Raw genomic sequence first — 1153433 nt, 5'->3', positions numbered from 1 at the left:
GGCACAATGCCGACTTAATTACAAGAGGACTGACACTCTAACTTTCTATGATTTGAACCTCTCCTGTGAGTCCAGTTTTCGATTCCGATGCTTCACTTCAGGTTTCCTTTATACCTTGGACCTTCTTATTGACGATGAAACACAGAGATTGCATCCGAATTTAATACAAAAGGCACAATGCCGACATCAGTACAAGAGGAATGACACTCACCCTTTCTATGATTTGAACCTCTCCTGTGAGTCCAGTTTTAGATTCCGATGCTTCACTTCAGGTTTACTGTATACCTTGGACCTTCCTATTGACGATGAAAACAGAAATTTCATCCGAATTGAATACAAAAGGCACAATGCCGACTTAAGTACAAGACGACTGACACTCTAACTATCTATGATATGAACCTCTCCTGTGAGTCCAGTTTTAGATTCCGAGCCTCACTTCAGGTTTACAGTATCCCTTGGACCTTCTTATTGACGATGAAACACAGAAATTGCATCCGAATTTAATACAAAAGGCACAATGCCGACTTAAGTATAAGAGGACTGACACTCTCACTTTCTATGATTTGAACCTCTCCAGTGAGTTCAGTTTTAGATTCCGATGCTTCACGTCAGGTTTACTGTATACCATGGACCTTCCTATTGACGATGAAACACAGAAATTGCGTCCCAATTTAATACAATATGCAAAATGCCGACTTAAGTACAAGACAACTGACACACTTACTTTCTATGATTGGAACCTCTTCTGTGAGTCCTGTTTTAGATTTCGATGCTTCTCTTCAGGTTTACTGTATACCTTGGACCTTCTCATTGACGATGAAACACAGAAATTGCATCCGAATTTAATACAAAAGGCACAATGCCGACCTAAGTACAAGACGACTGACACTCTAATTTGCTATGATTTGAACCTCCCCTGTGAGTCCAGTTTTAGATTCCGATGCCTCACATCAGGTTAACTGTATCCCTTGGACCTTCTTATTGACGATCAAACACAGAAATTGCAACCGAATTTAATACAAAAGGCACAATGCCGACTTAAGTACAAGAGCACTGACACTCTAACTTTCTATGATTTGAACCTCTCCTGTGAGCCCAGTTTTAGATTCCGATTCTTCACTTCAGGTTTACTGTATACCTTGGACCTTCCTATTGGCAATGAAACACAGAAATTGCATCCGAATTTAATACAAAAGGCACAATGCCGACTTAAGTATAAAAGGGCTGACACTCTGTCTTTCTATGATTTGAACCTCTCCTGTGAGTCCAGTTTTAGATTCCGAAGCTTCACTTCAGGTTTACTGTATACCTTGGACCTCCTTATTGACGATGAAACACAGAAATTGCATCCGAATTTAGTACAAAAGGCACAATGCCGACTTAAGTACAAGAGGACTGACACTCTAACTTTCTATGATTTGAACCTCACCTGTGAGTCCAGTTTTAGATTCCGATGCCTCACTTCAGGCATACTGTATACCTAGGACCTTCTCATTAACGATGAAACACAGAAAATGCGTCCGAATTTAATACAAAAGGCCCAATGCTGACTTAAGTACAAGTGGACTGACACTCTCACTTTCTATGCTTTGAATCTCTCCTGTGAGTCCTGTTTTAGATTTCGATGCTTCTCTTCAGGTTTACTGTATACCTTGGACCTTCTCATTGACGATGAAACACAGAAATTGCATCCGAATTTAATACAAGAGGCACAATGCCGACTTAAGTACAAGAGGACTGACACTCTAAATTTCTAAGATTTGAACCTCTCCTGTGAGTCCAGTTTTAGATTCTGATGCCTCACTTCAGGGTTACTGTATGCCTTGGTCCTTCTTATTGACGATGAAACACAGAAATTGCATCCGATTATAATACTAAATGCACAATGAAGACATTAGTACAAGAGGACTGACACTCTAACTTCTATGATTTGAACCTCTCCTGTGAGTCCAGTTTTAGATTCCGATGCTTCAGTTCAGGTTTCCTTTGTACCTTGGACCTTCTTATTGACGATGTAACACAGAAATTGCATCCGAATTTAATCCAAAATGCACAATGCCGACTTACGTACAAGAGGACTGACACCCTCACTTTCTATGATTTGAACCTATCCTGTGAGTCCAGTTTTAGATTCCGATGCTTCACTTCAGGTTTACTGTATCCCTTGTACCTGCTTATTGACGATGAAACACAGAAATTGAATCCGAATTTAATATAAAAGGCCCAATGCAGAATTAGTACAAAAAAGGACTGACACTCTAACTTTCTATCACTTACAACTCTCCTGTGAGTCCAGTTTTAGATTCCGATGCTTCACTTCAGATTCACTGTATACCTTGGACCTTCCTATTGACGATGAAACACAGAATTTCCATCCGAATTTAATACAAAAGGCACAATGCCGACTTAATTACAAGAGGACTGACACTCTAACTGTCTATGATTTGAACCTCTCCTGTGAGTCCAGTTTTAGATTCCGATGCTTCACTTCAGGTTTACTGTATACCTTGGACCTTCCTAATGACGATGAAACACAGAAATTTTATCCGAATTGAATACAAAATGCACAATGCCGACTTAAGTACAAGACGACTGACACTCTAACTTTCTATGATTTCAACCTCTCCTGTGAGTCCAGTTTTAGATTCCGATACCTCACTTCAGGTTTACTGCATGCCTTGGACCTTCTTATTGACGATGAAACACAGAAATTGCATCCGAATTTAATACAAAAGGCACAATGCCGACTTAAGTACAAGAGGACTGACACTCTCACTTTCTATGATTTGAACCTCTCCTGTGAGTCCAGTTTTAGATTCCAACGCTTCACTTCAGGTTTACTGTATCCCTTGGACCTTCTTATTGACGATGAAACACAGAAATTGCATCCGAATTTAATACAAAAAGCACAATGCCGACTTAAGTAAAAGAGGACTGACACTCTAACTTTCTATGATTTGAACCTCTCCTGAGAGTCCAGTTTTAGTTTCCGATGCCTCACCTCAGGTTTAGTGTATCGCTTCGACCTTCTTATTGACGATGAGACACAGATATTGCATCCGAATTTATTACAAATGGCACAATGCCGACTTAAGTACAAGAGGACAGACACTCTGTCTTCCTATGATTTGAACCTCTCCTGTGAGTCCAGTTTGAAATTCCGATGCTTCACTGGAGGTTTACTGTATACCTTGGACCTTCTTATTGACGATGAAACACAGAAATTGCATCCGAATTTAATACAAAAGGCACAATGCCGACCTAAGTACAAGACGACTGACACTCTAATTTGCTATGATTTGAACCTCCCCTGTGAGTCCAGTTTTAGATTCCGATGCCTCACATCAGGTTTACTGTATCCCTTGGACCTTCTTATTGACGATGAAACACAGAAATTGCATCCGAATTTAATACAAAAGGCACAATGCCGACCTAAGTACAAGACGACTGACACTCTAATTTGCTATGATTTGAACCTCCCCTGTGAGTCCAGTTTTACATTCCGATGCTTCACCTCAGGTTTCCTTTATACCTTGGACCTTCTTATTGACGATGAATCACAGAAATTGCATCCGAATTTAATACAAAAGGCACAATGCCGACTTAAGTACAAGAGGAATGACACTCACTCTTTCTATGATTTGAACCTCTCCTGTGAGTCCAGTTTTAGATTCCGATGCTTCACTTCAGGTTTACTGTATACCTTGGACCTTCCTATTGACTATGAAACACAGAAATTTTATCCGAATTGAATACAAAATGCACAATGCCAACTTAAGTACAAGACGACTGACACTCTAACTTTCTATGATTTCAACCTCTCCTGTGAGTCCAGTTTTAGATTCCGATACCTCACTTCATGTTTACTGCATGCCTTGGACCTTCTTATTGACGATGAAACACAGAAATTGCATCCGAATTTAATACAAAAGGCACAATGCCGACTTAAGTACAAGAGGACTGACACTCTCACTTTCTATGATTTGAACCTCTCCTGTGAGTCCAGTTTTAGATTCCAATGCTTCACTTCAGCTTTCCTCTATACCTTGGCCCTTCTTATTGACGATGAAACACAGAAATTGCATCCGAATTTAATACAAAAGGCACAATGCCGACTTAAGTACAAGAGGACTGACACTCTAACTTTCTATGATTTGAACCTCTCCTGTGAGTCCAGTTTTAGATTCCGATGCTTCACTTCGGGTTTACTGTATCCCTTGAACCTTCTTATTGACTATGATACACAGAAATTGCATCCGAATTGATTACAAAAGGCACAATGCCGACTTAAGTACAGGAGGACTGACACTCTAACTTTCTATGATTTGAACCACTCCTGTGAGTCCAGTTTTAGATTCCGATGCATGACTTCATGCATACTGTATACCTAGGACCTTCTTGTTAACGATGAAACACAGTAAATGCATCCGAATTTAATACTTACGGCACAATGCTGACTTAAGTACAAGAGGACTGACACTCTCACTTTCTATGATTAGAACCTCTCCTGTGAGTCCTGTTTTAGATTTCGATGCTTCTCTTCAGGTTTACTGTATACCTTGGACATTCCTATTGACGATGAAACACAGAAATTGCATCCGAATTTAATACAAAAGGCACAATGCCGACTTAAGTACAAGACGAATGACACTCTCACTTTCTATGATTTGAACCTCTCCTGTGAGTCCAGTTTTAGATTCCGATGCCTGACTTGAGGTTTACTGTATCCCTTGGTTCTTCTTATTGACGATGAAACACAGAAATTGCATCCGATTATAATACTAAATGCACAATGAAGACATTAGTACTAGAGGACTGACACTCTAACTTCTATGATTTGAACCTCTCCTGTGAGTCCAGTTTTAGATTCCGATGCTTCAGTTCAGGTTTACTGTATACCTTGGACCTTCCTATTGACGATGAAACAGAGAAATTGCATCCGAATTTAATACAAACGGCACAATGCCGTCTTAGGTACAAGAGGACTGACACAATCTAACTTTCTATGATTTGAACCTCTCCTGTGAGTCCAGTTTTAGATTCAGATGCGTCACTTCAGGTTTACTGTATCCCTTGTACCTGCTTATTGACGATGAAACACAGAAATTGAATCCGAATTTAATATAAAAGGCCCAATGCAGAATTAGTACAAGAGGACTGACACTCTAACTTTCTATCACTTAAAACTCTCCTGTGAGTCCAGTTTTAGATTCCGATGCTTCACTTCAGGTTTACTGTATACCTTGGACCTTCCTATTGACGATGAAACATAGAAATTTCATCCGATTTGAATACAAAATGCACAATGCCGATTTAAGTACAAGACGACTGACACTCTATCTTTCTATGATTTCAACCTCTCCTGTGAGTCCAGTTTTAGTTTCCGATACCTCACTTCAGGTTTACTGCATCCCTTGGACCTTATTATTGACGATGAAACACAGAAATTGCATCCGAATTTAATACAAAAGGCGCAATGCCGACTTAAGTACAAGAGGACTGACACTCTCACTTTCTATGATTTGAACCTCTCCTGTGAGTTCAGTTTTAGTTTCCGATGCCTCACCTCAGGTTTAGCGTATCGCTTCGACCTTCTTATTGACGATGAGACACAGAAATTGCATCCGAATTTATTACAAATGGCACAATGCCGACTTAAGTACAAGAGGACAGACACTCTGTCTTCCTATGATTTGAACCTCTCCTGTGAGTCCAGTTTGAAATTCCGATGCTTCACTGGAGGTTTACTGTATACCTTGGACCTTCATATTGACGATGAAACACAGAAATTGCATCCGAATTTAATACAAATGGCACAATGCCGACCTAAGTACAAGACGACTGACACTCTAATTTGCTATGATTTGAACCTCCCCTGTGAGTCCAGTTTTAGATTCCAATGCCTCACATCAGGTTTGCTGTATCCCTTGGACCGTCTTATTGACGATGAAACACAGAAATTGCCTCCGAATTTAATACAAAAGGCACAATGCCGACTTAAGTACAAGAGCACTGACACTCTAACTTTCTATGATTTGAACCTCTCCTGTGAGTCCAGTTTTACATTCCGATGACTCGCTTCAGGTTTACTTCATACCTTGGACCTTCCTATTGACGATGAAACACAGAAATTGCATCCGAATTTAATACAAAATGCACAATGCCGACTTAAGTACAAGACGACTGACACTCTAAATTGCTATGATTTGAACCTCCCCTGTGAGTCCAGTTTTAGATTCCAATGCTTCACTTCAGGTTTCCTGTATACCTTGGACCTTCTTATTGACGATGAAACACAGAAATTGCATCCGAATTTAATACAAAAGGCACAATGCCGACTTAAGTACAAGAGGACTGACACTCTAACTTTCTATGATTTGAACCTCTCCTGTGAGTCCAGTTTTAGATTCCGATGCTTCACTTCAGGTTTACTGTATCCCTTGAACCTTCTTATTCACTATGATACACAGAAATTGCATCCGAATTGAGTACAAAAGGCACAATGCCGACTTAAGTACAAGAGGACTGACACCCTCACTTTCTATGATTCGAACCTATCCTGTGAGTCCAGTTTTAGATTCCGATGCTTCACTTCAGGTTAACTGAATACCTTCGACATTCCTATTGACGATGAAACACAGAAATTGCATCCGAATTTAATACAAAAGACACAATGCCGACTTAAGTACAAGACGAATGACACACTCACTTTCTATGATTTGAACCTCTCCTGTGAGTCCAGTTTTAGATTCCGATGCCTCACTTCAGGTTTACTGTATCCCTTGGTCCTTCTTATTGACGATGAAACACAGAAATTGCATCCGGTTATAATACTAAATGCACAATGAAGACATTAGTACTAGAGGACTGACACTCTAACTTCTATGATTTGAACCTCTCCTGTGAGTCCAGTTTTAGATTCCGATGCTTCAGTTCAGGTTTACTGTATACCTTGGACCTTCCTATTGACGATGAAACTGAGAAATTGCATCCGAATTTAATACAAAAGGCACAATGCCGACTTGGGTACAAGAGGACTGACACAATCTAACTTTCTATGATTTGAACCTCTCCTGTGAGTCCAGTTTTAGATTCCGATGCTTCACTTCAGGTTTACTGTATCCCTTGTACCTGCTTATTGACGATGAAACACAGAAATTGAATCCGAATTTAATATAAAAGGCCCAATGCAGAATTAGTACAAGAGAACTGACACTCTAACTTTCTATCACTTAAAACTCTCCTGTGAGTCCAGTTTTAGATTCCGATGCTTCACTTCAGATTCACTGTATACCTTGGACCTTCCTATTGACGATGAAACACAGAATTTCCATCCGAATTTAATACAAAAGGCACAATGCCGACTTAATTACAAGAGGACTGAAACTCTAACTTTCAATGATTTGAAACTGTCCTGTGAGTCCAGTTTTAGATTCCGATGCTTCACTTCAGGTTTCCTTTATACCTTGGACCTTCTTATTGACGATGAAACACAGAATTTGCATCCGAATGTAATACAAATGGCACAATGCCGACTTAAGTACAAGAGGAATGACACTCACTCTTTCTATGATTTGAACCTCTCCTGTGAGTCCAGTTTTAGATTCCGATGCTTCACTTCAGGTTTACTGTATACCTTGGACCTTCCTATTGACGATGAAACACAGAAATTTCATCCGAATTGAATACAAAATGCACAATGCCGACTTAAGTACAAGACGACGGACACTCTAACTTTCTATGATTTCAACCTATCCTGTGAGTCCAGTTTTAGATTCCGATACCTCACTTCAGGTTTACTGCATTACTTGGACCTTCTTATTGACGATGAAACACAGAAATTGCATCCGAATTTAATACAAAAGGCACAATGCCGACTGAAGTACTAGAGGACTGACACTCTCACTTTCTATGATTTGAACCTCTCCTGTGAGTCCAGTTTTAGATTCCAATGCTTCACTTCAGGTTTACTGTATCCCTTGGACCTTCCTATTGAGGATGAAACACAGAAATTGCATCCGAATTTAACACAAAAAGCACAATGCCGACTTAAGTAAAAGAGGACTGACACTCTAACTTTCTATGATTTGAACCTCTCCTGTGAGTCCAGATTTAGTTTCCGATGCCTCATCTCAGGTTTAGCGTATCGCTGCGACCTTCTTATTGACGATGAGACACAGAAATTGCATCCGAATTTATTACAAATGGCACAATGCCTACTTAAGTACAAGAGGACAGACACTCTGTCTTCCTATGATTTGAACCTCTCCTGTGAGTCCAGTTTGAAATTCCGATGCTTCACTGGAGGTTTACTGTATACCTTGGACCTTCTTATTGACGATGAAACACAGAAATTGCATCCGAATTTAATACAAAATGCACAATGCCGACTTAGGTACAAGAGGACTGACACAATCTAACTTTCTATGATTTGAACCTCTCCTGTGAGTCCAGTTTTAGATTCTGATGCTTCACTTCAGGTTTCCTTTACAACTTGGACCTTCTTATTGACGATGTAACACAGAAATTGCATCCGAATTTAATACAAAATGCACAATGCCGACTTACGTACAAGAGGACTGACACCCTCACTTTCTATGATTTGAACCTATCCTGTGAGTCCAGTTTTAGATTCCGGTGCTTCACTTCAGGTTAACTAAATACCTTCGACATTCCTATTGGCGATGAAACACAGAAATTGCATCCGAATTTAATACAAAAGGCACAATGCCGACTTAAGTACAAGGCGAATGACACTCTCACTTTCTAAGATTTGAACCTCTCCTGTGAGTCCAGTTTTAGATTCCGATGCCTCACTTCAGGTTTACTGTATCCCTTGGTCCTTCTTATTGACGATGAAACACAGAAATTGCATCCGATTATAATACTAAATGCACAATGAAGACATTAGTACTAGAGGACTGACACTCTAACTTCTATGATTTGAACCTCTCCTGTGAGTCCAGTTTTCAATTCCGATGCTTCAGTTCAGGTTTACTGTATACCTTGGACCTTCCTATTGACGATGAAACAGAGAAATTGCATCCGAATTTAATACAAAAGGCACAATGCCGACTTAGGTACAAGAGGACTGACACAATCTAACTTTCTATGATTTGAACCTCTCCTGTGAGTCCAGTTTTAGATTCTGATGCTTCACTTCAGGTTTCCTTTACAACTTGGACCTTCTTATTGACGATGTAACACAGAAATTGCATCCGAATTTAATACAAAATGCACAATGCCGACTTACGTACAAGAGGACTGACACCCTCACTTTCTATGATTTGAACCTATCCTGTGAGTCCACTTTTAGATTACGATGCTTCACTTCGGGTTTACTGTATCCCTTGTACCTGCTTATTGACGATGAAACACAGAAATTGAATCCGAATTTAATATAAAAGGCCCAATGCAGAATTAGTACAAGAGGACTGTAACTCTAACTTTCTATCACTTAAAACTCTCCTGTGAGTCCAGTTTTAGATTCCGATACCTCACTTCAGGTTTACTGCATCCCTTGGACCTTCTTATTGACGATGAAACACAGAAATAGCATCCGAATTAAATACAAAAGGCACAATGCCGACTTAAGTACAAGAGGACTGACACTCTCACATTCTATGATTTGAACCTCTCCTTTGAGTCCAGTTTTAGATTCCAATGCTTCACTTCAGGTTTACTGTATCCCTTGGACCTTCTTATTGACGATGAAACACAGAAATAGCATCCGAATTTAATACAAAAAGCACAATGCCGTCTTAAGTACAAGAGGACAGACACTCTGTCTTCCTATGATTAGAACCTCTCCTGTGAGTCCAGTTTGAAATTCCGATGCTTCACTGGAGGTTTACTGTATACCTTGGACCTTCTTATTGACGATGAAACACAGAAATTGCATCCGAATTTAATACAAAAGGCACAATGCCGACCTAAGTACAAGACGACTGACACTCTAATTTGCTATGATTTGAACCTCCCCTGTGAGTCCAGTTTTAGATTCCGATGCCTCACATCAGGTTTACTGTATCCCTTGGACCTTCTTATTGACGATGAAACACAGAAATTGCCTCTGAATTCAATACAAAAGGCACAATGCCGACTTAAGTACAAGGGCACTGACACTCTAACTTTCTGTGATTTGAACCTCTCCTGTGAGTCCAGTTTTACATTCCGATGACTCACTTCAGGTTTACTTCATACCTTGGACCTTCCTATTGACGATGAAACACAGAAATTGCATCCGAATTTAATACAAAATGCACAATGCCGACTTAAGTACAAGACGACTGACACTCTAACTTGCTATGATTTGAACCTCCCCTGTGAGACCAGTTTTAGATTCCAATGCTTCACTTCCGGTTTCCTGTATACCTTGGACCTTCTTATTGACGATGAAACACAGAAATTGCATCCGAATTTAATACAAAAGGCACAATGCCGACTTAAGTACAAGAGGACTGACACTCTAACTTTCTATGATTTGAACCTCTCCTGTGAGTCCAGTTTTAGATTCCGATGCTTCACTTCAGGTTTACTGTATCCCTTGAACCTTCTTATTGACTATGATACACAGAAATTGCTTCCGAATTGATTACAAAAGGCACAATGCCGACTTAAGTACAAGAGGACTGACACGCTCACTTTCTATGATTTGAACCTCTCCTGTGAGTCCAGTTTTAGATTCCGATGCTTCACTTCAGGTTTACTGTATCCCTTGGACCTTCTTATTGATGATGAAACACAGAAATTGCATCCGAATTTAATACAAAAGGCACAATGCCGACTTAAGTACAAGAGGACTGACACTCTAACTTTCTATGATTTGAACCACTCCTGTGAGTCCAGTTATAGATTCCGATGCCTGACTTCAGGCATACTGTATACCTAGGACCATCTCATTAACGATGAAACACAGAAAATGCATCCGAATTTAATACAAAAGGCACAATGCTGACTTAAGTACAAGAGGACTGACACTCTCACTTTCTATGCTTTGAACCTCTCCTGTGAGTCCTGTTTTAGATTTCGATGCTTCTCTTCATGTTTACTGTATTCCTTGGACATTCTCATTGACGATGAAACACAGAAATTGCATCCGAATTTAATACAAGAGGCACAATGCCGACTTAAGTACAAGAGGACTGACACCCTCACTTTCTATGAATTGAACCTATCCTGTGAGTCCAGTTTTAGATTCCGATGCTTCACTTCAGGTTAACTAAATACCTTCGACATCCCTATTGACAATGAAACACAGAAATTGCATCCGAATTTAATACAAAAGGCACAATGCCGTCTTAAGTACAAGACGAATGACACTCTAACTTCTATGATTTGAACCTCTCCTGTGAGTCCAGTTTTCGATTCCGATGCTTCAGTTCAGGTTTACTGTATACCTTGGACCTTCCTATTGACGATGAAACAGAGAAATTGCATGCGAATTTAATACAAAAGGCACATTGCCGACTTAATTACAAGAGGAATTACACTCACTCTTTCTATGATTTGAACCTCTCCTGTGAGTCCAGTTTTAGATTCCGATGCTTCACTTCAGGTTTACTGTATACCTTGGGCCTTCCTATTGACGATGAAACACAGAAATTTCATCCGAATTGAATACAAAAGGCACAATGCCGACTTAAGTACAAGACGACTGACACTCTAACTTTCTATGATTTGAACTTCTCCTGTGAGTTCAGTTTTAGATTCCGATACCTCACTTCAGGTTTACTGCATCCCTTGGACCTTCTTATTGACGATGAAACACAGAAATTGCATCCGAATTTAATACAAAAGGCACAATGCCGGCTTAAGTACAAGAGGACAGACACTCTCACTTTCTATGATTTGAACCTCTCCTGTGAGTCCAGTTTTAGATTCCAATGCCTCACTTCAGGTTTACTGTATCCCTTGGACCTTCGTATTGACGATGAATCACAGATTGGCTGGATTGAGGAGTTTTTGGCAAACAGAACACAGCATGTTGTTATCAATGGAGAGACGTCTACAGACGTTAAAGTAACCTCTGGCGTGCCACAGGGGAGTGTTATGGGACCATTGCTTTTCACAATATATATAAATGACTTAGTAGATAGTGTCGGAAGTTCCATGCGGCTTTTCGCGGATGATGCTGTAGTATACAGAGAAGTTGCTGCATTAGAAAATTGTAGCGAAATACAGGAAGATCTGCAGCGGATAGGCACTTGGTGCAGGGAGTGGCAACTGACCCTTAACATAGACAAATGTAATGTATTGCGAATACATAGAAAGAAGGATCCTTTATTGTATGATTATATGATAGCGGAACAAACACTGGTAGCAGTTACTTCAGTAAAATATCTGGGAGTATGCGTACGGAACGATTTGAAGTGGAATGATCATATAAAACTAATTGTTGGTAAGGCGGGTACCAGGTTGAGATTCATTGGGAGAGTGCTTAGAAAATGTAGTCCATCAACAAAGGAGGTGGCTTACAAAACACTCGTTCGACCTATACTTGAGTATTGCTCATCAGTGTGGGATCCGTACCAGGTCGGGTTGACGGAGGAGATAGAGAAGATCCAAAGAAGAGCGGCGCGTTTCGTCACTGGGTTATTTGGTAACCGTGATAGCGTTACGGAGATGTTTAATAAACTCAAGTGGCAGACTCTGCAAGAGAGGCGCTCTGCATCGCGGTGTAGCTTGCTCGCCAGGTTTCGAGAGGATGCGTTTCTGGATGAGGTATCGAATATATTGCTTCCCCCTACTTATACTTCCCGAGGAGATCACGAATGTAAAATTAGAGAGATTAGAGCGCGCACGGAGGCTTTCAGACAGTCGTTCTTCCCGCGAACCATACGCGACTGGAACAGGAAAGGGAGGTAATGACAGTGGCACGGAAGGTGCCCTCCGCCACACACTGTTGGGTGGCTTGCGGAGTATCAATGTAGATGTAGATGTAGATGTAGATATTGCATCCGAATTTAATACAAAAAGCACAATGCCGACTTAAGTAAAAGAGGACTGACACTCTAACTTTCTATGATTTGAACCTCTCCTGTGAGTCCAGTTTTAGTTTCCGATGCCTCACCTCAAGTTTAGTGTATCGCTTCGACCTTCTTATTGACGATGAGACACAGAAATTGCATCCGAATTTATTACAAATGGCACAATGAAGACTTAAGTACAAGCGGACAGACACTCTGTCTTCATATGATTTGAACATCTCCTGTGAGTCCAGTTTGAAATTCCGATGCTTCACTGGAGGTTTACTGTATACCTTGGACCTTCTTATTGACGATGAAACACAGAAATTGCATCCGAATTTAATACAAAAGTCACAATGCCGACTTAAGTACAAGAGGACAGACACTCTCACTTTCTATGATTTGAACCTCTCCTGTGAGTCCAGTTTTACATTCCGATGACTCACTTCAGGTTTACTTCATACCTTGGACCTTCCTATTGGCGATGAAAGACAGAAATTGCATCCGAATTTAATACAAAAGGCACAATGCCGACTTAAGTACAAGACGACTGACACTCTAAATTGCTATGATTTGAACCTCCCCTGTGAGTCCAGTTTTAGATTCCGATGCTTCACTTCAGGTTTCCTTTATACCTTGGACCTTCTTATTGACGATGAAACACAGAAATTGCATTCGCATTTAATACAAAAGGTACAATGCCGACTTAAGTACAAGAGTACTGACACTCTAACTTTCTATGATTTGAAACTCTCCTGTGAGCCCAGTTTTAGATTCCGATGCCTCACTTCAGGTTTACTGTATCCCTTGGACTTTCTTATTGACGATGAAACACAGAAATTGCATCCGAATTTAATACAAAAGGCACAATGCCGACTTAAGCACATGAGGACTGACACTCTCACTTTCTATGATTTGAACCTCTCCTGTGAGTCCCGTTTTAGATTCCGATGCTTCACTTCAGGTTTACTGTGTCCCTTGGACCTTCTTATTGACGATGAAACACAGAAATTGCATCCGAATTTAATACAAAAGGCACAATGCCGACTTAAGTAAAAGAGGAGTGACACACTCACTCTCTATGATTCGAACCTATCTTGTAAGTAGAGTGTTAGATTCCGATGCTTCAGATTTACTGTATTCCTTGTACCTTCTTATTGACGATGAAACACAGAAATTGCATCCGAATTTAATATAAAAGGCCCAATGCCCAATAGAGTACAAGAGGACTGGCACACTAAATTTCTATGATTTGAACCTCTCCTGTGAGTCCAGTTTTAGATTCCGATGCTTCACTTCCGCTTTCCTGTATACCTTGGACCATCTTATTGACGATGAAACACAGAAATTGCATCCGAATTTAATACAAAAGGCACAATGCCGACTTAAGTACAAGACGACTGACTCTCTCACTTTCAATGATTTGAACCTCTCCTGTGAATCCAGTTTTAGATTCCGATGCTTCACTTCAGGTTTACTCTATACCTTGGACCTTCTTATTAACGATGAAACACAGAAATTGCATCCGAATTTAATACAAAAGGCACAATGCCAACTTAAGTACAAGAGGACTGACAGTCTACCTTTCTATGATTTGAACCTCTCCCGTGAGTCCAGTGTTAGATTCCGATGCTTCACTTCAGGTTTACTGTACCCCTACGACCCTCTTATTGACGATGAAATACAGAAATTGCATCCGAAGTTAATACAAAAGGCACAATGCCGACTTAAGTACAAGAGGACTGACACTCCAACTTCCTATGATTTGAACCTCTCCTGTGAGTTGAGTTTTAGATTGCGATGCTTCACTTCAGGTTTACTGTATACCTTGGACATTCCTATTGACAATGAAACACATAAATTGCATCCGAATTGAATACAAAAGGCACAATGCCGACTTAAGTACAAGACGACTGACACTCTAACTTTCTATGATTTGAACCTCTCCTGTGAGTCCAGTTTTAGATTCCGATGCCTCACATCAGGTTTACTGTATCACTTGGACTTTCTTATTGACGATGAAACACAGAAATTGCATCCGAATTTAATACAAATGGCTCAATGCCGATTTAAGTACAAGAGGACTGACACTCTCACTTTCTATGATTTGAACCTCTCCTGTGAGTCCAGTTTTAGATTCCGGTACTTCACTTCAGGGATACTGTATCCCTTGGACCTTCTTATTGACGATGAAACACAGAAATTGCATCCGAATTTAATACAAAAGGCACAATGCCGACTTAAGTACAAGAGGACTGACACTCTGTCTTTCTATGATTTGAACCTCTCCTGTGAGCCCAGTTTTAGATTCCAGTGCCTCACTTCAGGTTTACTGTATCCCTTGGACCTTCTTATTGACGATGAAACACAGAAATTGCATCCGAATTTAATACAAAATGCACTAAGCCGACTTAGGTACAAGAGGACTGACACGCTCACTTTCTATGATTTGAACCTCTCCTGTGAGTCCAGGTTTAGATTCCGATGCTTCACTTCAGGTTTACTGTATCCCTTTGACCTTCTTATTGACGATGAAACACAGAAATTGCATCCGAATGTAATACAAAATGCACAATGCCGACTTAAGTACAAGAGGACTGACACTCTAACTTTCTATGATTTGAATCTCTCCTGTGAGTCCAGTTTTAGATTCCGATGCCTGACTTCAGGTTTACTGTATCCCTATGACCTTCTTATTAACGATCAAACACAGAAATTGCATCTGAATTTAATACAAAAGCCACAATGCCGACTTAAGTACAAGAGGACTGACACTCTGTTTTTCTATGATTTGAACCTCTCCTGTGAGTCCAGTTTTAGATTCCGATGCTTCACTTCCGCTTTCCATTATACCTTGGACCATCTTATTGACGATGAAACACAGAAATTGCATCCGAATTTAATACAAAAGGCACAATGCCGACTTAAGTACAAGACGACTGACTCTCTCACTTTCAATGATTTGAACCTCTCCTGTGAGTCCAGTTTTAGATTCCGATGCTTCACTTCAGGTTTACTCTATACCTTGGACCTTCTTATTAACGATGAAACACAGATATTGCATCCGAATTTAATACAAAAGGCACAATGCCAACTTAAGTACAAGAGGACTGTCAGTCTACCTTTCTATGATTTGAACCTCTCCCGTGAGTCCAGTGTTAGATTCCGATGCTTCACTTCAGGTTTACTGTATCCCTTGGACCTTCTTATTGACGATGAAACACAGAAATTGTATCCGAATTTAATACAAAATGCACTAAGCCGACTTAGGTACAAGAGGACTGACACGCTCACTTTCTATGATTTTAACCTCTCCTGTGAGTCCAGGTTTAGATTCCGAAGCTTCACATCAGGTTTACTGTATCCCTTTGACCTTCTTATTGACGATGAAACACAGAAATTGCATCCGAATGTAATACAAAATGCACAATGCCGACTTAAGTACAAGAGGACTGACACTCTAACTTTCTATGATTTGAATCTCTCCTATGAATCCAGTTTTAGATTCCGATGCCTGACTTCAGGTTTACTGTATCCCTATGACCTTCTTATTAACGATCAAACACAGAAATTGCATCTGAATTTAATACAAAAGGCACAATGCTGACTTAAGTACAAGAGAGCCGACACTCTAACTTTCTATGAATTGAACCACTCCAGTGAGTCCAGTTTTAGATTCCGATGCTTCACTTCAGGTTTACTGTATACCTTGGACCTTCCAATTGACGATGAAACACAGAAATTGCATCCGAATGTAATACACAGGGCACAATGCCGACCTAAGTACAAGAGGACTGACACTCTGTTTTTCTATGATTTGAACCTCTCCTGTGAGTCCAGTTTTAGATTCCGATGCTTCACTTCAGGTTTACTGTACCCGTTGGACCCTCTTATTGACGATGAAACACAGAAATTGCATCCGAATTTAATACAAAAGGCACAATGCCGACTTAAGTACAAGAGGACTGACACTCTAACTTCCGATGATTTGAACCTCTCCTGGGAGTCCAGTTTTAAATTCCGATGCCTCACTTCAGGTGTACTGTATCCCTCGACCCTTCTTATTGACGATGAAACACAGAAATTGCATCCGAAATTAATACAAAAGGCACAATGCCAACTTCAGTACAAGACAACTGACAGTCTGACTTTCTATGATATGAACCTCTCCTGTGAGCCCAGTTTTAGATTCCGATGCTTCACTAAAGGTTTACTGCATACCTTGGACATTCCTATTGACGATGAAACACAGAAATTGCATCGGAATTGCATACAAAACGCACAATGCCGACTTAAGTACAAGAGGACTGACACGCTCACTCTCTATGATTTGATCCTCTCCAGTGAGCCCAGTTTTAGATTCCGATGCTTCACTTCAGGTTTACTGTATCCCTTGGACCTTCTTATTGACGATGAAACACAGAAATTGCATCTGAATGTAATACAAAAGGCACAATGCCGACTTCAGTTAAAGGGGACTGACACTCTCACTTTCTATGATTTGAACCTCTCCTGTGAGTCCAGTTTTAGATTCCGATGCTTCACTTCAGGTTTACTGTATACCTTGGACCTTCTTACTGACGATGAAACACAGAAATTGCATCCGAATTTAATACAGAAGGCACCAATGCCGACTTAAGTACAAGAGGACTGACACTCTAACTTTCTATGATTTGAACCTCTCCTGTGAGTCCAGTTTTAGATTCCGATGCCTCACTTCAGGTTCACTGTATCCCTAGGACCTTCTTATTAACGACGAAACACAGAAATTGCATCCAAATGTAATACAAAAGTCACAATGCCGACTTAAGTACAAGAGGACTGACACTCTAACTTTCTATGATTTGAACCTCTCCTGTGAGCCCCGTTTTAGATTCTGATGCCTCACTTCAGGTTCACTGTATCCCTAGGACCTTCTTATTAACGATGAAACACAGAAATTGCATCCGAATTTAATGCAAAAGGCATAATGCCGACTTAAGTACAAGAGGACTGACACTCTAACTTTCTATGATTTGAACCTCTCCAGTGAATCCAGTTTTAGATTCCGATGCTTCACTTCAGGTTTACTGTTTCCTTGGACCTTCCTATTGACGATGAAACACAGAAATTGCATCCGAATTTAATACAAAAGGCATAATGCCGACTTAAGTGCAAGACGACTGACCCTCTAACTTTCTATGATTTGAACCTCTCCTATGAGTCCAGTTTTAGATTCTGATGCTTCACTTCAGGTTTACTGTATCCCTTGGACCATCTTATTGACGCTGAAACACAGATATTGCATCCGAATTTAATACAAAAGGCACAATGCCGACTTAAGTACAAGAGGACTGACTCTCTCAGTTCCTATGATTTGAACCTCTCCTGTCAGTCCAGTTTTAGATTCCGATGATTCACTTCAGTTTTACTGTACCCCTTGGACCTTCTTATTGACGATGAAACACAGAAATTGCATCCGAATTTAATACAAAAGGCACAATGCCGACTTAAGTACAAGAGGACTGAAACTCTCACTTTCTATGATTTGAACATGTCCTGTGAGTAGAGTTTTAGATTCCGATGCTTCACTTCAGGTTTAATGTACCCCTTGGACCTTCTTATTGACGATGAAACACAGAAATTGCATCCGAATTTAATACAAAAGGCACAATGCCGACTTAAGTACAAGAGGACTGAAACACTCACTCTCTATGATTTGAACGTATCCTGTGAGTCCAGTTTTAGATTCCGATGCTTTACTTCAGGTTTACTGTATCCCTTGTACCTTCTTATTGTCGATGAAACACAGAAATTGCAACCGAATTTAATGTAAAAGGCCCAATGCCGAATTAAGTACAAGAGGACTGACACACTTACTTTCTATGATCTGAACCTCTCCTGTGAGTCCAGTTTTAGATTCCGATGCTTCACTTCAGGTTTACTGTATCCCTTGGACTTTCTTATTGACGATGAAACACAGAAATTGCATCCGCATTTAATACAAAAGGCACAATGACGACTTAAGTACAAGCGGACTGACACTCTGTTTTTCGATGATTTGAACCTCTCTTGTGAGTCCAGTTTTAGATTCGGATGCTTCACTTCAGGTTTACTGTATACCTTGGACCTTCTTATTGACGATGAAACACAGAAATTGCATCCGAATTTAATACAAAAGGCACAATGCTGACTTAAGTACAAGACGACTGACACTCTATCTTTCTATGGTTTGAACCTCTCCTGTGAGTCCAGTTTTAGATTCCGATGCTTCACTTCAGGTTTACTGTATACCTTGGACCTTCTTACTGACGATGAAACACAGAAATTGCATCCGAATTTAATACAGAAGGCACCAATGCCGACTTAAGTACAAGAGGACTGACACTCTAACTTTCTATGATTTGAACCTCTCCTGTGAGTCCAGTTTTAGATTCCGATGCCTCACTTCAGGTTCACTGTATCCCTAGGACCTTCTTATTAACGACGAAACACAGAAATTGCATCCAAATGTAATACAAAAGTCACAATGCCGACTTAAGTACAAGAGGACTGACACTCTAACTTTCTATGATTTGAACCTCTCCTGTCAGTCCAGTTTTAGATTCCGATGCTTCACTTCAGGTTTACCGTACCCCTTGGACCTTCTTATTGACGATGAAACACAGAAATTGCATCCGAATTTAAAACAAAAGGCACAATGCCGACTTAAGTACAAGAGGACTGATACTCTAACTTTCTATGATTTGAACATGCCCTGTGAGTCCAGTTTTAAGTTCCGATGCTTCACTTCAGGATTACTGTATCCCTTAGACCTTCGTATTGACGATGAAACACAGAAATTGCATCCGAATGAATTTCATAAGGCACAATGCCGACTTCAGTAAAAGAGGACTAACACTCTCACTTTCTATGATTTGAACTAATCCTGTGAGTCCAGTTTTAGATTCCGACGCTTCACTTCAGGTTTACTGAATCCCTTGTACCTTCTTATTGACGATGAAACACAGTAATTGAATCCGATTTAATTTAAAATGCCCAATGCCGAATTAAGAACAAGAGGACTGACACTCTCACTTTCAATGATTGGAACCTCTTCTGTGTGTCCAGTTTTAGACTCCGATGCTTCACTTCAGGTTTCCTGTATACCTTGGACCTTCTTATTAACGATGAAACACAGAAATTGCATCCGAATTTAATGCAAAAGGCACAATGCCGACTTAAGTACAAGAGGACTGACACTATAACTTTCTATGATTTGAACCTCTCCAGTGATTCCAGTTTTAGATTCCGATGCTTCACTTCAGGTTTACTGTATACCTTGGACCTTCCTATTGACGATGAAACACAGATATTGCATCCGAATTTAATACAAAAGGCACAATGCCGACTTAAGTACAAGACGACTGACCCTCTAACTTTCTATGATTTGAACCTCACCTATGAGTCCAGTTTTAGATTCCGATGCTACACTTCAGGTTTACTGTATTCCTTGGACCATCTTATTGACGATGAAACACAGAAATTGGATCCGAATTTAATACAAAAGGCACAATGCCGACTTAAGTACAAGAGGATTGACACTCTCAATTTCTATAATTTGAACCTCTCCTGTGAGTCCAGTTTTAGATTCCGATGCTTCACTTCAGGTTTACAGTATCCCTTGGACCTTCTTATTGACGATGAAACACAGATATTGCATCCGAATTTAATACAAAAGGCACAATGCCGACTTAAGTACAAGAGGACTGACTCTCTCACTTTCTATGATTTGAACCTCTCCTGTCAGTCCAGTTTTAGATTCCGATGCTTCACTTCAGGTTTACTGTACCCCTTGGACCTTCTTATTGACGATGAAACACAGAAATTGCATCCGAATTTAATACAAAAGGCACAATGCCGACTTAAGTACAAGAGGACTGAAACTCTCACTTTCTATGATTTGAACATGTCCTGTGAGTCCAGTTTTAGATTCCGATGCTTCACTTCAGGTTTAATGTACCCCTTGGACCTTCTTATTGACGATGAAACACAGAAATTGCATCCGAATTTAATACAAAAGGCACAATGCCGACATAAGTACAAGAGGACTGAAACACTCACTCTCTATGATTTGAACGTATCCTGTGAGTCCAGTTTTAGATTCCGATGCTTTACTTCAGGTTTACTGTATCCCATGTACCTTCTTATTGACGATGAAACACAGAAATTGCAACCGAAATTAATGTAAAAGGCCCAATGTCGAATTAAGTACAAGAGGACTGACACACTTACTTTCTATGATTTGAACCTCTCCTGTGAGTCCAGTTTTAGATTCCGATGCTTCACTTCAGGTTTACTGTATCCCTTGGACTTTCTTATTTACGATGAAACACAGAAATTGCATCCGCATTTAATACAAAAGGCACAATGACGACTTAAGTACAAGCGGAGTGACACTCTGTTTTTCGATGATTTGAACCTCTCTTGTGAGTCCAGTTTTAGATTCGGATGCTTCACTTCAGGTTCACTGTATACCTTGGACCTTCTTATTGACGATGAAACACAGAAATTGCATCCGAATTTAATACAAAAGGCACAATGCTGACTTAAGTACAAGACGACTGACACTCTAACTTTCTATGGTTTGAACCTCTCCTGTGAGTCCAGTTTTAGATTCCGATGCTTCACTTCAGGTTTACTGTATCCCTTGGACCATCTTATTGACGATGAAACACAGAAATTGGATCAGAATTCAATACAAAAGGCACAATGCCGACTTGAAACAAGAGGAATGACACTCTCACTTTCTATGATTTGAACATCTCCTGTGAGTCCAGTTTTAGATTCCGATGCTTCCCTTCAGGTTTACTGTATCCCTTGGACCTTCTTATTGACGATGAAACACAGAAATTGCATCCGAATTTAATACAAAAGGCACAATGCCGACTTAAGTACAAGAGGACTGACACTCTAACTTTCTATGATTTGAACCCCTCCTGTGAGTCCAGTTTTAGATTCCGATGCCTCACTTCAGGTTCACTGTATCCCTAGGACGTTCTTATTAACGACAAAACACAGTAATTGCATCCGAATGTAATACAAAAGGCACAATGCCGTCTTAAGTACAAGAGGACTGACACTCTAACTTTCTATGATTTGAACCTCTCCTGCGAGTCCAGTTTAAGATTCCGATGCCTCACTTCAGGTTCACTGTATCCCCAGGACCTACTTATTAACGATGAAACACAGAAATTGCATCCGAATTTAATGCAAAAGGCACAATGCCGACTTAAGTACAAGAGGACTGACACTCTCACTTTCTATTATTTGAACCTCTCCTGTGAGTCCAGTTTTAGATTCCGATGCTTCACTTCAGGTTTACTCTATACCTTGGACCTTCGTATTGACGATGAAACACAGAAATTGCATCCAAATTTAATACAAAAGGCACAATGCCGACTTAAGTACAAGAGGACTGACACTCTCACTTTCTAAGATCTGAACCTCTCCTGTGAGTCCAGTTTTAGATTCCGATGCTTCACTTGAGGTTTACTGTATCCCTTGTACCTTCTTATTGACGATGAAACAAAGAAATAGCATCCGAATTTAATACAAAACGCACAATGCCGACTTAAGTACAAGAGGACTGACACTCTAACTTTCTATGATTTGAAACTCTCTTGTGAGTCCAGTTTTAGATTCGGATACTTCACTTCAGGTTTCCTTTATACCCGGGACCTTCTTATTGACGACGAAACTCAGAAATTGCATCCGAATTTAATACAAAAGGCACAATGCCGACTTAAGTACAAGAGGACTAACACTCTGTCTTTCTATGATGTGAACCCCTCCTGTGAGTCCAGTTTTAGATTCCGATGCTTCAGTTAAGGTTTACTGTATACCTTGGACCTTCTTACTGACGATGAAACACAGAAATTGCATCCGACTTTAATACAAAGGCACAATGCCGACTTAAGTACAAGAGGACTGACACTCTAACTTTCTATGATTTGAACCTCTCCTGTGAGTTCAGTTTTAGATTCCGATGCCTCACTTCAGGTTCACTGTATCCCTAGGACCTTCTTATTAACGATGTAACACAGAAATTGCATCCGAATTTAATGCAAAAGGCACAATGCAGACTTAAGTACAAGCGGACTGACACTCTAACTTTCTATGATTTGAACCTCTCCTGTGAGTCCAGTTTTAGATTCCAATGCTTCACTTCAGGTTTACTGTATACCTTGGACGTTCCTATTGACGATAAAACACAGAAATTGCATCCGAATTTAATACAAAAGGCACAATGACGACTTAAGTACAAGAGGACTGACACTCTCACTTTCTATGATCTGAACCTCTCCTGTGAGTCCAGTTTTAGATTCCGATGCTTCACTTGAGGTTTCCTGTATACCTTGGACCTTCTAATTGACGATGAAACACAGAAATTGCATCCAAACTTGATACAAAAGGCACAATGCCGACTTAAGTACAAGAGGACTGACACTCTAACTTTCTATGATTTGAACCTCTCTGGTGAGTCCAGTTTTAGATTCCGATGCCTCACTTCAGGTTCACTGTATCCTAGGACCTTCTTATTAACGACGAAACACAGAAATTGCATCCGAATGTAATACAAAAGGCACAATGCCGACTTAAGTACAGGAGGACTGACACTCTAACTTTCTAAGATTTGAACCTCTCCTGTGAGTCCAGTTTTAGATTCCGATGCCTCACTTCAGGTTCACTGTATCCCTAGGACCTTCTTATTAGCGATGAAACACAGATATTGCATCCGAATTTAATGCAAAAGGCACAATGCCGACTTAAGCACAAGAGGACTGAAACTCTAACTTTCTATGATTTGAACCTCTCCTGTGAGTCCAGTTTTAGATTCCGATGCTTCACTTCAGGTTTACTGTATACCTTGGACCTTCCTATTGACGATGAAACACAGAAATTGCATCCGAATTTAATACAAAAGGCACAATGCCGACTTAAGTACAAGACGACTGACACTCTAACTTTCTATTATTTGAACCTCTCCTATGAGTCCAGTTTTAGATTCCGATGCTTCACTTCAGGTTTACTGTATCCCTTGGACCATCTTATTGACGATGGAACACAGAAATTAGATCCGAATTTAATACAAAAAGCCTAATGCCGACTTAAGTACAAGAGGACTGTCACTCTCACATTCTATAATTTGAACCTCTCCTGTGAGCCCAGTTTTAGATTACGATGCTTCACTTCAGGTTTACTGTATCCCTTGGCCCTTCTTATTGACGATGAAACACAGAAATTGCATCCGAATTTAATACAAAGGGCACAATGCCGACTTAAGTACAAGAGGACTGACACTCTCACTTTCTGTTATATGAACCTCTCCTTTGAGTCCAGTTTTAGATTCCGATGCTTCACTTCAGGTTTACTGTATCCCTAGGACCTTCTTATTGACGATGAAACACAGAAATTGAATCCGAATTTAATACAAAATGCACAATGCCGACTTAAGTACAAGAGGACTGACACTCTGTCTTTCTATGATTTGAACCCCTCCTGTGAGTCCAGTTTTAGATTCCGATTCTTCACTTAAGGATTACTGTATACCTTGGACCTTCTTACTGACGATGGAACACAGAAATTGCATACGAATTTAATACAAAGGCACAATGCCGACTTAAGTACAAGAGGACTGACACTCTAACTTTCTATGATTTGAACTTCTCCTGTGAGTCCAGTTTTAGATTCCGATGCCTCACTTCAGGTTCACTGTATCCCTAGGACCTTCTTATTAACGAGGAAACACAGAAATTGCATCCGAATGTAATACAAAAAGCACAATGCCGACTTAAGTACAAGAGGACTGACACTCTAACTTTCTAAGATTTGAACCTCTCCTGTGAGTCCAGTTTTAATTTCCGATGCCTCACTTCAGGTTCACTGTATCCCTAGGACCTTCTTATTAACGATGAAACACAGAAATTGCATCCTAATTTAATGCAATAGGCACAATGCCGACTTAAGTACAAGAGGACTAAAACTCTAACTTTCTATGATTTGAACCTCTCCTGTGAGTCCAGTTTTAGATTCCGATGCTTCACTTCAGGTTTACTGTATACCTTGGACCATCTTATCGACGATGAAACACAAAAATTATATCCGAATATAATACAAAGGGCCCAATGCCGACTTAAGTACAAGAGGACTGTCACTCTCACTTCATATTACTTGAACCTCTCCTGTGAGTCCAGTTTTAGACTCCGATGCTTCACTTCAGGTTTCCTGTATACGTTGGACCTTCTTATTGACGATGAAACACAGAAATTGCATCCGAATTTAATACAAAAGGCACAATGCCGACTTAAGTACAAGACGACTGACACTCTCACTTTCAATGATTTGAACCTCTCCTGTGAGTCAAGTTTTAGACTCCGATGCCTCACTTCAGGTTCACTGTATCCCTAGGACCTTCTTATTATCGACGAAACACAGAAATTGCATCCGAATGTAATACAAAAGGCACAATGCCGACTTAAGTACAAGAGGACTGACACTCTAACTTTCTAAGATTTGAACCTCTCCTGTGAGTCCAGTTTTAGATTCCGATGCCCCACTTCAGGTTCACTGTATCCCTAGGACCTTCTTATTAACGATGAAACACAGAAATTGCATCCGAATTTAATACAAAGGCACAATGCCGACTTAAGTACAAGAGGACTGACACTCTAACTTTCTATGATTTGAACCTCTCCTGTGATTCCAGTTTTAGATTCCGATGCTTCACTTCAGGTTTACTGTATACCTTGGACCTTCCTATTGACGATGAAACACAGAAATTGCATCCGAATTTAATACAAAAGGCACAATGCCGACTTAAGTACAAGACGACTGACACTCTAAATTTCTATTATTTGAACCTCTCCTATGAGTCCAGTTTTAGATTCTGATGCTTCACTTCAGGTTTACTGTATCCCTTGGACCATCTTATTGACGATGAAACACAGAAATTGGATCCGAATTTAATACAAAAAGCCCAATGCCGACTTAAGTACAAGAGGACTGTCACTCTCACTTTCTATAGTTTGAACCTCTCCTGTAAGTCCAGTTATAGATTACGATGCTTCACTTCAGGTTTACTGTATCCCTTGGACCTTCTTATTGACGATGAAACACTGAAATTGCATCCGAATTTAATACAAAGGGCACAATGCCGACTTAAGTACAAGAGGACTGACACTCTCACTTTCTGTGATATGAACCTCTCCATTGAGTCCAGTTTTTGATTCCGATGCTTCACTTCAGGTTTACTGTATCCCTTGGACCTTCTTATTGACGATGAAACACAGAAATTGCATGCGAATTTAATACAAAAGGCACAATGCCGACTTAAGTACAAGAGGACTGACACTCTCACCATCTATGATTTGAACCTCTCCTGTGAGTCCAGTTTAAGATTCCGATGCTTCACTTCAGGTTTCCTGTATACCTTTGACCTTCCAATTGACGATGAAACACAGAAATTTCATCCGAATTGAGTACAAAAGGCACAATGCCGACTTAAGTACAAGACGACTGACACACTAACTTTCTATGATTTCAACCTCTCCTGTGAGTCCAGTCTTAGATTCCGATACCTCACTTCAGGTTTACTGCATCCCTTGGACCTTCTTATTGACGATGAAACACAGAAATTGCATCCGAATTTAATACACAAGGCACAATGACAACTTAAGTACAAGAGGACTGACACTCTAACTTTCTATGATTTGAACCTCACCTGTGAGTCCAGTTTTACATTCCAATGCTTCACTTCAGGTTTACTGCATACCTTGGACATTCCTATTGACTATGATACAGAGAAATTGCATCCGAATTGATTACAAAAGGCACAATGCCGACTTAAGTACAAGAGGACTGACACGCTCACTTTCTATGATTTGAACCTCTCCAGTGAGTCCAGTTTTAGATTCCGATGGTTCACTTCAGGTTTACTGTATCCCTTGGACCTTCTTATTGACGATGAAACACAGAAATTGCATCCGAATTTAATACAAAAAGCACAATGCCAACTTAAGTACAAGAGGACTGACACTCTAACTTTCTATGATTTGAACCTCTCCTGTGAGTCCAGTTTTAGATTCCGATGCTTCACTTCAGGTTTCCTCAATACCTGGGACCTTCGTATTGACGACGAAACACAGAAATTGCATCCGAATTTAATACAAAAGGCACAATGCCGACTTAAGTACAAGAGGACTGACACTCTGTCTTTCTATGATTTGAACCCCTCCTGCGAGTCCAGCTTTAGATTCCGATTCTTCACTTAAGGATTACTGTTTCCCTTGGACCTTCTTACTGAGGATGAAACACAGAAATTGCATCCGAATTTAATACAAAGGCACAATGCCGACTTAAGTACAAGAGGACTGACACTCTAACTTTCTATGATTTGAACCTCTCCTGTGAGTCCAGTTTTAGATTCCGATGCCTCACTTCAGGTTCACTGTATCCCTAGGACCTTCTTATTAACGACGAAACACAGAAATCGCATCCGAATGTAATACAAAAGGCACAATGCCGACTTAAGTACAAGAGGACTGACACTCTAACTTTCTAAGGTTTGAACCTCTCCTGTGAGTCCAGTTTTAGATTCCGATGCCTCACTTCAGGTTCACTGTATCCCTAGGACCTTCTTATTAACGATGAAACACAGAAATTGCATCCTAATTTAATGCAATAGCCACAATGCCGACTTAAGTACAAGAGGACTGAAACTCTATCTTTCTATGATTTGAACCTCTCCTGTGAGTCCAGTTTTAGATTCCGATGCTTCACTTCAGGTTTACTGTATACCTTGGACCATCTTATTGTCGATGAAACACAGAAATTGTATCCGAATTTAATACAAAAGGCCCAATGCCGACTTAAGTACAAGAGGACTGTCACTCTCACGTTCAATAATTTGAACCTCTCCTGTGAGTACAGTTTTAGACTCCGATGCTTCACTTCAGGTTTAATGTATACTTTGGACCTTCTTATTGACGATGAAACACAGAAATTGCATCCGAATGTAATACAAAAGGCACAGTGCCGACATAAGTACAAGACGACTGACACTCTCACTTTCAATGATTTGAACCTCTCCTGTGAGTCCAGTTTTAGTTTCCGATGCCTCACTTCAGGTTCACTGTATCCCTAGGACCTTCTTATTAACGATGAAACACAGAAATATGCATCGGAATTTAATGCAAAAGGCACAATGCCGACTTAAGTACAAGAGGACTGACACTCTAACTTTCTATGATTTGAACCTCTCCTGTGAGTCCAGTTTTAGATTCCGATGCTTCACTTGAGCTTTACTGTAGACCTTGGACCTTCCTATTGACGATGAAACACAGAAATTGCATCCGAATTTAATACAAAAGGCAATTTGCCGACTTAAGTACAAGACGACTGACACTCTAACTTTTTTATTATTTGAACCTCTCCTATGAGTCCAGTTTTAGATTCCGATGCCTCACTTCAGGTTCACTGTATCCCTAGGACTTTCTTACTAACGATGAAACACAGAAATTGCATCCGAATTTAATACAAAGGCACAATGCCGACTTAAGTACAAGAGGACTGACACTCTAACTTTCTATGATTTGAACCTCTCCTGTGAGTCCAGTTTTAGATTCCGATGCTTCACTTCAGGTTTCCTATATACCTGGGACCTTCTTATTGACGACGAAAGGCAGAAATTGCATCCGAATTTAATACAAAAGGCACAATGCCGACTTAAGTACAAGAGGACTGACACTCTGTCTTTCTATGATTTGAACCCCTCCAGTGAGTCTAGTTTTAGATTCCGATGCTTCACTTAAGGTTTACTGTATACCTTGGACCTTCTTACTGACGATGAAACACAGAAATTGCATCCGAATTAAATAAAAACGCACAATGCCGACTTAAGTACAAGAGGACTGACACTCTAACTTTCTATGACTTGAACCTCTCCTGTGAGTCCAGTTTTAGATTCTGATGCCTCACTTCAGGTTCACTGTATCCCTAGGACCTTCTTATTAACGATGAAACACAGAAATTGCATCCTTATTTAATGCAAAAGGCACAATGCCGACTTAAGTATAAGAGGACTGAAACTCTAACTTTCTATGATTTGAACCTTTCCTGTGAGTCCAGTTTTAGATTCCGATGCTTCACTTCAGGGTTACTGTATACCATGGACCATCCTATTGACGATGAAACACAGAAATTGCATCCGAATTTAATACAAAAGGCACAATGCTGACTTAAGTACAAGAGGACTATCACTCTCACTTTCTATAGTTTGAACCTCTCCTGTGAGTCCAGTTTTAGACTCCGATGCTTCACTTCAAGTTTCCTGTATACCTTGGAGCTTCTTATTGACGATGAAACACAGAAATTGCATCCGAATTTAATACAAAATGCACAGTGCCGACATCAGTACAAGACGACTGACACTCTCACTTTGAATGATTTGAACCTCTCCTGTGAGTCCAGTTTTAGATTCCGATGCCTCACTTCAGGTTCACTGTATCCCTAGGACCTTCTTATTATCGACGAAACACAGAAATTGCATCCGAATGTAATACAAAAGGCACAATGCCGACTTAAGTACAAGACGTTTGACACTCTAACTTTCTATGATTTGAACCTCTCCTGTGAGTCCAGTTTTAGATTCCGATGCTTCACTTCAGGGTTACTGTATACCTTGGACCTTCCTATTGACGATGAAACACAGAAATTGCATCCGAATTTAATACAAAAGGCACAATGCTGACTTAAGTACAAGACGACTGACACTCTAACTTTCTATTATTTGAACCTCTCCTATGAGTCCAGTTTTAGATTCCGATGCTTCACTTCAGGTTTACTGTATCCCTTGGACCATCTTATTGACGATGAAACACAGAAATTAGATCCGAATTTAATACAAAAGGCCCAATGCCGACTTAAGTACAAGAGGACTATCACTCTCACTTCCTATAATTTGAACCTCTCCTGTGAGTCCAGTTTTAGACTCCGATGCTTCACTTCAGGTTTCCTGTATACCTTGGACCTTCTTATTGACGATGAAACACAGAAATTGCATCCGAATTTAATACAAAAGGCACAGTGCCGACATAAGTACAAGACGACTGACACTCTCACTTTCAATGATTTGAACCTCTCCTGTGAGTCCAGTTTTAGATTCCAATGCTTCACTTCAGGTTTACTGCATACCTTGGACCTTCGTATTGACGATGAAACACAGAAATTGCATCCGAATTTAATACACAAGCTCAATGACGACTTAAGTACAAGAGGACTGACACTCTAACTTTCTATGATTTGAACCTCTCTTGTGAGTCCAGTTTTAGATTACAATGCTTCACTTCAGGTTTACTGTATCCCTTGGACCTTCTTATTGACGATGAAACACAGATATTGCATCCGAATTTAATGCAAAAGGCACAGTGCCGACATAAGTACAAGACGACTGACACTCTCACTTTCAATGATTTGAACCTCTCCTGTGAGTCCAGTTTTAGATTCCGATGCTTCAGTTCAGGTTTACTGCATACCTTGGACCTTCGTATTGACGATGAAACACAGAAATTGCATCCGAATTTAATACACAAGCTCAATGACGACTTAAGTACAAGAGGACTGACACTCTAACTTTCTATGATTTGAACCTCTCCTTTGTGTCCAGTTTTAGATTCCGATGCTTCACTTCAGGTTTACTGTATCCCTTGGACCTTCTTATTGACGATGAAACACAGAAATTGCATCCGAATTTAATACAAATGGCACAATGCCGACTTAAGTACATGAGGACTGACACTCTCACCTGCTATGATTTGAACCTATCCTGTGAGTCCAGTTTAAGATTCCAAAGCTTCGCTTCAGGTTTACTGTGTCCCTTGTACCTTCTTATTGACGATGAAACACAGAAATTGCATCCGAATTTAATATAAAAGGCCCAATGACGAATTTAGTACAAGAGGACTGACACACTAACTTTCTATGATTTGAACCTCTCCTGTGAGTCCAGTTTTAGATTCCGATGCTTCACTTCAGGTTTCCTTTATACCTGGGACCTTCTTATTGACGACGAAACACAGAAATTGCATCCGAATTTAATACAAAAGGCACAATGCCGACTTCAGTACAAGAGGACTGACACTCTGCCTTTCTATGATTTGAACCCCTCCTGTGAGTCCAGTTTTAGATTCCGATGCTTCACTTAAGGTTTACTGTATACCTTGGACCTTCTTACTGACGACGAAACACAGAAATTGCATCCGAATTTAATACAAAGGCACAATGCCGACTTAAGTACAAGAGGACTGACACTCTAACTTTCTATGATTTGAACCTCTCCTGTGAGTCCAGTCTTGGATTCCGATGCCTCACTTCAGGTTCACTGTATCCCTAGGACTTTCTTATTAACGACGAAACACAGAAATTGCATCCGAATGTAATACAAAAGGCACAATGCCGACTTAAGTACAAGAGGACTGACACTCTCAATTTCAATGATTTGAACCTCCCCTGTGCGTCCAGTTTTAGATTCCGATGCTTCACTTCAGGTTTACTGTATACCTTGGACCTTCCTATTGACGATGAAACACAGAAATTGCATCCGAATTTAATACAAAAGGCACAATGCCGACCTAAGTACAAGACGACAGACACTCTAACTTTCTATTATTTGAACCTCTCCTCTGAGTCCAGTTTTAGATTCCGATGCCTCACTTCAGGTTTACTGTATCCCTTGGACCATCTTATTGACGATGAAACATAGAAATTGGATCCGAATTTAATACAAAAGGCCCAATGCCGACTTAAGTACAAGAGGACAGTCACTCTCACTTTCTATAATTTGAACCTCTCCTGTGAGTCCAGTTTTGGACTCCGATGCTTCACTTCAGGTTTCCTGTATACCTTGGACCTTCTTATTGACGATGAAACACAGAAATTGCATCCGAATTTAATACAAAAGGCACAGTGCCGACACAAGTACAAGACGACTGACACTCTCACTTTCAATGATTTGAACCTCTCCTCTGAGCCCAGTTTTAGATTCCGATGCTTCACTTAAGGTTTACTGCATACCTTGGACCTTCTTATTGACGATGAAACACAGAAATTGCATCCGAATTTAATACACAAGCACAATGACGACTTAAGTACAAGAGGACTGACACTCTAACTTTCTATGATTTGAGCCTCTCTTGTGAGTCCAGTTTTAGATTACGATGCTTCACTTCAGGTTTACTGTATCCCTTGGACCTTCTTATTGACGATGAAACACAGAAATTGCATCAGAATTTAATACAAAGGGCACGATGCCGACTTAAGTACAAGAGGACTGACACTCTTCCTTTCTGTGATATGAACCTCTCCTTTGAGTCCAGTTTTAGATTCCGATGCTTCACTTCACGTTTACTGTATCCCTTGGACCTTCTTATTGACGATGTAACACAGAAATTGCATCCGAATTTAATACAAAAGGCACAATGCCGACTTAAGTACAAGAGGACTGACACTCTCACATTCTATGATTTGAACCTATCCTGTGAGTCCAGTTTAAGATTCCAAAGCTTCGCTTCAGGTTTACTGTATCCCTTGTACCTTCTTATTGACGATGAAACACAGAAATTGCATCCGAATTTAATATAAAACGCCCAATGCCGAATTAAGTACAAGAGGACTGACACACTAACTTTCTATGATTTGAACCTCTCCTGTGAGTCCAGTCTTAGATTCCGATGCTTCACTTCAGGTTTCCTGTATACCTTGGACCTTCTAATTGACGATGAAACACAGAAATTGCATCCGAATTTGGTACAAAAGGCACAATGCCGACTTATGTACAAGAGGACTGACACTCTCACATTCTATGATTTGAACCTATCCTGTGAGTCCAGTTTAAGATTCCAAAGCTTCGCTTCAGGTTTACTGTATCCCTTGTACCTTCTTATTGACGATGAAACACAAAAATTGCATCCGAATTTAATACAAAAGGCACAATACTGACTTAAGTACAAGAGGACTGACACCCTAACTTTCTAAGAATTGAACCTCTCCTGTGAAGCCAGTTTTAGATTCCGATGCTTCAGTTCAGGTTTCCTGTATACCTTGGACCTTCTTATTGACGATGAAACACAGAAATTGCATCCGAATTTAATACAAAAGGCATTATGCCGACTTAAGTACAAGACGACTGACACTCTCAATTTCAATGATTTCAACCTCTCCTGTGAGTCCAGTTTTAGATTCCGCTTCTTCACTTCAGGTTTACTGTATACCTTGGACCTTCTTATTGACGATGAAAAACAGAAATTGCATCCGAATTTAATACCAAAGCACAATGCTGACTTAAGTACAAGAGGACTGACACTCTAACTTTATATGATTTGAACCTCTCTTGTGAGTCAAGTTTTAGATTCCGATGCATCACTTCAGGTTTACTGTATCCCTTGGACCTTCTTATTGACGATGAAACACAGAAATTGCATCCGAATTTAATACAAAAGGCAAAATGCCGACTTAAGTACAAGAGGACTGAAACTCTAACTTTCTATGATTTGAACCTCTCCTGTGAGTCCAGTTTTAGATTCCGATGCTTCACTTCAGGTTTACTGTATACCTTGGACCATCTTATTGACGATGAAACACAGAAATTGGATCCGAATTTAATACAAAAGGCCCAATGCCGACATAAGTACAAGAGGACTGTCACTCTCACTTTCTATAATTTGAAACTCTCCTGTGAGTCCAGTTTTAGACTCCGATGCTTCACTTCAGGTTTCCTGTATACCTTGGACCTTCCTATTGACGATGAAACACAGAAATTGCATTCGAATTTAATACAAAAGGCACAATGCCGACTTACGAACAAGACGACTGACACTCTACCTTTCTATTATTTTAACCTCTCCTATGAGTCCAGTTTTAGATTCCGATGCTTCACTTCAGGTTTACTGTATCCCTTGGACCATCTTATTGAGGATGAACTACAGAGATTGGATCCGAATTTATTGCAAAAGGCCCAATGCCGACTTAAGTACAAGAGGCCTGCACTCTCACTTTCTATAATTTGAAACTCTCCTGTGAGTCCAGTTTTAGACTCCGATGCTTCACTTCAGGTTTCCTGTATACCTTGGACCTTCTTATTGACGATGAAACACAGAAGTTGCATCCGAATTTAATACAAAAGGCACAGTGGCGACATAAGTACAAAACGACTGACACTCACACTTTCAATGATTTGAACCTCCACTGTGAGTCGAGTTTTAGATTCCGATGCTTCACTTCAGGTTTACTGCATACCTTGGACCTTCTTATTGACGATGAAACACAGAAATTGCATCCGAATTTAATACACAAGCACAATGACGACTTAAGTACAATAGGACTGACACTCAAACTTTCTATGATTTGAACCTCTCTTGTGAGTCCAGTTTTAGATTACAATGCTTCACTTCAGGTTTACTGTATCCCTTGGACCTTCTTATTGACGATGAAACACAGAAATTCCATCCGAATTTAATACAAAGTACACAATACCTACTTAAGTACAAGAGGACTGACACTCTCACTTTCTGTGATATGAACCTCTCCTTTGAGTCCAGTTTTAGATTCCGATGCTTCACTTCAGGTTTACTGTATCCCTTGGACCTTCTTATTGACGATGAAACACAGAAATTGCATCCGAATTTAATACAAAAGGCACAATGCCGACTTAAGTACAAGAGGACTGACACTCTCACCTTTTATGATGTGAACCTATCCTGTGAGTCCAGTTTAAGATTCCAAAGCTTCGCTTCAGGTTTACTGTATCCCTTGTACCTTCTTATTGACGATGAAACACAGAAATTGCATTCGAATTTAATATAAAAGGCCCAATGACGAATTAAGTACAAGAGGACTGACACACTAACTTTCTATGATTTGAACCTCTCCTGTGAGTCCAGTTTTAGATTCCGATGCTTCACTTCAGGTTTCCTGTATACCTTGGACCTTCTAATTGACGATGAAACACAGAAATTGCATCCGAATTTGATACAAAAGGCACAATGCCGACTTAAGTACAAGAGGACTGACACTCTCACTTTCTATTATTTGAACCTCTCCTGTGAGTCCAGTTTCAGATTCCGATGCCTCACTTCAGGTTCATTGTATCCCTAGGACCCTCTTATTAACGATAAAACACAGAAATTGCATCCGAATGTAATACAAAATAAACAATGCCGACTTAAGTACAAGAGGACTGACACTCTAACTTTCTAAAATTTGAACCTCTCCTGTGACTCTAGTTTTAGATTCCGATGCTTCACTTCAGGTTCACTGTAACCCTAGGACCTTCTTATTAACGATGAAACACAGAAATTGCATCCGAATTTAATACAAAGGCACAATGCCGACTTAAGTACAAGAGGACTGACACTCTAACTTTCTATGATTTGAACCTCACCTGTGAGTCCAGTTTTAGATTCCGATGCTTCACTTCAGGTTTCCTTTATACCTGGGACCTTCTTACTGACGACGAAACATAGAAATTGCATCCGAATTTAATACAAAAGGCACAATGCCGACTTAAGTGCAAGAGGACTGACAATCTGTCTTTCTATGATTTGAACCCTTCCTGTGAGCCCAGTTTTAGATTCCGATGCTTCACTTAAGGTTTACTGTATACCTTGGACCTTCTAATTGACGATGAAACACAGAAATTGCATCCGAATTTGATACAAAAGGCACAATGCCGACTTAAGTACAAGAGGACTGACACTCTCACTTTCTATTATTTGAACCTCTCCTGTGAGTCCAGTTTCAGATTCCGATGCCTCACTTCAGGTTCACTGTATCCCTAGGACCTTCTTATTAACGATGAAACACAGAAATTGCATCCTAATTTAATGCAAAAGGCACAATGCCGACTTAAGTACGAGAGGACTGAAACTCTAACATTCTATGATTTGAACCTCTCCTGTGAGTCCAGTTTTAGATTCCGATGCTTCACTTCAGGTGTACTGTATACCTTGGACGTTCCTATTGACGATGAAACACAGAAATTGCATCCGAATTTTATACAAAAGGCACAATGCTGACCTAAGTACAAGACGACTGACACTCTAACTTTCTATTATTTGAACCTCTCCTATGAGTCCAGTTTTAGATTCTGATGCTTCACTTCAGGTTTACTGTATCCCTTGGAAAATCTTATTGACGATGAAACACAGAAATTGGATCCGAATTTAATACAAAAGGCCCAATGCCGACTTAAGTACAAGAGGACTGTCACTCTCACTTTCTATAATTTGAACCTCTCCTGTGAGTCCAGTTTTAGACTCCGATGCTTCACTTCAGCTTTCCTGTATACCTTGGACCTTCTTATTGACGATGAAACACAGAAATTGCATCCGAATTTAATACAAAAAGCACAGTGCCGACTTAAGTACAAGACGACTGACACTCTAACTTTCTATTATTTGAACCTCTCCTATGAGTCCAGTTTTAGATTCCGATGCTTCACTTCAGGGTTACTGTATCCCTTGGACCTTCTTATTGACGATGAAACACAGAAATTGCATCCGAATTTAATACAAAGTACACAATGCCTACTTAAGTACAAGAGGACTGACACTCTCACTTTCTGTGATATGAACCTCTCCTTTGAGTCCGGTTTTAGATTCCGATGCTCCACTTCAGGTTTACTGTATCCCTTGGACCTTCTTATTGACGATGAAACACAGAAATTGCATCCGAATTTAATACAAAAGGCACAATGCCGACTTAAGTACAAGAGGACTGACACTCTCACCTTTTATGATTTGAACCTATCCTGTGAGTCCAGTTTAAGATTCCAAAGCTTCGCTTCAGGTTTACTGTATCCCTTGTACCTTCTTATTGACGATGAAACACAGAAATTGCATTCGAATTTAATATAAAAGGCCCAATGACGAATTAAGTACAAGAGGACTGACACACTAACTTTCTATGATTTGAACCTCTCCTGTGAGTCCAGTTTTAGATTCCGATGCTTCACTTCAGGTATCCTGTATACCTTGGACCTTCTTATTGACGATGAAACACAGAAATTGCATTCGAATTTAATATAAAAGGCCCAATGACGAATTAAGTACAAGAGGACTGACACACTAACTTTCTATGATTTGAACCTCTCCTGTGAGTCCAGTTTTAGATTCCGATGCCTCACTTCAGGTTCATTGTATCCCTAGGACCTTCTTATTAACGATAAAACCCAGAAATTGCATCCGAATGTAATACAAAATAAACAATGCCGACTTAAGTACAAGAGGACTGACACTCTAACTTTCTAAGATTTGAACCTCTCCTGTGACTCCAGTTTTAGATTCCGATGCCTCACTTCAGGTTCACTGTATCCCTAGGGCCTTCTTATTAACGATGAAACACAGAAATTGCATCCGAATTTAATACAAAGGCACAATGCCGACTTAAGTACAAGAGGACTGACACTCTAACTTTCTATGATTTGTACCTCTCCTGTGAGTCCAGTTTTAGATTCCGATGCTTCACTTCAGGTTTCCTTTATACCTGGGACCTTCTTACTGACGACGAAACACAGAAATTGCATCCGAATTTAATACAAAAGGCACAATGCCGACTTAAGTACTAGAGGACTGACACACTGTCTTTCTATGATTTGATCCCTTCCTGTGAGCCCAGTTTTAGATTCCGATGCTTCACTTAAGGTTTACTGTATACCTTGGACCTTCTTACTGTCGATGAAACACAGAAATTGCATCCGAATTTAATACAAAGGCACAATGCCGACTTAAGTACAAGAGGACTGACACTCTAACTTTCTATGATTTGAACCTCTCCTGTGAGTCCAGTTTTAGATTCCGATGGCTCACTTCAGGTTCACTGTATCCCTAGGACCTTCTTATTAACGACAAAACACAGAAATTGCATCCGAATGTAATACAAAAGGCACAATGCCGACTTAAGTACAAGAGGACTGACACTCTAACTTTCTAAGATTTGAACCTCTCCTGTGAGTCCAGTTTTAGATTCCGATGCCTCACTTCAGGTTCACTGTATCCCTAGGACCTTCTTATTAACGATGAAACACAGAAATTGCATCCTAATTTAATGCAAAAGGCACAATGCCGACTTAAGTACAAGAGGACTGAAACTCTAACTTTCTATGATTTGAACCTCTCCTGTGAGTCCAGTTTTAGATTCCGATGCTTCACTTCAGGTTTACTGTATACCTTGGACGTTCCTATTGACGATGAAACACAGAAATTGCATCCGAATTTAATACAAAAGGCACAATGCTGACTTAAATACAAGACGACTGACACTCTAACTTTCTATTATTTGAACCTCTCCTATGAGTCCAGTTTTAGATTCTGATGCTTCACTTCAGGTTTACTGTATCCCTTGGACCATCTTATTGACGATGAAACACAGATATTGGATCCGAATTTAATACAAAAGGCCCAATGCCGACTTAAGTACAAGAGGACTGTCACTCTCACTTTCTATAATTTGAACCTCTCCTGTGAGTCCAGTTTTAGACTCCGATGCTTCACTTCAGCTTTCCTGTATACCTTGGAACTTGTTATTGACGATGAAACACAGAAATTGCATCCGAATTTAATACAAAAAGCACAGTGCCGACTTAAGTACAAGACGACTGACACTCTAACTTTCTATTATTTGAACCTCTCCTATGAGTCCAGTTTTAGATTCCGATGCTTCACTTCAGGTTTACTGTATCCCTTGGACCTTCTTATTGACGATGAAACACAGAAATTGCATCCGAATTTAATACAAAAGGCATAATGCGGACGTAAGTACAAGACGACTGACACTCTCAATTTCAATGATTTGAACCTCTCCTGTGAGTCCAGTTTTAGATTCCGCTTCTTCACTTCAGGCTTACTGTATACCTTGGACCTTCTTATTGACGATGAAACACAGAAATTGCATCCGAATTTAATACCAAAGCACAATGCTGACTTAAGTACAAGAGGGCTGACACTCTAACTTTATATGATTTGAACCTCTCTTGTGAGTCAAGTTTTAGATTCCGATGCATCACTTCAGGTTTACTGTATCCCTTGGACATTCTTATTGACAATGAAACACAGAAATAGCATCCGAATTTAATACAAAAGCCAAAATGCCGACTTCAGTACAAGAGGACTGAAACTCTAACTTTCTATGATTTGAACCTCTCCTGTGAGTCCAGTTTTAGATTCCGATACTTCACTTCAGGTTCACTGTATACCTTGGACCATCTTATTGACGATGAAACACAGAAATTGGATCCGAATTTAATACAAAAGGCCCAATGCCGACATAAGTACAAGAGGACTGTCACTCTCACTTTCTATAATTTGAAACTCTCCTGTGAGTCCAGTTTTAGACTCCGATGCTTCACTTCAGGTTTCCTGTATACCTTGGACCTTCCTATTGACGATGAAACACAGAAATTGCATACGAATTTAATACAAAAGGCACAATGCCGACTTAAGAACAAGACGACTGACACTCTAACTCTCTATTATTTGAACCTCTCCTATGAGTCCAGTTTTAGATTCCGATGCTTCACTTCAGGTTTACTGTATCCCTTGGACCATCTTATTGACGATGAACTACAGAGATTGGATCCGAATTTATTACAAAAGGCCCAATGCCTACTTAAGTACAAGAGGACTGACACTCTCACTTTCTATAATTTGAACCTCTCCTATGAGTCCAGTTTTAGACTCCGATGCTTCACTTCAGGTTTCCTGTATACCTTGGACCTTCTTATTGACGATGAAACACAGAAATTGCATCCGAATTTAATACAAAAGGCACAGTGGCGACATAAGTACAAAACGACTGACACTCACACTTTCAATGATTTGAACCTCCCCTGTGAGTCGAGTTTTAGATTCCGATGCTTCACTTCAGGTTTACTGCATACCTTGGACCTTCTTATTGACGATGAAACACAGAAATTGCATCCGAATTTAATACACAAGCACAATGACAACTTAAGTACAAGAGGACTGACACTCTAACATTCTATGATTTGAACCTCTCTTGTGAGTCCAGTTTTAGATTACAATGCTTCACTTCAGGTTTACTGTATCCCTTGGACCTTCTTATTGACGATGAAACACAGAAATTGCATCCGAATTTAATACAAAGTACACAATGCCTACTTAAGTACAAGAGGACTGACACTCTCACTTTCTGTGATATGAACCTCTCCTTTGAGTCCAGTTTTAGTTTCCGATGCTTCACTTCAGGTTTACTGTATCACTTGGACCTTCTTATTGACGATGAAACACAGAAATTGCATCCGAATTTAATACAAAAGGCACAATGCCGACTTAAGTACAAGAGGACTGACACTCTCAATTTCAATGATTTGAACCTCTCCTGTGAGTCCAGTTTTAGATTCCGCTTCTTCACTTCAGGTTTACTGTATACCTTGGACCTTCTTATTGACGATGAAAAACAGAAATTGCATCCGAATTTAATACCAAAGCACAATGCTGACTTAAGTACAAGAGGGCTGACACTCTAGCTTTATATGATTTGAACCTCTCTTGTGAGTCAAGTTTTAGATTCCGATGCATCACTTCAGGTTTACTGTATCCCTTGGACCTTCTTATTGACGATGAAACACAGAAATTGCATCCGAATTTAATACAAAAGGCAAAATGCCGACTTAAGTACAAGAGGACTGAAACTCTAACTTTCTATGATTTGAACCTCTCCTGTGAGTCCAGTTTTAGATTCCGATACTTCACTTCAGGTTTACTGTATACCTTGGACCATCTTATTGACGATGAAACACAGAAATTGGATCCGAATGTAATACAAAAGGCCCAATGCCGACATAAGTACAAGAGGACTGTCACTCTAACTTTCTATAATTTGAAACTCTCCTGTGAGTCCAGTTTTAGACTCCGATGCTTCACTTCAGGCTTCCTGTATACCTTGGACCTTCCTATTGACGATGAAAAACAGAAATTGCATCCGAATTTAATACAAAAGGCACAATGCCGACTTAAGAACAAGACGACTGACACTCTAACTCTCTATTATTTGAACCTCTCCTATGAGTCCAGTTTTAGATTCCGATGCTTCACTTCAGGTTTACTGTATCCCTTGGACCATCTTATTGACGATGAACTACAGAGATTGGATCCGAATTTATTACAAAAGGCCCAATGCCGACTTAAGTACAAGAGGACTGACACTCTCACTTTCTATAATTTGAACCTCTCCTGTGAGTCCAGTTTTAGACTCCGATGCTTCACTTCAGGTTTCCTGTATACCTTGGACCTTCTTATTGACGATGAAACACAGAAATTGCATCCGAATTTAATACAAAAGGCACAGTGGCGACATAAGTACAAAACGACTGACACTCACACTTTCAATGATTTGAACCTCCCCTGTGAGTCGAGTTTTAGATTCCGATGCTTCACTTCAGGTTTACTGCATACCTTGGACCTTCTTATTGACGATGAATCACAGAAATTGCATCCGAATTTAATACACAAGCACAATGACAACTTAAGTACAAGAGGACTGACACTCTAACTTTCTATGATTTGAACCTCTCTTGTGAGTCCAGTTTTAGATTACAATGCTTCACTTCAGGTTTACTGTATCCCTTGGACCTTCTTATTGACGATGAAACACAGAAATTGCATCCGAATTTAATACAAAGTACACAATGCCTACTTAAGTACAAGAGGACTGACACTCTCACTTTCTGTGATATGAACCTCTCCTTTGAGTCCAGTTTTAGATTCCGATGCTTCACTTCAGGTTTACTGTATCACTTGGACCTTCTTATTGACGATGAAACACAGAAATTGCATCCGAATTTAATACAAAAGGCACAATGCCGACTTAAGTACAAGAGGACTGACACTCTCACCTTCTATGATTTGAACCTATCCTGTGAGTCCAGTTTAAGATTCCAAAGCTTCGCTTCAGGTTTACTGTATCCCTTGTACCTTCTTATTGACGATGAAACACAGAAATTGCATTCGAATTTAACATAAAAGGCCCAATGACGAATTAAGTACAAGAGGACTGACACACTAACTTTCTATGATTTGAACCTCTCCTGTGAGTCCAGTTTTAGATTCCGATGCTTCACTTCAGGTTTCCTGTATACCTTGGACCTTCTAATTGACGATGAAACACAGAAATTGCATCCGAATTTGATACAAAAGGCACAATGCCGACTTAAGTACAAGAGGACTGACACTCTCACTTTCTATTATTTGAACCTCTCCTGTGAGTCCAGTTTTAGATTCCGATGCCTCACTTCAGGTTCATTGTATCCCTAGGACCTTCTTATTAACGATGAAACACAGAAATTGCATCCGAATGTAATACAAAATGCACAAAGCCGACTTAAGTACAAGAGGACTGACACTCTAACTTTCTAAGATTTGAACCTCTCCTGTGAGTCCAGTATTAGATTCCGATGCCTCACTTCAGGTTCACTGTATCCCTAGGACCTTCTTATTAACGATGAAACACAGAAATTGCATCCGAATTTAATACAAAGGCACAATGCCGACTTAAGTACAAGAGGACTGACACTCTAACTTTCTATGATTTGAACCTCTCCTGTGAGTCCAGTTTTAGATTCCGATGCTTCACTTCAGGTTTCCTTTATACCTGGGACCTTCTTACTGACGACGAAACACAGAAATTGCATCCGAATTTAATACAAAAGGCACAATGCCGACTTAAGTACAAGAGGACTGACACTCTGTCTTTCTATGATTTGAACCCCTCCTGTGAGTCCAGTTTCAGATTCCGATTCTTCACTTAAGGTTTTCTGTATACCTTGGACCCTCTTACTCACGACGAAACACAGAAATTGCATCCGAATTTAATACAAAGGCACAATGCCGACTTAAGTACAAGAGGACTGACACTCTAACTTTCTATGATTTGAACCTCTCCTGTGAGTCCAGTTTTAGATTCCGATGCCTCACTTCAGGTTCACTGTTTCCCTAGGACCTTCTTATTAATGACGAAACACAGAAATTGCATCCGAATGTAATACAAAAGACACAATGCCGACTTAAGTCCAAGAGGACTGACACTCTAACTTTCTAACATTTGAACCTCTCCTGTGAGTCCAGTTTTAGATTCTGATGCCTCACTTTAGGTTCACTGTATCCCTAGGACCTTCTTATTAACGATGAAACACAGAAATTACATCCGAATTTAATGCAAAAGGCACAATGCCGACTTAAGTACAAGAGGACTGAAACTCTAACATTCTATGATTTGAACCTCTCCTGTGAGTCCAGTTTTAGATTCCGATGCTTCACTTCAGGTTTACAGTATACCTTGGACCTTCCTATTGACGATGAAACACAGAAATTGCATCCGAATTTAATACAAAAGGCACAATGCCGACTTAAGTACAAGACGACAGACACTCTAACTTTCTATTATTTGAACCTCTCCTATGAGTCCAGTTTTAGATTCCGATGCCTCACTTCAGGTTTACTGTATCCCTTGGACCATCTTATTAACGATGAAACACAGAAATTGGATCCGAATTTAATACAAAAGGCCCAATGCGGACTTAAGTACAAGAGGACTGTCACTCTCACTTTCTATAATTTGAACCTCTCCTGTGAGTCCAGTTTTAGACTCCGATGCTTCACTTCAGGTTTACTGCATACCTTGGACCTTCTTATTGACGATGAAACACAGAAATTGCATCCGAATTTAAAACACAAGCACAATGACGACTTAAGTACAAGAGGACTGACACTCTAACTTTCTATGATTTGAACCTCTCTTGTGAGTCCAGTTTCAGATTACGATGCTTCACTTCAGGTTTACTGTATCCCTTGGACGTTCTTATTGACGATGAAACACAGAAATTGCATCCGAATTTAATACAAAGGGCACAATGCCGACTTAAGTACAAGAGGACTGACACTCTCACTTTCTGTGATATGAACCTCTCCTTTGAGTCCAGTTTTAGATTCCGATGCTTCACTTCAGGTTTACTGTATCCCTTGGACCTTCTTATTGACGATGAAACACAGAAATTGCATCCGAATTTATTACAAAAGGCACAATGCTGACTTAATTGCAAGAGGACTGACACTCTCACCTTCTATGATTTGAACCTATCCTGTGAGACCAGTTAAGATTCCAAAGCTTCGCTTCAGGTTTACTGTATCCCTTGTACCTTCTTATTGACGATGAAACACAGAAATAGCATCCGAATTTAATATAAGAGGCCCAATGCCAAATTAAGTACAAGAGGACTGACACACTAACTTTCTATGACTTGAACCTCTCCTGTGAGTCCAGTTTTAGATTCCGATGCTTCACTTCAGGTATCCTGTATACCTTGGATCTTCCAATTGACGATGAAACACAGAAATTGCATCCGAATTTGATACAAAAGGCACAATGCCGACTTAAGTACAAGAGGACTGACACTCTCACATTCTATTATTTGAACCTCTCCTGTGAGTACAAATTTAGATTCCAATGCTTCACTTATGGTATACTGTATCCCCTGGAACTTCTTATTGACGATGAAACACATAAATTGCATCCGAATTTAATACAAAAGGCACAATACTGACTTAAGTACAAGAGGACTGACACCCTAACTTTCTATGATTTGAACCTCCCCTGTGAGGCCAGTTTTAGATTAGGATGCCTCACTTCATGTTTACTGTATCCCTTGGACCTTCTTATTGACGATGAAACACAGAAATTGCATCCGAATTTAATATAAACCGCCCAATGCCGAATTAAGTACAAGAGGACTGACACACTAACTTTCTATGATTTGAACCTCTCCTGTGAGTCCAGTCTTAGATACCGAAGCTTCACTTCAGGTTTCCTGTATACCTTGGACCTTCTAATTGACGATGAAACACAGAAATTACATCCGAATTTGGTACAAAAGGCACAATGCCGACTTATGTACAAGAGTACTGACACTCTCACATTCTATTATTTGAACCTCTCCTGTGAGTACAGTTTTAGATTCCAATGCTTCACTCAAGGTATACTGTATCCCTTGGAACTTCTCATTGACGATGAAACACATAAATTGCATCCGAATTTAATACAAAAGGCACAATACTGACTTAAGTACAAGACGACTGACACTCTCAATTTCAATTATTTGAACCTCTCCTGTGAGTCCAGTTTTAGATTCCGCTTCTTCACTTCAGGTTTACTGTATACCTTGGACCTTCTTATTGACGATGAAAAACAGAAATTGCATCCGAATTTAATACCAAAGCACAATGCTGACTTAAGTACAAGAGGACTGACACTCTAACTTTATATGATTTGAACCTCTCTTTTGAGTCAAGTTTTAGATTCCGATGCATCACTTCAGGTTTACTGTGTCCCTTGGACCTTCTTATTGACGATGAAACACAGAAATTGCATCCGATTTTAATACAAAAGGCAAAATGCCGACTTAAGTACAAGAGGACTGTCACTCTCACTTTCTATAATTTGAAACTCTCCTGTGAGTCCAGTTTCAGACTAAGATGCTTCACTTCAGGTTTCCTGTATACCTTGGACCTTCCTATTGACGATGAAACACAGAAAGTGCATCCGAATTTAATACAAAAGGCACAATGCCGACTTAAGTACAAGACGACTGACACTCTAACTTTCTATTATTTGAACCTCTCCTATGAGTCCAGTTTTAGATTCCGATGCTTCACTTCAGGTTTACTGTATTCCTTGGACCATCTTATTGACGATGAACTACAGAGATTAGATCCGAATTTATTACAAAAGGCCCAATGCCGACTTAAGTACAAGAGGACTGACACTCTCACCTTCTATAATTTGAACCTCTTCTATGAGTCCAGTTTTAGACTCCGATGCTTCACTTCAGGTTTCCTGTATACCTTGGACCTTCTTATTGACGATGAAACACAGAAATTGCATCCGAATTTAATACAAAAGGCACAGTGCCGACATAAGTACAAAACGACTGACACTCACACTTTCAATGATTTGAACCTCCCCTGTGAGTCCAGTTTTAGATTCCGATGCTTCACTTCAGGTTTACTGCATACCTTGGACCTTCTTATTGACGATTAAACACAGAAATTGCATCCAAATTTAATACACAAGCACAATGACGGCTTAAGTACAAGAGGACTGACACACTAACTTTCTATGATTTGAACCTCTCTTGTGAGTCCAGTTTTAGATTACAATGCTTCATTTCAGGTTTACTGTATCCCTTGGACCTTCTTATTGACGATGAAACACAGAAATTGCATCCGAATTTAATACAAAGTACACAATGCCTACTTAAGTACAAGAGGACTGACACTCTCACTTTCTGTGATAAGAACCTCTCCTTTGAGTCCAGTTTTAGATTCCGATGCTTCACTTCAGGTTTACTGTATCCCTTGGACCTTCTTATTAACGATGAAACACAGAAATTGCGTCCGAATTTAATACAAAAGGCACAATGCCGACAAAGTACAAGAGGACTGACACTCTCACCTTCTATGATTTGAACGTATCCTGTGAGTCCAGTTTAAGATTCCAAAGCTTCGCTTCAGGTTTACTGTATCCCTTGAACCTTCTTATTGACGATGAAACACAGAAATTGCATTCGAATTTAATATAAAAGGCCCAATGACGAATTAAGTACAAGAGGACTGGCACACTAACTTTCTATGATTTTAACCTCTCCTGTGAGTCCAGTTTTAGATTCCGATGCTTCACTTCAGGTTTCCTGTATACCTTGGACCTTCTAATTGACGATGAAACACAGAAATTGCATCCGAATTTGATACAAAAGGCACAATGCCGACTTAAGTAGAAGAGGACTGACACTCTCACTTTCTATTATTTGAACCTCTCCTGTGAGTCCAGTTTTAGATTCCGATGCCTCACTTCAGGTTCATTGTATCCCTAGGACCTTCTTATTAACGATGAAACACAGAAATTGCATCCGAATGTAATACAAAATGCACAATGCCGACAAAGTACAAGAGGACTGACACTCTAACTTTCTAAGATTTGAACCTCTCATGTGAGTCCAGTTTTAGATTCCGATGCCTCACTTCAGGTTCACTGTATCCCTAGGACCTTCTTATTAACGATGAAACACAGAAATTGCATCCGAATTTAATACAAAGGCACAATGCCGACTTAATTACAAGAGGACTGACACTCTAACTTTCTATGATTTGAACCTCTCCTGTGAGTCCAGTTTTAGATTCCGATGCTTCACTTCAGGTTTCCTTTATACCTGGGACCTTCTTACTGACGACGAAACACAGAAATTGCATCCGAATTTAATACAAAAGGCACAATGCCGACTTAAGTACAAGAGGACTGACACTCTGTCTTTCTATGATTTGAACCCTTCCTGTGTGCCCAGTTTTAGATTCCGATGCTTCACTTAAGGTTTACTGTATACCTTGGACCTTCTTACTGACGATGAAACACAGAAATTGCATCCGAATTTAATACAAAGGCACAATGCCGACTTAAGTATAAGAGGACTGACACTCTAACTTTCTAAGATTTGAACCTCTCCTGTGAGTCCAGTTTTAGACTCCGATGCTTCACTTCAGGCTTCCTGTATACCTTGGACCTTCCTATTGACGATGAAACACAGAAATTGCATCCGAATTTAATACAAAAGGCACAATGCCGACTTAAGAACAAGACGACTGACACTCTAACTCTCTATTATTTGAACCTCTCCTATGAGTCCAGTTTTAGATTCCGATGCTTCACTTCAGGTTTACTGTATCCCTTGGACCATCTTATTGACGATGAACTACAGAGATTGGATCCGAATTTATTACAAAAGGCCCAATGCCGACTTAAGTACAAGAGGACTGACACTCTCACTTTCTATAATTTGAACCTCTCCTGTGAGTCCAGTTTTAGACTCCGATGCTTCACTTCAGGTTTCCTGTATACCTTGGACCTTCTTATTGACGATGAAACACAGAAATTGCATCCGAATTTAATACAAAAGGCACAGTGGCGACATAAGTACAAAACGACTGACACTCACACTTTCAATGATTTGAACCTCCCCTGTGAGTCGAGTTTTAGATTCCGATGCTTCACTTCAGGTTTACTACATACCTTGGACCTTCTTATTGACGATGAATCACAGAAATTGCATCCGAATTTAATACACAAGCACAATGACAACTTAAGTACAAGAGGACTGACACTCTAACTTTCTATGATTTGAACCTCTCTTGTGAGTCCAGTTTTAGATTACAATGCTTCACTTCAGGTTTACTGTATCCCTTGGACCTTCTTATTGACGATGAAACACAGAAATTGCATCCGAATTTAATACAAAGTACACAATGCCTACTTAAGTACAAGAGGACTGACACTCTCACTTTCTGTGATATGAACCTCTCCTTTGAGTCCAGTTTTAGATTCCGATGCTTCACTTCAGGTTTACTGTATCACTTGGACCTTCTTATTGACGATGAAACACAGAAATTGCATCCGAATTTAATACAAAAGGCACAATGCCGACTTAAGTACAAGAGGACTGACACTCTCACCTTCTATGATTTGAACCTATCCTGTGAGTCCAGTTTAAGATTCCAAAGCTTCGCTTCAGGTTTACTGTATCCCTTGTACCTTCTTATTGAAGATGAAACACAGAAATTGCATTCGAATTTAACATAAAAGGCCCAATGACGAATTAAGTACAAGAGGACTGACACACTAACTTTCTATGATTTGAACCTCTCCTGTGAGTCCAGTTTTAGATTCCGATGCTTCACTTCAGGTTTCCTGTATACCTTGGACCTTCTTATTGACGATGAAACACAGAAATTGCATCCGAATTTGATACAAAAGGCACAATGCCGACTTAAGTACAAGAGGACTGACACTCTCACTTTCTATTATTTGAACCTCTCCTGTGAGTCCAGTTTTGGATTCCGATGCCTCACTTCAGGTTCATTGTATCCCTAGGACCTTCTTATTAACGATGAAACACAGAAATTGCTTCCGAATGTAATACAAAATGCACAAAGCCTACTTAAGTACAAGAGGACTGACACTCTAACTTTCTAAGATTTGAACCTCTCCTGTGAGTCCAGTATTAGATTCCGATGCCTCACTTCAGGTTCACTGTATCCCTAGGACCTTCTTATTAACGATGAAACACAGAAATTGCATCCGAATTTAATACAAAGGCACAATGCCGACTTAAGTACAAGAGGACTGACACTCTAACTTTCTATGATTTGAACCTCTCCTGTGAGTCCAGTTTTAGATTCCGATGCTTCACTTCAGGTTTCCTTTATACCTGGGACCTTCTTACTGACGACGAAACACAGAAATTGCATCCGAATTTAATACAAAAGGCACAATGCCGACTTAAGTACAAGAGGACTGACACTCTGTCTTTCTATGATTTGAACCCCTCCTGTGAGTCCAGTTTTAGATTCCGATTCTTCACTTAAGGTTTTCTGTATACCTTGGACCTTCTTACTCACGACGAAACACAGAAATTGCATCCGAATTTAATACAAAGGCACAATGCCGACTTAAGTACAAGAGGACTGACACTCTAACTTTCTATGATTTGAACCTCTCCTGTGAGTCCAGTTTTAGATTCCGATGCCTCACTTCAGGTTCACTGTTTCCCTAGGACCTTCTTATTAATGACGAAACACAGAAATTGCATCCGAATGTAATACAAAAGACACAATGCCGACTTAAGTCCAAGAGGACTGACACTCTAACTTTCTAACATTTGAACCTCTCCTGTGGGTCCAGTTTTAGATTCTGATGCCTCACTTTAGGTTCACTGTATCCCTAGGACCTTCTTATTAACGATGAAACACAGAAATTACATCCGAATTTAATGCAAAAGGCACAATGCCGACTTAAGTACAAGAGGACTGAAACTCTAACATTCTATGATTTGAACCTCTCCTGTGAGTCCAGTTTTAGATTCCGATGCTTCACTTCAGGTTTACAGTATACCTTGGACCTTCCTATTGACGATGAAACACAGAAATTGCATCCGAATTTAATACAAAAGGCCCAATGCCGACTTAAGTACAAGAGGACTGTCACTCTCACTTTCTATAATTTGAATCTCTCCTGTGAGTCCAGTTTTAGACTCCGATGCTTCACTTCAGGATTCCTGTATACGTTGGACCTTCTTACTGACGTTGAAACACAGAAATTGCATCCGAATTTAATGCAAAAGGCACAGTGCCGACATAAGTACAAGACGACTGACACTCTCACTTTCAATGATTTGAACCTCTCCTGTGAGTCCAGTTTTAGATTCCGATGCTTCACTTCAGGTTTACTGCATACCTTGGACCTTCTTATTGACGATGAAACACAGAAATTGCATCCGAATTTAAAACACAAGCACAATGACGACTTAAGTACAAGAGGACTGACACTCTAACTTTCTATGATTTGAACCTCTCTTGTGAGTCCAGTTTCAGATTACGATGCTTCACTTCAGGTTTACTGTATCCCTTGGACGTTCTTATTGACGATGAAACACAGAAATTGCATCCGAATTTAATACAAAGGGCACAATGCCGACTTAAGTACAAGAGGACTGACACTCTCACTTTCTGTGATATGAACCTCTCCTTTGAGTCCAGTTTTAGATTCCGATGCTTCACTTCAGGTTTACTGTATCCCTTGGACCTTCTAATTGACGATGAAACACAGAAATTGCATCCGAATTTAATACAAAAGGCACAATGCTGACTTAATTGCAAGAGGACTGACACTCTCACCTTCTATGATTTGAACCTATCCTGTGAGTCCAGTTTAAGATTCCAAAGCTTCGCTTCAGGTTTACTGTATCCCTTGTACCTTCTTATTGACGATGAAACACAGAAATAGCATCCGAATTTAATATAAGAGGCCCAATGCCAAATTAAGTACAAGAGGACTGACACACTAACTTTCTATGACTTGAACCTCTCCTGTGAGTCCAGTTTTAGATTCCGATGCTTCACTTCAGGTATCCTGTATACCTTGGATCTTCCAATTGACGATGAAACACAGAAATTGCATCCGAATTTGATACAAAAGGCACAATGCCGACTTAAGTACAAGAGGACTGACACTCTCACATTCTATTATTTGAACCTCTCCTGTGAGTTCAAATTTAGATTCCAATGCTTCACTTATGGTATACTGTATCCCCTGGAACTTCTTATTGACGATGAAACACATAAATTGCATCCGAATTTAATACAAAAGGCACAATACTGACTTAAGTACAAGAGGACTGACACCCTAACTTTCTATGATTTGAACCTCCCATGTGAGGCCAGTTTTAGATTAGGATGCCTCACTTCATGTTTACTGTATCCCTTGGACCTTCTTATTGACGATGAAACACAGAAATTGCATCCAAATTTAATACAAAAGGCACAATGCCGACTTAAGTACAAGAGGATTGACACTCTAATTTTCTATGACTTGAACCGCTCCTGTGAGTCCACTTTTAGATTCCGATGCTTCACTTCAGGTTTACTGTATCCCTTGGACCTTCTTAATGACAATGAAACACAGAAATTGCATCCGAATTTAATACAAAAGCACAATGCCGACTTAAGTACAAGAGGACTGATAATCTCACTTTCTATGATTTGAACCTCTCCTGTGAGTCCAGTTTTAGACTCCGATGCTTCACTTCAGGTTTCCTGTATACCTTGGACCTTCTTATTGACGATGAAACACAGAAATTGCATCCGAATTTAATACAAAAGGCACAGTGCCGACACAAGTACAAGACGACTGACACTCTCAATTTCAATGATTTGAACCTCTCCTGTGACTCCAGTTTTAGATTCCGATGCTTCACTTCAGGTTTACTGCATACCTTAGACCTTCTTATTGACGATAAAACACAGAAATTGCATCCGAATTTAATACACAAGCACAATGACGACTTAAGTACAAGAGGACTGACACTCTAACTTTCTATGATTTGAACCTCTCTTGTGAGTCCAGTTTTAGATTACGATGCTTCACTTCAGGTTTACTGTATCCCTTGGACCTTCTTATTGACGATGAAACACAGAAATTGCATCCGAATTTAATACAAAGGGCACGATGCCGACTTAAGTACAAGAGGACTGACACTCTTACTTTCTGTGATATGAACCTCTCCTTTGAGTCCAGTTTTAGATTCCGATGCTTCACTTCAGGTTTACTGTATCCCTTGGACCTTCTTATTGACGATGTAACACAGAAATTGCATCCGAATTTAATACAATAGGCACAATGCCGACTTAAGTACAAGAGGACTGACACTCTCACCTTCTATGATTTGAACCTATCCTGTGAGTCCAGTTTAAGATTCCAAAGCTTCACTTCAGGTTTACTGTATCCCTTGTACCTTCTTATTGACGATGAAACACAGAAATTGCATCCGAATTTAATATAAACCGCCCAATGCCGAATTAAGTACAAGAGGACTGACACACTAACTTTCTATGATTTGAACCTCTCCTGTGAGTCCAGTCTTAGATACCGAAGCTTCACTTCAGGTTTCCTGTATACCTTGGACCTTCTAATTGACGATGAAACACAGAAATTACATCCGAATTTGGTACAAAAGGCACAATGCCGACTTATGTACAAGAGTACTGACACTCTCACATTCTATTATTTGAACCTCTCCTGTGAGTACAGTTTTAGATTCCAATGCTTCACTCAAGGTATACTGTATCCCTTGGAACTTCTCATTGACGATGAAACACATAAATTGCATCCGAATTTAATACAAAAGGCACAATACTGACTTAAGTACAAGACGACTGACACTCTCAATTTCAATTATTTGAACCTCTCCTGTGAGTCCAGTTTTAGATTCCGCTTCTTCACTTCAGGTTTACTGTATACCTTGGACCTTCTTATTGACGATGAAAAACAGAAATTGCATCCGAATTTAATACCAAAGCACAATGCTGACTTAAGTACAAGAGGACTGACACTCTAACTTTATATGATTTGAACCTCTCTTTTGAGTCAAGTTTTAGATTCCGATGCATCACTTCAGGTTTACTGTGTCCCTTGGACCTTCTTATTGACGATGAAACACAGAAATTGCATCCGAATTTAATACAAAAGGCAAAATGCCGACTGAAGTACAAGAGGACTGTCACTCTCACTTTCTATAATTTGAAACTCTCCTGTGAGTCCAGTTTTAGACTCCGATGCTTCACTTCAGGTTTCCTGTATACCTTGGACCTTCCTATTGACGATGAAACACAGAAAGTGCATCCGAATTTAATACAAAAGGCACAATGCCGACTTAAGTACAAGACGACTGACACTCTAACTTTCTATTATTTGAACCTCTCCTATGAGTCCAGTTTTAGATTCCGATGCTTCACTTCAGGTTTACTGTATTCCTTGGACCATCTTATTGACGATGAACTACAGAGATTAGATCCGAATTTATTACAAAAGGCCCAATGCCGACTTAAGTACAAGAGGACTGACACTCTCACCTTCTATAATTTGAACCTCTTCTATGAGTCCAGTTTTAGACTCCGATGCTTCACTTCAGGTTTCCTGTATACCTTGGACCTTCTTATTGACGATGAAACACAGAAATTGCATCCGAATTTAATACAAAAGGCACAGTGCCGACATAAGTACAAAACGACTGACACTCACACTTTCAATGATTTGAACCTCCCCTGTGAGTCCAGTTTTAGATTCCGATGCTTCACTTCAGGTTTACTGCATACCTTGGACCTTCTTATTGACGATGAAACACAGAAATTGCATCCGAATTTAATACAAAGTACACAATGCCTACTTAAGTACAAGAGGACTGACACTCTCACTTTCTGTGATAAGAACCTCTCCTTTGAGTCCAGTTTTAGATTCCGATGCTTCACTTCAGGTTTACTGTATCCCTTGGACCTTCTTATTAACGATGAAACACAGAAATTGCGTCCGAATTTAATACAAAAGGCACAATGCCGACAAAGTACAAGAGGACTGACACTCTCACCTTCTATGATTTGAACGTATCCTGTGAGTCCAGTTTAAGATTCCAAAGCTTCGCTTCAGGTTTACTGTATCCCTTGTACCTTCTCATTGACGATGAAACACAGAAATTGCATTCGAATTTAATATAAAAGGCCCAATGACGAATTAAGTACAAGAGGACTGGCACACTAACTTTCTATGATTTTAACCTCTCCTGTGAATCCAGTTTTAGATTCCGATGCTTCACTTCAGGTTTCCTGTATACCTTGGACCTTCTAATTGACGATGAAACACAGAAATTGCATCCGAATTTGATACAAAAGGCACAATGCCGACTTAAGTAGAAGAGGACTGACACTCTCACTTTCTATTATATGAACCTCTCCTGTGAGTCCAGTTTTAGATTCCGATGCCTCACTTCAGGTTCATTGTATCCCTAGGACCTTCTTATTAACGATGAAACACAGAAATTGCATCCGAATGTAATACAAAATGCACAATGCCGACAAAGTACAAGAGGACTGACACTCTAACTTTCTAAGATTTGAACCTCTCATGTGAGTCCAGTTTTAGATTCCGATGCCTCACTTCAGGTTCACTGTATCCCTAGGACCTTCTTATAAACGATGAAACACAGAAATTGCATCCGAATTTAATACAAAGGCACAATGCCGACTTAATTACAAGAGGACTGACACTCTAACTTTCTATGATTTGAACCTCTCCTGTGAGTCCAGTTTTAGATTCCGATGCTTCACTTCAGGTTTCCTTTATACCTGGGACCTTCTTACTGACGACGAAACACAGAAATTGCATCCGAATTTAATACAAAAGGCACAATGTCGACTGAAGTACAAGAGGACTGACACTCTGTCTTTCTATGATTTGAACCCTTCCTGTGTGCCCAGTTTTAGATTCCGATGCTTCACTTAAGGTTTACTGTATACCTTGGACCTTCTTACTGACGATGAAACACAGAAATTGCATCCGAATTTAATACAAAGGCACAATGCCGACTTAAGTATAAGAGGACTGACACTCTAACTTTCTATGATTTGAACCTCTCCTGTGAGTCCAGTTTTAGATTCCGATGCCTCACTTCAGGTTCACTGTATCCCTAGGACCTTCTTATTAACGACAAAACACAGAAATTGCATCCGAATGTAATACAAAAGGCACAATGCCGACTTAAGTACAAGAGGACTGACACTCTAACTTTCTAAGATTTGAACCTCTCCTGTGAGTCCAGTTTTAGATTCCGATGCCTCACTTCAGGTTCACTGTATCCCTAGGACCTTCTTATTAACGATGAAACACAGAAATTGCATCCCAATTTAATGCAAAAGGCACAATGCCGACTTAAGTACAAGAGGACTGAAACTCTAACTTTCTATGATTTGAACCTCTCCTGTGAGTCCAGTTTTAGATTCCGATGCTTCACTTCAGGTTTACTGTATACGTTGGACCTTCCTATTGACGATGAAACACATAAATTGCATCCGAATTTAATACAAAAGGCACAATGCTGACTTAAGTACAAGACGACTGACACTCTAACTTTCTATTATTTGAACCTCTCCTATGAGTCCAGTTTTAGATTCCGATGCTTCACTTCAGGTTTACTGTATCCCTTGGACCATCTTATTGACGATGAAACACAGAAATTGGATCCGAATTTAATACAAAAGGCCCAATGCCGACTTAAGTACAAGAGGACTGTCACTCTCACTTTCTATAATTTGAACCTCTGCTGTGAGTCCAGTTTTAGACTCCGATGCTTCACTTCAGGTTTCCTGTATACCTTGGACCTTCTTATTGACGATGAAACACAGAAATTGCATCCGAATTTAAACAAAAAGCACAGTGCCGACTTAAGTACAAGACAACTGACACTCTTACGTTCTATTATTTGAACCTCTCCTATGAGTCCAGTTTTAGATTCCGATGCTTCACTTCAGGTTTACTGTATCCCTTGGACCATCTTATTGACGATGAAACACAGAAATTGGATCCGAATTTAATACAAAAGGCCCAATGCCGACATAAGTACATGAGTACTGACACTCTCACTTTCTATAATTTGAACCTCTCCTGTGAGTCCAGTTGTAGACTCCGATGCTTCACTTCAGGTTTCCTGTATACCTTGGACCTTCTTATTGACGATGAAACACAGAAATTGCATCCGAATTTAATACAAAGGGCACAATGCCGACTTAAGTACAAGAGGACTGACACTCTCACTATCTGTGATATGAACCTCTCCTTTGAGTCCAGTTTTAGATTCCGATGCTTCACTTCAGGTTTACTGTATCCCTTGGACCTTCTTATTGACGATGAAACACAGAAATTGCATCCGAATTTAATACAAAAGGCACAATGCCGACTTAAGTACAAGAGGACTGACACTCTCACCTTCTATGATTTGAACCTATCCTGTGAGTCCAGTTTAAGATTCCAAAGCTTCGCTTCAGGTTTACTGTATCCCTTGTACCTTCTTATTGACGATGAAACACAGAAATTGCATCCGAATTTAATATAAAAGGACCAATGACGAATTAAGTACAAGAGGACTGACACACTAACTTTCTATGATTTGAACCTCTCCTGTGAGTTCAGTTTTAGATTCCGATGCTTCACTTCAGGTTTCCTTTATACCTGGGACCTTCTTATTGACGACGAAACACAGAAATTGCATCCGAATTTAATACAAAAGGCACAATGCCGACTTAAATACAAGAGGACTGACACTCTGTCTTTCTATGATTTGAACCCCTCCTGTGAGTCCAGTTTTAGATTCCGATTCTTCACTTAAGGTTTACTGTATACCTTGGACCTTCTTACTCACGACGAAACACAGAAATTGCATCCGAATTTAATACAAAGGCACAATGCCGACTTAAGTACAAGAGGACTGACACTCTAACTTTCTATGATTTGAACCTCTCCTGTGAGTCCAGTTTTAGATTCCGATGCCTCACTTCAGGTTAACTGTATCCCTAGGACCTTCTTATTAATGACGAAACACAGAAATTGCATCCGAATGTAATACAAAAGGCACAATGCCGACTTAAGTCCAAGAGGACTGACACTCTAACTTTCTAACATTTGAACCTCTCCTGTGAGTCCAGTTTTAGATTCCGATGCCTCACTTCAGGTTCACTGTATCCCTAGGACCTTCTTATTAACGATGAAAAACAGAAATTGCATCCGAATTTAATGCAAAAGGCACAATGCCGACTTAAGTACAAGAGGACTGAAACTCAAACTTTCTATGATTTGAACCTCTCCTGTGAGTCCAGTTTTAGATTCCGATGCTTCACTTCAGGTTTACAGTATACCTTGGACCTTCCTATTGACGATGAAACACAGAAATTGCATCAGAATTTAATACAAAGGCACAATGCCGACTTAAGTACAAGACGACAGACACTCTAACTTTCTATTATTTGAACCTCTCCTATGAGTCCAGTTTTAGATTTCGATGCCTCACTTCAGGTTTACTGTATCCCTTGGACCATCTTATTAACGATGAAACACAGAAATTGGATCCGAAATTAATACAAAAGGCCCAATGCCGACTTAAGTACAAGAGGACTGTCACTCTCACTTTCTATAATTTGAACCTCTCCTGTGAGTCCAGTTTTAGACTCCGATGCTTCACTTCAGGATTCCTGTATACCTTGGACCTTCTTACTGACGATGAAACACAGAAATTGCATCCGAATTTAATACAAAAGTCACAGTGCCGACATAAGTACAAGACGACTGACACTCTCACTTTCAATGATTTGAACCTCTCCTGTGAGTCCAGTTTTAGATTCCGATGCTTCACTTCAGGTTTACTGCATACCTTGGACCTTATTATTGACGATGAAACACAGAAATTGCATCCGAATTTAATACACAAGCACAATGACGACTTAAGTACAAGAGGACTGACACTCTAACTTTCTATGATTTGAACCTCTCTTGTGAGTCCAGTTTTAGATTACGATGCTTCACTTCAGGTTTACTGTATCCCTTGGACCCTCTTATTGACGATGAAACTCAGAAATTGCATCCGAATTTAATACAAAGGGCACAATGCCGACTTAAGTACAAGAGGACTGACACTCTCACTTTCTGTGATATGAACCTCTCCTTTGAGTCCAGTTTTAGATTCCGATGCTTCACTTCAGGTTTACTGTATCCCTTGGACCTTCTTATTGACGATGAAACACAGAAATTGCAACCAAATTTGATACAAAAGGCACAATGCCGACTTAAGTACAAGAGGACTGACACTCTCACATTCTATTATTTGAACCTCTCCTGTGAGTACAGTTTTAGATTCCAATGCTTCACTTATGGTATACTGTATCCCTTGGAACTTCTTATTGACGATGAAACACAGAAATTGCATCCGAATTTAATACAAAAGGCACAATGCCGACTTAAGGACAAGAGGATTGACACTCTAATTTTCTATGACTTGAACCGCTCCTGTGAGTCCACTTTTAGATTCTGATGCTTCACTTCAGGTTTACTGTATCCCTTGGACCTTCTTAATGACAATGAAACACAGAAATTGCATCCGAATTTAATACAAAAGCACAATGCCGACTTAAGTACAAGAGGACTGACAATCTCACTTTCTATGATTTGAACCTCTCCTGTGAGTCCAGTTTTAGATTCCGATGCTTCACTTCAGATTTACTGTATCCCTTGGACCTTCTTATTGACGATGAAGCACAGAAATTGCAGCAGATTAGGATATAAATGGCACAAGGCCGACTTAAGTAAACGAGGACTGAAACTCTCACTTTCTATGATTTGAACGTATCCTGTGAGTCCAGTTTTAGATTCCGATGCTTCACTTCAGGTTTACTGTATCCCTTGTACCTTCTTATTGACGATGAAACACAGATATTGCAACCGAATTTAATATAAAAGTCCCAATGCCGAATTAAGTACAAGAGGACTGACACACTAACTTTCTATGATTTGAACCTCTCCTGTGAGTCCAGTTTTAGATTCCGATGCTTCACTTCAGGTTTCCTGTATACCTTGCACCTTCTTATTGACGATGAAACACAGAAATTGCATCCGAATTTAATACAAAAGGCATAATGCCGACTTAAGTACAAGACGACTGACACTCTCACTTTCAATGATTAGAACCTCTCCTGTGAGTCCAGTTTTAGATTCCGCTTCTTCACTTCAGGTTTACTGTATACCTTGGACCTTCTTATTGACGATGAAAAACAGAAATTGCATCCGAATTTAATACCAAAGCACAATGCCGACTTAAGTACAAGAGGACTGACACTCTAACTTTATATGATTTGAACCTCTCTTGTGAGTCAAGTTTTAGATTCCGATGCTTCACTTCAGGTTTACTGTATCCCTTGGACCTTCTTATTGACGATGAAACACAGAATTTGCATCCGAATTTAATACAAAAGGCACAATGCCGACTTATGTACAAGAGGACTGACACTCTCACTTTCGATGATTTGAACCTCTCCTGTGAGTCCAGTTTTAGATTCCGAAGCTTCACTTCAGGTTTACTGTATACCTGGGACCTTCTTATTGACGATGAAACACAGAAATTGCATCCGAATTTAATACAAATGGCACAATACCGACTTAAGTACAAGAGGACTGACACTCTAATTTTCTATGATTTGAGCCTCTCCTGTGAGTCCAGTGTTAGATTCCGATGCTTCACTTCAGGTTTACTGTACCCCTTGGACCCTCTTATTGACGATGAAACACATTAATTGGATCCGAATTTTATACAAAAGGCACAATGACGACTTAAGTACAAGAGGACTGACACTCTCACTTTCTATGATTCGAACCTATCCTGTGAGTCCTGTTTTATATTCCGATGCTTCCCTTCAGGTTTACTGTATCCCTTGTACCTGCTTATTGACGATGAAACACAGAAATTGCATTCTAATTTAATATAAAAGGCCCACTGCCGACTTAAGTACAAGAGGACTGACACACTAACTTTCTATGATTTGAACCTCTCCTGTGAGTCCAGTTATACATTCCCATGCTTCACTTCAGGTTTCCTGTATACCTTGGACCTTCTAATTGACGATGAGACACAGAAATTGCATCCGAATTTGATACAAAAGGCCCAATGTGGACCTAAGTATAAGAGGATTGACACTCTAACTTTCTCTGATTTGAACCTCTCCTGTGAGTCCACTTTTAGTTTCCGATGCTTCACTTCAGGTTTACTGTATCCCTTGGACCTTCTTAATGACAATGAAACACAGAAATTGCATCCGAATTTAAAACAAAAGCACAATGCCGACTTATGTACAAGAGGACTGACACTCTCACTTTCTATGATTTGAACCTCTCTTGTGAGTCCAGTTTTAGATTCCGATGCTTCACTTCAGGTTTACTGTATCCCTTGGACCTTCTTATTGACGATGAAACACAGAAATTGCATCCGAATTTAATATAAAGGGCACAAGGCCGACTTAAGTAAACGAGGAGTGAAACGCTCACTTTCTATTATTTGAACGTATCCTGTGAGTCCAGTTTTAGATTCCGATGCTTCACTTCAGGTTTACTGTATACCTTGGACCTTCTTATTGACGATGAAAAACAGAAATTGCATCCGAATTTAATACACATGGCACAATGCCGATTTAAGTACAAGAGGACTGACACTCTAACTTTCTATGATTTGAGCCACTCCTGTGAGTCCAGTGTTGGATTCCGATGCTTCACTTCAGGTTTACTGTCCCCCTTGGACCCTCTTATTGACGATGAAACATAGAAATTGCATCCGAATTTAATACAAAAGGAACAATGCCGACTTAAATCCAAGGGGACTGACACTCTCACTTTCTATGATTCGAACCTATCCTGTGAGTCCTGTTTTAGATTCCGATGCTTCACTTCAGGTGTACTGTATCATATGTACCTTCTTATTGACGATGAAACACAGAAATTGCATCCGAATTTAATATAAAAGGCCCACTGCCGACTTAAGTTCAAGAGGACTGACTTACTAACTTTCTATGATTTGAACCTCTCCTGTGTGTCCAGTTTTAGATTCCGATGTTTCACTTCAGGTTTACTGTGTAACTTGGACCTTCTTATTGACGATGTGGCACAGAAATTGCATCGGAATTAAATTCAAAAGGCACAATGCCGGCTTAAGTACAAGAGGACTGACACTCTCACTTTCTGTGATATGAACCTCTCCTTTGAGTCCAGTTTTAGATTCCGATGCTTCACTTCAGGTTTACTGTATCCCTTGGACCTTCTTATTGACGATGAAACACAGAAATTGCATCCGAATTTAATACAAAAGGCACAATGCCGACTTAAGTACAAGAGGACTGACACTCTCACCTTCTATGATTTGAACCTATCCTGTGAGTCCAGTTTAAGATTCCAAAGCTTCGCTTCAGGTTTCCTTTATACCTGGGACCTTCTTATTGACGACGAAACACAGAAATTGCATCCGAATTTAATACAAAAGGCACAATGCCGACTTAAATACAAGAGGACTGACACTCTGTCTTTCTATGATTTGAACCCCTCCTGTGAGTCCAGTTTTAGGTTCCGATTCTTCACTTAAGGTTTACTGTATACCTTGGACCTTCTTACTCACGACGAAACACAGAAGTTGCATCCGAATTTAATACAAAGGCACAATGCCGACTTAAGTACAAGAGGACTGACACTCTAACTTTCTATGATTTGAACCTCTCCTGCGAGTCCAGTTTTAGATTCTGATGCCTCACTTCAGGTTCACTGTATCCCTAGGACCTTCTTATTAATGACGAAACACAGAAATTGCATCCGAATGTAATACAAAAGGCACAATGCCGACTTAAGTCCAAGAGGACTGACACTCTAACTTTCTAACATTTGAACCTCTCCTGTGTGTCCAGTTTTAGATTCCGATGCCTCACTTCAGGTTCACTGTATCCCTAGGTCCTTCTTATTAACGATGAAACACAGAAATTGCATCCGAATTTAATGCAAAAGGCACAATGGCGACTTAAGTACAAGAGGACTGAAACTCTAACTTTCTATGATTTGAACCTCTTCTGTGAGTCCAGTTTTAGATTCCGATGCTTCACTTCAGGTTTACAGTATACCTTGGACCTTCCTATTGACGATGAAACACAGAAATTGCATCAGAATTTAATACAAAGGCACAATGCCGACTTAAGTACAAGACGACAGACACTCTAACTTTCTATTATTTGAACCTCTCCTATGAGTCCAGTTTTAGATTCCGATGCCTCACTTCAGGTTTACTGTATCCCTTGGACCATCTTATTAACGATGAAACACAGAAATTGGATCCGAATTTAATACAAAAGGCCCAATGCCGACTTAAGTACAAGAGGACTGTCACTCTCACTTTCTATAATTTGAACCTCTCCTGTGAGTCCAGTTTTAGACTCCGATGCTTCACTTCAGGATTCTTGTATACCTTGGACCTTCTTATTGACGATGAAACACAGAAATTGCATCCGAATTTAATACAAAAGGCACAGTGCCGACATAAGTACAAGACGACTGACACTCTCACTTTCAATGATTTGAACCTCTCCTGTGAGTCCAGTTTCAGATTCCGATGCTTCACTTCAGGTTTACTGCATACCTTGGACCTTCTTATTGACGATGAAACACAGAAATTGCATCCGAATTTAATACACAAGCACAATGACGACTTAAGTACAAGAGGACTGACACTCTAACTTTCTATGATTTGAACCTCTCTTGTGAGTCCAGTTTTAGATTACGATGCTTCACTTCAGGTTTACTGTATCCCTTGGACCTTCGTATTGACGATGAAACACAGAAATTGCATCCGAATTTAATACAAAGGGCACAATGCCGACTTAAGTACAAGAGGTCTGACACTCTCACTTTCTGTGATATGAACCTCTCCTTTGAGTCCAGTTTTAGATTCCGATGCTTCACTTCAGGTTTACTGTATCCCTTGGACCTTCTTATTGACGATGAAACACAGAAATTACATCCGAATTTGATACAAAAGGCACAATGCCGACTTAAGTACAAGAGGACTGACACTCTCACATTCTATTATTTGAACCTCTCCTGTGAGTACAGTTTTAGATTCCAATGCTTCACTTATGGTATACTGTATCCCTTGGAACTTCTTATTGACGATGAAACACATAAATTGCATCCGAATTTAATACAAAAGGCACAATGCTGACTTAAGTACAAGAGGACTGACACCCTAACTTTCTATGATTTGAACCTCCCCTGTGAGGCCAGTTTTAGATTCGGATGCCTCACTTCAGGTTTACTGTATCCCTTGGACCTTCTTAATGACAATGAAACACAGAAATTGCATCCGAATTTAATACAAAAGCACAATGCCGACTTAAGTACAAGAGGACTGACAATCTCACTTTCTATGATTTGAACCTCTCCTGTGAGTCCAGTTTTAGATTCCGATGCTTCACTTCAGATTTACTGTATCCCTTGGACCTTCTTATTGACGATGAAACACAGAAATTGCAGCAGATTAGGATATAAATGGCACAAGGCCGACTTAAGTAAACGAGGACTGATACTCTCACTTTCTATGATTTGAACGTATCCTGTGAGTCCAGTTTTAGATTCCGATGCTTCACTTCAGGTTTACTGTATCCCTTGTACCTTCTTATTGACGATGAAACACAGAAATTGCAATCGAATTTAATATAAAAGTCCCAATGCCGAATTAAGTACAAGAGGACTGACACACTAACTTTCTATGATTTGAACCTCTCCTGTGAGTCCAGTTTTAGATTCCGATGCTTCACTTCAGGTTTCCTGTATACCTTGCACCTTTTTATTGACGATGAAACACAGAAATTGCATCCGAATTTAATACAAAAGACATAATGCCGACTTAAGTACAAGACGACTGACACTCTAATTTTCTATGAATTGAGCCTCTCCTGTGAGTCCAGTGTTAGATTCCGATGCTTCACTTCAGGTTTCCTGTATACCTTGGACCTTCTAATTGACGATGAAACACAGAAATTGCATCCGAATTTGATACAAAATGCCCACTGCCGACTTAAGTACAAGAGGACTGACACACTAACTTTCTATGAGTTTTAGCATCCGATGCTTCACTTCATGTATACTGTATCCCTTGGACCTTCTTATTGACGATGAAACACAGAAATTGCATCCGAATTTAATACAAAAGGCCCAATGTGGACTTAAGTATAAGAGGATTGACACTCTAACTTTCTCTGATTCGAACCTATCCTGTGAGTCCTGTTTTATATTCCGATGCTTCCCTTCAGGTTTACTGTATCCCTTGTACCTGCTTATTGACGATGAAACACAGAAATTGCATTCTAATTTAATATAAAAGGCCCACTGCCGACTTAAGTACAAGAGGACTGACACACTAACTTTCTATGATTTGAACCTCTCCTGTAAGTCCAGTTATAGATTCCGATGCTTCACTTCAGGTTTCCTGTATACCTTGGACCTTCTAATTGACGATGAAACACAGAAATTGCATCCGAATTTGATACAAAAGGCCCACTGCCGACTTAAGTACAAGAGGACTGACACACTAACTTTCTATGAGTTTTAGATTCCGATGCTTCACTTCATGTATACTGTATCCCTTGGACCTTCTTAGTGACGATGAAACACAGAAATTGCATCCGAATTTAATACAAAATGCCCAATGTGGACTTAAGTATAAGAGGATTGACACTCTAACTTTCTCTGATTTGAACCTCTCCTGTGAGTCCACTTTTAGATTCCGATGCTTCACTTCAGGTTTACTGTATCCCTTTGACCTTCTTAATGACAATGAAACACAGAAATTGCATCCGAATTTAAAAAAAAAGCACAATGCCGACTTAAGTACAAGAGGACTGACACTCTCACTTTCTATGATTTGAACCTCTCCTGTGAGTCCAGTTTTAGATTCGGATGCTTCACTTCAGGTTTACTGTATCCCTTGGACCTTCTTATTGACGATGAAACACAGAAATTGCATCCGAATTTAATACAAATGGCACAATGCCGACTTAAGTACAAGAGGACTGACACTCTAACTTTCTATGATTTGAGCCTCTCCTGTGAGTCCAGTGTTAGATTCCGATGCTTCACTTCAGGTTTACTGTCCCCCTTGGACCCTCTTATTGACGATGAAACACAGAAATTGCATCCGAATTTAATACAAAAGGAACAATGCCGACTTAAATCCAAGGGGACTGACACTCTCACTTTCTATGATTCGAACCTATCCTGTGAGTCCTGTTTTAGATTCCGATGCTTCACTTCAGGTTTACTGTATCATTTGTACCTTCTTATTGACGATGAAACACAGAAATTGCATCCGAATTTAATATAAAGGGCCCACTGCCGACTTAAGTACAAGAGGACTGACTTACTAACTTTCTATGATTTGAACCTCTCCTGTGTGTCCAGTTTTAGATTCCGATGTTTCACTTCAGGTTTACTGTGTAACTTGGACCTTCTTATTGACGATGTGGCACAGAAATTGCATCGGAATTAAATTCAAAAGGCACAATGCCTGCTTAAGTACAAGAGGACTGACACTCTAACTTTCTATGATTTGAACCTCTCCTGTGAGTCCAATTTTATATTCCGATGCTTCACTTCACATTTACTGTATACCTTGGACCTTCTTATTGACGATGAAAAACAGAAATTGCATCCGAATTTAATACAAATGGCACAGTGCCGACATAAGTACAAGACGATTGACACTCTCACTTTCAATGATTTGAACCTCTCCTGTGAGTCCAGTTTTAGATTCCGATGCTTCACTTCAGGTTTACTGCATACTTTGGACCTTCTTATTGACGATGAAACACAGAAATTGCGTCCGAATTTAATACACAAGCACAATGACGACTTAAGTACAAGAGGACTGACACTCTAACTTTCTATGATTTGAACCTCTCTTGTGAGTCCAGTTTTAGATTACGATGCTTCACTTCAGGTTTACTGTATCCCTTGGACCTTCTTATTGACGATGAAACACATAAATTGCATCCGAATTTAATACAAAAGGCACAATGCTGACTTAAGTACAAGAGGACTGACACCCTAACTTTCTATGATTTGAACCTCCCCTGTGAGGCCAGTTTTAGTTTCGGATGCCTCACTTCATGTTTACTGTATCCCTTGGACCTTCTTATTGACGATGAAACACAGAAATTGCATCCGTATTTAATACAAAAGGCACAATGCCGACTTAAGTACAAGAGGATTGACACTCTAATTTTCTATGACTTGAACCGCTCCTGTGAGTCCACTTTTAGATTCCAATGCTTCACTTCAGGTTTACTGTATTCCTTGGACCTTCTTAATGACAATGAAACACAGAAATTGCATCCGAATTTAAGGGGATACGGAATCGGATTTTGGGTTAAAAAATCGAATTTTTTTTTATTGGCGTATTATATTCTGCCATGTTTCCTCTTTAAAATGACGTATCATACATAGCTCTACTACAATTATAACTATTTTATTTTTATATATTTGTGAGATAGGGTATTGCGCTTTAGTTATACACGTCTCTCGTGGCTGACCATGAACTTTTTGGCAGTACCTTTAAAGTGACATGAATTCAAATATCCCGGTTTCCAGCGACTATTTATACACTAGTTGCCCGAAAATGTTTCTCTCTGGTTTCCTCAAGTTACTCTTTGACTTTGTGGCGGGACTGTTTTGTAAACAGTGTGATATAAGAAAGTAGTTGTTGTTGAGTTATTTCGTATTTAGTGCTTCATTTTTCGCAGTGAAAATGCCTAGAGCTAAAGCAAAAGTATTTAAAAAGCGTGTGAACTGGCAAAAGAAAAGAAATAATGATTCATTAGCAAAGCAAAGCAGTTCATCATCATCACTGTTGGAAAATGTGAATCCACTTATTACTGATTTGCCGAACGAACTTACACCAAATGAAAACAGTGCTTCTCATAAAAAACTAAGAGATTTGGAAGAGAAATATAATTTACTTGATAGAGGGAATGAAGTTTTTGAACTCATTGATACGAATATATTGTGTGAAGCTCTTGAAAACAGTTTGTGCTGCAAAAAATGTCATGGAAACGTTTCTCTGAAAGTAGAATCCCATGTTGGCCTGGCTGCCCAGTTTAATTTAATATGCAGTGTTTGTAAATACAGCTGTAAGTTTCCAAGTTCGGTTTCAGTAACTGTAAATAATGGATACAAGAAAACTGAACTTTATAGTGTAAATATTAGGTTAGTTTATGGATTGCGAGCAATTGGTAAGGGCAAAGCAGCTGGTGATATGCTATGTGGTGTTCTAAATCTTCCAAGTGCACCTTCAAAGTTTGAAGCTTACAATTATGTACTAGGATCTGCAGTTGAAGATGTAGCACCGAAGTCAATGCAGGTTGCTGTGGAAGAAGCAGTGGAAGAAAATGACGGCAGTCGTGACCTCACAGTGGCGTTTGATGGCACGTGGCAGAAAAGGGGCCACACCTCCAACAATGGTGTTGTAACAGCAACTAGTGTTGATACTGGCAAGGTTATTGATGTTGCAATAATGTCTAAATACTGTAGGTGCACAGGCAGGCTGAAAAATGAACACAGCGATGACTGTATTGCTAATTATTATGGTAGTAGTGGTGGCATGGAGGTTGCTGGGGTGAAGAAAATTTTTCATCGCTCTTCACAGTGGTATAATGTTCGCTATGTCAAATATCTGGGAGATGGTGACTCTAAAGCATTCAAAGAAGTTTTGGAAAGCAAACCATATGGGAACAGTGTAAATATAAGCAAACTTGAATGTATAGGACATGTGCAGAAGAGAATGGGCGCCAGGCTGAGAAGGTTAAAATCAGTTATGAAAGGGAAAAAACTAGATGATGGGAAAACCTTGGATGGCAGAGGAAGATTGACTGATTCCATAATAGACCACATTCGGAACTGCTATGGCCTTGCAATCAGGCAAAATACAGGCAATCTTGAAGAAATGAGGAGGGCTATATGGGCTTTATATTTCCACACCGCATCCACGGATGAGCATCCACAACATGGTTTGTGCCCCAAAGGTGAAAACAGCTGGTGTAAATACAATAGGGGACTAACAACAGGAGAGAAATACATTCACCACCACAGTCTACCATCAGCCATCATGGCAGAAATAAAGCCCATTTTCAGAGATCTGGCTGACAGAAGTCTTCTGATGAAATGTCTTCACGGAAAAACGCAGAACCCCAACGAGTGCTTGAATAGTGTGATATGGCATCGTCTCCCAAAAACAGTGTTTGTCGGAATTAATACACTACATTTTGGTGTGTATGATGCTGTGGCAACCTTCAATCTTGGAAATATTACTAAATGCCAGGTCCTTCAAAAGTTGGGTATGTGTGTTGGTTCCCGTACGGTACATGCTATGTTCTTTTTAGATCAGCACAGACTAAGGCATGCTGATATATAATCAAGACATTAGTGAAAAAAGCAAGACAGGTGCAGAGGGGTGCCAAAAGAAGACTTGAAGATGATTATGAAGACTGTGAAGGGGGTATTAGCTACGAATCAGGAATGTTTTAATCTTCTTTCTCCGTTTCCCGTAAGTTTACTTTTTACTTCATCTAGGAACATTATCTCAGGTACTGGTCAACCTAGAAGTCTGAAATTTTTATGACGTAGTGACATAGGTCCCTATTACATACTGAAACAACGATTTTTTAATTACTTGATTTACAAAAGACTTAGGGGTGATAGTCTAGTAAAAAGCGATGGAAAAAATTTACTTATAAATAAATGTACAATATCTCTGTAAGAAAATACTTTGACAATAAACTGTTGTTTCAGTATTGTTGTAACATATGAATGCACATACAGTAAAATTTTTACCTCTCTGTCTCCAGTAGTTTGTGAGAAAATGTTCCCTATAGTAGGCATATATTAACATTGCGGGGATAGGTGATTCCGTATCCCCTTAATACAAAAGCACAATGCCGACTTAAGTACAAGAGGACTGACAATCTCACTTTCTATGATTTGAACCTCTCCTGTGAGTCCAGTTTTAGATTCCGATGCTTCACTTCAGATTTACTGTATCCCTTGGACCTTCTTATTGACGATGAAACACAGAAAGTGCAGCAGATTAAGATATAAATGGCACAAGGCCGACTTAAGTAAACGAGGACTGAAACTCTCACTTTCTACGATTTGAACGTATCCTGTGAGTCCAGTTTTAGATTCCGATGCTTCACTTCAGGTTTAGTGTATCCCTTGTACCTTCTTATTGACGATGAAACACAGAAATTGCAACCGAATTTAATATAAAAGTCCCAATGCCGAATAAAGTACAAGAGGACTGACACACTAACTTTCTATGATTTGAACCTCTCCTGTGAGTCCAGTTTTAGATTCCGATGCTTCACTTCAGGTTTCCTGTATACCTTGCACCTTCTTATTGACGATGAAACACAGAACTTGTATCCGAATTTAATACAAAAGGCAAAATGCCGACTTAAGTACAAGACGACTGACACTCTCACTTTCAATGACTTGAACCTCTCCTGTGAGTCCAGTTTTAGATTCCGCTTCTTCACTTCAGGTTTACTGTATACCTTGGACCTTCTTATTGACGATGAAAAACAGAAATTGCATCCGAATTTAATACCAAAGCACAATGCCGGCTTAAGTACAAGAGGACTGACACTCTAACTTTATATGATTTGAACATCTCTTGTGAGTCAAGTTTTAGATTCCGATGCTTCACTTCAGGTTTACTGTATCCCTTGGACCTTCTTATTGACGATGAAACACAGAATTTGCATCCGAATTTAATACAAAAGGCACAATGCCGACATATGTACAAGAGGACTGACACTCTCACTTTCGATGATTTGAACCTCTCCTGTGAGTCCAGTTTTAGATTCCGAAGCTTCACTTCAGGTTTACTGTATACCTGGGACCTTCTTATTGACTATGAAACACAGAAATTGCATCCGAATTTAATACAAATGGCACAATACCGACTTAAGTACAAGAGGACTGACACTCTAATTTTCTATGATTTGAACCTCTCCTGTGAGTCCAGTGTTAGATTCCGATGCTTCACTTCAGGTTTACTGTATCCCTTGTACCTGCTTAATGACGATGAAACACAGAAATCGCATTCTAATTTAATATAAAAGGCCCACTGCCGACTTAAGTACAAGAGGACTGACACACTAACTTTCTATGATTTGAACCTCTCCTGTGAGTCCAGTTATAGATTCCGATGCTTCACTTCAGGTTTCCTGTATACCTTGGACCTTCTAATTGACGATGAAACACAGAAATTGCATCCGAATTTGATACAAAAGGCCCACTGCCGACTTAAGTACAAGAGGACTGACACACTAACTTTCTATGAGTTTTAGATTCCGATGCTTCACTTCATGTATACTGTATCCCTTGGACCTTCTTATTGACGATGAAACACAGAAATTGCATCCGAATTTAATACAAAAGGCACAATGTGGACTTAAGTATAAGAGGATTGACACTCTAACTTTCTCTGATTTGAACCTCTCCTGTGAGTCCACTTTTAGATTCCGATGCTTCACTTCAGATTTACTGTATCCCTTGAACCATCTTATTGACGATGAAACACAGAAATTGCATCCGAATTTAATATAAAAGGCACAAGGCCGACTTAAGTAAACGAGGAGTGAAACTCTCACTTCCTATTATTTGAACGTATCCTGTGAGTCCAGTTTTAGATTCCGATGCTTCACTTCAGGTTTACTGTATACCTTGGACCTTCTTATTGACGATGAAAAACAGAAATTGCATCCGAATTTAATACCAAAGCACAATGCCGACCTAAGTACAAGAGGACTGACACTCTAACTTTCATTGATTTGAACCTCTCTTGTGAGTCAAGTTTTAGATTCCGATGCTTCACTTCAGGTTTACTGTATCCCTTGGACCTTCTTATTGACGATGAAACACAGAAATTGCATTCGAATTTAATACAAAAGGCACAATGCCGACTTAAGTACAAGAGGACTGACACTCTCACTTTCTATGATTTGAACCTCTCCTGTGGGTCCAGTTTTAAATTCGGATGCTTCACTTCAGGTATACTGTATCCCTTGGACCTTCTTATTGACGATGAAACACAGAAATTGCTTCCGAATTTAATACAAATGGCACAATGCCGACTTAAGTGCAAGAGGACTGACACTCTAACTTTCTATGATTTGAGCCTCTCCTGTGAGTCCAGTGTTAGATTCCGATGCTTCACTTCAGGTTTACTGTCCCCCTTGGACCCTCTTATTGACGATGAAACACAGAAATTGCATCCGAATTTAATACAAAAGGAACAATGCCGACTTAAATCTAAGGGGACTGACACTCTCACTTTCTATGATTCGAACCTATCCTGTGAGTCCTGTTTTAGATTCCGATGCTTCACTTCAGGTTTACTGTATCATTTGTACCTTCTTATTGACGATGAAACACAGAAATTGCATCCGAATTTAATACAAAGGGCACAATGCCGACTTAAGTGCAAGAGGACTGACACCCTCTTTTTCAGTGATATGAACCGATCCTTTGAGTCCTGTTTTAGATTCCGATGCTTCACTTCAGGTTTACTGTATCATTTGTACCTTCTTATTGACGATGAAACACAGAAATTGCATCCGAATTTAATATAAAAGGCCCACTGCCGACTTAAGTACAAGACGACTGACACTCTCACTTTCAATGATTTGAACCTCTCCTGTAAGTCCAGTTTTAGATTCCGATGCTTCACTTCAGGTTTACTGCATACCTTGGACCTTCTTATTGACGATGAAACACAGAAATTGCATCCGAATTTAATACACAAGCACAATGACGACTTAAGTACAGGAGGACTGACACTCTAACTTTCTATGATTTGAACCTCTCTTGTGAGTCCAGTTTTAGATTACGATGCTTCACTTCAGGTTTACTGTATCCCTTGGACCTTCTTATTGACGATGAAACACAGAAATTGCATCCGAATTTAATACAAAGGGCACAATGCCGACTTAAGTACAAGAGGACTGACACTCTCACTTTCTGTGATATGAACCTCTCCTTTGAGTCCAGTTTTAGATTCCGATGCTTCACTTCAGGTTTACTGTATCCCTTGGACCTTCTTATTGACGATGAAACACAGAAATTGCATCCGAATTTAATACAAAAGGCACAATGCCGACTTAATTACAAGAGGACTGACACTCTCACCTTCTATGATTTGAATCTATCCTGTGAGTCCAGTTTAAGATTCCAAAGCTTCGCTTCAGGTATACTGTATCCCTTGGACCTTCTTATTGACGATGAAACACAGAAATTGCATTCGAATTTAATACAAAAGGCACAATGCCGACTTAAGTACAAGAGGACTGACACTCTCACTTTCTATAATTTGAACCTCTCCTGTGGGTCCAGTTTTAAATTCGGATGCTTCACTTCAGGTATACTGTATCCCTTGGACCTTCTTATTGACGATGAAACACAGAAATTGCTTCCGAATTTAATACAAATGGCACAATGCCGACTATAGTACAAGAGGACTGACACTCTAACTTTCTATGATTTGAGCCTCTCCTGTGAGTCCAGTGTTAGATTCCGATGCTTCACTTCAGGTTTACTGTCCCCCTTGGACCCTCTTATTGACGATGAAACACAGAAATTGCATCCGAATTTAATACAAAAGGAACAATGCCGACTTAAATCTAAGGGGACTGACACTCTCACTTTCTATGTTTCGAACCTATCCTGTGAGTCCTGTTTTAGATTCCGATGCTTCACTTCAGGTTTACTGTATCATTTGTACCTTCTTATTGACGATGAAACACAGAAATTGCATCCGAATTTAATACAAAGGGCACAATGCCGACTTAAGTGCAAGAGGACTGACACTCTCTTTTTCTGTGATATGAACCGATCCTTTGAGTCCTGTTTTAGATTCCGATGCTTCACTTCAGGTTTACTGTATCATTTGTACCTTCTTATTGACGATGAAACACAGAAATTGCATCCGAATTTAATATAAAAGGCCCACTGCCGACTTAAGTACAAGACGACTGACACTCTCACTTTCAATGATTTGAACCTCTCCTGTAAGTCCAGTTTTAGATTCCGATGCTTCACTTCAGGTTTACTGCATACCTTGGACCTTCTTATTGACGATGAAACACAGAAATTGCATCCGAATTTAATACAAAAGCACAATGACGACTTAAGTACAGGAGGACTGACACTCTAACTTTCTATGATTTGAACCTCTCTTGTGAGTCCAGTTTTAGATTACGATGCTTCACTTCAGGTTTACTGTATCCCTTGGACCTTCTTATTGACGATGAAACACAGAAATTGCATCCGAATTTAATACAAAGGGCACAATGCCGACTTAAGTACAAGAGGACTGACACTCTCACTTTCTGTGATATGAACCTCTCCTTTGAGTCCAGTTTTAGATTCCGATGCTTCACTTCAGGTTTACTGTATCCCTTGGACCTTCTTATTGACTATGAAACACAGAAATTGCATCCGAATTTAATACAAAAGGCACAATGCCGACTTAATTACAAGAGGACTGACACTCTCACCTTCTATGATTTGAATCTATCCTGTGAGTCCAGTTTAAGATTCCAAAGCTTCGCTTCAGGTATACTGTATCCCTTGTACCTTCTTATTGACGATGAAACACAGAAATAGCATCCGAATTTAATATAAAAGGCCCAATGCCAAATTAAGTACAAGAGGACTGACACACTAACTTTCTATGATTTGAACCTCTCCTGTGATTCCAGTTTTAGATTCCGATGCTTCACTTCAGGTTTCCTGTATACCTTGGACCATCTAATTGACGATGAAACACAGAAATTGCATCCGAATTTGATACAAAAGGCCCACTGCCGACTTAAGTACAAGAGGACTGACACACTAACTTTCTATGAGTTTTAGATTCCGATGCTTCACTTCATGTATACTGTATCCCTTGGACCTTCTTATTGACGATGAAACACAGATATTGCATCCGAATTTAATACAAAAGGCACAATGTGGACTTAAGTATAAGAGGATTGACACTCTAACTTTCTCTGATTTGAACCTCTCCTGTGAGTCCACTTTTAGATTCCGATGCCTCACTTCAGATTTACTGTATCCCTTGAACCATCTTATTGACGATGAAACACAGAAATTGCATCCGAATTTAATATAAAAGGCACAAGGCCGACTTAAGTAAACGAGGAGTGAAAGTCTCACTTTCTATTATTTGAACGTATCCTGTGAGTCCAGTTTTAGATTCCGATGCTTCACTTCAGGTTTACTGTATACCTTGGACCTTCTTATTGACGATGAAAAACAGAAATTGCATCCGAATTTAATACCAAAGCACAATGCCGACCTAAGTACAAGAGGACTGACACTCTAACTTTCATTGATTTGAACCTCTCTTGTGAGTCAAGTTTTAGATTCCGATGCTTCACTTCAGGTTTACTGTATCCCTTGGACCTTCTTATTGACGATGAAACACAGAAATTGCATTCGAATTTAATACAAAAGGCACAATGCCGACTTAAGTACAAGAGGACTGACACTCTCACTTTCTATGATTTGAACCTCTCCTGTGGGTCCAGTTTTAAATTCGGATGCTTCACTTCAGGTATACTGTATCCCTTGGACCTTCTTATTGACGATGAAACACAGAAATTGCTTCCGAATTTAATACAAATGGCTCAATGCCGACTTAAGTACAAGAGGACTGACACTCTAACTTTCTATGATTTGAGCCTCTCCTGTGAGTCCAGTGTTAGATTCCGATGCTTCACTTCAGGTTTACTGTCCCCCTTGGACCCTCTTATTGACGATGAAACACAGAAATTGCATCCGAATTTAATACAAAAGGAACAATGCCGACTTAAATCAAAGGGGACTGACACTCTCACTTTCTATGATTCGAACCTATCCTGTGAGTCCTGTTTTAGATTCCGATGCTTCACTTCAGGTTTACTGTATCATTTGTACCTTCTTATTGACGATGAAACACAGAAATTGCATCCGAATTTAATATAAAAGGCCCACTGCCGACTTAAGTACAAGAGGACTGACTTACTAACTTTCTATGATTTGAACCTCTCCTGTGTGTCCAGTTTTAGATTCCGATGTTTCACTTCAGGTTTACTGTGTAATTTGGACCTTCTTATTGACGATGTGGCACAGAAATTGCATCGGAATTAAATTCAAAAGGCACAATGCCGGCTTAAGTACAAGAGGACTGACACTCTAACTTTCTATGATTTGAACCTCTCCTGTGAGTCCAGTTTTAGATTCCGATGCTTCACTTCACGTTTACTGTATACCTTGGACCTTCTTATTGACGATGAAAAACAGAAATTGCATCTGAATTTAATACCAAAGCACAATGCCGACTTAAGTACAAGAGGACTGACACTCTAACTGTATATGATTTGAACCTCTCTTGTGAGTCAAGTTTAGATTCCGATGCTTCACTTCAGGTTTACTGTATCCCTTGGACCTTCTTATTGACGATGAAACACAGAATTTGCATCCGAATTTAATACAAAGGGCACAATGCCGACTTAAGTGCAAGAGGACTGACACTCTCTTTTTCTGTGATATGAACCGATCCTTTGAGTCCTGTTTTAGATTCCGATGCTCCACTTCAGGTTTACTGTATCATTTGTACCTTCTTATTGACGATGAAACACAGAAATTGCATCCGAATTTAATATAAAAATCCCACTGCCGACTTAAGTACAAGACGACTGACACTCTCACTTTCAATGATTTGAACCTCTCCTGTAAGTCCAGTTTTAGATTCCGATGCTTCACTTCAGGTTTACTGCATACCTTGGACCTTCTTATTGACGATGAAACACAGAAATTGCATCCGAATTTAATACACAAGCACAATGACGACTTAAGTACAGGAGGACTGACACTCTAACTTTCTATGATTTGAACCTCTCTTGTGAGTCCAGTTTTAGATTACGATGCTTCACTTCAGGTTTACTGTATCCCTTGGACCTTCTTATTGACGATGAAACACAGAAATTGCATCCGAATTTAATACAAAGGGCACAATGCCGACTTAAGTACAAGAGGACTGACACTCTCACTTTCTGTGATATGAACCTCTCCTTTGAGTCCAGTTTTAGATTCCGATGCTTCACTTCAGGTTTGCTGTATCATTTGTACCTTCTTTATGACAATGAAACACAGAAATTGCATCCGAATTTAATAAAAAAGCACAATGCCGACTTAAGTACAAGAGGACTGACAATCTCACTTTCTATGATTTGAACCTCTCCTGTGAGTCCAGTTTTAGATTCCGATGCTTCACTTCAGGTTTACTGTATCCCTTGGACCCTCTTATTGACGATGAAACACAGAAATTGCAGCAGATTAAGATATAAATGGCACAAGGCCGACTTAAGTAAACGAGGACTGAAACTCTCACTTTCTATGATTTGAACGTATCCTGTGAGTCCAGTTTTAGATTCCGATGCTTCACTTCAGGTTTACTGTATCCCTTGTACCTTCTTATTGACGATGAAACACAGAAATTGCAACAGAATTTAATATAAAAGTCCCAATGCCGAATTAAGTACAAGAGGACTGACACACTAACTTTCTATGATTTGAACCACTCCTGTGAGTCCAGTTTTAGATTCCGATGCTTCACTTCAGGTTTCCTGCATACCTTGCACCTTCTTATTGACGATGAAACACAGAAATTGCATCCGAATTTAATACAAAAGGCATAATGCCGACTTAAGTACAAGACGACTGACACTCTCACTTTCAATGATTTGAACCTCTCCTGTGAGTCCAGTTTTAGATTCCGCTTCTTCACTTCAGGTTTACTGTATACCTTGGACCTTCTTATTGACGATGAAAAACAGAAATTGCATCCGAATTTAATACCAAAGCACAATGCCGACTTAAGTACAAGAGGACTGACACTCTAACTTTATATGATTTGAACCTCTCTTGTGAGTCAAGTTTTAGATTCCGATGCTTCACATCAGGTTTACTGTATCCCTTGGACCTTCTTATCGACGATGAAACACAGAATTTGCATCCGAATTTAATACAAAAGGCATAATGCCGACTTAAGTACAAGAGGACAGACACACTCACTTTCGATGATTTGAACCTCTCCTGTGAGTCCAGTTTTAGATTCAGAAGCTTCACTTCAGGTTTACTGTATACCTGGGACCTTCTTATTGACGATGAAACACAGAAATTGCATCCGAATTTAATACAAATGGCACAATGCCGACTTAAGTACAAGAGGACTGACACTCTAACTTTCTATGATTTGAGCCTCTCCTGTGAGTCCAGTGCTAGATTCCGATGCTTCACTTCAGGTTTACTGTACCCCTTGGACCCTCTTATTGACGATGAAACACATTAATTGCATCCGAATTTTATACAAAAGGCACAATGGCGACTTAAGTACAAGAGGACTGACACTCTCACTTTCTATGATTCGAACCTATCCTGTGAGTCCGGTTTTATATTCCGATGCTTCACTTCACGGTTACTGTATACCTTGGACCTTCTTATTGACGATAAAAACCGAAATTGCAACCGAATTCAATACCAAAGCACAATGCCGACTTAAGTACAAGAGGACTGACACTCTAACTGTATATAATTTGAACCTCTCTTGTGAGTCAAGTTTTAGATTCCGATGCTTCACTTCAGGTTTACTGTATCCCTTGGACCTTCTTATTGACGATGAAACACAGAAATAGCATCCGAATTTAATATAAAAGGCCCAATGCCGAATTAGGTACAGGAGGACTGACACAAAAATTTTGTATGATTTGAACCTCTCCTGTGAGTCCAGTTTTAGATTCCGATGCTTCACTTCAGGTTTCCTGTATACCTTGCACCTTCTTATTGACGATGAAACACAGATATTGCATCCGAATTTAATACAAAAGGCACAATTCTCACTTAAGTACAAGAGGACTGACACTCTCACTTTCGATGTTTTGAACCTCTCCTGTGAGTCCAGTTTTAGATTCCGAAGCTTCACTTCAGGTTTACTGTATACCTTGGACCTTCTTATTGACGATGAAACACAGAAATTGCATCCGAATTCAATACAAATGGCACAATACCGACTTAAGTACAAGAGGACTGACCGTCTAACTTTCTATGATTTGAGACCCTCCTGTGAGTCCAGTGTTAGATTCCGATGCTTCACTTCAGGTTTACTGTACCCCTTGGACCCTCTTATTGACGATGAAACACAGAAATTGCATTCGAATTTAATATAAAAGGCACAAGGCCGACCTAAGTAAACGAGGAGTGAAACTCTCACTTTCTATGATTTGAACGTATCCTGTGAGTCCAGTTTTAGATTCCGATGCTTCACTTCAGGTTTACTGTATACCTTGGACCTTCTTATTGACGATGAAAAACAGAAATTACATCCGAATTTAATACCAAAGCACAATGCCGACCTAAGTACAAGAGGACTGACACTCTAACGTTCATTGATTTGAACCTCTCTTGTGAGTCAAGTTTTAGATTCCGATGCTTCACTTCAGGTATACTGTATCCCTTGGACCTTCTTATTGACGATGAAACACAGAAATTGCATCCGAATGTAATACAAATGGCACAAAGCCGACTTAAGTACAAGAGGACTGACACTCTAACTGTCTATGATTTGAGCCTCTCCTGTGAGTCCAGTGTTAGTTTCCGATGCTTCACTTCAGGTTTACTGTCCCCCTTGGACCCTCTTATTGACGATGAAACACAGAAATTGCATCCGAATTTAATACAAAAGGCACAATGCCGACTTAAGTCCAAGGGGACTGACACTCTCACTTTCTATGATTCGAACCTATCCTGTGAGTCCTGTTTTAGATTCCGATGCTTCACTTCAGGTTTACTGTATCATTTGTACCTTCTTATTGACGATGAAACACAGAAATTGCATCCGAATTTAATATAAAAGGCCCACTGCCGACTTAAGTACAAGAGGACTGACACACTAACTTTCTATGATTTGAACCTCTCCTGGGTGTCCAGTTTTAGATTCCGATGCTTCTCTTCAGGGTTACTGTGTAACTTGGACCTTCTTATTGACGATGTGGCACAGAAATTGCATCGGAATTACATTCAAAAGGCACAATGCCGGCTTAAGTACAAGAGGACTGACACTCAAACTTTCTATGATTTGAACCTCTCCTGTGAGTCCAGATTTAGATTCCGATGCTTCACTTCACGTTTACTATATACCTTGGACCTTCTTATTGACGATGAAAAACAGAAATTGCATCCAAATTTAATACCAAAGCACAATGCCGACTTAAGTACAAGAGGACTGACACTCTAACTGTATATGATTTGAACCTGTCTTGTGAGTCAAGTTTTAGATTCCGATGCTTCACTTCAGGTTTACTATATCCGTTGGACCTTCTTATTGACGATGAAACACAGAATTTGCATCCGAATTTAATACAAAACGCACAATGCCGACTTAAGTACAAGAGGACTGACACTCTCACTTTCTATGATTTGAACCTCTCCTGTGAGTCCAGTTTTAGATTCGGATGCTTCACTTCAGGTTTACTGTATCCCTTGTACCTTCATATTGACGATGAAACACAGAAATAGCATCCGAATTTAATATAAAAGGCCCAATGCCGAATTAGGTACAAGAGGACTGACACACATATTTTGTATGATTTGAACCTCTCCTGTGAGTCCAATTTTAGATTCCGATGCTTCACTTCAGGTTTCCTGTATACCTTGGAGCTTCTTATTGACGATGAAACAAAGATATTGCATCCGAATTTAATACTAAAGGCACAATGCTGACTTAAGTACAAGAGGACTGACACTCTCACATTCGATGATTTGAACCTCTCCTGTGAGTCCAGTTTTAGATTCCGAAGCTTCACTTCAGGTTTACTGTATACCTTGGACCTTCTTATTGACGATGAAACACAGAAATTGCATCCGAATTTAATACAAATGGCACAATACCGACTTAAGTACAAGAGGACTGACACTCTAACTTTCTATGATGTGAGCCTCTCCTGTGAGTCCAGTGTTAGATTTCGATGCTTCACTTCAGGTTTACTGTACCCCTTGGTCCCTCTTACTGACGATGAAACACAGAAATTGCATCCGAATTTAATACAAAAGGCACAATGCCGACTTAAGTGCAAGAGGACTGACACTCTCACTTTCTATGATTCGAACCTATCCTGTGAGTCCTGTTTTATATTCCGATGCTTCACTTCAGGTATACTGTATCCCTTGTACCTGCTTATTGACGATGAAACACAGAAATTGCATCCGAGTTTAATATAAAAGGCCCACTGCCGACTTAAGTACAAGAGGACCGACACACTAACTTTCTATGATTTGAACCTCTCCTGTGAGTCCAGTTTTAGATTCCGATGCTTCACTTCAGGTTTCCTGTATACCTTGGACCTTCTAATTGACGATGAAACACAGAAATTGCATCCGAATTTGATACAAAAGGCCCACTGCCGACTTAAGTACAAGAGGACTGACACAGTAACTTTCTATGATTTGAACCTCTCCTGTGAGTCCACCTTTAGATTCCGATGCTTCACTTCAGGTTTACTGTATCCCTTGGACCTTCTTAATGACAATGAAACACAGAAATTGCATCCGAATTTAATACAAAAGCACAATGCCGACTTAAGTACAAGAGGACTGACACTCTCACTTTCCATGATTTGAACTTCTCTTGTGAGTCCAGTTTTAGATTCCGATGCTTCACTTCAGGTTTTCTGAATCCCATGGACCTTCTTATTGACGATGAAACACAGAAATTGCATCCGAATTTAATATAAAATGCACAAGGCCGACTTAAGTAAACGAGGAGTGAAACTCTCACTTTCTATGATTTGAACGTATCCTGTGAGTCCAGTTTTAGATTCCGACGCTTCACTTCAGGTTTACTGTATACCTTGGACCTTCTTATTGACGATGAAACACAGAAATTGCATTCGAATTTAATACAAAAGGCACAATGCCGACTTAAGTGCAAGAGGACTGACACTCTCACTTTCTATGATTTGAACCTCTCCTGTCAGTCCAGTTTTGGATTCGGATGCTTCACTTCAGGTATACTGTATCCCTTGGACCTTCTTATTGATGATGAAACACAGAAATTGCATCCGAATTTAATACAAATGGCACAATGCCGACTTAAGTACAAGAGGACTGACACTCTAACTTTCTTTGATTTGAGCCTCTCCTGTGAGTCCATTGTTAGATTCCGATGCTTCACTTCAGGTTTACTGTCCCCCTTGGACCCTCTTATTGACGATGAAACACAGAAATTGCATCCGAATTTAATACAAAAAGCACAATGCCGACTTAAGTTCAAGGGGACTGACAGACTCACTTTCTATGATTCGAACCTATCCTGTGAGTCCTGTTTTAGATTCCGATGCTTCACTTCAGGTTTACTGTATCATTTGTACCTTCTTATTGACGATGAAACACAGAAATTGCATCCGAATTTAATATAAAAGGCCCACTGCCGACTTAAGTACAAGAGGACTGACTTACTAACTTTCTATGATTTGAAGCTCTCCTGTGTGTCCAGTTTTAGATTCCGTTGCTTCACTTCAGGTTTACTGTGTAACTTGGACCTTCTTATTGACGATGTGGCACAGAAATTGCATCGGAATTAAATTCAAAAGGCACAATGCCGACTTAAGTACAAGAGGACTGACACTCTAACTTTCTATGATTTGAACCTCTCCAGTGAGTCCAGTTCTAGATTCCGATGCTTCACTTCACGTTTACTGTATCCCTTGGACCTTCTTATTGACGATGAAACACAGAAATTGCATTCGAATTTAATACAAAAGGCACAATGCCGACTTAAGTACAAGGTGACTGACACTTTCACTTTCTATGATTTGAACCTCTTCTGTGAGTCCGGTTTTAGATTCCGATGCTTGTTTTCAGGTTTACTGTATCCCTTGTACCTTCTTATTGACGATGAAACAAAGAAATTGCATCCGAATTTAGTACAAAAGCCACAATGCCGACTTAAGTACAAGAGGACTGACACTCTAACTTTCTATGATTTGAACCTCTCCTGTGGGTCCAGTTTTGGATTCCGATGCAACAATTCAGGTGTCCTTTATACCTTGGACCTTCTTATTGACGATGAAACACAGAAATTGCATCCGAATTTAATACAAAAGGCACAATGCCGACATAAGTACAAGAGGACTGACACTCGAACTTTCTATGATTTGAACCTCGCCTGTGAGTCCAGTTTTAGATTCCGATGCTTCACTTCAGGTTTACTCTATCCCTTGGACCTTCTTATTGACGATGAAACACAGAAATTGCATCCGCATTTAATACAAAAGGCACAATGCCGACTTAAGCACAAGAGGACAGACACTATAACTTTCTATGATTTGAACCTCTCCAATGAGTCCAGTTTTAGATTCCGATGCTTCACTTCAGGTTTACTGTGTCCCTTGGACCATCTTATTGACGATGAAGCACAGAAATTGCATCCGAATTTAATACAAAAGGCACAATGCCGACTTAAGTACAAGAGGACTGACACTCTCACTTTCTATGATTTGAACCTCTCCTGTGAGTCCAGTTTTAGATTCGGATGCTTCACTTCAGGTATACTGTATCCCTTGGACCTTCTTATTGACGATGAAACACAGAAATTGCATCCGAATGAAATACAAATGGCACAAAGCCGACTTAAGTACAAGAGGACTGACACTCTAACTTTCTATGATTTGAGCCTCTGCTGTGAGTCCAGTGTTAGATTCCGATGCTTCACTTCAGGTTTACTGTCCCCCTTGGACCCTCTTATTGACGATGAAACACAGAAATTGCATCCGAATTTAATACAAAAGGCACAATGCCGACTTAAGTCCAAGGGGACTGACACTCTCACTTTCTATGATTCGAACCTATCCTGTGAGTCCTGTTTTAGATTCCGATGCTTCACTTCCGGTTTACTGTATCATTTGTACCTTCTTATTGACGATGAGACACAGAAATTGCATCCGAATTTAATATAAAAGGCCCACTGCCGACTTAAGTACAAGAGGACTGACACACTAACTTTCTATGATTTGAACCTCTCCTGTGTGTCCAGTTTTAGATTCCGATGCTTCAGTTCAGGTTTACTGTGTAACTTGGACCTTCGTATTGACGATGTGGCACAGAAATTGCATCGGAATTAAATTCAAAAGGCACAATGCCGGCTTAAGTACAAGAGGACTGACACTCTAACTTTCTATGATTTGAACCTCTCCTGTGAGTCCAGTTTTAGATTCCGATGCTTCACTTCACGTTTACTGTATACCTTGGACCTTCTTATTGACGATGAAAAACCGAAATTGCATCCGAATTTAATACCAAAGCACATTGCCGACTTAAGTACAAGAGGACTGACACTCTAACTGTATATGATTTGAACCTGTCTTGTGAGTCAAGTTTTAGATTCCGATGCTTCACTTCAGGTTTACTATATCCGTTGGACCTTCTTATTGACGATCAAACACAGAATTTGCATCCGAATTTAATACAAAACGCACAATGCCGACTTAAGTACAAGAGGACTGACACTCTCACTTTCTATGATTTGAACCTCTCCTGTGAGTCCAGTTTTAGATTCGGATGCTTCACTTCAGGTTTACTGTATCCCTTGTACCTTCATATTGACGATGAAACACAGTAATAGCATCCGAATTTAATATAAAAGGCCCAATGCCGAATTAGGTACAAGAGGACTGACACACATATTTTGTATGATTTGAACCTCTCCTGTGAGTCCAGTTTTAGATTCCGATGCTTCACTTCAGGTCTCCTGTATACCTTGGAGCTTCTTATTGACGATGAAACAAAGATATTGCATCCGAATTTAATACTAAAGGCACAATGCTGACTTAAGTACAAGAGGACTGACACTCTCACATTCGATGATTTGAACCTCTCCTGTGAGTCCAGTTTTAGATTCCGAAGCTTCACTTCAGGTTTACTGTATACCTTGGACCTTCTTATTGACGATGAAACACAGTAATTGCATCCGAATTTAATACAAATGGCACAATACCGACTTAAGTACAAGAGGACTGACACTCTAACTTTCTATGATTTGAGCCTCTCCTGTGAGTCCAGTGTTAGATTCCGATGCTTCACTTCAGGTTTACTGTACCCCTTGGTCCCTCTTACTGACGATGAAACACAGAAATTGCATCCGAATTTAATACAAAAGGCACAATGCCGACTTAAGTACAAGAGGACTGACACTCTCACTTTCTATGATTCGAACCTATCCTGTGAGTTCTGTTTTATATTCCGATGCTTCACTTCAGGTATACTGTATCCCTTGTACCTGCTTATTGACGATGAAACACAGAAATTGCATCCGAATTTAATATAAAAGGCCCACTGCCGACTTAAGTACAAGAGGACTGACACACTAACTTTCTATGATTTGAACCTCTCCTGTGAGTCCAGTTTTAGATTCCGGTGCTTCACTTCAGGTTTCCTGTATACCTTGGACCTTCTAATTGACGATGAAACACAGAAATTGCATCCGAATTTGATACAAAAGGCCCTCTGCCGACTTAAGTACAAGAGGACTGACACAGTAACTTTCTATGATTTGAACCTCTCCTGTGAGTCCAATTTTAGATTCCGATGCTTCACTTCATGTATACTGTATCCCTTGGACCTTCTTATTGTCGATGTAACACAGAAATTGCATCCGAATTTAATACAAAAGGCACAATGTGGACTTAAGTACAAGAGGATTGACACTCTAACTTTCTCTGATTTGAACCTCTCCTGTGAGTCCACTTTTAGATTCCGATGCTTCACTTCAGGTTTACTGTATCCCTTGGACCTTCTTAATGACAATGAAACACAGAAATTGCATCCGAATTTAATACAAAAGCACAATGCCGACTTAAGTACAAGAGGACTGACACTCTCACTTTCTATGATTTGAACTTCTCTTGTGAGTCCAGTTTTAGATTCCGATGCTTCACTTCAGGTTTTCTGAATCCCTTGGACCTTCTTATTGACGATGAAACACAGAAATTGCATCCGAATTTAATATAAAATGCACAAGGCCGACTTAAGTAAACGAGGAGTGAAACTCTCACTTTCTATGATTTGAACGTATCCTGTGAGTCCAGTTTTAGATTCCGACGCTTCACTTCAGGTTTACTGTATACCTTGGACCTTCTTATTGACGATGAAACACAGAAATTGCATTCGAAATTAATACAAAAGGCACAATGCCGACTTAAGTGCAAGAGGACTGACACTCTCACTTTCTATGATTTGAACTTCTCCTGTCAGTCCAGTTTTGGATTCGGATGCTTCACTTCAGGTATACTGTATCCCTTGGACCTTCTTATTGATGATGAAACACAGAAATTGCATCCGAATTTAATACAAATGGCACAATGCCGACTTAAGTACAAGAGGACTGACACTCTAACTTTCTTTGATTTGAGCCTCTCCTGTGAGTCTATTGTTAGATTCCGATGCTTCACTTCAGGTTTACTGTCCCCCTTGGACCCTCTTATTGACGATGAAACACAGAAATTGCATCCGAATTTAATACAAAAAGCACAATGCCGACTTAAGTTCAAGGGGACTGACACTCTCACTTTCTATGATTCGAACCTATCCTGTGAGTCCTGTTTTAGATTCCGATGCTTCACTTCACGTTTACTGTATTCCTTGGACCTTCTTATTGACGATGAAACACAGAAATTGCATCCGAATTTAATATAAAAGGCCCACTGCCGACTTAAGTACAAGAGGACTGACTTACTAACTTTCTATGATTTGAAGCTCTCCTGTGTGTCCAGTTTTAGATTCCGTTGCTTCACTTCAGGTTTACTGTGTAACTTGGACCTTCTTATTGACGATGTGGCACAGAAATTGCATCGGAATTAAATTCAAAAGGCACAATGCCGACTTAAGTACAAGAGGACTGACACTCTAACTTTCTATGATTTGAACCTCTCCTGTGAGTCCAGTTCTAGATTCCGATGCTTCACTTCACGTTTACTGTATACCTTGGACCTTCTTATTGACGATGAAACACAGAAATTGCATTCGAATTTAATACAAAAGGCACAATGCCGACTTAAGTACAAGGTGACTGACACTTTCACTTTCTATGATTTGAACCTCTTCTGTGAGTCCGGTTTTAGATTCCGATGCTTGTTTTCAGGTTTACTGTATCCCTTGTACCTTCTTATTGACGATGAAACAAAGAAATTGCATCCGAATTTAGTACAAAAGCCACAATGCCGACTTAAGTACAAGAGGACTGACACTCTAACTTTCTATGATTTGAAGCTCTCCTGTGTGTCCAGTTTTAGATTCCGTTGCTTCACTTCAGGTTTACTGTGTAACTTGGACCTTCTTATTGACGATGTGGCACAGAAATTGCATCGGAATTAAATTCAAAAGGCACAATGCCGACTTAAGTACAAGAGGACTGACACTCTAACTTTCTATGATTTGAACCTCTCCTGTGAGTCCAGTTCTAGATTCCGATGCTTCACTTCACGTTTACTGTATACCTTGGACCTTCTTATTGACGATGAAACACAGAAATTGCATCCGCATTTAATACAAAAGGCACAATGCCGACTTAAGCACAAGAGGACAGACACTATAACTTTCTATGATTTGAACCTCTCCAATGAGTCCAGTTTTAGATTCCGATGCTTCACTTCAGGTTTACTGTGTCCCTTGGACCATCTTATTGACGATGAAACACAGAAATTCCATCAATTTAATACAGAAGGCACAATGCCGACATAAATACATTCTAACTTTCTATGAATTGAACCTATCCTGTGAGTGCAGTGTTAGATTCGGATGCTTCACTTCAGGTTTACTGTATCCCTTGGACCTTCTTATTGACGATGAAACACAGAAATTGAATCCGAATTTGATACAAAAATCACAATGACGACTTAAGTACAAAAGAACTGACACTCTCACTTACTATGATTTAAACCTCTCCCGTGAGTCCAGTTATAGATTCCGATGCTTCACTTCATGTTTACTGTATCCTTGACGATGAAACAAAGAAATTGCAACCGAATTTATTACAAAAGGCACAATGCCGACTTAAGTACAAGAGGACTGATACTCAAACTTTCTATGATTTGAAGCCCTCCTGTGAGTCCAGTTTTAGATTCCGATGCTTCACTTCAGGTTTCCTTTATACCTTGGAACTTCTTATTGACGATGAAACAAAGAAATTGCAACCGAATTTAATACAAAAGGCACAATGCCGACTTAAGTACAAGACGACTGACACTCTCACGTTCTATGATTTGAACCTCTCCTGTGAGACCAGTTTTCGATTCCGATGCCTCACATAAGGTTTCCTGTGTCCCTTGGACCTTCTGATTGACGATGAAACACAGAAATTGCATCCGAATTTAATACAAAAAGCACAATGACGACTTAAGTACAAGAGGACTGACACTCTATCTTTCTATGGTCTGAACCTCTCCTGTGAGTCCAGTTTTTGATTCCGATGCTTCACTTGAGGTTTACTGTATACCTTGGACCTTCTTACTGACGATGAAACACAAAAATTACATCAGAATTAAAATCAAAAGACACAATGCCGACTTAAGTACACGAGGACTGACACTCTAACTTTCTATGATTTGAACCTCTCCTGTGAGTGCAGTTTTAGATTCCGATGCTTCACTTCAGGTTTACTGTGTACCTTGGACCTTCTTATTGACGATGAGGCACAGAAATTGCATCGCAATTAAATTCAAAAGGCACAATGCCGACTTAAGTACAAGAGGACTGACACTCTAACTTTCTATCATTTGAACCTCTCCTGTGAGTCCAGTTTTAGATTCCGATGCTTCACTTCGGGTTTACTGTATACCTTGGACCTTCTTATTGACGATGAAACACAGAAATTGCATCCGAATTTAATACAAACCGCACAATGCTGACTTAAGTACAAGAAGACTGACACTCTCACTTTCTATGATATGAACCTCTCCTGTGAGTCCAGTTGTAGATTCCGATGCTTCACTTCAGGTTTACTGTATCCCTTGTACCTGTTTACTGACGATGAAACAAAGAAATTTCATCCAAATTTAATACAAAAGGCACAATGCCGACTTAAGTACAAGAGGACTGACAGTCTAACTTTCTATAACTTTAACCTCTCCTGTGAGTCCAGTTTTAATTCCGATGCTTCACTTCAGGTTTCCGTTATACCTTGGACATTCTTATTGACGATGAAACACAGAAATTGCAGCCGAATTTAATACATGAGGCCCAATGCCGACTTAAGTACAAGATGACTGACACACTCACTTTCTATGATTTGAACCTCTCCTGTGAGTCCAGATTTAGATTCCGATGCTTCTCTTCAGGTTTACTGTATATCTTGGATCATCTTATTGACGATGAAACACAGAAATTGCATCCGAATTTAATACAAAAAGCACAATGCCGACTTAAGTACAAGAGGACTGACACTCTAACTTTCTATGTTTTGAACCTCTCCTGTGAGTCCAGTTTTTGATTCCGATGCTTCACTTCGGGTTTACTGTATCCCTTGGACCTTCTTATTGACGATGAAACACAGAAATTGCATCCGAATTTAATACAAAAGGCACAATGGCAACTTAAGTACAAGAGGACTGACACTCTAATTTTCTATGATTTGAACCTCTCCTGTGAGTCCAGTTTTAGATTCCGATGTTTCACTTCAGGTTTACTGTATACCTCAGAACTTCTTATTGACGATGAAACACAGAAATTGCATCGGAATTATATTCAAAAGGCACAATGCCGACTTAAGTACAAGAGGACTGACACTCTAACTTTCTATGATTTGAACCTCTCCTGTGAGTCCAGTTTTAGATTCCGATGCTTCACTTCAGGTTTACTGTATCCCTTGGACCTTCGTATTGACGATGAAACACAGAAATTGCATCCGAATGTCATACAAACGGCACAATGCAGACTTAAGTACAAGAGAACTGACACTCTAACTTTCTATGATATGAACCTCTCCTGTGAGTCCAGTTTTAGATTCCGATGCTTCACTTCAGGTTTACTGTATCACTTGGACCTTCTTATTGACGATGAAACACAGAAATTGCATCCGAATGTCATACAAACGGCACAATGCAGACTTAAGTACAAGAGAACTGACACTCTCACTTTCTATGATTTGAACCTCTCCTGTGAGTCCAGTTTTAGATTCCGATGCTTCACTTCAGATATACTGTATACCTTGGACCTTCTTATTGACGATGAAACACAGAAATTGCATCCGAATTTAATACAAAAGGCACAATGCCGACTTAAGTACAAGATGACTGACACTCTAACTTTCTATGATTTGAACCTCTCCTGTGAGTCCAGATTAAGATTCCGATGCTTCACTTCAGGTTTACTGTATACCTTCGACCTGCCAATTGACGATGAAACACAGAAATTGCATCCGAATTTAGTACAAAAGGCACAATGCCGACATAAGTACAAGATGACTGACACTCTAACTTCCTATGATTTGAACCTCTGCTGTGAGTCCAGATTTAGATTCCGATGCTTCACTTCAGGTTTACTGTATACCTTCGACCTGCCTATTGACGATGAAACACAGAAATTGCATCCGAATTCAATACAAAAGGCACATTGCTGACTTAAGTACAAGACGACTGACACCCTCACTTTCTATGATTTGAACATCTCCTGTGAGTCCAGTTTTAGATTCCGATGCTTCACTTCAGGTTTACTGTATCCCTTGCACCTTCTTACTGACGATGAAACATAGAAATTGCATCCGAATTTAATACAAAAGGCACAATGACGACTTAAGTACAAGAGGACTGACACTCTAACTTTCTATGATTTGAACGTCTCCTGTAAGTCCAGTTTTAATTCCGATGCTTCACTTCAGGTTTCCGTTATACCTTGGACCTTCTTATTGACGATGAAACACAGAAATTGATATCCGAATTTAATACAAAAGGCATAATGCCGACTTAAGTACAAGAGGACTGACACTCTCACTTTCTATGATTTGAACCTCTCCTGTGTGTCCAGTTTTAGATTCCGATGCTTCACTTCAGTTATACTGTATACCTTGGAGCTTTTTATTGACGATGAAACACAGAAATTGCATCCGAATTTAATACAAAAGGCACAATGCGCACTTAAGTAAAAGATGACTGACACTCTAACTTTCTATAATTTGAACCTCTCCTGTGAGTCCACATTTAGATTCCGATGCTTCGCTTCAGGTTTACTGTATACCTTCGACCTGCCTATTGACGATGAAACACAGAAATTGCATCCGAATTCAATACAAAAGGCACAATGCCGACTTAAGTACAAGACGACTGACACCCTCACTTTCTATGATTTGAACATCTCCTGTGAGTCCAGTTTTAGATTCCGAAGCATAACTGCAGGTTTACTGTATCCCTTAGACCTTCGTATTGACGATGAAACACAGAAATTGCATCGGAATTAAAATCAAAAAGCACAATGCCGACTTAAGTACAAGAGGACTGACACCCTAACTATCTATGATTTGAACCTCTCCTGTGAGTCCAGTTTTAATTCCGATGCTTCACTTCAGGTTTCCGTTTTACCTTGGACTTCCTTTTTGACGATGAAACACAGAAATTGCATCCGAATTTAATACAAAAGGCACAATGCCGACTTAAGTACAAGACGACTGACACCCTCACTTTCTATGATTTGAACATCTCCTGTGAGTCCAGTTTTAGATTCCGAAGCATTACTGCAGGTTTACTGTATCCCTTAGACCTTCTTATTGACGATGAAACACAGAAATTGCATCGGAATTAAAATCAAAAGCCACAATGCCGACTTAAGTACAAGACGACTGACACTCACGCTTTCTATGATTTGAACCTCTCTTGTGAGTCCAGTTTTAGATTCCGATGCTTCACTTCACGTTTACTGTATACCTTGGACCTTCTTATTGACGATGAAACACAGAAATAGCATCCGAATTTAATACAAATGGCACAATGCCGACTTAAGTACAAGAGGAGTGACACTCTAACTTTATATGATTTGAACCTCTCCTGTGGGACCAGTTTTCGATTCCGATGCCTCACTTAAGGTTTCCTGTGTCCCTTGGACCTTCTGATTGACGATGAAGCACAGAAATTCCATCCGAATTGAATACAGAAGGCACAATGCCGACATAAATACAAGAGCGCTGACACTCTAACTTTCTATGAATTGAACCTATCCTGTGAGTGCAGTGTTAGATTCGGATGCTTCACTTCAGGTTTACTGTATCCCTTGAACCTTCTGATTGACGATGTAACACAGAAATTGCATCCGAATTTGATACAAAAATCACAATGACGACTTAAGTACAAAAGAACTGACACACTCACTTACTATGATTTAAACCTCTCCTGTGAGTCCAGTTATAGATTCCGATGCTTCACTTCAGGTTTACTGTATCCCTTATACCTTCTTATTGACGATGAAACAAAGAAATTGCAACCGAATTTAATACAAAAGGCACAATGCCGACTTAAGTACAAGAGGACTGATACTCAAACTTTCTATGATTTGAAGCCCTCCTGTGAGTCCAGTTTTAGATTCCGATGCTTCACTTCAGGTTTCCTTTATACCTTGGACCTTCGTATTGACGATGAAACAAAGAAATTGCAACCGAATTTAATACAAAAGGCACAATGCCGACTTAAGTACAAGGCGACTGACACTCTCACTTTCTATCATATGAACTTATCCTGTGAGACCAGTTTTCGATTCCGATGCCTCACGTAAGGTTTCCTGTGTCCCTTGGACCTTCTGACTGACGATGAAACACAGAATTTGCATCCGAATTTAATACAAAAAGCATAATGCCGACTTAATTACAAGAGTACTGACACTCTAACTTTCTATTGTTTGAACCTCTCCTGTGAGTCCAGTTTTTCATTCTGATGCTTCACTTGAGATTTACTGTATACCTTGGACCTTCTTATTGATGATGAAACACCAAAATTGCATCAGAATTAAAATCCAAAGGCACAATGCCGACTTAAGTACAAGAGGACTGACACTCTAACTTTCTATGATTTGAACCTCTCCTGTGAGTGCAGTTTTAGATTCCGATGCTTCACTTCAGGTTTATTGTGTACCTTGGACCCTCTTATTGAGGATGAGGCACAGAAATTGCATCGCAATTAAATTCAAAAGGCACAATGCCGACTTAAGTACAAGAGGACTGACACTCTCACTTTCTATGATTTGAACCTCTCCTGTGAGTCCACATTTAGATTCCGATGCTTCTCTTCAGGTTTACTGTATACCTCGGACCTTCTTATTGACGATGAAACACAGAAATTGCATCCGGAATTAATACAAAAAGCACAATGCCGACTTAAGTACAAGAGGACTGACATTCTAACTTTCTATGGTTTGAACCTCTCCTGTGGGTCCAGTTTTTGATTCCGATGCTTCACTTCGGGTTTACTGTATCCCTTGGACCTTCTTATTGACGATGAAACACAGAAATTGCATCCGAATTTAATACAAAAGGCACAATGCCAACATAAGTACAAGAGGACTGACACTCTAATTTTCTATGATTTGAACCTCTCCTGTAAGTCCAGTTTTAGATTCCGATGCTTCACTTCAGGTTTACTGTATACCTCGGAACTTCTTATTGACGATGAAACACAGAAATTGCCTCGTAATTACACTCCTGGAAATTGAAATAAGAACACCGTGAATTCATTGTCCCAGTAAGGGGAAACTTTATTGACACATTCCTGGGGTCAGATACATCACATGATCACACTGACAGAACCACAGGCACATAGACACAGGCAACAGAGCATGCACAATGTCGGCACTAGTACAGTGTATATCCACCTTTCGCAGCAATGCAGGCTGCTATTCTCCCATGGAGACGATCGTAGAGATGCTGGATGTAGTCCTGTGGAACGGCTTGCCATGCCATTTCCACCTGGCACCTCAGTTGGACCAGCGTTCGTGCTGGACGTGCAGACCGCGTGAGACGACGCTTCATCCAGTCCCAAACATGCTCACTGGGGGACAGATCCGGAGATCTTGCTGGCCAGGGTAGTTGACTTACACCTTCTAGAGCACGTTGGGTGGCACGGGATACATGCGGACGTGCATTGTCCTGTTGGAACAGCAAGTTCCCTTGCCGGTCTAGGAATGGCAGAACGATGGGTTCGATGACGATTTGGATGTACCGTGCACAATTCAGTGTCCCCTCGACGATCACCAGTGGTGTACGGCCAGTGTAGGAGATCGCTCCCCACACCATGATGCCGGGTGTTGGCCCTGTGTGCCTCGGTCGTATGCAGTCCTGATTGTGGCGCTCACCTGCACGGCGCCAAACACGCATACGACCATCATTGGCACCAAGGCAGAAGCGACTCTAATCGCTCAAGACGACACGTCTCCATTCGTCCCTCCATTCACGCCTGTCGCGACACCACTGGAGGCGGGCTGCACGATTTTGGGGCGTGAGCGGAAGACGGGCTAACGGTGTGCCGGACCGTAGCCCAGCTTCATGGAGACGGTTGCGAATGGTCCTCGCCAATACCCCAGGAGCAACAGTGTCCCTAAGTTGCTGGGAAGTGGCTGTGCGGTCCCCTACGGCACTGCGTAGGATCCTACGGTCTTGGCGTGCATCCGTGCGTCGCTGCGGTCCGGTCCCAGGTCAGCGGGCACGTGCACCTTCCACCGACCACTGGCGACAACATCGATGTACTGTGGAGACCTCACGCCCCACGTGTTGAGCAATTCGGCGGTACGTCCACCCGGCCTCCCTCATGCCCACTATACGCCCTCGCTCAAAGTCCGTCAACTGCACATACGGTTCACGTCCACGCTGTCGCGGCATGCTACCAGTGTTAAAGACTGCGATGGAGCTCCGTATGCCACGGCAAACTGGCTGACACTGGCGACGGCGGTGCACAAATGCTGCGCAGCTAGCGCCATTCGACGGCCAACACCGCGGTTCCTGGTGTGTCCGCTGTGCCGTGCGTGTGATCATTGCTTGTACAGCCCTCTCGCAGAGTCCGGAGCAAGTTTGGTGGGTCTGACACACCGGTGTCAATGTGTTCTTTTATCCATCTCCAGGAGTGTATATTCAAAAGGCACAATGCCGACTTAAGTACAAGGGGACTGATACTCTAACTTTCTATGATTTGAACCTCTCCTGTGAGTCCAGTTTTAGATTCCGATGCTTCACTTCAGGTTTACTTTATCCCTTGGACCTTCTTATTGACGATGAAACACAGATATTGCATCCGAATGTCATACAAACGGCACAATGCTGCGTTAAGTACAAGAGAACTGACACTCTCACTTTCTATGATATGAACCTCTCCTGTGAGTTCAGTTTTAGATTCCGATGTTCACTTCAGGTTTACTGTATCCCTTGTACCTTCTTACTGACGATGAAACAAAGAAATAGCATCCGAAATTAATACAAAAGGCACAATGCAAACTTAAGTACAAGAGGACTGACACTCTAACTTTCTATGATTTGAACCTCTCCTGTAAGTCCAGTTTTAATTCCGATGCTTTACATCAGGTTTTCGTTATACCTTCGACCTTCTTATTGACGATGAAACACAGAAATTGCATCCGAATTTAATACAAAAGGCATAATGCCGACTTAAGTACAAGAGGACTGACACTCTCACTTTCTATGATTTGAACCTCTCCTGTGAGTCCAGTTTTAGATTCTGATGCTTCACTTCAGTTATACTGTATACCTTGGACCTTCTAATTGACGCTGAAATACAGAAATTGCATCCGAATTTAATACAAAAGGCACAATGCCGACTTAGGTACAAGATGACTGACACTCTAACTTTCGATGATTTGAACCTCTCCTGTGAGTCCAGATTTAGATTCCGATGCTTCACTTCAGGTTTACTGTATACCTTCGACCTGCCAATTGACGATGAAACACAGAAATTGCATCCGAATTTAATACAAAAGGCACAGTGCCGACTTAAGTACAAGATGACTGACACTCTAACTTTCTATGATTTGAACCTCTGCTGTGAGTCCAGATTGAGATTCCGATGCTTCACTTCAGGTTTACTGTATGCCTTCTACCTGCCTATTGACGACGAAACACAGAAATTGCATCCGAATTTAATACAAAAGGCACTATGCCGACTTAAGTACAAGACGACTGACACCCTCAATTTCTATGATTTGAACATCTCCTGTGAGTCCAGTTTTAGATTCCGATGCATCACTTCAGGTTTGCTGTATCCCTTAGACCTTCTTATTGACGATGAAACACAGAAATTGCATCGGAATTAAATTCAAAAGGCACAATGCCGACTTAAGTACAAGAGGACTGACATTCTAACTTTCTATGATATGAACCTCTCCTGTGAGTCCAGTTTTAGATTCCGATGCTTCACTTCAGGTTTAATGTATCCCTTGTACCTTCTTACTGACGATGAAACATAGAAATTGCATCCGAATTTAATACAAAAGGCACAAAGCCGACTTAAGTACAAGAGGGCTGACACTCTAACTTTCTATGATTTGATCCTCTCCTTTAAGTCCAGTTTTAATTGCGATGCTTCACTTCAGGTTTCCGTTATACCTTGGACCTTCTTATTGACGATGAAACACAGAAATTGCATCCGAATTTAATACAAAAGGCATAATGCCGACTTAAGTACAAGAGGACAGACCCTCTCACTTTCTATGATTTGAACCTCTCCTGTGAGTCCAGTTTTAGATTCCGATGCTTCACTTCAGTTATAGTGTATACCTTGGACCTTCTTATTGACGATGAAACACAGAAATTGCGTCCGAATTTAATACAAAAGGCACAATGCGCACTTAAGTACAAGATGACTGACACTCTAACTTTCTATAATTTGAAACTCTCCTGTGAGTCTAGATTTAGATTCCGATGCTTCGCTTCAGGTTTACTGTATACCTTCGACCTGCCTATTGACGATGAAACACAGAAATTGCATCCGAATTTAATACAAAAGGCACAATGCCGACTTAAGTACAAGACGACTGACACCCTCACTTTCTATGATTTGAACATCTCCTGTGAGTCCAGTTTTAGATTCGGATGCATCACTTCAGGTTTACTGTATCCCTTAGACCTTCTTATTGACGATGAAACACAGAAATTGCATCGGAATTAAATTCAAAATGCACAATGCCGACATAAGTACAAGAGGACTGACACACTAAATATCTATGATTTGAACCTCTCCTGTGAGTCCAGTTTTTATTTCGATGCTTCACTTCAGGTTTGCGTTATACCTTGGACCTTCTTATTGACGATGAAACACAGAAATTGCATCCGAATTTAATACATAAGGCACAATGCCGACTTAAGTACTAGATGACTGACACTCTCACTTTCTATGATATGAACCTCTCCTGTGAGTCCAGATTTAGATTCCGATGCATCTCTTCAGGTTTACTGTATACCTTGGACCTTCTTATTGATGATGAAACACAGAAATTGCATCCGAATTTAATACAAGAAGTACCATGCCGACTTAAGTACAAGAGGACTGACACTCTAACTTTCTATGGTTTGTACCTATCCTGTGAGTCCAGTTTTTGGTTCCGATGCTTCACTTCAGGTATACTGTATCCCTTGGACCTTCTTATTGACGATGAAACACAGATATTGCATCCGAATGTCATACAAACGGCACAATGCTGCCTTAAGTACAAGAGAATTGACACTCTCACTTTCTATGATATGAACCTCTCCTGTGAGTCCAGTTTTAGATTCCGATGCTTCACTTCAGGTTTCCGTTATACCTTGGACCTTCTTACTGACGATGAGACACAGAAATTGCATCCGAATTTAATACAAAAGGCATAATGCCGACTTACGTACATGAGGACTGACACTCTCACTTTCTATGATTTGAACCTCTCCTGTGAGACCAGTTTAGATTCCGATGCTTCACTTCAGTTATACTGTATACCTTGGAGCTTCTTATTGACGATGAAATACAGAAATTGCATCCGATTTTAATACAAAAGGCACAGTGCCAACTTAAGTACAAGAGGACTGACACTCTAACTTTCTATGATTTGAACCTCTCCTGTAAGTCCAGTTTTAATTCCGATGCTTTACATCAGGTTTTCGTTATACCTTGGACCTTCTTATTGACGATGAAACACAGAAATTGCATCCGAATTTAATACAAAAGGCACAATGCCGACTTAAGTACAAGATGACTGACACTCTAACTTCCTATGATTTGAACCTCTGCTGTGAGTCCAGATTTAGATTCCGATGCTTCACTTCAGGTTTACTGTATGCCTTCTACCTGCCTATTGACGACGAAACACAGAAATTGCATCCGAATTTAATACAAAAGGCACAATGCCGACTTAAGTACAAGATGACTGACACTCTAAGTTTCTATGATTTGAACCTCTCCTGTGAGTCCAGTTTTAGATTCCGATGCTTCACTTCAGATATAGTGTATACCTTGGACCTTCTAATTGACGATGAAACACAGAAATTGCATCCGAATTTAATACAAAAGGCACAATGCGCTCTTAAGTACAAGATGACTGACACTCTAACTTTCTATAATTTGAACCTCTCCTGTGAGTCCAGATTTAGATTCCGATGCTTCGCTTCAGGTTTACTGTATACCTTCGACCTGCCTATTGACGATGAAACACAGAATTTGCATCCGAATTTAATACAAAAGGCACAATGCCGACTTAAGTACAAGACGACTGACACCCTCACTTTCTATGATTTGAACAACTCCTGTGAGTCCAGTTTTAGATTCCGATGCATCACTTCAGGTTTACTGTATCCCTTAGACCTTCTTATTGACGATGAAACACAGAAATTGCATCGGAATTAAATTCAAAAAGCACAATGCCGACATAAGTACAAGAGGACTGACACTCTAAATATCAATGATTTGAACCTCTCCTGTGAGTCCAGTTTTAATTCCGATGCTTCACTTCAGGTTTGCGTTATACCTTGGACCTTCTTATTGACGATGAAACACAGAAATTGCATCCGAATTTAATACATAAGGCACAATGCCGACTTAAGTACTAGATGACTGACACTCTCACTTTCTATGATTTGAACCTCTCCTGTGAGTCCAGATTTAGATTCCGATGCTTCTCTTCAGGTTTACTGTATACCTTGGACCTTCTTATTGATGATGAAACACAGAAATTGCATCCGAATTTAATACAAGAAGTACAATGCCGACTTAAGTACAAGAGGACTGACACTGTAATTTTCTATTGTTTGTACCCCTCCTGTGAGTCCAGTTTTTGATTCCGATGCTTCACTTCAGGTTTACTGTATACCTTGGACCTCCTTATTGCCGATGGAAGACAAAAATTGCATCAGAATTAAAATCAAAAGGCACAATGCCGACTGAAGTACAAGAGGACTGACACTCTAACTTTCTATGATTTGAACCTCTCCTGTGAGTCCAGTTTTAGATTCCGATTCTTCACTTCAGGTTTACTGTGTACCTTGGACCTTCTTATCGACGATGAGGCACAGAAATTGCATCGCAATTAAATTCAAAAGGCACAATGCCGACTTAAGTACAAGAGGACTGACACTCTAACTTTCTATGATTTGAACCTCTCCTGTGAGTCCAGTTTTAATTCCGATGCTTCACTTCAGGCTGACTGTATACCTTCGACCGGCCTATTGACAATGAAACACAGAAATTACATCCGAATTTAATACAAAAGGCACAATGCCGACTTAAGTACAAGACGACTGACTTTCTCACTTTCTATGATTTGAACATCTCCTGTGAGTGCAGTTTTAGATTCCGATGCTTCACTTCAGGTTTACTGTATCCCTTGTACCTTCTTACTGACGATGAAACATAGAAATTGCATCCGAATTTAATACAAAAGGCACAATGCCGACTTAAGTACGAGAGGACGGACACTCACACTTTCTATGATTTGAACCTCTCCTGTGAGTCCAGTTTTAGATTCCGATGCTTCACTTCAGGTTTACTGTATACCTTGGACCTCCTTATTGCCGATGGAAGACAAAAATTGCATCAGAATTAAAATCAAAACGCACAATGCCGACTTAAGTACAAGAAGACTGACACTCTAACTTTCTATGATTTGAACCTCTCCTGTGAGTCCAGTTTTAGATTCCGATGCTTCACTTCTGGTTTACTGTATACCTTGGACCTTGTTATTGACGATGAAACACAGAAATTGCATCCGAAATTAATACAAAAACACAATGACGACTTAAGTATAAGAGGACTGACACTCTCACTTTCTATTATTTGAACCTCTCCTGTGAGACCAGTTTTAGATTCTGATGCTTCACTTCAGGTTTACCGTATACCTTCGACCTTCCTATTGACGAAGGAACACAGAAATTGCATCCGAATTTAATACATAAGGCACAATGCCGACTTAAGTACAAGACGAGTGACACTCTCTTTTTCAATGATTTGAACCTGTCCTGTGAGTCCAGTTTTAGATTCCGATGCTTCACTTCATGTTTACTGTATCCCTTGGACCTTCTTATTGACGATGAAACACAGAAATTGCATCCGAATTTAAAACAAAAGGCTCAATGCCGACTTAAGTACAAGAGGACTAACACTCTAACTTTCTATGATTTGAACCTCTCCTGTTAGTCCAGTTTTAGATACCGATGCTTCACTTCAGGTTTACTGTGTACCTTGGACCTTCTAATTGACGATGAGGCACAGAAATTGAATCGCAATTAAATTCAAAAGGCACAATGCCGACTTATGTACAAGAGGACTAACACTCTAACTTTCTATGATATCAACCTCTCCTGTGAGTCCAGTTTTAGATTTCGATGCTTCACTTCAGGTTTACTGTATCCCTTGGACCTTCTTGATGACGATGAAACACAGAAATTGCATCCGAATTTAATGCAAAAGGCACAATGCCAACTTAAGTACAGGAGGACTGACACTCTAACTTTCTATGATTTGAACCTCCCCTGTGAGTCCAGTTTTAGATTCCGATGCCTCACTTCAGGTTTTCTGTATACCTCAGAACTTCTTATTGACGACGAAACACGGAAATTGCATCGGAATTAAATTCAAAAGGCACAATGCCGACTTAAGTACAAGAGGACTGACACTCCAACTTTCTATGATTTGAACCTCTCCTGTGAGTCCAGATTTAGATTCCGATGCTTTACTTCAGGTTTACTGTATACCGTCGACCTGCCTATTGACGATGAAATACAGAAATTGCATCCGAATTTAATACAAAAGGCACAATGCCGACTTAAGTACAAGATGACTGACACTCTAACTTTCTATGATTTGAACCTCTGCTGTGAGTCCAGATTTAGATTCCGATGCTTCACTTCAGGTTTACTGTATCCCTTAGACCTTCTTATTGACGATGAAACACAGAAATTGCATCGGAATTAAATTCAAAAGGCACAATGCCGACTTAAGTACAAGAGGACTGACACTCTAACATTCTATGATATGAACCTCTCCTGTGAGTCCAGTTTTAGATTCCAATGCTTCACTTCAGGTTTACTGTATCCCTTGTACCCTCTTACTGACGATGAAACATAGAAATTGCATCCGAATTTAATACAAAAGGCACAAAGCCGACTTAAGTACAGGAGGACTGACACTCTAACTTTCTATGATTTGAACCTCTCCTGTAAATCCAGTTTTTATTCCGATGCTTCACTTCAGGTTTCCGTTATACCTTGGACCTTCTTGTTGACGATGAAACACAGAAATTGCATCCGAATTTAATACAAAAGGCATAATGCCGGCTTAAGTACAAGAGGACTGACACTCTCACTTTCTATGATTTGAATCTCTCCTGTGAGTCCAGTTTTAGATTCAGATGCTTCACTTCAGTTATACTGTATACCTTGGATCTTCTTATTGGCGATGAAACACAGAAATTGCATCCGAATTTAATACAAAAGGCACAATGCCGACTTAAGTACAAGACGACTGACACCCTCACTTTCTATGATTTGAACATCTCCTGTGAGTCCAGTTTTAGATTCCGATGCATCACTTCAGGTTTACTGTATCCCTTAGACCTTCTTATTGACGATGAAACACAGAAATTGCATCGGAATTAAATTCAAAAAGCACAATGCCGACATAAGTACAAGAGGACTGACACTCTAAATATCTATGATTTGAACCTCTCCTGTGAGTCCAGTTTTAATTCCGATGCTTCACTTCAGGTTTGCGTTATACCTAGGACCTTCTTATTGACGATGAAACACAGAAATTGCATCCGAATTTAATACATAAGGCACAATGCCGACTTAAGTACAAGACGACTGACACTCTCACTTTCCATGATTTGAACATCTCCTGTGAGTCCAGTTTTAGATTCCGATGCTTCTCTTCAGGTTTACTGTATCCCTTAGACCTTCTTATTGACGATGAAACACAGAAATTGCATCCGAATTTAATACAAAAGGCACAATGCCGACTAAAGTACGAGAGGACGGACAATCTAACTTTCTATGATTTGAACCTCTCCAGTGAGTCCAGTTTTAGATTCCGATGCTTCACTTCTGGTTTACTGTATACCTTGGACCTTGTTATTGACGATGAAACACAGAAATTGCATCCGAATTTAATACAAAAACACAATGACGACTTAAGTATAAGAGGACTGACACTCTCACTTTCTATTATTTGAACCTCTCCTGTGAGACCAGTTTTAGATTCTGATGCTTCACTTCAGGTTTACCGTATACGTTCGACCTTCCTATTGACGAAGGAACACAGAAATTGCATCCGAATTTAATACATAAGGCACAATGCCGACTTAAGTACAAGACGAGTGACACTCTCTTTTTCAATGATTTGAACCTGTCCTGTGAGTCCAGTTTTAGATTCCGATGCTTCACTTCATGTTTACTGTATCCCTTGGACCTTCTTATTGACGATGAAACACAGAAATTGCATCCGAATTTAAAACAAAAGGCTCAATGCCGACTTAAGTACAAGAGGACTAACACTCTAACTTTCTATGATTTGAACCGCTCCTGTGAGTCCAGTTTTAGATACCGATGCTTCACTTCAGGTTTACTGTGTACCTTGGACCTTCTTATTGACGATGAGGCACAGAAATTGAATCGCAATTCAATTCAAAAGGCACAATGCCGACTTATGTACAAGAGGACTAACACTCTAACTTTCTATGATATCAACCTCTCCTGTGAGTCCAGTTTTAGATTTCGATGCTTCACTTCAGGTTTACTGTATCCCTTGGACCTTCTTGATGACGATGAAACACAGAAATTGCATCCGAATTTAATGCAAAAGGCACAATGCCAACTTAAGTACAGGAGGACTGACACTCTAACTTTCTATGATTTGAACCTCCCCTGTGAGTCCAGTTTTAGATTCCGATGCCTCACTTCAGGTTTTCTGTATACCTCAGAACTTCTTATTGACGACGAAACACGGAAATTGCATCGGAATTAAATTCAAAAGGCACAATGCCGACTTAAGTACAAGAGGACTGACACTCCAACTTTCTATGATTTGAACCTCTCCTGTGAGTCCAGATTTAGAATCCGATGCTTCACTTCAGGTTTACTGTATACCGTCGACCTGCCTATTGACGATGAAACACAGAAATTGCATCCGAATTTAATACAAAAGGCACAATGCCGACTTAAGTACAAGATGACTGACACTCTAACTTTCTATGATTTGAACCTCTGCTGTGAGTCCAGATTTAGATTCCGATGCTTCACTTCATGTTTACTGTATGCCTTCTACCTGCCTATTGACGACGAAACACAGAAATTGCATCCAAATTTAATACAAAAGGCACAATGCCGACTTAAGTACAAGACGACTGACACCCTCACTTTCTATGATTTGAACATCTCCTGTGAGTCCAGTTTTAGATTCCGATGCATCACTTCAGGTTTACTGTATCCCTTAGACCTTCTTATTGACGATGAAACACAGAAATTGCATCGGAATTAAATTCAAAAGGCACAATGCCGACTTAAGTACAAGAGGACTGACACTCTAACATTCTATGATATGAACCTCTCCTGTGAGTCCAGTTTTAGATTCCAATGCTTCACTTCAGGTTTACTGTATCGCTTGTACCTTCTTACTGACGATGAAACATAGAAATTGCATCCGAATTTAATACAAAAGGCACAAAGCCGACTTAAGTACAGGAGGACTGACACTCTAACTTTCTATGATTTGAACCTCTCCTGTAAGTCCAGTTTTTATTCCGATGCTTCACTTCAGGTTTCCGTTATACCTTGGACCGTCTTGTTGACGATGAAACACAGAAATTGCATCCGAATTTAATACAAAAGGCATAATGCCGACTAAAGTACAAGAGGACTGACACTCTCACTTTCTATGATTTGAATCTCTCCTGTGAGTCCAGTTTTATATTCAGATGCTTCACTTCAGTTATACTGTATACCTTGGACCTTCTTATTGACGATGAAACACAGAAATTGCATCCGAATTTAATACAAAAGGCACAATGCGCACTTAAGTACATAATGACTGACACTCTAACTTTCTATATTTTGAACCTCTCCTGTGAGTCCAGATTTAGACTCCGATGCTTCGCTTCAGGTTTACTGTATACCTTCGACCTGCCTATTGACGATGAAACACAGAAATTTCATCCGAATTTAATACAAAAGGCACAATGCCGACTTAAGTACAAGACGACTGACACCCTCACTTTCTATGATTTGAACATCTCCTGTGAGTCCAGTTTTAGATTCCGATGCATCACTTCAGGTTTACTGTATCCCTTAGACGTTCTTATTGACGATGAAACACAGAAATTGCATCGGAATTAAATTCAAAAAGCACAATGCCGACATAAGTACAAGAGGACTGACACTCTAAATATCTATGATTTGAACCTCTCCTGTGAGTCCAGTTTTAATTCCGATGCTTCACTTCAGGTTTGCGTTATACCTTGGACCTTCTTATTGACGATGAAACACAGAAATTGCATCCGAATTTAATACAAAAACACAATGACGACTTAAGTATACGAGGACTGACACTCTCACTTTCTATGATTTGAACATCTCCTGTGAGACCAGTTTTAGATTCCGATGCTTCAATTCAGGTTTACCATATACCTTCGACCTTCCTATTGTCGAAGGAACACAGAAATTGCATCCGAATTTAATACATAAGGCACAATGCCGACTTAAGTACAAGACGAGTGACACTCTCTTTTTCAATGATTTGAACCTGTCCTGTGAGTCCAGTTTTAGATTCCGATGCTTCACTTCAGGTTTACTGTATCCCTTGGACCTTCTTATTGACGATGAAACACAGAAATTGCATCCGAATTTAAAACAAAAGGCTCAATGCCGACTTAAGTACAAGAGGACTGTTACTCTAACTTTCTATGATTTGAACCTCCCCTGTGAGTCCACTTTTAGATTCCGATGCCTCACTTCAGGTTTTCTTTATACCTCAGAACTTCTTATTGACGACGAAACACAGAAATTGCATCGGAATTAAATTCAAAAGGCACAATGCCGACTTAAGTCCCAGCGGACTGACACTCTAACTTGATATGATTTGAACCTCTGCTGTGAGTCCAGTTTTAGATTCCGATGCTTCACTTCAGGTTTACTGTATCCCTTGGACCTTCTTATTGACGATGAAACACAGAAATTGCATCCGAATTTAATACAAAAGGCACAATGCCAACTTAAGTACAAGATGACTGACACTCTAACTTTCTATGATTTGAACCTCTCCTGTAAGTCCAGTTTTAATTCCGATGCTTTACATCAGCTTTTCGTTATACCTTGGACCTTCTTATTGACGATGAAACACAGATATTGCATCCGAATTTAATACAAAAGGCATAATGCCGACTTAAGTACAAGAGGACTGACACTCTCACTTTCTATGATTTGAACCTCTCCTGTGAGTCCAGTTTTAGATTCTGATGCTTCACTTCAGTTATACTGTATACCTCGGACCTTCTTATTGACGATGAAACACAGAAATTGCATCCGAATTTAATACAAAAGGCACAATGCCGACTTAAGTACAAGATGACTGACACTCTAACTTTCTATGATTTGAACATCTCCTGTGAGTCCAGTTTTAGATTCCGATGCATCACTTCAGGTTTACTGTATCCCTTAGTCCTTCTTATTGACGATGAAACACAGAAATTGCATCGGAATTAAATTCAAAAGGCACAATGCCGACTTAAGTACAAGAGGACTGACACTCTAACTTTCTATGATATGAACCTCTCCTGTGAGTCCAGTTTTAGATTCCGAAGCTTCACTTCAGGTTTACCGTGTACCTTGGACCTTCTTGTTGACGATGAGGCACAGAAATTGCATCGCAATTAAATTCAAGAGGCACAATGCCGACTTATGTACAAGAGTACTAACACTCTAACTTTCTATGATATCAACCTCTCCTGTGAGTCCAGTTTCAGATTTCGATGCTTCACTTCAGGTTTACTGTATCCCTTGGACCTTCTTGTTGACGATGAAACACTGAAATTGCATCCGAATTTAATGCAAAAGGCACAATGCCAACTTAAGTACAGGAGGACTGACCCTCTCACTTTCTATGATTTGAACCTCTCCTGTGAGTCCAGTTTTAGATTCCAACGCTTCACTTCAGGTTTACTGTATCCCTTGGACCTTCTTATTAACGATGAAACACAGAAATTGCATCCGAATTTAATACAAAAGGCACAATGCCGACTTAAGTACAAGAGGACTGACACTCTAACTTTCTATGATTTGCACCTCTCCTGTGAGTCCAGTTTTAGATTCCGATGCTTAACTTCAGGTTTACTGTGTACGTTGTACATTCTTATTGACGATGAGGCACAGAAATTGCATCGGAATTAAATTCAAAAGGCACAATGGCGACTTAAGTACAAGAGGACTGACACTCTCTTATTCTATGATTTGAACCTGTCCTGTGAGTCGAGTTTTAGATTCCGATGCTTCACTTCAGGTTTACTGTATACCTTGGACCTTCTTATTGACGATGAAACACAAAAATTGCATCAGAAGTAAAATCAAAAGGCACAATGCCGACTTAAGTACAAGAGGACTGACACTCTAACTTGATATGATTTGAACCTCTCCTGTGAGTCCAGTTCTAGATTCCGATGCTTCACTTCAGGTTTACTGTATCCCTTGGACCTTCTTATTGACGATGGAACACAGAAATTGCATCCGAATTTAATACAAAAGGCACAATGCCAACTTAAGTACAAGAGGACTGACACTCTAACATTCTATGATTTGAACCTCTCCTGTAAGTCCAGTTTTAATTCCGATGCTTTACATCAGGTTTTCGTTATACCTTGGACCTTCTTATTGACGATGAAACACAGAAATTGCATCCGAATTTAATACAAAAGGCATAATGCCGACTTAAGTACAAGAGGACTGACACTCTCACTTTCTATGATTTGAACCTCTCCTGTGAGTCCAGTTTTAGATTCCGATGCTTCACTTCAGTTATACTGTATACCTTGGACCTTCTTATTGACGATGAAACACAGAAATTGCATCCGAATTTAATACAAAAGGCACAATGCCGACTTAAGTACAAGATGACTGACACTCTAACTTGCTATGATTTGAACCTCTCCTGTGAGTCCAGATTTACATTCCGATGCTTCACTTCATGTTTACTGTATACCTTCGACCTGCCTATTGACGATGAAACACAGAAATTGCATCCGAATTTAATACAAAAGGCACAATGCCGACTTAAGTACAAGATGACTGACACTCTAACTTTCTATGATTTGAACCTCTGCAGTGAGTCCAGATTTAGATTCCGATGCTTCACTTCAGGTTTACTGTATGCCTCCTGCTTGCCTATTGACGACGAAACACAGACATTGCATCCGAATTTAATACAAAAGGCACAAAGCCGACTTAAGTACAAGAGGACTGACACTCTAACTTTCTATGATTTGAACCTCTCCTGTAAGTCCAGTTTTAATTCCGATGCTTCACTTCAGGTTTCCGTTATACATTGGACCTTCTTATTGACGATGAAACACAGAAATTGCATCCGAATTTAATACAAAAGGCATAATGCCGACTTAAGTACAAGAGGACTGACACTCTCACTTTCTATGATTTGAACCTCTCCTGTGAGTCCAGTTTTAGATTCCGATGCTTCACTTCAGGTTTACTGTGTACCTTGGACCTTCTTATTGACGATGAGGCACAGAAATTGCATCGCAATTAAATTCAAAAGGCACAATGCCGACTTAAGTACAAGAGGACTGACACTCTAACTTTCTATGATTTGAACCTCTCCTGTGAGTCCAGTTTTAATTCCGATGCTTCACTTCAGGTTGACTGTATACCTTCGACCTGCCTATTGACGATGAAACACAGAAATTGCATCCGAATTTAATACAAAAGGCACAATGCCGACTTAAGTACAAGACGACTGACACTCTCACTTTCTATGATTTGAAGATCTCCTGTGAGTCCAGTTTTAGATTCCGATGCTTCACTTCAGGTTTACTGTATCCCTAAGACCTTCTTATTGACGATGAAACACAGAAATTGCATCCGAATTTAATACAAAAGGCACAATGCCGACTTAAGTACGAGAGGACGGACACTCTCACTTCCTATGATTTGAACCTCTCCTGTGAGTCCAGTTTTAGATTCCGATGCTTCACTTCTGGTTTACTGTATACCTTGGGCCTTCTTATTGACGATGAAACACAGAAATTGCATCCGAATTTAATACAAAAACACAATGACGACTTAAGTATAAGAGGACTGACACTCTCACTTTCTATGATTTGAACCTCTCCTGTGAGACCAGTTTTAGATTCCGATGCTTCACTTCAGGTTTACCGTATACCTTCGACCTTCCTATTGACGAAGGAACACAGAAATTGCATACGAATTTAATACATAAGGCACAATGCCGACTTAGGTACAATACGAGTGACACTCTCTTTTTCAATGATTTGAACCTGTCCTGTGAGTCCAGTTTTAGATTCCGATGCTTCACTTCAGGTTTACTGTATACCTTCGACCTGCCTATTGACGATGAAACACAGAAATTGCATCCGAATTTAATACAAAAGGCACAATGCGCACTTAAGTACAAAATGACTGACACTCTAACTTTCTATAATTTGAACCTCTCCTGTGAGTCCAGATTTAGATTCCGATGCTTCGCTTCAGGTTTACTGTATACCTTCGACCTGCCTATTGACGATGAAACACAGAAATTGCATCCGAATTTAATACAAAAGGCACAATGCCGACTTAAGTACAAGACGACTGACACCCTCACTTTCTATGATTTGAACATCTCCTGTGAGTCCAGTTTTAGATTCCGATGCATCACTTCAGGTTTACTGTATCCCTTAGACCTTCTTATTGACGATGAAACACAGAAATTGCATCGGAATTAAATTCAAAAAGCACAATGCCGGCATAAGTACAAGAGGACTGACACTCTAAATATCTATGATTTGAACCTCTCCTGTGAGTCCAGTTTTAATTCCGATGCTTCACTTCAGGTTTGCGTTATACCTTGGACCTTCTTATTGACGATGAAACACAGAAATTGCATCCGAATTTAATACATAAGGCACAATGCCGACTTAAGTACTCCATGACTGACACTCTCACTTTCTATGATTTGAACATCTCCTGTGAGTCCAGATTATATTCCGATGCTTCTCTTCAGGTTTACTGTATACCTTGGACCTTCTTATTGATGATCAATTACAGAAATTGCATCCGAATTTAATACAAAAAGTACAATGCCAACTTAAGTACAAGAGGACTGACACTCTAACTTTCTATGGTTTGTACCGCTCCTGTGAGTCCAGTTTTAGATTCCGATGCTTCACTTCAGGTTTACTGTATCCCTTGGACCTTCTTATTGACGATGAAACACAGAAATTGCATCCGAATTTAAAACAAAAGGCTCAATGCCGACTTAAGTACAAGAGGACTGTTACTCTAACTTTCTATGATTTGAACCTCCCCTGTGAGTCCACTTTTAGATTCCGATGCCTCACTTCAGGTTTTCTTTATACCTCAGAACTTCTTATTGACGACGAAACACAGAAATTGCATCGGAATTAAATTCAAAAGGCACAATGCCGACTTAAGTCCCAGCGGACTGACACTCTAACTTGATATGATTTGAACCTCTGCTGTGAGTCCAGTTTTAGATTCCGATGCTTCACTTCAGGTTTACTGTATCCCTTGGACCTTCTTATTGACGATGAAACACAGAAATTGCATCCGAATTTAATACAAAAGGCACAATGCCAACTTAAGTACAAGATGACTGACACTCTAACTTTCTATGATTTGAACCTCTCCTGTAAGTCCAGTTTTAATTCCGATGCTTTACATCAGCTTTTCGTTATACCTTGGACCTTCTTATTGACGATGAAACACAGATATTGCATCCGAATTTAATACAAAAGGCATAATGCCGACTTAAGTACAAGAGGACTGACACTCTCACTTTCTATGATTTGAACCTCTCCTGTGAGTCCAGTTTTAGATTCTGATGCTTCACTTCAGTTATACTGTATACCTCGGACCTTCTTATTGACGATGAAACACAGAAATTGCATCCGAATTTAATACAAAAGGCACAATGCCGACTTAAGTACAAGATGACTGACACTCTAACTTTCTATGATTTGAACATCTCCTGTGAGTCCAGTTTTAGATTCCGATGCATCACTTCAGGTTTACTGTATCCCTTAGTCCTTCTTATTGACGATGAAACACAGAAATTGCATCGGAATTAAATTCAAAAGGCACAATGCCGACTTAAGTACAAGAGGACTGACACTCTAACTTTCTATGATATGAACCTCTCCTGTGAGTCCAGTTTTAGATTCCGAAGCTTCACTTCAGGTTTACCGTGTACCTTGGACCTTCTTGTTGACGATGAGGCACAGAAATTGCATCGCAATTAAATTCAAGAGGCACAATGCCGACTTATGTACAAGAGTACTAACACTCTAACTTTCTATGATATCAACCTCTCCTGTGAGTCCAGTTTCAGATTTCGATGCTTCACTTCAGGTTTACTGTATCCCTTGGACCTTCTTGTTGACGATGAAACACTGAAATTGCATCCGAATTTAATGCAAAAGGCACAATGCCAACTTAAGTACAGGAGGACTGACCCTCTCACTTTCTATGATTTGAACCTCTCCTGTGAGTCCAGTTTTAGATTCCAACGCTTCACTTCAGGTTTACTGTATCCCTTGGACCTTCTTATTAACGATGAAACACAGAAATTGCATCCGAATTTAATACAAAAGGCACAATGCCGACTTAAGTACAAGAGGACTGACACTCTAACTTTCTATGATTTGCACCTCTCCTGTGAGTCCAGTTTTAGATTCCGATGCTTAACTTCAGGTTTACTGTGTACGTTGTACATTCTTATTGACGATGAGGCACAGAAATTGCATCGGAATTAAATTCAAAAGGCACAATGGCGACTTAAGTACAAGAGGACTGACACTCTCTTATTCTATGATTTGAACCTGTCCTGTGAGTCGAGTTTTAGATTCCGATGCCTCACTTCAGGTTTACTGTATACCTTGGACCTTCTTATTGACGATGAAACACAAAAATTGCATCAGAAGTAAAATCAAAAGGCACAATGCCGACTTAAGTACAAGAGGACTGACACTCTAACTTGATATGATTTGAACCTCTCCTGTGAGTCCAGTTCTAGATTCCGATGCTTCACTTCAGGTTTACTGTATCCCTTGGACCTTCTTATTGACGATGGAACACAGAAATTGCATCCGAATTTAATACAAAAGGCACAATGCCAACTTAAGTACAAGAGGACTGACACTCTAACATTCTATGATTTGAACCTCTCCTGTAAGTCCAGTTTTAATTCCGATGCTTTACATCAGGTTTTCGTTATACCTTGGACCTTCTTATTGACGATGAAACACAGAAATTGCATCCGAATTTAATACAAAAGGCATAATGCCGACTTAAGTACAAGAGGACTGACACTCTCACTTTCTATGATTTGAACCTCTCCTGTGAGTCCAGTTTTAGATTCCGATGCTTCACTTCAGTTATACTGTATACCTTGGACCTTCTTATTGACGATGAAACACAGAAATTGCATCCGAATTTAATACAAAAGGCACAATGCCGACTTAAGTACAAGATGACTGACACTCTAACTTGCTATGATTTGAACCTCTCCTGTGAGTCCAGATTTACATTCCGATGCTTCACTTCATGTTTACTGTATACCTTCGACCTGCCTATTGACGATGAAACACAGAAATTGCATCCGAATTTAATACAAAAGGCACAATGCCGACTTAAGTACAAGATGACTGACACTCTAACTTTCTATGATTTGAACCTCTGCAGTGAGTCCAGATTTAGATTCCGATGCTTCACTTCAGGTTTACTGTATGCCTCCTGCTTGCCTATTGACGACGAAACACAGACATTGCATCCGAATTTAATACAAAAGGCACAAAGCCGACTTAAGTACAAGAGGACTGACACTCTAACTTTCTATGATTTGAACCTCTCCTGTAAGTCCAGTTTTAATTCCGATGCTTCACTTCAGGTTTCCGTTATACATTGGACCTTCTTATTGACGATGAAACACAGAAATTGCATCCGAATTTAATACAAAAGGCATAATGCCGACTTAAGTACAAGAGGACTGACACTCTCACTTTCTATGATTTGAACCTCTCCTGTGAGTCCAGTTTTAGATTCCGATGCTTCACTTCAGGTTTACTGTGTACCTTGGACCTTCTTATTGACGATGAGGCACAGAAATTGCATCGCAATTAAATTCAAAAGGCACAATGCCGACTTAAGTACAAGAGGACTGACACTCTAACTTTCTATGATTTGAACCTCTCCTGTGAGTCCAGTTTTAATTCCGATGCTTCACTTCAGGTTGACTGTATACCTTCGACCTGCCTATTGACGATGAAACACAGAAATTGCATCCGAATTTAATACAAAAGGCACAATGCCGACTTAAGTACAAGACGACTGACACTCTCACTTTCTATGATTTGAACATCTCCTGTGAGTCCAGTTTTAGATTCCGATGCTTCACTTCAGGTTTACTGTATCCCTAAGACCTTCTTATTGACGATGAAACACAGAAATTGCATCCGAATTTAATACAAAAGGCACAATGCCGACTTAAGTACGAGAGGACGGACACTCTCACTTCCTATGATTTGAACCTCTCCTGTGAGTCCAGTTTTAGATTCCGATGCTTCACTTCTGGTTTACTGTATACCTTGGGCCTTCTTATTGACGATGAAACACAGAAATTGCATCCGAATTTAATACAAAAACACAATGACGACTTAAGTATAAGAGGACTGACACTCTCACTTTCTATGATTTGAACCTCTCCTGTGAGACCAGTTTTAGATTCCGATGCTTCACTTCAGGTTTACCGTATACCTTCGACCTTCCTATTGACGAAGGAACACAGAAATTGCATACGAATTTAATACATAAGGCACAATGCCGACTTAGGTACAATACGAGTTACACTCTCTTTTTCAATGATTTGAACCTGTCCTGTGAGTCCAGTTTTAGATTCCGATGCTTCACTTCAGGTTTACTGTATACCTTCGACCTGCCTATTGACGATGAAACACAGAAATTGCATCCGAATTTAATACAAAAGGCACAATGCGCACTTAAGTACAAAATGACTGACACTCTAACTTTCTATAATTTGAACCTCTCCTGTGAGTCCAGATTTAGATTCCGATGCTTCGCTTCAGGTTTACTGTATACCTTCGACCTGCCTATTGACGATGAAACACAGAAATTGCATCCGAATTTAATACAAAAGGCACAATGCCGACTTAAGTACAAGACGACTGACACCCTCACTTTCTATGATTTGAACATCTCCTGTGAGTCCAGTTTTAGATTCCGATGCATCACTTCAGGTTTACTGTATCCCTTAGACCTTCTTATTGACGATGAAACACAGAAATTGCATCGGAATTAAATTCAAAAAGCACAATGCCGGCATAAGTACAAGAGGACTGACACTCTAAATATCTATGATTTGAACCTCTCCTGTGAGTCCAGTTTTAATTCCGATGCTTCACTTCAGGTTTGCGTTATACCTTGGACCTTCTTATTGACGATGAAACACAGAAATTGCATCCGAATTTAATACATAAGGCACAATGCCGACTTAAGTACTCCATGACTGACACTCTCACTTTCTATGATTTGAACATCTCCTGTGAGTCCAGATTATATTCCGATGCTTCTCTTCAGGTTTACTGTATACCTTGGACCTTCTTATTGATGATCAATTACAGAAATTGCATCCGAATTTAATACAAAAAGTACAATGCCAACTTAAGTACAAGAGGACTGACACTCTAACTTTCTATGGTTTGTACCACTCCTGTGAGTCCAGTTTTTGATTCCGATGCTTCACTTCAGGTTTACTGTATACCTTGGACCTCCTTATTGACGATGGAAGACAAAAATTGCATCAGAATTAAAATCAAAAGGCACAATGATGACTTAAGTACAAGAGGACTGACACTCTAACTTTCTATGATTTGAACCTCTCCTGTGAGTCCAATTTTAGATTCCGATGCTTCACTTCAGGTTTACTGTGTACCTTGGACCTTCTTATTGACGATGAGGCACAGAAATTGCATCGCAATTAAATTCAAAAGGCACAATGCCGACTTAAGTACAAGAGGACTGACACTCTAACTTTCTATGATTTGAACCTCTCCTGTGAGTCCAGTTTTAATTCCGATGCTTCACTTCAGGTTGACTGTATACCTTCGACCTGCCTATTGACGATGAAACACAGAAATTGCATCCGAATTTAATACAAAAGGCACAATGCCGACTTAAGTACAAGACGACTGACACTCTCACTTTCTATGATTTGAACATCTCCTGTGAGTCCAGTTTTAGATTCCGATGCTTCACTTCAGGTTTACTGTATCCCTAAGACCTTCTAATTGACGATGAAACACAGAAATTGCATCCGAATTTAATACAAAAGGCACAATGCCGACTTAAGTACGAGAGGACGGACACTCTCATTTTCTATGATTTGAACCTCTCCTGTGAGTCCAGTTTTAGATTCCGATGCTTCACTTCTGGTTTACTGTATACCTTGGGCCTTCTTATTGACGATGAAACACAGAAATTGCATCCGAATTTAATACAAAAACACAATGACGACTTATGTATAAGACGACTGACACTCTCACTTTCTATGATTTGAACCTCTCCTGTGAGACCAGTTTTAGATTCCGATGCTTCACTTCAGGTTTACCGTATACCTTCGACCTTCCTATTGACGAAGGAACACAGAAATTGCATCCGAATTTAATACATAAGGCACAATGCCGACTTAGGTACAATACGAGTGACACTCTCTTTTTCAATGATTTGAACCTGTCCTGTGAGTCCAGTTTTAGATTCCGATGCTTCACTTCAGGTTTACTGTATCCCTTGACCTTCTCATTGACGATGAAACACAGAAATTGCATCCGAATGTAAAACAAAAGGCTCAATGCCGACTTAAGTACAAGAGGACTGACACTCTAATTTTCTATGATTTGAACCTCCCCTGTGAGTCAAGTTTTAGATTCCGATGCCTCACTTCAGGTTTTCTGTATACCTCAGAACTTCTTATTGACGACGAAACACAGAAATTGCATCGGAATTAAATTCAAAAGGCACAATGCCGACTTAAGTACAAGAGGACTGACACTCTAACTTGATATGATTTGAACCTCTCCTGTGAGTCCAGTTTTAGATTCCGATGCTTCACTTCAGGTTTACTGTATCCCTTGGACCTTCTTATTGACGATGAAACTCATAAATTGCATCCGAATTTAATACAAAAGGCACAATGCCAACTTAAGTACAAGAGGACTGACACTCTAACTTTCTATGATTTGAACCTCTCCTGTGAGTCCAGTTTTAGATTCTGATGCTTCACTTCAGTTATACTGTATACCTTGGACCTTCTTATTGACGATGAAACACAGAAACTGCATCCGAATTTAATACAAAAGGCACAATGCCGACTTAAGTACAAGATGACTGACACTAACTTTCTATGATTTGAACCTCTCATGTGAGTCCAGATTTAGATTCCGATGCTTCACTTCAGGTTTACTGTATACCTTCGACCTGCCCATTGACGATGAAACACAGAGATTGCATCCGAATTTAATACAAAAGGCACAATGCCGACTTAAGTACAAGATGACTGACACTCTAACTTTCTATGATTTGAACCTCTGCTGTGAGTCCAGATTTAGATTCCGATGCTTCACTTCAGGTTTACTGTATACCTTCTACCTGCCTATTGACGACGAAATACAGAAATTGCATCCGAATTTAATACAAAAGGCACAATGCCGACTTAAATACAAGACGACTGACACCCTCACTTTCTATGATTTGAACATCTCCTGTGAGTCCAGTTTTAGATTCCGATGCATCACTTCAGGTTTACTGTATCCCTTAGACCTTCTTATTGACGATGAAACACAGAAATTGCATCGGAATTAAATTCAAAAGGCACAATGCCGACTTAAGTACAAGAGGACTGACACTCTAACTTTCTATGATAAGAACCTCTCCTGTGAGTCCAGTTTTAGATTCCGAAGCTTCACTTCAGGTTTACTGTATCCCTTGGACCTTCTTATTGACGATGAAACACAGAAATTGCATCCGAATTTAATACAAAAGGCATAATGCCGACTTAAGTACAAGAGGACTGACACTCTCACTTTCTATGATTTGAACCTCTCCTGTGAGTCCAGTTTTAGATTCCGATGCTTCACTTCAGTTATACTGTATACCTTGAACCTTCTTATTGACGATGAAACACAGAAATTGCATCCGAATTTAATACAAAAGGCACAATGCGCACTTAAGTACAAGATGACTGACACTCTAACTTTCTATAATTTGAACCTCTCCTGTGAGTCCAGATTTAGAATCCGATGCTTCGCTTCAGGTTTACTGTATACCTTCGACCTGCCTATTGACGATGAAACACAGAAATTGCATCCGAATTTAATACAAAAAGTACAATGCCGACTTAAGTACAAGAGGACTGACACTCTAACTTTCTATGATTTGCACCTCTCCTGTGAGTCCAGTTTAGATTCCGATGCTTAACTTCAGGTTTACTGTGTACGTTGTACATTCTTATTGACGATGAGGCACAGAAATTGCATCGGAATTAAATTCAAAAGGCACAATGGCGACTTAAGTACAAGAGGACTTACACTCTCTTTTTCTATGATTTGAACCTGTCCTGTGAGTCGAGTTTTAGATTCCGATGCTTCACTTCAGGTTTACTGTATACCTTGGACCTTCTTATTGACGATGAAACACAAAAATTGCATCAGAATTAAAATCAAAAGGCACAATGCCGACTTAAGTAAAAGGGGACTGACACTCTAACTTTCTATGATTTGAACGTCTCCTGTGAGTCCAGTTTTATATTACAACGCTTCACTTCAGGTTTACTGTATCCCTTGGACCTTCTTAATGACGATGAAACACAGAAATTGCATCCGAATTTAATCCAAACGGCACAATGCCGACTTAAGTACAAGAGGACTCACACTCTCACTTTCTATGATTTGAACCTCTCGTGTGAGTCCAGTTTTAGACGCCAATGCTTCACTTCACTTATACTGTATACCTTGAACCTTCTTATTGACGATGAATCACAGAAATTGCATCCGAATTTAATACAAAAAGCACAATGTCGACTTAAGTATAAGAGGACTGACACTCTCACTTTCTAAGTTTTGAACCTCTCCTGTGAGTCCAGTTTTAGATTCCGATGCTTCACTTCAGGTTTACTGTATCCCTTGGACTTTCTTATAGACGATGAAACACAGAAATTGCATCCGAATATAAAACAAAAGGGAAAATGCCGACTTAAGTACAAGAGGACTGACACACTAACTTTCTATGATTTGAACCTCTCCTGTGAGTCCAGTTTTAGATTCCAATGCTTCACTTCAGGTTTACTGAGTACCTTGGACCTTCTTATTGACGATGAGGCACAGAAATTGCATCGCAATTAAATTCAAAAGGCACAATGCCGACTTATGTACAAGAGGACTAACACACTAACTTTCTATGATTTCAAACTCTCCTGTGAGTCCAGTTTCAGATTCCGATGCTTCACTTCAGGTTTACTGTATCCCTTGGACCTTCTTGTTGATGATGAAACGCAGAAATTGCATCGGAATTAAATTCAAAAGGCACAATGCCGACTTAAGTACAAGAGGACTGACACTCTAACTTTCTATGATTTGAACAACTCCTGTGAATCCAGTTTTAGATTCCGATGCTTCACCTCAGGTTTACTGTATCCCTTGGACGTTCTTATTGACGATGAAACTCAGAAATTGCATCCGAATTTAATTCAAAAGGCAAAATGCCGACATAACTACAAGAGGACTGACACTCTCACTTTCTATGATTTGAACCTCTCCTGTGAGTCCAGTTTTAGATTCCAACGCTTCACTTCAGGTTTACTGTCTCCCTTTGACCTTGTTATTGTAGATGAAACACAGAAATTGCATCCGAATTTAATACAGAAGGCACAATGCCGACTTAAGTACAAGAGGACTGACACTCTAACTTTCTATGATTTGCACCTCTCCTGTGAGTCCAGTTTTAGATTGCGATGCTTCACTTCAGGTTGACTGTGTACGTTGTACTTTCTTATTGACGATGAGGCACAGAAATTGCATCGGAATTAAATTCAAAAGGCACAATGGCGGCTTAAGTACAAGAGGACTGACACTCTCTTTTTCTATGATTTGAACCTGTCCTGTGAGTCCAGTTTTAGATTCCGATGCTTCACTTCAGGTTTACTGTATACCTTGGACCTTCTTATTACGATGAAACACAAAAATTGCATCAGAAATAAAATCAAAAGGCACAATGCCGACTTAAGTACAAGAGGACTGACACTCTAATTTCCTATGATTTGAACGTCTCCTGTGAGTCCAGTTTTATATTCCGACGCTTCACTTCAGGTTTACTGTATTCCTTGGACCTTCTTATTGACGATGAAACACAGAAATTGCATCCGAATTTAATCCAAACGGCACAATGCCGACTTAAGTACAAGAGGACTGACACTCTCACTTTCTATGATTTGAACCTCTCGTGTGAGTCCAGTTTTAGATTCCTATGCTTCACTTCACTTTTACTGTATACCTTGGTCCTTCTTATTGACGATGAAACACAGAAATTGCATCCGAATTTAATACAAAACTCACAATGCCGACTTAAGTACGAGAGGACGGACACTCTCACTTTCTATGAGTTGAACCTCTCCTGTGAGTCCAGTTTTAGATCCCGATGCTTCACTTCTGGTTTACTGTATACCTTGGACCTTCTTATTGACGATGAAACACAGAAATTGCATCCGAATTTAATACAAGAACACAATGACGACTTAAGTATAAGAGGACTGACACTCTCACTTTCTATGATTTGAGCCTCTCCTGTGAGACCAGTTTTAGATTCCGATGCTTCACTTCAGGTTTACCGTATACCTTCGACCTTCCTATTGACGAAGGAACACAGAAATTGCATCCGAATTTAATCCATAAGGCACAATGCCGACTTAAGTACAAGACGAGTGACACTCTCTTTTTCAATGATTTGAACCTGTCCTGTGAGTCCAGTTTTAGATTCCGATGCTTCACTTCAGGTTTACTGTATCCCGTGGACCTTCTTATTGACGATGAAACACAGAAATTGCATCCGAATTTAAAACAAAAGGCTCAATGCCGACTTAAGTACAAGAGGACTGACACTCTAACTTTCTATGATTTGAACCTCTCCTGTGAGACCAGTTTTAGATTCCGATGCTTCACTTCAGGTTTACTGTGTACCTTGGACCTTCTTATTGACGATGAGGCACAGAAATTGAATCGCAATTAAATTCAAAAGGCACAATGCCGACTTATGTACAAGAGGACTAACACTCTAGCTTTCTATGATATCAACCTCTCCTGTGAGTCCAGTTTCAGATTTCGATGCTTCACTTCAGGTTTACTGTATCCCTTGGACCTTCTTATTGACGATGAAACACAGAAATTGCATCCGAATTTAATACAAAAGGCACAATGCCAACTTAAATACAGGAGGACTGACACTCAAACTTTCTATGATTTGAACCTCCCCTGTGAGTCCAGTTTTAGATTCCGATGCCTCACTTCAGGTTTTCTGTATACCTCAGAACTTCTTATTGACGACGAAACACAGAAATTGCATCGGAATTATTTTCAAAAGGCACAATGCCGACTTAAGTACAAGAGGACTGACACTCTAACTTGATATGATTTGAACCTCTCCTGTGAGTCCAGTTTTAGATTCCGATGCTTCACTTCAGGTTTACTGTATCCCTTGGACCTTCTTATTGACGATGAAACACAGAAATTGCATCCGAATTTAATACAAAAGGCACAATGCCAACTTAAGTACAAGAGGACTGACACTCTAACTTTCTATGATTTGAACCTCTCCTGTAAGTCCAGTTTTAATTCCGAACTTTTACATCAGGTTTTCGTTATACCTTGGACCTTCTTATTGACGATGAAACACAGAAATTGCATCCGAATTTAATACAAAAGGTATAATGCCGACTTAAGTACAAGAGGAGTGACACTCTCACTTTCTATGATTTGAACCTCTCCTGTGAGTCCAGTTTTAGGTTCCGATGCTTCACTTCAGTTATACTGTATACCTTGGACCTTCTTATTGATGATGAAACACAGAAATTGCATCCGAATTTAATACAAAAGGCACAATGCCGACTTAAGTACTAGATGAGTGACACTCTAACTTTCTATGATTTGAACCTCTCCTGTGAGTCCAGATTTAGATTCCGATGCTTCACTTCAGGTTTACTGTATACCTTCGACCTGCCTATTGACGATGAAACACAGAAATTGCATCCGAATTTAATACAAAAGGCACAATGCCGACTTAAGTACAAGATGACTGACACTCTAACTTTCTATGATTTGAACCTCTGCTGTGAGTCCAGTTTTAGATTCCGATGCTTCACTTCTGGATTACTGTATGCCTTCTACCTGCCTATTGACGACGAAACACAGAAATTGCATCCGAATTTAATACAAAAGGCACAATGCCGACTTAAGTACAAGATGAGTGACACTCTAACTTTCTATGATATGAACCTCTCCTGTGAGTCCAGTTTTAGATTCCGATGCTTCACTTCAGGTTTACTGTATCCCTTGTACCTTCTTACTGACGATGAAACATAGAAATTGCATCCGAATTTAATACATAAGGCACAAAGCCGACTTAAGTACAAGAGGACTGACACTCTAACTTTCTATGATTTGAACCTCTCCTGTAAGTCCAGTTTTAATTCCGATGCTTCACTTCAGGTTTCCGTTATACCTTGGACCTTCTTATTGACGATGAAACACAGAAATTGCATCCGAATTGAATACAAAATGCATAATGCAGACTTAAGTACAAGAGGACTGACACTCTCACTTTCTATGATTTGAACCTCTCCTGTGAGTCCAGTTTTAGATTCAGATGCTTCACTTCAGTTATACTGTATACCTTGGACCTTCTTATTGACGTTGAAACACAGAAATTGCATCCGAATTTAATACAAAAGGCACAATGCGCACTTAAGTACAAAATGACTGACACTCTAACTTTCTATAATTTGAACCTCTCCTGTGAGTCCAGTTTTAGATTCCGATGCTTCACTTCAGGTTGACTGTATACCTTCGACCTGCCTATTGACGATGAAACACAGAAATTGCATCCGAATTTAATAGAAAAGGCACAATGCCGACTTAAGTACAAGACGACTGACACTCTCACTTTCTATGATTTGAACATCTCCTGTGAGTCTAGTTTTAGATTCCGATGCTTCACTTCAGGTTTACTGTATCCCTTAGACCTTCTTATTGACGATGAAACACAGAAATTGCATCCGAATTTAATACAAAAGGCACAATGCCGACTTAAGTACGAGAGGACGGACACTCTCACTTTCTATGATTTGAACCTCTCCTGTGAGTCCAGTTTTAGATTCCGATGCTTCACTTCTGGTTTACTGTATACCCTGGACCTTCTTATTGACGATGAAACACAGAAATTGCATCCGAATTTAATACAAAAACAAAATGACGACTTAAGTATAAGAGGACTGACACTCTAACTTTCTATGATTTGAACCTCTCCTGTGAGACCAGTTTTAGATTCCGATGGTTCACTTCAGGTTTACCGTATACCTTCGACCTTCCTATTGACGAAGGAACACATAAATTGCATCCGAATTTAATACATAAGGCACAATGCCGACTTAATTACAAGACGAGTGACACTCTCTTTTTCAATGATTTGAACCAGTCCTGTGAGTCCAGTTTTAGATTCCGATGCTACACTTCAGGTTTACTGTATCCCTTGGACCTTCTTATTGACGATGAAACACAGAAATTGCATCCGAATTTAAAACAAAAGGCTCAATGCCGACTTAAGTACAAGAGGACTGACACTCTAACTTTCTATGATTTGAACCTCCCCGGTGAGTCCAGTTTTAGATTCCGATGCCTCACTTCAGGTTTTCTGTATACCTCAGAATTTCTTATTGACGACGAAACACAGAAATTGCATCGGAATTAAATTCAAAAGGCACAATGCCGACTTAAGTACTAGAGGACTGACACTCTAACTTGATATGGTTTGAACCTCTCCTGTGAGTCCAGTTTTAGATTCCGATGCTTCAATTCAGGTTTACTGTCTCCCTTGGACCTTCTTATTGACGATGAAACACAGTAATTGCATCCGAATTTAATACAAAAGGCACAATGCCAACATAAGTACAAGAGGACTGACACTCTAACTTTCTATGATTTGAACCTCTCCTGTTAGTCCAGTTTTATTTCCGATGCTTTACATCAGGTTTTCGTTATACCTTGGACCTTCTTATTGACGATGAAACACAGAAATTGCATCCGAATTTAATACAAAAGGCATAATGCCGACTTAAGTACAAGAGGACTGACACTCTCACTTTCTATGATTTGAACCTCTCCTGTGAGTCCAGTTTTAGATTCCGATGCTTCACTTCAGTTATACTGTATACCTTGGACCTTCTTATTGACGATGAAACACAGAAATTGCATCCGAATTTAATACAAAAGGCACAATGCCGACTTAAGTACAAGATGACTGACACTCTAACTTTCTATGATTTGAACCTCTCCTGTGAGTCAAGATTTAGATTCCGATGCTTCACTTCAGGTTTACTGTATACCTTCGACCTGCCTATTGACGATGAAACACAGAGATTGCATCCGAATTTAATACAAAAGGCACAATGCCGACTTACGTACAAGATGACTGACACTCTAACTTTCTATGATTTGAACCTCTGCTGTGAGTCCAGATTTAGATTCCGATGCTTCACTTCAGGTTTACTGTATACCTTCTACCTGCCTATTGACGACGAAACACAGATATTGCATCCGAATTTAATACAAAAGGCACAATGCCGACTTAAGTACAAGACTGCTGACACCCTCACTTTCTATGATTTGAACATCTCCTGTGAGTCCAGTTTTAGATTCCGATGCATCACTTCAGGTTTACTGTATCCCTTAGACCTTCTTATTGACGATGAAACACAGAAATTGCATCGGAATTAAATTCAAAAGGCACAATGCCGACTTATGTACAAGAGGACTGACACTCTAACTTTCTATGATATGAACCTCTCCTGTGAGTCCAGTTTTAGATTCCGAAGCTTCACTTCAGGTTTACTGTATCCCTTGGACCTTCTTATTGACGATGAAACACAGATATTGCATCCGAATTTAATACAAAAGGCATAATGCCGACTTAAATACAAGAGGACTGACACTCTCACTTTCTATGATTTGAACCTCTCCTGTGAGTCCAGTTTTAGAATCCGATGCTTCACTTCAGTTATACTGTATACCTTGGACCTTCTTATTGACGATGAAACACAGAAATTGCATCCGAATTTAATACAAAAGGCACAATGCGCACTTAAGTACAAGATGACTGACACTCTAACTTTCTATAATTTGAACCTCTCCTGTGAGTCCAGATTTAGATTCCGATGCTTCGCTTTAGGTTTACTGTATACCCTCGACCTGCCTATTGACGATGAAACACAGAAATTGCATCCGAATTTAATACAAAAAGTACAATGCCCACTTAAGTACAAGAGGACTGGCACTCTCACTTTCTATGATTTGAACCTCTCCTGTGAGTCCAGTTTTAGATTCCAACGCTTCACTTCAGGTTTACTGTATCCCTTGGACCTTCTTATTGACGATGAAACACAGAAATTGCATCCGAATTTAATACAAAAGGCACAATGCCGACTTAAGTACAAGACGACTGACACTCTCACTTTCTATGATTTGAACATCTCCTGTGAGTCCACGTTTAGACTCCGATGCTTCACTTCAGGTTTACTGTATCCCTTAGACCTTCTTATTGACGATGAAACACAGAAATTGCATCCGAATTTAATACAAAAGGCGCAATGCCGACTTAAGTACGAGAGGACGGACTCTCTCACTTTCTATGATTTGAACCTCTCCTGTGAGTCCAGTTTTAGATTCCGATGCTTCACTTCTGGTTTACTGTATACCTTGGACCTTCTTATTGACGATGAAACACAGAAATTGCATCCGAATTTAATACAAAAACACAATGACGACTTAAGTATAAGAGGACTGACACTCTCACTTTCTATGATATGAACCTCTCCTGTGAGTCCAGTTTTAGATTCCGAAGCTTCACTTCAGGTTTACTGTATCCCTTGGACCTTCTTATTGACGATGAAACACAGAAATTGCATCCGAATTTAATACAAAAGGCATAATGCCGACTTAAGTACAAGAGGACTGACACTCTCACTTTCTATGATTTGAACCTCTCCTGTGAGTCCAGTTTTAGATTCCGATGCTTCACTTCAGTTATACTGTATACCTTGGACCTTCTTATTGACGATGAAACACAGAAATTGCATCCGAATTTAATACAAAAGGCACAATGCGCACTTAAGTACAAGATGACTGACACTCTAACTTTCTATAATTTGAACCTCTGCTGTGAGTCCAGATTTAGATTCCGATGCTTCGCTTCAGGTTTACTGTATACCTTCGACCTGCCTATTGACGATGAAACACAGAAATTGCATCCGAATTTAATACAAACGGCACAATGCCGACTTAAGTACAAGAGGACTGACACTCTCACTTTCTATGATTTGAACCTCTCGTGTGAGTCCAGTTTTAGATTCCAATGCTTCACTTCACTTATACTGTATACCTTGGACCTTCTTATTGACGATGAAACACAGAAATTGCATCCGAATTTAATACAAAAGGCACAATGCCGACTTAAGTACAAGAGGACTGGCACTCTCACTTTCTATGATTTGAACCTCTCCTGTGAGTCCAGTTTTAGATTCCAACGCTTCACTTCAGGTTTACTGTATCCCTTGGACCTTCTTATTGACGATGAAACACAGAAATTGCATCCGAATTTAATACAAAAGGCACAATGCCGACTTAAGTACAAGAGGACTGTCACTCAAACTTTCTATGATTTGCACCTCTCCTGTGAGTCCAGTTTTAGATTCCGATGCTTAACTTCAGGTTTACTGTGTACGTTGTACATTCTTATTGACGATGAGGCACAGAAATTGCATCGGAATTAAATTCAAAAGGGACAATGGCGACTTAAGTACAAGAGGACTGACACTCTCTTTTTCTATGATTTGAACCTGTCCTGTGAGTCGAGTTTTAGATTCCGATGCTTCACTTCAGGTTTACTGTATACCTTGGACCTTCTTATTGACGATGAAACACAAAAATTGCATCAGAATTAAAATCAAAAGGCACAATGCCGACTTAAGTAAAAGAGGACTGACACTCTAACTTTCTATGATTTGAACGTCTCCTGTGAGTCCAGTTTTATATTACAACGCTTCACTTCAGGTTTACTGTATCCCTTGGACTTTCTTATTGACGATGAAACACAGAAATTGCATCCGAATTTAATACAAAAGGCACAATGCGCACTTAAGTACAAGAGGACTGACACTCTAACTTGATATGATTTGAACCTCTCCTGTGAGTCCAGTTTTAGATTCCGATGCTTCACTTCAGGTTTACCGTATACCTTCGACCTTCCTATTGACGAAGAAACACAGAAATTGCATCCGAATTTAATACAAAAGGCACAATGCGCACTTAAGTACAAGATGACTGACACTCTAACTTTCTATAATTTGAACCTCTCCTGTGAGTCCAGATTTAGATTCCGATGCTTCGCTTTAGGTTTACTGTATACCTTCGACCTGCCTATTGACGATGAAACACAGAAATTGCATCCGAATTTAATACAAAAAGTACAATGCCGACTAAAGTACAAGAGGACTGGCACTCTCACTTTCTATGATTTGAACCTCTCCTGTGAGTCCAGTTTTAGATTCCAACGCTTCACTTCAGGTTTACTGTATCCCTTGGACCTTCTTATTGACGATGAAACACAGAAATTGCATCCGAATTTAATACAAAAGGCACAATGCCGACTTAAGTACAAGACGACTGACACTCTCACTTTCTATGATTTGAACATCTCCTGTGAGTCCACTTTTACATTCCGATGCTTCACTTCAGGTTTACTGTATCCCTTAGACCTTCTTATTGACGATGAAGCACAGAAATTGCATCCGAATTTAATACAAAAGGCACAATGCCGACTTAAGTACGAGAGGACGGACACTCTCACTTTCTATGATTTGAACCTCTCCTGTGAGTCCAGTTTTAGATTCCGATGCTTCACTTCTGGTTTACTGTATACCTTGGACCTTCTTATTGACGATGAAACACAGAAATTGCATCCGAATTTAATACAAAAACACAATGACGACTTAAGTATAAGAGGACTGACACTCTCACTTTCTATGATTTGAACCTCTCCTGTGAGACCAGTTTTAGATTCCGATGCTTCACTTCAGGTTTACCGTATACCTTCGACCTTCCTATTGACGAAGCAACACAGAAATTGCATCCGAATTTAATACATAAGGCAAAATGCCGACTTAAGTACAAGACGAGTGACACTCTCTTTTTCAATGATTTGAACCAGTCCTGTGAGTCCAGTTTTAGATTCCGATGCTACACTTCAGGTTCACTGTATCCCTTGGACCTTCTTATTGACGATGAAACACAGAAATTGCATCCGAATTTAAAACAAAAGGCTCAATGCCGACTTAAGTACAAGAGGACTGACACTCTAACTTTCTATGATTTGAACCTCCCCTGTGAGTCCAGTTTTAGATTCCGATGCCTCACTTCAGGTTTTCTTTATACCTCAGAACTTCTTATTGACGACGAAACACAGAAATTGTATCGGAATTAAATTCAAAAGGCACAATGCCGACTTAAGTACAAGAGGACTGACACTCTAACTTGATATGATTTGAACCTCTCCTGTGAGTCCAGTTTTAGATTCCGATGCTTCACTTCAGGTTTACTGTATCCCTTGGACCTTCTTATTGACGATGAAACACAGAAATTGCATCCGAATTTAATACAAAAGGCACAATGCCAACGTAAGTACAAGAGGACTGACACTCTAACTTTCTTTGATTTGAACCTCTCCTGTAAGTCCAGTTTTAAATCCGATGCTTTACATCAGGTTTTCGTTATACCTTGGACCTTCTTATTGACGATGAAACACAGAAATTGCATCCGAATTTAATACAAAAGGCATAACGCCGACTTAAGTACAAGAGGACTGACACTCTCACTTTCTATGATTTGAACCTCTCCTGTGAGTCCAGTTTTAGATTCCGATGCTTCACTTCAGTTATACTGTATACCTTGGACCTTCTTATTGACGATGAAACACAGAAATTGCATCCGAATTTAATACAAAAGGCACAATGCCGACTTAAGTACAAGATGACTGACACTCTAACTTTCTATGATTTGAACCTCTCCTGTGAGTCCAGATTTAGATTCCGATGCTTCACTTCAGGTTTACTGTATACCTTCGACCTGCCTATTGACGATGAAACACAGAGATTGCATCCGAATTTAATACAAAAGGCACAATGCCGACTTAAGTACAAGATGAGTGAAACTCTAACTTTCTATGATTTGAACCTCTGCTGTGAGTCCAGATTTAGATTCCGATGCTTCACTTCAGGTTTACTGTATACCTTCTACCTGCCTATTGACGACGAAACACAGAAATTGCATCCGAATTTAATACAAACGGCACAATGCCGACTTAAGTACAAGAGGACTGACACTCTCACTTTCTATGATTCGAACCTCTCGTGTGAGTCCAGTTTTAGATTCCAATGCTTCACTTCACTTATACTGTATACCTTGGACCTTCTTATTGACGATGAAACACAGAAATTGCATCCGAATTTAATACAAAAGGCACAATGCCGACTTAAGTACAAGATGACTGACACTCTAACTTTCTATGATATGAACCTCTCCTGTGAGTCCAGTTTTAGATTCCGAAGCTTCACTTCAGGTTTACTGTATCCCTTGGACCTTCTTATTGACGATGAAACACAGAAATTGCATCCGAATTTAATACAAAAGGCATAATGCCGACTTAAGTACAAGAGGACTGACACTCTCACTTTCTATGATTTGAACCTCTCCTGTGAGTCCAGTTTTAGATTCAGATGCTTCACTTCAGTTATACTGTATACCTTGGACCTTCTTATTGACGATGAAACACAGAAATTGCATCCGAATTTAATACAAAAGGCACAATGCGCACTTAAGTACAAGATGACTGACACTCTAACTTTCTATAATTTGAACCTCTCCTGTGAGTCCAGATTTAGATTCCGATGCTTCGCATCAGGTTTACTGTATACCTTCGACCTGCCTATTGACGATGAAACACAGAAATTGCATCCGAATTTAATACAAACGGCACAATGCCGACTTAAGTACAAGAGGACTGACACTCTCACTTTCTATGATTTGAACCTCTCGTGTGAGTCCAGTTTTAGATTCCAATGCTTCACTTCACTTATACTGTATACCTTGGACCTTCTTATTGACGATGAAACACAGAAATTGCATCCGAATTTAATACAAAAGGCACAATGCCGACTTAAGTACAAGAGGACTGGCACTCTCACTTTCTATGATTTGAACCTCTCCTGTGAGTCCAGTTTTAGATTCCGATGTTTCACTTCAGGTTTACTGTATACCTCGGAACTTCTTATTGACGATCAAGCACAGAAATTGCATCGGAATTAAATTCAAAAGGCACAATGCCGACTTAGGTACAAGAGGACTGACACTCTAACTTTCTATGATCTGAACCTCTTCTGTGAATACAGTTTTAGAATCAGATGCTCCACTTCAGGTTTACTGTTTCCCTAGTACCTTCTTATTGACGATGAAACAAAGAAATTGCATCCGAATATAATACAAAAGGCACAATGCCGTCTTAAGTACAAGAGGACTGACACTCTAAATTTCTATGATTTGAAACTCCCCTGTGAGTCCACTTTTATATTCTGATGCTTCACTTCAGGTTTCCTTAATCCCTTGGACCTTCTTATTGACGATGAAACACAGAAATTGCATCCGAATTTAATTCAAAAAGCACAATGCCGACTTAAGTACAAGAGGACTGACACTCTAATTTTCTATGATTTGAACCTCTCCTGTGAGTCCAGTTTCAGATTCCGATGATTCACTTCAGGTTTACTGTATCCCTTGGACCTTCTTATTGACGATGAAACACAGAAATTGCATCCAAATTTAATAGAAAAGGCACAATGCCGACTTAAGTACAAGAGGACTGACACTCTCACTTTCTATGATTTGAACCTCTCCTGTGAGTCCAGTTTTAGAATCCGATGCTTCACTTCAAGTTTACTGTATCCCTTGGATCTTCTCTTTGACGATGAAACACAGAAATTGCATCCGATTTTAATACAAAAGGCACAATGCCGACTTAAGTACAAGAGGACTGACACTCTCACTTTCTATGATTTGAACCTCTCCTGTGAGTCCGGTTTTAGATTCCGATGCTTCACTTCAGGTTTACTGTATCCCTTGGACCTTCGTATTGTCGATGAAACACAGAAATTGCATCCGAATTTAATACAAAAGGCACAATGCCGACTTAAGTACAAGAGGACTGACACTCTAACAATTTTTGATTTGAACCTCTCCTGTGAGTCCAGTTTTAGATTCCGATGCTTCACTTCAGATTTACTGTGTACCTTGGACATTCTTGTTTACGATGAGGCATAGAAATTGCATCGGAATTAAATTCAAAAGGCACAATGCCGACTTAAGTACAAGAGGACTGACACACTAACTTTCTATGATTTGAACCTCTCCCGTGAGTCCAGTTTTAGATTCCGATGCTTCACTTCAGGTTTCCTGTTTACCTCGGACCTACTTATTGACGATGAAACACAGAAATTGCATCCGAATTTAATATAAAAGGCCCAATGCCGACTTAAGTACAAGAGGACTGACTCACTAACTATCTATGATATCAACCTCTCCTGTGAGTCCAGTTTTAGATTCCGATGCTTCACTTCAGGTTTACTGTATCCCTTGGACCTTCTTATTGACGATGAAACACAGAAATTGCATCCGAATTTATTACAAAAGGCACAATGCCGGCTTAAGTACAAGGCGACAGACACTCTCACTTTCAATTATTTTAAACCTCTCCTGTGAGTCCAGTTTTAGATTCCGATGCTTCACTTCAGGTTTACTGTATCCCTTGTACCTTCTTATTGACGATGAAAAAAAGAAATTGCATCCGAATTTAATACAAAAGACACAATGCCGACTTAAGTACAAGAGGACTGACACTCTAACTTTCTATGATTTGAACCTCTCCTGTGAGTCCAGTTTTAGATTCCGATGCTTCACTTCAGGTTTCCTTTATTCCCTGGACCTTCTTATTGACGATGAAACACAGAAATTGCATCCAAATTTAATACAAAAGGCCCAATGCCGACTCAAGTACAAGAGGACTGACACTCTCACTTTCTATGATTGGTACCTCTCCTGTGAGTCCAGTTATAGATTCCCATGCGTCACTTCAGGTTTACTGTATGCCGTTGACCTTCTTATTGACGATGAAACACAGAAATTGCATCCGAATTTCATACAAAAGGCACGATGCCGACTTAAGTACAAGAGGACTGACACTCTATCTTTCTATGATTTGAACCTCTCCTGTGAGTCCAGTTTTAGATTCCGATGCTTCACTTCAGGTTTACTGTATACCTTCGACCTTCCTATTGACGATGAAACGCAGAAATTGCATCCGAATTTAATATAAAAGGCACAACGCCGACTTTAGTACAAGACGACTGACACTCTCACTTTCTTTGATTTGAACCTCTCCTGTGAGTCCAGTTTTCGATTCCGACGCTTCACTTCAGGTTTACTGTATCCCTTTGGACCTTCTAATTGACGATGAAACACAGAAATTGCATCCCAAATTGATACAAAAGGCACAATGCCGACTTAAGTACAAAAGGACTGACACTCTAACTTTCTATGATTTGAACCTCTCCGGTGAGTGCAGTTATAGATTCCGTAGCTTCACATCAGGTTTACTGTATCCCTTTTACCTTCTTATTGACGATGAGGCACAGAAATTGCAACGGAATTAAATTCAAAATGCACAATGCCGACTTAAGTACTAGAGGACTGACACACTAACTTTCTATGATTTGAACCTCTCCTGTGAGTCTAGTTTTAGATTCCGATGCTTCACTTCAGGTTTACTGCATCCCTTGGACCTTCTTATTGACGATGAAACACAGAAATTGCATCCGAATTTAATACAAAAGGCACAATGCCGACTTAAGTACAAGAGGCTTGACACTCTCACTTTCTATGATTTGAACCTCTCCAGTGAGTCCAGTTTTAGTTTCCGATGCTTCACTTCAGGTTTACTGTATCCCTTGGACCTTCTTATTGACGATGAAACACAGAAATTGCATCCGAATTTAATACAAAAGGCACATCGCCGACTTAAGTACAAGAGGACTGACACTCTATCTTTCTATGATCTGAACCTCTCCTGTGAGTCCAGTTTTAGATTCCGATGCTTCACTTCAGGTTTACTGTATACCTTCGACCTTCCTATTGACGATGAAACACAGAAATTGCATCCGAATTGAATACAAAAGGTACATTGCCGACTTAAGTACTAGGGAACTGACACTCTCACTTTCTATGATTTGAACCTCTCCTGTGAGTCCAGTTTTAGATTCCGACGCTTCACTTCAGGTTTACTGTATCCCTTGGACGTTCTTATTGACGATGACACACAGAAATTGCATCCGAATTGATTACAAAAGGCACAATGCCGACTTAAGTACAAGAGGACTGACACTCTCACTTTCTATGATATGAACCTCTCCTGTGAGTCCAGTTTTAGATTCCGATGCTTCACTTCAGGTTTACTGTATCCCTTGGACCTTCTTATTGACGATGAAACACAGAAATTGCATCCGAATTCAATACAAAAGGCACAACGCCGGCTTAAGTACAAGAGGACTGACACTCTCACTTTCTATGATTTGAGCGTCTCCTGTGAGACCAGTTTTAGATTCCGATGCTTCACTTCACGTTTACTGTATCCCTTGGACCTTCTTATTGACGATGAAACACAGCAATTGCATCCGTATTTATTACAAAAGGCACAATGCCGACTTAAGTACAAGGGGACAGACACTCTCACTTTCAATGATTTTAAACCTCACCTGTGAGTCCAGTTTTAGATTCCAATGCTTCACTTCAGGTTTACTGTATCCCTTGTCCCTTGTTATTGACGATGAAAGAAAGAAATTGCATCGGAATTTAATACAAAAGACACAATGCAGATTTAAGTACAAGAGGACTGACACTCAAACTTTCTATGATTTGAACCCCTCCTGTGAGTCCACTTTTAGATTCTGATGCTTCACTTCAGGTTTCCTTAATCCCTTGGTCCTTCTTATTGACGATGAAACACAGAAATTGCATCCGAATTTAATTCAAAAAGCACAATGCCGACATAAGTACAAGAATACTGACACTCTGATATTCTATGATTTGAACCTCTCCTGGGAGTCCAGTTTCAGATTCCGATGATTCACTTCAGGTTTACTGTATCCCTTGGACCTTCTTATTGACGATGAAACACAGAAATTGCATCCAAATTTAATAGAAAAGGTACAATGACGACTTAAGTACAAGAGGACTGACACTCTCAGTTTGTATGATTTGAACCTCTCCTGTGAGTCCAGTTTTAGAATCCGATGCTTCACTTCAGGTTTACTGTATCCCTTGGATCTTCTCTTTGACGATGAAACACAGAAATTGCATCCGAATTTAATACAAAAGGCACAATGCCGACTTAAGTACAAGAGGACTGACACTCTCACTTTCTATGATTTGAACCTCTCATGTAAGTCCAGTTTTAATTCCGATGCTTTACATCAGGTTTTCGTTATACCTTGGACCTTCTTATTGACGATTAAACACAGAAATTGCATCCGAATTTAATACAAAAGGCATAATGCCGACTTAAGTACAAGAGGACTGACACTCTCACTTTCTATGATTTGAACCTCTCCTGTGAGTCCAGTTTTAGATTCCGATGCTTCACTTCAGTTATACTGTATACTTTGGACCTTCTTATTGACGATGAAACACAGAAATTGCATCCGAATTTAATACAAAAGGCACAATGCCGACTTAAGTACAAGATGACTGACACTCTAACTTTCTATGATTTGAACCTCTCCTGTGAGTCCAGATTTAGATTCCGATGCTTCACTTCAGGTTTACTGTATACCTTCGACCTGCCTATTGACGATGAAACACAGAGATTGCATCCGAATTTAATACAAAAGGCACAATGCCGACTTAAGTACAAGATGACTGACACTCTAACTTTCTATGATTTGAACCTCTGCTGTGAGTCCAGATTTAGATTCCGATGCTTCACTTCAGGTTTACTGTATACCTTCTACCTGCCTATTGACGACGAAACACAGAAATTGCATCCGAATTTAATACAAAAGGCACAATGCCGACTTAAGTACAAGACGACTGACACCCTCACTTTCTATGATTTGAACATCTCCTGTGAGTCCAGTTTTAGATTCCGATGCATCACTTCAGGTTTACTGTATCCCTTAGACCTTCTTATTGACGATGAAACACAGAAATTGCATCGGAATTAAATTCAAAAGGCACAATGCCGACTTAAGTACAAGAGGACTGACACTCTAACTTTCTATGATATGAACCTATCCTGTGAGTCCAGTTTTAGATTCCGAAGCTTCACTTCAGGTTTACTGTATCCCTTGGAACTTCTTATTGACGATGAAACTCAGAAATTGCATCCGAATTTAATACAAAAGGCATAATGCCGACTTAAGTACAAGAGGACTGACACTCTCACTTTCTATGATTTGAACCTCTCCTGTGAGTCCAGTTTTAGATTCCGATGCTTCTCTTCAGTTATACTGTATACCTTGGACCTTCTTATTGACGATGAAACACAGAAATTGCATCCGAATTTAATACAAAAGGCACAATCCGCACTTAAGTACAAGATGACTGACACTCCAATTTTCTATAATTTGAACCTCTCCTGTGAGTCCAGATTTAGATTCCGATGATTCGCTTCAGGTTTACTGTATACCTTCGACCTGCCTATTGACGATGAAACACAGAAATTGCATCCGAATTTAATACAAAAAGTACAATGCCGACTTAATTACAAGAGGACTGGCACTCTCACTTTCTATGATTTGAACCTCTCCTGTGAGTCGAGTTTTAGATTCCGATGCTTCACTTCAGGTTTACTGTATACCTTGGACCTTCTTATTGACGATGAAACACAAAAATTGCATCAGAATTAAAATCAAAAGGCACAATGCCGACTTAAGTAAAAGAGGACTGACACTCTAACTTTCTATGATTTGAACGTCTCCTGTGAGTCCAGTTTTATATTACAACGCTTCACTTCAGGTTTACTGTATCCCTTGGACCTTCTTATTGACGATGAAACACAGAAATTGCATCCGAATTTAATCCAAACGGCACAATGCCGACTTAAGTACAAGAGGACTGACACTCTCACTTTCTATGATTTGAACCTCTCGTGTGAGTCCAGTTTTAGATTCCAATGCTTCACTTCACTTATACTGTATACCTTGGACCTTCTTATTGACGATGAAACACAGAAATTGCATCCGAATTTAATACAGAAGGCACAATGCCGACTTCAGTACAAGAGGACTGACACTCTAACTTTCTATGATTTGCACCTCTCCTGTGAGTCCAGTTTTAGATTCCGATGCTTCACTTCAGGTTGACTGTGTACGTTGTACCTTCTTATTGACGATGAGGCACAGAAATTGCACCGGAATTAAATTCAAAAGGCACAATGGCGGCTAAGTACAAGAGGACTGACACTCTCTTTTTCTATGATTTGAACCTGTCCTGTGAGTCCAGTTTTAGATTCCGATGCTTCACTTCAGGTTTACTGTATACCTTGGACCTTCTTATTGACGATGAAACACAAAAATTGCATCAGTATTAAAATCAAAAGGCACAATGCCGACTTAAGTACAAGATTACTTACACTCTAGCTTTCTACGATTTGAACGTCTCCTGTGAGTCCAGTTTTATATTCCGACGCTTCACTTCAGGTTTACTGTATCCCTTGGACCTTCTTATTGACGATGAAACACAGAAATTGCATCCGAATTTAATCCAAACGGCACAATGCCGACTTAAGTACAAAAGGACTAACACTCTCACTTTCTATGATATGAACCTCTCCTGTGAGTCCAGTTTTAAATTCCGTAGCTTCACATCAGGTTTACTGTATCCCTTTTACCTTCTTATTGACGATGAGGCACAGAAATTGCAACGGAATTAAATACAAAAAATCACAATGCCGACTTAAGTACTAGAGGACTGACACTCTAACTTTCTATGATTTGAATCTCTCCTGTGAGTCCAGTTTTAGATTCCGATGCTTCACTTCAGGTTTACTGCATCCCTTGGACCTTCTTATTGCCGATGAAACACAGAAATTGCATCCGAATTTAATACAAAAGGCACAATGCCGACATAAGTACAAGAGGACTGACACTCTAACTTACTGTGATTTGAACCTCTCCTGTGAGCCCAGTTTTAGATCCCGATGCTTCACTCCAGGTTTACTGTATCCATTGGACCTTTTTATTGACGATGAAACACAGAAATTGCATCCGAATTTAATACAAAAGGCACAATTCCGACTTAAGTACAAGAGGACTGAAACTCTCACTTTCTTTGATTTGAACCTCTCCTGTGAGTCCAGTTTTAGATTCCGATGTTTCACTTCAGGTTTACTGTATACCTCGGAACTTCTTATTGACGATCAAGCACAGAAATTGCATCGGAATGAAATTCAAAAGGCACAATGCCAACTTAGGTACAAGAGGACTGACACTCTAACTTTCTATGATTTCAACCTCTTCTGTGAATACAGTTTTAGAATCAGATGCTCCACTTCAGGTTTACTGTATCCCTAGTACCTTCTTATTGACGATGAAACAAAGAAATTGCATCCGAATATAATACAAATGGCACAATGCCGTCTTAAGTACAAGAGGACTGACACTCTAACTTTCTATGATTTGAAACTCTCCTGTGAGTCCACTTTTAGATTCTGATGCTTCACTTCAGGTTTCCTTAATCCCTTGGACCCTCTTATTGACGATGAAACACACAAATTGCATCCGAATATAATTCAAAAAGCACAATGCCGACTTAAGTACAAGAGGACTGACACTCTAATTTTCTATGATATGAACCTCTCCTGTGAGTCCAGTTTCAGATTCCGATGATTCACTTCAGGTTTACTGTATTCCTTGGACCTGCTTATTGACGATGAAACACAGAAATTGCATCCAAATTTAATAGAAAAGGCACAATGCCGACTTAAGTACAAGAGGACTGACACTCTCACTTTCTATGATTTGAACCTCTCCTGTGAGTCCAGCTTTAGAATCCGATGCTTCACTTCAAGTTTACTGTATCCCTTGAGTCTTCTCTTTGACGATGAAACAAGGAAATTGCATCCGATTTTAATACAAAAGGCACAATGCCGACTTAAGTACAAGAGGACTGAAACTCTCACTTTCTATGATTTGAACCTCTCCTGTGAGTCCAGTTTTCGATTCCGACGCTTCACTTCAGGTTTACTGTATCCCTTTGGACCTTCTAATTGACGATGAAACACAGAAATTGCATCCCAAATTGATACAAAAGGCACAATGCCGACTTAAGTACAAAAGGACTGACACTCTAACTTTCTATGATTTGAACCTCTCCGGTGAGTGCAGTTATAGATTCCGTAGCTTCACATCAGGTTTACTGTATCCCTTTTACCTTCTTATTGACGATGAGGCACAGAAATTGCAACGGAATTAAATTCAAAATGCACAATGCCGACTTAAGTACTAGAGGACTGACACACTAACTTTCTATGATTTGAACCTCTCCTGTGAGTCTAGTTTTAGATTCCGATGCTTCACTTCAGGTTTACTGCATCCCTTGGACCTTCTTATTGACGATGAAACACAGAAATTGCATCCGAATTTAATACAAAAGGCACAATGCCGACTTAAGTACAAGAGGCTTGACACTCTCACTTTCTATGATTTGAACCTCTCCAGTGAGTCCAGTTTTAGTTTCCGATGCTTCACTTCAGGTTTACTGTATCCCTTGGACCTTCTTATTGACGATGAAACACAGAAATTGCATCCGAATTTAATACAAAAGGCACATCGCCGACTTAAGTACAAGAGGACTGACACTCTACCTTTCTATGATCTGAACCTCTCCTGTGAGTCCAGTTTTAGATTCCGATGCTTCACTTCAGGTTTACTGTATACCTTCGACCTTCCTATTGACGATGAAACACAGAAATTGCATCCGAATTGAATACAAAAGGTACATTGCCGACTTAAGTACTAGGGAACTGACACTCTCACTTTCTATGATTTGAACCTCTCCTGTGAGTCCAGTTTTAGATTCCGACGCTTCACTTCAGGTTTACTGTATCCCTTGGACGTTCTTATTGACGATGACACACAGAAATTGCATCCGAATTGATTACAAAAGGCACAATGCCGACTTAAGTACAAGAGGACTGACACTCTCACTTTCTATGATATGAACCTCTCCTGTGAGTCCAGTTTTAGATTCCGATGCTTCACTTCAGGTTTACTGTATCCCTTGGACCTTCTTATTGACGATGAAACACAGAAATTGCATCCGAATTCAATACAAAAGGCACAACGCCGGCTTAAGTACAAGAGGACTGACACTCTCACTTTCTATGATTTGAGCGTCTCCTGTGAGACCAGTTTTAGATTCCGATGCTTCACTTCACGTTTACTGTATCCCTTGGACCTTCTTATTGACGATGAAACACAGCAATTGCATCCGTATTTATTACAAAAGGCACAATGCCGACTTAAGTACAAGGGGACAGACACTCTCACTTTCAATGATTTTAAACCTCACCTGTGAGTCCAGTTTTAGATTCCAATGCTTCACTTCAGGTTTACTGTATCCCTTGTCCCTTGTTATTGACGATGAAAGAAAGAAATTGCATCGGAATTTAATACAAAAGACACAATGCAGATTTAAGTACAAGAGGACTGACACTCAAACTTTCTATGATTTGAACCCCTCCTGTGAGTCCACTTTTAGATTCTGATGCTTCACTTGAGGTTTCCTTAATCCCTTGGTCCTTCTTATTGACGATGAAACACAAAAATTGCATCCGAATTTAATTCAAAAAGCACAATGCCGACATAAGTACAAGAATACTGACACTCTGATATTCTATGATTTGAACCTCTCCTGGGAGTCCAGTTTCAGATTCCGATGATTCACTTCAGGTTTACTGTATCCCTTGGACCTTCTTATTGACGATGAAACACAGAAATTGCATCCAAATTTAATAGAAAAGGTACAATGACGACTTAAGTACAAGAGGACTGACACTCTCAGTTTGTATGATTTGAACCTCTCCTGTGAGTCCAGTTTTAGAATCCGATGCTTCACTTCAGGTTTACTGTATCCCTTGGATCTTCTCTTTGACGATGAAACACAGAAATTGCATCCGAATTTAATACAAAAGGCACAATGCCGACTTAAGTACAAGAGGACTGACACTCTCACTTTCTATGATTTGAACCTCTCATGTAAGTCCAGTTTTAATTCCGATGCTTTACATCAGGTTTTCGTTATACCTTGGACCTTCTTATTGACGATTAAACACAGAAATTGCATCCGAATTTAATACAAAAGGCATAATGCCGACTTAAGTACAAGATGACTGACACTCTAACTTTCTATGATTTGAACCTCTGCTGTGAGTCCAGATTTAGATTCCGATGCTTCACTTCAGGTTTACTGTATACTTTGGACCTTCTTATTGACGATGAAACACAGAAATTGCATCCGAATTTAATACAAAAGGCACAATGCCGACTTAAGTACAAGATGACTGACACTCTAACTTTCTATGATTTGAACCTCTCCTGTGAGTCCAGATTTAGATTCCGATGCTTCACTTCAGGTTTACTGTATACCTTCGACCTGCCTATTGACGATGAAACACAGAGATTGCATCCGAATTTAATACAAAAGGCACAATGCCGACTTAAGTACAAGATGACTGACACTCTAACTTTCTATGATTTGAACCTCTGCTGTGAGTCCAGATTTAGATTCCGATGCTTCACTTCAGGTTTACTGTATACCTTCTACCTGCCTATTGACGACGAAACACAGAAATTGCATCCGAATTTAATACAAAAGGCACAATGCCGACTTAAGTACAAGACGACTGACACCCTCACTTTCTATGATTTGAACATCTCCTGTGAGTCCAGTTTTAGATTCCGATGCATCACTTCAGGTTTACTGTATCCCTTAGACCTTCTTATTGACGATGAAACACAGAAATTGCATCGGAATTAAATTCAAAAGGCACAATGCCGACTTAAGTACAAGAGGACTGACACTCTAACTTTCTATGATATGAACCTATCCTGTGAGTCCAGTTTTAGATTCCGAAGCTTCACTTCAGGTTTACTGTATCCCTTGGAACTTCTTATTGACGATGAAACTCAGAAATTGCATCCGAATTTAATACAAAAGGCATAATGCCGACTTAAGTACAAGAGGACTGACACTCTCACTTTCTATGATTTGAACCTCTCCTGTGAGTCCAGTTTTAGATTCCGATGCTTCTCTTCAGTTATACTGTATACCTTGGACCTTCTTATTGACGATGAAACACAGAAATTGCATCCGAATTTAATACAAAAGGCACAATCCGCACTTAAGTACAAGATGACTGACACTCCAATTTTCTATAATTTGAACCTCTCCTGTGAGTCCAGATTTAGATTCCGATGATTCGCTTCAGGTTTACTGTATACCTTCGACCTGCCTATTGACGATGAAACACAGAAATTGCATCCGAATTTAATACAAAAAGTACAATGCCGACTTAATTACAAGAGGACTGGCACTCTCACTTTCTATGATTTGAACCTCTCCTGTGAGTCGAGTTTTAGATTCCGATGCTTCACTTCAGGTTTACTGTATACCTTGGACCTTCTTATTGACGATGAAACACAAAAATTGCATCAGAATTAAAATCAAAAGGCACAATGCCGACTTAAGTAAAAGAGGACTGACACTCTAACTTTCTATGATTTGAACGTCTCCTGTGAGTCCAGTTTTATATTACAACGCTTCACTTCAGGTTTACTGTATCCCTTGGACCTTCTTATTGACGATGAAACACAGAAATTGCATCCGAATTTAATCCAAACGGCACAATGCCGACTTAAGTACAAGAGGACTGACACTCTCACTTTCTATGATTTGAACCTCTCGTGTGAGTCCAGTTTTAGATTCCAATGCTTCACTTCACTTATACTGTATACCTTGGACCTTCTTATTGACGATGAAACACAGAAATTGCATCCGAATTTAATACAGAAGGCACAATGCCGACTTCAGTACAAGAGGACTGACACTCTAACTTTCTATGATTTGCACCTCTCCTGTGAGTCCAGTTTTAGATTCCGATGCTTCACTTCAGGTTGACTGTGTACGTTGTACCTTCTTATTGACGATGAGGCACAGAAATTGCACCGGAATTAAATTCAAAAGGCACAATGGCGGCTAAGTACAAGAGGACTGACACTCTCTTTTTCTATGATTTGAACCTGTCCTGTGAGTCCAGTTTTAGATTCCGATGCTTCACTTCAGGTTTACTGTATACCTTGGACCTTCTTATTGACGATGAAACACAAAAATTGCATCAGTATTAAAATCAAAAGGCACAATGCCGACTTAAGTACAAGAGGACTTACACTCTAGCTTTCTACGATTTGAACGTCTCCTGTGAGTCCAGTTTTATATTCCGACGCTTCACTTCAGGTTTACTGTATCCCTTGGACCTTCTTATTGACGATGAAACACAGAAATTGCATCCGAATTTAATCCAAACGGCACAATGCCGACTTAAGTACAAAAGGACTAACACTCTCACTTTCTATGATATGAACCTCTCCTGTGAGTCCAGTTTTAAATTCCGTAGCTTCACATCAGGTTTACTGTATCCCTTTTACCTTCTTATTGACGATGAGGCACAGAAATTGCAACGGAATTAAATACAAAAAATCACAATGCCGACTTAAGTACTAGAGGACTGACACTCTAACTTTCTATGATTTGAATCTCTCCTGTGAGTCCAGTTTTAGATTCCGATGCTTCACTTCAGGTTTACTGCATCCCTTGGACCTTCTTATTGCCGATGAAACACAGAAATTGCATCCGAATTTAATACAAAAGGCACAATGCCGACATAAGTACAAGAGGACTGACACTCTAACTTACTGTGATTTGAACCTCTCCTGTGAGCCCAGTTTTAGATCCCGATGCTTCACTCCAGGTTTACTGTATCCATTGGACCTTTTTATTGACGATGAAACACAGAAATTGCATCCGAATTTAATACAAAAGGCACAATTCCGACTTAAGTACAAGAGGACTGAAACTCTCACTTTCTTTGATTTGAACCTCTCCTGTGAGTCCAGTTTTAGATTCCGAAGTTTCACTTCAGGTTTACTGTATACCTCGGAACTTCTTATTGACGATCAAGCACAGAAATTGCATCGGAATGAAATTCAAAAGGCACAATGCCAACTTAGGTACAAGAGGACTGACACTCTAACTTTCTATGATTTCAACCTCTTCTGTGAATACAGTTTTAGAATCAGATGCTCCACTTCAGGTTTACTGTATCCCTAGTACCTTCTTATTGACGATGAAACAAAGAAATTGCATCCGAATATAATACAAATGGCACAATGCCGTCTTAAGTACAAGAGGACTGACACTCTAATTTTCTATGATATGAACCTCTCCTGTGAGTCCAGTTTCAGATTCCGATGATTCACTTCAGGTTTACTGTATTCCTTGGACCTGCTTATTGACGATGAAACACAGAAATTGCATCCAAATTTAATAGAAAAGGCACAATGCCGACTTAAGTACAAGAGGACTGACACTCTCACTTTCTATGATTTGAACCTCTCCTGTGAGTCCAGCTTTAGAATCCGATGCTTCACTTCAAGTTTACTGTATCCCTTGAGTCTTCTCTTTGACGATGAAACAAGGAAATTGCATCCGATTTTAATACAAAAGGCACAATGCCGACTTAAGTACAAGAGGACTGAAACTCTCACTTTCTATGATTTGAACCTCTCCTGTGAGTCCGGTTTTAGATTCCTATGCTTCACTTCAGGTTTACTGTATCCCTTGGACCTTCGTATTGACGATGAAACACAGAAATTGCATCCGAATTCAATACAAAAGGCACAATGCCGACTTAAGTACAAGAGGACTGACACTCTAACAATTTTTGATTTGAACCTCTCCTGTGAGTCCAGTTTTAGATTCCGATGCTTCACTTCAGGTTTACTGTGTACCTTGGACCTTCTTGTTTACGATGAGGCACAGAAATTGCATCGGGATTAAATTCAAAAGGCACAATGCTGACTTAAGTACAAGAGGACTGACACACTAACTTTCTATGATTTGAACCTCTCCCGTGAGTCCAGTTTTAGATTCCGATGCTTCACTTCAGGTTTCCTGTTTACCTCGGACCTACTTATTGACGATGAAACACAGAAATTGCATCCGAATTTACTATAAAAGGCCCAATGCCGACTTAAGTACAAGAGGAGTGCCTCACTAACTTTCTATGATATCAACCTCTCCTGTGAGTCCAGTTTTAGATTCCGATGCTTCACTTCAGGTTTACTGTATCCCTTGGACCTTCTTATTGACGATGACACACAGAAATTGCATCCGAATTTATTACAAATGGCACAATGCCGACTTAAGTACAAGGCGACAGACACTCTCACTTTCAATTATTTTAAACCTCTTCTGTGAGTCCAGTTTTTGATTCCGATGCTTCACTTCAGGTTTACTGTATCCCTTGTACCGTCTTATTGACGATGAAAAAAAGAAATTGCATCCGAATTTAATACAAAAGGCACAATGCCGACTTAAGTACAAGAGGACTGACACTCTAACATTCCATGATTTGAACCTCTCCGGTGAGTGCAGTTATAGATTCCGTAGCTTCACATCAGGTTTACTGTATCCCTTTTACCTTATATTTACGATGAGGCACAGAAATTGCAACGGAATTAAATTCAAAATGCACAATGCCGATTTAAGTACTAGAGGACTGACACACTAACTTTCTATGAATTGAACCTCTCCTGTGAGTCTAGTTTTAGATTCCGATGCTTCACTTCAGGTTTACTGCATCCCTTGGACCTTCTTATTGACGATGAAACACAGAAATTGCATTCGAATTTAATACAAAAGGCACAATGCCGAGTTAAGTACAAGAGGACTGACACTCTCACTTTCTATGATTTGAACCTCTCCAGTGAGTCCAGTTTTAGATTCCGATGCTTCACTTCAGGTTTACTGTATCCCTTGGACCTTCTCATTGACGATGAAACACAGAAATTGCATCCAAATTTAATACAAAAGGCACAACGCCGACTTAAGTACAAGAGGACTGACACTCTATCTTTCTATGATTTGAACCTCTCCTGTGAGTCCAGTTTTAGATTCCGATGCTTCACTTCAGGTTTACTGTATACCTTCGACCTTCCTATTGACGATGAAACTCAGAAATTGCATCCGAATTGAATACAAAAGGTACATTGCCGACTAAAGTACTAGAGTACTGACACTCTCACTTTCTATGATTTGAACCTCTCCTGTGAGTCCAGTTTTAGATTCCGACGCTTCACTTCAGGTTTACTGTATCCCTTGGACCTCCTTATTGACGATGAGACACAGAAATTGCATCCGAATTGATTACAAAAGGCACAATGCCGACTTAAGTACAAGAGGTCTGACACTCTCACTTTCTATGATTTGAACCTCTCCTGTGAGTCCAGTTTTAGATTCCGATGCTTCACTTCAGGTTTACTGTATCCCTTGGACCTTCTTATTGACGATGAAACACAGAAATTGCATCCGAATTTAATACAAAAGGCACAACGCCGACTTAAGTACAAGAAGACTGACACTCTCACAATCTATGATTTGAGCGTCTCCTGTGAGTCCAGTTTTAGTTTCCGATGCTTCACTTCACGTTTACTGTATCCCTTGGACCTTCTTATTGACGATGAAACACAGAAATTGCATCCGAATCTATTACAAAAGGCACAATGCCGACTTAAGTACAAGGGGACAGACACTCTCACTTTCAATGATTTTAAACCTCTCCTGTGAGTCCAGTTTTAGATTCCAATGCTACACTTCAGGTTTACTGTATCCCTTGTACCTTCTTATTGACGATGAAAAAAAGAAATTGCATCGGAATTTAATACAAAAGACACAATGCAGACTTAAGTACAAGAGGACTGACACTCTAACTTTCTATGATTTGAACCCCTCCTGTGAGTCCACTTTTAGAATCTGATGCTTCACTTCAGGTTTCCTTAATCCCTTGATCCTTCTTATTGACGATGAAACACAGAAATTGCATCCGAATTTAATTCAAAAAGCACAATGCCGACATAAGTACAAGAGGACTGACACTCTAATATTCTATGATTTGAACCTCTCCTGGGAGTCCAGTTTCAGATTCCGATGATTCACTTCAGGTTTACAGTATTCCTTGGACCTTCTTATTGACGATGAAACACAGAAATTGTATCCAAATTTAATAGAAAAGGCACAATGCCGACTTAAGTACAAGAGGACTGACACTCTCAGTTTCTATGATTTGAACCTCTCCTGTGAGTCCAGTTATAGAATCCGATGCTTCACTTCAGGTTTACTGTATCCCTTGGATCTTCTCTTTGACGATGAAACACAGAAATTGCATGCGAATTTAATACAAAAGGCACAATGCCGACTTAAGTACAGGAGGACTGACACTCTCACTTACTATGATTTGAACCTCTCCTGTGTGTCCGGTTTTAGATTCCGATGCTTCACTTCAGGTTTACTGTATCACTTGGACCTTCGTATTGACGATGAAACACAGAAATTGCATCCGAATTTTATACAAAAGGCACAATGCCGACTTAAGTACAAGAGGACTGACACTCTAACAATTTTTGATTTGAACCTCTCCTTTGAGTCCAGTTTTAGATTCCGATGCTTCGCTTCAGGTTTACTGTGTACCTTGGACCTTCTTGTTTACGATGAGGCACAGAAATTGCATCGGAATTAAATTCAAAAGGCACAATGCCGACTTAAGTACAAGAGGACTGACACACTAACTTTCTATGATTTGATCCTCTCCTGTGAGTCCAGTTTTAGATTCCGATGCTTCACTTCAGGTTTCCTGTGTACCTCGGACCTTCTTGTTGACGATGAAACACAGAAATTGCATCCGAATTTATTACAAAAGGCACAATGCCGACTTAAGTACAAGGGGACAGACACTCTCACTTTCTATGATTTGAACGTCTCCTGTGAGTCCAGTTTTAGATTCCGATGCTTCACTTCAGGTTTACTGTATCCCTTGGACCTTCTTATTGACGATGAAACACAGAAATTGCATCCGAAATTATTACAAAAGGCACAATGCCGACTTAAGTACAAGGGGACAGACACTCTCACTTTCAATTATTTTAAACCTCTCTTGTGAGTCCAGTTTTAGATTCCGATGCTTCACTTCAGGTTTACTGTATCCCTTGTACCTTCTTATTGACGATGAAAAAAAAAAAATTGCATCCGAATTTAATACAAAAGACACAATGCCCACTTAAGTACAAGAGGACTGACACTCTAACTTTCTATGATTTGAACCTCTCCTGTGAGTCCAGTTTTAGATTCCGATGCTTCACTTCAGGTTTCCTTTATCCCCTGGACCTTCTTATTGACGATGAAACACAGAAATTGCATCCAAATTTAATACAAAAGGCCCAATGCCGACTCAAGTACAAGAGGACTGACACTCTCACTTTCTATGATTGGTACCTCTCCTGTGAGTCCAGTTATAAATTCCCATGCTTCACTTCAGGTTTACTGTATGCCGTGGACCTTCTTATTGACGATGAAACACAGAAATTGCATCCGAATTTAATACAAAAGGCACGATGCCGACTTAAGTACAAGTGGACTGACACACTATCTTTCTATGATTTCAACCTCTCCTGTGAGTCCAGTTTTAGATTCCGATGCTTCACTTCAGGTTTACTGTATACCTTCGACCTTCCTATTGACGATGAAACGCAGAAATTGCATCCGAATTTAATATAAAAGGCACAATGCCGACTTAAGTACAAGACGACTGACACTCTCACTTTCTATGATTTGAACCTCTCTTGTGAGTCCAGTTTTAGATTCCGATGCTTCACTTCAGGTTTACTGTATCCCTTTGGACCTTCTAATTGACGATGAAACACAGAAATTGCATCCCAATTTGATACAAAAGGCACAATGCTGACTTAAGTACAAAAGGACTGACACTCTAACTTTCTATGATTTGAACCTCTCTGGTGAGTCCAGTTTTAGATTCCGTACCTTCACATCAGGTTTACTGTATTCCTTTTACCTTCTTATTGACGATGAGGCACAGAAATTGCAACGGAATTAAATTCAAAATGCACAATGCCGACTTAAGTACTAGAGGACTGACACACTAACTTTCTATGATTTGAACCTCTCCTGTGAGTCTAGTTTTAGATTCCGATGCTTCACTTCAGGTTTACTGAATTCCTTGGACCTTCGTATTGACGATGAAACACAGAAATTGCATCCGAATTTAATACAAAAGGCACTATGCCGACTTAAGTACAAGAGGACTGACACTCTCACTTTCTATGATTTGAACCTCTCCAGTGAGTCCAGTTTTAGATTCCGATGCTTCACTTCAGGTTTACTGTATCCCTTGGACCTTCTCATTGACGATGAAACACAGAAATTGCATCCGAATTTAATACAAAAGGCACAACGCCGACTTAAGTACAAGAGGACTGACACTCTATCTTTCTATGATTTGAACCTCTCCTGTGAGTCCAGTTTTAGATTCCGATGCTTCACTTCAGGTTTACTGTATACCTTCGACCTTCCTATTGACGATGAAACACAGAAATTGCATCCGAATTGAATACAAAAGGTACATTGCCGACTTAAGTACTAGAGAACTGACACTCTCACTTTCTATGATTTGAACCTCTCCTGTGAGTCCAGTTTTAGATTCCGACGCTTCACTTCAGGTTTACTGTATCCCTTGGACCTTCTTATTGACGATGAGACACAGAAATTGCATCCGAATTGATTACAAAAGGCACAATGCCGACTTAAGTACAAGAGGACTGACACTCTCACTTTCTATGATTTGAACCTCTCCTGTGAGTCCAGTTTTAGATTCCGATGCTTCACTTCAGGTTTACTGTATCCCTTGGACCTTCCTATTGACGATGAAACACAGAAATTGCATCCGAATTTAATACAAAAGACACAATGCAGACTTAAGTACAAGAGGGCTGACACTCTAACTTTCTATGATTTGAACCCCTCCTGTGAGTCCACTTTTAGATTCTGATGCTTCACTTCAGGTTTCCTTAATCCCTTGGTCCTTCTTATTGACGATGAAACACAGAAATTGCATCCGAATTTAATTCAAAAAGCACAATGCCGACATAAGTACAAGAGGACTGACACTCTAATTTTCTATGATTTGAACCTCTCCTGTGAGTCGAGTTTCAGATTCCGATGATTCACTTCAGGTTTACTGTATCCCTTGGATCTTCTCTCTGACGATGAAACACAGAAATTGCATCCGAATTTAATACAAAAGGCACAATGCCGACTTAAGTACTAGAGGACTGACACTCTAACTTTCTATGATTTGAACCTCTCCTGTGAGTCCAGTTTTAGATTCCGATGCTTCACTTCAGGTTTACTGCATCCCTTGGACCTTCTTATTGACGATGGAACACAGAAATTGAATCCGAACTTAATACAAAAGGCACAATGCCGACTTAAGTACAAGAGGACTGACACTCTAACTTACTGTGATTTGAACGTCTCCTGTGAGTCCAGTTTTAGATTCCGATGCTTCACTTCAGGTTTACTGTATCCATTGGACCTTTTTATTGACGATGAAACAAAGATATTGCATCCGAATTTAATACAAAAGGCACAATGCCGACTTAAGTACAAGAGGACTGACACTCTTACTTACTATGATTTGAAACTCTCCTGTGAGTCCAGTTTTAGATTCCGCTGTTTCACTTCAGGTTTACTGCATACCTCGGAACTTCTTATTGACGATCAAGCACAGAAATTGCATCGGAATTAAATTCAAAAGGCATAATGCCGACTTAGGTACAAGAGGACTGACACTCTAACTTTCTATGATTTGAACCTCTTCTGTGAATACAGTTTTAGAATCAGATGCTCCACTTTAGGTTTACTGTATCCATAGTACCTTCTTATTGACGATGAAACAAAGAAATTGCATCCGAATATAATACAAAAGGCACAATGCCGACTTAAGTACAAGAGGACTGACACTCTAACATTCTATGATTTGAACCTCTCCTGTGAGTCCACTTTTAGATTCTGATGCTTCACTTCAGGTGTCCTTAACCCCTTGGACCTTCTTATTGACGATGAAACACAGAAATTGCATCCGAATATAATACAAAAGGCACAACGCCGACTTAAGTACAAGAAGACTGACACTCTCACAATCTATGATTTGAGCGTCTCCTGTGAGTCCAGTTTTAGTTTCCGATGCTTCACTTCACGTTTACTGTATCCCTTGGACCTTCTTATTGACGATGAAACACAGAAATTGCATCCGAATCTATTACAAAAGGCACAATGCCGACTTAAGTACAAGGGGACAGACACTCTCACTTTCAATGATTTTAAACCTCTCCTGTGAGTCCAGTTTTAGATTCCAATGCTACACTTCAGGTTTACTGTATCCCTTGTACCTTCTTATTGACGATGAAAAAAAGAAATTGCATCGGAATTTAATACAAAAGACACAATGCAGACTTAAGTACAAGAGGACGGACACTCTAACTTTCTATGATTTGAACCCCTCCTGTGAGTCCACTTTTAGATTCTGATGCTTCACTTCAGGTTTCCTTAATCCCTTGATCCTTCTTATTGACGATGAAACACAGAAATTGCATCCGAATTTAATTCAAAAAGCACAATGCCGACATAAGTACAAGAGGACTGACACTCTAATATTCTATGATTTGAACCTCTCCTGGGAGTCCAGTTTCAGATTCCGATGATTCACTTCAGGTTTACAGTATTCCTTGGACCTTCTTATTGACGATGAAACACAGAAATTGTATCCAAATTTAATAGAAAAGGCACAATGCCGACTTAAGTACAAGAGGACTGACACTCTCAGTTTCTATGATTTGAACCTCTCCTGTGAGTCCAGTTATAGAATCCGATGCTTCACTTCAGGTTTACTGTATCCCTTGGATCTTCTCTTTGACGATGAAACACAGAAATTGCATGCGAATTTAATACAAAAGGCACAATGCCGACTTAAGTACAGGAGGACTGACACTCTCACTTACTATGATTTGAACCTCTCCTGTGTGTCCGGTTTTAGATTCCGATGCTTCACTTCAGGTTTACTGTATCACTTGGACCTTCGTATTGACGATGAAACACAGAAATTGCATCCGAATTTAATACAAAAGGCACAATGCCGACTTAAGTACAAGAGGACTGACACTCTAACAATTTTTGATTTGAACCTCTCCTTTGAGTCCAGTTTTAGATTCCGATGCTTCGCTTCAGGTTTACTGTGTACCTTGGACCTTCTTGTTTACGATGAGGCACAGAAATTGCATCGGAATTAAATTCAAAAGGCACAATGCCGACTTAAGTACAAGAGGACTGACACACTAACTTTCTATGATTTGATCCTCTCCTGTGAGTCCAGTTTTAGATTCCGATGCTTCACTTCAGGTTTCCTTTATCCCCTGGACCTTCTTATTGACGATGAAACACAGAAATTGCATCCAAATTTAATACAAAAGGCCCAATGCCGACTCAAGTACAAGAGGACTGACACTCTCACTTTCTATGATTGGTACCTCTCCTGTGAGTCCAGTTATAAATTCCCATGCTTCACTTCAGGTTTACTGTTTGCCGTGGACCTTCTTATTGACGATGAAACACAGAAATTGCATCCGAATTTAATACAAAAGGCACGATGCCGACTTAAGTACAAGTGGACTGACACTCTATCTTTCTATGATTTCAACCTCTCCTGTGAGTCCAGTTTTAGATTCCGATGCTTCACTTCAGGTTTACTGTATACCTTCGACCTTCCTATTGACGATGAAACGCAGAAATTGCATCCGAATTTAATATAAAAGGCACAATGCCGACTTAAGTACAAGACGACTGACACTCTCACTTTCTATGATTTGAACCTCTCTTGTGAGTCCAGTTTTAGATTCCGATGCTTCACTTCAGGTTTACTGTATCCCTTTGGACCTTCTAATTGACGATGAAACACAGAAAGTGCATCCCAATTTGATACAAAAGGCACAATGCTGACTTAAGTACAAAAGGACTGACACTCTAACTTTCTATGATTTGAACCTCTCTGGTGAGTCCAGTTTTAGATTCCGTACCTTCACATCAGGTTTACTGTATTCCTTTTACCTTCTTATTGACGATGAGGCACAGAAATTGCAACGGAATTAAATTCAAAATGCACAATGCCGACTTAAGTACTAGAGGACTGACACACTAACTTTCTATGATTTGAACCTCTCCTGTGAGTCTAGTTTTAGATTCCGATGCTTCACTTCAGGTTTACTGAATTCCTTGGACCTTCGTATTGACGATGAAACACAGAAATTGCATCCGAATTTAATACAAAAGGCACTATGCCGACTTAAGTACAAGAGGACTGACACTCTCACTTTCTATGATTTGAACCTCTCCAGTGAGTCCAGTTTTAGATTCCGATGCTTCACTTCAGGTTTACTGTATCCCTTGGACCTTCTCATTGACGATGAAACACAGAAATTGCATCCGAATTTAATACAAAAGGCACAACGCCGACTTAAGTACAAGAGGACTGACACTCTATCTTTCTATGATTTGAACCTCTCCTGTGAGTCCAGTTTTAGATTCCGATGCTTCACTTCAGGTTTACTGTATACCTTCGACCTTCCTATTGACGATGAAACACAGAAATTGCATCCGAATTGAATACAAAAGGTACATTGCCGACTTAAGTACTAGAGAACTGACACTCTCACTTTCTATGATTTGAACCTCTCCTGTGAGTCCAGTTTTAGATTCCGACGCTTCACTTCAGGTTTACTGTATCCCTTGGACCTTCTTATTGACGATGAGACACAGAAATTGCATCCGAATTGATTACAAAAGGCACAATGCCGACTTAAGTACAAGAGGACTGACACTCTCACTTTCTATGATTTGAACCTCTCCTGTGAGTCCAGTTTTAGATTCCGATGCTTCACTTCAGGTTTACTGTATCCCTTGGACCTTCCTATTGACGATGAAACACAGAAATTGCATCCGAATTTAATACAAAAGGCACAACGCCGACTTAAGTACAAGAGGACTGACACTCTCACTTTCATTGATTTGAGCGTCTCCTGTGAGTCCAGTTTTAGATTCCGATGCTTCACTTCAGGTATACTGTATCCCTTGGACCTTCTTATTGACGATGAAACACAGAAATTGCATCCGAATTTATTACAAAAGGCACAATGCCGACTTAAGTACAAGGGGACAGACACTCACTTTCAATGATTTTAAACCTCTCCTGTGAGTCCAGTTTTAGATTCCGATGCTACACTTCAGGTTTACTGTATCCCTTGTACCTTCTTATTGACGATGGAAAAAAGAAATTGCATCGGAATTTAATACAAAAGACACAATGCAGACTTAAGTACAAGAGGGCTGACACTCTAACTTTCTATGATTTGAACCCCTCCTGTGAGTCCACTTTTAGATTCTGATGCTTCACTTCAGGTTTCCTTAATCCCTTGGTCCTTCTTATTGACGATGAAACACAGAAATTGCATCCGAATTTAATTCAAAAAGCACAATGCCGACATAAGTACAAGAGGACTGACACTCTAATTTTCTATGATTTGAACCTCTCCTGTGAGTCGAGTTTCAGATTCCGATGATTCACTTCAGGTTTACTGTATCCCTTGGATCTTCTCTCTGACGATGAAACACAGAAATTGCATCCGAATTTAATACAAAAGGCACAATGCCGACTTAAGTACTAGAGGACTGACACTCTAACTTTCTATGATTTGAACCTCTCCTGTGAGTCCAGTTTTAGATTCCGATGCTTCACTTCAGGTTTACTGCATCCCTTGGACCTTCTTATTGACGATGGAACACAGAAATTGAATCCGAACTTAATACAAAAGGCACAATGCCGACTTAAGTACAAGAGGACTGACACTCTAACTTACTGTGATTTGAACGTCTCCTGTGAGTCCAGTTTTAGATTCCGATGCTTCACTTCAGGTTTACTGTATCCATTGGACCTTTTTATTGACGATGAAACAAAGATATTGCATCCGAATTTAATACAAAAGGCACAATGCCGACTTAAGTACAAGAGGACTGACACTCTTACTTACTATGATTTGAACCTCTCCTGTGAGTCCAGTTTTAGATTCCGCTGTTTCACTTCAGGTTTACTGCATACCTCGGAACTTCTTATTGACGATCAAGCACAGAAATTGCATCGGAATTAAATTCAAAAGGCATAATGCCGACTTAGGTACAAGAGGACTGACACTCTAACTTTCTATGATTTGAACCTCTTCTGTGAATACAGTTTTAGAATCAGATGCTCCACTTTAGGTTTACTGTATCCATAGTACCTTCTTATTGACGATGAAACAAAGAAATTGCATCCGAATATAATACAAAAGGCACAATGCCGACTTAAGTACAAGAGGACTGACACTCTAACATTCTATGATTTGAACCTCTCCTGTGAGTCCACTTTTAGATTCTGATGCTTCACTTCAGGTGTCCTTAACCCCTTGGACCTTCTTATTGACGATGAAACACAGAAATTGCTTCCGAATTTAATACAAAAGGCACAACGCCGACTTAAGTACAAGAGGACTGACACTCTATCTTTCTATGATTTGAACCTCTCCTGTGAGTCCAGTTTTAGATTCCGATGCTTCACTTCAGGTTTACTGTATACCTTCGACCTTCCTATTGACGATGAATCACAGAAATTGCATCCGAATTGAATACAAAAGGTACATTGCCGACTTAAGTACTAGAGAACTGACACTCTCACTTTCTATGATTTGAACCTCTCCTGTGAGTCCAGTTTTAGATTCCGACGCTTCACTTCAGGTTTACTGTATCCCTTGGACCTTCTTATTGACGATGAGACACAGAAATTGCATCCGAATTGATTACAAAAGGCACAATGCCGACTTAAGTACAATAGGACTGCCACTCTCACTTTCTATGATTTGAACCTCTCCTGTGAGTCCAGTTTTAGATTCCGATGCTTCACTTCGGGTTTACTGTATCCCTTGGACCTTCTTATTGACGATGAAACACAGAAATTGCATCCGAATTTAATACAAAAGGCACAACGCCGACTTAAGTACAAGAGGACTGACACTCTCACTTTCTATGATTTGAGCGTCTCCTGTGAGTCCAGTTTTAGATTCCGATGCTTCACTTCAGGTTTACTGTATCCCTTGGACCTTCTTATTGTCGATGAAACACAGAAATTGCATCCGAATTTATTACAAAAGGCACAATGCCGACTTAAGTACAAGGGGCAGACACTCTCACTTACAATGATTTTAAACCTCTCCTGTGAGTCCAGTTTTAGATTCCGATGCTACACTTCAGGTTTACTGTATCCCTTGTACCTTCTTATTGACGATGAAAAAAAGAAATTGCATCAGAATTTAATACAAAAGACACAATGCAGACTTAAGTACAAGAGGACTGACACTCTAACTTTCTATGATTTGAACCCCTCCTGTGAGTCCACTTTTAGATTCTGATGCTTCACTTCAGGTTTCCTTAATACCTTGGTCCTTCTTATTGACGATGAATCACAGAAATTGCATCCGAATTTAATTCAAAAAGCACAATGCCGACATAAGTACAAGAGGACTGACACTCTAATTTTCTATGATTTGAACCTCTCCTGTGAGTCCAGTTTCAGATTCCGATGATTCACTTCAGGTTTACTGTATCCCTTGGACCTTCTTATTGACGATGAAACACAGAAATTGCATCCGAATTTAATACAAAAGGCACAACGCCGACTTAAGTACAAGAGGACTGACACTCTCACTTTCTATGATTTGAGCGTCTCCTGTGAGTCCAGTTTTAGATTCCGATGCTTCACTTCGGGTTTACTGTATCCCTTGGACCTTCTTATTGACGATGAAACACAGAAATTGCATCCGAATTTAATACAAAAGGCACAACGCCGACTTAAGTACAAGAGGACTGACACTCTCACTTTCTATGATTTGAGCGTCTCCTGTGAGTCCAGTTTTAGATTCCGATGCTTCACTTCAGGTTTACTGTATCCCTTGGACCTTCTTATTGTCGATGAAACACAGAAATTGCATCCGAATTTATTACAAAAGGCACAATGCCGACTTAAGTACAAGGGGCAGACACTCTCACTTACAATGATTTTAAACCTCTCCTGTGAGTCCAGTTTTAGATTCCGATGCTACACTTCAGGTTTACTGTATCCCTTGGACCTTCTTATTGACGATGAAACACAGAAATTGCATCCGAATTTAATACAAAAGGCACAACGCCGACTTAAGTACAAGAGGACTGACACTCTCACTTTCTATGATTTGAGCGTCTCCTGTGAGTCCAGTTTTAGAATCCGATGCTTCACTTCAGGTTTACTGTATCACTTGGACCTTCGTATTGACGATGAGGCACAGAAATTGCATCGGAATTAAATTCAAAAGGCACAATGCCGACTTAAGTAGAAGAGGACTGACACACTAACTTTCTTGATTTGAACCTCTCCTGTGAGTTCAGTTTTAGATTCCGATGCTTCACTTCAGGTTTCCTTTGTACCTCGGACCTTTTTGTTGACGATGAAACACAGAAATTGCATCCGAATTTATTACAAAAGGCACAATGCCGACTTAAGTACAAGGGGACAGACACTCTCACTTTCAATGATTTTAAACCTCTCCTGTGGGTTCAGTTTTAGATTCCGATGCTTCACTTCAGGTTTACTGTATCCCTTGTACCTTCTTATTGAGGATGAAAAAAAGAAATTGCATCCGAATTTAATACAAAAGACACAATGCCGACTTAAGTACAAGAGGACTGACACTCTAACTTTCTATGATTTGAACCTCTCCTGTGAGTCCAGTTTTAGATTCCGATGCTTCACTTCAGGTTTCCTTTATCCCCTGGACCTTCTTATTGACGAGGAAACACAGAAATTGCATCCGAATTTAATACAAAAGGCACGATGCCGACTTAAGTACAAGAGGACTGACACTCTAACTTTCTATGATTTGAACCTCTCCTGTGAGTCCAGTTTTAGATTCCGATGCTTCACTTCAGGTTTACTGTATACCTTCGACCTTCCTATTGACGATGAAACATAGAAATTGCATCCGAATTTAATACAAAAGGCACAATGCCGACTTAAGTACAAGACGACTGACACTCTCACTTTCTATGATTTGAACCTCTCCTGTGAGACCAGTTTTAGATTCCGATGCTTCACTTCAGGTTTACTGTATCCCTTTGGACCTTCTAATTGACGATGAAACACAGAAATTGCATCCCAATTTTATACAAAAGGCACAATGCCAACTTAAGTACAAAAGGACTGACACTCTAACTTTCTATAATTTGAACCTCTCCGGTGAGTCCAGTTTTAGATTCCGTAGCTTCACATCAGGTTTACTGTATCCCTTTTACCTTCTTATTGACGATGAGGCACAGAAATTGCAACGGAATTAAATTCAAAATGCACAATAGCGACATAAGTACTAGAGGACTGACACTCTAACTTTCTATGATTTGAACCTCTCCTGTGAGTCCAGTTTTAGATTCCGATGCTTCACTTCAGGTTTACTGCATCCCTTGGACCTTCTTATTGACGATGGAACACAGAAATTGCATCCGAATTTAATACAAAAGGCACAATGCCGACTTAAGTACAAGAGGACTGACACTCTAACTTACTGTGATTTGAACCTCTCCTGTGAGTCCAGTTTTAGATTCCGATGCTTCACTTCAGGTTTACTGTATCCATTGGACCTTTTTATTGACGATGAAACACAGAAATTGCATCCGAATTTAATACAAAAGGCTCAATGCCGACTTATGTACAAGAGGACTGACACTCTAACAATTTTTGATTTGAACCTCTCCTTTGAGTCCAGTTTTAGATTCCGATGCTTCACTTCAGGTTTACTGTGTACCTTGGACCTTCTTGTTTACGATGAGACACAGAAATTGCATCGGAATTAAATTCAAAAGGCACAATGCCGACTTAAGTACAAGAGGACTGACACACAAACTTTCTATGATTTGAACCTCTCCCGTGAGTCCAGTTTTAGATTCCGATGCTTCACTTCAGGTTTCCTGTGTTCCTCGGACCTTCTTACTGACGATGAAACACAGAAATTGCATCCGAATTTAATATAAAAGGCCCAATGCCGACTTAAGTACAAGAGGACTGACTCACTAACTTTCTATGATATCAACCTCTCCTGTGAGTCCAGTTTTAGATTCCGATGCTTCACTTCAGGTTTCCTGTATACCTTGGACCTTCTTATTGACGATGAAACACAGAAATTGCATCTGAATTTAATGCAAAACGCACAATGCCGACTTAAGTACAAGAGGACTGACTCTCTCACTTTCTATGATTTGAACCTCTCCTGTGAGTCCAGTTTTAGATTCCGATGCTTCACTTCAGGTTTACTGTATCCCTTGGACCTTCTTATTGACGATGAAACACAGAAATTGCATCCGAATGAAACACAAAAGGCACATTGCCGCCTTAAGTACTAGAGAACTGACACTCTCACTTTCTATGATTTGAACCTCTCCTGTGAGTTCAATTTTAGATTCCGACGCTTCACTTCAGGTTTACTGTATCCCTTGGACCTTATTATTGACGATGAGACACAGAAATTGCATCCGAATTGATTACAAAAGGCACAATGCCGACTTAAGTACAAGAGGACTGACACTCTCACTTTCTATGATTTCAACCTCTCCTGTGAGTCCAGTTTTAGATTCCGATGCTTCAATTCAGGTTTACTGTATCCCTTGGACCTTCTTATTGACGATGAAATACAGAAATTGCATCCGAATATAATGCAAATGGCACAACGCCGACTTATGTACAAGAGGACTGACACTCTCACTTTCTATGATTTGAACGTCTCCTGTGAGTCCAGTTTAAAATTCCGATGCTTCACTTCAGGTTTACTGTATCCGTTGGACCTTCTTATTGACGATGAAACACAGAAATTGCATCCGAATTTATTACAATAGGTACAATGCCGACTTAAGTACAAGGGGACAGACACTCTCACTTTCAATGATTTTAAACCTCCCCTGTGAGTCCAGTTTTAGATTCCGATGCTTCACTTCAGGTTTACTGTATCCCTTGTACCTTCTTATTGACGATGAAATAAAGAAATTGCATCCGAATTTAATACAAAAGACACAATGCCGACTTAAGTACAAGAGGACTGCCACTCTAACTTTCTATGATTTGAACCTCTCCTGTGAGTCCAGTTTTAGATTCCGATGCTTCACTTCAGGTTTCCTTTATTCCCTGGACCTTCTTATTGACGATGAAACACAGAAATTGCATCCAAATAAAATACAAAAGGCCCAATGCCGACTCAAGTACAAGAGGACTGACACTCTCACTTTCTATGATTGGTACCTCTCCTGTGAGTCCAGTTATAGATTCCCATGCTTCACTTCAGGTTTACTGTATGCCGTGGACCTTCTTATTGACGATGAAACACAGAAATTGCATCTGAATTTAATACAAAAGGCACGAGCCAACTTAAGTACAAGAGGACTGACACTCTATCTTTCTATGATTTCAACCTCTCCCTTGAGTCCAGTTTTAGATTCCGATGCTTCACTTCAGGTTTACTGTATACCTTCGACCTTCCTATTGACGATGAAACACAGAAATTGCATCCGAATGTAATACAAAAGGCACAATGCCGACTTAAGTACAAGACGACTGACACTCTCACTTTCTATGACTTGAACCTCTCCATTTGAGTCCAGTTATAGATTCCGATGCTTCACTTCAGGTTTACTGTATCCCTTTGGACCTTCTAATTGACGATGAAACACAGAAATTGCATCCCAATTTGATACAAAAGGCACAATGCCGACTTAAGTACAAAAGGACTGACACTCTAACTTTCTATGATTTGAACCTCTCCGGTGAGTCCAGTTTTAGATTCCGTAGCTTCACATCAGGTTTACTGTATCCCTTTTACCTTCTTATTGACGATGAGGCACAGAAATTGCAACGGAATTAAATTCAAAATGCACAATGCCGACTTAAGTACTAGAGGACTGACACTCTAACTTTCTATGATTTGAACCTCTCCTCTGAGTCTAGTTTTAGATTCCGATGCTTCACTTCAGGTTTACTGCATCCCTTGGACCTTCTTATTGACGATGAAACACAGAAATTGCATCCGAATTTAATACAAAACGCACAATGCCGACTTAAGTACTAGAGGACTGACTCACTAACTTTCTATGATTTGAACCTCTCCTGTGAGTCCAGTTTTAGATTCCGATGTTTCACTTCAGGTTTACTGTATACCTCGGAACTTCTTATTGACGATCAAGCACAGAAATTGCATCGGAATTAAAATCAAAAGGCACAATGCCGACTTAGGTACAAGAGGACTGACACTCTAACTTTCTATGATTTGAACCTCTTCTGTGAATACAGTTTTACAATCGGATGCTCCACTTCAGGATTACTGTATCCCTAGTACCTTCTTATTGACGATGAAACAAAGAAATTGCAACCGAATATAATACAAAAGGCACAATACCGACTTAAGTACAAGAGGACTGACACTCTAACTTTCTATGATTTGAACCTCTCCTGTGAGTCCACTTTCAGATTCTGATGCTTCACTTCAGGTTTCCTTAATCCCTTGGACCTTCTTATTGACGATGAAACACAGATATTGCATCCGAATTTAATTCAAAAAGCACAATGCCGACTTAAGTACAAGAGGACTGACACTCTAATTTTCTATGATTTGAAACTCTCCTGTGAGTCCAGTTTCAGATTCCGATGATTCACTTCAGGTTTACTGTATCCCTTGGACCTTCTTATTGACGATGAAACACAGAAATTGCATCCAAATTTAATAGAAAAGGCACAATGCCGACTTAAGTACAAGAGGACTGACACTCTCACTTTCTATGATTTGAACCTCTCCTGTGAGTCCAGTTTTAGAATCCGATGCTACACTTCATGTTTAGTGTATCTCTTGGATCTTCTCTTTGACGATGAAACACAGAAATTGCATCCGAATTTAATACAAAAGGCACAACGCCGACATAAGTACAGGAGGACTGTCACTGTCACTTTCTATGATTTGAACCTCTCCTGTGAGTCCAGTCTTAGATTCCGATGCTTCACTTCAGGTTTACTGTATCCCTTGGACCTTCTTATTGACGATGAAACACAGAAATTGCATCCGAATTTAATACAAAAGACACAATCCCGACTTATGTACAAGAGGACAGACACTCTAACTTTCTATGGTTTGAACCTCTCCTGTGAGTCCAGTTTTAGATTCCGATGCTTCACCTCAGGTTTCCTTTATCCCTTGGACCTTCTTATTGACGATGAAACACAGAAAATGCATCCAAATTTAATACAAAAGGCCCAATGCCGACTCAAGTACAAGAATACTGACACTCTCACTTTCTATGATAGGTACCTCTCCTGTGAGTCCAGTTATAGATTCCCATGCTTCACTTCAGGTTTACTGTATGCCGTGGACCTTCTTATTGACGATGAAACACAGAAATTGCATCCGAATATAATATAAAAGGCCGAATGCCGACTTCAGTACAAGAGGACTGACTCACTAACTTTCTATGATATCAACCTCTCCGGTGAGTCCTGTTTTAGATTCCAATGCTTCACTTCAGGTTTCCTGTATACCTTGGACCTTCTTATTGACAATGAAACACAGAAATTGCATCCGAATTTAATACAAAACGCACAATGCCGACTTAAGTACAAGAGGACTGACTCTCTCACTTTCTATGATTTGAACCTCTCCAGTGAGTCCAGTTTTAGATTCCGATGCTTCACTTCAGGTTTACTGTATCCCTTTGGACCTTCTAATTGACGATGAAACACAGAAATTGCATCCGAATTTAATACAAAAGGCACAATGCCGACTTAAGTACAAGAGGACTGACACTCTCACTTTCTATGATTTGAACCTCTCCTGTGAGTCCGGTTTTAGATTCCGATGCTTCACTTCAGGTTTACTGTATCCCTTGGACCTTCGTATTGACGATGAAACACAGAAATTGCATCCGAATTTAATACAAAATGCACAATGCCGACTTAAGTACAAGAGGACTGACACTCTAACTTTCTATGATTTGAACCTCTCCTGCGAGTCCAGTTTTAGAATCCGATGCTTCACTTCAGGTTTACTGTATCGCTTGGACCTTCTTATTGACGATGAAACACAGAAATATCAACCGAATTGAATACAAAAGGCACAATGCCGACTTAAGTACAAGAGGACTGACACTCAAACTTTCTATGAGATGAAGCTCTCCTGTGAGACCAGTTTTAGATTCCGATGCCTCACTTCAGGTTTACTGTATCTCTTGGACCTTCTTATTGACGATGAAACACAGAAATTGCATCTGAATTTAATACAAAAGGCACAATGCCAACTTAAGTACAAGAGGACTGACACTCTAACAATTTTTGATTTGAACCTCTCCTGTGAGTCCAGTTTTAGATTCCGATGCTTCACTTCAGGTTTACTGTGTACCTTGGACCTTCTTGTTGACGATGAGGCACAGAAATAGCATCGGAATTAAATTCAAAAGGCACAATGCCGACTTAAGTACAAGAGGACTGACACACTAACTTTCTATGATTTGAACCTCTCCCGTGAGTCCAGTTTTAGATTGCGATGCTTCACTTCAGGTTTCCTGTGTACCTTGGACCTTCTTATTGACGATGAAACACAGAAATTGCATCCGAATTTAATATAAAAGGCCGAATGCCGACTTAAGTACAAGAGGACTGACTCACTAACTTTCTATGATATCAACCTCTCCTGTGAGTCCTGTTTTAGATTCCGGTGCTTCACTTCAGGTTTCCTGTATACCTTGGACCTTCTTATTGACGATGAAACACAGAAATTGCATCCGAATTTAATACAAAACGCACAATGCCGACTTAAGTACAAGAGGACTGACTCTCTCACTTTCTATGATTTGAACCTCTCCTGTGAGTCCAGTTTTAGATTCCGATGCTTCACTTCAGGTTTACTGTATCCCTTGGACCTTCTTATTGACGATGAAACACAGAAAGTGCATCCGAATTGAATACAAAAGGCACATTGCCGACTTAAGTACTAGAGAACTGACACTCTCACTTTCTATGATTTGAACCTCTCCTGTGAGTCCGGTTTTAGATTCCGACGCTTCACTTCAGGTTTACTGTACCCCTTGGAGCTTCTTATTGACGATGAAACACAGAAATTTTATCCGAATTTAATACAAAAGGCACAACGCCGACTTAAGTACAAGAGGACTGAAACTCTAACTTTCTATGATTTGAACCGCTCCTGTGAGTCCAGTTTTAGATTCCGATGCTTCACTTCAGGTTTACTGTATACCTTCAACCTTCCTATTGACGATGAAACACAGAAATTGCATTCGAATTTAATACAAAAGGCACAATGCCGACTTAAGTACAAGACGACTGACACTCTCACTTATTATGATTTGAACCTCTCCTGTGAGTCCAGTTTTAGATTCCGATGCTTCACTTCAGGTTTACTGTATCCCTTTGGACCTTCTAATTGACGATGAAACACAGAAATTGCATCCGAATTTGATACAAAAGGCACAATGCCGACTTAAGTACAAAAGGAATGACACTCTAACTTTCTATGATTTGAACCTCTCCGGTGAGTCCAGTTTTAGTTTCTGTAGCTTTACATCAGGTTTACTGTATCCCTTTTACCTTCTTGTTGACGATGAGGCACAGAAATTGCAACGGATGACACTCTAACTTTCTATGATTTGAACCTCTCCTGTGAGTCCAGTTTCAGATTCCGATGCTTCACTTCAGGTTTACTGTATCCCTTGGACCTTCTTATTGACGATGAAACACGGAAATTGCATCCAAATTTAATACAAAAGGCACAATGCCGACTTAAGTACAAGAGGACTGACACTCTCACTTTCAATGATTTGAACCTCTCCTGTGAGTCCAGTTTTAGATTCCGATGTTTCACTTCAGGTTTACTGTACACCTCGGAACTTCTTATTGATGATCAAGCACAGAAATGCATCGGAATTAAATTCAAAAGGCACAATGCCGACTTAGGTACAAGAGGACTGACACTCTAACTATCTATGATTTGAACCTCTCCTGTGAGTCCAGTTTCAGATTCCGATGCTTCACTTCAGGTTTACTGTATCCCTTGGACTTTCTTATTGACGATGAAACACAGAAATTGCATCCAAATTTAATAGAAAAGGCACAATGCCGACTTAAGTACACGAGGACTGACGCTCTCACTTTCTATGATTTGAACCTCTCCTGTGAGTCCAGTTTTAGATACCGATGCTTCACTGCAGGTTTACTGTATCCCTTAGATCTTCTCTTTGACGATGAAACACAGAAAATGCATCCGAATTTAATACAAAAGGCACAACGCAGACATAAGTACAGCAGGACTGTCACTGTCACTTTCTATAATTTGAACCTCTCCTGTGAGTCCAGTTTCAGATTCCGATGCTTCATTTCAGGTTTACTGTATCCCTTGGACCTTCTTATTGACGATGAAACACAGAAATTGCATGCGAATTTAATAGAAAAGGCACAATGCCAACTTAAGTACAAGAGGAATGACACACTAACTCACTATGATTTGAACCTCTCCTGTGAGTCCAGTTTTAGATTCCGATGCTTCACTTCAGGTTTACTGTATCCCTTGGACCTTCTTATTGACGATGAAACACAGAAATTGCATCCGAATTGAGTACAAAAGGCACATTGCCGACTTAAGTACTAGAGGACTGACACTCTCACTTTCTATGATTTGAACCTCTCCTGTGAGTCCAGTTTTAGATTCCGACGCTTCACTTCAGGTTTACTGTATCCCTTGGACCTTCTTATTGACGATGAGACACAGAAATTGCATCCGAATTGATTACAAAAGGCACAATGCCGACTTAAGTACAAGAGGACTGACACTCTCACTTTCTATGATTTGAAACTCTCCTGTGAGTCCAGTTTTAGATTCCGATGCTTCACTTCAGGTTTACTGTATCACTTGGACCTTCTTATTGACGACGAAACACAGAAATTGCATCCGAATTTAATACAAAAGGCACAACGCCGTCTTAAGTACAAGAGGACTGACACTCTCACTTTCTATGTTTTGAACGTCTCCTGTGAGTCCAGTTTTAGATTCCGATGCTTCACTTAGGTTTACTGTATCCCTTGGACCTTCTTATTGACGATGAAACACAGAAATTACATCCGAATTTATTAGAAAAGGCACAATGCCGACTTAAAAACAAGGGGACAGACACTCTCACTTTCTATGATTTTAAACCTCTCCTGTGAGTCCAGTTTTAGATTCCAATGCTTCACTTCAGGTTTACTGTATACCTTGTACCTTCTTATTGACGATGAAAAAATGAAATTTCATCCGAATTTAATACAAAAGACACAATGCCGACTTAAGTACAAGAGGACTGACACTCTCACTTTCTATGATTTGAACGTCTCCTGTGAGTCTAGTTTTAGATTCCGATTCTTCACTTCAGGTTTACTGTGTACCTTGGACCTTCTTATTGACGATGAGGCACAGAAATTGCATCGGAATTAAATTCAAAATACACAATGCCGACTTAAGTACAAGGGGACTGACACTCTAACATTGTATAATTTGAACCACTCCTGTGAGTCCAGTTTAAGATTCCGATGTTTCACTTCAGGTTTACTGTGTACCTTGGACATTCTTATTGACGATGAAACACAGAAATTGCATCCGAATATAATATAAAATGCCGAATGCCGACTTCAGTACAAGAGGACTGACTCACTAACTTTCTATGATATCAACCTCTCCTGTGAGTCTAGTTTTAGATTCCGATTCTTCACTTCAGGTTTACTGTGTACCTTGGACCTTGTTATTGACGATGAGGCACAGAAATTGCATCGGAATTAAATTCAAAATGCTCAACGCCGACTTAGGTACAAGAGGACTGACACTCTAACTTTCTATGATTTGAACCTCTCCTGTGAGTCCAGTTTCAGATTCCGATGCTTCACTTCAGGTTTACTGTATCCCTTGGACCTTCTTATTGACGATGAAACACAGAAATTGCATCCAAATTTAATACAAAAGGCACAATGCCGACTTAAGTACAAGAGGACTGACACTCTAACTTTCTATGATTTGAACCTCTCCGGTGAGTCCAGTTTTAGTTTCCGTAGCTTTACATCAGGTTTACTGTATCCCTTTTACTTTCTTATTGACGATGAGGCACAGTAATTGCAACGGAATTAAAATCAAAATGCTCAACGCCGACTTAGGTACAAGAGGACTGACACTCTAACTTTCTATGATTTGAAAATCTCCTGTGAGTCCAGTTTCGGATTCCGATGCTTCACTTCAGGTTTACTGTATCCCTTGGACCTTCTTATTGACGATCAAGCACAGAAATTGCATCGGAATTAAATTCAAAAGGCACAATGCCGACTTAGGTACAAGAGGACTGACACTCTAACTTTCTATGATTTGAACCTCTCCTGTGAGTCCAGTTTCAGATTACGATGCTTCACTTCAGGTTTACTGTATCCCTTGGTGTTTCTTATTGACGATGAAACACTGAAATTGCATCCAAATTTAATAGAAAAGGCACAATGCCGACTTAAGTACACGAGGACTGACGCTCTCACTTTCTATGATTTGAACCTCTCCTGTGAGTCCAGTTTTAGAATCCGATGCTTCACTGCAGGTTTACGGTATCCCTTGGATCTTCTGTTTGACGATGAAACACAGAAATTGCATCCGAATTTAATACAAAAGGCACAACGCCGACATAAGTACAGGAGGACTGTCACTGTCACTTTCTATAATTTGAACCTCTCCTGTGAGTCCAGTTTCAGATTCCGATGTTTCATTTCAGGTTTACTGTATCCCTTGGACCTTCTTATTGACGATGAAACACAGAAATTGCATGCGAATTTAATAGAAAAGGCACAATGCCAACATAAGTACAAGAGGACTGACACACTAACTCTCTATGATTTGAACCTCTACTGTGAGTCCAGTTTTAGATTCCGATGCTTCCATTCAGGTTTACTGAATACCTTGGACCTTCTTATTGACGATAAAACACAGAAATTGCATCGGAATTAAATTCAAAATACACAATGCCGACTTAAGTACAAGGGGACTGACACTCTAAAATTGTATAATTTGAACCACTCCTGTGAGTCCAGTTTAGAATTCCGATGTTTCACTTCAGGTTTACTGTGTACCTTGGACATTCTTATTGAAGATGAGGCACAGAAATTGCATCGGAATTATAATCAAAAGGCACAATGCCGACTTAAGTACAAGAGGACTGACACTCTAACTTTCTATGATTTGAACCTCTCCTGTGAGTCTAGTTTTAGATTCCGATTCTTCACTTCAGGTTTACTGTGTACCTTGGACCTTCTTATTGACGATGAGGCACAGAAATTGCATCGGAATTAAATTCAAAAGGCACATTGCAGACTTAAGTACACGAGGACTGACACTCTAACTTTCTATGATTTGAACCTCTCCTATGAGTCCAGTTTTAGATTCCGATGCTTCACTTCAGTTTTCGTTTATAGCTTGGACCTTCTTATTGACGATGAAACACAGATATTGCATCCGAATTTAAATCAAAAGGCACAATGCTGACGTAAGTACAAGAGGACTGACACTCACACTTTCTATGATTTGAACCTCTCCTGTGAGTCCAGTTTTAGGTTCCGATGCTTCACTTCAGGTTTACTGTATCACTTGGACCTTCTTATTGACGACGAAACACAGAAATTGCATCCAAATTTAATACAAAAGGCACAACGCCGACTTAAGTACAAGAGGACTGACACTCTCACTTTCTATGTTTTGAACGTCTCCTGTGAGTCCAGTTTTAGATTCCGATGCTTCACTTAGGTTTACTGTATCCCTTGGACCTTCTTATTGACGATGAAACACAGAAATTGAATCCGAATTTATTAGAAAACGCACAATGCCGACTTAAGTACAGGGGGACAGACACTCTAACTTTCTATGATTTTAAACCTCTCCTGTTAGTCCAGTTTTAGATTCCAATGCTTCACTTCAGGTTTACTGTATCCCTTGGTCCTTCGTATTGACGATGAAACACAGAAATTGCATCCGAATTTAATACAAAACGCACAATGCCGACTTAAGTACAAGAGGACTGACTCTCTCACTTGCTGTGATTTGAATCTCTCCTGTGAGTCCAGTTTTAGATTCCGATGCTTCACTTCAGGTTTACTGTATCCCTTGGACCTTCTTATTGACGATGAAACACAGAAATTGCATCCGAATTGAATACAAAAGGCACATTGCCGACTTAAGTACAAGAGGACTGACACTCTCACTTTCTATGATTTGAACCTCTCCTGTGAGTCCAGTTTTAGATTCCTATGCTTCACTTCAGGTTTACTGTATCACTTGGACCTTCTTATTGACGACGAAACACAGAAATTGCATCCGAATTTAATACAAAAGGCACAACGCCGACTTAAGTACAAGAGGACTGACACTCTCACTTTCTATGATTTGAACGTCTCCTGTGAGTCCAGTTTTAGATTCCGATGCTTCACTTAGGTTTACTGTATCCCTTGGACCTTCTTATTGACGATGAAACACAGAAATTGCATCCGAATTTATTAGAAAAGGCACAATGCCGACTTAAGTTCAAGGGGACAGACACTCTCACTTTCTATGATTTTAAACCTCTCCTGTGAGTCCAGTTTTAGGTTCCGATGCTTCACTTAAGGTTTACTGTATCCCTTGGACCTTCTTATTGACGATGAAACACAGAAATTGCATCCGAATTGAATACAAAAGGCACATTGCCGACTTAAGTACAAGAGGACTGACACTCTCACTTTCTATGATTTGAACCTCTCCTGTGAGTCCAGTTTTAGATTCCTATGCTTCACTTCAGGTTTACTGTATCACTTGGACCTTCTTATTGACGACGAAACACAGAAATTGCATCCGAATTTAATACAAAAGGCACAACGCCGACTTAAGTACAAGAGGACTGACACTCTCACTTTCTATGATTTGAACGTCTCCTGTGAGTCCAGTTTTAGATTCCGATGCTTCACTTAGGTTTACTGTATCCCTTGGACCTTCTTATTGACGATGAAACACAGAAATTGCATCCGAATTTATTAGAAAAGACACAATGCCGACTTAAGTACAAAAGGACTGACACTCTCACTTTCTATGATTTGAACGTCTCCTGTGAGTCTAGTTTTAGATTCCGATTCTTCACTTCAAGTTTACTGTGTACCTTGGACCTTCTTATTGACGATGAGGCACAGAAATTGCATCGGAATTAAATTCAAAATACACAATGCCGACTTAAGTACAAGGGGACTGACACTCTAATATTGTATAATTTGAACCACTCCTGTGAGTCCAGTATAAGATTCCGATGTTTCACTTCAGGTTTACTGTGTACCTTGGACATTCTTATTGACGATGAAACACAGAAATTGCATCCGAATATAATATAAAATTCCGAATGCCGACTTCAGTACAAGAGGACTGACTCACTAACTTTCTATGATATCAACCTCTCCTGTGAGTCCTGTTTTAGATTCCGGTGCTTCACTTCAGATTTCCTGTATACCTTGGACCTTCTTATTGACGATGAAACACAGAAATTGCATCCGAATTTAATACAAAACGCACAATGCCGACTTAAGTACAAAAGGACTGACTCTCTCACTTTCTATGATTTGAACCTCTCCTGTGAGTCCAGTTTTAGATTCCGATGCTTCACTTCAGGTATACTGTATCCCTTTGGACCTTCTAATTGACGATGAAACACAGAAATTGCATCCGAATTTAATACAAAATGCACAATGCCGACTTAAGTACAAGAGGACTGACACTCTAACTTTCTATGATTTGAACCTCTCCTGTGAGTCCGGTTTTAGATTCCGATGCTTCACTTCAGGTTTACTGTATCCCTTGGACCTTCGTATTGACGATGAAATACAGAAATTGCATCCGAATTTAATACAAAAGGCACAATGCCGACTTAAGTACAAGAGGACTGACACTCTAATTTTCTATGATTTGAAACTCTCCTGTGAGTCCAGTTTCAGATTCCGATGATTCACTTCAGGTTTACTGTATCCCTTGGACCTTCTTATTGACGATGAAACACAGAAATTGCATCCAAATTTAATAGAAAAGGCACAATGCCGACTTAAGTACAAGAGGACTGACACTCTCACTTTCTATGATTAGAACCTCTCCTGTGAGTCCAGTTTTAGAATCCGATGCTACACTTCAGGTTTAGTGTATCCCTTGGATCTTCTCTTTGACGATGAAACACAGAAATAGCATCCGAATTTAATACAAAAGGCACAACGCCGACATAAGTACAGGAGGACTGTCACTGTCACTTTCTATGATTTGAACCTCTCCTGTGAGTCCAGTTTTAGATTCCGATGCTTCACTTCAGGTTTACTGTATCCCTTGGACCTTCTTATTGACGATGAAACACAGAAATTGCATCGGAATTTAATACAAAAGAGACAATCCCGACTTAAGTACAAGAGGACAGACACTCTAACTTTCTATGGTTTGAACCTCTCCTGTGAGTCCAGTTTTAGATTCCGATGCTTCACTTCAGGTTTCCTTTATCCCTTGGACCTTCTTATTGACGATTAAACACAGAAATTGCATCCAAATTTAATACAAAAGGCCCAATGCCGACTCAAGTACAAGAATACTGACACTCTCACTTTCTATGATTGGTACCTCTCCTGTGAGTCAGGTTATAGATTCCCATGCTTCACTTCAGGTTTACTGTATGACGTGGACCTTCTTATTGACGATGAAACACAGAAATTGCATCCGAATATAATATAAAAGGCCGAATGCCGACTTCAGTACAAGAGGACTGACTCAGTAACTTTCTATGATATCAACCTCTCCTGTGAGTCCTGTTTTGGATTCCGGTGCTTCACTTCAGGTTTCCTGTATACCTTGGACCTTTTTATTGACGATGAAACACAGAAATTGCATCCGAATTTAATACAAAACGCACAATGCCGACTTAAGTACAAGAGGACTGTCTCTCTCACATTCTATGATTTGAACCTCTCCTGTGAGTCCAGTTTTAGATTCCGATGCTTCACTTCAGGTTTACTGTATCCCTTTGGACCTTCTAATTGACGATGAAACACAGAAATTGCATCCGAATTTAATACAAAAGGCACAATGCCGACTTAAGTACAAGAGGACTGACACTCTCACTTTCTATGATTTGAACCTCTCCTGTGAGTCCGGTTTTAGATTCCGATGCTTCACTTCAGGTTTACTGTATCCCTTGGACCTTCGTATTGACGATGAAACACAGAAATTGCATCCGAATTTAATACAAAAGGCACAATGCCGACTTAAGTACAAGCGGACTGACACTCTAACTTTCTATGATTTGAACCTCTCCTGCGAGTCCAGTTTTAGAATCCGATGCTTCACTTCAGGTTTACTGTATCGCTTGGACCTTCTTATTGACGATGAAACACAGAAATATCAACCGAATTTAATACAAAAGGTACAAGGCCGACTTAAGTACAAGAGGACTGACACTCAAACTTTCTATGAGATGAAGCTCTCCTGTGAGACCAGTTTTAGATTCCGATGCCTCACTTCAGGTTTACTGTATCTCTTGGACCTTCTTATTGACGATGAAACACAAAAATTGCATCTGAATTTAATACAAAAGGCACAATGCCAACTTGAGTACAAGAGGACTGACACTCTAACAATTTTTGATTTGAACCTCTCCTGTGAGTCCAGTTTTAGATTCCGATGCTTCACTTCAGGTTTACTGTGTACCTTGGACCTTCTTGTTGACGATGAGGCACAGAAATAGCATCGGAATTAAATTCAAAAGGCACAATGCCGACTTAAGTACAAGAGGACTGACACACTAACTTTCTATGATTTGAACCTCTCCCGTGAGTCCAGTTTTAGATTGCGATGCTTCACTTCAGGTTTCGTGTGTACCTCGGACCTTCTTATTGACGATGAAACACAGAAATTGCATCCGAATTTAATATAAAAGGCCGAATGCCGACTTAAGTACAAGAGGACTGACTCACTAACTTTCTATGATATCAACCTATCCTGTGAGTCCTGTTTTAGATTCCGGTGCTTCACTTCAGGTTTCCTGTATACCTTGGACCTTCTTATTGACGATGAAACACAGAAATTGCATCCGAATTTAATACAAAACGCACAATGCCGACTTAAGTACAAGAGGACTGACTCTCTCACTTTCTATGATTTGAACGTCTCCTGTGAGTCCAGTTTTAGATTCCGATGCTTCAATTCAGGTTTACTGTATTCCTTGTACCTTATTATTGACGATGAAAAAAAGATATTGCATCCGAATTTAATACAAAAGACACAATGCCGACTTAAGTACAAGAGGACTGAAACTCTAACTTTCTATGATTTGAACCTCTCCTATGAGTCCAGTTTTAGATTCCGATGCTTCACTTCAGGTTTACTGTATACCTTCAACCTTCCTATTGACGATGAAACACAGAAATTGCATCCGAATTTAATACAAAAGGCACAATGCCGACTTAAGTACAAGACGACTGACACTCTCACTTTCTATGATTTGAACCTCTCCTGTGAGTCCAGTTTTAGATTCCGATGCTTCACTTCAGGTTTACTGTATCCCTTTGGACCTTCTAATTGACGATGAAACACAGAAATTGCATCCGAATTTGATACAAAAGGCACAATGGCGACTTAAGTACAAAAGGAATGACACTCTAACTTTCTATGATTTGAACCTCTCCGGTGAGTCCAGTTTTAGATTCCGTAGCTTTACATCAGGTTTACTGTATCCCTTTTACCTTCTTATTGACGATGAGGCACAGAAATTGCAACGGAATTAAAATCAAAATGCTCAACGCCGACTTAGGTACAAGAGGACTGACACTCTAACTTTCTATGATTTGAACCTCTCCTGTGAGTCCAGTTTCAGATTCCGATGCTTCACTTCAGGTTTACTGTATCCCTTGGACCTTCTTATTGACGATGAAATACAGAAATTGCATCCAAATTTAATACAAAAGGCACAATGCCGACTTAAGTACAAGAGGACTGACACTCTCACTTTCAATGATTTGAAACTCTCCTGTGAGTCCAGTTTTAGATTCCGATGTTTCACTTCAGGTTTACTGTACACCTCGGAACTTCTTATTGACGATCAAGCACAGAAATTGCATCGGAATTAAATTCAAAAGGCACAATGCCGACTTAGGTACAAGAGGACTGACACTCTAACTTTCTATGATTTGAACCTCTCCTGTGAGTCCAGTTTCAGATTCCGATGCTTCACTTCAGGTTTACTGTATCCCTTGGACTTTCTTATTGACGATGAAACACAGAAATTGCATCCGAATTTAATAGAAAAGGCACAATGCCAACTTAAGTACAAGAGGACTGACACTCTAACTTTCTATGATTTGAACCTTTCCTGTGAGTCTAGTTTTAGATTCCGATTATTCACTTCAGGTTTACTGTGTACCTTGGACCTTCTTATTGACGATGAGGCACAGAAATTGCATCGGAATTACATTCAAAAGGCACATTGCAGACTTAAGTACACGAGGACTGACACTCTAACTTTCTCTGATTTGAACCTCTCCTATGAGACCAGTTTTAGATTCCGATGCTTCACTGCAGGTTTACTGTATCCCTTGGATCTTCTCTTTGACGATGAAACACAGAAATTGCATCCGAATTTAATACAAAAGGCACAACGCCGACATAAGTACAGGAGGACTGTCACTGTCACTTTCTATAATTTGAACCTCTCCTGTGAGTCCAGTTTCAGATTCCGATGCTTCATTTCAGGTTTACTGTATCCCTTGGACCTTCTTATTGACGATGAAACACAGAAATTGCATGCGAATTTAATAGAAAAGGCACAATGCCAACTTAAGTACAAGAGGACTGACACTCTAACTTTCTATGATTTGAACCTCTCCTGTGAGTCTAGTTTTAGATTCCGATTATTCACTTCAGGTTTACTGTGTACCTTGGACCTTCTTATTGACGATGAGGCACAGAAATTGCATCGGAATTAAATTCAAAAGGCACATTGCAGACTTAAGTACACGAGGACTGACACTCTAACTTTCTCTGATTTGAACCTCTCCTATGAGACCAGTTTTAGATTCCGATGCTTCACTTCAGTTTTCGTTTATAGCTTGGACCTTCTTATTGACGATGAAACACAGATATTGCATCCGAATTTAATTCAAAAGGCACAATGCCGACGTAAGTACAAGAGGACTGACTCTCTCACTTGCTGTGATTTGAATCTCTCCTGTGAGTCCAGTTTTAGATTCCGATGCTTCACTCCAGGTTTACTGTATCCCTTGGACCTTCGTATTGACGATGAAACACAGAAATTGCATCCGAATTTAATAGAAAACGCACAATGCCGACTTAAGTACAAGAGGACTGACTCTCTCACTTGCTGTGATTTGAATCTCTCCTGTGAGTCCAGTTTTAGATTCCGATGCTTCACTCCAGGTTTACTGTATCCTTTGGACCTTCTTATTGACGATGAAACACAGAAATTGCATCCGAATTGAATACAAAAGGCACATTGACGACTTAAGTACTAGAGGACTGACACTCTCACTTTCTATGATTTGAACCTCCCCTGTGAGTCCAGTTTCAGATTCCGACGCTTCACTTCAGGTTTACTGTATCCCTTGGACCTTCTTATTGACGATGAGACACAGAAATTGCATCCGAATTGATTACAAAAGGCACAATGCCAACTTAAGTACAAGAGGACTGACACTCTCACTTTCTATGATTTGAGCCTCTCCTGTGAGTCTAGTTTTAGATTCCGATGCTTCACTTCAGGTTTACTGTATCACTTGGACCTTCTTATTGACGACGAAACACAGAAATTGCATCCGAATTTAATACAAAAGGCACAACGCCGACTTAAGTACAATAGGACTGACACTCTCACTTTCTATGATTTGAACGTCTCCTGTGAGTCCAGTTTTAGATTCCGATGCTTCACTTAGGTTTACTGTATCCCTTGGACCTTCTTATTGACGATGAAACACAGAAATTGCATCCGAATTTATTACAAAAGGCACAATGCCGACTTAAGTACAAGGGGACAGACACTCTCACTTTCTATGATTTTAAACCTCTCCTGTGAGTCCAGTTTTAGATTCCAATGCTTCACTTCAGGTTTACTGTATCCCTTGTACCTTCTTATTGACGATGAAAAAATGAAATTTCATCCGAATTTAATACAAAAGACACAATGCCGACTTAAGTACAAGAGGACTGACACTCTCACTTTCTATGATTTGAACGTCTCCTGTGAGTCTAGTTTTAGATTCCGATTCTTCACTTCAGGTTTACTGTGTACCTAGGACCTTCTTATTGACGATGAGGCACAGAAATTGCATCGGAATTAAATTCAAAATACACAATACCGACTTAAGTACAAGGGGACTGACACTCTAACATTGTATAATTTGAACCTCTCCTGTGAGTCCAGTTTTAGATTCCGATGTTTCACTTCAGGTTTACTGTACTCCTCGGAACTTCTTATTGACGATCAAGCACAGAAATTGAATCGGAATTAAATTCAAAAGGCACAATGCCGACTTAGGTACAAGAGGACTGACACTCTAACTTTCTATGATTTGAACCTCTCCTGTGAGTCCAGTTTCAGATTCCGATGCTTCACTTCAGGTTTACTGTATCCCTTGGACTTTCTTATTGACGATGAAACAAAGAAATTGCATCCAAATTTAATAGAAAATGCACAATGCTGACTTAAGTACACGAGGACTGACGCTCTCACTTTCTGTGATTTGAACCTCTCCTGTGAGTCCTGTTTTAGAATCCGATGCTTCACTGCAGGTTTACTGTATCCCTTGGATCTTCTCTTTGACGATGAAACACAGAAATTGCATCCGAATTTAATACAAAAGGCACAACGCCGACATAAGTACAGGAGGACTGTCACTGTCACTTTCTATAATTTGAACCTCTCCTGTGAGTCCAGTTTCAGATTCCGATGCTTCATTTCAGGTTTACTGTATCCCTTGGACCTTCTTATTGACGATGAAACACAGAAATTGCATGCGAATTTAATAGAAAAGGCACAATGCCAACTTAAGTACAAGAGGACTGACACACTAACTCTCTATGATTTGAACCGCTCCTGTGAGTCCAGTTTTAGATTCCGATGCTTCCATTCAGGTATACTGTATACCTTGGACCTTCTTATTGACGATCAAACACAGAAATTGCATCAGAATTAAATTCAAAATACACAATGCCGACTTAAGTACAAGGGGACTGACACTCTAAAATTGTATAATTTGAACCACTCCTGTGAGTCCAGTTTAAGATTCCGATGTTTCACTTCAGGTTTACTGTGTACCTTGGACATTCTTATTGAAGATGAGGCACAGAAATTGCATCGGAATTATAATCAAAAGGCACAATGCCGACTTAAGTACAAGAGGACTGACACTCTAACTTTCTATGACTTGAACCTCTCCTGTGAGTCTAGTTTTAGATTCCGATTATTCACTTCAGGTTTACTGTGTACCTTGGACCTTCTTATTGACGATGAGGCACAGAAATTGCATCGGAATTAAATTCAAAAGGCACATTGCAGACTTAAGTACACGAGGACTGACTCTCTAACTTTCTCTGATTTGAACCTCTCCTATGAGACCAGTTTTAGATTCCGATGCTTCACTTCAGTTTTCGTTTATAGCTTGGACCTTCTTATTGACGATGAAACACAGATATTGCATCCGAATTTAATTCAAAAGGCACAATGCCGACGTAAGTACAAGAGGACTGACACCCACACTTTCTATGATTTGAACCTCTCCTGTGAGTCCAGTTTTAGGTTCCGATGCTTCACTTCAGGTTTACTGTCTCCCTTGGACCTTCGTATTGACGATGAAACACAGAAATTGCATCCGAATTTAATAGAAAACGCACAATGCCGACTTAAGTACAAGAGGACTGACTCTCTCACTTGCTGTGATTTGAATCTCTCCTGTGAGTCCAGTTTTAGATTCCGATGCTTCACTCCAGGTTTACTGTATCCTTTGGACCCTCTTATTGACGATGAAACACAGAAATTGCATCCGAATTGAATACAAAAGGCACATTGCCGACTTAAGTACTAGAGGACTGACACTCTCACTTTCTATGATTTGAACCTCTCCTGTGAGTCCAGTTTCAGATTCCGACGCTTCACTTCAGGTTTACTGTATCCCTTGGACCTTCTTATTGACGATGAGACACAGAAATTGCATCCGAATTGATTACAAAAGGCACAATGCCAACTTAAGTACAAGAGGACTGACACTCTCACTTTCTATGATTTGAACCTCTCCTGTGAGTCTAGTTTTAGATTCCGATGCTTCACTTCAGGTTTACTGTATCACTTGGACCTTCTTATTGACGACGAAACACAGAAATTGCATCCGAATTTAATACAAAAGGCACAACGCCGACTTAAGTACAATAGGACTGACACTCTCACTTTCTATGATTTGAACGTCTCCTGTGAGTCCAGTTTTAGATTCCGATGCTTCACTTAGGTTTACTGTATCCCTTGGACCTTCTTATTGACGATGAAACACAGAAATTGCATCCGAATTTATTACAAAAGGCACAATGCCGACTTAAGTACAAGGGGACAGACACTCTCACTTTCTATGATTTTAAACCTCTCCTGTGAGTCCAGTTTTAGATTCCAATGCTTCACTTCAGGTTTACTGTATCCCTTGTACCTTCTTATTGACGATGAAAAAATGAAATTTCATCCGAATTTAATACAAAAGACACAATGCCGACTTAAGTACAAGAGGACTGACACTCTCACTTTCTATGATTTGAACGTCTCCTGTGAGTCTAGTTTTAGATTCCGATTCTTCACTTCAGGTTTACTGTGTACCTTGGACCTTCTTATTGACGATGAGGCACAGAAATTGCATCGGAATTAAATTCAAAATACACAATGCCGACTTAAGTACAAGGGGACTGACACTCTAACATTGTATAATTTGAACCTCTCCTGTGAGTCCAGTTTTAGATTCCGATGTTTCACTTCAGGTTTACTGTACACCTCGGAACTTCTTATTGACGATCAAGCACAGAAATTGCATCGGAATTAAATTCAAAAGGCACAATGCCGACTTAGGTACAAGAGGACTGACACTCTAACTTTCTATGATTTGAACCTCTCCTGTGAGTCCAGTTTCAGATTCTGATGCTTCACTTCAGGTTTACTGTATCCCTTGGACTTTCTTATTGACGATGAAACACAGAAATTGCATCCAAATTTAATAGAAAAGGCACAATGCTGACTTAAGTACACGAGGACTGACGCTCTCACTTTCTATGATTTGAACCTCTCCTGTGAGTCCAGTTTTAGAATCCGATGCTTCACTGCAGGTTTACTGTATCCCTTGGATCTTCTCTTTGACGATGAAACACAGAAATTGCATCCGAATTTAATACAAAAGGCACAACCCCGACATAAGTACAGGAGGACTGTCACTGTCACTTTCTATAATTTGAACCTCTCCTGTGAGTCCAGTTTCAGATTCCGATGCTTCATTTCAGGTTTACTGTATCCCTTGGACCTTCTTATTGACGATGAAACACAGAAATTGCATGCGAATTTAATAGAAAAGGCACAATGCCAACTTAAGTACAAGAGGACTGACACACTAACTCTCTATGATTTGAACCGCTCCTGTGAGTCCAGTTTTAGATTCCGATGCTTCCATTCAGGTATACTGTATACCTTGGACCTTCTTATTGACGATCAAACACAGAAATTGCATCGGAATTAAATTCAAAATACACAATGCCGACTTAAGTACAAGGGGACTGACACTCTAAAATTGTATAATTTGAACCACTCCTGTGAGTCCAGTTTAAGATTCCGATGTTTCACTTCAGGTTTACTGTGTACCTTGGACATTCTTATTGAAGATGAGGCACAGAAATTGCATCGGAATTATAATCAAAAGGCACAATGCCGACTTAAGTACAAGAGGACTGACACTCTAACTTTCTATGATTTGAACCTCTCCTGTGAGTCTAGTTTTAGATTCCGATTATTCACTTCAGGTTTACTGTGTACCTTGGACCTTCTTATTGACGATGAGGCACAGAAATTGCATCGGAATTAAATTCAAAAGGCACATTGCCGACTTAAGTACACGAGGACTGACACTCTAACTTTCTCTGATTTGAACCTCTCCTATGAGACCAGTTTTAGATTCCGATGCTTCACTTCAGTTTTCGTTTATAGCTTGGACCTTCTTATTGACGATGAAACACAGATATTGCATCCGAATTTAATTCAAAAGGCACAATGCCGACGTAAGTACAAGAGGACTGACACTCACACTTTCTATGATTTGAACCTCTCCTGTGAGTCCAGTTTTAGGTTCCGATGCTTCACTTCAGGTTTACTGTATCCCTTGGACCTTCGTATTGACGATGAAACACAGAAATTGCATCCGAATTTAATAGAAAACGCACAATGCCGACTTAAGTACAAGAGGACTGACTCTCTCACTTGCTGTGATTTGAATCTCTCCTGTGAGTCCAGTTTTAGTTTCCGATGCTTCACTCCAGGTTTACTGTATCCTTTGGACCTTCTTATTGACGATGAAACACAGAAATTGCATCCGAATTGAATACAAAAGGCACATTGCCGACTTAAGTACTAGAGGACTGACACTCTCACTTTCTATGATTTGAACCTCTCCTGTGAGTCCAGTTTCAGATTCCGACGCTTCACTTCATGTTTACTGTATCCCTTGGACCTTCTTATTGACGATGAGACACAGAAATTGCATCCGAATTGATTACAAAAGGCACAATGCCAACTTAAGTACAAGAGGACTGACACTCTCACTTTCTATGATTTGAACCTCTCCTGTGAGTCTAGTTTTAGATTCCGATGCTTCACTTCAGGTTTACTGTATCACTTGGACCTTCTTATTGACGACGAAACACAGAAATTGCATCCGAATTTAATACAAAAGGCACAACGCCGACTTAAGTACAAGAGGACTGACACTCTCACTTTCTATGATTTGAACGTCTCCTGTGAGTCCAGTTTTAGATTCCGATGCTTCACTTAGGTTTACTGTATCCCTTGGACCTTCTTATTGACGATGAAACACAGAAATTGCATCCGAATTTATTACAAAAGGCACAATGCCGACTTAAGTACAAGGGGACAGACACTCTCACTTTCTATGATTTTAAACCTCTCCTGTGAGTCCAGTTTTAGATTCCAATGCTTCACTTCAGGTTTACTGTATCCCTTGTACCTTCTTATTGACGATGAAAAAATGAAATTTCATCCGAATTTAATACAAAAGACACAATGCCGACTTAAGTACAAGAGGACTGACACTCTCACTTTCTATGATTTGAACGTCTTCTGTGAGTCTAGTTTTAGATTCCGATTCTTCACTTCAGGTTTACTGTGTACCTTGGACCTTCTTATTGACGATGAGGCACAGAAATTGCATCGGAATTAAATTCAAAATACACAATGCCGACTTAAGTACAAGGGGACTGACACTCTAACATTGTATAATTTGAACCTCTCCTGTGAGTCCAGTTTTAGATTCCGATGTTTCACTTCAGGTTTACTGTACTCCTCGGAACTTCTTATTGACGATCAAGCACAGAAATTGATCAGATTTAAATTCAAAAGGCACAATGCCGACTTAGGTACAAGAGGACTGACACTCTAACTTTCTATGATTTGAACCTCTCCTGTGAGTCCAGTTTCAGATTCCGATGCTTCACTTCAGGTTTACTGTATCCCTTGGACTTTCTTATTGACGATGAAACACAGAAATTGCATCCAAATTTAATAGAAAATGCACAAAGCTGACTTAAGTACACGAGGACTGACGCTCTCACTTTCTATGTTTTGAACCTCTCCTGTGAGTCCTGTTTTAGAATCCGATGCTTCACTGCAGGTTTACTGTATCCCTTGGATCTTCTCTTTGACGATGAAACACAGAAATTGCATCCGAATTTAATACAAAAGGCACAACGCCGACATAAGTACAGGAGGACTGTCACTGTCACTTTCTATAATTAGAACCTCTCCTGTGAGTCCAGTTTCAGATTCCGATGCTTCATTTCAGGTTTACTGTATCCCTTGGACCTTCTTATTGACGATGAAACACAGAAATTGCATGCGAATTTAATAGAAAAGGCACAATGCCAACTTAAGTACAAGAGGACTGACACACTAACTCTCTATGATTTGAACCGCTCCTGTGAGTCCAGTTTTAGATTCCGATGCTTCCATTCAGGTATACTGTATACCTTGGACCTTCTTATTGACGATCAAACACAGAAATTGCATCGGAATTAAATTCAAAATACACAATGCCGACTTAAGTACAAGGGGACTGACACTCTAAAATTGTATAATTTGAACCACTCCTGTGAGTCCAGTTTAAGATTCCGATGTTTCACTTCAGGTTAACTGTGTACCTTGGACATTCTTATTGAAGATGAGGCACAGAAATTGCATCGGAATTATAATCAAAAGGCACAATGCCGACTTAAGTACAAGAGGACTGACACTCTAACTTTCTATGATTTGAACCTCTCCTGTGAGTCTAGTTTTAGATTCCGATTATTCACTTCAGGTTTACTGTGTACCTTGGACCTTCTTATTGACGATGAGGCACAGAAATTGCATCGGAATTAAATTCAAAAGGCACATTGCAGACTTAAGTACACGAGGACTGACTCTCTAACTTTCTCTGATTTGAACCTCTCCTATGAGACCAGTTTTAGATTCCGATGCTTCACTTCAGTTTTCGTTTATAGCTTGGACCTTCTTATTGACGATGAAACACAGATATTGCATCCGAATTTAATTCAAAAGGCACAATGCCGACGTAAGTACAAGAGGACTGACACCCACACTTTCTATGATTTGAACCTCTCCTGTGAGTCCAGTTTTAGGTTCCGATGCTTCACTTCAGGTTTACTGTCTCCCTTTGACCTTCGTATTGACGATGAAACAAAGAAATTGCATCCGAATTTAATAGAAAACGCACAATGCCGACTTAAGTACAAGAGGACTGACTCTCTCACTGGCTGTGATTTGAATCTCTCCTGTGAGTCCAGTTTTAGATTCCGATGCTTCACTCCAGGTTTACTGTATCCTTTGGACCCTCTTATTGACGATAAAACACAGAAATTGCATCCGAATTGAATACAAAAGGCACATTGCCGACTTAAGTACTAGAGGACTGACACTCTCACTTTCTATGATTTGAACCTCTCCTGTGAGTCCAGTTTCAGATTCCGACGCTTCACTTCAGGTTTACTGTATCCCTTGGACCTTCTTATTGACGATGAGACACAGAAATTGCATCCGAATTGATTACAAAAGGCACAATGCCAACTTAAGTACAAGAGGACTGACACTCTCACTTTCTATGATTTGAACCTCTCCTGTGAGTCTAGTTTTAGATTCCGATGCTTCACTTCAGGTTTACTGTATCACTTGGACCTTCTTATTGACGACGAAACACAGAAATTGCATCCGAATTTAATACAAAAGGCACAACGCCGACTTAAGTACAAGAGGACTGACACTCTCACTTTCTATGATTTGAACGTCTCCTGTGAGTCCAGTTTTAGATTCCGATGCTTCACTTAGGTTTACTGTATCCCTTGGACCTTCTTATTGACGATGAAACACAGAAATTGCATCCGAATTTATTACAAAAGGCACAATGCCGACTTAAGTACAAGGGGACAGACACTCTCACTTTCTATGATTTTAAACCTCTCCTGTGAGTCCAGTTTTAGATTCCAATGCTTCACTTCAGGTTTACTGTATCCCTTGTACCTTCTTATTGACGATGAAAAAATGAAATTTCATCCGAATTTAATACAAAAGACACAATGCCGACTTAAGTACAAGAGGACTGACACTCTCACTTTCTATGATTTGAACGTCTCCTGTGAGTCTAGTTTTAGATTCCGATTCTTCACTTCAGGTTTACTGTGTACCTTGGACCTTCTTATTGACGATGAGGCACAGAAATTGCATCGGAATTAAATTCAAAATACACAATGCCGACTTAAGTACAAGGGGACTGACACTCTAACATTGTATAATTTGAACCTCTCCTGTGAGTCCAGTTTTAGATTCCGATGTTTCACTTCAGGTTTACTGTACACCTCGGAACTTCTTATTGACGATCAAGCACAGAAATTGCATCGGAATTAAATTCAAAAGGCACAATGCCGACTTAGGTACAAGAGGACTGACACTCTAACTTTCTATGATTTGAACCTCTCCTGTGAGTCCAGTTTCAGATTCCGATGCTTCACTTCAGGTTTACTGTATCCCTTGGACTTTCTTATTGACGATGAAACACAGAAATTGCATCCAAATTTAATAGAAAAGGCACAATGCTGACTTAAGTACACGAGGACTGACGCTCTCACTTTCTATGATTTGAACCTCTCCTGTGAGTCCAGTTTTAGAATCCGATGCTTCACTGCAGGTTTACTGTATCCCTTGGATCTTCTCTTTGACGATGAAACACAGAAATTGCATCCGAATTTAATACAAAAGGCACAACGCCGACATAAGTACAGGAGGACTGTCACTGTCACTTTCTATAATTTGAACCTCTCCTGTGAGTCCAGTTTCAGATTCCGATGCTTCATTTCAGGTTTACTGTATCCCTTGGACCTTCTTATTGACGATGAAACACAGAAATTGCATGCGAATTTAATAGAAAAGGCACAATGCCAACTTAAGTACAAGAGGACTGACACACTAACTCTCTATGATTTGAACCGCTCCTGTGAGTCCAGTTTTAGATTCCGATGCTTCCATTCAGGTATACTGTATACCTTGGACCTTCTTATTGACGATCAAACACAGAAATTGCATCGGAATTAAATTCAAAATACACAATGCCGACTTAAGTACAAGGGGACTGACACTCTAAAATTGTATAATTTGAACCACTCCTGTGAGTCCAGTTTAAGATTCCGATGTTTCACTTCAGGTTTACTGTGTACCTTGGACATTCTTATTGAAGATGAGGCACAGAAATTGCATCGGAATTATAATCAAAAGGCACAATGCCGACTTAAGTACAAGAGGACTGACACTCTAACTTTCTATGATTTGAACCTCTCCTGTGAGTCTAGTTTTAGATTCCGATTATTCACTTCAGGTTTACTGTGTACCTTGGACCTTCTTATTGACGATGAGGCACAGAAATTGCATCGGAATTAAATTCAAAAGGCACATTGCAGACTTAAGTACACGAGGACTGACACTCTAACTTTCTCTGATTTGAACCTCTCCTATGAGACCAGTTTTAGATTCAGATGCTTCACTTCAGTTTTCGTTTATAGCTTGGACCTTCTTATTGACGATGAAACACAGATATTGCATCCGAATTTAATTCAAAAGGCACAATGCCGACGTAAGTACAAGAGGACTGACACTCACACTTTCTATGATTTGAACCTCTCCTGTGAGTCCAGTTTTAGGTTCCGATGCTTCACTTCAGGTTTACTGTATCCCTTGGACCTTCGTATTGACGATGAAACACAGAAATTGCATCCGAATTTAATAGAAAACGCACAATGCCGACTTAAGTACAAGAGGACTGACTCTCTCACTTGCTGTGATTTGAATCTCTCCTGTGAGTCCAGTTTTAGATTCCGATGCTTCACTCCAGGTTTACTGTATCCTTTGGACCTTCTTATTGACGATGAAACACAGAAATTGCATCCGAATTGAATACAAAAGGCACATTGCCGACTTAAGTACTAGAGGACTGACACTCTCACTTTCTATGATTTGAACCTCTCCTGTGAGTCCAGTTTCAGATTCCGACGCTTCACTTCAGGTTTACTGTATCCCTTGGACCTTCTTATTGACGATGAGACACAGAAATTGCATCCGAATTGATTACAAAAGGCACAATGCCAACTTAAGTACAAGAGGACTGACACTCTCACTTTCTATGATTTGAACCTCTCCTGTGAGTCTAGTTTTAGATTCCGATGCTTCACTTCAGGTTTACTGTATCACTTGGACCTTCTTATTGACGACGAAACACAGAAATTGCATCCGAATTTAATACAAAAGGCACAACGCCGACTTAAGTACAAGAGGACTGACACTCACTTTCTATGATTTGAACGTCTCCTGTGAGTCCAGTTTTAGATTCCGATGCTTCACTTAGGTTTACTGTATCCCTTGGACCTTCTTATTGACGATGAAACACAGAAATTGCATCCGAATTTATTACAAAAGGCACAATGCCGACTTAAGTACAAGGGGACAGACACTCTCACTTTCTATGATTTTAAACCTCTCCTGTGAGTCCAGTTTTAGATTCCAATGCTTCACTTCAGGTTTACTGTATCCCTTGTACCTTCTTATTGACGATGAAAAAATGAAATTTCATCCGAATTTAATACAAAAGACACAATGCCGACTTAAGTACAAGAGGACTGACACTCTCACTTTCTATGATTTGAACGTCTCCTGTGAGTCTAGTTTTAGATTCCGATTCTTCACTTCAGGTTTACTGTGTACCTTGGACCTTCTTATTGACGATGAGGCACAGAAATTGCATCGGAATTAAATTCAAAATACACAATGCCGACTTAAGTACAAGGGGACTGACACTCTAACATTGTATAATTTGAACCACTCCTGTGAGTCCAGTTTAAGATTCCGATGTTTCACTTCAGGTTCACTGTGTACCTTGGACATTGTTATTGAAGATGAGGCAGAGAAATTGCATCGGAATTAAAATCAAAAGGCACAATGCCGACTCAAGTACAAGAGGACTGACACTCTAACATACTATGATTTGAACCTCTCCTGTGAGTCCAGTTTTAGATTCCGATGCTTCACTTCAGATTTACTGTATCCCTTGGACCTTCTTATTGACGATGAAACACAGAAATTGCATCCGAATTTAATACAAAAGGCACAATGCCGACTTAAGTACAAGTGGACTGACACTCCCACTTTCTATGATTTGAACCTCTCCTGTGAGTCCAGTTTTAGATTCCGATGCTTCACTTCAGGTTTACTGTATACCTTGGAACTTCTTATTGACGATCAAGCACAGAAATTGCATCGGAATTAAATTCAAAAGGCACAATGCCGACTGAAGTACAAAAGGACTGACACTTCCACTTTCTATGATTTGAACCTGTCCTGTGAGTCCAGTTTTAGAATCCGATGCTTCACTTCAGGTTTACTGTATCCCTTGGACCTTCTTATTGACGATGAAACACAGAAATTGCATCCGAATTGAATACAAAAGGCACAATGCCGACTTAAGTACAAGTGGACTGACACTCCCACTTTCTATGATTTGAACCTCTCCTGTGAGTCCAGTTTTAGATTCCGATGCTTCGCTTCAGGTTTACTGTATACCTTGGAACTTCTTATTGACGATCAAGCAGAGAAATTGCATCGGAATTAAATTCAAAAGGCACAATGCCGACTGAAGTACAAGAGGACTGACACTTCCACTTTCTATGATTTGAACCTGTCCTTTGAGTCCAGTTTTAGAATCCGATGCTTCACTTCAGGTTTACTGTATCCCTTGGACCTTCTTTTTGACGATGAAACACAGAAATTGCATCCGAATTGAATACAAAAGGCACAATGGCGACTTAAGTACAAGAGGACTGACACTCTCACTTTCTATGATTTGAACCTCTCCTGTGTTTCCAGATTTAGATTCCGATGTTTCACTTCAGGTTTACTGTATCCCTTGGACCTTCTTATTGACGATGAAACTCAGAAATTGCATCCGAATTTAATACAAAAGCAACAACGCCGACTTAAGTATAAGAGGACTGACACTCTCACTTTTTATGATTTGAACGTCTCCTGTGAGTCCAGTTTTAGATTTCGATGCTTTACTTCAGGTTTACTGTATCCCTTGGACCTTCTTATTGACGATGAAACACAGAAATTGCATCCGAATTTATTACAAAAGGCACAATGCCGACTTAAGTACTAGAGGACTGACACTCTAACTTTCTATCATTTGAACCTCTCCTGTGAGTCCGGTTTTAGATTCCGATGCTTCGCTTCAGGTTTACTGTATCCCTTGGACCTTCTTATTGACGATGAAACACAGAAATTGCATCCGAATTTAATACAAAAGGCACAATGCCGAATTAAGTACAAGAGGATTAACGCTCTCACATTCTATGATTTGAACTGCTCCTGTGAGTCCAGTTTTCGATTCCGAAGCTTCACTTCAGGTTTACTGTATCCCTTGGACGTTCTTATTGACGATGAAACACAAAAATTGCATTCGGATTTAATACAAAAGGCACAATGCCGAATTAAGTACAAGAGGACTGACGCTCTCACATTCTATGATTTGAACCGCTCCTGTGAGTCCAGTTTTCGATTCCGATGCTTCACTTCAGGTTTACTGTATCCCTTGGACCTTCTTATTGACGATGAAACACAAAAATTGCGTCCGAATTTAATACAAAAGGCACAATGCCGTCTTAATCACAAGAGGACTGACACTCTCACTTTCTATCATTTGAACCTCTCCTGTGTGTCCAGTTTTACAATCCGATGCTTCACTTCAGGTTTACTGTATCCCTTGTACCTTCTTATTGACGATGAAACACAGAAATTGCATCCGAATTTAATACAAAAGGCACAATGCCGACTAAAGTACAAGAGGACTGACACTCTAAATTTCTATGATTTGAACCTCTCCTGTGAGTCCATTTTTAGATTCCGATGCTTCACTTCAGGATTACTGTATCCCTTGGACCTTCTTATTGACGTTGAAACACAGGAATTGTATCCGAATTTAATACAAAAGGCACAATGCCGACTTAAGTACAAGAGGACTGACATTCTAACTTTCTATGATTAGAACCTCTCCTGTGAGTCCACTTGTAGATTCCGATGCTTCACTTCAGTTTTCCTTTATACCTTGGACCTTGTTATTGACGATGAAACACAGAAATTGCATCCGTATTTAATACAAAAGGCACAATGCCGACTTAAGTACCAGAGGACTGACACTCTCACTTTCTATGATTTGAACCTCTCCTGTGTGTCCAGTTTTAGATTCCGACGCTTCACTTCAGGTTTACTGTATCCTTTGGACCTTCTTATTGACGATGAAACACAGAAATTGCATCCGAATTTAATACAAAAGGCACAATGCCGACTTAAGTACAAGAGGACAGACACTCCCACTTTCTATGAATTTAAACCTCTCCTGTGAGTCCATTTTTAGATTCCCATGCTTCACTTCAGGATTACGGTATCCCTTGGACCTTCTTATTGACGTTGAAACACAGAAATTGCATCCGAATTTAATACAAAAGGCACAATTCCGACTTAAGTACAAGAGGACTGACATTCTAACTTTCTATGATTAGAACCTCTCCTGTGAGTCCACTTGTAGATTCCGATGCTTCACTTCAGTTTTCCTTTATACCTTGGACCTTCTTATTGACGATGAAACACAGAAATTGCATCGGAATGAAATCCAAAATTCACAATGCCGTCTTAAGTAAAAGGGGACTGACACTCTGACATTCTATGATTTCAACCTCTCCTGTGAGTCCAGTTTAAGCTTCCGATGCTTCACTTCAGGTTTACTGTGTACCTTGGACCTTCTTATTGACGATGAGGTACAGAAATTGCATCGGAATTAAATTCAAAACGCACAATGCCGACTTAAGTACAAATGGACTGACACTAACTTCCTATGATTTGAACCTCTCCTGTGAGTCCATTTTTAGATTCCGATGCTTCACTTCAGGATTACTGTATCCCTTGGACCTTCTTATTGACGATGAAACATAGAAATTGCATCCCAATTTAGTGCAAAAGGCACAATGCCGACATAAGTACAAGAGGACTGACACTCAAACTTTCTATGATTTGAACCTCTCCTGTGAGTCCAGTTTTACATTGCGATGATTCACTTCAGGTTCACTGTGTACCTTGGACCTTCTTGTTGACGACGAGGCACAGAAATTGCATTGGAATAAAATTCAAAAGGCACAATGCCGACTTAAGTACAAGGGGACTGACACTCTAACTTTCTATGATTTGAACCTCTCTTGTGAGTCCAGTTTTAGATTCCGACGCTTCACTTCAGGTTTACTGTATCCTTTGGACCTTCCTATTGACGATGAAACACAGAAATTGCATCCGAATTTAATACAAAAGGCACAATGCCGACTTAAGTACAAGAGGACTGACACTCCCACTTTCTATGAATTTAAACCTCTCCTGTGAGTCCAGTTTTAGATTCCGATGCTTCACTTCAGGTTTACTTTATCCCTTGTACCTTCTTATTGACGATGAGACAAAGATATTGCATCCGAATTTAATACAAAAGGCACAATGCCGACATAAGTACAAGAGGACTGACACTCTAACTTTCTATGATTTGAACCTCTCCTGTGAGTCCAGTTTTAGATTCCGATGCTTCACTTTAGGTTTCCTTTATCACTTGGACCTTCTTATTGACGATGAAACACAGAAATTGCATCCGAATTTAGTGCAAAAGGCACAATGCCGACTTAAGAACAAGAGGACTGACACTCTAACTTTCTATGATATCAACCTCTCCTGTGAGTCCAGTTTTGGATTACGATGCTTCACTTCAGGTTTCCTGTTTACCTTGGACCGTCTTATTGACGATGAAACACATAAATTGCATCCAAATTTAATATAATAGGCCCAATGCCGACTTAAGTTCAAGAGGACTGACACACTAACTTTCTAAGATTTCAACCTCTCCTGTGAGTCCAGTTTTAGATTCCGAAGCTTCACTTCAGGTTTCCAGTATACCTTGGACCTTCTTATTGACGATGAAACACAGAAATTGCATCCGAATTTAATACAAAAGGCACAATGCCCACTTAAGTACAGGTGGAATGACACTCTCACTTTCTATGATTTGAACCTCTGCTGTGAGTCCAGTTTTAGATTCCGACGCTTCACTTTAGGTTTACTGTATCCCTTGGACCTTCTTATTGACGATGAAACACAGAAATTGCATCCGAATTTAATACAAAAGGCACAATGCCGACTTAAGTACAAGAGAACTGACAATCTCACTTTCTATGATTTGAACCTCTCCTGTGAGGTCAGTTTTAGATTCCGATGCTTCACTTCAGGTTTACTGTGTACCTTGGACCTTCTTATTGACGATGAGGCACAGGTATTGCATCGGAATTACATTCAAAAGGCACAATGCCGAATTAAGTACAAGAGGACTGACACTCTAACTTTCAATGATTTCAACCTCTCCTGTGAGTCCAGTTTTAGATTCGGATGCTTCACTTCTGGTTTACTGTGTACCTTGGCCCTTCTTATGGACGATGAGGCACAGAAATTGCGTCGGAATTGAATTCAAAAGGCACAGTGCCGACTTAAGTACAAGAGGACTGACACTCTAACATTCTATGATTTGTACCTCTCCTGTGAGTCCAGTTTTAGATTCCGACGCTTCACCTCTGTTTTCCTTTATACCTTGGACCTTCTTATTGACGATGAAACACAGACATTGCATCCGAATTTAATACAAAAGGCGCAAGGCCGACTTAAGTACAAGAGGACTGACACTCTCACTTTCTATGATTTCAACCTCCCCTGTGAGTCCGGTTTTAGATTCCGATGCTTCACCTCAGGTTTACTGTATACCTTGGACCTTCTTATTGACGATGAAACACAGAAATTGCATCGAAATTTAATACAAAAGGCACAATGCCGACTAAAGTACAAGAGGACTGACACTCTCACTATCCATAATGTGAACCTATCCTGTGAGTCCAGTTTTAGATTCCGATGCTTCACTTCGGGTTTACTGCATACCTTGGACCTTCTTATTGACGATGAAACACTGAAATTGCATCCGAATTTAATACAAAAAGCACAATGCCCACTTAAGTACAAGAGGTCTGACACTCAAACTTTCTATGATTTGAACCTCTCCTGTGTGTCCAGTGTTAAATTAGGATGCTTCACTTCAGGTTTACTGTATCCCTTGGTCCTTCTTATTGACGATGAAACATAGAAATTGCATCCGAATGTAATACAATGAGCACAATGCCGATTTAAGTACAAGAGGACTGACACTCTCTATGATTTGAACCTCTCCAGTGCGCCAGTTTTAGATTCCGATGCTTCTCTTCAGGTTTCCTGTTTACCTTGGACCTTCTTATTGACGATGAAACACAGAAATTGCATCCGAATTTAATATAAAAGTCCCAATGCCGACATAAGTACAAGAGGACTGACACACTAACTTTCTATGATTTCAAACTCTCCTATGAGTCCAGTTTTAGATTCCGATGCTTCACTTCAGGTTTTCCGAATACCTTGGTCCTTCTAATTGACGATGAAACACAGAAATTGCATCCTAATTTAATACAAAACGCACAATGCCGACTTAAGTACAAGAGGACTGACACTTTCACTTTCTATGATTTGAACCTCTCCTGTGAGTCCAGTTTTAGATTCCGACGCTTCACTTCAGGTTTACTGTATCCCTTGGACCTTCATATAGACGATGAAACACAAATTGCATCCGAATTTAATACAAAAGGCACAATGCCCACTTAAGTACAAGAGGTCTGACACTCTCACTATCTATGATTATAAACCTCTCCTGTGAGTCCAGTTTTAGATTCCGAAGCTTCACTTCAGGTTTACTGTATACCTTGGACCTTCTTATTGACGATGAAGCAAAGATATTGCATCCGAATTTGATACAAAAGGCACAATGCTGACTTAAGTACAAGAGGACAGACACTCTAACTTTCTATGATTTGAACCTCTCCTGTGAGTCCAGTTTTAGATTACAATGCTTCTCTACAGGTTTCCTTTATCACTTGGACCTTCTAATTGACGATGAAACTCAGAAATTGCATCCTAATTTAATACAAAAGGCACAATGCCGACTTAAGTACAAGAGGACTGACACTTTCACTTTCTATGATTTACCTCTCCTGTGAGTCCAGTTTTAGATTCCGACGCTTCACTTCAGGTTTACTGTATCCCTTGTACCTTGTTATTGACGATGAAACACAAATTGAATCCGAATTTAATACAAAAGGCACAATGCCGACTTAAGTACAAGAGGACTGACACTCTCACTATCCATGATTTTAAACCTCCCCTGTGAGTCCAGTTTTAGATTCTGATGCTTCACTTCAGGTTTACTGTATCCCTTGGACCTTCTTATTGACGATGAAGCAAAGATATTGCATCCGAATTTGATACGAAAGGCACAATGCTGACTTAAGTACAAGAGGACTGACACTCTAACTTTCTATGATTTGAACCTCTCCTGTGAGTCCAGTTTTAGATTACAATGCTTCACTTCAGGTTTCCTTTATCCCTTGGACCTTCTTATTGACGATGTAACACAGAAATTGCATCCGAATTTAATACAATGAGCACAATGCCGATTTAAGTACAAGAGGACTGATACTCTCTATGTTTTGAACCTCTCCTGTGAGTCCAGTTTTAGATTCCGATGCTTCACTTCAGGTTTACTGTGTACCTTGGACCTTCTTGTTGACGGTAAGGCACAGAAATTGCATCGGAATTAAATTCAAAATGCACAATACCGACTTAAGTACAAGAGGACTGACACACTAACTATCTATGATTTGAACCTCTCCTGTGAGTCCAGTTTTAGATTCCGATGCTTCTCTTCAGGTTTCCTTTTTACCTTGGTCCTTCTAATTGACGATGAAACACAGAAATTGCATCCTAATTTAATACAAAAGGCCCAATGCCGACTTAAGTACAAGAGGACTGACACACTAACTTTCTATGATTTGAACCTCTCCTGTGAGTCCGGTTTTAGATTCCGTGATTAACCTCAGGTTTACTGTATACCTTGGACCTTCTTATTGACGATGAAACACAGAAATTGCATCCAAATTTAATACAAATTCACAATGCCGACTAAAGTACAAGAGGACTGACACTCTCACTTTCCATGATATGAACCAATCCTGTGAGTCCAGTTTTAGATTCCGATGCTTCACTTCGGGTTTACGGTATACCTTGGACCTTCTTATTGACGATGAAACACTGAAATTGCATCCGAATTTAATACAAAAAGCACAATGCCTACTTAAGTACAAGAGGACTGACACTCAAACTTTCTATGACTTGAACCTCTCCTGTAAGACCAGTTTTGGATTCCGATGCCGCACTTCGGGTTTACTGTATCCCTTGGACGTTCTTATTGACGATGAAACACAGAAATTGCATCCGAATTTAATACAAAAGGCACAATGCCGACTTAAGTACAAGAGGACTGACACTCTCGCTTTCTATGATTTGAACCTCTCGTGTGTGTCCAGTGTTAAATTGGGATGCTTCACTTCAGGTTTACTGTATCCCTTGGACCTTCTTATTGACGATGAAACACAGAAATTGCATCCGAATGTAATACAATGAGCACAATGCCGATTTAAGTACAAGAGGACTGACACTCTCTATGATTTGAAATTCTCCTGTGCGCCAGTTTTAGATTTCGATGCTTCTCTTCAGGTTTCGTGTTTACCTTGGACCTTCTTATTGACGATGAAACACAAAAATTGCATCCGAATTTAATATAAAAGTCCCAATGCCGACAAAAGTGCAAGAGGACTGACACACTAACTTTCTATGATTTCAACCTCTCCTGTGAGTCCAGTTTTAGATTCCGATGCTTCACTTTAGGTTTACTGTATCCCTTGTACCTTCTTATTGACGATGAAACACAGAAATTGCATCCGAATTTAATACAAAAGGCACAATGCCGACTTAAGTACAAGAGGACTGACACTCTAACTATCTATGATTTCAACCTCTCCTGTGAGTCCAGTTTTAGATTCGGATGCTTCACTTCTGGTTTACTGTGTACCTTGGCCCTTCTTATGGACGATGAGGCACAGAAATTGCGTCGGAATTGAATTCAAAAGGCACAGTGCCGACTTAAGTACAAGAGGACTGACACTCTAACATTCTATGATTTGTACCTCTCCTGTGAGTCCAGTTTTAGATTCCGATGCTTCACTTCAGTTTTCCTTTATACCTTGGACCTTCTTATTGACGATGAAACACAGAAATTGCATCCGAATTTAATACAAAAGGCGCAAGGCCGACTTAAGTACAAGAGGACTGACACTCTCACTTTCCATGATTTGAACCTATCCTGTGAGTCCAGTTTTAGATTCCGATGCTTCACTTCGGGTTTACTGCATACCTTGGACCTTCTTATTGACGATGAAACACTGAAATTGCATCCGAATTTAATACAAAAAGCACAATGCCGACTTAAGTACAAGAGGACTGACACTCAAACTTTCTATGATTTGAACCTCTCCTGTGTGTCCAGTGTTAAATTAGGATGCTTCACTTCAGGTTTACTGTGTACCTTGGACCTTCTTATTGACGATGAGGTACAGAAATTGCATCGGAATTAAATTCAAAACGCACAATGCCGACTTAAGTACAAATGGACTGACACTAACTTCCTATGATTTGAACCTCTCCTGTGAGTCCATTTTTAGATTCCGATGCTTCACTTCAGGATTACTGTATCCCTTGGACCTTCTTATTGACGATGAAACATAGAAATTGCATCCCAATTTAGTGCAAAAGGCACAATGCCGACATAAGTACAAGAGGACTGACACTCAAACTTTCTATGATTTGAACCTCTCCTGTGAGTCCAGTTTTACATTGCGATGATTCACTTCAGGTTCACTGTGTACCTTGGACCTTCTTGTTGACGACGAGGCACAGAAATTGCATTGGAATAAAATTCAAAAGGCACAATGCCGACTTAAGTACAAGGGGACTGACACTCTAACTTTCTATGATTTGAACCTCTCTTGTGAGTCCAGTTTTAGATTCCGACGCTTCACTTCAGGTTTACTGTATCCTTTGGACCTTCCTATTGACGATGAAACACAGAAATTGCATCCGAATTTAATACAAAAGGCACAATGCCGACTTAAGTACAAGAGGACTGACACTCCCACTTTCTATGAATTTAAACCTCTCCTGTGAGTCCAGTTTTAGATTCCGATGCTTCACTTCAGGTTTACTGTATCCCTTGTACCTTCTTATTGACGATGAGACAAAGATATTGCATCCGAATTTAATACAAAAGGCACAATGCCGACATAAGTACAAGAGGACTGACACTCTAACTTTCTATGATTTGAACCTCTCCTGTGAGTCCAGTTTTAGATTCCGATGCTTCACTTTAGGTTTCCTTTATCACTTGGACCTTCTTATTGACGATGAAACACAGAAATTGCATCCGAATTTAGTGCAAAAGGCACAATGCCGACTTAAGAACAAGAGGACTGACACTCTAACTTTCTATGATATCAACCTCTCCTGTGAGTCCAGTTTTGGATTACGATGCTTCACTTCAGGTTTCCTGTTTACCTTGGACCGTCTTATTGACGATGAAACACATAAATTGCATCCAAATTTAATATAATAGGCCCAATGCCGACTTAAGTTCAAGAGGACTGACACACTAACTTTCTAAGATTTCAACCTCTCCTGTGAGTCCAGTTTTAGATTCCGAAGCTTCACTTCAGGTTTCCAGTATACCTTGGACCTTCTTATTGACGATGAAACACAGAAATTGCATCCGAATTTAATACAAAAGGCACAATGCCCACTTAAGTACAGGTGGAATGACACTCTCACTTTCTATGATTTGAACCTCTGCTGTGAGTCCAGTTTTAGATTCCGACGCTTCACTTTAGGTTTACTGTATCCCTTGGACCTTCTTATTGACGATGAAACACAGAAATTGCATCCGAATTTAATACAAAAGGCACAATGCCGACTTAAGTACAAGAGAACTGACAATCTCACTTTCTATGATTTGAACCTCTCCTGTGAGGTCAGTTTTAGATTCCGATGCTTCACTTCAGGTTTACTGTGTACCTTGGACCTTCTTATTGACGATGAGGCACAGGTATTGCATCGGAATTACATTCAAAAGGCACAATGCCGAATTAAGTACAAGAGGACTGACACTCTAACTTTCAATGATTTCAACCTCTCCTGTGAGTCCAGTTTTAGATTCGGATGCTTCACTTCTGGTTTACTGTGTACCTTGGCCCTTCTTATGGACGATGAGGCACAGAAATTGCGTCGGAATTGAATTCAAAAGGCACAGTGCCGACTTAAGTACAAGAGGACTGACACTCTAACATTCTATGATTTGTACCTCTCCTGTGAGTCCAGTTTTAGATTCCGACGCTTCACCTCTGTTTTCCTTTATACCTTGGACCTTCTTATTGACGATGAAACACAGACATTGCATCCGAATTTAATACAAAAGGCGCAAGGCCGACTTAAGTACAAGAGGACTGACACTCTCACTTTCTATGATTTCAACCTCCCCTGTGAGTCCGGTTTTAGATTCCGATGCTTCACCTCAGGTTTACTGTATACCTTGGACCTTCTTATTGACGATGAAACACAGAAATTGCATCGAAATTTAATACAAAAGGCACAATGCCGACTAAAGTACAAGAGGACTGACACTCTCACTATCCATAATGTGAACCTATCCTGTGAGTCCAGTTTTAGATTCCGATGCTTCACTTCGGGTTTACTGCATACCTTGGACCTTCTTATTGACGATGAAACACTGAAATTGCATCCGAATTTAATACAAAAAGCACAATGCCCACTTAAGTACAAGAGGTCTGACACTCAAACTTTCTATGATTTGAACCTCTCCTGTGTGTCCAGTGTTAAATTAGGATGCTTCACTTCAGGTTTACTGTATCCCTTGGTCCTTCTTATTGACGATGAAACATAGAAATTGCATCCGAATGTAATACAATGAGCACAATGCCGATTTAAGTACAAGAGGACTGACACTCTCTATGATTTGAACCTCTCCAGTGCGCCAGTTTTAGATTCCGATGCTTCTCTTCAGGTTTCCTGTTTACCTTGGACCTTCTTATTGACGATGAAACACAGAAATTGCATCCGAATTTAATATAAAAGTCCCAATGCCGACATAAGTACAAGAGGACTGACACACTAACTTTCTATGATTTCAAACTCTCCTATGAGTCCAGTTTTAGATTCCGATGCTTCACTTCAGGTTTTCCGAATACCTTGGTCCTTCTAATTGACGATGAAACACAGAAATTGCATCCTAATTTAATACAAAACGCACAATGCCGACTTAAGTACAAGAGGACTGACACTTTCACTTTCTATGATTTGAACCTCTCCTGTGAGTCCAGTTTTAGATTCCGACGCTTCACTTCAGGTTTACTGTATCCCTTGGACCTTCATATAGACGATGAAACACAAATTGCATCCGAATTTAATACAAAAGGCACAATGCCCACTTAAGTACAAGAGGTCTGACACTCTCACTATCTATGATTATAAACCTCTCCTGTGAGTCCAGTTTTAGATTCCGAAGCTTCACTTCAGGTTTACTGTATACCTTGGACCTTCTTATTGACGATGAAGCAAAGATATTGCATCCGAATTTGATACAAAAGGCACAATGCTGACTTAAGTACAAGAGGACAGACACTCTAACTTTCTATGATTTGAACCTCTCCTGTGAGTCCAGTTTTAGATTACAATGCTTCTCTACAGGTTTCCTTTATCACTTGGACCTTCTAATTGACGATGAAACTCAGAAATTGCATCCTAATTTAATACAAAAGGCACAATGCCGACTTAAGTACAAGAGGACTGACACTTTCACTTTCTATGATTTACCTCTCCTGTGAGTCCAGTTTTAGATTCCGACGCTTCACTTCAGGTTTACTGTATCCCTTGTACCTTGTTATTGACGATGAAACACAAATTGAATCCGAATTTAATACAAAAGGCACAATGCCGACTTAAGTACAAGAGGACTGACACTCTCACTATCCATGATTTTAAACCTCCCCTGTGAGTCCAGTTTTAGATTCTGATGCTTCACTTCAGGTTTACTGTATCCCTTGGACCTTCTTATTGACGATGAAGCAAAGATATTGCATCCGAATTTGATACGAAAGGCACAATGCTGACTTAAGTACAAGAGGACTGACACTCTAACTTTCTATGATTTGAACCTCTCCTGTGAGTCCAGTTTTAGATTACAATGCTTCACTTCAGGTTTCCTTTATCCCTTGGACCTTCTTATTGACGATGTAACACAGAAATTGCATCCGAATTTAATACAATGAGCACAATGCCGATTTAAGTACAAGAGGACTGACACTCTCTATGTTTTGAACCTCTCCTGTGAGTCCAGTTTTAGATTCCGATGCTTCACTTCAGGTTTACTGTGTACCTTGGACCTTCTTGTTGACGGTAAGGCACAGAAATTGCATCGGAATTAAATTCAAAATGCACAATACCGACTTAAGTACAAGAGGACTGACACACTAACTATCTATGATTTGAACCTCTCCTGTGAGTCCAGTTTTAGATTCCGATGCTTCTCTTCAGGTTTCCTTTTTACCTTGGTCCTTCTAATTGACGATGAAACACAGAAATTGCATCCTAATTTAATACAAAAGGCCCAATGCCGACTTAAGTACAAGAGGACTGACACACTAACTTTCTATGATTTGAACCTCTCCTGTGAGTCCGGTTTTAGATTCCGTGATTAACCTCAGGTTTACTGTATACCTTGGACCTTCTTATTGACGATGAAACACAGAAATTGCATCCAAATTTAATACAAATTCACAATGCCGACTAAAGTACAAGAGGACTGACACTCTCACTTTCCATGATATGAACCAATCCTGTGAGTCCAGTTTTAGATTCCGATGCTTCACTTCGGGTTTACGGTATACCTTGGACCTTCTTATTGACGATGAAACACTGAAATTGCATCCGAATTTAATACAAAAAGCACAATGCCTACTTAAGTACAAGAGGACTGACACTCAAACTTTCTATGACTTGAACCTCTCCTGTAAGACCAGTTTTGGATTCCGATGCCGCACTTCGGGTTTACTGTATCCCTTGGACGTTCTTATTGACGATGAAACACAGAAATTGCATCCGAATTTAATACAAAAGGCACAATGCCGACTTAAGTACAAGAGGACTGACACTCTCGCTTTCTATGATTTGAACCTCTCGTGTGTGTCCAGTGTTAAATTGGGATGCTTCACTTCAGGTTTACTGTATCCCTTGGACCTTCTTATTGACGATGAAACACAGAAATTGCATCCGAATGTAATACAATGAGCACAATGCCGATTTAAGTACAAGAGGACTGACACTCTCTATGATTTGAAATTCTCCTGTGCGCCAGTTTTAGATTTCGATGCTTCTCTTCAGGTTTCGTGTTTACCTTGGACCTTCTTATTGACGATGAAACACAAAAATTGCATCCGAATTTAATATAAAAGTCCCAATGCCGACAAAAGTGCAAGAGGACTGACACACTAACTTTCTATGATTTCAACCTCTCCTGTGAGTCCAGTTTTAGATTCCGATGCTTCACTTTAGGTTTACTGTATCCCTTGTACCTTCTTATTGACGATGAAACACAGAAATTGCATCCGAATTTAATACAAAAGGCACAATGCCGACTTAAGTACAAGAGGACTGACACTCTAACTATCTATGATTTCAACCTCTCCTGTGAGTCCAGTTTTAGATTCGGATGCTTCACTTCTGGTTTACTGTGTACCTTGGCCCTTCTTATGGACGATGAGGCACAGAAATTGCGTCGGAATTGAATTCAAAAGGCACAGTGCCGACTTAAGTACAAGAGGACTGACACTCTAACATTCTATGATTTGTACCTCTCCTGTGAGTCCAGTTTTAGATTCCGATGCTTCACTTCAGTTTTCCTTTATACCTTGGACCTTCTTATTGACGATGAAACACAGAAATTGCATCCGAATTTAATACAAAAGGCGCAAGGCCGACTTAAGTACAAGAGGACTGACACTCTCACTTTCCATGATTTGAACCTATCCTGTGAGTCCAGTTTTAGATTCCGATGCTTCACTTCGGGTTTACTGCATACCTTGGACCTTCTTATTGACGATGAAACACTGAAATTGCATCCGAATTTAATACAAAAAGCACAATGCCGACTTAAGTACAAGAGGACTGACACTCAAACTTTCTATGATTTGAACCTCTCCTGTGTGTCCAGTGTTAAATTAGGATGCTTCACTTCAGGTTTACTGTATCCCTTGGTCCTTCTTATTGACGATGAAACATAGAAATTGCATCCGAATGTAATACAATGAGCACAATGCCGATTTAAGTACAAGAGGACTGACACTCTCTATGATTTGAACCTCTCCTGTGCGCCAGTTTTAGATTCCGATGCTTCTCTTCAGGTTTCCTGTTTACCTTGGACCTTCTTATTGACGATGAAACACAGAAATTGCATCCGAATTTAATATAAAAGTCCCAATGCCGACATAAGTACAAGAGGACTGACACACTAACTTTCTATGATTTCAACCTCTCCTATGAGTCCAGTTTTAGATTCCGATGCTTCACTTCAGGTTTTCCGAATACCTTGGTCCTTCTAATTGACGATGAAACATAGAAATTGCATCCTAATTTAATACAAAACGCACAATGCCGACTTAAGTACAAGAGGACTGACACTTTCACTTTCTATGATTTGAACCTCTCCTGTGAGTCCAGTTTTAGATTCCGACGCTTCACTTCAGGTTTACTGTATCCCTTGGACCTTCTTATTGACGATGATACACAAATTGCATCCGAAATTAATACAAAAGCCACAATGCCGACTTAAGCACAAGAGGTCTGACACTCTCACTATCTATGATATTAAACCTCTCCTGTGAGTCCAGTTTTAGATTCCGATGCTTCACTTCAGGTTTACTGTATCCCTTGGACCTTCTTATTGACGATGAAGCAAAGATATTGCATCCGAATTTGATACAAAAGGCACAATGCTGACATAAGTACAAGAGGACAGACACTCTAACTTTCTATGATTTGAACCTCTCCTGTGAGTCCAGTTTTAGATTACAATGCTTCTCTACAGGTTTCCTTTATCACTTGGACCTTCTAATTGACGATGAAACTCAGAAATTGCATCCTAATTTAATACAAAAGGCACAATGCCGACTTAAGTACAAGAGGACTGACACTTTCACTTTCTATGATTTGAACCTCTCCTGTGAGTCCACTTTTAGATTCCGACGCTTCACTTCAGGTTTACTGTATCCCTTGGACCTTGTTATTGACGATGAAACACAGAAATTGCATCGAAATTTAATACAAAAGGCACAATGCCGACTAAAGTACAAGAGGACTGACACTCTCACTATCCATAATGTGAACCTATCCTGTGAGTCCAGTTTTAGATTCCGATGCTTCACTTCGGGTTTACTGCATACCTTGGACCTTCTTATTGACGATGAAACACTGAAATTGCATCCGAATTTAATACAAAAAGCACAATGCCGACTTAAGTACAAGAGGACTGACACTCAAACTTTCTACGATTTGAACCTCTCCTGTGTGTCCAGTGTTAAATTAGGATGCTTCACTTCAGGTTTACTGTATCCCTTGGTCCTTCTTATTGACGATGAAACATAGAAATTGCATCCGAATGTAATACAATGAGCACAATGCCGATTTAAGTACAAGAGGACTGACACTCTCTATGATTTGAACCTCTCCTGTGCGCCAGTTTTAGATTCCGATGCTTCTCTTCAGGTTTCCTGTTTACCTTGGACCTTCTTATTGACGATGAAACACAGAAATTGCATCCGAATTTAATATAAAAGTCCCAATGCCGACATAAGTACAAGAGGACTGACACACTAACTTTCTATGATTTCAAACTCTCCTATGAGTCCAGTTTTAGATTCCGATGCTTCACTTCAGGTTTTCCGAATACCTTGGTCCTTCTAATTGACGATGAAACACAGAAATTGCATCCTAATTTAATACAAAACGCACAATGCCGACTTAAGTACAAGAGGACTGACACTTTCACTTTCTATGATTTGAACCTCTCCTGTGAGTCCAGTTTTAGATTCCGACGCTTCACTTCAGGTTTACTGTATCCCTTGGACCTTCATATTGACGATGAAACACAAATTGCATCCGAATTTAATACAAAAGGCACAATGCCCACTTAAGTACAAGAGGTCTGACACTCTCACTATCTATGATTATAAACCTCTCCTGTGAGTCCAGTTTTAGATTCCGAAGCTTCACTTCAGGTTTACTGTATACCTTGGACCTTCTTATTGACGATGAAGCAAAGATATTGCATCCGAATTTGATACAAAAGGCACAATGCTGACTTAAGTACAAGAGGACAGACACTCTAACTTTCTATGATTTGAACCTCTCCTGTGAGTCCAGTTTTAGATTACAATGCTTCTCTACAGGTTTCCTTTATCACTTGGACCTTCTATTTGACGATGAAACTCAGAAATTGCATCCTAATTTAATACAAAAGGCACAATGCCGACTTAAGTACAAGAGGACTGACACTTTCACTTTCTATGATTTACCTCTCCTGTGAGTCCAGTTTTAGATTCCGACGCTTCACTTCAGGTTTACTGTATCCCTTGTACCTTGTTATTGACGATGAAACACAAATTGAATCCGAATTTAATACAAAAGGCACAATGCCGACTTAAGTACAAGAGGACTGACACTCTCACTATCCATGATTTTAAACCTCCCCTGTGAGTCCAGTTTTAGATTCTGATGCTTCACTTCAGGTTTACTGTATCCCTTGGACCTTCTTATTGACGATGAAGCAAAGATATTGCATCCGAATTTGATACAAAAGGCACAATGCTGACTTAAGTACAAGAGGACTGACACTCTAACTTTCTATGATTTGAACCTCTCCTGTGAGTCCAGTTTTAGATTACAATGCTTCACTTCAGGTTTCCTTTATCCCTTGGACCTTCTTATTGACGATGTAACACAGAAATTGCATCCGAATTTAATACAATGAGCACAATGCCGATTTAAGTACAAGAGGACTGACACTCTCTATGATTTGAACCTCTCCTGTGAGTCCAGTTTTAGATTCCGATGCTTCACTTCAGGTTTACTGTGTACCTTGGACCTTCTTGTTGACGGTAAGGCACAGAAATTGCATCGGAATTAAATTCAAAATGCACAATACCGACTTAAGTACAAGAGGACTGACACACTAACAATCTATGATTTGAACCTCTCCTGTGAGTCCAGTTTTAGATTCCGATGCTTCTCTTCAGGTTTCCTTTTTACCTTGGTCCTTCTAATTGACGATGAAACACAGAAATTGCATCCTAATTTAATACAAAAGGCCCAATGCCGACTTAAGTACAAGAGGACTGACACACTAACTTTCTATGATTTGAACCTCTCCTGTGAGTCCGGTTTTAGATTCCGTGATTAACCTCAGGTTTACTGTATACCTTGGACCTTCTTATTGACGATGAAACACAGAAATTGCCTCCAAATTTAATACAAATTCACAATGCCGACTAAAGTACAAGAGGACTGACACTCTCACTTTCCATGATATGAACCAATCCTGTGAGTCCAGTTTTAGATTCCGATGCTTCACTTCGGGTTTACGGTATACCTTGGACCTTCTTATTGACGATGAAACACTGAAATTGCATCCGAATTTAATACAAAAAGCACAATGCCTACTTAAGTACAAGAGGACTGACACTCAAACTTTCTATGACTTGAACCTCTCCTGTAAGACCAGTTTTGGATTCCGATGCCTCACTTCGGGTTTACTGTATCCCTTGGACGTTCTTATTGACGATGAAACACAGAAATTGCATCCGAATTTAATACAAAAGGCACAATGCCGACTTAAGTACAAGAGGACTGACACTCTCGCTTTCTATGATTTGAACCTCTCGTGTGTGTCCAGTGTTAAATTGGGATGCTTCACTTCAGGTTTACTGTATCCCTTGGACCTTCTTATTGACGATGAAACACAGAAATTGCATCCGAATGTAATACAATGAGCACAATGCCGATTTAAGTACAAGAGGACTGACACTCTCTATGATTTGAAATTCTCCTGTGCGCCAGTTTTAGATTTCGATGCTTCTCTTCAGGTTTCCTGTTTACCTTGGACCTTCTTATTGACGATGAAACACAAAAATTGCATCCGAATTTAATATAAAAGTCCCAATGCCGACAAAAGTGCAAGAGGACTGACACACTAACTTTCTATGATTTCAACCTCTCCTGTGAGTCCAGTTTTAGATTCCGATGCTTCACTTTAGGTTTACTGTATCCCTTGTACCTTCTTATTGACGATGAAACACAGAAATTGCATCCGAATTTAATACAAAAGGCACAATGCCGACTTAAGTACAAGAGGACTGACACTCTAACTATCTATGATTTCAACCTCTCCTGTGAGTCCAGTTTTAGATTCGGATGCTTCACTTCTGGTTTACTGTGTACCTTGGCCCTTCTTATGGACGATGAGGCACAGAAATTGCGTCGGAATTGAATTCAAAAGGCACAGTGCCGACTTAAGTACAAGAGGACTGACACTCTAACATTCTATGATTTGTACCTCTCCTGTGAGTCCAGTTTTAGATTCCGATGCTTCACTTCAGTTTTCCTTTATACCTTGGACCTTCTTATTGACGATGAAACACAGAAATTGCATCCGAATTTAATACAAAAGGCGCAAGGCCGACTTAAGTACTTGAGGACTGACACTCTCACTTTCCATAATTTGAACCTATCCTGTGAGTCCAGTTTTAGATTCCGATGCTTCACTTCAGTTTTCCTTTATACCTTGGACCTTCTTATTGACGATGAAACACAGAAATTGCATCCGAATTTAATACAAAAGGCGCAAGGCCGACTTAAGTACAAGAGGACTGACACTCTCACTTTCCATAATTTGAACCTATCCTGTGAGTCCAGTTTTAGATTCCGATGCTTCACTTCGGGTTTACTGCATACCTTGGACCTTCTTATTGACGATGAAACACAGAAATTGCATCCGAATTTAATATAAAAGTCCCAATGCCGACATAAGTACAAGAGGACTGACACACTAACTTTCTATGATTTCAACCTCTCCTATGAGTCCAGTTTTAGATTCCGATGCTTCACTTCAGGTTTTCCGAATACCTTGGTCCTTCTAATTGACGATGAAACACAGAAATTGCATCCTAATTTAATACAAAACGCACAATGCCGACTTAGGTACAAGAGGACTGACACTTTCACTTTCTATGATTTGCACCTCTCCTGTGAGTCCAGTTTTAGATTCCGACGCTTCACTTCAGGTTTACTGTATCCCTTGGACCTTCTTATTGACGATGATACACAAATTGCATCCGAAATTAATACAAAAGCCACAATGCCGACTTAAGCACAAGAGGTCTGACACTCTCACTATCTATGATATTAAACCTCTCCTGTGAGTCCAGTTTTAGATTCCGATGCTTCACTTCAGGTTTACTGTATCCCTTGGACCTTCTTATTGACGATGAAGCAAAGATATTGCATCCGAATTTGATACAAAAGGCACAATGCTGACTTAAGTACAAGAGGACAGACACTCTAACTTTCTATGATTTGAACCTCTCCTGTGAGTCCAGTTTTAGATTACAATGCTTCTCTACAGGTTTCCTTTATCACTTGGACCTTCTAATTGACGATGAAACTCAGAAATTGCATCCTAATTTAATACAAAAGGCACAATGCCGACTTAAGTACAAGAGGACTGACACTTTCACTTTCTATGATTTGAACCTCTCCTGTGAGTCCACTTTTAGATTCCGACGCTTCACTTCAGGTTTACTGTATCCCTTGGACCTTGTTATTGACGATGAATCACAAATTGAATCCGAATTTAATACAAAAGGCACAATGCCGACTTAAGTACAAGAGGACTGACACTCTCACTATCCATGATTTTAAACCTCTCCTGTGAGTCCAGTTTTAGATTCTGATGCTTCACTTCAGGTTTACTGTATTCCTTGGACCTTCTTATTGACGATGAAGCAAAGATATTGCATCCGAATTTGATACAAAAGGCACAATGCTGACTTAAGTACAAGAGGACTGACACTCTAACTTTCTATGATTTGAACCTCTCCTGTGAGTCCAGTTTTAGATTACAATGCTTCACTTCAGGTTTCCTTTATCCCTTGGACCTTCTTATTGACGATGTAACACAGAAATTGCATCCGAATTTAATACAATGAGCACAATGCCGATTTAAGTACAAGAGGACTGACACTCTCTATGATTTGAACCTCTCCTGTGAGTCCAGTTTTAGATTTCGATGCTTCACTTCAGGTTTACTGTATACCTTGGACCTTCTTATTGACGATGAAACACAGAAATTGCATCGGAATTAAATTAAAAGGCGCTATGCCGACTTGAGTACAAGGGGACTGACAATCTAACTTTCTATGATTTGAACCTCTCCTGTGAGTCCAGTTTTAGATTCCGATGCTTCACTTCAGGTTTACTGTGTACCTTGGACCTTCTTATTGACGATGAAACACAGAAATGGCATCCTAATTTAATACAAAAGGCACAATGGCGGCTTAATGTACAAGTGGACTGACACTCACACTTATATGATTTGAACCTCTCCTGTGAGTCCAGTTTTAGATTCCGACGCTTCACTTCAGGTTTACTGTATCCCTTGGACCTTCTTATTGACGATGAAACACAGAAATTGCATCCGAATTTAATACAAAAGGCACAATGCCGTCTTAAGTGTAAGGGGACTGACAGTCTCACTGTCTATGATTTTAAACCTCTCCTGTGAGTGCAGCTTTAAATTCCGATGCTTCACTTCAGGCTTACTGTATCCCTTGTACCTTCTTATTGACGATGAATCAATCAAATGGCATCCGAATTTAATACAAGAGGCACAATGCTGACTTAAGTACAAGGGGACTGACACTCTTCTTTCAATGATTTGAACCTCTCCTGTGAGGTCAGTTTTAGATTCCGATGCTTCACTTCACGTTTACTGTACCCCTTGGACCTTCTTATTGACGATGAGGCACAGGTATTGCATCGGAATTGCATTCAAAAGGCACAATGCCGACTTAAGTACAAGAGGACTGCTACTCTAACTTACTATGATTTGTACCTCTCCTGAGAGTCCAGTTTAAATATTCCGATGCTTCACTTCAGTTTTCCTTTATACCTTGGTCCTTCTTATTGACGATGAAACACAGAAATTGCATCCGAATTTAATACAAAAGGCACAAGGCCGACTGAGTACAAGGGGACTGACACTCTCACTTTCTATGATTTGAACCTCACCTGTGAGTACGGTTTTAGATTCCGATGCTTAACCTCAGGTTTACTGTATACCTTGGACCTTCTTATTGACGATGAAACACAGAAATTGCATCCAAATTTAATACAAATTCACAATGCCGACTAAAGTACAAGAGGACTGACACTCTCACTTTCCATGATTTGAACCTATCCTGTGAGTCCAGTTTTAGATTCCGATGCTTCACTTCGGGTTTACGGTATACCTTGGACCTTCTTATTGACGATGATACACTGAAATTGCATCCAAATTTAATACAAAAAGCACAATGCCTACTTAAGTACAAGAGGACTGACACTCAAACTTTCTATGATTTGAACCTCTCCTGTAAGACCAGTTTTGGATTCCGATGCCTCACTTCGGGTTTACTGTATCCCTTGGACGTTCTTATTGACGATGAAACACAGAAATTGCATCCGAATGTAATACAATGAGCACAATGCCGATTTAAGTACAAGAGGACTGACACTCTCTATGATTTGAAATTCTCCTGTGCGCCAGTTTTAGATTTCGATGCTTCTCTTCAGGTTTCCTGTTTACCTTGGACCTTCTTATTGACGATGAAACACAAAAATTGCATCCGAATTTAATATAAAAGTCCCAATGCCGACAAAAGTGCAAGAGGACTGACACACTAACTTTCTATGATTTCAACCTCTCCTGTGAGTCCAGTTTTAGATTCCGATGCTTCACTTCAGGTATTCTGAATACCTTGGACCTTCTAATTGACGATGAAACTCAAAAATTGCATCCTAACTTAATACAAAAGGCACAATGCCGACTTAAGTACAAGAGGACTGACACTTTCAGTTTCTATGATTTGAACCTCTCCTGTGAGTCCAGTTTTAGATTCCGACGCTTCACTTCAGGTTTACTGTATCCCTTGGACCTTGTTGTTGACGATGAAACACAAATTGAATCCGAATTTAATACAAAAGGCACAATGCCGACTTAAGTACAAGAGGACTGACATTCTCACTATCCATGATTTTAAATCTCTCCTGTGAGTCCAGTTTTAGATTCTGATGCTTCACTTCAGGTTTACTGTATCCCTTGGACCTTCTTATTGACGATGAAGCAAACATATTGCATCCGAATTTGATACAAAAGGCACAATGCTGACTTAAGTACAAGAGGACTGACACTCTAACTTTCTATGATTTGAACCTCTCCTGTGAGTCCAGTTTTAGATTACAATGCTTCACTTCAGGTTTCCTTTATCCCTTGGACCTTCTTATTGACGATGTAACACAGAAATTGCATCCGAATTTAATGCAATGAGCACAATGCCGATTTAAGTACTAGAGGACTGACACTCTCTATGATTTGAACCTCTCCTGTGAGTCCAGTTTTAGATTTCGATGCTTCACTTCAGGTTTACTGTATACCTTGGACCTTCTTATTGACGATGAAACACAGAAATTGCATCGGAATTAAATTAAAAGGCACTATGCCGACTTGAGTACAAGGGGACTGACAATCTAACTTTCTATGATTTGAACCTCTCCTGTGAGTCCAGTTTCAGATTCCGATGCTTCACTTCAGGTTTACTGTGTACCTTGGACCTTCGTGTTGACGATAAGGCACAGAAATTGCATCGGAATTAAATTCAAAAAGCACAATGCCGACTAAAGTACAAGAGGACTGACACACTAACTATCTATGATTTGAACCTCTCCTGTGAGTCCAGTTTTAGATTCCGATGCTTCTCTTCAGGTTTCCTTTTTACCTTGGACCTTCTTATTGACGATGAAACACAGAAATTGCATCCGAATTTAATATAAAAAGCCCAATGCCGACTTAAGTACAAGAGGACTGACACACTAACTTTCTATGATTTCAACCTCTCCTGTGAGTCCAGTTTTAGATTCCGATGCTTCACTTCAGGTTTCCTGAATACCTTGGACCTTCTAATTGACGAGGAAACACAGAAATTGCAACAGAATTTAATAAAAAAACCCAAATGCCGACTTAAGTACAAGAGGACTGACACTATCACTTTCTATGATTTGAACCTCTCCTCTGAGTCCACTTTTAGACTCCGGCGCTTCACTTCAGTTTTACTGTATTCCTTGGACCTTCTTATTGACGATGAAACACAAATTGCATCCGAATTTAATACATAAGGCACAATGCCAACTTAAGTACAAGAGGACTGACACTCTCACTATCTATGATTTTAAACCTCTCCTGTGAGTCCAGTTTTAGATTCCGATTCTTCACTTCAGGTTTACTGTTTCCCATGTACCATCTTATTGACGATGAAACAAAGAAATTGCATCCGAATTTAATACAAAAGGCACAATGCCGACTTAAGTAAAAGATTACTGACACTCTAACTTTCTATGATTTGCACCCCTCCAGTGAAGTCAGTTTTAGATTCCGATGCTTCACTTCAGGTTTACTCTATCCCTTGGACCTTCTTATTGACGATGAATCACAGAAATTGCATCCGAATTTAATACAAAAGGCACAATGCTGACTTAAGTACAAAAGGACTGACACTCTCACTTTCTATGATTTGAACCTATCCTGTTAGTCCAGTTTTAGATTCCGATGCTTCACTTCAGGTTTACTGAATCCCTTGTACCTTCTTATTGACGATGAAACACAGTAATTGCATCCGAATTTAATAAAAAAAAAACCAATGCCGACTTAAGTATAAGAGGACTGGCACGCTAACTTTCTATGATTTGATCCTCTCCTGTGAGTTTAGTTTTAGATTCCGATGCTACACTTCATGTTCCCTGTATACCATGGACCTTCTTATTGACGATGAAACACAGAAATTGCATCCGAATTTAATACAAAATGCACAATGCCGACTTAAGTAGAAGGGGACTGACACTCTAAATTTCTACGATTTAAACCTCTCCTGTGAGACCAGTTTTAGATTCCGTAGCCTCACTTCAGGTTTACTGTATCCCTTGGAACTTCTTTACGACGATGAAATACAGAAATTGCATCGGATTTAAATTCAAAAGGCACAATGCCGACTTAAGTACAAGAGGACTGACACTCTAACTTTCTATGATTTTAACCTCTCCTGTGAGTCCAGTTTTAGATTCGGATGCTTCACTTCAGGTTTACTGTATCCCTTGGACCTTCTTATTGATGATGAAACACAGAAATTGCAATCGAATTTAATTCAAAAGGCACAATGCCGACTTAAGTACAAGAGGACTGACACTCTAACTTTCTATGATTTGAACTTCTCCTGTGAGTCCAGTTTTCGATTCCGATGCCTCACTACAGGTTTACTGTATCCCTTGGACCTTCTTATTGACGAAGAAACACAGAAATTAAATCCGAATTTAATACAAAAGGCACAATGCCGACCTAAGTACAAGAGGACTGACTCTCTAAATTTCCATGATTCAAACCTCTCCTGTGAGTCTAGTTTTAGATTCCGATGCTTCACTTCAGGTTTACTGTATACCTTGGACCTTCTTATTGACGATGAAACACAGAAATTGCATCCGAATTTAATACAAAAGGCACAATGCCGACTTAAGTACAAGAGGACTGACACTCTAACTATCTATGATTTCAACCTCTCCTGTGAGTCCAGTTTTAGATTCGGATGCTTCACTTCTGGTTTACTGTGTACCTTGGCCCTTCTTATGGACGATGAGGCACAGAAATTGCGTCGGAATTGAATTCAAAAGGCACAGTGCCGACTTAAGTACAAGAGGACTGACACTCTAACATTCTATGATTTGTACCTCTCCTGTGAGTCCAGTTTTAGATTCCGATGCTTCACTTCAGTTTTCCTTTATACCTTGGACCTTCTTATTGACGATGAAACACAGAAATTGCATCCGAATTTAATACAAAAGGCGCAAGGCCGACTTAAGTACAAGAGGACTGACACTCTCACTTTCCATAATTTGAACCTATCCTGTGAGTCCAGTTTTAGATTCCGATGCTTCACTTCGGGTTTACTGCATACCTTGGACCTTCTTATTGACGATGAAACACTGAAATTGCATCCGAATTTAATACAAAAAGCACAATGCCGACTTAAGTACAAGAGGACTGACACTCAAACTTTCTATGATTTGAACCTCTCCTGTGTGTCCAGTGTTAAATTAGGATGCTTCACTTCAGGTTTACTGTATCCCTTGGTCCTTCTTATTGACGATGAAACATAGAAATTGCATCCGAATGTAATACAATGAGCACAATGCCGATTTAAGTACAAGAGGACTGACACTCTCTATGATTTGAACCTCTCCTGTGCGCCAGTTTTAGATTCCGATGCTTCTCTTCAGGTTTCCTGTTTACCTTGGACCTTCTTATTGACGATGAAACACAGAAATTGCAATCGAATTTAATTCAAAAGGCACAATGCCGACTTAAGTACAAGAGGACTGACACTCTAACTTTCTATGATTTGAACTTCTCCTGTGAGTCCAGTTTTCGATTCCGATGCCTCACTACAGGTTTACTGTATCCCTTGGACCTTCTTATTGACGAAGAAACACAGAAATTAAATCCGAATTTAATACAAAAGGCACAATGCCGACCTAAGTACAAGAGGACTGACTCTCTAAATTTCCATGATTCAAACCTCTCCTGTGAGTCTAGTTTTAGATTCCGATGCTTCACTTCAGGTTTACTGTATACCTTGGACCTTCTTATTGACGATGAAACACAGAAATTGCATCCGAATTTAATACAAAAGGCACAATGCCGACTTAAGTACAAGAGGACTGACACTCTAACTATCTATGATTTCAACCTCTCCTGTGAGTCCAGTTTTAGATTCGGATGCTTCACTTCTGGTTTACTGTGTACCTTGGCCCTTCTTATGGACGATGAGGCACAGAAATTGCGTCGGAATTGAATTCAAAAGGCACAGTGCCGACTTAAGTACAAGAGGACTGACACTCTAACATTCTATGATTTGTACCTCTCCTGTGAGTCCAGTTTTAGATTCCGATGCTTCACTTCAGTTTTCCTTTATACCTTGGACCTTCTTATTGACGATGAAACACAGAAATTGCATCCGAATTTAATACAAAAGGCGCAAGGCCGACTTAAGTACAAGAGGACTGACACTCTCACTTTCCATAATTTGAACCTATCCTGTGAGTCCAGTTTTAGATTCCGATGCTTCACTTCGGGTTTACTGCATACCTTGGACCTTCTTATTGACGATGAAACACTGAAATTGCATCCGAATTTAATACAAAAAGCACAATGCCGACTTAAGTACAAGAGGACTGACACTCAAACTTTCTATGATTTGAACCTCTCCTGTGTGTCCAGTGTTAAATTAGGATGCTTCACTTCAGGTTTACTGTATCCCTTGGTCCTTCTTATTGACGATGAAACATAGAAATTGCATCCGAATGTAATACAATGAGCACAATGCCGATTTAAGTACAAGAGGACTGACACTCTCTATGATTTGAACCTCTCCTGTGCGCCAGTTTTAGATTCCGATGCTTCTCTTCAGGTTTCCTGTTTACCTTGGACCTTCTTATTGACGATGAAACACAGAAATTGCATCCGAATTTAATATAAAAGTCCCAATGCCGACATAAGTACAAGAGGACTGACACACTAACTTTCTATGATTTCAACCTCTCCTATGAGTCCAGTTTTAGATTCCGATGCTTCACTTCAGGTTTTCCGAATACCTTGGTCCTTCTAATTGACGATGAAACACAGAAATTGCATCCTAATTTAATACAAAACGCACAATGCCGACTTAAGTACAAGAGGACTGACACTTTCACTTTCTATGATTTGAACCTCTCCTGTGAGTCCAGTTTTAGATTCCGACGCTTCACTTCAGGTTTACTGTATCCCTTGGACCTTCTTATTGACGATGATACACAAATTGCATCCGAAATTAATACAAAAGCCACAATGCCGACTTAAGCACAAGAGGTCTGACACTCTCACTATCTATGATATTAAACCTCTCCTGTGAGTCCAGTTTTAGATTCCGATGCTTCACTTCAGGTTTACTGTATCCCTTGGACCTTCTTATTGACGATGAAGCAAAGATATTGCATCCGAATTTGATACAAAAGGCACAATGCTGACTTAAGTACAAGAGGACAGACACTCTAACTTTCTATGATTTGAACCTCTCCTGTGAGTCCAGTTTTAGATTACAATGCTTCTCTACAGGTTTCCTTTATCACTTGGACCTTCTAATTGACGATGAAACTCAGAAATTGCATCCTAATTTAATACAAAAGGCACAATGCCGACTTAAGTACAAGAGGACTGACACTTTCACTTTCTATGATTTGAACCTCTCCTGTGAGTCCACTTTTAGATTCCGACGCTTCACTTCAGGTTTACTGTATCCCTTGGACCTTGTTATTGACGATGAAACACAGAAATTGCATCGAAATTTAATACAAAAGGCACAATGCCGACTAAAGTACAAGAGGACTGACACTCTCACTATCCATAATGTGAACCTATCCTGTGAGTCCAGTTTTAGATTCCGATGCTTCACTTCGGGTTTACTGCATACCTTGGACCTTCTTATTGACGATGAAACACTGAAATTGCATCCGAATTTAATACAAAAAGCACAATGCCGACTTAAGTACAAGAGGACTGACACTCTCTATGATTTGAACCTCTCCTGTGCGCCAGTTTTAGATTCCGATGCTTCTCTTCAGGTTTCCTGTTTACCTTGGACCTTCTTATTGACGATGAAACACAGAAATTGCATCCGAATTTAATATAAAAGTCCCAATGCCGACATAAGTACAAGAGGACTGACACTCTCTATGATTCAAACCTCTCCTGTGAGTCTAGTTTTAGATTCCGATGCTTCACTTCAGGTTTACTGTATACCTTGGACCTTCTTATTGACGATGAAACACAGAAATTGCATCCGAATTTAATACAAAAGGCACAATGCCGACTTAAGTACAAGAGGACTGACACTCTAACTATCTATGATTTCAACCTCTCCTGTGAGTCCAGTTTTAGATTCGGATGCTTCACTTCTGGTTTACTGTGTACCTTGGCCCTTCTTATGGACGATGAGGCACAGAAATTGCGTCGGAATTGAATTCAAAAGGCACAGTGCCGACTTAAGTACAAGAGGACTGACACTCTAACATTCTATGATTTGTACCTCTCCTGTGAGTCCAGTTTTAGATTCCGATGCTTCACTTCAGTTTTCCTTTATACCTTGGACCTTCTTATTGACGATGAAACACAGAAATTGCATCCGAATTTAATACAAAAGGCGCAAGGCCGACTTAAGTACAAGAGGACTGACACTCTCACTTTCCATAATTTGAACCTATCCTGTGAGTCCAGTTTTAGATTCCGATGCTTCACTTCGGGTTTACTGCATACCTTGGACCTTCTTATTGACGATGAAACACTGAAATTGCATCCGAATTTAATACAAAAAGCACAATGCCGACTTAAGTACAAGAGGACTGACACTCAAACTTTCTATGATTTGAACCTCTCCTGTGTGTCCAGTGTTAAATTAGGATGCTTCACTTCAGGTTTACTGTATCCCTTGGTCCTTCTTATTGACGATGAAACATAGAAATTGCATCCGAATGTAATACAATGAGCACAATGCCGATTTAAGTACAAGAGGACTGACACTCTCTATGATTTGAACCTCTCCTGTGCGCCAGTTTTAGATTCCGATGCTTCTCTTCAGGTTTCCTGTTTACCTTGGACCTTCTTATTGACGATGAAACACAGAAATTGCATCCGAATTTAATATAAAAGTCCCAATGCCGACATAAGTACAAGAGGACTGACACACTAACTTTCTATGATTTCAACCTCTCCTATGAGTCCAGTTTTAGATTCCGATGCTTCACTTCAGGTTTTCCGAATACCTTGGTCCTTCTAATTGACGATGAAACACAGAAATTGCATCCTAATTTAATACAAAACGCACAATGCCGACTTAAGTACAAGAGGACTGACACTTTCACTTTCTATGATTTGAACCTCTCCTGTGAGTCCAGTTTTAGATTCCGACGCTTCACTTCAGGTTTACTGTATCCCTTGGACCTTCTTATTGACGATGATACACAAATTGCATCCGAAATTAATACAAAAGCCACAATGCCGACTTAAGCACAAGAGGTCTGACACTCTCACTATCTATGATATTAAACCTCTCCTGTGAGTCCAGTTTTAGATTCCGATGCTTCACTTCAGGTTTACTGTATCCCTTGGACCTTCTTATTGACGATGAAGCAAAGATATTGCATCCGAATTTGATACAAAAGGCACAATGCTGACTTAAGTACAAGAGGACAGACACTCTAACTTTCTATGATTTGAACCTCTCCTGTGAGTCCAGTTTTAGATTACAATGCTTCTCTACAGGTTTCCTTTATCACTTGGACCTTCTAATTGACGATGAAACTCAGAAATTGCATCCTAATTTAATACAAAAGGCACAATGCCGACTTAAGTACAAGAGGACTGACACTTTCACTTTCTATGATTTGAACCTCTCCTGTGAGTCCACTTTTAGATTCCGACGCTTCACTTCAGGTTTACTGTATCCCTTGGACCTTGTTATTGACGATGAAACACAGAAATTGCATCGAAATTTAATACAAAAGGCACAATGCCGACTAAAGTACAAGAGGACTGACACTCTCACTATCCATAATGTGAACCTATCCTGTGAGTCTAGTTTTAGATTCCGATGCTTCACTTCGGGTTTACTGCATACCTTGGACCTTCTTATTGACGATGAAACACTGAAATTGCATCCGAATTTAATACAAAAAGCACAATGCCGACTTAAGTACAAGAGGACTGACACTCAAACTTTCTATGATTTGAACCTCTCCTGTGTGTCCAGTGTTAAATTAGGATGCTTCACTTCAGGTTTACTGTATCCCTTGGTCCTTCTTATTGACGATGAAACATAGAAATTGCATCCGAATGTAATACAATGAGCACAATGCCGATTTAAGTACAAGAGGACTGACACTCTCTATGATTTGAACCTCTCCTGTGCGCCAGTTTTAGATTCCGATGCTTCTCTTCAGGTTTCCTGTTTACCTTGGACCTTCTTATTGACGATGAAACACAGAAATTGCATCCGAATTTAATATAAAAGTCCCAATGCCGACATAAGTACAAGAGGACTGACACACTAACTTTCTATGATTTCAAACTCTCCTATGAGTCCAGTTTTAGATTCCGATGCTTCACTTCAGGTTTTCCGAATACCTTGGTCCTTCTAATTGACGATGAAACACAGAAATTGCATCCTAATTTAATACAAAACGCACAATGCCGACTTAAGTACAAGAGGACTGACACTTTCACTTTCTATGATTTGAACCTCTCCTGTGAGTCCAGTTTTAGATTCCGACGCTTCACTTCAGGTTTACTGTATCCCTTGGACCTTCATATTGACGATGAAACACAAATTGCATCCGAATTTAATACAAAAGGCACAATGCCCACTTAAGTACAAGAGGTCTGACACTCTCACTATCTATGATTATAAACCTCTCCTGTGAGTCCAGTTTTAGATTCCGAAGCTTCACTTCAGGTTTACTGTATACCTTGGACCTTCTTATTGACGATGAAGCAAAGATATTGCATCCGAATTTGATACAAAAGGCACAATGCTGACTTAAGTACAAGAGGACAGACACTCTAACTTTCTATGATTTGAACCTCTCCTGTGAGTCCAGTTTTAGATTACAATGCTTCTCTACAGGTTTCCTTTATCACTTGGACCTTCTAATTGACGATGAAACTCAGAAATTGCATCCTAATTTAATACAAAAGGCACAATGCCGACTTAAGTACAAGAGGACTGACACTTTCACTTTCTATGATTTACCTCTCCTGTGAGTCCAGTTTTAGATTCCGACGCTTCACTTCAGGTTTACTGTATCCCTTGTACCTTGTTATTGACGATGAAACACAAATTGAATCCGAATTTAATACAAAAGGCACAATGCCGACTTAAGTACAAGAGGACTGACACTCTCACTATCCATGATTTTAAACCTCCCCTGTGAGTCCAGTTTTAGATTCTGATGCTTCACTTCAGGTTTACTGTATCCCTTGGACCTTCTTATTGACGATGAAGCAAAGATATTGCATCCGAATTTGATACAAAAGGCACAATGCTGACTTAAGTACAAGAGGACTGACACTCTAACTTTCTATGATTTGAACCTCTCCTGTGAGTCCAGTTTTAGATTACAATGCTTCACTTCAGGTTTCCTTTATCCCTTGGACCTTCTTATTGACGATGTAACACAGAAATTGCATCCGAATTTAATACAATGAGCACAATGCCGATTTAAGTACAAGAGGACTGACACTCTCTATGATTTGAACCTCTCCTGTGAGTCCAGTTTTAGATTCCGATGCTTCACTTCTGGTTTACTGTGTACCTTGGACCTTCTTGTTGACGGTAAGGCACAGAAATTGCATCGGAATTAAATTCAAAATGCACAATACCGACTTAAGTACAAGAGGACTGACACACTAACAATCTATGATTTGAACCTCTCCTGTGAGTCCAGTTTTAGATTCCGATGCTTCTCTTCAGGTTTCCTTTTTACCTTGGTCCTTCTAATTGACGATGAAACACAGAAATTGCATCCTAATTTAATACAAAAGGCCCAATGCCGACTTAAGTACAAGAGGACTGACACACTAACTTTCTATGATTTGAACCTCTCCTGTGAGTCCGGTTTTAGATTCCGTGATTAACCTCAGGTTTACTGTATACCTTGGACCTTCTTATTGACGATGAAACACAGAAATTGCCTCCAAATTTAATACAAATTCACAATGCCGACTAAAGTACAAGAGGACTGACACTCTCACTTTCCATGATATGAACCAATCCTGTGAGTCCAGTTTTAGATTCCGATGGTTCACTTCGGGTTTACGGTATACCTTGGACCTTCTTATTGACGATGAAACACTGAAATTGCATCCGAATTTAATACAAAAAGCACAATGCCTACTTAAGTACAAGAGGACTGACACTCAAACTTTCTATGACTTGAACCTCTCCTGTAAGACCAGTTTTGGATTCCGATGCCTCACTTCGGGTTTACTGTATCCCTTGGACGTTCTTATTGACGATGAAACACAGAAATTGCATCCGAATTTAATACAAAAGGCACAATGCCGACTTAAGTACAAGAGGACTGACACTCTCGCTTTCTATGATTTGAACCTCTCGTGTGTGTCCAGTGTTAAATTGGGATGCTTCACTTCAGGTTTACTGTATCCCTTGGACCTTCTTATTGACGATGAAACACAGAAATTGCATCCGAATGTAATACAATGAGCACAATGCCGATTTAAGTACAAGAGGACTGACACTCTCTATGATTTGAAATTCTCCTGTGCGCCAGTTTTAGATTTCGATGCTTCTCTTCAGGTTTCCTGTTTACCTTGGACCTTCTTATTGACGATGAAACACAAAAATTGCATCCGAATTTAATATAAAAGTCCCAATGCCGACAAAAGTGCAAGAGGACTGACACACTAACTTTCTATGATTTCAACCTCTCCTGTGAGTCCAGTTTTAGATTCCGATGCTTCACTTTAGGTTTACTGTATCCCTTGTACCTTCTTATTGACGATGAAACACAGAAATTGCATCCGAATTTAATACAAAAGGCACAATGCCGACTTAAGTACAAGAGGACTGACACTCTAACTATCTATGATTTCAACCTCTCCTGTGAGTCCAGTTTTAGATTCGGATGCTTCACTTCTGGTTTACTGTGTACCTTGGCCCTTCTTATGGACGATGAGGCACAGAAATTGCGTCGGAATTGAATTCAAAAGGCACAGTGCCGACTTAAGTACAAGAGGACTGACACTCTAACATTCTATGATTTGTACCTCTCCTGTGAGTCCAGTTTTAGATTCCGATGCTTCACTTCAGTTTTCCTTTATACCTTGGACCTTCTTATTGACGATGAAACACAGAAATTGCATCCGAATTTAATACAAAAGGCGCAAGGCCGACTTAAGTACTTGAGGACTGACACTCTCACTTTCCATAATTTGAACCTATCCTGTGAGTCCAGTTTTAGATTCCGATGCTTCACTTCAGTTTTCCTTTATACCTTGGACCTTCTTATTGACGATGAAACACAGAAATTGCATCCGAATTTAATACAAAAGGCGCAAGGCCGACTTAAGTACAAGAGGACTGACACTCTCACTTTCCATAATTTGAACCTATCCTGTGAGTCCAGTTTTAGATTCCGATGCTTCACTTCGGGTTTACTGCATACCTTGGACCTTCTTATTGACGATGAAACACAGAAATTGCATCCGAATTTAATATAAAAGTCCCAATGCCGACATAAGTACAAGAGGACTGACACACTAACTTTCTATGATTTCAACCTCTCCTATGAGTCCAGTTTTAGATTCCGATGCTTCACTTCAGGTTTTCCGAATACCTTGGTCCTTCTAATTGACGATGAAACACAGAAATTGCATCCTAATTTAATACAAAACGCACAATGCCGACTTAAGTACAAGAGGACTGACACTTTCACTTTCTATGATTTGCACCTCTCCTGTGAGTCCAGTTTTAGATTCCGACGCTTCACTTCAGGTTTACTGTATCCCTTGGACCTTCTTATTGACGATGATACACAAATTGCATCCGAAATTAATACAAAAGCCACAATGCCGACTTAAGCACAAGAGGTCTGACACTCTCACTATCTATGATATTAAACCTCTCCTGTGAGTCCAGTTTTAGATTCCGATGCTTCACTTCAGGTTTACTGTATCCCTTGGACCTTCTTATTGACGATGAAGCAAAGATATTGCATCCGAATTTGATACAAAAGGCACAATGCTGACTTAAGTACAAGAGGACAGACACTCTAACTTTCTATGATTTGAACCTCTCCTGTGAGTCCAGTTTTAGATTACAATGCTTCTCTACAGGTTTCCTTTATCACTTGGACCTTCTAATTGACGATGAAACTCAGAAATTGCATCCTAATTTAATACAAAAGGCACAATGCCGACTTAAGTACAAGAGGACTGACACTTTCACTTTCTATGATTTGAACCTCTCCTGTGAGTCCACTTTTAGATTCCGACGCTTCACTTCAGGTTTACTGTATCCCTTGGACCTTGTTATTGACGATGAATCACAAATTGAATCCGAATTTAATACAAAAGGCACAATGCCGACTTAAGTACAAGAGGACTGACACTCTCACTATCCATGATTTTAAACCTCTCCTGTGAGTCCAGTTTTAGATTCTGATGCTTCACTTCAGGTTTACTGTATTCCTTGGACCTTCTTATTGACGATGAAGCAAAGATATTGCATCCGAATTTGATACAAAAGGCACAATGCTGACTTAAGTACAAGAGGACTGACACTCTAACTTTCTATGATTTGAACCTCTCCTGTGAGTCCAGTTTTAGATTACAATGCTTCACTTCAGGTTTCCTTTATCCCTTGGACCTTCTTATTGACGATGTAACACAGAAATTGCATCCGAATTTAATACAATGAGCACAATGCCGATTTAAGTACAAGAGGACTGACACTCTCTATGATTTGAACCTCTCCTGTGAGTCCAGTTTTAGATTTCGATGCTTCACTTCAGGTTTACTGTATACCTTGGACCTTCTTATTGACGATGAAACACAGAAATTGCATCGGAATTAAATTAAAAGGCGCTATGCCGACTTGAGTACAAGGGGACTGACAATCTAACTTTCTATGATTTGAACCTCTCCTGTGAGTCCAGTTTTAGATTCCGATGCTTCACTTCAGGTTTACTGTGTACCTTGGACCTTCTTATTGACGATGAAACACAGAAATGGCATCCTAATTTAATACAAAAGGCACAATGGCGGCTTAATGTACAAGTGGACTGACACTCACACTTATATGATTTGAACCTCTCCTGTGAGTCCAGTTTTAGATTCCGACGCTTCACTTCAGGTTTACTGTATCCCTTGGACCTTCTTATTGACGATGAAACACAGAAATTGCATCCGAATTTAATACAAAAGGCACAATGCCGTCTTAAGTGTAAGGGGACTGACAGTCTCACTGTCTATGATTTTAAACCTCTCCTGTGAGTGCAGCTTTAAATTCCGATGCTTCACTTCAGGCTTACTGTATCCCTTGTACCTTCTTATTGACGATGAATCAATCAAATGGCATCCGAATTTAATACAAGAGGCACAATGCTGACTTAAGTACAAGGGGACTGACACTCTTCTTTCAATGATTTGAACCTCTCCTGTGAGGTCAGTTTTAGATTCCGATGCTTCACTTCACGTTTACTGTACCCCTTGGACCTTCTTATTGACGATGAGGCACAGGTATTGCATCGGAATTGCATTCAAAAGGCACAATGCCGACTTAAGTACAAGAGGACTGCTACTCTAACTTACTATGATTTGTACCTCTCCTGAGAGTCCAGTTTAAATATTCCGATGCTTCACTTCAGTTTTCCTTTATACCTTGGTCCTTCTTATTGACGATGAAGCACAGAAATTGCATCCGAATTTAATACAAAAGGCACAAGGCCGACTGAGTACAAGGGGACTGACACTCTCACTTTCTATGATTTGAACCTCACCTGTGAGTACGGTTTTAGATTCCGATGCTTAACCTCAGGTTTACTGTATACCTTGGACCTTCTTATTGACGATGAAACACAGAAATTGCATCCAAATTTAATACAAATTCACAATGCCGACTAAAGTACAAGAGGACTGACACTCTCACTTTCCATGATTTGAACCTATCCTGTGAGTCCAGTTTTAGATTCCGATGCTTCACTTCGGGTTTACGGTATACCTTGGACCTTCTTATTGACGATGATACACTGAAATTGCATCCAAATTTAATACAAAAAGCACAATGCCTACTTAAGTACAAGAGGACTGACACTCAAACTTTCTATGATTTGAACCTCTCCTGTAAGACCAGTTTTGGATTCCGATGCCTCACTTCGGGTTTACTGTATCCCTTGGACGTTCTTATTGACGATGAAACACAGAAATTGCATCCGAATGTAATACAATGAGCACAATGCCGATTTAAGTACAAGAGGACTGACACTCTCTATGATTTGAAATTCTCCTGTGCGCCAGTTTCAGATTTCGATGCTTCTCTTCAGGTTTCCTGTTTACCTTGGACCTTCTTATTGACGATGAAACACAAAAATTGCATCCGAATTTAATATAAAAGTCCCAATGCCGACAAAAGTGCAAGAGGACTGACACACTAACTTTCTATGATTTCAACCTCTCCTGTGAGTCCAGTTTTAGATTCCGATGCTTCACTTCAGGTATTCTGAATACCTTGGACCTTCTAATTGACGATGAAACTCAAAAATTGCATCCTAACTTAATACAAAAGGCACAATGCCGACTTAAGTACAAGAGGACTGACACTTTCACTTTCTATGATTTGAACCTCTCCTGTGAGTCCAGTTTTAGATTCCGACGCTTCACTTCAGGTTTACTGTATCCCTTGGACCTTGTTGTTGACGATGAAACACAAATTGAATCCGAATTTAATACAAAAGGCCCAATGCCGACTTAAGTACAAGAGGACTGACATTCTCACTATCCATGATTTTAAATCTCTCCTGTGAGTCCAGTTTTAGATTCTGATGCTTCACTTCAGGTTTACTGTATCCCTTGGACCTTCTTATTGACGATGAAGCAAACAAATTGCATCCGAATTTGATACAAAAGGCACAATGCTGACTTAAGTACAAGAGGACTGACACTCTAACTTTCTATGATTTGAACCTCTCCTGTGAGTCCAGTTTTAGATTACAATGCTTCACTTCAGGTTTCCTTTATCCCTTGGACCTTCTTATTGACGATGTAACACAGAAATTGCATCCGAATTTAATGCAATGAGCACAATGCCGATTTAAGTACAAGAGGACTGACACTCTCTATGATTTGAACCTCTCCTGTGAGTCCAGTTTTAGATTTCGATGCTTCACTTCAGGTTTACTGTATACCTTGGACCTTCTTATTGACGATGAAACACAGAAATTGCATCGGAATTAAATTAAAAGGCACTATGCCGACTTGAGTACAAGGGGACTGACAATCTAACTTTCTATGATTTGAACCTCTCCTGTGAGTCCAGTTTCAGATTCCGATGCTTCACTTCAGGTTTACTGTGTACCTTGGACCTTCGTGTTGACGATAAGGCACAGAAATTGCATCGGAATTAAATTCAAAAAGCACAATGCCGACTTAAGTACAAGAGGACTGACACACTAACTATCTATGATTTGAACCTCTCCTGTGAGTCCAGTTTTAGATTCCGATGCTTCTCTTCAGGTTTCCTTTTTACCTTGGACCTTCTTATTGACGATGAAACACAGAAATTGCATCCGAATTTAATATAAAAAGCCCAATGCCGACTTAAGTACAAGAGGACTGACACACTAACTTTCTATGATTTCAACCTCTCCTGTGAGTCCAGTTTTAGATTCCGATGCTTCACTTCAGGTTTCCTGAATACCTTGGACCTTCTAATTGACGAGGAAACACAGAAATTGCAACAGAATTTAATAAAAAAACCCAAATGCCGACTTAAGTACAAGAGGACTGACACTATCACTTTCTATGATTTGAACCTCTCCTCTGAGTCCACTTTTAGACTCCGGCGCTTCACTTCAGTTTTACTGTATCCCTTGGACCTTCTTATTGACGATGAAACACAAATTGCATCCGAATTTAATACATAAGGCACAATGCCAACTTAAGTACAAGAGGACTGACACTCTCACTATCTATGATTTTAAACCTCTCCTGTGAGTCCAGTTTTAGATTCCGATTCTTCACTTCAGGTTTACTGTTTCCCATGTACCATCTGATTGACGATGAAACAAAGAAATTGCATCCGAATTTAATACAAAAGGCACAATGCCGACTTAAGTAAAAGATTACTGACACTCTAACTTTCTATGATTTGCACCCCTCCAGTGAAGTCAGTTTTAGATTCCGATGCTTCACTTCAGGTTTACTCTATCCCTTGGACCTTCTTATTGACGATGAATCACAGAAATTGCATCCGAATTTAATACAAAAGGCACAATGCTGACTTAAGTACAAAAGGACTGACACTCTCACTTTCTATGATTTGAACCTATCCTGTTAGTCCAGTTTTAGATTCCGATGCATCACTTCAGGTTTACTGAATCCCTTGTACCTTCTTATTGACGATGAAACACAGTAATTGCATCCGAATTTAATAAAAAAAAAACCAATGCCGACTTAAGTATAAGAGGACTGGCACGCTAACTTTCTATGATTTGATCCTCTCCTGTGAGTTTAGTTTTAGATTCCGATGCTACACTTCATGTTCCCTGTATACCATGGACCTTCTTATTGACGATGAAACACAGAAATTGCATCCGAATTTAATACAAAATGCACAATGCCGACTTAAGTAGAAGGGGACTGACACTCTAAATTTCTACGATTTAAACCTCTCCTGTGAGACCAGTTTTAGATTCCGTAGCCTCACTTCAGGTTTACTGTATCCCTTGGAACTTCTTTACGACGATGAAATACAGAAATTGCATCGGATTTAAATTCAAAAGGCACAATGCCGACTTAAGTACAAGAGGACTGACACTCTAACTTTCTATGATTTTAACCTCTCCTGTGAGTCCAGTTTTAGATTCGGATGCTTCACTTCAGGTTTACTGTATCCCTTGGACCTTCTTATTGATGATGAAACACAGAAATTGCAATCGAATTTAATTCAAAAGGCACAATGCCGACTTAAGTACAAGAGGACTGACACTCTAACTTTCTATGATTTGAACTTCTCCTGTGAGTCCAGTTTTCGATTCCGATGCCTCACTACAGGTTTACTGTATCCCTTGGACCTTCTTATTGACGAAGAAACACAGAAATTAAATCCGAATTTAATACAAAAGGCACAATGCCGACCTAAGTACAAGAGGACTGACTCTCTAAATTTCCATGATTCAAACCTCTCCTGTGAGTCTAGTTTTAGATTCCGATGCTTCACTTCAGGTTTACTGTATACCTTGGACCTTCTTATTGACGATGAAACACAGAAATTGCATCCGAATTTAATACAAAAGGCACAATGCCGACTTAAGTACAAGAGGACTGACACACTCACTTTCTAAGATTTGTACTTCTCCCGTGAGTCCAGTTTTTGATTGCGATGCTTCACTTCAGGTTGACTGTATCCCTTGGACCTTCTTATTGACGATGAAACACAGAAATTGCATCCGAATATAATACAAAGGGCACAATGCTGACTTAAGTACAAAAGGACTGACACCCTCACTTTCTATGATTTGAACCTATCCTGTGAGTCCAGTTTTAGATTCCGATGTTTCACTTCAGGTTAACTGTATCCCTTGTATCTTCTTATTGACGATGAAACACAGTAATTGCATCCGAATTTAATATAAAGTGCCCAATGACGACTTGAGGACTGACACACAAACTTTCTATGATTTGAACCTCTCCTGTGAGTTTAGTTTTAGATTCCGATGCTCCACTTCTGGTTTCCTGTATACCATGGACCTTCTTATTGATGATGAAACACAGAAATTGCATCCGAATTTAATACAAAAGGCACAATGCCGACATAAGTACAAGGGGACTGACACTCTAACTTTCTATGATTTGAACCTCTCCTGTGAGACCAGTTTTAGATTCCGATGCCACACTTCATTTTTACTGTATTACTTGGACCTTCTTATAGACAATGAATCACAGAAATTGCATCCGAATGTAATACAAAAGGCACAATGCCGACTTAAGTACAAGAGGAATGACACTCTCACTTTCTATGTTTTGAATCTCTCCTGTGAGTCCAGTTTTGGATTCCGATGCTTCACGTTAGGTTTACTGTATCATTCTTACCTTCTTATTGACGATGAAAAACAGAAATTGCATCTGAATTTAATACAAAAGCCACAGTGCCTACTTAAGTACAAGAGGAATGACACTCTCACTTTCTATGATTTGAACTGCTCCTGTGGGTCGAATTTTAGATTCCGATGCTTCATTTCCGGTTTACTGTATCCCTTGGACCTTCTGATTGACGATGAAAAACAGAAATTGCTTCCGAATTTTATACAAAAGTCACAATGCCGACTTAAGTACAAGAGGACTGACACTCTAAATTTCTATGATTTGAACCTCTCCTGTGAGTTTGGTTTTAGATTCCGATGCTTCACTTCAGGTTTCCTGTATACCATGGACCTTCTTATTGACGATGAAACACAGGAATTGCATCCGAATGTAATACAAAAGGCACAATGCTGACTTCTGTACAAGAGGACTGACAATCTCACTTTTTTGATTTGAACTTCCCCTGTGAGTCCAGTTTCAGATTCCGATGCTTCACTTCAGGTTTACTGTATCCCTTGAACCTTCTTATTGACGATGAAACACAGAAATTGCATCCCAATTTAATAAAAAGGCACAATGCCGACTTAAGTACAAGAGGACTGACATTCTAATTTTCTATGTTTTGAACCTCTCCTGTGAGTCCAGTTTTGGATTCCGTTGCTTCACGTCATGTTTACTGTATCCCTCTTACCTTCTTATTGACGATGAAAAACAGATATTGCATCTGAATTTAATACAAAAGGCACAATGCCGACTTAAGTACAAGAGGACGGACACCCTCACTTTCTATGATTTGAACTTCTCCTGTGAGTCGAATTTTAGATTCCGATGCTTCATTTCAGGTTTACTGTATCCCTTGGACCTTCTGATTGACGATGAAAAACAGAAATTGCATCCGAATTTAATACAAAAGGCACAATGCCGACTTAAGTATAAGAGGACTGACACTCTAACTTTCTATGATTTGAACCTCTCCTGTGAGTTAAGTTTTACATTCCGATGCTTCACTTCAGGTTTACTGTTTCCCTTGGAACTTCTTTATGACGATGAAACACAGAAATTGCATCGGAATTAAATTAAAAAGGCACAATGCCGACGAAAGTACAAGAGGACTGACACTCTAACTTTCTATGATTTGAACCTCTTCTGTGAGTCCAGTTTTAAATTCCGATGCTTCCCTTCAGGTGTACCGTATTCCTTGGACCTTTTTATTGACGATGAAACACAGAAATTGCATCCGAAGTTAATATATAAGGCCCAATGCCGACTTAAGTACAAGAGGACTGACACACTAACTTTCGATGGTTTGAACCTCTCCTCTGAGTTTAGTTTTAGATTCCGATGCCTCACTTCAGGTTTACTGTATCCCTTGGACCTTCTTATTGACGATGAAACACAGAAATTGCATCCGAATTTATACAAAAGGCACAATGCCGACTCAAGTATAAGAGGACTGACACTCTCACTTTCTATGATTTGAACTCCTCCTGTGAGTCGAATTTTAGATTCTGATGCTTCATTTCAGGTTTACTGTATCCCTTGGACCTTCTTATTGACGATAAAAAACAGAAATTGCATCCGAATTTAACACAAAAGGCAAAATGCCGACTTAAGTACAAGAGGACTGACACTCTCACTTTCTATGCTTTGAACCTCTCCTGTGAGTCCAGTTTTGGATTCCGATGCTTCACTTCAGGTTTGCTGTATCACTTATACCTTCTTATTGACGATGAAAAACAGAAATTGTATCGGAATTAAATTCAAAAGGCACAATGCCGTCTTAAGTACAAGAGGACTGACACTCTAACTATCTATGATTTGAACCTCTCCTGTGAGTCCAGTTTTAGATTTCGATGCTTCACTTCAGGTTTACTGTATCCCTTCTACCTTCATATTGACGATGAAACACAGAAATTGCATCCGAATTTAATACAAAAGGCACAATGCCAACTTAAGTATAAGACGACTGACACTCTCACTTTCTATGATTTGAACTTCTGCTGTGGGTCGAGTTTTAGATTCCGATGCTTCACTTCAGGTTTGCTGTATGCCTTGGACCTTCTTATTGACGATGAAAAACAGAAATTGCATCCGAATATAATACAAAAGGCACAATGCCGACTTGTGTACAAGAGGACTGACACACTAACTTTCTATGATTTGAACCTCTCCTGTGAGTCCAGTTTTAGATTCCGATGCTTCACTTCCGGTTTACTGTATATCTTGGACCTTCTTATTGACGATGAAACACAGAAATTGCATCCGAATTTAATACAAAAGGCACAATGACGACTCAAGTACAAGAGGACTGACACTCTAACTTTCTATGATTTGAACCTCTCCAGTGAGACCAGTTTCAGATTCCGATGCCTCACTTCAGGTTTACTGTATCCCTTGGACCTTCTTATTGACGATGAAACACAGAAATTGCATCCGAATTTAATACAAAAGGCAGAATACCGACTCAAGTACAAGAGGACTGACACTCTCACTTTCTATGATTTGAACTTCTCCTGTGAGTCCAGTTTTAGATTCCGATGCTTCACTTCATGTTTACTGTATCACTTGGACCTTCTTATTGACGATGAAACACAAATTGCATCCGAATTTAATACATAAGGCACAATGCCAACTTAAGTACAAGAGGACTGACACTCTCACTATCTGTGATTTTAAACCTCTCCTGTGAGTCCAGTTTTAGATTCCGATTCTTCACTTCAGGTTTACTGTTTCCCATGTACCATCTTATTGACGATGAAACAAAGAAATTGCATCCGAATTTAATACAAAAGGCACAATGCCGACTTAAGTAAAAGATTACTGACACTCTAACTTTCTATGATTTGCACCCCTCCAGTGAAGTCAGTTTTAGATTCCGATGCTTCACTTCAGGTTTACTCTATCCCTTGGACCTTCTTATTGACGATGAATCGCAGAAATTGCATCCGAATTTAATACAAAAGGCACAATGCTGACTTAAGTACAAAAGGACTGACACTCTCACTTTCTATGATTTGAACCTATCCTGTTAGTCCAGTTTTAGATTCCGATGCTTCACTTCAGGTTTACTGAATCCCTTGTACCTTCTTATTGACGATGAAACACAGTAATTGCATCCGAATTTAATAAAAAAAAAACCAATGCCGACTTAAGTATAAGAGGACTGGCACGCTAACTTTCTATGATTTGATCCTCTCCTGTGAGTTTAGTTTTAGATTCCGATGCTACACTTCATGTTCCCTGTATACCATGGACCTTCTTATTGACGATGAAACACAGAAATTGCATCCAAATTTAATACAAAATGCACAATGCCGACTTAAGTAGAAGGGGACTGACACTCAAAATTTCTACGATTTAAACCTCTCCTGTGAGACCAGTTTTAGATTCCGTAGCCTCACTTCAGGTTTACTGTATCCCTTGGAACTTCTTTACGACGATGAAATACAGAAATTGCATCGGATTTAATTTCAAAAGGCACAGTGCCGACTTAAGTACAAGAGGACTGACACTCTAACTTTCTATGATTTTAACCTCTCCTGTGAGTCCAGTTTTAGATTCCGATGCTTCACTTCAGGTTTACTGTATCCCTTGGACCTTCTTATTGACGATGAAACACAGAAATTGCAATCGAATTTAATTCAAAAGGCACAATGCCGACTTAAGTACAAGGGGACTGACACTCTAACTTTCTATGATTTGAACTTCTCCTGTGAGTCCAGTTTTCGATTCCGATGCCTCACTACAGGTTTACTGTATCCCTTGGACCTTCTTATTGACGAAGAAACACAGAAATTAAATCCGAATTTAATTCAAAAGGCACAATGCCGACCTAAGTACAAGAGGACTGACTCTCTAAATTTCCATGATTCAAACCTCTCCTGTGAGTCTAGTTTTAGATTCCGATGCTTCACTTCAGGTTTACTGTATACCTTGGACCTTCTTATTGACGATGAAACACAGAAATTGCATCCGAATTTAATACAAAAGGCACAATGCCGACTTAAGTACAAGAGGACTGACACACTCACTTTCTAAGATTTGTACTTCTCCCGTGAGTCCAGTTTTTGATTGCGATGCTTCACTTCAGGTTGACTGTATCCCTTGGACCTTCTTATTGACGATGAAACACAGAAATTGCATCCGAATATAATACAAAGGGCACAATGCTGACTTAAGTACAAAAGGACTGACACCCTCACTTTCTATGATTTGAACCTATCCTGTGAGTCCAGTTTTAGATTCCGATGTTTCACTTCAGGTTAACTGTATCCCTTGTATCTTCTTATTGACGATGAAACACAGTAATTGCATCCGAATTTAATATAAAGTGCCCAATGACGACTTGAGGACTGACACACAAACTTTCTATGATTTGAACCTCTCCTGTGAGTTTAGTTTTAGATTCCGATGCTCCACTTCTGGTTTCCTGTATACCATGGACCTTCCTATTGACGATGAAACACAGAAATTGCATCCGAATTTAATACAAAAGGCACAATGCCGACATAAGTACAAGGGGACTGACACTCTAACTTTCTATGATTTGAACCTCTCCTGTGGGACCAGTTTTAGATTCCGATGCCACACTTCATTTTTACTGTATTACTTGGACCTTCTTATAGACAATGAATCACAGAAATTGCATCCGAATGTAATACAAAAGGCACAATGCCGACTTAAGTACAAGAGGAATGACACTCTCACTTTCTATGTTTTGAATCTCTCCTGTGAGTCCAGTTTTGGATTCCGATGCTTCACGTTAGGTTTACTGTATCATTCTTACCTTCTTATTGACGATGAAAAACAGAAATTGCATCTGAATTTAATACAAAAGCCACAGTGCCTACTTAAGTACAAGAGGAATGACACTCTCACTTTCTATGATTTGAACTTCTCCTGTGGGTCGAATTTTAGATTCCGATGTTTCATTTCCGGTTTACTGTATCCCTTGGACCTTCTGATTGACGATGAAAAACAGAAATTGCTTCCGAATTTTATACAAAAGGCACAATGCCGACTTAAGTACAAGAGGACTGACACTCTAAATTTCTATGATTTGAACCTCTCCTGTGAGTTTGGTTTTAGATTCCGATGCTTCACTTCAGGTTTCCTGTATACCATGGACCTTCTTATTGACGATGAAACACAGGAATTGCATCCGAATGTAATACAAAAGGCACAATGCTGACTTCTGTACAAGAGGACTGACAATCTCACTTTTTTGATTTGAACTTCCCCTGTGAGTCCAGTTTCAGATTCCGATGCTTCACTTCAGGTTTACTGTATCCCTTGAACCTTCTTATTGACGATGAAACACAGAAATTGCATCCCAATTTAATACAAAAGGCACAATGCCGACTTAAGTACAAGAGGACTGACATTCTAATTTTCTATGTTTTGAACCTCTCCTGTGAGTCCAGTTTTGGATTCCGTTGCTTCACGTCATGTTTACTGTATCCCTCTTACCTTCTTATTGACGATGAAAAACAGATATTGCATCTGAATTTAATACAAAAGGCACAATGCCGACTTAAGTACAAGAGGACGGACACCCTCACTTTCTATGATTTGAACTTCTCCTGTGATTCGAATTTTAGATTCCGATGCTTCATTTCAGGTTTACTGTATCCCTTGGACCTTCTGATTGACGATGAAAAACAGAAATTGCATCCGAATTTAATACAAAAGGCACAATGCCGACTTAAGTATAAGAGGACTGACACTCTAACTTTCTATGATTTGAACCTCTCCTGTGAGTTAAGTTTTACATTCCGATGCTTCACTTCAGGTTTACTGTTTCCCTTGGAACTTCTTTATGACGATGAAACACAGAAATTGCATCGGAATTAAATTAAAAAGGCACAATGCCGACGAAAGTACAAGAGGACTGACACTATAACTTTCTATGATTTGAACCTCTCCTGTGAGTTAAGTTTTACATTCCGATGCCTCACTTCAGGTTTACTGTATCCCTTGGACCTTCTTATTGACGATGAAACACAGAAATTGCATCCGAATTTATACAAAAGGCACAATGCCGACTCAAGTACAAGTGGACTGACACTCTCACTTTCTATGATTTGAACTCCTCCTGTGAGTCGAATTTTAGATTCTGATGCTTCATTTCAGGTTTACTGTATCCCTTGGACCTTCTTATTGACGATAAAAAACAGAAATTGCATCCGAATTTAACACAAAAGGCACAATGCCGACTTAAGTACAAGAGGACTGACACTCTCACTTTCTATGCTTTGAACCTCTCCTGTGAGTCCAGTTTTGGATTCCGATGCTTCACTTCAGGTTTGCTGTATCACTTATACCTTCTTATTGACGATGAAAAACAGAAATTGTATCGGAATTAAATTCAAAAGGCACAATGCCGTCTTAAGTACAAGAGGACTGACACTCTAACTATCTATGATTTGAACCTCTCCTGTGAGTCCAGTTTTAGATTCCGATGCTTCACTTCCGGTTTACTGTTTATCTTGGACCTTCTTATTGACGATGAAACACAGAAATTGCATCCGAATTTAATACAAAAGGCACTATGACGACTCAAGTACAAGAGGACTGACACTCTAACTTTCTATGATTTGAACCTCTCCAGTGAAACCAGTTTCAGATTCCGATGCCTCACTTCAGGTTTACTGTATCCCTTGGACCTTCTTATTGACGATGAAACACAGAAATTGCATCCGAATTTAATACAAAAGGCAGAACACCGACTCAAGTACAAGAGGACTGACACTCTCACTTTCTATGATTTGAACTTCTCCTGTGAGTCCAGTTTTAGATTCCGATGCTTCACTTCATGTTTACTGTATCACTTGGACCTTCGTATTGACGATGAAACACAGAAATTGCATCCGAATTTAATACAAAAGGCACAATTCCGACTTAAGTACAAGACGACTGACACTCTCACTTTCTATGCTTTGAACCTCTCCTGTGAGTCCAGCTTCGGATTCCGATGCTTCACTTCAGGTTTACTGTATCCCTCTTACCTTCTTATTGATGATGAAAACAGAGATTGCATCCGAATTTAATACAAAAGGCACAATGCCAACTTAAGTACAAGAGGACTGACACTCTCACTTTCTATGATTTGAACATCTCCCGTGAGTCCAGTTTTCGATTCCGATGCCTCACTTCAGGTTTACTGTATCCCTTGGACCATCTTATTGACGATGAAACACAGAAATTGAATCCGAATTTAATACAAAATGCACAATGCCGACTTAAGTACAAGAGGACTGACACTCTAAGTTTCTATGATTTGAACTTTTCCTGTGAGTCCAGTTTTAGATTCCGATGCTTCACTTCAGGTTTACTGCACCCCTTGGACCTACTTATTGACGATGAAACCCAGAAATTGCATCCGAATTTAATACAAAAGGCACAATGCCGACTTAAGTACAAGGGGACTGACACTCTCACTTTCTATGATTTGAACTCCCCTGTGAGTCCAGCTTTAGGTTGCGATGCTTCACTTCAGGTTTACTGTATCCCTTGGACCATCTTATTGACAATGAAACACGGAAATTGCATCCGAATTTAATTCAAAAGGCACAATGCCGACTTAAGTACAAGAGGACTGACACTCTCAATTTCTATGTTTTGAACCTCTCCTGTGAGTCCAGTTTTAGATTCCGATGCTTCACTTCAGGAATGCTGTATCCCTTATTCCTTCTTATTGACGATAAAAAACAGAAATTGCATCGGAATTAAATTAAAAAGCACAATGCCGACTTAAGTACAAGAGGACTGGCACTCTAACTGTGATTTGAACCACTCCTGTGAGTGCAGTTTTAGATTCCGATGCTTCACTTCAGGTTTACTGTATCCCTTGGACCATCTTATTGACGATGAAACACAGAAATTGCATCCGAATTTAATACAAAAGCACAATGCCGACTTAAGTACAAGAGGACTGACACTCTCACTTTCTATGATTTGAACCTCTACTGTGAGTCCAGTTTTAGATTCCGATGCTTCACTTCAGGTTTACTGTATCCCTTGGAACTTCTTATTGACGATGAAACACAGAAATTGCATCCGAATGTAATACAAAAGACACAATGCCGACTTAAGTACAAGGGACTGACACTCTAACTTTCTATGATTTGAAACTCTCCTGTGAGTGCAGTTTTAGATTCAGATGCTTCATTTCAGGTTTACTGTATCCCTTGGCCTTCTTAATGACGGAAAAACACAGAAATAGCTTCAGAATTTAATACAAAAGGCACAATGCTGACTGAAGTACAAGAGGACTGACACTCTCACTTTCTATGATTTGAACCTCTCCGGTGAGTCCAGTTTAGATTCCGATGCTTCACTTCAGATTCACTGTATCCAATGGACATTCTTATTGACGATGAAACACATAAATTGCATCCGAATTTAATACAAAAGGCACAATGCCGACTTAAGTACAAGAAGACTGACACTCTAACTTTCTATGATTTGAACGTTTCCTGTGTGTCCAGTTTTAGATTCCGATGCTTCACTTCAGGTTTACTGTATCCCTTGGACCTCCTTATTGACGATGAAACACAGAAATTGCAACCGAATTTAATACAAAAGGCACAATGCCGACTTAAGTACAAGAGGACTGACACTCTCAATTTCTATGATTTGAACCACTCCTGTGAGTCCAGTTTTAGATTCCGATGCTTCACTTCAGGTTTACTGTATACCTTGGTCCTTCGTAATTACGATGAAACACAGAAATTGCATCCGAATTTAATACAAAAGGCACAATGCTGACTTAAGTACAAGAGGACTGACACTCTCACTTTCTATGATTTGAACCTCTCCGGTGAGTCCAGTTTAGATTCCGATGCTTCACTTCAGATTCACTGTATCCAATGGACATTCTTGTTGACGATGAAACACAGAAATTGCATCCGAATTTAATACAAAAGGCACAATGCCGACTTAAGTACAAGAAGACTGACACTCTAACTTTCTATGATTTGAACGTTTCCTGTGTGTCCAGTTTTAGATTCCGATGCTTCACTTCAGGTTTACTGTATCCCTTGGACCTCCTTATTGACGATGAAACACAGAAATTGCAACCGAATTTAATACAAAAGGCACAATGCTGACTTAAGTACAAGAGGACTGACACTCTCACTTTCTATGATTTGAACCTCTCCGGTGAGTCCAGTTTAGATTCCGATGCTTCACTTCAGATTCACTGTATCCAATGGACATTCTTATTGACGATGAAACACAGAAATTGCAACCGAATTTAATACAAAAGGCACAATGCCGACTTAAGTACAAGAAGACTGACACTCTAACTTTCTATGATTTGAACGTTTCCTGTGTGTCCAGTTTTAGATTCCGATGCTTCACTTCAGGTTTACTGTATCCCTTGGACCTCCTTATTGACGATGAATCATAGAAATTGCATCCGAATTTAATACAAAAGGCACAATGCTGACTTAAGTACAAGAGGACTGACACTCTCACTTTCTATGATTTGAACCTCTCCGGTGAGTCCAGTTTAGATTCCGATGCTTCACTTCAGATTCACTGTATCCAATGGACATTCTTATTGACGATGAAACACAGAAATTGCATCCGAATTTAATACAAAAGGCACAATGCCGACTTAAGTACAAGAAGACTGACACTCTAACTTTCTATGATTTGAACGTTTCCTGTGTGTCCAGTTTTAGATTCCGATGCTTCACTTCAGGTTTACTGTATCCCTTGGACCTCCTTATTGACGATGAAACACAGAAATTGCAACCGAATTTAATACAAAAGGCACAATGCTGACTTAAGTACAAGAGGACTGACACTCTCACTTTCTATGATTTGAACCTCTCCGGTGAGTCCAGTTTTAGATTCCGATGCTTCATTTCAGGTTTACTGTATCCCTTGGACCTTCTGATTGACGATGAAAAACAGAAATTGCATCCGAATTTAATACAAAATGCACAATGACGACTCAAGTACAAGAGGACTGACACTCTAACTTTCTATGATTTGAACCTCTCCTGTGAGTTAAGTTTTACATTCCGATGCTTCACTTCAGGTTTACTGTTTCCCTTGGAACTTCTTTATGACGATGAAACACAGAAATTGCATCGGAATTAAATTAAAAAGGCACAATGCCGACGAAAGTACAAGAGGACTGACACTCTAACTTTCTATGATTTGAACCTCTTCTGTGAGTCCAGTTTTAAATTCCGATGCTTCCCTTCAGGTGTACCGTATTCCTTGGACCTTTTTATTGACGATGAAACACAGAAATTGCATCCGAAGTTAATATATAAGGCCCAATGCCGACTTAAGTACAAGAGGACTGACACACTAACTTTCGATGGTTTGAACCTCTCCTCTGAGTTTAGTTTTAGATTCCGATGCCTCACTTCAGGTTTACTGTATCCCTTGGACCTTCTTATTGACGATGAAACACAGAAATTGCATCCGAATTTATACAAAAGGCACAATGCCGACTCAAGTACAAGTGGACTGACACTCTCACTTTCTATGATTTGAACTCCTCCTGTGAGTCGAATTTTACATTCTGATGCTTCATTTCAGGTTTACTGTATCCCTTGGACCTTCTTATTGACGATAAAAAACAGAAATTGCATCCGAATTTAACACAAAAGGCACAATGCCGACTTAAGTACAAGAGGACTGACACTCTCACTTTCTATGCTTTGAACCTCTCCTGTGAGTCCAGTTTTGGATTCCGATGCTTCACTTCAGGTTTGCTGTATCACTTATACCTTCTTATTGACGATGAAAAACAGAAATTGTATCGGAATTAAATTCAAAAGGCACAATGCCGTCTTAAGTACAAGAGGACTGACACTCTAACTATCTATGATTTGAACCTCTCCTGTGAGTCCAGTTTTAGATTCCGATGCTTCACTTCCGGTTTACTGTTTATCTTGGACCTTCTTATTGACGATGAAACACAGAAATTGCATCCGAATTTAATACAAAAGGCACTATGACGACTCAAGTACAAGAGGACTGACACTCTAACTTTCTATGATTTGAACCTCTCCAGTGAGACCAGTTTCAGATTCCGATGCCTCACTTCAGGTTTACTGTATCCCTTGGACCTTCTTATTGACGATGAAACACAGAAATTGCATCCGAATTTAATACAAAAGGCAGAACACCGACTCAAGTACAAGAGGACTGACACTCTCACTTTCTATGATTTGAACTTCTCCTGTGAGTCCAGTTTTAGATTCCGATGCTTCACTTCATGTTTACTGTATCACTTGGACCTTCGTATTGACGATGAAACACAGAAATTGCATCCGAATTTAATACAAAAGGCACAATTCCGACTTAAGTACAAGACGACTGACACTCTCACTTTCTATGCTTTGAACCTCTCCTGTGAGTCCAGCTTTGGATTCCGATGCTTCACTTCAGGTTTACTGTATCCCTCTTACCTTCTTATTGATGATGAAAAACAGAGATTGCATCCGAATTTAATACAAAAGGCACAATGCCAACTTAAGTACAAGAGGACTGACACTCTCACTTTCTATGATTTGAACATCTCCCGTGAGTCCAGTTTTCGATTCCGATGCCTCACTTCAGGTTTACTGTATCCCTTGGACCATCTTATTGACGATGAAACACAGAAATTGAATCCGAATTTAATACAAAATGCACAATGCCGACTTAAGTACAAGAGGACTGACACTCTAAGTTTCTATGATTTGAACTTTTCCTGTGAGTCCAGTTTTAGATTCCGATGCTTCACTTCAGGTTTACTGCACCCCTTGGACCTACTTATTGACGATGAAACCCAGAAATTGCATCCGAATTTAATACAAAAGGCACAATGCCGACTTAAGTACAAGGGGACTGACACTCTCACTTTCTATGATTTGAACTCCCCTGTGAGTCCAGCTTTAGGTTGCGATGCTTCACTTCAGGTTTACTGTATCCCTTGGACCATCTTATTGACAATGAAACACGGAAATTGCATCCGAATTTAATTCAAAAGGCACAATGCCGACTTAAGTACAAGAGGACTGACACTCTCAATTTCTATGTTTTGAACCTCTCCTGTGAGTCCAGTTTTAGATTCCGATGCTTCACTTCAGGAATGCTGTATCCCTTATTCCTTCTTATTGACGATAAAAAACAGAAATTGCATCGGAATTAAATTAAAAAGCACAATGCCGACTTAAGTACAAGAGGACTGGCACTCTAACTGTGATTTGAACCACTCCTGTGAGTGCAGTTTTAGATTCCGATGCTTCACTTCAGGTTTACTGTATCCCTTGGACCATCTTATTGACGATGAAACACAGAAATTGCATCCGAATTTAATACAAAAGCACAATGCCGACTTAAGTACAAGAGGACTGACACTCTCACTTTCTATGATTTGAACCTCTACTGTGAGTCCAGTTTTAGATTCCGATGCTTCACTTCAGGTTTACTGTATCCCTTGGAACTTCTTATTGACGATGAAACACAGAAATTGCATCCGAATGTAATACAAAAGACACAATGCCGACTTAAGTACAAGGGACTGACACTCTAACTTTCTATGATTTGAAACTCTCCTGTGAGTGCAGTTTTAGATTCAGATGCTTCATTTCAGGTTTACTGTATCCCTTGGCCTTCTTAATGACGGAAAAACACAGAAATAGCTTCAGAATTTAATACAAAAGGCACAATGCTGACTGAAGTACAAGAGGACTGACACTCTCACTTTCTATGATTTGAACCTCTCCGGTGAGTCCAGTTTAGATTCCGATGCTTCACTTCAGATTCACTGTATCCAATGGACATTCTTATTGACGATGAAACACATAAATTGCATCCGAATTTAATACAAAAGGCACAATGCCGACTTAAGTACAAGAAGACTGACACTCTAACTTTCTATGATTTGAACGTTTCCTGTGTGTCCAGTTTTAGATTCCGATGCTTCACTTCAGGTTTACTGTATCCCTTGGACCTCCTTATTGACGATGAAACACAGAAATTGCAACCGAATTTAATACAAAAGGCACAATGCTGACTTAAGTACAAGAGGACTGACACTCTCACTTTCTATGATTTGAACCTCTCCGGTGAGTCCAGTTTAGATTCCGATGCTTCACTTCAGATTCACTGTATCCAATGGACATTCTTATTGACGATGAAACACAGAAATGGCATCCGAATTTAATACAAAAGGCACAATGCCGACTTAAGTACAAGAAGACTGACACTCTAACTTTCTATGATTTGAACGTTTCCTGTGTGTCCAGTTTTAGATTCCGATGCTTCACTTCAGGTTTACTGTATCCCTTGGACCTCCTTATTGACGATGAATCACAGAAATTGCAACCGAATTTAATACAAAAGGCACAATGCTGACTTAAGTACAAGAGGACTGACACTCTCACTTTCTATGATTTGAACTTCTTCGGTGAGTCCAGTTTTAGATTCCGATGCTTCACTTTAGGTTTACTGTGTCCCTTGGACCTTCTTATTGACGATGAAACACAGAAATTGCATCGGAATTAAATTCAAAACGCACAATGCCGACTTAAGTACAAGATTACTGACACTCTAACTTTATATGATTTGAAAATCTCCTGTGAGTCCTTTTTAGTATTCTGATGCTTCACTTCAGGTTTACTGTATCTCTTGGACCTTCTTAATGACGATAAAACACAGGAGTTGAATCCGAATTTAATACAAAAGGCACAATGCCGACTTAAGTACAAGAGCACTGACACTCTCACTTTCTATTATTTGAACCTGTCCTGTGAGTCCAGTTTTTGATTCCGATGCTTTACTTCAGGTTTACTGTATCCCATGGACCTTCTTATTGACGATGAAACACAGAAATTGCTTCCGAATTTAATACAAAGGGCACAATGCCGACTTATGTACAAGAGGACTGACACTTTCACTAACTATGATTTGAACCTCTCCTGTGAGCCAGTTTTAGATTCCGATTCTCACTTCAGGTTTTCTGTATCCCTTGCACCTTCTCATTGACGATGAAACACAGAAATTGCATCCGAATTTAATACAAAAGGCACAATGCCGACTTAAGTACAAGACGACTGACACTCTCACTTTCTATGCTTTGAACCTCTCCTGTGAGTCCAGTTTTGGATTCCGATGCTTCACTTCAGGTTTACTGTATCCCTCTTACCTTCTTATTGACGATGAAAAACAGAAATTGCATCTGAATTTAATACAAAAGGTACAATGCCGACTTAAGTACAAGAGGACTGACACTCTCACTTTCTATGATTTGAACTTCTCCTGTGAGTCGAATTTTAGATACCGATGCTTCATTTCAGGTTTACTGTATCCCTTGGACCTTCTTATTGACGATGAGACACAGAAATTGCATCGGAATTAAATTCAAAAGGCACAATGCCGACTCAAGTACAAGAGGACTGACACTCTAACTTTCTATGATTTGAACCTCTCCTGTGAGACCAGTTTCAGATTCCGATGTCTCACTTCAGGACTACTGTATCCCTTGCACCTTCTTGTTGAAGATGAAACACAGAAATTGCATCTGAATTTAATACAAAAGGCACAATGCCAACTTAAGTACAAGAGGACTGACACTCTCACTTTCTATGATTTGAACATCTCCCGTGAGTCCAGTTTTCGATTCCGATGCTTCACTTCAGGTTTACTGTATCCCTTGGACCTCCTTATTGACGATGAAACACAGAAATTGCAATCGAATTTAATACAAAAGGCACAATGCCGACTTAAGTACAAGTGGACTGACACTCTCAATTTCTGTGATTTGAACCTCTCCTGTGAGTCCAGTTTTAGATTCCGATACTTCACTTCAGGTTTACTGTATACCTTGGACCTTCTTAATTACGATGAAACACAGAAATTGCATCCGAATTTAATACGAAAGGCACAATGCCGACTCAAGTACAAGAGGACTGACACTCTCACTTTCTATGATTTGAACTTCTCCGGTGAGTCCAGTTTTAGATTCCGATGCTTCACTTCAGGTTTACTGTGTCTCTTGGACCTTCTTATTGACGATGAAACACAGAAATTGCATCGGAATTAAATTCAAAACGCACAATGCCGACTTAAGTACAAGATTACTGACACTCCAACTTTCTATGATTTGAAAATCTCCTGTGAGTCCTCTTTAGTATTCTGATGCTTCACTTCAGGTTCACTGTATCCCTTGGACCTTCTTATTGATGATAAAGCACAGAAATTGCTTCCGAATTTAATACAAAGGGCACAATGCCGACTTAAGTACAAGAGGACTGACACTCTCACTAACTATGATTTGAACCTCTCCTGTGAGTCCAGTTTTCGATTCCGATGCTCACTTCAAGTTTTCTGTATCCCTTGCACCTTCTTATTGACGATGTAACACAGAAATTGCAACCGAATTTAATACAAAAGGCACAATGCCGACTTAAGTACAAGAGGGCTGACACTCAAATTTTCTATGTTTTGAACCTCTCCTGTGAGTCCAGTTTTGAATTCCGTTGCTTCACGTCATGTTTACTGTATCCCTCTTACCTTCTTATTGACGATGAAAAACAGAAATTGCATCTGAATTTAATACAAAAGGCACAATGCCGACTTAAGTACAAGAGGACGGACACCCTCACTTTCTATGATTTGAACTTCTCGTGTGAGAAGAATTTTAGATTCCGATGCTTCATTTCAGGTTTACTGTATCCCTTGGACCTTCTGATTGACGATGAAAAACAGAAATTGCATCCGAATTTAATACAAAAGGCACAATGCCGACTTAAGTATAAGAGGACTGACACTCTAACTTTCTATGATTTGAACCTCTCCTGTTAGTTAAGTTTTACATTCCGATGCTTCACTTCAGGTTTACTGTTTCCCTTGGAACTTCTTTATGACGATGAAACACAGAAATTGCACCGGAATTAAATTCAAAAGGCACAATGCCGACGAAAGTACAAGAGGACTGACACTCTAACTTTCTATGATTTGAACCTCTTCTGTGAGTCCAGTTTTAAATTCCGATGCTTCCCTTCAGGTGTACCGTATTCCTTGGACCCTCTTATTGACGATGAAACACAGAAATTGCATCCGAAGTTAATATAAAAGGCCCAATGCCGACTTAAGTACAAGAGGACTGACACACTAACTTTCTATGATTTGAACCTCTCCTCTGAGTTTAGTTTTAGATTCCGATGCCTCACTTCAGGTTTACTGTATCCCTTGGACCTTCTTATTGACGATGAAACACAGAAATTGCATCTGAATTTATACAAAAGGCACAATGCCGACTCAAGTACAAGAGGACTGACACTCTCACTTTCTATGATTTGAACTTCTACTGTGAGTCCAGTTTTAGATTCCGATGCTTCACTTCAGGTTTACTGTATCCCTTGGACCTCCTTATTGACGAAGAAACACAGAAATTGCATCCGAATTTAATACAAAAGGCACAATGCCGACTTAAGTACAAGAGCACTGACACTCTCACATTCTATGTTTTGAACCTCTCCTGTGAGTCCAGTTATGGATTCCGATGCTTCACTTCAGGTTTACTGTATCCCTATTACTTTCTTATTGACGATGAAAAACAGAAATTGCATCTGAATTTAATACAAAGGTCACAATGCCGACTCAAGTACAAGAGGACTGACGCTCTCAAATTCTATGATTTGAACTCCTCCTGTGAGTCGAATTTTAGATTCTGATGCTTCATTTCAGGTTTACTGTATCCCTTGGACCTTCTTATTGACGATAAAAAACAGAAATTGCATCCGAATTTAACACAAAAGGCACAATGCCGACTTAAGTACAAGAGGACTGGCACTCTCACTTTCTATGCTTTGAACCTCTCCTGTGAGTCCAGTTTTGGATTCCGATGCTTCACATCAGGTTTGCTATATCACTTATACCTTCTTATTGACGATGTAAAACCGAAATTGTATCGGAATTAAATTCAAAAGGCACAATGCCGTCTTAAGTACAAGAGGACTGACACTCTAAGTATCTATGATTTGAACATCTCCTGTGAGTCCAGTTTTAGATTCCGATGCTTCACTTCAGGTTTACTGTATCCCTTGGACCTTCATATTGACGATGAAACACAGAAATTGCATCCGAATTTAATACAAAAGGCACAATGCCAACCTAAGTACAAGACGACTGACACTCTCACTTTCTATGATTTGAACTTCTCCTGTGGGTCGAGTTTTAGATTCCGATGCTTCACTTCAGGTTTGCTGTATGCCTTGGACCTTCTTATTGACGATGAAAAACAGAAATTGCATCCGAATATAATACAAAAGGCACAATGCCGACTTGTGTACAAGAGGACTGACACGCTAAATTTCTATGATTTGAACCTCTCCTGTGAGTCCAGTTGTAGATTCCGATGCTTCACTTCCGGTTTACTGTATGTCTTGGACCTTCTTATTGACGATGAAACACAGAAATTGCATCCGAATTTAATACAAAAGGCACAATGACGACTCAAGTACAAGAGGACTGACATTCTAACTTTCTATGATTTGAACCTCTCCAGTGAGGCCAGTTTCAGATTCCGATGCCTCACTTCAGGTTTACTGTATCCCTTGGACCTTCTTATTGACGATGAAACACAGAAATTGCATCCAAATTTAATACAAAAGGCACAATGCCGACTTAAGTACAAGACGACTGACACTCTCACTTTCTATGCTTTGAACCTCTCCTGTGAGTCCAGTTTTGGATTCCGATGCTTCACTTCAGGTTTACTGTATCCCTCTTACCTTCTTATTGACGATGAAAAACAGAAATTGCATCTGAATTTAATACAAAAGGCACAATGCCGCCTTAAGTACAAGAGGACTGACACTCTCACTTTCTATGCTTTGAACCTCTCCTGTGAGTCCAGTTTTGGATTCCGATGCTTCACTTCAGGTTTACTGTATCCCTCTTACCTTCTTATTGACGATGAAAAACAGAAATTGCATCTGAATTTAATACAAAAGGCACAATGCCGACTTAAGTACAAGAGGACTGACACTCTCACTTTCTATGATTTGAACCTCTCCTGTGAGTCCAGTTTCAGATTCCGATGCTTCACTTCAGGTTTACTGTATCCCTTGGAACTTCTTTATGACGATGAAACACAGAAATTGCATCGGAATTAAATTCAAAAGGCACAATGCCGACTTAAGTACAAGAGGACTGACACTCTAACTTTCTATGATTTGAACCTCTCCTGTGAGACCAGTTTCAGATTCCGATGTCTCACTTCAGGATTACTGTATCCCTTGCACCTTCTTGTTGACGATGAAACACAGAAATTGAATCTGAATTTAATACAAAAGGCACAATGCCAACTTAAGTACAAGAGGACTGACACTCTCACTTTCTATGATTTGAACATCTCCCGTGAGCCCAGTTTTCGATTCCGATGCCTCACTTCGGGTTTACTGTATCCCTTGGACCTTCTTATTGACGATGAAACACAGAAATTGTATCCGAATTTAATACAAAATGCACAATGCCGACTTAAGTACAAGAGGACTGACACTCTAACTTTCTATGATTTGAAACTCTCCTGTGAGTCCAGTTTTAGATTCAGATGCTTCAATTCAGGTTTACTGTATCTCTTGGCCTTCTTAATGACGGAAAAACACAGAAATAACATCCGAATTTAATACAAAAGGCACAATGCCGACTGAAGTACAAGTGGACTGACACTCTCACTTTCTATCATTTGATCCTCTCCGGTGAGTCCAGTTTAGATTCCGATGCTTCACTTCAGATTCACTGTATCCAATGGACATTCTTATTGACGATGAAACACAGAAATTGTATCCGAATTTAATACAAAAGGCACAATGCCGACTTAAGTACAAGAAGACTGACACTCTAACTTTCTATGATTTTAACCTTTCCTGTGAGTCCAGTTTTAGATTCCGATGCTTCACTTCAGGTGTACTGTATCCCTTGGACCTCCTTATTGACGATGAAACACAGAAATTGCAACCGAATTTAATACAAAAGGCACAATGCCGACTTAAGTACAAGAGGACTGACACTCTCACTTTCTATGATTTGAACTTCTCCTGTGAGTCGAATTTTAGATTCCGATGCTTCATTTCAGGTTTACTGTATCCCTTGGACCTTCTTATTGACGATGAAAAACAGAAATTGCATCCGAATTTAATACAAAAGGCACAATTCCGACTTAAGTACAAGAGGACTGACACTCTAAATTTCTATGATTTGAACCTCTCCTGTGAGTCCAGTTTCAGATTCCGATGCTTCACTTCAGGTTTACTGTATCCCTTGGAACTTCTTTATGACGATGAAACACAGAAATTGCATCGGAATTAAATTCAAAAGGCACAATGCCGACTTAAGTACAAGAGGACTGACACTCTAACTTTCTATGATTTGAACCTCTCCTGTGAGACCTGTTTCAGATTCCGATGTCTCACTTCAGGATTACTGTATCCCTTGCACCTTCTTGTTGACGATGAAACACAGAAATTGCATATGAATTTAATACAAAAGGCACAATGCCAACTTAAGTACAAGAGGACTGACACTCTCACTTTCTATCATTTGAACATCTCCCGTGAGTCCAGTTTTCGATTCCGATGCCTCACTTCAGGTTTACTGTATCCCTTGGACCTTCTTATTGACGATGAAACACAGAAATTGTATCCGAATTTAATACAAAATGCACAATGCCGACGTAAGTACAAGAGGACTGACACTCTAACTTTCTATGATTTGAAACTCTCCTGTGAATCCAGTTTTTGATTCAGATGCTTCATTTATGGTTTACTGTATCCCTTGGCCTTCTTAATGACGGAAAAACACAGAAATAGCATCCGAATTTAATACAAAAGGCACAATGCTGACTGAAGTACAAGAGGACTGACACTCTCAATTTCTATCATTGGAACCTCTCCGGTGAGTCCAGTTTAGATTCCGATGCTTCACTTCAGATTCACTGTATCCAATGGACATTCTTATTGACGATGAAACACAGAAATTGCATCCGAATTTAATACAAAAGGCACAATGCCGAATTAAGTACAAGAAGACTGACACTCTAACTTTCTATGATTTGACCCTTTCCTGTGAGTCCAGTTTTAGATTCCGATGCTTCACTTCAGGTTTACTGTATCCCTTGGACCTCCTTATTGACGATGAAACACAGAAATTGCAACCGAATTTAATACAAAAGGCACAATGCCGACTTAAGTACAAGAGGACTGACACTCTCAATTTCTGTGATATGAACCTCTCCTGTGAGTCCAGTTTTAGATTCCGATGCTTCACTTCAGGTTTACTGTATACCTTGGACCTTCTTAATTACCATGAAACACAGAAATTGCATCCGAATTTAATACGAAAGGCACAATGCCGACTCAAGTACAAGAGGACTGACACTCTCACTTTCTATGATTTGAACTTCTCCGGTGAGTCCAGTTTTAGATTCCGATGCTTCACTTCAGGTTTACTGTGACTCTTGGACCTTCTTATTGACGATGAAACACAGAAATTGCATCGGAATTAAATTCAAAACGCACAATGCCGACTTAAGTACAAGATTACTGACACTCTAAATTTCTATGATTTGAAAATCTCCTGTGAGTCCTGTTTAGTATTCTGATGCTTCACTTCAGGTTTACTGTATCCCTTGGACCTTCTTATTGACGATAAAACACAGAAATTGCTTCCGAATTTAATACAAAGGGCACAATGCCGACTTAAGTACAAGAGGACTGACACTCTCACTAACTATGATTTGAACCTCTCCTGTGAGTCCAGTTTTAGATTCCGATGCCTCACTTCAGGTTTACTGTATCCCTTGGACTTTCTTATTGACGATGAAACACAGAAATTGTATCCGAATTTAATACAAAATGCACAATGCCGACTTAAGTACAAGAGGACTGACACTCTAACTTTCTATGATTTGAAACTCTCCTGTGAGTCCAGTTTTAGATTCAGATGCTTCATTTATGGTTTACTGTATCCCTTGGCCTTCTTAATGACGGAAAAACACAGAAATAGCATCCGAATTTAATACAAAAGGCACAATGCTGACTGAAGTACAAGAGGACTGACACTCTCACTTTCTATCATTTGAACCTCTCCGGTGAGTCCAGTTTAGATTCCGATGCTTCACTTCAGATTCACTGTATCCAATGGACATTCTTATTGACGATGAAACACAGAAATTGCATCCGAATTAGTACAAAAGGCTCAATGCCGACTTAAGTACAAGAAGACTGACACTCTAACTTTCTATGATTTGAACCTTTCCTGTGAGTCCAGTTTTAGATTCCGATGCTTCACTTCAGGTGTACTGTATCCCTTGGACCTCCTTATTGACGATGAAACACAGAAATTGCAACCGAATTTAATACAAAAGACACAATGCCGACTAAAGTACAAGACGACTGACACTCTCACTTTCTATGCTTTGAACCTCTCCTGTAAGTCCAGTTTTTGATTCCGATGCTTCACTTCAGGTTTACTGTATCCCTCTTACCTTCTTATTGACGATGAAAAACAGAAATTGCATCCGAATTTAATACAAAAGGCACAATTCCGACTTAAGTACAAGAGGACTGACACTCTAACTTTCTATGATTTGAACCTCTCCTGTGAGTCCAGTTTCAGATTCCGATGCTTCACTTCAGGTTTACTGTATCCCTTGGAACTTCTTTATGACGATGAAACACAGAAATTGCATCGGAATTAAATTCAAAAGGCACAATGCCGACTTAAGTACAAGAGGACTGACACTCTAACTTTCTATGATTTGAACCTCTCCTGTGAGACCAGTTTCAGATTCCGATGTCTCACTTCAGGATTACTGTATCCCTTGCACCTTCTTGTTGACGATGAAACACAGAAATTGCATCTGAATTTAATAGAAAAGGCACAATGCCAACTTAAGTACAAGAGGACTGACACTCTCACTTTCTATGATTTGAACATCTCCCGTGAGTCCAGTTTTCGATTCCGATGCCTCACTTCAGGTTTACTGTATCCCTTGGACCTTCTTAATTACGATGAAACACAGAAATTGCATCCGAATTTAATACGAAAGGCACAATGCCGACTCAAGTACAAGAGGACTGACACTCTCACTTTCTGTGATTTGAACCTCTCCTGTGAGTCCAGTTTTAGATTCCGATGCTTCACTTCAGGTTTACTGTATACCTTGGACCTTCTTAATTACGATGAAAAACAGAAATTGCATCCGAATTTAATACAAAAGGCACAATGCCGACTTAAGTATAAGAGGACTGACACCCTCACTTTCTATGATTTGAACTACTCCTGTGAGTCGAATTTTAGATTCCGATGCTTCATTTCAGGTTTACTGTATCCCTTGGACCTTCTTATTGACGATGAAAAACAGAAATTGCATCCGAATTTAATACAAAAGGCACAATGCCGACTTAAGTATAAGAGGACTGACACTCTAACTTTCTATGATTTGAACCTCTCCTGTGACTTAAGTTTTACATTCCGATGCTTCACTTCAGGTTTACTGTTTCCCTTGGAACTTCTTTATGACGATGAAACACAGAAATAGCATCGGAATTAAATTCAAAAGGCACAATGCCGACGAAAGTACAAGAGGACTGACACACTAACTTTCTATGATTTGAACCTCTCCTGTGAGTCCAGTTTTGGATTCCGATGCTTCACTTCAAGTTTACTGTATCCCTTGGACCTTCATATTGACGATGAAACACAGAAATTGCATCCGTATTTAATACAAAAGGCACAATGCCAACTTAAGTACAAGACGACTGACACTCTCACTTTCTATGATTTGAACTTCTCCTGTGGGTCGAGTTTTAGATTCCGATGCTTCACTTCAGGTTTGCTGTATGCCTTGGACCTTGTTATTGACGATGAAAAACAGAAATTGCATCCGAATATAATACAAAAGGCACAATGCCGACTTGTGTACAAGAGGACTGACACTCTAACTTTCTATGATTTGAACCTCTCCTGTGAGTCCAGTTTTAGATTCCGATGCTTCACTTCCGGTTTACTGTATATCTTGGACCTTCTTATTGACGATGAAACACAGAAATTGCATCCGAATTTAATACAAAAGGCACAATGACGACTCAAGTACAAGAGGACTGACACTCTAACTTTCTATGATTTGAACCTCTCCAGTGAGACCAGTTTCAGATTCCGATGCCTCACTTCAGGTTTACTGTATCCCTTGGACCTTCTTATTGACGATGAAACACAGAAATTGCATCCGAATTTAATACAAAAGGCACAATACCGACTCAAGTACAAGGGGACTGACACTCTCACTTTCTATGATTTGAACTTCTCCTGTGAGTCCAGTTTTAGATTCCGATGCTTCACTTCATGTTTACTGTATCACTTGGACCTTCGTATTGACGATGAAACACAGAAATTGCATCCGAATTTAATACAAAAGGCACAATTACGACTTAAGTACAAGACGACTGACACTCTCACTTTCTATGCTTTGAACCTCTCCTGTGAGTCCAGTTTTTGATTCCGATGCTTCACTTCAGGTTTACTGTATCCCTCCCACCTTCTTATTGACGATGAAAAACAGAAATTGCATCTGAATTTAATACAAAAAGCACAATGCCAACTTAAGTACAAGAGGACTGACACTCTCACTTTCTATGATCTGAACTTCTCCTGTGAGTCGAATTTTAGATTCCGATGCTTCATTTCAGGTTTACTGTATCCCTTGGACCTTCTTATTGACGATGAAAAACAGAAATTGCATCCGAATGTAATACAAAAGGCACAATTCCGACTTAAGTACAAGAGGACTGACACACTAACTTTCTTTGATTTGAACCTCTCTTGTGAGTCCAGTTTCAGATTCCGATGCTTCACTTCAGGTTTACTGTAACCCTTGGAACTTGTTTATGACGATGAAACACAGAAATTGCATCGGAATTAAATTCAAAAGGCACAATGCCGACTTAAGTACAAGAGGACTGACACTCTAACTTTCTATGATTTGAACCTCTCCTGTGAGACCAGTTTCAGATTCCGATGCCTCACTTCAGGATAACTGTACCCCTTGGACCTTCTTGTTGACGATGAAACACAGAAATTGTATCTAATTTTAATACAAAAGGCACAATGCCAACTTAAGTACAAGAGGACTGACACTCTCACTTTCTATGATTTGAACATCTCCCGTGAGTCCAGTTTTCGATTCTGATGCCTCACTTCAGGTTTACTGTATCCCTTGGACCATCTTATTGACGATAAAACACAGAAATTGAATCCGAATTTAATACAAAATGCACAATGCCGACTTAAGTACAAGAGGACTGACACTCTAAGTTTCTATGATTTGAACTTTTCCTGTGAGTCCAGTTTTAGATTCCGATGCTTCACTTCAGGTTTACTGCACCCCTTGGACCTACTTATTGACGATGAAACCCAGAAATTGCATCCGAATTTAATACAAAAGGCACAATGCCGACTTAAGTACAAGGGGACTGACACTCTCACTTTGTATGATTTGAACTCCCCTGTGAGTCCAGTTTTAGGTTGCAATGCTTCACTTCAGGTTTACTGTATACCTTGGACCATCTTATTGACGATGAAACACGGAAATTGCATCCGAATTTAATACAAAAGGCACAATGCCGACTTAAGTACAAGACGACTGACACACTCACTTTCTATGATTTGAACTTCTCCTGTGGGTCAAGTTTTAGATTCCGATGCTTCACTTCAGGTTTACTGTATGCCTTGCTCCTTCTTTTTGACGATGAAAAAAAGAAATTGCATCCGAATATAATACAAAAGGCACAATGCCGTCTTGTGTACAAGAGGACTGACACTCTAACTTTCTATGATTTGAACCTCTCCTGTGAGTCCAGTTTTAGATTCCGATGCTTCACTTGAGGTTTCCTGTATACCTTGGACTTTCTTATTGACGATGGAACATAGAAATTGCATCCGAATTCAATACTAAAGGCACTATGCCGACTTAAGTACAAGAGGACTGACACTCTAACTTTCTATGATTTGAACCTCTCCTGTGAGTCCAGTTTTAGATTCTGATGCTTCACTTCAGGTTTACTGTATCCCTTGGACCTTCTTATTGACGATAAAACACAGAAATTGAATCCGAATTTAACACAAAAGGCACAATGCCGACTTAAGTACAAGAGCACTGACACCCTCACTTTCTATGATTTGAACCTGTCCTGTGAGTCCAGTTTAGATTCCGATGCTTTACTTCAGGTTTATTGTATCCCATGGACCTTCTTATTGACGAGGAAACACAGAAATTGCTTCCGAATTTAATACAAATGGCACAATGCCGACTTATGTACAAGAGGACTGACACTTTCACTAACTATGATTTGAACCTCTCCTGTGAGTCCAGTTTTAGTTTCCGATGCTCACTTCAGGTTTTCTGTATCCCTTGCACCTTCTTAATGACGATGAAACACAGAAATTGCATCCGAATTTAATACAAAAGGCACAATGCCGACTTAAGTACAAGAGGACTGACACTCTAACTTTCTATGATTTGAAATTCTCCTGTGAGTCCAGTTTTAGATTCAGATGCTTCATTTCAGGTTTACTGTATCCCTTGGCCTTCTTAATGACGGAAAAACACAGAAATAGCATCCGAATTTAATAGAAAAGGCACAATGCTGACTGAAGTACAAGAGGACTGACACTCTCACTTTCTATCATTTGAACCTCTACGGTGAGTCCAGTTTAGATTCCGATGCTTCACTTCAGATTCACTGTATCCAATGGACATTCTTATTGACGATGAAACACAGAAATTGCATCCGAATTTAATACAAAAGGCACAATGCCGACTTAAGTACAAGAAGAGTGACACTCTAACTTTCTATGATTTGAACCTTTCCTGTGAGTCCAGTTTTAGATTCCGATGCTTCACTTCAGGTTCACTGTATCCCTTGGACCTCCTTATTGACGATGAAACACAGAAATTGCAACCGAATTTAATACAAAAGGCACAATGCCGACTTAAGTACAAGAGGACTGACACTCTCAATTTCTGTGATTTGAACCTCTCCTGTGAGTCCAGTTTTAGATTCTGATGCTTCACTTCAGGTTTACTGTATACCTTGGACCTTCTTAATTACGATGAAACACAGAAATTGCATCCGAATTTAATACGAAAGGCACAATGCCGACTCAAGTACAAGAGGACTGACACTCTCACTTTCTATGATTTCAACTTCTCCGGTGACTCCAGTTTTAGATTCCGATGCTTCACTTCAGGTTTACTGTGTCTCTTGGACCTTCTTATTGACGATGAAACACAGAAATTGCATCGGAATTAAATTCAAAACGCACAATGCCGACTTAAGTACAAGATTACTGACACTCTAACTTTCTATGATTTGAAAATCTCCTGTGAGTCCTGTTTAGTATTCTGATGCTTCACTTCAGGTTAACTGTATCCCTTGGACCTTCTTATTGACGATAAAACACAGAAATTGCTTCCGAATTTAATACAAAGGGCACAATGCCGACTTAAGTACAAGAGGACTGACACTCTCACTAACTATGATTTGAACCTCTCCTGTGAGTCCAGTTTTAGATTCCGATGCTCACTTCAGGTTTTCTGTATCCCTTGCACCTTCTTATTGACGATGTAACACAGAAATTGCAACCGAATTTAATACAAAAGGCACAATGCCGACTTAAGTACAAGAGGACTGACACTCTCAATTTCTATGATTTGAACCTCTCCTGTGAGTTCAGTTTTAGATTCCGATGCTTCACTTCAGGTTTACTTTATACCTTGGACCATCTTAATGACGATGAAACACAAAAATTGCATCCGAATTTAATACAAACGGCACAATGCCGACTTAAGTACAAGAGGACTGACACTCTCACTTTCTATGATTTGATCCTCTACTGTGAGTCCAGTTTTAGATTCCGATGCGTCACTTCAGGTTTACTGTATCCCTTGGAACTACTTATTGACGATGAAACACATAAATTGCATCCGAATTTAATACAAAAGACACAATGCTGATTTAAGTACAAGTGGACTGAAACTCTAATTTCCTATGACTTGAACCAGGCCTGTGAGTCCAGTTTTAGATTCCAATGCTTCACTTCAGGTTTACTGTATACCTTGGAACTTCTTATTGACGATGAAACACAGAAATTGCATCGGAATTAAATTCAAAAGGCACAATGCCGTCTTAAGTACAAGAGGACTGACACTCTAACTTTCTATGATTTGAAACTCTCCTGTGAGTCCAGTTTTAGATTCAGATGCTTCACTTCAGGTTTACTGTATCCCTTGGCGTTCTTATTGACGGTAAAACACAGAAATAGCTTCCGAATTTAATACAAAAGGCACAATGCTGACTGAAGTACAAAGGGTCTGACACTCTCACTTTCTATGATTTGAACTTCTCCAGTGAGTCCAGTTTCCGATTCCGATGCTTCACTTCAGGTTTACTGTGTCCCTTGGACCTTCTTGTTGACGACGAATCACAGAAATTGCATCGCAATTACATTCAAAAGGCACAATGCTGACTTAAGTACAAGATTACTGACACTCTAACTTTCTAAGATTTGAAACTCTCCTGTGAGTCCAGTTTTAGATTCAGATGCTTCACTTCAGGTTTACTGTATCCCTTGGCCTTCTTATTGACGGTAAAACACAGAAATAGCTTCCGAATTTAATACAAAAGGCACAATGCTGACTGAAGTACAAGAGGTCCGACACTCTCACTTTCTATGATTTGAACCTCTCCGGTGAGTCCAGTTTAGATTCCGATGGTTCACTTCATGTTCACTGTATCCCATGTACCTTCTTATTGACGATGAAACACAGAAATTGCATCCGAATTTAATACAACAGGCACAATGCCGACTTAAGTACAAGAGGACTGACACTCTCAATTTCTATGATTTGAACCTCTCCTGTGAGTCCTGTTTTCTATTCTGATGCTTCACTTCAGGTTTACTGTATCCCTTGGACCATCTTATTGACGATAAAACACAGAAATTGAATCCGAATTTAATACAAAAGGCACAATGCCGACTTAAGTACAAGTGGACTGACACTCTCACTATCTATGATTTGAACCTCTTCAGTGAGTCCAGTTTTAGATTCCGATGCTCACTTCAGGTTTTCTGTATCCCTTGCACCTTCTTATTGTTGATGAAACACAGAAATTGCGACCGAATTTAATACAAAACGCACAATGCCGACTTAAGTACAAGGGGACTGACACTCTCAATTTCTATGATATGAACCTCTCCTGTGAAACCAGTTTTAGATTCCGATGCTTCACTTCAGGTTTACTGTATCCCTTGGACCTTCTTATTGACGATGAAAGCCAGAAATTGCATCCGAATTTAATACAAATGGCACAATGCCGACTTAAGTACAAGGGGACTTACACTCTCACTTCCTATGACTTGAACTTCTCCTGTGAGTCCAGCTTTAGATTGCGATGCTTCACTTCAGGTTTACTGTATCCCTTGGACCATCTTATTGACGATGAAACACGGAAATTGCATCCGAATTTAATACAAAAGGACCAATGCCGACTTAAGTACAAGACCACTGACACTTTCACGTTCTATGATTTGAACTTCTCCTGTGGGTCGAGTTTTAGATTCCGATGCTTCACTTCAGGTTTACTGTATGCCTTGGACCTTCTTATAGACGATGAAAAACAGAAATTGCATCCAAATATATTACAAAAGGCACAATGCCGACTTGTGTACAAGAGGACTGACACTCTAACTTTCTATGACTTGAACCTCTCCTGTGAGTCCAGTTTTAGATTCCGATGCTTCACTTCAGGTTTACTCTATACCTTGGACCTTCTTATTGACGATAAAGAACAGAAATTGCATCGGAGTTAAATTCATATGGCTCAATGCCGACATAAGTAGAAGAGGACTGACACTCTCACTTTCAATTATTTGAACCACTCCAGTGAGTCCAGTTTTAGATTCCGATGCTTCAATTCAGATTTACTGTATCCCTTGTGTTATTGACGATGAAAAACAGAAATTGCATCAGAATTTAATACAAAAGGCACAATGCTGACTTAAGTACAAGGGGACTGACACTCTCACTTTCTATGATTTGAACTTGTCCGGTGAGTCCAGTTTTAGATTCCGATGCTTCACTTCAGGTTTACTGTATACGTTGGAACTTCATATTGACGACGAAACACAGAAATTGCATCGGAATTAAATTCAAAAGTCACAATGCCGACTTAAGTACAAGAGGACTGACACTCTAACTTTCTATGATTTGAAACTCTCCTGTGAGTCCGGTTTTAGATTCAGATGCTTCACTTCAGGTTTACTGTATCCCTTGGCCTTCTTATTGACGGTAAAACACAGAAATAGCATCCGAATTCAATACAAAAGGCACAATGCTGACTGAAGTACAAGAGGACTGACACTCTCACTTTCTATGATTTGAACCTCTCCGGTGAGTCCAGTTTAGATTCCGATGTTTCACTTCAGGTTCACTGTATCCCATGGACCTTCTTGTTGACGATGAAACACAGAAATTGCATCCGAATTTAATACAAAAGGCACAATGCCGACTTAAGTACAAGAGGACTGACACTCTAACTTTCTATGATTTGAACCTTTCCTGTGAGTCCAGTTTTAGATTCCGATGCTTCACTTCAGGTTTGCGGTATCCCATTGACCTTCTTATTGAGGATGAAACACAGAAATTGCTTCCGAATTTAATACAAAGGGCACAATGCCGACTTAAGTACAAGTGGACTGACCCTCTCACTATCTATGATTTGAACCTCTCCTGTTAGTCAAGTTTTAGATTCCGATGCTCACTTCAGGTTTTCTGTATCCCTTGCACCTTCTTATTGACGATGAAACACAGAAATTGCAACCGATTTTAATACAAAAGGCACAATGCCGACTTAAGTACAAGAGGACTGACACTCTCAATTTCTATGATTTGAACCTCTCCTGCGAGTCCAGTTTTAGATTCCGATGCTTCACTTCAGGTTTACTGTATACCTTGGACCATCTTATTTACGATGAAACACAAACATTGCATCCGAATTTAATACAAAAGGCACAATGCCGACTTAAGTACAAGAGGACTGACACTCTCACTTTCTATGATTTGCACTTCTCCGGTGAGTCCAGTTTTTGATTCCAATCCTTCACTTCAGGTTTACTGTATCCCTTGGACCTTCTTATTGACGATAAAACACAGAAATTGAATCCGAATTTAATACAAAAGGCACAATGCCGATCTTAATTACAAGAAGACTGACACTCTCACTTTCAATGATTTGAACCTCTCCGGTGAGTCCAATTTTAGATTCCGATGCTTCACATCAGGTTTACTGTATCCCATGGACCTTCTTATTGATGATGAAACACAGAAGTTGCATCCGAATTTAATACAAAAGGCACAATGCCGACTTAAGTACAAAAGGAATGACAATCTAACTTTCTATGATTTGAACCTCTCCTGTGAGCCCAGTTTTAGATTCCGATGCTTCACTTCAGACTTACTGTATCTCTTGTACCGTCTTATTGACGATGAAACACACAAATTGCATCCGAATTTAATATAAAAGGCACAATGCCGACTTAAGTACAAGAGGACTGACACTCTCACTTTCTATGATTTGAACCTCTCCTGTGAGTCCAGTTTTAGATTCCGATTCTTCACTTCAGGTTTACTGTATCCCTTGGACCTTCTTATTGACGATGAAACACAGATATTGCATCCGAATTTATTACAAAAGGCTCATTGCCGATTTTAGTACAAGAGGACTGACACTCTAACTTTCTATGATTCGAAACTGTCCTGTGAGTCCAGTTTTAGGTTCCGATGCTTCACTTCAGGATTACTATATACCTTGGAACTTCTTTTTTACGATGAGACACAGAAATTGCATCGGAATTAATTTCAAAAGACACAATGCCGACTTAAGTACAAGAGGACTGACCTTCTCACTATCTATGATTTGCACCTCTCCTGTGAGTCCAGTTTTAGATTCCGATGCTTCACTTCAGGTTTACTGTATCCCTTGGACCTACGTATTGACGATGAAACACAGAAATTGCATCCGAATTTAATACCAAAGGCACAATGACGACTTAAGTACAAGAGGACTGACACTCTCACTTTGTATGATTTGAACCTTTCCTTTGAGTCCAGTTTTCGATTCTGATGCCTCACTTCAGGTTTACTGTATCCCTTGGACCATCTTATTGACGATAAAACACAGAAATTGAATCCGAATTTAATACAAAATGCACAATGCCGACTTAAGTACAAGAGGACTGACACTCTAAGTTTCTATGATTTGAACTTTTCCTGTGAGTCCAGTTTTAGATTCCGATGCTTCACTTCAGGTTTACTGCACCCCTTGGACCTACTTATTGACGATGAAACCCAGAAATTGCATCCGAATTTAATACAAAAGGCACAATGCCGACTTAAGTACAAGGGGACTGACACTCTCACTTTGTATGATTTGAACTCCCCTGTGAGTCCAGTTTTAGGTTGCAATGCTTCACTTCAGGTTTACTGTATACCTTGGACCATCTTATTGACGATGAAACACGGAAATTGCATCCGAATTTAATACAAAAGGCACAATGCCGACTTAAGTACAAGACGACTGACACACTCACTTTCTATGATTTGAACTTCTCCTGTGGGTCAAGTTTTAGATTCCGATGCTTCACTTCAGGTTTACTGTATGCCTTGCTCCTTCTTTTTGACGATGAAAAAAAGAAATTGCATCCGAATATAATACAAAAGGCACAATGCCGTCTTGTGTACAAGAGGACTGACACTCTAACTTTCTATGATTTGAACCTCTCCTGTGAGTCCAGTTTTAGATTCCGATGCTTCACTTGAGGTTTCCTGTATACCTTGGACTTTCTTATTGACGATGGAACATAGAAATTGCATCCGAATTCAATACTAAAGGCACTATGCCGACTTAAGTACAAGAGGACTGACACTCTAACTTTCTATGATTTGAACCTCTCCTGTGAGTCCAGTTTTAGATTCTGATGCTTCACTTCAGGTTTACTGTATCCCTTGGACCTTCTTATTGACGATAAAACACAGAAATTGAATTCGAATTTAACACAAAAGGCACAATGCCGACTTAAGTACAAGAGCACTGACACCCTCACTTTCTATGATTTGAACCTGTCCTGTGAGTCCAGTTTAGATTCCGATGCTTTACTTCAGGTTTATTGTATCCCATGGACCTTCTTATTGACGAGGAAACACAGAAATTGCTTCCGAATTTAATACAAATGGCACAATGCCGACTTATGTACAAGAGGACTGACACTTTCACTAACTATGATTTGAACCTCTCCTGTGAGTCCAGTTTTAGTTTCCGATGCTCACTTCAGGTTTTCTGTATCCCTTGCACCTTCTTAATGACGATGAAACACAGAAATTGCATCCGAATTTAATACAAAAGGCACAATGCCGACTTAAGTACAAGAGGACTGACACTCTAACTTTCTATGATTTGAAATTCTCCTGTGAGTCCAGTTTTAGATTCAGATGCTTCATTTCAGGTTTACTGTATCCCTTGGCCTTCTTAATGACGGAAAAACACAGAAATAGCATCCGAATTTAATAGAAAAGGCACAATGCTGACTGAAGTACAAGAGGACTGACACTCTCACTTTCTATCATTTGAACCTCTACGGTGAGTCCAGTTTAGATTCCGATGCTTCACTTCAGATTCACTGTATCCAATGGACATTCTTATTGACGATGAAACACAGAAATTGCATCCGAATTTAATACAAAAGGCACAATGCCGACTTAAGTACAAGAAGAGTGACACTCTAACTTTCTATGATTTGAACCTTTCCTGTGAGTCCAGTTTTAGATTCCGATGCTTCACTTCAGGTTCACTGTATCCCTTGGACCTCCTTATTGACGATGAAACACAGAAATTGCAACCGAATTTAATACAAAAGGCACAATGCCGACTTAAGTACAAGAGGACTGACACTCTCAATTTCTGTGATTTGAACCTCTCCTGTGAGTCCAGTTTTAGATTCCGATGCTTCACTTCAGGTTTACTGTATACCTTGGACCTTCTTAATTACGATGAAACACAGAAATTGCATCCGAATTTAATACGAAAGGCACAATGCCGACTCAAGTACAAGAGGACTGACACTCTCACTTTCTATGATTTCAACTTCTCCGGTGACTCCAGTTTTAGATTCCGATGCTTCACTTCAGGTTTACTGTGTCTCTTGGACCTTCTTATTGACGATGAAACACAGAAATTGCATCGGAATTAAATTCAAAACGCACAATGCCGACTTAAGTACAAGATTACTGACACTCTAACTTTCTATGATTTGAAAATCTCCTGTGAGTCCTGTTTAGTATTCTGATGCTTCACTTCAGGTTAACTGTATCCCTTGGACCTTCTTATTGACGATAAAACACAGAAATTGCTTCCGAATTTAATACAAAGGGCACAATGCCGACTTAAGTACAAGAGGACTGACACTCTCACTAACTATGATTTGAACCTCTCCTGTGAGTCCAGTTTTAGATTCCGATGCTCACTTCAGGTTTTCTGTATCCCTTGCACCTTCTTATTGACGATGTAACACAGAAATTGCAACCGAATTTAATACAAAAGGCACAATGCCGACTTAAGTACAAGAGGACTGACACTCTCAATTTCTATGATTTGAACCTCTCCTGTGAGTCCAGTTTTAGATTCCGATGCTTCACTTCAGGTTTACTTTATACCTTGGACCATCTTAATGACGATGAAACACAAAAATTGCATCCGAATTTAATACAAACGGCACAATGCCGACTTAAGTACAAGAGGACTGACACTCTCACTTTCTATGATTTGATCCTCTACTGTGAGTCCAGTTTTAGATTCCGATGCGTCACTTCAGGTTTACTGTATCCCTTGGAACTACTTATTGACGATGAAACACATAAATTGCATCCGAATTTAATACAAAAGACACAATGCTGATTTAAGTACAAGTGGACTGAAACTCTAATTTCCTATGACTTGAACCAGGCCTGTGAGTCCAGTTTTAGATTCCAATGCTTCACTTCAGGTTTACTGTATACCTTGGAACTTCTTATTGACGATGAAACACAGAAATTGCATCGGAATTAAATTCAAAAGGCACAATGCCGTCTTAAGTACAAGAGGACTGACACTCTAACTTTCTATGATTTGAAACTCTCCTGTGAGTCCAGTTTTAGATTCAGATGCTTCACTTCAGGTTTACTGTATCCCTTGGCGTTCTTATTGACGGTAAAACACAGAAATAGCTTCCGAATTTAATACAAAAGGCACAATGCTGACTGAAGTACAAAGGGTCTGACACTCTCACTTTCTATGATTTGAACTTCTCCAGTGAGTCCAGTTTCCGATTCCGATGCTTCACTTCAGGTTTACTGTGTCCCTTGGACCTTCTTGTTGACGACGAATCACAGAAATTGCATCGCAATTACATTCAAAAGGCACAATGCTGACTTAAGTACAAGATTACTGACACTCTAACTTTCTAAGATTTGAAACTCTCCTGTGAGTCCAGTTTTAGATTCAGATGCTTCACTTCAGGTTTACTGTATCCCTTGGCCTTCTTATTGACGGTAAAACACAGAAATAGCTTCCGAATTTAATACAAAAGGCACAATGCTGACTGAAGTACAAGAGGTCCGACACTCTCACTTTCTATGATTTGAACCTCTCCGGTGAGTCCAGTTTAGATTCCGATGGTTCACTTCATGTTCACTGTATCCCATGTACCTTCTTATTGACGATGAAACACAGAAATTGCATCCGAATTTAATACAACAGGCACAATGCCGACTTAAGTACAAGAGGACTGACACTCTCAATTTCTATGATTTGAACCTCTCCTGTGAGTCCTGTTTTCTATTCTGATGCTTCACTTCAGGTTTACTGTATCCCTTGGACCATCTTATTGACGATAAAACACAGAAATTGAATCCGAATTTAATACAAAAGGCACAATGCCGACTTAAGTACAAGTGGACTGACACTCTCACTATCTATGATTTGAACCTCTTCAGTGAGTCCAGTTTTAGATTCCGATGCTCACTTCAGGTTTTCTGTATCCCTTGCACCTTCTTATTGTTGATGAAACACAGAAATTGCGACCGAATTTAATACAAAACGCACAATGCCGACTTAAGTACAAGGGGACTGACACTCTCAATTTCTATGATATGAACCTCTCCTGTGAAACCAGTTTTAGATTCCGATGCTTCACTTCAGGTTTACTGTATCCCTTGGACCTTCTTATTGACGATGAAAGCCAGAAATTGCATCCGAATTTAATACAAATGGCACAATGCCGACTTAAGTACAAGGGGACTTACACTCTCACTTCCTATGACTTGAACTTCTCCTGTGAGTCCAGCTTTAGATTGCGATGCTTCACTTCAGGTTTACTGTATCCCTTGGACCATCTTATTGACGATGAAACACGGAAATTGCATCCGAATTTAATACAAAAGGACCAATGCCGACTTAAGTACAAGACCACTGACACTTTCACGTTCTATGATTTGAACTTCTCCTGTGGGTCGAGTTTTAGATTCCGATGCTTCACTTCAGGTTTACTGTATGCCTTGGACCTTCTTATAGACGATGAAAAACAGAAATTGCATCCAAATATATTACAAAAGGCACAATGCCGACTTGTGTACAAGAGGACTGACACTCTAACTTTCTATGACTTGAACCTCTCCTGTGAGTCCAGTTTTAGATTCCGATGCTTCACTTCAGGTTTACTCTATACCTTGGACCTTCTTATTGACGATAAAGAACAGAAATTGCATCGGAGTTAAATTCATATGGCTCAATGCCGACATAAGTAGAAGAGGACTGACACTCTCACTTTCAATTATTTGAACCACTCCAGTGAGTCCAGTTTTAGATTCCGATGCTTCAATTCAGATTTACTGTATCCCTTGTGTTATTGACGATGAAAAACAGAAATTGCATCAGAATTTAATACAAAAGGCACAATGCTGACTTAAGTACAAGGGGACTGACACTCTCACTTTCTATGATTTGAACTTGTCCGGTGAGTCCAGTTTTAGATTCCGATGCTTCACTTCAGGTTTACTGTATACGTTGGAACTTCATATTGACGACGAAACACAGAAATTGCATCGGAATTAAATTCAAAAGTCACAATGCCGACTTAAGTACAAGAGGACTGACACTCTAACTTTCTATGATTTGAAACTCTCCTGTGAGTCCGGTTTTAGATTCAGATGCTTCACTTCAGGTTTACTGTATCCCTTGGCCTTCTTATTGACGGTAAAACACAGAAATAGCATCCGAATTCAATACAAAAGGCACAATGCTGACTGAAGTACAAGAGGACTGACACTCTCACTTTCTATGATTTGAACCTCTCCGGTGAGTCCAGTTTAGATTCCGATGTTTCACTTCAGGTTCACTGTATCCCATGGACCTTCTTGTTGACGATGAAACACAGAAATTGCATCCGAATTTAATACAAAAGGCACAATGCCGACTTAAGTACAAGAGGACTGACACTCTAACTTTCTATGATTTGAACCTTTCCTGTGAGTCCAGTTTTAGATTCCGATGCTTCACTTCAGGTTTGCGGTATCCCATTGACCTTCTTATTGAGGATGAAACACAGAAATTGCTTCCGAATTTAATACAAAGGGCACAATGCCGACTTAAGTACAAGTGGACTGACCCTCTCACTATCTATGATTTGAACCTCTCCTGTTAGTCAAGTTTTAGATTCCGATGCTCACTTCAGGTTTTCTGTATCCCTTGCACCTTCTTATTGACGATGAAACACAGAAATTGCAACCGATTTTAATACAAAAGGCACAATGCCGACTTAAGTACAAGAGGACTGACACTCTCAATTTCTATGATTTGAACCTCTCCTGCGAGTCCAGTTTTAGATTCCGATGCTTCACTTCAGGTTTACTGTATACCTTGGACCATCTTATTTACGATGAAACACAAACATTGCATCCGAATTTAATACAAAAGGCACAATGCCGACTTAAGTACAAGAGGACTGACACTCTCACTTTCTATGATTTGAACTTCTCCGGTGAGTCCAGTTTTTGATTCCAATCCTTCACTTCAGGTTTACTGTATCCCTTGGACCTTCTTATTGACGATAAAACACAGAAATTGAATCCGAATTTAATACAAAAGGCACAATGCCGATCTTAATTACAAGAAGACTGACACTCTCACTTTCAATGATTTGAACCTCTCCGGTGAGTCCAATTTTAGATTCCGATGCTTCACATCAGGTTTACTGTATCCCATGGACCTTCTTATTGATGATGAAACACAGAAGTTGCATCCGAATTTAATACAAAAGGCACAATGCCGACTTAAGTACAAAAGGAATGACAATCTAACTTTCTATGATTTGAACCTCTCCTGTGAGCCCAGTTTTAGATTCCGATGCTTCACTTCAGACTTACTGTATCTCTTGTACCGTCTTATTGACGATGAAACACACAAATTGCATCCGAATTTAATATAAAAGGCACAATGCCGACTTAAGTACAAGAGGACTGACACTCTCACTTTCTATGATTTGAACCTCTCCTGTGAGTCCAGTTTTAGATTCCGATTCTTCACTTCAGGTTTACTGTATCCCTTGGACCTTCTTATTGACGATGAAACACAGATATTGCATCCGAATTTATTACAAAAGGCTCATTGCCGATTTTAGTACAAGAGGACTGACACTCTAACTTTCTATGATTCGAAACTGTCCTGTGAGTCCAGTTTTAGGTTCCGATGCTTCACTTCAGGATTACTATATACCTTGGAACTTCTTTTTTACGATGAGACACAGAAATTGCATCGGAATTAATTTCAAAAGACACAATGCCGACTTAAGTACAAGAGGACTGACCTTCTCACTATCTATGATTTGCACCTCTCCTGTGAGTCCAGTTTTAGATTCCGATGCTTCACTTCAGGTTTACTGTATCCCTTGGACCTACGTATTGACGATGAAACACAGAAATTGCATCCGAATTTAATACCAAAGGCACAATGACGACTTAAGTACAAGAGGACTGACACTCTCACTTTGTATGATTTGAACCTTTCCTTTGAGTCCAGTTTTACATTCCGATGCTTCACTTCAGGTTTACTGTATACCTTGGAACTTCTTATTGACGATGAAACACAGATATTGCATCGGAATTTAATTCAAAAGGCACAATGCCGACTTAAGTACAAGAGGACTTCCACTATAACTTTCAATGATTTGAAACTCTCCTGTGAGTCCAGTTTTAGAGTCCAATGCTTCGCTTCAGGTTTACTGAATTCCTTGGACCTTCTTATTGACGATGAAACACAGAAATTGCATCCGTATTTAATACAAAAAGCACAATGCCGACTTAAGTACAAGAGGACTGACACTCTCACCTTCTATGATTTGAACTTATCCTGTGAGTCCAGTTTTAGATTCCGATGCTTCACTTCAGGTTTACTGTATCCCTTGTACCTTCTTATTGACGATGAAATACAGAAATTGCATCCGAATTCAATACAAAAGGCACAATGCCGATTTAAGTACAAGAGGACTGACACTCTCAATTTCTATGATTTGAACCTCTCCTGTGAGTCCAGATTTAGATTCCGATGCTTCACTTAAGGTTTACTGTATACCTTGGACCTTCTTATTGACGATGAAACACAGAAATTGCATCCGAATTTAATACAAAAGACACAATGCCAACTTAAGTACAAGAGGACTGGCACTTTCACTTTCTATGATTTGAACATCTCCGATGAGTCCAGTTTTAGATTCCGATGCTTCACTTGAGGTTTACTGTGTCCCTTGGACCTTCGTATTGACGATGAAACCCAGAAATTGCATCCGAATTTAATACAAAAGGCACAATGCCGACTTAAGTACAAGAGGACAGACACTCTCACTTTCTATGGTTTGAACCTCTCCGGAGAGTCCAGTTTTTGATTCCGATGCTTCACTTCAGGTTTAGTCTATCCCATGGACCTTCTTATTGATGATGAAACTCAGAAGTTGCTTCCGAATTTAATACAAAAGGCACAATGCCGACTTAAGTACAGAAGGAATGACACTCTAGCTTTCTATGATCTGAACATGTCCTGTTAGTCCAGTTTTAGATTCCGATGCTTCACTTCAAGTATACTCTATCCCTTGCACCTTCTTATTGACGATGAAACACACAAATTGCATCCGAATTTAATGTAAAAGGCACAATGCCGACTTAAGTACAAGAGGACTGACACTCTAACTTTCTATGATTTGAAACTCCCCTGCGAGTCCAGTTTTAGATTCCGATGCTTCACTTCACGTTTACTGTATCCCTTGTACCTTCTTATTGACGATGAAACTCAGAAATTGCATCCCAATTTAATACAAAAGGCACAATGCCGTCTTAAGTACAAGAGGACTGACACTCTCACTTTCAATGACTCGAACCTCTCCTGTGAGTCCAGTTTTAGATTCCGACGCTTCACTTCAGGTTTACTGTATCCCTTGGATCTTCTTATTGACGATGAAACCCAGAAATTGCATCCGAATTAAATACAAAAGGCATAATGCCGACTTAAGTACAAGCGGACTGACACCCTCACATCCTATGATTTGAACTGCTCCTGTGAGTCCAGCTTTAGATTGCGATGCTTCACTTCTGGTTTACTGTATCCCTTGGACCATCGTATTGACGATGAAACACGGAAATTGCATCCGAACTTAATACAAAAGCCACAATGCCGACTTAAGTACAAGAGGACTGACACTCTCACTTTCTATGATTCGAACCTCTCCTGTGAGTCCAGTTTTAGATTCCGATGCTTTACTTCAGGTTTTCTGTATCCCATGGACCTTCTTATTGACAATGAAACACAGAAATTGCTTCCGAATTTAATACAAAGGGCACAATGCCGACTTAAGTAGAAGAGGACTGACACTCTCACTATCTATGATTTGAACCTCTCCTGTGAGTCCAGTTTTAGATTCCGATGCTCACATCAGGTTTTCTGTATCCCTTGCGCCTTCTTATTGACGATGAAACACAGAAATTGCAACCGAATTTAATACAAAACGCACAATGCCGACTTAAGTACAAGAGGACTGACATTCTCAGTTTCTATGATTTGAACCTCTCCTGTGAGCCCAGTTTTAGATTCCGACGCTTCACTCCAGGTTTACTGTATCCCTTGGACCTTCTTATTGACGATGAAACCCAGAAATTGCATCTGAATTTAATACAAAAGGCACAATGCCGACTTAAGTACAAGGGGACTGACCCCCCCACTTCCTATGATTTGAACTGCTCCTGTGAGTCCAGCTTTAGATTGCGATGCTTCACTTCAGGTTTACTGTATCCCTTGGACCATCTTATTGACGATGAACCACGGAAATTGCATCCGAATTTAATACAAAAGGCACAATGCCGACTTAAGTACAAGAGGACTGACACTCTCACTTTCTATGATTTGAACTTCTCCGGTGATTCCAGTTTTAGATTCCAATCCTTCACTTCAAGTTTACTGTATCACTTGTACCTTCTTATTGACGATGAAACACAGAAATTGCATCCAAATTTAATACAAAAGGCACAATGCCAACTTAAGTACAAGAGGACTGGCACTTTCACTTTCTATGATTTGAACATCTCCGGTGAGTCCAGTTTTAGATTCCGATGCTTCACTTGAGGTTTACTGTGTCCCTTGGACCTTCGTATTGACGATGAAACCCAGAAATTGCATCCGAATTTAATACAAAAGCACAATGCCAACTTAAGTACAAGAGGACAGACACTCTCACTTTCTATGGTTTGAACCTCTCCGGAGAGTCCAGTTTTTGATTCCGATGCTTCACTTCACGTTTACTGTATCCCTTGTACCTTCTTATTGACGATGAAACACAGAAATTGCATCCAAATTTAATACAAAAGGCACAATGCCGTCTTAAGTACAAGAGGACTGACACTCTCACTTTCAATGACTCGAACCTCTCCTGTGAGTCCAGTTTTAGATTCCGACGCTTTACTTCAGGTTTACTGTATCCCTTGGACCTTCTTGTTGACGATGAAACCCAGAAATTGCATCCGAATTTAATACAAAAGGCACAATGCCGACTTAAGTACAAGCGGACTGACACCCTCACTTCCTATGATTTGAACTGCTCCTGTGAGTCCAGCTTTAGATTGCGATGCTTCACTTCAGGTTTACTGTATCCCTTGGACCATCTGATTGACGATGAAACACGGAAATTGCATCCGAACTTAATACAAAAGGCACAATGCCGACTTAAGTACAAGAGGACTGACACTCTCACTTTCTATGTTTTGAAACTCTCCTGTGAGTCCAGTTTTCTATTCTGATGCTTCACTTCAGGTTTACTGTATCCCTTAGACCTTCTTATTGACGATAAAACACAGAAATTGAATCCGAATTTAATACAAAAGGCACAATGCCGACCTAAGTACAAGAGGACAGACACTCTCACTTTCTATGGTTTGAACCTCTCCGGAGAGTCCAGTTTTAGATTCCGATGCTTCACATCAGGTTTAGTCTATCCTATGGACCTTCTTATTCATGATGAGACTCAGAAGTTGCATCCGAATTTAATACAAAAGGCACAATGACGACTTACGTACAGAAGGAATGACACTCTAGCTTTCTATGATTTGAACATGTCCTGTGAGTCCGGTTTTAGATTCCGATGCTTCACTTCAGGTTTACTGTATCCCTTGTACCTTCTTATTGACGATGAAACACAGAAATTGCATCCAAATTTAATACAAAAGGCACAATGCCGACTTAAGTACAAGAGGACTGACACTCTCACTTTCTATGTTTTGAACCTCTCCTGTGAGTCCAGTTTTAGATTCCGATGCTTCACTTCAGGTTTTCTGTATCCCTTATACCTTCTTATTGGCGATGAAAAACAGAAATTCCATCGGAATTAAATTCAAAAGGCACAATGCCGACTTAAGTACAAGTGGACTGGCACTCTAATTATCTATGATTTGAACCACTCCTGTGAGTGCAGTTTTAGATTCCAATGCTTCACTTCAGGTTTACTGTATCCCTTGGACCTTCTTATTGTCGATGAAACACAGAAATTTCATCCGAATATAATACAAAAGGCACAATGCCGACTTAAGTACAAGACGACTGACACTTTCACTTTCTATGATTTTAACTTCTCCTGTGGGTCGAGTTTTAGATTCCAATGCTTCACTTCAGGTTTACTGTATGCCTTGGACCTTCTTATTGACGATGAAAACAGAAATTGCATCCGAATATATTACAAAAGGCACAATGCCGACTTGTGTACAAGAGGACTGACACTCTAACTTTCTATGATTTGAACCTCTCCTGTGAGTCCAGTTTTAGATTCCGATGCTTCACTTCAGGTTTACTTTATACCTTGGACCTTCTTATTGACGATAAAGCACAGAAATTGCATCGGAGTTAAATTCATAAGGCACAATGCCGACTTCAGTACAAGAGGACTGACACTCTCACTTGCAATTATTTGAACCACTCCAGTGAGTCCAGTTTTAGATTCCGATGCTTCACTTCAGGTTTACTGTATCCCTTGTGTTATTGACGATGAAAAACAGAAATTGCATCCGAATTTAATACAAAAGTCACAATGCCGACTTAAGTACAAGAGAACTGACACTCTAACTTTCTATGATTTGAACCTCTCCTGTGAGTATAGGTTTTAGATTCCAATGCTTCACTTGAGGTTTCCTGAATAATTTGGACCTTCTTATTGACGATGAATCACACAAATTGCATCCGAATTTAATACAAAAGGCACAATGCCGCCTTAAGTACAAGAGGACTGATACACTCACTTTCTATGATTTGCACCTCTCCTGTGAGTCCAGTTTTAGATTCCGATGCTTCACTTTAGGGTTACTGTATGTCTTGGACCTTCTTATTGCCGTTGAAACACAGAAATTGCATCCGAATTTAATACAAAAGGGCACAATGCCGACTTAAGTACAAGAGGACTGAAACTCTAACTTTCTATGATATCAACCTCTACTGTGAGTCCAGTTTTAGATTCCGATGCTTCACTTCAGGTTTACTGTATCCCTTGGACCATCTTATTGACGATGAAACACAGAAATTGCATCCGAATTTAATACAAAGCACAATGCCGACTTAAATACAAGAGGACTGACACTCTCACTTTCTATGATTTGAACCTCTCCTGTGAGTCCACTTTTAGATTCCGATGCTTCACTTCAGGTTTACTGTATCCCTTGGAACTTCTTATTGACGATGAAACACAGAAACTGCATCCGAATTTAATACAAAAGACACAATGCCGATTTAAGTGCAAGTGGACTGACACTCTAACTTTCTATGACTTGAACCAGTCATGTGAATCCAGTTTTAGATTCCAATGCTTCACTTCAGGTTTACTGTACACGTTGGAACTTCTTATTGACGCTGAAACACAGAAATTGCATCGGAATGAAATTCAAAAGGCACAATGCCGACTTAAGTACGAGAGGACTGACACTCTAACTTTCTATGATTTGAAACACTCCTGTGAGTCCAGTTTTAGATTCAGATGCTTCACTTCAGGTTTACTGTATCCCTTGGCCTTCTTATTGACGGTAAAACACAGAAATAGCATCCGAATTTAATACAAAAGGCACAATGCTGACTGAAGTACAAGAGGACTGACTCTCTCACTTTCTATGATTTGAACCTCTACGGTGAGTCCAGTTTAGATTCCGATGCTTCACTTCAGGTTCACTGTATCCCATGGACCCTCTTATTGACGATGAAACACAGAAATTGCATCCGAATTCAATACTAAAGGCGCAATGCCGACTTAAGTACAAGAGGACTGACACTCTAACTTTCTATGATTTGAACCTCTCCTGTTAGTCCAGTTTTAGATTCCGATGCTTCACCTCACGTTTACTGTATTCCTTGGACATTCATATTGACGATGAAACACAGAAATTACATGTGAATTTAATACAAAAGGCACAATGCCGTCCTAAGTACAAGAGGACTGACACTCTAACTTTCTATGATTTGAATCTTTACTGTGAGTCCAGTTTTAGATTCCGATGCTTCACTTCAGGTTTACTGTATCCCTTGGGCCTTCGTATTGACGATGAAACACAGAAATTGCATCCGAATTTAATACAAAAGGCACAATGCCGACATAAGTACAAGAGGACAGACACTCTCACTTTCTAAGATTTGAACCTCTCCGGAGAGTCCAGGTTTATATTCCGCTGCTTCACTTCAGGTTTAGTGTATCCCATGGACCTTCTTATTGACGATGAAACACACACATTGTATCCGAATTTAATATAAAAGGCACAATGCCGACATAAGTACAAGAGGACTGACACTCTCACTTTCTATGATTTGAACCTCTCCTGTGAGTCCAGTTATAGATTCCGATGCTTCACTTCAGGTGTACTGTATCCCTTGGACCTTCTTATTGACGATGAAACACAGAAATTGCATCCGAATGTATTACAAAAGGCACAATACCGATTTAAGTACAAGAGGACTGACACTCTAACTTTCTATGATTTGAAACTGTCCTGTGAGTCCAGTTTTAGGTTCCGATGCTTCACTTCAGGTTTACTTTATACCTTGGACCTTCTTATTAACGATAAAGCACAGAAATTGCATCGGAGTTAAATTCATAAGGCACAATGCCGACTTCAGTACAAGAGGACTGACACTCTCACTTGCAATTATTTGAACCACTCCAGTGAGTCCAGTTTTAGATTCCGATGCTTCACTTCAGGTTTACTGTATCCCCTGTGTTATTGACGATGAAAAATAGAAATTGCATCCGAATTTAATACAAAAGTCACAATGCCGACTTAAGTACAAGAGATCTGACACTCTAACTTTCTATGATTTGAACCTCTCCTGTGAGTATAGGTTTTAGATTCCAATGCTTCACTTGAGGTTTCCTGAATAATTTGGACCTTCTTATTGACGATGAATCGCACAAATTGCATCCGAATTTAATACAAAAGGCACAATGCCGACTTAAGTACAAGAGGACTGATACACTCACTTTCTATGATTTGCACCTCTCCTGTGAGTCCAGTTTTAGATTCCGATGCTTCACTTTAGGGTTACTGTATGTCTTGGACCTTCTTATTGCCGTTGAAACACAGAAATTGCATCCGAATTTAATACAAAAGGGCACAATGCCGACTTAAGTACAAGAGGACTGAAACTCTAACTTTCTATGATATCAACCTCTACTGTGAGTCCAGTTTTAGATTCCGATGCTTCACTTCAGGTTTACTGTATCCCTTGGACCATCTTATTGACGATGAAACACAGAAATTGCATCCGAATTTAATACAAAGCACAATGCCGACTTAAATACAAGAGGACTGACACTCTCACTTTCTATGATTTGAACCTCTCCTGTGAGTCCAGTTTTAGATTCCGATGCTTCACTTCAGGTTTACTGTATCCCTTGGAACTTCTTATTGACGTTGAAACACAGAAACTGCATTCGAATTTAATACAAAAGACACAATGCCGATTTAAGTGCAAGTGGACTGACACTCTAACTTTCTATGACTTGAACCAGTCATGTGAATCCAGTGTTAGATTCCAATGCTTCACTTCAGGTTTACTGTATACGTTGGAACTTCTTATTGACGCTGAAACACAGAAATTGCATCGGAATGAAATTCAAAAGGCACAATGCCGACTTAAGTACGAGAGGACTGACACTCTAACTTTCTATGATTTGAAACACTCCTGTGAGTCCAGTTTTAGATTCAGATGCTTCACTTCAGGTTTACTGTATCCCTTGGCCTTCTTATTGACGGTAAAACACAGAAATAGCATCCGAATTTAATACAAAAGGCACAATGCTGACTGAAGTACAAGTGGACTGACTCTCTCACTTTCTATGATTTGAACCTCTACGGTGAGTCCAGTTTAGATTCCGATGCTTCACTTCAGGTTCACTGTATCCCATGGACCCTCTTATTGACGATGAAACACAGAAATTGCATCCGAATTCAATACAAAAGGCGCAATGCCGACTTAAGTACAAGAGGACTGACACTCTAACTTTCTATGATTTGAACCTCTCCTGTGAGTCCAGTTTTAGATTACGATGCTTCACCTCACGTTTACTGTATTCCTTGGACCTTCATATTGACGATGAAACACAGAAATTACATGGGAATTTAATACAAAATGCACAATGCCGTCCTAAGTACAAGAGGACTGACACTCTAACTTTCTATGATTTGAATCTTTACTGTGAGTCCAGTTTTAGATTCCGATGCTTCACTTCAGGTTTACTGTATCCCTTGGGCCTTCGTATTGACGATGAAACACAGAAATTGCAACCGAATTTCATACAAAAGGCACAATGCCGACTTAAGTACAAGAGGACCGACACTCTCAATTTCTATGATTTGAACCTCTCCTGTGAGTCCAGTTTTAGATTCCGATGCTTCACTTCAGGTTTACCGTATACCTTGGACCTTTTTATTGACGATGAAACACAGAAATTGCATCCGAATTTAATACAAAAGGCGCAATGCCGACATAAGTACAAGAGGACTGACACTCTCACTTTCTATGATTTGAACTTCTCCGGTGAGTCCAGTTTTAGATTCCGATGCTTCACTTCAGGTTTTCTGTGTCCCTTGGACCTTCTTATTGACGATGAAACACAGAAATTGAATCCGAATTTAATACAAAAGGCACAATGCCGACATAAGTACAAGAGGACAGACACTCTCATTTTCTAAGATTTGAACCTCTCCGGAGAGTCCAGGTTTATATTCCGCTGCTTCACTTCAGGTTTAGTGTATCCCATGGACCTTCTTATTGACGATGAAACACACACATTGTATCCGAATTTAATATAAAAGGCACAATGCCGACATAAGTTCAAGAGGACTGACACTCTCACTTTCATTGATTTGAACCTCTCCTGTGAGTCCAGTTATAGATTCCGATGCTTCACTTCAGGTTTACTGTATCCCTTGGACCTTCTTATTGACGATGAAACACAGAAATTGCATCCGAATGTATTACAAAAGGCACAATACCGATTTAAGTACAAGAGGACTGACACTCTAACCTTCTATGATTTGAAACTGTCCTGTGAGTCCAGTTTTAGGTTCCGATGCTTCACTTCAGGTTTACTGTATAACTTGGAACTTCTTTTTGATGATGAAACACAGATATTGCATCGGAATTAAATTCAAAAGACACAATGCCGACTTAAGTACAAGAGGACTGACACCCTAACTATCTATGATTTGAAACTCCTCTAAGAGTCCAGTTTTAGATTCCTATGCTTCACTTCACCTTTATTGTATCCCTTGGACCTTCTTATTGACGATGAAACACAGAAATTGCATCCGAATTTAATACAAAAGGCACAATGCCGACTTAAGTACAAGAGGACTGACACTCTCACTTTCTATGATTTGTACATCTCCTGTGAGTCCAGTTTTAGATTTCGATGCTTTATTTCAGTTTTACTGTATCCCATGGACTTTCTTATTGACGATGAAACACAGAAATTGCTTCCGAATTCAATACAAAGGGCACAATGCCGACTTAAGTACAAGAGGACTGACACTCTCACTATCTATGATTTGAACCTCTCCTGTGAGTCCAGTTTTAGATTCCGATGCTCACTTCAGGTTTCTGTATCCCTTGCACCTTCTTATTGACGATGAAACACAGAAATTCCAACCGAATTTAATACAAAAGGCACAATGCCGATTTAAGTACAAGAGGACTGACACTCTAACTTTCTATGATTTGAACCTCTCCTGTGAGTCCAGTTTTATATTTCGATGCTTTATTTCAGGTTTACTGTATCCCTTGGACCTTCTTATTGACGATGAAACACAGAAATTGCATCCGAATTAATTACAAAAGGCACAATGCCGATTTAAGTACAAGAGGACTGACACTCTAACTATCTATGATTTGAAACTCCCCTGTGAGTCCAGTTTTAGATTCCTATGCTTCACTTCACGTTTATTGTATCCCTTGGACCTTCTTATTGACGATGAAACACAGAAATTGGATCCGAATTTACTACAAAAGGCACAAGGCCGACTTAAGTACAAGAGGACTGACACTCTCACTTTCTATGATTTGTACTTCTCCTGTGAGTCCAGTTTTAGATTTCGATGCTTTATTTCATGTTTACTGTATCCCATGGACCTTCTTACTGACGACGAAACACAGAAATTGCTTCCGAATTCAATACAAAGGGCACAATGCCCACTTAAGTACAAGAGGAATGACACTCTAATTTTCTATGATTTGGACTTCTCCTGTGGGTCCAGTTTTAGATTCCGATGCTTCACTTCAGATTTACTGTATCCCTTGTACCTTCTTATTGACGATGAAACACACAAATTGCATCTGAATTTAATATAAAAAGCACAATGCCGACTTCAGTACAAGAGGACTGGCACTCTCACTTTCTATGATTTGAACCTCTCCTGTGAGTCCAGTTTTAGATTCCGACGCTTCACTTCAGGTTTACTGTATCCCTTGGACCTTCTTATTGACGATGAAACACAGAAATTGCATCCGAATTAATTACAAAAGGCACAATGCCAATTTAAGTACAAGAGGACTGACACTCTAACTTTCTATGATTTGAAACTGTCCTGTGAGTCCAGTTTTAGGTTCCGATGCTTCACTTCAGGTTTACTGCATACCTTGGAACTTCTTTTTGTCGATGAAACACAGAAATTGCATTGGAATTAATTTCAAAAGGCACTATGCCGACTTAAGAACAGGTGGACTGACACGCTAACTTTCTATGATTTGAAAATCCCCTGTGAGTCCAGTTTTAGATTCCGATGCTTCACTTCACGTTTACTGTATCCCTTGGACCTTCCTATTGACGATGAGACACAGATTTTGCATCCGAATTTAATACAAAAGGCACAATGCCGACTTAAGTACAAGAGGACTGACACTCTCACATTCTATGATTTGAACCTCTCCTGTGATTCCAGTTTTAGATTCCGATGCTTCACTTCAGGTTTACTGTATCCCATGGACCTTCTTATTGACGATGAAACACAGAAATTGCATCCGAATTTAATACAAAAAGCACAATGCCGACTTAAGTACAAAAGGATTGACACACTAACTGTCTATGATTTGAACCTCTCCTGTGAGTCCAGTTTTAGATTCCGATGTTTCACTTCAGGTTTACTGTATCCCGTGGACCTTCTTAATGAAGATAAAACACAGAAATTGCATCCAAATTTAATACAAAAGGCACAATGCTGACGTAAGTACAAGAGGACTGACACTCTCACTTTCTATAATTTGAACCTCTCCTGTGAGTCCAGTTTTAGATTCCGATGCTTTACATCAGGTTTACTGTATCCCATTGACCTTCTAATTGAGGATGAAACACAGAAATTGCTTCCGAATTTAATACAAAGGGCACAATGCCGACTTAAGTACAAGGGGACTGACCCACTCACTATCTATGATTTGAACCTCTCCTGTGAGTCCAGTTTTAGTTTCCGATGCTTCACTTCAGGTTTACTGCATACCTTGGAACTTCTTTTTGTCGATGAAACACAGAAATTGCATTGGAATTAATTTCAAAAGGCACAATGCCGACTTAAGTACAGGTGGACTGACACTCTAACTTTCTATGATTTGAAAATCCCCTGTGAGTCCAGTTTTAGATTCCGATGCTTCACTTCACGTTTACTGTATCCCTTGGACCTTCTTATTGACGATGAGACACAGAAATTGCATCCGAATTTAATACAAAAGGCACAATGCCGACTTAAGTACAAGAGGACTGACACTCTCACATTCTATGATTTGAACCTCTCCTGTGATTCCAGTTTTAGATTCCGATGCTTCACTTCAAGTTTACTGTATCCCATGGACCTTCTTTTTGACGATGAAACACGGAAATTGCATCCGAATTTAATACAAAAAACACAATGCCGACTTAAGTACAAAAGGATTGACACACTAACTCTCTATGATTTGAACCTCTCCTGTGAGTCCAGTTTTAGATTCCGATGTTTCACTTCAGGTTTACTGTATCCCATGGACCTTCTTAATGAAGATAAAACAAAGAAATTGCATCCAAATTTAATACAAAAGGCACAATGCCGACGTAAGTACAAGAGGACTGACACTCTCACTTTCTATAATTTGAACCTCTCCTGTGAGTCCAGTTTTAGATTCCGATGCTTTACTTCAGGTTTACTGTATCCCATTGACCTTCTTATTGAGGATGAAACACAGAAATTGCTTCCGAATTTAATACAAAGGGCACAATGCCGACTTAAGTACAAGGGGACTGACCCTCTCACTATCTATGATTTGAATCTCTCCTGCGAGTCCAGTTTTAGATTCCGATGCTCACTTCAGGTTTTCTCTATCCCTTGCACCTTCTTATTGACGATGAAAAACAGAAATTGCAACCGATTTTAATACAAAAGGCACAATGCCGACTTAAGTACAAGAGGACTGACACTCTCAATTTCTATTATTTGAACCTCTCCTGTGAGTCCAGATTTAGATTCCGATGCTTCACTTCAGGTTTTCTGTATACCTTGGACCATCTTATTGACGATGAAACACAAACATTGCATTCGAATTTAATACAAAAGGCACAATGCCCACTTAAGTACAAGAGGACTGACACTCTCACTTTCTATGATTTGAACTTCTCCGGTGAGTCCAGTTTTAGATTCCAATCCTTCACTTCAGGTTTACTGTATCCCTTGGACCTTCTTATTGACGATAAAACACAGAAATTGAATCCGAATTTAATACAAAAGGCACAATGCCGACTTAAGTACAAGAGGACTGACACTCTCACTTTCTATGATTTGAACCGCTCCGGTGAATCAAGTTTTAGATTCCGATGCTTCACTTCAGGTTTACTGTATCCCATGGACCTTCTTATTGATGATGAAACACAGAAGTTGCATCCGAATTTAATACAAAAGGCACAATGCCGACTTAAGTACAAAAGGACTGACACTCTAACTTTCTATGATTTGAACCTCTCTCGTGAGTCCAGTGTTAGATTCCGATGCTTCACTTCAGACTTACTGTATCCCTTGTACCGTCTTATTGACGATGAAACACACAAATTGCATCCGAATATAATATAAAAGGCACAATGCCGACTTAAGTACAAGAGGACTGACACTCTCACATTCTATGATTTGAACCTCTCCTGTGGGTCCAGTTTTAGATTCCGATTCTTCACTTCAGGTTTACTGTATCCCTTGGACCTTCTTATTGACGATGAAACACAGATGTTGCATCCGAATTTATTACAAAAGGCACATTGCCGATTTAAGTACAAGAGGACTGACACTCTAACTTTCTTTGATTTGTAAATCCCCTGTGAATCCAGTTTTAGATTCAAATGCTACACTTCACGTTTACTGTATCCCTTGGACATTCTTATTGACGAAGAGACACAGATATTGCATCCGAAAATAATACAAAAGGCACAATGCCAACTTAAGTACAAGAGGACAGACACTCTCACTTTCTATGATTTGAACTTCTCCTGTGAGTCCGGTTTTAGATTCCGATGCTTCGCTTCAGGTTTACTGAATCCCTTGGACCTTCTTATTGACGATGAAACACAGAAATTGCATCCGAATTTAATACAAAAGGCACAATGCCGACATAAGTACAAGAGGACTGACACTCTCACTTTCTATGATTTTAACCTCTCCTGTGAGTCCAGTTTTAGATTCCGATGCTTCACTTCATGTTTACTGTATCCCTTGTACCTTCTTATTGACGATGAAATACAGAAATTGCATCGGAATTAAATTCTACAGGCACAATGCCGACTTAAGTACAAGAGGACTGACACTAACGTTCTATGATTTGAAACCTTCCTGTGAGTCCAGTTTTAGATTCCGATGCTTCACTTCAGGTTTAATGTATCCCTTGGACCTTCTTATTGACGATGAAACACAGAAATTGCATCCGAACCTAATACAAAAGGCACAATGCCGACATAAGCACAAGAGGACTGACACTCTCACTTTCTATGATTTGAACCTCTCCTGTGAGTCCAGTTTTAGATTCCGATGCTTCACTTCAGGTTTACTGTACCCCTTGGATCTTCTTATTGACGATGAAACACAGAAATTGCATCCGAATTAATTACAAAAGGCACAATGCCGATTTAAGTACAAGAGGACTGACACTCTAACTTTCTATGATTTGAAACTGTCCTGTGAGTCCAGTTTTAGATTCCGATGCTTCACTTCAGGTTTACTGTATACCTTGGAACTATTTTTTGTAGATTAAACACAGAAATTGCATCGGAATTAATTTCAAAAGACACAATGCCTACTTAAGGACAGGTTTACTGACACTCTAACTTTCTATGACTTGAAAATCCCCTGTGAGTCCAGTGTTAGATTGCGATGCTTCACTTCACGTTTACTGTACCCCTTGGACCTTCTTATTGACGATAAGACACAGAAATTGCATCCGAACATAATACAAAAGGCACAATGCCGACTTAAGTACAAGAGGACTGACACTCTCACTATCTATGATTTGAACCTCTCCTGTGAGTCCAGTTTTAGATTCCCATGCTTCACTTAAGGTTTACTGTATCCCATGGACCTTCATATTGACGATGAAACACAGAAATTGCATCCGAATTTAATACAAAAAGCACAATGCCGACTTAAGTACAAAAGGATTGACACTCTAACTTTCTCTGATTTGAACCTCTCCTGTGAGTCCAGTTTTAGATTCCGATGCTTCACTTCAGGTTTACTGTATCCCATGGACCTTCTTATTGAAGATAAAACACAGAAATTGCATCCAAATTAAATACAAAAGACACAATGCCGGCTTAAGTACAAGAGGACTGACACTCTCACTTTCTATGATTTGAACCTCTACTGTGAGTCCAGTTTTAGATTCCGATGCTTTACTTCAGGTTTACTGTATCCCAATGACCTTCTTATTGAGGATGAAACACAGAAATTGCTTCCGAATTTAACACAAAGGGCACAATGCCGACTTAAGTACAAGTGGACTGACACACTCAATTTCTATGATTTGAACCTCTCCTGTGAGTCCAGTTTTAAATTCCGATGCTTCACTTCAGGTTTACTGTATACCTTGGACCATCTTATTGACGATGAAGCACAAACATTGCCTCCGAATTTAATACAAAAGGCACAATGCCGACTTAAGTACAAGAGGACTGACACTCTCACTTTCTATGATTTGAACTTCTCCGGTGAGTCCAGTTTTAGATTCCGCTTCTTCACTTCAGGTTTACTGAATCCCTTGGACCTTCATATTGACGATGAAACACAGATATTGCATCCGAATTTATTACAAAAGGCACATTGCCGATTTAAGTACAAGAGGACTGACTCTCTAACTTTCTATGATTTGAAACTGTCCTGTGAGTCCAGTTTTAGGTTCCGATGCTTCACTTCAGGTTTACTGTATACCTTGGAACTTCTTTTTTAAGATGAGAAACAGAAATTGCATCGGAATTAATTTCAAAAGACACAATGCCGACTTAAGTAGAAGAGGACTGACACTCTAACTTTCTCTGATTTGAAAATCCCCTGTGAGTCCAGTTTTAGATTCCGATGCTTCACTTCACGTTTACTGTATCCCTTGGACCTTCTTATTGACGATAAAACACAAAAATTGAATCCGAATTTAATACAAAAGGCACAATGCCAACTTAAGTACAAGAGGACTGGCACTCTCACTTTCTATGATTTGAACCTCTCCTGTGAGTCCAGTTTTAGATTCCAATGCTTCACTTCAGGTTTACTGTTTCCCATGGACCTTCTTATTGACGATGAAACACAGAAATTGCATCCGAATTTAATACAAAAGGCACAATGCCGACCTAAGTACAAGAGGACTGACTCTCTCACTATCTACGATTTGAACCTTTCCTGTGAGTCCAGTTTTAGATTCCGATGCTTCACTTCAGGTTTGCTGTATCCCTTGGACCTTCTTATTGACGATGAAACACAGAAATTGCATCCGAATTTAATATAAAAGGCACAATGCCGACTTAAGTACAAGAGGACTGACACTCTCACTTTCTATGATTTGAACCACTCCTGTGAGTCCAGTTTTAGATTACGATGCTTCACTTCAGGTTTACTTTATACCTTGGACCTTCTTATTGACGATGAATCACAGAAATTGCATCCGAATTTAATACAAAAGGCACAATGCCGATTTAAGTACAAGAGGACTGACACTCTAACCTTCTGTGATTTGAACCTCTCCTGAGAGTCCAGTTTTAGATTCCGATGCTTCACTTCAGGTTTAATGTATCCCTTGGACCTTCTTATTGACGATAAAACACAGAAATTGCATCCGAATTTATTACAAATGGCACAATGCCGATCTAAGCACAAGAGGACTGACACTCTAACTTTTGTATGATATGAATCTGTCCTGTGAGTCCAGTTTTAGGTTCCGATGCTTCACTTCTGGTTTACTGTATACCTTGGCACTTCTTATAGACGATGAAACACAGAAATTGCATCGGAATTAAATTAAAAAGGCACAATGCCGATTTAAGTACAAGAGGACTGACACTAACGTTCCATGATTTGAAACTCTCCTGTGAGTCCAATTTTAGATTCCGATGCTTCATTTCAGGTTTACTGTATCCCTTGGACCTTCTTATTGACAATGAAACACAGAAATTGCATCCGAATCTAATACAAAAGACACAATGCCGACATAAGCACAAGAGGACTGACACTCTAATTTTCTATGATTTGAACCTCTCCAGTGAGTCCAGTTTTAGACTGCGATGCTTCACTTCAGGTTTACTGTATACCTTGGAAATTCTTATTCATGATGAAACTCAGAAATTGCATCGGAATTAAATTCAAAAGGCACAATGCCGACTTAAGTACAAGAGGACTGACACTCTAACTTTCTATGATTTGAACCTCTCCTGTGAGTCCAGTTTTAGATTCCGATGCTTCACTTCAGGTCTACTGTATACCTTGGACTTTCTTATTGACGATGAAACACAGAAATTGCATCGGAATTAAATTCAAAAGGCACAATGCCGACTTAAGTACAAGAGGACAGACAGTCTAACTTTATATGATTTGAACCTCTCCTGTGAGTCCAGTCTTAGATTCAGATGCTTCACTTCAGGTTTACTGTATCCCTTGAACCTTCATATTGACGATGATACACAGAAATAGCATCCGAATTTAATACAAAAGGCACAATGCCGATTTAAGTACAAGAGGACTGACAATATAATTTTCTATGATTTGAACCTCTCCTGTGAGTCCAGTTATAGATTCCGATGCTTCACTTCAGGTTTACTGTGTACCTTGGAACTTGTTATTGACGATGAAGCACAGAAGTTGAATCGGAATTAAATTGAAAAGGCACAAAGCCGACTTAAGTACAAGAGGACTGACACTCTAACTTTCTTTGATATGAAACTCTCCTGTGAGTCCAGTTTTACACTCCGATGCTTCACTTCAGGTATACTGTATCCCTTGGACCTTCTTATTGACGATGAAGCACAGATATTGCATCCGAATTTAATACAAAAGGCACAATGCCGACTTAAGTACAAGAGGACTGACACTCTAACTTTCTATGATTTGAACCTCTTCTGTGAGTCCAGTTTTAGTTTCCGATGCTTCACTTCAGGTTTACTGTATACCTTGGACCTTCTTATAGACGATGAAAAACAGAAATTGCATCGGAATTAAATTCAAAAGGCAAAATGCCGACTTAATTACAAGAGGACTGACACTTTAACTTTATATGATTTGAACCTCTCCTGTGAGTCCAGTTTTAGATTCAGAAGCTTCACTTCAGGTTTACTGTATCCCTTGAACCTTCTTATTGACGATGATACACAGAAATTGCATCCGAATTATATACAAAAGGCACAATGCCGACTTAAGTACAATAGGAATGACACTAACGTTCTATGATTTGAAACTCTCCTGTGAGTCCAGTTTTAGATTCCGATGCTTCACTTCAGGTTTACTGTATACCTTGGACCTTCTTATTGACGATGAAACACAGAAATTGCATAGGAATTAAATTCAAAATGCACAATGTCGACTTAAGTTCAAGAGGACTGACACTTTAACTTTATATGATTTGAACATCTCCTGTGAGTCCAGTTTTAGATTCCGATGCTTCACTTCAGGTTTACTGTATCCCTTGAACCTTCATATTGACGATGATACACAGAAATTGCATCCGAATTTAATACAAAAGGCACAATGCCGATTTAAGTACAAGAGGACTGACGGTCTAACTTTCTATTATTTGAACCTCTCCTGTGAGTCCAGTTATAGATTCCGATGCTTCACTTCAGGTTTACTGTGTACCTTGGAACTTCTTATTGACGAAGAAGCACAGAAATTGCATCGGAATTAAATTCAAAAGGCACAAATCCGACTTAAGTACATGAGGACTGACACTCTAACTTTCTATGATATGAAACTCTCCTGTGAGTCCAGTTTTAGATTCCGATGCTTCACTTCAGGTATACTGTATCCCTTGGACCTTCTTATTGACGATGAAACACAGATATTGCATCCGAATTTAATACAAAAGGCACAATGCCGATTTAAGTACAAGAGGACTGACACTATAACTTTATATGATTTGAACCTCTCCTGTGAGTCCAGTTTTAGATTCAGATGCTTCACCTAAGGTTCACTGGTTCCCTTGAAACTTCTTATTGACGTTGAAGCACAGAAATTGCTTCGGAATTAAATTCAAAAGGCACAATGCCGAATTAAGTACAAGGGGTCTGACACTCTAACTTTCTATGATTTGAAACTCTCGTGTGAGTCCAGTTTTAGATTCCGATGCTTCACTTCAGGTATACTGTATCCCTTGGACCTTCTTATTGACGATGAAACACAGATATTGCATCCGAATTTAATACAAAAGGCACAATGCCGACTTAAGTACAAGAAGACTGGCACTCTCACTTTCTATGATTTGAACCTCTCCTGTGAGTCAAGTTTTAGATTCCGTTGCTTCACTTCACGTTTACTGTATCCCTTGTACCTTTGTATTGGCGGTGAAACTCAGAAAGTGCATCCGAATTTAATACAAAAGGCACAATGCCGACTTAAGTACAAGAGGACTGACACTCTAACTTTCTATGATCTGAAACTCTCCTGTGAGTCCAGTTTTAAATTCCGATGCTTCACTTCAGGTTTACTGTAACCCTTGGACCTTCTTATTGACGATGAAACACAGAAATTGCATCCAAATGTAATACAAAAGGCACAATGCCGACATAAGCACAAGAGGACTGACACTCTTACTTTCTATGATTTGAACCTCTCCTGTGAGTCCAGTTTTAGATTCCTATGCTTCACTTCAGGTTTACTGTATCCCGTGGAACTTCTTATTTATGATGAAACACAGAAATTGCATCGGAATTAAATTCAAAAGGCACAAGGCCAACTTAAGTACAAGAGGACTGACACTCTAACTTTCTATGATTTGATCCTCTCCTGTGAGTCCAGTTTTAGATTCCCATGCTTCATTTCAGGTTTACTGTCTACCTTGGACCTTCTTATGGACGATGAAACACAGAAATTGTAAAGGAATTAAATTCAAAAGGCACAATGCCGACGTAAGTACAAGAGGACTGACACTCTAACTTTATATGATTTGAACTTCTCCTGTGAGTCCAGTTTTAGATTCCGATGCTTCACTTCTGGTTTACTGTATCCCATGGACCATCTTATTGACGATGAAACACAGAAATTGCATCCGAATTTAATACAAAAGGCACAATGCCGACTTAAGTAAAAGAGGACTGACAGTCTCACTATCTATGATTTGAACCTCTCCTGTGAGTCCAGTTTTAGATTCTGATGCTTCACTTCAGGTTTACTGTATCCCTTGGACCTTCTTATTGACGAAGAAACACAGTAATTGCATCCGAATTTAATACAAAATGCACAATGCCGACTTAAGTACAAGATGACTGACACTCTCACTTTCTATGATATGAACCTCTCCTGTGAGTCCAGTTTTAGATTCCGATGCTCCACTTCAGGTTTAGTGTACACCTTGGATCTTCTTATTGACGATGAAACACAGAAATTACAACGGAATTAAATTCAAAATGCACAATGCCGACTTAAGTACCAGAGGACCGACACTCTAACTTTCTATGATTTGAACCTCTCCTGCTAGTCCAGTTTTAGATTCCAATGCTTCACTTCAGGTTTAATGTATCCCTTGGACCTTCTTATTGACGATGAAACACAGAAATTGCATCCGAATTTAATACAAAAGGCACAATGCCGACTGAAGTACAAGAGGACAGACACTCTCACTTTCTATGATTTGAACCTCTCCTGTGAGTCCAGTTTTAGATTCCGATGCTTCACTTCAGGTTTACTGTATCCCTAGAACCTTCTTATTGACGATGATACACAGAAATTGCATCCGAATTTAATACAAAAGGCACAATGCCGATTTAAGTACAAGAGGACTGACAATATAACTTTCTTTGATTTGAAACTCTCCTGTGAATCCAGTTTTAGATTCCGATGCTTCACTTCAGGTTTACTGTATCCCTTGGACCTTCTTATAGACGATGAAAAACAGAAATTGCATCCGAATTTAATTCAAAAGGCACAATGCCGACTTAAGTACAAGAGGACTGACACTGTAATTTTCTATGATTTGAACCTCTCCTGTGAGTCCAGTTTTAGATTCCGATGCTTCACTTCAGGTTTCCTATATACCTTGGACCTTCGTATTGACGATGAAACACAGAAATTGCATCCGAATTTAATACAAAAGGCACAATGCCGACTTAAGTACAAGAGGACTGACACTCTCACTTTCTATGATTTGAACCTCTCCTGTGAGTCCAATTTTAGATTCCGATGCATCACTTCAGGTTTACTGTATCCCTTGGAACTTCTTATAGACGATGAATCACAGAAATTGCATCCGAATTTAATACAAAAGACACAATGCCGATTTAAGTACAAGAGGACTGACACTCTAACCTTCTATGATTTGAACCTCTCCTGAGAGTCCAGTTTTAGATTCCGATGATTCACTTTAGGTTTACTGTATACCTCGGAACTTCTTATTGACGATGAAACACAGAAATTGCATCGGAATTAAATTCAAAAGGCACAATGCCGACTTAAGTACAAGAGGACTGACACTGACGTTCTATGATTTGAAACTCTCCAGCGGGTCCAGTTTTAGATTCCGATGCTCCACTTCAGGTTTACTGTATCCCTTGGACCTTCTTATTGACGATAAAACACAGAAATTGCATCCGAATTTAATACAAAAGGCACAATGCCGACTTAAGTACAAGAGGACTGACACTCTCACTTTCTATGATTTGAACCTCTCCTGTGAGTCCAGTTTAAGATTCCGATGCTTCACTTCAGGTTTACTGTATCCGTTGGACCTTGTCATTGACGATGAAACACAGGAATTGCATCCGAATTTATTACAAAAGGCACAATGCCGATTTAAGTACAAGAGGACAGACACTCTAACTTTAGTATGATATGAACCTGTCTTGTGAGTCCAGTTTTAGGTTCCGATGCTTCACATCAGGTTTCCTGTATATCTTGGACGTTCGTACTGACGATGAAACTCAGAAATTGCATCCGAATTTAATACAAAAGGAACAATGCCGACTTTAGTACAAGAGGACTGACACTCTCACTTTCTATGACTTGAATCTCTCCTGTGAGTCTAGTTTTAGATTCTCATGCTTCACTTCAGGTTTTCTGTATCCCTTGAACCATCTTATTGACGATGAATCACGGAAATTGCAGCTGAATTTAATACAAAAGGCACAATGCCGATGTAAGTACTAGAGAACTGACACTCTAACCTTCTATGATTTGAACCTCTCCTGAGAGGCCAGTTTTAGATTCCGATGCTTCGCTTCAGGTTTACTGTACACCTTGGAACTTCTTATTGGCGATGAATCACAGAAATTGCATCGGACTTAAATTCAAAAGGCACAATGCCGACTTAAGTACAAGAGGACTGACACTCTCACTTTCTATGATTTGAACCTCTCCTGTGAGTCCAGTTTTAGATTCCGATGCTTCACTTCAGGTTTACTGTATCCCTTGTGCCTTCTTATTGACGATGAAAAACAGAAATTGCTTCCGAATTTAATACAAAGGGCACAACGTCGTCTTAAGTACAAGAGGACGGACACTCTAACTTTCTATGATTTGAACCTCTCCTATGAGTCCAGTTTTAGATTCCGATGCTTCTCATCAGGTTTCCTGTATATCTTGGACGTTCGTAATGACGATGAAACTCAGAAATTGCTTCCGAATTTAATACAAAGGGCACAACGCCGTCCTAAGTACAAGAGGACTGACACTCTAACTTTCTATGATTTTAAACTCTCCTGTGAGTCCAGTTTTAGATTCTGATGCTTCACTTCAGGTTTACTGTATACCTTGGAACTTCCTATTGACGATGAAACACAGAAATTCCATCGGAATTAAATTCAAAAGGCACAATGCCATCTTAAGTACAAGAGGACTGACACTCTAACTTTCTATGATTTGAACTCTCCTGTGAGTCGACTTTTAGTTTCTGATGCTACACTTCAGGTTTACTGTATCCCTTGGACCTTCTTATTGACGATGAAACACAGATATTGCATCCGAATTTAATACAAAAGGCACAATGCCAACTTAAGTACAAGATGACTGACACTCTCACTTTCTATGATTTGAACCTCTCCTGTGAGACCAGTTTTAGTTTCCGATGCTTCACTTCAGGTTTACTGTATACCTTGGACCTTCTTAATGACGATGGAACACAGATATTGCATCAGAATTTTATACAAAAGGCACAAAGCCGACTTAAGTACAAGAGGACTGACACTCTCACTTTCTATGATTTGAACCTCTCCTGTCAGTCCAGTTTTAGATTCCGATGCTTCACTTCAGGTTTACTGTACCCCTTGGACCTTCTTATTGACGATGAAACACAGAAATTGCAACCGAATTTATTACAAAAAGCACAATGCCGATTTATGTACAAGAGGACAGACACTCTACCTTTTTTGTGATATGAACCTGTCCTGTGAGTCCAGTTTTAGGTTCCGATGCTTCACTTCAGGTTTACTGTATACCTTGGAACTTCTTTTTGACGATGAAACACAGAAATTGCATTGGAATTAAATTCAAAAGACACAATTCCGCCTTAAGTACAAGAGGACAGACACACTCACTTTCTATAATTTGAACCCCTCCTGTGAGTCCGGTGTTAGATTCCGATGCTTCACTTCAGGTTTACTGTATCCCTTGTACCTTCTTATTGACGATGAAAAACAGAAATTGTTTCCGAATTTAATACAAAGGGCACAACGCCGTCTTAAGTACAAGAGGACGGACACTCTAACTTTCTGTGATTTGAACCTCTCCTATGAGTCCAGTTTTAGATTCCAATGCTTCACATCAGGTTTCCTGTATACCTTGGACCTTCTTATTGACGATGAATCTCAGAAATTGCATCCGAATTTAATACAAAAGGCACAATGCCGACTTAAGTACAAGAGGACTGACACTCTAACTTTCTATGATTTGAAGCTCTCCTGTGAGTCCAGTTTTAGATTCCGATGCTTCACTTCAGGTGTACTGTATACCTTGGAACTTCTTATTGACGATGAAACACAGAAATTTCATCGGAATTAAATTCAAAAGGCACAATGCCGACTTAAGTACAAGAGGACTGACACTCTAATTTTCTATGAGTTGAAACTCTCCTGTGAGTCCAGTTTTAGATTCCGATGCTTATCTTCAGGTTTACTGTATCCCTTGGACCTTCTTATTGACGATGAAACACTGATATTGCATAAGAATTTAATCCAAAAGGCACAATGCCGACTTAAGTACAAGAGGACTGACACTCTCCATTTCTATGATTTGAACCTCTCCTGTGAGTCCAGTTTTAGATTCCGATGCTTCACTTCAGGTTTCCAATATACCTTGGACCTTCGTATTGACGATGAAACACAGAAATTGCATCCGAATTTAATACAAAAGCACAATGCCGCCTTTAACACATGAGGACTGACACTCTCACTTTCTAAGATTTGAACCTCTCCTGTGAGTCCAGGTTTAGATCCGATACTTCAATTCAGGTTTACTGTATCCCTTGGAACTTCTTATTGACGATGAATCACAGAAATTGCTTCCGAATTTAACACAAAAGGCACAATGCCGATGTAAGTACAAGAGGACTGACACTCTAACCTTCTATGATTTGAACCTCTCCTGAGAGTCCAGTTTTAGATTTCGATGCTTCACTTCCGGTTTACTGTATACCTTGGAACTTCTTATTGACGATGAAACACAGAAATTGCATCGGAATTAAATTCAAAAGGCACAATGCCGACTTAAGTACAAGAGGACTGACACTAACGTTTTGTGATTTGAAACTCTCCTGTGAGTCCAGTTTTAGATTCCGATGCTTCACTTCAGGTTTACTGTATCCCTTGGACCTTCTTATTGACGATAAAGCACAGAAATTGCATCGGAATTTAATACAAAAGGCACAATGCCGACTTAAGTACAAGAGGACGGACACTCTCACTTTCTATGATTTGAACCTCTCCTGTGAGTCCAGTTTAAGATTCCGATGCTTCCCTTCCGGTTTACTGTATCCCTTGGAACTTCTCATTGACGATGAAACACAGGAATTGCATCCGAATTTATTACAAAAGGCACAATGCCGATTTACGTACAAGATTACAGACACTCTAACTTTTGTATGATATGAACCTCTCCTGTGAGTCCAGTTTTAGATTCCGATGCTTCACTTCAGGTTTACTGTATCCCTTGTACCTTCTTATTGACGATGAAAAACAGAAATAGCTTCGGAATTTAATACAAAGGGCACAACGCCGTCTTAAGTACAAGAGGACGGACACTCTAACTTTCTATGATTTGAACCTCTCCTATGAGTCCAGTTTTAGATTCCGATGCTTCACATCAGGTTTCCTGTATATCTTGGACGTTCGTACTGACGATGAAACTCAGATATTGCATCCGAATTTAATACAAAAGGCACAGTGCCGACTTAAGTACAAGAGGACTGACACTCTAACTTTCTATGATTAGAAACTCTCCTGTGAGTCCAGTTTTAGATTCCGATGCTTCACTTCAGGTTTACTGTATAGCTTGGAACTTCTTATTGATGATGAAACACAGAAATTTAATTGGATTTAAATTAAAAAGTCACAATGTCGAATTAAGTACAAGAGCACTGACACTCTAATTTTCTATGATTTGAACCTCTCCTGTGAGTCCAGTTTTAGATTCCGATGCTTCACTTCAGGTTTACTGTATCCCTTGTGCCTTCTTATTGACGATGAAAAACAGAAATTGCTTCCGAATTTAATACAAAGGGCACAACGTCGTCTTAAGTACAAGAGGACGGACACTCTAACTTTCTATGATTTGAACCTCTCCTATGAGTCCAGTTTTAGATTCCGATGCTTCACATCAGGTTTCCTGTATATCTTGGACGTTCGTAATGACGATGAAACTCAGAAATTGCTTCCGAATTTAATACAAAGGGCACAACGCCGTCCTAGGTACAAGAGGACTGACACTCTAACTTTCTATGATTTGAAACTCTCCTGTGAGTCCAGTTTTAGATTCTGATGCTTCACTTCAGGTTTACTGTATACCTTGGAACTTCCTATTGACGATGAAACACAGAAATTCCATCGGAATTAAATTCAAAAGGCACAATGCCATCTTAAGTACAAGAGGACTGACACTCTAACTTTCTATGATTTGAACTCTCCTGTGAGTCGACTTTTAGATTCTGATGCTACACTTCAGGTTTACTGTATCCCTTGGACCTTCTTATTGACGATGAAACACAGATATTGCATCCGAATTTAATACAAAAGGCACAATGCCAACTTAAGTACAAGATGACTGACACTCTCACTTTCTATGATTTGAACCTCTCCTGTGAGACCAGTTTTAGATTCCGATGCTTCACTTCAGGTTTACTGTATACCTTGGACCTTCTTAATGACGATGAAACACAGATATTGCATCCGAATTTTATACAAAAGGCACAATGCCGACTTAAGTACAAGAGGACTGACACTCTCACTTTCTATGATTTGAACCTCTCCTGTCAGTCCAGTTTTAGATTCCGATGCTTCACTTCAGGTTTACTGTACCCCTTGGACCTTCTTATTGACGATGAAACACAGAAATTGCAACCGAATTTATTACAAAAAGCACAATGCCGATTTATGTACAAGAGGACAGACACTCTACCTTTTTTGTGATATGAACCTGTCCTGTGAGTCCAGTTTTAGGTTCCGATGCTTCACTTCAGGTTTACTGTATACCTTGGAACTTCTTTTTGACGATGAAACACAGAAATTGCATTGGAATTAAATTCAAAAGACACAATGCCGCCTTAAGTACAAGAGGACAGACACTCTCACTTTCTATGATTTGAACCCCTCCTGTGAGTCCGGTGTTAGATTCCGATGCTTCACTTCAGGTTTACTGTATCCCTTGTACCTTCTTATTGACGATGAAAAACAGAAATTGTTTCCGAATTTAATACAAAGGGCACAACGCCGTCATAAGTACAAGAGGACGGACATTCTAACTTTCTGTGATTTGAACCTCTCCTATGAGTCCAGTTTTAGATTCCAATGCTTCACATCAGGTTTCCTGTATACCTTGGACCTTCTTATTGACGATGAATCTCAGAAATTGCATCCGAATTTAATACAAAAGGCACAATGCCGACTGAAGTACAAGAGGACTGACACTCTAACTTTCTATGATTTGAAGCTCTCCTGTGAGTCCAGTTTTAGATTCCGATGCTTCACTTCAGGTTTACTGTATACCTTGGAACTCCTTATTGATGATGAAATCCAGATATTGAATCGGAATTAAATTCAAAAGGCACAATGCCGACTTAAGTACAAGAGGACTGTCACTCTAACTTTCTATGATTTGAACCTCTCCTGTCAGTCCAGTTTTAGATTCCGATGATTCACTTCAGGTTTACTGTGTTCCTTGGAACTTCTTATTAACGATGAAACACAGAAATTTCATCGGAATTAAATTCAAAAGGCACAATGCCGACTTAAGTACAAGAGGACTGACACTCTAACTTTCTATGAGTTGAAACTCTCCTGTGAGTCCAGTTTTAGATTCCGATGCTTATCTTCTGGTTTACTGTATACCTTGGACCTTCTTATTGACGATGAAACACTGATATTGCATAAGAATTTAATCCAAAAGGCACAATGCCGACTTAAGTACAAGAGGACTGACACTCTCCATTTCTATGATTTGAACCTCTCCTGTGAGTCCAGTTTTAGATTCCGATGCTTCACTTCAGGTTTCCAATATACCTTGGACCTTCGTATTGACGATGAAACACAGAAATTGCATCCGAATTTAATACAAAAGCACAATGCCGCCTTTAACACATGAGGACTGACACTCTCACTTTCTATGATTTGAACCTCTCCTGTGAGTCCAGGTTTAGATCCGATACTTCAATTCAGGTTTACTGTATCCCTTGGAACTTCTTATTGACGATGAATCACAGAAATTGCTTCCGAATTTAACACAAAAGGCACAATGCCGATGTAAGTACAAGAGGACTGACACTCTAACCTTCTATGATTTGAACCTCTCCTGAGAGTCCAGTTTTAGATTTCGATGCTTCACTTCCGGTTTACTGTATACCTTGGAACTTCTTATTGACGATGAAACACAGAAATTGCATCGGAATTAAATTCAAAAGGCACAATGCCGACTTAAGTACAAGAGGACTGACACTAACGTTTTGTGATTTGAAACTCTCCTGTGAGTCCAGTTTTAGATCCCGATGCTTCACTTCAGGTTTACAGTATCCCATGGACCTTCTTATTGACGATGAATCACAGAAATGGCATCCGAATTTAATACAAAAGGCACAATGCCGACTTAAGTACAAGAGGACTGACACTCTCACTATCTATGATGTGAACCTATCCTGTGAGTCCAGTTTTAGATTCCGATGCTTCACTTCACGTTTACTGTATCCCTTGGACCTTCTTATTGACGATGAAACACAGAAATTGCATCCGAATTTAATACAAAAAGGCACAATGCCGAATTAAGTACAAGAGGACTGACACTCTCACTTTCTATGATTTGATCCTCTCCTGTGAGTACAGATTTAGATTCCGATGCTTCACTTCAGGTTTACTGTACACCTTGGAACTTCTTATTGCCGATGAAACGTAGAAATTGCAACGGAATTAAATTCAAAAAGCACAATGCCGACATAAGTACAAGAGGACTGACACTCTAACTTTCTATGATTTGAACCTCTCCAGTGAGTCCAGTTTTAGATTCCGATGCTTCACTTCAGGTTTACTGTATCCCATGGACCTTCTTATTGACGATAAATCACAGAAATTGCATCCGTATTTATTACAAAAGGCACAATGCCGATTTAAGTACAAGAGGACTGACACTCTAACTTTTGTATGATATGAACCTGTCCTGTGACTCCAGTTTTTAGTTCCGATGCTTCACTTCAGGTTTACTGTATACCTTGGAACTTCTTTTTGTCGATGAAACACAGAAATTGCATCGGAATTATATTCAAAAGACACAATGCCGACTTAAGTACAAGAGGACTGACACTCACATTTTCTATGACTTGAACCTCTCCTCTGAGACCAGTTTTAGATCCGAATGCTTCACTTCAGGTTTACTGTATCCCATGGACCTTCTTATTGACAATGAAACACAGAAATTGCATCCGAATTTAATACAAAAGGCACAATGCCGCCTTAAGTACAAGAGAACTGACACTCTCACTAACTATGATTTGAACCTCTCCTGTGACTCCCGTTTTAGATTCCGATGCTTCACTTTACGTTTACTGTATCCCATGGACCTTCTTATTGACGATGAAACACAGAAGTTGCATCCGAATTTAATACAAAAGGCACAATGCCGACTTAAGTACAAGAGGACTGAGACTCTCGCTTTCTATGATTTGAACCTCTCCTGTGAGTTCAGTTTTAGTTTCCGATGCTTTACTTCTGGTCTACTGTATACGTTGGACTTTCTTATTGACGATGAAACACAGAAATTGCATCGGAATTAAATTCAAAAGGCACAATGCCGATTTAAGTACAAGAGAACTGACAATCTAATTTTCTATGATTTGAACCTCTCCTGTGAGTCCAGTTTTAGATTCAGATGCTTCACTTCAGGTTTACTGTATCCCTTGGACCTTCTTATTGACGATGATACACAGAAATTGCATCCGAATTTAATACAAAAGGCACAATGCCGATTTAAGTACAAGAGAACTGACAATCTAATTTTCTATGATTTGAACCTCTCCTGTGAGTCCAGTTATAGATTCCGATGCTTCACTTCAGGTTTACTGGGTACCTTGGAACTTGTTATTGACGATGAAGCACAGAAATTGCATCGGAATTAAATTCAAAAAGCACAAAGCCGACTTAAGTACAAGAGGACAGACGCTCTAACTTTCTATGATATGAAACTCTCCTGTGAGTCCAGTTTTAGACTCCGATGCTTCACTTCAGGTATACTGTATCCCTTGGACCTTCTTATTGACGATGAAGCACAGATATTGCATCCGAATTTAATACAAAAGGCACAATGCCGACTTAATTACAAGAGGACCGACACTCTAACTTTCAATGATTTGAACCTCTCCTGTGAGTCCAGTTTTAGTTTCCGATGCTTCTCTTCAGGTTTACTGTATATCTTGGACCTTCTTATAGACGATGAAACACAGAAATTGCATCGGAATTAAATTCAAAAGGCACAATGCCGACTTAATTACAAGAGGACTGACACTCTAACTTTATAGGATTGGACCCTCTCCTGTGAGTCCAGTTTTAGATTCAGATGCTTCACTTCAGGTTAACTGTATCCCTTGAACCTTCTTATTGACAATGATACACAGAAATTGCATCCGAATTATATACAAAAGGCACAATGCCGATTTAAGTACAAGAGGAATGACACTAACGTTCTATGATGTGAAACTCTCCTGTGAGTCCAATTTTACATTCCGATGCTTCACTTCAGGTTTACTGTATACCTTGGACCTTCTTATTGACGATGAAACACAGAAATTGCATCGGAATTAAATTCAAAAGGCACAATGTCGACTTAAGTACAAGAGGACTGACACTCTAACTTTATATGATTTGAACCTCTCCTGTGAGTCCAGTTTTAGATTCTGATGCTTCACTTCAGGTTTACTGTATCCCTTGAACCTTCATATTGACGATGATACACAGAAATTGCATCCGAATTTAATACAAAAGGCACAATGCCGATTTAAGTACAAGAGGACTGACAATCTAACTTTCTATGATTTGAACCTCTCCTGTGAGTCCAGTTATAGATTCCGATGCTTCACTTCAGGTTTACTGTGTACCTCGGAACTTCTTATTGACGATGAAGACCAGAAATTGCATCGGAATTAAATTCAAAAGGCACAAAGCCGGCTTAAGTACAAGAGGACTGACACTCTAACTTTCTATGATATGAAACTCTCCTGTGGGTCCAGTTTTAGATTCCGATGCTTCACTTCAGGTATACTGTATCCCTTGGACCTTCTTATTGACGATGAAACACAGATATTGCATCCGAATTTAATACATAAGGCACAATGCCGACTTAAGTACAAGAGGACTGACACTATAAACTTTATATGATTTGAACCTCTCCTGTGAGCCCAGTTTTAGATTCAGATGCTTCACCTCAGGTTCACTGGATCCCTTGAAACTTCTTATTGACGTTGAAGCACAGAAATTGCTTCGGAATTAAATTCAAAAGGCACAATGCAGAATTAAGTACAAGGGGTCTGACACTCTAACTTTCTATGATTTTAAACTCTCCTGTGAGTCCAGTTTTAGATTCCGATGCTTCACTTCAGGTATACTGTATCCCTTGGACCTTCTTATTGACGATGAAACACAGATATAGCATCCGAATTTAATACAAAAGGCACAATGCCGACTTAAGTACAAGAGGACTGGCACTCTCACTTTCTATGATTTGAACCTCTCCTGTGAGTCAAGTTTTAGATTCCGTTGCTTCACTTCACGTTTACTGTATCCCTTGTACCTTTGTATTGGCGGTGAAACTCAGAAAGTGCATCCGAATTTAATACAAAAGGCACAATGCCGACTTAAGTACAAGAGGACTGACACTCTAACTTTCTATGATTTGAAACTCTCCTGTGAGTCCAGTTTTAAATTCCGATGCTTCACTTCAGGTTTACTGTATCCCTTGGACCTTCTTATTGACGATGAAACACAGTAATTGCATCCGAATCTAATACAAAAGGCACAATGCCGACATAAGCACAAGAAGACTGACACTCTTACTTTCTATGATTTGAACCTCTCCTGTGAGTCCAGTTTTAGATTCCTATGCTTCACTTCAGGTTTTCTGTATCCCGTGGAACTTCTTATTGATGATGAAACACAGAAATTGCATCGGAATTAAATTCAAAAGGCACAAGGCCGACTTAAGTACAAGAGGACTGACACTCTAACTTTCTATGATTTGATCCTCTCCTGTGAGTCCAGTTTTAGATTCCGATGCTTCACTTCAGGTTTACTGTATACCTTTGACCTTCTTATGGACGATGAAACACAGAAATTGCAAAGGAATTAAATTCAAAAGGCACAATGCCGACGTAAGCACAAGAGGACTGACACTCTAACTTTATATGATTTGAACCTCTCCTGTGAGTCCAGTTTTAGATTCCGATGCTTCACTTCAGGTTTACTGTATCCCTTGGACCTTCTTATTGACGATGAAACACAGAAATTGCATCCGAATTTATTACAAAAGGCACAATGCCGATTTTAGTACTAGACGACTGACACTCCAACATTTGTATGATATGAACCTGTCCTGCGAGTCCAGTTTTAGGATCCGATGCTTCACTTCAGGTTTTCTGTATACCTTGGAACTTCTTTTTGACGATGAAACACAGAAATTGCATCGGAATTAAATTAAAAAGACACAATGCCGACGTAAGTACAAGACGACTGACACTCTCACTTTCTATGATTGGAACTTCTCCTGTAAGTCCAGTTTTAGATTTCGATGCTTCACGTCCGGTTTACTGTATCCCATGGACCATCTTATTGACGATGAAACACAGAAATTGCATCCGAATTTAATGCAAAAGGCACAATGCCGACTTAAGTACAAGAGGACTGACAGTCTCACTATCTATGATTTGAACCTCTCCTGTGAGTCCAGTTTTAGATTCCGATGCTTCACTTCAGGTTTACTGTATCCCTTGGACCTTCTTATTGACGATGAAACACAGTAATTGCATCCGAATTTAATACAAAATGCACAATGCCGACTTAAGTACAAGAGGACTGACACTCTCACTTTCTATGATATGAACCTCTCCTGTGAGTCCAGTTTTAGATTCCGATGCTCCACTTCAGGTTTAGTGTACACCTTGGACCTTCTTATTGACGATGAAACACAGAAATTGCAACGGAATTAAATTCAAAATGCACAATGCCGACTTAAGTACAAGAGGACTGACACTCTAACTTTCTATGATTTGAACCTCTCCTGCTAGTCCAGTTTTAGATTCCAATGCTTCACTTCAGGTTTAACGTATCCCTTGGACCTTCTTATTGACGATGAAACACAGAAATTGCATCCGAATTTAATACAAAAGGCACAATACCGACTGAAGTACAAGAGGACTGACACTCTCACTTTCTATGATTTGAACCTCTCCTGTGAGTCCAGTTTTAGATTCCGATGCTTCACTTCAGGTTTCCTATATACCTTGGACCTTCGTATTGACGATGAAACACAGAAATTGCATCCGAATTTAATACAAAAGGCACAATGCCGACTTAAGTACAAGAGGACTGACACTCTAACTTTCTATGATTTGAACCTCTCCTGTGAGTTCAATTTTAGATTCCTATTCTTCACTTCAGGTTTACTGTATCCCTTGGAACTTCTTATAGACGATGAATCACAGAAATTGGATCCGAATTTAATACAAAAGGCACAATGCCGATTTAAGTACAAGAGGACTGACACTCTAACCTTCTATGATTTGAACCTCTCCTGAGAGTCCAGTTTTAGATTCCGATGCTTCACTTTAGGTTTACTGTATACCTCGGAACTTCTTATTGACGATGAAACACAGAAATTGCATCGGAATTAAATTCAAAAGGCACAATGCCGACTTAAGTACAAGAGGACTGACACTAACGTTCTATGATTTGAAACTCTCCAGCGGGTCCAGTTTTAGATTCAGATGCTCCACTTCAGGTTTACTGTATCCCTTGGAACTTCTTATTGACGATGAAACACAGAAATTGCTTCCGAATTTATTACAAAAAGCACAATGCCGATTTATGTACAAGAGGACAGACACTCTAACTTTTGTGTGATATGAACCTGTCCTGTGAGTCCAGTTTTAGAATCCGATGCTTCACTTTACGTTTACTGTGTACCTTGCAACTTCTTATTGACGATGAAACACAAAAATTGAATCGGAATTAAATTCAAAAGGCTCAATGCCGACTTAAGTACAAGAGCACCTACACTCTAACTTTCTTTGATTTGAAACTCTCCTGTGAGTCCAGTTTTAGATTCCGGTGCTTCACTTCAGGTTTACTGTATCCCTTGGACCTTCTTATTGACGATGAAACACTGATATTGCATCCGAATTTTATCCAAAAGGCACAATGCCGACTTAAGTACAAGAGGACTGACACTCTCATTTTCTAGGATTTGAACCTCTCCTGTGAGTCCAGTTTAAGATTCCGATGCTACTCTTCAGGTTTACTGTATCCCTTGGACCTTGTCATTGACGGTGAAACACAGGAATTGCATCCGAAGTTATTAGAAATGGCACAATGCCGATTTAAGTACAAGAGGACAGACACTCTAACATTTGTATGATATGAACATGTCCTGTGAGTCCAGTTTTAGGTTCCGATGCTTCACTTCAGGTTTACTGTATACCTTGGAACTTCTTTTTGACGATGAAACGCAGAAATTGCATCGGAATTAAATTCAAAAGACACAATGCCGACTTAAGTACAAGAGGACTGACACTCTAACTTTATATGAATTGAACCTCTCCTGTGAGTCCAGTTTTAGATTCTGATGCTTCACTTCAGGTTTTCTGTATCCCTTGAACCTTCTTATTGACGATGAATCACGGAAATTGCAGCCGAATTTAATACAAAAGGCACAATGCCGATGTAAGTACAAGAGGACTGACACTCTAACCTTCTATGATTTGAACCTCTCCTGAGAGGCCAGTTTTAGATTCCGATGCTTCGCTTCAGGTTTACTGTACACCTTGGAACTTCTTATTGGCGATGAATCACAGAAATTGCATCGGACTTAAATTCAAAAGGCACAATGCCGACTTAAGTACAAGAGGACTGACACTCTCACTTTCTATGATTTGAACCTCTCCTGTGAGTCCAGTTTTAGATTCCGATGCTTCACTTCAGGTTTACTGTATCCCTTGTGCCTTCTTATTGATGATGAAAAACAGAAATTGCTTCCGAATTTAATACAAAGGGCACAACGTCGTCTTAAGTACAAGAGGACGGACACTCCAACTTTCTATGATTTGAACCTCTCCTATGAGTCCAGTTTTAGATTCCGATGCTTCACATCAGGTTTCCTGTATATCTTGGACGTTCGTACTGACGATGAAACTCAGAAATTGCTTCCGAATTTAATACAAAGGGCACAACGCCGTCTTAAGTACAAGAGGACTAACACTCTAACTTTCTATGATTTGAAACTCTCCTGTGAGTCCAGTTTTAGATTCCGATGCTTCACTTCAGGTTTACTGTATACCTTGGAACTTCCTATTGACGATGAAACACAGAAATTCCATCGGAATTAAATTCAAAAGGCACAATGCCCACTTAAGTACAAGAGGACTGACACTCTAACTTTCTATGATTTGAACTCTCCTGTGAGTCGACTTTTAGATTCCGATGCTACACTTCAGGTTTACTGTATCCCTTGGACCTTCTTATTGACGATGAAACACAGATATTGCATCCGAATTTAATACAAAAGGCACAATGCCAACTTAAGTACAAGAGGACTGACACTCTCACTTTCTATGATTTGAACCTCTCCTGTGAGACCAGTTTTAGATTCCGATACTTCACTTCAGGTTTACTGTATACCTTGGACCTTCTTAATGACGATGAAACACAGATATTGCATCCGAATTCAATACAAAAGGCACAATGCCGACTTAAGTACAAGAGGAATGACACTTTCACTTTCTATGATTTGAACCTTTCCTGTGCATCCAGTTTAAGATTCCGATTCTTCACTTCAGGTTTACTGTATCCCTTGGAACTTTTTGTTGACGATGAAACACAAAAATTGCAACCGAATTTATTACAAAAAGCACAATGCCGATTTATGTACAAGAGGACAGACACTCTAACTTTTGTGTGATATGAACCTGTCCTGTGAGTCCAGTTTTAGGTTGCGATGCTTCACTTCAGGTTTACTGTATACCTTGGAACTTCTTTTTGACGATGAAACACAGAAATTGCATTGGAATTAAATTCAAAAGACACAATGCCGCCTTAAGTACAAGAGGACAGACACTCTCACTTTCTATGATTTGAACCCCTCCTGTGAGTCCGGTTTTAGATTCCGATACTTCACGTCATGTTTACTGTATCCCTTGTACCTTCTTATTGACGATGAAAAACAGAAATTGTTTCCGAATTTAATACAAAGGGCAAAACGCCGTCTTAAGTACAAGAGGACGGACACTCTAACTTTCTGTGATTTGAACCTCTCCTATGAGTCCAGTTTTAGATTCCGATGCTTCACATCAGGTATCCTGTATACCTTGGACCTTCTTATTGACGATGAAACTCAGAAATTGCATCCGAATTTAATACAAAAGGCAAAATACCGACTGAAGTACAAGAGGACTGACACTCTAACTTTCTATGATTTGAACCTCTCCTGTGAGTCTAGTTTTACATTCCGATGCTTCACTTCAGGTTTACTGTATACCTTGGAACTTCTTATTGATGATGAAATTCAGAAATTGAATCGGAATTAAATTCAAAAGGCACAATGCCGACTTAAGTACAAGAGGACTGTTACTCTAACTTTCTATGATTTGAACCTCTCCTGTCAGTCCAGTTTTAGATTCCGATGATTCACTTCAGGTTTACTGTATACCTTTCACCTTCTTATTGACGATGAAACACAGAAATTGCATCGGAATTAAATTCAAAAGACACAATGCCGACTTAAGTACAAGAGGACTGACACTCTAACATTCTATGATTTGAACCTTTCCTGTGAGTCCAGTTTTAGATTCCGATGCATCACTTCAGGTTTACTGTGTACCTTGGAACTTCTTATTGACGATGAAACACAGAAATTGCATCGGAATTAAATACAAAAGGCACAATGCCGACATAAGTACAAGAGGACTGACACTCTAACTTTCTATGATTTGAAACTCTCCTGTGAGTCCAGTTTTAGATTCCGATGCTTATCTTCAGGTTTACTGTATCCCTTGGACCTTCTTATTGACGATGAAACACTGATATTGCATAAGAATTTAATCCAAAAGGCACAATGCCGACTTAAGTACAAGAGGACTGACACGCTCCATTTCTATGATTTGAACCTCTCCTGTGAGTCCAGTTTTAGATTCCGATGCTTCACGTCAGGTTTCCAATATACCTTGGACCTTCGTATTGACGATGAAACACAGAAATTGCATCCGAATTTAATACAAAAGCACAATTCCGCCTTTAACACATGAGGACTGACACTCTGACTTTCTATGATTTGAAACTCTCCTGTGAGTCCAGGTTTAGATTCCGATACTTCAATTCAGGTTTACTGTATCCCTTGGAACTTCTTATTGACGATGAATCACAGAAATTGCATCCGAATTTTAAACAAAAGGCACAATGCCGATGTAAGTACAAGAGGACTGACACTCTAACCTTCTATGATTTGAACCTCTCCAGAGAGTCCAGTTTTAGATTCCGATGCTTCACTTCCGGTTTACTGTATACCTTGGAACTTCTTATTGACGATGAAACACAGAAATTGCATCGGAATTTAATTCAAAAGGCACAATGCCGACTTAAGTACAAGAGGACTGACACTAACGTTTTATGATTTGAAACTCTCCTGTGAGTCCAGTTTTAGATTCCGATGCTCCACTTCAGGTTTACTGTATCCCTTGGACCTTCTTATTGACGATAAAACACAGAAATTGCATCGGAGTTTAATACAAAATGCACAATGCCGACTTAAGTACAAGAGGACTGACACTATCTTTCTATGATTTGAAACTCTCCTGTGAGTCCAGTTTAAGATTCCGATGCTTCACTTCAGGTTTACTGTATCCCTTGGAACTTCTCATTGACGATGAAACGCAGGAATTGCATCCGAATTTATTACAAAAGGCACAATGCTGATTTAAGTACAAGATTACAGACACTCTAACTTTTGTATGATATGAACCTCTCCTGTGAGTCCAGTTTAGGATTGCGATGCTTCACTTCAGGTTTACTGTATCCCTTGTACCTTCTTCTTGACGATGAAAAACAGAAATTGCTTCCGAATTTAATACAAAGGGCACAACGCCGTCTTAGGTACAAGAGGACGGACACTCTAACTTTCTATGATTTGAACCTCTCCTATGAGTCCAGTTTTAGATTCCGATGCTTCACATCAGGTTTCCTGTATATCTTGGACGTTCGTACTGATGATGAAACTCAGAAATTGCATCCGAATTTAATACAAAATGCACAATGCCGACTTAAGAACAAGAGGACTGACACTCTAACTTTCTATGATTTGAAACTCTCCTGTGAGTCCAGTTTTAGATTCCGATGCTTCACTTCAGGTTTACTGTATAGCTTGGAACTTCATATTGATGATGAAACACAGAAATTGAATCAGATTTAAATTAAAAAGGCACAATGCCGAATTAAGTACAAGAGCACTGACACTCTAATTTTCTATGATTTGAACCTGTCCTGTGAGTCCAGTTTTAGATTCCGATATTTCACTTCAGGTTTCCTATATACCTTGGACCTTCGTATTGACGATGAAACACAGAAATTGCATCCGAATTTAATACAAAAGGCACATACCAACTTAAGTACAAGAGAGGACTGACACTCTCACTTTCTATGATTTGAACCACTCCTGTGAGTCCAGTTTTAGATTCCGATATTTCACTTCAGGTTTCCTATATACCTTGGACCTTCGTATTGACGATGAAACACAGAAATTGCATCCGAATTTAATACAAAAGGCATATACCAACTTAAGTACAAGAGAGGACTGACACTCTCACTTTCTATGATTTGAACCACTCCTGTGAGTCCAGTTTTAGATTCCGATGCTTCACTTTAGGTTTACTGTATACCTTGGAACTTCTTACTGACGATGAATCACAGAAATTGCATCCAACTTTAACACAAAACACACAATACCGATTTAAGTACAAGGGGACTGACACTCTAACCTTCCATGATTTGAACCTCTCCTGAGAGTCCAGTTTTAGATTCCGATGCTTCACTTCAGGTTTACTCTATCCCTTGGACCTTCTTATTGACGATAAAACACAGAAATTGCATCCGTATTTATTACAAAAGGCACAATGCCGATTTAAGTACAAGAGGACTGACACTCTAACTTTTGTATGATATGAACCTGTCCTATGACTCCAGTTTTAGGTTCCGATTCTTCACTTCAGGTTTACTGTATACCTTGGAACTTCTTTTTGACGATGAAACACAGAAATTGCATCCGAATTTAATACAAAAGGCACAATGCCGACATAAGTACAAGAGGACTGACACTCTCACTATCTATGATGTGAACCTATCCTGTGAGTCCAGTTTTAGATTCCGATGCTTCACTTCACGTTTACTGTATCCCTTGGACCTTCTTATTGTCGATGAAACACAGAAATTGCATCCGAATTTAATACAAAAGGCACAATGCCGACTTAAGTACAAGAGGACTGACACTCTCACTTTCTATGATTTGATCCTCTCCTGTGAGTACAGATTTAGATTCCGATGCTTCACTTCAGGTTTACTGTACACCTTGGAACTTCTTATTGCCGATGAAACATAGAAATTGCAACGGAATTAAATTCAAAAAGCACAATGCCGACATAAGTACAAGAGGACTGACACTCTAACTTTCTATGATTTGAACCTCTCCAGTGAGTCCAGTTTTAGATTCCGATGCTTCACCTCAGGTTTACTGTATCCCTTGGACCTTCTTATTGACGATAAAACACAGAAATTGCATCCGTATTTATTACAAAAGGCACAATGCCGATTTAAGTACAAGAGGACTGACACTCTAACTTTTGTATGATATGAACCTGTCCTGTGACTCCAGTTTTAGGTTCCGATGCTTCACTTCAGGTTTACTGTACACCTTGGAACTTCTTTTTGACGATGAAACACAGAAATTGCATCGGAATTATATTCAAAAGGCACAATGCCGACTTAAGTACAAGAGGACTGACAGTCACACTTTCTATGATTTGAACCTCTCCTCTGAGACCAGTTTTAGATCCCAATGTTTCACTTCAGGTTTACTGTATCCCATGGAACTTCTTATTGACGATGAAACACAGAAATTGCATCCGAATTTAATACAAAAGGCACAATGCCGACTTAAGTACAAGAGAACTGACACTCTCACTAACTATGATTTGAACCTCTCCTGTGAGTCCAGTTTTAGATTCCGATGCTTCACTTCACGTTTACTGTATCCCTTGGACCTTCTTATTGACGATGAAACACAGAAGTTGCATCCGAATTTAATACAAAAGGCACAATGCCGACTTAAGTACAAGAGGACTGAGACTCTCGCTTTCTATGATTTGAACCTCTCCTGTGAGTCCAGTTTTAGATTATGATGCTTCACTTCAGGTTTACTGTACACCTTGGAACTTCTTATTGACGATGAAACTCAGAAATTGCAACGGAATTAAATTCAAAATGCACAACGCCGACTTAAGTACAAGAGGACTGACACTCTAACTTTCTAGGATTTGAACATCTCCTGTGAGTCCAGTTTTATATTCCGATGCTTCACATCAGGTTTACTGTATCCCTTGGAACTTCTCATTGACAATGAAACACAGGAATTGCATCCGAATTAATTACAAAGGGCACAATGCCGATTTAAGTACAAGATTACAGACACTCTAACTTTTGTATGATATGAACCTCTCCTGTGAGTCCAGTTTAGGATTCCGATGCTTCACTTCAGGTTTACTGTATCCCTTGTACCTTCTTCTTGACGATGAAAAACAGAAATTGCTTCCGAATTTAATACAAAGGGCACAACGCCGTCTTAAGTACAAGAGGACGGACACTCTAATTTTCTATGATTTGAACCTCTCCTATGAGTCCAGTTTTAGATTCCGATGCTTCACATCAGGTTTCCTGTATATCTTGGACGTTCGTACTGACGATGATACATAGATATTGCATCCGAATTCAATACAAAAGGCACAATGCCGACTTAAGTACAAGAGGAATGACACTCTCACTTTCTATGATTTGAACCTGTCCTGTGCATCCAGTTTAAGATTCCGATTCTTCACTTCAGGTTTACTGTATCCCTTGGAACTTTTTATTGACGATGAAACACAAAAATTGCAACCGAATTTATTACAAAAAGCACAATGCCGATTTATGTACAAGAGGACAGACACTCTAACTTTTGTGTGATATGAACCTGTCCTGTGCGTCCAGTTTTAGGTTGCGATGCTTCACTTCAGGTTTACTGTATACCTTGGAACTTCTTTTTGACGATGAAACACAGAAATTGCATTGGAATTAAATTCAAAAGACACAATGCCGCCTTAAGTACAAGAGGACAGACACTCTCACTTTCTATGATTTGAACCCCTCCTGTGAGTCCGGTTTTAGATTCCGATACTTCACGTCATGTTTACTGTATCCCTTGTACCTTCTTATTGACGATGAAAAACAGAAATTGTTTCCGAATTTAATACAAAGGGCACAACGCCGTCTTAAGTACAAGAGGACGGACACTCTAACTTTCTGTGATTTGAACCTCTCCTATGAGTCCAGTTTTAGATTCCGATGCTTCACATCAGGTATCCTGTATACCTTGGACCTTCTTATTGACGATGAAACTCAGAAATTGCATCCGAATTTAATACAAAAGGCAAAATACCGACTGAAGTACAAGAGGACTGACACTCTAACTTTCTATGATTTGAACCTCTCCTGTGAGTCTAGTTTTACATTCCGATGCTTCACTTCAGGTTTACTGTATACCTTGGAACTTATTATTGATGATTAAATTCAGAAATTGAATCGGAATTAAATTCAAAAGGCACAATGCCGACTTAAGTACAAGAGGACTGTTACTCTAACTTTCTATGATTTGAACCTCTCCTGTCAGTCCAGTTTTAGATTCCGATGATTCACTTCAGGTTTACTGTATACCTTTCACCTTCTTATTGACGATGAAACACAGAAATTGCATCGGAATTAAATTCAAAAGACACAATGCCGACTTAAGTACAAGAGGACTGACACTCTAACATTCTATGATTTGAACCTTTCCTGTGAGTCCAGTTTTAGATTCCGATGCATCACTTCAGGTTTACTGTGTACCTTGGAACTTCTTATTGACGAAGAAACACAGAAATTGCATCGGAATTAAATACAAAAGGCACAATGCCGACATAAGTACAAGAGGACTGACACTCTAACTTTCTATGATTTGAAACTCTCCTGTGAGTCCAGTTTTAGATTCCGATGCTTATCTTCAGGTTTACTGTATCCCTTGGACCTTCTTATTGACGATGAAACACTGATATTGCATAAGAATTTAATCCAAAAGGCACAATGCCGACTTAAGTACAAGAGGACTGACACGCTCCATTTCTATGATTTGAACCTCTCCTGTGAGTCCAGTTTTAGATTCCGGTGCTTCACGTCAGGTTTCCAATATACCTTGGACCTTCGTATTGACGATGAAACACAGAAATTGCATCCGAATTTAATACAAAAGCACAATTCCGCCTTTAACACATGAGGACTGACACTCTCACTTTCTATGATTTGAACCTCTCCTGTGAGTCCAGGTTTAGATTCCGATACTTCAATTCAGGTTTACTGTATCCCTTGGAACTTCTTATTGACGATGAATCACAGAAATTGCATCCGAATTTTAAACAAAAGGCACAATGCCGATGTAAGTACAAGAGGACTGACACTCTAACCTTCTATGATTTGAACCTCTCCAGAGAGGCCAGTTTTAGATTCCGATGCTTCGCTTCAGGTTTACTGTACACCTTGGAACTTCTTATTGGCGATGAATCACAGAAATTGCATCGGACTTAAATTCAAAAGGCACAATGCCGACTTAAGTACAAGAGGACTGACACTCTCACTTTCTATGATTTGAACCTCTCCTGTGAGTCCAGTTTTAGATTCCGATGCTTCACTTCAGGTTTACTGTATCCCTTGTGCCTTCTTATTGACGATGAAAAACAGAAATTGCTTCCGAATTTAATACAAAGGGCACAACGTCGTCTTAAGTACAAGAGGACGGACACTCTAACTTTCTATGATTTGAACCTCTCCTATGAGTCCAGTTTTAGATTCCGATGCTTCTCATCAGGTTTCCTGTATATCTTGGACGTTCGTAATGACGATGAAACTCAGAAATTGCTTCCGAATTTAATACAAAGGGCACAACGCCGTCCTAAGTACAAGAGGACTGACACTCTAACTTTCTATGATTTGAAACTCTCCTGTGAGTCCAGTTTTAGATTCTGATGCTTCACTTCAGGTTTACTGTATACCTTGGAACTTCCTATTGACGATGAAACACAGAAATTCCATCGGAATTAAATTCAAAAGGCACAATGCCATCTTAAGTACAAGAGGACTGACACTCTAACTTTCTATGATTTGAACTCTCCTGTGAGTCGACTTTTAGTTTCTGATGCTACACTTCAGGTTTACTGTATCCCTTGGACCTTCTTATTGACGATGAAACACAGATATTGCATCCGAATTTAATACAAAAGGCACAATGCCAACTTAAGTACAAGATGACTGACACTCTCACTTTCTATGATTTGAACCTCTCCTGTGAGACCAGTTTTAGTTTCCGATGCTTCACTTCAGGTTTACTGTATACCTTGGACCTTCTTAATGACGATGGAACACAGATATTGCATCAGAATTTTATACAAAAGGCACAAAGCCGACTTAAGTACAAGAGGACTGACACTCTCACTTTCTATGATTTGAACCTCTCCTGTCAGTCCAGTTTTAGATTCCGATGCTTCACTTCAGGTTTACTGTACCCCTTGGACCTTCTTATTGACGATGAAACACAGAAATTGCAACCGAATTTATTACAAAAAGCACAATGCCGATTTATGTACAAGAGGACAGACACTCTACCTTTTTTGTGATATGAACCTGTCCTGTGAGTCCAGTTTTAGGTTCCGATGCTTCACTTCAGGTTTACTGTATACCTTGGAACTTCTTTTTGACGATGAAACACAGAAATTGCATTGGAATTAAATTCAAAAGACACAATTCCGCCTTAAGTACAAGAGGACAGACACACTCACTTTCTATGATTTGAACCCCTCCTGTGAGTCCGGTGTTAGATTCCGATGCTTCACTTCAGGTTTACTGTATCCCTTGTACCTTCTTATTGACGATGAAAAACAGAAATTGTTTCCGAATTTAATACAAAGGGCACAACGCCGTCTTAAGTACAAGAGGACGGACACTCTAACTTTCTGTGATTTGAACCTCTCCTATGAGTCCAGTTTTAGATTCCAATGCTTCACATCAGGTTTCCTGTATACCTTGGACCTTCTTATTGACGATGAATCTCAGAAATTGCATCCGAATTTAATACAAAAGGCACAATGCCGACTTAAGTACAAGAGGACTGACACTCTAACTTTCTATGATTTGAAGCTCTCCTGTGAGTCCAGTTTTAGATTCCGATGCTTCACTTCAGGTGTACTGTATACCTTGGAACTTCTTATTGACGATGAAACACAGAAATTTCATCGGAATTAAATTCAAAAGGCACAATGCCGACTTAAGTACAAGAGGACTGACACTCTAATTTTCTATGAGTTGAAACTCTCCTGTGAGTCCAGTTTTAGATTCCGATGCTTATCTTCAGGTTTACTGTATCCCTTGGACCTTCTTATTGACGATGAAACACTGATATTGCATAAGAATTTAATCCAAAAGGCACAATGCCGACTTAAGTACAAGAGGACTGACACTCTCCATTTCTATGATTTGAACCTCTCCTGTGAGTCCAGTTTTAGATTCCGATGCTTCACTTCAGGTTTCCAATATACCTTGGACCTTCGTATTGACGATGAAACACAGAAATTGCATCCGAATTTAATACAAAAGCACAATGCCGCCTTTAACACATGAGGACTGACACTCTCACTTTCTAAGATTTGAACCTCTCCTGTGAGTCCAGGTTTAGATCCGATACTTCAATTCAGGTTTACTGTATCCCTTGGAACTTCTTATTGACGATGAATCACAGAAATTGCTTCCGAATTTAACACAAAAGGCACAATGCCGATGTAAGTACAAGAGGACTGACACTCTAACCTTCTATGATTTGAACCTCTCCTGAGAGTCCAGTTTTAGATTTCGATGCTTCACTTCCGGTTTACTGTATACCTTGGAACTTCTTATTGACGATGAAACACAGAAATTGCATCGGAATTAAATTCAAAAGGCACAATGCCGACTTAAGTACAAGAGGACTGACACTAACGTTTTGTGATTTGAAACTCTCCTGTGAGTCCAGTTTTAGATTCCGATGCTTCACTTCAGGTTTACTGTATCCCTTGGACCTTCTTATTGACGATAAAGCACAGAAATTGCATCGGAATTTAATACAAAAGGCACAATGCCGACTTAAGTACAAGAGGACGGACACTCTCACTTTCTATGATTTGAACCTCTCCTGTGAGTCCAGTTTAAGATTCCGATGCTTCCCTTCCGGTTTACTGTATCCCTTGGAACTTCTCATTGACGATGAAACACAGGAATTGCATCCGAATTTATTACAAAAGGCACAATGCCGATTTACGTACAAGATTACAGACACTCTAACTTTTGTATGATATGAACCTCTCCTGTGAGTCCAGTTTTAGATTCCGATGCTTCACTTCAGGTTTACTGTATCCCTTGTACCTTCTTATTGACGATGAAAAACAGAAATAGCTTCGGAATTTAATACAAAGGGCACAACGCCGTCTTAAGTACAAGAGGACGGACACTCTAACTTTCTATGATTTGAACCTCTCCTATGAGTCCAGTTTTAGATTCCGATGCTTCACATCAGGTTTCCTGTATATCTTGGACGTTCGTACTGACGATGAAACTCAGATATTGCATCCGAATTTAATACAAAAGGCACAGTGCCGACTTAAGTACAAGAGGACTGACACTCTAACTTTCTATGATTAGAAACTCTCCTGTGAGTCCAGTTTTAGATTCCGATGCTTCACTTCAGGTTTACTGTATAGCTTGGAACTTCTTATTGATGATGAAACACAGAAATTTAATTGGATTTAAATTAAAAAGTCACAATGTCGAATTAAGTACAAGAGCACTGACACTCTAATTTTCTATGATTTGAACCTCTCCTGTGAGTCCAGTTTTAGATTCCGATGCTTCACTTCAGGTTTACTGTATCCCTTGTGCCTTCTTATTGACGATGAAAAACAGAAATTGCTTCCGAATTTAATACAAAGGGCACAACGTCGTCTTAAGTACAAGAGGACGGACACTCTAACTTTCTATGATTTGAACCTCTCCTATGAGTCCAGTTTTAGATTCCGATGCTTCACATCAGGTTTCCTGTATATCTTGGACGTTCGTAATGACGATGAAACTCAGAAATTGCTTCCGAATTTAATACAAAGGGCACAACGCCGTCCTAGGTACAAGAGGACTGACACTCTAACTTTCTATGATTTGAAACTCTCCTGTGAGTCCAGTTTTAGATTCTGATGCTTCACTTCAGGTTTACTGTATACCTTGGAACTTCCTATTGACGATGAAACACAGAAATTCCATCGGAATTAAATTCAAAAGGCACAATGCCATCTTAAGTACAAGAGGACTGACACTCTAACTTTCTATGATTTGAACTCTCCTGTGAGTCGACTTTTAGATTCTGATGCTACACTTCAGGTTTACTGTATCCCTTGGACCTTCTTATTGACGATGAAACACAGATATTGCATCCGAATTTAATACAAAAGGCACAATGCCAACTTAAGTACAAGATGACTGACACTCTCACTTTCTATGATTTGAACCTCTCCTGTGAGACCAGTTTTAGATTCCGATGCTTCACTTCAGGTTTACTGTATACCTTGGACCTTCTTAATGACGATGAAACACAGATATTGCATCCGAATTTTATACAAAAGGCACAATGCCGACTTAAGTACAAGAGGACTGACACTCTCACTTTCTATGATTTGAACCTCTCCTGTCAGTCCAGTTTTAGATTCCGATGCTTCACTTCAGGTTTACTGTACCCCTTGGACCTTCTTATTGACGATGAAACACAGAAATTGCAACCGAATTTATTACAAAAAGCACAATGCCGATTTATGTACAAGAGGACAGACACTCTACCTTTTTTGTGATATGAACCTGTCCTGTGAGTCCAGTTTTAGGTTCCGATGCTTCACTTCAGGTTTACTGTATACCTTGGAACTTCTTTTTGACGATGAAACACAGAAATTGCATTGGAATTAAATTCAAAAGACACAATGCCGCCTTAAGTACAAGAGGACAGACACTCTCACTTTCTATGATTTGAACCCCTCCTGTGAGTCCGGTGTTAGATTCCGATGCTTCACTTCAGGTTTACTGTATCCCTTGTACCTTCTTATTGACGATGAAAAACAGAAATTGTTTCCGAATTTAATACAAAGGGCACAACGCCGTCATAAGTACAAGAGGACGGACATTCTAACTTTCTGTGATTTGAACCTCTCCTATGAGTCCAGTTTTAGATTCCAATGCTTCACATCAGGTTTCCTGTATACCTTGGACCTTCTTATTGACGATGAATCTCAGAAATTGCATCCGAATTTAATACAAAAGGCACAATGCCGACTGAAGTACAAGAGGACTGACACTCTAACTTTCTATGATTTGAAGCTCTCCTGTGAGTCCAGTTTTAGATTCCGATGCTTCACTTCAGGTTTACTGTATACCTTGGAACTCCTTATTGATGATGAAATCCAGATATTGAATCGGAATTAAATTCAAAAGGCACAATGCCGACTTAAGTACAAGAGGACTGTCACTCTAACTTTCTATGATTTGAACCTCTCCTGTCAGTCCAGTTTTAGATTCCGATGATTCACTTCAGGTTTACTGTGTTCCTTGGAACTTCTTATTGACGATGAAACACAGAAATTTCATCGGAATTAAATTCAAAAGGCACAATGCCGACTTAAGTACAAGAGGACTGACACTCTAACTTTCTATGAGTTGAAACTCTCCTGTGAGTCCAGTTTTAGATTCCGATGCTTATCTTCTGGTTTACTGTATACCTTGGACCTTCTTATTGACGATGAAACACTGATATTGCATAAGAATTTAATCCAAAAGGCACAATGCCGACTTAAGTACAAGAGGACTGACACTCTCCATTTCTATGATTTGAACCTCTCCTGTGAGTCCAGTTTTAGATTCCGATGCTTCACTTCAGGTTTCCAATATACCTTGGACCTTCGTATTGACGATGAAACACAGAAATTGCATCCGAATTTAATACAAAAGCACAATGCCGCCTTTAACACATGAGGACTGACACTCTCACTTTCTATGATTTGAACCTCTCCTGTGAGTCCAGGTTTAGATCCGATACTTCAATTCAGGTTTACTGTATCCCTTGGAACTTCTTATTGACGATGAATCACAGAAATTGCTTCCGAATTTAACACAAAAGGCACAATGCCGATGTAAGTACAAGAGGACTGACACTCTAACCTTCTATGATTTGAACCTCTCCTGAGAGTCCAGTTTTAGATTTCGATGCTTCACTTCCGGTTTACTGTATACCTTGGAACTTCTTATTGACGATGAAACACAGAAATTGCATCGGAATTAAATTCAAAAGGCACAATGCCGACTTAAGTACAAGAGGACTGACACTAACGTTTTGTGATTTGAAACTCTCCTGTGAGTCCAGTTTTAGATTCCGATGCTTCACTTCAGGTTTACAGTATCCCATGGACCTTCTTATTGACGATGAATCACAGGAATGGCATCCGAATTTAATACAAAAGGCACAATGCCGACTTAAGTACAAGAGGACTGACACTCTCACTATCTATGATGTGAACCTATCCTGTGAGTCCAGTTTTAGATTCCGATGCTTCACTTCACGTTTACTGTATCCCTTGGACCTTCTTATTGACGATGAAACACAGAAATTGCATCCGAATTTAATACAAAAAGGCACAATGCCGAATTAAGTACAAGAGGACTGACACTCTCACTTTCTATGATTTGATCCTCTCCTGTGAGTACAGATTTAGATTCCGATGCTTCACTTCAGGTTTACTGTACACCTTGGAACTTCTTATTGCCGATGAAACGTAGAAATTGCAACGGAATTAAATTCAAAAAGCACAATGCCGACATAAGTACAAGAGGACTGACACTCTAACTTTCTATGATTTGAACCTCTCCAGTGAGTCCAGTTTTAGATTCCGATGCTTCACTTCAGGTTTACTGTATCCCATGGACCTTCTTATTGACGATAAATCACAGAAATTGCATCCGTATTTATTACAAAAGGCACAATGCCGATTTAAGTACAAGAGGACTGACACTCTAACTTTTGTATGATATGAACCTGTCCTGTGACTCCAGTTTTTAGTTCCGATGCTTCACTTCAGGTTTACTGTATACCTTGGAACTTCTTTTTGTCGATGAAACACAGAAATTGCATCGGAATTATATTCAAAAGACACAATGCCGACTTAAGTACAAGAGGACTGACACTCACATTTTCTATGACTTGAACCTCTCCTCTGAGACCAGTTTTAGATCCGAATGCTTCACTTCAGGTTTACTGTATCCCATGGACCTTCTTATTGACAATGAAACACAGAAATTGCATCCGAATTTAATACAAAAGGCACAATGCCGCCTTAAGTACAAGAGAACTGACACTCTCACTAACTATGATTTGAACCTCTCCTGTGACTCCCGTTTTAGATTCCGATGCTTCACTTTACGTTTACTGTATCCCATGGACCTTCTTATTGACGATGAAACACAGAAGTTGCATCCGAATTTAATACAAAAGGCACAATGCCGACTTAAGTACAAGAGGACTGAGACTCTCGCTTTCTATGATTTGAACCTCTCCTGTGAGTTCAGTTTTAGTTTCCGATGCTTTACTTCTGGTCTACTGTATACGTTGGACTTTCTTATTGACGATGAAACACAGAAATTGCATCGGAATTAAATTCAAAAGGCACAATGCCGATTTAAGTACAAGAGAACTGACAATCTAATTTTCTATGATTTGAACCTCTCCTGTGAGTCCAGTTTTAGATTCAGATGCTTCACTTCAGGTTTACTGTATCCCTTGGACCTTCTTATTGACGATGATACACAGAAATTGCATCCGAATTTAATACAAAAGGCACAATGCCGATTTAAGTACAAGAGAACTGACAATCTAATTTTCTATGATTTGAACCTCTCCTGTGAGTCCAGTTATAGATTCCGATGCTTCACTTCAGGTTTACTGGGTACCTTGGAACTTGTTATTGACGATGAAGCACAGAAATTGCATCGGAATTAAATTCAAAAAGCACAAAGCCGACTTAAGTACAAGAGGACAGACGCTCTAACTTTCTATGATATGAAACTCTCCTGTGAGTCCAGTTTTAGACTCCGATGCTTCACTTCAGGTATACTGTATCCCTTGGACCTTCTTATTGACGATGAAGCACAGATATTGCATCCGAATTTAATACAAAAGGCACAATGCCGACTTAATTACAAGAGGACCGACACTCTAACTTTCAATGATTTGAACCTCTCCTGTGAGTCCAGTTTTAGTTTCCGATGCTTCTCTTCAGGTTTACTGTATATCTTGGACCTTCTTATAGACGATGAAACACAGAAATTGCATCGGAATTAAATTCAAAAGGCACAATGCCGACTTAATTACAAGAGGACTGACACTCTAACTTTATAGGATTGGACCCTCTCCTGTGAGTCCAGTTTTAGATTCAGATGCTTCACTTCAGGTTAACTGTATCCCTTGAACCTTCTTATTGACAATGATACACAGAAATTGCATCCGAATTATATACAAAAGGCACAATGCCGATTTAAGTACAAGAGGAATGACACTAACGTTCTATGATGTGAAACTCTCCTGTGAGTCCAATTTTACATTCCGATGCTTCACTTCAGGTTTACTGTATACCTTGGACCTTCTTATTGACGATGAAACACAGAAATTGCATCGGAATTAAATTCAAAAGGCACAATGTCGACTTAAGTACAAGAGGACTGACACTCTAACTTTATATGATTTGAACCTCTCCTGTGAGTCCAGTTTTAGATTCTGATGCTTCACTTCAGGTTTACTGTATCCCTTGAACCTTCATATTGACGATGATACACAGAAATTGCATCCGAATTTAATACAAAAGGCACAATGCCGATTTAAGTACAAGAGGACTGACAATCTAACTTTCTATGATTTGAACCTCTCCTGTGAGTCCAGTTATAGATTCCGATGCTTCACTTCAGGTTTACTGTGTACCTCGGAACTTCTTATTGACGATGAAGACCAGAAATTGCATCGGAATTAAATTCAAAAGGCACAAAGCCGGCTTAAGTACAAGAGGACTGACACTCTAACTTTCTATGATATGAAACTCTCCTGTGGGTCCAGTTTTAGATTCCGATGCTTCACTTCAGGTATACTGTATCCCTTGGACCTTCTTATTGACGATGAAACACAGATATTGCATCCGAATTTAATACATAAGGCACAATGCCGACTTAAGTACAAGAGGACTGACACTATAAACTTTATATGATTTGAACCTCTCCTGTGAGCCCAGTTTTAGATTCAGATGCTTCACCTCAGGTTCACTGGATCCCTTGAAACTTCTTATTGACGTTGAAGCACAGAAATTGCTTCGGAATTAAATTCAAAAGGCACAATGCAGAATTAAGTACAAGGGGTCTGACACTCTAACTTTCTATGATTTTAAACTCTCCTGTGAGTCCAGTTTTAGATTCCGATGCTTCACTTCAGGTATACTGTATCCCTTGGACCTTCTTATTGACGATGAAACACAGATATAGCATCCGAATTTAATACAAAAGGCACAATGCCGACTTAAGTACAAGAGGACTGGCACTCTCACTTTCTATGATTTGAACCTCTCCTGTGAGTCAAGTTTTAGATTCCGTTGCTTCACTTCACGTTTACTGTATCCCTTGTACCTTTGTATTGGCGGTGAAACTCAGAAAGTGCATCCGAATTTAATACAAAAGGCACAATGCCGACTTAAGTACAAGAGGACTGACACTCTAACTTTCTATGATTTGAAACTCTCCTGTGAGTCCAGTTTTAAATTCCGATGCTTCACTTCAGGTTTACTGTATCCCTTGGACCTTCTTATTGACGATGAAACACAGTAATTGCATCCGAATCTAATACAAAAGGCACAATGCCGACATAAGCACAAGAAGACTGACACTCTTACTTTCTATGATTTGAACCTCTCCTGTGAGTCCAGTTTTAGATTCCTATGCTTCACTTCAGGTTTTCTGTATCCCGTGGAACTTCTTATTGATGATGAAACACAGAAATTGCATCGGAATTAAATTCAAAAGGCACAAGGCCGACTTAAGTACAAGAGGACTGACACTCTAACTTTCTATGATTTGATCCTCTCCTGTGAGTCCAGTTTTAGATTCCGATGCTTCACTTCAGGTTTACTGTATACCTTTGACCTTCTTATGGACGATGAAACACAGAAATTGCAAAGGAATTAAATTCAAAAGGCACAATGCCGACGTAAGCACAAGAGGACTGACACTCTAACTTTATATGATTTGAACCTCTCCTGTGAGTCCAGTTTTAGATTCCGATGCTTCACTTCAGGTTTACTGTATCCCTTGGACCTTCTTATTGACGATGAAACACAGAAATTGCATCCGAATTTATTACAAAAGGCACAATGCCGATTTTAGTACTAGACGACTGACACTCCAACATTTGTATGATATGAACCTGTCCTGCGAGTCCAGTTTTAGGATCCGATGCTTCACTTCAGGTTTTCTGTATACCTTGGAACTTCTTTTTGACGATGAAACACAGAAATTGCATCGGAATTAAATTAAAAAGACACAATGCCGACGTAAGTACAAGACGACTGACACTCTCACTTTCTATGATTGGAACTTCTCCTGTAAGTCCAGTTTTAGATTTCGATGCTTCACGTCCGGTTTACTGTATCCCATGGACCATCTTATTGACGATGAAACACAGAAATTGCATCCGAATTTAATGCAAAAGGCACAATGCCGACTTAAGTACAAGAGGACTGACAGTCTCACTATCTATGATTTGAACCTCTCCTGTGAGTCCAGTTTTAGATTCCGATGCTTCACTTCAGGTTTACTGTATCCCTTGGACCTTCTTATTGACGATGAAACACAGTAATTGCATCCGAATTTAATACAAAATGCACAATGCCGACTTAAGTACAAGAGGACTGACACTCTCACTTTCTATGATATGAACCTCTCCTGTGAGTCCAGTTTTAGATTCCGATGCTCCACTTCAGGTTTAGTGTACACCTTGGACCTTCTTATTGACGATGAAACACAGAAATTGCAACGGAATTAAATTCAAAATGCACAATGCCGACTTAAGTACAAGAGGACTGACACTCTAACTTTCTATGATTTGAACCTCTCCTGCTAGTCCAGTTTTAGATTCCAATGCTTCACTTCAGGTTTAACGTATCCCTTGGACCTTCTTATTGACGATGAAACACAGAAATTGCATCCGAATTTAATACAAAAGGCACAATACCGACTGAAGTACAAGAGGACTGACACTCTCACTTTCTATGATTTGAACCTCTCCTGTGAGTCCAGTTTTAGATTCCGATGCTTCACTTCAGGTTTCCTATATACCTTGGACCTTCGTATTGACGATGAAACACAGAAATTGCATCCGAATTTAATACAAAAGGCACAATGCCGACTTAAGTACAAGAGGACTGACACTCTAACTTTCTATGATTTGAACCTCTCCTGTGAGTTCAATTTTAGATTCCTATTCTTCACTTCAGGTTTACTGTATCCCTTGGAACTTCTTATAGACGATGAATCACAGAAATTGGATCCGAATTTAATACAAAAGGCACAATGCCGATTTAAGTACAAGAGGACTGACACTCTAACCTTCTATGATTTGAACCTCTCCTGAGAGTCCAGTTTTAGATTCCGATGCTTCACTTTAGGTTTACTGTATACCTCGGAACTTCTTATTGACGATGAAACACAGAAATTGCATCGGAATTAAATTCAAAAGGCACAATGCCGACTTAAGTACAAGAGGACTGACACTAACGTTCTATGATTTGAAACTCTCCAGCGGGTCCAGTTTTAGATTCAGATGCTCCACTTCAGGTTTACTGTATCCCTTGGAACTTCTTATTGACGATGAAACACAGAAATTGCTTCCGAATTTATTACAAAAAGCACAATGCCGATTTATGTACAAGAGGACAGACACTCTAACTTTTGTGTGATATGAACCTGTCCTGTGAGTCCAGTTTTAGAATCCGATGCTTCACTTTACGTTTACTGTGTACCTTGCAACTTCTTATTGACGGTGAAACACAAAAATTGAATCGGAATTAAATTCAAAAGGCTCAATGCCGACTTAAGTACAAGAGCACCTACACTCTAACTTTCTTTGATTTGAAACTCTCCTGTGAGTCCAGTTTTAGATTCCGGTGCTTCACTTCAGGTTTACTGTATCCCTTGGACCTTCTTATTGACGATGAAACACTGATATTGCATCCGAATTTTATCCAAAAGGCACAATGCCGACTTAAGTACAAGAGGACTGACACTCTCATTTTCTAGGATTTGAACCTCTCCTGTGAGTCCAGTTTAAGATTCCGATGCTACTCTTCAGGTTTACTGTATCCCTTGGACCTTGTCATTGACGGTGAAACACAGGAATTGCATCCGAAGTTATTAGAAATGGAACAATGCCGATTTAAGTACAAGAGGACAGACACTCTAACATTTGTATGATATGAACATGTCCTGTGAGTCCAGTTTTAGGTTCCGATGCTTCACTTCAGGTTTACTGTATACCTTGGAACTTCTTTTTGACGAAGAAACACAGAAATTGCATCGGAATTAAATTCAAAAGACACAATGCCGACTTAAGTACAAGAGGACAGACACTCTCACTTTCAATGATTTGAACCTCTCCTGTGAGTCCGGTTTTAGATTCCGATGCTTCACTTCAGGTTTACTGTATTCCTTGTACCTTCTTATTGACGATGAAAAACTGAAAATGCTTCCGAATTTAATACAAAGGGCACAACGCCGTCTTAAGTACAAGTGGACTGACACTGTAACTTTCTATGATTTGAAACTCTCCTGTGAGTCCAGTTTTAGATTCCGATGCTTCACTTCAGGTTTACTGTATACCTTGGAACTTCCTATTGATGATGAAACACAGAAATTGAATCGGAATTAGATTCAAAAGGCACAATGCCGACTTAAGTACAAGAGGACTGACACTCTAACTTTCTATGATTTGAACCTCTCCTGTGAGTCCATTTTTAGATTCCGATGCTTCACTTCAGGTTTACTGTATACCTTTTACCTTCTTATTGACGATGAAACACAGAAATGGCATCGGAATATAATTCAAAAGTCACAATGCCTACTTAAGTACAAGAGGAATAACACTCTAACTTTAAATCACTTGAACCTCCCCTGTGAGTCCAGTTTAAGATTCCGATGCTTCTCTTCAGGTTTACTGTATCCCTAGGACCTTGTCATTAACGATGAAACACAGGAATTGCATCCGAATTTATTGCAAAAGGCACAATGCCGATTTAAGTACAAGAGGACAGACACTCTAACTTTTGTATGATATGAACCTGTCCTGTGAGTCCAGTTTTAGGTTCCGATACTGCACTTCAGGTTTACTGTATACCTTGGAACTTCTTTTTGACGATGAAACGCAGAAATTGCATCGGAATTAAATTCAAAAGACACAATGCCGACTTAAGTACAAGAGGACTGACACTCTAACTTTATATGAATTGAACCTCTCCTGTGAGTCCAGTTTTAGATTCTGATGCTTCACTTCAGGTTTTCTGTATCCCTTGAACCTTCTTATTGACGATGAATCACGGAAATTGCAGCCGAATTTAATACAAAAGGCACAATGCCGATGTAAGTACAAGAGGACTGACACTCTAACCTTCTATGATTTGAACCTCTCCTGAGAGGCCAGTGTTAGATTCCGATGCTTCGCTTCAGGTTTACTGTACACCTTGGAACTTCTTATTGGCGATGAATCACAGAAATTGCATCGGACTTAAATTCAAAAGGCACAATGCCGACTTAAGTACAAGAGGACTGACACTCTCACTTTCTATGATTTGAACCTCTCCTGTGAGTCCAGTTTTAGATTCCGATGCTTCACTTCAGGTTTACTGTATCCCTTGTGCCTTCTTATTGATGATGAAAAACAGAAATTGCTTCCGAATTTAATACAAAGGGCACAACGTCGTCTTAAGTACAAGAGGACGGACACTCTAACTTTCTATGATTTGAACCTCTCCTATGAGTCCAGTTTTAGATTCCGATGCTTCACATCAGGTTTCCTGTATATCTTGGACGTTCGTACTGACGATGAAACTCAGAAATTGCTTCCGAATTTAATACAAAGGGCACAACGCCGTCTTAAGTACAAGAGGACTAACACTCTAACTTTCTATGATTTGAAACTCTCCTGTGAGTCCAGTTTTAGATTCCGATGCTTCACTTCAGGTTTACTGTATACCTTGGAACTTCCTATTGACGATGAAACACAGAAATTCCATCGGAATTAAATTCAAAAGGCACAATGCCCACTTAAGTACAAGAGGACTGACACTCTAACTTTCTATGATTTGAACTCTCCTGTGAGTCGACTTTTAGATTCCGATGCTACACTTCAGGTTTACTGTATCCCTTGGACCTTCTTATTGACGATGAAACACAGATATTGCATCCGAATTTAATACAAAAGGCACAATGCCAACTTAAGTACAAGAGGACTGACACTCTCACTTTCTATGATTTGAACCTCTCCTGTGAGACCAGTTTTAGATTCCGATACTTCACTTCAGGTTTACTGTATACCTTGGACCTTCTTAATGACGATGAAACACAGATATTGCATCCGAATTCAATACAAAAGGCACAATGCCGACTTAAGTACAAGAGGAATGACACTCTCACTTTCTATGATTTGAACCTTTCCTGTGCATCCAGTTTAAGATTCCGATTCTTCACTTCAGGTTTACTGTATCCCTTGGAACTTTTTATTGACGATGAAACACAAAAATTGCAACCGAATTTATTACAAAAAGCACAATGCCGATTTATGTACAAGAGGACAGACACTCTAACTTTTGTGTGATATGAACCTGTCCTGTGAGTCCAGTTTTAGGTTGCGATGCTTCACTTCAGGTTTACTGTATACCTTGGAACTTCTTTTTGACGATGAAACACAGAAATTGCATTGGAATTAAATTCAAAAGACACAATGCCGCCTTAAGTACAAGAGGACAGACACTCTCACTTTCTATGATTTGAACCCCTCCTGTGAGTCCGGTTTTAGATTCCGATACTTCACGTCATGTTTACTGTATCCCTTGTACCTTCTTATTGACGATGAAAAACAGAAATTGTTTCCGAATTTAATACAAAGGGCAAAACGCCGTCTTAAGTACAAGAGGACGGACACTCTAACTTTCTGTGATTTGAACCTCTCCTATGAGTCCAGTTTTAGATTCCGATGCTTCACATCAGGTATCCTGTATACCTTGGACCTTCTTATTGACGATGAAACTCAGAAATTGCATCCGAATTTAATACAAAAGGCAAAATACCGACTGAAGTACAAGAGGACTGACACTCTAACTTTCTATGATTTGAACCTCTCCTGTGAGTCTAGTTTTACATTCCGATGCTTCACTTCAGGTTTACTGTATACCTTGGAACTTCTTATTGATGATGAAATTCAGAAATTGAATCGGAATTAAATTCAAAAGGCACAATGCCGACTTAAGTACAAGAGGACTGTTACTCTAACTTTCTATGATTTGAACCTCTCCTGTCAGTCCAATTTTAGATTCCGATGATTCACTTCAGGTTTACTGTATACCTTTCACCTTCTTATTGACGATGAAACACAGAAATTGCATCGGAATTAAATTCAAAAGACACAATGCCGACTTAAGTACAAGAGGACTGACACTCTAACATTCTATGATTTGAACCTTTCCTGTGAGTCCAGTTTTAGATTCCGATGCATCACTTCAGGTTTACTGTGTACCTTGGAACTTCTTATTGACGATGAAACACAGAAATTGCATCGGAATTAAATACAAAAGGCACAATGCCGACATAAGTACAAGAGGACTGACACTCTAACTTTCTATGATTTGAAACTCTCCTGTGAGTCCAGTTTTAGATTCCGATGCTTATCTTCAGGTTTACTGTATCCCTTGGACCTTCTTATTGACGATGAAACACTGATATTGCATAAGAATTTAATCCAAAAGGCACAATGCCGACTTAAGTACAAGAGGACTGACACGCTCCATTTCTATGATTTGAACCTCTCCTGTGAGTCCAGTTTTAGATTCCGATGCTTCACGTCAGGTTTCCAATATACCTTGGACCTTCGTATTGACGATGAAACACAGAAATTGCATCCGAATTTAATACAAAAGCACAATTCCGCCTTTAACACATGAGGACTGACACTCTGACTTTCTATGATTTGAACCTCTCCTGTGAGTCCAGGTTTAGATTCCGATACTTCAATTCAGGTTTACTGTATCCCTTGGAACTTCTTATTGACGATGAATCACAGAAATTGCATCCGAATTTTAAACAAAAGGCACAATGCCGATGTAAGTACAAGAGGACTGACACTCTAACCTTCTATGATTTGAACCTCTCCAGAGAGTCCAGTTTTAGATTCCGATGCTTCACTTCCGGTTTACTGTATACCTTGGAACTTCTTATTGACGATGAAACACAGAAATTGCATCGGAATTTAATTCAAAAGGCACAATGCCGACTTAAGTACAAGAGGACTGACACTAACGTTTTATGATTTGAAACTCTCCTGTGAGTCCAGTTTTAGATTCCGATGCTCCACTTCAGGTTTACTGTATCCCTTGGACCTTCTTATTGACGATAAAACACAGAAATTGCATCGGAGTTTAATACAAAATGCACAATGCCGACTTAAGTACAAGAGGACTGACACTATCTTTCTATGATTTGAAACTCTCCTGTGAGTCCAGTTTAAGATTCCGATGCTTCACTTCAGGTTTACTGTATCCCTTGGAACTTCTCATTGACGATGAAACGCAGGAATTGCATCCGAATTTATTACAAAAGGCACAATGCTGATTTAAGTACAAGATTACAGACACTCTAACTTTTGTATGATATGAACCTCTCCTGTGAGTCCAGTTTAGGATTGCGATGCTTCACTTCAGGTTTACTGTATCCCTTGTACCTTCTTCTTGACGATGAAAAACAGAAATTGCTTCCGAATTTAATACAAAGGGCACAACGCCGTCTTAGGTACAAGAGGACGGACACTCTAACTTTCTATGATTTGAACCTCTCCTATGAGTCCAGTTTTAGATTCCGATGCTTCACATCAGGTTTCCTGTATATCTTGGACGTTCGTACTGATGATGAAACTCAGAAATTGCATCCGAATTTAATACAAAATGCACAATGCCGACTTAAGAACAAGAGGACTGACACTCTAACTTTCTATGATTTGAAACTCTCCTGTGAGTCCAGTTTTAGATTCCGATGCTTCACTTCAGGTTTACTGTATAGCTTGGAACTTCATATTGATGATGAAACACAGAAATTGAATCAGATTTAAATTAAAAAGGCACAATGCCGAATTAAGTACAAGAGCACTGACACTCTAATTTTCTATGATTTGAACCTCTCCTGTGAGTCCAGTTTTAGATTCCGATATTTCACTTCAGGTTTCCTATATACCTTGGACCTTCGTATTGACGATGAAACACAGAAATTGCATCCGAATTTAATACAAAAGGCACATACCAACTTAAGTACAAGAGAGGACTGACACTCTCACTTTCTATGATTTGAACCACTCCTGTGAGTCCAGTTTTAGATTCCGATATTTCACTTCAGGTTTCCTATATACCTTGGACCTTCGTATTGACGATGAAACACAGAAATTGCATCCGAATTTAATACAAAAGGCATATACCAACTTAAGTACAAGAGAGGACTGACACTCTCACTTTCTATGATTTGAACCACTCCTGTGAGTCCAGTTTTAGATTCCGATGCTTCACTTTAGGTTTACTGTATACCTTGGAACTTCTTACTGACGATGAATCACAGAAATTGCATCCAACTTTAACACAAAACACACAATACCGATTTAAGTACAAGGGGACTGACACTCTAACCTTCCATGATTTGAACCTCTCCTGAGAGTCCAGTTTTAGATTCCGATGCTTCACTTCAGGTTTACTCTATCCCTTGGACCTTCTTATTGACGATAAAACACAGAAATTGCATCCGTATTTATTACAAAAGGCACAATGCCGATTTAAGTACAAGAGGACTGACACTCTAACTTTTGTATGATATGAACCTGTCCTATGACTCCAGTTTTAGGTTCCGATTCTTCACTTCAGGTTTACTGTATACCTTGGAACTTCTTTTTGACGATGAAACACAGAAATTGCATCCGAATTTAATACAAAAGGCACAATGCCGACATAAGTACAAGAGGACTGACACTCTCACTATCTATGATGTGAACCTATCCTGTGAGTCCAGTTTTAGATTCCGATGCTTCACTTCACGTTTACTGTATCCCTTGGACCTTCTTATTGTCGATGAAACACAGAAATTGCATCCGAATTTAATACAAAAGGCACAATGCCGACTTAAGTACAAGAGGACTGACACTCTCACTTTCTATGATTTGATCCTCTCCTGTGAGTACAGATTTAGATTCCGATGCTTCACTTCAGGTTTACTGTACACCTTGGAACTTCTTATTGCCGATGAAACATAGAAATTGCAACGGAATTAAATTCAAAAAGCACAATGCCGACATAAGTACAAGAGGACTGACACTCTAACTTTCTATGATTTGAACCTCTCCAGTGAGTCCAGTTTTAGATTCCGATGCTTCACCTCAGGTTTACTGTATCCCTTGGACCTTCTTATTGACGATAAAACACAGAAATTGCATCCGTATTTATTACAAAAGGCACAATGCCGATTTAAGTACAAGAGGACTGACACTCTAACTTTTGTATGATATGAACCTGTCCTGTGACTCCAGTTTTAGGTTCCGATGCTTCACTTCAGGTTTACTGTATACCTTGGAACTTCTTTTTGACGATGAAACACAGAAATTGCATCGGAATTATATTCAAAAGGCACAATGCCGACTTAAGTACAAGAGGACTGACAGTCACACTTTCTATGATTTGAACCTCTCCTCTGAGACCAGTTTTAGATCCCAATGTTTCACTTCAGGTTTACTGTATCCCATGGAACTTCTTATTGACGATGAAACACAGAAATTGCATCCGAATTTAATACAAAAGGCACAATGCCGACTTAAGTACAAGAGAACTGACACTCTCACTAACTATGATTTGAACCTCTCCTGTGAGTCCAGTTTTAGATTCCGATGCTTCACTTCACGTTTACTGTATCCCTTGGACCTTCTTATTGACGATGAAACACAGAAGTTGCATCCGAATTTAATACAAAAGGCACAATGCCGACTTAAGTACAAGAGGACTGAGACTCTCGCTTTCTATGATTTGAACCTCTCCTGTGAGTCCAGTTTTAGATTATGATGCTTCACTTCAGGTTTACTGTACACCTTGGAACTTCTTATTGACGATGAAACTCAGAAATTGCAACGGAATTAAATTCAAAATGCACAACGCCGACTTAAGTACAAGAGGACTGACACTCTAACTTTCTAGGATTTGAACATCTCCTGTGAGTCCAGTTTTATATTCCGATGCTTCACATCAGGTTTACTGTATCCCTTGGAACTTCTCATTGACAATGAAACACAGGAATTGCATCCGAATTAATTACAAAGGGCACAATGCCGATTTAAGTACAAGATTACAGACACTCTAACTTTTGTATGATATGAACCTCTCCTGTGAGTCCAGTTTAGGATTCCGATGCTTCACTTCAGGTTTACTGTATCCCTTGTACCTTCTTCTTGACGATGAAAAACAGAAATTGCTTCCGAATTTAATACAAAGGGCACAACGCCGTCTTAAGTACAAGAGGACGGACACTCTAACTTTCTATGATTTGAACCTCTCCTATGAGTCCAGTTTTAGATTCCGATGCTTCACATCAGGTTTCCTGTATATCTTGGACGTTCGTACTGACGATGATACATAGATATTGCATCCGAATTCAATACAAAAGGCACAATGCCGACTTAAGTACAAGAGGAATGACACTCTCACTTTCTATGATTTGAACCTGTCCTGTGCATCCAGTTTAAGATTCCGATTCTTCACTTCAGGTTTACTGTATCCCTTGGAACTTTTTATTGACGATGAAACACAAAAATTGCAACCGAATTTATTACAAAAAGCACAATGCCGATTTATGTACAAGAGGACAGACACTCTAACTTTTGTGTGATATGAACCTGTCCTGTGCGTCCAGTTTTAGGTTGCGATGCTTCACTTCAGGTTTACTGTATACCTTGGAACTTCTTTTTGACGATGAAACACAGAAATTGCATTGGAATTAAATTCAAAAGACACAATGCCGCCTTAAGTACAAGAGGACAGACACTCTCACTTTCTATGATTTGAACCCCTCCTGTGAGTCCGGTTTTAGATTCCGATACTTCACGTCATGTTTACTGTATCCCTTGTACCTTCTTATTGACGATGAAAAACAGAAATTGTTTCCGAATTTAATACAAAGGGCACAACGCCGTCTTAAGTACAAGAGGACGGACACTCTAACTTTCTGTGATTTGAACCTCTCCTATGAGTCCAGTTTTAGATTCCGATGCTTCACATCAGGTATCCTGTATACCTTGGACCTTCTTATTGACGATGAAACTCAGAAATTGCATCCGAATTTAATACAAAAGGCAAAATACCGACTGAAGTACAAGAGGACTGACACTCTAACTTTCTATGATTTGAACCTCTCCTGTGAGTCTAGTTTTACATTCCGATGCTTCACTTCAGGTTTACTGTATACCTTGGAACTTATTATTGATGATGAAATTCAGAAATTGAATCGGAATTAAATTCAAAAGGCACAATGCCGACTTAAGTACAAGAGGACTGTTACTCTAACTTTCTATGATTTGAACCTCTCCTGTCAGTCCAGTTTTAGATTCCGATGATTCACTTCAGGTTTACTGTATACCTTTCACCTTCTTATTGACGATGAAACACAGAAATTGCATCGGAATTAAATTCAAAAGACACAATGCCGACTTAAGTACAAGAGGACTGACACTCTAACATTCTATGATTTGAACCTTTCCTGTGAGTCCAGTTTTAGATTCCGATGCATCACTTCAGGTTTACTGTGTACCTTGGAACTTCTTATTGACGAAGAAACACAGAAATTGCATCGGAATTAAATACAAAAGGCACAATGCCGACATAAGTACAAGAGGACTGACACTCTAACTTTCTATGATTTGAAACTCTCCTGTGAGTCCAGTTTTAGATTCCGATGCTTATCTTCAGGTTTACTGTATCCCTTGGACCTTCTTATTGACGATGAAACACTGATATTGCATAAGAATTTAATCCAAAAGGCACAATGCCGACTTAAGTACAAGAGGACTGACACGCTCCATTTCTATGATTTGAACCTCTCCTGTGAGTCCAGTTTTAGATTCCGATGCTTCACGTCAGGTTTCCAATATACCTTGGACCTTCGTATTGACGATGAAACACAGAAATTGCATCCGAATTTAATACAAAAGCACAATTCCGCCTTTAACACATGAGGACTGACACTCTCACTTTCTATGATTTGAACCTCTCCTGTGAGTCCAGGTTTAGATTCCGATACTTCAATTCAGGTTTACTGTATCCCTTGGAACTTCTTATTGACGATGAATCACAGAAATTGCATCCGAATTTTAAACAAAAGGCACAATGCCGATGTAAGTACAAGAGGACTGACACTCTAACCTTCTATGATTTGAACCTCTCCAGAGAGTCCAGTTTTAGATTCCGATGCTTCACTTCCGGTTTACTGTATACCTTGGAACTTCTTATTGACGATGAAACACAGAAATTGCATCGGAATTTAATTCAAAAGGCACAATGCCGACTTAAGTACAAGAGGACTGACACTAACGTTTTATGATTTGAAACTCTCCTGTGAGTCCAGTTTTAGATTCCGATGCTCCACTTCAGGTTTACTGTATCCCTTGGACCTTCTTATTGACGATAAAACACAGAAATTGCATCGGAGTTTAATACAAAATGCACAATGCCGACTTAAGTACAAGAGGACTGACACTATCTTTCTATGATTTGAAACTCTCCTGTGAGTCCAGTTTAAGATTCCGATGCTTCACTTCAGGTTTACTGTATCCCTTGGAACTTCTCATTGACGATGAAACGCAGGAATTGCATCCGAATTTATTACAAAAGGCACAATGCCGATTTAAGTACAAGATTACAGACACTCTAACTTTTGTATGATATGAACCTCTCCTGTGAGTCCAGTTTAGGATTCCGATGCTTCACTTCAGGTTTACTGTATCCCTTGTACCTTCTTCTTGACGATGAAAAACAGAAATTGCTTCCGAATTTAATACAAAGGGCACAACGCCGTCTTAGGTACAAGAGGACGGACACTCTAACTTTCTATGATTTGAACCTCTCCTATGAGTCCAGTTTTAGATTCCGATGCTTCACATCAGGTTTCCTGTATATCTTGGACGTTCGTACTGATGATGAAACTCAGAAATTGCATCCGAATTTAATACAAAATGCACAATGCCGACTTAAGTACAAGAGGACTGACACTCTAACTTTCTATGATTTGAAACTCTCCTGTGAGTCCAGTTTTAGATTCCGATGCTTCACTTCAGGTTTACTGTATAGCTTGGAACTTCTTATTGATGATGAAACACAGAAATTGAATCAGATTTAAATTAAAAAGGCACAATGCCGAATTAAGTACAAGAGCACTGACACTCTAATTTTCTATGATTTGAACCTCTCCTGTGAGTCCAGTTTTAGATTCCGATATTTCACTTCAGGTTTCCTATATACCTTGGACCTTCGTATTGACGATGAAACACAGAAATAGCATCCGAATTTAATACAAAAGGCACATACCAACTTAAGTACAAGAGAGGACTGACACTCTCACTTTCTATGATTTGAACCACTCCTGTGAGTCCAGTTTTAGATTCCGATATTTCACTTCAGGTTTCCTATATACCTTGGACCTTCGTATTGACGATGAAACACAGAAATTGCATCCGAATTTAATACAAAAGGCATATACCAACTTAAGTACAAGAGAGGACTGACACTCTCACTTTCTATGATTTGAACCACTCCTGTGAGTCCAGTTTTAGATACCGATGCTTCACTTTAGGTTTACTGTATCCCTTGGACCTTCTTATTGACGATAAAACACAGAAATTGCATCCGTATTTATTACAAAAGGCACAATGCCGATTTAAGTACAAGAGGACTGACACTCTAACTTTTGTATGATATGAACCTGTCCTATGACTCCAGTTTTAGGTTCCGATGCTTCACTTCAGGTTTACTGTATACCTTGGAACTTCTTTTTGACGATGAAACACAGAAATTGCATCCGAATTTAATACAAAAGGCACAATGCCGACTTAAGTACAAGAGGACTGACACTCTCACTATCTATGATGTGAACCTATCCTGTGAGTCCAGTTTTAGATTCCGATGCTTCACTTCACGTTTACTGTATCCCTTGGACCTTCTTATTGTCGATGAAACACAGAAATTGCATCCGAATTTAATACAAAAGGCACAATGCCGACTTAAGTACAAGAGGACTGACACTCTCACTTTCTATGATTTGATCCTCTCCTGTGAGTACAGATTTAGATTCCGATGCTTCACTTCAGGTTTACTGTACACCTTGGAACTTCTTATTGCCGATGAAACATAGAAATTGCAACGGAATTAAATTCAAAAAGCACAATGCCGACATAAGTACAAGAGGACTGACACTCTAACTTTCTATGATTTGAACCTCTCCAGTGAGTCCAGTTTTAGATTCCGATGCTTCACCTCAGGTTTACTGTATCCCTTGGACCTTCTTATTGACGATAAAACACAGAAATTGCATCCGTATTTATTACAAAAGGCACAATGCCGATTTAAGTACAAGAGGACTGACACTCTAACTTTTGTATGATATGAACCTGTCCTGTGACTCCAGTTTTAGGTTTCGATGCTTCACTTCAGGTTTACTGTATACCTTGGAACTTCTTTTTGACGATGAAACACAGAAATTGCATCGGAATTATATTCAAAAGGCACAATGCCGACTTAAGTACAAGAGGACTGACACTCACACTTTCTATGATTTGAACCTCTCCTCTGAGACCAGTTTTAGATCCCAATGTTTCACTTCAGGTTTACTGTATCCCATGGACCTTCTTATTGACGATGAAACACAGAAATTGCATCCGAATTTAATACAAAAGGCACAATGCCGACTTAAGTACAAGAGAACTGACACTCTCACTAACTATGATTTGAACCTCTCCTGTGAGTCCAGTTTTAGATTCCGATGCTTCACTTCACGTTTACTGTATCCCTTGGACCTTCTTATTGACGATGAAACACAGGAATTGCATCCGAATTTATTACAAAAGGCACAATGCCGATTTAAGTACAAGATTACAGACACTCTAACTTTTGTATGATATGAACCTCTCCTGTGAGTCCAGTTTAGGATTCCGATGCTTCACTTCAGGTTTACTGTATCCCTTGTACCTTCTTCTTGACGATGAAAAACAGAATTGCTTCCGAATTTAATACAAAGGGCACAACGCCGTCTTAAGTACAAGAGGACGGACACTCTAACTTTCTATGATTTGAACCTCTCCTATGAGTCCAGTTTTAGATTCCGATGCTTCACATCAGGTTTCCTGTATATCTTGGACGTTCGTACTGACGATGAAACTCAGAAATTGCATCCGAATTTAATACAAAAGGCACAATGCCGACTTAAGTACAAGAGGACTGACACTCTAACTTTCTATGATTTGAAACTCTCCTGTGAGTCCAGTTTTAGATTAGGATGCTTCACTTCAGGTTTACTGTATAGCTTGGAACTTCTTATTGATGATGAAACACAGAAATTGAATCGGATTTAAATTGAAAAGGCACAATGCCGAATTAAGTACAAGAGCACTGACACTCTAATTTTCTATGATTTGAACCTCTCCTGTGAGTCCAGTTTTAGATTCCGATATTTCACTTGAGGTTTCCTATATACCTTGGACCTTCGTATTGACGATGAAACACAGAAATTGCATCCGAATTTAATACAAAAGGCACATACCAACTTAAGTACAAGAGAGGACTGACACTCTCACTTTCTATGATTTGAACCACTCCTGTGAGTCCAGTTTTAGATTCCTATGCTTCACTTTAGGTTTACTGTATACCTTGGAACTTCTTACTGACGATGAATCACAGAAATTGCATCCAATTTTAATACAAAAAACACAATGCCGATTTAAGTACAAGGGGACTGACACTCTAACCTTCCATGATTTGAACCTCTCCTGAGAGTCCAGTTTTAGATTCCGATGCTTCACTACTGGTTTACTGTATACCTTGGAACTTCTTATTGACGATGAATCACAGAAATTGCGTCCAAATTTAATTCAAAAAGCACAATGCCGACTTAAGTACAAGAGGACTGACACTCTCACTTTCTATGATTTAAACTTCTCCTGTGAGGCCAGTTTTAGATTCCAATGCTTCACTTCAGGTTTACTGTATCCCATGAACCTTCTTATTGACGATGAAACACAGAAATGACATCCGAATTTAATACAAAAGGCACATTGCCGACTTAAGTACAAGAGGACTGACACTCTCACTATCTATGATGTGAACCTATCCTGTGAGTCCAGTTTTAGATTCCGATGCTTCACGTCAGGTTTCCAATATACCTTGGACCTTCGTATTGACGATGAAACACAGAAATTTCATCCGAATTTAATACAAAAGCACAATGCCGCCTTTAACACATGAGGACTGACTCTCTCACTTTCTATGACTTGAACCTCTCCTGTGAGTCCAGGTTTAGATTCCGATACTTCAATTCAGGTTTACTGTATCACTTGGAACTTCTTATTGACGATGAATCACAGAAATCGCATCCAATTTTAATACAAAAAACACAATGCCGATTTAAGTACAAGGGGACTGACACTCTAACCTTCCATGATTTGAACCTCTCCTGAGAGTCCAGTTTTAGATTCCGATGCTTCACTACTGGTTTAACGTATCCCTTGGAACTTCTTATTGACGATGAATCACAGAAATTGCGTCCGAATTTAATACAAAAAGCAAAATGCCGACTTAAGTACAAGAGGACTGACACTCTCACTTTCTATGATTTAAACCTCTCCTGTGAGTCCAGTTTTAGATTCCGATGCTTCACTTCAGGTTTACTGTATCCCATGGACCTCCTTATTGACGATGAAACACAGAAATGGCATCCGAGTTTAATACAAAAGGCACATTGCCGACTTAAGTACAAGAGGACTGACACTCTCACTATCTATGATGTGAACCTATCCTGTGAGTCCAGTTTTAGATTCCGATGCTTCACTTCACGTTTACTGTATCCCTTGGACCTTCTTATTGACGATGAAACACAGAAATTGCATCCGAATTTAATACAAAAGGCACAATGCCGACTTAAGTACAAGAGGACTGACACTCTCACTTTCTATGATTAGATCCTCTCCTGTGAGTACAGATTTAGATTCCGATGCTTCACTTCAGGTTTACCGTACACCTTGGAACTTCTTATTGCCGATGAAACATAGAAATTGCAACGGAATTAAATTCAAAAAGCACAATGCCGACATAAGTACAAGAGGACTGACACTCTAACTTTCTATGATTTGAACCTCTCCAGTGAGTCCAGTTTTAGATTCAGATGCTTCACTTCAGGTTTACTGTATACCTTGGACCTTCTTATTGACGATAAAACACAGAAATTGCATCCGTATTTATTACAAAAGGCACAATGCCGATTTAAGTACAAGAGGACTGACACTCTAACTTTTGTATGATATGAACCTGTCCTGTGACTCCAGTTTTAGGTTCCGATGCTTCACTTCAGGTTTACTGTATACCTTGGAACTTCTTTTTGACGATGAAACACAGAAATTGCATCGGAATTATATTCAAAAGACACAATGCCGACTTAAGTACAAGAGGACTGACACTCACACTTTCTATGATTTGAACCTCTCCTCTGAGACCAGTTTTGGATCCCAATGTTTCACTTCAGGTTTACTGTATCCCATGGACCTTCTTATTGACGATGAAACACAGAAATTGCATCCGAATTTAATACAAAAGGCACAATGCCGACTTAAGTACAAGAGAACTGACACTCTCACTAACTATGATTAGAACCTCTCCTGTGAGTCCAGTTTTAGATTCCGATGCTTCACTTCACGTTTACTGTATCCCTTGGACCTTCTTATTGACGATGAAACACAGAAGTTGCATCCGAATTTAATACAAAAGGCACAATGCCGACTTAAGTGCAAGAGGACTGAGACTCTCGCTTTCTATGATTTGAACCTCTCCTGTGAGTCCAGTTTTAGATTCCGATGCTTCACTTCAGGTTTACTGTACACCTTGGAACTTCTTATTGACGATGAAACTCAGAAATTGCAGCGGAATTAAATTCAAAATGCACAACGCCGACTTAAGTACAAGAGGACTGACACTCTAACTTTCTAGGATTTGAACATCTCCTGTGAGTCCAGTTTTAGATTCCGATGCCTCACTTCAGGTTTAATGTATCCCTTGGAACTTCATATTGACGATGAAAGACAGAAATTGCCACCGAATTTAATACAAAAGGCACAATGCCGACTTAGTACAAGAGGAATGACACTCTCACTTTCTATGATTTGAACCGCTCCTGTGAGTCCAGTTTTAGATTCCGATGCTTCACTTCAGGTTTACTGTATCCCTTGTAATGTCTTATTGACGATGAAAAACAGAAATTGCTTCCGAATTTAATATAAAGTCCACAACGCCGCCTTAAGTACAAGAGGACGGACACTCTAACTTTCTATGATTTGAACCTCTCCCATGAGTCCAGTTTTAGATTCCGATGCTTCACTTCAGGCTTCCTGTATACCTAGGACATTCTTATTGACGATGTAACTCAGAAATTGCATCCGAATTCAATACAAAAGGCACAATGCCGACTTTAGTACAAGAGGACTGACATTCTAACATTCTATGATTTGAACCTCTCCTGTGAGTCCAGTTTTAGATTCCGATGCTTCACTTCATGTTTACTGTATCCCTTGTACCTTCTTATTGACGATGAAAAACAGAAATTGCATCCGAATTTAATACAAAAGGCACAATGCCGACTTCAGTACAAGAGGACTGATACTCTAACTTTTTATGATTTGATCCTCTCCTGTGAGTCCAGTTATAGATTCCGATGCTTCACTTCAGGTTTCCTGTATACCTTGGACCTTCGTATTGACGATGAAACACACAAATTGCATCCGACTTTAATATAAAAGGCACAATGCCGATTTAGGTACAAGAGGACAGACACTCTATCTTTCTATGATTTGAACCTCTCCTGTGAGTCCAGGTTTAGATTCCGATGCTTCACTTCAGGTTTACTGTGTACCTTGGAACTTCTTATTGACAATGAAACAAAGAAATTGCATCGGAATTAAATTCAAAAGGCACAATGCCGACTTAGGTACAAGAGGACTGACACTCTAACTTTCTATGATTTGCAACTCTCCTGTGAGTCCAGTTTCAGATTCCGATGCTTCACTTCAGGTTTACTGTATCCCTTGGACCTTCTTATTGACCATGAAACACAGATATTGCATCCGAATTTAATACAAAAAGCACAGTGCCGACTTAAGTACAAGAGGACTGACACTCTAACTTTCTATGATTTTAAACTCTCCTGTGAGCCCAGTTTTAGATTCCGATGCTTCACTTCAGGTTTACTGTATCCCTTGGACCTTCTTATTGACGATGAAACACAGAAATTGCATCCGTATTTAATACAAAATGCACAATGCCGACTTAAGTACAAGAGGACTGACACGCTCACATTCTATGATTTGAACCTCTCCTGTGAGTCCAGTTTTAGATTCCGATGCTTCACTTCAGGTTTACTGTATCCCGTGGACCTTCTTATTGAAGATAAAACACAGAAATTGCATCCGAATTTAATACAAAAGGCACAATGCCGACATAAGTACAAGAGGACTGACACTCTCACTTTCTATGATTTAAAACTCTCCTGTGAGTCCAGTTTTAGATTCCGATGCTTCACTTCCGGTTTACTGAATCCCTTGGAACGTCTTATTGACGCTGAATCACAAAAATTGCATCCGAATTTAATTGATTTGAAACTCTCCTGTGAGTCCAGTTTTAGTATCCGATGCTTCACTTCAGGTTTACTGTATCCCATGGACCTCCTTATTGACGATGAAACACAGAAATTGCATCCGAATTTTATACAAAAGAGCACAATGCCGACTTAAGTACAAGAGGACTGACACTCTCACTTTCTATGATTTGATCCTCTCCTGTGAGTCCAGTTTTAGATTCCGATGCTTCACTTCAGGTTTACTGTATACCTTGGACCTTTGTATTGACGATGAAACTCAGAAATTGCATCCGAATTTAACACAAAAATCACAATGCCGTTTTAAGTACAAGAGGACTGACACTCTAACTTTCTATGATTTGAAACTTTCCAGTGAGTCCAGTTTTAGATTCCGATGCTTCACTTCAGGTTTACTGTATCCCTTGGACTCTCTTATTGACGATGAAACACAGAAATTGCATCCGAATCTAATACAAAAGGCACTATGCCGACATAATGCACAAGAGGACTGACACTCTAACTTTCTATGATTTGAACCTCTCCTGTGAGTCCAGTTTTAGATTCCGATGCTTCACTTCAGGTTTACTGTATACCTTGGAACATCTTATTGATGATGAATCACAGAAATAGCATCGGATTTAAATTCAAAAGGCACGATGCCGACTTATGTACAAGAGGACTGACACTCGAATTTTCTATGATTTGAACCTCTCCTGTGAGTCCTGTTTTAGATTCCGATGCTTCACTTGAGGTATACTGTATCCCTTGGACCTTCTTTTTGACGATGAAACACAGAAATTGCATCGGAATTAAATTCAAAAGGCACAATGCCGACTTAGTACAAGAGGAATGACACTCTCACTTTCTATGATTTGAGCCGCTCCTGTGAGTCCAGTTTTAGATTCCGATGCTTCACTTCAGGTTTACTGTATCCCTTGTAATGTCTTATTGACGATGAAAAACAGAAATTGCTTCCGAATTTAATACAAAGTCCACAACGCCGTCTTAAGTACAAGAGGACGGACACTCTAACTTTCTATGATTTGAACCTCTCCTATGAGTCCAGTTTTAGATTCCGATGCTTCACTTCAGGCTTCCTGTATACCTAGGACATTCTTATTGACGATGTAACACAGAAATTGCATCCGAATTCAATACAAAAGGCACAATGCCGACTTTAGTACAAGAGGACTGACACTCTAACATTCTATGATTTGAACCTCTCCTGTGAGTCCAGTTTTAGATTCCGATGCTTCACTTCATGTTTACTGTATCCCTTGTACCTTCTTATTGACGATGAAAAACAGAAATTGCATCCGAATTTAATACAAAAGGCACAATGCCGACTTAAGTACAAGAGGACTGACACTCTAACTTTTTATGATTTGATCCTCTCCTGTGAGTCCAGTTATAGATTCCGATGCTTCACTTCAGGTTTCCTGTATACCTTGGACCTTCGTATTGACGATGAAACACACAAATTGCATCCGAATTTAATATAAAAGGCACAATGCCGATTTAGGTACAAGAGGACAGACACTCTATCTTTCTAAGATTTGAACCTCTCCTGTGAGTCCAGGTTTAGATTCCGATGCTTCACTTCAGGTTTACTGTGTACCTTGGAACTTCTTATTGACAATGAAACAAAGAAATTGCATCGGAATTAAATTCAAAAGGCACAATGCCGACTTAGGTACAAGAGGACTGACACTCTAACTTTCTATGATTTGCAACTCACCTGTGAGTCCAGTTTCAGATTCCGATGCTTCACTTCAGGTTTACTGTATCCCTTGGACCTTCTTATTGACCATGAAACACAGATATTGCATCCGAATTTAATACAAAAAGCACAGTGCCGACTTAAGTACAAGAGGACTGGCACTCTAACTTTCTATGATTTTAAACCCTCCTGTGAGCCCAGTTTTAGATTCCGATGCTTCACTTCAGGTTTACTGTATCCCTTGGACCTTCTTATTGACGATGAAACACAGAAATTGCATCCGTATTTAATACAAAAGGCACAATGCCGACTTAAGTACAAGAGGACTGACACGCTCACATTCTATGATTTGAACCTCTCCTGTGAGTCCAGTTTTAGATTCCGATGCTTCACTTCAGGTTTACTGTATCCCGTGGACCTTCTTATTGAAGATAAAACACAGAAATTGCATCCGAATTTAATACAAAAGGCACAATGCCGACATAAGTACAAGAGGACTGACACTCTCACTTTCTATGATTTGAAACTCTCCTGTGAGTCCAGTTTTAGATTCCGATGCTTCACTTCCGGTTTACTGAATCCCTTGGAACGTCTTATTGACGCTGAATCACAAAAATTGCATCCGAATTTAATTCAAAAGGCACAATGCAGATTTAAGTACAAGTGGACTAACACTCTAAGTTTCTATGATTTGAATCTCTCCTGAGAGTCCAGTTTTAGATTCTGATGCTTCACTTCAGGTTTACTGTATACCTTGGAACTTCTTATTGACGATTAAACACAGATATAGCATCGGAATTAAATTCAAAAGGCACAATGCCGACTTAAGTACAAGAGGACTGACACTATCTTTCTATGATTTGAAACTCTCCTGTGAGTCCAGTTTTAGTATCCGATGCTTCACTTCAGGTTTACTGTATCCCATGGACCTCCTTATTGACGATGAAACACAAAAATTGCATCCGAATTTTATACAAAAGAGCACAATGCCGACTTAAGTACAAGAGGACTGACACTCTCACTTTCTATGATTTGATCCTCTCCTGTGAGTCCAGTTTTAGATTCCGATGCTTCACTTCAGGTTTACTGTATCCCTTGTACCTTCTTATTGACGATGAAAAACAGAAATTGCTTCCGAATTTAATACAAAGGGCACAACGCCGACTTAAGTACAAGAGGACGGACACCCTAACTTTCAATGATTTGAACCTCTCCTACGAGTCCAGTTTTAGATTCCGATGCTTCACTTCAGGTTTCCTGTATACCTTGGACCTTTGTATTGACGATGAAACTCAGAAATTGCATCCGAATTTAACACAAAAATCACAATGCCGTTTTAAGTACAAGAGGACTGACACTCTAACTTTCTATGATTTGAAACTTTCCAGTGAGTCCAGTTTTAGATTCCGATGCTTCACTTCAGGTTTACTGTATCCCTTGGACTCTCTTATTGACGATGAAACACAGAAATTGCATCCGAATCTAATACAAAAGGCACAATGCCGACATAAGCACAAGAGGACTGACACTCTAACTTTCTATGATTTGAACCTCTCCTACGAGTCCAGTTTTAGATTCCGATGCTTCACTTCAGGTTTCCTGTATACCTTGGACCTTTGTATTGACGATGAAACTCAGAAATTGCATCCGAATTTAACACAAAAATCACAATGCCGTTTTAAGTACAAGAGGACTGACACTCTCACTTTCTATGATTTAAAACTCTCCTGTGAGTCCAGTTTTAGATTCCGATGCTTCACTTCCGGTTTACTGAATCCCTTGGAACGTCTTATTGACGCTGAATCACAAAAATTGCATCCGAATTTAATTGATTTGAAACTCTCCTGTGAGTCCAGTTTTAGTATCCGATGCTTCACTTCAGGTTTACTGTATCCCATGGACCTCCTTATTGACGATGAAACACAGAAATTGCATCCGAATTTTATACAAAAGCGCACAATGCCGACTTAAGTACAAGAGGACTGACACTCTCACTTTCTATGATTTGATCCTCTCCTGTGAGTCCAGTTTTAGATTCCGATGCTTCACTTCAGGTTTACTGTATACCTTGGACCTTTGTATTGACGATGAAACTCAGAAATTGCATCCGAATTTAACACAAAAATCACAATGCCGTTTTAAGTACAAGAGGACTGACACTCTAACTTTCTATGATTTGAAACTTTCCAGTGAGTCCAGTTTTAGATTCCGATGCTTCACTTCAGGTTTACTGTATCCCTTGGACTCTCTTATTGACGATGAAACACAGAAATTGCATCCGAATCTAATACAAAAGGCACAATGCCGACATAATGCACAAGAGGACTGACACTCTAACTTTCTATGATTTGAACCTCTCCTGTGAGTCCAGTTTTAGATTCCGATGCTTCACTTCAGGTTTACTGTATCCCTTGTAATGTCTTATTGACGATGAAAAACAGAAATTGCTTCCGAATTTAATACAAAGTCCACAACGCCGTCTTAAGTACAAGAGGACGGACACTCTAACTTTCTATGATTTGAACCTCTCCTATGAGTCCAGTTTTAGATTCCGATGCTTCACTTCAGGCTTCCTGTATACCTAGGACATTCTTATTGACGATGTAACACAGAAATTGCATCCGAATTCAATACAAAAGGCACAATGCCGACTTTAGTACAAGAGGACTGACACTCTAACATTCTATGATTTGAAACTCTCCTGTGAGTCCAGTTTTAGATTCCGATGCTTCACTTCCGGTTTACTGAATCCCTTGGAACGTCTTATTGACGCTGAATCACAAAAATTGCATCCGAATTTAATTCAAAAGGCACAATGCAGATTTAAGTACAAGTGGACTAACACTTTAAGTTTCTATGATTTGAATCTCTCCTGAGAGTCCAGTTTTAGATTCTGATGCTTCACTTCAGGTTTACTGTATACCTTGGAACTTCTTATTGACGATTAAACACAGATATAGCATCGGAATTAAATTCAAAAGGCACAATGCCGACTTAAGTACAAGAGGACTGACACTATCTTTCTTTGATTTGAAACTCTCCTGTGAGTCCAGTTTTAGTATCCGATGCTTCACTTCAGGTTTACTGTATCCCATGGACCTCCTTATTGACGATGAAACACAAAAATTGCATCCGAATTTTATACAAAAGAGCACAATGCCGACTTAAGTACAAGAGGACTGACACTCTCACTTTCTATGATTTGATCCTCTCCTGTGAGTCCAGTTTTAGATTCCGATGCTTCACTTCAGGTTTACTGTATCCCTTGTACCTTCTTATTGACGATGAAAAACAGAAATTGCTTCCGAATTTAATACAAAGGGCACAACGCCGACTTAAGTACAAGAGGACGGACACTCTAACTTTCAATGATTTGAACCTCTCCTACGAGTCCAGTTTTAGATTCCGATGCTTCACTTCAGGTTTCCCGTATACCTTGGACCTTTGTATTGACGATGAAACTCAGAAATTGCATCCGAATTTAACACAAAAATCACAATGCCGTTTTAAGTACAAGAGGACTGACACTCTAACTTTCTATGATTTGAAACTTACCAGTGAGTCCAGTTTTAGATTCCGATGCTTCACTTCAGGTTTACTGTATACCTTGGAACATCTTATTGATGATGAATCACAGAAATAGCATCGGATTTAAATTCAAAATGCACGATGCCGACTTATGTACAAGAGGACTGACACTCGAATTTTCTATGATTTGAACCTCTCCTGTGAGTCCTGTTTTAGATTCCGATGCTTCACTTGAGGTATACTGTATCCCTTGGACCTTCTTTTTGACGATGAAACACAGAAATTGCATCGGAATTAAATTCAAAAGGCACAATGCTGACTTAAGTGCAAGAGGACTGACACTCTAACTTTCTATGATTTGAAACTCTCCTGTGAGTCCAGTTTTAGATTCCGATGCTTCACTTCAGGTTTACTGTATACCCTGGACCTTCTTATTGACGATGAAACACAGACATTGCATCGGAATTAAATTCAAAAGGCACAATGCCGACTTAATTACAAGAGGACTGACACCCACACTTTCTATGATTTGAACCTCTCCTCTGAGACCAGTTTTAGATCCCAATGTTTCACTTCAGGTTTACTGTATCCCATGGACCTTCTTATTGACGATGAAACACAGAAATTGCATCCGAATTTAATACAAAAGGCACAATGCCGACTTAGTACAAGAGGAATGACACTCTCACCTTCTATGATTTGAACCGCTCCTGTGAGTCCAGTTTTAGATTCCGATGCTTCACTTCAGGTTTACTGTATCCCTTGTAATGTCTTATTGACGATGAAAAACAGAAATTGCTTCCGAATTTAATACAAAGACCACAACGCCGTCTTAAGTACAAGAGGACGGACACTCTAACTTTCTATGATTTGAACCTCTCCTATGAGTCCAGTTTTAGATTCCGATGCTTCACTTCAGGCTTCCTGTATACCTAGGACATTCTTATTGACGATGTAACTCAGAAATTGCATAAGAATTCAATACAAAAGGCACAATGCCGACTTTAGTACAAGAGGACTGACACTCTAACATTCTATGATTTGAACCTCTCCTGTGAGTCCAGTTTTAGATTCCGATGCTTCACTTCATGTTTACTGTATCCCTTGTACCTTCTTATTGACGATGAAAAACAGAAATTGCATCCGAATTTAATACAAAAGGCACAATGCCGACTTAAGTACAAGAGGACTGACACTCTAACTTTTTATGATTTGATCCTCTCCTGTGAGTCCAGTTATAGATTCCGATGCTTCACTTCAGGTTTCCTGTATACCTTGGACCTTCGTATTGACGATGAAACACACAAATTGCATCCGAATTTAATATAAAAGGCACAATGCCGATTTAGGTACAAGAGGACAGACACTCTATCTTTCTAAGATTTGAACCTCTCCTGTGAGTCCAGGTTTAGATTCCGATGCTTCACTTCAGGTTTACTGTGTACCTTGGAACTTCTTATTGACAATGAAACAAAGAAATTGCATCGGAATTAAATTCAAAAGGCACAATGCCGACTTAAGTACAAGAGGACTGACACTCTAACTCTCCATGATTTGCAACTCTCCTGTGAGTCCAGTTTCAGATTCCGATGCTTCACTTCAGGTTTACTGTATCCCTTGGACCTTCTTATTGACCATGAAACACAGATATTGCATCCGAATTTAATACAAAAAGCACAGTGCCGACTTAAGTACAAGAGGACTGGCACTCTAACTTTCTATGATTTTAAACTCTCCTGTGAGCCCAGTTTTAGATTCCGATGCTTCACTTCAGGTTTACTGTATCCCTTCGACCTTCTTATTGACGATGAAACACAGAAATTGCATCCGTATTTAATACAAAAGGCACAATGCCGACTTAAGTACAAGAGGACTGACACGCTCACATTCTATGATTTGAACCTCTCCTGTGAGTCCAGTTTTAGATTCCGATGCTTTACTTCAGGTTTACTGTATCCCGTGGACTTTCTTATTGAAGATAAAACACAGAAATTGCATCCGAATTTAATACAAAAGACACAATGCCGACATAAGTACAAGAGGACTGACTCTCTCACTTTCTATGATTTGAAACTCTCCTGTGAGTCCAGTTTTAGATTCCGATGCTTCACTTCCGGTTTACTGAATCCCTTGGAACGTCTTATTGACGCTGAATCACAAAAATTGCATCCGAATTTAATTCAAAAGGCACAATGCAGATTTAAGTACAAGAGGACTAACACTCTAAGTTTCTATGATTTGAATCTCTCCGGGGAGTCCAGTTTTAGATTCTGATGCTTCACTTCAGGTTTACTGTATACCTTGGAACTTCTTATTGACGATTAAACACAGATATAGCATCGGAATTAAATTCAAAAGGCACAATGCCGACATAAGTACAAGAGGACTGACACTATCTTTCTATGATTTGAAACTCTCCTGTGAGTCCAGTTTTAGTATCCGATGCTTCACTTCAGGTTTACTGTATCCCATGGACCTCCTTATTGACGATGAAACACAGAAATTGCATCCGAATTTTATACAAAAGAGCACAATGTCGACTTAAGTACAAGAGGACGGACACTCTCACTTTCTATGATTTGATCCTCTCCTGTGAGTCCAGTTTTAGATTCCGATGCTTCACTTCAGGTTTACTGTATCCCTTGTACCTTCTTATTGACGATGAAATACAGAAATTGCTTCCGAATTTAATACAAAGGGCACAACGCCGACTTAAGTACAAGAGGACGGACACTCTAACTTTCAATGATTTGAACCTCTCCTATTAGTCCAGTTTTAGATTCCGATGCTTCACTTCAGGTTTCCTGTATACCTTGGACCTTTGTATTGACGATGAAACTCAGAAATTGCATCCGAATTTAACACAAAAATCACAATGCCGTTTTAAGTACAAGAGGACTGACACTCTAACTTTCTATGATTTGAAACTTTCCAGTGAGTCCAGTTTTAGATTCCGATGCTTCACTTCAGGTTTACTGTATCCCTTGGACTCTCTTATTGACGATGAAACACAGAAAGTGCATCCGAATCTAATACAAAAGGCACAATGCCGACATAAGCACAAGAGGACTGACACTCTAACTTTCTATGATTTGAACCTCTCCTGTGAGTCCAGTTTTAGATTCCGATGCTTCACTTCAGGTTTACTGTATACCTTGGAACATCTTATTGATGATGAATCACAGAAATAGCATCGGATTTAAATTCAAAAGGCACGATGCCGACTTATGTACAAGAGGACTGACACTCGAATTTTCTATGATTTGAACCTCTCCTGTGAGTCCTGTTTTAGATTCCGATGCTTCACTTGAGGTATACTGTATCCCTTGGACCTTCTTATTGACGATGAAACACAGAAATTGCATCGGAATTAAATTCAAAAGGCACAATGCCGACTTAAGTACAAGAGAACTGACACTCTCACTAACTATGATTTGAACCTCTCCTGTGGTTCCAGTTTTAGATTCCGATGCTTCACTTCACGTTTACTGTATCCCTTGGACCTTCTTATTGACGATGAAACACAGAAGTTGCATCTGAATTTAATACAAAAGGCACAATGCCGACTTAAGTACAAGAGGACTGAGACTCTCGCTTTCTATGATTTGAACCTCTCCTGTGAGTCCAGTTTTAGATTCCGATGCTTCACTTCAGGTTTACTGTACACCTTGGAACTTCTTATAGACGATGAAACTCAGAAATTGCAACGGAATTAAATTCAAAATGCACAACGCCGACTTAAGTACAAGAGGACTGACACTCTAACTTTCTAGGATTTGAACATCTCCTGTGAGTCCAGTTTTAGATTCCGATGCCTCACTTCAGGTTTAATGTATCCCTTGGAACTTCATATTGACGATGAAACACAGAAGTTGCATCCGAATTTAATACAAAAGGCACAATGCCGACTTAAGTACAAGAGGACTGACACTCTAACTTTTTATGATTTGATCCTCTCCTGTGAGTCCAGTTATAGATTCCGATGCTTCACTTCAGGTTTCCTGTATACCTTGGACCTTCGTATTGACGATGAAACACACAAATTGCATCCGAATTTAATATAAAAGGCACAATGCCGATTTAGGTACAAGAGGACTGACACTCTATCTTTCTATGATTTGAACCTCTCCTGTGAGTCCAGGTTTAGATTCCGATGCTTCACTTCAGGTTTACTGTGTACCTTGGAACTTCTTATTGACAATGAAACAAAGAAATTGCATCGGAATTAAATTCAAAAGGCACAATGCGACTTAAGTACAAGAGGACTGACACTCTAACTTTCTATGATTTGCAACTCTCCTGTGAGTCCAGTTTTAGATTCCGATGCTTCACTTCAGGTTTACTGTATCCCTTGGACCTTCTTATTGACCATGAAACACAGATATTGCATCCGAATGTAATACAAAAAGCACAGTGCCGACTTAAGTACAAGAGGACTGGCACTCTTACTTTCTATGATTTGAACCAATCCTATGAGTCCAGTTTTAGATTCCGATGCTTCACTTCTGTTTTACTGTATCCCTTGGACCTTCTTATTGACGATGAAACACAGAAATTGCATGCGAATTTAATACAAAATGCACAATGCAGATTTAAGTACAAGAGGACTGACACTCTAACTTTCTATGATTTGTAACACTCCTGTGTGTCCAGTTTTAGATTCCGATGCTTCACTTCAGGTTTACTGTATCCCGTGGACCTTCTTATTGAAGATAAAACACAGAAATTGCATCCGAATTTAATACAAAAGGCACAATGCCGACATAAGTACAAGAGGACTAACACTCTCACTTTCTATGATTTGAAACTCTCCTGTGAGTCCAGTTTTAGATTCCGATGCTTCACTTCAGGTTTACTGAATCCCTTGGAACGTCTTATTGACGCTGAATCACAGAAATTGCATCCGAATTTAATTCAAAAGGCACAATGCAGATTTAAGTACAAGAGGACTAACACTCTAAGTTTCTATGATTTGAATCCCTCCTGAGAGTCCAGTTTTAGATTCTGATGCTTCACTTCAGGCTTACTGTATACCTTGGAACTTCTTATTGACGATTAAACACAGATATAGCATCGGAATTAAATTCAAAAGGCACAATGCCGACTTAAGTACAAGAGGACTGACACTATCTTTCTATGATTTGAAACTCTCCTGTGAGTCCAGTTTTAGTATCCGATGCTTCACTTCAGGTTTACTGTATCCCATGGACCTCCTTATTGACGATGAAACACAGAAATTGCATCTGAATTTTATTCAAAAGAGCACAATGCCGACTTAAGTACAAGAGGACTGACACTCTCACTTTCTATGATTTGATCCTCTCCTGTGAGTCCAGTTTTAGATTCCGATGCTTCACTTCAGGTTTACTGTATCCCTTGTACCTTCTTATTGACGATGAAAAACAGAAATTGCTTCCGAATTTAATACAAAGGGCACAACGTCGCCTTAAGTACAAGAGGACGGACACTCTCACTTTCAATGATTTGAACCTCTCCTATGAGTCCAGTTTTAGATTCCGATGCTTCACTTCAGGTTTCCTGTATACCTTGGACCTTTGTATTGACGATGAAACTCAGAAATTGCATCCGAATTTAACACAAAAATCACAATGCCGTTTTAAGTACAAGAGGACTGACACTCTAACTTTCTATGATTTGAAACTTTCCAGTGAGTCCAGTTTTAGATTCCGATGCTTCACTTCAGGTTTACTGTATCCCTTGGACTCACTTATTGACGATGAAACACAGAAATTGCATCCGAATCTAATACAAAAGGCACAATGCCGACATAAGCACAAGAGGACTGACACACAAACTTTCTATGATTTGAACCTCTCCTGTGAGTCCAGTTTTAGATTCCGATGCTTCACTTCAGGTTTACTGTATACCTTGGAACATCTTATTGATGTTGAATCACAGAAATAGCATCGGATTTAAATTCAAAAGGCACGATGCCGACTTAAGTACAAGAGGACTGACACTCGAATTTTCTATGATTTGAACCTCTCCTGTGAGTCCTGCTTTAGATTCCGATGCTTCACTTGAGGTATACTGTATCCCTTGGACCTTCTTATTGACGATGAAACACAGAAATTGCATCGGAATTAAATTCAAAAGGCACAATGCCGACTTAAGTACAAGAGGACTGACACTCACACTTTCTATGATTTGAACCTCTCCTGTGAGTCCAGTTTTAGATTCCGATGCTTCACTTCAGGTTTACTGTACACCTTGGAACTTCTTATAGACGATGAAACTCAGAAATTGCAACGGAATTAAATTCAAAATGCGCAACGCCGACTTAAGTACAAGAGGACTGACACTCTAACTTTCTAGGATTTGAACATCTCCTGTGAGTCCAGTTTTAGATTCCGATGCCTCACTTCAGGTTTAATGTATCCCTTGGAACTTCATATTGACGATGAAACACAGAAATTGCATCCGAATTTAATACAAAAGGCACAATGCCGACTTAGTACAAGAGGAATGACACTCTCACTTTCTATGATTTGAACCGCTCCTGTGAGTCCAGTTTTAGATTCCGATGCTTCACTTCAGGTTTACTGTATCCCTTGTAATGTCTTATTGACGATAAAAAACAGAAATTGCTTCCGAATTTAATACAAAGTCCACAACGCCGTCTTAAGTACAAGAGGACGGACACTCTAACTTTCTATGATTTGAACCTCTCCTATGAGTCCAGTTTTAGATTCCGATGCTTCACTTCAGGCTTCCTGTATACCTAGGACATTCTTATTGACGATGTAACTCAGAAATTGCATCCGAATTCAATACAAAAGGCACAATGCCGACTTTAGTACAAGAGGACGGACACTCTAACATTCTATGATTTGAACCTCTCCTGTGAGTCCAGTTTTAGATTCCGATGCTTCACTTCATGTTTACTGTATCCCTTGTACCTTCTTATTGACGATGAAAAACAGAAATTGCAACCGAATTTAATACAAAAGGCACAATGCCGACTTAAGTACAAGAGGACTGACTCTCTGACTTTTTATGATTTGATCCTCTTCTGTGAGTCCAGTTATAGATTCCGATGCTTCACTTCAGGTTTCCTGTATACCTTGGACCTTCGTATTGACGATGAAACACACAAATTGCATCCGAATTTAATATAAAAGGCACAATGCCGATTTAGGTACAAGAGGACTGACACTCTATCTTTCTATGATTTGAACCTCTCCTGTGGGTCCAGGTTTAGATTCCGATGCTTCACTTCAGGGTTACTGTGTACCTTGGAACTTCTTATTGACAATGAAACAAAGAAATTGCATCGGAATTAAATTCAAAAGCCACAATGCCGACTTAAGTACAAGAGGACTGTCACTCTAACTTTCTATGATTTGCAACTCTCCTGTGAGTCCAGTTTTAGATTCCGATGCTTCACTTCAGGTTTACTGTATCCCTTGGACCTTCTTATTGACCATGAAACACAGATATTGCATCCGAATGTAATACAAAAAGCACAGTGCCGACTTAAGTACAAGAGGACTGGCACTCTTACTTTCTATGATTTTAAACTCTCCTGTGAGCCCAGTTTTAGATTCCGATGCTTCACTTCAGGTTTACTGTATCCCTTGGACCTTCTTATTGACGATGAAACACAGATATTGCATCCGTATTTAATACAAAAGGCACAATGCCGACTTAAGTACAAGAGGACTGACACGCTCACATTCTATGATTTGAACCTCTCCTGTGAGTCCAGTTTTAGATTCCGATGCTTCACTTCAGGTTTACTGTATCCCGTGGACCTTCTTATTGAAGATAAAACACAGAAATTGCATCCGAATTTAATACAAAAGGCACAATGCCGACATAAGCACAAGAGGACTGACACTCTCACTTTCTATGATTTGGAACTCTCCTGTGAGTCCAGTTTTAGATTCCGATGCTTCACTTCAGGTTTACTGAATCCCTTGGAACGTCTTATTGACGCTGAATCACAGAAATTGCATCCGAATTTAATTCAAAAGGCACAATGCAGATTTAAGTACAAGAGGACTAACACTCTAAGTTTCTATGATTTGAATCTCTCCTGAGAGTCCAGTTTTAGATTCTGATGCTTCACTTCAGGTTTACTGTATACCTTGGAACTTCTTATTGACGATTAAACACAGATATAGCATCGGAATTAAATTCAAAAGGCACAATGCCGACTTAAGTACAAGAGGACTGACACTATCTTTCTATGATTTGAAACTCTCCTGTGAGTCCAGTTTTAGTATCCGATGCTTCGCTTCAGGTTTACTGTATCCCATGGACCTCCTTATTGACGATGAAACACAGAAATTGCATCTGAATTTTATTCCAAAGAGCACAATGCCGACTTAAGTACAAGATGACTGACACTCTCACTTTCTATGATTTGATCCTCTCCTGTGAGTCCAGTTTTAGATTCCGATGCTTCACTTCAGGTTTACTGTATCCCTTGTACCTTCTTATTGACGATGAAAAACAGAAATTGCTTCCGAATTTAATACAAAGGGCACAACGTCGACTTAAGTACAAGAGGACGGACACTCTAACTTTCAATGATTTGAACCTCTCCTATGAGTCCAGTTTTAGATTCCGATGCTTCACTTCAGGTTTCCTGTATACCTTGGACCTTTGTATTGACGATGAAACTCAGAAATTGCATCTGAATTTAACACAAAAATCACAATGCCGTTTTAAGTACAAGAGGGCTGACACTCTAACTTTCTATGATTTGAAACTTTCCAGTGAGTCCAGTTTTAGATTCCGATGCTTCACTTCAGGTTTACTGTATCCCTTGGACTCTCTTATTGACGATGAAACACAGAAATTGCATCCGAATCTAATACAAAAGGCACAATGCCGACATAAGCACAAGAGGACTGACACACTAACTTTCTATGATTTGAACCTCTCCTGTGAGTCCAGTTTTAGATTCCGATGCTTCACTTCAGGTTTACTGTATACCTTGGAACATCTTATTGATGTTGAAACACAGAAATTGCATCGGAATTAAATTCAAAAGGCACAATGCTGACTTAAGTGCAAGAGGACTGACACTCTAACTTTCTATGATTTGAAACTCTCCTGTGAGTCCAGTTTTAGATTCCGATGCTTCACTTCAGGTTTACTGTATACCCTGGACCTTCTTATTGACGATGAAACACAGACATTGCATCGGAATTAAATTCAAAAGGCACAATGCCGACTTAAGTACAAGAGGACTGACACTCTAACATTCTATGATTTGAACCAATCCTATGAGTCCAGTTTTAGATTCCGATGCTTCACTTCTGTTTTACTGTATCCCTTGGACCTTCTTATTGACGATGAAACACAGAAATTGCATGCGAATTTAATACGAAATGCACAATGCAGATTTAAGTACAAGAGGACTGACACTCTAACTTTCTATGATTTGAAACACTCCTGTGTGTCCAGTTTTAGATTCCTATGCTTCACTTCAGGTTTACTGTATCCCGTGGACCTTCTTATTAAAGATAAAACACAGAAATTGCATCCGAATTTAATACAAAAGGCACAATGCCGACATAAGTACAAGAGGACTGACACTCTCACTTTCTATGATTTGAAACTCTCCTGTGAGTCCAGTTTTAGATTCCGATGCTTCACTTCAGGTTTACTGAATCCCTTGGAACGTCTTATTGACGCTGAATCACAGAAATTGCATCCGAATTTAATTCAAAAGGCACAATGCAGCTTTAAGTACAAGAGGACTAACACTCTAAGTTTCTATGATTTGAATCTCTCCTGAGAGTCCAGTTTTAGATTCTGATGCTTCACTTCAGGTTTACTGTATACCTTGGAACTTCTTATTGACGATTAAACACAGATATAGCATCGGAATTAAATTCAAAAGGCACAATGCCGACTTAAGTACAAGAGGACTGACACTATCTTTCTATGATTTGAAACTCTCGTGTGAGTCCAGTTTTAGTATCCGATGCTTCACTTCAGGTTTACTGTATCCCATGGACCTCCTTATTGACGATGAAACACAGAAATTGCATCTGAATTTTATTCAAAAGAGCACAATGCCGACTTAAGTACAAGAGGACCGACACTCTCACTTTCTATGATTTGATCCTCTCCTGTGAGTCCAGTTTTAGATTCCGATGCTTCACTTCAGGTTTACTGTATCCCTTGTACCTTCTTATTGACGATGAAAAACAGAAATTGCTTCCGAATTTAATACAAAGGGCACAACGTCGACTTAAGTACAAGAGGACGGACACTCTCACTTTCAATGATTTGAACCTCTCCTATGAGTCCAGTTTTAGATTCCGATGCTTCACTTCAGGTTTCCTGTATACCTTGGACCTTTGTATTGACGATGAAACTCAGAAATTGCATCCGAATTTAACACAAAAATCACAATGCCGTTTTAAGTACAAGAGGACTTACACTCTAACTTTCTATGATTTGAAACTTTCCAGTGAGTCCAGTTTTAGATTCCGATGCTTCACTTCAGGTTTACTGTATCCCTTGGACTTTCTTATTGACGATGAAACACAGAAATTGCATCCGAATCTAATACAAAAGGCACAATGCCGACATAAGCACAAGAGGACTGACACACTAACTTTCTATGATTTGAACCTCTCCTGTGAGTCCAGTTTTAGATTCCGATGCTTCACTTCAGGTTTACTGTATACCTTGGAACATCTTATTGATGTTGAATCACAGAAATAGCATCGGATTTAAATTCAAAAGGCACGATGCCGACTTAAGTACAAGAGGACTGACACTCGAATTTACTATGATTTGAACCTCTCCTGTGAGTCCTGTTTTAGATTCCGATGCTTCACTTGAGGTATACTGTGTCCCTTGGACCTTCTTATTGACGATGAAACACAGAAATTGCATCGGAATTAAATTCAAAAGGCACAATGCTGACTTAAGTGCAAGAGGACTGACACTCTAACTTTCTATGATTTGAAACTCTCCTGTGAGTCCAGTTTCAGATTCCGATGCTTCACTTCAGGTTTACTGTATACCCTGGACCTTCTTATTGACGATGAACCACAGACATTACATCGGAATTAAATTCAAAAGGCACAATGCCGACTTAAGTACAAGAGGACTGACACTCTAACTTTCTATGATTTGAACCAATCCTATGAGTCCAGTTTTAGATTCCGATGCTTCACTTCTGTTTTACTGTATCCCTTGGACCTTCTTATTGACGATGAAACACAGAAATTGCATGCGAATTTAATACAAAATGCACAATGCAGATTTAAGTACAAGAGGACTGACACTCTAACTTTCTATGATTTGAAACACTCCTGTGTGTCCAGTTTTAGATTCCGATGCTTCACTTCAGGTTTACTGAATCCCTTGGAACTTCTTATTGACGCTGAATCACATTAATTGCATCCGAATTTAATACAAAAGGCACAATGCAGAATTCAGTACAAGAGGACTGACACTCTAACTTTCTATGATTTGAACCTCTCCTGAGAGTCCAGTTTTAGATTCCGATGCTTCACTTCAGGTTTACTGTATACCTTGGAACTTCTTATTGACGATTAAACACAGAAATTGCATCGGAATTAAATTCAAAAGGAACAATGCCGACTTAAGTACAAGAAGACTGACACTCTCACTTTCTATGATTTGAACCTCTCCTGTGAGTCCAGTTTTAGATTCCGATGCTTCACTTCAGGTTTACTGTATCCCTTGTACCTTCTTATTGACGATGAAAAACGGAAATTAATTCCGAATTTAATACAAAGGGCACAACGCCGACTTAAGTAAAAGAGGACGGACACTCTAACTTTCTATGATTTGAACCTCTCCTATGAGACCAGTTTTAGATTCCGATGCTTCACTTCAGGTTTCCTGTATACCTTGGACCTTCTTATTGACGATGAAACTCAGAAATTGCATCGGAATTTAATACAAGAGGCACAATGCCGACTTAAGTACAAGAGGACTGTCACTCTAACTTTCTATGATTTGAAACTCTCCTGTGAGTCCAGTTTTAGATTCCGATGCTTCACTTCAGGTTTACTGTATCCCTTGGACCTTCTTATTGACGATGAAACACAGAAATTGCATCCGAATCTAATACAAAAGGCACAATGCCGACATAAGCACAAGAGGACTGACACTCTAACTTTATATGATTTGAACTTCTCCTGTGACTCCAGTTTTAGATTCCGATGCTTCACTTCAGGTTTACTGTAGCCCTTGAAGCTTCTTATTGACGATGAAACACTGAAATTGCATCCGAATTTAATACAAAAGGCACAATGCCGATTTAAGTACAAGAGAACTGACAATCTAACTTTCTATGATTTGAACCTCTCCTGTGAGTCCAGTTTTAGATTCCGATGCTTCACTTCTGATTTACTGTATCCTTTGGACCTTCTTATTGACGATGAAACACAGATATTGCATCCGAATTTAATACAAAAGGCACAGTGCCGACTTAAGTACAAGAGAATTGACACTCTAACTTTCTATGATCTGAACCTCTCCTGTGGGTCCAGTTTTAGATTCCCATGCTTCACTTCAGGCTTACTGTATACCTTGGAGCTCCTTATTGACGATGAAACACAGACATTGCATAGGAATTAAATTCAAAAGGCACAATGCCGACTTAAGTACAAGAGGACTTACACTCTAACTTTCTATGATTTGAACCTCTCCTGTGAGTCCAGTATTAAATTCCGATGCTTCACTTCAGGTTTACTGAATCCCTTGGAACGTCTTATTGACGCTGAATCACAGAAATTGCATCCGAATTTAAAACAAAAGGCAAAATGCAGATTTAAGTACAAGAGGACTAACACTCTAACTTTCTATGATTTGAATCTCTCCTGAGAGTCCAGTTTTAGATTCCGATGCTTCACTTCAGGTTTACTGTATACCTTGGAACTTCTTATTGACGATTAAACACAGATATAGCATCGGAATAAAATTCAAAAGGCACAATGCCGACTTAAGTATAAGAGGACTGACACTATCTTTCTATGATTTGAAACTCTCCTGTGAGTCCAGTTTTAGTATCCGATGCTTCACTTCAGGTTTACTGTATCCCATGGACCTCCTTATTGACGATGAAACACAGATATTGCATCCGAATTTAATACAAAAGAGCACAATGCCGACTTAAGTACAAGAGGACTGACACTCTCACTTTCTATGATTTAATCCTCTCCTGTGAGTCCAGTTTTAGATTCCGATGCTTCACTTCAGGTTTACTGTATCCCTTGTACCTTCTTATTGACGATGAAAAACAGAAATTGCTTCCGAATATAATACAAAGGACACAACGCCGACATAAGTACAAGAGGACGGACACTCTAACTTTCAATGATTTGAACCTCTCCTATGAGTCCAGTTTTAGATTCCGATGCTTCACTTCAGGTTTCCTGTATACCTTTGACCTTTGTATTGACGATGAAACTCAGAAATTGCATCCGAATTTAACACAAAAATCACAATGCCGTTTTAAGTACAAGAGGACTGACACTCTAACTTTCTATGATTTGAAACTTTCCAGTGAGTCCAGTTTTAGAATCCGATGCTTCACTTCAGGTTTACTGTATCCCTTGGACTCTCTTATTGACGATGAAACCCAGAAATTGCATCCGAATCTAATACAAAAGGCACAATGTCGACATAAGCACAATAGGACTGACACTCTAACTTTCTATGATTTGAACCTCTCCTGTGAGTCCAGTTTTAGATTCCGATGCTTCACTTCAGGTTTACTGTATACCTTGGACTTTCTTATTGACGATGGAACACAGAAATTGCATCCGAATTTAATACAAAAGGCACAATGCTGACTTAAGTACAAGAGGACTGACACTCTAACTTTCTATGATTTGAACTTCTCGTGGTAGTCCAGTTTTAGATTCCGATGCTTCACTTCTGGTTTACTGTATCCCTTGAACCTTCTTATTGACGATGAATAACAGAATATGCATCCGAATTTAATACAAAAGGCACAATGCCGATTTAAGTCCAAGAGGACTGACAATCTAACTTTCTATGATTTGAACCTCTCCTGTGAGTCCAGTTTTAGATTCCGATGCTTCACTTCAGGTTTGCTGTGTACCTTGGAACTTGTTATAGACGATGAAACACAGAAATTGCATCGGAATTAAATTCAAAATGTACAATGCCGACATACGTGCAAGAGGACTGACACTCTAACTTTCTATGATTTGAACCTCTCCTGTGGGTCCAGTATTAGATTCCGATGCTTCACTTCAGGTTTAATGTATACCCTGGACCTTCTTATTGACGATGAAACACAGACATTGCATCGGAATTAAATTCAAAAGGCACAATGCCGACTTAAGTACAAGAGGACTGACACTCTAACTTACTATGATTTGGACCAATCCTATGAGTCCAGTTTTAGATTCCGATGCTTCACTTCTGTTTTACTGTATCCCTTGGACCTTCTTATTGACGATGAAACACAGAAATTGCATGCGAATTTAATACAAAAAGCACAATGCAGATTTAAGTACAAGAGGACTGACACTCTAACTTTCTATGATTTGAAACACTCCTGTGTGTCCAGTTTCAGATTCCGATGCTTCACTTCAGGTTTACTGAATCCCTTGGAACTTCTTATTGACGCTGAATCACAGTAATTGCATCCGAATTTAATACAAAAGGCACAATGCAGATTTCAGTACAGGAGGAATGACACTCTAACTTTCTATGATTTGAACCTCTCCTGTGGGTCCAGTTTTAGATTCCGATGCTTCACTTCAGGTTTACTGTATCCCTTGAACCTTCTTATTGACGATGAATAAAAGAGATTGCATCCGAATTTAATACAAAAGGCACAATGCCGATTTAAGTCCAAGAGGACTGACAATCTAACTTTCTATGATTTGAACCTCTCCTGTGAGTCCAGTTTTAGATTCCGATGCTTCACTTCAGGTTTACAGTGTACCTTGGAACTTCTTATTGACGATGAAACACCGAAATTGCATCGGAATTAAATTCAAAAGGCACAATGCCGACTTAAGTACAAGAGGACTGACACTCTAACTTTCTATGATTTGAACGAATCCTATGAGTCCAGTTTTAGATTCCGATGCTTCACTTCTGGTTTACTGTATCCCTTGGACCTTCTTATTGACGATGAAACACAGATATTGCATCCGAATTTAATACAAAAGGCACAATGCCGATTTAAGTACAAGAGGACTGACACTCTAACTTTCTATGATTTGAACCTCTCCTGTGAGTCCAGTTTTAGATTCCGATGCTTCACTTGAGGTTTACTGTATACCATGGACCTTCTTATTGACGATGAAACACCGAAATTGCATCGGAATTAAATTCAAAAGGCACAATGCCGACTTAAGTACAAGAGGACTGACACTCTAACTTTATATGATTTGAACCGCTCATGTGACTCCACTTTTAGAATCCGATGCTTCACTTCAGGTTTACTGTAGCCCTTGAACCTTCTTATTGACGATGAAACACAGAAATTGCATCCGAATTTAATACAAAAGGCACAATGGCGACTTAAGTACAAGAGGACTGACACTCTCACTTTCTATGATTTGAACCTCTCCTGTGAGTCCAGTTTTAGATTCCGATGCTTCACTTCAGGCTTACTGTATCCCTTGTACCTTCTTATTGACGATGAAAAACAGAAATTGCTTCCGAATTTAATACAAAGGGCACAACGCCGATTTAAGTACAAGAGGACGGTCACTCTAACTTTCTATGATTTCAACCTCTCCTATGAGTCCACTTTTAGATTCCGATGCTTCACTTCAGGTTTCCTGTATACCTTGGACTTCTTATTGACGATGAAACTCAGAAATTGCATCCGAATTTAATACAAAAGGCACAATGCCGATTTAAGTACAAGAGGACTGACACTCTAACTTTCTATGATTTGAAACTCTCGTGTGAGTCCAGTTTTAGATTCCGATGCTTCACTTCTGGTTTACTGTATCCCTTGGACCTTCTTATTGACGATGAAACACAGAAATTGCATCCGAATCTAATAAAAAAGGCACAGTGCCGACTTAATTACAAGAAGACTGACACACTAACTTTCTATGATTTGAACCAATCCTATGAGTCCAGTTTTAGATTCGGATGCTTCACTTCAGGTTTACTGTATCCCTTGAACCTTCTTATTGACGATGAATAAAAGAGATTGCATCCGTATTTAATACAAAGGGCACAATGCCGATTTAAGTCCAAGAGGAATGAATATATAACTTTCTATGATTTGAACCTCTCCTGTGAGTCCAGTTTTAGATTCCGATGCTTCACTTCAGGTTACAGTGTACCTTGGAACTTCTTATAGACGATGAAATACAGACATTGCATCGGAATTAAATTCAAAAGGCACAATGCCGACTTAAGTACAAGAGGACTGACACTCTAACTTTCTATGATTTGAAACTCTCCTGTGAGTCCAGTTTTAGATTCCGATGCTTCACTTAAGGTTTACTGTATCCCTTGGACCTTCTTATTGACGATGAAACGCAGATATTGCATCCGAATTTAATACAAAAGGCACAGTGCCGACTTAAGTACAAGAGGACTGACACTCTAACTTTCTATGATTTGAACCTCTACTGTGAGTCCAGTTTTAGATTCCGATGTTTCACTTCAGGTTTACTGTATACCATGGACCTTCTTATTGACGATGAAACACAGAAATTGCATCGGAATTAAATTCAAAAGGCACAATGCCGACTTAAGTACAAGAGGACTGACACTCTAACTTTATATGATTTGAACCTCTCCTGTGACTCCCCTTTTAGATTCCGATGCTTCACTTCAGGTTTACTGTAGCCCTTGAACCTTCTTATTGACGGTGAAACACAGAAATTGCATCCGAATTTAATACAAAGGGCACAATGTTGACTTAAGTGCAAGAGGACTGACACTCTCACCTTCTATGATTTGAAACACTCCTGTGAGTCCAGTTTTAGATTCCGATGCTTTACTTCAGGTTTACTGAATCCCTTGGAACCTCTTATTGACGATGAATCACAGAAATTGCATCCGAATTTAATACAAAAGGCACAATGCAGATTTAAGTACAAGAGGACTGACACTCTAACTTTCTATGATTTGAACCTCTCCTGAGAGTCCAGTTTTAGATTCCGATGCGTCACTTCAGGTTTACTGTATACCTTGGAACGTCTTATTGACGATTAAACACAGAAATTGCATCGGAATTAAATTCAAAAGGCACAATGCCGACTTAAGTACAAGAGGACTGACGCTAACTTTCTATGATTTGAAACTCTCCTGTGAGTCCCGTTTTAGATTCCGATGCTTCAATTCAGGTTTACTGTATCCCATGGACCTCCTTATTGACGATGAAACACAGAAATTGCCTCCGAATTTAATACAAAAGGCACAATGCCGACTTAAGTACAAGAGGACTGACACTCTCACTTTCTATGATTTGAACCTCTCCTATGAGTGCAGTTTTAGATTCCGATGCTTCACTACAGATTTACTGTATCCCTTGTACCTTCTTATAGACGATGAAAAACAGAAATTGCTTCCGAATTTAATACAAAGGGCACAACGCCGACTTAAGTACAAGAGGACGGACACTCTAACTTTCTATGATTTGAACCTCTCCTATGAGTCCAGTTTTAGATTCCGATGCTTCACTTCAGGTTTCCTGTATACCTTTGACCTTCTTATTGACGATGAAGTTCAGAAATTGCATCCAAATTTAATACAAAAGGCACAATGCCGACTTAAGTACAAGAGGACTGACACTCTAACTTTCTATGATTTGAAACTCTCCTGTGAGTCCAGTTTTAGATTCCGATGCTTCACTTCTGGTTTACTGTATCCCTTGGACCTTCTTATTGACGATGAAACACAGAAATTGCATTCGAATCTAATGCAAAAGGCACATTGCCGACATAAGCACAAGAGGACAGACACTCTAATTTTACATGATTTGACCTATCCTGTGAGTCCAGTTTAAGATTCCGATGCTTCACTTCAGTTTACTGTATCCCTTGGAAGTTCTTATTGATGATGAATCACAGAAAAAGCATCGGAATTAAATTCAAAAGGCACAATGCCGACTTAAGTACAAGAGGACTGACACTCTAACTCTCTATGATTTGAACCTCTCGTGTGGGCCAATTTTAGATTCCGATGCTTCACTTCAGGCTTACTGTATACCTTGGACCTTCTTATTGACGATGAAACACAGACATTGCATCGGAATTAAATTCAAAAGGCACAATGCCGACTTAAGTACTAGAGGACTGACACTCTAACTTTCTATGATTTGAACCTCTCCTGTGAGTCCTGTTTTAGATACCGATGCTTCACATCAGGTTTACTGTATCCCTTGGACCTTCTTATTGACGATGAAACACAGACATTGCATCGGAATTAAATTCAAAAGGCACAATGCCGATTTCAGTACAAGAGGACTGACACTCTAACTTTCTATGATTTGAAACTCTCCTGTGCGTCCAGTTTTACATTCCGATGCTTCACTTCAGGTTTACTTTATACCATGTACCTTCTTATTGACGATGAAACACAGAAATTGCATCGGAATTAAATTCAAAAGGCACAATGCCGATTTAAGTACAAGAGGACTGACACTCTAACTTTATATGGTTTGAACCTCTCCTGTGACTCCAGTTTTAGATTCCGATGCTTCACTTCTGGTTTACAGTATCCCTTGGACCTTCTTATTGACGATGAAACACAGATTTAGCATCCGAATTTAATACAAAAGGCACAGTGCCGACTTAAGTACAAGAGGACTGACACTCTAACTCTCTATGATTTGAACCTCTCGTGTGGGCCAATTTTAGATTCCGATGCTTCACTTCAGGCTTACTGTATACCTTGGACCTTCTTATTGACGATGAAACACAGACATTGCATCGGAATTAAATTCAAAAGGCACAATGCCGACTTAAGTACTAGAGGACTGACACTCTAACTTTCTATGATTTGAACCAATCCTATGAGTACAGTTTTAGATTCCGATGATTCACTTCTGGTTTACTGTATCCCTTGGACCTTCTTATTGACGAAGAAACACAGAAATTGCATCCGAATATAATACAAAAGACATAATGCCGATTTAAGTACAAGAGGACATACGCTCTAACTTTCTATGATTTGAACCTCTCCTGTGAGTCCAATTTTAGATTCCGATGCCTCACTTCTGGTTTACTGTATACCTTGGAACTTCTTACTGACGATGAAACACAGAAATTGCATCCGAATTTAATACAAAGGGCACAATGCCGACTTAAGTGCAAGAGGACTGACACTCTCACTTTCTATGATTTGAAACTCTCCTGTGAGTCCAGTTTTAGATTCCGATGCTTTACCTCAGGTTTACTGAATCCCTTGGAACTTCTTATTGACGATGAATCACAGAAATTGCATCCGAATTTAATACAAAAGGCACAATGCAGATTTAAGTACAAGAGGACTGATTCTCTAACTTTCTATGGTTTGAACCTCTCCTGAGAGTCCAGTTTTAGATTCCGATGCTTCACTTCAGGTTTCCTGTATTCCTTTGACCTTCTTATTGACGATGAAGTTCAGAAATTGCTTCCGAATTTAATACAAAAGCACAATGCCGACTTAAGTACAAGAGGACTGACACTCTAACTTTCTATGATTTGAAACTCTCCTGTGAGTCCAGTTTTAGATTCCGATGCTTCACTTCTGGTTTACTGTATCCCTTGGACCTTCTTATTGACGATGAAACACAGAAATTGCATCCGAATCTAATACATAAGGCACAATGCTGACTTAAGTACAAGAGGACTGACACTCTAATTTTCTATGATTTGAACCTCTCCTGTGAGTCTAGTTTCAGATTCCGATGCTTCACTTCAAGTTTACTGTTTACCTTGGACCTTCTTATTGACGATGAAACACAGAAATTGCATCGGAATTATATTCAAAAGGCACAATGCCGACTTAAGTACAAGAGGACTGACATTCTAACTTTATATGATATGAACCTCTCCTGTGAGTCCAGTTTTTGATTACGATGCTTCACTTCAGGTTTACTGTATCCCTTGAACCTTCTTATTGACGATGAATAACAGAAATTGCATCCAAATGTAATACAAAAGGCACAATGCCGATTTAAGTCCAAGAGGACTGACAATCTAACTTTCTATGATTTGAACCTCTCCTGTGAGTCCAGTATTAGATTCCGATGCTTCACTTCAGGTTTACTGAATCCCTTGGAACTTCTTATTGACGATGAATCACAGAAATTGCATCCGAATTTAATACAAAAGGCACAATGCAGATTTAAGTACAAGAGGACTGATTCTCTAACTTTCTATGATTTGAACCTCTCCTGAGAGTCCAGTTTTAGATTCCGATGCTTCACTTCAGGTTTACTGTATACCTTGGAACGTCTTATTGACGATTAAACACAGAAATTGCATCGAAATTAAATTCAAAAGGCACAATGCCAACTTAAGTACAAGAGGACTGACACTAACTTTCTATGATTTGAAACTCTCCTGTGAGTCCAGTTTTAGATTCCGATGCTTCAATTCAGGATTACTGTATCCCATGGACCTCCTTATTGACGATGAAACACAGAAATTGCATCCGAATTTAATACAAAAGGCACAATGCCGACTTAAGTACAAGAGGACTGACACTCTCACTTTCTATGATTTGAACCTCTCCTGTGAGTCCAGTTTTAGATTCCGATGCTTCACTACAGGTTTACTGTATCCCTTGTACCTTCTTATAGACGATGAAAAACAGAAATTGCTTCCGAATTTAATACAAAGGGCACAACGACGACTTAAGTACAAGAGAACGGACACTCTAACTTTCTATGATTTGAACCTCTCCTATGAGTCCAGTTTTAGATTCCGATGCTTCACTTCAGGTTTCCTGTATACCTTTGACCTTCTTATTGACGATGAAGTTCAGAAATTGCTTCCGAATTTAATACAAAAGGCACAATGCCGACTTAAGTACAAGAGGACTGACACTCTAACTTTCTATGATTTGAAAATCTCCTGTGAGTCCAGTTTTAGATTCCGATGCTTCACTTCTGGTTTACTGTATCCCTTGGACCTTCTTATTGACGATGAAACACAGAAATTGCATCCGAATCTAATACATAAGGCACAATGCTGACTTAAGTACAAGAGGACTGACACTCTAATTTTCTATGATTTGAACCTCTCCTGTGAGTCTAGTTTCAGATTCCGATGCTTCACTTCAAGTTTACTGTTTACCTCGGACCTTCTTATTGACGATGAAACACAGAAATTGCATCGGAATTATATTCAAAAGGCACAATGCCGACTTAAGTACAAGAGGACTGACATTCTAACTTTATATGATATGAACCTCTCCTGTGAGTCCAGTTTTAGATTCCGATGCTTCACTTCAGGTTTACTGTATCCCTTGAACCTTCTTATTGACGATGAATAACAGAAATTGCATCCAAATGTAATACAAAAGGCACAATGCCGATTTAAGTCCAAGAGGACTGACAATCTAACTTTCTATGATTTGAACCTCTCCTGTGAGTCCAGTATTAGATTCCGATGCTTCACTTCAGGTCTACTGTGTTCCTTGGAACCTCTTATAGACGATGAAACACAGAAATTGCATCGGAATTAAAATCAAAAGGAACAATGCCGACTTAAGTACTAGAGGACTGACACTCAAACTTTCTATGATTTGAAACTCTCCTGGGAGTCCCGTTTTAGATTCCGATGCTTCACTTCAGGTTTACTGTATCCCTTGGACCTTCTTATTGACGATGTAGCACAGATATTGCATCCGAATTTAATACAAAAGGCACAATGCCGACTTAAGTACAAGAGGACTGACACTCTAAATTTCTATGATTTGAACCTCTCCTGTGCGTCCAGTTTTACATTCCGATGCTTCACTTCAGGTTTACTTTATACCATGGACCTTCTTATTGACGATGAAACACAGAAATTGCATCGGAATTAAATTCAAAAGGCACAATGCCGACTTACGTACAAGAGGACTGACACTCTAACTTTATAAGGTTTGAACCTCTCCTGTGACTCCAGTTTTTGATTCCGATGCTTCACTTGAAGTTTACTGTAGCCCTTGAACCTTCTAATTGACGATGAAACACAGAAATTGCATCCGAATATAATACAAAAGGCATAATGCCGATTTAAGTACAAGAGGACTGACACTCTAACTTTCTATGATTTGAACCAATCCTATGAGTACAGTTTTATATTCCGATGATTCACTTCTGGTTTACTGTATCCCTTGGACCTTCTTATTGACGATGAAACACAGATTTTGCATCCGAATTTAATACAAAAGGCACAGTGCCGACTTAAGTACAAGAGGACTGACACTCTAACTTTCTATGATTTGAAACTCTCGTGTGGGACCAGTTTTAGATTCCGATGCTTCACTTCAGGCTTACTGTATACCTTGGACCTACTTATTGACGATGAAACACAAACATTGCTTCGGAATTAAATTCAAAAGGCACAATGCCGACTTAAGTACAAGAGGACTGACACTCTAACTTTCTATGATTTGAACCAATCCTATGAGTACAGTTTTAGATTCCGATGATTCACTTCTGGTTTACTGTATCCCTTGGACTTCTTATTGACGAAGAAACACAGAAATTGCATCCGAATATAATACAAAAGGCATAATGCCGATTTAAGTACAAGAGGACTCACACTCTAACTTTCTATGATTTGAACCTCTCCTGTGAGTCCAATTTTAGATTCCGATGCCTCACTTCTGGTTTACTGTATACCTTGGAACATCTTACTGACGATGAAACACAGAAATTGCATCGGAATTAAATTCAAAAGGCACAATGCCGACTTAAGTACAAGAGGAATGACACTCTAACTTTCTATGATTTGAAACTCTCCTGTGAGTCCAGTTTTAGATTCCGATGCATCACTTCAGGTTTACTGTATCCCTTGGACCTTCTTATTGACGATTAAACACAAAAATTGCATCCGAATTTAATACAAGAGGCACAATGCCGTCTTAAGTACAAGTGGACTGACACTCTAAATTTCTATGATTTGAACCTCTCCTGTGAGTCCAGTTCTAGATTCCGATGCTTCACTTCAAGTTTACTGTATACCTTGGAACTTATTATTGTCGATGAATCAGAGAAATTGCCTCGGAATTAAATTCAAAAGGCGCAATGTGGACTTAAGTACAAGAGGACTGACACTCTAACTTTCTATGATTTGAACCAATCCTATGAGTCCAGTTTTAGATTCCGATGCTTCACTTCTGGTTTACTGTATCCCTTGGACCTTCTTATTGACGATGAAACACAGAAATTGCATCCGAATTTAATACAAAATGCACAGTGCCGATTTAAGTACAAGAGGACTGACACTCTAACTTTCTATGATTTTAACCTCTCCTGTTCGACCAGTTTTACATTCCGATACTTCACTTCAGGTTCACTTTGTAACATGGACCTTCTTATTGACGATGAAACACTGAAATTGCATCGGAATTAAATTCAAAAGGCACAATGCCGACTTAAGTACAAGAGGACTGACACTCTAACTTTATATGATTTGAACCTCTCCTGTGACTCCAGTTTTAGATTCCGATGCTTCACTTCAGGTTTACTGTAGCCCTTGAACCTTCTTATTGACGATGAAACACAGAAATTGCATCCGAATTTAATACAAAAGGCACTATGCCAATTTAAGTATAAGAGGACTGACACTCTAACTTTCTATGATTTGAACCTCTCCTGTGAGTCCAGTATTAGATTCCGATGCTTCACTTCTGGTTTACTGTATACCTTGGAACTTCTTACTGACGATGAAAAACAGAAATTGCATCGGAATTAAATTCAAAAGTCACAATGCCGACTTAAGTACAAGAAAAATGACACTCTAACTTTCTATGATTTGAACCTCTCCTGTGAGTCCAGTTTTAGATTCCGATGCTTCACTTCAGGTTTACTGTATTCCTTAGACCTTCTTATTGACGATGAAACACACAAATTGCATCCGGATTTAATACAAAAGGCACAATGCCGTCTAAAGTACATGAGGACTGACACTCTAACTTTCTATGATTTGAAACTCTCCCGTGAGTCCAGTTTTAGATTCCGATGCTTCACTTCTGGTTTACTGTATACCTTGGAACTTCTTACTGACGATGAAACACAGAAATTGTATCGGAATTAAATTCAAAAGTCACAATGCCGACTTAAGTACAAGAGGATTGACACTCTAACTTTCTATGATTTGAACCTCTCCTGTGAGTCCAATTTTAGATTCCGATGCATCACTTCAGGTTTACTGTATCCCTTGGACCTTCTTATAGTCGATGAATCTCAGAAATTGCATTGGAATTAAATTCAAAAGGCTCTTGCCGGGTTAAGTACAAGAGGACTGGCACTCTAAATTCCTATGATTTGAACCTCTCCTGTGAGTATAGTTTTAGATTCCAATGCTTCACTTCAGGTATACTGTATCCCTTGGACCATCTTATTGAGGATGAAACACAGAAATTGCATCCGAATTTCATACAAAAGGCACAATGCCGATTTTAGTTCTAGAGGACTGACACTCTAACATTCTATGATTTGAACCTGTACTGTGAGTCCAGTTTTAGATTCCGATGCTTCACTTCAGGTAGACTGTATGCCTTGGAGCTTCTTATTGTCGATGAAACACAGGAATTGCATAGGAATTAAATTCAAAACGCACAATGCCGACTTAAGTACAAGAGGACTGACACTCTAACTTTCAATGATTTGAACCTCTCCTGTGAGTCCAGTTTTAGATTCCGATGCTTCACTTCAGGTTACTGTATACCTTGGACCTTCTTATTGACGATGAAACACAGACATTGCATCGGAATTAAATTCAAAAGGCACAATGCCGACTTAAGTACAAGAGGACTGACACTCTAACTCTCTATGATTTGAACCAATCCTATGAGTCCAGTTTTAGATTCCGATTCTTCACTTCTGGTTTACTGTATCCCATGGACCTTCTTATTGACGATGAAACACAGAAATTGCATCCGAATATAATACAAAAGGCACAATGCCGATTTAAGTACAAGAGGCCTGACACTCTAACTTTCTATGATTTGAACCTCTCCTGTGAGTCCAGTTTTAGATTCCGATGCTTCACTTCTGGTTTACTGTATACCTTGGAACTTCTTACTGACGATGAAACACAGAAATTACATCAGAATCAAATTCAAAAGGCACAATGCCGACTTAAGTACAAGAGGACTGACACTCTAACTTTCTATGATATGATCCTCTCCTGTGAGTCCAGTTTTAGATTCCGATGCATCACTTCAAGTTTACTGTATCCCTTGGACCTTCTTATTGACGATGAAACACAAAAATTGCATCCGAATTTAATACAAGTGGCACAATGCCGGCTTAAGTACAAGTGGACTGACACTCTAAATTTCTATGATTTGAACCTCTCCTGTGAGTCCAGTTCTAGATTCCGATGCTTCACTTCAGGTTTACTGTATACCTTGGAACTTCTTATTGTCGATGGATCACAGAAATTGCATCGGAATTAAATTCAAAAGGCGCAATGCAGGGTTAAGTACAAGAGGACTGACACTCTAAATTTCTATGATTTGAACCTCTCCTGTGAGTATTGTTTTGGATTCAAATGCTTCACTTCAGGTATACTGTATCCCTTGGACCTTCTTATTGACGATGAAACACAGAAATTGCATCGGAATTAAATTCAACCCGCACAATGCCGACTTAAGTACAAGAGGACTGACACTTTAACTTTCTATGATTTTAAACTCTCCTGTGAGTCCCGTTTTAGATTCCGATGCTTCACTTTAGGTTCACTGTATCCCTTGGACCTTCTTATTGACGATGAAACACAGAATTTGCATCCGAATTTAATACAAAAGGCTTAATGCCGTCTTAAGTACAAGGTGACTGACACTCTAACTTTCTATGATTTGAAACTCTCTTGTGTGTTCAGTTTTAGATTCCGATGCTTCACTTGAGGTTTACTGTATCCCTTGGACCTTCTTATTGACGATGAAACACAGAAATTTCATCCGAATTTAATACAAAAGGCACAATGCCGATTTAAGTACAAGAGGACTGACAATCTAACTTTCTATGATTTGAAGCTCTCCTGTGAGTCCAGTTTTGGATTCCGATGCTTCACTTCTGGTTTACAGTATCCCTTGGACCTTCTTATTGACGATGAAACACAGAATTTGCATCCGAAATTAATACAAAAGGCATAATGCCGTCTTAAGTACAAGGTGACTGACACTCTAACTTTCTATGATTTGAAACTCTCCTGTGTGTTCAGTTTTAGATTCCGATGCTTCACTTTAGGTTCACTGTATCCCTTGGACCTTCTTATTGACGATGAAACACAGAATTTGCATCCGAATTTAATACAAAAGGCACAATGCCGTCTTAAGTACAAGGTGACTGACACTCTAACTTTATATGGTTTGAACCTCTCCTGTGACTCCAGTTTTAGATTCCGATGCTTCACTTGAGGTTTACTGTAGCCCTTGAACCTTCTTATTGACGATGAAACACAGAAATTGTATCCGAATTTAATACAAAAGGCACAATGCCGATTTAAGTACAAGAGGACTGACAATCTAACTTTCTATGATTTGAACCTCTCCTGTGAGTCCAGTTTTAGATTCCGATGCTTCACTTCTGGTTTACAGTATCCCTTGGACCTTCTTATTGACGATGAAACACAGATTTAGCATCCGAATTTAATACAAAAGGCACAGTGCCGACTTAAGTACAAGAGGAATGACACTCTAACTTTCTATGATTTGAACCTCTCGTGTGGGCCAATTTTAGATTCCGATGCTTCACTTCAGGCTTACTGTATACCTTGGACCTTGTTATTGACGATGAAACACAGACATTGCATCGGAATTAAATTCAAAAGGCCTATGCCGACTTAAGTACTAGAGGACTGACACTCTAACTTTCTATGATTTGAAACAATCCTATGAGTACAGTTTTAGATTCCGATGATTCACTTCTGGTTTACTGTATCCCTTGGACCTTCTTATTGACGAAGAAACACAGAAATTGCATCCGAATATAACACAAATGACATAATGCCGATTTAAGTACAAGAGGACTGACGCTCTAACTTTCTATGATTTGAACCTCTCCTGTGAGTCCAATTTTAGATTCCGATGCCTCACTTCTGGTTTACTGTATACCTTGGAACTTCTTACTGACGATGAAACACAGAAATTGCATCCGAATTTAATACAAAAGGTACAATGCAGATCTAAGTACAAGAGGACTGACTCTCTAACTTTCTCTGATTTGAACCTCTCCTGAGAGTCCAGTTTTAGATTCCGATTCTTCACTTCAGGTTTACTGTATACCTTGGAACGTCTTATTGACGATTAAACACAGAAATTGCATCGAAATTAAATTCAAAAGGCACAATGCCAACTTAAGTACAAGAGGACTGACACTAACTTTCTATGATTTGAAACTCTCCTGTGAGTCCAGTTTTAGATTCCGATGCTTCAATTCAGGTTTACTGTATCCCATGGACCTCCTTATTGACGATGAAACACAGAAATTGCATCCGAATTTAATACAAAAGGCACAATGCCGACTTAAGTACAAGAGGACTGACACTCTCACTTTCTATGATTTGAACCTCTCCTGTGAGTCCAGTTTTAGATTCCGATGCTTCACTACAGGTTTACTGTATCCCTTGTACCTTCTTATAGACGATGAAAAAGAGAAATTGCTTCCGAATTTAATACAAAGGGCACAACGCCGACTTAAGTACAAGAGGACGGACACTCTAACTTTCTATGATTTGAACCTCTCCTATGAGTCCAGTTTTAGATTCCGATGCTTCACTTCAGGTTTCCTATATACCATTGACCTTCTTATTGACGATGAAGTTCAGAAATTGCATCCGAATTTAATACAAAAGGCACAATGCCGACTTAAGTACAAGAGGACTGACACTCTAACTCTCTATGATTTGAAACTCTCCTGTGAATCCAGTTTTAGATTCCGATGCTTCACTTCTGGTTTACTGTATCTCTTGGACCTTCTTATTGACGATGAAACACAGAAATTGCATCCGAATCTAATACATAAGGCACAATGCTGACTTAAGTACAAGAGGACTGACACTCTAATTTTCTATGATTTGAACCTCTCCTGTGAGTCTAGTTTCAGATTCTGATGCTTCACTTCAGGTTTACTGTTTACCTTGGACCTTCTTATTGACGATGAAACACAAAAATTGCATCCAAATTTAATACAAGTGGCACAATGCCGGCTTAAGTACAAGTGGACTGACACTCTAAATTTCTATGATTTGAACCTCTCCTGTGAGTCCAGTTCTAGATTCCGATGCTTCACTTCAGGTTTACTGTATACCTTGGAACTTCTTATTGTCGATGGATCACAGAAATTGCATCGGAATTAAATTCAAAAGGCGCAATGCAGGGTTAAGTACAAGAGGACTGACACTCTAAATTTCTATGATTTGAACCTCTCCTGTGAGTATAGTTTTGGATTCAAATGCTTCACTTCAGGTATACTGTATTCCTTGGACCTTCTTATTGACGATGAAACACAGAAATTGCATCGGAATTAAATTCAACACGCACAATGCCGACTTAAGTACAAGAGGACTGACACTTTAACTTTCTATGATTTTAAACTCTCCTGTGAGTCCCGTTTTAGATTCCGATGCTTCACTTTAGGTTCACTGTATCCCTTGGACCTTCTTATTGACGATGAAACACAGAATTTGCATCCGAATTTAATACAAAAGGCATAATGCCGTCTTAAGTACAAGGTGACTGACACTCTAACTTTCTATGATTTGAAACTCTCCTGTGTGTTCAGTTTTAGATTCCGATGCTTCACTTGAGGTTTACTGTATCCCTTGGACCTTCTTATTGACGATGAAACACAGAAATTGCATCCGAATTTAATACAAAAGGCACAATGCCGATTTGAGTACAAGAGGACTGACAATCTAACTTTCTATGATTTGAACCTCTCCTGTGAGTCCAGTTTTGGATTCCGATGCTTCACTTCTGGTTTACAGTATCCCTTGGACCTTCTTATTGACGATGAAACACAGAATTTGCATCCGAATTTAATACAAAAGGCATAATGCCGTCTTAAGTACAAGGTGACTGACACTCTAACTTTCTATGATTTGATACTCTCCTGTGTGTTCAGTTTTAGATTCCGATGCTTCACTTTAGATTCACTGTATCCCTTGGACCTTCTTATTGACGATGAAACACAGAAATTGCATCGGAATTATATTCAAAAGGCACAATGCCGACTTAAGTACAAGAGGACTGACATTCACATTCTAACTTTATATGATTTGAACCTCTCCTGTGAGTCCAGTTTTAGATTCCGATGCATCACTTCAAGTTTACTGTATCCCTTGGACCTTCTTCTTGACGATGAAACACAAAAATTGCATCCGAATTTAATACAAGTGGCACAATGCCGGCTTAAGTACAAGTGGACTGACACTCTAAATTTCTATGATTTGAACCTCTCCTGTGAGTCCAGTTCTAGATTCCGATGCTTCACTTCAGGTTTACTGTATACCTTGGAACTTCTTATTGTCGATGGATCACAGATATTGCATCGGAATTAAATTCAAAAGGCGCAATGCAGGGTTAAGTACAAGAGGACTGACACTCTAAATTTCTATGATTTGAACCTCTCCTGTGAGTATAGTTTTGGATTCAAATGCTTCACTTCAGGTATACTGTATCCCTTGGACCTTCTTATTGACGATGAAACACAGAAATTGCATCGGAATTAAATTCAACACGCACAATGCCGACTTAAGTACAAGAGGACTGACACTTTCACTTTCTATGATTTTAAACTCTCCTGTGAGTCCCGTTTTAGATTCCGATGCTTCACTTTAGGTTCACTGTATCCCTTGGACCTTCTTATTGACGATGAATAACAGAAATTGCATCCAAATTTAATACAAAAGGCACAATGCCGATTTCAGTCCAAGAGGACTGACAATCTAACTTTCTATGATTTGAACCTCTCCTGTGAGTCCAGTATTAGATTCCGATGCTTCACTTCAGGTCTACTGTGTTCCTTGGAACCTCTTATAGACGATGAAACACAGAAATTGCATCGGAATTAAAATCAAAAGGAACAATGCCGACTTAAGTACAAGAGGACTGACACTCTAACTTTCTATGATTTGAAACTCTCCTGTGAGTCCAGTTTTAGATTCCGAAGCTTCACTTCTGGTTTACTGTATCCCTTGGACCTTCTTACTGACGATGAAACACAGAAATTGCATCCGAATCTAATACAAAAGGCACAATGCTGACATAAGCACAAGAGGACTGACACTCTAATTTTCTATGATTTGAGCCTATCCTGTGAGTCCAGTTTAAGATTCCGATGCTTCACTTCAGGTTTACTGTATACCTTGGAACTTCTTATTGATGATGAATCACAGAAATAGCATCGGAATTAAATTCAAAAGGCACAATGCCGACTTAAGTACAAGAGGACTGACACTCTAACTTTCTATGATTTGAACCTCTCCTGTGAGTCCAGTTTTAGATTCCGATGCTTCACTTCTGGTTTACTGTATCCCTTGGACCTTCTTATTGACGATGAAACACAGAAATTGCATCCGAATTAAATACAAAATGCACAATGCCGATTTAAGTACAAGAGGACTGACACTCTAAATTTCTATGATTTGAACCTCTCCTGTGCGTCCAGTTTTACATTCCGATGCTTCACTTCAGGTTTACTTTATCCCATGGACCTTCTTATTGACGATGAAACACAGAAATTGCATCGGAATTAAATTCAAAAGGCACAATGCCGACTTAAGTACAAGAGGACTGACACTCTAACTTTATAAGGTTTGAGCCTCTCCTGTGACTCCAGTTTTAGATTCCGATGCTTCACTTGAAGTTTACTGTAGCCCTTGAACCTTCTAATTGACGATGAAACACAGAAATTGCATCCGAATATAATACAAAAGGCATAATGCCGATTTAAGTACAAGAGGACTGACACTCTAACTTTCTATGATTTGAACCAATCCTATGAGTACAGTTTTAGATTCCGATGATTCACTTCTGGTTTACTGTATCCCTTGGACCTTCTTATTGACGATGAAACACAGATTTTGCATCCGAATTTAATACAAAAGGCACAGTGCCGACTTAAGTACAAGAGGACTGACACTCTAACTTTCTATGATTTGAACCTCTCGTGTGGGTCCAGTTTTAGATTCCGATGCTTCACTTCAGGCTTACTGTATACCTTGGACCTTCTTATTGACGATGAAACACAGACATTGCATCGGAATTAAATTCAAAAGGCACAATGCCGACTTAAGTACAAGAGTACTGACACTCTAACTTTCTATGATTTGAACCAATCCTATAAGTACAGTTTTAGATTCCGATGATTCACTTCTGGTTTACTGTATCCCTTGGACCTTCTTATTGACGAAGAAACACAGAAATTGCATCGGAATATAATACAAAAGGCATAATGCCGATTTAAGTACAAGAGGACTCACACTCTAACTTTCTATGATTTGAACCTCTCCTGTGAGTCCAATTTTAGATTCCGATGCCTCACTTCTGGTTTACTGTATACCTTGGAACATCTTACTGACGATGAAACACAGAAATTGCATCGGAATTAAATTCAAAAGGCACAATGCCGACTTAAGTACAAGAGGACTGACACTCTAACTTTATAAGGTTTGAGCCTCTCCTGTGACTCCAGTTTTAGATTCCGATGCTTCACTTGAAGTTTACTGTAGCCCTTGAACCTTCTAATTGACGATGAAACACAGAAATTGCATCCGAATATAATACAAAAGGCATAATGCCGATTTAAGTACAAGAGGACTGACACTCTAACTTTCTATGATTTGAACCAATCCTATGAGTACAGTTTTAGATTCCGATGATTCACTTCTGGTTTACTGTATCCCTTGGACCTTCTTATTGACGATGAAACACAGATTTAGCATCCGAATTTAATACAAAAGGCACAGTGCCGACTTAAGTACAAGAGGACTGACACTCTAACTTTCTATGATTTGAACCTCTCGTGTGGGCCAATTTTAGATTCCGATGCTTCACTTCAGGCCTACTGTATACCTTGGACCTTCTTTTTGACGATGAAACACAGACATTGCGTCGGAATTAAATTCAAAAGGCACAATGCCGACTTAAGTACTAGAGGACTGACACTCTAACTTTCTATGATTTGAAACAATCCTATGAGTACAGTTTTAGATTCCGATGATTCACTTCTGGTTTACTGTATCCCTTGGACCTTCTTATTGACGAAGAAACACAGAAATTGCATCCGAATATAACACAAATGACATAATGCCGATTTAAGTACAAGAGGACTGACGCTCTAACTTTCTATGATTTGAACCTCTCCTGTGAGTCCAATTTTAGATTCCGATGCCTCACTTCTGGTTTACTGTATACCTTGGAACTTCTTACTGACGATGAAACACAGAAATTGCATCCGAATTCAATACAAAGGGCACAATGCCGACTTAAGTGCAAGAGGACTGACACTCTCACTTTCTATGATTTGAAACTCTCCTTTGAGTCCAGTTTTAGATTCCGATGCTTTACTTCAGGTTTACTGAATCCCTTGGAACTTCTTATTGACGATGAATCACAGAAATTGCATCCGAATTTAATACAAAAGGTACAATGCAGATTTAAGTACAAGAGGACTGACTCTCTAACTTTCTATGATTTGAACCTCTCCTGAGAGTCCAGTTTTAGATTCCGATTCTTCACTTCAGGGTTACTGTATACCTTGGAACGTCTTATTGACGATTAAACTCAGAAATTGCATCGAAATTAAATTCAAAAAGCACAATGCCAACTTAAGTACAAGAGGACTGACACTAACTTTCTATGATTTGAAACTCTCCTGTGAGTCCAGTTTTAGATTCCGATGCTTCAATTCAGGTTTACTGTATCCCATGGACCTCCTTATTGACGATGAAACACAGAAATTGCATCCGAATTTAATACAAAAGGCACAATGCCGACTTAAGTACAAGAGGACTGACACTCTCACGTTCTCTGATTTGAACCTCTCCTGTGAGTCCAGTTTTAGATTCCGATGCTTCACTACAGGTTTACTGTATCCCTTGTACCTTCTTATAGACGATGAAAAACAGAAATTGCTTCCGAATTTAATACAAAGTGCACAACGCCGACTTAAGTACAAGAGGACGGACACTCTAACTTTCTATGATTTGAACCTCTCCTATGAGTCCAGTTTTAGATTCCGATGCTTCACTTCTGGTTTACTGTATCTCTTGGACCTTCTTATTGACGTTGAAACACAGAAATAGCATCCGAATCTAATACATAAGGCACAATGCTGACTTAAGTACAAGAGGACTGACACTCTAATTTTCTATGATTTGAACCTCTCCTGTGAGTCTAGTTTCAGATTCTGATGCTTCACTTCAGGTTTACTGTTTACCTTGGACCTTCGTATTGACGATGAAACACAGAAATTGCATCGGAATTATATTCAAAAGGCACAATGCCGACTTAAGTACAAGAGGACTGACATTCACATTCTTACTTTATATGATTTGAACCTCTCCTGTGAGTCCAGTTTTAGATTCCGATGCTTCACTTCAGGTTTACTGTATCCCTTGAACCTTCTTATTGACGATGAATAACAGAAATTGCATCCAAATTTAATACAAAAGGCACAATGCCGATTTCAGTCCAAGAGGACTGACAATCTAACTTTCTATGATTTGAACCTCTCCTGTGAGTCCAGTATTAGATTCCGATGCTTCACTTCAGGTCTACTGTGTTCCTTGGAACCTCTTATAGACGATGAAACACAGAAATTGCATCGGAATTAAAATCAAAAGGAACAATGCCGACTTAAGTACAAGAGGACTGACACTCTAACTTTCTATGATTTGAAACTCTCCTGTGAGTCCAGTTTTAGATTCCAATGCTTCACTTCAGGTTTACTGTATCCCTTGGACCTTCTTATTGACTATGAAACACAGATATTGCATCCGAATTTAATACAAAAGGCACAATGCCGACTTAAGTACAAGAGGACTGACACTCTAACTTTCTATGATTTGAAACTCTCCTGTGAGTCCAGTTTTAGATTCCGATGCTTCACTTCTGGTTTACTGTATCCCTTGGACCTTCTTATTGACGATGAAACACAGAAATTGCATCCGAATCTAATACAAAAGGCACAATGCTGACATAAGCACAAGAGGACTGACACTCTAAATCTCTATGATTTGAGCCTACCCTGTGAGTCCAGTTTAAGATTCCGATGCTTCACTTCAGGTTTACTGTATACCTTGGAACTTCTTATTGATGATGAATCACAGAAATAGCATCGGAATTAAATTCAAAAGGCACAATGCCGACTTAAGTACAAGAGGACTGACACTCTAACTTTCTATGATTTGAACCTCTCCTGTGAGTCCAGTTTTAGATTCCGATGCTTCACTTCTGGTTTACTGTATCCCTTGGACCTTCTTATTGACGATGAAACACAGAAATTGCATCCGAATTAAATACAAAATGCACAATGCCGATTTAAGTACAAGAGGACTGACACTCTAAATTTCTATGATTTGAACCTCTCCTGTGCGTCCAGTTTTACATTCCGATGCTTCACTTCAGGTTTACTTTATACCATGGACCTTCTTATTGACGATGAAACACAGAAATTGCATCGGAATTAAACTCAAAAGGCACAATGCCGACTTAAGTACAAGAGGACTGACACTCTAACTTTATAAGGTTTGAGCCTCTCCTGTGACTCCAGTTTTAGATTCGGATGCTTCACTTGAAGTTTACTGTAGCCCTTGAACCTTCTAATTGACGATGAAACACAGAAATTGCATCCGAATATAATACAAAAGGCATAATGCCGATTTAAGTACAAGAGGACTGACACTCTAACTTTCTATGATTTGAACCAATCCTATGAGTACAGTTTTAGATTCCGATGATTCACTTCTGGTTTACTGTATCCCTTGGACCATCTTATTGACGATGAAACACAGATTTTGCATCCGAATTTAATACAAAAGGCACAGTGCCGACTTAAGTACAAGAGGACTGACACTCTAACTTTCTATGATTTGAACCTCTCGTGTGGGTCCAGTTTTAGATTCTGATGCTTCACTTCAGGCTTACTGTACACCTTGGACGTTCTTATTGACGATGAAACACAGACATTGCATCGGAATTAAATTCAAAAGGCACAATGCCGACTTAAGTACAAGAGTACTGACACTCTAACTTTCTATGATGTGAACCAATCCTATAAGTACAGTTTTAGATTCCGATGATTCACTTCTGGTTTACTGTATCCCTTGGACCTTCTTATTGACGAAGAAACACAGAAATTGCATCCGAATATAATACAAAAGGCATAATGCCGATTTAAGTACAAGAGGACTCACACTCTAACTTTCTATGATTTGAACCTCTCCTGTGAGTCCAATTTTAGATTCCGATGCCTCACTTCTGGTTTACTGTATACCTTGGAACATCTTACTGACGATGAAACACAGAAATTGCATCGGAATTAAATTCAAAAGGCACAATGCCGACTTAAGTACAAGAGGACTGACTCTCTAACTTAATAAGGTTTGAGCCTCTCCTGTGACTCCAGTTTTAGATTCCGATGCTTCACTTGAAGTTTACTGTAGCCCTTGAACCTTCTAATTGACGATGAAACACAGAAATTGCATCCGAATATAATACAAAAGGCATAATGCCGATTTAAGTACAAGAGGACTGACACTCTAACTTTCTATGATTTGAACCAATCCTATGAGTACAGTTTTAGATTCCGATGATTCACTTCTGGTTTACTGTATCCCTTGGACCTTCTTATTGACGATGAAACACAGATTTAGCATCCGAATTTAATACAAAAGGCACAGTGCCGACTTAAGTACAAGAGTACTGGCACTCTAACTTTCTATGATTTGAACCTCTCGTGTGGGCCAATTTTAGATTCCGATGCTTCACTTCAGGCTTACTGTATACCTTGGACCTTCTTATTGACGATGAAACACAGACATTGCGTCGGAATTAAATTCAAAAGGCACAATGCCGACTTAAGTACTAGAGGACTGACACTCTAACTTTCTATGATTTGAAACAATCCTATGAGTACAGTTTTAGATTCCGATGATTCACTTCTGGTTTACTGTATCCCTTGGACCTTCTTATTGACGAAGAAACACAGAAATTGCATCCGAATATAACACAAATGACATAATGCCGATTTTTAGTACAAGAGGACTGACGCTCTAACTTTCTATGATTTGAACCTCTCCTGTGAGTCCAATTTTAGATTCCGATGCCTCACTTCTGGTTTACTGTATACCTTGGAACTTCTTACTGACGATGAAACACAGAAATTGCATCCGAATTTAATACAAAGGGCACAATGCCGACTTTAGTGCAAGAGGACTGACACTCTCACTTTCTATGATTTGAAACTCTCCTTTGAGTCCAGTTTTAGATTCCGATGCTTTACTTCAGGTTTACTGAATCCCTTGGAACTTCTTATTGACGATGAATCACAGAAATTGCATCCGAATTTAATACAAAAGGTACAATGCAGATTTAAGTACAAGAGGACTGACTCTCTAACTTTCTATGATTTGAACCTCTCCTGAGAGTCCAGTTTTAGATTCCGATTCTTCACTTCAGGTTTACTGTATACCTTGGAACGTCTTATTGACGATTAAACTCAGAAATTGCATCGAAATTAAATTCAAAAGGCACAATGCCAACTTAAGTACAAGAGGACTGACACTAACTTTCTATGATTTGAAACTCTCCTGTGAGTCCAGTTTTAGATTCCGATGCTTCAATTCAGGTTTACTGTATCCCATGGACCTCCTTATTGACGATGAAACACAGAAATTGCATCCGAATTTAATACAAAAGGCACAATGCCGACTTAAGTACAAGAGGACTGACACTCTCACTTTCTATGATTTGAACCTCTCCTGTGAGTCCAGTTTTAGATTCCGATGCTTCACTACAGGTTTACTGTATCCCTTGTACCTTCTTATAGACGATGAAAAACAGAAATTGCTTCCGAATTTAATACAAAGGGCACAACGCCGACTTAAGTACAAGGGGACGGACACTCTAACTTTCTATGATTTGAACCTCTCCTATGAGTCCAGTTTTAGATTCCGATGCTTCACTTCAGGTTTCCTGTATACCTTTGACCTTCTTATTGACGATGAAGTTCAGAAATTGCATCCGAACTTAATACAAAAGGCACAATGCCGACTTAAGTACAAGAGGACTGACACTCTAACTTTCTATGATTTGAAACTCTCCTGTGAGTCCAGTTTTAGATTCCGATGCTTCACTTCTGGTTTACTGTATCTCCTGGACCTTCGTATTGACGTTGAAACACAGAAATTGCATCCGAATCTAATACATAAGGCACAATGCTGACTTAAGTACAAGAGGACTGACACTCTAATTTTCTATGATTTGAACCTCTCCTGTGAGTCCAGTATTAGATTCCGATGCTTCACTTCAGGTTTACTGTATACCTTGGACCTTCTTATTGACGATGAAACACAGATATTGCATCCGAATTTAATACAAAAGGCACAATGCCGACTTCAGTACAAGAGGACTGACACTCTAACTTTCTATGATTTGAAACTCTCCTGTGAGTCCAGTTTTAGATTCCGATGCTTCACTTCTGGTTTACTGTATCCCTTGGACCTTCTTATTGACGATGAAACACAGAAATTGCATCCGAATATAATACAAAAGGCATAATGCCGATTTAAGTACAAGAGGACTGACACTCTAACTTTCTATGATTTGAACCATTCCTATGAGTACAGTTTTAGATTCCGATGATTCACTTCTGGTTTACTGTATCCCTTGGACCTTCTTATTGACGATGAAACACAGATTTTGCATCCGAATTTAATACAAAAGGCACAGTGCCGACTTAAGTACAAGAGGACTGACACTCTAACTTTCTATGATTTGAACCTCTCGTGTGGGTCCAGATTTAGATTCCGATGCTTCACTTCAGGCTCACTGTATACCTTGGACCTTCTTATTGACGATGAAACACAGACATTGCATCGGAATTAAATTCAAAAGGCACAATGCCGACTTAAGTACAAGAGTACTGACACTCTAACTTTCTATGATTTGAACCAATCCTATGAGTACAGTTTTAGATTCCGATGATTCACTTCTGGTTTACTGTATCCCTTGGACCTTCTTATTGACGAAGAAACACAGAAATTGCATCCGAATATAATACAAAAGGCATAATGCCGATTTAAGTACAAGAGGACTCACACTCTAACTTTCTATGATTTGAACCTCTCCTGTGAGTCCAATTTTAGATTCCGATACCTCACTTCTGGTTTACTGTATACCTTGGAACATCTTACTGACGATGAAACACAGAAATTGCATCGGAATTAAATTCAAAAGGCACAATGCCGACTTAAGTACAAGAGGAATGACACTCTAACTTTCTATGATTTGAACCTCTCCTGTGAGTCCAGTTTTAGATTCCGATGCATCACTTCAGGTTTACTGTATCCCTTGGACCTTCTTATTGACGATGAAACACAAAAATTGCATCCGAATTTAATACAAGAGGCACAATGCCGACTTAAGTACAAGTGGACTGACACTCTAAATTTCTATGATTTGAACCTCTCCTGTGAGTCCAGTTCTAGATTCCGATGCTTCACTTCAGGTTTACTGTATACCTTGGAACTTCTTATTGTCGATGGATCACAGAAATTGCATCGGAATTAAATTCAAGAGGCGCAATGCAGGGTTAAGTACAAGAGGACTGACACCCTAAATTTCTATGATTTGAACCTCTCCTGTGAGTATAGTTTTGGATTCAAATGCTTCACTTCAAGTATACTGTATCCCTTGGACCTTCTTATTGACGAAGAAACACAGAAATTGCATCGGAATTAAATTCAACACGCACAATGCCGACTTAAGTACAAGAGGACTGACACTTTAACTTTCTATGATTTTAAACTCTCCTGTGAGTCCCGTTTTAGATTCCGATGCTTCATTTTAGGTTCACTGTATCCCTTGGTCCTTCTTATTGACGATGAAACACAGAATTTGCATCCGAATTTAATACAAAAGGCATAATGCCGTCTTAAGTACAAGGTGACTGACACTCTAACTTTCTATGATTTGAACCTCTCCTGTGTGTTCAGTTTTATATTCCGATGCTTCACTTGAGGTTTACTGTATCCCTTGGACCTTCTCATTGACGATGAAACACAGAAATTGCATCCGGATTTAACACAAAAAGCACAATGCCGTCTTAAGTACAAGAGGACTGACACTCTAACTTTCTATGATTTGAAACTCTCCTGTGAGTCCAGTTCTAGATTCCGATGCTTCACTTCGGGTTTACTGTATCCCTTGGACCTTCTTATTGACGATGAAACACAGAAATTGCATCCGAATTTCATACAAAAGGCACAATGCCGATTTTAGTTCAAGAGGACTGACACTCTAACTTTCTATGATTTGTAACACTCCTGTGAGTCCAGTTTTAGATTCCGATGATTCACTTCAGGTTTACTGTATCTCTTTTACCTTCTTATTGACGATGAAACACAGAAATTGCATCCGAATTTAATACGAATGGCACAATGCCGACTTAAGTACAAGAGGAATGACACTCTAACTTTCTATGATTTGAACCTCTCCTGTGAGTCCAGTTTTAGATTCCGATGCTTCACTTCAGGTTTACAGTACACCTTGGAACTTCTTATTAATGATGAAATACAGAGATAGCATAGGAATTAATTTCAAAAGGCACGACGCCGACTTAAGTACAAGAGGACTGACACTCTAACTTCCTATGATTTTAACCTCTCCTGTGAGTCCTGTTTTAGATTCCGATGCTTCACTTCAGGTTTACTGCATCCCTTGGACCTTCTTATTGACGATGAAACACAGAAATTGCATCCGAATTTAATACAAAAGGCAAAATGCTGACTTAAGTACAAGAGGACTGACACTCTAACTTTCTATGATTTGAACCTCTCCTGTGAGTCTAGTTTTAGATTCCGATGCTTCACTTTAGGTTTACTGTATACCTTGGACCTTCTTATTGACGATGAAACTCAGAAATTGCATCGGAATTAAATTCAAAGGCACAATGCCGACTTAAGTACAAGAGGACTGACACTCTAACATTATATAATTTGAACCTCTCCTGTGAGTCCAGTTTTAGATTCCGATGGTTCACTTCAGGTTTACTGTATCCCTTGAACCTTCTTATTGACGATGAATAACAGAAATTGGATCGGAATTAAATTCAAGAGAGACAATGCTGACTTAAGTACAAGAGGACTGACACTCTAACTTTCTATGATTTGAAACTCTCCTGTGAGTCCAGTTATAGATTCCGATGATTCACTTCAGGTTTACTGTATCCCTTCTACCTTCTCATTGACAATGAAACACAGAAATTGCATCCGAATTTAATACGAAAGGCACAATGCCGTCTTAAGTACAAGAGGACTGACACTCTAACTTTCTATCATTTCAACCTCTCCTGTGAGTCCAGTTTTAGATTCCAATGCTTCACTTCTTGTTTACTGTATCCCATGGACCTTCGTATTGACGATGAGACATAGAAATTACATCCGAAATTAATACAAACGGCACAATGCCGACTTAAATACAAGAGGACTGACACTCTCACTTTCTATGATTTGGACCTCTCCGGTGAGTCCAGTTTTAGATTCCGGTGCTTCACTTCAGGTTTACTGTATCCCATGGACTTTCTTATTGACGATGAAACACAGAAATTGCATCCGAATTTAATACAAAAGGCACAATGCCGACTTAAGTACAAGAAGTCTGACACTCTAACTTTCTATGATTTGAACTTCTCCTGTAAGTCAAGTTTTAGAATCCGATGCTTCACTTCAGGTTTACTGTATCCCTTCGATCCTTTTATTGACGATGAAACACAGAAATTGCATCCGAATTTAATACAAATGGCACATTGCCGACTTAATTACAAGAGGACTGACACTCTCACTTTCTATGATTTGAACCTCTCCTGTGAGTCCAGTTTTATATTCCGACGCTTCACTTCAGGTTTACTGTATGAGTTGTACCTTCTTATTGACGACGAAAAACAGAAATTGCTTCCGAATTTAATACAAAGGGCACAACGCCGACTTAAGTACAAGAGGACGAACACTCTAATTTTCTATGATTTGAACCTCTCCTACGAGTCCAATTTTAGATTCCGATGCTTCACTTCAGGTTTCCTGTATACCTTGGACCTTCTTATTGACGATGAAACACAGAAATTGCGTCCGAATCTAATACAAAATTCACAATGCCGACATAAGCACAAGAGGACTGACACTCTAACTTTCTATGATTTGAACCTCTCCTGTGAGTCCAGTTTTAGATTCCGATGCTTCACTTCAGGTTTACTGTACACCTTGGAACTTCTTATTAATGATGAAACACAGAGATAGCATAGGAATTAAATTCAAAAGGCACGACGCCGACTTAAGTACAAGAGGACTGACACTCTAACTTCCTATGATTTTAACCTCTCCTGTGAGTCCTGTTTTAGATTCCGATGCTTCACTTCAGGTTTACTGCATCCCTTGGACCTTCTTATTGACGATGAAACACAGAAATTGCATCCGAATTTAATACAAAAGGCAAAATGCTGACTTAAGTACAAGAGGACTGACACTCTAACTTTCTATGATTTGAACCTCTCCTGTGAGTCTAGTTTTAGATTCCGATGCTTCACTTTAGGTTTACTGTATACCTTGGACCTTCCTATTGACGATGAAACTCAGAAATTGCATCGGAATTAAATTCAAAGGCACAATGCCGACTTAAGTACAACAGGACTGACACTCTAACTTTATATGATTTGAACCTCTCCTGTGAGTCCAGTTATAGATTCCGATGGTTCACTTCAGGTTTACCGTATCCCTTGAACCTTCTTATTGACGACGAATAACAGAAATTGCATCCGAATTTAATTCAAAAGGCACAATGCCGATTTAAGTATAATAGAACCGACAATCTAACTTTCTATGATTTGAACCTCTCCTGTGAGTCCATTTTTAGATTCCGATGCTTCACTTCAGGTTTACTGTATCCGTTGGACCTTCTTATTGACGATGAAACACAGATATAGCATCTGAATTTAATACAAAAGGCACAGTGCCGACGTAAGTACAAGGGGACTGACACCTTAACTTTCTATGATTTGAACCTCTCCTGTGGGTCCAGTTTTAGATTCCGATGCTTCACTTCAGGTTTACTGTATACCTTGGACCTTCTTATTGACGACGAAACACAGGCATTGCATCGGAATTAAATTGAAAAGGCACAATACCGACTTAAGTTCAAGAGGACTGACACTCTAATTTTCTATGATGTGAACCTCTCCTGTGAGTCCTGTTTTAGATTCCGATGCTTCACTTCAGGTTTACTGTATCCCTTGGACCTTCTTATTGACGATTACACACAGAAATTGCATCCGAATTTAATACAAAATGCACAATGCTGACTTAAGTACAAGAGAACTGACACTCTAACTTTCAATGATTTGAACCTCTCCTGTGAGGCCAGTTTTAGATTCCGATGCATCACTTCAGGTTTACAGTATACCTTGGACTTCTTATTGACGATGAAACACAGAAATTGCATCGGAATTAAATTCAAAAGGCTTAATGCCGACTTAAGTACAAGAGGACAGAACTCTAACTTTATATGATTTGAACCTCTCCTGTGAGTCAAGTTTTAGATTCCGATGCTTCACTTCAGGTTTACTGTATCTCTTGGACCTACTTATTGACGATGAAACACAGAAATTGCATCCGAATTTAATACAAAAGGCACAGTGCCGACTTAAGTACAAGAGGACTGACACTCTAACTTTCAATGATTTGAACCTCTTCTGTGGGTCCAGTTTTAGATTCCGATGCTTCACTTCAGGTTTACTGTATACCTTGGAACTTCTTACTGACGATGAAACACAGACATTGCATCAGAATTAAATTCATAAGGAACAATCCCGACATAAGTACAAGAGGACAGACAATCTAACTTTCTATTATTTGAACCTCTCCTGCGAGTCCAGTTTTAGATTCCGATGCTTCACTTCAGGTTTACTGTATCCCTTGGACCTTCTTACTGACGATGAAACACAGAAATTGCATCCGAATTTAATACAAAAGGCACAATGCCGACTTAAGTACAAGAGGACTGACACTGTAACTATCAATGATTTGAACCTCCCCAGTGACTCCAGTTTTAGGTTCCGAAGCATCACTTCTGGTTTACTGTATACCTTGGAACTTCTTATTGACGATGGAACACAGAAATTGCATCGGAATTAAATTCAAAAGTCGCAATGCCGGGTTAAGTACAAGAGGACTGACACTCTAAATTTCTATGATTTGAACCTCTCCTGTGAGACCAGTTTTAGATTCCAATGCTTCACTTCAGGTTTACTGTATCCCTTGCACCATCTTATTGTCGATGAAACACAGAAATTGCATCCGAATTTAATACAAAAGGCACAATGCCGATTTTAGTTCAAGAGGACTGACACTCTAACTTTCTATGATTTGAACCTGTCCTGTGAGTCCAGTTTTAGATTCTGATTCTTTACTTCAGGTAGACTGTATGCCTTGGAACTTCTTATTGACGATGAAACACAGGAATTGCATAGGAATTAAATTCAAAACGCACAATGCCGACTTAAGTACAAGAGGACTGACACTCTAACTTTCTATGATTTGAAACACTCCTGTGAGTCCAGTTTTAGATTCCGATGCTTCACATCAGGTCTACTGTATCCCTTGGACTTTCTTATTGACAATGAAACACAGATATTTCATCCGAATTTAATACGAAAGGCACAATGCCGACTTAAGTAAGAGAGGACTGAAACTCTAACTTTCTGTGATTTGAACCACTCGTGTGAGTCCAGTTTTAGATTCCGATGCTTCACTTCAGGTTTACTGTATACCTTGGAACTTCTTATTGATGATGAAACACAGAAATTGCATCGGAATTAAATTCAAAAGGCACAATGCCGACTTAAGTACAAGAGGACTGACACTCTAACTTTCTATGATTTGAAACTCTCCTGTGAGTCCTGTTTTAGATTCCGATGCTTCACTTCAGGTTTACTGTATCCCTTGGACCTTCTTATTGACGATGACACACAGAAATTGCATCCGAATTTAATACAAAAGGCACAATGCTGACTTAAGTACAAGAGGACTGACACTCTAACTAACTATGATTTGAACCTCTCCTGTGAGTCCAGTTTTAGATTCCGATGCTTCACTTCAGGTTTACTGTATACCTTGGACCTTCTTATTGACGATGAAACACAGAAATTGCATCGGAATTAATTTCAAAATGCACAATGCCGACTTAAGTACAAGAGGACTGACACTCTAACTTTATATGATTTGAACCTCTCCTGTGATTCCAGTTTTAGATTCCGATGCTTCACTTCAGGTTTACTGTATCCCTTGAACCTTCTAATTGACGATGAAACACAGAAATTGCATCCGAATTTAATACAAAAGGCACAATGCCGATTTAAGTACAAGAGGACTGACAATCTAACTATCTATGATTTGAACCTCTCCTGTGTGTCCAGTTTTAGATTCCGATGCTTCACTTCAGGTTTACTGTGTACCTTGGAACTTCTTAATGACGATGAAACACGGAAATTGCATCGGAATTAAATTCAAAAGGCACAAGGCCGACTTAAGTACAAGAGGACTGACTCTCTAACTTTCTATGATTTGAAACTCTCCTGTGAGTCCAGTTTTAGATTCCGATGCTTCACTTCAGGTTTACTGTATCCCTTGGACCTTCTTATTGACGATGAAACACAGATATTGCATCCGAATTTAATACAAAAGGCACAGTGCCGACTTAAGTACAAGAGGACTGACACTCTAACCTTCTATGATTTGAACCTGTCCTGTGAGTCCAGTTTTAGATTCCGATGCTTCACCTCAAGTTTACTGTATACCTTGGACCTTCTTACTGACGATGAAACACAGACATGGCATCAGAATTAAATTCAATAGGCACAATGCCGACTTAAGTACAAGAGGACAGACAATCTAATTTTCTATGATTTGAACCTCTCCAGGGAGTCCAGTTTTAGATTCCGATGCTTCACTTCAGGTTTACTGTCTCCCTGGGACCTTCTTATTGACGATGAAACACAGAAATTGCATCCGAATTTAATACAAAAGGCACAATGCCGACTTAAGTACAAGAGGACTGACACTCTAACTTTCAAAGATTTGAACCTCCACTGTGAGTCCAGTTTTAGATTCCGATTCTTCACTTCAGGTTTACTGTATACCTTGGAACTTCTTATTGACGATGGAACACAGAAATTGCATCAGAATTAAATTCAAACGGCGCAATGTCGGGTTAGGTACAAGAGGACTGACACTCTAAATTTCTATGATTTGAACCTCTCCTGTGAGTCCAGTTTTAGATTCCAATGCTTCACTTCAGGTTTACTGTATCCCTTGGACCTTCTTATTGGCGATGATACACAGAAATTGCATCCGAATTTAATACTAAAGGCACAATGCCGTCTTAAGTACAAGAGGCGTGACACTGTAACTTTCTATGATTTGAAACTCTCCTGTGAGTCCAGTTTTAGAATCCGATGCTTCACTTCAGGTTTACTGTATCCTTTGGACCTTCTTATTGACGATGAAACACAGAAATTGCATCCGAATTTAATACAAAAGGCACAATGCCGATTTTAGTTCAAGAGGACTGACACTCTAACTTTCTATCATATGAACCTCACCTGTGAGTCCAGTTTTAGATTCCAATGCTTCACTTCAGGTAGACTGTATGCCTAGGAACTTCGTATTGACGATGAAACACAGGAATTACATAGGAAGTTAATTCAAAACGCACAATGCCGACTTAAGTACAAGAGGACTGACACTCTAACTTTCTATGATTTGAAACTCTCCTGTGATTCCACTTTTAGTATCCGATGCTTCACTTCAGGTCTACTGTATCCCTTGGACTTTCTTATTGACGATGAAACACAGAAATTTAATCCGAATTTAATACAAAAGGCACAATGCCGACTTAAGTACAAGAATACTGACACTCTAACTTTCTTTGATTTGAAACTCTGCTGTGATTCCAGTTTTAGATTCCGATGCTTCACTTGAGGTTTACTGTATCCCTTGGACCTTCTAATTGACGATGAAACACAGAAATTGCATCCGAATTTAATACAAAAGGCACAATGCCGACTTAAGTACAGGAGGACTGACACTCTGACTTTCAATGATTTGAACCTCTCCTGTGAGGCCAGTTTTAGATTCCGATGCATCACTTCAGGTTTACAGTATACCTTGGACTTCTTATTGACGATGAAACACAGAAATTGCATCGGAATTAAATTCAAAAGGCTTAATGCCGACTTAAGTACAAGAGGACAGAACTCTAACTTTATATGATTTGAACCTCTCCTGTGAGTCAAGTTTTAGATTCCGATGCTTCACTTCAGGTTTACTGTATCTCTTGGACCTACTTATTGACGATGAAACACAGAAATTGCATCCGAATTTAATACAAAAGGCACAGTGCCGACTTAAGTACAAGAGGACTGACACTCTAACTTTCAATGATTTGAACCTCTTCTGTGGGTCCAGTTTTAGATTCCGATGCTTCACTTCAGGTTTACTGTATACCTTGGAACTTCTTACTGACGATGAAACACAGACATTGCATCAGAATTAAATTCATAAGGAACAATCCCGACATAAGTACAAGAGGACAGACAATCTAACTTTCTATTATTAGAACCTCTCCTGCGAGTCCAGTTTTAGATTCCGATGCTTCACTTCAGGTTTACTGTATCCCTTGGACCTTCTTACTGACGATGAAACACAGAAATTGCATCCGAATTTAATACAAAAGGCACAATGCCGACTTAAGTACAAGAGGACTGACACTGTAACTATCAATGATTTGAACCTCCCCAGTGACTCCAGTTTTAGGTTCCGAAGCTTCACTTCAGTTTTACTGTATACCTTGGAACTTCTTATTGACGATGAAACACAGAAATTGCATCGGAATTAAATTCAAAAGTCGCAATGCCGGGTTAAGTACAAGAGGACTGACACTCTAAATTTCTATGATTTGAACCTCTCCTGTGAGACCAGTTTTAGATTCCAATGCTTCACTTCAGGTTTACTGTATCCCTTGCACCATCTTATTGTCGATGAAACACAGAAATTGCATCCGAATTTAATACAAAAGGCACAATGCCGATTTTAGTTCAAGAGGACTGACACTCTAACTTTCTATGATTTGAACCTGTCCTGTGAGTCCAGTTTTAGATTCTGATTCTTTACTTCAGGTAGACTGTATGCCTTGGAACTTCTTATTGACGATGAAACACAGGAATTGCATAGGAATTAAATTCAAAACGCACAATGCCGACTTAAGTACAAGAGGACTGACACTCTAACTTTCTATGATTTGAAACACTCCTGTGAGTCCAGTTTTAGATTCCGATGCTTCACATCAGGTCTACTGTATCCCTTGGACTTTCTTATTGACAATGAAACACAGATATTTCATCCGAATTTAATACGAAAGGCACAATGCCGACTTAAGTAAGAGAGGACTGAAACTCTAACTTTCTGTGATTTGAACCACTCGTGTGAGTCCAGTTTTAGATTCCGATGCTTCACTTCAGGTTTACTGTATACCTTGGAACTTCTTATTGATGATGAAACACAGAAATTGCATCGGAATTAAATTCAAAAGGCACAATGCCGACTTAAGTACAAGAGGACTGACACTCTAACTTTCTATGATTTGAAACTCTCCTGTGAGTCCTGTTTTAGATTCCGATGCTTCACTTCAGGTTTACTGTATCCCTTGGACCTTCTTATTGACGATGACACACAGAAATTGCATCCGAATTTAATACAAAAGGCACAATGCTGACTTAAGTACAAGAGGACTGACACTCTAACTAACTATGATTTGAACCTCTCCTGTGAGTCCAGTTTTAGATTCCGATGCTTCACTTCAGGTCTACTGTATACCTTGGACCTTCTTATTGACGATGAAACACAGAAATTGCATCGGAATTAATTTCAAAATGCACAATGCCGACTTAAGTACAAGAGGACTGACACTCTAACTTTATATGATTTGAACCTCTCCTGTGATTCCAGTTTTAGATTCCGATGCTTCACTTCAGGTTTACTGTATCCCTTGAACCTTCTAATTGACGATGAAACACAGAAATTGCATCCGAATTTAATACAAAAGGCACAATGCCGATTTAAGTACAAGAGGACTGACAATCTAACTATCTATGATTTGAACCTCTCCTGTGTGTCCAGTTTTAGATTCCGATGCTTCACTTCAGGTTTACTGTGTACCTTGGAACTTCTTAATGACGATGAAACACGGAAATTGCATCGGAATTAAATTCAAAAGGCACAAGGCCGACTTAAGTACAAGAGGACTGACTCTCTAACTTTCTATGATTTGAAACTCTCCTGTGGGTCCAGTTTTAGATTCCGATGCTTCACTTCAGGTTTACTGTATCCCTTGGACCTTCTTATTGACGATGAAACACAGATATTACATCCGAATTTAATACAAAAGGCACAGTGCCGACTTTAGTACAAGAGGACTGACACTCTAACCTTCTATGATTTGAACCTGTCCTGTGAGTCCAGTTTTAGATTCCGATGCTTCACCTCAAGTTTACTGTATACCTTGGACCTTCTTACTAACGATGAAACACAGACATGGCATCAGAATTAAATTCAATAGGCACAATGCCGACTTAAGTACAAGAGGACAGACAATCTAATTTTCTATGATTTGAACCTCTCCAGGGAGTCCAGTTTTAGATTCCGATGCTTCACTTCAGGTTTACTGTCTCCCTGGGACCTTCTTATTGACGATGAAACACAGAAATTGCATCCGAATTTAATACAAAAGGCACAATGCCGACTTAAGTACAAGTGGACTGACACTCTAACTTTCAAAGATTTGAACCTCCACTGTGAGTCCAGTTTTAGATTCCGATTCTTCACTTCAGGTTTACTGTATACCTTGGAACTTCTTATTGACGATGGAACACAGAAATTGCATCAGAATTAAATTCAAACGGCGCAATGTCGGGTTAGGTGCAAGAGGACTGACACTCTAAATTTCTATGATTTGAACCTCTCCTGTGAGTCCAGTTTTAGATTCCAATGCTTCACTTCAGGTTTACTGTATCCCTTGGACCTTCTTATTGGCGATGATACACAGAAATTGCATCCGAATTTAATACTAAAGGCACAATGCCGTCTTAAGTACAAGAGGCGTGACACTGTAACTTTCTATGATTTGAAACTCTCCTGTGAGTCCAGTTTTAGAATCCGATGCTTCACTTCAGGTTTACTGTATCCTTTGGACCTTCTTATTGACGATGAAACACAGAAATTGCATCCGAATTTAATACAAAAGGCACAATGCCGATTTTAGTTCAAGAGGACTGACACTCTAACTTTCTATCATATGAACCTCACCTGTGAGTCCAGTTTTAGATTCCAATGCTTCACTTCAGGTAGACTGTATGCCTAGGAACTTCGTATTGACGATGAAACACAGGAATTACATAGGAAGTTAATTCAAAACGCACAATGCCGACTTAAGTACAAGAGGACTGAAGCTCTCACTTTCTATGATTTGAACCTCTCCTGTGAGTCCAGTTTTAGATTCCGATGCTTCACTTCAGGTTTACTGTATACCTTGGACCTTCTTATAGACGATGAAACACAGAAATTGCATCGGAATTAAATTCAAAAGAGACAATGCTGACTTAAGTACAAGAGGACTGACACTCTAACTTTCTATGATTTGAAACTCTCCTGTGAGTCCAGTTTTAGATTCCGATGCTTCACTTCAGGTCTACTGTATCCCTTGGACTTTCTTATTGACGATGAAACACAGAAATTTCATCCGAATTTAATACAAAAGGCACAATGCCGACTTAAGTACAAGAATACTGACACTCTAACTTTCTATGATTTGAAACTCTCTTGTGATTCCAGTTTTAGATTCCGATGCTTCACTTCAGGTTTACTGTATCGCTTGGACCTTCTTATTGACGATGAAACACAGAAATTGCATCCGAATTTAATAAAAAAGGCACAATGCCGACTTAAGTACAAGAAAACTGACACTCTCACCTTCTATGATTTGATCCTCTCCTGGGAGTCCAGTTTTAGATTCCGATGCTTCACTTCAGGTTTACTGTATCCCTTGGACCTTCTTATTGACGATGAAACACAGAAATTGCATCCAAATTTAATACAAAAGGCACAATGCCGACTTAAGTACAAGACGACTGACACTCTAATTTTCAATGATTTGAACCTCCCCTGTGAGTCCAGTTTTAGATTCCGATTCTTCACTTCAGGTTTACTGTATACCGTGGAACTTCTTATTGACGATTGAACACAGAAATTGCATCAGAATTAAATTCAAAAGGCGCAATGCCGGGTTAAGTACAAGAGGACTGACACTCTAAATTTCTATGATTTGAACCTCTCCTGTGAGTCCAGTTTTAGATTCCAATGCTTCACTTCAGGTTTACTGTATCCCCTGGACCTTCTTATTGGCGATGATACACAGAAATTGCATCCGAATTTAATACTAAAGGCACAATGCCGTCTTAAGTACAAGAGGCGTGACACTGTAAGTGTCTATGATTTGAAACTCTCCTGTGAGTCCAGTTTTAGATTCCGGTGCTTCACTTCAGGTTTACTGTATCCCTTGGACCTTCTTATTGACGATGAAACACAGAAATTGCATCCGAATTTAATACAAAAGGCACAATGCCGATTTTAGTCCAAGTGGACTGGTAATCTAACTTTCTATCATTTGAACCTCTCCTGTGAGTCCAGTTTTAGATTCCAATGCTTCACTTAAGGTAGACTGAATGCCTTGGAACTTCTTATTGACGATGAAACACAGGAATTACATAGGAATTTAATTCAAAACGCACAATGCCGACTTAAGTACAAGAGGACTGACACTCTTACTTTCTATGATTTGAAACTCTCCTGTGAGTCCAGTTTTAGATTCCGATGCTTCACTTCAGGTCTACTGTATCCCTTGGACTTTCTTATTGACGATGAAACACAGAAATTTCATCCGAATTTAATACAAAAGGCACAATGCCGACTTAAGTACAAGAATACTGACACTCTAACTTTCTATGATTTGAAACTCTCTTGTGATTCCAGTTTTAGATTCCGATGCTTCACTTCAGGTTTACTGTATCGCTTGGACCTTCTTATTGACGATGAAACACAGAAATTGCATCCGAATTTAATAAAAAAGGCACAATGCCGACTTAAGTACAAGAAAACTGACACTCTAACCTTCTATGATTTGATCCTCTCCTGGGAGTCCAGTTTTAGATTCCGATGCTTCACTTCAGGTTTACTGTATCCCTTGGACCTTGTTATTGACGATGAAACACTGAAATTGCATCCGAATTTAATACAAAAGGCACAATGCCGACTAAAGTACAAGAGGACTGACACTGTAACTTTCTATGATTTGAAACTCTCCTGTGAGTCCAGTTTTAGATTCCGATTCTTCGCTTCAGGTTTACTGTATACCTTGGAACTTCTTATTGATGATGGAACACAGAAATTGCATCAGAATTAAATTCAAAAGGCGCAATGCCGGGTTAAGTACAAGAGGACTGACACTCTATATTTTAATGATTTGAACCTCTCCTGTGAGTCCAATTTAGATTCCAATGCTTCACTTCAGGTTTACTGTATCCCTTGGACCTTCTTATTGACGATGATACACAGAAATTGCATAGGAATTAAATTCAAAACGCACAATGCCGTCTTAAGTACAAGAGGACTGACACTCTAACTTTCTATGATTTGAAACTCTCCTGTCAGTCCAGTTTTAGATTCCGATGCTTCACTTCAGGTCTACTGTATCCCTTGGACTTTCTTATTGACGATGAAAGACAGAAATTTCATAGGAATTTAATACAAAAGGCACAATGCCGACTTAAGTACAAGAGGACTGACACTCTAACTTTCTATGATTTGAAACTCTCCTGTGATTCCAGTTTTAGATTCCGATGCTTCACTTCAGGTTTACTGTATCCCTTGGACCTTCTTATTGACGATGAAACACAGAAATTGCATCCAAATTTAATACAAAAGGCACAATGCCGACTTAAGTACAAGAGGACTGACACTCTAATTTTCAATGATTTGAACCTCCCCTGTGAGTCCAGTTTTAGATTCCGATTCTTCACTTCAGGTTTACTGTATACCGTGGAACTTCTTATTGACGATTGAACACAGAAATTGCATCAGAATTAAATTCAAAAGGCGCAATGCCGGGTTAAGTACAAGAGGACTGACACTCTAAATTTCTATGATTTGAACCTCTCCTGTGAGTCCAGTTTTAGATTCCAATGCTTCACTTCAGGTTTACTGTATCCCCTGGACCTTCTTATTGGCGATGATACACAGAAATTGCATCCGAATTTAATACTAAAGGCACAATGCCGTCTTAAGTACAAGAGGCGTGACACTGTAAGTGTCTATGATTTGAAACTCTCCTGTGAGTCCAGTTTTAGATTCCGGTGCTTCACTTCAGGTTTACTGTATCCCTTGGACCTTCTTATTGACGATGAAACACAGAAATTGCATCCGAATTTAATACAAAAGGCACAATGCCGATTTTAGTCCAAGTGGACTGACAATCTAACTTTCTATCATTTGAACCTCTCCTGTGAGTCCAGTTTTAGATTCCAATGCTTCACTTAAGGTAGACTGAATGCCTTGGAACTTCTTATTGACGATGAAACACAGGAATTACATAGGAATTTAATTCAAAACGCACAATGCCGACTTAAGTACAAGAGGACTGACACTCTTACTTTCTATGATTTGAAACTCTCCTGTGAGTCCAGTTTTAGATTCCGATGCTTCACTTCAGGTCTACTGTATCCCTTGGACTTTCTTATTGACGATGAAACACAGAAATTTCATCCGAATTTAATACAAAAGGCACAATGCCGACTTAAGTACAAGAATACTGACACTCTAACTTTCTATGATTTGAAACTCTCTTGTGATTCCAGTTTTAGATTCCGATGCTTCACTTCAGGTTTACTGTATCGCTTGGACCTTCTTATTGACGATGAAACACAGAAATTGCATCCGAATTTAATAAAAAAGGCACAATGCCGACTTAAGTACAAGAAAACTGACACTCTCACCTTCTATGATTTGATCCTCTCCTGGGAGTCCAGTTTTAGATTCCGATGCTTCACTTCAGGTTTACTGTATCCCTTGGACCTTGTTATTGACGATGAAACACTGAAATTGCATCCGAATTTAATACAAAAGGCACAATGCCGACTAAAGTACAAGAGGACTGACACTGTAACTTTCTATGATTTGAAACTCTCCTGTGAGTCCAGTTTTAGATTCCGATTCTTCACTTCAGGTTTACTGTATACCTTGGAACTTCTTATTGATGATGGAACACAGAAATTGCATCAGAATTAAATTCAAAAGGCGCAATGCCGGGTTAAGTACAAGAGGACTGACACTCTATATTTTAATGATTTGAACCTCTCCTGTGAGTCCAATTTAGATTCCAATGCTTCACTTCAGGTTTACTGTATCCCTTGGACCTTCTTATTGACGATGATACACAGAAATTGCATAGGAATTAAATTCAAAACGCACAATGCCGTCTTAAGTACAAGAGGACTGACACTCTAACTTTCTATGATTTGAAACTCTCCTGTCAGTCCAGTTTTAGATTCCGATGCTTCACTTCAGGTCTACTGTATCCCTTGGACTTTCTTATTGACGATGAAAGACAGAAATTTCATAGGAATTTAATACAAAAGGCACAATGCCGACTTAAGTACAAGAGGACTGACACTCTAACTTTCTATGATTTGAAACTCTCCTGTGATTCCAGTTTTAGATTCCGATGCTTCACTTCAGGTTTACTGTATCCCTTGGAGCTTCTTATTGACGATGAAACACAGAAATTGCATCCGAATTTAATACAAAAGGCACAATGCCGACTTAAGTACAAGAGGACTGAAGCTCTCACTTTCTATGATTTGAACCTCTCCTGTGAGTCCAGTTTTAGATTCCGATGCTTCTCTTCAGGTTTACTGTATACCTTGGACCTTCTTATTGACGATATAACACAGAAATTGCATCGGAATTAAATTCAAAAGAGACAATGCCGATTTAAGTACAAGAGGACTGACACTCTAACTTTCTATGATTTGAAACTCTCCTGAGAGTCCAGTTTTAGATTCCGAAGGTTCACTTCAGGTTTACTGTATCCCTTGGACCTTCTTATTGACGATGAAACACAGAAATTGCATCCAAATTTATTACAGAAGGCACAATGCCGACTTAAGTACAAGAAGACTGACACTCTCACTTTCTATGATTGGAACCTGTCCTGTGTGTCCAGTTTTAGATTCCGATGCTTCACTTCAGGTATACTGTATCCCATGGCCTTGTTGTTGACGATGAAACACAGAAATTGCATCCGAATTTAATAAAAAAGGTACAATGCCGACTTAAGTACAAGAGGACTGACACTCTCACTATCTATGATTTAATCCTCTCCTGTGAGTCCAGTTTTAGATTTCGATGCTTCACTTCATGTTTGCTGTATGGCATGGACCATCTTATTGACGATGAAACATTGAAATTGTTTCCGAATCTAATACAAAATGCACAATGCCGACTTAAATACAAGAGGACTGACACTCTCACTTTCTATGATTTGAACCTCTCCAGTGAGTCCACTTTTGGATTCTGATGCTTTACTTCAGTTTTACTGTATCCCTTGGACCTTCATATTGACGATGAAACACAGAAATTGCATCCGAATTTAATACAAAAGGCACAATGCCGACTTAAGTACAAGAGGACTGACACTCTAACTTTGTACGATTTGAACCTGTCCTGTGAGTCCAGTTTAAGGTTCCGATGCTTCACTTCAGGTTTACTGTATACCTTGGAAGATCTTATTGACGATGAAACACAGAAATTGCATCCGAATTTAATACAAAAGGCACAATGCCGACTTAAGTACAGGAGGACTGAAGCTCTCACTTTCTATGATTTGAACCTCTCCTGTGAGTCCAGTTTTAGATTCCGATGCTTCACTTCAGGTTTACTGTATACCTTGGACCTTCTTATTAACGATGAAGCACAGGAATTGCATCGGAATTAAATTCAAAAGAGACAATGCTGACTTAAGTACAAGAGGACTGTCACTCTAACTTTCTATGATTTGAAACTCTCCTGTGAGTCCAGTTTTAGATTCCGATGCTTCAATTCAGGTTTACTGTATCCCTTGGACCTTCGTATTGACGATGAAACACAGAAATTGCATACAAATTTATTACAAAATGCATAACGCCGACTTAAGTACAAGAGGACTGACACTCTCACTTTCTATGATTTGAACCTGTCCTGTGTGTCCAGTTTTAGATTCCGATGCTTCACTTCAGGTTTACTGTATCCCATGGACCTTCTTGTTGACGATGAAACACAGAAATTGCATCCGAATTTAATAAAAAAGGCACAATGCCGACTTAAGTACAAGAAAACTGACACTCTCACTTTCTATGATTTGATCCTCTCCTAGGAGTCCAGTTTTAGATTCCGATGCTTCACTTGAGGTTTACTGTATCCCTTGGGCCTTCTTATTGACGATGAAACACTGAAATGGCATCTGAATTTAATACAAAAGGCACAATGCCGACTTAAGTACAAGAGGACTGACACTCTAACTTTCAATGATTTGAACCTCCCCTGTGAGTCCAGTTTTAGATTCCGATTCTTCACTTGAGGTTTACTGTATACCTTGGAACTTCTTATTGATGATGGAACACAGAAATTGCATCAGAATTAAATTCAAAAGGCGCTATGCCGGGTTAAGTACAAGAGGACTGACACTCTAAATTTTAATGATTTGAACCTCTCCTTTGAGTCCAGTTTTAGATTCCAATGCTTCACTTCAGGTTTACTGTATACCTTGGACCTTCTTATTGACGCTGTAACACAGAAATTGCATCGGAATTAAATTCAAAAGAGACAATGACGACTTAAGTACAAGAGGACTGACACTCTAACTTTCTATGATTTGAAACACTCCTGTGAGTCCAGTTTTAGATTCCGAAGCTTCACTTCAGGTTTACTGTATCCCTTGGACCTTCTTATTGACGATGAAACACAGAAATTGCTTCCAAATTTATTACAAAAGGCACAATGCCGACTTAAGTACAAGAGGACTGACACTCTCACTTTCTATGATTGGAACCTGTCCTGTGTGTCCAGTTTTAGATTCCGATGCTTCACTTCAGGTATACTGTATCCCATGGCCTTCTTGTTGACGATGAAACACAGAAATTGCATCCGAATTTAATAAAAAAGGTACAATGCCGACTTAAGTACAAGAGGACTGACACTCTCACTATCTATGATTTAATCCTCTCCTGTGAGTCCAGTTTTAGATTCCGATGCTTCACTTCATGTTTGCTGTATAACATGGACCTTCTTATTGACGATGAAACATAGAAATTGTTTCCAAATCTAATACAAAATGCACAATGCCGACTTAAATACAAGAGGACTGACACTCTCACTTTCTATGATTTGAACCTCTCATGTGAGTCCAGTTTTAGATTCTGATGCTTTACTTCAGTTTTACTGTATCCCTTGGACCTTCTAGTTGACGATGAAACACAGAAATTGCATCCGAATTTAATACAAAACGCACGATGCCGACTTAAGTACAAGAGGACTGACACTCTAACTTTGTACGATTTGAACCTCTGCTGTGAGTCCAGTTTTTGTTTCCGATGCTTCACTTCTGGTTTACTGTACACCTTGGAACTTCTTATTGACAATGAAACACAGAAAATGCATCGGAATTAAATTCAAAAGGCACAATGCCGACATAAGTACAAGAGGACTGACACTCTAACTTTCTATGATTTGAACCTCTCCTGCGAGTCCAGTTTTAGACTCCGATGCATCACTTCAGTTTTACTGTATCCCTTGGACCTTCTAGTTGACTATGAAACACAGAAATTGCATCCGAATTTAATACAAAAGGCACAATGCCGATTTAGGTACAAGAGGACTGACACTCTAACTTTCTATGATTTGAACCTGTCCTGTGAGTCCAGTTTAAGATTCCGATGCTTCACTTCAGGTTTACTGTATACCTTGGAACTTCTTATTAAGGATGAAACACAGAAATTGCATCGGAATTTAATTCAAAAGGCACAATGACGACTTAATTACAAGAGGACTGACACTCCAACTTTCTATGATTTGAACCTCTCCTGTGAGTCCAGTTTTAGATTCCGATGCTTCACTTCAGGTTTACTGTATCCCTTGGACCTTCTTATTGACGATGAAACACAGAAATTGCATCCGAATTTAATACAAAAGGCACAATGCCGACTTAAGTACAGGAGGACTGAAGCTCTTACTTTCTATGATTTGAACCTCTCCTGTGAGTCCAGTTTTAGATACCGATGCTTCTCTTCAGGTTTACTGTATACCTTGGACCTTCTTATTGACGCTGTAACACAGAAATTGCATCGGAATTAAATTCAAAAGAGACAATGACGACTTAAGTACAAGAGGACTGACACTCTAACTTTCTATGATTTGAAACTCTCCTGTGAGTCCAGTTTTAGATTCCGAAGCTTCACTTCAGGTATACTGTATCCCTTGGACCTTCTTATTGACGATGAAACACAGAAATTGCATCCAAATTTATTACAAAAGGCACAATGCCGACTTAAGTACAAGAGGACTGACACTCTCACTTTCTATGATTGGAACCTGTCCTGTGTGTCCAGTTTTAGATTCCGACGCTTCACTTCAGGTATACTGTATCCCATGGCCTTCTTGTTGACGATGAAACACAGAAATTGCATACGAATTTAATAAAAAAGGTACAATGCCGACTTAAGTACAAGAGGACTGACACTCTCACTATCTATGATTTAATCCTCTCCTGTGAGTCCAGTTTTAGATTCCGATGCTTCACTTCATGTTTGCTGTATAGCATGGACCTTCTTATTGACGATGAAACATAGAAATTGTTTCCGAATCTAATACAAAATGCACAATACCGACTTAAATACAAGAGGACTGACACTCTCACTTTCTATGATTTGAACCTCTCCAGTGAGTCCAGTTTTAGATTCTGATGCTTTACTTCAGTTTTACTGTATCCCTTGGACCTTCTAGTTGACGATGAAACACAGAAATTGCATCCGACTTTAATACAAATGCACAATGCCGATTTAAGTACAAGAGGACTGACACTCTAACTTTCTATGATTGGAACCTCTCCAGTGAGTCCAGTTTTAGATTCCGATGCTTCACCTCAGTTTTACTGTATCCCTAGGACCTTCTAGTTGACGATGAAACACAGAAATTGCATCCGAATTTAATACAAAATCACAATGCTGACTTAAGTACAGGAGGACTGACACTCTCCCTTTCTACGATTTGAACCTCTCCTGTGAGTCCAGTTTTAGATTCCGATGCTTCTCTTTAGGTTTACTGTATCCCTTGCACCTTCATATTGACGATGAAACACAGAAATTGCATCCGAATTTAATACAAAACGCACAATGCCGACTTAAGTACAAGAGGACTGACGCTCTAACTTTGTACGATTTGAAACTCTGCTGTGAGTCCAGTTTTTGTTTCCGATGCTTCACTTCTGGTTTACTGTACACCTTGGAACTCCTTATTGACAATTACACACAGAAATTGCATCGGAATTAAATTCAAAAGGCACAATGCCGACATAAGTACAAGAGGACTGACACTCTAACTTTCTATGATTTGAACCTCTCCTGCGAGTCCAGTTTTAGACTCCGATGCATCACTTCAGTTTTACTGTATCCCTTGGACCTTCTAGTTGACGATGAAACACAGAAATTGCATCCGAATTTAATACAAAAGGCACAATGCCGATTTAGGTACAAGAGGACTGACACTCTAACTTTCTATGATATGAACCTGTCCTGTGAGTCCAGTTTAAGATTCCGATGCTTCACGTCAGGTTTACTGTATACCTTGGAACTTCTTATTGAGGATGAAACACAGAAATTGCATCGGAATTTAATTCAAAAGGCACAATGACGACTTAAGTACAAGAGGACTGACACTCTAACTTTCTATGATTTGAACCTCTCCTGTGAGTCCAGTTTTAGATTCCGATGCTTCACCTCAGGTTTACTGTATCCCTTGGACCTTCTTATTGACGATGAAACACAGAAATTGCATCGGAATTAAATTCAAAAGAGACAATGCTGACTTAAGTACTAGAGGACTACCACTCTAACTTTCAATGATTTGAACCTCCCCTGTGAGTCCAGTTTTAGATTCCGATTCTTCACTTCAGGTTTACTGTAAATCATGGAACTTCTTATTGATGATGGAACACAGAAATTGCATCAGAATTAAATTCAAAAGGCGCAATGCCGGGTTAAGTACAAGAGGACTGACACTCTAAATTTTAATGATTTGAACCTCTCCTGTGAGTCCAGTTTTAGATTCCAATGCTTCACTTCAGGTTTACTGTATCACTTGGACCTTCTTATTGACGATGATACACAGAAATTGCATCCGAATTTAATACAAAAGGCACAATGCCGTCTTAAGTACAAGAGGCCTTACACTGTAACTTTCTATGATTTGAAACTCTCCTGTGAGTCCAGTTTTAGATTCCAATGCTTCACTTCAGGTTTACTGTATCCCTTGGACCTTCTTATTGCGATGAAACACACAAATTGCATCCGAATTTAATACAAAAGGCACAATGCCGATTTTAGTTCAAGAGGACTGCCACACTAACTTTCAATGATTTGAACCAGTCCTGTGAGTCCAGGTTTAGATTCCGATGCTTCACTTAAGGTAGACTGTATGCCTTCGAACTTCTTATTGACGATGATACACAGGAATTGCATAGGAATTAAATTCAAAACGCACAATGCCGTCTTAAGTACAAGAGGACTGACACTCTAACTTTCTATGATTTGAAACTCTCCTGTGATTCCAGTTTTAGATTCTGATGCTTCACCTCAGGTTCACTGTATCCCTTGGACCTTCTTATTGACGATGAAACACAGAAATTGCATCCGAAATTAATACAAAAGGCACAATGCCGACTTAAGTACAAGAGGACTGAAGCTCTCACTTTCTATGATTTGAACATCATCTGTGAGTCCAGTTTTAGATTCCAATGCTTCTCTTCAGGTTTACTGTATACCTTGGACCTTCTTATTGACGATGTAACACAGAAATTGCATCGGAATTAAATACAAAAGGCACAATGCCGACTTAAGTACAGGAGGACTGAAGCTCTCACTTTCTATGATTTGAACCTCTCCTGTGAGTCCAGTTTTAGATTCCGATGCTTCACTTCTGGATTCCTGTATACCTTGGACCTTCTTATTGACGATGGAACACAGAAATTGCATCGGAATTAAATTCAAAAGAGACAATGCTGACTTAAGTACAAGAGGAATGACACTCTAACTTTCTATGATTTGAAACTCTCCTGTGAGTCCAGTTTTATATTCCGATGCTTCAATTCAGGTTTACTGTATCCCTTGGACCTTCTTATTGACGATGAAACACAGAAATTGCATCCAAATTTATTACAAAATGCACAACGCCGACTTAAGTACAAGAAAACTGACACTCTCACTTTCTATGATTTGATCCTCTCCTGTGAGTCCAGTTTTAGATTCCGATGCTTCACTTCAGGTTTACTGTATCCCTTGGACCTTCTTATTGACGATGAAACACTGAAATTGCAAGCGAATTTAATACAAAAGGCACAATGCCGACTTAAGTACGAGAGGACTGACACTCTCACTTTCTATGATTGGAACCTGTCCTGTGTGTCCGGTTTTAGATTCCGATGCTTCACTTCAGGTATACTGTATCCCATGGCCTTCTTGTTAACGATGAATCACAGAAATTGCATCCGAATTTAATAAAAAAGGTACAATGCCGACTTAAGTACAACAGGACTGACACTCTCACTATCTATGATTTAATCCTCTCCTGTGAGTCCAGTTTTAGATTCCGATGCTTCACTTCATGTTTGCTGTATAGCATGGACCTTCTTATTGACGATGAAACATAGAAATTGTTTCCGAATCTAATACAAAATGCACAATGCCGACTTAAATACAAGAGGACTGACACTCTCACTTTCTATGATTTTTAACCTCTCCAGTGAGTCCAGTTTTAGATTCTGATGCTTTACTTCAGTTTTACTGTATCCCTTGGACCTTCTAGTTGACGATGAAACACAGAAATTGCATCCGAATTTAATACAAAAGCACAATGCCGATTTAAGTAAAAGAGGACTGACACTCTAACTTTCTATGATTTGAACCTCTCCAGTGAGTCCAGTTTTACATTCCGATGCTTCACCTCAGTTTTACTGTATTCCTTGGACCTTCTAGTTGACGATGAAACACAGAAATTGCATCCGAATTTAATACAAATGCACAATGCTGACTTAAGTACAGGAGGACTGACACTCTCCCTTTCTATGATTTGAACCTCTCCTGTGAGTCCAGTTTTAGATTCCGATGCTTCACTTCAGGTTTACCGTATCCCTTGGACCTTCATATTGACGATGAAACACAGAAATTGCATCCGAATTTAATACAAAAGGCACAATGCCGACTTAAGTACAAGAGGACTGACACTCTAACTTTGTACGATTTGAACCTCTGCTGTGAGTCCAGTTTTTGTTTCCGATGCTTCAGTTGTGGTTTACTGTACACTTTGGAACTTCTTATTGACAATGAAACACAGAAATTGCATCGGAATTAAATTCAAAAGGCACAATGCCGACATAAGTACAAGAGGACTGACACTCTAACTTTCTATGATTTGAACCTCTCCTGCGAGACCAGTTTTAGACTCCGATGCATCACTTCAGTTTTACTGTATCCCTTGGAACTTCTAGTTGACGATGAAACACAGAAACTGCATCCGAATTTAATACAAAAGGCACAATGCCGATTTAGGTACAAGAGGACTGACACTCTAACTTTCTATGATTTGAACCTGTCCTGTGAGTCCAGTTTTAGATTACGATGCTTCTCTTCAGGTTTACTGTATACCTTGGACCTTCTTATTGACGATGTAACACAGAAATTGCATCGGAATTAAATTCAAAAGAGACAAGCCGACTTAAGTACAAGAGGACTGACACTCTAACTTTCTATGATTTGAAACTCTCCTGTGAGTCCAGTTTTAGATTCCGAAGCTTCACTTCAGGTTTACTGTATCCCTTGGACCTTCTTATTGACGATGAAACACAGAAATTGCATCCAAATTTATTACAAATGGCACAATGCCGACTTAAGTACAAGAGGACTGACACTCTCACTTTCTATGATTGCAACCTGTCCTGTGTGTCCAGTTTTAGATTCCGATGCTTCACTTCAGGAATACTATATCCCATGGCCTTCTTGTTGACGATGAAACACAGAAATTGCATCCGAATTTAATAAAAAAGGTACAATGCCGCCTTAAGTACAAGAGGACTGACACTCTCAGTATCTATGATTTAATCCTCTCCTGTGAGTCCAGTTTTAGATTCCGATGCTTCACTTCATGTTTGCTGTATAGCATGGACCTTCTTATTGACGATGAAACATAGAAATTGTTTCCGAATCTAATACAAAATGCACAATGCCGACTTAAATACAAGAGGACTGACACTCTCACTTTCTATGATTTGAACCTCTCCAGTGAGTTTAGTTTTGATTCCGATGCCTCACCTCAGTTTTACTGTATCCCTTGGACCTTCTGGTTGACGATGAAACACAGAAATTGCATCCGAATTTAATACAAAAGCACAATGCTGACTTAAGTACAGGAGGACTGACACTCTCCCTTTCTATGATTTGAACCTCTCCTGTGAGTCCAGATTTAGATTCCGATGCTTCACTTCAGGTTTACTGTCTCCCTTGGACCTTCATATTGACGATGAAACACAGAAATTGCATCCGAATTTAATACAAAAGGCACAATGCCGACTTAAGTACAAGAGGACTGACACTCTAACTTTGTACGATTTGAACCTCTGCTGTGAGTCCAGTTTTTGTTTCCGATGCTTCACTTCTGGTTTACTGTACACCTTGGAACTTCTTATTGACAATGAAACACAGAAATTGCATCGGAATTAAATTCAAAAGGCACAATGCCAACATAAGTACAAGAGGACTGACACTCTAACTTTCTATGATTTGAACCTCTCCTGCGAGTCCAGTTTTAGACTCCGATGCATCACTTCAGTTTTACTGTATCCCTTGGACCTTCTAGTTGACGATGAAACACAGAAATTGCATCCGAATTTAATACAAAAGGCACAATGCCGATTTAGGTACAAGAGGACTGACACTCTAACTTTCTACGATTTGAACCTCTCCTGTGAGTCCAGTTTTAGATTCCGATGCTTCACTTCATGTATACTGTATACCTTGGAACTTCTTATTGAGGATGAAACACAGAAATTGCATCGGAATTTAATTCAAAAGGCTCAATGACGACTTAGGTACAAGAGGACTGACACTCTAACTTTCTATGATTTGAACCTCTCCTGTGAGTCCAGTTTTAGATTCCGATGCTTCACTTCAGGTTTACTGTATCCCTTGGACCTTCTTATTGACGATGAAACACAGAAATTGCATCTGAATTTAATCCAAAAGGCACAATGCCGACATAAGTACAAGAGGACTGAAACTCTAACTTTCTATGATTTGAACCTGTCCTGTGAGTCCAGTTTTAGATTCCGATGCTTCACTTCAGGTTTACTGTATACCTTGGACCTTCTTACTGACGATGAAACACAGACATGGCATCAGAATTAAATTCAATAGGCACAATGCCAACTTAAGTACAAGAGGACTGACAATCTAACTTTCTATGCTTTGAACCTCTCCAGGGAGTCCAGTTTTAGATTCCGATACTTCACTTCACGTTTACTGTATCCCTTGGACCTTCTTATTGACGATGAAACACAGAAATTGCATCCGAATTTAATACAAAAGGCACAATGCCGACTTAAGTACAAGAGGACTGACACTCTAACTTTCAATGATTTGAACCTCCCCTGTGAGTCCAGTTTTAGATTCTGATTCTTCACTTCACGTTTACTGTGTACCTTGGAACTTCTTATTGACGATGGAACACAGAAATTGCATCAGAATTAAATTCAAAAGGCGCAATGCCGGGTTAAGTACAAGAGGACTGACACTCTAAATTTCTATGATTTGAACCTCTCCTGTGAGTCCAGTTTTAGATTCCAATGCTTCACTTCAGGTTTACTGTATCCCTTGGACCTTCTTATTGGCGATGATACACAGAAATTGCATCCGAATTTAATACTAAAGGCACAATGCCGTCTTAAGTCAAGAGGCGTGACACTGTAACTTTCTATGATTTGAAACTTTCCTGTGAGTCCAGTTTTAGATTCCAATGCTTCACTTCAGGTAGACTGTATGCCTTGGAACTTCTTATTGACGATGAAAAACAGGAATTACATAGGAATTTAATTCAAAACGCACAATGCCGACTTAAGTACAAGAGGACTGACACTAACTTCTATGATTTGAAACTCTCCTGTGAGTCCAGTTTTAGATTCCGATGCTTCACTTCAGGTCTACTGTATCCCATGGACTTTCTTATTGACGATGAAACACAGAAATTTCATCCGAATTTAATACAAAAGGCACAATGCCGACTTAAGTACAAGAATACTGACACTCTAACTTTCTATGATTTGAAACTCTCCTGTGATTCCAGTTTTAGATTCCGATGCTTCACTTCAGGTTTACTGTATCCCTTGAACCTTCGTATTGACGATGAAACACAGAAATTGCATTCGAATTTAATACAAAAGGCACAATGCCGACTCAAGTAAAAGAGGACTGAAGCTCTCACTTTCTATGATTTCAACCTCTCCTGTGAGTCCAGTTTTAGATTCCGATGCTTCACTTCAGGTTTACTGTATACCTTGGACCTTCTTATTGACGTTGAAACACAGAAATTGCATCGGAATTAAATTCAAAAGAGACAATGGTGACTTAAGTACAAGAGGACTGACACTCTAACTTTCTATGATTTGAAACTCTCCTGTGAGTCCAGTTATAGATTCCGATGCTTCACTTCAGGTTTACTGTATCCCTTGGACCTTCTTATTGACGATGAAACACAGAAATTGTATCCAAATTTATTACAAAAGGCACAATGCCGACTTAAGTACAAGAGGACTGACACTCTCACTTTCTATGATTTGAACCTGTCCTGTGTGTCCAGTTTTAGATTCCGATGCTTCACTTCAGGTTTACTGTATCCCATGGACGTTCTTGTTGACGATGAAACACAGAAATTGCATCCGAATTTAATAAAAAAGGCACAATGCCTACTTAAGCACAAGAAAAATGACACTCTCACTTTCTATGATTTGATCCTCTCCTGCGAGTCCAGTTTTAGATTCCGATGCTTCACTTCAGGTTTACTGTATCACTTGGACCTTCTTATTGACGATGATACACAGAAATTGCATCCGAATTTAATACAAAAGGCACAATGCCGTCTTAAGTACAAGAGGCCTGACACTGTAACTTTCTATGATTTGAAACTCTCCTGTGAGTCCAGTTTTAGATTCTGAAGCTTCACTTCAGGTTTACTGTATCCCTTGGACCTTCTTATTGACGATGATACACAGAAATTGCATCCGAATTTAATACAAAAGGCACAATGCCGACTTAAGTACAAGAGGCCTGACACTGTAACTTTCTATGATTTGAAACTCTCCTGTGAGTCCAGTTTTAGATTCCGAAGCTTCACTTCAGGTTTACTGTATCCCTTGGACCTTCTTATTGACGATGAAACACAGAAATTGTATCCGAATTTAATACAAAAGGCACAATGCCGATTTTAGTTCAAGAGGACTAACACACTAACTTTCAATGATTTGAACCAGTCCTGTGAGTCCAGTTTTAGATTCCGATGCTTCACTTAAGGTAGACTGTATGCCTTCGAACTTCTTATTGACGATGAAACACAGGAATTGCATAGGAATTAAATTCAAAACCCACAATGCCGTCTTAAGTACAAGAGGACTGACACTCTAACTTTCTATGATTTGAAACCCTCCAGTCAGTCCAGTTTTAGATTCCGATGCTTCACTTCAGGTCTACTGTATCCCTTGGACTTTCTTATTGACGATGAAACACAGAAATTTCATCCGAATTTAATACAAAAGGCACAATGCCGACTTAAGTACAAGAGGACTGACACTCTAACTTTCTATGACTTGAAACTCTCCTGTGATTCCAGTTTTAGATTCAGATGCTTCACTTCAGGTTTACTGTATCCCTTGGACCATCTTATTGACGATGAAACACAGAAATTGTATCCGACTTTAATACAAAGGCACAATGCCGACTTAAGTACAAGAGGACTGAAGCACTCACTTTCTATGATTTGAATCTCTCCTGTGAGTCCAGTTTTAGATTCCGATGCTTCTCTTCAGGTTTACTGTATACCTTGGACCTTCTAATTGACGATGAAACACAGAAATTGCATCCAAATTTATTACAAAAGGCACAATGCCGGCTTAAGTAGAAGAGGACTGACACTCTAACTTTCTATGATTTGAAACTCTCCTGTGAGTCCAGTTTTAGATTCCGAAGCTTCACTTCAGGTTTACTGTATCCCTTGGACCTTCTTACTGACGATGAAACACAGAAATTGCATCCAAATTTATTACAAAAGGCACAATGCCGACTTAAGTACAAGAGGACTGACACTCTCACTTTCTATGATTGGAACCTGTCCAGTGTGTCCGGTTTTAGATTCCGATGCTTCACTTCAGGTATGCTGTATCCCGTGGCCTTCTTGTTAACGATGAAACACAGAAATTGCATCCGAATTTAATAAAAAAGGTACAATGCCGACTTAAGTACAAGAGGACTGACACTCTCACTATCTATGATTTAATCCTCTCCTGTGAGTCCAGTTTTAGATTCCGATGCTTCACTTTTTGTTTGCTGTATAGCATGGACCTTCTTATTGACGATGAAACATAGAAATTGTTTCCGAATCTAATACAAAATGCACAATGCCGACTTAAATACAAGAGGACTGACACTCTCACTTTCTATGATTTGAACCTCTCCAGTGAGTCCAGTTTTAGATTCTGATGCTTTACTTCAGTTTTACTGTATCCCTTGGACATTCTAGTTGACGATGAAACACAGAAATTGCATCCCAATTTAATACAAAAGCACAATGCCGATTTAAGTACAAGAGGACTGACACTCTAACTTTCTATGATTTGAACCTCTCCAGTGAGTCCAGTTTTAGATTCCGATGCTTCACCTCAGTTTTACTGGATCCCTTGGACCTTCTAGTTGACGATGAAACACAGAAATTGCATCCGAATTTAATAGAAAAGCACAATGCTGACTTAAGTACAGGAGGACTGACACTCTCCCTTTCTATGATTTGAACCTCTCCTGTGAGTCCAGTTCTAGATTCCGATGCTTCACTTCAGGTTTACTGTATCCCTTGGACCTTCATATTGACTATGAAACACAGAAATTGCATCCGAATTTAATACAAAAGGCACAATGCCGACTTAAGTACAAGAGAACTGACACTCTAACTTTGTACGATTTGAACCTCTGCTGTGAGTCCAGTTTTTGTTTCCGATGCTTCAGTTCTGGTTTACTGTACACCTTGGAACTTCTTATTGACAATGAAACACAGAAATTGCATCGGAATTAAATTCAAAAGGCACAATGCCGACATAAGTACAAGAGGACTGACACTCTAACTTTCTATGATTTGAACCTCTCCTGCGAGTCCAGTTTTAGACTCCGATGCATCACTTCAGTTTTACTGTATCCCTTGGAACTTCTAGTTGACGATGAAACACAGAAACTGCATCCGAATTTAATACAAAAGGCACAATGCCGATTTAGGTACAAGAGGACTGACACTCTAACTTTCTATGATTTGAACCTGTCCTGTGAGTCCAGTTTTAGATTACGATGCTTCACTTCAGGTTTACTGTATACCTTGGAACTTCTTATTGAGGATGAATCACAGAAATTGCATCGGAATTTAATTCAAAAGGCGCAATGACGACTTAAGTACAAGAGGACTGACACTCTAACTTTCTATGATTTGAACCTCTCCTGTGAGTCCAGTTTTAGATTCCGATGCTTCACTTCAGGTTTACTGTATCCCTTGGACCTTCTTATTGACGATGAAACACAGAAATTGCATCTGAATTTAATATAAAAAGCACAATGCCGACATAAGTACAAGAGGACTGAAACTCTAACTTTCTATGATTTGAACCTGTCCTGTGAGTCCAGTTTTAGATTCCGATGCTTCACTTCAGGTTTACTGTATACCTTGGACCTTCTTACTGACGATGAAACACAGACATGGCATCAGAATTAAATTCAATAGGCACAATGCCGACTTAAGTACAAGAGGACTGACAATCTAACTTTCTATGCATTGAACCTCTCCAGGGAGTCCAGTTTTAGATTCCGATGCTTCACTTCAGGTTTACTGTATCCCTTGGACCTTCTTATTGACGATGAAACACAGAAATTGCATCCGAATTTAATACAAAAGGCACAATGCCGACTTAAGTACAAGAGGACCGACACTCTAACTTTCAATGATTTGAACCAGTCCTGTGAGTCCAGTTTTACATTCCGATGCTTCACTTAAGGTAGACTGTATGCCTTCGAACTTCTTATTGACGATGATACACAGGAATTGCATAGGAATTAAATTCAAAACGCACAATGCCGTCTTAAGTACAAGAGGACTGACACTCTAACTTTCTATGATTTGAAACTCTCCTGTGATTCCAGTTTTAGATTCCGATGCTTCCCTTCAGGTTTACTGTATCCCTTGGACCTTCTTATTGACGATGAAACACAGAAATTGCATCCGAATTTAATACAAAAGGCACAATGCCGACTTAAGTACAAGAGGACTGAAGCTCTCACTTTCTATGATTTGAACCTCTCCTGTGAGTCCAGTTTTAGATTCCGATGCTTCTCTTCAGGTTTACTGTATACCTTGGACCTTCTTATTGACGATGTAACACAGAAATTGCATCGGAATTAAATTCAAAAGAGACAATGCCGACTTAAGTACAAGAGGACTGACACTCTAACTTTCTATGATTTGAAACTCTCCTGTGAGTCCAGTTTTAGATTCCGAAGCTTCACTTCAGGTTTACTGTATCCCTTGGACCTTCTTATTGACGATGAAACACAGAAATTGCATCCGAATTCAATACAAAAGGCACAATGCCGACTTAAGTACAAGAGGACTGACGCTCTCACTTTCTATGATTGGAACCTGTCCAGTGTGTCCGGTTTTAGATTCCGATGCTTCACTTCAGGTATACTGTATCCCGTGGCCTTCTTGTTAACGATGAAACACAGAAATTGCATCCGAATTTAATAAAAAAGGTACAATGCCGACTTAAGTACAAGAGGACTGACACTCTCACTATCTATGATTTAATCCTCTCCTGTGAGTCCAGTTTTAGATTCCGATGCTTCACTTCATGTTTGCTGTATAGCATGGACCTTCTTATTGACGATGAAACATAGAAATTGTTTCCGAATCTAATACAAAATGCACAATGCCGACTTAAATACAAGAGGACTGACACTCTCACTTTCTATGATTTGAACCTCTCCAGTGAGTCCAGTTTTAGATTCTGATGCTTTACTTCAGTTTTACTGTATCCCTTGGACCTTCTAGTTGACGATGAAACACAGAAATTGCATCCGAATTTAATACAAAAGCACAATGCCGATTTAAGTACAAGAGGACTGACACTCTAACTTTCTATGATTTGAACCTCTCCAGTGAGTCCAGTTTTAGATTGCGATGCTTCACCTCAGTTTTACTGTATCCCTTGGACCTTCTAGTTGACGATGAAACACAGAAATTGCATCCGAATTTAATACAAAAGCACAATGCTGAGTTAAGTACAGGAGGACTGACACTCTCCCTTTCTATGATTTGAACCTCTCCTGTGAGTCCAGTTTTAGATTCCGATGCTTCACTTCAGGTTTACTGTATCCCTTGGACCTTCATATTGACGATGAAACACAGAAATTGCATCCGAATTTAATACAAAAGGCACAATGCCGACTTAAGTACAAGTGAACTGACACTCTAACTTTGTACGATTTGAACCTCTGATGTGAGTCCAGTTTTTGTTTCCGATGCTTAGGTACTGGTTTACTGTACACCTTGGAACTTCTTATTGACAATGAAACACAGATATTGCATCGGAATTAAATTCAAAAGGCACAATGCCGACATAAGTACAAGAGGACTGACACTCTAACTTTCTATGATTTGAACCTCTCCTGCGAGTCCAGTTTTAGACTCCGATGCATCACTTCAGTTTTACTGTATCCCTTGGAACTTCTAGTTGACGATGAAACACAGAAACTGCATCCGAATTTAATACAAAAGGCACAATGCCGATTTAGGTACAAGAGGACTGACACTCTAACTTTCTATGATTTGAACCTGTCCTGTGAGTCCAGTTTTAGATTACGATGCTTCACTTCAGGTTTACTGTATACCTTGGAACTTCTTATTGAGGATGAATCACAGAAATTGCATCGGAATTTAATTCAAAAGGCACAATGACGACTTAAGTACAAGAGGACTGACACTCTAACTTTCTATGATTTGAACCTCTCCTGTGAGTCCAGTTTTAGATTTCGATGCTTCACTTCAGGTTTACTGTATCCCTTGGACCTTCTTATTGACGATGAAACACAGAAATTGCATCTGAATTTAATACAAAAGGCACAATGCCGACATAAGTACAAGAGGACTGAAACTCTAACTTTCTATGATTTGAACCTGTCCTGTGAGTCCAGTTTTAGATTCCGATGCTTCACTTCAGGTTTACTGTATACCTTGGACCTTCTTACTGACGATGAAACACAGACATGGCATCAGAATTAAATTCAATAGGCACAATGCCGACTTAAGTACAAGAGGACTGACAATCTAACTTTCTATGCTTTGAACCTCTCCAGGGAGTCCAGTTTTAGATTCCGATACTTCACTTCAGGTTTACTGTATCCCTTGGACCTTCTTATTGACGATGAAACACAGAAATTGCATCCGAATTTAATACAAAAAGCACAATGCCGACTTAAGTACAAGAGGACTGACACTCTAACTTTCAATGATTTGAACCAGTCCTGTGAGTCCAGTTTTACATTCCGATGCTTCACTTAAGGTAGACTGTATGCCTTCGAACTTCTTATTGACGATGATACACAGGAATTGCATAGGAATTAAATTCAAAACGCACAATGCCGTCTTAAGTACAAGAGGACTGACACTCTAACTTTCTATGATTTGAAACTCTCCTGTGATTCCAGTTTTAGATTCCGATGCTTCACTTCAGGTTTACTGTATCCCTTGGACCTTCTTATTGACGATGAAACACAGAAATTGCATCTGAATTTAATACAAAAGGCACAATGCCGACTTAAGTACAAGAGGACTGAAGCTCTCACTTTCTATGATTTGAACCTCTCCTGTGAGTCCAGTTTTAGATTCCGATGCTTCTCTTCAGGTTTACTGTATACCTTGGACCTTCTTATTGACGATGTAACACAGAAATTGCATCGGAATTAAATTCAAAAGAGACAATGCCGACTTAAGTACAAGAGGACTGACACGCTAACTTTCTATGATTTGAAACTCTCCTGTGAGTCCAGTTTTAGATTCCGAAGCTTCACTTCAGGTTTACTGTATCCCTTGGACCATCTTATTGACGATGAAACACAGAAATTGCATCCAAATTTATTACAAAAGGCACAATGCCGACTTAAGTACAAGAGGACTGACACTCTCACTTTCTATGATTGGAACCTGTCCTGTGTGTACAGTTTTAGATTCCGATGCTTCACTTCAGGTATACTATATCCCATGGCCTTCTTGTTGACGATGAAACACAGAAATTGCATCCGAATTTAATAAAAAAGGTACAATGCCGACTTAAGTACAAGAGGACTGACACTCTCAGTATCTATGATTTAATCCTCTCCTGTGAGTCCAGTTTTAGATTCCGATGCTTCACTTCATGTTTGCTGTATAGCATGGACCTTCTTATTGACGATGAAACATAGAAATTGTTTCCGAATCTAATACAAAATGCACAATGCCGACTTAAATACAAGAGGACTGACACTCTCACTTTCTATGATTTGAACCTCTCCAGTGAGTCCAGTTTTAGATTCTGATGCTTTACTTCAGTTTTACTGTATCCCTTGGACCTTCTAGTTGACGATGAAACACAGAAATTGCATCCGAATTTAATACAAAAGCACAATGCCGATTTAAGTACAAGAGGACTGACACTCTAACTTTCTATGATTTGAACCTCTCCAGTGAGTTTAGTTTTAGATTCCGATGCTTCACCTCAGTTTTACTGTATCCCTTGGACCTTCCAGTTGACGATGAAACACAGAAATTGCATCCGAAGTTAATACAAAAGCACAATGCTGACTTAAGTACAGGAGGACTGACACTCTCCCTTTCTATGATTTGAACCTCTCCTGTGAGTCCAGATTTAGATTCCGATGATTCACTTCAGGTTTACTGTATCCCTTGGACCTTCATATTGACGATGAAACACAGAAATTGCATCCGAATTTAATACAAAAGGCACAATGCCGACTTAAGTACAAGAGGACTGACACTCTAACTTTGTACGATTTGAACCTCTGCTGTGAGTCCAGTTTTTGTTTCCGATGCTTCACTTCTGGTTTACTGTACACCTTGGAACTTCTTATTGACAATAAAACACAGAAATTGCATCGGAATTTAATTCAAAAGTCACAATGCCGACATAAGTACAAGAGGACTGACACTCTAACTTTCTATGATTTGAACCTCTCCTGCGAGTCCAGTTTTAGACTCCGATGCATCACTTCAGTTTTACTGTATCCCTTGGACCTTCTAGTTGACGATGAAACACAGAAATTGCATCCGAATTTAATACAAAAGCACAATGCTGACTTAAGTACAGGAGGACTGACACTCTCCCTTTCTATGATTTGAACCTCTCCTGTGAGTCCAGATTTAGATTCCGATGATTCACTTCAGGTTTACTGTATCCCTTGGACCTTCATATTGACGATGAAACACAGATATTGCATCCGAATTTAATACAAAAGGCACAATGCCGACTTAAGTACAAGAGGACTGACACTCTAACTTTGTACGATTTGAACCTCTGCTGTGAGTCCAGTTTTTGTTTCCGCTGCTTCCCTTCTGGTTTACTGTACACCTTGGAACTTCTTATTGACAATAAAACACAGAAATTGCATCGGAATTTAATTCAAAAGGCACAATGCCGACATAAGTACAAGAGGACTGACACTCTAACTTTCTATGATTTGAACCTCTCCTGCGAGTCCAGTTTTAGACTCCGATGCATCACTTCAGTTTTACTGTATCCCTTGGACCTTCTAGTTGACGATAAAACACAGAAATTGCATCCGAATTTAATACAAAAGGCACAATGCCGATTTAGTACAAGAGGACTGACACTCTAACTTTCTATGATTTGAACCTGTCCTGTGAGTCCAGTTTTAGATTCCGATGCTTCACTTCAGGTTTACTGTATACCTTGGAACTTCTTATTGAGGATGAAACACAGAAATTGCATCGGAATTTAATTCAAAAGGCACAATGACGACTTAGGTACAAGAGGACTGAAACTCTAACTTTCTATGATTTGAACCTGTCCTGTGAGTCCAGTTTTAGATTCCGATGCTTCACTTCAGGTTTACTGTATACCTTGGACCTTCTTACTGACGATGAAACACAGACATGGCATCAGAATTAAATTCAATAGGCACAATGCCAACTTAAGTACAAGAGGACTGACAATCTAACTTTCTATGCTTTGAACCTCTCCAGGGAGTCCAGTTTTAGATGCCGATACTTCACTTCAGGTTTACTGTATCCCTTGGACCATCTTATTGACGATGAAACACAGAAATTGCATCCGAATTTAATACAAAAGGCACAATGCCGACTTAAGTACAAGAGGACTGACACTCTAACTTTCAATGATTTGAACCTCCCCTGTGAGTCCAGTTTTAGATTCTGATTCTTCACTTCACGTTTACTGTGTACCTTGGAACTTCTTATTGACGATGGAACACAGAAATTGCATCAGAATTAAATTCAAAAGGCGCAATGCCGGGTTAAGTACAAGAGGACTGACACTCTAAATTTCTATGATTTGAACCTCTCCTGTGAGTCCAGTTTTAGATTCCAATGCTTCACTTCAGGTTTACTGTATCCCTTGGACCTTCTTATTGGCGATGATACACAGAAATTGCATCCGAATTTAATACTAAAGGCACAATGCCGTCTTAAGTCAAGAGGCGTGACACTGTAACTTTCTATGATTTGAAACTTTCCTGTGAGTCCAGTTTTAGATTCCAATGCTTCACTTCAGGTAGACTGTATGCCTTGGAACTTCTTATTGACGATGAAACACAGGAATTACATAGGAATTTAATTCAAAACGCACAATGCCGACTTAAGTACAAGAGGACTGACACTAACTTTCTATGATTTGAAACTCTCCTGTGAGTCCAGTTTTAGATTCCGATGCTTCACTTCAGGTCTACTGTATCCCTTGGACTTTCTTATTGACGATGAAACACAGAAATTTCATCCGAATTTAATACAAAAGGCACAATGCCGACTTAAGTACAAGAATACTGACACTCTAACTTTCTATGATTTGAAACTCTCCTGTGATTCCAGTTTTAGATTCCGATGCTTCACTTCAGGTTTACTGTATCCCTTGGACCTTCTAATTGACGATGAAACACAGAAATTGCATCCGAATTTAATACAAAAGGCACAATGCCGACTTAAGTACAGGAGGACTGAAGCTCTCACTTTCTATGATTTGAACCTCTCCTGTGAGTCCAGTTTTAGATTCCGATGCTTCACTTCAGGTTTACTGTATACCTTGGACCTTCTTATTGACGATGAAACACAGAAATTGCATCCAAATTTATTACAAAAGGCACAATGCCGACTTAAGTACAAGAGGACTGACACTCTAACTTTCTATGATTTGAAACTCTCCTGTGAGTCCAGTTTTAGATTCCGAAGCTTCACTTCAGGTTTACTGTATCCCTTGGACCTTCTTATTGACGATGAAACACAGAAATTGCATCCAAATTTATTACAAAAGGCACAATGCCGACTTAAGTACAAGAGGACTGACACTCTCACTTTCTATGATTGGAACCTGTCCTGTGTGTCCGGTTTTAGATTCCGATGCTTCACTTCAGGTATACTGTATCCCGTGGCCTTCTTGTTAACGATGAAACACAGAAATTGCATCCGAATTTAATAAAAAAGGTACAATGCCGACTTAAGTACAAGAGGACTGACACTCTCACTATCTATGATTTAATCCTCTCCTGTGAGTCCAGTTTTAGATTCCGATGTTTCACTTCATGTTTGCTGTATAGCATGGACCTTCTTATTGACGATGAAACATAGAAATTGTTTCCGAAACTAATACAAAATGCACAATGCCGACTTAAATACAAAAGGACTGACACTCTCACTTTCTATGATTTGAACCTCTCCAGTGAGTCCAGTTTTAGATTCTGATGCTTTACTTCAGTTTTACTGTATCCCTTGGACCTTCTAGTTGATGATGAAACACAGAAATTGCATCCGAATTTAATACAAAAGCACAATGCCGATTTTAGTACAAGAGGACTGACACTCTAACTTTCTATGATTTGAACCTCTCCAGTGAGTCCAGTTTTAGATTCCGATGCTTCACTTCAGGTTTTTTGTATCCCTTGGACCTTCATATTGACGATGAAACACAGAAATTGCATCCGAATTTAATACAAAAGGCACAATGCCGACTTAAGTGCAAGAGGACTGACACTCTAACTTTGTACGATTTGAACCTCTGCTGTGAGGCCAGTTTTTGTTTCCGATGCTTCAGTTCTGGTTTACTGTACACCTTGGAACTTCTTATTGACAATGAAACACAGAAATTGCATCGGAATTAAATTCAAAAGGCACAATGCCGACATAAGTACAAGAGGACTGACACTCTAACTTTCTATGATTTGAACCTCTCCTGCGAGTCCAGTTATAGACTCCGATGCATCACTTCAGTTTTACTGTATCCCTTGGAACTTCTAGTTGACGATGAAACACAGAAACTGCATCCGAATTTAATACAAAAGGCACAATGCCGATTTAGGTACAAGAGGACTGACACTTTAACTTTCTATGATTTGAACCTGTCCTGTGAGTCCAGTTTTAGATTACGATGCTTCACTTCAGGTTTACTGTATACCTTGGAACTTCTTATTGAGGATGAATCACAGAAATTGCATCGGAATTTAATTCAAAAGGCACAATGACGACTTAAGTACAAGAGGACAGACACTCTAACTTTCTATGATTTGAACCTGTCCTGTGAGTCCAGTTTTAGATTCCGATGCTTCACTTCAGGTTTACTGTATACCTTGGAACTTCTTATCGAGGATGAAACACAGAAATTGCATCGGAATTTAATTCAAAAGGCACAATGACGACTTAGGTACAAGAGGACTGAAACTCTAACTTTCTATGATTTGAACCTGTCCTGTGAGTCCAGTTTTAGATTCCGATGCTTCACTTCAGGTTTACTGTATACCTTGGACCTTCTTACTGACGATGAAACACAGACATGGCATCAGAATTAAATTCAATAGGCACAATGCCAACTTAAGTACAAGAGGACTGACAATCTAACTTTCTATGCTTTGAACCTCTCCAGGGAGTCCAGTTTTAGATGCCGATACTTCACTTCAGGTTTACTGTATCCCTTGGACCATCTTATTGACGATGAAACACAGAAATTGCATCCGAATTTAATACAAAAGGCACAATGCCGACTTAAGTACAAGAGGACTGACACTCTAACTTTCAATGATTTGAACCTCCCCTGTGAGTCCAGTTTTAGATTCTGATTCTTCACTTCACGTTTACTGTGTACCTTGGAACTTCTTATTGACGATGGAACACAGAAATTGCATCAGAATTAAATTCAAAAGGCGCAATGCCGGGTTAAGTACAAGAGGACTGACACTCTAAATTTCTATGATTTGAACCTCTCCTGTGAGTCCAGTTTTAGATTCCAATGCTTCACTTCAGGTTTACTGTATCCCTTGGACCTTCTTATTGGCGATGATACACAGAAATTGCATCCGAATTTAATACTAAAGGCACAATGCCGTCTTAAGTCAAGAGGCGTGACACTGTAACTTTCTATGATTTGAAACTTTCCTGTGAGTCCAGTTTTAGATTCCAATGCTTCACTTCAGGTAGACTGTATGCCTTGGAACTTCTTATTGACGATGAAACACAGGAATTACATAGGAATTTAATTCAAAACGCACAATGCCGACTTAAGTACAAGAGGACTGACACTAACTTTCTATGATTTGAAACTCTCCTGTGAGTCCAGTTTTAGATTCCGATGCTTCACTTCAGGTCTACTGTATCCCTTGGACTTTCTTATTGACGATGAAACACAGAAATTTCATCCGAATTTAATACAAAAGGCACAATGCCGACTTAAGTACAAGAATACTGACACTCTAACTTTCTATGATTTGAAACTCTCCTGTGATTCCAGTTTTAGATTCCGATGCTTCACTTCAGGTTTACTGTATCCCTTGGACCTTCTAATTGACGATGAAACACAGAAATTGCATCCGAATTTAATACAAAAGGCACAATGCCGACTTAAGTACAGGAGGACTGAAGCTCTCACTTTCTATGATTTGAACCTCTCCTGTGAGTCCAGTTTTAGATTCCGATGCTTCACTTCAGGTTTACTGTATACCTTGGACCTTCTTATTGACGATGAAACACAGAAATTGCATCCAAATTTATTACAAAAGGCACAATGCCGACTTAAGTACAAGAGGACTGACACTCTAACTTTCTATGATTTGAAACTCTCCTGTGAGTCCAGTTTTAGATTCCGAAGCTTCACTTCAGGTTTACTGTATCCCTTGGACCTTCTTATTGACGATGAAACACAGAAATTGCATCCAAATTTATTACAAAAGGCACAATGCCGACTTAAGTACAAGAGGACTGACACTCTCACTTTCTATGATTGGAACCTGTCCTGTGTGTCCGGTTTTAGATTCCGATGCTTCACTTCAGGTATACTGTATCCCGTGGCCTTCTTGTTAACGATGAAACACAGAAATTGCATCCGAATTTAATAAAAAAGGTACAATGCCGACTTAAGTACAAGAGGACTGACACTCTCACTATCTATGATTTAATCCTCTCCTGTGAGTCCAGTTTTAGATTCCGATGTTTCACTTCATGTTTGCTGTATAGCATGGACCTTCTTATTGACGATGAAACATAGAAATTGTTTCCGAAACTAATACAAAATGCACAATGCCGACTTAAATACAAAAGGACTGACACTCTCACTTTCTATGATTGGAACCTCTCCAGTGAGTCCAGTTTTAGATTCTGATGCTTTACTTCAGTTTTACTGTATCCCTTGGACCTTCTAGTTGATGATGAAACACAGAAATTGCATCCGAATTTAATACAAAAGCACAATGCCGATTTTAGTACAAGAGGACTGACACTCTAACTTTCTATGATTTGAACCTCTCCAGTGAGTCCAGTTTTAGATTCCGATGCTTCACTTCAGGTTTTTTGTATCCCTTGGACCTTCATATTGACGATGAAACACAGAAATTGCATCCGAATTTAATACAAAAGGCACAATGCCGACTTAAGTGCAAGAGGACTGACACTCTAACTTTGTACGATTTGAACCTCTGCTGTGAGTCCAGTTTTTGTTTCCGATGCTTCAGTTCTGGTTTACTGTACACCTTGGAACTTCTTATTGACAATGAGACACAGAAATTGCATCGGAATTAAATTCAAAAGGCACAATGCCGACATAAGTACAAGAGGACTGACACTCTAACTTTCTATGATTTGAACCTCTCCTGCGAGTCCAGTTATAGACTCCGATGCATCACTTCAGTTTTACTGTATCCCTTGGAACTTCTAGTTGACGATGAAACACAGAAACTGCATCCGAATTTAATACAAAAGGCACAATGCCGATTTAGGTACAAGAGGACTGACACTCTAACTTTCTATGATTTGAACCTGTCCTGTGAGTCCAGTTTTAGATTACGATGCTTCACTTCAGGTTTACTGTATACCTTGGAACTTCTTATTGAGGATGAATCACAGAAATTGCATCGGAATTTAATTCAAAAGGCACAATGACGACTTAAGTACAAGAGGACAGACACTCTAACTTTCTATGATTTGAACCTCTCCTGTGAGTCCAGTTTTAGATTCCGATGCTTCACTTCAGGTTTACTGTATCCCTTGGACCTTCTTATTGACGATGAAACACAGAAATTGCATCTGAATTTAATACAAAAGGCACAATGCCGACATAAGTACAAGAGGACTGAAACTCTAACTTTCTATGATTTGAACCTGTCCTGTGAGTCCAGTTTTAGATTCCGATGCTTCACTTCAGGTTTACTGTATACCTTGGACCTTCTTACTGACGATGAAACACAGACATGGCATCAGAATTAAATTCAATAGGCACAATGCCGACTTAAGTACAAGAGGACTGACAATCTAACTTTCTATGCTTTGAACCTCTCCAGGGAGTCCAGTTTTAGATTCCGATACTTCACTTCAGGTTTACTGTATCCCGTGGACCTTCTTATTGACGATGAAACACAGAAATTGCATCCGAATTTAATACACAAGGCACAATGCCGACTTAAGTACAAGAGGACTGACACTCTAACTTTCAATGATTTGAACCAGTCCTGTGAGTCCAGTTTTACATTCCGATGCTTCACTTAAGGTAGACTGTATGCCTTGGAACTTCTTATTGACGATGATACACAGGAATTGCATAGGAATTAAATTCAAAACGCACAATGCCGTCTTAAGTACAAGAGGACTGACACTCTAACTTTCTATGATTTGAAACTCTCCTGTGATTCCAGTTTTAGATTCCGATGCTTCACTTCAGGTTTACTGTATCCCTTGGACCTTCTTATTGACGATGAAACACAGAAATTGCATCCGAATTTAATACAAAAGGCACAATGCCGACTTAAGTACAAGAGGACTGACACTCTCACTTTCTATTATTGGAACCTGTCCTGTGTGTCCAGTTTTAGATTCCGATGCTTCACTACAGGTATACTATATCCCATGGCCTTCTTGTTGACGATGAAACACAGAAATTGCATCCGAATTTAATAAAAAAGGTACAATGCCGACTTAAGTACAAGAGGACTGACACTCTCAGTATCTATGATTTAATCCTCTCCTGTGAGTCCAGTTTTAGATTCCGATGCTTCACTTCATGTTTGCTGTATAGCATGGACCTTCTTATTGACGATGAAACATAGAAATTGTTTCCGAATCTAATACAAAATGCATAATGCCGACTTAAATACAAGAGGACTGACACTCTAACTTTCTATGATTTGAACCTCTCCAGTGAGTCCAGTTTTAGATTCTGATGCTTTACTTCAGTTTTACTGTATCCCTTGGACCTTCTAGTTGACGATGATACACAGAAATTGCATCCGAATTTAATACAAAAGCACAATGCCGATTTAAGTACAAGAGGATTGACACTCTAACTTTCTATGATTTGAACCTCTCCAGTGAGTTTAGTTTTAGATTCCGATGCTTCACCTCATTTTTACTGTATCCCTTGGACCTTCTAGTTGACGATGAAACACAGAAATTGCATCCAAATTTAATACAAAAGCACAATGCTGACTTAAGTACAGGAGGACTGACACTCTCCCTTTCTATGATTTGAACCTCTCCTGTGAGTCCAGATTTAGATTCCGATGATTCACTTCAGGTTTACTGTATCCCTTGGACCTTCATATTGACGATGAAACACAGAAATTGCATCCGAATTTAATACAAAAGGCACAATGCCGACTTAAGTACAAGAGGACTGACACTCTAACTTTGTACGATTTGAACCTCTGCTGTGAGTCCAGTTTTTGTTTCCGATGCTTCACTTCTGGTTTACTGTACACCTTGGAACTTCTTATTGACAATGAAACACAGAAATTGCATCGGAATTAAATTCAAAAGGCACAATGCCGACATAAGTACAAGAGGACTGACACTCTAAATTTCTATGATTTGAAACTTTCCTGTGAGTCCAGTTTTAGATTCCAATGCTTCACTTCAGGTAGACTGTATGCCTTGGAACTTCTTATTGACGATGAAACACAGGAATTACGTAGGAATTTAATTCAAAACGCACAATGCCGACTTAAGTACAAGAGGACTGACACTAACTTTCTATGATTTGAAACTCTCCTGTGAGTCCAGTTTTAGATTCCGATGCTTCACTTCAGGTCTACTGTAGCCCTTGGACTTTCTTATTGACGATGAAACACAGAAATTTCATCCGAATTTAATACAAAAGGCACAATGCCGACTTAAGTACAAGAATACTGACACTCTAACTTTCTATGATTTGAAACTCTCCTGTGATTCCTGTTTTAGATTCCGATGCTTCACTTCAGGTTTACTGTATCCCTTGAACCTTCTTATTGACGATGAAACACAGAAATTGCATTCGAATTTAATACAAAAGGCACAATGCCGACTTAAGTACAAGAGGACTGAAGCTCTTACTTTCTATGATTTCAACCTCTCCTGTGAGTCCAGTTTTAGATTCCGATGCTTCACTTCAGGTTTACTGTATACCTTGGACCTTCTTATTGACGATGAAACACAGAAATTGCATCGGAATTAAATTCAAAAGAGACAATGGTGACTTAAGTACAAGAGGACTGACACTCTAACTTTCTATGATTTGAAACTCTCCTGTGAGTCCAGTTTCAGATTCCGATGCTTCACTTCAGGCTTACTGTATCCCTTGGACCTTCTTATTGACGATGAAACACAGAAATTGCATCCAAATTTATTACAAAAGGCACAATGCCGACTTAAGTACAAGAGGACTGACACTCTCACTTTCTATGATTTGAACCTGTCCTGTGTGTCCAGTTTTAGATTCCGATGCTTCACTTCAGGTTTACTGTATCCCATGGACCTTCTTGTTGACGATGAAACACAGAAATTGCATCCGAATTTAATAAAAAAAGCACAATGCCGACTTAAGCACAAGAAAAATGACACTCTCACTTTCTATGATTTGATCCTCTCCTGCGAGTCCAGTTTTAGATTCCGATGCTTCACTTCGGGTTTACTGTATCACTTGGACCTTCTTATTGACGATGATACACAGAAATTGCATCCGAATTTAATACAAAAGGCACAATGCCGTTTTAAGTACAAGAGGCCTGACACTGTAACTTTCTATGATTTGAAACTCTCCTGTGAGTCCAGTTTTAGATTCCGAAGCTTCACTTCAGGTTTACTGTATCCCTTGGACCTTCTTATTGACGATGAAACACAGAAATTGTATCCGAATTTAATACAAAAGGCACAATGCCGATTTTAGTTCAAGAGGTCTGACACACTAACTTTCAATGATTTGAACCAGTCCTGTGAGTCCAGTTTTAGATTCCGATGCTTCACTTAAGGTAGACTGTATGCCTTCGAACTTCTTATTGACGATGAAACACAGGAATTGCATAGGAATTAAATTCAAAACGCACAATGCCGTCTTAAGTTCAAGAGGACTGACACTCTAACTTTCTATGATTTGAAACTCTCCTGTCAGTCCAGTTTTAGATTCCGATGCTTCACTTCAGGTCTACTGTATCCCTTGGACTTTCTTATTGACGATGAAACACAGAAATTTCTTCCGAATTTAATACAAAAGGCACAATGCCGACTGAAGTACAAGAGGACTGACACACTAACTTTCTATGACTTGAAACTCTCCTGTGATTCCAGTTTTAGATTCAGATGCTTCACTTCAGGTTTACTGTATCCCTTGGACCTTCTTATTGTCGATGAAACACACATATTGTATCCGAATTTAATACAAAAGGCACAATGCCGACTTAAGTACAAGAGGACTGAAGCACTCACTTTCTATGATTTGAACCTCTCCTGTGAGTCCAGTTTTAGATTCCGATGCTTCTCTTCAGGTTTACTGTATACCTTGGACCTTCTTATTGACGATGAAATACAGAAATTGCATCGGAATTAAATTCAAAAGAGACAATGCCGACTTAAGTACAAGAGGACTGACACTCTAACTTTCTACGATTTGAAACTCTCCTGTGAGTCCAGTTTTAGATTCCGAAGCTTCACTTCAGGTTTACTGTATCACTTGGACCTTCTTATTGACGATGAAACACAGAAATTGCATCCAAATTTATTACAAAAGGCACAATGCCGACTTAAGTAAAAGAGGACTGACACTCTAACTTTGTACGATTTGTACCTCTGCTGTGAGTCCAGTTTTAGTTTCCGATGCTTCACTTCTGGTTTACTGTACACCTTGGAACTTCTTATTGACAATGAAATACAGAAATTGCATCGGAATTAAATTCAAAAGGCACAATGCCGACATAAGTACAAGAGGACTGACACTCTAACTTTCTATGATTTGAACCCTCTCCTGTGAGTCCAGTTTTAGACTCCGATGCATCACTTCAGTTTTACTGTATCCCTTGGACCTTCTAGTTGACGATGAAACACAGAAATTGCATCCGAATTTAATACAAAAGGCACAATGCCGTTTTAGGTACAAGAGGACAGACACTCTAACTTTCTATGATTTGAACCTGTCTTGTGAGTCCAGTTTCAGATTCCGATGCTTCACTTCAGGTTTACTGTATACCTTGGAACTTCTTATTGAGGATGAAACACAGAAATTGCATCGGAATTTAATTCAAAAGGCACAATGACGACTTAAGTACAAAGGGACTGACACTCTAACTTTCTATGATTTGAACCTCTCCTGTGAGTCCAGTTTTAGATTCCGATGCTTCACTTCAGGTTTACTGTATCCCTTGGACCTTCTTATTGACGATGAAACACAGATATTGCATCCGAATTTAATACAAAAGGCACAATGCTGACTTAAGTACAAGAGTATTGACACACTAACTTTCTGTGATTCGAATCTCTCCTGTGAGTCCAGTTTTAGATTCCGATGCTTCACTTCAGGTTTACTGTATTCCTTGGACCATCTTATTGACGATGAAACACAGAAGTTGCATCTTTATTTAATACAAAAGGCACAATGCCGACTTAAGTACAATAGGACTGACAGTCTAAATTTCTATGGTTTGAACTTCTCCTGTGGGTACAGTTTTAGATTCCGGTGCTTCACTTCAGATTTACTGTATCCCTTGGACCTTCTTATTGACGAAAACAAAGAAATTGCATCCGAATTTAATACAAAAGGCACAATTTCGACTAAAGTACTAGAGGACTGACACTCTAACTTTCTATGATTTGAACGTCTCCTGTGAGTCCAGTTTTAGTTTCCGATGCTTCACTTCAGGTTTACTGCATACCTTGGAACTTCTTATTGACGATGAAACACAGAAATTACATCGGAATTAAATTCAAAAGGCACAATGCCGACATAAGTACAAGAGGACTGACACCCTAACTTTCTATGATTTGAACTTCTTCAGTGAGTCCAGTTTTAGATTCCGATGCTTCACTTCAGTTTTTCTGTATCCCTTGGACCTTCTAGTTGACGATGAAACTCAGAAATTGCATCCGAATTTAATACAAAAGGCACAATGCCGACTTAAGTACAATAGGACTGACAGTCTAACTTTCTATGATTTGAACTTCTCCTGTGGGTACAGTTTTAGATTCCGATGCCTCACTTCAGGTTTACTGTATCCCTTGGACCTTCTTATTGACGAAAACAAAGAAATTGCATCCGAATTTAATACAAAAGGCACAATTCCGACTTAAGTACTAGAGGACTGACACACTAACTTTCTATGATTTGAACCTCTCCTGTGACTCCAGTTTTAGTTTCCGATGCTTCACTTCAGGTTTACTGCATACCTTGGACCTTCTAGTTGACGATGAAACACAGAATTTGCATCCGAATTTAATACAAAAAGCACAATGCCGACTTAAGTACAAGAGGACTGACACTCTCACTTTCTATGATATGAACCTCTCCTGCGAGTCCAGTTTTAGATTCCGATGCTTCACTCCAGGTTAACTGTATACCTTGTACCTTCTTATTGACGATGAAACACACAAATTGCATCCGAATTTAATATAAAAGGCACAATGCCGACTTAAGTACAAGAGGACTGACACTCTAATTTTCTATGATTTGAAAGTCTCCTGTGAGTCCAGTTTCAGATTCCGATGCTTCACTTCGGGTTTATTGTATCCCTTGGACCTTCTTATTGACGATGTAGCACTGAAATTGCATCCGAATTTAATACAAAAGGCACATGGCCGACTTAAGTACAAGAGGACTGACACTCTCACTTTCTATGAATTGAAACTCTCCTGTGAGTCCAGTTTTAGATTACGATCCTTCACTTCAGGTTTACTGTATCCCATGGACCTTCTTATTGACGATGAAACACAGACATTACATCCGAATTTAATACAAAAGGCACAATGCTGACTTAAGTACAAGAGGACTGACACTCACACTTTCTATGATTTGAACCTCTCCTGTGAATCCAGTTTTAGATTCCGATGCTTCACTTCAGGTTTACTGTATCCCTTGGACCTTCTTATTGACGATGAAACACAGAAATGGAATCCGAATGTAATACAAAAAGGCACGATGCCGACTCAAGTACAAGGGGACTGACACTCTCACTTTCTATGATTTGAACCTCTCCTGTGAGTCCAGTTGTAGATTCCCATGCTTCACTTCAGGTTTACTGTATACCATGGAACTTCTAATTCACGATGAAACACAGAAATTGCATCGGAATTAAATTGAAAGGCACAATGCCGACATAAGTACAAGAGGACTGACACTCTCACTTTCTATGATTTGAACCTCTCCTGTGAGTCCAGTTTTAGATTCCGATGCTTCACCTCAGGTTTACTGTATACCTTGGAACTTCTTATTGACGATGAAACACAGAAATTGCATCGGAATTAAACTCACAAGGCACAATGCCGACATAAGTATAGGAGGACTGACACACTAAATTTCTATGATTTGAACCTCTTCTGTGAGTCCAGTTTTAGAATCCGATGCTTCGCTTCAGGTTCACTGTATACCTTAGACCTTCTTATTGACGATGAAACACAGAAATTGCATCCGAATTTAATACAAAAGGCACAATGCCGACTTAAGTACAAGAGGACTGACACTCTATTTTTCTATGACTTGAACCTTTCCGGTGAGTCCAGTTTTAGATTCCGATGCCTCAGTTCAGGTTTACTGTATCCCTTGATCCTTCTTATTGACAATAAAACACAGAAAATACCTCCGAATTGATTACAAAAGATACAATGCCGACTTAAGAACAAGAGGACTGACACTCTCACTTTCTATGATTTGAACCTCTCCTGTGAGTCCAGTTTTAGATTCCGATGCTTCACTTCAGGTTAACTGTATCCCTTGGACCTTCTTATTGACGATGAAACACAGAAATTGCATCCGAATTTAATACAAAAGGCACAATGCCGACTTAAACACAAGAGGACTGACACTCTAACTTTCTATGATTTGAACGTCTCCTGTGAGTTAAGTTTTTGATTCCGATGCTTCACTTCAGGTTTACTGTATACCTTGGAACTACTTACTGTCGAAAAAAAAACAGAAATTGCATCGGAATTAAATTCACAAGGCACAATGCCGACTTAAGTACAACAGGACTGACACTCTACCTTTCTATGATTTGAACCTCTCCAGTGAGTCCAGTTTTAGATTCCGATGCTGCAATTCAGTTTTACTGTATCCCTTGGACCTTCTAGTTGACGATGAAACACAGAAATTGCATCCGAATTTAATACAAAAGGCACAATGCCGACTTAAGTACAAGAGGACTGACACTCTAACTTTCTATGATTTGTACCTCTCCTGTGAGTCGAGTTTTAGATTCCGATGTTTCACTTCAGGTTTACTGTACCCCTTGGACCTTCTTATTGACGATGAAACACAGAAATTGCATCCGAATTTAATACAAAAGGCACATGGCCGACTTATGTACAAGGGGACTGACACTCTCACTTTCTATGATTTGAACCTCTCCTGTGAGTCCAGTTCTAGTTTCCTATGCTTCACTTCAGGTTTACTGTATCCCATGGACCTTCTTATTGACGATGAAACACAGACATGGCATCCGAATTTAATACAAAAGGCACAATGCTGACTTAAGTACAAGAGGTCTGACACTCTCACTTTCTATGATTTGAACCACTCCTGTGAGTCTAGTTTTAGATTCCCATGCTTCACTTCAGGTTTACTGTATACCATGGAACTTCTTATTGACGATGAAACACAGAAATTGCATCGGAATTAAATTCAAAAGGCACAATGCCGACATAAGTACAAGAGGACTGACACTCTACCTTTCTATGATTTGAACCTCTCCAGTGAGTCCAGTTTTAGATTCCGATGCTGCAATTCAGTTTTACTGTATCCCTTGGACCTTCTAGTTGACGATGAAACACAGAAATTGCATCCGAATTTAATACAAAAGGCACAATGCCGACTTAAGTACAAGAGGACTGACACTCTAACTTTCTATGATTTGTACCTCTCCTGTGAGTCCAGTTTTAGATTCCGATGCTTCACTCCAGGTTAACTGTATACCTTGTTCCTTCTTATTGACGATGAAACACACAAATTGCATCCGAATTTAATATAAAAGCCACAATGCCAACTTAAGTACAAGAGGACTGACACTCTTACTTTCAATGTTTTGAACCTCTACTGTGAGTCCAGTTTTAGATTCCGATGCTTTGTGGAAGGTTTACTGTATCCCTTGGACCTTTTTATTGACGTTGAAACACAGATATTGAATCCGAATTTATTACAAAAGGCACAATGCCGATTTACGTAAAAGAGGACTGACACTCTAACTTTCTACGATTTGAACCTGTCCTGTGAGTCCAGTTTTAAATTCCCATGCTTCACTTCAGGTTTACTGTATACCTTGTAACATCTTATTGACAATGAATCACAGAAATTGCTTCGGAATTAAATTCAAAAGGCACAATGCCGACTTATGTCCAAGAGGACTGACACTCTAACTTTCTATGATTTGAACCTCTCCTGTGAGTCCAGTTTTAGATTCCGATCCTTCACTTCAGGTTTACTGTATCCCATGGACCTTCTTATTGACGATGAAACACAGACATTGCATTCGAATTTAATACAAAAGGCACAATGCTGACTTAAGTACAAGAGGACTGACACCCACACTTTCTATGATTTGAACCTCTCCTTTGAGTCCAGTTTTAGATTCCGATGCTTCACCTCAGGTTTACTGTATCCGTTGGACCTTCTTATTCACGATGAAACACAGAAATTGCATCGGATTTAAATTGAAAGGCACAATGCCGACTTAAGTACAAGAGGACTGACACTCTCACTTTCAATGATTTGAACCTCTCCTGTGAGTCCAGTTTTAGATTCCGATGCTTCACTTCAGGTTTACTGTATCCCTTGGACCTTCGTATTGACGATGAAACACAGAAATTGCATCCGAATTTAATACAAAAGGCACAATGCCGACTTAAACACAAGAGGACGGACACTCCAACTTTCTATGATTTGAACGTCTCCTGTGAGTCCAGTTTTTGATTCCGATGCTTCACTTCAGGTTTACTGTATACCTTGGAACTTCTTACTGTCGAAAAAAAAAAACAGAAATTGCATCGGAATTAAATTCACAAGGCACAATGCCGACTTAAGTACAACAGGACTGACACTCTAACTTTCTATGATTTGAACCTCTCCTGTGAGTCGAGTTTTAGATTCCGATGCCTCACTTCAGGTTTACTGTATCCCTTGAACCTTCTTATTGACGATAAAACACAGAAAATACATCCGAATTGATTACAAAAGATACAATGCCGACTTAAGAACAAGAGGACTGACACTCTCATTTTCTATGATTTGAACCTCTCCTGTGAGTCCAGTTTTAGATTCCGATGCTTCACTTCAGGTTTACTGTATCCCTTGGACCTTCTTATTGACGATGAAACACAGTAATTGCATCCGAATTTAATACAAAAGGCACAATGCCGACTTAAGTACAAGAGGACTGACACTCTAAAATTCTATGATTTGAAACTCTCCTGTGAGTCCAGTTTTGGATTCCGATGCTTCGCTTCAGGTTTACTGTATCACCGGACCTTCTTATTGACGATGAAACACAGAAATTGCATCCGAATTTAATACAAAAGGCACATGGCCGACTTATGTACAAGGGGACTGACACTCCCACTTTCTATGATTTGAACCTCTCCTGTGAGTCCAGTTCTAGTTTCCTATGCTTCACTTCAGGTTTACTGTATCCCATGGACCTTCTTATTGACGATGAAACACAGACATGGCATCCGAATTTAATACAAATGGCACAATGCTGAAATAAGTACAAGAGGCCTGACACTCTCACTTTCTATGATTTGAACCACACCTGTGAGTCTAGTTTTAGATTCCCATGCTTCACTTCAGGTTTACTGTATACCATGGAACTTCTTATTGACGATGAAACACAGAAATTGCATCGGAATTAAATTCAAAAGGCACAATGCCGACATAAGTACAAGAGGACTGACACTCTAACTTTCTATGATTTGAACCTCTCCAGTGAGTCCAGTTTTAGATTCCGATGCTTCACTTCAGTTTTACTGTATCCCTTAAACCTTCTAGTTGACGATGAAACACAGAAATTGCATCCGAATTTAATACAAAAGGCACATGGCCGACTTATGTACAAGGGGACTGACACTCTCACTTTCTATGATTTGAACCTCTCCTGTGAGTCCAGTTCTAGTTTCCTATGCTTCACTTCAGGTTTACTGTATCCCATGTACCTTCTTATTGACGATGAAACACAGACATGGCATCCGAATTTAATACAAATGGCACAATGCTGACTTAAGTACAAGAGGCCGGACACTCTCACTTTCTATGATTTGAACCACTCCTGTGAGTCTAGTTTTAGATTCCCATGCTTCACTTCAGGTTTACTGTATACCATGGAACTTCTTATTGACGATGAAACACAGAAATTGCATCGGAATTAAATTCAAAAGGCACAATGCCGACATAAGTACAAGAGGACTGACACTCTAACTTTCTATGATTTGAACCTCTCCAGTGAGTCCAGTTTTAGATTCCGATGCTTCACTTCAGTTTTACTGTATCCCTTAAACCTTCTAGTTGACGATGAAACACAGATATTGCATCCGAATTTAATACAAAAAGGCACAATGCCGACTCAAGTACAAGGGGACTGACACTCTCACTTTCTATGATTTGAACCACTCCTGTGAGTCCAGTTGTAGATTCCCATGCTTCACTTCAGGTTTACTGTATACCATGGAACTTCTTATTCACGATGAAACACAGAAATTGCATCGGAATTAAATTCAAAGGCACAATGCCAACTTAAGTATAAGAGGACTGACACACTAACTTTCTATGATTTGAACCTCTTCTGTGAGTCCAGTTTTAGAATCCGATACTTCACTTCAGGTTCACTGTATCCCTTGGACCTGCTTATTGACGAAAACACAGAAATTGCATCCGAATTTAATACAAAAGGCACAATTCAGACTTAAGTACAAGAGGACTGACACTCTCACTTTCTATGAATTGAACCTCTCCTGTGAGTCCAGTTTTAGATTCCGATGCTTCACTTCAGGTTCACTGTATACCTTGGACCTTCTTAATGACGATGAAACACAGAAATTGCATCCGAATTTAATACAAAAGGCACAATGCCGACTTAAGTACAAGAGGACTGACACTCTAACTTTCTATGACTTGAACCATTTCTGTGAGTCCAGTTTTAGATTCCGATGTTTCACTTCAGGTTTACTGTATCCCTTGGAGCTTCTTATTGACGATGAAACACAGAAATTGCATCTGAATTTCATACAAAATGCACAATGCCGACTTAAGTACAAGAGGACTGACACTCTAACTTTCTATGATTTGAAATTCTCCTGTGAGTCCAGTTTTAGATTCCGATGCTCCACTTCAGGATTACTGTACCCCTTGGACCTTCTTATTGACGATGAAACACAGAAATTGCATCCGAATTTAATAAAAAATGCACAAGGCCGACTTAAGTACAAGAGGACTGACACTCTAACTTTCTATGATTTGAACCTCTCCTGTGAGTCCCGTTCTAGGTTCCAATGCTTCACTTCAGGTTTATTGTATCCCATGGACCTTCTTATTGATGATGAAACACAGACATTGCATCCGAATTTAATACAAAAGGCACAATGCTGACTTAAGTACAAGTGGACTGACACTCTCACTTTCTATGATTTGAACCACTCCTGTGAGTCTAGTTTTAGATTCCCATGCTACACTTCAGGTTTACTGTATACCATGAAACTTCTTATTGACGATGAAACAGAGAAATTGCATCGGAATTAAATTCATAAGGAACAATGCCGACTTAAGTACAAGAGGACAGACACTCTCACTTTCTATGATTTGAACATCTCCTGTGAGTCCAGTTTTAGATTCCGATGCTTCACTTCAGGTTTACTGTATACCTTGGAACTTCTTATTGACGATGAAACACAGAAATTGCATCGGAATTAAATTCAAAATGCACAATGCCGACATAAGTACAAGAGGACTGACACTCTATCTTTCTATGATTTGAACCTCTCCTGTGAGTCCAGTTTTAGATTCCGATGCTTCACTTCAGGTTTACTGTATCCCTTGGACCTTCTTATTGACGATGAAACACAGAAATTGCATCCGTATTTAATACAAAAAGCACAATGCCGACTTAAGTACAATTGGACTGACAGTCTAACTATCTATGATTTGAACTTCTCCGGTGAGTACAGTCTTAGATTCCGATGCTTTACTTCAGGATTACTGTATTCCTTGCACCTTCTTATTGACGAAAATACAGAAATTGCATTCGAATTTAATACAAAAGGCACAATTACGACTTAAGTACGAGAGGACTGACACTCTCACTTTCTATGAATTAAACCTCTCCTGTGAGTCCAGTTTAAGATTCCGATGCTTCTCTTCAGGTTTACTGTATACCTTGGACCTTCTTGTTGACGATGAATCACAGAAATTTCATCCGAATTTAATACAAATGGCACATTGCCGACTTAAGAACAAGACCACAGACACTCTAACTTTCTATGATATAAACCTCTCCTGTGACTCCAGTTTTAGATTCCGATGCCTCACTTCTGGTTTACTGTATCCCTTGGACCTTCTTATTGACGAAAAGACACAGAAAATACATCCGAATTCAATACAAAAGGCATAATGCCGACTTAAGCACAAGAGGACTGACACTCTAACTTTCTATGAATTGAACGTCTCCTGTGAGTCCAGTCTTTGATTCCGTTGCTTCACTTCAGGTTTACTGTATCGCTTGGACCCTCTTATTGACGATGAAACACAGAAATTGCATCCGTATTTAATACAATAGGCACAATGCCGACTTAAGTACAATAGGACTGACAGTCTAACTTTCTATGAATGGAACTTCTCCAGTGAGTACAGTTTTAGATTCCGATGCTTCACTTCAGGTTTACTGTATCCCTTGGACCTTCTTATTGACAAAAACACAGAAATTGCATCCGAATTTAATACAAAAGGCCCAATTCCGTCTTAAGTAGAAGAGGACTGACACTCTCACTTTCTATGAATTAAACCTCTCCTGTGAGTCCAGTTTTAGATTCCGATGCTTCACTTCAGGTTTACTGTATACCTTGGACATTCTTATTGACGATGAAACACAGAAATTGCATCCGAATTTAATACAAAAGGCACAATGCCGACTTAAGTACAAGAGGATTGACACTTTAACTTTCGATGATTTGAACCACTCCTGTGAGTCCAGTTTTAGATTCCGATGCCTAACTTCAGGTTTACTGTATCCCTTGGACCTTGTGATTGACGATGAAACACAGATATTGCATCCGAATTTAATACAAAATCCACAATGCCGACTTAAGTACAAGAGGACTGACACTCTAAATTTCTATGATTTGAAACTCTCCTATGAGTCCAGTTTTAGATTCCGATGCTCCACTTCAGGTTTACTGTATCCCATGGACCTTCCTATTGACGATGAAACACAGAAATTGCATCCGAATTTAATACAAAAGGCACAAGGCCGACTTAAGTACAAGAGGACTGACACTCTAACTTTCTATGATTTGAAACTCTCCTGTGAGTACAGTTTTAGATTCTGATGCTTCACTTCAGATTTACTGTATCCCTTGGACCTTCTTATTGACGATGAAACACAGAAATTGCATCCGCATTTAATACAAAAGGCACATGGCCGACTTAAGTACAATAGGACTGACACTCCCACTTTCTATGATTGATACCTCTCCTGTGAGTCCAGTTTTAGATTCCGATGCTTCATTTCAGGTTTACGGTATCCCATGGACCTTCTTATTGACGATGAAACACAGACATTGCATCCGAATTTAATACAAAAGGCACAATGCTGACTTAAGTACAAGAGGACTGACACTCTCACTGTCTATGGTTTGAACCTCTCCTGTCAGTCCAGTTTTAGATTCCGATGCTTCACTTCAGGTTTCCTATATACCTTGGAACTTCTTATTGACTTTGAAACACAGAAATTGCATCCGTATTTAATACAAAAGGTACAATGCCGACTTAAGTACAATAAGACTGACAGTCTTACTTTCAATGATTTAAACTTCTCCTGTGAATACAATTTTTAGATTCCGATGCTTCACTTCAGGTTTACTGTATCCCTTGGACGTTCTTATTGACGAAAACGTAGAAATTGCATCCGAATTTAATAAGAAAGGCACAATTCCGACTTAAGAACAAGAGGACTTACACTCTCACTTTCTATGAATTGAACCTCTCCTGTGAGTCCAGTTTTAGATTCCGATGCTTCACTTCAGGTTTACAGTATACCTTGGACCTTCTTATTGACGATGAAACACAGAAATTGCATCCGAATCTAATACAAAATGCACAAAGCCGACATAAGTACAAGAGGACTGACACTCTAAATTTCTATGATTTGAACCTCTCCTGTGAGTCCAGTTTTAGATTCCGATGCTTCACTTCAGGTTTACTGCATACCTTGGAACTTCTTATTGATGATGAAACACAGAAATTGCATCGGAATTAAATTCAAAAGGCACAATGCCCACATAAGTACAAGAGGACTGACACTCAAACTTTCTATGATTTGAACCACTCCTGTGTGTCCAGTTTTAGATTCCGATGTTTCACTTCAGGTTTACTGTATTCCTTGGACCTTCTTATTGACGATGAAACACAGAAATTGCATCCAAATTTAATACAAAATGCATAATGCTGACTTAAGTACAAGTGGACTGACACTCTAACTTTCTGTGATTTGAACCTCTCCTCTGAGTCCAGTTTTAGATTCCGATGCTTCACTTAAGGTTTACTGTATACCTTGGACCTTCCTACTGACGATGAAACACAGAAATTGCATCGGACTTAAATTCAAAAGGCACAATGCCGACTTAAGTTTAAGAGGACGGACACTCTAACTTTCTATGATTTGAACCTCTCCTGTGAGTCCAGTTTTTGATTTCAATGCTTCACTTCCGGTTTACTGTATCCCTTGGACCTTCTTATTGACGATGAAACACAGAAATTGCATCAGAATTTAATACAAAGGGCACAATGCCGATTTCAGTTCACGAGGAGTGACACTCTAACTTTCTATGATTTTAACCTCTCCTGTGAGTCCAGTTTTAGATTCCGATGGTTCACTTCAGGTTTACTGTATACCTTGAACTTCTTATTGACGATGAAACACAGAAATTGCATCCGAATTAATTACAAAAGGCACAATGCCGATTTACGTACAAGAGGACTGACACTCTCACTTTCTATTACTTGTACCTCTCCTGTGAGTCCTGTTTTCGATTCCGATGCTTCACTTCAGGTTTACTGTATCCCGTGGACCTTCTTATTGACGATGAAACACAGATATAGCATCCGATTTTAATACAAAAGGCACAATGCCGAAATAAGTACAAGAGGACTGACACTCTAACATTCTATCATTTGAACCTCTCTTGTGAGTCCACTTTTAGATTCCGATGCTTCACTTCATGTTTACTCTGTACCTTGGAACATCTTATTGACGATGAAACACAGAAATTGCATCGGAATTAAATTCAAAAGGCACAATGCCGACTTAAGTACAAGAGGACTGACACTCTCACTTTCTATTATTTGAAACTCTGCTGTGAGTCCAGTTTTAGAATCCGATGCTTCACTTCATGTTTACTGTATCCCTTGGACCTTCTTATTGACGATGAAACACAGAAATTGCATCCGAATTTAATACAAAAGGCACAATGCCGGCTTAAATACAGGAGGACTGACACTCTCACTCTCTATGATTTTTACCTCTCCTGTGAGTAAAGTTTTAGATTCTGATGCTTCACTTCAGGTTTACTGTATGCCTTGGATCTTCTTATAGACGATGAAGCACAGAAATTGCATCCGAATTTAATACAAAAGGCACAATGCCGACTTAAGTACAATAGGACTGACACTCTAACTTTCTATGATTTGAACCTCTCCTGTGAGTCCAGTTTTACATTCCGATGCTTCATCGCAGGTATACTGTATCCCTTGGACCTTCTTATTGACGATGAAACACAGAAATTGCATCCGAATTTACTACAAAAGGCACAATGCCGACTGAAGTACAAGAGGATTGACGCTCTAACTTTCTATGATTTGAACCTCTCCTGTGAGTCCAGTTTTAGATTCCGATGCCTCAATTCAGGTGTACTGTATCCCTTGGATCTTCTTATTGACGATGAAGCACAGAAATTGCAGCCGAACTTAATACAAGAGGCACAATGCCGACTTAGGTACGAGAGGACTGACACTCTAACTTTCTATGATTTGAACCTCTCCTGTGAGACCAGTTCTAGATTCCGATGCTTCACTTCAGGTTTACTGTATACATTGGACCTTCTTATTGGCAATGAAACACAGAAATTGCATCCGAATTTAATACAAAAGGCACAATGCCGACTTAAGTACAATAGGACTGACACTCTAACTTTCTATGATTTGAACCTCTCCTGTGAGTCCAGTTTTACATTCCGATGCTTCATCTCAGGTATACCGTATCCCTTGGACCTTCTTATTGACGATGAAACACAGAAATTGCATCCGAATTTAATACAAAAGGCACAATGCCGACTTAAGTACTAGAGTACTGACACTCTCACGTTCTATGATTTTTAACTCTCCTGCGAGTTAAGTTTTAGATTCCGATGCTTCACTTCAGGTTTACTGTATCCCTTGGACCTTCTTATTGACGATGATACACAGAAATTGCATCCGAATTTAATGCAAAAGGCACAATGCCGACTTAAGTGCAAGAGGACTGACATTCTAGCTTTCTATGATTTGAACCTCTCCTGTGAGTCCAGTTTTAGATTCCGATGCCTCACTTCAGGTTTACTGTAACGCTTGGACCTCCTTATTGACGATGAATCACAGAAATTGAAACCGAATTTAATACAAGAGGCACAATGCCGACTTAAGTACGAGAAGACTGACACTCGAACTTTCTATGATTTGAACCTCTCCTGTGAGTCCAGTTTTAGATTCCGATGCTTCACATCAGGTTTACTGTATACCTTGGTCCTTCTTATTGACGATGAAACACAGAAATTGCATTCGAATTTAATACAAAAGGCACAATGCCGACTTAAGTACAAGAGGACTGACACTCTAACTTTCTATGATTTGAACCTCTCCTGTGAGTCCAGTTTTAGATTCCTATCCCTCACTTCAGGTTTACTGTATCCCTAGGACCTTCTTATTGACGATAAAACACAAAAAATGCATCCGAATTAATTACAAAAGGCACAATGCCGACTTAAGTACATGAGGACTGACACTCTCACTTTCTATGATTTGAACCTCTCCTGTGAGTCCAGTTTTAGATTCCGATGCTTCACTACAGGTTTACTGTATTTCTTGGACCTTCTTATTGACGATGAAACACAGATATTGCATTTGAATTTTATACAAAAGGCACAATGCCGACGTAAGTACAAGAGGACTGAAACTCTCACTTTCTATGATTTGAACAACTCCTGTGAGTCCAGTTGTAGATTCCGATGCTTCACTTCGAGTTTACTGTATCCCTTGGACCTTCTTATTGACGATGAAACACAGAAATTGCATCCGAATTTAATACAAAAGGCACAATGCCGACTTAAGTTCAAGAGGACTGACACTCTCACTTTCTATGACTTATACCTCTCCTGTGAGTAAAGTTTTAGATTCCGATGCTTCACTTCAGGTTTACTGTATGCCTTGGATCTTCTTATAGACGATGAAACACAGAAATTGCATCCGAATTTAATACAAAAGGCACAATGCCGACTTAAGTACAAGAGGACTGACACTCTAACTTTCTATGATTTGAACCTCTCCTGTGAGACCAGTTCTAGATTCCGATGCTTCACTTCAGGTTTACTGTATACATTGGACCTTCTTATTGACGATGAAACACAGAAATTGCATCCGAATTTAATACAAAAGGCACAATGCCGACTTAAGTACAACAGGACTGACACTCTAACTTTCTATGATTTGAACCTCTCCTGTGAGTCCAGTTTTACATTCCGATGCTTCATCTCAGGTATACTGTATCCCTTGGACCTTCTTATTGACGATGAAACACAGAAATTGCATCCGAATTTAATACAAAAGGCACAATGCCGACTTAAGTACTAGAGTACTGACACTCTCACGTTCTATGATTTTTAACTCTCCTGTGAGTTAAGTTTTAGATTCCGATGCTTCACTTCAGGTTTACTGTATCCCGTGGACCTTCTTATTGACGATGATACACAGAAATTGCATCCGAATTTAATGCAAAAGGCACAATGCCGACTTAAGTGCAAGAGGACTGACATTCTAACTTTCTATGATTTGAACCTCTCCTGTGAGTCCAGTTTTAGATTCCGATGCCTCACTTCAGGTTTACTGTAACGCTTGGACCTTCTTATTGACGATGAATCACAGAAATTGTAACCGAATTTAATACAAGAGGCACAATGCCGACTTAAGTACGAGAAGACTGACACTCGAACTTTCTATTATATGAACCTCTCCTGTGAGTCCAGTTTTAGATTCCGATGCTTCACATCAGGTTTACTGTATACCTTTGTCCTTCGTATTGACGATGAAACACAGAAATTGCATTCGAATTTAATACGAAAGGCACAATGCCGACTTAAGTACAAGAGGACTGACACTCTAACTTTCTATGATTTGAACCTCTCCTGTGAGTCCCGTTTAAGATTCCGATCCCTCACTTCAGGTTTACTGTATCCCTAGGACCTTCTTATTGACGATAAAACACAAAAAATGCATCCGAATTAATTACAAAAGGCACAATGCCGACTTAAGTACATGAGGACTGACACTCTCACTTTCTATGATTTGAACCTCTCCTGTGAGTCCAGTTTTAGATTCCGATGCATCACTTCAGGTTTACTGTATTTCTTGGACCTTCTTATTGACAATGAAACACAGATATTGCATTTGAATTTTATACAAAAGGCACAATGCCGACGTAAGTACAAGAGGACTGAAACTCTCACTTTCTATGATTTGAACAACTCCTGTGAGTCCAGTTGTAGATTCCGATGCTTCACTTCGAGTGTACTGTATCCCTTGGACCTTCTTATTGACGATAAAACACAGAAATTGCATCCGAATTTAATACAAAAGGCACAATGCCGACTTAAGTACAAGAGGACTGACACTCTCACTTTCTATTATTTGAAACTCTCCTGTGAGGCCAGTTCTAGAATCCGATGCTTCACTTCATGTTTACTGTATCCCTTGGACCTTCTTATTAGCGATGAAACACAGAAATTGCATCCGAATTTAATACAAAAGGCACAATGCCGACTTCAGTACAAGAGGACTGACACTCTAAATTTCTATAATTTGAACCTCTCCTGTGAGTCCAGTTTTACATTCCGTTGCTTCATTTCAGGTTTACTGTATCCCTTGGAGCTTCTTATTGACGATGAAACACAGAAATTGCATCCGAATTTAATACAAAAGGCAAAATGCCGACTTAAGTACAAGAGGACTGACACTCTTACTTTCTATGATTTGAAACTCTCCTGTGAGTCCATTTTTAGATTCCGATGCTTCACTTCAGCTTTACTCTATACCTTGGACCTGCTTATTGACGATGAAACATAGAAATTGCATCCGAATTTGATACAAAAGGCACAATGCCGAGTTACGTACAAGAGGACTGACTCTCTAACTTTCTATGATTGGCACCTCTCCTGTGAGTTCAGTTTTAGATTCCGATGCTTCACTTCAGGTTTATTGTATCCCTTGGACCTTCTTATTGACGATGAAACATAGAAATTGCATCCGAATTTATTACAAAAGGCACAATGCCGACTTAAGTACAAGAGGACAGACATTCTAACTTTCTAAGATTTGAACCTCTCCTGTGAGTCCAGTCTTAGATTCCGATGCGTCACTTCAGGTTTACTGTATCCCTTGGACCTTCTTATTGACGATGAAACACAGGAATTGCATCCGAATTTAATACAAAAGGAACAATGCCGACTTAAGTACGAGAAGACTGACACTCGAACTTTCAATGATTTGAACCTCTCCTTTGAGTCCAGTTCTGGATTCCGATGCTTCACTTCAGTTTTCCTGTATACCTTGGACCCTCTTATTGACGATGAAACACAGAAATTGCATCCGAATTTAATACAAGAGGCACAATATCGACTTAAGTACAAGAGGACTGACACTCTAACTTTCTATGATTTGAACCTCTCCTGTGAGTCCACATTTAGATTCCGATGCCTCACTTCAGGTTTACTGTATACCTAGGACTTTCTTATTGACGATAAAACACAGGTAATGCATCCGAATTAATTACAAAAGGCACAATGCCGACTTAAGTACAAGAGGTCTGACACTCTCACTTTCTGTGAATTGAACCTGTCCTGTGAGTCCAGTTTTAGATTCCGGTGCTTCACTTCAGGTTTACTGTATACCATGGAACTTGTTATTGACGATGAAACACAGAAATTGCATCGGAATTAAATACAAGAGGCACAATGCCGACTTAAGTACATAGGACTGACACTCAATCTTTCTATGATTTGAACCTCTCCTGTGAGTCTAGTTTAAGATTCCGATACTTCACCTCAGGTTTACTGTATTCCTTGGACCTTCTTATTGACGAAGAAACACAGATATTGCATCGGAATTAAATTCAAAATGCACAATGCCGACATAAGTACAAGAGGACTGACACTCTATCTTTCTATGATTTGAACCTCTCCTGTGAGTCCAGTTTTAGATTCCGATGCTTCACTTCAGGTTTACTGTATCCCTTGGACCTTCTTATTGACGATGAAACACAGAAATTGCATCCGTATTTAATACAAAAAGCACAATGCCGACTTAAGTACAATTGGACTGACAGTCTAACTATCTATGATTTGAACTTCTCCGGTGAGTACAGTCTTAGATTCCGATGCTTTACTTCAGGATTACTGTATTCCTTGCACCTTCTTATTGACGAAAACACAGAAATTGCATTCGAATTTAATACAAAAGGCACAATTCCGACTTAAGTACGAGAGGACTGACACTCTCACTTTCTATGTATTAAACCTCTCCTGTGAGTCCAGTTTAAGATTCCGATGCTTCACTTCAGGTTTACTGTATACCTTGGACCTTCTTGTTGACGATGAATCACAGAAATTTCATCCGAATTTAATACAAATGGCACATTGCCGACTTAAGAACAAGACCACTGACACTCTAATTTTCTATGATATAAACCTCTCCTGTGACTCCAGTTTTAGATTCCGATGCCTCACTTCTGGTTTACTGTATCCCTTGGACCTTCTTATTGACGAAAGGCACAGAAAATACATCCGAATTCAATACAAAAGGCATAATGCCGACTTAAGCACAAGAGGACTGACACTCTAACTTTCTATGAATTGAACGTCTCCTGTGAGTCCAGTCTTTGATTCCGTTGCTTCACTTCAGGTTTACTGTATCGCATGGACCCTCTTATTGACGATGAAACACAGAAATTGCATCCGTATTTAATACAATAGGCACAATGCCGACTTAAGTACAATAGGACTGACAGTCTAACTTTCTATGAATGGAACTTCTCCAGTGAGTACAGTTTTAGATTCCGATGGTTCACTTCAGGTTTACTGTATCCCTTGGACCTTCTTATTGACGATGAAACACAGAAATTGCATCCGTATTTAATACAAAAAGCACAATGCCGACTTAAGTACAATTGGACTGACAGTCTAACTATCTATGATTTGAACTTCTCCGGTGAGTACAGTCTTAGATTCCGATGCTTTACTTCAGGATTACTGTATTCCTTGCACCTTCTTATTGACGAAAACACAGAAATTGCATTCGAATTTAATACAAAAGGCACAATTCCGACTTAAGTACGAGAGGACTGACACTCTCACTTTCTATGTATTAAACCTCTCCTGTGAGTCCAGTTTAAGATTCCGATGCTTCACTTCAGGTTTATTGTATCCCTTGGACCTTCTTATTGACGATGAAACATAGAAATTGCATCCGAATTTATTACAAAAGGCACAATGCCGACTTAAGTACAAGAGGACAGACATTCTAACTTTCTAAGATTTGAACCTCTCCTGTGACTCCAGTTTTAGATTCCGATGCCTCACTTCTGGTTTACTGTATCCCTTGGACCTTCTTATTGACGAAAAGACACAGAAAATACATCCGAATTCAATACAAAAGGCATAATGCCGACTTAAGCACAAGAGGACTGACACTCTAACTTTCTATGAATTGAACGTCTCCTGTGAGTCCAGTCTTTGATTCCGTTGCTTCACTTCAGGTTTACTGTATCGCATGGACCCTCTTATTGACGATGAAACACAGAAATTGCATCCGAATTTAATACAAAAGGCACAATGCCGACTTAAGTACAACAGGACTGACACTCTAACTTTCTATGATTTGAACCTCTCCTGTGAGTCCAGTTTTACATTCCGATGCTTCATCTCAGGTATACTGTATCCCTTGGACCTTCTTATTGACGATGAAACACAGAAATTGCATCCGAATTTAATACAAAAGGCACAATGCCGACTTAAGTACTAGAGTACTGACACTCTCACGTTCTATGATTTTTAACTCTCCTGTGAGTTAAGTTTTAGATTCCGATGCTTCACTTCAGGTTTACTGTATCCCGTGGACCTTCTTATTGACGATGATACACAGAAATTGCATCCGAATTTAATGCAAAAGGCACAATGCCGACATAAGTGCAAGAGGACTGACATTCTAACTTTCTATGATTTGAACCTCTCCTGTGAGTCCAGTTTTAGATTCCGATGCCTCACTTCAGGTTTACTGTAACGCTTGGACCTTCTTATTGACGATGAATCACAGAAATTGTAACCGAATTTAATACAAGAGGCACAATGCCGACTTAAGTACGAGAAGACTGACACTCGAACTTTCTATTATATGAACCTCTCCTGTGAGTCCAGTTTTAGATTCCGATGCTTCACATCAGGTTTACTGTATACCTTTGTCCTTCGTATTGACGATGAAACACAGAAATTGCATTCGAATTTAATACGAAAGGCACAATGCCGACTTAAGTACAAGAGGACTGACACTCTAACTTTCTATGATTTGAACCTCTCCTGTGAGTCCCGTTTAAGATTCCGATCCCTCACTTCAGGTTTACTGTATCCCTAGGACCTTCTTATTGACGATAAAACACAAAAAATGCATCCGAATTAATTACAAAAGGCACAATGCCGACTTAAGTACATGAGGACTGACACTCTCACTTTCTATGATTTGAACCTCTCCTGTGAGTCCAGTTTTAGATTCCGATGCATCACTTCAGGTTTACTGTATTTCTTGGACCTTCTTATTGACAATGAAACACAGATATTGCATTTGAATTTTATACAAAAGGCACAATGCCGACGTAAGTACAAGAGGACTGAAACTCTCACTTTCTATGATTTGAACAACTCCTGTGAGTCCAGTTGTAGATTCCGATGCTTCACTTCGAGTGTACTGTATCCCTTGGACCTTCTTATTGTCGATAAAACACAGAAATTGCATCCGAATTTAATACAAAAGGCACAATGCCGACTTAAGTACAAGAGGACTGACACTCTCACTTTCTATTATTTGAAACTCTCCTGTGAGGCCAGTTCTAGAATCCGATGCTTCACTTCATGTTTACTGTATCCCTTGGACCTTCTTATTAGCGATGAAACACAGAAATTGCATCCGAATTTAATACAAAAGGCACAATGCCGACTTCAGTACAAGAGGACTGACACTCTAAATTTCTATAATTTGAACCTCTCCTGTGAGTCCAGTTTTACATTCCGTTGCTTCATTTCAGGTTTACTGTATCCCTTGGAGCTTCTTATTGACGATGAAACACAGAAATTGCATCCGAATTTAATACAAAAGGCACAATGCCGACTTAAGTACAAGAGGACTGACACTCTCACTTTCTATGATTTATACCTCTCCTGTGAGTAAAGTTTTAGATTCCGATGCTTCACTTCAGGTTTACTGTGTTCCTTGGACCTTCTTGTTGACGATGAAACACAGAAATTGCATCCGAATTTAATACAAAAGGCAAAATGCCGACTTAAGTACAAGAGGACTGACACTCTTACTTTCTATGATTTGAAACTCTCCTGTGAGTCCATTTTTAGATTCCGATGCTTCACTTCAGCTTTACTCTATACCTTGGACCTGCTTATTGACGATGAAACATAGAAATTGCATCCGAATTTGATACAAAAGGCACAATGCCGAGTTACGTACAAGAGGACTGACTCTCTAACTTTCTATGATTGGCACCTCTCCTGTGAGTTCAGTTTTAGATTCCGATGCTTCACTTCAGGTTTATTGTATCCCTTGGACCTTCTTATTGACGATGAAACATAGAAATTGCATCCGAATTTATTACAAAAGGCACAATGCCGACTTAAGTACAAGAGGACAGACATTCTAACTTTCTAAGATTTGAACCTCTCCTGTGAGTCCAGTCTTAGATTCCGATGCGTCACTTCAGGTTTACTGTATCCCTTGGACCTTCTTATTGACGATGAAACACAGGAATTGCATCCGAATTTAATACAAAAGGAACAATGCCGACTTAAGTACGAGAAGACTGACACTCGAACTTTCAATGATTTGAACCTCTCCTTTGAGTCCAGTTCTGGATTCCGATGCTTCACTTCAGTTTTCCTGTATACCTTGAACCCTCTTATTGACGATGAAACACAGAAATTGCATCCGAATTTAATACAAGAGGCACAATATCGACTTAAGTACAAGAGGACTGACACTCTAACTTTCTATGATTTGAACCTCTCCTGTGAGTCCACATTTAGATTCCGATGCCTCACTTCAGGTTTACTGTATACCTAGGACTTTCTTATTGACGATAAAACACAGGTAATGCATCCGAATTAATTACAAAAGGCACAATGCCGACTTAAGTACAAGAGGTCTGACACTCTCACTTTCTGTGAATTGAACCTGTCCTGTGAGTCCAGTTTTAGATTCCGGTGCTTCACTTCAGGTTTACTGTATACCATGGAACTTGTTATTGACGATGAAACACAGAAATTGCATCGGAATTAAATACAAGAGGCACAATGCCGACTTAAGTACATAGGACTGACACTCAATCTTTCTATGATTTGAACCTCTCCTGTGAGTCTAGTTTAAGATTCCGATACTTCACCTCAGGTTTACTGTATTCCTTGGACCTTCTTATTGACGAAGAAACACAGATATTGCATCGGAATTAAATTCAAAATGCACAATGCCGACATAAGTACAAGAGGACTGACACTCTATCTTTCTATGATTTGAACCTCTCCTGTGAGTCCAGTTTTAGATTCCGATGCTTCACTTCAGGTTTACTGTATCCCTTGGACCTTCTTATTGACGATGAAACACAGAAATTGCATCCGTATTTAATACAAAAAGCACAATGCCGACTTAAGTACAATTGGACTGACAGTCTAACTATCTATGATTTGAACTTCTCCGGTGAGTACAGTCTTAGATTCCGATGCTTTACTTCAGGATTACTGTATTCCTTGCACCTTCTTATTGACGAAAACACAGAAATTGCATTCGAATTTAATACAAAAGGCACAATTCCGACTTAAGTACGAGAGGACTGACACTCTCACTTTCTATGTATTAAACCTCTCCTGTGAGTCCAGTTTAAGATTCCGATGCTTCACTTCAGGTTTACTGTATACCTTGGACCTTCTTGTTGACGATGAATCACAGAAATTTCATCCGAATTTAATACAAATGGCACATTGCCGACTTAAGAACAAGACCACTGACACTCTAACTTTCTATGATATAAACCTCTCCTGTGACTCCAGTTTTAGATTCCGATGCCTCACTTCTGGTTTACTGTATCCCTTGGACCTTCTTATTGACGAAAAGACACAGAAAATACATCCGAATTCAATACAAAAGGCATAATGCCGACTTAAGCACAAGAGGACTGACACTCTAACTTTCTATGAATTGAACGTCTCCTGTGAGTCCAGTCTTTGATTCCGTTGCTTCACTTCAGGTTTACTGTATCGCATGGACCCTCTTATTGACGATGAAACACAGAAATTGCATCCGTATTTAATACAATAGGCACAATGCCGACTTAAGTACAATAGGACTGACAGTCTAACTTTCTATGAATGGAACTTCTCCAGTGAGTACAGTTTTAGATTCCGATGGTTCACTTCAGGTTTACTGTATCCCTTGGACCTTCTTATTGACAAAAACACAGAAATTGCATCCGAATTTAATACAAAAGGCCCAATTCCGTCTTAAGTAGAAGAGGACTGACACTCTCACTTTCTATGAATTGAACCTCTCCGGTGAGTCCAGTTTTAGATTCCGATGCTTCACTTCAGGTTTACTGTATACCTTGGACCTTCTAATTGACGATGAAACACAGAAATTGCATCCGAATTTAATACAAAAGGCACAATGCCGACTTAAGTACAAGAGGATTGACACTTTAACTTTCGATGATTTGAACCACTCCTGTGAGTCCAGTTTTAGATTCCGATGCCTAACTTCAGGTTTACTGTATCCCTTGGACCTTGTGATTGACGATGAAACACAGATATTGCATCCGAATTTAATACAAAATCCACAATGCCGACTTAAGTACAAGAGGACTGACACTCTAAATTTCTATGATTTGAAACTCTCCTATGAGTCCAGTTTTAGATTCCGATGCTCCACTTCAGGTTTACTGTATCCCTTGGACCTTCTTATTGACGATGAAACACAGAAATTGCATCCGAATTTAATACAAAAGGCACAAGGCCGACTTAAGTACAAGAGGACTGACACTCTAACTTTCTATGATTTGAAACTCTCCTGTGAGTCCAGTTTTAGATTCTGATGCTTCACTTCAGATTTACTGTATCCCTTGGACCTTCTTATTGACGATGAAACACAGAAATTGCATCCGCATTTAATACAAAAGGCACACGGCCGACTTAAGTACAATAGGACTGACACTCCCACTTTCTATGATTGATACCTCTCCTGTGAGTCCAGTTTTAGATTCCGATGCTTCATTTCAGGTTTACGGTATCCCATGGATCTTCTTATTGACGATGAAACACAGACATTGCATCCGAATTTAATACAAAAGGCACAATGCTGACTTAAGTACAAGAGGACTGACACTCTCACTTTCTATGGTTTGAACCTCTCCTGTGAGTCCAGTTTTAGATTCCGATGCTTCACTTCAGGTTTCCTATATACCTTGGAACTTCTTATTGACTTTGAAACACAGAAATTGCATCCGTATTTAATACAAAAGGTACAATGCCGACTTAAGTACAATAAGACTGACAGTCTTACTTTCAATGATTTAAACTTCTCTTGTGAATACAATTTTTAGATTCCGATGCTTCACTTCAGGTTTACTGTATCCCTTGGACGTTCTTATTGACGAAAACGTAGAAATTGCATCCGAATTTAATAAGAAAGGCACAATTCCGACTTAAGAACAAGAGGACTTACACTCTCACTTTCTATGAATTGAACCTCTCCTGTGAGTCCAGTTTTAGATTCCGATGCTTCACTTCAAGTTTACTGTATACCTTGGACCTTCTTATTGACGATGAAACACAGAAATTGCATCCGAATCTAATACAAAATGCACAAAGCCGACATAAGTACAAGAGGACTGACACTCTAACTTTCTATGTTTTGAACCTCTCCTGTGAGTCCAGTTTTAGATTCCGATGCTTCACTTCAGGTTTACTGCATACCTTGGAACTTCTTATTGATGATGAAACACAGAAATTGCATCGGAATTAAATTCAAAAGGCACAATGCCCACATAAGTACAAGAGGACTGACACTCAAACTTTCTATGATTTGAACCACTCCTGTGTGTCCAGTTTTAGATTCCGATGTTTCACTTCAGGTTTACTGTATTCCTTGGACCTTCTTATTGACGATGAAACACAGAAATTGCATCCAAATTTAATACAAAATGCATAATGCTGACTTAAGTACAAGTGGACTGACACTCTAACTTTCTATGATTTGAACCTCTCCTCTGAGTCCAGTTTTAGATTCCGATGCTTCACTTAAGGTTTACTGTATACCTTGGACCTTCCTACTGACGATGAAACACAGAAATTGCATCGGACTTAAATTCAAAAGGCACATGCCGACTTAAGTTTAAGAGGACTGACACTCTAACTTTCTATGATTTGAACCTCTCCTGTGAGTCCAGTTTTTCATTTCAATGCTTCACTTCCGGTTTACTGTATCCCTTGGACCTTCTTATTGACGATGAAACACAGAAATTGCATCAGAATTTAATACAAAGGGCACAATGCCGATTTCAGTTCACGATGAGTGACACTCTAACTTTCTATGATTTTAACCTCTCCTGTGAGTCCAGTTTTAGATTCCGATGGTTCACTTCAGGTTTACTGTATACCTTGAACTTCTTATTGACGATGAAACACAGAAATTGCGTCCGAATTAATTACAAAAGGCACAATGCCGATTTACGTACAAGAGGACTGACACACTCACTTTCTATTACTTGAACCTCTCCTGTGAGTCCTGTTTTAGATTCCGATGCTTCACTTCAGGTTTACTGTATCCCGTGGACCTTCTTATTGACGATGAAACACAGATATAGCATCCGATTTTAATACAAAAGGCACAATGCCGAATTAAGTACAAGAGGACTGACACTCTAACATTCTATCATTTGAACCTCTCTTGTGAGTCCACTTTTAGATTCCGATGCTTCACTTCATGTTTACTCTGTACCTTGGAACATCTTATTGACGATGAAACACAGAAATTGCATCGGAATTAAATTCAAAAGGCACAATGCCGACTTAAGTACAAGAGGACTGACACTCTCACTTTCTATTATTTGAAACTCTGCTGTGAGTCCAGTTTTAGAATCCGATGCTTCACTTCATGTTTACTGTATCCCTTGGACCTTCTTATTGACGATGAAACACAGAAATTGCATCCGAATTTAATACAAAAGGCACAATGCCGGCTTAAGTACAGGAGGACTGACACTCTCACTCTCTATGATTTTTACCTCTCCTGTGAGTAAAGTTTTAGATTCCGATGCTTCACTTCAGGTTTACTGTATGCCTTGGATCTTCTTATAGACGATGAAGCACAGAAATTGCATCCGAATTTAATACAAAAGGCACAATGCCGACTTAAGTACAATAGGACTGACACTCTAACTTTCTATGATTTGAACCTCTCCTGTGAGTCCAGTTTTACATTCCGATGCTTCATCGCAGGTATACTGTATCCCTTGGACCTTCTTATTGACGATGAAACACAGAAATTGCATCCGAATTTAATACAAAAGGCACAATGCCGACTTAAGTACAATAGGACTGACACTCTAACTTTCTATGATTTGAACCTCTCCTGTGAGTCCAGTTTTACATTCCGATGCTTCATCTCAGGTATACTGTATCCCTTGGACCTTCTTATTGACGATGAAACACAGAAATTGCATCCGAATTTAATACAAAAGGCACAATGCCGACTTAAGTACTAGAGTACTGACACTCTCACGTTCTATGATTTTTAACTCTCCTGCGAGTTAAGTTTTAGATTCCGATGCTTCACTTCAGGTTTACTGTATCCCTTGGACCTTCTTATTAACGATGATACACAGAAATTGCATCCGAATTTAATGCAAAAGGCACAATGCCGACTTAAGTGCAAGAGGACTGACATTCTAGCTTTCTATGATTTGAACCTCTCCTGTGAGTCCAGTTTTAGATTCCGATGCCTCACTTCAGGTTTACTGTAACGCTTGGACCTTCTTATTGACGATGAATCACAGAAATTGAAACCGAATTTAATACAAGAGGCACAATGCCGACTTAAGTACGAGAAGACTGACACTCGAACTTTCTATGATTTGAACCTCTCCTGTGAGTCCAGTTTTAGATTCCGATGCTTCACATCATGTTTACTGTATACCTTGGTCCTTCTTATTGACGATGAAACACAGAAATTGCATTCGAATTTAATACAAAAGGCACAATGCCGACTTAAGTACAAGAGGACTGACACTCTAACTTTCTATGATTTGAACCTCTCCTGTGAGTCCAGTTTTAGATTCCTATCCCTCACTTCAGGTTTACTGTATCCCTAGGACCTTCTTATTGACGATAAAACACAAAAAATGCATCCGAATTAATTACAAAAGGCACAATGCCGACTTAAGTACATGAGGACTGACACTCTCACTTTCTATGATTTGAACCTCTCCTGTGAGTCCAGTTTTAGATTCCGATGCTTCACTACAGGTTTACTGTATTTCTTGGACCTTCTTATTGACGATGAAACACAGATATTGCATTTGAATTTTATACAAAAGGCACAATGCCGACGTAAGTACAAGAGGACTGAAACTCTCACTTTCTATGATTTGAACAACTCCTGTGAGTCCAGTTGTAGATTCCGATGCTTCACTTCGAGTTTACTGTATCCCTTGGACCTTCTTATTGACGATGAAACACAGAAATTGCATCCGAATTTAATACAAAAGGCACAATGCCGACTTAAGTTCAAGAGGACTGACACTCTCACTTTCTATGATTTATACCTCTCCTGTGAGTAAAGTTTTAGATTCCGATGCTTCACTTCAGGTTTACTGTATGCCTTGGATCTTCTTATAGACGATGAATCACAGAAATTGTAACCGAATTTAATACAAGAGGCACAATGCCGACTTAAGTACGAGAAGACTGACACTCGAACTTTCTATGATTTGAACCTCTCCTGTGAGTCCAGTTTTAGATTCCGATGCTTCACATCAGGTTTACTGTATACCTTTGTCCTTCGTATTGACGATGGAACACAGAAATTGCATTCGAATTTAATACGAAAGGCACAATGCCGACTTAAGTACAAGAGGACTGACACTCTAACTTTCTATGATTTGAACCTCTCCTGTGAGTCCCGTTTAAGATTCCGATCCCTCACTTCAGGTTTACTGTATCCCTAGGACCTTCTTATTGACGATAAAACACAAAAAATGCATCCGAATTAATTACAAAAGGCACAATGCCGACTTAAGTACATGAGGACTGACACTCTCACTTTCTATGATTTGAACCTCTCCTGTGAGTCCAGTTTTAGATTCCGATGCTTCACTTCAGGTTTACTGTATTTCTTGGACCTTCTTATTGACAATGAAACACAGATATTGCATTTGAATTTTATACAAAAGGCACAATGCCGACGTAAGTACAAGAGGACTGAAACTCTCACTTTCTATGATTTGAACAACTCCTGTGAGTCCAGTTGTAGATTCCGATGCTTCACTTCGAGTTTACTGTATCCCTTGGACCTTCTTATTGACGATAAAACACAGAAATTGCATCCGAATTTAATACAAAAGGCACAATGCCGACTTAAGTACAAGAGGACTGACACTCTCACTTTCTATTATTTGAAACTCTCCTGTGAGGCCAGTTCTAGAATCCGATGCTTCACTTCATGTTTACTGTATCCCTTGGACCTTCTTATTAGCGATGAAACACAGAAATTGCATCCGAATTTAATACAAAAGGCACAATGCCGACTTCAGTACAAGAGGACTGACACTCTAAATTTCTATAATTTGAACCTCTCCTGTGAGTCCAGTTTTACATTCCGTTGCTTCATTTCAGGTTTACTGTATCCCTTGGAGCTTCTTATTGACGATGAAACACAGAAATTGCATCCGAATTTAATACAAAAGGCACAATGCCGACTTAAGTACAAGAGGACTGACACTCTCACTTTCTATGATTTATACCTCTCCTGTGAGTAAAGTTTTAGATTCCGATGCTTCACTTCAGGTTTACTGTGTTCCTTGGACCTTCTTGTTGACGATGAAACACAGAAATTGCATCCGAATTTAATACAAAAGGCAAAATGCCGACTTAAGTACAAGAGGACTGACACTCTTACTTTCTATGATTTGAAACTCTCCTGTGAGTCCATTTTTAGATTCCGATGCTTCACTTCAGCTTTACTCTATACCTTGGACCTGCTTATTGACGATGAAACATAGAAATTGCATCCGAATTTGATACAAAAGGCACAATGCCGAGTTACGTACAAGAGGACTGACTCTCTAACTTTCTATGATTGTCACCTCTCCTGTGAGTTCACTTTTAGATTCCGATGCTTCACTTCAGGTTTATTGTATCCCTTGGACCTTCTTATTGACGATGAAACATAGAAATTGCATCCGAATTTATTACAAAAGGCACAATGCCGACTTAAGTACAAGAGGACAGACATTCTAACTTTCTATGATTTGAACCTCTCCTGTGAGTCCAGTCTTAGATTCCGATGCGTCACTTCAGGTTTACTGTATCCCTTGGACCTTCTTATTGACGATGAAACACAGGAATTGCATCCGAATTTAATACAAAAGGAACAATGCCGACTTAAGTACGAGAAGACTGACACTCGAACTTTCAATGATTTGAACCTCTCCTGTGAGTCCAGTTCTGGATTCCGATGCTTCACTTCAGTTTTCCTGTATACCTTGGACCCTCTTATTGACGATGAAACACAGAAATTGCATCCGAATTTAATACAAGAGGCACAATACCGACTTAAGTACAAGAGGACTGACACTCTAACTTTCTATGATTTGAACCTCTCCTGTGAGTCCACATTTAGATTCCGATGCCTCACTTCAGGTTTACTGTATCCCTAGGACTTTCTTATTGACGATAAAACACAGGAAATGCATCCGAATTAATTACAAAAGGCACAATGCCGACTTAAGTACAAGAGGACTGACACTCTCACTTTCTGTGAATTGAACCTGTCCTGTGAGTCCAGTTTTAGATTCCGGTGCTTCACTTCAGGTTTACTGTATACCATGGAACTTGTTATTGACGATGAAACACAGAAATTGCATCGGAATTTAATACAAGAGGCACAATGCCGACTTATGGACGAGAAGACTGACACTCGAACTTTCTGTGATTTGAACCTCTCCTGTGAGTCCACTTTTAGATTCCGATGCTTCACTTCAGGTTTACTGTATCCCTTGGATCTTCTTATTGACGATGAAACACAGAAACTGCATCCGAATTTAATTAAAAAGGCACAATGCCGACTTACGTACAAGAGGACTGACACTCTAATTTTCTATGATTTGAACCTCTCCTGTGAGTCCAATTTTAGATTCCGATCCCTCACTTCAGGTTTACTGTATTCCTTAGACCTTCTTATTGACGATGAAACACAGATATTGCATTCGAATTTAATACAAAAGGCAAAATGCCGACTTAAGTACAAGTGGACAGACACTCTTATTTTGTATGATTTGAACCTCTCCTGTGAGTCCAGTTTTAGATTCCGATGCTTCACTTCAGGCTTACTGCATACCTTGGAATTTCTTATTGATGATGAAGCACAGAAATTGCATCCGAATTAAATTCAAAAGGCACAATGCCGACTTAAGTACTACAGGACTGACACTCTAACTTTCTATGATTTGAACCTCTCCTGTGAGTCCAGTTTTAGATCCGGATGCTTCACTTTAGGTTTTCTGTATCCCTTGGCCTTCTTTTTGACGATGAAACACAGAAATTGCATCCGAATTTAATACAAAAGGCACAATGCTGACTTAAGTATAAGAGGACTGACACTCTAACTTTCTATGATTTGAACCTCTCCTGTGAGTCCAGTTTTAGATTCCGATGCTTCACTTCAGGTTTACTGTATACCTTGGACCTTCTTATTGACGATGAAACACAGAATTTGCATCCGAATTCAATACAAAAGGCACAATGCCGACTTAAGTACAAGAGGACTAACACTCTAACTTTCTATGATTAGAACCTCTCCTGTGAGCCCAGTTTTAGATTCCGATGCTTCACTTCAGGTTTACTGTATACCTTGGAATTTCTTATTGACGATGAAACACAGAAAATGCATCGGAATTAAATTCAAAACGCACAATGCCGACTTAAGTACAAGAGGACTGACACTCTATTTTTCTATGATTTGAACCTCTCCTGTGAGTCCAGTTTAAGATTCCGATGCTTCACTTCAGGTTTACTGCATCCCTTGGACCTTCTTATTGACGATGAAACACAGATATTGCATCCGAATTTAATACAAAAGGCTCAATGCCGACTTAAGTACATGAGGACTGACACTCTCAACCTCTATGATTTGAACCCTTCCTATGAGTCCAGTTTTAGATTCCGATGCTTCTTCTCAGGTTTACTGTATCCCTTGGACCTTCTTATTGACGATGAAACACAGATATTGCATCCGAATTTAATACAAATGGCACAATACCGACTTAAGCACAAGAGGACACACACTCTAACTTTCTATGATTTGAACCTCTCCTGTGAGTCCAGTTTTAGATTCCGATGCTTCACTTCAGGTTTACTGTATCCCTTGGACCTTCTTATTGACGATGAAACACAGATATTGCATCGGAATTAAATTCAAAAGGCACAATGCCGACTTAATTACAAGAGGACTGACTCTCTAACTTTCTCTGATTTGAACCTTTCCTGTGTGTCCAGTTTTAGCTCCAATGCTTCACTTCAGGTTTACTGCATCCCTTGGACCTTCTTATAGACGATGAAACACAGAAATTGCATCCGAATTTAATACAAAAGGTACAATGCCGATTTGAGTTTAAGAGGACTGACACTCTAACTTTCTTTGATTTGAAACTCTCCTGTGAGTCCAGTTTTAGATTCCGATGCTTCACTTCAGGTTTACTGTATACCTTGGAACTCCTTATTGACGATGAAACACAGAAATTGCATCGGAAATAAATTCAAAACGCACAATGCCGACTTAAGTACAAGAGGACAGACACTCTAACTTTCTATGATTTGAAACTCTCCTGTGAGTCCAGTTTTAGATTCCGATGCTTAACTTCAGGTGTACTGTATCCCTTGGGACTTCTTATTGTCTATGAAACACAGAAATTGCATCCGAATTTAACACAAAAGGCACAATGCCGACTTAAGTACAAGAGGACTGACACTCTAACATTCTATGATTTGAAACTCTCCTGTGAGTCCAGTTTTAGATTACGATGCTTCACTTCAGGTTTACTGTATACCTTGGACCTTCCTATTGACGATGAAACACAGAGATTGCATCGGAATTAAATTCAAATGGTACAATGCCGACTTAAGTATAAGAGGACTGACACTCTAACTTTCTATGATTTGAACCTCTCCTGTGAGTCCAGTTTTAGATTCCGATGCTTCACTTCAGGCCTACTGAATACCTTGGAACTTCTTATTGACGATGTAACACAGAAATATCATCGGAATTAAATTTAAAAGGCACAATGCCGACTTAAGTACAAGAGTAATGACACTCTAAATATCAATGATTTGAACCTCTCCTGTGAGTCCAGTTTTTGAGTCCGATGCTTCACTTCAGGTTACTGTATCCCTTGGACCTTCTTACTGATGATGAAACACAGAAATTGCATCGGAATTAAATTCAAATGTCACAATGCCGACTTAAGTATAAGAGGACTGACAATCTAACTTTCTATGATTTGAACCTCTCCTGTGAGTCCAGTTTTACATTCCGATGCTTCACTTCAGGTTTACTGTATCCCATGGACCTTCTTATTGACGATGAAGCACAGAAATTGCATCCGAATTTAAAACAAAATGCACAATGCCGACTTAAGTACAAGAGGACTGACACTCTCACTTTCTATGATTTTTACCTCTCCTGTGAGTAAAGTTTTAGATTCCGATGCTTCAATCCAGATTTACTGTATCCCTTGGCCCTTCTTATTGACGATGAAACACAGAAATTGCATCCGAATTTAATACAAAAGGCACAATGCCGACTTAAGTACAAGTGGAATGACATTCTAACTTTCTATGATTTGAAACTCTCCTGTGAGTCCAGTTTTAGATTCCGATTCATCACTTCAGGTTTACTCTATACCTTGGATCTTCTTATTGACGATGAAACACAGAAAGTTCATCGGAATTAAATTCAATAGGCACAATGCCGACTTAAGTACACGAGGACTGACACTCTAACTTTCTATGATTAGAACCTCTCCAGTGAGTCCAGTTTTAGATTCCGATGCTTCAATTCAGGTTTACTGTATACCTTGGAACTTTTTATTGACGATAAAACACAGAAATTGCATCGGAATTAAATTCAAAACGCACAATGCCGACTTAAGTACAAGAGGACTGACACTCTAACTTTCTATGATTTGAAACTCTCCTGTGAGTCCAGTTTTTGATTTCAATGCTTCACTTCAGGTTTGCTGTATCCCTTGAACCTTCTTATTGACGATGAAACACAGAAATTGCATCCGAATTTAATACAAAGGGCACAATGCCGATTTCAGTTCACGAGGACTGACACTCTAACTTTCTATGATTTGAACCTGTCCTGTGAGTCCAGTTTTAGATTCCGATGCTTCATTTCAGGTTTACTGTATACCTTGGAACTTTTTATTGACGATGAAACACAGAAATTGCATCGGAATTAAATTCAAAAGGCACAATGCCGACTTAAGTACAAGAGGACTGACACTCTAACTTTCTATGATTTGAAACTCTCCTGTGAGTCCAGTTTTAGATTACGATGATTCACTTCAGGTTTACTGTATCCCTTGGACCTTCTTATTGACGATGAAACACAGAAATTGCATCCGAATGTAATACAAAAGGCACAATGCCGACTTAAGTACAAGAGGACTGACACTCTAACTAACTATGATTTGAAACTCCCCTGCGAGTCCAGTTTTAGATTCCGATGCTTCACTTCAGGTTTACTGTCTCCCTTGGACCTTCTTATAGACGATGAAACAAAGAAATTGCATCCAAATGTAATACAATAGGCACAATGCCGACTTACGTACAAGACGACTGACACTCTAACTTTCTATGATGTGAACCTCTCCTGTGAGTCCAGTTTTAGATTCCGATGCTTCGCTTCAGGTTTACTGTATACCTTGGACCTTCTTATTGACGATGAAAAACAGAAATTGCGTTCGAATTTAATACAAAAGGCACAATGCCGACTTAAGTACAAGAGGACTGACCCTCTCATTTTCTATGAGTTGAACATCTCCAGTGAGTCCGGTTTTAGATTCCGATGCTTCACTTCCAATTTTACTGTATCCCTTGTACCTTTTTATTGACGATGAATCACACAAATTGCATCCGAATTTAATATAAAAGGCACAATGCCGACTACAGTACAAGAGGCCTGACACTCTCACACTCTATGATTTGAACCCCTCCTAGTAGTCCAGTTTAAGATTCCGATGCTTCACCTCAGGTTTACTGTATCCCTTGGATCTTCTTATTGACGATGAAACGCTGATATTGCATCCGAATTTAATACAAATGGCACAATATCGACTTAAGTACAAGAGGACTGACACTCTAACTTTCTTTGATTTGAACCTTTGCTGTGAGTCCAGTTTTAGATTCCGATGGTTCACTTCAGGTTTACTGTATCCCTTGGACCTTCTTATTGACGATGAAACACAGATATTGCATCGGACTTAAATTCAAAATGCACAATGCCGACTTAAGTACAAGAGGACTGACACTCTAACTTTCTATGATTTGAACCTCTCCTGTGAGTCCAGTTTTAGATTCCGATGCTTCACTTCAGGTTTACTGTATCCCTTGTACCTTCTTATTGACGATGAAACACACAAATTGCATCCGAATTTAATATCAAAAAAGCACAATGCCGACTTAAGTACAAGGGGACTGACACTCTGACCCTCTATGATTTTAACCCCTAATATGAGACCAGTTTTAGATTCCGATGCTTTACCTCAGGTTTACTGTATCCCTTGGAAATTCTTATTGACTATGAAACGCAGAAACTGCATCTGAATCTAATACAAAAGGCACAAAGCCGATATAAGTACAAGAGGAACGACACTCTTACTTTCTATGATTTGAACCTCTCCTGTGAGTCCAGTTTTAGATTCCGATGCTTCACTTCAGGTTTACTGTATACCTTGGACCTTCTTATTGACGATGAAACACAGAGATTGCATCGGAATTAAATTCAAATGGCACAATGCCGACTTAAGTATAAGAGGACTGACACTCTAACTTTCAATGATTTGAACCTCTCCTGTGAGTTCAGTTTTAGATTCCGATGCTTCACTTCAGGTTTACTGTCTCCCTTGGACCTTCTTATAGACGATGAAACAAAGAAATTGCATCCAAATGTAATACAATAGGCACAATGCCGACTTAAGTACAAGAGGACTGACACTCTAACTTTCTATGATTTGAACCTCTCCTGTGAGTTCAGTTTTAGATTCCGATGCTTCGCTTCAGGTTTACTGTATGCCTTGGACCTTCTTATTGACGATGAAAAACAGAAATTGCGTTCGAATTTAATACAAAAGTCACAATGCCGACTTAAGTACAAGAGGACTGACCCTCTCATTTTCTATGAGTTGAACATCTCCAGTGAGTCCGGTTTTAGATTCCGATGCTTCACTTCAAATTTTACTGTATCCCTTGTACCTTTTTATTGACGATGAATCACACAAATTGCATCCGAATTTAATATAAAAGGCACAATGCCGACTTCAGTACAAGAGGCCTGTCACTCTCACCCTCTATGATTTGAACCCCTCCTAGTAGTCCAGTTTAAGATTCCGATGCTTCACCTCAGGTTAACTGTATCCCTTGGATCTTCTTATTGACGATGAAACGCTGATATTGCATCCGAATTTAATACAAATGGCACAATATCGACTTAAGTACAAGAGGACTGACACTCTAACTTTCTTTGATTTGAACCTTTCCTGTGAGTCCAGTTTTAGATTCCGATGCTTCACTTCAGGTTTACTGTATCCCTTGGACCTTCTTATTGACGATGAAACACAGATATTGCATCGGAATTAAATTCAAAATGCACAATGCCGACTTAAGTACAAGAGGACTGACACTCTAACATTCTATGATTTGAACCTCTCCTGTCAGTCCAGTTTTAGATTCCGATGCTTCACTTCAGGTATACTGTATCCCTTGTACCTTCTTCTTGACGATGAAACACACAAATTGCATCCGAATTTAATATAAAAGGCACCATGCCGACTTAAGTACAAGGGGACTGACACTCTGACCCTCTATGATTTTAGCCCCTCCTATGAGACCAGTTTTAGATTCCGATGGTTTACCTCAGGTCTACTGTATCCCTTGGAAATTCTTATTGACGATGAAACGCAGAAACTGCATCTGAATCTAATACAAAAGGCACAAAGCCGATATAAGTACAAGAGGAACGACACTCTTACTTTCTATGATTTGAACCTCTCCTGCGAGTCCAGTTTTAGATTCCGATGCTTCACTTCAGGTTTACTGTATACCTTGGACTTTCTTATTGACGATGAAACACAGAGATTGCATCGGAATTAAATTCAAATGGCACAATGCCGACTTAAGTATAAGAGGACTGACACTCTAACTTTCTATGATTTGAACCTCTCCTGTGAGTCCAGTTTTAGATTCCGATGCTGCTTCACTCAGGCTTAATGTATACCTTGGACCTTCTTATTGACGATGAAACACAGAAATTGCATCCGAATTAAATTCAAAAGGCACAATGCTGACTTAAGTACAAGAGGACTGACACTCTAACTTCCTATGATTCGAACCTCTCCTGTGAGTCCAGTTTTTGATTCCGATGCTTCACTTCAGGTTTACTGTATCCCTTGGACCTTCTTATTGACAATGAAACACAGAAATTGCATCCGAATTTAATACAAAAGGCACAATGCCGACTATAGTACAAGAGGACTGACACTCTAACTTTCTAGGATTAGAACCTCTCCAGTGAGTCCAGTTTTAGATTCTGATGCTTCACTTCAGGTTTACTGTATACCTTGGAACATCTTACTGACGATGGAACACAGAAATTGCATCGGAATTAAATTCAAAAGGCACAATGCCTACTTAAGTTTAAGAGGACTGACACTCTACCTTTCTATGATTTTAACCTCTCCTGTGAGTCCAGTTTTTGATTTCAATGCATCACTTCAGGTTTACTGTATCCCTTGGACCTTCTTATTGACGATGAAACACAGAAATTGCATCTGAATGTAATACAAAAGGCACAATATCGACTTAAGAACAAGAGGACTGACACTCTAACTTTCTTTGATTTGAATCTTTCCTGTGAGTCCAGTTTTAGATTCCGATGCTGCACTTCAGGTTTACTGTATACCTTGGAACTTCATATTGACGATGAAACACAGAAATTGCATCGGAAAAAAATTTCAAAACGCACAATGCCGACTTAAGTGCAAGAGGACTGACACCCTAACTTTCTATGATTTGACCCTCTCCTGTGAGTCCAGTTTTAGATTCCGATGCTTCACTTCAGGTTTACTGTATCCCATGGACCTTCTTATTGACGAAGAAACACAGATATTGCATCCGAATTTAATACAAAAGGCACAATGCCGACATAAGTACAAGAGGACTGACACTCTCACTTTCAATGATTTGAACCTCTCCTGTGAGTCCAGTTTTAGATTCCCATGCCTCACTTCAGGTTTACTGTATACCTTGGACCTTCTTATTGACGATGAATCACAGAAATTGCATTCGAATTTAATACAAAAGGCACAATGCCGACTTAAGTACAAGAGGACTGACACTCTCACATTCTATGATTTAAACATCTCCTGTGAGTCCAGTTATTGATTGCGATGCTTCACTTAAGGTTTACTGTATCCCTTGTACCTTGTTATTGACGATGAAACACACAAATTGCATCCGAATTTAATATAAAAGGCACAATGCCGACTTAAGTACAAGGTGACTGACACTCTGACCCTCTATGATTTGAACCCCTCCTATGAGACCAGTTTGAGATTCCGATGCTTTCCCTCAGGTTTACTGTATCCCTTGGAAATTCTTATTGACGATGAAACCCAGAAACTGCATCCGAATCTAATACAAAAGGCACAATGCCGATATAAGTACAAGAGGAACGACACTCTTACTTTCTATGATTTGAACCTCTCCTGTGAGTCCAGTTTTAGATTCCGATGCTTCACTTCAGGTTTACTGTATACCTTGGACCTTCTTATTGACGATGAAACACAGAGATTGCATCGGAATTAAATTCAAATGGCACAATGCCGACTTAAGTATAAGAGGACTGACACTCTAACTTTCTATATTTTGATCCTCTCCTGTGAGTCCAGTTTTAGATTCCGATGCTTCACTTCAGGCTTACTGTATACCTTGGACCTTCTTATTGACGATGAAACACAGAAATTGCATCGGAATTAAATTCAAAAGGCACAATGCTGACTTAAGTACAAGAGAACTGACACTCTAATTTTCTATGATTTGAACCTCTCCTGAGAGTCCAGTTTTAGATTCCGATGCTTCACTTCAGGTTTACTGTATACCTTGGAACCTCTTATTGACGATGAACAACAGAAATTGCATCGCAATTAAATTCAAAAGGCACAATGCCGACTTAAGTACAAGAGGACTGACACTCTAACTTTCTATGATTCGAACCTCTCCTGTGAGTCCAGTTCTTGATTCCGATGCTTCACTTCAGGTTTTTTGTATCCCTTGGACCTTCTTATTGACCATGAAACACAGAAATTGCATCCGAGTTTAATACAAAAGGCACAATGCCGACTTAAGTACAAGAGGACTGACACTCTAACTTTCTATGATTAGAACCTCTCCAGTGAGTCCAGTTTTAGATTCTGATGCTTCACTTCAGGTTTACTGTATACCTTGGAACATCTTATTGACGATGGATCAAAGAAATTGCATCGGAATTAAATTCAAAAGGCACAATGCCGACTTAAGTTTAAGAGGACTGACACTCTAACTTTCTATGATTTGAACCTCTCCTGTGAGTCCAGTTTTTGATTTCAATGCTTCACTTCAGGTTTACTGTATCCCTTGGACCTTCTTATTGACGATGAAACACAGAAATTGCATCGGAATTAAATTCAAAACGCACAATGCCGACTTAAGTACAAGAGGACTGACACTCTAACTTTCTATGAGTTGAAACTCTCCTGTGAGTCCAGTTTTAGATTACGATGCTTCACTTCAGGTTTACTGTATCCCTTAGACCTTCTTATTGACGATGAAACACAGAAATTGCATCCGAATTTAATACAAAAGGCACAATGCCGACTTAAGTACAAGAGGACTGACACTCTAACTATCTATGATTTGAAAAACTCCTGCGTGACCAGTTTTAGATTCCGATGCTTCACTTCAGGTTTACTGTCTCTTTTGGACCTTCTTATAGACGATGAAACAAAGAAATTGCATCCAAATTTAATACAAAAGGCACAATGCCGACTTAAGTACAAGAGGACTGACACTCTCACTTTCAATGATTTGAACCTCTCCTGTGAGTCCAGTTTTAGATTCCGATGCTTCACTTCAGGTTTACTGTATACCTTGGACCTTCTTATTGACGATGAATCACAGAAATTGCATTCGAATTTAAAACAAAAGGCACAATGCCGACTTAAGTACAAGAGGACTGACACTCTCACTTTCTATGATTTGAACATCTCATGTGAGTCCAGTTTTAGATTCCGATGCTTCACTTAAGGTTTACTGTATCCCTTGTACCTTCTTATTGACGATGAAACACACAAATTGCATCCGAATTTAATATAAAAAGCACAATGCCGACTTAAGTACAAGGGGACTGACACTCTGACCCTCTATGATTTGAACCCCTCCTATGAGACCAGTTTTAGATTCCGATGCTTTACCTCAGGTTTACTGTATCCCTTGGACCTTCTTGTTGACGATGAAACACAGAAACTGCATCCGAATCTAATACAAAAGGCACAATGCCGACATAAGTACAAGAGGACTGACACTCTCACTTTCAATGATTTGAACCTCTCCTTTGAGTCCAGTTTTAGATTCCGATGCTTCACTTCAGGTTTACTGCTTACCTTGGAAATTCTTATTGACGATGAAACACAGAGATTGCATCGGAATTAAATTCAAATGGCACAATGCCGACTTAAGTATAAGAGGACTGACACTCTAACATTCTATGATTTGAACCTCTCCTGTGAGTCCAGTTTTAGATTCCGATGCTTCACTTTAGGCTTACTGTATACCTTGGACCTTCTTATTGACGATGAAACTCAGAAATTGCATCGGAATTAAATTCAAAAGGCACAATGCTGACTTAAGTACAAGAGGACTGACACTCTAATTTTCTAAGATTTGAACCTCTCCTGAGAGTCCAGTTTTAGATTCCGATGCTTCACTTCAGGTTTACTGTATACCTTGGAACCTTTTATTGACGATGAACAACAGAAATTGCATCGCAATTAAATTCAAAAGGCACAATGCCGACTTAAGTACAAGAGGACTGACACTCTAACTTTCTATGATTCGAACCTCCCCTGTGAGTCCAGTTTTTGATTCCGATGCTTCACTTCAGGTTTACTGTATTCCTTGGACCTTCTTATTGACGATGAAACACAGAAATTGCATCCGAGTTTAATACAAAAGGCACAATGCCGACTTAAGTACAAGAGGACTGACACTCTAACTTTCTATGATTAGAACCTCTCCAGTGAGTCCAGTTTTAGATTCTGATGCTTCACTTCAGGTTTACTGTATACCTTGGAACATCTTATTGACGATGGAACTAAGAAATTGCATCGGAATTAAATTCAAAAGGCACAATGCCGACTTAAGTTTAAGAGGACTGACACTCTAACTTTCTATGATTTGAACCTCTCCTGTGAGTCCAGTTTTTCATTTCAATGCTTCACTTCAGGTTTACTGTATCCCTTGGACCTTCTTATTGACGATGAAACACAGAAATTGCATCCGAATTTAATACAAAGGGCACAATGCCGATTTCAGTTCACGAGGAGTGACACTCTAACTTTCTATGATTTTAACCTGTCCTGTGAGTCCAGTTTTAGATTCCGATGCTTCACTTCAGGTTCACTGTATACCTTGGAACTTTTTATTGACGATGATACACAGAAATTGCATCGGAATTAAATTCAAAACGCACAATGCCGACTTAAGTACAAGCGGACTGACACTCTAACTTTCTATGAGTTGAAACTCTCCTGTGAGTCCAGTTTTAGATTACGATGCTTCACTTCAGGTTTACTGTATCCCTTAGACCTTCTTATTGACGATGAAACACAGAAATTGCATCCGAATTTAATACAAAAGGCACAATGCCGACTTAAGTACAAGAGGACTGACACTCTAACTATCTATAATTTGAAACTCTCCTGCGTGACCAGTTTTAGATTCCGATGCTTCACTTCAGGTTAACTGTCTCTCTTGGACCTTCTTATAGACGATGAAACAAAGAAATTGCATCCAAATGTAATACAATAGGCACAATGCCGACTTAAGTACAAGAGGACTGACACTCTAACTTTCTATGATTTGAACCTCTCCTGTGAGTCCAGTTTTAGATTCCGATGCTTCGCTTCAGGTTTACTGTATACCTTGGACCTTCTTATTGACGATGAAAAACAGAAATTGCATTCGAATTTAATACAAAAGGCACAATGCCGACTTAAGTACAAGAGGACTGACCCTCTTACTTTCTATGATTTGAACATCTCCTGTGAGTCCGGTTTTACATTCCGATGCTTCACTTCAGGTTTACTGTATCCCTTGTACCTTCTTATTGACGATGAAACACACAAATTGCATCCGAATTTATTATAAAAGGCACAATGCCGACTTAAGTACAAGAGGCCTGACACTCTCACCCTCTATGATTTGAACCCCTCCTATGAGTCCTGTTTTAGATTCCGATGCTTCACCTCAGGTTTACTGTATCCCTTGGATCTTCTTATTGACGATGAAACACAGATATTGCATCCGAATTTAATACAAATGGTACAATGTCGACTTAAGTACAAGAGGACTGACACTCTAACTTTCTGTGATTTGCACCTTTCCTGTGAGTCCAGTTTTATATTCCAATGCTTCACTTCAGGTTTACTGTATCCCTTGGACCTTCTTATTGACGATGAAACACACAAATTGCATCCGAATTTAATACAAAAGGCACAATGCCGATTTCAGTTCAAGAGGACTGACACTCTAACTTTCTTTGATTTGAAACTCTCCTATGAGTCCAGTTTTAGATTCCGATGCTTCACTTCATGTTTACTGTATACCTTGGAACTTCTTATTGACGATGAAACACTGAAATTGCATCGGAAAAAAAATTCAAAAGGCACAATGCCGACTTAAGTGCAAGAGGACTGACACTCTAACTTTCTATGATTTGAACCTCTCCTGTGAGTCCAGTTTTACATTCCGATGCTTCACTTCAGGTTTACTGTATCCGTTGGGCCTTCTTATTGACGTTGAAACACAGATATTGAATCCGAATTTAATACAAAAGGCACAATGCCGACTTAAGTACAAGAGGACTGACACTCTCACTTTCAATGATTTGAACCTCTCCTGTGAGTCCAGTTTTAGATTCCGATGCTTCACTTCAGGTTTACTGTATACCTTGGACCTTCTTATTGACGATGAATGACAGAAATTTTATTCGAATTTAATACAAAAGGCACAATGCCGACCTAAGTACAAGAGGACTGACACTCTCACTTTCTATGATTTGAACATCTCCTGTGAGTCCAGTTTTAGATTCCGATGCTTCACTTAAGGTTTACTGTATCCCTTGTACCTTCTTATTGACGATGAAACACACAAATTGCATCCGAATTTAATATAAAAAGCACAATGCCGACTTAAGTACAAGGGGACTGACACTCTGACCCTCTATGATTTGAACCCCTCCTATGAGACCAGTTTTACATTCCGATGCTTTACCTCAGGTTTACTGTATCCCTTGGACCTTCTTATTGACGATGAAACACATAAACTGCATCCGAATCTAATACAAAAGGCACAATGCCGACTTAAGTACAAGAGGACTGACACTCTCACTTTCAATGATTTGAACCTCTCCTGTGAGTCCAGTTTTAGATTCCGATGCATCACTTCAGGTTTACTGCATACCTTGGAAATTCTTATTGATTATGAAACACAGAAATTGCATCGGAATTAAATTCAAAAGGCACAATGCCGACTTAGGTACAAGAGGACTGACACTCTAACTTTCTATGATTTGAACCTCTCCTGTGAGTCCAGTTTTACATTCCGATGCTTCACTTCAGGTTTACTGTATCCCTTGGGCCTTCTTATTGACGTTGAAACACAGATATTGAATCCGAATTTAATACAAAAGGCACAATGCCGACTTAAGTACAAGAGGACTGACACTCTCACTTTCAATGATTTGAACCTCTCCTGTGAGTCCAGTTTTAGATTCCGATGCTTCACTTCAGGTTTACTGTATACCTTGGACCTTCTTATTGACGATGAATGACAGAAATTTTATTCGAATTTAATACAAAAGGCACAATGCCGACCTAAGTACAAGAGGACTGACACTCTCACTTTCTATGATTTGAACATCTCCTGTGAGTCCAGTTTTAGATTCCGATGCTTCACTTAAGGTTTACTGTATCCCTTGTACCTTCTTATTGACGATGAAACACACAAATTGCATCCGAATTTAATATAAAAAGCACAATGCCGACTTAAGTACAAGGGGACTGACACTCTGACCCTCTATGATTTGAACCCCTCCTATGAGACCAGTTTTAGATTCCGATGCTTTACCTCAGGTTTACTGTATCCCTTGGACCTTCTTATTGACGATGAAACACATAAACTGCATCCGAATCTAATACAAAAGGCACAATGCCGACTTAAGTACAAGAGGACTGACACTCTCACTTTCAATGATTTGAACCTCTCCTGTGAGTCCAGTTTTAGATTCCGATGCATCACTTCAGGTTTACTGCATACCTTGGAAATTCTTATTGATTATGAAACACAGAAATTGCATCGGAATTAAATTCAAAAGGCACAATGCCGACTTAGGTACAAGAGGACTGACACTCTAACTTTCTATGATTTGAACCTCTCCTGTGAGTCCAGTTTTAGATTCCGATGCTTCACTTCAGGTTTACTGTATCCCTTGGACCTTCTTATTGACGATGAAACACAGAAATTGCATCCGAATTTAATACAAAAGGCACAATGCCGACTTAAGTACAAGAGGACTGACACTCTCACCTTCTATTATTTGAAACTCTCCTGTGAGTCCAGTTTTAGAATCCGATGCTTCACTTCATGTTTACTGTATCCCTTGGACTTTCTTATTGACGATGAAACACAGAAATTGCATCAGAATTTAATATAAAAGGCACAATGCCGACTTAAGTAGAAGAGGACTGACACTCTCACTTTCTATGATTTGAAACTCTCCTGTGAGTCCAGTTTTAGATTCCGATGCTTCACTTCAGGTTTACTGTATACCTTGGACCTTCTAATTGACGATGAAACACAGAAATTGCATCCGAATTTAATATTAAAGGCACAATGCCGACTTAAGTACAAGAGGACTGATACTCTAATTTTCCATAATTTGAAACTCTTCTGTTAGTCCAGTTTTAGATTCCGATGCTTCACTTCAGGTTTACTGTACCCGTTGGACCTTCTTATTGATTATGAAACACAGAAATTGCATCCGAATTTAATACAAAAGGCACAATGTCGACATAAGTACAAGAGGACTGACACTCTTATTTTCTATGATTTGAAACTCTCCTGTGAGACCAGTTTTAGATTCCGATGCTTCACTTCAGGTTTACTCTATACCTTGGACCTGCTTGTTGTTGTTGTTGTGGTCTTCAGTCCTGAGACTGGTTTGATGCAGCTCTCCATGCTACTTAATCCTGTGCAAGCTTCTTCATCTCCCAGTACCTACTGCAACCTACATCCTTCTGAATCTGCTTAGTGTATTGATCTCTTGGTCTCCCTCTACGATTTTTACCCTCCACGCTGCCCTCCAATGCTAAATTTGTGATCCCTTGATGCCTCAAAACATGTCCTACCAACCGATCCCTTCTTCTAGTCAAGTTGTGCCACAAACTTCTCTTCTCCCCAATCCTATTCAATACCTCCTCATTAGTTACGTGATCTACCCACCTTATCTTCAGCATTCTTCTGTAGCACCACATTTCGAAAGCTTCTATTCTCTTCTTGTCCAAACTGGTTATCGTCCATGTTTCACTTCCATACATGGCTACACTCCATACAAATACTTTCAGAAACGACTTCCTGACACTTAAATCTATACTCGATGTTAACAAATTTCTCTTCTTCAGAAACGATTTCCGTGCCATTGCCAGTCTACATTTTATATCCTCTCTACTTCGACCATCATCAGTTATTTTACTCCCCAAATAGCAAAACTCCTTTACTACTTTAAGTGTCTCATTTCCTAATCTAATCCCCTCAGCATCACCCGATTTAATTTGACTACATTCCATTATCCTCGTTTTGCTTCTGTTGATGTTCATCTTATATCCTCCTTTCAAGACACTGTCCATTCCGTTCAACTGCTCTTCCAAGTCCATTGCTGTCTCTGACAGAATTACAATGTCATCGGCGAACCTCAAAGTTTTTACTTCTTCTCCATGAATTTTAATACCTACTCAGAATTTTTCTTTTGTTTCCTTTACTGCTTGCTCAATATACAGATTGAATAACATCGGGGAGAGGCTACAACCCTGTCTCACTCCCTTCCCAACCACTGCTTCCCTTTCATGCCCCTCGACTCTTATAACTGCCATCTGGTTTCTGTACAAATTGTAAATAGCCTTTCGCTCCATGTATTTTACCCCTGCCACCTTCAGAATTTGAAAGAGAGTATTCCAGTTAACGTTGTCAAAAGCTTTCTCTAAGTCTACAAATGCTAGAAACGTAGGTTTGCCTTTTTTTAATCTTTCTTCTAAGATAAGTCGTAAGTTTAGTATTGCCTCACGTGTTCCAACATTTCTACGGAATCCAAACTGATCTTCCCCGAGGTCCGCTTCTACCAGTTTTTCCATTCGTCTATAAAGAATTCGCGTTAGTATTTTGCAGCTGTGACTTATTAAACTGATAGTTCGGTAATTTTCACATCTGTCAACACCTGCTTTCTTTGGTATTGGAATTATTATATTCTTCTTGAAGTCTGTGGGTATTTCGCCTGTCTCATACATCTTGCTCACCAGATGGTAGAGTTTTGTCAGGACTGGCTCTCCCAAGGCCATCAGTAGTTCTAATGGAATGTTGTCTACTCCCGGGGCCTTGTTTCGACTCAGGTCTTTCAGTGCTCTGTCAAACTCTTCACGCCGTATCTTATCTCCCATTTCATCTTCATCTACATCCTCTTCCATTTCCATAATATTGTCCTCAAGTACATCGCCCTTATATAAACCTTCTATATACTCCTTCCACCTTTCTGCCTTCCCTTCTTTGCTTAGAACTGGGTTGCCATCTGAGCTCTTGATATTCATGCAAGTTGTTCTCTTCTCTCCAAAGGTCTCTTTAATTTTCCTGTAGGCAGTATCTATCTTACCCCTAGTGAGACAAGCCTCTACATCCTTACATTTGTCCTCTAGCCATCCCTGCTTAGCCATTTTGCACTTTCTGTCGATCTCATTTTTGAGACGTTTGTATTCCCTTTTGCCTGCTTCATTTACTGCATTTTTATATTTTCTCCTTTCATCAATTAAATTCAATATTTCTTCTGTTACCCAAGGATTTCTATTAGCCCTCGTCTTTTTACCTACTTGATCCTCTGCTGCCTTCACTACTTCATCCCTCGGAGCTACCCATTCTTCTTCTACTGTATTTCTTTCCCCCATTCCTGTTAATTGTTCCCTTATGCTCTCCCTGAAACTCTGTACAACCTCTGGTTCTTTCAGTTTATCCAGGTCCCATCTCCTTAAATTCCCACCTTTTTGCAGTTTCTTCAGTTTCAATCTGCAGTTCATAACCAATAGATTGTGGTCAGAATCCACATCTGCCCCTGGAAATGTCTTACAATTTAAAACCTGGTTCCTAAATCTCTGTCTTACCATTATATAATCTATCTGATACCTATTACAATCTCCAGGATTCTTCCAGGTATACAACCTTCTTTTATGATTCTTGAACCAAGTGTTAGCTATGATTAAGTTATGCTCTGTGCAAAATTCTACAAGGCGGCTTCCTCTTTCAGTTCTTCCCCCCAATCCATATTCACCTACTATGTTTCCTTCTCTCCCTTTTCCTACTGACGAATTCCAGTCACCCATGACTACTAAATTTTCGTCTCCCTTCACTACCTGAATAATTTCTTTTATCCCGTCATACATTTCATCAATTTCTTCATCATCTGCAGAGCTAGTTGGCATATAAACTTGTACTACTGTAGTAGGCATGGGCTTTGTGTCTATCTTGGCCACAATAATGCGTTCACTATGCTGTTTGTAGTAGCTAACCCACACTCATATTTTTTTATTCATTATTAAACCTACTCCTGCATTACCCCTATTTGATTTTGTATTTATAACCCTGTAATCACCTGACCGAAAGTCTTGTTCCTCCTGCCACCGAACTTCACTAATTCCCACTATATCTAACTTTAACCTATCTATTTCCCTTTTTAAATTTTCTAACCGACCTGTCCGATTAAGGGATCTGACATTCCACCCTCCGATCCGTAGAATGCCAGTTTTCTTTCTCCTGATAACGACGTCCTCTTGAGTAGTCCCCGCCCGGAGATCCGAATGGGGGACTATTTTACCTCCGGAATATTTTACCCAAGAGGACGCCATCATCATTTAATCATACAGTAAAGCTGCATGTCCTCGGGAAAAATTACGGCTGTAGTTTCCCCTTGCTTTCAGCCGTTCGCAGTACCAGCACAGCAAGGCCGTTTTGGTTAATGTTACAAGGCCAGATCAGTCAATCATCCAGACTGTTGCCCCTGCAACTACTGAAAAGGCTGCTGCCCCTCTTCAGGAACCACATGTTTGTCTGGCCTCTCAACAGATACCCCTCCGTTGTGGTTGCACCTACGGTACGGCCATCTGTATCGCTGAGGCACGCAAGCCTCCCCACCAACAGCAAGGTCCATGGTTCATGGGGGAAGTGGACCTGCTTATTGACGATGAAACACAGAAGTGGCATCCGAATTTAATACAAAAGGCACATACATAGGGGCATACATAGGGGCAGAAATCCATTCCAGTACGATTATGCCATAGGTGGTAAATCATTGGAAGCGGTAACGACCGTAAAGTACTTAGGAGATACTATCCGGAGCGATCTGAAGTGGAATGATCACATAAAACAAATAGTGGGAAAAGCAGGCGCCAGGTTGAGATTCATAGGAAGAATTCTAAGAAATTGTGACTCATCGACGAAAGAAGTAGCTTACAAAACGCTTGTTCGTCCGATTTTTGAGTATTGCTCATCAGTATGGGACCCTTACCAGGTTGGATTAATAGAAGACATAGACATGATATAGCGAAAAGCAGCGCGATTCGTCATGGGGACATTTAGTCAGCGCGAGAGCGTTACGGAGATGCTGAACAAGCTCCAGTGGCGGACACTTCAAGAAAGGCGTTACGCAAGATGGAGAGGTTTATTATCGAAATTACGAGAGAGTACATTCCGGGAAGAGATGGGCAACATATTACTACCGCCCACATATATCTCGCGTAATGATCACAACGAAAAGATCCGATAAATTAGAGCAAATACGGAGACTTACAAGCAGACGTTCTTCCCACGCACAATTCGTGAATGGAACAGGGAAGGGGGGATCAGATAGTGGTACAATAAGTACCCTCCGCCACACACCGTAAGGTGGCTCGCGGAGTATAGATGTAGATGTAGAATGCCGACTTAAGTACAAGAGGACTGACATATTATCTTCCTATGATTTGATCCTCCCCTGTGAGTCCAGTTTTAGAATCCGATGCCTCACTTCAGGTTTACTGTATCCCTTGGACCTTCTTATTGACGATGAAGCACAGAAATTGCAACCGACCTTAATACAAGGGGCACAATGCCGACTTAAGTACGAGAAGACTGACACTCTAACTTTCTATGAATTGAACCTCTGCTGTGAGACCAGTTTTAGATTCCGATGCTTCACTTCAGGTTTACGGTATATCTTGGACCTTCTTATTGACGATGAAACACAGAAATTGCATCCGAATCTAATACAAAAGGCACAATGTCGACTTAAGTACAAGAGGACTGACAATCTAACTTTCTATGATTTGAACCTCTCCTGTGAGTCCAGTTTTACATTCGGATGCTTCACTTCAGGTTTACTGTATCCCTTGGACCTTCTTATTGACGATGAAACAGAGAAATTGCATCCGAATCTAATACAAAAGGCACAATGCCGACTTAAGTACAAGAGGACTGACACTCTCACATTCAATGATTTTTACCTCTCCTGTGAGTAAAGTTTTAGATTCCGATGCTTCACTTCAGGTTTACTGTATCCCTTGGACCTTCTTATTGACGATGAAACTCAGAAATTGCATCCGAATTTAATACAAAAGGCACAATGCCGACTTAAGTACAAGGGGACTGACATTCTAACTTTCTATGATTTGAACCTCTCCTGTGAGTCCAGTTTTAGATTCCGATGCTTCACTTCAGGTTTACTGTATACCTTGGACCTTCTTATTGACGATGACATACAGAAATTGCATCCGAATTTAATAAGAAAGGCACAATGCCGACTTAAGTACAAGAGGACTGACACTCTAACTTTCTATGATTTGAAACTCTCCTTTTAGCCCAGTTTTAGATTCCTATGCCTCACTTCAGGTTTACTGTATTCCTAGGACCTTCTTATAGACGATAAAACACAGAAAATGCATCCGAATTAATTACAAAAAGCACAATGCCGACTTAAGTACAAGAGGACTGACACTCTCACTTTCTATGATTTGAACCTCTCCTGTGCGTCCAGTTTTAGATTCCGATGCTTCACTTCAGGTTTACTGTATACCTTGGACCTTCTTATTGACGATGAAACACAGAAATTGCATCGGAATTAAATTCAAAAGGCACAATGTTTACTTAAGTACAAAAGGACTGACACTCTAACCTTCTATGATTTGAACCTCTCCTGTGATTCCAGTTTTAGATTCCGATGCTTCACTTCAGGTTTACTGTTTACCTTGGAAATTCTTATTGACGATGAAACACAAAATTGCATCGGAATTAAATTCAAAACGCACAATGCCGACATAAGTACAAGAGGACTGACACTCTAACTTTCTATGATTTGAAACTCTCCTGTGAGTCCAGTTTTTGATTTCAATGCTTCACTTCAGGTTTACTGTATCGCTTGGACCTTCTTATTGACGATGAAACACAGAAATTGCATCCGAATTTAATACAAAGGGCACAATGCCGATTTCAGTTCACGAGGACTGACACTCTAACATACTATGATTTGAACCTGTCCTGTGAGCCCAGTTTTAGATTCCGATGCTTCACTTCAGGTTTACTGTATACCTTGGAACTTTTTATTGACGATGAAACACAGAAATTGCATCGGAATTAAATTCAAAACGCACAATGCCGACTTAAGTACAAGAGGACTGACACTCTAACTTTCTATGATTTGAAACTCTCCTGTGAGTCCAGTTTTAGATTACGATGCTTCACTTCAGGTTTACTGTATCCCATGGACCTTCTTATTGACGATGAAACACAGAAATTGCATCCGAATGTAATACAAAAGGCACAATGCCGACTTAAGTACAAGAGGACTGACACTCTAACTATCTATGATTTGAAACTCCCTGCGAGTCCAGTTTTAGATTCCGATGCTTCACTTCAGGTTTACTGTCTCCCTTGGACCTTCTTATAGACGATGAAACAAAGAAATTGCATCCCAATGTAATACAATAGCACAATGCCGACTTAAGTACAAGAGGACTGACACTCTAACTTTCTATGATTTGAACCTCTCCTGTGAGTCCAGTTTTAGATTCCGATGCTTCGCTTCAGGTTTACTGTATACCTTGGACTTTCTTATTGACGATGAAAAACAGAAATTGCGTTCGAATTTAATACAAAAGGCACAATGCCGACTTAAGTACAAGAGGACTGACCCTCTCATTTTCTATGAGTTGAACATCTCCTGTGAGTCCGGTATCAGATTCCGATGCTTCACTTCAGGTTTACTGTATCCCTTGTACCTTTTTATTGACGATGAATCACACAAATTGCAACCGAATTTAATATAAAAGGCACAATGCCGACTTAAGTACAAGAGGCCTGACACTCTCACCCTCTATGATTTGAACCCCTCCTAATAGTCCAGTTTAAGATTCCGATGCTTCACCTCAGGTTTACTGTATCCCTTGGATCTTCTTATTGACGATGAAACGCTGATATTGCATCCGAATTAATACAAATGGCACAATATCGACTTAAGTACAAGTGGACTGACACTCTAACTTCCTTTGATTAGAACCTTTCCTGTGAGTCCAGTTTTAGATTCCGATGCTTCTCTTCAGGTTTACTGTATCCCTTGGACCTTCTTATTGACGATGAAACACAGATATTGCATCGGAATTGAATTCAAAAGGCACAATGCCGGCTTAAGTACAAGAGGACTGACACTCTAACTTTCTATGATTTGAACCTCTCCTGTGAGTCCAGTTTTAGATTCCAATGCTTCACTTCAGGTTTCCTGTATCCCTTGAACCTTCTTATTGACGATGAAACACAGAAATTGCATCGGAATTACATTCAAAAGGCACAATGCTTACTTAAGTACAAAAGGACTGACACTCTAACCTTCTATGATTTGAACCTCTCCTGTGATTCCAGTTTTAGATTCCGATGCTTCACTTCAGGTTTACTGTTTATCTTGGAAATTCTTATTGACGATGAAACACAGAAATTGCATCGGAATTAAATTCAAAACGCACAATGCCGACTTAAGTACAAGAGGACTGACACTCTAACTTTCTATGATTTGAAACTCTCCTGTGAGTCCAGTTTTTGATTTCAATGCTTCACTTCAGGTTTACTGTATCCCTTGGACCTTCTTATTGACGATGAAACACAGAAATTGCATCCGAATTTAATACAAAGGGCACAATGCCTATTTCAGTTCACGAGGACTGACACTCTAACATACTATGATTTGAACCTGTCCTGTGAGCCCAGTTTTAGATTCCGATGCTTCACTTCAGGTTTACTGTATACCTTGGAACTTTTTATTGACGATGAAACACAGAAATTGCATCGGAATTAAATTCAAAACGCACAAAGCCGACTTAAGTACAAGAGGACTGACACTCTAACTTTCTATGATTTGAAACTCTCCTGTGAGTCCAGTTTTAGATTACGATGCTTCACTTCAGGTTTACTGTATCCCTTGGACCTTCTTATTGACGATGAAACACAGAAATTGCATCGGAATGTAATACAAAAGGCACAATGCCGACTTAAGTACAAGAGGACTGACACTCTAACTATCTATGATTTGAAACTCCCCTGCGAGTCCAGTTTTAGATTCCGATGCTTCACTTCAGGTTTACTGTCTCCCTTGGACCTTCTTATAGACGATGAAACAAAGAAATTGCATCCAAATGTATTACAATAGGCACAATGCCGACTTAAGTACAAGAGGACTGACACTCTAACTTTCTATGATTTGAACCTCACCTGTGAGTCCAGTTTTAGATTCCGATGCTTCGCTTCAGGTTTACTGTATACCTTGGACTTTCTTATTGACGATGAAAAACAGAAATTGCGTTCGAATTTAATACAAAAGGCACGATGCCGACTTAAGTACAAGAGGACTGACCCTCTCATTTTCTATGAGTTGAACATCTCCTGTGAGTCCGGTTTTAGATTCCGATGCTTCAATTCAGGTTTACTGTATCCCTTGTACCTTTTTATTGACGATGAATCACACAAATTGCAACCGAATTTAATATAAAAGGCACAATGCCGACTTAAGTACAAGAGGCCTGACACTCTCACCCTCTATGATTTGAACCCCTCCTAATAGTCCAGTTTAAGATTCCGATGCTTCACCTCAGGTTTACTGTATCCCTTGGATCTTCTTATTGACGATGAAACGCTGATATTGCATCCGAATTAATACAAATGGCACAATATCGACTTAAGTACAAGAGGACTGACACTCTAACTTCCTTTGATTAGAACCTTTCCTGTGAGTCCAGTTTTAGATTCCGATGCTTCTCTTCAAGTTTACTGTATCCCTTGGACCTTCTTATTGACGATGAAACACAGATATTGCATCGGAATTAAATTCAAAAGGCACAATGCCGACTTAAGTACAAGAGGACTGACACTCTAACTTTCTATGATTTGAACCTCTCCTGTGAGTCCAGTTTTAGATTCCAATGCTTCACTTCAGGTTTCCTGTATCCCTTGAACCTTCTTATTGACGATGAAACACAGAAATTGCATCCGAATTTAATACAAAAGGCACAATGCCGACTTAAGTACAAGAGGACTGACACTCTCACATTCAATGATTTTTACCTCTCCTGTGAGTAAAGTTTTAGATTCCGATGCTTCACTTCAGGTTTACTGTATCCCTTGGACCTTCTTATTGACGATGAAACTCAGAAATTGCATCCGAATTTAATACAAAAGGCACAATGCCGACTTAAGTACAAGGGGACTGACATTCTAACTTTCTATGATTTGAACCTCTCCTGTGAGTCCAGTTTTAGATTCCGATGCTTCACTTCAGGTTTACTGTATACCTTGGACCTTCTTATTGACGATGACATACAGAAATTGCATCCGAATTTAATAAGAAAGGCACAATGCCGACTTAAGTACAAGAGGACTGACACTCTAACTTTCTATGATTTGAAACTCTCCTTTTAGCCCAGTTTTAGATTCCTATGCCTCACTTCAGGTTTACTGTATCCCTAGGACCTTCTTATAGACGATAAAACACAGAAAATGCATCCGAATTAATTACAAAAAGCACAATGCCGACTTAAGTACAAGAGGACTGACACTCTCACTTTCTATGATTTGAACCTCTCCTGTGCGTCCAGTTTTAGATTCCGATGCTTCACTTCAGGTTTACTGTATACCTTGGACCTTCTTATTGACGATGAAACACAGAAATTGCATCGGAATTAAATTCAAAAGGCACAATGTTTACTTAAGTACAAAAGGACTGACACTCTAACCTTCTATGATTTGAACCTCTCCTGTGATTCCAGTTTTAGATTCCGATGCTTCACTTCAGGTTTACTGTTTACCTTGGAAATTCTTATTGACGATGAAACACAAAATTGCATCGGAATTAAATTCAAAACGCACAATGCCGACATAAGTACAAGAGGACTGACACTCTAACTTTCTATGATTTGAAACTCTCCTGTGAGTCCAGTTTTTGATTTCAATGCTTCACTTCAGGTTTACTGTATCGCTTGGACCTTCTTATTGACGATGAAACACAGAAATTGCATCCGAATTTAATACAAAGGGCACAATGCCGATTTCAGTTCACGAGGACTGACACTCTAACATACTATGATTTGAACCTGTCCTGTGAGCCCAGTTTTAGATTCCGATGCTTCACTTCAGGTTTACTGTATACCTTGGAACTTTTTATTGACGATGAAACACAGAAATTGCATCGGAATTAAATTCAAAACGCACAATGCCGACTTAAGTACAAGAGGACTGACACTCTAACTTTCTATGATTTGAAACTCTCCTGTGAGTCCAGTTTTAGATTACGATGCTTCACTTCAGGTTTACTGTATCCCATGGACCTTCTTATTGACGATGAAACACAGAAATTGCATCCGAATGTAATACAAAAGGCACAATGCCGACTTAAGTACAAGAGGACTGACACTCTAACTATCTATGATTTGAAACTCCCTGCGAGTCCAGTTTTAGATTCCGATGCTTCACTTCAGGTTTACTGTCTCCCTTGGACCTTCTTATAGACGATGAAACAAAGAAATTGCATCCCAATGTAATACAATAGCACAATGCCGACTTAAGTACAAGAGGACTGACACTCTAACTTTCTATGATTTGAACCTCTCCTGTGAGTCCAGTTTTAGATTCCGATGCTTCGCTTCAGGTTTACTGTATACCTTGGACTTTCTTATTGACGATGAAAAACAGAAATTGCGTTCGAATTTAATACAAAAGGCACAATGCCGACTTAAGTACAAGAGGACTGACCCTCTCATTTTCTATGAGTTGAACATCTCCTGTGAGTCCGGTATCAGATTCCGATGCTTCACTTCAGGTTTACTGTATCCCTTGTACCTTTTTATTGACGATGAATCACACAAATTGCAACCGAATTTAATATAAAAGGCACAATGCCGACTTAAGTACAAGAGGCCTGACACTCTCACCCTCTATGATTTGAACCCCTCCTAATAGTCCAGTTTAAGATTCCGATGCTTCACCTCAGGTTTACTGTATCCCTTGGATCTTCTTATTGACGATGAAACGCTGATATTGCATCCGAATTAATACAAATGGCACAATATCGACTTAAGTACAAGTGGACTGACACTCTAACTTCCTTTGATTAGAACCTTTCCTGTGAGTCCAGTTTTAGATTCCGATGCTTCTCTTCAGGTTTACTGTATCCCTTGGACCTTCTTATTGACGATGAAACACAGATATTGCATCGGAATTAAATTCAAAAGGCACAATGCCGGCTTAAGTACAAGAGGACTGACACTCTAACTTTCTATGATTTGAACCTCTCCTGTGAGTCCAGTTTTAGATTCCAATGCTTCACTTCAGGTTTCCTGTATCCCTTGAACCTTCTTATTGACGATGAAACACAGAAATTGCATCGGAATTACATTCAAAAGGCACAATGCTTACTTAAGTACAAAAGGACTGACACTCTAACCTTCTATGATTTGAACCTCTCCTGTGATTCCAGTTTTAGATTCCGATGCTTCACTTCAGGTTTACTGTTTATCTTGGAAATTCTTATTGACGATGAAACACAGAAATTGCATCGGAATTAAATTCAAAACGCACAATGCCGACTTAAGTACAAGAGGACTGACACTCTAACTTTCTATGATTTGAAACTCTCCTGTGAGTCCAGTTTTTGATTTCAATGCTTCACTTCAGGTTTACTGTATCCCTTGGACCTTCTTATTGACGATGAAACACAGAAATTGCATCCGAATTTAATACAAAGGGCACAATGCCTATTTCAGTTCACGAGGACTGACACTCTAACATACTATGATTTGAACCTGTCCTGTGAGCCCAGTTTTAGATTCCGATGCTTCACTTCAGGTTTACTGTATACCTTGGAACTTTTTATTGACGATGAAACACAGAAATTGCATCGGAATTAAATTCAAAACGCACAAAGCCGACTTAAGTACAAGAGGACTGACACTCTAACTTTCTATGATTTGAAACTCTCCTGTGAGTCCAGTTTTAGATTACGATGCTTCACTTCAGGTTTACTGTATCCCTTGGACCTTCTTATTGACGATGAAACACAGAAATTGCATCGGAATGTAATACAAAAGGCACAATGCCGACTTAAGTACAAGAGGACTGACACTCTAACTATCTATGATTTGAAACTCCCCTGCGAGTCCAGTTTTAGATTCCGATGCTTCACTTCAGGTTTACTGTCTCCCTTGGACCTTCTTATAGACGATGAAACAAAGAAATTGCATCCAAATGTATTACAATAGGCACAATGCCGACTTAAGTACAAGAGGACTGACACTCTAACTTTCTATGATTTGAACCTCACCTGTGAGTCCAGTTTTAGATTCCGATGCTTCGCTTCAGGTTTACTGTATACCTTGGACTTTCTTATTGACGATGAAAAACAGAAATTGCGTTCGAATTTAATACAAAAGGCACAATGCCGACTTAAGTACAAGAGGACTGACCCTCTCATTTTCTATGAGTTGAACATCTCCTGTGAGTCCGGTTTTAGATTCCGATGCTTCAATTCAGGTTTACTGTATCCCTTGTACCTTTTTATTGACGATGAATCACACAAATTGCAACCGAATTTAATATAAAAGGCACAATGCCGACTTAAGTACAAGAGGCCTGACACTCTCACCCTCTATGATTTGAACCCCTCCTAATAGTCCAGTTTAAGATTCCGATGCTTCACCTCAGGTTTACTGTATCCCTTGGATCTTCTTATTGACGATGAAACGCTGATATTGCATCCGAATTAATACAAATGGCACAATATCGACTTAAGTACAAGAGGACTGACACTCTAACTTCCTTTGATTAGAACCTTTCCTGTGAGTCCAGTTTTAGATTCCGATGCTTCTCTTCAAGTTTACTGTATCCCTTGGACCTTCTTATTGACGATGAAACACAGATATTGCATCGGAATTAAATTCAAAAGGCACAATGCCGACTTAAGTACAAGAGGACTGACACTCTAACTTTCTATGATTTGAACCTCTCCTGTGAGTCCAGTTTTAGATTCCAATGCTTCACTTCAGGTTTCCTGTATCCCTTGAACCTTCTTATTGACGATGAAACACAGAAATTGCATCCGAATTTAATACAAAAGGCACAATGCCGATTTCAGTTCAAGAGGACTGACACTCTAACTTTCTATGATTTGAGCCTCTCCTGTGAGTCCAGTTTTAGATTCCGATGCTTCACTTCAGGTTTACTGTATCCCATGGACCTTCTTATTGACGATGAATCACAGAAATTGCATTCGAATTTAATACAAAAGGCACAATGCCAACTTAAGTACAAGAGGACTGACACTCTCACTTTCTATGATTTAAACATCTCCTGTGAGTCCAGTTATTGATTCCGATGCTTCACTTAAGGTTTACTGTATCCTTTATACCTTCTTATTGACGATGAAACACACAAATTGCATCCGAATTTAATATAAAAGGCACAACGCCGACTTAAGTACAAGGGGACTGACACTCTGACCCTCTATGATTTGAACCCCTCCTATGAGACCAGTTTTAGATTCCGATGCTTTACCTCAGGTTTACTGTATCCCTTGGAAATTCTTATTGACGATGAAACACAGAAACTGCATCTGAATCTAATACAAAAGGCACAATGCCGATATAAGTACAAGAGGAACGACACTCTTACTTTCTATGATGTGAACCTCTCCTGTAATTCCAGTTTTAGATTCCGATGCTTCACTTCAGGTTTACTGTATACCTTGGACCTTCTTATTGACGATGAAACACAGAGATTGCATCGGGATTAAATTCAAATGGCACAATGCCGACTTAAGTATAAGAGGACTGACACTCTAACTTTCTATGATTTGAACCTCTCCTGTGAGTCCAGTTTTAGATTCCGATGCTTCACTGCAGGCTTACTGTATACCTTGGACCTTCTTATTGACGATGAAACACAGAAATTGCATCGGAATTAAATTCAAAAGGCACAATGCTGACTTAAGTACAAGAGGACTGACACTCTAACTTTCTATGATTTGAACCTCTCCTGAGAGTCCAGTTTTAGATTCCGATGCTTCACTTCAGGTTTACTGTATACCTTGGAACCTCTTATTGACGATGAACAACAGAAATTGCATCGCAATTAAATTCAAAAGGCACAATGCCGACTTCAGTACAAGAGGACTGACACTCTAACTTTCTATGAATCGAACCTCTCCTGTGAGTCCAGTTTTTGATTCCGATGCTTCACTTCAGGTTTACTGTATCTCTTGGACCTTCTTATTGACAATGAAACACAGAAATTGCATCCGAATTTAATACAAAAGGCACAATGCCGACTTAAGTACAAGAGGACTGACACTCTAACTTTCTATGATTAGAACCTCTCCAGTGAGTCCAGTTTTAGATTCCGATGCTTCACTTCAGGTTTACTGTATACCTTGGAACATCTTATTGACGATGGAACACAGACATTACATCGGAATTAAATTCAAAAGGCACAATGCCGACTTAAGTTTAAGAGGACTGACACTCTAACTTTCTATGATTTGAACCTCTCCTGTGAGTCCAGTTTTTGATTTCAATGCTTCACTTCAGGTTTACTGTATCCCTTGGACCTTCTTATTGACGATGAAACACAGAAATTGATTCCGAATTTAATACAAATTGCACAATGCCGATTTCAGTTCACGAGGAGTGACAGTCTAACTTTCTATGATTTGAACCTGTCCTGTGAGTCCACTTTTAGATTCCGATTCTTCACTTCAGGTTTACTGTATAACTTGGAACTTATTGTTGACGATGAAACACAGAAATTGCATCGGAATTAAATTCAAAACGCACAATACCGACTTAAGTACAAGAGGACTGACACTCTAACTATCTGTGATTTGAAACTCCCCTGCGAGTCCAGTTTTAGTTTCCGATGCTTCACTTCAGGTTTATGGTCTCCCTTGGACATTCTTATAGACGATGAAACAAAGAAATTGCATCCAAATGTAATACAATAGGCACAATGCCGACATAAGTACAAGAGGACTGACACTCTAACTTTCTATGATTTGAACCTCTCCTGTGAGTCCAGTTTTAGATTCCGATGCTTCGCTTCAGGTTTACTGTATACCTTGGACCTTCTTATTGACGATGAAAAACAGAAATTGCGTTCGTATTTAATACAAAAGGCACAATGCCGACTTAAGTACAAGAGGACTGACCCTCTCACTTTCTATGAGTTGAACATCTCCTGTGAGTCCGGTTTTAGATTCCAATGCTTCACTTCAGGTTTACTGTATCCCTTGTACCTTTTTATTGACGATGAAACACACAAATTGCATCCGAATTTAATATAAAAGGCACAATGCCGACTTAAGTACAAGAGGCCTGACACTCTCACCCTCTATGATTTGAACCCCTCCTAACAGTCCAGTTTAAGATTCCGATGCTTCAACTCAGGTTTACTGTATCCCTTGGATCTTCTTATTGACGATGAAACGCTGATATTGCATCCGAATTTAATACAAATGGCACAATATCGACTTAAGTACAAGAGGACTGACACTCTAACTTTCTTTGATTTGAACCTTTCCTGTGAGTCCAGTTTTAGATTCCGATGCTTCACTTCAGGTTTACTGTATCCCTTGGACTTTCTTATTGACGATGAAACACAGATATTGCATCGGAATTAAATTCAAAAGGCACAATGCCGACTTAAGTACAAGAGGACTGACACTCTAACTTTCTATGATTTGAACCTCTCCTGTGAGTCCAGTTTTAGATTCCAATGCTTCACTTCAGGTTTACTGTATCCCTTGAACCTTCTTATTGACGATGAAACACAGAAATTGCATCCGAATTTAATACAAAAGGCACAATGCCGATTTTGGTTCAAGAGGACTGACACTCTAACTTTCTTTGATTTGAAACTCTCCTGTGAGTCCAGTTTTAGATTCCGATGCTGCACTTCAGGTTTACTGTATACCTTGGAACTTATTATTGACGATGAAACACAGAAATTGCATCGGAAAAAAATTTCAAAAGGCACAATGCCGACTTAAGTGCAAGAGGACTGACACCCTAACTTTCTATGATTTGAGCCTCTCCTGTGAGTCCAGTTTTAGATTCCGATGCTTCACTTCAGGTTTACTGTATCCCATGGACCTTCTTATTGACGATGAAACACAGATATTGCATCCGAATTTAATACAAAAGGCACAATGCCGACTTAAGTACAAGAGGACTGACACTCTCACTTTCAATGATTTGAACCTCTCCTGTGAGTCCAGTTTTAGATTCCCATGCTTCACTTCAGGTTTACTGTATACCTTGGACCTTCTTATTGACGATGAATCTCAGAAATTGCATTCGAATTTAACACAAAAGGCACAATGCCGATATAAGTACATGAGGAACGACACTCTTACTTTCTATGATTTGAACCTCTCGTGTGAGTCCAGTTTTAGATTCCGATGCTTCACTTCAGGTTCACTGTATACCTTGGACCTTCTTATTGACGATGAAACACAGAGATTGCATCGGAATTAAATTGAAATGGCACAATGCCGGCTTAAGTATAAGAGAACTGACACTCTAACTTTCTATGATTTCAACCTCTCCTGTGAGACCAGTTTTAGATTCCGATGCTTCACTTCAGGCTTACTGTATACCTTGGACCTTCTTGTTGACGATGAAACACAGAAATTGCATTGGAATTAAATTGAAAAGGCACAATGCTGACTTAAGTACAAGAGGACTGACACTCTAATTTTCTATGATTTAAACTTCTCCTGAGAGTCCAGTTTTAGATTCCGATGCTTCACTTCATGTTTACTGTATACCTAGGAACCTCTTATTGACGAAGAACAACAGAAATTGCATCGCAATTAAATTCAAAAGGCACAATGCCGACTTAAGTACAAGAGGACTGACACTCTAACTTTCTATGATTCGAACCTCTCCTGTGAGTCCAGTTTTTGATTCCGATGCTTCACTTCAGGTTTACTGTATCCCTTGGACCTTCTTATTGACAACGAAACACAGAAATTGCAACCGGATTTAATACAAAAGGCACAATGCCAACTTAAGTACAAGAGGACTGACACTCTAACTTTCTGTGATTAGAACCTCTCCAGTGAGTCCAGTTTTAGATTCCGATGCTTCACTTCAGGTTTACTGTATACCTTGGAACATCTTATTGACGATAGAACACAGAAATTGCATCGGAATTAAATTCAAAAGGCACAATGCCGACTTAAGTTTAAGAGGACTGACACTCTAACTTTCTATGATTTGAACCTCTCCTGTGAGTCCAGTTTTTGATTTCAATGCTTCACTTCAGGTTTACTGAATCCCTTGGACCTTCTTATTGACGATGAAACACAGAAATTGCATCCGAAATTAATACAAAGGGCACAATGCCGATTTCAGTTAATGAGGAGTGACACTCTAACTTTCTATGATTTGAACCTGTCCTGTGAGTCCAGTTTTAGATTCCGATGCTTCACTTCAGGTTTACTGTCTCTCTTGGACCTTCTTATAGACGATGAAACAAAGAAATTGCATCCAAATGTAATACAATAGGCACAATGCCGACTTAAGTACAAGAGGACTGACACTCTAACTTTCTATGATTTGAGCCTCTTCTGTGAGTCCAGTTTTAGATTCCGATGCTTCGCTTCAGGTTTACTGTATACCTTGGACCTTCTTATTGACGATGAAAAACAGAAATTGCATTCGAATTTAATACAAAAGGCACAATGCAGACTTATGTACAAGAGGACTGACCCTCTCAATTTCTATGATTTGGACATCTCCTGTGAGTCCGGTTTTAGATTCCGATGCTTCACTTCAGGTTTACTGTATCCCTTGTACCTTCTTATTGACGATGAAACACACAAATTGCATCCGAATTTATTATAAAAGGCACAATGCTAACTTAAGTACAAGAGGCCTGACACTCTCACCCTCTATGATTTGAACCCCTCCTATGAGTCCAGTTTTAGATTCCGATGCTTCACCTCAGATTTACTGTATCCCTTGGATCTTCTTATTGACGATGAAACACAGATATTGCATCCGAATTTAAAACAAATGGTACAATGTCGACTTAAGTACATGAGGACTGACACTCTAACTTTCTATGATTTGAACCTTTCCTGTGAGTCCAGTTTTAGATTCCAATGCTTCGCTTCAGGTTTACTGTATCCCTTGGACCTTCTTATTGACGATGAAACACACAAATTGCATCCGAATTTAATACAAAAGGCACAATGCCGATTTCAGTTCAAGAGGACTGACACTCTTTCTTTGATTTGAAACTCTCCTATGAGTCCAGTTTCAGATTCCGATGCTTCACTTCATGTTTACTGTATACCTTGGAACTTCTTATTGACGATGAAACACAGAAATTGCATCGGAAAAAAAATTCAAAAGGCACAATGCCGACTTAAGTACAAGAGGACTGACACTCTCACTTTCAATGATTTGAACCTCTCCTGTGAGTCCAGTTTTAGATTCCGATGCTTAACTTCAGGTTTACTGTATACCTTGGACCTTCTTATTGACGATGAATCGCAGAAATTGCATTCGAATTTAATACAAATGGCACAATGCCGACTTAAGTACAATAGGACTGACACTCTCACTTTCTATGATTTGAACCTCTCCTGTGAGTCCAGTTTTAGATTCCGATGCTTCCCTTCAGGTTTACTGTATACCTTGGAGCTTCTTATAGACAATGAAACAAAGAAATTGCATCCAAATGTAATACAATAGGCACAATGCCGACTTAAGTACAAGAGGACTGACACTCTAACTTTCTATGATTTGAACCTCTCCTGTGAGTCCAGTTTTAGATTCCGATGCTTCGCTTCAGGTTTACTGTATACCTTGAACCTTCTTATTGACGATGAAAAACAGAAATTGCATTCGAATTTAATACAAAAGGCACAATGCCGACTTAAGTACAAGAGGACTGACACTCTCACTTTCAATGATTTTAACCTCTCCTGTGAGTCCAGGTTTAGATTCCGATGCTTCACTTCAGGTTTACTGTATACCTTGGACCTTCTTATTGACGATGAATCACAGAAATTGCATCCGAATTTAATATAATAGGCACAATGCCGACTTAAGTACAAGGGGACTGACACTCTGACCCTCTATGATTTGAACCCCTCCTATGAGACCAGTTTTAGATTCCGATGCTTTACCTCAGGTTTACTGTATCCCTTGGACATTCTTACTGACGATGAAACACAGAAACTGCATCCGAATCTAATACAAAAGGCACAATGCCGATTTAAGTACAAGAGGACTGACACTCTCACTTTCAATGATTTGAACCTCTCCTGTGAGTCCAGTTTTAGATTCCGATGCATCACTTCAGGTTTACTGCATACCTTGGAACTTCTTATTGACGATCAAACTCAGAAATTGCATCGGAATTAAATTCAAAAGGCACAATGCCGACTTAAGTACAAGAGGACTGACACTCTAACTTTCTATGATTAGAACCTCTCCTGTGAGTCCAGTTTTAGATTCCGATGCTTCACTTCAGGTTTACTGTATCCCTTGGACCTTCTTATTGACGATGAAACACAGAAATTGCATCCCAATTTAATACAAAAGGCACAATGCCGACTTAAGTACAAGAGGACTGACAGTCTCACCTTCTATTTTTTGAAACTCTCCTGTGAGTCCAGTTTTAGAATCCGATGCTTCACTTCATGTTTACTGTATCCCTTGGACTTTCTTATTGACGATGAAACACAGAAATTGCATCAGAATTTAATACAAAAGGCACAATGCCGACTTAAGTAGAAGAGGACTGACACTCTCACTTTCTATGATTTGAAACTCTCCTGTGAGTCCAGTTTTAGATTCCGATGCTTCACTTCAGGTTTACTGTATACCTTGGACCTTCTTATTGACGATGAAACACAGAAATTGCATCCGAATTTAATATTAAAGGCACAATGCCGACTTAAGGACAAGAGGACTGACCCATTATCTTCCTATGATTTGAACCTCTCCTGTGAGTCCAGTTTTACATTCGGATGCTTCACTTCAGGTTTACTGTATCCCTTGGACCTTCTTATTGACGATGAAACAGAGAAATTGCATCCGAATCTAATACAAAAGGCACAATGCCGACTTAAGTACATGTGGACTGACACTCTCACATTCAATGATTTTTACCTCTCCTGTGAGTAAAGTTTTGGATTCCGATGCTTCACTTCAGGTTTACTGTATCCCTTGTACCTTTTTATTGACGATGAAACACACAAATTGCATCCGAATTTAATATAAAAGGCACAATGCCGACCTAAGTACAAGAGGCCTGACACTCTCACCCTCTATGATTTGAACCCCTCCTAATAGTCCAGTTTAAGATTCCGATGCTTCACCTCAGGTTTACTGTATCCCTTGGATCTTCTTATTGACGATGAAACGCTGATATTGCATCCGAATTTAATACAAAGGGCACAATATCGACTTAAGTACAAGAGGACTGACACTCTAACTTTCTTTGATTTGAACCTTTCCTGTGAGTCCAGTTTTAGATTCCGATGCTTCACTTCAGGTTTACTGTATCCCTTGGTCCTTCTTATTGACGATGAAACACAGATATTGCATCGGAACTAAATTCAAAAGGCACAATGCCGACTTAAGTACAAGAGGACTGACACTCCAACTTTCTATGATTTGAACCTCTCCTGTGAGTCCAGTTTTAGATTCCAATGCTTCACTTCAGGTTTACTGTATCCCTTGAACCTTCTTATTGACGATAAAACACAGAAATTGCATCCGAATTTAATACAAAAGGCACAATGCCGATTTTAGTTGAAGAGGACTGACACTCTAAATTTCTTTGATTTGAAACTCTCCTGTGAGTCCAGTTATAGATTCCGATGCTGCACTTCAGGTTTCCTGTATACCTTGGAACTTCTTATTGACGATGAAACACAGAAATTGCATCGGAAAAAAATTTCAAAGGGCACAATGCCGACTTAAGTGCAAGAGGACTGACACCCTAACTTTCTATGATTTGACCCTCTCCTGTGAGTCCAGTTTTAGATTCCGATGCTTCACTTCAGGTTTACTGTATCCCATGGACCTTCTTATTGACGATGAAACACAGATATTGCATCCGAATTTAATACAAAAGGCACAATGCCGACTTAAGTACAAGAGGACTGACACTCTCACTTTCAATGATTTGAACCTCTCCTGTGAGTCCAGTTTTAGATTCCCAAGCTTCACTTCAGGTTTACTGTATACCTTGGACCTTCTTATTGACGATGAATCACAGAAATTGCATTCGAATTTAATACAAAAGGCACAATACCGACTTAAGTACAGGAGGACTGACACTCTCACTTTCTATGATTTAAACATCTCCTGTGAGTCCAGTTATCGATTCCGATGCTTCACTTAAGGTTTACTGAATCCCTTGTACCTTCTTATTGACGATGAAACACACAAATTGCATCCGAATTTAATATAAAAGGCACAATGCCGACTTAAGTACAAGGTGACGGACACTCTGACCCTCTATGATTAGAACCCCTCCTATGAGACCAGTTTTAGATTCCGATGCTTTACCTCAGGTTTACTGTATCCCTTGGAAATTCTTATTGACGATGAAACACAGAAACTGCATCCGAATCTAATACAAAAGGCACAATGCCGATATAAGTACAAGAGGAACGACACTCTTACTTTCTATGATTTGAACCTCTCCTGTGAGTCCAGTTTTAGATTCTGATGCTTCACTTCAGGTTTACTGTATACCTTGGACCTTCTTATTGACGATGATACACAGAGATTGCATCGGAATTAAATTCAAATGGCACAATGCCGACTTAAGTATAAGAGGACTGACACTCTAACTTTCTATGATTTGAACATCTCCTGTGAGTCCAGTTTTAGATTCCGATGCTTCACTTCAGGCTTACTGTATACCTTGGACCTTCTTATTGACGATGAAACACAGAAATTGCATCGGAATTAAATTCAAAAGGCACAATGCTGACTTAAGTACAAGAGGACTGAACTCTAATTTTCTATGATTTGAACCTCTCCTTAGAGTCCAGTTTTAGATTCCGATGCTTCACTTCAGGTTTACTGTATACCTTGGAACCTCTTATTGACGATGAACAACAGAAATTGCATCGCAATTAAATTCAAAAGGCACAATGCCGACTTAAGTACAAGAGGACTGACACTCTATCTTTCTATGATTCGAACCTCTCCTGTGAGTCCAGTTTTTGATTCCGATGCTTCACTTCAGGTTTACTGTATCCCTCGGACCTTCTTATTGACAATGAAACACAGAAATTGCATCCGAATTTAATACAAAAAGCACAATGCCGACTTAAGTACAAGAGGTTTGACACTCTAACTTTCTATGATTAGAACCTCTCCAGTGAGTCCAGTTTTAGATTCCGATGCTTCACTTCAGGTTTACTGTATACCTTGGAACGTCTTATTGACGATGGAACACAGAAATTGCATCGGAATTAAATTCAAAAGGCACAATGCCGACTTAAGTTTAAGAGGACTGACACTCTAACTTTCTATGATTTGAACCTCTCCTGTGAGTCCAGTTTTTGATTTCAATGCTTCACTTCAGGTTTACTGTATCCCTTAGACCTTCTTATTGACGATGAAACACAGAAATTGCATCCGAATTTAATACAAAGGGCACAATGCCGATTTAAGTTCACGAGGAGTGACACTCTAACTTTCTATGATTTGAACCTGTCCTGTGAGTCCAGTTTTAGATTCCGATGCTTCACTTCAGGTTTACTGTATACCTTGGAACTTTTTATTGACGATGAAACACAGATATTGCATCGGAATTAAATTCAAAACGCACAATGCCGACTTAAGTACAAGAGGACTGACACTCTATTTTTCTATGATTTGAACCTCTCCTGTGAGTCCAGTTTTAGATTCCGATGCTTCGCTTCAGGTTTACTGTATACCTTGGACCTTCTCATTGACGATGAAAAACAGAAATTGCATTCGAATTTAATACAAAAGGCACAATGCCGACTTAAGTACAAGAGGACTGACCCTCTCACTTTCTATGATTTGAACATCTCCTGTGAGTCCGGTTTTAGATTCCGATGCTTCACTTCAGGTTTACTGTATCCCTAGTACCTTCTTATTGACGATGAAACACTGAAATTGCATCCGAATTTAATATTAAAGGCACAATGCCGACTTAAGTAGAAGAGGACTGACACTCTCACTTTCTATGATTTGAACATCTCCTGTGAGTCCGGTTTTAGATTCCGATGCTTCACTTCAGGTTTACTGTATCCCTTGTACCTTCTTATTGACGATGAAACACTGAAATTGCATCCGAATTTAATATTAAAGGCACAATGCCGACTTAAGTACAAGAGGCCTGACACTCTCACCCTCTATGATTTGAACCCCTCCTATTAGTCCAGTTTTAGATTCCGATGCTTCACCTCAGGTTTACTGTATCCCTTGGATCTTCTTATTGACGATGAAACACAGATATTGAATCCGAATTTAATACAAATGGTACAATGTCGACTTAAGTACAAGAGGACTGACACTTTAACTTTCTATGATTTGAACCTGTCCTGTGAGTCCAGTTTTAGATTCCAATGCTTCACTTCAGGTTTATTGTATCCCTTGGGCCTACTTATTGACGATGAAACACACAAATTGCATCCGAATTTAATACAAAAGGCACAATGCCGATTTCAGTTCAAGAGGGCTGACACTCTAACTTTTTTTGATTTGAAACTCTCCTATGAGTCCAGTTTTAGATTCCGATGCTTCACTTCATGTTTACTGTATACCTTGGAACTTCTTATTGACGATGAAACACAGAAATTGCATCGGAAAAAAAATTCAAAAGGCACAATGCCGACTTAAGTGCAAGAGGCCTGACACTCTAACTTTCTATGATTTGAACCTCTCCTGTGAGTCCAGTTTTATTTTCCGATGCTTCACTTCAGGTTTACTGTATACCTTGGACCTTCTTATTGACGATGAAACACAGAAATTGCATCCGAATTTAATACAAAAGGCACAATGCCGACTTAAGTACAAGAGGACTGACACTCTCACCTTCTATTATTTGAAACTCTCCTGTGAGTCCAGTTTTAGAATCCGATGCTTCACTTCATGTTTACTGTATCCCTTGGACTTTCTTATTGACGATGAAACACAGAAATTGCATCAGAATTTAATACAAAAGGCACAATGCCGACTTAAGTAGAAGAGGACTGACACTCTCACTTTCTATGATTTGAAACTCTCCTGTGAGTCCAGTTTTAGATTCCGATGCTTCACTTCAGGTTTACTGTATACCTTGGACCTTCTTATTGACGATGAAACACTGAAATTGCATCCTAATTTAATATTAAAGGCACAATGCCGACTTAAGTTCAAGAGGACTGACACTCTAATTTTCCATAATTTGAAACTCTTCTGTTAGTCCAGTTTTTGATTCCGATGCTTCACTTCAGGTTTACTGTACCCGTTGGACCTTCCTATTGACGATGAAACACAGAAATTGCATCCGAATTTAAAACAAAAGGCACAATGTCGACATAAGTACAAGAGGACTGACACTCTTACTTTCTATGATTTGAAGCTCTCCTGTGAGACCAGTTTTAGATTCCGATGCTTCACTTCAGGTTTACTCTATACCTTGGACCTGCTTATTGACGATGAAACACAGAAGTTGCATCCGAATTTAATACAAAAGGCACATACATAGGGGCATACATAGGGGCAGATATCCATTCCAGTACGATTATGCCATAGGTGGTAAATCATTGGAAGCGGTAACGACCGTAAAATACTTAGGAGTTACTTTCCGGAGCGATCTGAAGTGGAATGATCACATAAAACAAATAGTGGGAAAAGCAGGCGCCAGGTTGAGATTCATAGGAAGAATTCTTAGAAATTGTTACTCATCGACGAAAGAAGTAGCTTACAAAACGCTTGTTCGTCCGATTTTTGAGTATTGCTCAGCAGTATGGGACCCTTACCAGGTTGGATTAATAGAAGACATAGACATGATATAGCGAAAAGCAGCGCGAATCGTCATGGGGACATTTAGTCAGCGCGAGAGCGTTACGGAGATGCTGAACAACGTCCAGTGGCGGACACTTCAAGAAAGGCGTTACGCAATACGGAGAGGTTTATTATCGAAATTACGAGAGAGAACATTCCGGGAAGAGATGGGCAACATATTACTACCGCCCACATATATCTCGCGTAATGATCAAAACGAAAAGATCCGATAAATTAGAGCAAATACGGAGACTTACAAGCAGTCGTTCTTCCCACGCACAATTCGTGAATGGAACAGGGAAGGGGGGATCAGATAGTGGTACAATAAGTACCCTCCGCCACACACCGTAAGGTGGCTCGCGGAGTATAGATGTAGATGTAGAATGCCGACTTAAGTACAAGAGGACTGACACATTATCTTCCTATGATTTGAACCTCTCCTGTGAGTCCAAATTTAGAATCCGATGCCTCTCTTCAGGTTTACTGTATCCCGTGGACCTTCTTATTGACGATGAAGCACAGAAATTGCAACCGACCTTAATACAAGAGGCACAATGCCGACTTAAGTACGAGAAGACTGACACTCTAACTTTCTATGAATTGAACCTCTCCTGTGAGACCAGTTTTAGATTCCGATGCTTCACTTCAGGTTTACTGTATACCTTGGACCTTCGTATTGACGATGAAACACAGAAATTGCATCCGAATCTAATACAAAAGGCACAATGTCGACTTAAGTACAAGAGGACTGACACTCTCACATTCAATGAATTTTACCTTTCCTGTGAGTAAAGTTTTAGATTCCGATGCTTCACTTCAGGTTTACTGTATCCCTTGGACCTTCTTATTGACGATGAAACACAGAAATTGCATCCGAATTTAATACAAAAGGCACAATGCCGACTTAAGTACAAGGGGACTGACATTCTAACTTTCTATGATTTGAACCTCTCCTGTGAGTCCAGTTTTAGATTCTGATGCCCCACTTCAGGTTTACTGTATCCCTTGGACCTTCTTATTGACGATGAAACACAGAAATTGCAACCGAATTTAATACAAGAGGCACAATGCCGACTTAAGTACAAGAGGACTGACACTCGAACCTTCTATGATTTGAACCTCTCCTGTGAGTCCAGTTTTAGATTCCGATGCTTAACTTCAGGTTTACTGTATACCTTGGACCTTCTTATTGACGATGACATACAGAAATTGCATCCGAATTTAATAAGAAAGGCACAATGCCGTCTTAAGTACAAGAGGACTGACACTCTAACTTTCTATGATTTGAAACTCTCCTTTGAGCCCAGTTTTAGATTCCTATGCCTCACTTCAGGTTTACTGTATCCCTAGGACCTTCTTATAGACGATAAAACACAGAAAATGCATCCGAATTAATTACAAAAGGCACAATGCCGACTTAAGTACAAGAGGACTGACACTCTCACTTTCTATGATTTGAACCTCTCCTGTGAGTCCAGTTTTAGATTCCGATGCTTCACTTCAGGTTTACTGTATACCTTGGACCTTCTTATTGACGATGAAACATAGAAATTGCATCGGAATTAAATTCAAAAGGCACAATGCTTACTTAAGTACAAAAGGACTGACACTCTAACCTTCTATGATTTGAACCTCTCCTGTGATTCCAGTTTTAGATTCCGATGCTTCACTTGAGGTTTACTGTATACCTTGGAACTTCTTATTGACGATGAAACACAGAAATTGCATCGGAATTAAATTCAAAAGGCACAATGCCGACTTAAGTATAAGAGGACTGACACTCTAACTTTCTATCATTTGAACCTCTCCTGTGAGTCCAGTTTTAGATTCCAATGCTTCACTTCGGGTTTTTGTATCCCTTATACCTTATTATTGACGAAGAAACACAGAACTTGCATGCGAATTTTATACAAAAGGCACAATGCCGATATCAGTTCAAGAGGACTGACACTCTAACCTTCTATGATTTGAACCTGTCCTGTGAGTCCAGTTTTAGATTCTGATGCTTCACTTCATTTTTACTGTATACCCTGGAACTTCTTATTGACGATGAAACACAGAAATTGCATCGGAATTAAATTCAAAACGCACAATGCCGACTGAAGTACAAGAGGACTGACACTAATTTTCTATGATTTGAAACTCTCCTTTGGGTCCAGTTTTAGATTGCGATGCTTCACTTCATGTTTACTGTATCCCTTGGACCATCTTATTGACGATGAAACTCAGAAATAGCATCCGAATTTAATTCAAAAGGCACAATGCCGACTTAAGTACAAGAGGACTGAAACTGTAACGTTCTATGATTTGAACCTCTCCTGTGAGTCCAGCTTTCGATTCCGATGCTTCACTTCAGGTTTACTGTATTCCTTGGAACTTTTTATTGACGAGGAAACACAGAAATTGCATCGGAATTAAATTCAAAAGGCACAATGCCGACTTAAGTGCAAGCGGACTGACACTCTAACTTTCTATGATTTGAACCTCTCCTGTGAGTCCAGTTTTAGATTCCGATGCATCACTTCAGGTTTACTGTATCCCTTGGACGTTCTTATTGACGATGAAACACAGATATTGCATCCGAATTTAATACAAAAGGCACAATGTTGACTTAAGTACAAGAGGACTGACACTCTCACTTTCTATGATTTGAACATCCCCTGTGAGGCCAGTTTTAGATTCCGATGCTTCACTTAAGGTTTACTGTATCCCTTGTACCTTCTTATTGACGATGAAACACACAAATTGCATCCGAATTTAATATAAAAGGCACAATGCCGACTTAAGTACAAGAGGACTGACAATCTAACTTTCAATGATTTGAACCTCTCCTGTGAGTCCAGTTTTACATTCCAATGCTTCACTTCAGGTTTACTGTATCCCTTGGACCTTCTTATTGACGATGAAACAGAGATATTGCATCCAAATCTAATACAAAAGGCACAATGCCAACTTAAGTACAAGTGGACTGACACTCTCACTTTCAATGATTTTTACCTCTCCTGTGAGTAAAGTTTTAGATTCCGATGCTACACTTCAGGTTTACTGTATCCCATGTACCTTCTTATTGACGATGAAACACAGAAATTGCATCCGAATTTAATACAAAAGGCACAATGCCGACTTAAGTACCAGAGGACTGACATTCTAACTTTCTATGATTTGAACCTCTCCTGTGAGTCCAGTTTTAGATTCCGATGCCCCAGTTCAGGTTTACTGTATCCCTTGGACCTTCTTATTGACGATGAAACACAGAAATTGCAACCGATTTTAATACAAGAGGCACAATGCCGACTTAAGTACGAGAGGACTGACACCCGAACCTTCTATGATTTGAACCTCTCCTGTGAGTCCAGTTTTAGATTCCGATGCTTCACTTCAGGTTTACTGTATACCTTGGACCTTGTTATTGACGATGAAACACAGAAATTGCATCCGAATTTAATAAGAAAGGCACAATCCCGATTTAAGTACTAGAGGACTGACACTTTAACTTTCTATGATTTGAACCTCTCCTGTGAGTCCAGTTTTAGATTCCTATGACTCACTTAAGGTTTACTGTATCTCTAGGACCTTCTTATAGACGATAAAACACAGAAAATGCATCCGAATTAGTTACAAAAGGCACAATGCCGACATAAGTACAAGAGGACTGACACTCTCACTTTCTATGATTTGAACCACTCCTGTGAGTCCACTTTTGGATTCCGATGCTTCACTTCAGGTTTACTGCATACCTTGGAACTTCTTATTGATGATGAAACACAGAAATTGCATCGAAATTAATTTCAAAATGCACAATACCGACATAAGTACAAGAGGAGTGACACTCTAACTTTTAATGGTTTGAACCTATTCTGTGAGTCCAGTTTTAGATTACAATGCTTCACTGCAGGTTTACTGTATCCCTTGGACCTTCTTATTGACGATGAAACACAGAAATTGCATCGGAATTAAATTCAAAAGGCACAATGCCGACTTAAGTACAAGAGGACTGACACTCTAACTTTCTATGATTTGAACCTCTCCTGTGACTCCAGTTTCAGATTCCGATGCTTCACTTCAGGTGTACTGTATACCTTGGAACTTCTTAATGACGATGAAACACAGAAATTGCATCGGAATTAAATTCAAAAGGCACAATGCCGACTTAAGTACAAGAGGACTGACACTCTAACTTTCTATGATTTGAACCTCTCCTGTGAGTCTTGTTTTAGATTCCAATGCTTCACTTCGGGTTTACTGTATCCCTTGGACCTTATTATTGACGATTAAACACAGATATTGCATGCGAATTTTATACAAAAGGCACAATGTCGATATCACTAAAGGACTGACACTCTAACTTTCTATGATTTGAACCAGTCCTGTGAGTCCAATTTTAGATTCCGATGCTTCACTTCATGTTTACTGTATACCTTGGAACTTCTTATTGACGATGAAACACAGAAATTGCATAGGAATTAATTTCAAAACGCACAACGCCGACTTAAGTACAAGAGGACTGACACTAACTTTCTATGATTTGAAACTCTCCTTTGAGTCCAGTTTTAGATTGTGATGCTTCACTTCAGGTTTACTCTATCCCTTGGACCTTCTTATTGACGATGAAACTCAGAAATAGCATCCGAATTTAATACAAAAGGCACAATGCTGACTTAAGTACAAGAGGACTGACACTCTAACTTTCTATGATTTGAAACTTGCTTGTGAGTCCAGTTTTAGATTCCGATACTTCACTTCAGGTTTACTGTCTCCCTTGGACCTTCTTATTGACGATGAAACAAAGAAATTGCATCCGAATGTAATACAATAGGCACAATGCCGACTTAAGTATAAGAGGACTGACACTCTAACGTTCTATGATTTGAACCTCTCCTGTGAGTCCAGCTTTAGATTCCGATGCTTCACTTCAGGTTTACTGTATTCCTTGGAACTTCTTATTGACGATGAAACACAGAAATTGCATCGGAATTAAATTCAAAAGGCACAATGCCGACTTAAGTGCAAGAGGACTGACACTCTAACTTTCTATGATTTGAACCTCTCCTGTGAGTACAGTTTTAGATTGCGATGCTTCACTTTAGGTTTACTGTATTCCTTGGACCTTCTTATTGACGATGAAACACAGATATTGCATCCGAATTTAATACAAAAGGCACAATGCCGACTTAAGTACAAGAGGACTGGCACTCTCACGTTCAATGATTTGAACCTCTCTTGTAAGTCCAGTTTTAGATTCCGATGCTTCACTTCAGGTTTACTGTATACCTTGGACCTTCTTATTGACGATGAAACACACAAACTGCATCCGAATTTAATACAAAAGGCACGATGCCGACTTAAGTACAAGAGGACTGACCCTCTAACTTTCCATGATTTGAACCTCTCTGGAAAGTCCAGTTTTAGATTCCGATGCTTTACTTCAGGTTTACTGTATACCTTGGACCTTCTTATTGACGATTAAACACAGAAATTGCATCGGAATTAAATTCAAAAGGCACAATGCTGACTTAAGTACAAGAGGACTGACACTCAAACTTTCTATGATTTGAACCTCTCCTGTGAGTCCAGTTTTAGATTCCGATGCTTCACTTCAGGTTTACTGTACACCCTGGAACTTCTTATTGACGAAGAAACACAGAAACTGCATCCGAATTTAATACGTAAAACACAATGCCGACTTAAGTACAAGAGGACTGACACTCTCACTTTCTATGATTTGAACATCTCCTGTGATTCCAGTTTCAGATTCCGATGCTTCTCTTCAGGTTTACTGAATCCCTTGGACCTTCTTATTGACGATGAAACACAGAAATTGCATCCGAATTTAATACAAAAGGCTCAACGCCGACTTAAGTACAAGAGGACTGACACTCAAACATTCTATGATTTGAACCTCTCCTGTGAGTCCAGTTTTAGATACCGATGCTTCACTTCAGGTCTACCGTATCCCTTGGACCGTCTTATTGACGATGAAACACAGAAATTGCATCCGAATTTATTACAAAAGGCACAATGCCGACTTAAGTACAAGAGGACTGACACTCTAACTTACTACGATTTGAAACCTTCCTGTGAGTCCAATTTTAGATTCCGATGCTTCACTTCAGGTTTACTGTCTCCCTTGGACCTTCTTATTGACTATGAAACAAAGAAATTGCATCCGAATGTAATGGAATAGGCACAATGCCGACTTAAGTACAAGAGGACTGAAACTCTAACTTTCTATGATTTGAACTTCTCCTGTGAGTCCAGTTTTTGATTCCGATGCTTGACTTCAGGTTTACTGTATGCCTTGGAACTTCTTATTGACGATGAAACACAGATATTGCATCGGAATGAAATTGAAAAGGCACAATGCCGACTAAAGTGCAAGAGGACTGACACTCTAACTTTCTATGATTTGAAACTCTCCTTTGAGTCCAGTTTTTTTAATTCCGATGCTTCACTTCTGGTTTACTGTATCCCATGGACCTTCTTATTGGAGATGAAACACAGATATTGCATGCGAATTTAATACAAAAGGCGCAATGCCGACTTAAGTACAAGAGGACTGACACTCTCACTTTCTATGAGTTGAACCTCTCCTGTGAGTCCCGTTTTAGATTCCGATGCTTCACTTCAGGTTTACTGTATACCTTGGACCTTCTTATTGACGATGAAACACAGAAATTGCATTCGAATTTAATAGAAAAGGCACAATGCCGACTTAAGTACAAGAGGACTGACAATCTCACTTTCTATGATTTGAACATCTCCTGTGAGTCCAGTTTTAGATTACGATGCTTCACTTAAGGTTTACTGTATCCTTTGTACCTTCTTATTGACGATGAAACACACAAATTGCATCCGAATATAATATAAAAGGCACAATGCCGACTTAAGTACAAGAGAACTGACACTCTCACCCTCTAGCATTTGAACCCCTCCTATGAGTCCAGTTTTAGATTCCGATGCTTCACTTCAGGTTTACTGTATCCCTTGGACCTTCTTGTTGACGATGAAACACAGAAACTGCATCCGAATTTAATACATAAGGCACAATGCCGACTTAAGGACAAGAGGACTGACACTCTCACTTTCTATGATTTGAAACTCTCCCGTGAGTCCAGTTTTGGATTCCGATGCTTCACTTCAGGCTTACTGTATACCTTGGACTTTCTTATTGACGATGAAACACAGAAATTGCTTCCGAATTTAATACAAAAGCCACAATGCCGACTTAAGTACAAGAGGACTGACACTTTCAATTGTGTATAATTTCAAACTCTCCTGTGAGTCCAGTTTTTATATTCCGATGCTTCACTTCATGTTTACTGTATCCCTTGGACCTTCTTATTGACGATGAAACACAGAAATTGCATCCGAATTTAATACAAGACGCACAATGCCGACTTATGTACAAGAGGACTGACACTTTCACTTTCTATGATTTGAACCTCTCCTGTGAGTCCACTTTTGGATTCCGGTCCTTCACTTCAAGATTACTATATCCCTTGGACCTTCATATTGACGATGAAACACAGAAATTGCATCCGAATTTATTACAAAAGGCACAATGCCGACTTAAGTACAAGAGGACTGACACTCTCACTTTCTATGATTTTTACCTCTCCTGTGAGTAAAGTTTTAGATTCCGATGCTTCACTTCTGGTTTACTATATCCCTTGGACCTTCTTATTGTCGATGAAAAACAAAAATTGCATCCGAATTTAATACAAAAGGCACAATGCGGACTTAAGTACAAGAGGACTGACATTCTAACTTTCTATGATTTGAACCTCTCCTGTGAGTCTAGTTTTAGATTCCGATGACTCACTTCAGGTTTACTGTATTCCTTTTACATTCTTATTGACGATGAAACACAGAAATTGCAACCGAATTTAATACAAGACGCACAATGCCGACTCAAGCAAGAGAGGACAGGCACTCTAACTTTCTATGATTTGAACCTCTCCTGTGAGTCCAGTTTTAGATTCCGATGCTTCACTTCAGGTTTACCGTTTACCTAGGACCTTCTTATTGACGATGAAACACAGAATTTGCATCCGAATTTAATACAAAAGGCACAATGCCAACTTAAATACAAGAAGACTGACACTCTAATTTTCTATGATTTGAACCTCTCCTGTGTGTCTAGTTTTAGATTCCGATGCTTCACTTCAGGTTTACTGTATCCCTTGGACCTTCTTATGACGATGAAACACAGAAATTGCATCCGAATGTAATACAAAATGCACAATGCCGACATAAGTACAAGAGGACTGACACTCTCACTTTCTATGATTTTTACCTCTCCTGTGAGTAAAGTTTTAGATTCCGATGCTTCAATCCAGGTTTACTGTATCCCTTGGACCTTCTTATTGACGATGAAACACAGAAATTGCATCCGATTTTATACAAATGGCACAATGCCGACTTAAGTACAAGAGGAATGACATTCTAACTTTCTATGATATGAATCTCTCCTGTGAGTCCAGTTTTATATTACGATTCTTCACTTCAGGTTTACTGTATACCTTGGAACTTCTTATTGACAATGAAACACAGAAAGTTCATCGGAATTAAATTCAAAAGGTACAATGCCGACTTAAGTACAAGGGGACTGACAATCTAACTATCAATGATTTGAACCTCTACTGTGAGTCCAGTTTTAGAATCCGATGCTTCACTTCAGGTTTACTGTATCCCTTGGACGTTCTTACTGACGATGAAACACAGAAATTGCATCCGAGATAAATACAAAAGGCACAATGCCGACTTAAGTACGAGAGGACTGACACTCTCACTTTCTATGATTTGATCCTCTTCCGTGAGTCCAGTTTTAGATTCCGATGCTCCACTTCAGGTTTACTGTATACCTTGGAACATCTTATTGACGATGGAACACAGAAATTGCATCGGAATTAAATTCAAAAGGCACAATGCCGACTTAAGTACAAGAGAACTGACACTCTCACCCTCTATGATTTGAACCCCTCCTATGAGTCCAGTTTTAGATTCCGATGCTTCACTTCAGGTTTACTGTATCCCTTGGACCTTCTTGTTGACGATGAAACACAGAAACTGCATCCGAATTTAATACATAAGGCACAATGCCGACTTAAGTACAAGAGGACTGACACTCTCACTTTCTATGATTTGAAACTCTCCCGTGAGTCCAGTTTTGGATTCCGATGCTTCACTTCAGGCTTACTGTATACCTTGGACTTTCTTATTGACGATGAAACACAGAAATTGCTTCCGAATTTAAGACAAAAGCCACAATGCCGACTTAAGTACAAGAGGACTGACACTTTCAATTGTGTATAATTTCAAACTCTCCTGTGAGTCCAGTTTTAGATTCCGATGCTTCACTTCATGTTTACTGTATCCCTTGGACCTTCTTATTGACGATGAAACACAGAAATTGCATCCGAATTTAATACAAAAGGCACAATGCCGACTTACGTACAAGAGGACTGACACTGTCACTTTCTATGATTTGAACCTCTCCTGTGGGTCCACTTTTGGATTCCGGTGCTTCACTTCAAGATTACTATATCCCTTGGACCTTCATATTGACGATGAAACACAGAAATTGCATCCGAATTTATTACAAAAGGCACAATGCCGACTTAAGTACAAGAGGACTGACACTCTCACTTTCTATGATTTTTACCTCTCCTGTGAGTAAAGTTTTAGATTCCGATGCTTCACTTCTGGTTTACTATATCCCTTGGACCTTCTTATTGTCGATGAAAAACAAAAATTGCATCCGAATTTAATACAAAAGGCACAATGCGGACTTAAGTACAAGAGGACTGACATACTAACTTTCTATGATTTGAACCTCTCCTGTGAGTCTAGTTTTAGATTCCGATGACTCACTTCAGTTTTACTGTATTCCTTTTACATTCTTATTGACGATGAAACACACAAATTGCAACCGAATTTAATACAAGACGCAAAATGCCGACTCAAGCACGAGTGGACAGGCACTCTAACTTTCTATGATTTGAACCTCTCCTGTGAGTCCAGTTTTAGATTCCGATGCTTCACTTCAGGTTTACCGTTTACCTAGGACCTTCTTATTGACGATGAAACACAGAATTTGCATCCGAATTTAATACAAAAGGCACAATGCCAACTTAAATACAAGAAGACTGACACTCTAATTTTCTATGATTTGAACCTCTCCTGTGTGTCTAGTTTTAGATTCCGATGCTTCACTTCAGGTTTACTGTATCCCTTGGACCTTCTTATGACGATGAAACACAGAAATTGCATCCGAATGTAATACAAAATGCACAATGCCGACATAAGTACAAGAGGACTGACACTCTAACTTTCTATGATTTGAACCTCTCCTGTGAGTCCAGTTTTAGATTCCGTTGCTTCACTTCAGGTTTACTGTATAACATGGACCTGCTTATTGACGATGAAACACAAAAATTGCATCCGAATGTAATACAAAATGCACAATGCCGACATAAGTACAAGAGGACTGACACTCTAACTTTCTATGATTTGAACCTCTCCTGTGAGTCCAGTTTTAGATTCCGTTGCTTCACTTCAGGTTTACTGTATAACATGGACCTGCTTATTGACGATGAAACACAGAAATTGCATCGGAATTTAATACAAAAGGCACAATGCCGACTTAAGTACCAGACGACTGACACTCTAACTTTCTATGATTTGCACCTTTCCTGTGAGTCCAGTTTTAGATTCCTATGCTTCACTTCAGGTTTACTGTATCCCTTGGACCCTCTTATTGACGATGAAACACAGAAATTGCATCCGAGATAAATACAAAAGGCACAATGCCGACTTAAGTACAAGAGGACTGACACTCTCACTTTCTATGGTTTGATCCTCTTCCGTGAGTCCAGTTTTAGATTCCGATGCTCCACTTCAGGTTTACTGTATACCTTGGAACATCTTATTGACGATGGAACACAGAAATTGCATCGGAATTAAATTCAAAAGGCACAATGCCGACTTAAGTACAAGAGGACTGACACTCTAACTTTCTATGATTTGAACCTCTCCTGTGAGTCCAGTTTTAGATTCCAATGCTTCACTTCAGGTTTACTGTATCCCTTGGACCTTCTTATTGAAGATGAAACACAGAACTTGCATCCGAATTTAATACAAAAGGCACAATGCCGATTTCAGTTCAAGAGGACTGACACTCTAACTTTCTATGATTTGAACCTGTCCTGTGAGCCCAGTTTTAGATTCCGATACTTCACTTCAGGTTTACTGTATGCCTTGGAACTTCTTATTGACGATGAAACACTTAAATTGCATCGGAATTAAATTCAAAAGGCACAATGCCGACTTAAGTGCAAGAGGACTGACACTCTAAGTTTCTATGATTTGAACCTCTCCTGTGAGTCCAGTATTAGATTCCGATGCTTCACTTCAGGTTTACTGTATACCTTGGACCTTCTTATTGACGATGAAACACAGAAACTGCATCCGAATTTAAAACAAAAGGCACAATGCCGACTTAAGTACAAGAGGACTGACAGTCTAACTTTCCATGATTTGAACCTCTCCGGAATGTCCAGTTTTAGATTCCGATGCTTCACAGCAGGTTTACTGTATACCTTGGACCTTCTTAGTGACGATGAAACACAGAAATTGCATCGGAATTAAATTCAAAAGGCACAATGCTGACTTAAGTACAAGAGGACTGACACTCAAACTTTCTATGATTTGACCCTCTCCTGTGAGTCCAGTTTTAGATTCCGATGCTTCATTTCAGGTTTACTGTATACCCTGGAACTTCTTATTGACGATGAAACACTTAAATTGCATCGGAATTACATTCAAAAGGCACAATGCCGACTTAACTACAAGAGGACTGACACTCTAACTTTCTATGATTTGAATCTCTCCGGAAAGTCCAGTTTTAGATTCCGATGCTTCACTTCAGGTTTACTGTATACCTTGGACCTTCTTATTGAAGGTGAAAAACAGAAATTGCATCGGAATTAAATTCAAAAGGCACAATGCTGACTTAAGTACAAGAGGACTGACACTCAAACATTCTATTATTTGAACCTCTCCTGTGAGTCCAGTTTTAGATTCCGATGCTTCACTTCAGGTTTACTGTATACCTTGGACCTTCTTATTGACGATGGAACACAGAAATTGCATCGGAATTTAATACAAAAGGCACAATGCCGATTTCAGTTCAAGAGGACTGACACTCTAACTTTCTATGATTTGAACCTGTCCTGTGAGCCCAGTTTTAGATTCCGATACTTCACTTCAGGTTTACTGTATGCCTTGGAACTTCTTATTGACGATGAAACACTTAAATTGCATCGGAATTAAATTCAAAAGGCACAATGCCGACTTAAGTGCAAGAGGACTGACACTCTAAGTTTCTATGATTGGAATCTCTCCTGTGAGTCCAGTTTTAGATTCCGATGCTTCACTTCAGGCTTACTGTATCCCTTGAACCTTCTTATTGACGATGAAACACAGAAACTGCATCCGAATTTAATACATAAGGCACAATGCCGACTTAAGTACAAGAGGACTGACACTCTCACTTTCTATGATTTGAACTTCTCCTGTGATTCCAGTTTCAGATTCCGATGCTTCTCTTCAGTTTTACTGTATCCCTTGGACCTTCTTATTGACGATGAAACACAGAAATTGCTTCCGAATTTAATACAAAAGGCACAATGCCGACTTAGGTACAAGAGGACTGACACTCTAACATTCTGTGATTTGAAACTCTCCTGTGAGTCCAGTTTTAGATTCCGATGCTTCACTTCAGGTATACTGTATACCTTTGACCTTCTTATTGACGATGGAACACAGAAATTGCATCGGAATTAAATTCAAAAGGCACAATGCCGACTTAAGTACAAGAGGACTGACACTCTAACTTTCTATGATTTGAACCTGTCCTGTGAGCCCAGTTTTAGATTCCGATACTTCACTTCAGGTTTACTGTATGCCTTGGAACTTCTTATTGACGATGAAATACAGAAATTGCAACGGAATTAAGTTCAAAACGCACAATGACGAATTAAGTACAAGAGGACTGACACTCTAACTTTCTATGATTTGAAACTCTCCTGTGAGTCCAGTTCTAGATTCCGATGCTTCACTTCAGGTTTACCGTATCCCTTGGACCTTCTTATTGACGATGAAACACAGAAATTGCATCCGAATTTATTACAAAAGGCACAATGCCGACTTAAGTACAAGAGGACTGACACTCTAACTTTCTATGATTTGAACCTCTCCGGAAAGTCCAGTTTTAGATTCCGATGCTTCACTTCAGGTTTACTGTATACCTTGGACCTTCTTATTGAAGATGAAACACAGAAATTGCATCGGAATTAAATTCAAAAGGCACAATGCTGACTTAAGTACAAGAGGACTGACACTCAAACATTCTAAGATTTGAACCTCTCCTGTGAGTCCAGTTTTGGATTCCAATGCTTCACTTCAGGTTTACTGTATACCCTGGAACTTCTTATTGACGATGAAACACTTAAATTGCATCGGAATTAAATTCAAAAGGAACAATGCCGACTTAAGTGCAAGAGGACTGACACTCTAACTTTCTATGATTTGAACCTCTCCTGTGAGTCCAGTATTAGATTCCAATGCTTCACTTCGGGTTTACTGTATCCCTTGGACCTTATTATTGACGATTAAACACAGAAATTGCATGCGAATTTTATACAAAAGGCACAATGTCGATATCACTAAAGGAGGACTGACACTCTAACTTTCTATGATTTGAACCTGTCCTGTGAGTCCAGTTTTAGATTCCGATGCTTCACTTCAGGTTTACTGTATACCTTGGAACTTCTTATTGACGATGAAACAAAGAAATTGCATCCGAATGTAATACAATAGGCACAATGCCGACTTAAGTATAAGAGGACTGACACTCTAACGTTCTATGATTTGAACCTCTTCTGTGAGTCCAGCTTTAGATTCCGATGCTTCACTTCAGGTTTACTGTATTCCTTGGAACTTCTTATTGACGATGAAACACAGAAATTGCATCGGAATTAAATTCAAAAGGCACAATGACGACTTAAGTGCAAGAGGACTGACACTCTAACTTTCTATGATTTGAACCTCTCCTGTGAGTCCAGTTTTAGATTGCGATGCTTCACTTCAGGTTTACTGTATTCCTTGGACCTCCTTATTGACGATGAAACACAGATATTACATCCGAATTTAATACAAAAGGCACAATGCCGACTTAAGTACAAGAGGACTGGCACTCTCACCTTCAATGATTTGAACCTCTCGTGTAAGTCCAGTTTTAGATTCCGATGCTTCACTCCAGGTTTACTGTATACCTTGGACCTTCTTATTGACGGTGAAACACAGAAACTGCATCCGAATTTAATACAAAAGGCACAATGCCGTCTTAAGTACAAGAGGACTGACACTCTAACTTTCCATGATTTGAACCTCTCCGGAAAGTCCAGTTTTAGATTCCGATGCTTCACTTCCGGTTTAGTGTATACCCTGGAACTTCTTATTGACGATGAAACACTTAAATTGCATCGGAATATCATTCAAAAGGCACAATGCCGACTTAACTACAAGAGGACTGACACTCTAACTTTCTATGATTTGAATCTCTCCGGAAAGTCCAGTTTTAGATTCCGATGCTTCACTTCAGGTTTACTGTATACCTTGGACCTTCTTATTGAAGATGAAAAACAGAAATTGCATCGGAATTAAATTCAAAAGGCACAATGCTGACTTAAGTACAAGAGGACTGACACTCAAACATTCTATGATTTGAACCTCTCCTGTGAGTCCAGTTTTAGATTCCGATGCTTCTCTTCAGGTTTACTGTATACCCTGGAACTTCTTATTGACGATGAAACACTTAAATTGCATCGGAATTACATTCAAAAGGCACAACGCCGACTTAAGTACAAGAGGACTGGTACTCTCACTTTCTATGATTTGAACCTCTCCTGTGAGTCCAGTTTTAGATTCCGATGCTTCACTTCAGGCTTACTGTATCCCTTGAACCTTCTTATTGACGATGAAACACAGACACTGCATCCGAATTTAATACATAAGGCACAATGCCGACTTAAGTACAAGAGGACTGACACTCTCACATTCTATGATTTGAACTTCTCCTGTGATTCCAGTTTCAGATTCCGATGCTTCTCTTCAGTTTTACTGTATCCCTTGGACCTTCTAATTGACGATGAAACACAAAAAATTGCTTCCGAATTTAATACAAAAGGCACAATGCCGACTTAGGTACAAGAGGACTGACACTCTAACATTCTGTGATTTGAAACTCTCCTGTGAGTCCAGTTTTAGATTCCGATGCTTCACTTCAGGTTTACTGTATACCTTGGACCTTCTTATTGACGATGGAACACAGAAATTGCATCGGAATTAAATTCAAAAGGCACAATGCCGACTTAAGTACAAGAGGACTGACACTCTAACTTTCTATGATTTGAACCTGTCCTGTGAGCCCAGTTTTAGATTCCGATACTTCACTTCAGGTTTACTGTATGCCTTGGAACTTCTTATTGACGATGAAATACAGAAATTGCAACGGAATTAAGTTCAAAACGCACAATGACGAATTAAGTACAAGAGGACTGACACTCTAACTTTCTATGATTTGAAACTCTCCTGTGAGTCCAGTTCTAGATTCCGATGCTTCACTTCAGGTTTACCGTATCCCTTGGACCTTCTTATTGACGATGAAACACAGAAATTGCATCCGAATTTATTACAAAAGGCACAATGCCGACTTAAGTACAAGAGGACTGACACTCTAACTTTCTATGATTTGAACCTCTCCGGAAAGTCCAGTTTTAGATTCCGATGCTTCACTTCAGGTTTACTGTATACCTTGGACCTTCTTATTGAAGATGAAACACAGAAATTGCATAGGAATTAAATTCAAAAGGCACAATGCTGACTTAAGTACAAGAGGACTGACACTCAAACATTCTAAGATTTGAACCTCTCCTGTGAGTCCAGTTTTGGATTCCGATGCTTCACTTCAGGTTTACTGTATACCCTGGAACTTCTTATTGACGATGAAACACTTAAATTGCATCGGAATTAAATTCAAAAGGAACAATGCCGACTTAAGTGCAAGAGGACTGACACTCTAACTTTCTATGATTTGAACCTCTCCTGTGAGTCCAGTATTAGATTCCAATGCTTCACTTCGGGTTTACTGTATCCCTTGGACCTTATTATTGACGATTAAACACAGAAATTGCATGCGAATTTTATACAAAAGGCACAATGTCGATATCACTAAAGGAGGACTGACACTCTAACTTTCTATGATTTGAACCTGTCCTGTGAGTCCAGTTTTAGATTCCGATGCTTCACTTCAGGTTTACTGTATACCTTGGAACTTCTTATTGACGATGAAACAAAGAAATTGCATCCGAATGTAATACAATAGGCACAATGCCGACTTAAGTATAAGAGGACTGACACTCTAACGTTCTATGATTTGAACCTCTCCTGTGAGTCCAGCTTTAGATTCCGATGCTTCACTTCAGGTTTACTGTATTCCTTGGAACTTCTTATTGACGATGAAACACAGAAATTGCATCGGAATTAAATTCAAAAGGCACAATGACGACTTAAGTGCAAGAGGACTGACACTCTAACTTTCTATGATTTGAACCTCTCCTGTGAGTCCAGTTTTAGATTGCGATGCTTCACTTCAGGTTTACTGTATTCCTTGGACCTCCTTATTGACGATGAAACACAGATATTACATCCGAATTTAATACAAAAGGCACAATGCCGACTTAAGTACAAGAGGACTGGCACTCTCACCTTCAATGATTTGAACCTCTCGTGTAAGTCCAGTTTTAGATTCCGATGCTTCACTTCAGGTTTACTGTATACCTTGGACCTTCTTATTGACGATGAAACACAGAAACTGCATCCGAATTTAATACAAAAGGCACAATGCCGTCTTAAGTACAAGAGGACTGACACTCTAACTTTCCATGATTTGAACCTCTCCGGAAAGTCCAGTTTTAGATTCCGATGCTTCACTTCCGGTTTACTGTATACCCTGGAACTTCTTATTGACGATGAAACACTTAAATTGCATCGGAATTTCATTCAAAAGGCACAATGCCGACTTAACTACAAGAGGACTGACACTCTAACTTTCTATGATTTGAATCTCTCCGGAAAGTCCAGTTTTAGATTCCGATGCTTCACTTCAGGTTTACTGTATACCTTGGACCTTCTTATTGAAGATGAAAAACAGAAATTGCATCGGAATTAAATTGAAAAGGCACAATGCTGACTTAAGTACAAGAGGACTGACACTCAAACATTCTATGATTTGAACCTCTCCTGTGAGTCCAGTTTTAGATTCCGATGCTTCACTTCAGGTTTACTGTATACCCTGGAACTTCTTATTGACGATGAAACACTTAAATTGCATCGGAATTACATTCAAAAGGCATAATGCCGACTTAAGTACAAGAGGACTGGTACTCTCACTTTCTTTGATTTGAACCTCTCCTGTCAGTCCAGTTTTAGATTCCGATGCTTCACTTCAGGCTTACTGTATCCCTTGGACCTTCTTATTGACGATGAAACACAGAAACTGCATCCGAATTTAATACATAAGGCACAATGCCGACTTAAGTACAAGAGGACTGACACTCTCACTTTCTATGAATTGAACATCTCCTGTGATTCCAGTTTCAGATTCCGATGCTTTTCTTCAGGGTTACTGTATCCCTTGGACCTTCTTATTGACGATGAAACACAGATATTGCTTCCGAATTTTATACAAAAGGCACAATGCCGACTTAAGTACAAGAGGACTGACACTCTAACATTCTATGATTTGAAACTCTCCTGTGAGTCCAGTTTTAAATTCCGATGCTTCACTTCAGGTTTACTGTATCCCTTGGACCTTCTTATTGACGATGAAACACAGAAACTTCATCCGAATTTAATACAAAAGGCACAATGCCGACTTAAGTACAAGAGGACTGACACTCTAACTTTCTATGACTTGAACCTCTCCGGAAAGTCCAGTTTTAGATTCCGATGCTTCACTTCAGGTTTACTGTATACCTTGGACCTTCTTATTGAAGATGAAACACGGAAATTGCATCGGAATTAAATTCAAAAGGCACAATGCTGACTTAAGTACAAGAGGACTGACACTCAAACATTCTATGATTTGAACCTCTCCTGTGAGTCCAGTTTAGATTACGATTCTTCACTTCAGGTTTACTGTATACCTTGGAACTTCTTATTGACAATGAAACACAGAAAGTTCATCGGAATTAAATTCAAAAGGTACAATGCCGACTTAAGTACAAGGGGACTGACAATCTAACTATCAATGATTTGAACCTCTACTGTGAGTCCAGTTTTAGAATCCGATGCTTCACTTCAGGTTTACTGTATCCCTTGGACGTTCTTACTGACGATGAAACACAGAAACTGCATCCGAATTTAATACAAAAGGCACAACGCCGACTTAAGTACAAGAGTACTGACACTCTAACCTTTTTGATTTGAACCTCTCCTGTGAGTCCAGATTTAGATTCCGATGCTCCACTTCAGGTTTACTGTATACCTTGGAACATCTTATCGACGATGGAAAACAGAAATTGCATCGGAATTAAATTCAAAAGGCACAATGCCGACTTAAGTACAAGAGGACTGACACTCTAACTTTCTATGATTTGAACCTCTCCTGTGAGTTCAGTTTTGGATTCCAATGTTTCACTTCAGGTTTACTGTATTCCTTGGACCTTCTTATTGAAGATGAAACACAGAAATTGCATCCGAATTTAATACAAAAGGCACAATGCCGATTTCAGTTCAAAAGGAATGACACTCTAACTTTCTATGATTTGAACCTGTCCTGTGAGTCCAGTTTTAGATTCCGATACTTCACTTCAGGTTTACTGTATACCTTGGAACTTCTTATTGACGATGAAATATAGAAATTACATCGGAATTAAATTCAAAACTCTCAATGGCGACTTAAGTACAAGAGGGCTGACACTCTAACTTTCTATGATTTGAAACTATCCTGTGAGTCCAGTTTTAGATTCCAATGCTTCACTTCAGGTTTACCGTATCCCTTGGACCGTCTTATTGACGATGAAACACAGAAATTGCATCAGAATGTATTACAAAAGGCACAATGCCGACTTAAGTACAAGAGGACTGACACTCTAACTTACTATGATTTGAAACTCTCCTGTGAGTCCAATTTTAGATTCCGATGCTTCACTTCATGTTTACTGTCTCCCTTGGACCTTCTTATTGACTATGACACAAAGAAATTGCATCCGAATGTAATGGAATAGGCACAATGCCGACTTAAGTACAAGAGGACAGAAACTCTAACTTTCTATGATTTGAACTTCTCCTGTGAGTCCAGTTTTTGATTCCGATGCTTGACTTCAGGTTTACTGTATGCCTTGGAACTTCTTATTGACGATGAAACACAGAAATTGCATCGGAATGAAATTGAAAAGGCACAATGCCGACTTAAGTGCAAGAGGACTGACACTCTAACTTTCTATGATTTGAACCTCTCCTGTGAGTCCAGTTTTTTTAATTCCGATTCTTCACTTCTGGTTTACTGTATCCCTTGGACCTTCTTATTGGAGATGAAACACAGATATTGCATGCGAATTTAATACAAAAGGCGCCATGCTGATTTAAGTACAAGAGGACAGACACTCTCAATTTCTATGATTTGAACCTCTCCTGTGAGTCCCGTTTTAGATTCCGATGCTTCACTTCAGGTTTACTGTATACCTTGGACCTTCTTATTGACGATGAATCACAGAAATTGCTTTCGAATTTAATAGAAAAGGCACAATGCCGACTTAAGTACAAGAGGACTGACACTCTCACTTTCTATGATTTGAACATCTCCTGTGAGTCCAGTTTTAGATTACGATGCTTCACTTAAGGTTTACTGTATCCCTTGTACCTTCTTATTGACGATGAAACACACAAAATGCATCCGAGTATAATATAAATGGCACAATGCCGACTTAAGTACAAGAGAACTGATACTATCACCCTCTATGATTTGAACCCCTCCTATGAGTCCAGTTTTAGATTCCGATGCTTCACTTCAGGTTTACTGTATCCCTTGGACCTTCTTGTTGACGATGAAACACAGAAATTGCATCCGAATGTAATACATAAGGCACAATGCCGAATTAAGTACAAGAGGACTGACACTCTCACTTTCTATGATTTGAAACTCTCCTGTGAGTCCAGTTTTAGATTCCCATGCTTCACTTCAGGTTTACTGTATACCTTGGACCTTCTTATTGACGATGAAACACAGAAATTGCATCCGAATTTAACACAAAAGGCACAATGCCGACTTAAGTACAAGAGGACTGACACTCTCACTTTCTATGTTTTGAAACTCTCCTGTGAGTCCAGTTTTAGATTCCGATGCATCACTTCAGGCTTAGTGTATACCTTGGACTTTCGTATTGACAAGAAACACAGAAATTGCTTCCGAATTTAATACAAAAGGCACAATGCCGACGTAAGTACAAAAGGACTGACACTTTCAAATGTGTATAATTTCAAACTCTCCTGTGAGTCCAGTTTTAGATTCCGATGCTTCACTTCATGTTTATTGTATCCCTTGGACCTTCTTATTGACGATGAAACACAGAAATTGCATTCGAATTTAATACAAAAGGCACAATGCCGCCTTAAGTACAAGAGGACTGACACTCTAATTTTCCATGATTTGAAACTCTCCTGTGAGTCTAGTTTTAGATTCCGATGCTTCACTTCAGGTTTACTGTATACCTTGGACCATCTTTTTGACGATGAAACACAGAAAGTGCATCCGAATTTAATACAAAAGGCACAATGCCGACTTAAGTACAAGAGGACTGACACTCTAACTTACTATGATTTGAACCATTCCTGTCAGGTAAGTTTTACATTCCGATGCCTCATTTCATGTTTACTGTATCCCTTGGACCTTCTTATTGACGATGAAACACAGAAATTGCATCCGAATTTAATACAAAAGGCACAATGCCGACTTATGTACAAGAGGTCTGACAATGTCACTTTCTATGATTTGAACCTCTCCTGTGAGTCCACTTTTGGATTCCGGTGCTTCACTTCAAGATTAATATATCCCTTGGACCTTCATATTGACGATGAAACACAGAAATTGCATCCGAATTTATTACAAAAGGCACAATGCCGACTTAAGTACAAGAGGACTGACACACTCACTTTCTATGATTTTTACCTCTCCTGTGAGTAAAGTTTTAGATTCCGATGCTTCACTTATGGTTTACTGTATCCCTTGGACCTTCTTATTGTCGATGAAAAACAAAAATTGCATCCGAATTTAATACAAAAGGCACAATGCCGACTTAAGTACAAGAGGACTGACATTCTAACTTTCTATGATTTGAACCTCTCCTGTGAGTCCAGTTTTAGTTTCCAATGACTCACTTCAGGTTTACTGTATTCCTTTTACATTCTAATTGACGATGAAACACAGAAATTGCAACCGAATTTAATACAAGACGCACAATGCCGACTTAAGCACGAGAGGACAGGCACTCTAACTTTCTATGATTTAAACGTCTCCAGTGAGTCCAGTTTTAGATTACGATTCTTCACTTCAGGTTTACTGTATACCTTGGAACTTCTTATTGACAATGAACCACAGAAAGTTCATCGGAATTAAATTCAAAAGGTACAATGCCGACTTAAGTACAAGGGGACTGACAATCTAACTATCAATGATTTGAACCTCTACTGTGAGTCCAGTTTTAGAATCCGATGCTTCACTTCAGGTTTACTGTATCCCTTGGACGTTCTTACTGACGATGAAACACAGAAATTGCAACCGAATTAAATACAAGAGGCACAATGCCGACTTAAGTACGAGAGGACTGACACTCTAACTTTCTATGATTTGAACCTCTCCTGTGAGTCCAGTTTTAGATTCCGTTGCTTCACTTCTGGTTTACTGTATAACATGGAGCTGCTTATTGACGATGAAACACAGAAATTGCATCGGAATTTAATACAAAAGGCACAATGCCGACTTAAGTACCAGACGACTGACACTCTAACTTTCTATGATTTGAACCTCTCCTGTGAGTCCAGTTTTAAATTCCAATGCTTCACTACGGGTTTACTGTATCCCTTGGACCTTCTTATTGAAGATGAAACACAGAAATTGCATCCGAATTTAATACAAAAGGCACAATGCCGATTTCAGTTCAAGACGACTGACACTTTAACTTTCTATGATTTGAACCTGTCCTGTGAGCCCAGTTTTAGATTCCGATACTTCACTTCAGGTTTACTGTATGCCTTGGAACTTCTTATTGACGATGAAATACAGAAATTGCATCGGAATTAAATTCAAAACGCACAATGACGACTTAAGTACAAGAGGACTGACACTCTTACTTTCTATGTTTTGAAACTCTCCTGTGAGTCCAGTTTTAGATTCCGATGCTTCACTTCAGGTTTACCGTGTCCCTTGGACCTTCTTATTGACGATGAAACACAGAAATTGCATCCGAATTTATTACAAAAGGCACAATGTCGACTGAAGTACAAGAGGACTGACACTCAAACTTTCTATGGTTAGAACCTCTCCTGTGAGTTTAGTTTTTGATTCCGATGCTTTACTTCAGGTTTACTGTATGCCTTGGAACTTCTTATTGACGATGAAACACAGAAATTGCATCGGAATTAAATTCAAAAGGCACAATGCCGACTTAAGTGCAAGAGGACTGACACCCTAACTTTCTATGATTTGAACCTCTCCTGTGAGTCCAGTTTTTTCAATTCCGATGCTTCACTTCAGGTTTACTGTATCCCTTGGACCTTCTTATTGGAGATGAAACACAGATATTGCATCCGAATTTAATACAAAAGGCACAATGCCGACTTAAGTACAAGAGGACTGACACTCTAACTTTCTATGATTTGAACCTCTCCGGAAAGTCCAGTTTTAGATTCCGATGCTTCACCTCAGGTTTACTGTATACCTTGGACCTTCTTATTGAAGATGAAACACAGAAATTGCATCGGAATTAAATTCAAAAGGCACAATGCTGACTTAAGTACAAGAGGACTGACACTCAAACATTCTATGATTTGAACCTCTCCTGTGAGTCCAGTTCTAGATTCCAATGCTTCACTTCAGGTTTACTGTATACCCTGGAACTTCTTATTGACGATGAAACAATTAAATTGCATCGGAATTAAATTCAAAAGGCACAATGCCGACTTAAGTGCAAGAGGACTGACACTCTAACTTTCTATGATTTGAACCTCTCCTGTGAGTCCAGTATTAGATTCCGATGCTTCACTTCAGGTTTACTGTATCCCTTGGACGTTCTTATTGACGATGAAACACAGATATTGCATCCGAATTTAATACAAAAGGCACAATGCCGACTTAAGTACAAGAGGACTGGCACTCTCACCTTCTATGATTTGAACCTCTCCTGTGAGTCCAGTTTTAGATTCCGATGCTTCACTTCAGGTTTACTGTATACGTTCGACCTTCTTATTGACGATGAAACACTGATATTGCATTCGAATTTAATACAAAAGGCACAATGCCGACTTAAGTACAAGAGGACTGACACACTCACTTTCTATGATTTGAACATCCCCTGTGAGGCCAGTTTTAGATTCCGATGCTTCACTTAAGCTTTACTGTATCCCTTATACCTTCTTATTGACGATGAAACACACAAATTGCATCCGAATTTAATATAAAAGGCACAATGGAGACTTAAGTACAAGAGGACTGACAATCTAACTTTCAATGATTTGAACCTCTCCTGTGAGTCCAGTTTTACATTCCGATGCTTCACTTCAGGTTTACTGTATCCCTTGGACCTTCTTATTGACGATGAAACAGAGAAATTGCATCCGAATCTAACACAAAAGGCACAATGCCGACTTAAGTACAAGAGGACTGACACTCACAATTTCAATGATTTTTACCTGTCCTGTGAGTAAAGTTTTAGATTCCGATGCTTCACTTCAGGTTTACTGTATCTCTTGGACCTTCTTATTGACGATGAAACACAGAAATGGCATCCGAATTTAATACAAAAGGCACAATGCCGACTTAAGTACAAGAGGACTGACATTCTAACTTTCTATGATTTGAACCTCTCCTGTGAGTTCAGTTTTAGATTCCGATGCCCCACTTCAGGTTTACTGTATCCCTTGGACCTTCTTATTGACGATGAAACACAGAAATTGCAACCGATTTTAATACAAGAGGCACAATGCCGACTTAAGTACGAGAGGACTGACACTCGAACCTTCTATGATTTGAACCTCTCCTGTGAGTCCAGTTTTAGATTCCGATGCTTCACTTCAGGTTTAGTGTATACCTTGGACCTTCTTATTGACGATGAAACACAGAAATTGCATCCGAATTTAATAAGAAAGGCACAATGCCGACTTAAGTACAAGAGGACTGACACTCTAACTTTTAATGATTTGAACCTCTCCTGTGGGTCCAGTTTTAGATTCCTATGACTCACTTAAGGTTTACTGTATCCCTAGGACCTTCTTATAGACGATAAAACACAGACAATGCAACCGAATTAGTTACAAAAGGCACAATGCCGACTTAAGTACAAGAGGACTGACACTCTCACTTTCTATGATTTGAACCTCTCCTGTGAGTCCAGTTTTCGATTCCGATGCTTCACTTCAGGTTTACTGCATACCTTGGATCTTCTTATTGATGATGAAACACAGAAATTGCATCGAAATTAATTTCAAAAGGCACAATACCGACATAAGTACAAGAGGAGTGACACTCTAACTTTCTATGATTTGAACCTCTCCTGTGAGTCCAGTTTTAGATTCCAATGCTTCACTTCGGGTTTACTGTATCCCTTGGTCCTTATTAATGACGATTAAACACAGAAATTGCATGCGAATTTTATACAAAAGGCACAATGTCGATATCAGTAAAGGAGGACTGAGACTCTAACTTTCTATGATTTGAACCTGTCCTGTGAGTCCAGTTTTAGATTCCGATGCTTCACTTCAGGTTTACTGTATACCTTGTAACTTCTTATTGACGATGAAACACAGAAATTGCATCGGAATTAAATTCAAAACGCACAATGCCGACTTAAGTACAAGAGGACTGACACTCTAACTTTCTATGATTTGAACCTCTCCTGTGAGTTCAGTTATGGATTCCAATGTTTCACTTCAGGTTTACTGTATTCCTTGGACCTTCTTATTGAAGATGAAACACAGAAATTGCATCCGAATTTAATACAAAAGGCACAATGCCGATTTCAGTTCAAAAGGAATGACACTCTAACTTTCTATGATTTGAACCTGTCCTGTGAGTCCAGTTTTAGATTCCGATACTTCACTTCAGGTTTACTGTATACCTTGGAACTTCTTATTGACGATGAAATATAGAAATTACATCGGAATTAAATTCAAAACTCTCAATGGCGACTTAAGTACAAGAGGGCTGACTCTCTAACTTTCTATGATTTGAAACTATCCTGTGAGTCCAGTTTTAGATTCCAATGCTTCACTTCAGGTTTACCGTATCCCTTGGACCGTCTTATTGACGATGAAACACAGAAATTGCATCAGAATGTATTACAAAAGGCACAATGCCGACTTAAGTACAAGAGGACTGACACTCTAACTTACTATGATTTGAAACTCTCCTGTGAGTCCAATTTTAGATTCCGATGCTTCACTTCATGTTTACTGTCTCCCTTGGACCTTCTTATTGACTATGACACAAAGAAATTGCATCCGAATGTAATGGAATAGGCACAATGCCGACTTAAGTACAAGAGGACAGAAACTCTAACTTTCTATGATTTGAACTTCTAATGTGAGTCCAGTTTTTGATTCCGATGCTTGACTTCAGGTTTACTGTATGCCTTGGAACTTCTTATTGACGATGAAACACAGAAATTGCATCGGAATGAAATTGATAAGGCACAATGCCGACTTAAGTGCAAGAGGACTGACACTCTAACTTTCTATGATTTGAACCTCTCCTGTGAGTCCAGTTTTTTTAATTCCGATTCTTCACTTCTGGTTTACTGTATCCCTTGGACCTTCTTATTGGAGATGAAACACAGATATTGCATGCGAATTTAATACAAAAGGCGCCATGCTGACTTAAGTACAAGAGGACTGACACTCTCAATTTCTATGATTTGAACCTCTCCTGTGAGTCCCGTTTTAGATTCCGATGCTTCACTTCAGGTTTACTGTATACCTTGGACCTTCTTATTGACGATGAATCACAGAAATTGCATTCGAATTTAATAGAAAAGGCACAATGCCGACTTAAGTACAAGAGGACTGACACTCTCACTTTCTATGATTTGAACATCTCCTGTGAGTCCAGTTTTAGATTACGATGCTTCACTTAAGGTTTACTGTATCCCGTGTACCTTCTTATTGACGATGAAACACACAAAATGCATCCGAGTATAATATAAATGGCACAATGCCGACTTAAGTACAAGAGAACTGATACTATCACCCTCTATGATTTGAACCCCTCCTATGAGTCCAGTTTTAGATTCCGATGCTTCACTTCAGGTTTACTGTATCCCTTGGACCTTCTTGTTGACGATGAAACACAGAAATTGCATCCGAATGTAATACATAAGGCACAATGCCGAATTAAGTACAAGAGGACTGACACTCTCACTTTCTATGATTTGAAACTCTCCTGTGAGTCCAGTTTTAGATTCCCCTGCTTCACTTCAGGTTTACTGTATACCTTGGACCTTCTTATTGACGATGAAACACAGAAATTGCATCCGAATTTAATACAAAAGGCACAATGCCGACTTAAGTACAAGAGGACTGACACTCTCACTTTCTATGTTTTGAAACTCTCCTGTGAGTCCAGTTTTAGATTCCGATGCATCACTTCAGGCTTAGTGTATACCTTGGACTTTCGTATTGACAAGAAACACAGAAATTGCTTCCGAATTTAATACAAAAGGCACAATGCCGACGTAAGTACAAAAGGACTGACACTTTCAAATGTGTATAATTTCAAACTCTCCTGTGAGTCCAGTTTTAGATTCCGATGCTTCACTTCATGTTTATTGTATCCCTTGGACCTTCTTATTGACGATGAAACACAGAAATTGCATTCGAATTTAATACAAAAGGCACAATGCCGCCTTAAGTACAAGAGGACTGACACTCTAATTTTCCATGATTTGAAACTCTCCTGTGAGTCCAGTTTTAGATTCCGATGCTTCACTTCAGGTTTACTGTATACCTTGGACCATCTTTTTGACGATGAAACACAGAAAGTGCATCCGAATTTAATACAAAAGGCACAATGCCGACTTAAGTACAAGAGGACTGACACTCTAACTTACTATGATTTGAACCATTCCTGTCAGGTAAGTTTTACATTCCGATGCCTCATTTCATGTTTACTGTATCCCTTGGACCTTCTTATTGACGATGAAACACAGAAATTGCATCCGAATTTAATACAAAAGGCACAATGCCGACTTATGTACAAGAGGTCTGACAATGTCACTTTCTATGATTTGAACCTCTCCTGTGAGTCCACTTTTGGATTCCGGTGCTTCACTTCAAGATTAATATATCCCTTGGACCTTCATATTGACGATGAAACACAGAAATTGCATCCGAATTTATTACAAAAGGCACAATGCCGACTTAAGTACAAGAGGACTGACACACTCACTTTCTATGATTTTTACCTCTCCTGTGAGTAAAGTTTTAGATTCCGATGCTTCACTTCTGGTTTACTGTATCCCTTGGACCTTCTTATTGACGATGAAAAACAAAAATTGCATCCGAATTTAATACAAAAGGCACAATGCCGACTTAAGTACAAGAGGACTGACATTCTAACTTTCTATGATTTGAACCTCTCCTGTGAGTCCAGTTTTAGTTTCCAATGACTCACTTCAGGTTTACTGTATTCCTTTTACATTCTAATTGACGATGAAACACAGAAATTGCAACCGAATTTAATACAAGACGCACAATGCCGACTTAAGCACGAGAGGACAGGCACTCTAACTTTCTATGATTTAAACGTCTCCTGTGAGTCCAGTTTTAGATTACGATTCTTCACTTCAGGTTTACTGTATACCTTGGAACTTCTTATTGACAATGAAACACAGAAAGTTCATCGGAATTAAATTCAAAAGGTACAATGCCGACTTAAGTACAAGGGGACTGACAATCTAACTATCAATGATTTGAACCTCTACTGTGAGTCCAGTTTTAGAATCCGATGCTTCACTTCAGGTTTACTGTATCCCTTGGACGTTCTTACTGACGATGAAACACAGAAATTGCAACCGAATTAAATACAAGAGGCACAATGCCGATTTAAGTACGAGAGGACTGACACTCTAACTTTCTATGATTTGAACCTCTCCTGTGAGTCCAGTTTTAGATTCCGTTGCTTCACTTCTGGTTTACTGTATGACATGGAGCTGCTTATTGACGATGAAACACAGAAATTGCATCGGAATTTAATACAAAAGGCACAATGCCGACTTAAGTACCAGACGACTGACACTCTAACTTTCTATGATTTGAACCTCTCCTGTGAGTCCAGTTTTAAATTCCAATGCTTCACTACGGGTTTACTGTATCCCTTGGACCTTCTTATTGAAGATGAAACACAGAAATTGCATCCGAATTTAATACAAAAGGCACAATGCCGATTTCAGTTCAAGACGACTGACACTTTAACTTTCTATGATTTGAACCTGTCCTGTGAGCCCAGTTTTAGATTCCGATACTTCACTTCAGGTTTACTGTATGCCTTGGAACTTCTTATTGACGATGAAATACAGAAATTGCATCGGAATTAAATTCAAAACGCACAATGACGACTTAAGTACAAGAGGACTGACACTCTTACTTTCTATGGTTTGAAACTCTCCTGTGAGTCAAGTTTTAGATTCCGATGCTTCACTTCAGGTTTACCGTGTCCCTTGGACCTTCTTATTGACGATGAAACACAGAAATTGCATCCGAATTTATTACAAAAGGCACAATGTCGACTGAAGTACAAGAGGACTGACACTCAAACTTTCTATGGTTAGAACCTCTCCTGTGAGTTTAGTTTTTGATTCCGATGCTTTACATCAGGTTTACTGTATGCCTTGGAACTTCTTATTGACGATGAAACACAGAAATTGCATCGGAATTAAATTCAAAAGGCACAATGCCGACTTAAGTGCAAGAGGACTGACACCCTAACTTTCTATGATTTGAACCTCTCCTGTGAGTCCAGTTTTTTCAATTCCGATGCTTCACTTCAGGTTTACTGTATCCCTTGGACCTTCTTATTGGAGATGAAACACAGATATTGCATCCGAATTTAATACAAAAGGCACAATGCCGACTTAAGTACAAGAGGACTGACACTCTAACTTTCTATGATTTGAACCTCTCCGGAAAGTCCAGTTTTAGATTCCGATGCTTCACCTCAGGTTTACTGTATACCTTGGACCTTCTTATTGAAGATGAAACACAGAAATTGCATCGGAATTAAATTCAAAAGGCACAATGCTGACTTAAGTACAAGAGGACTGACACTCAAACATTCTATGATTTGAACCTCTCCTGTGAGTCCAGTTTTAGATTCCAATGCTTCACTTCAGGTTTACTGTATACCCTGGAACTTCTTATTGACGATGAAACAATTAAATTGCATCGGAATTAAATTCAAAAGGCACAATGCCGACTTAAGTGCAAGAGGACTGACACTCTAACTTTCTATGATTTGAACCTCTCCTGTGAGTCCAGTATTAGATTCCGATGCTTCACTTCAGGTTTACTGTATCCCTTGGACGTTCTTATTGACGATGAAACACAGATATTGCATCCGAATTTAATACAAAAGGCACAATGCCGACTTAAGTACAAGAGGACTGGCACTCTCACCTTCTATGATTTGAACCTCTCCTGTGAGTCCAGTTTTAGATTCCGATGCTTCACTTCAGGTTTACTGTATACGTTCGACCTTCTTATTGACGATGAAACACTGATATTGCATTCGAATTTAATACAAAAGGCACAATGCCGACTTAAGTACAAGAGGACTGACACACTCACTTTCTATGATTTGAACATCCAATGTGTGGCCAGTTTTAGATTCCGATGCTTCACTTAAGGTTTACTGTATCCCTTATACCTTCTTATTGACGATGAAACACACAAATTGCATCCGAATTTAATATAAAAGGCACAATGGAGACTTAAGTACAAGAGGACTGACAATCTAACTTTCAATGATTTGAACCTCTCCTGTGAGTCCAGTTTTACATTCCGATGCTTCACTTCAGGTTTACTGTATCCCTTGGACCTTCTTATTGACGATGAAACAGAGAAATTGCATCCGAATCTAACACAAAAGGCACAATGCCGACTTAAGTACAAGAGGACTGACACTCACAATTTCAATGATTTTTACCTGTCCTGTGAGTAAAGTTTTAGATTCCGATGCTTCACTTCAGGTTTACTGTATCTCTTGGACCTTCTTATTGACGATGAAACACAGAAATTGCATCCGAATTTAATACAAAAGGCACAATGCCGACTTAAGTACAAGAGGACTGACATTCTAACTTTCTATGATTTGAACCTCTCCTGTGAGTTCAGTTTTAGATTCCGATGCCCCACTTCAGGTTTACTGTATCCCTTGGACCTTCTTATTGACGATGAAACACAGAAATTGCAACCGATTTTAAAACAAGAGGCACAATGCCGACTTAAGTACGAGAGGACTGACACTCGAACCTTCTATGATTTGAACCTCTCCTGTGAGTCCAGTTTTAGATTCCGATGCTTCACTTCAGGTTTAATGTATACCTTGGACCTTCTTATTGACGATGAAACACAGAAATTGCATCCGAATTTAATAAGAAAGGCACAATGCCGACTTAAGTACAAGAGGACTGACACTCTAACTTTTAATGATTTGAACCTCTCCTGTGGGTCCAGTTTTAGATTCCTATGACTCACTTAAGGTTTACTGTATCCCTAGGACCTTCTTATAGACGATAAAACACAGAAAATGCAACCGAATTAGTTACAAAAGGCACAATGCCGACTTAAGTACAAGAGGACTGACACTCTCACTTTCTATGATTTGAACCTCTCCTGTGAGTCCAGTTTTGGATTCCGATGCTTCACTTCAGGTTTACTGCATACCTTGGATCTTCTTATTGATGATGAAACACAGAAATTGCATCGAAATTAATTTCAAAAGGCACAATACCGACATAAGTACAAGAGGAGTGACACTCTAACTTTCTATGATTTGAACCTCTCCTGTGAATCCAGTTTTAGATTCCAATGCTTCACTTCGGGTTTACTGTATCCCTTGGTCCTTATTAATGACGATTAAACACAGAAATTGCATGCGAATTTTATACAAAAGGCACAATGTCGATATCAGTAAAGGAGGACTGAGACTCTAACTTTCTATGATTTGAACCTGTCCTGTGAGTCCAGTTTTAGATTCCGATGCTTCACTTCAGGTTTACTGTATACCTTGGAACTTCTTATTGACGATGAAACACAGAAATTGCATCGGAATTAAATTCAAAACGCACAATGCCGACTTAAGTACAAGAGGACTGACACTAACTTTCTATAATTTGAAACTCTCCTTTGACTCCAGATTTAGATTGCGATGCTTCACTTCAGGTTTACTGTAACCCTTGGACCTTCTTATTGACGATGAAACTCAGAAATAGCTTCCGAATTTAATACAAAAAACACAATGCTGGCTTAAGTACAAGAGGAATGACACTCTAACTTTCTATGATTTGAAACTCTCTTGTGAGTCCAGTTTTAGATTCCGATACTTCACTTCAGGTTTACTGTCTCCCTTGGACCTTCTTATTGACGATGAAACAAAGAAATTGCATCCGAATGTAATACAATAGGCACAAAGCCGACTTAAGTATAAGAGGACTGACACTCTAACGTTCTATGATTTGAACATCTCCTGTGAGTCCAGCTTTAGATTCCGATGCTTCACTTCAGGTTTACTGTATTCCTTGGAACTTCTTATTGACGATGAAACACAGAAATTGCATCGGAATTAAATTCAAAAGGCACAATGCCGACTTAAGTGCAAGAGGACTGACACTCTAACTCTCTATGATTTGAACCTCACCTGTGAGTCCAGTTTTAGATTGCGATGCTTCACTTCAGGTTTACTGTATTCCTTGTACCTTCTTATTGACGATGAAACACACAAATTGCATCCGAATTTAATATAAAAGGCACATTGCCGACTTAAGTACAAGAGGACTGACACTCTCACCCTCTATGATTTGAACCCCTCCTATGAGTCCAGTTTTAGATTCCGATGCTTCACTTCAGGTTTACTGTATCCCTTGGACCTTCTTATTGACGATGAAACACAGAAATTGCATCCGATTTTATACAAAAGGCACAATGCCGACTTAAGTACAAGAGGAATGACATTCTAACTTTCTATGATATGAATCTCTCCTGTGAGTCCAGTTTTAGATTACGATTCTTCACTTCAGGTTTACTTTATACCCTGGAACTTCTTATTGACAATGAAACACAGAAAGTTCATCCGAATTAAATTCAAAAGGTACAATGCCGACTTAAGTACAAGGGGACTGACAATCTAACTATCAATGATTTGAACCGCTACTGTGAGTCCAGTTTTAGAATCCGATGCTTCACTTCAGGTTTACTGTATCCCTTGGACGTTCTTACTGACGATGAAACACAGAAATTGCATCCGAATTTAATACAAAAGGCACAATGCCGATTTCAGTTCAAGAGGACTGACACTTTACTTTCTATGATTTGAACCTGTCCTGTGAGCCCAGTTTTAGATTCCGATACTTCACTTCAGGTTTACTGTATGCCTTGGAACTTCTTATTCACGATGAAATACAGAAATTGCATCGGAATTAAATTCAAAACGCACAATGACGACTTAAGTACAAGAGGACTGACACTCTAACTTTCTATGATTTTAAACTCTCCTGTGAGTCCAGTTTTAGATTCCGATGCTTCACTTCAGGTTTACCGTATCCCTTGGACCTTCTTATTGACGATGAAACACAGAAATTGCATCCGAATTTATTACAAAAGGCACAATGCCGACTGAAGTACAAGAGGACTGACACTCTAACTTTCTATGGTTAGAACCTCTCCTGTGAGTTTAGTTTTTGATTCCGATGCTTTACTTCAGGTTTACTGTATCCCTTGGACCTTCTTATTGGAGATGAAACACAGATATTGCATCCGAATTTAATAAGAAAGGCACAATGCCGACTTAAGTACAAGAGGACTGACACTCTAACTTTTAATGATTTGAACCTCTCCTGTGGGTCCAGTTTTAGATTCCTATGACTCACTTAAGGTTTACTGTATCCCTAGGACCTTCTTATAGACGATAAAACACAGAAAATGCAACCGAATTAGTTACAAAAGGCACAATGCCGACTTAAGTACAAGAGGACTGACACTCTCACTTTCTATGATTTGAACCTCTCCTGTGAGTCCAGTTTTGGATTCCGATGCTTCACTTCAGGTTTACTGCATACCTTGGATCTTCTTATTGATGATGAAACACAGAAATTGCATCGAAATTAATTTCAAAAGGCACAATACCGACATAAGTACAAGAGGAGTGACACTCTAACTTTCTATGATTTGAACCTCTCCTGTGAATCCAGTTTTAGATTCCGATGCTTCACTTCAGGTTTACTGTATACCCTGGAACTTCTTATTGACGATGAAACAATTAAATTGCATCGGAATTAAATTCAAAAGGCACAATGCCGACTTAAGTGCAAGAGGACTGACACTCTAACTTTCTATGATTTGAACCTCTCCTGTGAGTCCAGTATTAGATTCCGATGCTTCACTTCAGGTTTACTGTATCCCTTGGACGTTCTTATTGACGATGAAACACAGATATTGCATCCGAATTTAATACAAAAGGCACAATGCCGACTTAAGTACAAGAGGACTGGCACTCTCACCTTCTATGATTTGAACCTCTCCTGTGAGTCCAGTTTTAGATTCCGATGCTTCACTTCAGGTTTACTGTATACGTTCGACCTTCTTATTGACGATGAAACACTGATATTGCATTCGAATTTAATACAAAAGGCACAATGCCGACTTAAGTACAAGAGGACTGACACACTCACTTTCTATGATTTGAACATCCCCTGTGTGGCCAGTTTTAGATTCCGATGCTTCACTTAAGGTTTACTGTATCCCTTATACCTTCTTATTGACGATGAAACACACAAATTGCATCCGAATTTAATATAAAAGGCACAATGGAGACTTAAGTACAAGAGGACTGACAATCTAACTTTCAATGATTTGAACCTCTCCTGTGAGTCCAGTTTTACATTCCGATGCTTCACTTCAGGTTTACTGTATCCCTTGGACCTTCTTATTGACGATGAAACAGAGAAATTGCATCCGAATCTAACACAAAAGGCACAATGCCGACTTAAGTACAAGAGGACTGACACTCACAATTTCAATGATTTTTACCTGTCCTGTGAGTAAAGTTTTAGATTCCGATGCTTCACTTCAGGTTTACTGTATCTCTTGGACCTTCTTATTGACGATGAAACACAGAAATTGCATCCGAATTTAATACAAAAGGCACAATGCCGACTTAAGTACAAGAGGACTGACATTCTAACTTTCTATGATTTGAACCTCTCCTGTGAGTTCAGTTTTAGATTCCGATGCCCCACTTCAGGTTTACTGTATCCCTTGGACCTTCTTATTGACGATGAAACACAGAAATTGCAACCGATTTTAAAACAAGAGGCACAATGCCGACTTAAGTACGAGAGGACTGACACTCGAACCTTCTATGATTTGAACCTCTCCTGTGAGTCCAGTTTTAGATTCCGATGCTTCACTTCAGGTTTACTGTATACCTTGGACCTTCTTATTGACGATGAAACACAGAAATTGCATCCGAATTTAATAAGAAAGGCACAATGCCGACTTAAGTACAAGAGGACTGACACTCTAACTTTTAATGATTTGAACCTCTCCTGTGGGTCCAGTTTTAGATTCCTATGACTCACTTAAGGTTTACTGTATCCCTAGGACCTTCTTATAGACGATAAAACACAGAAAATGCAACCGAATTAGTTACAAAAGGCACAATGCCGACTTAAGTACAAGAGGACTGACACTCTCACTTTCTATGATTTGAACCTCTCCTGTGAGTCCAGTTTTGGATTCCGATGCTTCACTTCAGGTTTACTGCATACCTTGGATCTTCTTATTGATGATGAAACACAGAAATTGCATCGAAATTAATTTCAAAAGGCACAATACCGACATAAGTACAAGAGGAGTGACACTCTAACTTTCTATGATTTGAACCTCTCCTGTGAATCCAGTTTTAGATTCCAATGCTTCACTTCGGGTTTACTGTATCCCTTGGTCCTTATTAATGACGATTAAACACAGAAATTGCATGCGAATTTTATACAAAAGGCACAATGTCGATATCAGTAAAGGAGGACTGAGACTCTAACTTTCTATGATTTGAACCTGTCCTGTGAGTCCAGTTTTAGATTCCGATGCTTCACTTCAGGTTTACTGTATACCTTGGAACTTCTTATTGACGATGAAACACAGAAATTGCATCGGAATTAAATTCAAAACGCACAATGCCGACTTAAGTACAAGAGGACTGACACTAACTTTCTATAATTTGAAACTCTCCTTTGACTCCAGATTTAGATTGCGATGCTTCACTTCAGGTTTACTGTAACCCTTGGACCTTCTTATTGACGATGAAACTCAGAAATAGCTTCCGAATTTAATACAAAAAACACAATGCTGGCTTAAGTACAAGAGGAATGACACTCTAACTTTCTATGATTTGAAACTCTCTTGTGAGTCCAGTTTTAGATTCCGATACTTCACTTCAGGTTTACTGTCTCCCTTGGACCTTCTTATTGACGATGAAACAAAGAAATTGCATCCGAATGTAATACAATAGGCACAAAGCCGACTTAAGTATAAGAGGACTGACACTCTAACGTTCTATGATTTGAACATCTCCTGTGAGTCCAGCTTTAGATTCCGATGCTTCACTTCAGGTTTACTGTATTCCTTGGAACTTCTTATTGACGATGAAACACAGAAATTGCATCGGAATTAAATTCAAAAGGCACAATGCCGACTTAAGTGCAAGAGGACTGACACTCTAACTCTCTATGATTTGAACCTCACCTGTGAGTCCAGTTTTAGATTGCGATGCTTCACTTCAGGTTTACTGTATTCCTTGTACCTTCTTATTGACGATGAAACACACAAATTGCATCCGAATTTAATATAAAAGGCACATTGCCGACTTAAGTACAAGAGGACTGACACTCTCACCCTCTATGATTTGAACCCCTCCTATGAGTCCAGTTTTAGATTCCGATGCTTCACTTCAGGTTTACTGTATCCCTTGGACCTTCTTATTGACGATGAAACACAGAAATTGCATCCGATTTTATACAAAAGGCACAATGCCGACTTAAGTACAAGAGGAATGACATTCTAACTTTCTATGATATGAATCTCTCCTGTGAGTCCAGTTTTAGATTACGATTCTTCACTTCAGGTTTACTTTATACCCTGGAACTTCTTATTGACAATGAAACACAGAAAGTTCATCCGAATTAAATTCAAAAGGTACAATGCCGACTTAAGTACAAGGGGACTGACAATCTAACTATCAATGATTTGAACCGCTACTGTGAGTCCAGTTTTAGAATCCGATGCTTCACTTCAGGTTTACTGTATCCCTTGGACGTTCTTACTGACGATGAAACACAGAAATTGCATCCGAATTTAATACAAAAGGCACAATGCCGATTTCAGTTCAAGAGGACTGACACTTTACTTTCTATGATTTGAACCTGTCCTGTGAGCCCAGTTTTAGATTCCGATACTTCACTTCAGGTTTACTGTATGCCTTGGAACTTCTTATTCACGATGAAATACAGAAATTGCATCGGAATTAAATTCAAAACGCACAATGACGACTTAAGTACAAGAGGACTGACACTCTAACTTTCTATGATTTTAAACTCTCCTGTGAGTCCAGTTTTAGATTCCGATGCTTCACTTCAGGTTTACCGTATCCCTTGGACCTTCTTATTGACGATGAAACACAGAAATTGCATCCGAATTTATTACAAAAGGCACAATGCCGACTGAAGTACAAGAGGACTGACACTCTAACTTTCTATGGTTAGAACCTCTCCTGTGAGTTTAGTTTTTGATTCCGATGCTTTACTTCAGGTTTACTGTATGCCTTGGAACTTCTTATTGACGATGAAACACAGAAATTGCATCGGAATTAAATTCAAAAGGCACAATGCCGACTTAAGTACAAGAGGACTGACACTCTAACTTTCTATGATTTGAACCTCTCCTGTGAGTCCAGTTTTAGATTCCAATGCTTCACTACAGGGTTACTGTATCCCTTGGACCTTCTTATTGAAGATGAAACACAGAAATTGCATCCGAATTTAATACAAAAGGCACAATGCCGATTTCAGTTCAAGAGGACTGACACTTTACTTTCTATGATTTGAACCTGTCCTGTGAGCCCAGTTTGAGATTCCGATACTTCACTTCAGGTTTACTGTATGCCTTGGAACTTCTTATTCACGATGAAATACAGAAATTGTATCGGAATTAAATTCAAAACGCACAATGACGACTTAAGTACAAGAGGACTGACACTCTAACTTTCTATGATTTGAAACTCTCCTGTGAGTCCAGTTTTAGATTCCGATGCTTCACTTCAGGTTTACCGTATCCCTTGGACCTTCTTATTGACGATTAAACACAGAAATTGCATCCGAATTTATTACAAAAGGCACAATGCCGACTGAAGTACATGAGGACTGACACTCTAACTTTCTATGGTTAGAACCTCTCCTGTGAGTTTAGTTTTTGATTCCGATGCTTTACTTCAGGTTTACTGTATGCCTTGGAACTTCTTATTGACGATGAAACACAGAAATTGCATCGGAATTAAATTCAAAAGGCACAATGCCGACTTAAGTGCAAGAGGACTGACACTCTAACTTTCTATGATTTGAACCTCTCCTGTGAGTCCAGTTTTTTCAATTCCGATGCTTCACTTCAGGTTTACTGTATCCCTTGGACCTTCTTATTGGAGATGAAACACAGATATTGCATCCGAATTTAATACAAAAGGCACAATGCCGACTTAAGTACAAGAGGACTGACACTCTAACTTTCTATGATTTGAACCTCTCCGGAAAGTCCAGTTTTAGATTCTGATGCTTCACTTCAGGTTTACTGTATACCTTGGACCTTCTTATTGAAGATGAAACACAGAAATTGCATCGGAATTAAATTCGAAAGGCACAATGCTGACTTAAGTACAAGAGTACTGACACTCAAACATTCTATGATTTGAACCTCTCCTGTGAGTCCAGTTTTAGATTCCGATGCTTCACTTCAAGTTTACTGTATACCCTGGAACTTCTTATTGACGATGAAACACTTAAATTGCATCGGAATTAAATTCAAAAGGCACAATGCCGACTTAAGTGCAAGAGGACTGACACTCTAACTTTCTATGATTTGAACCTCTCCTTTGAGTCCAGTATTAGATTCCGATGCTTCACTTCAGGTTTACTGTATCCCCTGGACGTTCTTATTGACGATGAAACACAGATATTGCATCCGAATTTAATTCAAAAGGCACAATGTCGACTTAAGTACAAGAGGACTGGCACTCTCACCTTCTATGATTTGAACCTCTCCTGTGAGTCCAGTTTTAGATTCCGATGCTTCACTTCAGGTTTACTGTATACGTTCGACCTTCTTATTGACGATTAAACACAGATATTGCATTCGAATTTAATACAAAAGGCACAATGCCAACTTAAGTACAAGAGGACTGACACTCTAACTTTCAAAGATTTGAACCTCTCCTGTGGGTCCAGTTTTAGATTCCTATGACTCACTTAAGGTTTACTGTATCCCTAGGACCTTCTTATAGACGATAAAATACAGAAAATGCATCCGAATTAGTTACAAAAGGCACAATGCCGACTTAAGTACAAGAGGACTGACACTCTCACTTTCTATGATTTGAACCTCTCCTGTGAGTCCAGTTTTGGATTCCGATGCTTCACTTCAGGTTTACTGCATACCTTGGAACTTCTTATTGATGATGAAACACAGAAATTGCATCGAAATTAATTTCAAAAGGCACAATACCGACATAAGTACAAGAGGAGTGACACTCTAACTTTTAATGGTTTCAACCTATTCTGTGAGTCCAGTTTTAGATTACAATGCTTCACTGCAGGTTTACTGTATGCCTCGGACCTTCTTATTGACGATGAAACACAGAAATTGCATCGGAATTAAATTCAAAGGGCACAATGCTTACTTAAGTACAAAAGGACTGACACTCTAACTTTCTATGATTTGAACCTCTCCTGTGAGTCCAGTTTTAGATTCCAATGCTTCACTTCGGGTTTACTGTATCCCTTGGACCTTATTAATGACGATTAAACACAGAAATTGCATGCGAATTTTATACAAAAGGCACAATGTCGATATCAGTAAAGGAGGACTGACACTCTAACTTTCTATGATTTGAACCTGTCCTGTGAGTCCAGTTTTAGATTCCGATACTTCACATCAGGTTAACTGTATACCTTGGAACTTCTTATTGACGATGAAACACAGAAATTGCATCGGAATTAAATTCAAAACGCACAATGCCGACTTAAGTACAAGAGGACTGACACTAACTTTCTATAATTTGAAACTCTCCTTTGAGTCCAGTTTTAGATTGCGATGCTTTACTTCAGGTTTACTGTAAACCTTGGACCTTCTTATTGACGATGAAACTCAGAAATAGCATCCGAATTTAATACAAAAGACACAATGCTGACTTAAGTACAAGAGGACTGACACTCTAACTTTCTATGATTTGAAACTCTCTTGTGAGTCCAGTTTTAGATTCCGATACTTCACTTCAGGTTTACTGTCTCCCATGGACCTTCTTATTGACGATGAAACAAAGAAATTGCATCCGAATGTAATACAATAGGCACAAAGCCGACTTAAGTATAAGAGGACTGACACTCTAACGTTCTATGATTTGAACATCTCCTGTGAGTCCAGCTTTAGATTCCGATGCTTCACTTCAGGTTTACTGTATTCCTTGGAACTTCTTATTGACGATGAAACACAGAAATTGCATCGGAATTAAATTCAAAAGGCACAATGCCGACTTAAGTGCAAGAGGACTGACACTCTAACTTTCTATGATTTGAACCTCACCTGTGAGTCCAGTTTTAGATTGCGATGCTTCACTTCAGGTTTACTGTATTCCTTGGACCTCCTTATTGACGATGAAACACAGATATTGCATCCGAATTTAATACAAAAGGCACAATGCCGACTTAAGTACAAGAGGACTGGCACTCTCACCTTCAATGATTTGAACCTCTCGTGTAAGTCCAGTTTTAGATTCCGATGCTTCACTTCAGGTTTACTGTATACCTTGGACCTTCTTATTGAAGATGAAACACAGATATTGCATTCGAATTTAATACAAAGGCACAATGCCGACTTAAGTACAAGAGGACTGACACTCTCACATTCTATGATTTGAACATCTCCTGTGAGTCCAGTTTTAGATTACGATGCTTCACTTAAGGTTTACTGTATCCCTTGTACCTTCTTATTGACGATGAAACACACAAATTGCATCCGAATTTAATATAAAAGGCACATTGCCGACTTAAGTACAAGAGGACTGACACTCTCACCCTCTATGATTTGAACCCCTCCTATGAGTTCAGTTTTAGATTCCGATGCTTCACTTCAGGTTTACCGTATCCCTTGGACCTTCTTATTGACGATGAAACACAGAAATAGCATCCGATTTTATACAAAAGGCACAATGCCGACTTAAGTACAAGAGGAATGACATTCTAAATATCTATGATATGAATCTCTCCTGCGAGTCCAGTTTTAGATTACGATTCTTCACTTCAGGTTTACTGTATACCCTGGTACTTCTTATTGACAATGAAACACAGAAAGTTCATCGGAATTAAATTCAAAAGGTACAATGCCGACTTAAGTACAAGGGGACTGACAATCTAACTATCAATGATTTGAACCTCTACTGTGAGTCCAGTTTTAGAATCCGATGCTTCACTTCAGGTTTACTGTATCCCTTGGACGTTCTTACTGACGATGAAACACAGAAATTGCAACCGAATTAAATACAAGAGGCACAATGCCGACTTAAGTACGAGAGGACTGACACTCTAACTTTCTATGATTTGAACCTCTCCTGTGAGTCCAGTTTTAGATTACGTTGCTTCACTTCAGGTTTACTGTATAACATGGACCTGCTTATTGACGATGAAACACAGAAATTGCATCGGAATTTAATACAAAAGGCACAATGCCGACTTAAGTACCAGACGACTGACACTCTAACTTTCTCTGATTTGCACCTTTCTTGTGAGTCCACTTTTAGATTCCTATGCTTCACTTCAGGTTTACTGTATCCCTTGGACCTTCTTATTGACGATGAAACACAGAAATTGCATCCGAATTAAATACAAAAGGCACAATGCCGACTTAAGTACAAGAGGACTGACACTCTCACTTTCTATGATTTGATCCTCTTCCGTGAGTCCAGTTTTAGATTCCGATGCTCCACTTCAGGTTTACTGTATACCTTGGAACATCTTATTGACGATGGAACACAGAAATTGCATCGGAATTAAATTCAAAAGGCACAATGCCGACTGAAGTACAAGAGGACTGACACTCTAACTTTCTATGGTTAGAACCTCTCCTGTGAGTTTAGTTTTTGATTCCGATGCTTTACTTCAGGTTTACTGTATGCCTTGGAACTTCTTATTGACGATGAAACACAGAAATTGCATCGGAATTAAATTCAAAAGGCACAATGCCGACTTAAGTGCAAGAGGACTGACACTCTAACTTTCTATGATTTGAACCTCTCCTGTGAGTCCAGTTTTTTCAATTCCGATGCTTCACTTCAGGTTTACTGTATCCCTTGGACCTTCTTATTGGAGATGAAACACAGATATTGCATCCGAATTTAATTCAAAAGGCACAATGTCGACTTAAGTACAAGAGGACTGGCACTCTCACCTTCTATGATTTGAACCTCTCCTGTGAGTCCAGTTTTAGATTCCGATGCTTCACTTCAGGTTTACTGTATACGTTCGACCTTCTTATTGACGATTAAACACAGATATTGCATTCGAATTTAATACAAAAGGCACAATGCCAACTTAAGTACAAGAGGACTGACACTCTAACTTTCAAAGATTTGAACCTCTCCTGTGGGTCCAGTTTTAGATTCCTATGACTCACTTAAGGTTTACTGTATCCCTAGGACCTTCTTATAGACGATAAAATACAGAAAATGCATCCGAATTAGTTACAAAAGGCACAATGCCGACTTAAGTACAAGAGGACTGACACTCTCACTTTCTATGATTTGAACCTCTCCTGTGAGTCCAGTTTTGGATTCCGATGCTTCACTTCAGGTTTACTGCATACCTTGGAACTTCTTATTGATGATGAAACACAGAAATTGCATCGAAATTAATTTCAAAAGGCACAATACCGACATAAGTACAAGAGGAGTGACACTCTAACTTTTAATGGTTTCAACCTATTCTGTGAGTCCAGTTTTAGATTACAATGCTTCACTGCAGGTTTACTGTATGCCTCGGACCTTCTTATTGACGATGAAACACAGAAATTGCATCGGAATTAAATTCAAAGGGCACAATGCTTACTTAAGTACAAAAGGACTGACACTCTAACTTTCTATGATTTGAACCTCTCCTGTGAGTCCAGTTTTAGATTCCAATGCTTCACTTCGGGTTTACTGTATCCCTTGGACCTTATTAATGACGATTAAACACAGAAATTGCATGCGAATTTTATACAAAAGGCACAATGTCGATATCAGTAAAGGAGGACTGACACTCTAACTTTCTATGATTTGAACCTGTCCTGTGAGTCCAGTTTTAGATTCCGATACTTCACATCAGGTTAACTGTATACCTTGGAACTTCTTATTGACGATGAAACACAGAAATTGCATCGGAATTAAATTCAAAACGCACAATGCCGACTTAAGTACAAGAGGACTGACACTAACTTTCTATAATTTGAAACTCTCCTTTGAGTCCAGTTTTAGATTGCGATGCTTTACTTCAGGTTTACTGTAAACCTTGGACCTTCTTATTGACGATGAAACTCAGAAATAGCATCCGAATTTAATACAAAAGACACAATGCTGACTTAAGTACAAGAGGACTGACACTCTAACTTTCTATGATTTGAAACTCTCTTGTGAGTCCAGTTTTAGATTCCGATACTTCACTTCAGGTTTACTGTCTCCCATGGACCTTCTTATTGACGATGAAACAAAGAAATTGCATCCGAATGTAATACAATAGGCACAAAGCCGACTTAAGTATAAGAGGACTGACACTCTAACGTTCTATGATTTGAACATCTCCTGTGAGTCCAGCTTTAGATTCCGATGCTTCACTTCAGGTTTACTGTATTCCTTGGAACTTCTTATTGACGATGAAACACAGAAATTGCATCGGAATTAAATTCAAAAGGCACAATGCCGACTTAAGTGCAAGAGGACTGACACTCTAACTTTCTATGATTTGAACCTCACCTGTGAGTCCAGTTTTAGATTGCGATGCTTCACTTCAGGTTTACTGTATTCCTTGGACCTCCTTATTGACGATGAAACACAGATATTGCATCCGAATTTAATACAAAAGGCACAATGCCGACTTAAGTACAAGAGGACTGGCACTCTCACCTTCAATGATTTGAACCTCTCGTGTAAGTCCAGTTTTAGATTCCGATGCTTCACTTCAGGTTTACTGTATACCTTGGACCTTCTTATTGAAGATGAAACACAGATATTGCATTCGAATTTAATACAAAGGCACAATGCCGACTTAAGTACAAGAGGACTGACACTCTCACATTCTATGATTTGAACATCTCCTGTGAGTCCAGTTTTAGATTACGATGCTTCACTTAAGGTTTACTGTATCCCTTGTACCTTCTTATTGACGATGAAACACACAAATTGCATCCGAATTTAATATAAAAGGCACATTGCCGACTTAAGTACAAGAGGACTGACACTCTCACCCTCTATGATTTGAACCCCTCCTATGAGTCCAGTTTTAGATTCCGATGCTTCACTTCAGGTTTACCGTATCCCTTGGACCTTCTTATTGACGATGAAACACATAAATAGCATCCGATTTTATACAAAAGGCACAATGCCGACTTAAGTACAAGAGGAATGACATTCTAACTATCTATGATATGAATCTCTCCTGCGAGTCCAGTTTTAGATTACGATTCTTCACTTCAGGTTTACTGTATACCCTGGTACTTCTTATTGACAATGAAACACAGAAAGTTCATCGGAATTAAATTCAAAAGGTACAATGCCGACTTAAGTACAAGGGGACTGACAATCTAACTATCAATGATTTGAACCTCTACTGTGAGTCCAGTTTTAGAATCCGATGCTTCACTTCAGGTTTACTGTATCCCTTGGACGTTCTTACTGACGATGAAACACAGAAATTGCAACCGAATTAAATACAAGAGGCACAATGCCGACTTAAGTACGAGAGGACTGACACTCTAACTTTCTATGATTTGAACCTCTCCTGTGAGTCCAGTTTTAGATTACGTTGCTTCACTTCAGGTTTACTGTATAACATGGACCTGCTTATTGACGATGAAACACAGAAATTGCATCGGAATTTAATACAAAAGGCACAATGCCGACTTAAGTACCAGACGACTGACACTCTAACTTTCTCTGATTTGCACCTTTCTTGTGAGTCCACTTTTAGATTCCTATGCTTCACTTCAGGTTTACTGTATCCCTTGGACCTTCTTATTGACGATGAAACACAGAAATTGCATCCGAATTAAATACAAAAGGCACAATGCCGACTTAAGTACAAGAGGACTGACACTCTCACTTTCTATGATTTGATCCTCTTCCGTGAGTCCAGTTTTAGATTCCGATGCTCCACTTCAGGTTTACTGTATACCTTGGAACATCTTATTGACGATGGAACACAGAAATTGCATCGGAATTAAATTCAAAAGGCACAATGCCGACTGAAGTACAAGAGGACTGACACTCTAACTTTCTATGGTTAGAACCTCTCCTGTGAGTTTAGTTTTTGATTCCGATGCTTTACTTCAGGTTTACTGTATGCCTTGGAACTTCTTATTGACGATGAAACACAGAAATTGCATCGGAATTAAATTCAAAAGGCACAATGCCGACTTAAGTGCAAGAGGACTGACACTCTAACTTTCTATGATTTGAACCTCTCCTGTGAGTCCAGTTTTTTCAATTCCGATGCTTCACTTCAGGTTTACTGTATCCCTTGGACCTTCTTATTGGAGATGAAACACAGATATTGCATCCGAATTTAATTCAAAAGGCACAATGTCGACTTAAGTACAAGAGGACTGGCACTCTCACCTTCTATGATTTGAACCTCTCCTGTGAGTCCAGTTTTAGATTCCGATGCTTCACTTCAGGTTTACTGTATACGTTCGACCTTCTTATTGACGATTAAACACAGATATTGCATTCGAATTTAATACAAAAGGCACAATGCCAACTTAAGTACAAGAGGACTGACACTCTAACTTTCAAAGATTTGAACCTCTCCTGTGGGTCCAGTTTTAGATTCCTATGACTCACTTAAGGTTTACTGTATCCCTAGGACCTTCTTATAGACGATAAAATACAGAAAATGCATCCGAATTAGTTACAAAAGGCACAATGCCGACTTAAGTACAAGAGGACTGACACTCTCACTTTCTATGATTTGAACCTCTCCTGTGAGTCCAGTTTTGGATTCCGATGCTTCACTTCAGGTTTACTGCATACCTTGGAACTTCTTATTGATGATGAAACACAGAAATTGCATCGAAATTAATTTCAAAAGGCACAATACCGACATAAGTACAAGAGGAGTGACACTCTAACTTTTAATGGTTTCAACCTATTCTGTGAGTCCAGTTTTAGATTACAATGCTTCACTGCAGGTTTACTGTATGCCTCGGACCTTCTTATTGACGATGAAACACAGAAATTGCATCGGAATTAAATTCAAAGGGCACAATGCTTACTTAAGTACAAAAGGACTGACACTCTAACTTTCTATGATTTGAACCTCTCCTGTGAGTCCAGTTTTAGATTCCAATGCTTCACTTCGGGTTTACTGTATCCCTTGGACCTTATTAATGACGATTAAACACAGAAATTGCATGCGAATTTTATACAAAAGGCACAATGTCGATATCAGTAAAGGAGGACTGACACTCTAACTTTCTATGATTTGAACCTGTCCTGTGAGTCCAGTTTTAGATTCCGATACTTCACATCAGGTTAACTGTATACCTTGGAACTTCTTATTGACGATGAAACACAGAAATTGCATCGGAATTAAATTCAAAACGCACAATGCCGACTTAAGTACAAGAGGACTGACACTAACTTTCTATAATTTGAAACTCTCCTTTGAGTCCAGTTTTAGATTGCGATGCTTTACTTCAGGTTTACTGTAAACCTTGGACCTTCTTATTGACGATGAAACTCAGAAATAGCATCCGAATTTAATACAAAAGACACAATGCTGACTTAAGTACAAGAGGACTGACACTCTAACTTTCTATGATTTGAAACTCTCTTGTGAGTCCAGTTTTAGATTCCGATACTTCACTTCAGGTTTACTGTCTCCCATGGACCTTCTTATTGACGATGAAACAAAGAAATTGCATCCGAATGTAATACAATAGGCACAAAGCCGACTTAAGTATAAGAGGACTGACACTCTAACGTTCTATGATTTGAACATCTCCTGTGAGTCCAGCTTTAGATTCCGATGCTTCACTTCAGGTTTACTGTATACCTTGGAACTTCTTATTGACGATGAAACACAGAAATTGCATCGGAATTAAATTCAAAAGGCACAATGCCGACTTAAGTGCAAGAGGACTGACACTCTAACTTTCTATGATTTGAACCTCACCTGTGAGTCCAGTTTTAGATTGCGATGCTTCACTTCAGGTTTAGTGTATTCCTTGGACCTCCTTATTGACGATGAAACACAGATATTGCATCCGAATTTAATACAAAAGGCACAATGCCGACTTAAGTACAAGAGGACTGGCACTCTCACCTTCAATGATTTGAACCTCTCGTGTAAGTCCAGTTTTAGATTCCGATGCTTCACTTCAGGTTTACTGTATACCTTGGACCTTCTTATTGAAGATGAAACACAGATATTGCATTCGAATTTAATACAAAGGCACAATGCCGACTTAAGTACAAGAGGACTGACACTCTCACATTCTATGATTTGAACATCTCCTGTGAGTCCAGTTTTAGATTACGATGCTTCACTTAAGGTTTACTGTATCCCTTGTACCTTCTTATTGACGATGAAACACACAAATTGCATCCGAATTTAATATAAAAGGCACATTGCCGACTTAAGTACAAGAGGACTGACACTCTCACCCTCTATGATTTGAACCCCTCCTATGAGTCCAGTTTTAGATTCCGATGCTTCACTTCAGGTTTACTGTATCCCTTGGACCTTCTTATTGACGATGAAACACAGAAATAGCATCCGATTTTATACAAAAGGCACAATGCCGACTTAAGTACAAGAGGAATGACATTCTAACTATCTATGATATGAATCTCTCCTGCGAGTCCAGTTTTAGATTACGATTCTTCACTTCAGGTTTACTGTATACCCTGGTACTTCTTATTGACAATGAAACACAGAAAGTTCATCGGAATTAAATTCAAAAGGTACAATGCCGACTTAAGTACAAGGGGACTGACAATCTAACTATCAATGATTTGAACCTCTACTGTGAGTCCACTTTTAGAATCCGATGCTTCACTTCAGGTTTACTGTATCCCTTGGACGTTCTTACTGACGATGAAACACAGAAATTGCAACCGAATTAAATACAAGAGGCACAATGCCGACTTAAGTACGAGAGGACTGACACTCTAACTTTCTATGATTTGAACCTCTCCTGTGAGTCCAGTTTTAGATTACGTTGCTTCACTTCAGGTTTACTGTATAACATGGACCTGCTTATTGACGATGAAACACAGAAATTGCATCGGAATTTAATACAAAAGGCACAATGCCGACTTAAGTACCAGACGACTGACACTCTAACTTTCTCTGATTTGCACCTTTCTTGTGAGTCCACTTTTAGATTCCTATGCTTCACTTCAGGTTTACTGTATCCCTTGGACCTTCTTATTGACGATGAAACACAGAAATTGCATCCGAATTAAATACAAAAGGCACAATGCCGACTTAAGTACAAGAGGACTGACACTCTCACTTTCTATGATTTGATCCTCTTCCGTGAGTCCAGTTTTAGATTCCGATGCTCCACTTCAGGTTTACTGTATACCTTGGAACATCTTATTGACGATGGAACACAGAAATTGCATCGGAATTAAATTCAAAAGGCACAATGCCGACTGAAGTACAAGAGGACTGACACTCTAACTTTCTATGGTTAGAACCTCTCCTGTGAGTTTAGTTTTTGATTCCGATGCTTTACTTCAGGTTTACTGTATGCCTTGGAACTTCTTATTGACGATGAAACACAGAAATTGCATCGGAATTAAATTCAAAAGGCACAATGCCGACTTAAGTGCAAGAGGACTGACACTCTAACTTTCTATGATTTGAACCTCTCCTGTGAGTCCAGTTTTTTCAATTCCGATGCTTCACTTCAGGTTTACTGTATCCCTTGGGGATTCTTATTGGAGATGAAACACAGATATTGCATCCGAATTTAATACAAAAGGCACAATGCCGACTTAAGTACAAGAGGACTGACACTCTAACTTTCTATGGTTTGAACCTCTCCGGAAAGTCCAGTTTTAGATTCCGATGCTTCACTTCAGGTTTACTGTATTCCTTGGACCTTCTTATTGAAGATGAAACACAGAAATTGCATCGGAATTAAATTCAAAAGGCACAATGCTGACTTAAGTACAAGAGGACTGACACTCAAACATTCTATGATTTGAACCTCTCCTGTGAGTCCAGTTTTAGATTCCGATGCTTCACTTCAGGTTTACTGTATACCCTGGAACTTCTTTTTGACGATGAAACACTTAAATTGCATCGGAATTAAATTCAAAAGGCACAATGCCGACTTAAGTGCAAGAGGACTGACAATCTAACTTTCTATGATTTGAACCTCTCCTGTGAGTCCAGTATTAGATTCCGATGCTTCACTTCAGGTTTACTGTATACGTTCGACCTTCTTATTGACGATTAAACACAGATATTGCATTCGAATTTAATACAAAAGGCACAATGCCGACTTAAGTACAAGAGGACTGACACTCTCACTTTCTATGATTTGAACATCCCCTGTGAGGCCAGTTTTAGATTCCGATGCTTCACTTAAGGTTTACTGTATCCCTTGTACCTTCTTATTGACGATGAAACACACAAATTGCATCCGAATTTAATATAAAAGGCACAATGGAGACTTAAGTACAAGAGGACTGACAATCTAACTTTCAATGATTTGAACCTCTCCTGTGAGTCCAGTTTTACATTCCGATGCTTCACTTCAGGTTTACTGTATCCCTTGGACCTTCTTAATGACGATGAAACAGAGAAATTGCATCCGAATCTAATACAAAAGGCACAATGCCGACTTAAGTACAAGGGGACTGACACTCACTCTTTCAATGATTTTTACCTCTCCTGTGAGTAAAGTTTTAGATTCCGATGCTTCACTTCAGGTTTACTGTATCTCTTGGACCTTCTTATTGACGATGAAACACAGAAATTGCATCCGAATTTAATACAAAAGGCACAATGCCGACTTAAGTACAAGAGGACTGACATTCTAACTTTCTATGATTTGAACCTCTCCTGTGAGTCCAGTTTTAGATTCCGATGCCCCACTTCAGGTTTACTGTATCCCTTGGACCTTCTTATTGACGATGAAACACAGAAATTGCAACCGATTTTAATACAAGAGGCACAATGCCGACTTAAGTACGAGAGGACTGACACTCGAACCTTCTATGATTTGAACCTCTCCTGTGAGTCCAGTTTTAGATTCCGATGCTTCACTTCAGGTTTACCGTATACCTTGGACCTTCTTATTGACGATGAAACACAGAAATTGCATCCCTATTTAATAAGAAATGCACAATGCCGACTTAAGTACAAGAGGACTGACACTCTAACTTTCTACGATTTGAACCTCTCCTATGGGTCCAGTTTTAGATTCCTATGACTCACTTAAGGTGTACTGTATCCCTAGGACCTTCTTATAGACGATGAAACACAGAAAATGTATCCGAATTAGTTACAAAAGGCACAATACCGACATAAGTACAAGAGGAGTGACACTCTAACTTTTAATGGTTTCAAGCTATTCTGTGAGTCCAGTTTTAGATTACAACGCTTCACTGCAGGTTTACTGTATCCCTTGGACCTTCTTATTGACGATGAAACACAGAAAATGCATCCGAATTTAATACAAAAGGCGCAATGGTGACTTAAGTACAAGAGGACTGACACCCTCACTTTCTATGATTTGAACCTCTCCTGTGAGTCCAGTTTTAGATTCCGATGCTTCACTTCAGGTTTACTGTATGCCTTGGACCTTCTTATTGACGATGAAACACAGAAATTGCATCGGAATTAAATTCAAAGGGCACAATGCTTACTTAAGTACAAAAGGACTGACACTCTAACTTTCTATGATTTGAACCTCTCCTGTGACTCCAGTTTCAGATTCCGATGCTCCATTTCAGGTGTACTGTATACCTTGGAACTTCTTATTGACGATGAAACACAGAAATTGCATCGGAATTATATTCAAAACGCACAATGCCGACTTAAGTACAAGAGGACTGACACTAACTTCCTATGATTTGAAACTCTCCTTTGAGTCCAGTTTTAGATTGCGATGCTTCACTTCAGGTTTACTGTAACCCTTGGACCTTCTTATTGACGATGAAACTCAGAAATAGCATCCGAATTTAATACAAAAGGCACAATGCTGACTTAAGTACAAGAGGACTGACACTCTAACTTTCTATGATTTGAAACTCTCATGTGAGTCCAGTTTTAGATTCCGATACTTCACTTCAGGTTTACTGTCTCCCTTGGACCTTCATATTGACGATGAAACAAAGAAATTGCATCCGAATGTAATACAATAGGCACAAAGCCGACTTAAGTATAAGAGGACCGACACTCTAACGTTCTATGATTTGAACATCTCCTGTGAGTCCAGTTTTAGATTCCGATGCTTCACTTCAGGTTTACTGTATTCCTTGGAACTTCTTATTGACGATGAAGCACAGAAATTGCATCGGAATTAAATTCAAAAGGCACAATGCCGACTTAAGTGCAAGAGGACTGACACTCTAACTTTCTATGATTTGAACCTCTCCTGTGGGTCCAGTTTTAGATTGCGATGCTTCAGTTCAGGTTTACTGTATTCCTTGGACCTCCTTATTGACGATGAAACACAGATATTGCATCCGAATTTAATACAAAAGGCACAATGCCGACTTAAGTACAAGAGGACTGGCACTCTCACCTTCTATGATTTGAACCTCTCCTGTGAGTCCAGTTTTAGATTCCGATGCTTCACTTCAGGTTTACTGTATACGTTCGACCTTCTTATTGACGATTAAACACAGATATTGCATTCGAATTTAATACAAAAGGCACAATGCCGACCTAAGTACAAGAGGACTGACACTCTCACTTTCTATGATTTGAATATCCCCTGTGAGGCCAGTTTTAGATTCCGATGCTTCACTTAAGGTTTACTGTATCCCTTGTACCTTCTTATTGACGATGAAACACACAAATTGCATCCGAATTTAATATAAAAGGCACAATGGAGACTTAAGTACAAGAGGACTGACAATCTAACTTTCAATGATTTGAACCTTTCCTGTGAGACCAGTTTTACATTCCGATGCTTCACTTCAGGTTTACTGTATCCCTTGGACCTTCTTATTGACGATGAAACAGAGAAATTGCATCCGAATCTAATACAAAAGGCACAATGCAGGCTTAAGTACAAGAGGACTGACACTCACACTTTCAATGATTTTTACCTCTCCTGTGAGTAAGGTTTTAGATTCCGATGCTTCACTTCAGGTTTACTGTATCTCTTGGACCTTCTGATTGACGATGAAACACAGAAATTGCATCCGAATTTAATACAAAAGGCACAATGCCGACTTAAGTACAAGAGGACTGACATTCTAACTTTCCATGTTTTGAACCTCTCCTGTGAGTCCAGTTTTAGATTCCGATGCCCCACTTCAGGTTTACTGTATCCCTTGGACCTTCTTATTGACGATGAAACACAGAAATTGCAACCGATTTTAATACAAGAGGCACAATGCCGACTTAAGTACGAGAGGACTGACACTCGAACCTTCTATGATTTGAACCTCTCCTGTGAGTCCAGTTTTAGATTCCGATGCTTCACTTCAGGTTTACTGTATACCTTGGACCTTCTTATTGACGATGAAACACAGAAATTGCATCCGAATTTAATAAGAAATGCACAATGCCGACTTAAGTACAAGAGGACTGACACTCTAACTTTCTATGATTTGAACCTCTCCTGTGGGTCCAGTTTTAGATTCCTATGACTCACTTAAGGTTTACTGTATCCCTAGTACCTTCTTATAGACGATAAAACACAGAAAATGCATCCGAATTAGTTACAAAAGGCACAATACCGACATTAGTACAAAAGGAGTGACACTCTAACTTTTAATGGTTTCAAGCTATTCTGTGAGTCCAGTTTTAGATTACAATGCTTCACTGCAGGTTTACTGTATCCCTTGGACCTTCTTATTGACGATGAAACACAGAAAATGCATCCGAATTTAATACAAAAGGCGCAATGGTGACTTAAGTACAAGAGGACTGACACTCTCACTTTCTATGATTTGAACCTCTCCTGTGAGTCCAGTTTTAGATTCCGATGCTTCACTTCAGGTTTACTGTATGCCTTGGACCTTCTTATTGACGATGAAACACAGAAATTGCATCGGAATTAAATTCAAAGGGCACAATGCTTACTTAAGTACAAAAGGACTGACACTCTAACTTTCTATGATTTGAACCTCTCCTGTGACTCCAGTTTCAGATTCCGATGCTCCATTTCAGGTGTACTGTATACCTTGGAACTTCTTATTGACGATGAAACACAGAACGTGCATCGGAATTAAATTCAAAAGGCACAATGCCGACTTAAGTACAAGAGGACTGACACTCTAACTTTCTATGATTTGAACCTCTCCTGTGAGTCCAGTTTTAGATTCCAATGCTTCACTTCGGGTTTACTGTATCCCTTGGACCTTATTATTGACGATTAGACACAGAAATTGCATGCGAATTTTATACAAAAGGCACAATGTCGATATCAGTAAAGGAGGACTGACACTCTAACTTTCTATGATTTGAACCTGTCCTGTGAGTCCAGTTTTAGATTCCGATGCTTCACTTCAGGTTAACTGTATACCTTGGAACTTCATATTGACGATGAAACACAGAAATTGCATCGGAATTAAATTCAAAACGCACAATGCCGACTTAAGTACAAGAGGACTGACACTAACTTCCTATGATTTGAAACTCTCCTTTGAGTCCAGTTTTAGATTGCGATGCTTCACTTCAGGTTTACTGTAACCCTTGGACCTTCTTATTGACGATGAAACTCAGAAATAGCATCCAAATTTAATACAAAAGGCACAATGCTGACTTAAGTACAAGAGGACTGACACTCTAACTTTCTATGATTTGAAACTCTCTTGTGAGTCCAGTTTTAGATTCCGATACTTCACTTCAGGTTTACTGTCTCCCTTGGACCTTCTTATTGACGATGAAACAAAGAAATTGCATCCGAATGTAATACAATAGGCACAAAGCCGACTTAAGTATAAGAGGACTGACACTCTAACGTTCTATGAATTGAACATCTGCTGTGAGTCCAGCTTTAGATTCCGATGCTTCACTTCAGGTTAACTGTATTCCTTGGAACTTCTTATTGACGATGAAACACAGAAATTGCATCGGAATTAAATTCAAAAGGCACAATGCCGACTTAAGTGCAAGAGGACTGACACTCTAACTTTCTATGATTTGAACCTCTCCTGTGAGTCCAGTTTTAGATTGCGATGCTTCAGTTCAGGTTTACTGAATTCCTTGGACCTCCTTATTGACGATGAATCACAGATATTGCATCCGAATTTAATACAAAAGGCACAATGCCGACTTAAGTACAAGCGGACTGGCACTCTCACCTTCTATGATTTGAACCTCTCCTGTGAGTCCAGTTTTAGATTCCGATGCTTCACTTCAGGTTTACTGTATACGTTCGACCTTCTTATTGACGATTTAACACAGATATTGCATTCGAATTTAATACAAAAGGCACAATGCCGACTTAAGTACAAGAGGACTGACACTCTCACTTTCTATGATTTGAATATCCCCTGTGAGGCCAGTTTTAGATTCCGATGCTTCACTTAAGGTTTACTGTATCCCTTGTACCTTCTTATTGACGATGAAACACACAAATAGCATCCGAATTTAATATAAAAGGCACATTGCCGACGTAAGTACAAGAGGACTGACACTCTCACCCTCTATGATTTGAACCCCTCCTATGAGTCCAGTATTAGATTCCGATGCTTCACTTCAGGTTTACTGTATCCCTTGGACCATCTGATTGACGATGAAACACAGGAACTGCATCCGAATTTAATACATAAGGCACAATGCCGACTTAAGTACAAGAGGACTGACACTCTCACTTTCTATGATTTGAACATCTCCTGTGATTCCAGTTTTAGATTCCGATGCTTCTCTTCAGGTTTACTGTATCCCTTGGAACTTCTTATTGACGATGAAACACAGAAATTGCTTCCGAATTTAATTCAAAAGGCACAATGCCGACTTAAGTACAAGAGGACTGACACTCTAACGTTGTTATGATTTGAAACTCTCCTGTGAGTCCAGTTTTAGATTCCGATGCTTCACTTCAGGTTTACTGTATCCCTTGGACCTTCTTATTGACGATGAAACACAGAAACTGCATCCGAATTTAATACAAAAGCCACAATGCCGACTTAAGTACAAGAGGACTGACACTCTAACTTTCTATGATTTGAACCTCTCCGGAAAGTCCAGTTTTAGATTCCGATGCTGCACTTCAGGTTTACTGTATACCTTGGACCTTCATATTGAAGATGAAACACAGAAATTGCATCGGAATTAAATTCAAAAGGCACAATGCTGACTTAAGTACATGAGGACTGACACTCAAACATTCTATGTTTTGAACCTCTCCTGTGAGTCCAGTTTTAGATTCCGATGCTTCACTTCAGGTTTACTGTATACCCTGGAACTTCTTATTGACGATGAAACACTTAAATTGCATCGGAATTACATTCAAAAGGCACAATGCCGACTTAAGTACAAGAGGATTGACACTCTCACTTTCTATGATTTGAACCTCTCCTGTGAGTCCAGTTTTAGATTCCGATGCTTCACTCCAGGTTCACTGTATCCCTTGGACCTTCTTATTGACGATGAAACACAGAAACTGCATCCGAATTTAATACATAAGGCACAATGCCAACTTAAGTACAAGAGCACTGACACTCTCACTTTCTATGATTTGAACCTCTCCTGTGAATCCAGATTTAGATTCCGATGCTCCACTTCCGGTTTACTGTATATCTTGGAACATCTTATCGACGATGGAACACAGAAATTGCATCGGAATTAAATTCAAAAGGCACAATGCCGACTTAAGTACAAGAGGACTGACACTCTAACTTTCTATGATTTGAACCTCTCCTGTGAGTTCCGTTTTGGATTCCAATGCTACACTTCAGGTTTACTGTATCCCATGGACCTTCTTATTGAAGGTGAAACACAGAAATTGCATCCGAATTTAATACAAAAGGCACAATGCCGATTTCAGTTCAAGAGGACTGACACTCTAACTTTCTATGATTTGAACCTGCCCTGTGAGTCCAGTTTTAGATTCCGATACTTCACTTCAGCTTTACTGTATACCTTGGAACTTCTTATTGACGATGAAATACAGAAATTACATCGGAATTAAATTCAAAACGCACAATGACGACTTAAGTACAAGAGGACTGACACTCTAACTTTCTATTTTTTGAAACTCTCCTGTGGGTCCAGTTTCAGATTCCGATGCTTCACTTCAGGTTTACCGTATCCCTTGGACCGTCTTATTGACGATGAAACACAGACATTGCATCCGAATTTATTACAAAAGGCACAATGCCGACTTAAGAACAAGAGGACTGACACTCTAACTTACTATGATTGGAAACTCTCCTGTGAGTCCAATTTTAGATTCCGATGCTTCACTTCAGGTTTGCTGTCTCCCTTGGACCTTCTTATTGACTATGAAACAAAGAAATTGCATCCGAATGTAATAGAATAGGCACAATACCGACTTAAGTACAAGAGGACTGAAACTCTAGCTTTCTATGATTTGAACTTCTCCTGTGAGTCCTGTTTTTGATTCCGATGCTTCACTTCAGGTTTACTGCATGCCTTGGAACTTCTTATTGACGATGAAACACAGAAATTGCATCGGAATGAATTTGAAAAGGCACAATGCCGACTTAAGTGCAAGAGGACTGACACTCTCACTTCCTATGATTTGAACCTCTCCTGTGAGTCCCGTTTTAGATTCCGATGCTTCACTTCAGGTTTACTGTATACCTTGGACCTTCTTATTGACGATGAAACACAGAAATTGCATTCGAATTTAATACAAAAGGCACAATGCCGACTTAAGTACAAGAGGACTGACACTCTCACTTTCTATGAATATAACATCTCCTGTGAGTCCAGTTTTAGATTACGATGCTTCACTTAAGGTTTACTGTATCCCTTGTACCTTCTTATTGACATGAAACACACAAAATGCATCCGAATTTAATACAAAAGGCACAATGCCGACTTAAGTACAAGAGGACTGACACTCTCACTTTCCATGATTTGAAACTCTCCTGTGAGTCCAGTTTTAGATTCCCATGCTTCACGTCAGGCTTACTATATACCTTGGACCTTCTTATTGACGATGAAACACAGAAATTGCTTCCGAATTTAATACAAAAGGCACAATGCCGACTTAAGTTCAAGAGGACTGACACTTTCAATTGTGTATAATTTCAAACTCTCCTGTGAGTCCAGTTTTAGATTCCGATGCTTCACTTCATGTTTACTGTATCCCTTGGACCTTCTTATTGACGATGAAACACAGAAATTGCATCCGAATTTAATACAAAAGGCACAATGCCGACTTAAGTACAAGAGGACTGACACTCTAATTTTCCATGATTTGAAACTCTCCTGTGAGTCCAGTTTTAGATTCCGATGCTTCACTTCAGGTTTACAGTATACCTTGGACCATCTTATTGACGATGAAACACAGAAAGTACATCCGAATTTAATACAAAAGGCACAATGCCGACTTAAGTACAAGAGGACTGACACTCTAACTTAATATGATTTGAACCATTCCTGTCAGGTAAGTTTTACATTCCGATGCCTCATTTCTGGTTTACTGTATCCCTTGGACCTTCTTATTGACGATGAAACACAGAAATTGCATCCGAATTTAATACAAAAGGCACAATGCCGACTTATGGACAAGAGGACTGACACTATCACTTTCTATGATTTGAACCTCTCCTGTGAGTCCAGTTTTGGATTCCGGTGCTTCACTTCAGGTTTACTATATCCCTTGGACCTTCTTATTGTCGATGAAAAACAAAAATTGCATCCGAATTTAATACAAAAGGCACAATGCCGACTTAAGTACAAGAGGACTGACATTCTAACTTTCTATGATTTGAACCTCTCCTGTGAGTCCTGTTTTAGATTCCGATGACTCACTTCAGGTTTACTGTATTCCTTTTACACTCATATTGACGATGAAACACAGAAATTGCAACCGAATTCAATACAAGACGCACAATGCCGACTTAAGCACGAGAGGACAGACGCTCTAACTTTCTATGAATTGAACCTCTCCTGTGAGTCCAGTTTTAGATTCCGATGCTTCACTTCAGGTTGACTGTTTACCTAGGACCTTCTTATTGACGATGAAACACAGAAATTGCATCCGAATTTAATACAAAAGGCACAATGCCAACTTAAATACAAGAGGACTGACACTCTAATTTTCTATGATTTGAACCTCTCCTGTGAGTCTAGTTTTAGATTCCGATGCTTCACTTCAGGTTTACTGTATCCCTTGGACCTTCTCATGACGATGAAACACTGAAATTGCATCCGAATTTAATGCAAAATGCACAATGCCGACTTAAGTACAAGAGGACTGACACTCTCACTTTCTATGATTTTTACCTCTCCTGTGAGTAAAGTTTTAGATTCCGATGCTTCAATCCAGGTTTACTCTATCCCTTGGACCTTCTTATTGACGATGAAACACAGAAATTGCATCCGATATTATACAAAAGGCACAATGCCGACTTAAGTACAAGAGGAATGACATTCTAACTTTCTATGATATGAATCTCTCCTGTGAGTCCAGTTTTAGATTACGATTCTTCACTTCAGGTTTACTGTATACCTTGGAACTTCTTATTGACAATGAAACACAGAAAGTTCATCGGAATTAAATTCAAAAGGTACAATGCCGACTTAAGTACAAGGGGACAGACAATCTAACTATCAATGATTTGAACCTCTTGTGTGAGTCCAGATTTAGAATCCGATGCTTCACTTCAGGTTTACTGTATCCCTTGGACGTTCTTACTGACGATGAAACACAGAAATTGCAACCGAATTAAATACAAGAGGCACAATGCCGACTTAAGTACGAGAGGACTGACACTCTAACTTTCTATGATTAGAACCTCTCCTGTGAGTCCAGTTTTAGATTCCGTTGCTTCACTTCAGGTTTACTGTATAACATGGACCTGCTTATTGACGATGAAACACAGAAATTGCATCGGAATTAAATTCAAAAGGCACAATGCCGACTTAAGTACAAGAGGACTGACACTCTAACTTTCTATGATTTGAACCTCTCCTGTGAGTCCAGTTTTAGATTCCAATGCTTCACTACAGGTTTACTGTATCCCTTGGACCTTCTTATTGAAGATGAAACACAGAAATTGCATCCGAATTTAATACAAAAGGCACAATGCCGATTTCAGTTCAAGAGGACTGTAACTCTGACTTTCTATGATTTGAACCTGTCCTGTGAGCCCAGTTTTAGATTCCGATACTTCACTTCAGGTTTACTGTATGCCTTGGAACTTCTTATTGACGATGAAATACAGAAATTGCATCGGAATTAAATTCAAAACGCACAATGACGTCTTAAGTACAAGAGGACTGACACTCTAACTTTCTATGATTTGAAACTCTCCTGTGAGTCCAGTTTTGGATTCCGATGCTTCACTTCAGGTTTACCGTATCCCTTGGACCATCTTATTGACGATGAAACACAGAAATTGCATCCGAATTTATTACAAAAGGCACAATGCCGACTTAAGTACAAGAGGACTGACACTCTAACTTACTTTGATTTGAAACTCTCCTGTGAGTCCAGTTTTAGATTCCAATGCTTCACTACAGGTTTACTGTATCCCTTGGACCTTCTTATTGAAGATGAAACACAGAAATTGCATCCGAATTTAATACAAAAGGCACAATGCCGATTTCAGTTCAAGAGGACTGACACTCTAACTTTCAATGATTTGCACCTTTCCTGTGAGTCCAGTTTTAGATTCCTATGCTTCACTTCAGGTTTACTGTATCCCTTGGACCTTCTTATTGACGATGAAACACAGAAATTGCATCCGAATTAAATACAAAAGGCACAATGCCGACTTAAGTACAAGAGGACTGACACTCTCACTTTCTATGATTTAATCCACTTCCGTGAGTCCAGTTTTAGATTCCGATGCTCCACTTCAGGTTTACCGTATACATTGGAACATCTTATTGACGATGGAACACAGAAATTGCATCGGAATTAAATTCAAAAGGCACAATGCCGACTTAAGTACAAGAGGACCGACACTCTAACTTTCTATGATTTGAACCTCTCCTGAGAGTCCAGTTTTAGATTCCAATGCCTCACTACAGGTTTACTGTATCCCTTGGCCCTTCTTATTGAAGATGAAACACAGAAATTGCATCCGAATTGAATACAAAAGGCACAATGCCGATTTCAGTTCAAGAGGACTGACACTCTAACTTTCTATGATTTGAACCTGTCCTGTGAGCCCAGTTTTAGATTCCGATACTTCACTTCAGGTTTACTGTATGCCTTGGCACTTCTTATTGACGATGAAATACAGAAATGGCATCGGAATTAAATTCAAAACGCACAATGACGACTTAAGTACAAGAGGACTGACACTCTAACTTTCTATGATTTGAAACTCTCCTGTGAGTCCAGTTTTGGATTCCGATGCTTCACTTCAGGTTTACCGTATCCCTTGGACCTTCTTATTGACGATGAAACACAGAAATTGCATCCGAATTTATTACAAGAGGCACAATGCCGACTTAAGTACAAGAGGACTGACACTCTAACTTACTATGATTTGAAACTCTCCTGTGAGTCCAATTTTAGATTCCGATGCTTCACTTCAGGTTTACTGTCTCCCTTGGACCTTCTTATTGACCATGAAACACAGAGATTGCATCCGAATGTAATACAATTGGCACAATGCCGACTTAAGTACAAGAGGACTGATACTCTAACTTTCTTAGATTAGAACCTCTCCTGTGAGTTTAGTTTTTGATTCCGATGCTTTACTTCAGGTTTACTGTCTCCCTTGGAACTTCTTATTGACGATGAAACACAGAAATTCCATCGGAATTAAATTCAAAAGGCACAATGCCGACTTACGTGCAAGAGGACTGACGCTCTAAATTTCTATGATTTGAACCTCTCCTGTGAGTCCAGTTTTTTCAATTATGATGCTTCACTTCAGGTTTACTGTATCCCTTGGACCTTCTTATTGGAGATGAAACACAGAAATTGCATTCGAATTTAATACAAAAGGCACAATGCCGACTTAAGTACAAGAGGAATGACACTCTCACTTTCTATGATTTGAACATCTCCTGTGAGTCCAGTTTTAGATTACGATGCTTCACTTAAGGTTTACTGCATCCCTTGTACCTTCTTATTGACGATGAAACACACAAATTGCATCCGAATTTAATATAAAAGGCACAATGCCGACTTAAGTACAAGAGGACTGACACTCTCACCCTCTATGATTTGAACCCCTCCTATGAGTCCAGTTTTATATTCCGATGCTTCACTTCAGGTTTACTGTATCCCTTGGACCTTCTTATTGACGATGAAACACAGAAACTGCATCCGAATTTAATACATAAGGCACAACGCCGACTTAAGTACAAGAGGACTGACACTCTCACTTTCTATGATTTGAAACTCTCCTGTGAGTCCAGTTTCAGATTCCGATGCTTCACTTCAGGTTTACTGTATACCTTGAACCTTCTTATTGACGATGAAACACAGAAATTGCATCCGATATTTAATACAAAAGGCACAATGCCGACTTAACTACAAGAGGACTGACACTCTAACTTTCTATGATTTGAACCTCTCCTGTGAGTCCAGTTTTAGATTCCAATGCTTCACTTCAGGTTTACTGTATCCCTTGGACCTTCTTATTGAAGATGAAACACAGATATTGCATCCGAATTTAATACAAAAGGCACAATGCCAATTTCAGTTCAAGAGGACTGACACTCTAACTTTCTATGATTTGAACCTGTCCTGTGAGTCCAGGTTTAGATTCCGATTCTTCACTTCAGGTTTACTGTATGCCTTGGAACATCTTATTGACGATGAAACACAGAAATTGCGTCGGAATTAAATTCAAAAGGCACAATGCCGACTTAAGTGCAAGAGGACTGACACTCTAACTTTCTAAGATTTGAACCTCTCATGTGAGTCCAGTTTTTTCAATTCCGATACCTCACTTCAGGTTTACTGTATCCCTTGGACCTTCTTATTGGAGATGAAACACAGATATTGCATCCGAATTCAATACAAAAGGCGCAATGCCGACTATAGTACAAGAGGACTGACACTCTCACTTTCTATGATTTGAACATTCCTGTGAGTCCAGTTTTAGATTACGATGCTTCACTTAAGGTTTACTGTATCCCTTGTACCTTCTTATTGACGATGAAACACACAAATTGCATCCGAATTTAATATAAAAGGCACAATGCCGACTTAAGTACAAGAGGACTGACACTCTCACCCTCTATGATTTGAACCCCTCCTATGAGTCCAGTTTTAGATTCCGATGCTTCACTTCAGGTTTACTGTCTACCTTGGACCTTCTTATTGACGATGAAACACAGAAATTGCATCCGAATTTAATACAAAAGGCACAATGCCGATTTCAGTTCAAGAGGACTGAAGCTCTAACTTTCTATGATTTGAACCTGTCCTGTGAGTCCAGTTTTAGATTCCGATTCTTCACTTAAGTGCAAGAGGACTGACACTCTAACTTTCTACGATTTTAACCTCTCATGTGAGTCCAGTTTTTTCAATTCCGATGCTTCACTTCAGGTTTACTGTATCCCTTGGACCTTCTTATTGGAGATGATACACAGTTATTGCATCCGAATTTAATACAAAAGGCGCAATGCCGACTTAAGTACAAGAGGACTGACACTCTCACTTTCTATGATTTGAACCTCTCCTGTGAGTCCAGTTTTAGATTCCGATGCTTCACTTCAGTTTTACTGTGTACCTCGGACCTTCTTATTGACGATGAAACACAGAAATTGCATTCGAATTTAATACAAAAAGCACAATGCCGACTTAAGTACAAGAGGACTGACACTCTCACTTTCTATGATTTGAACATCTCCTGTGAGTCCAGTTTTAGATTACGATGCTTCACTTAAGGTTTACTGTATCCCTTGTACCTTCTTATTGACGATGAAACACACGAATTGCATCCGAATTTAATATAAAAGGCACAATGCCGACTTAAGTACAAGAGGACTGACACTCTCACACTCTATGATTTGAACCCCTCCTATGAGTCCAGTTTTAGATTCCGATGCTTCACTTCAGGTTTACTGTATCCCTTGGACCTTCTTATTGACTATGAAACACAGAGATTGCATCCGAATGTAATACAATAGGCACAATGCCGACTTAAGTACAAGAGGACTGATACTCTAACTTTCTTAGATTAGAACCTCTCCTGTGAGTTTAGTTTTTGATTCCGATGCTTTACTTCAGGTTTACTGTCTCCCTTGGAACATCTTATTGACGATGAAACACAGAAATTGCATCGGAATTAAATTCAAAAAGCACAATGCCGACTTACGTGCAAGAGGACTGACACTCTAAATTTCTATGATTTGAACCTCTCCTGTGAGTCCAGTTTTTTCAATTATGATGCTTCACTTCAGGTTTACTGTATCCCTTGGACCTTCTTATTGGAGATGAAACACAGAAATTGCATTCGAATTTAATACAAAAGGCACAATGCCGACTTAAGTACAAGAGGAATGACACTCTCACTTTCTATGATTTGAACATCTCCTGTGAGTCCAGTTTTAGATTACGATGCTTCACTTAAGGTTTACTGCATCCCTTGTACCTTCTTATTGACGATGAAACACACAAATTGCATCCGAATTTAATATAAAAGGCACAATGCCGACTTAAGTACAAGAGGACTGACACTCTCACCCTCTATGATTTGAACCCCTCCTATGAGTCCAGTTTTATATTCCGATGCTTCACTTCAGGTTTACTGTATCCCTTGGACCTTCTTATTGACGATGAAACACAGAAACTGCATCCGAATTTAATACATAAGGCACAACGCCGACTTAAGTACAAGAGGACTGACACTCTCACTTTCTATGATTTGAAACTCTCCTGTGAGTCCAGTTTCAGATTCCGATGCTTCACTTCAGGTTTACTGTATACCTTGAACCTTCTTATTGACGATGAAACACAGAAATTGCATCCGATATTTAATACAAAAGGCACAATGCCGACTTAACTACAAGAGGACTGACACTCTAACTTTCTATGATTTGAACCTCTCCTGTGAGTCCAGTTTTAGATTCCAATGCTTCACTTCAGGTTTACTGTATCCCTTGGACCTTCTTATTGAAGATGAAACACAGATATTGCATCCGAATTTAATACAAAAGGCACAATGCCAATTTCAGTTCAAGAGGACTGACACTCTAACTTTCTATGATTTGAACCTGTCCTGTGAGTCCAGGTTTAGATTCCGATTCTTCACTTCAGGTTTACTGTATGAGTTGGAACATATTATTGACGATGAAACACAGAAATTGCGTCGGAATTAAATTCAAAAGGCACAATGCCGACTTAAGAGCAAGAGGACTGACACTCTAACTTTCTAAGATTTGAACCTCTCATGTGAGTCCAGTTTTTTCAATTCCGATGCCTCACTTCAGGTTTACTGTATCCCTTGGACCTTCTTATTGGAGATGAAACACAGATATTGCATCCGAATTCAATACAAAAGGCGCAATGCCGACTATAGTACAAGAGGACTGACACTCTCACTTTCTATGATTTGAACATTCCTGTGAGTCCAGTTTTAGATTCCGATGCTTCACTTCAGGTTTACTGTCTACCTTGGACCTTCTTATTGACGATGAAACACAGAAATTGCATCCGAATTTAATACAAAAGGCACAATGCCGATTTCAGTTCAAGAGGACTGAAGCTCTAACTTTCTATGATTTGAACCTGTCCTGTGAGTCCAGTTTTAGATTCCGATACTTCACTTAAGTGCAAGAGGACTGACACTCTAACTTTCTATGATTTTAACCTCTCATGTGAGTCCAGTTTTTTCAATTCCGATGCTTCACTTCAGGTTTACTGTATCCCTTGGACCTTCTTATTGGAGATGATACACAGATATTGCATCCGAATTTAATACAAAAGGCGCAATGCCGACTTAAGTACAAGAGGACTGACACTCTCACTTTCTATGATTTGAACCTCTCCTGTGAGTCCAGTTTTAGATTCCGATGCTTCACTTCAGGTTTACTGTGTACCTCGGACCTTCTTATTGACGATGAAACACAGAAATTGCATTCGAATTTAATACAAAAAGCACAATGCCGACTTAAGTACAAGAGGACTGACACTCTCACTTTCTATGATTTGAACATCTCCTGTGAGTCCAGTTTTAGATTACGATGCTTCACTTAAGGTTTACTGTATCCCTTGTACCTTCTTATTGACGATGAAACACACGAATTGCATCCGAATTTAATATAAAAGGCACAATGCCGACTTAAGTACAAGAGGACTGACACTCTCACCCTCTATGATTTGAACCCCTCCTATGAGTCCAGTTTTAGATTCCGATGCTTCACTTCAGGTTTACTGTATCCCTTGGACCTTCTTATTGACGATGAAACACAGAAACTGCATTCGAATTTAATACATAAGGCACAATGCCGACTTAAGTACAAGAGGACTGACACTCTCACTTTCTATGATTTGAAGGTCTCCTGTGAGTCCAGTTTTAGATTCCGATGCTTCACTTCAGGTTTACTGTCTACCTTAGACCTTCTTATTGACGATGAAACACAGAAATTGCATCCGAATTTAATACAAAAGGCACAATGCCGACTTAAGTACAAGAGGACTGACACTCTAACTTTCTATGATTTGAACCTCTCCTGTGAGTCCAGTTCTAGATTCCAATGCTTCACGTCAGGTTTACTGTATCCCTTGGACCTTCTTATTGAAGATGACACACAGATATTGCACCCGAATTTAATACAAAAGGCACAATGCCGATTTCAGTTCAATAGGACTGAAGCTCTAACTATCTATGATTTGAACCTGTCCTGTGAGTCCAGTTTTAGATTCCGATACTTCACTTCAGGTTTACTGTATACCTTGGAATTTCTTATTGACGATGAAATACAGATATTGCATCGGAATTAAATTCAAAACGCACAATGACGACTTAAGTACAAGAGGACTGACACTCTAACTCTCGATGATTTGAAACTCTCCTGTGAGTCCAGTTTTAGATTCCAATGCTTCACTTCAGGTTTACCGTATCCCTTGGACCTTCTTATTGACGATGAAACACAAAAATTGCATCCGCATTTATTACAAAAGGCACAATGCCGACTTAAGTACAAGAGGACTGACACTCTAACTTACTATGATTTGACACTCTCCTGTGAGTCCAATTTTAGATTCCGATGCTTCCCTTCAGGTTTACTGTCTCCCTTGGAACTTCTTATCGACGATGAAACACAGATATTGCATTCGAATTTAATACAAAAGGCACAATGCCGACTTAAGTACAAGAGGAATGACACTCTCACTTTCTATGATTTGAACATCTCTTGTGAGTCCAGTTTTAGATTACGATGCTTCACTTAAGGTTTACTGTATCCCTTGTACCTTCTTATTGACGATGAAACACACAAATTGCATCCGAATGTAATATAAAAGGCACAATGCCGACTTAAGTACAAGAGGACTGACACTCTCACCCTCTATGATTTGAACCCCTCCTATGAGTCCAGTTTTATATTCCGATGCTTCACTTCAGGTTTACTGTATCCCTTGGACCTTCTTATTGACGATGAAACACAGAAACCGCATCCGAATTTAATACATAAGGCACAATGCCGACTTAAGTACAAGAGGACTGACACTCTCACTTTCTATGATTTGAACCTCTCCTGTGAGTCCAGTTTTAGATTCCGATGCTTCACTTCAGGTTTACTGTATACCTTGGACCTTCTTATTGACGATGAAACACAGAAATTGCATTCGAATTTAATACAAAAGGCACAATGCCGACTTAAGTACAAGAGGAATGACACTCTCACTTTCTATGATTTGAACATCTCTTGTGAGTCCAGTTTTAGATTACGATGCTTCACTTAAGGTTTACTGTATCCCTTGTACCTTCTTATTGACGATGAAACACACAAATTGCATCCGAATGTAATATAAAAGGCACAATGCCGACTTAAGTACAAGAGGACTGACACTCTCACCCTCTATGATTTGAACCCCTCCTATGAGTCCAGTTTTATATTCCGATGCTTCACTTCAGGTTTACTGTATCCCTTGGACCTTCTTATTGACGATGAAACACAGAAACCGCATCCGAATTTAATACATAAGGCACAATGCCGACTTAAGTACAAGAGGACTGACACTCTCACTTTCTATGATTTGAAACTCTCCTGTGAGTCCAGTTTTAGATTCCGATGCTTCACTTCAGGTTTACTGTATACCTTGGACCTTCTTATTGAAGATGAAACACAGATATTGCATCCGAATTTAATACAAAAGGCACAATGCCAATTTCAGTTCAAGAGGACTGACACTCTAACTTTCTATGATTTGAACCTGTCCTGTGAGTCCAGTTTTAGATTCCGATACTTAACTTCAGGTTTACTGTATGCCTTGGAACTTCTTATTGACGATGAAACACAGTAATTGCATCGGAATTAAATTCAAAAGGCACAATGCCGATTTAAGTGCAGGAGGACTGACACTCTAACTTTCTATGATTTGAACCTGTCATGTGAGTCCAGTTTTTTCAATTCCGATGCTTCACTTCAGGATTACTGTATCCCTTGGACCTTCTTATTGGAGATGAAACACAGATATTGCATCCGAATTTAATACAAAAGGCGCAATGCCGACTTAAGTACAAGAGGACTGACACTCTCACTTTCTATGATTTGAACCTCTCCTGTGAGTCCAGTTCTAGATTCCGATGCTTCACTTCAGGTTTACTGTATACCTCGGACCCTCTTAATGACGATGAAACACAGAAATTGCATTCGAATTTAATACAAAAGGCACAATGCCGACTTAAGTACAAGAGGACTGACACTCTCACTTTCTATGATTTGAACATCTCCCGTGAGTCCAGTTTTAGATTACGATGCTTCACTTAAGGTTTACTGTATCCCTTGTACCATCTTATTGACGATGAAACACACAAATTGCATCCGAATTTAATATAAAAGGCACAATGCCGACTTAAGTACAAGAGGACTGAGACTCTCACCCTCTATGATTTCAACCCCTCCTATGAGTCCAGTTTTAGATTCCGATGCTTCACTTCAGGTTTACTGTATCCCTTGGAACTTCTTATTGACGATGAAACACAGAAACTGCATCCGAATTTAATACATAAGGCACAATGCCGTCTTAAGTACAAGAGGACTGACACTATCACTTTCTATGATTTGAAACTATCCTGTGAGTCCAGTTTTAGATTCCGATGCTTCACTTCAGGTTTACTGTCTACCTTGGACCTTCCTATTGACGATGTAACACAGAAATTGTTCCGAATTTAATACAAAAGGCACAATGCCGACTTAAGTACAAGAGGACTGACACTCTAACTTTCTATGATTTGAACCTCTCTTGTGAGGCTAGTTCTAGATTCCAATGCTTCATGTCAGGTTTACTGTATCCCTTGGACCTTCTTATTGAAGATGAAACACAGATATTGCATCCGAATTTAATACAAAAGGCTCAATGCCGTTTTCAGTTCAAGAGGACTGAAGCTCTAACTTTCTATGATTTGAACCTGTCCTGTGAGTCCAGTTTTAGATTCCGATACTTCACTTCAGGTTTACTGTATACCTTGGAACTTCTTATTGTCGGTGAAATACAGAAATTGCATCGGAATTAAATTCAAAACGCACAATGACGACTTAAGTACAAGAGGACTGACACTCTAACTCTCTATGATTTGAAACTCTCCTGTGAGTCCAGTTTTAGATTCCGATGCTTCACTTCAGGTTTACCGTATCCCTTGGACCTTCTTATTGACGATGAAACAAAGAAATTTCATTCGATCGTAATACAATAGGCACAATGCCGACTTAAGTACAAGAGGACTGACACTCTAACTTTCTATGATTTGAACCTATCCTGTGAGTCCAGTTTTTGATTCCGATGCTTCACTTCAGGTTTACTGTATGCCTTGGAACATCTTATTGACGATGAAACACAGAAATTGCATCGGAATTAAATTCAAAAGGCACAATGCCGACTTAAGTGCAAGAGGACTGACACTCTAACTTTCTATGATTTGAACCTCTCCTGTGAGTCCAGTTTTAGATTCCGATGCTTCACTTCAGGTTTATTGTAGCCCTTGGACCTTCTTATTGACGATGAAACACAGAAATTGCATCCGAACTTAATAGAAAATCCACAATGCCGACTTAAGTACAAGAGGGCTGACACTATCACTTTCTATGATTTGAAACCCTCCTGTGAGTCCAGTTTTAGATTCCGATGCTTAACTTCAGGCTTACTGTATACCTTGGACCTTCTTATTGACGATGATACACAGAAATTGCATCCGAATTTAATACAAAAGGCACAATGCCGACTTAAGTACAAGAGGACTGACACTTTAAATTTTGTATAGTTTCGAACTCTCCTGTGAGTCCAGTTTTAGATTCCGATGCTTCACTTCATGTTTACTGTATACCTTGGACTTTCTTATTGACGATGAAATACAGAAATTGCATCCGAATTTAATACAAAAGGCACAATGCCGACTTAAGAACAAGAGGACTGACACACTCACTTTCTATGATTTGAAACACTCCTGTGAGTCCAGTTTTAGATTCCGATGCATCACTTCAGGTTTACTGTATACCTTGGACTTTCTTATTGACGATGAAACAAAGAAATTGCATCCGAATTTAATACAAAAGGCACAATGCCGACTTAAGTACAAGAAGACTGACACTATAATTTTCCATGATTTGAAACTCTCCTGTGAGTCCAGTTTTAGATTCCGATGCTTCACTTCAGGTTTACTGTATACCTTGGTACTTCTTATTGACGATGAAAAACAGAAATTGCATCCGAATTTAATACAAAAGGCACAATGCCGACTTAAGGACAAGAGGACTGACATTCTAACTTTCTATGATTTGAACCTCTCCTGTGAGTCCAGTTTTAGATTCCGATGACTCACTTCAGGTTTACTGTATTCCTTTTACATTCTTATTGACGATGAAACACAGAAATTGCAACCGAATTTAATACAAGACGCACAATGCCGACGTAAGTACGAGAGGACTGACACCCTAACTTTCTATGATTTGAACCTCTCCTGCGAGTCTAGTTTTAGATTCCGATGCTTAACTTCAGGATTGCTGTATCCCTTGGACCTTCTTATTGACGATGAAACACAGAAATGGCATCCGAATTTAATAAAAAACGCACACTGCCGACTTAAGTACAAGAGGACTGACACTCTCACTTTCTATGATTTTTACCTCTCCTGTAGGTAAAGTTTTAGATTCCGATGCTTCAATCCAGGTTTACTGTATCCCTTGGACCTTCTTATTGACGATGAAACACAGAATTTGCATCCGATTTTATACAAAAGGCACTATGCCGACTTAAGTACAAGAGGAATGATATTCTAACTTTCTATGATTTGAACCTCTACTGTGAGTCCAGTTTTAGATTACGATTCTTCACTTCAGGTTTACTGTATACCTTGGAACTTCTCATTGACGATGAAACACAGAAAGTTCATCGGAATTAAATTCAAAAGGCACAATGCCGACTTAAGTACAAGGGGACTGACAATCTAACTATCAATGATTTGGACCTCTACTGTGAGTCCAGTTTTAGAATCCAATGCTTCACTTCAGGTTTACTGTATCCCTTGGACGTTCTTACTGACGATGAAACACAGATATTGCAACCGAATTAAATACAAGAGGCACAATGCCGACTTAAGTACGAGAGGACTGACACTCTAACTTTCTATGATTTGAACCTCTCCTGTGAGTCCAGTTTTAGATTCCGTTGCTTCACTTCAGGTTTACTGTATAACATGGACCTACTTATTGACGATGAAACACAGAAATTGCATCGGAATTTAATACAAAAGGCACAATGCCGTCTTAAGTACCAGACGACTGACACTCTAACTTTCTATGGTTTGCACCTTTCCTGTGAGTCCAGTTTTAGATTCCTATGCTTCACTTCAGGTTTACTGTATCCCTTGGACCTTCTTATTGACGATGAAACACAGACATTGCATCCGAATTTAATACAAAAGGCACAATGCCGACTTAAGTACAAGAGGACTGACACTCTCACTTTCTATGATTTGATCCTCTTCTGTGAGTCCAGTTTTAGATTCCGATGCTTCACTTCAGGTTTACTGTGTCCCTTGGACCTTCTTATTGACGATGAAACACAGAAATTGCATCCGAATTTAATACAAAAGGCACAATGCCGACTTAAGTACAAGAGGACTGACATTCTAACTTTCTATGATTTGCACCTCTCCTATGAGTCCAGTTATAGATTCCGATGCTTCACTTCAGGTTTACTATATACCTTGGAACTTCTTACTGACGATGTAACACAAAAATTTCATCGGAATTAAATTAAAAAAGCACAATGCCGACTTAAGTACAAGAGTAATGACACTCTAACTATGAATGATTTGAACCTCTCCTGTGAGTCCAGTTTTTGATTCCGATGCTTCACTTCAGGTTTACTGTATCCCTTGGACCTTCTTACTGACGATGAAACACAGAAATTGCATCCGAATTTAATACAAAAGGCACAATGCCGACTTAAGTACAAGAGGACTGACACTCTAACTTTCTATGATTTGAACCTCTCCTGTGAGTCCAGTTTTAGATTCCGATGCTTCACTTCAGGTTTATTGTAGCCCTTGGACCTTCTTATTGACGATGAAACACAGAAATTGCATCCGAATTTAATACAAAATGCACAATGCCGACTTAAGTACAGGAGGACTGACACTCTAACATTCTATGATTTGAACCTCTCCTGTGAGTCCAGTTTTAGATTCCGATTCTTCACTTCAGGTTTACTGTATCCCTTGGACCTTCTTACTGACGATGAAACACAGAAATATCATTCGATTTTAATACAGAAGGCACAATGCCGACTTAAGTACAAGAGGACTGACACTCTAACTTTCTATGATTCGAACCTCTCCTATGAGTCCTGTTTTAGATTCCGCTGCTTCACTTCAGGTTTACAGTATAACTTGGACTTTCTTATTGACGATGAAACACAGAGATTGCAACCGAAATTAATACAAGACGCACAATACCGACTTAAGTACGAGAGGACTGACACTCCAACTTTCTATGATTTGAAACTGTCCTGTGAGTCCAGTTTTAGATTCCGATGCTTCACTTCAGGTTTACTGTATCCCTTGGACCTTCTTACTGACGATGAAACACAGAAATTGCATCCGAATTTAATACAAAAGGCACAATGCCGGCTTAAGTACAAGTGTAATGACACTCTAACTATCAATGATTTGAACCTCTCCTGTGAGTTCAGCTTTTGAGTCCGATGCTTCACTTCAGGTTTACTGTATCCCTTGGACCTTCTTACTGATGATGAAACACAGAAATTGCATCCGAATTTAATAAAAAAGGCACAATGCCGACTTAAGTACAAGAGGACTGACACTCTAACATTCTATGATTTGAACCTCTCCTGTGAGTCCAGTTTTAGATTCCGATGCTTCACTTCCGGTTTACTGTAGCCCTTGGACCTTCTTATTGACGATGAAACACAGAAATTGCATCCGAATTTAATACAAAAGGCACAATGACGACTTAAGTACAAGAGGACTGACACTCTAACTTTCTATGATTTGAACCTTTCCTGTGAGTCCAGTTTTAGATTCCGATTCTTCACTTCAGGTTTACTGTATCTCTTGGACATTCTTATGGACGATCAAACACAGAAATATCATTCGAATTTAATACAAGACGCACCATACCGACTTAAGTACGAGAGGACTGACACTCTATCTTTCTATGATTTGCACCTTTCCTGTGAGATCAGTTTTAGATTCCGATACTTCACTTCAGGTTAACTGTATCCCTTGGACCTTCTTATTGACAATGAAGCACAGAAATTGCATCCGAATTTAATACAAAATGCACAATGCCGACTTAAGTACAAGAGGACTGACACTCTCACTTTCTATGATTTTTACCTCTCCTGTGAGTAGAGTTTTAGATTCCGATGCTTCAATCCAGGTTTACTGTATCCCTTGGACCTTCTTATTGACGATGAAACACAGAAATTGCATCCGAATTTAATACAAGAGGCACAATGCCGACTTAAGTACAAGTGGAATGACATTCTAACTTTCTATGATTGGAACCTCTCCTGTGAGTCCAGTTTTAGATTCCGATTCATCACTTCAGGTCTACTGTATACCTTGGAACTTCTTATTGACGATGAAACACAGAGAGTTCATCGGAATTTAATTCAATAGGCACAATGCCGACTTAAGTACAAGAGGACTGACAATCTAACTATCAATGGTTTGAACCTCTACTGTGAGTCCAGTTTTAGATTCCGATGCTTCACTTCAGGTTTACTGTATCCCTTGGACCTTCTTACTGACGATGAAACACAGAAATTGCAACCGAATTAAATACAAGAGGCACAATGCCGACTTAAGTACGAGAGGACTGACACTCTAACTTTCTATGATTTGAACCTGTCCTGTGAGTCCAGTTCTAGATTCCGTTGCTTGACTTCAGGTTTACTGTATAACTTGGACCTGCTTATTGACGATGAAACACAGAAATTGCATCCGAATTTAATACAAAAGGCACAATGCCGACTTAAGTACCAGACGACTGACACTCTATCTTTCTATGATTTGCACCTTTCCTGTGAGATCAGTTTTAGATTCCGATACTTCACTTCAGGTTAACTGTATCCCTTGGACCTTCTTATTGACGATGAAACACAGAAATTGCATCCGAATTTAATACAAAATGCACAATGCCGACTTAAGTACAGGAGGACTGACACTCTAACATTCTATGATTCGAACCTCTCCTGTGAGTCCAGTTTTAGATTCCGATTCTTCACTCCAGGTTTACTGTATCCCTTGGACCTTCTTACTGACGATGAAACACAGAAATATCATTCGATTTTAATACAGAAGGCACAATGCCGACTTAAGTACAAGAGGACTGACACTCTAACTTTCTATGATTCGAACCTCTCCTATGAGTCCTGTCTTAGATTCCGCTGCTTTACTTCAGGTTTACAGTATAACTTGGACTTTCTTATTGACGATGAAACACAGAAATTGCAACCGAAATTAATACAAGACGCACAATACCGACTTAAGTACGAGAGGACTGACACTCTAACTTTCAATGATTTGAAACTGTCCTGTGAGTCCAGTTTTAGATTCCGATGCTTCACTTCAGGTTTACTGTATCCCTTGGACCTTCTTACTGACGATGAAACACAGAAATTGCATCCGAATTTAATACAAAAGGCACAATGCCGGCTTAAGTACAAGGGTAATGACACTCTAACTATCAATGATTTGAACCTCTCCTGTGAGTTCAGCTTTTGAGTCCGATGCTTCACTTCAGGTTTACTGTATCCCTTGGACCTTCTTACTGATGATGAAACACAGAAATTGCATCCGAATTTAATAAAAAAGGCACAATGCCGACTTAAGTACAAGAGGACTGACACTCTAACATTCTATGATTTGAACCTCTCCTGTGAGTCCAGTTTTAGATTCCGATGCTTCACTTCCGGTTTACTGTAGCCCTTGGACCTTCTTATTGACGATGAAACACAGAAATTGCATCCGAATTTAATACAAAAGGCACAATGACGACTTAAGTACAAGAGGACTGACACTCTAACTTTCTATGATTTGAACCTTTCCTGTGAGTCCAGTTTTAGATTCCGATTCTTCACTTCAGGTTTACTGTATTTCTTGGACATTCTTATGGACGATCAAACACAGAAATATCATTCGAATTTAATACAAGACGCACCATACCGACTTAAGTACGAGAGGACTGACACTCTAATTTTCAATGATTTGAAACTGTCCTGTGAGTCCAGTTTTACATTCCGATGCTTCACTTCAGGTTTACTGTATCCCATGGACCTTCTTATTGACAATGAAGCACAGAAATTGCATCCGAATTTAATACAAAATGCACAATGCCGACTTAAGTACAAGAGGACTGACACTCTCACTTTCTATGATTTTTACCTCTCCTGTGAGTAGAGTTTTAGATTCCGATGCTTCAATCCAGGTTTACTGTATCCCTTGGACCTTCTTATTGACGATGAAACACAGAAATTGCATCCGAATTTAATACAAGAGGCACAATGCCGACTTAAGTACAAGTGGAATGACATTCTAACTTTCTATGATTGGAACCTCTCCTGTGAGTCCAGTTTTGGATTCCGATTCATCACTTCAGGTCTACTGTATACCTTGGAACTTCTTATTGACGATGAAACACAGAGAGTTCATCGGAATTTAATTCAATAGGCACAATGCCGACTTAAGTACAAGAGGACTGACAATCTAACTATCAATGGTTTGAACCTCTACTGTGAGTCCAGTTTTAGATTCCGATGCTTCACTTCAGGTTTACTGTATCCCTTGGACCTTCTTACTGACGATGAAACACAGAAATTGCAACCGAATTAAATACAAGAGGCACAATGCCGACTTAAGTACGAGAGGACTGACACTCTAACTTTCTATGATTTGAACCTGTCCTGTGAGCCCTGTTTTAGATTCCGTTGCTTGACTTCAGGTTTACTGTATAACTTGGACCTGCTTATTGACGATGAAACACAGAAATTGCATCCGAATTTAATACAAAAGGCACAATGCCGACTTAAGTACCAGACGACTGACACTCTATCTTTCTATGATTTGCACCTTTCCTGTGAGATCAGTTTTAGATTCCGATACTTCACTTCAGGTTAACTGTATCCCTTGGACCTTCTTATTGACGATGAAACACAGAAATTGCATCCGAATTTAATACAAAAGGAACAATGCCGACTTAAGTACAAGAGGACTGACACTCTCACTTTCTATGTTTTGATCCTCTTCTGTGAGTCCAGTTTTAGATTCCGATGCTTCACTTCAGGTTTACTGTATCCCTTGGACCATCTTTTTGACGATGAAACACAGAAATTGCATCCGAATTAAATACAAAAGGCACAATGCCGGCTTAAGTACAAGAGGACTGACATTCTAACTTTCTATGATTTGTACCTCACCTATGAGTCCAGTTACAGGTTCCGATGCTTCACTTCAGGTTTACTATATACCTTGGAACTTCTTATTGACGATGAAACACAGAAATTGCATCCGAATTTAATACAAAAGGCACAATGCCGACTTCAGTACAAGAGGACTGACATTCTAAATTTCTATCATTTGCACCTCTCCTGTGAATCCAGTTTTAGATTCCGATGCTTCACTTCAGGTTTACTATATTCCTTGGAACTACTTATTGACGATGAAACACAGAAATTGCATCTGAATTTAATACAAAAGGCACAATGCCGACTTAAGTACAAGAGGACTGACATTCTAACTTTCTATGATTTGCACCTCTCCTATGAGTCCAGTTATAGATTCCGATGCTTCACTTCAGGTTTACTATATACCTTGGAACTTCTTACTGACGATGTAACACAAAAATTTCATCGGAATTAAATTAAAAAAGCACAATGCCGACTTAAGTACAAGAGTAATGACACTCTAACTATCAATGATTTGAACCTCTCCTGTGAGTCCAGTTTTTGATTCCGATGCTTCACTTCAGGTTTACTGTATCCCTTGGACCTTCTTACTGACGATGAAACACAGAAATTGCATCCGAATTTAATACAAAAGGCACAATGCCGACTTAAGTACAAGAAGACTGACACTCTAACTTTCTATGATTTGAACCTCTCCTCTGAGTCCAGTTTTAGATTCCGATGCTTCACTTCAGGTTTACTGTATCCCTTGGACCTTCTTACTGACGATGAAACACAGAAATTGCAACCGAATTAAATACAAGAGGCACAATGCCGACTTAAGTACGAGAGGACTGACACTCTAACTTTCTATGATTTGAACCTGTCCTGTGAGTCCAGTTCTAGATTCCGTTGCTTGACTTCAGGTTTACTGTATAACTTGGACCTGCTTATTGACGATGAAACACAGAAATTGCATCCGAATTTAATACAAAAGGCACAATGCCGACTTAAGTACCAGACGACTGACACTCTATCTTTCTATGATTTGCACCTTTCCTGTGAGATCAGTTTTAGATTCCGATACTTCACTTCAGGTTAACTGTATCCCTTGGACCTTCTTATTGACGATGAAACACAGAAATTGCATCCGAATTTAATACAAAATGCACAATGCCGACTTAAGTACAGGAGGACTGACACTCTAACATTCTATGTTTCGAACCTCTCCTGTGAGTCCAGTTTTAGATTCCGATTCTTCACTCCAGGTTTACTGTATCCCTTGGACCTTCTTACTGACGATGAAACACAGAAATATCATTCGATTTTAATACAGAAGGCACAATGCCGACTTAAGTACAAGAGGACTGACACTCTAACTTTCTATGATTCGAACCTCTCCTATGAGTCCTGTTTTAGATTCCGCTGCTTTACTTCAGGTTTACAGTATAACTTGGACTTTCTTATTGACGATGAAACACAGAAATTGCAACCGAAATTAATACAAGACGCACAATACCGACTTAAGTACGAGAGGACTGACACTCTAACTTTCAATGATTTGAAACTGTCCTGTGAGTCCAGTTTTAGATTCCGATGCTTCACTTCAGGTTTACTGTATCCCTTGGACCTTCTTACTGACGATGAAACACAGAAATTGCATCCGAATTTAATACAAAAGGCACAATGCCGGCTTAAGTACAAGGGTAATGACACTCTAACTATCAATGATTTGAACCTCTCCTGTGAGTTCAGCTTTTGAGTCCGATGCTTCACTTCAGGTTTACTGTATCCCTTGGACCTTCTTACTGATGATGAAACACAGAAATTGCATCCGAATTTAATAAAAAAGGCACAATGCCGACTTAAGTACAAGAGGACTGACACTCTAACATTCTATGATTTGAACCTCTCCTGTGAGTCCAGTTTTAGATTCCGATGCTTCACTTCCGGTTTACTGTAGCCCTTGGACCTTCTTATTGACGATGAAACACAGAAATTGCATCCGAATTTAATACAAAAGGCACAATGACGACTTAAGTACAAGAGGACTGACACTCTAACTTTCTATGATTTGAACCTTTCCTGTGAGTCCAGTTTTAGATTCCGATTCTTCACTTCAGGTTTACTGTATCTCTTGGACATTCTTATGGACGATCAAACACAGAAATATCATTCGAATTTAATACAAGACGCACCATACCGACTTAAGTACGAGAGGACTGACACTCTAATTTTCAATGATTTGAAACTGTCCTGTGAGTCCAGTTTTACATTCCGATGCTTCACTTCAGGTTTACTGTATCCCATGGACCTTCTTATTGACAATGAAGCACAGAAATTGCATCCGAATTTAATACAAAATGCACAATGCCGACTTAAGTACAAGAGGACTGACACTCTCACTTTCTATGATTTTTACCTCTCCTGTGAGTAGAGTTTTAGATTCCGATGCTTCAATCCAGGTTTACTGTATCCCTTGGACCTTCTTATTGACGATGAAACACAGAAATTGCATCCGAATTTAATACAAGAGGCACAATGCCGACTTAAGTACAAGTGGAATGACATTCTAACTTTCTATGATTGGAACCTCTCCTGTGAGTCCAGTTTTGGATTCCGATTCATCACTTCAGGTCTACTGTATACCTTGGAACTTCTTATTGACGATGAAACACAGAGAGTTCATCGGAATTTAATTCAATAGGCACAATGCCGACTTAAGTACAAGAGGACTGACAATCTAACTATCAATGGTTTGAACCTCTACTGTGAGTCCAGTTTTAGATTCCGATGCTTCACTTCAGGTTTACTGTATCCCTTGGACCTTCTTACTGACGATGAAACACAGAAATTGCAACCGAATTAAATACAAGAGGCACAATGCCGACTTAAGTACGAGAGGACTGACACTCTAACTTTCTATGATTTGAACCTGTCCTGTGAGCCCTGTTTTAGATTCCGTTGCTTGACTTCAGGTTTACTGTATAACTTGGACCTGCTTATTGACGATGAAACACAGAAATTGCATCCGAATTTAATACAAAAGGCACAATGCCGACTTAAGTACCAGACGACTGACACTCTAACTTTCTATGATTTGCACCTTTCCTGTGAGATCAGTTTTAGATTCCGATACTTCACTTCAGGTTAACTGTATCCCTTGGACCTTCTTATTGACGATGAAACACAGAAATTGCATCCGAATTTATTACAAAAGGAACAATGCCGACTTAAGTACAAGAGGACTGACACTCTCACTTTCTATGTTTTGATCCTCTTCTGTGAGTCCAGTTTTAGATTCCGATGCTTCACTTCAGGTTTACTGTATCCCTTGGACCATCTTTTTGACGATGAAACACAGAAATTGCATCCGAATTAAATACAAAAGGCACAATGCCGGCTTAAGTACAAGAGGACTGACATTCTAACTTTCTATGATTTGTACCTCACCTATGAGTCCAGTTACAGGTTCCGATGCTTCACTTCAGGTTTACTATATACCTTGGAACTTCTTATTGACGATGAAACACAGAAATTGCATCCGAATTTAATACAAAAGGCACAATGCCGACTTCAGTACAAGAGGACTGACATTCTAAATTTCTATCATTTGCACCTCTCCTGTGAATCCAGTTTTAGATTCCGATGCTTCACTTCAGGTTTACTATATTCCTTGGAACTACTTATTGACGATGAAACACAGAAATTGCATCTGAATTTAATACAAAAGGCACAATGCCGACTTAAGTACAAGAGGACTGACATTCTAACTTTCTATGATTTGCACCTCTCCTATGAGTCCAGTTATAGATTCCGATGCTTCACTTCAGGTTTACTATATACCTTGGAACTTCTTACTGACGATGTAACACAAAAATTTCATCGGAATTAAATTAAAAAAGCACAATGCCGACTTAAGTACAAGAGTAATGACACTCTAACTATCAATGATTTGAACCTCTCCTGTGAGTCCAGTTTTTGATTCCGATGCTTCACTTCAGGTTTACTGTATCCCTTGGACCTTCTTACTGACGATGAAACACAGAAATTGCATCCGAATTTAATACAAAAGGCACAATGCCGACTTAAGTACAAGAGGACTGACACTCTATCTTTCTATGATTTGCACCTTTCCTGTGAGATCAGTTTTAGATTCCGATACTTCACTTCAGGTTAACTGTATCCCTTGGACCTTCTTATTGACGATGAAACACAGAAATTGCATCCGAATTTATTACAAAAGGAACAATGCCGACTTAAGTACAAGAGGACTGACACTCTCACTTTCTATGTTTTGATCCTCTTCTGTGAGTCCAGTTTTAGATTCCGATGCTTCACTTCAGGTTTACTGTATCCCTTGGACCATCTTTTTGACGATGAAACACAGAAATTGCATCCGAATTAAATACAAAAGGCACAATGCCGGCTTAAGTACAAGAGGACTGACATTCTAACTTTCTATGATTTGTACCTCACCTATGAGTCCAGTTACAGGTTCCGATGCTTCACTTCAGGTTTACTATATACCTTGGAACTTCTTATTGACGATGAAACACAGAAATTGCATCCGAATTTAATACAAAAGGCACAATGCCGACTTCAGTACAAGAGGACTGACATTCTAAATTTCTATCATTTGCACCTCTCCTGTGAATCCAGTTTTAGATTCCGATGCTTCACTTCAGGTTTACTATATTCCTTGGAACTACTTATTGACGATGAAACACAGAAATTGCATCTGAATTTAATACAAAAGGCACAATGCCGACTTAAGTACAAGAGGACTGACATTCTAACTTTCTATGATTTGCACCTCTCCTATGAGTCCAGTTATAGATTCCGATGCTTCACTTCAGGTTTACTATATACCTTGGAACTTCTTACTGACGATGTAACACAAAAATTTCATCGGAATTAAATTAAAAAAGCACAATGCCGACTTAAGTACAAGAGTAATGACACTCTAACTATCAATGATTTGAACCTCTCCTGTGAGTCCAGTTTTTGATTCCGATGCTTCACTTCAGGTTTACTGTATCCCTTGGACCTTCTTACTGACGATGAAACACAGAAATTGCATCCGAATTTAATACAAAAGGCACAATGCCGACTTAAGTACAAGAGGACTGACACTCTAACTTTCTATGATTTGAACCTCTCCTCTGAGTCCAGTTTTAGATTCCGATGCTTCACTTCAGGTTTACTGTAGCCCTTGGACCTTCTTACTGACGATGAAACACAGAAATTGCATCCGAATTTAATACAAAATGCACAATGCCGACTTAAGTACAGGAGGACTGACACTCTAACATTCTATGATTTGAACCCCTCCTGTGAGTCCAGTTTTAGATTCCGATTCTTCACTTCAGGTTTACTGTATCCCTTGGACCTTCTTACTGACGATGAAACACAGAAATATCATTCGATTTTAATACAGAAGGCACAATGCCGACTTAAGTACAAGAGGACTGACACTCTAACTTTCTATGATTCGAACCTGTCCTATGAGTCCTGTTTTAGATTCCGCTGCTTCACTTCAGGTTTACAGTATAACTTGGACTTTCTTATTGACGATGAAACACAGAAATTGCAGCCGAAATTATTACAAGACGCACCATACCGACTTATGTACGAGAGGACTGACACTCTAATTTTCAATGATTTGAAACTGTCCTGTGAGTCCAGTTTTACATTCCGATGCTTCACTTCAGGTTTACTGTATCCCATGGACCTTCTTATTGACAATGAAGCACAGAAATTGCATCCGAATTTAATACAAAATGCATAATGCCGACTTACGTACAAGAGGACTGACACTCTCACTTTCTATGATTTTTACCTCTCCTGTGAGTAAAGTTTTAGATTCCGATGCTTCAATCCAGGTATACTGTATCCCTTGGACCTTCTTATTGACGATGAAACACAGAAATTGCATCCGAATTTAATACAAGAGGCACAATGCCGACTTAAGTACAAGTGGAATGACATTCTAACTTTCTATGATTGGAACCTCTCCTGTGAGTCCAGTTTTAGATTCCGATTCATCACTTCAGGTTTACGGTATACCTTGGAACTTCTTATTGACGATGAAACACAGAGAGTCATCGGAATTTAATTCAATAGGCACAATGCCGACTTAAGTACAAGAGGACTGACACTCTAACTTTCTATGATTTGAACCTCTCCTGTGAGTCCAGTTTTAGATTCCGTTGCTTGACTTCAGGTTTACTGTATGACTTGGACCTGCTTATTGACGATGAAACACAGAAATTGCATCCGAATTTAATACAAAAGGCACAATGCCGACTTAAGTACCAGACGACTGACACTCTACCTTACTATGATTTGCACCTTTCCTGTGAGATCAGTTTTAGATTCCGATACTTCACTTCAGGTTAACTGTATCCCTTGGACTTTCTTATTGACGATGAAACACAGAAATTGCATCCGAATTTAATACAAAAGGCACAATGCCGACTTAAGTACCAGACGACTGACACTCCAACTTTCTATGATTTGCACCTTTCCTGTGAGTCCAGTTTTAGATTCCTATGCTTCACTTCAGGATTACTGTATCCCTTGGACCTTCTTATTGACGATGAAACACAGAAATTGCATCCGAATTTAATACAAAAGGAACAATGCCGACTTAAGTACAAGAGGACTGACACTCTCACTTTCTATGTTTTGATCCTCTTCTGTGAGTCCAGTTTTAGATTCCGATGCTTCACTTCAGGTTTACTGTATCCCTTGGACCTTCTTTTTGACGATGAAACACAGAAATTGCATCCGAATTAAATACAAAAGGCACAATGCCGGCTTAAGTACAAGAGGACTGACATTCTAACTTTCTATGATTTGTACCTCTCCTATGAGTCCAGTTACAGGTTCCGATGCTTCACTTCAGGTTTACTATATACCTTGGAACTTCTTATTGACGATGAAACACAGAAATTGCATCCGAATTTAATACAAAAGGCACAATGCCGACTTCAGTACAAGAGGACTGACATTCTAAATTTCTATGATTTGCACCTCTCCTGTGAATCCAGTTTTAGATTCCGATGCTTCACTTCAGGTTTACTATATTCCTTGGAACTACTTATTGACGATGAAACACAGAAATTGCATCTGAACTTAATACAAAAGGCACAATGCCGACTTAAGTACAAGAGGACTGACACACTCACATTCTATGATTTGAACCTCTCCTGTGGGTCCAGTTTTAGATTCCGATGCTTCACTTCAGTTTTACTGTTTCCCTTGGACCTTCTTATTGACGATGAAACACAGAAATTGCATCCGAATTTAATACAAAAGGCACCATGCCGACTTCAGTACAAGAGGACTGACATTCTAACTTTATATGATTTGCACCTCTCCTGTGAGTCCAGTTTTAGATTCCGATGCTTCACTTCAGGTTTACTGTATACCTTGGAACTACTTATTGACGATGAAACACAGAAATTTCATCGGAATTTAATACAAAAGGCACAATGCCGACTTAAGTACAAGAGGACTGACACTCTTTCTATGATTTGAACCTCTCCTGTGAGTCCAGTTTTAGATTCCGATGCCTCACTTCAGGTTTACTGTATCCCCTGGACCTTCTTATTGACGATGAAACACAGAAATATCATCCGAACTTAATACAAAAGGAACAATGCCGACTTAAGTATAAGAGGACTCACACTCTAACTTTCTATGATTTGAACCTCTCCTGTGAGTCCAGTTATACATTCCGATGCTTCACTTCATGTTTACTGTATCCCTTGGACCTTCTTATTGACGATGAATTACAGAAATTGAATCCGTATGAAATACAAGAGGCACAATGACGACTTAAGTACAAGAGGACTGACACTCTAACTTTCTATGATTTGAACCTCTCCCGTGAGTCCAGTTTTATATTCGGATGCTTCACCTCAGGTTTACTATATACCTTGGAACTTCTTATTGACGATGAAACACAGAAATTGCATCGGAATTAATTTCAAAAGGCACAATGCCGACTTAAGTACAAGAGGACTGACACTCTAACTTTCTATGATTTGAACCTCTCCTGTGAGTCCAGTTTTAGATTCCGATGCTTCACTTCAGAATTACTGTATAGCTTGGACCTTCTTATTGACGATGAAACTCAGAAATTGAATAGGAAATAAATTCAAAAGGCACAATACCGACTAAAGTACAAGAGGACTGGCACTTTAACATTCTATGATTTGAACCTCTCCTGTGAGTCCAGTTTTAGAGTCCGATAATTCACTTCAGGTTTACTGTATCGCTTTTACCTTCTTATTGACGATGAAACACAGAAATTGCATCCGAATTAATTACAAAGGCACAATGCCGACTTAAGTAGAAGAGGACTGACACCATAACTTTCTATGATTTAAACCTCTCCTGTGAGTCCAGTTTTAGATTCCGATACTTCACTTCAGGTTTACTGTATCCCTTGGAACTTCTTATTGACGATGAAACACAGAAATTGCATCGGAATTTGTTTCAAAAGGCACAATGCCGACTTAAGTACAAGAGGACTGACACTCTAACTTTCTATGATTTGAACCTCTCCTGTGATTCCAGTTTTAGATTCCGATGCTTCACTTCAGAATTTTTGTATAGCTTGGACCTTGTTATTGACGATAAAACACAGAAATTGAATTGGAAATAAATTCAAAAGGCACAATACCGACTTAAGTACAAGAGGACTGGCACTTTAACTTTCTATGATTTGAACCTCTCCTGTGAGTCCAGTTTTAGATTCCGATGCTTCACTTCAGAATTACTGTATAGCTTGGACCTTCTTATTGACGATGAAACTCAGAAATTGAATAGGAAATAAATTCAAAAGGCACAATACCGACTAAAGTACAAGAGGACTGGCACTTTAACATTCTATGATTTGAACCTCTCCTGTGAGTCCAGTTTTAGATTCCGATGCTTCACTTCAGGTTTACTGTAACGCTTTTACCTTCTTATTGACGATGAAACACAGAAATTGCATCCGAAATAATTCCAAAGGCACAATGCCGACTTAAGTAGAAGAGAACTGACACTCTAACTTTCTACGAATTGAACCTGTCCTGTGAGTCCAGTTTTAGATTCCGATACTTCACTTCAGGTTAACTGTATCCCTTGGACCTTCTTACTGACGATGAAACACAGAAATTGCATCCGAATTTAATACGAAATGCACAATGCCGACTTAAGTACAAGAGGACTGACACTCTCACTTTCTATGATTTTTACCTCTCCTGTGAGTATAGTTTTAGATTCCGATGTTTCAATCCAAGTTTACTGTATCCCTTGGACCTTCTTATTGACGATGAAACACAGAGATTGCATCCGAATTTAATACAAAGGGCACAATGCCGATTTAAGTACAAGAGGACTGACACTCTAACTTTCTATGAATTGAACCTGTCCTGTGAGTTTAGTTTTAGATTCCGGTGCTTCACTTCAGGTTTACTGAACACCATGGAACTTGTTATTGACGATGAAACACAGAAATTGCATCGGAATTAAATACAAGAATCACAATGCCGACTTAAGTTCATAGGACTGACAGTCTATCTTTCTATGATTTGAACCTCTCCTGTGAGTCCAGTTTTAAATTAAGATACTTCACTTCAGGTTTACTGTATCCCTTGGACATTCTTATTGACGATGAAACACAGAAATTGCATCCGAATTTAATACGAAGTGCACAATGCCGACTTAAGTACAAGAGGACTGACACTCTCACTTTCTATGATTTTTACCTCTCCTATGAGTAAAGTTTTAGATTCCGATGCTTCAATCCAAGTTTACTGTATCCCTTGGACCTTCTTATTGACGATGAAATACAGATATTGCATCCGAATTTAATACAAAAAGCACAATGCCGACTTAAGTACAAGAGGAATGACTTTTAACTTTCTATGATTTGAACCTCTCCTGTGAGTCCAGTTTTAGATTCCGATTCTTCACTTCAGGTTTACAGTATACCTTGGAACTTCTTATTGACGATGAAACACAGAAGGTTCATCGGAATTAAATTCAAGAGGCACAATGCCGACTTAAGTACAAGAGGACAGACAATCTAACTATCAATGATTTGAGCCTCTACTGTAAGTCCAATTTTAGATTCCGATGCTTCACTTCAGGTTTACTGTATCGCTTGGACGTTCTTACTGACGATGAAACACAGAAATTGCAACCGAATGAAATACAAGAGGCACAATGCCGACTTAAGTACGAGAGGACTGACACTCTCACTTTCTATGATTTGAACCTCTCCTGTGAGTCCAGTTTTAGATTCCGATGCTTCACTTCAGGTTTACTGTTTCCCTTGGACCTTCTTACTGACGATGAAGCACAGAAATTGCATCCGAATTTAATACAAAAGGCAATTTGCCGACTTAAGTACAAGAGGACTGACACTCTAACTTTCTAAGATTTGAACCTCTCCTGTGAGTCCTGTTTTCGATTCCGATGTCTCAATTCAGGTTTACTGTATCCCTTGGACCTTCATATTGACGATGAAACACAGGAATTGCATCCATATTAAATACAAGAGGCACAATGACGACTTAAGTACAAGAGGACTGACACTCTAACTTTCTATGATTTGAACCTCTCCTGTGTGTCCAGTTTTAGATTCCGATGCTTCACCTCAGGTTTACTATATACCTTGGAACTTCTTATTGACGATGAAACACAGAAATTGCATCGGAATTAATTTCAAAAGGCACAATGCCGACTTAAGTACAAGAGGACTGACACTCTAACTTTCTACGAATTGAACCTGTCCTGTGAGTCAAGTTTTAGATTCCGGTGCTTCACTTCAGGTTTACTGTACACCATGGAACTTGTTATTGACGATGAAACACAGAAATTGCGTCGGAATTAATTTCAAAAGGCACAATTCCGACTTAAGTACAAGAGGACTGACACTCTAACTTTCTACGAATTGAACCTGTCCTGTGAGTCCAGTTTTAGATTCCGATACTTCACCTCAGGTTTACTGTATCCCATGGACCTTCTTATTGACGATGAAACACAGAAATTGCATCCGAATTTAAGACAAAAAGCACAATGCCGACTTAAGTACAAGAGGAATGACATTCTAACTCTCTATGATTTGAACCTCACCTGTGAGTCCAGTTTTAGATTCCGATTCTTCACTTCAGGTTTACTGTATACCTTTTAACTTCTTATTGACGATGAAACACAGACTGTTCATCGGAATTAAATTCAAAAGGCACATTGCCGACTTAAGTAAAAGAGGACAGACAATCTAACTATCAATGATTTGAACCTCTACTGTAAGTCCAGTTTTCAATTCCGTTGCTTCACTTCAGGTTTACTGTATAACTTGGACCTGCTTATTGACGATGAAACACAGAAATTGCATCGGAATTAATTTCAAAAGGCACAATGCCGACTTAAGTACAAGAGGAATGATATTCTAACTTTCTATGATTTGAACCTCTCCTGTGAGTCCAGTTTTAAATTCCGATGTTTCACTTCAGGTTTACTGTATAACTTGGACCTGCTTATTGACGATGAAACACAGAAATTGCATCCGAATTTAATACAAAAGGCACAATTCCGACTTAAGTACCAGACGACAGACACTCTAACTTTCTATGATTTGCACCTTTCCTGTGAGTCCAGTTTTCGATTCCGATGCTTCACTTCAGGTGTACTGTATCCCCCGGACCATCTTATTGACGATGAAACACTGAAATTGCATCCGAATTTAATACAAAAGGCACAATGCCGACTTAAGTACAAGAGGACTGACACTCTCACTTTCTATGATTAGCACCTCTTCTGTGAGTCCTGTTTTAGACTCCGATGCTTCAATTCAGGTTTACTGTATCGCTTGGACATTCTTATTCACGATGAAACACAGAAATTGCATCCGAATATAATACAAAAGGCACAATGCCGACTTAAGTACAAGAGGACTGACATTCTAACTTTCAACGATTTACACCCCTCCTGTGAGTCCAGTTTTACATTCCGATGCTTCACTTCAGGTTTACTATATACCTTGGAACTTCTTATTGACGATGAAAAACAGAAATATTTTCGGAATTAAATTTAAAAGGCACAATGCCGACTTAAGTACAAGATTAATGACACTCTAACTATCAGTGATTTGAACCTCTCCTGTGAGTCAAGTTGTAGATTCCGATGCTTCACTTCAGGTTTACTGTATCACTTGGACTTTCTTACTGACGATGAAACACAGAAATTGCATCCGAATTTAATACAAAAGGCACAATGCCGACTTAAGTACAAGAGGACTGACACTCTAACTCTCTATGATTTGAATCTCTCCTGTGAGTCCAGTTTTAGATTCCCATGCAACACTTCAGGTTTATTGTATGCCCTTGACTTTCTTTTTTACGATGAAGCAGAGAAATTGCATCGGAGTTAAATTCAAAAGGCACAATGCCGACTTAAGTACAAGAGGACTGACACTCTAAGTTTCTACGAATTGAACCTGTCCTGTGAGTCCAGTTTTAGATTCCGGTGCTTCACTTCAGGTTTACTGTACACCACGGAACTTGTTTTTTTCGGTGAAACACAGATATTGCATCGGAATTAGATACAAGAGGCACAATGCCGACTTAAGTACATAGGATTGATACTCTATCTTTCTATGATTTGAACCTCTCCTGTGAGTCCAGTTTTAGATTCCGATTCTTCACTTCAGGTTTACTGTATACCTTGGAACTTCTTATTGACGATGACACACAGAAAGTTCATCGGAATTAAATTCAAAAGGCACAATGCCGACTTAAGTAAAAGAGGACAGACAATCTAACTATCAATGATTTGAACCTCTACTGTAAGTCCAGTTTTAGATTGCGATGCTTCACTTCAGGTTTACTGTATCCCTTGGACGTTCTTACTGACGATGAAACACAGAAATTGGAACCGAATTAAATACAAGAGACACAATGCCGACTTAAGTAGGAGAGGACTGACACCCTAACTTTCTATGATTTGAACCTCTCCTGTGAGTCCAGATTTAAATTCCGTTGCTTCACTTCATTTTTACTGTATAACTTGAACCTGCTATTTGACGATGAATCACAGAAATTGCATCCGAATTTATTACAACAGGCACAATGCCGACTTAAGTACCAGTCGACAGACACTCTAACTTTCTATGATTTGCACCTTTCCTGTGAGTCCAGTTTTAGATTCCGATGCTTCACTTCAGGTTTACTGTATACCTTGGACCTTCTTATTGACGATGAAACACAGATATTGAATTCGAATTTAATACAAAAGGCACAATGCCGACTTAAGTACAAGAGGAATGACACTCTCACTTTCTATGATTTGAACATCTCCTGTGAGTCCAGTTTTAGATTACGATGCTTCACTTTAGATTTACTGTATCCCTTGTACCTTCTTATTGACGATGAAACACACAAATTGCATCCGAATTTAATATAAAAGGCACAATGCCGACTTAAGTACAAGAGGACTGACACTCTCACCCTCTATGATTTGAACCTCTCCTGTGAGTCCAGTTTTAGATTCCGATGCTTCACTTCAGGTTTACTGTATCCCCTGGCCTCTCTTTGTTACGATGAAGCAGAGAAATTGCATCGGAGTTAAATTCTAAAGGCACAATGCCGACTTAAGTACAAGAGGACTGACACTCTAAATTTCTATGATTTGAAACTCTCCTGTGAGTCCAGTTTTACATACCGATGCCTCACTTCAGGTTTACTGTATCCCTTGGACCTTCTTACTGACGACGAAACACAGAAATTGTATCCGAATTTAATACAAAAGTCACAATGCCGACTTAAATAAGAGAGGACTGACACTCTCACTTGCTGTGATTTGAACTTTTCCTGTGAGTCCAGTTTTAGATTCCGATGCTTCACTTCAGGTTTACTGTATACCTTGGAACTTCTTATTGTCGATGAAACACAGAAATTGCATCGGAATTAAATTCAAAATGCACAATGCCGACTTAAGTACAAGAGGACTGACACTCTAACTTTCTATGATTTGAACCCCTCCTGTAAGTCCAGTTTTAGATTCCGATGCTTCACTTCAGGTTTACTGTATACCTTGGAACTTGTTATTGATGATGAAACACAGAAATTACATCAGAATTAATATCAGAAGGCACAATGCCGACTTAAGTGCAAGAGGACTGACTCTCTAACATTCAATGATTTGAAACTCTCCTGTGAGTCCAGTTTTTGATTCCGATGCTTCACTTCAGGTTTACTGTATCCCTTGGAACTGACGACGAAACACAGAAATTGTATCCGAATTTAATACAAAAGGCACAATGCCGACTTAAGTACAAGAGGACTGACACTCTCACTTTCTATGATTTTTACCTCTCCTGTGAGTTAAGTTTTAGATTCCGATGCCTCACTTCAGGTTTACTATATACCTTGGAACTTCTAATTGACGATGAAACACAGAAAGTTCATCGGAATTAAATTCAAATGGCACAATAACGACTTAAGTCCAAGAGGACTGACACTCTAACTATCAATGATTTGAACCTCTACTGTGATTCCAGTTTTAGATTCCGATGCTTCACTTCAGAATTTTTGTATAGCTTGGACCTTGTTATTGACGATAAAACACAGAAATTGAATTGGAAATAAATTCAAAAGGCACAATACCGACTTAAGTACAAGAGGACTGGCACTTTAACTTTCTATGATTTGAACCTCTCCTGTGAGTCCAGTTTTAGATTCCGATGCTTCACTTCAGAATTACTGTATAGCTTGGACCTTCTTATTGACGATGAAACTCAGAAATTGAATAGGAAATAAATTCAAAAGGCACAATACCGACTAAAGTACAAGAGGACTGGCACTTTAACATTCTATGATTTGAACCTCTCCTGTGAGTCCAGTTTTAGATTCCGATGCTTCACTTCAGGTTTACTGTAACGCTTTTACCTTCTTATTGACGATGAAACACAGAAATTGCATCCGAAATAATTCCAAAGGCACAATGCCGACTTAAGTAGAAGAGAACTGACACTCTAACTTTCTACGAATTGAACCTGTCCTGTGAGTCCAGTTTTAGATTCCGATACTTCACTTCAGGTTAACTGTATCCCTTGGACCTTCTTACTGACGATGAAACACAGAAATTGCATCCGAATTTAATACGAAATGCACAATGCCGACTTAAGTACAAGAGGACTGACACTCTCACTTTCTATGATTTTTACCTCTCCTGTGAGTATAGTTTTAGATTCCGATGTTTCAATCCAAGTTTACTGTATCCCTTGGACCTTCTTATTGACGATGAAACACAGAGATTGCATCCGAATTTAATACAAAGGGCACAATGCCGATTTAAGTACAAGAGGACTGACACTCTAACTTTCTATGAATTGAACCTGTCCTGTGAGTTTAGTTTTAGATTCCGGTGCTTCACTTCAGGTTTACTGAACACCATGGAACTTGTTATTGACGATGAAACACAGAAATTGCATCGGAATTAAATACAAGAATCACAATGCCGACTTAAGTTCATAGGACTGACAGTCTATCTTTCTATGATTTGAACCTCTCCTGTGAGTCCAGTTTTAAATTAAGATACTTCACTTCAGGTTTACTGTATCCCTTGGACATTCTTATTGACGATGAAACACAGAAATTGCATCCGAATTTAATACGAAGTGCACAATGCCGACTTAAGTACAAGAGGACTGACACTCTCACTTTCTATGATTTTTACCTCTCCTATGAGTAAAGTTTTAGATTCCGATGCTTCAATCCAAGTTTACTGTATCCCTTGGACCTTCTTATTGACGATGAAATACAGATATTGCATCCGAATTTAATACAAAAAGCACAATGCCGACTTAAGTACAAGAGGAATGACTTTTAACTTTCTATGATTTGAACCTCTCCTGTGAGTCCAGTTTTAGATTCCGATTCTTCACTTCAGGTTTACAGTATACCTTGGAACTTCTTATTGACGATGAAACACAGAAGGTTCATCGGAATTAAATTCAAGAGGCACAATGCCGACTTAAGTACAAGAGGACAGACAATCTAACTATCAATGATTTGAGCCTCTACTGTAAGTCCAATTTTAGATTCCGATGCTTCACTTCAGGTTTACTGTATCGCTTGGACGTTCTTACTGACGATGAAACACAGAAATTGCAACCGAATGAAATACAAGAGGCACAATGCCGACTTAAGTACGAGAGGACTGACACTCTCACTTTCTATGATTTGAACCTCTCCTGTGAGTCCAGTTTTAGATTCCGATGCTTCACTTCAGGTTTACTGTTTCCCTTGGACCTTCTTACTGACGATGAAGCACAGAAATTGCATCCGAATTTAATACAAAAGGCAATTTGCCGACTTAAGTACAAGAGGACTGACACTCTAACTTTCTAAGATTTGAACCTCTCCTGTGAGTCCTGTTTTCGATTCCGATGTCTCAATTCAGGTTTACTGTATCCCTTGGACCTTCATATTGACGATGAAACACAGGAATTGCATCCATATTAAATACAAGAGGCACAATGACGACTTAAGTACAAGAGGACTGACACTCTAACTTTCTATGATTTGAACCTCTCCTGTGTGTCCAGTTTTAGATTCCGATGCTTCACCTCAGGTTTACTATATACCTCGGAACTTCTTATTGACGATGAAACACAGAAATTGCATCGGAATTAATTTCAAAAGGCACAATGCCGACTTAAGTACAAGAGGACTGACACTCTAACTTTCTACGAATTGAACCTGTCCTGTGAGTCCAGTTTTAGATTCCGGTGCTTCACTTCAGGTTTACTGTACACCATGGAACTTGTTATTGACGATGAAACACAGAAATTGCATCGGAATTAATTTCAAAAGGCACAATTCCGACTTAAGTACAAGAGGACTGACACTCTAACTTTCTACGAATTGAACCTGTCCTGTGAGTCCAGTTTTAGATTCCGATACTTCACCTCAGGTTTACTGTATCCCATGGACCTTCTTATTGACGATGAAACAAAGAAATTGCATCCGAATTTAAGACAAAAAGCACAATGCCGACTTAAGTACAAGAGGAATGACATTCTAACTCTCTATGATTTGAACCTCACCTGTGAGTCCAGTTTTAGATTCCGATTCTTCACTTCAGGTTTACTGTATACCTTTTAACTTCTTATTGACGATGAAACACAGACTGTTCATCGGAATTAAATTCAAAAGGCACATTGCCGACTTAAGTAAAAGAGGACAGACAATCTAACTATCAATGATTTGAACCTCTACTGTAAGTCCAGTTTTCGATTCCGTTGCTTCACTTCAGGTTTACTGTATAACTTGGACCTGCTTATTGACGATGAAACACAGAAATTGCATCGGAATTAATTTCAAAAGGCACAATGCCGACTTAAGTACAAGAGGAATGATATTCTAACTTTCTATGATTTGAACCTCTCCTGTGAGTCCAGTTTTAAATTCCGATGTTTCACTTCAGGTTTACTGTATAACTTGGACCTGCTTATTGACGATGAAACACAGAAATTGCATCCGAATTTAATACAAAAGGCACAATTCCGACTTAAGTACCAGACGACAGACACTCTAACTTTCTATGATTTGCACCTTTCCTGTGAGTCCAGTTTTCGATTCCGATGCTTCACTTCAGGTGTACTGTATCCCCCGGACCATCTTATTGACGATGAAACACTGAAATTGCATCCGAATTTAATACAAAAGGCACAATGCCGACTTAAGTACAAGAGGACTGACACTCTCACTTTCTATGATTAGCACCTCTTCTGTGAGTCCTGTTTTAGATTCCGATGCTTCAATTCAGGTTTACTGTATCCCTTGGACATTCTTATTCACGATGAAACACAGAAATTGCATCCGAATATAATACAAAAGGCACAATGCCGACTTAAGTACAAGAGGACTGACATTCTAACTTTCAACGATTTACACCCCTCCTGTGAGTCCAGTTTTACATTCCGATGCTTCACTTCAGGTTTACTATATACCTTGGAACTTCTTATTGACGATGAAAAACAGAAATATTTTCGGAATTAAATTTAAAAGGCACAATGCCGACTTAAGTACAAGATTAATGACACTCTAACTATCAGTGATTTGAACCTCTCCTGTGAGTCAAGTTGTAGATTCCGATGCTTCACTTCAGGTTTACTGTATCACTTGGACTTTCTTACTGACGATGAAACACAGAAATTGCATCCGAATTTAATACAAAAGGCACAATGCCGACTTAAGTACAAGAGGACTGACACTCTAACTCTCTATGATTTGAATCTCTCCTGTGAGTCCAGTTTTAGATTCCCATGCAACACTTCAGGTTTATTGTATGCCCTTGACTTTCTTTTTTACGATGAAGCAGAGAAATTGCATCGGAGTTAAATTCAAAAGGCACAATGCCGACTTAAGTACAAGAGGACTGACACTCTAAGTTTCTACGAATTGAACCTGTCCTGTGAGTCCAGTTTTAGATTCCGGTGCTTCACTTCAGGTTTACTGTACACCACGGAACTTGTTTTTTTCGGTGAAACACAGATATTGCATCGGAATTAAATACAAGAGGCACAATGCCGACTTAAGTACATAGGATTGATACTCTATCTTTCTATGATTTGAACCTCTCCTGTGAGTCCAGTTTTAGATTCCGATTCTTCACTTCAGGTTTACTGTATACCTTGGAACTTCTTATTGACGATGACACACAGAAAGTTCATCGGAATTAAATTCAAAAGGCACAATGCCGACTTAAGTAAAAGAGGACAGACAATCTAACTATCAATGATTTGAACCTCTACTGTAAGTCCAGTTTTAGATTGCGATGCTTCACTTCAGGTTTACTGTATCCCTTGGACGTTCTTACTGACGATGAAACACAGAAATTGGAACCGAATTAAATACAAGAGACACAATGCCGACTTAAGTAGGAGAGGACTGACACCCTAACTTTCTATGATTTGAACCTCTCCTGTGAGTCCAGATTTAAATTCCGTTGCTTCACTTCATTTTTACTGTATAACTTGAACCTGCTATTTGACGATGAATCACAGAAATTGCATCCGAATTTAATACAAAAGGCACAATGCCGACTTAAGTACCAGTCGACAGACACTCTAACTTTCTATGATTTGCACCTTTCCTGTGAGTCCAGTTTTAGATTCCGATGCTTCACTTCAGGTTTACTGTATACCTTGGACCTTCTTATTGACGATGAAACACAGATATTGAATTCGAATTTAATACAAAAGGCACAATGCCGACTTAAGTACAAGAGGAATGACACTCTCACTTTCTATGATTTGAACATCTCCTGTGAGTCCAGTTTTAGATTACGATGCTTCACTTTAGATTTACTGTATCCCTTGTACCTTCTTATTGACGATGAAACACACAAATTGCATCCGAATTTAATATAAAAGGCACAATGCCGACTTAAGTACAAGAGGACTGACACTCTCACCCTCTATGATTTGAACCTCTCCTGTGAGTCCAGTTTTAGATTCCGATGCTTCACTTCAGGTTTACTGTATCCCCTGGCCTCTCTTTGTTACGATGAAGCAGAGAAATTGCATCGGAGTTAAATTCTAAAGGCACAATGCCGACTTAAGTACAAGAGGACTGACACTCTAAATTTCTATGATTTGAAACTCTCCTGTGAGTCCAGTTTTACATACCGATGCCTCACTTCAGGTTTACTGTATCCCTTGGACCTTCTTACTGACGACGAAACACAGAAATTGTATCCGAATTTAATACAAAAGTCACAATGCCGACTTAAATAAGAGAGGACTGACACTCTCACTTGCTGTGATTTGAACTTTTCCTGTGAGTCCAGTTTTAGATTCCGATGCTTCACTTCAGGTTTACTGTATACCTTGGAACTTCTTATTGTCGATGAAACACAGAAATTGCATCGGAATTAAATTCAAAATGCACAATGCCGACTTAAGTACAAGAGGACTGACACTCTAACTTTCTATGATTTGAACCCCTCCTGTAAGTCCAGTTTTAGATTCCGATGCTTCACTTCAGGTTTACTGTATACCTTGGAACTTGTTATTGATGATGAAACACAGAAATTACATCAGAATTAATATCAGAAGGCACAATGCCGACTTAAGTGCAAGAGGACTGACTCTCTAACATTCAATGATTTGAAACTCTCCTGTGAGTCCAGTTTTTGATTCCGATGCTTCCCTTCAGGTTTACTGTATCCCTTGGAACTGACGACGAAACACAGAAATTGTATCCGAATTTAATACAAAAGGCACAATGCCGACTTAAGTACAAGAGGACTGACACTCTCACTTTCTATGATTTTTACCTCTCCTGTGAGTTAAGTTTTAGATTCCGATGCCTCACTTCAGGTTTACTATATACCTTGGAACTTCTAATTGACGATGAAACACAGAAAGTTCATCGGAATTAAATTCAAATGGCACAATAACGACTTAAGTCCAAGAGGACTGACACTCTAACTATCAATGATTTGAACCTCTACTGTGAGTCCAGTTTTAGATTCCGATGCTTCACTTCAGGTTTACTGTATCCCTTGGACCTTCTTACTGACGATGAAACACAGAAATTGCAACCGAATTAAATACAAGAGGCACAATGCCGACTTAAGTACGAGAGGACTGACACTCTAACTTTCTATGATTTGAACCTCTCCTATGAGTCCAGTTTTACATTCCGTTGCTTCACTTCTGGTTTACTGTATAACTTGGACCTGCTTATTGACGATGAAACACAGAAATAGCATCCGAATGTAATACAAAATGCACAATACCAGACGACTGACACTCTAACATTCTATGATTTACACCTTTCCTGTGAGTCCAGTTTTAGAATCCGATGCTTCACTTCAGGTTTACTGTATCCCTTACACCTTCTTATTGACGATGAAACACAGAAATTGCATCCGAATTTAATACAAAAAGCACAATGCCGACTTAAGTACAAGAGGAATGACATTCTAACTTTCGATGATTTGAACCTCTCCTGTGAGTCCAGTTTTAGATTCCGATTCTTCACTTCAGGTTTACTGTATACGTTGGAACTTCTTATTGATGATGAAACACAGAAAGTTCATCGGAATTAAATTCAAAAGGCACAATGCCGACTTAAGGAAAAGAGGACAGACAATCTAACTATCAATGATTTGAACCTCTACTGTAAGTCCAGTTTTAGATTGCGATGCTTCACTTCAGGTTTACTGTATCCCTTGGACGTTCTTACTGACGATGAAACACAGAAATTGCATCCGAATTTAATACAAAAGGCACAATGCCGACTAAAGTACCAGTCGACAGACACTCTAACTTTCTATGATTTGCACCTTTCCTGTGATTCCAGTTTTAGATTCCGATGCTTCACTTCAGGTTTATTGTATCCCGCGGACCATCTTATTGACGATGAAACACTGAAATTGCATCCGAATTTAATACAAAAGGCACAATGCCGACATAAGTACAAGAGGTTTTACACTCTCACTTTCTATGATTTGAACCTCTCCTGTGAGTCCAGTTTTAGATTCCGATGCTTCACTTCAGGTTTACTGTATCCCTTGGACATTCTTACTCACGACGAAAAACAGAAATTGCATCCGAATTTAAAACAAAAGGCACAATGCCGACTTAAATACAAGAGGACTGACATTCTAACTTTCAACGATTTACACCTCTCCTGTGAGTCCAGTTTTACATTCCGATGCTTCACTTCAGGTTTACTATATACCTTGGAACTTCTTATTGACGATGAAAAACAGAAATTTTTCGGAAGTAAATTTATAAGGCACAATGCCGACTTAAGTACAAGAGGAATGACTCTCTAACTCTCTATGATTTGAACCTCTCCTGTGAGTCAAGTTTTAGATTCCGATGCTTCACTTCAGGTTTACTGTATCCCTTGGACATTCTTACTGACGATGAAACACAGAAATTGCATCCGAATTTAATACAAAAGGCACAATGCCGACTTAAGTACAAGAGGACTGACACTCTAACTCTCTATGATTTGAACCTTTCCGGTGAGTCCAGTTTTAGATTCCGATGCTTCACTTCAGGTTTACTGTATCCCTTGGACTTTCTTTTTTACGATGAAGCAGAGAAATTGCATCGGAGTTAAATTCAAAGCGCACAATGCCGACTTAAGTACAAGAGGACTGACACTCTAAATTTCTATGATTTGAAACTCTCCTGTGAGTCCAGTTTTAGATACCGATGCCTCACTTCAGGTTTACTGTATCCCTTGGACCTTCTTACTGACGACGAAACACAGAAATTGTATCCGAATTTAATACAAAAGTCACAATGCCGACTTAAATACGAGAGGACTGACACTCTCACTTGCTGTGATTTGAACTTTTCCTGTGAGTCCAGTTTTAGATTCCGATGCTTCACTTCAGGTTTACTGTATACCTTGGAACTTCTTATTGACGATGAAACACAGAAATTGCATCGGAATTAAATTCAAAATGCACAATGCCGACTTAAGTACAAGAGGACTGACACTCTAACTTTCTATGATTTGAACCTCACCTGTAAGTCCAGTTTTAGATTCCGATGCTTCACTTCAGGTTTACTGTATACCTTGGAACTTGTTATTGACGATGAAACACAGAAATTACATCAGAATTAATATCAAAAGGCACAATGCCGACTTAAGTGCAAGAGGACTGACTCTCTAACATTCAATGATTTGAAACTCTCCTGTGAGTCCAGTTTTTGATTCCGATGCTTCACTTCAGGTTTACTGTATCCCTTACACCTTCTTATTGACGATGAAACACAGAAATTGCATCCGAATTTAATACAAAAAGCACAATGCCGACTTAAGTACAAGAGGAATGACATTCTAACTTTCGATGATTTGAACCTCTCCTGTGAGTCCAGTTTTAGATTCCGATTCTTCACTTCAGGTTTACTGTATACGTTGGAACTTCTTATTGATGATGAAACACAGAAAGTTCATCGGAATTAAATTCAAAAGGCACAATGCCGACTTAAGGAAAAGAGGACAGACAATCTAACTATCAATGATTTGAACCTCTACTGTAAGTCCAGTTTTAGATTGCGATGCTTCACTTCAGGTTTACTGTATCCCTTGGACGTTCTTACTGACGATGAAACACAGAAATTGCATCCGAATTTAATACAAAAGGCACAATGCCGACTAAAGTACCAGTCGACAGACACTCTAACTTTCTATGATTTGCACCTTTCCTGTGATTCCAGTTTTAGATTCCGATGCTTCACTTCAGGTTTATTGTATCCCGCGGACCATCTTATTGACGATGAAACACTGAAATTGCATCCGAATTTAATACAAAAGGCACAATGCCGACATAAGTACAAGAGGTTTTACACTCTCACTTTCTATGATTTGAACCTCTCCTGTGAGTCCAGTTTTAGATTCCGATGCTTCACTTCAGGTTTACTGTATCCCTTGGACATTCTTACTCACGACGAAAAACAGAAATTGCATCCGAATTTAAAACAAAAGGCACAATGCCGACTTAAATACAAGAGGACTGACATTCTAACTTTCAACGATTTACACCTCTCCTGTGAGTCCAGTTTTACATTCCGATGCTTCACTTCAGGTTTACTATATACCTTGGAACTTCTTATTGACGATGAAAAACAGAAATTTTTCGGAAGTAAATTTATAAGGCACAATGCCGACTTAAGTACAAGAGGAATGACTCTCTAACTCTCTATGATTTGAACCTCTCCTGTGAGTCAAGTTTTAGATTCCGATGCTTCACTTCAGGTTTACTGTATCCCTTGGACATTCTTACTGACGATGAAACACAGAAATTGCATCCGAATTTAATACAAAAGGCACAATGCCGACTTAAGTACAAGAGGACTGACACTCTAACTCTCTATGATTTGAACCTTTCCGGTGAGTCCAGTTTTAGATTCCGATGCTTCACTTCAGGTTTACTGTATCCCTTGGACTTTCTTTTTTACGATGAAGCAGAGAAATTGCATCGGAGTTAAATTCAAAGCGCACAATGCCGACTTAAGTACAAGAGGACTGACACTCTAAATTTCTATGATTTGAAACTCTCCTGTGAGTCCAGTTTTAGATACCGATGCCTCACTTCAGGTTTACTGTATCCCTTGGACCTTCTTACTGACGACGAAACACAGAAATTGTATCCGAATTTAATACAAAAGTCACAATGCCGACTTAAATACGAGAGGACTGACACTCTCACTTGCTGTGATTTGAACTTTTCCTGTGAGTCCAGTTTTAGATTCCGATGCTTCACTTCAGGTTTACTGTATACCTTGGAACTTCTTATTGACGATGAAACACAGAAATTGCATCGGAATTAAATTCAAAATGCACAATGCCGACTTAAGTACAAGAGGACTGACACTCTAACTTTCTATGATTTGAACCTCACCTGTAAGTCCAGTTTTAGATTCCGATGCTTCACTTCAGGTTTACTGTATACCTTGGAACTTGTTATTGACGATGAAACACAGAAATTACATCAGAATTAATATCAAAAGGCACAATGCCGACTTAAGTGCAAGAGGACTGACTCTCTAACATTCAATGATTTGAAACTCTCCTGTGAGTCCAGTTTTTGATTCCGATGCTTCACTTCAGGTTTACTGTATCCCTTGGACCTTCTAACTGACGACGAAACACAGAAATTGTATCCGAATTTAATACAAAAGGCACAATGCCGACTTAAGTACAAGAGGACTGACACTCTCACTTTCTATGATTTTTACCTCTCCTGTGAGTTAAGTTTTAGATTCCGATGCTTCACTTCAGGTTTACTATATACCCTGGAACTTCTTATTGACGATGAAACACAGAAAGTTCATCGGAATTAAATTCAAATGGCACAAAGCCGACTTAAGTCCAAGAGGACTGACAATCTAACTATCAATGATTTGAACCTCTACCGTGAGTCCAGTTTTATATTCCGATGCTTCACTTCAGGTTTACTGTATCCCTTGGACCTTCTTACTGACGATGAAACACAGAAATTGCAACCGAATGAAATACAAGAGGCACAATGCCGACTTAAGTACGAGAGGACTGACACTCTAACTTTCTATGATTTGAACCTCTCCTATGAGTCCAGTTTTACATTCCGTTGCTTCACTTCAGGTTTACTGTATAACTTGGACCTGCTTAATGACGATGAAACACAGAAATAGCATCCGAATTTAATACAAAAGGCACAATGCCGACTTAAGTACCAGACCACTGACACTCTAACATTCTATGATTTGCACCTTTCCTGTGAGTCCAGTTTTAGAATCCGATGCTTCACTTCAGGTTTACTGTATCCCTTGGACCTTCTTATTGACGATGAAACACAGAAATTGCATCCGAATTTAATACAAAAAGCACAATGCTGACTTAAGTACAAGAGGAATGACATTCTAGATTTCGATGATTTGAACCTCTCCTGTGAGTCCAGTTTTGGATTCCGATTCTTCACTTCAGGTTTACTGTATACCTTGGAACTTCTTATTGATGATGAAACACAGAAAGTTCATCGGAATTAAATTCAAAAGGCACAATGCCGACTTAAGTAAAAGAGGACAGACAATCTAACTATCAATGATTTGAACCTCTACTGTAAGTCCAGTTTTAGATTGCGATGCTTCACTTCAGGTTTACTGTATCCCTTGGACATTCTTACTGACGATGAAATACAGAAATTGCATCCGAATTTAATACAAAAGGCACAATGCCGACTTAAGTACAAGAGGACTGACACTCTAACTCTCTATGATTCGAACCACTCCTGTGAGTCCAGTTTTAGATTCCGATGCTTCACTTCAGGTTTACTGTATCCCCTGGACTTTCTTTTTTACGATGAAGCAGAGAAATTGCATCGGAGTTAAATTCAAAAGGCACAATGCCGACTTAAGTACAAGAGGACTGACACTCTAACTTTCTATTATTTGAACCTCTCCTTTAAGTCCAGTTTTAGATTCCGATGCTTCACTTAGGGTTTTATGTATACCTTGGAACTTGTTATTGACGATGAAACACAGAAATTACATCAGAATTAATATCAAAATGCACAATGCCGACTTAAGTGCAAGAGGACTGACTCTCTAACATTCTATGATTTGAAACTCTCCTGTGAGTCCAGTTTTTGATTCCGATGCTTCACTTCAGGTTTTCTGTATCCCTTGGACCTTCTTACTGACGACGAAACACAGAAATTGTATCCGAATTTAATACAAAAGGCACAATGCCGACTTAAGTCCAAGAGGACTGACACTCTAACTTTCTATGATTCGAACCTCTCCTGTGAGTCGAGTTTTAGATTCCGATGCTTCACTTCAGGTTTACTGTTTACCTTGGAACTTCTTATTGACGACGAAACACAGAAATTGTATCGGAAATAAATTCAAAAGGCACAATGCCGACTTAAGTACAAGAGGACTGACACTCTAACTTTCTATGATTTGAACCTCTCCTGTGAGTCCAGTTTTAGATTCCGATGCTTCACTTCAGGTTTACTGTATCCCTTGGACCTTCTTCTTGACGATGAAACACAGAAATTGCGTCCGAATGTAATCCAAAAGGCACAATGCCGATTTAAATACAAGAGGACTTACATTCTAACTTTCTATGAATTGAACCTGTCCTGTAAATCCAGTTTAAGATTCCGGTGCTTCACTTCAGGTTTACTGTAGACCTTGGAACTTGTTATTGACGATGAAACACAGAAATTACATCGGAATTAAATTCAAAAGGCACAATGCCGACTTAAGTACTAGAGGACTGACACTCTCACTTTCTATGATTGGAACCTCTTCTGTGAGTCCAGTTTTAGATTCCGATGCTTCACTTCAGGTTTACTGTATACCTTGGACCTTCTTATTGACGATTAAACACTGAAATTGCATCCGAATTTAAAGCTAAAGGCACAATGCCGACATAAGTACAAGAGGACTGACACTCTAACTTTCTATGATTTGAACCTTTCGTGTGAGTCCAGTTTTAGTTTCCGATGCTTCACTTCAGGTTTACTATATACCTTGGAACTTCTTATTGACGATGAAACACAGAAATTGCATCTTAATTAAATTCAAAATGCACAATGCCGACTTAAGTACAAGAGGACTGACACTCTAACTTTCTATGATTTGAACCTCTCCTGTGAGTCCAGTTTTAGATTCCGATGCTTCACTTCAGGTTTACTGTATCTCTTGGACCGTCCTATTGACGATGAAACACAGAAATTGCATCCGAATTTAATACAAAAGACACAATGTCGACTTAAGTACAAGAGGACTTACACTCTAACTTTCTATGATTTGAACCTCTACTGTAAGTCCAGTTTTAGATTCCGATGCTTCACTTCAGGATTACTGTATACCTTGGACTTTCTTAATGACGATGAAACAGAGAAATTACATTGGAATTAAATTCAAAAGGCACAATGCCGTTTTAAGTACAAGAGGACTGGCACTCTAACTTTCATTGATTTGAACCTCTCCTGTGGGTCTAGTTTTAGATGCCGATGCTACACTTCAGGTTTACTGTATAAAATGGACGTTCTTATTGACGATGTAGCACAAAAATTGCATCGGAATTAAATTCAAAAGGCACAATGCCGACATATGTACAAGAGTACTGGCGCCCTACCTTTCTATGATTTGAATCGCTCCTGTGAGTCCAGTTTTAGATTGCGATGCTACACTTCATATTTACTGTATACCTTCGAGCTTCTTATTGACGATGAAACACAGATATTGCATCCGAATTTAATACAAAAGGCACAATGTTGACTTAAGTACAAGACGACTGACACGCTAACTTTCTATGATTTGAACCTCTCCTGTGAGTCCAGTTTTAGATTCCGACGCTTCACCTCAGGTTTTCTGTATCCCTTGGACCTTCTTACTGACGACGAAACACAGAAATTGTATCCGAATTTAATACAAAAGTCACAATGCCGACTTAAATACAAGAGGACTGACACTCTCACTTTCTATGATTTGAACCTTTCCTGTGAGTCCAGTTTTAGATTCCGATGCTTCACTTCAGGTTTACTGTATACCTTGGAACTTGTTATTGACGATGAAACACAGAAATTACATCAGAATTAATATCAAAAGGCACAATGCCGACTTAAGTGCAAGAGGACTGACTCTCTAACATTCAATGATTTGAAACTCTCCTGTGAGTCCAGTTTTTGATTCCGATGCTTCACATCAGGTTTACTGTATCCCTTGGACCTTCTAACTGACGACGAAACACAGAAATTGTATCCGAATATAATACAAAAGGCACAATGCCGACTTAAGTACAAGAGGACTGACACTCTCACTTTCTATGATTTTTACCTCTCCTGTGAGTTAAGTTTTAGATTCCGATGCTTCACTTCAGGTTTACTATATACCTTGGAACTTCTTATTGACGATGAAACACAGAAAGTTCATCGGAATTAAATTCAAATGGCACAAAGCCGACTTAAGTCCAAGAGGACTGACAATCTAACTATCAATGATTTGAACCTCTACTGTGAGTCCAGTTTTATATTCCGATGCTTCACTTCAGGTTTACTGTATCCCTTGGACCTTCTTACTGACGATGAAACACAGAAATTGCAACCGTATGAAATACAAGAGGCACAATGCCGACTTAAGTACGAGAGGACTGACACTCTAACTTTCTATGATTTGAACCTCTCCTATGAGTCCAGTTTTACATTCCGTTGCTTCACTTCAGGTTTACTGTATAACTTGGACCTGCTTATTGACGATGAAACACAGAAATAGCATCCGAATTTAATACAAAAGGCACAATGCCGACATAAGTACCAGACCACTGACACTCTAACATTCTATGATTTGCACCTTTCCTGTGAGTCCAGTTTTAGAATCCGATGCTTCACTTCAGGTTTACTGTATCCCTTGGACCTTCTTATTGACGATGAAACACAGAAATTGCATCCGAATTTAATACAAAAAGCACAATGCCGACTTAAGTACTAGAGGAATGACATTCTAGCTTTCGATGATTTGAACCTCTCCTGTGAGTCCAGTTTTAGATTCCGATTCTTCACTTCAGGTTTACTGTATACCTTGGAACTTCTTATTGATGATGAAACACAGAAAGTTCATCGGAATTAAATTCAAAAGGCACAATGCCGACTTGAGTAAAAGAGGACAGACAATCTAACTATCAATGATTTGAACCTCTTCTGTAAGTCCAGTTTTAGATTGCGATGCTTCACTTCAGGTTTACTGTATCCCTTGGACATTCTTACTGACGATGAAATACAGAAATTGCATCCGAATTTAATACAAAAGGCACAATGCCGACTTAAGTACAAGAGGACTGACACTCTAACTCTCTATGATTTGAACCTCTCCTGTGAGTCCAGTTTTAGATTCCGATGCTTCACTTCAGGTTTAGTGTATCCCCTGGACTTTCTTTTTTACGATGAAGCAGAGAAATTGCATCGGAGTTAAATTCAAAAGGCACAATGCCGACTTAAGTACAAGAGGACTGACACTCTAACTTTCTATTATTTGAACCTCTCCTTTAAGTCCAGTTTTAGATTCCGATGCTTCAGTTAGGGTTTACTGTATACCTTGGAACTTGTTATTGACGATGAAACACAGAAATTACATCAGAATTAATATCAAAAGGCACAATGCCGACTTAAGTGCAAGAGGACTGACTCTCTAACATTCTATGATTTGAAACTCTCCTGTGAGTCCAGTTTTTGATTCCGATGCTTCACTTCAGGTTTTCTGTATCCCTTGGACCTTCTTACTGACGACGAAACACAGAAATTGTATCCGAATTTAATACAAAAGGCACAATGCCGACTTAAGTCCAAGAGGACTGACACTCTAACTTTCTATGATTCGAACCTCTCCTGTGAGTCGAGTTTTAGATTCCGATGCTTCACTTCAGGTTTACTGTTTACCTTGGGACTTCTTATTGACGACGAAACACAGAAATTGTATCGGAAATAAATTCAAAAGGCACAATGCCGACTTAAGTACAAGAGGACAGACACTCTAACTTTCTATGATTTGAACCTCTCCTGTGAGTCCAGTTTTAGATTCCGATGCTTCACTTCAGGTTTACTGTATCCCTTGGACCTTCTTCTTGACGATGAAACACAGAAATGGCGTCCGAATGTAATACAAAAGGCACAATGCCGATTTAAATACAAGAGGACTTACATTCTAACTTTCTATGAATTGAACCTGTCCTGTAAATCCAGTTTAAGATTCCGGTGCTTCACTTCAGGTTTACTGTAGACCTTGGAACTTGTTATTGACGATGAAACACAGAAATTACATCGGAATTAAATTCAAAAGGCACAATGCCGACTTAAGTACTAGAGGACTGACACTCTCACTTTCTATGATTGGAACCTCTTCTGTGAGTCCAGTTTTAGATTCCGATGCTTCACTTCAGGTTTACTGTATACCTTGGACCTTCTTATTGACGATTAAACACTGAAATTGCATCCGAATTTAAAGCAAAAGCCACAATGCCGACATAAGTACAAGAGGACTGACACTCTAACTTTCTATGATTTGAACCTTTCGTGTGAGTCCAGTTTTAGTTTCCGATGCTTCACTTCAGGTTTACTATATACCTTGGAACATCTTATTGACGATGAAACACAGAAATTGCATCTTAATTAAATTCAAAATGCACAATGCCGACTTAAGTACAAGAGGACTGACACTCTAACTTTCTATGATTTGAACCTCTCCTGTGAGTCCAGTTTTAGATTCCGATGCTTCACTTCAGGTTTACTGTATCTCTTGGACCGTCCTATTGACTATGAAACACAGAAATTGCATCCGAATTTAATACAAAAGACACAATGTCGACTTAAGCACAAGAGGACTTACACTCTAACTTTCTATGATTTGAACCTCTACTGTAAGTCCAGTTTTAGATTCCGATGCTTCACTTCAGGATTACTGTATACCTTGGACTTTCTTAATGACGATGAAACAGAGAAATTACATTGGAATTAAATTCAAAAGGCACAATGCCGTTTTAAGTACAAGAGGACTGGCACTCTAACTTTCATTGATTTGAACCTCTCCTGTGGGTCTAGTTTTAGATGCCGATGCTACACTTCAGGTTTACTGTATAAAATGGACGTTCTTATTGACGACGTAGCACAAAAATTGCATCGGAATTAAATTCAAAAGGCACAATGCCGACATAAGTACAAGAGTACTGGCGCCCTACCTTTCTATGATTTGAATCGCTCCTGTGAGTCCAGTTTTAGATTGCGATGCTACACTTCATATTTACTGTATACCTTCGAGCTTCTTATTGACGATGAAACACAGATATTGCATCCGAATTTAATACAAAAGGCACAATGTTGACTTAAGTACAAGACGACTGACACGCTAACTTTCTATGATTTGAACCTCTCCTGTGAGTCCAGTTTTAGATTCCGACGCTTCACCTCAGGTTTTCTGTATCCCTTGGACCTTCTTACTGACGACGAAACACAGAAATTGTATCCGAATTTAATACAAAAGTCACAATGCAGACTTAAATACAAGAGGACTGACACTCTCACTTTCTATGATTTGAACCTTTCCTGTGAGTCCAGTTTTAGATTCTGATGCTTCACTTCAGGTTTACTGTATCCCTTGGACCTTCTTATTGAAGACGAAACACAGAAATCGCATCCGAATTTAATACAAAAGGCACCATGCCGATTTCAGTTCAAGAGGATTGACACTCTAACTTTCTATGATTTGAACCTGTCCTGTTAGTCCAGTTTTAGATTCCGATACTTCACTTCAGGTTTACTGTATACCTTGGAACTTCTTATTGACGATGAAATACAGAAATTGCATCGGAATTAAATTCAAAACGCACAATGACGACTTAAGTGCAAGAGGTCTGACACTCTAACTTTCTATGATTTGAACCTCTCCTGTGAGTCCAGTTTTTGATTCTGATGCTTCACTTCAGGTTTACTGAATGCCTTGGCACTTCTTATTGACGATGAAACACAGAAATTGCATCGGAATTAAATTAAAAAGGCACAATGCCGACTTAAGTACAAGAGGACTGACACTCACACTTTCTATGATTTGAACTTCTCCTGTGAGTCCAGTTTTAGATTCCGATGCTTCACCTCAGGTTTACTGTATACCTTGGACCTTCTTATTGACGATGAAACACAGAAATTGCATTCGAATTTAATACAAAAGGCACAATGCCGACTTAAGTACAAGAGGACTGACACTCTCACTTTCTATGATTTTAACCTCTCCTGTGAGTCCAGTTTTAGATTCCGCAGCTTCACTTCAGGTTTACTATATACCTTGGAACTTCTTATTGACAATGAACCACAGAAATTTCATCGGAATTAAATATAAAAGGCACAATGCCGACTTAAGTACAAGAGGACTGACACTCCAACTATCAATCATTTGAACCCCTCCTGTGAGTCCAGTTTTTGATTCCGATGCTTCACTTCAGGTTTACTGTATCCCTTGGACCTTCTTACTGACGATGAAACACAGAAATTGCATCCGAATTTAATACAAAAGGCACAATGCCGACTTAAGTACAAGAGGACTGACACTCTCACTTTCTATGATTTTTACCTCTCCTGTGAGTTAAGTTTTAGATTCCGATGCTTCACTTCAGGTTTACTATATACCTTGGAACTTCTTATTGACGATGAAACACAGAAAGTTCATCGGAAATAAATTCAAATGGCACAATGCCAACTTAAGTCCAAGAGGACTGACAATCTAACTATCAATGATTTTAACCTCTACTGTGAGTCCAGTTTTAGATTCCGATGCTTCACTTCAGGTTTACTGTATCCCTTGGACCTTCTTACTGACGATGAAACACAGAAATTGCAGCCGAATTAAATACAAGAGGCAAATTGCCGACTTAAGTACGAGAGGACTGACACTCTAACTTTCTACGATTTGAACCTCTCCTGTGAGTGCAGTTTTAGATTCCGATTCTTCACTTCAGGTTTACTGTATCCCTTGGACCTTCTTGTTGACGATGAAACACAGAAATATCATTCGAATTTAATACAAAAGGCACAATGCCAACTTAAGTACAAGAGGACTGACACTCAAACTTTCTATGATTCGAACCTCTGCTGTGAGTCGAGTTTTAGATTCTGATGCTTCACTTCAGGTTTACTGTTTACGTTGGTACTTCTTATTGACGATGAAACACAGAAATTGTATCGGAAATAAATTAAAAAGGCACAATGCCGACTTAAGTACAAGGGGACTGACACTCTAACTTTCTATGATTTGAACCTCTCCTGTGAGACCAGTTTTAGATTCCGATGCTTCACTTCAGGTTTACTGTATCCCTTGGACCTTCTTCTTGACGATGAAACACAGAAATTGCATCCGAATGTAATACAAAAGGCACATTGCCGATTTAAATACAAGAGGACTGACATTCTAACTTTCTATGAATTGAACTTGTCCTGTAAATCCAGTTTAAGATTCCGGTGCTTCACTTCAGGTTTACTGTACACCTTGGAACTTGTTATTGACGATGAAACACAGAAATTACATCGGAATTAAATTCAAAAGGCACAATGCCGACTTAAGTACAAGAGGACTGACACTATAAATTTCTATGATTTGAAACTCTCCTGTGAGTCCAGTTTTAGATTCCGATGCTTCACTTCAGGTTTACTGTATCCCTTGGACCTTCTTATTGACGATGAAACACAGAAATTGCATCCGAATTTAATACGAAAGGCACAATGCCGACTTAAGTACAAGAGGACTGACACTCTCACTTTCTATGATTGGAACCTCTTCTGTGAGTCCAGTTTTAGATTCCGATGCTTCACTTCAGGTTTACTGTATACCTTGGACATTCTTATTGACGATTAAACACTGATATTGCATCCGAATTTAATGCAAAAGGCACAATGCCGACATAAGTACAAGAGGACTGACAGTCTAACTTTCTATGATTTGAACCTCTCCTGTGAGTCCAGTTTTAGTTTCCGATGCTTCACTTCAGGTTTACTATATTCCTTGGAACTTCTTAATGACGATGAAACACAGAAATTACAATGGAATTAAATTCAAAAGGGACAATGCCGTTTTAAGTACAAGAGGACTGGCACTCTAACTTTCATTGATTTGAACCTCTCCTGTGGGTCCAGTTTTAGATGCCGATGCTACACTTCAGGTTTACTGTATACCATGGACATTCTTATTGACGATGTAGCACAAAAATTGCATCGGAATTAAATTCAAAAGGCACAATGCCGACATAAGTACAAGAGTACTGGCGCCCTACCTTTCTATGATTTGAATCGCTCCTGTGAGTCCAGTTTTAGATTGCGATGCTACACTTCATATTTACTGTATACCTTCGAGCTTCTTATTGACGATGAAACACAGATATTGGATCCGAATTTAATACAAAAGGCACAATGTTGACTTAAGTACAAGACGACTGACACGCTAACTTCCTATGATTTGAACCCCTCCTGTGAGTCCAGTTTTAGATTCCGTTGCTTCACTTCAGGTTTACTGTATAACTTGGACCTGCTTATTGACGATGAAACACAGAAATAGCATCCGAATTAAATGCAAAAGGAACAATGCCGACTTAAGTACCAGACGACTGACACTCTAAGTTTCTATGATTTGCACCTTTCCTGTGAGTCCAGTTTTAGAATCCGATGCTTCACTTCAGGCTAACTGTATCCCTTTGACCTTCTTATTGACGATGAAACCCAGAAATTGCATCCGAATTTAATACAAACGGCACAATTCCGACTTAAGAATAAGAGGACTGACACTCTCACTTTCTATGATTTGAACCTCTCCTGTGATTCCAGTTTTAGATTCCGCTGCTTCACTTCAGGTTTACTGTATACCTTGGACATTCTTATTGACGACGAAACACAGAAATTGCATCCGAATTTAATACAAAAGGCACAATGCCGACTTAAGTACAAGAGGACGGACATTCTATCTTTCTATGATTTGCACCTCTCCTGTGAGTCCAGTTTTAGATTCCGATGCTTCACTTCAGGGTTACTATATACCTTGGAACTTCTTATTGACGATGAACCACAGAAATTTCATCAGAATTAAATTTAAAAGGCACAATGCCGACTTAAGTACAAGAGGAATGACACTCTAACTATCAATGATTTGAACCCCTCCTGTGAGTCCAGTTTTTGATTCCGATGCTTCACTTCAGGTTTACTGTATCCCTTGGACCTTCTTACTGACGATGAAACACAGAAATTGCATCCGAATTTAATACATAAGGCACAATGCCGACTTAAGTACAAAAGGACTGACACTCTCACTTTCTATGATTTTTACCTCTCCTGTGAGTTAAGTTTTAGATTCCGATGCTTCACTTCAGGTTTACTATATACCTTGGAACTTCTTATTGACGATGAAACACAGAAAGTTCATCGGAATTAAATTCAAATGGCACAATGCCGACTTAAGTCCAAGAGGACTGACAATATAACTATCAATGATTTTAACCTCTACTGGGAGTCCAGTTTTAGATTCCGATGCTTCACTTCAGGTTTACTGTATCCCTTGGACCTTCTTACTGACGATGAAACACAGAAATTGCAACCGAATGAAATACAAGAGGCACAATGCCGACTTAAGTACGAGAGGACAAACACTCTAACTTTCTATGATTTGAACCTCTCCTGTGAGTCCAGTTTTAGATTCCGATTCTTCACTTCAGGTTTACTGTATCCTTTGGACCTTCTTGTTGACGATGAAACACAGAAATATCATTCGAATTTAATACAAAAGGCACAATGCCGACTTAAGTACAAAAGGACTGACACTCTCACTTTCTAAGATTTTTACCTCTCCTGTGAGTTAAGTTTTAGATTCCGATGCTTCACTTCAGGTTTACTGTTTACCTTGAAACTTCTTATTGACGATGAAACACAGAAATTACATCGGAATTAAATTCAAAAGGCACAATGCCGACTTAAGTACAAGAGGACGGACACTATAAATTTCTATGATTTGAAACTCACCTGTGAGTCCAGTTTTAGATTCCGATGCTTCACTTCAGGTTTACTGCATCCCTTGGACCTTCTTATTGACGATGAAACACAGAAATTGCATCCGAATTTAATACGAAAGGCCCAATGCCGACTTAAGTACAAGAGGACTGACACTCTCACTTTCTATGATTGGAACCTCTTCTGTGAGTCCAGTTTTAGATTCCGATGCTTCACTTCAGGTTTACTGTATACCTTGGACCTTCTTATTGACGATTAAACACTGAAATTGCATCCGAATTTAATGCAAAAGGCACAATGCCGACATAAGTACAAGAGGACTGACACTCTCACTTTCTATGATTTGAACCTCTCCTGTGAGTCCAGTTTTAGATTCCGATGCCTCACTTCAGGATTACTGTATACCTTGGACTTTCTTAATGACGATGAATCAAAGAAATTACATTGGAATTAAATTCAAAAGGCACAATGCCGTTTTAAGTACAAGAGGACTGGCACTCTAACTTTCATTGATTTGAACCTCTCCTGTGGGTCCAGTTTTAGATGCCGATGCTACACTTCAGGTTTACTGTATACCATGGACATTCTTATTGACGATGTAGCACAAAAATTGCATCGGAATTAAATTCAAAAGGCACAATGCCGACATAAGTACAAGAGTACTGGCGCCCTACCTTTCTATGATTCGAATCTTTCCTGTGTGTCCAGTTTTAGATTGCGATGCTACACTTCATATTTACTGTATACCTTCGAGCTTCTTATTGACGATGAAACACAGATATTGCATCCGAATTTAATACAAAAGGCACAATGTTGACTTAAGTACAAGACGACTGACACGCTACATTTCTATGATTTGGACCTCTCCTGTGAGTCCATTATAGATTCCGACGCTTCACCTCAGGTTTACTGTATCCCTTGGACCTTCTTACTGACGACGAAACACAGAAATTGTATCCGAATTTAATACAAAAGTCACAATGCCGACTTAAATACAAGAGGACTGACACTCTCACTTTCTATGATTTGAACCTTTCCTGTGAGTCCAGTTTTAGATTCCGATGCTTCACTTCATGTTTACTGTATCCCTTGGACCTTGTTATTGAAGACGAAAAACAGAAATCCTATCCGAATTTAATACAAAAGGCACAATGCCGATTTCAGTTCAAGAGGACTGACACTCTAATTTTCTATGATTTGAACCTGTCCTGTTAGTCCAGTTTTAGATTCCGATACTTCACTTCAGGTTTACTGTATACCTTGGAACTTCTTATTGACGATGAAATACAGAAATTGCATCGGAATTAAATTCAAAACGCACAATGACGACTAAAGTGCAAGACGACTGACACTCTAACTTTCTATGATTTGAACCTCTCCTGTGAGTCCAGTTTTTTCAATTCTGATGCTTCACTTCAGGTTTACTGGATCCCTTGGACCTTCTTATTGGAGATGAAACACAGATATTGCATCCGAATTTAATACAAAAGGCGCAATGCCGACTTAAGTACAAGAGGACTGACACTCTCACTATCTGTGATTTGAACTTCTCCTGTGAGTCCAGTTTTAGATTCCTATGCTTCACTTCAGGATTACTGTATAACTTGGACCTTCTTATTGACGATGAAACACAGAAATTACATTCGAATTTAATACAAAAGGCACAATGCCGACTTAAGTACAAGAGGACTGACAATCTCACTTTCCAATATTTTGAACATCTCCTTTTAATCCAGTTTTAGATTACGATGCTTCACTTAAGGTTTACTGTATCCCTTGTACCTTCTTATTGACGATGAAACACACAAATTGCATCCGAATTTAATATAAATGGCACAATGCCGACTTAAGTACAAGAGGACTGACACTCTCACCCTCTATGTATTGAACCCCTCCTATGAGTCCAGTTTTAGATTCCGATGCTTCACTTCAGGATTACTGTATACCTTGGACCTTCTTATTGACGATGATACACAGATATTGCATCCGAATTTAATACAAAAGGCACAATGCCGTCTTAAGTACAAGAGGACTGACACTCTCACTTACTATGATTTGAAACTCTCCTGTGAGTCCAGTTTTAGATTCCGATGCTTCACTTCAGGATTACTGTATACCTTGGACCTTCTTATTGACGATGATACACAGAAATTGCATCCGAATTTAATACAAAAGGCAGAATGCCGACTTAAGTACAAGAGGACTGACACTCTCACTTTCTATGATTTGAAACTCTCCTGTGAGTCCAGTTTTAGATTCCGATGCTTCACTTCAGGCTTACTGTATACCTGGGACCTTCTTATTGACGATGAAACACAGAAATTGCATCCGAATTTTATACAAAAGGCACAATGCCGACTTAAGTACAAGAGGACTGACACTTGCACTTTCTATGATTTGAACCTCTCCTGTGAGTCCAGTTTTGGATTCCGATGCTTCACTTCAGGATTACTGTATCCCTTGGACCTTCTTTTTGACGATGAAACACAGAAATTGCATCCGAATTTAATAGAAAAGGCACAATGCCGACTTAAGTACAAAAGAACTGACACTCTCATTTTTATGATTTTTACCTCTCCTGTGAGTAAAGTTTTAGATTCCGATGCTTCACTTCAGGTATACTATATACCTTGGACCTTCTTATTGACGATGAAAAACAGAAATTGAATCTGAATTTAATACAAAAGGCAATTTGCCGACTTAAGTACAAGAGGACTGACATTCTAACTTTATATGATTTGAACCTCTCCTGTGAGTCCAGTTTTAGATTCCGATGACTCACTTCAGGTTTACTGCATTCCTTTTACATTCTTATTGACGATGAAACACAGAAATTGCAACCGAATTTAATACAAGACGCACAATGCCGACTTAAGTACGAGAGGACTGACACTCTAACTTTCTATGATTTGAACCTCTCCTGTGAGTCCAGTTTTAAATTCCGATGCTTCACTTCAGGTTTACTGTTTACCTAGGACCTTCCTATTGACGATGAAACACAGAAATTGCATCCGAATTTAATACAAAAGGCACAATGCCAACTTAAATACAAGAGGACTGACAGTCTAACTTTCTATGATTTGAACCACTCCTGTTAGGTAAGTTTTACATTCCGATGCTTCATTTCAGGTTTACTGTATCCCTTGGACCTTCTTATTGACGATGAAACACAGAAATTGCATCCGAATTTAATAGAAAAGGCACAATGCCGACTTAAGTACGAGAGGACTGACACTCTAACTTTCTATGTTTTGAACCTCTCCTGTGAGTCCAGTTTTAAATTCCGTAGCTTCACTTCAGGTATACTGTATAACATGGACCTGCTTATTGACGATGATACACAGAAATTGCATCGGAATTTAATACAAAGGGCACAATGCCGACTTAAGTACCAGACGACTGACTCTCTAACCTTCTATGATTTGCACCATTCCTGTGTGTCCAGTTTTAGATTCCTATGCTTCACTTCAGGTTCACTGTATCCCTTGGAGCTTTTTATTGACGATGAAACACAGAAATTGCATCCGAATTTATTACAAAACGCACAATGCCGACTTAAGTACAAGAGGACTGACGCTCTAACTTACTATGATTTGAAACTCTCCTGTGAGTCCAATTTTAGATTCCGAAGCTTCACTTCAGGTTTACTGTCTCCCTTGGACCTTCTTATTGACTATGAAACAAAGAAATTGCATTCGAATGCAATACAACAGGCACAATGCCGACTTAAGTACAAGAGGACTGACACTCTAACTTTCTATGATTTGAACCTCTCCTGTGAGTCCAGTTTTTGATTCCGATGCTTTACTTCAGGTTTACTGTATGCCTTGGAACTTCTTATTGACGATGAAACACAGAAATTGCATCGGAATTAAATTCAAAAGGCACAATGCCGACTTAAGTGCAAGAGGACTGACACTCTAACTTTCTATGATTTGAACCTCTCCTGTGAGTCCAGTTTTTTCAATTCCGATGCTTCACTTCAGGTTTACTGTATCCCTTGGACCTTCTTAGTGGAGATGAAACACAGATATTGCATCCGAATTTAATACAAAAGGCGCAATGCCGACATAAGTACAAGAGGACTGACACTCTCACTTTCTATGATTTGAACTTCTCCTGTGAGTCCAGTTTTAGATTCCGATGCTTCACTTCAGTCTTATTGTATACCTTGGACCTTCTTATTGACGATGAAACACAGAAATTGCATTCGAATTTAATACAAATGGCACAATGCCTACTTAAGTACAAGAGGACTGACACTCTCACTTTCTATGATTTGAACATCTCCTTTGAGTCCAGTTTTAGATTACGATGCTTCACTTAACGTTTACTGTATCCCATGTACTTTCTTATTGACGATGAAACACACAAATTGCTTCCGAATTTAATATAAATGGCACAATGCCGACTTAAGTACAAGAGGACTGACACTCTCACCCTCTATGATTTGAACCCCTCCTATGAGTCCAGTTTTAGATTCCGATGCATCACTTCAGGTTTACTGTATCCCTTGGACCTTCTTATTGACGATGAAGCACAGAAATTGCATCCGAATTTAATACAAAATGCACAATGCCGACTTAAGTACGAGAGGACTGACACTCTAACTTTCTATGATTTGAACATCTCCTGTAAGTCCAGTTTTAGATTCCATTGCTTCACTTCAGGTTTACTGTATAACTTGGACCTGCTTATTGACGATGAAACACAGAAATAGCATCCGAATTTAATACAAAAGGCACAATGCCGACTTAAGTAAAAGAGGACTGACACTCTAACTTTCTATGATTTGAACCTCTCCTGTGAGTCCAGTTTTAGATTCCGATGCTTCACTTCAGTCTTACTGTCTACCTTGGACCTTCTTATTGACGATGAAACACAGAAATTGCATCCGAATTTTATACAAAAGGCACAATGCCGACTTAAGTACAAGAGGACTGACACTTTCAATTTTGAATAATATCAAACTCTCCTGTGAGTCCAGTTTTAGATTCCGATGCTTCACTTCATGTTTACTGTATCCCTTGGACCTTCTTATTCACGATGAAACACAGAAATTGCATCCGAATTTAATACAAAAGGCACAATGCCGACTTAAGTACAAGAGGACTGACACTCTCACTTTCAATGATTTGAAACACGCCTGTGAGTCCAGTTTTAGAATCCGATGCTTCACTTCAGGTTTACTGTATACCTTGGACCTTCTTATTGACGATGAAACAAAGAAATTTCATCCGAATTTAATACAAAATACAAATTGCCGACTTAAGTACAAGGGGACTGACATTCTAATTTTCCATGATTTGTAACTCTCCTGTGAGTCCATTTTAGATTCCGATGCTTCAGTTCAGGTTTACTCTATACCTTAGACCTTCTTATTGACGATGAAACACAGAGTGTGCATCCGAATTTAATACAAAAGGCACAATGCCGACTTAAGTACAAGAGGACTGACACTCTCACTTTCTATGATTTGAACCTCTCCTGTGAGTCCAGTTTTGGATTCCGATGCTTCACTTCAGGATTACTGTATCCCTTGGACCTTCTTATTGTCGATGAAACACAGAAATTTCATTCGAATTTATTACAAAAGGCACAATGCCGACTTAAGTACAAGAGGACTGACACTCTCACTTTCTATGATTTGAACCTCTCCTGTGAGTCCAGTTTTAGATTACGATTCTTCACTTCAGGTTTACTGTATACCTTGGAACTTCTTATTGACGATGAAACACAGAAAGTTCATCGGAATGAAATTCAATAGGCACAATGCCGACTTAATTACAAGAGGACTGGCAATCTAACTATCAATGATTTGAACCTCTACAGTGAGTCCAGTTTTAGAATCCGATGCTTCACTTCAGGTTTACTGTATCCCTTGGACCTTCTTATAGACGATGAAACACAGAAATTGCAACCGAATTAAATACAAGAATCACAATGCCGACTTAAGTACGAGAGGACTGACACTCTAACTTTCTATGATTTGAACCTCTCCTGTGAGTCCAGTTTTAGATTCCGTTGCTTCACTTCAGGTTAACTGTATAACATGAACCTGCTTATTGACGATGAAACACAGAAATTGCATCGGAATTTAATACAAAAGGCACAATGCCGACTTAAGTACCAGACGACTGACACTCTCACTTTCTATGATTTGATCCTCTTCTGTGAGTCCAGTTTTAGATTCCGATGCTTCACTTCAGGTTTACTGTATCCCTTGGACCTTCTTACTGACGATGAAACACAGAAATTGCAACCGAATTACATACAAGAGGCACAATGCCGACTTAAGTACGAGAGGACTGACACTCTAACTTTCTATGATTTGACCCTCTCCTGTGAGTCCAGTTTTAGATTCCGTTGCTTCACTTCAGGTTTACTGTATAACTTGGACCTGCTTATTGACGATGAAACACAGAAATTGCATCCGAATTTAATACAAAAGGCACAATGCCGACTTAAGTACCAGACGACTGAGACTCTAACTTTCTATTATTTGCACCTTTCCTGAGAGTCCAGTTTTAGATTCCTATGCTTCACATCAGGTTTACTGTATACCTTGGACATTCTTATTGACGATGAAACACAGAAATTGCTTCCGAATTTAATACAAAAGGCACAATGCCGACTTAAGTACAAGAGGACTGACACTCTCACTTTCTATGATTTGAACATCTCCTTTGAGTCCAGTTTTAGATTACGATGCTTCACTTAACGTTTACTGTATACCTTGTACCTTCTTATTGACGATGAAACACAGAAAATGCATCTGAATTTAATACAAAAAGCACAATGCCGACTTAAGTACAAGAGGACTGACACTCTCACTTTCTATGATTTGATCCTCTTCTGTGAGTCCAGTTTTAGATTCCGATGCTTCACTTCAGGTTTACTGTATCCCTTGGACCTTCTTATTGACGATGAAACACAGAAACTGCATCCGAATTTAATACATAAGGCACAATGCCGACTTAAGTACAAGAGGACTGACACTCTCACTTTCTATGATTTGAACCTCTCCTGTGAGTCCAGTTTTGGATTCCGATGCTTCACTTCAGGCTTACTGTATACCTTGGACCTTCTAATTGACGATGAAACACAGAAATTGCATCCGAATTTTATACAAAAGGCGCAATGCCGACTTAAGTACAAGAGGACTCACACTTTCAATTTTGAATAATTTCAAACTCTCCTGTGAGTCCAGTTTTAGATTCCGATGCTTCACTTCAGGTTTACTGTATCCCTTGGACCTTCCTGTTGACGATGAAACACAGAAATTGCATCCGAAATTAATACAAAAGGCACAATGCCGACTTAAGTACAAGAGGACTGACACTCTCACTTTCAATGATTTGAAACACGCCTGTGAGACCAGTTTTAGATTCCGATGCTTCACTTCAGGTTTACTGTATACCTTGGACCATCTTATTGACGATGAAACAAAGAAATTGCATCCGAATTTAATACAAAAGGCACAATGCCGACTTAAGTACAAGAGGACTGACATTCTAATTTTCCATGATTTGAAACGCTCCTGTTAGTCCAGTTTTAGATTCCGATGCTTCATCTCAGGTTTACTCTATACCTTAGACCTTCTTATTGACGATGAAACACAGAAAGTGCATCCGAATTTAATACAAAAGGCACAATGCCGACTTAAGTACAAGAGGATTGACACTCTAACTTTCTATGATTTGAACCACTCCTGTTAGGTAAGTTTTACATTCCGATGCTTCATTTCAGGTTTACTGTATCCCTTGGACCTTCTTATTGACGATGAAACACAGAAATTGCATCCGAATTTAATACAAAAGGCACAATGCCGACTTAAGTACAAGAGGACTGACACTCTCACTTTCTATGATTTGAACATCTCCTTTGAGTCCAGTTTTAGATTACGATGCTTCACTTAACGTTTACTGTATACCTTGTACCTTCTTATTGACGATGAAACACAGAAATTGCATCTGAATTTAATACAAAAACCACAATGCCGACTTAAGTACCAGACGACTGACACTCTCACTTTCTATGATTTGATCCTCTTCTGTGAGTCCAGTTTTAGATTCCGATGCTTCACTTCAGGTTTACTGTATCCCTTGGACCTTCTTACTGACGATGAAACACAGAAATTGCAACCGAATTAAATACAAGAGGCACAATGCCGACTTAAGTACGAGAGGACTGACACTCTAACTTTCTATGAATTGACCCTCTCCTGTGAGTCCAGTTTTAGATTCCGTTGCTTCACTTCAGGTTTACTGTATAACTTGGACCTGCTTATTGACGATGAAACACAGAAATTGCATCCGAATTTAATACAAAAGGCACAATGCCGACATAAGTACCAGACGACTGAGACTCTAACTTTCTATTATTTGCACCTTTCCTGAGACTCCAGTTTTAGATTCCTATGCTTCACATCAGGTTTACTGTATACCTTGGACATTCTTATTGACGATGAAACACAGAAATTGCTTCCGAATTTAATACAAAAGGCACAATGCCGACTTAAGTACAAGAGCACTGACACTCTCACTTTCTATGATTTGAACATCTCCTTTGAGTCCAGTTTTAGATTACGATGCTTCACTTAACGTTTACTGTATACCTTGTACCTTCTTATTGACGATGAAACACAGAAATTGCATCTGAATTTAATACAAAAAGCACAATGCCGACTTAAGTACAAGAGGACTGACACTCTCACTTTCTATGATTTGATCCTCTTCTATGAGTCCAGTTTTAGATTCCGATGCTTCACTTCAGGTTTACTGTATCCCTTGGACCTTCTTATTGACGATGAAACACAGAAACTGCATCCGAATTTAATACATAAGGCACAATGCCGACTTAAGTACAAGAGGACTGACACTCTCACTTTCTATGATTTGAACCTCTCCTGTGAGTCCAGTTTTGGATTCCGATGCTTCACTTCAGGCTTACTGTATACCTTGGACCTTCTTATTGACGATGAAACACAGAAATTGCATCCGAATTTTATACAAAAGGCGCAATGCCGACTTAAGTACAAGAGGACTGACACTTTCAATTTTGAATAATTTCAAACTCTCCTGTGAGTCCAGTCTTAGATTTCGATGCTTCACTTCATGTTGACTGTATCCCTTGGACCTTCCTATTGACGATGAAACACAGAAATTGCATCCGAATTTAATACAAAAGGCACAATGCCGACTTAAGTACAAGAGGACTGACACTCTCACTTTCAATGATTTGAAACACGCCTGTGAGACCAGTTTTAGATTCCGATGCTTCACTTCAGGTTTACTGTATACCTTGGACCATCTTATTGACGATGAAACAAAGAAATTGCATCCGAATTTAATACAAAAGGCACAATGCCGACTTAAGTACAAGAGGACTGACATTCTAATTTTCCATGATTTGAACTGCTCCTGTTAGTCCAGTTTTAGATTCCGATGCTTCATCTCAGGTTTACTCTATACCTTAGACGTTCTTATTGACGATGAAACACAGAAAGTGCATCCGAATTTAATACAAAAGGCACAATGCCGACTTAAGTACAAGAGGATTGACACTCTAACATTCTATGATTTGAACCACTCCTGTTAGGTAAGTTTTACATTCCGATGCTTCATTTCAGGTTTACTGTATCCCTTGGACCTTCTTATTGACGATGAAACACAGAAATTGCATCCGAATTTAATACAAAAGGCACAATGCCGACTTAAGTACAAGAGGACTGACACTCTCACTTTCTATGATTTGAACCTCTCCTGTGAGTCCAGTTTTGGATTCCGATGCTTCACTTCATGATTACTGTATCCCTTGGACCTTCTTATTGACGATGAAACACAGAAATTGCATTCGAATTTATTACAAAAGGCACAATGCCGACTTAAGTACAAGAGGACTGACACTCTCACTTTCTATCATTTTTACCTCTCCTGTGAGTAAAGTTTTAGATTCCGATGCTTCACTTCAGGTTTACTATATCCCTTGGACCTTCTTAATGACGATGAAAAACAGAAATTGTATACGAATTTAATACAAAAGGCACAATGCCGACTTAAGTACAAGAGGACTGACATTCTAACTTTCTATGATTTGAACCTCTCCTGTGAGTCCAGTTTTAGATTCCGATGACTCACTTCAGGTTTACTGTATTCCTTTTACATTCTTATTGACGATGAAACACAGAAATTGCAACCGAATTTAATACAAGACGCACAATGCCGACTTAAGTACGAGAGGACTGACACTCTAACATTCTATGATTTGAACCTCTCCTGTGAGTCCAGTTTTAGATTCCGATGCTTCACTTCAGGTTTACTGTTTACCTAGGACCTTCCTATTGACGATGAAACACAGAAATTGCATCCGAATTTAATACAAAAGGCACAATGCCAACTTAAATACAAGAGGACTGACACTCTATCTTTCTATGATTTGAACCGCTCCTGAGTCCAGTTTTAGATTCCGATGCTTCACTTCAGGTTTACTGTATCCCTTGGACCTTCTTATTGACGATGAAACACAGAAATTGCATACGAATTTAATACAAAATGAACAATGCCGACTTAAGTACAAGAGGACTGACACTGTCACTTTCTATGATTTTTACCTCTTCTGTGATTAAAGTTTTAGATTCAGATGCTTCAATCCAGGTTTACTGTATCCCTTGGACCTTCTTATTGACGATGAAACACGGAATTTGCATCCGATTTAATACAAAAGGCACAATGCCGACTTAAGTACAAGAGGAATGACATTCTAACTTTCTATGATTTGAACCTCTCCTTGGAGTCCAGTTTTAGATTACGATTCTTCACTTCAGGTTTACTGTATACCTTGGAACTTCTTATTGACGATGAAACACAGAAAGTTCATCGGAATTAAATTCAATGGGCACAATGCCGACTTAAGTACAAGAGGACTGGCAATCTAACTATCAATGATTTGAACCTCTACTGTGAGTCCAGTTTTTGAATCCGATGCTTCACTTCAGGTTTACTGTATCCCTTGGACGTTCTTACAGACGATGAAACACAGAAATTGCAACCGAATTAAATACAAGAATCACAATGCCGACTTAAGTACGAGAGGACTGACACTCTAACTTTCTATGACTTGAATCTCTCCTGTGAGTCCAGTTTTAGATTCCGTTGCTTCACTTCAGGTTTACTGTATAACATGGACCTGCTTATTGACGATGAAACACAGAAATTGCATCGGAATTTAATACAAAAGGCACAATGCCGACTTAAGTACCAGACGACTGACACTCTAACTTTCTATGATTTGCACCTTTCCTGTGAGTCCAGTTTTAGATTCCTATGCTTCACTTCAGGTTTACTGTATCCCTTGGACCTTCTTACTGACGATGAAACACAGAAATTGCAACCGAATTAAATACAAGAAGCACAATGCCGACTTAAGTACGAGAGGACTGACACTCTAACTTTCTATGATTTGACCCACTCCTGTGAGTCCAGTTTTAGATTCCGTTGCTTCACTTCAGGTTTACTGTATAACTTGGACCTGCTTATTGACGATGAAACACAGAAATTGCATCCGAATTTAATACAAAAGGCACAATGCCGACATAAGAACCAGACGACTGAGACTCTAACTTTCTATTATTTGACCCTCTCCTGGGAGTCCAGTTTTAGATTCCTATGCTTCACATCAGGTTTACTGTATCCCTTGGACCTTCTTATTGACGATGAAACACAGAAATTGCATCCGAATTTAATACAAAAGGCACAATGCCGACATAAGTACCAGACGACTGGGACTCTAACTTTCTATTATTTGCACCTTTCCTGTGAGTCCAGTTTTAGATTCCTATGCTTCACATCAGGTTTACTGTATCCCTTGGACCTTCTTATTGACGTTGAAACACAGAAATTGCTTCCGAATTTAATACAAAAGGTACAATGCAGACTTAAGTACAAGAGTAATGACACTCTAACTTTCTATGATTTGAACCTCTCCTGTAAGTCCAGTTTTAGATTCCATTGCTTCACTTCAGGTTTACTGTATCCCTTGGACCTTGTTATTGACGATGAAACACAGAAATATCATTCGAATTTAATAGAAGACGCACAATACCGACTTAAGTACGAGAGGACTTACACTCTAACTTTCAATGATTTGAAACTGTCCTGTGAGTCCAGTTTTAGATTCCGATGCTTCACTTCAGGTTTACAGTATCCCTTGGACCTTCTTATTGACGATGAAGCACAGAAATTGCATCCGAATTTAATACAAAATGCACAATGCCGACTTAAGTACGAGAGGACTGACACTCTAACTTTCTATGATTTGAACCTCTCCTGTAAGTCCAGTTTTAGATTCCATTGCTTCACTTCAGGTTTACTGTATAACTTGGACCTGCTTATTGACGATGAAACACAGAAATAGCATCCGAATTTAATACAAAAGGCACAATGCGACTTAAGTAAAAGAGGACTGACACTCTAACTTTCTATGATTTGAACCTCTCCTGTGAGTCCAGTTTTAGATTCCGATGCTTCACTTCAGGTTTACTGCAGCCCTTGGACCTTCTTATTGACGATGAAACACAGAAATATCATTCGAATTCAATACAAGACGCACCATACCGACTTAAGTACGAGAGGACTGACACTCTAACTTTCAATGATCTGAAACTGTCCTGTGAGTCCAGTTTTAGATTCCGATGCTTCACTTCAGGTTTACTGTATCCCTTGGACGTTCTTACTGACGATGAAACACAGAAAATGCAACCGAATTAAATACAAGAGGCACAATGCCGACTTAAGTACGAGAGGACTGACACTCTAACTTTCTATGATTTGAACCTCTCCTGTGAGTCCAGTTTTAGATTCCGTTGCTTCACTTCAGGTATACTGTATAACATGGACCTGCTTATTGACGATGAAACACAGAAATTGCATCGGAATTTAATACAAAAGGGTCAATGCCGACTTAAGTACCAGACGACTGACACTCTAACTTTCTATGATTAGCACCTTTCCTGTGAGTCCAGTTTTAGATTCCTATGCTTCACTTCAGGTTCACTGTATCCCTTGGACCTTCTTATTGACGATGAAACACAGAAATTGCATCCGAATTTAATACAAAAGGCACAATGCCGACTTAAGTACAAGAGGACTGACACTCTCACTTTCTATGAATTGATCCTCTTCTGTGAGTCCAGTTTTAGATTCCGATGCTTCACTTCAGGTTTACTGTATCCCTTCGACCTTCTTATTGACGATGAAACACGGAAATTGCATACGAATTTAATACAAAAGGCACAATGCCGACTTAAGTACAAGAGGACTGACATTCTAACTTTCTATGATTTGCACCTCTCCTGTGAGCCTAGTTACAGATTCCGATGCTTCACCTCAGGTTTACTATATAACTTGGAACTTCTTATTGACGATGTAACACAGAAATTTCATCGGAATTAAATTAAAAAGCCACAATGCCGACTTAAGTACAAGAGTAATGACACTCTAACTATCAATGATTTGAAACTCTCCTCTGAGTCCAGTTTTTGACTCCCATGCTTCACTTCAGGTATACTGTATCCCTTGGACCTTCTTACTGACGATGAAACACAGAAATTGCATCCGAATTTAATACAAAAGGCACAATGCCGACTTAAGTACAAGAGGACTGACACTCTAACTTTCCATGATTCGAACCTCTCCTGTGAGTCCTGTTTTAGATTCCGCTGCTTCACTTCAGGTTTACTGTGTAACTTGGACTTTCTTCTTGACGATTAAACACAGAAATTGCAACCGAATTTAATACAAGACGCACAATACCGACTTAAGTACGAGAGGACTGACACTCTAACTTTCAATGATCTGAAACTGTCCTGTGAGTCCAGTTTTAGATTCCGATGCTTCACTTCAGGTTTACTGTATCCCTTGGACCTTCGTATTGACGATGAAGCACAGAAATTGCATCCGAATTTAATACAAAGTGCACAATGCCAAGTTAAGTACAAGAGGACTGACACTTTCACTTTCTATGATTTTTACCTCTCGTGTGAGTAAAGTTTTAGATTCCGATGCTTCAATCCAGGTTTACTGTATCCCTTGGACCTTCTTATTGACGATGAAACACAGAAATTGCATTCGAATTTGATACAAAAGGCACAATGCCGACATAAGTACCAGACGACTGAGACTCTAACTTTCTATTATTTGCACCTTTCCTGTGAGTCCAGTTTTAGATTCCTATGCTTCACATCAGGTTTACTGTATCCCTTGGACCTTCTTATTGACGATGAAACACAGAAATTGCTTCCGAATTTAATACAAAAGGCACAATGCCGACTTAAGTACGAGAGGACTGACACTCTAACTTTCTATGATTTAAACCTCTCCTGTGGGTCCAGTTTTAGATTCCGTTGCATCACTTCAGGTTTACTGTATAACATGGACCTGCTTATTGACGATGAAACACAGAAATTGCATCGGAATATAATACAAAAGGCACAATGCCGACTTAAGTACCAGACGACTGACACTCTAACTTTCTATGATTTGCATCTTTCCTGTGAGTCCAGTTTTTGATTCCTATGCTTCACTTCAGGTTTACTGTATCCCTTGGACCTTCTTATTGACAATGACACACAGAAATTGCATCTGAATTTAATACAAAAGGCACAATGCCGACTTAAGTACAAGAGGACTGACACTCTCACTTTCTATGATTTGATCCTCTTCTGTGAGTCCAGTTTTAGATTCCGATGCTTCACTTCAGGTTTACTGTATAACTTGGACCTGCTTATAGACGATGAAACACAGAAATTGCATCCGAATTTAATACAAAAGGCACAATGCCGACATAAGTACAAGACGACTGAGACTCTAACTTTCTATTATTTGACCCTCTCCTGGGAGTCCAGTTTTAGATTCCTATGCTTCACATCAGGTTTACTGTATCCCTTGGACCTTCTTATTGACGATGAAACACAGAAATTGCATCCGAATTTAATACAAAAGGCACAATGCCGACATAAGTACCAGACGACTGAGACTCTAACTTTCTATTATTTGCACCTTTCCTGTGAGTCCAGTTTTAGATTCCTATGCTTCACATCAGGTTTACTGTATCCCTAGGACCTTGTTATTGACGATGAAACACAGAAATATCATTCGAATTTAATAGAAGACGCACAATACCGACTTAAGTACGAGAGGACTTACACTCTAACTTTCAATGATTTGAAACTGTCCTGTGAGTCCAGTTTTAGATTCCGATGCTTCACTTCAGGTTTACTGTATCCCTTGGACCTTCTTATTGACGATGAAGCACAGAAATTGCATCCGAATTTAATACAAAATGCACAATGCCGACTTAAGTACGAGAGGACTGACACTCTAACTTTCTATGATTTGAACCTCTCCTGTAAGTCCAGTTTTAGATTCCATTGCTTCACTTCAGGTTTACTGTATAACTTGGACCTGCTTATTGACGATGAAACACAGAAATAGCATCCGAATTAAATACAAAAGGCACAATGCCGACTTAAGTAAAAGAGGACTGACACTCCAACTTTCTATGATTTGACCTCTCCTGTGAGTCCAGTTTTAGATTCCGATGCTTCACTTCAGGTTTACTGCAGCCCTTGGACCCTCTTATTGACGATGAAACACAGAAATATCATTCGAATTCAATACAAGACGCACCATACCGACTTAAGTACGAGAGGACTGACACTCTAACTTTCAATGATTTGAATCTGTCCTGTGAGTCCAGTTTTAGATTCCGATGTTTCACTTCAGGTTTACTGTATCCCTTGGTCCTTCTTATTGACGATGAAACACAGAAATTGCATCCGAATTTAATACAAACTGAACAATGCCGACTTAAGTACAAGAGGACTGACACTCTCACTTTCTATGATTTTTACCTCTCCTGTGAGTAAAGTTTTAGATTCGGATGCTTCAATCCAGGTTTACTGTATCCCTTGGACCTTCTTATTGACGATGAAACACAGAATTTGCATCCGATTTTATACAAAAGGCACAATGCCGACTTAAGTACAAGAGTAATGACATTCTATCTTTCTATGATTTGTACCTCTCCTGTGAGTCCAGTTTTAGATTACGATTCTTCACTTCAGGTTTACTGTATACCTTGGAACTTCTTATTGACGATGAAACACAGAAAGTTCATCGGAATTAAATTCAAAAGGCACAATGCCGACTTAAGTACAAGGGGACTGACAATCTAACTATCAATGATTTGAACCTCTACTGTGAGTCCAGTTTTAGCATCCGATGCTTCACTTCAGGTTTACTGTATCCCTTGGACGTTCTTACTGACGATGAAACACAGAAATTGCAACCGAATTAAATACAAGAGGCACAATGCCGACTTAAGTACGAGAGGATTGACACTCTAACTTTCTATGATTTGAACCTCTCCTGTGAGTCCAGTTTTAGATTCCGTTGCTTCACTTCAGGTATACTGTATAACATGGACCTGCTTATTGACGATGAAACACAGAAATTGCATCGGAATTTAATACTAAAGGCTCAATGCCGACTTAAGTACCAGACGACTGACACTCTAACTTTCTATGATTAGCACCTTTCCTGTGAGTCCAGTTTTAGATTCCTATGCTTCACTTCAGGTTCACTGTATCCCTTGGACCTTCTTATTGACGATGAAACACAGAAAGTGCATCCGAATTTAGTACAAAAGGCACAATGCCGACTTAAGTACAAGAGGACTGACACTCTCACTTTCAATGATTTGATCCTCTTCCGTGAGTCCAGTTTTAGATTCCGATGCTTCACTTTAGGTTTACTGTATCCCTTGGACCTTCTTATTGACGATGAAACACGGAAATTGCATACGAATTTAATACAAAAGGCACAATGCCGACTTAAGTACAAGAGGACTGACATTCTAACTTTCGTTGATTTGCACCTCTCCTGTGAGCCCAGTTATAGATTCCGATGCTTCACTTCAGGTTTACTATATAACTTGGAACTTCTTATTGACGATGTAACACAGAAATTTCATCGGAATTAAATTAAAAAGCCACAATGCCGACTTAAGTACAAGAGTAATGACACTCTAACTATCAATGATTTGAAACTCTCCTCTGAGTCCAGTTTTTGATTCCCATGCTTCACTTCAGGTATACTGTATCCCTTGGACCTTCTTACTGACGATGAAACACAGAAATTGCATCCGAATTTAATACAAAAGGCACAATGCCGACTTAAGTACAAGTGGACTGACACTCTAACTTTCTATGATTCGAACCTCTCCTGTGAGTCCTGTTTTAGATTCCGCTGCTTCACTTCAGGTTTACTGTGTTACTTGGACTTTCTTCTTGACGATTAAACACAGAAATTGCAACCGAATTTAATACAAGACGCACAATACCGACTTAAGTACGAGAGGACTGACACTCTAACTTTCAATGATCTGTAACTGTCCTGTGAGTCCAGTTTTAGATTCCGATGCTTCACTTCAGGTTTACTGTATCCCTTGGACCTTCTTATTGACGATGAAGCACAGAAATTGCATCCGAATTTAATACAAAATGCACAATGCCAAGTTAAGTACAAGAGGACTGACACTTTCACTTTCTATGATTTTTACCTCTCGTGTGAGTAAAGTTTTAGATTCCGATGCTTCAATCCAGGTTTACTGTATCCCTTGGACCTTCTTATTGACGATGAAACACAGAAATTGCATTCGAATTTGATACAAAAGGCACAATGCCGACTTAAGTACAAGAGGAATGACATTCTAACTTTCTATGATTTGAACCTCTCCTGTGAGTCCAGTTTTAGATTCCGATTCTTCACTTCAGGTTTACTGTATACCATGGAACTTCTAATTGACGATGAAACACAGAAAGTTCATCGGAATTAAATTCAATAGGCACAATGCCGACTTAAGTACAAGAGGACTAGCAATCTAACTATCAATGATTTGAACCTCTACTGTGAGTCCAGTTTTAGAATCCGATGCTTCACTTCAGAATTACTGTATAGCTTGGACCTTCTTATTGACGACGAAACTCAGAAATTGAATAGAAAATAAATTCAAAAGGCACAATACCGACTAAAGTACAAGAGGACTGGCACTTTAACATTCTATGATTTGAACCTCTCCTGTGAGTCCAGTTTTAGATTCCTATGCTTTACTTCAGGTTTACTGTATCCCTTGGACCTTCTTATTGACAATGAAACACAGAAATTGCATCTGAATTTAATACAAAAGGCACAATGCCGACTTAAGTACAAGAGGACTGACACTCTCACTTTCTATGATTTGATCCTCTTCTGTGAGTCCAGTTTTAGATTCCGATGATTCACTTCAGTTTTACTGTATCCCTTGGACCTTCTTACTGACGATGAAACACAGAAATTGCAACCGAATTAAATACAAGAGGCACAATGCCGACTTAAGTACGAGAGGACTGACACTCTAACTTTCTATGATTTGACCCACTCCTGTGAGTCCAGTTTTGGATTCCGTTGCTTCACTTCAGGTTTACTGTATAACTTGGACCTGCTTATTGACGATGAAACACAGAAATTGCATCCGAATTTAATACAAAAGGCACAATGCCGACATAAGTACCAGACGACTGAGACTCTAACTTTCTATTATTTGCACCTTTCCTGTGAGTCCAGTTTTAGATTCCTATGCTTCACATCAGGTTTACAGTATCCCTTGGACCTTCTTATTGACGATGAAACACAGAAATTGCTTCCGAATTTAATACAAAAGGCACAATGCAGACTTAAGTACAAGAGTAATGACACTCTAACTAACAATGATTTGAACCTCTCCTCTGAGTCCAGTTTTTGAGTCCGATGCTTCACTTCAGGTTTACTGTATCCCTAGGACCTCTTTACTGACGATGAAACACAGAAATTTCATCTGAATTTAATACAAAAGGCACAATGCCGACTTATGTACAAGAGGACTGACACACTAACTTACTATGATTTGAACCTCTCGAGTGAGTCCAGTTTTAGATTCCGATGCTTCACTTCAGGTTTACTGTAGATCTTGGACCTTCTTATTGACGATGAAACACAGAAATTGCATCCGAATTTAATACAAAAGGCACAATGCCGACTTAAGTACAAGAGGACTGACACTCTAACTTTCTATGATTTGAACCTCTCCTGTGAGTCCAGTTTTAGATTCCGATTCTTCACTTCAGGTTTACTGTATCCCTTGGACCTTGTTATTGACGATGAAACACAGAAATATCATTCGAATTTAATAGAAGACGCACAATACCGACTTATGTACGAGAGGCCTTACACTCTAACTTTCAATGATTTGAAACTGTCCTGTGAGTCCAGTTTTAGATTCCGATGCTTCACTTCAGGTTTACTGTATCCCTTGGACCTTCTTACTGACGATGAAGCACAGAAATTGCATCCGAATTTAATACAAAATGCACAATGCCGACTTAAGTACGACAGGACTGACACTCTAACCTTCTATGATTTGAACCTCTCCTGTAAGTCCAGTTTTAGATTACATTGCTTCACTTCAGGTTTACTGTATAACTTGAACCTGCTTATTGACGATGAAACACATAAATAGCATCCGAATTTAATACTAAAGGCACAATGCCGACTTAAGTAAAAGAGGACTGACACTCTAACATTCTATGATTTGAACCTCTCCTGTGAGTCCAGTTTTAGATTCCGATGCTTCACTTCAGGTTTACTGCAGCCCTTGGACCTTCTTATTGACGATGAAACACAGAAATATCATTCAAATTCAATACAAGACGCACCATACCGACTTAAGTACGACAGGACTGACACTCTAACTTTCAATGATTTGAATCTGTCCTGTGAGTCCAGTTTTAGATTCCGATGCTTCACTTCAGGTTTACTGTATCCCTTGGACCTTCTTATTGACGATGAAACACAGAAATTGCATCCGAATTTAATACAAAATGAACAATGCCGATTTAAGTACAAGAGGACTGACAGTCTCACTTTCTATGATTTTTACCCCTCCTGTGAGTAAAGTTTTAGATTCGGATGCTTCAATCCAGGTTTACTGTATCCCTTGGACCTTCTTATTGACGATGAAACACAGAATTTCCATCCGATTTTATACAAAAGGCACAATGCCGACTTAAGTACAAGAGTAATGACATTCTATCTTTCTATGATTTGAATCTCTCCTGTGAGTCCAGTTTTAGATTACGATTCTTCACTTCAGGTTTACTGTATACCTTGGAACTTCTTATTGACGATGAAACACAGAAAGTTCATCGGAATTAAATTCAAAAGGCACAATGCCGACTTAAGTACAAGGGGACTGACAATCTAACTATCAATGATTTGAACCTCTACTGTGAGTCCAGTTTTAGCATCCGATGCTTCACTTCAGGTTTAATGTATCCCTTGGACGTTCTTACTGACGATGAAACACAGAAATTGCAACCGAATTAAATACAAGAGGCACAATGCCGACTTAAGTACGAGAGGACTGACACTCTAACTTTCTATGATTTGAACCTCTCCTGTGAGTCCAGTTTTAGATTCCGTTGCTTCACTTCAGGTATACTGTATAACATGGACCTGCTTATTGACGATGAAACACAGAAATTGCATCGGAATTTAATACAAAAGGCTCAATGCCGACTTAAGTACCAGACGACTGACACTCTAACTTTCTATGATTAGCACCTTTCCTGTGAGTCCAGTTTTAGATTCCTATGCTTCACTTCAGGTTCACTGTATCCCTTGGACCTTCTTATTGACGATGAAACACAGAAATTGCATCCGAATTTAATACAAAAGGCACAATGCCGACTTAAGTACAGGAGGACTGACACTCTCAATATCTATGATTTGATCCTCTTCTGTGAGTCCAGTTTTAGATTCCGATGCTTCACTTCAGGTTTACTGTATCCCTTGGACCTTCTTATTGACGATGAAACACGGAAATTGCATACGAATTTAATACAAAAGGCACAATGCCGACTTAAGTACAAGAGGACTGACACTCTAACTTTCTATGATTCGAACCTCTCATGTGAGTCCTGTTTTAGATTCCGCTGCTTCACTTCAGGTTTACTGTGTAACTTGGACTTTCTTCTTGACGATTAAACACAGAAATTGCAACCGAATTTAATACAAGACGCACAATACCGACGTAAGTACGAGAGGACTGACACTCTAACTTTCAATGATCTGAAACTGTCCTGTGAGTCCAGTTTTAGATTCCGATGCTTCACTTCAGGTTTACTGTATCCCTTGGACCTTCTTATTGACGATGAAGCACAGAAATTGCATCCGAATTTAATAAAAAATGCACAATGCCAAGTTAAGTACAAGAGGACTGACACTTTCACTTTCTATGATTTTTACCTCTCGTGTGAGTAAAGTTTTAGATTCGGATGCTTCAATCCAGGTTTACTGTATCCCTTGGACCTTCTTATTGACGATGAAACACAGAATTTGCATCCGATTTTATACAAAAGGCACAATGCCGACTTAAGTACAAGAGTAATGACATTCTATCTTTCTATGATTTGTACCTCTCCTGTGAGTCCAGTTTTAGATTACGATTCTTCACTTCAGGTTTACTGTATACCTTGGAACTTCTTATTGACGATGAAACACAGAAAGTTCATCGGAATTAAATTCAAAAGGCACAATGCCGACTTAAGTACAAGGGGACTGACAATCTAACTATCAATGATTTGAACCTCTACTGTGAGTCCAGTTTTAGCATCCGATGCTTCACTTCAGGTTTACTGTATCCCTTGGACGTTCTTACTGACGATGAAACACAGAAATTGCAACCGAATTAAATACAAGAGGCACAATGCCGACTTAAGTACGAGAGGATTGACACTCTAACTTTCTATGATTTGAACCTCTCCTGTGAGTCCAGTTTTAGATTCCGTTGCTTCACTTCAGGTATACTGTATAACATGGACCTGCTTATTGACGATGAAACACAGAAATTGCATCGGAATTTAATACTAAAGGCTCAATGCCGACTTAAGTACCAGACGACTGACACTCTAACTTTCTATGATTAGCACCTTTCCTGTGAGTCCAGTTTTAGATTCCTATGCTTCACTTCAGGTTCACTGTATCCCTTGGACCTTCTTATTGACGATGAAACACAGAAAGTGCATCCGAATTTAGTACAAAAGGCACAATGCCGACTTAAGTACAAGAGGACTGACACTCTCACTTTCAATGATTTGATCCTCTTCCGTGAGTCCAGTTTTAGATTCCGATGCTTCACTTTAGGTTTACTGTATCCCTTGGACCTTCTTATTGACGATGAAACACGGAAATTGCATACGAATTTAATACAAAAGGCACAATGCCGACTTAAGTACAAGAGGACTGACATTCTAACTTTCGTTGATTTGCACCTCTCCTGTGAGCCCAGTTATAGATTCCGATGCTTCACTTCAGGTTTACTATATAACTTGGAACTTCTTATTGACGATGTAACACAGAAATTTCATCGGAATTAAATTAAAAAGCCACAATGCCGACTTAAGTACAAGAGTAATGACACTCTAACTATCAATGATTTGAAACTCTCCTCTGAGTCCAGTTTTTGATTCCCATGCTTCACTTCAGGTATACTGTATCCCTTGGACCTTCTTACTGACGATGAAACACAGAAATTGCATCCGAATTTAATACAAAAGGCACAATGCCGACTTAAGTACAAGTGGACTGACACTCTAACTTTCTATGATTCGAACCTCTCCTGTGAGTCCTGTTTTAGATTCCGCTGCTTCACTTCAGGTTTACTGTGTTACTTGGACTTTCTTCTTGACGATTAAACACAGAAATTGCAACCGAATTTAATACAAGACGCACAATACCGACTTAAGTACGAGAGGACTGACACTCTAACTTTCAATGATCTGTAACTGTCCTGTGAGTCCAGTTTTAGATTCCGATGCTTCACTTCAGGTTTACTGTATCCCTTGGACCTTCTTATTGACGATGAAGCACAGAAATTGCATCCGAATTTAATACAAAATGCACAATGCCAAGTTAAGTACAAGAGGACTGACACTTTCACTTTCTATGATTTTTACCTCTCGTGTGAGTAAAGTTTTAGATTCCGATGCTTCAATCCAGGTTTACTGTATCCCTTGGACCTTCTTATTGACGATGAAACACAGAAATTGCATTCGAATTTGATACAAAAGGCACAATGCCGACTTAAGTACAAGAGGAATGACATTCTAACTTTCTATGATTTGAACCTCTCCTGTGAGTCCAGTTTTAGATTCCGATTCTTCACTTCAGGTTTACTGTATACCATGGAACTTCTAATTGACGATGAAACACAGAAAGTTCATCGGAATTAAATTCAATAGGCACAATGCCGACTTAAGTACAAGAGGACTAGCAATCTAACTATCAATGATTTGAACCTCTACTGTGAGTCCAGTTTTAGAATCCGATGCTTCACTTCAGAATTACTGTATAGCTTGGACCTTCTTATTGACGACGAAACTCAGAAATTGAATAGAAAATAAATTCAAAAGGCACAATACCGACTAAAGTACAAGAGGACTGGCACTTTAACATTCTATGATTTGAACCTCTCCTGTGAGTCCAGTTTTAGATTCCTATGCTTTACTTCAGGTTTACTGTATCCCTTGGACCTTCTTATTGACAATGAAACACAGAAATTGCATCTGAATTTAATACAAAAGGCACAATGCCGACTTAAGTACAAGAGGACTGACACTCTCACTTTCTATGATTTGATCCTCTTCTGTGAGTCCAGTTTTAGATTCCGATGATTCACTTCAGTTTTACTGTATCCCTTGGACCTTCTTACTGACGATGAAACACAGAAATTGCAACCGAATTAAATACAAGAGGCACAATGCCGACTTAAGTACGAGAGGACTGACACTCTAACTTTCTATGATTTGACCCACTCCTGTGAGTCCAGTTTTGGATTCCGTTGCTTCACTTCAGGTTTACTGTATAACTTGGACCTGCTTATTGACGATGAAACACAGAAATTGCATCCGAATTTAATACAAAAGGCACAATGCCGACATAAGTACCAGACGACTGAGACTCTAACTTTCTATTATTTGCACCTTTCCTGTGAGTCCAGTTTTAGATTCCTATGCTTCACATCAGGTTTACAGTATCCCTTGGACCTTCTTATTGACGATGAAACACAGAAATTGCTTCCGAATTTAATACAAAAGGCACAATGCAGACTTAAGTACAAGAGTAATGACACTCTAACTAACAATGATTTGAACCTCTCCTCTGAGTCCAGTTTTTGAGTCCGATGCTTCACTTCAGGTTTACTGTATCCCTAGGACCTCTTTACTGACGATGAAACACAGAAATTTCATCTGAATTTAATACAAAAGGCACAATGCCGACTTATGTACAAGAGGACTGACACACTAACTTACTATGATTTGAACCTCTCGAGTGAGTCCAGTTTTAGATTCCGATGCTTCACTTCAGGTTTACTGTAGATCTTGGACCTTCTTATTGACGATGAAACACAGAAATTGCATCCGAATTTAATACAAAAGGCACAATGCCGACTTAAGTACAAGAGGACTGACACTCTAACTTTCTATGATTTGAACCTCTCCTGTGAGTCCAGTTTTAGATTCCGATTCTTCACTTCAGGTTTACTGTATCCCTTGGACCTTGTTATTGACGATGAAACACAGAAATATCATTCGAATTTAATAGAAGACGCACAATACCGACTTATGTACGAGAGGCCTTACACTCTAACTTTCAATGATTTGAAACTGTCCTGTGAGTCCAGTTTTAGATTCCGATGCTTCACTTCAGGTTTACTGTATCCCTTGGACCTTCTTATTGACGATGAAGCACAGAAATTGCATCCGAATTTAATACAAAATGCACAATGCCGACTTAAGTACGACAGGACTGACACTCTAACCTTCTATGATTTGAACCTCTCCTGTAAGTCCAGTTTTAGATTACATTGCTTCACTTCAGGTTTACTGTATAACTTGAACCTGCTTATTGACGATGAAACACATAAATAGCATCCGAATTTAATACTAAAGGCACAATGCCGACTTAAGTAAAAGAGGACTGACACTCTAACATTCTATGATTTGAACCTCTCCTGTGAGTCCAGTTTTAGATTCCGATGCTTCACTTCAGGTTTACTGCAGCCCTTGGACCTTCTTATTGACGATGAAACACAGAAATATCATTCAAATTCAATACAAGACGCACCATACCGACTTAAGTACGACAGGACTGACACTCTAACTTTCAATGATTTGAATCTGTCCTGTGAGTCCAGTTTTAGATTCCGATGCTTCACTTCAGGTTTACTGTATCCCTTGGACCTTCTTATTGACGATGAAACACAGAAATTGCATCCGAATTTAATACAAAATGAACAATGCCGATTTAAGTACAAGAGGACTGACAGTCTCACTTTCTATGATTTTTACCCCTCCTGTGAGTAAAGTTTTAGATTCGGATGCTTCAATCCAGGTTTACTGTATCCCTTGGACCTTCTTATTGACGATGAAACACAGAATTTCCATCCGATTTTATACAAAAGGCACAATGCCGACTTAAGTACAAGAGTAATGACATTCTATCTTTCTATGATTTGAATCTCTCCTGTGAGTCCAGTTTTAGATTACGATTCTTCACTTCAGGTTTACTGTATACCTTGGAACTTCTTATTGACGATGAAACACAGAAAGTTCATCGGAATTAAATTCAAAAGGCACAATGCCGACTTAAGTACAAGGGGACTGACAATCTAACTATCAATGATTTGAACCTCTACTGTGAGTCCAGTTTTAGCATCCGATGCTTCACTTCAGGTTTAATGTATCCCTTGGACGTTCTTACTGACGATGAAACACAGAAATTGCAACCGAATTAAATACAAGAGGCACAATGCCGACTTAAGTACGAGAGGACTGACACTCTAACTTTCTATGATTTGAACCTCTCCTGTGAGTCCAGTTTTAGATTCCGTTGCTTCACTTCAGGTATACTGTATAACATGGACCTGCTTATTGACGATGAAACACAGAAATTGCATCGGAATTTAATACAAAAGGCTCAATGCCGACTTAAGTACCAGACGACTGACACTCTAACTTTCTATGATTAGCACCTTTCCTGTGAGTCCAGTTTTAGATTCCTATGCTTCACTTCAGGTTCACTGTATCCCTTGGACCTTCTTATTGACGATGAAACACAGAAATTGCATCCGAATTTAATACAAAAGGCACAATGCCGACTTAAGTACAGGAGGACTGACACTCTCAATATCTATGATTTGATCCTCTTCTGTGAGTCCAGTTTTAGATTCCGATGCTTCACTTCAGGTTTACTGTATCCCTTGGACCTTCTTATTGACGATGAAACACGGAAATTGCATACGAATTTAATACAAAAGGCACAATGCCGACTTAAGTACAAGAGGACTGACACTCTAACTTTCTATGATTCGAACCTCTCATGTGAGTCCTGTTTTAGATTCCGCTGCTTCACTTCAGGTTTACTGTGTAACTTGGACTTTCTTCTTGACGATTAAACACAGAAATTGCAACCGAATTTAATACAAGACGCACAATACCGACGTAAGTACGAGAGGACTGACACTCTAACTTTCAATGATCTGAAACTGTCCTGTGAGTCCAGTTTTAGATTCCGATGCTTCACTTCAGGTTTACTGTATCCCTTGGACCTTCTTATTGACGATGAAGCACAGAAATTGCATCCGAATTTAATAAAAAATGCACAATGCCAAGTTAAGTACAAGAGGACTGACACTTTCACTTTCTATGATTTTTACCTCTCGTGTGAGTAAAGTTTTATATTCCGATGCTTCAATCCAGGTTTACTGTATCCCTTGGACCTTCTGATTGACGATGAAACACAGAAATTGCATTCGAATTTGATACAAAAGGCACAATGCCGACTTAAGTACAAGAGGAATGACATTCTAACTTTCTATGATTTGAACCTCTCCTGTGAGTCCAGTTTTAGCTTCCGATTCTTCACTTCAGGTTTATTGTATACCATGGAACTTCTAATTGACGATGAAACACAGAAAGTTAATCGGAATTAAATTCAATAGGCACAATGCCGACTTAAGTACAAGAGGACTGGCAATCTAAATATCAATGATTTAAACCTCTCCTGTGGGTCCAGTTTTAGATTCCGTTGCTTCACTTCAGGTTTACTGTATAACATGGACCTGCTTATTGACGATGAAACACAGAAATTGCATCGGAATATAATACAAAAGGCACAATGCCGACTTAAGTACCAGACGACTGACACTCTAACTTTCTATGATTTGCACCTTTCCTGTGAGTCCAGTTTTAGATTCCTATGTTTCACTTCAGGTTTACTGTATCCCTTGGACCTTCTTATTGACGATGAAACACAGAAATTGCATCCGAATTTAATACAAAAGGCACAATGCCGGCTTAAGTACAAGAGGACTGACATTCTAACTTTCTATGATTTGCACCTCTCCTGTGAGTCCAGTTATAGATTCCGATGCTTCACTTCAGGTTTACTATATACCTTGGAACTTCTTATTGACGATGTAACACAGAAATTTCATCGGAATTAAATTTAAAAGGCACAATGCCGACTTAAGTACAAGAGTAATGACACTCTAACTATCAATGATTTGAACCTCTCCTGTGAGTCCAGTTTTTGAGTCCGATGCTTCACTTAAGGTTTACTGTATCCCTTGGACCCTCTTACTGATGATGAAACACAGAAATTGCATCCGAATTTAATACAAAAGGCACAATGCCGGCTTAAGTACAAGAGGACTGACACTTTAACTTTCTATGATTTGAACCTCTCCTGTGAGTCCAGTTTTAGATTCAGATGCTTCACTTCAGATTTACTGCAGCCCTTGGACCTTCTTATTGACGATGAAACACAGAAATTGCATCCGAATTTAATACAAAAGGCACAATGCCGACTTAAGTACAAGAGGACTGACACTCTAACTGTCTATGATTTGAACCTCTCCTGTGAGTCAGTTTTAGATTCCGATACTTCACTTCAGGTTTACTGTATCCCTTGGACCTTCTTAATGACGATGAAACACAGAAATATCATTCGAATTCAATACAAGACGCACCATACCGACTTAAGTACGAGAGGACTGACACTCTAACTTTCAATGATTTGAAACTGTCCTGTGAGTCCAGTTTTAGATTCCGATGCATCACTTCAGGTTTACTGTATCCCTTGGACCTTCTTATTGACGATGAAGCACAGAAATTGCATCCGAATTTAATACAAAATGCACAATGCCGACTTAAGTACAAGAGGACTGACACTGTCAGTTTCTATGATTTTTACCTCTCCTGTGAGTAAAGTTTTAGATTCCGATGCTTCAATCCTGGTTTACTCTATCTCTTGGACCTTTTTATTGACGATGAAACACAGAAATTGCATCCCAATTTAATACAAAAGGCATAATGCCGACTTAAGTACAAGAGGACTGACACTCTCACTTTCTATAATTTGATCCTCTTCAGTGAGTCCAGTTTTAGATTCCGATGCTTCACTTCAGGTTTACTGTATACCTTGGACCTTCTTATTGACGATGAAACACAGAAATTGCATCCCAATTTAATACAAAAGGCACTTTGCTGGCTTAAGTACAAGAGGACTGACATTCTAACTTTTTATGATTTGCACCTCTCCTGTGAGTCCAGTTATAGATTCCGATGCTTCACTTCAGGTTTACTATAAACCTTGGAACTTCTTCTTGACGATGTAACACAGAAATTTCATCGGAATTAAATTTAAAAGGCACAATGCCGACTTAAGTTCAAGAGTAATGACACTCTAACTATCAATGATTTGAACCTCTCCTGTGAGTCCAGTTTTTGAGTCCGATGCTTCACTTCAGGTTTACTGTATCCCTAGGACCTTCTTACTGACGATGAAACACAGAAATTGCATCCGAATTTAATACAAAAGTCACAATGCCGACTTATGTACAAGAGGACTGACACACTAACTTTCTATGATTTGAACCTCTCCAGTGAGTCCTGTTTTAGATTCCGATGCTTCACTTCAGGTTTACTGTAGATCTTGGACCTTCTTATTGACGATGAAAAACAGAAATTGCATCCGAATTTAATACAAAAGGCACAATGCCGACTTAAGTACAAGAGGACGGGCACTCTCATTTTCTATGATTTGAACCTCTCCTGTGAGTCCAGTTTTAGATTCCGATGCTTCACTTCAGGTTTACTGTAGATCTTGGACCTTCTTATTGACGATGAAAAACAGAAATTGCATCCGAATTTAATACAAAAGGCACAATGCCGACTTAAGTACAAGAGCACTGACACTCTAACTTTCTATGATTCGAACCTCTCCTGTGAGTCCTGTTTTAGATTCCGCTGCTTCACTTCAGGTTTACTGTGTAACTTGGACTTTCTTCTTAACGATTAAACACAGAAGTTGCAACCGATTTTAATACAAGACGCACAATACCGACTTAAGTACGAGAGGACAGACACTCCAACTTTCAATGATCTGAAACTGTCCTGTGAGTCCAGTTTTAGATTCCGATGCTTCACTTCAGGTTTACTGTATCCCTTGGACCTTCTTATTGACGATGAAGCACAGAAATTGCATCCGAATTTAATACAAAATGCACAATGCCGAGTTAAGTACAAGAGGACTGACACTCTCACTTTCTATGATTTTTACCTCTCGTGCGAGTAAAGTTTTAGATTCCGTTGCATCGATCCAGGTTTATTGCATCCCTTGGACCTTCTTATTGACGATGAAACACAGAAATTGCATTCGAATTTGATACAAAAGGAACAATGCCTACTTAAGTACAAGAGGAATGACATTCTAACTTTCTATGATTTGAACCTCTCCTGTGAGTCCAGTTTTAGATTCCGATTCTTCACTTCAGGTTTACTGTATACAATGGAACTTCTAATTGACGATGAAACACAGAAAGTTCATCGGAATTAAATTCAATAGGCACAATGCCGACTTAAGTACAAGAGGACTGGCAATCTAACTATCAATGATTTGAACCTCTACTGTGAGTCCAGTTTTTGAATCCGATGCTTCACTTCAGGTTTACTGTATCCCTTGGACCTTCTTACTGACGATGAAACACAGAAATTGCATCCGAATTTAATACAAAAGGCACAATTTCGACTTAAGTACGAGAGGACTGACACTCTAACTTTCTATGATTTGAACCTCACCTGTGAGTCCAGTTTTAGATTCCGTTGCTTCACTTCAGGTTTACTGTATAACATGGACCTGCTTATTGACGATGAACCACAGAAATTGAATCGGAATTTAATACAAAAGGCACAATGCCGACTTAAGTACCAGACGACTGACACTCTAACTTTCTATGATTTGCACCTTTCCTGTGAGTCCAGTTTTAGATTCCTATGCGTCACTTCAGGTTTACTGTATCCCTTGGACCTTCTTATTGACGATGAAACACAGAAATTGCATCCGAATTTAATACAAAAGGCACTATGCCGGCTTAAGTACAAGAGGACTGACATTCTAACTTTCTATGATTTGCACCTCTCCTGTGAGTCTAGTTATAGATTCCGATGCTTCACTTCAGGTTTACTATATACCTTGGAACTTCTTATTGACGATGTAACACAGAAATTTCATCGGAATTAAATTTAAAAGGCACAATGCCGACTTAAGTTCAAGAGTAATGACACTCTAACTATCAATGATTTGAACCTCTCCTGTGAGTCCAGTTTTTGAGTCCGATGCTTCACTTCAGGTTTACTGTATCCCTAGGACCTTCTTACTGACGATGAAACACAGAAATTGCATCCGAATTTAATACAAAAGGCACAATGCCGACTAATGTACAAGAGGACTGACACACTAACTTTCTATGATTTGAACCTCTCCAGTGAGTCCAGTTTTAGATTCCGATGCTTCACTTCAGGTTTACTGTAGATCTTGGACCTTCTTATTGACGATGAAAAACAGAAATTGCATCCGAATTTAATACAAAAGGCACAATGCTGACTTAAGTATAAGAGGACGGGCACTCTCATTTTCTATGATTTGAAACTCTCCTGTGAGTCCAGTTTTAGATTCCGATGCTTCACTTCAGGTTTACTGTAGATCTTGGACCTTCTTATTGACGATGAAAAACAGAAACTGCATCCGAATTTAATACAAAAGGCACAATCCAGACTTAAGTACAAGAGCACTGACACTCTAACTTTCTATGATTCGAACCTCTCCTGTGAGTCCTGTTTTAGATTCCGCTGCTTCACTTCAGGTTTACTGTGTAACTTGGACTTTCTTCTTAACGATTAAACACAGAAATTGCAACCGAATTTAATACAAGACGCACAATACCGACTTAAGTACGAGAGGACTGACACTCTAACTTTCAATGATCTGAAACTGTCCTGTGAGTCCAGTTTTAGATTCCGATGCTTCACTTCAGGTTTACTGTATCCCTTGGACCTTCTTATTGACGATGAAGCACAGAAATTGCATCCGAATTTAATACAAAATGCACAATGCTGAGTTAAGTACAAGAGGACTGACACTCTCACTTTCTATGATTTTTACCTCTCGTGCGAGTAAAGTTTTAGATTCCGTTGCTTCAATCCAGGTTTACTGTATCCCTTGGACCTTCTTATTGACGATGAAACACAGAAGTTGCATTCGAATTTGATACAAAAGGCACAATGCCGACTTAAGTACAAGAGGAATGACATTCTAACTTTCTATGATTTGAACCTCTCCTGTGAGTCCAGTTTTAGATTCCGATTCTTCACTTCAGATTTACTGTATACCATGGAACTTCTAATTGACGATGAAACACAGAAAGTTCATCGGAATTAAATTCAATAGGCACAATGCCGACTTAAGTACAAGAGGACTAGCAATCTAACTATCAATGATTTGAACCTCTACTGTGAGTCCAGTTTTAGAATCCGATGGTTCACTTCAGGTTTACTGTATCCCTTGGACCTTCTTACTGACGATGAAACACAGAAATTGGATCCGAATTTAATACAAAAGGCACAATTTCGACTTAAGTACGAGAGGACTGACACTCTAACTTTCTATGATTTGACCCTCTCCTGTGAGTCGAGTTTTAGATTCCGTTGCTCCACTTCAGGTTTACTGTATAACATGGACCTGCTTATTGACGATGAAACACAGAAATTGAATCGGAATTTAATACAAAAGGCACAATGCCGACTTAAGTACCAGACGACTGACACTCTAACTTTCTATGATTTGCACCTTTCCTGTGAGTCCAGTTTTAGATTCCTATGCGTCACTTCAGGTTTACTGTATCCCTTGGACCTTCTTATTGACGATGAAACACAGAAATTGCATCCGAATTTAATACAAAAGGCACTATGTCGGCTTAAGTACAAGAGGACCGACATTCTAACTTTCTATATTTTCACCTCTCCTGTGAGTCTAGTTATAGATTCCGATGCTTCACTTCAGGTTTACTATATACCTTGGAACTTCTTATTGACGATGTAACACAGAAATTTCATCGGAATTAAATTTAAAAGGCACAATGCCGACTTAAGTACAAGAGTAATGACACTCTAACTATCAATGATTTGAACCTCTCCTGTCAGTCCAGTTTTTGAGTCCGATGCTTCACTTCAGGTTTACTGTATCCCTAGGACCTTCTTACTGACGATGAAACACAGAAATTGCATCCGAATTTAATACAAAAGGCACAATGCCGACTTATGTACAAGAGGACTGACACACTAACTTTCTATGATTTGAACCTCTCCAGTGAGTCCAGTTTTAGATTCCGATGCTTCACTTCAGGTTTACTGTAGATCTTGGACCTTCTTATTGACGATGAAAAACAGAAATTGCATCCGAATTTAATACAAAAGGCACAATGCCGACTTAAGTACAAGAGGACGGACACTCTCACTTTCTATGATTTGAACCTCTCCTGTGAGTCCAGTTTTAGATTCCGATTCTTCACTTCAGGTTTACTGTATGCCTTGGACCTTGTTATTCACGATGAAACACAGAAATATCATTCGAATTTAATAGAAGACGCACAATACCGACTTAAGTACGAGAGGACTGACACTCTAACTCTCAATGATTTGATACTGTCCTGTGAGTCCAGTTTTAGATTCCGATGCTTCACTTCAGGTTTACTGTATCCCTTTGACCTTCTTATTGACGATGAAGCACAGAAATTGCATCCGAATTTAATACAAAATGCACAATGCCGACTTAAGTACAAGAGGACTGACACCCTCACTTCCTATGATTTTTACCTCTCCTGTGAGTAAAGTTTTAGATTCCGATGCTTCAATCAAGGTTTACTGTATCCCTTGGACCTTCTTATTGACGATTAAACACAGAAATTGCATCTGAATTTAATACAAATGCACAATGCCGACTTAATTACAAGAGGAATGACATTCTAACTTTCTATGATTTGAACCTCTCCTGTGAGTCCACTTTTAGATACCGTATCTTCACTTCAGGTTTACTGTATACCTTGGAACTTCTTATTGACGATGAAACACAGAAAGTTCATCGGAATTAAATTCGATAGGCACAATGCCGACTTAAGTACAAGAGGACTGACAAGCTTAGTATCAATGATTTGAACCTCTACTGTGAGTCCAGTTTTAGATTCCGATGCTTCACTTGAGGTTTACTGTATCCCTTGGACCTTCTTACTGATGATGAAACACAGAAATTGCAACCGAATTAAATACAAGAGGCACAATGCCGACTTAAATACGAGAGGACTGACACTCTAACTTTCTATGATTTGAACCTCTCCTGTAAGTCCAGTTTTAGATTCCGTTGCTTCACTTCAGGTTTACTGTATAACTTGGACCTGCTTATTGACGATGAAACACAGAAATTGCATCCGAATATAATACAAAAGGCACAATGCCGACTTAAGTACAAGAGGACTGACACTCTAATTTTCTATGATCTGAACCTCTCCTGTGAGTCCAGTTTTAGATTCCGATGCTTCACTTCAGGTTAACTGCAGCCCTTGGACCTTCTTATTGACGATGAAAAACAGAAACTGCATCCGAATTTATTACAAAAGGCACAATGCAGACTTAAGTACAAGAGCACTGACACTCTAACTTTCTATGATTTGCACCTCTCCTGTGAGTCCAGTTATAGATTCCGATGCTTCACTTCAGGTTTACTATATACCTTGGAACTTCTTATTGACGATGTAACACAGAAATTTCATCGGAATTAAATTTAAAAGGCACAATGCCGACTTAAGTACAAGAGTAATGACACTCTAACTATCAATGATTTGAACCTCTCCTGTGAGTCCAGTTTTTGAGTCCGATGCTTCACTTCAGGTTTACTGTATCCCTAGGACCTTCTTACTGACGATGAAACACAGAAATTGCATCCGAATTTAATACAAAAGGCACAATGCCGACCCATGAACAAGAGGACTGACACACTAACTTTCTATGATTTGAACCTCTCCAGTGAGTCCAGTTTTAGATTCCGATGCTTCACTTCAGGCTTACTGTAGATCTTGGACCTTCTTATTGACGATGAAAAACAGAAATTGCATCCGAATTTAATACAAAAGGCACAATGCCGACTTAAGTACAAGAGGACGGACACTCTCACTTTCTATGATTTGAACCTCTCCTGTGAGTCCAGTTTTAGATTCCGTTTCCTCACTTCAGGTTTACTGTATCCCTTGGACCTTGTTATTGACGATGAAACACAGAAATATCATTCGAATTTAATAGAAGACGCACAATACCGACTTAAGTACGAGAGGACTGACACTCTAACTTTCAATGATTTGAAACTGTCCTGTGAGTCCAGTTTTAGATTCCGATGCTTCACTTCAGGTTTACTGTATCCCTTGGACCTTCTTATTGACGATGAAGCACAGAAATTGCATCCGAATTTAATACAAAATGCACAATGCCGACTTAAGTACAAGAGGACTGACACTCTCACTTTCTATGATTTTTACCTCTCCTGTGAGTAAAGTTTTATATTCCGATGCTTCAATCCAGGTTTACTGTATCCCTTGGACCTTGTTATTGACGATGTAACACAGAAATTGCATCTGAATTTAATACAAATGCACAATGCCGACTTAAGTACAAGATGAATGACATTCTAACTTTCTATGATTTGAACCTCTCCTGTGAGTCCACTTTTAGATTCCGATTCTTCACTTCAGGTTTACTGTATACCTTGGAACTTCTTATTGACGATGAAACACAGAAAGTTCATCGGAATTAAATTCGATAGGCACAATGCCGACTTAAGTACAAGAGGACTGACAAGCTAAGTATCAATGATTTGAACCTCTACTGTGAGTCCAGTTTTAGATTCCGATGCTTCACTTCAGGTTTACTGTATCCCTTGGACCTTCTTACTGACGATGAAACACAGAAATTGCAACCGAATTAAATACAAGAGGCACAATGCCGACTTAAGTACGAGAGGACTGACACTCTAACTTTCTATGATTTGAACCTCTCCTGTAAGTCCAGTTTTAGATTCCGTTGCTTCACGTCAGGATTACTGTATAACTTGTACCTGCTTATTGACGATGAAACACAGAAATTGCATTCGAATTTAATACAAAAGGCACAATGCCGACTTAAGCACAAGAGGACTGACACTCTAACTTTCTATGATATGAACCTCTCCTGAGAGTCCAGTTTTAGATTCCGATGCTTCACTTCAGGTTTACTGCAGCCCTTGGACCTTCTTATTGACGATGAAACACAGAAATTGCATCCGAATTTAATACAAGAGGCACAATGCCGACTTAAGTACAAGAGGACAGACACTCTAACTTTCTATGATTTGAACCTCTCCTGTGAGTCAGTTTTAGATTCCGATTCTTCACTTCAGGTTTACTGTATCCCTTGGTCCTTCTTATTGACGATGAAACACAGAAATATCATTCGAATTCAATACAAGACGCACCATACCGACTTAAGTACGAGAGGACTGACACTCTAACATTCAATGATTTGAAACTGTCCTGTGAGTCCAGTTTTAGATTCCGATGCTTCACTTCAGGTTTACTGTATCCCTTGGACCTTCTTATTGACGATGAAGCACAGAAATTGCATCCGAATTTAATACAAAATGCACAATGCCGACTTAAGTACAAGAGGAATGACATTCTAACTTTCTATGATTTGAACCTCTCCTGTGAGTCCACTTTTAGAATCCGATTCTTCACTTCAGGTTTACTGTATACCTTGGAACTTCTTATTGACGATGAAACACAGAAAGTTCATCGGAATTAATTTCGATAGGCACAATGCCGACTTAAGTACAAGAGGACTGACAAGCTAAGTATCAATGATTTGAACCTCTACTGTGAGTCCAGTTTTAGATTCCGATGCTTCACTTCAGGTTTACTGGATCCCTTGGACCTTCTTACTGACGATGAAACACAGAAATTGCAACTGAATTAAATACAAGAGGCACAATGCCGACTTAAGTACGAGAGGACTGACACTCTAACTTTCTATGATTTGAACCTCTCCTGTAAGTCCAGTTTTAGATTCCGTTGCTTCACGTCAGGTTTACTGTATAACTTGTACCTGCTTATTGACGATGAAACACAGAAATTGCATCCGAATTTAATACAAAAGGCACAATGCCGACTTAAGCACAAGAGGACTGACACTCTAACTTTCTATGATTTGAACCTCTCCTGAGAGTCCAGTTTTAGATTCCGATGCTTCACTTCAGGTTTACTGCAGCCCTTGGACCTTCTTATTGACGATGAAACACAGAAATTGCATCCGAATTTAATACAAGAGGCACAATGCCGACTTAAGTACAAGAGGACAGACACTCTAACTTTCTATGATTTGAACCTCTCCTGTGAGTCAGTTTTAGATTCCGATTCTTCACTTCAGGTTTACTGTATCCCTTGGACCTTCTTATTGACGATGAAACACAGAAATATCATTCGAATTCAATACAAGACGCACCATACCGACTTAAGTACGAGAGGACTGACACTCTAACATTCAATGATTTGAAACTGTCCTGTGAGTCCAGTTTTAGATTCCGATGCTTCACTTCAGGTTTACTGTATCCCTTGGACCTTCTTATTGACGATGAAGCACAGAAATTGCATCCGAATTTAATACAAAATTCACAATGCCGACTTAAGTACAAGAGGAATGACATTCTAACTTTCTATGATTTGAACCTCTCCTGTGAGTCCACTTTTAGATTCCGATTCTTCACTTCAGGTTTACTGTATACCTTGGAACTTCTTATTGACGATGAAACACAGAAAGTTCATCGGAATTAAATTCGATAGGCACAATGCCGACTTAAGTACAAGAGGACTGACAAGCTAAGTATCAATGATTTGAACCTCTACTGTGAGTCCAGTTTTAGATTCCGATGCTTCACTTCAGGTTTACTGTATCCCTTGGACCTTCTTACTGACGATGAAACACAGAAATTGCAACCGAATTAAATACAAGAGGCACAATGCCGACTTAAGTACGAGAGGACTGACACTCTAACTTTCTATGATTTGAACCTCTCCTGTAAGTCCAGTTTTAGATTCCGTTGCTTCACGTCAGGTTTACTGTATAACTTGTACCTGCTTATTGACGATGAAACACAGAAATTGCATCCGAATTTAATACAAAAGGCACAATGCCGACTTAAGCACAAGAGGACTGACACTCTAACTTTCTATGATTTGAACCTCTCCTGAGAGTCCAGTTTTAGATTCCGATGCTTCACTTCAGGTTTACTGCAGCCCTTGGACCTTCTTATTGACGATAAAACACAGAAATTGCATCCGAATTTAATACAAGAGGCACAATGCCGACTTAAGTACAAGAGGACAGACACTCTAACTTTCTATGATTTGAACCTCTCCTGTGAGTCAGTTTTAGATTCCGATTCTTCACTTCAGGTTTACTGTATCCCTTGGTCCTTCTTATTGACGATGAAACACAGAAATATCATTCGAATTCAATACAAGACGCACCATACCGACTTAAGTACGAGAGGACTGACACTCTAACATTCAATGATTTGAAACTGTCCTGTGAGTCCAGTTTTAGATTCCGATGCTTCACTTCAGGTTTACTGTATCCCTTGGACCTTCTTATTGACGATGAAGCACAGAAATTGCATCCGAATTTAATACAAAATGCACAATGCCGACTTAAGTACAAGAGGAATGACATTCTAACTTTCTATGATTTGAACCTCTCCTGTGAGTCCACTTTTAGATTCCGATTCTTCACTTCAGGTTTACTGTATACCTTGGAACTTCTTATTGACGATGAAACACAGAAAGTTCATCGGAATTAATTTCGATAGGCACAATGCCGACTTAAGTACAAGAGGACTGACAAGCTAAGTATCAATGATTTGAACCTCTACTGTGAGTCCAGTTTTAGATTCCGATGCTTCACTTCAGGTTTACTGGATCCCTTGGACCTTCTTACTGACGATGAAACACAGAAATTGCAACTGAATTAAATACAAGAGGCACAATGCCGACTTAAGTACGAGAGGACTGACACTCTAACTTTCTATGATTTGAACCTCTCCTGTAAGTCCAGTTTTAGATTCCGTTGCTTCACGTCAGGTTTACTGTATAACTTGTACCTGCTTATTGACGATGAAACACAGAAATTGCATCCGAATTTAATACAAAAGGCACAATGCCGACTTAAGCACAAGAGGACTGACACTCTAACTTTCTATGATTTGAACCTCTCCTGAGAGTCCAGTTTTAGATTCCGATGCTTCACTTCAGGTTTACTGCAGCCCTTGGACCTTCTTATTGACGATGAAACACAGAAATTGCATCCGAATTTAATACAAGAGGCACAATGCCGACTTAAGTACAAGAGGACAGACACTCTAACTTTCTATGATTTGAACCTCTCCTGTGAGTCAGTTTTAGATTCCGATTCTTCACTTCAGGTTTACTGTATCCCTTGGTCCTTCTTATTGACGATGAAACACAGAAATATCATTCGAATTCAATACAAGACGCACCATACCGACTTAAGTACGAGAGGACTGACACTCTAACATTCAATGATTTGAAACTGTCCTGTGAGTCCAGTTTTAGATTCCGATGCTTCACTTCAGGTTTACTGTATCCCTTGGACCTTCTTATTGACGATGAAGCACAGAAATTGCATCCGAATTTAATACAAAATGCACAATGCCGACTTAAGTACAAGAGGAATGACATTCTAACTTTCTATGATTTGAACCTCTCCTGTGAGTCCACTTTTAGATTCCGATTCTTCACTTCAGGTTTACTGTATACCTTGGAACTTCTTATTGACGATGAAACACAGAAAGTTCATCGGAATTAATTTCGATAGGCACAATGCCGACTTAAGTACAAGAGGACTGACAAGCTAAGTATCAATGATTTGAACCTCTACTGTGAGTCCAGTTTTAGATTCCGATGCTTCACTTCAGGTTTACTGGATCCCTTGGACCTTCTTACTGACGATGAAACACAGAAATTGCAACTGAATTAAATACAAGAGGCACAATGCCGACTTAAGTACGAGAGGACTGACACTCTAACTTTCTATGATTTGAACCTCTCCTGTAAGTCCAGTTTTAGATTCCGTTGCTTCACGTCAGGTTTACTGTATAACTTGTACCTGCTTATTGACGATGAAACACAGAAATTGCATCCGAATTTAATACAAAAGGCACAATGCCGACTTAAGCACAAGAGGACTGACACTCTAACTTTCTATGATTTGAACCTCTCCTGAGAGTCCAGTTTTAGATTCCGATGCTTCACTTCAGGTTTACTGCAGCCCTTGGACCTTCTTATTGACGATGAAACACAGAAATTGCATCCGAATTTAATACAAGAGGCACAATGCCGACTTAAGTACAAGAGGACAGACACTCTAACTTTCTATGATTTGAACCTCTCCTGTGAGTCAGTTTTAGATTCCGATTCTTCACTTCAGGTTTACTGTATCCATTGGACCTTCTTATTGACGATGAAACACAGAAATATCATTCGAATTCAATACAAGACGCACCATACCGACTGAAGTACGAGAGGACTGACACTCTAATATTCAATGATTTGAAACTGTCCTGTGAGTCCAGTTTTAGATTCCGATGCTTCACTTCAGGTTTACTGTATCCCTTGGACCTTCTTATTGACGATGAAGCACAGAAATTGCATCCGAATTTAATACAAAATGCACAATGCCGACTTAAGTACAAGAGGAATGACATTCCAACTTTCTATGATTTGAACCTCTCCTGTGAGTCCACTTTTAGATTCCGATTCTTCACTTCAGGTTTACTGTATACCTTGGAACTTCTTATTGACGATGAAACACAGAAAGTTCATCGGAATTAAATTCGATAGGCACAATGCCGACTTAAGTACAAGAGGACTGACAAGCTAAGTATCAATGATTTGAACCTCTACTGTGAGTCCAGTTTTAGATTCCGATGCTTCACTTCAGGTTTACTGGATCCCTTGGACCTTCTTACTGACGATGAAACACAGAAATTGCAACTGAATTAAATACAAGAGGCACAATGCCGACTTAAGTACGAGAGGACTGACACTCTAACTTTCTATGATTTGAACCTCTCCTGTAAGTCCAGTTTTAGATTCCGTTGCTTCACGTCAGGTTTACTGTATAACTTGTACCTGCTTATTGACGATGAAACACAGAAATTGCTTCCGAATTTAATACAAAAGGCACAATGCCGACTTAAGCACAAGAGGACTGACACTCTAACTTTCTATGATTTGAACCTCTCCTGAGAGTCCAGTTTTAGATTCCGATGCTTCACTTCAGGTTTACTGCAGCCCTTGGACCTTCTTATTGACGATGAAACACAGAAATTGCATCCGAATTTAATACAAGAGGCACAATGCCGACTTAAGTACAAGAGGACAGACACTCTAACTTTCTATGATTTGAACCTCTCCTGTGAGTCAGTTTTAGATTCCGATTCTTCACTTCAGGTTTACTGTATCCCTTGGACCTTCTTATTGACGATGAAACACAGAAATATCATTCGAATTCAATACAAGACGCACCATACCGACTTAAGTACGAGAGGACTGACACTCTAACTTTCAATGATTTGAAACTGTCCTGTGAGTCCAGTTTTAGATTCCGATGCTTCACTTCAGGTTTACTGTATCCCTTGGACCTTCTTATTGACGATGAAGCACAGAAATTGCATCCGAATTTAATACAAATTGCACAATGCCGACTTAAGTACAAGAGGAATGACATTCTAACTTTCTATGATTTGAACCTCTCCTGTGAGTCCACTTTTAGATTCCGATTCTTCACTTCAGGTTTACTGTATACCTTGGAACTTCTTATTGACGATGAAACACAGAAAGTTCATCGGAATTAAATTCGATAGGCACAATGCCGACTTAAGTACAAGAGGACTGACAAGCTAAGTATCAATGATTTGAACCTCTACTGTGAGTCCAGTATTAGATTCCGATGCTTCACTTCAGGTTTACTGGATCCCTTGGACCTTCTTACTGACGATGAAACACAGAAATTGCAACTGAATTAAATACAAGAGGCACAATGCCGACTTAAGTACGAGAGAACTGACACTCTAACTTTCTATGATTTGAACCTCTCCTGTAAGTCCAGTTTTAGATTCCGTTGCTTCACGTCAGGTTTACTGTACAACTTGTACCTGCTTATTGACGATGAAACACAGAAATTGCATCCGAATTTAATACAAAAGGCACAATGCCGACTTAAGCACAAGAGGACTGACACTCTAACTTTCTATGATTTGAACCTCTCCTGAGAGTCCAGTTTTAGATTCCGATGCTTCACTTCAGGTTTACTGCAGCCCTTGGACCTTCTTATTGACGATGAAACACAGAAATTGCATCCGAATTTAATACAAGAGGCACAATGCCGACTTAAGTACAAGAGGACAGACACTCTAACTTTCTATGATTTGAACCTCTCCTGTGAGTCAGTTTTAGATTCCGATTCTTCACTTCAGGTTTACTGTATCCCTTGGACCTTCTTATTGACGATGAAACACAGAAATATCATTCGAATTCAATACAAGACGCACCATACCGACTTAAGTACGAGAGGACTGACACTCTAACATTCAATGATTTGAAACTGTCCTGTGAGTCCAGTTTTAGATTCCGATGCTTCACTTCAGGTTTACTGTATCCCTTGGACCTTCTTATTGACGATGAAGCACAGAAATTGCATCCGAATTTAATACAAAATGCACAATGCCGACTTAAGTACAAGAGGAATGACATTCTAACTTTCTATGATTTGAACCTCTCCTGTGAGTCCACTTTTAGATTCCGATTCTTCACTTCAGGTTTACTGTATACCTTGGAACTTCTTATTGACGATGAAACACAGAAAGTTCATCGGAATTAAATTCGATAGGCACAATGCCGACTTAAGTACAAGAGGACTGACAAGCTAAGTATCAATGATTTGAACCTCTACTGTGAGTCCAGTTTTAGATTCCGATGCTTCACTTCAGGTTTACTGGATCCCTTGGACCTTCTTACTGACGATGAAACACAGAAATTGCAACTGAATTAAATACAAGAGGCACAATGCCGACTTAAGTACGAGAGGACTGACACTCTAACTTTCTATGATTTGAACCTCTCCTGTAAGTCCAGTTTTAGATTCCGTTGCTTCACGTCAGGTTTACTGTATAACTTGTACCTGCTTATTGACGATGAAACACAGAAATTGCATCCGAATTTAATACAAAAGGCACAATGCCGACTTAAGCACAAGAGGACTGACACTCTAACTTTCTATGATTTGAACCTCTCCTGAGAGTCCAGTTTTAGATTCCGATGCTTCACTTCAGGTTTACTGCAGCCCTTGGACCTTCTTATTGACGATGAAACACAGAAATTGCATCCGAATTTAATACAAGAGGCACAATGCCGACTTAAGTACAAGAGGACAGACACTCTAACTTTCTATGATTTGAACCTCTCCTGTGAGTCAGTTTTAGATTCCGATTCTTCACTTCAGGTTTACTGTATCCCTTGGACCTTCTTATTGACGATGAAACACAGAAATATCATTCGAATTCAATACAAGACGCACCATACCGACTTAAGTACGAGAGGACTGACACTCTAACTTTCAATGATTTGAAACTGTCCTGTGAGTCCAGTGTTAGATTCCGATGCTTCACTTCAGGTTTACTGTATCCCTTGGACCTTCTTATTGACGATGAAGCACAGAAATTGCATCCGAATTTTATACAAAATGCACAATGCCGACTTAAGTACAAGAGGAATGACATTCTAACTTTCTATGATTTGAACCTCTCCTGTGAGTCCACTTTTAGATTCCGATTCTTCACTTCAGGTTTACTGTATACCTTGGAACTTCTTATTGACGATGAAACACAGAAAGTTCATCGGAATTAAATTCGATAGGCACAATGCCGACTTAAGTACAAGAGGACTGACAAGCTAAGTATCAATGATTTGAACCTCTACTGTGAGTCCAGTTTTAGATTCCGATGCTTCACTTCAGGTTTACTGGATACCTTGGACCTTCTTACTGACGATGAAACACAGAAATTGCAACTGAATTAAATACAAGAGGCACAATGCCGACTTAAGTACGAGAGGAATGACACTCTAACTTTCTATGATTTGAACCTCTCCTGTAAGTCCAGTTTTAGATTCCGTTGCTTCACGTCAGGTATACTGTATAACTTGTACCTGCTTATTGACGATGAAACACAGAAATTGCATCCGAATTTAATACAAAAGGCACAATGCCGACTTAAGCACAGGAGGACTGACACTCTAACTTTCTATGATTTGAACCTCTCCTGAGAGTCCAGTTTTAGATTCCGATGCTTCACTTCAGGTTTACTGCAGCCCTTGGACCTTCTTATTGACGATGAAACACAGAAATTGCATCCGAATTTAATACAAGAGGCACAATGCCGACTTAAGTACAAGAGGACAGACACTCTAACTTTCTATGATTTGAACCTCTCCTGTGAGTCAGTTTTAGATTCCGATTCTTCACTTCAGGTTTACTGTATCCCTTGGACCTTCTTATTGACGATGAAACACAGAAATATCATTCGAATTCATTACAAGACGCACCATACCGACTTAAGTACGAGAGGACTGACACTCTCACTTTCTATGATTTTTACCTCTCCTGTGAGTAAAGTTTTAGATTCCGATGCTTCAATCCAGGTTTACTGTATCCCTTGGACCTTGTTATTGACGATGAAACACAGAAATTGCATCTGAATTTAATACAAATGCACAATGCCGACTTAAGTACAAGATGAATGACATTCTAACTTTCTATGATTTGAACCTCTCCTGTGAGTCCACTTTTAGATTCCGATTCTTCACTTCAGGTTTACTGTATACCTTGGAACTTCTTATTGACGATGAAACACAGAAAGTTCATCGGAATTAAATTCGATAGGCACAATGCCGACTTAAGTACAAGAGGACTGACAAGCTAAGTATCAATGATTTGAACCTCTACTGTGAGTCCAGTTTTAGATTCCGATGCTTCACTTCAGGTTTACTGTATCCCTTGGACCTTCTTACTGACGATGAAACACAGAAATTGCAACCGAATTAAATACAAGAGGCACAATGCCGACTTAAGTACGAGAGGACTGACACTCTAACTTTCTATGATTTGAACCTCTCCTGTAAGTCCAGTTTTAGATTCCGTTGCTTCACGTCAGGTTTACTGTATAACTTGTACCTGCTTATTGACGATGAAACACAGAAATTGCATCCGAATTTAATACAAAAGGCACAATGCCGACTTAAGTACAAGAGGACTGACACTCTAACTTTCTATGATTTGAACCTCTCCTGTGAGTCCAGTTTTAGATTCCGATGCTTCACTTCAGGTTTACTGCAGCCCTTGGACCTTCTTATTGACGATGAAACACAGAAATTGCATCCGAATTTAATACAAGAGGCACAATGCCGACTTAAGTACAAGAGGACAGACACTCTAACTTTCTATGATTTGAACCTCTCCTGTGAGTCAGTTTTAGATTCCGATTCTTCACTTCAGGTTTACTGTATCCCTTGGTCCTTCTTATTGACGATGAAACACAGAAATATCATTCGAATTCAATACAAGACGCACCATACCGACTTAAGTACGAGAGGACTGACACTCTAACTTTCAATGATTTGAAACCGTCCTGTGAGTCCAGTTTTAGATTCCGATGCTTCACTTCAGGTTTACTGTATCCCTTGGACCTTCTTATTGACGATGAAGCACAGAAATTGCATCCGAATTTAATACAAAATGCACAATGCCGACTTAAGTACAAGAGGAATGACATTCTAACTTTCTATGATTTGAACCTCTCCTGTGAGTCCACTTTTAGATTCCGATTCTTCACTTCAGGTTTACTGTATACCTTGGAACTTCTTATTGACGATGAAACACAGAAAGTTCATCGGAATTAAATTCGATAGGCACAATGCCGACTTAAGTACAAGAGGACTGACAAGCTAAGTATCAATGATTTGAACCTCTACTGTGAGTCCAGTTTTAGATTCCGATGCTTCACTTCAGGTTTACTGGATCCCTTGGACCTTCTTACTGACGATGAAACACAGAAATAGCAACTGAATTAAATACAAGAGGCACAATGCCGACTTAAGTACGAGAGGACTGACACTCTAACTTTCTATGATTTGAACCTCTCCTGTAAGTCCAGTTTTAGATTCCGTTGCTTCACGTCAGGTTTACTGTATAACTTGTACCTGCTTATTGACGATGAAACACAGAAATTGCATCCGAATTTAATACAAAAGGCACAATGCCGACTTAAGCACAAGAGGACTGACACTCTAACTTTCTATGATTTGAACCTCTCCTGAGAGTCCAGTTTTAGATTCCGATGCTTCACTTCAGGTTTACTGCAGCCCTTGGACCTTCTTATTGACGATGAAACACAGAAATTGCATCCGAATTTAATACAAGAGGCACAATGCCGACTTAAGTACAAGAGGACAGACACTCTAACTTTCAATGATTTGAACCTCTCCTGTGAGTCAGTTTTAGATTCCGATTCTTCACTTCAGGTTTACTGTATCCCTTGGACCTTCTTATTGACGATGAAACACAGAAATATCATTCGAATTCAATACAAGACGCACCATACCGACTTAAGTACGAGAGGACTGACACTCTAACTTTCAATGATTTGAAACTGTCCTGTGAGTCCAGTTTTAGATTCCGATGCTTCACTTCAGGTTTACTGTATCCCTTGGACCTTCTTATTGACGATGAAGCACAGAAATTGCATCCGAATTTAATACAAAATGCACAATGCCGACTTAAGTACAAGAGGAATGACATTCTAACTTTCTATGATTTGAACCTCTCCTGTGAGTCCACTTTTAGATTCCGATTCTTCACTTCAGGTTTACTGTATACCTTGGAACTTCTTATTGACGATGAAACACAGAAAGTTCATCGGAATTAAATTCGATAGGCACAATGCCGACTTAAGTACAAGAGGACTGACAAGCTAAGTATCAATGATTTGAACCTCTACTGTGAGTCCAGTTTTAGATTCCGATGCTTCACTTCAGGTTTACTGGATCCCTTGGACCTTCTTACTGACGATGAAACACAGAAATTGCAACTGAATTAAATACAAGAGGCACAATGCCGACTTAAGTACGAGAGGACTGACACTCTAACTTTCTATGATTTGAACCTCTCCTGTAAGTCCAGTTTTAGATTCCGTTGCTTCACGTCAGGTTTACTGTATAACTTGTACCTGCTTATTGACGATGAAACACAGAAATTGCATCCGAATTTAATACAAAAGGCACAATGCCGACTTAAGCACAAGAGGACTGACACTCTAACTTTCTATGATTTGAACCTCTCCTGAGAGTCCAGTTTTAGATTCCGATGCTTCACTTCAGGTTTACTGTAGATCTTGGACCTTCTTATTGACGATGAAAAACAGAAACTGCATCCGAATTTAATACAAAAGGCACAATCCAGACTTAAGTACAAGAGCACTGACACTCTAACTTTCTATGATTCGAACCTCTCCTGTGAGTCCTGTTTTAGATTCCGCTGCTTCACTTCAGGTTTACTGTGTAACTTGGACTTTCTTCTTAACGATTAAACACAGAAATTGCAACCGAATTTAATACAAGACGCACAATACCGACTTAAGTACGAGAGGACTGACACTCTAACTTTCAATGATTTGAAACTGTCCTGTGAGTCCAGTTTTAGATTCCGATGCTTCACTTCAGGTTTACTGTATCCCTTGGACCTTCTTATTGACGATGAAGCACAGAAATTGCATCCGAATTTAATACAAAATGCACAATGCCGACTTAAGTACAAGAGGACTGACACTCTCACTTTCTATGATTTTTACCTCTCCTGTGAGTAAAGTTTTAGATTCCGATGCTTCAATCCAGGTTTACTGTATCTCTTGGACCTTCTTATTGACGATGAAACACAGAAATTGCATCTGAATTTAATACAAATGCACAATGCCGACTTAAGTACAAGAGGAATGACATTCTAACTTTCTATGATTTGAACCTCACCTGTGAGTCCACTTTTAGATTCCGATTCTTCACTTCAGGTTTACTGTATACCTTGGAACTTCTTATTGACGATGAAACACAGAAAGTTCATCGGAATTAAATTCGATAGGCACAATGCCGACTTAAGTACAAGAGGACTGACAAGCTAAGTATCAATGATATGAACCTCTACTGTGAGTCCAGTTTTAGATTCCGATGCTTCACTTCAGGTTTACTGTATCCCTTGGACCTTCTTACTGACGATGAAACACAGAAATTGCAACCGAATTAAATACAAGAGGCACAATGCCGACTTAAGTACGAGAGGACTGACACTCTAACTTTCTATGATTTGAACCTCTCCTGTAAGTCCAGTTTTACATTCCGTTGCTTCACTTCAGGTTTACTGTATAACTTGGACCTTCTTATTGACGATGAAGCACAGAAATTGCATCCGAATTTAATACAAAATGCACAATGCCGACTTAAGTACAAGAGGACTGACACTCTCACATTCTATGATTTTTACCTCTCCTGTGAGTAAAGTTTTAGATTCCGATGCTTCAATCCAGGTTTACTGTATCCCTTGGACCTTCTTATTGACGATGAAACACAGAAATTGCATCTGAATTTAATACAAATGCACAATGCCGACTTAAGTACAAGAGGAATGACATTCTAACTTTCTATGATTTGAACCTCTCCTGTAAGTCCAGTTTTAGATTCCGTTGCTTCACTTCAGGTTTACTGTATAACTTGGTGCTGCTTATTGACGATGAAACACAGAAATTGCATCGGAATGAAATTCAAAAGGCACAATGCCGACTTAAGTACAAGAGGACTGACACTCTAACTTTCTATGATTTGAACCTCTCCTGAGAGACCAGTTTTAGATTCCGATGCTTCACTGCAGGTTTACTGTATCCCTTGGACAGTCTTATTGACGACGAAACACAGAAATTGTATCCGATTTTAATACAAAAGTCACAATGCCGACTTAAGTACAAGAGGACTAACACTCTCACTTTCTATGATTTGAACCTCTCCTGTATGTCCAGTTTAAGATTCCGATGCTTCACTTCAGGTTTACTGTATCCCTTGCACCTTCTTATTGACGATGCAACACAGAAATTGCATCCGAATTTAATACGAAAGGCACAATGCCGACTTAAGTACAAGAGGACAGACACTCTCACTTTCTATGATTGGAACCTCTTCTGTGAGTCCAGTTTTTGATTCCAATGCTTCACTTCAGGTTTACTGAATACCTTGGACCTTCATATTGACGATGAAACACAGAAATTGCATCCGAATTTAATGCAAATGGCACAATGCCGACTTAAGTACAAGAGGACTGACACTTTAACATTCTAAGAAAAGAAACCTCTCCTGTGAGTCCTGTTTTCGATTCCGATGCCTCACTTCAGGTTAACTGTATCCCTTGGACCTTCTTATTGACGATGAAACACAGAAATAGCATCCGAATTAAATACAAGAGGCACGATGCCGACTTAAGTACAAGAGGACTGACAAGCTAAGTATCAATGATTTGAACCTCTACTGTGAGTCCAATTTTAGATTCCGATGCTTCACTTCAGGTCTACTGTAAACCTTGGAACTTCTTATTGACGATGAAACACAGAAATTGCATCGGAATGAAATTCAAAAGGCACAATGCCGACTTAAGTACAAGAGGACTGACACTCTAACTTTCTATGATTTGAACCTCTCCTGAGAGACCAGTTTTAGATTCCGATGCTTCACTGCAGGTTTACTGTATCCCTTGGACAGTCTTATTGACGATGAAACACAGAAATTGCGTACGAATTTAATACAGAAGGCACAATGCCGACTTTAGTACAAGAGGACTGACACTCTAACTTTCTATGATTTGAACCTCTCCTGTAAGTCCAGTTTTAGATTCCGATGCTAGAAATCAGGTTTACTGTATACCATGAACCTTGTAATTGACGATGAAGCACAGAAATTGCATCTGAATGAATTTCAAGAAACACAATGCCGAATTAAGAAAAAGGGGACTGACTCTCTAACTTTCTATAATTTGAACCTCTCCTGTGAGCCCAGTTTTAGATGCCGATGCTACACTTCAGGTTTACTGTATACCATGGACATTCTAATTGACGATGTAGCACAAAAATTGCATCGGAATTAAATTCAAAAGGCACAATGCCGACATAAGTACAAGAGGACTGAAACACTAACTATCTATGAATTGAAACTCTCCTGTGAGTCAAGTTTTAGATTCCGATGCTTCACTTCTGGTTTACTGTATCCCTTGGACCTTCTTACTGACGACGAAACACAGAAATTGTGTCCGAATTTAAGACAAAAGTCACAATGCCGACTTACGTACAAGAGGACTGACACTCTCACTTTCTATGATTTGAACCTATCCTGTGAGCCCAGGTTTAGATTCCGATGCTAGGATTCAGGTTTATTGTACACCATGGACCTTCTTATTGACGATGAAGCACAGAAATTGCATGTGAATGAAATTCAAAAGGCAAAATGCCGAATTAAGAAAAAGAGGACTGACTCTCTACTTTTCTATCATTTGAACCTCTCCTGTGAGTTCAGTTATAGATACCGATGCTTCACTTCAGGTTTACTGTATCCCTTGGACCTTCGTATTGACGATGAAACACAGAAATTGCGTCCGAATTCAATACAAAACGCACAATGCCGACTTAAGTACAAGAGGACTGACACTAACTTTCTATGATATGAACCTCTCCTGTGAGTCCAGTTTTAGATTCCGATGCTTCACTTCAGGTTTACTGTATCCCTTGGACCTTCTTATTGACGATGAAACACAGAAATTGCATCCGAATTAATTACAAAGACACAATGCCGAACTAAGTACAAGAGGACTGACACTCAAACTTTCTATGATTTGAACCACTCCTGTGAGTTCAGTTTTAGATTCCGATACTTCACTTCAGGTTTACTGCATCCCTTGGACCTTCTTATTGTCGATGAAACATAGAAATTGCGTCGGAATTAAATCCAAAACGCTCAATGCCGACTTAAGTACAAGAGGACTGACACTCTAACTTTCTATGATTTGAACCTCTCCTGTGAGTAGAGTTTTAGATTCCGATGCTTCACTTCAGGTTTACTGTATCCCTTGGACCTTCTTATTGACGATGAAACACCGAAATTGCATCCGAATTTAATACAAAAGGCACAATGCCGACATAAGTACAAGAGGACTGACACTTTAACTTCTATGATTTGAACCTCTCTTGTGAGTCCAGTTTTAGATTCCGATGCTTCACTTCTGGTTTACTGTAACCCTTGGACCTTCTTATTAACGATGAAACACAGAAATTGCATCCGAATTTAATACAAAAGGCACAATGCCGACTTAAGTACAAGATTACTGACACTCTAACTTTCTATGATTTGAAACTTTCCTGTGAGTCCAGTTTTAGATTCTGATGCTTCACTTCAGGTTTACTGTATACCTTGGACCTTCTTATTGGCGATGAAACACAGAAATTGCATCTGAATTTAATACAAAAGCCACAATGCCGACTTAAGTACAACAGGACTGACACTCTAACTTTCTATGATTTGAACCTCTCCTGTGGGACCAGTTTTAGATTCCAAAGCCTCCTTTCCGGTTTACTGTATCCCTTCGACCTTCTTATTGACGAAGAAACACAGAAATTGCATCCGAATTTAATACAAAAGGCACAATGCCGACTTAAGTACAAGAGGACTGACACTCTAACTTTCTATGATTTGAACCTCTCCTGTGAGTCCCGTTTTAGATTCTGATGCTTCACTTCAGGTTTACTGAATACCTCGGAACTTCTTATTGACGATGAAACACAGAAATTGCATCGGAATTAAATTCAAAAGACACACTGCCGACTTAAGTACAAGAAGACTGACACTCTAACTTTCTATGATTTGAACCTCTCCTGTGAGTCCAGATTTAGATCCCGATGCTTCACTTCAGGTTTACTGTATCCCTTGGACCTTCTTATTGACGATGAAGCACATAAATTGCATCCGAATTTAATACAAAATGCACAATGCCGACTTAAGTACAAGAGGACTGACACTCTCACTTTCTATGATTTTTACCTGTCCTGTGAGTAAAGTTTTAGATTCCGATGCTTCAATCCAGGTTTACTGTATCCCTTGGACCTTCTTATTGTCGATGAAACACAGAAATTGCATCCGAATTTAATACAAATGCACAATGCCGACTTAAGTACAAGAGGAATGACATTCTAACTTTCTATGATTTGAACCTCTCCTGTGAGTCCACTTTTAGATTCCGATTCTTCACTTCAGGTTTACTGTATCCCTTGGACCTTCGTATTGACGATGAAACACAGAAATTGCGTCCGAATTCAATACAAAACGCACAATGCCGACTTAAGTACAAGAGGACTGACACTAACTTTCTATGATATGAACCTCTCCTGTGAGTCCAGTTTTAGATTCCGATGCTTCACTTCAGGTTTACTGTATCCCTTGGACCTTCTTATTGACGATGAAACACAGAAATTGCATCCGAATTAATTACAAAGACACAATGCCGAACTAAGTACAAGAGGACTGACACTCAAACTTTCTATGATTTGAACCACTCCTGTGAGTTCAGTTTTAGATTCCGATACTTCACTTCAGGTTTACTGCATCCCTTGGACCTTCTTATTGTCGATGAAACATAGAAATTGCGTCGGAATTAAATCCAAAACGCTCAATGCCGACTTAAGTACAAGAGGACTGACACTCTAACTTTCTATGATTTGAACCTCTCCTGTGAGTAGAGTTTTAGATTCCGATGCTTCACTTCAGGTTTACTGTATCGCTTGGACCTTCTTATTGACGATGAAACACCGAAATTGCATCCGAATTTAATACAAAAGGCACAATGCCGACATAAGTACAAGAGGACTGACACTTTAACTTCTATGATTTGAACCTCTCTTGTGAGTCCAGTTTTAGATTCCGATGCTTCACTTCTGGTTTACTGTAACCCTTGGACCTTCTTATTAACGATGAAACACAGAAATTGCATCCGAATTTAATACAAAAGGCACAATGCCGACTTAAGTACAAGATTACTGACACTCTAACTTTCTATGATTTGAAACTTTCCTGTGAGTCCAGTTTTAGATTCTGATGCTTCACTTCAGGTTTACTGTATACCTTGGACCTTCTTATTGGCGATGAAACACAGAAATTGCATCTGAATTTAATACAAAAGCCACAATGCCGACTTAAGTACAACAGGACTGACACTCTAACTTTCTATGATTTGAACCTCTCCTGTGGGACCAGTTTTAGATTCCAAAGCCTCCTTTCCGGTTTACTGTATCCCTTCGACCTTCTTATTGACGAAGAAACACAGAAATTGCATCCGAATTTAATACAAAAGGCACAATGCCGACTTAAGTACAAGAGGACTGACACTCTAACTTTCTATGATTTGAACCTCTCCTGTGAGTCCCGTTTTAGATTCTGATGCTTCACTTCAGGTTTACTGAATACCTCGGAACTTCTTATTGACGATGAAACACAGAAATTGCATCGGAATTAAATTCAAAAGACACACTGCCGACTTAAGTACAAGAAGACTGACACTCTAACTTTCTATGATTTGAACCTCTCCTGTGAGTCCAGATTTAGATCCCGATGCTTCACTTCAGGTTTACTGTATCCCTTGGACCTTCTTATTGACGATGAAGCACATAAATTGCATCCGAATTTAATACAAAATGCACAATGCCGACTTAAGTACAAGAGGACTGACACTCTCACTTTCTATGATTTTTACCTGTCCTGTGAGTAAAGTTTTAGATTCCGATGCTTCAATCCAGGTTTACTGTATCCCTTGGACCTTCTTATTGTCGATGAAACACAGAAATTGCATCCGAATTTAATACAAATGCACAATGCCGACTTAAGTACAAGAGGAATGACATTCTAACTTTCTATGATTTGAACCTCTCCTGTGAGTCCACTTTTAGATTCCGATTCTTCACTTCAGGTTTACTGTATACCTTGGAACTTCTTATTGACGATGAAACACAGAAAGTTCATCGGAATTAAATTCGATAGGCACAATGCCGACTTAAGTACAAGAGGACTGACAATCTAAGTATCAATGATTTGAACCTCTACTGTGAGTCCAGTTTTAGATTCCGATGCTTCACTTCAGGTTTACCGTATCCCTTGGACCTTCTTACTGACGATGAAACACAGAAATTGCAACCGAATTAAATACAAGAGGCACAATGCCGACTTAAGTACGAGAGGACTGACACTCTAACTTTCAATGATTTGAAACTGTCCTGTGAGTCCAGTTTTAGATTCCGATGCTTCACTTCAGGTTTACTGTATCCCTTGGAACTTCTTAATGATGACGAAACACAGAAATTGTATCCGATTTTAATACAAAAGTCACAATGCCGACTTAAGTACAAGAGGACTAACACTCTCACTTTCTATGATTTTAACCTCTCCTGTATGTCCAGTTTAAGATTCCGATGCTTCACTTCAGGTTTACTGTATCCATTGCACCTTCTTATTGACGATGCAACATAGAAATTGCATCCGAATTTAATAAGAAAGCACAATGCCAACTTAAGTACAAGAGGACAGACACTCTCACTTTCTATGATTGGAACCTCTTCTGTGAGTCCAGTTTTAGATTCCAATGCTTCACTTCAGGTTTTCTGAATACCTTGGACCTTCATATTGACGATGAAACACAGAAATTGCATCCGAATTTAATGCAAATGGCACAATGCCGACTTAAGTACAAGAGGACTGACACTTTAACTTTCTAAGATATGAACCTCTCCTGTGAGTCCTGCTTACGATTCCGATGCTTCACTTCAGGTTAACTGTATCCGTTGGACCTTCTTATTGACGATGAAACACAGAAATTGCATCCGAATTTAATACAAAGGGCACAATGCCAACTTAAGTACCAGAGGACTGACACTCTAACTTTCTATGATTTGAACCTCTCCTGTGAGTCAGTTTTAGATTCCGATTCTTCACTTCAGGTTTACTGTATCCCTTGGCCTTCTTATTGACGATGAAACACAGAAATATCATTCGAATTCAATACAAGACGCACCATACCGACTTAAGTACGAGAGGACTGACACTCTAACTTTCAATGATTTGAAACTGTCCTGTGAGTCCAGTTTTAGATTCCGATGCTTCACTTCAGGTTTACTGTATCCCTTGGAACTTCTTAATGACGACGAAACACAGAAATTGTATCCGATTTTAATACAAAAGTCACAATGCCGACTTAAGTACAAGAGGACTAACACTCTCACTTTCTATGATTTTAACCTCTCCTGTATGTCCAGTTTAAGATTCCGATGCTTCACTTCAGGTTTACTGTATCCATTGCACCTTCTTATTGACGATGCAACATAGAAATTGCATCCGAATTTAATAAGAAAGCACAATGCCAACTTAAGTACAAGAGGACAGACACTCTCACTTTCTATGATTGGAACCTCTTCTGTGAGTCCAGTTTTAGATTCCAATGCTTCACTTCAGGTTTTCTGAATACCTTGGACCTTCATATTGACGATGAAACACAGAAATTGCATCCGAATTTAATGCAAATGGCACAATGCCGACTTAAGTACAAGAGGACTGACACTTTAACTTTCTAAGATATGAACCTCTCCTGTGAGTCCTGCTTACGATTCCGATGCTTCACTTCAGGTTAACTGTATCCCTTGGACCTTCTTATTGACGATGAAACACAGAAATAGCATCCGAAATAAATACAAGAGGCAAAATGCCGACTTAAGTACAAGAGGACTGACACTCTAACTTTCTATCATTTGAACCTCTCCTGTGAGTCCAATTTTAGATTCCGATGCTTCACTTCAGGTTTACTGTAAACCTTGGAACTTCTTATTGACGATGAAACACAGAATTTGCATCCGAATTAAATTCAAAAGGCACAATGCCGACTTAAGTAGAATAGTACTGACACTCAAACTTTCTATGATTTGAATCGCTCCTGTGAGTCCAGTTATAGAATCCGATGCTTCACTTCAAGTTTACTGTATACCTCCGACTTTCTTATTGACGATGAAACACAGAAATTGCATCCGAATTTAATACAAAAGGCACAATGCCGACTTAAGCACAAGAAGACTGACACTCTAACTTTCTATGATTTGAACCTCTCCTGTGAGTCCAGTTATAGATTCCGATGCTTCACTTCAGGTTTACTGTATCCCTTGGACCTTCTTATTGACGATGAAACACAGAAATATCATCCGAAATTAATACAAAACGCACAATGCCGACTTAAGTACAGGAAGACTGACACTCTCCATTTCTATGAAATGAACCAGTCCTGTGAGTCAAGTTTTAGATTCCGGTGCTTCACTTCAGGTTTACTGTATACCTTGGAACGTGTTATTGACGATGAAACACAGAAATTACATCGGAATTTAATTCAAAAGGCACAATGCCGACTTAAGTACAAGAGGACTGAAACTCTAACTTTCTATGAATTGAAACTCTCCTGTGAGTACAGTTTTAGATTCCGATGCTTCACTTCAGGTTTACTGTATCCCTTGGACCTACTTACTGACGACGAAACACAGAAATTGTGTCCGAATTTAAGACAAAAGTCACAATGCCGACTTACGTACAAGAGGACTGACACTCTCACTTTCTATGATTTGAACCTCTCCTGTGAGCCCACGTTTAGATTCCGAAGCTAGATTTCAGGTTTATTGTATACCATGGACATTCTTATTGACGATGAAGCACAGAAATTGCATGTGAATGAAATTCGAAAGGCAAAATGCCGAATTAAGAAAAAGAGGACTGACTCTCTACTTTTCTATCATTTGAACCTCTCCTGTGAGTTCAGTTATGGATACCGATGCTTCACTTCAGGTTTACTGTATCCCTTGGACCTTCGTATTGACGATGAAACACAGAAATTGCGTCCGAATTCAATACAAAACGCACAATGCCGACTTAAGTACAAGAGGACTGACACTCTAACTATATATGATTCGAACCTCTCCTGTGAGTCCAGTTTTAGATTCCGATGCTTCACTTCAGGTTTACTGTATACCTTGGAAATTCTTATTGACGATGAAACACAGAAATTGCATCGGAATTAAATTCAAAAGGCACAATGCCGACTTAAGTACAAGAGGACTGACACTCTAACTTTCTATGATTTGAACCTCTCCTGTGAGTAGAGTTTTAGATTCCGATGCTTCACTTCAAGTTTACTGAATCCCTTGGACCTTCTTATTGACGATGAAACACCGAAATTGCATCCGAATTTAATACAAAAGGCACAATGCCGACATAAGTACAAGAGGACTGACACTTTAACTTCTATGATTTGAAACTCTCCTGTGAGTCCAGTTTTAGATTCCGATGCTTCACTTCTGGTTTACTGTATCCCTTAGACCTTCTTATTAACGATGAAACACAGAAATTGCATCCGAATTTAATACAAAAGGCACAATGCCGACTTAAGTTCAAGATTACCGACACTCTAACTTTCTATGATTTGAAACTCTCCTGTGAGTCCAGTTTTAGATTCTGATGCTTCACTTCAGGTTTACTGTATACCTTGGACCTTCTTATTGACGATGAAACACAGAAATTGCATCTGAATTTAATACAAAAGGCACAATGCCGACTTAAGTACAACAGGACTGACACTCTAACTTTCTATGATTTGAACCTCTCCTGTGGGACCAGTTTTAGATTCCAAAGCCTCCTTTCCGGTTTACTGTATCCCTTGGACCTTCTTATTGACCAAGAAACACAGAAATTGCATCCGAATTTAATACAAAAGGCACAATGCCGACTTAAGTACAAGAGGACTGACACTCTAACTTTCTATGATTTGAACCTCTCCTGTGAGTCCAGTTTTAGATTCTGATGCTTCACTTCAGGTTTACTGTATACCTCGGAACTTCTTATTGACGATGAAACACAGAAATTGCATCGGAATTAAATTCAAAAGACACAATGCCGACTTAAGTACATGAAGACTGACACTCTAACTTTCTATGATTTGAACCTCTACTGTGAGCCCAGTTTTAGATTCCGATGCTTCACTTCAGGTTTACTGTATCCCTAGGACCTTCTTACTGACGATGAAACACAGAAATTGCATCCGAATTAAATACAAAAGGCACAATGCCGACTTATGTACAAGAGGACTGACACACTAACTTTCTATGATTTGAACCTCACCAGTGAGTCCAGTTTTAGATTCCGATGCTTCACTTCAGGTTTACTGTAGATCTTGGACCTTCTTATTGACGATGAAACACAGAAATTGCATCCGAATTTAATACAAAAGGCACAATGCCGACTTAAGTACAAGAGGACTGACACTCTAACTTTCTATGATTTGAACCTCTCCTGTGGGTCCAGTTTTAGATTCCGATTCTTCACTTCAGGTTTACTGTATCCGTTGGACCTTGTTATTGACAATGAAACACAGAAATATCATTCGAATTTAATAGAAGACGCACAATACCGACTTAAGTACGAGAGGACTGACACTCTAACTTTCAATGATTTGAAACTGTCCTGTGAGTCCAGTTTTAGATTCCGATGCCTCACTTCAGGTTTACTGTATCCCTTGGACCTTCTTATTGACGATGAAGCACAGAAATTGCATCCGAATTTAATACAAAATGCACAATGCCGAGTTAAGTACAAGAGGACTGACACTCTCACTTTCTATGATTTTTACCTCTCCTGTGAGTAAAGTTTTAGATTCCGATGCTTCAATCCAGGTTTACTGTATCCCTTGGACCTTCTTATTGACGATGAAACACAGAAATTGCATCCGAATTTAATACAAATGCACAATGCCGACTTAAGTAGAAGAGGAATGACATTCTAACATTCTATGATTTGAACCTCTCCTGTGAGTCCACTTTTAGATTCCGATTCTTCACTTCAGGTTTACTGTATACCTTGGAACTTCATATTGACGATGAAACACAGAAAGTTCATCAGAATTAAATTCAATAGGCACAATGCCGACTTAAGTACAAGAGGACTGACAATCTAAGTATCAATGATTTGTACCTCTACTGTGAGTCCAGTTTTAGATTCCGATGCTTCACTTCAGGTTTACTGTATCCCTTGGACCTTCTTACTGACGATGAAACACAGAAATTGCAACCGAATTAAATACAAGAGGCACAATGCCGACTTAAGCACAAGAAGACTGACACTCTAACTTTCTATGATTTGAACCTCTCCTGTGAGTCCAGTTTTAGATTCCGATGCTTCACTTCAGGTTTACTGTATCCCTTGGACCTTCTTATTGACGATGAAACACAGAAATATCATCCGAAATTAATACAAAACGCACAATGCCGACTTAAGTACAAGAGGACTGACACTCTCCATTTCTATGAAATGAACCTGTCCTGTGAGTCAAGTTTTAGATTCCGGTGCTTCACTTCAGGTTTACTGTATACCTTGGAACTTGTTATTGACGATGAAACACAGAAATTACATCGGAATTATATTCAAAAGGCACAATGCCGACTTAAGTACAAGAGGACTGAAACTCTAACTTTCTATGAATTGAAACTCTCCTGTGAGTCCAGTTTTAGATTCCGAAGCTTCACTTCAGGTTTACTGTATCCCTTGGACCTACTTACTGACGACGAAACACAGAAATTGTGTCCGAATTTAAGACAGAAGTCACAATGCCGACTTACGTACAAGAGGACTGATACTCTCACTTTCTATGATTTGAACCTCTCCTGTGAGCCCAGGTTTAGATTCCGAAGCTAGAATTCAGGTTTATTGTATACCATGGACCTTCTTATTGTCGATGAAGCACAGAAATTGCATGTGAATGAAATTCAAAAGGCAAAATGCCGAACTAAGAAAAAGAGGACTGACTACTTTTCTATCATTTGAACCTCTCCTGTGAGCTCAGTTATAGATACCGATGCTTCACTTCAGGTTTACTGTATCCCTTGGACCTTCGTATTGACGATGAAACACAGGAATTGCGTCCGAATTCAATACAAAACGCACAATGCCGACTTAAGTACAAGAGGACTGACACTCTAACTTTCTATGATTTGAACCTCTCCTGTGAGTCCAGTTTTAGATTCCGATGCTTCACTTCAGGTTTACTGTATCCCTTGGATGTTCTTATTGTCGATGAAACACAGAAATTGCATCCAAATGTAATACAAAAGGCATAATGCCGACTTAAGTACAAGAGGACTGACACTCTAACTATATATGATTCGAACCTCTCCTGTGAGTCCAGTTTTAGATTCCGATGCTTTACTTCAGGTTTACTGTATACCTTGGAAATTCTTATTGACGATGAAACACCGAAATTGCATCGGAATTAAATTCAAAAGGCACAATGCCGACATAAGTACAACAGGACTGACACTCTAACTTTCTATGATTTGAACCTCTCCTGTGGGATCAGTTTTAGATTCCAAAGCCTCCTTTCCGGTTTACTGTATCCCTTGGACCTTCTTATTGACGAAGAAACACAGAAATTGCATCCGAATTTAATACAAAGGGCACAATGCCGACGTAAGGACAAGAGGACTGACACTCTAACTTTCTATGATTTGAACCTCTCCTGTGAGTCCAGTTTTAGATTCTGAAGCTTCACTTCAGGTTTACTGTATACCTCGGAACTTCTTATTGACGATGAAACACAGAAATTGCATCGGAATTAAATTCAAAAGACACAATGCCGACTTAAGTACATGAAGACTGACACTCTAACTTTCTATGATTTGAACCTCTCCTGTGAGTCCAGTTTTAGATCCCGATGCTTCACTTCAGGTTTACTGTATCCCTTGGACCTTCTCCTTAACGATGAAACACAGAAATTGCATCCGAATTTAATACAAATGGCACAATGCCGACTTAAGTACAGGAGGACTGACACTCTAACTTTCAATGATTTGAAACTGTCCTGTGAGTCCAGTTTTAGATTCCGATGCTTCACTTCAGGTTTACTGTATCCCTTGGACCTTCAGATTGACGATGAAGCACAGAAATTGCATCCGAATTTAATACAAATGCACAATGCCGACTTAAGTACAAGAGGAATGACATTCTAACTTTCTATGATTTGAACCTCTCCTGTGAGTCCACTTTTAGATTCCGATTCTTCACTTCAGGTTTACTGTATTCCTTGGAACTTCTTATTGCCGATGAAACACAGAAAGTTCATCGGAATTAAATTCAAAAGGCACAATGCCCACTTTAGTACAAGAGGACTGACAATCTAACTATAAATGATTTGAACCTCTACTGTGAGCCCAGTTTTTGATTCCGATGCTTCACTTCAGGTTTACTGTATCCCTTGGACCTTCTTACTGACGATGAAACACAGAAATTGCAACCGAATTAAATACAAGAGGCACAATGCCGACTTAAGTACGAAAGGACTGACACTCTAACTTTCTATGATTTGAACCTCTCCTGTGAGCCCAGTTTTAGATGCCGATGCTACACTTCAGGTTTACTGTATACCATGGACATTCTTATTGACGATGTAGCACAAAAATTGCATCGGAATTAAATTCAAAAGGCACAATGACGACATAAGTAGAATAGTACTGACACTCTAACTTTCTATGATTTGAATCGCTCCTGTGAGTCCAGTTATAGATTCCGATGCTTCACTTCAAGTTTACTGTATACCATCGACCTTCTTATTGACGATGAAACACAGAAATTGCATCCGAATTTAATACCAAAGGCACAATGCCGACTTAAGCACAAGAAGACTGACACTCTAACTTTCTATGATTTGAACCTCTCCTGTGAGTCCAGTTTTAGATTCCGATGCTTCACTTCAGGTTCACTGTATCCCTTGGACCTTCTTATTGACGATGAAACACAGAAATATCATCCGAAATTAATACAAAACGCACAATGCCGACTTACGTACAAGAGGACTGACACTCTCACTTTCTATGATTTGAACCACTCCTGTGAGTTCTGTTTTAGATTCCGATACTTCACTTCAGGTTTACTGTATCCCTTGGACCCTCTTATTGTCGATGAAACACAGAAATTGCATCCGAATGTAATACAAAAGGCACAATGCCGACTTAAGTACAAGAGGACTGACAGTCTAACTATATATGATTCGAACCTCTCCTGTGAGTCCAGTTTTAGATTCCGATGCTTCAATTCAGGTTTACTGTATACCTTGGAAATTCTTATTGACGATGAAACACAGAAATTGCATCGGAATTAAATTCAAAAGGCACAATGCCGACTTAAGTACAAGAGGACTGGCACTCTAATTTTCTATGATTTGAACCTTTCCTGTGAGTAGAGTTTTAGATTCCGATGCTTCACTTCAAGTTTACTGTATCCCTTGGACCTTCTTATTGACGATGAAACACCGAAATTGCATCCGAATTTAATACAAAAGGCACAATGCCGCCATAAGTACAGGAGGACTGACACTTTAACTTCTATGATTTGAACCTCTCCTGTGAGTCCAGTTTTAGATTCCGATGCTTCACTTCTGGGTTACTGTATCACTTGGACCTTCTTATTAACGATGAAACACAGAAATTGCATCCGAATTTAATACAAAAGGCACAATGCCGACTTAAGTACAAGATTACTGACACTCTAACTTTCTATGATTTGAAACTCTCCTGTGAGTCCAGTTTTAGATTCTGATGCTTCACTTCAGGTTTACTGTATACCTTGGACCTTCTTATTGACGATGAAACACAGAAATTGCATCTGAATTTAATACAAAAGGCACAATGCCGACTTAAGTACAACAGGACTGACACTCTAACTTTCTATGATTTGAACCTCTCCTGTGGGACCAGTTTTAGATTCCAAAGCCTCCTTTCCGGTTTACTGTATCCCTTGGACCTTCTTATTGACGAAGAAACACAGAAATTGCATCCGAATTTAATACAAAAGGCACAATGCCGACTTAAGTACAAGAGGACTGACACTCTAACTTTCTATGATTTGAACCTCTCCTGTGAGTCCAGTTTTAGATTCTGATGCTTCACTTCAGGTTTACTGTATACCTCGGAACTTCTTATTGACGATGAAACACAGAAATTGCATCGGAATTAAATTCAAAAGACACAATGCCGACTTAAGTACATGAAGACTGACACTCTAACTTTCTATGATTTGAACCTCTCCTGTGAGTCCAGTTTTAGATCCCGATGCTTCACTTCAGGTTTACTGTATCCCTTGGACCTTCTCCTTAACGATGAAACACAGAAATTGCATCCGAATTTAATACAAATGGCACAATGCCGACTTAAGTACAGGAGGACTGACACTCTAACTTTCTATGATTTGAACCTCTCCTGTGAGTCCACTTTTAGATTCCGATTCTTCACTTCAGGTTTACTGTATCCCTTGGACCTTGTTATTGACGATGAAACACAGAAATATCATTCGAATTTAATAGAAGACGCACAATACCGACTTAAGTACGAGAGGACTGACACTCTAACTTTCAATGATTTGAAACTGTCCTGTGAGTCCAGTTTTAGATTCCGATGCTTCACTTCAGGTTTACTGTATCCCTTGGACCTTCTTATTGACGATGAAGCACAGAAATTGCATCCGAATTTAATACAAATGCACAATGCCGACTTAAGTACAAGAGGAATGACATTCTAACTTTCTATGATTTGAACCTCTCCTGTGAGTCCACTATTAGATTCTGATTCTTCACTTCAGGTTTACTGTATACCTTGGAACTTCTTATTGACGATGAAACACAGAAAGTTCATCGGAATTAAATTCGATAGGCACAATGCCGACTTAAGTACAAGAGGACTGACAATCTAAGTATCAATGATTTGAACCTCTACTGTGAGTCCAGTTTTAGATTCCGATGCTTCACTTCAGGTTTACTGTATCCCTTGGACCTTCTTACTAACGATGAAACACAGAAATTGCAACCGAATTAAATACAAGAGGCACAATGCCGACTTAAGTACGAGAGGACTGACACTCTAACTTTCTATGATTTGAACCTCTCCTGTAAGTCCAGTTTTATATTCCGTTGCTTCACTTCAGGTTTACTGTTTAACTTGGACCTGCTTATTGACGATGAAACACAGAAATTGCATCCGAATTTAATACAAAAGGCACAATGCCGTCTTAAGTACAAGAGGACTGACACTCTAACTTTCTATGATTTGAACCTCTCCTGTGAGTCCAGTTTTAGATTCCGATGCTTCACTTCAGGTTTACTGCAGCCCTTGGACCTTCTTATTGACGATGAAACACAGAAATTGCATCCGAATTTAATACAAAATGCACAATGCTGACTTAAGTACAAGAGGACTGACACTCTCACTTTCTATGATTTTTACCTCTCCTGTGAGTAAAGTTTTAGATTCCGATGCTTCATTCCAGGTTTACTGTATCTCTTGGACCTTCTTATTGACGATGAAACACAGAAATTACATCCGAATTTAATTCAAAAAGCACAATGCCGATTTAAGTACGAGAGGACTGACACTCTACCTTTCTATGAGTTGAACCTCTCCTGTGAGTCCAGTTTTAGATTCCGTTGCTTCACTTCAGGTTTACTGTATAACTTGGACCTGCTTATTGACGATGAAACACAGAAATGGCATCCGAATTTAATACAAAAGGCACAATGCCGACTCAAGCACCAGACGACTGACACTCTAACTTTCTATGATTTGCACCTTTCCTGTGAGTTCAGTTTTAGATTCCGATGCTTCACTTCAGGTTAACTGTATCCCTTGGACTTTCTTATTGACGATGAAACACAGAAATTGCATCCGAATTTAATACAAAGGGCACAATGCCGACTTAAGTAACAGACGTCTGACACTCTAACTTTCTATGATTTGCTCCTTTCCTGTGATTCCAGTTTTAGATTCCTATGCTTCACTTCAGGTTTACTGTATCCCTTGTACCTTCTTATTGTCGATGAAACACAGAAATTGCATCCGAATTTAATACAAAAGGCACAATGCCGGCTTAAGTACAGAAGGACTGACATTCTAACTTTCTATGATTTGCACCTCTCCTGTGAGTCCAGTTATTGATTCCGATGCTTCACCTCAGGTTTACTATATACTTTGGAACTTCTTATTGACGATGTAACACAGAAATTTCATCGGAATTAAATTTAAAAGGCACAATGCCGACTTAAGTACAAGAGTAATGACACCCTAACTATCAATGATTTGAACCTCTCCTGTGAGTCCAGTTTTTGAGTCCGATGCTTCACTTCAGGTTTACTGTATCCCTAGGACCTTCTTACTGACGATGAAACACAGAAATTGCATCCGAATTAAATACAAAAGGCACAATGCCGACTTAAGTACAAGAGGACTGACACTCTAACTTTCTATGATTTGAACCTCTCCTGTGAGTCCAGTTTTAGATTCTGATGCTTCACTTCAGGTTTACTGTATACCTCGGAACTTCTTATTGACGATGAAACACAGAAATTGCATCGGAATTAAATTCAAAAGACACAATGCCGACTTAAGTACATGAAGACTGACACTCTAACTTTCTATGATTTGAACCTCTCCTGTGAGTCCAGTTTTAGATCCCGATGCTTCACTTCAGGTTTACTGTATCCCTTGGACCTTCTCCTTAACGATGAAACACAGAAATTGCATCCGAATTTAATACAAATGGCACAATGCCGACTTAAGTACAGGAGGACTGACACTCTAACTTTCTATGATTTGAACCTCTCCTGTGAGTCCACTTTTAGATTCCGATTCTTCACTTCAGGTTTACTGTATCCCTTGGACCTTGTTATTGACGATGAAACACAGAAATATCATTCGAATTTAATAGAAGACGCACAATACCGACTTAAGTACGAGAGGACTGACACTCTAACTTTCAATGATTTGAAACTGTCCTGTGAGTCCAGTTTTAGATTCCGATGCTTCACTTCAGGTTTACTGTATCCCTTGGACCTTCTTATTGACGATGAAGCACAGAAATTGCATCCGAATTTAATACAAATGCACAATGCCGACTTAAGTACAAGAGGAATGACATTCTAACTTTCTATGATTTGAACCTCTCCTGTGAGTCCACTATTAGATTCTGATTCTTCACTTCAGGTTTACTGTATACCTTGGAACTTCTTATTGACGATGAAACACAGAAAGTTCATCGGAATTAAATTCGATAGGCACAATGCCGACTTAAGTACAAGAGGACTGACAATCTAAGTATCAATGATTTGAACCTCTACTGTGAGTCCAGTTTTAGATTCCGATGCTTCACTTCAGGTTTACTGTATCCCTTGGACCTTCTTACTAACGATGAAACACAGAAATTGCAACCGAATTAAATACAAGAGGCACAATGCCGACTTAAGTACGAGAGGACTGACACTCTAACTTTCTATGATTTGAACCTCTCCTGTAAGTCCAGTTTTATATTCCGTTGCTTCACTTCAGGTTTACTGTTTAACTTGGACCTGCTTATTGACGATGAAACACAGAAATTGCATCCGAATTTAATACAAAAGGCACAATGCCGTCTTAAGTACAAGAGGACTGACACTCTAACTTTCTATGATTTGAACCTCTCCTGTGAGTCCAGTTTTAGATTCCGATGCTTCACTTCAGGTTTACTGCAGCCCTTGGACCTTCTTATTGACGATGAAACACAGAAATTGCATCCGAATTTAATACAAAATGCACAATGCTGACTTAAGTACAAGAGGACTGACACTCTCACTTTCTATGATTTTTACCTCTCCTGTGAGTAAAGTTTTAGATTCCGATGCTTCATTCCAGGTTTACTGTATCTCTTGGACCTTCTTATTGACGATGAAACACAGAAATTACATCCGAATTTAATTCAAAAAGCACAATGCCGATTTAAGTACGAGAGGACTGACACTCTACCTTTCTATGAGTTGAACCTCTCCTGTGAGTCCAGTTTTAGATTCCGTTGCTTCACTTCAGGTTTACTGTATAACTTGGACCTGCTTATTGACGATGAAACACAGAAATGGCATCCGAATTTAATACAAAAGGCACAATGCCGACTCAAGCACCAGACGACTGACACTCTAACTTTCTATGATTTGCATCTTTCCTGTGAGTTCAGTTTTAGATTCCGATGCTTCACTTCAGGTTAACTGTATCCCTTGGACTTTCTTATTGACGATGAAACACAGAAATTGCATCCGAATTTAATACAAAGGGCACAATGCCGACTTAAGTAACAGACGTCTGACACTCTGACTTTCTATGATTTGCACCTTTCCTGTGATTCCAGTTTTAGATTCCTATGCTTCACTTCAGGTTTACTGTATCCCTTGTACCTTCTTATTGTCGATGAAACACAGAAATTGCATCCGAATTTAATACAAAAGGCACAATGCCGGCTTAAGTACAGAAGGACTGACATTCTAACTTTCTATGATTTGCACCTCTCCTGTGAGTCCAGTTATTGATTCCGATGCTTCACCTCAGGTTAACTATATACCTTGGAACTTCTTATTGACGATGTAACACAGAAATTTCATCGGAATTAAATTTAAAAGGCACAATGCCGACTTAAGTACAAGAGTAATGACACCCTAACTATCAATGATTTGAACCTCTCCTGTGAGTCCAGTTTTTGAGTCCGATGCTTCACTTCAGGTTTACTGTATCCCTAGGACCTTCTTACTGACGATGAAACACAGAAATTGCATCCGAATTAAATACAAAAGGCACAATGCCGACTTATGTACAAGAGGACTGACACACTAACTTTCTATGATTTGAACCTCTCCAGTGAGTCCAGTTTTAGATTCCGATGCTTCACTTCAGGTTTACTGTAGATCTTGGACCTTCTTATTGACGATGAACCACAGAAATTGCATCCGAATTTAATACAAAAGGCACAATGCGACTTAAGTACAAGAGGACAGACACTCTAACTTTCTATGATTTGAACCTCTCCTGTGAGTCCAGTTTTAGATTCCGATTCTTCACTTCAGGTTTACTGTATCCGTTGGACCTTGTTATTGACGATGAAACACAGAAATATCATTCGAATTTAATAGAAGACGCACAATACCGACTTAAGTAGGAGAGGACTGACACTCTAACTTTCAATGATTTGAAACTGTCCTGTGAGTCCAGTTTTAGATTCCGATGCTTCACTTCAATTTTACTGTATCCCTTGGACCTTCTTATTGACGATGAAGCACAGAAATTGCATCCGAATTTAATACAAAATGCACGATGCCGACTTAAGTACAAGAGGACTGACACTCTCACTTTCTATGATTTTTACCTCTCCTGTGAGTAAAGTTTTAGATTCCGATGCTTCAATCCAGGTTTACTGTATCCCTTGGACCTTCTTATTGACGATGAAACACAGAAATTGCATCCGAATTTAATACAAATGCACAATGCCGACTTAAGTACAAGAGGAATGACATTCCAACTTTCTGTGATTTGAACCTCTCCTGTGAGTCCACTTTTAGATTCCGATTCTTCACTTCAGGTTTACTGTATACCTTGGAACTTCTTATTGACGATGAAACACAGAAAGTTCATCAGAATTAAATTCAATGGGCACAATGCCGACTTAAGTACAAGAGGACTGACAATCTAAGTATCAATGACTTGAACCTCTACTGTGAGTCCAGTTTTAGATTCCGATACTTCACTTCAGGTTTACTGTATCCCTTGGACCTTCTTACTGACGATGAAACACAGAAATTGCAACCGAATTAAATACCAGAGGCACAATGCCGACTTAAGTACGAGAGGACTGACACTCTAACTTTCTATGATTTGAACCCCTCCTGTAAGTCCAGTTTTAGATTCCGTTGCTTCACTTCAGGTTTACTGTATAACTTGGACCTGCTTATTGACGATGAAACACAGAAATTGCATCCGAATTTAATACAAAAGGCACAATGCCGACTTAAGTACCAGACGACTGACACTCTAACTTTCTATTATTTGCACCTTTCCTGTGAGTCCACTTTTAGATTCCGATGCTTCACTTCAGGTTTACTGTATCCCTTGGACCTTCTTATTGACGATGAAACACAGAAATTGCATCTGAATTTAATACAAAAGGCACAATGCCGACTTAAGTACAAGAGGACTGACACTCTCACATTCTATGATTTGAACCTCTCCTGTGAGTCCAGTTTTAGATTCCGATGCTTCTCTTCAGGTTTACTGTATCCCTTGGACCTTCTTATTGACGATGAAACACAGAAATTGCATCCGAATATAATACAAAAGGCACAATGCCGACTTCAGTACAAGAGGACTGACATTCTAACTTTCTATGATGTGCACCTCTCCTGTGAGTCCAGTTTTAGATTCCGATGCTTCACTTCAGGTTTACTGTAGCCCTTGGACCTTCTTATTGACGATGAAACACAGAAATAGCATCCAAATTTAATACAAAAGGCACAATGCCGACTTAAGTACATGAGGACTGACTCTCTAACTTTCTATGATTTGAACCTCTCCTGTGAGTCCAGTTTTAGATTCCGATTCTTCACCTCAGGTTTACTGTATCTCTTGGACCTTCTTATTGACGATGAAACACAGAAATTGCATCCGAATGTAATAAAAAAGGCACAATGCCGACTTCAGTACAAGAGGACTGACACTCTAACTTTCTATGAATTGAACCTGTCCTGTAAGTTCAGTTTTAGATTCCGGTGCTTCACTTCAGGTTTACTGTACACCATGGAACTTGTTATTGACGATGAGACACAGAAATTACATCGGAATAAAATTCAAAAGGCACAATGCCGTCTTAAGTACAAGAGGACAGACACTCTCACTTTCTATGATTGGAACCTCTTCTGTGAGTCCAGTTTTAGATTCCAATGCTTCACTTCAGGTTTACTGTATACCTTGGACCTTCTTATTGACGATGAAGCACAGAAATTGCATCCGAATTTAATACAAATGCACAATGCCGACTTAAGTACAAGAGGAATGACATTCTAACTTTCTATGATTTGAACCTCTCCTGTGAGTCCACTTTTAGATTCCGATTCTTCACTTCTGGTTTACTGTATACCTTGGAACTTCTTATTGACGATGAAACACAGAAAGTTCATCGGAATTAAATTCGATAGGCACAATGCCGACTTAAGTACAAGAGGACTGACAATCAAAGTATCAATGATTTGAACCTCTACTGTGAGTCCAGTTTTAGATTCCGATGCTTCACTTCAGGTTTACTGTATCCCTTGGACCTTCTTACTGACGATGAAACACAGAAATTGCAACCGAATTAAATACAAGAGGCACAATGCCGACTTAAGTACGAGAGGATTGACACTCTAACTTTCTATGATTTGAACCTCTCCTGTAAGTCCAGTTCTAGATTCCGTATCTTCACTTCAGGTTTACTGTATAACTTGGACCTGCTTATTGACGATGAAACACAGAAATTGCATCCGAATTTAATACAAAAGGCACAATGCCGTCTTAAGTACAAGAGGACTGACACTCTAATTTCTATGATTTGAACCTCTCCTGTGAGTCCAGTTTTAGATTCCGATGCTTCACTTCAGGTTTACTGCAGCCCTTGGACCTTCTTATTGACGATGAAGCACAAAAATTGCATCCGAATTTAATACAAAATGCACAATGCCGACTTAAGTACAAGAGGACTGACACTCTCACTTTCTATGATTTTTACCTCTCCTGTGAGTAAAGTTTTAGATTCCGATGCTTCAATCCAGGTTTACTGTATCCCTTGGACCTTCTTATTGTCGATGAAACAAAGAAATTGCATCCGAATTTAATACAAATGCACAATGCCGACTTAAGTACAAGAGGAATGACATTCTAACTTTCTATGATTTGAACCTCTCCTGTGAGTCCACTTTTAGATTCCGATTCTTCACTTCAGGTTTACTGTATACCTTGGAACTTCTTATTGACGATGAAACACAGAAAGTTCATCGGAATTAAATTCGATAGGCACAATGCCGACTTAAGTACAAGAGGACTGACAATCTAAGTATCAATGATTTGAACCTCTACTGTGAGTCCAGTTTTAGATTCCGATACTTCACTTCAGGTTTACTGTATCTCTTGGACCTTCTTACTGACGATGAAACACAGAAATTGCAACCGAATTAAATACAAGAGGCACAATGCCGACTTAAGTACGAGAGGACTGACTCTCTAACTTTCTATGATTTGAACCTCTCCTGTAAGTCCAGTTTTAGATTCCGTTGCTTCACTTCAGGTTTACTGTATAACTTGGACCTGCTTATTGACGATGAAACACAGAAATTGCATCCGAATTTAATACAAAAGGCACAATGCCGACATAAGTACAAGAGGACAGACACTCTCACTTTCTATGATTGTAACCTCTTCTGTGAGTCCAGTTTTAGATTCCAATGCTTCACTTCAGGTTTACTGAATACCTTGGACCTTCATATTGACGATGAAACACAGATATTGCATCCGAATTTAATGCAAATGGCACAATGCCGACTTAAGTACAAGAGGACTGACACTTTAACTTTTTAAGATATGAACCTCTCCTGTGAGTCCTGCTTTCGATTCCGATGCTTCACTTCAGGTTAACTGTATCCCTTGGACCTTCTTATTGACGATGAAACACAGAGATAGCATCCGAATTAAATACAAGAGGCAAAATGTCGACTTAAGTACAAGAGGACTGACACTCTAACTTTCTATCATTTGAACCTCTCCTGTGAGTCCAATTTTAGATTCCGATGCTTCACTTCAGGTTTACTGTAATCTTGGAACTTCTTATTGACGATGAAACACAGAATTAGCATCGGAATTAAATTCAAAAGGCACAATACCGACTTAAGTACAAGAGGACTGACACCTTAACTTTCTATGATTTGAAACTCTCCTGTGAGACCAGTTTTAGATTCCGATGCTTCACTGCAGGTTTACTGTATCCCGTGGACAGTCTTATTGACGATGAAACACAGAAATTGCATACGAATTTAATACAAAAGGCACAATGCCGACTTCAGTACAAGAGGACTGACACTCTAACTTTCTATGATTTGAACCTCACCTGTGAGTCCAGTTTTAGATTCCGATGCTTCACTTCAGGTTTACTGTATCCCTTGGACCTTCTTATTGACGATGAAACACAGAAATATCATCCAAAATTAATACAAAACGCACAATGCCGACTTAAGTACAAGAGGACTGACACTCTCCATTTCTATGAAATGAACCTTGTCCTGTGAGTCAAGTTTTAGATTCCGGTGCTTCACTTCAGGTTTACTGTATACCTTGGAACTTGTTATTGACGATGAAACACAGAAATTACATCGGAATTATATTCAAAAGGCACAATGCCGACTTAAGTACAAGAGGACTGACACTCTCACTTTCTATGGTTTGAACCTCTCCTGTGAGCCCAGGTTTAGATTCCGAAGCTAGAATTCAGGTTTATTGTATACCATGGACCTTCTTATTGACGATGAAGCACAAATATTGCATGTGAATTAAATTCAAAAGGCAAAATGCCGAATTAAGAAAAAGAGGACTGACTCTCTACTTTTCTATCATTTGAACCTCTCCTGTTAGTTCAGTTATAGATACCGATGCTACACTTCAGTTTTACTGTATCCCTTGGACCTTCGTATTGACGATGACACACAGAAATTGCGTCCGAATTCAATACAAAACGCACAATGCCGACTTAAGTACAAGAGGACTGACACTCTAACTTTCTATGATTTGAACCTCTCCTGTGAGTCCAGTTTTAGATTCCGATGCTTCACTTCAGGTTTACTGTACCCTTGGATGTTCTTATTGACGATGAAACACAGATATTGCATTCGAATAAATTACAGAGGCACAATGCCGACCTAAGTACAAGAGGACTGACCCTCTAACTTTCTATGATTTGAACCACTCCTGTGAGTTCAGTTTTAGATTCCGATACTTCACTTCAGGTTTACTGTATCCCTTGGACCTTCTTATTGTCGATGAAACACAGAAATTGCATCCGAATGTAATACAAAAGGCACAATGCCGACTTAAGTACAAGAGGACTGACACTCTAACTATATAAGATTCGAACCTCTCCTGTGAGTCCAGTTTTAGATTCCGATGCTTCACTTCAGGTTTACTGTATACCTTGGAAATTCTTATTGACGATGAAACACAGAAATTGCATCGGAATTAAATTCAAAAGGCCCAATGCCGACTTAAGTACAAGAGGACTGACACTCTAACTTTCTATGATTTGAACCTCTCCTGTGAGTAGAGTTTTAGATTCCGATGCTTCACTTCAAGTTTACTGTATCCCTTGGACCTTCTTATTTACGATGAAACACCGAAATTGCATCCGAATTTAATACAAAAGGCACAATGCTGACATAAGTACAAGAGGACTGACACTTTAACTTCTATGATTTGAACCTCTCCTGTGAGTCCAGTTTTAGATTCCGATGCTTCACTTCTGGTTTACTGTATCCCTTGGACCTTCTTATTAACGATGAAACACAGAAATAGCATCCGAATTTAATACAAAAGGCACAATGCCGACTTAAGTACAAGATTACTGATACTCTAACTTTCTATGATTTGAAACTCTCCTGTGGGACCAGTTTTAGATTCCAAAGCCTCCTTTCCGGTTTACTGTATCCCTTGGACCTTCTTATTGACGAAGAAACACAGAAATTGCATCCGAATTTAATACAAAAGGCACAATGCCGACTTAAGTACAAGAGGACTGACACTCTAATTTTCTATGATTTGAACCTCTCCTGTGAGTCCAGTTTTAGATTCTGATGCTTCACTTCAGGTTTACTGTATACCTCGGAACTTCTTATTGACGATGAAACACAGAAATTGCATCGGAATTAAATTCAAAAGACACAATGCCGACTTAAGTACATGAAGACTGACACTCTAACTTTCTGTGATTTGAACCTCTCCTGTGAGTCCAGTTTTAGATCCCGATGCTTCACTTCAGGTTTACTGTATCCCTTGGACCTTCTCCTTAACGATGAAACACAGAAATTGCATACGAATTTAATACAAAAGGCACAATGCCGACTTCAGTACAAGAGGACTGACACTCTAACTTTCTATGATTTGAACCTCTCCTGTGAGTCCAGTTTTAGATTCCGATGCTTCACTTCAGGTTTACTGTATCCCTTGGACCTTCTTATTGACGATGAAACACAGAAATATCATCCGAAATTAATACAAAACGCACAATGTCGACTTAAGTACAAGAGGACTGACACTCTCCATTTCTATGAAATGAACCTGTCCTGTGAGTCAAGTTTTAGATTCCGGTGCTTCACTTCAGGTTTACTGTATACCTTGGAACTTGTTATTGACGATGAAACACAGAAATTACATCGGAATTATATTCAAAAGGCACAATGCCGACTTAAGTACAAGAGGACAGAAACTCTAACTTACTAAGAATTGAAACTCTCCTGTGAGTCCAGTTTTAGATTCCGATGCTTCACTTCAGGTTTACTGTATCCCTTGGACCTACTTACTGACGACGAAACACAGAAATTGTGTCCGAATTTAAGACAATAGTCACAATGCCGACTTACGTACAAGAGGACTGACACTCTCACTTTCTATGATTTGAACCTCTCCTGTGAGCCCAGGTTTAGATTCCGAAGCTAGAATTCAGGTTTATTGTATACCATGGACCTTCTTATTGACGATGAAGCACAGAAATTGCATGTGAATGAAATTCAAAAGGCAAAATGCCGAATTAAGAAAAAGAGGACTGACTCTCTACTTTTCTATCATTTGAACCTCTCCTGTGAGTTCAGTTATAGATACCGATGCTACACTTCAGTTTTACTGTATCCCTTGGACCTTCGTATTGACGATGAAACACAGAAATTGCGTCCGAATTCAATACATAACGCACAATGCCGACTTAAGTACAAGAGGACTGACACTCTAACTTTCTATGATTTGAACCTCTCCTGTGAGTCCAGTTTTAGATTCCGATGCTTCACTTCAGGTTTACTGTATCCCTTGGATGTTCTTATTGACGATGAAACACAGAAATTGCATCCGAATTAATTACAAAGGCACAATGCCGACCTATGTACAAGAGGACTGACCCTCTAACTTTCTATGATTTGAACCACTCCTGTGAGTTCAGTTTTAGATTCCGATACTTCACTTCAGGTTTACTGTATCCCTTGGACCTTCTTATTGTCGATGAAACACAGAAATTGCATCCGAATGTAATACAAAAGGCACAATGCTGACTTAAGTACAAGAGGACTGACACTCTAACTATATATGATTCGAACCTCTCCCGTGAGTCCAGTTTTAGATTCCGATGCTTCACATCAGGTTTACTGTATACCTTGGAAATTCTTATTGACGATGAAACACAGAAATTGCATCGGAATTAAATTCAAATGCACAATGCCGACTTAAGTACAAGAGGACTGACACTCTAACTTTCTATGATTTGAACCTCTCCTGTGAGTAGAGTTTTAGATTCCGATGCTTCACTTCAAGTTTACTGTATTCCTTGGACCTTCTTATTGACGATGAAACACCGAAATTGCATCCGAATTTAATACAAAAGGCACAATGCTGACATAAGTACAAGAGGACTGACACTTTAACTTCTATGATTTGAACCTCTCCTGTGAGTCCAGTTTTAGATTCCGATGCTTCACTTCTGGTTTACTGTATCCCTTGGACCTTCTTATTAACGATGAAATACAGAAATTGCATCCGAATTTAATACAAAAGGCACAATGCCAACTTAAGTACAAGATTACTGACACTCTAACTTTCTATGATTTGAAACTCTCCTGTGAGTCCAGTTTTAGATTCTGATGCTTCACTTCAGGTTTACTGTATACCTTGGACCTTCTTATTGACGATGAAATACAGAAATTGCATCTGAATTTAATACAAAAGGCACAATGCCGACTTAAGTACAACAGGACTGACACTCTAACTTTCTATGATTTGAACCTCTCCTGTGGGACCAGTTTTAGATTCCAAAGCCTCCTTTCCGGTTTACTGTATCCCTTGGACCTTCTTATTGACGAAGAAACACAGAAATTGCATCGGAATTAAATTCAAAAGACACAATGCCGACTTCAGTACATGAAGACTGACACTCTAACTTTCTATGATTTGAACCTCTCCTGTGAGTCCAGTTTTAGTTCCCGATGCTTCACTTCAGGTTTACTGTATCCCTTGGACCTTCTCCTTAACGATGAAACACAGAAATTGCATCTGAATTTAATACAAATGGCACAATGCCGACTTAAGTACAGGAGGACTGACACTCTAACTTTCTATGATTTGAACCTCTCCTGTGAGTCCAGTTTTAGATTCCGATTCTTCACTTCAGGTTTACTGTATCCCTTGGACCTTGTTATTGACGATGAAACACAGAAATTTCATTCGAATTTAATAGAAGACGCACAATACCGACTTAAGTACGAGAGGACTGACACTCTAACTTTCAATGATTTGAAACTGTCCTGTGAGTCCAGTTTTAGATTCCGATGCTTCACTTCAGGTTTACTGTATCCCTTGGACCTTCTTATTGACGATGAAGCACAGAAATTGCATCCGAATTTAATACAAATGCACAATGCCGACTTAAGTACAAGAGGAATGACATTCTAACTTTCTATGATTTGAACCTCTCCTGTGAGTCCACTTTTAGATTCCAATTCTTCACTTCAGGTTTACTGTATACCTTGGAACTTCTTATTGACGATGAAACACAGAAAGTTCATCGGAATAAAATTCGATAGGCACAATGCCGACTTAAGTACAAGAGGACTGACAATCTAAGTATCAATGATTTGAACCTCTACTGTGAGTCTAGTTTTAGATTCCGATTCTTCACTTCAGGTTTACTGTATCCCTTGGACCTTCTTACTAACGATGAAACACAGAAATTGCAACCGAATTAAATACAAGAGGCACAATGCCGACTTAAGTACGAGGGACTGACACTCTAACTTTCTATAATTTGAACCTCTCCTGTAAGTCCAGTTTTAGATTCCGTTGCTTCACTTCAGGTTTACTGTATAACTTGGACCTGCTTATTGACGATGAAACACAGAAATTGCATCCGAATTTAATACAAAAGGCACAATGCCGTCTTAAGTACAAGAGGATTGACACTCTAACTTTCTATGATTTGAACCTCTCCTGTGAGTCCAGTTTTAGATTCCGATGCTTCACTTCAGGTTTACTGCAGCCCTTGGACCTTCTTATTGACGATGAAACACAGAAATTGCATCCGAATTTAATACAAAATGCACAATGCCGTCTTAAGTACAAGAGGACTGACACTCTAACTTTCTATGATTTGAACCTCTGCTGTGAGTCCAGTTTTAGATTCCGATTCTTCACTTCAGGTTTACTGTATTCCTTGGAACTTCTTATTGCCGATGAAACACAGAAAGTTCATCGGAATTAAATTCAAAAGGCACAATGCCCACTTTAGTACAAGAGGACTGACAATCTAACAATCAATGATTTGAACCTCTACTGTGAGCCCAGTTTTAGATTCCGATGCTTCACTTCAGGTTTACTGTATCCCTTGGACCTTCTTACTGACGATGAAACACAGAAATTGCAACCGAATTAAATACAAGAGGCACAATGCCGACTTAAGTACAAGAGGACTGACACTCTAACTTTCTATGATTTGAACCTCTCCTGTGAGTCCAGTTTTAGATTCCGTTGCTTCACTTCAGGTTTACTGTATAACTTGGACCTGCTTATTGACGATGAAACACAGAAATTGCATCTGAATTTAATACAAAAGGCACAATGCCGGCTTAAGTACCAGACGACTGACACTCTAACTTTCTATGATTTGCACCTTTCCTGTGAGTTCAGTTTTAGATTCCGATGCTTCACTTCAGGTTAACTGTATCCCTTGGACTTTCTTATTGACGATGAAACACAGAAATTGCATCGGAATTTAATACAAAAGGCACAATGCCGACTTAAGTAACAGACGTCTGACACTCTAACTTTCTATGATTTGCACCTTTCCTGTGATTCCAGTTTTAGATTCCTATGCTTCACTTCAGGTTTACTGTATCCCTTGGACCTTCTTATTGACGATGAAACACAGAAATTGCATCCGAATTTAATACAAAACGCACAATGTCGACTTAAGTACAAGAGGACTGGCACTCTCCATTTCTATGAAATGAACCTGTCCTGTGAGTCAAGTTTTAGATTCCGGTGCTTCACTTCAGGTTTACTGTATACCTTGGAACTTGTTATTGACGATGAAACACAGAAATTACATCGGAATTATATTCAAAAGGCACAATGCCGACTTAAGTACAAGAGGACAGCAACTCTAACTTTCTATGAATTGAAACTCTCCTGTGAGTCCAGTTTTAGATTCCGATGCTTCACTTCATGTTTAGTGTATCCCTTGGACCTACTTACTGACGACGAAACACAGAAATTGTGTCCGAATTTAAGACAATAGTCACAATGCCGACTTACGTACAAGAGGACTGACACTCTCACTTTCTATGATTTGAACCTCTCCTGTGAGCCCAGGTTTAGATTCCGAAGCTAGAATTCAGGTTTATTGTATACCATGGACCTTCTTATTGACGATGAAGCACAGAATTTGCATGTGAATGAAATTCAAAAGGCAAAATGCCGAATTAAGAAAAAGAGGACTGACTCTCTACTTTTCTATCATTTGAACCTCTCCTGTGAGTTCAGTTATAGATACCGATGCTACACTTCAGTTTTACTGTATCCCTTGGACCTTCGTATTGACGATGAAACACAGAAATTGCGTCCGAATTCAATACAAAACGCACAATGCCGACTTAAGTACAAGAGGACTGACACTCTAACTTTCTATGATTTGAACCTCTCCTGTGAGCCCAGGTTTAGATTCCGAAGCTAGAATTCAGGTTTATTGTATACCATGGACCTTCTTATTGACGATGAAGCACAGAAATTGCATGTGAATGAAATTCAAAAGGCAAAATGCCGAATTAAGAAAAAGAGGACTGACTCTCTACTTTTCTATCATTTGAACCTCTCCTGTGAGTCCAGTTTTAGATTCCGATGCTTCACTTCAGGTTTACTGTATCCCTTGGATGTTCTTATTGACGATGAAACACAGAAATTGCATCCGAATTAATTACAAAGGCACAATGCCGACCTATGTACAAGAGGACTGACCCTCTAACTTTCTATGATTTGAACCACTCCTGTGAGTTCAGTTTTAGATTCCGATACTTCACTTCAGGTTTACTGTATCCCTTGGACCTTCTTATTGTCGATGAAACACAGAAATTGCATCCGAATGTAATACAAAAGGCACAATGCCGACTTAAGTACAAGAGGACTGACACTCTAACTACATATGATTCGAACCTCTCCCGTTAGTCCAGTTTTAGATTCCGATGCTTCACTTCAGGTTTACTGTATACCTTGGAAATTCTTATTGACGATGAAACACAGAAATTGCATCGGAATTAAATTCAAAAGCACAATGCCGACTTAAGTACAAGAGGACTGACACTCTAACTTTCTATGATTTGAACCTCTCCTGTGAGTAGAGTTTTAGATTCCGATGCTTCACTTCAAGTTTACTGTATCCCTTGGACCTTCTTATTGACGATGAAACACCGAAATTGCATCCGAATTTAATACAAAAGGCACAATGCTGACATAAGTACAAGAGGACTGACACTTTAACTTCTATGATTTGAACCTCTCCTGTGAGTCCAGTTTTAGACTCCGATGCTTCACTTCTGGTTTACTGTATCCCTTGGACCTTCTTATTAACGATGAAATACAGAAATTGCATCCGAATTTAATACAAAAGGCACAATGCCGACTTAATTACAAGATTACTGACACTCTAACTTTCTATGATTTGAAACTCTCCTGTGAGTCCAGTTTTAGATTCTGATGCTTCACTTCAGGTTTACTGTATACCTTGGACCTTCTTATTGACGATGAAACACAGAAATTGCATCTGAATTTAATACAAAAGGCACAATGCCGACTTAAGTACAACAGGACTGACACTCTAACTTTCTATGATTTGAACCTCTCCTGTGGGACCAGTTTTAGATTCCAAAGCCTCCTTTCCGGTTTACTGTATCCCTTGGACCTTCTTATTGACGAAGAAACACAGAAATTGCATCGGAATTAAATTCAAAAGACACAATGCCGACTTAAGTACATGAAGACTGACACTCTAACTTTCTATGATATGAACCTCTCCTGTGAGTCCAGTTTTAGATCCCGATGCTTCACTTCAGGTTTACTGTATCCCTTGGACCTTCTCCTTAACGATGAAACACAGAAATTGCATCTGAATTTAATACAAATGGCACAATGCCGACTTAAGTACAGGAGGACTGACACTCAAACTTTCTATGATTTGAACCTCTCCTGTGAGTCCAGTTTTAGATTCCGATTCTTCACTTCAGGTTTACTGTATCCCTTGGACCTTGTTATTGACGATGAAACTCAGAAATATCATTCGAATTTAATAGAAGACGCACAATACCGACTTAAGTACGAGAGGACTGACACTCTAACTTTCAATGATTTGAAACTGTCCTGTGAGTCCAGTTTTAGATTCCGATGCTTCACTTCAGGTTTACTGTATCCCTTGGACCTTCTTATTGACGATGAAGCACAGAAATTGCATCCGATTTTAATACAAATGCACAATGCCGACTTAAGTACAAGAGGAATGACATTCTAACTTTCTATGATTTGAACCTCTCCTGTGAGTCCACTTTTAGATTCCGATTCTTCACTTCAGGTTTACTGTATACCTTGGAACTTCTTATTGACGATGAAACACAGAAAGTTCATCGGAATAAAATTCGATAGGCACAATGCCGACTTAAGTACAAGAGGACTGACAATCTAAGTATCAATGATTTGAACCTCTACTGTGAGTCCAGTTTTAGATTCCTATTCTTCACTTCAGGTTTACTGTATCCCTTGGACCTTCTTACTAACGATGAAACACAGAAATTGCAACCGAATTAAATACAAGAGACACAATGCCGACTTAAGTACGAGGGACTGACACTCTAACTTTCTATAATTTGAACCTCTCCTGTAAGTCCAGTTTTAGTTTCCGTTGCTTCACTTCAGGTTTACTGTATAACTTGGACCTGCTTATTGACGATGAAACACAGAAATTGCATCCGAATTTAATACAAAAGGCACAATGCCGTCTTAAGTACAAGAGGACTGACACTCTAACTTTCTATGATTTGAGCCTCTCCTGTGAGTCCAGTTTTAGATTCCGATGCTTCACTTCAGGTTTACTGCAGCCCTTGGACCTTCTTATTGACGATGAAACACAGAAATTGCATCCGAATTTAATACAAAATGCACAATGCTGACTTAAGTACAAGAGGACTGACACTCCCACTTTCTATGATTTTTACCTCTCCTGTGAGTAAAGTTTTAGATTCCGATGCTTCAATCCAGGTTTACTGTATCTCTTGGACCTTCTTATTGACGATGAAACACAGAAATTGCATCCGAATTTAATTCAAAAAGCACAATGCCGACTTAAGTACAAGAGGAATGACATTCTAACTTTCTATGATTTGAACCTCTGCTGTGAGTCCAGTTTTAGATTCCGATTCTTCACTTCAGGTTTACTGTATTCCTTGGAACTTCTTATTGCCGATGAAACACAGAAAGTTCATCGGAATTAAATTCAAAAGGCACAATGCCCACTTTAGTACAAGAGGACTGACAATCTAACTATCAATGATTTGAACCTCTACTGTGAGCCCAGTTTTAGTTTCCGATGCTTCACTTCAGGTTTACTGTATCCCTTGGACCTTCTTACTGACGATGAAACACAGAAATTGCAACCGAATTAAATACAAGAGGCACAATGCCTACTTAAGTACAAGAGGACTGACACTCTAACTTTCTATGATTTGAACCTCTCCTGTGAGTCCAGTTTTAGATTCCGTTGCTTCACTTCAGGTTTACTGTATAACTTGGACCTGCTTATTGACGATGAAACACAGAAATTGCATCTGAATTTAATACAAAAGGCACAATGCCGGCTTAAGTACCAGACGACTGACACTCTAACTTTCTATGATTTGCACCTTTCCTGTGAGTTCAGTTTTAGATTCCGATGCTTCACTTCAGGTTAACTGTATCCCTTGGACTTTCTTATTGACGATGAAACACAGAAATTGCATCGGAATTTAATACAAAAGGCACAATGCCGACTTAAGTAACAGACGTCTGACACTCTAACTTTCTATGATTTGCACCTTTCCTGTGATTCCAGTTTTATATTCCTATTCTTCACTTCAGGTTTACTGTATCCCTTGGACCTTCTTATTGACGATGAAACACAGAAATTGCATCCGAATTTAATACAAAAGGCACAATGCCGGCTTAAGTACAGAAGGACTGACATTCTAACTTTCTATGATTTGCACCTCTCCTCTGAGTCCAGTTATAGATTCCGATGCTTCACCTCAGGTTTACTATATACCTTGGAACTTCTTATTGACGATGTAACACAGAAATTTCATCGGAATTAAATTTAAAAATCACAATGCCGACTTAAGTACAAGAGTAATGAGACCCACACTATCAATGATTTGAACCTCTCCTGTGAGTCCAGTTTTTGAGTCCGATGCTTCACTTCAGGTTTACTGTATCCCTAGGACCTTCTTACTGACGATGAAACACAGAAATTGCATCCGAATTAAATACAAAAGGCACAATGCCGACTTATGTACAAGAGGACTGACACACTAACTTTCTATGATTTGAACCTCTCCAGTGAGTCCAGTTTTAGATTCCGATGCTTCACTTCAGGTTTACTGTAGATCTTGGACCTTGTTATTGACGATGAAACACAGAAATTGCATCCGAATTTAATACAAAAGGCACAATGCCGACTTAAGTACAAGAGGACTGACACTCTAACTTTCTATGATTTGAACCTCTCCTGTGAGTCCAGTTTTAGATTCCGATTCTTCACTTCAGGTTTACTGTATCCGTTGGACCTTGTTATTGACGATGAAACACAGAAATATCATTCGAACTTAATAGATGACGCACAATACCGACTTAAGTACGAGAGGACTGACACTCTAACTTTCAATGATTTGAAACTGTCCTGTGAGTCCAGTTTTAGATTCCGATGCTTCACTTCACGTTTACTGTATCCCTTGGACCTTCTTATTGACGATGAAGCACAGAAATTGCATCCGAATTTAATACAAAATGCACAATGCCGACTTAAGTACAAGAGGACTGACACTCTCACTTTCTATGATTTTTACCTCTCCTGTGAGTAAAGTTTTAGATTCCGATGCTTCAATCCAGGTTTACTGTATCTCTTGGACCTTCTTATTGACGATGAAACACAGAAATTGCATCCGAATATGCACAATGCCGACTTAAGTACAAGAGGAATGACATTCTAACTTTCTATGATTTGAACCTCTCCTGTGGGTCCACTTTTAGATTCCGATTCTTCACTTCAGGTTTACTGTATACCTTGGAACTTCTTATTGACGATGAAACACAGAAAGTTCATCAGAATTAAATTCAATAGGCACAATGCCGACTTAAGTACAAGAGGACTGACAATCTAAGTATCAATGATTTGAACCTCTACTGTGAGTCCAGTTTTTAATTCCGATGCTTCACTTCAGGTTTACTGTATCCCTTGGACCTTCTTACTGACGATGAAACACAGAAATTGCAACCGAATTAAATACAAGACGCACAATGCCGACTTAAGTACGAGAGGACTGACACTCTAACTTTCTATGATTTGAACCCCTCCTGTAAGTCCAGTTTTTGATTCCGTTGCTTCACTTCAGGTTTACTGTATAACTTGGACCTGCTTATTGACGATGAAACACAGAAATTGCATCCGAATTTAATACAAAAGGCACAATGCCGACTTAAGTACCAGACGACTGACAATCTAACTTTCTATTATTTGCACCTTTCCTGTGAGTCCAGTTTTAGATTCCGATGCTTCACTTCAGGTTTACTGTATCCCTTGGACCTTCTTATTGACGATGAAACACAGAAATTGCATCTGAATTTAATACAAAAGGCACAATGCCGACTTAAGTACAAGAGGACTGACACTCTCACATTCTATGATTTGAACCTCTCCTGTGAGTCCAGTTTTAGATTCCGATGCTTCTCTACAGGTTTACTGTATCCCTTGGACCTTCTTATTGACGATGAAACACAGAAATTGCATCCGAATTTAATACAAAAGGCACAATGCCGACTTCAGTACAAGAGGACTGACATTCTAACTTCCTATGATTTGCACCTCTCCTGTGAGTCCAGTTTTAGATTCCGATGCTTCACTTCAGGTTTACTGTAGCCCTTGGACCTTCTTATTGACGATGACACACAGAAATTGCATCCAAATTTAATACAAAAGGCACAATGCCGACTTAAGTACAAGAGGACTGACTCTCTAACTTTCTATGATTTGAACCTCTCCTGTGAGTCCAGTTTAAGATTCCGATTCTTCACTTCAGGTTTACTGTATCTCTTGGACCTTCTTATTGACGATGAAACACAGAAATTGCATCCGAATGTAATACAAAAGGCACAATGCCGATTTAAGTACAAGAGGTCTGACACTCTAACTTTCTATGAATTGAACCTGTCCTGTAAGTCCAGTTTTAGATTCCGGTGCTTCACTTGAGGTTTACTGTACACCTTGGAACTTGTTATTGACGATGAGACACAGAAATTACATCGGAATAAAATTCAAAAGGCACAATGCCGACTTAAGTACAAGAGGACAGACACTCTCACTTTCTATGATTGGAACCTCTTCTGTGAGTCCAGTTTTAGATTCCAATACTTCACTTCAGGTTTACTGTATACCTTGGACCTTCATATTGACGATGAAACACAGAAATTGCATCCGAATTTAATGCAAATGGCACAATGCCGATTTAAGTACAAGAGGACTGACACTTTAACTTTCTAAGATATGAACCTCTCTTGTGAGTCCTGTTTTCGATTCCGATGCCTCACTTCAGGTTAACTGTATCCCTTGGACCTTCTTATTGACGATGTAACACAGAAATAGCATCCGAATTAAATACAAGAGGCACAATGCCGACTTAAGTACAAGAGGACTGACACTCTAACTTTGAATGATTTGAAACTGTCCTGTGAGTCCAGTTTTAGATTCCGATGCTTCACTTCAGGTTTACTGTATCCCTTGGACCTTCTCATTGACGATGAAGCACAGAAATTGCATCCGAATGTAATACAAATGCACAATGCCGACTTAAGTACAAGAGGAATGACATTATAACTTTCTATGATTTGAACCACTGCTGTGAGTCCAGTTTTAGATTCCGATTCTTCACTTCAGGTTTACTGTATTCCTTGGAACTTCTTATTGCCGATGAAACACAGAAAGTTCATCGGAATTAAATTCAAAAGGCACAATGCCCACTTTAGTACAAGAGGACTGACAATCTAACTATCAATGATTTGAACCTATACTGTGAGCCCAGTTTTAGATTCCGATGCTTCACTTCAGGTTTACTGTATCCCTTGGACCTTCTTACTGACGATGAAACACAGAAATTGCAACCGAATTAAATACAAGAGGCACAATGCCGACTTAAGTACAAGAGGACTGACACTCTAACTTTCTATGATTTGAACCTCTCCTGTGAGTCCATTTTTAGATTCCGTTGCTTCACTTCAGGTTTACTGTATACCTTGGAACTTCTTATTGACGATGAAACACAGAAAGTTCATCAGAATTAAATTCAATAGGCACAATGCCGACTTAAGTACAAGAGGACTGACAATCTAAGTATCAATGATTTGAACCTCTACTGTGAGTCCAGTTTTTAATTCCGATGCTTCACTTCAGGTTTACTGTATCCCTTGGACCTTCTTACTGACGATGAAACACAGAAATTGCAACCGAATTAAATACAAGACGCACAATGCCGACTTAAGTACGAGAGGACTGACACTCTAACTTTCTATGATTTGAACCCCTCCTGTAAGTCCAGTTTTAGATTCCGTTGCTTCACTTCAGGTTTACTGTATAACTTGGACCTGCTTATTGACGATGAAACACAGAAATTGCATCCGAATTTAATACAAAAGGCACAATGCCGACTTAAGTACCAGACGACTGACAATCTAACTTTCTATTATTTGCACCTTTCCTGTGAGTCCAGTTTTAGATTCCGATGCTTCACTTCAGGTTTACTGTATCCCTTGGACCTTCTTATTGACGATGAAACACAGAAATTGCATCTGAATTTAATACAAAAGGCACAATGCCGACTTAAGTACAAGAGGACTGACACTCTCACATTCTATGATTTGAACCTCTCCTGTGAGTCCAGTTTTAGATTCCGATGCTTCTGTACAGGTTTACTGTATCCCTTGGACCTTCTTATTGACGATGAAACACAGAAATTGCATCCGAATTTAATACAAAAGGCACAATGCCGACTTCAGTACAAGAGGACTGACATTCTAACTTTCTATGATTTGCACCTCTCCTGTGAGTCCAGTTTTAGATTCCGATGCTTCACTTCAGGTTTCCTGTAGCCCTTGGACCTTCTTATTGACGATGAAACACAGAAATTGCATCCAAATTTAATACAAAAGGCACAATGTCGACTTAAGTACAAGAGGACTGACTCTCTAACTTTCTATGATTTGAACCTCTCCTGTGAGTCCAGTTTAAGATTCCGATTCTTCACTTCAGGTTTACTGTATCTCTTGGACCTTCTTATTGACGATGAAACACAGAAATTGCATCCGAATGTAATACAAAAGGCACAATGCCGATTTAAGTACAAGAGGTCTGACACTCTAACTTTCTATGAATTGAACCTGTCCTGTAAGTCCAGTTTTAGATTCCGGTGCTTCACTTGAGGTTTACTGTACACCTTGGAACTTGTTATTGACGATGAGACACAGAAATTACATCGGAATAAAATTCAAAAGGCACAATGCCGACTTAAGTACAAGAGGACAGACACTCTCACTTTCTATGATTGGAACCTCTTCTGTGAGTCCAGTTTTAGATTCCAATGCTTCACTTCAGGTTTACTGTATACCTTGGACCTTCATATTGACGATGAAACACAGAAATTGCATCCGAATTTAATGCAAATGGCACAATGCCGATTTAAGTACAAGAGGACTGACACTTTAACTTTCTAAGATATGAACCTCTCCTGTGAGTCCTGTTTTCGATTCCGATGCCTCACTTCAGGTTAACTGTATCCCTTGGACCTTCTTATTGACGATGAAACACAGAAATAGCATCCGAATTAAATACAAGAGGCACAATGCCGACTTAAGTACAAGAGGACTGACACTCTAACTTTCAATGATTTGAAACTGTCCTGTGAGTCCAGTTTTAGATTCCGATGCTTCACTTCAGGTTTACTGTATCCCTTGGACCTTCTCATTGACGATGAAGCACAGAAATTGCATCCGAATTTAATACAAATGCACAATGCCGACTTAAGTACAAGAGGAATGACATTCTAACTTTCTATGATTTGAACCACTGCTGTGAGTCCAGTTTTAGATTCCGATTCTTCACTTCAGGTTTACTGTATTCCTTGGAACTTCTTATTGCCGATGAAAAACAGAAAGTTCATCGGAATTAAATTCAAAAGGCACAATGCCCACTTTAGTACAAGAGGACTGACAATCTAACTATCAATGATTTGAACCTCTACTGTGAGCCCAGTTTTAGATTCCGATGCTTCACTTCAGGTTTACTGTATCCCTTGGACCTTCTTATTGACGATGAAACACAGAAATTGCATCCGAATTTAATACAAAAGGCACAATGCCGACTTAAGTACAAGAGGACTGACACTCTAACTTTCTATGATTTGAACCTCTCCTGTGAGTCCAGTTTTAGATTCCGATTCTTCACTTCAGGTTTACTGTATCCCTTGGACCTTCTTATTGACGATGAAACACAGAAATTGCATCCGAATTTAATACAAAAGGCACAATGCCGACTTCAGTACAAGAGGACTGACATTCTAACTTTCTATGATTTGCACCTCTCCTGTGAGTCCAGTTTTAGATTCCGATGCTTCACTTCAGGTTTACTGTAGCCCTTGGACCTTCTTATTGACGATGAAACACAGAAATTGCATCCGAATTGAATACAAAAGGCACAATGCCGACTTAAGTACCAGACGACTGACACTCTAACTTTCTATTATTTGCACCTTTCCTGTGAGTCCAGTTTTAGATTCCGATGCTTCACTTCACGTTTACTGAATCCCTTGGACCTTCTTATTGACGATGAAACACAGAAATTGCATCTGAATTTAATACAAAAGGCACAATGCCGACTTACGTACAAGAGGACTGACACTCTCACATTCTATGATTTGAACCTCTCCTGTGAGTCCAGATTTAGATTCCGATGCTTCTCTTCAGGTTTACTGTATCCCTTGGACCTTCTTATTGACGATGAAACACAGAAATTGCATCCGAATTTAATACAAAAGGCACAATGCCGACTTCAGTACAAGAGGACTGACATTCTAACTTTCTATGATTTGCACCTCTCCTGTGAGTCCAGTTTTAGATTCCGATGCTTCACTTCAGGTTTACTGTAGCCCTTGGACCTTCTTATTGACGATGAAACACAGAAATTGCATCCAAATTTAATACAAAAGGCACAATGCCGACTTAAGTACAAGAGGACTGACTCTCTAACTTTCTATGATTTGAACCTCTCCTGTGAGTCCAGTTTTCGATTCCGATTCTTCACTTCAGGTTTACTGTATCTCTTGGACCTTCTTATTGACGATGAAACACAGAAATTGCATCCGAATGTAATACAAAAGGCACAATGGCGATTTAAGTACAAGAGGTCTGACACTCTAACTTTCTATGAATTGAACCTGTCCTGTAAGTCCAGTTTTAGATTCCGGTGCTTCACTTGAGGTTTACTGTACACCTTGGAACTTGTTATTGACGATGAGACACAGAAATTACATCGGAATAAAATTCAAAAGGCACAATGCCGACTTAAGTACAAGAGGACACACACTCTCACTTTCTATGATTGGAACCTCTTCTGTGAGTCCAGTTTTAGATTCCAATGCTTCACTTCAGGTTTACTGTATACCTTGGACCTTCATATTGACGATGAAACACAGAAATTGCATCCGAATTTAATGCAAATGGCACAATGCCGATTTAAGTACAAGAGGACTGACACTTTAACTTTCTAAGATATGAAACTCTCCTGTGAGTCCTGTTTTCGATTCCGATGCCTCACTTCAGGTTAACTGTATCCCTTGGACCTTCTTATTGACGATGAAACACAGAAATAGCATCCGAATTAAATACAAGAATCACAATGCCGACTTAAGTACAAGAGGACTGACACTCTAACTTTCTATGATTTGAAACTGTCCTGTGAGTCCAGTTTTAGATTCCGATGCTTCACTTCAGGTTTACTGTATCCCTTGGACCTTCTTACTGACGATGAAACACAGAAATTGCAACCGAATTAAATACAAGAGGCACAATGCCGACTTAAGTACGAGAGGACTGACACTCTAACTTTCTATGATTTGAACCTCTCCTGTAAGTCCAGTTTTAGATTCCGTTGCTTCACTTCAGGTTTACTGTATAACTTGGACGTGCTTATTGACGATGAAACACAGAAATTGCATACGAATTTAATACAAAAGGCACAATGCCGTCTTAAGTACAAGAGGACTGACACTCTAACTTTCTATGATTTGAACCTCTCCTGTGAGTCCAGTTTTAGATTCCGTTGCTTCACTTCAGGTTTACTGTATAACTTGGACCTGCTTATTGACGATGAAACACAGAAAATGCATCCGAATTTAATACAAAAGGCACAATGCCGACTTAAGTACCAGACGACTGACACTCTAACTTTCTATGATTTGCACCTTTCCTGTGAGTTCAGTTTTAGATTCCGATGCTTCCCTTCAGGTTAACTGTATCCCTTGGACTTTCTTATTGACGATGAAACACAGAAATTGCATCCGAATTTAATACAAAAGGCACAATGCCGACTTAAGTAACAGAAGTCTGACACTCTAACTTTCTATGATTTGCACCTTTCCTGTGATACCAGTTTTAGATTCCTATGCTTCACTTCAGGTTTACTGTATCCCTTGGGCCTTCTTATTGACGATGAAACACAGAAATTGCATCGGAATTTAATACAAAAGGCACAATGCCGACTTAAGTACAAGAGGACTGACACTCTCACTTTCTATAATTTGATCCTCTTCAGTGAGTCCAGTTTTAGATTCCGATGCTTCACTTCAGGTTTACTGTATCCCTTGGCACTTCTTATTGACGATGAAACACAGAAATTGCATCCGAATTTAATACAAAAGGCACAATGCCGGCTTAAGTACAGAAGGACTGACATTCTAAGTTTCTATGATTTGCACCTCTCCTGTGAGTCCATTTATAGATTCCGATGCTTCACTTCAGGTTTACTATATATCTTGGAACTTCTTATTGACGATGTAACACAGAAATTTCATCGGAATTAAATTTAAAATGCACAATGCCGACTTAAGTACAAGAGTAATGACACCCTAACTATCAATGATTTGAACCTCTCCTGTGAGTCCAGTTTTTGAGTCCGATGCTTCACTTCAGGTTTACTGTATCCCTAGGACCTTCTTACTGACGATGAAACACAGAAATTACTTCCGAATTAAATACAAAAGGCACAATGCCGACTTATGTACAAGAGGACTGACACTCTAACTTTCTATGATTTGAACCTCTCCTGTGAGTCCAGTTTTAGATTCCGATTCTTCACATCAGGTTTACTGTATCCCTTGGACCTTGTTATTGACGATGAAACACAGAAATATCATTCGAATTTAATAGAAGACGCACAATACCGACTTAAGTACAAGAGGACTGACACTCTAACTTTCAATGATTTGAAACTGTCCTGTGAGTCCAGTTTTAGATTCCGATGCTTCACTTCAGGTTTACTGTAGATCTTGGACCTTCTTATTGTCGATGAAACCCTTAAATTGCATCCGAATTTCATACAAAAGGCACAATGCCGACTTAAGTACAAGAGGACTGACACTCTAACTTTCTATGATTTGAACCTCTCCTGTGAGTCCAGTTTTAGATTCCGATTCTTCACATCAGGTTTACTGTATCCCTTGGACCTTGTTATTGACGATGAAACACAGAAATATCATTCGAATTTAATAGAAGACGCACAATACCGACTTAAGTACAAGAGGACTGACACTCTAACTTTCAATGATTTGAAACTGTCCTGTGAGTCCAGTTTTAGATTCCGATGCTTCACTTCAGGTTTACTGTATCCCTTGGACCTTCTTTTTGACGATGGAGCACAGAAATTGCATCCGAATTTAATACAAAATGCACAATGCCGACTTAAGTACAAGAGGACTGACACTCTCACTTTCTATGATTTTTACCTCTCCTGTGAGTAAAGTTTTAAGATTCCGATGCTTCAATCCAGGTTTACTGTATCCCTTGGACCTTCTTATTGACGATCAAACACAGAAATTGCATCCGAATTTAATACAAATGCGCAATGCCGACTTAAGTACAAGAGGAATGACATTCTAACTTTCGATGATTTGAACCTCTCCTGTGAGTCCACTTTTAGATTCCGATTCTTCACTTCAGGTTTACTGTATACCTTGGAACTTCTTATTGACAATGAAACACAGAAAGTTCATCAGAATTAAATTCAATAGGCACAATGCCGACTTAAGTTCAAGAGGACTGACAATCTAAGTATCAATGATTTGAACCTCTACTGTGAGTCCAGTTTTAGATTCCGATGATTCACTTCAGGTTTACTGTATCCCTTGGACGTTCTTACTGACGATGAAACACAGAAATTGCAACCGAATTAAATACAAGAGGCACAATGCCGACTAAGTACGAGAGGACTGACACTCTAACTTTCTATGATTTGAACCTCTCCTGTAAGTCCAGTTTTAGATTCCGTTGCTTCACTTCAGGTTTACTGTATAACTTGGACCTGCTTATTGACGATGAAACACAGAAATTGCATCCGAATTTAATACAAAAGGCACAAGGCCGACTTAAGTACCAGACGACTGACACTCTAACTTTCTATTATTAGCACCTTTCCTGTGAGTCCAGTTTTAGATTCCGATGCTTCACTTCAGGTTTACTGTATCCCTTGGACCTTCTTATTGACGATGAAACACAGAAATTGCATCCAAATTTAATACAAAAGGCACAATGCCGACTTCAGTACAAGAGGACTGGCATTCTAACTTTCTATGATTTGCACCTCTCCTGTGGGTCCAGTTTTAGATTCCGATGCTTCACTTCAGGTTTACTGTATCCCTTGGACATTCTTAATGACGACGTAACACAGAAATTGTATCCGATTTTAATACAAAAGTCACAATGCCGACTTAAGTACAAGAGGACTAACACTCTCACTTTCTATGATTTGAACCTCTCCTGTATGTCCAGTTTAAGATTCCGATGCTTCACTTCAGGTTTACTGTATCCCTTGCACCTTCTTATTGACGATGCAACACAGAAATGGCATCCGAATTTAATACGAAAGGCACAATGCCGACTTAAGTACAAGAGGACAGACACTCTCACTTTCTATGATTGGAACCTCATCTGTGAGTCCAGTTTTAGATTCCAATGCTTCACTTCAGGTTTACTGTATACCTTGAACCTTCATATTGACGATGAAACACAGAAATTGCATCCGAATTTAATGCAAATGGCACAATGCCGATTAAAGTACAAGAGGACTGACACTTTAACTTTCTAAGTTATGAAACTCTCCTGTGAGTCCTGTTTTCGATTCCGATGCCTCACTTCTGGTTAACTGTATCCCTTGGACCTTCTTATTGACGATGAAACACAGAAATAGCATCCGAATTAAATACAAGAGGCACAATGCCGACTTAAGTACAAGAGGACTGACACTCTAACTTTCTATCATTTGAACCTCTCCTGTGAGTCCAATTTTAGATTCCGATGCTTCACTTCAGGTTTACTGTAAACCTTGGAACTTCTTATTGACGATGAAACACAGAAATTGAATTGGAATTAAATTCAAAAGGCACAATGCCGACTTAAGTACAAGAGGACTGACACTCCAACATTCTATGATTTGAACCTCTCCTGTGAGACCAGTTTTAGATTCCGATGCTTCACTGCAGGTTTACTGTATCCCTTGGACAGTCTTGTTGACGATGAAACACAGAAATTGCATACGAATTTAATACAAAAGGCACAATGCCGACTTTAGTACAAGAGGACTGACACTCTAACTTTCTATGATTTGAACCTCTCATGTAAGTCCAGATTTAGATTCCGATGCTAGAATTCAGGTTTACTGTATACCATGGACCTTGTAATTGACGATGAAGCACAGAAATTGCATCTGAATGAATTTCAAAAAACACAATGCCGAATTAAGAAAAAGAGGACTGACTCTCTAACTATCTATGTTTTGAACCTCTCTTGTGAGTCCAGTTTTAGATGCCGATGCTACACTTCAGGTTTACTGTATACCATGGACATTCTTATTGACGATGTAGCACAAAAATTGCATCGGAATTAAATTCAAAAGGCACAATGCCGACATAAGTAGAATAGTACATGCGCTCTAACTTTCTATGATTTGAATCGCTCCTGTGAGTCCAGTTACAGATTCCGATACTTCACTTCAAGTTTACTGTATACCTTCGACCTTCTTATTGACGATGGAACACAGAAATTGCATCCGAATTTAATACAAAAGGCACAATGCCGACTTAAGCACAAGAAGACTGACACTCTAACTTTCTATGATTTGAACTTCTCCTGTGAGTCCAGTTTTAGATTCCGATGCTTCACTTCAGGTTTACTGTATCCCTTGGACCTTCTTATTGACGATGAAACACAGAAATATCATCCAAATTTAATACAAAACGCACAATGCCGACTTAAGTACAAGAGGACTGACACTCTCCACTTCTATGAATTGAACCTGTCCTGTGAATCAAGTTTAGATTCCGGTGCTTCACTTCAGGTTTACTGTATACCTTGGAACTTGTTATTGACGATGAAACACAGAAATTACATCGGAATTATATTCAAAAGGCACAATGCCGACTTAAGTACAAGAGGACTGAAACTCTAACTTTCTATGAATTGAAACCCTCGTGTGAGTCCAGTTTTAGATTCCGATGCTTCACTTCAGGTTTACTGTATCCCTTGGAACTTCTTACTGACGACGAAACACAGAAATTGTGTCCGAATTTAAGACAAAAGTCACAATGCCGACTTACATACAAGAGGACTGACACTCTCACTTTCTATGATTTGAACCTCTCCTGTGAGCCCAGGTTTAGATTCCGATGCTAGAATTCAGATTTATTGTATGCCATGGACCTTCTTATTGACGATGAAGCACAGAAATTGCATGTGAATGAAATTCAAAAGGCAAAATGCCGAATTAAGAAAAAGAGGACTGACTCTCTACTTTTATATCATTTGAACCTCTCCTGTGAGTCCAGTTATAGATACCGATGCTTCACTTCAGGTTTACTGTATCCCTTGGACCTTCGTATTGACGATGAAACACAGAAATTGCGTCCGAATTCAATACAAAACGCACAATGCCGTCTTAAGTACAAGAGGACTGACACTCTAACTCTCTATGATTTGAACCACTCCTGTGAGTCCAGTTTTAGATTCCGATACTTCACTTCAGGTTTACTGTATCCCTTGGACCTTCTTATTGACGATGAAACACAGAAATTGCATCCGAATTTAATACAAAATGCACAATGCCGACTCAAGTACAAGAGGACTGACACTCTATCTACCTATGATTCGAACCTCTCCTGTGAGTCCAGTTTTAGATTCCGATGCTTCAATCCAAGTTTACTGTGTCCCCTGGACCTTCTTATTGACGATGATACACAGAAATTGCATCCGAATTTAATACAAAAAGCACAATGCCGACTTAAGTACAAGAGGAATGACTTCCTAACTTTCTATGATTTGAACCTCTCCTGTGAGTCCAGTTTTAGATTCCGATTCCTCACTTCAGGTTTACTGTATACCTTGGAACTTCTTATTGACGATGAAACACAGAAAGTTCATCTGAATTAAATTCAAAATTCACAATGCCGACTTAAGTAAAAGAGGACAGACAATCTAACTATCAATGATTTGAACCTCTACTGTAAGTCCAGTTTTAGATTCCGATGCTTCACTTCAGTTTTACTGTAGCCCTTGGACCTTCTTATTGACGATGAAACACAGAAATTGTATCCGAATTTAATACAAAAGTCACAATGCCGACTTCAGTACAAGAGGACTGACACTCTAACTTTCTATGATTTGAACCTCTCCTGTAAGTCCAGTTTTAGATTCCGACTCCTCACTTCAGGTTTACTGTATCCCTTGGACCTTTTTATTGACGATGAAACACAGAAATATCATTCGAATTTAATACAATAGGCACAATGCCGACTTAAGTACAAGAGGACTGACACTCTAACTTTCTATGATTCAAACTTCCCCTGTGAGTCCAGTTTTAGATTCCGATGCTTCACTTAAGGTTTACTGTTTACCTTGGAACTTCTAATTGACGATGAAACACAGAAATTGCATCGGAATTAAATTCAAAAGGCACAATGCCGACTTAAGTACAAGAGGACTGACACTCTAAATTTCTATGATTTGAAACTCTCCTGTGAGTCCAGTTTTAGATTCCGATGCCTCACTTCAGGTTTACTGTATCCCTTAGACCTTCTTACTGACGACGAAACACTGAAATTGTATCCGAATTTAATACAAATGTCACAATGCCGACGTAAATAAAAGAGGACTGACACTCTCACTATCTATGATTTGAACCTTTCATGTGAGTCCAGTTTTAGATTCCGATGCTTCACTTCAGGTTTACTGTATACCTAGGAACTTCTTATGGACGATGAAACACAGAAATTGCATCGGAATTAAATTCAATATGCACAGTTCCGACTTAAGTACAAGATGACTGACACTCTAACTTTCTATGATTTGAACCTCTCCTGTAAGTCCAGTTCTAGATTCCGATGCTTCACTTCAGGTTTACTGTATAGTTTGGAACTTGTTGTTGACGATGAAACACAGAAATTACATCGGAATAAATATCAAAAGGCACAATGCCGACTTAAGTGCAAGAGGACTGACTCTCTAACATTCAATGATTTGAAAGTCTCCTGTGAGTCCAGTTTTACATTCCGATGCTTCACTTCAGGTTTACTGTATCCCTTGGACCCTCTTACTGACGACGAAACACAGAATCTGTATCCGAATTTAATACAAAGGCACAATGCCGACTTAAGTACAAGAGGACTGACACTCTCACTTTCTATGATTTTTACCTCTCCTGTGAGTAAAGTTTTAGATTCAGATGCTTCACTTCAGGTTTACTATATACCTTAAAACTTCTTATTGACGATGAAACACAGAAAGTTCATCGGAATTAAATGCAAAAGGCACAATGCCGACTTAAGTACAAGAGGACGGACATTCTATCTTTCTATGATTTGCACTTCTCCTGTGAGTCCAGTTTTAGATTCCGATGCTTCACTTCAGGTTTACTATATACCTTGGAACTTCTTATTGACGATGAAACACAGAAATTTCATCGGAATTAAATTTAAAAGGCACAATGCCGACTTAAGTACAAGAGGAATGACACTCTAACTATCAATGATTTGAACCTCTCCTGTTAGTCCAGTTTTTCATTCCGATGCTTCACTTCAGGTTTACTGTATCCCTTGGACCTTCTTACTGACGATGAAACACAGAAATAGCATCCGAATTTAATACAAAACACACAATGCCGACTTAAGTACAAGAGGACTGACACTCTAACTTTGTATGATTTGAACCTCTCCTGTGAGTCCAGTTTTAGATTTAGATGCTTCACTTCAGGTTTACTGTATCCCCTGGACTTTCTTTTTGACGATGAAGCAGAGAAATTTCATCGGAATTAAATTCAAAAGGCACAATGCCGACTTAATTACAAGAGGACTAACACTCTAACTTTCTTTGATTTGAACCTCTCCTGTGAGTCCAGTTTTAGAGTCCGATGCTTCACTTCAGGTTTACTGTTTACCTTGGAACTTCTTATTGACGATGGAACACAGAAATTGCATCGGAAATAAATACAAAAGGCACAGTGCCGTCTTAAGTACAAGAGGACTGACACTCTAACGTCTATGATTTGAACCCCTCCTGTGAGTACAGTTAGAGATTCCGATGTTTCACTTCAGGTTTACTGTATCCCTTGGACCTTCTTATTGACGATGAAACACAGAAATTGCATCCGAATGTAATACAAAAGGCACAATGCCGATTTAAGTACAAGAGGACTGACATTCTAACTTTCTATGAATTGAACCTGTCCTGTAAATCCAGTTTAAGATTCCGGTGCTTCACTTCAGGTTTACTGTACACGTTGGAACTTGTTATTGACGATGAAACACAGAAATTACATCGGAATTAAATTCAAGGGCACAATGCCGACTTAAGTACAAGAGGACTGACACTATAAATTTCTATGATTTGATACTCTCCTGGGAGTCCAGTTTTAGATTCCGATGCTTAACTTCAGGTTTACTGTATCCCTTGGACCTTCTTACTGACGACGAAACACAGAAATTGTATCCGAATTTAATACAAAAGTCACAATGCCGACTTAAGTACAAGAGGACTGACACTCTCACTTTCTATGATTTGAACCGCTGCTGTGAGTCCGGTTTAAGATTCCGATGCTTCACTTCAGCTTTACTGTATCCCTTGGACCTTCTTATTGACGATGAAACACAGAAATTGTATCCGAATTTAATACGAAAGGCACAATGCCGACTTAAGTACAAGAGGACTGACACTCTCAATTTCTATGATTGGAACCTCTTCTGAGAGTCCAGTTTTAGATTCCGATGCTTCACTTCAGGTTTACTGTATACCTTGGACCTTCCTATTGACGATGAAACACAGAAATTGCATCCGAATTTAATGCAAAAGGCACAATGCCGACATAAGTACAAGAGGACTGACACTCTAACTTTCTATGATTTGAACCTCTCCTGTGAGTCCAGTTTTAGTTTCCGATGCTTCACTTCAGGTTTACTATATACCTTGGAACTTCTTATTGACGATGAAACACAGAAATTGCATCTTAATTAAATTCAAAATGCACAATGCCGACTTAAGTACAAGAGGACTGACACTCTAACTTTCTATGATTTGAACCTCTTCTGAGAGTCCAGTTTTAGATTCCGATGCTTCACTTCAGGATTACTGTATACCTTGGACTTTCTTAATGACGATGAAACACAGAAATTACATTGGAATGAAATTCAAAAAGCACAATGCCGTTTTAAGTACAAGAGGACTGACACTCTAAGTATCATTGATTTGAACCTCTCCTGTGGGTCCAGTTTCAGATGCCGATGCTACACTTCAGGTTTACTGTATACCATCGACATTCTTAATGACAATGTAGCACAAAAATTGCATCAGAATTAAATTCAAGAGGCACAATGCGGACATAAGTACAAGAGTACTGGCGATCTAACTTTCTATGATTTGAATCGCTCCTGTGAGTCCAGTTTCAGATTCCGATGCTTCACTTCAAGTTTACTGTATACCTTCGAGCTTCTTATTGACGATGAAACACAGATATTGCATCCGAATTTAATACAAAAGGCACAATGCTGACTTAAGTACAAGAGGACTGACACGCTAACTTTCTATGATTTGAACCTCTCCTGTGAGTCCAGTTTAAGATTCCGATGCTTCACTTCATGTTTACTGTATCCCTTGGACCTTCTTACTGACGACGAAACACAGAAATTGTATCCGAATTTAATACAAAAGTCACAATGCCGATTTAAATACAAGAGGACTGACACTCTCACTTTCTATGATTTGAACCTTTCCTGTGAGTCCAGTTTTAGATTCCGATGCTTCACTTCAGGTTTACTGTCTACCTTGGAACTTCTTATTGACGATGAAACACAGAAATTGCATCGGAATTAAATTCAAAATGCGCAATGCCGACTTAAGTACAAGAGGACTGACACTCTAACTCTCTATGATTTGATCCTCTCCTGTAAGTCCAGTTTTAGATTTCGATGTTTCCCTTCAGGTTTACTGTATACCTTGGAACTTGTTATTGACGATGAAACACAGAAATTACATCGGAATTAATATCAAAAGGCACAATGCCAACTTAAGTGTAAGAGGACTGACTCTCTAACATTCAATGATGTGAAACTCTCGTGTGAGTCCAGTTTTAGATTCCGATGCTTCACATCAGGTTTACTGTATCCCTTGGACCTTCTTATTGACGACGAAATACATAAATTGTATCCGAATTGAATACGAAATGCAAAATGCCGACTTAAGTACAAGCGGACTGACACTCTCACTTTCTATGATATTTACCTCTCCTGTGAGTAAAGTTTTAGATTCCGATGCTTCACTTCAGGTTTACTATATACCTTGGAACTTCTTATTGACGATGAAACACAGAAAGTTCATCGGAATTAAATTCAAATGGCACAATGCCGACTTAAGTCCAAGAGGACTGACATTCTAAGTATCAATGATTTGAACCTCTACTGTGAGTCCAGTTTTAGATTCCGATGCTTCACTTCAGGTTTACTGTATACCTTACAACTTCTTATTGACGATGAAACACAGAAATTGCATCGGAATTAAATTCAAAATGCACAATGCCGACTTCAGTACAAGAGGACTGACACTCTAATTTTCTATGATTTGAACCTGTCCTGTAAGTCCAGTTTTAGATTCCGATGCTTCACTTCAGGTTTACTGTATACCTTGGAACATGTTATTGACGATGAAACACAGAAATTACATCGGAATTAATATCAAAAGGCACAATGCCGACTTAAGTGCAAGATTACTGACTCTCTAACATTCAATGATTTGAAACTCTCCTGTGAGTCCAGTTTTAGATTCTTATGCTTCACTTCAGGTTTACTGTATCCCTTGGACCTTCTTACTGACGACGAAACACAGAAATTGTATCCGAATTTAATACAAAAGGCACAATGCCGACTTAAGTACAAGAGGACTGACACTCTCACTTTCAATGATTTTTACCTCTCCTGTGAGTAAAGTTTTAGATTCCGATGCTTCACTTCAGGTTTACTATATACCTTGGAACTTCTTATTGACGATGAAACACAGAAAGTTCATCGGAATTAAATTCAAATGGCACAATGCCGACTTAAGTCCAAGAGGAATGACAATCTAAGTATCAATGATTTCAACCTCTACTGTGAGTCCAGTTTTAGATTCCGAAGCTTCACTTCAGGTTTACTGTATCCCTTGGACCTTCTTACTGACGATGAAACACAGAAATTGCAACCGAATTAAATACAAGAGGCACAATGCCGACTTAAGTACGAGAGGACTGACACTCTAACTCTCTATGATTTGAACCTCTCCTGTGAGTCCAGTTTTAGATTCCGTTGTTTCACTTCAGGTTTACTGTATAACTTGGACCTGCTTATTGCCGATGAAACACAGAAATAGCACCCGAATTTAATACAAAAAGCACAATGCCGACTTAAGTACCACACGACTGACACTCTAACTTTCTATGATTTGCACCTTTCGTGTGAGTCCAGTTTTAGAATCCGATGCTTCACTTCAGGTTTACTGTATCCCTTGGACCTTCTTATTGACGATGAAACACAGAAATTGAATCCGAATTTAATACAAAAGGCACAATGCCGACTTAAGAACAAGAGGACTGACACTCTCATTTTCTATGATTTGAACCTCTCCTGTGAGTCGAGTTTTAGATTCCGATGCTTCACTTCAGGTTTACTGTATCCCTTGGACATTCTTATTGACGATGAAACACAGAAATTGCATCCGAATTAAATACAAAAGGCACAATGCCGACATAAGTACAAGAGGACGGACATTCTGTCTTTCTATGATTTGCACCTCTACTGTGAGTCCAGTTTTAGATTCGGATGCTTCACTTCAGGTTTACTATATACCTTGGAACTTCTTATTGACGATGAAACACAGAAATTTCATCGGAATTAAATTTAAAAGGCACAATGCCGACTTAAGTACAAGAGGACTGACACTCTAACTATCAATGATTTGAACCTCTCCTGTGAGTCCAGTTTTTGATTCCGATGATTCACTTCAGGTTTACTGTATCCCTTGGACCTTCTTACTGACGATGAAACACAGAAATTGCATCCGAATTTAATACAAAAGGCACAATGCCGACTTAAGTAGAAGAGGAGTGACACTCTAACTTTCTATGATTTGAACCTCTCCTGTGAGTCCAGTTTTAGATTCCGATGCTTCACTTCAGGTTTACTGTATCCCCTGGATGTTCTTTTTGACGATGAAGCAAAGAAATTGCAACGGAATCAAATTCAAAAGGCACAATGCCGACTTAAGTACAAGAGGACTAACACTCTAACTTTCTTTGATTTGAACCTCTCCTGTGAGACCAGTTTTAGATTCCGATGCTTCACTTCAGGTTTACTGTAGCCCTTGGACCTTGATACTGACGATGAAACACAGAAATTGCATCTGAATTTAATACAAAAGGCACAATGCCGACTTAAGTACAAGAGGACTGACACTCTAACTTTCTATGATTTGCACCTCTCCTGTGAGTCCAGTTTTAGATTCCAATTCTTCACTTCAGGTTTACTGTATCACTTCGACCTTCTTATTGACGATGAAACACAGAAATATCATTCGAATTTAATACAAAAGGCACAATGCCGACTTAAGTAAAAAAAGGACTGACACTCTAACTTTCTATGATTCGAACCTCTCCTGTGAGTCCAGTTTTAGATTCCGATGCTTCACTTCAGGTTTACTGTTTACCTTGGAACTGCTTATTGACGATGAAACACAGAAATTGCATCGGAAATAAATTCAAAAGGCACAATGCCGACTTAAGTATAAGAGGACTGACATTCTAACTTTCTATGAATTGAACCTGTCCTGTAAATCCAGTTTTAGATTCCGGTGCTTCACTTCAGGTTTACTGTACACCTTGGAACTTGTTATTGACGATGAAACACAGAAATTACATCGGCATTAAATTCAAAAGGCACAATGCCGACTTAAGTACAAGAGGACTGACACTATAAATTTCTATGATTTGAAACTCTCCCTGTGAGTCCAGTTTTAGATTCCGATGCTTCACTTCAGGTTTACTGTATCCCTTGGACATTCTTATTGACGATGAAACACAGAAATTGCATCCGAATTTAATACGAAAGGCACAATGCCGACTTAAGTACAAGAGGACTGACACTCTCACTTTCTATTATTGGAACCTCTTCTGTGAGTCCAGTTTTAGATTCCGATGCTTCACTTCAGGTTTACTGTATACCTTGGACCTTCTGATTGACGAAGAAACACAGAAATTGCATCTAAATTAAGGGGATACGGAATCGGATTTTGGGTTAAAAAATCGAATTTTTTTTTATTGGCGTATTATATTCTGCCATGTTTCCTCTTTAAAATGACGTATCATACATAGCTCTACTACAATTATAACTATTTTATTTTTATATATTTGTGAGATCGGGTATTGCGCTTTAGTTATACACGTCTCTCGTGGCTGACCATGAACTTTTTGGCAGTTCCTTTAAAGTGACATGAATTCAAATATCCCGGTTTCCAGCGACTATTTATACACTAGTTGCCCGAAAATGTTTCTCTCTGGTTTCCTCAAGTTACTCTTTGACTTTGTGGCGGGACTGTTTTGTAAACAGTGTGATATAAGAAAGTAGTTGTTGTTGAGTTATTTCGTATTTAGTGCTTCATTTTTCGCAGTGAAAATGCCTAGAGCTAAAGCAAAAGTATTTAAAAAGCGTGTGAACTGGCAAAAGAAAAGAAATAATGATTCATTAGCAAAGCAAAGCAGTTCATCATCATCACTGTTGGAAAATGTGAATCCACTTATTACTGATTTGCCCAACGAACTTACACCAAATGAAAACAGTGCTTCTCATAAAAAACTAAGAGTTTTGGAAAAGAAATATAATTTACTTGATAGAGGGAATGAAGTTTTTGAACTCATTGATACGAATATATTGTGTGAAGCTCTTGAAAACAGTTTGTGCTGCAAAAAATGTCATGGAAACGTTTCTCTGAAAGTAGAATCCCATGTTGGCCTGGCTGCCCAGTTTAATTTAATATGCAGTGTTTGTAAATACAGCTGTAAGTTTCCAAGTTCGGTTTCAGTAACTGTAAATAATGGATACAAGAAAACTGAACTTTATAGTGTAAATATTAGGTTAGTTTATAGATTGCGAGCAATTGGTAAGGGCAAAGCAGCTGGTGATATGCTATGTGGTGTTCTAAATCTTCCAAGTGCACCTTCAAAGTTTGAAGCTTACAATTATGTACTAGGATCTGCAGTTGAAGATGTAGCACAGAAGTCAATGCAGGTTGCTGTGGAAGAAGCAGTGGAAGAAAATGACGGCAGTTGTGACCTCACAGTGGCGTTTGATGGCACGTGGCAGAAAAGGGGCCACACCTCCAACAATGGTGTTGTAACAGCAACTAGTGTTGATACTGGCAAGGTTATTGATGTTGCAATAATGTCTAAATACTGTAGGTGCACAGGCAGGCTGAAAAATGAACACAGTGATGACTGTATTGCTAATTATTATGGTAGTAGTGGTGGCATGGAGGTTGCTGGGGTGAAGAAAATTTTTCATCGCTCTTCACAGTGGTATAATGTTCGCTATGTCAAATATCTGGGAGATGGTGACTCTAAAGCATTCAAAGAAGTTTTGGAAAGCAAACCATATGGGAACAGTGTAAATATAAGCAAACTTGAATGTATAGGACATGTGCAGAAGAGAATGGGTGCCAGGCTGAGAAGGTTAAAATCAGTTATGAAAGGGAAAAAACTAGATGATGGGAAAACCTTGGATGGCAGAGGAAGATTGACTGATTCCATAATAGACCACATTCAGAACTGCTATGGCCTTGCAATCAGGCAAAATACAGGCAATCTTGAAGAAATGAGGAGAGCTATATGGGCTTTATATTTCCACACCGCATCCACGGATGAGCATCCACAACATGGTTTGTGCCCCAAAGGTGAAAACAGCTGGTGTAAATACAATAGGGGACTAACAACAGGAGAGAAATACATTCACCACCACAGTCTACCATCAGCCATCATGGCAGAAATAAAGCCCATTTTCAGAGATCTGGCTGACAGAAGTCTTCTGATGAAATGGCATCGTCTCCCAAAAACAGTGTTTGTCGGAATTAATACACTACATTTTGGTGTGTATGATGCTGTGGCAACCTTCAATCTTGGAAATATAACTAAATGCCAGGTCCTTCAAAAGTTGGGTATGTGTGTTGGTTCCCGTACGGTACGTGCTATGTTCTTTTTAGATCAGCACAGACTAAGGCATGCTGATAATATAATCAAGACATTAGTGAAAAAAGCAAGACAGGTGCAGAGGGGTGCCAAAAGAAGACTTGAAGATGATTATGAAGACTGTGAAGGGGGTATTAGCTACGGATCAGGAATGTTTTAATCTTCTTTCTCCGTTTCCCGTAAGTTTACTTTTTACTTCATCTAGGAACATTATCTCAGGTACTGTTCAACCTAGAAGTCTGAAATTTTTATGACGTAGTGACATAGGTCCCTATTACATACTGAAACAACGATTTTTTAATTACTTGATTTACAAAAGACTTAGGGATGATAGTCTAGTAAAAAGCGATGGAAAAAATTTACTTAAAAATAAATGTACAATATCTCTGTAAGAAAATACTTTGACAATAAACTGTTGTTTCAGTATTGTTGTAACATATGAATGCACATACAGTAAAATTTTTACCTCTCTGTCTCCAGTAGTTTGTGAGAAAATGTTCCCTATAGTAGGCATATATTAACATTGCGGGGATAGGTGATTCCGTATCCCCTTAAATTAAAATGCACAGTGCCGACTTAAGTACAAGAGGACTGACACTCTAATTATCTATGATTTGAACCTCTCCTGTGAGTCCAGTTTTAGATTCCGATGCTTCACTTTAGGTTTACTGCATCACATCGACCGTCTTATTGACGATGAAACACAGAAATTGCATCCGAATTTAATACAAAAGGCACAATGTCGACTTAAGTACAAGAGGACTTACACTCTAAATTTCTATGATTTGAACCTCTCCTGTAAGTCCAGTTTTAGATTCCGATGCTTCCCTTCAGGATTACTGTATACCTTGGACTTTCTTATTGACGATGAAACACTGAAATTACATTGGAATTAAATTCAAAAGGCACAATGCCGACATAAGTACAAGAGTACTGGCGCTCTAACTTTCTATGATTTGAATCGCTCCTGTGAGTCCAGTTTTAGATTCCGATGCTTCACTTCAAGTTTACTGTATACCTTCGACCTTCTTATTGACGATGAATCACAGATATTGAATCAGAATTTAATACAAAAGGCATAATGCCGACATAAGTACAAGAGGACTGACACGCTAACTTTCTATGATTTGAACCTCTCCTGTGAGTCCAGTTTTAGATTCCGATGCATCACTTCAAGTTTACTGTATCCCTTGGACTTTCTTATTGACGATGAAACACAGAAATATCATCCGAATTTAATACAAAAGGCACAATGCCGACTTAAGTACAAGTGGACTGACACTCTAACATTCTATGATTTGAAAATCTCCTGTGAGTCCAGTTTTAGATTCCGATGCTTCACTTCAGGTTTACTGTTTACCTTGGACCTTCTTATTGATGATGAAACACAGAAATTGCATTCGAATTCAATACAAAATGCACAATGCCGACTTAAGTTAAAGAGGACTGACACTCTAACTTTCTATGATTTGAACCTCTCCTGTGAGTCCAGGTTTGGATTCCGATGCTTCACTTCAGGTTTACTGTATCCCTTGGATCTTCTTTTTGACGATGAAGCACAGAAATTGCATCGGAATTAAATTCAAAAGGCACAATGCCGACTTAGGTACAAGAGGCCTGACACTCTAACTTTGTATCATTTGAACCTCTCCTGTGAGTCCAGTTTAAGATTCCGATGCATCACTTCAGGTTAACTGTATCCCTGGGACCTTCTTATTCGCGATGAAACACAGAATTTGCATCCGAATTTAATACAAAAGGCACAATGCCGACTTAAGTACAAGAGAACTGACACTCTCACTTTCTATGATTTGTACCCCTTCTGTGTGTCCAGTTTTAGATTCCGATGCTTCACTTCAGGTTTACTGTATACCTTGGACCTTCTTATTGACGATGAAACACAGAAATTGCATCCGATTTTAATACAAAAGGCAATTAGCCGACTTAAGTACAAGAGGACTGACACTCTAACTTTCAAAGATTTGAACCTCTCCTTTGAGTCCTGTTTTCGATTCCGATGTCTCAATTCGGGTTTACTGTATCCCGTGGACCTTCTTATTGACGATGAAACACAGATATTCCATCCGTATTAAATAGAAGATGCACAATTACGACTTAAGTAGAAGAGGACTGACACTCTAACTTTCTATGATTTGAACCTCTCCTGTGAGTCCAATTTTAGATTCCGGTGCTTCACTTCAGGTTTACTGTTTACCTTGGAACTGCTTATTGACGATGAAACACAGAAATTGCATCGGAAATAAATTCAAAAGGCACAATGCCGACTTAAGTATAAGAGGACTGACATTCTAACTTTCTATGAATTGAACCTGTCCTGTAAATCCAGTTTTAGATTCCGGTGCTTCACTTCAGGTTTACTGTACACCTTGGAACTTGTTATTGACGATGAAACACAGAAATTACATCGGCATTAAATTCAAAAGGCACAATGCCGACTTAAGTACAAGAGGACTGACACTATAAATTTCTATGATTTGAAACTCTCCCTGTGAGTCCAGTTTTAGATTCCGATGCTTCACTTCAGGTTTACTGTATCCCTTGGACATTCTTATTGACGATGAAACACAGAAATTGCATCCGAATTTAATACGAAAGGCACAATGCCGACTTAAGTACAAGAGGACTGACACTCTCACTTTCTATTATTGGAACCTCTTCTGTGAGTCCAGTTTTAGATTCCGATGCTTCACTTCAGGTTTACTGTATACCTTGGACCTTCTGATTGACGAAGAAACACAGAAATTGCATCTAAATTAAATTAAAATGCACAGTGCCGACTTAAGTACAAGAGGACTGACACTCTAATTATCTATGATTTGAACCTCTCCTGTGAGTCCAGTTTTAGATTCCGATGCTTCACTTTAGGTTTACTGCATCACATCGACCGTCTTATTGACGATGAAACACAGAAATTGCATCCGAATTTAATACAAAAGGCACAATGTCGACTTAAGTACAAGAGGACTTACACTCTAAATTTCTATGATTTGAACCTCTCCTGTAAGTCCAGTTTTAGATTCCGATGCTTCCCTTCAGGATTACTGTATACCTTGGACTTTCTTATTGACGATGAAACACTGAAATTACATTGGAATTAAATTCAAAAGGCACAATGCCGACATAAGTACAAGAGTACTGGCGCTCTAACTTTCTATGATTTGAATCGCTCCTGTGAGTCCAGTTTTAGATTCCGATGCTTCACTTCAAGTTTACTGTATACCTTCGACCTTCTTATTGACGATGAATCACAGATATTGAATCAGAATTTAATACAAAAGGCATAATGCCGACATAAGTACAAGAGGACTGACACGCTAACATTCTATGATTTGAAAATCTCCTGTGAGTCCAGTTTTAGATTCCGATGCTTCACTTCAGGTTTACTGTTTACCTTGGACCTTCTTATTGATGATGAAACACAGAAATTGCATTCGAATTCAATACAAAATGCACAATGCCGACTTAAGTTAAAGAGGACTGACACTCTAACTTTCTATGATTTGAACCTCTCCTGTGAGTCCAGGTTTGGATTCCGATGCTTCACTTCAGGTTTACTGTATCCCTTGGATCTTCTTTTTGACGATGAAGCACAGAAATTGCATCGGAATTAAATTCAAAAGGCACAATGCCGACTTAGGTACAAGAGGCCTGACACTCTAACTTTGTATCATTTGAACCTCTCCTGTGAGTCCAGTTTAAGATTCCGATGCATCACTTCAGGTTAACTGTATCCCTGGGACCTTCTTATTCGCGATGAAACACAGAATTTGCATCCGAATTTAATACAAAAGGCACAATGCCGACTTAAGTACAAGAGAACTGACACTCTCACTTTCTATGATTTGTACCCCTTCTGTGTGTCCAGTTTTAGATTCCGATGCTTCACTTCAGGTTTACTGTATACCTTGGACCTTCTTATTGACGATGAAACACAGAAATTGCATCCGATTTTAATACAAAAGGCAATTAGCCGACTTAAGTACAAGAGGACTGACACTCTAACTTTCAAAGATTTGAACCTCTCCTTTGAGTCCTGTTTTCGATTCCGATGTCTCAATTCGGGTTTACTGTATCCCGTGGACCTTCTTATTGACGATGAAACACAGATATTCCATCCGTATTAAATAGAAGATGCACAATTACGACTTAAGTAGAAGAGGACTGACACTCTAACTTTCTATGATTTGAACCTCTCCTGTGAGTCCAATTTTAGATTCCGGTGCTTCACTTCAGGTTTACTGTTTACCTTGGAACTGCTTATTGACGATGAAACACAGAAATTGCATCGGAAATAAATTCAAAAGGCACAATGCCGACTTAAGTATAAGAGGACTGACATTCTAACTTTCTATGAATTGAACCTGTCCTGTAAATCCAGTTTTAGATTCCGGTGCTTCACTTCAGGTTTACTGTACACCTTGGAACTTGTTATTGACGATGAAACACAGAAATTACATCGGCATTAAATTCAAAAGGCACAATGCCGACTTAAGTACAAGAGGACTGACACTATAAATTTCTATGATTTGAAACTCTCCCTGTGAGTCCAGTTTTAGATTCCGATGCTTCACTTCAGGTTTACTGTATCCCTTGGACATTCTTATTGACGATGAAACACAGAAATTGCATCCGAATTTAATACGAAAGGCACAATGCCGACTTAAGTACAAGAGGACTGACACTCTCACTTTCTATTATTGGAACCTCTTCTGTGAGTCCAGTTTTAGATTCCGATGCTTCACTTCAGGTTTACTGTATACCTTGGACCTTCTGATTGACGAAGAAACACAGAAATTGCATCTAAATTAAGGGGATACGGAATCGGATTTTGGGTTAAAAAATCGAATTTTTTTTTATTGGCGTATTATATTCTGCCATGTTTCCTCTTTAAAATGACGTATCATACATAGCTCTACTACAATTATAACTATTTTATTTTTATATATTTGTGAGATCGGGTATTGCGCTTTAGTTATACACGTCTCTCGTGGCTGACCATGAACTTTTTGGCAGTTCCTTTAAAGTGACATGAATTCAAATATCCCGGTTTCCAGCGACTATTTATACACTAGTTGCCCGAAAATGTTTCTCTCTGGTTTCCTCAAGTTACTCTTTGACTTTGTGGCGGGACTGTTTTGTAAACAGTGTGATATAAGAAAGTAGTTGTTGTTGAGTTATTTCGTATTTAGTGCTTCATTTTTCGCAGTGAAAATGCCTAGAGCTAAAGCAAAAGTATTTAAAAAGCGTGTGAACTGGCAAAAGAAAAGAAATAATGATTCATTAGCAAAGCAAAGCAGTTCATCATCATCACTGTTGGAAAATGTGAATCCACTTATTACTGATTTGCCCAACGAACTTACACCAAATGAAAACAGTGCTTCTCATAAAAAACTAAGAGTTTTGGAAAAGAAATATAATTTACTTGATAGAGGGAATGAAGTTTTTGAACTCATTGATACGAATATATTGTGTGAAGCTCTTGAAAACAGTTTGTGCTGCAAAAAATGTCATGGAAACGTTTCTCTGAAAGTAGAATCCCATGTTGGCCTGGCTGCCCAGTTTAATTTAATATGCAGTGTTTGTAAATACAGCTGTAAGTTTCCAAGTTCGGTTTCAGTAACTGTAAATAATGGATACAAGAAAACTGAACTTTATAGTGTAAATATTAGGTTAGTTTATAGATTGCGAGCAATTGGTAAGGGCAAAGCAGCTGGTGATATGCTATGTGGTGTTCTAAATCTTCCAAGTGCACCTTCAAAGTTTGAAGCTTACAATTATGTACTAGGATCTGCAGTTGAAGATGTAGCACAGAAGTCAATGCAGGTTGCTGTGGAAGAAGCAGTGGAAGAAAATGACGGCAGTTGTGACCTCACAGTGGCGTTTGATGGCACGTGGCAGAAAAGGGGCCACACCTCCAACAATGGTGTTGTAACAGCAACTAGTGTTGATACTGGCAAGGTTATTGATGTTGCAATAATGTCTAAATACTGTAGGTGCACAGGCAGGCTGAAAAATGAACACAGTGATGACTGTATTGCTAATTATTATGGTAGTAGTGGTGGCATGGAGGTTGCTGGGGTGAAGAAAATTTTTCATCGCTCTTCACAGTGGTATAATGTTCGCTATGTCAAATATCTGGGAGATGGTGACTCTAAAGCATTCAAAGAAGTTTTGGAAAGCAAACCATATGGGAACAGTGTAAATATAAGCAAACTTGAATGTATAGGACATGTGCAGAAGAGAATGGGTGCCAGGCTGAGAAGGTTAAAATCAGTTATGAAAGGGAAAAAACTAGATGATGGGAAAACCTTGGATGGCAGAGGAAGATTGACTGATTCCATAATAGACCACATTCAGAACTGCTATGGCCTTGCAATCAGGCAAAATACAGGCAATCTTGAAGAAATGAGGAGAGCTATATGGGCTTTATATTTCCACACCGCATCCACGGATGAGCATCCACAACATGGTTTGTGCCCCAAAGGTGAAAACAGCTGGTGTAAATACAATAGGGGACTAACAACAGGAGAGAAATACATTCACCACCACAGTCTACCATCAGCCATCATGGCAGAAATAAAGCCCATTTTCAGAGATCTGGCTGACAGAAGTCTTCTGATGAAATGGCATCGTCTCCCAAAAACAGTGTTTGTCGGAATTAATACACTACATTTTGGTGTGTATGATGCTGTGGCAACCTTCAATCTTGGAAATATAACTAAATGCCAGGTCCTTCAAAAGTTGGGTATGTGTGTTGGTTCCCGTACGGTACGTGCTATGTTCTTTTTAGATCAGCACAGACTAAGGCATGCTGATAATATAATCAAGACATTAGTGAAAAAAGCAAGACAGGTGCAGAGGGGTGCCAAAAGAAGACTTGAAGATGATTATGAAGACTGTGAAGGGGGTATTAGCTACGGATCAGGAATGTTTTAATCTTCTTTCTCCGTTTCCCGTAAGTTTACTTTTTACTTCATCTAGGAACATTATCTCAGGTACTGTTCAACCTAGAAGTCTGAAATTTTTATGACGTAGTGACATAGGTCCCTATTACATACTGAAACAACGATTTTTTAATTACTTGATTTACAAAAGACTTAGGGATGATAGTCTAGTAAAAAGCGATGGAAAAAATTTACTTAAAAATAAATGTACAATATCTCTGTAAGAAAATACTTTGACAATAAACTGTTGTTTCAGTATTGTTGTAACATATGAATGCACATACAGTAAAATTTTTACCTCTCTGTCTCCAGTGGTTTGTGAGAAAATGTTCCCTATAGTAGGCATATATTAACATTGCGGGGATAGGTGATTCCGTATCCCCTTAAATTAAAATGCACAGTGCCGACTTAAGTACAAGAGGACTGACACTCTAATTATCTATGATTTGAACCTCTCCTGTGAGTCCAGTTTTAGATTCCGATGCTTCACTTTAGGTTTACTGCATCACATCGACCGTCTTATTGACGATGAAACACAGAAATTGCATCCGAATTTAATACAAAAGGCACAATGTCGACTTAAGTACAAGAGGACTTACACTCTAAATTTCTATGATTTGAACCTCTCCTGTAAGTCCAGTTTTAGATTCCGATGCTTCCCTTCAGGATTACTGTATACCTTGGACTTTCTTATTGACGATGAAACACTGAAATTACATTGGAATTAAATTCAAAAGGCACAATGCCGACATAAGTACAAGAGTACTGGCGCTCTAACTTTCTATGATTTGAATCGCTCCTGTGAGTCCAGTTTTAGATTCCGATGCTTCACTTCAAGTTTACTGTATACCTTCGACCTTCTTATTGACGATGAATCACAGATATTGAATCAGAATTTAATACAAAAGGCATAATGCCGACATAAGTACAAGAGGACTGACACGCTAACTTTCTATGATTTGAACCTCTCCTGTGAGTCCAGTTTTAGATTCCGATGCATCACTTCAAGTTTACTGTATCCCTTGGACTTTCTTATTGACGATGAAACACAGAAATATCATCCGAATTTAATACAAAAGGCACAATGCCGACTTAAGTACAAGTGGACTGACACTCTAACATTCTATGATTTGAAAATCTCCTGTGAGTCCAGTTTTAGATTCCGATGCTTCACTTCAGGTTTACTGTTTACCTTGGACCTTCTTATTGATGATGAAACACAGAAATTGCATTCGAATTCAATACAAAATGCACAATGCCGACTTAAGTTAAAGAGGACTGACACTCTAACTTTCTATGATTTGAACCTCTCCTGTGAGTCCAGGTTTGGATTCCGATGCTTCACTTCAGGTTTACTGTATCCCTTGGATCTTCTTTTTGACGATGAAGCACAGAAATTGCATCGGAATTAAATTCAAAAGGCACAATGCCGACTTAGGTACAAGAGGCCTGACACTCTAACTTTGTATCATTTGAACCTCTCCTGTGAGTCCAGTTTAAGATTCCGATGCATCACTTCAGGTTAACTGTATCCCTGGGACCTTCTTATTCGCGATGAAACACAGAATTTGCATCCGAATTTAATACAAAAGGCACAATGCCGACTTAAGTACAAGAGAACTGACACTCTCACTTTCTATGATTTGTACCCCTTCTGTGTGTCCAGTTTTAGATTCCGATGCTTCACTTCAGGTTTACTGTATACCTTGGACCTTCTTATTGACGATGAAACACAGAAATTGCATCCGATTTTAATACAAAAGGCAATTAGCCGACTTAAGTACAAGAGGACTGACACTCTAACTTTCAAAGATTTGAACCTCTCCTTTGAGTCCTGTTTTCGATTCCGATGTCTCAATTCGGGTTTACTGTATCCCGTGGACCTTCTTATTGACGATGAAACACAGATATTCCATCCGTATTAAATAGAAGATGCACAATTACGACTTAAGTAGAAGAGGACTGACACTCTAACTTTCTATGATTTGAACCTCTCCTGTGAGTCCAATTTTAGATTCGGTTGCTTCACCTCAGGATTATTGTATACTTTAGAACTTCTTTTTGACGATGAAACACAGAAATTGCATCGGAATAAAATTCAACAGGCACAATGCAGACTTAAGTACAAGAGGACTGACACTCTAACTTTCTATGATTTGAACCTCTCCTGTGAGTCCAGTTTTAGATTCCTATGCTTCACTTCAGGTTTACTGTATACCTTGGAAATTCTTATTGACGATGAAACACAGAAATTGCATCGGAATTAAATTCAAAAGGCACAATGCCGACTTAGGTACAAGAGGCCTGACACTCTAACTTTCTATGATTTGAACCTCTCCTGTGTGTCAAGTTTTAGATTCCGATGCTTCACTTCAGGTTTACTGTATCGCTTCGACCTTCTTTTTGACGATGAAACACAGAAATTGCATCCGAATTAATTAAAAATACACAATGCCGACTTAGGTACAAGAGGCCTGACACTCTAACTTTCTATGATTTGAACCTCTCCTGTGAGTCAAGTTTTAGATTCCGATGCTTCACTTCAGGTTTACTGTATAACTTGGACCTTTTTATAGACGATGAAACACAGAAATTGCATCGCAATTAAATTCAAAAGGCACAATGCCGACTTAGGTACAAGAGGCCTGACACTCTAACTTTGTATCATTTGAACCTCTCCTGTGAGTCCAGTTTAAGATTCCGATGCTTCACTTCAGGTTAACTGTATTCCTGGGACCTTCTTCTTCACGATGAAACACAGAAATAGCATCCGTTTTTAATACAAAAGGCACAATGCCGACTTAAGAAGAAGAGGAATGACACTCTCACTTTCTATGATATGAACCTCTTCTGTGAGACCAGTTTTAGATTCCGGTGCTTCACTTCAGGTTTACTGAATACCTTGGACCTTCTTACTGACGATGAAACACAGAAATTGCATCCGAATTTAATGCAAAAGGCACAATGCCGACTTAAGTACAAGAGGACAGACACACTAAATTTCTAAGATTTGAACCTCTCCTGTGAGTCCTGTTTTCGATTCCGATGCCTCACTTCAAGTTTACTCTATCCCTTGGACCTTCATATTGACGATGAAACACAGAAATTACATCCGAATTCAATACAAGAGGCACAATGCCGACTTCTGTACAAGAGGACTGACACTCTTAATTTCTATGATTTCATCCTCTCCTGTGAGTCCAGTTTTAGATTCCGGTGCTTCACTTCAGGTTTACAGTACACCTTGGAACATGTTATTGACGATGAAACACAGAAATTGCATCGGAATTAAATTCAAAAGACACAATGCCGACTTAAGTCCAAAAGAACTGACACTCTAAATTTCTATGATTTGAAACACTCCGGTGAGTCCAGTTTCAAATTCCGATTTTTCACTTCAGGTTTACTGCATCCCTTGGACCTTCTTACTAACGATGAAACACAGAAATTGTATCCGAATTTAGTACAAAAGTCACAATGCCGACTTAAGAAGAAGAGGAATGACACTCTCACTTTCTATGATTTGAACCTCTTCTGTGAGTCCAGTTTTAGTTTCCGATGCCTCACTTCAGGTTCACTGTATCACTTGACCTTCTTATTGACGAAGAAACACAGAAATTGCAACCGAATTTAATACAAGAGGCCCAATGCCGACTTACGTACGAGAGGACTGACACTGTAATTTTCTATGATTTGAACCTCTCCTGTGAGTCCAGTTTCAGACTCCAGTGCTTAACTTCAGGTTTACTGTATACTTTGGACCTTCTTACTGACGATGAATCAGAGAAATTGCATCCGAATTTAATACAAAAGGCACAATGCCGACTTAAGTACAAGAGGACTGACACACAAAATTTCTAAGATTTGAACCTCTCCTGTGAGTCTTGTTTTCGATTCCGATGCCTCACTTCACGTTTACTGTATCCCTTGGACCTTCTTATTGACGATGAAACACAGAAATTGCATCCGAATTAAATACATGAGGCACAATGCCGACTTGAGTACAAGAGGACTGACACTCTAACTTTCTATGATTTGAACCTATCCTGTGAGTCCAGTTTTAGATTCCGATGCTTCACTTCAGGTTTACTGTATCCCTTGGACCTTCTTATTGACGATGAAACACAGAAATTGCATCGGAATTAAATTCAAGAGGCACAATGCCGACTTAAGTACATAGGACTGACTCTCTATCATTCTATGATTTGAACCTCTCCTGTGAGTCCAGTTTTACTTTCCGATGCTTCACTTCAGGTTTACTGCATACCTTGGACCTTCTTAATGACGAAGAAACACAGATATTGCAACCGAATTTAATACAAGAGGCACAATGCCAACTTACGTACGAGAGGACTGACACTCTAACTTTCTATGATTTGAACATCTCCTGTGAGTCCAATTTTAGATTCCGATGCTTCGCTTCAGGTTAACTGTATCCCTTGGACCTTCTTACTGACGATGAAACACAGAAATTGCATCCACATTTAATACAGAAGGCACAATGCCGACTTAAGTCCAAGAGAACTGACACTCTAAATTTCTATGATTTGAACCTATCCTGTGAGTCCAGTTTTAGATTCCGATGCTTCACTTAAGGTTTACTGTATCCCTTGGACCTTCTTATTGACGATGAAACACAGAAATTGGATCCGAATTTAATACAAAAGGCACAATGCCGACTTAAGAAGAAGAGGAGTGACACTCTCACTTTCTATGATTTGAACCTCTCCTGTGGGTCCAGTTTTAGATGCCGATGCTACACTTCAGGTTAACTGTATACCATGGACCTTCTTATTGACGATGTGGCACAAAAATTGCATCGGAATCATATTCAAAAGGCACAGTGCAGACTTAAGTACAAGAGGACAGCCGCTCTAACTTTCTATGATCTGAATCGCTCCTGCGAGTCCAGTTTTAGATTCCGATGCTTCACTTCAAGTTTACTGTATACCTTCGACCTTCTTATTGACGATGAAACACAGAAATTGCATCGGAATTAATTTCAAAAGGCACAATGCCGACATAAGGACAAGAGGACGGACACTCTAACTGTCTATGATTTGAACCTCTCCTGTGAGTCACGTTAAATATTCCGATGCTTCACTTCAGGTTTACTGTATCCCCTGGAACATCTTATTGACGATGAAACACACAAATAGCATCCGAATTTAATACAAGAATCAGAATTCCGACTTAAGTACATAGGACTGACACTCAATCTTTCTATGATTTGAACCTCTCCTGTGAGTCCAGTTTTACATTCCGATGCTTCACTTCAGGTTTACTGTAAACCTTGGACCTTCTTATTGAATATGAAACACAGAAATTGCATCCGTATGTAAGACAAAAGGCACAATGCCGACTTAAGTACAAGCGGACTGACACTCTAACTTTCTATGATTTGAACCTCTCCTGTGAGTCCAGTTTTAGATTCCGATGCCTCACTTCAGGTTTACTGTATCCCTTGGACCTTCTTATTGACGATGAAACACAGAAATTGCAACCGAATTTAATACAAGAGGCACAATCCCGACTTCCGTACGAGAGGTCTGACACTCTAACTTTCTATGATATGAACCTCTCCTGTGAGTCCAATTTTAGATTCCGATGCTTCACGTCAGGTTTACTGTATAACTTGGACCTTCATATTGACGATGAAACACAGAAATTGCATCCGAATTAAATACAAAAGGCACAATGCCGACTTAAGTACAAGAGGACTGATACTCTAACTTTCTATGATTTGAACCTCTCCTGTGAGTCCAGTTTTAGATTCCAATGCTTCACTTCAGGTTAACTGTATACCTTGGATCTTCTTACTGACGATGAAACACAGAAATTGCATCCGAATTTAATACAAAAGGCACAATGCCGACTTAAGTACAAGAGGACTGACACTCTAACTTTATGTGATTTGAACCTCTCCTGTGAGTACAGTTTTAGATTCCAGTGCTTCACTTCAGGTTTACTGTATCCCTTGGACCTTCTTACTGACGATGAAACACAGAAATTGTATCCGAATTAAATACAAAAGCCACAATGCCGACTTAAGTACAAGAGGACTGACACTCTCACTTTCTATTATTTGAACCTCTCCTGTGAGTCCAGTTTAAGATTCCGATGCTTTACTTCAGGTGTACTGTAGCCTTTGGACCTTGTTATTTGCGATGAAACACAGAAATTGCATCCGAATTTAATACAAAAGGCACAATGTCGACTTAAGAAGAAGAGGAAAGACACTCTCACTTGCTATGATTTGAACCTCTTCTGTGAGTCCAGTTTTAGACTCCGATGCTTCACTTCAGGTTTACTTTATAGCTTGGACCTTCTTGTTGACGATGAAACACAGAAATTGCATCCGAATTTAATACAAAAGGCACAATGCCGACTTCAGTACAAGAGGACTGACACTCTAACTTTCCAAGTTTTGAACCTCTCCTGTGAGTCCCGTTTTTGAATCCGATGCCTCACTTCAGGTTTACTGTATCCCTTGAACCTTCATATTGACGATGAAACACAGAAATTGCATCCGAATTAAATACAAGAGGCACACTGCCGACTTGAGTACAAGAGGACTGACACTCTAACTTTCTATGATTTGAAACTCTCCTGTGAGTCCAGTTTTAGATTCCGATGCTTCACTTTAGGTTTAATGTATACCTTGGAACTTCTTATTGACGATGAAACACAGAAATTGCATCCGAATTTAATACAAAAGGCACAATGCCGATTTAATTACAAGAGGACTGACACTCCAACTCTCTATGAATTGAAACTGGCCTGTGAGTCCAGTTTTAGATTCCAGTGCTTCACTTCAGATTTACTGTATTCCTTGGAACTTGTTATTGACGATGAAACACAGAAATTGCATCGGAATTAAATACAAGAGGCACAATGCCGACTTACGTACATAGGACTGACATTCTAACTTTCTATGATTTGAACCTCTCCTGTGAGTCCAGTTTTAGATTCCGATGCTTCACTTCAGGTTTACTGTATCCCTTGGACCTTCTTATTGACGATGAAACACAGAAATTGCATCCGAATACATTTCAAAAGGCACAATGCCGTCATAAGTACAAGAGGACGGACACTCTAACTTTCTATGCTTTCAGCCTCTCCTGTGAGTCCAGGTTTAGATTCCGATGCTACAATTCAGGTTTACTGTATACCATGGACCTTCTTAATGTCGATGTAGCACAAAAATTGCATCGGAATTAAATTTAAAAGGCACAATGCCGTCATAAGTACAAGAGGACGGACACTCTAACTTTCTATGATTTGAACCTCTCCTGTGAGTTAAGGTTTAGATTCCGATGCTAAAAATCAGGTCTACTGTATACAATGGACCTTCTTATTGACGATGAAGCACAGAAATTGCTTCGGAATGAAATGCAAGAGGCACAATGCCGAATTAAGTACAAGTGGACTGACTCTCTAACTCTCTATGATTTGAACCGCTCCTGTGAGTCACGTTATAGATTCCGATGCTTCACTTCAGGTTTACTGTATCCCTTGGAACTTCTTATTGACGATGAAACACAGAAGTTGCATCCGAATGTAAGACAAAAGTCACAATGCCGACTTAAGTACAAGCGGACTGACACTCTAACTTTCTATGATTTGAACCTCTCCTGTGAGTCCAGTTTTAGATTCCGATGCCTCACTTCAGTTTTACTGTAACCCTTGGACCTTTTTATTGACGATGAAACACAGAAATTGCAACCGAATTTAATACTAGAGGCACAATGCCGACTTCCGTATGAGAGGACTGACACTCTAACTTTCTATGATTTGAACCTCTCCTGTGAGTCCAATTTTAGATTCCGATGCTTCACTTCAAGTTAACTGTATCCCTTGGACCTTCTTACTGACGATGAAACACAGAAATTGCATCCGAATTTAATACAAAAGGCACAATGCCGACTTAAGTTCATGGGGACTGACACTCTAACTTTCTATGATTTGAACCTCTCCTGTGAGTCCAGTTTTAGATTCCGGTGCTTCACTTCAGGTTTACAGTATACCTTGGAACATGTTATTGACGATGAAACACAGAAATTGCATCGGAATTAAATTCAAAAGACACAATGCCGACTTAAGTCCAAGAGAACTGACACTCTAAATTTCTATGATTTGAAACCCTCCTGTGAGTCCAGTTTTAAATTCCGATTCTTCAGTTCAGGTTTACTGTATCCCTTGGACCTTCTAACTGACGATGAAACACAGAAATTGTATCCGAATTTAATACAAAAGTCACAATGTCGACCTAAGTACAAGAGGACTGACACTCTCACTTTCTATTATTTGAACCTCTCCTGTGAGTCCAGTTTAAGATTCCGATGCTTTACTACAGGTTTTCTGTAGCCTTTGGACTTCTTATTGACGATGAAACACAGAAATTGCATCCGAATTTAATACAAAAGGAACCATGCCGACTTAAGAAGAAGAGGAATGACACTCTCACTTTCTATGATTTGAACCACTTCTGTGAGTCCAGTTTTAGTTTCCGATGCCTCACTTCAGGTTTACTGTATCACTTGGACCTTCTTATTGACGAAGAAACACAGAAATTGCAACCGAATTTAATACAAGAGGCACAATGCCGACTTACGTACGAGAGGACTGACACTGTAATTTTCTATGATTTCAACCTCTCCTGTGAGTCCAGTTTCAGATTCCAGTGCTTCACTTCAGGTTTACTGTATACCTTGGAACTTCTTACTGACGATGAAACATAGAAATTGCATCCGAATTTAATACGAAAGGCACAATGCCGACTTAAGTACAAGAGGACTGACACGCTCACTTTCTATGATTTGACGCTGTCCAGTGAGTCCAGTTTTAGATTCCGTTGCTTCACTTCAGGTATACTGTATACCTTGGAACTTGTTATTGACGATGAAACACAGAAATTGCATCGGAATTAAATACAAGAGGCACAATGCCGACTTAAGTACATTGGACTGACACTCTATCTTTCTATGATTTGAACCTCTCCTGTGAATCCAGTTTTACTTTCCGATGCTTCACTTCAGGTTTACTGCATACCTTGGACCTTCTTATTGACGATGAAACACAGATATTGCATCTGTATTTAAGACAAAAGGCATAATGCCGACTTAAGTACAAGCGGACTGACACTCTAACTTTCTATGATTTGAACCTCTCCTGTGAGTCAAGTTTTAGATTCCGATGCCTCACTTTAGGTTTACTTTATCCCTTGGACCTTCTTATTGACGAAGAAACACAGAAATTGCAACCGAATTTAATACAAGAGGCACAATGCCAACTTACGTACGAGAGGACTGACACTCTAACTTTCTCTGATTTGAACCTCTCCTGTGAGTCCAGTTTTAGATTACGATGCTTCACTTCAGGTTTACTGTATACCTTGGAACTTCTTGTTGACGATGAATCACAGAAAATTGCATTGGAATTAAATTGAAAAGGCACAATGCCGACTTAAGTACAAGAAAACTGACACTCTAACTTTCTATGATTTGAACATCTCCTGTGAGTCCAGTTTTAGATTCCTATGCTTCACTTCAGTTTTACTGAATCCCTTGCACCTTCATTTTGGCGATGATACACAGAAATTGCATCCGAATTTAATACAAAAGGCACAATGCCGACTTAAGAAGAAGAGGAATGACACTCTCAATTTCTATGATTTGAACCTCTTCTGTGACTCCAGTTTTACTTTCCGGTGCTTCACTTCAGGTTTACTGTATACCTTGGGCCTTCTTATTGATGATGAAACACAGAAATTGCATCCGAATTGAATACAAAATGCACAATGCCGACTTAAGTACAAGAGGACTGACACTCTCCCTTTCTATTATTTGAACCTCTCCTGTGAGTCCAGTTTAAGATACCGATGCTTTACTACAGGTTTACTGTAGCCTTTGGACCTTGTTATAGACGATGAAACACAGAAATTGGATCCGAATTTAATACAAAAGGCACAATGCCGACTTAAGAAGAAGAGGAATGACACTCTCACTTTCTATGATTTGATCCTCTTCTGTGACTCCAGTTTTACTTTCCGATGCTTCACTTCAGGTTTACTGTATACCTTGGGCCTTCTTATTGACGATGAAACACAGAAATTGCTTCCGAATTGAACATAAAAGGCACAATGCCGACTTAAGTACAAGAGGACTGACACTCTAACTTTCTATGATTTGAACCTCTCCTGTGGGTCCAGTTTTAGATGCCGATGCTACACTTCAGGTTTACTGTAGCCTTTGGACCTTCATATAGACGATGATACACAGAAATTGCATTGGAATTAAATTCAAAAGGCACAATGCCGACTTAAGTACAAGAAAACTGACACTCTAACTTTCTATGATTTCAACATCTCCTGTGAGTCCAGTTTTAATTCCTATGCTTCACTTCAGTTTTACTGAATCCCTTGGACCTTCATATAGACGATGATACACAGAAATTGCATCCGAAATTAATACAAAAGGCACAATGCCGACTTAAGTACAAGAGGACTGACACTCTAACTTTCTATGATTTGAACCTCTCCTGTGGCTCCAGTTTTAGATGCCGATGCTACACTTCAGGTTTACTGTAGCCTTTGGACCTTGTTATTGACGATGAAACACAGAAATTGGATCCGAATTTAATACAAAAGGCACAATGCCGACTTAAGTAGAAGAGGAATGACACTCACACTTTCTATGATTTGAACCTCTTCTGTGAGTCCAGTTTTAGATTCCGATGCTTCACTTCAGGTTTACAGTATACCTTGGACCTTCATATTGACGATGAAACACAGAAATTGCATCCGAATTAAATACAAGAGGCACAATGCCGACTTGAGTACAAGAGGACCGACACTCTAACTTTCTATTATTTGAACCTCTCCTGTGAGTCCAGTTTTAGATTCCGATGCTTTACTTCAGGTTTACTGTATACCTTGGAACTTCTTATTGACGATGAAACACAGAAATTGCATCGGAATTAAATTCAAAAGGCACAATGCCGACTTAAGTACAAGAAAACTGACACTGTAACGTTCTATGATTTGAACCTCTCCCGTGAGTCCAGTTTTAGATTCCTACGCTTCACTTCAGTTTTACTGAATCCCTTGGACCTTCATATTGACGATGAACAACAGAAATTGCACCCGAATTCAATACAAAAGGCACAATGCCGACATAAGTACAAGAGGACTGACACTCTAACTTTCTATGATTTGAACCTATCCTGTGAGTCCAGTTTTAGATTCCGATGCTTTACTTCAGGTGTACTGTAGCTTTTGGACCTAGTTATTGACGATGAAACACAGAAATTGCATCCGAATTTAATACAAAAGGCACAATGTCGACTTAAGAAGAAGAGGAATGACACTCTCACTTTCTATGATTTGAACCTATTCTGTGAGTCCAGTTTTAGACTCCGATGCTTCACTTCAGGTTTACTGTATACCTTGGACCTTCTTGTTCACGATGAAACTCAGAAATTGCATCCGAATTCAATACAAAAGGCACAATGCCGACTTCAGTAGAAGAGGACTGACACTCTAACTGTCTAAGATTTGAACCTCTCCTGTGAGTCCTGTTTTTGAATCCGATGCCTCACTTCAGGTTTACTGTATCCCTTGAACCTTCATATTGACGATGGAACACAGAAATTGCATCCGAATTAAATACAAGAGGCACAATGCTGACTTGAGTACAAGAGGACTGACACTCTAACTTTCTATGATTTGAACCTCTCCTGTGAGTCCAGTTTTACATTCCGATGCTTCACTTTAGGTTTAATGTATACCTTGGAAATTCTTATTGACGATGAAACACAGAAATTGCATCCGAATTTAATACAAAAGGCACAATGCCGATTTAAGTACAAGAGGACTGACAATCCAACTTTCTATGAATTGAACCTGTCCTGTGAGTCCAGTTTTAGATTGCAGTGCTTCACTTCATATTTACTGTATTCCTTGGAACTTGTTATTGACGATGAAACACAGAAATTGCATCGAAATTAAATACAAGAGGCACAAGGCCGACTTACATACATAGGACTGACACTCTAACCTTCTATGATTTGAACCTCTCCTGTGAGTCCAGTTTTAGATTCCGATGCTTCACTTCAGGTTTACTGTATCCCTTGGACCTTCTTATTGACGATGAAACACAGAAATTGCATCCGAATTCATTTCAAAAGGCACAATGCCGTCATAAGTACAAGAGGACGGACACTATAACTTTCTACGATTTGAACCTCTCCTGTGAGTCCAGGTTTAGATTCAGATGCTACAATTCAGATTTACTGTATACCATGGACCTTCTTATTGTCGATGTAGCACAAAAATTGCATCGGAATTAAATTTAAAAGTCATAATGCCGACTTAAGTACAAGTGGACTGGTGCTCTAACTTTGTATGATTTGAAACACTCCTGTGAGTCCAGTTTCAGATTCCGATGCTTCACTTCACGTTTACTGTATGCCTTCGACCTTCTAATTGACGATGAAACACAGAAATTGCATCGTAATTAATTTCAAAAGGCACAATGCCGACATAAGTACAAGAGGACGGACACTCTAACTTTCAATGTTTTGAACCTCTCCTGTGAGTCCAGGTTTAGATTCCGATGCTACAATTCGGGTCTACTGTATACCATGGACCTTCTTATTGACGATGAAGCACAGAAATTGTTTCGGAATGAAATGCAAAAATCACAATGCCGAATTAAGTACAAGAGGACTGACACTCTAACTCTCTATGATATGAACCGCTCCTGTGAGTCACGTTATAGATTCCGATGCTTCACTTCATGGTTACTGTATCCCTTGGAACTTCTTACTGACGATGAAACACAGAAATCGCATCCGAATTTAATACAAGAGGCACAATGCCGACTTAAGTACATAGGACTTACACTCTATCTTTCTATGATTTGAACCTCTCCTGTGAGTCCAGTTTTACATTCCGATGCTTCACTTCAGGTTTACTCTATACCTTTGGACCTTCTTATTGACGATGAAACACAGAAATTGCATCCGTATGTAAGACAAAAGGCACGATGCCGACTTAAGTACAAGCAGACTGACACTCTAACTTTCTATGATTTGAACCCCTCCTGTGAGTCCAGTTTTAGATTCCGATGCCTCACTTCAGGTTAACTGTAACCCTTGGACCTTTTTATTGACGATGAAACACAGAAATTGCAACCGAATTTAATACAAGAGGCACAATGCCGACTTCCGTATGAGAGGTCTGACACTCTAACTTTCTATGATTTGAACCTCTCCTGTGAGTCCAATTTTAGAATCCGATGCTTCACTTCAGGTTTACTGTATACCTTGGAACTTGTTATTGACGATGAAACACAGAAATTGCATCGGAATAAAATTCAATAGACACAATGCCAACTTAAGTCCAAAGAGAACTGACACTCAAAATTTCTATGATTTGAAACTCTCCTGTGAGTCCAGTTTTAAATTCCGATGCTTCACTTCAGGTTTACTGTATCCCTTGGACCCTCCTTCTGACGATGAAACACAGAAATTGTATTCGAATTTAATACAAAAGTCACAATTCCGACTTAAGTACAAGAGGACTGACACTCTCACTTTCTATTATTTGAACCTCTCCTGTGAGTCCAGATCAAGATTCCGATGCTTTACTTCAGGTTTACTGTAGCCTTTGGACCTTGTGATTGACGATGAAACACAGAAATTGCATCCGAATTTAATTCAAAAGTTACAATGCCGACTTAAGTAGAAGAGGAATGACACTCTCACTTTCTATGATTTGAACCTCATCTGTGAGTCCAGTTTTAGATTCCGATGCTTCACCTCAAGTTTACAGTATCCCTTGGACCTTCATATTGACGATGAACATCAGAAATTGCACCCGAATTCAATACAAAAGGCACAATGCCGACATAAGTACAAGAGGACTGACACTCTAACTTCCTATGATTTGAACCTATCCTGTGAGTCCAGTTTTAGATTCCGATGCTTCACTTCAGGATTACTGTATCCCTTGGGCTTTCTTATTGACGATGAAACACAGAGATTGCATTGGAATTAAATTCAGAACGCACAATGCCAACTTAAGTACAAGAGGACTGGCACTCTAACTTTCTATGATTTGAACCTCTCCTGTGGGTGCAGTTTTAGATGCGGATGCTACACTTCAGGTTTACTGTATACCATGGACCTTCTTATTGACGATGTAGCACAAAAATTGCATCGGAATTAAATTTAAAAGGCACAATGCCGACTTAAGTACAAGCTGACTGGCGCTCTAACTTTCTTTGATTTGAATCGCTCCTTTGAGTCCAGTTTTAGATTACGATGCTACACTTCAAGTTTACTACATACCTTCGACCTTCTTATTGACGATGAAACACAGAAATTGCATCGGAATTAATTTCAAAAGGCACAATTCCGACTTAAGTACAAGAGGACTGACACTCTCACTTTCTATTATTTGAACCTCTCCTGTGAGTCCAGATCAAGATTCCGATGCTTTACTTCAGGTTTACTGTAGCCTTTGGACCTTGTGATTGACGATGAAACACAGAAATTGCATCCGAATTTAATTCAAAAGTTACAATGCCGACTTAAGTAGAAGAGGAATGACACTCTCACTTTCTATGATTTGAACCTCATCTGTGAGTCCAGTTTTAGATTCCGATGCTTCACCTCAAGTTTACAGTATCCCTTGGACCTTCATATTGACGATGAACAACAGAAATTGCACCCGAATTCAATACAAAAGGCACAATGCCGACATAAGTACAAGAGGACTGACACTCTAACTTCCTATGATTTGAACCTATCCTGTGAGTCCAGTTTTAGATTCCGATGCTTCACTTCAGGATTACTGTATCCCTTGGGCTTTCTTATTGACGATGAAACACAGAGATTGCATTGGAATTAAATTCAGAACGCACAATGCCAACTTAAGTACAAGAGGACGGACACTCTAACGTTCTATGATTTGAACTTCTATTGTGAGACCAGGTTTATATTCCGATGCTACAATTCAGGTTTACTGTATACCATGGACCTTTTCATTGAGGATGAAGCACAGAAATTGCTTCGGAATGAAACTCAAAAGCCACAATGCCGAATTAAGTACAACCGGACAGACTCTCTAACTCTCTATAATTTGAATCTCTCCTGTGAGTACAGTTTTAGTTTCCGAAAATTGACTTCAGGTTTACTGTATCCCTTGGACCTTCTTATGGACGATGAAACACAGAAATTGCATCCGAATTTGATACTAAAGGCACAATGCCGATTTAAGTACAAGAGGACTGACACTCTAAATTTCTGTGAATTGCACCTGTCCTGTGAGTCCAGTTCTAGATTCCGGTGCTTCACTTCAGGTTTACTGTATACCGTGGATCTTGTTATTGACGATGAAACACAGTAATTGCATCGGAATCAAATACAAGAGGCACAATGCCGACTTAAGTACATAGGACTGACACTCTAACTTTCTATGATTTGAACCTCTCCTGTGAGTCCAGTTTCAGATTCCGATGCTTCACTTCAAGTTTACTGTATCCCTTTGACCTTCTTATTGACGATGAAACACAGAAATTGCATCCGAATTTAATACAAAAGGCACAATGCCGACTTAAGTACAAGAGGACTGACACTCTAACACTCTATGATTTGAACCTCTCCTGTGAGTCCAGTTTTAGATTCCGATGCTTCACTTCAGGTTTACTGTATACCTTGGACCTTGTTATTGACGATGAAACACAGATACTGTCTCCGTATTTAAGAAAAAAGGCACAATGCCGACTTAAGTACAAGCGGACTGATACTCTAACTTTGTATGATTTGAACCTCACCTGTGAGTCCAGTTTTAGATTCCGATGCCTCAGTTCAGGTTTACTGTATCCCTTTGACCTTCTTATTGACGATTAAACACAGAAATTGCAAACCGAATTTAATACAAGAGGCACAATGCCGACTTACGTACGAGAGGACTGACACTCTAACTTTCTATGATTTGAACCTCTCCTGTGAGTCCAGTTTTAGATTCCAATGCTTCACTTCAGGTTTACTGTAAAACTTAGACCTTCTTATTGACGATGAAACACAGAAATAGCATCCGAAATTAATACAAAAGGCACAATGCCGACATAAGTACAAGAAAACTGACACTCTAACTTTGTATGATTTGAACCTCTCCTGTGAGTCCAGTTTTGGATTGCGATGCTTCACTTCAGGTATACTGTATCCCTTGGACCTTCTTACTGACGATGAATCACAGAAATTGCATCCGAATTTAATACAAATGGCACAATGCCAACTTAGGTACAAGAGGACTGACACTCAAACTTATTATGATTTGAACCTCTCCAGTGAGTCCAGTTTTAGATTCCGATGCATCCCTTCGGGTTTACTGTATTCTTTGGACCTTCTTACTGACGATGAAACACAGAAATTGAATCCGAATTTAATACAAAAGGCACAATGCCGTCTTAAGAAGAAGAGGAATGACACTCTCACTTTCTATGATTTTAACCTCTTCTGTGAGTCCAGTTTTAGATTCCGATGCTTCACTTCAGGGTTACTGTATACCTTGGACTTTCTTATTGACAATGAAACACAGATATTGTAACCGAATTTAATACAAAAGGCACAATGCCGACTTAAGTACAAGAGGACTGACACTCTAACTTTCTAAGGTTTGTACCTCTCCTGTGAGTCCTGTTTTCGATTCCGATGCCTCACTTCAGGTTTACTGTATCCCTTGGAACTTCTTATTGACGTTGAAACACAGAAATTGCATCCGAATTAAATACAAGAGGCACAATGCCGACTTGAGTACAAGAATACTGATACTCTAACTTTCTATGATTTGAACCTCTCCTGTGAGTCTAGTTTTAGATTCCGATGCTTCACTTCAGGTTTGCTGTATACCTTGGAATTTCTTATTGACGATGAAACACAGAAATTGCATCGGAATTAAATTCAAAAGGCACAATGCCGACATAAGTACAAGAGGACTCAAACTCTCACTTTCTATGATTTGAACCTCTCCTGTGAGTCCAGTTTTAGATTCCTATGCTTCACTTCAGTTTTACTGACTCCCTTGGGCTTTCTTATTGACGATGAAACAATGAAATTGCATTGGAAATAAAATCAAAAGGCACAATGCCAACTTAAGTACAAGAGGACTGGCACTCTAACTTTCTATGATTTGAACCACTCCTGTGGGTCCAGTTTTAGTTGCCGATGCTACACTTCAGGTGAACTGTATACCATGGACCTTCTTATTGACGATGTAGCACAAAAATTGCATCGGAATTAAATTCAAAAGGCACAATGCCGACATAAGTACAAGAGGACGGACACTCTAACTTTCTATGATTTGAACCCCTCCTGTGAGTCCAGGTTTAGATTCCGATGCTACAATTCAGGTTTACTGTATACCATGGACCTTCTTATTGACGATGAAGCACAGAAATTGCATCCGAATTTAATACACGAGGCACAATGCCGACTTAAGTACAAGAGGACTGACACTCTAACTTTCTATGATTTGAACCTCTCCTGTGACTAGAGTTTTAGATTCCGATGGTTCACTTCAGAATTTTGTGTATACCTTGGACTTTCTTATTGACGAAGAAACACAGAAATTGCATTGGAATTAAATTCGAAAGGCACAATGCCAACTTAAGTACAAGAGGACTGGCACTCTAACTTTCTATGATTTGAACCTCTTCTGTGAGTCCAGTTTTAGATTCCGTTGCTTCACTTCAGGTTTACTGTATACCTTGGACCTTCTTATTGCCGATGAAACACAGAATCTGCATCCGAATTTAATACGAAAGGCACAATGCCGACTTAAGTACAAGAAAACTGACACTCTAACTGTCTATGATTTGAACCTCTCGTGTGAGTCCAGTTTTAGATTCCGATGCTTCACTTCAGGTTTACTGCATCCCTTGGAACTTCTTATTGACGATGAAACACAGAAATTGCATCCAAATTTAATACAAAATGCACAATGCCGACTTAAGTACAAGAGGACTGACACTCTCACTTTCTATGATTTGAACCTCTTCTGTGAGTCCAGTTTTAGATACCGATGCTTCACTTCAGGTTTACTGTATACCTTGGACCTTCTTATTGACGATGAAACACAGAAACTGCATCCGAATTTAATACAAAAGGCACAATGCCGACTTAAGTACAAGAGGACAGACACTCTAAATTTCTAAGATTTGAAACTCTCCTGTGAGTTCTGCTTTCAATTCCGATGCCTCACTTCAGGTTTACTGTATACCTGGGACCTTCTTATTGACGATGAAACACACAAAATTGAATCCGAATGTAATACAAAAGGCACAATGGCGACATAAGTACAAGAGGACTGGCACTCTAACTTTCTATGATTTGAACCTCTTCTGTGGGTCCAGATTTTGATGTTGATGCAACACTTCAGGTTTACTGTATACCATGGACCTTCTTATTGACGATGTAGCACAAAAATTGCATCGGAATTAAATTCAAAATGCACAATGCCGAATGAAGTAAAAGAGTATTGACTATCTAACTCACTATGATTTGAACCGCTCCTGTGAGTCACGTTATAGATTCCGATGCTTCACTTCAGGTTTACTGTATACCTTGGAACGTCTTATTGACGATGAAACACAGAAATTGCGTCCGAATTTAATACAAATGGCACAATGTCGACTTACGTACAAGAGGACTGACACTCACACTTTCTATGATTTGAACCTCTTCTGTGGGTCCAGTTTTAGATTCCGATGCTTCTCTTCAGGTTTACTGTATACCTTGGACCTTCTTATTGAAGGATGAAACACAGAAACTGCATCCAAATTTAATACAAAAGGCACAATGCCGACTTAAGTACAAGAGGACTGACACTCTAAATTTCTAAGATTTGAAACTCTCCTGTGAGTTCTGCTTTCGATTCCGATTCCTCACTTCAGGTTTACTGTAAACCTTGGAACGTCTTATTGACGATGAAACACAGAAATTGCGTCCGAATTTAATACAAATGGCACAATGTCGACTTACGTACAAGAGGACTGACACTCTCACTTTCTATAATTTGAACCTCTTCTGTGGGTCCAGTTTTAGATTCCAATGTTTCACCTCAGGTTTACTGTATCCCTTGGAACTTCTTACTGACGATTAAACACAGACGTTGCATTGGAAATAAATTCAAAAGGCACAATGCCGACATAAGTACAAGAGGACTGACACTCTAACTTTCTATGATTTGAACCTCACCTGTGAGTCCAGTTTTAGATTCCTAGGATTCACTTCAGGTTTCCTGTATCCCTTGGACCTTCTTGTTGACGATGAAACACAGGAATTGCATCCGTATTTAAGACAAAAGTCACAATGCCGTCTTAAGTACAAGCGGACTGATACTCTAATTTTCTATGATTTGAACCTCTCCTGTGGGTCCAGTTTCAGATGCCGATGCTACACTTCAGGTTTACTGTATACCATGGACCTTCCTATTGACGATGTAGCACCGAAATTGCATCCGAATTAAATTCAAACGGCACAATGCCGAATTAAGCACAAGATGACTGGCGCTCTAACTTTCTATGATTTGAATCGCTCCTGTGAGTCCAGTTTTAGATTCCGATGCTTCACTTCAAGTTTACTATATACCTTCGACCTTCTTATTGACGATGAAACACAGAAATTGCATCCGAATTTAATACAAAAGGCACAATGCCGACTTAAGTACAAGAAAACTGACACTCTAACTTTCTATGATTTGAACCTCTCCTGTGAGTCCAGTTTTGGATTCCGATGCTTCACTTCAGGTTTACTGTATCCCTTGGACCTTCTTACTGACGATGAATCACAGAAATTGCATCCGAATTTAATACTAAGAGCACAATGCCAACTTAGGTACAAGTGGACTGACACTCAAACTTTCTATGATTTGAACCTCTCCTGTGACTAGAGTTTTAGATACCGATGCTTCACTTCAGAATTACTGTATACCTTGGACTTTCTTATTGACGTTGAAACACAGAAATTGCATTGGAATTAAATTCGAAAGCACAATGCCAACTTAAGTACAAGAGGAGTGGCACTCTAACTTTCTATTATTTGAGCCTCTTCTGTGAGTCCAGTTTTAGATTCCGATGCTTCACTTCAGGTTACTGTATCCCTTGGAACTTCTTATTGACGATGAAACACAGAAATTGCATCCGAATTTAATAAAAAAGGCACAATGCCGACTTAAGTACAAGAGGACTGACACTCTCACATTCTATGATTTGAACCTCTTCTGTGAGTCCAGTTTTAGATTCCGATGCTTCACTTCAGGTTTACTGTATACCTTGGACCTTCTTATTGACGATGAAACACAGAAACTGCATCCGAATTTAATACAAAAGGCACAATGCCGACTTAAGTACAAGAGCACTGACACTCTAAATTTCTAAGATTTGAAACTCTCCTGTGAGTTCTGCTTTCGATTCCGATGAATCACTTCAGGTTTACTGTATACCTGGGACCTTCTTATTGACGATGAAACACAGAAATTGCATCCGAATTTAATACAAAAGGCACAATGGCGACTTAAGTACAAGAGGACTGGCACTCTAACTTTCTATGATTTGAACCTCTTCTGTGGGTCCAGATTTTGATGCCGATGCTACACTTCAGGTTTACTGTATACCATGGACCTTCTTATTGACGATGTAGCACAAAAATTGCATCGGAATTAAATTCAAAAGGCACAATGCCGAATTAAGTAAAAGAGGATTGACTATCTAACCCACTATGATTTGAACCGCTCCTGTGAGTCACGTTATAGGTTCCGATGCTTCACTTCTGGTTTACTGTATACCTTGGAACGTCTTATTGACGATGAAACACAGAAATTGCGTCCGAATTTAATACAAATAGCACAATGTCGACTTACGTACAAGAGGACTGACACTCTCACTTTCTATGATTTGAACCTCTTCTGTGAGTCCAGTTTTCGAACCCGATGCTTCTCTTCAGGTTTACTGTATACCTTGGACCTTCTTATTGAAGGATGAAACACAGAAACTGCATCCAAATTTAATACAAAAGGCACAATGTCGACTTAAGTACAAGAGGACTGACACTTTAACTTTCTAAGGTTTGAAACTCTCCTGCGAGTCCTGTTTTCGATTCCGATGCCTCACTTCAGGTTTACTGTATCCCTTGGAACTTCTTACTGACGATTAAACACAGACGTTGCATTGGAAATAAATTCAAAAGGCACAATGCTTACATAAGTACAAGAGGACTGACACTCTAACTTTCTATGATTTGAACCTCACCTGTGAGTCCAGTTTTAGATTCCTAGGATTCACTTCAGGTTTCCTGTATCCCTTGGACCTTCTTGTTGCCCGTGAAACACAGAAATTGCATCCGAATTAAATACAAGAGGCACAATGCCGACTTAAGTACAAGAGGACTGACACTCTAAATTTCTAAGATTTGAAACTCTCCTGTGAGTTCTGCTTTCGATTCCGATGCCTCACTTCAGGTTAACTGTATACCTTGGAACGTCTTATTGACGATGAAACACAGAAATTGCGTCCGAATTTAATACAAATGGCACAATGTCGACTTACGTACAAGAGGACTGACACTCTCACTTTCTATGATTTGAACCTCTTCTGTGGGTCCAGTTTTAGATTCCAATGTTTCACCTCAGGTTTACTGTATACCTTGGAACTTCTTACTGACGATTAAACACAGACGTTGCATTGGAAATAAATTCAAAAGGCACAATGCCGACATAAGTACAAGAGGACTGACACTCTAACTTTCTATGATTTGAACCTCACCTGTGAGTCCAGTTTTAGATTCCTAGGATTCACTTCAGGTTTCCTGTATCCCTTGGACCTTCTTGTTGACGATGAAACACAGAAATTGCATCCGTATTTAAGACAAAAGTCACAATGCCGACTTAAGTACAAGCGGACTGATACTCTAACTTTCTATGATTTGAACCTCTCCTGTGAGTCCAGTTTTGGATTCCGATGCTTCACTTCAGGTTTACTGTATACCTTGGACTTTCTTATTGACAATGAAACACAGATATTGTAACCGAATTTAATACAAAGGCACAATGCCGACTTAAGTACAAGAGGACTGACACTCTAACTTTCTAAGGTTTGAACCTCTCCTGTGAGTCCTGTTTTCGATTCCGATGCCTCCCTTCAGGTTTACTGTATCCCTTGGAACTTCTTATTGACGTTGAAACACAGAAATTGCATCCGAATTAAATACAAGAGGCACAATGCCGACTTGAGTACAAGAATACTGACACTCTAACTTTCTATGATTTGAACCTATCCTGTGAGTCCAGTTTTAGATTCCGATGCTTCACTTCAGGTTTGCTGTATACCTTGGAACTTCTTATTGACGATGAAACACAGAAATTGCATCGGAATTAAATTCAAAAGGCACACTGCCGACTTAAGTACAAGAGGACGGACACTCTATTTTTCTATGATTTGAACCTCTCCTGTGAGTCCAGGTTTAGATTCCGATGCTACAATTCAGGTTTACTGTATACCATGGACCTTCTTATTGACGATGAAGCACAGAAATTGCATCCGTATTTAATACACGAGGCTAAATGCCGACTTAAGTACAAGAGGACTGACACTCTAACTTTCTATGATTTGAACCTCTCCTGTGACTAGAGTTTTAGATACCGATGCTTCACTTCAGAATTACTGTATACCTTGGACTTTCTTATTGACGATGAAACACAGAAATTGCATTGGAATTAAATTCGAAAGCACAATGCCAACTTAAGTACAAGAGGACTGGCACTCCAACTTTCTATTATTTGAGCCTCTTCTGTGAGTCCAGTTTTAGATTCCGATGCTTCACTTCAGGTTTACTGTATACCTTGGACCTTCTTATTGACGATGAAACACAGAATCTGCATCCGAATTTAATACGAAAGGCACAATGCCGACTTAAGTACAAGAAAACTGACACTCTAACTTTCTATGATTTGAACCTCTCCTGTGAGTCCAGTTTTAGATTCCGATGCCTCACTTCAGGTTACTGTATCCCTTGGAACTTCTTATTGACGATGAAACACAGAAATTGCATCCGAATTTAATAAAAAAGGCATAATGCCGACTTAAGTACAAGAGGACTGACACTCTCACATTCTATGATTTGAACCTCTTCTGTGAGTCCAGTTTTAGATTCCGATGCTTCACTTCAGGTTTACTGTATACCTTGGACCTTCTTATTGACGATGAAACACAGAAACTGCATCCGAATTTAATACAAAAGGCACAATGCCGACTTAAGTACAAGAGCACTGACACTCTAACTTTCTATGATTTGAACCTCTTCTGTGGGTCCAGATTTTGATGCCGATGCTACACTTCAGGTTTACTGTATACCATGGACCTTCTTATTGACGATGAAACACAGAAATTGCATCCGAATTTAATACAAAAGGCACAATGGCGACTTAAGTACAAGAGGACTGGCACTCTAACTTTCTATGATTTGAACCTCTTCTGTGGGTCCAGATTTTGATGCCGATGCTACACTTCAGGTTTACTGTATACCATGGACCTTCTTATTGACGATGTAGCACAAAAATTGCATCGGAATTAAATTCAAAAGGCACAATGCCGAATTAAGTAAATGAGGAATGACTATCTAACTCACTATGATTTGAACCGCTCCTGTGAGTCACGTTATAGATTCCGATGCTTCACTTCAGGTTTACTGTATACCTTGGAACGTCTTACTGACGATGAAACACAGAAATTGCATCCGAATTTAATACAAATGGCACAATGTCGACTTACGTACAAGAGGACTGACACTCTCACTTTCTATGATTTGAACCTCTTCTGTGAGTCCAGTTTTCGAATCCGATGCTTCTCTTCAGGTTTACTGTATACCTTGGACCTTCTTATTGAAGGATGAAACACAGAAACTGCATCCAAATTTAATACAAAAGGCACAATGCCGACTTAAGTACAAGAGGACTGACACTTTAACTTTCTAAGGTTTGAAACTCTCCTGTGAGTCCTGTTTTCGATTCCGATGCCTCACTTCAGGTTTACTGTATCCCTTGGACCTTCTTATTGTCGAAGAAACACAGAAATTGCATCCGAATTAAATACAAGAGGCACAATGACTACTTAAGTACAAGAGGACTGACACTAACTTTCTATGATTTGAACCTCTCCTGTGGGTCCAGTTTTAGATTCCGATGCTTCACCTCAGGTTTACTGTATACCTTGGAACTTCTTACTGACGATTAAACGCAGACGTTGCATTGGAAATAAATTCAAAAGGCACAATGCTTACATAAGTACAAGAGGACTGACACTCCAACTTTCTATGTTTTGAACCTCACCTGTGAGTCCAGTTTTAGATTCCTAGGATTCACATCAGGTTTCCTGTATCCCTTGGACCTTCTTGTTGCCCATGAAACACAGAAATTGCATCCGTATTTAAGACAAAAGGCACAATGCCGACTTAAGTACAAGCGGACTGATACTCTAACTTTCTATGATTTGAACCTCTCCTGTGGGTCCAGTTTCAGATGCCGATGCTACACTTCAGGTTTACTGTATACCATGGACCTTCCTATTGACGACGTAGCACCGAAATTGCATCCGAATTAAATTCAAACGGCACAATGCCGACTTAAGTACAAGAGGACTGGCGTTCTAACTTTCTATGATTTGAATCGCTCCTGTGAGTCCAGTTTTAGATTCCGATGCTTCACTTCAAGTTTACTGTATACCTTCGACCTTCTTATTGACGATGAAACACAGAAATTGCATCGGAATTAAATTCAAACGGCACAATTCCGACATAAGTACAAGAGGACGACATTCTAACTTTCTATGATTTCAACCTCTCCTGTGAGTCCGGGTTTAGATTCCGATGCTACAATTCAGGTTTACTGTATACCATGGACCTTCTTATTGACGATGAAGCACAGAAATTGCATCGGAATGAAATTCAAAAGGCACAATGCCGAATTAAGTACAAGAGGATTGACTCTCTAACTTTCTATGATTTGAACCTCTCCTCTGAGTCCAGGTTTAGATTCCGATGCTTCACTTCAGGTTTACTGTATCCCTTGGACCTTCTTATTGACGATGGAACACAGATATTGCATCCGAATTTAATACAAAAGGCACAATGACGACTTAAATACAAGAGGACTGACACTCTAACTTTCTATGATTTGAAACTCTCCTGGGAGCCCAGTTTTAGATTCCGATGCTTCTCTTCTGGTTTACTGTATACCTTGGACCTTCTTATTGACGATGAAACACAGAAATTGCATTGGAATTAAATTCAAAAGGCAGAATGCCGTCTTAAGTACAATAGAACTGACACTCTCACTTTCTATGATTTGAACCTCTCCTGTGAGTCGACTTTCAGATTCCGATGCTACATTTCACTTATACTGTATCCCTTGGACCTTCGTATTGACGATGAAACACAGAAATGGCATCCGAATTTAATACAAAAGGCACAATGCCGACTTAAGAACAAGAGGACTGACACTCTCACTCTCTATGATTTGAACCTCTCCTGTGAGTCCAGTTTTAGATTCCGATGATTCACTTCAGGTGTACTGTATACCTTGGAACTTGTTATTGACGATGAAACACAGAAATTGCATCGGAATTAAATTCAAAAGACACAATGCCAACTTAAGTCCAAGAGAACTGACACTCTAAATTTCTATGATTTGAAACTCTCCTGTGAGTCCAGTTTTAAATTCCGATGCTACACTTCAGGTTCACTGTATCCCTTGGACCCTCTTACTGACGATGAAACACAGAAATTGTATTCGAATTTAATACAAGAGGCACAATGCCGACATATGTACAAGAGGACTGACACTATAACTATCTATAATTTGAACCCCTCCTGTGAGTCCAGTTTTAGAGTCCGATGCTTCACTTCAGGTTTACTGCATCCCTTGGACCTTCTTTTTGACGATGAATCACTCAAATTGCATCGGAATTAAATTCAAAAGGCACAATGCCGACATAAGTACAAGAGGCCTAAAAGTCTAACTTTCTATGATTTGAACCTCTCCTGTGAGTCCAGTTTAAGATTCCGATGCTTCACTTCAGGTTTACTGTATCCCTTGGACCTTCTTATTGACAATGAAACACAGAAATTGCATCCGAATTAATACAAGAGGCACAATGACTACTTAAGTACAAGAGGACTGATACTCTAACTTTCTACGATTTGAACCTCTCCTCTGAGTCCAGGTTTAGATTCCGATGCTTCACTTCAGGTTTACTGTATCCCTTGGACCTTCTTATTGACGATGGAACACAGATATTGCATCCGAATTTAATAAAAAAGGCACAATGACGACTTAAATACAAGAGGACTGACACTCTAACTTTATATGATTTGAAACTCTCCTGGGAGCCCAGTTTTAGATTCCGATGCTTCACTTCTGGTTTACTGTATACCTTGGACCTTCTCATTGACGATGGAACACAGAAATTGCATTGGAATTAAATTCAAAAGGCACAATGCCGTCTTAAGTACAATAGAACTGACACTCTCACTTTCTATGATTTGAACCTCTCCTGTGAGTTTAGTTTCAGATTCCGATGCTTCATTTCACTTATACTGCATCCCTTGGACCTTCGTATTGAGGTGGAAACACAGAAATGGCATCCGAATTTAATACAAAAGGCACAATGCCGACTTAAGTACATGTGGACTGACACTCTCACATTCTATGATTTGAACCTCTCCTGTAAGTCCAGTATTAGATTCCGATGCTTCACTTCAGGTTTACTGTATTCCTTGGACCTTCTTATTGACGATGAAACACAGAAACTGCATCCGAATTTAATACAAAAGGCACAATGCTGACTTAATAACAAGAGGACTGACACTCTCACTCTCTATGATTTGAACCTCGCCTGCTGGTCCAGTTTTAGATTCCGATGCTTCACTTCAGGTTTACTGTATCCTTTGGACCTTCTTATTGACAATGAAACATAGAAATTGCATCCGAATTTAATACAAGAGGCACAATGCCGACATAAGTGCAAGAGGACTGACACTCTAACTTTCTATAATTTGAACCTCTCCTGTGAGTCCAGTTTTAGATTCCGATGCTTCACTTCAGGTTTACTGCATCCCTTGGACCTTCTTTTTGACGATGAATCACTCTAATTGCATCGGAATTAATTTCAAAAGGCACAATTCCGACATAAGTACAAGAGGCCTAAAACTCTAACTTTCTATGACTTGAACCTCTCCTGTGAGTCCAGTTTAAGATTCCGATGCTTCACTTCAGGTTTACTGTATCCCTTGGACTTTCTTATTGATGATGAAACACAGAAATTGCATCCGAATTTAATACAAAAGGCACAATGCAGACTTAGGTACAAGAGGACTGACACTCTCTCTTTCTATGATTTGAACCTCTTCTGTGAGTTCAGTTTTAGATTCCGATGCTTCACCTCAGGTTTACTGTATATCTTGGACCTTCTTATTGACGATGAAACACAGAAATTGCATCCGGATTTAATACAAAAGGCACAATCCCGACTTAAGTACAAGAGGACTGACACTCTAACTTTCTAAGATTTGAACCTCTCCTGTGAGTCCTGTTTTCGATTACGATGCCTTACTTCAGGTTTACTGTATCCCTTGGACCTTCTTATTGACGATGAAACACAGAAATTGCATCCGAATTAAAAAGAAGAGGCACAATGACGACTTAAGGACAAGAGGACTGACACTCTAACTTTCTATGATTTGAACCTCTCCTCTGGGTCCAGTTTTAGGTTCCGATGCTTCACCTCAGGGGTACTGTATACCTTGGAACTTCTTATTGACGATGAAACACAGAAATTGCATCGGAAATAAATTCAAAAAGCACAATGCCGACTTAAGTACAAGAGGACTGACACTCTAACTGTCTATGATTTGAACCTCTCCTGTGACTCCAGTTTTAGATTCCTATGCTTCACTTCAGGTTTCCTATATCCCTTGGACCTTCTTGTTGACGATGAAACCCAGAAATTGCATCCGAATTTAATACAAAAGGCACAATGCCGACTTAAGTAAATGAGGACTGCCACTCTAACTTTCTATGATCTGAACCTCTCCTGTGAATCCAGTTTTAGATTCCGATGCTTCACTTCAGGTTTACTGTATACCTTGGAACTTGTTATTGACGATGAAACACAGAAATTGCATCGGAATTAAATTCTTAAGACACAATGCCAACTTAAGTCCAAGAGAACTGACACTCTAAATTTCTATGATTTGAAACTCTCCTGTGAGTCCAGTTTTAAATTCCGATGCTTCACTTCAGGTTCACTGTATCCCTTGGACCCTCTTACTGACGATGAAACACAGAAATTGTATTCGAATTTAATACAAAAGTCACAATGCCGACTTAAGTACAAAAGGACTGACACTCTCACTTTCTATTATTTGAACCTCTCCTGTGAGTCCAGTTTAACATTCCGATGCTTTACTTCAGGTTTACTGTAGCCTTTGGACCTTGTGATTGACGATGAAACACAGAAATTGCATTCGAATTTAATACAAAAGGCACAATGCCGACTTAAGTACGAGAGGACTGACACTCTCACTTTCTATAATTTGAACCTCTTCTGTGAGTCCAGTTTCAGATTCCGATGCTTCACTTGAGGTTTACAGTATACCTTGGACCTTCTTATTGACAATGAAACACAGAAATTGCATTCGAATTTAATACAAAAGGCACAATGCCGACTTAAGTACAAGAGGACTGACACTCTAACTTTGTAAGATTTGAACCTCTCCTGTGAGTCCAGTTTTAGATTCCGATGCTTCACTTCAGGTTTACTGTATACCTTGGAACTTCTTATTGACGATGAAACACAGAAATTGCATCGGAATTAAATTCAAAAGGCACAATGCCGACTTAAGTACAAGAAAACTGACACTCTAACTTTCTATGATTTGAACCTCTCCCGTGAGTCCAGTTTTAGATTCCTATGCTTCACTTCAGTTTTACTGAATCCCATGGACCTTCATATTGACGATGAACAACAGAAATTGCACCCGAATTCAATACAAAAGGCACAATGCCGACATAAGTACAAGAGGACTGACACTCTAACTTTCTATGATTTGAACCTATCCAGTGAGTCTAGTTTTAGATTCCGATGCTTTACTTCAGGTGTACTGTAGCCTTTGGACCTTGTTATTGACGATGAAACACAGAAATTGCATCCGAATTCAATACAAAAGGCACAATGTCGACTTAAGAAGAAGAGGAATGACACTCTCACTTTCTATGATTTGAACCTCTTCTGTGAGTCCAGTTTTAGACTCCGATGCTTCACTTCAGGTTTACTGTATACCTTGGACCTTCTTGTTGACGATGAAACACAGAAATTGCATCCGAATTTAATACAAAAGGAACAATGCCGACTTCAGTACAAGAGGACGGACACTCTAACTTTCTATGATTTGAACCTCTCCAGTGAGTCCAGGTTTAGATTTCGATGCTACAATTCAGGTTTACTGTATACCATGGACCTTCTTATTGTCGATGTAGCACAAAAATTGCATCGGAGTTAAATTTAAAAGACACAATGCCGTCTTAAGTACAGTAGAACTGACACTCTCACTTTCTATGATTTGAACCTCTCCTGTGAGTCTAGTTTCAGATTCCGATGCTACATTTCACTTATACTGTATCCCTTGGACCTTCGTATTGACGATGAAACACAGAAATGGCATCCGAATTTAATACAAAAGGCACAATGCCGACTTAAGAACAAGAGGACTGACACTCTCACTCTCTATGATTTGAACCTCTCCTGTGAGTCCAGGTTTAGATTCCGATGCTACAATTCAGGTCAACTGTATACCATGGACCTTCTTATTGACGATGAAGCACAGAAATGGCTTCGGAATGAAATGCAAATATCACAATGCCGAATTAAGTACAAGAGGACTGACTCTCTAACTCTCTATGATTTGAACCGCTCCTGTGAGTCACGTTATAGATTCCGATGCTTCACTTCAGGTTTACTGTATCCCTTGGACCATCTTACTGACGATGAAACACATAAATTGCATCCGAATTTAATACAAAAAGCACAATGCCGACTTGAGTACAAGAGGACTGACACTCGAACTTTATATGATTTGAACCTCTCCTGTGAGTCCGGTTTTAGATTCCGATGCTTCACTTCAGGTTTGCTGTATACCTTGGAACTTCTTATTGATGATGAAACACAGAAATTGCATCGGAATTAAATTCAAAAGGCACAATGCCGACTTAAGTACAAGAGGACTGACACACTAACTTTCTATGATTTGAACCTCTCCTGTGAGTCCAGTTTTAGATTCCTATGCTTCACTTCAGTTATACTGAATCCCTTGGGCTTTCTTATTGACGATGAAACACAGAAATTGCATTGGAAATAAATTCAAAAGGCGCAATGCCGACTTAAGTACAAGAAAACTGACACTCTAAATTTCTATGATTTGAACCTCTTCTGTGAGTCCAGGTTTAGATTCCGATGCTACAACTCAGGTTTACTGTATACCATGGACATTGTTATTGTCGATGATGCACAGAAAATGCTTCGGAATTAAATTCAAAAGGCACAATGCCGAATTAAGTACAAGAGGACTGACTCTCTAACTCTCTATGATTTGAACCTCCCCTGTGAGTCCAGTTTTAGATTCCGATAACTCACTTCAGGTTTACTGTACCCCTTGGACCTTCCTATTGCCGATGAAACACAGAAATTGCATCCGAATTTAATACAAAATGCACAATGCCGATTTAAGTACAAGAGGACTGACACTCTAACTTTCTATGAATTGAACCTGTCCTGTGAGTCCAGTTTTCGATTACGGTGCTTCACTTCAGGTATACTGTATACCTTGGAACTTGTTAATGACGATGAAACACAGAATGTGCATCGGAATTAAATACAAGAGGCACAATGCCGACTTAAGTACAAGAATACTGACACTCTAACTTTCTATGATTTGAACCTCTCCTGAGAGTCCAGTTTTAGATTCCGATGCTTCACCTTAGGTTTACTGTGTACCTTGGACATTCTTATTGACGATGAAACACAGAAATTGCATCCGTATTTAAGACAAAAAGCACAATGCCGACTTAAGTACAAGCAGACAGATACTCTAACTTTCTACGATTTGAACCTCTCATGTGAGTCTAGTTTTAGATTCCGATGCCTCACTTCAGGTTTACTGTATCCCTTGGACCTTCTTATTGACGATGAAACACAGAAATTGCAACCGAATTTAATACAAGAGGCACAATGCCGACTTACGTACGAGGGGACTGAAACTCTAACTTTCTATGATTTGAACCTCTCCTGTGAGTCCAGTTTTAGTTTCCGATGCTTCACGTCAGGTTTACTGTATAACTTGGACCTTCTTATTGATGATGAAACACAGAAATAGCATCCGAATTTAATACAAAAGGCACAATGCCGACTTAAGTACAAGAAAACTGACACTCTAACTTTCTATGATTTGAACCTCTCCTGTGAGTCCAGTTTTAGATTCCGATGCTTCACTTCAGGTTTACTGTATCCCTTGGACCTTCTTACTGACGATGAATCAAAGAAATTGCATCCGAATTTAATACAAAAGGCGCAACGCCGACTTAGGTACAAGAGGACTGACACTCAAACTTTTTATGATTTGAACCTCTCCAGTGAGTCCAGTTTTAGATTCCGATGCTTCCCTTCTGGATTACTGTATTCAATGGACCTTCTTACTGACGATGAAACACAGAAATTGCATCCGAATTTAATACAAAAGGCACAATGCCGTCTTAAGAAGAAGAGGAATGACACTCTCACTTTCTACGATTTTAACATCTTCTGTGAGTCCAGTTTTAGATACCGAAGCTTAACTTCAGGTTTACTGTATACCTTTGACCTTCTTATTGACGATGAAACACAGATATTGTAACCGAATTTAATACAAAAGGCACAATGCCGACTTAAGTACAAGAGGACTGACACTCTAACTTTCTAAGATTGGAACCTCTCCTGTGAGTCCAGTTTTAGATTCCGATGCTTCACTTCAGGGTTACTGTATCCCTTGGAACGTCTTATTGACGATGAAACACAGAAATTGCGTCCGAATTTAATACAAATGGCACAATGTCGACTTACGTACAAAAGGACTGACACTCTCACTTTCTATGAATTGAACCTCTTCTGTGAGTCCAGTTTTAGATTCCGATGCTTCTCTTCAGGTTTACTGTATACCTTGGACCTTCTTGTTGACGATGAAACACAGAAACTGCATCCAAATTTAATACAAAAGGCACAATGCCGACTTAAGTACAAGAGGACTGACACTCTAACTTTCTAAGATTTGAACCTCCCCTCTGAGTCCTGTTTTCGATTCCGATGCCTCACTTCATGTTTACTGTATCCCTTGGACCCCCTTATTGTCGATGAAACACAGAAATTTCATCCGAATTAAATACAAGAGGCACAATGACTACTTAAGTACAAGAGGACTGATACTCTATCTTTCTATGATTTGAACCTCTCCTGTGAGTCCAGTTTTAGATTCCGATGCTTCACCTCATGTTTACTGTTTACCTTGGATCTTCTTACTGACGATTAAACACAGACGTTGCATTGGAAATAAATTCAAAAGGCACAATGCCGACATAAGTACAAGAGGACTGACACTCCAACTTTCTATGATTTGAACCTCACCTGTGAGTCCAGTTTTAGATTCCGAGGATTCACTTCAGGTTTCCTGTATCCCTTTGACCTTCTTGTTGACGATGAAACACAGAAATTGCATCCGAATTTAATACAAGAGCCACAATGACTACTTAAGTACAAGAGGACTGACACTATAAATTTCTATGATTTGAACCTCTCTTGTGAGTCCAGTTTTAGATTCCGATGCTTCACTTCAGAATTACTGTATACCTTGGACCTTCTTATTAACGATGAAACACAGAAGTTGCATTGGAATTAAATTCAAAAGGCACAATGCCGACTTAAGTACAAGAGGACTGGCACTCTTACTTTCAATGATTTGAACCTCTCCTGTGGGTCCAGATTTAGATGCCGATGCTACACTTTAGGTTTACTGTATACCATGGACCTTCCTATTGACGATATAGCACAGAAATTGCATCCGAATTAAATTCGAAAGGCACAATGCCAACTTAAGTACAAGAGGACTGGCACTCTATTTTTCTATGATTTGAACCTCTTCTTTGGGTCCAGTTTTAGATCCGATGCTTCACTTCAGGATTACTGTATACCTTGGACCTTCTTATTGACGATGGAACACAGATATTGCATCCGAATTTAATACAAAAGGCACAATGACGACTTAAATACAAGAGGACTGACACTCTTACTTTCTATGATGTGAAACTCTCCTGGGAGCCCAGTTTTAGATTCCGATGCTTCACTTCTGGTTTACTGTATACCTCGGACCTTCTTATTGACGATGAAACACAGAAACTGCATCCGAATTTAATACAAAAGGCACAATGCTGACTTAAAAACAAGAGGACTGACACTCAAACTTTTTATGATTTGAACCTCTCCAGTGAGTCCAGTTTTAGATTCCGATGCTTCCCTTCGGGATTACTGTATTCAATGGACCCTCTTACAGACAATGAATCACAGAAATTGCATCCGAATTTAATACAAAAGGCACAATGCCGTCTTAAGAAGAAGACGAATGACACTCTCACTTTCTATGATTTTAACCTCTTCTGTGAGTCCAGGTTTAGATTCCGATGCTTCACTTCAGGTTTACTGTATACCTTGGACCTTCTTATTGACGATGAAACACAGATATTGTATCCGAATTTAATACAAAAGGCACAATGCCGTCTTAAGTACAATAGAACTGACACTCTCACTTTCTATGATTTGAACCTCTCCTGTGAATCTAGTTTCAGATTCCGATGCTTCATTTCACTTATACTGTATCCCTTGGACCTTCGTATTGACGATGAAACACAGAAATTGCATCCGAATTTAATACAAAAGCACAATGCCGACTTAAGTACAAGTGGACTGACACTCTCACGTTCTATGATTTGAACCTCTCCTGTAAGTCCAGTATTAGATTCCGATGCTTCACTTCAGGTTTACTGTATACCTTGGACCTTCTTATTGCGATGAAACACAGAAACTGCATCCGAATTTAATCCAAAAGGCACAATGCTGACTTAAGGACAAGAGGACTGACACTCTCACTCTCTATGATTTGAACCTCGCCTGCGGGTCCAGTTTTAGATTCCGATTCTTCACTTCAGGTTGACTGTATCCCTTGGACCTTCTTATTGACGATGAAACACAGAAATTGCATCCGAATTTAATACAAGAGGCACAATGCCGACATAAGTACAAGAGGACTGACACTCTAACTTTCTATAATTTGAACCTCTCCTGTGAGTCCAGTTTTAGATTCCGATGCTTCACTTCAGGTTTACTGTATCCCTTGGACCTTCTTACTGACGATGAATCACAGAAATTGCATCCGAATTTAATACAAAAGGCACAATGCCGACTTAGGTACAAGAGGACTGACACTCAAACTTTTTATGATTTGAACCTCTCCAGTGAGTCCAGTTATAGATTGCGATGCTTCCCTTCGGGATTACTGTATTCAATGGACCATCTTACTGACGATGAAACACAGAAATTGCATCCGAATTTAATACAAAAGGCACAATGCCGTCTTAAGAAGAAGAGGAATGACACTCTCACTTTCTATGATTTTAACCTCTTCTATGAGTCCAGTTTTACATTCCGATGCTTCACTTCAGGATTACTGTGTACCTTGGACCTTCTTATTGACGATGAAACACAGATATTGTAACAGAATTTAATACAAAAGGCACAATGCCGACTTAAGTACAAGAGGACTGACACTCTAACTTTCTAAGATTTGAACCTCTCCAGTGAGTACCAGTTTTGGATTCCTATGCTTCACTTCAGTTTTACTGACTCCCTTGGGCTTTCTTATTGACGATGAAACAATGAAATTGCATTGGAATTAAAATCAAAAGGCACAATGCCAACTTAAGTACAAGAGGACTGGCACTCTAACTTTCTATGATTTGAACCTCTCCTGTGGGTCCAGTTTTAGTTGCCGATGCTACACTTCAGGTGAACTGTATACCATGGACCTTCTTATTGACGATGTAGCACAAAAATTGCATCGGAATTAAATTCAAAAGGCACAATGCCGACATAAGTACAAGAGGACGACCACTCCAACTTTCTATGATTTGAACCTCTCCTGTGAGTAGAGTTTTAGATTCCGATGCTTCACTTCAGAATTACTGTATACCTTGGACTTTCTTATTGACAATGAAACACAGAAATTGCATCCGAATTTAATACAAAAGGCACAATGCCGACTTAAGTACAAGAAAACTGACACTCTAAATTTCTATGATTTGAACCTCTCCTGTGAGTCCAGTTTTAGATTCCGATGCTTCACTTCAGGTTTACTGTATCCCTTGGAACGTCTTATTGACGATGAAACACAGAAATTGCGTCCGAATTTAATACAAAAGGCACAATGCCGACTTAAGTACAAGAAAACTGACACTCTAAATTTCTAAGATTTGAACCTCTCTGTGAGTCCTGTTTTCGACTCCGATGCCTCACTTCAGGTTTACTGTATCCCTTGGACCTTCTTATTGTCGATGAAACACAGAAATTACATCCGAAAAAAATACAAGAGTCACAATGACTACTTAAGTACAAGAGGACTGACACTCTAACTTTCTATGATTTGAACCTCTCCTGTGAGTCCAGTTTTTGATTCCGATGCTTCACCTCAGGTTTACTGTTTACCTTGGAACTTCTTACTGACGATTAAACACAGACGTTGCATTGGAAAAAAATTCAAAAGGCACAATGCCGACATAAGTACAAGAGGACTGACACTCTAACATTCTATGATTTGAACCTCACCTGTGACTCCAGGTTTAGATTCCTAGGATTCACTTCAGGTTTCCTGTATCTCTTGGATTTTCTTGTTGACGATGAAACACAGAAGTTGCATTGGAATTTAATTCAAAAGGCACAATGCTGACTTAAGTACAAGAGGACTGGCACTCTTACTTTCAATGATTTGAACCTCTCCTGTGGGTCCAGTTTTAGATGCCGATGCTACACTTTAGGTTTACTGTATACCATGGACCTTCCTATTGACGATATAGCACAGAAATTGCATCCGAATTAAATTCAAAAGGCACAATGCCGACTTAAGTACAAGAGGACTGGCGCACTAACTTTCTATGATTTGAATCACTCCTGTGAGTCCAGTTTTAGATTCCGATGCTTCACTTAAAGTTTACTGTATACCTTCGACCTTCTTATTGACGATGAAACACAGAAATTGCATCAGAATGAAATTCAAAAGGCACAATTCCGACATAAGTACAAGAGGACGGACATTCTAACTTTCTATGATTTCAACCTCTCCTGTGAGTCCGGGTTTAGATTCCGATGCTACAATTCAGGTTTACTGTATAACATGGACCTTCTTATTGACGATGAAGCACAGAAATTGCATCGGAATGAAATTCAAAAGGCACAATGCCGAATTAAGTATAAGAGGACTGACTCTCTAACTTTCTATGATTTGAACCTCTTCTCTGAGTCCAGGTTTAGATTCCGATGCTTCACTTCAGGTTTACTGTATCCCTTGGACCTTCTTATTGACGATGGAACACAGATATTGCATCCGAATTTAATACAAAAGGCACAATGACGACTTAAATACAAGAGGACTGACACTCTAACTTTCTATGATGTGAAACCCTCCTGGGAGCCCAGTTTTAGATTCCGATGCTTCACTTCTGGTTTACTGTATACCTTGGACCTTCTTATTGACGATGAAACACAGAAACTGCATCCGAATTTAATACAAAAGGCACAATGCTGACTTAAAAACAAGAGGACTGACACTCTCACTCTCTATGATTTGAACCTCGCCTGCTGGTCCAGTTTTGATTCCGATGCTTCCCTTCAGGTTTACTGTATCCTTTGGGCCTTCTTATTGACGATGAAACACAGAAATTGCATCCGAATTTAATACAAGAGGCACAATGCCGACATAAGTAAGGGAGGACTGATACTCTCACTTTCTGTAATGTGAACTCTGCTGTGAGTCCAGTTTTAGATTCCGATGCTTCACTTCAGGTTTACTGTATCCCTTGGACCTTCTTACTGACGATGAATCACAGAAATTGCATCCGAATTTAATACAAAAGGCACAATGCCGACCTAGGTACAAGAGGACTGACACTCAAACTTTTTATGATTTGAACCTCTCCAGTGAGTCCAGTTTTAGATTCCGATGCTTCCCTTCAGGATTACTGTATTCAATGGACCCTCTTACTGACAATGAATCACAGAAATTGCATCCGAATTTAATACAAAAGGCACAATGCCGTATTAAGAAGAAGTCGAATGACACTCTCACTTTCTATGATTTGAACCTCTCCTGTGAGTCTAGTTTCAGATTCCGTTGCTTCATTTCACTTATACTGTATCCCTTGGACCTTCGTATTGACGATGAAACACAGAAATTGCATCCGAATTTAATACAAAAGCACAATGCCGACTTAAGTACAAGTGGACTGACACTCTCACGTTCTATGATTTGAACCTCTCCTGTAAGTCCAGTATTAGATTCCGATGCTTCACTTCAGGTTTACTGTATACCTTGGACCTTCTTATTGCGATGACTCACAGAAATTGCATCCGAATTTAATACAAAAGGCACAATGCCGACTTAGGTACAAGAGGACTGACACTCAAACTTTTTATGATTTGAACCTCTCCAGTGAGTCCAGTTATAGATTGCGATGCTTCCCTTCGGGATTACTGTATTCAATGGACCATCTTACTGACGATGAAACACAGAAATTGCATCCGAATTTAATACAAAAGGCACAATGCCTTCTTAAGAAGAAGAGGAATGACACTCTCACTTTCTATGATTTTAACCTCTTCTATGAGTCCAGTTTTACATTCCGATGCTTCACTTCAGGTTTACTGTATACCTTGGACCTTCTTATTGACGATGAAACACAGATATTGTAACAGAATTTAATACAAAAGGCACAATGCCGACTTAAGTACAAGAGGACTGGCACTCTAACTTTCTATGATTTGAACCTCTCCTGTGGGTCCAGTTTTAGTTGCCGATGCTACACTTCAGGTGAACTGTATACCATGGACCTTCTTATTGACTATGAAGCACAGAAAGTGCTTCGGAAATCAATTCAAAAGGCACAGTGCCGACATAATTACAAGAGGACTGGCACTCTAACTTTCTATGATTTGAATCTCTCCTGTGAGTCCAGTTTTAGTTTCCGATGCTTCACTGCAAGTTTACTGTATACCTTTGACCTTCTTGTTGACGATGAGACACAGAAATTGCATCGGAATTAAATTCAAAAGGCACAATGCCGACTTAAGTACAAGAGGACGGACACTCTAACTTTCTATGATTTGAACCTCTCCTGTGAGTCCAGTTTTAGATTCCGATGCTTCACCTCAGGTTTACTGTATCCCTCGGACCTTCTTATTGTCGATGAAACACAGAAATTGCATCCGGATGTACTACAAAAGGCACCATGATGACTTAAGTACAAGTGGACTGACAGTCTAACTTTCAATGATTTGAACATCTCCTGTGAGTCCAGTTTTAGATTCCGATGCTTCACTTCAGGTTACTGTATCCCTTGAACCTTCTTATTGACGATGAAAAACAGAAGTTGCATCCGAATTTCATACAAAAGGCACAATGCCGACAAAAGTACAAGAGCACTGACACTCTAACTTTCTATGATTTGAACCTCTCCTGTGAGTCCAGTTTTAGATTCCGATGCTTCACTTCAGTTTTACTGCATCCCTTGGACCTTCTTAATGACGATGAAACCCAGATATAGCATCCGAATTCAATACAAAAGGCACAATGCCGACTTAAGTACAAGAGGACTGACACTCTAACTTTCTATGATTTTAACCTCTCCTGTGAGTCCAGTTTTAGATTCCGATGCTTCACTTCAGGTTTACTGTATCCCTTGAACCTTCTTATTGACAATGAAACACAGAAATTGCGACCGAATTTAATACAATAGACGCAATGCCGCCTTAAGTACAAGAGGACTGACACTCCAACTTTCTATGATTTGAACCTCTCCTGTGAGTCCAGTTTTAGATTCCGATGCATCACTTCAGGTTTACTGTATCCCTTGGACCTTCTTATTGACGATGAAACCTAGAAATTACATCCGAATTTAATACAAAAGGCACAATGCCGACTTAAGTACAAGAGGACTGACACTGTAACTTTCTATGATTTGAACCTCTCCTGTGAGTCCAGTATTAGATTCCGATGCTTCACTTCACGTTTACTGTATACCTTGCAACTTCTTATTGACGATGAAACACAGAAATTGCATACGGATTTAATACAAAAGGCACAATGCCGACTTAAGTACCAGACGACTGACACTCTAACTTTCTATGATTTGCACCTTTCCTGTGAGTCCAGTTTTAGATTCCGCTGCTTCACTTCATTTTTACTGTACCCCTTGGACCTTCTTATTGACGACGAAACACAGAAATTGCATCCGAATTACATTCAAAAGGCACAATGCCGACTTAAGTACAAGAGGACTGACACTCTAGCTTTCTATGACTTGAACCTCACCTGTGAGTCCAGTTTTAGATTCCAATACTTCACTTCAGGATTACTGTATACGTTGGACCTTCTTATTGACGATGTAACACAGAAATTGCATCTGAATTTAATACAAAAGGCACAATGCTGACTTAAGTACAAGAGGACTGACACTCTGACTTTCTATGATTTGAACCTCTCTTGTGAGTCCAGTATTAGATTCCGATGCTTCACTTAAGGTTTACTGTATACCTTGGACCTTCTTATTGACGATGAAACACAGAAATTGCATCCGAATTTAATACAAAAGGCACAATGCTGACTTAAGTACAAGAGGACTGACACTCTGACTTTCTATGATATGAACCTCGCCTGTGAGTCCAGTTTTAGATACCGATGCTTCACTTCATTTTTACTGTACCCCTTGGACCTTCTTATTGACGACGAAACACAGAAATTACATCCGAATTACATTCAAAAGGCACATTGCCGACTTAAGTACAAGAGGACTGACACTCCAACTTTCTTTGATTTGAATCTCTCCTGTGAGTCCAGTTTTAGATTCCGATGCTACACTTCAGGTTTACTGTATACCATGGACCTTCTTATTGAGGATGAAGCATAGAAATTGCAACGGAATGAAATTCAAAAGGCACAATGCCTAATTAAGTACATGAGGGCTGACTCTCTAACTTTCTATGATTTGAACCTCTCCTGTGAGTCTAGTTTTAGATTCCGATGTTTCACTTCAGCTTTACTGTATCCCTTGGACCTTCTCATTGACGATGAAACACAGAAATTGCATTCGAATTTAAAACAAAAGGCACAATGCCGACTTAAGTACAAGAGGACTGACACTCTAACTCTCAATGATTTGAACATCTCCTGTGAGTCCAGTTTTAGATTCCGATGCTTCACTTCAAGGTAACTGTATCCCTTGGACCTTCTTATTGACGATGAAAAACAGAAATTGCATCCGAATTTCATACAAAAGGCACAATGCCAACATAAGTACAAGAGCACTGACACTCTAACTTTCTATGATTTGAACCTCTCCTGTGAGTCCAGTTTTAGATTCCGATGCTTCACTTCAGGTTTACTGTATCCCTTGGACATTCTTTTTGACGATGAAGCACAGAAATTGCATCGGAATGAAATCCAAAAGGCACACTGCTGACTTAAGTACAAGAGAACTGACACTCTAACTTTCTATGATTTGAACCTCTCCTGTGAGTCCAGTTTTAGATTCCGATGCTTCACTTCAGCTTTACTGTATCCCTTGGACTTTCTTATTGACGTTGAGATACAGAAATTGCATCCGAATTACATTCGAAAGGCACAATGCCGACTTAAGTACAAGAGGACTGACACTCTAACATTCTATGATTTGAACCTCTCCTGTGAGTCAAGTTTTAGATTCCGCTGCTTCACTCCAGGTTTACTGGATCCCTTGGACCTTCTTATTGACGATGAAACACAGAAACTGCATGCGAATTTAATACATAAGGCACAATGCCGACTTAAGTACAAGAGGACTGACACTCCAACATTCTATGATTTGAACCTCTCCTATGGGTCCAGTCTATGATGCCGATGCCACACTTCAGGTTTACTGTATACCATGGACCTTCGTATTGACTATGAAGCACAGAAACTGCATCGGAAATCAATTCAGAAGGCACAATGCCGACATAATTACAAGAGGACTGGCACTCTAACTTTCTATGATTTGAATCTCTCCTGTGAGTCCAGTTTTAGATTCCGATGCTTCACTTCAAGTTTACTGTATACCTTTGACCTTCTTATTGACGATGAGACACAGAAATTGCATCGGAATTAAATTCAAAAGGCACAATGCCGACTTAAGTACAAGAGGACGGACACTCTAACTTTCTATGATTTGAACTCTCCTGTGAGTCCAGTTTCAGATTCCGATGCTACACCTCAGGTTTACTGTATCCCTTGGACCTTCTTTTTGACGATGAAGCACGGAAATTGCATCGGAATTAAATTCAAAATGCACAATGCCGGCTTTAGTACAAGAGGACTGACACTCTATCCTTATATGATTTGAACCACTCCTGTGAGTCCAGTTTTAGATTCCGATGCTTCACTTCAGGTTTACTGTATCCCTTGGACCTTCTTATTGACGATGAAACACAGAAATTGCATCCGAGTTTAATACAACAGTCACAATGCCGACCTAAGGACAAGAGGACGGACACTCTAACTTTCTATGATTTGAACCTCTCCTGTGAGTCCAGTTTTAGATTCCGATGCTTCACCTCCGGTTTACTGTATCCCTCGGACCATCTTATTGACGATGAAACACAGAAATTGCATCCGAATGTAATACAAAAGGCACAATGATGACTTAAGTACAAGAGGACTGACAGTCTAACTTTCAATGATTTGAACATCTCCTGTGAGTCCAGTTTTAGATTCCGATGCTTCACTTCAGGTTACTGTATCCCTTGAACCTTCCTATTGACGATGAAAAACAGAAGTTGCATCCGAATTTAATACAAAAGGCACAATGCCGACAAAAGTACAAGAGCACTGACACTCTAACTTTCTATGATTTGAACCTCTCCTGTGAGTCCAGTTTTAGATTCTGATGCTTCACTTCAGGTTTACTGCATCCCTTGGACCTTCTTAATGACGATGAAACCCAGTTAGAGCATCCGAATTCAATACAAAAGGCACAATGCCGACTTAAGTACAAGGGGACTGACACTCAAACTTTCTATGATTTTAACCTCTCCTGTGAGTCCAGTTTTGGATTCCGATGCTTCACTTCAGGTTTACTGTATCCCTTGAACCTTCTTATTGACGATGAAACACAGAAATTGCGACCGAATTTAATACAATAGACACAATGCCGCCCTAAGTACAAGAGGACTGACACTCCAACTTTCTATGATTTGAACCTCTCCTGTGAGTCCAGTTTTAGATTCCGATGCATCACTTCAGGTTTACTGTATCCCTTGGACCTTCTTATTGACGATGAAACCTAGAAATTACATCCGAATTTAATACAAAAGGCACAATGCCGACTTAAGTACAAGAGGACTGACACTCTAACTTTCTATGACTTGAACCACACCTGTGAGTCCAGTTTTAGATTCCAATGCTTCACTTCAGGATTACTGTATACGTTGGACCTTCTTATTGACGATGTAACACAGAAATTGCATCTGAATTTAATACAAAAGGCACAATGCTGACTAAAGTACAAGAGGACTGACACTCTAATTTTCTATGATTTTAACCTCTCCTGTGAGTCCAGTATTAGATTCCGATGCTTCACTTCAGGTTTACTGTATACCTTTGACCTTCTTATTGACGATGAGACACAGAAATTGCATCGGAATTAAATTCAAAAGGCACAATGCCGACTTAAGTACAAGAGGACGGACACTCTAACTTTCTATGATTTGAACCTCTCCTGTGAGCCCAGTTTTAGATTCCGATGCTACACTTCAGGTTTACTGTATACCATGGACCTTCTTATTGACGATGAAGCATAGAAATTGCAACGGAATGAAATTCAAAAGGCACAATGCCGAATTAAGTACAAGAGAACTGACGCTCTAACTCTCTATGATTTGAATATCTCGTGTGAGTCCAGTTTTAATTTCCGATGCTTCACTTCAGGTTTACTGCATCCCTAGGACCTTCTTATTGACGATGAAACCCAGAAATAGCATCCGAATGTAATACAAAAGGCACAATGCCGACTTAAGTACAAGAGGACTGACACTCTAACTTTCTATGATTTGAACCTCTCCTGTGAGTTCAGTTTTAGATTCCAATGCTTCACTTCAGGTTTACTGTATCCCTTGAACCTTCTTATTGATGATGAAACACAGAAATTACGACCGAATTTAATACAATAGGCACAATGCCGCCTTAAGTACAAGAGGACTGACACTCCAACTTTCTATGATTTGAACCTCTCCTGTGAGTCCAGTTTTAGATTACGATGCTTCACTTCAGGTTTACTGTATCCCTTGGACCTTCTTATTGACGATGAAACCTAGAAATTACATCCGAATTTAATACAAAAGGCACAATGCCGACTTAAGTACAAGAGGACTGACACTCTAACTTTCTGTGATTTGAACCTCTCCTGTGAGTCCAGTATTAGTTTCCGATGCTTCACTTCAGGTTTACTGTATCCCTTGGACCTTCTTATTGGCGATGAAACACAGAAATTGCATCCGAATTTGATACAAAAGGCACAATGCCGACTTAAGTTCAAGACGACTGACACTCTAACTTTCTATGATTTGAACCTTTCCTGTGAGTCCAATTTTAGATTCCAATGCTTCGCTTCAGGTTTACTGTATCCCTTGGACCTTCTTATTGACGATGAAACACAGACATTGCATCCGAATTTAATACAAAAAACACAATGCTGACTTATGTACAAGAGGACTGACACTCTAACTCTCTATGATTGGAACCTCTCCAGTGAGTCCAGTTTTAGATTCCGATGCTTCACTTCAGGTTTACTGTATCCCTTGGACCTTCTTATTGACGATGAAACCTCGAAATTGCTTCCGAATTTAATACAAAAGGCACAATGCCGACATAAGTACAAGAGCACTGACACTCTAACTTTCTATGTTTTGAACCTCTCCTGTGAGTCCAGTTTTAGATTCCGATGTTTCACTTCAGCTTTACTGTATCCCTTGGACCTTCTTTTTGACGATGAAGCACGGAAATCGCATCGGAATTAAATTCAAAATCCACAACGCTGACATAAGTACAAAAGGACTGACACTCCAACTTTCTATGATTTGAACCTCTCCTATGGGTCCAGTCTTAGATGCCGATGCTACACTTCATGTTTACTGTATACCATGGACCTTCGTATTGACTATGAAGCACAGAAAGTGCTTCGGAAATCAATTCAAAAGACAATATGCCGACATAATTACAAGAGGACTGGCACTCTAACTTTCTATGATTTGAATATCTCCTGTGAGTCCAGTTTTAGATTCCGATGCTTCACTTCAAGTTTACTGTATACCTTTGACCTTCTTATTGACGATGAGACACAGAAATTGCATCGGAATTAAATTCAAAAGGCACAATGCCGACTTAAGTACAAGAGAACGGACACTCTAACTTTCTATGATTTGAACCTCTCCTGTGAGTCCAGTTTTAGATTCCGATGCTACACTTCAGGTTTACTGTATACCATGGACCTTCTTATTGACGATGAAGCATAGACATTGCAACGGAATGAAATTCAAAAGGCACAATGCCGAATTAAGTACAAGAGGACTGACACTCTAACTCTCAATGATTTGAACATCTCCTGTGAGTCCAGTTTTAGATTCCGATGCTTCACTTCAGGTTTACTGTATCCCTTGGACCTTCGTATTGACGATGAAACACAGAAATTGCATCCGAATTTAATACAAAAGGCACAATGCGGACTTAAGTACAAGAGAACTGACGCTCTAACACTCTATGATTTGAATATCTCCTGTGAGTCCAGTTTTAGATTCCGATGCTTCACTTAAGGTTTACTGCATCCCTAGGACCTTCTTATTGACGATGAAACCTAGAAATTACATCCGAATTTAGTACAAAAGGCACAATGCCGACTTAAGTACAAGAGGACTGACCCTCTAACTTTCTGTGATTTGAACCTCTCCTGTGAGTCCAGTTTTAGATTCCAATGCTTCACTTCAGGTTTACTGTATCCCTTGGACCTTCTTATTGACGATGAAACACAGAAATTGCATCCGAATTTGATACAAAAGGCACAATGCCGACTTAAGTTCAAGACGACTGACACTCTAACTTTCTATGATTTGAACCTCGCCTGCGAGTCCAGTTTTAGATTCCGATGCTTCTCTTCAGGTTTACTATATCCCTTGAACCTTCTTATTGACGATGAAACACAGAAATTGCATCCGAAATTAATACAAAACGCACAATGCCAACTTATGAACAAGAGGACTGACACTCTAACTCTCTATGATTTGAACCTCTCCTGTGAGTCCAGTTTTAGATTCCGATGCATCAATTCAGGTTTACTGTATCCCTTGGACCTTCATATTGACGATAAAACCTAAAAATAGTATCCGAATTCAATACAAAATGCACAATGCCGATATAAGTCCAAGAGGACTGACACTCTAACTTTCTATGATTTGAACCTTTCCTGTGAGTCCAATTTTAGATTCCGATGCTTCGCTGTAGGTTTACTGTATACCTTGGACATTCTTATTGACGATGAAACACAGAAATTGCATCCGAATTTAATACAAAAGACACATAGCTGAATTATGTACAAGAGGACAGACACTCTAACTCTCTATGATTGGAACCTCTCCAGTGAGTCCAGTTTTAGATTCCGATGCTTCACTTCAGGTTTACTGTATCCCTTGGACCTTCTTATTGATGATGAAACCTCGAAATTGCATCCGAATTTAATACAAAAGCACAATGCCGACATAAGTACAAGAGCACTGACACTCAAACTTTCTATGTTTTGAACCTCTCCTGTGAGTCCAGTTTTAGATTCCGATGTTTCACTTCAGCTTTACTGTATCCCTTGGACCTTCTTTGTGACGATGAAGCACGGAAATTGCATCGAAATTAAATTCAAAATCCACAACGCCGACATAAGTACAAGAGGACTGACACTCCAACATTCTATGATTTGAACCTCCCCTATGGGTCCAGTCTATGATGCCGATGCTACACTTCAGGTTTACTGTATACCATGGACCTTCGTATTGACTAAGAAGCACAGAAAGTGCATCGGAAATCAATTCAAAAGGCACAATGCCGACATAATTACAAGAGGACTGGCAATCTAACTTTCTATGATTTGAATATCTCCTGTGAGTCCAGATTTAGATTCCGATGCTTCACTTCAAGTTTACTGTATACCTTTGACCTTCTTATTGACGATGAGACACAGAAATAGCATCGGAATTAAATTCAAAAGGCACAATGCCGACTTCAGTACAAGAGGACGGACACTCTAACTTTCTATGATTTGAACCTCTCCTGTGAGTCCAGTTTCAGATTCCGATGCTACACCTCAGGTTTACTGTATACCATGGACCTTCTTATTGACGATTAAGCATAGAAATTGCAACGGAATGAAATTAAAAAGGCACAATGCCGAATTGAGTACAAGAGGACGGACTCTCTAACTTTCTATGATTTGAACCTCTCCTGTGAGTCCAGTTTTAGATTCCGATGTTTCACTTCAGCTTTACTGTATCCCTTGGACCTTCTTTTTGACGATGAAGCACGGAAATTGCATCGGAATTAAATTCAAAATGCACAATGCCGGCTTTAGTACAAGAGGACTGACACTTTATCTTTCTATGATTTGAACCTCTCCTGTGAGTCCAGTTTTAGATTCCGATGCTTCACTTCAGGTTTACTGTATCCCTTGGACCTTCTTATTGACGATGAAACACAGAAATTGCATACGAGTTTAATACAAAAGGCACAATGCCGACCTAAGTACAAGAGGACGGACACTCTAACTTTCTATGAATTGAACCTCTCCTGTGAGTCCAGTTTTAGATTCCGATGCTTCACCTCAGGTTTACTGTATCCCTCGGACCTTCTTATTGACGATGAAACACAGAAATTGCATCCGAATGTAATACAAAAGGCACAATGATGACTTAAGTACAAGAGGACTGACAGTCTAACTTTCAATGATTTGAACATCTCCTGTGAGTCCAGTTTTAGATTCCGATGCTTCACTTCAGGTTACTGTATCCCTTGAACCTTCTTATTGACGATGAAAAACAGAAGTTGCATCCGAATTTCATACAAAAAGCACAATGCCGACAAAAGTACAAGAGCACTGACACTCTAACTTTCTATGATTTGAACCTCTCCTGTGAGTCCAGTTTTAGATTCCGATGCTTCACTTCAGGTTTACTGCATCCCTTGGACCTTCTTAATGACGATGAAACCCAGATATAGCATCCGAATTCAATACAAAAGGCACTATGCCGACTTAAGTACAAGAGGACTGACACTCTAACTTTCTATGATTTGAACCTCTCCTGTGAGTCCAGTTTTAGATTCCGATGCTTCACTTCAGGTTTACTGTATCCCTTGGACCTTCTTATTGACGATGAAACACAGAAATTGCATCCGAATTTGATACAAAAGGCACAATGCCGACTTAAGTTCAAGACGACTGACACCCTAACTTTCTATGATTTGAACCTCGCCTGCGAGTTCAGTTTTAGATTCCGATGCTTCTCTTCAGGTTTACTATATCCCTTGAACCTTCTTATTGACGATGAAACACAGAAATTGCATCCGAAATTAATACAAAACGCACAATGCCAACTTATGAACAAGAGGACTGACACTCTAACTCTCTATGATTTGAACCTCTCCTGTGAGTCCAGTTTTAGATTCCGATGCTACACTTCAGGTTTACTGTACACCATGGACCTTCTTATTGACGATGAAGCATAGAAATTGCAACGGAATGAAATTCAAAAGGCACAATGCCGAATTAAGTACAAGAGGACTGACACTCTAACTCTCAATGATTTGAACATCTCCTGTGAGTCCAGTTTTAGATTCCGATGCTTCACTTCAGGTTTACTGTATCCCTTGGACCTTCGTATTGACGATGAAACACAGAAATTGCATCCGAATTTAATACAAAAGGCACAATGCGGACTTAAGTACAAGAGAACTGACGCTCTAACACTCTATGATTTGAATATCTCCTGTGAGTCCAGTTTTAGATTCCGATGCTTCACTTCAGGTTTACTGCATCCCTAGGACCTTCTTATTGACGATGAAACCCAGAAATAGCATCCGAATGTAATACAAAAGGCACAATGCCGACTTAAGTACAAGAGGACTGACACTCTAGCTTTCTATGATTTGAACCTCTCCTGTGAGTCCAGTTTTAGATTACGATGCTTCACTTCAGGTTTACTGTATCCCTTGGACCTTCTTATTGACGATGAAACCTAGAAATTACATCCGAATTTAATACAAAAGGCACAATGCCGACTTAAGTACAAGAGGACTGACCCTCTAACTTTCTGTGATTTGAACCTCTCCTGTGAGTCCAGTTTTAGATTCCGATGCTTCACTTCAGGTTTACTGTATCCCTTGGACCTTCTTATTGACGATGAAACACAGAAATTGCATCCGAATTTGATACAAAAGGCACAATGCCGACTTAAGTTCAAGACGACTGACACTCTAACTTTCTATGATTTGAACCTCTCCTGTGAGTCCAGTTTTAGATTCCGATGCATCAATTCAGGTTTACTGTATCCCTTGGACCTTCTTATTGACGATAAAACCTTAAAATAGTATCCGAATTCAATACAAAAGGCACAATGCCGATATAAGTCCAAGAGGACTGACACTCTAACTTTCTATGATTTGAACCTTTCCTGTGAGTCCAATTTTAGATTCCGAAGCTTCGCTGTAGGTTTACTGTATCCCTTGGACCTTCTTATTGACGATGAAACACAGAAATTGCATCCGAATTTAGTACAAAAGACACAATGCTGACTTATGTACAAGAGGACAGACACTCTAACTCTCTATGATTGGAACCTCTCCAGTGAGTCCAGTTTTAGATTCCGATGCTTCACTTCAGGTTTACTGTATCCCTTGGACCTTCTTATTGACGATGAAACCTCGAAATTGCATCCGAATTTAATACAAAAGGCACAATGCCGACATAAGTACAAGAGCACTGACACTCAAACTTTCTATGTTTCGAACCTCTCCTGTGAGTCCAGTTTTAGATTCCGATGTTTCACTTCAGCTTTACTGTATCCCTTGGACCTTCTTTTTGACGATGAAGCACGGAAATTGCATCGGAATTACATTCAAAATCCACAACGCCGACATAAGTACAAGAGGACTGACACTCCAACATTCTATGATTTGAACCTCCCCTATGGGTCCAGTCTATGATGCCGATGCTACACTTCAGGTTTACTGTATACCATGGACCTTCGTATTGACTATGAAGCACAGAAAGTGCATCGGAAATCAATTCAAAAGGCACAATGCCGACATAATTACAAGAGGACTGGCAATCTAACTTTCTATGATTTGAATATCTCCTGTGAGTCCAGATTTAGATTCCGATGCTTCACTTCCAGTTTACTGTATACCTTTGACCTTCTTATTGACGATGAGACACAGAAATAGCATCGGAATTAAATTCAAAAGGCACAATGCCGACTTCAGTACAAGAGGACGGACACTCTAACTTTCAATGATTTGAACCTCTCCTGTGAGTCCAGTTTCAGATTCCGATGCTACACCTCAGGTTTACTGTATACCATGGACCTTCTTATAGACGATTAAGCATAGAAATTGCAACGGAATGAAATTCAAAAGGCACAATGCCGAATTAAGTACAAGAGGACTGACTCTCTAACTTTCTATGATTTGAACCTCTCCTGTGAGTCCAGTTTTAGATTCCGATGTTTCACTTCAGCTTTACTGTATCCCTTGGACCTTCTTTTTGACGATGAAGCACGGAAATTGCATCGGAATTAAATTCAAAATGCACAATGCCGGCTTTAGTACAAGAGGACTGACACTCTATCTTTCTATGATTTGAACCTCTCCTGTGAGTCCAGTTTTAGATTCCGGTGCTTCACCCCAGGTTTACTGTATCCCTCGGACCTTCTTATTGACGATGAAACACAGAAATTGCATCCGAATGTAATACAAAAGGCACAATGATGACTTAAGTACAAGAGGACTGACAGTCTAACTTTCAATGATTTGAACATCTCCTGTGAGTCCAGTTTTAGATTCCGATGCTTCACTTCAGGTTACTGTATCCCTTGAACCGTCTTATTGACGATGAAAAACAGAAGTTGCATCCGAATTTCATACAAAAAGCACAATGCCGACAAAAGTACAAGAGCACTGACACTCTAACTTTCTACGATTTGAACCTCTCCTGTGAGTCCAGTTTTAGATTCCGATGCTTCACTTCAGGTTTACTGCATCCCTTGGACCTTCTTAATGACGATGAAACCCAGATATAGCATCCGAATTCAATACAAAAGGCACTATGCCGACTTAAGTACAAGAGGACTGACACTCTAACTTTCTATGATTTGAACCTCTCCTGTGAGTCCAGTTTTAGATTACGATGCTTCAATTCAGGTTTACTGTATCCCTTGAACCTTCTTATTGACGATGAAACACTGAAATTGCGACCGAATTTAATACAATAGACACAATGCCGCCTTAAGTACAAGAGGACTGACTCTCCAACTTTCTATGATTTGAACCTCTCCTGTGATTCCAGTTTTGGATTCCGATGCATCACTTTAGGTTTACTGTATCCCTTGGACCTTCTTATTGACGAAGAAACCTAGAAATTACATCCGAATTTAATACAAAAGGCACAATGCCGACTTAAGTACAAGAGGACTGACCCTCTAACTTTCTATGATTAGAACCTCTCCTGTGAGTCCAGTTTTAGATTCCGATGCTTCACTTCAGGTTTACTGTATCCCTTGGACCTTGTTATTGACGATGAAACACAGAAATTGCATCCGAATTTGATACAAAAGGCATAATGCCGACTTAAGTTCAAGACGACTGACACTCTAAGTTTCTATGATTTGAACCTCGCCTGCGAGTCCAGTTTTAGATTCCGACGCTTCTCTTCAGGTTTACTATATCCCGTGAACCTTCTTATTGACGATGAAACACAGAAATTGCATCCGAAATTTATACAAAGCGCACAATGCCAACTTGTGTACAAGAGGACTGACACTCTAACTCTCTATGATTTGAACCTCTCCTGTGAGTCCAGTTTTAGATTCCGATGCATCAATTCAGGTTTACTGTATCCCTTGGACCTTCTTATTGACGATAAAACCTAAAAATTGTATCCGAATTCAATACAAAAGGCACAATGCCGATATAAGTACAAGAGGACTGACACTCTAACTTTCTATGATTTGAACCTTTCCTGGGAGTCCAATTTTAGATTCCGATGCTTCACTTCAGGTTTACTGTATCCCTTGGACCTTCTTAATGACGATGAAACCCAGATAGAGCATCCGAATTCAATACAAAAGCCACAATGCCGACTTAAGTACAAGGGGACTGACACTCTAACTTTCTATGATTTTAACCTCTCTTGTGAGTCCAGTTTTGGATTCCGATGCTTCACTTCAGGTTTACTGTATCCCTTGAACCTTCTTATTGACGATGAAACACAGAAATTGCGACCGAATTTAATACAATAGACACAATGCCGCCCTAAGTACAAGAGGACTGACACTCCAACTTTCTATGATTTGAACCTCTCCTGTGAGTCCAGTTTTAGATTCTGATGCATCACTTCAGGTTTACTGTATCCCTTGGACCTTCTTATTGACGATGAAACCTAGAAATTACATCCGAATTTAATACAAAAATACAATGCCGACTTAAGTACAAGAGGACTGACACTCTAACTTTCTATGACTTGAACCACACCTGTGAGTCCAGTTTTAGATTCCAATGCTTCACTTCAGGATTACTGTATCCCTTGGACCTTCTTATTGACGATGAAACACAGAAATTGCATCCGAAATTAATACAAAACGCACAATGCCAACTTATGAACAAGAGGACTGACACTCTAACTCTCTATGATTTGAACCTCTCCTGTGAGTCCAGTTTTAGATTCCGATGCATCACTTCAGGTTTACTGTATCCCTTGGACCTTCTTATTGACGATGAAACCTAGAAATTACATCCGAATTTAATACAAAAATACAATGCCGACTTAAGTACAAGAGGACTGACACTCTAACTTTCTATGACTTGAACCACACCTGTGAGTCAAGTTTTAGATTCCAATGCTTCACTTCAGGATTACTGTATACGTTGGACCTTCTTATTGACGATGTAACACAGAAATTGCATCTGAATTTAATACAAAAGGCACAAAGCTGACTTAAGTACAAGAGGACTGACACTCTAATTTTCTATGATTTTAACCTCTCCTGTGAGTCCAGTATTAGATTCCGATGCTTCACTTCAGGTTTACTGTATACCATTGACCTTCTTATTGACGATGAGACACAGAAATTGCATCGGAATTAAATTCAAAAGGCACAATGCCGACTTAAGTACAAGAGGACGGACACTCTAACTTTCTATGATTTGAACCTCTCCTGTGAGCCCAGTTTTAGATTCCGATGCTACACTTCAGGTTTACTGTATACCATGGACCTTCTTATTGACGATGAAGCATAGAAATTGCAACGGAATGAAATTCAAAAGGCACAATGCCGAATTAAGTACAAAAGAACTGACGCTCTAACTCTCTATGATTTGAATATCTCCTGTGAGTCCAGTTTTAGATTCCGATGCTTCACGTCAGGTTTACTGCATCCCTAGGACCTTCTTATTGACGATGAAACACAGAAATTGCATCCGAATGTAATACAAAAGGCACAATGATGACTTAAGTACAAGAGGACTGACAGTCTAACTTTCAATGATTTGAACATCTCCTGTGAGTCCAGTTTTAGATTCCGATGCTTCACTTCAGGTTACTGTATCCCTTGAACCGTCTTATTGACGATGAAAAACAGAAGTTGCATCCGAATTTCATACAAAAAGCACAATGCCGACAAAAGTACAAGAGCACTGACACTCTAACTTTCTATGATTTGAACCTCTCCTGTGAGTCCAGTTTTAGATTCCGATGCTTCACTTCAGGTTTACTGCATCCCTTGGACCTTCTTAATGACGATGAAACCCAGATATAGCATCCGAATTCAATACAAAAGGCACTATGCCGACTTAAGTACAAGAGGACTGACACTCTAACTTTCTATGATTTGAACCTCTCCTGTGAGTCCAGTTTTAGATTACGATGCTTCACTTCAGGTTTACTGTATACCTTGAACCTTCTTATTGACGATGAAACACTGAAATTGCGACCGAATTTAATACAATAGACACAATGCCGCCTTAAGTACAAGAGGACTGACACTCCAACTTTCTATGATTTGAACCTCTCCTGTGATTCCAGTTTTGGATTCCGATGCATCACTTTAGGTTTACTGTATCCCTTGGACCTTCTTATTGACGAAGAAACCTAGAAATTACATCCGAATTTAATACAAAAGGCACAATGCCGACTTAAGTACAAGAGGACTGACCCTCTAACTTTCTATGATTAGAACCTCTCCTGTGAGTCCAGTTTTAGATTCCGATGCTTCACTTCAGGTTTACTGTATCCCTTGGACCTTGTTATTGACGATGAAACACAGAAATTGCATCCGAATTTGATACAAAAGGCATAATGCCGACTTAAGTTCAAGACGACTGACACTCTAAGTTTCTATGATTTGAACCTCGCCTGCGAGTCCAGTTTTAGATTCCGACGCTTCTCTTCAGGTTTACTATATCCCGTGAACCTTCTTATTGACGATGAAACACAGAAATTGCATCCGAAATTTATACAAAGCGCACAATGCCAACTTGTGAACAAGAGGACTGACACTCTAACTCTCTATGATTTGAACCTCTCCTGTGAGTCCAGTTTTAGATTCCGATGCATCAATTCAGGTTTACTGTATCCCTTGGACCTTCTTATTGACGATAAAACCTAAAAATTGTATCCGAATTCAATACAAAAGGCACAATGCCGATATAAGTACAAGAGGACTGACACTCTAACTTTCTATGATTTGAACCTTTCCTGGGAGTCCAATTTTAGATTCCGATGCTTCACTTCAGGTTTACTGTATCCCTTAAACCTTCTTAATGACGATGAAACCCAGATAGAGCATCCGAATTCAATACAAAAGCCACAATGCCGACTTAAGTACAAGGGGACTGACACTCTAACTTTCTATGATTTTAACCTCTCTTGTGAGTCCAGTTTTGGATTCCGATGCTTCACTTCAGGTTTACTGTATCCCTTGAACCTTCTTATTGACGATGAAACACAGAAATTGCGACCGAATTTAATACAATAGACACAATGCCGCCCTAAGTACAAGAGGACTGACACTCCAACTTTCTATGATTTGAACCTCTCCTGTGAGTCCAGTTTTAGATTCCGATGCATCACTTCAGGTTTACTGTATCCCTTGGACCTTCTTATTGACGATGAAACCTAGAAATTACATCCGAATTTAATACAAAAATACAATGCCGACTTAAGTACAAGAGGACTGACACTCTAACTTTCTATGACTTGAACCACACCTGTGAGTCCAGTTTTAGATTCCAATGCTTCACTTCAGGATTACTGTATCCCTTGGACCTTCTTATTGACGATGAAACACAGAAATTGCATCCGAAATTAATACAAAACGCACAATGCCAACTTATGAACAAGAGGACTGACACTCTAACTCTCTATGATTTGAACCTCTCCTGTGAGTCCAGTTTTAGATTCCGATGCATCACTTGAGGTTTACTGTATCCCTTGGACCTTCTTATTGACGATGAAACCTAGAAATTACATCCGAATTTAATACAAAAATACAATGCCGACTTAAGTACAAGAGGACTGACACTCTAACTTTCTATGACTTGAACCACACCTGTGAGTCAAGTTTTAGATTCCATTGCTTCACTTCAGGATTACTGTATACGTTGGACCTTCTTATTGACGATGTAACACAGAAATTGCATCTGAATTTAATACAAAAGGCACAAAGCTGACTTAAGTACAAGAGGACTGACACTCTAATTTTCTATGATTTTAACCTCTCCTGTGAGTCCAGTATTAGATTCCGATGCTTCACTTCAGGTTTACTGTATACCATTGACCTTCTTATTGACGATGAGACACAGAAATTGCATCGGAATTAAATTCAAAAGGCACAATGCCGACTTAAGTACAAGAGGACGGACACTCTAACTTTCTATGATTTGAACCTCTCCTGTGAGCCCAGTTTTAGATTCCGATGCTACACTTCAGGTTTACTGTATACCATGGACCTTCTTATTGACGATGAAGCATAGAAATTGCAACGGAATGAAATTCAAAAGGCACAATGCCGAATTAAGTACAAGAGAACTGACGCTCTAACTCTCTATGATTTGAATATCTCCTGTGAGTCCAGTTTTAGATTCCGATGCTTCACGTCAGGTTTACTGCATCCCTAGGACCTTCTTATTGACGATGAAACCCAGAAATAGCATCCGAATGTAATACAAAAGGCACAATGCCGACTTAAGTACAAGAGGACTGACACTCTTACTTTCTATGATTTGAACCTCTCCTGTGAGTTCAGTTTTAGATTCCAATGCTTCACTTAAGGTTTACTGTATCCCTTGAACCTTCTTATTGATGATGAAACACAGAAATTGCGACCGAATTTAATACAATAGGCACAATGCCGCCTTAAATACTAGAGGACTGACACTCCAACTTTCTATGATTTGAACCTCTCCTGTGAGTCCAGTTTTACATTACGATGCTTCACTTCAGGTTTACTGTATCCCTTGGACCTTCTTATTGACGATGAAACACAGAAATTGCATCCGAATTTGATACAAAAGGCACAATACCGACTTAAGTTCAAGACGACTGACACTCTAACTTTCTATGATTTGAACCTCGCCTGCGAGTCCAGATTTAGATTCCGATGGTTCTCTTCAGGTTTACTATATCCCTTGAAACTTCTTATTGACGATGAAACACAGAAATTGCATCCGAAATTAATACAAAACGCACAATGCCAACTTATGAACAAGAGGACTGACACTCTAAATCTCTATGATTTGAACCTCTCCTGTGAGTCCAGTTTTAGATTCCGATGCATCAATTCAGGTTTACTGTATCCCTTGGACTTTCTTATTGACGATAAAACATAAAAACAGTATCCGAATTCAATACAAAAGGCACAATGCCGATATAAGTCCAAGAGGACTGACACTCTAACTTTCTATGATTTGAACCTTTCCTGTGAGTCCAATTTTAGATTCCAATGCTTCGCTTCAGGTTTACTGTATCCCTTGGACCTTCTTATTGACGATGAAACACAGAAATTGCATCCGAATTTAATACAAAAGACACAATGCTGACTTATGTACAAGAGGACTGACACTCTAACTCTCTATGATTGGAACCTCTCCAGTGAGTCCAGTTTTAGATTCCGATGCTTCACTTCAGGTTTACAGTATCCCTTGGACCTTCTTATTGACGATGAAACCTCGACATTGCATCCGAAGTTAATACAAAAGGCACAATGCCGACATAAGTACAAGAGCACTGACACTCTAACTTTCTATGTTTTGAACCTCTCCTGTGAGTGCAGTTTTAGAATCCGATGTTTCACTTCAGCTTTACTGTATCCCTTGGACCTTCTTTTTGACGATGAAGCACGGAAATCGCATCGGAATTAAATTCAAAATCCACAACGCCGACATAAGTACAAGAGGACTGACACTCCAACTTTCTATGATTTGAACCTCTCCTATGGGTCCAGTCTTAGATGCCGATGCTACACTTCATGTTTACTGTACACCATGGACCTTCGTATTGACTATGAAGCACAGAAAGTGCTTCGGAAATCAATTCAAAAGACAATATGCCGACATAATTACAAGAGGACTGGCACTCTAACTTTCTATGATTTGAATATCTCCTGTGAGTCCAGTTTTAGATTCCGATGCTTCACTTCAAGTTTACTGTATACCTTTGACCTTCTTATTGACGATGAGACACAGAAATTGCATCGGAATTAAATTCAAAAGGCACAATGCCGACTTAAGTACAAGAGGACGGACACTCTAACTTTCTATGATTTGAACCTCTCCTGTGAGTCCAGTTTCAGATTCCGATGCTACACTTCAGGTTTACTGTATACCATGGACCTTCTTATTGACGCTGAAGCATAGAAATTGCAACGGAATGAAATTCAAAAGGCACAATGCCGAATTAAGTACAAGAGGACTGACACTCTAACTCTCAATGATTTGAACATCTCCTGTGAGTCCAGTTTTAGATTCCGATGCTTCACTTCAGGTTTACTGTATCCCTTGGACCTTCGTATTGACGATGAAACACAGAAATTGCATCCGAATTTAATACAAAAGGCACAATGCGGACTTAAGTACAAGAGAACTGACGCTCTAACACTCTATGATTTGAATATTTCCTGTGAGTCCAGTTTTAGATTCCGATGCTTCACTTCAGGTTTACTGCATCCCTAGGACCTTCTTATTGACGATGAAACCCAGAAATAGCATCCGAATGTAATACAAAAGGCACAATGCCGATTTAAGTACAAGAGGACTGACACTCTAACTTTCTATGATTTGAACCTCTCCTGTGAGTTCAGTTTTAGATTCCAATGCTTCACTTCAGGTTTACTGTATCCCTTGAACCTTCTTATTGATGATGAAACACAGAAATTGCGACCGAATTTAATACAATAGGCACAATGCCGCCTTAAGTACAAGAGGACTGACACTCCAACTTTCTATGATTTGAACCTCTCCTGTGAGTCCAGTTTTAGATTACGATGCTTCACTTCAGGTTTACTGTATCCCTTGGACCTTCTTATTGACGATGAAACCTAGAAATTACATCCGAATTTAATACAAAAGGCACAATGCCGACTTAAGTACAAGAGGACTGACCCTCTAACTTTCTGTGATTTGAACCTCTCCTGTGAGTCCAGTTTTAGATTCCGATGCTTCACTTCAGGTTTACTGTATCCCTTGGACCTTCTTATTGACGATGAAACACAGAAATTGCATCCGAATTTGATACAAAAGGCACAATGCCGACTTAAGTACAAGAGGACTGACACTCTAACTTTCTGTGATTTGAACCTCTCCTGTGAGTCCAGTTTTAGATTCCGATGCATCACTTCAGGTTTACTGTATCCCTTGGACCTTCTTATTGACGATGAAACACAGAAATTGCATCCGAATTTGATACAAAAGGCACAATACCGACTTAAGTTCAAGACGACTGACACTCTAACTTTCTATGATTTGAACCTCGCCTGCGAGTCCAGATTTAGATTCCGATGGTTCTCTTCAGGTTTACTATATCCCTTGAAACTTCTTATTGACGATGAAACACAGAAATTGCATCCGAAATTAATACAAAACGCACAATGCCAACTTATGAACAAGAGGACTGACACTCTAAATCTCTATGATTTGAACCTCTCCTGTGAGTCCAGTTTTAGATTCCGATGCATCAATTCAGGTTTACTGTATCCCTTGGACTTTCTTATTGACGATAAAACCTAAAAACAGTATCCGAATTCAATACAAAAGACACAATGCCGATATAAGTCCAAGAGGACTGACACTCTAACTATCTATGATTTGAACCTTTCCTGTGAGTCCAATTTTAGATTCCAATGCTTCGCTTCAGGTTTACTGTATCCCTTGGACCTTCTTATTGACGATGAAACACAGAAATTGCATCCGAATTTAATACAAAAGACACAATGCTGACTTATGTACAAGAGGACTGACACTCTAACTCTCTATGATTGGAACCTCTCCAGTGAGTCCAGTTTTAGATTCCGATGCTTCACTTCAGGTTTACAGTATCCCTTGGACCTTCTTATTGACGATGAAACCTCGACATTGCATCCGAAGTTAATACAAAAGGCACAATGCCGACATAAGTACAAGAGCACTGACACTCTAACTTTCTATGTTTTGAACCTCTCCTGTGAGTGCAGTTTTAGATTCCGATGTTTCACTTCAGCTTTACTGTATCCCTTGGACCTTCTTTTTGACGATGAAGCACGGAAATCGCATCGGAATTAAATTCAAAATCCACAACGCCGACATAAGTACAAGAGGACTGACACTCCAACTTTCTATGATTTGAACCTCTCCTATGGGTCCAGTCTTAGATGCCGATGCTACACTTCATGTTTACTGTATACCATGGACCTTCGTATTGACTATGAAGCACAGAAAGTGCTTCGGAAATCAATTCAAAAGACAATATGCCGACATAATTACAAGAGGACTGGCACTCTAACTTTCTATGATTTGAATATCTCCTGTGAGTCCAGTTTTAGATTCCGATGCTTCACTTCAAGTTTACTGTATACCTTTGACCTTCTTATTGACGATGAGACACAGAAATTGCATCGGAATTAAATTCAAAAGGCACAATGCCGACTTAAGTACAAGAGGACGGACACTCTAACTTTCTATGATTTGAACCTCTCCTGTGAGTCCAGTTTCAGATTCCGATGCTACACTTCAGGCTTACTGTATACCATGGACCTTCTTATTGACGCTGAAGCATAGAAATTGCAACGGAATGAAATTCAAAAGGCACAATGCCGAATTAAGTACAAGAGGACTGACACTCTAACTCTCAATGATTTGAACATCTCCTGTGAGTCCAGTTTTAGATTCCGATGCTTCACTTCAGGTTTACTGTATCCCTTGGACCTTCGTATTGACGATGAAACACAGAAATTGCATCCGAATTTAATACAAAAGGCACAATGCGGACTTAAGTACAAGAGAACTGACGCTCTAACACTCTATGATTTGAATATTTCCTGTGAGTCCAGTTTTAGATTCCGATGCTTCACTTCAGGTTTACTGCATACCTAGGACCTTCTTATTGACGATGAAACCCAGAAATAGCATCCGAATGTAATACAAAAGGCACAATGCCGATTTAAGTACAAGAGGACTGACACTCTAACTTTCTATGATTTGAACCTCTCCTGTGAGTTCAGTTTTAGATTCCAATGCTTCACTTCAGGTTTACTGTATCCCTTGAACCTTCTTATTGATGATGAAACACAGAAATTGCGACCGAATTTAATACAATAGGCACAATGCCGCCTTAAGTACAAGAGGACTGACACTCCAACTTTCTATGATTTGAACCTCTCCTGTGAGTCCAGTTTTAGATTACGATGCTTCACTTCAGGTTTACTGTATCCCTTGGACCTTCTTATTGACGATGAAACCTAGAAATTACATCCGAATTTAATACAAAAGGCACAATGCCGACTTAAGTACAAGAGGACTGACCCTCTAACTTTCTGTGATTTGAACCTCTGCTGTGAGTCCAGTTTTAGATTCCGATGCTTCACTTCAGGTTTACTGTATCCCTTGGACCTTCTTATTGACGATGAAACACAGAAATTGCATCCGAATTTGATACAAAAGGCACAATGCCGACTTAAGTTCAAGACGACTGACACTCTAACTTTCTATGATTTGAACCTCGCCTGCGAGTCCAGTTTTAGATTCCGATGCTTCTCTTCAGGTTTACTATATCCCTTGAACCTTCTTATTGACGATGAAACACAGAAATTGCATCCGAAATTAATACAAAACGCACAATGCCAACTTATGAACAAGAGGACTGACACTCTAACTCTCTATGATTTGAACCTCTCCTGTGAGTCCAGTTTTAGATTCCGATGCATCAATTCAGGTTTACTGTATCCCTTGGACCTTCTTATTGACGATAAAACCTAAAAATAGTATCCGAATTCAATACAAAAGGCACAATGCCGATATAAGTCCAAGAGGACTGACACTCTAACTTTCTATGATTTGAACCTTTCCTGTGAGTCCAATTTTAGATTCCGATGCTTCGCTGTAGGTTTACTGTATCCCTTGGACCTTCTTATTGACGATGAAACACAGAAATTGCATCCGAATTTAATACAAAAGACACAATGCTGACTTATGTACAAGAGGAGAGACACTCTAACTCTCTATGATTGGAACCTCTCCAGTGAGTCCAGTTTTAGATTCCGATGCTTCACTTCAGGTTTACTGTATCCCTTGGACCTTCTTATTGACGATTAAATCTCGAAATTGCATCCGAATTTAATACAAAAGGCACAATGCCGACATAAGTACAAGAGCACTGACACTCAAACTTTCTATGTTTTGAACCTTTCCTGTGAGTCCAGTTTTAGATTCCGATGTTTCACTTCAGCTTTACTGTATCCCTTGGACCTTCTTTTTGACGATGAAGCACGGAAATTGCATCGGAATTAAATTCAAAATCCACAACGCCGACATAAGTACAAGAGGACTGACACTCCAACATTCTATGATTTGAACCTCCCCTATGGGTCCAGTCTATGATGCCGATGCTACACTTCAGGTTTACTGTATACCATGGACCTTCGTATTGACTATGAAGCACAGAAAGTGCATCGGAAATCAATTCAAAAGGTACAATGCCGACATAATTACAAGAGGACTGGCAATCTAACTTTCTATGACTTGAATATCTCCTGTGAGTCCAGATTTAGATTCCGATGCTTCACTTCAAGTTTACTGTATACCTTTGACCTTCTTATTGACGATGAGACACAGAAATAGCATCGGAATTAAATTCAAAAGGCACAATGCCGACTTCAGTACAAGAGGACGGACACTCAAACTTTCTATGATTTGAACCTCTCCTGTGAGTCCAGTTTCAGATTCCGATGCTACACCTCAGGTTTACTGTATACCATGGACCTTCTTATTGACGATTAAGCATAGAAATTGCAACGGAATGAAATTCAAAAGGCACAATGCCGAATTAAGTACAAGAGGACGGACTCTCTAACTTTCTATGATTTGAACCTCTCCTGTGAGTCCAGTATTAGATTCCGATGTTTCACTTCAGCTTTACTGTATCCCTTGGACCTTCTTTTTGACGATGAAGCACGGAAATTGCATCGGAATTAAATTCAAAATGCACAATGCCGGCTTTAGTACAAGAGGACTGACACTCTAACTTTCTATGATTTGAACCTCTCCTTTGAGTCCAGTTATAGATTCCGATGCTTCACTTCAGGTTTACTGTATCCCTTGGACCTTCTTATTGACGATGAAACAAAGAAATTGCATCCGAGTTTAATACAAAAGGCACAATGCCGACCTAAGTACAAGTGGACGGACACACTAACTTTCTATGATTTGAACCTCTCCTGTGAGTCCAGTTTTAGATTCCGATGCTTCACCTCAGGTTTACTGTATTCCTCGGACCTTCTTATTGACGATGAAACACAGAAATTGCATCCGAATGTAATACAAAAGGCACAATGATGACTTAAGTACAAGAGGACTGACAGTCTAACTTTCAATGATTTGAACATCTCCTGTGAGTCCAGTTTTAGATTCCGATGCTTCACTTCAGGTTACTGTATCCCTTGAACCTTCTTATTGACGATGAAAAACAGAAGTTGCATCCGAATTTCATACAAAAAGCACAATGCCGACAAAAGTACAAGAGCACTGACACCCTAACTTTCTATGATTTGAACCTCTCCTGTGAGTCCAGTTTTAGATTCCGATGCTTCACTTCAGGTTTACTGCATCCCTTGGACCTTCTTAATGACGATGAAACCCAGATATAGCATCCGAATTCAATACAAAAGGCACTATGCCGACTTAAGTACAAGAGGACTGACACTCTAACTTTCTATGATTAGAACCTCTCCTGTGAGTCCAGTTTTAGATTACGATGCTTCACTTCAGGTTTACTGTATCCCTTGAACCTTCTTATTGACGATGAAACACTGAAATTGCGACCGAATTTAATACAATAGACACAATGCCGCCTTAAGTACAAGAGGACTGACACTCCAACTTTCTATGATTTGAACCTCTCCTGTGAGTCCAGTTTTGGATTCCGATGCATCACTTTAGGTTTACTGTATCCCTTGGACCTTCTTATTGACGATGAAACCTAGAAATTACATCCGAATTTAATACAAAAGGCACAATGCCGACTTAAGTACAAGAGGACTGACCCTCTAACTTTCTATGATTTGAACCTCTCCTGTGAGTCCAGTTTTAGATTCCGATGCTTCACTTCAGGTTTACTGTATCCCTTGGACCTTGTTATTGACGATGAAACACAGAAATTGCATCCGAATTTGATACAAAAGGCATAATGCCGACTTAAGTTCAAGACGACTGACACTCTAAGTTTCTATGATTTGAACCTCGCCTGCGAGTCCAGTTTTAGATTCCGATGCTTCTCTTCAGGTTTACTATATCCCTTGAACCTTCTTATTGACGATGAAACACAGAAATTGCATCCGAAATTTATACAAAACGCACAATGCCAACTTATGAACAAGAGGACTGACACTCTAACTCTCTATGATTTGAACCTCTCCTGTGAGTCCAGTTTTAGATTCCGATGCATCAATTCAGGTTTACTGTATCCCTTGGACCTTCTTATTGACGATAAAACCTAAAAATAGTATCCGAAATCAATACAAAAGGCACAATGCCGATATAAGTACAAGAGGACTGACACTCTAACTTTCTATGATTTGAACCTTTCCTGGGAGTCCAATTTTAGATTCCGATGCTTCACTTCAGGTTTACTTTATCCCTTGGACCTTCTAATTGACGATGAAACACAGAAATTGCATCCGAATTTAATAGAAAAGGCACAATGCTGACTTATGTACAAGAGGACTGACACTCTAACTCTCTATGATTGGAACCTGTCCAGTGAGTTCAGTTTTAGATTCCGATGCTTCACTTCAGGTTTACTGTATCCCTTGGACCTTCTTATTGACGATGAAACCTCGAAATTGCATCCGAATTTAATACAAATGGCAAGATGCTGACTTAAGTACAAGAGGACTGACACTCTCACTTTCTATGATTTGAACCTCGCCTGTGAGTCCAGTTTTAGATTCCGATGCTTCACTTCATTTTTACTGTACCCCTTGGACCTTCTTATTGACGACGAAACACAGAAATTGCATCCGAATTACATTCAAAAGGCACAATGCCGACTTAAGTACAAGAGGACTGACACTCTAACTTTCTATGACTTGAACCTCACCTGTGAGTCCAGTTTTAGATTCCAATGCTTCACTTCAGGATTACTGTATACGTTGGACCTTCTTATTGACGATGTAACACAGATATTGCATCTGAATTTAATACAAAAGGCACAATGCAGACTTAAGTACAAGAGGACTGACACTCTAACTTTCTATGATTTTAACCTCTCCTGTGAGTCCAGTATTAGATTCCGATGCTTCACTGCAGGTTGACTGTATACCTTGGACCTTCTTATTGACGATGAAACACAGAAATTGCATCCGAATTTAATACAAAAGGCACAATGCTGACTAAAGTACAAGAGGACTGACACTCTCACTTTCTATGATATGAACCTCTCCTATGGGTCCAGTCTTAGATGCCGATGCTACACTTCATGTTTACTATATACTATGGACCTTCGTATTGACTATGAAGCACAGAAAGTGCTTCGGAAATCAATTCAAAAGGCAATATGCTGACATAATTACAAGAGGACTGGCACTCTAACTTTCTATGATTTGAATCTCTCCTGTGAGTCCTGTTTTAGATTCCGATGCTTCACTTCAAGATTACTGTATACCTTTGACCTTCTTATTGACGATGAGACACAGAAATTGCAACGGAATTAAATTCAAAAGGCACAATGCCGACTTAAGTACAAGAGGACGGACACTCTAACTTTCTATGATTTGAACCTCTCCTGTGACTCCAGTTTTAGATTCCGATGCTACACTTCAGGTTTACTGTATACAATATACCTTATTATTGACGATGAAGCATAGAAATTGCAACGGAATGAAATTCAAAAGGCACAATGCCGAATTAAGTACATGAGGGCTGACTCTCTAACTTTCTGTGATTTGAACCTCTCCTGTGAGTCTAGTTTTAGATTCCGATGTTTTACTTCAGATTTACTGTATCCCTTGGACCTTCTTTTTGACGATGAAGCACAGAAATTGCATCGGAATTAAATTCAAAAGGCACAATGCCGGCTTTAGTACAAGAGGTCTGACACTCTAAATTTCTATGATTTGAACCTCTCCTGTGAGTCCAGTTTTAGATTCCGATGCTTCACTTCAGATTTACTGTACCCCTTGGACCTTCTTATTGATGACGAAACACGGAAATTGCAACCCAATTACATTCAAAAGGCACAATGCCGACTTAAGTACAAGAGGACTGACACTCTAATTTTCTATGACTTGAACCTCACCTGTGAGTCCAGTTTTAGATTCCGATGCTTCACTTCAGGTTTACTGTATCCCTTGGACCTTCGTATTGACGATGAAACACAGGAATTGCATCCGAATTTAATACAAAAGGCACAATGCGGTCTTAAGTACAAGAGAACAGACGCTCTAACTCTCTATGATTTGAATATCTCCTGTGAGTCCAGTTTTAGATTCCGATGCTTCACTTCAGGTTTACTGCATCCCTAGGACCTTCTTATTGACGATGAAACCCAGATATAGCATCCGAATGTAATACAAAAGGCACAATGCCGACTTAAGTACAAGAGGACTGACACTCTAACTTTCAATGATTTGATCCTGTCCTGTGAGTCCAGTTTTAGATTCCAATGCTTCACTTCAGGTTTACTGTATCCCTTGAACCTTCTTATTGATGATGAAACACAGATATTGCGACCGAATTTAATACAATAGGCACAATACCGCCATAGGTACAAGAGGACTGACACTACAACTTTCTATTATTTGAACCTCTCCTGTGAGTCCAGATTTAGATTCCGATGCTTCACTTCAGGTTTACTGTATCCCTTGGACCTTCTTATTGACGATGAAACCTAGAAATTACATATGAATTTAATACAAAAGGCACAATGCCGACTTAAGTACAAGAGGACTGACCCTCTAACTTTCTATGATTTGAACCTCTTCTGTGAGTCCAGTTTTAGATTCCGATGCTTCACTTCAGGTTTACTGTATCCCTTGGACCTTGTTATTGACGATGAAACACAGAAATTGCATCCGAATTTGATACAAAAGGCACAATGCCGACTTAAGTTCAAGACGACTGACACTCTAACTTTCTATGATTTGAACCTCGCCTGCGAGTCCTGTTTTAGATTCCGATGCTTCTCTTCAGGTTTACTATATCCCATGAACCTTCTTATTGACGATGAAACACAGAAATGGCATCCGAAATTAATACAAAACGCACAATGCCAACTTATGAGCAAGAGGACTGACACTCTAACTCTCTATGATTTGAACCTCTCCTGTGAGTCCAGTTTTAGATTCCGATGCATCACTTCAGGATTACTGTATCCCTTGGACCTTCTTATTGACGATAAAACCAAAAAATAGCATCCGAATTCAATACAAAAGGCACAATGCCGACTTAAGTACAAGAGGACTGACACTCTAACTTTCTATGATTTGAACCTCACCTGTGAGTCCAGTTTTAGATTCCAATGCTTCACTTCAGGATTACAGTATACGTTGGACCTTCTTATTGACGATGTAACACAGAAATTGCATCTGAATTTAATACAAAACGCACAATGCTGACTTATGTACAAGAGGACTGACACTCTAACTCTCTATGATTTGAACCTCTCCTGTGAGTCCAGTTTTAGATTCCGATGCATCACTTCAGGATTACTGTATCCCTTGGACCTTCTTATTGACGATAAAACCAAAAAATAGCATCCGAATTCAATACAAAAGGCACAATGCCGACTTAAGTACAAGAGGACTGACACTCTAACTTTCTATGATATGAACCTCGCCTGTGAGTCCAGTTTTAGATTCCGATGCTTCACTTCATTATTACTGTACCCCTTGGACCTTCTTATTGACGACGAAACACAGAAATTGCATCCGAATTACTTTCAAAAGGCACAATGCCGACTTAAGTACAAGAGGACTGACACTCCAACTATCTATGATTTGAACCTCTCCTATGGGTCCAGTCTTAGATGCCGATGCTACACTTCATGTTTACTGTATACCATGGACCTTCGTATTGACTATGAAGCACAGAAAGTGCATCGGAAATCAATTCAAAAGGCAATATGCCGACATAATTACAAGAGGACTGGCACTCTTACTTTCTATGATTTGAATATCTCCTGTGAGTCCAGTTTTAGATTCCGATGCTTCACTTCAAGTTTACTGTATACCTTTGACCTTCTTATTGACGATGAGACACAGAAATTGCATCGGAATTAAATTCAAAAGGCACAAGGGCGACGCAAATACAAGAGGACGAACACTCTAACTTTCTACGATTTGAACCTCTCCTGTGAGTCCAGTTTTAGATTCCGATGCTACACTTCAGGTTTACTGTATACCATGGACCTTCTTATTGACGATGAAGCATAGAAATTGCAACGGAATGAAATTCAAAAGGCACAATGCCGAATTAAGTACATGAGGGCTGACTCTCTAACTTTCTATGATTTGAACCTCTCCTGTGAGTCTAGTTTTAGATTCCGATGTTTCACTTCAGCTTTACTGTATCCCTTGGACCTTCTTTTTGACGATGAAGCACAGAAATTGCATCGGAATTAAATTCAAAAGGCACAATGCCGGCTTTAGTACAAGAGGACTGACACTCTCACTTACTATGATTTGAACCTCTCCTGTGAGTCCAGTTTTAGATTCCGATGCTTCACTTCAGGTTTACTGTATCCCTTGGACCTTCTTATTGACGATGAAACACAGAAATTGCATCCGAGTTTAATACAAAAGGCACAATGCCGACTTAAGTACAAGAGGACGGACACTCTAACTTTCTATGATTTGAACCTCTCCTGTGAGTCCAGTTTTAGATTCCGATGCTTCACCTCAGATTTACTGTATCCCTTGGACATTCTTATTGACGATGAAACACAGAAATTGCATCCGAATTTAATACAAAAGGCCCAATGCCGACTTAAGTAAAAGAGGAGTGACACTCTAACTCTCAATGATTTGAACATCTCCTGTGAGTCCAGTTTTAGATTCCGATGCTTCACTTCAAGGTTACTGTATCACTTGGACCTTCTTATTGACGATGAAAAATAGAAATTGCATCCGAATTTCATACAAAAGGCACAATGCCGACATAAGTACAAAAGCACTGACACTCTAAATTTCTATGATTTGAACCTCTCCTGTGAGTCCAGTTTTAGATTCCGATGCTTCACTTCAGGTTTACTGTATCCCTTGGACCTTCGTATTGACGATGAAACACAGAAATTGCATCCGAATATAATACAAAAGGCACAATGCGGACTTAAGTACAAGAGAACTGATGCTCTAACTCTCTATGATTTGAATATCTCCTGTGAGTCCAGTTTTAGATTCCGATGCTTCACTTCAGGTTTACTGCATCCCTAGGACCTTCTTATTGACGATGAAACCCAGAAATAGCATCCGAATGTAGTACAAAAGGCACAATGCCGACTTAAGTACAAGAGGACTGACACTCTAACTTTCTATGATTTGAACCTCTCCTGTGAGTCCAGATTTAGATTCCAATGCTTCACTTCAGGTTTACTGTATCCCTTGATCCTTCTTATTGATGATGAAACACATAAATTGCGACCGAATTTAATACAATAGGCACAATGCCGCCTTAAGTACAAGAGGACTGACACTCCAACTTTCTAAGATTTGAACCTCTCCTGTGAGTCCAGTTTTAGATTCCGATGCTTCACTTCAGGTTTACTGTATCCCTTGGACCTTCTTATTGACGATGAAACCTAGAAATTACATCCGAATTTAATACAAAAGGCACAATGCCGACATAAGTACAAGAGCACTGATACTCTAACTTTCTATGTTTTGAACCTCTCCTGTGAGTCCAGTTTTAGATTCCGATGCTTCATTTCAGGTTTACTGTATCCCTTGAACCTTCTTGTTGACGATGAAACACAGAAATTGCATGCGAATTTAATACAAAAGGCACAATGCCGACTTAAGTACAAGAGGACGGACACTCGAACTTTCTATGATTTGAACCTCTCCTGTGAGTCCAGTTTTAGATTCCAATGCTTCACTTCAGGATTACAGTATACGTTGGACCTTCTTATTGACGATGTAACACAGAAATTGCATCTGAATTTAATACAAAACGCACAATGCTGACTTATGTACAAGAGGACTGACACTCTAACTCTCTATGATTTGAACCTCTCCTGTGAGTCCAGTTTTAGATTCCGATGCATCACTTCAGGATTACTGTATCCCTTGGACCTTCTTATTGACGATAAAACCAAAAAATAGGATCCGAATTCAATACAAAAGGCACAATGCCGACTTAAGTACAAGAGGACTGACACTCTAACTTTCTATGATATGAACCTCGCCTGTGAGTCCAGTTTTAGATTCCGATGCTTCACTTCATTATTACTGTACCCCTTGGACCTTCTTATTGACGACGAAACACAGAAATTGCATCCGAATTACTTTCAAAAGGCACAATGCCGACTTAAGTACAAGAGGACTGACACTCCAACTATCTATGATTTGAACCTCTCCTATGGGTCCAGTCTTAGATGCCGATGCTACACTTCATGTTTACTGTATACCATGGACCTTCGTATTGACTATGAAGCACAGAAAGTGCATCGGAAATCAATTCAAAAGGCAATATGCCGACATAATTACAAGAGGACTGGCACTCTAACTTTCTATGATTTGAATCTCTCCTGTGAGTCCAGTTTTAGATTCCGATGCTTCACTTCAAGTTTACTGTATACCTTTGACCTTCTTATTGACGATGAGACACAGAAATTGCATCGGAATTAAATTCAAAAGGCACAAGGGCGACGCAAATACAAGAGGACGAACACTCTAACTTTCTACGATTTGAACCTCTCCTGTGAGTCCAGTTTTAGATTCCGATGCTACACTTCAGGTTTACTGTATACCATGGACCTTCTTATTGACGATGAAGCATAGAAATTGCAACGGAATGAAATTCAAAAGGCACAATGCCGAATTAAGTACATGAGGGCTGACTCTCTAACTTTCTATGATTTGAACCTCTCCTGTGAGTCTAGTTTTAGATTCCGATGTTTCACTTCAGCTTTACTGTATCCCTTGGACCTTCTTTTTGACGATGAAGCACAGAAATTGCATCGGAATTAAATTCAAAAGGCACAATGCCGGCTTTAGTACAAGAGGACTGACACTCTCACTTACTATGATTTGAACCTCTCCTGTGAGTCCAGTTTTAGATTCCGATGCTTCACTTCAGGTTTACTGTATCCCTTGGACCTTCTTATTGACGATGAAACACAGAAATTGCATCCGAGTTTAATACAAAAGGCACAATGCCGACTTAAGTACAAGAGGACGGACACTCTAACTTTCTATGATTTGAACCTCTCCTGTGAGTCCAGTTTTAGATTCCGATGCTTCACCTCAGATTTACTGTATCCCTTGGACATTCTTATTGACGATGAATCACAGAAATTGCATCCGAATTTAATACAAAAGGCCCAATGCCGACTTAAGTAAAAGAGGAGTGACACTCTAACTCTCAATGATTTGAACATCTCCTGTGAGTCCAGTTTTAGATTCCGATGCTTCACTTCAAGGTTACTGTATCACTTGGACCTTCTTATTGACGATGAAAAACAGAAATTGCATCCGAATTTCATACAAAAGGCACAATGCCGACATAAGTACAAGAGCACTGACACTCTAAATTTCTATGATTTGAACCTCTCCTGTGAGTCCAGTTTTAGATTCCGATGCTTCACTTCAGGTTTACTGTATCCCTTGGACCTTCGTAATGACGATGAAACACAGAAATTGCATCCGAATATAATACAAAAGGCACAATGCGGACTTAAGTACAAGAGAACTGATGCTCTAACTCTCTATGATTTGAATATCTCCTGTGAGTCCAGTTTTAGATTCCGATGCTTCACTTCAGGTTTACTGCATCCCTAGGACCTTCTTATTGACGATGAAACCCAGAAATAGCATCCGAATGTAGTACAAAAGGCACAATGCCGACTTAAGTACAAGAGGACTGACACTCTAACTTTCTATGATTTGAACCTCTCCTGTGAGTCCAGATTTAGATTCCAATGCTTCACTTCAGGTTTACTGTATCCCTTGATCCTTCTTATTGATGATGAAACACATAAATTGCGACCGAATTTAATACAATAGGCACAATGCCGCCTTAAGTACAAGAGGACTGACACTCCAACTTTCTAAGATTTGAACCTCTCCTGTGAGTCCAGTTTTAGATTCCGATGCTTCACTTCAGGTTTACTGTATCCCTTGGACCTTCTTATTGACGATGAAACCTAGAAATTACATCCGAATTTAATACAAAAGGCACAATGCCGACTTAAGTACAAGTGGACTAACCCTCTAACTTTCTATGATTTGAACCTCTCCTGTGAGTCCAGTTTTAGATTCCGATGCTTCACTTCAATTTTACTATATCCCTTGGACCTTCTTATTGACGTTGAAACACAGAAATTGCATCCGAATTTGATACAAAAGGCACAATGCCGACTTAAGTTCAAGACGACTGACACTCTAACTTTCTACGATTTGAACCTCGCCTGCGAGTCCAGTTTTAGATTCCGATGCTTCTCTTCAGGTTTACTATATCCCTTGAACCTTCTTATTGACGATGAAACACAGAAATTGCATCCGAAATTAATACAAAAGGCACAATGCCGACATAAGTACAAGAGCACTGATACTCTAACTTTCTATGTTTTGAACCTCTCCTGTGAGTCCAGTTTTAGATTCCGATGCTTCATTTCAGGTTTACTGTATCCCTTGAACCTTCTTGTTGACGATGAAACACAGAAATTGCATGCGAATTTAATACAAAAGGCACAATGCCGACTTAAGTACAAGAGGACGGACACTCGAACTTTCTATGATTTGAACCTCTCCTGTGAGTCCAGTTTTAGATTCCGATGCTACACCTCAGGTTTACTGTATACCATGGACCTTCTTATTGACGTTGAAGCATAGAAATTGCAACGAAATGAAATTCAAACGGCACAATGCCGAATTAAGTACAAGGGGACTGACTCTCTAACTTTCTATGATATGAACCTCTCCTGTGAGTCCAGTTTTAGATCCCGATGTTTCACTTCAGCTTTACTATAGCCCTTGGACCTTCTTTTTGACGATGAAGCACGGAAATTGCATAGGAAATTAACTCAAAAGGCACAATGCCGGCTTTAGTACAAGAGGACTGAAACTCTATCTTTCTATGATTTGAACCTCTCCTGTGAGTCCGGTTTTAGATTCCGATGCTTCACTTCAGGTTTACTGTATCCCTTGGACCTTCTTATTGACGATGAAACACAGAAATTGCGACCGAATTTAATACAATAGGCACAATGCCGCCTTAAGTAAAAGAGGACTGACACTCCAACTTTCTATGATTTGAACCTCTCCTGTGAGTCCAGTTTTAGATTCCGATGCATCACTTCAGGTTTACTGTATCCCTTGGACCTTCTTATTGACGATGAAACCTAGAAATTACATCCGAATTTAATACAAAAGGCACAATGCCGACTTAAGTACAAGAGGACTGACACTAAATTTCTATGATTTGAACCTCTCCTGTGAGTCCAGTATTAGATTCCGATGCTTCACTTCAGGTTTACTGTACACCTTGCACCTTCTTATTGTCGATGAAACACAAAAATTGCATACGAATGTAATACAAATGGCACGATGCTGACTTAAGTACAAGAGGACTGACACTCTCACTTTCTATGGTTTGAAGCTCGCCTGTTTGTCCAGTTTTAGATTCCGATGCTTCACTTCATTTTTACTGTACCTCTTGGACCTTCTTATTGACGACGAAACACAGAAATTGCATCCGAATTACATTCAAAAGGCACAATGCCGACTTAAGTACAAGAGGACTGACACTCTAACTTTCTATGACTTGAACATCACCTGTGAGTCCAGTTTTAGGTTCCAATGCTTCACTTCAGGATTACTGTATACGTTGGACCTTCTTATTGACGATGTAACACAGAAATTGCATCTGAATTTAATACAAAAGGCACAATGCTGACTTAAGTACAAGAGGACTGACACTCTAACTTTCTATGATTTGAACCTCTCCTGTGAGTCCAGTATTAGATTCCGATGCTTCACTTCAGGTTTACTGTATACCTTGGACCTTCTTATTGACGATGAAACACAGAAATTGCATCCGAATTTAATACAAAAGGCACAATGCTGACTTAAGTACAAGAGGACTGACACTCTCACTTTCTATGATATGAACCTCGCCTGTGAGTCCAGTTTTAGATTCCGATGCTTCACTTGATTTTTACTGTACCCCTTGGACCTTCTTATTGACGACGAAACACAGAATTTGCATCCGAATTACATTCAAAAGGCACAATGCCGACTTAAGTACAAGAGGACTGACACTCTAACTTTCTATAATTTGAACCTCTCCTGTGAGTCCAGTTTTAAATTCCGATGCTTCAATTCAGGTTTACTGTATCCCTTGAACCTTCCTATTGACGATTAAACACAGAAATTGCAACCGAATTTAATACAATAGGCACAATGCTGACTTAAGTACAAGAGGACTGACACTCTAACTCTCTATGATTTTAACCTCTCCTGTGAGTCCAGTTTTAGATCCCGATGCTTCACTTAAGGTTTACTGTATCTCTTGGACCTTCTTATTGTCGATGAAACATAAAAATAGCATCCGAGTTTAATACAAAAGGCACAATGCCGAATTATGTACAAGAGGACTGACACTCTAACTCTCTATGTTTTGAACCACTCCTGTGAGTCCAGTTTTAGATTCCGATGCTTCACTTCAGGTTTACTGTATCCCCTGAACCTTCTTATTGACGATGAAACACAGAAATTGCAGTCGAATTTAATACAATAGGCACAATGGCGCCTTAAGTTCAAGACGACTGACACTCAAAATTTCTATGATTTGAACCTCGGCTGCAAGTCCAGTTTTAGATTCCGATGGTTCTCTTCAGGTTTACTGTATCCCTTGAAACTTCTTATTGACGATGGAACACAGAAATTGCATCCGAAATTAATACAAAGCGCACAATGCCAACTTATGAACAAGAGGACTGACACTCTAACTCTCTATGATTTGAACGTATCCTGTGAGTCCAGTTTTAGATTCCGAAGCATCACTTCAGGTTTACTGTATCCCTTGGACCTTCTTATTGACGATAAAACCTAAAAATAGCATCCGAATTCAATACAAAAGGCACAATGATGATTTAAGTACAAGAGGACTGACACTCTAACTTTCTATGATTTGAACCTTTCCTGTGAGTCCAATTTTTGATTACGATGCTTCACTTCAGGTTTACTGTATCCCTTGGACCTTCTTATTGACGATGAAACACAGAAATTGCATCCGAATTTAATACAAAAGGCACAATGCTGACTTATGTACAAGAGGACTGACACTCTAACTCTCTATGATTGGAACCTCTCCAGTGAGTCCAGTTTTAGATTCCGTTGCTTCACTTCTGGTTTACTGTATCCCTTGGACCTTCTTATTGACGATGAAACCTCGAAATTGCATCCGAATTTAATACAAAAGGCACAATGCCGACTTAAGTACAAGACGACTGACACACTAACTTTCTATGATTTGAACCTCTCCGGTGAGTCCAGTTTTAGATTCCGCTGCTTCCCTTCAGGTTTACTGTATCCCTTGGACCTTCTTATTGACGATGAAACACAGAAATTGCATCCGAATTTAATACAAAACGCACAATGCCGACATAAGTACAAGAGGACTGACACTCTAACTTTCTATAATTTGAACCTCTCCTGTGAGTCCAGTTTTAAATTCCGATGCTTCACTTCAGGTTTACTGTATCCCTTGAACCTTCCTATTGACGATTAAACACAGAAATTGCAACCGAATTTAATACAATAGGCACAATGCTGACTTAAGTACAAGAGGACTGACACTCTAACTCTCTATGATTTTAACCTCTCCTGTGAGTCCAGTTTTAGATCCCGATGCTTCACTTAAGGTTTACTGTATCTCTTGGACCTTCTTATTGTCGATGAAACATAAAAATAGCATCCGAGTTTAATACAAAAGGCACAATGCCGAATTATGTACAAGAGGACTGACACTCTAACTCTCTATGTTTTGAACCACTCCTGTGAGTCCAGTTTTAGATTCCGATGCTTCACTTCAGGTTTACTGTATCCCTTGGACATTCTTATTGACGATGAAACACAGAAATTACATCTGAATTTAATATGAAAGGCACATAGCCGACTTAATTACAAGAGGACTGACACTGTAACTTACTATGATTTGAACCTCTCCTGTGAGTCCAGTTTTAGATTCCGATGCTTCACTTCAGGTTTACTGTATCCCCTGAACCTTCTTATTGACGAAGAAACACAGAAATTGCAGTCGAATTTAATACAATAGGCACAATGCCGCCTTAAGTACAAGTGGACTGACACTCCAAATTTCTATGATTTGAACCTCTCCTGTGAGTCCAGTTTTAGATTCCGATGCTTCACTTCAGGTTTACTGTATACCTTGGACCTTCTTATTGACGATGAAACCTAGAAATAACATCCGAATTTAATACAAAAGGCACAATGCCGACTTAAGTACAAGAGGACTGACCCTCTAACATTCTATGATTTGAACCTCTCCTGTTAGTCCAGTTTTAGATTCCGATGCTTCACTTCAGGTTTACTGTATACCTTGGACCTTCTTATTGACGATGAAACACAGAAATTGCATCCGAATTTAATACAAAAGGCACAATGCCGACATAAGTACAAGAGCACTGACACTCTAACTTCCTATGATTTGAACCTCTCCTGTGAGTCCAGTTTTAGATTCCGCTGCTTCACTTTAGGTTTACAGTATCCCTTGGACATTCGTATTGACTATGAAACCCAGAAATAGCATCCGAATTTAATACAAAAGGCACAATGCCGACTTAAGTACAAGAATACTGACACTCTAACTTTCTATGATTTGAACCTCTCCTGTAAGTCCAGTTTTAGATTTCGATGCTTCACTTCAGGTTTACTGTATCCCCTGAACCTTCTTATTGACGATGAAACACAGAAATTGCAGTCGAATTTAATACAATAGGCACAATGGCGCCTTAAGTTCAAGACGACTGACACTCTAAATTTCTATGATTTGAACCTCGCCTGCAAGTCCAGTTTTAGATTCCGATGCTTCTCTTCAGGTTTACTGTATCCCTTGAAACTTCTTATTGACGATGAAACCTCGAAATTGCATCCGAATTTAATACAAAATGCACAATGCCGACTTAAGTACAAGAGGACTGACCCTCTAACTTTCTATGTTTTGAACCACTCCTTTGAGTCCAGTTTTAGATTCCAATGCTTCATTTCAGGTTTACTGTATCCCTTGAACCTTCTTATTGACGATGAAACACAGAAATTGCATCCGAATTTAACACAAAAGGCACAATGCCGACTTAAGTACAAGACGACTGACACTCTAACTTTCTATGATTTGAACCTCTCCAGTGAGTCCAGTTTTAGATTCCGATGCTTCACTTCAGGTTTACTGTATCCCTTGGACCTTCTTATTGGCGATGAAACCTCGAAAATGCATCCGAATTTAATACAAAATGCACAATGCCGACTTAAGTACAAGAGCACTGACACTCCAACTTTCTATGTTTTGAACCTCTCTTGTGAGTCCGGTTTTAGATTCCGATGCTTCATTTCAGGCTTACTGTATCCCTTGAACTTTCTTATTGACGATGAAACACAGAAATTGCATCCGAATTTAACACAAAAGGCACACTGCCGACTTAAGTACAAGACGACTGACACTCTAACTTTCTATGATTTGAACCTCTCCTGTGAGTCCAGTTTTAGATTCCGCTGCTTCCCTTCAGGTTTACTGTATCCCTTGGACCTTCTTATTGACGATGAAACACAGAAATTGCATCCGAATTTAATACAAAACGCACAATGCCGACATAAGTACAAGAGGACTGACACTCTAACATTCTTTGATTTGAACCTCTCCTGTGAGTCCAGTTTTAAATTCCGATGCTTCACTTCAGGTTTACTGTATCCCTTGAACCTTCTTATTGACGACGAAACACAGAAATTGCAACCGAATTTAATACAATAGGCACAATGCTGACTTAAGTACAAGAGGACTGACACTCTAACTCTCTATGATTTGAAACTCTCCTGTGAGTCCAGTTTTAGATCCCGATGCTTCACTTAAGGTTTACTGTATCTCTGGGACCTTCTTATTGTCGATGAAACACAGAAATAGCATCCGAATTAAATACAAAATGCACAATGCCGAATTATGTAAAAGAGGACTGACACTCTAACTCTCTATGTTTTGAACCATTCCTGTGAGTCCAGTTTTAGATTCCGATGCTTCACTTCGGGTTTACTGTATCCCTTGGACAATCTTATTGACGATGAAACACAGAAATTACATTGAATTTAATACGAAAGGCACAATGCCGACTTAAGTACAAGAGGACTGACACTGTAACTTACTATGATTTGAACCTCTCCTGTGAGTCGAGTTTTAGATTCCGATGCTTCTCTTCAGGTTTACTGTATCACTGGACGTTCTTATTGACGATGAAACGCAGAAATTGCAACCGAATTTAATACAATTGGCACAATGCCGACTTAAGTACAAGAGGACTGACACGCTAACTCTCTATGATTTGAACCTCTCCTGTGAGTCCAGTTTTAGATTACGATGCTTCACTTCAGGTTTACTGCATCCCTTGGACCTTCTTATAGACGATGAAACCCAGAAATAGCATCCGAATTTAATACAAAACGCACAATGCCGACATAAGTACAAGAGGACAGACACTCTAACTTTCTTTGAATTGAACCTCTCCTGTGAGTCCAGTTTTAAATACCGAAGCTTCACTTCAGGTTTACTGTATCCCTTGAACCTTCTTATTGACGACGAAACACAGAAATTGCAACCGAATTTAATACAATAGGCACAATGCTGACTTAGGTACATGAGGACTGACACTCTAACTCTCTATGTTTTGAACCACTTCTGTGAGTCCAGTTTTAGATTCCGATGCTTCCTTTAAGGTTTACTGTATCCCTTGAACCTTCTTATTGACGATGAAACACAGAAATTGCATCCGAATTTAACACAAATGGCACAATGCCGACTTAAGTACAAGACGACTGACACTCTAACTTTCTATGATTTGAACCTCCCCTGTGAGTCCAGTTTTAGATTCCGCTGCTTCACTTGTGGTTTACTGTATCACTTGGACCTTCTTATAGACGATGAAACCCAGAAATAGCATCCGAATTTAATACAAAAGACACAATGCCGACTTAAGTACAAGAGGACTGAGACTCTAACTTTCTTTGATTTGAACCTCTCCTGTGAGTCCAGCTTTAGATTCCGATGCTTCACTTGAGGTTTACTGTATCCCTTGAACCAACTTATTGACGATGAGCCACAGAAATTGCAACCGATTTTAATACAATAGGCACTATGCCGACTTAAGTACAAGAGGACTGACACTCCAACTCTCTATGGTTTGAACCTCTCCTGTGAGTCCAGTTTTAGATCCCGATGCTTCACTTAAGGTTTACTGTATCTCTTGGACCTTGTTATTGTCGATGAAACACAGAAATAGCATTCGAATTTCATACAAAAGGCACAATGCCGACTTATGTACAAGAGGACTGACACTCTAACTCTCTATGTTTTGAACCTCTCCTGTGAGTCCAGTTTTAGATTCCGATGATTCACTTCAGGTTTACTGTATCCCTTGGACCTTCTTATTGACGATGCAACCTCGAAACTGCATCCGAATTTAATACAAAAGGCACAATAACGACTTAAATACAAGAGCACTGACACACTAACTTTCAATGTTTGGAACCTCTCCTGTGAGTCCAGATTTAGATTCCGATGCTTCATTTCAGGCTTACTGTATCCCTTGAACCTTCTTATTGACGATGAAACACAGAAATTGCATCCGAATTTAACACAAAAGGCACAATGCCGACTTAAGTACAAGGGCACTGACACTCTAACTTTCTATGTTTTGAACCTCTCCTGTGAGTCCAGTTTTAGATTCCGATGCTTCATTTCAGGCTTACTGTATCCCTTGAACCTTCTTATTGACGATGAAACACAGAAACTGCATCCGAGTTTAACACAAAAGGCACAATGCCGACTTAAGTACAAGACGACTGACACACTAACTTTCTATGATTTGAACCTCTCCTGTGAGTCCAGTTTTAGATTCCGCTACTTCCCTTCAGGTTTACTGTATCCCTTGGACCTTTTTATTGACGACGAAACACAGAAATTGCATCCGAATTTAATACAAAACGCACAATGCCGACATAAGTACAAGAGGACAGACACTCTAACTTTCTTTGAATTGAACCTCTCCTGTGAGTCCAGTTTTAAATTCCGAAGCTTCACTTCAGGTTTACTGTATCCCTTGAACCTTCTTATTGACGACGAAACACAGAAATTGCAACCGAATTTAATACAATAGGCACAATGCTGACTTAGGTACAAGAGGACTGACACTCTAATTCTCTATGATTTGAACCTCTCCTGTGAGTCCAGTTTTAGATCCCGATGCTTCACTTAAGGTTTCCTGTATCTCTTGGACCTTCTTATTGTCGATGAAACACAGAAATAGCATCCGAATTCAATACAAAAGGCACAATGCCGAATAATGTACAAGAGGACTGACACTCTAACTCTCTATGTTTTGAACCTCTCCTGTGAGTCCAGTTTTAAATTCCGATGCTTCACTTCAGGTTTACTGTATCCCTTGAACCTTCTTATTGACGATGAAACGCAGAAATTGCAACTGAATTTAATACAATTGGCACAATGCCGACTTAAGTACAAGAGGACTGACACTCTAACTCTCTATGATTTGAACCTCTCCTGTGAGTCCAGTTTTAGATTACGATGCTTCACTTCAGGTTTACTGCATCCCTTGGACCTTCTTATAGACGATGAAACCCAGAAATAGCATCCGAATTTAATACAAAAGACACAATGCCGACTTAAGTACAAGAGGACTAAAACTCTAACTTTCTATGATTTGAAACTCGCCTTTGAGTCCAGTTTTAGTTTCCGATGCTTCACTTCAGGTTTACTGTATCCCCTGAACCTTCTTATTGACGATGAAACACAGGAATTGCAACCGAATTTAATACAACAGGTACAATGCCACATTAAGTACAAGAGGACGACACTCCAACTTTCTATGATTTGAACCTCTCCTGTGAGTCCAGTTTTAGATTCCGATGCTTCACCTCAGGTTTACTGTATCCCTTGAACCTTCTTATTGACGAAGAAAGACAGAAATTGCATCCGAATTTAACACAAAATGCACAATGCCGAATTAAGTACAAGACGACTGACACTCTAATTTTCTATGATTTGAACCTCTCCTGTGAGTCCAGTTTTAGATTCCGCTGCTTCACTTCTGGTTTACTGTATCCCTTGGACCTTCTTATTGACGATGAAACACAGAAATTGCATCCGAATTTAATACAAAACGCACAATGCCGACATAAGTACAAGAGGACTGAGACTCTAACTTTGTTTGATTTGAACCTCTCCTGTGAGTCCAGTTTTAGATTCCGATGCTTCACTTCAGGTTTACTGTATCCCTTGAACCAACTTATTGACGATGAGCCACAGAAATTGCAACCGATTTTAATACAATAGGCACTATGCCGACTTAAGTACAAGAGGACTGACACTCCAACTCTCTATGGTTTGAACCTCTCCTGTGAGTCCAGTTTTAGATCCCGATGCTTCACTTAAGGTTTACTGTATCTCTTGGACCTTCTTATTGTCGATGAAACAGAGTAATAGCATCCGAATTTCATACAAAAGGCACAATGCCGACTTATGTACAAGAGGACTGATACTCTAACTCTCTATGTTTTGAACCTCTCCTGTGAGTCCAGTTTTAGATTCCGATGCTTCACTTCAGGTTTACTGTATCCCTTGAACCTTCTTATTGACGATGAAACACAGAAATTGCATCTGAATTTAACACAAAAGGCACAATGCCGACTTAAGTACAAGACGACTGACACACTAACTTTCTATGATTTGAACCTCTCCTGTGAGTCCAGTTTTAGATTCCGCTGCTTCCCTTCAGGTTTACTGTATTCCTTGGACCTTCTTATTGACGATGAAACACAGAAATTGCATCCGAATTTAATACAAAACGCACAATGCCGACATAAGTACAAGAGGATTGACACTCTAACTTTCTTTGATTTGAACCTCTCTTGTGAGTCCAGTTTTAAATTCCGATGCTTCACTTCAGGTTTACTGTATCCCCTGAACCGTCTTATTGACGATGAAACACAGGAATTGCAACCGAATTTAATACAATAGGTACAATGCCACATTAAGTACAAGAGGACGACACTCCAACTTTCTATGATTTGAACCTCTCCTGTGAGTCCAGTTTTAGATTCCGATGCTTCACCTCAGGTTTACTGTATCCCTTGGACTTTCTTATTGACGATGAAACCTCGAAATTGCATCCGAATTTAATACAAAAGGCACAATGCCGACTTAAGTACAAGAGGACTGACCCTCTAACTTTCTATGTTTTGAACCACTCCTGTGAGTCCAGTTTTAGATTCCGATGCTTCATTTCAGGTTTATGTATCCCTTGAACCTTCTTATTGACGATGAAAGACAGAAATTGCATCCGAATTTAACACAAAAGGCACAATGCCGACTTAAGTACAAGACGACTGGCACTCTAACTTTCTATGATTTGAACCTCACCTGTGAGTCCAGTTTTGGATTCCGCTGCTTCACTTCTGGTTTAGTGTATCCCTTGGACCTTCTTATTGACGATCAAACACAGAAATAGCATCCGAATTTAATACAAAACGCACAATGCCGACATAAGTACAAGAGGACTGAGACTCTAACTTTCTTTGATTTGAACCTCTCCTGTGAGTCCAGTTTTAGATTCCGATGCTTCACTTCAGGTTTACTGTATCCCTTGAACCAACTTATTGACGATGAGCCACAGAAATTGCAACCGATTTTAATACAATAGGCACTATGCCGACTTAAGTACAAGAGGACTGACACTCCAACTCTCTATGGTTTGAACCTCTCCTGTGAGTCCAGTTTTAGATCCCGATGCTTCACTTAAGGTTTACTGTATCTCTTGGACCTTCTTATTGTCGATGAAACAGAGTAATAGCATCCGAATTTCATACAAAAGGCACAATGCCGACTTATGTACAAGAGGACTGATACTCTAACTCTCTATGTTTTGAACCTCTCCTGTGAGTCCAGTTTTAGATTCCGATGCTTCACTTCAGGTTTACTGTATCCCTTGAACCTTCTTATTGACGATGAAACACAGAAATTGCATCTGAATTTAACACAAAAGGCACAATGCCGACTTAAGTACAAGACGACTGACACACTAACTTTCTATGATTTGAACCTCTCCTGTGAGTCCAGTTTTAGATTCCGCTGCTTCCCTTCAGGTTTACTGTATTCCTTGGACCTTCTTATTGACGATGAAACACAGAAATTGCATCCGAATTTAATACAAAACGCACAATGCCGACATAAGTACAAGAGGATTGACACTCTAACTTTCTTTGATTTGAACCTCTCTTGTGAGTCCAGTTTTAAATTCCGATGCTTCACTTCAGGTTTACTGTATCCCCTGAACCGTCTTATTGACGATGAAACACAGGAATTGCAACCGAATTTAATACAATAGGTACAATGCCACATTAAGTACAAGAGGACGACACTCCAACTTTCTATGATTTGAACCTCTCCTGTGAGTCCAGTTTTAGATTCCGATGCTTCACCTCAGGTTTACTGTATCCCTTGGACTTTCTTATTGACGATGAAACCTCGAAATTGCATCCGAATTTAATACAAAAGGCACAATGCCGACTTAAGTACAAGAGGACTGACCCTCTAACTTTCTATGTTTTGAACCTCTTGTGTGAGTGCAGTTTTAGATCCCGATGCTTCACTTAAGGTTTACTGTATCTCTTGGACCTTCTTATTGTCGATGAAACACAGCAATAGCATCCGAATTTAATTCAAAATGCACAATGCCGAATTATGTACAAGAGGACAGACACTCTAACTCTCTATGATTTGAACGTCTCCTGTGAGTCGAGTTTTAGATTCCGATGCTTCTCTTCAGGTTTACTGTATCACTGGACCTTCTTATTGACGATGAAATGCAGAAATTGCAACCGAATTTAATACAATTGGCACAATGCCGACTTAAGTACAAGAGGACTGACACTCTAACTCTCTATGATTTGAACCTCTCCTGTGAGTCCAGTTTTTGATTACGATGCTTCACTTCAGGTTTACTGCATCCCTTGGACCTTCTTATAGACGATGAAACCCAGAAATAGCATCTGAATTTAATACAAAAGGCACAATGCCGACTTAAGTACAAGAGGACTGACACTCTATCTTACTATGATTTGAACCTCTCCTGTGAGTCTAGTTTTAGATTCCGATGCTTCACTTCAGGTTTACTGTATCCCCTGAACCTTCTTATTAACGATGAAACACAGAAATTGCAACCGAATTTAATACAATAGGTACAATGCCGCCTTAAGTACAAGAGGACGACACTCCAACTTTCTATGATTTGAACCTCTCATGTGAGTCCAGTTTTAGATTCCGATGCTTCACTTCAGGTTTACTGTATACCTTGGACCTACTTATTGACGATGAAACCTAGAAATTACATCCGAATTTAATACGAAAGGCACAATGCCGACTTAAGTACAAGAGGACTGACACTCTAACTTTCTATGATTTGAACCTTCCCTGTGAGTCCAGTTTTAGATTCCGATGCTTCACTTCAGGTTTACTGTATCCCTTGGACCTTCTTATTGACGATGAAACACAGAAATTGCATCCGAATTTAATACAAAAGGCACAATGCCGACTTAAGTTCAAGACGACAGACACTCTAAATTTCTATGATTTGAACTTCGCCTGCAAGTCCAGTTTTAGATTCCGATGCTTCTCTTCAGGTTTACTGTATCCCTTGAACCTTCTTATTGACGATGAATCACAGAAATTGCATCCGAAATTAATACAAAACGCACAATGCCAACTTATGAACAAGTGGACTGACACTCTAACTCTCTATGATTTGAACCTCTCCTGTGAGGCCAATTTTAGGTTCCGATGCATCATTTCAAGTTTACTGTATCCCTTGGACCTTCTTATTGACGATGAAACCTAGAAATTGCATCCGAATTCAATACAAAAGGCACAATGCCGATTTAAATACAAGTGGACTGACACTCTAACTTTCTATGAATTGAACCTCTCCTGTGAGTCCAATTTTAGAGTCCAATGCTTCACTTCAGCTTTACTGCATCCCTTGGACCTTCTTATTGAGGATGAAACACAGAAATTGCATCCGAATTTAATACAAAAGGCACAATGCTGACTTATGTACAAGAGGACTGACACTCTAACTCTCTATGATTTGAACCTCTCCACTGAGTCCAGTTTTAGATTCCGATGCTTCACATCAGGTTTACTGTATCCCTTGGACTTTCTTATTGACGATGAAACCTCGAAATTGCAACCGAATTTAATACAAAAGGCACAATGCCGACTTAAGTACAAGAGGACTGACCCTCTAACTTTCTATGTCTTGAACCACTCCTGTGAGTCCAGTTTTAGATTCCGATGCTTCATTTCAGGTTTACTGTATCCCTTGAACCTTCTTATTGACGATGAAACACAGAAATTGCATCCGAATTTAACACAAAAGGCACAATGCCGACTTAAATACAAGACGACTGACACTCTAACTTTCTATGATTTGAACCTCTCCTGTGAGTCCAGTTTTAGATTCCGCTGCTTCACTTCTGGTTTACTGTATCCCTTGGACCTTCTTATTGATGATGAAACACAGAAATTGCATCCGAATTTCATACAAAAGGCACAATGCCGACTTATTTACAAGAGGACTGACACTCTAACTCTCTATGTTTTGAACCTCTCCTGTGAGTCGAGTTTTAGATTCCAATGCTTCTCTTCAGGATTACTCTATCACTGGACCTTCTTATTGACGATGAAACGCAGAAATTTCATCCGAATTTAATACAATTGGCACAATGCCGACTTAAGTACAAGAGGTTTGACACTCTAACTCTCTATGATTTGAACCTCTCCTGTGAGTCCAGTTCTAGATTACGATGCTTCACTTCAGGTTTACTGTATCCCCTGAACCTTCTTATTGACGATGAAACACAGAAATTGCAGTCGAATTTAATACAATAGGCACAATGCCGCCTTAAGTACAAGAGGACTGACACTCCAACTTTCTATGATTTGAACCTCTCCTCTGAGTCCAGTTTTAGATTCCGATGCTTCACTTCAGGTTTACTGTATACCTTGGACCTTCTTATTGACGATGAAACCTAGAAATTACATCCGAATTTAATCCAAAATTCACAATGCCGACTTAAGTACAAGAGGACTGACCGTCTAACTTTCTATGATTCGAACTTCTCCTGTGAGTCCAGTTTTATATTCCGATGCTTCACTTCAGGTTTACTGTATACCTTGGACCTCCTTATTGACGATGAAACACAGAAATTGCATCCGAATTTAATACAAAAGGCACAATGCCGACTTAAGTTCAAGACGACTGACACTCTAACTTTCTATGATTAGAACCTCGCCTGTGAGTCCAATTTTAGATTCCGATGCTTCACTTCAGGTTTACTGTATCCCTTGGACCTTTTTATTGACGATGAAACACAGAAATAGCATCCGAATTTAATACAAAAGGCACAATGCCGAATTATGTACAAGAGGACTGACACTCTAACTCTCTATGTTTTGAACCTCTCCTGTGAGTCCAGTTTTAGATTCCGATGCATCAATTCGGGTTTACTGTATCCCTAGGACCTTCTTATTCACGATGAAACCTAGAAATTGCATCCGAATTCAATACAAAAGGCACAATGCCGATTTAAATACAAGAGGACTGACACTCTAACTTTCCATGATTTGAACCAGTCCTGTGAGTCCAATTTTAGATTCCGATGCTTCACTTCAGGTTTACTGTATCCCTTGGACCTTCTTATTGAAGATGAAACACAGAAATTGCATCCGTATTTAATACAAAAGGCACAATGCTGACTTATGTACCATAGGACTGACACTCTAACTCTCTATGATTTGAACCTCTCCAGTGAGTCCAGTTTTAGATTCCGATGCTTCACTTCAGGTTTACTGTATACCTTGGACCTACTTATTGACGATGAAACCTAGAAAATACATCCGAATTTAATACAAAAGGCACAATGCCGACTTAAGTACAAGAGGACTGACCCTCTAACTTTCTATGATTTGAACCTCCCCTGTGAGTCCAGTTTTAGATTCCGATGCTTCACTTCAGGTTTACTGTATCCCTTGGACCTTCTTATTGACGATGAAACACGGAAATTGCATCCGAATTTAATACAAAAGGCACAATGCCGACTTAAGTTCAAGACGACTGACACTCTAAATTTCTATGATTTGAACTTCGCCTGCGAGTCCAGTTTTAGATTCCGATGCTTCTCTTCAGGTTTACTGTATCCCTTGAACCTTTTTATTGACGATGAATCACAGAAATTGCATCCGAAATTAATACAAAACGCACAATGCCAACTTATGAACAAGTGGACTGACACTCTAACTCTCTATGATTTGAACCTTTCCTGTGAGGCCAATTTTAGGTTCCGATGCATCACTTCAAGTTTACTGTATCCCTTGGACCTTCTTATTGACGATGAAACCTAGAAATTGCATCCGAATTTAATACAAAAGGCACAATGCCGATTTAAATACAAGTGGACTGACACTCTAACTTTCTATGAATTGAACCTCTCCTGTGAGTCCAATTTTAGAGTCCGATACTTCACTTCATCTTTACTGTATCCCTTGGACTTTCTTATTGACGATGAAACCTCGAAATTGCAACCGAATTTAATACAAAAGGCACAATGCCGACTTAAGTACAAGAGGACTGACCCTCTAACTTTCTATGTCTTGAACCACCCCTGTGAGTCCAGTTTTAGATTCCGATGCTTCATTTCAGGTTTACTGTATCCCTTGAACGTTCTTATTAACGATGAAACACAGAAATTGCATCCGAATTTAACACAAAAGGCACAATGCCGACTTAAGTACAAGACGACTGACACTCTAACTTTCTATGACTTGAACCTCTCCTGTGAGTCCAGTTTTAGATTCCGCTGCTTCACTTCTGGTTTACTGTATCCCTTGGACCTTCTTATTGATGATGAAACACAGAAATTGCATCCGAATGTCATACAAAAGGCACAATGCCGACTTATTTACAAGAGGACTGACACTCTAACTCTCTATGTTTTGAACCTCTCCTGTGAGTCCAGTTTTAGATTCCGATGCTTCACTTCAGGTTTACTGTATCCCTTGGACATTCTTATTGACGATGAAACACAGAAATTACATCCGAATTTAATACGAAAGGCACAATGCCGACTTAAGTACAAGAGGACTGACACTGTAACTTACTATGATTTGGACCACTCCTGTGAGTCGAGTTTTAGATTCCAATGCTTTTCTTCAGGATTACTCTATCACTGGACCTTCTTATTGACGATGAAACGCAGAAATTGCATCCGAATTTAATACAATTGGCACAATGCCGACTTAAGTACAAGAGGATTGACACTCTAACTCTCTATGATTTGAACCTCTCCTGTGAGTCCAGTTTTAGATTACGATGCTTCACTTCAGGTTTACTGCATCCCTTGGACCTTCTTATTGACGATGAAACCCAGAAATAGCATCCAAATTTAATACAAAAGGCACAATGCCGACTTAAGTACAAGAATACTGACACTCTAACTTTCTATGATTTGAACCTCTCCTGTGAGTCCAGTTTTAGATTCCGATGCTTCACTTCAGGTTTACTGTATCCCCTGAACCTTCTTATTGACGATGAAACACATAAATTGCAGTCGAATTTAATACAATAGGCACAATGCCGCCTTAAGTACAAGAGGACTGACACTCCAACTTTCTATGATTTGAACCTCTCCTGTGAGTCCAGTTTTAGATTCCGATGCTTCACTTCAGGTTTACTGTATACCTTGGACCTTCTTATTGACGATGAAACCTAGAAATTACATCCGAATTTAATACAAAAGGCACAATGCCGACTTAAGTACAAGAGGACTGACCGCCTAACTTTCTATGATTCGAACCACTCCTGTGAGACCAGTTTTATATTCCGATGCTTCACTTCAGGTTTACTGTATACCTTGGACCTCCTTATTGACGATGAAACACAGAAATTGCATCCGAATTTAATACAAAAGGCACAATGCCGACTTAAGTTCAAGAATACTGACACTCTAATTTTCTATGATTAGAACCTCGCCTGTGAGTCCAATTTTAGATTCCGATGCTTCACTTCAGGATTACTGTATCCCTTGGACCTTCTTATTGACGATGAAACACAGAAATAGCATCCGAATTTAATACAAAAGGCACAATGCCGAATTATGTACAAGAGGACTGACACTCTAACTCTCTATGTTTTGAACCTCTCCTGTGAGTCCAGTTTTAGATTCCGATGCTTCACGTCAGGTTTACTGTATCCCTTGGACATTCTTGTTAACGATGAAACACAGAAATTACATCCGAATTTAATACGAAAGGCACAATGCCAACTTATGGACAAGAGGACACACTCTAACTCTCTATGATTTGAACCTCTCCTGTGAGTCCAGTTTTAGATTCCGATGCATCACTTCAGGTTTACTGTATCCCTTGAACCATCTTATTGACGATGAAACACAGAAATTGAACCGAATTCAATACAATAGGCACAATGCCGACTTAAGTACAAGAGGACTGACAATCCAACTCTCTATGGTTTGAACCTCTCCTGTGAGTCCAGTTTTTGATCCCGATGCTTCACTTAAGGTTTGCTGTATCTCTTGGACCTTCTTATTGTCGATGAAATACAGAAATAGCATCCGAATTTCATACAAACGGCACAATGCCGACTTATGTACAAGAGGACTGACACTCTAACTCTCTATGTTTTGAACCTCTCCTGTGAGTCCAGTTTTAGATTCCGATGCTTCACTTCAGGTTTACTGTATCCCTTGGACTTTCTTATTGACGATGAAACACAGAAATTACATCCGAATTTAATACGAAAGGAAAAATGCCGTCTTAAGTACAAGAGGACTGTCACTGTAACTAACTATGGTTTGAACCTCTCCTGTGAGTCGAGTTTTAGTCTCAGATGCTTCTCTACAGATTTACTATATCACTGGACCTTCTTATTGACGATGAAACGCAGAAATTGCAACCGAATTTAATACAATTGGCACAATGCCGACGTAAGTACAAGAGGACTGACACTCTAACTCTCTTTGATTTGAACCTCTCCTGTGAGTCCAGTTTTAGATTACGATGCTTCACTTCAGGTTTACTGTATCCCTTGAGACCTTCTTATTGACGATGAAACACAGATATTGCATCCCAATTTAATACAAATGTCACAAAGCCGACTTAAGTACAAGTAAACTGACATTCTAACTTTCAATGATTTGAACATCTCCTGTGAGTCCAGTTTTAGATTCCGATGCTTCACTTCAGGTTACTGTATCCCTTGGACCTTCTTATTGACGATGAAAAACAGAAATTGCATTCGAATTTCATACAAAAGGCACAATGCCGACTTAAGTACAAAAGCACTGACACTCTAACTTTCTATGATTTGAACCTCTCCTGTGAGTCCAGTTTCAGATTCCGATGCTTCACTTCAGGTTTACTGTATCCCCTGGACCTTCGTATTGACGATGAAACACAGAAATTGCATCCGAATTTAATACAAAAGGCACAATGCGGACTTAAGTACAACAGAACTGACGATCTAACTCTCTATGATTTGAATATTTCCTGTGAGTCTTGTTTTAGATTCCGATGCATCACTTCAGGTTTACTGCATCCCTTGGACCTTCTTATTGACGATGAAACCCAGAAATAGAATCCGAATTTAATACAAAAGGCACAATGCCGACTTCAGTACAAGAGGACTGACACCCTAACTTTCTATGATTTGAACCTCTCCTGTGAGTCCGGTTTTAGATTCCGATGCTTCCCTTCAGGTTTACTGTATCCCTTGAACATTCATATTGACGATGAAACACAGAAATCGCAACCGAGTTTAACACAATAGGCACAATGCCGCCTTAAGTACAAGAGGACTGACACTCCAACTCACTATGATTTGAACCTCTCCTGTGAGTCCAGTTTTAGATTCCGATGCTTCACTTCAGGTTTACTGCATCCCTTGGACCTTCTTATTGACGATGAAACCTAGAAATTACATCCGAATTTAATACAAAAGGCACAATGCCGACTTAAGTACAAGAGGACTGACCTTCTAACTTTCTATGATTTGCACCTCTCCTGTGAGTCCAGTTTTAGTTTCCGATGCTTCACTTCAGGTTTACTGTATCCCTTGGACCTTCTTATTGACTATGAAACACAGAAATTGCATCCGAATTTAATACAAAAGGCACAATGCCGACTTAAGCTCAAGACGACTGTCACTCTAACTTTCTATGATTGGAACCTCGCCTGCGAGTTCAGTTTTAGATTCCGATGCTTCACTTCAGGTTTACTGTATCCCTTGAACTTTCTTATTGACGATGAAACACAGAAATTGCATCCGAAAATAATACAAAACGCACAATGCCAACTTATGAACAAGAGGACTGCCACTCTAACTCTTTATGATTTGAACCTCTCCTGCGAGTCCAGTTTTAGATTCCGATGCATCACTTCAGGTTTACTGTATCCCTTGGACCTTCTTATTGACGATGAAACCGAGAAATTGCATCCGAATTCAATACAAAAGGCACAATGCCGACTTAAGTACAAGAGGACTGACCCTCTAACTTTCTATGTTTTGAACCTCTCCTGTGCGTCCAGTTATAGATTACGAAGCTTCATTTCTGGTTTACTGTATCCCTTGAACCTTCTTATTGACGATGAAACACAGATATTGCATCCGAACTTAACACAAAAGGCACAATGCCGACTTAAGTACAAGACGACTGACACTCTAAATTTCTATGTTTTGAACCTCTCCTGTGAGTCCAGTTTTAGATTCCGCTGCTTCAATTCTGGTTTACTGTATCCCTTGGACCTTCTTATTGACGATGAAACACAGAAATTGCATCCGAATTTAATACAAAACGCACAATGCCGACATAAGTACAAGAGGACTGAGACTCAAACTTTCTTTGATTTGAACCTATCCTGTGAGTCCAGTTTTAGATTCCGATGCCTCACTTCAGCTTTACTGTATCCCTTGAACCATCTTATTGACGTGAAACACAGAAATTGCAACCGAATTTAATACAATAGGCACAATGCCGACTTAAGTACATGAGGACTGACACTCCAACTCTCTATGGTTTGAAAATCTCCTGTGAGTCCAGTTTTCGATCACGATGCTTCCCTTAAGCTTTACTGTATCTCTTGGACCTTCTTATTGTCGATGAAACACAGAAATAGCATCCGAATTTCATCCAAAGGGCACAATGCCGACTTATGTACAAGAGGACTCACACTCTAACTCTCTATGTTTTGAATCTCTCCTGTGAGTGAAGTTTTAGATTCCGATGCTTCACTTCAGGTTAACTGTAACCCTTGGACATTCTTATTGACGATGAAACACAGAAATTACATCCGAATTTAATACGAAAGGCACAATGCCGACTTAAGTACAAGAGGACTGACACTGTAACTTACTATGATTTGAACCTCTCCTGTGAGTCGAGTTTTAGTCTCAGATGCTTCTCTTCAGGTTTACTGTATCACTGGACCTTCTTATTGACGATGAAATGCAGAAATTGCAACCGAATTTAATACAATTGGCACAATGCCGACTTAAGTACAAGAGGACTGACACTCTAACTCTCTTTGATTTGAAACTCTCCTGTGAGTCCAGTTTCAGATTCCGATGCTTCACTTCAGGTTTACTGTATCACCTGGACCTTCGTATTGACGATGAAACACAGAAATTGCATCCGAATTTAATACAAAAGGCACAATGCGGACTTAAGTACAAGAGAACTGACGCTCTAAATCTCTATGATTTGTATATTTCCTGTGAGTCTTGTTTTAGATTCCGATGCATCACTTCAGGTTTACTGCATCCCTTGGACCTTCTTATTGACGATGAAACCCAGAAATAGAATCCGAATTTAATACAAAAGGCACAATGCCGACTTCAGTACAAGAGGACTGACACCCTAACTTTCTATGATTTGAACCTCTCCTGTGAGTCCGGTTTTAGATTCCGATGCTTCACTTCAGGTTTACTGTATCCCTTGAACATTCTTATTGACGATGAAACACAGAAATTGCATTCGAAATTAATACAAAACGCACAATGCAACTTATGAACAAGAGGACTGCCACTCTAACTCCCTATGATTTGAACCTCTCCTGCGAGTCCAGTTTTAGATTCCGATGCATCACTTCAGGTTTACTGTATCCCTTGGACCTTCTTATTGACGATGAAACCGAGAAATTGCATCCGTATTCAATACAAAAGGCACAATGCCGACTTAAGTACAAGAGGACTGACACTCTAACTTTCTATGTTTTGAACCTCTCCTGTGAGTCCAGTTATAGATTACGATGCTTCATTTCAGGTTTACTGTATCCCTTGAACCTTCTCATTGACGATGAAACACAGAAATTGCATCCGAACTTAACACAAAAGGCACAATGCCGACTTAAGTACAAGACGACTGACACTCTAACTTTCTATGATTTGAACCTCTCCTGTGAGTCCAGTTTTAGATTCCGCTGCTTCAATTCTGGTCTACTGTATCCCTTGGACCTTCTTATTGACGATGAAACACAGAAATTGCATCCGAATTTAATACAAAACGCACAATGCCGACATAAGTACAAGAGGACTGAGACTCAAACTTTCTTTGATTTGAACCTATCCTGTGAGTCCAGTTTTAGATTCCGATGCCTCACTTCAGCTTTACTGTATCCCTTGAACCATCTTATTGACGAGAAAGACAGAAATTGCAACCGAATTTAATACAATAGGCACAATGCCGACTTAAGTACAAGAGGACTGACACTCCAACACTCTATGGTTTGAACCTCTCCTGTGAGTCCAGTTTTTGATCCCGATGCTTCCCTTAAGCTTTACTGTATCTCTTGGACCTTCTTATTGTCGATGAAACACAGAAATAGCATCCGAATTTCATACAAAAGGCACAATGCCGACTTATGTACAAGAGGACTGACACTATAACTCTCTATGTTTTGAATCTCTCCTGTGAGTGAAGTTTTAGATTCCGATGCTTCACTTCAGGTTAACTGTAACCCTTGGAAATTCCTATTGACGATGAAACACAGAAATTACATCCGAATTTAATACGAAAGGCACAATGCCGACTTAAGTACAAGAGGACTGACACTGTAACTTACTATGATTTGAACCTCTCCTGTGAGTCGAGTTTTAGTCTCAGATGCTTCTCTTCAGGTTTACTGTATCACTGGACCTTCTTATTGACGATGAAATGCAGAAATTGCAACCGAATTTAATACAATTGGCACAATGCCGACTTAAGTACAAGAGGACTGACACTCCAACACTCTATGGTTTGAACCTCTCCTGTGAGTCCAGTTTTTGATCCCGATGCTTCCCTTAAGCTTTACTGTATCTCTTGGACCTTCTTATTGTCGATGAAACACAGAAATAGCATCCGAATTTCATACAATAGGCACAATGCCGCCTTAAGTACAAGAGGACTGACACTCCAACTTTCTATGATTTGAACCTCTCCTGTGAGTCCAGTTTTAGATTCCGATGCTTCACTTCACGTTTACTGTATCCCTTGGACCTTCTTATTGACGATGAAACCTAGAAATTACATCCGAATTTAATACAAAAGGCACAATGCCGACTTAAGTACAAGAGGACTGACCCTCTAACTTTCTATGATTTGAACCTCTCCTGTGAGTCCAGTTTTAGATTCCGATGCTTCACTTCAGGTTTACTGTATCCCTTGGACCTTCTTATTGACTATGAAACACAGAAATTGCATCCGAAATTAATACAAAACGCACAATGCCAACTTATGAACAAGAGGACTGCCACTCTAACTCTCTATGATTTGAACCTCTCCTACGAGTCTAGTTTTTGATTCCGATGCATCACTTCAGGTTTACTGTATCCCGTGGACCTTCTTATTTACGATGATACCGAGAAATTGCATCCGAATTCAATTCAAAAGGCACAATGCCGACTTAAGTACAAGAGGACTGACCCTCTAACTTTCTATGATTTGAACCTCTCCTGTGAGTCCAATTTTAGATTCCGATGCTTCACTTCAGGTTTACTGTATCACTTGGACCTTCTTATTGACGATGAAACACAGCAATTGCATCCGAATTTAATACAAAAGGCACAATGCTGACTTATGTACAAGAGGACTGACACTCTAACTCTCTATGATTTGAACCTCTCCTGTGAGTTCAGTTTTAGATCCCGATGCTTCACTTAAGGTTTACTGTATCTCGTGGACCTTCTTATTGTCGATGAAAGACAGAAATAGCATCCGAATTTAATACAAAAGCACAATGCCGACTTAAGTACAAAGGGACTGACACTCTAACTCTCTATGATTTGAACCTCTCCTGTGAGTCCAGTTTTAGATTCCGATGCTTCACTTCAGGTTTACTGTATCCCTTGGACATTGTTATTGACGATGAAACAAAGAAATTACATCCGAATTTAATACGATAGGCACAATACCGACTTCAGTACAAGAGGACTGACACTGTAACTTACTATGATTTGAACCTCTCATGTGAGTCGAGTTTTAGATTCCGATGCTTCTCTTCAGGTTTACTGTATCACTTGACATTCTTATTGACGATGAAACGCAGAAATTGCAACCGAATTTAATACAATTGGCATGATGCCGACTTAAGTACAGGAGGACTGACACTCTAAATTTCTATGATTTAAACCTCTCCTGTGAGTCCAGTTTTAGATTCCGGTGCTTCACTTCAGGTTTACTGTAACCCTTGGACCTTCTTATTGACGATGAAACACAGAAATTCATTCCGAATTTAATACAAAAGGCACGATGCCGACTTATGTACAAGAGGACTGACACTCTAACTCTCTATGATTTGAACCTCTCCTGTAGTCCAGTTTTAGATTCCGATGCTCCACTTCTGGTTTACTGTATCCCTTGGACCTTCTTATTGACGATGAAAGACAGAAATTGCATACGACATTAATACTAAAGGCACAATGCCGACTTAAGTACAAGAGGACTGACACTGTAGCGTACTATGATTTGAACCTCTCCTGTGAGTCCAGTTTTAGATTCCGATGCTTCACTTCAGGTTTACCGTTCCCCTTGGACCATCTTATTGACGATGAAACACAGAAATTGCATCCGAATTAAATACAAAAGGTGCAATGCCGACTTAAGTACAAGAGGACTGACATTCTAAATTTCTATGATTTGAACCTCTCCTGTGAGTATAGTTTTAGATTCCGATGCTTCACTTCAGGTTTACTTTATCCCTTGAACTTTCTTACTGACGATGAAACACAGAAATTGCATCCGCATGTAATACAAAAGGCACAAAGCCGACTTATGTACAAGAGGACTGACACTCTAACTCTCTATGATTTGAACCTCTCCAGTGAGTCCAGTTTTAGATTCCGATGCTTCACTTCAGGTTTACTGTATCCCTTGGACCTTCTTATTGACGATGAAACCTCGAAATTGCTTCCGAATTTAATACAAAAGGCACAATGCCGACTTAAGTACAAGAGGACTGACCCTCTAACTTTCTATGCTTTGAACCTCTCCTGTGAGTCCGGTTTTAGATTCCGCTGCTTCACTTCAGGTTTACTATATCCCTGGGACCTTTTTATTGGCGATGAAACACTGAAATTGCATCCGAATTTAATACAAAACGCACAATGCCGACTTAAGTACAGGAGGACTGACACTGTATCTTACTATGATTTGAACCTCTCATGTGAGTCGAGTTTTAGATTCCGATGCTTCTCTTCATGTTAACTGTATCACTGGACATTCTTATTGACGATGAAACGCAGAAATTGCAACCGAATTTAATACAAAAGGCACAATGCTGACTTATGTACAAGAGGACTGACACTCTAACTCTCTATGATTTGAACCTCTCCTGTGAGTCCAGTTTTAGATCCCGATGCTTCACTTAAGGTTTACTGTATCTCGTGGACCTTCTTATTGTCGATGAAAGACAGAAATAGCATCCGAATTTAATACAAAAGGACAATGCCGACTTAAGTACAAGAGGACTGACACTCTAACTCTCTATGATTTGAACCTCTCCTGTGAGTCCAGTTTTAGATTCCGATGCTTCACTTCAGGTTTACTGTATCCCTTGGACATTGTTATTGACGATGAAACACAGAAATTACATCCGAATTTAATACGAAAGGCACAATGCCGACTTAAGTACAAGAGGACTGACACTGTAACTTACTATGATTTGAACCTCTCCTGTGGGTCGAGTTTTAGTCTCAGATGCCTGTCTTCAGGTTTACTGTATCACTGGACCTTCTTATTGACGATGAAATGCAGAAATTGCAACCGAATTTAATACAATTGGCACAATGCCGACTTAAGTACAAGAGGACTGACACTCTAACTCTCTTTGATTTGAAACTCTCCTGTGAGTCCAGTTTCAGATTCCGATGCTTCACTTCAGGTTTACTGTATCCCCTGGACCTTCGTATTGACGATGAAACACAGAAATTGCATCCGAATTTAATACAAAAGGCACAATGCGGACTTAAGTACAAGAGAACTGACGCTCTAACTCTCTATGATTTGTATATTTCCTGTGAGTCTTGTTTTAGATTCCGATGCATCACTTCAGGTTAACTGCATCCCTTGGACCTTCTTATTGACGATGAAACCCAGAAATAGAATCCGAATTTAATACAAAAGGCACAATGCCGACTTCAGTACAAGAGGACTGACACCCTAACTTTCTATGATTTGAACCTCTCCTGTGAGTCCGGTTTTAGATTCCGATGCATCACTTCAGGTTTACTGTATCCCTTGGACCTTCTTATTGACGATGAAACCGAGAAATTGCATCCGAATTCAATACAAAAGGCACAATGCCGACTTAAGTACAAGAGGACTGACCCTCTAACTTTCTATGTTGTGAACCTCTCCTGTGAGTCCAGTTATAGATTACGATGCTTCATTTCAGGTTTACTGTATCCCTTGAACCTTCTTATTGACGATGAAACACAGAAATTGCATCCGAACTTAACACAAAAGGCACAATGCCGACTTAAGTACAAGACGACTGACACTCTAACTTTCTATGATTTGAACCTCTCCTGTGAGTCCAGTTTTAGATTCCGCTGCTTCAATTCTGGTCTACTGTATCCCTTGGACCTTCTTATTGACGATGAAACACAGAAATTGGATCCGAATTTAATACAAAACGTACAATGCCGACATAAGTACAAGAGGACTGAGACTCAAACTTTCTTTGATTTGAACCTATCCTGTGAGTCCAGTTTTAGATTCCGATGCCTCACTTCAGCTTTACTGTATCCCTTGAACCATCTTATTGACGAGAAAGACAGAAATTGCAACCGAAATTAATACAATAGTCACAATGCCGCCTTAAGTACGAGAGGACTGACATTCTAACTTTCATTGATTTGAACATCTCCTTTGAGTCCAGTTTTAGATTCCGATGCTTCACTTCAGGTTACTGTATCCCTTGGACCTTCTTATTGACGATGAAAACAGAAATTGCATCCGAATTTCATACAAAAGGCACAATGCCGACTTAAGTACAAGAGCACTGACACTCTATATTTCTATGTTTTGAACCTCTCCTGTGAGTCCAGTTTTAGATTCCGATGCTTCACTTCAGGTTTACTGTATCCTTTGGACCTTCGTATTGACGATGAAACACAGAAATTGCATCCGAATTTAATACAATCGGCACAATGCGGACTTCAGTACAAGTGAACTGACGCTCTAACTCTCTATGATTTGAATATCTCCTGTGAGTCCTGTTTTAGATTCCGATGCATCACTTCAGGTATACTGCATCCCTTGGACCGTCTTATAGACGATGAAACCCAGAAATAGCATCCGAATTAAATACAAAAGGCACAATGCCGACTTAAGTACAAGAGGACTGACACTCTAACTCTCTATGATTTGAATCTCTCCTGTGAGTCCAGTTTTAGATTCCGATGCTTCACTTCAGGTTTACTGTATCCCTTGAACCTTCTTATTGACGATGAAACACAGATATTGCAACCGAATTTAACACAATAGGCACAATGCCGCCTTAAGTACAAGAGGACTGACACTCCAACTTTCTATGATTTGAACCTCTCCTGTGAGTCCAGTTTTAGATTCCGATGCTTCACTTCACGTTTACTGTATCCCTTGGACCTTCTTATTGACGATGAAACCTAGAAATTACATCCGAATTTAATACAAAAGGCACAATGACGACTTAAGTACAAGAGGACTGACCCTCTAACTTTCTATGATTTGAACCTCTCCTGTGAGTCCAGTTTTAGATTCCGATGCTTCACTTCAGGTTTACTGTATCCCTTGGACCTTCTTATTGACTATGAAACACAGAAATTGCATCCGAATTTAATACAAAAGGCACAATGCTGACTTAAGTTCAAGACGACAGACACTCTAACTTTCTATGATTAGAACCTTGCCTGCGAGTCCAGTTATAGATTGCGATGCTTCACTTCAGGTTTACTGTATCCCTTGAACCTTCTTATTGACGTTGAAACACAGAAATTGCATCCGAAATTAATACAAAACGCACAATGCCAACTTATGAATAAGAGGACTGCCACTCTAACTCTCTATGATTTGAACCTCTCCTACGAGTCTAGTTTTTGATTCCGATGCATCACTTCAGGTTTACTGTATCCCGTGGACCTTCTTATTTACGATGATACCGAGAAATTGCATCCGAATTCAATACAAAAGGCACAATGCCGACTTAAGTACAAGGGGACTGACCCTCTAACTTTCTATGATTTGAACCTCTCCTGTGAGTCCAATTTTAGATTCCGATGCTTCACTTCAGGTTTACTGTATCACTTGGACCTTCTTATTGACGATGAAACACAGAAATTGCATCCGAATTTAATACAAAAGGCACAATGCGGACTTATGTACAAGAGGACTGACCCTCTAACTCTCTATGATTTGAACCTCTCCTGTGAGTTCAGTTTTAGATCCCGATGCTTCACTTAAGGTTTACTGTATCTCGTGGACCTTCTTATTGTCGATGAAAGACAGAAATAGCATCCGAATTTAATACAAAAACACAATGCCGACTTAAGTACAAGAGGACTGACACTCTAACTCCCTATGATTTGAACCTCTCCTGTGAGTCCAGTTTTAGATTCCGATGCTTCACTTCAGGTTTACTGTATCCCTTGGACATTGTTATTGACGATGAAACAAAGAAATTACATCCGAATTTAATACGATAGGCACAATGCCGACTTCAGTACAAGAGGACTGACACTGTAACTTACTATGATTTGAACCTCTCATGTGAGTCGAGTTTTAGATTCCGATGCTTCTCTTCAGGTTTACTGTATCACTGGACATTCTTATTGACGATGAAACGCAGAAATTGCAACCGAATTTAATACAAAAGGCACAATGCTGACTTATGTACAAGAGGACTGACACTCTAACTCTCTATGATTTGAACCTCTCCTGTGAGTCCAGTTTTAGATCCCGATGCTTCACTTAAGGTTTACTGTATCTCGTGGACCTTCTTATTGTCGATGAAAGACAGAAATAGCATCCGAATTTAATACAAAAGGACAATGCCGACTTAAGTACAAGAGGACTGACACTCTAACTTTCTATGCTTTGAACCTCTCCTGTGAGTCCGGTTTTAGATTCCGCTGCTTCACTTCAGGTTTACTATATCCCTGGGACCTTTTTATTGGCGATGAAACACTGAAATTGCATCCGAATTTAATACAAAACGCACAATGCCGACTTAAGTACAGGAGGACTGACACTGTATCTTACTATGATTTGAACCTCTCATGTGAGTCGAGTTTTAGATTCCGATGCTTCTCTTCATGTTAACTGTATCACTGGACATTCTTATTGACGATGAAACGCAGAAATTGCAACCGAATTTAATACAAAAGGCACAATGCTGACTTATGTACAAGAGGACTGACACTCTAACTCTCTATGATTTGAACCTCTCCTGTGAGTCCAGTTTTAGATCCCGATGCTTCACTTAAGGTTTACTGTATCTCGTGGACCTTCTTATTGTCGATGAAAGACAGAAATAGCATCCGAATTTAATACAAAAGGACAATGCCGACTTAAGTACAAGAGGACTGACACTCTAACTCTCTATGATTTGAACCTCTCCTGTGAGTCCAGTTTTAGATTCCGATGCTTCACTTCAGGTTTACTGTATCCCTTGGACATTGTTATTGACGATGAAACACAGAAATTACATCCGAATTTAATACGAAAGGCACAATGCCGACTTAAGTACAAGAGGACTGACACTGTAACTTACTATGATTTGAACCTCTCCTGTGGGTCGAGTTTTAGTCTCAGATGCCTGTCTTCAGGTTTACTGTATCACTGGACCTTCTTATTGACGATGAAATGCAGAAATTGCAACCGAATTTAATACAATTGGCACAATGCCGACTTAAGTACAAGAGGACTGACACTCTAACTCTCTTTGATTTGAAACTCTCCTGTGAGTCCAGTTTCAGATTCCGATGCTTCACTTCAGGTTTACTGTATCCCCTGGACCTTCGTATTGACGATGAAACACAGAAATTGCATCCGAATTTAATACAAAAGGCACAATGCGGACTTAAGTACAAGAGAACTGACGCTCTAACTCTCTATGATTTGTATATTTCCTGTGAGTCTTGTTTTAGATTCCGATGCATCACTTCAGGTTAACTGCATCCCTTGGACCTTCTTATTGACGATGAAACCCAGAAATAGAATCCGAATTTAATACAAAAGGCACAATGCCGACTTCAGTACAAGAGGACTGACACCCTAACTTTCTATGATTTGAACCTCTCCTGTGAGTCCGGTTTTAGATTCCGATGCATCACTTCAGGTTTACTGTATCCCTTGGACCTTCTTATTGACGATGAAACCGAGAAATTGCATCCGAATTCAATACAAAAGGCACAATGCCGACTTAAGTACAAGAGGACTGACCCTCTAACTTTCTATGTTGTGAACCTCTCCTGTGAGTCCAGTTATAGATTACGATGCTTCATTTCAGGTTTACTGTATCCCTTGAACCTTCTTATTGACGATGAAACACAGAAATTGCATCCGAACTTAACACAAAAGGCACAATGCCGACTTAAGTACAAGACGACTGACACTCTAACTTTCTATGATTTGAACCTCTCCTGTGAGTCCAGTTTTAGATTCCGCTGCTTCAATTCTGGTCTACTGTATCCCTTGGACCTTCTTATTGACGATGAAACACAGAAATTGGATCCGAATTTAATACAAAACGTACAATGCCGACATAAGTACAAGAGGACTGAGACTCAAACTTTCTTTGATTTGAACCTATCCTGTGAGTCCAGTTTTAGATTCCGATGCCTCACTTCAGCTTTACTGTATCCCTTGAACCATCTTATTGACGAGAAAGACAGAAATTGCAACCGAAATTAATACAATAGTCACAATGCCGCCTTAAGTACGAGAGGACTGACATTCTAACTTTCATTGATTTGAACATCTCCTTTGAGTCCAGTTTTAGATTCCGATGCTTCACTTCAGGTTACTGTATCCCTTGGACCTTCTTATTGACGATGAAAACAGAAATTGCATCCGAATTTCATACAAAAGGCACAATGCCGACTTAAGTACAAGAGCACTGACACTCTATATTTCTATGTTTTGAACCTCTCCTGTGAGTCCAGTTTTAGATTCCGATGCTTCACTTCAGGTTTACTGTATCCTTTGGACCTTCGTATTGACGATGAAACACAGAAATTGCATCCGAATTTAATACAATCGGCACAATGCGGACTTCAGTACAAGTGAACTGACGCTCTAACTCTCTATGATTTGAATATCTCCTGTGAGTCCTGTTTTAGATTCCGATGCATCACTTCAGGTATACTGCATCCCTTGGACCGTCTTATAGACGATGAAACCCAGAAATAGCATCCGAATTAAATACAAAAGGCACAATGCCGACTTAAGTACAAGAGGACTGACACTCTAACTCTCTATGATTTGAATCTCTCCTGTGAGTCCAGTTTTAGATTCCGATGCTTCACTTCAGGTTTACTGTATCCCTTGAACCTTCTTATTGACGATGAAACACAGATATTGCAACCGAATTTAACACAATAGGCACAATGCCGCCTTAAGTACAAGAGGACTGACACTCCAACTTTCTATGATTTGAACCTCTCCTGTGAGTCCAGTTTTAGATTCCGATGCTTCACTTCACGTTTACTGTATCCCTTGGACCTTCTTATTGACGATGAAACCTAGAAATTACATCCGAATTTAATACAAAAGGCACAATGACGACTTAAGTACAAGAGGACTGACCCTCTAACTTTCTATGATTTGAACCTCTCCTGTGAGTCCAGTTTTAGATTCCGATGCTTCACTTCAGGTTTACTGTATCCCTTGGACCTTCTTATTGACTATGAAACACAGAAATTGCATCCGAATTTAATACAAAAGGCACAATGCTGACTTAAGTTCAAGACGACAGACACTCTAACTTTCTATGATTAGAACCTTGCCTGCGAGTCCAGTTATAGATTGCGATGCTTCACTTCAGGTTTACTGTATCCCTTGAACCTTCTTATTGACGATGAAACACAGAAATTGCATCCGAAATTAATACAAAACGCACAATGCCAACTTATGAATAAGAGGACTGCCACTCTAACTCTCTATGATTTGAACCTCTCCTACGAGTCTAGTTTTTGATTCCGATGCATCACTTCAGGTTTACTGTATCCCGTGGACCTTCTTATTTACGATGATACCGAGAAATTGCATCCGAATTCAATACAAAAGGCACAATGCCGACTTAAGTACAAGGGGACTGACCCTCTAACTTTCTATGATTTGAACCTCTCCTGTGAGTCCAATTTTAGATTCCGATGCTTCACTTCAGGTTTACTGTATCACTTGGACCTTCTTATTGACGATGAAACACAGAAATTGCATCCGAATTTAATACAAAAGGCACAATGCGGACTTATGTACAAGAGGACTGACCCTCTAACTCTCTATGATTTGAACCTCTCCTGTGAGTTCAGTTTTAGATCCCGATGCTTCACTTAAGGTTTACTGTATCTCGTGGACCTTCTTATTGTCGATGAAAGACAGAAATAGCATCCGAATTTAATACAAAAACACAATGCCGACTTAAGTACAAGAGGACTGACACTCTAACTCCCTATGATTTGAACCTCTCCTGTGAGTCCAGTTTTAGATTCCGATGCTTCACTTCAGGTTTACTGTATCCCTTGGACATTGTTATTGACGATGAAACAAAGAAATTACATCCGAATTTAATACGATAGGCACAATGCCGACTTCAGTACAAGAGGACTGACACTGTAACTTACTATGATTTGAACCTCTCATGTGAGTCGAGTTTTAGATTCCGATGCTTCTCTTCAGGTTTACTGTATCACTGGACATTCTTATTGACGATGAAACGCAGAAATTGCAACCGAATTTAATACATTTGGCATGATGCCGACTGAAGTACAGGAGGACTGACACTCTAAATTTCTATGATTTAAACCTCTCCTGTGAGTCCAGTTTTAGATTCCGGTGCTTCACTTCAGGTTTACTGTAACCCTTGGACCTTCTTATTGACGATGAAACACAGAAATTGCATCCGAATTTAATACAAAAGGCACGATACCGACTTATGTACAAGAGGACTGACACTCTAACTCTCTATGATTTGAACCTCTCCTGTAGTCCAGTTTTAGATTCCGATGCTCCACTTTTTTTTTTACTGTATCCCTTGGACCTTCTTATTGACGATGAAAGACAGAAATTGCATACGACATTAATACTAAAGGCACAATGCCGACTTAAGTACAAGAGGACTGACACTGTAGCGTACTATTATTTGAACCTCTCCTGTGAGTCCAGTTTTAGATTCCGATGCTTCACTTCAGGTTTACCGTTCCCCTTGGACCTTCTTATTGACGATGAAACACAGAAATTGCATCCGAATTAAATACAAAAGGTGCAATGCCGACTTAAGTACAAGAGGTCTGACATTCTAAATTTCTATGATTTGAACCTCTCCTGTGAGTCCAGTTTTAGATTCCGATGCTTCACTTCAGGTTTACTGTATCCCTTGAACTTTCTTACTGACGATGAAACACAGAAATTGCATCCGAATGTAATACAAAAGGCACAATGCCGACTTATGTACAAGAGGACTGACACTCTAACTCTCTATGATTTGAACCTCTCCAGTGAGTCCAGTTTTAGATTCCGATGCTTCACTTCAGGTTTACTGTATCCCTTGGACCTTCTTATTGACGATGAAACCTCGAAATTGCTTCCGAATTTAATACAAAAGGCACAATGCTGACTTAAGTACAAGAGGACTGACCCTCTAACTTTCTATGCTTTGAACCTCTCCTGTGAGTCCGGTTTTAGATTCCGCTGCTTTACTTCAGGTTTACTATATCCCTGGGACCTTTTTATTGGCGATGAAACACTGAAATTGCATCCGAATTTAATACAAAAGGCACAATGCTGACTTATGTACAAGAGGACTGACACTCTAACTCTCTATGATTTGAACCTCTCCTGTGAGTCCAGTTTTAGATCCCGATGGTTCACTTAAGGTTTACTGTATCTCGTGGACCTTCTTATTGTCGATGAAAGACAGAAATAGCATCCGAATTTAATACAAAAGCACAATGCCGACTTAAGTACAAGAGGACTGACACTCTAACTCTCTATGATTTGAACCTCTCCTGTGAGTCCAGTTTTAGATACCGATGCTTCACTTCAGGTTTACTGTATCCCTTGGACATTGTTATTGACGATGAAACACAGGAATTACATCCGAATTTAATACGAAAGGCACAATGCCGACTTAAGTACAAGAGGACTGACACTGTATCTTACTATGATTTGAACCTCTCATGTGAGTCGAGTTTTAGATTCCGATGCTTCTCTTCAAGTTTACTGTATCACTGGACATTCTTATTGACGATGAAACGCAGAAATTGCAACCGAATTTAATACAATTGGCACGATGCCGACTTAAGTACAAGAGGACTACCACTCTAACTCTCTATGATTTGAACTTCTCCTGTGAGTCCAGTTTTAGATTACGATGCTTCACTTCAGGTTTACTGTATCTCTCGGACCTTCTTATTGACGATGAAACACAGAATTTGCATTCGAATTCAATACAAAAGGCACAATGCCGACTTAAGTACAGGAGGACTGACACTCTAAATTTCTATGATTTAAACCTCTCCTGTGAGTCCAGTTTTAGATTCCGATGCTTCACTTAAGGTTTGCTGTAACCCTTGGACCTTCTTATTGACGATGAAACACAGAAATTGCATCCGAATTTAATACAAAAGGCACGATGCCGACTTATGTACAAGAGGACTGACACTCTAACTATCTATGATTTGAACCTCTCCTGTGAGTCCAGTTTTAGATTCCGATGCTCCACTTCTGGTTTACTGTATCCCTTGGACCTTCTTATTGACGATGAAAGACAGAAATTGCATACGACATTAATACAAAAGGCACAATGCCGACTTAAGTACAAGAGGACTGACACTGTAGCGTACTATGGTTTGAACCTCTCCTGTGAGTCCAGTTTTAGATTCCGATGCTTCACTTCAGGTTTACCGTACCCCTTGGACCTTCTTATTGACGATGAAACACAGAAATTGCATCCGAATTAAATACAAAAGGTGCAATGCCGACTAAAGTACAAGAGGACATACACTCTAAATTTCCATGATTTGAACCTCTCCTGTGAGTCCAGTTTTAGATTCCGATGCTTCACTTCAGGTTTACTGTATCCCTTGAACTTTCTTATTGATGATGAATCACAGAAATTGCATCCGAATGTAATACAAAAGGCACAATGCCGACTTATGTACAAGAGGACTGACACTCTAACTGTTTATGATTTGAACCTCTATTGTGAGTCCAGTTTTAGATTCCGATGCTTAACTTCAGGTTTACTGTATCCCTTCGACCTTTCTAATTGACGATGAAACACAGAAATTGTATCCGATCTGAATACAAAAGGCACAATGCCGACTTATGTACAAGAGGACTGACACTCTAACTCTCTATGATTTGAACCTCTCCAGTGAGTCCAGTTTTAGATTCCGATGCTTCACTTCAGGTTTACTGTATCCCTTGGACCTTCTTATTGACGATGAAACCTGGAAACTGCTTCCGAATTTAATACAAAAGGCACAATGCCGACTTAAGTACAAGGTGACTGACCCTCTAACTTTCTATGCTTTGAACCTCTCCTGTGAGTCCGGTTTTAGATTCCGCTGCTTCACTTCAGGTTTACTATATCCCTGGGACCTTTTTATTGGCGATGAAACACTGAAATTGCATCCGAATTTAATACAAAACGCACAATGCCGACTTAAGTACAGGAGGACTGACACTGTATCTTACTATGATTTGAACCTCTCATGTGAGTCGAGTTTTACATTCCGATGCTTCTCTTCATGTTAACTGTATCACTGGACATTCTTATTGACGATGAAACGCAGAAATTGCAACCGAATTTAATACAAAAGGCACAATGCTGACTTATGTACAAGAGGACTGACACTCTAACTCTCTATGATTTGAACCTCTCCTGTGAGTCCAGTTTTAGATCCCGATGCTTCACTTAAGGTTTACTGTATCCCTTGAACCTTCTTATTGACGATGAAACACAGATATTGCAACCGAATTTAACACAATAGGCACAATGCCGCCTTAAGTACAAGAGGACTGACACTCCAACTTTCTATGATTTGAACCTCTCCTGTGAGTCCAGTTTTAGATTCCGATGCTTCACTTCACGTTTACTGTATCCCTTGGACCTTCTTATTGACGATGAAACCTAGAAATATGCATCCGAATTTAATACGAAAGGCACAATGCCGACTTAAGTACAAGAGGACTGACCCTCTAACTTTCTGTGATTTGAACCTCTCCTGTGAGTCCAGTTTTAGATTCCGATGCTTCACTTCAGGTTTACTGTATCCCTTGGACCTTCTTATTGACTATGAAACACAGAAATTGCATCTGAATTTAATACAAAATTCACAATGCTGACTTAAGTTCAAGACGACAGACACTCTAACTTTCTATGATTAGAACCTTGCCTGCGAGTCCAGTTTTAGATTGCGATGCTTCACTTCATGTTTACTGTATCCCTTGAACCTTCTTATTGACGATGAAACACAGAAATTGCATCCGAAATTAATACAAAACGCACAATGAAAACTTATGAACAAGAGGACTGCCACTCTAACTCTCTATGATTTGAACCTCTCCTGCGAGTCTAGTTTTTGATTCCGATGCATCACTTCAGGTTTACTGTATCCCGTGGACCTTCTTATTTACGATGAAACCGAGAAATTGCATCCGAATTCAATACAAAAGGCACAATGCCGACTTAAGTACAAGAGGACTGACCCTCTAACTTTCTATGATTTGAACCTCTCCTGTGAGTCCAATTTTAGATTCCGATGCTTCACTTCAGGTTTACTGTATCACTTGGACCTTCTTATTAACGATGAAACACAGAAATTGCATCCGAATTTAATACAAAAGGCACAATGCTGACTTATGTACAAGAGGACTGACACTCTAACTCTCTATGATTTGAACCTCTCCTGTGAGTTCAGTTTTAGATCCCGATGCTTCACTTAAGGTTTACTGTATCTCGTGGACCTTCTTATTGTCGATGAAAGACAGAAATAGCATCCGAATTTAATACAAAAGCACAATGCCGACTTAAGTACAAGAGGACTGACACTCTAACTCTCTATGATTTGAACCTCTCCTGTGAGTCCAGTTTTAGATTCCGATGCTTCACTTCAGGTTTACTGTGTCCCTTGGACATTGTTATTGACGATGAAACACAGAAATTACATCCGAATTTAATACGAAAGGCACAATGCCGACTTAAGTACAAGAGGACTGACACTCTAACTCTCTATGATTTGAACCTCTCCTGTAGTCCAGTTTCAGATTCCGATGCTCCACTTCTGGTTTACTGTATCCCTTGGACCTTCTTATTGACGATGAAAGACAGAAATTGCATACGACATTAATACTAAAGGCACAATGCCGACTTAAGTACAAGAGGACTGACACTGTAGCGTACTATGATTTGAACCTCTCCTGTGAGTCCAGTTTTAGATTCCGATGCTTCACTTCAGGTTTACCGTTCCCCTTGGACCTTCTTATTGACGATGAAACACAGAAATTGCATCCGAATTAAATACAAAAGGTGCAATGCCGACTTAAGTACAAGAGGACTGACACTCTAAATTTCTATGATTTGAACCTCTCCTGTGAGTCCAGTTTTAGATTCCGATGCTTCACTTCAGGTTTACTGTATCCCTTGAACTTTTATACTGACGATGAAACACAGAAATTGCAGCCGAATGTAATACAAAAGGCACAATGCCGACTTATGTACAAGAGGACTGACACTCTAACTCTCTATGATTTGAACCTCTCCAGTGAGTCCAGTTTTAGATTCCGATGCTTCACTTCAGGTTTACTGTATCCCTTGGACCTTCTTATTGTCGATGAAAGACAGAAATAGCATCCGAATTTAATACAAAAGCACAATGCCGACTTAAGTACAAGAGGACTGACACTCTAACTCTCTATGATTTGAACCTCTCCTGTGAGTCCAGTTTTAGATTCCGATGCTTCACTTCAGGTTTACTGTATCCCTTGGACATTGTTATTGACGATGAAACACAGAAATTACATCCGAATTTAATACGAAAGGCACAATGCCGACTTAAGTACAAGAGGACTGACACTGTATCTTACTATGATTTGAACCTCTCATGTGAGTCGAGTTTTAGATTCCGATGCTTCTCTTCAAGTTTACTGTATCACTGGACATTCTTATTGACGATGAAACGCAGAAATTTCAACCGAATTTAATACAATTGGCACGATGCCGTCTTAAGTACAAGAGGACTGACACTCTAACTCTCTATGATTTGAACTTCTCCTGTGAGTCCAGTTTTAGATTACGATGCTTCACTTCAGGATTACTGTATCTCTCGGACCTTCTTATTGACGATGAAACACAGAATTTGCATTCGAATTCAATACAAAAGGCACAATGCCGACTTAAGTACAGGAGGACTGACACTCTAAATTTCTATGATTTAAACCTCTCCTGTGAGTCCAGTTTTAGATTCCGATGCTTCACTTCAGGTTTACTGTATCCTTTGGACCTTCGTATTGACGATGAAACACAGAAATTGCATCCGAATTTAATACAAAAGGCACAATGCGGACTTCAGTACAAGTGAACTGACGCTCTAACTTTCTATGATTTGAATATCTCCTGTGAGTCCTGTTTTAGATTCCGATGCATCACTTCAGGTTTACTGCATCCCTTGGACCTTCTTATTGACGATGAAACCCAGAAATAGCATCCGAATTTAATACAAAAGGCACAATGCCGACTTAAGTACAAGAGGACTGACACTCTAACTCTCTATGATTTGAATCTCTCCTGTGAGTCCAGTTTTAGATTCCGATGCTTCACTTCAGGTTTACTGTATCCGTTGAACCTTCTTATTGACGATGAAACACAGATATTGCAACCGAATTTAACACAATAGGCACAATGCCGCCTTAAGTACAAGAGGACTGACACTCCAACTTTCTATGATTTGAACCTCTCCTGTGAGTCCAGTTTTAGATTCCGATGCTTCACTTCACATTTACTGTATCCCTTGGACCTTCTTATTGACGATGAAACCTAGAAATTACATCCGAATCTAATACAAAAGGCACAATGCCGACTTAAGTACAAGAGGACTGACCCTCTAACTTTCTATGATTTGAACCTCTCCTGTGAGTCCAGTTTTAGATTCCGATGCTTCACTTCAGGTTTACTGTATCCCTTGGACCTTCTTATTGACTATGAAACACAGAAATTGCATCCGAATTTAATACAAAAGGCACAATGCTGACTTAAGTTCAAGACGACAGACACTCTAACTTTCTATGATTAGAACCTTGCCTGCGAGTCCAGTTTTAGATTGCGATGCTTCACTTCAGGTTTACTGTATCCCTTGAACCTTCTTATTGACGATGAAACACAGAAATTGCATCCGAAATTAATACAAAACGCACAATGCCAACTTATGAACAAGAGGACTGCCACTCTAACTCTCTATGATTTGAACCTCTCCTACGAGTCTAGTTTTTGATTCCGATGCATCACTTCAGGTTTACTGTATCCCGTGGACCTTCTTATTTTCGATGATACCGAGAAATTGCATCCGAATTCAATACAAAAGGCACAATGCCGACTTAAGTACAAGAGGACTGACCCTCTAACTTACTATGATTTGAACCTCTCCTGTGAGTCCAATTTTAGATTCCGATGCTTCACTTCAGGTTTACTGTATCACTTGGACCTTCTTATTGACGATGAAACACAGAAATTGCATCCGAATTTAATACAAAAGGCACAATGCTGACTTATGTACAAGAGGACTGACCCTCTAACTCTCTATGATTTGAACCTCTCCTGTGAGTTCAGTTTTAGATCCCGATGCTTCACTTAAGGTTTACTGTATCTCGTGGACCTTCTTATTGTCGATGAAAGACAGAAATAGCATCCGAATTTAATACAAAAACACAATTCCGACTTAAGTACAAGAGGACTGACACTCTAACTCCCTATGATTTGAACCTCTCCTGTGAGTCCAGTTTTAGATTCCGATGCTTCACTTCAGGTTTACTGTATCCCTTGGACATTGTTATTGACGATGAAACAAAGAAATTACATCCGAATTTAATACGATAGGCACAATGCCGACTTCAGTACAAGAGGACTGACACTGTAACTTACTATGATTTGAACCTCTCATGTGAGTCGAGTTTTAGAATCCGATGCTTCTCTTCAGGTTTACTGTATCACTGGACATTCTTATTGACGATGAAACGCAGAAATTGCAACCGAACTTAATACAATTGGCATGATGCCGACTTAAGTACAGGAGGACTGACACTCTAAATTTCTATGATTTAAACCTCTCCTGTGAGTCCAGTTTTAGATTCCGGTGCTTCACTTCAGGTTTACTGTAACCCTTGGACCTTCTTATTGACGATGAAACACAGAAATTGCATCTGAATTTAATACAAAAGGCACGATGCCGACTTATGTACAAGAGGACTGACACTCTAACTCTCTATGATTTGAACCTCTCCTGTAGTCCAGTTTTAGATTCCGATGCTCCACTTCTGGTTTACTGTATCCCTTGGACCTTCTTATTGACGATGAAAGACAGAAATTGCATACGACAATAATACTAAAGGCACAATGCCGACTTAAGTACAAGAGGACTGACACTGTAGCGTACTATGATTTGAACCTCTCCTGTGAGTCCAGTTTTAGATTCCGATGCTTCACTTCAGGTTTACCGTTCCCCTTGGACCTTCTTATTGACGATGAAACACAGAAATTGCATCCGAATTAAATACAAAAGTGCAATGCCGACTTAAGTACAAGAGGTCTGACAATCTAAATTTCTATGATTTGAACCTCTCCTGTGAGTCCAGTTTTAGATTCCGATGCTTCACTTCAGGTTTACTGTATCCCTTGAACTTTCTTACTGACGATGAAACACAGAAATTGCATCCGAATGTAATACAAAAGGCACAATGCCGACTTATGTACAAGAGGTCTGACACTCTAACCCTCTATGATTTGAACCTCTCCAGTGAGTCCAGTTTTAGATTCCGATGCTTCACTTCAGGTTTACTGTATCCCTTGGACCTTCTTATTGACGATGATACCTCGAAATTGCTTCCGAATTTAATACAAAAGGCACAATGCCGACTTAAGTACAAGAGGACTGACCCTCTAACTTTCTATGCTTTGAACCTCTCCTGTGAGTCCGGTTTTAGATTCCGCTGCTTCACTTCAGGTTTACTATATCCCTGGGACCTTTTTATTGGCGATGAAACACTGAAATTGCATCCGAATTTAATACAAAACGCACAATGCCGACTTAAGTACAGGAGTACTGACACTGTATCTTACTATGATTTGAACCTCTCATGTGAGTCGAGTTTTAGATTCCGATGCTTCTCTTCATGTGAACTGTATCACTGGACATTCTTATTGACGATGAAATGCAGAAATTGCAACCGAATTTAATACAAAAGGCACAATGCTGACTTATGTACAAGAGGACTGACACTCTAACTCTCTATGATTTGAACCTCTCCTGTGAGTCCAGTTTTAGATCCCGATGCTTCACTTAAGGTTTACTGTATCTCGTGGACCTTCTTATTGTCGATGAAAGACAGAAATAGCATCCGAATTTAATACAAAAGCACAATGCCGACTTAAGTACAAGAGGACTGACACTCTAACTCTCTATGATTTGAACCTCTCCTGTGAGTCCAGTTTTAGATACCGATGCTTCACTTCAGGTATACTGTATCCCTTGGACATTGTTATTGACGATGAAACACAGAAATTACATCCGAATTTAATACGAAAGGCACAATGCCGACTTAAGTACAAGAGGACTGACACTGTATCTAACTATGATTTGAACCTCTCATGTGAGTCGAGTTTTAATTCCGATGCTTCTCTTCAAGTTTACTGTATCACTGGACATTCTTATTGACGATGAAACGCAGAAATTGCAACCGAATTTAATACAATTGGCACGATGCCGACTTAAGTACAAGAGGACTGACACTCTAACTCTCTATGATTTGAACTTCTCCTGTGAGTCCAGTTTTAGATTACGATGCTTCACTTCAGGTTTACTGTATCTCTCGGACCTTCTTATTGACGATGAAACACAGAATTTGCATTCGAATTCAATACAAAAGGCACAATGCCGACTTAAGTACAGGAGGACTGACACTCTAAATTTCTATGATTTAAACCTCTCCTGTGAGTCCAGTTTTAGATTCCGATGCTTCACTTAAGGTTTGCTGACCCTTGGACCTTCTTATTGACGATGAAACACAGAAATTGCATCCGAATTTAATACAAAAGGCACGATGCCGACTTATGTACAAGAGGACTGACACTCTAACTATCTATGATTTGAACCTCTCCTGTGAGTCCAGTTTTAGATTCCGATGCTCCACTTCTGGTTTACTGTATCCCTTGGACCTTCTTATTGACGATGAAAGACAGAAATTGCATACGACATTAATACAAAAGGCACAATGCCGACTTAAGTACAAGAGGACTGACACTGTAGCGTACTATGGTTTGAACCTCTCCTGTGAGTCCAGTTTTAGATTCCGATGCTTCACTTCAGGTTTACCGTACCCCTTGGACCTTCTTATTGACGATGAAACACAGAAATTGCATCCGAATTAAATACAAAAGGTGCAATGCCGACTAAAGTACAAGAGGACTGACACTCTAAATTTCCATGATTTGAACCTCTCCTGTGAGTCCAGTTTTAGATTCCGATGCTTCACTTCAGGTTTACTGTATCCCTTGAACTTTCTTATTGATGATGAAACACAGAAATTGCATCCGAATGTAATACAAAAGGCACAATGCCGACTTATGTACAAGAGGACTGACACTCTAACTGTTTATGATTTGAACCTCTCCTGTGAGTCCAGTTTTAGATTCCGATGCTTAACTTCAGGTTTACTGTATCCCTTCGACCTTCTTATTGACGATGAAACACAGAAATTGTATCCGATCTGAATACAAAAGGCACAATGCCGACTTATGTACAAGAGGAATGACACTCTAACTCTCTATGATTTGAACCTCTCCAGTGAGTCCAGTTTTAGATTCCGATGCTTCACTTCAGGTTTACTGTATCCCTTGGACCTTCTTATTGACGATGAAACCTCGAAACTGCTTCCGAATTTAATACAAAAGGCACAATGCCGACTTAAGTACAAGAGGACTGACCCTCTAACTGTCTATGCTTTGTACCTCTCCTGTGAGTCCGGTTTTAGATTCCGCTGCTTCACTTCAGGTTTACTATATCCCTGGGACCTTTTTATTGGCGATGAAACACTGAAATTGCATCCGAATTTAATACAAAACGCACAATGCCGACTTAAGTACAGGAGGACTGACACTGTATCTTACTATGATTTGAACCTCTCATGTGAGTCGAGTTTTAGATTCCGATGCTTCTCTTCATGTTTACTGTATCACTGGACATTCTTATTGACGATGAAACGCAGAAATTGCAACCGAATTTAATACAAAAGGCACAATGCTGACTTATGTACAAGAGGACTGACACTCTAACTCTCTATGATTTGAACCTCTCCTGTGAGTCCAGTTTTAGATCCCGATGCTTCACTTCCGGATTACTGTATCCCTTGAACCTTCTTATTGACGATGAAACACAGATATTGCAACCGAATTTAACACAATAGGCACAATGCCGCCTTAAGTACAAGAGGACTGACACTCCAACTTTCTATGATTTGAACCTCTCCTGTGAGTCCAGTTTTAGATTCCGATGCTTCACTTCACATTTACTGTATCCCTTGGACCTTCTTATTGACGATGAAACCTAGAAATTGCATCCGAATATAATACGAAAGGCACAATGCCGACATAAGTACAAGAGGACTGACCCTCTAACTTTCTATGATTTGAACCTCTCCTGTGAGTCCAGTTTTAGATTCCGATGCTTCACTTCAGGTTTACTGTATCCCTTGGACCTTCTTATTGACTATGAAACACAGAAATTGCATCTGAATTTAATACAAAATGCACAATGGTGACTTAAGTTCAAGACGACAGACACTCTAACTTTCTATGATTAGAACCTTGCCTGCGAGTCCAGTTTTAGATTGCGATACTTCACTTCATGTTTACTGTATCCCTTGAACCTTCTTATTGACGATGAAACACAGAAATTGCATCCGAAATTAATACAAAACGCACAATGAAAACTTATGAACAAGAGGACTGCCACTCTAACTCCCTATGATTTGAACCTCTCCTGCGAGTCTAGTTTTTGATTCCGATGCATCACTTCAGGTTTACTGTATCCCGTGGACCTTCTTATTTACGATGAAACCGAGAAATTGCATCCGAATTCAATACAAAAGGCACAATGCCGACTTAAGTACAAGAGGACTGACCCTCTAACTTTCTATGATTTGAACCTCTGCTGTGAGTCCAATTTTAGATTCCGATGCTTCACTTCAGGTTTACTGTATCACTTGGACCTTCTTATTGACGATGAAACACAGAAATTGCATCCGAATTTAATACAAAAGGCACAATGCTGACTTATGTACAAGGGGACTGACACTCTAACTCTCTATGATTTGAACCTCTCCTGTGAGTTCAGTTTTAGATCCCGATGCTTCACTTAAGGTTTACTGTATCTCGTGGACCTTCTTATTGTCGATGAAAGACCGAAATAGCATCCGAATTTAATACAAAAGCACAATGCCGACTTAAGTACAAGAGGACTGACACTCTAACTCTCTATGATTTGAACCTCTCCTGTGAGTCCAGTTTTAGATTCCGATGCTTCACTAGAGGTTTACTGTATCCCTTGGACATTGTTATTGACGATGAAACACAGAAATTACATCCGAATTTAATACGAAAGGCACAATGCCGACTTAAGTACAAGAGGACTGACACTCTAACTCTCTATGATTTGAACCTCTCCTGTAGTCCAGTTTTAGATTCCGATGCTCCACTTCTGGTTTACTGTATCCCTTGGACCATCTTATTGGCGATGAAAGACAGAAATTGCATACGACATTAATACTAAAGGCACAATGCCGACTTAAGTACAAGAGGACTGACACTGTAGCGTACTATGATTTGAACCTCTCCTGTGAGTCCAGTTTTAGATTCCGATGCTTCACTTCAGGTTTACCGTTCCCCTTGGACCTTCTTATTGACGATGAAACACAGAAATTGCATCCGAATTAAATACAAAAGGTGCAATGCCGACTTAAGTACAAGAGGACTGACACTCTAAATTTCTATGATTTGAACCTCTCCTGTGAGTCCAGTTTTAGATTCCGATGCTTCACTTCAGGTTTACTGTATCCCTTGAACTTTCTTACTGACGATGAAACACAGAAATTGCATCCGAATGTAATACAAAAGGCACAATGCCGACTTATGTACAAGAGGACTGACACTCTAACTCTCTATGATTTGAACCTCTCCACTGAGTCCAGTTTTAGATTCCGATGCTTCACTTCAGGTTTACTGTATCCCTTGGACCTACTTATTGACGATGAAACCTCGAAATTGCTTCCGAATTTATTACAAAAGGCACAATGCCGACTGAAGTACAAGAGGACTGACCCTCTAACTTTCTATGCTTTGAACCTCTCCTGTGAGTCCGGTTTTAGATTCCGCTGCTTCACTTCAGGTTTACTATATCCCTGGGACCTTTTTATTGGCGATGAAACACTGAAATTGCATCCGAATTTAATACAAAACGCACAATGCCGACTTAAGTACAGGAGGACTGACACTGTATCTTACTATGATTTGAACCTCTCATGTGAGTCGAGTTTTAGATTCCGATGCTTCTCTTCATGTTTACTGTATCACTGGACATTCTTATTGACCATGAAACGCAGAAATTGCAACCGAATTTAATACAAAAGGCACAATGCTGACTTATGTACAAGAGGACTGACACTCTAACTCTCTATGATTTGAACCTCTCCTGTGAGTCCAGTTTTAGATCCCGATGCTTCACTTAAGGTTTACTGTATCTCGTGGACCTTCTTATTGTCGATGAAAGACAGAAATAGCATCCGAATTTAATACAAAAGCACAATGCCGACTTAAGTACAAGAGGACTGACACTCTAACTCTCTATGATTTGAACCTCTCCTGTGAGTCCAGTTTTAGATACCGATGCTTCACTTCAGGTATACTGTATCCCTTGGACATTGTTATTGACGATGAAACACAGAAATTACATACGAATTTAATACGAAAGGCACAATGCCGACTTAAGTACAAGAGGACTGACACTGTATCTAACTATGATTTGAACCTCTCATGTGAGTCGAGTTTTAGATTCCGATGCTTCTCTTCAAGTTTACTGTATCACTGGACATTCTTATTGACGATGAAACGCAGAAATTGCAACCGAATTTAATACAATTGGCACGATGCCGACTTAAGTACAAGAGGACTGACACTCTAACTCTCTATGATTTGAACTTCTCCTGTGAGTCCAGTTTTAGATTACGATGCTTCACTTCAGGTTTACTGTATCTCTCGGACCTTCTTATTGACGATGAAACACAGAATTTGCATTCGAATTCAATACAAAAGGCACAATGCTGACTTAAGTACAGGAGGACTGACACTCTAAATTTCTATGATTTAAACCTCTCCTGTGAGTCCAGTTTTAGATTCCGATGCTTCACTTAAGGTTTGCTGACCCTTGGACCTTCTTATTGACGATGAAACACAGAAATTGCATCCGAATTTAATACAAAAGGCACGATGCCGACTTATGTACAAGAGGACTGACACTCTAACTATCTATGATTTGAACCTCTCCTGTGAGTCCAGTTTTAGATTCCGATGCTCCACTTCTGGTTTACTGTATCCCTTGGACCTTCTTATTGACGATGAAAGACAGAAATTGCATACGACATTAATACAAAAGGCACAATGCCGACTTAAGTACAAGAGGACTGACACTGTAGCGTACTATGGTTTGAACCTCTCCTGTGAGTCCAGTTTTAGATTCCGATGCTTCACTTCAGGTTTACCGTACCCCTTGGACCTTCTTATTGACGATGAAACACAGAAATTGCATCCGAATTAAATACAAAAGGTGCAATGCCGACTAAAGTACAAGAGGACTGACACTCTAAATTTCCATGATTTGAACCTCTCCTGTGAGTCCAGTTTTAGATTCCGATGCTTCACTTCAGGTTTACTGTATCCCTTGAACTTTCTTATTGATGATGAAACACAGAAATTGCATCCGAATGTAATACAAAAGGCACAATGCCGACTTATGTACAAGAGGACTGACACTCTAACTGTTTATGATTTGAACCTCTCCTGTGAGTCCAGTTTTAGATTCCGATGCTTAACTTCAGGTTTACTGTATCCCTTCGACCTTCTTATTGACGATGAAACACAGAAATTGTATCCGATCTGAATACAAAAGGCACAATGCCGACTTATGTACAAGAGGAATGACACTCTAACTCTCTATGATTTGAACCTCTCCAGTGAGTCCAGTTTTAGATTCCGATGCTTCACTTCAGGTTTACTGTATCCCTTGGACCTTCTTATTGACGATGAAACCTCGAAACTGCTTCCGAATTTAATACAAAAGGCACAATGCCGACTTAAGTACAAGAGGACTGACCCTCTAACTGTCTATGCTTTGTACCTCTCCTGTGAGTCCGGTTTTAGATTCCGCTGCTTCACTTCAGGTTTACTATATCCCTGGGACCTTTTTATTGGCGATGAAACACTGAAATTGCATCCGAATTTAATACAAAACGCACAATGCCGACTTAAGTACAGGAGGACTGACACTGTATCTTACTATGATTTGAACCTCTCATGTGAGTCGAGTTTTAGATTCCGATGCTTCTCTTCATGTTTACTGTATCACTGGACATTCTTATTGACGATGAAACGCAGAAATTGCAACCGAATTTAATACAAAAGGCACAATGCTGACTTATGTACAAGAGGACTGACACTCTAACTCTCTATGATTTGAACCTCTCCTGTGAGTCCAGTTTTAGATCCCGATGCTTCACTTCCGGATTACTGTATCCCTTGAACCTTCTTATTGACGATGAAACACAGATATTGCAACCGAATTTAACACAATAGGCACAATGCCGCCTTAAGTACAAGAGGACTGACACTCCAACTTTCTATGATTTGAACCTCTCCTGTGAGTCCAGTTTTAGATTCCGATGCTTCACTTCACATTTACTGTATCCCTTGGACCTTCTTATTGACGATGAAACCTAGAAATTGCATCCGAATATAATACGAAAGGCACAATGCCGACATAAGTACAAGAGGACTGACCCTCTAACTTTCTATGATTTGAACCTCTCCTGTGAGTCCAGTTTTAGATTCCGATGCTTCACTTCAGGTTTACTGTATCCCTTGGACCTTCTTATTGACTATGAAACACAGAAATTGCATCTGAATTTAATACAAAATGCACAATGGTGACTTAAGTTCAAGACGACAGACACTCTAACTTTCTATGATTAGAACCTTGCCTGCGAGTCCAGTTTTAGATTGCGATACTTCACTTCATGTTTACTGTATCCCTTGAACCTTCTTATTGACGATGAAACACAGAAATTGCATCCGAAATTAATACAAAACGCACAATGAAAACTTATGAACAAGAGGACTGCCACTCTAACTCTCTATGATTTGAACCTCTCCTGCGAGTCTAGTTTTTGATTCCGATGCATCACTTCAGGTTTACTGTATCCCGTGGACCTTCTTATTTACGATGAAACCGAGAAATTGCATCCGAATTCAATACAAAAGGCACAATGCCGACTTAAGTACAAGAGGACTGACCCTCTAACTTTCTATGATTTGAACCTCTGCTGTGAGTCCAATTTTAGATTCCGATGCTTCACTTCAGGTTTACTGTATCACTTGGACCTTCTTATTGACGATGAAACACAGAAATTGCATCCGAATTTAATACAAAAGGCACAATGCTGACTTATGTACAAGGGGACTGACACTCTAACTCTCTATGATTTGAACCTCTCCTGTGAGTTCAGTTTTAGATCCCGATGCTTCACTTAAGGTTTACTGTATCTCGTGGACCTTCTTATTGTCGATGAAAGACCGAAATAGCATCCGAATTTAATACAAAAGCACAATGCCGACTTAAGTACAAGAGGACTGACACTCTAACTCTCTATGATTTGAACCTCTCCTGTGAGTCCAGTTTTAGATTCCGATGCTTCACTAGAGGTTTACTGTATCCCTTGGACATTGTTATTGACGATGAAACACAGAAATTACATCCGAATTTAATACGAAAGGCACAATGCCGACTTAAGTACAAGAGGACTGACACTCTAACTCTCTATGATTTGAACCTCTCCTGTAGTCCAGTTTTAGATTCCGATGCCCCACTTCTGGTTTACTGTATCCCTTGGACCTTCTTATTGGCGATGAAAGACAGAAATTGCATACGACATTAATACTAAAGGCACAATGCCAACTTAAGTACAAGAGGACTGACACTGTAGCGTACTATGATTTGAACCTCTCCTGTGAGTCCAGTTTTAGATTCCGATGCTTCACTTCAGGTTTACCGTTCCCCTTGGACCTTCTTATTGACGATGAAACACAGAAATTGCATCCGAATTAAATACAAAAGGTGCAATGCCGACTTAAGTACAAGAGGACTGACACTCTAAATTTCTATGATTTGAACCTCTCCTGTGAGTCCAGTTTTAGATTCCGATGCTTCACTTCAGGTTTACTGTATCCCTTGAACTTTCTTACTGACGATGAAACACAGAAATTGCATCCGAATGTAATACAAAAGGCACAATGCCGACTTATGTACAAGAGGACTGACACTCTAACTCTCTATGATTTGAACCTCTCCACTGAGTCCAGTTTTAGATTCCGATGCTTCACTTCAGGTTTACTGTATCCCTTGGACCTACTTATTGACGATGAAACCTCGAAATTGCTTCCGAATTTATTACAAAAGGCACAATGCCGACTGAAGTACAAGAGGACTGACCCTCTAACTTTCTATGCTTTGAACCTCTCCTGTGAGTCCGGTTTTAGATTCCGCTGCTTCACTTCAGGTTTACTATATCCCTGGGACCTTTTTATTGGCGATGAAACACTGAAATTGCATCCGAATTTAATACAAAACGCACAATGCCGACTTAAGTACAGGAGGACTGACACTGTATCTTACTATGATTTGAACCTCTCATGTGAGTCGAGTTTTTGATTCCGATGCTTCTCTTCATGTTTACTGTATCACTGGACATTCTTATTGACCATGAAACGCAGAAATTGCAACCGAATTTAATACAAAAGGCACAATGCTGACTTATGTACATGAGGACTGACACTCTAACTCTCTATGATTTGAACCTCTCCTGTGAGTCCAGTTTTAGATGCCGATGCTTCACTTCAGGTTTACTGTATGCCTTGGACATTGTTATTGACGATGAAACACAGATATTACATCCGAATTTAATACGAAAGGCACAATGCCGACTTAAGTACAAGAGGACTGATACTGTATCTTACTATGATTTGAACCTCTCATGTGAGTCGAGTTTTAGATTCCGATGCTTCTCTTCAAGTTTACTGTATCACTGGACATTCTTATTGACGATGAAACGCAGAAATTGCAACCGAATTTAATACAATTGGCACGATGCCGACTTAAGTACAAGAGGACTGACACTCTAACTCTCTATGATTTGAACTTCTCCTGTGAGTCCAGTTTTAGATTACGATGCTTCACTTCAGGATTACTGTATCTCTCGGACCTTCTTATTGACGATGAAGCACAGAAATTGCATTCGAATTCAATACAAAAGGCACAATGCCGACTTAAGTACAGGAGGACTGACACTCTAAATTTCTATGATTTAAACCTCTCCTGTGAGTCCAGTTTTAGATTCCGATGCTTCACTTAAGGTTTGCTGTAACCCTAGGACCTTCTTATTGACGATGAAACACAGAAATTGCATCCGAATTTAATACTAAAGGCACGATGCCGACTTATGTACAAGAGGACTGACACTCTAACTATCTATGATTTGAACCTCTCCTGTGAGTCCAGTTTTGGATTCCGATGCTCCACTTCTGTTTTACTGTATCCCTTGGACCTTCTTATTGACGATGAAAGACAGTAATTGCATACGACATTAATACAAAAGGCACAATGCCGACTTAAGTACAAGAGGACTGACACTGTAGCGTACTATGATTTGAACCTCTCCTGTGAGTCCAGTTTTAGATTCCGATGCTTCACTTCAGGTTTACCGTACCCCTTGGACCTTCTTATTGACGATGAAACACAGAAATTGCATCCGATTTAAATACAAAAGGTGCAATGCCGACTAAAGTACAAGAGGACTGACACTCTAAATTTCCATGATTTGAACCTCTCCTGTGAGTCCAGTTTTAGATTCCGATGCTTCACTTCAGGTTTACTGTATCCCTTGAACTTTCTTATTGACGATGAAACACAGATACTGCATCCGAATGTAATACAAAAGGCACAATGCCGACTTATGTACAAGAGGACTGACACTCTAACTGTTTATGATTTGAACCTCTCCTGTGAGTCCAGTTTTAGATTCCGATGCTTCACTTCAGGTTTAATGTATCCCTTCGACCTTCTTATTGACGATGAAACACAGAAATTGTATCCGATCTGAATATAAAAGGCACAATGGCGACTTAAGTACAAGAGGACTGACACTCTAACTTTCTATGATTTGAACCTCTCCTGTGAGTCCAGTTTTAGATTCCGATGCTTCACTTCAGGTTTACCGTACCCCTTGGACCTTCTTATTGACGATGAAACACAGAAATTGCTTCCGAATTTAATACAAAAGGCACAATGCTGACTTATGTACAAGGGGACTGACACTCTAACTCTCTATGATTTGAACCTCTCCTGTGAGTTCAGTTTTAGATCCCGATGCTTCACTTAAGGTTTACTGTATCTCGTGGACCTTCTTATTGTCGATGAAAGACCGAAATAGCATCCGAATTTAATACAAAAGCACAATGCCGACTTAAGTACAAGAGGACTGACACTCTAACTCTCTATGATTTGAACCTCTCCTGTGAGTCCAGTTTTAGATTCCGATGCTTCACTAGAGGTTTACTGTATCCCTTGGACATTGTTATTGACGATGAAACACAGAAATTACATCCGAATTTAATACGAAAGGCACAATGCCGACTTAAGTACAAGAGGACTGACACTCTAACTCTCTATGATTTGAACCTCTCCTGTAGTCCAGTTTTAGATTCCGATGCTCCACTTCTGGTTTACTGTATCCCTTGGACCTTCTTATTGGCGATGAAAGACAGAAATTGCATACGACATTAATACTAAAGGCACAATGCCGACTTAAGTACAAGAGGACTGACACTGTAGCGTACTATGATTTGAACCTCTCCTGTGAGTCCAGTTTTAGATTCCAATGCTTCACTTCAGGTTTACCGTTCCCCTTGGACCTTCTTATTGACGATGAAACACAGAAATTGCATCCGAATTAAATACAAAAGGTGCAATGCCGACTTAAGTACAAGAGGACTGACACTCTAAATTTCTATGATTTGAACCTCTCCTGTGAGTCTAGTTTTAGATTCCGATGCTTCACTTCAGGTTTACTGTATCCCTTGAACTTTCTTACTGACGATGAAACACAGAAATTGCATCCGAATGTAATACAAAAGGCACAATGCCGACTTATGTACAAGAGGACTGACACTCTAACTCTCTATGATTTGAACCTCTCCACTGAGTCCAGTTTTAGATTCCGATGCTTCACTTCAGGTTTACTGTATCCCTTGGACCTTCTTATTGACGATGAAACCTCGAAATTGCTTCCGAATTTATTACAAAAGGCACAATGCCGACTGAAGTACAAGAGGACTGACCCTCTAACTTTCTATGCTTTGAACCTCTCCTGTGAGTCCGGTTTTAGATTCCGCTGCTTCACTTCAGGTTTACTATATCCCTGGGACCTTTTTATTGGCGATGAAACACTGAAATTGCATCCGAATTTAATACAAAACGCACAATGCCGACTTAAGTACAGGAGGACTGACACTGTATCTTACTATGATTTGAACCTCTCATGTGAGTCGAGTTTTAGATTCCGATGCTTCTCTTCATGTTTACTGTATCACTGGACATTCTTATTGACCATGAAACGCAGAAATTGCAACCGAATTTAATACAAAAGGCACAATGCTGACTTATGTACAAGAGGACTGACACTCTAACTCTCTATGATTTGAACCTCTCCTGTGAGTCCAGTTTTAGATGCCGATGCTTCACTTCAGGTTTACTGTATCCCTTGGACATTGTTATTGACGATGAAACACAGATATTACATCCGAATTTAATACGAAAGGCACAATGCCGACTTAAGTACAAGAGGACTGACACTGTATCTTACTATGATTTGAACCTCTCATGTGAGTCGAGTTTTAGATTCCGATGCTTCTCTTCAAGTTTACTGTATCACTGGACATTCTTATTGACGATGAAACGCAGAAATTGCAACCGAATTTAATACAATTGGCACGATGCCGACTTAAGTACAAGAGGACTGACACTCTAACTCTCTATGATTTGAACTTCTCCTGTGAGTCCAGTTTTAGATTACGATGCTTCACTTCAGGATTACTGTATCTCTCGGACCTTCTTATTGACGATGAAACACAGAATTTGCATTCGAATTCAATACAAAAGGCACAATGCCGACTTAAGTACAGGAGGACTGACACTCTAAATTTCTATGATTTAAACCTCTCCTGTGAGTCCAGTTTTAGATTCCGATGCTTCACTTAAGGTTTGCTGTAACCCTAGGACCTTCTTATTGACGATGAAACACAGAAATTGCATCCGAATTTAATACTAAAGGCACGATGCCGACTTATGTACAAGAGGACTGACACTCTAACTATCTATGATTTGAACCTCTCCTGTGAGTCCAGTTTTGGATTCCCATGCTCCACTTCTGTTTTACTGTATCCCTTGGACCTTCTTATTGACGATGAAAGACAGAAATTGCATACGACATTAATACAAAAGGCACAATGCCGACTTAAGTACAAGAGGACTGACACTGTAGCGTACTATGATTTGAACCTCTCCTGTGAGTCCAGTTTTAGATTCCGATGCTTCACTTCAGGTTTACCGTACCCCTTGGACCTTCTTATTGACGATGAAACACAGAAATTGCATCCGATTTAAATACAAAAGGTGCAATGCCGACTAAAGTACAAGAGGACTGACACTCTAAATTTCCATGATTTGAACCTCTCCTGTGAGTCCAGTTTTAGATTCCGATGCTTCACTTCAGGTTTACTGTATCCCTTGAACTTTCTTATTGACGATGACACACAGAAACTGCATCCGAATGTAATACAAAAGGCACAATGCCGACTTATGTACAAGAGGACTGACACTCTAACTGTTTATGATTTGAACCTCTCCTGTGAGTCCAGTTTTAGATTCCGATGCTTCACTTCAGGTTTAATGTATCCCTTCGACCTTCTTATTGACGATGAAACACAGAAATTGTATCCGATCTGAATATAAAAGGCACAATGGCGACTTAAGTACAAGAGGACTGACACTCTAACTTTCTATGATTTGAACCTCTCCTGTGAGTCCAGTTTTAGATTCCGATGCTTCACTTCAGGTTTACCGTACCCCTTGGACCTTCTTATTGACGATGAAACACAGAAATTGCTTCCGAATTTAATACAAAAGGCACAATGCTGACTTATGTACAAGGGGACTGACACTCTAACTCTCTATGATTTGAACCTCTCCTGTGAGTTCAGTTTTAGATCCCGATGCTTCACTTAAGGTTTACTGTATCTCGTGGACCTTCTTATTGTCGATGAAAGACCGAAATAGCATCCGAATTTAATACAAAAGCACAATGCCGACTTAAGTACAAGAGGACTGACACTCTAACTCTCTATGATTTGAACCTCTCCTGTGAGTCCAGTTTTAGATTCCGATGCTTCACTAGAGGTTTACTGTATCCCTTGGACATTGTTATTGACGATGAAACACAGAAATTACATCCGAATTTAATACGAAAGGCACAATGCCGACTTAAGTACAAGAGGACTGACACTCTAACTCTCTATGATTTGAACCTCTCCTGTAGTCCAGTTTTAGATTCCGATGCTCCACTTCTGGTTTACTGTATCCCTTGGACCTTCTTATTGGCGATGAAAGACAGAAATTGCATACGACATTAATACTAAAGGCACAATGCCGACTTAAGTACAAGAGGACTGACACTGTAGCGTACTATGATTTGAACCTCTCCTGTGAGTCCAGTTTTAGATTCCGATGCTTCACTTCAGGTTTACCGTTCCCCTTGGACCTTCTTATTGACGATGAAACACAGAAATTGCATCCGAATTAAATACAAAAGGTGCAATGCCGACTTAAGTACAAGAGGACTGACACTCTAAATTTCTATGATTTGAACCTCTCCTGTGAGTCCAGTTTTAGATTCCGATGCTTCACTTCAGGTTTACTGTATCCCTTGAACTTTCTTACTGACGATGAAACACAGAAATTGCATCCGAATGTAATACAAAAGGCACAATGCCGACTTATGTACAAGAGGACTGACACTCTAACTCTCTATGATTTGAACCTCTCCACTGAGTCCAGTTTTAGATTCCGATGCTTCACTTCAGGTTTACTGTATCCCTTGGACCTTCTTATTGACGATGAAACCTCGAAATTGCTTCCGAATTTATTACAAAAGGCACAATGCCGACTGAAGTACAAGAGGACTGACCCTCTAACTTTCTATGCTTTGAACCTCTCCTGTGAGTCCGGTTTTAGATTCCGCTGCTTCACTTCAGGTTTACTATATCCCTGGGACCTTTTTATTGGCGATGAAACACTGAAATTGCATCCGAATTTAATACAAAACGCACAATGCCGACTTAAGTACAGGAGGACTGACACTGTACCTTACTATGATTTGAACCTCTCATGTGAGTCGAGTTTTAGATTCCGATGCTTCTCTTCATGTTTACTGTATCACTGGACATTCTTATTGACCATGAAACGCAGAAATTGCAACCGAATTTAATACAAAAGGCACAATGCTGACTTATGTACAAGAGGACTGACACTCTAACTCTCTATGATTTGAACCTCTCCGGTGAGTCCAGTTTTAGATGCCGATGCTTCACTTCAGGTTTACTGTATCCCTTGGACACTGTTATTGACGATGAAACACAGATATTACATCCGAATTTAATACGAAAGGCACAATGCCGACTTAAGTACAAGAGGACTGACACTGTATCTTACTATGATTTGAACCTCTCATGTGAGTCGAGTTTTAGATTCCGATGCTTCTCTTCAAGTTTACTGTATCACTGGACATTCTTATTGACGATGAAACGCAGAAATTGCAACCGAATTTAATACAATTGGCACGATGCCGACTTAAGTACAAGAGGACTGACACTCTAACTATCTATGATTTGAACCTCTCCTGTGAGTCCAGTTTTAGATTCCGATGCTTCACTTAAGGTTTGCTGTAACCCTAGGACCTTCTTATTGACGATGAAACACAGAAATTGCATCCGAATTTAATACTAAAGGCACGATGCCGACTTATGTACAAGAGGACTGACACTCTAACTATCTATGATTTGAACCTCTCCTGTGAGTCCAGTTTTGGATTCCGATGCTCCACTTCTGTTTTACTGTATCCCTTGGACCTTCTTATTGACGATGAAAGACAGAAATTGCATACGACATTAATACAAAAGGCACAATGCCGACTTAAGTACAAGAGGACTGACACTGTAGCGTACTATGATTTGAACCTCTCCTGTGAGTCCAGTTTTAGATTCCGATGCTTCACTTCAGGTTTACCGTACCCCTTGGACCTTTTTATTGACGATGAAACACAGAAATTGCATCCGATTTAAATACAAAAGGTGCAAAGCCGACTAAAGTACAAGAGGACTGACACTCTAAATTTCCATGATTTGAACCTCTCCTGTGAGTCCAGTTATAGATTCCGATGCTTCACTTCAGGTTTACTGTATCCCTTGAACTTTCTTATTGACGATGAAACACAGAAACTGCATCCGAATGTAATACAAAAGGCACAATGCCGACTTATGTACAAGAGGACTGACACTCTAACTGTTTATGATTTGAACCTCTCCTGTGAGTCCAGTTTTAGATTCCGATGCTTCACTTCAGGTTTAATGTTTCCCTTCGACCTTCTTATTGACGATGAAACACAGAAATTGTATCCGATCTGAATATAAAAGGCACAATGGCGACTTAAGTACAAGAGGACTGACACTCTAACTTTCTATGATTTGAACCTCTCCTGTGAGTCCAGTTTTAGATTCCGATGCTTCACTTCAGGTTTACCGTACCCCTTGGACCTTCTTATTGACGATGAAACACAGAAATTGCTTCCGAATTTAATACAAAAGGCACAATGCCGACTTACGTACATGAGGGCTGACACTCTAACTCTCTATGATTTGAACCTCTCCTGTGAGTACAGTTTTAGATTACGATGCTTCACCTCAGGTTTACTGTATCCCTTGGACCTTCTTATTGACGATGAAACACAGAAATTGCATCTGAATTTAATACAAAAGGCGCAATGCCGCATAAGTACAAGAGGACTGACACTCTAACTTTCTCTGAATTGAACCTCTCCTGTGAGTCCAGTCTTAGATTCCGATGCTTTACTTCAGGTTTACTGTTTCCCCTGGACCATCTTATTGACGATGAAACACAGAAATTGCATCCGATTTGAAGACAATAGGCACAATGCTGACTTAAGTACAAGAGGACTGACACTCTAATTCTCTATGATTTGTACCTCTCCTGTGAGTCCAGTTTTAGATTCCGATGCTTCACTTCAGGTTTACTGTACCCCTTGGACCTTCTAATTGACGATGAAACACAGAAACTGCATCCGAAATTAATACGAAAGGCACAATGCCGACATAAGGACAAGAGTAATGACACTCTAACTTTGTATGATTTGAATCTCTCCTGTGCGTCCAGTTTTAGATTCCGATGCTTCACTTCAGGTTTACAGTATTCCTTGGACCTTCTCATTGACGATGATACACAGAAATTGCATCCGAATTTAATACAAAAGGCACAATGCCGACTTAAGAACTGGAGGACTGACACTCTAACTCTCTATGTTTTGAACCTCTCCTGTGAGTCCAATTTAGATTCCGATGCTTCACTTCAGGTTTACTGTATCCCTCGGACATTCTTATTGACGATGAAACACAGAAATTACATCCGAATTTAATACGAAAGGCACAATGCCGACTTAAGTACAAGAGGACTGACACTGTAACTTACTATGATTTGAACCTCTCCTGTGAGTCGAGTTTTAGTTTCAGATGCTTCTCTTCAGGTTTACTGTATCACTGGACCTTCTTATTGACGATGAAACGCAGAAATTGCAACCGAATTTAATACAATTGGCACAATGCCGACTTACGTACAAGAGGACAGACACTCTAACTCTCTTTGATTTGAACCCCTCCTGTGAGTCCAGTTTTAGATTACGATGCTTAACTTCAGGTTTACTGTATCCCTCAGACCTTCTTATTGACGATGAAACACAGAAATTACATCCGAATTTAATACGAAAGGCACAATGCCGACTTAAGTACAAGAGGACTGACACTCTAACTCTCTATGATTTGAACCTCTCCTGTAGTCCAGTTTTAGATTCCGATGCTCCACTTCTGGTTTACTGTATCCCTTGGACCTTCTTATTGGCGATGAAAGACAGAAATTGCATACGACATTAATACTAAAGGCACAATGCCGACTTAAGTACAAGAGGACTGACACTGTAGCGTACTATGATTTGAACCTCTCCTGTGAGTCCAGTTTTAGATTCCGATGCTTCACTTCAGGTTTACCGTTCCCCTTGGACCTTCTTATTGACGATGAAACACAGAAATTGCATCCGAATTAAATACAAAAGGTGCAATGCCGACTTAAGTACAAGAGGACTGACACTCTAAATTTCTATGATTTGAACCTCTCCTGTGAGTCCAGTTTTAGATTCCGATGCTTCACTTCAGGTTTACTGTATCCCTTGAACTTTCTTACTGACGATGAAACACAGAAATTGCATCCGAATGTAATACAAAAGGCACAATGCCGACTTATGTACAAGAGGACTGACACTCTAACTCTCTATGATTTGAACCTCTCCACTGAGTCCAGTTTTAGATTCCGATGCTTCACTTCAGGTTTACTGTATCCCTTGGACCTTCTTATTGACGATGAAACCTCGAAATTGCTTCCGAATTTATTACAAAAGGCACAATGCCGACTGAAGTACAAGAGGACTGACCCTCTAACTTTCTATGCTTTGAACCTCTCCTGTGAGTCCGGTTTTAGATTCCGCTGCTTCACTTCAGGTTTACTATATCCCTGGGACCATTTTATTGGCGATGAAACACTGAAATTGCATCCGAATTTAATACAAAACGCACAATGCCGACTTAAGTACACGAGGACTGTCACTGTATCTTACTATGATTTGAACCTCTCATGTGAGTCGAGTTTTAGATTCCGATGCTTCTCTTCATGTTTACTGTATCACTGGACATTCTTATTGACCATGAAACGCAGAAATTGCAACCGAATTTAATACAAAAGGCACAATGCTGACTTATGTACAAGAGGACTGACACTCTAACTCTCTATGATTTGAACCTCTCCTGTGAGTCCAGTTTTAGATGCCGATGCTTCACTTCAGGTTTACTGTATCCCTTGGACATTGTTATTGACGATGAAACACAGATATTACATCCGAATTTAATACGAAAGGCACAATGCCGACTTAAGTACAAGAGGACTGACACTGTATCTTACTATGATTTGAACCTCTCATGTGAGTCGAGTTTTAGATTCCGATGCTTCTCTTCGAGTTTACTGTATCACTGGACATTCTTATTGACGATGAAACGCAGAAATTGCAACCGAATTTAATACAATTGGCACGATGCCGACTTAAGTACAAGAGGACTGACACTCTAACTCTCTATGATTTGAACTTCTCCTGTGAGTCCAGTTTTAGATTACGATGCTTCACTTCAGGATTACTGTATCTCTCGGACCTTCTTATTGACGATGAAACACAGAATTTGCATTCGAATTCAATACAAAAGGCACAATGCCGACTTAAGTACAGGAGGACTGACACTCTAAATTTCTATGATTTAAACCTCTCCTGTGAGTCCAGTTTTAGATTCCGATGCTTCACTTAAGGTTTGCTGTAACCCTAGGACCTTCTTATTGACGATGAAACACAGAAATTGCATCCGAATTTAATACTAAAGGCACGATGCCGACTTATGTACAAGAGGACTGACACTCTAACTATCTATGATTTGAACCTCTCCTGTGAGTCCAGTTTTGGATTCCGATGCTCCACTTCTGTTTTACTGTATCCCTTGGACCTTCTTATTGACGATGAAAGACAGAAATTGCATACGACATTAATACAAAAGGCACAATGCCGACTTAAGTACAAGAGGACTGACACTGTAGCGTACTATGATTTGAACCTCTCCTGTGAGTCCAGTTTTAGATTCCGATGCTTCACTTCAGGTTTACCGTACCCCTTGGACCTTCTTATTGACGATGAAACACAGAAATTGCATCCGATTTAAATACAAAAGGTGCAATGCCGACTAAAGTACAAGAGGACTGACACTCTAAATTTCCATGATTTGAACCTCTCCTGTGAGTCCAGTTTTAGATTCCGATGCTTCACTTCAGGTTTACTGTATCCCTTGAACTTTCTTATTGACGATGAAACACAGAAACTGCATCCGAATGTAATACAAAAGGCACAATGCCGACTTATGTACAAGAGGACTGACACTCTAACTGTTTATGATTTGAACCTCTCCTGTGAGTCCAGTTTTAGATTCCGATGCTTCACTTCAGGTTTAATGTATCCCTTCGACCTTCTTATTGACGATGAAACACAGAAATTGTATCCGATCTGAATATAAAAGGCACAATGGCGACTTAAGTACAAGAGGACTGACACTCTAACTTTCTATGATTTGAACCTCTCCTGTGAGTCCAGTTTTAGATTCCGATGCTTCACTTCAGGTTTACCGTACCCCTTGGACCTTCTTATTGACGATGAAACACAGAAATTGCTTCCGAATTTAATACAAAAGGCACAATGCCGACTTACGTACATGAGGGCTGACACTCTAACTCTCTATGATTTGAACCTCTCCTGTGAGTACAGTTTTAGATTACGATGCTTCACCTCAGGTTTACTGTATCCCTTGGACCTTCTTATTGACGATGAAACACAGAAATTGCATCTGAATTTAATACAAAAGGCGCAATGCCGCATAAGTACAAGAGGACTGACACTCTAACTTTCTCTGAATTGAACCTCTCCTGTGAGTCCAGTCTTAGATTCCGATGCTTTACTTCAGGTTTACTGTTTCCCCTGGACCATCTTATTGACGATGAAACACAGAAATTGCATCCGATTTGAAGACAATAGGCACAATGCTGACTTAAGTACAAGAGGACTGACACTCTAATTCTCTATGATTTGTACCTCTCCTGTGAGTCCAGTTTTAGATTCCGATGCTTCACTTCAGGTTAACTGTACCCCTTGGACCTTCTAATTGACGATGAAACACAGAAACTGCATCCGAAATTAATACGAAAGGCACAATGCCGACATAAGGACAAGAGTAATGACACTCTAACTTTGTATGATTTGAATCTCTCCTGTGCGTCCAGTTTTAGATTCCGATGCTTCACTTCAGGTTTACTGTATTCCTTGGACCTTCTCATTGACGATGATACACAGAAATTGCATCCGAATTTAATACAAAAGGCACAATGCCGACTTAAGAACTGGAGGACTGACACTCTAACTCTCTATGTTTTGAACCTCTCCTGTGAGTCCAATTTAGATTCCGATGCTTCACTTCAGGTTTACTGTATCCCTCGGACATTCTTATTGACGATGAAACACAGAAATTACATCCGAATTTAATACGAAAGGCACAATGCCGACTTAACTACAAGAGGACTGACACTGTAACTTACTATGATTTGAACCTCTCCTGTGAGTCGAGTTTTAGTTTCAGATGCTTCTCTTCAGGTTTACTGTATCACTGGACCTTGTTATTGACGATGAAACGCAGAAATTGCAACCGAATTTAATACAATTGGCACAATGCCGACTTACGTACAAGAGGACAGACACTCTAACTCTCTTTGATTTGAACCCCTCCTGTGAGTCCAGTTTTAGATTACGATGCTTAACTTCAGGTTTACTGTATCCCTCAGACCTTCTTATTGGCGATGAAACACAGATATTGCATCCGAATTTAAGACAAACGTCACAATGCCGACTTAAGTACAAGAGGACTGACATTCTAACTTTCAATGATTTGAACATCTCCTGTGAGTCCAGTTTTAGAATCCGATGCTTCACCTCAGGTTACTGTATCCCTTGGACCTTCTTATTGACGACGAAACACAGAAATTGCATTCGAATATCATACAAAAGGCACAATGCCGACTTAAGTACAAGAGCACTGACACTCTACCTTTCTATGATTTGAACCTCTCCTGTGAGTCCTGTGTTAGATTCCGATGCATAGCTTCAGGGTTACTGCATCCCTTGGACCTTCTTATTGACGATGAAACCCAGAAATAGCATACGAATTTAACACAAAAGGCACAATGCCGACTTAAGTACAAGACGACTGACTCTCTACCTCTCTATGATTTGAACCTCACCTGTGAGTCTGGGTTTAGATTCCGCTGCTTCACTTCAGGTTTACTATATTATTTGGACCTTCTTATAGACGATGAATCACAGAAATTGCATCCGAATTTAATAAAAAACGCACAATGCCGACATAAGTACAAGAGGACTGAGCTCTAACTTTCTTTGATTTGAACCTCTCCTGTGAGTCCAGTTTTAGATCCCGATCCTTCACTTAAGGTTTACTGTATCCCCTGATCCATCTTATTGACGATGAAACACAGAAATTGCAACCGAATTTAATACAAAAGGCACAATGCCGACTTATGAACAAGAGGACACACACTCTAACTCTCTATGATTTGAACCTCTCCTGTGAGTCCAGTTTTAGATTCCGATGCTTCACTTCAGGTTTACTGTATCCCTTGGACATTCTTATTGACGATGAAACACAGAAATTACATCCGAATTTAATACGAAATGCACAATTCCGACTTAAGTACAAGAGGACTGACACTGTAACTTACTATGATTTGAACCTCTCATGTGAGACGAGTTTTTGATTCCGATGCTTCTCTTCAGAATTACTGTATCCCTGGACATTCTTATTGACGATGAAACGCAGAAATTGCAACCGAATTTAATACAATTGGCACAATGCCGACTTAAGTACAAGAGGACTGACACTCTAACTCTCTATGATTTCAACTACTCCTGTGAGTCCAGTTTTAGATTACGATGCTTCACTTCAGGTTTACTGTATCTCTCGGACCTTCTTATTGACGATGAAACACAGAAATTGCTTCGAATTTAATACAAAAGGCACAATGCCGACTTATGTATAAGATGACTGACACTCTAACTCTCTATGATTTGAACCTCTCCTGTGAGTCCAGTTTCAGATTCCGATGCTTCACTTCAGGTTTACTGTATCCTTTGGACATTCTTATTGACGATGAAACACAGAAATTGCATCCGAATTTAATACAAAAGGCACAATGACGACTTAAGTAAAAGGGGATTGACACTCTAACTTTCTATGATTTGAACCTCTCCTGTGAGTCCAGGTTTAGATTCCGATGCTTCACTTCAGGTTTACCGTACCCCTTGGACCTTCTTATCGACGATGAAACACAGAAATTGCATCCGAATTAAATACAAAAGGTGCAATGCCGGCTTAAGTACAAGAGGACTGACACTCTAAATTTCTATGATTTGAACCTCTCCTGTGAGTCCAGTTTTATCTTCCGATGCATCACTTTAGGTTTACTGTATCCCTTGAACTTTCTTATTGACGATGAAACACAGAAACAGCATCCGAATTTAATACAAAAGGCACAATGCCGACTTATGTACAAGAGGACTGACACTCTAACTCTCTATGATTTGAACCTCTCCTATGAGTCCAGATTTAGATTCCGATGCTTCACTTCAGGTTTACTGTATCCGTTGGACGTTCTTATTGACGATGAAACACAGAAACTGCATCCGAATTTAATACAAAATTCACAGTGCCGACTTAAGCACAAGAGGAGGGACACTCTAATTTTCTATGATTTGAACCTCTCCTGTGAGTCCAGTTTTAGATTCCGATGCTTCACTTCAGGTTTACTGTATCCCTATAACCTTCTTATTGACGATGAAACACAGAAATTACATCCGAATGTAATACGAAAGGCATAATGCCGACTTAAGTACAAGAGGACTGACACTGTAACTTACTATGATTTCAACCTCTCATGTGAGACGAGTTTTAGATTACAATGCTTCTCTTCAGGATTACTGTATCACTGGACATTCTTATTGACGATGAAACGCAGAAATTGCTACCGAATTTAATACAATTGGCACAATGCCGACTTAAGTACATGAGGACTGACACTCTAACTCTCTATGATTGGAACTTCTTGTGTGAGTCCAGTTTTAGATTACGATGCTTCACTTCAGGTTTACTGTATCTCTCGGACCTTCTTATTGACGATGAAACACAGAAATTGCATTCGAATTTAATACAAAAGGCACAATGCCGACTTAAGTACAGGAGGACTGACACTCTAAATTTCTATGATTTAAACCTCTCCTGTGAGTCCAGTTTTAGATTCCGATGCTTCACTTCAGGTTTACTGTAACCCTTGGACCTTCTTATTGACAATGAAACACAGAAATTGCATCCGAATTTAATACAAAAGGCACGATGCTCACTTATGTACAAGAGGACTGACACTATAACTCTCTATGATTTGAACCTCTCCTGTGAGTCCAGTTTTAGTTTCCGATGCTTCACATCAGTTTTACTGTATTCCTTGGACTTTCTTATTGACCATGAAACACAGAAACAACATCCGAATTTAATACAAAAGGCACAATGCCGACTTCTGTACAAGCGGACTGACACTCTAACTCTGTATGATTTGAACCTCTCCTGTGAGTCCAGTTTTAGATTCCGATGCTCCACTTCTGGTTTACTATATCCCTTAGACCTTCTCATTCACGATGAAAGACAGAAATTGCATACGAATTTAATACTGAAGGCACAATGCCGACTTAAGTACAAGAGGACTGACACTGTAACGTACCATGATTTGAACCTCTCCTGTGAGTCCAGTTTTAGATTCCGATGCTTCACTTCAGGTTTACTGTATCCCTTGGACCTTCTTACTGACGATGAAACACAGAAATTGCATCCGAATTTAATACAAAATGCACAATGCCGACTTAAGTACATGAGGACTGACACTCTAACTTTCTATGATTTGTATCCTCTCCTGTGAGTCCAGTTTTAGATTCAGATGCTTCACTTCAGGTTTACTGTATCCCTTGGACATTCTTATTGACGATGAAACACAGAAATTGCATCCGAATTTAATACAAAAGGCACAATGACGACTTAAGTAAAAGGGGATTGACACTCTAACGTTCTATGATTTGAACCTCTCCTGTGAGTCCAGTTTTAGATTCCGATGCTTCACTTCAGGTTTACTGTATCTCTTCGACCTTCTTATTGACGATGAAACACAGAAATTGCTTCCGAATTTAATGCAAAAGGCACAATGCCGACTTAAGTACAAGAGGACTGACACTCTAATTCTCTACGATTTGAACCGCTCCTGTGAGTCCACTTTTAGATTCCGATGCTTCACTTCAGGTTTACTGAATGCCTTTGACCTTCTTATTGACGATGAAACACAGAAATTGCATCCGAATTTAATACATAAGGCACAATGCCGACTTAAGTACAAGAGGACTGACACTCTAACTTTCTATGATTTGAACCTCTCCTGTGAGTCCAGTTTTAGATTCCGATGCTTCACTTCAGGTTTACTGTATCCCTTGGACCTTCGTATTGACAATGAAACACAGAAAATGCATCCGAATTTAATACAAACGTCACAATGCCGACTTAAGTAAAAGAGGACTGACCCTCTAACTTTCTATGTTTTGAACCTCTCCTGTGACTCCAGTTTTAGATTCCGATGCTTCATTTGAGATTTACTGTATCCCTTGAACCTTCTTATTGACGATGAAACACTGAAATTGCATCCGAATTTAACACAAAAGGCACAATGCCGACTTAAGTACAAGACGACTGACACTCTAACTCTCTATGATTTGAACCTCTCCTGTGAGTCCGGTTTTAGATTCCGCTGCTTCACTTCAGGTTTACTATATCCCTTGGACCATCTTATTGACGATGAAACACAGAAATTGCATCCGAATTTAATACAAAATGCACAATGACGACATAAGTACAAGAGGACTGAGACTCAACTTTCTTTGATTTGAACCTCTCCTGTGAGTCCAGTTTTAGATTCCGATGCTTCACTTCCGGTTTACTGTATCCCTTGGACATTCTTATTGACGATGAAACACAGAAATTACATCCGAATTTAATACGAAAGGCACAATGCCCACTTAAGTACAAGAGGACTGACACTGTAACTTACTATGATTTCAACCTCTCATGTGAGACGAGTTTTAGATTACAATGCTTCTCTTCAGGATTACTGTATCACTGGACATTCTTATTGACGATGAAACGCAGAAATTGCAACCGAATTTAATACAATTATCACAATGCCGACTTAAGTACAAGAGGACTGACACTCTAAATTTCTATGATTTAAACCTCTCCTGTGAGTCCAGTTTTAGATTCCGATGCTTCACTTCAGGTTTACTGTATCCCTTGAACCTTCTTATTGACGATGAAACACTGAAATTGCATCCGAATTTAACACAAAAGGCACAATGCCGACTTAAGTACAAGACGACTGACACTCTAACTCTCTATGATTTGAACCTCTCCTGTGAGTCCTGTTTTAGATTCCGATGCTTCACTTCAGGTTTACTGTAACCCTTGGACCTTCTTATTGACGATGAAACACAGAAATTGCATCCGAATTTAATACAAAAGGCACGATGCCGACTTATGAACAAGAGGACTGACACTATAACTCTCTATGATTTGAACCTCTCCTGTGAGTCCAGTTTTAGATTCCGATGCTTCACATCAGTTTTACTGTATCCCTTGGACTTTCTTATTGACGATGAAACACAGAAACAGCATCCGAATTTAATACAAAAGGCACAATGCCGACTTATGTACAAGTGGACTGACACTCTAACTCTGTATGATTTGAACCTCTCCTGTGAGTCCAGTTTTAGATTCCGATGCTCCTCTTCTGGTTTACTATATCCCTTAGACCTTCTTATTGACGATGAAAGACAGAAATTGCATACGAATTTAATACTAAAGGCACAATGCCGACTTAAGTACAAGAGGACTGACACTGTAACGTACCATGATTTGAACCTCTCCTGTGGGTCCAGTTTTAGATTCCGATGCTTCACTACAGGTTTACTGTATCCGTTGGACCTTCTTATTGACGATGAAACACAGAAATTGCATCCGAATTTAATACAAAAGGCACAATGCCGACTTAAGTACATGAGGACTGACACTCTAACTTACTATGATTTGTATCCTCTCCTGTGAGTCCAGTTTTAGATTCCGATGCTTCACGTCAGGTTTACTGTATCCCTTGGACATTCTTATTGACGATGAAACACAGAAATTGCATCCGAATTTAATACAAAAGGCACAATGACGACTTAATTAAAAGGGGATTGACACTCTAACGTTCTATGATTTGAACCTCTCCTGTGAGTCCAGTTTTAGATTCCGATGCTTCACTTCAGGTTTACTGTATCCCTTCGACCTTCTTATTGACGATGAAACACAGAAATTGCATCCGATCTGAATACAAAAGGCACAATGCCGACTTAAGTACAAGAGGACTGACCCTCTAACTTTCTATGATTTGAACCTCTCCTGTGAGTCCAGTTTTAGATTCCAATGCTTCACTTCACGTTTTCTGTATCTCTTGGACCTTCTTATTGACGATGAATCACAGAGATAGCATACCAATTTAATACAAAGGGCACAATGCCGACTTAAGTACAAGAGGACTTACACTCTAACTTTGTATGATTTGAACCCCTCCTGTGAGTTCAGTTTTAGATTTCGATGCTTCACTTCAGGTTTACTGTATCCCTTGGACCTTATTATTGACGATGAAACACAGAAATTGCATCCGGATTTAATGCAAAAGGCACAATGCCGACTTAAGTACAAGAGGACTGACACTCTAATTCTCTATGATTTGAACCTCTCCTGTGTGTCCAGTATTAGATTCCGATGCTTCACTTCAGGTTTACTGTATCCCTTGGACCTCCTAATTGACGATGAAACACAGAAATTGCATCCGAATTTAATACAAAAGGCACAATGCTGACTTAAGTATAAGAGGACTGACACTCTAACTTTCTATGATTTGAACCTCTCCTGTGAGTCCAGTTTTAGATTCCGATGCTTCACTTCAGGTTAACTGTATCCCTTGGACCTTCGTATTGACAATGAAACACGGAAAATGCATCCGAATTTAATACAAAAGGCACAATGCCGGCTTAAGTACAAGAGGACTGACACTCTGACTTTCTATGATTTGAACCTCTCCTGTGAGTCCAGTTTTACATTCCGATGCCTCACTTCAGGTTACCTGTATACCTTGGACCTAGTTATTGACGATGAAACACAGAAATTTCATCCGAATTTAATACAAAAGGTGCAATGACGAGTTAAGTACAGGAGGACTGACACTCTAAATTTCTATGATTTGAACCTCTCCTGTGAGTACAGTTTTAGATTCCGATGCTTCAGTTCTGGATAACTGTATACCTTGGACCTTCTTATTGACGATAAAACACAGTATTAGCATCCGAAATTAATACAAATGGCACAATGCCGACTTAAGTACAAGAGGACTGACACTCTAATTTTCTATGCTTTGAACCGCTCCTGTGAGTCCAGTTTTCGATTCCGATGCTTCACTTCAGGTTTACTGTATCCCTTGGACCTTCTTATTAATGATGATACAGAGAAATTGCATCCGAATTTAATACAAAAGCCACAATGCCGACTTAAGTACACGACGACTGACACTTTAACTTTCTATGGTTTGAACCTCTCCTGTGAGTCAAGTTTTATATTCCAATGCTTCACTTCAGGTTTACTGTATCCCTTGGACCTTCTTATTGACGATGAAACACAGAAATTGCATCCGAATTTAATACAAAAGGCACAATGCCGACTTTAGTACAAGAGGACTGACACTCTAACTTTCTATGATTTGAACCTCTCCTGTGAGTCCAGTTTCAGATTCCGTTGCTTCACTTCAGGTTAACTGTATCCCTTGGACCTTCGTATTGACAATGAAACACAGAAAATGCATCCGAATTTAATACAAAAGGCACAATGCCGGCTTAAGTACAAGAGGACTGACACTCTGACTTTCTATGATTTGAACCTCTCCTGTGAGTCCAGTTTTACATTCCGATGCCTCACTTCAGGTTAACTGTATTCCTTGGGGCTTCTTATTGACGATGAAACACCGAAATTGCATCCGAATTAAATATAAAAGGCACAATGCTGACTTATGAACAAGAGGACTGACACTCTAAATTTCTATGATTTGAACCTCTCCTGTGAGTCCAGTTTTAGATTCCGATGCTTCACTTCAGGTTTACTGTATCCCTTGGACCTTCTCATTGACGTTGAAACACAGAAAATGCATCCAAATTTAATACAAGAGTCACAATGCCGACTTATGTACAGGAGGACTGACACTCAAACTTTCTATGATTTGAACCTGTCCTGGGAGTCCAGTTTTAGATTCCGATGCATCACTTTAGGTTTACTGTATCCCTTGGACCTTGTTGCTGACGATGAAACACAGAAATTGCATCCGAATTTAATACAAAAGACACAATGCCGACTTAAGTACAAGAGGACTGACACTATAATTTTCTATGATTTGAACCTCTCCTGTGAGTCCAGTTTTCGATTCCGATGCTTCACAATAGGTTTACTGTATCCCTTGGACTTTCTTATTGACGATGAAACACAGAAATTGCATCCGAATTTAATACAAATGGCACAATGCCGACTTAAGTACAAGAGGACTGACACCGTAACTTTCTATGATTTGAACCTCTAGTGTGAGTCCAGTTTTAGATTTCGATGCTTCACTTCAGGTTTATTGTATACCTTGGACCTAGTTATTGACGATAAAACACAGAAAGTGCATCCGAATTTAATACAAAAGGCACATTGCCGACTTAAGTACAAGAGGACTGACACCTTAACTTTCTATGATTTGAACCTCTAGTGTGAGTCCTGTTTTAGATTCTGATGCTTCACTTCAGGTTTACTGTATCCCTTGGCCCTTCTTATGGACGATGAAACAAAGAAATTGCATCCGAATTTAATACAAAAGGCACAATGCCAACTTAAGTACAAGAGGACTGACATTCTAACTTCCTATGATTTGAACCTTTCCTGTGAGTCCAGTTTTAGATTCCGATGCTTCACTTCAGGTTTACTGTATTCCTTGGACATTCGTATTGACGATGAAACACAGAAATTGCATCCGAATTTAATACAAAAGGCACTATGACGACTTAAGTACAAGAGGATTGACACTCTATCTTTCTATGATTTGAACCTCTCCTGTAACTCCAGTTTTAGATTCCGATGCTTCACTTCAGTTTTACCGTACCCCATGGACCTTCTTCTTGACGATGAAACACAGAAATTTCATCCGAATTTAATACAAAAGGTGCAAAGCCGAGTTAAGTACAGGAGGACTGACACTCTACATCTCTATGATTTGAACCTCTCCTGTGAGTCCAGTTTTAGATTCCGATGCTTCACTTCTGGTTTACTGTATCCCTTATACCTTCTTATTGACGATGTAACACAGAAATTGCATCCGAATTTAATACAAAAGGCACAATGCCGACTTATGTACATGAGGACTGACACTCTAACTCTCTATGATTTGAACCTCTCCTGTGAGTCCAGTTTTAGATTCCGATGCTTCACTTCAGGTTTACTGTATCCCTTGGACCTTCTTATTGACGATGGAACACAGAAATTGCATCCGAATTTAATACAAAAGGCACAATGCCGACTTAAGTACAAGAGGATTGACACTCTAACTTTCTATGATTTTAACCTCTCCTGTGAGTCCAGTTTTAGATTCCGATGCTTCACTTCTGGATAACTGTATACCTTGATCCTTCTTATTGACGATGAAACACAGTATTTGCATCCGAAATTAATACAAATGGCACAATGCCGACTTAAGTACAAGAGGACTGACACTCTAATTCTCTATGATTTGAACCTCTCCTGTGTGTCCAGTTTTAGATTCCAATGCTTCACTTCAGGTTTACTGTATCCCTTGGACCTTCTAATTGACGATGAAACACAGAAATTGCATCCGAAATTAATACAAAAGGCACAATGCCGACTTAAATACAAGAGGAATGACACTCTAACTTTGTATGATTTGAATCTCTCCTGTGCGTCCAGTTATAGATTCCGATGCTTTACTTCAGGTTTACTGTATTCCTTGGACCTTCTTATTGACGATGAAACACACAAATTGCATCCGAATTTAATACAAAAGGCACAATGCCGACTTAAGTACTAGAGGACTGACACTCTAACTCTCTATGATTTGAACCTATCCTGTGAGTCCAGTTTTAGATTCCGATGCTTCAATTCTGGTTCACTGTATCCCTTGGACCTTCTTATTGACGATGAAACACAGAAATTGCATCCAAATTTAATACAAAAGGCACAGTGCCGACATAAGTACAAGAGGACTGACACTCTAATATTCTATGATTTCAACCTCTCCTGTTAGTCCAGTTTCAGATTCCGATGTTTCACTTCTTTTTTACTGTATCCCTTGGACCTTCTTATTGATGACGATACAGAGAAATTGCATCCGAATTTAATACAAAAGGCACAATGCCGACATAAGTACAAGACGACTGACGCTTTAACTTTCTATGGTTTGAACCTCTCCTGTGAGTCAAGTTTTAGATTCCAATGCTTCACTTCAGGTTTACTGTATCCCTTGGACCTTCTTATTGACGATGAAACACAGAAACTCCATCCGAATTTTATACAAAAGGCACAGTGCCGACTTAAGTACAAGATTTGAACCTCTCCTGTGAGTCCAGTTTTAGATTCCGATGCTTCACTTCAGGTTTAAAGAATGCCTTGGACCTTCTTATTGACGATGAAACACAGAAATTGCATCCGAATTTAATACAAAAGGCACAATGCCGACTTTAGTACAAGAGAACTGACACTCTAACTTTCTATGATTTGAACCTCTCCTGTGAGTCCAGTTTTAGATTCCGATGCTTCACTTCAGGTTAACTGTATCCTTTGGACCTTCATATTGACAATGAAACACAGAAAATGCATCCGAATTTAATACAAAAGGCAGAATGCCGGCTTAAGTACAAGAGGACTGACACTCTGACATTCTATGATTTGAACCTCTCCTGTGAGTCCAGTTTTACATTCCGATGCCTCACTTCAGGTTAACTGTATACCTTGGAGCTTCTTATTGACGATAAAACACAGAAATAGCTTCCGAATTTAATGTAAAAGGCACAATGCTGACTTATGAAGTAGAGGACTGGCACTCTAACTTTCTATGATTTGAACCTCTCCTGTGAGTACAGTTTTTGATTCCGATGCTTCACTTCAGGTTTACTGTATCCCTTGGACTTTCTCATTGACGTTGATACACAGAAAATGCATCAAAATTTAATACAAGAGGCACAATGCCGACTTATGTACAGGAGGACTGACACTCAAACTTTCTATGATTTGAACCTGTCCTGGGAGTCCAGTTTTAGATTCCGATGCATCACTTTAGGTTTACTGTATCCCTTGGACCTTCTTACTGACGATGAAACACAGTATTTGCATCCGAAATTAATACAAATGGCACAATGCCGACTTAAGTACAAGAGGACTGACACTCTAATTTTCTATGCTTTGAACCGCTCCTGTGAGTCCAGTTTTCGATTCCGATGGTTCACTTCAGGTTAACTGTATCCCTTGGACCTTCTTATTGACGATGAAACACAGAAATTGCATTCCGAATTTATTACAAATGGCACAATGCCGACTTAAGTACAAGAGGACTGACACCTTAACTTTCTATGATTTGAACCTCTCCTGTGAGTCCTGTTCTAGATTCTGATGCTTCACTTCAGGTTTACTGTATCCCTTGGACCTTCTTATTGACGATGAAACACAGAAATTGCATCCGAATTTAATACCAAATGCACAACGTCTACTTAAGTACAAGAGGACTGACACTCTAACTTTCTATGATTTGAATCTCTCCTGTGAGTCCAGTTTTAGATTTCGATGCTTCACTTCAGGTTTACTGTATACCTTGGACCTTCTTATTGACGATGAAACACAGAAATTGCATCCGAATTTAATACAAAAGGCACAATGACGACTTAAGTACACAGGATTGACACTCTATCTTTCTATGATTTGAACCTCTCCTGTGAGTCCAGTTTTAGATTCCGATGCTTCACTTTAGGTTTACCGTACCCCATGGACCTTCTTATTGACGATGGAACACAGATATTTCATCCGAATTTAATACAAAAGGTGCAATGCCGACTTAAGTACAGGAGGACTGACACTCTAAATTTCTATGATTTGAACCTCTCCTGTGAGTCCAGTTTTAGATTCCGATGCTTCACTTCAGATTTACTGTATCCCTTGGACTTTCTTATTGACGATGAAACACAGAAACAGCATCCGAATTTAATACAAAAGGCACAATTCCGACTTATGTACAAGTGGACTGACACTCTATCTCTCTATGATTTGAACCTCTCCTGTGAGTACAGTTTTCGATTCCGATGCTTCACTTCAGGTTTACTGTATCCCTTGGACCTTCTTATTGACGATGAAACACAGAAATTGTATCCGAATTTAATACAAAAGGCACAATGCTGACTTAAGTACAAGAGGACTGACACTCTACCTCTCTATTATTTGAACCTCTCCTGTGAGTACAGTTTTGGATTGTGACGCTTCACTTCACGTTTACTGTCTCCCTTGGACTTTCTTATTGACGATGAAACACAGAAATTGCATCCGAATTTAATACAAAAGGCACAATGCCGACTTAAATACAAGAGGATGACACTCTAACTTTCTATGATTTGAACATCTCCTGTGAGTCCATTTTCAGATTCCGATGCTTCACTTCGTGTTTATTGTATCCCTTGGACCTTCTTATTGACGACGAAACACAGAAATTGTTCCGAAATTAATACAAAGGGCATAATGCCGACTTAAGTACAAGCGGACTGACACTCTAACTCTCTATGATTTGAACCACTCCTGTCAGTCCAGTTTTAGATTCCGATGTCTCACTTCAGGTTTACTGTATCCCTTGGACCTTCTTATTGACGATGAAAAACAGAAATTGCATCCGAATTTAATACAAAAGGCACAATGCCGACTTAAGTACAAGAGGATGACACTCTAACTTTCTATGATTTGAACATCTCCTGTGAGTCCAGTTTCAGATTCCGATGCTTCACCTCGTGTTTATTGTATCCCTTGGACCTTCTTATTGACGACGAAACACAGAAATTGCTTCCGAAATGAATACAAAAGGCATAATACCGACTTAAGTACAACAGGACTGACACTCTAACTCTCTATGATTTGAACCTATCCTGTGAGTCCAGTTTTAGATTCCGATGGTTCACTTCAGTTTTACTGTATCCCTTAGACCTTCTTATTGACGATGAAACACAGAAATTGCATCCGAATTTAATACAAAAGTCACAGTGCCGATTTAAGTACAAGAGGACTGACACTCTAATTTTCCATGATTTGAACCTGTCCCGTGAGTCCAGTTTTAGATTCCGATGCTTCACTTCAGGTTTACTGTATCACTTGGACCTTCTTATTGACGATGAAACACAGAAATTGCCTCCGAATTAGTACAAAAGGCACAATGCCGACTTAAGTACAAGAGGACTGACACTCAAACTTTCTATGATTTGAACCTCTCCAGAGAGTCCAGTTTTAGATTCCGATGCTGCACTATAGGATTACTGTATCCCTTGGACCTTCTTATTGACGATGAAACAAAGAAATTGCATCCGAATTTAATACAAAAGGCGCAATGATGACTTAAGTACTAGCGGACTGACACTCTAACTCTCTATGATTTGAACCTCTCCTGTCAGTCCAGTTTCAGATTCCGATGCTTCACTTCATGTTTATTGTATCCCTTGGACCTTCTTATTGACGATGAAACACAGAAATTGCATCCGAATTTAATACAAAAGGTACAGTGCCGACTTAAGGACAAGAGGACTCACACTCTAAATTTCTATGATTTGAACCCGTCCCGTGAGTCCAGTTTTAGATTCCGATGCTTCACTTCAGGTTTACTGTATCACTTGGACCTTCTTATTGACGACGAAACACAGAAATTGCATCCGAACTTAATACAAAAGGCATAATGCCGACTTAAGTACAAGAGGACTGACACTCTAACTCTCTATGATTTGATCCTCTCCTGTGAGTCCAGTTTTAGAATCCGATGCTTCACTTCAGGTTTACTGTATCCCTTGGACTTTCTTATTGACGATGAAACACAGAAATTGCATCCGAATTTAATACAAAAGGTACAGTGCCGACTTAAGGACAAGAGGACTCACACTCTAATTTCTATGATTTGAACCTCTCCTGTGAGTCCAGTTTTAGATTCCTATGCTTCACTTCAGGTTTACTGTATCCCTTGGACCTTCTTATTGACTATGAAACACAGAAATTGCATCCGAATTTAATACAAAAGGCACAATGCCGACTTAAGTACAAGAGGACTGGCACACTGACTCTCTATGATTTGAACCGCTCCTTTGAGTTCACTTTTAGATTCCGATGCTTCACATCAGGTTTACTGTATCCCTTGGACCTTCTTATTGACGATGAAACACAGAAATTGCATCCGAATTTAATACAAAAGGCACAATGCCGACCTTAGTACAAGAGGACTGACACTCTAACTTTCTATGATTTGAACCTCTCCTGTCACTCCAGTTTTAGACTCCGATGCTTCACGTCAGGTTTGCTTTATCCCTTGGACCTTCTTATTGACAATGAAACACAGAAATTGCATCCGAATTTAGTACAAAAGGCACAATGCCGACTTAAGTACAAGAGGACTGACACTTTGACTTTCTATGATTTGAACCTCTCCTGTGAGTCCAGTTTTAGATTCCAATACCTCACTTCAGGTTAACTGTATACCTTGGAGCTTCTTATTGACGCTGAAACACAGAAATTGCATCCGAAATTAATACAAAAGGCACAATGCTGACTTAAGTACAAAACGACTGACACTCTGTCACTCTATGACTTGAACCTCTCCTGTGAGTCCAGTTTTAGATTCCGATGCTTCACTTCAGGTTTACTGTATACTTTGGACCTTGTTATTGACGATATAACACAGAAATTGCATCCGAATTTAATACAAAAGGCACGATGCCGACTTAAGTACAAGAGGACTGACACCGTAACTTTCTATGATTTGAACCTCTCCTGTGAGTCCTGATTTAGATTCTGATGCTTCACTTCAGGTTTACTGTATCCCTTGGACCTTCTTATTGACGATGAAACACAGAAATTGCATCTGAATTTAATACAAAAGGCACAATGCCGACTTAAGTACAAGAGGACTGACACTCTGACTTTCTATGATTTGAACCTCTCCAGTGAGTCCAGTTCTAGATTCCGATGCCTCACTTCAGGTTAACTGTATATCTTGGAGCTTCTTATTGACGCTGAAACACAGAAATTGCATCCGAATTTAATACAAAAATCACAATGCTGACTTAAGTACAAGAGGACTGACACTCTAACTTTCTATGATTTGAAAATCTCCTGTAAGTCCAGTTTTAGATTCCGATGCTTCACTTCAGGTTTACTGTATCCCTTGGACCTTCTCATTGACGATGAAACACAGAAAATGCATCCGAATTTAATACAAGAGGCACAATGCCGACTTAAGTACAAGAGGACTGAAAAACTAACTTTCTATGATTTTAACCTCTCCTGTGAGTCCAGTTTTAGATTCCGATGCTACACTTTATGTTAACTGTATACCTTGGACCTTCTTATTGACGAAGAAACACAGTAATTGCATCCGAATTTAATACAAAAGGCACAATGCCGACTTAAGTACAAGAGGACTGACACTCTAACTGTCTATGATTGGAACCTCTCCTGTGAGTCCGGTTTTAGATTCCGATGCTACACTTCAGGTTTACTGTATACCTTGGACCTTGTTATTGACGATAAAACACAGAAATTGCATCCGAATGTAATACAAAAAGCACAATGCCGACTTAAGTGCAAGAGGACTGACACTGTAACTATCTATGATTTGATTATCTCCTGTGAGTCCAGTTTTAGATTCTGATGCTTCACTTCAGGTTAGCGGTATCCCTTGGACCTTCTCATGGACGATGAAACACAGAAATTGCATCCGAATTAAATACAAAAGGCACAAGGCCTACTTAAGTACAAGAGGACTGAAACTCTAATTTTCTATGATATGAACCTCTCCTGTGAGTCCAGTTTTAGAATCCGATGCTTCACTTCAGGTTTACTGTATCCCTTGGACCTTCTTATTGACGATGAAACACAGAAATTGCATCCGAATTTAATACAAATGGCACAATGCCGACTTAAGTACAAGAGTACTGACACCGTTACTTTCTATGATTTGATCCTCTCCTGTGAGTCCTGTTTTAGATTATGATGCTTCACTTCAGGTTTACTGTATCCCTTTTACCTTCTTATGGACGATGAAACACAGAAATTGCATCCGAATTTAATACAAAAGGCACAATGCCTACTTAAGTACAAGAGGACTGACACTCGAACTTTCTATGATTTGAACCTCTCCTGTGTGTCCAGTTTTAGATTCCGAAGCTTCACTTCAGGTTTACTGTAGACCTTGGACATTGTTATTGACATAAAACAGAGAAATTGCATCCCAATTTAATACAAAAGGCACAATGCCGACTTAAGTACAAGAGGACTGACATCGTAACTTTCTATGATTAATAGATCCTGCGAGTCCTGTTTTAGATTCTGATGGTTCACTTCAGGTTTACTGTATCCCTTGGACCTTCTTATGGACGATGAAACACAGAAATTGAATCCGAATTTAATACAAAAGGCACAATGCCTACTTAAGTACAAGAGGACTGACACTCTAACTTTCTATGATTTGAACCTCTCCTATGAGTCCAGTTTCAGATTCCGATGCTTCACTTCAGGTTTACTGTATCCCATGGACCTTCTTATTGACGTTGAAACACAGAAATTGCATCCGAAATTAATACAAAAAGCACAATGCCGACTTAAGTGCAAGAGGACTGACACTCAAACTTTCTATGGTTAGAACCTCTCCTGTGAGTCCAGTTTTAGATTCCGATGCTTCACTTCAAGTTTACTGTATCCCTTGGGCCTTCTTATTGACGATGAAACACAGAAATTGCATCCGAATGTAATACAAAAGGCACATTGCCGACTTAAGTACAAGAGGACTGACATTCTAACTTTCTATGATATGAACCTCTCCTGTGAGTCCAGTTTTAGATTCCGATGCTTTACTTCAGGTTTACTGTATCCCTTGGACCTTCTTATTGACTATGAAACACAGAAATTGCATCCGAATTTAATACAAAAGGCACAATGCCGACTTAAGTACAAGAGGACTGGCACACTGACTCTCTATGATTTGAACCGCTCCTTTGAGTTCACTTTTAGATTCCGATGCTTCACATCAGGTTTACTGTATCCCTTGGACCTTCTTATTGACGATGAAACACAGAAATTGCATCCGAATTTAATACAAAAGGCACAATGCCGACCTTAGTACAAGAGGACTGACACTCTAACTTTCTATGATTTGAACCTCTCCTGTCACTCCAGTTTTAGACTCCGATGCTTCACGTCAGGTTTGCTTTATCCCTTGGACCTTCTTATTGACAATGAAACACAGAAATTGCATCCGAATTTAGTACAAAAGGCACAATGCCGACTTAAGTACAAGAGGACTGACACTTTGACTTTCTATGATTTGAACCTCTCCTGTGAGTCCAGTTTTAGATTCCAATACCTCACTTCAGGTTAACTGTATACCTTGGAGCTTCTTATTGACGATGAAACACAGAAATTGCATCCGAAATTAATACAAAAGGCACAATGCTGACTTAAGTACAAAACGACTGACACTCTGTCACTCTATGACTTGAACCTCTCCTGTGAGTCCAGTTTTAGATTCCGATGCTTCACTTCAGGTTTACTGTATACTTTGGACCTTGTTATTGACGATATAACACAGAAATTGCATCCGAATTTAATACAAAAGGCACGATGCCGACTTAAGTACAAGAGGACTGACACCGTAACTTTCTATGATTTGAACCTCTCCTGTGAGTCCTGATTTAGATTCTGATGCTTCACTTCAGGTTTACTGTATCCCTTGGACCTTCTTATTGACGATGAAACACAGAAATTGCATCTGAATTTAATACAAAAGGCACAATGCCGACCTAAGTACAAGAGGACTGACACTCTGACTTTCTATGATTTGAACCTCTCCAGTGAGTCCAGTTCTAGATTCCGATGCCTCACTTCAGGTTAACTGTATATCTTGGAGCTTCTTATTGACGCTGAAACACAGAAATTGCATCCGAATTTAATACAAAAATCACAATGCTGACTTAAGTACAAGAGGACTGACACTCTAACTTTCTATGATTTGAAAATCTCCTGTAAGTCCAGTTTTAGATTCCGATGCTTCACTTCAGGTTTACTGTATCCCTTGGACCTTCTCATTGACGATGAAACACAGAAAATGCATCCGAATTTAATACAAGAGGCACAATGCCGACTTAAGTACAAGAGGACTGAAAAACTAACTTTCTATGATTTTAACCTCTCCTGTGAGTCCAGTTTTAGATTCCGATGCTACACTTTATGTTAACTGTATACCTTGGACCTTCTTATTGACGAAGAAACACAGTAATTGCATCCGAATTTAATACAAAAGGCACAATGCCGACTTAAGTACAAGAGGACTGACACTCTAACTGTCTATGATTGGAACCTCTCCTGTGAGTCCGGTTTTAGATTCCGATGCTACACTTCAGGTTTACTGTATACCTTGGACCTTGTTATTGACGATAAAACACAGAAATTGCATCCGAATGTAATACAAAAAGCACAATGCCGACTTAAGTGCAAGAGGACTGACACTGTAACTATCTATGATTTGATTATCTCCTGTGAGTCCAGTTTTAGATTCTGATGCTTCACTTCAGGTTAGCTGTATCCCTTGGACCTTCTCATGGACGATGAAACACAGACATTGCATCCGAATTAAATACAAAAGGCACAAGGCCTACTTAAGTACAAGAGGACTGAAACTCTAATTTTCTATGATATGAACCTCTCCTGTGAGTCCAGTTTTAGAATCCGATGCTTCACTTCAGGTTTACTGTATCCCTTGGACCTTCTTATTGACGATGAAACACAGAAATTGCATCCGAATTTAATACAAATGGCACAATGCCGACTTAAGTACAAGAGTACTGACACCGTTACTTTCTATGATTTGAACCTCTCCTGTGAGTCCTGTTTTAGATTATGATGCTTCACTTCAGGTTTACTGTATCCCTTTTACCTTCTTATGGACGATGAAACACAGAAATTGCATCCGAATTTAATACAAAAGGCACAATGCCTACTTAAGTACAAGAGGACTGACACTCGAACTTTCTATGATTTGAACCTCTCCTGTGTGTCCAGTTTTAGATTCCGAAGCTTCACTTCAGGTTTACTGTAGACCTTGGACCTTGTTATTGCGATAAAACAGAGAAATTGCATCCCAATTTAATACAAAAGGCACAATGCCGACTTAAGTACAAGAGGACTGACATCGTAACTTTCTATGATTAATAGATCCTGCGAGTCCTGTTTTAGATTCTGATGGTTCACTTCAGGTTTACTGTATCCCTTGGACCTTCTTATGGACGATGAAACACAGAAATTGAATCCGAATTTAATACAAAAGGCACAATGCCTACTTAAGTACAAGAGGACTGACACTCTAACTTTCTATGATTTGAACCTCTCCTATGAGTCCAGTTTCAGATTCCGATGCTTCACTTCAGGTTTACTGTATCCCATGGACCTTCTTATTGACGTTGAAACACAGAAATTGCATCCGAATGTAATACAAAAGGCACATTGCCGACTTAAGTACAAGAGGACTGACATTCTAACTTTCTATGATATGAACCTCTCCTGTGAGTCCAGTTTTAGATTCCGATGCTTTACTTAAGGTTTACGGTTTCCCTTGGACCTTCTTTTTGACAATGAAACATAGAAATTGCATGCAAATTTAATACAAAAGGCACAGTGCCGACTTAAGTACAAGAGGACAGACTCTCTAACTTTCTATGATTTGAACCTCTCCTCTGAGTCCAGTTTTAGATTCCGATGCTTCACTTCAGGTTTACTGTATCCCTTGGACCTTCTTATTGATGATGAAACACAGAAATTGTATCCGAATTACTACAAAAGGCACAATGCCGACTTAAGTAGAAGTGGACAGACACTGTAACTTTCTATGATTTGAACCTCTCCAGTGAGTCCAGTTTTAGATTCCGATGCATAACTTCAGGTTTACTGTATCCCTTGGACCATCTTATTGACAATGAAACACAGAAATTGCATCCGAATTTAATAAAAAAGGCACAATGCCGACTTAAGTACAAGAGGACTGACACTCTAACTTCCTATGATTTGAACCGATCCTGTAAGACCACTTTTAGATTCCGATGCTTCACTTCAGGTTTACTGTATCCCTTGGACCTTCTCATTGACAATGAAACACAGAAATTGCATCCGAATTTAATACAAAAGGCACAATGCCGACTTAAGTACAAGACGACTGACACTTTAACTTTCTATGGTTTGAACCTCTCCTGTGAGTCCAGTTTTAGATTCCGATGCTTCACTTAAGGTTTACTGTATCCCATGGACCTTCTTATAGACGACGAAACACAGAAATTGCTTCCGAATTTAACACAAAAGGCATAATGCCGACTTAAGTACAAGAGGACTGACACTCTAACTCTCTATGATTTGAACCTGTCCCGTGAGTCCAGTTTTAGACTCCGATGCTTCACTTCAGGTTTACTGTATCACTTGGACCTTCTTATTGACGATGAAACACAGAAGTTGCATCCGAATTAGTACAAAAGGCACAATGCCGACTTAAGTACAAGAGGACTGACACCCAAACTTTCTATGATTTGAACCTCTCCAGTGAGTCCAGTTTTAGATTCCGATGCTGCACTTTAGGTTAACTGTATCCCTTAGACCTTCTTATTGACGACGAAACAAAAAAATTGCATCCGAATTTAATACAAAAGGCACAATGCCGACTTAAGTACAAGCGGACTGACACTCTAACTCTCTATGATTTGAACCTCTCCTGTCAGTCCAGTTTTAGATTCCGATGCTTCACTTCAGGTTTACTGTATCCCTTGGACCTCCTTATTGACGACGAAACACAGAAATTGCTTCCGAATTTAATACAAAAGGCATAATGCCGACTTAAGTACAAGAGGACTGACACTCTAACTCTCTATGATCTGAACCTCTCCTGTGAGTCCAGTTTTAGATTCCGATTTTTCACTTCAGGTTTACTGTATCCCTTGTACCTTCTTATTGACGATGAAACACAGAAATTGCATCCGAATTTAATACAAAAGGCACAGTGCCGACTTAAGTACAAGAGGACTGACACTCTAATTTTCCATGATTTGAACCTGTCCCGTGAGTCCAGTTTTATATTCCGATGCTTCACTTCAGGTTTACTGTATCACTTGGACCTTCTTATTGACGATGAAACACAGAATTTGCATCCGATTTAGTACAAAAGGCAAAATGCCGACTTAAGCAGAAGAGGACTGACACTCAAACTTTCTATGATTTGATACTGTCCAGTGAGTCCAGTTTTAGATTCCGATGCTGCACTTTAGGTTTACTGTATCCCTTCGAACTTCTTATTGACGACGAAACAAAGTAATTGCATCCGAATTTAATACAAAAGGCACAATGCCGACTTAAGTACAAGCGGACTGACACTCTAACTCTCTATGATTTGAACCTCTCCTGTCAGTCCAGTTTTAGATTCCGATGTCTCACTTCAGGTTTACTGTATCCCTTGGACCTTCTTATTGACGATGAAACACAGAAATTGCATTCGAATTTAATACAAAAGGCACAATGCCGACTTAAGTACAAGAGGATGACACTCTAACTTTCTATGATTTGAACATCTCCTGTGATTCCAGTTTTAGATTCCGATGCTTCACTTCGTGCTTAGTGTATCCCTTGGACCTTCTTATTGACGATGAAACACAGAAATTGCATCCGAATTTAATACAAAAGGCACAATGCTGACTTAAGTACAAGACGACTGACACTCTAATTTTCTATGATTTGACCCTCTTTTGTGAGTCCAGTTTTAGATTCGGATGCTTCACTGCAGGTTTACTGTATCCCTTGGGCCTTCTTATTGACGACGAAACACAGAAATTGCATCCAAATGTAATACAAAAGGCATAATGCCGACTTAAGTACAAGAGGACTGACACTCTAACTCTCTATGATTTGAAACTAACCTGTAAGTCCAGTTTTAGAATCCGATGCTTCACTTGAGGTTTACTGTATCCCTTGGACCTTCTTATTGGCGATGAAACACAGAAATTGCATCCGAATTTAATACAAAGGGCACAGTGCCGATTTAAGGACAAGGGGACTGACACTCTAATTTTCTATGATTTGAACCTCTCCTGTGAATCCAGTTTTAGATTCTGATGCTTCACTTAAGGTTTTCTGTATCCCTTGGACTTTCTTATTGACGATGAAACACAGAAATTACATCCGAATTTAATACAAAAGGCACAATGCCGACTTATGTACAAGAGGACTTACACTCTAACCCTCTACGATTTGAACCTCTCCTGTGAGTCCAGTTTTAGATTCCGATGCTTCACTTCACGTTTACTGTCTCCCTTGGACTTTCTTATTGACGATGAAACACAGATATTGCATCCGAATTTAATACAAAAGGCACAATGCCGACTTCAGTACAAGAGGATGACACTCTAACTTTCTATGATTTGAACATCTCCTGTGAGTCCAGTTTCAGATTCCGATGCTTCACTTCGTGTTTATTGTATCCCTTGGACCTTCTTATTGAAGACGAAACACAGATATTGTTCCGAATTTAATACAAAAGGCATAATGCCGACCTAAGTACAAGCGGACTGACACTGCAACTCTCTATGATTTGAACCTCTCCAGTCAGTCCAGTTTTAGATTCCGATGTCTCACTTCAGGTTTACTGTATCCCTTGGACCTTCTTATTGACGATGAAAAACAGAAATTGCATCCGAATTTAATACAAAAGGCACAATGCCGACTTAAGTACAAGAGGATGACACTCTAACTTTCTATGATTTGAACATCTCCTGTGAGTCCAGTTTCAGATTCCGATGCTTCACTTCGTGTTTATTGTATCCCTTGGACCTTCTTATTGACGACGAAACACAGAAATTGCTTCCGAAATTAATACAAAAGGCATAATACCGACTTAAGTACAAGAGGACTGACACTCTAACTCTCTATGATTTGAACCTATCCTGTGAGTCCAGTTTTGGATTCCGATGGTTCACTTCAGGTTTACTGTATCCCTTAGACCTTCTTATTGACGATGAAACACAGAAATTGCATCCGAATTTTATACAAAAGGCACAGTGCCGATTTAAGTACAAGAGGACTGACACTCTAATTTTCCATGATTTGAACCTGTCCCGTGAGTCCAGTTTTAGATTTCGATGCTTCACTTCAGGTTTACTGTATCACTTGGACCTTCTTATTGACGATGAAACACAGAAATTGCCTCCGAATTAGTACAAAAGGCACAATGCCGACTTAAGTACAAGAGGACTGACACTCAAACTTTCTATGATTTGAACCTCTCCAGAGAGTCCAGTTTTAGATTCCGATGCTGCACTATAGGATTACTGTATCCCTTGGACCTTCTTATTGACGATGAAACAAAGAAATTGCATCCGAATTTAATACAAAAGGCGCAATGCCGACTTAAGTACAAGTGGACTGACACTCTAACTCTCTATGATTTGAACCTCTCCTGTCAGTCCAGTTTCAGATTCCGATGCTTCACTTCATGTTTATTGTATCCCTTGGACCTTCTTATTGACGATGAAACACAGATATTGCATACGAATTTAATACAACAGGCACAATGCAGACTTAAGTACAAGACGACTGACACTCTAACTGTCTATGATTTGAACCTCTTTTGTGAGTCCAGTTTTAGATTCCGATGCTTCACTGCAGTTTACTGTATCCCTTGGACCTTCTTATTGACGACGAAACACAGAAATTGCATCCGAACTTAATACAAAAGGCATAATGCCGACTTAAGTACAAGAGGACTGACACTCTAACTCTCTATCATTTGAACCTCTCCTGTGAGTCCAGTTTTAGAATCCGATGCTTCACTTCAGGTTTACTGTATCCCTTGGACTTTCTTATTGACGATGAAACACAGAAATTGCATCCGAATGTAATACAAAAGGCACAGTGCCGACTTAAGGACAAGAGGACTCACACTCTAAATTTCTATGATTTGAACCTCTCCTGTGAGTCCAGTTTTAGATTCCTATGCTTCACTTCAGGTTTACTGTATCCCTTGGACCTTCTTATTGACTATGAAACACAGAAATTGCGTCCGAATTTAATACAAAAGGCACAATGCCGACTTAAGTACAAGAGGACTGACACACTAACTCTCTATGATTTGAACCGCTCCTTTGAGTTCACTTTTAGATTCCGAAGCTTCACATCAGGTTTACTGTATCCCTTGGACCTTCTTATTGACGATGAAACACAGAAATTGCATCCGAATTTAATACAAAAGGCACAATGCCGACTTTAGTACAAGAGGACTGACTCTCTAACTTTCTATGATTTGAACCTCTCCTGTCACTCCAGTTTTAGACTCCGATACCTCACTTCAGGTTAACTGTATACCTTGGAGCTTCTTATTGACGATGAAACACAGAAATTGCATCCGAAATTAATACAAAAGGCACAATGCTGACTTAAGTACAAAACGACTGACACTCTGTCACTCTATGACTTGAACCTCTCCTGTGAGTCCAGTTTTAGATTCCGATGCTTCACTTCAGGTTTACTGTATACTTTGGACCTTGTTATTGACGATATAACACAGAAATTGCATCCGAATTTAATACAAAAGGCACGATGCCGACTTAAGTACAAGAGGACTGACACCGTAACTTTCTATGATTTGAACCTCCCTTTGAGTCCTGTTTTAGATTCTGATGCTTCACTTCAGGTTTACTGTATCCCTTGGACCTTCTTATTGACGATGAAACACAGAAATTGCAACATAATTAAATACAAAAGGCACAATGCCGACTTAAGTACAAGAGGACTGACACACTGACTTTCTATGATTTGAACCTGTCCAGTGAGTCCAGTTTTAGATTCCGATGCCTCACTTCAGGTTAACTGTATATCTTGGAGCTTCTTATTGACGCTGAAACACAGAAATTGCATCCGAATTTAGTACAAAAAGCACAATGCTGACTTAAGTACAAGAGGACTGACACTCTAACTTTCTATGATTTGAAAATCTCCTGTAAGTCCAGTTTTAGATTCCGATGCTTCACTTCAGGTTTACTGTATCCCTTGGACTTTCTCATTGACGATGAAACACAGAAAAAGCATCCGAAATTAATACAAGAGGCACAATGCCGACTTAAGTGCAAGAGGACTGAAACACTAACTTTCTATGATTTTAACCTCTCCTGTGAGTCCAGTTTTAGATTCCGATGCTACACTTTATGTTAACTGTATACCTTGGACCTTCTTATTGACGAAGAAACACAGTAATTGCATCCGAATTTAATACAAAAGGCACAATGCCGACTTAAGTACAAGAGGACTGACACTCTAACTTTCTATGATTGGAACGTCTCCTGTGAGTCCGGTTTTAGATTCCGATGCTACACTTCAGGTTTACTGTATACCTTGGACCTTGTTATTGACGATAAAACACAGAAATTGCATCCGAATGTAATACAAAAAGCACAATGCCGACTTAAGTGCAAGAGGACTGACACTGTAACTATCTATGATTTAATTATCTCCTGTGAGTCCAGTTTTAGATTCTGATGCTTCACTTCAGGTTTGCTGTATCCCTTGGACCTTCTTATGGACGATGAAACACAGAAATTGCATCCGAAATTAATACAAAAGCACAATGCCGACTTAAGTGCAAGAGGACTGACACTCAAACTTTCTATGGTTAGAACCTCTCCTGTGAGTCCAGTTTTAGATTCCGATGCTTCACTTCAAGTTTACTGTATCCCTTGGACCTTCTTATTGACGATGAAACACAGAAATTGCATCCGAATTTAATACAAAAGGCACATTGCCGACTTAAGTACAAGAGGACTGAAATTCTAACTTTCTATGATTTGAACCTCTCCTGTGAGTCCAGTTTTAGATTCCGATGCTTTACTTAAGGTTTACGGTTTCCCTTGGACCTTCTTTTTGACAATGAAACATAGAAATTGCAAGCAAATTTAATACAAAAGGCACAGTGCCGACTTAAGTACAAGAGGACTGACACTGTAACTCTCTATGATTTGAACCTCTCCTGTCAGTCCAGTTTTAGATTCCGATGCTTCACTTCAGGTTTACTGTATCCCTTGGACCTTCTTATTGACGACGAAACACAGAAATTGCTTCCGAATTTAATACAAAAGGCATAATGCCGACTTGAGTACAAGAGGACTGACACTCTAACTCTCTATGATCTGAACCTCTCCTGTGAGTCCAGTTTTAGATTCCGATTTTTCACTTCAGGTTTACTGTATCCCTTGGACCTTCTTATTGACGATGAAACACAGAAATTGCATCCGAATTTAATACAAAAGGCACAGTGCCGACTTAAGTACAAGAGGACTGACACTCTAATTTTCCATGATTTGAACCTGTCCCGTGAGTCCAGTTTTATATTCCGATGCTTCACTTCAGGTTTACTGTATCACTTGGACCTTCTAATTGACGATGAAACACAGAAATTGCATCCGATTTAGTACAAAATGCAAAATGCCGACTTAAGTACAAGAGGACTGACACTCAAACTTTCTATGATTTGATACTCTCCAGTGAATCCAGTTTTAGATTCCGATGCTGCACTTTAGGTTTACTGTATCCCTTCGAACTTCTTATTGACGACGAAACAAAGAAATTGCATCCGAATTTAATACAAAATGCACAATGCCGACTTAAGTACAAGCGGACTGACACTCTAACTCTCTATGATTTGAACCACTCCTGTCAGTCCAGTTTTAGATTCCGATGTCTCACTTCAGGTTTACTGTATCCCTTGGACCTTCTTATTGACGATGAAACACAGAAATTGCATTCGAATTTAATACAAAAGGCACAATGCCGACTTAAGTACAAGACGACTGACACTCTAATTTTCTATGATTTGACCCTCTTTTGTGAGTCCAGTTTTAAATTCGGATGCTTCACTGCAGGTTTACTGTATCCCTTGGGCCTTCTTATTGACGACGAAACACAGAAATTGCATCCGAATTTAATACAAAAGGCATAATGCCGACTTAAGTACAAGAGGACTGACACTCTAACTCTCTATGATTTGAAACTCTCCTGTGAGTCCAGTTTTAGATTACGATGCTTCACTTCAGGTTTACTGTAATCCTTGGACCCTCTTATTGACGATGAAACACAGAAATTGCATCCGACTTTAATACAAAAGGCACAATGCCGACTTAAGTACAAGAGGAATGACACTCTAACTTTCTATGATTTGATCCTGTCCTGTGAGTCCAGTTTTAGATTCCGATGCATTACTTCTGGTTTACTGTATCCCTTGGACCTTCTTATTGTCGATGAAACACAGAAATTGCATCCGAATTTAATACAAAAGGCATAATGCCGACTTAAGTTGAAGAGGACTGACACTCTAACTCTCTATTATTTGAAACTCTCCTGTGAGTCGTGTTTTAGATTCCGATGGTTCACTTCAGGTTTACTGTATCCCTTGGACCTTCTTATTGACGATGAAACACAGAAATTGCATCCGAATTTAATACAAAAGACACAGTGCCGACTTAAGTACAAGAGGACTGACACTCTAATTTTCCATGATTTGAACCTGTCCCGTGAGTCCAGTTTTAGACTCCGATGCTTCACTTCAGGTTTACTGTATCACTTGGAATTTCTTATTGACGATGAAACACAGAAATTGCATCCGAATTAGTACAAAAGGCACAATGCCGACTTAAGTACAAGAGGACTGACACCAAAACTTTCTATGATTTGAACCTCTCCAGTGAGTCCAGATTTAGATTCCGATGCTGCACTTTAGGTTTACTGTTTCCCTTGGACCTTCTTATTGACGACGAAACAAAGAAATTGCATCCGAATTTAATACAAAAGGCGCAATGCCGACTTAAGTACAAGTGGACTGACACTCTAACTCTCTATGATTTGAACCTCTCCTGTCAGTCCAGTTTTAGATTCCGATGTCTCACTTTAGGTTTACTGTATCCCTTGGACCTTCTTATTGACGATGAAACTCAGAAATTGCATTCGAATTTAATACAAAAGGCACAATGCCGACTTAAGTACAAGACGATGACACTCTAACTTTCTATGATTTGAACATCTCCTGTGATTCCAGTTTTAGATTCCGATGCTTCACTTCGTGCTTACTGTATCCCTTGGACCTTCTTATTGACGATGAATCACAGAAATTGCATCCGAATTTAATACAAAACGCACAATGCCGACTTAAGTACAAGACGATTGACACTCTAATTTTCTACGATTTGAACCTCTTTTGTGAGTCCAGTTTTAGATTCCGATGCTTCACTGCAGGTTTACTGTATCCCTTGGGCCTTCTTATTGACGATGAAACACAGAAATTGCATCCGAATTTAATACAAAAGGCATAATGACGACTTAAGTACAAGAGGACTGACACTCTAACTCTCTATGCTTTGAAACACTCCTGTGAGTCCAGTTTTAGAATCCAATGCTTCACTTGAGGTTTACTGTATCCCTTGGACCTTCTTATTGGCGATGAAACACAGAAATTGCATCCAAATTTAATACAAAAGGCACAGTGCCGACTTAAGGACAAGAGGACTGACACTCTAATTTTCTATGATTTGAACCTCTCCTGTGAGTCCAGTTTTAGATTCCGATGCTTCACTTCAGGTTTTCTGTATCCCTTGGACCTTCTAATTGACGATGAAGCACAGACATTGCATCCGAATTTAATACAAAAACACAATGCCGACTTAAGTACAAGAGGACTGACACACTAACTCTCTATGATTTGAACCGCTCCTGTGAGTCCACTTTTAGATTCCGATGCTTCACTTCAGGTTTACTGTATCCCTTGGACCTTCTTATTGACGATGAAACACAGAAATTGCATCCGAATTTAATACAAAAGGCACAATGCCGACTTAAGTACAAGAGGTCTGACACTCTAACTTTCTATGATTTGAACCTCTCCCGTCAGTCCAGTTTTAGATTCCGATGCTTCACTTCAGGTTTGCTGTATCCCTTGGACCTTCTTATTGACAATGAAACACAGAAATTGCATCCGAATTTAATCCAAAGGCACAATGCCGACTTAAGTACAGGAGGACTGACACTCTGACTTTCCATGATTTGAACCTCTCCTGTGAGTCCAGTTCTAGATTCCGAGGCCTCACTTCAGGTTAACTGTACACCTTGGAGCTTCTTATTGACGATGAAACACAGAAATTGCATCCGAATTTATTACAAAAAGCACAATGCTGACTTAAGTACAAGAGGACTGACACTCTAACTTTCTATGATTTGAACCTCTCGTGTGGGTCCAGTTTTAGATTCCGATGCTTCACTTGAGGCTTACTGTATCCCTTGGACCTTGTCATTGATGATGAAACACAGAAAATGCATCCGAATTTAATACAAGAGGCACAATGCCGACTTAAGTACATTAGGACTGACACTCTGTCTTTATATGATTTGAACCTCTCCTGGGAGTCCAGTTTTAGATTCCAATGCATCACTTAAGGTTTACTGTATCCCTTGGACTTTCTTACTGACGATGAAACACAGAAATTGCATCCGAATTTAATACAAAAGACACAATGCTGACTTCAGTACAAGAAGACTGAAACACTAACTTTCTATGATTTGAACCTCTCCTGTGAGTCCAGTTTCAGATTCCGAAGCTTCACTTCAGGTTAACTGTATACCTTGGACCTTCTCATTAACGATGAAAGACAGAAATTGCATCCGATTTTAATACAAAAGGCACAATGCCGACTTAAGTACAAGAGGACTGACTCTGTAACTTTCTATGATTGAAACCACTCCTGTGAGACCTGATTTAGATTCTGGAGCTTCACTTCAGGTTTACTGTATCCCTTGGACTTTCTTATTGACGATGAAACACAGAAATTGCATCCGAATTTAATACAAAACGCACAATGCCTACTTAAGTACAAGAGGAGTGACACTCTAAATTTCTATGATTTGAACCTCTAATGTGAGTCCAGTTTTAGATTTCGATGCTTCACTTCAGGTTTACTGTATACGTTGGACCTTCTTATTGACGATGAAACACAGAAATTGCATCCGAATTTAATACAAAAGTCACAGTGCCGACTGAAATACAAGAGGACTGACACTCTAAATTTCAATGATTTGAACCTCTCCTGTGAGTCCAGTTTTGGATTCCGATGCTTTACTTCAGGTTTACTGTATCCCTTGGACCTTCTTATTGACAATGAAACACAGAAATTGCATCCGAATTTAATACAAAAGGCACAATGCCGACTTAAGTACAAGAGGACTGACACTCTGACTTTCTATGATTTGAACATCTCCAGTGAGTCCAGTTTTAGATTCCGATGCCTCACTTCAGGTTAACTGTATGCCTTGGAGCTTCTTATTGACGATGAAACACAGAAATTGCATCCGAATTTAATACAAAAGGCACAATGCTGACTTAAGTACGAGAGGACTGACACTCTAACTTTCTATGATTTGAACCTCTCCTGTAAGGTCAATTTTAGATTCCGATGCTTCACTTCAGGTGTACTGTATCCCTTGGACCTTCTCATTGACGCTGAAACACAGAAAATGCATCCGAATTTAATGCAAGAGGCACAATGGCGACTTAAGTACAAGAGGACTGAAACACTAATTTTCTATGATTTTAACCTCTCCTGTGAGTCCAGTTTTAGATTCCGATGCTTCACTTTATGTTAACTGTATACCTTGGACCTTCTTATTGACGATGAAACACAGTAATTGCATCCGAATTTAATACAAAAGGCACAATGCCGACTTAAGTACAAGAGGACAGACACTCTAACTTTCTATGACTTGAACCTCTCCTGTGAGTCCGGTTTTAGATTCCGATGCTTCACTTCAGGTTAACTGTATACCTTGGACCTTGTTATTGACGATAAAACACAGAAATTGCATCCGAATGTAATACAAAAAGCACAATGCCGACTTAAGTACTAGGGGACTGACACTGTAACTATCTATGATTTGATCCTCTCCTGTGAGTCCAGTTATAGATTCTGATGCTTCACTTCAGGTTTGCTGTATCCCTTTGACCCTCTTATGGACGATGAAACACAGAAATTGCATCCGAATTAAATACAAAAGGCACAAGGCCTACTTAAGTACAAGAGGGCTGAAACTCTAATTTCCTATGATTTGAAACACTCCTGTGAGTCCAGTTTTAGAATCCGATGCTTCACTTCAGGTTTACTGTATCCCTTGGACCTTCTTATGGACGATGAAACACAGAAATTGCATCCGAATTTAATACAAATGGCACAATGCCTACTTAAGTACAAGAGGACTGACACTCGAACTTTCTATGATTTGAACCTCTCCAGTGAGTCCAGTTTTAGATTCCGATGCTTCACTTCAGGTTAACTGTAGACCTTAGACCTTGTTATTGACGATAAAACACAGAAATTGAATCCCAATTTAATACAAAAGGCACAATGCCGACTTAAGTACAAGAGGACTGACACCGTAACTTTCTATGATTAATACATCCTGTGAGTCCTGTTTTAGATTCTGATGGTTCACTTCAGGTTTACTGTATCCCTTGGACCTTCTTATTGACGATGAAACACAGAAATTGCATCCGAATTTTATACAAATGGCACAATGCTGATTTAAGTACAAGAGGACTGACACCGTTACTTTCTATGATTTGAAACTCTCCTGTGAGTCCTGTTTTAGATTATGATGCTTCACTACAGGTTTACTGTATCCCTTGGAGCTTCTTATGGACGATGAAACACAGAAATTGCATCCGAATTTCATACAAAAGGCACAATGCCTACTTAAGGACAAGAGGACTGACACTCTAACTTTCTATGATTTGAACCTCTCCTGTGAGTCCAGTTTTAGATTCCGATGCTTCACTTCAGGTTTACTGTATCCCATGGACCTTCTTATAGACGATGAAACATAGAAATTGCATCTGAATTTAATACAAAGGGCACAATGCCGACTTAAGTACGAGAGGACTGACAGTCTAACTATCTATGATTTGAACCTCTCCCGTGAGGGCAGTTTTAGATTCCGAATCTTCACTTCAAGTTTACTGTATCCCTTGGACCTTCTTATTGACGATGAAACACAGAAATTGCATCCGAATTTAATACAAAAGGCACAATGCCGACTTAAGTACAAGAGGACTGACACTCTAACTTTCTATGATTTGAACCTCTCCTGTGAGTCCAGTTTTAGATTCCATTGCTTCACTTCAGGTTTACTGTATCTCTTGTACCTTCTCATTGACGATGAAACACAGAAAATGCATCCGAATTTAATACAAGAGGTACAATGCCGACTTAAGTACAAGAGGACTGACACTCTAACCTTCTATGATTTGAACCTCTCCTGGGCCCCCAGTTTTAGATTCCGATGCATCACTTTAGGTTTACTGTATACCTTGGACCTTGTTTTTGACGATGAAACACAGAATTTACATCCGAATTTAATACAAAAGGCACAATGACGACTTAAGTACAAGAGGACTGACACCGTAACTTTCTATGATTTGAACCTCTCCTGTGAGTCCTGTTTTAGATTCTGATGCTTCACTTCAGATTTACTGTATCCCTTAGACCTTCTTATTGCCGATGAAACACAGAAATTGCATCCGAATTTAATACAAAAGGCACAATGCCTACTTAAGTGCAAGAGGACTGACACTCTAACTTTCTATGATTTGAACCGCTCCTGTGAGTCCAGTTTTAGATTCCGATGCCTCACTTCAGGTTTACTGTATACCTTGGACCTTGTTATTGACGATAAAACACAGAAATTGCATCCAAATTTAATACAAAAGGCACAATGCCGACTTAAGTACAAGAGGACTGACACTCTAACTCTCTATGATTTGAACCTCTCCTGTGAGTCCAGTTTTAGATTCCGATGCTTCACTTCAGGTTTACTGTATACCTTGGACCTTCTTATTGACGATGAAACACAGAAATTGCATCCGAATTTAATACAAAAGGCACAATGCCGACTTAAGTACAAGAGGACTGACACTCTGACTTTCTATGATTTGAACCTCTCCAATGAGTCCAGTTTTACATTCCGATGCCTCACGTCAGGTTATCTGTATACCTTGGGGCTTCTTATTGACGATGAAACACAGAAATTGCATCCGAATTTAATACAAAAGGCACAATGCTGACTTAAGTACAAGAGGACTGACACTCTAACTTTCTATGATTTGAACCACTACTGTAAGTCCAGCTTTAGATTCCGATGCTTCACTTCAGGTTTACTGTATCCCTTGGACCTTCTTATTTACGAGGAAACTCAGAAATTGCATCCGAATGTACTACAAAAGGCACAATGCCGACTTAAGTGCAAGTGGACTGACACTGTAACTTTCTATGATTTGAACCCCTCCTGTGAGTCCAGTTTTAGATTCCGCTGCTTGACTTCAGGTTTACTGTATCCCGTGGACCTTCTTATTGACAATGGAACACAGAAATTGCATCCGAATTTAATACAAAAGGCACAATGCCGACTTAAGTACAAGAGGACTGACACTCTGACTTTCTATGATTTGAACCTCTCCTGTGAGTCCAGTTCTATATTCCGATGCCTCACTTCAGGTTAACTGTATATCTTGGAGCTTCTTATTGACGATGAAACACAGAAATTGCATCCGAATTTATTACAAAAGGCACAATGCTGACTTAAGTACAAGAGGACTGACACTCTAACTTTCTATGATTTGAACCTCTCCTGTGAGTCCTGTTTTAGATTCTGATGCTTCACTTCAGGTTTACTGTATCCCTTGGACCTTCTTATTGAGGACGAAACACAGAAATTGCATCCGAATGTTATACAAAAGGCACAATGCCGACTTAAGTACAAGAGGACTGACACTGTAACTTTCTATGATTTGAACCTCTCCTGTGAGTCCAGTTTTAGATTCCGATGCTTCACTTCAAGTTTACTGTATCCCTTGGACCTTCTTATTGACGATGAAACACAGAAATTGCATCCGAATTTAATACAAAAGGCACAATGCCGACTTAAGTACAAGAGGACTGACACCGTAACTTTCTATGATTTGAACCTCTCCTGTGAGTCCTGTTTTAGATTCTGATGCTTCACTTCAGGTTTACTGTATCCCTTGGACCTTCTTATTGACAACGAAACACAGAAATTGCATCCGAATGTTATACAAAAGGCACAATGCCGACTTAAGTACAAGAGGACTGACACTGTAACTTTCTATGATTTGAACCTCTCCTGTGAGTCCAGTTTTAGATTCCGATGCTTCACTTCAGGTTTACTGTATCCCTTGGACCTTCTTATTTACGAGGAAACACAGAAATTGCATCCGAATGTACTACAAAAGGCACAATGCCGACTTAAGTGCAAGTGGACTGACACTGTAACTTTCTATGATTTGAACCCCTCCTGTGAGTCCAGTTTTAGATTCCGCTGCTTCACTTCAGGTTTACTGTATCCCGTGGACCTTCTTATTGACAATGGAACACAGAAATTGCATCCGAATTTAATACAAAAGGCACAATGCCGACTTAAGTACAAGAGGACTGACACTCTGACATTCTATGATTTGAACCTCTCCTGTGGGTCCAGTTCTAGATTCCGATGCCTCACTTCAGGTTAACTGTATACCTTGGAGCTTCTTATTGACGATGAAACACAGAAATTACATCCGAATTTATTACAAAAGGCACAATGCTGACTTAAGTACAAGAGGACTGACACTCTAACTTTCTACGATTTGAACCTCTCCTGTGAGTCCAGTTTTAGATTCCGATGCTTCACTTCAGGCTTACTGTATCCCTTGGACCTTGTCATTGATGATGAAACACAGAAAATGCATCCGAATTTAATACAAGAGGCACAATGCCGACTTAAGTACAGGAGGACTGACACTCTAACTTTATATGATTTGAACCTCTCCTGGGAGTCCAGTTTTAGATTCCAATGCATCACTTCAGGTTAACTGTATGCCTTGGAGCTTCTTATTGACGATGAAACACAAAAATTGCATCCGAATTTAATACAAAAGGCACAATGCTGACTTAAGTACAAGAGGACTGACACTCTAACTTTCTATGATTTGAACCTCTCCTGTAAGTCCAATTTTAGATTCCGATGCTTCACTTCAGGTGTACTGTATCCCTTGGACCTTCTCATTGACGCTGAAACACAGAAAATGCATCCGAATTTAATGCAAGAGGCACAATGGCGACTTAAGTACAAGAGGACTGAAACACTAATTTTCTATGATTTTAACCTCTCCTGTGAGTCCAGTTTTAGATTCCGATGCCTCACTTTATGTTAACTGTATAACTTGGACCTTCTTATTGACGATGAAACACAGTAATTGCATCCGAATTTAATACAAAAGGCACAATGCCGACTTAAGTACAAGAGGACAGACACTCTAACTTTCTATGACTTGAACCTCTCCTGTGAGTCCGGTTTTAGATTCCGATGCTTCACTTCAGGTTAACAGTATACCTTGGACCTTGTTATTGACGATAAAACACAGAAATTGCATCCGAATGTAATACAAAAAGCACAATGCCGACTGAAGTACTAGGGGACTGACACTGTAACTATCTATGATTTGATCCTCTCCTGTGAGTCCAGTTTTAGATTCTGATGCTTCACTTCAGGTTTGCTGTATCCCTTTGACCCTCTTATGGACGATGAAACACAGAAATTGCATCCGAATTAAATACAAAAAGCACAAGGCCTACTTAAGTACAAGAGGGCTGAAACTCTAATTTCCTATGATTTGAACCTCTCCTGTGAGTCCAGTTTTAGAATCCGATGCTTCACTTCAGGTTTACTGTATCCCTTGGACCTTCTTATGGACGATGAAACACAGAAATTGCATCCGAATTTAATACAAATGGCACAATGCCTACTTAAGTACAAGAGGACTGACACTCGAACTTTCTATGATTTGAACCTCTCCAGTGAGTCCAGTTTTAGATTCCGATGCTTCACTTCAGGTTAACTGTAGACCTTAGACCTTGTTATTGACGATAAAACACAGAAATTGAATCCCAATTTAATACAAAAGGCACAATGCCGACTTAAGTACAAGAGGACTGACACCGTAACTTTCTATGATTAATACTTCCTGTGAGTCCTGTTTTAGATTCTGATGGTTCACTTCAGGTTTACTGTATCCCTTGGACCTTCTTATTGACGATGAAACACAGAAATTGCATCCGAATTTAATACAAATGGCACAATGCTGATTTAAGTACAAGAGGACTGACACGGTTACTTTCTATGATTTGAAACTCTCCTGTGAGTCCTGTTTTAGATTATGATGCTTCACTACAGGTTTACTGTATCCCTTGGAGCTTCTTATGGACGATGAAACACAGAAATTGCATCCGAATTTCATACAAAAGGCACAATGCCTACTTAAAGACAAGAGGACTGACACTCTAACTTTCTATGATTTGAACCTCTCCTGTGAGTCCAGTTTTAGATTCCGATGCTTCACTTCAGGTTTACTGTATCCCATGGACCTTCTTATAGACGATGAAACATAGAAATTGCATCTGAATTTAATACAAAGGGCACAATGCCGACTTAAGTACGAGAGGACTGACAGTCTAACTATCTATGATTAGAACCTCTCCCGTGAGGGCAGTTTTAGATTCCGATTCTTCACTTCAAGTTTACTGTATCCCTTGGACCTTCTTATTGACGATGAAACACAGAAATTGCATCCGAATTTAATACAAAAGGCACAATGCAGACTTAAGTACAAGAGGACTGACACTCTAACTTTCTATGATTTGAACCTCTCCTGTGAGTCCAGTTTCAGATTCCGATGCTTCACTTCAGGTTTACGGTATCCTTGGTCCTTCTTATTGACAATGAAACAGAAATTTCATGCAAATTTAATACAAAAGGCACAATGCCGACTTAAGTACAAAAGGACTGACTCTCTAACTTTCTATGATTTGAACCTCTCCTGTGAGTCCAGTTTTAGATTCCATTGCTTCACTTCAGGTTTACTGTATCTCTTGTACCTTCTCATTGACGATGAAACACAGAAAATGCATCCGAATTTAATACAAGAGGTACAATGCCGACTTAAGTACAAGAGGACTGACACTCTAACCTTCTATGATTTGAACCTCTCCTGGGCCCCCAGTTTTAGATTCCGATGCATCACTTTAGGTTTACTGTATACCTTGGACCTTGTTTTTGACGATGAAACACAGAATTTACATCCGAATTTAATACAAATGGCACAAGGACGACTTAAGTACAAGAGGACTGACACCGTAACTTTCTATGATTTGAACCTCTCCTGTGAGTCCTGTTTTAGATTCTGATGCTTCACTTCAGATTTACTGTATCCCTTGGACCTTCTTATTGCCGATGAAACACAGAAATTGCATCCGAATTTAATACAAAAGGCACAATGCCTACTTAAGTGCAAGAGGACTGACACTCTAACTTTCTATGATTTGAACCGCTCCTGTGAGTCCAGTTTTAGATTCCGATGCCTCACTTCAGGATTACTGTATACCTTGGACCTTGTTATTGACGATAAAACACAGAAATTGCATCCAAATTTAATACAAAAGGCACAATGCCGACTTAAGTACAAGAGGAAACTACACCGTAACATTCTATGATTTGAACCTCCCCTGTGAGTCCTGCTTTAGATTCTGATGCTTCGCTTCAGGTTTACTGTATCCCTTGGACCTTCTAATTGACGATGAAACACAGAAATTGTATCTGAATTTAATACAAAAGGCATAATGCCGACTTAAGTACAAGAGGACTGACACTCTAACTCTCTATGATTTGAACCTCTCCTGTGAGTCCAGTTTTAGATTCCGATGCTTCACTTCAGGTTTACTGTATACCTTGGACCTTCTTATTGACGATGAAACACAGAAATTGCATCCGAATTTAATACAAAAGGCACAATGCCGACTTAAGTACAAGAGGACTGACACTCTGACTTTCTATGATTTGAACCTCTCCAATGAGTCCAGTTTTACATTCCGATGCCTCACGTCAGGTTATCTGTATACCTTGGGGCTTCTTATTGACGATGAAACACAGAAATTGCATCCGAATTTAATACAAAAGGCACAATGCTGACTTAAGTACAAGAGGACTGACACTCTAACTTTCTATGATTTGAACCACTACTGTAAGTCCAGCTTTAGATTCCGATGCTTCACTTCAGGTTTACTGTATCCCTTGGACCTTCTTATTTACGAGGAAACTCAGAAATTGCATCCGAATGTACTACAAAAGGCACAATGCCGACTTAAGTGCAAGTGGACTGACACTGTAACTTTCTATGATTTGAACCCCTCCTGTGAGTCCAGTTTTAGATTCCGCTGCTTCACTTCAGGTTTACTGTATCCCGTGGACCTTCTTATTGACAATGGAACACAGAAATTGCATCCGAATTTAATACAAAAGGCACAATGCCGACTTAAGTACAAGAGGACTGACACTCTGACTTTCTATGATTTGAACCTCTCCTGTGAGTCCAGTTCTATATTCCGATGCCTCACTTCAGGTTAACTGTATATCTTGGAGCTTCTTATTGACGATGAAACACAGAAATTGCATCCGAATTTATTACAAAAGGCACAATGCTGACTTAAGTACAAGAGGACTGACACTCTAACTTTCTATGATTTGAACCTCTCCTGTGAGTCCTGTTTTAGATTCTGATGCTTCACTTCAGGTTTACTGTATCCCTTGGACCTTCTTATTGAGGACGAAACACAGAAATTGCATCCGAATGTTATACAAAAGGCACAATGCCGACTTAAGTACAAGAGGACTGACACTGTAACTTTCTATGATTTGAACCTCTCCTGTGAGTCCAGTTTTAGATTCCGATGCTTCACTTCAAGTTTACTGTATCCCTTGGACCTTCTTATTGACGATGAAACACAGAAATTGCATCCGAATTTAATACAAAAGGCACAATGCCGACTTAAGTACAAGAGGACTGACACCGTAACTTTCTATGATTTGAACCTCTCCTGTGAGTCCTGTTTTAGATTCTGATGCTTCACTTCAGGTTTACTGTATCCCTTGGACCTTCTTATTGACAACGAAACACAGAAATTGCATCCGAATGTTATACAAAAGGCACAATGCCGACTTAAGTACAAGAGGACTGACACTGTAACTTTCTATGATTTGAACCTCTCCTGTGAGTCCAGTTTTAGATTCCGATGCTTCACTTCAGGTTTACTGTATCCCTTGGACCTTCTTATTTACGAGGAAACACAGAAATTGCATCCGAATGTACTACAAAAGGCACAATGCCGACTTAAGTGCAAGTGCACTGACACTGTAACTTTCTATGATTTGGACCCCTCCTGTGAGTCCAGTTTTAGATTCCGCTGCTTCACTTCAGGTTTACTGTATCCCGTGGACCTTCTTATTGACAATGGAACACAGAAATTGCATCCGAATTTAATACAAAAGGCACAATGCCGACTTAAGTACAAGAGGACTGACACTCTGACATTCTATGATTTGAACCCCTCCTGTGAGTCCAGTTCTAGATTCCGATGCCTCACTTCAGGTTAACTGTATACCTTGGAGCTTCTTATTGACGATGAAACACAGAAATTACATCCGAATTTATTACAAAAGGCACAATGCTGACTTAAGTACAAGAGGACTGACACTCTAACTTTCTACGACTTGAACCTCTCCTGTGAGTCCAGTTTTAGATTCCGATGCTTCACTTCAGGCTTACTGTATCCCTTGGACCTTGTCATTGATGATGAAACACAGAAAATGCATCCGAATTTAATACAAGAGGCACAATGCCGACTTAAGTACAGGAGGACTGACACTCTAACTTTATATGATTTGAACCTCTCCTGGGAGTCCAGTTTTAGATTCCAATGCATCACTTAAGTTTTACTGTATCCCTTGGACCTTCTTACTGACGATGAAACACAGAATTTGCATCCAAATTTAATACAAAAGAAACAATTCTGACTTCAGTACAATAAGACTGAAACACTAACTTTCTATGATTTGAACCTCTCCTGTGAGTCCAGTTTCAGATTCCGATGCTTCACTTCAGGTTAACCGTATACCTTGGACCTTCTCATTAACGATGAAAGACAGAAATTGCATCCGATTTTAATACAAAAGGCACAATGCCGACTTAAGTACAAGAGGGCTGACACTCTGACTCTCTATGATTTGAACCTCTCCTGTGAGTCCAGTTTTAGATTCCGATGCTTCACTTCAGGTTTACTGTATACGTTGGACCTTCTTATTGACGATGAATCACAGAAATTGCATCCGAATTTAATACAAAGGTCAGAGTGCCGACTGAAGTACAAGAGGACTGACACTCTAAATTTCTATGATTTGAATCTCTCCAGTGAGTCCAGTTTTGGATTCCGATGCTTCACTTCAGGTTTACTGTATCCCTAGCACCTTCTTATTGACAATGAAGCAAAGAAATTGCATCCGAATTTAATGCAAAAGGCAGAATGCCGACTTAAGTACAAGAGGACTGACACTCTGACTTTCTATGATTTGAACCTCTCCAGTGAGTCCAGTTTTAGATTCCGATGCCTCACTTCAGGTTAACTGTATACCTTGGAGCTTCTTATTGACGATGAAACACAGAAATTGCATCCGAATTTAATACAAAAGGCACAGTGCTGACTTAAGTACAAAAGGACTGACACTCTAACTTTCTAAGATTTGAACCTCTCCTGTAAGTCCAGTTTTAGATTTCGATGCTTCACTTCAGGTTTACTGTATCCCTTGGACCTTCTCATTGACGCTGAAACACAGAAAATGCATCCGAATTTAATACAAGAGGCACAATGCCAACTTAAGTACAAGAGGACTGAAACACTAATTTCTATGATTTTAACCTCTCCAGTGAGTCCAGTTTTAGATGCCGATGCTTCACTTTATGTTAACTGTATACCTTGGACTTTCTTATTGACGATGAAACACAGTAATTGCATCTGACGTTAATACAAAAGGCACAATGCGGACTTAAGTACAAGAGGACTGACACACTAACTTTCTATGATTTGAACCTCTCCTGTGAGTCCGGTTTTAGATTCCGATGCTTCACTTCAGGTTTACTGTATACCTTGGACCTTGTTATTGACGATAAAACACAGAAATTGCATCGGAATGTAATACAAAAAGCACAATGCCGACTTATGTACAAGAGGACTAAAAACTGTAACTATCTATGATTTGATCCTCACCTGTGAGTCCAGTTTTAGATTCTGATGCTTCACTTCAGGTTTGCTGCATCCCTTGGACTCTCTTATGGACGATGAAACACAGAAATTGCATCCGAATTAAATACAAAAGGCACAAGGCCTACTGAAGTACAAGAGGACTGAAACTCTAATTTTCTATGATTTGAACCTCTCCTGTGAGTCCAGTTTTAGAATCCGATGCTTCACTTCAGGTTTACTGTATCCCTTGGGCCTTCTTATTGACGATGAAACACAGAAATTGCATCCGAATTTAATACAAATGGCATAATGCCGACTTAAGTACAAGAGGACTGACACTAACTCTCTATGCTTTGAAACACTCCTGTGAGTCCAGTTTTTGAATCCAATGCTTCACTTGAGGTTTACTGTATCCCTTGGACCTTCTTATTGGCGATGAAACACAGAAATTGCATCCAAATTTAATACAAAAGGCACAGTGCCGACTTAAGGACAAGAGGACTGACACTCTAATTTTCTATGATTTGAACCTCTCCTGTGAGTCCAGTTTTAGATTCCGATGCTTCACTTCAAGTTTTCTGTATCCCTTGGACCTTCTTATTGACGATGAAGCACAGAAATTGCATCCGAATTTAATACAAAAACACATTGCCGACTTAAGTACAAGAGGACTGACACACTAACTCTCTATGATTTGAACCGCTCCTGTGAGTCGGCTTTTAGATTCCGATGCTTCACTTCAGGTTTACTGTATCCCTTGGACCTTCTTATTGACGATGAAACACAGAAATTGCATCCGAATTTAATACAAAAGGCACAATGCCGACTTAAGTACAAGAGGACTGACACTCTAACTTTCTATGATTTGAACCTCTCCTGTGAGTCATGTTTTAGATTCTGATGCTTCACTTCAGGTTTACTGTATCCCTTGGACCTTCTTATTGAGGACGAAACACAGAAATTGCATCCGAATGTTATACAAAAGGCACAATGCCGACTTAAGTACAAGAGGACTGACACTGTAACATTCTATGATTTGAACCTCTCCTGTGAGTCCAGTTGTAGATTCCGATGCTTCACTTCAAGTTTACTGTATCCCTTGGACCTTCTTATTGACGATGAAACACATAAACTGCATCCGAATTTAATACAAAAGGCACAATGCCGACTTAAGTATAAGAGGACTGACACCGTAACTTTCAATGATTTGAACCTCTCCAGTGAGTCCAGTTTTAGATTCCGATGCCTCACTTCAGGTTAACTGTATACCTTGGAGCTTCTTATTGACGATGAAACACAGAAATTGCATCCGAATTTAATACAAAAGGCACAGTGCTGACTTAAGTACAAAAGGACTGACACTCTAACTTTCTATGATTTGAACCTCTCCTGTATGTCCAGTTTTAGATTTCGATGCTTCACTTCAGGTTTACTGTATCCCTTGGACCTTCTCATTGACGCTGAAACACAGAAAATGCATCCGAATTTAATACAAGAGGCACAATGCCGACTTAAGTACAAGAGGACTGAAACACTAATTTCTATGATTTTAACCTCTCCAGTGAGTCCAGTTTTAGATTCCGATGCTTCACTTTATGTTAACTGTATACCTTGGACTTTCTTATTGACGATGAAACACAGTAATTGCATCTGAATTTAATACAAAAGGCACAATGCCGACTTAAGTACAAGAGGACTGACACTCTAACTTTCTATGATTTGAACCTCTCCTGTGAGTCCGGTTTTAGATTCCGATGCTTCACTTCAGGTTTACTGTATACCTTGGACCTTGTTATTGACGATAAAACACAGAAATTGCATCGGAATGTAATACAAAAAGCACAATGCCGACTTAAGTACAAGAGGACTGAAACTGTAACTATCTATGATTTGATCCTCACCTGTGAGTCCAGTTTTAGATTCTGATGCTTCACTTCAGGTTTGCTGTATCCCTTGGACTCTCTTATGGACGATGAAACACAGAGATTGCATCCGAATTAAATACAAAAGGCACAAGGCCTACTAAAGTACAAGAGGACTGAAACTCTAATTTTCTATGATTTGAACCTCTTCTGTGAGTCCAGTTTTAGAATCCGATGCTTCACTTCAGGTTTACTGTATCCCTTGGGCCTTCTTATTGACGATGAAACACAGAAATTGCATCCGAATTTAATACAAATGGCATAATGCCGACTTAAGTACAAGAGGACTGACACTCTAACTCTCTATGCTTTGAAACACTCCTGTGAGTCCAGTTTTAGAATCCAATGCTTCACTTGAGGTTTACTGTATTCCTTGGACCTTCTTATTGGCTATGAAACACAGAAATTGCATCCAAATTTAATACAAAAGGCACAATGCCGACTTAAGTACAAGAGGACTGACACTGTAACTTTCTATGATTTGAACCTCTCCTGTGAGTCCAGTTTTAGATTCCGATGCTTCACTTCAGGTTTACTGTATCCCTTGGACCTTCTTATTTACGAGGAAACACAGAAATTGCATCCGAATGTACTACAAAAGGCACAATGCCGACTTAAGTGCAAGTGGACTGACACTGTAACTTTCTATGATTTGAACCCCTCCTGTGGGTCCAGTTTTAGATTCCGCTGCGTCACTTCAGGTTTACTGTATCCCGTGGACCTTCTTATTGACAATGGAACACAGAAATTGCATCCGAATTTAATACAAAAGGCACAATGCCGACTTAAGTACAAGAGGACTGACACTCTGACTTTCTATGATTTGAACCTCTCCTGTGAGTCCAGTTCTAGATTCCGATGCCTCACTTCAGGTTAACTGTATACCTTGGAGCTTCTTATTGACGATGAAACACAGAAATTACATCCGAATTTATTACAAAAGGCACAATGCTGACTTAAGTACAAGAGGACTGACACTCTAACTTTCTATGATTTGAACCTCTCCTGTGAGTCCAGTTTTAGATTCCGATGCTTCACTTCAGGCTTACTGTATCCCTTGGACCTTGTCATTGATGATGAAACACAGAAAATGCATCCGAATTTAATACAAGAGGCACAATGCCGACTTAAGTACAGGAGGACTGACACTCTAACTTTATATGATTTGAACCTCTCCTGGGAGTCCAGTTTTAGATTCCGATGCATCACTTAAGTTTTACTGTATCCCTTGGACCTTCTTACTGACGATGAAACACAGAAATTGCATCCAAATTTAATACAAAAGAAACAATTCTGACTTCAGTACAAGAAGACTGAAACACTAACTTTCTATGATTTGAACCTCTCCTGTGAGTCCAGTTTCAGATTCCGATGCTTCACTTCAGGTTAACCGTATACCTTGGACCTTCTCATTAACGATGAAAGACAGAAATTGCATCCGATTTTAATACAAAAGGCACAATGCCGACTTAAGTACAAGAGGGCTGACACTCTGACTCTCTATGATTTGAACCTCTCCTGTGAGTCCAGTTTTAGATTCCGATGCTTCACTTCAGGTTTACTGTATACGTTGGACCTTCTTATTGACGATGAAACACAGAAATTGCATCCGAATTTAATACAAAAGTCAGAGTGCCGACTGAAGTACAAGAGGACTGACACTCTAAATTTCTATGATTTGAATCTCTCCAGTGAGTCCAGTTTTGGATTCCGATGCTTCACTTCAGGTTTACTGTATCCCTTGGACCTTCTTATTGACAATGAAGCAAAGAAATTGCATCCGAATTTAATGCAAAAGGCAGAATGCCGACTTAAGTACAAGAGGACTGACACTCTGACTTTCTATGATTTGAACCTCTCCAGTGAGTCCAGTTTTAGATTCCGATGCCTCACTTCAGGTTAACTGTATACCTTGGAGCTTCTTATTGACGATGAAACACAGAAATTGCATCCGAATTTAATACAAAAGGCACAGTGCTGACTTAAGTACAAAAGGACTGACATTCTAACTTTCTATGATTTGAACCTCTCCTGTAAGTCCAGTTTTAGATTTCGATGCTTCACTTCAGGTTTACTGTATCCCTTGGACCTTCTCATTGACGCTGAAACACAGAAAATGCATCCGAATTTAATACAAGAGGCACAATGCCGACTTAAGTACAAGAGGACTGAAACACTAATTTCTATGATTTTAACCTCTCCAGTGAGTCCAGTTTTAGATTCCGATGCTTCACTTTATGTTAACTGTATACCTTGGACTTTCTTATTGACGATGAAACACAGTAATTGCATCTGAATTTAATACAAAAGGCACAATGCCGACTTAAGTACAAGAGGACTGACACTCTAACTTTCTATGATTTGAACCTCTCCTGTGAGTCCGGTTTTAGATTCCGATGCCTCACTTCAGGTTTACTGTATACCTTGGACCTTGTTATTGACGATAAAACACAGAAATTGCATCGGAATGTAATACAAAAAGCACAATGCCGACTTAAGTACAAGAGGACTGAAACTGTAACTATCTATGATTTGATCCTCACCTGTGAGTCCAGTTTTAGATTCTGATGCTTCACTTCAGGTTTGCTGTATCCCTTGGACTCTCTTATGGACGATGAAACACAGAAATTGCATCCGAATTAAATACAAAAGGCACAAGGCCTACTGAAGTACAAGAGGACTGAAACTCTAATTTTCTATGATTTGAACCTCTCCTGTGAGTCCAGTTTTAGTATCCGATGCTTCACTTCAGGTTTACTGTATCCCTTGGGCCTTCTTATTGACGATGAAACACAGAAATTGCATCCGAATTTAATACAAATGGCATAATGCCGACTTAAGTACAAGAGGACTGACACTCTAACTCTCTATGCTTTGAAACACTCCTGTGAGACCAGTTTTAGAATCCAATGCTTCACTTGAGGTTTACTGTATCCCTTGGACCTTCTTATTGGCGATGAAACACAGAAATTGCATCCAAATTTAATACAAAAGGCACAGTGCCGACTTAAGGACAAGAGGACTGACACTCTAATTTTCTATGATTTGAACCTCTCCTGTGAGTCCAGTTTTAGATTCCGATGCTTCACTTCAGGTTTTCTGTATCCCTTGGACCTTCTTATTGACGATGAAGCACAGAAATTGCATCCGAATTTAATACAAAAACACATTGCCGACTTAAGTACAAGAGGACTGACACACTAACTCTCTATGATTTGAACCGCTCCTGTGAGTCCACTTTTAGATTCCGATGCTTCACTTCAGGTTTACTGTATCCCTTGGACCTTCTTATTGACGATGAAACACAGAAATTGCATCCGAATTTAATACAAAAGGCACAATGCCGACTTAAGTACAAGAGGACTGACACTCTAACTTTCTATGATTTGAACCTCTCCTGTGAGTCCAGTTCTAGATTCCGAGGCCTCACTTCAGGTTAACTGTACACCTTGGAGCTTCTTATTGACGATGAAACACAGAAATTGCATCCGAATTTATTACAAAAAGCACAATGCTGACTTAAGTACAAGAGGACTGACACTCTAACTTTCTATGATTTGAACCTCTCGTGTGAGTCCAGTTTTAGATTCCGATGCTTCACTTGAGGCTTACTGTATCCCTTGGACCTTGTCATTGATGATGAAACACAGAAAATGCATCCGAATTTAATACAAGAGGCACAATGCAGACTTAAGTACATTAGGACTGACACTCTGACTTTATATGATTTGAACCTCTCCTGGGAGTCCAGTTTTAGATTCCGAAGCATCACTTAAGGTTTACTGTATCCCTTGGACCTTCTTACTGACGATGAAACACAGAAATAGCATCCGAATTTAATACAAAAGACACAATGCTGACTTCAGTACAAGAAAACTGAAACACTAACTTTCTATGATTTGAACCTCTCCTGTGAGTCCAGTTTCAGATTCCGATGCTTCACTTCAGGTTAACTGTATACCTTGGACCTTCTCATTAACGATGAAAGACAGAAATTGCATCCGATTTAAATACAAAAGGAACAATGCCGACTTAAGTACAAGAGGACTGACTCTGTAACTTTCTGTGATTGAAACCTCTCCTGTGAGTCCTGATTTAGATTCTGGAGCTTCACTTCAGGTTTACTGTATCCCTTGGACTTTCTTATTGACGATGAAACACAGAAATTGCATCCGAATTTAATACAAAACGCACAATGCCTACTTAAGTACAAGAGGACTGACACTCTAACTTTCTATTATTTGAACCTCTAATGTGAGTCCAGTTTTAGATTTCGATGCTTCACTTCAGGTTTACTGTATACGTTGGACCTTCTTATTGACGATGAAACACAGAAATTGCATCCGAATTTAATACAAAAGTCACAGTGCCGACTGAAATACAAGAGGACTGACACTCTAAATTTCAATGATTTGAACCTCTCCTGTGAGTCAAGTTTTGGATTCCGATGCTTTACTTCAGGTTTACTGTATCCCTTGGACCTTCTTATTGACAATGAAACACAGAAATTGCATCCGAATTTAATACAAAAGGCACAATGCCGACTTAAGTACAAGAGGACTGACACTCTGACTTTCTATGATTTGAACATCTCCAGTGAGTCCAGTTTTAGATTCCGATGCCTCACTTCAGGTTAACTGTATGCCTTGGAGCTTCTTATTGACGATGAAACACAGAAATTGCATCCGAATTTAATACAAAAGGCACAATGCTGACTTAAGTACAAGAGGACTGACACTCTAACTTTCTATGATTTGAACCTCTCCTGTAAGTCCAATTTTAGATTCCGATGCTTCACTTCAGGTGTACTGTATCCCTTGGACCTTCTCATTGACGCTGAAACACAGAAAATGCATCCGAATTTAATGCAAGAGGCACAATGCCGACTTAAGTACAAGAGGACTGAAACACTAATTTTCTATGATTTTAACCTCTAATGTGAGTCCAGTTTTAGATTCCGATGCTTCACTTTATGTTAACTGTATACCTTGGACCTTCTTATTGACGATGAAACACAGTAATTGCATCCGAATTTAATACAAAAGGCACAATGCCGACTTAAGTACAAGAGGACTGACACTCTAACTTTCTATGACTTGAACCTCTCCTGTGAGTCCGGTTTTAGATTCCGATGCTTCACTTCAGGTTAACTGTATACCTTGGACCTTTTTATTGACGATAAAACACAGAAATTGCATCCGAATGTAATACAAAAAGCACAATGCCGACTTAAGTACTAGAGGACTGACACTGTAACTATCTATGATTTGATCCTCTCCTGTGAGTCCAGTTTTAGATCCTTATGCTTCACTTCAGGTTTGCTGTATCCCTTTGACCCTCTTATGGGCGATGAAACACAGAAATTGCATCCGAATTAAATACAAAAGGCACAAGGCCTACTTAAGTACAAGAGGGCTGAAACTCTAATTTCCTATGATTTGAACCTCTCCTGTGAGTCCAGTTTTAGAATCCGATGCTTCACTTCAGGTTTACTGTATCCCTTGGACCTTCTTATTGACGATGAAACCCAGAAATGGCATCCGAATTTAATACAAATGGCACAATGCTGATTTAAGTACAAGAGGACTGACACCGTTACTTTCTATGATTTGAACCTCTCCTGTGAGTCCAGTTTTAGATTCCGATGCTTCACTTCAGGTTTACTGTATCCCATGGACCTTCTTATAGACGATGAAACATAGAAAATGCATCTGAATTTAATACAAAGGGCACAATGCCGACTTAAGTACGAGAGTACTGACAGTCTAACTTTCTATGATTTGAACCTCTCCCGTGAGGGCAGTTTTAGATTCCGATTCTTCACTTCAAGTTTACTGTATCCCTTGGACCTTCTTATTGACGATGAAACACAGAAATTGCATCCGAATTTAATACAAAAGCCACAATGCCGACTTAAGTACAAGAGGACTGACACTCTAACTTTCTATGATTTGAACCTCTCCAGTGAGTCCAGTTTCAGATTCCGATGCTTCACTTCAGGTTTACGGTATCCTTGGTCCTTCTTATTGACAATGAAACACAGAAATTTCATGCAAATTTAATACAAAAGGCACAATGCCGACTTAAGTACAAGAGGACTGACTCTCTAACTTTCTATGATTTTAACCTCTCCTGTGAGTCCAGTTTTAGATTCCATTGCTTCACTTCAGGTTTACTGTATCTCTTGTACCTTCTCATTGACGATGAAACACAGAAAATGCATCCGAATTTAATACAAGAGGTACAATGCCGACTTAAGTACAAGAGGACTGACACTCTAACCTTCTATGATTTGAACCTCTCCTGGGCCCCCAGTTTTAGATTCCGATGCATCACTTTAGGTTTACTGTATACCTTGGACCTTGTTTTTGACGATGAAACACAGAATTTACATCCGAATTTAATACAAAAGGCACAATGACGACTTAAGTACAAGAGGACTGACACCGTAACTTTCTATGATTTGAACCTCTCCTGTGAGTCCTGTTTTAGATTCTGATGCTTCACTTCAGATTTACTGTATCCCTTGGACCTTCTTATGGCCGATGAAACACAGAAATTGCATCCGAATTTAATACAAAAGGCACAATGCCTACTTAAGTGCAAGAGGACTGACACTCTAACTTTCTATGATTTGAACCGCTCCTGTGAGTCCAGTTTTAGATTCCGATGCCTCACTTCAGGTTTACTGTATACCTTGGACCTTGTTATTGACGATAAAACACAGAAATTGCATCCAAATTTAATACAAAAGGCACAATGCCGACTTAAGTACAAGAGGACTTACACCGTAACTTTCTATGATTTGAACCTCCCCTGTGAGTCCTGCTTTAGATTCTGATGCTTCACTTCAGGTTTACTGTATCCCTTGGACCTTCTTATTGACGATGAAACACAGAAATTGTATCTGAATTTAATACAAAAGGCATAATGCCAACTTAAGTACAAGAGGACTGACACTCTAACTCTCTATGATTTGAACCTCTCCTGTGAGTCCAGTTTTAGATTCCGATGCTTCACTTCAGGTTTACTGTTTACCTTGGACCTTCTTATTGACGATGAAACACAGAAATTGCATCCGAATTTAATACATAAGGCACAATGCCGACTTAAGTACAAGAGGACTGACACTCTGACTTTCTATGATTTGAACCTCTCCAATGAGTCCAGTTTTACATTCCGATGCCTCACGTCAGGTTATCTGTATACCTTGGGGCTTCTTATTGACGATGAAACACAGAAATTGCATCCGAATTTAATACAAAAGGCACAATGCTGACTTAAGTACAAGAGGACTGACACTCTAACTTTCTATGATTTGAACCACTACTGTAAGTCCAGCTTTAGATTTCGATGCTTCACTTCAGGTTTACTGTATCCCTTGGACCTTCTTTTTTACGAGGAAACACAGAAATTGCATCAGAATGTACTACAAAAGGCACAATGCCGACTTAAGTGCAAGTGGACTGACACTGTAACTTTCTATGATTTGAACCCCTCCTGTGAGTCCAGTTTTAGATTCCGCTGCTTCACTTCAGGTTTACTGTAACCCATTGACCTTCTTATTGACAATGGAACACAGAAATTGCATCCGAATTTAATACAAAAGGCACAATGCCGACTTAAGTACAAGAGGACTGACACTCTGACTTTCTATGATTTGAACCTCTCCTGTGAGTCCAGTTCTAGATTCCGATGCCTCACTTCAGGTTAACTGTATACCTTGGAGCTTCTTATTGACGATGAAACACAGAAATTGCATCCAAATTTATTACAAAAGGCACAATGCTGACTTAAGTACAAGAGGACTGACACTCTAACTTTCTATGATTTGAACCTCTCCTGTGAGTCCTGTTTTAGATTCTGATGCTTCACTTCAGGTTTACTGTATCCCTTGGACCTTCTTATTGAGGACGAAACACAGAAATTGCATCCGAATGTTATACAAAATGCACAATGCCGACTTAAGTACAAGAGGACTGACACCGTAGCTTTCTATGATTTGAACCTCTCCTGTGAGTCCAGTTTTAGATTCCGATGCATCACTTCAAGTTTACTGTATCCCTTGGACCTTCTTATTGACGATGAAACACAGAAATTGCATCCGAATTTAATACAAAAGGCACAATGCCGACTTAAGTACAAGAGGACTGACACTGTAACTTTCTATGATTTGAACCTCTCCTGTGAGTCCTGTTTTAGATTCTGATGCTTCACTTCAGGTTTACTGTATCCCTTGGACCTTCTTATTGACAACGAAACACAGAAATTGCATCCGAATGTTATACAAAAGGCACAATGCCGACTTAAGTACAAGAGGACTGACACTGTAACTTTCTTTGATTTGAACCTCTCGTGTGAGTCCAGTTTTAGATTCCGATGCTTCACTTCAGGTTTACTGTATCCCTTGGACCTTCTTATTTACGAGGAAACACAGAATTGCATCCGAATGTACTACAAAAGGCACAAAGCCGACTTAAGTGCAAGTGGACTGACACTGTAACTTTCTATGATTTGAAAACCTCCTGTGAGTCCAGTTTTAGATTCCGCTGCTTCACTTCAGGTTTACTGTATCCCGTGGACCTTCTTATTGACAATGGAACACAGAAATTGCATCCGAATTTAATACAAAAGGCACAATGCCGACTTAAGTACAAGAGGACTGACACTCTGACTTTCTATGATTTGAACCTCTCCTGTGAGTCCAGTTTTAGATTCCGATGCCTCACTTCAGGTTAACTGTATACCTTGGAGCTTCTTATTGACGATGAAACACAGAAATTGCATCCGAATTTATTACAAAAGGCACAATGCTGACTTAAGTACAAGAGGACTGACACTCTAACTTTCTATGATTTGAACCTCTCCTGTGAGTCCAGTTTTAGATTCCGATGCTTCACTTCAGGCTTACTGTATCCCTTGGAACTTGTCATTGATGATGAAACACAGAAAATGCATCCGAATTTAATACAAGAGGCACAATGCCGACTTAAGTACAGGAGGACTGACACTCTAACTTTATATGATTTGAACCTCTCCTGGGAGTCCAGTTTTAGATTCCGATGCATCACTTAAGGTTTACTGTATCCCTTGGACCTTCTTACTGACGATGAAACACAGAAATTGCATCCAAATTTAATACAAAAGAAACAATTCTGACTTCAGTACAAGAAGACTGAAACACTAACTTTCTATGATTTGAACCTCTCCTGTGAGTCCAGTTTCAGATTCCGATGCTTCACTTCAGGTTAACCGTATACCTTGGACCTTCTCATTAACGATGAAAGACAGAAATTGCATCCGATTTTAATACAAAAGGCACAATGCCGACTTAAGTACAAGAGGGCTGACACTCTGACTCTCTATGATTTGAACCTCTCCTGTGAGTCCAGTTTTAGATTCCGATGCTTCACTTCAGGTTTACTGTATACGTTGGACCTTCTTATTGACGATGAAACACAGAAATTGCATCCGAATTTAATACAAAAGTCAGAGTGCCGACTGAAGTACAAGAGGACTGACACTCTAAATTTCTATGATTTGAATCTCTCCAGTGAGTCCAGTTTTGGATTCCGATGCTTCACTTCAGGTTTACTGTATCCCTAGGACCTTCTTATTGACAATGAAGCAAAGAAATTGCATCCGAATTTACTGCAAAAGGCAGAATGCCGACTTAAGTACAAGAGGACTGACACTCTGACTTTCTATGATTTGAACCTCTCCAGTGAGTCCAGTTTTAGATTCCGATGCCTCACTTCAGGTTAACTGTATACCTTGGAGCTTCTTATTGACGATGAAACACAGAAATTGCATCCGAATTTAATACAAAAGGCACAGTGCTGACTTAAGTACAAAAGGACTGACACTCTAACTTTCTATGATTTGAACCTCTCCTGTAAGTCCAGTTTTAGATTTCGATGCTTCACTTCAGGTTTACTGTATCCCTTGGACCTTCTCATTAACGCTGAAACACAGAAAATGCATCCGAATTTAATACAAGAGGCACAATGCCGACTTAAGTACAAGAGGACTGAAACACTAATTTTCTATGATTTTAACCTCTCCTGTGAGTCCAGTTTTAGATTCCGATGCTTCACTTTATGTTAACTGTATACCTTGGACTTTCTTATTGACGATGAAACACAGTAATTGCATCTGAATTTAATACAAAAGGCACAATGCCGACTTAAGTACAAGAGGACTGACACTCTAACTTTCAATGATTTGAACCTCTCCTGTGAGTCCGGTTTTAGATTCCGATGCTTCACTTCAGGTTTACTGTATACCTTGGACCTTGATATTGACGATAAAACACAGAAATTGCATCGGAATCTAATACAAAAAGCACAATGCCGACGTAAGTACAAGAGGACTGACACTGTAACTATCTATGATTTGATCTTCACCTGTGAGTCCAGTTTTAGATTCTGATGCTTCACTTCAGGTTTGCTGTATCCCTTGGACTTTCTTATGGACGATGAAACACAGAAATTGCATCCGAATTAAATACAAATGGCACAATGCTGATTTAAGTACAAGAGGACTGACACCGTTACTTTCTATGATTTGAACCTCTCCTGTGAGTCCTGTTTTAGATTATGATTCTTCACTACAGGTTTACTGTATCCCTTGGACCTTCTTATGGACGATGAAACACAGAAATTGCATCCGAATTTAATACAAATGGCACAATGCCTACTTAAGTACAAGAGGACTGACACTCGAACTTATTATGATTTGAACCTCTCCAGTGAGTCCAGTTTTAGATACCGATGCTTCACTTCAGGTTTACTGTAGACCTTGGACCTTGTTATTGACGATAAAACACAGAAATTGCATCCCAATTTAATACAAAAGGCACAATGCCGACTTAAGTACAAGAGGACTGACACCGTAAGTTTCTATGATTAATACTTCCTGTGAGTCCTGTTTTAGATTCTGAAGGTTCATTTCAGGTTTACTGTATCCCTTGGACCTTCTTATTGACGATGAAACACAGAAATTGCATCCGAATTTAATACAAAAGACACAATGCCGACTTAAGTACAAGAGGATTGACACTCTAACTTTCTATGATTTGAACCTCTCCTGTGACTCCAGTTTTAGATTCCGATGATTCACTTCAGGTATACGGTATCCTTGGACCTTCTTATTGACAATGAAACACAGAAATTGCATGCAAATTTAATACAAAAGGCACAATGCCGACTTAAGTACAAAAGGACTGACTCTCTAACTTTCTATGATTTGAACCTCTCCTGTGAGTCCAGTTTTAGGTTCCGATGCTTCACTTCAGGTTAACTGTATCCCTTGGACATTCTCATTGACGATGAAACACAGAAAATGCATCCGAATTTAATACAAGAGGCACAATGCCGACTTAAGTACAAGAGGACTGACACCCTAATCTTCTATGATTTGAACCTGTCCTGGGAGTGCAGTTTTAGATTCCGATGCATCACTTAAGGTTTACTGTATCCCTTGGACCTTCTTAATGACGATGAAACACAGAAATTGCTTCCGAATTTAATACAAAAGACACAATGCCGACTTAAGTACAAGATTACAGAAACTCTAACTTTCTATGATTTAAACCTCTCTTGTTAGTCCAGATTTAGATTCCGATGCTACACTTCAGGTTAACTGTATACCTTGGACCTTCTTATTGACGATGAAAGACAGAAATTGCATCCGAATTTAATACAAAAGGCACAATGCCGAGTTAAGTACAAGAGGACTGACACTCTGACTTTCTATGATTTTAACCTCTCCTGTGAATCCAGTTTTAGATTCCGATGCTTCACTTCAGGTTAACTGTATACCTTGGACCTTCTTATGGCCGATGAAACACAGAAATTGCATCCGAATTTAATACAAAAGGCACAATGCCTACTTAAGTGCAAGAGGACTGACACTCTAAATTTCTATGATTTGAACCTCTCCTGTGAGTCGAGTTTTAGATTCCGATGCCTCACTTCAGGTTTACTGTATACCTTGGACCTTGTTATTGACGATAAAACACAAAAATTGCATCCGAATTTAATACAAAAGGCACAATGCCGACTTAAGTACAAGAGGACTGACACCGTAACTTTCTATGATTTGTACCTCTCCTGTGAGTCCTGCTTTAGATTCTGTTGCTTCACTTCAGGCTTACTGTATCTCTTGCACCTTCTTATTGACGATGAAACACAGAAATTGCATCTGATTTTAATACAAAAGGCACAATGCCGACTTAAGTACGAGAGGAGTGAATCTCTAACTTTCTATGATTTAAACCTCTCCTGTGAGTCCAGTTTTAGATTCCGATGCTACACTTCAGGTTTACTGTATCCCTTGGACCTTCTTATTGACGATGAAACACAGAAATTGCATCCGAATTTGATATAAAAGACACAATGCCGACTTAAGTACAAGAGGACTGAATCTCTAACTTTCTATGATTTAAACCTCTCCTGTGAGTCCAGTTTTAGATTCCGATGCTACACTTCAGGTTAACTGTATACCTTGGACCTTCTCATTAACGATGAAAGACAGAAATTGCATCCGAATTTAATACAAAAGGCACAATGCCGACTTAAGTACAAGAGGACTGACACTCTGACCTTCTATGATTTGAACCTCTCCTGTGAGTCCAGTTTTAGATTCATGTGCTTCACTTCATGTTAACTGTATACCTTGGACCTTCTTATTGACGATGAAACACAGAAATTGCATCCGAAATTAATACAAAAGGTACAATGCCGACTTAAGTACAAGAGGTCTGACACTCTATCTTTCTATGATTTTAACCTCTCCTGTGAGTCCGGTTTTAGATTCCGATGCTTCCCTTCAGGTTTACTGTATACCTGGGACCTTGTTATTGACGATAAAACACAGAAATTGCATCCGAATGTAATACAAAAAGCACAATGCCGACTGAAGTACAAGAGGACTTACACTGTAACTATCTATGATTTGATCCTCTCCTGTGAGTCCAGTTTTAGATTCCGATGCTTCACTTCAGGTTTACTGTATCCCATGGACCTTCTTATTGACGATGAAACACAGACATTGCATTTGAATTTAATACAAAAGGCACAATGCCGACTTAAGTACGAGAGGACTGACACTCTAACTTTCTATAATTTGAACCTCTCCTGTGAGTCCAGTTTTAGATTCCGATGCTTCACTTCAGGTTTACTGTATCCCTTGGACCTTCTTATTGGGCGGAAACACAGAAATTGCATCCAAATTTAATACAAAAGGCACAATGCCGACTTAAGTACAAGTGGACTGACACTCTAACTTTCTATGATTTGAACCTCTCCTGTGAGTCCAGTTTTAGATTCGGATGCTTCACTTCAAGTTTACTGTATCCCTTGGACCTTCCTATTGACGATGAAACACAGAAATTGCATCCGAATTTAATACAAAACGCACAATGCCGACTTAAGTACAAGAGGACTGACACCGTAACTTTCTATGATTTGAACCTCTCCTGTGAGTCCTGTTTTAGATTCTGATGCTTCACTTCAGGTTTACTGTATCCCTTGGACCTTCTTATTGAGGACGAAACACAGAAATTGCATCCGAATGTTATACAAAAGGCACAATGCTGACTTAAGTACAAGAGGACTGACACTGTAACTTTCTATGATTTGAACCTCTCCTGTGAGTCCAGTTTTAGATTCCGATGCTTCACTTCAGGTTTACTGTATCCCTTGGACCTTCTTATTTACGTGGAAACACAGAAATTGCATCCGAATGTTCTACAAAAGGCACAATGCCGACTTAAGTACAAGTGGACTGACACTGTAACTTTCTATGATTTGAACCCCTCCTGTGAGTCCAGTTTTAGATTCCGCTGCTTCACTTCAGGTTTACTGTATCCCGTGGACCTTCTTATTGACAAGGGAACACAGAAATTGCATCCGAATTTAATACAAAAGGCACAAAGTCGACTTAAGTACAAGAGGACTGACACTCTGACTTTCTATGATTTGAACCTCTCCTGTGAGTCCAGTTCTAGATTCCGATGTCTCACTTCAGGTTAACTGTATACCTTGGAGCTTCTTATTGACGATGAAACACAGAAATTGCATCCGAATTTATTACAAAAGGCACAATGCTGACTTAAGTACAAGAGGACTGACACTCTAACTTTCTATGATTTGAACCTCTCCTGTGAGTCCAGTTTTAGATTCCGATGCTTCACTTCAGGCTTACTGTATCCCTTGGACCTTGTCATTGATGATGAAACACAGAAAATGCATCCGAATTTAATACAAGAGGCACAATGCCGACTTAAGTACAGGAGGACTGACACTCTAACTTTATATGGTTTGAACCTCTCCTGGGAGTCCAGTTTTAGATTCCGATGCATCACTTAAGTTTTACTGTACCCCTTGGACCTTCTTATTGACGATGAAACACAGAAATTGCATCCGAATTTAATACAAAAGGCACAATGCCTACTCAAGTACAAGAGGACTGACACTCTAACTTTCTATGTTTTGAACCTCTCCTGTGAGTCCAGTTTTAGATTCCGATGCTTCACTTCAGGTTTGCTGTATCCCATGGACCTTCTTATAGACGATGAAACATAGAAATTGCATCTGAATTTATTACAAAAGGCACAATGCCGACTTAAGTACGAGAGGACTGACAGTCGAACTTTCTATGATTTGAACCTCTCCTGTGAGTCCAGTTTTAGATTCCGATGCTTCACTTCAGGTTTACTGTATCCCTTGGACCTTCTTATTGACGATGAAACACAGAAATTGCATCCGAATTTAATACAAAAGACACAATGCCGACTTAAGTACAAGAGGACTGACACTCTAACATTCTATGATTTGAACCTCTCCTGTGTGTCCAGTTTTAGATTCCGATGATTCACTTCAGGTGTACGGTATCCTTGGACCTTCTTATTGACAATGAAACACAGAAATTGCATGCAAATTTAATACAAAAGGCACAATGCCGACTTACGTACAAAAGGACTGACTCTCTAACTTGCTATGATTTGAACCTCCCCTGTGAGTCCAGTTTTAGGTTCCGATGCTTCACTTCTGGTTAACTGTATCCCTTGGACCTTCTCATTGACGATGAAACACAGAAAATGCATCCGAATTTAATACAAGAGGCACAATGCCGACTTAAGTACAAGAGGACTGACACCCTAAACTTCCATGATTTGAACCTGTCCTGGGAGTCCAGTTTTAGATTCCGATGCATCACTTAAGGTTTACTGTATCCCTTGGACCTTCTTAATGACGATGAAACACAGATATTGCATCCGAATTTAATACAAAAGACACAATGCCGACTTAAGTACAAGATTACTGAAACTCTAACTTTCTATGATTTAAACCTCTCCTGTTAGTCCAGATTTAGATTCCGATGCTACACTTCAGGTTAACTGTATACCTTGGACCTTCTCATTAACGATGAAAGACAGAAATTGCATCCGAATTTAATACAAAAGGCACAATGCCGACTTAAGTACATGAGGACTGACACTCTAACTTTCTATGATTTGAACCTCTCCTGTGAGTCCGGTATTAGATTCCGATGCTTCACTTCAGGTTTACTGTATACCTTGAACCATGTTATTGACGATAAAACACAGAAATTGCATCCGAATGTAATACAAAATGCACAATGCCGACTTAAGTACGAGAGGACTGACACTGTAACTATCTATGATTTGATCCTCTCCTGTTAGTCCAGTTTTAGATTCTGATGCTTCACTTCAGGTTTGCTGTATCCCTTGGACCTTCTTATGGACGATGAAACACAGAAATTGCATCCGAATTAAATACAAATGCTCAAGGCCTACTTAAGCACAAGAGGAGTGAAACTCTAATTTTCTATGATTTGAACCTCTCCTGAGGGTCCAGTTTTAGAATCCGATGCTTCACTTCAGGTTTACTGTATCCCTTGGACCTTCTAATTGACGATGAAACACAGAAATTGCATCCGAATTTAATACAAATGGCACAATGCCGACTTAAGTACAAGAGGACTGACACCGTTACTTTCTATGATTTGAACCTCTCCTGTGAGTCCTGTTTTAGAATATGATGCTTCACTTCAGGTTTACTGTATCCCTTGGACCTTCTTATGGACGATGAAACACGGAAATTGCATCCGAATTTAATACAAAAGGAACAATGCCTACTTAAGTACAAGAGGACTGACACTCGAACTTTCTATGATTTGAACCTCTCCTGTGAGTCCAGTTTTAGATTCCGATGCTTCACTTCAGGTTTACTGTAATCCTTGGATATTGTTATTGACGATAAAACACAGAAGTTGCATCGCAATTTAATACAAAAGGCACAATGCCGACTCAAGTACAAGAGGACTGACACTCTAACTTTCTATGATTTGAACCTCTCCTGTGAGTCCAGTTTTAGATTCCGATGCTTCTCTTCAGGTTTACTGTATCCCATGGACCTTCTTATTGCCGATGAAACATAGAAATTGCATCTGAATTTAATACAAAAGGCACAATGCCGACTTAAGTACGAGAGGACTGACAGTCTAACTTTCTATGATTTGAACCTCTCCTGTGAGTCCAGTTTTAGGTTCCGATGCTTCACTTCAAGTTTTCTGTATCCCTTGGACCTTCTTATTGATGATGAAACACAGAAATTGCATCCGAATTTAATATAAAAGGCACAATGCCGTCTTAAGTACAAGAGGACTGACACTCTAACTTTCTATGATTTGAACCACTCCTGTGAGCCCAGTTTTAGATTCCGATGCTTCACTTCAGGTTTACTGTATCCCTTGGACCTTCTTATTGACAATGAAAGACAGAAATTGCATCCGAATTTCATACAAAAGGCACAATGCCTACTTAAGTACAAGAGGACTGACACTCGAACTTTCTATGATTTGAACCTCTCCTGTGAGTCCAGTTTTAGATTCCGATGCTTCACTTCAGGTTTACTGTATCCCTTGGACCTTCTTGTTGACGATGAAACACAGAAATTGCATCCGAATGTAATACAAAAGGCACAATGCCGACTTAAGTACAAGAGGACTGACACTATAACTGTCTATGATTTGAACCTCTCCTGTGAGTCCAGTTTTAGATTCCGATGCTTCACTTCAGGTTTACTGTATCCCTTGGACCTTCTTATTTACGATGAGACACAGAAATTGCATCCGAATGTACTACAAAAGGCACAATGCCGACTTAAGTACAAGTGGACTGACACTGTAACTTTCTATGATTTGAACCCCTCCTGTGAGTCCAGTTTTATATTCCGCTGCTTCACTTCAGGTTTACTGTATCCCTTGGACCTTCTTATTGACAATGAAGCACAGAAATTGCATCCGAATTTAATACAAAAGGCACAATGCCGTCTTAAGTACAAGAGGACTGACACTCTAACTTTCTATGATTTGAACCTCTCCAGTGAGTCCAGTTTTAGATTCCGATGCTTCACTTCAGGTTTACTGTATCCCTTAGGCCTTCTTATTGACAATGAAACACAGAAATTGCATCCGAATTTAATACAAAAGACACAGTGCCGGCTTAAGTACAAGAGGACTGACACTCTGACTTTCTATGATTTGAACCTCTCCTGTGAGTCCTGTTTTAGATTCTGATGCTTCACTTCAGGTTTATTGTATCCCTTGGACCTTCTCATTGACGATAAAACACAGAAATTGCATCCGAATGTAATACAAAAAGCACAATGCCGACTTAAGTACAAGAGGACTGACACCGTAACTATCTATGATATGATCCTCTCCTGTGAGTCCAGTTTTAGATTCTGATGCTTCTCTTCAGGTTTGCTGTATCCCTTGGACCTTCTTATGGACGATGAAACACAGAAATTGCATCCGAATTTAATACAAAAGGCACAATGCCTACTTAAGTACAAGAGGACTGACACTCTAACTTTCTATGATTTGAACCTCTCCTGTGAGTCCAGTTTTAGATTCCGATGCTTCACTTCAGGTTTACTGTATACCTTGGACCTTGTTATTGACGATAAAACACAGAAATTGCATCCGAATGTAATACAAAAGGGACAATGACGACTTAAGTACAAGAGGACTGACACCGTAACTTTCTATGATTTGAACCTCTCCTGTGAGTCCTGTTTTAGATTCTGATGCTTCACTTCATGTTTACTGTATACCTTGGACCTTCTTATGGACGATGAAACACAGAAATTGCATCCGAATTTAATACAAAAAGCACAATGCCTACTTAAGTACAAGAGGATGACACTCTAACTTTCTATGATTTGAACTTCTCCTGTGAGTCCACTTTTAGATTCCGATGCTACACTTCAGGTTTACTGTATCCCATGGACCTTCTTATTGACGATGAAACACAGACGTTGCATCTGAATTTAATACAAAATGCACAATGCCGACTTAAGTACAAGAGGACTGACACTGTAACTATCTATGATTTGATCCTCTCCTGTGAGTCCGGTATTAGATTCTGATGCTTCACTTCAGGTTTGCTGTATCCCTTTGACCTTCTTATGGACGATGAAACACAGAAATTGCATCCGAATTAAATACAAATGCTCAAGGCCTACTTAAGTACAAGAGGAGTGAAACTCTAATTTTCTATGATTTGAACCTCTCCTGAGGGTCCAGTTTTAGAATCCGATGCTTCACTTCAGGTTTACTGTATCCCTTGGACCTTCTAATTGACGATGAAACACAGAAATTGCATCCGAATTTAATACAAAAGACACAATGCCGACTTAAGTACAAGAGGACTGACACTCTAACTTTCTATGATTTGAACCTCTCCTCTGAGTCCAGTTTTAGATTCCGATGATTCACTTCAGGTATACGGTATCCTTGGACCTTCTTATTGACAATGAAACACAGAAATTGCATGCAAATTTAATACAAAAGGCACAATGCCGACTTAAGTACAAAAGGACTGACTCTCTAACTTTCTATGATTTGAACCTCTCCTGTGAGTCCAGTTTTAGGTTCCGATGCTTCACTTCAGGTTAACTGTATCCCTTGGACATTCTCATTGACGATGAAACACAGAAAAAGCATCCGAATTTAATACAAGAGGCACAATGCCGACTTAAGTAAAAGAGGACTGACACCCTAACCTTCCATGATTTGAACCTGTCCTGGGAGTCCAGTTTTAGATTCCGATGCATCACTTAAGGTTTACTGTATCCCTTGGACCTTCTTAATGACGATGAAACACAGAAATTGCATCCGAATTTAATACAAAAGACACAATGCCGACTTAAGTACAAGATTACTGAAACTCTAACTTTCTATGATTTAAACCTCTCCTGTTAGTCCAGATTTAGATTCCGATGCTACACTTCAGGTTAACTGTATACCTTGGACCTTCTCATTAACGATGAAAGACAGAAATTGCATCCGAATTTAATACAAAAGGCACAATGCCGACTTTAGTACAAGAGGACTGACACTCTGACTTTCTATGATTTTAACCTCTCCTGTGAGTCCAGTTTTAGATTCCGATGCTTCACTTCAGGTTAACTGTATACCTTGGACCTTCTTATTGACGATGAAACACAGAAATTGCATCCGAATTTAATACAAAAGGCACAATGCCGACATAAGTACTAGAGGACTGACATTCTAACTTTCTATGATTTTAACCTCTCCTGTGAGTCCGGTTTTAGATTCCGATGTTTCCCTTTAGGTTTACTGTATACCTTGCACCTTGTTATTGACGATAAAACACAGAAATTGCATTCGAATGTAATACAAAAAGCACAATGCCTACTTAAGTACAAGAGGACTGACACTGTAACTATCTATGATTTGATCCTCGCCTGTGAGTCCAGGTTTAGATTCTGATGCTTCTCTTCAGGTTTGCTGTATATCTTGGACCTTCTTATGGACGATGAAACACAGAAATTGCATTCGAATTTAATACAAAAGGCACAATGCCTACTTAAGTACAGGAGGACTGAAACTCTAATTTTCTATGATTTGAACCTCTCCTGTGTGTCCAGTTTTAGATTCCGATGCTTCACTTCAGGTTTACTGTATCCCTTGGACCTTCTTATTGACGATGAAACACAGAAATTGCATCCGAATTTAATACAAAAGGCACAATGCTGACTTAAGTACAAGAGGACTGACACCGTAACTTTCTATGATTTGAACCTCTCCTGTGAGTCCTGTTTTCGATTCTGATGCTTCACTTCAGATTTACTGTTTCCCTTGGACCTTCTTATGGCCGATGAAACACAGAAATTGCATCCGAATTTAATACAAAAGGCACAATGCCTACTTATGTGCAAGAGGACTGACACTCTAAATTTCTATGATTTGAACCTCTCCTGTGAGTCCAGTTTTAGATTCCGATGCCTCACTTCAGGTTTACTGTATACCTTGGACCTTGTTATTGACGATAAAACACAAAAATTGCATCCGAATTTAATACAAAAGGCACAATGCCGACTTAAGTACAAAAGGACTGACACCGTAACTTTCTATGATTTGTACCTCTCCTGTGAGTCCTGCTTTAGATTCTGATGCTTCACTTCAGGCTTACTGTATCTCTTGCACCTTCTTATTGACGATGAAACACAGAAATTGCATCTGAATTTAATACAAAAGGCACAATGCCGACTTAAGTACGAGAGGAGTGACACTCTAATTTTCTATGATTTGAACCTCTCCTGTGTGTCCAGTTTTAGATTCCGATGCTTCACTTCAGGTTAACTGTATACCTTGGACCTTTTTATTGACGATGAAACACAGAAATTGCATCCGAATTTAATACAAAAGTCACAGTGCCGACTTAAGTACAACAGGACTGACACTCTAACTTTCTATGATTTGAACCTCTCCTGTGAGTCCAGTTTTGGATTCCGATGCTTCACTTCAGGTTTACTGTATCCCGTGGACCTTCTTATTGACAATGAAACACAGAAATTGCATCCGAATTTAATACAAAAGGCACAATGCCGACTTAAGTACAAGAGGACTGACACTCTGACTTTCTATGATTTGAAGCTCTCCAATGAGTCCAGTTTCAGATTCCGATGCTTCACGTAAGGTTAACTGTATACCTTGGAGATTCTTATTGACGATGAAACACAGAAATTGCATCCGAATTTAATACAAAAGGCACAATGCTGACTTAAGTACAAGAGGACTGAAACTCTAACTTTCTATGATTTGAACCACTCCTGTAAGTCCAGCATTAGATTCCGATGCTTCACTTCAGGTTTACTGTATCCCTTGGACCTTCTCATTGACGATGAAACACAGAAAATGCATCTGAATTTAATACAAGAGGCACAATGCCGACTTAAATACAAGAGGACTGAAACACTAACTTTGTAAGATTTTAACCTCTCCTGTGAGTCCAGTTTTTGATTCCGATGCTTCACTTTATGTTAACTGTATACCTTGGACCTTCTTATTGACGATGAAACACAGTAATTGCATCCGAATTTAATACAAAAGGCACAATGCCGACTTAAGTACAAGAGGACTGACACTCTAACTTTCTATGATTTGGACCTCTCCTGTGAGTCCGGTATTAGATTCCGATGCTTCACTTCAGGTTTACTGTATACCTTGAACCATGTTATTGACGATAAAACACAGAAATTGCATCCGAATGTAATACAAAATGCACAATGCCGACTTAAGTACAAGAGGACTGACACTGTAACTATCTATGATTTGATCCTCTCCTGTGAGTCCAGTTTTAGATTCTGATGCTTCACTTCAGGTTTGCTGTATCCCTTGGACCTTCTTATGGACGATGAAACACAGAAATTGCATCCGAATTAAATACAAATGCTCAAGGCCTACTTAAGTACAAGAGGAGTGAAACTCTAATTTTCTATGATTTGAACCTCTCCTGAGGGTCTAGTTTTAGAATCCGATGCTTCACTTCAGGTTTACTGTATCCCTTGGACCTTCTAATTGACGATGAAACACAGAAATTGCATCCGAATTTAATACAAATGGCACAATGCCGACTTAAGTACAAGAGGACTGACACCGTTACTTTCTATGATTTGAACCTCTCCTGTGAGTCCTGTTTTAGATTATGATGCTTCACTTCAGGTTTACTGTATCCCTTGGACCTTCTTATGGACGATGAAACACAGAAATTGCATCCGAATTTAATAGAAAAGGCACAATGCCTACTTAAGTACAAGAGGACTGACACTCTAACTTTCTATGATTAGAACCTCTCCTGTGAGTCCAGTTATAGATTCCGATGCTTCACTTCAGGTTTACTGTATCCCATGGACCTTCTTATTGACGATGAAACATAGAAATTGCATCTGAATTTAATACAAAAGGCACAATGCCGACTTAAGTACGAGAGGACTGACAGTCTAACTTTCTATGATATGAACCTCTCCTGTGAGTCCAGTTTTAGATTCCGATGCTTCACTTCAGGTTTACTGTATCCCTTGGACCTTCTTATTGACGATGAAACACAGAAATTGCATCCGAATGTAATACAAAAGGCACAATGCCGACTTAAGTACAAGAGGACTGACACTATAACTTTCTATGATTTGAACCTCTCCTGTGAGTCCAGTTTTAGATTCCGATGCTTCACTTCAGGTTTACTGTATCCCTTGGACCTTCTTATTTACGATGAGACACAGAAATTGCATCCGAATTTACTACAAAAGGCACAATGCCGACTTAAGTACAAGTGGACTGACACTGTAACTTTCTATGATTTGAACCCCTCCTGTGAGTCCAGTTTTATATTCCGCTGCTTCACTTCAGGTTTACTGTATCCCTTGGACCTTCTTATTGACAATGATACACAGAAATTGCATCAGAATTTAATACAAAATTCACAATGCCGTCTTAAGTACAAGAGGACTGACACTCTAAGTTTCTGTGATTTGAACCTCTCCAGTGAGTCCAGTTTTAGATTCCGATGCTTCACTTCAGGTTTACTGTATCCCTTAGGCCTCCTTATTGACAATGAAACACAGAAATTGCATCCGAATTTAATACAAAAGGCACAATGCCGGCTTAAGTACAAGAGGACTGACACCGTAACTTTCTATGATTTGAACCTATCCTGTGAGTCCTGTTTTAGATTCTGATGCTTCACTTCAGGTTTACTGTATACCTTGGACTTTCTTATGGACGATGCAACACAGAAATTGCATCCGAATTTAATACAAAAAGCACAATGCCGACTTAAGTACAAGAGGACTGACACCGTAACTATCTATGATATGATCCTCTCCTGTGAGTCCAGTTTTAGATTCTGATGCTTCTCTTCAGGTTTGCTGTATCCCTTGGACCTTCTTATGGACGATGAAACACAGAAATTGCATCCGAATTTAATACAAAAGGCACAATGCCTACTTAAGTACAAGAGGACTGACACTCTACATTTCTATGATTTGAACCTCTCCTATGAGTCCAGTTTTAGATTCCGATGCTTCACTTCAGGTTTACTGTATACCTTGGACCTTGTTATTGACGATAAAACACAGAAATTGCATCCGAATGTAATACAAAGGGGACAATGCCGACTTAAGTACAAGAGGACTGACACCGTAACTTTCTATGATTTGAACCTCTCCTGTGAGTCCTGTTTTAGATTCTGATGCTTCACTTCAGGTTTACTGTATACCTTGGACTTTCTTATGGACGATGAAACACAGAAATTGCATCCGAATTTAATACAAAAAGCACAATGCCTACTTAAGTACAAGAGGATGACACTCTAACTTTCTATGATTTGAACCTCTCCTGTGAGTCCACTTTTAGATTCCGATGCTTCACTTCAGGTTTACTGTATCCCATGGACCTTCTTATTGACGATGAAACACAGAAATTGCATCTGAATTTAATACAAAGTGCACAAAGCCGACTTAAGTACAAGAGGACTGACACTGTAACTATCTATGATTTGATCCTCTCCTGTGAGTCCAGTTTTAGATTCTGAAGCTTCACTTCAGGTTTGCTGTATCCCTTGGACCTTCTTATGGACGATGAAACACAGAAATTGCATCCGAATTAAATACAAATGCTCAAGGCCTACTTAAGTACAAGAGGAGTGAAACTCTAATTTTCTATGATTTGAACCTCTCCTGAGGGTCCAGTTTTAGAATCCGATGCTTCACTTCAGGTTTACTGTATACCTTGGACCTTCTAATTGACGATGAAACACAGAAATTGCATCCGAATTTAATACAAATGGCACAATGCCGACTTAAGTACAAGAGGACTGACACCGTTACTTTCTATGATTTGATCCTCTCCTGTGAGTCCTGTTTTAGATTATGATGCTTCACTTCAGGTTTACTGTATCCCTTGGACCTTCTTATGGACGATGAAACACAGAAATTGCATCCGAATTTAATACAAAAGGAACAATGCCTACTTAAGTACAAGAGGACTGACACTCGAACTTTCTATGATTTGAACCTCTCCTGTGAGTACAATTTTAGATTCCGATGCTTCACTTCAGGTTTACTGTAAACCTTGGACCTTGTTATTGACGATAAGACACAGAAATTGCATCGCAATTTAATACAAAAGGCACAATGCCGACTTAAGTACAAGAGGACTGACACTCTAACTTTCTATGATTGGAACCTATCCTGTGAGTCCAGTTTTAGATTCCGATGCTTCACTTCAGGTTTACTGTATCCCATGGACCTTCTTATTGACGATGAAACATAGAAATTGCATCTGAATTTAATACAAAAGGCACAATGCCGACTTAAGTACGAGAGGACTGACAGTCTAACTTTCTATGATTTGAACCTCTCCTGTGAGTCCAGTTTTAGATTCCGATGCTTCACTTCAAGTTTTCTGTATCCCTTGGACCTTCTTATTGACGATGAAACACAGAAATTGCATCCGAATTTAATATAAAAGGCACAATACCGACTTAAGTGCAAGAGGACTGACACTCTAACTTTCTATGATTTGAACCACTCCTGTGAGCCCAGTTTTAGATTCCGATGCTTCACTTCAGGTTTACTGTATCACTTGGACCTTCTTATTGACAATGAAACACAGAAATTGCATCCGATTTTAATACAAAAGGCACAATGCCTACTTAAGTACAAGAGGACTGACACTCGAACTTTCTATGATTTGAACCTCTCCTGTGAGTCCAGTTTTAGATTCTGATGCTTCACTTCATGTTTACTGTATCCCTTGGACCTTCTCATTGACGATAAAACACAGAAATTGCATCCGAATGTAATACAAAAAGCACAATGCCGACTTAAGTACAAGAGGACTGACACCGTAACTATCTATGATATGATACTCTCCTGTGTGCCCAGTTTTAGATTCTGATGCTTCTCTTCAGGTTTGCTGTATCCCTTGGACCTTCTTGTGGACGATGAAACACAGAAATTGCATCCGAATTTAATACAAAAGGCACAATGCCTACTTAAGTACAAGAGGACTGAAACTCTAATTTTCTATGATTTGAACCTCTTCTGTGAGTCCAGTTTTAGATTCCGATGCTACACTTCAGGTTTACTGTATCCCTTGGACCTTCTTATAGACGATGAAACACAGAAATTGCATCCGAATTTAATTCAAAAGGCACAATGCCGACTTAAGTACAAGAGGACCGACACCGTAGCTTTCTATGATTTGAACCTCTCCTGTAAGTCCTGTTTTAGATTCTGATGCTTCAATTCAGGTTTACTGTATCCCTTGGACCTTCTTATGGACGATGATTCTAAGATATTGCATCCGAATTTAGTACATAAGGCACAATGCCTACTTAAGTACAAGAGGACTGACACTCTAACTTTCTATGATTTGAACCTCTCCTGTGAGTCCTGTTTTAGATTCCGATGCTTCACTTCAGGTTTACTGTATACCTTGGACCTTGTTATTGACGATAAAACACAGAAATTGCATCCGAATGTAATACAAAAGGGACAATGCCGACTTAAGTACAAGAGGACTGACACCGTAACTTTCTATGATTTGAACCTCTCCTGTGAGTCCTGTTTTAGATTCTGATGCTTCACTTCAGGTTTACTGTATACCTTGGACCTTCTTATGGTCGATGAAACACTGAAATTGCATCCGAATTTAATACAAAAAGCACATGCCTACTTAAGTACAAGAGGATGACACTCTAACTTTCTATGATTTGAACCTCTCCTGTGAGTCAACTTTTAGATTCCGATGCTTCACTTCAGGTTTACTGTATCCCATGGACCTTCTTATTGACGATGAAACACAGAAATTGCATCTGAATTTAATACAAAATGCACAATGCCGACTTAAGTACGAGAGGACTGACACTCTAACTTTCTATGATTTGAACCTCTCCTGTGAGTCCAGTTTTAGATTCCGATGCTTCACTTCAGGTTTACTGTATCCCTTGGACCTTCTTATTGACGATGAAACACAGAAATTGCATCCGAATTTAATACAAAAGGCACAATGCCGACTTAAGTACAAGAGGACTGACACCGTAACTTTGTATGATTTTAACCTCTCCTGTGAGTCCAGTTTTAGATTCCGATGCTTCACTTCAGGTTTACTGTATCCCTTGGACCATCTTATTGACAATGAAACACAGAAATTGCATCCAAATTTAATACAAAATGCACAGTGCCGACTTAAGTAGAAGTGGACTGACACTGTAACTTTCTATGATGTGAACCCCTCCTGTGAGTCCAGGTTTAGATTCCGTTTGCTTCACTTCAGGTTTACTGTATCCCTTGGACCTTCTTATTGACAATGAAACACAGAAATTGCATACGAATTTAATACAAAAGGCACAATGCCGGCTTAAGTACAAGAGGACTGACACTCTGACTTTCTATGATTTGAACCTTTCCTGTGATTCCTGTTTTAGATTCTGATGCTTCACTTCAGGTTTACTGTATCCCTTGGACCTTGTCATTGAGGATAAAACACAGAAATTGCATCCGAATGTAATACAAAAAGCACAATGCCGACTTAAGTACAAGAGGACTGACACTGTAACTATTTATGATATGATCCTCTCCTGTGAGTCCAGTTTTAGATTCTCATGCTTCTCTTCAGGTTTGCTGTATACCTTGGACCTTCTTATGGACGATGAAACACAGAAATTGCATCCGAATTTAATACAAAAGGCACAATGCCTACTTAAGTACAAGAGGACTGAAACTCTAATTTTCTATGATTTGAACCTCTCCTGTGAGTCCAGTTTTAGATTCCTATGCTACACTTCAGGTATACTGTATCCCTTGGACCGTCTTATAGACGATGAAAAACAGAAATTGCATCCGAATTTAATACAAAAGGCACAATGCCGACTTAAGTACAAGAGGACCGACACCGTAGCTTTCTATGATTTGAACCTCTCCTGTAAGTCCTGTTTTAGATTCTGATGCTTCAATTCAGGTTTACTGTATCCCTTGGACCTTCTTATGGACGATGAAACACAGAAAGTGCATCCGAATTTACTACAAAAGGCACAATTCCGACTTAAGTACAAGTGGACTGCCACTGTAACTTTCTATGATTAGAACCTCTCCTGTGAGTCCTGTTTTAGATTCCGATGCTTCACATCAGGTTTACTGTATCCCTTCGACCTTCTTAATGACAATGACACAGAGAAATTGCATCCAAATTTAATACAAAAGGCACAATTCCGACTTAAGTACAAGAGGACTGACACTCAAATTCTCTATGATTTGACCCGCTCCTGTGAGTCCGCCTTTAGATTCCGATGCTTCACTTGAGGTTTACTTTATCCCTTGGACCTTCTTATTGACGATGAAACACAGAAATTGCATCCGAATTCAATACAAAAGGCACAATGCCGACTTAAGTTCAAGAGGACAGACACTCTAATTTTCTATGACTTGAACCTCTCCTGTGAATCCAGTTTTAGATTCCGATGCTTCACTTCAGGTTTACTGTATCCCTTGGACCTTCTTATTGACAATGAAACACAGAAATTGCATCCGAATTTAATACAAAAGGCACAATGCCCACTTAAGTACAAGAAGACTGACACTCTGACTTTCTATGATTTGAAACTCTCCTGTGAGTCCAGTTTTAGATTCCTATGCCTCACTTCAGGTTAACTGTATACCTTGGAGCTTCTTCTTGACGATGAAACACAGAAATAGCATCCGAATTTAATACAAACGGCACAATGCTGACTTAAGTACAAGAGGACTGACACTCTAACTTTCTATGATTTGAACCTCTCCTGTGAGTCCAGTTTTAGATTCCGATGCTTCACTTCAGGTTTACTGTATCCCTTGGACCTTCTTATTGACGATGAAACACAGAAATTGCATCCGAATTTAATACAAAAGACACAACGCCGACTTAAGTACAAGAGGACTGAAACTAACTTTCTATGATTTGAACCTCTCCTGTGAGTCCAGTTTTAGATTCCGATGCTTCACTTCAGGTTAACTGTATACCTTGGACCTTCTCATTAACGATGAAAGACAGAAATTGCATCCGAATTTAATACAAAAGGCACATTCCGGACTTAAGTACAAGAGGACTGACACTCTGACTCTCTATGATTTGAACCACTCCTGTGTGTCCACTTTTAGATTCCGATGCTTCATTTCAGGTTTACTGTATAACATGGACCTTCTTATTGACGATGTAACACAGAAATTGCATCCGAATTTAATACAAAAGGAACAATGCCGACTTAAGTACAAGAGGACTAACAATCTAACTTTATATGATTTTATCCTCTCCTGTAAGTTCTGTTTTAGATTCTGATGCTTCACTTCAGGTTTACGGTATCCCTTGGACCTTCTTATGGACGATGAAACACAGAAATTGCATCCGAATTTAATACAAAAGGCACAATGCCTACTTAAGTACAAGAGGACTGACACTCTAACTATCTATGATTTGAACCTCTTCTGTGAGTCCAGTTTTAGACTCCGATGCTTTACTTCAGGTATACTGTATTCCATGGACCTTCATATTGACGATGAAACACAGAAATTGCATCTGAATTTAATACAAAAGGCACAATGCCAACTTAAGTACAAGAGGACTGACACTGTAACTTTGTATGATGTGAACCTCTCCTGTGAGTCCAGTTTTAGATTCCGATGCTTCACTTCAGATTTACTGTATCCCTTGGACCATCTTATTGACAATAAAACACAGAAATTGCACCCAAATTTAATACAAAATACCCAGTGCCGACTTAAGTACAAGAGGAGTGACTCGCTAACTTTCTATGATTTGAACCTCTCCTGTGAGTCCAGTTTTAGATTCCGATGCTTCACTTCAGGTTTACTGAATCTCTTGGACCTTCTTAATGACAATGAAACACAGAAATTGCATCCGAATTTAATACAAAAGGCACAATGCCGACTTAAGTACAAGAGGACTGACACTCTAACCCTCTATGATTTGAACCACTCCTGTGAGTCCACTTTTAGATTCCGATGCTTCACTTCAGGTTTACGTTTTCCCTTGGACCTTCTTATTGACGATGAAATACAGAAATTGCATCCGAATTTAATACAAAAGTCACAATGCCGACTTAAGTACAGAAGGACAGACACTCTAACTTTCTATGATTTGAACCTCTCCTGTGAGTCCAGTTTAAGATTCCGATGGTTCACTTCTGTTTTACTGTATCCCTTGGACCTTCTTATTGACAATGAAACACAGAAATTGCATCCGAATTTAATACAAAAGGCAGAATGCCGACTTAAGTACAAGAGGAATGACACTCTGACTTTCTATGATTTGAACCTCTCCTGTGAATCCAGTTTCAGATTCCGATGCTTCACTTCAGGTTTACTGAATCCCTTGGACCTTCTTAATGACAATGAAACACAGAAATTGCATCCGAATATAATATAAAAGGCACAATGCTGACTGAAGTACAAGAGGACTGACACTCTAACTATCTATGATTTGAACCTCTCCTGTGAGTCCAGTTTTAGATTCCGATGCTTCACTTCAGGTTTACTGTATCCCTTGGACCCTCTCATTGACGATGAAATACAGAAATTGCATCCGAATTTAATACAAAAGGCACAATGCCGATTTATGTACAGGAGGACTGACACTCTAACTTTCTATGATTTGAACCTCTCCTGCGAGTCCAGTTTTAGATTCCGATGCATCACTTTAGGTTTACTGTATCCCTTGGACCTTCTTATTGACGATGAAACACAGAAATTGCATCCGAATTTAATACAAAAGACACAATGCCGACTTAAGTACAAGAGGATTGAAACTAACTTTCTATGATTTGAACCTCTCCTGTGAGTCCAGTTTTAGATTCCGATGCTTCACTTCAGGTTAACTGTATACCTTGGACCTTCTCATTAACGATGAAAGACAGAAATTGCATCCGATTTTAATACAAAAGGCACATTCCGGACTTAAGTACAAGAGGACTGACACTCTGACTCTATATGATTTGAACCACTCCTGTGTGTCCACTTTTAGATTCCGATGCTTCATTTCAGGTTTACTGTATAACATGGACCTTCTTATTGACGATGTAACACAGAAATTGCATCCGAATTTAATACAAAAGGAACAATGCCGACTTAAGTACAAGAGGACTAACAATCTAACTTTATATGATTTTAACCTCTCCTGTAAGTTCTGTTTTAGATTCTGATGCTTCACTTCAGGTTTACTGTATCCCTTGGACCTTCTTATGGACGATGAAACACAGAAATTGCATCCGAATTTAATACAAAAGGCACAATGCCTACTTAAGTACAAGAGGACTGACACTCTAACTTTCTATGATTTGAACCTCTTCTGTGAGTCCAGTTTTAGACTCCGATGCTTTACTTCAGGTATACTGTATTCCATGGACCTTCATATTGACGATGAAACACAGAAATTGCATCTGAATTTAATACAAAAGGCACAATGCCAACTTAAGTACAAGAGGACTGACACTGTAACTTTGTATGATGTGAACCTCTCCTGTGAGTCCAGTTTTAGATTCCGATGCTTCACTTCAGATTTACTGTATCCCTTGGTCCATCTTATTGACAATGAAACACAGAAATTGCACCCAAATTTAATACAAAATACACAGTGCCGACTTAAGTACAAGAGGAGTGACTCGCTAACTTTCTATGATTTGAACCTCTCCTGTGAGTCCAGTTTTAGATTCCGATGCTTCACTTCAGGTTTACTGAATCTCTTGGACCTTCTTAATGACAATGAAACACAGAAATTGCATGCGAATTTAATACAAAAGGCACAATGCCGACTTAAGTACAAGAGGACTGACACTCTAACCCTTTATGATTTGAACCACTCCTGTGAGTCAACTTTTAGATTCCGATGCTTCACTTCAGGTTTACGTTACCCCTTGGACCTTCTTATTGACGATGAAATACAGAAATTGCATCCTAATTTAATACAAAAGGCACAATGCCGACTTAAGTACAGAAGGACAGACACTCTAACTTTCTATGATTTGAACCTCTCCTGTGTGTCCAGTTTAAGATTCCGATGGTTCACTTCTGTTTTACTGTATCCCTTGGACCTTCTTATTGACAATGAAACACAGAAATTGCATCCGAATTTAATACAAAAGCCACAATGCCGACTTAAGTACAAGAGGAATGACACTCTGACTTTCTATGATTTGAACCTCTCCTGTGAATCCAGTTTCAGATTCCGATGCTTCACTTCAGGTTTACTGAATCCCTTGGACCTTCTTAAGGACAAAGAAACACAGAAATTGCATCCGAATTTAATATAAAAGGCACAATGCTGACTTAAGTACAAGAAGACTGACACTCTAACTTTCTATGATTTGAACCTCTCCTGTGAGTCCAGTTTTAGATTATGATGCTTCACGTCAGGTTAACTGTATACCTTGGACCTTCTCATTAACGATGAAACACAGAAATTGCATCCGAATTTAATACAAAATGCACAATACCTACTTAAGTACAAGAGGAGTGACACTCTAACATTCTCTGATTTGAACCTCTCCTGTGAGTCCAGTTTTAGATTCCGATGCTTACTTCAGGTTTACTGTATCCCTTGGACCTTCTATTTGACGATGAAACACAGAAAATGCATCCGAATTTAATACAAAAGGCACAATGCCGACTTAAGTACAAGAGGACTGACTCTCTAACTTTCTATGATTTTAACCTCTCCTTTGAGTCCAGTTTTAGATTCCGATGCTTCACTTCAGGTTAACTGTATATCTTGGACGTTCTTATTGACGATGAAACACAGTACTTGCATCCGAATTTCATACAAAAGGCACAATGACGACTTAAGTACAAGAGGACTGACACTCTAACTTTCTATGATTTGAACCTCTCCTGTGAGTCCGGTTTTAGATTCCGATGCTTCACTTCAGGTTTACTGCATACCTTGGACCTTGTTATTGACGATAAAACACAGAAATTGCATCCGAATTTAATACAAAAAGCACAATGCCCACTTAAGTACAAGAGGACTGACACTGTAACTATCTATGATTTGTTCTTCTCCTGTGAGTCCAGCTTTAGATTCTGATGCTTCACTTCAGGTTTGCTGTATCCCTTGGACCATCTTATGGACGATGAAACACAGAAATTGCATCCGAATTTAATACAAAAGGCACAATGCCTTCTTAAGTACAAGAGGACTGACACTCTAATATTCTATGATTTGAACCTCTCCTGTGAGTCCAGTTTTAGATTCCGATGCTTCACTTCAGGTTTACTGTATCCCTTGGACCTTCTTATTGACGATGAAACACAGAAATTGCATCCGAATTTAATACAAAAGGCACAATACCTACTTAAGTACAAGAGGACTGACACTCCAACTTTCTATGATTTGAACCTCTCCTGTGAGTCCAGTTTCAGATTCCGATGCTTCACTTCAGGTTAACTGTATCCGTTAGACCTTCTTATTGACGATGAAACCTAGAAATTACATCCGAATTTAATACAAAAGGCACAATGCCGTCTTAAGTACAATAGGACTGACACTCTAACTTTATATGATTTGAACCTCTCCTGTGAGTCCAGTATTAGATTCCGATGCTTCACTTCAGGTTTACTGTATACCTTGGACCTTCTTATTGACGATGAAACACAGAAATTGCATACGAATTTAATACAAAAGGCACAATGCTGACTTAAGTACAAGAGGACTGACACTCTCACTTTCTATGATTTGAACCTCTCCTGTGAGTCCAGTTTTTGATTCCGATGCTTCACTTTAGGTTAACTGTATACCTTGGACCTTCTTATTGACGATGAAACACAGTACTTGCATCCGAATTTCATACAAACGGCACAATGCCGACTTAAGTACAAGAGGACTGACACTCTAACTTTCTATGATTTGAACCTCTCCTGTGAGTCCGGTTTTAGATTCCGATGCTTCACTTCAGGTTTACAGTATACCTTGGACCTTGTTATTGACGATAAAACACAGAAATTGCATCCGAATTCAATACAAAAAGCACAATGCCGACTTAAGTACAAGAGGACTGACACTGTAACTATCTATGATTTGATCCTCTCCTGTAAGTCCACTTTTAGATTCTGATGCTTCACTTCAGGTTTGCTGTATCCCTTGGACCACCTTATGGACGATGAAACACAGAAATTGCATCCGAATTTAATACAAAAGGGACAATGCCTACTTAAGTACAAGAGGCCTGACACTCTAATATTCTATGATTTGAATCTCTTCTGTGAGTCCAGTTTTAGATTCCGATGCTTCACTTCAGGTTTACTGTATCCCTTGGACCTTCTTATGGACGATGAAACACAGATATTGCATCCGAATTTAATACAAAAGGCACAATGCCGACATAAGTACAAGAGGACTGACACCGTAACTTTCTATGATTTGAACCTCTCCTGTGAGTCCTGTTTTAGATTCTGATGCTCCACTTCAGGTTTACTGTATCCCTTGGACCTTCTTATGGACGATGAAACACATAATTTCATCCGAATTTAATACAAAAGGCACAATGCCTACTTAAGTACAAGAGGACTGACACTCTAACTTTCTATGATTTGAACCTCTCCTGTGAGTCCGGTTTTAGATTCCGATGCTTCACTTCAGGTTTACTGTATCCCATGGACCTTCTTATTGACGATGAAACACAGAAATAGCATCTCAATTTAATACAAAAGGCACAATGCCGACTTAAGTACGAGAGGACTGACACTCTAAGTTTCTATGATTTGAACCTCTCCTGTGAGTCCAGCTTTAGATTCCTATCCTTCACTTCAGGTTTACTGTACCCCTTGGAACTTCTTATTTTCGATGAAACACAGAAATTGCATCCGAATTTAATACGAAAGGCACAATGCCGACTTAAGTACAAGAGGACTGACACTCTAACTTTCTATGATTTGAACCTCTCCTGTGAGTCCAGTTTTAGATTCCGATGCTTCACTTCAGGTTTACTGTATACCTTGGACCTTGTTATTGACGATAAAACACAGAAATTGTATCCGAATTTAATACAAAAGGCACAATGGCGACATAAGTACAAGAGGACTGACACCGTAACTTTCTATGGTTTGAACCTCTCCTGTGAGTCATGTTTTAGATTCTGATGCTCTACTTCAGGTTTACTGTATCCCTTGGACCTTCTCATGGACGATGAAAAACAGAAATTGCATCCGAATTTAATACAAAAGGCACAATGCCTACTTAAGTACAAGAGGACTGACACTCTAACTTTCTATGATTTGAACCTCTCCTGTGAGTCCAGTTTTAGATTCCGATGCTTCACTTCAGGTTTACTGTATCCCATGGACCTTCTTATTGACGATGAAACACAGAAATTGCATCTCAATTTAATACAAAAGGCACAATGCCGACTTAAGTACGAGAGGACTGACACTCTAAGTTTCTATGATTTGAACCTCTCCTGTGAGTCCAGTTTTAGATTCCTATCCTCCACTTCAGGTTTACTGTACCCCTTGGAACTTCTTATTTTCGATGAAACACAGAAATTGCATCCGAATTTAATACAAAAGGCACAATGCCGACTTAAGTACAAGAGGACTGACACCGTAATTTTCTATGATTTGAACCTCTCCTGTGATTCCTGTTTTAGATTCTGATGCTTCACTTCAGGTTTACTGTATTCCTTTTACCTTCTTATAGACGAAGATACACAGAAATAGCATCCGAGTTTAATACAAAAGGCACAATACCTACATAAGTACAAGAGGACTGACACTCTAACTTTCTATGATTAGAACCTCTCCTGTGAGTCCAGTTTTAGATTCCGATGCTTCACTTCAGGTTAACTGTATACCTTGGACCTTCTTATTGACGATGAAACACAGTACTTGCATCCGAATTTCATACAAAAAGCACAGTGCCGACTTAAGTACAAGAGGACTGACACTGTAAATATCTATGATTTGATCCTCTCCTGTGAGTCCAGTTTTAGATTCTGATGCTTCACTTCAGGTTTGCTGTATCCCTTGGACCATCTTATGGACGATGAAACACAGAAATTGCATCCGAATTTCATACAAAAGGCACAATGCCTACTTAAGTACAAGAGGTCTGACACTCTAATATTCTATGATTTGAACCTCTCCTGTGAGACCAGTTTTAGATTCCGATGCTTCACTTCAGGTTTACTGTATCCCTTGGACCTTCTTATTGACGATGAAACACAGAAATTGCATCCGAATTTAATACAAAACACACAATGCCGACTTAAGTACAAGAGGACTGAAACTAACGTTCTATGATTTGAACCTCTCCTGTGAGTCCAGTTTTAGATTACGATGCTTCATGTCAGGTTCACTGTATACCTTGAACCTTTTCATTAACGATGAAAGACAGAAATTGCATCCGAATTTAATACAAAAGGCACAATGCCGACTTAAGTACAAGAGGACTGACACCGTAACTTTCTATGATTTGAACCTCTCCTGTGAGTCCTGATTTAGATTCTGATGCTCCACTTCAGGTTTACTGTTACCCTCGGACCTTCTTATGGACGATGAAAAACAGAAATTGCATCCGAATTTAATACAAAAGGCACAATGCCTACTTAAGTACAAGAGGACTGACACTCTAACTTTCTATGATTTGAACCTCTCCTGTGAGTCCGGTTTTAGATTCCGATGCTTCACTTCAGGTTTACTGTATCCCATGGACCTTCTTATTGACGATGAAACACAGAAATTGCATCTCATTTTAATACAAAAGGCACAATGCCGACTTAAGTACGAGAGGACTAGCACTCTAACTTTCTATGATTTGAACCTCCCCTGTGAGTCCAGTTTTAGATTCCGATGCTTCACTTCAGGTTTACTGTATCCCTTGGAACTTCTTATTGACGATGAAACACAGAAATTGCATCCGAATTTAATACAAAAGGCACAATGCCGACTTAAGTACAAGAGGACTGACACCGTAATTTTCTATGATTTGAACCTCTCCTGTGATTCCTGTTTTAGATTCTGATGCTTCACTTCAGGTTTACTGTATTCCTTTTACCTTCTTATGGACGAAGAAACACAGAAATAGCATCCGAATTTAATACAAAAGGCACAATACCTACATAAGTACAATAGGACTGACACTCTAACTTTCTATGATTCGAACCTCTCCTGTGAGTCCAGTTTTAGATTCCGATGCTTCACTTCAGGTTAATTGTATACCTTCGACCTTCTTATTGACGATGAAACACAGTACTTGCATCCGAATTTCATACAAAAAGCACAATGCCGACTTAAGTACAAGAGGACTGACACTGTAACTATCTATGATTTGATCCTCTCCTGTGAGTCCAGTTTTTGAATCCGATGCTTCACATCAGGTTTACTGTATCCCTTGGACCTTCTCATTGACGATGAAACACAGAAAATGCATCCGAATTTAATACAAGAGGCACAATGCCGACTTAAGTACACGAGGACTGACACTCTAAATTTCTATGATTTGAACCTCTCCTGGGAGTTCAGTTTTAGATTGCGATGCATCACTTTAGGTTTACTGTATCCCTTGGACCTACTTATTGACGATGAAACACAGAAATTGCATCCGAATTTAATACAAAACACACAATGCCGTCTTAAGTACAAGAGGACTGAAACTAACGTTCTATGATTTGAACCTCTCCTGTGAGTCCAGTTTTAGATTACGATGCTTCACGTCAGGTTCACTGTATACCTTGAACCTTTTCATTAACGATGAAAGACAGAAATTGCATCCGAATTTAATACAAAAGGCACAATGCCGACTTAAGTACAAGATGACGGACACTCTGACTCTCTATGATTTGAGCCTCTCCAGTGAGTCCAGTTTTAGATTCCGATGCTTCACTTCAGGTTAACTGTATAACTTGGACCTTCTTATTGACGATGAAACACAGAAATTGCATCGGAATTTAATACAAAAGGCACAATGCCGACTTAAGTACAAGAGGACTGACACCGTAACTTTCTATGATTTGAACCTCTCCTGTGAGTCCTGTTTTAGATTCTGATGCTCCACTTCAGGTTTACTGTATCCCTTGGACCTTCTTATGGACGATGAAACACATAATTTCATCCGAATTTAATACAAAAGGCACAATGCCTACTTAAGTACAAGAGGACTGACACTCTTACTTTCTATGATTTGAACCTCTCCTGTGAGTCCGGTTTTAGATTCCGATGCTTCACTTCAGGTTTACTGTATCCCATGGACCTTCTTATTGACGATGAAACACAGAAATTGCATCTCAATTTAATACAAAAGGCACAATGCCGACTTAAGTACGAGAGGACCGACACTCTAAGTTTCTATGATTTGAACCTCTCCTGTGAGTCCAGTTTTAGAATCCTATCCTTCACTTTAGGTTTACTGTACCCCTTGGAACTTCTTATTTTCGATGAAACACAGAAATTGCATCCGAATTTAATACGAAAGGCACAATGCCGACTTAAGTACAAGAGGACTGACACTCTAACTTTCTATGATTTGAACCTCTCCCGTGAGTCCAGTTTTAGATTCCGATGCATCACTTCAGGTTTACTGTATACCTTGGACCTTGTTATTGACGATAAAACACAGAAATTGTATCCGAATTTAATACAAAAGGAACAATGGCGACATAAGTACAAGAGGACTGACACCGTAATTTTCTATGATTTGAACCTCTCCTGTGAGTCCTGTTTTAGATTCTGATGCTCCACTTCAGGTTTACTGTATCCTTTGGACCTCCTTATGGACGATGAAAAACAGAAATTGCATCCGAATTTAATACAAAAGGCACAATGCCTACTTAAGTACAAGAGGACTGACACTCTAACTTTCTATGATTTGAACCTCTCCTGTGAGTCCAGTTTTAGATTCCGATGCTTCACTTCAGGTTTACTGTATCCCATGGACCTTCTTATTGACGATGAAACACAGACATTGCATCTCAATTTAATACAAAATGCACAATGCCGACTTAAGTACGAGAGGACTGACACTCTAACTTTCTATGATTTGAACCTCCCCTGTGTGTCCAGTTTTAGATTCCGATGCTTCACTTCAGGTTTACTGTATCCCTTGGAACTTCTTATTGACGATGAAACACAGAAATTGCATCCGAATTTAATACAAAAGGCACAATGCCGACTTAAGTACAAGAGGACTGACACCGTAATTTTCTATGATTTGAACCTCTCCTGTAATTCCTGTTTTAGATTCTGATGCTTCACTTCAGGTTTACTGTATTCCTTTTACCTTCTTATGGACGAAGAAACACAGAAATAGCATCCGAATTTAATACAAAAGGCACAATACCTACATAAGTACAAGAGGACTGACACTCTAACTTTCTATGATTTGAACCTCTCCTGTGGGTCCAGTTTTAGATTCCGATGCTTCACTTCAGGTTAACTGTATACCTTGGACCTTCTTATTGACGATGAAACACAGTACTTGCATCCGAATTTCATACAAAAAGCACAGTGCCGACTTAAGTACAAGAGGACTGACACTGTAACTATCTATGATTTGATCCTCTCCTGTGAGTCCAGTTTTAGATTCTGATGCTTCACTTCAGGTTTGCTGTATCCCTTGGACCATCTTATGGACGATGAAACACAGAAATTGCATCCGAATTTCATACAAAAGGCACAATGCCTACTTAAGTAGAAGAGGTCTGACACTCTAATATTCTATGATTTGAACCTCTCCTGTGAGTCCAGTTTTAGATTCCGATGCTTCACTTCTGGTTTACTGTATCCCTTGGACCTTCTTATGGACGATGAAACACAGATATTGTATCCGAATTTAATACAAAAGGCACAATGCCGACTTAAGTACAAGAGGACTGACACGTTAATTTTCTATGATTTGAACCTCTCCTGTGAGCCCTGTTTTAGATTCTGATGCTTCACTTCAGGTTTACTGTATCACTTTTACCTTCTTATGGACGATGAAACACAGAAATTGCATCCGAATTTAATACAACAGGCACAATGCCTACTTAAGTACAAGAGGACTGACACTCTAACTTTCTATGATTTGAACCTCTCCTGTGAATCCGGTTTTAGATTCCGATGCTTCACTTCAGGTTTACTGTATAACTTGGACCTTGTTATTGACGATAAAACACAGAAATTGCATCCGAATTTAATACAAAATGCACAATGCCGACATAAGTACAAGAGGACTGACACCGTAACTTTCTATGATTTGAACCTCTCCTGTGAGTCCTGTTTTAGATTCTGATGCTCCACTTCAGCTTTACTGTATCCCTTGGACCTTCTTATGGACGATGAAACACATAATTTCAACAGAATTTAATAGAAAAGGCACAATGCCTACTTATGTACAAGAGGACTGACACTCTAACTTTCTATGATTTGAACCTCCCCTGTGAGTCCGGTTTTAGATTCCGATGCTTCACTTCAGGTTTACTGTATCCCATGGACCTTTTTATTGACGATGAAACACAGAAATTGCATCTCAATTTAATACAAAAGGCACAATGCCGACTTAAGTACGAGAGGACTGACACTCTAAGTTTCTATGATTTGAACCTCTCCTGTGAGTCCAGTTTTAGATTCCTATCCTTCACTTCAGGTTTACTGTACCCCTTGGAACTTCTTATTTTCGATGAAACATAGAAATTGCATCCGAATTTAATACGAAAGGCACAATGCCGACTTAAGTACAAGAGGACTGACACTCTAACTTCCTATGATTTGAACCTTTCCTTTGAGTCCAGTTTTAGATTCCGATGCTTCACTTCAGGTTTACTGTACAGGTTGGACTTTGTTATTGACGATAAAACACAGAAATTGCATCCGAATTTAATACAAAAGGCACAATGCCGACATAAGTACAAGAGGACTGACACCGTAACTTTCTATGATTTGAACCTCTCCTGTGAGTCCTGTTTTAGATTCTGATGCTCCACTTCAGGTTTACTGTTACCCTCGGACCTTCTTATGGACGATGAAAAACAGAAATTGCATCCGAATTTAATACAAAAGGCACAATGCCTACATAAGTACAAGAGGACTGACACTCTAACTTTCTATGATTTGAACCTCTCCTGTGAGTCCAGTTTTAGATTCCGATGCTTCACTTCAGGTTTACTGTATCCCATGGACCTTCTTATTGTCGATGAAACACAGACATTGCATCTCAATTTAATACAAAATGCACAATGCCGACTTAAGTACGAGAGGACTGACACTCTAACTTTCTATGATTTGAACCTCCCCTGTGTGTCCAGTTTTAGATTCCGATGCTTCACTTCAGGTTTACTGTATCCCTTGGAACTTCTTATTGACGATGAAACACAGAAATTGCATCCGAATTTAATACAAAAGGCACAATGCCGACTTAAGTACAAGAGGACTGACACCGTAATTTTCTATGATTTGAACCTCTCCTGTGATTCCTGTTTTAGATTCTGATGCTTCACTTCAGGTTTACTGTATTCCTTTTACCTTCTTATGGACGAAGAAACACAGAAATAGCATCCGAATTTAATACAAAAGGCACAATACCTACATAAGTACAATAGGACTGACACTCTAACTTTCTATGATTTGAACCTCTCCTGTGAGTCCAGTTTTAGATTCCGATGCTTCACTTCAGGTTAACTGTATACCTTGGACCTTCTTATTGACGATGAAACACAGTACTTGCATCCGAATTTCATACAAAAAGCACAGTGCCGACTTAAGTACAAGAGGACTGACACTGTAACTATCTATGATTTGATCCTCTCCTGTGAGTCCAGTTTTAGATTCTGATGCTTCACTTCAGGTTTGCTGTATCCCTTGGACCATCTTATGGACGATGAAACACAGAAATTGCATCCGAATTTCATACAAAAGGCACAATGCCTACTTAAGTAGAAGAGGTCTGACACTCTAATATTCTATGATTTGAACCTCTCCTGTGAGTCCAGTTTTAGATTCCGATGCTTCACTTCTGGTTTACTGTATCCCTTGGACCTTCTTATGGACGATGAAACACAGATATTGTATCCGAATTTAATACAAAAGGCACAATGCCGACTTAAGTACAAGAGGACTGACACGTTAATTTTCTATGATTTGAACCTCTCCTGTGAGCCCTGTTTTAGATTCTGATGCTTCACTTCAGGTTTACTGTATCACTTTTACCTTCTTATGGACGATGAAACACAGAAATTGCATCCGAATTTAATACAACAGGCACAATGCCTACTTAAGTACAAGAGGACTGACACTCTAACTTTCTATGATTTGAACCTCTCCTGTGAATCCGGTTTTAGATTCCGATGCTTCACTTCAGGTTTACTGTATAACTTGGACCTTGTTATTGACGATAAAACACAGAAATTGCATCCGAATTTAATACAAAATGCACAATGCCGACATAAGTACAAGAGGACTGACACCGTAACTTTCTATGATTTGAACCTCTCCTGTGAGTCCTGTTTTAGATTCTGATGCTCCACTTCAGGTTTACTGTATCCCTTGGACCTTCTTATGGACGATGAAACACATAATTTCATCAGAATTTAATAGAAAAGGCACAATGCCTACTTATGTACAAGAGGACTGACACTCTAACTTTCTATGATTTGAACCTCCCCTGTGAGTCCGGTTTTAGATTCCGATGCTTCACTTCAGGTTTACTGTATCCCATGGACCTTTTTATTGACGATGAAACACAGAAATTGCATCTCAATTTAATACAAAAGGCACAATGCCGACTTAAGTACGAGAGGACTGACACTCTAAGTTTCTATGATTTGAACCTCTCCTGTGAGTCCAGTTTTAGATTCCTATCCTTCACTTCAGGTTTACTGTACCCCTTGGAACTTCTTATTTTCGATGAAACACAGAAATTGCATCCGAATTTAAAACGAAAGGCACAATGCCGACTTAAGTACAAGAGGACTGACACTCTAACTTCCTATGATTTGACCTCTCCTTTGAGTCCAGTTTTAGATTCCGATGCTTCACTTCAGGTTTACTGTATAGGTTGGACTTTGTTATTGACGATAAAACACAGAAATTGCATCCGAATTTAATACAAAAGGCACAATGCCGACATAAGTACAAGAGGACTGACACCGTAACTTTCTATGATTTGAACCTCTCCTGTGAGTCCTGTTTTAGATTCTGATGCTCCACTTCAGGTTTACTGTTACCCTCGGACCTTCTTATGGACGATGAAAAACAGAAATTGCATCCGAATTTAATACAAAAGGCACAATGCCTACATAAGTACAAGAGGACTGACACTCTAACTTTCTATGATTTGAACCTCTCCTGTGAGTCCGGTTTTAGATTCCGATGCTTCACTTCAGGTTTACTGTATCCCATGGACCTTCTTATTGACGATGAAACACAGAAATTGCATCTCATTTTAATACAAAAGGCACAATGCCGACTTAAGTACGAGAGGACTGACACTCTAACTTTCTATGATTTGAACCACCCCTGTGAGTCCAGTTTTAGATTCCGATGCTTCACTTCAGGTTTACTGTATCCCTTGGACCTTCTTATTGACGATGAAACACAGAAATTGCATCCGAATTTAATACAAAAGGCACAATGCCGACTTAAGTACAAGAGGACTGACACCGTAATTTTCTATGATTTGAACCTCTCCTGTGATTCCTGTTTTAGATTCTGATGCTTCACTTCAGGTTTACTGTATTCCTTTTACCTTCTTATGGACGAAGAAACACAGAAATAGCATCCGAATTTAATACAAAAGGCACAATACCTACATAAGTACAAGAGGACTGACACTCTAACTTTCTATGATTTGAATTCTCCTGTGAGTCCAGTTTTAGATTCCGATGCTTCACTTCAGGTTAATTGTATACCTTGGACCTTCTTATTGACGATGAAACACAGTACTTGCATCCGAATTTCATACAAAAAGCACAATGCCGACTTAAGTACAAGAGGACTGAAGCTGTAACTATCTATGATTTGATCCTCTCCTGTGAGTCCAGTTTTAGAATCCGATGCTTCACATCAGGTTTACTGTATCCCTTGGACCTTCTCATTGACGATGACACACAGAAAATGCATCCGAATTTAATACAAGTGGCACAATGCAGACTTAAGTACACGAGGACTGACACTCTAACTTTCTATGATTTGAACCTCTCCTGGGAGTTCAGTTTTAGATTCCGATGCATCACTTTAGGTTTACTGTATCCCTTGGACCTTCTTATTGACGATGAAACACAGAAATTGCATCCGAATTTAATACAAAACACACAATGCCGACTTAAGTACAAGAGGACTGAAACTAACGTTCTATGATTTGAACCTCTACTGTGAGTCCAGTTTTAGATTACGATGCTTCACGTCAGGTTCACTGTATACCTTGAACCTTTTCATTAACGATGAAAGACAGAAATTACATCCGAATTTAATACAAAAGGCACAATGCCGACTTAAGTACAAGATGACTGACACTCTGACTCTCTATGATTTGAGCCTCTCCAGTGAGTCCAGTTTTAGATTCCGATGCTTCACTTTAGGTTAACTGTATAACTTGGACCTTCTTATTGACGATGAAACACAGAAATTGCATCGGAATTTAATACAAAAGGCACAATGCCGACTTAAGTACAAGAGGACTGACACTCTAACTATCTATGATTTTAACCTCTCCTGTGAGTCCAGTTTTAGATTCCGATGCTTCACTTCAGGTTAACTGTATCCCTTGGACCTTCTTATGGACGATGAAACACAGAAATTGCATCCGAATTTAATACAAAAGGCACAATGCCGACTTAAGTACAAGAGTACTGACACTGTAATTTTCTATGATTTGAACCTCTCCTGTGAGTCCAGTTTTGGATTCCGATTCTTCACTTCAGGTTTACTGTATCCCTTGGACCTTCTTATTGACGATGAAACACTGAAATTGCATCCGAATTTAATACAAAAGGGTACAATGCCGACTTAAGTACAAGAGGACTGACACTCTAACTTTCTATGATTTTAACCTCTCCTGAGAGTCCAGTTTTAGATTACGATGCTTCACTTCAGGTTTACTGTATCCCTAGGACCTTCATATTGACAATGAAACACAGAAATTTCATCCAAATTTAATACAAAAGGCACAATGCCGACTTAAGTACAAGAGGACTGACTCTCTAACTTTCTATGATTTGAACCTCTCCAGTGAGTCCAGTTTTAGATTCCGATGCTTCACTTCAGGTACACTGTATCCCTTGGACCTTCTTATTGACGATGAAACACTGAAATTGCATCCGAATTTAATACAAAAGGCACAATGCCGACTTAAGTACAAGAGGACTGACACTCTAACTTTCTATGATTTGAACCTCTCCTGTGAGTCCAGTTTTAGATTCCGATGCTTCACTTCAGGTGTACTGTATCCCTTGGAACTTCTTATTGACGATGAAACACAGAAATTGCATCCGAATTTAATACAAAAGGCACAATGCCGACTTAAGTACAAGAGGACTGACACCGTAATTTTCTATGATTTGAACCTCTCCTGTGAGTCCTGTTTTAGATTCTGATGCTTCACATCAGGTTTACTGTATCCCTTTTACCTTCTTATGGGCGATGAAACATAGAAATTGCATCAGAATTTAATACAAAAGGCACAATGCCTACTTAAGTAGATGAGGACTGACACTGTAACTTTCCATGATTTGAACCTCTCCTGTGATTCCAGTTTTGGATTCCGATGCTTCACTTCAGGTTTACTGTATACCTTGGACCTTGCTATTGACGATGAAACACAGAAATTGCATCCGAATTTAATACAAAAGACACAATGCCGACATAAGTACAAGAGGACTGACATCACAACTCTCTATGATTTGAACCCCTCTGTGTGTCCAGTTTTAGATTCTGATGCTTCACTTCAGGTTTGCTGTATCCCTTGGACCATCTTATTGACAATGAAACACAGAAATTGCATCCAAATTTAATACAAAATGCACAGTGCCGACTTAAGCACAAGAGGATTGACTCTCTAACTTTCTATGATTTGAACCTCTCCTGTGAGTCCAGTTTTAGATTCCGATGCTTCACTTCAAGCTTACTGTATCCCTTGGACCTTCTTATTGACGATGAAACACAGAAATTGCATCTGAATTTAATACAAAAGGCACAACGCCGACTTAAGTACAAGAGGACTGCCACTGTAACTTTCTATGATTTGCACCTCTCCTGTGAGTCCAGTTTTAGATTCCGATGCTTCACTTCAGGTTTACTGTATCCCTTGTTCCTTCTTATTTACGATGAAACACAGATTTTGCTTCCGAATTTACTACAAAAGGCACAATGCCGACTTAAGTACAAGTGGACTGACACTGTAGCTTTCTATGATTTGAACCTCTCCTGTGAGTCCTGTTTTAGATTCCGATGCTTCACTTCAGGTTTACTGGATCCCTAGGACCTTCTTATTTACGATGAAACACAGAAATTGCATCCGAATTTACTACAAAAGGCACAATGCCGACTTAAGTACAAGTGGACTGACACTCTTACTTTCTATAATTTGAACCTCTCCTCTGAGTCCAGTTTTAGATTCCGATGCCTCACTTCAGGTTTACTGTATCCCTAGGACCTTCTTATTTACGATGAAACACAGAAATTGCATCCGAATTTACTACAAAAGGCACAATGCCGACTTAAGTACAAGTGGACTGAAACTGTAACTTTCTTTGATTTGAACCTCTCCTGTGAGTCCAGTTTTAGATTCCGATGCTTAACTTCAAATTTAGTGTATCCCATAGAACTTCTTATTGACAATGAAACACAGAAATTGCATCCGAATTTAATACAAAAGGCACAATCCCGACTTAAATACAAGATGACTGACACTCTGACTTTCTATGATTTGAACCTCTCCTGTGAGTCGAGTTTTAGATTCCGATGCCTCACTTGAGGTTAACTGTATACCTTGGAGCTTCATATTGACGATGAAACACAGAAATTGCATCCGAATTTAATACAAAAGGCACAATGCTGACTTAAGTACAAGAGTACTGACACTCTAACTTTCTATGATTTGAACCCCTCCTGTGTGTCCAGTTTTAGATTCCGATGCTTCACTTCAGGTTTGCTGTATCCCTTGGACCTTCTCATTGACGATGAAACACAGAAAATGCAACCGAATTTAGTACAAGGGGCACAATGCCGACTTAAGTACAGGAGGACTGACACTCTAAATTTCTATGATTTGAACCTATCCTGTGAGTCCAGTTTTAGATTCCGATGCTTCACTTCAGGTATACTGTATCCCTTGGACCTTCTTATTGACAATGAAACACAGAAATTGGATCCGAATTCAATACAAAAGGCACAATGCCGACTTAAGTACAAGAAGACTGAAACTCTAACTTTCTATAATTTGAACCTCTCCTGTGAGTCTAGTTTTAGATTCCGATGCTTCACTTCAGGTTAACTGTGTACCTTGGACTTTCTCATTAACTATGAAAGACAGAAATTGCATCCGAATTTAATACAAAATGCACAATGCCGACTTAAGTACAAGAGGACTGACACTCTGACTTTCTATGATTTGAACCTCTCCTGTGAGTCCAGTTTTAGATTCCGATGTTTCACTTCAGGTTAACTGTATACCTTGGACCTTCTTATTGACGATGAAACACAGATATTGCATCCGAATTTAATACAAAAGGCACAATGCTGACTAAAGTACAAGAGGACTGACACTCTAAGTTTCAATGATTTGAACCTCTCCTGTGTGTCCAGTTTTAGATTCCGATGCTTCACTTCAGGTTTACTGTATACCTTGGACCTTCTTATGGACGATGAAACACAGAAATTGCATCCGAATTTAATACAATAGGCACAGTGCCTACTTAAGTACAAGAGGACTGACTCTCTAATTTTGTATGATTTGAACCCCTCCTGTGAGTCCAGTTTTAGATTCCGATGCTTCACTTCAGGTTTACTGTATTCCTTGGACCTTCTTATTGACGATGAAACACAGAAATTGCATCCGAATTTAATACAAAAGGCACAATGCTGACTTAAGTACAAGAGGACTGACACTCTAAATTTCTATGATTTGAACCCATCCTGTGAGACCAGTTTTAGATTCCGATGCTTCACTTCAGGTTTACTGTATCCCTTGGACCTTCTTATTGATGATGAAACACAGAAATTGCATCCGAATTTAATACAAAAGGCACAATGCCGACTTAAGTACAAGAGGACAGACACTCCCACTTTCTATGATTTGAACCTCTCCTGTGAGTCCAGTTTTAGATTCCGATGCTTCACTTCAGGTTTACTGTATCCCTAGGACCTTCATATTGACAATGAAACACAGAATTTTCATCCAAATTTAATACAAAAGGAAAAATGCCGACTTAATTACAAGAGGACTGACTCTCTAACTTTCTATGATTTGAACCTCTCCTGTGAGTCCAGTTTTAGATTCCGATTCTTCACTTCAGGTTTACTGTATCCCTTGGACCTTCTTATCGACGATGAAACACAGAAATTGCATCCGAATATAATACAAAAGGCACAATGCCGACTTAGGTACAAGAGGAGTGCCACTGTAACTTTCTATGATTTGAACCTTTCCTGTGAGTCAAGTTTTAGATTCCGATGCTTCACTTCAGGTTTACTGTATCCCTTGAATCTTCTTATTGACGAAGAAACACAGAAATTGCATCCGAATTTAATACAAAAGGCACAATGCCGACTTAGGTACAAGAGGACTGACACTCTAACTTTCTATGATTTACACCTCTCCTGTGAGTCCAGTTTTAGATTCTGATGCTTCACTTCTGGTTAACTGTATACCTTGGACCTTCTTATTGACGATGAAACACAGAAATTGCATCCGAATTTAATACAAAAGGCACAATGCCGACTTAAGTACAAGAGCACTGATACTCTATCTTTCTATGATTTGAAAATCTCCTGTGAGTCCGGTTTTAGATTTCGATGCTTCACTTCAGGTTTACTGTATACCTTGGACCTTGTTATTGACGATAAAACACAGAAATTGCATTCGAATTTAATACAATAGGCACAACGACGACTTACGTACAAGAGGACTGACACTGTAACTTTCTATGATTTGATCCTCTCCTGTGAGTCCAGTTTTTGATTCTGATGCTTCACTTCGGGTTTACTGTATCCCTTGGACCTTCTTATTGACGATGAAACACAGAAATTGCATCCGAATTTAATACAAAAGGCACAATGCCGACTTAGGTACAAGAGGACTGACACTCTAACTTTCTATGATTTGAACCTCTCCTGTGAGTCCAGTTTTAGATTCCGATGCTTCACTTCAGGTTAACTGTATACCTTGGACCTTCTTATTGACGATGAAACACAGAAATTGCATCCGAATTTAATACAAAAGGCACAATGCCGACTTAAGTACAACAGGACTGACACTCTAACTTTCTATGATTTGAACCTTTCCTGTGAGTTCGGTTTTAGATTCCGATGTTTCACTTCAGGTTTACTGTATACCTTGGACCTTGTTATTGACGATAAGACACAGAAATTGCATTCGAATGTAATACAAACCGCACAATGCCGACTTAAGTACAAGAGGACTAACACTGTAACTTTCTATGATTTGAACCTCTCCTGTGAGTCCAGTTTTAGATTCTGATGCTTCACTTCAGGTTAACTGTATCCCTTGGACCTTCTTATGGACGATGAAACACAGAAATTGCATTCAAATTTAATACAAAAGGCACAATGCCTACTTAAGTACAAGATTACTGACACACTAATTTTGTGTGATTTGAACCTCTATTGTGAGTCCAGTTTTAGATTCCGATGCTTCACTTCGAGTTTACTGTATCCCTTGGACCTTCTTATTGTCGATGAAACACAGAAATTGCATCCGAATTTAATACAAAAGGCACAATGCCGACTTAAGTACAAGAGGACTGACACTCTAACTTTCTATGATTTGAACATCTCCTGTGAGTACAGTTTTAGATTCCGATGCTTCACTTCAAGCTTACTGTATCCCGTGGACCTTCTTATTGACGATGAAACACAGAAATTGCATCTGAATTTAATACAAAAGGCACAACGCCGACTTAAGTACAAGAGGACTGCCACTGTAACTTTCTATGATTTGCATCTCTCCTGTGAGTCCAGTTTTAGATTCCGATGCTTCACTTCAGGTTTACTGTATCCCTTGTTCCTTCTTATTTACGATGAAACACAGATATTGCATCCGAATTTACTACAAAAGGCACAATGCCGACTTAAGTACAAGTGGACTGACACTGTAGCTTTCTATGATTTGAACCTCTCCTGTGAGTCCTGTTTTAGATTCCGATGCTTCACTTCAGGTTTACTGGATCCCTTGGAAGTTCTTAATGACAATGAAACACAGAAATTGCAACTGAATTTAATACAAAAGGCACAATGCCGACTTAAGTACAAGAGGACTGACACTCTAACTCTGTATGATTTGAATCGCTCCTGTGAGATCACTTGTAGATTTCGATGCTTCAAATCTGGTTTAGTTTATCCCTTGGACCTTCTTATTGACGATGAAACACAGAAATTGCATCCTAATTTAATACAAAAGGCACAATGCCGACTTAAGTACAAGACAATAGACACTCTAACTTTCTATGATTTGAACCTCTCCTGTGAATCCAGTTTTAGATTGCGATGCTTCACTTCAGTTTTACTGTATCCCTAGGACCTTCATATTGACAATGATACACAGAAATTGCATCCGAACTTAATACAAAAGGCACAATGCCGACTTAAGTACAAGAGGACTGACACTCTTACTTTCTATAATTTGAACCTCTCCTGTGAGTCCAGTTTTAGATTCCGATGCCTCACTTCAGGTTTACTGTATCCCTAGGACCTTCTTATTTACGATGAAACACAGAAATTGCATCCGAATTTACTACAAAAGGCACAATGCCGACTTAAGTACAAGTGGACTGACACTGTAACTTTCTTTGATTTGAACCTCTCCTGTGAGTCCAGTTTTAGATTCCGATGCTTAACTTCAAATTTAGTGTATCCCATAGAACTTCTTATTGACAATGAAACACAGAAATTGCATCCGAATTTAATACAAAAGGCACAATGCCGACTTAAATACAAGATGACTGACACTCTGACTTTCTATGATTTGAACCTCTCCTGTGAGTCCAGTTTTAGATTCCGATGCCTCACTTGAGGTTATCTGTATTCCTTGGAGCTTCATATTGACGATGAAACACAGAAATTGCATCTGAATTTAATACAAAAGGCACAATGCTGACTTAAGTACAAGAGTACTGACACTCTAACTTTCTATGATTTGAACCCCTCCTGTGTGTCGAGTTTTAGATTCCGATGCTTCACTTCAGGTTTGATGTATCCCTTGGACCTTCTCATTGACGATGAAACACAGAAAATGCAACCGAATTTAATACAAGGGGCACAATGCCGACTTAAGTACAGGAGGACTGACACTCTAAAATTCTATGATTTGAACCTATCCTGTGAGTCCAGTTTTAGATTCCGATGCTTCACTTCAGGTATACTGTATCCCTTGGACCTTCTTATTGACAATGAAACACAGAAATTGGATCCGAATTCAATACAAAAGGCACAATGCCGACTTAAGTACAAGAAGACTGAAACTCTAACTTTCTATAATTTGAACCTCTCCTGTGAGTCTAGTTTTAGATTCCGATGCTTCACTTCAGGTTAACTGTGTACCTTGGACTTTCACATTAACTATGAAAGACAGAAATTGCATCCGAATTTAATACAAAATGCACAATGCCGACTTAAGTACAAGAGGACTGACACTCTGACTTTCTATGATTTGAACCTCTCCTGTGAGTCCAGTTTTAGATTCCGATGTTTCACTTCAGGTTAACTGTATACCTTGGACCTTCTTATTGACGATGAAACACAGAAATTGCATCCGAATTTAATACAAAAGGCACAATGCTGACTAAAGTACAAGAGGACTGACACTCTAACTTTCAATGATTTGAACCTCTCCTGTGTGTCCAGTTTTAGATTCCGATGCTTCACTTCAGGTTTACTGTATACCTTGGACCTTCTTATGGACGATGAAACACAGAAATTGCATCCGAATTTAATACAATAGGCACAGTGCCTACTTAAGTCCAAGAGGACTGACTCTCTAATTTTGTCTGATTTGAACCCCTCCTGTGAGTCCAGTTTTAGATTCCGATGCTTCACTTCAGGTTTACTGTATCCCTTGGACCTTCTTATTGACGATGAAACACAGAAATTGCATCCGAATTTAATACAAAAGGCACAATGCTGGCTTAAGTACAAGAGGACAGACACTCTAAATTTCTATGATTTGAACCCATCCTGTGAGACCAGTTTTAGATTCCGATGCTCACTTCAGGTTTACTGTATCCCTTGGACCTTCTTATTGATGATGAAACACAGAAATTGCATCCGAATTTAATACAAAAGGCACAATGCCGACTTAAGTACAAGAGGACTGACACTCCCACTTTCTATGATTTGAACCTCTCCTGTGAGTCCTGTTTCAGATTCCGATGCTTCACTTCAGGTTTACTGTATCCCTAGGACCTTCATATTGACAATGAAACACAGAAATTTCATCCAAATTTAATACAAAAGGAAAAATGCCGACTTAATTACAAGAGGACTGACTCTCTAACTTTCTATGATTTGAACCTCTCCTGTGAGTCCAGTTTTAGATTCCGATGCTTCACTTCAGGTTTACTGTACCCCTAGGACCTTCTTATCGACGATGAAACACAGAAATTGCATCCGAATATAATACAAAAGGGACAATGCCGACTTAGGTACAAGAGGAGTGCCACTGTAACTTTCTATGATTTGAACCTTTCCTGTGAGTCAAGTTTTAGATTCCGATGCTTCACTTCAGGTTTACTGTATCCCTTGAACCTTCTTATTGACGAAGAAACACAGACATTGCATCCGAATTTAATACAAAAGGCACAATGCCGACTTAGGTACAAGAGGACTGACACTCTAACTTTCTATGATTTACACCTCTCCTGTGAGTCCAGTTTTAGATTCTGATGCTTCACTTCTGGTTAACTGTATACCTTGGACCTTCTTATTGACGATGAAACACAGAAATTGCATCCGAATTTAATACAAAAGGCACAATGCCGACTTAAGTACAAGAGCACTGATACTCTATCTTTCTATGATTTGAACCTCTCCTGTGAGTCCGGTTTTAGATTTCGATGCTTCACTTCAAGTTTACTGTATACCTTGGACCTTGTTATTGACGATAAAACACAGAAATTGCATTCGAATTTAATACAATAGGCACAACGACGACTTACGTACAAGAGGACTGACACTGTAACTTTCTATGATTTGATCCTCTCCTGTGAGTCCAGTTTTTGTTTCTGATGCTTCACTTCAGGATTACTGTATCCCTTGGACCTTCGTATTGACGATGAAACACAGAAATTGCATCCGAATTTAATACAAAAGGCACAATGCCGACTTAGGTACAAGAGGACTGACACTCTAACTTTCTATGATTTGAACCTCTCCTGTCAGTCCAGTTTTAGATTCCGATGCTTCACTTCAGGTTAACTGTATACCTTGGACCTTCTTATTGACGATGAAACACAGAAATTGCATCCGAATTTAATACAAAAGGCACAATGCCGACTTAAGTACAACAGGACTGACACTCTAACTTTCTATGATTTGAACCTTTCCTGTGAGTCCGGTTTTAGATTCCGATGTTTCACTTCAGGTTTACTGTATACCTTGGACCTAGTTATTGAGGATAAGACACAGAAATTGCATTCGAATGTAATACAAACCGCACAATGCCGACTTAAGTACAAGAGGACTAACACTGTAACTTTCTATGATTTGAACCTCTCCTGTGAGTCCAGTATTAGATTCTGATGCTTCACTTCAGGTTAACTGTATCCCTTGAACCTTCTTATGGACGATGAAACACAGAAATTGCATTCGAATTTAATACAAAAGGCACAATGCCTACTTAAGTACAAGATTACTGACACACTAATTTTGTATGATTTGAACCTCTATTGTGCGTCCAGTTTTAGATTCCGATGCTTCACTTCGAGTTTACTGTATCCCTTGGACCTTCTTATTGACGATGAAACACAGAAATTGCATCCGAATTTAATACAAAAGGCACAATGCCGACTTAAGTACAAGAGGACTGACACTCTAACTTTCTATGATTTGAACATCTCCTGTGAGTACAGTTTTAGATTCCGATGCTTCACTTCAGGTTTACTGTATCCCTTGGACCTTCTTATGGACGATGAAACACAGAAATTGCATTCGAATTTAATACAAAAGGCACAATGCCTACTTAAGTACAAGATTACTGACACACTAATTTTGTATGATTTGAACCTCTATTTTGAGTCCAGTTTTAGATTCCGATGCTTCACTTCGAGTTTACTGTATCCCTTGGACCTTCTTATGGACGATGAAACACAGAAATTGCATCCGAATTTAATACAAAACGCACAATGCCGACTTAAGTAGAAGACGACTGACACTGTAACTTTCTATGATTTGACCCTCTCCTGTGAGTCCAGTTTTAGATTCTGATGCTTCACTTCAGGTTTACTGTATCCCTTGGACCTTCTCATGGACGATGAAACACAGAAATTGCATCCGAATTTAATACAAAAGGCACAATGCCTACTTAAGTACAAGAGGACTGACACACCAATTTTGTATGATTTGGACCGCTCCTGTGAGTCCAGTCTTCGATTCCGATGCTTCACTTCAGGTTTACTGTATCCCTTGGACCTTCTTATTGACGATGAAACACAGAAAATGCATCCGAATTTAATACAAAAGCAAAATTCCGACTTAAGTACAAGACGACTGACACTCTAACTTTCTATGATTTGAACCTCTCCTGTGAGTCCAGTTTTAGATTCAGATGCTTCACTTCAGGTTTACTGTATCCCTTGGACCTTCTTATTGACGATGAAACACAGAAATTGTATCCGAATTCAATACAAAAGGCACAATGCCGACTTAAGTACAAGGGGATTGCCACTCTAAATTTCTATGATTTGAACTTCTCCTGTGAGTCCAGTTTTAGATTCCGATACTTCACTTCAGGTTTACTGTATCCCTTGGACCATCTTATTGACGATGAAACACAGAAATTGCATCCGAATTTAATACAAAAGGCACAATGCCGGCTTAAGTACAAGAGGACTGACACTCTAACTTTCTATGATTTGAACCTCTCCTGTGAGTCCAGCTTTAGATTCCGATGCTCCACTTCAGGTTTACTGTATCCCTAGGAACTTCATATTGACAATGAAACACAGAAATTTCATCCAAATTTAATACAAAAGGCACAATGCCGACTTAAGTACAAGAGGACTGACTCTCTAACTATCTATGATTTGAAACTCTCCTGTAAGTCCAGTTTTAGATTCCGATGCTTCACTTCAGGTTAACTGTATACCTTGGACCTTCTTATTGACGATGAAACACAGATATTGCATCCGAATTTAATACAAAAGGCACAATGCTGACTAAAGTACAAGAGGACTGACACTCTAACGCTCAATGACTTGAACCTCTCCTGTGTGTCCAGTTTTAGATTCCGATGCTTCACTTCAGGTTTACTGTATACCTTGGACCTTCTTATGGACGATGAAACACAGAAATTGCATCCGAATTTAATACAATAGGCACAGTGCCTACTTAAGTCCAAGAGGACTGACTCTCTAATTTTGTATGATTTGAACCCCTCCTGTGAGTCCAGTTTTAGATTCCGATGCTTCACTTCAGGTTTACTGTATCCCTTGGACCTTCTTATTGACGATGAAACACAGAAATTGCATCCGAATTTAATACAAAAGGCACAATGCCGACTTAAGTACAAGAGGACTGACACTCTAACTTTCTATGATTTGAACCTCTCCTGTGAGTCCGGTTTTAGATTCCGATGCTTCACTTCAGGTTTACTGTATACCTTGGACCTTGTTATTGACGATAAAACACAGAAATTCCATTCGAATTTAATACAAAACGCACAATGCCGACATAAGTACAAGAGGACTGACACTGTAAATTTCTATGATTTGATCCTTTCCTGTGAGTCCAGTTTTAGATTCTGATGCTTCACTTCAGGTTTACTGTATCCCTTGGACCTTCTTATGGACGATGAAACACAGAAATTGCATCCGAATTTAATACAAAAGGCACAATGCCGACTTAAGTACAAGACGACTGACACACGAATTTTGTATGATTTGAACCTCTCCTGTGAGTCCAGTTTTAGATTCCGATGCTTCACTTCAGGTTTACTGTATCCCTTGGACCGTCTTATTGACAATCAAACAAAGAAATTGCATCCGAATTCAATAGAAAAGGCACAGTGCCGTCTTAAGTACAAGAGGACTGACACTCTGACTTCCTATGATTTGAAACTCTCCTGTGAGTCCAGTTTTAGATTCCGATGCCTCACCTCAGGTTAACTGTATACCTTGTACCTTCTTATTGATGATGAAGCATACAAATTGCATCCGAATTTAATACATAAGGCACAATGCCGTCTTAAGTACAAGAGGACTGACACTCTTACTTTCTATGATTTGAACCTCTCCTGTGAGACCTGTTTTAGATTTCCATGCTTCACTTCAGGTTTACTGTATCCCTTGGACCATCTTATTGACGATGAAACACAGAAATTGCATCCGAATTTAACACAAAAGGCACAATGCCGACTTAAGTACAAGAGGACTGACACTCTAAATTTCTATGATTTGAACCTCTCCTGTGAGTCCAGTTTTAGAATCCGATGCTTCACTTCAGGTTTACTGTATCCCTTGGACCTTCTTATTGACGATGAAACACAGAAATTGCATACGAATTTAGTACAAAATGCACAATGCCGACTTAAGTAGAAGACGACTGACACAATAACTTTCTATGATTTGAACCTCTCCAGTGAGTCCAGTTTTAGATTCCGATGCTTCACTTCAGATTTACTGTATCCCTTGGACCTTCTCATTGACGATGAAACACAGAAATTGCATCCGAATTTAATACTATAGGCACAATGCCGACTTAGGTAAAAGAGGACTGCCACTCTAAATTTCTATGATTTGAACCTCTCCTGTGAGTCCAGTTTTAGATTCCGATGCTTCACCTCAGGTCAACTGTATACCTTGGACCTTCTTATTGACGATGAAACACAGAAATTGCAACCGAATTTAATACAAAAGGCACAATGCCGACTTAAGTACCAGAGGACTGACACTCTAACTTTCTATGATTTGAACCTCTCCTGTGAGTCCGGTTTTAGATTCCGATGTTTCACTTCAGGTTTACTGTATACCTTGGACCTTGTTATTGACGATAAAACACAGAAATTGCATTCGAATGTAATACAAACCGCACAATGCCGTCTTAAGTACAAGAGGACTGACACTGTAACTTTCTATGATTTGATCCTCTCCTGTGAGTCCAGTTTTAGATTCCGATGCTTCACTTCATGTTTACTGTATCCCTCGGACCTTCTTATTGACGATGAAACACAGAAATTGCATCCGAATTTAATACAAATGAACAATGCCAACTTAAATACAAGACGACTGACACTCTAACATTCTATGATTTGAACCTCTCCTGTGAGTCCAGTTTTAGATTCCGATGCTTAACTTCAGGTTAACTGTATACCTTGGACCTTCTTATTGACGATGAAACACAGAAACTGCATCCGAATTTAATACAAAAGGCACAATGCCGACTTAGGTACAAGAGGACTGACACTCTAACTTTCTATGATTTGAACCTCTCCTGTGAGTCCAGTTTTAGATTCCGATGCTTCACTTCAGGTTTACTGTATCCCTTGGACCTTCTTATTGACGATAAAACACAGAAATTGCATCCGAAATTAATACAAAAGGCACAATGCCGACTTAGGTACAAGAGGACTGACACCCTAACTCTCTATGATTTGAACCTCTCCTGTCAGTCCAGTTTTAGATTCCGATGCTTCACTTCAGGTTAACTGTATGCGTTGGACCTTCTTATTGACGATGAAACACAGAAATTGCATCCGAATTTAATACAAAAGGCACAATGCCGACTTAAGTACAAGAGGACTGACATTCTAACTTTCTATGATTTGAACCTCTCCTGTGAGTCCGGTTTTAGATTCCGATGCTTCACTTCAGGTTTACTGTATACCTTGGACCTTGTTATTGACGATAAAACACAGTAATTGAATTCGAATTTAATACAAAACGCACAATGACAACTTAAGTAGAAGAGGACTGACACTGTAACTTTCTATGATTTGATCCTCTCCTGTGAGTCCAGTTTTAGATTCTGATGCTTCACTTCAGGTTTACTGTATCCCTTGGACCTTCTTATGGACGATGAAACACAGAAATTGCATCCGAATTTAATACAAAAGGCACAATGCCTACTTAAGTACAAGAGGACTGACACACCAATTTTGTATGATTTGAACGTCTCCTGTGAGTCCAGTCTTAGATTCCAATGCTTCACTTCAGGTTTACTGTATCCCTTAGACCTTCTTATTGACGATGAAACACAGAAAATGCATCCGAATTTAATACAAAGGGCAAAATTCCGACTTAAGTACAAGAAGACTGATACTCTAACTTTCTATGATTTGAACATCTCCTGTGAGTCCAGTTTTAGATTCCGATGCTACACTTCAGGTTTACTGTATCCCTTGGACCTTCTTATTGACGATGAAACACAGAAATTGCATCCGAATTCAATACAAAAGGCACAATACCGACGTAAGTACAAGAGGATTGCCACTCTAAATTTCTATGATTTGAACTTCTCCCGTGAGTCCAGTTTTAGATTCCGATGCTTCACTTCAGGTTTACTGTATCCCTTGGACCTTCTTATTGACGATGAAACACAGAAATTGCATCCGAAATTAATACAAAAGGCACATTGCCGACTTAGGTAAAAGAGGACTGACACTCTAACTTTCTATGATTTGAACCTCTCCTATGAGTCCAGTTTTAGATTCCGATGCCTCACCTCAGGTTAACTGTATACCTTGGACCTTCTTATTGATGATGAAGCATACAAATTGCATCCGAATTTAATACATAAGGCACAATGCCGTCTTAAGTACAAGAGGACTGACACTCTAAATTTCTATGATTTGAACCTCTCCTGTGAGTCCAGTTTTAGATTCCGATGCTTCACTTCAGGCTTACTGTATCCCTTGGACCTTCTTATTGACGATGAAACACAGAAATTGCATCCGAAATTAATACAAAAGGCACATTGCCGACTTAGGTAAAAGAGGACTGACACTCTAACCTTCTATGATTTGAACCTCTCCTATGAGTCCAGTTTTAGATTCTGATGCTTCATTTCAGGTTAACTGTATACCTTGGACCTTCTTATTGACGATGAAACACAGAAATTGCATCCGAATTTAATACAAAAGGCACAATGCCGACTTAAGTACTTGAGGACTGACACTCTAACTTTCTATGATTTGAACCTCTCCTGTGAGTCCGGTTTTAGATTCCGATGCTTCACTTCGGGTTTACTGTATACCTTGGACCTTGTTATTGACAATAAAACACAGAAATTCCATTCGAATTTAATACAAAACGCACAATGCCGACATAAGTACAAGAGGACTGACACTGTAACTTTCTATGATTTGAACCTATCCTGTGAGTCCAGTTTTAGATTCTGATGCTTCACTTCAGGTTTACTGTATCCATTGGACCTTCTTATGGACGATGAAACACAGAAATTGCATCCGAATTTAATACAAAAGGCACAATGCCGACTTAAGAACAAGACGACTGACACACTAATTTTGTATGATTTGTACCTCTCCTGTGAGTCCAGTTTTAGATTCCGATGCTTCACTTCATGTTTACTGTATCCCATGGACCGTCTTATTGACAATGAAACACAGAAATTGCATCCGAATTCAATACAAAAGGCACAGTGCCGTCTTAAGTACAAGAGGACTGACACTCTGACATTCTATGATTTGAAACTCTCCTGTGAGTCCAGTTTTAGATTCCGATGCCTCACCTCAGGTTAACTGTATACCTTGGACCTTCTTATTGATGATGAAGCATACAAATTGCATCCGAATTTAATACATAAGGCACAATGCCGTCTTAAGTACAAGAGGACTGACACTCTAAATTTCTATGATTTGAACATCTCCTGTGAGTCCAGTTTTAGATTCCGATGCTTCACTTCAGGCTTACTGTATCCCTTGGACCTTCTTATTGACGATGAATCACAGAAATTGCATCCGAATTTAGTATAAAAGGCACAATGCCAACTTAGGTACAAGAGGACTGACACTCTAACTTTCTATGCTTTGAACCTCTCCTGTGAGTCCGGTTTTAGATTCCGATGTTTCACTTCAGGTTTACTGTATACCTTGGACCTTGTTATTGACGATAAAACACAGAAAATGCATTCGAATGTAATACAAACCGCACAATGCCGACTTAAGTACAAGAGGACAGACACTGTAACTTTCTATGATTTGATCCTCTCCTGTGAGTCCAGTTTTAGATTCTGATGCTTCACTTCAGGTTTACTGTATCCCTTGGACCTTCTTATGGACGATGACACACAGAAATTGCATCCGAATTTAATACAAAAGGCACAATGCCTACTTAAGTACAAGATTACTGACACACTAATTTTGTATGATTTGAACCTCTATTGTGAGTCCAGTTTTAGATTCTGATGCTTCACTTCAAGTTTTCTGTATCCCTTGGACCTCCTTATTGACGATGAAACACAGAAATTGCATCCGAATTTAATACAAAAGGCACAATGCCGACTTAAGTACAAGAGGACTGACACTCTAACTTTCTATGATTTGAACCTCTCCTGTGAGTCCAGTTTTAGATTCCGATGCTTCACTTCAGGTTTACTGTATCCCTAGGACCTCCATATTGACAACGAAACACAGAACTTTCATCCAAATTTAATTCAATAGGCACAATGCCGACTTAAGTACAAGAGGACTGACTCTCTAACTTTCCATGACTTGAACCTCTCCTGTGAGTCCAGTTTTAGATTCTGATGCTTCACTTCAGGTTTACAGTATCCCTTGGACCTTCTTATGGACGATGAAACACAGAAATTGCATCCGAATTTAATACAAAAGGCACAATGCCTACTTAAGTACAAGAGGACTGACACACCAATTTTGTATGATTTGAACCTCTCCTGTGAGTCCAGTTTTAGATTCCGATGCTTCACTTCAGGTTTACTGTATCCCTTGGACCTTCTTATTGACGATGAAATACAGAAATTGCATCCGAAATAATACAAAAAGGACATTGCCCACTTAGGTACAAGAGGACTGACACCCTAACTTTCTATGATTTGAACCTCTCCTGTGAGTCCAGTTTTAGATTCCGATGCTTCACTTCAGGTTAACCCTATGCCTTGGACCTTCTTATTGACGATGAAACACAGAAATTGCATCCGAATTTAATACAAAAGGCTCAATGCCGACTTAAGTACAAGAGGACTGACACTCTAACTTTCTATGATTTGAACCTCTCCTGTGAGTCTGGTTTTAGATTCCGATGCTTCACTTCAGGTTTACTGTATACCTTGGACCTTGTTATTGACGATAAAACACAGAAATTGCATTCGAATTTAATACAAAACGCACATTGCCGACCTAAGTACAAGAGGACTGACACTGTAACTATCTATGATTTGATCCTCTCCTGTGAGTCCAGTTTTAGATTCTGATGCTTCACTTCAGGTTTACTGCATCCTTTGGACCTTCTTATGGACGATGAAACACAGAAATTGCATCCGAATTTAATACAATAGGCACAATGCCTACTTAAGTACAAGAGGACTGACACACCAATTTTGTATGATTTGAACCTCTCCTGTGAGTCCAGTCTTAGATTCCGATGCTTCACTTCAGGTTTACTGTATACCTTGGACCTTCTTATTGACGATGAAACACAGAAATTGCATCCGAATTCAATACAAAAGGCACAATGCCGACGTAAGTACAAGAGGATGGCCAATCTAAATTTCTATGATTTGAACTTCTCCTGTGAGTCCAGTTTTAGATTCCGATGCTTCACTTCAGGTTTACTGTATCCCTTGGACCTTCTTATTGACGATGAAACACAGAAATTGCATCCGAATTTAATACAAAAGGCACAATGCCGGCTTAAGTACAAGAGGACTGACACTCTAACTTTCTATGATTTGAACCTCTCCTGTGAGTCCAGTTTTAGATTCCGATGCTCCACTTCAGGTTTACTGTATCCCTAGGACCTTCATATTGACAATGAAACATAGAAATTTCATCCAAATTTAATACAAAAGGCACAATGCCGACTTAAGTACAAGAGGACTGACTCTCTAACTTTCTATGATTTGAAACTCTCCTGTGAGTCCAGTTTTAGATTCCGATGCTACACCTCAGGTTAACTGTATATCTTGGACCTTCTTATTGACGATGAAACACAGAAATTGCATCCGAATTTAGTACAAAAGGCACAATGGCGACTTAGGTACAAGAGGACGGACACTCTAACTTTCTATGATTTGAACCTCTCCTGTGAATCAAGTTTTAGATTCCGATGCTTCACTTCAGGATTACTGTAACCCTTGGACCTGCTTATTGACGATGAAACACAGAAATTGCATCCGAAATTAATACAAAAGGCACAATGCCGACCTAGGTAAAAGAGGACTGACACTCTAACTTTTTATGATTTGAACCTCTCCTGTGAGTCCAGCTTTAGATTCCGATGCTTCATTTCAGGTTAACTGTATACCTTGGACCTTCTTATTGATGATGAAGCATACAAATTGCATCCGAATTTAATATATAAGGCACAATGCCGTCTTAAGTACAAGAGGACTGACACTCTGACTTTCTATGATTTGAACCTCTCCTGTGAGACCTGTTTTAGATTTCCATGCTTCACTTCAGGTTTACTGTATCCCTTGGACCGTCTTATTGACGACGAAACACAGAAATTGCATCCGAATTTAACACAAAAAGCACAATGCCGACTTAAGTACAAGAGGACTGACACTCTAAATTTCTATGATTTGAACCTCCCCTGTGAGTCCAGTTTTAGATTCCGATGCTTCACTTCAGGATTACTGTATCCCTTGGACGTTCTTATTGACGATGAAACACAGAAATTGCATCCGAATTTAGTACAAAAGGCACAATGCCGTCTTAGGTACAAGAGGACTGACACTCTAACTTTCTATGATTTGAACCTCTCCTGTGAGTCCAGTTTTAGATTCCGATGCTTCACCTCAGGTCAACTGTATACCTTGGATCTTCTTATTGACGATGAAACACAGAAATTGCAACCGAATCTAATACAAAAGGCACAATGCCGACTTAAGTACCAGAGGACTGACACTCTAACTTTCTATGATTTGAACCTCTCCTGTGAGTCCGGTTTTGGATTCCGATGTTTCACTTCAGGTTTACTGTATACCTTGGACCTTGTTATTGACGATAAAACACAGAAATTGCATTCGAATGTAATACAAACCGCACAATGCCGTCTTAAGTACAAGAGGACTGTCACTGTAACTTTCTATGATTTGATCCTCTCCTGTGAGTCCAGTTTTAGATTCCGATGCTTCACTTCATGTTTACTGTATCCCTCGGACCTTCTTATTGACGATGAAACACAGAAATTGCATCCGAATTTAATACAAATGAACAATGCCAACTTAAATACAAGACGACTGACACTCTAACATTCTATGATTTGAACCTCTCCTGTGAGTCCAGTTTTAGATTCCGATGCTTAACTTCAGGTTAACTGTATACCTTGGACCTTCTTATTGACGATGAAACACAGAAACTGCATCCGAATTTAATACAAAAGGCACAATGCCGACTTAGGTACAAGAGGACTGACACTCTAACTTTCTATGATTTGAACCTCTCCTGTGAGTCCAGTTTTAGATTCCGATGCTTCACTTCAGGTTTACTGTATCCCTTGGACCTTCTTATTGACGATAAAACACAGAAATTGCATCCGAAATTAATACAAAAGGCACAATGCCGACTTAGGTACAAGAGGACTGACACCCTAACTCTCTATGATTTGAACCTCTCCTGTGAGTCCAGTTTTAGATTCCGATGCTTCACTTCAGGTTAACTGTATGCGTTGGACCTTCTTATTGACGATGAAACACAGAAATTGCATCCGAATTTAATACAAAAGGCACAATGCCGACTTAAGTACAAGAGGACTGACATTCTAACTTTCTGTGATTTGAACCTCTCCTGTGAGTCCGGTTTTAGATTCCGATGCTTCACTTCAGGTTTACTGTATACCTTGGACCTTGTTATTGACGATAAAACACAGTAATTGAATTCGAATTTAATACAAAACGCACAATGACAACTTAAGTAGAAGAGGACTGACACTGTAACTTTCTATGATTTGATCCTCTCCTGTGAGTCCAGTTTTAGATTCTGATGCTTCACTTCAGGTTTACTGTATCCCTTGGACCTTCTTATGGACGATGAAACACAGATATTGCATCCGAATTTAATACAAAAGGCACAATGCCTACTTAAGTACAAGAGGACTGACACACCAATTTTGTATGATTTGAACCTCTCCTGTGAGTCCAGTCTTAGATTCCAATGCTTCACTTCAGGTTTACTGTATCCCTTAGACCTTCTTATTGACGATGAAACACAGAAAATGCATCCGAATTTAATACAAAAGGCAAAATTCCGTCTTAAGTACAAGAAGACTGATACTCTAACTTTCTATGATTTGAACATCTCCTGTGAGTCCAGTTTTAGATTCCGATGCTACACTTCAGGTTTACTGTATCCCTTGGACCTTCTTATTGACGATGAAACACAGATATTGCATCCGAATTCAATACAAAAGGCACAATACCGACGTAAGTACAAGAGGATTGCCACTCTAAAATTCTATGATTTGAACTTCTCCCGTGAGTCCAGTTTTAGATTCCGATGCTTCACTTCAGGTTTACTGTATCCCTTGGACCTTCTTATTGACGATGAAACACAGAAATTGCATCCGAAATTAATACAAAAGGCACATTGCCGACTTAGGTAAAAGAGGACTGACACTCTAACTTTCTATGATTTGAACCTCTCCTATGAGTCCAGTTTTAGATTCCGATGCTTCATTTCAGGTTTACTGTATCCCTAGGACCTCCATATTGACAACGAAACACAGAACTTTCATCCAAATTTAATTCAATAGGCACAATGCCGACTTAAGTACAAGAGGACTGACTCTCTAACTTTCCATGATTTGAACCTCTCCTGTGAGTCCAGTTTTAGATTCCGATGCTTCACTTCATGTTTACTGTATCCCATGGACCTTCTTATTGACAATGAAACACAGAAATTGCATCCGAATTTAATACAAAAGGCACAATGCCAACTTAAATACAAGACGACTGACAGTCTAACTTTCTATGGTTTGAACCTCTCCTGTGAGTCCAGTTTTAGATTCCGATGCTTCACTTCAGGTTAACTGTATACCTTGGACCTTCTTATTGACGATGAAACACAGAAACTGCATCCGAATTTAATACAAACGGCACAATGCCGACTTAGGTACAAGAGGACTGACACTCTGACTTTCTATGATTTGAACCTCTCCTGCGAGTCCAGTTTTAGGTTCCGATGCTTCACTTCAGGTTTACTGTATCCCTTGGACCTTCTTATTGACGATGAAATACAGAAATTGCATCCGAAATAATACAAAAAGGACATTGCCCACTTAGGTACAAGAGGACTGACACTCTAACTTTCTATGATTTGAACCTCTCCTATGAGTCCAGTTTTAGATTCCGATGCTTCATTTCAGGTTAACTGTATACCTTGGACCTTCTTATTGACGATGAAACACAGAAATTGCATCCGAATTTAATACAAAAGGCACAATGCCGACTTAAGTACTTGAGGACTGACACTCTAACTTTCTATGATTTGAACCTCTCCTGTGAGTCCGGTTTTAGATTCCGATGCTTCACTTCGGGTTTACTGTATACCTTGGACCTTGTTATTGACAATAAAACACAGAAATTCCATTCGAATTTAATACAAAACGCACAATGCCGACATAAGTACAAGAGGACTGACACTGTAACTTTCTATGATTTGATCCTCTCCTGTGAGTCCAGTTTTAGATTCTGATGCTTCACTTCAGGTTTACTGTATCCATTGGACCTTCTTATGGACGATGAAACACAGAAATTGCATCCGAATTTAATACAAAAGGCACAATGCCGACTTAAGAACAAGACGACTGACACACTAATTTTGTATGATTTGAACCTCTCCTGTGAGTCCAGTTTTAGATTCCGATGCTTCACTTCATGTTTACTGTATCCCTTGGACCGTCTTATTGACAATGAAACACAGAAATTGCATCCGAATTCAATACAAAAGGCACAGTGCCGTCTTAAGTACAAGAGGACTGACACTCTGACATTCTATGATTTGAAACTCTCCTGTGAGTCCAGTTTTAGATTCCGATGCCTCACCTCAGGTTAACTGTATACCTTGGACCTTCTTATTGATGATGAAGCATACAAATTGCATCTGAATTTAATACATAAGGCACAATGCCGTCTTAAGTACAAGAGGACTGACACTCTAAATTTCTATGATTTGAACCTCTCCTGTGAGTCCAGTTTTAGATTCCGATGCTTCACTTCAGGCTTACTGTATCCCTTGGACCTTCTTATTGACGATGAATCACAGAAATTGCATCCGAATTTAGTATAAAAGGCACAATGCCAACTTAGGTACAAGAGGACTGACACTCTAACTTTCTATGCTTTGAACCTCTCCTGTGAGTCCGGTTTTAGATTCCGATGTTTCACTTCAGGTTTACTTTATACCTTGGACCTTGTTATTGACGATAAAACACAGAAATTGCATTCGAATGTAATACAAACCGCACAATGCCGACTTAAGTACAAGAGGACAGACACTGTAACTTTCTATGATTTGATCCTCTCCTGTGAGTCCAGTTTTAGATTCTGATGCTTCACTTCAGGTTTACTGTATCCCTTGGACCTTCTTATGGACGATGACACACAGAAATTGCATCCGAATTTAATACAAAAGCACAATGCCTACTTAAGTACAAGATTACTGACACACTAATTTTGTAAGATTTGAACCTCTATTGTGAGTCCAGTTTTAGATTCTGATGCTTCACTTCAAGTTTTCTGTATCCCTTGGACCTCCTTATTGACGATGAAACACAGAAATTGCATCCGAATTTAATACAAAAGGCACAATGCCGACTTAAATACAAGAGGACTGACACTCTAACTTTCTATGATTTGAACCTCTCCTGTGAGTCCAGTTTTAGATTCCGATGCTTCACTTCAGGTTTACTGTATCCCTAGGACCTCCATATTGACAACGAAACACAGAACTTTCATCCAAATTTAATTCAATAGGCACAATGCCGACTTAAGTACAAGGGGACTGACTCTCTAACTTTCCATGATTTGAACCTCTCCTGTGAGTCCAGTTTTAGATTCCGATGCTTCACTTCATGTTTACTGTATCCCATGGACCTTCTTATTGACAATGAAACACAGAAATTGCATCCGAATTTAATACAAAAGGCACAATGCCAACTTAAATACAAGACGACTGACAGTCTAACTTTCTATGGTTTGAACCTCTCCTGTGAGTCCAGTTTTAGATTCCGATGCTTCACTTCAGGTTAACTGTATACCTTGGACCTTCTTATTGACGATGAAACACAGAAACTGCATCCGAATTTAATACAAACGGCACAATGCCGACTTAGGTACAAGAGGACTGACACTCTGACTTTCTATGATTTGAACCTCTCCTGCGAGTCCAGTTTTAGGTTCCGATGCTTCACTTCAGGTTTACTGTATCCCTTGGACCTTCTTATTGACGATGAAATACAGAAATTGCATCCGAAATAATACAAAAAGGACATTGCCCACTTAGGTACAAGAGGACTGACACCCTAACTTTCTATGATTTGAACCTCTCCTGTGAGTCCAGTTTTAGATTCCGATGCTTCACTTCAGGTTAACCCTATGCCTTGGACCTTCTTATTGACGATGAAACACAGAAATTGCATCCGAATTTAATACAAAAGGCACAATGCCGACTTAAGTACAAGAGGACTGACACTCTAACTTTCTATGATTTGAACCTCTCCTGTGAGTCTGGTTTTAGATTCCGATGCTTCACTTCAGGTTTACTGTATACCTTGGACCTTGTTATTGACGATAAAACACAGAAATTGCATTCGAATTTAATACAAAACGCACAATGCCGACTTAAGTACAAGAGGACTGACACTGTAACTATCTATGATTTGATCCTCTCCTGTGAGTCCAGTTTTAGATTCTGATGCTTCACTTCAGGTTTACTGCATCCTTTGGACCTTCTTATGGACGATGAAACACAGAAATTGCATCCGAATTTAATACAATAGGCACAATGCCTACTTAAGTACAAGAGGACTGACACACCAATTTTGTATGATTTGAACCTCTCCTGTGAGTCCAGTCTTAGATTCCGATGCTTCACTTCAGGTTTACTGTATACCTTGGACCTTCTTATTGACGATGAAACACAGAAATTGCATCCGAATTCAATACAAAAGGCACAATGCCGACGTAAGTACAAGAGGATGGCCAATCTAAATTTCTATGATTTGAACTTCTCCTGTGAGTCCAGTTTTAGATTCCGATGCTTCACTTCAGGTTTACTGTATCCCTTGGACCTTCTTATTGACGATGAAACACAGAAATTGCATCCGAAATTAATACAAAAGGCACAATGCCGACGTAGGTAAAAGAGGACTGACACTCTAACTTTTTATGATTTGAACCTCTCCTGTGAGTCCAGCTTTAGATTCCGATGCTTCATTTCATGTTAACTGTATACCTTGGACCTTCTTATTGATGATGAAGCATACAAATTGCATCCGAATGTAATACATAAGGCACAATGCCGTCTTAAGTACAAGAGGACTGACACTCTGACTTTCTATGATTTGAACCTCTCCTGTGAGACCTGTTTTAGATTTCCATGCTTCACTTCAGGTTTACTGTATCCCTTGGACCGTCTTATTGACGACGAAACACAGAAATTGCATCCGAATTTAACACAAAAAGCACAATGCCGACTTAAGTACAAGAGGACTGACACTCTAAATTTCTATGATTTGAACCTCCCCTGTGAGTCCAGTTTTAGATTCCGATGCTTCACTTCAGGATTACTGTATCCCTTGGACGTTCTTATTGACGATGAAACACAGAAATTGCATCCGAATTTAGTACAAAAGGCACAATGCCGTCTTAGGTACAAGAGGACTGACACTCTAACTTTCTATGATTTGAACCTCTCCTGTGAGTCCAGTTTTAGATTCCGATGCTTCACTTCAGATTTACTGTAACCCTTGGACCCTCTTATTGACGATGAAACACAGAAATTGCATCCGAATTTAAAACAAAAGGCACAATGCCGACTTAAGTACAAGAGGACTGCCACTCAAAATTTCTATGATTTGAACCTCTCCTGTGAGTCCAGTTTTATATTCCGATGCTTCACTTCAGGTTTACTGTATCCCATGGACCTTCTTATTGACGATGAAACACAGAAATTGCATCCGAATTTAATACAAAAGGCACAACGCCGACTTAGGTACAAGAGGACTGACACTTTAACTTTCTATGATTTGAACCTCTTCTGTGACTCCAGTTTTAGGTTCCGAGGCTTCACTTCAGGTTTACTGTATTCCTTGGACCGTCTAATTGACATTGAAACACAGATATTGCATACGAATTTAATACAAAAGCACAATGCCGACTTAAGTACAAGAGGACTGACACTCTAACTCTCTATGATTTGAACCGCTCCTGTGAGTCCACTTTTAGATTCCCATGCTTCACTTCAGGTTTACTGTATCCCTTGGACCTTCTTATTGACGATGAAACACAGAAATTGCATCCGAATTTAATACAAAAGGCACAATGCCGAATTAACTACAAGAGGACTGACACCCTAATTTTCTATGATTTGAACCTCTCCTGTGAGTCCAGTTTTAGAATCCGATGCTTCACTTCAGATTTACTGTATGAATTGGAACTTCTTATTGACGATGAAACACAGAAATTCCATCCGAATTTATTACAAAATGAACGATGCCGACTTAAGTACAAGAGGAATGACATTGTAATTTTCTATGATTTGAACCTCTCCTGTGAGTCCAGTTTTAGATTCTGATGCTTCACTTCAGATTTACTGTATCCCTTGTACCTTCTTATTGACGATGAAACACTGAAATTGCATCCGAATTTAATACAAAAGGGTACAATGCCGACTTAAGTACAAGAGGACTGACACTCTAACTTTCTATGATTTTAACCTCTCCTGTGAGTCCAGTTTTAGATTCCGATGCTTCACTTCAGGTTTACTGTATCCCTAGGAGCTTCATATTGACAATGAAACACAGAAATTTCATCCAAATTTAATACAAATGGCACAATGCCGACTTAAGTACAAGAGGACTGACACTCTGACATTCTATGATTTGAAACTCTCCTGTGAGTCCAGTTTTAGATTCCGATGCCTCACCTCAGGTTAACTGTATACCTTGGACCTTCTTATTGATGATGAAGCATACAAATTGCATCTGAATTTAATACATAAGGCACAATGCCGTCTTAAGTACAAGAGGACTGACACTCTAAATTTCTATGATTTGAACCTCTCCTGTGAGTCCAGTTTTAGATTCCGATGCTTCACTTCAGGCTTACTGTATCCCTTGGACATTCTTATTGACGATGAATCACAGAAATTGCATCCGAATTTAGTATAAAAGGCACAATGCCAACTTAGGTACAAGAGGACTGACACTCTAACTTTCTATGCTTTGAACCTCTCCTGTGAGTCCGGTAATAGATTCCGATGTTTCACTTCAGGTTTACTGTATACCTTGGACCTTGTTATTGACGATAAAACACAGAAATTGCATTCGAATGTAATACAAACCGCACAATGCCGACTTAAGTACAAGAGGACAGACACTGTAACTTTCTATGATTTGATCCTCTCCTGTGAGTCCAGTTTTAGATTCTGATGCTTCACTTCAGGTTTACTGTATCCCTTGGACCTTCTTATGGACGATGACACACAGAAATTGCATCCGAATTTAATACAAAAGGCACAATGCCTACTTAAGTACAAGATTACTGACACACTAATTTTGTAAGATTTGAACCTCTATTGTGAGTCCAGTTTTAGATTCTGATGCTTCACTTCAAGTTTTCTGTATCCCTTGGACCTCCTTATTGACGATGAAACACAGAAATTGCATCCGAATTTAATACAAAAGGCACAATGCCGACTTAAATACAAGAGGACTGACACTCTAACTTTCTATGATTTGAACCTCTCCTGTGAGTCCAGTTTTAGATTCCGATGCTTCACTTCAGGTTTACTGTATCCCTAGGACCTCCATATTGACAACGAAACACAGAACTTTCATCCAAATTTAATTCAATAGGCACAATGCCGACTTAAGTACAAGAGGACTGACTCTCTAACTTTCCATGATTTGAACCTCTCCTGTGAGTCCAGTTTTAGATTCCGATGCTTCACTTCATGTTTACTGTATCCCATGGACCTTCTTATTGACAATGAAACACAGAAATTGCATCCGAATTTAATACAAAAGGCACAATGCCAACTTAAATACAAGACGACTGACAGTCTAACTTTCTATGGTTTGAACCTCTCCTGTGAGTCCAGTTTTAGATTCCGATGCTTCACTTCAGGTTAACTGTATACCTTGGACCTTCTTATTGACGATGAAACACAGAAACTGCATCCGAATTTAATACAAACGGCACAATGCCGACTTAGGTACAAGAGGACTGACACTCTGACTTTCTATGATTTGAACCTCTCCTGCGAGTCCAGTTTTAGGTTCCGATGCTTCACTTCAGGTTTACTGTATCCCTTGGACCTTCTTATTGACGATGAAATACAGAAATTGCATCCGAAATAATACAAAAAGGACATTGCCCACTTAGGTACAAGAGGACTGACACCCTAACTTTCTATGATTTGAACCTCTCCTGTGAGTCCAGTTTTAGATTCCGATGCTTCACTTCAGGTTAACCCTATGCCTTGGACCTTCTTATTGACGATGAAACACAGAAATTGCATCCGAATTTAATACAAAAGGCACAATGCCGACTTAAGTACAAGAGGACTGACACTCTAACTTTCTATGATTTGAACCTCTCCTGTGAGTCTGGTTTTAGATTCCGATGCTTCACTTCAGGTTTACTGTATACCTTGGACCTTGTTATTGACGATAAAACACAGAAATTGCATTCGAATTTAATACAAAACGCACAATGCCGACTTAAGTACAACAGGACTGACACTGTAACTATCTATGATTTGATCCTCTCCTGTGAGTCCAGTTTTAGATTCTGATGCTTCACTTCAGGTTTACTGCATCCTTTGGACCTTCTTATGGACGATGAAACACAGAAATTGCATCCGAATTTAATACAATAGGCACAATGCCTACTTAAGTACAAGAGGACTGACACACCAATTTTGTATGATTTGAACCTCTCCTGTGAGTCCAGTCTTAGATTCCGATGCTTCACTTCAGGTTTACTGTATACCTTGGACCTTCTTATTGACGATGAAACACAGAAATTGCATCCGAATTCAATACAAAAGGCACAATGCCGACGTAAGTACAAGAGGATGGCCAATCTAAATTTCTATGATTTGAACTTCTCCTGTGAGTCCAGTTTTAGATTCCGATGCTTCACTTCAGGTTTACTGTATCCCTTGGACCTTCTTATTGACGATGAAACACAGAAATTGCATCCGAATTTAATACAAAAGGCACAATGCCGGCTTAAGTACAAGAGGACTGACACTCTAACTTTCTATGATTTGAACCTCTCCTGTGAGTCCAGTTTTAGATTCCGATGCTCCACTTCAGGTTTACTGTATCCCTAGGACCTTCATATTGACAATGAAACATAGAAATTTCATCCAAATTTAATACAAAAGGCACAATGCCGACTTAAGTACAAGAGGACTGACTCTCTAACTTTCTATGATTTGAAACTCTCCTGTGAGTCCAGTTTTAGATTCCGATGCTACACCTCAGGTTAACTGTATATCTTGGACCTTCTTATTGACGATGAAACACAGAAATTGCATCCGAATTTAGTACAAAAGGCACAATGCCGACTTAGGTACAAGAGGACGGACACTCTAACTTTCTATGATTTGAACCTCTCCTGTGAATCCAGTTTTAGATTCCGATGCTTCACTTCAGGATTACTGTAACCCTTGGTCCTGCTTATTGACGATGAAACACAGAAATTGCATCCGAAATTAATACAAAAGGCACAATGCCGACGTAGGTAAAAGAGGACTGACACTCTAACTTTTTATGATTTGAACCTCTCCTGTGAGTCCAGCTTTAGATTCCGATGCTTCATTTCAGGTTAACTGTATACCTTGGACCTTCTTATTGATGATGAAGCATACAAATTGCATCCGAATGTAATACATAAGGCACAATGCCGTCTTAAGTACAAGAGGACTGACACTCTGACTTTCTATGATTTGAACCTCTCCTGTGAGACCTGTTTTAGATTTCCATGCTTCACTTCAGGTTTACTGTATCCCTTGGACCGTCTTATTGACGACGAAACACAGAAATTGCATCCGAATTTAACACAAAAAGCACAATGCCGACTTAAGTACAAGAGGACTGACACTCTAAATTTCTATGATTTGAACCTCCCCTGTGAGTCCAGTTTTAGATTCCGATGCTTCACTTCAGGATTACTGTATCCCTTGGACGTTCTTATTGACGATGAAACACAGAAATTGCATCCGAATTTAGTACAAAAGGCACAATGCCGTCTTAGGTACAAGAGGACTGACACTCTAACTTTCTATGATTTGAACCTCTCCTGTGAGTCCAGTTTTAGATTCCGATGCTTCACTTCAGATTTACTGTAACCCTTGGACCCTCTTATTGACGATGAAACACAGAAATTGCATCCGAATTTAAAACAAAAGGCACAATGCCGACTTAAGTACAAGAGGACTGCCACTCAAAATTTCTATGATTTGAACCTCTCCTGTGAGTCCAGTTTTAGATTCCGATGCTTTACTTCAGGTTCACCATATCCCTTGGACCTTCTTATGGCCGATGAAACACAGAAATTGCATCCGAATTTAATACAAAAGGACAATGCCGACTTAAGTACAAGAGGACTGACACTCTAACTTTCTATGATTTGAACCTCTCCTGTGAGTCCAGTTTTAGATTCCGATGCTTCACTTCAGGTTTACTGTATCCCTAGGACCTTCATATTGACAATTAGACACGGAAATTTCATCCAAATTTAATACAAAATGCACAATGCCGGCTTAAGTACAAGAGGACTGACTCTCTAACTTTCTATGATTTGAACCTCTTCTGTGACTCCAGTTTTAGGTTCCGAGGCTTCACTTCAGGTTTACTGGATTCCTTGGACCGTCTAATTGACATTGAAACACAGATATTGCATACGAATTTAATACAAAAGCACAATGCCGACTTAAGTACAAGAGGACTGACACTCTAACTCTCTATGATTTGAACCGCTCCTGTGAGTCCACTTTTAGATTCCCATGCTTCACTTCAGGTTTACTGTATCCCTTGGACCTTCTTATTGACGATGAAACACAGAAATTGCATCCGAATTTAATACAAAAGGCACAATGCCGAATTAACTACAAGAGGACTGACACCCTAATTTTCTATGATTTGAACCTCTCCTGTGAGTCCAGTTTTAGAATCCGATGCTTCACTTCAGATTTACTGTATGAATTGGAACTTCTTATTGACGATGAAACACAGAAATTCCATCCGAATTTATTACAAAATGAACGATGCCGACTTAAGTACAAGAGGAATGACATTGTAATTTTCTATGATTTGAACCTCTCCTGTGAGTCCAGTTTTAGATTCTGATGCTTCACTTCAGATTTACTGTATCCCTTGTACCTTCTTATTGACGATGAAACACTGAAATTGCATCCGAATTTAATACAAAAGGGTACAATGCCGACTTAAGTACAAGAGGACTGACACTCTAACTTTCTATGATTTTAACCTCTCCTGTGAGTCCAGTTTTAGATTCCGATGCTTCACTTCAGGTTTACTGTATCCCTAGGAGCTTCATATTGACAATGAAACACAGAAATTTCATCCAAATTTAATACAAATGGCACAATGCCGACTTAAGTTCAAGAGGACTGACTCTCTAACTTTCTATGATTTGAACCTCTCCAGTGAGTCCAGTTTTAGATTCCGATGCTTCGCTTCAGGTTTACTGTATCCCTTGGACCTTCTTATTGACGATGAAACACAGAAATTGCATCCGAATTTAATACAAAAGGCACAATGCCGACTTAAGAACAAGACGACTGACACACTAATTTTGTATGATTTGAACCTCTCCTGTGAGTCCAGCTTTAGATTCCGATGCTTCACTTCAGGTTTACTGTATCCCTTGGACCGACTTATTGACAATGAAACACAGAAACTGCATCCGAAATTAATACAAAAGACACTATGCCGTCTTAAGTACAAGAGGACTGACACTCTGACTTTCTATGATTTCAACCTCTCCTGTGAGACCAGTTTTAGATTCCGATACCTCACTTCAGGTTAACAGTATACCTTGGACCTTCTTATTGACGATGAAGCACATAAATTGCATCCGAATTTAATACAAAAGACACAATGCCGACTCAAGTACAAGAGGACTGACACTCTAACTTTCTATGTTTGAACCTCTCCTGTGAGTCCAGTTTTAGATTCCGATGCTTCACTTCAGTTTTACTGTATCCCTTGGGCCTTCTTATTGACGATGAAACACAGAAATTGCATCCGATTTGAATACAAAAGGCACAATGCCGACTTAAGTACAAGAGGACTGACACTCTAACTTTCTATGATTTGAACCTCTCCTGTGAGTCCAGTTTTAGAATCCGATGCCTCACTTCTGGTTTACTGTATCCCTTGGACTTTCTTATTGACGATGAAACACAGAAATAGCTTCCGAATTTATTACAAAATGCACAATGCCGACTTATGCACTAGCGGACTGACACTCTAACTCTCTATGATTTGAACCTCTCCTGTGAGTCCAGTTTTAGATTCCGATGCTTCACTTCAGGTTTACTGAATCCCTTGGACCTTCTTATTGACGATGAAACCCAGAAATTGCTTCCGAATTTAATACAAAAGCACAATGCCGACTTAAGTACAAGAGGACTGACACTCTAACTCTCTATGATTTGAACCGCTCCTGTGAGTCCACTTTTAGATTCCCATGCTTCACTTCAGGTTTACTGTATCCCTTGGACCTTCTTATTGACGATGAAACACAGAAATTGCATCCGAATTTAATACAAAAGGCACAATGCCGAATTAACTACAAGAGGACTGACACCCTAATTTTCTATTATTTGAACCTCTCCTGTGAGTCCAGTTTTAGAATCCGATGCTTCACTTCAGATTTACTGTATGCCTTGGAACTTCTTATTGACGATGAAACACAGAAATTCCATCCGAATTTATTACAAAATGAACGATGCCGACTTAAGTACAAGAGGAATGACATTGTAATTTTCTATGATTTGAACCTCTCCTGTGAGTCCTGTTTTAGATTCTGATGCTTCACTTCTGATTTACTGTATCCCTTTGACCTTCTTATGGACGATGAAACACAGAAATTGCATCTGAATTTAATACAAAAGGCACAATGCCGACTTAAGTACAAGAATACAGATACTCTAACTTTCTATGATTTGAACCTCTCCTGTGAGTCCAGTTTTAGAATCCGATGCCTCACTTCTGGTTTACTGTATCCCTTGGACTTTCTTATTGACGATGAAACACAGAAATAGCATCCGAATTTATTACAAAATGCACAATGCCGACTTATGCACTAGAGGACTGACACTCTAACTCTCTATGATTTGAACCTCTCCTGTGAGTCCAGTTTTAGAGTCCATTCCTTCACTTCAGGTTTACTGTATCCCTGGGACCTTCTTATTGACGAAGAAACCCAGAAATTGCTTCCGAATTTAATACAAAAGGCACAATGCCGACTTAAGTACAAGAGGACTGACACCCTAACTCTCTATGATTTGAACCGCTCCTGTGAGTCCACTTTTAGATTCCGATTTTTCACTTCAGGTTTACTGTATACCTTGGACCTTCTTATTGACGATGAAACACAGGAAGTGCAACCGAATTTAATACAAAAGACACAATGCCGACTTAACTACAAGAGGACTGACACACTAACATTCTATGATTTGAAACTCTCCTGTGAGTCCAGTTTTAGAATTCGATGCTTCCCTTCAGATTTACTGTATCGCTTGGACCTTTCTTATTGACGATGAAACACAGGATTCCATCCGAATTTATTACAAAATGAACAATGCCGACTTAGGTACAAGAGGACTGACACTCTAACTCTCTATGATTTGAACCTCTCCTGTGAGTCCAGTTTTAGAACCCAATGCTCCACTTCAGGTTTACTCTATCCCTTGGACCTTCTTATTGACGATGAAACCCAGAAATTGCATCCGAATTTAATACAAAAGGCACAATGCCGACTAAAGTACAGGAGGACTGACACTCTAACTCACTATGATTTGAACCTCTCCTGTGATTCCAGTTTTAGATTCCGATGTTTCACTTCAGGTTTACTGTATCCCTTGGACCTTCTTATTGACGATGAAACACAGAAATTGCATCCGAATTTAATACAAAAGCACAATGCCGACTTAAGTACAAGAGGACTGCCACTGTAACTTTCTATGATTTGAACATCTCCTGTGAGACCAGTTTTAGATTCCGATGCTTCACTTCAGGTTTACTGTATCCCTTTGACCTTCTTATGGACGATGAAACACAGAAATTGCATCTGAATTTAATAAAAAAGGCACAATGCCGACTTAAGTACAAGATACCGATACTCTAACGTTATATGATTTGTACCTCTCCTGTGAGTCCAGTTTTAGATTCCGATGCTTCACTTCAGGTTTACTGTATTTCTTGGACCGACTTATTGACATTGAAACACAGAAACTGCATCCGAAATTAATACAAAAGACACTATGCCGTCTTAAGTACAAGAGGACTGACACTCTGACTTTCTATGATTTCAACCTCTCCTGTGAGACCAGTTTTAGATTCCGATACCTCACTTCAGGTTAACAGTATACCTTGGACCTTCTTATTGACGATGAAGCACATAAATTGCATCCGAATTTAATACAAAAGACACAATGCCGACTCAAGTACAAGAGGACTGACACTCTAACTTTCTATGTTTGAACCTCTCCTGTGAGTCCAGTTTTAGATTCCGATGCTTCACTTCAGTTTTACTGTATCCCTTGGGCCTTCTTATTGACGATGAAACACAGAAATTGCATCCGATTTGAATACAAAAGGCACAATGCCGACTTAAGTACAAGAGGACTGACACTCTAACTTTCTATGATTTGAACCTCTCCTGTGAGTCCAGTTTTAGAATCCGATGCCTCACTTCTGGTTTACTGTATCCCTTGGACTTTCTTATTGACGATGAAACACAGAAATAGCTTCCGAATTTATTACAAAATGCACAATGCCGACTTATGCACTAGCGGACTGACACTCTAACTCTCTATGATTTGAACCTCTCCTGTGAGTCCAGTTTTAGATTCCGATGCTTCACTTCAGGTTTACTGAATCCCTTGGACCTTCTTATTGACGATGAAACCCAGAAATTGCTTCCGAATTTAATACAAAAGCACAATGCCGACTTAAGTACAAGAGGACTGACACTCTAACTCTCTATGATTTGAACCGCTCCTGTGAGTCCACTTTTAGATTCCCATGCTTCACTTCAGGTTTACTGTATCCCTTGGACCTTCTTATTGACGATGAAACACAGAAATTGCATCCGAATTTAATACAAAAGGCACAATGCCGAATTAACTACAAGAGGACTGACACCCTAATTTTCTATTATTTGAACCTCTCCTGTGAGTCCAGTTTTAGAATCCGATGCTTCACTTCAGATTTACTGTATCCCTTTGACCTTCTTATGGACGATGAAACACAGAAATTGCATCTGAATTTAATACAAAAGGCACAATGCCGACTTAAGTACAAGAATACAGATACTCTAACTTTCTATGATTTGAACCTCTCCTGTGAGTCCAGTTTTAGAATCCGATGCCTCACTTCTGGTTTACTGTATCCCTTGGACTTTCTTATTGACGATGAAACACAGAAATAGCATCCGAATTTATTACAAAATGCACAATGCCGACTTATGCACTAGAGGACTGACACTCTAACTCTCTATGATTTGAACCTCTCCTGTGAGTCCAGTTTTAGAGTCCATTCCTTCACTTCAGGTTTACTGTATCCCTGGGACCTTCTTATTGACGATGAAACCCAGAAATTGCTTCCGAATTTAATACAAAAGCACAATGCCGACTTAAGTACAAGAGGACTGACACTCTAACTCTCTATGATTTGAACCGCTCCTGTGAGTCCAGTTTTAGATTCCCATGCTTCACTTCAGGTTTACTGTATCCCTTGGACCTTCTTATTGACGATGAAACACAGAAATTGCATCCGAATTTAATACAAAAGGCACAATGCCGAATTAACTACAAGAGGACTGACACCCTAACTTTCTATGATTTGAAACTCTACTGTGAATCCAGTTTTAGAATACGATGCTTCACTTCAGATTTACTGTATGCCTTGGACCTTCTTATTGACGATGAAACACAGAAATTCCATCCGAATTTATTACAAAATGAACAATGCCGACTTAAGTACAAGAGGAATGAGATTGTAATTTTCTATGATTTGAACCACTCCTGTGAGTCCAGTTTTAGATTCTGATGCTTCACTTCAGGTTTACTGTATCCCTTTGACCTTCTTATGGACGATGAAACACAGAAATTGCATCTGAATTTAATACAAAAAGCACAATGCCGACTTAAGTACAAGAATAGAGATACTCTAACTTTCTATGATTTGAACCTCTCCTGTGAGTCCAGTTTTAGATTCCGATGCTTCTTTTCAGGTTTACTGTATCCCTTGGACCTTCTTATTGACGATGATACACAGAGATTGCATCCGAATTTAATACAAAAGGCACAATGCCGACTCAAGTACAAGAGGACTGACACTCTAACTTTCTATGATTTGAACCTCGCCTGTGAGTCCAGTTTTAGAATCCGATGCGTCACTTCTGGTTTACTGTATCCCTTGGACTTTCTTATTGACGATGAAATACAGAAATAGCATCCGAATTTATTACAAAATGCACAATGCCGACTTAAGCACAAGAGGACTGACACTCTAACTCTCTATGATTTGAACCTCTCCTGTGAGTCCAGTTTTAGAGTCCAATGCTTCATTTGAGGTTTACTGTATCCCTTGGATCTTCTTATTGACGAAGAAACCCAGAAATTGCTTCCGAATTTAATACAAAAGGCACAATGCCGACTTAAGTACAAGAGGACTGACACCCTAACTCTCTATGATTTGAACCGCTCCTGTGAGTCCACTTTTAGATTCCGATGCTTCACTTCAGGTTTACTGTATACCTTGGACCTTCTTATTGACGATGAAACACAGGAAGTGCAACCGAATTTAATACAAAAGACACAATGCCGACTTAACTACAAGAGGACTGACACACTAACATTCTATGATTTGAACCTCTCCTATGAGTCCAGTTTTAGAATTCGATGCTTCCCTTCAGATTTACTGTATCGCTTGGACCTTTCTTATTGACGATGAAACACAGGATTCCATCCGAATTTATTACAAAATGAACAATGCCGACTTAGGTACAAGAGGACTGACACTCTAACTCTCTATGATTTGAACCTCTCCTGTGAGTCCAGTTTTAGAACCCAATGCTCCACTTCAGGTTTACTCTATCCCTTGGACCTTCTTATTGACGATGAAACCCAGAAATTGCATCCGAATTTAATACAAAAGGCACAATGCCGACTAAAGTACAGGAGGACTGACACTCTAACTCACTATGATTTGAACCTCTCCTGTGATTCCAGTTTTAGATTCCGATGTTTCACTTCAGGTTTACTGTATCCCTTGGACCTTCTTATTGACGATGAAACACAGAAATTGCATCCGAATTTAATACAAAAGCACAATGCCGACTTAAGTACAAGAGGACTGCCACTGTAACTTTCTATGATTTGAACATCTCCTGTGAGACCAGTTTTAGATTCCGATGCTTCACTTCAGGTTTACTGTATCCCTTTGACCTTCTTATGGACGATGAAACACAGAAATTGCATCTGAATTTAATAAAAAAGGCACAATGCCGACTTAAGTACAAGATACCGATACTCTAACGTTATATGATTTGTACCTCTCCTGTGAGTCCAGTTTTAGATTCCGATGCTTCACTTCAGGTTTACTGTATTTCTTGGACCTTCTTATTGACGATGAAACACAGAAATTGCATCCGAATTTAATACAAAAGTTACAATGCCGACTTAAGTACAAGAGAACTGACACTCTAACGTTCTATGATTTGAACCTCTCCTGTGAGTCCAGTTTTAGAATCCGATGCGTCACTTCTGGTTTACTGTATCCCTTGGACTTTCTTATTGACGATGAAACACAGAAATAGCATCCGAATTTAATACAAAAGCACAATGCCGACTTAAGTACAAGAGGACTGCCACTGTAACTTTCTATGATTTGAACCTCTCCTGTGAGACCAGTTTTAGATTCCGATGCTTCACTTCAGGTTTACTGTATCCCTTTCACCTTCTTATGGACGATGAAACACAGAAATTGCATCCGAATTTATTACAAAATGCACAATGCCGACTTAAGCACAAGAGGACTGACACTCTAACTCTCTATGATTTGAACCTCTCCTGTGAGTCCAGTTTTAAAGTCCAAATCTTCATTTCAGGTTTACTGTATCCCTTGGATCTTCTTATTGACGAAGAAACCCAGAAATTGCTTCCGAATTTAATACAAATGGCACAATGCCGACTTAAGTACAAGAGGACTGACACCCTAACTCTCTATGATTTGAACCGCTCCTGTGAGTCCACTTTTAGATTCCGATGCTTCACTTCAGGTTTATTGTATACCTTGGACCTTCTTATTGACGATGAAACACAGAAAGTGCAACCGAATTTAATACAAAAGACACAATGCCGACTTAACTACAAGAGGACTGACACACTAACATTCTATGATTTGAACCTCTCCTGTGAGTCCAGTTTTAGAATTCGATGCTTCCCTTCAGATTTACTGTATTCCTTGGACCTTCTTATTGACGATGAAACACAGAATTCCATCCGAATTTATTACAAAATGAACAATGCCGACTTAAGTACAAGAGGACTGACACTCTAACTCTCTATGATTTGAACCTCTCCTGTGAGTCCAGTTTTAGAACCAAATGCTCCACTTCAGGTTTACTCTATCCCTTCGACCTTCTTATTGACGATGAAACCCAGAAATTGCATCCGAATTTAATACAAAAGGCACAATGCCGACTAAAGTACAGGAGGACTGACACTCTAACTCACTATGATTTGAACCTCTCCTGTGAGTCCAGTTTTAGATTCCGATGCTTCACTTCAGGTTTACTGTATCCCTTTGACCTTCTAATGGACGATGAAACACAGAAATTGCATCCGAATTTAATACAAAAGGCACAATGCCGACTTAAGTACAAGAATAAAGATACTATAACTTTATATGATTTGTACCTCTCCTGTGAGTCCAGTTTTAGATTCCGATGCTTCACTTCAGGTTTACTGTATTTCTTGGACCTTCTTATTGACGATGAAACACAGAAATTGCATCCGAATTTAATACAAAAGTTACAATGCCGACTTAAGTACAAGAGAACTGACACTCTAACTTTCTATGATTTGAACCTCTCCTGTGAGTCCAGTTTTAGATTCCGATGCTTCACTTCAGGTTTACTGTATCCCTTGGACCTTCTTATTGACGATGAAACACAGAAATTGCATCCAAATTTAATACAAAAGCACAATGCCGACTTAAGTACAAGAGGACTGCCACTGTAACTTTCTATGATTTGAACCTCTCCTGTGAGTCCAGTTTTAGATTCCGATGCTTCACTTCAGGTTTACTGTATTCCTTGGACATTCTGATTGAATATGAAACACAGAAATTGCATCCGAATTTAATACGAAAGGCACAAACCCTACTTAGGTACAAGAGGACTGTCACCCTAACTTTATATGATTTGAACCTCTCCTGTGAGTCCAATTTTAGATTCCGATGCTTAACTTCAGGTTTACTGTATCCCTTGGACCTTCTCATTGAAGATGAAACACAGAAAATGCATCCGAATTTAATACAAGAGGCACAATGCCGACTTAAGTACAGGAGGACAGACACTCTAACTTTCTGTGATTTGAACCTCTCCTGTGAGTCCAGTTTTAGATTCCGATGCTTCACTTCAGGTTTACTGTATCCCTTGGACCTTCTCATTGACGATGAAAGACAGAAATTGCATCCGAATTTAATACAAATGGCACAATGGCGACTTACGTACAAGAGGAATGACACTCTAACTTTCTATTATTTGAACCTCTCCTGTGAGTCCAGTTTTAGATTCCGATGCTTCATTTCAGGTTTACTGTATCCCTTGGACCTTCTCATTGACGATGAAACACAGAAATTCCATCCGAATTTATTACAAAATGAACAATGCCGATTTAAGTACAAGAGGAATGACATTGTAATTTTCTATGATTTGAACCTCTCCTGTGAGGCCAGTTTTAGATTCTGATGCTTCACTTCAGGTTTTTTGTATCCCTTTGACCTTCTTATGGACGATGAAACACAGAAATTGCATCTGAATTTAATACAAAAAGCACAATGCCGACTTAAGTACAAGAATACAGATACTCTAACTTTCTATGATTTGAACCTCTCCTGTGAGTCCAGTTTTAGTTTCCGATGCTTCACTTCAGGTTTACTGTATCCCTTGGACCTTCTTATTGACGATGAAACACAGAAATTGCATCGGAATTTAATACAATAGGCACAATGCCGCCTTAAGTACAAGAGGACTGACACTCTAACTTTCTGTGATTTGAACCTCTCCTGTGAGTCCAGTTTTAGGTTCCGATGCTTCATTTCAGGTTTACTGTATCCCTTGGACCTTCTTATTGACGATGATACACAGAGATTGCATCCGAATTTAATACAAAAGGCACAATGCCGACTCAAGTACAAGAGGACTGACACTCTAACTTTCTATGATTTGAACCTCGCCTGTGAGTCCAGTTTTAGAATCCGATGCGTCACTTCTGGTTTACTGTATCCCTTGGACTTTCTTATTGACGATGAAACACAGAAATAGCATCCGAATTTATTACAAAATGCACAATGCCGCCTTAAGCACAAGAGGACTGACACTCTAACTCTCTATGATTTGAACCTCTCCTGTGAGTCCAGTTTTAGAGTCCAATGCTTCATTTGAGGTTTACTGTATCCCTTGGATCTTCTTATTGACGAAGAAACCCAGAAATTGCTTCCGAATTTAATACAAAAGGCACAATGCCGACTTAAGTACAAGAGGACTGACACCCTAACTCTCTATGATTTGAACCGCTCCTGTGAGTCCACTTTTAGATTCCGATGCTTCACTTCAGGTTTACTGTATACCTTGGACCTTCTTATTGACGATGAAACACAGAAAGTGCAACCGAATTTAATACAAAAGACACAATGCCGACTTAACTACAAGAGGACTGACACACTAACATTCTATGATTTGAACCTCTCCTGTGAGTCCAGTTTTAGAATTCGATGCTTCCCTTCAGATTTACTGTATCCCTTGGACCTTTCTTATTGACGATGAAACACAGAGTTCCATCCGAATTTATTACAAAATGAACAATGCCGACTTAGGTACAAGAGGACTGACACTCTAACTCTCTATGATTTGAACCTCTCCTGTGAGTCCAGTTTTAGAACCCAATGCTCCACTTCAGGTTTACTCTATCCCTTGGACCTTCTTATTGACGATGAAACCCAGAAATTGCATCCGAATTTAATACAAAAGGCACAATGCCGACTAAAGTACAGGAGGACTGACACTCTAACTCACTATGATTTGAACCTCTCCTGTGATTCCAGTTTTAGATTCCGATGCTTCACTTCAGGTTTACTGTATCCCTTGGACCTTCTTATTGACGATGAAACACAGAAATTGCATCCGAATTTAATACAAAAGCACAATGCCGACTTAAGTACAAGAGGACTGCCACTGTAACTTTCTATGATTTGAACCTCTCCTGTGAGACCAGTTTTAGATTCCGATGCTTCACTTCAGGTTTACTGTATCCCTTTGACCTTCTTATTGACAATGAAACACAGAAATTGCATCCAAATTTAATACAAAAGGCACAATGCCGACTTAAGTACAAGAGGACTGACACTCTGACTTTCTATGATTTGAACCTCTCCTGTGAGTTCAGTTTTAGATTCCGATGCTTCACTTCGTTTTTACTGTATCCCTTGGACCTTCATATTGACGATGAAACACAGAAATTGCATCCGAATTTAATACAAAATGAACCATGCCGACATAAATACAAGAGGATTGACACTCTCACTTTCTATGATTTTTACCGCTCCTGTGAGTAAAGTTTTAGATTCCAATGCTTTAATCCAGGTTTACTGTATCCCTTGGACATTTTAATTGACGATGAAACACAGAAATTGCTTCCGAATTTAATAGAAAAGGCACAATGCCGACTTAAGTACGAGAGGACTGACACTCTAACTTTCTATGATTTGAACCTCTCCTGTGAGTGCAGTTTTAGATTCCGCTGCTTCACTTCAGATTTACTGTATAACTTGGACTTTCTTATTGACGATGAAACACAGAAATTGCAACCGAATTTAATACAAGAGGCACAATGCCGACTTAAGTACGAGAGGACTGACACTCTAACTTTCTATGATTTGAACCTCTCCTGTGAGTCCAGTTTTAAATTCCGTTGCTTCACTTCAGGTTTACTGTATAACTTTGACCTGCTTATTGACGATGAAACACAGAAATAGCATCCGAATTTAATACAAAAGGCAGAATGCCGACTTAAGTACCAGAGGACTGACACTTTCACTTTCTCTGAATTGAACCTCTCCTGTGAGTCCAGGTTTAGATTCCGTTGCTAGAATTCAGGTTTACTGTATACCATGGACCTTCTTATTGACGAGGAAGCACAGAAATTGCATCGGAATGAAATTCAAAAGGCACAATGCCGAATTAAGAAAAAGAGGACTGACTCTCTATATTCCTATCATTTGAACCTCTCCTGTGAGTCCAGTTATAGATTCCGATGCTTCACTTGAGGTTTACTGTATCCCTTGGACCTTCTTATTGACGATGAAACACAGAAATTGCATCCAAATTCAATTCAAAAGGCACAATGCCGACTTAAGTACAAGAGAACTGACACTCTAACTTTCTTTGTTATGAACCTCTCCTGTGACTCCAGTTTTAGATTCCGATGCTTCACTTCAGGTTTACCGTATCCCTTCACATTCTTTTTGACGATGAAGCACAGAAATTGGATCCGAATTTGATATAAAAGGCACAAAAGCCGACTTAAGTACAAGAGGTCTGACACTCTCACTTTCTATGATTTGAACCTCTTCTGTGAGTCCAGTTTTAGATTCCGATGTCTCAATTAAGGTTTACTGTATCCCTTGGACCTTCTTATTGGCGATGAAACCCAGAAATTGCATCTGTATTAAATACAAGAGGCACAATGATGACTTAAGTACAAGAGGACTGACACTCTAACTTTATATGATTTGAACCTCTCCTGTATGTCCAGTTTTAGATTCCGATGCTTCACTTCAGGTTTACTGTATACCTTGGAACCTCTTATTGACGATGAAACACAGAAATTGCATCGGAATTTAATTCAAAATGCACAATGCCAACTTACGTACAAGATGACTGACACTCTCACTTTCTATGATTGTAAACCTCTTCTGTGAGTCCAGTTTTGGATTCCTATACTTCACTTCAGGTTTACTGTATCCCTTGGACCTTCTTATTGACGATGAAACACAGAAATTGCAGCCGAATTTAATTCAAGAGACACAATGCCGACTTACGTATAAGAGGACTGACACTCTAATTTTCTATGATTTGAACGTTTCCTGTGAGTCCAATTTTTGATTCCAATGCTTCACTTCAGGTTTACTGTTTAACTTGGACCTTCTTATTGACGATGAAACACAGATATTGCATCCGAATTAAATTGAAAAGGCACAATGCCGACTTAAGTACAAGAGGACTAACACTCTAACTTTCTATGATTTGAACCTCTCCTGTGAGTCCAGTTTTATATTCGGATGCTTCACTTCAGGTTAACTGTATCCCTTGTACCTTCTTACTGACGATGAAACACAGAAATTGCATCAGAATTTAATACAAAAGGCACAATGCCGACTTAAGTACAAAAGGACTGACACTCTAACTTTCTATGATTTGAACCTCTCCTGTGAGTACAGTTTTAGATTCCGGTGCTTTCCTTCAGGTTAACTGTATACCTTGGAACTTGTTATTGACGATGAAACACAGAAATTGTATCGGAATTAAATTCAAAAGACACAATGCCGACTTAAGTACAAGGGGACTGACATTCTAACTCTCTATTATTTGAACCTCACCTGTGAGTCCAATTTAAGATTCCGATGCTTTACTTCAGGTTTACTGTAGCCTTTGGACCTTGTTATTGACGATGAAACACAGAAATTGCATCCGAATTTAATACAAAAGGCACAATGCCGACAGAAGAAGAAGAGGAATGACACTCTCACCCTCTATGATTTGAACCTCTTCTGTGAGTCCAGTTTTAGATTCCGATGCTTCACTTCAGGTTTACTGTATACCTTGGACCTTCTTATTGACGATGAAACACAGAAATTGCTTCCGAATTTAATACAATAGGCACAATGCCGACTTAAGTACGAGAGGACTGACACTCTAACTTTCTATGATTTGAACCTCTCCTGTGAGTCCAGTTTTAAATTCCGTTGCTTCACTTCAGGTTTACTGTATAACTGTGACCTGCTTATTGACGATGAAACACAGAAATAGCATCCGAATTTAATACAAAAGGCAGAATGCCGACTTAAGTACCAGAGGACTGACACTTTCACTTTCTCTGAATTGAACCTCTCCTGTGAGTCCAGGTTTAGATTCCGTTGCTAGAATTCAGGTTTACTGTATACCATGGACCTTCTTATTGACGAGGAAGCACAGAAATTGCATCGGAATGAAATTCAAAAGGCACAATGCCGAATTAAGAAAAAGAGGACTGACTCTCTATATTCCTATCATTTGAACCTCTCCTGTGAGTCCAGTTATAGATTCCGATGCTTCACTTGAGGTTTACTGTATCCCTTGGACCTTCTTATTGACGATGAAACACAGAAATTGCATCCAAATTCAATTCAAAAGGCACAATGCCGACTTAAGTACAAGAGAACTGACACTCTAACTTTCTTTGTTATGAACCTCTCCTGTGACTCCAGTTTTAGATTCCGATGCTTCACTTCAGGTTTACCGTATCCCTTCACATTCTTTTTGACGATGAAGCACAGAAATTGGATCCGAATTTGATATAAAAGGCACAAAAGCCGACTTAAGTACAAGAGGTCTGACACTCTCACTTTCTATGATTTGAACCTCTTCTGTGAGTCCAGTTTTAGATTCCGATGTCTCAATTAAGGTTTACTGTATCCCTTGGACCTTCTTATTGGCGATGAAACCCAGAAATTGCATCTGTATTAAATACAAGAGGCACAATGATGACTTAAGTACAAGAGGACTGACACTCTAACTTTATATGATTTGAACCTCTCCTGTAAGTCCAGTTTTAGATTCCGATGCTTCACTTCAGGTTTACTGTATACCTTGGAACCTCTTATTGACGATGAAACACAGAAATTGCATCGGAATTTAATTCAAAATGCACAATGCCAACTTACGTACAAGATGACTGACACTCTCACTTTCTATGATTGTAAACCTCTTCTGTGAGTCCAGTTTTGGATTCCTATACTTCACTTCAGGTTTACTGTATCCCTTGGACCTTCTTATTGACGATGAAACACAGAAATTGCAGCCGAATTTAATTCAAGAGACACAATGCCGACTTACGTATAAGAGGACTGACACTCTAATTTTCTATGATTTGAACGTTTCCTGTGAGTCCAATTTTTGATTCCAATGCTTCACTTCAGGTTTACTGTTTAACTTGGACCTTCTTATTGACGATGAAACACAGATATTGCATCCGAATTAAATTTAAAAGGCACAATGCCGACTTAAGTACAAGAGGACTAACACTCTAACTTTCTATGATTTGAACCTCTCCTGTGAGTCCAGTTTTATATTCGGATGCTTCACTTCAGGTTAACTGTATCCCTTGTACCTTCTTACTGACGATGAAACACAGAAATTGCATCAGAATTTAATACAAAAGGCACAATGCCGACTTAAGTACAAAAGGACTGACACTCTAACTTTCTATGATTTGAACCTCTCCTGTGAGTACAGTTTTAGATTCCGGTGCTTTCCTTCAGGTTAACTGTATACCTTGGAACTTGTTATTGACGATGAAACACAGAAATTGTATCGGAATTAAATTCAAAAGACACAATGCCGACTTAAGTACAAGGGGACTGACATTCTAACTCTCTATTATTTGAACCTCACCTGTGAGTCCAATTTAAGATTCCGATGCTTTACTTCAGGTTTACTGTAGCCTTTGGACCTTGTTATTGACGATGAAACACAGAAATTGCATCCGAATTTAATACAAAAGGCACAATGCCGACAGAAGAAGAAGAGGAATGACACTCTCACCCTCTATGATTTGAACCTCTTCTGTGAGTCCAGTTTTAGATTCCGATGCTTCACTTCAGGTTTACTGTATACCTTGGACCTTCTTATTGACGATGAAACACAGAAATTGCATCGGAATTTAATACAATAGGCACAATGCCGCCTTAAGTACAAGAGGACTGACACTCTAACTTTCTGTGATTTGAACCTCTCCTGTGAGTCCAGTTTTAGGTTCCGATGCTTCATTTCAGGTTTACTGTATCCCTTGGACCTTCTTATTGACGATGATACACAGAGATTGCATCCGAATTTAATACAAAAGGCACAATGCCGACTCAAGTACAAGAGGACTGACACTCTAACTTTCTATGATTTGAACCTCGCCTGTGAGTCCAGTTTTAGAATCCGATGCGTCACTTCTGGTTTACTGTATCCCTTGGACTTTCTTATTGACGATGAAACACAGAAATAGCATCCGAATTTATTACAAAATGCACAATGCCGCCTTAAGCACAAGAGGACTGACACTCTAACTCTCTATGATTTGAACCTCTCCTGTGAGTCCAGTTTTAGAGTCCAATGCTTCATTTGAGGTTTACTGTATCCCTTGGATCTTCTTATTGACGAAGAAACCCAGAAATTGCTTCCGAATTTAATACAAAAGGCACAATGCCGACTTAAGTACAAGAGGACTGACACCCTAACTCTCTATGATTTGAACCGCTCCTGTGAGTCCACTTTTAGATTCCGATGCTTCACTTCAGGTTTACTGTATACCTTGGACCTTTCTTATTGACGATGAAACACAGAGTTCCATCCGAATTTATTACAAAATGAACAATGCCGACTTAGGTACAAGAGGACTGACACTCTAACTCTCTATGATTTGAACCTCTCCTGTGAGTCCAGTTTTAGAACCCAATGCTCCACTTCAGGTTTACTCTATCCCTTGGACCTTCTTATTGACGATGAAACCCAGAAATTGCATCCGAATTTAATACAAAAGGCACAATGCCGACTAAAGTACAGGAGGACTGACACTCTAACTCACTATGATTTGAACCTCTCCTGTGATTCCAGTTTTAGATTCCGATGCTTCACTTCAGGTTTACTGTATCCCTTGGACCTTCTTATTGACGATGAAACACAGAAATTGCATCCGAATTTAATACAAAAGCACAATGCCGACTTAAGTACAAGAGGACTGCCACTGTAACTTTCTATGATTTGAACCTCTCCTGTGAGACCAGTTTTAGATTCCGATGCTTCACTTCAGGTTTACTGTATCCCTTTGACCTTCTTATTGACAATGAAACACAGAAATTGCATCCAAATTTAATACAAAAGGCACAATGCCGACTTAAGTACAAGAGGACTGACACTCTGACTTTCTATGATTTGAACCTCTCCTGTGAGTTCAGTTTTAGATTCCGATGCTTCACTTCAGGTATACGGTATCCTTGGACCTTCTTATTGACAATGAAACACAGAAATTGCATGCAAATTTAATACAAAAGCACAATGCCGACTTAAGTACAAGAGGACTGCCACTGTAACTTTCTATGATTTGAACCTCTCCTGTGAGACCAGTTTTAGATTCCGATGCTTCACTTCAGGTTTACTGTATCCCTTGGACCTTCATATTGACGATGAAACACAGAAATTGCATCCGAATTTAATACAAAATGAACCATGCCGACATAAATACAAGAGGATTGACACTCTCACTTTCTATGATTTTTACCGCTCCTGTGAGTAAAGTTTTAGATTCCAATGCTTTAATCCAGGTTTACTGTATCCCTTGGACATTTTAATTGACGATGAAACACAGAAATTGCTTCCGAATTTAATAGAAAAGGCACAATGCCGACTTAAGTACGAGAGGACTGACACTCTAACTTTCTATGATTTGAACCTCTCCTGTGAGTGCAGTTTTAGATTCCGCTGCTTCACTTCAGATTTACTGTATAACTTGGACTTTCTTATTGACGATGAAACACAGAAATTGCAACCGAATTTAATACAAGAGGCACAATGCCGACTTAAGTACGAGAGGACTGACACTCTAACTTTCTATGATTTGAACCTCTCCTGTGAGTCCAGTTTTAAATTCCGTTGCTTCACTTCAGGTTTACTGTATAACTTTGACCTGCTTATTGACGATGAAACACAGAAATAGCATCCGAATTTAATACAAAAGGCAGAATGCCGACTTAAGTACCAGAGGACTGACACTTTCACTTTCTCTGAATTGGACCTCTCCTGTGAGTCCAGGTTTAGATTCCGTTGCTAGAATTCAGGTTTACTGTATACCATGGACCTTCTTATTGACGAGGAAGCACAGAAATTGCATCGGAATGAAATTCAAAAGGCACAATGCCGAATTAAGAAAAAGAGGACTGACTCTCTATATTCCTATCATTTGAACCTCTCCTGTGAGTCCAGTTATAGATTCCGATGCTTCACTTGAGGTTTACTGTATCCCTTGGACCTTCTTATTGACGATGAAACACAGAAATTGCATCCAAATTCAATTCAAAAGGCACAATGCCGACTTAAGTACAAGAGAACTGACACTCTAACTTTCTTTGTTATGAACCTCTCCTGTGACTCCAGTTTTAGATTCCGATGCTTCACTTCAGGTTTACCGTATCCCTTCACATTCTTTTTGACGATGAAGCACAGAAATTGGATCCGAATTTGATATAAAAGGCACAAAAGCCGACTTAAGTACAAGAGGTCTGACACTCTCACTTTCTATGATTTGAACCTCTTCTGTGAGTCCAGTTTTAGATTCCGATGTCTCAATTAAGGTTTACTGTATCCCTTGGACCTTCTTATTGGCGATGAAACCCAGAAATTGCATCTGTATTAAATACAAGAGGCACAATGATGACTTAAGTACAAGAGGACTGACACTCTAACTTTATATGATTTGAACCTCTCCTGTAAGTCCAGTTTTAGATTCCGATGCTTCACTTCAGGTTTACTGTATACCTTGGAACCTCTTATTGACGATGAAACACAGAAATTGCATCGGAATTTAATTCAAAATGCACAATGCCAACTTACGTACAAGATGACTGACACTCTCACTTTCTATGATTGTAAACCTCTTCTGTGAGTCCAGTTTTGGATTCCTATACTTCACTTCAGGTTTACTGTATCCCTTGGACCTTCTTATTGACGATGAAACACAGAAATTGCAGCCGAATTTAATTCAAGAGACACAATGCCGACTTACGTATAAGAGGACTGACACTCTAATTTTCTATGATTTGAACGTTTCCTGTGAGTCCAATTTTTGATTCCAATGCTTCACTTCAGGTTTACTGTTTAACTTGGACCTTCTTATTGACGATGAAACACAGATATTGCATCCGAATTAAATTTAAAAGGCACAATGCCGACTTAAGTACAAGAGGACTAACACTCTAACTTTCTATGATTTGAACCTCTCCTGTGAGTCCAGTTTTATATTCGGATGCTTCACTTCAGGTTAACTGTATCCCTTGTACCTTCTTACTGACGATGAAACACAGAAATTGCATCAGAATTTAATACAAAAGGCACAATGCCGACTTAAGTACAAAAGGACTGACACTCTAACTTTCTATGATTTGAACCTCTCCTGTGAGTACAGTTTTAGATTCCGGTGCTTTCCTTCAGGTTAACTGTATACCTTGGAACTTGTTATTGACGATGAAACACAGAAATTGTATCGGAATTAAATTCAAAAGACACAATGCCGACTTAAGTACAAGGGGACTGACATTCTAACTCTCTATTATTTGAACCTCACCTGTGAGTCCAATTTAAGATTCCGATGCTTTACTTCAGGTTTACTGTAGCCTTTGGACCTTGTTATTGACGATGAAACACAGAAATTGCATCCGAATTTAATACAAAAGGCACAATGCCGACAGAAGAAGAAGAGGAATGACACTCTCACCCTCTATGATTTGAACCTCTTCTGTGAGTCCAGTTTTAGATTCCGATGCTTCACTTCAGGTTTACTGTATACCTTGGACCTTCTTATTGACGATGAAACACAGAAATTGCATCGGAATTTAATACAATAGGCACAATGCCGCCTTAAGTACAAGAGGACTGACACTCTAACTTTCTGTGATTTGAACCTCTCCTGTGAGTCCAGTTTTAGGTTCCGATGCTTCATTTCAGGTTTACTGTATCCCTTGGACCTTCTTATTGACGATGATACACAGAGATTGCATCCGAATTTAATACAAAAGGCACAATGCCGACTCAAGTACAAGAGGACTGACACTCTAACTTTCTATGATTTGAACCTCGCCTGTGAGTCCAGTTTTAGAATCCGATGCGTCACTTCTGGTTTACTGTATCCCTTGGACTTTCTTATTGACGATGAAACACAGAAATAGCATCCGAATTTATTACAAAATGCACAATGCCGCCTTAAGCACAAGAGGACTGACACTCTAACTCTCTATGATTTGAACCTCTCCTGTGAGTCCAGTTTTAGAGTCCAATGCTTCATTTGAGGTTTACTGTATCCCTTGGATCTTCTTATTGACGAAGAAACCCAGAAATTGCTTCCGAATTTAATACAAAAGGCACAATGCCGACTTAAGTACAAGAGGACTGACACCCTAACTCTCTATGATTTGAACCGCTCCTGTGAGTCCACTTTTAGATTCCGATGCTTCACTTCAGGTTTACTGTATACCTTGGACCTTCTTATTGACGATGAAACACAGAAAGTGCAACCGAACTTAATACAAAAGACACAATGCCGACTTAACTACAAGAGGACTGACACACTAACATTCTATGATTTGAACCTCTCCTGTGAGTCCAGTTTTAGAATTCGATGCTTCCCTTCAGATTTACTGTATCCCTTGGACCTTTCTTATTGACGATGAAACACAGAGTTCCATCCGAATTTATTACAAAATGAACAATGCCGACTTAGGTACAAGAGGACTGACACTCTAACTCTCTATGATTTGAACCTCTCCTGTGAGTCCAGTTTTAGAACCCAATGCTCCACTTCAGGTTTACTCTATCCCTTGGACCTTCTTATTGACGATGAAACCCAGAAATTGCATCCGAATTTAATACAAAAGGCACAATGCCGACTAAAGTACAGGAGGACTGACACTCTAACTCACTATGATTTGAACCTCTCCTGTGATTCCAGTTTTAGATTCCGATGCTTCACTTCAGGTTTACTGTATCCCTTGGACCTTCTTATTGACGATGAAACACAGAAATTGCATCCGAATTTAATACAAAAGCACAATGCCGACTTAAGTACAAGAGGACTGCCACTGTAACTTTCTATGATTTGAACCTCTCCTGTGAGACCAGTTTTAGATTCCGATGCTTCACTTCAGGTTTACTGTATCCCTTTGACCTTCTTATTGACAATGAAACACAGAAATTGCATCCAAATTTAATACAAAAGGCACAATGCCGACTTAAGTACAAGAGGACTGACACTCTGACTTTCTATGATTTGAACCTCTCCTGTGAGTTCAGTTTTAGATTCCGATGCTTCACTTCGTTTTTACTGTATCCCTTGGACCTTCATATTGACGATGAAACACAGAAATTGCATCCGAATTTAATACAAAATGAACCATGCCGACATAAATACAAGAGGATTGACACTCTCACTTTCTATGATTTTTACCGCTCCTGTGAGTAAAGTTTTAGATTCCAATGCTTTAATCCAGGTTTACTGTATCCCTTGGACATTTTAATTGACGATGAAACACAGAAATTGCTTCCGAATTTAATAGAAAAGGCACAATGCCGACTTAAGTACGAGAGGACTGACACTCTAACTTTCTATGATTTGAACCTCTCCTGTGAGTGCAGTTTTAGATTCCGCTGCTTCACTTCAGATTTACTGTATAACTTGGACTTTCTTATTGACGATGAAACACAGAAATTGCAACCGAATTTAATACAAGAGGCACAATGCCGACTTAAGTACGAGAGGACTGACACTCTAACTTTCTATGATTTGAACCTCTCCTGTGAGTCCAGTTTTAAATTCCGTTGCTTCACTTCAGGTTTACTGTATAACTTTGACCTGCTTATTGACGATGAAACACAGAAATAGCATCCGAATTTAATACAAAAGGCAGAATGCCGACTTAAGTACCAGAGGACTGACACTTTCACTTTCTCTGAATTGGACCTCTCCTGTGAGTCCAGGTTTAGATTCCGTTGCTAGAATTCAGGTTTACTGTATACCATGGACCTTCTTATTGACGAGGAAGCACAGAAATTGCATCGGAATGAAATTCAAAAGGCACAATGCCGAATTAAGAAAAAGAGGACTGACTCTCTATATTCCTATCATTTGAACCTCTCCTGTGAGTCCAGTTATAGATTCCGATGCTTCACTTGAGGTTTACTGTATCCCTTGGACCTTCTTATTGACGATGAAACACAGAAATTGCATCCAAATTCAATTCAAAAGGCACAATGCCGACTTAAGTACAAGAGAACTGACACTCTAACTTTCTTTGTTATGAACCTCTCCTGTGACTCCAGTTTTAGATTCCGATGCTTCACTTCAGGTTTACCGTATCCCTTCACATTCTTTTTGACGATGAAGCACAGAAATTGGATCCGAATTTGATATAAAAGGCACAAAAGCCGACTTAAGTACAAGAGGTCTGACACTCTCACTTTCTATGATTTGAACCTCTTCTGTGAGTCCAGTTTTAGATTCCGATGTCTCAATTAAGGTTTACTGTATCCCTTGGACCTTCTTATTGGCGATGAAACCCAGAAATTGCATCTGTATTAAATACAAGAGGCACAATGATGACTTAAGTACAAGAGGACTGACACTCTAACTTTATATGATTTGAACCTCTCCTGTAAGTCCAGTTTTAGATTCCGATGCTTCACTTCAGGTTTACTGTATACCTTGGAACCTCTTATTGACGATGAAACACAGAAATTGCATCGGAATTTAATTCAAAATGCACAATGCCAACTTACGTACAAGATGACTGACACTCTCACTTTCTATGATTGTAAACCTCTTCTGTGAGTCCAGTTTTGGATTCCTATACTTCACTTCAGGTTTACTGTATCCCTTGGACCTTCTTATTGACGATGAAACACAGAAATTGCAGCCGAATTTAATTCAAGAGACACAATGCCGACTTACGTATAAGAGGACTGACACTCTAATTTTCTATGATTTGAACGTTTCCTGTGAGTCCAATTTTTGATTCCAATGCTTCACTTCAGGTTTACTGTTTAACTTGGACCTTCTTATTGACGATGAAACACAGATATTGCATCCGAATTAAATTGAAAAGGCACAATGCCGACTTAAGTACAAGAGGACTAACACTCTAACTTTCTATGATTTGAACCTCTCCTGTGAGTCCAGTTTTATATTCGGATGCTTCACTTCAGGTTAACTGTATCCCTTGTACCTTCTTACTGACGATGAAACACAGAAATTGCATCAGAATTTAATACAAAAGGCACAATGCCGACTTAAGTACAAAAGGACTGACACTCTAACTTTCTATGATTTGAACCTCTCCTGTGAGTACAGTTTTAGATTCCGGTGCTTTCCTTCAGGTTAACTGTATACCTTGGAACTTGTTATTGACGATGAAACACAGAAATTGTATCGGAATTAAATTCAAAAGACACAATGCCGACTTAAGTACAAGGGGACTGACATTCTAACTCTCTATTATTTGAACCTCACCTGTGAGTCCAATTTAAGATTCCGATGCTTTACTTCAGGTTTACTGTAGCCTTTGGACCTTGTTATTGACGATGAAACACAGAAATTGCATCCGAATTTAATACAAAAGGCACAATGCCGACAGAAGAAGAAGAGGAATGACACTCTCACCCTCTATGATTTGAACCTCTTCTGTGAGTCCAGTTTTAGATTCCGATGCTTCACTTCAGGTTTACTGTATACCTTGGACCTTTTATTGACGATGAAACACAGAAATTGCTTCCGAATTTAATACAAAAGGCACAATGCCGACTTAAGTACAAGTGGACTGACAGTCAAACTTTCTGAGATTTGAAACTCTGCTGTGAGTCCAGTTTTAGATTCCGATGCGTCACTTCCGGTTTACTGTTTAACTTGGACCTTCTTATTGACGATGAAACACAGAAATTGCATCCGAATTAAAAACAAGAGGCCAATGCCGACTTGAGTACAAGAGGACTGAACACTAACTTTCTATGATTTGAACCTCTCCTGTGAGTCCAGTTTTAGATTCCGATGCTTCACCTCAGGTTTACTGTATACCTTGGAACTTCTTATTGACGATGAAACACAGAAATTGCATCGGAATTAATTTCAAAAGGCACAATGCTGACATAAGTACAAGAGGACGGACACTCTAACTTTCTATGATTTGAACCTCTCCTGTGAGTCCAGGTGTAGATTCCGATGCTACAATTCAGGTTTACTGTATCCCTTGGAACTTCTTATTGACGATGAAACACAGAAATTGCATCCAAATTTAATACAAGAGGCACAATGACTACTTAGGTACAAGATTACTCACACTCTAACTTTCTATGATTTGAACCTCTCCTGCGAGTCCAGTTTTAGATTCCGATACTTCACTTCAGGTTTACTGTATCCCTTGGACCTTCTTATTGACGATGAAACACAGAGACTGCATCCGAATTTAATACAAAAAGCACAATGCCGACTTAAGTACAATTAATAGAAAGAGCACAATGCCGACTTCAGTACAAGAGGACTGACACTCTAAATTTCTAAGATTTGAAACTCTCCTGTGAGTCCTGTTTTCGATTCCAATGCCTCACTTCAGGTTTACTGTATCCCTTGGCCCATCTTATTGACGATGAAACACAGAAATTGCAACCGAATTAAATACAAAGTGCCACAATGACTACTTAAGTACAAGAGGACTGACACTCTAACTCTTTATGATTTCAACCTCTCCTGTGTGTCACGTTATAGATTCCGTTGCTTCACTTCAGGTTTACTGTCTCCCTTGGTACTTCTTATTGACGATGAAACACAGAAATTGCATCCGAATTTAATACAAATGGCACAATGCCGACTTAAGTACAAGTGGACTGACACTCTAAATTTCTAAGATTTGAAACTCTCCTGTGAGTCCTGTTTTCGATTCCGATGCCTCACTTCAGGTTTACTGTATCCCTTGGCCCTTCTTATTGACGATGAAACACAGTAATTGCAACCGAATTAAATACAAGTGGCACAATGACTACTTAAGTACAAGAGGGCTGACACTCTACCTCTTTATGATTTGAACCTCTTCTGTGAGTCACGTTATAGATTCCGATGCTTCACTTCAGGTTTACTGTATCGCTTGGTACTTCTTATTGACGATGAAACACAGAAATTGCATCCGAATTTAATACAAATGGCACAATGCCGACTTAAGTACAAGAGGATTGACACTTTAACTTTCTATCATTTGAACCTCTCCTGTGGGTCCAGTTTTAGATGCCGATGCTACACTTCAGGTTTACTGTATCCCATGGACCTTCTTATTGACGATGTAGCACAGAAATTGCATCCGAATTAAATTGAAAAGGCACAATGCCCACATAAGTACAAGAGGACTGGCGCTCTAACTTTCTATGATTTGAATCGCTCCTGTGAGTCCAGTTTTAGATTCCGATGATTCTCTTCAAGTTTACTGTATACCTTCGACCTTCTTATTGACGATGAAACACAGAAGTTGCATCGGAATTAAATTCAAAAGGCACTATGCCGACATAAGTACAAGAGGACGGACACTCTAACTTTCTATGATTTGAACCTCTCCTGCGAGTCCAGTTTTAGATTCCGTTGCCTCACTTCAGGTTTACTATATCCCTAGGACCTTCTTATTGACGATGAAACACAGAGATTGCATCCGAATTAAATACAAGAGGCACAATGTCTACTTAAGTACAAGAGGACTGACACTCTAACTTTCTATGATTTGAACCTGTCCTGTGAGTCCAGTTTTAGATTCCAGTGCTTCACTTCCGGTCTACTGTATACCTTGGAACATGTTATTGACGATGAAACACAGAAATTGCATCCGTATATAAGACAAAAGGCACAATGGTGACTTAAGTACAAGTGGACTGACAGTCTAACTTTCTGAGATTTGAAACTCTGCTGTGAGTCCAGTTTTAGATTCCGATGCGTCACTTCAGGTTTACTGTTTAACTTGGACTTTCTTATTGACGATGAAACACAGAAATTGCATCCGAATTAAAAACAAGAGGCACAATGCCGACTTGAGTACAAGAGGACTGAACTCTAACTTTCTATGATTTGAACCTGTCCTGTGAGTCCAGTTTTAGATTCCGATGCTTCACTTCAGGTTTACTGTATACCTTGGAACATCTTATTGACGATGAAACACAGAAATTGCATCGGAATTAATTTCAAAGGGCACAATGCCGACATAAGTACAAGAGGACGGACACTCTAACTTTCTATGATTTGAACCTCTTCTGTGAGTCCAGGTGTAGATTCCGATGCTACAATTCAGGTTTACTGTATACCATGGAGCTTCTTATTGACGATGAAGCACAGAAATTGCATGCGAATGAAATTCAAAAGGCACAATGCCGAATTACGTACAAGAGGACTCACTCTCTAACTCTCTATGATTTGAAGCTCTCCTGTGAGTCACGTTATGGATTCCGATGCTTCACTTCAGGTTTACTGTATCCCTTGGAACTTCTTATTGACGATGAAACACAGAAATTGCATCCAAATTTAATACAAGAGGCACAAAGACTACTTAAGTACAAGAGGACTCACACTCTAACTTTCTATGATTTGAACCTCTCCAGTGAGTCCAGTTTCAGATTCCGATACTTCACTTCAGGTTTACTGTATCCCTTGGACCTTCTTACTGACGATGAAACACAGAGACTGCATCCGAATTTAATACAAAAAGAACAATGCCGACTTAAGTACAAGAGGACTGACACTCTAAATTTCTACGGTTTGTAACTCTCCTGAGAGTCCTGTTTTCAATTCCGATGCCTCACTTCAGGTTTACTGTATCCCTTGGACCTTCTTATTGACGATGAAACACAGAGATTGCATCTGAATTAAATACAAGAGGCACAATGACTACTTAAGTACAAGAGGACTGACACTCTAACTTTCTATGATTTGAACCTCTCCTGTGAGTCAAGTTTTTGATTCCGATACTTCAGGTTTACTGTATCCCTTGGACCTTCTTATTCACGATGAAACACAGAAATTGCATCCGAATTTAATACAAAAGGCACAATGCTGATATAAGTGCAAGAGGACTGACACTCTAAATTTCTATGAATTGAACCTGTCCTGTGAGTCCAGTTTTAGATTCCGGTGCTTCACTTCAGGTCTACTTTATATCTTGGAACATGTTATTGACGATGAAACACAGAAATTGCATCCGTATATAAGACAAAAGGCACAATGGTGACTTAAGTACAAGTGGACTGACAGTCTAACTTTCTGAGATTTGAAACTCTGCTGTGAGTCCAGTTTTAGATTCCGATGCGTCACTTCAGGTTTACTGTTTAACTTGGACTTTCTTATTGACGATGAAACACAGAAATTGCATCCGAATTAAAAACAAGAGGCACAATGCCGACTTGAGTACAAGAGGACTGAACTCTAACTTTCTATGATTTGAACCTCCCTGTGAGTCCAGTTTTAGATTCCGATGCTTCACTTCAGGTTTACTGTATACCTTGGAACTTCTAATTGACGATGAAACACAGAAATTGCATCGGAATTAATTTCAAAAGGCACAATGCCGACATAAGTACAAGAGGACGGACACTCTAACTTTCTATGATTTGAACCTCTTCTGTGAGTCCACGTGTAGATTCCGATGCTACAATTCAGGTTTACTGTATACTATGGAGCTTCTTATTGACGATGAAGCACAGAAATTGCATGCGAATGAAATTCAAAAGGCACAATGCCGAATTACGTACAAGAGGACTCACTCTCTAACTCTCCATGATTTGAAGCTCTCCTGTGAGTCACGTTATGGATTCCGATGCTTCACTTCAGGTTTACTGTATCCCTTGGAACTTCTTATTGACGATGAAACACAGAAATTGCATCCAAATTTAATACAAGAGGCACAATGACTACTTAAGTACAAGAGGACTCACACTCTAACTTTCTATGATTTGAACCTCTCCAGTGAGTCCAGTTTCAGATTCCGATACTTCACTTCAGGTTTACTGTATCCCTTGGACCTTCTTACTGACGATGAAACACAGAGACTGCATCCGAATTTAATACAAAAAGAACAATGCCGACTTAAGTACAAGAGGACTGACACTCTAAATTTCTATGGTTTGAAACTCTCCTGAGAGTCCTGTTTTCAATTCCGATGCCTCACTTCAGGTTTACTGTATCCCTTGGACCTTCTTATTGACGATGAAACACAGAGATTGCATCTGAATTAAATACAAGAGGCACAATGACTACTTAAGTACAAGAGGACTGACACTCTAACTTTCTATGATTTGAACCTCTCCTGTGAGTCAAGTTTTAGATTCCGATACTTCAGGTTTACTGTATCCCTTGGACCTTCTTATTGACGATGAAACACAGAAATTGCATCCGAATTTAATACAAAAGGCACAATGCTGATATAAGTGCAAGAGGACTGACACAATAAATTTCTATGAATTGAACCTGTCCTGTGAGTCCAGTTTTAGATTCCGGTGCTTCACTTCAGGTCTACTGTATACCTTGGAACATGTTATTGACGATGAAACACAGAAATTGCATCCGTATATAAGACAAAAGGCACAATGGTGACTTAAGTACAAGCGGACTGACACTCTAACTTTCTATGATTTCAACCTCTCCTGTGAGTCCAGTTTTAGATTCCGATACTTCACTTCAGGTTTACTGTATAACTTGGACCTTCTTATTGACGATGAAACACAGAAATTGCATCCGAAAATTAATAGAAAGAGCACAATGCCGACTTCAGTACAAGAGGACTGACACTCTAACTTTCTATGATTTGAACCTCTCCTGTGAGTCCAGTTTTAGATTCTGATGCTTCCCTTCACGTTTACTGTATTCTTTGGACATTCTTATTGACGATGAATCACAGAAATTGCATCCGAATTTAATACAAAGGCACAATGCCGACTTAAGAAGAAGAGGAATGACACTCTCACTTTCTATGATTTGAACCTCATCTGTGAGTCCAGTTTTAGATTCCGATGCTTCACTTCAGGTTTACTGTATACCTTGGACCTTCTTATTGACGATGAAACACAGAAATTGCATGCGAATTTAATACAAAAGGCACAATGCCGACTTAAGTACAAGAGGACTGACACTCTAACTTTCTAAGATTTGAACCTCTCCTGTGAGTCCAGTTTTAGATTCCTATGCTTCACTTCAGTTTTACTGAATCCCTTGGGCTTTCTTATTGACGATGAAACACAGATATTGCACTGGAATTAAATTCAAACGGCACAATGCCGACTTAAGTACAAGAGGACTGACACTCTAACTCTTTATGATTTGAACCTCTTCTGTGAGTCACGTTATAGATTCCGATGCTTCACTTCAGGTTTACTGTCTCCCTTGGTACTTCTTATTGACGATGAAACACAGAAATTGCATCCGAATTTAATACAAATGGCACAATGCCGACTTAAGTACAAGTGGACTGACACTCTAAATTTCTAAGATTTGAAACTCTCCTGTGAGTCCTGTTTTCGATTCCGATGCCTCACTTCAGGTTTACTGTATCCCTTGGCCCTTCTTATTGACGATGAAACACAGTAATTGCAACCGAATTAAATACAAGTGGCACAATGACTACTTAAGTACAAGAGGGCTGACACTCTACCTCTTTATGATTTGAACCTCTTCTGTGAGTCACGTTATAGATTCCGTTGCTTCACTTCAGGTTTACTGTCTCCCTTGGTACTTCTTATTGACGATGAAACACAGAAATTGCATCCGAATTTAATACAAATGGCACAATGCCGACTTAAGTACAAGTGGACTGACACTCTAAATTTCTAAGATTTGAAACTCTCCTGTGAGTCCTGTTTTCGATTCCGATGCCTCACTTCAGGTTTACTGTATCCCTTGGCCCTTCTTATTGACGATGAAACACAGTAATTGCAACCGAATTAAATACAAGTGGCACAATGACTACTTAAGTACAAGAGGGCTGACACTCTACCTCTTTATGATTTGAACCTCTTCTGTGAGTCACGTTATAGATTCCGATGCTTCACTTCAGGTTTACTGTATCGCTTGGTACTTCTTATTGACGATGAAACACAGAAATTGCATCCGAATTTAATACAAATGGCACAATGCCGACTTAAGTACAAGAGGATTGACACTTTAACTTTCTATCATTTGAACCTCTCCTGTGGGTCCAGTTTTAGATGCCGATGCTACACTTCAGGTTTACTGTATCCCATGGACCTTCTTATTGACGATGTAGCACAGAAATTGCATCCGAATTAAATTGAAAAGGCACAATGCCCACATAAGTACAAGAGGACTGGCGCTCTAACTTTCTATGATTTGAATCGCTCCTGTGAGTCCAGTTTTAGATTCCGATGATTCTCTTCAAGTTTACTGTATACCTTCGACCTTCTTATTGACGATGAAACACAGAAGTTGCATCGGAATTAAATTCAAAAGGCACTATGCCGACATAAGTACAAGAGGACGGACACTCTAACTTTCTATGATTTGAACCTCTCCTGCGAGTCCAGTTTTAGATTCCGTTGCCTCACTTCAGGTTTACTATATCCCTAGGACCTTCTTATTGACGATGAAACACAGAGATTGCATCCGAATTAAATACAAGAGGCACAATGTCTACTTAAGTACAAGAGGACTGACACTCTAACTTTCTATGATTTGAACCTGTCCTGTGAGTCCAGTTTTAGATTCCAGTGCTTCACTTCCGGTCTACTGTATACCTTGGAACATGTTATTGACGATGAAACACAGAAATTGCATCCGTATATAAGACAAAAGGCACAATGGTGACTTAAGTACAAGTGGACTGACAGTCTAACTTTCTGAGATTTGAAACTCTGCTGTGAGTCCAGTTTTAGATTCCGATGCGTCACTTCAGGTTTACTGTTTAACTTGGACTTTCTTATTGACGATGAAACACAGAAATTGCATCCGAATTAAAAACAAGAGGCACAATGCCGACTTGAGTACAAGAGGACTGAACTCTAACTTTCTATGATTTGAACCTGTCCTGTGAGTCCAGTTTTAGATTCCGATGCTTCACTTCAGGTTTACTGTATACCTTGGAACATCTTATTGACGATGAAACACAGAAATTGCATCGGAATTAATTTCAAAGGGCACAATGCCGACATAAGTACAAGAGGACGGACACTCTAACTTTCTATGATTTGAACCTCTTCTGTGAGTCCAGGTGTAGATTCCGATGCTACAATTCAGGTTTACTGTATACCATGGAGCTTCTTATTGACGATGAAGCACAGAAATTGCATGCGAATGAAATTCAAAAGGCACAATGCCGAATTACGTACAAGAGGACTCACTCTCTAACTCTCTATGATTTGAAGCTCTCCTGTGAGTCACGTTATGGATTCCGATGCTTCACTTCAGGTTTACTGTATCCCTTGGAACTTCTTATTGACGATGAAACACAGAAATTGCATCCAAATTTAATACAAGAGGCACAAAGACTACTTAAGTACAAGAGGACTCACACTCTAACTTTCTATGATTTGAACCTCTCCAGTGAGTCCAGTTTCAGATTCCGATACTTCACTTCAGGTTTACTGTATCCCTTGGACCTTCTTACTGACGATGAAACACAGAGACTGCATCCGAATTTAATACAAAAAGAACAATGCCGACTTAAGTACAAGAGGACTGACACTCTAAATTTCTACGGTTTGTAACTCTCCTGAGAGTCCTGTTTTCAATTCCGATGCCTCACTTCAGGTTTACTGTATCCCTTGGACCTTCTTATTGACGATGAAACACAGAGATTGCATCTGAATTAAATACAAGAGGCACAATGACTACTTAAGTACAAGAGGACTGACACTCTAACTTTCTATGATTTGAACCTCTCCTGTGAGTCAAGTTTTTGATTCCGATACTTCAGGTTTACTGTATCCCTTGGACCTTCTTATTCACGATGAAACACAGAAATTGCATCCGAATTTAATACAAAAGGCACAATGCTGATATAAGTGCAAGAGGACTGACACTCTAAATTTCTATGAATTGAACCTGTCCTGTGAGTCCAGTTTTAGATTCCGGTGCTTCACTTCAGGTCTACTTTATATCTTGGAACATGTTATTGACGATGAAACACAGAAATTGCATCCGTATATAAGACAAAAGGCACAATGGTGACTTAAGTACAAGTGGACTGACAGTCTAACTTTCTGAGATTTGAAACTCTGCTGTGAGTCCAGTTTTAGATTCCGATGCGTCACTTCAGGTTTACTGTTTAACTTGGACTTTCTTATTGACGATGAAACACAGAAATTGCATCCGAATTAAAAACAAGAGGCACAATGCCGACTTGAGTACAAGAGGACTGAACTCTAACTTTCTATGATTTGAACCTCCCTGTGAGTCCAGTTTTAGATTCCGATGCTTCACTTCAGGTTTACTGTATACCTTGGAACTTCTAATTGACGATGAAACACAGAAATTGCATCGGAATTAATTTCAAAAGGCACAATGCCGACATAAGTACAAGAGGACGGACACTCTAACTTTCTATGATTTGAACCTCTTCTGTGAGTCCACGTGTAGATTCCGATGCTACAATTCAGGTTTACTGTATACTATGGAGCTTCTTATTGACGATGAAGCACAGAAATTGCATGCGAATGAAATTCAAAAGGCACAATGCCGAATTACGTACAAGAGGACTCACTCTCTAACTCTCCATGATTTGAAGCTCTCCTGTGAGTCACGTTATGGATTCCGATGCTTCACTTCAGGTTTACTGTATCCCTTGGAACTTCTTATTGACGATGAAACACAGAAATTGCATCCAAATTTAATACAAGAGGCACAATGACTACTTAAGTACAAGAGGACTCACACTCTAACTTTCTATGATTTGAACCTCTCCAGTGAGTCCAGTTTCAGATTCCGATACTTCACTTCAGGTTTACTGTATCCCTTGGACCTTCTTACTGACGATGAAACACAGAGACTGCATCCGAATTTAATACAAAAAGAACAATGCCGACTTAAGTACAAGAGGACTGACACTCTAAATTTCTATGGTTTGAAACTCTCCTGAGAGTCCTGTTTTCAATTCCGATGCCTCACTTCAGGTTTACTGTATCCCTTGGACCTTCTTATTGACGATGAAACACAGAGATTGCATCTGAATTAAATACAAGAGGCACAATGACTACTTAAGTACAAGAGGACTGACACTCTAACTTTCTATGATTTGAACCTCTCCTGTGAGTCAAGTTTTAGATTCCGATACTTCAGGTTTACTGTATCCCTTGGACCTTCTTATTGACGATGAAACACAGAAATTGCATCCGAATTTAATACAAAAGGCACAATGCTGATATAAGTGCAAGAGGACTGACACAATAAATTTCTATGAATTGAACCTGTCCTGTGAGTCCAGTTTTAGATTCCGGTGCTTCACTTCAGGTCTACTGTATACCTTGGAACATGTTATTGACGATGAAACACAGAAATTGCATCCGTATATAAGACAAAAGGCACAATGGTGACTTAAGTACAAGCGGACTGACACTCTAACTTTCTATGATTTCAACCTCTCCTGTGAGTCCAGTTTTAGATTCCGATACTTCACTTCAGGTTTACTGTATAACTTGGACCTTCTTATTGACGATGAAACACAGAAATTGCATCCGAAAATTAATAGAAAGAGCACAATGCCGACTTCAGTACAAGAGGACTGACACTCTAACTTTCTATGATTTGAACCTCTCCTGTGAGTCCAGTTTTAGATTCTGATGCTTCCCTTCACGTTTACTGTATTCTTTGGACATTCTTATTGACGATGAATCACAGAAATTGCATCCGAATTTAATACAAAGGCACAATGCCGACTTAAGAAGAAGAGGAATGACACTCTCACTTTCTATGATTTGAACCTCATCTGTGAGTCCAGTTTTAGATTCCGATGCTTCACTTCAGGTTTACTGTATACCTTGGACCTTCTTATTGACGATGAAACACAGAAATTGCATGCGAATTTAATACAAAAGGCACAATGCCGACTTAAGTACAAGAGGACTGACACTCTAACTTTCTAAGATTTGAACCTCTCCTGTGAGTCCAGTTTTAGATTCCTATGCTTCACTTCAGTTTTACTGAATCCCTTGGGCTTTCTTATTGACGATGAAACACAGATATTGCACTGGAATTAAATTCAAACGGCACAATGCCGACTTAAGTACAAGAGGACTGACACTCTAACTCTTTATGATTTGAACCTCTTCTGTGAGTCACGTTATAGATTCCGATGCTTCACTTCAGGTTTACTGTAACCCTTGGTACTTCTTATTGACGATGAAACACAGAAATTGCATCCGAATTTAATACAAATGGCACAATGCCGACTTAAGTACAAGAGGATTGACACTCTAACTTTCTATGATTTGAACCTCTCCTGTGGGTCCAGTTTTAGATGCCGATGCTGCACTTCAGGTTTACTGTATCCCATGGACCTTCTTACTGACGATGTAGCACAGAAATTGCATCCGAATTAAATTGAAAAGGCACAATGCCCACTTAAGTACAAGAGGAATGGCGCTCTAACTTTCTATGATTTGAATCGCTCCTGTGGGTCCAGTTTAAGATTCCGACGATTCACTTCAAGTTTACTGTAAACCTTCGACCTTCTTATTGACGATGAAACACAGAAATTGCATCGGAATTAAATTCAAAAGGCACTATGCCGACATAAGTACAAGAGGACGGACACTCTAACTTTCTATGATTTGAACCTCTCCTGCGAGTCCAGTTTTAGATTCCGATACTTCACTTCAGGTTTACTGTATCCCTTGGACCTTCTTATTGACGATGAAACACAGAGACTGCATCCGAATTTAATACATAAAGCACAATGCCGACTTAAGTACAAGACGACTGACACTCTAAATTTCTAAGGTTTGAAACTCTCCTGAGAGTCCTGTTTTCGATTCCGATCACTCATTTCAGGTTTACTGTTTAACTTGGACCTTCTTATTGACGATGAAACACAGAAATTGCATCCGAATTAAAAACAAGAGGCCAATGCCGACTTGAGTACAAGAGGACTGAACTCTAACTTTCTATGATTTGAACCTCTCCTGTGAGTCCAGTTTTAGATTCCGATGCTTCACTTCAGGTTTACTGTATACCTTGGAACTTCTTATTGACGATGAAACACAGAAATTGCATCGGAATTAATTTCAAAAGGCACAATGCCGACATAAGTACAAGAGGACGGACACTCTAACTTTCTATGATTTGAACCTCTCCTGTGAGTCCAGGTGTAGATTCCGATGCTACAATTCAGGTTTACTGTATACCATGGACCTTCTTATTGACGAAGAAGCACAGAAATTGCATGCGAATGAAATTCAAAAGGCACAATGCCGAATTACGTACAAGAGGACTCACTCTCTAGCTCTCTATGATTTGAAGCTCTCCTGTGAGTCACGTTATAGAATCCGATGCTGCACTTCAGGTTTACTGCATCCCTTGGAACTTCTTATTGACGATGAAACACAGAAATTGCATCCGAATTTAATACAAAAGGCACAATGCTGATTTAAGTGCAAGAGGACTGACACTCTAACTTTCTATGAATTGTGAGTCCAGTTTTAGATTCCGGTGCTTCACTTCAGGTCTACTGTATACCTTCGAACATGTTATTGACGATGAAACACAGAAAGTGCATCCGTATATAAGACAAAAGGCACAATGGTGACTTAAGTACAAGCGGACTGACACTCTAACTTTCTATGATTTCAACCTCTCCTGTGAGTCCAGTTTTAGATTCCGATACTTCACTTCAGGTTTACTGTATAACTTGGACCTTCTAATTGACGATGAAACACAGAAATTGCATCCGAAAATTAATAGAAAGAGCACAATGCCGACTTCAGTACAAGAGGACTGACACTCTAACTTTCTATGATTTGAACCTCTCCTGTGAGTCCAGTTTTAGATTCTGATGCTTCCCTTCACGTTTACTGTATTCTTTGGACCTTCTTATTGACGATGAATCACAGAAATTGCATCCGAATTTAATACAAAGGCACAATGCCGACTTAAGAAGAAGAGGAATGACACTCTCACTTTCTATGATTTGAACCTCTTCTGTGAGTCCAGTTTTAGATTCCGATGCTTCACTTCAGGTTTACTGTATACCTTGGACCTTCTTATTGACGATGAAACACCGAAATTGCATCCGAATTTAATACAAAAGGCACAATGCCGACTTAAGTACAAGAGGACTGACACACAAACTTTCTAAGATTTGAACCTCTCCTGTGAGTCCAGTTTTCGATTCCTATGCTTCACTTCAGTTTTACTGAATCCCTTGGGCTTTCTTATTGACGATGAAACACAGATATTGCATTGGAATTAAATTCAAAAGGCACAATGCCGACTTAAGTACAAGAGGACTGACATTCTAACATTCTATGATTTGAACCTCTTCTGTGAGTCCAGTTTTAGATTCCGATGCTTCACTTCAGGTTTACTGTATACCTTGGACCTTCTTATTAACGATGAAACCTAGAAACTGCATCCGAATTTAATACAAAAGGAACAATGCCGACTTAAGTACAAGAGGACTGACACTCTAAATTTCTAAGATTTGAAACTCTCCTGTGAGTCCTGTTTTCGATTCCGATGCCTCACTTCAGGTTTACTGTATCCCTTGGCCCTTCTTATTGACGATGAAACACAGAAATTGCAACCGAATTAAATACAAGTGGCACAATGACTACTTAAGTACAAGTGGACTGACACTCTAACTCTTTGTGATTTGAACCTCTCCTGTGAGTCACGTTATAGATTCCGTTGCTTCACTTCAGGTTTACTGTCTCCCTTGGTACTTCTTATTGACGATGAAACACAGAAATTGCATCCGAATTTAATACAAATGGCACAATGCCGACTTAAGTACAAGAGGACTGACACTCTAAATTTCTAAGATTTGAAACACTCCTGTGAGTCCTGTTTTCGATTCCGATGCCTCACTTCAGGTTTACTGTATCCCTTGGCCCTTCTTATTAACGATGAAACACAGTAATTGCAACCGAATTAAATACAAGTGGCACAATGACTACTTAAGTACAAGAGGACTGACACTCTACCTCTTTAAGATTTGAACCTCTTCTGTGAGTCACGTTATAGATTCCGATGTTTCACTTCAGGTTTACTGTATCGCTTGGTACTTCTTATTGACGATGAAACACAGAAATTGCATCCGAATTTAATACAAATGGCACAATGCCGACTTAAGTACAAGTGGATTGACACTCTAACTTTCTATCATTTGAACCTCTCCTGTGGGTCCAGTTTTAGATGCCGATGCTACACTTCAGGTTTACTGTATCCCATGGACCTTCTTATTGACGATGTAGCACAGAAATTGCATCCGAATTAAATTGAAAAGGCACAATGCCCACATAAGTACAAGAGGACTGGCGCTCTAACTTTCTATGATTTGAATCGCTCCTGTGAGTCCAGTTTTAGATTCCGATGATTCACTTCAAGTTTACTGTATTCCTTCGACCTTCTTATTGACGATGAAACACAGAAATTGCATCGGAATTAAATTCAAAAGGCACTATGCCGACATAAGTCTAAGAGGACGGACACTCTAACATTCTATGATTTGAACCTCTCCTGCGAGTCCAGTTTTAGATTCCGTTGCCTCACTTCAGGTTTACTATATCCCTTGGACCTTCTTATTGACGATGAAACACAGAGATTGCATCCGAATTAAATACAAGAGGCACAATGTCTACTTAAGTACAAGAGGACTGACACTCTAACTTTCTATGATTTGAACCTGTCCTGTGAGTCCAGTTTTAGATTCCAGTGCTTCACTTCCGGTCTACTGTATACCTTGGAACATGTTATTGACGATGAAACACAGAAATTGCATCCGTATATAAGACAAAAGGCACAATGGTGACTTAAGTACAAGTGGACTGACAGTCTAACTTTCTGAGATTTGAAACTCTGCTGTGAGTCCAGTTTTAGATTCCGATGCGTCACTTCAGGTTTACTGTTTAACTTGGACTTTCTTATTGACGATGAAACACAGAAATTGCATCCGAATTAAAAACAAGAGGCACAATGCCGACTAGAGTACAAGAGGACTGAACTCTAACTTTCTATGATTTGAACCTCTCCTGTGAGTCCAGTTTAAGATTCCGATGCTTCACTTCAGGTTTACTGTATACCTTGGAACTTCTTATTGACGATGAAACACAGAAATTGCATCGGAATTAATTTCAAAAGGCACAATGACGACATAAGTACAAGAGGACGGACACTCTAACTTTCTATGATTTGAACCTCTCCTGTGAGTCCAGGTGTAGATTCCGATGCTACAATTCAGGTTTACTGTATACCATGGACCTTCTTATTGACGATGAAGCACAGAAATTGCATGCGAATGAAATTCAAAAGGCACAATGCCGAATTACGTACAAGAGGACTCACTCTCTAACTCTCTATGATTTGAAGCTCTCCTGTGAGTCACGTTATGGATTCCGATGCTTCACTTCAGGTTTACTGTATCCCTTGGAACTTCTTATTGACGATGACACACAGAAATTGCATCCAAATTTAATACAAGAGGCACAATGACTACTTAAGTACAAGAGGACTCACACTCTAACTTTCTATGATTTGAACCTCTCCAGTGACTCCAGTTTTAGATTCCGATACTTCACTTCAGGTTTACTGTATCCCTTGGACCTTCTTACTGACGATGAAACACAGAGACTGCATCCGAATTTAATACAAAAAGAACAATGCCGACTTAAGTACAAGAGGACTGACACTCTAAATTTCTATGGTTTGAAACTCTCCTGAGAGTCCTGTTTTCAATTCCGATGCCTCACTTCAGGTTTACTGTATCCCTTGGACCTTCTTATTGACGATGAAACACAGAGATTGCATCTGAATTAAATACAAGAGGCACAATGACTACTTAAGTACAAGAGGACTGACACTCTAACTTTCTATGATTTGAACCTCTCCTGTGAGTCAAGTTTTAGATTCCGATACTTCAGGTTTACTGTATCCCTTGGACCTTCTTATTGACGATGAAACACAGAAATTGCATCCGAATTTAATACAAAAGGCACAATGCCGACATAAGTACAAGAGGACGGACACTCTAACTTTCTATGATTTGAACCTCTCCTGTGAGTCCAGGTGTAGATTCCGATACTACAATTCAGGTTTACTGTATACCATGGACCTTCTTATTGACGATGAAGCACAGAAATTGCATGCGAATGAAATTCAAAAGGCACAATGCCGAATTATGAACAAGAGGACTCACTCTCTAACTCTCTATGATTTAAAGCTCTCCTGTGAGTAACGTTATAGATTCCGATGCTTCACTTCAGGTTTACTGTATCCCTTGGAACTTCTTATTGACGATGAAACACAGAAATTGCATCCAAATTTAATACAAGAGGCACAATGACTACTTAAGTACAAGAGGACTCACACTCTAACTTTCTATGATTTGAACCTCTCCTGCGAGTCCAGTTTTAGATTCCGATACTTCACTTCAGGTTTACTGTATCCCTTGGACCTTCTTATTGACGATGAAACACAGAGACTGCATCCGAATTTAATACAAAAAGCACAATGCCGACTTAAGTACAAGAGGACTGACACCTTAAATTTCTATGGTTTGAAACTCTCCAGAGAGTCCTGTTTTCGATTCCGATGCCTCACTTCAGGTTTACTGTATCCCTTGGACCTTCTTATTGACGATGAAACACAGAGATTGCATCCGAATTAAATACAAGAGGCACAATGACTACTTAAGTACAAGAGGACAAACACTCTAACTTTCTATGATTTGAGCCTCTCCTGTGAGTCCAGTTTTAGATTCCGATACTTCAGGTTTACTGTATCCCTTGGACCTTCTTATTGACGATGAAACACAGAAATTGCATCCGAATTTAATACAAAAGGCACAATGCTGATTTAAGTGCAAGAGGACTGACACTCTAACTTTCTATGAATTGAACCTGTCGTGTGAGTCCAGTTTTAGATTCCGGTGCATCACTTCAGGTCTACTGTATACCTTGGAACATGTTATTGACGATGAAACACAGAAATTGCATCCGTATAAAAGACAAAAGGCACAATGGTGACTTAAGTACAAGCGGACTGACACTCTAACTTTCTATGATTTGAACCTCTCCTGTGAGTACAGTTTTAGATTCCGGTGCTTTACTTCTGTTTTACTGTATACCTTGGAACTTGTTATTGACGATGAAACACAGAAATTGCATCGGAATTAAATTCAAAAGACACAATGCCGACTTAAGTACAAGAGGACTGACACTCTAACTCTCTATTATTTGAACCTCTCCTGTGAGTCCAATTTAAGATTCCGATGCTTTACTTCAGGTTTACTGTAGCCTTTGGACCTTGTTATTGACGATGAAACACAGAAATTGCATCCGAATTTTATACAAAAGGCACAATGCCTACTGAAGAAGAAGAGGAATGACACTCTCACTCTCTATGATTCGAACCTCTTCTGTGAGTCCAGTTTTAGATTCCGATGCTTCACTTCAGGTTTACTGTATACCTTGGACCTTTTATTGACGATGAAACAAGGAAATTGCTTCCGAATTTAATACAAAAGGCACAATGCCGACTCAAGTACAAGTGGACTGACAGTCTAACTTTCTGAGATTTGAAACTCTGCTGTGAGTCCAGTTTTAGATTCCGATGCATCACTTCAGGTTTACTGTTTAACTTGGACCTTCTTATTGACGATGAAACACAGAAATTGCATCCGAATTAAAAACAAGAGGCCAATGCCGACTTGAGTACAAGAGGACTGAACTCTAACTTTCTATGATTTGAACCTCTCCTGTGAGTCCAGTTTTAGATTCCGATGCTTCACTTCAGGTTTACTGTATACCTTGGAACTTCTTATTTACGATGAAACACAGAAATTGCATCGGAATTAATTTCAAAAAGCACAATGCCGACATAAGTACAAGAGGACGGACACTCTAACTTTCTATGATTTGAACCTCTCCTGTGAGTCCAGGTGTAGATTCCGATGCTACAATTCAGGTTTACAGTATACCATGGACCTTGTTATTGACGATGAAGCACAGAAATTGCATGCTAATGAATTTCAAAGGCACAATGCCGAATTACGTACAAGAGGATTCACTCTCTAGCTCTCTATGATTTGAAGCTCTCCTGTGAGTCACGTTATAGATTCCGATGCTTCACTTCAGGTTTACTGTATCCCTTGGAACTTCTTATTCACGATGAAACACAGAAATTGCATCCAAATTTAATACAAGAGGCACAATGACTACTTAAGTACAAGAGGACTCACACTCTAACTTTCTATGATTTGAACCTCTCCTGCGAGTCCAGTTTTAGATTCCGATACTTCACTTCAGGTTTACTGTATCCCTTGGACCTTCTTATTGACGATGAAACACAGAGACTGCATCCGAATTTAATACAAAAAGCACAATGCCGACTTAAGTACAAGAGGACTGACACTCTAAATTTCTATGGTTTGAAACTCTCCTGAGAGTCCTGTTTTCGATTCCGATGCTTCACTTCAGGTTTACTGTATCCCTTGGACCTTCTTATTGACGATGAAACACAGAGATTGCATCCGAATTAAATACAAGAGGCACAATGACTACTTAAGTACAAGAGGACTGACACACTAACTTTCTATGATTTGAACCTCTCCTGTGAGTCCAGTTTTAGATTCCGATACTTCAGGTTTACTGTATTCCTTGGACCGTCTTTGTGACGATGAAACACAGAAATTGCATCCGAATTTAATACAAAAGGCACAATGCTGATTTAAGTGCAAGAGGACTGACACTCTAACACTCTATGATTTGAACCTGTCCTGTGAGTCCAGTTTTAGATTCCGGTGCTTCACTTCAGGTCTACTGTATACCTTGGAACATGTTATTGACGATGAAAAACAGACATTGCATCCGTATATAAGACAAAAGGCACAATGGTGACTTAAGTACAAGCGGACTGACACTCTAACTTTCTGAGATTTGAAACTCTGCTGTGAGTCCAGTTTTAGATTCCGATGCGTCACTTCAGGTTTACTGTTTAACTTGGACCTTCTAATTGACGATGAAACACAGAAATTGCATCCGAATTTAATACAAAAGGCACAATGCCGACTTAAGTACAAGAGGACTGGCACTCTAACTTTCTGTGATTTGAACCTCTCCTGTGAGTCCAGTTTTAGATTCCTATGCTTCACTTCAGTTTTACTGAATCCCTTGGGCTTTCTTATTGACGATGAAACACAGATAATGCATTGGAATTAAATTCAAAAGGCACAATGCCGACTTAAGTACAAGAGGACTGACACTCTAACTTTCTATGATTTGAACCTCTTCTGTGAGTCCAGTTTTAGATTCCGATGCTTCACTTCAGGTTTACTGTATACCTTGGACCTTCTTATTAACGATGAAACCTAGTAACTGCATCCAAATTAAATTGAAAAGGCACAATGCCCACTTAAGTACAAGAGGACTGCCGCTCTAACTTTCTATGATTTGAATCGCTCCTGTGAGTCCAGTTTTAGATTCCGATGATTCACTTGAAGTTTACTGTATACCTTCGACCTTCTTATTGACGATGAAACACAGAAATTGCATCGGAATTAAATTCAAAAAGCACTATGCCGACATAAGTACAAGAGGACGAACACTCTAACTTTCTATGATTTGAACCTCTCCTGCGAGTCCAGTTTTAGATTCCGATACTTCACTTCAGGTTTACTGTATCCCTTGGACCTTCTTATTGACGATGAAACACAGAGACTGCATCCGAATTTAATACAAAAAGCACAATGCCGACTTAAGTACAAGAGGACTGACACTCTAAATTTCTAAGGTTTGAAACTCTCCTGAGAGTCCTGTTTTCGATTCCGTTGCCTCACTTCAGGTTTACTATATCCCTTGGACCTTCTTATTGACGATGAAACACAGAGATTGCATCCGAATTAAATACAAGAGGCACAATGACTACTTAAGTACAAGAGGACTGACACTCTAACTTTCTATGACTTGAACCTCTCCTGTGCGTCCAGTATTGTATTCCGATACTTCAGGTTTACTGTATCCCTTGGACCTTCTTATTGACGATGAAACACAGAAATTGCATCCGAATTTAATACAAAAGGCACAATGCTGATTTAAGTGCAAGAGGACTGACACTCTAACTTTCTATGAATTGAACCTGCCCTGTGAGTCCAGTTTTAGATTCCGGTGCTTCACTTCAGGTCTACTGTATACCTTGGAACATGTTATTGACGATGAAACACAGAAATTGCATCCGTATATAAGACTTAAGGCACAATGGTGACTTAAGTACAAGCGGACTGACACTCTAACTTTCTGAGATTTGAAACTCTGCTGTGAGTCCAGTTTTAGATTCCGATGCGTCACTTCAGGTTTACTGTTTAACTTGGACCTTCTTATTGACGATGAAACACAGAAATTGCATCCGAATTAAAGACAAAAGGCACAATGCCGACTTGAGTACAAGAGGACTGAACTCTAACTTTCTATGATTTGAACCTCTCCTGTGAGTCCAGTTTTAGATTCCGATGCTTCACTTCAGGTTTACTGTATACCTTGGAACTTCTTATTGACGATGAAACACAGAAATTGCATCGGAATTAATTTCAAAAGGCACAATGCCGACATATGTACAAGAGGACGGACACTCTAACTTCCTATGATTTGAACCTCTCCTGTGAGTCCAGGTGTAGATTCCGATGCAACAATTCAGGTTTACTGTATACCATGGACCTTCTTATTGACGATGAAGCACAGAAATTGCATGCTAATGAAATTCAAAAGGCACAATGCCGAATTACGTACAAGAGGACTCACTCTCTAACTCTCTATGATTTGAAGCTCTCCTGTGAGTCACGTTATAGATTCCGATGCTTCACTTCAGGTTTACTGTATCCCTTGGAACTTCTTATTGACGATGAAACACAGAAATTGCATCCAAATTTAATACAAGAGGCACAATGACTACTTAAGTACAAGAGGACTCACACTCTAACTTTCTATGATTTGAACCTCTCCTGCGGGTCCAGTTTTAGATTCCGATACTTCACTTCAGGTTTTCTGTATCATTTGGACCTTCTTACTGACGATGAAACACAGAGACTGCATCCGAATTTAATACAAAAAGCACAATGCCGACTTAAGTACAAGAGGACTGACACTCTAAATTTCTATGGTTTGAAACTCTCCTGAAAGTCCTGTTTTCGATTCCGATGCCTCACTTCAGGTTTACTGTATCCCTTGGACCTTCTTATTGACGATGAAACACAGAGATTGCATCTGAATTAAATACAAGAGGCACAATGACCACTTAAGTACAAGAGGACTGACACTCTAACTGTCTATGATTTGAACCTCTCCTGTGTGTCCAGTTTTAGATTCCGAGACTTCAGGTTTACTGTATCCCTTGGACCTTCTTATTGACGATGAAACACAGAAATTGCATCCGAATTTAATACAAAAGGCACAATGCTGATATAAGTGCAAGAGGACTGACACTCTAACTTTCTATGAATTGAACCTGTCCTGTGAGTCCAGTTTTAGATTCCGGTGCTTCACTTCAGGTCTACTGTATACCTTGGAACATGTTATGGACGATGAAACACAGAAATTGCATCCGTATATGAGACAAAAGGCACAATGGTGACTTAAGTACAAGCGGACTGACACTCTAACTTTCTATGATTTCAACCTCTCCTGTGAGTCCAGTTTTAGATTCCGATACTTCACTTCAGGTTTACTGTATAACTTGGACCTTCTTATTGACGATGAAACACAGAAATTGCATCCGAAAATTAATAGAAAGAGCACAATGCCGACTTCAGTACAAGAGGACAAACACTCTAACTTTCTATGATTTGAACCTCTCCTGTGAGTCCAGTTTTAGATTCTGATGCTTCCCTTCACGTTTACTGTATTCTTTGGACATTCTTATTGACGATGAATCACAGAAATTGCATCCGAATTTAATACAAAGGCACAATGCCGACTAATGAAGAAGAGGAATGACACTCTCACTTTCTGTGATTTGAACCTCTTCTGTGAGTCCAATTTTAGATTCCGATGCTTCACTTCAGGTTTACTGTATACCTTGGACCTTCTTATTGACGATGAAACACAGAAATTGCATCCGAATTTAATACAAAAGGCACAATGCCGACTTAAGTACAAGAGGACTGACACTCTAACTTTGTATGATTTGAACCTCTCCTGTGAGTCCAGTTTTAGATTCCTATGCTTCACTTCAGTTTTACTGAATCCCTTGGGCTTCCATATTGACGATGAAACACAGATATTGCATTGGAATTAAATTCAAAAGGCACAATGCCGACTTAAGTACAAGAGGACTGACACTCTAACTTTCTATGATTTGAACCTCCTCTGTGAGTCCAGTTTTAGATTCCGATGCTTCACTTCAGGTTTACTGTATACCTTGGACCTTCTTATTAACGATGAAACCTAGAAACTGCATCCGAATTTAATACAAAAGGAACAATGCCGACTTAAGTACAAGAGGACTGACACTCTAATTTTCTAAGATTTGAAACTCTCCTGTGAGTCCTGTTTTCGATTCCGATGCCTCACTTCAGGTTTACTGTATCCCTTGGCCCTTCTTATTGACGATGAAACACAGAAATTGCAACCGAATGAAATACAAGTGGCACAATGACTACTTAAGTACAAGAGGACTGACACTCTAACCCTTTATGATATGAACCTCTCCTGTGAGTCACTTTATAGATTCCGTTGCTTCACTTCAGGTTTACTGTCTCCCTTGGTACCTCTTATTGACGATGAAACACAGAAATTGCATCCGACTTTAATACAAATGGCACAATGCCGACTTAAGTACCAGAGGACTGACACTCTAAATTTCTAAGATTTGAAACTCTCCTGTGAGTCCTGATTTCGATTCCGATGCCTCACTTCTGGTTTACTGTATCCCATGGACTTTCTTATTGACGATGTAGCACAGAAATTGCATCCGAATTAAATTGAAAAGGCACAATGCCCACTTAAGTACAAGAGGAATGGCGCTCTAACTTTCTATGATTTGAATCGCTCCTGTGAGTCCAGTTTAAGATTCCGATGATTCACTTCAAGTTTACTGTATACCTTCGACCTTCTTATTGACGATGAAACACAGAAATTGCATCGGAATTAAATTCAAAAGGCACTATGCCGACATAAGTACAAGAGGACGGACACTCTGACTTTCTATGATTTGAACCTCTCCTGCGAATCCAGTTTTAGATTCCGATACTTCACTTCAGGTTTACTGTATCCCTTGGACCTTCTTATTGACGATGAAACACAGAGACTGCATCCGAATTTAATACAAAAAGCACAATGCCGACTTAAGTACAAGAGGACTGACACTCTAAATTTCTATGGGTTGAAACTCTCCTGAGAGTCCTATTTTCGATTCCGATGCCTCACTTCAGGTTTACTGTATCCCTTGGACCTTCTTATTGACGATGAAACACAGAGATTGCATCCGAATTAAATACAAGAGGCACAGTGACTACTTAAGTACAAGAGGACTGACACTCTAACTTTCTATGATTTGAGCCTCTCCTGTGAGTCCAGTTTTAGATTCCGATACTTCAGGTTTACTGTATCCCTTGGACCTTCTTATTGACGATGAAACACAGAAATTGCATCCGAATTTAATACAAAAGGCACAATGCTGATTTAAGTGCAAGAGGACTGACACTCTAACTTTCTATGAATTGAACCTGTCCTGTGAGTCCAGTTTTAGATTCCGGTGCTTCACTTCAGGTCTACTGTATACCTTGGAACATGTTATTGACGATGAAACACAGAAATTGCATCCGTATATAAGACAAAAGGCACAATGGTGACTTAAGTACAAGCGGACTGACACTCTAACTTTCTATGTTTTCAACCTCTCCTGTGAGTCCAGTTTTAGATTCCGATACTTCACTTCAGGTTTACTGTATAACTTGGACCTTCTTATTGACGATGAAACACAGAAATTGCATCCGAAAATTAATAGAAAGAGCACAATGCCGACTTCAGTACAAGAGGACTGACACTCTAACTTTCTATGATTTGAACCTCTCCTGTGAGTCCAGTTTTAGATTCTGTTGCTTCCCTTCACGTTTACTGTATTCTTTGGACCTTCTTATTGACGATGAATCACAGAAATTGTATCCGAATTTAATACAAAGGCACAATGCCGACTTAAGAAGAAGAGGAATGACACTCTCACTTTCTATGATTTGAACCTCTTCTGTGAGTCCAGTTTTAGATTCCGATGCTTCACTTCAGGTTTACTGTATACCTTGGACCTTCTTATTGACGATGAAACACAGAAATTGCATCCGAATTTAATACAAAAGGCACAATGCCGACTTAAGTACAAAAGGACTGACACTCTAACTTTCTATGATTTGAAACTCTCCTGTGAGTCCAGTTTTAGATTCCTATGCTTCACATCAGTTTTACTGAATCCCTTGGGCTTTCTTATTGACGATGAAACACAGATATTGCATTGGAATTAAATTCAAAAGGCACAATGCCGACTTAAGTACAAGAGGACTGACACTCTAACTTTCTATGATTTGAACCTCTTCTGTGAGTCCAGTTTTAGATTCCGATACTTCACTTCAGGTTTACTGTATACCTTGGACCTTCTTATTAATGTTGAAACCTAGAAACTGCATCCGAATTTAATACAAAAAGAACAATGCCGACTTAAGTACAAGAGGACTGACACTCTAAATTTCTAAGATTTGAAACTCTCCTGTGAGTCCTGTTTTCGATTCCGATGCCTCACTTCAGGTTTACTGTATCCCTTGGCCCTTCTCATTGACGATGAAACACAGAAATTGCAACCGAATTAAATACAAGTGGCACAATGACCACTTAAGTACAAGAGGACAGACACTCTAACTCTTTATGATTTGAACCTCTCCTGTGAGTCACGTTATAGTTTCCGTTGCTTCACTTCAGGTTTACTGTCTCCCTTGGTACTTCTTATTGACGATGAAACACAGAAATTGCATCCGAATTTCATACAAATGGCACAATGCCGACTTAAGTACAAGAGGACTGACACTCTAAAATTCTAAGATTTGAAACTCTCCTGTGAGTCCTGTTTACGGTTCCGATGCCTCACTTCAGGTTTACTGTATCCCTTGGCCCTTCTTATTGACGATGAAACACAGTAATTGCAACCGAATTAAATACAAGTGGCACAATGACTACTTAAGTACAAGAGGACTGACACTCTAACTCTTTTTGATTTGAACCTCTTCTGTGAGTCACGTTATAGATACCGATGCTTCACTTCAGGTGTACTGTATCCCTTGGTACTTCTTATTGACGATGAAACACAGAAATATCATCCGAATTTAATACAAATGGCACAATGCCGACTTAAGTACAAGAGGATTGACACTCTAACTTTCTACGATTTGAACCTCTCCTGTGGGTCCAGTTTTAGATGCCGATGCTACACTTCAGGTTTACTGTATTTCATGGACCTTCTTATTGACGATGTAGCACAGAAATTGCATCCGAATTAAATTGAAAAGGCACAATGCCCACTTAAGTACAAGAGGACTTGCGCTCTAACTTTCTATGATTTGAATCGCTCCTGTGAGTCCAGTTTAAGATTCCGATGATTCACTTCACGTTTACTGTATACCTTCGACCTTCTTATTGACGATGAATCACAGATATTGCATCCGAATTTAATACAAAGGGACAATAACGACTTAAGAAGAAGAGGAATGACACTCTCACTTTCTATGATTTGAACCTCTTCTGTGAGTCCAGTTTTAGATTCCGATGCTTCACTTCAGGTTTACTGTATACCTTGGACCTTCTTATTGACCTTGAAATACAGAAATTGCAACTGAATTTAATACAAAAGGCACAATGCCGACTTAAGTACAAGAGGACTGACACTCTAACTTTCTATGATTTGAACCTCTCCTGTGAGTCCAGTTTTAGATTCCTATGCTTCACTTCAGTTTTACTGAATCCGTTGGGCTTTCTTATTGACGATGAAACACAGATATTGCATTGGAATTAAATTCAAAAGGCACAATGCCGACTTAAGTACAAGAGGACTGACACTCTAACTTTCTATGATTTGAACCTCTTCTGTGAGTCTAGTTTTAGATTCCGATGTTTCACTTCAGGTTTACTGTATACCTTGGACCTTCTTATTAACGATGAAACCTAGAAACAGGATCCGAATTTAATACAAAAGGAACAATGCCGACTTAAGTACAAGAGGACTGACACTCTAAATTTCTAAGATTTGAAACTCTCCTGTGAGTCCTGTTTTCGATTCCGATGCCTCACTTCAGGTTTACTGTATCCCTTGGCCCTTCTTATTGACGATGAAACACAGAAATTGCAACCGAATTAAATACAAAAGGCACAATGCCGTCTTAAGTACAAGAGGACTGACACTCTAAATTTCTAAGATTTGAAACTCTCCCGTGAGTCCTGTTTTCGATTCCGATGCCTCACTTCAGGTTTACTGTATCCCTTGGTACATCTTATTGACGATGAAACACAGAAATTGCACCCGAATTTAATACAAATTGCACAATACCGACTTAAGTACAAGAGGACTGACACTCTAAATTTCTAAGATTTGAAACTCTCCTGTGAGTCCTGTTTTCGATTCCGATGCCTCACTTCAGGTTTACTGTATCCCTTGGCCCTTCTTATTGACGATGAAACACAGTAATTGCAACCGAATTAAATACAAGTGGCACAATGACTATTTAAGTACAAGAGGACTGACACTCTAACTCTTTATGCTTTGAACCTCTCCTGTGAGTCACGTTATAGATTCCGTTGCTTCACTTCAGGTTTACTGTCTCCCTTGGTACTTCTTATTGACGATGAAACACAGAAATTGCATCCGAATTTAATACAAATGGCACAATGCCGACTTAAGTACAAGAGGACTGACACTCTAAATTTCTAAGATATGAAACTCTCCTGTGAGTCCTGTTTTCGATTCCGATGCCTCACTTCTGGTTTACTGCATCCCTTGGCCCTTCTTATTGACGATGAAACACAGTAATTGCAACCGAATTTAATACAAAAAGCACAATGCCGACTTAAGTACAAGATGTCTGACACTCTAACTTTCTATGATTTGAACCTTTCCTGTGAGTCGAGTCTTAGATTCCGATGCTACACATCAGAATTACTGTATATACTGGACCTTCTTATTGACGATGAAACACAGAAATTGCATTGGAATTAAATTCAAAAGGCACAATGCCGACTAAAGTACACGAGGACTGGCACTCTAACTTTCTATGATTCTAACCTCTCCTTTGGGTCCAGTTTTAGATGCCGCTGCTAAACTTCAGGTTTACTGTATACCATGGAACTTCTGATTGACGATGTAGCATAGAAATTGCATCGGAATTAAGTTCAAAAGGCACAATGCCGACTTAAGTACAAGAGGACTGGCGCTCTAACTTTCTATGATTTGAATCGCTCCTGTGAGGCCAGATTTAGATTCAGATGCTTCACTTCAAGTTTACTGTATAATTTCGACCTTCTTATTGACGATGAAACACAGAAATTGCATCGGAATTAAATTGAAAAGGCACAATGCGTACATAAGTACAAGAGGACTGACACTCTCACTTTCTAGCATTTGAACCTCTCCTGTGAGTCCAGTTTTAGATTGCGATGCTTCACTTCAGGTTTACTGTATCCTTTGGACCTTCTTATTGACGATGAAACACAGAAATTGCAACCGAATTTAATACAATAGGCACAATGCCGACTTAGGTACAAGAGGACTGACACTCCAACTTTCTATGTTTTGAACCTCTCCTGTGAGCCCAGTTTTAGATTCCGATGCTACACTTCAGGTTTACTGTATCCCATGGACCTTCTTATTGACGTTGTAGCACAGAAATTGCATCCGAATTAAATTGAAAAGGCACAATGCCCACTTATGTACAAGAGGACTGGCGCTCTAACTTTCTATGATTTGAATCGCTCCTGTGAGTCCAGTTTTAGATTCCGATGATTCACTTCAAGTTTACTGTATACCTTCGACCTTCTTATTGACGATGAAACACAGAAATTGCATCGGAATTAATTCAAAAGGCACTATGCCGACATAAGTACAAGAGGACGGACAATCTAACTTTCTATGATTTCAACCTCTCCTGTGAGACCAGGTTTAGATTCCGATGCTTCTCCTCAGGTTTACTGTATCCCTTGGACCTTCTTATTGACGATGAAACACAGAAATTGCATCCGAATTTAATACAAAAGGCACAATGCCGACTTAAGTACAAGAGAACTAACACTCTAACTTCCTAAGATTTGAAACACTCCTGTGAGTCCTGTTTTCGATTCCGATCCCTTACTTCAGGTTTACTGTATCCCTTGGACCTTCTTATTGACGATGAAACACAGAAATTGCATCCGAATTTAATACAAAAAGCACAATGCCGACTTAAGTACAAGAGGTCTGACACTCTAACTTTCTATGATTTGAACCTCTCCTGTGAGTCGAGTCTTAGATTCCGATGCTACACATCAGAATTACTGTATATATTGGACCTTCTTATTGACGATGAAACACAGAAATTGCATTGGAATTAAATTCAAAAGGCACAATGCCGACTAAAGTACACGAGGACTGGCACTCTAACTTTCGATGATTCTAACCTCTCCTTTGGGTCCAGTTTTAGATGCCGCTGCTAAACTTCAGGTTTACTGTATACCATGGAACTTCTGATTGACGATGTAGCATAGAAATTGCATCGGAATTAAGTTCAAAAGGCACAATGCCGACTTAAGTACAAGAGGACTGGCGCTCTAACTTTCTATGATTTGAATCGCTCCTGTGAGGCCAGATTTAGATTCAGATGCTTCACTTCAAGTTTACTGTATAATTTCGACCTCCTTATTGACGATGAAACACAGAAATTGCATCGGAATTAAATTGAAAAGGCACAATGCCTACATAAGTACAAGAGGACTGACACTCTCACTTTCTAGCATTTGAACCTCTCCTGTGAGTCCAGTTTCAGATTGCGATGCTTCACTTCAGGTTTACTGTATCCCTTGGAACTTCTTATTGACGATGAAACACAGAAAATGCATCCGAATTTAATACAAAAATCACAATGCCAACTGAAGTACAAGAGGACTGACACTCTCACTTTCTATGATTTGAACCTCACCTGTGAGTCCAGTTTTCGATTCCGATGCTTCACTTCAGGTTTACTGTATCCTTTGGACCTTCTTATTGACGATGAGACTCAGAAATTGCATCCGGAATTAATACAAAAGGCACACTGCCAAATTAAGTACAAGATGACTGACACTTTCACTTTCTAAGGTTTGAACCTCTCCTGTGAGTGTAGTTCTAGATTCCGATGCTTCACTTCAGGTTTACTGTATCCCTTGGACCTTCTTATTGACAATGAAACACAGAAATTGCATCCGAATTTAATACAAAAGTTACAATGCCGACTTAAGTACAAGAGGACTGACACTCTCACTTTCTAAGGTTTGAACCTCTCCTGTGAGTCCAGTTTTAGATTCCGATGCTTCACTTCAGGTTTACTGTATACCTTGGACCATCTTATTGACGATGAATCACAGAAATTGCATTGGAATTAAATTCAAAAGGCACAATGCCGACTTAAGTACAAGAGGACTGGCACTCTAACTTTCTATGATTTGAACCTCTCCTGTGAGTCCAGTTTTAGATGCCGATGCTACACTTCAGGTTTACTGTATATCATGGACCTTCGAATTGACTATGAAGCACAGAAATTGCATCGGAATGAAATTCAAAAGGTACAATGCCGAATTAAGTACAAGAAGACTGACTCTCTTACTTTCTATGATTTGAACCTCTCCTGTGAGCCCAGTTTTAGATTCCGATGCTTCACTTCAGCTTTACTGTATACCTTGGACCATCTTATTGACGATGAAACACAGAAATTGCATTGGAATTAAATTCATAAGGCACAATGCAGACTTAAGTACAAGAGGACTGGCACTCTAACTTTCAATGATTTGACCCTCTCCTGTGGGTCCATTTTTAGATGCCGATGCTACACTTCAGGTTTACTGTATACCATGGACCTTCGTATTGACTATGAAGCACAGGAAAAGCATCGGAAATTAATTCAAAAGGCACAATGCCGACATAATTACAAGAGGACTGGCACTCTAAATTTCTATGATTTGAATCTGTCCTGTGAGTACAGTTTTAGATTCCGATGCTTCACTTCAAGTTTACTGTATACCTTTGACCTTCTTATTGACGATGAAACACAGAAATTGCATCGGAATTAAATTCAAAAGGCACAAATTCCGACTTAAGTACAAGAGGGCGGACACTCTAACTTTCTATGATTTGAACCTCTCCTGTGAGTCCAGTTTTAGATTCCGATGCTACACTGCAGGTATACTGTATACCATGGACCTTCTTATTGACGATTAAGCACAGACATTGCATCGGAATGAAATTCAAAAGGCACAATGCCGAATTAAGTACAAGAGGACTGACTCTCTAACTTTCTATGATTTGAACCTCTCCTGTGAGCCCAGTTTTAGATTCCGATGCTTCACTTCCGCTTTACTGTATCCCTTGGACCTTCTTTTTGACAATGAAGCACAGAAATTGCATCGGAATTATATTCAAAAGGCACAATGCCGGCTAAAGTACGAGAGGACTGACAATCTAACATTCTATGATTTGAACCTCTCCTGTGAGTCCAGTTTTAGATTCCGATGCTTCACTTCAGGTTTACTGTATCCCTTGGACCTTCGTATTGACGATGAAACACAGAAATTGCATCCGAATTTAATACAAAAGGCACAATGCGGACATAAGTACAGGAGGACTGACACTCTAACTCTCAATGATTTGAATAACTCCTGTGAGTCCAGTTTTAGATTCCGATGCTTCACTTCAGGTTTACTGCATCCCTTGGACCTTCCTATTGACGATGAAACATAGAAACTGCATCCGAGTTTAATACAAAAAGCACAATGCCGACTTAAGTACAAGAGGACAGACCTTCTAACTTTCTATGATTTGAACCTCTCCTGTGGATCCAGTTTTAGATTAAGATGCTTCACTTCAGGTTTGCTGTATCCCTTGGACCTTCGTATTGACGATGAAACACAGAAATTGCATCCGAATTTAATACAAAAGGCACAATGCCGACTTAAGTACAAGACGACTGACACTCTAACTTTCTATGATTTGAACCTCTCCTGCGAGTCCAGTTTTAGATTCCGATGCTTCACTTCAGGTTTACTGTATCCCTTGAACCTTCTTATTGACGATGAAACACACAAATTGCATCCGAATTTAATACAATATGCACAATGCCGACATAAGTCAAGAGGACTGACACTCTAACTCTCTGTGATTTGAATCTCTCCTGTGAGTCCACTTTTGGATTCCGATGCTTCACTTCAGGTTTACTGTATCTCTTCATCCTTCTTATTGACGATGAAACACAGAAATTTCATCCTAATTTAATAGGAAACGCACAATGCTGACTTAAGTTCAAGAGGACTGACACTCCAACTTTCTATGATTTGAAGCTCTCCTGTGAGTCCAGTTTTAGTTTACGATGCTTCACTTCAGGTTTACTGAATCCCTAGGACCTTCTTATTGACGATGAAACACAGAAATTGCATCCGAATTTAAAACAAAAGGCACAATGCTGACTTATGTACAAGAGGACTGACACTCTAACTCTCTATGATTTGAACCACTCCTGTGAGTCCAATTTTAGATTCCGCTGCTTCACTTCAGGTTTACTGAATCCCTAGGACCTTCTTATTGACGATGAAACACAGAAATTGCATCCGAATTTAATACAAAACTCACAATGCCGACATAAGTACAAGAGGACTGAGACTCTAACTTTCTTTGATTTGAACCTCTCCTGTGAGTCCAGTTTTAGATTCCGATGCTTCACTTCAGGTTTACTGTATCCCTTGAACCTTCTTATTGACGATGAAACACAGAAATTGCAACCGAATTTAATACAATAGGCACAATTCCGACTTAAGTACAGGAGGACTGACACTCTAACTCGCTATGATTTGAACCTCTCCTGTGAGTCCAGTTTTAGATTCCGATAGTTCACTTCAGGTTTACTGTATCTCTTGGACCTTCTTATTGGCGATGAAACTCAGAAATTGCATCCGAATTTAATACAAAATGCACAATGCCGACTTAAGTACAAGAGGACTGACACTAACGTTCTATGATTTGAAACTCTCCTGTGAGTCCAGTTTTAGAATCCGATGCTTCACTTCAGGTTTACAGTATCGCTTGGACCTTCTTATTGACGATGAAACACAAAATTGCATCCTAATTTAATACAAAAGGCACAATGCCGAATTAAGTACAAGAGGACGGACACTCTAACTTTCTATGATTTGAACATCTCCTGTGAGTCCAGTTTTAGATTCCGATGCTACACTTCAGGTTTAATGTATACCTTGGACATTCTTATTGACGATGAAGCACAGAAATTGCATCGGAATAAAATTCAAAAGTCACAATGCCGAATTAAGTACAAGTGGACTGACTCTCTAACTTTCTATAATTTGAACCTCTCCTGTGAGTCCAGTTTTAGATTCCGATGCTTCACTTCAGCTCTACTGTATCCCTTGGACCTTCGTTTTGACGATGAAGCACAGAAATTGCATCGGAATTAAATTCAAAAGGCACAATGCCGGGTTAAGAACAAGAGGACTGACACTCTAACTTTCTATGATTTGAACCTCTCCTGTGAGTCCAGTTTTAGAATCCGATGCTTCACTTCAGGTTTACGGTATCCCATGGATCTTCTTATTGACAACGAAACACAGAACTTGCATCCGAGTTTAATACAAAAGGCACAATGCCGACTTAAGTACAAGAGGACTGACACTCTAACTTTCTATGATTTGAACCTCTCCTGTGAGACCAGTCCTAGATTCCGATGCTTCACTTCAGGTTTACTGTATCCCTTGGAACTTCTTATTGACGATGAAACACAGAAATTGCATCGGAATTAAATTCAAAAATCACAATGCCGACTTAAGTACAAGAGAACTGACACTCTAACTTTCTATGATTTGAACCTCTCCTGTGAGTCCAGTTTTAGATTCCGATGCTTCACTTCAGGTTTACTGTATCCCTTAGACCTTCGTATTGACGATGAAACACAGAAATTGCATCCGATTTGATACAAAAGGCACAATTAGGACTTAAATACAAGAGGACTGACACTCTAACTCTCTATGATTTGAATATCTCCTGTGAGTCCAGTTTTAGATTCCGATGCTTCACTTCAGGTTTACTGCATCCCTTGGACCTTCTTATTGACGATTAAACCCAGAAATAGCATCCGAATTTAATACAAAAGGCACAATGCCGACTTAAGTACAAGAGGACTGACACTCGAACTTTCTATGATTTGAACCTCTCCTGTGAGTCCAGTTTTAGATTCCGATGCTTCACTTCAGGTTTACTGTATCCCTTGAACCTTCTTATTGACGATGAACCACAGAAATTGCAACCGAATTTAATACAAAAGGCACAATGCCGACTTAAGTACAAGAGAACTGACACTCTAACTTTTTATGATTTGAACCTCTCCTGTGAGTCCAGTTTTAGATTCCGATGCTTCACTTCTGGTTTACTGTATCCCTTGGACGTTCTTATTGACGATGAAACATAGAAATTGCATCCGAATTTAATAAAAAAGGCACAATGCCGACTTCAGTACAAGAGGACTGACACTGTAACTTTCAATGATTTGAACATCTCCTGTGAGTCGAGTTTTAGATTCCGATGCCTCTCTTCAGGTTTACTGTATCACTGGACCTTCTTATTGACGATCAAACGCAGAAATTGCAACCGAATTTAATACAATAGGCACTATGCCAACTTAAGTACAAGAGGACTGACACTCTAACTCTCTATGATTTGAACCTCTCCTTTGAGTCCAGTTTTAGATACCGATGCTTCACTTCAGGTTTACTGTATCCCTTGGACTCTCTTATTGACGATGAAACACAGAAACAGCATCGGAATTTAATACAAAAGGCACAATCCCGACTTATGTACAAGAGGACAGACACTCTAACTCTCTATGATTTGAACCGCTCCTGTGAGTCCAGTTTTAGATTCCGATGCTTCACATCAGGTTTACTGTATCCCTTGAACCTTCTTATTGACGATGAAACACAGAAATTGCGTCCGAATGTAATACAAAAGGCACAATGCCGACTTAAGTACGAGAGGACTGACACTCCAACTTTCTAAGATTTGAACCTCTCCTGTGAGTCCAGTTTTAGATAACGATGCTTCACTTCAGGTTTACTGTATCCCTTGGACCATCTTATTGACGTTGAAAGACAGATATTACATCCGAATTTAATACAAAACGCAAAATGCCAACTTTTGTACAAAAGGACTGACACTCAAACTCTCTATTACTTGAACCTCTCCTGTGAGTCCAGTTTTGGATTCCGATGCTTCACTTCAGGTTTACTGTATCTCTTGGACCTTCATATTGACGATGAAACCTAGAAATTGCATCCGAATTTAATACAAAAGGCACAATGCCGACTTAAGTACAAGAGGACTGACCCTCGAACTTTCTATGTTTTGAACCTCTCCTGTGAGTCCAATTTTAGATTCCGGTGCTTCACTTCAGGTTTACTGTATTGCTTGGACTTTCTTATTGACGATGAAACACAGAAATTGCATCCGAATTTAATACAAAATGCACAATGCTGACTTATGTAAAAGAGGACTGACACTCTAATTCTCTATGATTTGAACCTCTCCTTTGAATCCAGTTTTAGATTCCAATGCTTCACTTAATGTTTACTGTATCCCTTGAACCTTCTTATTGACGATGAAACACAGAAATTGCATCCGAATTTAACACAAAAGGCACGATGCCGACTTATGTACAAGACGACTGACACTCTAACTTTCTATGATTTTAACCGCTCCTGTGAGTCCAGTTTTAGATTCCGCTGCTTCACTTCAGGTTTACTGTATCCCTTGGACCTTCTTATTGACGATGAAACACAGAAATTGCATCCGAATTTAATACAAGACGTACAATGCCGACATAAGTACAAGAGGACTGAGACTCTAACTTTCTTTGATTTGAACCTCTCCTGTGAGTCCAGTTTTAGATTCCGATGCTTCACTTAATGTTTACTGTATCCCTTGAACCTTCTTATTGACGATGAAACACAGAAATTGCATCCGAATTTAATACAAAAGGCACAATGCCGACTTAAGTACAAGAGGACTGTCAGTCTAACTCTCTATGATTTGAACCTCTCCTATGAGTCCAGTTTTAGATTCCGATGCCTCACTTCAGGTTCTCTGTATCCCTTGGACCGTCTTATTGACGATGTAACACAGAAATAGCATCCGAATTTAATACCAAAGGCACAATGATGACTTATGTAAAAGAGTACTGACGTTCCAACTCTCTATGATTTGAACCTCTCCTGTGAATCCAGTTTTAGATTCCGATGCTTCACTTCAGGTTTTCTGTATCCCTTGGACCTTCTTATTGACGATGAAAGACAGAAGTCGCATCCGAATTTAATACTAAAGGGACAATGATGACTTATGTACAAGAGGACTGACACTCCAACATTCTATGATTTGAAATTCTCCTGTGAGTCCAGTTTTAGATTACGATGCTTCACTTGAGGTTTACCGTATCCCTTGGACCTTCTTAATGACGATGAAACATAGAGATTGCATCCGAATTTAATACAAAAGGCACAATGCCGACTTAAGTACAAGAGGACTGACCCTCTAACTTTCTATGAGTTTAACCTCTCTTGTGAGTCTAATTTTAGATTCCGAGGCTTCACTTAAAGTTTACTGTATAATTTCGACCTTCTTATTGACGATGAAACACAGAAATTGCATTCGAATTTAATACAAAAGGCACGATGCCGACTTATGTACAAGAGGGCTGACACTCTAACTCCCTATGATTTGAACCCCTCCTGTGAGTCCGGTTTTAGATTCCGATGCTTCACTTCAGGTTTACTGTATCCCATGGACCTTCTTATTGACGATGAAACACAGAAATTGCATCCTAATTTAATACAAAAGGCACAATGCTGACTTATGTACAAGATGACTGACACTCTAACTCTCTATGAATTGAAACTCTCCTGTGAGTCCAGTTTTAGATTCCGATGCTTCACTTCAATTTTACTGTATCCCTTGGACTTTTTTATTGACGATGAAACCTCGAAATTGCATCCGAATTTAATACAAAAGACACAATGCCGACTTAAGTACAAGAGGGCTGACCCTCTAAATTTCTATGATTTGAACCTCTCCCGTGAGTTCAGTTTTAGATTCCGATGCTTCACTTCAGGTTTACTGTATCCCTTGGACCTTCTTATTGACGATGAAAAACAGAAATTGCATTCGAATTTAATACTAAAGGCACGATGCCGACTTATGTACAAGAGGACTGACACTCTAACTCTCAATGATTTGAACCCCTCCTGTGAGTCCGGTTTTAGATACCGATGTTTCACTTCAGGTTTACTGTATCCCTTGGACCTTCTTATTGACGATGAAACACAGAATTTGCGCTCGAATTTAATACAAAAGGCACGATGCCGACTTATGTACAAGAGGACTGACACTCTAACTCTCTATGATTTGAACCCCTCCAGTGAGTCCAGTTTTAGATTCCGATGTTTCACTTCAGGTTTACTGTATCCCTTGGACTTTCTTATTGACGATGAAACACAGACACAGCTTCCGAATTTAATACAAAAGGCACAATGATGACTTATGTACAAGAGTACTGACACTCCAACTCTCTATGATTTGAACCTCTCCTGTGAGTCCAGTTTTAGATTCCGATGCTTCACTTCAGGTTTTCTGTATCCCTTGGACCTTCTTATTGACGATGAAAGACAGAAATCGCATCCGAATTTAATACTAAAGGCACAATGATGACGTATGTACAAGAGGACTGACACTCCAACTTTCTATGATTTGAACCTCTCCTGTGAGTAAAGTTTTAGATTACGATGCTTCACTTCAGGTTTACTGTATCCCTTGGACCATCTTATTGACGATGAAACACAGATATTACATCTGAATTTAATACAAAACGCAAAATGCCAACTTATGTACAAGAGGACTGACACTCCAACTCTCTATGATTTGAACCACTCCTGTGAGTCCAGTTTTAGATTCCGATGCTTCACTACAGGTTTACTGTATCCCTTGGACCTTCTTATTGACGATGAAACCTAGAAATTGCATCCGAATTTAATACAAAAGGCACAATGCCGACTTAAGTACAAGAGGACTGACCCCCGAACTTTCTATGATTTGAACCTCTCCTGTGAGTCCAATTTTAGATTCCGAGGCTTCACTTCAGGTTTACTGTATCCCTTGGACCTTCTTATTGACGATGAAACCTCGAAATTGCATCCGAATTTAATACAAAAGGCACAATGCCGACCTAAGTACAAGACGACTGACACTCTAACTGTTCTATGATTTGAACCTCACCTGCGAGTCAAGTTTTAGATTCCGATGCTTCACTTCAGGTTTACTGCATTCCTTGAACCTTCTTATTGACGATGAAAGACAGAAATTGAATCCGAATTTTATACAATAGGCACAATGCCAACATAAGTCAAGAGGACTGACACTCCAACTCTCTATGATTTGAACCTCTCCTGTGAGTCCAGTTTTAGATTCCGATGCTTCACTTCTGGGTTACTGTATCTCTTCATCCTTCTAATTGACGATGAAACACAGAAATTTCATCCGAATTTAATACAAAAGGCACAATGCCGACTTAAGTACAAGAGCACTGACACTCCAACTTTCTCTGATTTGAACCGCTCCTGTGAGCCCAGTTTTAGATTACGATGCTTCACATCAGGTTTACTGTATCCCTTGGACCCTCTTATTGACGATGAAACACAGGAATTGCATCCGAATTTAATACAAAACGCACAATGCCAACTTATGTACAAGAGGACTGACACTCTAACTCTCTATGATTTGAACCTCTCCTGTGAGTACAGTTTTAGATTCCGATGCTTCACTTCAGGTTTACTGTATCCCTTGGACCGTCTTAATGACGATGAAACCTAGAAATTGCATCCGAATTTAATACAAAAGGCACAATGCCGACTTAAGTACAAGAGGACTGACCCTCTAACTTTCTATGAGTTTAACCTCTGTTGTGAGTCTAATTTTAGATTCCGAGGCTTCACTTCAGGTTTACTGTATCCCTTGGACCGTCTTATTGCCGATGAAACACAGAAATTGCATCCGAATTTAATACAAAAGGCACAATGCTGACTTATGTACAAGATGACTGACACTCTAACTCTCTATGAATTGAAACTCTCCTGTGAGTTCAGTTTTAGATTCCGATGCTTCAATTCAGGTTTACTGTATCCCTTGGACTTTTTTATTGACGATGAAACCTCGAAATTGCATCCGAATTTAATACAAAAGACACAATGCCGACTTAAGTACAAGAGGGCTGACCCTCTAAATTTCTACGATTTGAACCATCCCGTGAGTTCAGTTTTACATTCCGATGCTTCACTTCAGGTTTACTGTATCCCTTTTACCTTCTTATTGACGATGAAACACAGAAATTGCATTCGAATTTAATACAAAAGGCACGATGCCGACTTATGTACAAGAGGACTGACACTCTAACTCTCTATGATTTGAACCCCTCCTGTGAGTCCGGTTTTAGATTCCGATGCTTCACTTCAGGTTTACTGTATCCCTTGGACCCTCTTATTGACGATGAAACACAGAAATTGCATTCGAATTTAATACAAAGGCACGATGCCGACTTATGTACAAGAGGACTGACACTCTAACTCTCTATGATTTGAACCCCTCCTGTGAGTCCAGTTTTAGATTCCGATGTTACACTTCAGGTTTACTGTATCCCTTGGACTTCCTTATTGACGATGAAACACAGACACAGTTTCTGAATTAAATCAAAAGGCACAATGATGACTTATGTACAAGAGTACTGACAATCCAACTCTCTATGATTTGAAGCTCTCCCGTGAGTCCAGTTTTAGATTCCGATGCTTCACTTCAGGTTTACTGTATCCCTTGGACCTTCTTATTGACGATGAAAGACAGAAATCGCATCCGAATTTAATACTAAGGGCACAATGCCGACTTATGTACAAGAGGACTGACACTGTAACTTACTATGATTTGAACCTCTCCTGTGAGTCCAGTATTAGATTCCGATGCTTCACTTCAGGTTTACTCTATCCCTCGGACCTTCTTATTGACGATGAAACACAGAAATTGCATCCGAATTTAATACAAAAGGCACAATGCCGACTTAGGTACAAGAGGACTGACACTCCAACTTTCTATGTTTTGAACCTCTCCTGTGAGTCCAGTTTTAGATTCCGATGCTTCACTTCAGGTTTACTGTATACCTTGGACCTTCTTATTGACGATGAAACCTAGAAATTGCATCCGAATTTAATACAAAAGGCACAATGCGGACTTAAGTACAAGAGGACTGACCCTCGAACTTTCTATAATTTGAACCTCTCCTGTGAGTCCAATTTTAGATTCCGATGCTTCACTTCAGGTTTACTGTATCCCTTGGACCTTCTTATTGACGATGAAACACAGAAATTGCATCCAAATTTAATACAATAGGCACAATGCTGACTTATGTATAAGAGGACTGACACTCTAATTCTCTATGATTTAAACCTCTCCTGTGAGTCGAGTTTTAGATTCCGATGCTTCACTTCAGGTTAATTGTATCCCTTGGACCTTCTTATTGACGATGAAACCTCGAAATTGCATCCGAATTTAATACAAAAGGCACAATGCCGACCTAAGTACAAGAGGACTGACCCTCTAACTTTCTATGATTTGAACCTCACCTCTGAGTCCAGTTTTACATTCCGATGCTTCATTTCCGGTTTACTGTATCCCTTGGACCTTCATATTGACGATGAAACACAGAAATTGCATCCGAATTTAACACAAAAGGCACGATGCCGACTTATGTACAAGACGACTGACACTCTAACTTTCTATGATTTTAACCGCTCCTGTGAGTCCAGTTTTAGATTCCGCTGCTTCACTTCATGTTTACTGTATCCCTTGGACCTTCTTATTGACGATGAAACACAGAAATTGCATCCGAATTTAATACAAAACGCACAATGCCGACATAAGTACAATAGGACTGAGACTCTAACTTTCTTTGATTTGAACCTCTCCTGTGAGTCCAGTTTTAGATTCCGATGCTTCACTTCATGTTTACTGTATCCCTTGAACCTTCTTATTGACGATGAAACACAGAAATTGCATCCGAATTAAATACAAAAGGCACAATGCCGACTTAAGTACAAGATGACTGTCACTCTAACTCTCTACGATTAGAACCTCTCCTATGAGTCCAGTTTTAGATTCCGATGCCTCACTTCAGGTTTTCTGTAACCCTTGCACCGTCTTATTGACGATGTAACACAGAAATAGCATCCGAATTTAATACCAAAGGCACAATGCCGAATTATGTACAAGAGGACTGACACTCTAACTCTCTATGATTTGAACCTCTAATGTGAGTACAGTTTTAGATTCCGATGCTTAACTTCAGGTTTACTGTATCTCTTCATCCTTCTAATTGACGATGAAACACAGAAATTGCATCCGAATTTAATACAAAAGGCACAATGCTGACATATGTACAAGATAACTGACACTCTAACTCTCTATGAATTGAAACTCTCCTGTGAGTCCAGTTTTAGATTCCGAAGCTTCACTTCAGGTTTACTGTATCCCTTGGACTTTTTTATTGAAGATGAAACCTCGAAATTGCATCCGAATTTAATACAAAAGACACAATGCCGACTTAAGTACAAGAGGACTGACCCTCTAAATTTCTATGATTTGAACCTCTCCCGTAAGTTCAGTTTTAGATTCCGATGCTTCACTTCAGGTTTACTGTATCCCTTGGACTTTCTTATTGACGATGAAGCACAGAAATTGCATTCGAATTTAATACAAAAGGCACGATGCCGACTTATGTACAAGAGGACTGACACTCTAACTCTCTATGATTTGAACCCCTCCTGTGAGTCCAGTTTTAGATTCCGATGTTTCACTTCAGGTTTACTGTATCCCTTGGACCTTCTTATTGACGATGAAACCTAGAAATTGCATCCGAATTTAATACAAAAGGCACAATGACGACTTAAGTACAAGAGGACTGATCCTCGAACTTTCTATGATTTGAACCTCTCCTGTGAGTCCAGTTTTAGATTCCGATGCTTCACTTCAGGTTTTCTGTATCCCTTGGACCTTCTTATTGACGATGAAAGACAGAAATCGCATCCGAACTTAATACTAAAGGCACAATGATGACGTATGTACAAGAGGACTGACACTCCAACTTTCTATGATTTGAACCTCTCCTGTGAGTCCAGTTTTAGAATACGATGCTTCACTTCAGGTTTACTGTATCCCTTGGACCATCTTATTGACGATGAAACACAGATATTACATCCGAATATAATACAAAACGCAAAATGCCAATTTATGTACAAGAGGACTGACACTCCAACTCTCTATGATTTAAACCACTCCTGTGAGTCCAGTTTTAGATTCCGATGCTTCACTTCAGGTTTACTGAATCCCTTGGACCTTCTTATTGACGATGAAACCTAGAAATTGCATCCGAATTTAATACAAAAGGCACAATGCCGACTTAAGTACAAGAGGACTGACCCTCGAACTTTCTATGATTTGAACCTCTCCTGTGAGTCCAAATTTAGATTCCTATGCTTCACTTCAGGTTTACTGTATCCCTTGGACCTTCTTATTGACGATGAAACCTCGAAAGTGCATCCGAATTTAATACAAAAGGCACAATGCCGACCCAAGTACAAGACGACTGACACTCTAACTTTCTATGATTTGAACCTCACCTGCGAGTCCAGTTTTAGATTCCGATGCTTCACTTCAGGTTTACTGCATTCCTTGAACCTTCTTATTGACGATGAAAGACAGAAATTGCATCCGAATTATATACAATAGGCACAATGCCGACATAAGTTAAGAGGACTGACACTCTAACTCTCTATGATTTGAACCTCTCCTGTGAGTCCAGTTTTAGATTTCGATGCTTCACTTCTTGGTTACTGTATCTCTTCATCCTTCTAATTGACGATGAAACACAGAAATTGCATCCGAATTTAATACAAAAGGCACAATGCCGACTTAAGTCCAAGAGCACTGACACTCCAACTTTCTCTGATTTGAACCGCTCCTGTGAGCCCAGTTTTAGATTACGATGCTTCACATCAGGTTTACTGTATCCCTTGGACCCTCTTATTGACGATGAAACACAGGAATTGCATCCGAATTTAATACAAAACGCACAATGCCAACTTATGTACAAGAGGACTGACACTATAACTCTCTATGATTTGAACCTCTCTTGTGAGTACAGTTTTAGATTCCGATGCTTCACTTCAGGTTTACTGTATCCCTTGGACCGCCTTATTGCCGATGAAACACAGAAATTGCATCCGAATTTAATACAAAAGGCACAATGCCGACTTAAGTACAAGAGGACTGACCCTCTAACTTTCTATGAGTTTAACCTCTCTTGTGAGTCTAATTTTAGATTCCGAGGCTTCACTTCAGGTTTACTGTATCCCTTGGACCTTCTTATTGACGATGAAACACAGAAATTGCATTCGAATTTAATACAAAAGGCACGATGCCGACTTATGTACAAGAGGACTGACACTCTAACTCTCTATGATTTTAACCCCTCCTGTGAGTCTGGTTTTAGATTCCGAGTCTTCACTTCAGGTTTACTGTATCCCTTGGACCTTCTTATTGACGATGAAAAACAGTAATTGCATTCGAATTTAATACAAAATGCACGATGCCGACTTATGTACAAGAGGACTGACACTCTAACTCTCTATGATTTGAACCCCTCCTGTGAGTCCAGTTTTAGATTCCGATGTTTCACTTCAGGTTTACTGTATCCCTTGGACTTTCTTATTGACGATGAAACACAGACACATCTTCCGAATTTAATACAAAAGGCACAATGATGACTTATGTACAAGAGGACTGACACTCCAACTCTCTATGATTTGATCCTGTCCTGTGAGTCCAGTTTTAGATTCCGATGCTTCACTTCAGGTTTACTGTATCCCTTGGACCTTCTTATTGACGATGAAAGACAGAAATCGCATCCGAATTTAATACTAAGGGCACAATGCCGACTTATGTACAAGAGGACTGACACTGTAACTTACTACGATTTGAACCTCTCCTGTCAGTCCAGTATAAGATTCCGATGCTTCACTTCAGGTTTACTGTATCCCTTGGACCTACTTATTGACGATGAAACCTAGAAATTGCATCCGAATTTAATACAAAAGGCACAATGCCGACTTAAGTACAAGAGGACTGACCCTCGAACTTTCTATGATTTGAACCTCTCCTGTGAGTCCAATGTTAGATTCCGATGCTTCACTTCAGGTTTACTGTATCCCTTGGACCTTCTTATTGACGATGAAACACAGAAATTGCATCCGAATTTAATACAATAGGCACAATGCTGACTTATGTATAAGAGGACTGACACTCTAATTCTCTATGATTTGAACCTCTCCTGTGAGTCCAGTTTTAGATTCCGATGCTTCACTTCAGGTTAACTGTATCCCTTGGACCTTCTTATTGACGATGAAACCCCGAAATAGCATCCGAATTTAATACAAAAGGCACAATGCCGACCTAAGGTCAAGAGGACTGACCCTCTAACTTTCTATGATTTGAACCTCTCCTCTGAGTCCAGTTTTACATTCCGATGCTTCACTTCAGTTTTACTGTATCCCTTGGACCTTCATATTGACGATGAAACACAGAAATTGCATCCGAATTTAATACAAAACGCACAATGCCGACATAAGTTTAGATTCCGATGCTTCACTTCATGTTTACTGTATCCCTTGAACCTTCTTATTGACGATGAAACACAGAAATTGCATCCGAATTTAATACAAAACGCACAATGCCGACTTAAGTACAAGATGACTGTCACTCTAACTCTCTACGATTTGAACCTCTCCTATGAGTCCAGTTTTAGATTCCGATGCCTCACTTCAGGTTTTCTGTATCCCTTGCACCGTCTTTTTGACGATGTAACACAGAAATAGCATCCGAATTTAATACCAAAGGCACAATGCCGACTTATGTACAAGAGGACTGACACTCTAACTTTCTCAGATTTGAATATCTCCTGTGAGTCCAGTTTTAGATTCCGATGCTTCACTTCATTTTTACTGCATCCCTTGGACCTTCTTATTGACGATGAAACCCAGAAATAGGATCCGAGTTTAATACAAAAGGCACAATGCCGACTTAAGTACAAGACGACTGACACTCTAACTTTCTATGATTTGAACCTCGCCTGCGAGTCCAGTTTTAGATTCCGATGCTTCACTTCAGGTTTACTGCATTCCTTGTACCTTCTTATTGACGATGAAAGACAGAAATTGCATCCGAATTTTATACAATAGGCACAATGCCGACATAAGTCAAGAGGACTGACACTCTAACTCTCTATGATTTGAACCTCTCCTGTGAGTCCAGTTTTAGATTCCGATGCTTCACTTCTGGTTTACTGTATCTCTTCATCCTTCTAATTGACGATGAAACACAGAAATTGCATCCGAATTTAATACAAAAGGCACAATGCCGACTTAAGTACAAGAGCACTGACACTCCAACTTTCTCTGATTTGAACCGCTCCTGTGGGCCTAGTTTTAGATTACGATGCTTCACATCAGGTTTACTGTATCCCTTGGACCCTCTTATTGACGATGAAACACAGGAATTGCATCTGAATTTAATACAAAAGGCACAATGCCGACTTAAGTACAAGAGGACTGACCCTCTAACTTTCTATGAGTTTAACCTCTCTTGTGAGTCTAATTTTGGATTCCGAGGCTTCACTTCAGGTTTACTGTATCCCTTGGACCGCCTTATTGCCGATGAAACACAGAAATTGCATCCGAATTTAATACAAAAGGCACAATGCTGACTTATGTACAAGATGACTGACACTCTAACTCTCTATGAATTGAAACTCTCCTGTGAGTCCAGTTTTAGATTCCGATGCTTCACTTCAGGTTTACTGTATCCCTTGGACTTTTTTATTGACGATGAAACCTCGAAATTGCATCCGAATATAATACAAAAGACACAATGCCGACTTAAGTACAAGAGGACTGACCCTCTAAATTTCTATGATTTGAACCTCTCCCGTGAGTTCAGTTTTAGATTCCGATGCTTCACTTCAGGTTTACTGTATCCCTTGGACCTTCTTATTGTCGGTGAAACACAGAAATTGCATTCGAATTTATTACAAAAGGCACGATGCCGACTTATGTACAAGAGGACTGACACTCTAACTCTCTATGATTTGAACCCCTCCTGTGAGTCCAGTTTTAGATTCCGATGTTTCACTTCAGGTATACTGTATCCCTTGGACCTTCTTATTGACGATGAAACCTAGAAATTGCATCCGAATTTAATACAAAAGGCACAATGCTGACTTAAGTACAAGAGGACTGACCCTCGAACTTTCTCTGATTTGAACCTCTCCTGTGAGTCCAATTTTAGATTCCGATGCTTCACTTCAGGTTTACTGTATCCCTTGGACCTTCTTATTGACGATGAAACACAGAAATTGCATACGAATTTAATACAAAAGGCACGATGCCGACTTATGTACAAGAGGACTGACACTCTAACTCTCTATGATTTGAACCCCTCCTGTGAGTCCAGTTTTAGATTCCGATGTTTCACTTCAGGTTTACTGTATCCCTTGGACTTTCTTATTGACGATGAAACACAGACACAGCTTCCGAATTTAATACAAAAGGCACAATGATGACTTATGTACAAGAGTACTGACACTCCAACTCTCTATGATTTGAACCTCACCTGTGAGTCCAGTTTTAGATTCCGATGCTTCACTTCAGGTTTTCTGTATCCCTTGGACCTTCTTATTGACGATGAAAGACAGAAATCGCATCCGAATTTAATACTAAAGGCACAATGATGACGTATGTACAAGAGGACTGACACTCCAACTTTCTATGATTTGAACCTCTCCTGTGAGTCCAGTTTTAGATTACGATGCTTCACTTCAGATTTACTGTATCCCTTGGACCATCTTATTGACGATGAAACACAGATATTACATCCGAATTTAATACAAAACGCAAAATGCCAATTTATGTACAAGAGGACTGACACTCCAACTCTCTATGATTTGAACCACTCCTGTGACTCCAGTTTTAGATTCCGATGCTTCACTTCAGGTTTACTGTATCCCTCGGACCTTCTTATTGACGATGAAACCTAGAAATTGCATCCGAATTTAATACAAAAGGCACAATGCCGACTTAAGTACAAGAGGACTGACCCTGGCACTTTCTATGATTTGAACCTCTCCTGTGAGTCCAATTTTAGATTCCGATGCTTCACTTCAGGTTTACTGTATCCCTTGGACCTTCTTATTGACGATGAAACCTCGAAAGTGCATCCGAATTTAATACAAAAGGCACAATGCCGACCTAAGTACAGGACGACTGACACTCTAACTTTCTATGATTTGAACCTCACCTGCGAGTCCAGTTTTAGATTCCGATGCTTCACTTCAGGTTTACTGCATTCCTTGAACCTTCTTATTGACGATGAAAGACAGAAATTGCATCCGAATTTTATACAATAGGCACAATGCCGACATAAGTCAAGAGGACTGACACTCTAACTCTCTATGATTTGAACCTCTCCTGTGAGTCCAGTTTTAGATTCCGATGATTCACTTCTGGGTTACTGTATCTCTTCATCCTTCTAATTGACGATGAAACACAGAAATTGCATCCGAATTTAATACAAAAGGCACAATGCCGACTTAAGTACAAGAGCACTGACACTCCAACTTTCTCTGATTTGAACCGCTCCTGTGAGCCCAGTTTTAGATTACGATGCTTCACATCAGGTTTACTGTATCCCTTGGACCCTCTTATTGACGATGAAACACAGGAATTGCATCCGAATTTAATACAAAACGCACAATGCCAACTTATGTACAAGAAGAATGACACTCTAACTCTCTATGATTTGAACCTCTCCTGTGAGTACAGTTTTAGGTTCCGATGCTTCACTTCAGGTTTACTGTATCCCTTGGACCTTCTTAATGACGATGAAACCTAGAAATTGCATCCGAATTTAATACAAAAGGCACAATGCCGACTTAAGTACAAGAGGACTGACCCTCTAACTTTCTATGAGTTTAACCTCTCTTGTGAGTCTAATTTTAGATTCCGACGCTTCACTTCAGGTTTACTGTATCCCTTGGACCGTCTTATTGCCGATGAAACACAGAAATTGCATCCGAATTTAATACAAAAGGGACAATGCTGACTTATGTACAAGATGACTGACACTCTAACTCTCTATGAATTGAAACTCTCCTGTGAGTCCAGTTTTAGATTCCGATGCTTCACTTCAGGTTTACTGTATCCCTTGGACTTTTTTATTGACGATGAAACCTCGAAATTGCATCCGAATTTAATACAAAAGACACAATGCCGACTTAAGTACAAGAGGACTGACCCTCTAAATTTCTATGATTTGAACCTCTCCCGTGAGTTCAGTTTTAGATTCCGATGCTTCACTTCAGGTTTACTGTATCCCTTGGACCTTCTTATTGACGATGAAACACAGAAATTGCATTCGAATTTAATACAAAAGGCACGATGCCGACTTATGTACAAGAGGACTGATACTCTAACTCTCTATGATTTTAACCCCTCCTGTGAGTCCGGATTTAGATTCCGATGCTTCACTTCAGGTTTACTGTATCCCTTGGACCTTCTTATTGACGATGAAACATAGAAATTGCATTCGAATTTAATAGAAAAGGCACGATGCCGACTTATGTACAAGAGGACTGACACTCAAACTTTCTATGATTTGAACCTCTCCTGTGAGTCCAGTTTTAGATTCCGATGCCTCACTTCAGGTTTACTGTATCCCTTGGACTTTCTTATTGACGATGAAACCTAGAAATTGCATCCGAATTTAATAGAAAAGGCACAATGCCGACTTAAGTACAAGAGGACTGACCCTCGAACTTTCTATGATTTGAACCTCCCCTGTGAGACCAATTTTAGATTCCGATGCTTCACTTCAGGTTTACTGTATCCCTTGGACCTTCTTATTGACGATGAAACACAGAAATTGCATCCGAATTTAATACAATAGGCACAATGCTGACTTATGTACAAGAGGACTGACACTGTAACTTACTACGATTTGAACCTCTCCTGTCAGTCCAGTTTTAGATTCCGATGCTTCACTTCAGGTTAACTGTATCCCTTGGACGTTCTTATTGACGATGAAACCCCGAAATTGCATCAGAATTTAATGCAAATGGCACAATGCCGACCTTAGTACAAGAGGACTGACACTCTAACTCTCTATGATTTGAACCCCTCCTGTGAGTCCAGTTTTAGATTCCGATGTTTCACTTCAGGTTTACTGTATCCCTTGGACTTTCTTATTGACGATGAAACACAGACACAGCTTCCGAATTTAATACAAAAGGCACAATGATGACGTATGTACAAGAGGACTGACACTCCAACTCTCTATGATTTGAACCTCTCCTGTGAGTCCAGTTTTAGATTCCGATGCTTCACTTCAGGTTTACTGTATCCCTTGGACCTTCTTATTGACGATGAAAGACAGAAATCGCATCCGAATTTAATACTAAGGGCACAATGCCGACTTATTTATACAAGAGGACTGACACTGTAACTTACTACGATTTGAACCTCTCCTGTCAGTCCAGTATTAGATTCCGATGCTTCACTTCAGGTTTACTGTATCCCTTGGACCTTCTTATTGACGATGAAACACAGAAATTGCATCCGAATTTAATACAAAAGGCACGATGCCGACTTATGTACAAGAAGAATGACACTCTAACTCTCTATGATTTGAACCTCTCCTGTGAGTACAGTTTTAGGTTCCGATGCTTCACTTCAGGTTTACTGTATCCCTTGGACCTTCTTAATGACGATGAAACCTAGAAATTGCATCCGAATTTAATACAAAAGGCACAATGCCGACTTAAGTACAAGAGGACTGACCCTCTAACTTTCTATGAGTTTAACCTCTCTTGTGAGTCTAATTTTAGATTCCGACGCTTCACTTCAGGTTTACTGTATCCCTTGGACCGTCTTATTGCCGATGAAACACAGAAATTGCATCCGAATTTAATACAAAAGGGACAATGCTGACTTATGTACAAGATGACTGACACTCTAACTCTCTATGAATTGAAACTCTCCTGTGAGTCCAGTTTTAGATTCCGATGCTTCACTTCAGGTTTACTGTATCCCTTGGACTTTTTTATTGACGATGAAACCTCGAAATTGCATCCGAATTTAATACAAAAGACACAATGCCGACTTAAGTACAAGAGGACTGACCCTCTAAATTTCTATGATTTGAACCTCTCCCGTGAGTTCAGTTTTAGATTCCGATGCTTCACTTCAGGTTTACTGTATCCCTTGGACCTTCTTATTGACGATGAAACACAGAAATTGCATTCGAATTTAATACAAAAGGCACGATGCCGACTTATGTACAAGAGGACTGATACTCTAACTCTCTATGATTTTAACCCCTCCTGTGAGTCCGGATTTAGATTCCGATGCTTCACTTCAGGTTTACTGTATCCCTTGGACCTTCTTATTGACGATGAAACATAGAAATTGCATTCGAATTTAATAGAAAAGGCACGATGCCGACTTATGTACAAGAGGACTGACACTCCAACTTTCTATGATTTGAACCTCTCCTGTGAGTCCAGTTTTAGATTCCGATGCCTCACTTCAGGTTTACTGTATCCCTTGGACTTTCTTATTGACGATGAAACCTAGAAATTGCATCCGAATTTAATAGAAAAGGCACAATGCCGACTTAAGTACAAGAGGACTGACCCTCGAACTTTCTATGATTTGAACCTCCCCTGTGAGACCAATTTTAGATTCCGATGCTTCACTTCAGGTTTACTGTATCCCTTGGACCTTCTTATTGACGATGAAACACAGAAATTGCATCCGAATTTAATACAATAGGCACAATGCTGACTTATGTACAAGAGGACTGACACTGTAACTTACTACGATTTGAACCTCTCCTGTCAGTCCAGTTTTAGATTCCGATGCTTCACTTCAGGTTAACTGTATCCCTTGGACGTTCTTATTGACGATGAAACCCCGAAATTGCATCAGAATTTAATGCAAATGGCACAATGCCGACCTTAGTACAAGAGGACTGACACTCTAACTCTCTATGATTTGAACCCCTCCTGTGAGTCCAGTTTTAGATTCCGATGTTTCACTTCAGGTTTACTGTATCCCTTGGACTTTCTTATTGACGATGAAACACAGACACAGCTTCCGAATTTTATACAAAAGGCACAATGATGACGTATGTACAAGAGGACTGACACTCCAACTCTCTATGATTTGAACCTCTCCTGTGAGTCCAGTTTTAGATTCCGATGCTTCACTTCAGGTTTACTGTATCCCTTGGACCTTCTTATTGACGATGAAAGACAGAAATCGCATCCGAATTTAATACTAAGGGCACAATGCCGACTTATTTATACAAGAGGACTGACACTGTAACTTACTACGATTTGAACCTCTCCTGTCAGTCCAGTATTAGATTCCGATGCTTCACTTCAGGTTTACTGTATCCCTTGGACCTTCTTATTGACGATGAAACACAGAAATTGCATCCGAATTTAATACAAAAGGCACGATGCCGACTTATGTACAAGACGACTGACGCTCTAACTTTCTATGATTTGAACCTCTCCTGTGAGCCCAGTTTTAGATTCCGCTGCTTCACTTCAGGTTTACTGTATCCCTTGGACCTTCTTATTGACGATGAAACACAGAAATTGCATCCGAATTTAATACAAAACGCACAATGCCGACATAAGTACAAGAGGACTGAGACTCTAACTTTCTTTGATTTGAACCTCTCCTGTGAGTCCAGTTTTAGATTCCGATGCTTCACTTCATGTTTGCTGTATCCCTTGAACCTTCTTATTGACGATGAAACACAGAAATTGCTTCCGAATTTAATACAAAAGGCACAATGCCGACTTAAGTACAAGATGACTGTCACTCTAACTCTCTACGATTTGAACCTCTCCTATGAGTCCAGTTTTAAATTCCGATGCCTCACTTCAGGTTTTCTGTATCCCTTGCAACGTCTTATTGACGATGTAACACAGAAATAGCATCCGAATTTAATACCAAAGGCACAATGCCGACTTATGTACAAGAGGACTGACACTCTAACTCTCTAAGATTTGAATATCTCCTGTGAGTCCAGTTTTAGATTCCGATGCTTCACGTCATTTTTACTGCATCCCTTGGACTTTCTTATTGACGATGAAACCCAGAAATAGGATCCGAGTTTAATACAAAAGGCACAATGCCGACTTAAGTACAAGACGACTGACACTCTAACTTTCTATGATTTGAACCTCGCCTGCGAGTCCAGTTTAAGATTCCGATGCTTCACTTCAGGTTTATTGTATTCCTTGAACCTTCTTATTGACGATGAAACACAGAAACTGCAACCGAATTTAATACAATAGGCACAATGCCGACATAAGTCAAGAGGACTGAATCTCTAACTCTCTATGATTTGAACATCTCCTATGAGTCCAGTTTTAGATTCCGATGCTTCACTTCAGGTTTACTGTATCTCTTCATCCTTCTAATTGACGATGAAACACAGAAATTGCATCCGAATTTAATACAAAAGGCACAATGCCGACTTAAATACAAGAGCACTGACACTCCAACTTTCTCTGATTTGAACCTCTCCTGTGAGCCCAGTTTTAGATTACGATGCTTCACATCAGGTTTACTGTATCCCTTGGACCCTCTTATTGACGATGAAACACAGAAATTGCATCCGAATTTAATACAAAACGCAAATGCCAACTTATGTACAAGAGGACTGACACTCTAACTCTCTATGATTTGAACCTCTCCTGTGAGTACAGTTTTAGATTCCGATGCTTCACTTCAGGTTTACTGTATCCCTTGGACCTTCTTATTGACGATGAAACCTAGAAATTGCATCCGAATTAAATACAAGAGGCACAATTCCGGCTTAAGTACAAGAGGACTGACCCTCTAACTTTCTATGAGTTCAACCTCTGCTGTGAGTCCAATTTTAGATTCCGATGCTTCACTTCAGGTTTAATGTATCCCTTGGACCTTCTTATTGACGATGAAAGACAGAATTCGCATCCGAATTTAATACTAAAGGCACAATGCCGACTTATGTACAAGAGGACTGACACTGTAACTTACTACGATTTGAACCTCTCCTGTGAGTCCAGTATTAGAATCCGATGCTTCACTTCAAGTTTACTGTATCCCTTTGACCTTCTTATTGACGATGAAACACAGAAATTGCATCCGAATTAAATACAAAAGGCACAATGCCGACTTAAGTTAAAGAGGACTTACACTCCAATTTTCTATGATTTGAACCTCTCCTGTGAGTCCAGTTTTAGATTACGATGCTTCACTTCAGGTTTACTGTATCCCTTGGACCATCTTATCTACGATGAAACACAGATATTGCATCCGAATTTAATACAAAAGACTCAATGCCGATCTAAGTACAAGAGGACTGACCCTCTAACTTTCTATGATTTGAACCTCTCCTGTGAGTCCAGTTTTACATTCCGATGCTTCACTTCAGGTTTACTGTATCCCTTGGACCTTCTTATTGACGATGAAACACAGAAATTGCATCCGAATTTAACACAAAAGGCACGATGCCGACTTATGTACAAGACGACTGACACTCTAACTTTCTATGATTTTAACCGCTCCTGTGAGTCCAGTTTTAGATTCTGCTGCTTCACTTCAGGTTTACTGTATCCCTTGGACCTTCTTATTGACGATGAAACACTGAAATTGCATCCGAATTTAATACAAAACGCACAATGCCGACATAAGTACAAGAGGACTGAGACTCTAACTTTCTTTGATTTGAACCTCTCCTGTGAGTCCAGTTTTAGATTCCGATGCTTCACTTCATGTTTACTGTATCCCTTGAACCTTCTAATTTCGATGAAACACAGACACACTTTCCTAATTTAATACGAAAGGCACAATGATGACTTATGTACAAGAGGAGTGACACTCCAACTCTCTATGATTTGAACCTCTCCTGTGAGTCCAGTTTTAGATTCCGATGCCTCACTTCAGGTTATCTGTATCCCTTGGACGTTCTTATTGACGATGAAACCCCGAAATTGCATCCGAATTTAATACAAAAGACACAATGCCGACCTAAGTACAAGAGGACTGACCCTCTAACTTTCTATGATTTGAACCTCTCCTGTGAGTCCAGTTTTACATTCCGATGCTTCACTTCAGGTTTACTGTATTCCTTGAACCTTCTTATTGACGATGAAACACAGAAATTGCATCCGAATTTAATACAATAGGCACAATGCCGACTTAAGTCAAGAGGACTGACACTCTAACTCTCTATGATTTGAACCTCTCCTGTGAGACCAGTTAAAGATTCCGATGCTTCACTTCAGGTTTACTGTATCTCTTCATCCTTCTATTTGACGATGAAACACAGAAATTGCATCCGAATTTAATACAAAAGGCACAATGCCGACTTAAGTACAAGAGCACTGACACTCCAACTTTCTCTGATTTGAACCTCTCCTGTGAGCCCAGCTTTAGATTACGATGCTTCACATCAGGTTCACTGTATCCCTTGGACAGTCTTATTGACGATGAAACACAGAAATTGCATACAAATTTAATAAAAAACGTACAATGCCAACTTATGTACAAGAGGACTGAAACTCTAACTCTCTATGATTTGAACCTCTCCTGTGAGTCCAGTTTTAGAATCCGATGCTTCACTTCAGGTTTACTGTATCCCTTGGACCTTCCTATTGACGATGAAACCTAGAAATTGAATCCGAATTTCATACAAAAGGCACAATGCCGACTTAAGTACAAGAGGACTGACCCTCTAACTTTCTATGCGTTTAACCTCTCCTGTGAGTCCAATTTTAGATTCCGAGGCTTCACTTCAGGTGTACTGTATCCCTTGGACCTTCTTATTGCCGATGAAACACAGAAATTGCATCCGAATTTAATATACTAGGCACAATGCTGACTTATGTACAAGATGACTAACACTCTAACTCTCTATGAATTGAACCTCTCCTGTGAGTCCAGTTTTAGATTCCGATGCTTCACTTCAGGTTTACTGTATCCCTTGGACCTTCTTGTTGACGATGAAACCTCGAAATGGCATCCGAATTTAATACAAAAGGCACAATGCCGACTGAAGTACAAGAGGACTGACCCTCTAACTTTTTATGATTTGAAGCTCTCCTGTGAGTCCAGTTTTAGATTCCGATGCTTCACCTCAGGTTTACTGTATCCCGGGCCCTTCTTATTGGCGATGAAACACAGAAATTGCATCCGAATTTAACACGAAAGGCACAATGCCGACTTATGTACAAGACGACTGACACTCTAACTTTCTATGATGTGACCCGCTCCTGTGAGTCCAGTTTTAGATTCCGTTGCTTCACTTCAGGTTTACTGTATCACTTAGACATTCTTATTGACTATGAAACACAGAAATTGCATCCGAATTTAATACAAAACACACAATGCCGTAATAAGTACAAGAGGACTGAGACACTAACTTCCTTTGATTTGAACCTCTCCTGTGAGTTCAGTTTTAGATTCCGATGCTTTACTTCATGTTTACTGTATCCCTTGAACCTTCGTATTGACGATGAAACACAGAAATTGCATCCGAATTTAATACAAAAGGCACAATGCCGACTTAAGTCCAAGAAGACTGACACTCTAACTCTCTATGATTTGAACCTCATCTATGAGTCCAGTTATAGATTCCGATGCTTCACTTCAGGTTTACTGTATCCCTTGGACCGTCTTATTGACGATGAAACACAGAAATAGCATCCGAATTTAATACAAAAGGCACAATGCCGACTTAAGTACAAGAGGACTGACACTCAAACTTTCTATGATGTGATCCGCTCCTGTGAGTCCAGTTTTAGATTCCGCTGCTTCACTTCAGGTTTACTTTATCAATTGGACCTTCTTATTGACGATGAAACACAGAAATTGCATCCGAATTTAATACAATAGGCACAATGCCGACTTAAGTCAAGAGGACTGACACTCTAACTCTCTATGATTTGAACCTCTCCTGTGAGACCAGTTAAAGATTCCGATGCTTCACTTCAGGTTTACTGTATCTCTTCATCCTTCTATTTGACGATGAAACACAGATATTGCATCCGAATTTAATACAAAAGGCACAATGCCGACTTAAGTACAAGAGCACTGACACTCCAACTTTCTCTGATTTGAACCTCTCCTGTGAGCCCAGCTTTAGATTACGATGCTTCACATCAGGTTCACTGTATCCCTTGGACAGTCTTATTGACGATGAAACACAGAAATTGCATACAAATTTAATAAAAAACGCACAATGGCAACTTATGTACAAGAGGACTGAAATTCTAACTCTCTATGATTTGAACCTCTCCTGTGAGTCCAGTTTTAGAATCCGATGCTTCACTTCAGGTTTACTGTATTCCTTGGACCTTCCTATTGACGATGAAACCTAGAAATTGAATCCGAATTTAATACAAAAGGCACAATGCCGACTTAAGTACAAGAGGACTGACCCTCTAACTTTCTATGCGTTTAACCTCTCCTGTGAGTCCAATTTTAGATTCCGAGGCTTCACTTCAGGTGTACTGTATCCCTTGGACCTTCTTATTGCCGATGAAACACAGAAATTGCATCCGAATTTAATATACTAGGCACAATGCTGACTTATGTACAAGATGACTAACACTCTAACTCTCTATGAATTGAACCTCTCCTGTGAGTCCAGTTTTAGATTCCGATGCTTCACTTCAGGTTTACTGTATCCCTTGGACCTTCTTATTGACGATGAAACCTCGAAATTGCATCCGAATTTAATACAAAAGGCACAATGCCGACTCAAGTACAAGAGGAATGACCCTCTAACTTTTTATGATTTGAAGCTCTCCTGTGAGTCCAGTTTTAGATTCCGATGCTTCACCTCAGGTTTACTGTATCCCGGGCCCTTCTTATTGACGATGAAACACAGAAATTGCATCCGAATTTAACACGAAAGGCACAATGCCGACTTACGTACAAGACGACTGACACTCTAACTTTCTATGATGTGACCCGCTCCTGTGAGTCCAGTTTTAGATTCCGTTGCTTCACTTCAGGTTTACTGTATCACTTAGACTTTCTTATTGACTATGAAACACAGAAATTGCATCCGAATTTAAAACAAAACACACAATGCCGTAATAAGTACAAGAGGACTGAGACACTAACTTCCTTTGATTTGAACCTCTCCTGTGATTTCAGTTTTAGATTCCGATGCTTTACTTCATGTTTACTGTATCCCTTGAACCTTCGTATTGACGATGAAACACAGAAATTGCATCCGAATTTAATACAAAAGGCACAATGCCGACTTAAGTACAAGAAGACTGACACTCTAACTCTCTATGATTTGAACCTCATCTATGAGTTCAGTTATAGATTCCGATGCTTCACTTCAGGTTTACTGTATCCCTTGGACCGTCTTATTGACGATGAAACACAGAAATAGCATCCGAATTTAATACAAAAGCACAATGCCGACTTAAGTACAAGAGGACAGACACTCTAACATTCTATGATGTGATCCGCTCCTGTGAGTCCAGTTTTAGATTCCGCTGCTTCACTTCAGGTTTACTTTATCAATATGACCTTCTTATTGACGATGAAACACAGAAATTGCATCCGAATTTAATACAATAGGCACAATGCCGACTTAAGTCAAGAGGACTGACACTCTAACTCTCTATGATTTGAACCTCTCCTGTGAGACCAGTTAAAGATTCCGATGCTTCACTTCAGGTTTACTGTATCTCTTCATCCTTCTATTTGACGATGAAACACAGAAATTGCATCCGAATTTAATACAAAAGGCACAATGCCGACTTAAGTACAAGAGCACTGACACTCCAACTTTCTCTGATTTGAACCTCTCCTGTGAGCCCAGCTTTAGATTACGATGCTTCACATCAGGTTCACTGTATCCCTTGGACAGTCTTATTGACGATGAAACACAGAAATTGCATACAAATTTAATAAAAAACGCACAATGCCAACTTATGTACAAGAGGACTGAAACTCTAACTCTCTATGATTTGAACCTCTCCTGTGAGTCCAGTTTTAGAATCCGATGCTTCACTTCAGGTTTACTGTATCCCTTGGACCTTCTTATTGACGATGAAACCTCGAAATTGCATCCGAATTTAATACAAAAGGCACAATGCCGACTCAAGTACAAGAGGACTGACCCTCTAACTTTTTATGATTTGAAGCTCTCCTGTGAGTCCAGTTTTAGATTCCGATGCTTCACCTCAGGTTTACTGTATCCCGGGCCCTTCTTATTGACGATGAAACACAGAAATTGCATCCGAATTTAACACGAAAGGCACAATGCCGACTTATGTACAAGACGACTGACACTCTAACTTTCTATGATGTGACCCGCTCCTGTGAGTCCAGTTTTAGATTCCGTTGCTTCACTTCAGGTTTACTGTATCACTTAGACCTTCTTATTGACTATGAAACACAGAAATTGCATCCGAATTTAATACAAAACACACAATGCCGTAATATGTACAAGAGGACTGAGACACTAACTTCCTTTGATTTGAACCTCTCCTGTGAGTTCAGTTTTAGATTCCGATGCTTTACTTCATGTTTACTGTATCCCTTGAACCTTCGTATTGACGATGAAACACAGAAATTGCATCCGAATTTAATACAAAAGGCACAATGCCGACTTAAGTACAAGAAGACTGACACTCTAACTTTCTATGATTTGAACCTCATCTATGAGTCCAGTTATAGATTCCGATGCTTCACTTCAGGTTTACTGTATCCCTTGGACCGTCTTATTGACGATGAAACACAGAAATAGCATCCGAATTTAATACAAAAGGCACAATGCCGACTTAAGTACAAGAGGACTGACACTCTAACTTTCTATGATGTGATCCGCTCCTGTGAGTCCAGTTTTAGATTCCGCTGCTTCACTTCAGGTTTACTTTATCAATTGGACCTTCTTATTGACGATGAAACACAGAAATTGCATCCGAATTTAATGCAAAACGCACAATGCCGTAATAAGTACAAGAGGACTGAGACTCTAACTTTCTTTGATTTGAACCTCTCCTGTGAGTCCAGTTTTAGATTCCGATGCTTCACTTCATGTTTACTGTATCCCTTGAACATTCTTATTGACGATGAAACACAGAAATTGCATCCGAATTCAATACAAAAGACGCAATGCCGACTTAAGTACAAGAAGACTGACACTCTAACTCTCTATGATTTGAAGCTCCCCTGTGAGTCCAGTTTTAGATTCCGATGCTTCACTTCAGGTTTACTGTATCCCTTGGACCTTCGTATTGACGATGATACACAGAAATTGCATCCGAATTAAACACGAAAGGCACAATGCCGACTTATGTACAAGACGACAGACACTCTAACTTTCTATGATGTGATCCGCTCCTGTGAGTCCAGTTTTAGATTCCGCTGCTTCACTTCAGGTTTACTGTATCCCTTGGACCTTCTTATTGACGATGAAACACAGAAATTGCATTCGAATTTAATACAAAAGGCACGATGCCGACTTATGTACAAGAGGACTGACACTCTAACTCTCTATGATTTGAACCCCTCCTGTGAGTCCAGTTTTAGATTCCGATGTTTCACTTCAGGTTTACTGTATCCCTTGGACTTTCTTATTGACGATGAAACACAGACACAGCTTCCGAATTTAATACAAAAGGCACAATGATGACTTATGTACAAGAGTACTGACACTAAAACCTTCTATGATTTGAACCTCTCCTGTGAGTCCAGTTTTAGATTCCGATGCTTCACTTCAGGTTTTCAGTATCCCTTGGACCTTCTTATTGACGATGAAAGACAGAAATCGCATCCGAATTTAATACTAAAGGCACAATGATGACGTATGTACAAGAGGACTGACACTCCAACTTCCTATGATTTGAACCTCTCCTGTGAGTCCAGTTTTAGATTACGATGCTTCACTTCAGGTTTACTGTATCCCTTGGACCATCTTATTGACGATGAAACACAGATATTACATCCGAATTTAATACAAAACGCAAAATGCCAATTTATGTACAAGAGGACTGACACTCCAACTCTCTATGATTTGAACCACTCCTGTGAGTCCAGTTTTAGATTCCGATGCATCACTTCAGGTTTACTGTATCCCTTGACCTTCTTATTGACAATGAAACCTAGAAATTGCATCCGAATTTAATACAAAAGGCACAATGCCGACTTAAGTACAAGAGGACTGACCCTCGAACTTTCTAAGATTTGAACCTCTCCTGTGAGTCCAATTTTAGATTCCGATGCTTCACTTCAGGTTTACTGTATCCCTTGGACCTTCTTATTGACGATGAAACCTCGAAAGTGCATCCGAATTTAATACAAAAGGCACAATGCCGACTTAAGTACAAGAGGACTGACCCTCTAAATTTCTATGATTTGAACCTCTCCCGTGAGTTCAGTTTTAGATTCCGATGCTTCACTTCAGGTTTACTGTATCCCTTGGACCTTCTTATTGACGATGAAACACAGAAATTGCATTCGAATTTAATACAAAAGGCACGATGCCGACTTATGTACAAGAGGACTGACACTCTAGCTCTCTATGATTTTAACCCCTCCTGTGAGTCCGGTTTTAGATTCCGATGCTTCACTTCAGGTTTACTGTATCCCTTGGACCGTCTTATTGACGATGAAACACAGAAATTGCATTCGAATTTAATACAAAAGGCACGATGCCGACTTATGTACAAGAGGACTGACACGCTAACTCTCTATGATTTGAACCCCTCCTGTGAGTCCAGTTTTAGATTCCGATGTTTCACTTCAGGTTTACTGTATCCCTTGGACTTTCTTATTGACGATGAAACACAGACACAGCTTCCGAATTTAATACAAAAGGCACAATGATGACTTATGTACAAGAGGAGTGACACTCCAACTCTCTATGATTTGAACCTCTCCTGTGAGTATAGTTTTAGATTCCGATGCTTCACTTCAGGTTTACTGTATCCCTTGGACCTTCTTATTGACGATGAAACACAGAAATTGCATCCGAATGTAATACAAAAGGCACAATGCCGACTTAAGTACAAGAGGACTGACACTCCAACTTTCTATGATTTCAACCTCTCCTGTGAGTCCAGTTTTAGATTCCGATGCTTCACTTCAGGTTTACTGTATCCCTTGGACTTTCTTATTGACGATGAAACCTAGAAATTGCATCCGAATTTAATACAAAAGGCACAATGCCGACTTAAGTACAAGAGGACTGACCCTCGAACTTTCTATGATTTGAACCTCTCCTGTGAGTCCAACTTTAGATTCCGATGCTTCACTTCAGGTTTACTGTATCCCTTGGACCTTCTTATTGACGATGAAACCCCCGAAATTGCATCCGAATATAATACCAAAGGCACAATGCCGACTTATGTACAAGAGGACTGACACTCTAACTCTCTAAGATTTGAATATCTCCTGTGAGTCCAGTTTTAGATTCCGATGTTTCACGTCATTTTTACTGCATCCCTTGGACCTTCTTATTGACGATGAAACCCAGATATAGGATCCGAGTTTAATACAAAAGGCACAATGCCGACTTAAGTACAAGACGACTGACACTCTAATTTTCCATGTTTTGAACCTCGCCTGCAAGTCCAGTTTTAGATTCCGATGCTTCACTTCAGGTTTACTGTTTTCCTTGAACCCTCTTATTGACGATGAAACACAGAAACTGCATCCGAATTTAATACAATAGGCACAATGCCGACATAAGTCAAGAGGACGGAATCTCTAACTCTCTATGATTTGAACCTCTCCTGTGAGTCCAGTTTTAGATTCTGATGCTTCACTTCAGGTTTACTGTATCTCTTCATCCTTCTAATTGACGATGAAACACAGAAATTGCATCCGAATTTAATACAAAAGGCTCAATGCCGACTTAAGTACAAGAGCACTGACACTCCAACTTTCTCTGATTTGAACCTCTCCTGTGAGCCCAGTTTTAGATTACGATGCTTCACATCAGGTTTACTGTATCCCTTGGACACTCTTATTGACGATGAAACACAGAAATTGCATCCGAATTTAATACAAAACGCGCAATGCCAACTTATGTACTAGAGGACTGACACTCTAACTCTCTATGATTTGAACCTCTCCTGTGAGTACAGTTTTAGATTCCGATGCTTCACTTCAGGGTTACTGTATCCCTTGGACCTTCTTATTGACGATGAAAGACAGAAATCGCGTCCGAATTTAATACTAAAGGCACAATGCCGACTTATGTACAAGAGGACTGACACTGTAACTTACTATGATTTGAACCTCTCCTGTGAGTCCAGTATTAGAATCCGATGCCTCACTTCAAGTTTACTGTATCCCTTGGACCTTCTTATTGACGATGAAACACAGAAATTGCATCCGAATTTAGTAAAAATGGCACAATGCCGACATAAGTACAAGGCGACTGACACTCTAACTTTGTATGATTTTAACCGCTGCTGTGAGACCAGTTTTAGATTCTACTGCTTCACTTCAGGTTTACTGTATCCCTTGGACCTTCTTATTGACGATGAAACACTGAAATTGCATCCGAATTTAATACAAAACGCACAATGCCGACATAAGTACAAGAGGACTGAGACTCTAACTTTCTTTGATTTGAACCTCTCCGATGAGTCCAGTTTTAGATTCCGATGCCTCACTTCAGGTTTTCTGCATCCCTTGGACCGTCTTATTGACGATGTAACATAGAAATAGCATCCGAATTTAATACCAAAGGCACAATGCCGACTTATGTAGAAGAGGACTGACACTCTAACCCTCTAAGATTTGAATATCTCCTGTGAGTCCAGTTTTAGATTCCGATGCTTCGCTTCAATTTTACTGCATCCCTTGGACCTTCTTATTGATGATGAAACCCAGAAATAGAATCCGAGTTTAATACAAAAGGCACAATGCCGACTTAAGTACAAGACGACTGACACTCTAACTTACTATGATTTGAACCTCGCCTGCGAATCCAGTTTTACATTCCGATGCTTCACTTCAGGTTTACTGTATTCCTTGAACCTTCTTATTGACGATGAAACACAGAAATTGCATCCGAATTTAACACGAAAGGCACAATGCCGACTTATGTACAAGATGACTGTCACTCTAACTTTCTATGATGTGACCCGCTCCTGTGAGTCCAGTTTTAGATTCCGCTGCTTCACTTCAGGTTTACTGTCTCACTTAGACCTTCTTATTGACGATGAAACACAGAAACTGCATCCGAATTTAATACAAAACACACAATGCCGTAATAATTACAAGAGGACTGAGACACTAACTTCCTTTGATTTGAACCTCTCCTGTGAGTTCAGTTTTAGATTCCGATGCTTCACTTCATGTTTACTGTATCCCTTGACCATTCTTATTGACGATGAAACACAGAAATTGCATCCGAATTTAATACAAAAGGCACAATGCCGACTTAAGTACAAGAACACTGACACTCTAACTCTATGATTTGAAGCTCCCCTGTGAGTCCAGTTTTAGATTCCGATGCTTCACTTCAGGTTTACTGTATCCCTTGGACCTTCTTATTGACGATGAAACACAGAAATTGCATCCGAATTTAACACGAAAGGCACAAAGCCGACTTATGTACAAGACGACTGACACTCTAACTTTCTATGATGTGATCCGCTCCTGTGAGTCCAGTTTTAGATTCCGCTGCTTCACTTCAGGTTTACTGTATCACTTGGACCTTCTTATTGACGATGAAACACAGAAATAGCATCCGAATTTAATACAAATTGCACAATGCCGTAATAAGTACAAGAGGACTGAGACTCTAACTTTCTTTGATTTGAATCTCTCCTGTGGGTCCAGTTTTAGATTCCGATGCTTCACTTCATGTTTACTGTATCCCTTGGACCTTCTTATTGACGAGGAAACACAGATATTGCATCCGAATTTAATACAAATGGTACGATGCCGACTTATGTACAGGAGGACTAACACTCTAACTCTCTATGATTTGAACCTCTCCTGTGAGTCCAGTTTTAGATTCCGATGCTTCACTTCAGGTTTACTGTATCCCTTGGACCTTCTTATTGACGATGAAACACAGAAATTGCATTCGAATTTAATACAAAAGGCACGATGCCGACTTATGTACAAGAGGACTGACACTCTAGCTCTCTATGATTTTAACCCCTCCTGTGAGTCCGGTTTTAGATTCCGATGCTTCACTTCAGGTTTACTGTATCCCTTGGACCGTCTTATTGACGATGAAACACAGAAATTGCATTCGAATTTAATACAAAAGGCACGATGCCGACTTATGTACAAGAGGACTGACACGCTAACTCTCTATGATTTGAACCCCTCCTGTGAGTCCAGTTTTAGATTCCGATGTTTCACTTCAGGTTTACTGTATCCCTTGGACTTTCTTATTGACGATGAAACACAGACACAGCTTCCGAATTTAATACAAAAGGCACAATGATGACTTATGTACAAGAGGAGTGACACTCCAACTCTCTATGATTTGAACCTCTCCTGTGAGTATAGTTTTAGATTCCGATGCTTCACTTCAGGTTTACTGTATCCCTTGGACCTTCTTATTGACGATGAAACACAGAAATTGCATCCGAATGTAATACAAAAGGCACAATGCCGACTTAAGTACAAGAGGACTGACACTCCAACTTTCTATGATTTCAACCTCTCCTGTGAGTCCAGTTTTAGATTCCGATGCTTCACTTCAGGTTTACTGTATCCCTTGGACTTTCTTATTGACGATGAAACCTAGAAATTGCATCCGAATTTAATACAAAAGGCACAATGCCGACTTAAGTACAAGAGGACTGACCCTCGAACTTTCTATGATTTGAACCTCTCCTGTGAGTCCAACTTTAGATTCCGATGCTTCACTTCAGGTTTACTGTATCCCTTGGACCTTCTTATTGACGATGAAACCCCCGAAATTGCATCCGAATATAATACCAAAGGCACAATGCCGACTTATGTACAAGAGGACTGACACTCTAACTCTCTAAGATTTGAATATCTCCTGTGAGTCCAGTTTTAGATTCCGATGTTTCACGTCATTTTTACTGCATCCCTTGGACCTTCTTATTGACGATGAAACCCAGATATAGGATCCGAGTTTAATACAAAAGGCACAATGCCGACTTAAGTACAAGACGACTGACACTCTAATTTTCCATGTTTTGAACCTCGCCTGCGAGTCCAGTTTTAGATTCCGATGCTTCACTTCAGGTTTACTGTTTTCCTTGAACCCTCTTATTGACGATGAAACACAGAAACTGCATCCGAATTTAATACAATAGGCACAATGCCGACATAAGTCAAGAGGACGGAATCTCTAACTCTCTATGATTTGAACCTCTCCTGTGAGTCCAGTTTTAGATTCTGATGCTTCACTTCAGGTTTACTGTATCTCTTCATCCTTCTAATTGACGATGAAACACAGAAATTGCATCCGAATTTAATACAAAAGGCTCAATGCCGACTTAAGTACAAGAGCACTGACACTCCAACTTTCTCTGATTTGAACCTCTCCTGTGAGCCCAGTTTTAGATTACGATGCTTCACATCAGGTTTACTGTATCCCTTGGACACTCTTATTGACGATGAAACACAGAAATTGCATCCGAATTTAATACAAAACGCGCAATGCCAACTTATGTACTAGAGGACTGACACTCTAACTCTCTATGATTTGAACCTCTCCTGTGAGTACAGTTTTAGATTCCGATGCTTCACTTCAGGGTTACTGTATCCCTTGGACCTTCTTATTGACGATGAAACACAGAAATTGCTTCCGAATTTAATACAAAAGGCACAAATCCGGCTTAAGTACAAGAGGACTGATCCTCTAACTTTCTATGAGTTTAAGCTCTGCTGTGAGTCCAATTTTAGATTCCGAGACTTCACTTCAGGTTTACTGTATCCCTTGGACTTTTTTATTGACGATGAAACCTCGAAATTGCATCCGAATTTAATACAAAAGGCACAATGCCGACTTAAGTACAAGAGGACTGACCCTATAAATTTCTATGATTTGAACCTCTCCCGTGAGTTCAGTTTTAGATTCCGATGCTTCACTTCAGGTTTACTGTATCCCTTGGACCTTCTTATTGACGATGAAACACAGAAATTGCATTCGAATTTAATACAAAAGGCACGATGCCGACTTATGTACAAGAGGACTGACACTCTAACTCTCTATGATTTGAACCCCTCCTGTGAGTCCAGTTTTGGATTCCGATGCTTCACTTCAGGTTTACTATATCCCTTGGACCTTCTTATTGACGATGAAACACAGAAATTGCATTCGAATTTAATACAAAAGGCACGATGCCGACTTATGTACAAGAGGACTGACACTCTAACTCTCTATGATTTGAACCCCTCCTGTGAGACCAGTTTTAGATTCCGATGCTTCACTTCAGGTTTACTGTATCCCTTGGACTTTCTTATTGACGATGAAACACAGACACAGCTTCCGAATTTAATACGAAAGGCACAATGATGACTTATGTACAAAAGGAGTGACACTCCAACTCTCTATGATTTGAACCTCTCCTGTGAGTCCAGTTTTAGATTCCGATGCTTCACTTCAGGTTTAATGTATCCCTTGGTCCTTCTTATTGACGATGAAAGACAGAAATCGCGTCCGAATTTAATACTAAAGGCACAATGCCGACTTATGTACAAGAGGACTGACACTGTAACTTACTATGATTTGAACCTCTCCTGTGAGTCCAGTATTAGAATCCGATGCCTCACTTCAAGTTTACTGTATCCCTTGGACCTTCTTATTGACGATGAAACACAGAAATTGCATCCGAATTTAGTAAAAATGGCACAATGCCGACATAAGTACAAGGCGACTGACACTCTAACTTTGTATGATTTTAACCGCTGCTGTGAGACCAGTTTTAGATTCTACTGCTTCACTTCAGGTTTACTGTATCCCTTGGACCTTCTTATTGACGATGAAACACTGAAATTGCATCCGAATTTAATACAAAACGCACAATGCCGACATAAGTACAAGAGGACTGAGACTCTAACTTTCTTTGATTTGAACCTCTCCGATGAGTCCAGTTTTAGATTCCGATGCCTCACTTCAGGTTTTCTGCATCCCTTGGACCGTCTTATTGACGATGTAACATAGAAATAGCATCCGAATTTAATACCAAAGGCACAATGCCGACTTATGTAGAAGAGGACTGACACTCTAACCCTCTAAGATTTGAATATCTCCTGTGAGTCCAGTTTTAGATTCCGATGCTTCGCTTCAATTTTACTGCATCCCTTGGACCTTCTTATTGACGATGAAACCCAGAAATAGAATCCGAGTTTAATACAAAAGGCACAATGCCGACTTAAGTACAAGACGACTGACACTCTAACTTACTATGATTTGAACCTCGCCTGCGAATCCAGTTTTACATTCCGATGCTTCACTTCAGGTTTACTGTATTCCTTGAACCTTCTTATTGACGATGAAACACAGAAATTGCATCCGAATTTAACACGAAAGGCACAATGCCGACTTATGTACAAGATGACTGTCACTCTAACTTTCTATGATGTGACCCGCTCCTGTGAGTCCAGTTTTAGATTCCGCTGCTTCACTTCAGGTTTACTGTCTCACTTAGACCTTCTTATTGACGATGAAACACAGAAACTGCATCCGAATTTAATACAAAACACACAATGCCGTAATAATTACAAGAGGACTGAGACACTAACTTCCTTTGATTTGAACCTCTCCTGTGAGTTCAGTTTTAGATTCCGATGCTTCACTTCATGTTTACTGTATCCCTTGACCATTCTTATTGACGATGAAACACAGAAATTGCATCCGAATTTAATACAAAAGGCACAATGCCGACTTAAGTACAAGAACACTGACACTCTAACTCTATGATTTGAAGCTCCCCTGTGAGTCCAGTTTTAGATTCCGATGCTTCACTTCAGGTTTACTGTATCCCTTGGACCTTCTTATTGACGATGAAACACAGAAATTGCATCCGAATTTAACACGAAAGGCACAAAGCCGACTTATGTACAAGACGACTGACACTCTAACTTTCTATGATGTGATCCGCTCCTGTGAGTCCAGTTTTAGATTCCGCTGCTTCACTTCAGGTTTACTGTATCACTTGGACCTTCTTATTGACGATGAAACACAGAAATAGCATCCGAATTTAATACAAATTGCACAATGCCGTAATAAGTACAAGAGGACTGAGACTCTAACTTTCTTTGATTTGAATCTCTCCTGTGGGTCCAGTTTTAGATTCCGATGCTTCACTTCATGTTTACTGTATCCCTTGGACCTTCTTATTGACGAGGAAACACAGATATTGCATCCGAATTTAATACAAATGGTACGATGCCGACTTATGTACAGGAGGACTAACACTCTAACTCTCTATGATTTGAACCTCTCCTGTGAGTCCAGTTTTAGATTCCGATGCTTCACTTCAGGTTTACTGTATCCCTTGGACTTTCTTATTGACGATGAAACACAGAAACAGCATCCGAATTTAATACAAAAGGCACAATGCCGACTTATGTACAAGAGGACAGACACTCTAACTCTCTATGATTTGAACCTCTCCTGTGAGTCCAGTTTTAGATTCCGATGCTTCACATCAGGTTTACTGTATCCCTTGGACCTTCTTATTGACGATGAAACACAGAAATTGCATCCGAATTTAATACAAAAGACACAATGCCGACTTAAGTACAAGAGGACTGCCACTCCAACTTTCTATGATTTGAACCTCTCCTGTGAGTCCAGTTTTAGATTACGATGCTTCACTTCAGGATTACTGTATCACTTGGACCATCTTCTTGACGATGAAACACAGATATTACATCCGAATTTAATACAAAACGCAAAATACCAACTTATGTACAAGAGGACTGACACTCTAACTCTCTATGATTTGAACCAGTCCTGTGAGTCCAGTTTTCGATTCCGATGCTTCACATCAGGTTTAGTGTATCCCTTGGACCTTCATATTGACGATGAAACATAGAAATTGCATCCGAATTTAATACAAAAGGCACAATGCCGGCTTAAGTACAAGAGGACTGACCCTCGAACTTTCTATGATTTGAAACTCTCCTGTGAGTCCAATTTTAGATTCCGATGCTTCACTTCAGGTTTACTGTATCCCTTGGACCTTCTTATTGACGATGAAACACAGAAATTGCGTCCGAATTTAATACAAAAGGCACAATGCTGACTTATGTATAAGAGGACTGACACTCTAATTCTCTATGATTTGAACCTCTCCTGTGAGTCCAGTTTTAGATTCCGATGCTTCACTCCAGGTTAACTGTACCCCTTGGAACTTCTTGTTGACGATGAAACCTCGAAATTGCATCCGAATTTAATACAAAAGGCACAATGCCGACTTAAGTACAACCGTACTGACCCTCTATTTTTCTATGATTTGAACCTCTCCTGTGAGTCCAGTTTTAGATTCCGATGCTTCACTTCAGGTTTACTGTATCCCTTGGACCTTCTTATTGACGATGAAACACAGAAATTGCATCCGAATTTAACACAAAAGGCACAATGCCGACTTATGTACAAGACGACTGACACTCTAACTTTCTATGATTTTAACCGCTCCTGTGAGTCCAGTTTTAGATTCCGCTGCTTCACTTCAAGTTTACGGTATCCCTTGGACCTTCTTATTGACGATGAAACACAGAAATTGCATCCGAATTTAATACAATAGGCACAACGCCGACATAAGTCAAGAGGACTGACACTCTAACTCTCTATGATTTGAACCTCTCCTGTGAGTCCAGTTTTAGATTCCGATGCTTCACTTCAGGTTTACTGTATCTCTTCATCCTTCTAATTGACGATGAAACACAGAAATTGCATCCGAATTTAATACAAAAGGCACAATGCCGACTTAAGTACAAGAGCACTGACACTCCAACTTTCTCTGATTTGAACCTCTCCTGTGAGCCCAGTTTTAGATTACGATGCTTCACATCAGGTTTACAGTATCCCTTGGACAGTCTTATTGACGATGAAACACAGAAATTGCATCCGAATTTTATACAAAACGCACAATGCCAACTTATGTACAAGAGGACTGACACTCTAACTCTCTATGATTTGAACCTCTCCTGTGGGTCCAGTTTTAGATTCCGATGCTTCTCTTCAGGTTTACTGTATCCCTTGGACCTTCTTATTGATGATGAAACCTAGATATTGCATCCGAATTTAATACAAAAGGCACAATGCCGACTTAAGTACAAGAGGACTGACCCTGTAACTTTCTAAGAGTTGAACCTCTCCTGTGAGTCCAATTTTAGATTCCGAGGCTTCACTTCAGGTTTACTGTATCCCTTGGACCTTCTTATTGACGATGAAACACAGAAATTGCATCCGAATTTAATACAAAAGGCACAATGCTGACTTATGTACAAGATGACTGACACTCTAACTCTCTATGAATTGAACCTCTCCTGTGAGTCCAGTTTTAGATTCCGATGCTTCACTTCAGGTTTACTGTATCCCTTGGACCTTCTAATTGACGATGAAACCTCGAAATTGCATCCGAATTTAATACAAAAGGCACAATGCCGACTTAAGTACAAGAGGACTGACCCTCTAACTTTCTATGATTTGAAGCTCTCCTGCGAGTCCAGTTTTAGATTCTGATGTTTCACTTCAGGTTTACTGTATCCCTTGGACTTTCTTATTGACGAAGAAACACAGAAACAGCATCCGAATTTAATACAAAAGGCACAATGCCGACTTATGGACAAGAGGTCAGACACTCTAACTCTCTATGATTTGAACCTCTCCTGTGAGTCCAGTTTTAGATTCCGATGCTTCACATCAGGTTTACTGTATCCCTTGTACCTTCTTATTGACGATGAAACACAGAAATTGCATCCAATTCAATACAAAAGGCACAATGCCGACTTAAGTACAAGAGGACTGACACTCCAAATTTCTATGATTTGAACCTCTCCTGTGAGTCCAGTTTTAGATTACGATGCTTCACTTCAGGTTTACTGTATCCCTTGGACCATCTTATTCACGATGAAACACAGATATTACATCCGAATTTAATACAAAACGCAAAATGCCAACTTATGTACAAGCGGACTGTCCCTCTAACTTTCATTGATTTGAACCTCTCCTGTGAGTCCAGTTTTACATTCCGATGCTTCACTTCAGGTTTACTGTATCCCTTGGACCTTCTTATTGACGATGAAACACAGAAATTGCATCCGAATTAAAACAAAACGCACAATGCCGACATATGTACAAGAGGGCTGAGACTCTAACTTTCTTTGATTTGAAACCTTCCCGTGAGTCCAGTTTTAGATTCCGATGCTTCACTTCTTGTTTACTGTATCCCTTGAACCTTCTTATTGACGATGAAACACAGAAATTGCATCCGAATTTAATACAAAAGGCACAATGCCGACTTAAGTACAAGAGGACTGACACTCTAACTCTCTATCATTTGAACCTCTCCTGTGAGTCCAGTTTTAGATTCCGATGCTTCACTTCAGGTTTACTGTATCCCTTGGACCTTCTTATTGACGATGAAACACAGAAATTGCATTCGAATTTAATACAAAAGGCACGATGCAGACTTATGTACAAGAGGACTGACACTCTAACTCTCTATGTTTTGAACCCCTCCTGTGAGTCCAGTTTTAGATTCCGATGCTTTACTTCAGGTTTACTGCATCCCTTGGACTTTCTTATTGACGATGAAACACAGACACAGCTTCCGAATTTAATACAAAAGGCACAATGATGACTTATGTACAAGAGGACTGACACTCCAACTCTCTATGATTTGAACCTCTCCTGTGAGTCCAGTATTAGATTCCGATGCTTCACTTCAGGTTTACTGTATCCCTTGGACCTTCTAATTGACGATGAAACGCTGAAATTGCATCCGAATTTAATACAAAAGGCACAATGCCGACTTAAGTACAAGAGGACTGACACTCCAACTTTCTATGATTTGAACCTCTCCTGTGAGTCCAGTTTCAGTTTACGATGCTTCACTTCAGGTTTACTGTATCCCTTGGACAATTTTATTGACGATGAAACACAGATATTTCATCCGAATTTAATACAAATCGCAAAATGCCAACTTATGTACAAGAGGTCTGACACTCTAACTCTCTATGATTTGAACCACTCCTGTGAGTCCATTTTTAGATTCCGATGCTTCACTTCAGGTTTACTGTATCCCTTGGACCTTCTTATTGACGATGAAAACTAGAAATTGCATCCGAATTTAATACAAAAGGCACAATGCCGCCCTAAGTACAAGAGGACTGACCCTCGAACTTTCTATGATTTGAACCTCTCCTGAGAGTCCAATTTTAGATTCCGATGCTTCATTTCAGGTTTACTGTATCCCTTGGACCTTCTTATTGTCGATGAAACACAGAAATTGCATCCGAATTTAATACAAAAAGCACAATGCTGACTTATGTATAAGAGGACTGACACTCTAATTCTCTATGATTTGAACCTCTCCAGTGTGTCCAGTTTTAGATTCCGATGCTACACTTCAGGTTAACTGTATCCCTTGGACCTTCTTATTGACGATGAAACATCGAAATTGCATCCGAATTTAATACAAAAGGCACAATGCCGACCTAAGTACAAGAGGACTGACCCTCAAACTTTCTATGATTTGAACCTCTCCTGTGAGTCCAGTTTTACATTCCGATGCTTCACTTCAGGTTTACTGTATCCCTTGGACCTTCTTATCGACGATGAAACACAGAAATTGCATCCGAATTTAACACAAAAGGCCCGATGCCGACTTATGTACAAGACGACTGACACTCTAACTTTCTATGATTTTAACCGCTCCTGTGAGTCCAGTTTTAGATTCCGCTGCTTCACTTCAGGTTTACTGTATCCCTTGGACCTTCTTATTGACGATGAAACACAGAAATTGCATCCGAATTAAAACAAAACGCACAATGCCGACATATGTACAAGAGGGCTGAGACTCTAACTTTCTTTGATTTGAAACTTTCCTGTGAGTCCAGTTTTAGATTCCGATGCTTCACTTCATGTTTACTGTATACCTTGAACCTTCTTATTGACGATGAAACACAGAAATTGCATCCGAATTTAATACAAAAGGCACAATGCCGACTTAAGTACAAGATGACTGACACTCTAACTCTCTATCATTTGAACCTCTCCTGTGAGTCCAGTTTTAGATTCCGATGCTTCACTTCACGTTTACTGTATCCCTTGGATATTCTTATTGACGATGAAACACAGGAATTACGTCCGAATTTAATACGAAATGCACGATGCCGACTTAAGTGCAAGAGGACTGACACAGTAACTTACTATGATTTGAACCTCTCCTGTGAGTCGAGTTTTAGATTCCGATGCTTCTCTTCAGGTTTACTGTATCCCTTGGACTTTCTTATTGACGATGAAACACAGACACAGCTTCCGAATTTAATACAAAAGGCACAATGATGACTTATGTACAAGAGGACTGTCACTCCAACTCTCTATGATATGAATCTCTCCTGTGAGTCCAGTTTTAGATTCCGATGCTTCACTTCTGGTTTACTGTATCACTTGGACCTTCTTATTGACGATGAAAGACAGAAATGGAATGCGAATTTAATACTAAAGGCACAATGCCGACTTAAGTACATGAGGACTGACACTGTAACTTACTATGATTTGAACCTCTCTTGTGAGTCCAGTTTTAGATTCCGATGCTTCACTTCAGGTTTACTGTATCCCTTGGACAGTCTTATTGACGATGAAACACAGAAATTGCATCCGAATTTAATACAAAAGGCACAATGCCGACTTAAGTATATGAGGACTGACACTCTAACTTTCTATGATTTGAACCTCTCCTGTGAGTCCAGTTTTAGATTCTGATGTTTCACTTCAGGTTTACTGTATCCCTTGGACTTTCTTATTGACGAAGAAACACAGAAACAGCATCCGAATTTAATACAAAAGGCACAATGCCGACTTATGGACAAGAGGTCAGACACTCTAACTCTCTATGATTTGAACCTCTCCTGTGAGTCCAGTTTTAGATTCCGATGCTTCACATCAGGCTTACTGTATCCCTTGTACCTTCTTATTGACGATGAAACACAGAAATTGCATCCAATTCAATACAAAAGGCACAATGCCGACTTAAGTACAAGAGGACTGACACTCCAAATTTCTATGATTTGAACCTCTCCTGTGAGTCCAGTTTTAGATTACGATGCTTCACTTCAGGTTTACTGTATCCCTTGGACCATCTTATTCACGATGAAACACAGATATTACATCCGAATTTAATACAAAACGCAAAATGCCAACTTATGTACAAGCGGACTGTCCCTCTAACTTTCATTGATTTGAACCTCTCCTGTGAGTCCAGTTTTACATTCCGATGCTTCACTTCAGGTTTACTGTATCCCTTGGACCTTCTTATTGACGATGAAACACAGAAATTGCATCCGAATTAAAACAAAACGCACAATGCCGACATATGTACAAGAGGGCTGAGACTCTAACTTTCTTTGATTTGAAACTTTCCTGTGAGTCCAGTTTTAGATTCCGATGCTTCACTTCTTGTTTACTGTATCCCTTGAACCTTCTTATTGACGATGAAACACAGAAATTGCATCCGAATTTAATACAAAAGGCACAATGCCGACTTAAGTACAAGAGGACTGACACTCTAACTCTCTATCATTTGAACCTCTCCTGTGAGTCCAGTTTTAGATTCCGATGCTTCACTTCAGGTTTACTGTATCCCTTGGACCTTCTTATTGACGATGAAACACAGAAATTGCATTCGAATTTAATACAAAAGGCACGATGCCGACTTATGTACAAGAGGACTGACACTCTAACTCTCTATGATTTGAACCCCCCCTGTGAGTCCAGTTTTAGATTCCGATGCTTTACTTCAGGTTTACTGCATCCCTTGGACTTTCTTATTGACGATGAAACACAGACACAGCTTCCGAATTTAATACAAAAGGCACAATGATGACTTATGTACAAGAGGACTGACACTCCAACTCTCTATGATTTGAACCTCTCCTGTGAGTCCAGTTTTAGATTCCGATGCTTCACTTCAGGTTTACTGTATCCCTTGGACCTTCTTATTGACGATGAAAGACAGAAATCGCATCCGAATGTAATACTAAAGGCACAATGCCGACTTATGTACAAGAGGACTGACACTGTAACTTACTATGATTTGAACCTCTCCTGTGAGTCCAGTATTAGATTCCGATGCTTCACTTCAGGTTTACTGTATCCCTTGGACCTTCTAATTGACGATGAAACGCTGAAATTGCATCCGAATTTAATACAAAAGGCACAATGCCGACTTAAGTACAAGAGGACTGACACTCCAACTTTCTATGATTTGAACCTCTCCTGTGAGTCCAGTTTCAGTTTACGATGCTTCACTTCAGGTTTACTGTATCCCTTGGACAATTTTATTGACGATGAAACACAGATATTTCATCCTAATTTAATACAAATCGCAAAATGCCAAGTTATGTACATGAGGTCTGACACTCTAACTCTCTATGATTTGAACCACTCCTGTGAGTCCATTTTTAGATTCCGATGCTTCACTTCAGTTTTACTGTATCCCTTGGACTTTCTTATTGACGATGAAAACTAGAAATTGCATCCGAATTTAATACAAAAGGCACAATGCCGACCTAAGTACAAGAGGACTGACCCTCGAACTTTCTATGATTTGAACCTCTCCTGTGAGTCCAATTTTAGATTCCGATGCTTCATTTCAGGTTTACTGTATCCCTTGGACCTTCTTATTGTCGATGAAACACAGAAATTGCATCCGAATTTAATACAAAAAGCACAATGCTGACTTATGTATAAGAGGACTGACACTCTAATTCTCTATGATTTGAACCTCTCCTGTGTGTCCAGTTTTAGATTCCGATGCTTCACTTCAGGTTAACTGTATCCCTTGGACCTTCTTATTGACGATGAAACATCGAAATTGCATCCGAATTTAATACAAAAGGCACAATGCCGACCTAAGTACAAGAGGACTGACCCTCAAACTTTCTATGATTTGAACCTCTCCTGTGAGTCCAGTTTTACATTCCGATGCTTCACTTCAGGTTTACTGTATCCCTTGGACCTTCTTATCGACGATGAAACACAGAAATTGCATCCGAATTTAACACAAAAGGCCCGATGCCGACTTATGTACAAGACGACTGACACTCTAACTTTCTATGATTTTAACCGCTCCTGTGAGTCCAGTTTTAGATTCCGCTGCTTCACTTCAGGTTTACTGTATCCCTTGGACCTTCTTATTGACGATGAAACACAGAAATTGCATCCGAATTAAAACAAAACGCACAATGCCGACATATGTACAAGAGGGCTGAGACTCTAACTTTCTTTGATTTGAAACTTTCCTGTGAGTCCAGTTTTAGATTCCGATGCTTCACTTCATGTTTACTGTATACCTTGAACCTTCTTATTGACGATGAAACACAGAAATTGCATCCGAATTTAATACAAAAGGCACAATGCCGACTTAAGTACAAGAGGACTGACACTCTAACTCTCTATCATTTGAACCTCTCCTGTGAGTCCAGTTTTAGATTCCGATGCTTCACTTCACGTTTACTGTATCCCTTGGATATTCTTATTGACGATGAAACACAGGAATTACGTCCGAATTTAATACGAAATGCACGATGCCGACTTAAGTACAAGAGGACTGACACAGTAACTTACTATGATTTGAACCTCTCCTGTGAGTCGAGTTTTAGATTCCGATGCTTCTCTTCAGGTTTACTGTATCCCTTGGACTTTCTTATTGACGATGAAACACAGACACAGCTTCCGAATTTAATACAAAAGGCACAATGATGACTTATGTACAAGAGGACTGTCACTCCAACTCTCTATGATTTGAATCTCTCCTGTGAGTCCAGTTTTAGATTCCGATGCTTCACTTCTGGTTTACTGTATCACTTGGACCTTCTTATTGACGATGAAAGACAGAAATGGAATGCGAATTTAATACTAAAGGCACAATGCCGACTTAAGTACATGAGGACTGACACTGTAACTTACTATGATTTGAACCTCTCTTGTGAGTCCAGTTTTAGATTCCGATGCTTCACTTCAGGTTTACTGTATCCCTTGGACAGTCTTATTGACGATGAAACACAGAAATTGCATCCGAATTTAATACAAAAGGCACAATGCCGACTTAAGTATATGAGGACTGACACTCTAACTTTCTATGATTTGAACCTCTCCTGTGAGTCCAGCTTTAGATTCCGATGCTTCACTTCAGGTTTACTGTACCCCTTGGACCTTCTTATTGACGATGAAACACAGATATTGCATCCGAATTTAATAGAAAAGGTGCAATGCCGACTTAAGTACAAGAGGACTGACACTCTAAATATCTATGATTTGAATCTCTTCTGTGAGACCAGTTTTAGATTCCGATGCCTCACTTCAGGTTTACTGTATCCCTTGGACCTTCTTATTGACGATGTAACACAGAAATTGCATCCGAATTTAATACTAAAGGCACAATGCCGACTTAAGTACAAGAGGACTGACACTGTAACTTTCTATGATTTGAACCTCTCCTGTGAGTCCAGTTTTACATTCCGATGCTTCACTTCAGGTTTACTGTATCCCTTGGACCTTCTTATTGACGATGAAACACAGAAATTGCATCCGAATTTAACACAAAAGGCACGATGCCGACTTATTTACAAGAGGACAGACACTTTAACTCTCTATGATTTGAACCTGTCCTGTGAGTCCAGTTTTAGTTTCCGATGCTTCACATCAGGTTTACTGTATCCCTTGGACCTTCTTATTGACGATGAAACACAGAAACTGCATCCAAATTTAATACAAAAGGCACAATGCCGACTTAAGTACAAGAGGACAGACACTCCAACTTTCTATGATTTGAACCTCTCCTGTGAGTCCAGTTTTAGATTCCGATGCTTCACTTCATGTTTACTGTATCCCTTAAACATTCATATTGACGATGAAACACAGAAATTGCATCCGAATTTAATACAAAAGGCACAATGCCGACTTAAGTACAAGATGACTGTCACTCTAACTCTCTACGATTTGAACCTCTCCAATGGGTCCAGTTTTAGATTCCGATGCCTCACTTCAGGTTTTCTGTATCCCTTGGACCGTCTTATTGACGATGTAACACAGAAATAGCATCCGAATTTAATACCAAAGCACAATGCCGACTTATGTTCAAGAGGACTGACACTCTAAGTCTCTATCATTTGAACCTCTCCTGTGAGTCCAGTTTTAGATTCCGATGCTTCACTTCAGGTTTACTGTATCCCTTGGATATTCTTATTGACGTTGAACACAGGAATTACATCCGAATTTAATACGAAATGCACAATGCCGACTTAAGTACAAGAGGACTGACACTGTAACTTACTATGATTTGAACCTCTCCTGTGAGTCGAGTTTTAGATTACGATGCTTCTCTTCAGGTTTACTGTATCACTGGACGTTCTTATTGACGATCAAACGCAGAAATTGCAACCGAATATAATACAATAGGCACGATTCCGACTTAAGTACAAGAGGACTGACACTCTAACTCTCTATGATTTGAACCTCTCGTGTGAGTCCAGTTTTAGATTCCGATGCTTCACTTCAGGTTTACTGTATCCCTTGGACCTTCTTATTGACGATGAAACACAGAAATTGCATCCGAATTTAATACAAAAGGCACGATGCCGACTTATGTACAAGAGGACTGACACTCTAAGTCTCTATAATTGGAACCCCTCCTGTGAGTCCAGTTTTAGATTCCGATGCTTCACTTCAAGTTTACTGTACCCTTTGGACTTTCTTATTGACGATGAAACACAGACACAGCTTCCGAAATTAATACAAAAGGCACAATGATGACTTATGTACAAGAGGACGGACACTCCAACTCTCTATGATTTGAATCTCTCCTGTGAGTCCAGTTTTAGATTCCGATGCTTCACTTCAGGTTTACTGTATCCCTTAGGCCATCTTATTGACGATGAAAGACAGAAATTGCATGCGAATTTAATACTAAAGGCACAATGCCGACTTAGGTACAAGAGGACTGACACTGTAACTTACTATGATTTTAACCTCTCCTGTGAGTCCAGTTTTAGATTCCGATGCTTCACTACAGGTTTACTGTATCCCTTGGACAGTCTTATTGACGATGAAACACAGAAATTGCATCCCAATTTAATACAAAAGGCACAATGCCGACTTAAGTATATGAGGACTGACACTCTAACTTTCTATGATTTGAACCTCTCCTGAGAGTCCAGTTTTAGATTCCGATGCTTCACTTCAGGTTTACTGTACCCCTTGGACCTTCTTATTGACGATGAAACACAGAAATTGCATCCGAATTAAAACAAAACGCACAATGCCGACATATGTACAAGAGGGCTGAGACTCTAACTTTCTTTGATTTGAAACTTTCCTGTGAGTCCAGTTTTAGATTCCGATGCTTCACTTCATGTTTACTGTATACCTTGAACCTTCTTATTGACGATGAAACACAGAAATTGCATCCGAATTTAATACAAAAGGCACAATGCCGACTTAAGTACAAGAGGACTGACACTCTAACTCTCTATCATTTGAACCTCTCCTGTGAGTCCAGTTTTAGATTCCGATGCTTCACTTCACGTTTACTGTATCCCTTGGATATTCTTATTGACGATGAAACACAGGAATTACGTCCGAATTTAATACGAAATGCACGATGCCGACTTAAGTACAAGAGGACTGACACAGTAACTTACTATGATTTGAACCTCTCCTGTGAGTCGAGTTTTAGATTCCGATGCTTCTCTTCAGGTTTACTGTATCCCTTGGACTTTCTTATTGACGATGAAACACAGACACAGCTTCCGAATTTAATACAAAAGGCACAATGATGACTTATGTACAAGAGGACTGTCACTCCAACTCTCTATGATTTGAATCTCTCCTGTGAGTCCAGTTTTAGATTCCGATGCTTCACTTCTGGTTTACTGTATCACTTGGACCTTCTTATTGACGATGAAAGACAGAAATGGAATGCGAATTTAATACTAAAGGCACAATGCCGACTTAAGTACATGAGGACTGACACTGTAACTTACTATGATTTGAACCTCTCTTGTGAGTCCAGTTTTAGATTCCGATGCTTCACTTCAGGTTTACTGTATCCCTTGGACAGTCTTATTGACGATGAAACACAGAAATTGCATCCGAATTTAATACAAAAGGCACAATGCCGACTTAAGTATATGAGGACTGACACTCTAACTTTCTATGATTTGAACCTCTCCTGTGAGTCCAGCTTTAGATTCCGATGCTTCACTTCAGGTTTACTGTACCCCTTGCACCTTCTTATTGACGATGAAACACAGATATTGCATCCGAATTTAATAGAAAAGGTGCAATGCCGACTTAAGTACAAGAGGACTGACACTCTAAATATCTATGATTTGAATCTCTTCTGTGAGACCAGTTTTAGATTCCGATGCCTCACTTCAGGTTTACTGTATCCCTTGGACCTTCTTATTGACGATGTAACACAGAAATTGCATCCGAATTTAATACTAAAGGCACAATGCCGACTTAAGTACAAGAGGACTGACACTGTAACTTTCTATGATTTGAACCTCTCCTGTGAGTCCAGTTTTACATTCCGATGCTTCACTTCAGGTTTACTGTATCCCTTGGACCTTCTTATTGACGATGAAACACAGAAATTGCATCCGAATTTAACACAAAAGGCACGATGCCGACTTATTTACAAGAGGACAGACACTTTAACTCTCTATGATTTGAACCTCTCCTGTGAGTCCAGTTTTAGTTTCCGATGCTTCACATCAGGTTTACTGTATCCCTTGGACCTTCTTATTGACGATGAAACACAGAAACTGCATCCAAATTTAATACAAAAGGCACAATGCCGACTTAAGTACAAGAGGACAGACACTCCAACTTTCTATGATTTGAACCTCTCCTGTGAGTCCAGTTTTAGATTCCGATGCTTCACTTCATGTTTACTGTATCCCTTAAACATTCATATTGACGATGAAACACAGAAATTGCATCCGAATTTAATACAAAAGGCACAATGCCGACTTAAGTACAAGATGACTGTCACTCTAACTCTCTACGATTTGAACCTCTCCAATGGGTCCAGTTTTAGATTCCGATGCCTCACTTCAGGTTTTCTGTATCCCTTGGACCGTCTTATTGACGATGTAACACAGAAATAGCATCCGAATTTAATACCAAAGCACAATGCCGACTTATGTTCAAGAGGACTGACACTCTAAGTCTCTATCATTTGAACCTCTCCTGTGAGTCCAGTTTTAGATTCCGATGCTTCACTTCAGGTTTACTGTATCCCTTGGATATTCTTATTGACGTTGAACACAGGAATTACATCCGAATTTAATACGAAATGCACAATGCCGACTTAAGTACAAGAGGACTGACACTGTAACTTACTATGATTTGAACCTCTCCTGTGAGTCGAGTTTTAGATTACGATGCTTCTCTTCAGGTTTACTGTATCACTGGACGTTCTTATTGACGATCAAACGCAGAAATTGCAACCGAATATAATACAATAGGCACGATTCCGACTTAAGTACAAGAGGACTGACACTCTAACTCTCTATGATTTGAACCTCTCGTGTGAGTCCAGTTTTAGATTCCGATGCTTCACTTCAGGTTTACTGTATCCCTTGGACCTTCTTATTGACGATGAAACACAGAAATTGCATCCGAATTTAATACAAAAGGCACGATGCCGACTTATGTACAAGAGGACTGACACTCTAAGTCTCTATAATTGGAACCCCTCCTGTGAGTCCAGTTTTAGATTCCGATGCTTCACTTCAAGTTTACTGTACCCTTTGGACTTTCTTATTGACGATGAAACACAGACACAGCTTCCGAAATTAATACAAAAGGCACAATGATGACTTATGTACAAGAGGACGGACACTCCAACTCTCTATGATTTGAATCTCTCCTGTGAGTCCAGTTTTAGATTCCGATGCTTCACTTCAGGTTTACTGTATCCCTTAGGCCATCTTATTGACGATGAAAGACAGAAATTGCATGCGAATTTAATACTAAAGGCACAATGCCGACTTAGGTACAAGAGGACTGACACTGTAACTTACTATGATTTTAACCTCTCCTGTGAGTCCAGTTTTAGATTCCGATGCTTCACTACAGGTTTACTGTATCCCTTGGACAGTCTTATTGACGATGAAACACAGAAATTGCATCCCAATTTAATACAAAAGGCACAATGCCGACTTAAGTATATGAGGACTGACACTCTAACTTTCTATGATTTGAACCTCTCCTGAGAGTCCAGTTTTAGATTCCGATGCTTCACTTCAGGTTTACTGTACCCCTTGGACCTTCTTATTGACGATGAAACACAGAAATTGCATCCGAATTTAATACAAAAGGTGCAATGCCGACCTAAGTACAAGAGGACTGACACTCTAAATATCTACAATTTGAACCTCTTCTGTGAGTCCAGTTTTAGATTCCGATGCCTCACTTCAGGTTTACAGTATCTCTTGGAACTTCTTATTGACGATGTAACATAGAAATTGCATCCGAATTTAATACAAAAGGCACAATGCCGACTTAAGTACAAGAGGACTGACACTCTAAGTTTCTATGATTTGAACCTCTCCTGTGAGTCCAGTTTTAGATTCCGATGCTTCACTTCAGGTTTTCTGTATCCCTTAGACCTTCGTATTGACGATGACACACAGAAATTGCATCCGAATAAAATACAAGAGGCACAATGCGCACTTAAGTACAAGAGGACTGACACTCTAACTCTCTATGATTTAATTATCTCCTGTGAGTCCAGTTTTAGATTCCGATGCTTCACTTCAGGTTTACTGCATCCCTTGGACCTTCTTATTGACGATTAAACCCAGAAATAGCATCCGAATTTAATAAAAAGGCAAAATGCCGACTTAAGTACAAGAGGACTGACACTCGAACTTTCTATGATTTGAACCTCTCCTGTGAGTCCAGTTTTAGATTCCGATGCTTCACTTCAGGTTTACTGTATCCCTTGAACCTTCTTGTTGACGATGAAACACAGAAATTGCATCCGAATTTAATACAAAAGGTGCAATGCCGACCTAAGTACAAGAGGACTGACACTCTAAATATCTACGATTTGAACCTCCTCTGTGAGTCCTGTTTTAGATTCCGATGCATCACTTCAGGTTTACTGTATACCTTGGACCTTCTTATTGACGATGAAACACAGAAATTGCATCCGAATTTATTACGAAAGGCACAATGCCGACTTAAGTACTAGAGGACTGACACTCTAACTTTCTATGATTTGAACCTCTCCTGTGAGTCCAATTCTAGATTCCGATGCTTCACTTCAGTTTTACTGTATTACTTGGACCTTCTTATTGACGATGAAACACAGAAATTGCATCCGAATTTAATACAAAAGGCACAATGCCGACTTAAGTACAAGATGAATGAGACTCTAAATTTCTATGATTTGAACCTCTCGTGTGAGTCCAGTTTTAGATTCCGATGCTTCACTTCAGGTTTACTGTATCCCTTGGTCCTTCTTACTGACGATGAAACACAGAAAATGCATCCGAATTTAATACAAAAGGCACAATGCCGACTTATGTACATGAGGACTGACACACTAACTTTCTATGATTTGAACCTCTCCTGTGAGTCCTGTTTTAGATTCCGATGCATCACTTCAGGTTTACTGTATACCTTGGACCTTCTTATTGACGATGAAACACAGAAATTGCATCCGAATTTAATACAATAGGCACAATGGCGACTTAAGTACAAGAGGACTGACACTCTAACATTCTATGATTTGAACCTCTCCTGTGAGTCCAGTTTTAGATTCCAATGCTTCAATTCAGGTTTACTGTATCCCTTGGACCTTCCAATTGACGATGAAACACAGAAATTGCATCCAAATTTAATACAAAAGACACAATGCCGAATTAAATAAAACAGGACTGACACTCTAATTTTCTATGTTTTGAAACTCTCCTGTGAGTCCAGTTTCAGATTCCGATGCTTCACTGCAGGTTTACGGTATCCCTTGGACCTTCTTATTGACGATGAGACACAGAAATTGCTTCCGAATTTAATACAAAAGGCACAAGTCCAACTTAAGTACAAGAGAACTGACACTCTAATTTTCTATGATTTGAACCTCTCCTGTGAGTCCAGTTTTAGATTCCGATGCTTCACATCAGGTTTACTGTTTCCCTTGGACCTTCTTATTGACGATGACACACAGAAATTGCATCCGCATTTAATACAAATGGCACAATGCCGACTTAAGTACAAGAGGACTGACACTCTAAATTTCTATGATTTGAACATCTCCTGTGAGTCCAGTTTTAGATACCGATGCTTCACTTCAGGTTTACTGTATACCTTGGTCCTTCTTATTGACGATGAAACACAGAAATTGCATCCGAATTTAATACTTAAATCACAATGCCGACTTAAGTAGAAGATGACTGACACACTAACTTTCTATGATTTGAACCTCTCCTGTGAGTCCTGTTTTAGATTCCGATGCATCACTTCAGGTTTACTGTATACCTTGGACCTTCTTATTGACGATGAAACACAGAAATTGCATCCGAATTTAATACAATAGGCACAATGGCGACTTAAGTACAAGAGGACTGACACTCTAACATTCTATGATTTGAACCTCTCCTGTGAGTCCAGTTTTAGATTCCGATGCTTCAATTCAGGTTTACTGTATCCCTAGGACCTTCTTATTGACGATGAAGCACAGAAATTGCATCCGAATTGAATACAAAAGGCACAATGCCGACTTAAGTACAATAGGACTGACACTCTAACTTTCTATGTTTTGTACCTCTCCTGTGAGTCCAGTTTCAGATTCCGATGTTTCACTTCAGGTTTACTGTATCCCTTGGACCTTCTTATTGACGATTAAATACAGAAATTGCATCTGAATTTAATACAAAAGGCACAATGCCGACTTAAGTACAAGAGGACTGACACTCTAACTTTCAATGATTAGAAACTCTTCTGTGAGTCCAGTTCTAAATTCCGATGCATCACTTCAGGTTTACTGTATCCCTAGGACCTTCTTATTGACGATGAAGCACAGAAATTGCATCCGAATTGAATACAAAAGGCACAATGCCGACTTAAGTACAATAGGACTGACACTCTAACTTTCTATGTTTTGTACCTCTCCTGTGAGTCCAGTTTTAGATTCCGATGCTTCACTTCAGGTTTACTGTATCCCTTGGACCTTCTTACTGACGATGAAACACAGAAATTGCATCCAAATTTAATACAAAAGACACAATGCCGAATTAAATAAAACAGGACTGACACTCTAACTTTCTATGTTTTGAAACTCTCCTGTGAGTCCAGTTTCAGATTCCGATGCTTCACTCCAGCTTTACTGTATGCCTTGGACCTTCTTATTGACGATGAAACACAGAAATTGCACCCGAATTTAATACTTAAGGCACAATGCCGACTTAAGTACAAGATGACTGCCACACTAACATTCTATGATTTGAACCTCTCCTGTGAGTCCAGTTTTAAGTTCCAATCCACCCCCTCAGGTGTACTGTATACCTTGGACCTTCATATTGACAATGAAACACTGAAATTGCATCCGTACTTAATACAAAAGACACAATGCCGACTTAAGTACAAGAGGACTGACACTCTAACTTTCTATGATTTGAACCTCTCCTGTGAGTCCAGTTTTAGATTCCGATGTTTCACTTCAGGTTTACTGTATCCCTTGGACCTTCTTATTGACGATGAAATACAGAAATTGCATCTGAATTTAATACAAAAGGCACAATGCCGACTTAAGTACAAGAGAACTGACACTATAACTTTCTATGATGTGAACCTCTTCTGTGAGTCCAGTTTTAGATTCCGATGCTTCACTGCAGGTTTACTGGATCCCTTGGACCATCTTATTGACGATGAAACACAGAAATCGCATCCAAATTGAATACAAAAGGCACATTGCCGACTTAAGTACAAGAGGAATGACACTAACTTACTATTATTAGAACCTCTCCTGTGAGTCCAGTTTAAGATTCCGATGCTTCACTTCAGGTTTACTGTATCCCTTGGTCCTTCTTACTGACGATGAAATACAGAAATTGCATCCGCATTTAATGCAAAAGGCACAATGCTGACTTACGTACAAGAGGACTGACACACTAACTTTCTATGATTTGAACCTCTCCTGTGAGTCCTGTTTTAGATTCCGATGCTTCACTTCAGGTTTACTGTATACCTTGGACCTTCTTCTTGACGATGAAACACAGTAATTGCATCCGAATTTAAGACAAATGGCACAATGCCGACTTAAGTACAAGAGGACTGTCACTCTAACTTTCTATGATTTGAACCTCTCCAGTGAGTCCAATTTTAGATTCCGATGCTTCACTTCAGGTTTACTGTATACCTTGGACCTTCTTATTGACGATGAAACACAGAAATTGCATCTTAATTTAATACATATGGCACAATGATGACTTAAGTACAAGAGGACTGACACACTAACTTTCTCTGATTTGAACCTCTCCTGTGAGTCCAGTTTTAGATTCCGATGCTTCACATCAGGTAAACTGTATACCTTGGACTTTCTTATTGACGATGAAAGACAGAAATTTCATCCGAATTTAATACAAAAGGCACAATGCCGACTTAAGTACAAGAGGACTGACACTCTAACTTTCTATGATTTGAACCTCTCCTGTGAGTCCAGTTTTAGATTCCGATGCTTCACTTCAGGTTTACTGTATCCCTTGGACCTTCTTGCTGACGATGAAACACAGAAATTGCATCCAAATTTAATACAAAAGGCACAATGCCGACTTAAGTACAAGAGAAATGACACTCTATTTTTCTATGATTTGAACCTCTCCAGTGAGTCCTGTTTTAGATTCTGATGCTTCACTTCAGGTTTACTGTATACCTTGGACCTTCTTATTGACGATGAAACACAGAAATTGCATTAGAAATTAATACAAATGGCACTATGCCGACTTAAGTACAAGACAACTGACACTCTAACTTACTATGATTTGAACCTCTCCTGCGAGTCCAGCTTTAGATTCCGATGCTTCACTTCAGGTTTACTGAATACCTTGGACCTTCGTATTGACGATGAAACACAGAAATTGCATCTGAATTTAATACAAAAGGCACAATGCCGACTTTAGTACAAGAGGACTGACACTCTAACTCTCTATGATTGGAACCTCTTCTGTGAGTCCAGTTCTAGATTCCGATGCTTCACTTCAGGTTAACTGTATCCCTAGGACCATCTTATTGACGATGAAGCACAGAAATTGCATCCGAATTGAATACAAAAGGCACAATGCCGACTTAAGTACAATAGGACTGACACTCGAACTTTCTATGTTTTGTACCTCTCCTGTGAGTCCAGTTTTAGATTTCGATGCTTCACTTCAGGTTTACTGTATACCTTGGACCTTCTTATTGACGATGAAACACAGTAAAGGCATCCGAATTTAATACAAATAGCATAATCCCGACTTAAGTACAAGAGGACTGACACTCCAACTTTGTATGATTTGAACCTCTCCTGTGAGTCCAGTTTTAGATTCTGATGCTTCACTTCAGGTTTACTGTATCCCTTGGATCTTCTTATTGACGATGAAACACAGAAATTGCATCCGAATTCAAAACAAAAGGCACAATGCCTACTTAAGTACAATAGGACTGACACTCTAACTTTCTATGATTTGAACCTCTCCTGTGAGTCCAGTTTTAGATTCCGAAGCCTCACATCCGGTTTACTGTATCCCTTAAACCTTCTTATTGACGATGAAACACAGAAATTGCATCCGAATTTAATACAAAAGGCACAATGCCGACTTAAGTACAAGAGGACTGACACTCTAACTTTCTATGATTTGAACCTCTGCTTTGAGTCTAGTTTTAGATTCCGATGCTTCACTTCAAGTTTACTGTATACTTTGGACCTTCTTATTGACGGTGAAACACAGAAATTGCATCCGAATATATTACAAAAGGCACAATGCCGACTTAAGTACAAGAGGACTCTCACTCTAACTTTCTATGATTTCAACCTCTCCCGTGAGTCCAGTTTTAGTTTCCGATGGTTCACTTCAGTTGTACTGTATCCCTTCGTCCTTCTTATTGACGATGAAACACAGAAGTTGCATCCGAATTTAATACAAAAGGCACAATGCCAACTTAAGTACAAGAGGACTGACACTCTAACTTTCTATGATTTGAAACTCTCCTCTGAGTCCTGTTTTAGATTCCAATGCTTCACTTCAGGTTTACTGTATACCTTGGACCTTCTTATTGACGACTAAACACAGAAATTGCATCCGAATTTAATACAAAAGGGACAATGCCGACTTAAGTACAAGAGGACTGACACTCTAACTATCTATGATTTGAACCTCTCCTGTGAGTCCAGTTTTAGATTCCAATGACTCACTTCCGGTTTACTGTATGACTTGGACCTTCATATTGACGATGAAACACAAAAATTGCATCCGAATTTAATACAAAAGGCACAATTCCGACTTAAGGACAAGAGGACTGACTCTCTAACCTACTATGATTTGAACCTCTCCTGTGAGTCCAGGTTTAGATTCCCATGCTTCACTTCAGATTTACTGTATCCCTTGGACCTTCATATTGACGATGGAACACAGAAATTGAATCCGAATTTAATACAAAAGGCACAATGCCGACTTAAGTACAAGACGACTAACACTCTAACTTTCTATGATTTGAACCTCTCCTTTGAGACCAGTTTTAGATTCCGATGCTTCACTTCAGGTTTACTGTATACCTTGGACCTTCTTATTGACGATGAAACACAGAAATTGCATCCGAATTTAATACAAAAGGCACAATGCCGACTTAAGTACAAGAGGACTGTCACTCTAACTTTCTAGGATTAGAACCTCTTTTAAGTGTCCAGTGTTACATTCCGATGCTTCGATTCAGGTTTACTGTATACCTAGGACCTTCTTATTGACGATGAAACTCAGAAATTACATCCGAATTTAATACAAAAGGCACAATGCCGACTTAAGTGCAAGACTTCCGACACTCTAACTTTCTATGATTTGAACCTCTCCTGAGAGTCCAGTTTTAGATTCCGATGCTTCACGTCAGGTTTACTGTATTCCTTGAACCCTCTTATTGACAATGAAACACAAAAATTTCATCCGAATTTAATACAAAAGGCACAATGCCGACTTACGTACAAGAGGACTGACACTCTAACTTTCTATGATTTGAACCTCTCCTGTGAGTCCAGTTTTAGATTCCGATGCTTCACTTCAGGTTTACTGTATCCCTTGGACCTTCTTGCTGACGATGAAACACATAAATTGCATCCAAATTTAATACAAAAGGCACAATGCCGACTTAAGTACAAGAGGATTGACACTCTATTTTTCTATGATTTGAACCTCTCCTGTGAGTCCTGTTTTAGATTCTGATGCTTCACTTCAGGTTTACTGTATACCTTGGACCTTCTTATTGACGATGAAACACAGAAATTGAATTAGAAATTAATACAAATGGCACTATGCTGACTTAAGTACAAGACAACTGACACTCTAACTTTCTATGTATTGAACCTCTCCTGCGAGTCCAGTTTTAGATTCCGATGCTTCACTTCAGGTTTGCTGTATACCTTGGACCTTCTTATTGACGATGAAACACAGAAATTGCATCTGAATTTAATACAAAAGGCACAATGCCAACTTAAGTACAAGAGGACTGACACTCTAACTTTCTATGATTAGAACCTCTTCTGTGAGTCCAGTTTTAGATTCCGTTGCTTCACTTCAGGTTTACTGTATCCCTAGGACCTCCTTATTGACGATGAAGCACAGAAATTGCATCCGAATTGAATACAAAAGGCACAATTCCGACTAAAGTACAATAGGACTGACACTCAAACTTTCTATGATTTGAACCTCTCCTGTGAGTCCAGTTTTAGATTCCGATGCTTCACTTCAGGTTTACTGTATACTTTGGACCTTCTTTTTGACGATGAAACACAGAAATTGCATCCGAATTAATTACAAAAGGCACAATGCCGACTTAAGTACAAGAGAACTCTCACTCTAACTTTCTATGATTTCAACCTCTCCCGTGAGTCCAGTTTTAGTTTCCGATGGTTCACTTCAGGTGTACTGTATCCCTTGGTCCTTCTTATTGACGATGAAACACAGAAGTTGCATCCTAATTTAATTCAAAAGGCACAATGCCAACTTAAGTACAAGTGGACTGACACTCTAACTTTCTATGATTTGAACCTCTCCTCTGAGTCCTGTTTTAGATTCCGATGCTTCACTTCAGGTTTACTGTATACCTTGGACCTTCTCCTTGACGACGAAACACAGAAATTGCATCCGAATTTAATACAAAAGGGACAATGCCGACTTAAGTACTAGAGGACTGACAATCTAACTATCTATGATTTGAACCTCTCCTGTGAGTCCAGTTTTAGATTCCGATGACTCACTTCCGGTTTACTGTATGACTTGGACCTTCATATTGACGATGAAACACTAAAATTGCATCCGAATTTAATACAAAAGGCCCAATTCCGACTTAAGGACTAGAGGACTGACTCTCTAACCTACTATGATTTGAACCTCTCCTGTGAGTCCAGGTTTAGATTCCCATGCTTCACTTCAGATTTACTGTATCCCTTGGACCTTCATATTGACGATGGAACACAGAAATTGAATCCGAATTTAATACAAAAGGCACAATGCCGACTTAAGTACAAGAGGACTAACACTTTAACTTTATATGATTTGAACCTCTCCTTTGAGACCAGTTTTAGATTCGGATGCTTCACTTCAGGTTTACTGTATACGTTGGACCTTCTTATTGAAGATGAAACACAGAAATTGCATCCGAATTTAGTACAAAAGGCACAATGCCGACTTAAGTACAAGGGGACTGACACTCTAATTTTCTATGAATTGAACCTCTCCTGAGAGTCCAGTTTTAGATTCCGATGCTTCACGTCAGGTTTACTGTATTCCTTGGACCCTCATATTGACAATGAAACACAGAAATTTCATCCGAATTTAATACAAAAGGCACAATGCCGACTTACGTACAAGAGGACTGACTCTCTAACTTTCTATGATTTGAACCTCTCCTGTGAGTCCTGTTTTAGATTCCGATGCTTCACTTCAGGTATACTGTATACCTTGGACTTTCTTATTGACGATGAAAGACAGAAATTTCATACGAATTTAATACAAAAGGCACAATGCCGACTTAAGTACAAGAGAACTGACACTCTAACTTTCTATGATTTGAACCTCTCCTGTGACCCCAGTTTTAGATTCCGATGCTTCACTTCAGGTTTACAGTATCCCTAGGACCTCCTTATTGACGATGAAGCACAGAAATTGCATCCGAATTGAATACAAAAGGCACAATTCCGACTTAAGTACAATAGGACTGACACTCTAACTTTCTACGATTTGAACCTCTCCTGTGTGTCCAGTTTTAGATTCGGATGCTTCACTTCAGGTTTACTGTTTCCCTTGCACCTTCTTATTGACGATGAAACACAGATATTGCATCCGAAATTAATACAAAGGGCACAATGCAGACTTAAGTACAAGAGGACCGACACTCTACCTTTCTATGATTTGAACCTGTCCTGTGAGTCCTGTTTTAGATTCCGATGCTTCACTTCAGGTTTACTGTATGCCTTGGACCTTCTTATTGACGATGAAAGACAGAAATTGCATCCGAATTTAATACAAAAGGCACAATGCCGACTTAAGTACAAGAGGACTGACACTCTATCTTTCTATGATTTGAACCTCTCCTGTGAGTCCAGTTTTAGGTTCCAATGCATCACTTCAGATTTACTGTATTCCTTGGACCTTCATATTGACGATGAGACACAGAAATTGCATCCGAATTTAATACAAATGGCGCAATGCCGACTTAAGTACAAGAGGACTGACACTCTAACTTTCTATGATTCGAACCTCCCCTGTGAGTCCAGTTTTAGATTCCGATGCTTCACTTCAGGTTTACTGTATCCCTTGGACCTTCTTACTGACGATGAAACACAGAAATTGCATCCGAATTTAATACAAAAGGCACAATGCCGACTTAAGTACAAGAGGACTGACACTCTAACTTTCTATGAGTTGAACCTCTCCTGTGAGTCCTGTTTTAGATTCCGATGCTTCACTTCAGGTTTACTGTATACCTTGGAGCTTCTTATTGACGATGAAACACAGAAATTGCATCCGAATTTAATACAAATGGCACAATGCCGACTTAAGTACAAGAGGACTGACACTCTAACTTTCTATGATTTGAACCTCTCCTGTGAGTCCAGTATTAGATTCCGATGCTTCACTTCAGGTTTACTGTATACCTTGGACCTTCGTATTGACGATGAAACACAGAAATTGCATCTGAATTTAATACAAAAGGCACAATGCCGACTTAAGTACAAGAGGACTGACACTCTAACTTTCAATGATTAGAAACTCTTCTGTGAGTCCAGTTCTAAATTCCGATGCATCACTTCAGGTTTACTGTATCCCTAGGACCTTCTTATTGACGATGAAGCACAGAAATTGCATCCGAATTGAATACAAAAGGCACAATGCCGACTTAAGTACAATAGGACTGACACTCTAACTTTCTATGTTTTGTACCTCTCCTGTGAGTCCAGTTTTAGATTCCGATGCTTCACTTCAGGTTTACTGTATCCCTTGGACCTTCTTACTGACGATGAAACACAGAAATTGCATTCGAATTTATTACAAAAGGCACAATGCCGACCTAAGTACAAGAGGACTGACACTCTAACTTTCTATGAGTTGAACCTCTCCTGTGAGTCCTGTTTTAGATTCCGATGCTTCACTTCAGGTTTACTGTATACCTTGGACCTTCTTATTGACGATGAAACACAAAAATTGCATCCGAATTTAATACAAATGGCACAATGCCGACTTAAGTAAAAGAGGACTGACACTCTAACTTTCTATGATTTGAACCTCTCCTGTGAGTCCAGTTTTAGATTCCGATGCTTCACTTCAGGTTTACTGTAGACCTTGGACCTTCGTATTGACGATGAAACACAGAAATTGCATCTGAATTTAATACAAAAGGTACAATGCCGACTTAAGTACAAGAGGACTGACAACTTAATTTCCTATGATTAGAACCTCTTCTATGAGTCCAGTTCTAGATTCCGATGCTTCACTTCAGGTTTACTGTATCCCTAGGACCTTCTTATTGACGATGAAGCACAGAAATTGCATCCGAATTGAATACAAAAGGCACAATGCCGACTTAAGTACAATAGGACTGACACTCTAACTTTCTATGTTTTGTACCTCTCCTGTGAGTCCAGTTTTAGATTCCGATGCTTCACTTCAGGTTTACTGTATACCTTGGACCTTCTTATTGACGATGAAACACAGAAATTGCATCCGAATTTAATACAAATAGCACAATGCCGACTTATGTACAAGAGGACTGACACTCCAAATATCTATTATTTGAACCTCGCCTGTGAGTCCAGTTTTAGATTCCGATGCTTCACTTCAGGTTTACTGTATACCTTGGACATTCTTATTGACGATGAAACACAGAAATTGCATCCGGATTTAATACAAAAGGCACAATGCCGACTTAAGTACAAGAGGACTGACACTATAACTTTCTATGATTTGAACCTCTCCTGTGAGTCCAGTTTTAGATTCCGATGCTTCACTGCAGGTTTACTGTATCACTTGGATCTTCTTATTGACGATGAAACACAGAAATTGCATCCGAATTCAAAACAAAAGGCACAATGCCGACTTAAGTACATGAGGACTGACACTCTAACTATCTATGATTTGAACCTCTCCTGTGAGTCCAGTTTTAGATTCCGATGCCTCACATCCGGTTTACTGTATCCCTTAAACCTTCTTATTGACGATGAAACACAGAAATTGCATCCGAATTTAATACAAAAGGCACAATGCCGACTTAAGTACAAGAGGTCTGACACTCTAACTTTCTATGATTTGAACCTCTGCTTTGAGTCTAGTTTTAGATTCCGATGCTTCACTTCAAGTTTACTGTATACTTTGGACCTTCTTATTGACGATGAAACACAGAAATTGCATCCGAATATATTACAAAAGGCACAATGCCGACTTAAGTACAAGAGGACACTCACTCTAACTTTCTATGATTTCAACCTCTCCCGTGAGTCCAGTTTAGTTTCCGATGGTTCACTTCACGTGTACTGTATCCCTTGGACCTTCTTACTGACGATGAAACACAGAAATTGCATCCGAATTTAATACAAAAGGCACAATACCGACTTAAGTACAAGAGGACTGACACTCTATCTTTCTATGATTTGAACCTCTCCTGTGAGTCCAGTTTTAGGTTCCAATGCATCACTTCAGGTTTACTGTATTCCTTGGACCTTCATATTGACGATGAGACACAGAAATTGCATCCGAATTTAATACAAATGGCGCAATGCCGACTTAAGTACAAGAGGACTGACACTCTAACTTTCTATGATTCGAACCTCTCCTGTGAGACCAGTTTTAGATTCCAATGCTTCACTTCAGGTTTACTGTATCCCTTGGACCTTCTTACTGACGATGAAACACAGATATTGCATCCGAGTTTAATACAAAAGGCACAATGCCGACCTAAGTACAAGAGGACTGACACTCTAACTTTCTATGAGTTGAACCTCTCCTGTGAGTCCTGTTTGAGATTCCGATGCTTCACTTCAGGTTTACTGTATACCTTGTACCTTCTTATTGACGATGAAACACAGAAATTGCATCCGAATTTAATACAAATGGCACAATGCCGACTTAAGTACAAGAGGACTGACACTCTAACTTTCTATGATTTGAACCTCTCCTGTGAGTCCAGTTTTAGATTCCGATGCTTCACTTCAGGTTTACTGTATACCTTGGACCTTCGTATTGACGATGAAACACAGAAATTGCATCTGAATTTAATACAAAAGGCACAATGCCGACTTAAGTACAAGAGGACTGACTCTCTAACTTTCTATGATTTGAACCTCTCCTGTGAGTCCAGTTTTAGATTCCGATGCTTCACTTCAGGTTTACTGAATACCTTGGACCTTTGTATTGACGATGAAACACAGAAATTGCATCTGAATTTAATACAAAAGGCACAATGCCGACTTAAGTTCAAGAGGACTGACACTCTAATTTTCTATGATTATAACCTCTTCTGTGAGTCCAGTTCTAGATTCCGATGCTTCACTTCAGGTTTACTGTATCCCTAGGACCTTCTTATTGACGATGAAGCACAGAAATTGCATCCGAATTGAATACAAAAGGCACAATGCCGACTTAAGTACAATAGGACTGACACTCTAACTTTCTATGTTTTGTACCTCTCCTGTGAGTCCAGTTTTAGATTCCGATGCTTCACTTCAGGTTTACTGTATACCTTGGACCTTCTTATTGACGATGAAACACAGAAATTGCATCCGAATTTAATACAAATAGCACAATGCCGACTTATGTACAAGAGGACTGACACTCCAAATTTCTATTATTTGAACCTCTCCTGTGAGTCCAGTTTTAGATTCCGATGCTTCACTTAAGGTTTACTGTATACCTTGGACCTTCTTATTGAAGATGAAAAACAGAAATTGCATCCGGATTTAATACAAAAGGCACAATGCCGACTTAAGTACAAGAGGACTGACACTATAACTTTCTATGATTTGTACCTCTCCTGTGAGTCCAGTTTTAGATTCCGATGCTTCACTGCAGGTTTACTGTATCCCTTGGATCTTCTTATTGACGATGAAACACAGAAATTGCATCCGAATTCAAAACAAAAGGCACAATGCCGACTTAAGTACAAGAGGACTGACACTCTAACTTTCTATGATTTGAACCTCTCCTGTCAGTCCAGTTTTAGATTCCGATGCCTCACATCCGGTTGACTGTATCCCTTAAACCTTCTTATTGACGATGAAACACAGAAATTGCATCCGAATTTAATACAAAAGGCACAATGCTGACTTATGTACAAGAGGTCTGACACTCTAACTTTCTATGATTTGAACCTCTGCTTTGAGTCTAGTTTTAGATTCCGATGCTTCACTTCAAGTTTACTGTTTACTTTGGACCTTCTTATTGACGATGAAACACAGAAATTGCATCCGAATATATTACAAAAGGCACAATGCCGACTTGAGTACAAGAGGACGGTCACTCTAATTTTCTATGATTAGAACCTCTTTTAAGTGTCCAGTGTTACATTCCGATGCTTCAATTCTGGTTTACTGTATACCTAGGACCTTCTTATTGACGATGAAACTCAGAAATTACATCCGAATTTAATACAAAAGGCACAATGCCGACTTAAGTGCAAGACTTCCGACACTCTAACTTTCTATGAATTGAACCTCTCCTGAGAGTCCAGTTTTAGATTCCGATGCTTCACGTCATGTTTACTGTATCCCTTGGACCCTCTTATTGACAATGAAACACAGAAATTTCATCCGAATTTAATACAAAAGGCACAATGCCGTCTTAAGTACAAGGGTACTGACACTCTAACTTTCTATGATTTGAACCTCTCCTGTGAGTCCAGGTTTAGATTCCGATGCTTCACTTCAGATTTACTGTATCCATTGGACTTTCATATTAACGATGGAACACAGAAATTGCATCTGAATTTAATACAAAAGGCACAATGCCGACTTAAGTACAAGAGGTCTGACACTCTAACTTTCTATGATTTGAACCTCTGCTTTGAGTCTAGTTTTAGATTCCGATGCTTCACTTCAAGTTTACTGTATACTTTGGACCTTCTTATTGACGATGAAACATAAAAATTGCATCCGAATATATTACAAAAGGCACAATGCCGACTTAAGTACAAGAGGACACTCACTCTAACTTTCTATGATTTCAACCTCTCCCGTGAGTCCAGTTTAGTTTCCGATGGTTCACTTCACGTGTACTGTATCCCTTGGACCTTCTTACTGACGATGAAACACAGAAATTGCATCCGAATTTAATACAAAAGGCACAATGCCGACTTAAGTACAAGAGGACTGACACTCTATCTTTCTATGATTTGAACCTCTCCTGTGAGTCCAGTTTTAGGTTCCAATGCATCACTTCAGGTTTACTGTATTCCTTGGACCTTCATATTGACGATGAGACACAGAAATTGCATCCGAATTTAATACAAATGGCGCAATGCCGACTTAAGTACAAGAGGACTGACACTCTAACTTTCTATGATTCGAACCTCTCCTGTGAGTCCAGTTTTAGATTCCGATGCTTCACTTCAGGTTTACTGTATGACTTGGACCTTCATATTGACAATGAAACACAAAAATTGCATCCGAATTTAATACAAAAGGCACAATTCCGACTTAAGTACAAGAGGACTGTCACTCTAATTTTCTATGATTAGAACCTCTTTTAAGTGTCCAGTGTTACATTCCGATGCTTCAATTCAGGTTGACTGTATACCTAGGACCATCTTATTGACGATGAAACTCAGAAATTACATCCGAATTTAATACAAAAGGCACAATGCCGACTTAAGTGCAAGACTTCCGACACTCTAACTTTCTATGAATTGAACCTCTCCTGAGAGTCCAGTTTTAGATTCCGATGCTTCACGTCAGGTTTACTGTATCCCTTGGACCCTCTTATTGACAATGAAACACAGAAATTGCATCCGGATTTAATACAAAAGGCACAATGCCGACTTAAGAACAAGAGGACTGACACTATAACTTTCTATGATTTGTACCTCTCCTGTGAGTCCAGTTTTAGATTCCGATGCTTCACTGCAGGTTTACTGTATCCCTTGGATCTTCTTATTGACGATGAAACACAGAAATTGCATCCGAATTCAAAACAAAAGGCACAATGCCGACTTAAGTACAAGAGGACTGACACTCTAACTTTCTATGATTTGAACCTCTCCTGTCAGTCCAGTTTTAGATTCCGATGCCTCACATCCGGTTGACTGTATCCCTTAAACCTTCTTATTGACGATGAAACACAGAAATTGCATCCGAATTTAATACAAAAGGCACAATGCTGACTTAAGTACATGAGGTCTGACACTCTAACTTTCTATGATTTGAACCTCTGCTTTGAGTCTAGTTTTAGATTCCGATGCTTCACTTCAAGTTTACTGTATACTTTGGACCTTCTTATTGACGATGAAACACAGAAATTGCATCCGAATATATTACAAAAGGCACAATGCCGACTTGAGTACAAGAGGACACTCACTCTAACTTTCTATGATTTCAACCTCTCCCGTGAGTCCAGTTTTAGTTTCCGATGGTTCACTTCACGTGTACTGTATCCCTTGGTCCTTCTTATTGACGATGAAACACAGAAGTTGCATCCGAATTTAATACAAATGGCATAATGCCAACTTAAGTACAAGAGGACTGACACTCTAACTTTCTATGATTTGAACCTCTCCTCTGAGTCCTGTTTTAGATTCCGATGCTTCACTTCAGGTTTACTGTATACCTTGGACCTTCTTATTGACGACGAAACACAGAAATTGCATCCGAATTTAATACAAAAGGGACAATGCCGACTTAAGTACAAGAGGACTGACACTCTAACTATCTATTATTTGAACCTCTCCTGTGAGCCCAGTTTTAGATTCCGATGACTCACTTCCGGTTTACTGTATGACTTGGACCTTCATATTGACAATGAAACACAAAAATTGCATCCGAATTTAATACAAAAGGCACAATTCCGACTTAAGTACAAGAGGACTGTCACTCTAATTTTCTATGATTAGAACCTCTTTTAAGTGTCCAGTGTTACATTCCGATGCTTCAATTCAGGTTGACTGTATACCAAGGACCATCTTATTGACGATGAAACTCAGAAATTACATCCGAATTTAATACAAAAGGCACAATGCCGACTTAAGTGCAAGACTTCCGACACTCTAACTTTCTATGAATTGAACCTCTCCTGAGAGTCCAGTTTTAGATTCCGATGCTTCACGTCAGGTTTACTGTATTCCTTGGACCCTCTTATTGACAATGAAACACAGAAATTTCATCCGAATTTAATACAAAGGGCACAATGCCGAATTACGTACAAGAGGACTGACACACTAACTTTCTATGATTTGAACCTCTCCTGTGAGTCCTGTTTTAGATTCCGATGCTTCACTTCAGGTTTACTGTATACCTTGGACCTTCTTATTGACGATGAAACACAGAAATTGCATCCGAATTTAATACAAATGGCACAATGCCGACTTAAGTACAAGAGGACTGTCACTCTAACTTTCTATGATTTGAACCTCCCCTGTGAGTCCAATTTTAGATTCCGATGCTTCACTTCAGGTTTACTGTATACCTTGGACCTTCTTATTGACGATGAAACACAGAAATTGCATCTTAATTTAATACATATGGCACAATGCCGACTTAAGTACAAGAGGACTGACACACTAACTTTCTATGATTTGAACCTCTCCTGTGAGTCCAGTTCTAGATTCCGATGCTTCACTTCAGGTATACTGTATACCTTGGACTTTCTTATTGACGATGAAAGACAGAAATTTCATTAGAAGTTAATACAAAAGGAACAATGCCGACTTAAGTACAAGAGGACTGACTCTCTATTTTTCTATGATTTGAACCTCTCCTGTGAGTCCAGTTTTAGATTCCGATGCTTCACTTCAGGTTTACTGTATCCCTTGGACCTTCTTGCTGACGATGAAACACAGAAATTGCATCCAAATTTAATACAAAAGGCACAATGCCGATTTAAGTACAAGAGGACTGACACTCTATTTTACTATGATTTGAACCTCTCCTGTGAGTCCTGTTTTAGATTCTGATGCTTCACTTCAGGTTTACTGTATACCTTGGACCTTCTTATTGACGATGAAACACAGAAATTGCATTAGAAATTAATACAAATGGCACTATGCCGACTTAAGTACAAGACAACTGACACTGTAACTTTCTATGATTTGAACCTCTCCTGCGAGTCCAGTTTTAGATTCCGATGCTTCACTTCAGGTTTACTGTATCCCTTGGACCTTCTTACTGACGATGAAACACAGAAATTGCATCTGAATTTAATACAAAAGGCACAATGACGACTTAAGTTCAAGAGGACTGACACTCTAATTTTCTATGATTAGACCCTCTTCTGTGAGTCCAGTTTTAGATTCCGATGCTTCACTTCAGGTTTACTGTATACCTTGGACCTTCTTATTGACGATGAAACACAGAAATTGCATTCGAATTTAATACAAATAGCACAATGCCGACTTATGTACAAGAGGACTGACACTCCAAATTTCTATTATTTGAACCTCTCCTGTGAGTCCAGTTTTAGATTCCGATGCTTCACTTCAGGTTTACTGTATACCTTGGACCTTCCTATTGAAGATGAAACACAGAAATTGCATCCGGATTTAATACAAAAGGCACAATGCCGACTTAAGTACAAGAGGACTGACACTATAACTTTCTATGATTTGTACCTCTCCTGTGAGTCCAGTTTTAGATTCCGATGCTTCACTGCAGGTTTACTGTATCCCTTGGATCTTCTTATTGACGATGAAACACAGAAATTGCATCCGAATTCAAAACAAAAGGCACAATGCCGACTTAAGTACAAGAGGACTGACACTCTAACTTTCTATGATTTGAACCTCTCCTGTCAGTCCAGTTTTAGATTCCGATGCCTCACATCCGGTTGACTGTATCCCTTAAACCTTCTTATTGACGATGAAACACCGAAATTGCATCCGAATTTAATACAAAAGGCACAATGCTGACTTAAGTACAAGAGGTCTGACACTCTAACTTTCTATGATTTGAACCTCTGCTTTGAGTCTAGTTTTAGATTCCGATGCTTCACTTCAAGTTTACTGTATACTTTGGACCTTCTTATTGACGATGAAACACAGAAATTGCATCCGAATATATTACAAAAAGCACAATGCCGACTTGAGTACAAGAGGACACTCACTCTAACTTTCTATGATTTCAACCTCTCCCGTGAGTCCAGTTTTAGTTTCCGATGGTTCACTTCACGTGTACTGTATCCCTTGGTCCTTCTTATTGACGATGAAACACAGAAATTGCATCCGAATTTAATACAAAAGGCATAATGCCAACTTAAGTACAAGAGGACTGACACTCTAACTTTCTATGATTTGAACCTCTCCTCTGAGTCCTGTTTTAGATTCCGATGCTTCACTTCAGGTTTACTGTATACCTTGGACCTTCTTATTGACGACGAAACACAGAAATTGCATCCGAATTTAATACAAAAGGGACAATGCCGACTTAAGTACAAGAGGACTGACACTCTAACTATCTATTATTTGAACCTCTCCTGTGATTCCAGTTTTAGATTCCGATGACTCACTTCCGGTTTACTGTATGACTTGGACCTTCATATTGACAATGAAACACAAAAATTGCATCCGAATTTAATACAAAAGGCACAATTCCGACTTAAGTACAAGAGGACTGTCACTCTAATTTTCTATGATTAGAACCTCTTTTAAGTGTCCAGTGTTACATTCCGATGCTTCAATTCAGGTTGACTGTATACCTAGGACCATCTTATTGACGATGAAACTCAGAAATTACATCCGAATTTAATACAAAAGGCACAATGCCGACTTAAGTGCAAGACTTCCGACACTCTAACTTTCTATGAATTGAACCTCTCCTGAGAGTCCAGTTTTAGATTCCGATGCTTCACGTCAGGTTTACTGTATCTCTTGGACCCTCTTATTGACAATGAAACACAGAAATTGCATCCGGATTTAATACAAAAGGCACAATGCCGACTTAAGTACAAGAGGACTGACACTATAACTTTCTATGATTTGTACCTCTCCTGTGAGTCCAGTTTTAGATTCCGATGCTTCACTAAAGGTTTACTGTATCCCTTGGATCTTCTTATTGACGTTGAAACACAGAAATTGCATCCGAATTCAAAACAAAAGGCACAATGCCGACTTAAGTACAAGAGGACTGACACTCTAACTTTCTATGATTTGAACCTCTCCTGTCAGTCCAGTTTTAGATTCCGATGCCTCACATCCGGTTGACTGTATCCCTTAAACCTTCTTATTGACGATGAAACACAGAAATTGCATCCGATTTTAATACAAAAGGCACAATGCTGACTTAAGTACAAGAGGTCTGACACTCTAACTTTCTATGATTTGAACCTCTGCTTTGAGTCTAGTTTTAGATTCCGATGCTTCACTTCAAGTTTACTGTATACTTTGGACCTTCTTATTGACGATGAAACACAGAAATTGCATCCGAATATATTACAAAAGGCACAATGCCGACTTGAGTACAAGAGGACACTCACTCTAACTTTCTATGATTTCAACCTCTCCCGTGAGTCCAGTTTTAGTTTCCGATGGTTCAGTTCACGTGTACTGTATCCCTTGGTCCTTCTTATTGACGATGAAACACAGAAGTTGCATCCGAATTTAATACAAATGGCATAATGCCAACTTAAGTACAAGAGGACTGACACTCTAACTTTCTATGATTTGAACCTCTCCTCTGAGTCCTGTTTTAGATTCCGATGCTTCACTTCAGGTTTACTGTATACCTTGGACCTTCTTATTGACGACGAAACACAGAAATTGCATCCGAATTTAATACAAAAGGGACAATGCCGACTTAAGTACAAGAGGACTGACACTCTAACTATCTATTATTTGAACCTCTCCTGTGATTCCAGTTTTAGATTCCGATGACTCACTTCCGGTTTACTGTATGACTTGGACCTTCATATTGACAATGAAACACAAAAATTGCATCCGAATTTAATACAAAAGGCACAATTCCGACTTAAGTACAAGAGGACTGTCACTCTAATTTTCTATGATTAGAACCTCTTTTAAGTGTCCAGTGTTACATTCCGATGCTTCAATTCAGGTTGACTGTATACCTAGGACCATCTTATTGACGATGAAACTCAGAAATTACATCCGAATTTAATACAAAAGGCACAATGCCGACTTAAGTGCAAGACTTCCGACACTCTAACTTTCTATGAATTGAACCTCTCCTGAGAGTCCAGTTTTAGATTCCGATGCTTCACGTCAGGTTTACAGTATCCCTTGGACCCTCTTATTGACAATGAAACACAGAAATTTCATCCGAATTTAATACAAAAGGCACAATGCCGACTTAAGTACAAGGGTACTGACACTCTAACTTTCTATGATTTGAACCTCTCCTGTGAGTCCAGGTTTAGATTCCGATGCTTCACCTCAGATTTACTGTATCCATTGGACTTTCATATTAACGATGGAACACAGAAATTGCATCTGAATTTAATACAAAAGGCACAATGCCGACTTAAGTACAAGAGGACTGACACTCTAACTATCTATGATTTAAACCTCTCCTGTGAGCCCAGTTTTAGATTCCGATGACTCACTTCCGGTTTACTGTATGACTTGGACCTTCATATTGACGATGAAACACAAAAATTGCATCCGAATTTAATACAAATGGCACAATGCCGACTTAAGTGCAAGACTTCCGACACTCTACCTTTCTATGAATTGAACCTCTCCTGAGAGTCCAGTTTTAGATTCCGATGCTTCACGTCAGGTTTACTGTATTCCTTGGACCCTCTTATTGACAATGAAACACAGAAATTTCATCCAAATTTAATACAAAACGCACAATGCCGACTTAAGTACAAGGGAACTGACACTCTAACTTTCTATGAATTGAACCTCTCCTGAGAGTCCAGTTTTAGATTCCGATGCTTCACGTCAGGTTTACTGTATTCCTTGGACCCTCTTATTGACAATGAAACACAGAAATTTCATCCGAATTTAATACAAAGGGCACAATGCCGAATTACGTACAAGAGGACTGACACACTAACTATCTATGATTTGAACCTCTCCTGTGAGTCCTGTTTTAGATTCCGATGCTTCACTTCAGGTTTACTGTATACCTTGGACCTTCTTATTGACGATGAAACACAGAAATTGCATCCGAATTTAATACAAATGGCACAATGCCGACTTAAGTACAAGAGGACTGTCACTCTAACTTTCTATGATTTGAACCTCCCCTGTGAGTCCAATTTTAGATTCCGATGCTTCACTTCAGGTTTACTGTATACCTTGGACCTTCTTTTTGACGATGAAACACAGAAATTGCATCTTAATTTAATACATATGGCACAATGCCGACTTAAGTACAAGAGGACTGACACACTAACTTTCTATGATTTGAACCTCTCCTGTGAGTCCAGTTTTAGATTCCGATGCTTCACTTCAGGTATACTGTATACCTTGGACTTTCTTATTGACGATGAAAGACAGAAATTTCATTAGAAGTTAATACAAAAGGAACAATGCCGACTTAAGTACAAGAGGACTGACTCTCTATTTTTCTATGATTTGAACCTCTCCTGTGAGTCCAGTTTTAGATTCCGATGCTTCACTTCAGGTTTACTGTATCCCTTGGACCTTCTTGCAGACGATGAAACACAGAAATTGCATCCAAATTTAATACAAAAGGCACAATGCCGATTTAAGTACAAGAGGACTGACACTCTATTTTACTATGATTTGAACCTCTCCTGTGAGTCCTGTTTTAGATTCTGATGCTTCACTTCAGGTTTACTGTATACCTTGGACCTTCTTATTGACGATGAAACACAGAAATCGCATTAGAAATTAATACAAATGGCACTATGCCGACTTAAGTACAAGACAACTGACACTGTAACTTTCTATGATTTGAACCTCTCCTGCGAGTCCAGTTTTAGATTCCGATGCTTCACTTCAGGTTTACTGTATACCTTGGACCTTCTTATTGACGATGAAACACAGAAATTGAATCTGAATTTAATACAATAGGCACAATGACGACTTAAGTACAAGAGGACTGACACTCTAACTTTCTATGATTTGAACCTCTTCTGTGAGTCCAGTTTTAGATTCCGATGCTTCACTTCAGGTTTACTGTATCCCTAGGACCTACTTATTGACGATGAAGCACAGAAATTGCATCCGAATTGAATACAAAGGGCACAATGCCGAATTACGTACAAGAGGACTGACAGACTAACTTTCTATGATTTGAACCTCTCCTGTGAGTCCTGTTTTAGATTCCGATGCTTCACTTCAGGTTTACTGTATACCTCGGACCTTCTTATTGACGATGAAACACAGAAATTGCATCCGAATATATTACAAAAGGCACAATGCTGACTTAAGTACAAGAGGACTGACACTCTAACTATCTATGATTTGAACCTCTCCTCTGAGTCCTGTTTTAGATTCCGATGCTTCACTTCAGGTTTACTGTATACCTTGGACATTCTTATTGACGACGAAACACAGAAATTGCATCCGAATTTAATACAAAAGGGACAATGCCGACTTAAGTACAAGACTTCTGACACTCTAACTTTCTATGAATTGAACCTCTCAGGAGAGTCCAGTTTTAGATTCCGATGCTTCACTTCAGGTTTACTGTATTCCTTGGGCCCTCTTGTTGACGATGAAACATATAAATTTCATCCGAATTTAATACAAAAGGCACAATGCTGACTTAAGTACAAGGGGACTGACACTCAAACTTTCTATGATTTGAACCTCTCCTGTGAGTCCAGTTTTAGATTCCGATGCTTCACTTCAGCTTTACTGTATACCTTGGACCTTCTTATTGACGATGAAGCACAGAAATTGCATCCGAATTTTATACAAAGGGCACAATGCCGACATAAGTACAAAAGGACTGACACTCTAAATTTCTATTATTTGAACCTCTCCTGTGAGTCCAGTTTTAGATTCCGATGCTTCACTTCAGGTTTACTGTATCCTGTGGACCTTCTTATTGACGACGAAACACAGAAATTGCATCCGAATTTAATACAAAAGCACAATACCGACTTAAGTACAAGAGGACTGACACTCTAACTTTCTATGATTTGAACCTCTCCTGTGAGTCCAGTTTTAGATTCCGACGCTTCACTTCAGGTTTACTGTATACATTGGACCTTCTTATTGACGATGAAACACAGAAATTGCATCCGAATTTATTACAAAAGGCATAATGCCGAATTACGTACAAGAGGACTGACACTCTAACTTTCTATGATTTCAACCTCTCCCGTGAGTCCAGTTCTTGTTTCCGATGGTTCACTTCAGGTGTGCTGTATCCCGTGGTCCTTCTTATTGACGATGAAACACAGAAATTGCATCTGAATTTAATACAAAAGGCACAATGCGGACTTAAGTACAAAAGGACTAACACTCTAAATTTCTATTATTTGAACCTCTCCTGTGAGTCGAGTTTTAGATTCCGATGCTTCACTTCAGGTTTACTGTATCCCGTGGACCTTCTTATTGACGATGAAACACAGAAATTGCATCCCAATTTAATACAAAAGGCACATTGCCGACTTAAGTAAAAGAGGACTGACACTCTAACTTTCTATGATTAGAACCTCGTTTAAAAGTCCAGTTTTACATTCCGATGCTTCACTTCAGGTTTACTGTATACCTTGGACCTTCTTCTTGACGATGAAACACAGAAATTACATCCGAATTTAATACAAAAGGCACAATGCCGACTTAAGTACAAGACTTCTGACACTCTAACTTTCTATGAATTGAACCTCTCCTCTGAGTCCTGTTTTAGATTCCGATGCTTCACTTCAGGTTTACTGTATGCCTTGGACCTTCTTATTGACGACGAAACACAGAAATTGCATCCGAATTTAATACAAAAGGGACAATGCCGACTTGAGTACAAGAGGACTGACACTCTAACTATCTATGATTTGAACCTCTCCTGTGAGTCCAGTTTTAGATTCCGATGCTTCACTTCATGTTTACTGTATACCTTGGACCTGCTTATTGATGATGAAACACAGAAATTGCATCCGAATTTAATACAAAAGGCACAATGCCAGCTTAAGGACAAGAGGACTGACACTCTAACCTTCTATGATTTGAACCTCTCCTGTGAGTCCAGGTTTAGATTCCGATGCTTCACTTCAGATTTACTGTATCCCTTGGACCTTCATATTGACGATGGAACATAGAAATTGAATCCGAATTTAATACAAAAGGCACAATGCCGACTCAAGTACAAGAGGACTAACACTCTAACTTTCTATGATTTGAACCTCTCCTTTGAGACCAGTTTTAGATTCCGATGCTTCACTTCAGGTTTACTGTATACCTTGCACCTTCTTATTGATGATGAAACACAGAAATTGCATCCGAATTTAATACAAAAGGCACAATGCCGACTTAAGTGCAAGACTTCCGACACTCTAACTTTCTATGAATTGAACCTATCCTAAGAGTCCAGTTTTAGATTCCGATGTTTCACGTCAGGTTTACTGTATTCCTTGGACCCTCTTATTGACAATGAAACACAGAAATTTCATCCGAATTTAATACAAAATGCACAATGCCGAGTTAAGTACAAGGGGACTGACACTCTAACTTTCTATGATTTGAACCTCTCCTGTGAGTTTAGTTTTAGATTCCGATGCTTCACCTTAGGTTTACTGTATACCTTGGACCTTGTTATTGACGATGAAACACAGAAATTGAAACCGAACTTAATACAAAAGGCACAATGCCGCCTTAAGTACAAAAGGACTGACACTCTAAATTTCTATTATTTGAACCTCTCCTGTGAGTCCAGTTTTCGATTCCGATGCTTCACTTCTGGTTTACTGTATCCCGTGGACCTTCTTATTGATGATGAAACACAGAAATTGCATCCGAATTTAATACAAATGGCACAATGCCGACTTAAGTACAAGGGGACTGACACTCTAACTTTCTATGATTTGAACCTCTCCTGTGAGTCCAGTTTTATATTCCGATGCTTCACTTGAGTTTTACTGTATACCTTGGACCTTCTTATTGACGATGGAACACAGAAATTGCATCCGAATTTAATACCAAAGGCACAATGGCGACTTAAGTACAAGAGGACTGACTCTCTAACTTTCTATGATTTGAACCTCTCGTGTGAGTCCAGGTTTAGATTCCGATGCTTCACTTCAGATTCACTGTATCCATTGGACTTTCATATTAACGATGGAACACAGAAATGGCATCCGAATTTAATACAAATGGCACAATGCCGACTTATGTACAAGAGGACTGACACTCTAACTTTCTATGATTTGAACCTCTCCTTTGAGTCCAGTTTTAGATTCCGATGCTTCACTTCAAGTTTACTGTATACCTTGGACCTTCTTATTGACGATGAAGCACAGAAATTGCATCCGAATTTAATACAAAAGGCACAATGCCGAATTAAGGACAAAGGGACTGACACTCTACATTTATATTATTTGAATCTCCCCTGTGAGTCCAGTTTTAGATTCCGATGCTCCACTTCAGGTTTAATGTATCCCGTGGACCTCCTTATTGACGATGAAACATAGAAATTGCATCCGAATTTAATACAAAAGGCACAATGCCGACTTAAGTACAAGATGACTGACACTCAAACTTCCTACGATTTGAACCTCTCCTGTGAGTCCAGTTTTAGATTCCGATGCTGTACTTCATGTTTACAGTATCCTTGGATCTTCTTATTGACGATGAAACACAGAAATTGCATGCGAATTTAAACAAAAAAACACAATGCCGACCTAAGAACAAGAGGACTGACACTCTTCCTTACTATGATTTGAACCTCTTCTGTGAGTCAAGTATTTGATACTGATGCTTCACTTCAAGTTTACTGTATCCCTTGGACCTGCTAATTGACGATGAAACACAGAATTTGCATCCGAATTTAATACAAAGGGCACAATGCCGACTTAAGTAAAAGAGGACTGACACTCTAACTTTCTATGATTAGAACCTCCTTTAAGAGTCCAGTTTTACATTCCGATGCTTCACTTCAGGTTTACTGTATACCTTGGACCTTCTTCTTGACGATGAAACACAGAAATTACATCCGAATTTAATACAAAAGGCACAATGCCGACTTAAGTATAAGACTTCTGACACTCTAACTTTCTATGAATTGAACCTCTCCTGAGAGTCCAGTTTTAGATTCCGATGCTTCACGTCAGGTTTACTGTATTCCTTGGGCCCTCTTGTTGACGATGAAACACATAAATTTCATCCGAATTTAATACAAAAGGCACAATGCCGACTTAAGTACAAGGGGACTGACACTCAAACTTTCTATGATTTGAACCTCTCCTGTGAGTCCAGTTTTAGATTCCGATGCTTCACTTCAGGTTTACTGTATACCTTGGACCTTCTTATTGACGATGAAGCACAGAAATTGCATCCGAATTTAATACAAAAGGCACAATGCCGACATAAGTACATAAGGACTGACACTCTAAATTTCTATTATTTTAACCTCTCCTGTTAGTCCAGTTTTAGATTCCGATGCTTCACTTCAGGTTTACTGTATCCCGTGGGCCTTCTTATTGACGATGAAACACAGAAATTGCATCCGAATTTAATACAAAAGCACAATACCGACTTAAGTACAAGAGGACTGACACTCTAACTTTCTATGATTTGAACCTCTCCTGTGAGTCCAGTTTTAGATTCCGATGCTTCACTTCAGGTTTACTGTACACATTGGACCTTCTTATTGACGATGAAACACAGAAATTGCATCCGAATTTATTACAAAAGGCATAATGCCGACTTAAGTACAAGAGGACTGACACTCTAACTTTCTATGATTTCAACCTCTCCCGTGAGTCCAGTTTTAGTTTCCGATGGTTCACTTCAGGTGTGCTGTATCGCGTGGTCCTTCTTATTGACGATGAAACACAGAAATTGCATTAGAAATTAATACAAATGGCACTATGCCGACTTAAGTACAAGACAACTGACACTGTAACTTTCTATGATTTGAACCTCTCCTGCGAGTCCAGTTTTAGATTCCGATGCTTCACTTCAGGTTTACTGTATACCTTGGACCTTCTTATTGACGATGAAACACAGATATTGAATCTGAGTTTAATACAATAGGCACAATGCCTACTTAAGTACAAGAGGACTGACACTCTAACTTTCTATGATTAGAACCTCTTCTGTGAGTCCAGTTTTAGATTCCGATGCTTCACTTCAGGTTTGCTGTATCCCTAGGACCTACTTATTGACGATGAAGCACAGAAATTGCATCCGAATTGAATACAAAGGGCACAATGCCGAATTACGTACAAGAGGACTGACACACTGACTTTCTATGATTTGAACCTCTCCTGTGAGTCCTGTTTTGGATTCCGATGCTTCACTTCAGGTTTACTGTATCCCTTGGACCTTCTTATTGACGATGAAACACAGAAATTGCATCCGAATATATTACAAAAGGCACAATGCTGACTTAAGTACAAGAGGACTGACACTCTAACTTTCTATGAATTGAACCTCTCCTCTGAGTCCTGTTTTAGATTCCGATGCTTCACTTCAGGTTTACTGTATACCTTGGACTTTCTTATTGACGACGAAACACAGAAATTGCATCCGAATTTAATACAAAAGGGACAATGCCGACTTAAGTACAAGACTTCTGACACTCTAACTTTCTATGAATTGAACCTCTCCGGAGAGTCCAGTTTTAGATTCCGATGCTTCACTTCAGGTGTACTGTATTCCTTGGGCCCTCTTGTTGACGATGAAACATATAAATTTCATCCGAATTTAATACAAAAGGCACAATGCTGACTTAAGTACAAGGGGACTGACACTCAAACTTTCTATGATTTGAACCTCTCCTGTGAGTCCAGTTTTAGATTCCGATGCTTCACTTCAGCTTTACTGTATACCTTGGACCTTCTTATTGACGATGAAGCACCGAAATTGCATCCGAATTTTATACAAAAGGCACAATGCCGACTTAAGTACAAAAGGACTGACACTCTAAATTTCTATTATTTGAACCTCTCCTGTGAGTCCAGTTTTAGATTCCGATGCTTCACTTCAGGTTTACTGTATCCTGTGGACCTTCTTATTGACGATGAAACACAGAAATTGCATCCGAATTTAATACAAAAGCACAATACCGACTTAAGTACAAGAGGACTGACACTCTAACTTTCTATGATTTGAACCTCTCCTGTGAGTCCAGTTTTAGATTCCGATGCTTCACTTCAGGTTTACTATATACATTGGACCTTCTTATTGACGATGAAACACAGAAATTGCATCCGAATTTATTACAAAAGGCATAATGCCGAATTACGTACAAGAGGACTGACACTCTAATTTTCTATGATTTCAACCTCTCCCGTGAGTCCAGTTTTTGTTTCCGATGGTTCACTTCAGGTGTGCTGTATCCCGTGGTCCTTCTTATTGACGATGAAACACAGAAATTGCATCTGAATTTAATACAAAAGGCACAATGCGGACTTAAGTACAAAAGGACTGACACTCTAAATTTCTATTATTTGAACCTCTCCTGTGAGTCGAGTTTTAGATTCCGATGCTTCACTTCAGGTTTACTGTATCCCGTGGACCTTCTTATTGACGATGAAACACAGAAATTACATCCCAATTTAATACAAAAGGCACATTGCCGACTTAAGTACAAGAGGACTGACACCCAAACTTCCTACGATTTGGACCTCTCCTGTGACTCCAGTTTTAGATTCCGATGCTTTACTTCATGTTTACAGTATCCCTCGGACCTTCTTATTGACGATGAAACACAGAAATTGCATCCGAATTTAATACAAAGGGCACAATACCCGACTTAAGTAAAAGAGGACTGACACTCTAACTTTCTATGATTAGAACCTCCTTTAAAAGTCCAGTTTTACATTCCGATGCTTCACTTCAGGTTAACTGTATACCTTGGACCTTCTTCTTGACGATGAAACACAGAAATTACATCCGAATTTAATACAAAAGGCACAATGCCGACTTAAGTACAAGACTTCTGACACTCTAACTTTCTATGAATTGAACCTCTCCTCTGAGTCCTGTTTTAGATTCCGATGCTTCACTTCAGGTTTACTGTATACCTTTTACCTTCTTATTGACGACGAAACACAGAAATTGCATCCGAATTTAATACAAAAGGGACAATGCCGACTTGAGTACAAGAGGACTGACACTCTAACTATCTATGATTTGAACCTCTCCTGTGAGTCCAGTTTTAGATTCCGATGCCTCACTTCAGGTTTACTGTATACCTTGGACCTTCTTATTGATGATGAAACACAGAAATTGCATCCGAATTTAATACAAAAGGCACAATGCCAGCTTAAGGACAAGAGGACTGACACTCTAACCTTCTATGATTTGAACCTCTCCTGTGAGTCCAGGTTTAGATTCCGATGCTTCACTTCAGATTTACTGTATCCCTTGGACCTTCATATTGACGATGGAACACAGAAATTGAATCCGAATTTAATACAAAAGGCACAATGCCGACTCAAGTAAAAGAGGACTAACACTCTAACTTTCTATGATTTGAACCTCTCCTTTGAGACCAGTTTTAGATTCCGATGCTTCACTTCAGGTTTACTGTATACCTTCGACCTTCTTATTGATGATGAAACACAGAAATTGCATCCGAATTTAATACAAAAGGCACAATGCCGACTTAAGTGCAAGACTTACGACACTCTAACTTTCTATGAATTGAACCTCTCCTGAGAGTCCAGTTTTAGATTCCGATGTTTCACGTCAGGTTTACTGTATTCCTTGGACCCTCTTATTGACAATGAAACACAGAAATTTCATCCGACTTTAATACAAAAGGCACAATGCCGAGTTAAGTACAAGGGGACTGACACTCTAACTTTCTATGATTTGAACCTCTCCTGTGAGTTTTGTTTTAGATTCCGATGCTCCACCTTAGGTTTACTGTATATCTTGGACCTTGTTATTGACGATGAAACACAGAAATTGCATCCGAACTTAATACAAAAGGCACAATGCCGCCTTAAGTACAAAAGGACTGACACTCTAAATTTCTATTATTTGAACCTCTCCTGTGAGTTCAGTTTTAGATTCCGATGCTTCACTTCAGGTTTACTGTATCCCGTGGACCTTCTTATTGATGATGAAACGCAGAAATTGCATCCGAATTTAATACAAATGGCACAATGCCGACTAAAGTACAAGGGGACTGACACTCTAACTTTCTATGATTTGAACCTCTCCTGTGAGTCCAGTTTTATATTCCGATGCTTCACTTGAGTTTTACTGTATACCTTGGACCTTCTTATTGACGATGGAACACAGAGATTTCATCCGAATTTAATACAAAATGCACAATGCCGAGTTAAGAACAAGGGGACTGACACTCTAACTTTCTATGATTTGAACCTCTCCTGTGAGTTTTGTTTTAGATTCCGATGCTCCACCTTAGGTTTACTGTATACCTTGGACCTTGTTATTGACGATGAAACACAGAAATTGCATCCGAACTTAATACAAAAGGCACAATGCCGACTTAAGTACAAGATGACTGACACTCAAACTTCCTACGATTTGAACCTCTCCTGTGAGTCCAGTTTTAGATTCCGATGCTGTACTTCATGTTTACAGTATCCCTTGGACCTTCTTATTGACGATGAAACACAGAAATTGCATGCGAATTTAAACAAAAAAACACAATGCCGACCTAGGAACAAGAGGACTGACACTCTTCCTTTCTATGATTTGAACCTCTCCAGTGAGTCGAATTTAAATTCCGTTGCTTCACTTCAGGTTTACTGTATCCCGTGGACCTTCTTATTGACGATGAAACACAGGAATTGCATCCCAATTTAATACAAAAGGCACATTGCAGACTATAGTACAAGAGGACTGACACTCAAACTTCCTACGATTTGAACCTCTCCTGTGAGTCCAGTTTTAGATTCCGATGCTTCACTTCATGTTTACAGTATCCCTTGGACGTTCTTATTGACGATGAAACACAGAAATTGCATCCGAATATAATACAAAAAAACACAATGCCGACTTAAGAACAAGAGGACTGACACTCTTCCTTACTATGATTTGAACCTCTTCTGTGAGTCAAGTTTTTGATTCTGATGCTTCACTTCAAGTTTACTGTATCCCTTGGACCTGCTAATTGACGATGAAACACAGAAATTGCATCCGAATTTAATACAAAGGGCACAATGCCGACTTAAGTAAAAGAGGACTGACACTCTAACTTTCTATGATTAGAACCTCCTTTAAGAGTCCAGTTTTACATTCCGATGCTTCACTTCAGGTTTACTGTATACCTTGGACCTTCTTCTTGACGATGAAACACAGAAATTACATCCGAATTTAATACAAAAGGCACAATGCCGACTTAAGTATAAGACTTCTGACACTCTAACTTTCTATGAATTGAACCTCTCCTGAGAGTCCAGTTTTAGATTCCGATGCTTCACGTCAGGTTTACTGTATTCCTTGGGCCCTCTTGTGGACGATGAAACACATAAATTTCATCCGAATTTAATACAAAAGGCACAATGCCGACTTAAGTACAAGGGGACTGACACTCAAACTTTCTATGATTTGAACCTCTCCTGTGAGTCCAGTTTTAGATTCCGATGCTTCACTTCAGGTTTACTGTATACCTTGGACCTTCTTATTGACGATGAAGCACAGAAATTGCATCCGAATTTAATACAAAAGGCACAATGCCGACTTAAGTACATAAGGACTGACACTCTAAATTTCTATTATTTTAACCTCTCCTGTGAGTCCAGTTTTAGATTCCGATGCTTCACTTCAGGTTTACTGTATCCCGTGGACCTTCTTATTGACGATGAAACACAGAAATTGCATCCGAATTTAATACAAAAGCACAATACCGACTGAAGTACAAGAGGACTGACACTCTAACTTTCTATGATTTGAACCTCTCCTGTGAGTCCAGTTTTAGATTCCGATGCTTCACTTCAGGTTTACTGTACACATTGGACCTTCTTATTGACGATGAAACACAGAAATTGCATCCGAATTTATTACAAAAGGCATAATGCCGACTTAAGTACAAGAGGACTGACACTCTAACTTTCTATGATTTCAACCTCTCCCGTGAGTCCAGTTTTAGTTTCCGATGGTTCACTTCAGGTGTGCTGTATCGCGTGGTCCTTCTTATTGACGATGAAACACAGAAATTGTATCTGAATTTAATGCAAAATGCACAATGCCGACTTAAGTACAAAAGGACTGACACTCTAAATTTCTATTATTTGAAACTCTCCTGTGAGTCCAGTTTTAGATTCCGATGCATCACTTCAGGTTTACTGTATCCCGTGGACCTTCTTATTGACGATGAAACACAGAAATTGCATCCCAATTTAATACAAAAGGCACATTGCCGACTTAAGTACAAGAGGACTGACACTCAAACTTCCTACGATTTGAACCTCTCCTGTGAGTCCAGTTTTAGATTCTGATGCTTCACTTCATGTTTACAGTATCCCTTGGACCTTCTTATTGACGATGAAACACAGAAATAGCATCCGAATTTAATACAAAAAAACACAATGCCGACTTAAGAACAAGAGGACTGACACTCTTCCTTTCTATGATTTGAACCTCTTCTGTGAGTCAAGTTTTTGATTCCGATGCTTCACTTCAAGTTTACCGTATCCCTTGGACCTGCTAATTGACGATGAAACACAGAAATTGCATCCGAATTTAATACAAAGGGCACAATGCCGACTTAAGTAAAAGAGGACTGACACTCTAACTTTCTATGATTAGAACCTCCTTTAAGAGTCCAGTTTTACATTCCGATGCTTCACTTCAGGTTTACTGTATACCTCGGACCTTCTTCTTGACGATGAAACACAGAAATTACATCCGAATTTAATACAAAAGGCACAACGCCGACTTAAGTACAAGACTTCTGACACTCTAACTTTCTATGAATTGAACCTCTCCTGAGAGTCCAGTTTTAGATTCCGATGCTTCACGTCAGGTTTACGGTATTCCTTGGACCCTCTTATTGACAATGAAACACAGAAATTTCATCCGAATTTAATACAAAAGGCACAATGCCGACTTAAGTACAAGGGGACTGACACTCTAACTTTCTATGATTTGAACCTCTCCTGTGAGTTTAGTTTTAGATTCCGATGCTTCACCTTAGGTTTACTGTATACCTTGGACCTTCTTATTGACGATGAAACACAGAAATTGCATCCGAACTTAATACGAAAGGCACAATGCCGACTTAAGTACAAAATGACTGACACTCAAAATTTCTATTATTTGAACCTCTCCTGTGAGTCCAGTTTTAGATTCCGATGCTTCACTTCAGGTTTACTGTATACCTTGGACCTTCTTATAGATGATGAAACACAGAAATTGCATCCGAATTTAATACAAAAGGCACAATGCCAACTTAAGTACAAGAGGACTGACACTCTAAATTTCTATTATTTGAACCTCTCCTGTGAGTCCAGTTTTAGATTCCGATGCTTCACTTCAGGTTTACTGTATACCTTGGACCTTCTTATTGATGATGAAACACAGAAATTGCATCCGAATTTAATACAAAAGGCACAATGCCAACTTAAGTACAAGAGGACTGACACTCTAACTTTCTATGATTTGAACCTCTCCTCTGAGTCCTGTTTTAGATTCCGATGCTTCACTTCAGGTTTACTGTATACCTAGGACCTTCTTATTGACGACGAAACACAGAAATTGCATCCGAATTTAATACAAAAGGGACAATGCCGACTTAAGTACAAGACGACTTACACTGTAACTATCTATGATTTGAACCTCTCCTGTGAGTCCAGTTTTAGATTCCGATGACTCACTTCCGGTTTACTGTATGACTTGGACCTTCATATTGACGATGAAACACAAAAATTGCATCCGAATTTAATACAAAAGGCACAATTACGACTTAAGGACAAGAGGACTGACTCTCTAACCTTCTATGATTTGAACCTCTCCTGTGAGTCCAGGTTTAGTTTCCGATGCTTCACTTCAGATTTACTGTATCCCTTGGATCTTCATATTGACGATGGAACACAGAAATTGAATCCGAATTTAATACAAAAGGCACAATGCCGACTCAAGTACAAGAGGACTAACACTCTAACTTTCTATGATTTGAACCTCTCCTTTGAGACCTGTTTTAGATTCCGATGCTTCACTTCAGGTTTACTGTATATCTTGGACCTTCTTATTGATGATGAAACACAGAAATTGCATCCGAATTTAATACAAAAGGCACAATGCCGACTTAAGTGCAAGACTTCCGACACTCTAATTTTCTATGAATTGAACCTCTCCTGAGAGTCCAGTTTTAGATTCCGATGCTTCACGTCCGGTTTACTGTATTCCTTGGACCCTCTTATTGACAATGAAACACAGAAATTTCATCCGAATTTAATACAAAATGCACAATGCCGAGTTAAGTACAAGGGGACTGACACTCTAACTTTCTATGATTTGAACCTCTCCTGTGAGTTTAGTTTTAGATTCCGATGCTTCACCTTAGGTTTACTGTATACCTTGGACCTTGTTATTGACGATGAAACACAGAGATTGCATCCGAACTTAATACAAAAGGCACAATGCCGACTTAAGTACAAAGGACTGACACTCTAAATTTCTATTATTTGAACCTCTCCTGTGAGTCCAGTTTTAGATTCCGATGCTTCACTTCAGGTTTTCTGTATCCCGTGGACCTTCTTATTGATGTTGAAACACAGAAATTGCATCCGAATTTAATACAAATGGCACAATGCCGACTTAAGTACAAGGGGACTGACACTCTAACTTTCTATGATTTGAACCTCTCCTGTGAGTCCAGTTTTATATTCCGATGCTTCACTTGAGTTTTACTGTATACTTTGGACCTTCTTATTGACGATGAAACACAGAAATTGCTAACGAAATTAATACCAAAGGCACAATGGCGACTTAAGTACAAGACTTCTGACACTCTAACTTTCTATGATTTGAACCTCTCCTGTGAGTCCATGTTTAGATTCCGATGCTTCACTTCAGATTCACTGTATCCATTGGACTTTCATATTAGCGATGGAACACCGAAATTGCATCCGAATTTAATACAAATGGCACAATGCCGACTTAAGTACAAGAGGACTGACACTCTAACTTTCTATGATTTGAACCTCTCCTTTGAGTCCAGTTTTAGATTCCGATGCTTCACTTCAGGTTTACTATATACCTTGGACCTTCTTATTGACGATGAAGCACAGAAATTGCATCCGAATTTAATACAAAAGGCACAATGCCGAATTAAGAACAAAGGGACTGACACTCTACATTTATATTATTTGAATCTCTCCTGTGAGTCCAGTTTTGGATTCCGATGCTCCACTTCAGGTTTAATGTATCCCGTGGACCTCCTTATTGACGATGAAACACAGAAATTGCATCCGAATTTAATACAAAAGGCACAATGCCGACTTAAGTACAAGATGACTGACACTCAAACTTCCTACGATTTGAACCTCTCCTGTGAGTCCAGTTTTAGATTCCGATGCAGTACTTCATGTTTACAGTATCCCTTGGACCTTCTTATTGACGATGAAACGCAGAAATTGCATGCGAATTTAAACAAAAAAACACAATGCCGACCTAAGAACAAGAGGACTGACACTCTTCCTTTCTATGATTTAACCTCTCCTGTGAGTCGAGTTTTAGATTCCGATGCTTCACTTCAGGTTTACTGTATCCCGTGGACCTTCTTATTGACGATGAAACACAGAAATTGCATCCCAATTTAATACAAAAGGCACATTGCCGACTTAAGTACAAGAGGACTGACACTCAAACTTCCTACGATTTGAACCTCTCCTGTGAGTCCAGTTTTAGATTCCGATGCTTCACTTCATGTTTACAGTATCCCTTGGACCTGCTAATTGACGATGAAACACAGAAATTGCATCCGAATTTAATACAAAGGGCACAATGCCGACTTAAGTAAAAGAGGACTGACACTCTAACTTTCTATGATTAGAACCTCCATTAAGAGTCCAGTTTTACATTCCGATGCTTCACTTTAGGTTTACTGTATACCTTGGACCTTCTTCTTGATGATGAAACACAGAAATTACATCCGAATTTAATACAAAAGGCACAATGCCGACTTAAGTACAAGACTTCTGACACTCTAACTTTCTATGAATTGAACCTCTCCTGAGAGTCCAGTTTTAGATTCCGATGCTTCACGTCAGGTTTACGGTATTCCTTGGACCCTCTTATTGACAATGAAACACAGAAATTTCATCCGAATTTAATACAAAAGGCACAATGCCGACTTAAGTACAAGGGGACTGACACTCTAACTTTCTATGATTTGAACCTCTCCTGTGAGTTTAGTTTTAGATTCCGATTCTTCACCTTAGGTTTACTGTATACCTTGGACCTTCTTATTGACGATGAAACACAGAAATTGCATCCGAACTTAATACAAAAGGCACAATGCCGACTTAAGTACAAAAGGACTGACACTCTAAATTTCTATTATTTGAACCTCTCCTGTGAGTCCAGTTTTAGATTCCGATGCTTCACTTCAGGTTTACTGTATACCTTGGACCTTCTTATTGATGATGAAACACAGAAATTGCATCCGAATTTAATACAAAAGGCACAATGCCAACTTAAGTACAAGAGGACTGACACTCTAACTTTCTATGATTTGAACCTCTCCTCTGAGTCCTGTTTTAGATTCCGATGCTTCACTTCAGGTTTACTGTATACCTTGGACCTTCTTATTGACGACGAAACACAGAAATTGCATCCGAATTTAATACAAAAGGGACAATGCCGACTTAAGTACAAGAGGACTGACACTCTAACTATCGATGACTTGAACCTCTCCTGTGAGTCCAGTTTTAGATTCCGATGACTCACTTCCGGTTTACTGTATGACTTGGACCTTCATATTGACGATGAAACACAAAAATTGCATCCAAATTTAATACAAAAGGCACAATTACGACTTAAGGACAAGAGGACTGACTCTCTAACCTTCAATGATTTGAACCTCTCCTGTGAGTCCAGGTTTAGATTCCGATGCTTCACTTCAGATTTACTGTATCCCTTGGACCTTCATATTGACGATGGAACACAGAAATTGAATCCGAATTTAATACAAATGGCACAATGCCGACTTAAGTACAACAGGACTAACACTCTAACTTTCTATGATTTGAACCTCTCCTTTGAGACCAGTTTTAGATTCCGATGCTTCACTTCAGGTTTACTGTATACCTTGGACCTTCTTATTGATGATGAAACACAGAAATTGCATCCGAATTTAATACAAAAGGCACAATGCCGACTTAAGTACAAGATGACTGTCACTCTAACTTTCAATGATTAGAACCTCTTTTAAGTGTCCAGTGTTACATTCCGATGCTTCAATTCAGGTTTACTGTATACCTAGGACCTTCTTATGGACGATGAAACTCAGAAATTACATCCGAATTTAATACAAAAGGCACAATGCCGACTTAAGTGCAAGACTTCCGACACTCTAACGTTCTATTAATCGAACCTCTCCAGAGAGTCCAGTTTTAGATTCCGATGCTTCACGTCAGGTTTACTGTATTCCTTGGACCCTCTTATTGACAATGAAACACAGAAATTTCATCCGAATTTAATACAAAATGCACAAAGCCGAGTTAAGTAGAAGGGGACTGACAATCTAACTTTCTATGATTTGAACCTCTCCTGTGAGTTTAGTTTTAGATTCCGATGCTCCACCTTAGGTTTACTGTATACCTTGGACCTTGTTATTGACGATGAAACACAGAAATTGCATCCGAACTTAATACAAAAGGCACAATGCCGACTTAAGTACAAAAGGACTGACACTCTAAATTTCTATTATTTGAACCTCTCCTGTGAGTCCAGTTTTAGATTCCGATGCTTCACTTCAGGTTTACTGTATCCCGTGGACCTTCTTATTGATGATGAAACACAGAAATTGCATCCGAATTTAATACAAATGGCACAATGCCGACTTAAGTACAAGAGGACTGACACTCTAACTTTCTATGATTTGAACCTCTCCTTTGAGTCCAGTTTTAGATTCCGATGCTTCACTTCAGGTTTACTGTATACCTTGGATCTTCTTATTGACGATGAAGCACAGAAATTGCATCCGAATTTAATACAAAAGGCACAATGCCGAATTAAGAACAAAGGGACTGACAATCTACATTTATATTATTTGAATCTCTCCTGTGAGTCCAGTTTTAGATTCCGATGCTCCACTTCAGGTTTAATGTATCCCGTGGACCTCCTTATTGACGATGAAACACAGAAATTGCATCCGAATTTAATACAAAAGGCACAATGCCGACTTAAGTACAAGATGACTGACACTCAAACTTCCTACGATTTGAACCTCTCCTGTGAGTCCAGTTTTAGATTCCGATGCTGTACTTCATGTTTACAGTATCCCTTGGACCTTCTTATTGACGATGAAGCACAGAAATTGCATGCGAAGTTAAACAAAAAACACAATGCCGACCTAAGAACAAGAGGACTGACACTCTTCCTTTCTATGATTTGAACCTCTTCTGTGAGTCAAGTTTTTGATTCCGATGCTTCACTTCAAGTTTACTGTATCCCTTGGACTTGCTTATTGACGATGAAACACAGATATTGCATCCAAATTTAATACAAAGGGCACAATGCCGACTTAAGTACAAGAGGACTGACACTCTAACTTTCTATAATTAGAACCTCCTTTAAGAGTCCTGTTATACATTCCGATGCTTCACTTCAGGTTTACTGTATACCTTGTACCTTCTTCTTGACGATGAAACACAGAAATTACATCCGAATTTAATACAAAAGACACAATGCCGACTTAAGTACAAGACTTCTGACACTCTAACTTTCTATGAATTGAACCTCTCCTGAGAGTCCAGTTTTAGATTCCGATGCTTCACGTCAGGTTTACTGTATTCCTTGGGCCCTCTTGTTGACGATGAAACACATAAATTTCATCCGAATTTAATACAAAAGGCACAATGCCGACTTAAGTACAAGGGGACTGACACTCAAACTTTCTATGATTTGAACCTCTCCTGTGAGTCCATTTTTAGATTCCGATGCTTCCCTTCAGGTTTACTGTATACCTTGGACCTTCTTATTGACGATGAAGCCCAGAAATTGCATCCGAATTTAATACAAAAGACACAATGCCGACTTAAGTGCATAAGGACTGACACTCTAAATTTCTATTATTTTAACCTCTCCTGTGAGTCCAGTTTTAGATTCCGATACTTCACTTCAGGTTTACTGTATACATTGGACCTTATTATTGACGATGAAACACAGAAATTGCATCCGAATTTATTACAAAAGGCATAATGCCGACTTAAGTACAAGAGGACTGACACTCTAACTTTCTATGATTTCAACCTCTCCCGTGAGTCCAGTTTTAGTTTCCGATGGTTCACTTCAGGTGTGCTGTATCCCGTGGTCCTTCTTATTGACGATGAAACACAGATATTGCATCTGAATTTAATGCAAAAGGCACAATGCCGACTTAAGTACAAAAGGACTGACACTCTAAATTTCTATTATTTGAACCTCTCCTGTGAGTCCAGTTTTAGATTCCGATGCTTCACTTCAGGTTTACTGTATCCCGTGGACCTTCTTATTGACGATGAAACACAGAAATTGCATCCCAATTTAATACAAAAGGCACATTGCCGACTTAAGTACAAGAGGACTGACACTCAAACTTCCTACGATTTGAACCTCTCCTGTGAGTCCAGTTTTAGATTCTGATGCTTCACTTCATGTTTACAGTATCCCTTGGACCTTCTTATTGACGATGAAACACAGAAATTGCATCCGAATTTAATACAAAAAAACACAATGCCGACTTAAGAACAAGAGGACTGACACTCTTCCTTTCTATGATTTGAACCTCTTCTGTGAGTCAAGTTTTTGATTCCGATGCTTCACTTCAAGTTTACCGTATCCCTTGGACCTGCTAATTGACGATGAAACACAGAAATTGCATCCGAATTTAATACAAAGGGCACAATGCCGACTTAAGTAAAAGAGGACTGACACTCTAACTTTCTATGACTAGAACCTCCTTTAAGAGTCCAGTTTTACATTCCGATGCTTCACTTCAGGTTTACTGTATACCTTGGACCTTCATCTTGACGATGAAACACAGAAATTACATCCGAATTTAATACAAAAGGCACAATGCCGACTTAAGTACAAGACTTCAACACTCTAACTTTCTATGAATTGAACCTCTCCTTTGAGACCAGTTTTAGATTCCGATGCTTCACGTCAGGTTTACGGTATTCCTTCGGCCCTCTTATTGACAATGAAACACAGAAACTTCATCCTAATTTAATACAAAAGGCACAATGCCGACTTAAGTACAAGGGGACTGACACTCTAACTTTCTATGATTTGAACCTCTCCTGTGAGTTTAGTTTTAGATTCCGATGCTTCACCTTAGGTTTACTGTATACCTTGGACCTTCTTATTGACGATGAAACACAGAAATTGCATCCGAACTTAATACAAAAGGCACAATGCCGACTTAAGTACAAAAGGACTGACACTCTAAATTTCTATTATTTGAACCTCTCCTGTGAGTCCAGTTTTAGATTCCGATGCTTCACTTCAGGTTTACTGTATACCTTGGACCTTCTTATTGATGATGAAACACAGAAATTGCATCCGAATTTAATACAAAAGGCACAATGCCAACTTAAGTACAAGAGGACTGACACTCTAACTTTCTATGATTTGAACCTCTCCTCTGAGTCCTGTTTTAGATTCCGATGCTTCACTTCAGGTTTACAGTATACCTTGGACCTTCTTATTGACGACGAAACACAGAAATTGCATCCGAATTTAATACAAAAGGGACAATGCCGACTTAAGTACAAGAGGACTGACACTCTAACTTTCTATGATTTGAACCTCTCCTTTGAGACCAGTTTTAGATTCCGATGCTTCACTTCAGGTTTACTGTATACCTTGGACCTTCTTATTGATGATGAAATACAGAAATTGCATCCGAATTTAATACAAAAGGCACAATGCCGACTTAAGTACAAGAGGACTGTCACTCTAACTTTCTATGATTAGAACCTCTTTTAAGTGTCCAGTGTTACATTCCGATGCTTCAATTTAGGTTTACTGTATACCTAGGACCTTCTCATTGACGATGAAACTCAGAAATTACATCCGAAATTAATACAAAAGGCATAATGCCGACTTAAGTGCAAGACTTCCGACACTCTAATTTTCTATGAATTGAACCTCTCCTGAGAGTCCAGTTTTAGATTCCGATGCTTCACGTCAGGTTTACTGTATTCCTTGGACCCTCTTATTGACAATGAAACACAGAAATTTCATCCGAATTTAATACAAAAGCACAATGCCGACTTAAGTACAAAGGGACTGACACTCTAACTTTCTATGATTTGAACCTCTCCTGTGAGTTTAGTTTTAGATTCCGATGCTTCACCTTAGGTTTTCTGTATACCTTGGACCTTCTTATTGACGATGAAACACAGAAATTGCATCCGAACTTAATACAAAAGGCACAATGCCGACTTAAGTACAAAAGGACTGACACTCTAAATTTCTATTATTTGAACGTCTCCTGTGAGTCCAGTTTTAGATTCCGAAGCTTCACTTCAGGTTTACTGTATCCCGTGGACCTTCTTATTGATGATGAAACACAGAAATTGCATCCGAATTTAATACAAATGGCACAATGCCGACTTAAGTACAAGAGGACTGACACTCTAACTTTCTATGATTTGAACCTCTCCTGTGAGTCCAGTTTTAGATTCCGATGCTGCACTTGAGTTTTACTGTATACCTTGGACCTTCTTATTGACGATGAAACACAGAATTAGCATCCGAATTTAATACAAAAGGCACAATGCCGACTTAAGTACAAGAGGACTGACTCTCTAAGTTTCTATGATTTGAACCTCTCCTGTGAGTCCAGGTTTAGATTCCGATGCTTCACTTCAGAATTACTGTATCCATTGGACTTTCATATTAACGATGGAACACAGAAATTGCATCCGAATTTAATACAAAAGGCACAATGCCGACTTAAGTACAAGAGGACTGACACTCTAACTTTCTATGATTTGAACATCTCCTTTGAGTCCAGTTTTAGATTCCGATGCTTCACTTCAGGTTTACTATATACCTTGAGCCTTCTTATTGACGATGAAGCACAGAAATTGCATCCGAATTTAATACAAAAGGCACAAAGCCGACTTAAGAACAAAAGGACTGACACTCTAAATTTCTATTATTTGAATCTCCCCTGTGAGTCCAGTTTTAGATTCCGATGCTTCACTTCAGGTTTACTGTATCCCGTGGACCTCCTTATTGACGACGAAACACAGAAATTGCATCCGAATTTAATACAAAAGGCACAATGTCGACTTAAGTACAAGAGGACTGACACTCAAACTTCCTACGATTTGAACCTCTCCTGTGAGTCCAGTTTTAGATTCTGATGCTTCACTTCATGTTTACAGTATCCCTTGGACCTTCTTATTGACGATGAAACACAGAAATTGCATCCGAATTTAAACAAAAAAACACAATGCCGACCTAAGTACAAGGGGACTGACACTCTTCCTTTCTATGATTTGAACCTCTTCTGTGACTCAAGTTTTTGATTCCGATGCGTCACTTCAAGTTTACTGTATCCCTTGGACCTGCTTATTGACGATGAAACACAGATATTGCATCCGAATTTGATACAAAGGGCACAATGCCGACTTAAGTACAAGAGGACTGACACTCTAACTTTCTATGATTAGAACCTCCTTTAAGAGTCCAGTTTTACATTCCGATGCTTCACTTCAGGCTTACTGTATACCTTGGACCTTCTTCTTGACGATGAAACACAGAAATTACATCCGAATTTAATACAAAAGACACAATGCCGACTTAAGTACAAGACTTCTGACACTCTAACTCCCTATGAATTGAACCTCTCCTGAGAGTCCAGTTTTAGATTCCGATGCTTCACGTCGGGTTTACTGTATTCCTTGGACCCTCTTATTGACGATGAAACACATAAATTTCATCCGAATTTAATACAAAAGGCACAATGCCGACTTAAGTACAAGGGAACTGACACTCAAACTTTCTATGATTTTAACCTCTCCTGTGAGTCCAGTTTTAAATTCCGATGCTTCACTTCAGGTTTACTGTATACCTTGGACCTTCTTATTGACGATGAAGCACAGAAATTGCATCCGAATTTAATTCAAAAGGCACAATGCCGACTTAAGTACAAAAGGACTGACACTCTAAATTTCTATTATTTGAACCTCTCCTGTGACTCCAGTTTTAGATTCCGATGCTTCACTTCAGGTTTACTGTATCCCGTGGACCTTCTTATTGACGATGAAACACAGAAATTGCATCCGAATTTAATACAAAAGCACAATACCGACTTAAGTACAAGAGGACTGACACACTAACTTTCTATGATTTGAACCACTCCTGAGAGTCCAGTTTTAGATTCCGATGCTTCACTTCAGGTTTACTGTATACATTGGACCTTCTTATTGACGATGAAACACAGAAATTGCATCCGAATTTATTACAAAAGGCATAATGCCGACTTAAGTACAAGAGGTCTGACACTCTAACTTTCTATGATTTCAACCTCTAACGTGAGTCCAGTTTTAGTTTCTGATGGTTGACTTCAGGTGTGCTGTATCCCTTGGTCCTTCTTATTGACGATGAAACACAGATATTGCATCCGAATTTAATACAAAAAGCACAATGCCGACTTAAGTACAAAAGGACTGACACTCTAAATCTCTATTATTTGAACCTCTCCTGTGAGTCCAGTTTTAGATTCCGATGCTTCACTTCAGGTTTACTGTATCCCGTGGACATTTTTATTGACGATGAAACACAGAAATTGCATCCCAATTTAATACAAAACGCACATTTCCGACTTAAGTACAAGAGGACTGACACTCAAACTTCCTACGATTTGAACCTCTCCTGTGAGTCCAGTTTTAGATTCCGATGCTTCACTTCAGGTTTACTGTATACCTTGGACCTTCTTATTGACGATGAAACACAGAAATTGCATCCGAATTTATTACAAAAGGCATAATGCCGACTTAAGTACAAGAGGACTGACACTCTAACTTTCTATGATTTGAACCTCTCCTGTGAGTCCAGTTTTAGGTTCCGATGCTTCACTTCAGGTTTACTGTATACCTTGGACCTTCTTATTGACGATGAAACACAGGAATTGCATCCGAATTTAATACAAAAGCAAATTGCCAACTGAAGTACATGCGGACTGACACTTTAACTTTCTATGATTTTAACCTCTCCTGTGAGTCCTGTTTTAGATTCCGATGCTTTACTTCAGGTTTACTGTATACCTTGGACCTTCTTATTGACGATGAAACACAGAAATTGCATTCGAATTTAATACAAATGGCACAATGCCGACTTAAGTTCAAGAGGACTGACACTCTAACTTTCTATGATTTGAACCTCTCCTGTGAGTCCAGTTTTAGATTCCGATTCTTCACTTGAGGTTTACTGTATACCTTGGACCTTCTTATTGACGATGAAACACAGAAATTGCATCTGAATTTAATACAAATGGCACAATGACGACCTAAGTACAAGAGGACGGACACTTTAACTTTCTATGATTTGAACCTCTCCTGTGAGTCCAGTTTTAGATTCCGATGCTTCACTTCAGGTTTACTGTATCCCGTGGACCTTCTTATTGACGAAGAAACACAGAAATTGCAATCGAATTTAATACAAAAGGCACAATGCCGACTTAAGTAGAAGAGGACTGATACTCTAATTTTCTATGATTTGAACCTCTCCTGTGAGTCCAGTTTTAGATTCCGGTGACTCACTTCCGGTTTACTGTTTCCCTTGGACCTTCATATTGACGATGAAACACAGAAATTGCATCCGAATTTAATACAAAAAGCACAATGGCGACTTAAGTACAAAAGGACTGACACTCTAAATTTCTATTATTTGAACCTCTCCTGTGAGTCCAGTTTTCGATTCCGATGCTTCACTTCAGGTTTACTGTAACCCGTGGACCTTCTTATTGACGATGAAACACATAAATTGCATCCGAATTTAATACAAAAGCACAATGCCGACTTAAGTACAAGAGAACTGACACTCTAACTTTCTTTGATTTGAACCTCTCCTGTGAGTCAAGTTTTAGATTCCGATGCTTCACTTCAGGTTTACTGTATACCTTGGACCTTCTTAATGACGATGAAACACAGAAATTGCATCCAAATTTAATACAAAGGGCACAATGCCGACTTAAGTACAAGAGGACTGACACTCTAACTTTCTATGATTTCAACCTCTCCCGTGAGTCCAGTTTTAGTTTCCGATGGTTCACTTCAGGTGTGCTGTATCCCTTGGTCCTTCTTATTGACGATGAAACACAGAGATTGCATCCGAATTTAATACAAAATCACAATGCCGACTTAAGTACAAGTGGACTGATACTATAAATTTCTATTATTTGAACCTCTCCTGTGAGTCCAGTTTTAGATTCCGATGCTTCAATTCAGGTTTACTGTATCCTGTGGACCTTTTTAATGACGATGAAACACAGAAATTGCATCCGAATTTAATACAAAAGGCACATTGCCGACTTAAGTACAAGAGGACTGACACTCAAACTTCCTACGATTTGAACCTCTCCTGTGAGTCCAGTTTTAGATTCCGATGCTTCATTTCATGTTTACAGTATCCCTTGGACCTTCTTATTGACGATGAAACACAGAAATTGCATCCGAATATAATACTAAAAAACACAATGCCGACATAAGTACAAGAGGACAAACACTCTTCCTTTCTATGATTTGAACCTCTTCTGTGAGTCAAGTTTTTGATTCCGATGCTTCACTTCAGGTTTACTGTATCCCTTGGACCTGCTAATTGACGATGAAACACAGAAATTGCATCCGAATTTAATACAAAGGGCACAATGCCGACCTAAGTACACGAGGACTGACACTCTAACTTTCTATGATTAGAACCTCCTATAAGAGTCCTATTTTACATTCCGATGCTTCACTTCAGGTTTACTGTATACCTTGGACCTTCTTATTGACGATGAAGCACAGAAATTGCATCCGAATTTAATACAAAAGGCACAATGCCGACTTAAGTACAAAAGGACTGACACTCTAAATTTCTATTATTTGAACCTCTCCTGTGAGTCCAGTTTTTGATTCCGATGCTCACTTCAGGTTTACTGTATCCCGTGGACCTTCTTATTGACGATGAAACACAGAAATTGCATCCGAATTTAATACATAGCAGAATGCCGACTTAAGTACAAGAGGACTGACACTCTAACTTTCTATTATTTGAACCTCTCCAGTGAGTCCAGTTTTAGATTCCGATGCTTCTCTTCAGGTTTCCTGTATCCCGTGGACCTTCCTATTGACGATGAAACACAGAAATTGCATCCGAATTTAATACAAAAGGCACAATGCCAACTAAAGTACAAGAGGACTGACACTCAAACTTCCTACGATTTGAACCTCTCCTGTGAGTCCAGTTTTAGATTCCGATGCTTCACTTCATGTTTACAGTATCCCTTGGACCTTCTTATTGACGACGAAACACAGAAATTGCATCCAAATTTAATACAAAATAACACAATGCCGACTTAAGTGCAAGAGGCCTGGCACTCTTCCTTTCTATGATTTGAACCTCTTCTGTGAGTCAAGTTTTTGATTCCGATGCTTCACTTCAAGTTTACTGTATCCCTTGGACCTGCTTATTGACGATGAAACACAGAAATTGCATCCGAATTTAATACAAAGGGCACAATGCCGACTTAAGTACAAGAGGACTGACACTCTAACTTTCTATTATTAGAAGCTCCTTTAAGAGTCCAGTTTTACATTCCGATGCTTCACTTCAGGTTTACTGTATACCTTGGACCTTCTTCTTGACGATGAAACACAGATATCACATCCGAATTTAATACAAAAGGCACAATGCCAACTTAAGTTCAAGAGGACTGCCACTTTAACTTTCTATGATTTGAACCTCTCCTGTGAGTACTGTTTTAGATTCCGATGCTTCACTTCAGGTTTACTGTATACCTTGGACCTTCTTATTGACGATGAAACACAGAAATTTGCATCCGAATTTATTACAAAAGGCATAATGCCGACTTAAGTACAAGAGGACTGACACTCTAACTTTCTATGATTTCAACCTCTCCCGTGAGTCCAGTTTTAGTTTCCGATGGTTCATTTCAGGTGTACTGTATCACTTGGTCCTTCTTATTGACGATGAAACACAGAAATTGCATCCGAATTTAATACGAAAGGCACAATGCCAACTTAAGTTCAAGAGGACTGACACTTTAACTTTCTATGAATTGAACCTCTCCTGTGAGTCCTGTTTTAGATTCCGATGCTTCACTTCAGGTTTACTGTATACCTTGGACCTTCTTATTGACGATGAAACACAGAAATTGCATCCGAATTTAATACAAATGGCACAATGACGACTTAAGTACAAGAGGACGGACACTCTAACTTTCTTTGATTTGAACCTCTCCTGTGAGTCCAGTTTTAGATTCCGATGCTTCACTTCAGGTTTACTGTATCCCTTGGACCTTCTTATTGACGATGAAACACAGAAATTGCGTCCGAAATTAATACTAAAGGCACAATGCCGACTTATGTACAAGACTTCTGACACTCTAACTTTCTATGAATTGAACCTCTCCTGAGAGTCCAGTTTTAGATTCCGATGCTTCACGTCAGGTTTACTGTATTCCTTGGACACTCTTATTGACGATGAAACACATAAATTTCATCCGAATTTAATACAAAAGGCACAATGCCGACTTAAGTACAAGGGGACTGACACTCTAACTTTCTATTATTTGAACCTCTCCTGTGAGTCCAGTTTTTGATTCCGATGCTCACTTCAGGTTTACTGTATCCCGTGGACCTTCTTATTGAGGATGAAACACAGAAATTGCATCCGAATTTAATACAAAGGCACAATGCCGACTTAAGTACAAGAGGACTGACACTCTGACTTTCTATGATTTGAACGTCTCCAGTGAGTCCAGTTTTAAGTTCCGATGCTTCACTTCAGGTTTACGGTATACCTTGGACCTTCTTATTGACGATGAAACACAGAAATTGCATCCGAATTTATTACAAAAGGGATAATGCTGACTTAAGTACAAGAGGACTGACACTCCATCTTTCTATTATTTGAACCTCTCCTGTGAGTCCAGTTTTTGATTCCGATGCTCACTTCAGGTTTACTGTATCCCGTGGACCTTCTTATTGACGATGAAACACTGAAATTGCATCCGAATTTAATACAAAAGCACAATGCCGACTTAAGTACAACAGGACTGACACTCTGATTTTCTATGATTTGAACCTCTACTGTGAGTCCAGTTTTAAGTTCCGATGCTTCACTTCAGGTTTACTGTATACCTTGGACCTTCTTATTGACGATGAAACACAGAAATTGCATCCGAATTTCTTACAATAGGCATAATGCCGACTTAAGTACAAGAGGACTGACACTCTAACTTTCTATGATTTCAACCTCTCCCGTGAGTCCAGGTTTAGTTTCCGATGGTTCACTTCAGGTGTACCGTATCCCTTGGTCCCTCTTATTGACGATGAAACACAGGAATTGCATCCGAATTTAATACAAAACAAATTTCCAACTGAAGTACAAGAGGACTGACACTTTAACTTTCTATGATTTGAACCTCTCCTGTGAGTCCTGTTTTAGATTCCGATGCTTCACTTCAGGTTTACTGTATACCTTGGACCTTCTCATTGACGAGGAAACACAGAAATTGCATCCGAATTTAATACAAATGGCACAATGCCGACTTAAGTACAAGAGGACTGACACTCTAACTTTCTGTGATTTGAACCTCTCCTGTGAGTCCAGTTTTAGATTCCGATGCTTCACTTCAGGTTTACTGTATCCCATAGACCTTCTTATTGACGAAGAAACACAGAAATTGCAATCGAATTTAATACAAAAGGCACAATGCCGATTTAAGTACAAGAGGACTGATACTCTAACTTTCTATGATTTGAACCTCTCCTGTGAGTCCAGTTTTAGATTCCGATGACGCACTTCCGGTTTACTGTATCCCTTGGACCTGCTTATTGACGATGAAACACAGAAATTGCATCCGAATTTAATACAAAATAACACAATGCCGACTTAAGTACAGGAGGACTGACACTCTTCCTTTCTATGATTTGAACCTCTTCTGTGAGTCAAGTTTTTGATTCCGATGCTTCACTTCAAGTTTATTGTATCCCTTGGACCTGCTTATTGACGATGAAACACAGAAATTGCATCCGAATTTAATACAAAGGGCACAATGCCGACTTAAGTACAAGAGGAATGACACTCAAACTTTCTATGATTAGAAGCTCCTTTAAGAGTCCAGTTTTACATTCCGATGCTTCACTTCAGGTTTACTGTATACCTTGGACCTTCTTCTTGACGATGAAACACAGATATTACATCCGAATTTAATACAAAAGGCACAATGCCAACTTAAGTTCAAGAGGACTGACACTTTAACTTTCTATGATTTGAACCTCTCCTGTGAGTCCTGTTTTAGATTCCGATGCCTCACTTCAGGTTTACTGTATACCTTGGACCTTCTTATTGACGATGAAACACAGAAATTGCATCCGAATTTATTACAAAAGGCATAATGCCGACTTAAGTACAAGAGGACTGACACTCTAACTTTCTATGATTACAACCTCTCCCGTGAGTCCAGTTTTAGTTTCCGATGGTTCACTTCAGGTGTACTGTATCCCTTGGTCTTTCTTATTGACGATGAAACACAGAAATTGCATCCGAATTTAATTCGAAAGGCACAATGCCAACTTAAGTTCAAGAGGACTGACACTTTAACTTTCTATGAATTGAACCTCTCCTGTGAGTCCTGTTTTAGATTCCGATGCTTCACTTCAGGTTTACTGTATACCTTGGACCTTCTTATTGACGATGAAACACAGAAATTGCATCCGAATTTAATACAAATGGCACAATGACGACTTAGGTACGAGAGGACGGACACTCTAACTTTCTTTGATTTGAACCTGTCCTGTGAGTCCAGTTTTAGATTCCGATGCTTCACTTCAGGTTTACTGTATCCCTTGGACCTTCTTATTGACGATGAAACACAGAAATTGCGTCCGAATTTAATACAAAAGGCACAATGCCGACTTACGTAAAAGACTTCTGACACTCTAACTTTCTATGAATTGAACCTCTCCTGAGAGTCCTGTTTTAGATTCCGATGCTTCACGTCAGGTTTACTGTATTCCTTGGACCCTCTTATTGACGATGAAACACATAAATTTCATCCGAATTTAATACGAAAGGCACAATGCCGAGTTAAGTACGAGGGGACTGACACTCTAACTTTCTATGATTTGAACCTCTCCTGTGAGTCCAGTTTTAGACTCCGATGCTTCACTTCAGGTTTACTGTATACCTTGGACCTTCTTATTGACGATGAAACACAGAAATTGCATCCGAATTTATTACAAAAGGCATAATGCCGACTTAAGTACAAGAGGACTGACACTCTTCCTTTCTATGATTTGAAACTCTTCTGCGAGTCAAGTTTTTGATTCCGATGCTTCACTTCAAGTTTACTGTATCCCTTGGACCTGCTTATTGACGATGAAACACAGAAATTGCATCCGAATTTAATACAAAGGGCACAATGCCGACTTAAGTACAAGAGGAATGACACTCAAACTTTCTATGATTAGAAGCTCCTTTAAGAGTCCAGTTTTACATTCCGATGCTTCACTTCAGGTTTACTGTATACCTTGGACCTTCTTCTTGACGATGAAACACAGATATTACATCCGAATTTAATACAAAAGGCACAATGCCAACTTAAGTTCAAGAGGACTGACACTTTAACTCTCTATGATTTGAACCTCTCCTGTGAGTCCTGTTTTAGATTCCGATGCTTCACTTCGGGTTTACTGTATACCTTGGACCTTCTTATTGACGATGAAACACAGAAATTTGCATCCGAATTTATTGCAAAAGGCATAATGCCGACTTAAGTACAAGAGGACTGACACTCTAACTTTCTATGATTTCAACCTCTCCCGTGAGTCCAGTTTTAGTTTCCGATGGTTCACTTCAGGGGTACTGTATCCCTTGGTCCTTCTTATTGACGATGAAACACAGAAATTGCATCCGAATTTAATACGAAAGGCACAATGCCAACTTAAGTTCAAGAGGACTGACACTTTAACTTTCTATGAATTGAACCTCTCCTGTGAGTCCTGTTTTAGATTCCGATGCTTCACTTCAGGTTTACTGTATACCTTGGACCTTCTTATTGACGATGAAACACAGAAATTGCATCCGAATTTAATACAAATGGCACAATGACGACTTAGGTACGAGAGGACGGACACTCTAACTTTCTTTTATTTGAACCTGTCCTGTGAGTCCAGTTTTAGATTCCGATGCTTCACTTCAGGTTTACTGTATCCCTTGGACCTTCTTATTGACGATGAAACACAGAAATTGCGTCCCAATTTAATACAAAAGGCACAATGCCGACTTATGTACAAGACTTCTGACACTCTAACTTTCTATGAATTGAACCTCTCCTGAGAGTCCAGTTTTAGATTCCGATGCTTCACGTCAGGTTTACTGTATTCCTTGGACCCTCTTATTGACGATGAAACACATAAATTTCATCCGAATTTAATACAAAAGGCACAATGCCGACTTAAGTACAAGGGGACTGACACTCTAACTTTCTATGATTTGAACCGCTCCTGTGAGTCCAGTTTTAGATTCCGATGCTTCACTTCAGGTTTACTGTATACCTTGGACCTTCTTATTGACGATGAAGCACAGAAATTGTATCCGAATTTAATACAAAAGGCACAATGCCGACTTAAGTACAAAAGGACTGACACTCTAAATTTCTATTATTTGAACCTCTCCTGTGAGTCCAGTTTTTGATTCCGATGCTTCACTTCAGGTTTACTGTATCCCGTGGACCTTCTTATTGACGATGAAACACAGAAATTGCATCCGAATTTAATACAAAAGCACAATGCCGTTTTAAGTACAAGAGGACTGACACTCTAACTTTCTATGATTTGAACCTCTCCTGTGAGTCCAGTTTTAGATTCCGATTCTTCACTTCAGGTTTACTGTATCCCTTGGACCTTCTTATTGACGATGAAACACAGAAATTTCGTCCGGATTTAATACAAAAGGCACAATGCTGACTTACGTACAAGACTTCTGACACTCTAACTTTCTATGAATTGAACCTCTCCTGAGAGTCCAGTTTTAGATTCCGATGCTTCACGTCAGGTTTACTGTATTCCTTGGACCCTCTTATTGACGATGAAACACATAAATTTCATCCGAATTTAATACAAAAGGCACAATGCCGACTTAAGTACAAGGGGACTGACACTCTAACTATCTATGATTTGAACCTCTCCTGTGAGTCCAGTTTTAGATTCCGATGCTTCACTTCAGGTTTACTGTATACCTTGGACCTTCTTATTGACGATGACACACAGAAATTGCATCCGAATTTAATACAAATGGCACAATGCCGACTTAAGTACAAGAGGACTGACACTCTAACTTTCTATGATTTGAACCTCTCCTGTGAGTCCAGTTTTAGATTCCGATGCTTCACTTGAGGTTTACTGTATACCTTGGACCTTCTTATTGACGATGAAACACAGAAATTGCATCCGAATTTGTTACAAATGGCAAAATGCCGACATAAGTACAAGAGGACTGACACTCTAACTTTCTATGATTTCAACCTCTCCCGTGAGTCCAGTTTTAGTTTCCGATGGTTCACTTCAGGTGTACTGTATCCCTTGGTCCTTCTTATTGACGATGAAACACAGAAATTGCATCCGAATTTAATACAAAAGGCACAATGCCGACTTAAGTACAAAAGGTCTGACACTCTAAATTTCTATTATTTGAACCTCTCCTGTGAGTCCAGTTTTAGATTCCGATGCTTCACTTCAGGTTTACTGTATCCCGTGGACCTTCTTATTGACGATGAAACACAGAAATTGCATCCGAATTTAATACAAAAGGCACAATGCCGACTTAAGTACAAGAGGACTGACACTCAAACTTCCTACGATTTCAACCTGTCCTGTGAGTCCAGTTTTAAGTTCCGATGCTTCACTTCAGGTTTACTGTATACCTTGGACCTTCTTATTGACGATGAAACACAGAAATTGCATCCGAATTTATTACAAAAGGCATAATGCCGACTTAAGTTCAAGAGGACTGACACTCTAACTTTCTATTATTTGAACCTCTCCTGTGAGTCCAGTTTTTGATTCCGAAGCTTCACTTCAGGTTTACTGTATCCCGTGGACCTTCTTATTGACGATGAAACACAGAAATTGCATCCGAATTTAATACAAAAGCACAATGCCGACTTAAGTACAAGAGGACTGACACTCTAACTTTCTATGATTTGAACCTCTCCTGTGAGTCCAGTTTTAAGTTCCGATGCTTCACTTCAGGTTTACGGTATACCTTGGACCTTCTTATTGACGATGAAACACACAAATTGCATCCGAATTTATTACAAAAGGCATAATGCCGACTTAAGTACAAGAAGACTGACACTCTAACTTTCTATTATTTGAACCTCTCCTGTGAGTCCAGTTTTTGATTCCGATGCTCACTTCAGGTTTACTGTATCCCATGGACCTTCTTATTGACGATGAAACACAGAAATTGCATCCGAATTTAATACAAAAGCACAATGCCGACTTAAGTACAAGAGGACTGACACTCTGACTTTCTATGATTTGAACCTCTACTGTGAGTCCAGTTTTAAGTTCCGATGCTTCACTTCAGGTTTACTGTATACCTTGGACCTTCTTATTGACGATGAATCACAGAAATTGCATCCGAATTTATTACAAAAGGCATAATGCCGACTTAAGTACAAGAGGACTGACACTCTAACTTTCTATGATTTCAACCTCTCCCGTGAGTCCAGGTTTAGTTTCCGATGGTTCACTTCAGGTGTACCGTATCCCTTGGTCCTTCTTATTGACGATGAAACACAGGAATTGCATCCGAATTTAATACAAAAGCAAATTTCCAACTGAAGTACAAGAGGACTGACACTTTAACTTTCTATGATTTGAACCTCTCCTGTGAGTCCTGTTTTAGATTCCGATGCTTCACTTCAGGTTTACTGTATACCTTGCACCTTCTTATTGACGAGGAAACACAGAAATTGCATCCGAATTTAATACAAATGGCACAATGCCGACTTAAGTACAAGAGGACTGACACTCTAACTTTCTATGATTTGAACCTCTCCTGTGAGTCCAGTTTTAGATTCCGATGCTTCACTTGAGGTTTACTGTATACCTTGGACCTTCTTATTGACGATGAAACACAGAAATTGCATCTGAATTTAATACAAATGGCACAATGACGACCTAAGTACAAGAGGACGGACACTTTAACTTTCTGTGATTTGAACCTCTCCTGTGAGTCCAGTTTTAGATTCCGATGCTTCACTTCAGGTTTACTGTATCCCATGGACCTTCCTATTGACGAAGAAACACAGTAATTGCAATCGAATTTAATACAAAAGGCACAATGCCGATTTAAGTACAAGAGGACTGATACTCTAACTTTCTATGATTTGAACCTCTCCTGTGAGTCCAGTTTTAGATTCCGATGACTCACTTCCGGTTTACTGTATCCCTTGGACCTGCTTATTGACGATGCAACACAGAGATTGCATCCGAATTTAATACAAAATAACACAATGCCGACTTAAGTACAGGAGGACTGACACTCTTCCTTTCTATGATTTGAACCTCTTCTGTGAGTCAAGTTTTTGATTCCGATGCTTCACTTCAAGTTTACTGTATCCCTTGGACCTGCCTATTGACGATGAAACACTGAAATTGTATCCGAATTTAATACAAAGGGCACAATGCCGACTTAAGTACAAGAGGACTGACACTCTAACTTTCTATGATTAGAAGCTCCTTTAAGAGTCCAGTTTTACATTCCGATGCTTCACTTCAGGTTTACTGTATACCTTGGACCTTCTTCTTGTCGATGAAACACAGATATTACATCCGAATTTAATACAAAAGGCACAATGCCAACTTAAGTTCAAGAGGACTGACACTTTAACTTTCTATGATTTGAACCTCTCCTGTGAGTCCTGTTTTAGATTCCGATGCTTCACTTCCGGTTTACTGTATCCCTTGGACCTTCTTATTGACGATGAAACACAGAAATAGCATCCGAATTTATTACAAAAGGCATAATGCCGACTTAAGTACAAGAGGATTGACACTCTAACTTTCTATGATTTCAACCTCTCCCATGAGTCCAGTTTTAGTTTCCGATGGTTCACTTCAGATGTACCGTATCACTTGGTCCTTCTTAATGACGATGAAACACAGGAATTGCATCCGAATTTCATAAAAAAGCAAATTGCCAACTGAAGTACAAGAAGACTGACACTTTAACTATCTATGATTTGAACCTCTCCTGTGAGTCCTGTTTTAGATTCCGATGCTTTACTTCAGGTTTAATGTATACCTTGGACCTTCTTATTGACGATGACACACAGAAATTGCATCCGAATTTAATACCAATGGCACAATGCCGACTTAAGTACAAGAGGACTGACACTCTAACTTTCTATGATTTGAACCTCTCCTGGGAGTCCAGTTTTAGATTCCGATGCTTCACTTGAGGTTTACTGTATACCTTGGACCTTCTTATTGACGATGAAACACAGAAATTGCATCTGAATTTAATACAAAAGGCACAATGACTACCTAAGTACAAGAGGACGAACACTTTAACTTTCTTTGAATTGAACCTCTCCTGTGAGTCCAGTTTTAGATTCCGATGCTTCACTTCAGGTTTACTGTATCCCGTGGACCTTCTTATTGACGAAGAAACACAGAAATTGCAATCGAATTTAATACAAAAGGCACAATGCCGACTTAAGTACAAGAGGATTGATACTCTAACTTTCTATGATTTGAACCTCTCCTGTGAGTCCAGTTTTAGATTCCGATGACTCACTTCCGGTTTACTGTATCCCTTTGACCTTCATATTGACGATGAAACACAGAAATTGAATCCGAATTTAATACAAAATGCACAATGCCGACTTAAGTACAAAAGGACTGACACTCTAAATTTCTATTATTTGAACCTCTCCTGTGAGTCCAGTTTTAGATTCCGATGCTTCACTTCAGGTTTACTGTATCCCGTGGACTTTCTTATTGACGTGAAACACATAAATTGCATCCGAATTTAATACAAAAGCACAATGCCAACTTAAGTACAAGAGGACTGACACTCAAACTTTCTATGATTTGAACCTCTCCTGTGAGTCCAGATTTAGATTCCGATGCTTCACTTCAGGTTTAATGTATACCTTGGACCTTCTTATTGACGATAAAACACAGAAATTGCATCCGAATTTGTTACAAATTGCAAAATGCCGACATAGGTACAAGAGGACTGACACTCTAACTTTCTATGATTTCAACCTCTCCCGTGAGTCCAGTTTTAGTTTCCGATAGTTCACTTCAGGTGTACTGTATCCCTTGGTCCTTCTTATTGACGATGAAACACTGAAATTGCATCCGAATTTAATACAAAATGCACAATGCCGACTTAAGTACAAAAGGTCTGACACTGTAAATTTCTATTATTTGAACCTCTCCTGTGAGTCCAGTTTTAGATTCCGATGCTTCACTTCAGGTTTACTGTATACCTTGGACCTTCTTATTGACGATGAAACACAGAAATTGCATCCGAATTTAATACAAATGGCACAATGACGACTTAGGTACGAGAGGACGGACACTCTAACTTTCTTTGATTTGAACCTGTCCTGTGAGTCCAGTTTTAGATTCCGATGCTTCACTTCAGGTTTACTGTATCCCTTGGACCTTCTTATTGACGATGAAACACAGAAATTGCGTCCGAATTTAATACAAAAGGCACAATGCCGACTTACGTAAAAGACTTCTGACACTCTAACTTTCTATGAATTGAACCTCTCCTGAGAGTCCTGTTTTAGATTCCGATGCTTCACGTCAGGTTTACTGTATTCCTTGGACCCTCTTATTGACGATGAAACACATGAATTTCATCCGAATTTAATACGAAAGGCACAATGCCGAGTTAAGTACGAGGGGACTGACACTCTAACTTTCTATGATTTGAACCTCTCCTGTGAGTCCAGTTTTAGACTCCGATGGTTCACTTCAGGTTTACTGTATACCTTGGACCTTCTTATTGACGATGAAACACAGAAATTGCATCCGAATTTATTACAAAAGGCATAATGCCGACTTAAGTACAAGAGGACTGACACTCTTCCTTTCTATGATTTGAAACTCTTCTGTGAGTCAAGTTTTTGATTCCGATGCTTCACTTCAAGTTTACTGTATCCCTTTGACCTGCTTATTGACGATGAAACACAGAAATTGCATCCGAATTTAATACAAAGGGCACAATGCCGACTTAAGTACAAGAGGAATGACACTCAAACTTTCTATGATTAGAAGCTCCTTTAAGAGTCCAGTTTTACATTCCGATGCTTCACTTCAGGTTTACTGTATACCTTGGACCTTCTTCTTGACGATGAAACACAGATATTACATCCGAATTTAATACAAAAGGCACAATGCCAACTTAAGTTCAAGAGGACTGACACTTTAACTCTCTATGATTTGAACCTCTCCTGTGAGTCCTGTTTTAGATTCCGATGCTTCACTTCGGGTTTACTGTATACCTTGGACCTTCTTATTGACGATGAAACACAGAAATTTGCATCCGAATTTATTACAAAAGGCATAATGCCGACTTAAGTACAAGAGGACTGACACTCTAACTTTCTATGATTTCAACCTCTCCCGTGAGTCCAGTTTTAGTTTCCGATGGTTCACTTCAGGGGTACTGTATCCCTTGGTCCTTCTTATTGACGATGAAACACAGAAATTGCATCCGAATTTAATACGAAAGGCACAATGCTAACTTAAGTTCAAGAGGACTGACACTTTAACTTTCTATGAATTGAACCTCTCCTGTGAGTCCTGTTTTAGATTCCGATGCTTCACTTCAGGTTTACTGTATACCTTGGACCTTCTTATTGACGATGAAACACAGAAATTGCATCCGAATTTAATACAAATGGCACAATGACGACTTAGGTACGAGAGGACGGACACTCTAACTTTCTTTGATTTGAACCTGTCCTGTGAGTCCAGTTTTAGATTCCGATGCTTCACTTCAGGTTTACGGTATCCCTTGGACCTTCTTATTGACGATGAAACACAGAAATTGCGTCCCAATTTAATACAAAAGGCACAATGCCGACTTATGTACAAGACTTCTGACACTCTAACTTTCTATGAATTGAACCTCTCCTGAGAGTCCAGTTTTAGATTCCGATGCTTCACGTCAGGTTTACTGTATTCCTTGGACCCTCTTATTGACGATGAAACACATAAATTTCATCCGAATTTAATACAAAAGGCACAATGCCGACTTAAGTACAAGGGGACTGACACTCTAACTTTCTATGATTTGAACCGCTCCTGTGAGTCCAGTTTTAGATTCCGATGCTTCACTTCACGTTTACTGTATACCTTGGACCTTCTTATTGACGATGAAGCACAGAAATTGTATCCGATTTTAATACAAAAGGCACAATGCCGACTTAAGTACAAAAGGACTGACACTCTAAATTTCTATTATTTGAACCTCTCCTGTGAGTCCAGTTTTTGATTCCGATGCTTCACTTCAGGTTTACTGTATCCCGTGGACCTTCTTATTGACGATGAAACACAAAAATTGCATCCGAATTTAATACAAAATCACAATGCCGACTTAAGTACAAGAGGACTGACACTCTAACTTTCTATGATTTGAACCTCTCCTGTGAGTCCAGTTTTAGATTCCGATTCTTCACTTCAGGTTTACTGTATCCCTTGGACCTTCTTATTGACGATGAAACACAGAAATTTCGTCCGGATTTAATACAAAAGGCACAATGCTGACTTCCGTACAAGACTTCTGACACTCTAACTTTCTATGAATTGAACCTCTCCTGAGAGTCCAGTTTTAGATTCCGATGCTTCACGTCAGGTTTACTGTATTCCTTGGACCCTCTTATTGACGATGAAACACATAAATTTCATCCGAATTTAATACAAAAGGCACAATGCCGACTTAAGTACAAGGGGACTGACACTCTAAATTTCTATGATTTGAACCTCTCCTGTGAGTCCAGTTTTAGATTCCGATGCTTCACTTCAGGTTTACTGTATACCTTGGACCTTCTTATTGACGATGACACACAGAAATTGCATCCGAATTTAATACAAATGGCACAATGCCGACTTAAGTACAAGAGGACTGACACTCTAACTTTCTATGATTTTAACCTCTCCTGTGAGTCCAGTTTTCGATTCCGATGCTTCACTTGAGGTTTACTGTATACCTTGGACCTTCTTATTGACGATGAAACACAGAAATTGCATCCGAATTTGTTACAAATGGCAAAATGCCGACATAAGTACAAGAGGACTGACACTCTAACTTTCTATGATTTCAACCTCTCCCGTGAGTCCAGTTTTAGTTTCCGATGGTTCACTTCAGGTGTACTGTATCCCTTGGTCCTTCTTATTGACGATGAAACACAGAAATTGCATCCGAATTTAATACAAAAGGCACAATGCCGACTTAAGTACAAAAGGTCTGACACTCTAAATTTCTATTATTTGAACCTCTCCTGTGAGTCCAGTTTTAGATTCCGATGCTTCACTTCAGGTTTACTGTATCCCGTGGACCTTCTTATTGACGATGAAACACAGAAATTGCATCCGAATTTAATACAAAAGGCACAATGCCGACTTAAGTACAAGAGGACTGACACTCAAACTTCCTACGATTTCAACCTGTCCTGTGAGTCCAGTTTTAAGTTCCGATGCTTCACTTCAGGTTTACTGTATACCTTGGACCTTCTTATTGACGATGAAACACAGAAATTGCATCCGAATTTATTACGAAAGGCATAATGCCGACTTAAGTACAAGAGGACTGACACTCTAACTTTCTATTATTTGAACCTCTCCTGTGAGTGCAGTTTTTGATTCCGATGCTTCACTTCAGGTTTACTGTATCCCGTGGACCTTCTTATTGACGATGAAACACAGAAATTGCATCCGAATTTAATACAAAAGCACAATGCCGACTTAAGTACAAGAGGACTGACACTCTAACTTTCTATGATTTGAACCTCTCCTGTGAGTCCAGTTTTTAGTTCCGATGCTTCACTTCAGGTTTACGGTATACCTTGGACCTTCTTATTGACGATGAAACACACAAATTGCATCCGAATTTATTACAAAAGGCATAATGCCGACTTAAGTACAAGAAGACTGACACTCTAACTTTCTATTATTTGAACCTCTCCTGTGAGTCCAGTTTTTGATTCCGATGCTCACTTCAGGTTTACTGTATCCCATGGACCTTCTTATTGACGATGAAACACAGAAATTGCATCCGAATTTAATACAAAAGCACAATGCCGACTTAAGTACAAGAGGACTGACACTCTGACTTTCTATGATTTGAACCTCTACTGTGAGTCCAGTTTTAAGTTCCGATGCTTCACTTCAGGTTTACTGTATACCTTGGACCTTCTTATTGACGATGAATCACAGAAATTGCATCCGAATTTATTACAAAAGGCATAATGCCGACTTAAGTAGAAGAGGACTGACACTCTAACTTTCTATGATTTCAACCTCTCCCGTGAGTCCAGGTTTAGTTTCCGATGGTTCACTTCAGGTGTACCGTATCCCTTGGTCCTTCTTATTGACGATGAAACACAGGAATTGCATTCGAATTTAATACAAAAGCAAATTTCCAACTGAAGTACAAGAGGACTGACACTTTAACTTTCTATGATTTGAACCTCTCCTGTGAGTCCTGTTTTAGATTCCGATGCTTCACTTCAGGTTTACTGTATACCTTGCACCTTCTTATTGACGAGGAAACACAGAAATTGCATCCGAATTTAATACAAATGGCACAATGCCGACTTAAGTACAAGAGGACTGACACTCTAACTTTCTATGATTTGAACCTCTCCTGTGAGTCCAGTTTTAGATTCCGATGCTTCACTTGAGGTTTACTGTATACCTTGGACCTTCTTATTGACGATGAAACACAGAAATTGCATCTGAATTTAATACAAATGGCACAATGACGACCTAAGTACAAGAGGACGGACACTTTAACTTTCTGTGATTTGAACCTCTCCTGTGAGTCCAGTTTTAGATTCCGATGCTTCACTTCAGGTTTACTGTATCCCATGGACCTTCTTATTGACGAAGAAACACAGAAATTGCAATCGAATTTAATACAAAAGGCACAATGCCGATTTAAGTACAAGAGGACTGATACTCTAACTTTCTATGATTTGAACCTCTCCTGTGAGTCCAGTTTTAGATTCCGATGACTCACTTCCGGTTTACTGTATCCCTTGGACCTGCTTATTGACGATGCAACACAGAGATTGTATCCGAATTTAATACAAAATAACACAATGCCGACTTAAGTACAGGAGGACTGACACTCTTCCTTTCTATGATTTGAACCTCTTCTGTGAGTCAAGTTTTTGATTCCGATGCTTCACTTCAAGTTTACTGTATCCCTTGGACCTGCTTATTGACGATGAAACACAGAAATTGCATCCGAATTTAATACAAAGGGCACAATGCCGACTTAAGTACAAGAAGACTGACACTTTAACTATCTATGATTTGAACCTCTCCTGTGAGTCCTGTTTTAGTTTCCGATGCTTTACTTCAGGTTTAATGTATACCTTGGACCTTCTTATTGACGATGACACACAGAAATTGCATCCGAATTTAATACCAATGGCACAATGCCGACTTAAGTACAAGAGGACTGACACTCTAACTTTCTATGATTTGAACCTCTCCTGGGAGTCCAGTTTTAGATTCCGATGCTTCACTTGAGGTTAACTGTATACCTTGGACCTTCTTATTGACGATGAAACACAGAAATTGCATCTGAATTTAATACAAATGGCACAATGACTACCTAAGTACAAGAGGACGAACACTTTAACTTTCTTTGATTTGAACCTCTCCTGTGAGTCCAGTTTTAGATTCCGATGCTTCACTTCAGGTTTACTGTATCCCGTGGACCTTCTTATTGACGAAGAAACACAGAAATTGCAATCGAATTTAATACAAAAGGCACAATGCCAACTTAAGTACAAGAGGACTGATACTCTAACTTTCTATGATTTGAACCTCTCCTGTGAGTCCAGTTTTAGATTCCGATGACTCACTTCCGGTTTACTGTATCCCTTGGACCTTCATATTGACGATGAAACACAGAAATTGAATCCGAATTTAATACAAAATGCACAATGCCGACTTAAGTACAAAAGGACTGACACTCTAAATTTCTATTATTTGAACCTCTCCTGTGAGTCCAGTTTTAGATTCCGATGCTTCACTTCAGGTTTACTGTATCCCGTGGACTTTCTTATTGACGTGAAACACATAAATTGCATCCGAATTTAATACAAAAGCACAATGCCAACTTAAGTACAAGAGGACTGACACTCAAACTTCCTACGATTTGAACCTCTCCTGTGAGTCCAGTTTTAAGTTCCGATGCTTCACTTCAGGTTTACTGTATACCTTGGACCTTCTTATTGACGATGAAACACAGAAATTGCATCCAAATTTATTACAAAAGGCATAATGCCGACTTAAGTACAAGAGGACTGACACTCTAACTTTCTATTATTTGAACCTCTCCTGTGAGTCCAGTTTTTGATTCCGATGCTTCACTTCAGGTTTACTGTATCCCGTGGAATTTCTTATTGACGATGAAATACAGAAATTGCATCCGAATTTAATACAAAAGCACAATGCCGACTTAAGTACAAGAGGACTGACACTCTAACTTTCTATGATTTGAACCTCTCTTGTGAGTCCAGTTTTAAGTTCCGATGCTTCACTTCAGGTTTACGGTATACCTTGGACCTTCTTATTGACGATGAAACACAGAAATTGCATCCGAATTTATTACAAAAGGCATAATGCCGACTTAAGTACAAGAGGACTGACACTCTAACTTTCTATTATTTGAACCTCTCCTGTGAGTCCAGTTTTTGATTCCGATGCTCACTTCAGGTTTACTGTATCCCGTGGACCTTCTTATTAACGATGAAACACAGAAATTGCATCCAAATTTAATACAAAAGCACAATGCCGACTTAAGTACAAGAGGACTGACTCTCTGACTTTCTATGATTTCAACCTCTCCCGTGAGTCCAGGTTTAGTTTCCGATGGTTCACTTCAGGTGTACCGTATCCCTTGGTCCTTCTTATTGACGATGAAACACAGGAATTGCATCCGAATTTAATACAAAAGCAAATTTCCAACTGCAGTACAAGAGGACTGACACTTTAACTTTCTATGATTTGAACCTCTCCTGTGAGTCCTGTTATAGATTCCGATGCTTCACTTCAGGTTTACTGTATACCTTGGACCTTCTTATTGACGTGGAAACACCGAAATTGCATCCGAATTTAATAATAAAAGGCACAATGCCGACTTAAGTACAAGAGGACTGACACTCTAACTTTCTATGATTTGAACCTCTCCTGTGAGTCCAGTTTTAGATTCCGATGCTTCACTTGAGGTTTACTGTATACCTTGGACCTTCTTATTGACGATGAAACACAGAAATTGCATCTGAATTTAATTCAAATGGCACAATGACGACCTAAGTACAAGAGGACGGACACTTTAACTTTCTGTGATTTGAACCTCTCCTGTGAGTCCAGTTTTAGATTCCGATGCTTCACTTCAGGTTTACTGTATCCCATGGACCTTCTTATTGACGAAGAAACACAGAAATTGCAATCGAATTTAATACAAAAGGCACAATGCCGATTTAAGTACAAGAGGACTGATACTCTAACTTTCTATGATGTGAACCTCTCCTGTGAGTCCAGTTTCAGATTCCGATGACTCACTTCCGGTTTACTGTATCCCTTGGACCTGCTTATTGACGATGAAACACAGAAATTGCATCCGAATTTAATAAAAAATAACACAATGCCGACTTAAGTACAGGAGGACTGACACTCTTCCTTTCTATGATTTGAACCTCTTCTGTGAGTCAAGTTTTTGATTCCGATGCTTCACTTCAAGTTTACTGTATCCCTTGGACCTGCTTATTGACGATGAAACACAGAAATTGCATCCGAATTTAATACAAAGTTCACAATGCCGACTTAAGTACAAGAGGACTGACACTCTAACTTTCTATGATTAGAAGCTCCTTTAAGAGTCCAGTTTTACATTCCGATGCTTCACTTCAGGTTTACTGTATACCTTGGACCTTCTTCTTGACGATGAAACACAGATATTACATCCGAATTTAATACAAAAGGCACAATGCCAACTTAAGTTCAAGAGGACTGACACTTTAACTTTCTATGATTTGAACCTCTGCTGTGAGTCCTGTTTTAGATTCCGATGCTTCACTTCAGGTTTACTGTATACCTTGGACCTTCTTATTGACGATGAAACACAGAAATTGCATCCGAATTTATTACAAAAGGCATAATGCCGACTTAAGTACAAGAGGACTGACACTCTAACTTTCTATGATTACAACCTCTCCCGTGAGTCCAGTTTTAGTTTCCGATGGTTCACTTCAGGTGTACTGTATCCCTTGGTCCTTCTTATTGACGATGAAACACAGAAATTGCATCCGAATTTAATACGAAAGGCACAATGCCAACTTAAGTTCAAGAGGACTGACACTTTAACTTTCTATGAATTGAACCTCTCCTGTGAGTCCTGTTTTAGATTCCGATGCTTCACTTCAGGTTTACTGTATACCTTGGACCTTCTTATTGACGATGAAACACAGAAATTGCATCCGAATTTAATACAAATGGCACAATGACGACTTAAGTACAAGAGGACGGACACTCTAACTTTCTTTGATTTGAACCTCTCCTGTGAGTCCAGTTTTAGATTCCGATGCTTCACTTCAGGTTTACTGTATCCCTTGGACCTTCTTATTGGCGATGAAACACAGAAATTGCTTCCGAATTTAATACAAAAGGCACAATGCCGACTTACGTAAAAGACTTCTGACACTCTAACTTTCTATGAATTGAACCTCTCCTGAGAGTCCAGTTTTAGATTTCGATGCTTCACGTCAGGTTTACTGTATTCCTTGGACCCTCATATTGACGATGAAACACATAAATTTCATCCGAATTTAATACAAAGGGCACAATGCCGAGTTAAGTACGAGGGGACTGACACTCTAACTTTCTATGATTTGAACCTCTCCTGTGAGTCCAGTTTTAGATTCCGATGCTTCACTTCAGGTTTACAGTATACCTTGGACCTTCTTATTGACGATGAAACACAGAAATTGCATCCGAATTAATTACAAAAGGCATAATGCCGACTTAAGTACAAGAGGACTGACACTCTTCCTTTCTATGATTTGAAACTCTTCTGTGAGTCAAGTTTTTGATTCCGATGCTTAACTTCAAGTTTACTGTATCCCTTGGACCTGCTTATTGACGATGAAACACAGAAATTGCATCCGAATTTAATACAAAGGGCACAATGCCGACTTAAGTACAAGAGGAATGACACTCAAACTTTCTATGATTAGAAGCTCCTTTAAGAGTCCAGTTTTACATTCCGATGCTTCACTTCAGGTTTACTGTATACCTTGGACCTTCTTCTTGACGATGAGACACAGATATTACATCCGAATTTAATACAAAAGGCACAATGCCAACTTAAGTTCAAGAGGACTGACACTTTAACTCTCTATGATTTGAACCTCTCCTGTGAGTCCTGTTTTAGATTCCGATGCTTCACTTCGGGTTTACTGTATACCTTGGACCTTCTCATTGACGATGAAACACAGAAATTTGCATCCGAATTTATTACAAAAGGCATAATGCCGACTTAAGTACAAGAGGACTGACACTCTAACTTTCTATGATTTCAACCTCACCCGTGAGTCCAGTTTTAGTTTCCGATGGTTCACTTCAGGGGTACTGTTTCCCTTGGTCCTTCTTATTGACGATGAAACACAGAAATTGCATCCGAATTTAATACGAAAGGCACAATGCCAACTTAAGTTCAAGAGGACTGACACTTTAACTTTCTATGAATTGAACCTCTCCTGTGAGTCCTGTTTTAGATTCCGATGCTTCACTTCAGGTTTACTGTATACCTTGGACCTTCTTATTGACGATGAAACACAGAAATTGCATCCGAATTTAATACAAATGGCACAATGACGACTTAGGTACGAGAGGACGGACACTCTAACTTTCTTTGATTTGAACCTGTCCTGTGAGTCCAGTTTTAGATTCCGATGCTTCACTTCAGGTTTACTGTATCCCTTCGACCTTCTTATTGACGATGAAACACAGAAATTGCTTCCGAATTTAATACAAAAGGCACAATGCCGACTTACGTAAAAGACTTCTGACACTCTAACTTTCTATGAATTGAACCTCTCCTGAGAGTCCAGTTTTAGATTCCGATGCTTCACGTCAGGTTTACTGTATTCCTTGGACCCTCTTATTGACGATGAAACACATAAATTTCATCCGAATTTAATACAAAAGGCACAATGCCGAGTTAAGTACGAGGGGACTGACACTCTAAGTTTCTATGATTTGAACCTCTCCTGTGAGTCCAGTTTTAGATTCCGATGCTTCACTTCAGGTTTACTGTATACCTTGGACCTTCTTATTGACGATGAAACACAGAAATTGCATCCGAATTTATTACAAAAGGCATAATGCCGACTTAAGTACAAGAGGACTGACACTCTTCCTTTCTATGATTTGAAACTCTTCTGTGAGTCAAGTTTTTGATTCCGATGCTTCACTTGAAGTTTACTGTATCCCTTGGACCTGCTTATTGACGATGAAACACAGAAATTGCATCCGAATTTAATACAAAGGGCACAATGCCGACTTAAGTACAAGAGGAATGACACTCAAACTTTCTATGATTAGAAGCTCCTTTAAGAGTCCAGATTACATTCCGATGCTTCACTTCAGGTTTACTGTATACCTTGGACCTTCTTCTTGACGATGAAACACAGATATTACATCCGAATTTAATACAAAAGGCACAATGCCAACTTAAGTTCAAGAGGACTGACACTTTAACTCTCTATGATTTGAACCTCTCCTGTGAGTCCTGTTTTAGATTCCGATGCTTCACTTCGGGTTTACTGTATACCTTGGACCTTCTTATTGACGATGAAACACAGAAATTTGCATCCGAATTTATTACAAAAGGCATAATGCCGAGTTAAGTACAAGTGGACTGACACTCTAACTTTCTATGATTTCAACCTCTCCCGTGAGTCCAGTTCTAGTTTCCGATGGTTCACTTCAGGGGTACTGTTTCCCTTGGTCCTTCTTATTGACGATGAAACACAGAAATTGCATCCGAATTTAATACGAAAGGCACAATGCCAACTTAAGTTCAAGAGGACTGACACTTTAACTTTCTATGAATTGAACCTCTCCTGTGAGTCCTGTTTTAGATTCCGATGCTTCACTTCAGGTTTACTGTATACCTTGGACCTTCTTATTGACGATGAAACACAGAAATTGCATCCGAATTTAATACAAATGGCACAATGACGACTTAGGTACGAGAGGACGGACACTCTAACTTTCTTTGATTTGAACCTGTCCTGTGAGTCCAGTTTTAGATTCCGATGCTTCACTTCAGGTTTACTGTATCCCTTGGACCTTCTTATTGACGATGAAACACAGAAATTGCGTCCCAATTTAATACAAAAGGCACAATGCCGACTTATGTACAAGACTTCTGACACTCTAACTTTCTATTAATTGAACCTCTCCTGAGAGTCCAGTTTTAGATTCCGATGCTTCACGTCAGGTTTACTGTATTCCTTGGACCCTCTTATTGACGATGAAACACATAAATTTCATCCGAATTTAATACAAAAGGCACATTGCCGACTTAAGTACAAGGGGACTGACACTCTAACTTTCTATGATTTGAACCGCTCCTGTGAGTCCAGTTGTAGATTCCGATGCTTCACTTCAGGTTTACTGTATACCTTGGACCTTCTTATTTACGATGAAGCACAGAAATTGTATCCGAATTTAATACAAAAGGCACAATGCCGACTTAAGTACAAAAGGACAGACACTCTAAATTTCTATTATTTGTACCTCTCCTGTGAGTCCAGTTTTTGATTCCGATGCTTCACTTCAGGTTTACTGTATCCCGTGGACCTTCTTATTGACGATGAAACACAGAAATTGCATCCGAATTTAATACAAAAGCACAATGCCGACTTAAGTACAAGAGGACTGACACTCTAACTTTCTATGATTTGAACCTCTCCTGTGAGTCCAGTTTTAGATTCCGATGCTTCACTTCAAGTTTACTGTATCCCTTGGACCTGCTTATTGATGATGAAACACAGATATTGCATCCGAATTTAATACAAAGGGCACAATGCCGACTTAAGTACAAGAGGAATGACACTCAAACATTCTATGACTAGAAGCTCCTTTAAGAGTCCAGTTTTACATTCCGATGCTTCACTTCAGGTTTACTGTATACCTTGGACCTTCTTCTTGACGATGAAACACAGATATTACATCCGAATTTAATACAAAAGGCACAATGCCAACTTAAGTTCAAGAGGACTGACACTTTAACTTTCTATGATTTGAACCTCTCCTGTGAGTCCTGTTTTAGATTCCGATGCTTCACTTCAGGTTTACTGTATACCTTGGACCTTCTTATTGACGATGAAACACAGAAATTGCATCCGAATTTATTACAAAAGGCATAATGCCGACTTAAGTACAAGAGGACTGACACTCTAACTTTCTATGATTACAACCTCTCCCGTGAGTCCAGTTTTAGTTTCCGATGGTTCACTTCTGGTGTACTGTATCCCTTGGTCCTCCTTATTGACGATGAAACACAGAAATTGCATCCGAATTTAATACGAAAGGCACAATGCCAACTTAAGTTCAAGAGGACTGACACTTTAACTTTCTATGAATTGAACCTCTCCTGTGAGTCCTGTTTTAGATTCCGATGCTTCACTTCAGGTTTACTGTATACCTTGGACCTTCTTATTGACGATGAAACACAGAAATTGCATCCGAATTTAATACAAATGGCACAATGACGACTTAAGTACAAGAGGACGGACACTCTAACTTTCTTTGATTTAAACCTCTCCTGTGAGTCCAGTTTTAGATTCCGATGCTTCACTTCAGGTTTACTGTATCCCTTGGACCTTCTTATTGACGATGAAACACAGAAATTGCTTCCGAATATAATACAAAAGGCACAATGCCGACTTACGTAAAAGACTTCTGACACTCTAATTTTCTATGAATTGAACCTCTCCTGAGAGTCCAGTTTTAGATTCCGATGCTTCACGTCAGGTTTACTGTATTCCTTGGACCCTCTTATTGACGATGAAACTCATAAATTTCATCCGAATTTAATACAAAAGGCACAATGCCGAGTTAAGTACGAGGGGACTGACACTCTAACTTTCTATGATTTGAACCTCTCCTGTGAGTCCAGTTTTAGATTCCGATGCTTCACTTCAGGTTTACTGTATCCCTTGGACCTTCTTATTGACGATGAAACACAGAAATTGCGTCCCAATTTAATACAAAAGGCACAATGCCGACTTATGTACAAGACTTCTGACACTCTAACTTTCTATGAATTGAACCTCTCCTGAGAGTCCAGTTTTAGATTCCGATGCTTCACGTCAGGTTTACTGTATTCCTTGGACCCTCTTATTGACGATGAAACACATAAATGTCATCCGAATTTAATACAAAAGGCACAATGCCGACTTAAGTACAAGGGGACTGACACTCTAACTTTCTATGATTTGAACCGCTCCTGTGAGTCCAGTTTTAGATTCCGATGCTTCACTTCAGGTTTACTGTATACCTTGGACCTTCTTATTTACGATGAAGCACAGAAATTGTATCCGAATTTAATACAAAAGGCACAATGCCGACTTAAGTACAAAAGGACTGACACTCTAAATTTCTATTATTTGAACCTCTCCTGTGAGTCCAGTTTTTGATTCCGATGCTTCACTTCAGGTTTACTGCATCCCGTGGACCTTCTTATTGACGATGAAACACAGAAATTGCATCCGAATTTAATACAAAAGCACAATGCCGACTTAAGTACAAGAGGACTGACACTCTAACTTTCTATGATTTGAACCTCTCCTGTGAGTCCAGTTTTAGATTCCGATGCTTCACTTCAAGTTTACTGTATCCCTTGGACCTTCTTATTGACGACGAAACACAGAAATTGCGTCCGGATTTAATACAAAAGGCACAATGCCGACTTACGTACAAGACCTCTGACACTCTAACTTTCTATGAATTGAACCTCTCCTGAGGGTCCAGTTTTAGATTCCGATGCTTCACGTCAGGTTTACTGTATTCCTTGGACCCTCTTATTGACGATGAAACACATAAATTTCATCCGTATTTAATACAAAAGGCACAATGCCGACTTAAGTACAAGGGGACTGACACTCTAACTTTCTATGATTTGAACCTCTCCTGTGAGTCCAGTTTTAGATTCCGATGCTTCACTTCAGGTTTACTGTATACCTTGGACCTTCTTATTGACGATGAAACACAGAAATTGCATCCGAATTTATTACAAAAGGCATAATGCCGACTTAAGTACAAGAGGACTCACACTCTAACTTTCTATGATTTCAACCTCTCCCGTGAGTCCAGTTTTAGTTTCCGATGGTTCACTTCAGATGTACCGTATCACTTGGTCCTTCTTAATGACGATGAAACACAGGAATTGTATCCGAATTTAATACAAAAGCAAATTGCCAACTGAAGTACAAGAAGACTGACACTTTAAATTTCTATGATTTGAACCTCTGCTGTGAGTCCTGTTTTAGATTCTGATGCTTTACTTCAGGTTTAATGTATACCTTGGACCTTCTTATTGACGATGACACACAGAAATTGCATCCGAATTTAATACAAATGGCATAATGCCGACTTAAGTACAAGAGGACTGACACTCTAACTTTCTATGATTTGAACCTCTCCTGTGAGTCCAGTTTTAGATTCCGATGACTCACTTCCAGTTTACTGTATCCCTTGGACCATCATATTGACGATGAAACACAGAAATTGAATCCGAATTTAATACAAAAGGCACAATGCCGACTTAAGTACAAAAGGACTGACACTCTAAATTTCTATTATTTGAACCTCTCCTGTGAGTCCAGTTTTAGATTCCGATGCTTCACTTCAGGTTTACTGTATCCCGTGGACCTTCTTCTTGACGATGAAACACAGATATTACATCCGAATTTAATACAAAAGGCACAATGCCAACTTAAGTTCAAGAGGACTGACACTTTAACTCTCTATGATTTGAACCTCTCCTGTGAGTCCTGTTTTAGATTCCGATGCTTCACTTCGGGTTTACTGTATACCTTGGACCTTCTTATTGACGATGAAACACAGAAATTTGCATCCGAATTTATTACAAAAGGCATAATGCCGACTTAAGTACAAGAGGACTGACACTCTAACTTTCTATGATTTCAACCTCTCCCGTGAGTCCAGTTTTAGTTTCCGATGGTTCACTTCAGGGGTACTGTTTCCCTTGGTCCTTCTTATTGACGATGAAACACAGAAATTGCATCCGAATTTAATACGAAAGGCACAATGCCAACTTAAGTTCAAGAGGACTGACACTTTAACTTACTATGAATTGAACCTCTCCTGTGAGTCCTGTTTTAGATTCCGATGCTTCACTTCAGGTTTACTGTATACCTTGGACCTTCTTATTGACGATGAAACACAGAAATTGCATCCGAATTTAATACAAATGGCACAATGACGACTTAGGTACGAGAGGACGGACACTCTAACTTTCTTTGATTTGAACCTGTCCTGTGAGTCCAGTTTTAGATTCCGATGCTTCACTTCAGGTTTACTGTATCCCTTGGACCTTCTTATTGACGATGAAACACAGAAATTGCGTCCCAATTTAATACAAAAGGCACAATGCCGACTTATGTACAAGACTTCTGACACTCTAACTTTCTATGAATTGAACCTCTCCTGAGAGTCCAGTTTTAGATTCCGATGCTTCACGTCAGGTTTACTGTATTCCTTGGACCCTCTTATTGACGATGAAACACATAAATTTCATCCGAATTTAATACAAAAGGCACAATGCCGACTTAAGTACAAGGGGACTGACACTCTAACTTTCTATGATTTGAACCGCTCCTGTGAGTCCAGTTTTAGATTCCGCTGCTTCACTTCAGGTTTACTGTATACCTTGGACCTTCTTATTTACGATGAAGCACAGAAATTGTATCCGAATTTAATACAAAAGGCACAATGCCGACTTAAGTACAAAAAGACTGACACTCTAAATTTCTATTATTTGAACCTCTCCTGTGAGTCCAGTTTTTGATTCCGATGCTTCACTTCAGGTTTACTGTATCCTGTGGACCTTCTTATTGACGATGAAACACAGAAATTGCATCCGAATTTAATACAAAAGCACAATGCCGACTAAAGTACAAGAGGACTGACACTCTAACTTTCTATGATTTGAACCTCTCCTGTGAGTCCAGTTTTAGATTCCGATGCTTCACTTCAAGTTTACTGTATCCCTTGGACCTGCTTATTGACGATGAAACACAGAAATTGCATCCGAATTTAATACAAAGGGCACAATGCCGACTTAAGTACAAGAGGAATGACACTCAAACTTTCTATGATTAGAAGCTCCTTTAAGAGTCCAGTTTTACATTCCGATGCTTCACTTCAGGTTTACTGTATACCTTGGACCTTCTTCTTGACGATGAAACACAGATATTACATCCGACTTTAATACAAAAGGCACAATGCCAACTTAAGTTCAAGAGGACTGACACTTTAACTCTCTATGATTTGAACCTCTCCTGTGAGTCCTGTTTTAGATTCCGATGCTTCACTTCGGGTTTACTGTATACCTTGGACCTTCTTATTGACGATGAAACACAGAAATTTCTATCCGAATTTATTACAAAAGGCCTAATGCCGACTTAAGTACAAGTGGACTGACACTCTAACTTTCTATGATTTCAACCTCTCCCGTGAGTCCAGTTTTAGTTTCCGATGGTTCACTTCAGGGGTACTGTTTCCCTTGGTCCTTCTTACTGACGATGAAACACAGAAATTGCATCCGAATTTAATACGAAAGGCACAATGCCAACTTAAGTTCAAGAGGACTGACACTTTAACTTTCTATGAATTGAACCTCTCCAGTGAGTCCTGTTTTAGATTCCGATGCTTCACTTCAGGTTTACTGTATACCTTGGACCTTCTTCTTGACGATGAAACACAGAAATTGCATCCGAATTTAATACAAATGGCACATAGACGACTTAGGTACGAGAGGACGGACACTCTAACTTTCTTTGATTTGAACCTGTCCTGTGAGTCCAGTTTTAGATTCCGATGCTGCACTTCAGGTTTACTGTATCCCTTGGACCTTCTTATTGACGATGAAACACAGAAATTGCGTCCCAATTTAATACAAAAGGCACAATGCCGACTTATGTACATGACTTCTGACACTCTAACTTTCTATGAATTGAACCTCTTCTGAGAGTCCAGTTTTAGATTCCGATGCTTCACGTCAGGTTTACTGTATTCCTTGGACCCTCTTATTGACGATGAAACACATAAATTTCATCCGAATTTAATACAAAAGGCACAATGCCGACTTACGTACAAGACTTCTGACACTCTAACTTTCTATGAATTGAACCTCTCCTGAGTGTCCAGTTTTAGATTCCGATGCTTCACGTCAGGTTTACTGTATTCCTTGGACCCTCTTATTGACGATGAAACACATAAATATCATCCGAATTTAATACAAAAGGCACAATGCCGACTTAAGTACAAGGGGACTGACACTCTAACTTTCTATGATTTGAACCTCTCCTGTGAGTCCAGTTTTAGATTCCGATGCTTCACTTCAGGTTTACTGTATACCTTGGACCTTCTTATTGACGATGAAACACAGAAATTGCATCCGAATTTATTACAAAAGGCATAATGCCGACTTAAGTACAAGAGGACTGACACTCTAACTTTCTATGATTTCAACCTCTCCCGTGAGACCAGTTTTAGTTTCCGATGGTTCACTTCAGATGTACCGTATCACTTGGTCCTTCTTAATGACGATGAAACACAGGAATTGCATCCGAATTTAATACAAAAGCAAATTGCCAACTGAAGTACAAGAAGACTGACACTTTAACTTTCTATGATTTGAACCTCTGCTGTGAGTCCTGTTTTAGATTCTGATGCTTTACTTCAGGTTTAATGTATACCTTGGACCTTCTTATTGACGATGACACACAGAAATTGCATCCGAATTTAATACAAATGGCACAATGCCGACTTAAGTGCAAGAGGACTGACACTCTAACTTTCTATGATTTGATCCTCTCCTGTGAGTCCAGTTTTAGATTCCGATGACTCACTTCCAGTTTACTGTATCCCTTGGACCTTCATATTGACGATGAAACACAGAAATTGAATCCGAATTTAATACAAAAGGCACAATGCCGACTTAAGTACAAAAGGACTGACACTCTAAATTTCTATGATTTGAACCTCTCCTGTGAGTCCAGTTTTAAGTTCCGATGCTTCACTTGAGGTTTACTGTATACCTTGGACCTTCTTATTGACGATGAAACACAGAAATTGCATCCGAATTTATTACAAAAGGCATAATGCCGACTTAAGTACAAGAGGACTGACACTCTAACTTTCTATGATTTCAACCTCTCCCGTGAGTCCAGTTTTAGTTTCCGATGGTTCACTTCAGGTGTACTGTATCCCTTGGTCCATCTTATTGACGATGAAACACAGGAATTGCATCCGAATTTAATACAAAAGCAAATTGCCAACTGAAGTACAAGAGGACTGACACTTTACCTTTCTATGATTTGAACCTCTCATGTGAGTCCTGTTTTAGATTCCGATGCTTCACTTCAGGTTTACTGTATACCTTGGACCTTCATATTGACGAGGAAACACAGAAATTGCATCCGAATTTAATACAAATGGCACAATGCCGACTTAAGTACAAGAGGACTGACACTCTAACTTTCTATGATTTGAACCTCTCCTGTGAGTCCAGTTTTAGATTCCGGTGCTTCACTTGAGGTTTACTGTATACCTTGGACCTTCTTATTGACGATGAAACACTGAAATTGCATCTGAATTTAACACAAATGGCACAATGACGACCTAAGTACAAGAGGACGGACACTCTTCCTTTCTATGATTTGAACCTCTCCTGTGAGTCCAGTTTTAGATTCCGATGCTTCACTTCAGGTTTACTGTATACCTTGGACCTTCTTATTGACGATGAAACACAGAAATTGCATCCGAATTTATTACAAAAGGCATAATGCCGACTTAAGTACAAGAGGACTGACACTCTAACTTTCTATGATTTCAACCTCTCCCGTGAGACCAGTTTTAGTTTCCGATGGTTCACTTCAGATGTACCGTATCACTTGGTCCTTCTTAATGACGATGAAACACAGGAATTGCATCCGAATTTAATACAAAAGCAAATTGCCAACTGAAGTACAAGAAGACTGACACTTTAACTTTCTATGATTTGAACCTCTGCTGTGAGTCCTGTTTTAGATTCTGATGCTTTACTTCAGGTTTAATGTATACCTTGGACCTTCTTATTGACGATGACACACAGAAATTGCATCCGAATTTAATACAAATGGCACAATGCCGACTTAAGTGCAAGAGGACTGACACTCTAACTTTCTATGATTTGATCCTCTCCTGTGAGTCCAGTTTTAGATTCCGATGACTCACTTCCAGTTTACTGTATCCCTTGGACCTTCATATTGACGATGAAACACAGAAATTGAATCCGAATTTAATACAAAAGGCACAATGCCGACTTAAGTACAAAAGGACTGACACTCTAAATTTCTATTATTTGAACCTCTCCTGTGAGTCCAGTTTTAGATTCCGATGCTTCACTTCAGGTTTACTGTATCCCGTGGACCTTCTTATTGAAGATGAAACACAGAAATTGCATCCGAATTTAATACAAAAGGCACAATGCCGACTTAAGTACAAGAGGACTGACACTCAAACTTCCTACGATTTGAACCTCTCCTGTGAGTCCAGTTTTAAGTTCCGATGCTTCACTTCAGGTTTACTGTATACCTTGGACCTTCTTATTGACGATGAAACACAGAAATTGCATCCGAATTTAATACAAAAGGCATAATGCCGACTTAAGTACAAGAGGACTGACACTCTAACTTTCTATTATTTGAACCTCTCCTGTGAGTCCAGTTTTTGATTCCGATGCTCACTTCAGGTTTACTGTATCCCGTGGACCTTCTTATTGATGATGAAACACAGAAATTGCATCCGAATTTAATACAAACGCACAATGCCGTCTTAAGTACAAGAGGACTGACACTCTAACTTTCTATGATTTGAACCTCTCCTGTGAGTCCAGTTTTAAGTTCCGATGCTTCACTTGAGGTTTACTGTATACCTTGGACCTTCTTATTGACGATGAAACACAGAAATTGCATCCGAATTTATTACAAAAGGCATAATGCCGACTTAAGTACAAGAGGACTGACACTCTAACTTTCTATGATTTCAACCTCTCCCGTGAGTCCAGTTTTAGTTTCCGATGGTTCACTTCAGGTGTACTGTATCCCTTGGTCCATCTTATTGACGATGAAACACAGGAATTGCATCCGAATTTAATACAAAAGCAAATTGCCAACTGAAGTACAAGAGGACTGACACTTTAACTTTCTATGATTTGAACCTCTCATGTGAGTCCTGTTTTAGATTCCGATGCTTCACTTCAGGTTTACTGTATACCTTGGACCTTCATATTGACGAGGAAACACAGAAATTGCATCCGAATTTAATACAAATGGCACAATGCCGACTTAAGTACAAGAGGACTGACACTCTAACTTTCTATGATTTGAACCTCTCCTGTGAGTCCAGTTTTAGATTCCGGTGCTTCACTTGAGGTTTACTGTATACCTTGGACCTTCTTATTGACGATGAAACACTGAAATTGCATCTGAATTTAACACAAATGGCACAATGACGACCTAAGTACAAGAGGACGGACACTCTTCCTTTCTATGATTTGAACCTTTTCTGTGAGTCCAGTTTTAGATTCCGATGCTTCACTTCAGGTTTACTGTATCCCATGGACCTTCTTATTGACGAAAGAAACACAGAAATTGCAATCAAATTTAATACAAAAGGCACAATGCCGACTTAAATACAAGAGGACTGATACTCAAACTTTCTATGATTTGAACCTCTCCTGTGAGTCCAGTTTTAGATTCCGATGACTCACTTCCGGTTTACTGTATCCCTTGGACCTTCATATTGACGATGAAACACTGAAATAGAATCCGAATTTAATACAAAAGGCACAATGCCGACTTAAGTACAATAGGACTGACACTCTAAATTTCTATTATTTGAACCTCTCCTCTGAGTCCAGTTTTAGATTCCGATGCTTCACTTCAGGTTTACTGTATCCCGTGGACCTTCTTATTGACGATGAAACACATAAATTGCATCCGAATTTAATACAAAAGCACAATGCCGACCTAAGTACAAATGGACTGACACTCAAACTTTCTATGATTTGAACCTCTCCTGTGAGTCCAGTTTTAGATTCCGATAGTTCACTTCAGGTGTACTGTATCCCTTGATCCTTCTTATTGACGATGAAACACAGAAATTGCATCCGAATTTAATACAAAATGCACAATGCCGACTTAAGTACAAAAGGACTGACACTCTTCCTTTCTATGATTTGAACCTTTTCTGTGAGTCCAGTTTTAGATTCCGATGCTTCACTTCAGGTTTACTGTATCCCATGGACCTTCTTATTGACGAAGAAACACAGAAATTGCAATCGAATTTAATACAAAAGGCACAATGCCGACTTAAATACAAGAGGACTGATACTCAAGCTTTCTATGATTTGAACCTCTCCTGTGAGTCCAGTTTTAGATTCCGATGACTCACTTCCGGTTTACTGTATCCCTTGGACCTTCATATTGACGATGAAACACTGAAATAGAATCCGAATTTAATACAAAAGGCACAATGCCGACTTAAGTACAATAGGACTGACACTCTAAATTTCTATTATTTGAACCTCTCCTGTGAGTCCAGTTTTAGATTCCGATGCTTCACTTCAGGTTTACTGTATCCCGTGGACCTTCTTATTGACGATGAAACACAGAAATTGCATCCGAATTTAATACAAAAGGCACAATGCCGACTTAAGTACTAGAGGACTGACACTCAAACTTCCTACGATTTGAACCTCTCCTGTGAGTCCAGTTTTAGATTCCGATGCTTCACTTCATGTTTACAGTATCCCTTGGACCTTCTTATTGACGATGAAACACAGAAATTGCATCCGAATTTAATACAAAATAACACAATGCCGACTTAAGTACAAGAGGACTGACACTCTTCCTTTCTATGATTTGAACCTCTTCTGTGAGTCAAGTTTTTGATTCCGATGCTTCACTTCAAGCTTACTGTATCCCTTGGACCTGCTTATTGACGATGAAACACAGAAATTGCATCCGAATTTAATACAACGGGCACAATGCCGACTTAAGTACAAGAGGACTGACACTCTAACTTTCTATGATTAGAAGCTCCTTTAAGAGTCCAGTTTTACATTCCGATGCTTCACTTCAGGTTTACTGTATACCTTGGACCTTCTTCTTGACGATGAAACACAGATATTACATCCGAATTTAATACAAAAGGCACAATGCCAACTTAAGTTCAAGAGGACTGACACTTTAACTTTCTATTATTTGAACCTCTCCTGTGAGTCCTGTTTTAGATTCCGATGCTTCACTTCAGGTTTACTGTATACCTTGGACCTTCTTATTGACGATGAAACACAGAAATTGCATCCGAATATATTACAAAAGGCATAATGCCGACTTAAGAATAAGAGGACTGACACTCTAACTTTCTATGATTTCAACCTCTCCCGTGAATCCAGTTTTAGTTTCCGATGGTTCACTTCAGGTGTACTGTATCCCTTGGTCCTTCTTATTGACGATGAAACACAGAAATTGCATCCGAATTTAATACGAAAGGCACAATGCCAACTTAAGTTCAAGAGGACTGACACTTTAACTTTCTATGAATTGAACCTCTCCCGTGAGTCCTGTTTTAGATTCCGATGCTTCACTTCAGGTTTACTGTATACCTTGGACCTTCTTATTGACGATGAAACACAGAAATTGCATCCGAATTTAATACAAATGGCACAATGACGACTTAAGTACAAGAGGACGGACACTCTAACTTTCCTTGATTTGAACCTCTCCTGTGAGTCCAGTTTTAGATTCCGATGCTTCACTTCAGGTTTACTGTATCCCTTGGTCCTTCTTATTGACGATGAAACACAGAAATTGCGTCCGAATTTAATACAAAAGGCACAATGCCGACTTATGTACAAGACTTCTGACACTCTAACTTTCTATGAATTGAACCTCTCCTGAGAGTCCAGTTTTAGATACCGATGCTTCACGTCAGGTTTACTGTATTCCTTGGACCCTCTTAATGGTCGATGAAACACATAAATTTCATCCGAATTTAATACAAAAGGCACAATGCCGACTTAAGTACAAGGGGACTGACACTCTAACTTTCTATGATTTGAACCTCTCCTGTGAGTCCAGTTTTAGATTCCGATGCTTCACTTCAGGTTTACTGTATACCTTGGACCTTCTTATTTACGATGAAGCACAGAAATTGTATCCGAATTTAATACAAAAGGCACAATGCCGACTTAAGTACAAAGGACTGACACTCTAAATTTCTATTATTTGAACCTCTCCTGTGAGTCCAGTTTTTGATTCCGATGCTTCACTTCAGGTTTACTGTATCCCGTGGACCTTCTTATTGACGATGAAACACAGAAATTGCATCCGAATTTAATACAAAAGCACAATGCCGACTTAAATACAAGAGGACTGACGCTCTAACTTCCTATGATTTCAACCTCCCCTGTGAGTCCAGTTTTAAGTTCCGATGCTTCACTTCAGGTTTACTGTATACCTTGGACCTTCTTATTGACGATGAAACACAGAAATTGCATCTGAATTTATTACAAAAGGCATAATGCCGACTTAAGTACAAGAGGACTGACACTCTAACTTTCTATGATTTCAACCTCTCCCGTGAGTCCAGTTTTAGTTTCCGATGTTTCACTTCAGGGGTACCGTATAACTTGGTCCTTCTTATTGACGATGAAACACAGGAATTGCATCCGAATTTAATACAAAAGCAAATTGCCAACTGAAGTACAAGAGGACTGACACTTTAACTTTCTATGATTTGAACCTCTCCTGTGAGTCCTGTTTTAGATTCCGATGCTTCACTTCAGGTTTACTGTATACCTTGGACATTCTTATTGACGATGAAACACAGAAATTGCATCCGAATATAATACAAAAGG

Source organism: Schistocerca serialis, chromosome 4 (genome assembly GCF_023864345.2).
Source record: "Schistocerca serialis cubense isolate TAMUIC-IGC-003099 chromosome 4, iqSchSeri2.2, whole genome shotgun sequence".
Classification (NCBI taxonomy): domain Eukaryota; kingdom Metazoa; phylum Arthropoda; class Insecta; order Orthoptera; family Acrididae; genus Schistocerca; species Schistocerca serialis.
The sequence above is the reverse complement of the archived record's forward strand: the minus strand, read 5'-3'. Positions refer to the sequence as shown.